Source organism: Lissotriton vulgaris, chromosome 9, assembly GCF_964263255.1.
Source record: "Lissotriton vulgaris chromosome 9, aLisVul1.2, whole genome shotgun sequence".
Taxonomy (NCBI): domain Eukaryota; kingdom Metazoa; phylum Chordata; class Amphibia; order Caudata; family Salamandridae; genus Lissotriton; species Lissotriton vulgaris.
In genome coordinates, this window is record NC_141697.1 from 664,928,715 (window position 1) to 665,911,904 (window position 983,190).

Below are 983,190 nucleotides of genomic sequence, written 5' to 3' on the forward strand. Positions count from 1 at the left end.
GCATGAGGGGTGTGAGAGTGAGCGGGTGTGAGGTTGACGGTGTGAGAGGGTGAGAGGGTGTGTGAGGGTGTGTGAGGGTGAGGGTGTGTGAGGGTGAGGGTGTTAGGGTGAGGGGGTGTAAACTCTGTTTAACATCTACATGGCACCGCTCGCCCACGTCGTCCATCGGCATGACCTCAACATCCTCTCCTATGCTGATGACACCCAGCTGATACTCTCCCTCACCAAGGAACCCCACACCGCCAAAACCAACCTTCACGAAGGAATGAAGGCCGTTGCTGAATGGATGAGGAACAGCCGGCTGAAGCTGAACTCAGACAAGACAGAGGTCCTCATCCTCGGATCCAACCCTTCGACCTGGGACAACTCCTTGTGGCCGACCGCATTGGGAACCGCTCCAACACCCAACGACCACGCACGCAACCTAGGGGTCATCCTCGACTCCACCCTCTCCATGACTAAACAGGTCAACGCCGTCTCCTTCTCCTGCTTCAACACCCTCCGCATGCTCCGTAGGATCTACAAGTGGATCCCCACTGAAACGAGAAGAACAGTCACCCAGGCCCTTGTCAGCAGTAGGTTGGACTATGGAAACGCCCTCTATGCAGGAGCCTCGACCAAACTCATGAGACTGCTCCAAACCATCCAGAACTCCTCTGCACGCCTGATCCTCGACATCCCTCAGTGCAGCCACATCACACCCCACCTGAGAGACCTGCACTGGCTCCTGGTCAACAAGAGGATAACCTTCAAGCTCCTCACCCACGCACACAAGGCACTCCACAACACCGGACCAACATACCTCAACAGACGACTCAGCTTCTACACCCCCACCCGCCAGCTCCGCTCCGCCGACCTCGCCCTCGCTACATTCCCCCACTACCGAAGAGCGACTCAGGCGGCAGATCGTTCTCCCACCTCACCGCAAAGACCTGGAACACCCTCCCCATCCACCTACGGCAGACCCAAGACCTGCTGACCTTCAGAAAACTCCTCAAGACCTGGCTTTTCGAGCAGTAGCAGCATTCCCCACCCCAGCACCTTGAGGCCCTCACGAGTGAGTAGTGCGCTTTACAAATGATATGATTGATTGACTGATTGATTGATTGATTGAGGGATTGTGAGGGTGAGAGGGTGTGTGAGGGGGAGGGGGGAGTGAGGGTGAGGGTGTGCGAGGGGGAGGGGGGAGTGAGGGGGAAGGTGTGTGAGGGTGAGGGGGTGTGAGGGTGAGGGGGTGTGAGGGTGGTTCGGACGAGGGGGTGAGGGTGTGTGAGGGTGAGGGTGAGGGTGTGTGAGTGTGAGTAAGGGTGGGGGGGTGTGAGGGTGAGGGTGTGTGAGGGTGGGTGAGAGGGTGTGTGAGGGTGAGATTGAGAGAGTGTGTGAGGGTGAAAGGGTGTGGGAGGGTGAGAGGGTGGGTGAGAGGTTGAGTGAGGGTGAGGGTGTGTGTGAGGGTGACAGGGTGTAAGGGTGAGGGTGAGGGGGTGTGAGGGTGAGGTAGTGTGAGGGTGTGAGAGGATGTGAGGGTGAGGGGAGGTTAGGGTGAGGGGTGTGAGGAGAAGGGGGTGTGAGGGTGAGAGGGTGTGTGAGGGTGAGAGGGTGTGTGAGGGTGAGATGGTTAGTGAGGGTGAGGGTGTGTGAGGGTGAGTAAGGTCGGGGGTGTGCGGGTGAGGGTGGGTGAGAGGGTGTGTGAGGGTGAGGGTGAGAGAGTGTGTGAGGGTGAAAGGGTGTGGGAGGGTGAGAGGGTGGGTGAGAGGTTGAGTGAGGGTGAGGGTGTGTGTGAGGGTGACAGGGTGTAAGGATGAGGGTGAGGGGGTGTGAGGGTGAGGTAGTGTGACGGTGTGAGAGGATGTGAGGGTGAGGGGAGGTTAGGGTGAGGGGTGTGAGGAGAAGGGGGTGTGAGGGTGAGAGGGTGAGAGGGTGTGTGAGGGTGAGATGGTTAGTGAGGGTGAGGGTGTGTGAGGGTGAGGGTGTGTGAGGGTGAAGGTGTGTGAGGGCGAGGGGGTGTGAGGGCTGGGGGTGTGAGGGTGAGGGGGTGTGAGTGAGGGTGTATAAGGGTGAGGGGGTGTGGGGGGTTGAGGGGTGAGGGGGTGTGAGAGTGAGGGGGTATGAGGGTGAGGGTGGTTCGGTGGAGGGAGTGTGAAGGTGTGTGAGGGTGAGGGGGTGAGAGGGTGTGTGAGGGTGATAGGGTGTGTGAGGGTGAGAGGGTGTGTGAGGGTGAGTAAGAGTGAGGGGGGTGAGGGTGAGGGGGTGTGAGGGTGAGGGTGGGTGAGAGGGTGTGTGAGGGTGAGAGAGTGTGTGAGGGTGAAAGGGTGTGTGAGGGTGAGAGGGTGGGTGAGAGGGTGAGTGAGGGTGAGGGTGTGTCCGAGGGTGAGGTGTGTGAGGGTGAGGGGGTGTGAGGGTGAGGTAGTGTGAGGGTGTGAGAGGATGTGATGGTGAGGGGATGTGAGGGTGAGGGGATGTGAGGGTGAGGGGTGTGAGGAGAAGGGGGTGTGTACCGACCAGATTCTCGGACCAGATGGAATCAGCTCCTAGGAGCCCCTCTAACCCGGCCGGAACGTACTCACCTCCCTCCTTAGAATGTATTTACAATGGGTATGGATATATGTATGTACACCTTGTACCTAAGGATGGGAAGAATAGCAATAAACATGCATTGGTTTTCTACAATATCCTATTCACACCTATTGGTCTCGCGGCCACATAGGCCCAGACTGGTCTACCCTAGGGCAGGTCTGATAATGTACCACTACACACTGATCATCAGTGCTCACCCGACGCACAATCCGGCGCGCCTACACACATGGGCCTGCAGACCCAGTGCTCTCATTAATATCCGGTCTGCAATCCGGCAGACCTACACACCTCTCTATCTTAGGTGCTCTCACTTACACACGGCCCACAATCCGGCGAGCCTCCACACCGTCTCCCTCCGGTGCTCTCACTTACACACGGTCTGCAATCCGGCAGACCTACACACCACCTTAGGTGCTCTCACTAACGCCGTGTACCAACGACGATCACTTTCCTATGAACATTTAAGGATGAAGTCTTTTGTTATCTACTCGGGATAAAACTACGATAATAGAAATTGATATGGCTTTCCAAATTATAATATGTACCTTCTGCTCCTGGCATCAAAGGTCCCCTCGCTTCCTATTTGCTTGGTCACTCCTTACCTGATCGGGATTTCACATCCGTTCATGCAAACAATGCTCAACAAGAAGAGTAAGTTACCATGATTGAACAAGAATACAAGGCACATGTCGGTTCACTAGGAACTGGGGTGTTTTTTTATTACAACAAAAATAAACACAATACTACACAATATATATGATGTAAAGAAAAGTAAAGGTTAGAATGCGCGCTTAACAAGGAAAGGGCAGAGATCACCTTATTAATATGAAGTCGGGGCTTGGCAGTCATCTAGGTTCCCTTCTCGTCTCTGTGTCTTGGCTCGTCTCGGAATCACACCTCAGCAGTCACGGGTACACGTCTGCATCGCTATGCTCAATCTCCTCTGCTTCCCTCCAAGTCACTGGAACCTTGCTTGCTATTAGCTACCGTCTCTCTCTCTATCTGTCTCTGTGCGCTCCGCGCTATTTCTCCTTCAGTCTTTCTCAGAGAGTCTTGGTTTCAGAATCTTTCTCGGACTTCAACATGGCGATTGTCTGCTCTGGAAATAATTAATGGCATAGATGCTAACGGCTAGCTGCCGCCTACAGACTGACTGACTCATTGCCTAACACTTTCGCTAATATCAAAACCTGCCCCTTCATGGAAAGTTACGGCCAGTAACCTGCCGCCCACCAAATTCTTGTACCTCCCCGTACCAAGGGCACGTTCCCAGCCGGCCGGCCTGGAGTTGTGTCTTCGGAGTGGAGAAAAATACAGTCTTTCGATAAGGGCCAGCCTGAACCGGTTCTCTCCAAGCGAACAACACCTCGAAACTAAAACATTACACTTGACCTAGAAAGCCTCTCGAGCTACCAGGCAGAGAGCAAGATGGAGTCTGTCCCGTTTAAGGCCTACAAGGCCCAAAATACGCATAACTCCACAGAAGATGTACTAAACTCTTACAAAAGGATGGATCATCACTAATACTTATATATCTATCCCCTAGCTTAAGTTTATAAGCCCTGATCTAAAGAAAAGGGTACAAAAATGCACTACTGTGCCTCATGGATAGGTCCTACTTATAGTCCTAATCCCTATACTGCAAGGGTAATAGGCTGGAGTAATTTTCCATCATCTTCCCTCTCAAAGAGGGTCGAAAAAGTCGGTTATCACAGGGTGTGAGGGTGTGTGAGGGTGAGAGAGCGTGTGAGGGTGAGAGGGTGTGTGAGGGTGAGATGGTTAGTGAGGGTGAGGGTGTGTGAGGGTGAAGGTGTGTGAGGGCGAGGGGGTGTGAGGGGGTGTGAGTGAGGGTGTATAAGGGTGAGGGGGGTGGGGGTGAGGGTGCATGGGGGTGTGGGGATGTGGGGGGTGAGGGGTGAGGGGTGTGAGAGTGAGGGGGGTATGCGGGTGAGGGGGTATGTAAGGGTGTGTGAGGGTCAGGGGGTGTGAGGGTCAGGGGGGGTGAGGGTGTGTGAGATGGTGTGTGAGGGTGAGGGTGAGAAGGAGAAAGAGGAGGGAGGGAGAGAGAGAAAGGATGTGAGAACAAATTAGAGAGCATGAAGAGAGGAAGAAGTGACTAAGATGTTACATTACCTCACTAAGGCGGCCCAGTGAGGGTGAAATCAGCCTTCCATGGGTGTTTTCTAGCTCAGGGTGGGCATGGCCTGACAATTCATGTTATGCTGTTCATACTGAAGCAGGACCAATACAGATTTGCATATGGCTGCGGAGAACGTTTAATTAGATAAATAAAATTGTGTGTTTAACATGGATGGGACGCAAATGGAGTAAATGTATTGTATTTTCTTAATGACGTTTTAAACTTGCCAGAACAAGGCCTCAAGTGAGAGCAATAAAGCAACAAGCTCTCGGCATTGCTGTGGCAGGGGAGTGCATTCCTTTGAAGTCTGAAGCGGGGGCGGGGAGCGCATTCCTTTGAAGTCAGAAGCAGGCGGGGGGGGGCACATTCCTGGAGGTCTGATGCAGAGGACGATGGTGTTTGATATGCACGTGCCTGGCTCACATGAACTGTGTCTAATCCACAGTTTGGGGAGACTTTTCGGAAGCCTTACTAGAATCTCGCCGAACAATGCTTCCGCATTGCTTCAGTGAGACCTAAAAACAAACCTTAATTAAACAAGCATTTGCAATGCAATAGGTCTCACGTTTACGTGAGTTTGAGCTATTGGCATTGTAAATGACAATGCCTTTTATTTATGTTTTGGTTTTATAAGCATAATTTAAAGGCATTGTCACAATAGCTTAAACTCGCGTAAATGCGAGACCTATTGCATTGCAAATGCTTGTTTTACTGCTGCGTCCAGAAAGAGGTTTTACTCCTGGTCGTGAGTAGCAAGCGCTACATAAATGTAATTACAGTATACTACAATGAGCTAGAAGCTTTACAACTTGGAAATATGATGTACAACTTTCACACGAGGCACCAAAAAAGGGCCAAGAAGAAAGAAGTTGCATGTCCTTCAAACAACAGGCTGAATTAATTTGCGGTCAATAGTAAAGGATAAAGAAGGCATCCACTCAATATTCCGACTTTTCAAGTAAAAGACAAACTTAAATCAGTTTGTACCACGTCTATATGACAGAGCATAACACGCCTGTTATTATTTACCCGCCTTGAGTGATTTCTCAAACATAGATTTTAGGGTTAGAGAATATTTTGGCAATCTGTGCTAGGAAATCTGAGTGTGCTCAACAGTGTCATAATCTGAAGACCCCAACTGTAGTCATTGCCATGATCCTGTGGTCTGTGTGGATTTCAATAGGAAATGTATCATTTTCCACTGCATTTAGCTTGTAGTACTTTCTTTGGCGCTCTACGTTCGGAGTGTGTGGTATTTACAGCTCATGCCAGGATAAACAGGAGATAAGCTGGCGCTTCACGGTGGCGTTGCCACGGGCCCCGTCTTCCACTTCTGGCTCCTCTGACTGATAGTGTAATCAAGTATGGGCTTATTTTTGTTGTCGGTGCAACATGACAGCATCAAGGCAGGAACCAGACCATCTAAATATGCAGTTGATCTATAAAATCTCTGCAATAGATAATATTTGATAGTCATTCAACAGCGCCCACTTAGGCACTATTAGTGGTGAAGTCCGTATCATTTTATAGCGCCTCGAGACCATTGATTTTGTAGTTTGCAGTGTATTTATTAATGGTTGATATTATTACAAGTGATTTCAACAAATCCATTTATATGTAGACACTTCCGTTTCATCTACATCGACAATTGGTCTATTTAAGAACTTAATGGTCTGCTTGAAATATTTACTAGCATTGGGCTCGAATGTATGTGAGTAAACACATTTTCCAGTGCTATTTTAAGCGTGTTTATTTAACAAGGAGCTTTTCAGAAGTCTCTATCATATCAACATAATAATGAATTATGTGGGGGCGTGGGCAAGCAAAATGCCCGACAGGACGTGAGCTCCTTCGGCTTCCGGCAGGCCGTTTCAGAAATCCTGTGTAAATATACATAGGAGCACATCCTGAGAAGATTTGGGGCTGATCGTTGGGAGAGGAACCGAGCCGACGGCCCGAGCTGTGAGGGAGCGGACCTGAGTCTACGCGAGGCTGAGGTCTGAGACCTGCTGGAGGGTGGCGGCGGCGCCCGCTGATCAGAGGACCTGCGGACAGCGAGAGCCCTGGATCCGGGAAAGTGCCGCAACGAGAGTGGGGCCCGCTGTCAGCCGGGGCCACTGACTTGCGGAAGATCGTGGAAGGGGCCCGCCTAGTGTTGCGGAGGCCCGTGCTGAAGGTCGCGCTGCTCGGCGCCGGTGAGGAGGACAGAGCGGCCGCGCCTCTGGCCCTGCCGCCATACCCCTGTGAGAGTTGATCCGGGTGCATAGTCCCAGCGGGGGCTCTCGCTGGGTGCGCGGGGCCCCGGTACTGGAGTGGGGCCTGGTGTGTTCTGAGGGGCGGAGCAGCCGCCGGGAGAGGCACGGATCGGAGGCCTGTGCTCCCGGACAAGGGGAGCCCGGAACCCAGCGGCCATCAAAACCTGGGATGGGAGACAACCGCCTCGAGCGGGGGGCCTGCTGCCATCTGGGGGCCCCCGGAACACCGGAAATTACCTGCGGTTGGCCGTCAGCAGCAAAGGGGCCTGCGCTGTTGCTCGCGCCGGCCGGCGCTGAGCTGGGGGGGGGGCGGCCCACGCGACTCAGAGCTCCAGTCTGACCAGCCTGAGAGACGCCCTGATTGAGGAGGTGCCTGCCGCCATCGGGGCCTACCGTGACGCATCGGACCTCGACGGTGCTGATAAGGTCCTATCGGGGAAGAGAGGGAAGGCCCGTGTAGGAGGAGAAGGTCCTTAGACCAGTGACCCCACGCTGGATAGGTAAACTGATTAGACTGTATTACATGAAGCAAGCACGGATAAGAATCATAACTCACGGTACAGTTGCTGTTAGTGGGGAGCTGGCCCCACGTTTACCAATATGCACAAGCATCCTGATGGCTATCATCATAACAGGCACTAGCCGAGGTCATTGGCTTATTTACAAGGACGGTGGAGGCACATAAGCTGGGAGTTCCTGTGTCGATCCCCAAGCCATGCAGGGTGTTGGCAGGTGGTGTGGCCCACTGGCATCTGGGGACCCCCAAAAAGGGGGTTGTAGGAGGACCCGCTGGACACAGCAGAGGGCGCTGAGGTGGGGGCTGCACAACAGATCCTGGATTGGAAGACGCACATCGTGCTCCTGAAGTCTGACGGAACTGTCCCCTGGAAGGAGGGTTCAGCTTTTGGGGGCCCAGTACGTCGGGGCTCCCCCGAATGACCTGGGCCCTGCAGTGCTACTGAGACTCGGTGGCTGTCGCGCTTCGGCGACTGGAGAGGCCAGTGGATAGACTTGCGGCTGAACCAGGGTAGAGTGAGTGCGGACGGTGTGGGACCCGGCTGGGGGAGACCGGGTTGCGGATCGCCCGCATGCACAGCGCATTGTGTGTGACTTGTGGAGGTTTCCAAAATAGAGACCCACGGAGAGACCTGTTGAAGGCCTGCCATGAGTAAGGACAAAATGGCGTGTGCGTCGCAGGCCAACACTATAACGCAATACACCACTCAGCGTCACCCTTCCCAGCGGATCACGCATCAATCGGGGCAGGATGATGGAGGTGAGACCTCGGACGAGCCCTCCAGAGCGGAACTGTTGAAGGCGATCCAGCGCTCCCATTCGGCCTTGGAGAGGCAAATTGAGACGGTGTCCATAGATGTGAACTTATTAGACACGGACCTACGTAAGGTGGGGGACAAGGTATCTAATGCAGAAGGGGATATTGTCCAGCTGCAGGGAGAGGTGGCTTCTCTGAAAAAAACAGTCTCACAACTTACCGCTACGACGGGGGCACTGGAGCGGAGAGCGGAAGACACGGAAGGGAGGGCGCGCCAAAATAATATCAGGGTCCTTGGCATTCCGGAACGAGCGGAGGCGGGTAATGCGGAGCGCTTCCTGGAGCACTGGATTCGTACAAAGCTGTGCCCAAAGGGATTATCAGAGGTCTTCGTGATCGAACGGGCCCATAGAGCGTTGATTCCGCCGCCACGACCTGGAGCTCCTCCACGTGCCCTCATCGCCAATATCCTCAATTATCGGGATAGAGTCTGCATCCTGAAGGCGGCGAGGGAGTCTGCCGTTCTCACCTTTGAAAATGCTACGGTCTCCATCTATCCGGACTACACCCAACACGTACAGGAGCAGCGGAAGTCCTTCTTGGCAGTTAAGCAGAAGCTCAGGGAGTTGCACATACAGTATATGCTGCTTTACCCAGCTAAGCTCAAGGTCCTGTTGCAGGGTAAAGCCCATTTCTTTGAAACCCCGGATGAAGTCTGGGAGTGGTTGGAGATTAGAGGAGATGCCTTCCCTCCTGGCGAGGGGAGGGGATCTCGAGGTACGTGGGGGACACGACCACCGAGAAGCCTCTATACTAGACGGCGATGACGCTCGGACACGACTGGGAGCGAGGAGAGGCGGCGAGTCACGGTGGTGAGGTTCCGTGATTCTGAACCCGTTCTATAAAGGTCGTCGTATCATGACGATTTTGGTATCAGCGGACCGCAAATGACGAGTGCGGTATGTACGAGTATTTTCGTCATGTTCGATTGATGGATACACTGTGTATTCAGGGATTTCGTTCCGAACCTTCGAGTTCCATTTTGTGTACGGCAGCCATTTTGTGGTTGCCCTAACATAGGCCTATGACTACGGCCGAGCGAGTCTTTGGGACACATACAGCTTTAGCTGACTTCTGTGTGACCTGAGCGAACTGACTCCATTGCCCGAAGCTAACCTTGTTGAGCCAGTTCCTTGTTCAGTAGCTGGTCAAGATAGAGATCAAAGAGCAGGACATTGCTGAGTTTATGGTGCACGCACACATCCTTCTATTTTGCTTCTCATCTGTTTCTGTTCCTTCTTTTATGGCCTATTTATGGTTTGGGTTGAGGTCCTTTTATTATGGGTTCGTCCGGCCTGTCCGAGCAAGAATGTTGTGTTTTCCCTTGTAATTGATGATGGGCTGGACAACTGAAAAGTGGGCTTGTCGTTATGCGATACCTTTTGCAATGTCACTTTGTGATTGGACAGTTCGTAAATAATTGTTGCTAGTCAGGAATGTGATTTTTGGCATAAAAGACGATGTCTCGCAATACTAAAGTTGTACAGTCTCTAGCGAACCACCCGTGTCGTGCTTCGTAGACTTCTGTTCCTGGTTGCAGCCAATAAATTTGATCTTTAATGGCACCGAGAAGTATCCCGTGTCTTTGTATTCTAAGACAGGTGAACTCGAAGACATTGGGCGTGACCCTGGCGTCGCTGGGTTCTAAAACCCAGTTCATCAGTTGGCGCCCAATGTGGGGCGACTTCAGCGGTACCGGTCCAAGCCTGAAGATCGTGAGGAGCTTCGTGTGAAAATTCTGGAGGAAGGCCTGCCACGTCATCGACCCCTGTATGTCGTCGTGGTCCGAAATTCTTTGCTGCGAGGTTCCCCGCTTTCCGACGGCTACGAAGGACTGCTGCCCTGACTGTCACCCTGTCTTGGACCCTTTTGATAATTTGTAAAGCGAGACGATAGACGGGTCTTCTGGCGACGTCATCGATACTTCAGTTAAGTATGAGTGGAGCGTCTCCCAGTCCTTAGTTTTGGGTATCCCTTGGGATCTTTGATTTGGGACCTGCAAGCTCCAAAGCTGAGGGACTCGTGTATTCGCGAGACTATCGTGTTCGATATTCCCTTGAAGTTTGAAGCTAGACTAGTGAGCGAAGATGCCTGGTCTTAGCAGACTTGGAAAGATATTTTGTTGTGGTTGCAATAGGGATTCCCGATTGGAGGATTCGTGTCCGGTACCTCCGATTGGAATTCCGACTTATGAGCTCTATTTGAAACATGGCGTGGGCCCCATCATGTATAATAAAGTGTGGATTCGCTACACTAGAAAGGATGGTGTCCTAAAGTGGCCCCAATATGGTAGTTATGACACAGAGATTTTAGATAATCTAGAAGTTAAACTCTTTAACACCTTAGATGCGGCGCAAATATCCCTCCCCAGTGCTGCGCTGTCCATTGGAACTAGTGCTGAATGGACGTCCAATGGTCGTGCGCAGCACTGGGGAGGTAGCGCTGCCGTCGGCCAACGCCCCGACGCAGCACTTAAGAGGTTAAGAAGAAAGCCCGGCCGGCGATGTTTGACTCTTTCCGCCTCTGGCGAAAGGAAGCCAAACAGAAAGAAATTAAACTAGCGAAGAGAAATAAAAGAGAGAAGGGTATCTCGATAATGCAGGCTGCTATACAGTTTAAAGATAACGAAGAAGAACAAGCGAGTGAGCAGTTGCACAGGCAACGTAAAATGGCGATTGATAAAAGTTATCCAGCTTTGCCACGTCATCAGCAATGTGCAATGAAGGACCTTGAGAAAGATCCTTTGATGTCACATTTGTTGAGTTCGCCACCCCCTTATGTGCAGAGTGCTACAGCACCTCCGATACCTTTAGTTGTGCAACCTCCGGTTGCTTTGCCTCCTGTTATTCTACAGCCGCCAGCTCCTCTTCAGTTGGCTCCTATTCCTCTGGTGCAGCCTTCTCAAAAGCCGCCGACTTTGCTACCTGCTCGTCTCTAATTCCTACGACTTTGTCCCCTGTACTTGCTACTTCTTCTGCTACTGTTCCTACGTTGGTTTCCTCTCAGTCTGCTTTGTCTCCTGTTCTTATGTCAACTTCTCCTTCTGTTCGACAAAGAATGACTGATACTGTTACTGGTCTTTTGTCTCCTCTCTTTGGGTCATTGAGTATGACCCCCGTTTCAGCGCGTAAACAGTTGCGTATCCAAATGCCTGGTCCCGAAGAGCGGGAAGTATTGGATAATTTAGCGCGTAAATGGGTTACTAATTCTTTAAGATATAGTTTGGAGTCTGTTATGGATGTCTTCCGTCAATGGGAAGCACCGAAGCAGAGGTATGTTTTTGATAACATGTGTACTTTCCTTCGTGAAGAATGGGAAGATGGTGATTTGGGACAGACTCCGTCTGAGTTGTTCCGTGTACAGTCTGAGTTTGCGAAGGGAACTATAGTGGGTCTCAACGTTGAAAGAGCGGTTGTGACATTGTTGTCGTTTAGGAGCGAGTCTCCTTCTCAGTCGTTGTTTGAGCCTGATCCTTCTGTTAGGAGAAAAGTGTGACAATATCCAATGAGAGAGGTTCCTCCGGTATGGAAAGAGGCAGTTCAGGCCGATGTTAACCAGGGTATTCTAGCTGCACCGGCTCATTTTCAGCGTGTTTGGGTACATGTTCCATGGAAGCGAGCTGAAGTTTTGGCCCTTAAGCAGACTTTGCCTGATCCTCGTAAAAATCCTGCAGGGTACTATAAGGAATTATCACAGACTGCAGACTCATTTGTTATGAATCTAGCTGATATAGACATGTTGTTTGGAAATGTGGTTCCTCAGCCTTTATGGGGATTGATTCATCATACGGATCATGCGCAAGAGTTAGGTGATACATGGAATAATATTGGTGCCGCGGATGGACGACAAGTTGGTGGTGCTAAACCTGAGCCTTTAGTTATAGAACTCCCTGGTAGGATCATTACTTATATGAAGACTTTGATGCCTGCTATGCGAGTAAACTGGGACAAATTGTCTGCATGTAAGCAGAAGAAAGACGAAAGTGTGTCTGATTTCTTCACTAGGTTTGAAGAGACGTTTATCGACCATTGTGGTCAGGACATGAGTACGGAAGGTGGTCAACGGTTGTTTGTCGATAAGTTTGTGCATAATTTGCTACCAGAGTTGTGTACTAAGTTGAAGGATTCCGAGAGTTCTTGGGCTGTTTCTTCGTCGGCGCAGATATTGGCTACTGCACAGTACTATGAGAATAGGGATAAGGATGAGAAAGATAGAGCCGACAAGAAGACTAAAGAGTTGAAGATGAAGGTTCTTTTGCAGCAAGCGTATCCGCCTCGTACTAATCAGCGCGATTATCAGCAGCCTCAGCAGTATCAGAGAAACTCGCAAAGGTTCGAGTCTTCTCAACAGCGTTTTCCTGTAGGCCCTAATCAGTGTGCGTATTGTAAAGAAGAGGGTCATTTCAAGAATAGTTGTCCGGTTCTGTTGCAGCGGACGAATGGTGCTTCTGGTGTGAGAGGTCGAGGTGTTCAGCAAGCTCCTAGAGGTAAAGGACGTGGTGTGTTCCCCCAGAATGCGCGTTCCTTGCCTCCGCAGAATTCAATGAATAGTTTTAATCAGCAGAATGGTGCATCTAGTAGGACGACTCAGTACTATGCTGACGACTACTATGTTGAAGGTGAGAATGTTGACGGTAATGATTGCTAGGACAGCCATAGACAAAGAGAGGGAGTTGTTTCAGTTCCAGTAGATCAGAGTGGACCTTATGTTGAAGTGATTACATCAGGTGTGTCAGAGCCTTTTCTGTTGGATACTGGTGCTGCGAAGAGTTCTAATATGCACTCTAAACTCCCTGACGCACCTTTGTCTGGCTTGACAAATGTTTTAGTAGGTTTTTCTGGCACCCCAGTTAGTAATCTGATTTCTAGTCCTTTGTCTCTTTCTGTTGGACCTTGTGAATTTGAAGCACCCCTTATTCTGACGACAGGTTGTGGTGAGAACTTGTTGGGATTGGATTTGTTGAAAAGATTGTATGCGACGCTACATTGTTCTCCTTCAGGAGTACAGCTTATATTAGGTAAGAGAGTGATCTCTCCGATGTATTTATCTAAAGATCGACTTCCAGCAGAATTGTCTTCTCTTCCTGATTCTCTTTGGGCTACTGGTCCTAATGATGTGGGCCTTTTGGAGATGCCGCCATATGTTGTGGTGCTAAAAGCGAATGCTAGATTGCCACGTATTCCCCAATATCGGATTTCCAGTGATGGTGAAGGAGCGCTTTTAGCGATCATCTATGATCTGATTGAGAAAGGTGTGATTGAATAAACGAGAGGTAATGTGTGCAATAGTCCGGTTTTGCCTGTTCTGAAACGTACTGATTCTTCACAACCGCCTGTATATAGGTTTGTGATCGATCTTCGCGAGGTGAACAAGATTGTAGTTCTGCAATTTCCAGTTGTGCCAGATATCACTGCTTTACTGACTCTGATTCCAGCTTCTGCTACCTGGTTTTCGGTGATTGATTTGAAGAATGCTTTCTTCAGCATCCCGATTGCCAAGGAGAGTAGAGATATTTTTGGCTTCTCTTTAGGAGGCCAAAGTTTCCGGTTCAAGAGCGCTCCTCAAGGCTACTGTGAGAGTCCATCCATCTATAGTCAGGCTTTGAAAACACAGCTTGATACGATTGTCTTACCTGATGGTGCTGCCCTTATTCAGTATGTCGACGATTTGTTAGTTGCTGCTGATAATGAAGATATTTGTAAAGAGGCTACTTTGGCGTTGCTGCGTCATTTGTCTGATTTCCATCATAAGGTGTCTCTTTCGAAGTTGCAGTATTGTCGACAAGAAGTGACCTACTTTGGTCATCTCTTATCGAAGGAGGGAAGAACATTGACCCCAGAACGAATTCAAGTGATTGCGAAAATGAGTGTGCCAAATACACAGAGAGAAGTGCGTGCTTTCCTGGGTATTACGTCGTATTGTAGACAGTGGATTCCAAATTTTTTGCTTCTTGTGAAACCTTTGATAGCTCTTACTGGTAAAGATACTCCGAATCCTATTCCTTGGACTGACCAATGTTAGAAGAGTTTTTCAGAATTGCGTGATGCGTTGTGTTCTGCTCCTGTGTTAGGTACTCCCGACTACAGTAAGCCTTTTACACTCTATGTCCAGGAGAGAGAGGGATGTGCATTGTCAGTTTTGACACAGCAGTTTGGCGATAAGCAACGTCCATGTGCGTATTTCTTGTCTACTTTGGATCCGTTAGCTAGAGCGTTGCCGAGTTGTTTGAGAGCTACAGCGGCAGCGGCTGTCTCTTTTCGACAGTCTGCTGGTGTGGTAATGGATAATACGTTGATTGTGATGGTTCCACATGCAGTGGATACCTTGTTGAACAGGACCAAGACACAGCACTTAACTAGTGCTCGATTGTCAGGTTACGAGTTGACACTCATAGCTAGTCATGTGCACATAAAGAGATGCAATACGTTGAATCCAGCTACGTTGTTGCCGATTTCAGTAGAGACAGATGTTTCTGAACAGCATGATTGCTTTCTTAGGACAGAGGAGGAAACGAAAGGGAGAATAGACCTTAGGGACACTCCTCTTGCAAAGTGTGATGGTACCTTATGGGTAGATGGATCGTGCTTCAAGCTTCCGAATGGTGATACGACTGCGGCATATGCTGTTACGGCTTTGCATACGATTGTTGAAGCGGCACGTATCCCACATAATTCAGCGCAAGCAGCAGAGTTGATTGCATTGACAAGAGCGTGTGTGTTGTCGAAAGGGAAACGAGTGACTGTATATACTGACGGCCAGTATGCGTTTGGTGTGGCTCATAGTTTTGGTCGTTTGTGGAAGGAACGTGGGTTCCTCACGTCTCATGGAACGAAGATTCAGCATGGTCAGTTGGTGAATGAACTTATTGAGTCACTTACTTTGCTGTTACAAGTTGCAATCGTGAAATGCAGTGCACATAAGAAAGTTACTGATGACGTTGGTCGTGGTAATGCGTTTGCGGATGAAGTTGCGAAAGAAATGGCGAGAGATGTGATGAGTCGAATGTATGTTGCGAGTCCGGCGAGATGGGTTTCGGATAGAAGTATGTGTGAAGATACGATAGAGAGTGTGAAGTCAATTCAGGCTGAAGCTACAGAGAAAGAGTTGAGCGTATGGAGAGAGAGTACGGGTACATTGGATTCAAATGGTTGTTGGGTTGAGTTGTCAGAGGATCAGCGATGGTTGTTACCCGATGCGTTCGTGCTTGCAGTGGTTACGATGGCGCATGGAATGGCTCATATCAGTGCGAAAGGGATTTGTAAGTTGTTGGCTCCAGTATGGCAAAATGCTGGAATTCCTAAGTGTGCAGAGAATCTGGTTAAGAATTGTATGGTTTGTCTGATGTACAATCCTGGTAAGGGAACTCGAACTCCAGCTGGTCATTTTGCACCTCCGACGTATCCGTTTGAGGCTTTGCAATTAGATTTCATCCATATGGAGAGGTGCAACAACTTGAAATACGTACTCGTGGTTGTTTGTGCCTTTTCAAGAGGGGTAGAAGCATATCCCCTGAAAGATAATACTGTTTTGTCCACAGCTAAACCCCTTGTTAAGGAATTCTTCCCTAGGTTTGGTTTGCCGAGAATGGTCTTGAGTGACAATGGGAGTGAATTTGTGGGTCAAGTGATGAAGAGAGTGTGTGATGGTTTGGGAATCTGACAGAAGTTCCATGCTGCAAATCACCCCCAATCTGCAGGTCTGGTAGAATGCTATAATGGCACCCTTAAGTTGAAGTTGTCCAAGATTCAGGCGAGCTCTGGTCTACAATGGCCCGATGCTTTGCCATTAGCACTTTTGTCAAATAGGATGACTGTACATTCTTGAGTGGGACTTAGTTCATATGAGATTGTCTTTGGTCGCCCGGCAAACATATGGGGAGTTCCGAGGCCGACCAAATTCAGTGAAATTGAACACCCTGTATTGCTTGACTATCTGTACGAATTGACTGCTAAATTGCGTGTCTTACACCAACAGGTTCATGATACATTGCCTCAGGCTTCTGAAGATTCAGGACACGCCATCGATCCTGGGTCCTGGTCAAGAATTTTCAGCGGACAAAGAACGATCAGCCCCGCTGGACCGGACCCTACTTGGTGCTATTATCGACGCGATCTGCAGTGCGAGTGCGCGGTAAAAAGAACTGGATCCACGGCGTACATTGTAAGAGAGCTCCTTTGCCTCTGCCGTACGACCAGTGGGTCCAGAAAGGTATTCCAGACTCAGAAAGTGGAACCGTGCCTAGTTTTCTGCCTTTTAGCGATGCACGTTTAATTGGGACAAACTCTGAGCGTGAAAGCGACGATCTTCTGCAAGAAGCTGTGCCACCGTTAGTTCGACTGGATACAACTGACCCTGAACTTTCGTTTCGCGATCAGACATTGCCTGGTAAAGGCCGTTATAATTTGCGACCAAGAGTCCTGGGACTAATAAAATAATAATCTTTTCTTTGCTATTTTTGAATTTAAGATCTCTCCTCCGAGAAACTGTTTTGATCGATTTTTGTTTTTCGAACCGCCATCCGGGTTCAGCTGTAGGGTCGCGGTATAAAGACTTAGAGCGTACTGCTGTGTAGACACAAGGTCGACGGTTCTGGTTTGTTCTAATGCGTTCCCTAGGACATTCAGAGGTACACTGAGCGAATCGAGCCAACTGCCGCGAACAGCACGGTTACAGGATGGAGTTTTTCGAGATGGAGAGACCTGTTGAAAGAATGAGCTTAAAGAGCAAAATGTGCAAAATTATGAGTAGAAAATGTTTTTTAATATTGTGTCTTTTTATGCTACTTAGCCTAATGATGTTTTTGATAGGATATGTGACATTCTCTTTCAAAGTGACGTTTGCACCCACTACACAACCTATGCCTTCTCCTACTGTTTCTTCGCATTCTTTTCACCCTCTGCCTGAACATGAGTCCATTAGGAGATTGGAATTCGTTAATAACTCTTTTGTTCAGCTTCTGCACCAACACCAGCTAGTAGTGAACATGACTAATTGTTGGGTGTGTGGTCTTATGCCTCATACTACTGATAAAGGTATTCCTTACTTGGTCCTGCCATTCAGCTACAATGGTTCTGTGTGGGCATACAGAACGATGTTCATCTATGCTCGTGAAGTCTACCCCCTACGTTCTGTGAAAGACAATCCAAAGAATAGTGCTCTAGTTAAGGGTATAGTAGACATGATTAGAGGAGTGTGCTCCTATGAGACTATCCCGAGAGATGAGACACTAGCGTATATTGGATGGAACGTGACTGGATATGGAGTTTGTCTGAGTGGAAACCAGCGAGCGAAAAGATCTTCTCCGATTTGGATTGTACCCCATCAGGGTCATTACTGTCTGCAAGTTAATGGCAAGAATCCGAGAGCTCAGTTAGGGAAGAGTGTTTGCACTGAGACGTATGTTTTTGCGTCCCAGACTTCCCCATCGTTTTTAGCAGCTAAGGGTACCTATTTTGTCTGTTACGATAGAGCGTACACATGGTTGCCCCCTGATTTCTCGGGCACATGTTTTGTCTCGTTCCCGTTCCCTCCTACGTATACAGCTGCGGCAGATTACCACAAGACGAGAGTTGCTAGAGGTGTCTTCAGTAAGGAAGATACTGCATGACAAGAATTAGGAGATTTCTTGAAGGCTTTTCTGCCGTTTTGGGGACCTATGGCTAACAGCAGGAACATCCGACAACTGACGAGAGTGGTTGAGTCCACCATAGTTGAGACTGCCGGTGCCCTTAGTAACTTCACTGCTGAGCTCCAGTCGGATCGCCTTATGACTCTTCAGAACAGAGTTGCGTTAGATGTCATACTTGCAGATAGAGGAGGGGTATGTAAATTGATTCAATAGAGCTGCTGCGTTTTCATTCCAGACAACGCTCCGACAGGGTACCAAGCCATTTCCAAGCTACATAAGATCTCCGAGTCTGTACATGTGGACGAAGGAGATTGGTCGTTAAAGGGATGGTTTTGGGGATTGTTATCCACCTGGGGATGGAAGATTCTGATGATCATTGGGATGATCTTAGCTATCCTTTTCCTGTTCTGTCTTTGTGTACAGTGTGCTCCTGCTATATGTGGCCTTTGTGCTACTTCATGTGCGAGGAGGCCTGTCCAGAGAGAGCTACTAAGTACTAGGATGATTCTACAGCAACATCTTGATGATCTGATTAATATAGACCTGGATTCAGACTGACATGAGTTTGGGTTTATTGACTATGTAAGGGCAAAAGGAGGGTCTGTGATTCTGAACCCGTTCTATAAAGGTCGTCGTATCGTGACGGTTTTGGTATCAGCGGACCGCAAATGACGAGTGCGGTATGTACGAGTGTTTTCGTCATGTTCGATTGAGGGATACACTGTGTATTCAGGGATTTCGTTCCGAACCTTCGGGTTCCATTTTGTGTACGGCAGCCTTTTTGTGGTTGCCCTCACATAGGCCGATGACTACGGCCGAGCGAGTCTTTGGGACACGTACACCTTTAGCTGACTTCTGTGTGACCTGAGCGAACTGACTCCATTTCCCGAAGCTAACCTTGTTGAGCCAGTTCCTTGTTCGGCAGCTGGTCAAGATAGAGATCAAAGAGCAGGACATTGCTGAGTTTATGGTACACGCACACACCCTTCTATCTTGCTTCTCATCTGTTTCTGTTCCTTCTTTTATGGCCTATTTATGGTTTGGGTTGAGGTCCTTTTATTATGGGTTCGTCCGGCCTGTCCGAGCAAGAATGTTGGGTTTTCCCATGTAATTGATGATGGGCTGGACAACTGAAAAGTGGGCTTGTCGTTATGCGATACCTTTTGCAATGTCACTTTGTGATTGGACAGTTCGTAAATAATTGTTGCTAGTCAGGAATGTGATTTTTGGCATGAAAGACGATGTCTCGCAATACTAAAGTTGTACAGTCTCTAGCGAACCACCCGTGTCATGCTTCGTAGGCTTCTGTTCCTGGTTGCAGCCAATAAATTTGATCTTTGACATCACCGAGAAGTATCCTGTGTCTCTGTATTCTAAGACAGGTGACCCCGAAGACATTGGGCGTGCCCCTGGCGCCGCTGGGTTCTAAAACCGGGTTCTTCAGTGGGGGAAGACGGGGCCATCCGCCTAGCGCCTTTGGAGTCTGAGGCCTTACCGGAGCCACCAGTTACCCCCCCACCCCGCCCCCCCCCCCGCCCCCCTCTGCCGGGAGAGGTATTGGTCCCGGACACTTTGCAGCCCACAACAGACGTTGTATTGCCTAACAGTGTTACGATCCCTGAGACGGCGGGGGACAACTTGCCTGTCCCGGGGGCCTCAACTTGAAGGCCTGGACTGGTTGATCATTGTCGTGTGACGCTGGAGTTGAGGGCCAACCTTGTTGGGGCCTCTCCTGAGACGGAGTACAAGTGCAGGTGTCTGTGTAAGGGGGACATGACTCCTCACTGGAGAATACTGAGTGCGGGTGGAGGGAGGTGTTAGAATTGTGAGTTTTCCCTTTTATAGGAGGGCTCGAGCCTTGTAATCAGGGTGTGACAGCGGGTTTAGCCGGGGGCCGGGGTGGGGGGTGGGGAGTTGTTCAGTCTTTTTTTCAAGTTTGGGTGATTTGCCCAGTTGGGTGAATGGGGTGGCTGTGTACGTCCTGGCACCAGCATGGGAAGTGCATATTAGCAAGTTATGTTGTTGCTCGAATATTGCTCGTGGGTGGGGGGTGGGTGTTGGCAGGGGTTATTGGAGGGGAATGTTTTAGGCATCATATGTATTACATTTCAGGCACAAGATGGGAGTGACACCGGGGGTGGGGACCTTTGGGAGGGCGGACTGTATAGACAGACATGGGGTATAAGCTTATGAGCTGGAACTTGAGAGGACTGGGCACATGCACTTAAAGATACAGAGTTCTTTCTTTTCTTCGCCGACATGGGGTCTCGATTGCATGCCTCCAAGAGACCCATCTCACAGATGAGGGAGCACAGAAATTGGGAAAAAAGTGGTGAGGTCAGGTATTCCACTCCTCCTTTTTTACATACGCTAGAAGGGTATTGGTTTGGGTGGCGCCTGGTGTCCCGTTCGCTATCCAATATGTAGAAGCGGACATCCAAGGCAGATACCTGCTTCTCAGGGCAAAACTGGATGGTAGGGACGTAGCCACCATATTGAACAGCTACGCACCCAACGTGGATGACCCGGCCTTCTACCGGGCCCTCCAGGACGTCCTGATTTATGACTTGGGGGCGCCAGTCCTTTGGTTTGGGGATTTTAACTGTGTCCTTGACCCGGTCCTAGACAGGTCCCCTCCCCGAGAGGGTACAAAACTGTTGGACTTGGCCCTTCTGGCAGGTTCACCCCTAAACTTTTTGCTTTTTGAATGTGAATTGGTGGTAGTGATTTTTAGTTTCTGCGCACTTTCAATGTGTCCCAGTGGAAAGTCTGAGTGCATGGAGTAAGGTTGGCCTGCCCTCCCATAGGAATGCATGGGGAATGTATGCGTCCCTGGTAGCTCCTGATGTGTGAAGTGTGCAGGCTCGAGTTCGGTATGTGCGGACTCGTGTGATTGAATGCTGCGCAATGATGTATGCGGCGTATATGTGTCTAGTGTGGAAGTGCCACTTCTAGACATGGGTGTGCGTGTGCAGTGAGTGTGCTGGCACGTGATTGGCTGCAGCTGGCTGGTGAGCCTGGCTCCAGGAGTCTGGATGGGTCTGCCCGGTGGTGAGTGTGGAGATTAGCATGCTGATGGCTGGGGAGGAGTGCACCTGGGTCCTGAATAGGGCTGGGCTTTCCCCACACAATGCTGATTCCGCCCCCTGTGGTGCGACTGATGACCCTAGCCCTGCCAGTGAATAGAGTGAGGGGCTAAGCACATCAAGGGTGCTCCCAGACCAGCTGCGACTGGTTCTTCCCCCACCCTGCACAAAGACAAAGGGAAAAGGTGTATAAAAGAGGGGCTGTGACCCCATGAAAATGTTCTCTTCCAGGCTCTCTTTTGCTGAGGGGGGCTGTTGCTGTTGGGCGCCAGGAGGACCGCCACTTGGATTGCCTCCCTGCCTGGAGGCCCATTGAGCTGGCTCTGGGCCCAGCCTTGCCCCCCTGCCTGCCCCCAGAACTTTGCTGGAGCTTTGTTCTTGCCCGTAGCGCTTGGGAGCGCTTTGCCTTGCCGCCGCCTGGCCCACAACAGGAAGTTAGGCAGGCCGAGGGCGGGACCGAGGGACAACAGGAAGTCAACGTACTTCCACCGGGGCTCCCAGGAGGAGGGAGAGCCCTGGAGTGCAGGAGCACCGGCCGCCGGAGTAGCGAGGCTCCCAGTCCAGAAGGGAGAACCCCGCAGCCCTGGGAGCAGAGACGCTGCCGACGGAGCCCCGGAGCAGAACCGAGTGGAATAAGGAGCAGCACGGAGACAGAGAGAAGTCCCCAAGAAGCCCAGTGAGTGCGGGCATCTCGAGGCGGGGGCCCAAGTGTTCTTTAGAGGCCCCGTGGGGACCCGGGCATACTCCTGGAGCGGCCCCGGAAGGCAGCGGGCCGCTCCCCCTTTAATTCCAGCAGCTCTGCGGGCATTTTTATTTTGAGTCCCCAGAAGGGGGACTCCAACGTTTGGGGCATATTTGTTCAAAGCCCCCAGGGGCTCCTGGCGCCATTATCATTTTGAGCCCCCCCGAGCGGGACTCCAGCATCACGGGGGCAGTTGTGTTTCCTTAATTAGACAAGTTTCAAGTTTAAGTTTATTATGTTTTTGGCTCTCAAATGAGGGCCACATAAAATAAACACACAATTATACAACATTAGTTACAATGAAAATCACAAGAAACAGAACAAAAAGGAAACACTTCATATTCACTGGTCGAATAGTCGTCTAACATTTCTCTATGTATCATTAATAAATATCTAAAAACCCTTTAAAAAAGTTAAAAATTCTGAAGCAGAACATTTCATTTGGCGGACAATAAAGTGCATGGAAAAAAGTTTTTACATTTAAAATTCCTAATTGTAGACAAATAGGTTTTAACCATTTATAGCGCAATGGGCGTAGTGCGGGACAAAAAAACAAGACATGATTACGATCCTGTACAGCATTATAACAAAGATTACATATTGGAGATACACCATACCATTTTGCAAAAAGGAGATTTAGTGGGAGCAAATCTTGTCTTAAAAGGTACCATAACCTACGGACTCTATGGGGGATATTCCAAGTGAGGTATTGTTGGGCCAGCTTTGGTATATATGTGTTTAACAGTGATTGCCTTTCTTTTTTTCCTTGTTGGGCAATCATATCCAATTTATAACTGAGTTCCCAAGATGCACATTTTAATTTAGACTTTAGTTCAGAGGGAGTAAGTAAAGACAAAGTGCTTACATCCAACTCTAACAGAGTTACTGCTTTTCTAAAGTTTTTTACTAACAGGGAAAACTCGTTAAAATTGCCCAGGAGTTCATTTTTGATGGCTTCCCGTAAGGAACCCGATTTACCTCTAGCTAAGCAGGCTACCCACCTTACGAGGGCAATCAACCCCTGTACCCAACAACTTCGGAGTCCGAATTCCAGCCTGCATGAAGATACAGAGCAAGCTGTATTAAGGGAAGAAATTCTTCTTAGTACCTTTCCTTCCATTTTTTGCAAGAATCCCCAGTGTTTTAACTCCACTAATTCTAATCCGTACAGTAGAGTTGCAGGGATCTTTGCTCTAAATACATCCAAAAATAGTGTGAAGTGTCTCTTCCCTGTAGCATTGTACAAGGAACATAACCCCATACCATGAGCCGATGCTTTACTCGAATTGTGCTCAATGTGGGGTTTCTCACTTAGGTTTGCTGAAATTATTTTACCTAAGAAGGTGTAGGTTTTAACCACCTCTAGTTTCTGTCCTCCTATGGCCCAGCTATAGTTTTCAGACCTACTTTTTTTCTTTCCAAAAATGCACATAATTTTACTTTTCGAAGCATTGATCTTCATGTAGTGTGCTTCTGCGAATTGATTTAATGCATGTAGGCGGTTAGACAAGCCCTTCGGGGTTAAATCTAAGATGAGGATATCATCTGCATACATTAGAACCGATATAGATGATCCTCCAATTATCGGGGCTAGCCCACCACAAGCTGAAATGGAAGTAGGTAGGTCTGCCGTATATAGTGAAAACAATATAGAGGCCAGTATACACCCTTGTTTCAACCCATTCGGAGAAGGGATAGATTGAGAAAGACCCCTTTCTCCGCCTTGTAGTACCTTACACCACGTGTTCGAGTGAAGAGACTTTACAAGTTCGAGTAACTGTATTGGCATGCCTAATGCAGCAAGCTTTCTCCACAGCGTTGGACGATCTACCTTGTCGAACGCTGTGGAGAAGTCTATAAATGCCGCGTATATTCCACCACCTCGAACACGTACATATTTGTCGACAATCACCTGTAATGCTGTTAAATTATCAAGTGTGCCATGCTCTTTGCGAAATCCAGTTTGTTCCAAGGGTAAAATACCATTTAATTCTACCCATTCAGTAATTAATATTAAAAGATATTTAGCAAAAATTTTCCCTATTGAGTCCAATAGAGCTATTAAACGATAATTCGTAGGATTATCCCGTTCTCCCTTTTTAAATATGGGAATTAATATACTTCCCCTCCAAGAGTTAGGGACTGATCTCGATAGGAAGCATGCATGAAACACTGGGAGAAGAATCCTAATCCAGGAGGTGATATGTTGCTTCATTATTGACATGGGCAACTCGTCCGGACCCATAGCTCCGGAAGAGCGCATACTCTTTATCACCGAAGCTATGAATTTCTCGGTCGGGAGCTCTATATTATGCTCACTATTCGGGGCTAGGTCCCAGTTATCACCCTCTACACCGTTAGATGCGTACAAACTAGATATAAATAATATCCAGACATCTTCAGCAATAGAGATGGGGATGGGGGTGGTTCTTGCACCACATCCCTTCCCTATTATGGACCAGTATTCTCTAGATTTATTAAAGGCCGATGCCTCTCTTAACCTAATCCAGAGGGAATCTTCTTTTTCTCTTTTTAATTTTGTTCTCAGTCTGGCCCTCCTTCTTCTTAGTAAGGCTAACTTATGCTCATTTTCCCTAGATCTACTAAGGTACTGTTGCCTCACAAGTTTATTTATTTCCTTATTTAAAGGTAGTAATATACTAGGAGGGAAGTGCAACTTCTTAGGATTTCTTGTTTTCTTAGCTGTCATGGTAAGCTTCTTCATAAAGATTTCGAAGTGTAAGAATTCCCTACCCTGCCATTCATCTAATTCTAGTAAAGTTTGGGCAAGAATATTTTGTACATCCTTCATAGTGGTAGGGTCCCAGAAGCACCTTCCAGACTTACAATTAATAGAAACTCCTTTATTGATTAAAGACCAAGAGTCAGTATCTGGAGGTTGTAATGAGACAGTTATATTGATCACATTATGATCGCTCAAGGAGGATTGAGAGATCATTATGTCTCGAATAAAAGAGAACGTATCATAGTCCGTAATTACATAATCCAGGATGGATTCACCCCTAAATGACCTATGTGTAAAATTAGCGGGAATGTCAGAAGGCATCCTACCATTTACGATTAGCCCCTCTAAATAGCTAAGTTCTTCAAGTAATATCTTTCCTCTTTTATTAGTTTTTATTTTACTAGGAAATATTGCTTGGGGTATATTATATGCTTCTTCCTTGAATTTGTTTCTAAACATATCTGTACTTGAATTAGACACTTTGCAATTTAAGTCACCCATAAGTAAGATATAAGGGGGCTGATCAAGCTCTAATAATTGTTTTACATAGGAAAACATTTGCTTCAAAACAATGTTAAAAGTATCTTCAGGTGGAATGTATGCATTTAAAATTACAAGAGAAGACCGTCTACCTACAGACGCTAGATTATTGATAGTTATTGATTGAAAAAGATTACTAGTGTCCGTGTAATGGGAAAATTGCCATTGTAATGAATTCGATAAGAAACAGGCAATTCCACCTTTCGCGTGACCTTTTTTAGAAGGTGTAGCGGCGGCCTCAAGGACAAAATAATCTTTCCCCCCGTATAGGATATTTTTGCACCATGTTTCCTGAATACATATCACATCTGCGTTCAAGGAGAATAGAAAATCAAGCTTCTCTGGGCAATTGTGTAGTCCTGCTGCATTCCAGGATATGACTTTTAATTGTCTGTTAAAGATGTTGAAACAGTCTTGGATTGTTCGATGTGTTATTAGATAAGACTCCTGGTAGCCAATTCCACAGCTGATTATCTTCTGTTAGAGGAATATCCAAATTCTCAGGGATGGGGAGTACCTGAGAAACCATGCGTTTACCTCTAGAGACCCAGATTTTTAGATCTTTATTGTGGATAGACGGGTCTTCCTGCCTAAAACCCAACTTTGAAGCTCCTTCTCTGGAGAAAATACGCTTTCCATTATTAAAAAAGGGTAACACGTCAATCCCTCTACATTGGAATGCTTCCGCTTGTTGGAGGACAAGATTAGCAATTATTTTTTAACAGAATTTTACCCGTGCTCGTTGCCCATTTTCAAACCTTATTACTGAAACCAAGTCAATATCACTTGACAAAATAAGTTTTAAGCTTTCAATATCCTTAAAGCAATTAAGCAACCATGACCTGTTCAAATTTAGGTCAGAATCAAATAAGGGAAGAAAATCCAATGTAAAGGTATCCACACATGGGTTAGGAACTTTTAAAGGTGCAATGGTTATATTCGTGGTCACATCAGCTGGAGGCCAAAAAATAGGTGCCGTTGGATTAAGTACTCTTGTTACAGTAGGCATATTTCTTGTGACTTCATCCACTGGTGCCGGGGGCTTTATCTCATTAACCTCAGAACATAGAACTCCCCCATTCATAGTGCTGTCATCAAGGGGACCTTCTACTACAGGGTTAGTGAAACAAACAGCAGCCTCATTAGAGGAAGTATCCAATAATGAACTATCTGCAATTTCTATAACATCAAGTGCTTCTGTATTTATGTGCTTTTGAAAAATAATTTGCCTCTGTCTTTTCTTCTTGTACTTGCAAACGGGTTTCCTATTTTTCCCTTTGTTCTTTCCACTTTTTTCTTTTACTATCCCCTTAGTCACTACAGTTCCTTCAGGTTCTTTTTTATCTTGATTAAAAATGGGAAAAAGTTTGTTTCCAGCGGTTTGGTTAACCTCTACCAAACTTTCTTCCTTCAAAGTTGGTTCCAATTCTTTCCTCCGGTTTAAAGAAAATGGGGTAGGGGTCTTAGAGGGCTCGTGAATATCTACCTTTAGCGGCATCCCCACTGGTGCATTTTTTCTCAATGAATTATTGCTGTCTAGGACATTCTGGACAACAGATTCAGTAGGGGAAATAGACCCATTCTCAGTATTTTTAGCAAGTAATACTTTCAGTATCTCAGTAACTGAGTCCAAAATGCAATCAAAACTCCCAACAAATTTACCTAATAAAAATAGTATGGAAGCCACTAAATGTTCAAGTGCTATCAGAGAATCTGAAATTGGTTTATCATTTTTTGGGTATCCAGATGCAGTAAGAGAGCAGATACCTGATAGATTAAGTTGCGGAGATTTCAAATCACTCTGCATTGAGGGGATATAATTAGATGTTATAGAAGGAGTGCTACTATATAGCAGTAATCCCGATGGCGTTGTTCCATTTGGAGTTTTACTAGGTTCAGGCTGTTTCAAAATTCTCTCGTCCATATAGCGACCACACAATTCAAGATCGTTATATATCCACCTCCTAATTTTCTGTGTCCTTAAGAGTGTTAGGCTGAAGAACTTTCGAATTTGCTTTCATAGGATCAGAGTGGCCTCCTTTGGATAAACATACTGGGAGGATTGCATCAGTAGTCGGAAACCGGGTAGGCGAGTTTTTTTTCCGCAGTTAGCTCAAGATTAATATCTTTCACTACTTCAAACTGCGGTTCCGTCATTGTTATCATCTCATCGTCAGTGATTATTGGAACTTCCATAGATTTGTTCACTGGTTTTTCCCATAGTTTCAACAACTGCATCTGTCCCTTAAGTTGTACGCTATTTTCATATTTATTCCATAAGGGGTTGGATCTGGTTTTTATACATGACCTCCCCCCTAGGACTCTTCCAGAGCGTAATTTCTTTGCTGTCATATTGTGTGGAAAAATGACTAACCAGGCAGCAGGCTTTTAAAACAGAGTATGTGAGTGTTTTTGAATTTAAATAAATAAATGAACAGTCAATAAGATATGAGTCCACAGAGAAGATGAAGTAAATATTCGGCCAGTCAACAGATATATCTCCTTCACAGTTTACACACCTTCAATCACTATCAGGTCTTACTTACAATAAAATGAAAATAACAGGGCCCTGCCCAGCCTACCTCGGCCACTGAGGGCCACAGAGGGCCCGCCCTTTGCCCGGGCTTCGCCCGGCGTCCCGCTCGCGTCCCGCGAGACGGTGGTGATGCTGCTTTTGAGCGCCTCCTGGCGCTAGCAGATGACGCGGCAGAGCGCTGGGGCTTCTGGGGATTGTAGTGCAGTCCTCGCTCGTCTCCGCTCGGCGGCCCCGCTCAGTTGTCAGGAGAGCGAAGGGCGGCGGGAGATAAGCGGTAGGAGGTCCACGGGCAGAGAAATTATCCCCAGGCAGTAAGTGCACGAAGAATGGCAACACACGCTTCTACTGTTCTGCAGTCAGAAAAGTTTCCACCCACTCGATCGTGGTGATGCTGCTTTTGAGCGCCTCCTGGCGCTAGCAGATGACGCGGCAGAGCGCTGGGGCTTCTGGGGATTGTAGTGCAGTCCTCGCTCGTCTCCGCTCGGCGGCACCGCTCAGTTGTCAGGAGAGCAAAGGGCGGCGGGAGATAAGCGGTAGGAGGTCCACGGGCAGAGAAATTATCCCCAGGCAGTAAGTGCACGAAGAATGGCAACACACGCTTCTACTGTTCTGCAGTCAGAAAAGTTTCCACCCACTCGATCGTGGTGATGCTGCTTTTGAGCGCCTCCTGGCGCTAGCAGATGACGCGGCAGAGCGCTGGGGCTTCTGGGGATTGTAGTGCAGTCCTCGCTCGTCTCCGCTCGGCGGCACCGCTCAGTTGTCAGGAGAGCGAAGGGCGGCGGGAGATAAGCGGTAGGAGGTCCATGGGCAGAGAAATTATCCCCAGGCAGTAAGTGCATGAAGAATGGCAACACACGCTTCTACTGTTCTGCAGTCAGAAAAGTTTCCTTAATTAGACCACAAGGGCTCTGGGGGCCATCATTGTACAAGGGGGTGCGTCGGGGCACATTGCCGGTGCCTGCCCCCATTCCTGCTAAAGTGGTAGCGGCATTTGTTTATTTTAGAGCCAAGAGAGGCTCGCAGCCCATATTTCTTCAGAGCCCGAGAGGCTCAAGGGCACAGTTTGGTTATTTAGAGCCCGAGAGGCTCGGGCCCATTTGTTTATTCTGAGTCCCACACGAGGGACTCCAACGATCTGGAGTGCCATTCTGTTTGTTTAGAGCCACGAGGCTCTTGGGGGACACAAGTGATTTGCTTTAGAGCCCAGCGAGGCTCCCAGGGGACAGCCGTTGGCCAGAGCCTGCGAGGCTCCAACGTTGGCCCTCATTATCTACACAGCTGCCCAGCACTTAGTGGGCAGCTGCTCCGTTTAGGACCCTGACTTTGGGACACAGGGCGTCCTAGCCCTAGAGAGGCCAGGTGGCCTAGGGACTGCCACAGGTGGTGGCTCATGTGAGTTTTGCGCAATTGTTTTCCTTCCCTACACCTCTGAATGTGTTGTGATGCATCATGTGTAATGTGCTTATACCCCTACAGATATTGTGATACTTAGGTGGTTGTTTTTCTCCTCGTACAGGTGTTGCTAGTTAGGTCCTGGTTCCCTGCATGACATTTTCCTGAGGTGGTTAGGGTCGCGTAGGTGGTACTTACCTGTTACCAGTAGTTATTGGTTGTGTGCTCTATTTTCTATTTTGTGCTACAGTGATCTATATTCTATGTTCTAAGTGCTAGTTATATTCCTGATAGTGGTCCAGGTGGCCTTGTCTTGTACATATCCCCTGTAAATTCTGCCAGTGCCTGTTGGCACATTGTAATGTGTGTGTTTTCATCTAATGTGTTTTGGTATAATACAAAGGCTATTTTGATATATAACCTTGTGTGGAGTTTCCTCTGTGGTGGGCCTTGGGTGGTGTTGCTGGGTGCGCGGGCAAACACTTAACCTACATAGCCTCCAAGTTTAGTCTTGCTGCTCGCGTCACGTTACCTAGAGGGTGAGCAGAGGTTATCTTGGCGTGTAACTCCCTTGCCCTGACTTGGGAATGGTGGTCTCTGACTGACTTTGGCGCAAGCCCTGGCCAGCCAGGGATCCCATTTCTAACAAAACCCCTGAATGACGGCGCAGCTTAGAGAGGTTATGGAAAATATAGGGGCAGTGGATGTCTGGTGCCAGAAAAACCCGACGCAGAAAGTATATACCTGCTTTTCCCCCACACACAACACATATAGTCACCTTGATAGGATACTGGTAGCGAACACTGAACTTAACATGTCTATTGAAGTTACCCACCAGGCTCGCATTCTCTCTGATCACTCCATGGTAGCATGCGTGGTACAATGGGTAGCCTCAAGTCCTCATCCTCGGATTTGGAGACTTCCAGTAGATATCCTTCAGGACCAGGTAGGGTTGGCCCATCTAGAAAAGGCTCTTGGGGACTACTTGGACCTTAATTGGGAGGAGGGGGACCTCTCTCTAGCCACAAGGTGGGAGGCCCTGAAGGCGGTGATGAGGGGAGCCTGCATGGGACTCGCTTACGGTGTCCGGAGACAGCTACACCAGGATCTCCGGAAAGCGGAGGATCTCCTCTTGAATATCCAGGGAGCGGAACCCTCTGACACACTGCGGGGTGAGGAGGAGCGGCTGGCCTGAGTCTAGGTACATGATATTCTTGACCGGCTCAATAGGTATACCTTAGGCCAGTATAGGCAGCACTTTCATAGAGAGGGTGACAAGTCAGGCGGCTTTTGGCTTGGATTCTCCGGAAAGAGCAGACCCCGGAACGTGTAGTAGCCCTGCGAGACTCAAACGGGGACATGGTTCATTCAGAACGTGCCATCCTCGGGGTTCTCCAATCCTACTTACAACAAGTATATACCGCAGACCCGGACATATCCGAGGCCTTTTATCTCCCTTATTTACAGGGATTGACCCTACCGTCCCTCTCTGATGAGAACCGGGAGAACTAGATTTGGCCCTAACGTTAGGTGAGGTGCGTACAGCTCTGGCTTGCCTGCCACGCGCAAAATCGCCCGGGAGCGATGGGTTTCCACCAGAGTTTTATCAGGAGTTTAGCGGAACACTGCCTCGTCTCCGCTTACAGGTATTTCTCGAGGCCTTTGACTGCGGGTCTCTACCACAGAGCATGACGAGGGGGGAAATCTGCATGATCCTTAAACCAGGGGGGGACAAGCACGATCCCTCCTCATATCGTCCATTCACTATGATTAACACGGAGGCGAAGATATTGACCAAGATATTTGCCACCTGCCTGGCACCACATATGGCGCACCTGGTACACCCGGACCAATGCGGGTTTATTCCTGGGCGCAATACCGCAATGAATCTACGGCACTTGAATCACATCAAACACGAAGTCCACGGTAATGAGGAAGAGACAGTGCTGGTATCCATCGACCTCGCCAAGGCGTTTGATACAGTTGACTGGGGCTATTTACAGGAGGTTCTTCGGGCGATGGGATTGGGCCCCAAATTCTGCTGTTGGATCTGTATATTATATGACTCCCCCCGAGCTAGGGTACGGCTTGGAGCTGCGCGGTCAAAGGAGTGGCAGCTAGAACGGGGTACACGACAGGGGTGTCCCTTCTCGCCACTGCTATTTGCTCTAGCTATAGAGCCCTTTGCCATTCGGATCCGTACTGAGATGTCCCAATGGGGCATTCTGGTCGGAGACACGTGTAATGTCATCTCTTTGTACGCAGACAATGCCTTGTTTTATTTGAAAGCCCAGAGGGAGGCGCTTCCGGTACTGTTAAATCATCTGGATCAGTTCGGTGAGGCGTTGGGACTGAGGCTTAATCGAAATAAGTTCCTGATCTTCCCGTTGTCTGGCTTTGAGTCAGTGCCCCAGAAAGAACTGCCGGACCTAGAACTACGCTGGGAAAGGGAGTGTTTTCATTATTTAGGTATTCAGGTGGCCCCAACGGACGCACAATTATTGGCCCGTAATATAGATCGGGTGATTCAGTCCCTGCAACAATCTGTGTCCTTCTGGAATACCCTGCCACTATCCCTTATGGGTCGGCTGGCCGTCTCTAAGATGGTGATGCTGCCGAGGACGCTTTACATCCTCCAAAATACGTTGTGTCCTCTCCCCCCCAGGATCTTTCGCACCCTGAACATGCTACTTACGTCTCTGCTTTGGGCGGGACGGCGCAGTCGAGTGGCTCTTCAGACGGTTGTGCGTTTCTATGAGGAGGGTGGCCTAGAAGCCCAGCACTTTGATTTGTATTACTACGCAGCCCAGCTGCAACCGGCGGCCAGATGGTTTGCTGATGCGGATGTTTGGGAAACGCAACTCTTAGCTGGTAGAGCAACGGTGCAGGAGTTGCAGGTAGCTTTGATGCGCGGCAGAGGGGCAAATGATACGTTGCCCTACGTTGTAAGACACACGGCGAGCGTTTGGCAGGGCTTTATTGAGGGAGTCCTGCAGAGGGCACCTTTCCATAGGGATCTGCCGATTTGGATCCTGGCCCCCATGGCAACAATGGAACAACATATGTCCTTTCATGCCTGGCGAGAGGGGGGCTGTGAACTCATGGCAGATCTATACCCTACTGAGACCTTCCTCACCTATGAACAGCGGAGGAGTCCTTTGGCCTCGGCAGAGGGCAATATTTACACTTTCAGGGCCTGCGAGATGTCGTGCGGTTACTCTGGCCTCAATGCCCGGAGGCGCCCCCAACTACTCATACTTTACATGTGCTCCTGTCTTGTAGCAGGGGACACAGACTCATTTCCTTGCTATATGCGGCTATGCGGCGTGACTCTGCCCCGCCGGTGCCTCCAGCCTGGGCGGCCTGGGAAGCAGCTTTAGATGTGCCGCTGGACCAAGGGCAGCTGAAGCGAATAGGGATGCTGACTCGGAAGGTCTCATGTAACGCACGCTTTAAGTTAATACACTTTAATTTCCTACACCGCACCTACCTCACTCCGCTCCGATTGGCACAATATTCAGTGGACAGAGGGGATGGTTGCCCCAGATGAGCGGGCTTCCTACACTTAAGTTGGGACTGGCCGCTAGTTAGGTGCTTTTGGGTGAGCATTGTGGAACATATCATGGCAGCTACAGGCCTCCGCATCACTCTCACGCCCTAGCACTGCCTGCTGGCCCCAAAGCCGAGAAAACAGAAGCTTTCCTATAGGTTATTGCAATTCATGTTAGTGCTGGCTAGGCGCAGGGTAGCCATAACCTGGATGGGACAGAGGGCCCCAGAGATACCCCAGTGGCTTAGAGACGTGGGAGAATGGGCCCAGCCGAAGAAACACATATGCAGCGCAGTAGAAGAGATGAGAAATTGCAAGAGGACCTACTTGCCTGGAGAGCCACGTGTATTTTGGGGTTGGCTCTGAGTGGGCAATCTTCCCTAGTTTCTGAAGGGACGAGTGGAGAGCTATTTTCGCCGCAGGGGTCGGGCTCTAATGAGGAAGGCGGGGGAGTTATCCGAGCAGTGGTTGAAACAATGTATGGTGCAGGGTCTGGTCTTTTTCTCACAACTTTATTTATTTGGCTATTTATATGCTTTCTTGCCATGTCATAGAGGTCCATGCAACTCCGGGTGAAGCTTATGGTCAGGATGAATAAGTGCCATAATGAGTCTGTCAATATGTATACATGTACTGTTCTGATGCCATTCGGGGGGGGGGGGGTTCCTCAATGTTATTCAAAACTGAAAAATAAAGGTTTTAAAAATATATATATTGAATTATGGGAGCGCCTGAATTCCTCGAGAACTTTGACCAGTGACTCTGAAGCCCGGCAGTGAAAAATTCGACTTGATATCTATTTTCACTTCGCTGTAAATGTTTGAAATGTCCACACATCATGACCAGGTTACGGTTAATCAGGCTGCAAACGGATGGCGCACTGTACAGATGCTGTGTTAGTTTCTTACAGCAGGCAATACCTCTCTTTTAGCCTGCTTTTAAGTGCTTCTATTTTGGTAACAGAACAATAGGGTGATTGTCCACAGGGGCGAAGCCAAAGGGCTGCTGGACTGGCCTGAGACCAAGAGTCTGAAAGGCCAGTTCAGTCATGCTGCCTGCACTGCAAAGAGAGGCTCCCGGGGAAGAGACTTCACCGCATCACTCTGAGGTAGAGGGTACCAGTGACCCACGAGCAGAGCTCTCATTCTGTCTAATGTCTGCTGTGAAGCAGGGCGCCGTGCTGCAACATTAAGCGCAGCACCCGCAGGCGGAGATAAGGGATGAGGGGCTGTGAGCCAAGCGTTTTAAGAACAAGGCATTCGTTGCTATGCAACACTTTAAATGCTGTCCTTAGAGCAACAAACACAGCTTCCAACATCCTAGGTCAATTAAATGCTGAAATATATAGATACTTTCTCAACTATATAAACATCAATCAGAACAATTGAGAGAGGTATTGTCATTTATTTTACAATACCAGGTATCAACCTTTTGTCAGTACATTCTCAATACTTTTTGAAAAGCCCCAGATGGGGGGGAGGGAGAGGAAGGTGAGGGAAGGGGGCGTGCTCAGGGCAGTGTAAAGTCAAAGAAAAGTAGACATAGTCAAAATGAAAACAATCATAAACGATATTGACATATGGATCAGAACAGATCTAACACAAAAAGCCTAAATAATTGAGGCATCCATTGCAAGATTATTACACTGAAGACCTTCAACGGTCACAAATGAAACTTTGGAAATGATTAGAGGACATGTGCCGGAGGTCCGCATCAAGAAACAAGAGCCGTCGACGTTTCGACCCCTGGCCGTAGGCTACGTTAAGTCCTTTAACGGGGTCTTCATCAGGACAAGTGCAGGAGAAGGAAGGGGCAAGGTTGAAAGGGGCGATAATATCTGTGAAATTAAAACAATTGGTCAGATCACTATTTATAGAGCGTCATACTATTTGACAGAATTCAGTTACACTAACAAGAAATTACCATGGGCTCAGGGCCTGCTGGGCCTCCAAGCGTAGGAAATCGAGTGAGACCAACCAATAGTCTCGGTCAAACTCGGCGATATAGATTCGCATATACACAGAGGAAGAATAACATGGTTTTTTGAACAAGTGGAACCTCAAGAGACTGAAATTATTAAAAAGACTCCACTCACATGAGTTATCAACCAATCAGCCGATTGGTGAAGGTTTCTTGGGATGCATTCCCAGTAATCAAACAACACGGGGGGTAGGGTGCAAAGGAGTATGCACCAACTGTGAATAGAATGTTTCAAATAATTAGGTCGGGTGCTGCTTGTAACAGTGACCTAAGTGGATCGAGCCATGCAGTTACTTACATTGATGGAGCAAACTTTAAGGCCACTGTGGGTCTTTTCACTCGAAACTTTTCTCTTCAACAAACTTCCAAAGTAAGTGGTCGCTGAGGATGAGAAATAGGGGCAAGTTGCAACCGGCTACATCAAATTGCTGGATTAATCTAAGGGCATTCTTAGAGGACATTCTTAACCACGTACATACCTCCAATTTGGAAATTAGTCTGGAAGCCGATCTTCCTTAACTTAGGTATCGGTCTATCTACGAGTCACATCAGATTACAGCGTTCCGTTCCGTCAGTCTCCGTGAAGTGGAAACCTCTACGGGAAAATTAAAAAAGGGGCTTACACCTCAGATACCCGAACAGTATCTATCTCAGATTTTTAGAAGAGAGATTTTAAGAAGAGAGAGGGTTGAGGGTTATTCTACAACAAACTTACACGTTTTTATGGAAGGGCTGCTGCCATCAGTTGAGCATCACTGCCGAATCCGCATAATTGCTTCGCGGAGTTAAGGCGGGAACCGTGGTTGTCAGTTTCCGTGGGGAGTAAATCCTACGGAGTGGGAAAAACCATCGGATGTCAAATTGGGAATACTCATGTCATAGTGTGACAGAGTTTAGGTCGCTCGTTATAGGGGAGGCGCATGGTACTTACAGGCACTACAGGATGCCACTGCAGTCAATGCTTGTCCAAGGCAACTCCGCAAGCCAGCTATGCGGAGTTGGGGGCGGAGTCTGCTTTTGACTGACTTGTGGGAAATGGAAGAGTTACTTAATGAATCGCGTTTATCGCGAGGATGTAGTTTTCTGAGAGAACCCGGTAAGCATTCAAATAAATAAATCAATCATACATTCCTCAGCATATGGTATAGATTTACACATTGCAATATTTAGGACTAGAATACAAGAACTCGTGCACTTCTCAGACATGAGGGTGTAGACGAGCAGCATCAGACATCGTATTGCAATAACATGATACCAACTCAAGCACTTCTCTAACATGAGAGTGTAGATGAGTTTGTTCGCACATATTTAGATGTTATATCTACAACAATCAATTGTTCAACCAAGTGCTGCCAACTGTGCCAGACTACTATCCTGTTCATTCAGACCATTTTTTATCGAATCTAAAAGGGACATCCATTTTGATTCTCGTGTGTTGAGGGCTACCTGCAGGTTACCTCCTCTTGTACCTAGGGATACTTTCTCAACAACCCACCATCTTAACTCTGACACCATATGTCCTGCCTTCTGCCAGTGGTCTACTAAGGGGGCACCCAATACCTTGCATCGCAGTCTACTACAATGGGAAGAGATGCGGGATTTGATCTTCTGTTGAGTTTGCCCAACGTATACATGATTACAAGGGCATTTTACAATGTAGATCACACTGCTAGAGTTGCAGTTTGTATAATGTTTCAGGATGTAGGTACGTCTGCCATGGGTAAATGACTTAGTCTGGATGGTGGTTTCACAAGCAGTGCAGGTGCCGCATCTAAAATGCCCCACCAGAGGAGGTAAGTTCCATAATGTTGTTAATGTTGGATGACTCTCTGGTTCCAGGTAGGAATGAACCACCATGTCACGTATGTTTTTTGCCCTTTTGAATGAGTGGAGTGGGAGATGTAGTTGTTTTATCTCGTCTGCCACCAGATGCCAGTTCATATTAATGATCTGTTTAACCTCATTACTCCGTGTAGAAAAGGTTGTGACACAAATAATGCGTTCTAGCTCCGTTGGAGTAGAGGGTTCAGGATTCAGTAAGCTTTCGCGTGGATTGTACCATGCCCTTTTCCTGGCACGTCTGACCATTCGTGCTGGGTACCCTCGTGTGATGAGACGGTCGTTTAAGATCTCAGATTCCTTTATATAATTCGCTCGAGTGGAGCAGTTCCTCCTGATTCTCAGGAATTGCCCCACAGGCAAATTGTCCTTCAATCCTCTGGGATGGTGACTCCCATATTGTAGCAAGGAATTGCGCTCTGTGGCTTTTCTAAATAGTGTCGTCTGTAGGTGATCCTTGTCCACATAGATGGAAATATCAAGAAACGGAATGGACTCATTACTGGATTCCATGGTGAATTGGATGTTGGGGTTTCTGGAATTAAGCCAATCATGGAATTCAGCCAGTTGTTGTTCCCGATAACTCTTCCATTTCCCACAAGTCAGTCAAAAGCAGACTCCGCCCCCAACTCCGCATAGCTGTCTTGCGGAGTTGCCTTGGACAAGCATTGACTGCAGTGGCATCCTGTAGTGCCTGTAAGTACCATGCGCCTCCCCTATAACGAGCGACCTAAACTCTGTCACACTATGACATGAGTATTCCCAATTTGACATCCGATGGTTTTTCCCACTCCGTAGGATTTACTCCCCACGGAAACTGACAACCACGGTTCCCGCCTTAACTCCGCGAAGCAATTATGCGGATTCGGCAGTGATGCTCAACTGATGGCAGCAGCCCTTCCATAAAAACGTGTAAGTTTGTTGTAGAATAACCCTCAACCCTCTCTCTTCTTAAAATCTCTCTTCTAAAAATCTGAGATAGATACTGTTCGGGTATCTGAGGTGTAAGCCCCTTTTTTAATTTTCCCGTAGAGGTTTCCACTTCACGGAGACTGACGGAACGGTTGAGCAATTCCGGCCCACTCTGTAATCTGATGTGACTCGTAGATAGACCGATACATAAGTTAAGGAAGATCGGCTTCAAGACTAATTTCCAAATTGGAGGTATGTACGTGGTTAAGAATGTCCTCTAAGAATGCCCTTAGATTAATCCAACAATTTGATGTAGCCGGTTGCAATTTGCCCCTATTTCTCATCCTCAGCGACCACTTACTTTGGAAGTTTGTTGAAGAGAAAAGTTTCGAGTGAAAAGACCCACAGTGGCCTTAAAGTTTGCTCCATCAATGTAAGTAACTGCATGGCTCGATCCACTTAGGTCACTGTTACAAGCAGCACCCGACCTAATTATTTTAAACATTCTATTCACAGTTGGTGCATACTCCTTTGCACGCTACCCCCCGTGTTGTTTGATTACTGGGAATGCATCCCAAGAAACCTTCACCAATCGGCTGATTGGTTGATAACTCATGTGAGTGGAGTCTTTTTAATAATTTCAGTCTCTTGAGGTTCCACTTGTTCAAAAAACCATGTTATTCTTCCTCTGTGTATATGCGAATCTATATCGCCGAGTTTGACCGAGACTATTGGTTGGTCTCACTCGATTTCCTACGCTTGGAGGCCCAGCAGGCCCTGAGCCCATGGTAATTTCTTGTTAGTGTAACTGAATTCTGTCAAATAGTATGACGCTCTATAAATAGTGATCTGACCAATTGTTTTAATTTCACAGATATTATCGCCCCTTTCAACCTTGCCCCTTCCTTCTCCTGCACTTGTCCTGATGAAGACCCCGTTAAAGGACTTAACGTAGCCTACGGCCAGGGGTCGAAACGTCGACGGCTCTTGTTTCTTGATGCGGACCTCCGGCACATGTCCTCTAATCATTTCCACTGTTTCATGTGTGACCGTTGAAGGTCTTCAGTGAAATAATCTTGCAATGGATGCCTCAATTATTTAGGCTTTTTGTGTTAGATCTGTTCTGATCCATATGTCAATATCGTTCATGATTGTTTTCATTTTGACTATGCCTACTTTTCTTTGACTTTACACTGCCCTGAGCACACCCCCTTCCCTCACCTTCCTCTCCCTCCCCCCCATCTGGGGCTTTTCAAAAAGTATTGAGAATGTACTGACAAAAGGTTGATACCTGGTATTGTAAAATAAATGACAATACCTCTCTCAATTGTTCTGATTGATGTTTATATAGTTGAGAAAGTATAAACAAGTGTTGTTGTTCGTGTGTGTTGCACATAACACGTTTCCCTTGCGGGGACCCCCCTCTCACATATACCATATAGCGCCCAGGTCCCCGCGACTGCATGGGTTCAACCCCCCTTGTGTAACGAAATATATAGATGGCTTGATCCCAGCAGTCTGAGGATTACATTTATTTCCACGGTTCATGTCAATAACAATGTAAAGAAATAGCAGGTGGTGAATATTTCAAAGTGCTCTCTTTTGCCCATTGCATCAAGCTGATTCTGCAGGACTCCCTTAAAAAGAAAACAAGCCCGCGAGTGGTGCGCACGCGCGTCCCACAGCGAGCGATCTGTTTTCAAAGATCGTGCCCGTGTCTGGGCACGATAATTGAAAACAGATGTCTGCGTGCAGGTAACGGGCACCAATAGGCAATGGGCGGAGCAACGCTACCGCCTTTGGCCTGTTGCATGCTGTCTGTCTAAAAAAGACGACCGCAAACGCCAATACTGTGGTCCAAAAGGAATCGCACATGCACGCGCGTGTGCGATGCCAGGGTCCGTTTTGGAAGCCTCCACAAAAGGGCACTCGCCGGCGCGAGCAGTGCTGCGCACTGCATTGCTAGGAGCGAGCCCTAAAAATAAGCTTGATTGTGCTTTATATTATTAAACATTTGACCACGAATGAGAAATCTTTTAGTTTTAAGAGGGCTGCGTCACTCACATAGCGAAATATAGTCTTGTTTTGGTCTCTTTGTGTGCTTGGTAGGAGGCACTGACACCTCTTTCACATTTCTGATTCAGTGAGTCTCTGGCATTGAGTGGTAATGGAGTCGCTTTACCGAATTCCATTTGCTGTGCTAGAATGCCCCAACATCAAGCTCAAGAAGCCATCTTGGTTATACATGCCCTCCGCCATGACCATATATGCGCTGGTTGTTGTGTCCTACATACTTCCTTATCACCAGGGGTAAGTGCAGTACGTACCACTCCATTGTGAAAACAATACTCACTGTGTACATAGAGACGAGCTGTAAACCACAGCACAGCGGGCACGCCATCTCAAGCCCTCTGGGGTTTATTTTTTATTTTTTATTTTTTATTTTTTATTTAGCGTGAACTTGCACAGGTAGATTATGTATGCTCCTCCAACTCTGGACACTGCTCACACTCCTCAAGCCCAAAGGCCCCGCATGCGCTGCTGATAACAAACTACAGCTATTGGCAAGCTGTAGTGGTAAGCGTGCATCGCGCGAGTACCCGCAATGCTTTATTATTCTTTTATTGTTCACGCGCTTGTTGCACCCAATGTCTCATGCTTGTGTTGTGTTTTAAATATGTGGATCACACATGGTGGGGCCGGTTGTGAAGATTCCAACGATGTCTTTCAGTCACCGTTTGGCTTTCCACCAAAGGGATGCTCTGTGCGCTGGGTGGAGTTACTTTTCAATAAACTCCTTCTTGTAAACTTCATCAGATCTCCTGGCAATGATCAGGTAGTAACTCCATCCATACCCACGCTGAAGATTTTCTTCGACTTTCAACGCCTTCGTCAACCCTATCGAGTTACCACCTCTGTAAGTCCGGATGTTCTCGGCGTTTCTCTTCACGAATTATCCGGCTGGATTTTGGTATTCCTGTTCCTCATGGGTTTGACTGGAAAAGGTATGTGAATTTTAACTGTACAGAGCTCCGATTGACTCGCACTCTGTTTATTTTACTTGGATGTTAAGAGTGCTTTAACTTGAAGCCTTTTCAACCATAACAAGAGACTCCTATTGGTCAATGAATTTGGAGTCTTTTTATTTCTGACTGTGACTGAATTGCACGCAAGTTGAAACAGCCAATTGCTTAATTAGGCTTGTTTATTTCTGAAGTACGCTGCATGCGCTGACGTTATTCGTCCAACAGAGCAATCATTGAATCGCACCTGATACATTGTTTCTTGTTGAAAGCTTATGAATCCTGACAGCGTGTTTGGATTTAGTTTCAGCGACGCGCACGCTTAAATATCTTTGATTTAGGAAGCAATTTTCTGCGCTTTGATAGTTGTATAAGCGACACGCACACTTCAACTTATAAGTATTGGAATTTAAACAGCGCATTTGTGTCCGTCAGCAGCGATGCGCACGTTTGGTTAACAAATCCTTTGAACATTCTTCTTCTGAACTATACTTATATTTTAAGTTAATACATTTTAACCATTGTATGTGAGAATTTTCAACAGTTTCATTTATTTGTTCTTAATTTATAGAGTCTATTTGTAATTTAAATTGTTACTGTTGTTTTATTACGGTAATGGCTAATGTCCAAATGCAACAGATTACTCAACCACCTCCTTTTCTTAGCCAACCTGGTAGCCCTGAAATCATTTGGTCAGAGTGCTTTAGGCTCTTTGAAAACCATTTAGTTGCTATTGACACCGTTGGTTATTCACCTGACCGTAAATTTGCACTACTTTTTGGATGCCTTGGTCAAGCTGCACAAAGAATTTTCCACAGTATTGTACCTATACCTCCACCGGCATCTCATGCAGGTGATGGACAGTGGAATGTTTATCTAGAAGTAGTCGCACGTCTAAAAAAACAATTCTCAGAAGAACCAAACATCATGCTAGAGCGTCATAATTTTTATTCGAGAAAACAAAAGAAGGAGGAAAAAGTTGAAGAATACATATCTGCACTCAGAGTTTTGTCAACCACATGCGATTTTGGACCGTTGTCTGATAATTATATTAGGGATCAGATTGTTTTTAATTGTGCTTCATGTAAAATTAAAGAGAGGATTTTAGGATGCAAAAATCCTTCTCTGACTGAGGTGATTGATCTAGCTTAAGGCATTGAGCGTTCCACCCTCTCCAGTAAAGCGATGCAGGATACCTCTAAATGCAGAATTAATCTTGTTTCATCATCAGAGACTGACCAAGACAACTCCATATGTGCAGTAAATGTCAAGAACAAAAATGTGAAATTTGTTCAAAAGAAACAATTGTTGTTTTGCTATAGATGTGGGTCCAAAACCACATTGGAAATTCTCCAAATTGTCCTGCCAGCAACAAGCGATCTGTCATCTGTAAAAAGATAGGACATTTCCAAGGGGTATGTAGGAATGTTAAAAAGTAATTTAATGTGAAATATATTGAGTCAGATGTTGAATCCTGTAGCAATTCTCTCAACAACATAATCATTACATTAGATTGTGATGGCGAAAAGGATTCCATAAAAGGTCCTTTGTGTTCTACTATAATTGACAATGTTCCTTTACAGGTAATGGCTGGTTGGGTTCACCGATTACGATCCTGAGAGATACGACTTTTTATGATTTATGGAACAGGAAAGTTGATCTCCTACACTCAGATGTAAATCCAAAGGCTTTTGGGGAAAAAGACTTTAACATGATTGGGTATTTCACCGGTTTGGTACAATGCCTTGGAAGGGAAACTATGACAAAAATGTATGTTCCTGAAAAAGGGAAGAATATCATCGGCTTGAAAGACCTTGCTCGCATGTCTAATATTTGGTCCCGGTGGACGAGAATCCAATTAAGGTTGGGGAACTACCCGTGTGCAACATCGAATGTAGCATGGCTGATTCAGATTCTAAAGTTTTAAAACAGTTTATTTCTGAATTCAAGCCTGTGTTCAGTGACACAGTGGGCAGCGTTAAGGGTTTTGAGCACCATATCAGATTAGTTCCTGGGGCTCAACATAGGGACACATAAGGTTCGCTCTGTTCCTTTGAGTGTGAGGAATGTATTGAGAGAAACTTTAAAGAATTTGTGTGATCAAGGTATTATAGAACCTACCGATTCCTCACAGTGGGTTGCACCCATCATAGTCGCGCGCAAAAAGTCTGGCAAAATTAGGCTTTGCGCAGACATGCGTGCCTTGAACAAAAATATTATCATAGACTGCCACCCCTACCTAAAATCCATGAATTATTAGCAAATCTCGGTGGTGCTAAGTGGTTTTTGCTGATCGACTTAAGGTGAGCGTATCATCAAGTTTCTTTATCAAAAGATTCCCAGGAATTAACAACCTTCATTACCCCTTTCGGGGCATACACATTTTTACGACTTCCGTTTGGCCTAGCATCGGCCGGGAGTGTTTTTCAGAAACTCATGGATTCACTGTTTTGTGAAATCACTGGCGTACAGGTTTATGTAGATGATATTTTGATTTATGCGAAGTCTATTGAAGAACATAATACAATTTTAAAACGTGTTCTTTCAATTTTTATGTAAAAAAATTGACTGTACGTGCTGATAAATGTAAGTTTGCAGTCCAAGAACTAGAGTATTTAGGTCACACGGTTTCCATGCAAGGGATCAAACCTAAGTTTTCTGTTATTAGGGCCATTGAGGATGCAAAACACCCCACTGATAAAGACTCCTTACGATCTTTCTTAGGATTGGCTGAGTATTATGCAAGATTTGCTCCGTCCTACGCTCAGGTAGTTGAGCCTTTACGCATGCTATTGAGGAAAGGTAATAGTTTCAGCTGGTCTACCGACCTAGACAAAGTTTTCAGTGATGTCAAGAAAATTATTGTGTCTGCTCAAGCTCTACATGTTTTTAGGGACGATTATAAGAAAGATGACTATTGTGAGAAAGATGCAGTTCTTCAGAAAGTCATTGATTATTCTACCCGTTGCTGACCTGAGTCTAGGTGCTTAGAAGGGGATTTGCGTGGATTCGCTCAGGTTTCTGAAGAACTTTCAGTAGAGAACGGAGTTGTTCGGAGGGGCGACAAATTCGTTCCCAGATCTGATTTACAGTCTTTAAGACCTTGACTGCTGCAGTAATTCCCCCTCTGTGCTGCAGTTCCTTGAATCCTATTATTCATGATGAGCTCAGCTCGTCATCAGCACAGCTCAACTGTGCCTCATAACGAGCTGAGCTCGTCATGAGCATGGAAGGGGTTAATTGGGAATGAGGCACATCTAGGTCATTTAGGGGTCACTAAAACCATTATGAAAATAAAGCAACATTATTGGTGGTCTTCGTTAGATACTCAAGTGAGAAAGGTAATTAATGATTGTCCTGAGTGCCTTTTATCTGACAAGCACTGGCAAACTGTAAGAATTCCTTTACACCCCACTGAATTCCCATGCACTTCTTGGGAAATAGTTGGTCTCGACTTTTCTGACCCTATTTTGTTTTAAATCATGAAAAGAAATATTTTATTTTATTGGTTGATTATTATTCAAAGTGGATGTACCATGATTTTGTAAAAGCTCACGATACTGACTCAACAATTTCAGTTTTAGGCAAGATTTTCCATTTGGAAAGTTCCCCCAAAGTAATCATTACTGATAATGGTACCCATTTTGTGTCCGAAAAGATGTGCAAGTTTTTGAGAGAATTAGATATATAAACAACTTAAGGCCGCTTTATATTCACCTTCATTGAACGGTTTGGTGGAGAGAGGAAATAAAGTGATCAAAGAGGGGGTACAAACAGCGTTGGCCTCCAATCTTAATGTTGAAGATTTCATTAAGCAGAACGTTTGGAGTTACAACACCGCACCTCACTGTACTGGGTTTTGATTAAAAAGCCAAACAAAATTAGAAAAGGAGAATCGAAATTCCTTGATCCAGTCCAGGTTCTTAAAGTAAGCAAAGGGGCTGTTTTTATTGATAAAAAAAATGGTGGAACAAGAGACAACTTTTAAAGGTATCGCCTCGACAAGTGGAGATTATGCAGAGTAGACTTGGGAGAGTGACAGAGGATTTAAATTGGAGTCACTGGTTAGATGTGTCTAGAAAAGATGAAATCCCATCTCAATCATCTCTAACCCCTTTTTCTTCCTCTGCTTGTTAAAATGCTCAAAATATTTATGCATGTTCTTCTCGTGGTCGTACTATTGAAGTTCCAAAAAGATTTGATGGTTTTGTCAGATATTGAGAAATATGTACTTCACTTTCCTTCATTATTTTTTTGTTGTAAGGGGGAAGGTGGTGTAGTGGTAAGCGTGCATTGTGCGAGTACCGCACAATACTTTATTGTTCTTTTATTGTTCACGCACTTGTTGCATGCAATGTCTCATGCTTGTGTTGTGTTTTAAATATGTGGTTCACGCATGGTGGGTCCGTTTAGTGAAGGTTCCAACGAAGTCTTTCAGTCACCGTTTGGCTTTCCACCAAAGGGATGCTCCGTACAGCGAGCGATCTGTTTTCAATTATCGCGCCAGTGTCTGAGCACGATACTTGAAAACAGATGTCGTCGTGCAGGTAACAGACACCAAAAGGCAATGGGTGGAGCAACGCTACCGCCTTTGGCCTATTGCATGCTGTCTGTCTAAAAAAGACGACCTCAAATGCCAATACCATTGACCAAAAGGAATCGCACACGCATGAGTGTGCACGATTCCAGGGTCCGTTTTGGAACCCTCCACAAAAGGGCTCTCGAATGCACAAGCAGTGCTGCGCACTGCATCGCTATTGGCGAGCCCTAAAAATAAGCTGCATTGTGCTTTATATTATTAAACATGTGACCACAAATGAGAAATCTTTTAGTTTTAAGAGGGCCGCGTTACTCACATAGCGAAATATAGTTTTGTTTTGGTCTCCTTGTGTGCTTGCTAGGAAGCACCGACACCTCTTTCACATTTCTGATTCAGTGAGTCTCTGGCATTTAGTGGTAATGGAGTTGCTTTACCGAATTCCGTTTGCTGTGCTAGAATGCCCCAACATCAAGCTCAAAAAGCTGTCTTGGTTATACATGCCCTTTGCCATGACCATATATGCGCTGGTTGTTGTGTCCTACCTACTTCCTTATTACAGGGGGTAAGTGCAGTACGTACCACTCCATTGTACAAACAATACTCAAAAGCACAGAGCACACTTGTCAGGAGGTTGCTAAACAGGCGTATAACAGACTTTGACATTAATCTCATGTACTGTGTACATAGTGACGAGCTGTAAACCACAGCACAGCGGGCACGCCATCTCAATCCCTCTGTTCTTTTGCATTTTTTATTTAGCGTGAACTTGCACAGGTAGATTATGCATGCTCCTCCAACTCTGGACTCTGCTCACACTCCTCAAGCCCAAAGGCCCGCATGCGCTGCTGATAACGAGCTACAGCTGTTGGCAAGCTGTAGTGGTAAGCATACTCGCGCAATGCTTTATTGTTCATTTATTGTTCACACGCTTGATGCGCGCAATGTCTCATGCTTTTGTTGTGTTTTAAATATGTGGCTCACGCATGGTGGGTCCATTTGTTGAAGGTCCAACGATGTCTTTCAGTTACCGTTTGGCTTTCCACCGAAGGGATGCTCCATGCGCTGGGTGGAGTTACATTTCAATAAACTTCTTCTTTTAAACCCCATCGGATCTCCTGGATTACTTACCTGTACACAAGCGCTGGCCAGCTGTGATTATTTTGCTTAATGAGTGGCTCATTCTGGGAACAGAAGCAGTCATACACACATATCTGTTGTGATTGCATACCATAGTTTGTCCCCTCTCACTTCCCGTACCCCCCTCCTCTCCCTCCGTCATCAGCTGAGCGTTCTGGAATGTTGACAGACGCCAGCTGCTGACCTGCCACTCCAAAGAAGGGTCCCTGTAGAACAGTTTACCTTTGCTTGACTTTATTTAAAGAAAATGTAAAAACATTCAAAACACTGTAAATTAATCGCAATGAGTAAACCAATGTACTTGGTAAATAACAGTGCCCCAAAGAAAGGGATTGAGATAGCGTGATGCTGTGAAGGAAAAGGACAGTGAAAGGAAGGATTTGTGACAACTTATAAATATCGGATTTCTTTCGAAATACAATTAAATTCAAGAGGCTTCAGATCCCTAAGCCAAAATGGGGGATCATTACATATCCCATTATACTTAGAACAGTCTCAGTTGACACAGGTATATCCAAATTATTACGGGCGTGTCAACTGAAAAGAGTGAAAAGTAGCCGTCGACGTTTCGACCCCACGCTACACTTGTAGGCGTAATTGTTGCCTTACATCGGGGTCTTCATCAGGACAGGGTAAAAACAGGGTGCACTACAGTTTCTGAAAAAATGTAAACAGTGTAACATAAGTATAAAGATTGACATTCAATGTCCAGTTACCATAGTGAGTGGTAAACAACCTAATTTAACTGTTACCATGGTTCCATAAAGACAATTACTTGTAAAATGTAAATATTAGATTCATGTGAACATTAATGACGAATAAATCATCCCTTAGGTACATGGTTTGGTACTTCAACAATTTGATTACGACCAATAATTGATACCTAACTCTTCCATATTTGAAAAACGACAAACAAAAACACAAGAAATCCTGACTCAACCAGAACCAACCGAATCAATGTCGTGGGCCAAGTTCATCTACACGATAGTCATAACATTAGATTAGTATGAGTAACCTTTGAGTGAATACAAGGCTAAAATATACATAATCAAGAGGAAAGTCTGCTCATGATAATGGGGGCAGAGTCGATGTCTTAACATGGTTTAGCAGAATCTAGAGTAGTCAAAGCTCTGAAGTAGTGAGCTTGAAAAAATATATAAATAGAGCCTACCTGTCACAGGGAGCACCAAAAAGTATGTTAAATCTTAACACTCCGGTCTGGCAATTTCTTATGGCAATCTATAATAGCCAAACATATACATTCAGAAGTCTAATTTACAATTAAGAGAGGCCACTGGTTATATGCTAAAAGAATATTGAGCCCACGTACCTGCTCTGTCATTTGTGTCACCACTTTTTCTACTCGCAGCAATGACATCAAAAAATCATTAACAACCATTGGCGGTTAGTAGCAGATGACATTGGACAGCAAGCCCTACCATTACACTCCTTTAAGAGAGCACGTAACATCAGAGACCAAGTGGTGCAATCACTTCTTCCAATACCTCAGAATCCTTCCATCCAATCATTGTGGCATCTTCCCCCCATTGTTGGTCACACGAGATGTGGATAATGCATTGCATGCGCGACCACGATTCAGACCAAAAACCTTACCTACAGAGGAAAAACCTACACACTCAAATCCCATACAAATTGCAACTCTTCCAATGTAATTTACTGGATCAAATGTCCATGTGATCTAGCATATGTAGGTCAGACCCAACAAAATGTCAAAGCCCGTATTCTACAACATGGGAGTAGAATTAGATGTAGAGTACAGGGTGCCCCCTTAGTAGATCACTACACATTGAAAGGCCACACTCCGGACACTCTACAGTGGCTAGTACTGGAGAAAATAAATTTGGGCCCCAGGGGGGGTGATATTGCACGAATCTTAACCCTGAGAGAATCCAAATGGATGACAATTTTGGACACTATTCGTAATGGACTGAATGAGTCAGAGAGTAGTCACGCTCAATTGGCTAGTTTTGGTCGTTGAGATGCACAATATATAGATCTTCACCCTCATGCTTGAGAGGTGCATCTGCTGAACATTCCTGATTCATGACCAATAATGTGTGTAGCATGTCTCTCATAAAATGTATAGAACCATGGCTGAATGTTATAACGTGTTTACACTTGCTTTTGACCCTCCTGTGAGAGAGGTCCTGGGCATATGATATGGTTTTACACTCAGGTTACATTTGATTCCTCAGTCCTCTGCTAATCAATAACAACTTGTCACAGAATCTTTTCACAGATATCAGGGATATCTTATACCCCTCTAACAAATTGTAAATACAGACTGGCACCAAGCGTCAGATGTCTACTCCTTAGATGCTGGATATAGAGATTCTCAGCCTCATATTTGAGAGGTGCATCTACCGAACCATTTTTGTTCAAACAATGTATATCACATGTCCTTCTTGAAATGTATTGGTTTTTGGCTGTGAACACTGTGATACCTTTCTATTAACGTCCAATCCCCCTTTGCTAGCGGCCCGGGGCATAAGATACCGGAATATATTCAGGCAACACCCATTTGCCTTATTCCATATCAGGTCGTACTGTGTCAAAGAACGCCTCAATAAATATTGGCGGTAGTACATAGCCGCCACACACTGTAAATACAAATCAACGCTGTCATAGCGCATTGCTTGTTTACTTTTTCATATAACCCGGAACTAGTAGTAAAGCGTCAGTGGAGTTGCCCGTTGCAACGACCCGGATTCACAGTCCTCCGTTTATTTTTATAATTCTGATTGGGCTACACGCCCACTTCCCTGCAGACGGCAGACGAGGAGAAGCTGCATCCAGCACGTTAGGACCCTAGCTCCGTACAGCGGGTAAGACACTCTACCTTCCCAGGTCTACCTGATGTTCCGTCACGCTAGCTGCGGTAGACTAATTAGGCTCTTTATTGCCCACAGAAGCGGCGGATCGGTGCGATCATACTCGACGCACGGCTTTGGTTACCATTGACGAGACATCCAGGGACCTTGGCAATAGCATAAATGGGTTCAAGATTAAGTAGAATCTTACAGGCTGTTTAGGTAAGCCGGGCCTCATAGATACAGTCTCTAATCCCCTTTGAAACCCGCTCTGTAATTCTCAAAATCACACTTATTGCCCACGACATTGATTCGGTTGGTTCTGGTTGAGTCAGGATTTCTTGTGTTTTTGTTTGTCGTTTTTCAAATATGGAAGAGTTAGGTATCAATTATTGGTCGTAATCAAATTGTTGAAGTACCAAACCATGTACCTAAGGGATGATTTATTCATCATTAATGTTCACATGAATCTAATATTTACATTTTATAAGTAATTGTCTTTATGGAACCATGGTAACAGTTAAATTAGGTTGTTTACCACTCACTATGGTAACTTGACATTGAATGTCAATCTTTATACTTATTTTACACTGTTTAAATTTTTTCAGAAACTGTAGTGCACCCTGTTTTTACCCTGTCCTGATGAAGACCCCGATGTAAGGCAACAATTACACTGTCAAGAATTCCCGTCATGCGGGGGAACGCCGTAACCGGCGAAAACGGACTACGACTCCCAGGATGCTTAGCGGTTGAGATGTTATGCAAACGGGAGAGCCGTTGCATGACTCAAGGAAACACGCCCATAAAAGGAGGAACCTGGGGAAAGAACGCTGTCGGATATTGAGTTTACACCGACATCCCCGCTTCGTGAAGAGCAGCGTTCCGGAGTGTTAGAACCAGTCCGGCAAGAACGGAGGTAGGTCGAGTCGTTACTCCCTGGGCCGTGTCTTGCCAAGTTCACCCTGTTTCAATCCCGGAAGCTCTACTGGACATCCATTGAGCTCCGCATTGACTCGGCTGAGTCAAAGCGCCTTAGCACTTACGCTGGTAGGAGCCGTAGCTCCCAGCCCGAACCGAGATTCAGGGACTACCAGCTGTGACGCACACCGGGAGGTGTTTGCCGCGTTACAGTCTAGGAGGTCCCCAGGGTCGATCGAGAGGCTGCTCTCGATCCCATCACTACATTTGATTTGGGCATCGGTGACGCAGCACCAGGAGGTGACTCAGCGTCCCGGTGCAGTCAGAGGAAGAGGTAGAGCGGCTGCTCCCTTCAGGTAGAGACCCCGGCAGGGTGTCTCCCTTACTCCTCTGTTCTCCCACTCACTCTTCGTGCCCCTCACAGCATATCGATTGGCATTTTCGGCCATTGCGTTATCTGCCCTCTGTTGGCATATGCCGGGACCGGCGTATTTGCAGAGGACGGTTAGGACCATCCGTGCTGTGGGTTGGTAACGTATCAAGACTGGAGGATTCCAGTGACACTTTTTCGTTGACTTATTGTATTTCTTTTGCCATCATTAAAGTACCTAAACGCACACAAGTGGTTGTGTCCTCATTATAATTGTCTGTTAACGATCCTGAGACCTTCAGGACGTTACAAAATATCCGACCTTATAACATTAACTGTCTCCTGGTCGATAACAGACATGGCAACACTTGATGACGTACTGGCCGCTTTAGCTGCCATGCAAGTAGAGTTGGCGGCCTCAAGGCAAGAAACTGCCGATGTACGGGCCAGGCTGGATGCCCTACAGAGCGACCCGCTCACGCCCAGCACCTCCCACACGAACCAAAACCCTGCTGTAGTGGTGGAAATGCCGGTTGCCATACCCTTGGCGACACCGGAGAGATACAGTGGGGATCCCAACACCGTACAGGTATTCCTCACGCAGGTGGCGCTACATCTATCGTGCAAACCTAAGGCGTTCCCTACAAGTCAAGCCCGGGTGGCATTCCTTATTTCCTATTTGGCTGGAAACGCGGCACAGTGGGCCGTACCTCTGGTGAGCAGGGACGACCCCATCCTATGCGACTGGGGGGCTTTCCGCGAAGAATTCCTGAAGGTGTTCGACCGAAGGGCGGATTCGTACACTGCGGACCGTGAAATGCTCGAGTTGAGACAAGGATCCAACGACCTGGTGCAGTATCTCAACGCGTTCCGTAGGTTGGTTGCGGAAACCAAGTGGCCTGTCGCGAAACAAACGGCGCTCTTTCATCAAGGGCTGTGCGATGAGCTCAAGGATGTCGTGGCTCAGATAGACCCTCAACCCAAGACATGTGAAGGCCTTATCAACCTGGTGTTGCGGTTGGAACATCAGCTAAGCGAACGAAAGGGTGATCATGGGAGAAAAGGAAGAGCTCTTCCATCCTACGTAACGGTGGGAAGTCCCGAAACCCTAACAGCAGCCAAGGGAGAACCCATGGACATCAGCGTGATACGAGCGAGTCTCACGGCCACAGAGAAAGAATCCCGCCGTAAACAGGGATTGTGCCTATATTGTGGCAAGAAAGGTCACTATGTACGTGAGTGTCCTGCCAAACCGAAGACCTCGCGTTATCGGGCCAACCGGTCGGTAACCGCCGTGGTGGATGTCCCGGCGGAAAACTAGAGGACTCCCAGACCAATGAAGGGGTATCTCGGAGTCACGCATACATCCCTTCACTATCTAACTCAGTCACTAAGGGACAACGACACCTGTTCCTCACGGTGCTTGTGGGGGTGCACGACCAGTGGATACCCGTTGTAGCCATGGTGGATTCAGGGGCCACAGGCATGTTCATGGATTACAACGAGGCGTGTAGGTTAGGGCTAGTGCTTCTCCCCAAGGCCATACCCGAAGACGTCTACGCAGTAGACAGGAGGCGACTGGTGACGGGGCCCATCGGGCAGCACACGGGGGTCCTTCCGGTGAAGTATGGAAGGAGCCATCTGGAACAGATTGATTTCAACATCATCAGAGCACCCCAATACGGTGTCATATTGGGACTGCCGTGGCTACAGAAGCACAACCCCTCTGTAGACTGGCCAACGCATAGCATCGAAATGACGTCACCGTATTGCAAACAGCATTGTGGAATGCGACCGGAACCCCCTGACGCAGAAGAGAGCGGGAGGCAGACGGTGGCTACAGCGGCAGAAAAAGATGTGGCAATCCCTCTGGCTTATCACAGTTTCGAGGACGTGTTTGATGAAGTAAAGGCCGAGGTGCTCCCTCCACATAGACTGTTTGACTGCCAGATCGACCTGGTGCCAGGGGCAAGCGTTCCCAGTGGCCGGCTGTATGCCCTAACGGAACCTGAAAATATGCATCTCCGGGGGTACCTGGATAAGCTCCTAAAGCTGGGATTCATCCGTCCGTCCAAATCCCCGGCCGCCTCACCACTTTTCTTCATCCCAAAGGCCAACGGGGAGCTGAGAGCCTGTGTGGACTTCAGGGCGTTGAATGCGATTACAATAAAGAATCGATACCCTTTGCCTCTCATCAGTGTTCTCTTGGAACATGTCAAGAAGGCTCGTATATACACAAAGTTGGATCTGAAGGGGGCATACCATCTAGTGTGCATGAGGGACGGGGACGAGTGGAAGACCGCCTTTAAGACCAGGTTCGGCCTTTTTGAGTACCTCGTCATGCCGTTCGGACTGTGCAACGCCCCAGCAGCCTTTCAGTACTTTTTGAATGAGGTATTTAGAGATGTGCTAGATATATACGTAGTCGTGTATATCGACGACATCCTCATATATTCGTCCAATGTGGAGGAACACGTACACCACGTCAAGACAGTACTCCAGAAGCTGAGTGAGAATATGCTGTTTTGCAAACTCAGCAAGTGTGATGTCCACGTCACATCCGTGGAATTCCTCGGAGTGATGCTGAGTCCGCATTGACTCGGCTGAGTCAAAGCGCCTTAGCACTTACGCTGGTAGGAGCCGTAGCTCCCAGCCCGAACCGAGATTCAGGGACTACCAGCTGTGACGCACACCGGGAGGTGTTTGCCGCGTTACAGTCTAGGAGGTCCACAGGGTCGATCGAGCGGCTGCTCTCGATCCCATCACTACATTTGATTTGGGCATCGGTGACGCAGCACCAGGAGGTGACTCAGCGTCCCGGTGCAGTCAGAGGAAGAGGTAGAGCGGCTGCTCCCTTCAGGTAGAGACCCCGGCTGGGTGTCTCCCTTACTCCTCTGTTCTCCCACTCACTCTTCGTGCCCCCTCACAGCATATCGATTGGCATTTTCGGCCATTGCGTTATCTGCCCTCTGTTGGCATACGCCGGGACCGCCGTATTTGCAGAGGACGGTTAGGACCATCCGTGCTGTGGGTTGGTAACGTATCAAGACTGGAGGATTCCAGTGACTCTTTTTCATTGACTTATTGTATTTCTTTTGCCATCATTAAAGTACCTAAACGTACACAAGTGGTTGTGTCCTCATTATAATTGTCTGTTAACGATCCTGGGACCTTCAGGACGTTACATACGCCTACAAGTGTAGCGTGGGGTCGAAACGTCGACGGCTACTTTTCACTCTTTTCAGTTGACACGCCCGTAATAATTTGGATATACCTGTGTCAACTGAGACTGTTCTAAGTATAATGGGATATGTAATGATCCCCCATTTTGGCTCAGGGATCTGAAGCCTCTTGAATTTAATTGTATTTCGAAAGAAATCCGATATTTATAAGTTGTCACAAATCCTTCCTTTCACTGTCCTTTTCCTTCACAGCATCACGCTATCTCACTCCCTTTCTTTGGGGCACTGTTATTTACCAAGTACATTGGTTTACTCATTGTGATTAATTTACAGTGTTTTGAATGTTTTTACATTTTCTTTAAATAAAGTCAAGCAAAGGTAAACTGTTCTACAGGGACCCTTCTTTGTACACTATATAGCGCCCAGGTCCCATGTGGAATTCTTTGGGTAAAACCCCCCTCCTTTATACTAGACCTGCCACTCCAGACACTCCTCCTGTGACCTCCCTCTCTCCTCAGGCTGTGTTGGTATTCCACTGAATAAACCCTTCCGTTTATCTACGGACCATTCTTTACAAGTTGGCAACGAGAAACAACACAGCAGTACCCACGTGCCAGCCTCTACTAAGAGAATATCATCGCTGACAACCGCAAGAATAATATTTGTAAGAATGTGTGCAGTCTAGTTGTTGGTGGGGTGGAGGTAGGGGACACAGGAAGAGGAGGAACGGCGACAGGAAAGAGTTAGTTACGGTAGGGACGGGGAACTGTGAAGAAGCAGAATAAAGAGCTTGTCAAAGAGGAGCGGCGACAGGAAAGAGTTAGTTAAGGTAGGGACGGGGAACTGTGAAGAAGCAGAATAAAGAGCTCGTCAAAGAGAATAAGTGTGCAGGTTCATTATTGATAACACGACGCTACAATATTCCTTCGATTTCTAGTCAGCAAATGTTGATGAGGTCAGTAAAAATATTTTTTGAGAGAGGAGTGAAATTGTACGTTAAGAACTTTATGAGGAGAAAGCAGGACCAAAGAGAACCGAAAGGGTACATTCAACTCTGCTCATTCCTGAAAACTGTTTGTCAACTTGGTGCAACTGTAATGATTGAAAACGCACAAAGTAATGCTGAATGAATTTGAAACTGAGCAGAAAGCTGATCAGACGAAATGACATGTTTAGGAAGAATGCACGACTGAGAAAATCTTCAACTGCCTATTCGCCGGTCTCCGATCAACCGTCGTCAATCAACGTCATCGCTCAGTGAATGCTTAACACAGCGCACCGCTGACTGAGATCGCAAATGTCAATGCCAACCGTCACCTAGACACTGTCAGCTGCAAAAACCCTCAAACCGCCAGCTGATACTCACGCTACGCGTCAACAATGTCAGCGGCCATCTTAGGTGCTCCAAAAGCACTGCTCTTAAGTGGAGCAAGACCATTCCTTCACGGCGCCATTACGTGACACGCTCTAAGTGTCTGTACCACATGGGCCATTTCCGCGTCATCTTCGGCAGCCCACTGAAATCGACATGCAATTCAATGTGCCACAACCTAAGGGAGACTGAAAGCGCAGCAAAGGAAACTCAAGAAGAAGCCTGGTAGGACACCTGCGCACATTGACTAAACAAACATAAGGTACTTTTCCCCATAAATTCAGCTTCATCTGGAGGGCATGGCCTGAGGTGTCAAGATGGCGGTCGCACTCTAAGAGTGCTCCGGACCCCCTCCGTCATCCGCCTTGTATCCAACCGCTTACAGCTGCCATCAGATCCCTTCATCAACCTGCTGAGGCTCCCTGCACCACCAGCATTACCCCGGTTCCTTTTGCTGACGGACCGGGGCCCCACCTGCCTCAGATTGATCCCCTTCTTCCAGAGGCCTCGGACTTTCAAAATGGTGGCCTCCTCGCCGTACCGTCTTAGGGCCTGATATCTACGCCCTGACGGTCCGTTGCTCAGCTTCCCCTGTCGCTCTGAGGTGTCAGCGGGGCCCAGCAGGGGTCCGCTAGTTCCCCCCCACTGCCTATGACTTACCTTAAGGTCGCACACTGGGCCAGCGACCGACCACGACGCCTTGGTGCCTGAAGCTGCGGTGGGAGGCTCGCCTCCCATGTGTCCGGAGCCGGAAGGAGGCAGGAGGCGGACTCGGCCCGGCCGCGCTGGCGCCCTCACCCTGAATCCAGCACCTGCCTGATGTCTCCGGTGGGGAGGCTCGGCCCCTTCTCAGCAACGCCCGTCCGTGGGTGAAGGCCGCCAACCTCGACTCCTGCTGTCGGGTGGGGGCGCGGGGGCCGGTTCTCCTTTCGACCCTTACAAGGTGGTCTTCCCTGTCTGGGGTGAATGGTGAGGACTGTCCCGGACGGCTGCATACTGCGCTTCGGCCTTCCAGCGCTGCGGTAGCTGGATATGGAGGGAGGCACTGACTTTGCCCCTCAGAGTGGCCCTGGGACCACCGAGGGGCCCCTGCACCTGGTGGGTCTCAGACACGGCCCCACGTAGGACGGCTGCCTGCTCTGGCCTGACCCGGACCCTCCAGCCCTCCCTGATTCACGAGGGAGCTGCGTCCTCGTCTTCGCTTCTGGGGGCTGCTGGCACTTGTGGCTCCCGCCAGCGGACCATCGGAGTGGCCTCCTACCACCCCTTGCCCTGTGCCATGTGGAGCGCTGTGTGGAGGCGAGTGTCCCATCCTGAGAGGCCACCGGGGTGTCGCCTGCTCGCCCCCTGGGCACTGGTGCGGGGCCCACCTCTTCTACCCGACTGGGCCTGCTGAGTGCCGTGTCTCGGCCCGGTGCGGGGGGGGCGCGTCGGCAACAGTTTCGGGTGGCGCCCCCCAAGCACCCGGGGCTCCTTACTGGAGGCTGCTGGGGGGGTTCCGTGTCCCCGGGCCCCCATGGGCTGTGGGGTCTCTCGCCTGGTCGGTGACGGATGCCTAGGGCCCTTGCCTGCCTCCTGTGATCTGGCTGCCCTCCTGTCCCTTCTGCATCACGGACTCCGGAGGGGACGCGGGCTCGCCCTGCTGCGGTCTCTGCCTCTTCAGCTGCCTCCCTGGAGAGCTCGGGCATTACGGCTCCTCCTCCATTGTTCGGCCTGTTTCGGGGGTTGTGTGGACCGGCTGCCCCCCGGACGGATTTGCCGCGTAGAACACTGGCACTCCCTCGTGCATGGCTCCGGACGCGGGCATAGTGCTCTGGGGAGGTGCCCTCCCCATGGATGATGCCCCCCCTCACCCCATCTTCGGCTGCTGTGCTCCTCGGTGGGGCTGGTCTGGACGGGGCTGAGGACGCCTGCTACCCGTGTGGAGCCCGACCCACGGCGTGACCCTGTGGCGTGGTGGACAGGTGGGTGCACGGCCGGGGAGCAGGGGAGGATTGATCTCCTGAGGACAGTGTCCTGGTGGGGGCGGCTTCCTTCTTCGGTGTCGGTGTGCGGGGAGTGGGACTGGGGATCAGCCACTATACTGAGTGGCGGGAGGTGTGATGGTGACAGCCACCTGCCCCTCCCCCCCTTCCCCTTTGGACATACTAGGTTGGCTTCACAGCGCGGAACAGTAGGGAAAGCGTTGGATAGCGTAGGGGTTAAAATTACTATTCCCACTCCAAAGAGTGCAACAGTAGGGAAAGCATTGGATAGCGTAGGGGTAAAAATTACTATTCCTACTCCAGTGGGTGCAACAGTAGGGAAAGCGTTGGATAGCGTAGGGGTTAAAATTACTATTCCCACTCCAGAGAATAGAACATTAGGGAGAGTAAATACTTCATAAATAATTAAAAAATTTAAAAATGAATATCTATTAATAATTAATTGAATGGCGGTGCGGGGTGAAGAAGAGCCATCATTGCGAACCGTGATGGCCGCCATTCAGGGTCTGTGCTCCTACATGGTTGCTCCTTCACATAAGTCGATCGCGGATGCCACCGAAACTGCCCGATCGCACAATGACTCTGATCTGTCTGGTCCCCCTAAGCGAGCCGTTTCCCCGACTTTGATCCCGGAACCTACGACTCGAGGCCCATCTAGGGTCAAGGCATGGATAGCAATGTCTGTACCGCAGTGTGCGGCTGAACCCGCCGCCATGGTGTATCGCCCGCCCACGTTGAAGAGTCCGACTGTGGTCGTGTTCACGAGCTCGTCCCCCATTGACTTTATTGAAACTGTGACCCGACGGAAACAGCTAATATCTATCGATCGTGTGAGCTGTGCAGTGTGGTGGAGTATGGTACGGCCGGGATCTGGTCGTACCATGGCGAGTGTCATGGCGGCTGTGGATTGTGGTGGACTGTGGATATCCGTTGGACTCGCCGCACAGATTCGTGGACTGGCTGGACTTTTGCTTTATCCTGTGAATAGGCGGATGCGGTGTGCGGAACTCATGGTGAACACTCGTAGAGGTCAAGGGTGAGACTTGTGTTCGACTCGGATGCTAGGGGTTTGTGAGGGACCCGGGATTCGCCATTTTTCTCGTATTGGGGGCGGGGCGGTAGGACGTCTTTCCTGGGTTTTACCGAATCTACTTTACTTTGTTGCTTATTGTTTAATGACCAGGACTGTACGTCGCAGGAGGGGGGTAGTGTGGCCGGGAATGTGTGATTCTTCTCTTCCCTTAATTTTTCTTTTCTTTCTTTCTCTGTGTTTCCTTCCTTTATAAATCTCTTTTCTACTATATTTCGGGTTTTTGGTCGCTGGGCGATAGGCACGCTGCTAGGGGGGTAGGCCGTAGCCATCTGCAGGGGTGCAGGGTGGGGGGTGGAGGGTGGGGTATTTTTGTTTTCCCGATCCTTGTTTCTATGGCCTTTTTCTCCTTTTTAGTTTGACTGGACTTTCCTTTTTTCCTCTCTCCCTGGGTTGGGGGTCAGTGTATCGGGTTACTGTTTGGACTTTTTGGGCGGGGCTGGGACTGTGGCCGCTCAGCCTCTCCTGTCATTGGATTCATCGGGTGGGACATTAGTCAGGAGTCTTCAGAAATGTATGCTTGCGTATATTGTTTGCTTCAAAATGTGGGTGTCTCTGCAGTTGGACATGCTCCCTTGCCCACCCGATGATTGTATCTACTTTAGATCCCGTAGCCGGCCCCCTCCTGTTTTCTTTTCCCTCTCTTCTTTTCGTTAACATGTGGAACTGTATTAAGTATTTACCGTGTATATCCTGTTTTAATTTAAAAGAAAATTGACCTCTCTTATCCTGAGAAGCTCTCCTGGGTGTGCCAAAACAGTTTGATGCTCGAATTTTGCTGCCATGCCTCCGGGATGTTTGGCTGAATAGCTGTGTGCACCCTTTCCTAAATAAAGGTCTTCCAAAAATTAAAAAAATTAAAAAAAATTAATTGAAAATAATTAAAACATTTATATAATATAATAATTAATATATTAAAATTACTTATTAACAATAATTATTTCCATTGATCACCTATTAATACAAATTAATAAAAATTAACAATTAATTATTTAATAATTAAAAATTATTTAACAATTATTTCCAATTAAATACATTTTAATACATTTCATTATTTAATTAATTATTAATAAATTACTTCCCACCCTATTCCCCTATAAACCCACAACCTGCTACAGAAATTAAATTAGTAAAATTTACATGATTACCAATTAATCAAGTAATAAAAATTAAATACCAATTAGAATTAAATTCATTAACAAATATAAATTAATTAACAATTAATTAAAAATTACTATTAATAAATACATTTACATATTTAATTATTATAATTAAATTACTTCCCACCCTATTCCCCTATAAACCCACAACCCGCTACAGAATTAAATTACGTAATAATTATAAAAACAAAATTCATTAAATAAAATTAATTATAACATAAATACACACTTTTCACACATATTATAACATAAAAATACACTATAAATAATTGGATATTATTAAAAAATCAATATTTTTAACTATCTATATTATATACTTCGATATTTTAACTATCTATATTTTTAACAGTCGATATTACTTCACTTACCTTAAAAACAAAATTTTGGTTATCTATATTCTGTCCTGTCGATATTTTGTCCAGTCTATATTTAAAACTCGATATTATGTCCAATCGATATTTTGGACTCGATATTATGTCTGTGCACCCCACTCTCTTATAGACCTGCTCCTGATGCCCGCGACGGATTGTCAATTGATGTCTGGGGCTGCTATTTTGCCCAGGGGGATCTCGGCTCACTCCCCCGTCTCCCTCCCTATTGGGACCTCCTGTGTTGGCCCACGGGCGACCTGGTAGCTGAACGCCTGGTTCCTGCAGGACTCTGCACTGGTAGAATCCCTCGGGTAGGAGCTGCGACACTACTTCTCAGTTAATATGAGCTTGGTCCCCTCACCGGGGACACTGTGGGAGGCCGGTAAGGCTGTGGTTTTAGGGTGTGGCCAGAGGTCTGGTCCACGTGAAACGTTTGGAGCAGGCCGCCCAGCTCGTGCAGCTGGAGGCTCAGGCAGCGCAATTGGAAAGAACCCAATTGACCGCTGGTAGCGATGACTCATCTAGGCAGCTTGCAATGGTCCGCGAAGAGATTCGCCATATCTCACTGGAATCCGCTAAAATGCTCTGGCGCTCTTCGGTGGCACGTATCTAAGAATGGGGCGATAAAAACGGAAAGCTACTTCACAACCTAGAGTCCCCTCCCAAAGCTAATCGCATTATTCCCGAGATTCGGACGGACACCGGGACCCACCATGTAACATCCACCGCCATTGCGCAGATTTTCGCTGGTTACTATGCGACCCTTTACGACGCTCGTCCTCCATTCACTTCCCTGGCGGACTTGCTGTCGGAGACCGGTACCCAACTGCCATGTCTCCCCCCGACGGTCTCTGTAGGAGAGTAGGGTCTGCTATCCTATGGTCACTCCAATTTCTGCTTTTTGCGTCACTGGTTTTCGACTTAATGTGGCTGTGGGCCTGCTAATCAGACCCACAGCCTGCTGTTCTCTCTCTAAATTCACAGACATGTACTATAGGTACATAACCAAATTGGTACTGGACACCTTGTCAGCTCCTATACAGTGCACCATAGGTGCCAAGGGCATAGGTGCATCCAAGGCCAACGAGGGGCTGCAGCATAGCTTTTGCCACCCCTGGCTGGTTCTTAAATTGACACAACTGGCTGATCACTCAGCTGGGGCAAGTTGATGTAATCACCCCTTGCTTAGATATAGTATACCTATATCTAAACCTATATCTGGACACATATAAACCTACAAGTCACTCCTATGGCAGGCCTTATCAATTCTTGAGGCAGAGTGCTTGGTTTTACGTGAGATGGTGCTAGAGCATGAGCTGAGCCTGTCTGCAGCTGTCGGGAACAACTCCCTTAGCTGTTCCGGGATAATGCCATACCATATACTCTTAAGTGCATTATAATCCATCGCGGTTATGTGCTAACTTTGGTTTGGCTTTATCAAAACATGTCGTGTAAGGTTTTATACGATTTGGAATACTATCCCCTCGACAGTCCTGTCGACAGGGATAGCATTCCATCCTTCTAGAGGGAGAAGACATGTTACTTTACTAAAACGCGGTTAATCCTAACCAGAGCCTCAGCATCACAAAATGGATGCTGCTGCCACCGACACAAGTCTGACCTCTTGCTGCTGACCGAAACTTGGCAGAGGAGGCCTGGACAAAGGGTTTCCTGTCACGGGGAGGTGCTACACCACCCCAGACAGGAGATAGTGTATTGGGGCAGGGAGGGCTGAAAGAAACTAGACAGTGCCTGGGGCGCACGAGGCTTCCTCTTGCATAATCCGGTCAAACCGGTTCTGGGGCACACCAGCCCCAGTCCCAGCGTGACCCTGGACAAAGGGAAAAGGGGTGTAATCACCACCTTCCTGGGTCCCACCCATAGGAGGGACCTAGCAGGTAATCCAGCCCCCTTGATTGGTATAAGAATGGGAGCAGTGCCAACGCACTCAGATTATCCTGACTGAAACTTATGAAACGAAACTCTGGACCCTTCGACATCCTACTCAAAGAATCTCCCTTGTGGTCAAGGAGTGACCACCCTGTGCAAACAGGCACCATCCAGCACCTCGACGTTTGCTTTGTTGCAGTTCCCGCCAAAACTCGAGCGACAGAGTTCAACAAGAACCAGCGTGCCTGCCTTCTAACAGCCCGATCCACAGTCCCTGCAGAGTTAAGACCCGTGGAGGCGACCTGAAGCGTGGGGCCGGCCATCTTGGAAAGACCACGAGGCGCTGACCGTGCAGCTTCAGAGGCACCCTCGAAGCTGTGCTTTGGGGTTTGAGAAGCCCCAGCCCTGAACTTCTCTTGCACCGAAGCTCACCCCTCTACACTCACAAGTGCTGCGTGGGGCCCTTCTGCATCTTTTGGCTCAACGCGTTGGTCCGGTCGCTTGCCCATTTGCTAGCGGCCCCAGTACCGACGAACCTTGAAATCTAACTTGTGAGTCTGGTTGCTCCAGACTTGCCCTCGCTCCACTGAAAAGGAGCACCCGCTCTGACCCTCCTGGTCCGAGTATTAAGCAATCTTCGAATCCTGCGTGGGTTGCGCGTGCCAAGGGTTGTTTGCTCCAATCCGGAAGCCGACACCGCCGACAGCGAGAGCCTTCTTGGGACAGCTCGTGATCCACTCCTGGATGTCCTCGGTGCCCCAGAGTCCACGTGGCAGCGGAGACAAGCTTCACGACATCGACCTGATTGCGCCCGACATTGCCTGGTTCCTTCCTGGTTCCACCCTGGTCACTGCTGAGTGACCCAGACTCTGTCCCCTCTGCTTTCAGATCATCTATATCTTCGATCCACCCTTGGATCACACCGGACACTTCTCTTCACGACGCCTGCAGCATCTTCATCTTCAGGCACCATCAACCTGCGTGACGAAACCCGACACTACTTTGCACCCGTACACCCGCTTCCTGTGGGTGAGGTAACTCAGCAACGCCCATGCTCCTGTACTGGTACACACTTCTAGTATATATGTCTAAAGTTTCGTCCTTCTAGGTTAAGCGGAAGTCTGCTTTTACAGTAACTTTGTAACTTTTACGCACCATTGACTTTGCATTGGTGCATGTGTGTGCTTTAAGCGCTGCACCCGAATCCCGCGGGTTTTTCCTGACTTCAGCATTGCTAGTCCCGACTGCTCCCAGCGATTCCCCAGGCCCTAGGCCTGACCACTGTTCGATTAGTGATACTTACTGTTAGTGAAACAAGGTGCCCTGCATACTCTATGCAGACGATCTGGTAATAGTAGACCAGACTGACAGAGGCCTCCAAAGAAAGCTTAACGCCTTCAATGCATATTGTGCTAGCAAATTTCTAACAGTTAACCTAGATAAAACAAAAATCCTATGCTTTGGTAAAAAGGCAAGCAGGTTTAATTGGTATCTAGGTGAGCTTAAACTCGAGACGGTTAATGAGTATCGCTACCTAGGTATATGGTTTGATAAAACACTAAACTGGTGCACTCAGCTGGAAACACAAAAAGCAAAAGCACACACTTCAATATGTGGCCTAAAAATGTTTAATAGGGATTATGGAGATATGTCACACCGACCAATGCTAAGAGCTTTTGAGGCAATGATCCCCCCCCCCCCCCCCCCCCCCCCCCAAGTCCTGTACGGAGCAGAAATCCTTTAATTGAGCGGTAAGGGAGCCTGGGACTTGGTGGAAGGGAAATGCCTAAAAAGCCTTCTATCTCTCCCACAATCATCTATGGTCCAAGCTATAAGAACAGAAATAGGCACAAAGTCTTGGGAGATACAAACACAAATGGCAATAATCAGACTTTGGAAACGTTTTGAAGATACAGATGGGCAAAAAGTGGCACAATGGTGTAGGAATGAAATTCAAAATAGTGACCTAAAATGGGCAAAAGCATGTATGGAAAGATTGATGCAAGTTTGCAAAAGGCTAAAGGTAGAGGTGAACCAGGAAACACATCAATTAGACTATACTAAGAGTGAGCTGAAATTTAATGGCAAGGAAGTATCCAGAAAGGATGATATGGGTTACTTAGTGAAGAAAAAATCAGTAGCACACATGATGAACTCTTGGTCAAATGATAATTGGTTTCCCTATCTAGACATCCTACCTAACCGCGGCTATAGGCAGGAGATATTAAGGTTGCGGATTGGGATCAATCCATTGTTAACAAACAAAGACCTGAAAGCAAAAATACTAGACCAGAAAGGGTGCTGTAGGTGTAGTCTGGGATGCAAAGGAGACCTGGTACATATCCTACTTGATTATTTGACATTATTGGAACAGCGGAAACTGTGGCTGCGTCCTGTGTTCTTAAAACACGATATAAGAACAAGGGCGCAGGAGACCAACCTATTAACTGAAATCCCCACTATTGACATTGCAATTGCCCTTGGAAAATATATAAAGGTGGTACTGAGTGTACTAAGAAACCAGGAATAATCTGTAGGACTGTATGAATTTTAAATTAATGAAAATATACTTGAATTAAAGGAAATGAATGTGTTTTAATGTAATAATAAGTTTTACTTTAAATGTAATTTTATTGGCGTTGGTAAACGTATAAGGGTGTGTAAGAGTCTTAACCGATATTGGATTATTTTTTACAATGTTTTATTGCCTTTTATGTGAATGTTTTAAACTTGTGATACTGCCTCTTGCACCTGTTTAAAGACTATGGTCATAATAAACATATCTTTGACTTGACTTGATACTTATACCACTTTTTTGATATATGGTTTGAGTGGCCCCTGGGCCTCATCCATAATGGTGCAACTTCTATATGTTTAACTGTGCTTTTGTTTAAACGCTTGTGATTCTAGACTCATAAAGAGTATAGAGGATTATTCTAGTAATAAATACATATATTTTTATAAAATATAACTTGTGTGGAGTCCTTTCATTTGATATTACAGGATTGTGATTGGTAAAACAGCTTGCTTAACACAACCTCTTGAGTTAAGCCTTTAAGGCTGCTTAGTCCATGCTACCCTTAGGATAGCTTGTCTATAAGGTTGACTTACAACCTGACACCATAAGGGATTGTTTGGACTGATACAAGGTGCCCCCATAATTGGAGACATCATATATCAGGCCAACTTCTCACAGTCGCTGAAACCCTGGATCACCCCTTTACCCCAGAGAAGATACACGGGGCAATCTCAATGTTGCACCCGGGCAAAACGCCCAGGCCTGATGGCTACCCCCAGGAGTACTATGCGACCTTCCGCGAGGATCTGGTTCCCCATTTGGTGGAGCTATTTACCCATGTGGTGGAAGAGGGGTCCTTCCCAAGTGAAACCGATGTGGCCACTATCGTAGTTCTCTCAAAGACGCAGCGGCCATCCCTAGATTGTGCGGACTACCGCCCAATCTCACTGATTAATACAGAGGTTAAGATTTTTGCCACTGTGATAGCCCAGCGGCTCCGTCCACTCCTGCAAGACTTGGTCCATCCCGACCAGTGCGGGTTCATGCCTGCCAGGGGTACCCGACATTGCATTTGCCGCCTCCACCTGGCTATGGCCCACCGCCATCACCTGACCCCGTATCTGGCGCTGCTTTTCATTGATTTTGAAAAAGCCTTTGATACGGTGGATTGGAGCTACTTCGAGGACGTGCTGGAACGGATGGGATTCGGCCTTCCCTTCTGCCGCCTGATCAGTGCTCTTTATAGTAATTCTAGGGCTCATATCCTCATTAACGGGGATCTATCCAAAACTTTCCCAATCCGGAGGGTCACCAGCTAGGGGTGCCCGCTCTCGCCGCTCCTATTCGCATTGGCGATAGAGCCCTTGCCGGCGCTCATCCGCCAAGACCCTCTCATTCGGGGTTGGACCTGGGACCAAACTCAGATTGACAAAATAGCCCTGTATGCGGATGACGTCCTGCTTTTTCTGGCTGACCCCGAACGCTCTGGCCCGAGATGCCTGGAGGTCCTTTCCGCTTTTGAGCGGGTCTCTGGCCTTCGACTTAACCCGACAAAATCAACCCTCGTCCCTTTGCATCCCTCTCAGGCGTGTTTTGACTGGCAAGCGAACATCCCCCTCGGTAGACAATCATTCAAGTACCTAGGTGTGTGGGTCACCCTCCTGCCAGAGCTCAAATGGGCCCTGAATGTTGCATCCCTGGTTAATAGGATGAAGGCGGACCTCAAGAAATGGCAAAACCTTCCCCTTAACCCCATGGGCAGGAGTGCCCTCTTTAAAATGATGATCCTCCCCCGCTTCCTCTACATTTTATAAAATATCACCATTCACCTCCCAGGTTACTGGTTCCGGGATTTAGACAGCATTCTCACCCAGTTTCTATGGGGAGGAGGGAGGCCGCGGATGTCCCTGGCACACTGTTGTATCCCCCCCGTCGATGGGGGAATGGGGGTGACTAATCTCCACCTTTACTACCTGGCCACGAAACTCATTGTGTTCCACGATTGGTTCGTGGGCAGCTGGTCCGACCCAGCGTAGCGGGTGGAACTCAGAGTGATGGGCTTCACGCAGATCCAGGCATTTCTATATGGCAGCCCAGTGTCGCAGGCTTTACCCCCTATCACCAGGACGGTGCTCATGGTCTGGCGTACAGCCTTTCACCATGTGCAATGGGACCGGAGGCTCACCAGGAAAACGCCGCTGTGGAGTGGTGCATGGTTGCGGGAGGTCTCGTCCTTATGTGATTTTCGTCGCTGGGATCTCGTCGGGATTTCGATACTCGGAGACGTGTGGGTGGGAGACCACATCAGATCATTCGCTGACTTACAACTGCACCATGCCCTCCTTCCCTCCCAATTCTATAAGTATCTACAACTCAGACATGCCCTCTACACCCACATTCCATCCCCCACCTCTCTCCCGGAATTCAGTCCCTTGGAGGCCCAGGTGATGATGGGGAACCTGGGGGGTGGGGGAGTGTCCCGACTATATCGGTCACTGGTGAACAATGGCCCTGCATCCCTAGACCATATCCGGGCCCACTGGGAGGGGTGGTTGGGTCCCCTGGATGAGGCAGATTGGAGGGACGCCCTTATGGCCCCCGAAACCTTGACAACGTCCTCCAAGTTACGCCTGGTCCAACTTTACTACCTCCATGCGGCATATCTCACTCCGGCGCGCCTTCTCCGGGCCCGCATGCGATCCTCCCCGGCCTGCGCTCGCTGTGAGTATGCTCCAGCAGATTTCTATCTTAAGGTATGGCAGTGTCCAGCTCTGGCGCTATTCTGGAGAGGGGTGGAACTCGAACTTATGTAGGCCCTAGGATGGGAGGTTCCCCATGAACCGAGGCGCTTGCTGTTGGGGGTGTTTGATGGCCTTGATGGATCCAGGGCAGATAAGCGTTTCCTGGGGACAGCAGTGGCGGTGGCGAAGAGAGACATAGCTGCGAGCTGGTCTCAGGCCAAGGGACCGACTGTGCGGAAATGGAAGAGAGGGGTGGATTGGTGTGGAGCACAGGAGGAGCCCCTCTTCGAGGCCCGGGGTTGCACCGAACTCTTCGGTAAAGTGTCAGGTAAATGGTTCAATTTGTTACCTGCGCGAGGGTCCGACTACAGCTTGTGTATGCATAGTAATATGGGACAGTCACACCCACTCCATTTGGAAATCCAATGTTTTTAGTCGGCTGTCCTTAATTGTATTTCCTCTTATTAAGGTGCTTGATCTGCTACCAATGAATTTATCTGTTATCATTTAAACCAATAAAGTTGATTATCAAAAAAATAATTCAGCTTCACCTGTATCACTTTAAGCTCATCAAAAACACTTTCACAATTTACAGTAAATATGGCCACCGGCACCATCTGCATCATTCTTAGCAGGAGTAGGAGACCCCCCCAGTAAAGTGGGAGGAGTGGAGAGAACATTTCACCAATTTTATTGAGGCAATTGAGGATGAGGAGGACTTAAAGGCAGACAGGAAGTATAAACTATTAATGCACTGTTTGGGAGCAGGTGGAATCAAAGTTTATAAAAGGATTAATAAGAAGGTGAGAGCTGCAGATGAGGGGGATGTGTACATAAACACAAATTATGACCTAAATAGCTATTACAAACCCACCATCTGTGTAGGTGTGGACAGGTACAGTTTCTTCCATAGGAAGCAAGGCCATAATGAGTCTGTAGATGACTAAATCGCAGCATTAAAGAACCTGGCCATTACATGCAGGTTTGGTGACTTACATGATGAATTTATCCGGGACCAAATCGTAATGCAGGGCTCCAATGCTGACATTCAAGACAACTTGTGGGCCAAGGGGGAGTATCCGCTACAAAATGGTATAGATATTGTAAGAAGGGTGGAACTGACTGACAGATGTTCTAAAGCCATGAAAGCAGAAAGTAAAGAAAGAAAAGAGGAGAACATTCTTGCCATAGTGGGAGTGAGGAAAACCAAGGAAGGAAAATCCTCTTACAAAGACAGAACCAAAAATTTGAAAATGAGAGCAATACCAATAAAAAATGTTATAGATGCTGCAGTTCTATTAATTTAGCCAATGACTGCAATTGCCCTGCCAAAAAGCACCGATGCTCCTTTTGTGGTGTCATAGCCCATTTTCAAAAGGTATGCCACAAAAGATCACCCAAAACTGTGAAATATATTGAGAATGAGAATGAAACGAGTTCACATTTCTCAATTGAGGACGAAATGAACATGTTTGTACTCAACATTGATGAGGCCTGTGTTTTAGATGTAGAAGGTAATGATGAGAGCTCAGTCAAAAAAAAACCTGTGTGTGATATGTCCACTGGTGGAATAAATATGTCTATAGTAGCAGACTCAGGCTCACCGTATACCATCGTGAATACAAAAGTGTGGAAAGAGAAGTTTCTCGCCAAACTGGGTGAACAGTTGGAACCCCCAGACATCTCAATGAAAATATTCACTGGTGAGCCCATCGACTTGGATGGGTTTAGGAGACTAAAATTCACATTCAAAGGGAGAGAAGCCCTATGCAAACTTTACATATCAAAGTCTGGTCCATCAGTACTGGGTTGGCTGGACCAAGGGAAGCTGGGCATTGTTCTAAACCCTAACAGAGAAGAGCCAGTTCTCGGGGTTGAGTGTGAAGAAGGAATTGGCAAGGAGGTCAAACGCAGATTCCCCAAGGTGTTCACGGAATCTTTTGGTCATTTTGAAGGTTTTGAGCATAAAATTTGCATAAAAAAGGGTGCCATCCCTGTGATACTGTGATGTGGGTGCAGTAAGGGACTGGAATCTTTTGCGGGTTAAGTAAGGCTTTATTTTTGTTAAAGTCTTCCGGGTGCGGGAAGTCAGTCTTTCACGTGCAAACTCAGCCGGGTCCGTTGTGGAACAGGTCTTTTCCGCCACCTTGAATGGAACGTCCACCTTCTTTTTACATCCGCTCCGTGTAGCCTGCACGTTGGCTTCTAACTGGTGGCTCTCCCAGGAATACAAAAAGAAAAGGCCGTCAGGACTCACGATCTCTCTCGAGGCCACAGGGGAACCCGGACATGAAAGGATACCGCTGAGGTATATGTTCTATATACAATCAGGGTCGTGCCGAGGGTCTCGTGGTGAGGAGAAGGTGCCGGGTGGGGGTGGGGGGGGTAAGGACGAGGAAAGAGGATGAAGGGAAGCTTTACAGGAGTATGTACAGTCTATTTACAAACACGAAAGGAGCCACCTGCAGCGCTAATGAGGAGGGTCTTCCCGCCTCCCAAACCAGCCTGCCAGACGCTGACATACCTGTCGCAGCCACACTCCTCCCTCAGGAGTGTGGCAGGGCGCGTCACCGGACTGTTGGCCTCCTGGCTCGCCTTCCTTCTCCCTTCCTGGACTCCGCACTCTGTTCTCGTAACACTCACTCCTCCACCACGCTCCGCCTTCTCTCTCCTGGGTGTCGTCACACGCCGCTTCTGTCTCTTCCAGGGTTTTCTCCACTCTGGAGACTCCGACGTCACAGGTGGGCGTGTCCTAGTTCTCTACATATGCCCAGTTAATGGCGCCTTGCTCTTTCTCCTCTGTATCATCAATTTCAATTTCAATTTCAAAAGTGCTTTATTCGGTATGTATGAATACAACCATATAGCAACAATTCAAAAATAAAAATGCATATACATCATAGAATTATATCAGTCTCTAATTTAACAAGTACCAACAGTGCTATATAAATAATCGTTTTCCAGCACATGTGCAGATTTAGCAATATAAAGTGCGTATCGTCTAGGAGAGGTCAAGATGACCAGTCGCCCTGAAGGGAAGGAGGGGAGGGACGATCAGTGACCCACCATGCTTCCTGTGGTGTAAGTTCTTCCACCCTCCGGCCCTCTCTGTTACACTCCTCCCCCCTGGATTCTCCCGATCGGGGAGAAATGGTGTCCGGGACAAAAAGTCTGCATTGCCATTGTCCACCCCTTTTAGATGTTTTACAATGAAGGAGAAAGGTTGGAGGAATAAAAACCATCTGAGGACGCGGAGGTTTCGCGATTTGTTTCTCTGCATCCATTGTAGGGGAGCGTGATCGGTGTACAACACAAAGGACCCTCCTTCTAGGTAGTATTTAAGTTTATCGACAGCCCTCCTGATAGCCAAACATTCTCTCTCTACTGTAGGATAGTTGCGCTTTCTGGGATGTAGTTTTTGGCTAATGAATAAAATAGGGTGTTCCATTCCATCGTCTCCTTCTTGTGACAAGACAGCACCTATGCCTATGTTGTGAATGTATCTATGACCCTAATTAAATATTCCAGATTCATGCCCTTATGCGGTTATGATAAATCATGGCCTTAATGAAGGCATAAGAATCTTACCCATATTCAGGCATAGCCCACGCAGCCCAAATACGGCAAGCCTACTTCCTTAGATTCCTAGAGAGCACAACAAGTTCTTTCGACACACCAAACCTTCAGCAACCTGGGAATTCCCCATGTCTTTGTTTTGATTTGTCATTGAACTACTGCGAGCACTAAAGGAACAGTCAGTTCTTAGTGACATCTTTTATTGACGTCTTATGTCCAACATTACGTCAAACACGGCACCTTCCAGGTATAAACATACCAACACTTGCCTTAAGCAACACACAGTGGTGTGGAGCAGAGCGGCTATCTACTTATCCGAAGCCCAGCTGATGCGAGAGCCGAAGGAAGCCGCCCCTCCCCTTTTAAACACTGGAGAATCTGCCTTTTCTCACGCCGAGAAATCCAGTCATCCTTGCAGGTTACTGGGAGATGGAGTCCTGAGAAACGAGATACAAGACCTCCTTCATTCTATAACCAAGGGACAGAGCTGATTAAAACCTTAGAGAGAATTCTTGATTCAGATTCTTGGCAAAAACCCAACTTAACTTAAAACTGCAACTTACTTACTCCTTCCCACGTATTAGGCTTAGGTCAGGTACACTGGGGTAGACGTATCTTAGAAGCACCAGTTGAGTTTGTTAGTCAATGTTTTTATGTATGTATATATTTTATCCGTTTTAAAGTATCATATGGCTAAGAAACCATATCAATGCTTTTACAGTATTATTTCATAATACTCCTTTTACTGTACGCACTTTACTTCATAATAAGTATTGCAATTGTGGCAATTCATTTCTCTTGCATGAGAAAGAAGACTGCTCATTAAAATAACACCTTTTATTGAAAACGCCCGTCTCTCTATTTCTCTGCACTCTGGTGGAACTAAGCATGCACGATTGACTGAGTGAAATAGCTGTCTATTGTTTTCACACGACTCTGGAGATACACTCCTTATTCTGGGGAGCAAAGTTGTCATGTTATATGGTTGTCAGAAGATAATCCCTTCTTGTCTAAATCAGGGAAGTTAACCCCTCCCTATTCATTCGAGAAAGTTTCTAGTGACCTCTGAGCTAGCTAGCAAAACTAATTAAGTCGAACATAGTCAGTAGAGACCTAGATGACCTCAGTCCTACGTCTACACTGCTGTTTATGTTATTCCAATGCGCAGAGCCTATTGGGAATCTAGGACCTACACTACACCTATGTTAGAGGCGTCTGTAGCTAGCATGAAGATTTTGTCAAAGTTGGGTGGTATTAATATTGGGCTTGTGGTTATGGAGTGTTTGAGGAATTGAAAAGCCTGTCTTGCACTTTGAGGGGGGTGTACTATATAGGTGGTTCTTAAATTTGTTTTCAGGAGGTCCGTCAGTGGACTGGCGGCTTCAGCAAAATTGTCTATGAACCTCCTGTAGTATCCTATTAGGCCTAGGAAGGCTCTTAGCTCTCTTTTGGTAGAGGAGAAAGGTGTACTTAGGATGGCTTTAACCTTTTCTTCTTGGGGGGCTATGACCCCTTCGCCTAACATGAATTCTAGATATTTTACTTTTGGATAGGCGGCTCATGATTTTTTTGCATTCACGTGTAACCCGGCGGCCTGTAAGGCCGACATGATTTCGCTAATGCGTTCTAGGTGGCGTTCCCAAGACTTACTGAAAATAACGATGTCGTCCAGATACACTGAACAGTATTCCTTATGGGTATCGAGTACATCGTTCATTAGTCTTTGAAATGTCGCTGGGGCCCCCTGGAGGCCAAATGTGAGGACATTAAATTCAAACAGCCTCTCTTCTGTGGAGAAGGCTGTTTTTCTTTTATCCTCCTCCCTTAAGGGGACCTGCCAATAGCCCTTTGTTAGGTCTAATGTTGTTATTTAGCGGGCTTCCCCTATTCTTTCAATTAGCTCATCTACCCGCGGTATAGGGTAGGCATCGAATGAGGAAATGCTGTTCAGGGCCCTGAAATCCATACAGAATCTCGTTGAACCATCCGGTTTAGGAACCATCGCTATTGGTAATGACCAATTACTCCGGGACGGCCGAATCACTCCTAATCTGAGCATCTCCTGCACCTCTCATTTGATGTCTTGCCTCCGAGAGGCGGGTATTCTATAAGCATTTTGCTTTACAATTTTCCCTTCTTCGGTGTCAATCCTATGTTCTGTGACATGGGTTCATCCGGGGGTGTCTGAGAACACTTTTGAAAAAGGTCTTAAGGTATCAAGAAGTTCTCTTCATTCCCCCTCAAGTAGGTCTTGGTTTATGGGTAACTGATCTAGGGTCGATTTGTTCTCCGTTATGGGCAGACCAAAGTGTGTTGACTTAGGAGGGGGTCCTATCCACTTTTTCAACATGTTTATGTGGTAACTCTGTTGCCGAGACGGTGTGATCTGTATTTTATATGTGGTTCTCCCCAGGGTCTCAACAATCGGGTAGGGTCCCATCCACTCGCTCTTAAACTTCTGTGTAGAAGAAGGTAGGAGTACTAAGGCCCAGTCGCCTTTGTCTAGTGTCCTCCACTTTTTCCCCTTATCATAATAGTGTTTCTGTTTCTGTCTTTCTAAGTTTGCATTTAAGGAATCTCAAATTGAGTTTCCTTAAATGCATTCGCAATTTAAGAAATCGCAATTGTGCGATTTCTTAAATTGCGAATTTCTGAAAAAGGTTGGTATATCCCAAATCAGGAAATTGCATTCGCAAACGGCCGAAAAATGCGATTCGCACCATTTGCGAATGCAATTTACCTTGATGCATGTGGGCATATGTCCCTTAACTTCCCCAGTTTCGACTTTAGCTGCTGGGTGTACTCTAACAGGGTTCTTTGTTCTACCAATCCCTCCTGTTCCCATGCTTCTTTAGTCATCTCCATAAGTGAACGACACTGCCTACCATAAAGCAATTCAAAGGCTGAACAGCCGAGGCTACTTTGAACTTGGGCTCGGAGCACATATAGTGCCAAGGGTAACAGTCTGTCCCAATCTTTGTTTTCTACTGTTAGCATTTTTCTTAGGGTGGCCTTGAGAGAGCGGTTATACCGTTCGACGAGACCGTCGGTCTGAGGGTGATATGCTGATGTGCGTATATGATGCAGGTCTAGCATCTTACATACCTCTTTCATCATACGCAACACAAATGGAGTCCCCTGGTCTGTCAGGATCTCCCGTGGGAAACCTACTCTGTAAAATAGTTCTAACAGTTTTTCAGCTATGTTTTTCGTTGTAGGGGAGCGTAGAGCAAAGGCCTCTGGAAAGCGGGTGTTATAGTCCACTACAACCAAGGCATAGGTATGTCCTTTCGATGTACGTGGTAGGGGACAATTAGGTCCATTCCAACCCGTTCAAAAGGGTTTCCTATAATGGGTAATGGCTGTAGGGGCATGGTGGGAGGTCTATACATGTTCTCTTTTGACAGACCTCACACTGCTTACAATACAACTCAGCTTCTTTATAATGCCTGGCCAGTAGAATTGTTTGCTTATGTTCTGTGTCGTTTTTTCTGTGCCTGCGTGTCCGGCCGTAAGGTGTGTATGAGCGTAAAAGAGAATCTGTTCTCGGAAGATTTTTGGGACTACCAACTGTAGAGGTTCGTTGGGCTTCCCTTCCCTATACAGGAGGTCATTTTTGATCAAGAATCTAGAATATGTAGTGGTAGGTGTGGATTGTGCCACATGTGCTGCTTCCCAGGCATTGAAAAGTGTAGCGTCATTGGATTGCGCGAACTTAAAGTTCCTGCCCAATACCCAGGGTTCAGTGGTCACCAAAGAGATACGTACTTGCGGGGTGGTTTCTCTTCTCTCGCTTAGTTCCGAACGGAAGAGGGACATGAAGTCTGGGTTATCCACTCCTATTATCAAATCCTCAGGCAGGGTTTCTACCACTCCTACTTTTACTGGGCAAGGTGTTCTACCTCCTGAATGAAGGGTGATCTGGGCCACTGGATAGGGCTTCACATCCCCATGTACACACCTTATGTGTACCAGGGTGTTTGGGAGTATCTGAGAGGGTGAGACTAGTCTCTTCTGGATTACCGACTGTCTACATCCTGAATCTAATAAAGCCTTGATACCCCTTCCGTTAACCTGGATACGTACATAGAAGGAGGGTCCCATTTCCGCTGTGTACATCACCGCCTTGGGGATATACCCCATAGGCTCCTCTGTGGACTTCCTTCGTGGACACAAGCGGGCTATGTGGCCCCACTCGCCACACTCGAAGCATTGTGGTCCTCTCACAGGAGTCGTGTCCATCCTAAATGGTTTTGGTTTTAGGGGTTCGGGCAGATTTTCTTTTTATCCTGTGTCAATGTCAAGCCGGGTTTTGAGGTTTTGTCAGTATCCCAGGGGAAGGAACGGGGTTGAGCCCGTGAATAATTTGCGGCCATTCCTATGGCTTGTGCAGCAGTAAGCCCCGAGTGTTGTCTTAGCCATCGCTGGAAGAGCTTCCATGAATTGTTCGAGGTAAATACTGGTCATGATTTCCGCTTTACTTCGCTGTTCGGGTCGTAGCCACTTATCAGCGGCCATCTTTAAACGTAGGAATAAGGATTTTTGGGATTTCCCCAGTGACTCCTTTTTCCTTCCGGAACCTTACAGGATACGCTTCCGCATCTAATCCCAGATGGTCAAGTATAACTTATTTTATATCTGGGTACGGGGTGTTCCCCGCATGGTTAGCCACTTGGTAAGCTGCCTGTGCTTCCCCTGTTAACAGCGGGGCTAGAAAAAATGGCCATTTCTCTTCAGGCCACCCACAGGCACGGGCTGCCCTTTCAAAATTTGTCAAAAAAGCATCAGGGTCTTCTCCCTATACATATTTCTGCTGGGACAACCCTGCTGGGTGTGGCATAGGAGATCTTCTGTCAAGGGCTGGACCAGCTCCTGGGGTCTGGGCAACCTTTTGTACCCTTCGATTTGGGCGCTGATCGTGTTCTTAACACGATCGCTGCTTAACATATTTTTCTTCTGTGCTGAGGATCAAAGAAAATGGGTGTGGTCATGATAAGCTCAGCTCGTCATGAGCACACGAGCACCGTGCCTCATGACGAGCTGAGCTCGTCATGAGCACCGAAGGGGTTAAACATTTCCCTGTCTGCCTCGGCAGTGGATATCTGCCGCTCTATGGCCCATTCTAGTTTTTCCTGTCCCTTTATTAGGTGCTGGATGACTTGTTCCATCAGTGGTTGCTGGGTGGAAGGGGTTAATCCCACTTCTGACACCAGTTGTGACGTGGGTGCAGTAAGGGAATGGAATCTTTTGCGGGTTATGTAAGGCTATATTTGTGTTAAAGTCTTTCAGGTGCGGGAAGTCAGTCTTTCATGTGCAAACTCAGCCGGGTCCGTTGTGGAACAGGTCTTTTCCGCCACCTTGAATGGAACAGCCACCTTATTTTTAGATCCGCTCCGTGTAGCCTGCACGTTGGCTTCCAACCGGTGGCTCTCCCAGGAATACAACAAAACAAAAAAAAAGAAAAGGCCGTCAGTACTCACGATCTCTCTCGAGGCCCCAGGGGAACCCGGAACGTGAAAGGACACCGCTGAGGTATGTGTTCTATATACAATAAGGGTCGTGCCGAGGGTCTCGTGGTGAGGAGAAGGTGCCGGGTAGGGGGGGAAAGGACGAGGAAAGAGGATGAAGGGAAGCTTTACAGGAGTATGTACAGTCTATTTACAAAAACGACAGGAGCCGCCTGCAGCACTAATGAGGAGGGTCTCCCCTCCTCCCAACCCAGCCTGCTAGACGCTGATGTACCTGTCGCAGCCACACTTCTCCCTCGGGAACGTGGCACGGCGCGTCACCTTGGCTCGCCTTCCTTCTCCCTTCCTGGACTCCGCACTCCGTTATCGTAACTCTCACTCCTCCACCACGCTCCGTCTTCTCTCGCCTGGGTGTCGTCACATGCCGCTTCTGTCTCTTCCGGGGTTTTCTCCACTCTGGAGACTCCGACGTCACGGGTGGGCGTGTCCTCGTTCTCTACATACGCCCAGTTAAAGGCGCCTTGCTCTTTCTCCTCTGTATCGTCTAGGAGAGGCCAACATGACCAGTCGCCCTGAAGGGAAGGAGGGGAGGGAGGATCAGTGACCCACCATGCTTCCTGTGGTGTAAGTTCTTCCACCCTCCAGCCCTCTCTGTTACAGATACATAAAGTTAGAAACATTCTCCATTAGAGAAGAGGTAAAGGAACATTTGGAGAAATTACTGCAAGAAGACATTATTGAGAGGGTGGAGTCAGCTGAATGGGTGGCCCTCAACAAGAGCATCCTTGTGGGCCAATACCCACTTCCACGAATTAATGAGATGCTAGCTTGTACCAAGGATATCACATTTTTCTCAACTATTGATCTAAAGGCAGCGTATCACCAGATCCTCTTGCACCCTGAGAGCAGAAGCCTGACCACTTTTGTCACCCCCTTGGGGTGTTTCCGTTTCAAGAGAGTCCCATTCGGATTGGCATTGGCTGCAGCCATGTTCCAGAGGCTGATGCAAGAAACATTCAAGGGGGTGGATGGCATTCTCATATTCCAAGACGACATACTGGTCATGGGCAAGAGTAAAGGTGATTGCAGAATAGATATTCACAACCACTCAAGTTCGAGAAAATATACTGCCACTCAGCCTTACTCAGTGATGGTAGAGTGTGGCATTTCTCGAGATTAGCCCCAGGCAAATACAACAGCACGTGTGGAAATAATGTAGATGCACGGAGAACCGCAGGAGGTGGTAGAATGGATTTGTGGGATGATGGTGAAGACGAAACAGATGTGACACCAGACACAAAGGGTTCAGCCTCCTCTAGACACAGCGAGAGTTTTCCTGACAGGGACACTGTAGGGGCTTATCATGAAGGCACCCAATTCCCAGGCTCCCCTGGCTGCAGTGAGCATGCACCGGTCGAAGTCGGAGTGGAACCATCAAGGACGAGATGTGGTCGCAGGGTTGTGCTACAGAGCAGATTCAATGACTTTATGTGTGACTAACTGCTTTCCCATACATTGTTGTTCCTCAAGGAGGAAGATGTGTTGTGATTGCATTCCATGGTTTGTCTCCTCTCACCTCCCGTACCCCCCTTCTCTCCCTCCATCATCAGCTGAGCGTTCGCTGACCTGCCACTCCAGACGCTCCTCTTGTGACCTCCCTCTCTCCTCAGGCTGTGTTGGTATTCCACTGAATAAACCCTTCAACTACCGTTCGTCTACGGACCATTCTTTACAATATCGACAGTGGATGCAGTACTAAAATATTACCGGGCTGGAACCCTTCCTCTGCGCCAGCATGGAAGAAGGACCGCAGGCAAGCAGTAGCCTTGCGTAAAGAGCTGGCAGAGGGGGCTTCTTGGGCTGTTGATCTGGGAGCACTGGGCTCCGTGAGGCAGGAAACAGGCAGACAGTAGCCTCACATAAGGAGCAGGTAGATTATGTGATTTGTCCAATCACAGGGTTTTGAGCCGAAACCAGGACTCAAAACTCGATCCCAAGTTCAAAAGCCTGCAGCTCTGGCAGGCAATGTGGACAGAATTGCCAAATCTCCCCATATCTACATGGCTCACCTCCTGCTTTCCTCTTACACGTCATTGTCATTAGGTATATTAATGATAAAATGTAGATTCTACCAAATTAATACAATTCTCTAAATGCTCTAGGTTTGAAATTCAGGTCCAGGAGTGAAAAAATTGGGCACTACCGACAAGGGTATATCTGGCAAAAAATGGCTAATCTCCAACCCCATTCGTCAGGATGTGGCTTGGACTTCTAGGAACCTCGTGTCCAATCCTAAAATTAAGGTTATTTTCTCTGGAAAATCCACTGTTTTTCACTGCACAGCTGATCTGATTATGAAAGTTTGACATTCTTATTTTCGAATCTGTAACTCCTTAAGTGTTCACCAAAGCAACCAAATCTTTAAATGCTATATATTGTACAAACAAATGCTAATTATTTTACTCATTTTGGGGTTTGTGAGATAATCTTCCTTACATACTGCCCAAGTCAACCATTACCAAAACAATAATTTTATTTCTGTTACCAACAAATCTCATGGTGCCTCAAATTCAAATATTCTCTAATGTGTTTCCACAGTAAACACTCAACTGGAGACAACCGCTATTAATCACACTCGGCTTTTAATTTTGTTGTTGCCTAAAAAACTGGCATAGAAAAGTGACAGCATTAACACATTGCACACAATGAGAGTGGGTACAGTAAACCTAGGAGGTGACTGATTGCTGGTATGGCTAAGGATATCTAATGGTTCCATGTTAGAAGGCACACCAATGAATGTGTCCTTCTGTACAGAAACTGGTGCTCATGGAAATCGCTGGGATACCTGATATCCTCGGGTCTAGTTTGGGCTATATAAAACTCTAAAAAGTCCCAGCCCTAGGATTTTGCTTAATTATCTAATGAATTCTTGGAGTTGTGGTCACTACACTCAAAACCAAAACACATAGGTAAAAACATTGTCATTTAGAACATCAATAGCTTTAACTCTTGTAAATGCAAGACCTATTGCTTGTTTTGCCAATTGACTAAATGCATCTCTTTTATATGTTGATTTCCTTTAGCAAAATGTGCGGGAGCATGGAGGCACTCTAGGGCCTCGTTCTAGGGTACACCAGTAGACTCCCACCTCACTAGAGGAGTTGAAGATATTTTTGGGCCTTCCACCCAAAATGGTGTTACTGTACAAACCAAGCTTGCAGTCCTACTGGTCTACTCGCATGGTTTGGGTAACCCCCATTTACGTCCATACATGAGTAGAGATCGATTTTTTTGCTTTTGCTGTGTATGCTACATTTCAATGACAATTCTGCTGCATTTCCCCGAGAATACCCAGACCATGACAGGTTGTTCAAAATTCGACCTTTTGTGGAACGTTCGTCTGCTAGGTTTCCAGAGATCAACCCTCCTGCAAAGAATAATGCAATTGATTAGCCCTTGATTCAGTACAAAGGGCAAGAAAAATTGCTTACCTGATCAAGGATGAATCATAATCAATGTTTAAAAGAAGTAACAAAATTACTAGAGAGAATGAGCTAGAACAAGAGACCAACAATTTATGCAGATTGAAGGTGATAATAAATAAAGTGCTCAAGTGACATGGGTGAGTAAGTGACATTTACATATTGGTGAGACAAAGACATATACTCTACGTACAATTTATACAAGGGAGTGATTTTTCAATGCAGCCAGTATGAAGATGAGTCAGGTGGCTGTGGCAGATTGCGTAATTTCTAGGCAGTGTATCCTGACATATGCGTATGCAGTGATGACTGTCAGGCTGACGCGCTCCAACATCACAGGGACTTTGACCTTGAATAGCCACTGGGCGATGGAAACCACCAAGTAACCAAGAGAGTTCAGCCCCCGTTTGCAGATTCATCACTGCATCCGCCCATCCTTTATTCCAATCAAAAACAGATCCCAACAGCAACCTCCCAGCCATCATTTAGTGTCATCATTTCTCTCCACGAGTCTGACTTTCCACTCAGAGTATTAAATGCCCAGCAGGTTTCCGGCACATGTTAGGTGCAACATTTTGCTACCTCTTGTTTGTTTGATCGCGAATTCCCAGGATCGGTAGTCATAAAGCACGCCACCTCCTGCCTACCCACAAGATAGCAGCAGCATAACCTACGGATCTCACCCCGAAACTCTCGCCATCACCTCAATGAGACTCCTCACCTCCCTCGAACCAGACAAACAATCTAGCCCGGACATGCTGGCCCCAAAACGGGAGGCACAGCATACCCTTTCTCACCACCAAAACCTGGGGCCTGTCCCCAAGATGGCAGATGCCCGCCCCATATCTCTGGTACACTAATAACTCACAGGACTTCGGTTAAATCAACCATCGGTCTGCCCCAAGACGAAGACATACGGCAGCTAAGAACAGCCAGCCATCATAGTCATTCTCCACACACAACTACACCCAAACTACAAATTGTGAGGAAACTAGACAAACCACACAAACCCTTTTCCCTTTACTCACCTCGGTAACTGCTCGTACCTACCTGACTTCGCTTAAGGGTCAAAGAGGCAATCCCCCCAGCTACATGACCCCACCTGAAGGTAGAAGAGGAAGCAGAGAGGCAGTTCCCACACTAGACGGCTTAGCTTGACCGCAACCCCCATACAGAACCACACACAGAGACCGAATAAAACAATAACCGCAACGTCCTTCCGGGATGCCCCCACTCACTCCTCCAAAGAGACAACCCATTGACTTGCCCTGCTGGAAAGCCAGCTAAAAACGGTAATACTGGGCCTCTCCGAAATCCTTCGGAACCTCAACACACCCCGAAAGCCCATCCAACACTCTTACCCGACACCCTCAATCACCAACTCCAATCACTCAAGACCCCATGAGACCCAATGGCCCAATTGATACACAACCCCCCTCCTGAATCAGATACAGAGACCCAAACAACTCCGGTAAGCTCTCAACAACTGAACCTACCACTACAACACTGCTATGACTTCCATTATGGATGAAATAGCCCCCCTGAAAACGAAAGAGTCCGGAACATTCCATCCAGATCGTGGTTCAACACAGACATAAACTCACAAAGAAGAGAAGTAAGAGCGGCAGAAAGACTCTGACAAAAAAAACCTGTCCTCAATCCTACGATCTAGACTCAAATCAATACAAAGGAAATACAAAAATCACATAAAGAATGAAAAAGCGTTCTTCTTTTGTAATGCCCTTGGCAACGCAATAAACAGACCTAGAGAACTCTTCAATATCATCAGACAACAAACTTCCAAGCCCCCTGTGGCTCAAGTTGTGGCCTCCAAAGACATGTGTGATAAATTTGTCAATTTCTTAAATGACAAAATAGCAAGATAGTACTCTCCTTGGACGTGCAAAACAGTTCACCAGACAGCAAATCGCCCCAGGGACAGAAGATGATACCACACCCAAGCACCCCCCTAACCGTTGGAACTCTTTCAACCCAATCTCCGAAGCAGAGTTCATCAAACTGATTTCCACGACTAAACCCTCAGCACACGTCCTGGATCCCATACCTGCCTAACTGGTCAAAAAACTCAAACTCTCCCTAGCCCGCACTGGACCAAGATCATAAACAGCTCCTTGAGTACTGCAGTCATGCCGGACTGTCTCAAAAGCGGCCAAGTCACACCTCTACTGAACAAGCAATGCAATAGGTCTTGCATGTATGAGAGTTTGACCTATTGGCATTTAGCTTAAACTCTCGCAAATGCGAGACCTTTTGCATGGCAAATATTTGACTGTGAGAAGTTGGCCTGGTATATGATGACCACTAATTCTAGTGAGCACCTTGTACCAGTCCAAACGACCCTTATGGTGATTGGTTGTAAGTCAACCTTATAGACCAGCTATCCTAATGGTAGCGTGGACAAAGCAGTCTTAGGCTAAACTCAAGAGGGCATGTGAAGCCAGCTTTTTTACCATATGCAATCCCATTTAATACCAAATGAAAGGACACCACACAAGTTATATATTATAAAATATATGTATTTATTTCTAGAATAATCCCCTTAACTCTTTATGAGCACAAGCGTTAAACAAAGAACACAGTATAACAAACAATAAGCTGCACAATTATGGATAGGCCGGGTGACCACTCAAACCATATATTAAGAAAGTGGTATAAGTACCACGTCACGAACAATGAACAGGCCTAGGACCTTGGGAATCGCTGGGTCTACACTGGACTAATGAAGGTTAGGTCGGGAGAGGCCCACAGGATACGGGTGCAGAGTCCATAGGCAACCGCGTTTACCATACAAGTCAATGGTGCGTAAAAATCAGAAAGTTATAGGTTTAGGAGTCTTCCGACTGGACTAGAACTTAGCCACTTAAAACTAGGACACTAGAGGTTTAATCCCCTATGGAAGCACTGGAGTTAACTTGTTACCTCACCCACAGGAAGCGGATGCATAGGTGCCAAAGTGTGTCGGGTTTCGTCGTGAAGTTCTATGGAGCCTGTAGATGAAGATGCTGCAGGCGGCCAGGAGAGAAGAGTCCGGTTGGATCCAAGGGTGGATCGAAGATGTAGAGTACCTGAAAGCAGAGGGTACATAGTTCAGGTCACTAGCCAGTGACCAGCGAGGAACCAGGAAGGAACCAGGCGATGTCGGGTTGTAATCAGGTGATGTCGAGGTGTTTGTCTCCGCTCCCACGTGGACCAGGAAGGATCGAGGAGGTCCAGCTGGTGAACACGAGCTGTCCCACAAAGGCTCTTGCTGTCGGCGGTGTCGGTACTCGAATCAGAGTCACCACGCCTTGGCAAAGGCAACCCACTCAGGATTCGAAGATGTCTTCTTAATCTGACCGGGAAGGTCAGATCGGTGGCTCCTTTTCAGGGGAGCTGGGGCCAGTCTGGAGCAACCAGACCAACAGTGTAGTTTTGATCTTTCCTCGTCACAGAGGCCACTAGCCAACGGGCAAGCGACTGGACAACGCGGCGAGCAGGAAAAGTGCAAAAGGGCCCCACGCAGCACTCGGAGAGTGTGGAGAGGTGATCTTTGGAGCACAGGCTGCTCGGGGCTAAGGCTTCTCAAACCCCAAAGCACAGCGTCGAGGGAGCCTCGGGAGCTGCACAGGAAGCACTTCGTCGACTTTTCAAGATGGCCGGTCCCACGTCTCACGTCGCCTCCACGGGTCTAAGCTTTGCTAGGACTGTGGATCGGGCTGTTGGAAGTCTGGGAGTCCAGGTCTTGTTGGCCTCTGTCGTTCGAGCTCCGGTGGGAGCAATGGAAAAGGAAGTCTCGATGCGCTGATGGTGCCTGTTTGCACAGGATGGCCACTCCTTGACCACAAGGGAGATTCTTCAGTCTTCTACGTCGAGTAGGATGTCGAAGGGTCCAGATGTATGTTTCAAAGTTTTCAGTCAGGATGATCTAAATTACATTGCACAGCTCCTACCTTTATTCCAAATCGAGGGGCTGGATCACCTGCTAGGTCCCTCCTATGGGTGGGACCCAGGAAGGGGGTGGTTATACCCCTTTCCCTTTGTCCAGTTTCTCGCCAGAGCTGGGGCTGGAGTGCCCCAGCACCGGTTTGAACTGGGCTATGCATGGGACGCCATGTGTGCCCCAGGCAGTGTCTAGTTTCATTCAACCCTCCCTGCTACAATCCACTATCTCCTGTCTGGGGTGGTGTAACACCTCCCTGTGACAGGATACCATTTGTACAGGCCTCCTCTGCCGGAGTTTCGGTCAGCAGCAGGAGGCCAGACTTGTGTCTGTGGCAGCAGCATCAATTTTGTGATGCTGGGGCTCTGGTTAGATTTAACCACGTTTAAGCAAAGTAACATATCTTCTCCCTCTAGAAGGGTGGAATGCTACCCTCTTCGCCAGGACTGGCAAGGGGGTAGTATTCCAAAGCGTATGACACCTTACACAACATGTTTTGATAAAGCCAAACCAAAGTTAGCAAGTAACCACGAGGATTATAATGCATTTAAGAGTATATGGTATGGCAATATCCTGGAACAGCTAAGGGAGTTGGTCCCGACAGCTGCAGACAGGCTCAGCTCATGCTAGAGCACCATCTCACATAAAACCAAGCTTTCTGCGTCCAGGATTGATAAGGCCTGCCATAGGAGTGACTTATAGGTGCATATGTGTCCAGATATAGGTTTAGATATAGGTATACTATATCTAAGCAAGGGGTGATTACACAACCTTGCCCCAGCTGAGTGATCAGCCAGTTGTGTCAGTTTGTATAGCCAGCCAGGGGTGGCAAAAGATATGCTGCAGCCCCTGGTAGGCCTTGGATACACCTATGCCCTGGGTACCTATAGTACTCTGTACAGGGGCTGATAAGGTGACCCAATGTCCAATTGGGTATGCACCTAAAGTACATGGATGTGAATTTAGAAAGAGAACAGCAGGCTGTGGGTCTGATTAGTAGGCCCACAGCCACATTAAGTCGAAAACCAGTGAAGCAAAAAGCAAAAAATGGGGTGACCATTGGAAAGCAGACCCTACTCTCCTATATAACCTCCCCCCCCCCCCCAACGCAGGGACATTAAACTTAACCTTGACCAGATAAGTCTTCATGTTCTAAGTGGAAATACCTGGAGAGACCATCTGCATTGCCATGGTCAGTCCCTGGTCTGTACTCCACTGAAAAGTCCATCCCCTGTAGGGAAATGGACCACCTGAGCCGTTTGGGATTTTCACCCTTCATCTGATTTAGCCACAAGAGGGGCTTATGGTCTGTCTGAATTCGAAAGTGAGTGCCAAACAAGTATGGTCTCAACTTCTTCAGGGCCCAAACCACAGCAAAGGCCTCCCTCTCAATGGCTGACCGACGTTTCTCTCTAGGGGTCAGCCTTCTGCGTATGAAAGCAATGGGCTGGTCTTGACCATCTACATTAAGTTGTGAAAGCACAGCTCCCACCCCCAACTCAGAAGCATCTGTTTGGATAATGAACTCTTTGGAGTAGTCAGGACTCTTTAGGAAAGGTGCAGAGCACATGGCCTTCTTCAGGTCATCAAATGCTCTTTGACAGCTAACTGTCCACTGAACATTCTTTGGCATCTTTTTGGATGTCAGATCATTTAATGTTGTCACAATGGACCCATAGTTCTTTACAAATTTCCTGTAGTACCCAGTCAGGCCCAAGAAAGCTCTGACCTGTGTCTGGGTGGATGGAGGAGCCCAGTCCTGTATGGTCTGGATCTTACTCTCCAGTGGTTGAACCTGACCCCCACCTACCAGGTGGCCCAGGTACACAACCTTGCTCTGCCCTATCTGGCACTTGGTAGCCTTGATAGTCAGGCCTGCCTTTTGCAGGGCCTCCAGAACTTTCTTCAGGTGGATCAGGTGATCCTCCCAGGTGGAGCTGAAGACAGCAATATCATCTAGATATGCTGCACAAAAGTCATCCAACCCAGTAAGGACTTGATTCACCAACCTTTGGAAAGTGGCAGGTGCATTCTTCAAACCAAAGGGCATTACCACAAACTGATAATGTCCACTGGGGGTTGAGAATGCTGTTTTGGCCTTTGACTCCTCAGCTAACCTGATTTGCCAATGACCAGCTGTCAGATCAAATGTGTTCAGAAACGTGGCAGAAGCCAATTTATCTATGAGCTCATCGGCCCTTGGAATAGGATGAGCATCTGTCCTAGTGACAGCATTGAGACCTCTGAGGCAAGATGGCAGCCGCTTAGTGGCGGCTGAAGCGGGTGCACTGTGAGGATGTCTGTGTTCGGAGCCCAGTAGTATCAGACACGACCCTGAACCCGCTGCCCTGTTAGAGCTCTGTTAGAGCCGCTCATATCCTATACTCCAGAAGGAAATTGAAAATCAAAACCAACTTATCATGCTTAATTGGCAATTCCCCGGAGTAATGCAAACAGCGTTTCCTGCCTGCGGGTTGGCTGCGCAGTTGTTACAGAATCTCGCAGAAGTCCTCGCCTTCCTTTAATCCAGGTGGATTCGTTCTGACACGACTGGAGGGCGGAGCAAAGGTCGGAAGCCCTCGAGGCTGAAGAGCTCGGAGGCTGCCTGGAGACTCGGTCCGGGACCCGGTGCGGAGTCTGGCTGGAGGCGACGATTGTTTGGAGAGCAGTTGGGAGAGCAAAACAGAACCAGCTGCATGGTCTGGAAGCGACGTAAAGTCCGAAAAGAAATGGCACCTAAAGTGAACCCGGCGTTAAAATCCACGATGGCGAGAAAGAAGCAACAGCCACAACGCGAGGAAGACAGAGCTGAGTGTACTGGGGGTCAGACATCGCCAGTGGAGGAGCGCTCCAAGAAAAAACAACCGCAGCAGACAAATGCTCGGACCAGTTTAGCGACCGCATCGATTGTAGACCTATTTGCTAAAGCTGGTAAGGAGAAGGGGGGTGAAGAAATCCCAAAGGGGACCGAGTGTTCCTTAAATGTGGCTGTGTTAGAGAAAGTGGTAACTGCTGAATCCATCTATGCCAGTGACAATGCCCCCTCTCCTTCCACTGTACCAGCTCCAGCAGCCCCAGTAGAAACAGAAGCTTCCGCATTACTGGGAATTTATCATCAAATAGGGGAAGATGTAGTTTCAAATGGTGGGGGCCCCGGGACTACCAGCTTAATACTAAATACAGAGGAGGAGTAGGTGTCCCCGAGCCATAATAACAAACATATTGCAGGGCATATTGAACATATCTCAGATAAACCACAAGCAAGTGACCCCCAGGAATCTACAAATGCTGCACCCGATGTCAGTCTGGGAGCTGCTCTGAAGACTGTTAGTCAGGAAACCTTGGGCGAAGAAGATTTACTGAGCAATGAAATGATGGTTATTGGTGCTGGGACTAGTGATGGGAAGGAAAGTGCCCCTAGCGAGGCTTTTTTCACGGCCTCTGACAATGTTGAATGGTCTAACGATGAGGACGCAGAACTAGACTCTTCCTATTTAGACTCAGAGAGTAATTCTGAGAGTGGCCCTGAGCTTGAACAACCACCTACTGCCTTAAAAATGTCCGGAACAGTGAGCAAGGGTTCACGTGTTAACCAGCAAGAGTTAAGCTGGGATCATTCCTCGGATATGCCTCTGCAGGGTAGCCCCGGGTTGGAATCTGCTCAGATGTCACTTTTAGAGACTATACATCAAGATATCATTGCTCACAGAGAAGAAACCCGGAAAGACAATCAAAAAGCCCATGTGGCCATGAAAAAGATGCAGAGCGTAGTTAGGAAATTGTCAAAGGCTTGCTCAAATACTGGCGACAGAGTTGCAAACTTAGAAGACCGGATTGTCTCAACGGAATCTGAAGTTGCTGAGGCTGTCTCTAAAGTCAATTTGCAAAGTGCGCAAATAGCTGACATTCATTGGAAGCTCGAGGCAATGGAAAATATGCAACGTAGGAATAATCTTAGAATCCTCGGAATTCCGGAAGGGGCCAAAGGGTCTGACATCAGGGGGTACATCATTAAACTCTTTAGTCAAGCATTTCCTGAGCTCAATGGATGGAATTGGTCAAATGAGGTGCAAAGAGTCCATCGCACTACCTTTAAATTGAGAAGAAACACCAAGGAGGGGGACAAGCCAAGAGCGGTGTTGATCTTTTTTGGAAATTTTATTTTGAGACAAGCTGTATCAGATCTGGCAAGGCCAAACGCAAAACGGAGTAGTGTAGGGGTCTCATTTTTTGTCAGGCCGGACTATTACCACATTACAGTGGAGCAGCGCTGGGGGTTAAGAGAAATGATAAAACCCTTCCAGGACAAAAACGTACAGGCCTTCCTGATAAACCCAGCCCAACTAAAAGTGATAAACAATGGAAAGACTTTCTTCTTTTCATCAGAAATTAAGGCTAAAGAATATTTAGACTCCTTGGGTTTCTAGATTGAATTTACAGGGCAGGTCAGAGGGTTGAGGGAGGGTAGATGATAATTGAGGAGTGGCAGGATAGTCCAGGGTCACTGTCTGATCTACACACTTTTTTGAATTACGTGGTGCTTTTTTCTGGGTTTTTCTTGGGTTCATCTTTTGAGCAGGTTCTTTTTCTTCGATGAAGGATATATTGACCCTCACAGCTGCCACCGCGTTCCATCATCCGCACAGACTAGGTCTGAGCGCCTCTCAGAGTAGGGAGCATGGGGGGGTTCAAGGGGTTCAAGGGGGGAGGGGTTGAACTGGGCGGAGGGGTGGGAGAGGGAGGTGAGTGGGTTGTGGGGCAAAAGGGGAAAAAAGGGAGGGGGTATAGTATAGGACAAGGTAACAGTATGATGCAAAATAAGCTAATAAAGATTCAATTTTACTGTATTTTAGCTCCAAACAATGGCAAACATTAAAATCTGTACTGTTAATGTGGGGGGTCTGAATGACTGGAAGAAAAGACAGAGATTGGCCTATCTAGTGAAGCATGAGAGGATTGATATCCTATGTATACAGGAGATGCATCTTCCATGGGCAAAACGGAATCAACTTCTTTTTAGTGGCTTTGAATTAGTTGCCTGTTCGACCCAGACCTCAACTATTCGCGGAGTCGCAATTCTAATTCGAACATCATTGGGAAAGGCAAAGAAAACCAAAGCAGATAGTAATGAAAGATGGGCAATAGTTGAACTTGAACTGGGCTTTACACTTTGGGTAATTTATGGATCAAACCAGGATGATCCCGAAATATTCGACTTCCTTGAAGTAGAATTAGTTGGGTGGCCAGTTCCCTTAATAGTAACAGGGGATTTCAATATCTCGGCCGACTGGGGCAATTCAACATCGTATACTGGGCGGAAACCAAAGGTGTTTCGATCTATACAAGCCCTTATGTGTTCTCATGGCTTGCTTGACGTTTGGGGGAGCAAATTACCTCTTAATGATGGCTATACATATTTTTCTAATCCTGTCCAGAAATATACTAAATTGGATTATTTCCTTATTTCTTCGTCTGCCCTATCAAAGGTTCGAATTACAAAGCTCCCCAGATTAGTTTCAGATCACAATCCTCTAATATTATTTTATGATTGTGGTGGTTTGGAAAGGAAGAGAAATCCTTGGTCCTTTGAGAAGAAATTACTTACTGATAAAAGGTTTACAGATCATCTCAAAAAATGGAATACTGATTTCTTTGCAGCAAACAGATACAGCACTTCCTGGAACATGGTATGGGAAACATTTAAGGCGGCCCTGAGGGGAGAGACCATTAGCTGCTCAGCAAGGCTTAGAAGGGAAGATCGGGAACAGGTGGATGCCTTATTGGTGAAACTCGGAAGAGCAGCACATAAGGGATATAGCCATTGGAGGGGAGAGTGAAGAAAGTCAAAATAGACTTTTAGCAGTTAAAGCAGCACTCCAACAGGAGGTAACCCACAAAGCTATAGGGGAGTTCCAGACCGTTAGGGCAAAGAGATACGAAACCGGGGAGCAAGCAGGGAGAGCCCTTGCCCTTCGGCTAAGGCAGGTAAAGGCTAAGAACGTAATTGCTCATATCGAAGAAGATGGGAAAGACTATACAGAATTCAAAGAAATAACTAGGGTTTTTGAGAGCTTTTATCAAAGACTATATGATTACGAAATTCCAGGTAGTAAAACGGGGGAGGAATGGCCCAATGAGGGCCCCAGATTGGACGAATTAACTAAAGAAGACCTAGAACTAGATATCTCATCTAAAGAGGTTAAAGAAGCTCTGCGGGAATTAGCCTCGGGAAAGGCCTCAGGCCCAGATGAGATTCCCCTTGAAGTTTATAAGGCTATCGAAGCTGAAATTCTATCACTTTTAGTAGATCTATTTAACGGGGTTTTATATTCGGGGGTGGTTCCGAACTCATGGAACGAAACAAATATTATAATTTTTCATAAGAAAGGGAAACCGAAAGAAAAACCAGGTTCATATCGCCCTATAACCTTGATAAACTCAGATACTAAACTGTACTCAAAAATGTGGGCTAAGAGATTGAGTAGGGTCATTGGCGGTCTCGTTTCTCCGTGGCAGCATGGGTTTGTCCCTGGCTGTGGCACTACGGACCATATAAATAGGGCAATAGCATTGTTTGACGCCCAGGCTGCTGCGGGGGATGGGATCGCCATGATCCTGCTCGACGCAGAAAAGGCATTTGACCACGTCACCTGGAGTTTTCTCTGGGAAGTCTTGGCCGGGAGAGGCTTTGGCCCCAGAATTATTGGAGCTTTCAGGGCAATTTACATCGACCCTGTATCAAGGGTAACGGTCATGGGCGAGAAATCTGGGGTAATTAACATCAAGAGAGGGACACGCCAGGGCTGTCCTTGCTCTCCGATTCTTTTTGCCCTTTATATTAATCCCCTCATTCAGAAGATATTGGCTAGCACAGAGATAACTCCGGTGATCTGCAATAGTTACTCTAATAAAATCCTGGCCTATGAAGATGATCTTGCAGTGATTACCACCAATCCACAACAGGCTCTACCTATCTTGGGGCATATGGCTAAAGTCTTTGGCACACAATCGGGCTATTTACTAAATGAAACCAAAACGCAGATCATCTGCCCTAAGAATATTGTTAAACCTGATTATTGTTTTGTGGATTCCGTCACGTATCTAGGGGTCAAGATCAATGCCTCGGTGGAGAAAATAGTTGAGGAGAACTACCTCCCACTTATAAAAGATATAGAAAAAGAACTCAAGAGAATTGATGTGCTGCATCTTTCCTTAATAGGAAGGGTGAATGCCTTGAAAATGTTAATGCTTCCTAAAGTGCTGTATCTGTTTCGCTCCATCCCACTCATAATAGAGGATAAAATTATAAAAAATATAGAATCCACCTTTATAAGATTTGTATGGCAATGTGGCAGGATAAGACTATCTACTAATCTTATGTCCCTTCCTAGGGAAAAGGGAGGGCTGGGCCTCCCGAACCTAAGATTATATCATTGGATTTGTCTTTTGATTCAAATGTCTATTCTGGTTCAGCCGTAATCTGACAACGGGTTCGAGGCTCAAGATGGACAGGACCAGCCACCGATTTTTAGAATGCTATTGGGTGATAAGGCACCCAGCCTCTTGCTTTGTGAGACTGAACGGCGATTTTACAAAAAAGCACGTTTAAAGACTCTATCCGCTGCTTGGCTAGTCTGGAAAACGATCTTGAGATTTTTTAATGTCCCTAAATTAAATCCTTACCTACTCTTGTATAACTCCAAAATATTTCCCCAACTGAGAACAGATATAAACTTTCAGGTTTGGAAAAGATTGGGAATTAACACCTCGGGAGATATCCTGGAGGACGATAAGATATTGGGGTTTGAGATATTGCAAGATAGATATGGCATCCCTACGAGCCTTTGGCTTCTATATGGTCAAATATCTCGCACTATTGCGGCTCTAAGACCTAGAGTGTCGTCAACAATTGACTTCCCTTGGTTCAGATCTTAACAAGAGGTTGTAATAAGATTAAGATTGTATATAATTGTTTAGTGGAGAGAATCCAGGATGACATTGAGAAAACGGAATCTAATTGGGCCTTAAAACTGGGTGATCCTGATGTTGATTTAGACCTGGCCCTTTTATTGAATAAACAGGTCTTTAGAGCTTCTAACCTTTGGGCACAACACTATAAAACAATATTTAATGTGTACCATACACCGGCTAAGCTATACGCCTGGGGACTAAGGGAAAATGATAATTGCCCCAGATGCAACGAAGGTCAAGCAGATATCGTGCATATGTTCTCTCAATGCAATCGATTGGATCCTATCAAGAGAGAGATAAAAAAATTCTGGGAGGGGCTGCTAGGTCTTGTCATCAATCTATCCCTAACTTTGATGTTGCTCGGTACAGATTCAAAGCTAAGTCTGGGGAAATATGTAGAGGCATTAGTTTTTATATCAGTTGCTGTACTCCGGATCCTGATTTCTGCAGGGTGGAAGGACGTTGCTGCCCCGTCCTTTCAGATGTGGCTCTCCAGATGGCTGGGGATTCACAATATTGAATTATGCCTTTATGAATTTAAAGGAATCAGGAAACGTGAGATGGGTGAACGTCTCTGGGCCCCGGTAACAAATTGGAGGTTGGCTAGAGTTTAATGTATATGATCTGTTTTTGAATTTAATTGTAATATTTCTGACTACCTAGTTGGTGTGATGTAATGCCCCTCTTTTTTATTCTCCCCCAGAATAGAACTTTTAGAACTTTTACCCTCCGAATATTTATTGCAGATTATTTGTAATTATATGAACTTGTACTGCGAGCTATTAACATTCTGTAATATTGTATGAATTCTATTTTGTCCTTTTACTGTACTTCAATCCCAATAAAAATATATTTAAAAAAAAGACAGCATTGAGACCTCTATAGTCCACACAAAACCTCATGTCTCTCTTTCCATCTTTGGTTTGAGGTTTTGGCACAAGGACTACTGGGCTGGCCCAGGGGCTCTCTGATGGCTCAATTACTCCAAGTTCAAGCATTTTCTGCACCTCAGCCTTTATACAATCCCTGACATGGTCAGGTTGCCTGTAGATTTTACTCTTCACAGGCAGAATGTCACCAGTGTCCACCTCATGGGTGCACCAGTTAGCTTCACTGGGTGTGAGTGAAAACATGTGTCTGAAAGACTGTAGAACTTGTCTGCAGTCTTGTTGCTGCTGGTCAGTGAGGCTGCCACCTAAGGCTACACCATCAACTGAACCATCATCAGGGTTATGGGATAACAAGTCTGGGAGAGGGTCACTCTCTTCCTCTTGCTCCCCATCTGTAGCCATGAGCAAGCCCATGTTTTCTCTGTCAACAAATGCTTTCAATCTGTTTACATGGAGCACCCTGTGGGGGCTCCTAGGGGTGCCAAGGTCCAACAAGTAGGTGACCTATCCCCTTTTCTCAATGATGGTGTGGGGTCCAGACCATTTGTTTTGGAGAGCTGCTGGGGCCACTGGCCCCAACTCCCACACCTTCTGTCCTGGCTGGTACTCAGCCAGCACAGCCTTTTGGTCATGCCAAGCTTTTTGGAGTTCTTGGCTAGCCTCAAGGTTTTTGGATGCTTTCTCCATGTATTCAGCCATCCTGGAGCGGAGACCAAGTACATAGTCCACTGTGTCAATTTTAGGCTTTTTGAGAGGTAACTCCCATCCTTCCTTCAAAAGACACAAGGGACCCCTTACAGGATGCCCAAACAAAAGCTCAAAAGGGCTGTAGCCAACCCCCTTTTGTGGGACCACTCTGTAAGCAAAGAGAAGGCAGGGTAAAAGGATGTCCCATCTTCGCCTAAGCTTTTCAGGTAACCCTTTTATCATCCCTTTTAGGGTCTTGTTAAATCTTTCAACAAGCCCATTGCACTGTGGATGGTAGGGTGTAGTGAACTTGTAGTTAACACCACACTCTTTCCAATTTGCTTTTAGATATCTAGACATGAAGTTGGTACCTCTCTCTGAAAGAACCTCCTTTGGAAAGCCCACTCTGGAGAAAACTCCAAGTAGGGCCCTTGCCACAACAGGAGCTGTTGTGGTCCTCAGGGGAAATGCCTCTGGATACCTGGTGGCATGATCCACTACCACCAGTATTAATCTGTGCCCAGATGCTGTTTGGGGGTCCATTGGTTCAACAATGTCTATCCCCACTCTTTCAAAGGGTACCCCCATCACAGGTAGTGGTATGAGGGGGCCTTTGTGGTGCTACCTGATTTGCCACTGGCTTGGCAGGTGACACAGGAGCGGCAAAACTCCTTGGTATCTTCTGACATGTGAGGCCAGTGAAAGTGAGGGACAAGCCTGTCCCAAGTCTTGTTCTGGCCTAAGTGTCCTGCTAAGGGAATATCATGTACCAGGGTTAGAAGGAAGCCCCTAAATTGCAGAGGTATGACCAACCTCCTGGCAGCACCAGGCTTGGGGTCTCTAGCCTCTGAATAAAGGAGCCCATCATCCCAATACACTCTATGGGTACCTTGAGCATTCCCAGCAGCCTCAGCAGCAGCCTGCTGTCTGAGGGGTTCAAGAGAAGGACAAGTTAATTGAGCCTGCCCCTGATCTGCCCTTGAGGGTCCCCCTGTCCCCAGAAACTCAACCTGATCAGGTTCAAGCTCTTCAGGGACAGTCTCCTCTTGGATCACAGAATCAGCCTCCTGTGAGGCCTGATCCTCAACCTGGGGCAAGTGGGAAGACACTGCCTTAACCCTCTTGCTCTTTCTCTTGGGTTGTGCTTGGTCTATTGTTCCAAGACCCAGCACAGGTTCAGGTAAGCACTTTTTGGCCTGTGACCTGGTCACAGCAAGGACATGTGCTGAAATACCTAGCATCTCTGCATGAGTCCTGTACTCCACTTCTGACCACATTGAATCCTCTAGATCATTGCCCAAAAGACAGTCAACTGGGAGATCTGCACTTACAACAACTCTCTTGAGGCCATATACCCCTCCCCAGGAGAAGTTATCAACTGCCACACTATGGGGAGTAGTGACATTGCTAGCATTGGTCACCAGGTAATTATCACCCAGTATAAATTGGTCAGGGTCCACAAAATTAGGTGTCACCTTGGTGACACTGGCACATGTGTACCTGTAGGCCTGAGCCACTTTACCATTAATCAAAGGTGTCTGCCTGTACTTGCCCAGAGTACTGAAACACTCCTCCCCTCAGATTTTGAAGCATCTCATCTCTTCATATGTTCCATTACGGTCTCTGAGGTCCTCCGGACTCCACCTGGCGATAGTACCGCATTTCAAGAGGTCTAGGATCGGCGGCCGCTCTTTTAGAGTGCTTGCTGCCAAGTTATGGAACTCCCTTCCTGTTCATATCCGTGCGATTGACGGACTTTTGGCGTTCAGGAAGGCGGTTAAAACTTTCCTTTTTCCCTTAGACCCCTAGTGTTGTTGTGTTTGGGTTCCTGTTATCACTTTTGCCCGGTTTCTGTTCTGTCAGCGCCATGGCGCCCCTTTGCTGGGGCATCTGTGCGCTCTACAAATCCGGCTAACATAACATAACATATCAATGCCCCCCTCACAGATCAAGACTGCCTGAGTAGGAACTCTGACTAGGCCAGGCTCCATCTCAGTACCCATGGTTAAACCCACTATAGTTTTAGTTTGGGGACCACCACTGCTGACTGTACTAGGGGGTGCAGTTGCCTTGGGGGCTGCAGTGGCAGGGGCTCCACCTTTCTTAGTGCACTCACTAAACCAGTGAGAAACTTACAGTAATTACCCCAAGGTTTCTTTGGGCCATCATTCTTCTTCTTGTTTCCATTTTGGGACCCCCCCTCCTTAGTATTATTTTGGGGGCCTGAAGAAGACTCCTCCAGTATGCCACTGGTCTATACCTCGCCACATCCTCCAGTCGTTGGCATCCCAGGTCGTAATATAAGAGTAAAAGGGGCGTGGAAGGTGGTAGACCACCTAGTCCCTTCACAAACTTATTTTGGGAATTCGCTAATAGAGTGATGTTACTAAACCCCCATAATCCGGCCCCATACAAGATGGAAGCACTTATTTAGGTGTTGTAAATTTTAAGTGCTGGGGCAATAGGTTTAGTGGCTGAACGTTGCAATTCCTTTAATAGTGCTCCTGCTAGCTGGGCATGTTTAGTGGTTAGGTGGTTGGTGTGAGGTTTCCATTCAAGCCTGGAACCCAATGTAATTCCAAGGTAGGTAAATGAATGTGTCTGTTCCAGCGGTTCACCATTCAAACTGACACACCCTTTCACAAACTTGTGTTTGTGCATAACCATAAATTTGGTCTTTGACACATTGATGGTAAGGCCATAGTCTTTGCAGAAAATTTCAAAACGCCGAATGGACTTCTGTAGCCCCTGTTGCATCTTAGAAATTAAAAGAGTGTCATCTGCAAACATCAACAGGGGTAGTGACATTCCATTCAGCTTGGGGGCATCCGTGGGGTGGTCCTTGAAATAGTCAATAACCCTGTTCATGTATAAAGAAAACAAAGTTGGTGCCAGGACGCACCCCTGACTTACCCCTCTGAGGATCGGAAACCTATCTGTTGTTTGGCCTTGTTCTCTCCATCGAACCTGGGCAAAGTTTTCATCATGTAATTTGATTAATAAAGAAAGTACCTCCGGTGGCATACCATGTTCCCGGAAGATGCTCCACATCTTGAGATGCGGCACTAAGTGGAAAGCCGACTTAAGATCGACAAATGTCACGTATAGAGTGCCGCCTCCAAGAACAACCCACCACCAGTAAATCATAACAAGTCTAAAGACCTGGGGCCTTATTTATGAAGGCCTTGCGCCGCCGGTGCGTCACTTTTTCCCATGTTAAAAGTGACGCACCGGCGGCGCAAGGCCTTCATAAATAAGGCCCCTGGTCTACGGTGTAGGAGAGTAGGGTCTGCAATCCTATGATCACCCAGATTTTTTGCTTTTGTTTCACTGGTTTACGACTTTCTCTGGCTGTGGGCCTGCTAATCAGACCCACAGCCTGGCTGTTCTCTTTCTAAATTACGATATGTACCCTAGGTGCATTTACCAATTGGTACTGGGCCACCTTATCAGACCCCGTAACGCAGGGCGTAGGTGTACCCAGGGCCGCCAGGGGCTGAAGCATGTATTATGCCACCCCTGGCTGGCCTCCTAAATTTGACACCACTGGCTGCACGACAGCTGGGGCGAAGCCGTGTAACCACCCTTCGCTTTAGGTATAGTAGCTCTATATCTAACCATACAATGGACACCCGAGTTCCTATCAGTCACTCCTATGGCAGGCCTTAACAATCCTGAAGGCAGAGTGCGTGGGCTCGTGTGAGCTAGGTTCAGGCCCGAGCCGAGCCCGGTTGCAGTTTGCGGAATCAAGACCCAATGGCTGTTCCATGATAACGCGTACCATAACGGTAACTCCGGTGTCGCGTTATCCAGGCATGTCGAGTAAGGTGTCATACGAATCGGGGTGCTGCCCTCTCACCAATTCTGGCGATGAGGTTAGCATCCCACCCCTCTAGAGGGACACGACATGCACGTAACCGTGAACCCCGGTTAAAGTTAACTGAAGCCTCAGCTCCACAAAATGGATGCTGCCACCACAGACACGAGTCTGACCTCCTGCTGCTGGGAGTCCTTCCAGCGAGGAGCGCTTGGACAAAGGGTTTCCCGTCGAGGGCGGTGTTCGCACCGTCCCAGACAGGGTTTGTGTATTCTGGGTAGGTAGGGCTTTTGCGTGAAGGTGACTGCGGAGTGGCACCCCGGTGCTCACTACGCATCTGCCGGTTAGAACCAGTTCCAGGGGCGACAGCCCTGGCCTGGGGAAAGTCCGGCAGGGGAGAGGGGTGTAACTGCCCCCTTCCTGGTCCCACCCTTAGGGCAGGACCTAGTCATGTACCCACCCCTTTCTTTAGAATAAAGACCGGAGCGGGGACCCTTCCAAATTAGATCATCTTTGATTCAAGAACTACTTTCTACGAAAGGACATTCAAGACTCTTCTCAAGATTCTCCCTTGTGACTAAGGAGTAGTCACCCTGCATCAGCGGGCACCAACTAAGAACTCTGCGGTTTGCTGTAAGTCCTTCCTCAAGGAATCCGACGGCCCAGCTCGACGAGAACCGGCTTCCCTGGCACCTCTGACCTCTACCCACATCATCAGCTCAGCTGTGATCTGTGGGTGCGACGAGACCTCGAGGGACCGGCCATCATCAGAACCTGCACGCTCTTAAAACCAGCACGACCATCGAGGTAACTCTCTGGTGAGTGCTCTGGGGTCCGAGAAGCCCCGACCCTGAGCCGCTCCAGCACCGAAGTGCAGTCTCCCAGCATCTCCACGATCTGCGTGGGGCCCTTCTGCTCGCTGCTCAGCACGTTGTCTGGTCACTAGCCGCTGGCTTGTGTCCTTCTGTGACGACATCCGAGAATCATCACTGCTGGTCTGGTTGCTCCAGACTGGCCCTTGCTTCCATCTTTGCGAGAAGCACCCCGGACCCTCCTGGTCCACTCAAGACGCCCTCTTAGGCCCACCACGTGGCCCTGAGAACTGCCAAGGCTTGTTGCCCCATCCTGGGCCCAGCGACGCCGACAGCATCATCCTTCGTGGGACAGCTCGCACCTCCGCCGTGGTCGCCGACAACGCCTCCTGGTCCGTGAGACTGCAGAGCCTAGCGTCGCCCACTCACCTGGTCGAGGTGACGGCCAACCGGTGCCTTCCTGGTACCCTCTGACTACTGGCTAGTAGTACGAACTTGGTCCCCTCTGCTTTCAGGTTTCTTCAATCTCCGATCCAGGCTTGGATCTCTACGAACTATTCAGCACTGGTCGCCGGCCAGCAACTCCTTTTCTTCCGGCTCCTGGCTCGTCAGCGAAGACCCCGACGCCTGTAAGACTTGTGCAGCCGCGGCCCTCGTGGCTAGGTAACTCGGCATTTCGGTGCCTGCATAGCCTCCTTACTCTAGGGTCCCGAGTCCCTCGCTTCCGACTTGCCTTATCGGGTCCGCCCGAGACCTTAATCTTTCCGTGTCCTCGGACACTTGTTCCTAATTGTGCACTTGAAGTATTTGCTAAAGAGATTTGGTTTGTGCTTAGTACCCTGTCCTCATAAAGAGTACAGGGCTGTTGTGATTCTTAATAAATATACTGTTTATTTTCATAACACTTGTGTGGTGTCCTTTCACTGGGTGTTCAAGGGGTACATGTGTGGTAAACAGCTGGCTTAACACGCCCTCTCGAGTCTTTAGCCTTAGACTGCTCGTATCCACGCTACTAGGATAGCTGGTCTATAGGTTGACTTACAACCAAACACCATAAGGGTCGTTGGAACGATACATAGCGGTCGCTAGAATAGCGAACGTTGCATATCGGGCCAACTTCTCACATTGGTGAGCAGCGGTTGGGATTTGAGCTTGCTGTTGTTTTACCACACGTATCCTAAGAATATCTTGTTGAAAGATCGCACAAAGTACTGTTAGTACATATAACTAAAAGCTTAGAATACTCCGAGTTCTACTGAACCAGCTGTTGTAGCTCCTCAAGGCTTAGCACACCTTGGCTACAACTCTTAGCAAGGGTACAGTAGGTAAACACGTAGTGTAGGTAGGTGCATCACTTACACCACACTAGAACCAGTATGTCAGACAAAGGAGGAAACTCTGGGTCTCCCCTTGTGTCAGTTGACCCTCCACAGGTCATCCCTTCAGGATATACTGTGCTGAGCTTCAAGGAGTTAAGACGACTGTGTCACTCCAGGAAGATTCAGCAGGGGTCTAACCCCACAACGTCCTTTCTGATTGGTCTCTTGGAGACTTATGATGCCAGGAGAGCTGAGAAACTTCGTAGCTCTTCTAATCCAGAAGGAGACATGCCTCCCCTCGAGGGAACCCGAGACAATCCTGACCTCATTCACCTCGCAACTGAGAACGAGGATGTGGAGGAGGATGAGGATGAGGATCTCTCTGGGGATGAGGCAGATAAGGGACAGGTAGAAGTCGTCAGACTAAGCAGGTCCAACTTAAGCAAACATGATAGCGGTACTGGGGGACCCCTGGGGCCACTATCAGGTCAGCTTAACATTGGGAATGGACGAGCCCGATCTCTGTCAAGAGACTCTGGCGGATCCCTTCGAACCAATGGCTCTCACAACTCTTCTCAGAGAGGGATGACGTCCCCTCAGAGGAGAGTGTACGAAGCTAAGGAAAGGGCAGCTAATCTGAGGATCGAAAGGGAAGAACTTGCCCTGGCCAAAGAAAGGCTTGCCTTTGCTAGAGAGCAACAGTTAAGTGGGGTAGTCCCCACTGGTGGCAGCAATGTACCTAGTAATAGGGAAAAGAGTTTCGATACGAAACACCTTGGTAAGATAGTGCCCCCCTTTAAACAAGGGGACGACATCCACAAATGGATTACTGCTTTGGAGAGGGCCTGCACTGTGCAGGGTGTTCCCCAGAGTCAGTGGGCAGCTATCTTGTGGCTCTCCTTTGAAAGAAAAGGAAGAGACAAGCTCCTCACCACAAGGGTGGAGGATGCTAACAATTACCAAATCTTGAAAAACACACTAGTTGAAGGGTTCGGCCTAACCACTGAGCAGTACAGGGTGCTGTTCAGGGATACCCAGAAAACGCAGTCTCAAGATTGGTCTGATTTCGTCGATTGTGCCACTAAGGCTTTTGAGGGCTGGTTGCTGGGCAGTAAGGTTACTGATTATCAAGGATTGTATAATTTGATGATGAGAGAACAAATTTTAAACAATTGTCAGAACCAGTTGTTGCATCAGCATCTTGTCGACTCGGATCTGACCTCTCCCCAAGAATTGGGAAAGAAGGCAGACAGATGGGTTCGTACAAGAGTTAAGCAGAACCAGGGCCAGAATCAAGGTGGTCAGAAGAAAGCAGACCAGAAGGGTAAAGATTCTAAAGGGGAACAAAATGACCAGAAGTCTTCGACAGGTCCCCAACAACCCAAAGAGGGTGGGGGTCAGGCTCCCCAAAAGAAGAAAGAAGGCCAATCCAAAAGATGGTGCCAGTACTGTAAAAGTAAGTCTCACTGGTTTAGTGAGTGCACCAAGAAAGGAGGAGGGCAGACTCCTGCCACTGCAGCCCCTAAGGCACCTGTGCCCCCTAGTACAGTCAGCAGTGGTAGTGCGCCTCCCAAGGGTTTAGTAGGGTTAACCCTGGGTTCTGAGGGGCGTGACAACTTAGTTGGCACACTCACTCAGGCTGTCCTTGTCAGTACAGGGGACGCAGACGTATCCCCTGACGTAAGCCCCAATACTTTGGGCAAATACCGACAGACGCCTTTCATAAATGGAAAGATGGCTCAGGCCTATAGGGACACTTGTGCCAGCGTCACCATGGTGACGCCTAACTTTGTGGACCCTGGACAGATCATGCCAGGTACAGAATTCCTGGTGACCAATGCAAGCAATGTCACTACCAATCACAGTATGGCAATTGTAGCTTTCTCCTGGGGAGGGGTAACTGGCCACAAGAAGGTTGTAGTTAGTCCAGACCTCCCAGTGGATTGTTTGTTGGGCAATGATTTGGAGTCGTCACAATGGTCAGAAGTGGAGCACCGGACTCACATGGAAATGTTAGGTTTGCCAGCACATGTGTTCGCTGTGACTAGGTCACAGGTCAGGAAATGCCCCACTGAACAGGTGCTGGATCCTGGAACAACGGACCAGACACCTCCCAAGAAAAAGAGCAGTAGGGTTAAGGCTGCGCCTTCCCCCTTGCCCCAGGTCGAGGATCAAGTCTCAGAGGAGGCTGACCTACAGGAATTGAGGGAAACTGAGCCTAGGGAATTCGAACTTGATCAAGTTGAATTCTTGGGTTCAGGGGGACCCTCAAGGGAAGACCTGGGGAAGGACCAGTTAGACTGCCCTTCTCTTGAACCCCTCAGACAGCAGGCTGCTGCTGAGGCTGCTGGGAACGCCACAGGTACCCACAAGGTATACTGGGAAGATGGACTCCTGTACACTGAGTCAAGAGACCCCAAGCCTGGCATGACCAGGAGGCTGGTTGTACCCTTGTCTCAGCGTGGTTTCCTACTTACCTTGGCCCACGAGATTCCCTTAGCAGGTCACTTAGGCCAGACGAAAACGTGGGACAGGCTTGTCTCACACTTTCACTGGCCTCACATGAACGAGGATACCAAGGAGTTTTGCCGCTCCTGTGTCACTTGCCAAGCCAGTGGTAAGTCAGGTGGCACGACAAAGGCCCCCCTTATACCAATGCCTGTGGTGGGGGTGCCCTTTGAACGGGTGGGGATCGACATCGTCGGTCCCATGGAACCACCTACAGCATCAGGGCACAAGTTTATACTGGTGGTAGTGGATCATGCCACCAGGTATCCTGAAGCTATTCCCCTTAGGACCACTACAGCACCTGTTGTGGCAAGAGCCCTAGTTGGAGTGTTCTCCAGAGTGGGCTTCCCTAAGGAGGTCGTCTCCGACAGAGGTGCAAACTTCATGTCGAGCTACTTAACTGCTATGTGGAAGGAATGTGGTGTTAACTACAAGTTCACTACACCCTATCATCCACAATGCAATGGGCTTGTTGAGAGATTCAACAGGACCCTAAAAGGGATGATTCATGGACTACCGGAAAAGCTTCGGCGTAGATGGGACGTCCTGATCCCCTGCCTCTTGTTCGCCTACAGAGAAGTCCCACAGAAGGGGGTTGGCTACAGCCCTTTTGAACTTCTGTACGGGCATCCTGTAAGGGGACCCATGTGTTTGGTGAAGGAAGGATGGGAGAGACCTCTCAAAAAGCCTGCAGCCAACATAGTGGACTATGTGCTTGGCCTCCGCTCGCGGATGGCTGAGTACATGGAAAAGGCATCTGAAAACCTTAAGGCCAGCCAAGAACTCCAAAAAGCTTGGCATGACCAAAAGGCTGTCTTGACTGTTTACCAGCCCGGACAGAAGGTGTGGGTGTTGGAGCCAGTGGCCCCAGCAGCACTCAAGGACAAATGGTCCGGGCCCTACACCATCCTGGAGAAAAAGGGAGAGGTCACCTACCTGGTCGACCTGGGAACTCCCCGGAGCCCCCACAGGGTGCTTCATGTCAACAGGCTAAAAGCATATGTCGACAGGAAGGACATGAGTTTGCTCATGGCCCTAGATGAGGGACAGGAAGAGGAGAGTGACCCTCTCCCCGACCTGCTCACTCAGAATCCTGACGATGGCTCGGTAGATGGTGTTGTCTTTTGTGGCAGCCTCTCCGAACATCAACAGAGCGACTGTAAACAGGTTCTTCAGTCGTTCAGGCATATGTTTTCTCTAACACCCAGTCAGACCGATTGGTGCACCCATGAGGTTGACACTGGTGACAGCTTGCCAGTCAAGAGTAAAATCTACAGGCAGCCTGATCACGTTAGAGACTGCATCAAAAGTGAAGTGCAGAAAATGTTGGAGTTGGGAGTCATTGAACCCTCGGATAGCCCTTGGGCTAGTCCCGTAGTTCTAGTGCCGAAACCTCACACCCAGGGTGGTAAGAGAGAGATGAGGTTTTGCGTAGACTACAGGGGTCTCAATGCAGTCACTAAGACTGACGCCCACCCAATACCAAGGGCAGACAAGCTTATCGATAGATTGGCTTCGGCCAACTACCTAAGTACGTTTGACCTGACAGCTGGGTATTGGCAAATCAGGTTAGCTGAGGACGCCAAGCCTAAAACCGCATTTTCAACCCCTGGTGGGCATTACCAGTTCGTGGTGATGCCCTTTGGTCTGAAAAATGCACCTGCCACCTTCCAACGGTTGGTGAATCAAGTCCTTACTGGGCTGGATGACTTCTGTGCGGCGTATCTTGACGATATTGCTGTCTTTAGCTCCACCTGGGAGGATCACCTGGTCCACCTGCGGAAGACGTTAGAGGCACTGCAAGCAGCAGGTCTCACTATCAAGGCCACCAAGTGCCAGATAGGGCAGACACAGGTTGTATACCTGGGCCACCTTGTAGGTGGAGGTCAGGTTCAGCCACTGGAGAGCAAGATACAGTCAATCAGGGACTGGGCTCCTCCAACCACCCAGACTCAGGTTCGAGCTTTCTTGGGCCTGACTGGTTACTATAGGAAGTTTGTCAGGAACTATGGTTCAATTGTGACACCATTAAACAAACTGACAAGTAAGAAAATGCCAAAAAAGGTTCAGTGGACAGCGAGCTGTCAAAAAGCATTCGATGACCTAAAGCAGGCCATGTGCACGGCGCCTATCCTCAAGAGTCCGGACTACTCCAAACCATTCATTGTCCAAACAGATGCTTCTGAGTTGGGTGTGGGAGCTGTTCTTTCTCAACTGAATTTTGATGGTCAAGACCAGCCCATTGCTTTTATAAGCAGAAGGCTGACCCCTAGAGAGAAGAATTGGTCAGCTATTGAGAGGGAGGCCTTTGCTGTGGTTTGGGCCCTGAAGAAGCTGAGGCCATACTTGTTTGGTACTCACTTCAAGATTCAGACCGACCATAAGCCCCTCTTGTGGCTAAATCAGATGAAGGGTGAAAACCCCAAACTGCTTAGGTGGTCCATTTCCCTACAGGGGATGGACTTTACAGTGGAACATAGACCTGGTACTGATCATGGCAATGCCGATGGGCTCTCCAGATATTTCCACTTAGAACAAGAAGACTCACCTGGTCAAGGTTAGCTTATTGTTCCGACGTTTGGGGGGGGGGTCATGTAGGAGAGTAGGGTCTGCAATCCTATGATCACCCAGATTTTTTGCTTTTGTTTCACTGGTTTACGACTTTCTCTGGCTGTGGGACTGCTAATCAGACCCACAGCCTGGCTGTTCTCTTTCTAAATTACGATATGTACCCTAGGTGCATTTACCAATTGGTACTGGGTCACCTTATCAGACCCCGTAACGCAGGGCGTAGGTGTACCCAGGGCCGCCAGGGGCTGAAGCATGTATTATGCCACCCCTGGCTGGCCTCCTAAATTTGACACCACTGGCTGCACGACAGCTGGGGCGAAGCCGTGTAACCACCCTTCGCTTTAGGTATAGTAGCTCTATATCTAACCATACAATGGACACCCGAGTTCCTATCAGTCACTCCTATGGCAGGCCTTAACAATCCTGAAGGCAGAGTGCGTGGGCTCGTGTGAGCTAGGTTCAGGCCCGAGCCGAGCCCGGTTGCAGTTTGCGGAATCAAGACCCAATGGCTGTTCCATGATAACGCGTACCATAACGGTAACTCCGGTGTCGCGTTATCCAGGCATGTCGAGTAAGGTGTCATACGAATCGGGGTGCTGCCCTCTCACCAATTCTGGCGATGAGGTTAGCATCCCACCCCTCTAGAGGGACACGACATGCACGTAACCGTGAACCCCGGTTAAAGTTAACTGAAGCCTCAGCTCCACAAAATGGATGCTGCCACCACAGACACGAGTCTGACCTCCTGCTGCTGGGAGTCCTTCCAGCGAGGAGCGCTTGGACAAAGGGTTTCCCGTCGAGGGCGGTGTTCGCACCGTCCCAGACAGGGTTTGTGTATTCTGGGTAGGTAGGGCTTTTGCGTGAAGGTGACTGCGGAGTGGCACCCCGGTGCTCACTACGCATCTGCCGGTTAGAACCAGTTCCAGGGGCGACAGCCCTGGCCTGGGGAAAGTCCGGCAGGGGAGAGGGGTGTAACTGCCCCCTTCCTGGTCCCACCCTTAGGGCAGGACCTAGTCATGTACCCACCCCTTTCTTTAGAATAAAGACCGGAGCGGGGACCCTTCCAAATTAGATCATCTTTGATTCAAGAACTACTTTCTACGAAAGGACATTCAAGACTCTTCTCAAGATTCTCCCTTGTGACTAAGGAGTAGTCACCCTGCATCAGCGGGCACCAACTAAGAACTCTGCGGTTTGCTGTAAGTCCTTCCTCAAGGAATCCGACGGCCCAGCTCGACGAGAACCGGCTTCCCTGGCACCTCTGACCTCTACCCACATCATCAGCTCAGCTGTGATCTGTGGGTGCGACGAGACCTCGAGGGACCGGCCATCATCAGAACCTGCACGCTCTTAAAACCAGCACGACCATCGAGGTAACTCTCTGGTGAGTGCTCTGGGGTCCGAGAAGCCCCGACCCTGAGCCGCTCCAGCACCGAAGTGCAGTCTCCCAGCATCTCCACGATCTGCGTGGGGCCCTTCTGCTCGCTGCTCAGCACGTTGTCTGGTCACTAGCCGCTGGCTTGTGTCCTTCTGTGACGACATCCGAGAATCATCACTGCTGGTCTGGTTGCTCCAGACTGGCCCTTGCTTCCATCTTTGCGAGAAGCACCCCGGACCCTCCTGGTCCACTCAAGACGCCCTCTTAGGCCCACCACGTGGCCCTGAGAACTGCCAAGGCTTGTTGCCCCATCCTGGGCCCAGCGACGCCGACAGCATCATCCTTCGTGGGACAGCTCGCACCTCCGCCGTGGTCGCCGACAACGCCTCCTGGTCCGTGAGACTGCAGAGCCTAGCGTCGCCCACTCACCTGGTCGAGGTGACGGCCAACCGGTGCCTTCCTGGTACCCTCTGACTACTGGCTAGTAGTACGAACTTGGTCCCCTCTGCTTTCAGGTTTCTTCAATCTCCGATCCAGGCTTGGATCTCTACGAACTATTCAGCACTGGTCGCCGGCCAGCAACTCCTTTTCTTCCGGCTCCTGGCTCGTCAGCGAAGACCCCGACGCCTGTAAGACTTGTGCAGCCGCGGCCCTCGTGGCTAGGTAACTCGGCATTTCGGTGCCTGCATAGCCTCCTTACTCTAGGGTCCCGAGTCCCTCGCTTCCGACTTGCCTTATCGGGTCCGCCCGAGACCTTAATCTTTCCGTGTCCTCGGACACTTGTTCCTAATTGTGCACTTGAAGTATTTGCTAAAGAGATTTGGTTTGTGCTTAGTACCCTGTCCTCATAAAGAGTACAGGGCTGTTGTGATTCTTAATAAATATACTGTTTATTTTCATAACACTTGTGTGGTGTCCTTTCACTGGGTGTTCAAGGGGTACATGTGTGGTAAACAGCTGGCTTAACACGCCCTCTCGAGTCTTTAGCCTTAGACTGCTCGTATCCACGCTACTAGGATAGCTGGTCTATAGGTTGACTTACAACCAAACACCATAAGGGTCGTTGGAACGATACATAGCGGTCGCTAGAATAGCGAACGTTGCATATCGGGCCAACTTCTCACATACGGTGCTCGTGTTTGCACGGAACCCAGCCTGGAGAGGAGACAGAACATTAGCCTCATCAGTCCAGTTCAGGATCCTTGACAACACGAGCCTTGCTACCACCTTCTGGACACAGTCTATCAGGCTGATTGGCCTGTAGTTTGCGGGGTCGGAAAGGTCCCCCTTCTTAAATATGGGGATTATCACGGCTCCCTTCCAGGTGTCAGGTATAGGGGAGCCTTTGGCGATGGCATTTACCAGAGAGTGAATGTAAGGTGCCCACTGCCCACACACCTTTCCCATGTAAAAAGAGGTCCGCAGGTACGCTATCCGGCCCTGGCGCTCTGCCCTTTGGGACACAATTAAGAGCAATTTCGACATCCTTTATACTAAAATATAATGGCGTGAAGTTTACAGCAGGGATTAGGCTGTTAGGACTCATCCCAGAGTCAAGGGGCGGGCAGGCAAACTGCGTCTTGAAATGCGAGACCCACGCGTCTGGGGGGACATGATTACGTGGGTGATCCCTAGGGCGCCCCTTGCCCCATTTCACCAGGTCTCAAAATGCCACCATGTTCCTGGTTCTGCTCGCATTGCATAACTCTAACCAATATTGGTCGCCCAGGATTGCTTTGCTTCCCGTTGTACTTTCTTGTAAATCCCCCTTGTAACTCGGATTCGATCTCTGTCTTTGGATCTTATTGCCGGGGCTAGTGATTTATATGCGTCCCTGCAGCTTCTACCATACCATGAATCTGCCTTGGCTTTGGGTCTTCGTTTAGGACCACTAACCTCCTTAATAAAAAAATCTCTTAACCTATTAAAAAGAATTGTGTGGATAGGAACAACCTTAGACAAAAAGTCTAGGTCCGATGTAAACTCATGGAGCTCGATTGTGGCCTTTGCCGCTAAAACTCCAATTGTGGCTAAATGTTCCTCTTTGAGCAGACAATCAGCCCATTTTACCCCCCGGGTATCGTTCGAGGGGTATATATCAACAGAGGTGGGTCTAAGAACTACCGACGTTCCACCATGGAGCTCTACTGTTAATATTAATGGATTGTGGTCACTCTCCACCCGTTTCTCAATGACCATGTCTTTAATTGGTGACCAAAACTCTAGATTAAAGAGGTATTGTGAAAAGTTGAAAGTTTTGGATGAATTCAACTATGGTTCATACAACCTAAGATGCGATTATGTTGGAAATATGCATTAACAGTAAATATTCAATCTACGAATAGAAATTGAAAAATTTGAACTGCAAATAAATGTGAATAACCTAACGAGAAAACAGTGTTTTCGTGCTAATTGGAGAGCCCAGTCTAGAAGTTAGTGATCCTAACCTCAAAATACTTTGTAGTTTCTAAGGCACGTTCAGGCTACGTGCGACGACCAGGGCACCCACCTGAAAATTTAAAGCAATCTTCATTGAAACAATTTACAGAGTGCTCAGGATAACATACATTGTTTGTCACACAATTGCGGGATATCCCATGTATGGTCTTCCTCAGTTGCTAATTCGATATCGTTGTTGTCCAAGGGTTCGAAGCAGCAATTGAGGTCTCCAGCTATCAACATATTCCCTTTGCCATTATAGTAGCTGAGATAGGAGTCCAACAAGGAAACTGTCTCTGATGGTTTTCCCCCCCCGGTTTGCCCCTTGCGTATATATTAAATATGTACAAATCTCTAGATTTCTGACTCTGTATTTTAATAATTAGAATGTCGCTGCTACTGGAAGCCAGCTGAGAAACTATATACCTGGCATCCTGTCTGACCCAGATCGTCAGGCCCCCCATGGGCTTTCCCCTCATACTTTGTGTGGCTGGACTATAAAAGTTCAGGAAACCCTGTCTAAACTGGGGTTCAATCTGCCACGTTTCCTGGAATAATATGATGTGATAGTTATCTATAAACGTTAGCCAGTCTTGTGATGTTAATTTATTCTTTAGGCCCGCAATATTCCAGGATACCATAGATTGTACTATAGGCAAATTATTAGCACAGCCATTAGTCTGAGGAAGACAACCTTGAGATGCATTGATGTTGGGCAGCTGACCTGTGTCTGAGGCAGCAAGAGCTAGACTCTGAACAATGAGGGGGCAACTTGGTTCCGTGGCAACCATCCCATTACAATCAACGTCACTGTGGTGCTCCATTACGCCCGAAGTTATAAGGGCAGTGTCTTCCTCTCTTATGATATCAGTATCGCACTTGTCGTGTTGAGTGGTTATTCCCCGGTTTATGCAAACTATGGAATTACTCAGTCAATCATTCGCATCCAGGGTGCTCAATGCCTCATACCGATTAGACACCACGGTTGCCCTCGGATTGCCACTAGGCATCTCACCAAATTCTCTATGATGAATGGGTCTTTTATGCACATCAGGGCTATAAAAGAAGCCCAGCGGGAGGATATTTATACCCTCCTGCATGGATCTAAATTGGGCTCCCCTGTCCAATATATCCCTAACCAGGGCTGGTGATCTAAAACTAAGGACGATGCAGTCTCCTTCAAATCTCTTCTTGGATTGCCCTACCCATGGGATCCTTCTAGCCATCATGAATTGTTCGAATAAATGGTTTCCAAGCCCAGTTTTCTGATTTAAGTAGTGTAATGATTTGTGCTTTAAGGTGGACCAACGCACCTCATCATGATGGTGGGAGATGTAGGGAGGGTCTATCTAGCAGCTCCTCCCCATCACTCCTAAATTTGCCTCCAGGACCCTGTGGTCCTGCCCTCCCCCTGCATACCTGCTTTGCATTATGAATCTGTTGGGTTGCTGGGGGTGGGGCTGGTGCTAGAGCTGTGGGGTATTCCACCTGTCGTTCGCCCTGCGAACTAGTTGGGAGTGGTAGTGCCTTATCCCTGGTCCTAATGGTGCCACTAACTCCCTGGGTATTTTCCTGATGGGCAGGTATATTATCGAGTAGATATTTATCAATCTGGTTCAATCTCTGGGTAATAGCCTCGAGTTTCGCCATAACAGGAGTAATCAATGATAGCAGCCTTCCTTCTACCATATCAACTATATCCTGTGGCGAGTAAGAGCAATCTGGCTCATGAGCAGCCTCAAGTGTATTCATGTTGTTTACTTCTCCCCCTTGCCCCTCTAAGGGTCTAAGTGTCACCACAGGGCTTCTTGGAATGGGTGCGTGATTCCTATTCTTTGGCTGTTTAGAATTCTGAATACTCGTTTTAGGAGCACTGCATGCCTTCCTTTTCCTGGACTGGACTTTCCTTGTGGTACCATATGTGGATTTACATTGCCCGGAGCCTGTGTGTGGCGGAGAAGGGACCATAATTGGGCAGGGGGGGGACAGCAATATTTAAAGTCCAATACATCCAGCATAGAAACTGCATCAAAGATCACCACTAACTGGTATTTGACGCCAGTTCGTCTTCATAGAGGGAATCCTGAGTGTTGGAGATGCAGCGACGCCCCATGGACACTCATACATATTTTGTGGGAATTACTTAAACTGACCCAATTTTGGGATAAGATCCTGACAGAAATCGATCACTATTTTGACACTCGACTCCCCCGGTTCACTTCTTATGCGGTGCTGGGCCTCCCTAACCCGTTAACTAGCGCCCTCAAATCTAGGAGAGGTAGGCATATCGCACTGGCACTGGGGGCGGCTCACCAAGCAATCCTCTGGGGCACTGATAGAATCCCAACTAGATTGTGGTGACTCCATTGTATTTGACATCTCTTGGCAATGGAGAAGCTCACATTGACACTTAATCTACAGGAAGGCACATTTAGAGAAGTTTGGCATCCGTTTATTTCCCTCCTTCCACAGGAATTCACAGAACTCTCTTGCCCTAGATATTTAAAATTGCTACATCTGAGTGACTTACATCCTTGACCCAACAGCTGGGACCCTCAGGAACACAATAGGTAAAGGTTCATGGGGGCATAAGGGTTTATGGGTACCCAAAGGAGGGGGGTTGGGGTGGGAGGGGGTTTACGGGATAGCGAGCGAGGGCCAGTCCAGAGAACCGAACTGGCAGGTCAAATTCAAAGGTTCGTCGGTACTGGGGCCGCTAACCAACGGGCAAGCGACCGGACCAACGTGTTGAGCCAAAAGATGCAGAAGGGCCCCACGCAGCACTCGGTCAGTGTAGAGGGGTGAGCTTCAGTGAAAAAGTGGCTCAGGGCTGGGTCTTCTCAAACCCCAATGCATAGCTTCGAGTGAGTCTCGGGAGCAGCACGGTGTATCGGGCTGTGTATCGGGCTGTTAGAAGGTAGGCACGCTGGGTCTTGTCGATCTCTGTCGCTCAAGTTCCGGCGGGAACTGCAACAAAGCAAACGTTGAGGTGCTGGATGGTGCCTGTTTGCACAGGGTGGTCACTCCTTGACCACAAGGGAGATTCTTCAGTCTTCTACGTCGAGTAGGATGTCGAAGGGTCCAGAGTTTCATTTCATAAGTTTCAGTCAGGATAATCTGATGTGCGTTGGCACTGCTCCCACTCTTATACCAATCTAGTGGGCTGGATTACCTACTAGGTCCCTCCTATGGGTGGGACCCAGGAAGGGGGTGGTTACTACCCTTTCCCTTTGTCCAGGGTCGCGCTGGGACTGGGGCTGGTGTGCCCCAGAACAGTTTGACCGGATTATGCAAGGGGAAGCCTTGTGCGCCCCAGGCAATGTCTAGTTTCATTCAACCCACCCTGCCCCAATACACTATCTCCTGTCTGGGGAGGTGTAGCACCTCCCTGCGACAGGAAACCCTTTGTCCAGGCCTCCTCCGCCAAGTTTCGGTCAGCAGCAGGAGGTCAGACTTGTGTCGGTTGCAGCAGCATCCATTTTGTGATGCTGAGGCTCTGGTTAGAATTAACCGCGTTTTAGCAAAGTAACATGTCTTCTCCCTCTAGAGGGGTGGAATGCTATCCCCGTTGCCAGGACTGGCGAGGGGATAGTATTCCAAATCGTATGACACCTTACACGACATGTTTTGATAAAGCCAAACCAAAGTTATCATATAACTGCGAGGGATTATAATGCACTTAAGAGTATATGGTATGACAATATCCCGGAACAGCTAAGGGAGTTGGTCCTGACAGCTGCAGACAGGCTCAGCTCATGCTAGAGCACCATCTCACATAAATCCAAGCACTCTGCCTCCAGGATTGTTAAGGCCTGCCATAGGAGTGACTTATAGGTATATATGTGTCCAGATATAGGTTTATATATAGGTATACTATATCTAAGCAAGGGGTGATTACACCACCTTGCCCCAGCTGAGTGATGAGCCAGTTGTGTCAATTTAAGAACCAGCCAGGGGTGGCAAAAGTTATGCTGCAGCCCCTGGTAGGCTTTGGATGCACCTATGCCCTTGGCACCTATAGTGCACTGTATAGGGGCTGACAAGGTGTCCAGTACCAATTTGGTTATGCACCTAGGGTGCATGGAATCCATTTTACAGAGAGAGCAGATAGCCTGGTGCCCTGATTAGCAGGGAACCAGGCCAACTAAGTCGAAAACCAGCTAAACACAAGGCAAAAATCTGGGATAACCATAGTCAGGTGTCCACCTTCCTACACACCCCCCCCCCCCCCAAACGAAAGGAGATAAGGCTATCCTTGCCCAGGTAAGCCTATATTGCCTGAGTGGCCATATAAGGAAGTACCTGCACTAGCATGGTTACCCCCTGTCTCATGATCCACTAAGCAATCTCTCACCCTTCGGGTATTTGAGGGTCTTATTTTATTTTATTTATGGTATTTATAAAGTGCTCTGCAACCCTACGGGCATCCTGGCGCTGTGAGAGTATAACTGAAACAGATATGCATCATGAGTAGGATGGGTGATCAGTTTGCTTCTGGGGTAATTAAACTTTGGGGAAGAGCCATGTCTTTACCTTTTTTCGAAATGCCATCAGTTCGCCTGTTTTCCTAATAGCAATAGGGAGGCTATTCCAGAGATGGGCTGCCGCTATACTAAAGGCTCTGCCACCGTGGGTGGCTTTCCTGATCCTAGGTATACTGATGAGATTAGTGGAGGAGGATCGAAGGGTCCAAGTGGGTTCATACCATTTAAATTTATTTTGTAATGGTAAGGGGCCCATCCCATGCACTGCTTTAAAGACAGTGCATAGAGATTTGAAGAGGATCCTCTGATGCACGGGCAGCCAGTGTAGTTCAGCCAGTGCAAGAGTGTCTCCACCATATGGTCTCCACCATAGGAAATCACTACCTTGGGTGTGTTTTTGCAAAGTCAAAGGCTGGTGTTGATATGGAGTTATGAAGTGAGGCTCCACTAATGTAAGGCTCAGCTTGCTCCAATTATCTTCCACCATGTGTGCCTTTCTTTCATCAACTGAGTTGCACTGTGCTCTCAGGGTCAACCTCTGGCTACCTAAAGCTGAAGGTTGGGTCCCTTTTGTTGGCTTACTGGAGGGACAGTTCAGGTTTGGGCCCTTTGGGTCCCAGGTTTGGCTGTGCCCGACAGAATCCATCTGTGGGAGGTCCCTAACTACTTTTAAGGGGGATCCCTCAGGAGTTTTTAAAGTTTTCACCTGGCTAGGGCTGCTAGCTTCGGTGCCCCTAATCTGCTGATGGGGGTGCTTTATTCTGACAGGAGGCCCTCTGGGGCTCACTGACCTTCTTGTCCTCTGCAGCCCTGGGCTGACTAAGGCAAGGCAGAGAGGGGCAGATTACCTGCTCCAGACTGGGTCCCACCTGAGAAGGGTCCACTGCCATCAGGGCATCTGTCAGGCCAGGCCTAACAACCTCTGGGACAGTTCCTTCATCAGGGGTAAGATCAGTTCCCTGAGGAGGCTGATCCTGTCCTAATGTCTGGTGGGAGGGGGATTTCTCTTCCTCCTCAATGCTCTCTGTTTGTGTGGAGTGATCCATCATTTCAGGCTTCACAACACAGGAATCAGTTTGAGTTTGGGCTGTGGTCATCACAGCCCCACCAACCTTTTCAGGAGGAGACTCAGTTTGGGTATGGGCTGTTATCATAACAGCTCTGCTAACTTGTTCAGGAAGGGCTTCTGCTAAAGATAGGGCTGAGACTTGCACAGCCCTACCAACCTTTTCAGGAAGGACAGCTTGGATTGGGGCTGTGGCCAACACAGCCCCACTAACCTTTCCATGGGCATTTACCATTCTAGAATGGATTTCCTGTTCAACCTCAGCCCAGGCTGAGATTTCCAAATCATTACCAAGTAAGCAATCTACAGGCAAGTTTGCTGATACTGCCACTCTCTTTGGACCAGTGACACCTCCCCAGCTAAGATTGACTACTGTCATGGGATGATTGGTTACTATTCCATCAATGTTGGTCACCTGGTATGTGGCACCAGGTGTGAGTTGCCTTGAGGGGACTAGACATTCAGCCACCATGGTGATGCTAGCCCCTGTGTCTCTAAAGGTGTCCACCTTCCTACAATTTAACATTTAATGGTGAGACAGCACGAAAGTGGCAGCAATCAATCCCAACGTTTCTGCTCTGCTCGAGCCTTGATCACGGGAGGCAGTCTCTTTTTTCTTTTTTCATTTTTTTTTCTTTTTTCAAAAATGGCCCATGTGACTTCCCTTTACATCTGATTTGCATGGGCCCATGCAAATCAGATGTAAAGGGAAGTCACATGGGCCATTTTTGAAAAAAGAGACTGCCTCCCGTGATCAAGGCTCGAGCAGAGCAGAAACGTTGGGATTGATTGCTGCCACTTTCGTGCTGTCTCACCATTAAATGTTACTGAAATGCAACCTTGCCAAGTGTCGGTGCACTTCTTTGAAGGTCAAGGGAGGTATCGTGGTGATATTTAAACAGAAGCCCTGCGCTGGAGCACTGACCGCCCTTCAAGGAACAGGCTTGTGTCGTGGGGCACTGTCGTGAGAGATATATATATATATATATATATATATTTATATATATATATATATATATATATATATATATATATATCTGCAAATAATTCTTCAGTAAAGAAGACGCCGCACACCACTTTGGATTACGTTGATTTGTTTATTCTCCTGTAGGTTTTACCCCACCTTTCCTGTTGGTTTTACCCCACCTACGCGTTTCAGACTGTTACAAGTCCCTGATCACGGTTTACAAACATTTTTCCTTTGTTTGTGTTGCATATTTATACTGTTTAACTCAGTGAGCGCATTATGATGCATTGTGGGAACAGTAGGCAAACTGATTACTTGCTAATGTTATTAGCATGGTCACTGTGTAGTAATGCCGCTGTTTGGCTCTTTGCATTATTTTACTTTAGGATGTTGACCCAAGGATTTAACCTTGATATGTGCAGAACGCGGGTATTGCCAGAACCACGAGAACGGGCACCCTATCACAGGTGCTCCGTGGTAATTGCCACGAACACTCGGGTCTTTACCGGACCGGTGGTGGTTTAAGTAATTTGCTCGACTCCTTTATCTCGGAGGTCGGTTTCGTAGGATCTGCAATCATATGCTCAACAAGACTTATATTAGAAATGTTGTTGAAGAGGATTCAATCCTAACACACCCAATATTGCTTCTGTCGTGGGGCTAATTTGAGTTTCCAAATTTCTCCTGAACCTTAGAATACCGATTGGATATACTCGAGGCCTCCCCCTGTGGGGCACACACTTTCAAGCCTAAAGGTTATTCTGTTCTGATCTACCGAATTACCGCCACTTCTGATCTAAACTTACCTGACTTCTTTGATTCCAGCTCACCTTGCATAAAGAGCTCGCCCTGACGAAGTTCTTAAAAGGCAAGAGGAACGAAACGCGTTGGCTGTGCCTATGCTCCATGAACATTTTTGAATAAAGAAGAAGATACTTTAAATCACCATTTCTATTGACTTTATTTGAGTGCACCTTCCATTTTGCTTTTTTGTATCTTACTAATCCACACATCCTACGGCAGCGGGTGTTGGAAGAAGTTTGCACCATCCAAAATTGAGAACTATATGATCCATAGTGCTTGACCTGGTCTGCTGCCTTGGTCCTTTGGTCTCATCATTTTAATATCATGTCATGAGGTAGTTGTGGCTGAGTGCCAAATTTAGATCCTATATATGCATGCGTCAACCTATACCCCATCCCCACACTGTGACAATATATCAATTTCAGTTAAAATCTTTGTATCATCTGTGTCATATTTAGTTCATTTAAGCAAATTAAAGCATTACTATTCATATATATAAGTTTCAACAATGAATGTCATAAAATGGTGCAACATTTAAGTTCAGTTTTTCACTGTTCAGGGAGAATAGAGTGGTGCCATTATTTATAAATGTACATGCATCTCCTCATCCCCGTTCAAGCCCATCGGGGTTCTGGTTTTGAACCTAATTATTAATTTAGATTCGGTACGTCTTAATTTGGTAAGTCGATCACCTCCTCTTTCGTTTTCCTTTATCATTGCTATTCCTGTATATTTCACATCCATCCAGGTTTTGCCAGGATGAGTTTTTAGATGTTTGTCAATAGCATAGCTATAATCACAGTTTTGAATCGATCTTATATACACCCCAGACTTGCATCCACAAACAGGAAGGAGTTGGATTTTGCACAGTGAATGTGCTGAAGGCGCATGAAAGACAAGTTTTCTTGAGCTTCAAGTAGCTAGGAAAGGTAGGCGTTAATATAGGTTCACTTGGCAAGTATGCAGGAATAGTAAGGTCTTTCATCAGTACAGACATATGAACAGGTAGGAAAAGCTTAGGCTAGGTGTGCTTTCAAAGGGATATTGCATATTTAGAAGGCAAATAGTAAAGGCAGTATAGATACACATGCGATCCCTTCATCGTAACCTACTGATTAAAATCAGCTGGTGCTGCACTTGGCCCGATACTGAATTACTCTCTCATTGAACTAATCAAATTGCTCAAAACCAAACAGAACGAGGCGTGGCCAAGATGGCGACCTGACCAGACGCGACATACAGAGTCTCCAAGCCGCGGCCCCTCACCCATAGTTTTCACATGCACATAGTCCCCTAAAGCACGCGGTAAGTGGCAGTGTTGCACTTGGGGCACAGCGGCTACAAGACAAGGGTTATGGCGAGGCAACAGATCTATGAAACACCCACAGACTGACCTGTCGGGCGCTCCGGTGTTCCCACAACGAAATGGCGCCCAGGCGGTGAGTTACTGTGGACGGAGACAGGCATCTTCTCCAGTCTGGCAATTCGACCGGACGACACGATCACAGCAGCAGTCCACCAGTCAGAGCGTACAGCAAGTGGTGAGCTGCTCCGGTGTGAAAAGAGGGCGCCGTCCCTCCGATGAGCGCACGCCCGGCGGCTCTGTGGTTAGCCCAGAGGAGCGAAAATTGAGTGTGCGGCCTTCCGGCCTAGCCTGGACAGCGCGGGACCTGACGGGCACACTTCAGGCCCAGGGGCAAGTGGCGCGAGAGCTCAGTGAGATGACACGGCAACCATCGGTGATGAGACAGCTAAAGTAACCAACTCTGCAGTGCGGCCATAGCAGAGCTCCCTCGGGGATTCGACGAGACCCGGGTGGCCCTTGCCTCTCCGGACCTAGGGGGCTGCCACACATCACGTTCTCCAGACGGGAGGTGCCCAACAGCCTTCCCTGTGCCGCATGAACAAAGTCATCAGCCGGGGGCTTGGCACGCACTGCACGGGCTGGACCTGGCCCACACCTTACCACAGGAGTCCCACCGCAAGATACCACCAGGAGAAAATGGTGTCCGGGGGGTAATGCATAGTGGATTGCGGTGGGTGCCTTACTCGGACTAGTAGGGGGTTCCAGGCACGCAGACCCAACAGCAGCCCCTCAACGCAACCACATTACAAGCGGTGAGTGACTCCGGTGCCGAGGGAGGAGGGCTTCGATCCCCTGACAGAGGCCACCTAGCAGATGCGTGGCTATTCCGGCAGCGCGAAAATTGAGGGCGCTGCTTTGCGGCCTAGCCACTACTACATTGGACCCCGAGTGCACATTCCACGCTTGGAGATTGTTGGGGTGGGTGCCAGGTGAGACGGGGGCTGAAGCGGCGCCCGTCACGAGCAGCATTACTGAGGGTGTTGATCCTGTGAAGTGGCCCTGGCACACACCACGCTTTTCAGGAGGGGCAATACTTGATACCCGCCTGACACCATCGCACATCAGCCTATCCGCGATCCGGGAAGAAGTCAACAGCGCAGGGGGGATCAGAGTGAGCAGCACATCGTAGGCCCAGCCTCTACGAGACTCTGGCCCGCCACTTAGGGCCTCTACTAGAACCTGGTGCCTGATACCCTCACAGATACCACTGCAGCCCCAGAATGGACACACCAGGGCAGGTGACTAGGGACAGCATTGTTAAAGGGTGAACCGTTGACAATCAGGCAGCAAGGTTTGTTTGGCCTGGGCTCGCTCCCATACTACTACTCTACAGGAGGGTACTGACAGGATTGGGGGAACTCAAAGCGGATACTGTTGCCCACCCTAAGACCCCTTCTGGACATACATGCCTGCCCGACGGTCAGCTTAGAAACGAGAGGCCCTCGCAAGGTTCATGCTTGTACTACTCCTAAGGTACGCCTTTCTCTGCGGCTGGGCCCCATTTACGGCCCCAGTAGAGCCCGCCCGGGCCCCCCCACCCTCTCGACACAGCCTAGCGGGTGACCCTTTGGATAGCACACACATAAGGATCACCCCTACCTCCACATCGGCCCGAAACGGACCCAGCCTTCGCTTGGAGAAGCTGAAGAAGGCAACCCGGCTGAAATCACGCTCTGAATAGATGCCAAGACCAGTAGGTGGCATCCCAACTACACAACCAGTAGCATCATCATGGCCACCATGAGGAAAAGGAGATCGCACTCTGAAACAAATGCTTGCAAAGGGGTCAGCAACCGGGGATAGGGGAAGCCTCACCTCCCCAACAGCGCAGCCACCCACTGGACAGGAAAAAAGAGAGGTGCCCATCACCCAGGCTTTCCTCGAAACTCTTTTTAGCACCCTCCGTGCAGATTTTCAAACACTCAAACAGGAAGTGGCAGGAAAGGTTTGAGAAATACGTCGAGACGTAGATGAGTTGGGAGAAACCGCGGCAGCCATAGAGAATGATGAACACTCTAAATCCGAAGAAATAGAGCAATTACAACAAGAAGTCCTCCGTCTTAAGGATCAGCAGGTTGACCTACAAGCTCATGCAGAGGACCTCAAAAATAGATCCAGACGGAACAACATCCGCGTGAGAGGAGTTCCCTTGCAAGCAGAAGGAATGAACGTGACCAGATAGCTCCAGGGCCTCTTCAGGGAAATTCTGGGTGTTGGGCAAGACTTTGAGGTCCACATTGACCTCGCCCACAGGGTAGGCATTGGGAGGAAGCCCCCAGCTCCCCCGCCAGACATCTTGGCCTTCTTGCCAGACTTCCTCCTAAAGGAGCGCATACTAAGGGAAGCTCGACTGAAACAACCAATCGTGTACCAGGGGCATGACATAGCTCTTTACCAAGACTTGTTCTCCGTTACCCTCCAGCAACGTAAGGCTTTCAAAAAAGTGGCAGCCTTCCTAAAAACCAATGGAGTGCCGTACTCCTGGGGCCATCCCTTACGTTTAATCTTTAAGTGGAATGGCAGGCTACATTATCTCCCCTCCCTCCAGGAGACACGCGACTTACTAGGTCTTACACAGCGCAGTCCTGACTCTTCTCTGAAACCTTCGCAACAATCATCAGGGGCATGGCAAAAAGTGGGAAGACGACGTTCACCTAAGACGGATGCAAAACCGGATCAAGCCACAATGACCAACAAAAGGGCTTCGGCCCTTGAGGAGTATCAAGAGACACTTCAGTGCCAGAATTTCTTTAATCTTACCATGGGGACTGTAACACGCAATATACATTAGCTAACATGTGGGGGGAGCGGCGGGCGGGGAGCCCAGGTCGTCCGGGCAACAAGACCACCCTGCTCTTTTCTCGCCGCATGTCCACAGCCAGGGCTGCACATATTGGATATAGTTGGGTAAACTGGAATGTTTTGTTGGGGTTAGGGAGGAGGGGGGAAGGGAGAGGGAGAGGGAAGGGAGGGGGGCTGATGGGACGAGGGAGGGGGGGACCGGTGTGCCGCCATGGGGAGAACACGAAAGCAGGTCATATCCATGACAGGGAGCTAATACTCCGCGGAGTTTTAAGTCAGCTTCTTCTAGTTACAAACCCATGTGGCTCAGCTGACCCACACTCAGTGACATAGTATGTCGACCCTTACGACCCAAGTTCCAACTCTTAATGTGAAGGGGTTGAACAATCCCATTAAGAGACGTGCGAGTCTGAGCTACCTGGAGAACTCTGGGGCCTCGATATGCCTGTTACAAGAAAAGCATTTGTTACCCAAAGATTGGCACAGAATGAGATCCCGAGCATTTCCTCACTAATTCTATTCCTCTACGTCAGATAAGAAAGGGGGGTGGCTATACTTCTGACAAGACACTTCCATGGCAGAATTGGAGACAAAATAGCAGAAATAAAGGGGCGTTTGCTGGCTTACAGGTTATGGGTGGGTGATACCCCCATCGTCGTGGGATCCCTCTACGCTCCCAACTCTGGTAAAGAGCCCTTTCTTACAGACTCCCTGTCAGAAGTCCTTCGCTATCATGACAGACAGATTTTAATAGGCGGAGACCTTAATCTAGTCATGAATTCAGGAAAAGACAGGTCAGGTCACCGCCACAGTTTTACTGGGGTGATGTTGAGTGCAGGGAGGGATTGGCTACAACACAGAGGGCAGATAGATCTCTGGCGAGCAGCTCACCCTCACAGCACACAATACTCATTCTATTCCCATGTGCACCACACGTATGCTTGACTCAACCACTTTATAGGTTCGTCTGAACTCAACGCCTTGGTCCAAACCGTCGATAATATCCCTGCAGCTTTGTCTGATCATGATGCTGTGACAGTGACTCTTGACATACGCCCCCTGTGCAGACCAAAGGGGAGATGGCGACTTCGGGAATCCCTACTACAATGACCGGAAATCTCCCAACAGGCACATAAATGCATTACTGACTACTTGGCGTCTAATGATTCTACTGACAAATCTTTGACTGTACTGTGGGGAGCCCTTAAAGCAGTGGTGAGGGGGGAATTATTAGCTATCTCTGCAGCTGACAATAGGACCCGCAAAGAAAAAAGGGAAGAGTTAGTGGCTAAAGTGGCACAGCTAGAGAGAGTACACAGTCGGACGGGGGCCCCGCAAATGTGGCGACAGCTGAAAGCGGCCAGAGCGCAACTGGCCGGCCTTGACTTGGATAGAGTGGAACACGCCGTCTTACGGCTTAAGCACTCATCTATACTACTAGTATAAAGAGAGAACAGAAACCTTTTGGCAAGGTAAACTCGGGAACCACAGCGCCAATCCACACACCCAATACATTGTTGGAATCCTCAGGGTGTGTAGATGGACATAGGCGACATAAAATAAAAATTAAACGAAAATTAAAAAATAAAAATTTACAAACAAAGTAGTCCCCTAAAACTAGCGCCAGCCGCGACGTAGCGCTGACCGCGATGTCCGGAGCTCGGGGAGGAGCGGCGGCTCAGGTAAGGCGAGGCGGTAGGTGGTCTGGGCAATGTCGGGATGGGCGGGGGCCCGGGAGTGGCGGTGAAGTCCGGAGTGCGGCTCAGGTAAGGCAGAGACGGGAGGCAGGCGGGCAGGAGGCGTGAGGCAGGCGGGCGGGAGGCGGGATGCAGACGGGCGGGGGGCGGGAGGCGGTCTAGGCAATGTCGGGGCGGGCGGGGGCCCTGCGGGGACTGCACAAAAGCCGAAAATGCTGCCCCCAGCCCCCTTCTGCCCGGGCAACGCCGGGGCGGGCTGCAAGTACTATATATGGGGAGATAAAACAGGGAGGATCCTTGCGAGCAAACTCCGAGCCCGAACTCAACGCTCATAAATTACGGCCCTTCACACCTCAACTGGTGACCAGGTCGAAAGCGATGAGCAGATTGCAGAAGCCCTCCGCGACTTCTACGCATCTCTATATAGTAGGGACCCAACAATTGACAGCGCAGGTGAGGCTTATCTTAGTCAGGCGGCGATAACAGCCATCAACGCATCAGGCGCTACAGCGTTAGATGCGCCAATTAGAGTGGAGGAAGTAATCAGTGCGATCTCCCGCCTCAAACATTTAAAATCACTGGGGCCGGATGGCTTCTCAGCTGGTTTTTATAAAACTTTTTGTCAGCTCCTGGCCCCGATTTTAACACGCCTGTTCAACTCCTTTCAGCGACCGGGATCAATCCCAGCGCATGTGTTAGAAGCTGACATAGTCGTCATTCCCAAACCCGGGAAAGATCCCACTCAGTGTGCAGTATACAGGCCAATCTCCCTACTCAATCTCGATCTGAAGCTATTTACGGGTGTCCTAGCCGCCAGACTGGGCCCCTGTCTGCCTGGCATTATCAAACCCGACCAATCAGGCTTCATACCCAACAGGCAAGCAGTGACAACACCAAACGGCTAAAGGACTTAATAGACAAAGCCCATTATGTGAGATTGGACGCCCTATTACTTTCAGTCGACGATGAGAAAGCTTTCGACAGAGTGGATTGGGGCTTTCTGGACAAAACGCTAGCGCACTTTGGCATAGGGAACCGTTTTCGGGCCTGGGTCGCGAGCTGCTATGACCAACCTAGAGCGACGATACGCATCAACGAGATCAGCTCACAGCCGTTTTACATCCAGCGTGGCACAAGACAGGGGTGTCCTCTTTAACCCCTGCTCTTTGCGCTTTACATCGAGCCCCTCGCGCAAAGGATTAGGGACAACCCCAACATCTCTGGTATCCCCTTTGGGGAGGAACAACACACCATTAGCTTATATGCGGACGAAATCCTAGCTACCCTTGACATGCCCAGATGCTCTGTCCCAGCTTTCTTACAGGAACTAACTGACTTTGGCAAAGTCTCAGGTTTTAAAGTCAATGTAGGGAAATAAATGCTTCTGCCTATGGGCCTAAATGAGAACGCTCCTGAGAGCACATTTCTAGGGCTTGGAGACTTGCGATCCCACACCAAGATCCTTATCTCGGAAAACTCTGGCTCCTTCCACTGAACAAACAATTGCACGCAATTACTCTAACCTTATCTCCCAAATAACACGAAATCTTTGCCGGTGCCAGACGCACCCCCTGTCACTGCTGGACCGCTTCTCAGCGGTAGAAATGTCTACATTGCCTAAAATACTATATATATTTCAGACAATACTGGTAGAACCCCCATACCCTATATCTACACACTGCAAAAAGAGATACAACATTTTATTTGGGCTGGGATATGTCTGAGGATACTTAGAGATCTGGCCTACCGTCCCCCAGATGAGGTAGGCTTAGGGATCCCCAACCTACTGAGCTATTACAGAGCGACACAACTTCGCTATCTTGTAGAATGGAGTAGACCTGAGTCAGAAAAGAGATGGCTCTTCCAGGACAGAGCTAAGGCACGACTCTCTCTGTGGAAGATACCATTTCTGAAATCTTTGGACAGACCAACATATCTTAACAAATCTCCCATTACCCGTTCAGTAATGCATGTATGGGACACGGTAGTGAGTAAGTGGATCCTCACTTCCTTTCCCTCACCCCTCACGCCCTTATTTGATAACCCAGAATTCCCACCAGGACTGGAGGCGCGGACGTTCCCACAATGGCGGGCCTCGACCTGCAAATCCGCTGGACACCTATTTGATCTTAACGGGTTCATTCCATACACTGAATTGCCTGATTGGTACAACGTCAAAGATCCCAAAAGGTTCCAATACCTCTAACTTTGCCATTGGTTACTCCAACCCGAAACACGTCCCCTGATCAGCCAACAACTCACGGCCTACGAGAAGTGGCTTTTATCCAAGCACTCAGACCGCAAGTTGATCTCTGAACTATATCTCCTGTTGCGCCCGCCAGCACCCCCAGAGCGTTCAGCCGGGCAGCGACGGTGGGAGGCAGAATTAGGCAGGAGCCTTTCCCTAAAATGTTCTTAATCAAGTAATATCAGAGCCAACTACAGGGAACTAAATTAGAATAACCATGGAAGGTTGAGGGATGGGAATCCATCTTTTTGGAATATAGGGCCCTCACACATCCAAATGGGTGTCATGCTTCATCATAGGGCTGCTCCTCATCAGGTCGGCGCTGCGATACCTGATTGGCTCCCTAGGAGGGGCACTTTAGCAGAGATATTTTATTCCAAATGCCGTATGGTGCAGTGGGGGTGAGGGACCTAATGAGTGTAGATAATAGACTAACAATGTGTAGTGTGAAACAGTGAGTTAAAACAGGTTAGTGAGTACCAGTGAAAGTGATTTTAATCAAACGGTCTCATATCTTGTTTAAAAGAAAAACAAAGGTGCAGGACTGAGGTAATGTCTCAGATGGGGCGCTCTTTTGTGAAATTGGTCAACATGTTTCTTGCCAAGTCAAAAATCTGGGGGCAATTCGTCAGGACCTAAAATATAACTAACTCTATCTACACAAGGCTAGTGGTAAGGTGAGAACTCATACTATTAACCATTCAAACACATCATGTGTACAGTACCTGGTAATACAGGGTCTACCTAATGGAGAGAAATCAGCAAAGCTGTTAAGCAAATGAAACAAACAGCAAAGGCAGTAAATAACTTTCTGTTCCCTGTGTGGCAGACTCACAACACACAGTGGTGATGATTAAAACATATAAAATCGGGTTGCCAAGAAAGTGTCAATCTCATTCACAATATCTCGTGAACACAGGCACCAGTGGCGTACTCACCACCTAAGTTGCAGAAAGAAAATCAAAGGACTCACCCTAATTGGGTTTCCTATTTTACTTCATCAATAACCAGCAGGCTTATACATAAGGAACTTCCTCATGTACTGAAAAAGGGGATATAGATGAAAAGGGGCATGTCATTTACAATGGGAAAAATGTGAAATGTCATCAACGTGCAGGATATATCAAGTGCTATGATCCCATAGGGTAAAATCATAAGAGCTTGGTAAGCCAAATGGTAGAATAGCACCATGAATGTGTTCATAATACTCAATGTTCCCCCAGTGTCCACCCCTGTTCTACCCACCAGGCAACAGCCAACCTTTTTAGGTTTCGACCTTGGGGGGGCACTGCGAAGCAGTGCCCCTCCCAGTCGAAAGCTATTGTTTACTATATGGAGGCTAGCCATTGGAAGACATCGTTCTCAGTCTCTTTTTCCCGGTCAGAACGCGAATCGGGGGCGTTTCTGACTCTTTTTTTAAGCCCCGCCCCTTTTTTCTCTCGCTATGGCTCTATGCTGATGTGACGAGTTAGATTAATGGAACCCAACGCCGCCCCCGCCCCCTGATCTGCGCCTAGACTCCGCCCACACCTGTTCGGCCCACGGAGTTTTGCCTCCAGATTAGCGCGCAGACAACACCCTGACTCCGAGGCCCGGCCCCTCCCTGCTAATTCAAAAGTCAGCAGCAGGTGCGGGCCCGCCCAGGGGAGCGGCGCAGAGTCTGGGCCTCATGGGAGAGCGGTGTCGGCTAGACGGAGAGGGGAGCAGCCGAGCCTCAGGTGTGGGTCTCCCCGGAGCACCGGGCTCCTTCCATTGGTCGTGTCTAACATAGGGGCTTGAAGTCCACTGTCGGAGACAACGGACCGGATCCTGGGCAGGAAGCACCTCCGGTTGCAGCGCCGACGGGCTCGAACAGGTGAGCGGCTCCGGGGTCCTTATGTAAGACTTCGAGGCGGCGCGGGCTCAGTCTCCGGGGCAGCTCGTGACAACCCCCACCCCATAACACAAAGCCATAGTACACTATCGTGAGAGGAGAAAGCTAGGCATAGATACGCCAGTGACCGCTTTCCGTGTAGGTAAATAGTCTTGTCCTTGCAACCTGCTACAGACAGCTGTTTGCAATGAAAAGTGCAGAAATGCAAGGGTCCGAAAGCAAACAAAGCCAGGCCTGGATAAATTGCTCCGGGTAATATGAGCCAGTGAAACCCTTTAGGAACGGGTAATATGTGTCTATCGTCAGTGGCTTTTATATATTTATGTAATGCTGGCGTCTGCTTTGACCTATGAGTTATCAGCGTGTGCTTTGTTCTAGGCGCCTTGAAGAGGGCATAAGGCGGTTTTTAGCGAAGAAAATTGCGTGCGGTTTTCAAACTAATTGGCTTGAAGTGTTTCAAAGAGTCCTGCGCACAAACGTGCGAGCTGAATATTTTGGCTAGTTTCTTACAAAGCCCCCCCACCCGGGCTCCGAGCTGTTACTCTACTCTGAGGTGCTACTGGAACCACTTGTTTATTTTTCTATGTTGTGCGCAGTGCAAGCTAATGCACAGACAGGTTGTACCTTGACATTATTGTATGGTAATGCGCTTCTCCATGGGATTGTATACGGTTAAAACGTGGTTATTTGTAGCATTTATTCAGATGACTAGTTAAACTCCTCTTCCTTGCTTGATTTTGCTCGCGAGCGTCACTCATAGTTGTTGAAATGTCACTCATAATTACACTGAATTTGTGAATATGTCACACATAGCAATTTCAAACCTTGGCAGCTATGGAGAGGGGAGCCTCGACATATGTTAGCTGCCACTCCAGGGCTGTAAGCACGGCACGAATGCATCACTTCAGCTGTGGGATTACACTTCTGGGAAGGGTACGTTTGTTTTAATGAAAATGCTTAGTTCGGAGATTGCTGTGGTTGTAAAAACTAGGGAAACGGTAGCTAGGGTCCCCGGTAGTCTATCGCAATGGCACTGGCTCTAGTTATGACCTCACGCAATTACACGTCATCACAAATGGAATTTATGAGGGCAAATGTACTCGACAGAGGCGTGGGTAGGAAAGCAAAGCTGCCAATGTGTAACGTGTTACACCTTTAAACTGTGACACCTTTAAACTGCCCTGCCCTTTAGCCAACGGCACTTTGCATGCTGGTATTTTTGAGTCCGTACTTTACAACGCTTAGAATTAGAACACAACAAGACTACTGTTAAGAAAGGTATAGAAGTGTTCCCTAGCCAAAACCATGAACTAAAGAAAAAATAATTCAAACACAACCACACGCATTTTATTTAATCTGTGTCAGTGAAAAGTAGGTTTTAAATATGCTGACCAGTGAACCTTGCATCGAGTGTTAAAATGTTTTAACTGTGTAGGATATACAGGCTCAGGTATTCCATTGGCAGTGAAATAAACATGTGTGACTTACGATAGGTGAAAACTGCATATAAATGGTATTTCCAATTTTATGTACATGACACTTTATTATATTTTTTTATTTCAATCATCTTTCAAGCAGTCAGGAGGCTGCTTGGGAACGCTGAGAGAAATTAAACCATCATGCTGTACACCATGTCACACTTTTTTAATTTATCATAGAAAACACGCTGGGGAATATGACATATAAAAGATAACATTAAGGGTCGATATTTTCATAAAGCAATTTCTTCTTTCATTAATTTGTGTTTCATCATTTTCTGAAAGGTCAACAACCCATGGGCATGTGTGTAGCTGCAGAGACATGTTTTCTGCCCTCAGCTCTTCCTAGGCCCTCACTTCTGGCACCTGTGCCCTCTGACCTCAACCCAGGCCTCCAGCCCTCACCACGCTGCCCTGTGCCCTCACTGACTCCTGTGCCCTCAGCTCTTACCCTTGTGCCCGCAGCTCTTACCCTTGTGCCCGCAGCTCTTATCCCTGTGCCCTCAGCTCTTACCCCTGTGCCCTCAGCTCTTACCTGTGCCCTCAGCTCTCACCCCTCTGCCTTCACCCGTGCCCTCAGCTCTGACACCTGTGCCCCTCGCCGATGACCATGGCTAGCATGGCGGGGGAGATCGTGGCCTTCCTGCTGGCCCTGTCGGGCTGGATGCTGGTCTGCTCCACGCTGCCCACCGACTACTGGAAGTGTGTGGCTCTGTGTGTGTGTGTGGCTCTGTGTGTGTGTGTGTGGCTCTGTGTGTGTGGTTTTGTGGGTATGTATGTGTGTGGGACTCTGTGTGGGTCTGTGTGTTTGGGTGTGGCATTTGCGAGAGATTAAGCTATTGGCACTGTAAATGATATTGCCATTTATTTATCTATTTTCAAAACCAACACATAAATAAAAATGTTGTCATTTACAATGCCAATAGCTCTAAAGGCGAAACCGTTGCATTGTAAATGCTTGTTTAGACAGAGGTTGGGGCAGAGGGCGAGGGCGAAGAAGAGGAAATCAACAACAGAAAAAAGCCATCCCCATTGTGTTTGGCTTTCCAAAAACCAATCAAGGTATCCTGCAGTTCCAGCTTCCAGGCGAAACTCCTCACAGGACAACCAAGATCCTTGCAGAATTGCATTAAATCACCCACAGTGTAGGAATACAAGTTCACAAATGTAAACACAATTCCTACTACACCAACTGCTGGGTCACCCAGGTGAGACGTGACTGACTTTCAAGGGGTGTCAAAAAAGATTGAAGAACAAGAAAACTGTATGTGGTTGTTTTTTGGTCAAAGTACAGAGTTTGTAGTGCAACAATGGGTCACTGTGGTACTGCGGAAATGCCAGTCCTGTCCTCACAGCTGACAGCCACTGTTAAAAATTTTGTTTCTCGTTGGCTAGAGAGAGAGAGAGAGAGAGAGAGAGAGAGATAGAGAGATATATAGATATAGGTATACTATATCTAAGTAAGGGGTGATTACAACACCTTACCCAGGTTGCAATTGCAGACCTGTGGTGTCAGGTTTGGAGGACCAGCCAGGGATGGCATAATACATGCTGCAACCTCTGGTAGGCCTTGGATGCACCTGTGCCCTGGGTACCTATAGTACACTATACAGGGGCTCACAAGGGTGACCCAGTAACCAATCTGGTATGTATCAATTTAGAGAGAGAACAGCTAGGCTGTGGGCCTGATTAGCAGGGCCACGGCCAGACTAAAGTCGAAAAACCAATAAATCACAGCAAAAAGTGGGGGTACAAGAGGAAGCAGACCCTACTCTCCTTCACAACCCCCCCCCCCCCCAACGCAGGGACATTAAACTAACCTTGACCAATTGAGTCTTCATGTTCTAAGTGGAAATATATGGAGAGTCCATCTGCATTGGCATGGTTACTTCCAGGTCTGTGTTCCACTGTATATTCCATCCCCTGTAGGGAAATGGACCACCTGAGCAGTTTGGGATTTTCACCCTCATCTGTTTGAGCCACAAGAGGGGCTTATAGTCTGTCTGAACTGTGAAGTGAGCACCAAATAAGTATGGCCTCAGCTTCTTCACGGCCCAAACCACAGCAAAAGCCTCCCTCTCAATGGCTGACCAACGTTTCTCTCTAGGGGTCAGCCTTCTACTAATAAAAGCTACTGGCTGGTCCTGACTTTCTTCATTCAATTGTGATAGCACAGCCCCTACCCCCAACTCAGAAGCATCTGTTTTAACAATGAATTATTTGGAGTAGTTAGGACTTTGCAGAATTGGTGGAGCGCACATGGCCTGCTTCAGGTCATCAAATGCCTTTTGGCAGCTGGCTATCCTCTGAACTATCTTAGGCATTCTTTTAGAAGTTAAGTCAATAAGGGGTGTTACAATGGAATCATACCCCTGGACAAATCTCCTGTAGTACCCAGTCAGGCCCAAGAAAGCTCTGACCTGAGTCTGGGTGGCTGGAGCAACCCAGTCCATTATGGTCTGGATTTTGCTCTGCAATGATTGAACCTGGCCTCCACCTACAAGGTGGCCCAGGTACACAACCTGACTCTGCCCTATCTGGCACTTGGTAGCCTTGATAGTTAGGCCTGCCTTCTGCAGGGCCTCCAAAACATTTTTCAGTAGTCATCCAGGCCTGAGAGGACTTTATTCACCAACCTTTGAAATGTGGCAGGTGCATTTTTCAGACCTAAGGGCATTACCACAAATTGATAATGTCCACTAGGGGTTGAAAATGCTGTCTTTGGCTTTGCATCCTCAGCTAGCCTGATCTGCCAGTAGCCAGCTGTCAGATCAAATGTGCTTAGAAATTTGGCAGATGCCAACTTATCTATGAGCTCATCTGTTCTGGGTATTGGATGGGCATCTGTCTTAGTGACAGCATTGAGACCTCTGTAGTCCACACAAAACCTCATCTCTCTCTTACCACCTGGGTGTGAGGTTTAGGCACAAGGACTACTGGACTGGCCCAAGGGCTCTCTGAGGGTTCAATAACTCCCAATTCCAACATTTTCTGGACTTCTGTCCTGATACAGTCCCTGACATGATCAGAGTGCGTGTAAATCTTATTTTTAACAGGCAGACTGTCCCCAGTGAGCACTTCATGAGTGCACCAGGTAGTCTGACTTGGAGCCAGTGAAAACATATGTCTGTATGCCTGCAGAACCTGTCTGCAGTCACTGTGCTGCTGGTCAGTGAGGTTGCCTGCCAAGGTTACACCATCACCTGATCCATCATCAGGCTCCTGAGAGAGCAGGTCTGGGAGAGGGTCACCACTCTCTTCCTCCTGTCCTTCATCAGTAGCCATGAGCAAGCCCATGTCTGCCCTGTCAACATATGGTTTCAGTCTGTTGACATGAAGCAACATATGGGGGCTCCTGGGAGTTTCTACCAAATAGGTAACCTCTCCCTTCTGTTCAACAATAGTGTGGGGTTCACTCCACTTGTCTTGGAGAGCTGTTGGGGCCACTGGCTCCAACACCCACACTTTCTGTCCTGGCTGGTAAACAGTCAGTACAGTATTTTGGTCATGCCAGGCCTTTTGCAATTCCTGACTAGCCTCAAGGTTTTTGGATGCCTTTTTCATGTACTCGGCCATCCTGGAGCGGAGACCAAGTACATAGTCCATAATGTCTTGTTTGTGAAGTTTGAGAGGTAACTCCCATCCTTCCTTCACCAGACAAAGGGGTCATCTTACAGGATGCCCAAACAGAAGCTCAAAAGGGCTGTAGCAAACCCCCTTCTGATGAACCTCTCTGTAAGCAAACAAAAGACAAGGTAGCAGGATATCCCATCTCCGCCTGAGCTTTCCAGGGAGACCCTTAATCATACCCTTTACGGTCTTGTTGAACCTATCAACTAGACCATTGCATTGTGGGTGATAGGGTGTGGTGAACTTATAGTTCACTCCACACTCCTTCCACATTGCAGTCAAGTAACTAGACATGAAGTTTGCACCTCTATCTGAGACAACCTCCTTAGGAAAACCCACTCTTCAGAAAACTCACAAAAGGGCTCTTGCCACAACAGGTGCTGTAGTGGTCCTAAGTGGTATAGCTTCTGGGTACCTGGTGGCATGATCCACTATCAATAGGATAAACCTGTGCCCAGAGGCTGTTTGGGGATCCATTGGTCCAACAATGTCAATCCCTACTCTTTCAAAGGGAACCCTCACCACATGTAGTGGTATAAGGGGGGCCTTTGTAGTGCCACTGGCTTGGCAGGTTACACAAGAGCGACAAAACTAATGTGTGTCTTCTGACATGTGGGGCCAGTGAAAGCGAGGGACAAGCCTGTCCCAAGTCTTGTTCTGGCCAAGATGTCCTGCTAAGGAAATTTCATGGGTTAGTGTCAAAAGGAAGCCCCTGAATGCCAAAGGTATGACCAACCTCCTGGAAGCACCAGGCTTGGGGTATCTCGCCTCTGAATACATGAGCACTTCATCCCAATAAACTTTATGGGTTCCACTAGCATTCCCAGCAGCCTCAGCAGCAGCTTGATGTCTGAGGGGTTCAAGAGAAGGGCAGTCCAACTGCGCCTACCTCAGATCTGCCCTGGAAGGCCCCCCTGACCCAAGAAACTTAACCTGATCAAGTTCAAGTTCTTCTAGGCCAGTTCCTTCTTCAAGATCAAAATCAGCTTCCTCAGAAGGCTGATCCTCATCCTGAAGCAGGGGGAAGGCACTGCCTTGACCCTACTGCTCCTTGCCCTGGTAGGCAACTGGTCTCCTTCTTGGTGCAGTCACTGGTCCAGTGAGTATTTTGGATTGTTGGGGACCCCCACCATTGGAAGCTTTTTGGGGACCTTGTGAAGACTTCTGGTCTTTTGCTTTCTCCCCCCCCCCTTTGGTCTTGCTTCTTCTGGTCACCACCTTGGTTCTGTACCTTCTGCTTCACCCTGGTTCTGACCCATGTGTCTGCCTTCTTACCCAATTCTTGGGGAGAGGTCAAATCAGAGTCAACCAAGTGCTGGTTCTGACAATTATTAAGAATTTGTTCTCTCATTATAAGGTTATACAATCCTCTATAGTCGCTTACTTTACTGCCCAGTAACCAGCCTTCCAGAGTCTTAGTAGCACAATCTACAAAGTCAGTCCAGTCCTGAGTCTGTGTCTTCTGGATATCTCTGAATAGCAACCTAGACTGCTCAGTGGTTAGGCCAACACCATCTATTAGAGCACTCTTCAGGGCAATGTAGTTGTCAGCATCCTCTTCTCTTACAGCGAGGAGCTTGTCTCTACCTTTGTCTGCAAAGGAGAGCCACAAGATTGCTGCCCACTGACTCTGGGGTACCTGCTATACTTTGCAGGCCCTCTCCAAAGCAGTTATCCATTTGTGGATGTCATCCCCAGTCTGATAGGGAGGGACAAACTTGCTTAGGTTTTTATGGTCATAAGACCTATCCCTACCCTAGGGATTTTTATTGCCACCAGTGGGCTCTAGCCCACACAATTTTCTCTCTATTTGAAGAGCGAGGGTCTTTTTGGCAAGGGCAATTTCTTGTCTCTTGATCCTAAGCTTGACTTCGTTCATTCTAGCTTCATGTTCTCTTCTCTGAGGAGAAGTTCTTCTCCTTTGAGCTGAGGCAGAGGACCCTGTTGATGAATCAGAATGCTCCAATTCTCCTGAGAGTGATCTGGACCTTCTGGTTACAACAGTAGGCCTATGTAGGGGGATAGAGGGAGGCCTTCCTAGGCCCTCTCTATCTCCAGGTAGACCTGTGTCTTCCAGGTCAGGTTCAGCAACCACTTCTGTCAGGAATTACCAAGGCGCCTACCTAAATGGTTAAATGACTACATCTCCCAGAAGTCCTGGAGGTGGGAGTGGCACTATTTAAGGATGGGCGGGACCGTCTATCACTGTTCGTGATTTTGTAACAGACAGTGGATTTGACCTTAGCCTCTTGATCCAGTGAAGCGCTTTCCTGCCTGTTCCTTGGGGAGCGCTTGCTGTTCATTTTGTTTGCTACCGCCGTGTGGAGGAGCCGCGCCTTTGTTCCGATGTTGGAGTAAGCCTTTTTGACGACGGACTGCTGACTCGGGTTCTACCGGGTGGCGGTCGGGTTTTCCTGGGCTTCTCTGTTGCTGGGGCAATCCTCAGCGTTCCGAGCTGAAGCTGTGTGTCTGTGGCTGGAGGATTCGTAAGCCCAGAAGGAACGGCTTAACAGTGAGAGCGGACCTTTGGAGAATATTTCAAGTCCCTGTAAGTTACAGGGAGTGCGTGAATCAACGCGCTGCCTGAGTTTTCTTTTTATTGCTCTTCGAGGAGTTAAAGAGACAAGTCTCTTGTGTTTTGACTTGCACTGCTGTGTAAGGGTTTCTTATTATTGGCCAGAGAGAGAGCGGAGCGTAGTGGGGGGAGACATTGCCTACACGCTACAGTTACGAAGAAAGTCACTAGTGACTCTGTATGTTAAGTGCCAAAGCGGAAGGTAGTGGGGATCTACACCTTGCCGTGTTTGGAGTCTGAATCAATTGGGATCATTTGGGTTATCATCTATAGAGCGGAAGACAGTAGTAGGAGGCTACGTCTTGCCGTGTCTGGATTGGAACGTGTTTTGTATATCTTCAGAGAAAGTCCAGGCTCTTCACTTATTAGTTCTCTTTGGAATCACTTGGGATTTTGGTGTGGTACAGATACAACATATGAATATTACATAAAACAAGGCGGGGTACGTCACAGAAGGAATGATAGAATTCATATAGGTGTTTATGTACGTTTCGAGAGTATAACCTGCTTTTTTGTATTCTTTAGGGACCAGAGGTTCTGATATCCGATATATGTTATAACAGGGAAGAGGAGGATTATACTTCATACACAAAGGTGATTCTTAATGATCTGTGTAGCGAGAATGAAATGAGTGTAGGTTTTACATTGTGAATACCTCTAACCTGGTGTGTTTATTTTCTTGTCTTTCAGCTATCCCTTCCCTTCCGTCCCCTTCCGTCCCCTCCTTGTTCTGTTTATTTTTCCCTCGCCCTATCCCTCGAACACACTGTGTTAGAAGCAACAGTGTGTTGGTGAGGTCGGGAGGTGGAGTTCTGTGTGCTACAACCGGATCCTGCAGTGTGGAACCTGACAGAATCACAAACCCACAAATTGCATTCTGCCTGGTCCGGTTGTTGTACATATGGCCACCTTGGAGGATGTGTTGCATGCTCTGGTTCTGGTTCAACAGGAGCTGGCGTCTTCTAAGGCAGAGACGGCTGCGCTCAAGGATAGGGTAGAACAGTTATCGAAGAATCCTTTTTCCACAAGTCCATCTCAAATAGAGGTCACTGTTCCCCCCTCCGATTCCATTGGCTACCCCAGAAAGGTATGCGGGTGATCCGCGTAAAACTCAGGTGTTTTTGACTCAGGTGATGCTTCACTTTTCATGCAAACCAGCCTCTTTCCCTACTAACCACTCAAGGGTTGCTTTTGCTATCTCCTATTTAGTGGGCAACGCCGCCAATTGGGCGGTACCCCTGATAAAGAAAGACGATGCTATTTTGTCTAACTGGACAGCATTCAGGGCTGAATTCGAAAAAGTGTTTGATCGGAGGGCCACTAACTTTAGCGCAGATAAAGAGTTGTTTACCTTGCGTCAAGGCAGAAGTGACTTGATAACATATCTAACAACGTTTAATCGTCTGGTGGCTGAAACGGAGTGGCCAGAAGGAAAAAGAATGTCTTTGTTTTATCAGGGGTTGAGGGATGAACTAAAAGATGTGGTGGCACAGATAGACCCGCTACCCACTACATGTGTGCACATGGTGAATTTGGTATTACGGTTGAATGGCAGACTGACTGAGCGGAGTGGAGACAGGGAAAAATGGGACAAAGGTTTCAATCGTTATGTGAGCTTCCCTCCTAAGGCTACGGGTACTGCAGAGTCTGGTTCCGAACCAATGGAGATAGGGGCTATTAGACCCCCTCTGTCCAAAGAAGAGAGAGAAAGTAGAAGAGTATAAGGCCTTTGTATGTACTGCTGGAAGAAGGGGCACTTTGTACGAGAGTGCCCTTCCAAACCCACGACTCCCACTAGTTGGAACCGGAATAAGAGGGTGGCGGTTTCCACGACAGCTAGAGAACCAGACAGTTTATTGGTACCTTCTACTAGAGAAGTAGAGGCTCCAGATTGGAAACTCACTTCCCTCTATTCACATGGGATAGGGGAGACTGAATCTCACTTCGTTCTTGCTATGACATTGGAGTGTGAGCAGAAAAGTCATCAAGTAATGGTTATGTTGGACTCAGGAGCTACAGGTAGTTTTATTGATAATGGGTTGGTTTCTTGTTTGGCTATACCCAGAGTACCTAGTGACAATCCAGAGGAAGTGTTGGCAGTTGATGGACAGCCCATTAAATCAGGTCTTATAACTGAGAAAACAGCAGAAGTGGTGTTGTCTATCGAAGTGTCAGAAGGGAGACATGTGGAAACGTTGGAGTTGAACATCATAGATGCTCCTCAATATGAGATCATATTGGGGATGCCTTGGTTTACTTACCACAACCCTTCCATTGATTGTAAATCCAGAACGGTGCATTTTTTATCTGGGTATTGTCAGGAACATCTGGTGCCTTATGCGTCTTCCCCTGTAGAGATGTTAGCATGTCAGTTTATGGTGGCTACTGCAGCAGAGAAAGAGGTGGTTCTTCCTATACAATATGAAGCCTTTCAGGATGTGTTTAGCGCAAGCAGAGCAGAAATATTACCACCACACAGAGAATATGACTGCCGGATAGACTTGGTTGACGGTGCTACAATTCCAACATGTAGAGTGTATGCCTTGTCGGTACCTGAAACCACACCCTTAAAAGAATACATAGACCATTATGTAAGCCTAGGGTTTATAAGACCATCCCGTTCCCCTGCGGCATCTCCCCTTTTCTTCATAGCGAAAGCCAACAGGGACCTGAGAGCCTGTGTGGACTACCGCGTCTTGAATAAAAACACCATTCGGAACCGATACCCTCTCCCCCTCATTACAGTTTTGATTGACCAAGTGAGGGAGGCAGTGATCTATACTCGCTTGGACTTGCGAGGTGCCTATCACTTGGCAAGGGTTCGTGAGGGGGATGAGTGGAAGACAGCATTCAAGACGCGGTATGGACTGTACGAATATCTGGTCATGCCGTTTGGGCTGTGTAATGCCCCTGCGGCTTTTCAGTTCCTTATTAAGGATGTCCTGAAGGAATACATTGATCTGTTCGTTGTTGTCCACATAGATGACATTTTGGTATATTCTATGGAGGAAAACAAACATGTGGAACAGGTATGCAAAGTACTGGCCAAACTGAGGGAGCACAGTTTGTTTGTGAAACTCAGTAAATGTGAGTTTGGGGTGTACAGCGTGGAGTTTTTGGGAGTGATGCTCAGTCCACAGGGTCTGCAAATGTCGGAACGCAAGGTGAAAGCAGTTCGGGACTGGCCAGTTCCGAAAAATGTGAGAGAAGTACAGAGTTTTCTAGGCTTCGCGAACTACTATTGTCGCTTTATCTTGCATTTTTCGCAAATAGCAGTGCCCATTACGAGGCTCTTGAGGAAGGGGGTACCTTTTGGGTGGACAATAGAAGCCGGTGAGGCTTTCCAAACACTCAAGAATGCGTTCACTACCGCCCCGGTACTTTCACATCCTAATTTGTAACATCCCTTTTGTGATAGAGGCTGACGCTTCGGATGAAGCAATAGGGGCAGTGTTGTCTCAGAGGGATGTCGGTACGGGGCAATTGCACCCCGTGGCTTATCTGTGAAAGAAGTTGAGTTTGGCTGAACTCAACTATACTATTGCAGAAAAAGAGCTATTGTCTATAAAAAGGGCCTTTCAAGAGTGGAGGCAGTATCTTTGGGGTGCTCTTCATACCATCACGGTATACACGGATCATAGAAACCTGCAATATATGTCCTCGGCAAGACATCTAACTCAAAGGCAAATGAGATGGATGCTCTTTTTTGCTGAATATAACTTTGTGGTCACGTTTCGCCCTGGTTCTGAAAAACGAAAGGCTGACGCCTTATCCCGACAAACACTGCCAATCATGGTGGGAGAGGAAGATAAACAGGCCATCATTCCAACAGGGAAGGTTCTATGTGTGGTGAGGGCTGAGACATTTTTGGATGACGTAAGGAGTCATCAATATCCAGGAGGCTGGATGACATGGGCACACGGCGTCTTTGACAGGAAGGTGAGAGAAGGGCTGCCATTCTTTCAAGACAGGTTGTTCTTGCCCTCTGTTCCTCTGCAGAAAAAGGCGTTCAGTTGGGGTCATGAGGGGGTACTAGCAGGACATCCTGGTATCCGTAAGACCATCGATACCGTCCAAAGACATTTTTGGTGGGCTACCCTGATCAAGGATGTGACTCTGTGGGTTGCTCGTTGTGAAACCTGTGCGAGAGCCAAAGGAGTAACCACAAAAAAAGCGGGGAAGCTCATTCCTATGCCTACTCCCAATCAACCCTGGCAGAACATCAGTTTGGATTTTGTGTCAGGTCTTCCGCTTGATCAGGGTTTCTCGGCCGTTTTGGTGGTAGTGGACAGCCTCACCAAAATGGGACACTTCATCCCTTGTAAAAACCTTCCCAATGCGAGCCAAACTGCACAACTGTTGGCCAGTAACATTGTTCGTTTGCACGGGATACCAAGAGTTATTGTTTCAGATAAGGGGCCTCAATTCATTGCTCGATTTTGGCGCATGTGGTGTCGTGCCCTGAATATTGAATCTAATCTGTCCACCAGTTTCCACCCACAAACAGACGGGCAGACAGAACGTCTGAATCAAACTTTGAAGAAGTACTTGAGATGTTTTTCTAAGGAAGCTCACGAGTCCTGGGTGGAACTGTTATGGATGGCTGAGCTGGCCTATAACAATGCTTGGCATAGCTCCACTGGGATGTCTCCCTTCAAAGCTAATTTTGGATACAATGCAAACACGTTGCCTGTTGATATTCCAGCCGATCTCCATAATCAACCTTCTGTTAAGGAAAAGGTCTTATTGCTGAGGAAGGTTCATAGAGGGGTGCAGGTGCATTTGAACAAAGCCAAGGAGGTATACAAGAAGTGGGAAGACCGTCGTAGGGTGGAGAGTCACCAGTATGTGGTGGGTGACAAGGTGTGGCTGTCGACCAAGAACATTCGGTTTAAGCTGCGCAGTGTTTTCCACCCCAAATACATTGGCCCTTATTCTATAGTGAAACAGGTGAATCCCGTGACGTACAAACTGAGGCTGCCGGGTTCACTGCGGATACACCCTGTGTTTCATGTGCAGTTGCTGAAGCCCGCTCTTACATCTCGTAGGGCGGCCCCTCCTCCAGTGTTATGTGATGGGGGAATGGAATATGAGGTCAAGTGCATCCATGACTCTAAGTGGCACAGGGGTGTGCTTATGTACTTAGTGTCTTGGAAAGGTTACACCACAGAGGACGATTCTTGGGAGGTTTGTTCTGATGTGCATGCTCCTGGTGCGGTGCGATCTTTTCACAGGAGGTTTCCTGCTAAGCCTGGTCCTAGGAGGCGCTAGGGCGGGGACATACTGTCAGGAATTACCAAGGCGCCTACCTAAATGGTTAAATGACTACATCTCCCAGAAGTCCTGGAGGTGGGAGTTGCACTATTTAAGGATGGGCGGGACCGTCTATCACTGTTCGTGATTTTGTAACAGACAGTGGATTTGCCCTTAGCCTCTTGATCCAGTGAAGCGCTTTCCTGCCTGTTCCTTGGGGAGCGCTTGCTGTTCATTTTGTTTGCTACCAGCGTGTGGAGGAGCCGCGCCTTTGTTCCGATGTTGGAGTAAGCCTCTTTGACGACGGACTGCTGACTCGGGTTCTACCGGGTGGCGGTCGGGTTTTCCTGGGCTTCTCTGTTGCTGGGGCAATCCTCAGCGTTCCGAGCTGAAGCTGTGTGTCTGTGGCTGGAGGATTCATAAGCCCAGAAGGAACAGCTTAACAGTGAGAGCGGACCTTTGGAGAATATTTCAAGTCCCTGTAAGTTACAGGGAGTGCGTGAATCAAAGTGCTGCCTGAGTTTTCTTTTTGTTGCTCTTCGAGGAGTTAAAGAGACAAGTCTCTTGTGTTTTGACTTGCACGGCTGTGTAAGGGTTTCTTATTATTGGCCAGAGAGAGAGCGGAGCGTAGTGGGGGGAGACATTGCCTACACGCTACCGTTAAGAAGAAAGTCACTAGTGACTCTGTATGTTAAGTGCCAAAGCGGAAGGTAGTGGGGATCTACACCTTGCCGTGTTTGGAGTCTGAATCAATTGGGATCATTTGGGTTATCATCTATAGAGCGGAAGACAGTAGTAGGAGGCTACGTCTTGCCGTGTCTGGATTGGAACGTGTTTTGTATATCTTCAGAGAGACTCCAGGCTCTTCACTTATTAGTTCTCTTTGGAATCACTTGGGATTTTGGTGTGTTATAGATTCAACATATGAATATTACATAAAACAAGGCGGGGTACGTCACAGAAGGAATGATAGAACTCATATAGGTGTTTATGTACGTTTCGAGAGTATAACCTGCTTTTTTGTATTCTTTAGGGACCAGAGGTTCTGATATCCGATATATGTTATAACAGGGAAGAAGTGGATTACACTTCATACACAAAGGTGATTCTTAATGATCTGTGTAGCGAGAATGAAATGAGTGTAGGTTTTACATTGTGAACACCTGTAACCTGGTGTGTTTATTTTCTTGTCTTTCAGCTATCCCTTCCCTGCAGTCCCCTTCCGTCCCCTCCTAGTTCTGTTTATTTTTCCCTCGCCCTATCCCTCGAACACACTGTGTTATAAGCAACAGTGTGTTGGTGAGGTCGGGAGGTGGAGTTCTGTGTGCCACAACCGGATCCTGCAGCGTGGAACCTGACAACTTCCTGGTCTGCATCCTCATCAACCTCAGAGTCCTGGTGTGGATCCTCTTCTGATGATGGATGGCCCCCTCCCTACTACCTGGAGAATCTGGGTCTGATGCTTTGGATAAGTCATCTGCCACTAAAAGATCTACTAGATATTGGGTGGTTGGACTCCTCCCTTGCTTTAATTGTCTTATGACACACAATCCTCTTAACTCTTGGAAAGAGAAGGTGTCATATTTCGATGTCTGCACTTGGCTGACATCTGGCAGAGATGCACTAGCTCCTGCTGTTAAAGCCTTGACTAGTGAGGTGTGATGTGTGTGTTGTATATGAATTTAGGACCCTAGTGTAATTTCCCCCGATTCATGCCCATATATGGGTATAATTCACCCTATCCTTATATAGGCATAGAAATCATAACCATATTTAGACTTAGCCTACGCAGTCCAAATACGGCATGGGTACTTCCACTAGTTCTGAAAATCCACAACGATTTCTTGGAAAAACCCGCCTTCAGGAGTCAGGGACTTCCCCTTGCTTGAATATTGATTTATCCAAGAACTCATGGAGTTTTCAAAGAACTGAGTCCTTGATGACGTTATTATGTCCAACCTTACGTCAAACTAGGCACCTTCAAGGTATAAATATGCCCACACTTGCCCAGGCAAACACACAGTGGTTTGGAGCAGTTCGACTATCTACTTGCCCGATGCCCTGCTATAGCAAGTGCCGAAGGAAACTGATCCTCCAGCAGACGCAATGAGAGAGACGCTGTCTTTTCTCTTGCCGAGAAATCCAGCTCCAGTGTTTCCAACCTACCCTTGCGGGTTGTTGGGAAATCGAGTCCTGAGAGAGAGATACCAGACCTCCTTAATTCTAAACCAAGGTACGGAGCTGATTAGACCCTTAGAGAATTCTTGGATTAGATTCTTGGCAAAGAATACTGAAAATAAGCTACACCTCACTTACTTCTTCCCTTGTACTAGACCTAGGTTAGGTACACCGGGGTAGGAGTATTTTAGAAGCACCAGTTGAGTACTTTTTAGTCTTTATTTATTAATGTATGTATTCTATGTATTTTATGGCTTAGAAACCATACCATGCTTTTACAGTATTATTTTATAATACTCTTCGTACTGTATGCATTGTACTTTGCAACCAGTATTACGATTGTAGCAGTTCATTTTCTCTGCATGAGAAAGAAGACTGTTCAATAAATCCTTTTATTGAAAACACCCGTCTCTCTATTTCTCTGCACCTCTGGTGAAACGAAGCATGCACGATTGACTGAGTAAAATAACTATCTATTATTTCCGCGACTCTACAAATACATTTCTTATTCTTGTAAAACAAAGTTGTCATGTTTATGCGGTTGTCAGAGACTAATCCCTTCTTATGAATTTGAGAAAGTTTCTAGTGACCTCTGAGCTAGCTGGCACTCACAATTAAGTCTAGTATATTCGATAGAGACCTAGTAGACCTCCGTCTTACGTCAAATCTATAGGATATATTATTCCAATGCGCAGAGGCTATTGGGAATATAGGAACTACACTACATGGCGCCCAACGTTTGGTAAGGCGATAATTAAACGCTAGATACTAGAGTAACTCAGTCGTGCTTTTCACACAGACCCCTTTTTTCCCATAAAATACTCCAAAAGACGTCTGGAGTGGGTAAAAAGGATATAATATCCACCAAAACTGAGTAGGACGAAAATCCTATGTATTAGTCTTTGGTTTGTTCAACGTTGAAGGATACAATGTTCCAAAATATTGTGCACCTAATCTTTGTTTCCTTGAAACTTACTCAGTCAACAAAATGACGGATAGCGACGATGAAAGGGAGAGAGCTGCAGCAGTAGCTCGGGTAGTTTTAGACGACACAAATCTTCAACACAATGACCCGGATGCTATACTCATCCCTGTAAATATAAGGAAAACAATCACTATAAAACTTAGAGAAAATGGCATATCATCAAGAGGTGGTAAAGTAATCTTTGTAATAGAGGCACATGAATATCGGCAGACAGAGGTATTCTATTCATGGATTCTGTTTACTGCAGCAAATCCAGTAACACACAAATCCCACTACTACAAAATAGAGGAACCTCCAGCGGAATACGTTCCTTTCGAGGACGTTGAAATTCCACTAACTTACCAAGAGCATCAGCTCTGGTTTAATGGCGCCCTATAATATCAAAATCACATTACCAGGCTCGGTCCACTAGGTAGACCAGGAGCAACATGGCCAGTATTAGCCAACTATACACCACATCCTGACATTGAAAGAATGACAGGTCCAGAACTATTAGCTCAGCTAAAACAGCTAATTAAAATACATAGACAATTGGTTCAATATGTCATGCAGACTTTAACAGTCCAACCTACTATAAGAATTCCACAGCACAACCCTCATCAGGGGAACACAAACAAAATTACACCACAGACTATAGAGTCAGTAATCGGTAAATTGCCCGCAATACGGGAACAAATTCCGTTATGGTTAGCTCAAATAATTACTCAAATAGAGGCAGTATTTCCTGATAGTACACCTCATGAGAAACACAGGATTCTGACAATCTGTTTACCAATGGGGATTGAACCACATATGGAGGACTGCGACAGTTGGGGTACCATATTTGCTTCAATCTACACAAAAACACATGGTGTGAGAAGTTGACCTGGTAAATGATGTTCACTATTCTAGTGAGCACCTTGCACCAGTCCAAACAACCCTTATGGTGATGGTTGTAAAGTCAACCTTATAGACCAGCTATCCTAGAGGTAGCATGGACAAAGCAGTCTTAGGCTAAACTCAAGAGGGCATGTGAAGCCAGCTGTTTTACCATATGCAATCCCTTTAATACCAAATGAAAGGACACCACACAGGATATATATTCAAAATATATATGTATTTATTTCTAAAACAATCCCCATAACTCTTTATGAGCACAGAAGCACAAGCCCAAAACAAGTAACTTGATAGTATATACAAAAGTTGCACAAATATGGATAGGCCGGAGTGGCCAGCTAAACCATATACTAAGAAAGTGGTATAAGTACCACGTCACGAACAATGGTAAGGCCTAGGGCCTTGGGAATCGCTGGGGCTATACTTAACTAACAATAGTTAGGGAGCAGGAGGCGCACAGGATGCGTGTGCAGTGTCTAAAGGCACACGCGTTCACACATAGAAGTCAATGGGTGCGTAAAGGTTACAAAGTTAAAGGTTTGGGAGTCTTCCGACTGGATTAGAAACTAACCACTTGAAACTAGGACACTAGGAGTGTAAACCTTTACAGGAGCACCGTAGTACTCGCGTTACCTAACCCACAGGAAGCGGGTGCATAGGTTTCAAAAGTGTGTCGGGTCTCGTCGTGAAGATCTATTGGAGAAAAGATGCTGCAGGCGGCCAGAAGAGAAGAGTCCGGGTGGATCCAAGGGTGGATCGAAGATGTAGAGGACCTGAAAGCAGAGGGGACAGAGTCTGGATCACTAGCCAGTGACTAGGAAGGAACCAGGAAGGAACCAGGCGATGTCGGGAAGCGATCAGGTGCTGATGGGAAGCTTGTCTCTGCAGCCACGTAGACCAGGAGGTGTCGACGACAACCAGGAGTCAGGCACAGACTGTCCCACAAATGTTCTCGCTGTCGGCGGTGTCGGCTTCAGTATTAGAGTCAACAAGCCTTGGCAAAGACAACACATGCAGGATACGATGTAGGCTTCTTACTCAGACCAGCAAGGTCTGAGGGGCTGCTTCTTGTAAGGGAAGCAAGGGCCAGTCTGGAGCAACCAGACCAGCAGTGGAAATTCAAAGTATCGTCGCCAAGATGGCCACTAGCCAACGGCCAAGTGAGTGGGCAGACGCAGCGAGCAGGAAAATGCAAAAGGGCCCCACGCAGAACTCGTGGAGTGTGCAGGGCTGATCTTTGGTGCAGATGCTGCTCGGGGCTGGGGCTTCTCAATCCCCAATGCACAGCTTCGAGGATGCCTCGGAGGCTGCACAGTTAGCAGGTTGCAGACTTTTCAAGATGGCCGGTCCCAAGTCTCTCATCACCTCCACAGGTCTCAGTTTTGCAGGGACTGTGGATCGGGCTGTTGGATGTCTGGTAATCCGGTTCTTGTCAGGCTCTAGGCTCCGGCTAGAGGCGGGAGGTGGTGGCAAAGCAAGTCATCGATCACTGGATGGTTCCTGCTTGTGCAATGTGGTCACTCCTTAACCACAAGGGAGATTCTTCAGTCGTCTTCTTCAAGTAGATCGTTGAAGGTCCCAAGTTTCATATCAGAGTTTTAGTCAGGATTAATCTAAAGTCTTGGGACTCAGCTCCTACCTATATACCGAATCTAGGGGCTGGATTACCTGCTAGGTCCCTCCTATGGGTGGGACCAGGGAAGGGGGTGGTTACACTCCTTTCCCTTTGTCCAGTTTCGCACCAGAGCTGGGCAGGAGACCCCCAGCACCGGTTTGAACTGGACTATGCATGGGACACCTTGTGTGCCCCAGGCAGTGTCTCCTTTCTTTCAACCCTCCCTGCCCTTATACACAAAACCCTGTCTGGGGTGGTGCTAGCACCTCCCAAGACAGGAAACCTATTGTCCAAGCCTCCCTCGCTGGAAGGACTCCCAGCAGCAGGATGTCAGACTTGTGTCTGTGGCAGCAGCATCCATTTTGTGATGCTGAGGCTCTGGTTAACTTTAGCCGGGAATAGTAGGAACAACATGTCTTCTCCCTCTAGAAGGGTGGAATGCTACCCCCGTCGCCAGGACTGGTGAGGGGGTAGTATTCCAAATCGTATGACACCTTACTCGACATGTGTTGATAGAGCCAAACCAGAGTTAGCATCTGACCGCAAGGTTCATAATGCACCTAAGAGTATATGGTATGGCAATATCCTAGAACAGCTATAAGGATATGTTTCCGAAAGCTGCAGGCAGGCTCAGCTCATGCTAGAGCACCATCTCACATAAAACCAAGCACTCTGCCTCCAGGATTGTTAAGGCCTGCCATCGGAGTGACTTATAGGTGTATATGTGTCTAGATACAAGGTTACATATAGGTATACCATATCTAAAGCAAAGGGTGATTACACCACCTTGCCCCAGCTGAGTCATCAGCCAGTTGTGTCAATTTGGGTGGCCAGCCAGGGGTGGCATAATGCATGCTGCCTCCCCTGGTAGGCTTGGGATGCACCTATGCCCTGGGTACCTATAGTACACTGTACAGGGGCTCATAAGGTGACCCAGTATCCAATTGGAGATGTACCTAGGGTACATGGAGTCCATTTTAAAGAGAGAGCAGATAGCCTGGGGCCCTGATTAGCAGGATCCCAGGCCAACTAAGTCGAAAACCAGCTAAACCCTAGGCAAAAAATCTGAGGTAACCATAGTCAGGTATTCACCTTCCTACACATGGTGTTCCGTCTGTGGCGGTAATACCAGATGTTCTGAGACAGATTCAAAATGAATACGGTCTAGAATCGGCCTTAAATCTTGGTATGAAATTACTGAAAGATTTCAAACAGGTCTTGGCTATACTATTAGCCAACATTAAAGGTGATATTTACAACAAGGGGTGGTGAGGGACAGAGTCTCTGAATTAAACAGAATACTCTCACCCAGTCAAGAGATCAGGGCTAGATCCAACACCGTTTTTTAGCTCACTGCACCATCCCAGTTTCAGAACCTGGCTGTATGCAAATTAGTCTGTTCCTGTCCCAGTGCATGATGGGAACAGGGCAAACCAAACTACAAAAGCCAATTCTTACACTGGGAAGGAAACAAGCTACCGGGGACCGGTTTCTGGCATTTCAGCCTCTTCGGCCCGGCTTGCTTGAATCCTGATGGTGCAATGAGCAAGGGACTCACATCTGAGTATACCCTTCCACGCTTAGGGTGGACAAAAATATTTACAACAAGGGGTGGTGAGGGACAGAGTCTCTGAATTAAACAGAATACTCTCACCCAGTCAAGAGATCAGGGCTAGATCCAACACCGTTTTTTAGCTCACTGCACCATCCCAGTTTCAGAACCTGGCTGTATGCAAATTAGTCTGTTCCTGTCCCAGTGCATGATGGGAACAGGGCAAACCAAACTACAAAAGCCAATTCTTACACTGGGAAGGAAACAAGCTACCGGGGACCGGTTTCTGGCATTTCAGCCTCTTCGGCCCGGCTTGCTTGAATCCTGATGGTGCAATGAGCAAGGGACTCACATCTGAGTATACCCTTCCACGCTTAGGGTGGACAAAAATATTTACAACAAGGGGTGGTGAGGGACAGAGTCTCTGAATTAAACAGAATACTCTCACCCAGTCAAGAGATCAGGGCTAGATCCAACACCGTTTTTTAGCTCACTGCACCATCCCAGTTTCAGAACCTGGCTGTATGCAAATTAGTCTGTTCCTGTCCCAGTGCATGATGGGAACAGGGCAAACCAAACTACAAAAGCCAATTCTTACACTGGGAAGGAAACAAGCTACCGGGGACCGGTTTCTGGCATTTCAGCCTCTTCGGCCCGGCTTGCTTGAATCCTGATGGTGCAATGAGCAAGGGACTCACATCTGAGTATACCCTTCCACGCTTAGGGTGGACAAAAATATTTACAACAAGGGGTGGTGAGGGACAGAGTCTCTGAATTAAACAGAATACTCTCACCCAGTCAAGAGATCAGGGCTAGATCCAACACCGTTTTTTAGCTCACTGCACCATCCCAGTTTCAGAACCTGGCTGTATGCAAATTAGTCTGTTCCTGTCCCAGTGCATGATGGGAACAGGGCAAACCAAACTACAAAAGCCAATTCTTACACTGGGAAGGAAACAAGCTACCGGGGACCGGTTTCTGGCATTTCAGCCTCTTCGGCCCGGCTTGCTTGAATCCTGATGGTGCAATGAGCAAGGGACTCACATCTGAGTATACCCTTCCACGCTTAGGGTGGACAAAAATATTTACAACAAGGGGTGGTGAGGGACAGAGTCTCTGAATTAAACAGAATACTCTCACCCAGTCAAGAGATCAGGGCTAGATCCAACACCGTTTTTTAGCTCACTGCACCATCCCAGTTTCAGAACCTGGCTGTATGCAAATTAGTCTGTTCCTGTCCCAGTGCATGATGGGAACAGGGCAAACCAAACTACAAAAGCCAATTCTTACACTGGGAAGGAAACAAGCTACCGGGGACCGGTTTCTGGCATTTCAGCCTCTTCGGCCCGGCTTGCTTGAATCCTGATGGTGCAATGAGCAAGGGACTCACATCTGAGTATACCCTTCCACGCTTAGGGTGGACAAAAATATTTACAACAAGGGGTGGTGAGGGACAGAGTCTCTGAATTAAACAGAATACTCTCACCCAGTCAAGAGATCAGGGCTAGATCCAACACCGTTTTTTAGCTCACTGCACCATCCCAGTTTCAGAACCTGGCTGTATGCAAATTAGTCTGTTCCTGTCCCAGTGCATGATGGGAACAGGGCAAATCAAACTACAAAAGCCAATTCTTACACTGGGAAGGAAACAAGCTACCGGGGACCGGTTTCTGGCATTTCAGCCTCTTCGGCCCGGCTTGCTTGAATCCTGATGGTGCAATGAGCAAGGGACTCACATCTGAGTATACCCTTCCACGCTTAGGGTGGACAAAAATATTTACAACAAGGGGTGGTGAGGGACAGAGTCTCTGAATTAAACAGAATACTCTCACCCAGTCAAGAGATCAGGGCTAGATCCAACACCGTTTTTTAGCTCACTGCACCATCCCAGTTTCAGAACCTGGCTGTATGCAAATTAGTCTGTTCCTGTCCCAGTGCATGATGGGAACAGGGCAAACCAAACTACAAAAGCCAATTCTTACACTGGGAAGGAAACAAGCTACCGGGGACCGGTTTCTGGCATTTCAGCCTCTTCGGCCCGGCTTGCTTGAATCCTGATGGTGCAATGAGCAAGGGACTCACATCTGAGTATACCCTTCCACGCTTAGGGTGGACAAAAATATTTACAACAAGGGGTGGTGAGGGACAGAGTCTCTGAATTAAACAGAATACTCTCACCCAGTCAAGAGATCAGGGCTAGATCCAACACCGTTTTTTAGCTCACTGCACCATCCCAGTTTCAGAACCTGGCTGTATGCAATTTAGTCTGTTCCTGTCCCAGTGCATGATGGGAACAGGGCAAACCAAACTACAAAAGCCAATTCTTACACTGGGAAGGAAACAAGCTACCGGGGACCGGTTTCTGGCACTTCAGCCTCTTCGGCCCGGCTTGCTTGAATCCTGATGGTGCAATGAGCAAGGGACTCACATCTGAGTATACCCTTCCACGCTTAGGGTGGACAAAAATATTTACAACAAGGGGTGGTGAGGGACAGAGTCTCTGAATTAAACAGAATACTCTCACCCAGTCAAGAGATCAGGGCTAGATCCAACACCGTTTTTTAGCTCACTGCACCATCCGAGTTTCAGAACCTGGCTGTATGCAATTTAGTCTGTTCCTGTCCCAGTGCATGATGGGAACAGGGCAAACCAAACTACAAAAGCCAATTCTTACACTGGGAAGGAAACAAGCTACCGGGGACCGGTTTCTGGCATTTCAGCCTCTTCGGCCCGGCTTGCTTGAATCCTGATGGTGCAATGAGCAAGGGACTCACATCTGAGTATACCCTTCCACGCTTAGGGTGGACAAAAATATTTACAACAAGGGGTGGTGAGGGACAGAGTCTCTGAATTAAACAGAATACTCTCACCCAGTCAAGAGATCAGGGCTAGATCCAACACCGTTTTTTAGCTCACTGCACCATCCCAGTTTCAGAACCTGGCTGTATGCAAATTAGTCTGTTCCTGTCCCAGTGCATGATGGGAACAGGGCAAACCAAACTACAAAAGCCAATTCTTACACTGGGAAGGAAACAAGCTACCGGGGACCGGTTTCTGGCATTTCAGCCTCTTCGGCCCGGCTTGCTTGAATCCTGATGGTGCAATGAGCAAGGGACTCACATCTGAGTATACCCTTCCACGCTTAGGGTGGACAAAAATATTTACAACAAGGGGTGGTGAGGGACAGAGTCTCTGAATTAAACAGAATACTCTCACCCAGTCAAGAGATCAGGGCTAGATCCAACACCGTTTTTTAGCTCACTGCACCATCCCAGTTTCAGAACCTGGCTGTATGCAAATTAGTCTGTTCCTGTCCCAGTGCATGATGGGAACAGGGCAAACCAAACTACAAAAGCCAATTCTTACACTGGGAAGGAAACAAGCTACCGGGGACCGGTTTCTGGCATTTCAGCCTCTTCGGCCCGGCTTGCTTGAATCCTGATGGTGCAATGAGCAAGGGACTCACATCTGAGTATACCCTTCCACGCTTAGGGTGGACAAAAATATTTACAACAAGGGGTGGTGAGGGACAGAGTCTCTGAATTAAACAGAATACTCTCACCCAGTCAAGAGATCAGGGCTAGATCCAACACCGTTTTTTAGCTCACTGCACCATCCCAGTTTCAGAACCTGGCTGTATGCAAATTAGTCTGTTCCTGTCCCAGTGCATGATGGGAACAGGGCAAACCAAACTACAAAAGCCAATTCTTACACTGGGAAGGAAACAAGCTACCGGGGACCGGTTTCTGGCATTTCAGCCTCTTCGGCCCGGCTTGCTTGAATCCTGATGGTGCAATGAGCAAGGGACTCACATCTGAGTATACCCTTCCACGCTTAGGGTGGACAAAAATATTTACAACAAGGGGTGGTGAGGGACAGAGTCTCTGAATTAAACAGAATACTCTCACCCAGTCAAGAGATCAGGGCTAGATCCAACACCGTTTTTTAGCTCACTGCACCATCCCAGTTTCAGAACCTGGCTGTATGCAATTAGTCTGTTCCTGTCCCAGTGCATGATGGGAACAGGGCAAACCAAACTACAAAAGCCAATTCTTACACTGGGAAGGAAACAAGCTACCGGGGACCGGTTTCTGGCATTTCAGCCTCTTCGGCCCGGCTTGCTTGAATCCTGATGGTGCAATGAGCAAGGGACTCACATCTGAGTATACCCTTCCACGCTTAGGGTGGACAAAAATATTTACAACAAGGGGTGGTGAGGGACAGAGTCTCTGAATTAAACAGAATACCTGTTCCCATGATGCACTGGGCCAGGGACAGACTGATTTGCATATAGCCAGATTCTGAGCTGGGATGGGGCAGTGAGATAAATAACGGTGATGGATCAAGCCCTGATCTTTGGACTGGGTAAGAGTGGTCTGCTCAATTCAGACACTCTGTTCATCACCACCCCCTTTTGTAAATCGAACATTAAAGGTGAAGCAGCATCTGTGGCAATCTGCCAAAAGCTAAAAGAAACAGATATTACTGAGCAACCATATGAAGTTGCCAGAATTATTGAAAAATCCTATGAAGAACTAGGTAGAGATAGTTTGGGTGGGAAACCAGTAAAACCCCAACTAACTGAAAATCTTGAAAAAGTTTTTATTAAAAATAATCTCACTACTCCTAAGAAGAAGTGGGAAAAAAAACAAACAGACACTTCCTAAAGAGAAGCGTTTCCAGTCCAGAGGAAGGTCTCCTCAACAAGAGCCCTCTGAAAAGAGATATAACCTTAGAAATAAGGATAATTTGAGAAAACCTGATAGATATCAAGACATTGATACACGTTCCTCTCGTACCTTTCGGACTTCCTCACCGAAATCCGAAAGAAGAGGACGATCAGAACAAAAAGAAGAACGTGTGAAGTCCAAAGACGAACATCACATTCCAAAAATAAGAAAACTCAATTCACCAAGAAGAAGGTAGCAAGTCTATAGATCAGACATGCCGAGGATCTTGAGGATGCAACTCAAGAACGGGTAGTGGGCCCAGACAATGCTAGACAACACAGCAGAGGTCACCATAGCTCGCAAGATCCTGAAGGATCATCTGGAGACAGTGGACTTCAATGAATGCATTCTAGTTGAAACTGCCGACACCAGGGTTAGTGTACCCCATAAATTATATGAAGTAACACTCCGGATAGAGGGGGACATAACTAGGAAAATAAAGGCACTCTTTTGGGAGAAGCTATCTAAGGGTTATGACATTCTTCTAGCAGAACAAGACTGGCCACCTGAATTTGTCAGGGAGTGCCCACATGGTGAAGAGATAATTATGCCAGCCTTCTCTAATCAGATTCCAATTCATAAAAAATACACCTATGCCAGAAAATGGGCTGTAGCCCAGGCTCCAGCATTATACAAAAATCATGTAGGATGGGATGAGGTCTCGCCTCATCATAAAATTCAGTTAATAATTCAACCTACTGCACAAAGGCAGTATCCAGTTGAGCAAGAAGCTAAAAAACAAGTCGGGGAGATCTTAGATCAACTTGAATACCAAGGGGTGATTGAAACATGCACCACATCTATGAACAATCCTTTGTTTCCTGTCTCCAAGCCAGGCAATACATATTGTCTAGTTTTGGACTACAGACACTTAAACTCTTGTTGCAAAACTTTTGCAGTACAAAATGCACACAGTGCAGCACTAATGAATAACATTGTGCGTAAAAAGTATAAAACCACATTAGATATTTCTAACGGTTTCTTCTGTCAAAACATTGCACGAGAAAGTAGGTATTTGACCGCTTTCTCCATCATGGGGACACAGAGACAAAATTAGTCCAGGTTTATTCTCAGCCAGAGTAACAGAGTTACTACAAACGTATGATGATGAGGCATTGTCTTATGTCGATGACATCTATCTTACAGACGATGATTTGGATGTACATTTGAAAAGACTGAACACCATAATACTTGGGTTCACTTCTGAAGGGTACAAATTCAATTTTAAGAAATCACGAACTGCCCACCTCAACGTCCTATTCTTAGGGTACAAGTTATCAAGGGAAGGCAAAAGCCTGGCAGCCAACTTTCTAGAGAATTGTGCGCTGCTTCAACCACCAAAAACGCTGAAAAACGTACAGTCAATTCTAGGTTTCCTGAATTTTGGTAGAAATTATGTTCTAAATTACGCAGAAAGGGTTAGACCTCTCTACAAACTAATCAAACCTGATTTCAAAGCAACTAATTGGACTCAAGAACACACAGAAATTTTGCGTTCAGTACAAACAGACATGTTAGCAAAAACACAGTTACAGACATGCAACAACGTGCAATCTGAATCATCCCAGGGAGATGCGGACTCACATACCTGACCTTTAATGAAGGTGCAAAGGTACCAATAGCGTATAAATCACATTTGTACACACAAGCTGAAATGATATTCACTTCTACAGAAAAGATTCTGACAGCGGTTCAAACTGCTGTAGCAAAAGAGAGAGCTCTAGCGCAGGGTAAAAGCATAATGATCTTTACACCTGTACCTGCCTTAGAGGCAGTAACAAAAGCAAGCATTCCAAATGCTAAGGCTTTATATCTTGTTGCAACAGACGTTGAATACGTTTTTGACCCATACTTGAAGACACAAGAATTTCTCCAATACGAACAAGAATGTCCTCTGCCGACCGAAATTCTGCCTCTAGAACAGTACAGATGTACAATCTATACAGACGGATCAGCACAGCCCGCAATTGGGGGTAAACAAGCCTATAGTGCTGCGTGCACGATTGTTAAAGGTCGCTGGCGCGAAGGTAAATTTCGACCTATGGTCACTAAAACTCAATTACTCAGAGACTGTACAGCTCAGCGAGCTGACCTACAGTCTTTCAAGATGGCGCTTGTAAATACCGATCGCGAATTCCCCACACTCATAGTGTGCAATTCGTATTACTGCGTTCAGTCTTACAATGAATATCTGCAGAACTGGGTTCAAAATGGTTTCAAAGATGCAAAAGGTGGCACAATTAAGCACAAAATTCTTTGGGAACAAGTAGCTCTATTACAAAACGAACTACAAAAGACTCATGTGATTCATACACTGCGCCATCAGCTTGATGGCATTCACGTTGCAGGGAATTCATTGGCTCATGAGGCCGCGAAGGCAGCTGTGCAAACGGCTTCCGTAGCTGCAATCACTCGTTCAAAAACATAAATAGACAGCGACATAATGCAAGCTGTCTCTGCCTCAGTAAAAGACAGTGGTAAAACACTCCCAAAAGGCTTTCCAGTAAAGTACTCATGTATCACTGATACAAATAATGTTCCTTTTGCTCGAATCCCTGGAGTGGGGGATAGAGTAATTCCAGAGTTAGGAAAGGTCTATAGCAAAGTGACAGACATTGATTAGATAATACAATTTACGTTTTTTTGTAAACAAAAACCTAGAATAAAACAGTATATTAAGTCCACTTGTGTACAGAAACCAATGAGCAAAATAATTTCTGATAGAGCTTTATTGTTTATTGTTGTTGACTATTTTTCTTTTGTTTTCTACTGTTTTTTTTAATATATATAGTTTTTATAAGTGATTATGTGTTTAAATTTTATATAGTCTTGAATTAAAAAATACAAAAGAGAAAATACAAAATCAATAGACATGAAACATATATACAGTGATGAAGGCAAAGCGGTAGACACCACTACGCGCGTTTCGGCTCTTGAGCCTTCTTCAGGTGACCGTCTATTGTTAGAGTTTCAAAGAGTCCAGGACTCACAGTTAGGTGTGGCGTGGATATAAAAGGTCAGTCGGTAAAGGCAGCTTCTTAAGATCTTGAGATGTGGAACGATGTAGTCCTATAGCTTGTCATATGATGTTATGACATCAGAGAAAATGAGGTGGTAGAACAGTATAGTGGAGGTAGCTTAGATTCAGATAGTTATTTGTGTTGACATTTGTAGAACCTAGATAGAGTAATTCCAAACATGGAACATAGGTAAGGACTAGTTTTAGCAGCACATGAAGGACTCGCCCCTGCCCACGCAGGAGTTTACGCCACAGTATCATTATTAAAATAGAGATATTGGTGGCCGCGCATGAGGAAACAAGCTAGAAACTATGTTCTAGAATGTGAAATCTTCCAAAAAATGAAAGTTTCTACAGTGAAACGACCTGCGCAGACACCCCTTCTAATTTCAGATAAAACATTAGCGTGTGTTTACCTGGACCACTGTGGTCCCTTACAAAGGGATGGCAACTATAAATATATCATGGTTGCAGTGGATTCCTGCACAAGATTAATTTGGATGTGGCCTCAGCGCTCGGCTGATGCCCGAAATGTTATAAAAGATTTGCGTGTCTATATTGGCACATATGCAATCGGCACGCTACATTCTGACCAGGGTCCTGCGTTTAGCTCTCGAGATTACAAAGAGGCCATGGCTAGCTTGGGCGTTGCATTGCGGTACTCAAGTCCATTCCATCCTGAGGGAAATGCGGTAGTGGAAAGAAAAAACTGTGACATAAAGCAATCTATAACAGCTAGGGAATTAGGTTCGGGTGACGGGTGGGTCAAACATCTAATAAATGTCCAACGTATCTTAATAATTTGCCAAGAAATTCTCTGGGGGAAATCACTCCATATGAATTACTATTTGGTACTAGAATGCTCATCCAGGATCTTGATTGTCAAACTTCAATGGTGGAACAAAAACCTTTTTATATCAAAGACCGTTTGGCTGTTTTACAGGACTTGAATGAAACAAGAAGAAGTCTGAGTAACACAACACAAAAGCCAACGACCACTGAAGAAAAACCACCTGTCCCAGCAAGGCCTATCTGGATTCCAAAGATTGGGGATCTAGTCAGGGGAAAAATCGCGGTGAAGAAGGAATTTGGGCCTTCTGACAGAAAACCAGTACCTGTCTTAGCAATCCACGGAACAAGATCACTGTTACTACCGCCCCTTGCTGGAAAAAGGAAGAACAGCATTGTGTCCATCGACCTGGTCAAACCACATCATATGGCCGATAATAAGTAGTAGGCCCAGTGGACTACCAAGAAGTAGCAGACAACCAAAATGTTGCTACAATCCAAGAGGTTCAAACTGAAAGACTCATCACCTTTGATAAGCGTCCAGTAAGAAAAGAAGGACTATGCAACAAAGCCATGGAACTTGTACCTCTTGAAACCTAAATAACAGCTCATCAAGAAACACCTGTCTACAATGATATAGCCGAAGATAGCTGGATTGGTTACTTCAGTGGTTTATATAATGATGTTATAAGCATTGGGGCTAACGAGCCTGTGAGGGCACTACTCCTCACAGGAAGTAGTGAGGCAGGGAGCAGTTATGTGATTGAAAAGTGCCCACTGGTATATCCTATCAATATTAGCTTCTCTTTAGATGAGATAGTCACTGCTATACAAAAAAGCGCACCGGGAAAAGCACCGGGGCCGGATGGTGTTCCAGTTGATGTGTATCGGTCAAATATTGATTTCTGGGCACCAATAATAATGAATGTTTTAATCAAGTGCTGTCAAACTGGTTTTAAAAAATCCTGGTCAGATGCTATTTTAATACCTATTTTTAAGAAAGGAAATCGTGATGACCCCAAATGCAATCGCCCTATCTCGTTATTAGATTCCCTACTGAAGGTAGTGGGTAGGGTAATTTTAAATAAATTACAATCATGGGCGGAGGAGACGGTGTCTTATCTCGGTTACAATATGGATTCAGAAGTGGTCTAGGCACAATCGAGCAAGGTCTGAATCTTTGCCTAATAATTGATAAATATTCCAGAGCAATTAGTGGAAATTTATTTTTAACTTTTGTAGATTTATCATCGGCATTCAATTGTGTTACACATAATAAATTGTGGGAAATTTTATCTGTGCTGGCTGTTGAGAATGGTATATTGTTATTTATGAAAGAACTGTATCGTGAGGCCGGAGCAAGGGTACGTTATGGATTTAATGGGGAGTGCACAGCCAGATTTGGTATCGTAAAAGGGGTGAGGCAGGGGTGCATCCTTGCCCCATTCCTTTTCTCATTGTATATAAATAGCCTGGGGGACTTGCTTGCTGAGCTCCCCCATGACTATCCAAAAATAAATAATAACCCTGTCCCAATTTCTTTATATGCGGACAACGCGGTTTTAATGTCTAGGACACAAATTGGTTTACAGAAAACAGTGACATACTTTGCTAATTATGTGCAGGTGAGGGGGTTGCAAGTGAACATAAACAAAACTTTTAGCATGAAATGTGGGAAGCAAAATGTCAAGAAGTGTGATATTTTTATTAATAGTAAGAGAATTGAGTGTGTTGATAAATTTGCATATCTGGGCATACAATTTTTAAAAGAAGGGTAGTTGGTCAGCCGCAGTATTAGCTAGAAAAAATATGTTTTTTTAAGAGCCACTGGGGCGCTTGTTAGTTTGTCTAGAAAATTAGGGCGTAGACCAGTTCCCGAGTTGCTTGAAATTTAAAAATCTAAATGCGTCACTACAGCTACATATGGCGCAGGTATATGGGGGTTTACTAATCCACAATGTCTTCAAATTTGTGAAAATAATTTTTTGCGCTATTTATTAGCAGTACCTGGCTCAACAGCATCATACATTTGTCACTCTGAGTTAGGCATGAGGCATATTTTGGACATTATAAAGACCTCCCCCTTGCTGCTCTGGTACAAGATATGGAACACCCCTGAAGCATTCTTCAACCAGGATGTGATTATGAATTGTTTAAAATTGGATAATGCCCATTGCATACCATGGATACAACATAACAAGGAGATAACAATAGAGATTGGGCATCCAGAATATTTTACCAACCCAGATTGCATAAATACCACCTCCAGAAAAGCTTTAAAAACTGACTGTTTGTCTTATCTTGAGGAAAAACGCTGGTTAATGGAGAAGAAAAAACAATCTATAATGGAAAACCATATTATGTTGATATGCCCGGGAATTCAACCATATTTGTCTTATGTAACAAGACCGCATGATCGGATTTTATTAACACACTTTCGTCTAGGTAATGTGCATAGGCTTGTTTTCTTCCTAAGATGAACGACTGGTCGTGCACCCTAGACCCATGCCCCTGTGATGGGACCTCGGTGCAAACAACAATGCATGTAACCCTCTTCTGTAGGTTTTATCTGACTCCAAGGAAAATGCATTTACTACCGATCATGAAGAAGTATGGGCTAAGACAATGTAGAGCTGCATATGTTAAGTTACAAAGACTGGAAGATGCTTTGACAGTGGGGCTATATAGCTCTGACTATACTAATATGACAAACGAAGAAACAACTCCAGCGATTCCGAAAAATCCGGATGCTATCCCAACAATTGACAGAACTGCCTCTGGCTATTTCATCAACTTTGATACATTTTCTGAGGATCCCAATGAACCTGAAACTCCGCTAGTTAATATAACTTTCAAAGAAAAAATAACAGAACTCTTTCATCAACTTGAAAATACATATCTGGTTTCACCATGGGTTGAATTTTGGATTGTGTTAGGTGTGCTTTTTCTCCTGCTATTGCTCATTCTTCTTTTAAGTTTGGGAAACATGATAGATGGACAATACAGTACAATGGACACAGCAAGTAAAAACATCAACTTGCTCCTGAGACCTCCAACATCATCTCATTGTGAACGAAGAGACCTATCATCAGTGAACATCACAGCCGCTCCTAGACCAGGTGGTATAGCATGGGACACAACTGATTATGACATTTATGGCCCAGTGGAACTGTTGAAGATTCTACATCAGTTTAAGGTTTCTTTGAGTGACTTTGTCTCACCCAGCACATTTTCTGATGATTGGGACTTTTAAACTGTTAATAATATGATGACAGATTTAGAAATATCAGCTAAATTCACTAAACATGAATACTTAGAAGGTCCATCAGATCATGAACAAATGTATTGTTTTAATTATTATGGTCACCATTATTTGCACAAATCTGCAAACCTTAGAAATGTTTTTTCTTACAATCAATGGGAACATTGTCCAACACCGCCAAAGGGCAGCTCAAAAACACTTAATGAAAAGTTTTCATACTTCTCAGGTTTTAATGTCACAAATCCAGAAACGTTTTATTTAAAAAATGTGAATAAGACAGGAATGAAAAACATTGCTGACTAATACTAAACAAATGTATTCTGCGAACTTTTATGCTCATCTGTCTACATTAGGTTTTAACTTTTGGAAAGACAACATTTAGACAAAAACTGTCTGGGACACAAAAGACTGGCAGGTGCAAGGTTTAGAAGCCTTATTCAGAGCCTGCATTATCCCAGAACAAATAATGTTTTTAAATTACACTGTTCAACAAACATCTTGTCTTGGCTTGGCTAAGATAAAAGATTTAAACAAACCGTCCATACCTAAGCCCACAACTGACAGTAATAGCACTGCAGATGAGGAGGTAGACGTAAAACAGATTTTACAACAGAACAGAACAGAACGAATCCTGATTGGAAAAAATGGTTAATCTGGCCCACAGACACAAATAACTGTCAAGATAGATTCCTGAACAAAACACAAGGGTTCAAAATGAACAGGCCAGATGCAAGATATTCCCAGAGACAACATCCAGGGATAGTTACAACATACAGTGTAGGAAAACTATGCCTTGAGTGGCTACAGAAATCCACACTTCCAGAAATTAAACAACACTTAACTTTACTTAAAGAAGGCATTGACTTACAAGACTTCTTACTTGGACCTCGTAAACCACGTCAAAAACGTTTCATATACGCCGGTATATATTCTGCTTACAATGAAGCATGGAAAGTCACGCAAATGGAAACTGCAGAAAGAATACGGGAAATTGGTTGTATTAATTTAGAGAAAGCTCTCTCTGTAGTGGACAATGGTGTAACGACTCTGCCCTTCAGAATTTATTCTTTGGACAGCATTGTATCATCTGCCATTGACTTAATAGAGCAGGACTTGCTAATGTTACAACCTGGCCAGTCTCAATTACGTTCTATAATGCTCCTAGGCTGGACGTTACAAAATCTGCGTTCAGGCTACGTGCCATGGCGTCTAATCAATACCACATCATTGTTAACTGTCTTTAACCTTACAGATAAACAAATCTCTTTGGCACAAAGAGGAGCAGACTATACGGTGCTGAGCATTGCAAAACTGGAAAGATTACCATTAACCGTTTCTGAGAAACCTGTCTTAGAATGGATAATACATGGCACCATCACGATACAAGTGATGATTTTCCAATTTCAGTATTGCTTACAACTAAGGCTCTCAGTTTTCCGTTTAAACGGATTTATACATATAAATACAGACAGTAAACCTTTTGGTTTTTGTCTGTATTTATATATAGAAAAAGAAAAATACTTACAAAACAGATGCTCCTGCCGCCTCTGTGCTCCTCTATAAAATCTGAGTCATAGGTGCACAGGGGCTGCCAGAGGAAATCGTTAACTTCTGCTCTCAAACTGCCTCTCCAAAGAGGGGTGAACAAGTGCAGCTGGGAGTGCCGTGTCAACAGAGGCCCTCCAGGACCCCTCACAGTGGTGGTCAGGCAAGGTGTAAACTGTTGGAGCAGTGCCAGCAGCTGATGTCCATTAAGAGGTGTGAAACACCTCAGGACATCGGCTGAAGCCCCACCAACATTTTGTTTTAGTTGTTGTAGGGGAGGGGGAAAGAGGGTGATATGGCAGGGCACAGAGGGGGCAGACATGCCTCTAACAATGAATAGCTCGCACGGAACGGAGGGGGTCAAAGGGTGTGCATTAGGAACACCATTTATTTTAAAATATAATTGATTGTTGAAGGTGGAGCGACGGTCCCATGAAATGGAGGATGGGTCCTACGAGGGAGTGAGGCACCCCTGGCAGGGACCAAATGAATCCAAGATTGCGCCTCCCAAGACAGATTGAGTGAGTCAAATATGCCTTGCAACGCCGGCGATTTTCAAGCGAGGTGAACCCAACACTCATACCTCATATCCATACCACACAGGGTGAGCAAGATTGGGGCATGTGATGGCGACGAAATCCAGCGGGTATAATAGAAAGGTGGTTCCATTCCGGAGTTTCCGGGCCATGAGTATTGCATATTGCTCTTGTCCCCATAGACGCTAGGCGCTAGAGAGGTTTCCCTTCTCTAGGTAGTGATGGGGAGGGCCTCCCCTCGCCCATCAGCAAGCAGACAGGTGAGCATGCTTTCCCTCAGTAGGGCCATAGGGGTGGAACGATCAGGGGTGGAACAATCTGGGTGGCTGGACGGAATGCCTCATCAAGGCAGGAAGAAACTTGCCTGCACTCTCCAATGAAGGGATTGAAGCTGCCAATGTGAATAATGCATTTAGCATAGGATCCAATTTTTTAAACAACTGCTATAACAACCTAGTGCAAATTTGCATGTCAATTTAAATAAATGGGGTAAAATACTAGTTTCAGCCCTTTTTTTCCTGCGACAAAAAATAAATGTGGATAAATACAGATAAAATGACAAAAAAATAGATATGGATAAATACAGACGGAAATGTTGGAAAAATAAATACCATAAAACCGGGAGCCCTACTTACAACATATACCAGCAGGCCTGTATGAAAGGTTGGGTAATGGATACATTAAGTCAACCTGGATTTTACCATACACACACAAATGTTGCAATGGGGGAAAGGAAGTGTTTCTTAGAAGTAAAAATTGTAAGATCTCACTAAGCGGTACACTTTTATGCGAAGGTATTAATTTACACGGAGCCTGCGAAGGTTCTTCAAATAACCTTTCTTGCCACCTGCACGGTTCACCAGCAGCGGTGATAGAACCAATTTTTAGGCAGCTTTCCAATGGCAGCTACGTTAGGCTCAATGATCACAGCTGTTGTGGCATGTTGCCAGGAAAAGCGTATCTAGTTAGTGTGTCAGCCAGGGTCACTTGTTGTATGCAAGTATTGTATCCAAAAAGCAAGACAGACAGGGAGTCGGCCTTATGGCCTTCACTGAATATCTCTTCTATACGAATTGATACTTTAAGCAGAATGAAAGCCATTCTTTTGCAAAAAACTGTGCCCCTGACCTCGTCTAGAGAAACGTATGATCTGCAAGTTGCAAGGACTTCTATAGAGATACATGCATTATTATCAACTAACTGCCCAGTACATTTCACAGAAATGTTAGGTCAAATCTTAAACATGTCTGATATCAGAGTATTGCGCATGTATTTAAGACAATTGTTTCGGGCTGTTAGCACCATTTGAAGCAGTCCTCTGCATTTTTCCAAATTTCTTGCACTCTGTGTTTGGTGGTTTGCCTCTCGTTTTGGGACTCGTAGCAGGGATCTTATTTTTATTCCTAATGCTCCGATATGGCAAGTCCAGTCACCAACGAAGCCCAGACTACCATGGACGCCCTTCTGGCTATGCTGTACTGTGACAGAATTACACTGATTCTTGGCTTGGCTCGTTTAAGAGATCTGAATACCACTTGGTTTCTTTCATTCAGACCAATCTGGCAAGATTGCATCTTACCTGTTCTACGATGCCTGCTTTGTGGAGAGGAATGCGTGTTAGATGTTTGTCTAACACTACCATTGGTTGTGCCAACGGATGCAGACGCATTACTGGGTCTGGTAACAGCTCACGTGTTGTGTTGCCCCCAACCGCTACTAATCCTGATGACGGCATTCATTGAGATCTCACCAGTGAATTCAACAGGAGGTGGGATATGTGGATCTACTTCACAACAATAAGAGAGTAAGGGTATTAGTTAGTGAGGTTGGAACTCCTAGTCCCCTACTGTTATAGATAAGCAAACAAAGGAGGAGTACCCCCTAGGTAGGTAGCAGAAAATTCTGTACCTAGAGCTTAAGGCTCATTCAAAGCACAATGTGCCCAACCTTGGCAGCACAGCGCATGTCCTTTTTTGAAGACCCCTCACTCACCAACCTGGTTGGTGACATGCTTCATCACTGGGGTCCCACCCCGAAGGCCGAGTGCTAACAGGGTGTGCTTCGACACCTGGTTACAGTGGAGCGGGTTTTTTTCTTTTATTTATATATGAAATAACTTTAAAAGAGGGGAAGTGATTTAAAAAGGGTTCAAGTACTACTCACTGCAAGAGTTTATTCTTGAGTGTTTGAACCCCCATAAAAATAGTGAGACACCTGTGCCTAATTAGGAAGACTTCGGTGTCTTAAGACGTGTAGTGTTTTAAAAATAGGGAAGGTGTGCTATGTGATTTATTACAAAAGAAAAGAAAAAAATATAGGTCTACATGTTTCAACCATCACATGATTATGGGTTTTTGTCAGGACCAGAATTAGTGACCTTGGAGGTACGTACTCGCTAAGGTACGGCCTACCCTCGATCACAAAGAAAAACAGGTCCACAAAATTGTGGGCCTTAACAAAAGTTCAGTGGTCTTCTCCCCGGTCTGGAAGAAAAAACCTGTGAAGAGAAATTGGGGAAGGGTTTGGGATCACATGCACAAGTGGACAGACATTGATGTACACTTAACATATACGCTGGTGAATACAATTCTGACCCATGCTGATCGTTATATTGGCACCTGTGCTCCTTGATGCTGTGGGAAGGTGCAGTTGAATCTTTCCAGGCTTGTGCATGGGTGATTAAATCCCCGGGACAGCCCAGGGGGTGAATCTGGCAGATAGTCTGGGTAATTTAACATTAGATTTCGTGGGATGTATATGTGTAACATATTAACGGGGCACTACAACTGGGAATCCCAGAGCCAGGATAATAAATATTGAGGTTGCAGCCCTGTGAAACCCCGGATTATGTAAGACATTTGGCTTACTTTGCGAGCGGTACAAGTCCGCTACATGGGCGTCCGGGTTCCAAGAGCCCAGCTCACTTCATCTAGAAGGAGAAATACAGAAGCGGGTACAGATCGGCATGAGCGACGTACACATCGACATGGGCGACGTGGCGTCTTCTCCTGTAAGGTTACCGATTCCGGTGCGAACAGTGGTGCGCAACTTACTTGTGGCTTCTGCTCATCGGACCGAAAACCTACTTGGTTCCTGTTCGGTACGCCCCGTGGAAGTCCCTAGCCGAATTACTCAGTCTAGAGGTATATACCCAGGATCGAGCTTCCTGGGCGGGGTGGGGTCGATCGACCCTTAGTCACGTGGGGCCGGGAGCCAATCACCGTTGACTCTCCCAGAAGCGAGGCTTGGGAGAGGTTATCACGGCAACCGAGAACTCGGTCGAGTGAGAGTGTTTGTCATGACAGTGGGAAGCGGTATCTCCAGTCGGTACCACAAAAAACCCATGAAGGGAGAATCTGTAAGAGCAGAGTAAAGAGAATTAATGGGCAGCAATCTTTCAGATTTGTTTTTACTAGACTACCCTTGTTGGTTAACATATAGGATAGTGTCAGTTAGGTGCTTAGAAAGAACATATTAATGCATTGGTGATGTTATTGTACTGGGGAGGCTGCTGTTACACCATTATCGAGTTCCAAGGAATATTGTCGTTTAGACCATCCCTATGGGTACCCAGCCTGTACACCCATCTTTGTTCCTTCTCAAATAGGCGTTGGTTTTGATTGTTTCCCGCACTAATCTGTTCAATGATTGTCCATTGTATATCCTTAGGTGTGTGCCCGGCTGTTAGGTAGTGATCTGTGAGTTTTGTCATCGACTTCTTGCACCTGATGGTGCTCCTGTGCTCTCCGATTCGCAATTTGACTTTTCTGTTAGTCATGCCTACATAGCGTAGGTTACAGGGGCAGGTTATTAGGTACACTACATTTTCGCTGTTGCAGTTTGTGTGTCCCCGTATAGTCCAGGTTTTTCCTGGTTCAAGCTGTAGTGTCTTGGTGTTGGTAGTGAAAGTACACACACTACAATTGCCACATTTGTAGTGGCCTGTTACTCTAGGTAAGCCCCAGGCGTTCAGCACGGTTTCTTCTCCTGCTGCTTTTTTTATTGGTCTAGTGTTTACTACTACGTTCTTGATGCTCCTTGCTTTTTTGTAAGAGAACAGTGGTTTCTCCCATTCCAAATTGCCTGAGTTTAGAATCGACCAATGTTTATTGATTATTCTGGTCACATCGTTGGAGATCGTGTTATACGTGGTGACGCAGGTGAGAGGGATGTTTTCAACTGTTTTTTCTGTGTTTTCCAGGAGTGCATCCCGGGGTTGGTTGCGGGCACGTTTCTGGCTTTTCTGCAAGATTCTGTCAGGATAGCCCCGGTCCTTGAGTTTGTGAGTCAGATCGCTGGCCTGTTTCTTGTAATCATTGAGTTCACTACAATTTCTTCTAATTCGTAGAAATTGTCCGTATGGTAGGTTCTCACGCAATGGTCTTGGATGGAAGCTTTCAAATCGCAACAAGCTATTTCTAGCTGTTGGTTTATAGTGTGTTGTTGTTCTGAAAACTCCATTTTCCTTTTTGATTACAAGGTCTAGAAACACCATGGTGTTCTGATTTTTGACATATGTGACATTCAAGTTGTCATCGCATGTGTTAAGCCAGTTGAAAAAGGAGACCAGTACGTCCTCGGGTCCCTTCCAAATGGCCAACACATCGGCAATGTATCGTTTCCACAATAGGATATTCGAGCTGTAAGGATTTCTGTAGCTGAGTATGAATTTTTCTTCGAAGTCGTGGACGTAGAGTCCTGCCACGCTTGGGGCAAAAGTGCTCCCCATAGAAGTACCTCCAATTTGGAGGTATATTGTTCCTTCGAATTCAAAAAAGTTTTTCTTGAGGGCCAGTCTTGCACACTCTAATATGAATTGTCTTGGAGTGCTTGAAGTCCATTCCTCTTTCTCCAGAGCTTTTTTTAGGACTTCCAAGGTCACATCTTGTGGAATGCTCGTGTATAAGCTCTTAATATCGAAACTTACAAGGATAGTGTCTTCGTCCATGGTGAGGCCATTTAGTAGTTGCAGCAAGCTTTTAGTGTCTTAAAGGTAGGTGCTGGTCTTTTGTACCAGTTTTTTTAAAAAGACATCGCAAAAGCGGGAGAGAAGTTCCAACAATGAACCTAGACCAGAAACTATCGGTCTCCCAGGTGGTGGGGTCTTATTCTTGTGTATCTTCGGGAGAGTGTAGAAGTAGGGCACTCTCCCTTCGCTATTACACAGGAAATTGGCCTCTTGTTTGGAGATGTACCCTTCCGCCTCTCCATGTTCCACTAGCGATTTTATCTCGCTACGCAGGTCTTCTGTCGGATCGCTGGGTAGTATGCGGTAGCTTGTCTCATCAGACAGTAGTCTCAGACATTCAGTTTGATAGGCTGACTTGTCTTGCACCACCACTCCACCGCCTTTATCCGCGGATTTTATTACGATGGTCTCGCAATCCCTCAGTTGATCCAGGGCGATCCTTTCTTTTCTCGTCAGATTCATAAACGTTTTTTTGGGAGTTAGTTTTTCAACTTCGTTAACAACCGCTTGTTCGAAGGTGATTACCTCTACTGAAATAGTGTGGGGGGGGGGTGGCACGAATGTTGACTTTGTTCGTAGACCAGTTCCATTTGGGTCATCTTCTGAGGTTGCTTTGTCTTTTTTCTCAAAAAATGCCTTTAATTTGAGTTTTCTAAAAGATGAGGAAAGCTCACAGTGGAGTTTAAATTTGTCCAGATTTGCAGTTGGTACAAACCCGAGTCCTTTATTCAACACCTTTTCTTCATCCTCAGAGAGTGGTCTTGTCGATAAATTGGTAACTAGGTCTTTCGGTTGCTCGGTCCTGCTTGTGGAGTCATGGTCCGTGGCTGACCTGTGTTCGAGACTTCCGCTCCCCAATGTACCTGGTTGCCCTGGTTGCTGTTTTTCCGTCTGCCCCTTCCCCTTCCGCCCCTGGCTAAAAAAGGTGGCCTGTATGCATTTGGTGGGAAGAAAGGTTGTTGGAATGGTGGTTGCCATCCAAACATCTGGAAATTTTGGGGATGGTTATAAGGACCTGGATAGCCTTGCATTTGCATTGGGTTGAAGGGTGGCCAGTTGCCTTGCATCCTTCCACGCCCTCGTCCTTTTTGTTTGGTGCTTCCAGTGCTGGAATTGCTGCTCGTATTAGACGAATTACTCGAAGCATTGCTTGAGGCATCTGAGTTGTCATCTGGTTTGGACTGAGGGACGTATTCTGGGTCCGAGTAGGGGTAAGCTTTTACCATAGAGAATCTCTTCAAGTCCTTCTGAAACTTTTGCACTTTCTGCTGTGTCAGGTTATCTTTATAGTCGTTAATTTCTCTATTTAACCCGTCCAATTTCTTTTTGTAGCCAGAGATTGTGGTTTTTATGTGGCCCTCTGCTATTTGGATCTCCACTTGGATTTTCTCGGATAATCTCAAGGCAGTCTTAAGTATGAGGACTATCCAGACATGCGTGCAGTGCCACGCTATAGAGGCCCAATCTTTTCGGAAGGTAGCATCCTCAAGGAAGATACAGGTTACCAGTTACCAGTAAGCCCTTAGGAGCCAAGTTGTTACTGAGATATTGCTTTAAGATTGTGCCATGTAGGATAGTTCTAATCCTATTCCGTTTGAGCTCTGTCAGATTCTCCCATTTTGTTGTCTGTGAAATGCTCTGTGCTATATTCGCATCGGCGAATACAGATAAATCACCCATGATTTCATCCACCTCAGCCGAGGTGTAGGAGAGACCATGGTTCTCGGCCATGGTTGCAGGTAATACCAGAGAAAAAGGAAAAAGTGTGTAACTATGTGTAACTCTCGCAGCTCTGCGCTGCCTAGTCTACTTCACAACAATGAGAGAGTAAGGGTATTAGTGAGGTTAGAACTCCTAGTCCCCTACTGTTATAGATAAGCAAACAAAGGAGGAGTACCCCCTAGGTAGGTAGCAGAAAATTCTGTACATAGAGCTTAAGGTTCATTCAAAGCACAATGTGCCCAAGCTTGGCAGGACAGCGCATGTCCTTTTTTGAAGACCCCTCACTCACCAACCTGGTTGGTGACATGCTTCATCACTGGGGTCCCATCCCGAAGGCTGAGTGCCAACAGGGTGTGCTTCGACACCTGGTTACAGTGGAGCGGGTTTTTTTCTTTTTTTATATATGAAATAACTTTAAAAGAGGGGAAGTGATTTAAAAAGGGTTCAAGTACTACTCACTGCAAGAGTTTATTCCTGCTGAGTGTTTGAACCCCCATAAAAATAGTGAGACACCTGTGCCTAATTAGGAAGACTTCGGTGTCTTAAGACGTGTAGTGTTTTAAAAATAGCGAAGGTGTGCTATGTGATTTATCACAAAAGAAAAGAAAAAAATATAGGTCTACATGTTTCAACCATCACATGATTATGGGTTTTCGTCAGGACCAGAATTAGTGACCTGGGAGGTACGTACTCGCTAAGGTACGGCCTACCCTCGATCACAAAGAAAAACAGGTCCACAAAATTGTGGGCCTTAACAAAAGTTCAGTGGTCTTCTCCCCGGTCTGGAAGAAAAAACCTGTGAAGAGAAATTGGGGAAGGGGGTTGGGATCACATGCACAAGTGGACAGACATTGATGTACACTTAACATATACGCTGGTGAATACAATTCTGACCCATGCTGATCGTTATATTGGCACCTGTGCTCCTTGATGCTGTGGGAAGGTGCAGTTGAATCTTTCCAGGCTTGTGCATGGGTGATTAAATCCAGCCCAGGGGGTGAATCTGGCAGATAGTCTGGGTAATTTAACATTAGATTTCGTGGGATGTATATGTCTAACATATTAACGGGGCGCTACAACTGGGAATCCGGGAGCCAGGACATTAAATATTGAGGTTCCAGTCCTGTGAAATCCCGGATTATGTAAGACATTTGGCTTACTTTGCGAGCGGTACAAGTCCGCTACATGGGCTTCCGGGTTCCAAGAGTCCAGCTCACTTCATCTAGAAGGAGAAATACAGAAGCGAGTACAGATCGGCATGAGCGACGTACACATCAACATGGGCGACGTGGCGTCTTCTCCTGTAAGGTTACCGATTCCGGTGCGAACAGTGGTGCGCAACTTACTTGTGGCTTCTGCTCATCGGACCGAAAACCTACTTGGTTCCTGTTCGGTATGCCCCGTGGAAGTCCCTAGCCGAATGTGGCTCAACAGGCACACAGGTACCATCTGATCTGACCATTGCTAACGCGGCTCACGCTGACGGCGATGCTTCTCAACCGTGCACAATTGATCTACTTAATGAAGTAGTTCCACTTTCACCTACTGTGGTAGACGATTTCTTTACCAGCTTAGACGATTTGATGTTTTCTCCTGACACTGAGAATGACTTTTGAGATCTGCACACAGCGTTCCATGAACTCTGAATTTGGCCTTTGTTTTTAATAACAATCCTTCCGAAAACCTTTGGAACTTTTCTACGGCTGATTTTGACTTTTCCCAAAGAACTTAAAAGAATTTTGTTTTTTTTGTTTTTTTTGGCACAAAGTAATCTGTTTAAAGTAGAACTATTCTTAGAGAACAAGACATTCTTTAAATACTTCCTAAAGAGACAATAATTGACCTTGTCCTCGAAACCAAAACAGAATATTATTTCTGCTATGGAATTGTCTCGACCGTTTTTTTTTGTAACCTAGAGTCATTTTCATAAATGTCATTACATGATTCATTCAGTTAGCTTTGCCAACATCATAATTCATGTTTTAAATGACGCCTATTGCTTTTAAATGCGTACTGTACAAATGCTAATTTGTTCGTGTGCAACCTTTTCAAATGCATTTTGTGTATTTTGGGTGGGATTGTAGACACATGCTTTAGATATGTTTTAGTGCTTATAATTTAGTAATGTTAAACATAATAAAGTGGAGTGGGTGTTGTATATGAATTTAGGACCCTAGTGTAATTTTCCCTGATTCATGCCCATATATAGGTATAAATCACCCTATCCTTATATAGGCATAGAAATCATAACCATATTTAGACTTAGCCTATGCAGTCCAAATACGACATGGCTACTTCCACTAGTTCCGAAAATCCACAACGATTTCTTGGAAAAACCCACCTTCAGCAGTCAGGGACTTTCCCTTGCTAGAATATTGATTTATCCAAGAACTCATGGAGTTTTCAACGAACTAAGTCCTTGATGACGTTATTATGTCCAACCCTACGTTAAACTAGGCACCTTCAAGGTATAAATATGCCCACACTTGCCCAGGCAAACACACAGTGGTTTGGAGCAGTTCGACTATCTGCTTTGCCAACGCCCTGCTATAGCAAGTGCCGAAGGAAGCTGACCCTCCAGCAGACGCACTGAGAGAGACGCTGTCTTTTCTCTTGCAGAGAAATCCAGCTGCAGTGTTTCCAACCTACCCTTGCGGGTTGTTGAGAAATCAAGTCCTGAGAGAGAGATACCAGACCTCCTTCATTCTAAACCAAGGTACGGAGCTGATTAGACCCTTAAATATTTCTTGGATTAGATTCTTGGCAAAGAACACTGAAACTAAGCTACACCTCACTTACTTCTTCCCTTGTACTAGACCTAGGTTAGGCATACCGGGGTAGGCGTATTTTAGAAGCACCAGTTGAGTACTTTTTAGTCTTTATTTATTGATGTATGTATTCTATGTATTTTATGGCTTAGAAACCATATCATGCTTTTACAGTATTATTTTATAATACTCTTCGTACTGTACGCATTGTACTTTGCAACCAGTATAACAATTGTAGCATTTCATTTCCTCTGCATGAGAAAGAAGACTGTTCAATAAATCCTTTTATTGAAAACGCCACTCTCTCTATTTCTCTCGACCTCTGGTGAAACGAAGCATGCACGATTGACTGAGTAAAATAACTATCTATTGTTTCCGCGACTCTAGAGATACATTTCTTATTCTTGGGAAACAAAGTTGTCACGTTTATGCGGTTGTCAGAGACTAATCCCTTCTTGTGAATTCGAGAAATTTTGTAGTGACCTCTGAGCTAGCTGGCACTCACAATTAAGTCTAGTATATTCGATAGAGACCTAGTAGACCTCAGTCCTACGTCAAATCTATGGGATATATTATTCCAATGCACAGAGCCTATTGGGAATATAGGAACTACACTACATGTGCACCGACCTACACTACATGTTTTCCTACTAGAACCTCTCTAGAAGTTGTATTCAGGGTGTGCTAAGCCTTTAACACCTACAACTTCTTAGTTCAGTAGAACTTATGTATTATAAGACTTGATTTATATGTACCTACAAGTACCTTGATATGCTTTTTCAAATGATATTTTCAAGATTATTTGGTAAAACAAGGCAAGCTCTTATCCTATCCGCTGCACACCAATGTGAGAAGTTGGCCTGGTATATGATGTCCACTATTCTAGTGAGACACCTTGCACCAGTCCAATCGACCCTTATTTTTTATTTTTTTTATTTTTTGAAAACCTTTATTGTTCCAAGAAGGCAAACAAATACGGGCCTACAACCATCCGGCCGGCCTCGAAAACATTGTGAGCACAGTTGCAGGTAGACGGATCCCAGCAGCATCACAGTACAAAGTAGCAAACAGTCCAAATTACGCTGATCGTAGGAGAACTGCCGGGGAACAGGAGATATAAAGGTTAATTTTAATAAAGTTTTAATAATATACTATAAAGAATAGAGACCAAGAAGGATCAGGGACCAAACAACCACCCAGGAACGGGAGCGGGCAACGCCATCAGCAGTAAATAATCAGGCAAAAACATAGGCGAAATAGCGGCACGCATCAGTACAATAGTACAGAGAACCACCACCCATAGCACGTGCCGATCGTCACCCCCCCTCCACCCAACCACCCCACCGATCCAAGGAAAAAGGGGAGAGAATAGTAAGATCAAAAGAGAAGAAAAACAAGGCCCATAGAACTGAAGACAAACAACACCCCACCCCCCATCCCCCCACGCTATACGCATGCAGAGGCTACGGCCTACCCCCCCCTTGCAGTGTGCCTGTAGCCCAAAAAAGAGTACCCGAAATACAGCTAGAGAGAAAGGAGGAAAGGAAAAAGAGATCACGAAAGAACCGAGAGGAGGGCCAGTTCCATATGCTCCCGGTCACCCCGGCCACACATACATCCACCACCCCAAGTATCATTAGTAAGATAGCAAAGAACAAACATTATTACAAATGGGGAGAGTCATCTCTTAATGTGCAACCGAATCATATGTAGAACAGTCCCAACCTAGTCTCCGCCAGCCAGTGAATCAATACTACGGAAGAAACCGCCTAGCCCTGGCCCGATCTTGGATGTCCCCCCAAACACACCCTCCGTGGAAAGCCAACCCCCTCTGAGACAAAGAAACAAAATGGCCGCAAAGAGGGAGGGGGAAGTTCGTGAACACAAAATGGACGTCGCCAGCCACCAAGAAGTCCGTTGTCCTCAATGAAAAGCTCCTCCAAATTGTCCTGATGGCACAAGTTCCACAGTGGGGAGAATGACGGCCACAAAGAAAGAGCAAACGAGGGGGCTAGAGACCGCTTAGCAGGCGCCCGAGTCAATAGTGATGGTAGATGAAACAAAGACGCAGCCCCCGTATGAGAGGGAAACAAAGTAGCACAAGCAGAGCTGACGGACGGCCGCCCGTTGGTGCAAATACAGGCCATAGCAGTCCCATCGTTGCTGTGAGCCTGTGGAAACATTGTATCCCATTCAAGCATCGGCAAAGGCAAGTCTAAGCGTTGTCGGGAACAGACACTCCGCTCCCGCCTCAGATCGAACACAGTTCCATCAAGCTTCTCACCCAGTATGCGGGAGCCATTTTCCAGTGCTGATCTTAGGTCACCAAGGGCAGTCAAAATGGCCCCATAAGACAGTTCAGGCTGCGGTCCCCCTGTCTCCAATTCACAAGAGGGTGCATGCAATCCGGCCCCCAGCTCAGACAGGGCATCGCAGTTCCAGGGCGAGGGCGGGCAATCTTCCCCATGCTGCGAGTCATCAGGCTCAGCCATCCTGCCAATAATCAAACGTATAAGCTGGGGGGGGTGCGCGGCACGACTGAGTTACAATCCAAGCCCCCGATGCCACCGGGGCTAACCGCAGTCGAGCGTTCCTTGCAGAGAGCCGCCTCGGCTCAGTTGGACAGCCGGGGCGGAGGAACGGTCAGCCGATACCAAGCAAGAGCAACAATGGGGTCCAAGTAACACACCGTCAGCGCAAACAAAGGAGCCTCGCTCACGGGATGTCCGCCGCCTCGCATTCGCGCTACAATCTCGATGCGCGATAAACCACGGCAGGCTGCATATCCAGTCTGTGTCTCGGTCAGTAGGCAGCACTTTTCAGTCTCCGGCACCAAGCGAGCAGCCCGGCCGCCGCTGATCCAGCGAGGTCCGGCGGCGCGCGGCGAGTTAAGCAGGGGTCCAGGGCTGTGAGACGGTTTTTCGGATATCTCCGGTCACCGGACAGGCGGAGAGCTCGGAGGAACGCTGGCAAAGTCAGCACAACATGCTGAACGTCCCGCCGCTGGAATGCATCAGGATAGTAAGCAGGATGCCGGTGCGGGGCTCAAGGGCCGGTGGAGCCGAGAGCCTACACGTCTGCTCCGGTCGCCATCTTGGCTCCTCCCCCCCAATCGACCCTTATTGATGGTGGTTGTAAAGTCAACCTTATAGAAAGCTATCCTAGTGGTAGCTATGGAGAGCGGGCTTCAAGCTAAGACTTCAGAGAGCGAATTAAGCTAGTTATTTTACCAATTATAATCCCTTGAGTACCAAATGTAAGCACACCACACAAGGTAAATATCAAATATATACCCTTTATGAGGTCAGAGGTCTAAGTACATTACAAGGAACTTAATTAGCATACAATAAGTTGCACAGTATACGTTATGCCCTAGGGGCCTCACAAACCATATATTAAAATAGTGGTATAAGAACCACGTCTGGGATAGAAAGCAGGCCTAGGGCCTGGGGAATCACTGGGGCTTCCAGGAACAATCAAAGGTTAGGATGTAGGAGACCCACGGGAGACGCGTGCAGTGTCTAAACACAGCCACAGGTTACCATTGACAAGTTACAAATTTACAATTTAAGGACACTTCCGGATGGACTACGATGGATCCCTTTTAGACTAGAACACTTCAAGAGTCAAGACCCACAGAAGCACCAGAGTATTAATATTACCTCACCCACGGAAGCCGGGTGCATAGGTGCCTTTTGGTGTCGGGTTTCGTCGTCGTTTTCAATGGAGAGCTGCAAAGAAGTGCTGCAGGCGACCAGAGGAAAACCTACTTGGTTCCTGTTCGGTATGCCCGTGGAAGTCCCTAGCCGAATGTGGCTCAACAGGCACACAGGTACCATCTGATCTGACCATTGCTAACGGGCTCACGCTGACGGCGATGCTTCTCAACCGTGCACAATTGATCTACTTAATGAAGTAGTTCCACTTTCACCTACTGTGGTAGACGATTTCTTTACCAGCTTAGACGATTTGATGTTTTCTCCTGACACCGAGAATGACTTTTGAGATCTGCACACAGCGTTCCATGAACTCTGAATTTGGCCTTCGTTTTTAATAACAATCCTTCCGAAAACCTTTGGAACTTTTCTACGGCTGATTTTGACTTTTCCCAAAGAACTTAAAAGAATTTTGTTTTTTTTGTTTTTTTTGGCACAAAGTAATCTGTTTAAAGTAGAACTATTCTTAGAGAACAAGACATTCTTTAAATACTTCCTAAAGAGACAATAATTGACCTTGTCCTCGAAACCAAAACAGAATATTATTTCTGCTATGGAATTGTCTCGACCGTTTTTTTTTGTAACCTAGAGTCATTTTCATAAATGTCATTACATGATTCATTCAGTTAGCTTTGCCAACATCATAATTCATGTTTTAAATGACGCCTATTGCTTTTAAATGCGTACTGTACAAATGCTAATTTTTTCGTGTGCAACCTTTTCAAATGCATTTTGTGTATTTTGGGTGGGATTGTAGACACATGCTTTAGATATGTTTTAGTGCTTATAATTTAGTAATGTTAAACATAATAAAGTGGAGTGGGTGTTGTATATGAATTTAGGACCCTAGTGTAATTTTCCCTGATTCATGCCCATATATAGGTATAAATCACCCTATCCTTATATAGGCATAGAAATCATAACCATATTTAGACTTAGCCTATGCAGTCCAAATACGACATGGCTACTTCCACTAGTTCCGAAAATCCACAACGATTTCTTGGAAAAACCCACCTTCAGCAGTCAGGGACTTTCCCTTGCTAGAATATTGATTTATCCAAGAACTCATGGAGTTTTCAACGAACTAAGTCCTTGATGACGTTATTATGTCCAACCCTACGTTAAACTAGGCACCTTCAAGGTATAAATATGCCCACACTTGCCCAGGCAAACACACAGTGGTTTGGAGCAGTTCGACTATCTGCTTTGCCAACGCCCTGCTATAGCAAGTGCCGAAGGAAGCTGACCCTCCAGCAGACGCACTGAGAGAGACGCTGTCTTTTCTCTTGCAGAGAAATCCAGCTGCAGTGTTTCCAACCTACCCTTGCGGGTTGTTGAGAAATCAAGTCCTGAGAGAGAGATACCAGACCTCCTTCATTCTAAACCAAGGTACGGAGCTGATTAGACCCTTAAATATTTCTTGGATTAGATTCTTGGCAAAGAACACTGAAACTAAGCTACACCTCACTTACTTCTTCCCTTGTACTAGACCTAGGTTAGGCATACCGGGGTAGGCGTATATTAGAAGCACCAGTTGAGTACTTTTTAGTCTTTATTTATTGATGTATGTATTCTATGTATTTTATGGCTTAGAAACCATATCATGCTTTTACAGTATTATTTTATAATACTCTTCGTACTGTACGCATTGTACTTTGCAACCAGTATAACAATTGTAGCATTTCATTTCCTCTGCATGAGAAAGAAGACTGTTCAATAAATCCTTTTATTGAAAACGCCACTCTCTCTATTTCTCTCGACCTCTGGTGAAACGAAGCATGCACGATTGACTGAGTAAAATAACTATCTATTGTTTCCGCGACTCTAGAGATACATTTCTTATTCTTGGGAAACAAAGTTGTCACGTTTATGCGGTTGTCAGAGACTAATCCCTTCTTGTGAATTCGAGAAATTTTGTAGTGACCTCTGAGCTAGCTGGCACTCACAATTAAGTCTAGTATATTCGATAGAGACCTAGTAGACCTCAGTCCTACGTCAAATCTATGGGATATATTATTCCAATGCACAGAGCCTATTGGGAATATAGGAACTACACTACATGTGCACCGACCTACACTACATGTTTTCCTACTAGAACCTCTCTAGAAGTTGTATTCAGGGTGTGCTAAGCCTTTAACACCAACAACTTCTTAGTTCAGTAGAACTTATGTATTATAAGACTTGATTTATATGTACCTACAAGTACCTTGATATGCTTTTTCAAATGATATTTTCAAGATTATTTGGTAAAACAAGGCAAGCTCTTATCCTATCCGCTGCACACCAATGTGAGACGTTGGCCTGGTATATGATGTCCACTATTCTAGTGAGACACCTTGCACCAGTCCAATCGACCCTTATTTTTTATTTTTTTTATTTTTTGAAAACCTTTATTGTTCCAAGAAGGCAAACAAATACGGGCCTACAACTATCCGGCCGGCCTCGAAAACATTGTGAGCACAGTTGCAGGTAGACGGATCCCAGCAGCATCACAGTACAAAGTAGCAAACAGTCCAAATTACGCTGATCGTAGGAGAACTGCCGGGGAACAGGAGATATAAAGGTTAATTTTAATAAAGTTTTAATAATATACTATAAAGAATAGAGACCAAGAAGGATCAGGGACCAAACAACCACCCAGGAACGGGAGCAGGCAACGCCATCACCAGTAAATAATCAGGCAAAAACATAGGCGAAATAGCGGCACGCATCAGTACAATAGTACAGAGAACCACCACCCATAGCACGTGCCGATCGTCACCCCCCCTCCACCCAACCACCCCACCGATCCAAGGAAAAAGGGGAGAGAATAGTAAGATCAAAAGAAAAGAAAAACAAGGCCCATAGAACTGAAGACAAACAATACCCCACCCCCCATCCCCCCAGCCTACACGCATGCAGAGGCTACGGCCTACCCCCCCCTGCAGTGTGCCTGTAGCCCAAAAAAGAGTACCCGAAATACAGCTAGAGAGAAAGGAGGAAAGGAAAAAGAGATCACGAAAGAACCGAGAGGAGGGCCAGTTCCATATGCTCCCGGTCACCCCGGCCACACATACATCCACCACCCCAAGTATCATTAGTAAGATAGCAAAGAACAAACATTATTACAAATGGGGAGAGTCATCTCTTAATGTGCAACCGAATCATATGTAGAACAGTCCCAACCTAGTCTCCGCCAGCCAGTGAATCAATACTACGGAAGAAACCGCCTAGCCCTGGCCCGATCTTGGATGTCCCCCCAAACACACCCTCCGTGGAAAGCCAACCCCCTCTGAGACAAAGAAACAAAATGGCCGCAAAGAGGGAGGGGGAAGTTCGTGAACACAAAATGGACGTCGCCAGCCACCAAGAAGTCCGTTGTCCTCAATGAAAAGCTCCTCCAAATTGTCCTGATGGCACAAGTTCCACAGTGGGGAGAATGACGGCCACAAAGAAAGAGCAAACGAGGGGGCTAGAGACCGCTTAGCAGGCGCCCGAGTCAATAGTGATGGTAGATGAAACAAAGACGCAGCCCCCGTATGAGAGGGAAACAAAGTAGCACAAGCAGAGCTGACGGACGGCCGCCCGTTGGTGCAAATACAGGCCATAGCAGTCCCATCGTTGCTGTGAGCCTGTGGAAACATTGTATCCCATTCAAGCATCGGCAAAGGCAAGTCTAAGCGTTGTCGGGAACAGACACTCCGCTCCCGCCTCAGATCGAACACAGTTCCATCAAGCTTCTCACCCAGTATGCAGGAGCCATTTTCCAGTGCTGATCTTAGGTCACCAAGGGCAGTCAAAATGGCCCCATAAGACAGTTCAGGCTGCGGTCCCCCTGTCTCCAATTCACAAGAGGGTGCATGCAATCCGGCCCCCAGCTCAGACAGGGCATCGCAGTTCCAGGGCGAGTGCGGGCAATCTTCCCCATGCTGCGAGTCATCAGGCTCAGCCATCCTGCCAACAATCCAACGTATAAGCTGGGGGGGGGTGCGCGGCACGACTGAGTTACAATCCAAGCCCCCGATGCCACCGGGGCTAACCGCAGTCGAGCGTTCCTTGCAGAGAGCTGCCTCGGCTCAGTTGGACAGCCGGGGCGGAGGAACGGTCAGCCGATACCAAGCAAGAGCAACAATGGGGTCCAAGTAACACACCGTCAGCGCAAACAAAGGAGCCTCGCTCACAGGATGTCCGCCGCCTCGCATTCGCGCTACAATCTCGATGCGCGATAAACCACGGCAGGCTGCATATCCAGTCTGTGTCTCGGTCAGTAGGCAGCGCTTTCCAGTCTCCGGCACCAAGCGAGCAGCCCGGCCGCCGCTGATCCAGCGAGGTCCGGCGGCGCGCGGCGAGTTAAGCAGGGGTCCAGGGCTGCGAGACGGTTTTTCGGATATCTCCGGTCACCGGACAGGCGGAGAGCTCGGAGGAACGCTGGCAAAGTCAGCACAACATGCTGAACGTCCCGCCGCTGGAATGCATCAGGATAGTAAGCAGGATGCCGGTGCGGGGCTCAAGGGCCGGTGGAGCCGAGAGCCTACACGTCTGCTCCGGTCGCCATCTTGGCTCCTCCCCCCCAATCGACCCTTATTGATGGTGGTTGTAAAGTCAACCTTATAGAAAGCTATCCTAGTGGTAGCTATGGAGAGCGGGCTTCAAGCTAAGACTTCAGAGAGCGAATTAAGCTAGTTATTTTACCAATTATAATCCCTTGAGTACCAAATGTAAGCACACCACACAAGGTATATATCAAATATATACCCTTTATGAGGTCAGAGGTCTAAGTACATTACAAGGAACTTAATTAGCATACAATAAGTTGCACAGTATACGTTATGCCCTAGGGGCCTCACAAACCATATATTAAAATAGTGGTATAAGAACCACGTCTGGGATAGAAAGCAGGCCTAGGGCCTGGGGAATCACTGGGGCTTCCAGGAACAATCAAAGGTTAGGAAGTAGGAGACCCACGGGAGACGCGTGCAGTGTCTAAACACAGCCACAGGTTACCATTGACAAGTTACAAATTTACAATTTAAGGACACTTCCGGATGGACTACGATGGATCCCTTTTAGACTAGAACACTTCAAGAGTCAAGACCCACAGAAGCACCGGAGTATTCATATTACCTCACCCACGGAAGCCGGGTGCATAGGTGCCTTTTGGTGTCGGGTTTCGTCGTCGTTTTCAATGGAGAGCTGCAAAAAAGTGCTGCAGGCGACCAGAGGAAAACCTACTTGGTTCCTGTTCAGTATGCCCGTGGAAGTCCCTAGCCGAATGTGGCTCAACAGGCACACAGGTACCATCTGATCTGACCATTGCTAACGCGGCTCACGCTGACGGCGATGCTTCTCAACCGTGCACAATTGATCTACTTAATGAAGTAGTTCCACTTTCACCTACTGTGGTAGACGATTTCTTTACCAGCTTAGACGATTTGATGTTTTCTCCTGACACCGAGAATGACTTTTGAGATCTGCACACAGCGTTCCATGAACTCTGAATTTGGCCTTCGTTTTTAATAACAATCCTTCCGAAAACCTTTGGAACTTTTCTACGGCTGATTTTGACTTTTCCCAAAGAACTTAAAAGAATTTTGTTTTTTTGTTTTTTTTTGCACAAAGTAATCTGTTTAAAGTAGAACTATTCTTAGAGAACAAGACATTCTTTAAATACTTCCTAAAGAGACAATAATTGACCTTGTCCTCGAAACCAAAACAGAATATTATTTCTGCTATGGAATTGTCTCGACCGTTTTTTTTTGTAACCTAGAGTCATTTTCATAAATGTCATTACATGATTCATTCAGTTAGCTTTGTCAACATCATAATTCATGTTTTAAATGACGCCTATTGCTTTTAAATGCGTACTGTACAAATGCTAATTTTTTCGTGTGCAACCTTTTCAAATGCATTTTGTGTATTTTGGGTGGGATTGTAGACACATGCTTTAGATATGTTTTAGTGCTTATAATTTAGTAATGTTAAACATAATAAAGTGGAGTGGGTGTTGTAGATGAATTTAGGACCCTAGTGTAATTTTCCCTGATTCATGCCCATATATAAGTATAAATCACCCTATCCTTATATAGGCATAGAAATCATAACCATATTTAGACTTAGCCTATGCAGTCCAAATACGACATGGCTACTTCCACTAGTTCCGAAAATCCACAACGATTTCTTGGAAAAACCCACCTTCAGCAGTCAGGGACTTTCCCTTGCTAGAATATTGATTTATCCAAGAACTCATGGAGTTTTCAACGAACTAAGTCCTTGATGACGTTATTATGTCCAACCCTACGTTAAACTAGGCACCTTCAAGGTATAAATATGCCCACACTTGCCCAGGCAAACACACAGTGGTTTGGAGCAGTTCGACTATCTGCTTTGCCAACGCCCTGCTATAGCAAGTGCCGAAGGAAGCTGACCCTCCAGCAGACGCACTGAGAGAGACGCTGTCTTTTCTCTTGCAGAGAAATCCAGCTGCAGTGTTTCCAACCTACCCTTGCGGGTTGTTGAGAAATCAAGTCCTGAGAGAGAGATACCAGACCTCTTTCATTCTAAACCAAGGTACGGAGCTGATTAGACCCTTAAATATTTCTTGGATTAGATTCTTGGCAAAGAACACTGAAACTAAGCTACACCTCACTTACTTCTTCCCTTGTACTAGACCTAGGTTAGGCATACCGGGGTAGGCGTATTTTAGAAGCACCAGTTGAGTACTTTTTAGTCTTTATTTATTGATGTATGTATTCTATGTATTTTATGGCTTAGAAACCATATCATGCTTTTACAGTATTATTTTATAATACTCTTCGTACTGTACGCATTGTACTTTGCAACCAGTATAACAATTGTAGCATTTCATTTCCTCTGCATGAGAAAGAAGACTGTTCAATAAATCCTTTTATTGAAAACGCCACTCTCTCTATTTCTCTCGACCTCTGGTGAAACGAAGCATGCACGATTGACTGAGTAAAATAACTATCTATTGTTTCCGCGACTCTAGAGATACATTTCTTATTCTTGGGAAACAAAGTTGTCACGTTTATGCGGTTGTCAGAGACTAATCCCTTCTTGTGAATTCGAGAAATTTTGTAGTGACCTCTGAGCTAGCTGGCACTCACAATTAAGTCTAGTATATTCGATAGAGACCTAGTAGACCTCAGTCCTACGTCAAATCTATGGGATATATTATTCCAATGCACAGAGCCTATTGGGAATATAGGAACTACACTACATGTGCACCGACCTACACTACATGTTTTCCTACTAGAACCTCTCTAGAAGTTGTATTCAGGGTGTGCTAAGCCTTTAACACCTACAACTTCTTAGTTCAGTAGGACTTATGTATTATAAGACTTGATTTATATGTACCTACAAGTACCTTGATATGCTTTTTCAAATGATATTTTCAAGATTATTTGGTAAAACAAGGCAAGCTCTTATCCTATCCGCTGCACACCAATGTGAGAAGTTGGCCTGGTATATGATGTCCACTATTCTAGTGAGACACCTTGCACCAGTCCAATCGACCCTTATTTTTTATTTTTTTTATTTTTTGAAAACCTTTATTGTTCCAAGAAGGCAAACAAATACGGGCCTACAACCATCCGGCCGGCCTCGAAAACATTGTGAGCACAGTTGCAGGTAGACGGATCCCAGCAGCATCACAGTACAAAGTAGCAAACAGTCCAAATTACGCTGATCATAGGAGAACTGCCGGGGAACAGGAGATATAAAGGTTAATTTTAATAAAGTTTTAATAATATACTATAAAGAATAGAGACCAAGAAGGATCATGGACCAAACAACCACCCAGGAACGGGAGCGGGCAACGCCATCAGCAGTAAATAATCAGGCAAAAACATAGGCGAAATAGCGGCACGCATCAGTACAATAGTACAGAGAACCACCACCCATAGCACGTGCCGATCGTCACCCCCCCTCCACCCAACCACCCCACCGATCCAAGGAAAAAGGGGAGAGAATAGTAAGATCAAAAGAGAAGAAAAACAAGGCCCATAGAACTGAAGACAAACAATACCCCACCCCCCATCCCCCCACCCTACACGCATGCAGAGGCTACGGCCTACCCCCCCCTTGCAGTGTGCCTGTAGCCCAAAAAAGAGTACCCGAAATACAGCTAGAGAGAAAGGAGGAAAGGAAAAAGAGATCACGAAAGAACCGAGAGGAGGGCCAGTTCCATATGCTCCCGGTCACCCCGGCCACACATACATCCACCACCCCAAGTATCATTAGTAAGATAGCAAAGAACAAACATTATTACAAATGGGGAGAGTCATCTCTTAATGTGCAACCGAATCATATGTAGAACAGTCCCAACCTAGTCTCCGCCAGCCAGTGAATCAATACTACGGAAGAAACCGCCTAGCCCTGGCCCGATCTTGGATGTCCCCCCAAACACACCCTCCGTGGAAAGCCAACCCCCTCTGAGACAAAGAAACAAAATGGCCGCAAAGAGGGAGGGGGAAGTTCGTGAACACAAAATGGACGTCGCCAGCCACCAAGAAGTCCGTTGTCCTCAATGAAAAGCTCCTCCAAATTGTCCTGATGGCACAAGTTCCACAGTGGGGAGAATGACGGCCACAAAGAAAGAGCAAACGAGGGGGCTAGAGACCGCTTAGCAGGCGCCCTAGTCAATAGTGATGGTAGATGAAACAAAGACGCAGCCCCCGTATGAGAGGGAAACAAAGTAGCACAAGCAGAGCTGACGGACGGCCGCCCGTTGGTGCAAATACAGGCCATAGCAGTCCCATCGTTGCTGTGAGCCTGTGGAAACATTGTATCCCATTCAAGCATCGGCAAAGGCAAGTCTAAGCGTTGTCGGGAACAGACACTCCGCTCCCGCCTCAGATCGAACACAGTTCCATCAAGCTTCTCACCCAGTATGCGGGAGCCATTTTCCAGTGCTGATCTTAGGTCACCAAGGGCAGTCAAAATGGCCCCATAAGACAGTTCAGGCTGCGGTCCCCCTGTCTCCAATTCACAAGAGGGTGCATGCAATCCGGCCCCCAGCTCAGACAGGGCATCGCAGTTCCAGGGCGAGGGCGGGCAATCTTCCCCATGCTGCGAGTCATCAGGCTCAGCCATCCTGCCAACAATCCAACGTATAAGCTGGGGGGGGTGCGCGGCACGACTGAGTTACAATCCAAGCCCCCGATGCCACCGGGTCTAACCGCAGTCGAGCGTTCCTTGCAGAGAGCCGCCTCGGCTCAGTTGGACAGCCGGGGCGGAGGAACGGTCAGCCGATACCAAACAAGAGCAACAATGGGGTCCAAGTAACACACCGTCAGCGCAAACAAAGGAGCCTCGCTCACAGGATGTCCGCCGCCTCGCATTCGCGATACAATCTCGATGCGCGATAAACCACGGCAGGCTGCATATCCAGTCTGTGTCTCGGTCAGTAGGCAGCGCTTTCCAGTCTCCGGCACCAAGCGAGCAGCCCGGCCGCCGCTGATCCAGCGAGGTCCGGCACCGCGTGGCGAGTTAAGCAGGGGTCCAGGGCTGCGAGACGGTTTTTCGGATATCTCCGGTCACCGGACAGGCGGAGAGCTCGGAGGAACGCTGGCAAAGTCAGCACAACATGCTGAACGTCCCGCCGCTGGAATGCATCAGGATAGTAAGCTGGATGCCGGTGCGGGGCTCAAGGGCCGGTGGAGCCGAGAGCCTACACGTCTGCTCCGGTCGCCATCTTGGCTCCTCCCCCCCAATCGACCCTTATTGATGGTGGTTGTAAAGTCAACCTTATAGAAAGCTATCCTAGTGGTAGCTATGGAGAGCGGGCTTCAAGCTAAGACTTCAGAGAGCGAATTAAGCTAGTTATTTTACCAATTATAATCCCTTGAGTACCAAATGTAAGCACACCACACAAGGTATATATCAAATATATACCCTTTATGAGGTCAGAGGTCTAAGTACATTACAAGGAACTTAATTAGCTTACAATAAGTTGCACAGTATACGTTATGCCCTAGCGGCCTCACAAACCATATATTAAAATAGTGGTATAAGAACCACGTCTGGGATAGAAAGCAGGCCTAGGGCCTGGGGAATCACTGGGGCTTCCAGGAACAATCAAAGGTTAGGATGTAGGAGACCCACGGGAGACGCGTGCAGTGTCTAAACACAGCCACAGGTTTCCATTGACAAGTTACAAATTTACAATTTAAGGACACTTCCGGATGGACTACGATGGATCCCTTTTAGACTAGAACACTTCAAGAGTCAAGACCCACAGAAGCACCGGAGTATTCATATTACCTCACCCACGGAAGCCGGGTGCATAGGTGCCTTTTGGTGTCGGGTTTCGTCGTCGTTTTCAATGGAGAGCTGCAAAGAAGTGCTGCAGGCGACCAGAGGAAAAGTGTCCGGGTGGATCCAAGGGTGGATCAAAGATCTGAAGAACCTGAAAGCGGAAGGGACAGAGTCTGGGTCACTTGCCAGTGAGCAGGATGGCGAAGGAAAGCTACAAGCCAATGTCGGGTGATTTCTGGTGAAAAGGTAAAGTTTGTCTCTTCAGCCATTTGGTCAAGGAGGCGTGGATGATGACCAGGAGCTGGATTGGAGCTGTCCCACATAGGATCTAGTTGACTCTGGTGGCGGTATCTGGATTGGACCCAACAAGCCTTGGCAAACGTAACCCACGCAGGATGTCAAGATTGGCTTCGGTACAGACCAGCAAGGTCTGAGGTGCTTCTCCTTTGCAGGGAAGCTGCAGCAAGCCTGGAACAACCAGGAAAGTAAAGTAGTTTCAGGTTTGGTCTTTTTGGGGGCTCACTAGCCAACGGGCCAGGAACCGCGAAGACGCGTAGAGCTGAAATGCACAAAGCGGGCCCGCGGCACACTCGTGGAGTGTGGGCCTCTGAGCTTTGTGCAAATGGTGCTCTGGGCTGGGGCTTCAAGCACCCCAATGCACAACTTCAGGATACCTCAGGAAGTAGGTGCAGCTTGCAAAATGCAGGAGGCCCAGAAGTTCCGGTCCCACGTCTCTCTTGTGTCTGCTACGGGTCTCAGCTTTGCTGGGAGCTTGGGTCAGCATCAGAGATGTCTGGAAGTCTGTGTCCTGTGTCACAGATTCTTCGGGATCTGGCAGGAGCCTCGAAAATGCAGACCGGCAAAGGTGCAGTTGGTGCCTGTTTGAACAGGGTGGTCACTCCTTGAGCACAATGGAGATGTCTTCCATCTTCCAGTCAAAATGGAGTGTCGAAGGTCCAGGATATATGTTGCAGAGTTTCGTCCAGGGTAATCTGAAGTCCTAGGGACTGGGGTTCTATACTTATAGTAAGTTTAGGGGTTGGACTCACTCTAAGGTCCCTCCTATGGGTGGACCTGGGGAGGGGGCGGTTACACCCCTTCCCCTTTGTCTAGTTTCACTCCAGAGCTGGGGCTGAGTGCCCCAGCCACCGGTTTGAACTAGGAAATGCATGAAGCACCTTGTGTGCCCCAGGCAGTGTCTGAAAAGCATTCACTAAATGCAACCCACCCTGCCCCAATACACTAAAGCCTGTCAGGAAACCTATTGTCCAGGCCTCCCCTGACGGAGTTTTGTCCAGCAGCAGGAGGACAGACTCGTGTCTGTGGCAGCAGCATCCTTTGTGATGCTGGGGCTCTGTTTACCTTTAACCGGGTTTACCAGTAACTACATGTCTTCTCCCTCTAGAAGGGTGGAATGCTACCCCCGCTGCCAGAACTGGCGGGGGTAGTAGTCCAAAGTGTTTGACACCTTACATGACATGTTTTGATAAAGCCAAACCAAAGTTAGCATTAACCGCGAGGATTATAATGCACTTAAGAATATATGGTATGGCTATATCATGACACCACAGGTCTGCAATTGCAACCTGGGTAAGGTGGTGTAATCACCCCTTACTTAGATATAGTATACCTATATCTATATATATATATATAGAGAGAGACACATATGCACCTATAGGTCACTCCTATGGTAGGCCTCGACAATCCTGGAGGCAGAGTGCTTGGTATTATGTGAGAGGGTGCCCTATCATGAGCTGAGCCCCTATGCAGTTTTCGGAACCATCTCCTTATAGCTGTTCTATGATATAGCCATACCATATACTCTTAAGTGCATTATAATCCCCTTGGCTAATGCTAACTTTAGTTTGGCTTTATCAAAACATGTTGTGTAAGGTGTCAAACACTTTGGAATACTACCCCCCCACGCCAATTCTGGCGGCGGGGGTAGCATTCCACCCTTCTAGAGGGAAAAGACATGTATGTTACTGCTTTACCCGGTTAACGTTAAACAGAGCTGGGGGGAACTCCAGTAAGGGCGGCTGGACAATAGGTTTCCTGTCCAGGGAGGTTCCAGCACCTCCCCAGACAGGGGTTATGTGTATTTGTAGCAGGGAGGGCTGCATTCAGTGAATGCATTTAGACATTGCCTGGGGCACACAAGGTGCTCCATGCATAGCCCGGTTCAAACCAGGTGCTGGGGCACTCCAGCCCCAGCTCTGGCTCAAAACTGGACAAAGGGAAAGGGTTGTAACCACCCCTCTTCTCAGGTCCACCCATAGGAGGGACCTAGGCAGGTAATCCAGCCCCTTAGCTTAGTATAAGTATAGGAGCTGTGTCCCCAGGACTTTAGATTATCCTGGAAAGAAACTTTGATACAGAACTCTTGGACCTTCATTATTCTATTCTGACTAGAAGACGGAAGCCATCTCCCTTGTGGTCAAGGAGTGAGCACCCTGTGCAAACAGGAACCACCAGTAACTTGCCGGTCTGCTTTGTTGATGCTCCCACCGGAACCCGAAGACTCAACGACACAGGAACTGGACTCTCAGACTTCTCTAACTCTGACCCACATCCACAGCAAAGCTGAGACCCGTGGCGGACACGAGAGATGTGGGACCGGACACCCTGGACATCCTGCATTTTGCTAACTGCTCGACTACTGAGGTACCCTCGCAATTGTACATTGGGGTACAAGAAGCCCCAGACCCGAGCACCATTTGCACCAAAGCTCAACCCTCCACACTCCACGAGTGTCGCCTGGGGCCTGCTATTGCATTTCAGCTTGACACATCTTACCGGTTTCTTGCCCATTAGCTAGTGAGCCCCCTGAAGACTTTTCTATTAAACTAAACTGATTTCCTGGTTGCTCCAGGCTTACTTCAGCTTCCCTTCAAAGGAGAAGCACCACAGACCTTGCTAGTCTGCAACAGAGCCAATCTTGTCATCCTGCGTGGGTTGCAGTTGCCAAGGCTTGTTGGGTCCAATCCGGATACCGATACCGCAGTCAACTAGATCCATTAGGGACAGCTCGTATCCAGCTCCTGGTCATCGTCGATGCCTCCTGGACCTCGTATCTGAAGAGACAATCTCACCTTCTTCACCTTCAAGCACCCGACATCGCCTGGTTCCTTCCTGGTCACTGGCTAGTGATCCAGACTCTGTCCCCTCTGCTTCCAAGTTCTTCACATCACCGATCCACTCTTGGGTCCACCCGGACACTTTTCCTCTGGTCGCCTGCAGCACTTCTTTGCAGATCTCCATAGAAAACGATGACGAAACCAGACACCAAAAGGCACCTATGCACCCGGCTTCCCTGGGTGAGGTAACACGAGTACTCCGGTGCTCCCGTGGGTCTTGACTCTCGAAGTGTCCTAGTTTAAAAGGGTTTTACCCTAGTCCATCTGTAAGTGTCCTTAAACAGTAACTTTGTAACTTCTTTGTTTCCCTTTATAAGTCAATGGTAACTCGTGACTGTGTTTAGACACTGCACGCGTCTCCCGTGTGCCTCCTACTTCCTAACCTTTGGTTGTTTAGTGTAGTCCCAGCGATTCTACAGGCCCTAGGCCTGCTGTCTAACTCTCACGTCGTTTTTATACCACTTTCCTAGTATATGGTTTGTGAGGCCCCTAGAGTATAACTGTATTTGTGCAACTTATCGTATGCTAATTGAGTAACTTGTGATGTACTTTGACCTCTGACCTCATAAAGAGTGCGAGGGATTGTGTTAGAAATAAATATATATATATTTGATATATACCTTGTGTGGTGTCCTTTCATTTGGTATTCAAGGCATTATAATTGGTAAAACAGCTTGCTTCACATGCTCTCTGAAGTCTTAGCCTAAGACTGCTGGTCCATACTACCACTAGGATAGCTTGTCTATAAGGTTGACTTTACAACCACCATCAATAAGGGTCGATTAGACTGGTGCAAGGTGCCCACTAGAATAGTGGACACCATATGCCAGGCTAACTTCTCACACATAGAACTGGCAATATTATCACAGGATAACAGATGAAGATAAACTCGGACATGTAGTTAAAACACCAACGTAGATTGAGAATAAAAACATGTCTGAAAGTGCTAATGGGACAATTAATCTACTCATACAATAGAGTTTAAATAGCATCCTATAAGAAGATCAAGTCAAAGTCCCACCAGAGGAGTAACCAACTTGTGAAGGAGCTTGATTATTCTCAGTTACTACATATTTTGATCGAATGCACCACATCAACTTTAAAAATGTGGCTAGGGCAATTGCAAAGCAAGGTGCAGGGTCCATCATCAAAATTCTCAATGCTTTTCTAATTTGCCTAGTGCCCAAATTCTTACTTGTTGGCACTAGCCAGATCTTACAGGTAGCAGCATTAGAGGAACAAACAAAGAGGATGTGTGAGTAAGTTTCACCAATTGCAACACAGTGTGGGCACTTGTTGTCCCCAATGCTGTCCATTTCGCAGTAAAAAAATTTAGAGGCAGGGTACTCACTCTGAATTGAATATAAAGTTTATGGTTGAGTGGCTTGGATATAATGTCCCAGTAAGATTTAAGACGGGGGCAAGGTTTTGCTGATATAAACCTCCCAGTCAGTGTGGTGCTGTCACTTGCACTGATACTATTTAGTTCTACCATTCCCCAGTATCTTTCCTTTAACCCCTCCCACGCTTGTGACGGAACCGTTCCGTCACGCCCTTCGGGTGGGCTGTGCTGGTGATGGAACGATTCCGTCACGGCCCGCTCGCCGTGCCTGTGCGGCGCGTTCTATTGAGCGGGCGGGGCCGTGATGGAACCGTTCCGTCACAAGCACAGCTCACCCGAGGGGCGTGACGGAGCGGTTCCGTCACCAGTGCGGGAGCGCCGCGCGCCCCCCCCCCCCCCGCCACTTAGCACTGCGGCGGAATAGCCGCCGCAGTGAAAGGGTTAATGTTTCCTTGGGTAGAGACTGCAGATTAGATGGATTGTCCCACAAATTGGTCAGGCCCATTGTGAACAGTGCCCCTTTGATGTACATGACCCAGCCTATTTTGTGGAAGAGGTCTGCCTCTAAAACATTCCTAAGACCGCTTGCATAGGTGGATAGCTCAGGGGTACTCCATATTTTACGCCAGTATAATATGGGACGCAGCCTAGTAAGATCAACCAACGAATACCTTCCCATATCACTAAGCAGTGGGAAAGAAGGGGTGCTTTTGCAGAGGCTGGTGATTGTTCGTAGGAACTTATTATCAGCAGTAGTAGCTGTGTCAGATTTCCAAACCCCCAAAGCTCTGACCCATTCAAGAATGAGCTAACCACCTATGCACTATACATCTCTTACACAGGACATACTGGTTTAGTCCGAGAGGAGCTAAATTCTTTACCTAGGGCTTCCACTAGTTGTCTATGTTTTAACACCATTTTTTCGATGTGGGGCCTCCATATGATCTTTTTCTCCAGGGTGATGCCTAAGTATGTAAAGGCATCCATCCACTTGCTCTAGTGGTACACCCTCCATGATAATTTTGCCCCTAAATGATCAATGTTCATTAGAAATCATGAGTTTGGTTTTATCTGCATTGATCTTTAGCCCTCTAAGCTTGCAAAAGTCTTCAAACAGAGACAACGCACGCTGTAATCTACTAAGTGTCTTTGAGATAATAAGCGTGTCGTTGGCAAACATTAGAATGGGAACTGTGGAGCCCGCTAGGGTCGGGGCCTCAGTGGGTGTGCGAGATAAAAATTTAGAAACCTCATTGATGAAAAGTGAGAACAAAGAGGGTGCCAAAACGACCTTGGCGCACTCCTTTTTCGACCAGGAATGGGTCAGTGATGTTCCCTTGTGTGCCCCAGCGTATGTTAGCAAAGTTGTTCTCATGAAGATGAACTAAGAAGGTTTCACAGGTCCTTCGACATACCTAAGTCCTGTAGAACCACCCATTACCTATTATTGAACACTAGATCAAAAGCTGATTATAGATCGACAAATGCTGCATACATGCTGCCTTCGCCGAGCACCACTGTTCACCAATATATCAAGATAAATCTGAAGACCTGGTCTATTGTGCACACGGAAATCTGCCTGGTGAGGAGTTAGAATGTCGTTGTCATCTATCCATTCTTGTACTTTTCCCAGGGCAAGGCGTGCCACCACTTTTTGGATAGAGTCAATAAGGCTGATGAGCTGATGGTTCTTGGGCCGTGGTCTATCCCCCTTCTTGTAGACTGGTATAATCTCTGCCCCCTTCCATGAATCTGGGATGGGGCAGCGTGGGCAAGGCAGTTTGCTAAGAGCCTTATGTACATACACCACTTCTCCTTATCGTATAAGAAGACATTTATTTATTTATTTATTTGTATGCTTGTATAGCGCAGGACTCGACCCCCGAAGGGGTATCTCCGCGCTTGTGTTCATCTGGGGTGCCCAAAACATAGCCAGGCGGTGCACAAAATTCGGATGTCAGGAACAAGTGAGCACTCACTTGCACAATTACTTGGACAGGCAGACGCGCTGCTGAATACTTTTAACCCTAGCACGCTGTCAACTGCAGAATTTCATTTTTAAAATCGTCGTATGTACTGATGTAAAATGCTTGATATTTGCACAGTATAATTTTAAATTGCTGACATTGTAAAACAATTGTACCTTGTGTGGGAAAGACACCGCTCATCTCCCCGTTCCACCGCAGCTTGTGGTGTTTGTTGTGGAGGGAGTGGACCAGCGCGGGACAGAGGGAGTCTAGCACCCTCACTTCCGGGGGCCATCTTAGAGAGGTGACGGTCTAGTGGTTTCACTAGGACCGTCAGGAGCCTCCTACTTAAGGCGAGCTTTTTTGGCGCGCTGAAGCACTCACTTGCACAATTACTTGGACAGGCAGACGCGCTGCTGAATACTTTTAACCCTAGCACGCTGTCAACTGCAGAATCTCATTTTTAAAATCGTCGTATGTACTGATGTAAAATGCTTGATATTTGCACAGTATAATTTTAAATTGCTGACATTGTAAAACAATTGTACCTTGTGTGGGAAAGACACCGCTCATCTCCCCGTTCCACCGCAGCTTGTGCTGTTTGTTGTGGAGGGAGTGGACCAGCGCGGGACAGAGGGAGTCTAGCACCCTCACTTCCGGGGGCCATCTTAGAGAGGTGACGGTCTAGTGGTTTCACTAGGACCGTCAGGAGCCTCCTACTTAAGGCGAGCTTTTTTGGCGCGCTGAAGCACTCACTTGCACAATTACTTGGACAGGCAGACGCGCTGCTGAATACTTTTAACCCTAGCACGCTGTCAACTGCAGAATCTCATTTTTAAAATCGTCGTATGTACTGATGTAAAATGCTTGATATTTGCACAGTATAATTTTAAATTGCTGACATTGTAAAACAATTGTACCTTGTGTGGGAAAGACACCGCTCATCTCCCCGTTCCACCGCAGCTTGTGCTGTTTGTTGTGGAGGGAGTGGACCAGCGCGGGACAGAGGGAGTCTAGCACCCTCACTTCCGGGGGCCATCTTAGAGAGGTGACGGTCTAGTGGTTTCACTAGGACCGTCAGGAGCCTCCTACTTAAGGCGAGCTTTTTTGGCGCGCTGAAGCACTCACTTGCACAATTACTTGGACAGGCAGACGCGCTGCTGAATACTTTTAACCCTAGCACGCTGTCAACTGCAGAATCTCATTTTTAAAATCGTCGTATGTACTGATGTAAAATGCTTGATATTTGCACAGTATAATTTTAAATTGCTGACATTGTAAAACAATTGTACCTTGTGTGGGAAAGACACCGCTCATCTCCCCGTTCCACCGCAGCTTGTGCTGTTTGTTGTGGAGGGAGTGGACCAGCGCGGGACAGAGGGAGTCTAGCACCCTCACTTCCGGGGGCCATCTTAGAGAGGTGACGGTCTAGTGGTTTCACTAGGACCGTCAGGAGCCTCCTACTTAAGGCGAGCTTTTTTGGCGCGCTGAAGCACTCACTTGCACAATTACTTGGACAGGCAGACGCGCTGCTGAATACTTTTAACCCTAGCACGCTGTCAACTGCAGAATCTCATTTTTAAAATCGTCGTATGTACTGATGTAAAATGCTTGATATTTGCACAGTATAATTTTAAATTGCTGACATTGTAAAACAATTGTACCTTGTGTGGGAAAGACACCGCTCATCTCCCCGTTCCACCGCAGCTTGTGCTGTTTGTTGTGGAGGGAGTGGACCAGCGCGGGACAGAGGGAGTCTAGCACCCTCACTTCCGGGGGCCATCTTAGAGAGGTGACGGTCTAGTGGTTTCACTAGGACCGTCAGGAGCCTCCTACTTAAGGCGAGCTTTTTTGGCGCGCTGAAGCACTCACTTGCACAATTACTTGGACAGGCAGACGCGCTGCTGAATACTTTTAACCCTAGCACGCTGTCAACTGCAGAATCTCATTTTTAAAATCGTCGTATGTACTGATGTAAAATGCTTGATATTTGCACAGTATAATTTTAAATTGCTGACATTGTAAAACAATTGTACCTTGTGTGGGAAAGACACCGCTCATCTCCCCGTTCCACCGCAGCTTGTGCTGTTTGTTGTGGAGGGAGTGGACCAGCGCGGGACAGAGGGAGTCTAGCACCCTCACTTCCGGGAGCCATCTTAGAGAGGTGACGGTCTAGTGGTTTCACTAGGACCGTCAGGAGCCTCCTACTTAAAGCTCACATGGGGCTGACGCGCAGCGGACGCGCGCAGCGGGCGCACCGATGGCGCGCCGGAGGTGCGCCAGAGGTAAGCCCGTCTGTGCCCGTCCGTGCCGCGGCCGGGACTAGGGACAGTGCCCTTGGCAATTCCTTTCAGGATTTGCATTTTTCTAGGGACACGCTACTTGCATTGCAGGGCCAGAATAGCTGCTGTCAAAATACTCTGCAAGCTGATACTTGGAGGGGACCTATATGCTGCAAACATTGTAAAGTGGAGCTAAGCCCGCTGATACATGCTAATACACCTAACGGCTTAAAAATCTTCCAGGGTGGACTCATTAACGCTAGGTCAATGGGTAAAAACGGAGCCAATGTATACGATCTAATCGCTGAGAATGACCTAGATTGCCTGTTCGTCACTGAGACGTGGCTTAAAGCCTGGTCCACCCCTGATGTTGTCCTAGCGCTACCGCAAGGGTACCGCATCCAGCGATTGGATAGGCAGATACAACGTGGGGGGGGGGGTTGCCATTATCCATCGCGACTCGATCAAATGCACTACATTTGATCTTCCAGATATTAAGGAGGCAGAAAGTCTAGGTTTCAATCTTAATTTACTCAACACCACAACTTTCACTCTGTCTGGAGTATTGATATATCGACCTCCTGGTCAACAGAAAAACTTCCTAGCTAGTCTAGCTGAGGTGATCAGCAACCTCGCCCTCAAATTTGCTAATTTCACTGTTTTAGGCGATCTAAATCTACATCTTGATTCTGACTCCGACACTAACGCATCCTGTTTTAAAGATCTTATAGATGTATTAGGGTTGACCCTTCTGACACGGGACCCTACGCATAGGGCAGGACACGTATTGGACTGTGTTTGCTCTAACCTAACATCGTTAAAAGTAAAACCGCCCCGTCCCCAAACCTGGACCGACCACATGTTCATTCCATTTGACTTTTCAGTGGAGGGAAATGGGATCAAAAAGGTTCTTCCTAAAGTAAATACCAGTATGAAACATGACTGGAAGAAAATAAGTAAGGACCCGGATTTGCTGCTCAGAGCTACGGCATTTAAACCCATTTCGACCGGCATCACGGAGGCAGATAATAAGAATTTCAATCACTGGCTAGAGGAAATTCGAGGTCCCCCTAAGGCCGCAAACCCCAGCAAACCATTCTATACAAAAAAATCAGCACCCTGGTTCTCACTCTCCCTGAAGGAGAAACATGTAGAAGTAAAAAAATTGGAGAGAACTTGGCGCCGATTGTATAAGGAAGAAGATCTCAACCACTATAAAGAATCCAGGAGACAGTACCACGCCCAGATTAAAACTGCTAAAAAAGAATATTACTTAAGAGCAATTGACTCTTCAAATAACAAACAGAAAGAGATCTTTAAAGTGGTCAATGATTTTATGAAACCAAGGTTCCTCCTATCAGAGATTCCGCCTTCCCTTACCCTATGCAACTCGATCGCGGACTTCTTTGAGCAGAAAATACAAAACCTTACCAAAGGCTTCTCTGAACAGCCCGTTATTACAGCAGCAGAGGACCTGGAAATCTCCCCTGGAGTAACACAATTCTGTGATTTTCTGCCTATCAGTTTAGAAGATTCTTATCAATTGATTCTGTCTGCCAAATCTGGATCTCCCTTTGACCCCTGCCCTCCCATGATGTTACACGCCCTAGTAGATACAGCTAACCCCTTCATAAACAACATCATAAGCTCATCCCTATCCTCTGCTGATATCCCCTCGGAATGGAAATTAGCGGCAGTGAAACCCCTGCAAAAAAAAGCTCTGCCAGATCCATCAACACTCTCCAACCTCCGTCCAATCTCCCTGCTTCCGATGCTTTTTAAAATGACCGAAAGGGTGGCAAATAAACAGCTGACCAAATTCCTGGAGGACGAGGACATCCTGCACCCTAATCAATCTGGGTTTCGAGCCTCACACTCCACGGAATCCGCCCTTCTGTACACCGTGGAGACACTGAAGACCGCCATGGATCAGGGGAAGAAGGCCGTCCTTATACTACTCGATCTATCGGCGGCCTTCGATACGGTGTCCCACTCAATACTAATCAGGCGACTGAGGGCAGCAGGGATTGGGTGGCACTGTATTGGACTGGCTGAGGAATTTCCTCGACCATCGCAGGCAGGTCACGGTGCTGGGAGAATACCGTTCGGAGGAAAAAATCATACAAACAGGGGTACCGCAGGGCTCCAGCCTAAGCCCGGTACTGTTTAACATATACATGATCCCTCTGATTAAGCTGATCTCGTCTTTTAACATCAGTACCATATCATACGCTGACGATACTCAGCTCATCCTAGTGCTAGACAGGGAAAATGGAAAGGCAGAGGAAAATCTAAAAGCCTGCCTCACAGCAACGTTCATTTGGATGCGTGATAACCATCTAAAATGTAATACCGGGAAGACCGAAATTATACCCTTCGGCCCCCAAAACCCCTTTTCGCCCAGCCTATGGTGGCCTCTAGGGGTGGAGTCCCCTCCGGATACCATCACTGCGGCCCGGAACCTAGGGATCAGATTCGACAGTGCCCTATCTTTTAAACAGCAAGCAGGGGCAGTGGCAGGGTCTTGTTTTAACATCATCAGAGGGCTTAGAAAGTTTTTTGATTTTCTTCCTCTGACAGCCAGGAAGACGGTGACAGTAGCACTGGTAACATCTCGTTTGGACTACTGCAACAGCTTATATGCAGGATTAAATCGATCTGTCCTGCATAGGTTGCAAGTTGTCCAAAATGCTGCTGCCCGTCTGGTCCTAAAATGGCCGAGGAGGTCCTCTGCCTCAGCTGCCCTCAAGGCCCTACACTGGCTACCTATTCACAAACGCATACTTTTCAAAATCCTAGTGATTACCTTTAGGGCATATCACCAAAAAGGACCCAAATACTTCCTTCCCTGGTTCAAACAGTATGCACCAACACGCTCCTTAAGATCTGCCAACAAGAATTTACTACAGACCCCTAAATTCAGACTCTCAACTAGAGGAGGGAAATCTCTCGCAACACTGGGCGCAAAAGCTTGGAATACACTCCCTTCCAACCTGCGCCTGATCTTCGATGAGAAGATTTTCCGTAAGGCTCTGAAAACCTGGATTTTCAACCTCCCAGATTCGGTCTGTCTGACCCTGGTTTAGACACAGCGCTTGGCTTAGATGAGATAGATGTGTGAGTTGACTTTTCCGGCCTTCCATCTAGGCTACGGGCTACAAGCGCCAGGATGCTCCTTGGAGTGACAGTCGCGCTATAAAAGAGCACACTTACATTACATTACATTACATTACAAGTGTGTTTTAAGAGATTTCCTAAAGACCTGAAGGTTGGTGTTTTGCCTCAGTGTGAGGGGGAGCGTGTTCCAAAGGGTGGGACCCTTATGTGACAGTGCTCGGCCTCCCTGTCTTGCCCTTCTAACATGAGGGATCTGAAGCAACAGTTGGTTACTAGAACGCAGAAGACGTCCGGGCTTGTAGAGGTTGAATTTTTCAGCCAGGTATTTAGGGCCCGAGCCAAAGAGGCTTTTGTGTATTATACAACAGATTTTAAATTTGACCCGTTGCGAATGGGCAGCCATTGAAGTTTCTCAAGGAGGAGCGTGAGGGTGACCTAGCTGGGGCATTAAGGACCAGTCTTGCCGCAGTATTTTGAGCCACTTGTAGTCTGCTAAGCTGTTCCTCATTGGCAGATATAAAGAGGTCGTTACAATAGTCCAACCTGCTGACCACAAGGGTCTGGACAAGGGTCTTTCTGTAACTGTCAGGCAAAAACAGGAACACACACCTCAAGAGTCCGATGACCCGAAAGCAGGACCCGGTTACCTGGTTTGCGTGCTCTGTCAACAACAGTGCCTGATCTAACCGCACCCCTAGATTCTTCCCCGCCTGCTTAGGACATAGGACTGGTCCTAAGTCCAGTGGCCACCATTCTGGTGACCACAGAAGGGGGGCCTCCCCAAAGAGCATGACCTCAGTTTTTCCCACATTACATTGAAGGCAATTAGAGGTCATCCAATCAGACACCGCTCTCATACCTTCGGCAAAGGATTTTTTAATTGCAGGTGTGAGGGTCTGGAATGGAAACAAAAGCTGAGTGTCGTCAGCATACGACACTGGGGTGAACCCATACGCTCTAACAATGTCAGCCAGGGGGCCACATACACATTAAAGAGTGTAGGGCTTAGACATGAGCCTTGTGGGACCCCCTTACTGAGCTCCCTAGAGATGGAATAATGGGAGCCCAATCTGACACCTTGTGAGCGGCCCGAGAGAAAACTCTCAAACCAGGTCAGAGCCAAACCTCCTATCCCCACCTTCCGCAGATGACCGAGAAGAATATCATGTGATACCATGTCAAAGGCAGCGGACAAGTCTAACAGCACCAGAATCATAGAGCCCCCTCTATCCTGTGCCATCCAGATGTTAACGGTCACGGAGAAGAGGGCTGATTCGGTGCTGTAGTTAGGTCTAAACCCTGATTGAGTATAGTCAAGACCCCCCGCTGCCTTGATGAAATTAGACAGATGGGTATTCACGTGTTTCTCGGTCATCTTGCTTAGATAAGGCAAAAGAGAGATGGGGCGGAGGTTGGAAAGGTCTGTCCATGGCAAAGCTGCATTCTTCCAGATGGGATTCACCACAGCTTTCTTCCATTCTCGGGGTACTTGTCCCTCCTTGAGGGAGGGATTTATTACTGACTGAATCTCGGGCCAGAGCAGATTACCTAGAGAGGCAACCATTTTAGTAGGTAGAAAATCCTGTTGATGCCCGGGGTTCTCCCCCCCATGATTGCATTGAGGGTCACCATTATATCTGATGACTCAAATACCAGGCCCGACGGGTAGCTAGGGGCCATTACTAGAGGTTCATAATCCTCATTGGCACTGATACAATATTGAAGGGAAAAATGTTTTACCTATGAGTCTGGAGCAACGTGATTATCGGGGGGAGGGGGATGTGCACCCCTGCCCCATTTTACAAGAGCCCAGAAGTGTGACAAATGACTCCTTGCCCATTTCAGTTCCAGTCCCCTTCTATCATCCCACTGCTTTTTTGCTTTTGCCTGGGCAATTTTATAAGCCTTCCTGGCGTCCCTTATAGTATTCAGGTTTTTAGTTCTATGGCACCCCCAAGTGTTTTACGAGCTAACCAGTATTCTTTATTGTACAATTTTGACGGGTTGGAGAATCGGGGTATTTGTCACTATATGACCTCTGAAAGTGAGACCTCACTTTATCGAATAGAGAGATGTGAATGGTAGTTATTAGGCCTACCGGTTGAGTACTAACGCGGAGGGCCTCCAACGCGAAGACCACATCATCCACGTCCCTTCTGATAGTGGACAGTGATTCAGGATTATTAATTATTTTGGACCATTTAAGCCTCCTCACGTCATTGCTGAACAGTTGATCTCTGGTAGATGTTAAAACAGGAGGATGAACTGGTTCTTCAAGTTGCAGGATGCATAGAGTAGATGAAAGTGGGTTGTGGTCACTCTCCACTCGATCTATAACAGCCATGTTAGTAAGGATATGCCATAGATTTAGATCAATAAGGAGGTAATCGATATAACTTGAGTGGTGGCCGTTATTAAATGTACTAACCCCTTTTCTGTCAGAAGTAGTTCTGCCATTAGCCGCTCTAATACCTCTTTCGAGACAGAATGCTTTTAGTGTATCCCTTCTTCTGACCATCGTTTTACTGGGTTTAACTTCAGCTTGGGTATATCCCAAGCGGCATCTTCATCCGCCAAAAGGTCACTATTCTCACTATCCAACGGCTCGAAGGTAACATTAAAGTCACCTGCTATTATAACTGAGGATTCACCTGCCCGGTTGTCCAAGAACTCATCTAGAGCCGCTATGGTGTCAGATTTCCTCCCACGTCTAACCCCTCTTGCGTATATGTTGTTAATATCAATATTGCCAAGAGGACTGTTTGTCAGTCGAATGGCAAGGATGTTAGGGCTCCCTGTTGGGTGCTCCTGGACCGTGAGTGATACCTTGGTGATTCCACATAGTTATCCCCCCAGATGGATGAACCTTGCATCCAGTGATGGCCGGGGTGTAGAAATGTAGATATCCTGTGCAGAAAACTCAAACAACTGACCATCTTTCCTGAAATAGGTAGATGTCATGTTGTTCAATAGAGGTGTTCCAGTTTTCGGACTCTGTCTTGGACCTAACCTCTGCGATATTCCAAGTCAATAGGGATGTTTGATGTAATAACAGAAAAATTGTGGATGGAATACCAATCCTAATGTCTGATTTCCCCGCAAAGGGTCTCATAGGGCTCTACCCAGTAAAATTGCTAGTTTGCTCTAGATCAAGAGTTGCGCTTACTGGCTGGGTGGTGCAGTTCTCTGTCTGGGCCAGTGGAAGGGCCTGTTTTATTGTGCAAGAGGGAGAGTGTGGTTATCAGTCTATTTCCCTTAGCGGTGATGACCTAGTGTCAAAGGGTAAGGCGGGAGGAGAATTAACTAATGGGGTTCCCTCAGGAAGCGAATGCTTGATGCGAATATTAGATTTTGTTTGATGATGGGTACGTAAATCTTATGTCACCAGGTTTTCAACTATGTCATGGCAGTAGAATGTGAGACCAAAGCATCCCGAGAGATCACCCCATATTGGACATCTATAAGCTCCTTTTACATTTTCCTTGATGACAACCGACAGCCTCTTACTTGTCCGATCCATTGGATACTCTTATTAATTAAAGAGGTCGCGTCTTCTCTTGTACAGATAGGTGGAAGTTTGGGAACACCCGTTAAGTAAACTACCTTTCCCTTATTTGGAACCCTAACTGTTAGGTGGTTCTAACAAAGAAGTGGGTACAGCAGTCACGGATGGAGGGGGGATGTCAAAATTAGGTTGATGTCATAGACCAACTCCCCTATTAGAGGCCTGCTCACACAAGTTGGTATCAATGAGCCATTTTTGTTTTGTTGCAACAAGTGGAGTGTCCCCCCCTCTTTGCCATGTCTTGTATTTCCCTCTGATGACCCCTCCGGTGACACACCTGTCTGTATCACACAATTTAATATCCCAGGTTCCCCTGCAGAGCTGGCAGGAAGAATGCTTCATTGTATTTTTCATAAGATGAATCTTGAACAGGGAGTCAGAAAGACTATTAGCCTGAGTTTTAAGATTTTTGACTTGCTGGGCCAGGTCTAGGATCTGGAACTTCAGGGACTTGTGGGGGAGTTCTTCAACGGGTGGATCAGCAGTTGTGGGGTTAAGGGGCTTTACATGAATTGAGTGCATGACTGGAACAGTGGATGGAGGGGTTGTTCCCAGGCTTTGCTCTAACTTCTCGGTAAGCATGCCGGTTTGCCTGCCCTTTTCAATTGTAAGGCCAACCGGACAATTCAGGGTGACCTCAGGGCTAGGATGAACCTGGGCCTGTAGCACAGAAAACCTATTACTACAGGGGAAGTCATTTGAAAGCAATAGAGCAGTACTATTGTGAGGACTTATGGTGGAAGGCAGCGCAGTTGAAGTTGTCGGCTGTATACCTGTATTTTTAACCTTCATGACATGAACATAGTAGGTGCCCACCTGGTGTCTGCAGGAGTGCAAGGGTCAGGCTGTGCAGTCGATGCTGGTGGACTACTCATGGTGGCTGGATCATATAAAACCTCACATTGTGATATTGGACTATCTATATGATCCAAAACCCTTTTCTTAACAGCTGGGCTACAACTCATGACTTTCTTTTTTTATTTCCTTTTTTGCCCTTCACCCAAGCCGCCCTCAACAACTTTCCATTTGCCCATAATGTCAAGTTAACACCAGGTAATTTTAAATCAGACAAGAGAGAGTACCTTATATTTATCTATTCAGTCAACGTCCACTTTAAGCTGGGCTTCTGAGGGGTGCAGGAAGGATGAAAACAGCCTAATCCCCTTCCACGTGCAGGCTCTTGTTCCACTAGGGATGTATCACATGTAAGCTGAAAACACAGCTACCTTCTGGCCTCCTGGAAAGCTTTGTCCAACGATACATCAAGAACACCCCCTGGCGATGGTTGTTCCAATAACACGTTCTATGAGACCTTTCTAGATCAACCAGACAGGAGAGTCGGCCCAGCCCAGCCTCGAGCTGCGGGAGACCTGGGCAGGCTTTAGCCGCCTCCTGGCACGAGTATGCGGGCGTCGATGTCGTGCAGCAGTGAAGAACACTGGGGCTTGTAGTGCCGGCCCTGGGCCCTCCTGTGGGCAAAGAAACTATGTCAGTGGTCTCCCGTACTACGGGAGACCTGGGCAGGCTTTAAGCACCTCCTGGCGTGGGTTGCAGGTATCGGTGGCGAGCAGCTGTGAAGAACACTGGGGCTTGTAGTGCCGGCCCGCCCCCTCCTGCGGGTTAAAGAAAAGATGTCAGCGGGCTCACCACTTTTTTTTCATTTTCTTTGAGGTAGGGGTCTCTGAGCCCAGTCCAAACCAGTCTTGTCTTCCCTGGTCCATCAGGACCACATCATTATGCAAAGGAGACACAGCCTATTCAGGTGCTAGCGAAACTCATCCAACCACTATGAATGCAGACCAGGTTTATCTAGCCAAGCGATGAGTAACCCATCCAAGGTAGGACACACCTCAATCCCACTGGTGACTGACTAGAGTGAATGCACATCCCCTGCTCCTGTCACTCCAAAAACCAGACAACGAATACACAAACAGTCAGATTTACACAGAATGGTAAAGTATAAAAATGCCCACTTTCTAAAAGTGGCATTCTCAAACACTCAATTTAAAAAACATCTTTACCAAAAGGTGTGTTAATAAATTCTGAGTTCAGAGAGCATAAACTTCATTTTTCCATCTTGTCCCTATTGAAAGTTACACATGTAAAAGTGTGACAATGCAGCCCCAATGATAGTCTATAGGACAGACAGCCTTTCAACAGTGAAGAACGAAATACACAGTATTTCACTATCAAGACATGTCACACACACCAGTACTTGTCCTACCTTGCATATACCCTGCACCCTACCCATGGGGGTACCTTAGGCCTACCTTAGGTGGGCATTACATGTAAGAAAAGGGATGTTTTGGGCCTGACAAGTGGGTGCATTTGCCAGATCAATATGGCAGTCTACAACTGCGTGCTCAGACACTTCAGTGGCAGGTCTGAGATACATTTACAGGGCTAGTCATGTGGGTGGCACAATCAGTGCTGCAAGCACACTAGTAGCATTTGAATTACAGGCACTAGCACATACCATGCACTTTACTAGGGAATTACTGGTAAATCAAATACGCCAATCCTATTTACCATTTACACATAGAGCATATGCATTTTAGCACAGATCACCAGTGGTAAAGTGCCCAGAATCCAATAGCCAACGAAAATAAGGTCAGAAAAATAGGAAGCAAAAGGTCAAATGTCTGGATATAAACCTGCAGCAAGGCCAGGTCTAAAACTTGTGCACTCCAAGGACTTTCCTTTGAAGTTTGCCTACTTCAGTTGCAGAAACTGGTATAAGTACTGGAGCTGTGATCCCACATTTTAGAACACTTTGGGACTAAGAGTAAGAGCTGGAGAAGCTGTAGGAGGGGAACAGACACTCTGCTTGTTGCTGTGTTGTGCTGGCCTACTGCTTGCTGTTACTGTCTTCGAGAGTAAAAGGACTGGACTTTGCTTTCATCATACTACTTGCCAAGGTTCTCCGAGGGCTTGTGTGTGCTTGCCTCCTGTTGGGAAGTCTCAGGGCCATCAAAGACTTCATCTGCAGTCCCTGAACTCCTCTGCTTGGAGTTCTCAACTGCCAAGTGGTGCCATTTCCAGTTCTGGGTCCTTGGAGGTGGACTCTGCTGCAAGAAAAGAAGAAAATCCATGCACTGGTCTTCAACGACTGTTTTTCCTGCTGCAAGCTTGCTGTGCAGTTGAAAAACCAATGCATCGCCGCAGTGTGGCAGAAGAATCGACACATCGCCTGTTGTGTGGCTTCAAGATAGCTGAATTCCACGTCCAAAATACTGTGTCTCCAATGTCAGAGGCCCCCGCTCCGGATCAAATGCAGCCCTGCTGTGCAGCTGAAGATTCCATTTTTCACCTGATCATGGTTGGGAGAATTGATGCAGTGCCTGTTTTGCCCCCGCATCCACCCCAGCGTGCCCGGATTTTCCACGCACAGCACCTGACACCAGGTCTTCATTCACATTGCCCAGCAGTAAGGGACCGAGCCCGAGTGTCGGAAATCCGACGTATCACCTCCCCTGACAGCATGGAATCGACAAATCACTTTATATCCACCACAGCAAAGAATCAAATCATCATCTCCTCTAACAGTAAGGAATAGACGCAGCACCTCCCTTGAGAGTAAGGAATCAACACATTGGTTTGTTTCCAGCATCTCGTTTTTCCCTGCACCTGTTTGCGTCTGTTGGTTTTAATGCATCCCATGTACTTTGCACTAAAAAGTAACACATCCATAGTTTTCTATGAACTGAACTGTTTGAACCTTCTAAAAGTGATATCTTTGCTTGTGTATGTTGGATTTTGGTCGTTTTTGTCTTGTTTTATTCAGAAAAAGATTGGTTATTGTTCTAAAATTGTGTGGTGTCCATTTGTAGTGTTATTACTGTGTGTTTATGTACAAATGTTTTACAAATTGCCTCTGAGATAAGTCTGACTGCCCATTCCAAGCTACCAAGGCGGTGAGCAGGGGTTATTTTAGCGGTGCAATCCCCTTACCCTGACTAGAATAGGGCTCCCTACTTGAATTGGGTACAAAATACTGCCTACTACAGACCTATAGTTCTAACAGCCATCATGACTGGCCATCAGAATGCATTGACAGTCCACACACCAGCTGCCTCTCCTATTACTCATTGACTTTATGCTTGTATTAGATATACAGTGCTCCTCTGCCATTTGACTATGTTGTCACCATGGCCGGCACTTGGCATGGGCAGCGTGGCAGCTGCCCAGGGCCCTGGGCCTTCTTGCAGCCATGGGGCCTCGCACCTTTAAAGACTCCAGAGTATCAGAGGCCCAGGGGGCCCCTTAAGTGTTTATATTTTTTATTTTTCTGATCAGTCTCCCCTACTGTCCCTCTCTGTTGGCCTAATGGCTGCTTCTACATGTAGATGACCGCAATTGGACATTTAATTACAGTGCCCTTGCGTGTGAAGGGTGCCCTGCCCATGTATCAATGAAGGGCAGAATGTCCTGCAGGGCACAAAGCAAAAGATAGAATGACGGCGCGTCACAATGGAAACAGCTCACCTAGGACAAGTGGAAAGAGAGGAGTATAAAAGGAGTAAGACAAACAGAATAAAGTGGGGGGTGCAGATAGGTGCGAGTACGACAGTGTTCAGAGGACCAGAATCAGCATGTAAAAGTGGATGGAGCAGGGTGCCACGATTCGCTCCCTGTGCTCTCGTACCCAGCACCAGGGGGCCGCGTAGTGGTACTTTCCAGTCTTCTAATAAGCTTCCAGACTCTCTCCTGCATCCATATCCTGACTTCCAGCCATTTGGACACTTATTGGGAATTGACATCCAGTCCTAATCCATGCCGGGTTTTGTGAAACTCAGCCTGCTTATACTTGAAGCCAGCCTACTCATGCCTGAAACTTCAATACCCAGAATTCCCTGCTCACTGCTTTGTCTCCACCCCTGCAGGCCAAGGATGGGTGGAGGAATTCAGCTCACCTGTGGCTGGCTGCTGCTAGCCTGCTCACACCTGATGCATATGATTACTGTGAGCTCTTTAAAGCCCCAGCTACCTTCAGGCCAAGGTTGGTCATTGTAGCTGTTTACCGGTGAGACCGATCCTTGTTTCCAGTGCTCCCTGAGATTTTGCTATTCTTGTTTCCAGTGTTTCCTGAGCTTTAGTTATGCCTTGTTCCTGACCTGCTGCTGTTTTTCTTGTTCCTGAATTAGCACTGCCTACAGTGCTACCTTGACCCCTGAGCCTTGGTATTCCTTGTTCCTGAACTGCAGCAGTTTCCCTTCTCCTGAATTAGCACTGCTTGCAGTGCTACCTTGTTTCCTGAGCTATAGTTATTCTTTGTTCTTGTTCAGCTATTTTCTTGTTCCTGATTTGCACTGCTTGCAGTGCCCTCTTGACTCCTTGTTTCCTGAGCTGTAGCTATGTTCTGTTTCCTTGAACAAGTACTGCCTGCAGTACTACCTTGACTCCTTGAAGCTTTAGTAATTCCCTGTTCTTGAACCAGCACTGCCTGCAGTGCTACCTTGACTCGAACCTTAGCATAATTCTTGTACCTGCCCCAGCACTGCCTTCTATGCTATTTTGTTTTCTTGATTTCTCAACCTGCATTATTCTAGCATACCCTTGTAGCCTCCCCTTCTGTACATCCCTTTCCAGTCCCTGCCTTTCTTCCCAATTCCTTGGTTCCAGTTCGGAGTTTGCTGTCTTTCTATTCTGCTCTCTTGCTTCTGTTGCCTTGTATGTGTGTTACCTGCTCTCTGCCAAGTGTGCCCTGTCATTTTCTTCCTTTCCTGTTAAGCACTCCTCCTTGCTAGCTCCTTGTCTATTGTGCTTGTGTTTAGTTCTATCCCCTTGCTGTTACTGCCTTGCGTGTTCATGTTTGATTGGCAGGATCCGTGGGCACAGCTGACTACCTAGGTGGTGTTTCTTGTTCTCTGTGAGAATTTTCTTTGAGTTACATTTATAACATCACCATAGGTATAAGCTCCACAGACCCTGCCTTTTCATGCATATCATACATGTGGGTATTTGTAGTCGGTATCTGTAACAGCAATTGTGGGTGAGAAGCTTACTGAGCTTCAGTCTTACCGTGTGGAGCTCCTGAGTGCTTTACCCCAAACTCCCTTTTATTGTCAATGTTTTTTCATATATGTCTTGCACTTCCGTCCTGGGTGTAGTTGGTCTGAATGCTAAATTGCATTGTGAGAGCCCTTCCTTTCTGAGTCTTAGCCATCTTGTTCACTTGTACAGGCTTCCCCTTTGGATCCCTTTTCCTCTTCTGTACTCCTCTCTGTGTACATTTTCTACCCAGTTCCCAGTCCTTGCCCAAGTCCCTGACTGTGTTCCTGACATAGTCCCGGACAGTCTCTGACACAGGGTTTAAAGTGTGCTGGGTCACTCAACTCTTAGAGCCAGTAGTAAATTGAAATGGACATTGAAAAAGGGCCCTATATTCGTGTCCTTAAGTTTGCCTGCAAAAACATTGAGCCAGTGTCTGCATAATGAATGAAAATTCTGAAAGAAGGTGATGTGACTGGCTCGCTCTCCATTTTTGCCCTCAACCTCAGAGTGAAAAAACAAATCTTAACTCTGCAGCAGTGCCACCTTTCGCTAATGTAACTTCAACGAGACTCGTTCTAGTTCTTTCACAGTCTCATCGTGTCAGAACTGGAGCATTTTCAATATTATACACAAGGAAGCTGTAGATGTTGCTTTTTCGTCTTATGCTACTAATAACCACTGACAAAGCCAATAGTACAGGCTTGTTGTAGGTGTAAATTTACTTGTTGTAATATTTATCTGGAGACAATGAGAGAAGCAGCAAAATACCCTTTGGGCGGCACACAATGCTAAGCACAGATTTATATAGCTAACATGTTTTTAAGCCATGACCTTAATTACATTAGCCATGCCCCTTTGAAAGACCCCCCATACCCCAGTTTTTTCATCCCACGTAAAGCCCTGCTGTCAGGTCAGTATGTAAGCCATTTTTAGGTCTCGCGACCTATCGATGTGCGCAATCGCATCGAGCGGAGCGAGAATTCATGTGGCGAAAACATCTTCAAACCAAAGGGCTTTCAGCCCCGCGGTTTTCATGAAGTTCACGTGAACATGCACGCGCATCGCATGCAAGCCCAGCCCAGCCTCTCGCATTCCCAGGCTCTCCCGCCCCCATCCGGCATCAGGCTTCCCCTCCCCTAGCAGCACTCCTCCCACACCAGCACCTCCCCCCTCCCACACCAGCACCTCCCCTCTCTCTCCCCGCAAACACAGCCTTGCCCTAGCAGCACTCCTCCCACACCAGCACCTCCCCCCTCCCACACCAGCACCTCCCCTCTCTCTCTCCCCGCAACAGCATTCCTCCCACAACACAGCCTTGCCCGAGCAGCACTCCTCCCACACCAGCACCTCCCCCCTCCCACACCAGCACCTCCCCTCTCTCTCCCCGCAACAGCACTCCTCCCACACCACACGGAGGATTCAGCAGCCGCTCTCACCAGCTTGTGGCTCTTGCAGGCAGTCTCCTCTAATCAGGCCCGGCCGATGCACCACGCTCCTGATTCACCCGGGCCTCATGTTGTCTGCCGCAGAGAGCTATCGGCACTCCGCATGTTCCACCCAATGCAGGGCGGCAGCAGATCCAGATCACCAGGGCGAGCCAGTCATCTCATCCCCAGTCGCCAGCAAACCGGTGGAGTTTCCGGGGTCAGGCACTCAGAGTGAAGGCCAAGAGCCGGGTCGGCACTCCCAGGTTTGTGTGTGACCCCAGCCGCCGCCTCCCAAGCCACACCACACCGAGGATACAGCAGCTGCTCTCACCAGCTTGTTGATCTAACTGCCACAACGTGTTGGGCTCTCATCTTTCAATAGTGTGACAGAGTGCTAGTCCCTGTGCTGTCAACCACATGCTTACTATGACACAGAGCCTGGTATAGGGGTTGGAGTGCTGACAGAGTGCGTATGCACTGCGGACTGGGCTTTTAACCCCCACCTCTCCACCAGAGCGCTGTGTATCACCTTTCTAAACACAACCTGACCTGTGCATGTCTGACGGGCTGAGCCTGCCCCCAGGCATGCCTGAGCTGTGTCCTCGACCTCTCTGATGACTGAAGTTATGAGGTAGTTTATAGCCAGAGCCACTGCAATTAGTAACTGAAAGACGACCATTTAACGGCCTTCCACGGTCCACGAACACATCACCATATTTTTTAACCGTTTAAGCTGGATGTTTCTTTTGGGTTAATATCTGCAGACTACGCAGCAGATGATGGATTGTGGTGCAAATTTGGCAAATCCATAATTATGCAGGAAAAGGCACTGCCGCAGAATCGAATAATTCCAGTGGCCCTGCTTATAGCTACAATGCTGCACCCTTCAGAACTTCAGAGGTATGGAGGGAAAGGTGGCGAGGTGCTGCCTGAACACACTCATTGTTAAAACACTCCCAAACGCCACTTGCTTTGTCTGGCGACTTTCATCTGGGGAATTGCTTTCATGAATTGAGCAAGCTGTTGTACTGGAGTTTATACTCACTTATACTTAGAGTGGTGCACAGTTGCACAACGCCAACGTGCACATGTCAACAGTCATGATAGTCAATAATATAAAATTGGCCAAGGAGGATTCCGTTGTAAGTTCAACTTTTATTGTGTACTTTATTGAGTTATATATTTACTGTTTATGTTGTGTTGTGGTATTCAGTAGCACACAGCTGCATGTGAGTCATGTGAGTCGCGTGACTACAAAAGCGGGTCACGTGACCACACAAGCACGCGCATCTCTCCCTAATCCGCCTGCCTCCGCTCGCTCGCATTCCCGCCCCCCCCCCACCATTTGCCAGCATACACTCTCCAAGCGCTTCGCACACGGCCATCTGTTCCCCAGCTCCAGCACCTCCCCTCTCTCTTCTGGCACACAGCCTTACTTGAAGGGGCTTCGGTTACTCCCCTGCTTCGTACCATCCCCTCTGTCTCCAAATGCACCTCTTTCACCGACTCCTTTCTCTCCTCCTCTCTCCACCCGTCCCCCTCCCCCCATCCCCCCACCCCCCCATCCCACCCCTTCAAACCACCTCACCCTCCTCTAATTCCATTACCCGACTGGCCTCTGTCACCGCTCCCCCTCCCCCTTGCCTTCTCTCTCTTTGTTCTCTAATCACTCTCCCTTAACCACTCCCTTCTTTCATCCATCCTTCTTGCCTCTCGCCCCCTCCCCCCCGCCAGCCTCCTTCCGCCGCCCTCCCCCCTCCCCGGGGACGCCTTGCTCTTGTTCTGGGTGTAGTCATTTGCTTCTACGCAGTTTGCTTCAACAAGCTTGGCAGAGCGTCAGCGCAGCCTGCTCTTCAACAATGATTTATGTGGGTTGTGAGAAAGTATTGAATCAACAAAACTATATAAGTAATTTAGTTCCCCGATTTGTGATAGCTAATTGACCATGCAGGGCATGCTACAAAACTATCTCCAAGTGCAGCTTTTTACTTCCTTTGCCGCAGCACAGTTTATTTCCCGGAAGTGAATCCCTTTTCCGCAATGACTTTTTCCACAAGTGCGGTGACTATACTAATGCCACCGGTTTTCGATGCACCAGGGCAGCGGCATCACTTGGGCGTCCGGCTGGTGTTCGTGGTGGCTCCGTGGCGGCTGCAGCCTGCTGGTGTAATCTGATGCGGCTGAGTAACATGTAGTGGCAAGCTGATCAGGGCAGACACCGCTGCTCAGCAGAGCTCGTTCATCATCAGCTAACTAACTCACTAATGAGGACCTCTTATAAAACTTATATAGAGTGTCTTTACTAGTTTAAAACTGCCCTAGTTTGCAAACATGGGACACTTTTCTAGCTAGCTAACTAACTCACTAATGAGGACCTCTTTTATTTTGGTACAGGGGCTATTTTCTGTCCCAGTCTGATGCTGCATGTCCGGCAAGGCCACTGAACTTATGCGATTGTGCAGCAGCTGCGATTTCTGCATAATTATGCATTTGACGCATTTGCCACATAATCCATTTTCTGCTGCGTAATCTACAGATTTCAACAACAAAATTGCTTTCTATCTCAAACAGTTAAAAAGTTACAAAAAACACATTGACAAGTCTTGCCACACATCTTGCCGCATGTGGGGAGGCCCTTTGAAAAGCTGGAATAGGCAACTTTGTTTCCAACTGCTAAATTTGGGAGTTAAATTAGTACTAATGACGTGCAACCAGTGCCCAAACAGTGTTACCAAGTTTAACAAGCATTGGAAATGCAATAGGTCTCGCAGCATTAGAGTTAGTGCTTTTAGAATTGTTTATGGGTTTTTTTGTAAATCTTTAGCATTTTTGTTTCCTGTAGCCAATGCTAAAGAATTAAAAAAAAAAAAGCCATAAACATTTCTAAAAGCTCTAACTCAAATGCTCCGAGACCTATTGCACTGTGTGAGGGTGAGGGGTTGAGGGTGAGTGAGGGTGAGTGAGGGTGAGGGTGAGTGAGGGTGAGTGAGGGGTTGAGGGTGAGTGAGGGTGAGGGGTTGAGGGTGAGTGAGAGTGAGTGAGAGTGAGTGAGAGTGAGAGTGAGTGAGAGTGAGTGAGAGTGAGAGTGAGAGTGAGTGAGAGTGAGAGTGAGGGTGAGGGTGAGTGAGGGTGAGGGTGAGTGAGGGTGAGTGAGGGTGAGTGAGGGTGAGTGAGGGTGAGGTATTGAGGGTGAGTGAGGGTAGAGGGTGAGTGAGGGTGAGGGTGGGTGAGGGTGGGTGAGGGTGAGTGAGGGATTGAGGGTGAGTGAGGGTGAGGGTGAGTGAGGGTGAGGGTGAGTGAGGGTGAGGTATTGAGGGTGAGTGAGGGTAGAGGGTGAGTGAGGGTGAGGGTGAGTGAGGGTGAGGGTGAGTGAGGGTGAGGGTGAGGGTGAGTGAGGGTGAGGGTGTCAGGATTCGAGTACTTGCGCCTACAGGACTACAAATCCCATAATGATAAAAAGTAACAGAGTCTATATATTGTGATGACCACTAGATGGCGCTGTAAATGATTACTCCTTGGAATCGTGTTTGAGAGAGTGTGGTCGCGTTCCCTGTGTTGGGAGCTTGTTCCAGGATTTGGATTTGTATTTGGATTGACTTCAGGTCTGTTTGGCGAGATCCTCTCGCATCTGCCAAGTCGACGGGAGGGAAGGCTTTTCCTCCGTTTCTCTACCTGGTCGCGAGCGGCTGCCGCGCTGTGAGAGACGTGTGTCCTTGTTCCAAAATTAAACGCCGGGTTGGTGTTACGGCGGTGGAGAAAAGGATTGTGTGCTGAAAGCAGGGTTTCCCGGTCGCGAGCGGCTGCCGCGAGGGAAGATCTCCAGCGCCTGTGGGCTCGCTGCAAGGGACGCTGATTTGTGTTGCCAATAAACCGGGAAGACTGGAGAGTGCTTACAAACCCCGACAGTGCTGTGATCTACATCGCGAGGGGATTCCGCGAGGCGAAAGTAACTGGCACTGTAGTATTTGGGTTGCTGGAAACGATAAGAATCGTACAACCTTTTTTGTGAAATATCCGATTAAAGAGTGGATTGGTAAGCCTCGGATGCATCTTTGAACCATCCATACAACAGGGAGCTGGTAAGCCTCGGACGAGGAAGTATTGCTTGGTTTTATTTTTTGTTAGTATTCCATTAGTAGTTGGGCCCAGCTAGGAATACTAAATTGAACTCTTTTTGTCCTGGATTGAACTGGATGTGCATTTGAAGTAGAAACTCACGACTTTTCGAACTTTCTTGCTTTGGTTCTACGGCCGCATCACTACCTATATCAACTGGGTTACTGGAGAAAACTAATTGCTAATCAAGGGAAGCATATATGGTATGTGTGGGGAATGCTAGGCCTTTTGTGCTGTGCTGCTAACTGTTGAATCTTTATTGACAAGTGGTTTCTTCGCAGGGAGTCCTCTGGTATAGAGAAGTATCTATGGTCTTAGAGGAAAGAGGTCCCCCTCCTGATATATTGGTATGTACCATTCTACTAGCGAGACTTGAATGAGAGTAGTTAGGATTGATGTGATAATCTTCTCTTTCTTGTCGTTTCAGCTATCCCATCCGTTCCAGACCCTTTCCTTACCTTCCCTGATTTATCCCTCGCTTGATTACCTTTACGCTCTGTGTTATATGTGCAGTCAGAGTGTGGGGAAATCAGGAGGTGGACCCCTTTTGGCATCACCCTGATCCTGAGGTTTCCAGAATCGTGACAGAATCATTTACCTAAGAAAATAGTAAACCTCCCGGTCAGGGTGTGCTGAAAGATGACCACACTAGAAGAAGTCATGCAGGCATTGGTTATAGTTCAGCAGGAGTTGGTGAATTCTCGGGCAGAAACTGCTGCTCTAAAGGAACGGTTTGATAGGCCGGCTAGAAACCCTTTTGATGCTTCTGCAGGAGCACCGCAAATACAGGTTACAGTGCCCCCGCCGATACCCTTGGCTAGTCCAGAGAGATATGCAGGGGACCCTCTTAGGATCCAAACATTCTTGACTCAGATTACTTTGCATTTTTCGTGTAGGCCAGCGTCCTTCCCTACCAACCATTCCAGGGTGGCTTTTGCGATATCTTACATGACTGGGGAGGCGGCAGATTGGGCAGTCCCTTTGGTGCGCAAAGACGATCCTTTGTTGACAGACTGGAATGCCTTTCGAAAAGAGTTTGAGAGGGTGTTTGATAGAAGGGCTACCACCCTTAGTGCGGATCGTGACTTGTTGGGGTTGCGTCAAGGGAGAAAGGATTTGATAACTTATATGACAACTTTCAATCGCCTGGTGGGGGAAACTGCATGGCCTGAAGAAAAAAGAATGGCATTGTATTATCAGGGGTTGAACGAAGACATGAAAGATGTCCTGGCCCAAATTGATCCCCAGCCCACGAGTTGTTTAGCATTGATTAATCTGACCCTGCGTTTGGATCACCGCCTGTCTGAGAGGGGAGGTGAGCGGAAAAGAGGCGGGCGAACATGGAGTGGGTATGAGGTGGAGAGCGTTAATCAGAAGAGGGATTCAGGTCCTGAGGCTATGGAAGTAGGAGCTGTACGGCCACCATTAACCAAGGCAGAAAGAGAGAACAGACGTGCCCTTGGTCTATGCATGTATTGCGGAAAGAAGGGGCACTACGTGAGGGAATGCCCGTCAAAACCCCAAAAAAGAGGTTTGTTTTTCCCTCCCAAAAAGATGGTTGCAGTAGTTGCAGAAAATACCTATGCGTTACAGGAAGCAGAAGAGGGGACTGAGAGTAGGCCTACCTCTCCTAGGGAATGGAGGATTCCATCCTTGGGAGTAGTGGATAGAATGGAAGCAGTGTCACATGTGATATTGCCCATGTATCTGGGGTCAGGACAGAAAAAGGTATCGGTGAACACAATGGTGGATTCCGGGGCCACGGGAAATTTTATTGACTATGGGTTGGTGCAGAAGCTAGGATTGAAGAAAGTTCCCACTCAAGCCCCAGAGTTGGTGTTGGCAGTGGATGGCACCCCTCTTAAGTCAGGTCCCATTGTAGAACATACCGAGGCGTTAGAGTTGACTCTTTGTGGACAGCCGTGGGATCATGTGGAATCCATTGTTCTAAACATGATTGAGGCCCCACAATACGAAATCATATTGGGGATGCCGTGGTTGTGGAAACACAATCCTTTGATGGATTGGAAGTTGAAAACTATCCAGTTCACTTCGGAGCTTTGTGTAGCCGAATGTTTGCATGATAATGAGGGATCACATACTCTATCTTTGGCCCAAAGCTACAGAGTAGCCACTGCAGCCGAGAAAGAGGTGACTCTGCCAAGAGAATACCATCAGTACCAAGCAGTGTTCAGCAAAGTGGAGGCCGAAAAGCTTCCACCTCATCGCGACTATGACTGTCGAATAGATTTGGTGGAAGGTTCCAAGATCCCTACGTGTAGAGTCTATGCGCTGTCTGATTCGGAGACGAAATATTTGAAAGAGTATTTGGAACATCTGTGTTCGTTGGGGTTCATAAGACCATCACGTTCCCCAGCAGCCTCGCCTCTTTTCTTCATCTCTAAGGCCAACGGTGAGCTGCGCGCTTGCATAGACTTTAGACAGTTGAATAAGATCACGATTAAAAATCGTTACCCTCTTCCACTCATCCCTGTTCTGTTAGACCAGGTGAAGGAGGCCAACATATACACCCGGTTGGATCTTCGTGGGGCGTATCATCTGGTGCGGATTCAGGCCGGTGATGAGTGGAAGACGGCGTTCAAAACACGCTTTGGTCTATTCGAGTATCTGGTGATGCCGTTTGGGCTCTGCAACGCCCCTGCGGCGTTTCAGTTTTTTCTGAACGACATCATGAAGGAATACATCGATCATTTTGTTGTCATCTATATTGATGATATTCTGATTTATTCCGATGATCCAGCTCAGCATGTTAGCCAGGTTGTCTTGATCCTCCAGAAGTTACAGGAACACTGCTTATACTGTAAATTAAGTAAGTGTGAGTTTGGAGTGACTGAAGTGGAGTTTCTGGGGGTAATCTTGAATCCTCAGGGGTTTAGGATGGCTGATCGAAAAGTGAAGGCAGTACAAGAATGGCCTGTTCCTAGGAGTGTGAAGGATGTACAGTGCTTCCTAGGCTTCTCCAATTATTATCGGAGATTCATAGCTCATTTTTCACAGCTAGCCTCTCCAGTAACCCGGTTGTTAAGAAAGGGTGTTACCTTCTGTTGGACTTTGGAGGCCGGAGAGGCTTTTGAGCAGATGAAAAAGGCTTTCTGTTCTGCCCCTATCTTGCGACATCCTCAATCTGATGTTCCCTTCGTTGTAGAAGCTGATGCCTCGGACATTGCCATTGGAGCGGTGCTCTCACAAAGAGATAAAATCACAGGTCAACTTCACCCTGTTGCCTTTTTGTCCAAAAAGCTGAATCCTGCAGAGGTGAACTACACAGTGGCAGAGAAAGAACTGTTGGCAGTAAAAAGGGCTTTTGAGGAGTGGGGGCCTTATTTGTGGGGAGGTCAACATCCTGTTACTGTGTTCTCTGATCACCGCAACCTGCAATTTATGAAGACTGCTAGGCACCTGTCGCAACGTCAAATGCGGTGGATGTTATTCTTCGCAGAATACGACTTTACAATCACCTTTCGTCCTGGGGCTGATAATCGAAAGGCAGACTCTTTGTCCCGCCAATTGGATCCCGGAGCATCACCAAAGGGTGAACAGTTGTCGATTCTACCACCGGAGAGAGTGGTGTGTGCCACTACTGTGGAGACGTTCCTGGAAGCAGTACGTAAACAACGTTCCGCATCACAGTGGCAGGTTTGGGCGGGTAAAGAAAAACACCGAACACTGAAACATGGACTACCAATGTGGAACAATGCTCTGTTTCTTCCCACACATGAATTACGTCTGATGGCCTTCAACTGGTGTCATAACGCCATGGTGGCGGGTCATCCGGGACATACGAAAACACTACAGGCGATACAAAGACAATTCTGGTGGGAAGGAATGGTGACAGATGTAAAGTCCTGGATTGAGCAATGTGAAATCTGTGCAAGAGCTAAAAGTGAACAGACCAGGAGTAAGGGGTTGTTGATGCCTCTTCCTACACCCTCTAGACCTTGGCAAACGATAAGCCTGGATTTCGTGCTGGGACTACCAATGGATAAGGGTTGCGACGCCATTCTGGTAGTGGTGGATAGCCTGACCAAGATGGGACATTTTATTCCCTGTCGCAATCTTCCTACGGCTGCCCAAACCGCGCAGTTGTTGTTGACTGAGGTGGTACGGTTGCATGGAATACCTAAAGTCATCATCTCGGATCGTGGACCGCAGTTTGTCGCCAGGTTCTGGCATACCTGGTGTAAGGCGCTACAGGTAACGGATGCATTGTCTACGAGCTTTCATCCCCAGTCGGATGGTCAAACCGAGAGGCTTAACCAAACGCTTAAGAAATACTTGCGGTGCTACGCCGAAGAGGCTAAGGATTCCTGGGTCTCTTTGTTATGGTTAGCCGAACTGTCCTACAACAACGCTTGGCATAGTTCTACGGGGGAATCTCCTTTTCGGGCCAATACAGGTTACCATGCGGACATCTTGCCAGTAACTATCCCTAGTGAGGTGCATAACCATCCCACTGTTGCTTCTAGGATGAAGACTTTGCTGAAGATCCATAGACGGGTACAACTGCACCTGGAAAGGGCAAAAACCACGTATAAGAAATGGGAAGATCGTCGTCGTCAGAAGGGTCCTGAATACCAAGTGGGGGATAAGGTGTGGCTGTCGACCAAAAACATTTGTTTTCGCTACCGCAGTATCTTCCATCCTAGGTTCATTGGACCTTATGAAGTGCTGCGGGTAGTGAATCCTGTAGCTTACAAACTGAAGTTGCCAGCATCCTTACGGATCCATCCGGTTTTCCATTGCAGTCTGTTGAAGCCCGCGAGAACGGGGAGGCGGCAAGCGGTCCCTCCAGTGATGAGAGATGGCCAGTTGGAATATGAGGTGCGTCGTATAGTGGATTCTAAATACCAACGAGGGAAGCTGTGGTATCTCATATCCTGGAAAGGATACGACTCAGAGGATGACTCCTGGGAACCCTGTAATGAAGTACATGCCCCTCTTGCAGTTCGACGGTTCTATGCCCAGAATCCGGGGAAGCCTGGTGCTAGAAGGCGCCGTTGAGGAGGGCATACTGTCAGGATTCGAGTACTTGCGCCTACAGGACTACAAATCCCATAATGATAAAAAGTAACAGAGTCTATATATTGTGATGACCACTAGATGGCGCTGTAAATGATTACTCCTTGGAATCGTGTTTGAGAGAGTGTGGTCGCGTTCCCTGTGTTGGGAGCTTGTTCCAGGATTTGGATTTGTATTTGGATTGACTTCAGGTCTGTTTGGCGAGATCCTCTCGCATCTGCCAAGTCGACGGGAGGGAAGGCTTTTCCTCCGTTTCTCTACCTGGTCGCGAGCGGCTGCCGCGCAGTGAGAGACGTGTGTCCTTGTTCCAAAATTAAACGCCGGGTTGGTGTTACGGCGGTGGAGAAAAGGATTGTGTGCTGAAAGCAGGGTTTCCCGGTCGCGAGCGGCTGCCGCGAGGGAAGATCTCCAGCGCCTGTGGGCTCGCTGCAAGGGACGCTGATTTGTGTTGCCAATAAACCGGGAAGACTGGAGAGTGCTTACAAACCCCGACAGTGCTGTGATCTACATCGCGAGGGGATTCCGCGAGGCGAAAGTAACTGGCACTGTAGTATTTGGGTTGCTGGAAACGATAAGAATCGTACAACCTTTTTTGTGAAATATCCGATTAAAGAGTGGATTGGTAAGCCTCGGATGCATCTTTGAACCATCCATACAACAGGGAGCTGGTAAGCCTCGGACGAGGAAGTATTGCTTGGTTTTATTTTTTGTTAGTATTCCATTAGTAGTTGGGCCCAGCTAGGAATACTAAATTGAACTCTTTTTGTCCTGGATTGAACTGGATGTGCATTTGAAGTAGAAACTCACGACTTTTCGAACTTTCTTGCTTTGGTTCTACGGCCGCATCACTACCTATATCAACTGGGTTACTGGAGAAAACTAATTGCTAATCAAGGGAAGCATATATGGTATGTGTGGGGAATGCTAGGCCTTTTGTGCTGTGCTGCTAACTGTTGAATCTTTATTGACAAGTGGTTTCTTCGCAGGGAGTCCTCTGGTATAGAGAAGTATCTATGGTCTTAGAGGAAAGAGGTCCCCCTCCTGATATATTGGTATGTACCATTCTACTAGCGAGACTTGAATGAGAGTAGTTAGGATTGATGTGATAATCTTCTCTTTCTTGTCGTTTCAGCTATCCCATCCGTTCCAGACCCTTTCCTTACCTTCCCTGATTTATCCCTCGCTTGATTACCTTTACGCTCTGTGTTATATGTGCAGTCAGAGTGTGGGGAAATCAGGAGGTGGACCCCTTTTGGCATCACCCTGATCCTGAGGTTTCCAGAATCGTGACAGAGGGTGGGTGAGGGTGAGTGAGGGTGAGGTATTGAGGGTGAGTGAGGGTAGAGGGTGAGTGAGGGTGAGTGAGGGTGAGGGTGAGTGAGGGTGAGGGTGGGTGAGGGTGAGGGTGGGTGAGGGTGAGTGAGGGATTGAGGGTGAGTGAGGGTAGAGGGTGAGAGAGGGTGAGGGTGAGTGAGGGTGAGTGAGGGTAGAGGGTGAGAGAGGGTGAGGGTGAGTGAGGGTGAGTGAGGGTAGAGGGTGAGAGAGGGTGAGGGTGAGTGAGTGTGAGGTGATCTTCTAGGTATGTATGTGCAAAGACTCAAAAAGACTTACGCATCATTTGTGCCTGCCATGCCAGTAATCTTGTAGTCCACACCTTGCCTTGCCTTCTGCCGCCACATTGCTTGTTGGAGTTCATGTTTTAATGAGGAATTGTTTCTAGTACAGTGTGGGTGAGTGGGGTGAACAACAAGCTAATTTTACAGCTACAGTTTCTGCACTAACATAGCTTTTCTGCTTTTGTAGTGCAACTCCCCAAAATAGCGAGTGCATCGCAAACTCAATTTTGCTGCAAAACTACAGTGCTGTAACAATTAACGTCTGTTCTTTGTTGTGAAAACACACTTCTGTGCTCCAGTCAATATTTTTGTGTGTCAAATGACTCAATATCTTTCAGAAGTGAAAGGTGGGGGGGCTTCCGAACGTCATTTTAAAACTCAGTTTGGGCCGGGTCTACACTATACTAGTCTGCCAACTTGAACTCACATTAAGCAGGACGCTTCCAAACTCACTACATGTGGCGTCATACAAAGTAAATAACTGCATTTGGTCCTGTGGGGGGTAGGGGCAGTCTACAACAGCCTGCGTAACCTTTTTTTTCCAAATTAAATTCCACGTGACCACGCCCCGGCACACGCACCGCAAGAGTCATTGCAGCCAGAGTTCAGCATGACGTGGAGGCGGGCACTGTTCTTGGAGCAGCAGCAGTATTTAGCAGGCCTCTTATAAAGGCAGTGCCACCAGCAAAGTAAACCTGTGAGTAAAAATGAAAAACCAAACCATTCTACGCAATTGTATATTAGCGTTATTTTCTCCTCAAGCGAAAGGATCGGAGACACGACAGTCTAAGAGCATTTGTCGTGTGCTAGTGCACTGCAGTCCTGCTGGCCATTTAATTCCATGGAGCCAGGCGGCTGCATCGCTGTCGTGGGGCTCTGTGGACCAGCTCGCCCTTTTCGACCAGCTCGGCTGAGCTGACGGTGGTGCGGTTCTGTATGGGATGTCGGACATTGGAGCATTTTGTGCAGACTCGTCCCAGTCTGGAGCAGCCGCCTTCTCTTTTGTCAGTGTGCTCTGGCCTTTGCTGGTTGACTTATCACGGGTGGATTTGATAGCCTGGTGATGGCACATGCGTGTTGTTCGGGTTTACGTTCAGAGTTGCGTGTTGGCGGCTGCTGTTTGTACGAGGTAATTGCCATTGTGGTGCTCCGTTGGGGGTCACAGCATTCCTTTTGGTGGTGCGTGCTGGGGGGCGGGTGTTTGCTCTGCCATTTCGAGTGAAGTGATGCATTGATTGTCAGCATTGGGGCGCTTGAGCTCGGCGAGGCTCACGTGTACTGTGCCGCAATTGTATATTAGCGTTATTTTCTCCTCAAGCGAAAGGATCGGAGACACGGCGACACGGCGGGTAAAATAAACAAAAAACAAGACGGAGGGAAGAGAGGGGAGGGGGGAGGAGAAATGCGACACGGCGGGAAGGGGAGGGGGCGGAGCGGGTCAAATAAACAAACAAGCCGGAGGGAAGAGAGGGGAGGGGGGAGGAGAAATGCGACACGGCGGGAAGGGGAGGGGGCGGAGCGGGTAAAACAAGACGGACGTGCACGCGCTTTTAAGCTCAATGCGCATGCGCATTGAGCTTAAAAGTCACGGGCACTGCAAGGAATCGCCACGATTCCTTGCAGTGTGGATAAAGAGTGGATAAGCCCCCATAGTCTCGCTTGCTCGATGCGCATGCGCATCGACAGGCGAGACCTAAAAATGGCAAAGTAATGCTATTTCAAAATGTGCCGGATTATGCCGCCTAATTTGACTTCTCTTGCCACATAGTTTAGCCCTCTCCTGCCGCATAATTCCAGTTGTCCTGATGTTAGGGTAATCCATGGCAGTGATTTTGTTCCTGTTTATATTTCCTATTCTTTACTTAATCTTGCAAGCCTCAAGAGTGGTAGCTATATCCAGCATGTGTGTTTCTGTATTTCCTTTCACAGCATATTACTCTTGGATGATGCACCCTTTGTACTGAGTTGCCTCCAGGTGTTTATAACAGGCTACAGTTGGGCACTTTGCAGTTGAGGATGCAGGCAGTACAGCTTTCACACCCTGCCTGTCTGTGGGTTAAAACGTTGTTCAGGTTACATGATCATTCAAATGATGGCCTCTCTGCAGAACACAAAGAGCAATGGTCCTGCATTCCAGTTGTGATTCTATGCAAATGTGTGTGAAGGACCTACTTATTGGTCAAAACAACAAGGTGAAAGTAAAATAATTTATTGTTGTTACTCATTTAGCTTAAACAGCTAACAACCATTGTCAAAACCCAGTCACGGCCGGCATGACTCGCGGGTTCAATTTAATTACTAAAAAAAAAACTTTCCTTAGCCTGCCCGATCTAATCCTGTGTCGTCTCTGCTTAGGGGCCTCACATGTTCCTATTCTGCCCAGGGCCCCACATATCCAAAGACAGGCCCTGGTTCACACTATAAAAAAATACCACATACGTACGACTGGCACCACAGCCTATTGGGATAATTTACACACCTGCAGCAAGGGCACCATCAAATGGAAAATGAAGGACTGTAAAAAAGACCAATCAAGGCTAAAAGTCTTCCCCATTTATGCACCAAGGAACCAGATTGTATTTAGGTAACAGCTGAGTACTCTGCTTTTTAAGAAAACTACAGCCACAACGATAACCCTATATCATTAAGGACACCTTCAATCCAACTGTATTTTTAACTCTTTAAAAAACACTACACCCGCAAACTAGCCACACCTCCTATTACTTGTTGACTGTGTCTTTGGTCCTGCACAGCTCTCTGTCGCCTTTCAGCTAGGGTTGCAAAGAATAAATGCCACATACAATATAATCATAAAAATACACTTTTCTGGAATCAATTTGTGAACATTTGAAGAACGATTTAAGTTTTGGAGAGACCTAGGCCTAACCATGCCATCCTGTGAGGCTAATGCAAGATTTTTTTCCACTGAAGAGAACTTAAAGCCATATGTATTTATTTCATTAGTTTCACTGATATCTGCACCAGGCAACTCCTTCTTACTAAGTCACTTTAACATGCCAGATGACTATATTCTATAGATGGCACCGTCTGAGATGCTCATTTCCTGTGATTTCACGTTGTATGCTAATTACAGGTGCCTCCCACTTTCTCTTTCAGCCCGGAGCTGCAAAACATGTTAGAACCGAACTTCTGTACTATCGGCAGACTTGGAGAGAAATCGGTCAAAGGTTGCAAACTACATCGCCCTGCATGCACTTCGCGCACTGTCAATCATACCTGTGTAATTATTACCACCTGCTTTCATGACTCAGGAATGCAGAAGGAGGTGCCAGGCGCGGGGTAGAGGAGGGAGTGCTCGATCGAGGGGGGAGGGGAATCAGAAAAGACAGGAAAGAGCAGGATCGTAGCTGCAACTGACCATCCCAAAAGCCCCGGTCGGCCGGGGCTGAAGAACACCCTACCGGTGAGTCGCTTGTTCGTGCCTCCGGTACCGACGGAGCACTGCGGAAGTAGGGACTTTAGGCGACATACTTGGTGGGAGATAGTAATGAATCTTCGGCCGTGTACTCGGGAACAGTAGCCGACTTTATAGTGTTTGGTTTTCCATGCGCAACTCTACATACTTTTCGTGTACACGTTTTTTTCCCAACTTTTTGTGTGCGTGACGTTTTCCATTCTCGAATATTCCAATATGCGGTTTACTCCTTTCTCGTCCTTTTTGTGTGCGTAACTTTTACTTGCGCAGCCAATTCTTGCACCTGAAAAGTAACCTCTTAACAGCGTAGCTGGGCAGGTTGTGAGCAGCTGACGGAGGACTTGTGTCCTATTTCTTACCATTCTGATTAAATAACATTGCCAGGAAATTGAGAGGCCATTCGCTCTGGTGGGGTACAAATGAAACTTAGGTGGGCAATTCTCTTTAAAGTTACCAGCTGCTAAGTTTAGCCGCGAAGACCATGTGACAAAGGGCGTAGTTACTCAACGTCTTTTTTCTTTTAAAAACCCGCTACATTTTGCAGGGATATCTTAAGGGCCCCGGGCTAAACGTGTGTGGGGCCCCTGTTTGGGCCAATTTTGAATTTATGATCAGTGCTTAATTTGTAAAATTTGAAGTGCAGGTGCTCAAATGTTTGTCGAAGGCCACACCTACTTTTCTCTGGCTCCACCCACTGCCTCGACTGGCTCCACCCACTTACTCTATTAGCTCCATCCACAACTGCGAAAAGCCAGATGTTAAACCCGATCTGATTTTCAGCAAGGGAGCCTTCCTCATAGTAAGGTTTTGACAGGTTCCCCTGCCCTGTGAACATTTTGAAAAAGATTAAATCAAATGTGCATTTAAAGCACAATTTTGGATTAAATGAGCTAAAATCACTAACGCATTGAAAAGGGACAATGCTAGTGCTTTATGTGCTGATTTGGGGAAAGGACAATACGGAGGTATGTCATTTTTAACAAAGTCCAGGCATGCCACCCCTTTTATATATCCCTAACCCCGTAAAGCATATTGAAGGTATGAAATATTGTTACAAGGAGCAAATTAAAATGGTGAAGAGAAAAAGATGAATAACAAAGAGGAATGTACTTTCTGCTTGAGTAGCAAAGAAGAGGAAGTTGTCTCTCGTATTCACGACTATATATCCAAGGACAGTGATGCCATAAGACCCTCTGTGATATGTGATTTTGAACACCTAAGGGTCGATTCACAAAGGGCCTCCGCACTCCCGGCAGTCGTGGAAGAGGGGCACACTCGTGACGGGACCTCCCCACTGCAGTTACTCATTGCAGAGGTCCCACAACGAGTGTAGAGGCCCCCACCATGAGTGCAGGCACTGTTGACACAACTGAGGGCCTCTGCCAAGAGTGTGAAGACCCTTTGTGAATCGGCCCCCTTGTAAGTTAACTTTACTGAAGTATTGATCTTCTCATGTTCTGAGGAATTTTTTAGTTTAAATACCCTTGTGAAATGTTGCTGCTATAATGTAATGTAATGAAAAACCAGATGTAATTCAGCCTCCAGTCTTGAACTGAAATCATTTTGGACTGTAGGTCCCCATATGAAACAAAAGATAACCATCATCACAGAACCTTGACAAAGGACAGCCTTTACAATCAAACTAGGAAAGCTAGAGTGTAACAATTGAATTGTGGGGAAAAAAACAACTCTGTTAGGTTAACTGCTAGCTGAGTTCACATCAGCCCTTGAAAGGAGCTTGTGAGAAACAACATTGAAGGCCCTGAACCAACTTTTTCTAGGTCTATGGCCAATTTCCTACTGTCCATTCACCCACTCCTCACCCAAGAGGAGGTATGGTGTGGTCTTTGATTTTCATTTATTCTGTCCTCTTCTGAAGGCAGTACCCAAATATACATATCAAGATTTGAACTATGTACATCTTGTGCAGATGCACTGTCATCTTCCTGCAAGGCACACATTTGGAGAATACTAAAAAAAATGACTTAACTTTAGCTCGGGCTGAGGTGCCTTATCTGTGAATTCCTCTTTGGTTTCCACTTGCCAAAAGAGAGGTTAATCTGACTATTAAATCTCTGCTCCCTCTCTAGGCTTAGTTGTTGTTGTAAGAGTGCCCATTTATGCCTGAGTTTTACACAGTGCTTAATTTGAGCTGGTGGTTTCCAGTGCTCAGCACCAGCACTTAATCATCAACATGGCACTTAATCATTAACATAGGAGCTTTTCATGAGCACCAGTTAAGGACACATTAATTTAAGGAGAGAGTAAGTGATTTGCCCTGAATCACAGGATGGTGAGCTGACTGAGGAGATATGAACCTGGTTCCCCAGCTCCGAAGTCTGCAGCACTCGCCATTAAGCGACATTCCCTGTCCACTTTCATGGTTAGCAGTTGCTTCTATTTTAGGTGGCGCTAGCAGGTGAAATGGGCTGGTGCAAGCTGCCTCCTGATGAGAGCCCTGGCACTTATTTTTTTTTACAAATTAACCACTGATTTTATTAGAGGTGGGTGAGCCAAAAATTACCTGGGAGAGTCGAGCCAGAGCCGAGCTAATGGTCTGGCTCAGATCTTAAAGCCTACGCACGAAATGAGCCCTGGAAAACATTTGCTATGTAAATCATAAAACAAACATTATGTAAACTATTATAAGGTCTCTTCAAAATTCAAAAAAGTGGATTTCTTTACCATGTGGAAGCTTTGCCATTAATAGTAAGATTATAGATCTGCACTGCGAAGTACTTATTAAAAGTGATAGTTTCTAAACATAAACCATTAGTGAACTAAGGACAAGACAACTGACAGGTAAACCCTGGACATAACCCAGATTATTTTAGAGCAGCCTTAGAGTTTTATTAAATCAAACACAATAGGTTGTTGTAAAACTGGTATCCTGAACTCAACGCTTGAAAGGGCTTTCATGCACGGCTATGAAGAAAAGAAATTGTTTTGGTCAAATAAAATATTTGCTTATGGTCACACAATTTAAGCTGGTTGCTGCAATTTACCAAGGTTTTCCGGTATCCATTTGTCTTTCCTATATTAAGGCTTTGTTTTCACCTTTCTGCAGCTTTTATACAGCGCGAACTTGGCACCCTTTACATTAGATCCAGTTACAACATTACACAAGGTCGCATTCATTGTTTATAGGCAATGAGGATATTAAACGCTCTGCCCATAATCACAGGATGCTGAGTGTGACCCCGAGACTCCAACGGGGTTCTCCAGCTGCAAAGTTGGCACATCCTGGTTAGGGGGCAAGCAGAAGCCATATGAAAAAGCTCGGCTCGAGGTTCCAACAAGACCTCGAATTGAGACAGAGCCATGCTTCAGGCTCGACCTTGGCTCGAGCTTAGAGTCCAGTCATAAATACAGCATTATTTTCTATCATTAATGTGTTTAGTGCTGCTGGGCCTAGGCAGACTATACATACTGCACTATTTACATCATTTGATTTGTTCATCCAGCACAGTCTCTCTACACTATCTGCATGATGCTTGTAGATGTAGTGTGCGTGCCCTACTTGAGTCGTGCTTGATTCAGTCAGACACCCAGACTGAGATCTGCCCACTTGGTATCATGTTGTTTGTGTAGCCAGACTGTGCACACTGGCTACAGGGCGAACGTGACACTGGCCACAGAACGAACGTGTTACAAAAACAGCAGTGTACACAGTTTGGCTACACAACAAACATGGCACTGAGTGCAGTGTTCACACTTTGCTGCATTTTCTCATGTTTGTCCTGAAGCCAGTTTGCACAGCCTGGTTACAATACAGAGTGCAGTGTTCACAGTCTGACTACAGGACGAACATGATACAAATACAGCAGGGTGCACACTACACTCTGTGTCATGTTCTTTGTGTAGCCAGCCTGTGCACCCTGCTGTATTTGTGCCATGTTCGTCCTGTAACCAGACTGTGAACACTGCACCATGTGATTTGTGTAGTCAGACTGTGAACACTGCACTGCTTCTGACCTTCCCATCTCCTCCCTCACCTAGTTACATTCGCCTGTGCTGTGGCAGTGGCCTCCACCTAGGGCTGCCCCACCCCAAATACCAAACCTCCAGAAAATTCTGAGCTTTGTAGGTCAGGTCTTGTTAAGGGAGGAAAGCAGCGGGCAGCCAGACCCACTTAAAGCACTGGATGGCTGTGAATTCCTTAGTCCGTCCCCTTGGAGAGTTTATGTTCACATTTAAGTGCCTTGAGGCATCTGTGAAATCTCGTGCCCTGAGACACCCCTCTATCACCACCAACCCTACTCTGCCCAAGGCTCCCGAGGGTCACCAGAAACTAAAGTGGGAGCAGCTGAGGTCGAAGGCGTCTGCACTGCTGGTCCTCGGCTCTGGAACAGCCTCTCCCGAGACTTCCCCCTCCCCCCCCACCCCTTGTACTGCTGGTCAGAGCCATGCTTGTGTACTCACAATCACTCGAGGGCACCAGTTACAACATTACACAAGGTTGCATTCATTGTTTATAGGCAATGAGGATATTAAACGCTTTGCCCAAAATCACAGCTGTAAAGTTGGCACATCCTGGTTTGGGGCAAGCAGAAGCCATATGAAAAAGCTCGGCTCGAGGTTTCAACCGGACCTCGAGTTGAGACAAACATAACCCCCGCACTCTGCCCCACTCCCACTTGTACACTACCTTCTCTCATATAGTATTCCTTCTCATGCCAAGAAAACCAACGTACACACTCATCTTGTGGTGGTCATTTATTGGCCGCAGTTTATTAGGAATACAAGGAAACATATATATATATACTTTGCATATTTTGCCTGTTTAAGTCCTGGCAAACGTCCTTGTTATTGTCTCTTGGCCCTTCTGGGTCGTTTCCTTTGTTAGGTTGGATTTTTTGCGCTCCCTTTGCGCGGGAGGGAGTAGTTTCTGTCCCGGAGTTAGGCCACCTCGCTACCATGTCCGATTCTTGTTGTGCCCTGCCTTCCGGCAGGGGCTGGGCTGCGAGTGCCGTCCCCGTTTGCTACTCCCCCCAATCTTTGGTAGGCCAACTTCCCAGCCGTGAGGCATCCCAGAGTGAGTGGTCCTACACACCTGTCCTTAGGCCCAACTCACCCAGCCGTGAGGCATCTGAAGGTGAGTGGACCTATTCTGGCACACAGCCCTCCGGTGTGCCTCCCTACCAACCGTTATCAGCGTAGTTCTTCGCCGCTCGTTCCTCAGCCCTGCGACATTGCTGTTCCTTAGGTGTGGGTGGGTGGGTCAACACTTTGGGCTCCGACGCCGGTGCTGCTCCCCCGCTCCGATAAGATAGGAGCTTGCCTTGGGGGAGTAGTGCTTATATGCCCCCCCCCTCTGTCTTCCAGGCCAGGTCGGCCCCTGCCTATTGGGGGGCTCTCTTCATGCCTCGGTCCCCATTGGCCAGCGCTTCTCCCGCGGCCGCTGTGTGAGGGGGGAGAGCGTCTCCTTTGTCCTGCTTATTTTTTGGCGCCCAAAAACTGGCCCCTACCAGTTGTGTCTGGGGGCACGGCGCTGGTTATGGCGCCGGCTCTCGAGCCCCCTTTGGGGGCAGCCTCTGCGATAACCCCCGCACTCTGCCCCACTCCCACTTGTACACTACCTTCTCTCATATAGTATTCCTTCTCATGCCAAGAAAACCAACGTACACACTCATCTTGTGGTGGTCATTTATTGGCCGCAGTTTATTAGGAATACAAGGAAACATATATATATATACTTTGCATATTTTGCCTGTTTAAGTCCTGGCAAACGTCCTTGTTATTGTCTCTTGGCCCTTCTGGGTCGTTTCCTTTGTTAGGTTGGATTTTTTGCGCTCCCTTTGCGCGGGAGGGAGTAGTTTCTGTCCCGGAGTTAGGCCACCTCGCTACCATGTCCGATTCTTGTTGTGCCCTGCCTTCCGGCAGGGGCTGGGCTGCGAGTGCCGTCCCCGTTTGCTACTCCCCCCAATCTTTGGTAGGCCAACTTCCCAGCCGTGAGGCATCCCAGAGTGAGTGGTCCTACACACCTGTCCTTAGGCCCAACTCACCCAGCCGTGAGGCATCTGAAGGTGAGTGGACCTATTCTGGCACACAGCCCTCCGGTGTGCCTCCCTACCAACCGTTATCAGCGTAGTTCTTCGCCACGCCGTCTGGGAGGCTTCCGTCTCCCCGCGGCTCCCCCCAACTACGTCCTGATCTTCCATATTTGCGTCCTACCAGGACCATTGCTCCCTTCCGGTTGGACCGGCTTGCGCATCTATTCTCTGCGGTTGTCTCCTCCCGTTTCGTTTCCTCAGCGCCCTCCCCTGGCTGTTTTTGAAAATTTGCTCCTCTGATCCTCGTCGTCTTACCAGGGGTCAGCTTGGCGGTAAGTACCCGAGTTCCAGTGCCTTGCCTGCCTATGTCATGTTAGCCCCCCATTCACTATTTTCAGTAGGTGGGCCGTAGAGTTCTTGGATTGGTGGGGGCAAGTGTTCCGCTGCCACTGTTGCTGTAAGAACTCGACAGTGTGGGCGCTATGGGGGCTTCTCTGACGCCCTTCGAGACTACTCTTGTCATTAACCTGCTCACTGGGGGCAAGGCATCTGAACCTGGAGGTTTCTGAGTAGGATCCTGTACGCATAATAGCGCACCTAATTCCCTCCTCCTGTCTCTAGTAAAGTCCGCCCCAATGTTTCGGACCATTGTCCTTGCTGGGCCGAGATCCCTTTGAGGCCAAGGCCTCGCACCTCCACTAAATGTAGATCAAGTTTAGCTGTCTTTACCATGCGGTATTTGGTACACTTCCTTCGCTTCCTTCTATTGTGATAATGTTAGAAACTGGTTTGCGGATCGCTTCAACAAGAGAGCGATATCCCTCTGGAATTCAAATCTCACCCAGTACCGGGGGGGGGGGGGGGGGGGGGGGGGGCGCGCTGCCTGGCGGTGTAAGCCACCCCACCAGCGACCTGGTGGTGGGGTCCCCTTCCTGCTAAAGCGGGGACAACTTAATCTGGGGATCCGAATCCGGACGTGGATTGCCCCTTGATGTCTCGTGCACTCCCCCTTATGTACGGGTGTCTCAACAGATTATAGGCATGGTTTGAGACTGTCGGCGTCCGGGCCCTCTGCTGAAATGAGAAGCCGGCATCGGTGTTTGGGTAACCTTGACATTGGCCTTTCGCTACAGTACGTTTTGCTGAGACAACTACGTGCCCCACTGGCTGTATATTGAAGGCTGCTTCGGTAAGTACAGGCAGTCTTTGGTAGCCTTGTTTCTTGGGCCGTGGTACCTAATTGTAATACATCAGTGGGCAGATGAGTTGTCTCCATGAAGAGGTCATCGACTGCAACCACTATTTCTTACACAACAAGCCTCTAGCGCTGGGGTAAGTTGTAATTCTTCCTGCATAAGGAATTATTCTGAAGTTGTACATTCCTGTATTACCTATCTCCCTGATAAAGTGCCTAGGGGCTTCTACTGGAGTCACTCCCCATCACTCTTCTCATTACTAGCATCCCCGAGGTATTGGCGCGCTTTACATGAGTACCGTAGTCTACCTTAAACCCTCGGGCGCTGGCGATTATTTGCCCGGATTCCCCCAGAAGCGGGCGGGACTCCGAGGCTCGGCCCCTGGGCCCACGTACCCCCCGACTGCCCTCTCGCCTACGGACCGCCCCTCTCCTGCCTTTCTTATCATGGTGGAGTGCCTACGCTCCCGGAAGCAGAGTAGGGGGGGGGGAAGGGGGTGTCCGCTCCTTTCTGCCCGCTGCTGCCCTGGATCTTCTAATTGTCCCCGCTATCTGCCTCTGACCTCAGGACCTGCGCTGGGAGTCCCTGCCCCAATTAGCCTGTGGCGTGTGAGCGAATCTCTGTCAGAGCCTGCTATTCTGGCCTGAAATCCGATCAGGCATCCCCGTATTATCACAGCCCAGGTAGTATGCTCTGTGAGCCACTGCATCGGGTGGGGCCGCCTAACACGTTTCTCCCAGGCGCCTGTGCACGCTCATGAACTTATGTGCAACTCTGAGATTTATCTGAAGCTGTGCACGGGGGAAATCTTGGTCGGACCTGCCAAGTCCCGACAGGGGATTGTGCCCGTTGCACACAAAATTCCACTTGTTGTTTAGGCATGTCTTTAATCCCTTCGCCGTTTGAAAGCCAACTCACACCAGTCTGTGTTGCGCGGCTTCGTGAAGACAGTGTTGCTCATGAGAGCCGTCAAAGGTAATGTGCGTGCCTTGGCGGTAGACCGGTTCCCTCACCCGTAGCACTTCTCATGGGACAGGAGGTATTGGAGAGTGTGAGCCCTTAATCCGGTCGCCCTGTTCCCGGTGCAATCATAAATAGCGCAGGCCCGCCACTTCGCAAATTGTTACCAGCGCTCGCCTGCCCGGGTGTAAATATACAGCGCTAGCTCCTTTTAGCTTGGCACAGAGGCTTCCTAGTTCATAGCACCCCCTTTACTAGACCGTTTGAATTCCGGCAGAGTGCAGCCATGGTCCATTTGACAAACCAGGACTAACTGACTTAACTTATAATGGTATGCTGTGCTCTCTGCCTGGTTCAAGCCCTTTACCGCAATAATATTAACCATCTGTAACCTGTTAATGTAGAGTTGTGGGGGTGAGACTACTCTGGGCCTTGTATGACGAATCGCCGCTGCTCGAGGCAGAGATAGGGCTCTCAACGCTCATAACTAGTTTTCAACATGAAGAGCAGCGAAAGCCAAGTCCATTTTCTTCAACCCCTTTCTTTTCTTTTTCTTTTTTTTTTTTTTTTTTTTTTTATATACGTGGTCGGGCCTAAACCTCCGACCTCAACCTTGGAAGCTCTTTCCACTTATCACTTATGGTAACGCAGCATGGTCCATTTAAATAGGTGCCTGATTGACGGATATCATAAGGCTCACATTCCTATCCTGATTAAAGACAAGTTGCGCTGGTCCTGCCAGGATTTGCCCATTAATGGATTATTAAACCAAGCTCCAGCTTTCCAAACATTATTTCTGCCATGCCGGGCATTATGAATGGCAGGTACCAAGAACAAATGTACCGGGGAAGTTGTCTCAAATGGCGTCCTCAACAAGCACAATGCAAACCCCGACTGTCCTTCTGAAAGCATCTTGTTTTGCCTGTTGCCTTTAATTTGCCGAACGTGAGCATAGCATGAGCATCTGCACGATGGCCTGGGTCATTTTACCGTCCGGGCCACTTCAAATGATTTATTGGAGTACTGTGTGTGCACAGGCACACAGGCCTCACGCATAACGAGGCCATCTCATGCTCTGAACCCGCTGAGCCCACGCCCCACCCTGTGTCCTAAGGTAATGACCATCCGGGCGGGGGATATGAATGCCTCCCTGCTCAGGTCAAATCAAACCTTCACTTCCCCGCACCACTTAGTGTCGTGCAAAGGGGGGGCCCCCAGCAGCACAATGACATCCTGAGATAGAACTAAAGACGCAATACTACTGACTCACTCCCTAATGACAACATCGTCCAAAGACAATCTCTCATCTTATGAGCAAGGCTGTGATCCTACGAGACAGTCGATCCCCAGTTGTGAGACAGGCCTGCAAGAAAAGCGGTAGTCCGCCTTCCAGTGAGAGGGACGTCCCTCATGAAGAGACATTGTTCCAGCGAGGAGACTAATAAAACGAGGCGATGGAGTCTCGAGACGTCTGCATTCCCCTTAAAACGCTGGCCATAGGCGAGAGCTGCCTCTCTGCGAAATTGTGCACATTGATTTTCCATAGACAGCAGCACAGCACTTCCACAAGCACGCAGAAAAAACCCTAGTAACAGGCAGACACAATACCGCGTGTCAGCAGAGCCTGGCCAATGGCCAGCCGTATGACGTCACTCATCCTGTAATCGTGCAGTTCTACAGTGGAATTCTGAAAGGCTCTAGCTTTTCTCTGCGCCAGTCATCCCTCGATTCTAGAGCGCAGCCGAGCCAGCAAAACATGGGGGTTGGACTTTTCGCCTATTACACTGTAGCAGTGTGGGGATGTGGTGCCAGGCGTGTTTCTTGACAACAAAAAGGGTACATCTGAGGGGATGATAGCGCGAGTTTCTAGTCTACCTTTTTAGGAATTAAAGCACCGGGAGGTATACTTTAACATAGTCCTCCGTCCCTAATCATCATTTTATTTCCTTCTTTTACAGTGAAAATGAATTGGCCAGTAAGGGGATCGAACCCGCGCCATTGGCGTTACTAGCGCCTCGCTCTAACCAACTGCTAACTGGCCACAGTGTCCGGTATGACAGGGGTTAACCCGAGGCTCAACACCTGGCCTACCCGCCAGAGACAGTAGCAACAGCGTGAGGTGACATGAGCAACTTGGGGCACTGGCCACGATCGCATTCTCATTCCCCTTTGCCCTCGCGCCACTAGGTTTCCCTGCTGCCACACCGGACGTTAACACCCAGCACATAGCACCATTGCCGCCCGGCCCTCCTGCGAGGGCGCCGCCAGAAGTGCCGCAAAATCGACATCTAGCATACCAAGGATGTTAGGTATCGGGCGCTTTCTATCCTTTCTTTGTTCGTGCTCTAGGGCCTTTGTACATTTTATTAAGCTGGCCATGTCTCTTTTCTGTTACCTTGAAGGGGCATTAAACCATATTCACGCAGCTGTTTCTTACCTCCTTTGATGGCTGCGGGGGCACTGCCGCCCGCCCCGGCCTTTGTCATCTCGGGGGCACCACCGCCCACACCGACCACCGCCTGGTTCCGGCCTGGCTGCTGTCCCTTCATTGCTCCAGTTGCTTGCGCCCAAGCCTGCCGGCGCCCAGATCGCGCTCTCGTGGGCACCGCCGTTCTGGCTTGAAGTGCATTCGGGTAGCCGTTCTGGCACCCTGCTCTGCCTCGATCGCCCTGTCCGACAGCTGGTCGTCGATCTTCGGCCTCCTTGATCCCAGTTCCCGCGAGGTGCCACCTGGATCTCGTCGCCCCTCCTTATGTCGTCCTGTTGCTTGCTGCGGTGGCCGGTCCTTCCTCCGTCTTGTGAGAGGGGGGAGGGGGCACCTACACTTCTGTCTCTCGCTCGATCTGTTCCACGAGAGTCCCTTTCTCCTTGGTGGCTGCATGGCGAGGTGGGGTACTTCGTCCGATCCTGCTGGGCCGTGGCGGACTCCATTGGCGTCACTCCTCCAGCTCCCTGATGTGCCCGGTGCTGCGGCGTGGGCACCCGCCTTCTTCCTGCTCCTTGCTCTAGTTGGTGGCCCTGAGCGGGGAGTTCTGGGCCGTCCTTCTGTCTCTTGCTGGTGGGACGGGGTGGGCACCAAGACGTCCCTGGCAACCCCTTATTCTTGTTGGGCAGCAGCGGCCAGTTCCTCGGTCGTGAAGGGCTTTTGCCTACGAGAAATGGAACCCTCGATCAACACTTTGGGCTCCGACGCCGGTGCTGCTCCCCCGCTCCGATAAGATGGGAGCTTGCCTTGGGGGAGTAGTGCTTATATGCCCCCCCCCTCTGTCTTCCAGGCCAGGTCGGCCCCTGCCTATTGGGGGGCTCTCTTCATGCCTCGGTCCCCATTGGCCAGCGCTTCTCCCGCGGCCGCTGTGTGAGGGGGGAGAGCGTCTCCTTTGTCCTGCTTATTTTTTGGCGCCCAAAAACTGGCCCCTACCAGTTGTGTCTGGGGGCACGGCGCTGGTTATGGCGCCGGCTCTCGAGCCCCCTTTGGGGGCAGCCTCTGCGAAAGCCATGCTTCAGGCTCGACCTTGGCTTGAGCTTAGAGTGGCTCGTCCACCTCTACATTTTTTACTCACCACTTCAAAGGCAGACCGAAGTGTCTGTATTAGGGCCCAAGAAACCCAAGCCATGCTGCGTCACAGGGCCCAAACGGCGAACCCTGCATTAGCTGCCACCCACGCAGCCGTAGAAGTAGAACCAAAGAATCTATGACTGCGTGGGTGGGTTTTATGAATGCGCAAGTAAGTTCGTCTGTTTTGTCAGTCCCCAGATCCTTTAACACTATCCCTCAACAACACTAATGTATTTACCTTGTAAACGTTCTACACAGCAAAATATCGCCGCTTTCCAGTTATCTATTGTTACCCGTCAGTCTCATTGGGAATATTTCCACCTTCTGTTTAATGCGGACTATATCCTGTACATTTTCCACTGGGGATAATGTGTAATTCTCATGCAGCAGCACCAACCAAAGGTCGAAGAGGACAGACGAGTTCAAGGAGCTTGAAGTACTCCTGTGACCTGTAATAGTCAGCCACGTTTGTTCCACGTACCTTAGCTTATTTCTGACCAGTGGTGGCGCCTTCAGCAGGTACCCTCGCTATACATGAGCGGTTCCGTTCCGTTAGGCGGGCTTGATGCAGCTGCAAATAACTGTTAAATGGATGACTCGGGGTGGGGTGCGCGCATGCGGGTATGCTGGGGCGTGGCAAGTTGAAATAAATCTGCGCACGCTGCCTGCTGCCACAGCCCCTGCCCCCGGAAGAACCAAAATCCAGCGCAATGACTCAGCGTCCCGCGGTACGCACACACGGGGACGGGCGACAACACTTAATTTAAAGGCCACCATCAATAAACATGTAATGATTTTTCACTCGGGCATGGAGCTGGTCATGAGAACATCACTCTGCGGCTGCTCCGAGGTAAACGTAATTAAACACATTTGATTAATGCAATATCCATTATGTCACCACCAAGTGCAGCAGATGGGTGTCGAGTGTAGACCCGGCCCTGATAATAAAGTGCCGGTGCTAAGCACCGGAAAGCACCGGCACAAATTAAGCACTGTTTATGATCCAATTTCAGCTCTTTCATGCCCTCTTTGGCCAAGTCACTGAAAATGCACTTCACACTACTCCAAATTCAAAACGTGTTTACATCAGATATTCAGGGATAGTGATGCGTGTTTTCAATATTGTAACCCAGCAGCAGCTCACTAATGTTACTGGAAATAATCCCTGTGACCTCCTCCCATTTCTCATATGTGAGGTCCTGTTTTGATCTAAAAGACACTTTTATATGGATGCTGCATGGAACTTAAATACAACACTTCTCTGCAAAATGTCTGTAATAGACTCACAGGTCCTAGAAAGTCAAAGGGCTATCCCTGGAAAGGTTTGTAGATAGGAATACTAACACCCAACTTACAGTATTCCTATCTCATTCACGCACAGCATGTACTAAATCTATTGCTTAAATCACTGGTCACGAACAAGATTATAACGTTTACAGTCTTTTTATTAAAGAATATATTTGTTAAAATTTCAGTATAGTCAATTGGATTCTACTGAAAACATTTAGGATAAAACATCTCATAGTATAAAAGGAAGATTATTTAAAAAAAATGTACATCATATTAGAAAAATACGAAATACATTTTATAAATAATCAGAGATAATCGTACAGTAAATAAACAAAAGAAACCCCCTATTGTAGATAGAGCACCTAATGTTGCTACAGATTATCAGATTCAATAGCCTTTACACAGATTCATTCAGACTTCCAGTATTACAAAATACAATATATCTAGAGTCTCCTGGGCTTTGTTTGAATTCTATTTTAGTAAAGTGTGTCAACGCGTTTCGGTGTTTGAGCCCGCAGATATGGTCACACCTTCATCAGGACAATATGCATTTGCTTGGGGGTCATCCGGTTCATTAGACCGGTATCCTTTCTGTATATTAGAAAAGTATCAGTCAGTACATCTTAATATTTGTATAAAGTCACTGTCAACAATCCAACAGGTAACTATACCGATTTATAACATTGATATGTGTATTGGGTCATATGTCTCTCCGCAGGTTCTAATGCATCTCTTCATTATAGCACTGGTTCCGTCCTATATGTATCTCATGTTACAGATTATATCTAATTTCTTTACATTTTCCGTCATTCTAGGTAACTGGTCCCTCCGTTATATTGTAGTAAGTGACCAACTCCACTATCACTCATACCATTCAAATTTGTGTACTGACCTCTCAGTTAAGGGTTCTAATTCTTCCATTCTTTGTATGTATTAATCTTCACATTCAACCATACACTCTGGTTAGCAGGTCAAGTTATTCTGCAAACTTGATGTTGACTCTAATGGTGGAATTGATAGATATATGGGTAACACTTAGTTTAAGACTATGAAGTCCTATTGCTCATTTTGTAATATATATAGAAAGGGGTCTCACATTACCGTTTTTCTTAAAGAAAGACTGTGTGGGCAGGTCTTTTTTTCGTTTCTTTTTCTTCGACAGGCAACTGGTTAAAATGCTTAGGTTGGTTTAAATCGCTTGTTTTAATTAAGGGCCCGAATATAGATAAATGCGAGAGGACTCATTATTTTATATTTCTTATCTCAAGCCTATGTTTTACCCAATCGGTCCCTCTCTCTTGTACCTTACCTCGTATTGTTCGAGGCACCTCCTTCCCCGTGGTTTCACTGTGTGTATGGACTGCCAATCGCCTCCTGATACCGACTAGTAGGACTCGATATGTTCTGTGGAGGAAGTGATACATACCATTTACGAAAACCACCTCTCCCAATGGCCTGTTATCAAGTGGTATGCCTTAAGGCTCAATCTATGTTCATATAGTTATGTGGAGAAGTGTGGCTCAGGGGTTAGAGGCGGCAGACCCGGAAGCTGAGATCGGCCCTGGACCAGGGTTCAATTCCCCGCCCCGACGGGGGTTGGGCTCAATAATTCCACGGACTCGATAATTCTCACTCCGGTGCCTACTCGACTCACACTCTGCGACTCTGGGCAATAGCTTGCTTAATCTCCACAACGGCCCCTCGCGGCGGGATGCCTGGCTTTCACCTTGTGGATACCCTGCCGGGGTATCTCACAGGGGAATACCAGGACGGGTTCCCTAAGCAAGCGCATAGATGCCTGTGATGTGGGCGATTTGCGCTATATAAATACATGTACATTTACATTTACATATAGGACTAAGATTCACTACTACTTCTCTCAGCCGACCCCGGTTCTAGGGAAATCCGGCTACGGTTGCTCGTGGGATTATATATTTAAATTACATCCTACCCCACATCCCAGGCTAAAAAATATCTTTCAATATTTTCGTTAGTTCATAAGTGTTTCACCTTCGAGTGCCTCACTTCCCTCTGTATTTATCTACGTCGTGATGCACCCTGTTTTCTCTATTTAAGGGGCTGTTTCACATTATCGGGTTTCTCATATTAGACCTCTCTGGCTCTCATTAACAAGTTTAGCCTTCATAGCGGTGAAGTATACTGAGTCATACTTCCCATTAGATTCCCCGTTGTCGGTATATAGCAGGAAATGCTCTATATTTTCCCTTCTATCTATCCCTATGTCAAAGAATTATCTAGGATTTAGGTAGAGCTTCTGTTAAGAACCTACGTTAGTTCCCTCGCTTACCTCTTGCTTAGTCGACTCTGTTGCTGCCACGGGTACGTCTATTCTCGTTTTTCCTATTTAATGCGTGTATTCCCTTGTTGTATTTATATGCACCGTAGCTAATGTTTGACAGCTGTGGTGTCAAGCTAGCACTCTCGGGAAGCGCATGCGCAGAGAGTATTGTTTTTACTTGTTATAACGGCGGACATCTTATAGAGGTGTTTTTCTAGTCTTTGACATTGTCGTGTTGAAAGGTATATAGAATATAACTACCCCCATTCGTTTTTTACAGTGTGGTTTACATGAGGTTCCAATTTTAACGAACCGAGACATTTTGATTTATTTATTAGGGCACAACTTAATATATCCAATTTTCTCCTAGATTTTATCCTGCGCTCCTTATATTATTTCTAGACTTTCCTACTGCACATGGTTGTTGTCTGTCTCCCTTGTTTTAAGTAACATACTCTATTTTTAAATTTTGTATTTGTCTGTTGATATTTCACTCTGCCTTCTTATATCTGCTACACATAGGGCGGGCGTATAGATGTACTATTTTGAACAGTAGCCCTCTTTAAATGGTTCCCAGTACTATGTTTATATTGGTTGTATTCATTCTGAATCCATCTAAATTTTATTTACCGCAGAATAGGTATACCTTATGATCTATTGTACCTTTATCTCTATAGTTTCATAGTGATCCACATCTTAAAAGCCAAGCCAAGCACCAGCAGCAACCTAAAGTGCATCCTGCTCAACACCCGCTCCGTCCACAGACACGCCGTGGAACTCTGGAACCTGCTCGACACCACATCCCCAGATGTCGCCTTCCTCACGGAAACCTGGATGAACGCCTCCTCAGCCCCCGACATCGCCATCGCCATCCCGGACGGGTACAAGATCATCAGGAGGGACCGCGTCAACCAGACCGGAGGAAGCATCGCCATCGTCCACAAGAACACCATCCGCATCACGACCGACTCCGACACCTTCGCCGAGCACCTCCACTTCCAGATTCACACCGACCCAAAGACGACCCTCAGAGTCACCCTCATCTACAGACCCCCGGGACCACGCACACAATTCAGCGAAGGCATCACGGACTTCATCAGCCCACACGCCCTCCCCTCCGCCGACTACATCCTCCTAGGGGACCTCAACTTCCACCTGGAGAACAACAAGGACCGCAACACCGCCACCCTGCTGGACAACCTCGCCAACCTCGGACTCAAGCAACTGGTCAACACCCCCACCCACTACGCCGGCCACACGCTTGATCCCGTCTTCTCATCCAGCAAGCACATCACCATCAGCCAATCCACTGGACCGACCACAGCTGCGTCCACTTCAGCTTCAGAAGAACCACAACCCACCACCACCTGCAACAGGTTCCTCACAGAAGCTGGAGCAAGATCACCGCCGACCAGCTCACCACCTCCCTCAGCCAGAACCCACCCGCCTGCACAACTGACCCCAACGAAGCAGCCTGCAACTTCACGCAGTGGCTGACCGCCTGCGCCGACTACCTCGGACCACTGAAGAACCCTCCCAGCACACCCAGAAGCAAGAAAGCCTCCTGGTTCACCGACGAACTCAAGGACTCCAAGAAGACCTGCCGCACCCTCGAAAGCCTGGCTCCTCGACCAGACCACTGACAACATGACCGCCCTCAAACACGCCACCCGCAAGCACCACCAGCTCATCCGCACCACCAAGAAGAAATCACTGAAGGAACGACTGGACAACAACGCCCACGACAGAAAGGAACTCTTCACCATCGTCAAGGAGTTCTCCAACCCCAGCACTGGCTACAATGACAATCACTCCCTCACAAGATCTCTGCGACTCTCTCGCCTCGTTCTTCCACCGCAAGATTGCCGACATCCACAACAGTTTCGGCGCACCATCCACGCACCTAACCGTCGAACCAACGCCCCCCACCGCCACCCTCCGCACCTGGACCACGGTGACCACCGAAGACACAGCCCGCACGATGAACATCATCCACTCCGGATCTCCGACCGACCCCTGCCCCCACCACGTCTTCAACAAGGCCGACTCCACCATCGCATCCCAACTCCGGGACGTCATCAACACCTCCTTCAACACCGCCACCTTCCCGGAAAGCTGGAAGCATGCCGAGCTCAGCGCCCTACTGAAGAAACCAACAGCGGACCCCACCGACCTCAAAAACCTCCGCCCCATCTCGCTCCTCCCTTTTCCTGCCAAAGTCATCGAGAAGATCGTCAACAGACAGCTTGCGGCCTTCCTCGAGACGAACGGATCCCTCGACCCCTCGCAGTCCGGTTTCAGAGCCAACCACAGCACCGAGACCGCCCTCATCGCAGCCACCGACGACATCCGAGCCCTGCTCGACAACGGGGAAACGGCGGCACTCATCCTCCTGGACTTCTCTGCAGCGTTCGACACGGTCTGCCACCGCACCCTAGTTCAACGCCTCAGCAACATTGGCATCCAAGAGAAGGCACTGGAGTGAATCATCTCGTTCCTCGCCGGATTCCGCCTCCCCCCATTTCGATCCGAGGCCACCGAAGTCATCTGCGGCGTTCCGCAAGGATCATCACTCAGCCCCACCCTCTTCAACGTTTACATGAGACCTCTTGCTGCCATCGCACGCCAACACAACCTCAACATCATCTCCTACGCCGACGACACCCAGCTGATCCTCTCCCTCACCAGAGACCCAGACACCGCCAGAACCAGCCTACATGAAGGGATGAAAGACGTCGCCGAGTGGATGAAGAACAGCCGCCTGAAACTGAACTCGGATAAGACAGAAGTCCTCATCCTGGGACCATCGCCCTCCGCCTGGGACGACTCCTGGTGGCCCCCAGCCCTGGGCACCGCTCCCAAGCCAACAGACCACGCACGCAACCTGGGCTTCATCCTGGACTCCTCTTTCGATGACCAGACAAGTCAACGCCGTCTCCTCATCATGCTTTCACACCCTACTCATGCTTCGCAAGATCTTCCAATGGATCCCGACCGAAACCAGGAAGACGGTCACCCAGGCCCTCGTCACCAGCCGACTGGACTTTGGAAACACCCTCTACGCCGGAACCACAGCCAAGCTACAGAAAAGACTCCAACGCATCCAGAACGCCTCCGCCCGACTCATCCTGGACATCCCCCGATGCAGCCACATCTCCGGCCACCTGAGAGACCTGCACTGGCTCCCCGTCAACAAGAGGATCACGTTCAGGCTCCTCACCCACCCACATAAGTCTCTCCACGACCTGGGCCCCAAGTACCTCAACGACCGCCTGACCTTCTACACGTCCACCCACCAGCTACGGCCTACTAGCCTCGCCCTCGCCGCCGTACCACGCATCCGAAGAGCCACCGCCAGGAGGCAGATCCTTCTCCTACCTGGCGGCCAAGACATGGAACTCCCTCCCCATCCACCTTCGGCTGACCCAGGACCATCTCGCCTTCAGGAGACAACTCAAGACCTGGCTGTTCGAGCAGTAGCGGACCCCTTCCCCCAAGCGCCTTGAGACCCTTCCGGGTGAGTAGTGCGCTATACAAGTGTTATGATTGATTGATTGATTGCTTAGTTGTTAATATGGAGCCCACATTTATATCTTAAAACGAGACATCCCAGTCTTCTTTGTTTCATAGGGATCCATATCTAGAAGGTGGGTTACTAGGTTATTCATATAGAGCCCACATCTATTGTTTAAATCAAGGCATCCCAGTCCTCTCTGGTGTTCAGACCATTTTTAATTGTGTTAAATTTTATCATGTACCACTGTTCTTGTTGCTTACGTCTTAGTGCTATTGCCCATTCTCGTCTGTTCTTTAATTTTTTCAAGGACTACCCATTTTATATCCGTCTCACTATGTTTTTTTATCTTTCCAGTGACTTACCAAGGGAGCATTTTCCTTATAAAGTCTGATGGCTGATTTATGTTCTCCTATTCTCACTCTAAGTTCTCCTCCATTTTCCCCTATGTAACTTTGACCACATGGGCACAGGAATAAATATACCAGGTTTTTGCTCCTACAGTTGTTTAAAGTACTAATCCTGTGTTTGGCTGAGTTAAGGCAAACTTCCTTTGTAACTAAACACTGGTCACAAACGCTACAAGAACCACATCTGTGGTTTCCTACCGCTTTGTCTCCTGTCAGAGTTTTTTGTCCTTCAACTACGTCATCTCTGTATGTGTGTACCAGAGTAGAACGTAGATTCTTGTTTTTTCTGTACGCAAATAATGGCCTTGGAAGCTTGGTTTCCGTTCCCTCGTTCAGGATTTTCCAGATGTGATTTATCACATTTTTAATCTGATTGGCTATCACTGAGAACTGACTCACCATGACAATTTTGTCCGTGGCTGTGTCTTTCTCCTTTTTTTCCAGAAGACTCTGTTGTAGTAACGGGCTCTTTTTAATGAGTGATTGATACGTTTTTTAGAGTACCCCCTTTCCATAAACTTTTGCTTAGTGTCTTCTGCATGCCTGTAGAAGTCATCTAGGGCGGTGCAGTTTCTTCTTAATCGGAGAAATTCTCCGAAAGGTATGCTGTCTTTCTGACTTTTGGGGTGGTAACTGTTATAATGAAGTACCGTATTACGGGCAGTTTTCTTTTTTTTTTTTTTTTTGTCAAAGATATTTTTATTGATTTTTTTTGAAAGCAACTCATGTCACAGTCCGCCCATGTTCCCAAACGGGGGCGACCAGATCAAAAGCCTACAGGCAAACGTGCTAAGAAGGAGCCCAAAGATCTGGGTTCACGTTTCCCGGTTCTAATGCACAGACCCATTGACAGGATACAGCTTCAAAGAGTAATAGGTGTGCCAGTAAGTCTCTCTCAGCAGCAATGTCAATAGCAGAGTTCTGGGCTTCTACGGCCCTGGTGAGGGGTGTGTGCACAAATGGGTCCTTCATGGGATAGAGGTTAGTGCTCCCAAGCGGTTAGGGATCGCCCCTTGGGCTCAGAAGGGAGGCATGAGAAAAGAAACATTGATAGCAGCCATGAGGTAAACAGAGAACTGAACACCCGTCATAATTGTGAAACAGGTGTGTCAAGGCCAGACAACCGCCCTCCCTCCAGGTATCAAATGGCCCTTCTTGGAGTGCAGGGGGGAAAGCCGGGTTGAAATGGATAGGGATAAAGGGCGAAGGAAAGGAAGACCAGCCTTCCAGGGTCGCCACCGAGTCCCAGACCTTCAAATTGGTACGTGTCGGGGTGCTAAGGTAGGCGTTCTTGTGCCTGTCCCATTTGCGCGCCAGATAAGGTCCCCGATCGTCCTGCCCGCCACACTACGGTCCATATGGAGCCAGTGCTTCTCGGAGTCCTCCTGGGACCATTCGACAAGAATTCTAAGCTGGGCTGCCCTATAGTAAAGCTGCATGTCAGGGAGGCCAGCACCACCCTCCCTCTGGGGACGTCGAAGCACATGGAAGGGGAGGCGCGCTCGCCCTCCCTGCCAAATAAAGCGCAGGACCATTGTTTTCACCTTGCCAAAGAATTCCCTGTCCATATCTACGGGAAGTGACTGGAATAAGTATAACAATCTGGGAAGGAGGGTCATCTTTACGGCGTGGATACGCCCTAACCAAGAGAGGAAAAGTGGCCTCCACCTCGTGAGCTCCGCTTGGATGCGACTAAGCATCGGAGGGAAGTTGGCCTTGTACAATTGCTCCACCCTTGGTGTAAGCTGCACTCCCAGGTATAGTAGCGAAGAGGGCGCCAACGCCAGGGGTGACAGTGTCTTGAGGTGACAGACCTCCATCCGGGAGAGAGTAATATTGAGTATGTAGGATTTAGTCAGATTGACCTTGAATCCGGCCACTTTCTCGAAGCGGCTCAGTTCTGTCCTTAGGTGCGGGAAAGACGTACTTGGATTGGAAAGGGACAAGAGGACGTCGTCCGCGAAGAGTAATATTTTATGGGATTCACCTGTGAATGGTAGTCCCTCAATTCCCGGGTGTTCTCTGACGGCGATAGCTAAAGGCTCTATATTAAGGGCAAACAGTAAGGGGGATAGGGGACACCCCTGCCTAGTGCCCCGAGAGTGATCGAAGGGAGCAGACTGGATGCCATTCACTGAGACTCTAGATCTCGGGAGTTTATAATTGGCTTGAAGCATTTGTATTAATGTGGGGGAGAAGCCAAACGCCTAAAGCGTGGCCATAAGGAACTTCCAATCAACGCGGTCGAAGGCTTTTTCCGCATCGAGCCCGACCAGGATGGCAGGGATTTTAAATTTGTTAGCTTTTTCAATGAGATGAATGATGCGCCGGGTGTTGTCATGTGTTTGTCGTCCCGCTATAAAGCCTGACTGGTCTGGGTGGATAATGAGCGGCATAAGGTTGTGTAGTCGTGTTGCTAGGATCGAAAAGTAGAGCTTGGCGTCGATGTTTAAGAGAGCGATAGGCCTGTAGGAGGCACAAAGCGTGGGGTCTTTCCCCGCCTTAGGGATCACCGATATCACCGCTTCAGCCATAGACATCGCCGCGACCCCCTCAGAGGCCATTAGGTTGAACAGCCGGACTAGGTGGCAGCCAAGGTCGGCTGCGAAAGTTTTATAAAATAGTGCAGTGTATCCATCGGTGCCCGGTGCCTTGTGGGGTTTCAAAGCTTTGATAGTGGAAAGCACCTCTTCTAATGTGATCAGGGCCGTTAATTCATCATTCCAGGCCTGGGAGACCTGTGGAATAGGCAGGCTTCGAAGAAAGTCCAGCTGAGCGTCAGGGTCTAAAACGTCTGCGGAGTACAGCGCTGTATAAAAGTCTACAAACAGGTTAGCTTTGTCTTCGTCCTTGTGGGATAGCGCCCCCGAGGAGTCCCGGATACCACCTATGTACTCCCGTTCTTGTTTGTCGCGCAGTTGTCTCGCTAGGTGTTTCCCTATTTTATTGCCTTGTGTGTAGGATAGATTCCTTAATTTAAGGAGAGTGAATTCCGCTCGGTTATTATAAATAGCCCGCAGCTTGCCTCTGATGGCTGTGAGGCTGCGAAGTGTCTGTCGGGTGGGTGTAATTTTGTGGGCCTGTTCGACCGACGCCAGTTCCTCCTCCAACAGTTCCTTTTCCTTTGATCTTTGCTTGTTTAGGGCGGAGTTAAGCTCTATGCACTTGCCCCGGAGCACTGCTTTAAGGCTGTCCCAATTATTATATTCAGAGGTGTCTTCCGGGTTATTTTGTTCATAAAAGTCCCTTATAGACTCCCGCAGGAGGTTACACGACTCCTTGTCTCGTGTTACGGAAGCTGGTAAATACCACCGGGCCGGTGAGGGGGCATTGCCAAGCCAGGTCATGCAGATTGAGTACAAGCCATGATCGGACACTGAGATGGGGAATATCCTAGCCTCCCTCAGCCCGCCCTGTAGAGATTGGCTGGTGAAGATGTAATCTTGCCTAGAGTAGGAGTGGTGTACGTGGGAGAAATGACTTTTTGGTTGGTTGGGAGCGCACAGCTCTTTTTTGTGAAAAATTCAAGGTGATTTTGTGGATTTGGTTAAGGATTGGGTGCTACAAGCAGGTGGCACGTTCGTCCTACGTGCGTTTAGAAGATACACTCGAAATTGTGTTCCCATGTGACTTGGGAACATCCCTGTCTTCTGTGCACACCGTGGGTGCTTAAATAAGCCTCCAAGACATTTGGATTGTTGACATGTTTTTAATCATTATTTTTCGTCATTATTCTCATGACTGAAGGTTTTTTGTAGGTTAAATACTTTCGAAATAGCTCCAATGCATTTCGGGTTATACACCCTTCATCTGGGAGCTTCTGGAAATAAATGAGACATAGCACTGTTTTAAAAAAAAAGAATGTCCGGATAAGGTGGCATGCGGGGTGGGTCGTGATGTGGAGGAATTTGCCGAATTGTACTGGTCGGGATTGGTGTTTAAAAATAACAAGGTGAAGGGGTTCGGGTGAAGGAGTTCATGCGTGAAAAAATGCCAGATTGGCGTGCTCTTTTTTTTATGGTCGGTGTAACATGCGAGACTTAACAAGGCTGCACTGGGGCTGAGAACCTGAAAACTCACGTTTGACCGTTAACCATGCGGCTTCTGTGGAGAAAGTATGGGTTTCGTTTTAGTGATTCGTCTAATACCGTGGGTCAAATGTGTGCAAAAGGCACCTCTCAGGTTGTGGCGCGGTACTTACAGGGTGTAGGCGTGCTCCGTTTCATGCGGGTGATCTGTTTCGGCGTCCCTGCTCCTCGCGGACCGGGAAGTGAGTGAGGGTTAGTTCGGGAGTGTGTAAAAATAAGAGATGGACTACGGGTAGCGGCCATCTTGGGTAGGTGAATAACGAACGGAGGTGTGTTAAAGAAGCGAGTGGGTGGATCAAGATGGGTGTAACATATAGATAGAAGTATTAATAAACATAAATGCATTACAAAAAAGTGGGCAAATAATAATAATTTAGGCAGAAGATATAAACTAGAAAAATACAAAGATTATGTATGAAGGGAATACAGTGGATGTGTATCCAATCGTACTGCAGGGCAGTTGGTAAATGGCATCAGGCACCAGGAGGTGCTCTATAAGTAACATGAATATTCTAAACGATCATTTAGTCCTGTTGGTTTCATAGATTGTAGTCTATAAATCCATGCCATCTCTCTTCTGAGGAGTTCCTTGTGATTGTCTTTTCCCTCTCATTTTTCAATCACTTCAAGTATCAGGAACTTGAGTTGTGACACGTTATGTCTAGACTCTGTGAAGTGTACTGCTACATTAGATCTTGTACTGTTGTTTCTTATGTTGGACTTGTGCTCGTTAATCCGAGTCTTTATTTTCCTCTCAGTTTTCCTAACATATATGCTGCCACATGGGCATTTGATGAGATAAACGACGTTCTGTGTGTCACACGTGGCGTTGACTTTTAGTTTGATTTCGTTTCCTTTCATTGGATGGTTTATGGACGGGCCTCTGATTATGCAATTACAATTGCCGCAATTCATGCAGGGTTGGGTGCCTTTGTATCGATGTTTGATGGTTGTGTCGTTATTAAGGATTTCTTTGATGTTTGCGCTGCGAGTGTAGGCGAAGATGGGGGGGGTTTTGAATGAGTCACCAAAGTCTTGTTCTGCTGCTAGAATAGGCCAGTGTTTTAAGATGGTTTTTTTGTAGGCTGTGCTGTGTGTAGAGAACCTTGACACCACGACCATCCTGTCTTCCTGTTTTTTGGTGGTTCGGACTAATAAGTTTTCTCTTGGGGTATTTTGGGCTTTTTGTATGGCTTCTTGTATAATTTCGTCCGGGTAACCTCTGTCAAGGAATCTTTTGCCCATCTCGTTCAGTCGCAACTCAGCTGTCGGGGGGTTGGAGATAATCCTTTTGACTCGTAACATTTGGGATGTTGGCAAATGTCGTTTCAGGGAACCTTGGTGGAAACTAGTGTACAATAGTGTATTGTTCCTGTCCGTGGGTTTGCGGAATAAGTCCGTGTCGAAGCCAGCTTCAGTTACTGTGATTCTTACATCCAAGAAGGTGATTGTTCTTTGGTTGGTCTCCCACGTGAATCGTATCCTATCATTTATTGAATTGAGGGTTGTTAGTGCTTGTATCAAAGATTCTTCGGAACTTTTCCAGATGATAAAAACGTCATCTATATATCTAGCGTACATTTCAAGATGATTGTTCCAGTTAGGGTCGTTGTAGATATTTGTCTCTTCAAAGAGTTTCATATACACGTTGGCATAGGTCGGTGCGGCACAATTGCCCATCGAAGTCCCGGACCGTTGCAGGTACCAGGTGTCCTCTTGTCGGAAGTAGCTGTGATACAGCGTGTAGATTATTAATTCCATCAGAAATGTTTGCATTTCTTTTTCTATATTGCTCTCTAGAATGGCTTTCTCCATCGCTTCTATCCCTCCTTCATGGGGGATGGATGTATATAGTGATCGTACATCCGCAGTACAAAGAATAAACCGTTGGTCAGGGTTCACCTTTATCTGTGCCAGTTTCTTTAAGAAATCTGTGGTGTCTTGGATGTAGCTGCTCATGTTTTTTGCTATCGGTTGGAGGTATCGGTCGATAAACTTCCCCACCGGCTCATGGAGGGAGCCTTTAGTTGAGACGATGGGTCTACAGGGAGGATCCCTCAAGTTTTTATGGATTTTGGGGATCATTGTGATAGTCGGGCTCCTAGGGAATGTCTTGATCAAGTATTTTTTGGTCCGGTCGTCAATGATTGTTCTCTCATGTGCTTTATTGATGATTTGAACCAGCTCCTCTTTGAATTGGTTGGTGGGATTATTTGGGAGTTTCAAGTAAAGTTGTTCATCATTAATGTGTTCGTCCATCTTCGATTTATACATGCTGGAGTTCATTATCACAAGTGCGCCTCCCTTGTCAGCTTTCACGCACTTGATGTTGGTGTTCTGTGAAATTTTGCGTAGAGTATCGAAATCTTTCTGTGTCAAATTCCTGTTGATGGGTTTGTTATAATTGAATTTAGATATATCCTGCTTAATCAATGTCTCAAATAAGTCAATACTTTTATGGCTTGTGGGAGCCTCAAAGGTGCCGGATGGTCTTAATCCCATAAGCTGGTCAGTCCTACTACTAGTCGGGGGGATGATGTGGTCGAAAAAATGTCTCAATTTGAGCTTCCTTATCAGTTTGTATGTGCTTACTTGAAGTTCCAGGTGATTGGTTTTCGTGGTAGGTATGAATGATGTACCTTTGGATAGTAGTCTAATCTCATGTGCCTTTTGCACACATTTGACCCACGGTATTAGACGAATCACTAAAACGAAACCCATACTTTCTCCACAGAAGCCGCATGGTTAACGGTCAAACATGAGTTTTCAGGTTCTCAGCCCCAGTGCAGCCTTGTTAAGTCTCGCATGTTACACCGACCATAAAAAAAGAGCACGCCAATCTGGCATTTTTTCACGCATGAACTCCTTCACCCGAACCCCTTCACCTTGTTATTTTTAAACACCAATCCCGACCAGTACAATTCGGCAAATTCCTCCACATCACGACCCACCCCGCATGCCACGACTGCCACCTTATCCGGACATTCTTTTTTTAAAACAGTGCTATGTCTCATTTATTTCCAGAAGCTCCCAGATGAAGGGTGTATAACCCGAAATGCATTGGAGCTATTTCGAAAGTATTTAACCTACAAAAAACCTTCAGTCATGAGAATAATGACGAAAAATAATGATTAAAAACATGTCAACAATCCAAATGTCTTGGAGGCTTATTTAAGCACCCACGGTGTGCACAGAAGACAGGGATGTTCCCAAGTCACATGGGAACACAATTTCGAGTGTACGTGGGAGAAAAAAAGAGTAGTCTTTGGTGTTTGGATATAGGGCGCGCCAGGTGTCCAGCAGGCCCATGTCGTGAATGAGCCCTTGAGTATCAGGATGAAAGGAGCCCAGGTCAGAGCGGTTAGTGTGCGTGCTGTCAAGGGAGGGGTGCCAAACCAAGTTGAAATCACCCAGTAGAAATAAAGGGCCCTCAGCAAAGTCTGTCACTTTACCCAAAAGAGTGTGTAGGAAGTCCTTCTGCCTGCTGTTGGGGGCGTAGAGAGTAACAAATGTGCACAGCTTCCCTTTCAGCTGCCCCTTGACCATCAGCCATCGACAGTCTTTGTCATTTAGTATGCCCAGTGGTTGAAAGTGAGTGGAAGAACGAAATAGGAGTGCCACCAGCTTGTGCTTGGTAGGAGCGGAGGACTTATAGATAAGCGGGTACAACTTATGTTTCAGGCGGAAGTCCTCCGTTTTCATGAGGTGAGTTTCTTGGAGTGCAAGTATGTCTATATGGTGGTCTAAGATGTACTTCCATACTTTCTGCCTCTTCTGGGGGGAGTTGAGCCCCCTAACATTCCACGTGCCTATTGTAATAGGCATTGCAACATGGAACCTTGGTTATCTATGTGGAATTGGGTACTCAAGCCCTCAGGCATACATCTCACATCGTGACTCCCCCCCCCCCCCCCCCCCCTCCCACTGACTCCCCATGGGCCGACCATCCAGCGTTGCGTCCGTCCCCCCCTCTTGTTGCAGTGAAAGGCTCTGCGACTGACTTCCCAGCCAGTCCACCTTCCCCCCCATCATTCTGCCCGTGTGGGTCATCCGACACAGATGAAAGTGGGCTGCCACCATCGGTTTCCCCCCCTCCCTCTTCCCCTGAACTAGAAGACCTCCCCCCCTCTCCCCACCCCCCCCCCAACTCCCTCACCCACCCCGCAATCCCCCCCAGAACTGTCCCTCATAACTTTTCCCGCAGTCTCGGGCCTATCAGGACAAAGTCCAGGTCCATAGAGTGTCAATGTAGGTAAGGACATGGCGGCGGCCGACTCTTCGACCCCCCCCCCCCCCCGACCCAATCTCCCCAATGAGGCAATTACATGAGGGCAAACCCCAGTACTGGAGCACCTTACTGTTTAGCTGCTGTGTTGTCTGCCACCTCCTGCACCACCGCCTCTCGTTCTTGGGTCGTCACCAGGGGGTCCGGCCTCCGGAAGGTTTTGGGGGAGCGTCGTCTCCGCACGGTTTGCCAATCGTCCCCGGATTGTCGAGCAGGGTCACTGGTTAGAGCAGGCAGACCCTGAAGTAGAGGTCAGACCCGGGACCAGGGTTCGATTCCCGACGCGGCAGGGTGTTGAGCTCAAATGTCCACGGACTCGATAATTCTCGCTTCGGTGCCTGACCTAATCATGGGTTCACACTCTGCAACTCTGGGCATTAAGCTTGCTTAATCTCCACAACGGCCCCCGCGGCGGGATGCCTGGCTTTCACCTTGGGGATGCCCTGTAGGGGCTATCTCACAGGGAAAAACCAGGACGGGTTCCCAAGGCAAGCGCGGAGATACCCCTTCGGGGGTCGATTCTGGCGCTATATAAGAAATACAATAAATAAATAAGCAATAATATTCCGTTGAACGGTGCGGGGAAGTCCCTCTGGAGTCTGTTTCCTCCGGTGGGTCGATGTCCAGCACCGCACACGTGTCTCAAAGGGATCTGAGTTGATGAAGTATCCCTTTCCATTTGAAGATGGGGCGGAACTGATGGCCCCATGTGTAAGGCACGCCTTTGTCTCTTAGGAAGTCCGTGTCCACCTTGAAGGCTTTCCGTTTCTGCAAGGTGATGGCAGATAGGTCCTGAAATAGGGCTACCGGGTCTTCCCGGAAGGTGATCGGTTGTCGTGCTCGGGCCTCTCTCAAGATGCGCTCCTTCAGAGGGAAGTCCGGGAGAAAGGCCAATATATCTGGAGGGGGGGCTTGCGCGCGGGGCCAACCCTGTGGGCTCGGTCGATCTGGATTTCGAAGTCACCTGGCTCCCCCATGATCTCCCGGAAAAGGTCTTGTAGATATGCGACAATGCTGTTCCCTTCCGATTTCAATGGAACTCCCCCGGACCCTTATGTTATTCCTCCGGGACCTATTCTCGAGATCCTCAGAGTGAGCTTGGAGATCCACCTGCTGGTCCTGGAGGCGCAGGAGTTCTTGTTGGAGTCGTTCCACTTCCATGCTGTGGGACTGGTCTGCCTCTTCCACCACCGCCACCCGCTCCCCCAGGCTGTCCACATCCCTGCGTAGCTCTCGCTGCTCACCCACAAGCTCTTGCTTCAAGGTCTGAAATTCGTCCCTCAGGTAGTTGAAGAGGGATGCCAGAAAGGCCTTCGTGATGGGCGCAGAGTCGTCGTCCGGGTTCGTGGTGGCAACCGGTGTCTCAGGAGGCGACTGCGCCTGGACCTTCTCCGTCTTCGCGGCATTTTTGTGGAGCATGTCCGCTATGTTGCGGTTGCCTTTGCATCCCGCGGTGGCCATGTCGTCAGTGTTTAGCGCCAATGCCGGGAAGGGGTTCTCCACTCTAACTCGGGAGCAGGTTCCACTTCGCCTGGATCCGGATGCAAGGGCCTGGGAGCCCGGAGGCTTCGTCCCCGACTGCGCAGAGCGGTGGGGACCCTTTCGCTGTGCTGCCCTGCTCCCTCCGGGGGGGGATTCAATTCTGTGTGAGGCTCAAGTGCAGCGCCCAGCCCTCTAGGCCCGTTGCGATGGTGGCCCGTGACCGCAGTTGCTGGCGTCGGTCCCGGTCTCGTGGGCAACCGGGTCAGTCCTCAGCAGCCCTCTCTCGATGCACCGGCTCCGGGCTCCGTGCAGATAGGGGGCACACTCCTCACCCCCCGACCCCAGGGCCCTCCCTTTGTCCGTTGGGCCCAGGTTCTTCCCAGGCGACCCACCTGAGTCTCTGTCTGGGTCCCGGCCCTGCCTTCTGTCACTCCGCCGGCTCGCCTCCCGGGCTCCTGTTTGTGCTCCGGCCTATACTCCCTCAGCCGGGGATCTCCCCCGTTACTCCCACTCGGGACCACAGTCCTCGGGGCGTGTTCGCTCTCTTGCCCTGGGCTTCGGGCTCAGGGATCGGTCGGCGCGTTCCACAGGGGGGGGCCCCAGGTGCAGTCCTGTACTATTGGCGCCACGCTGGTCCAGCCTGGCCTGGCCTGGCGCTGGCGTTGTCCCCTGTCTAGTGGGCCCAACGTGTTTCCCCCTCAGTCCGTCCCTGGTGTTTCGGGTCCGGAGCTAGGTGCTATTGGGGGGGGGGCTCAGTTCTCACCCTCTAGCCACAGGGATGGCGTTGCTCCCACCCGTGGCAGGCATATAGGCAGGCACACAGCAGCTCGGCCGGGTGGGGCCTCCCAGCCGACCTCCGCCTCTCTCGCCACTCCGCCGTCGGTGTGCTTCGCCTCCTCCTTCCCCTTGCCAGATGGTTTGTCGGCCGCTGGGAGTCTCCTCCTGTGATTGCCTCTCTGGTCTATGTCGCTGCTGTGCGTTCGCCCCCCCGTTCCGGGCGTGGGGGGTCGGGCCCGGTCACCGCGTCACGCGGACTAGGCCCCAAGCCGGGGGCTCAGGTGCTGCGGCATTCGGCTCCGCTCCCCCCTGTCGCCGCCGCGACCCAGCCGGATCGTGCACTTGCCCTGCGGTGCCGCAAACTTCTAGCCGCTTTTCCGGGGGTCTCCAGCGGTAGCCCGCCGCTCTCGGCTGTATTGCGCGGCACAGGTCACTTAATACCCCGGTCCCCGGTGTTCGGAGGACACCCCGGCCGCCGGGTCTACCCTGTCGCATTTTCCCAGTTTTCGCGCCGGCGAGGTCCGGAGCTCCGTCCCGTCGTTTCCAGCCTGTAGCGTCGATCAGGTCAGTCCGCTGGCAGCGCCGGGACCAAAGCTGCTTCTCGGCTGCAATATATTGGGGGTGATTGGAGTATTACCCGCTATTGAGAAGGCGGCAAGGTGTTTGGGGCCGGGGAGCCTCGGAAAACGCGTCCAGTCAGGCCGCCATCTTAGCCACGGCCCCCTGTCAGTTTTCTTTTTAAACAATTCTACCACAAGCTGATTGTTCTCATTATTTATGCTAATGTCTAAAAAAATCGACTTTTCTATTGCTGTATACAGCTGTAAATGTAAAATTTTCGTCACCTAAATTAATCCAAGTTAAAAACTCTTTCAATACATCTTCAGTTCCTGACCAAATGAAAAAAATGTCATCTATGAACCTAACCCAATTCCTTATATTTTCATAAAGTACTAATCTCATTATATACATGCCTATCTTCAAATATACTAATACTAATATTATGTGCTATAATGAAGAGATGCATTAGAACCTGCGGAGAGACATATGACCCAATACACATATCAATGTTATAAATCGGTATAGTTACCTGTTGGATTGTTGACAGTGACGTTATACTATGGTGTCAATATACAAATATGAAGATGTACTGACTGATACTTTTCTAATATACAGAAAGGATACCGGTCTAATGAACCTGATGACCCCAAGCAAATACATATTGTCCTGATGAAGGTGTGACCATATCTGCGGGCTCAAACACCGAAACGCGTTGACGCACTTTACTAAAATAGAATTCAAACAGAGCCCAGGAGACTCTAGATCTATTGCATTTTGTAATACTGGAAGTCTGAATGAATCTGTGTAAAGGCTATTGAATCTGATAATCTGTAGCAGCATTAGGTGCTCTATCTACAATAGGGGGTTTCTTTTGTTTAGTTACTTGTAATTTACTGTATGATTATCTCTGATTTATAAAATGTATTTCCTCTTTTTCTAATATGCTGTACAAGTGTAATTTTACTATGTTTTTTTAAATAATCTTCTTTTATACTATGAGATGTTTTTATGCTAAATGTTTTCAGTAGAATCCAATTGACTCTTTACTGAAATTTTAACAAATATATTCTTTACTAAAAAGACTGTAAACGTTATAATCTAGTTCGTGACCAGTGATTTGAGCAATAGATTTATTACATGCTGTGAGTGAATGAGATAGGAATACTGTAAGTTGGGTGTTAGTATTCCTATCTACAAACCTTTCCAGGGATAGCCCTTTGACTTTCTAGTGTCTAAAGTACCATGTTCCCTGGAACTTGTGGGGTCTTCTCTCATATTCTTTACTATAGACTCACAGGTCACCCACATTAAAAGTAAGTGAAAGGAAAACAGTATTTAAAATCGGTTTAAGAATAATTTAAGGTAATCAGGACAGGACTCTCTGCAGAACTGAGCTGGCTCTATCTGGGGGACCTCTGAATGGCTGGGGCCCTGGGCCAGAGCACACTTTTGCCCATGCCTTAACCCGTTCCATGCTAGTGACGGAACCACTCCGTCACAATCCACGGGCACGCTGTGCTCATGACGGAGTGGTTCCGTCATACCGCGGGCGCTCCGCCCACGCGGCAACAATTCCTCGCCTGCGCGAGTGAATTAATGAGCGGGCGGGGCCGCGACGGAACCACTCCGTCATGAGCACAGCGTGCCCGAGGCTCGTGACAGAGTGGTTCCCGTCACAAGCACGGAACGGGTAAAGGGATGGGCCTTAACCCCCACCAGCGCCGCAGCGGAGTAACAGCCGCGGCCAAGGGGTTGAAATGTCTCTGGCATTTTGGGAGTAGTAGTTTGTTAGCTTACGAAAATTCATGTGAAGCTAACACACCTGATAACACTCCTGAAAACAAGTATCTCTAAAGGAAAAGTAATTGCTTGAAGTATTGCATTCTTTCTGGAAAAAAAGTTGCTTCCTTTAAAAGCAAGCACAGACGTGGCCTGCTGTCCCCAGCAGGCCACCATCCCTGCTTTACTGCCAATTCCCAATGGGTCGCAAATTGTCACCTGCCTCGTGAATATTGATGAGACAGGTCAATTACGTCCCCGTTGTGAATTGCTAATGTGTCTGAGACACATTAGTACATTTAATTTTGGGAACCGCTAATTGCGAATCTCAAAAAATCGCAATGTGACACTCTCAAAATTAACATAACATAACATGTGCACAAAGCCAGCCTCATCCGCCTTGCATCTAAGGCAGCAGCTCGGGGCCTCTGGGAACATGCACTGTATCCTCTTCGGGGTTAAGTATGACCTATGGAGAACCATAGTTTGTATAAACTTAAGTTTGGCGTTTTGGGAGACTCTCTTGGGATGTTATAGAATATTTTCCCAGGCCTTGTCTGCAATCTGCACGCCCGTAGTGTCAGCCCATTTTGCACGAAGGCTCGTGAGGTCTGTGGAAGCCTGTGCTTGGATGCCTGTATAGAGTCATTTAACTAGGTGGCCACACCTCCCCATGTGATAGAGTAGCTGTACCAAGTCATGCTGCGGGGGTTCGCTGCGCTGGGGTGCCCATGTCACCCTTATATATCGCACTAACGTTGCCTGCAGTAAGTAAGCCTATTAGGAGCTCCAGTGCACCTCACGAATGTGGCATGGTCCAGAGGGACACCATCCCCAAAGAAGGACCCCACCTCTGCCACTCCTGCATCTATCCAATCCTGCATCCTAGTCATTGTAAGCTTACCACCCATAGCTGGCAGCCCCAATAGTGGAATATTGGACTCGTAGGGGGTCGCGGCTGAGGTGTACTGTAGGGACTTTTTCTAGCATTGTAATGCCGTGATTAACAATGGGGTCCGTCCAAGGGTTTTTTCATTTATGGGAGTAACATGTAATGTAGGGTACCTCGCTCTAGATCGCGTGTGCTATAACCTATTTCCTGTAGGTTTCTGCCTGCCGTCCAATAAGACAGCCACTGTAGTTGGGAGGCATGGTAATATGTCCGGAAATCAGGGACACCCAACCCTCCCTTATTCGATGCCAATTGCAATTTCTTGAGACTTACTCTACGTCTTCCCCCACCCCAAATAAGATCTAGTAGTAACATATCTAGGATGCAAAATGTGGACGTTGGTACCAGCAGAGGCAAGTTAACAAAGATATACAATGTGGGGGAAGCATCACCATCTTGGAGATGGCTATTCTTCCCATCACTGACAGTGGCAGGGACGACCAGAAGGAAATGCTGGAGCGTAGCGAAGCAATGGCCTTCATGAGGTTACCCTCCAGTTGAGTCCTGTAGATATGGATACCCAGATATTTAATGTATCCACCGCTATAGGTATCTGATAGGTGCCAAATTGGATCCTGTCTGGGCGTAATCCCTCTTGGAAATAGAAAGCATGTGACTTCCCTGCATTTATCGCCAATCCTGATATGGCCTCAAAGGCGGAAAATGCATCTGGAAGTGAGCTTGCCTCACCCTCCAAGTCTTGCAGATATGAGGATGTCGTCCACATATATCGAAATAAGGTGTGCGGTGTTCTGTACGGGCATTCCCAAAGCGTCAGATGATCTTCTCAAAGCTATAGCCAGTGGATCCAGAGCAAGAACAAACAGGAGGGGTGAGAGCGGGCACCCCTGCCTGGTGCCTCTATGTATAGTGTATTCTGGAGAAATATATCCTCCTGTACGTGCCCTTGCAGTGGGTTCAACATAGAGCAGACATACCCATTGCAGAAAGCCCAGGGGGAGGCCAAAGCGCAACAGGGCAGCAAACATGTATTCCCATGTTAGAGTCAAATGCCTGATGTAAATCCAATGCTAAACATCCCACCCTAATATATTCTCTGGAAGTGGCCTTCATTACATAGTGAAGTCGCCTAGTGTTGAGTGAAGTGCTACGTGCGGGGGGAAACCCACATTGGTCTCGGTGTATGAGACTGGAGAGGACAGGTACTAGACGATTGGCAAGGGCCTTACTGAGGATTTTATATTCGGTTGGCAGTAAAGACAGCGGTCTGTAGTTGGACAAGTCAGTGCTGTCCCGCCCTGGCTTGGGGAGTGACACCACCAGAGCTTGCATCGTGGATTGCGGTAATTTACCGGTTTCCCAGGCCGCCTTGTACAATTCCTCTAATTTTGGTACTAAGACATCCGAATATATTGCATAAATTTCAACCGGTAGGCCGTCTAGGCCCGGGGTTTTATTACGGTTAATGCTTTTTATTGCAGTCCTATTTCGTGTTGGGTGATAGGTCCCATGAGATCTTTACGTGCAGCCTCAGGTATCGTACGGAATTGTAAGTCATTTAAAAAGGCGTCTATCAGGCCATCATCTGCGTGTGCTGGTGCTGCATATAAAGCACTAAGATGGGTACAGAATGCTTCGTTAATCTCTATTTGGGAATGTATCAGACCCTTTAGTGGTGCGGGTATACTAGTGACCAACGGCGTTTCCGGGTTTTCCCTCAGTAACCGAGCTAGCAGTGATCCTGATTTGTCAGCGTCTGCGTGTTTATGCTCTGTAGTCCAATAGCCTAATTGATTCTAGGGTTTCTGCATGTCAAATAGATTCTAGGGTTTCTGCATGTTGAATAAAAGCCTCTTGAAGTGCTGCCCTTTTGCCTATATCTGTTACTGCGGCTGGTTCTAACTCCGCCATCAGCGCCTCCGTATTCATAAGTCGTTAATTCACTTCTTGTTGCGCCCCTACAATAGCACCTATTGCTGAGCCCCGCACCACCACCTTAAACGCGTCCCAGTCCATGAGGTTAGAGGATGCCGTGTTCCTGTTTTCTACAAAGTAGTTTCTAACCGTGTCCAGCAATGCGGTCCGAAAGGGGGCATCCTCCTAAGAGTTGGGGCCAAAGTTTCCAGCATGGGACTGGGGTTGGGACTCTGCCCCACTGTAGAGTAATTTCTAGGGGGTTATGATCAGAAAATGTTTTGGCTAGATATGTTGAGTGGTATACGTGAGCGGCTATCGTGTGAGAGCATAGCAATCTATCCAGCCTTGTATGGAACAAAATCACCATCGACCAGATCTCCTCATCGCTTCTTCAAAAACCCCCCGCCCACTCCTCAAACCCCGACCAAGCCGCCACCAACCTCACCCTATGGTTATCCAACAGCGCCGACATCCTAGCACCACTGAAAAAACGACATATCAAACTTGGCAGCAAGAAAGCCTCCTGGTTCAACGATGATCTTAAGAAATCCAAGAAACTCTGCCGCTCCCTGGAGAAGGCCTGGAAAAAAGACCCAACCACCAGCACCAAGGAAGCCTTCCAAAACGCCACTCGCACACACCACCAACTGATCCGAAAAGCCAAGAAAACCGCCTTCAAGGACCGAATAGATAGCAACGCCCACAACAGCAAGGAACTTTTCAACATCGTCAAGGAATTCCCCAATCCCTCGGCCAACTCCAACGACATCACCCCCTCTCAAGCCCTCTGCGACTCCCTAGCCTCATTCTTCCACAACAAAATTGCAGACATCCACAACAGCTTCGACAACCAACCCGGAGACCATTCCACCCAACCACCTGCTGGACCTTCACCACCCTCCAACACCCTTAATGACTGGAACCCAATCTCCACTGAAGACACTATCCGCCTGATGAACTCCATCCACTCAGGATCCCCCACAGACCCATGCCCTCACCACATCTTCAACAAAGCAGACTCCATCATTGCACCGCACCTCAGAGACGTCATCAACTGCTCCCTCAACTCCGCCACCTTCCCGGATAGCTGGAAACACGCAGAACTCAGCGCCCTTCTGAAAAAACCCACAGCGGACCCCACCGAACTAAAAAATTACCGTCCCATCTCGCTCCTTCCATTCCCGGCCAAAGTCATCGAGAAAGCTGTCAACAACCAGCTCGCCGCCTTCCTCGAAGCCAACAACTCCCTCGACTCCTCACAGTCCGGCTTCCGAGCCAAACACAGCACTGAAACCGCCCTCATCGCAGCAACAGATGACATTCGAACCCTACTGGACAATGGAGACACAGTCGCCCTCATCCTCCTCGACCTCTCCGCAGCCTTCGACACAGTCTGCCATAACACCCTTCTACAGCGCCTCAGAAACATCGGAATCCAAGGAAAAGCACTAGAATGGATCACCTCGTTCCTCACCGGAAGAACCCAAAGAGTCCGCCTTCCACCATTCAAGTCAGAGGCCACTGAAGTCATTTGCGGCGTTCCACAAGGATCTTCACTCAGCCCTACACTTTTCAACGTATACATGAGCCCCCTCGCAACCATCGCACGCCAACACAACCTCAACATCATCTCCTACGCGGATGACACTCAACTGATCCTATCACTCACCAATGACCCTCACACCGCCAAAACTAACCTACACGAAGGAATGAAAGAAGTTGCCGAATGGATGAAACATAGCCGTCTGAAACTGAACTCTGATAAAACAGAAGTCCTTATCTTAGTTGCCTCCCCTTCTGCATGGGACGATTCTTGGTGGCCAGAAGCCCTTGGAAAAGCACCCATCCCGACAGACCACGCACGGAACCTGGGCGTCATCCTGGATTCCTCACTTTCGATGTACAAACAAGTCAACGCCGTCTCCTCATCCTGCTTCAACATTCTTCGCATGCTCAAAAAAAATTTCGTTGGATCCCCACCGAAACTAGGAAAACGGTCACCCACGCCCTGGTCACGAGCCGACTGGACTACGGAAACACCCTCTATGCCGGTACTACCGCTAAACTCCAGAAAAAACTCCAACGAATCCAAAACGCCTCAGCCAGGCTCATATTAGACATCCCGCGCAAAGAACATATCTCTGGTCACCTGAAAAACCTCCACTGGCTACCCGTCAATAAGAGGATCACCTTCCGGCTCCTAACCCACGCACACACATCACTCTACGAAATCGGACCAGAATGCCTCAACACACGACTGTCCTTCTACTCCCCCTCCCGCCAGCTACGATCATCCAACCAAGCCCTTGCCACTGTACCCCGCATCAACAAAACCACCATGGGAGGTAGATCCTTCTCCTACCTGGCAGCTAAAACCTGGAACTCCCTTCCCACTCACCTTCGCCTTACTCAGAATCACCTAGCATTCAGAAAGCAGCTTAAAACGTGGATATTTGACAAGTAATTCCCCTCCCCTCCTCAAGCGCCTTGAGACCCTCTGGGTATGTAGAGCGCTATATAAATTCTTTGACTTGACTTGTGTGTAGGATGTAACATGCGCCATGCGTCTGTGAGTCTCCAACCCTGCATCCAATTGTTCAAAAGTTCAGCTTGTTTGTGAATTCCAGCCCCATGCAGCGGGGGATGAGATCTGTCCAACACTATGTCTAGGATCGCATTGCAGTCTCCACCCAGGATCCAGGGAGTGGTATCCCACCCCGTTGATGTTCTGCCCAGGTCATAAATAAATGTATTTTGATTGAAATTCGGTACGTATATACTACCTAATACTACTGGGAGACCGTCTAGGGTACCTCTTAGAAGTATATACTGTCCCTGGTCATCCGAACGCCGGTCTACCTCTGTAAGTGGGACCCCCATGGCGAATCCAGATGGTTGCCCCTCTAGCAAAGGCCGAATGATTAGAGGTGAACATCCAGCCCCTCCACTTTTTCCGAGTCTTCAATGCCTCCGCCTCCATCAGGTGGGATTCCTGGAGGAATACTATCTGCGCCTTTCTCCTAAGGAGGTATGCATGCACTCTATGGCGCTTGTGTACAGCCCCTAGCCCACGTACATTCCAGGTCAGTAGGTTGTATGAGCCTAAGGAGGCTTGATTACGAGACATGGAGTTGCTACATGTGTTGGCCTCCGTGTGGCACAGGGCCCATGATTGCATATAGACCAGGAATTCCCTTTCCCTCGTGAACTAAACGTATACGGTGCAGCCAGTGAATGATGCTGAGCCAAACCAATAACTAAAACATATTGGAAACAAAGAACCTTGCATGCGCAATGTGGGGGGCACGCGCCGCCAGCCATGCTATTTCTTGTGCGCAGTGCAGAGCTCCGGTGGCTCTACTGGGCCCGGGGATGGGGGATTGTTACTTTTCTCATAATATATTCATCTGTGCACTGTATTGGCAGGGTCTCCGCATGTGATACCTGGGGGGGGATCTACTCTAATATCCTAATCTCGGAAGCCCGGTACTTCAACCAGCCTTTATAGGGTCCTACTATATTCGATTATTGACCTATGTACAATTGGGAGAAAAGACATAGTAGTGCAGATCACAATATATGCATTACTTATACATTATGTACACAGTCAAACCATCGCAAGAGTAAAAGGATACTGTCCAGCCGGTTATTTCCTGTCTGTGTCTCAGGCATCTAATTCCCTATGTTCTCTGTGTGTATAGTTTCCATTTCTGATCTTCAATTGTCAAGTAGGCCATCCCCAGTCTGGGGTGTCGTAGAGGCAAATAGTGATTTTATGTTCTGAGTCTGATTGTATGGTGCTGTCCTCCGAGTCCGATGTGATCTTTGTATTGTCCTCACGAAAGGATCCTGCAACTGCTAATGCCTCCGCCCTGTCTGCCATCTTCTGAGCCGGCGTCTGTCCTCGTTTTTGTAGAGTTCTTCTGAGCTCCTCCCCGGCCTCGGGGTATCTGTTGTTGCGTTTGTAGAAGACTATGCCTTACTGAACCCGATGATCTCTCCTGACTGTGTTCAACGCCCATGACCTCCAGCCATTCTTCCACATCATTGGGGCTGTCAAAGAAGTAAGATTTCCTGTTGTGCATAACTTTGAGCTTGGCGGGGAATAATAGGGCATTTTTAAGTTGGGCTGCCCTTAATTTTTTCTTCACCGCTTGGAAGAAGGTTCGCTGTCTGTGTACCATGATAGTGTAGTCCGGATACAAGGAGATTTGCTGATTCTCAAATTGGATGGTCGTCTTCTCCCTCGTTTTTTGTAGCAGCTTGTCTCTGTCCTTCTAGTTCAAGATTTTGACAATCCGAGGACGTGGTGGTACACCCACTCTTGGCGCGCCCGTTGGAATCTGATGCGCCCTCTCCACACCAAAATGGAGACAGGCCCTTAGGGGCAACATGCTCCCGGAACCACGCTTCCATAAAATCCGCTGGTTCAGTACCTTCGCTTCGTTCCGGCAGCCCAATCAGGGCTCGACAAATCTGAAAAATTGTACTAGTCCTGCAGGTCTAGTAACTTGGAAAATCCCCTCGACCCAACTGCAACCTACTTGACCTCTGTCTTTGAAAACAGAGCAAAAGTGACAAGTTAACAAGATTTAAAGGCATCTTTATTGCTTAGTTCCTTTGTGAGCAATAAAAATGCCTTTAAATCTTGTTATCTTGTCACTTTTGCTCCGTTTTCAAAGGCAGAGGAAAAAAGTTAGTTTGTTTCCTACTCGCCAGAAAGGGCGAGTAGGAGCTAAAAATAGCTCGTCCTCATCCATTCTCCCTCGCAAATGTGAGCGGGCGAGTGGATTTGTCGAGCCCTGCCAATAACTCTGACGTTATTGCGCCGATTACGACCTTCTGCGTCTTCAATCCTGTCTTGGATGCCAGAAACCTAGTTCTGCAGGTGTTTTATTTGCGAAGCGTGTTGGGGGTCAATGCTTGTCAAAGCCTTGTGGTCACGCACTGTGTCGGCGAGCTTCCCATGGTCCGCTCTCAGGAGAGTAAGGCCGGTCGTGAGGGCCCCGATCTGTTGTTCCACTATCTTCCTTGAGTCTCGGATTTCCTTCAATATTAAGTCTAATTTTTCTGAGTGGGATTCAGCCGGTCCAGTGGTTGAATTGCCTGGTGACAGGTCCCTAGCATTAGAATCCGGGGCCCCCGCTGCTAGGACAGTATCCAGAGTTTTGCCCTTAAGCCTGCCCTTACGCACCCCAATCAATTACAGGCTTGGGCACTGACAGTGGAGCCACCTGTAGAGTACAGGGTCTTCTCTCGTTGTGGTCCGAGCTCAAGGTTCCCTCCTCACAGTATGCAGATATCTACAAAATCTCTACGTCTGTTGCGCCGTCGTCCAACTCCACCGCTCACTCACAGCCCTCCAGACCCCCCAGCAATATGGAGAGTCCGATCACCTAGTAGATTGCCTGCCGCCCGCATGTGCCAAATTGCCACCACTGTCAGTGCCCCTGTGTCCTCCAATCATGCCATGTCCAGTTTCGCCACCATTCAGCCTAGTATTGATGACTTCTCACTGCGTCACTGAATGGGTGGGGGAGCCTAGTATTGATGACTTCTCACTGCGTTACTGAATGGGTGGGGGAGGGGGAGGTTTACCACCCAGCCGGGCATCACCGCAGAGGAGCCACCCTCATATTGTGCTCTCCACTGCAGCCTCTGCATTCATTGCCCCCATCGCGGAGCCTCGCAATAAATTAGCCAGCAGCCACGGAGGAAGAAAAAGGGGAGGGGGGCGATCTGCTCGCGGCCCAAGGCACCGCGCTGACAGCTCTCACCGTCTGGTTATGGCGCTGTGTCCCGCGCCTTGCCCAGACCTAGCAAGCCTAGTTTCCCGCTCCTGCCCCTCCGCCACACTCCTCCAGTCTGGAACCGCCGTCCACCACCTCTCCGGCCTCCTGGATGTAAATTAGTCTAAAGCACGTCACTCTCGCCGGGCTCCTCACACAGGCCTCATACCCCTGCGTCTGTGTTGCAGCTACGTCTGCCGTCCGTCCTCAGCTGCTTCCTCTCATTCCAAGCTGGATTCTTCTGCCGGACAGCAACGTGCGGATGACTGGACACTCCAGGCAATCGGTACTGCTGTGACACGGTGCTCCATCAGGATTCACCCCCCCCACCCCCGGGTCCAGAGCCTCAACGAGACGCGTCCGCCATCGTAAGCGGCTGGCTACGCCCCCCCGAGAGATCGAGAAGTTAAGGGCGGAACAAAGGGGTGGTTCTAAAAGTAACAAGGGGGGGCAAAAATGGCTATAGAGAAACTAAATGCTCAAAGTTTAAACCTGCCTCCATCAGCGACACCTTATACTATTGTTTTAGTTGATGCCCCACTACTTCAACTGTGGAAAACTGTTCGGCAATAAGAAATAAGACTATTAATTGGTTAGGAAATAGGACAGGTCTAAGAAACAAAGATTTTAGGATGGTGAGGAGGGTGGCGTGGGTGGGCAATAGTACCAAATCATATGAAGGAGACTGTATAGTCCCATCATTGGGCTCACCACAATTAGTTATGGAAGTCCTATCAAGAATGTATAATTGAAACTTACCTAATCCTGGCATCCAAGTGCGACCACTGGGGTTCTTCTATAAACCACACTTTGCTAATAACTCGGGGCATTATGACGATCCCGGACGGAATCAAGAAGGGCCCTGTTGTAGAGTAGCCGTGTCAAATAGTTTTGCCCCCCTCACTTCTCTAGACGGGAACGATTGACATCCAACCGACGGGGGTCAATATTCACACGGTAACACTCTTAATAAGGATATCGTGGCAGATACGAGACTACAGAATTTAGCATTAAAGGTAGGGATCGAAGAAAATATAGGTACCCCCAGTAATTTTAACACACAAGGAGGTGGTAACATGACTCCAACAGAAAATCAAACCGGTTTATGCAGAAGTCTCTTTTGGAATGTGGCGGGTCTAAGAAACTAGGTTAACGACCAAGCTTGGCTAATGTTTATTAATAATTTTTTACATCCTGTGTCTCCAAGAGACCTGGGCGACAGAAAGTATCCATATAAATGGGTATAAGACATTTCATACCCCTGCCATTCAATCATCTAGTGGTAGGCCCAAAGGTGGGTTATGTGTGTTTATATCTAATCCATTAGTCACACATAGGAGTAAGATGGTTAGATCAGAAATATTTTTTCAGACTGTTTTTTTACAGTTGGATTGTGATTACGCCCTGTTATTTGTTAATTTCTATAAAAAATACTGAGAAGGCCAATTTGGGCGTTATATTAGAGAAGTTAAGCAAAGATATTGCATATTCGGGTCCAAAGTCAAATTTAGAAATTATACCTATTTGGGGAGGGGATTTTAACGCCAATTTGTGCCAAGTGGCAGGAACTGGGAAATGTGGTTTAACCTTGGATGGTGATGACCCATCATTCCACTTCCAACATTCCATCAAGGGTGAGCTGCTAAACGAAGTCATGTTTAAGAATGATTTGGGATTTTCAAATAGTCTGTGCATGCCCGTTGTGGATTTTGGTTATACTTTTATAGGGAGAGGCGCAAATACTACTATAGATTTTATTATTATTCCACATCGATTTGCAGGCCTCGTGAAAGCCCACGTCACTCACCCTAACGAGGTGAGTGACCACTTGGCCCAGAGCGTGAACATATTAGTCCCTAGCTGGTCGGCGAAAAGAAATGGCAATAAATTAGCATGGCTACAGGACATACACTGGGAAGGAAGAACGGGTATACTGTCTGTTGGGTAGCAGGGACCCGAAGAAGCGAAGTACTGAAATAATGGTCAAGGTGTTGGATCCCATTTTGATATGCCTAAGTGATAGCCCCACGCACGATGAGGTCTCAACTGCTTTTAATAGTATAAAAGGGATAGTTAGAGACATCCTGTTCAAAGAATCGAAAGGCTCGTCCAGTAAAACAAAAGGTTGGTTTGATAAAAATTGCACACTTGGTTATAAAAAATCTAAAAACTGCCTTACAGTGCGAGGTGAGAGATAAGTCTAAGATAAAAGCATATAGGAACACGTACAAAGAAACTAGGAAACACCGGATTACAGAATTGATAGATAAGGCATGGAAGGATCTAACCGAAGCCGCAGAGTCGAAGGACAGCGCCAAATTCTGGGCTGCAGTAAATGCTCCTTTTCTTGTGAATACAATGGATATAGCAACCATCGAGTTAGCGATTTAGTAAACGGATTTAGATAACATTTTTTCTCTAGTGTATACGCAAAACAGAAACGCAATGAGGGCATTCAAGAGAGGTTAGAGTCAGTGAATACTGACAAATCATTTGTCTCTATTAAACTTGATATCTCGTTGCAGGACGTTAATTCCTCAGTTAAAGCCAGCGACTCTGAGCCTCGGAGAAAGAATTTGGGTGCTGCAAGGACGATTGAGATTTATACAGTGTTATTCCTTGCTTTGCAACCCTTTAAATTTGTTTTTCCCTATCCTTGACTCAGCCAGACAGGCAGGCAGTTCTCTGTGATTAGAGGTCTGCTTGTCTCTTTGTATCCAATAGAAAGGACTGGCTCCTAATGTTTTAGTTTCGTTAGGTCATTGATTCAATAATGTTTGGTGTTACATGTGTCATTGTATAGTATCCATCTTTGATAACTTGTATAGCACTTGTATATATTCCCGCACATTTTTCATTTTCTGTATGTACATTTTCACTGTCTGATGACTGTCTATTTGATGACATATTTCAAGTATTCAAATGTTTTCTAAAAATACGAAAAGCTATAATAAAACAGATGACCATCCAGAAGTAATGTGCTGTTTGGTATCATATGTAGCAAAATAAATCTGTCTGGCCCCTTTTCTCGCTTTGCATAGTAAGAGTGGAAAGGCGGCAGGTCCCGACGGGATACCGATCGACCTTTACAAGTCAAACTTGGAGGTCTGGGGCCCCATTTTAATCAGAGTATTGCAAGGATGTTGCGAGAGAGGATTCATTAAAACATGGTCTGAATCAACTATAGTCCCCATTTTTAAAAAGGGCGATCAAAATGATCCTGTCTGCTACCGTCCGATATCTTTGTTGGACTCTCTGATGAAGGTCGCAGGCAGGTTTATTCTAGATCGTTTGCAGGGATGGACCGAAGGAATGAGATCTTACGCGACGTCCAATATGGTTTTAGGGCAGGTTTAGGTACAAACGAGCAGATTTTAAATTTAAGTACTTTAATTGGTAAATATACTAAGGCAAAATCTGAGCAGTTTTATTTGGCCTTTGTAGACCTCTCCAGCTTTTGACTGCGTAGTCCACGAAAAGTTATGGGGGGTGCTAAAGGAACTAAAAGTTGATCCTGTTTTAATTCAATTTTTAATGTATTCTTCACACTGGAGCCACGGCAAAGGTCCGCTATGGAAGTATGGTAGAGCACACTGCCCCATTTAAAATCGAATAAGGCAGGGATGTGTGTTGGCACCACTCCTGTTTTCCTTAGATACACCAACGCCTTGGAGCAGGAGTTGGTGTCACATACTAGGTACCCGCCATATGTAAATTCCCGCCCCATCGCATCCCTCCTTTATGCAGACGATACTGTGCTTATGGCCCGCAGCCAAATCGGTCTACAGAGGGCGCTGTCTTTTTTTTCTATCTTCATGGATTGGCTTGGCCTGAGATTGAATGCCAAGAAAAGCTTTGTAATGTCCTGTGGAACAACTAAAAATAATATAAGCAAATTTCAGGCAGGAGGGAGCGAAGTTGAAACCACCCATTCATTTAATTATTTGGGCGTGCTTTTTGACAGGACAGGTTCCTGGGCACCAGCGGTTAAGGCAAGGAATCTATTATTCATGAAGTCTATAGCGACCCTTTTTAATTTTTTTAAAAAGTTGGGGAAAAGGCCTTTTGAAATTATGCTGAGGATTTACAGCGCAAAATGTGTGAGTATAGCCCTTTATGGGGTGGGAAACTGGGGATTCCAAGATTGTACCCTAATCCAGCGGACCGAAAATGCTTTCTTGAGGTCCCTCTTGAGCGTTCCAATTAGCGCATCTGTTTTTAATTGTCATTCTGAGCTGGGAGTCACACATATTTCTGACCTGATTAGGGCCCAGCCAGCCCTTTTATGGCATAGAATTTGGACTACGAAGAGTGCTACCCCTAATAGAGATATAATGAGGGATGCCATGAAATTAGATAATGCCCGCAAAATTCTATGGCTGAAATATGTGGAAGATCTTATGCACGACATCGGTCACCCCGAAAATTTCTCCCTGCCTGACAGCTTGAATATCATTAAACGTAAAGAACTCAAAGGAATCATCTTGGCTTGAATATCATTAAACGTAAAGAACTCAAAGGAATCATCTTGGCTCATCTGGAAGATAATAGGCTAGCTCTTGCCTTGAATAAGCCAACAGTGATTTATCACCAGCTGATTATAACCACGTGTAGCATTCAACCATACTTGCAATATCAGTAGATGCAAAAGATATCTCTTGACCAGATTTAAATTTGGGACTTTCCATCATCTGATCTCGTACCCAAATATCAACGACTGGTCAAGAAATTTGTCATTGCCCGTGTGATTACGTATCCCAACAAAGTACGATCCATGTGGTATTATTCTGTAAGTTTTACTTTACCGAAAACCAAAGATTGTTAAAACCAATACTTAAAAAGGGAGGGTGGAGACAATGTCGTCCTGCTTTTATTTACTTGCAGATGTTGGACAGTTTTTATTGTATTGGCTCCATGGTGGGATTCTTAAAGAATGTAATAAGGATCAGGAAAGTAAACAACCTGTGAACTCCGGGAAGAGTTCAATCGATAATCTTTCCGAAGGATAAATTATATGTTTGAAAGTATAGCATGAAATTACTAATGTAATCTAGTGGATTGTTGTACATAGATGTATTTAGATCGTGCTATTTGATGATGAACTTGTTTTTATAAGCATTTTAAGCTTTTATGATTGTATTACTTGAAATCGAATAAAGCTCATTTGATTGATTGTATCACATCACGTCTCTGGGATCTCCACTGAATTGCGATACACAAACACACTAAATTCAAACTCCTCCCACACACATTCAAGGTACTACACAGCCCAGGACCCACCTATCTGAACCGTCGCATCTCCTCCTTACCAACCACCTAGACACCTCTGCACCCCAGGACTCCTACTCGTACACAAACCCAGAACCAGATCAGGAGGAGCAGCATTCTCTTACATTGCAGCTAAAGTGTGAAGCGGCCTCCCATTCCACATTTGAGCCTCTTTCGCTCTTCTTGGATTAGAAAGATGCTGAAATTCTGCCTTTTCAACTAACCAATCTACCATAGGCAGGGCTAGGCACCCATATATGCTCGGTGCCAGGATAAACCTGCGTTATACAAATACACATAAGTGTGACCTTCACAAGGCAAAAAAAAAAAAGAAAGCCAGCATCATGCTTCAAAATACTGGCATGGTTGTTCAATTCAAGCAACAAAAATGTTCCTTATGAAACTGTTTCCACATTATTTAGATCGTCTCAAACATGATCATGATATATAATCAAAACTAGACGTATTGAAGTAAAAAATAGTGTATTGTACTTTAACACAATTAAGGCTTAAGCGCCATCAATATTCTATCATATCTATTATACACGCAAATAATATATCACCCATATCTCAACACAAAGCAGTACATATATTTGTCAGTATACTAACACTGGCACAACTCCAGAATCCCACCGTTACACCAGTATCAATTAATTCCAGGGATCTGGAGAAGCGCAATTTTTTTTTTACATTTTTTTTTTTTAACAAATGTTATTGTCGAATTGCACGTACGTCGCAGGCTTTAGGGGGATAGTGAGTGTGTTAACAACAGTTCTTTGTATCATTAGGCTGAATCCTTGCTCATATAGATTGAGTCAAAAGTTCATTTTTGTGTAGAAAAAGGCTCTTTATTGATTTTAGTAAAAACATGAACAGCCGACACGTGTTTCGCCCCCTATGGCGATTCGTGCCAGGGCTTTTTCAAGGCTGTAAAAGATCAAAGTTACATATGTATGTTTAGTAAAAAGTTGCCTGAAGACTGACCTTTGACCCCAATACCAGTGAGTGAAGTGTTAAGAAGGGAAAGTGATTAGAGTGAGGCAAAAAGACTCCAATTTCATTAGTCCATTGCTTCCATGCAAAATGTGATATGTGAAAAGAGAGAAGGAAAAGGAAATACTCTTTTGAAGATTTGTGATAACACTTCTAAGTTGAAGTTTCTGATTGGTGATCAGTGTAGGGAAGAGCCGCGGTGACAAGCTTAGAACATAAGAGAAGAGGTAAATACCAAACGGAAGGAAGCGTTCACCTATGTGGTTTTGATACTTGAGTGTTTTGAAGATTGTCTATAAAACAATAAGTGTAGTTAATTTAACTATTAACCAGAAGAAATTCAGGAAATCAAGTCAAATCAGATAGAGCAAACCAATACGATTCCAAGTGATCAAATTGACATGCAAGGGAAAGGTAAAGCAGGAAAAAAAAGCTCACAGTTAGTACTGCATACCTATTTGCATTTCAATTTGCTCATTGCAATTCTTCATCATTATTTGTACTGCTTTCCAACAAAAGTCCGGTTTTTCAAAATATGGATCTGTTAATACAACATTTACATTTAGAGAGTTTTATCCACTATATTCATAGGTTTGTATTCAAACGCTTTTTTCTTTAACAGACAGAGATTCATGTGAGCTATTGCTGAGCGGATTATTGCCTTATCTCTTCGAGACTAATTGCAAAAACAATTGTCCACATTGTAGCGTATTTGACATCTTTGAGACAGATCCAATTGAGGAGCAGTGCACAACGATATTTGTAATTTAGTCAGTGAAAATAAATTTCGGCAGCTTATGTCATCTTTGTTTTTACACTTGGAAGTGTGGTACTTCAAAAAAGGGTGGGCACTGTTTTTTAAGACTAATTCAATGAAAACAGGTTAGTAGTTGGGAATAGTCTTAGTGGCCTGGCATGTGGGTTCCGGTATATGGTCTCGGGAGAGTATAACGCCAGCAAAGTTGTTAGCTATCGGCGTATTACACGAGTGCGGAAAACAAGATGGTCCGGTATTTAGGCAACGATAAGGTCACACGGACACAGAAGAAGTATTACCAAGAGGAAGCCTGTCCATAAAAGCAGTAGGCGCACTTACTTGTGAGGGGAAATCCCTAAGTTTCGTAGTCGGGAGCCTGCAGTTAATTCCTTCAGCTTTCGCGTGTGTGTTTATGTGTGGCTGCGGGCTGCCTCTTTTGAACCGGAAGGACAAAAAATAAGCCTCACTCTAATCACTTTCCCTTTCCCTTCTTAACACTTCACTCACTGGTATTGGGGTCAAAAGTCAGTCTTCAGGCAACTTTTTACTAAACATACATATGTAACTTTGATCTTTTACAGCCTTGAAAAAGCCCTGGCGCGAATCGCCATAGGGGGCGAAACACGTGTCGGCTGTTCATGTTTTTACTAAAATCAATAAAGAGCCTTTTTCTACACAAAAATGAACTTTTGACTCAATCTATATGAGCAAGGATTCAGCCTAATGATACAAAGAACTGTTGTTAACACACTCACTATCCCCCTAAAGACTTTACTGTTTAAAACTCAAGAGGTCCAGAGTTTTTTTCGAGTGGGTTTCTCCTACAAAAACCACGTGAAGACTGATATAGCCTTGGATTCTCCTTTGGACCACCCTTCCTTTCTAGAAACATACGTCGCAGGCCTCTGTACCCCAGAGGCAACTGCAGTATCAGTTTGTACATATGCAAGACCGCAACTGACCTTCTTAAAGAAGCAACCAAAACACCCTACATAATGTGTCTGGTTTTCCCGAACGTTGAGACCTGAGCAACATGGCTGATACCTGGTGGAGTTGTTTGACAGCTAATGAGGAGATTGGCCCTGGTTTCCCCCTCGACCATCACCTACCCAGCCGGACATCGGACACAGTAATCTTTCGTCTCCCTGTTATGGACCCTTCCACCACTCCTTTCCTACTACTTCTCTCATCCTCGTTGTTTGTTGAATGTATCTTACTACGCTATTGTAACTAATTTGTCACGCAATGTTCCTCTTGTATAGCGCTCTGATACCTCGGGGTCTAGCCAGCGTTCTATAAACCTTTTTAGATACACCTTGTAATGCAACAATCTTCTGGTTTTGCGCTCTGATACCTCCGGGTCTAGCCAGCGCTATATAACCTCTCTCAAATCAAATAAACTAACATCTGTTTTTCCCGAATGCTGAGACCTGAGCAACATGGCTGATGCCCGGTGGAGCTGCTAAACAGCTAATGAGGAGATTGGCCCTGGTTTCCCCTTGACCGTCACCTACCCAGCCGGACATTGGGCACAGTTCCTCGTAGTCTCCCCGCTATTGCTCCTTCCTCCCCTCCCTCCTACAAATTTGTTAATCATTGTTTATGTGTACTGTATTTTACTATGCTCTTGTATCTGATGTAACTCTTAACGCAATGATCCTAAATGTAAAGCGCTCCGATACCCTCTTGGGTCTGGTTCGCGCTACATAAAACCTTATAAATAAAAATTGGGAGTTTAAACTCCCCCAACCCCCTGAGTCACGCAAAGTCCACTGAGACCAATCCAGAAGCAGATAATATAGGACTAGATGAAATAATAAAAGCAAGAAATAACGGAAAAATAAAAAGCCAACTTTAGAACACACACATCCCAGGCTACCCCCTACCCCCCCCCCGTGCCAGATCTGACCGATCAGTCCCTGCCCTCATTCCACTGGAAGATCCTCTGCAGCAATCGGAGGCTCCAGCAACAAACCCTTCTAGTCCGCCCACCGCTTCCATATTTTGTAGTGCTTACGCGGACAATCCCTTCCATCACATGCAGCAGGGCGAACTGTGGTGTGCGTGGAAGCGTCCACCCCAAGACCTCCGATAGACAGGAAAATACCCCCCTCCAGAATTGGTCAAGTGATTGACATTGCCAAACAGTGTGCAAGAATGTGCCCTCCTCCCGGCCACACCGGAGGCATTCCGGGGAGGCAATTAATCCCGCCCGCCACAGTCGAACCCGTGTAAAGTAGACCCGGTGGAGGTATTTAAATTGGATGAGGCGGAGACGCGTCGCTATGGCCGCTCCCCGGGGGGCGGCTCGGGCCTCCCTCCAGCATACCCACATCATCTTCCCACACCTCCCCTAGCTTCCGCAGCGTAGGGGCGCAGTGAGTGACTATGGACTGATATATTCGTGAGATCTTCTTAGTCACCAGATCCCCCATGAATACCTTCGCCTCCAACGGGCTAAATTAGGGGAGAGAGTCAAGGCCCTTCAGACTTGGGAAAGCGCATGGCGGAGTTGGAGGTACCGATAGAACTGGGACCAGGGCCTGCAAAATTCCCCCTGTAGATCCCGGAAGGACTTGAGGGATCCATCCCGCACAACATCCTCCAGGGTTGAAATGCCTATGGCATCCCCTCCCCGAAAGCCCTGCAAGGCCGCCAGTTCAGGCATGCGCCAATTATTCCACAGGGGGGTTTCTCTAGTTAGGGTATTCCACCACCCCATTCGTCTTAGTGATTGTCGCCAAATTTGAAATACCACATTTGTCACCGGTAGTAGCTTACCATGCAGCGTTGCTGAATAGAGAATTGTGTGTAAGGTGTGAGGCCCCATAAGGTGTCGCTCCAATGCATAGGCCCGGTCCCCCCTGTTCCCATACCACCACTCATTAAGAACTAATAAGTGCAAGGCCTGGTAGTATGAAAGAATATCCAAGGTCGCCAGTCCTCCACAGTAGGTGGAGAGAAAGCACGTGTACAACGCTACACCTGTTAGAAAGTGGCTCTATTTGTACTGGACCAAAGTAAGGTACAGTGTGTATAGAGTCCACAATCCCCAGAGGTATAACGGAGGTTAAAGTCAGGTTTGATCTTACTCTCTAAAGTGGTAGCTTGGTGGAGCATTAAGGCAGTACCAGAGGACAGTGTAAAGCATTTTTTGTACACACTTAGTCAGCAAAAGGTTTCACACACTCAAGAACTGAACTCTAGGCCAATTGTTTTTAATCAAAAGATATCGTTGTTTTATTTTTAGAACCAACAGGTATCAAAATATACTTTTCTCAATATGAGAACTCTCAGGTAATTACTTTGCAAAGAGGCAATACACTTTGTAAACACAATAGGTACAGTGGTTGCAGTAGGCAACACAATTCAACATTGAGCTCAATGGGTTTTTCTACATAAATGTAGCTGATTACTTTTGTAACTCCAGGACTGGATCCTAGATTCAGTACTGGGGTCTAAGCTGTAAACAGTTTAGTAAAAACGTTTGTTATTGCAGTGATGTTTAAAGAATATAAAGGTATTTTAAAAGTTGCCACTTAAAAACTTTTCAGTGAAAACCTAGCAATGTTATCCAATGGAAGGGAATTCAAGTCACAGGTAAGGTAGGTTCTCATTACTTTTGTAATCCAGGACTGGACTCCTAGGTTCAGTACTGGGGTCTCTACCTAAGACAGGTCAGTAATTACGTTTCAGTAGTTGGTACGATTTTTTTAAGGAATATTTGTAATTTTCAAAAGTAGACAGAAGACATTTCAGAGAAAAACAGTCAATGGTTTCCTATGGGAGAAAATTCAGGTTATGGGTAAGTGCAGTTAGAATTACTTTTGCGGTTCAGTACTGGGCTGAAAGGTACAGTACTGGCTCCGCTCCTGATTCCAAGCGAGTAATTCGAAATTTGTTACTCGGCTGATTTTAGAGGAATATTTTAGAGTTTTGAAACTTCACACTTAAAAGATTTTTCGAGTCAAACCAGTCAATGTTATCCTATGACCGGAAAGTGAGTTATCGGTTTCCAGGTGAGTACTCGACCGGTGAAGTTGGTTCTGGGCATAGACGCAGGGGTCTCCCAGGGTCGGAAAGGTACAGTAGGTACACCCTCAGTGGCACAGGGGCATCCGGGTGCAGAGAGAGTAAGCCCAATGGAGGGTAGGGGGCCTTCAGTTGGTGGCTGCCAGCAAGCAGGCAACGCGGCTGTGGGAGCTGAGCTCCTGGTCACTTACTCAGGGCAAGTGGGGAAGTAGAGTAGGGTAGTAGTTGCACTTCCAGCGGCACTCGGACGGCTGGGTGCAGGGTGCTTTTGAGCCATCGGGCGCTCCAATTTTATTCAATGTGAAAGGTAAAGAGAGAACAAAGGCTGCAGACTCTGGGACGGAGATTCTTCAGGTGCGACCACCACTTCGAGAGGTAAGTTGGGATCTTGGAGAAGAGGTGAGTATCCCAAAGGAGGGCGCTGGGGGCGCCTGGTGCAGGGGTGTTTGGAAATCTTACCCTCGGCTGGTCGCGGTTGGAGGTGTCCCTGGTTCTGAGGCTGCAGGCATCGTCGAGGAGGGTCTTTGGGCAGTGGACTTCGGGTCCCAGTCGCCGGGGGTAGTCTGGTGCTTTTAGAATTGGTGCTGAACACATTGCTTCTTTCAGGGTGTCAAAAGCCTTTTGGCAGCTAACAGTCCAGTTTACTTTCTTGGGCAGTTTCTCGGAGGTGAGTTCTGTGAGGGGAGTCACAATGGACCCATATACCTTCACAAACCTCCTGTAGTACCCAGTCAAGCCAAAGAATGCCCTGACTTGGGTCTGGGGTGTTGGAGCTGCCCAGTCAATGATGCTTTGGATCTTGGACTGTAAGGGTTGTACCTGGCCTCCACCCACAAGGTGGCCCAAGTACACCACAATTCCCTGCCCTATCTGGCATTTGGATGCCTTGATAGTTAGCCCTGCAGATTGTGGAGCTTGTAAAACCTTCCCAAGGTGGATCAGGTGATCCTGCCAGGTGGAGCTACAGACCGCAATATCATCAAGATTTGCTGCACTAAAGGACTCCAACCCAGTCAGGACTTGATTCACCAACCTCTGGAAGGTGGCAGGAGCATTTTTTAATCCAAAAGGCATTACAGTAAACTGATAGTGCCCATCAGGTGTGGATAATGCTGTTTTCTCTTTTGCTCCTGGGGCCATGCCAATCTGCCAGTACCCTGCAGTTAAATCAAAGGTACCGAGAAATGTGTCTGATCTAATTTGTCTATCAGCTCATCTGCTCTTGCAATGGGGTGAGCATCTGTCTTCGTGACAGAGTTGAGCCCTCTATAGTCCACACAGAACCTCATTTCTCTCTTTCCACCCTGTGGATGAGGTTTGGGGACCAGAACCACAGGGCTAACCCAGAGCCTCTCGGAGGGTTCAATAACCTCAATCTCCAGCATCTTGCTGACTTCAGCTCTGATGCTTTCCTTGACTTGGTCTGATTGTTGATAGATTTTGTTTTTGGCAGGGTTGCTGTCACTAGTGTCCACCTCATGGGTACACCAGTTGGTCAGACCAGGGGTCATAGAAAATAGACTAGCATACTGTTGCAAAACTTGCTTGCAGTCAGTCTGCTGTTGGGCAGAGAGGGTATCTGAAAAGATTACTCCATCCACTGACCCATCTTTTGGGCTGCAAGAGAGGAGATCAGGGAGAGGTTCACTCTCTGCTTCCTGTTCCTAATCAGTCACCATTAGCATGGTGATGTCAGCCCTGTCATGGTAGAGCTTAAGGCGGTTCACATAGATAACCCTTTTGGGTGTCCTGCTTGTGCCCAGGTCCATTAGGTAAGTGACCTCACTGCCCTTCTCCAGGATAGGGTAAGGGCCACTCCATTTGCCCAGGAGAGCCATTGGACACCCACACCTGTTGCCCAGGTTGAAATCCAACCAGTGCAGCTTTTTGGTCATACCAGTGCTTCTGAAGCTCCTGGCTGGCCTCAAGATTCTTGGATGTCTTTTCCATATACTCAGCCATTCTGGACCTTAGCCCAAGCACATAGTCCACAATGTCTTTTTTGGGTTCTTGAAGAGGCCTCCCCAACCCTCTTTCACAAGATAAAGTGGTCCACTTACAGGATGACCAAACAGAAGTTCAAAGGGGGAAAACCCCACTTCCTTCTGTGGTACTTCCTTATAAGCGAAAAGTAGGCATGGCAACAGGACGTCCTTCTCCTTTTGAGTTTTTCAGGAGTCCCATGATCATACCTTTCAATGTCTTGTTGAATCTCTCATATAGCCAGTGTCTAACCCAGGGTGGTGTGGAGTGCAAAAAACGATGGATTTAGGCCCAGATCCTTGTACTGGGGTGAATGTATGACATTGTTCTACATTCTGTCCATCAACTGTGTTTTTGCGAATCTCTCAACAAGGCCATTGGTTTTTGGGTGGTATTGGGTAGTAAAGCTGTACTGCACACCACACTCCTTCCACATGTGTTTCAGGAAAGCAGGCATGAAGTTGGAACCTCTGTCTGAAACCACCTCCTTAGGAAACCCAACCCTGGTGAAGACACCCAGGAGGCCCTTGGCTACTGCAGGAGCTGTTGTAACCCTAAGGGGAATTGCTTCAAGGTACCTAGTAGCATGATCCACTAGTACTAGAATGAATTTGTTCCCTGAGGCTGTGGGAGGTTCCAGTGGACCCACAATGTCCATCCCTACCCTTTCAAAGGGGACCCCCACCACTGGTAGTGGTATTAGGGCTGCCGTTGGGTGGCCACCTGTCTTGCCACTGGCCTGACAGGTAACACAGGAGCTCACAACCTCTTTCACCTTTTGGTGCATCTGGGGCCAGTAGAAGTGGCTGACTAGCCTTTCCCAAGTTTTGTTTTGCCCAAGATGTCCAGCTAGGGGGACGTCGTGAGCCAAAGTTCGGAGGAACTCCCTTTACTTCTGTGGCACTAACACTCTTCTGGTGGCCCCAGGAGTGGGGTTTCTTGCCTCAGCATACAGTAATCTCTTTCCATTAAGCTCTGTTGGTACCACTGACATCTCCCTGTGCTTCTGAAACAGCTTGCTGCCTTAGGCGTTCAAGAGTGAGACAGTCCTGCTGTCCCTGGCACAGCTCTTCCCCAGTGGGTCCCCCTGGGCCCAAGAGTTCAACCTGGTAAGGTTCAGTTCCCTCTAGGGTTTCCAAGTCCTCTCCCTGGGGAGGGGGGTCCTGAGAGGTTTGCTGTGCAGAAGCTGGTCCACCAGTCTTCTGGTTCTTTCTCTTGGTTGGTTGGGCCATATTTACAGGCTCCAAACCTACTTGTGCACCCTTCTTTTTTCTCTGTACTCTAGTTTGCACACACACCAGTCTAGGAATACCCAGCATGGCTTATTGCTCAACTTCAGCCCAGGCTGAAGTTTCCAGGTCCTTTCCATGCAGACAGGCAGCTGGTAACTGCGGAGAGACTACCACTAGTTTTAGACCAGTAACCTCCCTCCAACCTAGTGTCACCATAGCCATTGGGCGATTAGTGGTAACACTGTCAGCATTGGTGACTGGGTAAGTTTTCCCAATCCAGTATTGCTCCGGGGAAACCAGTATATCTTTCACCATAGTGACACTGGCAACTGTATCCCGCAGGGCTTCTTCTCTAGTTCCATTAATAGAGGGTTATTGCAAGTACTTCTTCAAGTTTGGTGGTAACCCAGCTACATTGGCAAAATCCATTTCCCCCAAGGAGACTAGACTTGCTTGAGTGTGTTCCCAGATTTGCTCTGGACACTCCGCTGATCCCATCTGTAGACTTTCTGTCTCTGGTTGCCTTAGGGGCTTTGTTGTAGGGGCAGTTTTTGTCTACAGTTAAATGTCCCAACTTTTTACAGTTGTTACAATAGGCCTTGTTAGGATGTAAGTTCTTACCCATATAGAGCTGATGCACAAAGGGAGTAGTTTGGGACCCAACCCCCTGTACAGGTTTTTGGGGCACTTTGGAAGACTCACTTTTTATCTTGGGTGTCCTCACCACCTTTCCCCTGGGGAAGTTTTGTAGCCACCTTCTTTTGGTCACCCCAAGAGGTTGTCCTTGTCACCCTAGTCTTGACCCAATGGTCTACATTCTTTCCCAATACTTGGGGAGAAATTAGACCTAGGTCTACCAAATGCTGATGTAACTTTTCATTTGTGCAATTACTCAAAATGTGTTCCTTCATAAACAAATAGTAAAGTCCAGAAAAGTCATGCACATTGTGTCCAGTTAACCAACCATCCAGTGTCATTACTGAGTAGGCTACAACATCTATCCAGGATTGGGTCTGGGGATTGTTAGCCCACCTGAACCTAATTCTGTACTCCTCAGTTGTGAGCCCAAGTCCCTCAGAGTTTTCATCATGAGGTCCTAGGACCCTGCCTTAGGCCCAGAGAGGGTCGGACGCCTGTCTCTACAGTTACCAGAGAATGGTTGCCACAGGAGTGCCCCCATAGAGGTTTCTTCAATCTTCTCATATCACAAGCCCTCTCAAAGGCTGTGAACCACTTGGTGATATCATCACCTTCCTCAAATTTGGGGACAATCCCTTTGGGGATTTTAGGATCGTGAGTCTCTCTCCCTATTTTTCGTATTGCTGCCACCAGAGATAGGGGCTAAGCCCATCTCTTTCCTTTCTTTTTCCAGAGCCAGGAGTCTGGACTCTAGATCTAATCTCTTGGCCAACTTTGCTAAGAAGTTGTCCTCTTCATTGGGGCTCGCCCTAATGTGTTCTCTGGGGCCTAGTCCACCTGTGTGGTTCCCAGCCCCCCAGTGGCTGACTCTTGGAGAAGGGTATGGGGACCCTCACTACCCTAGAGATGGTGGGAGGATTGTTAACATCCTCCTCCTCCTCCTCCGACTGGGTGTCACCCTGTTCAGAGGGGTGGCCTTTTGCATACTCAGCCAGGAGCTCCTGGAGCCCTAATTTGGTTGAATGCAGGCCCATGACTATCTGTTTAACTTTGCTTAAGGACCTCATGTCCTTGAAGGACAAGTGTAAGTAAGTTGTGAGGCCGAGCTCCTCAACCACCAGATCCATGGTGTCATCTTCCCTAATAGCAGGGTTCTTTTGAGACATTCTAACCTGACAGTTCTAACCCTCTACCCTAGCTGTAGTGACTTTTATTTTTCTAAAATCCTAATGGGACTTAAGCAAGACCCTACCAGATTTTTAGTATTTTGGAAAAAACAATTTCAGAATTCTAAAGGCAATTTATGAGTTCTGTTGTGTGATTAGATGGTAACCAAGTAGTCCAACAAATGTAAGTTTCTATCCCACCGCTAATCCACCAATGTGAGAAAGTGGCTCTATATATACTGGACCAAAGTAAGGGACAGTGTGTATAGAGTTCAAAATCCCCAGAGGTATATCAGAGGTTAAAGTCAGGTGTGACCTTACTCTCTAAAGTGGTAGCTTGGTCGAGCAGTAAGGCAGTACCAGAGGACAGTGTAAACCATTTGTTGTACACACTCAGTCAGCAAAAGGTTTTACTCCCTCAAGAACTGACCTCTAGGCCAATTGTTTTTATATCAAAAGATATATTTGTTTTATTTTTAGAACCAACAGGTATCAAAATATACTTTTCTCAATATGAGTACTCTCAGGTAATTACTTTGCAAATAGGCAATAAACTTTGTAAGCACAATAGGTACAGTGGTTGCAGTAGGCAACAAGATTCTAAACCCAATTCAACATTGAGCTCAATGGGTTTTTCTACATAAATGTAGCTGATTACTTTATAGATTACTTTTGTAACTCCAGGATTGGATCCTAGATTCAGTACCTGGGGTCTAAGCTGAAAACAGTTTAATAAAAACATTTTAGTTATTGCAGTGATTTTTAAAGAATATAAAGGTATTTTAAAAGTTAACAAACTTTTCGGGGAAAAACTAGCAATGTTATCCAATGGAAGGATATTCAAGTCGCAGGTAAAGTAGGTTCTCGTTACTTTTGTAATCCAGGACTGGACTCCTAAGTTCAGTACTGTGGTCTCTACTTAAGACGGGTAAGTAATACGTTTCAGTAGTTGGTACGATTTTTAAGGAATATTTGTAATTTTCAAAAGTAGACACTTAGAAGAAATTTCAGAGAAAAACAGTCAATGGTATTCTATGGAAGAAAAATTCAGGTTCTGGGTAAGTACAGTTAAAATTACTTTTGCGGTTCAGTACTGGGCTGAAAGGTACAGTACTGGCTCCTCTCCTGAGGCTGCAGGCGTCGTTGGAGGGTCTTTGGGCACTGGACCTCGGGTCCCAGTCGCCCGGAGGACGTCCTCGTGGTCTTGGATCACTCGGGCACAGGCTCGGCTTGGCCGGTGCAGAGTGGGCTGGATTTGCAGCCTGGCTGTCACCAGGGGTGTTGCTATTGGAGCAGAGCCTCTGCTCATGGGAGTCCCAGTCTGTTAGAGGGTCAAGGCAGGCAGGTCCTCCAGGTTGTCCAAGGTTGCTGTCTGCGGGAGTCGCCGGGATTTAGCAGGTGCAGGTTCCAGGGTCGACAGGCCCCTAAGGCTGGGGGGTCAAGTCAGTTGATGTCATCCTGTTAGCAGCTGCACGGCGGGTCTTTGTCATCTTGATCTTCTTTCTTCTTTTCTTATCTGGATCTGAGGAAGGAAGGTTCAGGGTGCCCCTAAATACTGAATGTAGGGGCGTTACAGTTAGGGCAAGGGCAGGGAACAATAGTTCCTGTCCTGGGGTGGGTACACCCCCTAGTCTGCTCCTCTCCGGTGGGAGGGGGGCAGGAGCCTAGCTGTGATTGGGCAGTGCTCCCCATCTTAAAGATGGCCGGAGCCCGGGGTTGTGCTTCACCTCGCCTCTCCCACCTGAGGGGTGGAGTTGGCACAGGCTGGCACACACCCCTTCCTGACGTCTTGTTTCCCGCCAGACTCCCCACCAGAGTGGGGGTCAGGACTGGTGGGGGCCAGTAGCTGAGTACAGCAAATGTTCTGGAGAAGCTCTCAGAGGCGGCAGGCCTTTGAAGCTTCCCCCTGCCCGTCCTGGGGAAGGAGACCCAGCACCTCGCCCAGGATGTGCATTGCTGCAGGCCCAGGAGAGCGGGGGACTCTCCACCCAGGGGTCCAGCAACATGTCTGCTGTGTGGAAGCCTCTCAGTCCAGACGAGGATTGTAGGTTAGGTTTCAGGTGGCATCTCTAAGATGCTCTCTGGTGCATTTTACAATAAATCTCACACTGGCATCGGTGCAGGTTTAAAATGCTGAGAAATTAGATATAAAACTTCTCAGTCTTCAGTGAAGCTATCATTGTGCTGTGGAGTTCGTAATGACGACCTCCCAGCACCATATACTCTTAATGGCAGCACTGCACTTACAGTGCCTAGGAATGGCCCTGGGTACTGTAGGGGCACACGGCTCATGAATCTGTGCCCACACCACTGGCATAGAGCACCCAGCTAGAGGGGTAACTGATGTATGCCAGGGCAGTGGGATTGTGGGCATGGCACACAGGGATGGGTGCCATGTCAACTCTGTTTAGTTATGTACTTAGAGTTGAGAGAGGACTTGCACAGCTGAGTGAAACCAAAAGTAAACCACTGTTATGGTCTGTACCAATCAGCGTGATCAACAAAAGACTACTACACAGCTCCCCACACTTGGAAAAAGACTCTGGTGCACAGCGCAAAATTGACTGAAAAGTCTACAACATCATATAAAGTTGATCCAAAGGTTAAATCCACACGTTTGAGAGGTTCCTCATGTTTTTTAATCCATATTCATTGTTATCATGAACAGTTCATCTTTGCTTAACCCCTTTACTGCTAAGGCAATATTTTGGCCCTCATTTAATTTCCATTGAAATCAATGAGAAGTACATGACGAGTTACCCTTGTCATTAGCATCCAAGAGGTTAAAGAAGCTCAAACATCATCCAAAATGAAATGTCATCCAATCATAAATCCTCCCAATGCATTTCGGGCAGATCATACGCCCTTCCTCAGGGAACAGCTCTACAAACATAAAAGAAAACACCCCAATGTCACAAACCTATATATGTACCTAACTCACATTACACAAAGACTGACTAAATGCTGTGCTGTTGACCACAAGTTCGACATGTGAAAACCAGATTATCATGCACAACCTGTAACCTAGTGTGGAAAAATATATAAGGTGAAGTGCTGCTCCAAACGGTATAGATTAAGTGAATTGAGCTGAAAAGGTAACATGTGAAAGGTAGCATCAACATGCAAAAAAGAAGAAAGTCTCAGCAAGGTTGCACCCACGTGTGAAACGAATTAAAAAGAATTAAAATTGTGCTCCCCAGTCTCAAACAACCAAGCGATAAATAGCCAATGTGCCCGATACTCACGGGATGATTACATCCGTGACGCGTTATGATGGAAATCTGAAAAAACGCATAAAGTCGCGTTTAAACCACACGCGGTAAATAAGGTAGGATGCTGAAACGGTTCGAAGCGGTCCTCGGTAGAGGTACTCAGAGTAAGTGAAGTCCGTGGACTCCCTCGATAGACGACTGACAGGAAACCTCCGAGATTCGAAGTCCCAGTGAAATTAATACGGGCGCGAGGTGTGTAAGAAACATAGAAAAAGGACTGTGCTCTGATGTTAAAAACAGTGCCATCTTGGAAAGGTGAAAAGATCGAACACGAACTGAAGGGGAATGTGATAAAACAGCGAGTTACAGAGTATGTAGAGACCTTCAACAAATACTAGTTTCCCTGAGTGAATCTGAAATAGAGAAAATAAATTTCCAATAAAGAAAAGATAAAGAAAAAATTTAAGAAAAAATTAATAAATAATAAAGCGTGATGGTGTTAAGAAACAGCCAAATAACAACATACACAGACTGTCAAAGGTACAAATAAAACAGTTAATGGACAAAGGATGCTAAGTTCAAAGGTAGCACAGAAATTCCATCCTGTCATTTAATCCGTGTGGCTGCATCGTCGCCATGAAGCGGATCCAAAAGTTCTCTCTTTTCAACAAGGTGTTTTTGTTGTTGTGTGTAGGTGTGATTTGTTCCAATACGAGATATTTCAATTGGGCTACTGTGTGTTTTTGTTCTACAAAATGCACGGCTACTGTGGATTTGATGTTGCCAGAACTTATGTTACTCTTGTGCTCCAGTAGTCGCGTTCTGATTTTTCTTTCAGTGTGACCGACATAACACTTCCCACAGGGACATTTCAACATATAGATTAAATTGTCCGAGTTACAGGTGGCGTTGACTCGCAGTTTGATAGGATGACCCTTCATGGGATGGTTGGTGACGTTCCCTTGTATGCAGTTGTTACAATTGCTGCAATTGTAACAGGGTCTAAGTCCCTTGAATGTTTCAGATTCACTCTGCTCCCTGGGTTTAGATAAGATCTCTTTGAGATTGCGTCCCCGGGTGTAGGCGAACAGTGGTGGTTGTGTGAAGGCTCCTTCGAAATCAGGTTCCAAACTAAGTAAAGACCAATGATTAGAGATGATGTTTCTGTATTGGTTGCTCAAGACAGTATACTTGGAAACAACTACCATCCGAGAATTCTCAGGTTTAACTCGAACTTGCAACAGGTCATCACGGTTCATGTTCTGACATCGGGTAATTGCCTCATCCAGTGTGTGTTGAGGATAACCACGAGCTTTAAACCTTTCCACCGTATTGGACATTTCTTGTTGACACAAGTTTTCAGATGAAACAATACGTTTGACAAGCATCAGTTGAGAAAGAGGTAAGTTCTGTTTCAACCCAGGTCGGTGAAAACTCTGAAAATGTAGCAGTGAATTGCGATCTGTCGGTTTACGAAATATGGTAGTATTCAATTTTCCTGCACATCGTTCAACCTTTACATCAAGGAAGTGAATGCACTCTCTGTTAAGACTCCATGTGAACTGCACTCGATCATTGATTTTATTCCATGTTTCCAAAAAATCACTCCGTTCATTCTCAGTTCCTGCCCATAGAATGAAAATATAGTCCATGAATCTCAGATAAAGCTTCCCATGATTCTGCCATGCCAGTTGATTCAATACATGTGATTCTTCGAAAGCTTTCATGAAAATGTTAGCGTATGACGGTGCCGCACAATTTCCCATGGCGGTTCCGCATAGCTGGTGGAACAATTTTTCGAGTACTGTGAAGTAACTATGTTATAAGGTAAATACCATAAGTTCCATCAAAAATACCTGCATGTCTGCATCCAGGTCAGAGTTTCACCTTTCCAAGATGGCACTATTTTAACATCAGAGCACAGTCCTTCTTCTATGTTTCTTACACACCTCGCACCCGTATTAATTTCACTGGGACTTCGAATCTCGGAGGTTTCCTGTCAGTCGTCTATCGAGGGAGTCCACGGACTTCACTTACTGTGAGTACCTCTACCGAGGACCGCCTCGAACCGTTTCAGCATCCTCGCTTATTTACCGCGTGTGGTTTAAACGCGACTTTATGTGTTTTTCCAGATTTCCATCATAACGCGTCACGGATGTAATCATCCCGTGAGTATCGGGCACATTGGCTATCGATATCTTGGTTGTTTGAGACTGGGGAGCACGTTTTTAATTCTTTTTAATTTTTTTCACACGTGGGTGCAACCTCGCTGAGACTTTCTTCTTTTTTACATTCAGCATGTTGATGCTACTTTTAGCATGTTACCTTTTCAGCTCAATTCACTCAATCTATACCGTTTGGAGCAGCACTTCACCTTATATATTTTTCCACACTAGGTTACAGGTTGTGCATGATGATCTGGTTTTCACAAGTCGAACTTGTGGTCAACAGCACAGCATTTAGTCAGTCTTTGTGTAATGTGAGTTAGGTACATATATATGTTTGTGACATTGGGGTGTTTTCTTTTATGTTTGAAGAGCTGTCCCCTGAGGAAGGGCGTGTGATCTGCCTGAAATGCATTGGGAGGATTTATGATTGGATGACATTTTATTTTGGATGATGTTTGAGCTTCTTTAAGCAAAGATGAACTGTTCATGATAACCATGAATATGGATTAAAAAACATGAGGAACCTCTCAAACGTGTGGATTTAACCTTTGGATCAACTTTATATGATGATGTAGACTTTTCAGTCAATTTTGCGCTGTGCACCAGAGAGTCTTTCTCTAAGTGGGGGGAGCTGTGTAGTAGTCTTTGGTTATGTACTTAGCTCAGGGTTTCGGGATATGCACCGCCTTGTGTTCTATGGTGTCTTTTTTTCGTGCGCGAGGGTATCACTCCCCTCCAGGAGTGTGACGAACAGTGCTTAATTTGTGCCGGTGCTTTCCGGTGCTTAGCACCGGCACTTTATTATCAGGGCCGGGTCTACACTCGACACCCATCTGCTGCACTTGGTGGTGACATAATGGATATTGCATTAATCAAATGTGTTTAATTACGTTTACCTCGGAGCAGCCGCAGAGTGATGTTCTCATGACCAGCTCCATGCCCGAGTGAAAAATCATTACATGTTTATTGATGGTGGCCTTTAAATTAAGTGTTGTCGCCCGTCCCCGTGTGTGCGTACCGCGGGACGCTGAGTCATTGCGCTGGATTTTGGTTCTTCCGGGGGCAGGGGCTGTGGCAGCAGGCAGCGTGCGCAGATTTATTTCAACTTGCCACGCCCCAGCATACCCGCATGCGCGCACCCCACCCCGAGTCATCCATTTAACAGTTATTTGCAGCTGCATCAAGCCCGCCTAACGGAACCGCTCATGTATAGCGAGGGTACCTGCTGAAGGCGCCACCACTGGTCAGAAATAAGCTAAGGTACGTGGAACAAACGTGGCTGACTATTACAGGTCACAGGAGTACTTCAAGCTCCTTGAACTCGTCTGTCCTCTTCGACCTTTGGTTGGTGCTGCTGCATGAGAATTACACATTATCCCCAGTGGAAAATGTACAGGATATAGTCCGCATTAAACAGAAGGTGGAAATATTCCCAATGAGACTGACGGGTAACAATAGATAACTGGAAAGCGGCGATATTTTGCTGTGTAGAACGTTTACAAGGTAAATACATTAGTGTTGTTGAGGGATAGTGTTAAAGGATCTGGGGACTGACAAAACAGACGAACTTACTTGCGCATTCATAAAACCCACCCACGCAGTCATAGATTCTTTGGTTCTACTTCTACGGCTGCGTGGGTGGCAGCTAATGCAGGGTTCGCCGTTTGGGCCCTGTGACGCAGCATGGCTTGGGTTTCTTGGGCCCTAATACAGACACTTCGGTCTGCCTTTGAAGTGGTGAGTAAAAAATTTAGAGGTGGACGAGCCACTCTAAGCTCAAGCCAAGGTCGAGCCTGAAGCATGGCTTTGTTTGTCTCAACTCGAGGTCCGGTTGAAACCTCGAGCCGAGCTTTTTCATATGGCTTCTGCTTGCCCCAAACCAGGATGTGCCAACTTTACAGCTGTGATTTTGGGCAAAGCGTTTAATATCCTCATTGCCTATAAACAATGAATGCAACCTTGTGTAATGTTGTAACTGGTGCCCTCGAGTGATTGTGAGTACACAAGCATGGCTCTGACCAGCAGTACAAGGGGTGGGGGGGGAGGGGGAAGTCTCGGGAGAGGCTGTTCCAGAGCCGAGGACCAGCAGTGCAGACGCCTTCGACCTCAGCTGCTCCCACTTTAGTTTCTGGTGACCCTCGGGAGCCTTGGGCAGAGTAGGGTTGGTGGTGATAGAGGGGTGTCTCAGGGCACGAGATTTCACAGATGCCTCAAGGCACTTAAATGTGAACATAAACTCTCCAAGGGGACGGACTAAGGAATTCACAGCCATCCAGTGCTTTAAGTGGGTCTGGCTGCCCGCTGCTTTCCTCCCTTAACAAGACCTGACCTACAAAGCTCAGAATTTTCTGGAGGTTTGGTATTTGGGGTGGGGCAGCCCTAGGTGGAGGCCACTGCCACAGCACAGGCGAATGTAACTAGGTGAGGGAGGAGATGGGAAGGTCAGAAGCAGTGCAGTGTTCACAGTCTGACTACACAAATCACATGGCACAGAGTGCAGTGTTCACAGTCTGACTACACAAAACACATGGTGCAGTGTTCACAGTCTGGTTACAGGACGAACATGGCACAAATACAGCAGGGTGCACAGGCTGGCTACACAAAGAACATGACACAGAGTGTAGTGTGCACCCTGCTGTATTTGTATCATGTTCGTCCTGTAGTCAGACTGTGAACACTGCACTCTGTATTGTAACCAGGCTGTGCAAACTGGCTTCAGGACAAACATGAGAAAATGCAGCAAAGTGTGAACACTGCACTCAGTGCCATGTTTGTTGTGTAGCCAAACTGTGTACACTGCTGTTTTTGTAACACGTTCGTTCTGTGGCCAGTGTCACGTTCGCCCTGTAGCCAGTGTGCACAGTCTGGCTACACAAACAACATGATACCAAGTGGGCAGATCTCAGTCTGGGTGTCTGACTGAATCAAGCACGACTCAAGTAGGGCACGCACACTACATCTACAAGCATCATGCAGATAGTGTAGAGAGACTGTGCTGGATGAACAAATCAAATGATGTAAATAGTGCAGTATGTATAGTCTGCCTAGGCCCAGCAGCACTAAACACATTAATGATAGAAAATAATGCTGTATTTATGACTGGACTCTAAGCTCGAGCCAAGGTCGAGCCTGAAGCATGGCTCTGTCTCAATTCGAGGTCTTGTTGGAACCTCGAGCCGAGCTTTTTCATATGGCTTCTGCTTGCCCCCTAACCAGGATGTGCCAACTTTGCAGCTGGAGAACCCCGTTGGAGTCTCGGGGTCACACTCAGCATCCTGTGATTATGGGCAGAGCGTTTAATATCCTCATTGCCTATAAACAATGAATGCGACCTTGTGTAATGTTGTAACTGGATCTAATGTAAAGGGTGCCAAGTTCGCGCTGTATAAAAGCTGCAGAAAGGTGAAAACAAAGCCTTAATATAGGAAAGACAAATGGATACCGGAAAACCTTGGTAAATTGCAGCAACCAGCTTAAATTGTGTGACCATAAGCAAATATTTTATTTGACCAAAACAATTTCTTTTCTTCATAGCCGTGCATGAAAGCCCTTTCAAGCGTTGAGTTCAGGATACCAGTTTTACAACAACCTATTGTGTTTGATTTAATAAAACTCTAAGGCTGCTCTAAAATAATCTGGGTTATGTCCAGGGTTTACCTGTCAGTTGTCTTGTCCTTAGTTCACTAATGGTTTATGTTTAGAAACTATCACTTTTAATAAGTACTTCGCAGTGCAGATCTATAATCTTACTATTAATGGCAAAGCTTCCACATGGTAAAGAAATCCACTTTTTTGAATTTTGAAGAGACCTTATAATAGTTTACATAATGTTTGTTTTATGATTTACATAGCAAATGTTTTCCAGGGCTCATTTCGTGCGTAGGCTTTAAGATCTGAGCCAGACCATTAGCTCGGCTCTGGCTCGACTCTCCCAGGTAATTTTTGGCTCACCCACCTCTAATAAAATCAGTGGTTAATTTGTAACAAAAAATAAGTGCCAGGGCTCTCATCAGGAGGCAGCTTGCACCAGCCCATTTCACCTGCTAGCGCCACCTAAAATAGAAGCAACTGCTAACCATGAAAGTGGACAGGGAATGTCGCTTAATGGCGAGTGCTGCAGACTTCGGAGCTGGGGAACCAGGTTCATATCTCCTCAGTCAGCTCACCATCCTGTGATTCAGGGCAAATCACTTACTCTCTCCTTAAATTAATGTGTCCTTAACTGGTGCTCATGAAAAGCTCCTATGTTAATGATTAAGTGCCATGTTGATGATTAAGTGCTGGTGCTGAGCACTGGAAACCACCAGCTCAAATTAAGCACTGTGTAAAACTCAGGCATAAATGGGCACTCTTACAACAACAACTAAGCCTAGAGAGGGAGCAGAGATTTAATAGTCAGATTAACCTCTCTTTTGGCAAGTGGAAACCAAAGAGGAATTCACAGATAAGGCACCTCAGCCCGAGCTAAAGTTAAGTCATTTTTTTTAGTATTCTCCAAATGTGTGCCTTGCAGGAAGATGACAGTGCATCTGCACAAGATGTACATAGTTCAAATCTTGATATGTATATTTGGGTACTGCCTTCAGAAGAGGACAGAATAAATGAAAATCAAAGACCACACCATACCTCCTCTTGGGTGAGGAGTGGGTGAATGGACAGTAGGAAATTGGCCATAGACCTAGAAAAAGTTGGTTCAGGGCCTTCAATGTTGTTTCTCACAAGCTCCTTTCAAGGGCTGATGTGAACTCAGCTAGCAGTTAACCTAACAGAGTTGTTTTTTTCCCCACAATTCAATTGTTACACTCTAGCTTTCCTAGTTTGATTGTAAAGGCTGTCCTTTGTCAAGGTTCTGTGATGATGGTTATCTTTTGTTTCATATGGGGACCTACAGTCCAAAATGATTTCAGTTCAAGACTGGAGGCTGAATTACATCTGGTTTTTCATTACATTACATTATAGCAGCAACATTTCACAAGGGTATTTAAACTAAAAAATTCCTCAGAACATGAGAAGATCAATACTTCAGTAAAGTTAACTTACAAGGGGGCCGATTCACAAAGGGTCTTCACACTCTTGGCAGAGGCCCTCAGTTGTGTCAACAGTGCCTGCACTCATGGTGGGGGCCTCTACACTCGTTGTGGGACCTCTGCAATGAGTAACTGCAGTGGGGAGGTCCCGTCACGAGTGTGCCCCTCTTCCACGACTGCCGGGAGTGCGGAGGCCCTTTGTGAATCGACCCTTAGGTGTTCAAAATCACATATCACAGAGGGTCTTATGGCATCACTGTCCTTGGATATATAGTCGTGAATACGAGAGACAACTTCCTCTTCTTTGCTACTCAAGCAGAAAGTACATTCCTCTTTGTTATTCATCTTTTTCTCTTCACCATTTTAATTTGCTCCTTGTAACAATATTTCATACCTTCAATATGCTTTACGGGGTTAGGGATATATAAAAGGGGTGGCATGCCTGGACTTTGTTAAAAATGACATACCTCCGTATTGTCCTTTCCCCAAATCAGCACATAAAGCACTAGCATTGTCCCTTTTCAATGCGTTAGTGATTTTAGCTCATTTAATCCAAAATTGTGCTTTAAATGCACATTTGATTTAATCTTTTTCAAAATGTTCACAGGGCAGGGGAACCTGTCAAAACCTTACTATGAGGAAGGCTCCCTTGCTGAAAATCAGATCGGGTTTAACATCTGGCTTTTCGCAGTTGTGGATGGAGCTAATAGAGTAAGTGGGTGGAGCCAGTCGAGGCAGTGGGTGGAGCCAGAGAAAAGTAGGTGTGGCCTTCGACAAACATTTGAGCACCTGCACTTCAAATTTTACAAATTAAGCACTGGTGACGAATACTTCAAAGAGTAGCAGACCTATTGATCCATAGGCCTCTCACCCTTGGCACAGATGTTGGGCTGAACAATATTCAGCAAACGTTTGTATTAAATGATTTCGCTATGAGATTCTAGTGTCTTTGCATCAAAGTTCAATTTATTCATTTCATCCGCATATGTTTTTATTCACATATTCCGAACGATATTTTCTTTTCAAGCATTTTTATAAAGTTCCAATGCATTTCGGTGCCCCATGCAACTTCATCAGGGAAAATCTGGAATGTACAAATAAACCTAATTAATACCAAGTACTCTATCAATCCCAGTGTGTGCTAACTTTAATCAATTACGCGTGCGCTAATATCCTGGGTTGTGTGTTGTTTCTGCTCCCAAGGTCCCGTGTTAAACTCTTGCATGCTCAATGTTTACTCTTAAACAGAAAATGTTATGCCCGTACTACTTTCAAAGGTTCTGGCGCCATGGTCGTGTGAGTCGAGTGTGAACGAATACATAGAAACTTTGCCACCTAACTGCTTGCTGAGCATCTGCTACTAAAGCGCTTTGTCTGCGTAGTTCATCTTACCTCGCGTGTGGTTCTAACGCGGCGTCTTTTCTCCTCGTGATGTTTGTTCGGTCTGTGTTACAGAGCCGGTATGAGACGGGTATTTACGCTGTGCGCATTACACGCATGGGCATTAAGGGCTGCACTTTTTTTGGTCTAACTTTATTAACTGTCGGATACCTATCGCTAGCTGTCTAACTGGGATGTATGGATCAAACTACGAGTGCTATAGCCAGTGTCCATGTAAACATTAGGGACATATCTATATATAACAGTGAATAACAAGAAACACCTAAATTGATTCAAACCTGCAAAAGTAAGGGTTAGTTACTGATATACAATGCTAACGATTCAAAAGATTATAAATAACATAGGAATTCAGGCCGATCATTAAGCCCATTTGACTTTAGGCTGTTAAGGTGATAGATCCAATAGTTTTCACGTTTGAGTAAGTTCTTCTTATTGAGGGAGCCTTCAACTTTAGGAACTAATTCCAAAATACAAGCTCGCAATTGGTTGATATGATGTCTTTTTTCAAGAAAGTGTGTTGCCACTGTCGATTTAAGCATGCCAGTTCTTATGTTGCTCTTGTGCTCTGTCAGCCTAGTCTTTAACTTTCTTTCCGTGTGTCCAACATAAACTGACCCACACGGGCACTACAGCATGTATATTATGTTCATAGTATCACATGTGGCGTTGACCTTTATTGGAATTTTGTGTCCTTTCATTGGGTGGGAGATAGTGTTGCCTTTCATTATGTTATGGCAATTACTGCAATTCATGCACGGTACAGTCCCTCTGTATGAATTCATCTTTGGATTCTCCTCTGTGGTTTTTAACATTTCTCCCAAATTTCGGCCCCTAGTGTGGGCGAATGTGAAGTATGTCCAGGATGAGTCGGGCGGAGGCGTTCTGAATGCGTTGAAGTCTTTTCTGCAATTTGGCTGTGGTTCGGGTGTAGAGGGTGTTTCCGTAGTCTAGTCGGCTGGTGACAAGTGCTTGGGTGACCATTTTCCTAGTTTCGGTGGGGGTCCTTTGGAAGATCTTTCGGAGCATGAATAGGATGTTAAAACAGGAACGAGATGATCCAGTCCAATTCCTTATCTTGTAATCCGACGTTCCTGAGGCGATGTACTAGGGTGCGGTGGCATACCGCGTCGAACGCTGCGGAAAGATCCTGGAGGATGAGGGCCACTGTTTCCCCGTTGTCGAGCAGTGTCCGGATGTCGTCTGTAGCTGCGATGAGGGCGGTCTCGGTGCTGTGGTTGGCTCGGAAGCCGGACTGTGAGGGGTCAAGGGAGCCGTTAGACTCAAGGAAGGCGGCGAGCTGGCTGTTGACTGTCTTCTCAATGACTTTGGCGGGGAACTGGAGGAGAGAGATGGGGCAGTAGTTCTTAAGTTCGGTGGGGTCTGCAGAAGGTTTGTTTAGGAGGGCGCTGAGTTGGGCATGCTTCCAGCTTTCCCGGAAGGTAGCGGTGTTGAAGGAGCAGTTGATGATATCTCTGAGTTGGGGTGCGATGACTGAGTCGGCCATATTGAAGATGTGGTGGGGGCATGGGTCGGTTGGAGATCCGGAGTGGATGGAGTTCATCATGCGGATGGTGTCTTCGGTGCTGATTGGGGTCCAGGCGCGGAGGGTGGTGGTAGGGGGCTTCAATTCAAAGGTAGGGGGAGAGGACAGGTCACTGAAGCTGTTATGTATGTCTGCGATCTTGCTGTGGAAAAACGAGGCTAGTGAGTCGCATAGATCTTGAGAGGGAGTGATGTCGTTGTTGCCGGCGCTGGGATTGTTGAGCTCATTGACGATGCTGAAGAGTTCTTTGCTGTTGTGGGCGTTGTTGTCTAGTCGGTCTTTAAATGCTGACTTTTTAGTGGTGCGGATCAGCTGGTGGTGTTTGCGGGTGGCGTTCTTGAAGGCGGTCATGTTGTCTGCGGTTGGGTTTTTTCTCCAGGTTTTTTCAAGGGTGCAGCAGTTCTTTTTGGAGTTCTTGAGGTGGTCATTGAACCAGGAGGCTCTTTTGCTTTCTGGTTTGTTGGGACGGTTTTTCAGGGGTGCTAGTTCGTCAGCGCAGTGGGTGATCCATTGTGCGAGATTAAAGGCTGCTTGATTTGGGTACGTAGATCTAGCGGGAGGGTTTTGGTTCAGTGATGTGGTGAGCTGGTCGAGGGTAATTTTGTTCCAGTTTCTGCGGGGAACCTGTTGCGGGTTATGGTGGGTCATTGTCTTTCTGAAGCTGATGTGGACGCAGCTATGGTCCGTCCAGTGGAGTCCTGTGGTGTGATTTAAAGGAGATGTGTTTGCTGGAGAAGAAGATTGGGTCGAGCGCGTGTCCGGCGTAGTGGGTGGGGGTGTTCACCAGCTGTTTGAGTCTGAGATTGGCGAGGTTATCAAGCAGGGTGGTGGTGGTGGTGGTGGTGTTGTCGTTGTTATTCTCCAGGTGAAAGTTGAGGTCTCCTAGGAGAATGTAGTCCTCGGAAGTGAGGGCGTGTGGGCTGACCAGGTCAGCGATGTCTTCGGAGAATTGTGTACGGGGTCCTGGGGGTCTGTATATGAGGGTGCCTCTGAGTGTTTTCTTGGGGTCGGAGTGTATCTGGAAGTGGAGGTGTTCGGTGGCTATGAGGGTGTCGTCGGAGCTGGTCGAGATGCGGATGGTGTTCTTGTGGACGATCGCGATGCCTCCTCCTGTTTTGTTGATGCGGTCTCTTCGGATGATCTTGTATCCGTCTGGGATGGCTATGGCGATGTCGGGTGCTGATACGTTCATCCAGGTTTCCGTGGAAAGGCGACGTCTGGAGATGTGGTGTCAATAGGTTCCATAGTTCAATGGCGTGTCTGTGGACCGAGCGGGTGTTGAGCAGGATGCACTTCAGGTGGTTGTTGTTGGAGCTCTGTTTGGCGTTTGTGGTTGTAGTGTGGGTCCTGATGCAGCAGAACTTGCAGGATTGGCAGGTGAAGGGTCCACGGGTGTGTCCTGGGGCAGCTCAGTGGCAGTCGGGGAGTCTGCCGGTGTTGAGGGCAGTGAGGGTTGCGGTGTCGTATGTTCTGCGGGGAGGATGGTCACTGCGGGGGCCAGGGGCTCTGGCGCTGGGCGCGGTCCAGGTGCGGACGGGCGCAGACGTGCTTACCTTCGGCGTGCCTGCTGCGCGTGAACGCTGTGCGTTTGCCACTCTGCCATAAGTGGATAATGGAGGGGGGCGGAGCGAGGGAGGAGCAGCTGGGAGGCGGGAGCGGGGTGGCAAGTGGGGAGGAGCGGTGATGTAGGAGGGAACGGGGGTTGGGCTGAGCAGCGGCAGGAAGCGGGGTGGAGGGGCACAGGGCACAACAACTGGAGTATACAAACAAAAACCGGAGAGGCGCAGCGGCAGCAATCAGGGGGCACAACAATATGAATGCAGAGCAAGAACGAAACAGGCACAGGCACAACAATTACAATACCAGGCATTAAAGAATAATAAAATACTGCACAAGACCAGATCCTTGGCGAGCTCAGGGGCACAGCAGCTCATGGCACGAGGCACGAGGCGGGTGGAGCGACCGGCTCTGACCAGGTCAGGTCGGGTCACAGCTCCCCGTCTCGCTGATACAGACCTAGGCTACTAGTGGGAGGGAGGAGCAGCTGGGAGGCGGGAGCGGGGTGGCAAGTGGGGAGGAGCGGTGATGTAGGAGGGAACGGGGGTTGGGCTGAGCAGCGGCAGGAAGCGGGGTGGAGGGGCACAGGGCACAACAACTGGAGTATACAAACAAAAACCGAAACCGGAGCGGCACAGCGGGCAGCGGTGGCGGCAGCAATCTGGGGGCACAACAATATGAATGCAGAGCAAGAACGAAACAGGCACAACAATTACAATACCGGGCAATAAAGAATAATAAAATACTTCACAAGACCAGATCCTTGGCGAGCTCAGGGGCACAGCAGCTCAGGGGCACAGCAGCTCAGGGGCACACCAGAGGCACAGCGGGCAGCGGAGGCGGCAGCACTCGGGGTCAGGCACGAGGCGGGTGGAGCGACCGGCTCTGACCAGGTCAGGTCGGTCATGGGGGTTCATGTACAGCCCGGTCGTTTCCCCGAATATGTGCATGATCCTCAGAATTCGTGTCCTCGATCTATCCAATGCCGTAAGGAAAAAGAGGACCTCATCCACATACAATGCGATCCTGTCGGATAAACCCGGGGCCCACTCCAAACCACCGAGCTGTGCATCGATGCGCACCCAGGCCGCCAATGGCTCCATGGCTAGGGCGAATAAATATGGCAATAGGGGGCACCCCTGTCTGGTGCCTAGTCTGATAGGGAAGCTGGACAAGACCGCTCCTGCCACACGTATCGACGCTGTCAGATCAGTATAAAGGAGCATCATGTACAACAAAAAGCGTGGGCCAAAATTGAGTCTACGTAGTAGAGCGAACAGGTAGACTCAGCTCAGTGAATCAAATGCCCTGTCCATGTCCGCCAGCAGGAGTGCAGCCGGCTCCCCAGTCTGTCCGATGGCCGCCAGCGCCAAGTGCGCCCGCCTTATGTTGTCGCTTTGCGCTCAGGGGCAGAAACCCGGCCTGGTCTGGGTGTACCAAAGCCGAAATGTGTGATAAGAGTCGGTTAGCCAGTGCTTTGGCCAAAACTTTCCGTAACCAAAACTGGGTCTGGGCTAACAGGCAATAAGGACAAGCCTCAATAAATCCAACAACCAAAACAAGCACCAATATTGCCAATTACTTAGTATAGGGGCCTGAAAGTGACCACACGACCTACTCAATTAAACAGTAGATCTTAAGACCAACTATTTCGTCCAGAATAAATCAATTGTTTTTATTTTAATTATTTGAGTCAAAACATATATCATACAAAATTCACATGTTTATGTACATTGCTTATTACACTCCACAATTATTCACAACGACACTTCTAGCAGTCAATACAAACATTCAACCATGCATACACATAACCGACATAGAATCAATTGACATCAATTTTCCACATAAGCTATTTACAAAAATAAATAAAAAAAACACAGGTAATCAAATCAATGAAGTGTGAGCGGATATCGTCCCCGAGTCTGACATATGCTCCTTGTATTACACAGAGCTCACACTTCATTACAAGACACGAGCCAGTCACGAAAGAAAACCTGTGAGTACCTTGCTGTATGGTGCATGTTGTAGCGAGTTCCTTGACTCTGATGAAGAGTAAAATAGATACAGTATTTAGTTGGGTTGTCTTTTTGTCTGTTTCAGATCCTGTGAAAACAAGCACCAGTGAGGTAGGATTAGTTCTTCCCCCCTTTTATTAAGAAGTGACACAGCTTGGGTCGTCTTCTTAGACTGACTTCTGTCTGTCTTCTCATTCACAGCTACGTGGTCCTGAAGAGAATTCCCTTGAAGAAAGGGTTTTCGAAACGCGTAGACCGTTTTTCACAACACTAGGACGTTCTTAAAACATCAAAGCCTTGAAAATAATTGATTTGATTACCTGTGTTGTTTTTTGAATTTATTTTTTGTAAATAGCTTATGTGGAAAATTGATGTCAATTGATTCTATGTCTGTTATGTGTATGCATGGTTGAATGTTTGTATTGAGTGCTAGAAGTGTCGTTGTGAATAATTGTGGAGTGTAATAAGCAATGTACATAAACATGTGAATTTTGTATGATATATGTTTTGACTCAAATAATTAAAATAAAAACAATTGATTTATTCTGGACGAAATAGTTGGTCTTAAGATCTACTGTTTAATTGAGTAGGTATTAGTTTTTCGGGCTATTTTAACTTTACTAGTGCCCCCAGAAATCGAGGTTTGGAGTTTTCTCTTACCCATATTCGTGTAGTAGATGTTAGGTATCCGGCCTGTCCTGTCCTCTGCCGTCCACGGACGGCCACAGACGCCCCGCCCTCTGCCCGGGCTCCGCCCGCGCGCGTCCCGCGACGCGGAGGAAGCCTCCCGCTGATGTAGCGGCGTTACCGGAAGTCCCCCGCTAGGCTCCCTGGGAGCTGTAGTCTCCAGCCGCGGGCCGCAAGATGGAGCAATGCGGCGCGGCGAGACTGCAGCGGTAGCAACCCAGGAGCCTTGTCTGCAAGCGTGTAGCTGATGGCTGGTGGCAGGTAGCGTGCAGCGTTTTCTCCTCCTTCCTCTGCGCCTCTGTGTTGCGAGTGCCTCTCCCCCTTGCGAGTGCCTCTCTTGAGTAGATTGTGTGGTCACTTTCAGGCCCCTATACTAAGTAATTGGCAATATTGGTGCTTGTTTTGGTTGTTGGCCAAAACTTTGGCCTCCACATTAAGAAGAGAAATGGGGCGGTAGGAGGCATGCTGCTCCGGGGGCTGACCAGGCTTATGAAGCACCACAACCTCCGCATGCCTCCATTATGGGGTTCCCAGCCGGCCTCCCTGGCCTCTTCCACCGCCGCCCGATAATAAGGGGCTTAACTGTAGGTGGTACCGGTGAAAAAAACTCACTGGGGAACCCATTGGGTCCAGGCGCCTTCCCTGAATTGAGCTCTCCCAGGGGCTTGCCCAGCTCCTCGTCTGACAGGGGGAGCTCCAGTTGTTGACACGTCTCATCTGACACCGCTTTGGGCGGGAGATCTGTTATGAATTTGTTGTTCGTAGCCTCTGGTAAGCACTCCTGAGGGGCGTAAAGGTCCGCATAATAAGTGGCAAAGCTCTCCGCTATGGCCTTAGGGTCCGTCATCGTCACCCCACCCTCACATCCAGCACGCCCGGAAGGGCCTGTGGATGTAGAGTACCCTGACAAAGCCAATGTAACATCTTACTCGACTTGTCGCCCCAATGACCTATCCTGCTACGCGTTGCCAGCCAGACCTGTTGGGCTTCGTTCATCAGGAGAGAGGCACAGGACTGCTGTGTCAGTAGTAGTCGCACCGCCGGCCCTTCACCAGCCACCTGGCTCTGATGCTCATGCGCTTCCACTTCCGCCTCAGCCCGGACCAGCTCATCCTGGTGCTTTTTACGGGCCGTCACTCACCATGCTTTGTCCACCCCATATAAAGTGGGCTTCAGTGCCTCCCAAAGTGTCATGGCGCTGGAACCCGACCCCACATTGGCAATAAGGTAGTTCGAGACCGCCTCCCTCAAGTGCCTCTCTTATTCATCATTCTGCAAATTCCAAACCGAAAGGTGCCAACAAAAGGGTTGGCACCCTTTCCCCATATGCAGCTCAACGGACACTGGAGAGTGATCCGACAGCCCCCGGGGGAGGATCTCGGCTGACACCACATTTGTAACCGTCGCCCGGGGGACAAACACATAGTCAATCCTAGAGAATGACTTATAAAACGCCGAAAGTTACGTAAACTCCCTCCTGTCCTCATGAGTGTGCCACCACGTGTCTAGCCAATCGAGTCTTGTAACCATAGTGTGCAATTTCGTGGGTTGATTGCCACCCCGGCCCCCACTAGCCCTGCTCCTGTCTCTGCCCATGTCCATCACATCATTCCAATCTCCACCCACCACAGAGGCCACGTCCGGCATGTCGGCCCATAAGATAAGTAGCCGCTCCACCAAAGACCACTGTATAGGGGGGGCATACACGCAGCCTAACACTATAGGGTGCTCCCCAATCGTGCCCCTGAGAAATAAGTAACGCCCCTGCGTATCCAGCCATTGTTGCGCATGTACGTATGGGACCCTGCGATGTATTAGTATCGCTATTCCTCTGGAACCCTGCATGAACCCAGCCTGAAAAATCTGCTGGAAGCCATAATAACGTTGCAGGCACAGGACCCTGGAGCCCATCAGATGGGTTTCCGCAAGAAGAGGGTGTCTGCTCTGGTCCTCTTGGCCTGGCGCAGGAGAACCCCTGCTTAATTTTATCCAAGAACCCGCGCAGATTCCAACTAATGATGCGAAGGATGCCTAGGGACGCCGGCCCATCTACCATCCAACTAGCCATCGGGCAACATGCAGTGTCATAACACGGATGAGGCCCCTTCGGTGTGTGTATCGTGAGGAACCCAGTGTGGAGGCGCAACTCATACCCCAGAACAAACCCCCTCCCCATAACAAATACCCCACCCCATACCTCAAAAACGCTGAAGTACCTGTCGCGACATGGTTGGCGCCAAGCCCCCAACGGGGGGACACGGATGCCCCGCCAATGGATCCCCAACTTGCAGCCCATGTATTCTGGGCCCTCCCCCAACAAGTACCAGACAGGTGGGGATACAGCCCACATAAGGGCTCCCTCCATACAACTTAAATCAAACATTCACACAGTCTAATTAGAGTAACATCTCGGCACCATCTTGTCCACAGAGATTAAGGATCTAGTGTCTGATGCTGGGAAGTAGGGTCTCCCCGGGAGGAGGCTCCGCAGGACAGGGAGCGCCTCTGGGACCGAGATCTTCTGTGCCCCCTCCGGCGCTGTCCTCTGGAACTTTTTGACGGCACCTCACTCAATGATGAATCTGATTCCAGCGTAGACGGCGTGTGTACCCGCACTGTTTTATCTGTTCATTTGAACACCTCCTCCGGGGTGTCAAAAAGAAGTGGGTGCGGGACTTGTACACCACATGCAGGCGGGCCGGGTACAATAAGGCATTCGGGAATTTGAGGATTCTCAGTCTGGCTTTCGCCGCCATGAACGATTGGCGTTGCTGCTGCACGAGTCGCATATAATCCGGGAATACCAGGATACTGTGGTTATCATAGAGCAAAGGTTCTTTGCCTCAGGCCTGCTTCAGTATGGCGTCGCGGTCAAGATAGTTAAAGAGTCTTTCAATCACCGGTCGTGGGCGAGCCCCCACCGGTGGTTTCTGAATGAGATCTCTATGGGCCTTCTCCACGACAAAGCACCGGGAAATGGAGTCCGGTGCGAGCTAGCTTTCCAGCCATTGTGTGAGGAAGCGTTCCATACTGCCATTCTCGCAGCCCTCCGGGAATCCAACGAAGCACAGTTTGTTCCGCTGAGCCCGCCCCTCAGCATCCTCGACCCGGAGCACAAGGCCCTTCTGGACGTATTCCATGCTTGCCATCTTCTGGTTTAGGACCGTCACATCGTCTTCCACCCCTGAAATGTGGGTCTCTGTCTCCGTGATGCGGGACACTGCGTTCCGTAGATCCTGTCGTAGTAAAAGAACATCTGAGCCCACCGCACCAATTTTGGCATCAAGCATGTCTCTGAATTGGGTGATTGCCGCCATCAGAGCAGCATTGTCTGGTATGGCCTCCTGGGGGCTCCCCATAGCACCACCCGTTGCTCCCGGGCCGGTGAACTTGTCCATTGGCCCATGTTTTGTGGATCCACTGCCACCCTTATCTCTCCTCATGGTGGTCTTCAACGGGCACCTCGTGGATTCGGGCCCAGCTGGGCTAGACGACGGCACAGGAACCCCTCAGCACAGGCACACAGCAGGCCGGTCAGAGACCCGATCCGCCCCCACATGAAGGCACCTCCGGTACGGGGCTCTCAATCCACCAGAGGAGGCCACAACCGGTAGGTGGCCGCCCTCCCACAGTAAACAGTATAGGCTTGGGCTAGCCGATTGCTAGAGAGATCTCACCGGCAGAAGATACGGGGTCGCCCCCTCCCCTCCAGTGCTCCAAAACACCCAAGTCGCGTGGCCCAACTGGTAACACCGTCCCAATGCCCCTCGCGGCCCGTTCGACCTCCGGTGTCGGTCCCCCCGGTACGGAAAGGCGGGAACAGAACTGTCCCCTCACGCTCCCCCCGTGGCCCAAGACAGCCGCCAAGCACGTACCCTGTCAACACAGCCGGGGCGGGGAATCTCCACCAACTCAGGCCAGCCAGTGACCGCTCGCACCCCGGGCACTCACCGCAGATGCAGTACGCGGTGATCTTCAAGGTCCCCTGGTCACCTCACCCGGTAGCAGCGCCGCCACTCCCGGCCCCCGCCAACCGCAAGCACGCTGCGGGTCGTCTGTCCAGTACACAACCTGGGCCAGGCCTAGCTCTGCAAAGACCAGTGGAACCCAGCCCCTCTTGCCACTGCCAATATGAATCCCAGGAGAGTTTGGAAAGTCTAAGGGGGACCGGCAAAGACGTGCAGGCAGAACGGAGATGCCTCGAGCACACCTCAACGTGGCCTGATCCAGCCGCTGATCCCCAGGCGTAAGCGCAGGCCCGGGGGGACCCACACTCGGTCGTTAATGCCACCAACCACACTGCAGCGGCCAAATTCACTGGAGACTGGCACTCCCGTACCCGGGGGCCTCCGACACAGGCCTCTGCCTCGATCACGGTGCCTGTCTGCAGCAGCCCGACCCCGTAGGCTGGTGCACCCCCTCCTCCCGACTCCTCACCAATGTCTCTGCAGAGTCTCTGGGGGCCGATCTGCCCCCGAATGCTGCCTTCGCAGCTGGGTGCACCGGACAGTGCGCCGCGCCCACAAGTTCAGACTGGACCGCGAAACTCCACGCCCCGGCTCCGCAGTCTGCCTTCAGGCTGCGCCTTGTGGACACGCCGGCTCCGGCCCCCAGCTGCTCCCAGCGCCTCGATTGCTCGCTGGACCGCTACCGCAGGTCAGTAGAGCCAAGATGCTCCCTCCAGGACTGCACAAGGGTGCAAGGGAGCCATGTGAGAAAGTGCCATCTTTCTTGCATTGGTATACCCCCACTTGTTTCTGAACTGCTGATGTACTTTGACTGAGTGTGCCCAGGGTTCCTGCCAACCAGGTACCCAGGGCCTGTGTTCCTTCCCTAAAACTGTGTTGACACTTAAACCCATGTGGCATCTCTGGCCACCTGTCAGCCACTAGTAAATGGTACCCTAGGTACCAAGGGCATGGTGACCAGAGAAGACCCCAGAGGGCTGCAGCACTTATTGTGCCACCCTCAGGAGCCTGGTACCCTGACACCCACACACTGCCCTTGCAGGCTGAGTGTCTAAGTACAGAACTAAACAGAGTCAACATGGCACACATCCCTGTGTGCCATGCCCACAGAACCCACTGCCCTGGCATACTTCAGTCACCCCTCTAGCACGGTACCCTATGCCAGAGGTGTGGGCACAGATGCATGAACCCTGTGCCCCTACAGTAACCAGGGCCATTCCTTGGCCCTGTAAGTGCAGTGATGCCATTAAGAGTATATGGTGCTGGGAGGTTGTCATTACGAACTCCACAGCACCATAATGGCTACACTGAAGACTGAGAAGTTTGGTACCGAACATCTCAGCACATTAAACCCGCACTGATGCCAGTGTGGGACTTAATGTAAAATGCACCAGAGGGCTTCTTAGAGATGCCCCCTGAAGCCCTAACCTGCAATCCACGTCTGGGCTGAGTGGCTGCAGAGGCTGCCACACAGCAGACATGTTGCTGGAACTCTGGGTGGAGAGCCCCCGCTCTCCTAGGCCTAGAACAATGCAACTCCTGGGCGAGGTGCTTGGTCTCCTGCCCCAGGATGGGCAGAGGGAAGCTTCAAAGGCATACGCCTCTGTGAGCTTCTCCAGACCATTTGTTGTAGCCAGAAACTGGCCCCCACCAGTCTTGACCCCCACTCTGGCGGGAAGACTGGCAGGTAAAACTATGCCAGGACGCGGGGGTGATGAGGTGAAGCACGACCCCGGGCTCTAGCTATCTTGTAGATGCGGAGGCCTGCCCAATCACAGCTAGGCTCCTGCCCCCCTCCCACAGGAGAGGAGCAGGCTAGGGGGTGTACCCACCCCAGGAAAGGTCCCTGTCCTTGCCCTACCTGTAACGCCCCTAAATTCAGTGTTTAGGGGCTCCCTGAACCTTCCTTCCTCAGATCCCAAAAGAAGAAAGAAGAACAAGAGGAAGAATACCCGCCGTGCAGCTGCTAACAGGACGACGACAACAACTGACTTGGCCCCAGCCCTACCGGCCTGTCGACCCTGGAACCTGCTCCTTCCTAATCCCGGCGATTCCTGTGGACAGCAACCTCTGGACACCCAGAGGACTTGCCTGCCTTGACCCTCCTAAAGATTGGGACTCCCATCAGCAGAGGCTCTGATGCAACAACCCACTGGTGCCAGCCAGGACGCTCCGGACCAGCCCACTCTGCACCCGCCGAGCCCGGGCCGTGCCCAAACGAACCAAGACCACGAGGACGTCCCACCAGCAACTGGGACCCAAAGTCCAATGCCCAAAGACCCTCCTCGACGAACCAGACGATGCCTGCAGACTCAGAACCAGGGGCCACCCCAACCGCGACCAGCTGAGGGTAAGCTTTTCCAACACCCAAAGACACCCCTGCACCCGGCACCCTACAGCCCCCTGTGCCTCCCTTTGGGGTACCTACCTGTGCTCCAAGATCCCAACTTACCTCTCGAAGGGCTGGTCATCCCTGGAGAGTCTCCGTCCCCGAGCCTGCAGCCTTTGTTCCTTTTTGACCTTTCCCATTGGATAATCTTTGAGCGCCCGACAGCTCAAAAGCACCCTTCACCCAGCTGCCCGAGTACCGCTGGTTGTGCCACCTTTGACCTATCCTACTTCCCCCTTTGCCCTGAGCAAGTGACCAGGAGCCCAGCTCTCACAGCCGAGTGGCCTGCTAGCCAGCAGTCACCAACTGGAGGCCCCCTTTCCCTCATTGGATAACATTGGGCCTAACTACCTCTGCACCCGGCCGCCCCTGTGCCGCTGAGGGAGAACTCGCTGTACTTACCTGACCCTGGGGGACCCTGAGTCTATGCCGAGAAACCTAACTTCACCAGCCAAGGACTCACCTGAAAACCGGTAACTCACTTACCTGTCATTGGATAACATTTACTGTCTTGACTCGAAAAATCTTTTAAGTGTGAAGTTTTGGAAACTAAAAATATTCATGTAAAATCACCCGAATTCCGAAGTATTCACCTGTGATCAGGGGAGAAGCCAGTACTGCACATTTTAGCCCAGTACTGAACCGCAAAAGTAATCCTTACCTTGTTTACTAGTAATCTGTATTTTCTCCATAGGAATGCATTGTCTGCTTTTCTATGAGATTTCTTCTAAGTGTCTACTTTTGAAAACTTGAAATATTCCTTAAAAATCATATGAAATACTGAAACGCAATTACCTACCTGTTTTAAGTTGAGACCCCAGTGCTGGCCCTAGGAGCCCAGTACTGGATTACAAAAGTAACGCGATCGTACTTTACCTGCAACCTGAATTTTCTCCCATTGGATAACATTGCCAGATTTTCATTGAAAAGTTTCTAAGTGTGAACTTTTTTAAAACCGCTTTATATTCATGAAAATTCACTACAGTAACTAAAACGTTTTTACTAAATTGGTTTCAGTTTAGACACCAGGACTGAATCTAGGATCTAGTCCTGGAACTACTAAAGTAATCTGTATAGTAATCAACTGTACTTATATGAGGAAAACCCCTTGAGTTCAATCTTAAAGTGTGTTTATAATTGTGTTGCTTCCTGCAACCCCTGTATCTATTGTGTTCACAAACTTTATTGCTTCCTTGCAAAGTTATTACATGGGAATATTCGTATTGAGAAAAATATATTTTGATATCTGTTGGTTCTAAAAATAAAACTATATCTGTGGATATAAAAACAATTAACAATCCCGTTAAATCGGTAAGAAACCTAGGGATCATGCTAGACTCGGATTTATCTGGCAAATCCCAAGTAAATAAAACTACAGGAATATGCTTCGGCACACTAAAGGTTCTTCGAAAAATTATCGACCTTATTCCCACCAAAGCTAGAAAAGCATTAGTCCATGCTCTCATAACTCCCCACTTGGACTACGGAAATGCTCTCCTGATAGGTCTCAATCAAAAAGGCCTACACCAGCTTCAGTGCATTCAAAATGCAGCGGCTCGAATGGTGCTAGGCCTCTCGAGAAGAACATCTACCAAAGCAGCCTTAACCAAGCTACATTGGCTTCCTGTCAAGGAAAGAATTAGATTCAAAAGCCTCTGCTATGCCCATCGTATAGCTCATAATAAAGGCCCCACCTACCTTAGAAGTCTTCTGACCATCCATTGTCCGTTAAGAGACTTAAGATGGAGGTAAATCCTTCAGTTTTTTGGCCACTAAATATTGGAACGCCCTTCCACTTCCTCTTCGGATGGAACCCTCCGAAACACTATTCAGGGCCAAATTGAAAACTCTTCTATTCCCCAAATAATTGCTGTTTTTACTCCCTCAGGTTTCATCCTCCTCAGTTTATGAATTGTAAGCAGTTAGCGCGGGGATACACAGTTTTGTGCAGCCAGGCGCTCTATAAATGTTTTATTATTATTATTATTTTAATTGGCCTGGAGTTCAGTCCTTGAGTGTGTGAAACATTTTGCTGACTGAGTGTGTACAACAAATGCTTTACACTTTCCTCGGGTACTGCCTTACTGCTCGACCAAGCTACCACTTTTGAGAGTAAGGTCAGCCCTGACTTTAACCTCTGTTATACCTCTGGGGTTTGTGGACTCTATACACACTGTACTTTATTCTAGTCCAGTATATATAGAGCCACTTTCTCACAAGCCAGGATATAGGTAGGATTATTTTCGGGCTGGACGGAGCTGGCCAGCACACGTCTGCCATGATGGCCTGCGAAGCCACGCCCCTGAAGCGCAATCCTCTTAATAAAATTTTTTTTTAGCAATCCAAGGTTCCATTGACTAATTTATTAACATTGAAAATAATCCAGTGGAACTTGAATACAAAGTATGACATGATATTAAGATGGATGCATTGTCAACGTTTCGGACTCAAGTGGCCATATTGGTCCGCGAGGCCATCCTCAGGATTCTGCATTGAAAAGGGGATTACACCTGTAAGTACGGACATAAAAACAGATCAATGAGACACAACACTAAAGGTAATTAAATCAATACACCTAATTAATCTGTGCATCATCTTCATACAATGAAAGCATGAAAAAAGTGATCACACATCCACCAAGGGAAAACCACAGTATTGTAGCTTAAACTATATCCACCACAGCCTACAAATCCCAAGCAAAAAATGTAAAAGGTAAATGTAAGGTACATCATATCCAGTGTCTGAATATAATCCCAATTTACAATAGTACACAATCTCTAAATCAGTACCTTGCTTCCACTGTGATGGCTCCACAAAGGATGCCCAATATAACACATCGGATGCACTGTGAAAGTCCAAAGTATAAAGGCCATTGGATACAATGCAATACACTCTAACAAAAACACAAAGTCCCTATAAAGGTACCAAGCGGTCTTACCCAAACATGACTTTAACACAGGTTATCCCATCTAGAAAACCTAAATAAAGGTAATAAAATTACTGCCCTTTAACTACCATGTTAGTTTTTAGGTCTCCCCTAGGCAGCACGCATATGCTGCACTAGGAAAAAAGACCTCTTTGAATCGCTCTAGTCTGACTTCCGGCCTATGGCTTGCTGTTACCGCACCGGCTCTCGAGCACGCGCACACCATTCGCTGGACTTCCGGCCTATGGCTTGTTATTGGAATGAAAGCCATGCAGCTTGTATGATTTTCAGCATTATCCCCTCTGTCGATGAATGTGCTGTCTGGCCGGATATTTGGAAGAACTAATTTTACAGACAGCAGCACTCAATATATAGACCATTACTTGTGTTTACGCCTGTGAGAACCCTCGCAATGTATTCTCTGCAGTAAGAACCTAGCCGAGGAGGCCCTTACATTTGTTCACGTGGCTCATGCTCTCTGTTGCATTTTTTTTTTAAAGCTAATTGCATTAAAATCACTTCTTTAATGGATAAACGGGGGCTTTGTAATCGCCAGTTTAGTGTTTCGAAGTGCACACAGGCTTTAATAGATGGCCGTTGTCAAAAAAGGCCTCCATGGCAATGAAGGGTACATAAGGGGGTGGTAATGGACGGAGCATCTGAATCAATCAAACACTCACACCCAGTCAAAAGATCTGGGTTTAATCCATCACCGTTCTTTAGCCCACTCTGCCACCCCAGTTCTGACATGGCTATATGCAAATCAGTCTGACCCTGTGCCTCATGAGAACAGTCCAGCCCGAACTGCCAAGCCATGCCTTCCCTGGACTGGAAACAAGCTTCTGAGGACCGGTTTCTGGCATTCCAGCCGTCTTCAGCCCGGCTTGCTTGAATCCAGTGGCAAAGTGAGCAAGGGACTCGCGTCTGAGCATACCCTGCCACACTTATGGCGGCCAAAAGCAGTACAAAACGGGGGTGGTAATGGACGGAGCATCTGAACCAATCAAACACACCCAGTCAAAAGATCTGGGTTTAATCCATCACCGTTCTGTTGTTTAGTCTGACCCTGGCCTCATGGGAACAGTCCAGCCCGAACTGCCAAGCCATGTTTCCCTGGACCGGAAACAAGCTTCCACTTTGCCACTGGATTCAAGCAAGCCGGGCATTGGGGATTGAAAAGTCCCAGCCCCGAAGATCAGCCCTCCACACTCCACGAGTTCTGCGTGGGGCCCTTCTTCATTTTCCTGTGTTACATACAATACTCTACGTATGAAACAGAATTGTAGAGAATAATGAAGATATATTAGTAACATTAGTAAACAGGGAATTCCAGCACACTCTTGTATAGTAACAGGACTCGAGTAAAAGAATGTCTGTGACATTTCTGGCTTAGGCAGTTACTGCTTAGAGCTAACAATGGACGAGGGCGACACTGCATATCTATAGTGACATATTTTACCTTGATTGTGTCACAGATATAAGGACTTTCACCGCTTCTGGACGCACTCACACCAGTGCTACTAGGGAAGGCCCGGCTGGGTTGGAATTATCACCAGCTAAGCGGTGAGTCTACGTGCAAAATTTTAAATGAGTCTCACTGTGGCGATATCTTGCCCAGACATCACTCTAGTACAGTTAGTGATGAGATCTTTCCGTTTTTTCTTTCTTTGAACATTGATACAGACCTTCGGATGTTGACACGGCCGTCTAGGTATGTCTTCTCAATGACACAATTTTGCACTCTATCACAAGTTTGGCATGAAGGATGTAAGAGCCGCACACGGTCAGGACACTCTCGCTGCGCTTCAGGTTTTTGTCACTATGTATCATTGGGATCAGTGACCACATACAGTGAGGTACTATCTTCTCCCACACAAACCCCTCACGACCACTATCACGTACACTCACGTCTGTTTTTAATATCGACTATAGACACCTTTTTCGACACGGATGTATTGTGGTAGCACTAGAAATAATAAGCTTGAACAAATCACTGTATGTTCACTGCTGGAGGAAGCATTTACTGTATGTATATAATACCCAGACAACATGGTCTGGTATAGTAATTTATGTGTCCAAAGAATATGCTATATGCCACTTATTTATTTGTTTCAGCCCTGATGAATCGCGAAGGCGATGAAACACGTGTCGGCTGGCTGTAATCTTCATTAAAGACGCCAAGATTTACTCATCTTGTGGAACTTGTTAACTTCTGTCAATTTGTGCTCTGGAACATGCTTGTATATTGTCATTGTACAAAACTTCTTTACTTTATAGAGTGCTGCGGCAAACCGTTTAGTCACATTGGCAATCTCATAGCAGGCTATTGTGTCATTTATCATGTTGTAACACTGCAGAGTTTTAAATATGATCCAGCAATCTATTCATGTTCCAGAAGAAAGCTGTTATTTAGGAGGGGTCATGGCAAACTATGTTAGATGCATAAAAGTCCTGCCAGAATGCAATTTGTTAGACCAAGGACGCATAGTAAAGCACCACAGACCAACAGTAATAACCTCCGCTGCCTTGTGGGTAGGCCTCACCGCGACTCACCCTGGCAGCTGGATGGGTAGGCCCTCGCCCACAGCTGTTCTCCAAAGTGCCAGCTTGCCCTCCGCATACTGGGGCCGGCACAGTCACAGCCGGTGAAGGAGTAGGGAGGAAAGGCCACGATCAGCCTGGGACTCTGTGTTGCGGGAGTCAAACTGCTTATGCCAGCCCAGGCATGCACTGACCAGGGCAGTCGACACCCGCCAGTCCTACTGCCATGATGTCCGCTCCACAGTCCTCACCGGGTCACCAGCCTGGCGAGACCGGCTCGGCTGGGCGAAGGGAAGTCCGCACCACAGGTTGGATGCAATGCGGGTGCCGGTGAACCCTAAATGGTAAATTCATGCCCAGATTAATAGCAGATTACAGGGGTTTCAGAGCGGAGCAGCTTCAGGGTGCGTCCGCCTTGTTGGCCGTCTTGGCCACGCCCCCCTAAGGCTTGTTTTTTTAAAATCTTTTACTGCACTTTTCTGCAGGTTTAAAAGAAAAATATGCAAACGCAAGGGTATTGGAGCACTTCCTATGATTACCAGCAGTTACATTATACAAGGTCCCATGTATTGATTATAGGCCTTGGAAGATTAAGTGATTTGCACAGAATCACATGCGGTTAAGCCGACGCGGAGACTCTAACCTGGTGACCGGGTTCCATACTTGGACACTCTGGTAGTAACTCTCTTTGAAATTACAGATTATGTGGTTGCACGAGTCTAAGATGACTTGCATTGTTTTGCAGGTTTTTTTCCGGAGTGGTGCCCCCCTCCCTGAGCTGCATGCCAGGTTAAGGTGAGGCCTTCTATCTGTAAATTATGGGTAAGAATATCAAATGTGAGTGTGTGTACATATATATACTAGCAGCCTGCCCCGGCGTTGCCCGGGGGCTGAGCGGCTGCATTTTGAGCATTTGTTTAGTCCCGGCCGGGCCCCCCTCCCGCCCGCCCACCCCAACATTGCCTATTCCGCTGCCCGCCCGCCTGCCTCACGCCCGCCACCCGCCTCTGCCTAGCAGCCTGCCCCGGCGTTGCCCGGGGGCAGAAGGGGGCTGGGGGCTGCATTTTGAGCATTTGTTTAGTCCCGGCCGGGTCCCCCGCCCCGACATTGCCTATACCGCTTCCCGCCCGCCTCCCGCCTCTGCCTTACCTCAGCCGCGCTCCGGACTTAGCCCCCTCTCCCGGGCCCCCGCCCGCCCCGACATTGCCCAGATCGCCTCGCCTTACCTGAGCCGCCGCGCCACTCCACGTCGCAGCTCGTCACTGCTCCTCCCCGCCTGTCGTCATCACGCAGGTGTAGGTCGCAGTCAGCGCTACGTCGCGGCCGGCGCTTGTTTTAGGGGACTACTTTGTTTTTGAACTTTAATTTTTTAATTTACGTTTATTTTTTATTTTATGCAGCCTATGTCCATCTACACACCCTGAGGATTACAACAATGCATTGGGTTTGTGGATTGGCGCTGTGGTTCCCGAGTTTACCTTGCCAAAAGGTTTCTGTTCTCTCTTTATAATAGTAGCATAGATGTGTGTGTGTGTGTGTATATGTATATGTATGTATTGATGTCTTCTCCAATGTGGTCACCAGGGATTTGATGGCCATGAGAACTACACGGAGCAATCAGAAGACGCAATACAATACCACTAAAGAACAAAAATCTGCTATTAATTCACTTCTGGAGGACAAAACCATAGTATGCAAACCCTCCGATAAAGGAGGTAATATTGTGATTATGTCGAGGCCCAAGTATGTCGCAGAAGGGATGCGCCAACTTCAGGATGCTTCTTGTTATGCTGTGATAAAGAAACAGGAATATTCGGCCAGCATCAGTGATCTTCACATCTTGCTTAAGAAGTGGTATGACAAAAAAATGTTAGACTTGGAGGAATACTTGTTTCTAAAAACTACCAACCCTACACTACCCTGTTTCTATCACCTACCCAAGGTTCATAAGGACATTAAGGAACCCCCAGGAAGACCGATAATTTCATCGATGGGAGGATTGACTGAAAATCTTTCAAAATTTTTGGATCATCACCTGTTTAATTTTGTACTGTCCCTGAGATCGTACATCAGAGACACCACGGATTTCATTGAAAAGGTGGAATTGTTGGATTGGCAACCATCTTATATACTGATCACCCTGAATATCACAAGTTTATATACTTGTATAGACCATGAACAGGGTCTCCACGCAGTGGAATATTTCCTGAGCAAGAGAGAACTCAAATATGCAATGCATAATAAGATGCTATTGGAGCTCATTGCATTTTGCCTACATAATAATATCTTTCTCTTCCAGGACACTATGTATCGCCAACTCTCTGGTACGGCCATGGGTTCCTGCTTCGCCCCCAGCTACGCGAATCTATTCGTTGGCTGGTGGGAGGAGCAGGTAGCCTGGGCCCCCAGACTCGCCACATGGAACACCAAGGTGGTAACCTGGAGCAGATACATAGATGATCTGTTCCTGGTGTGGAATGGAACAGGTGATGAAGCCATCCAATATATCCAATTGCTCAACGAGAACGAGTATCACTTGAGATTTACTAGTGAAATCAGTAGGGAAACGGTTAATTACCTAGACCTAGAAGTAAGTGTCAATGAGGGACGCATTTGCACACAACTTTACCGCAAACCCACGGCTGGGAATAGCGTTTTACACGCTTCCAGTGGTCATCCTCGTAAATTGATTAATAATATCCCCTACGGGGAATTTTTGCGGTTAAAGCGCAACTGCAGCCAAAATGTACATTTTGAGAAAGCAGCTGGTGAATGCATGGAAAGATTTATAATGAGGTTACAACCCTTCCCTTCTTCAAGAGACCCTTAATAGGGTAAGGAAAATACCCCGTGCTAGTCTTTTTGTTAAGAAGACAGGTCCTAATACTGAAGGCAGATTCCGCATTATAACACCCTATGCTGTTGACTTCTTCAAACTACGATCTATCTTGTCAAAACATTGGCACATTCTGAAATCTGATCAGATTGTAGGGCCTGATATTCCCAACACACCGTTAATCACGTTCAGGAAGGCCAGATCTCTACGAGATCAAATAGTGCATAGCTACTTGCAACCAATACAGAAACCACTAGGCACTCTGAAGGACACCAAAGGTTTTTTCCCTTGTGGAAAATGCAAAGCCTGTGCAGCAAGTAAAAGGACATTGACATATCAAGTCCCGGGTAGAAAGGATGGGAGGAAGATAACCAAGTTCATGTCATGTCACACAGACTTTGCAGTCTATTGCCTAATGTGTCCCTGCATGTTACGGTATGTTGGGAGTACCATTAATCCTGTCAAGTTGAGGATATTAGAATACATGCGGGCCATTGTAAATAAAGACTTTACGTATCCCGTGGCCCGACATTTCTCCTTGAAACACAACAGTGACAGGTATCTTCTCAGGTACTTTTGTTTGGACCAAGTTGAAGAGAATCGAAGAGGGGGCAATAGATTGCTCACACTTAGGAGACTTGAGTCTCGCTACATTATAGACCTGGAGACCAAAGCACCTGGAGGCTTGAATATGGGAGAAGAATTGGCCTCTCATTTGGGTTAACAAAGTTTATCACTGTTATGAGAACCATTTGAGTCGAATACTGAGTTTCCAATATTAGTTGAAATGCTTGTGTAATGTTTTCTGAAATGTCCTGAGTGTTTTTGTTTTTTGTTTTTGAGATGGATGACATTATCACTAGCAAAACTTAGCTAGATGAATTGCTTCAGTTTTTGACTACACCGTAGTTGTGGCAGTCCTATTGGGCTGCAATTGCCGATCCACGGCTAGATTTTGTCCGACCTGACCACATTAGAGTTTTGTGTTTTTGTCGGCAGTTGAGTATTTCTCAACAACATATTGCTGTCTTAGCCATAAAACGTATTATGATTATGTACAATACATGGTTTTGTTTATAAGATATCAATTTTGCCGATACACGGCAGTATTTAGGTGTTGCAAACCTGTTAGCAATCCAATGCAAATCGTGTTGAAAGTATACACTTTAAGATGGCGCCCAGTGCTGCGTGCAAGAACTAGTCCTTTGTTTGTTTTCAAACATTTTGCAAACATATATAATGGCGCTGCGCACTGTGTTTCAGATGTAAACATTGAGAAAGGGAGGGCTCTCGCGAAACGCGTCTGTTTTTCAAATAAACCGCCCTGCTAAAGAACACTGCCGTGCTCGAGAGTGCTTATTATTCCTGTGACCCGGCTGGGTATTATCAGGACTTTGGAGCTGTGATGTATGTATATATATATATATATATATATATATATATATATATATATATAATATATATTTGCCAACAATCGTTGAATGAGTACGCTGGTGACAGTATAATTATTCTGCACCTGTTTTTTCAAACAAGAAAGTAGACATGCCCAGAGATACCTGCTCTAATGAAATCTTTTGATATGTTTTCCTTATAGGTATGACCAGTGATTCAACGCAATAAGGATCACTGGTGGTGTATAATTTTCTTTTGCGTTCATGTTTTTACACACTAATAACTATAGTGAAGTTCTTAAAAAAATAGCAGTAGCAGTTTTAGCAGTTTTAGGTCCTGACATAAGCCGCAACACCCTCTCTGGGCTATAGGCTGAAAAATATAGACCTTTTTTCGTCCACTACTTGCTGGCATAAGTTACCCCTGCTGGTGCTCGGTTTTTAACCCTGGCTTCAGGACGAGTTAATTAAGTTGCATTTTGTACCCGGTAGCTAGTTTTAACTACTATTTTGCCATTTTTTTACCCCTCCTGATTTATTTCTTCTCATTGCAGGATTTAGTATATCCAAAAGTTAAGAACAAAAGATCCCCGAGCTCCTCCCTCTCAGTGAGGGTGTTGTAGTCCGTGGCAGGGCTAGGTTTTATCGTCACGAGGAGAATACCAATGATTAAGTATGCTACCTACGGCGGGAGAGGGATTTCGTCCTAACAAGGTGACTTGAGCTCCAGCATAAAGCTTTAAACCCTCCCGCCCCGTGTAGTTTGCCCCTCGTACAGGCCCGTAACTAGAGGGTGGGCCAGGCCCACCCAAGGATTACCCTGGCCCACCCTAGTCCATTCTGAACTGAAAAATGATTGTTTTTCTTCCTAATGTCTCACAGTGGCTTGAAGCCCTATTGTGCTCAGCCTCATTTGTTTTATTCAATTATTAACTATTGACATGTGCTAGTTTCAGGCCTGGGGACGGGTGTGAAATCAGCAAGGATAGTATGTTATATGTTATGTTATATGCGGATTTATAACGCGCTCCGTTAGTCAAGACTGTCCTGGCGCGGGGAAGAAACTGGATCAGAGTGGAAAAAAGGAGTATGCTAATCATGAACTTGAAAGAGGTGAGTTTTAAGCAGTTTTTTAAAATTGGTCAGATTGGGAGCGTGTCTAAGAGCGTCTGGTAGGGCGTTCCACATTTGAGCTCCCTTTACCGTTAGAGATTGTCCACCCAGGCGGACTCTTCTGAATCTGGGGACGACCACCTGCTTTCTGGAGGTAGATCGCAACTGACGGGTCGGGAGGTAGAGAGTGAATCTTTTGGCTAGATAGGAAGGGCACGGACCATTGAGGGCCTTATAGACGATGACCAAAGATTTAAAGCGCACTCTTTGTGCCACAGGAAGCCAGTGAAGCTCCTTCAACTGTTTGCGAACGCTGAGTCTCCTGGGGATGTTGAAAATGAGTCTCACCGTAGCATTCTGGACTACCTGTAACTTTCTGATCATATAGTCAGGAGCCCCTATATAAAGGGCGTTTGAGTAGTCCAGACGGGAGAGAACCAGAGCTCTGGCTACAGTTTCTTTGGCCGTTTGTGGGAGGAGGGGAAAGAATTTGCGCAGAGTGGTCAGGGTTCCAAAACACGTCCCCGCCAAGCGCGAGATCTGGTCGCGGAAACATAAGTCGGCTCCAAACCAGATACCCAGGTTCTTGGCTATCCCACTCTCTCCCGTCGGGCATGTTGATTCGCTGGGCCAAATAGACTCCTTAAAGTCAGTGGGGAATTGGCCGTAGAGCAGAATTTCTGTTTTTTCCTCGTTGCATTTGAGGCATGATTTAGCTAGCCAGGCAAATACAGAGGATAGGCATTGGCGTACTCCAGAGGTGCACAAGTTCTCCTTTTTCCAGGTGAAGAGAAGCTGGGTGTCGTCGGCGTAGGCCATTATCTTAGTATCTTATTATCTTAGTAGCTACTATGATGTGCACATGAGCAGCGCAGACATCCTGAAAACTTTCACTCACTCGTACTAAAGGGGCTGCAGGCTTCCATCACAAGGCACCTAGGAGTTGCAAAAAATGATATGACAGAAACACTTTGCAAAGGATGTCCTTTTCCCCAGAAAGTTAGTGAAATGTGTTTATAATTAGGATATAGATTTACTCATGGTTTGTAATGTGTTCCTACTCTGAGGCCATTACTAACTTGCAGCATTACATAAAAAATAAATTAATGGAAAAAGTTAAAAATAAATATGTTTATCTTTTCATTGGCTAAATGAAAAAATATTCTACTCATCATTAATTAACACCACATTAATTTGTATGTCGATTGTTTCAAGCCATAGAATGATTACTTGTGCAGGGACCTATGGTCTGGGCCACTGGAATTAAGTAATTGTGCAGGCGTGGTATTTTTCGTATAGCTATGGATTTGCTGCATTTGCCACATAATCCATTATCTTCGGCATAATCTGCAGATAGTTAAAAAGATTGTTTTTGGCTCGAACGGTTCAAAAGTTACTAAAAGCGCATTGACATGTGGTGGCACAGAGTGGAAGATTCTTTCCTAAGGTTTATTGGTCACCTGTTTGCTTATTGCTATTTTTAGTAATTTAAAGTGGTACAAATGAGGTGCAATCTATGTCCAGTGTTAGTATTAGTTTATTATTTTGATATTTTTATGCTTACTATCACATAATGTGCCGCATTATGCAGCATAGTTTGCTTTTTCGTGTTGCATAATTTAGTCAACACTGCTGCATAATTTGACCTTTCCTTGCCGCATAGTTCCAGTGGCCCTGCCAATAGATAATCACCAGGACACTTTTTTGTTTCTCAGCAGGGTCAACTCAGGAATTCATTCTACTGAGGCTTATACAATGGGTGTATTGTGGTCTACTGGAAGGAACACTTGTGGCAAAGTATGAGGTAGCGGATTCCACATAAAACACAAATGGTTACATATTTATTTTAAGATTTAAAAAAATCTTTCAACAGATTTTAAAGTTCACGTTGCTACAGGCTACAGCACATAATGAAACAAGCATTGGCATAGCCAATATGTCTCGCCTTTGGGACCTTATAAGTATTTAGTTATGCAGCACAATAGCCTTACTGCAACAACATTAACTGTTGCATGGCTAAACAGTTATAAGGTCCCAAAGGCGAGACCTATTGGCTATGCCAATGCTTGTTGTAACTGTGACTTGCTCAGCAAAGTATTGTTGTGGTGGTTTTCCTTGCCCTACACTTCTGTTCCATAGTATCCCTGAACCTTTGTTTCTCTCTTGTTAATAAGGGTGCCTATTGTGGACCATGTGGGTTTCCTAAGCTTCTCAGCTGAAATTAGATTGGTTTGATCTACTGCCATTGGGTGGTGGGGGCGTTCCAGTTTACAGCTGGCGTGGGAGTTTTCAAATGCTGTCCTAGTGGCTGCAGTTATTTCCTCTCAAGTAAGGGCTGAGTTGTAGGTTTTCGGTTAATTGGTAGGGAACTGAATAAATAAGTCTACGATTACTGTTGAGGTTGTGTGTTAATTGGTTTGAAGGGGTGTAGGAAATTAGGTGGTGTTCTGGGGCAACAATTTGTACGCTTGGAGCTGTAGAGAAGGTGGTGGAGTGATAAGGTGGGCTAAGGGCATTAGGAGTAGATGGTGGAAGTTGATGTGGAAAGGTGGAGTTAGAGTGTAGAGTAGGGAACAGATGGTGGCAAGTGACTTGGTGGCTGAGTTGGAGGAGAGCAGTATGCTGGTTCCTAAATGGGAGTAAAGCATTTTGTAACCTTGCGAAAAAAGTTTGAAGGCGGGCTAGCATGCAGAATGAATAGCATTCACACCTCTTTTATTTGTAAAAGACGAGCAAGGGTGTGCTAAGGAGAGGGGTAGAGTAAATAGATAACATGTGTAGGGTAATTGTGGGCAAAGCAGCGCTAGCAGGAGCCCACATCGTTAATGTTAATGTTACGGAATCTTGTATAGCGCATGGCTACCCCAGCAACGGGGCGTCCCAGCTCTTGCAGACAGACCTAAAACTAGTGCAACAGAGGATGTGCTAGATGGACGCGAACAACCAACTTTTTATGAGTTTTCGGAATAGCAAATGGTTTGAAGTAGCTCGAGCTTTTAAGGGGATGGAGTTCCAGAGCTTAGGGGCCAAGTACCTAAAGGAGCGGCCGCCGGCTCTGCTCCTCCGAGTCTTAATGGTACGTGCTAAGAAAAGATCCGCTGAGCGGAGTGCGCGTGTGGGGATATAGAAGGAACATAGTCCTTCAAGAGTCTGGGGGCCAGCGCTATACAGGATTTTGTGGGTAAGGCAGAGGGTCTTGAATTGTATACGTTGCTTTATAGGTAACCAGTGTAGTCGCCGGAGAAAGGGAGATGTATGGCAGGTTTTGGGTAGAGCAAACAGAACACGGGCAGCAGCATTTTGTGCTCTTTGCATCCTATTAATTGTAGTTGTGTTAGATCCTAGCATAAGGGAGTTGCAGTAGTCCAGATGAGAAAGGACTGACGCCTGAACTATGAGCTGGCGGGTGGGGGGCTCAAAAAAGCCCAGAATGGGTCTGAGAGAGCGCAAACGCCCATAGCAGGTGCCCACAACTTTTTTAGCATGGGATTCCAGGTTGAGCGAGTTGTCAAGCATCACTCCTAGATTTTTTACTAGCTCCTTGGGTATAGGGGCTAGTCCCATGTTTGCATGCCATTGCCAATCAGAAGTACCTCTGTTTTGGAGGAGTTTGGTTGAAGACAGTTGTTAGATAGCCACCCAGATATGGCCATGATGTCTTCTTGGAACTTCATTTGGTCTGCCACATTGTTATTCGAGAAATTAAAAATAAGTTGTGTATCGTCCGCATATGATATGAGTTGAATCTTACGTTCCCGGGCCATGACGGCCAGGGGGCGGACGTACACATTAAACAGTGTGGGACTAAGCGCAGACCCCTGAGGCACCCCACATTCAAGGGGGAGTCTGCTGGATGAGTACGGAGGGGCGTGCACCTGGAAGGAACGGTCAGATAGAAATGACGCGAACCAATCCAGTGCCGTTTCCATGACTCCGATCTCCCACAGTCTGTCAAGCAGTATCTTGTGGGAGACCGTGTCAAATGCCGCACTCAAGTCCAGCAGAATCAGAATAGAGGTTGCGCCTATATCCAATGAAGCTCTTAGGTGTTCAGTAACTGTTAGCAAGGCAGACTCCGTGCTATGGTTCGCACGGAAACCATTTTGGGATACATCTAGGATCCCATTGGACTCTAGGTGTAATTAATAACCCATGTATGAAACATAAGCACTACATAATCTTCAACATTTATAATGAACATGCCCCTAAGTACTGACTAGGAGAAAATAATGCTTTAGAACAGTGATTTATGAGACTGGCTAGCAAAAGTATGTTTGCCACTTAACTATCTTTTATCTTTACATTCAGAGAGGATTGCGTTGGCTGTGGTCTAAATGTTAATGCCATTTTCAAATGATTTAAGACATGTTATTTCAACTAGTGACGTGATGGCCGAGTTGGAGCAGAACAGTATGCTGGTTCCTAAATGGGAGTAAAGCATTTTGTAACCCCAGAAAAAAACTCCAAGGCGGGCTAGCATGCAGAATGAATAGCATTCACACCTCTTTTATTTGTAAAAGACGATCAAGGGTGTGCTGAGGGGTGGAGTAGAGTAAATAGATAACACATGCAGTGTTTGGAGTAATTGTGGGCAAAGCAGTGCTAGCAGGAGCCCACATCGTGTAAGTAATAACCCTTGTATGAAACATAAGCACTAAATAATCTTCAACATTTAATATGAACATGCCCCTAAGTACCGACTAGTGGAACAAAATGCTTTAGACCTGTGCTATATGAGGAGAGCAGTATGCTGGTTCCTAAATGGGAGTAAAGCGTTTTGTAACCTGAGAAAAAAGTTTGAAGGCGGGCTAGCATGCAGAATGAATAGCATTCACACCTCTTATTTGTAAAAGACGAGCAAGGGTGTCCTAAGGAGAGGGGTAGAGTAAATAGATAACACCTGCAGGGTGTGGAGTAATTGAGGGTCAGTCAGAGGTGCACCCTGAGGGAACCGTAGCTCTTAACATTTGCACTTTGCTATTTTGCACTATCACCTGCTGTTTTTAAAACTCGTTTTCTACTTGCCTCATTGCTTTTAAAAAATACTTATTGCTTTTAAAAATACTTATTTCATCCTCGTACTTTGCTTACCCAATCTTCATTGGTCCCACTGTAATTCTTGCATGCCCCTGCTCCCAGTTTCGCCGCGGGTGTTCCCGTTTGTGCGGAGGGAGACCCGGGCTACACTGCTAGTCGACATGGATGCCATCTTGGGGGTGAGGGTCAGCGCTCTAGTCGCTCGCCCCACTCAGTAGAGTGCATATAAAGCTATGTTAACACAGACTTGCAGCAGGCGCGCCAAAAGCAAGCCCTTCTGCGCCCATCCGCTGCCGGCCGGGACCACAGGCCCTGCTCCCTGCGCTAGCCAGCGTCTATGCTATAATTCAGAGGTTGTTCGCCGCATGGAGCCCCCATTGATGGGAGCATGCAATCATACCATCTTACCTCACAATCCCCCTCTCTTATGTCCACTTTGTAGTTTTCAGCTAGGAAACAACCTGCCCCCCTTCCCATTAACCACTTAAGGTTTATGATGTTCCTAATAAATTGCAGATCCCTGCCTTGCCACGCCGCTGAAATCTCTATTCTTCTTGAAGACTAAGCGCCAGAGACCGTTTTTCTCATAGAAACGTGGCTTTCCCCCAACTCCGATCCTGACCTTGTCCAGGCTCTGCCCTTGGCCTATGCCATCACTACGATGGACCACCCTGTAGGGAAAGGTGGCGGGATCGCAATCCTTTACAAACACAAACTAACCTGCCGAATACTGGGCAGTCCTGCCACTGATTGCGCAAATGTTGCATTCACCATCAAGTTCAGCCCCGTTCTTACTCTCACAGGCATGTTAATTTACAGACCCCCTAGGCACTCTCTGAACTTCTGTAAATCCCTTCCTGACGTGGTTGCTAACTTAGCCAGCTCCTCCGCTAATTTCTTTATACTGGGGGACTTCAACCTCCACTTTGATGCCCCTAAAGATCCCTGCGGTAGAACTTATCAAAGACCTAGCGGTCTTCCAACTTTCACAAAAAGTCAGTTAACCTACCCATACAAAGGGCCACTCACTACTCGCAATCTTCTCGAACCTGGATACTATGGTCAGAGGAAACCCTATACCAGTCCCACGGTCAGACCACTTCCTCATACCATTCACATGGTCGCCACCAGGCAAAACTATGAATAGAGCCCCCTTCTTCCTGAAATCCAGTCCTTGGTTCAAACTTTCATTGGAGCAATGGGCCACAACTCTGAAAGCCACTAAACCAGAACCGTTGGCTGATGTAGCCACTGCCAACGAAAATTTTAATTGCTGGCTTAAAAAATCCCTGGACACCCTCATTCCCGAAAAAGATATAAAAGTTAAGACCAAAAATCCCAAAAAGCCTTGGTTCACAGCTGCTCTCCGAGGCATGAAACAGAATTGTAAAAAAATGGAGAGAGCCTGGAGGAAAAACTTTTCCCCGGACTCAAAGGAAAAATACAGAAACAGCATTCACCTCTACAAAGCTGAAATTAGATCCGCACAGGCTATCTTCTACGAAGGAAAAATCCTAGCTGCATCTAACTCCTCATGTGAGATCTTCAATGTTGTAAAAACCCTCTCAAAACTTCCCCCCCCAACCCCGTCCACCCAGATACATCAGGAGTTCAGTGTAATAAACTTGCTGAATTCTTTTTTACCAAAATCGATGCCATTTTCTCCTCTTTTCCCCACATAAATAAAGCTCTCACACACATTCCTCCCGGTAGAAGCCAGTCTTGCCTTGACTCCACCCGCTCTTGGAATTGCCAGAGTTTGAAAGACTGTTTTCTAAAGTTAAGTGGTTCCCCCAAAGACCCCGTTCCCCTGCGAGTGCTCACCCAAGTAGCAGAGGTAGTCTTTCAGGTGATCTTAGACTTAGTCAACACCTCACTCGCATCAGGAGTGTTCCCCCCTGCTTGGAAGGAAGCCATGGTAAAGGCCCTCCTGAAGAAACCCTCCCTGGATCCGTTAGATCTAGGAAACAACTGCAGCATTTCTCTTCTGCCCGGGATAAGTAAAATCACATAAAAATACTTCAATACAATACTTTCTTCTTTCCTAGAGACCCACAATCTTCTCCACCAGACACAGATAGGTTTTCGCCCACTCCAGGGAACAGAAACAGCCTTGATCTCAGTAGTGAAGGAAGCTAGAAAGATAGTCGATTCGGGTGGCACAGCGGTAGTCCTGCTGCTTGATCTCATTGCGTCTTTTGATACCGTCAACCACCACATCCTAATTCATAGGCTTCGCAACTTAGGTGTCTCCGGAACCGCATTGGCTTGGCTCCAGTCGTTTCCTGAGAATAGATCCTTCCAAGTGCTCCACAACCTCCCCCAAAAAAAAAACTACGTTCTGGAGTGCCTCAGGGCTCCTCCATAAGCCCAACTCTTTTTAACGTATATACCTGCACCCTTGCAGAAGCAGTTTTTCCCTTGGAGTCCTATAATCTCATATGCGGATGACACACAGCTGGTGATCAGATTCAACAAAAAGGACAGTAACCCCCCCCCCCCCTGGTCTTTACTCTTGTCTTCAAGAGATAGCCTCCTGGATGAGGGACACCTTTCTGAAACTAAACGGGGACAAGAGCGAAATTGTGGTCTTGGGAAATCGTTCCCCACTTGACAAGTTTTCAAAATGTAGAGAAAAATCTCCTCATTACCTGCCTATATAAATTGCAATTCATATATATCCAAACAAATCCAAGATTTTGGCCAAACAAACCAAGTGTTGTATAAGACCTTACCAAGCAAAAGTCTCCAGCTTCCAACTGCCAAGCTCTGAATCAACCAAATGGTCTCTGCATGACTAACGCCAGAAGTGATCTCAGTCAAGGACCAGCACCCCCTGGAGGGTCAAATGTAGAATCCTCCGTCAAGACCACTCCGTTGGGCATCCGAGTCGCCAATGAGCTCCACTTAGGGCGCCAATTTGTAGAAGTAGACCTCACTGAGGCCTACCGGTGCTTAGGGGTTCCCCCTTCTTTGCACACTAGTCCTTAGAACAACAAATAGAGACTGGCACGGAAGCTGGAATATCAAAACAATAGTTTATTAAACCTGATGAGTGGAACTACATCTATACAAAACCCTCAGGCAGTGTATGAGGTAGCACAAGGAGTACAGAAACTGTGGGTCTTTTATACCCACTCAAGAGCTCAAAAGAAGGCAGTACAAGTACACACAAGAATAGCTATTCACATATATATATATATATGAGAGAGAAAGTGCTCAGTCAACAAAGTAGGAGGAGTAATGAAGTTGCTAACATCAGTTGAAACAGCCTGACCTTTACAGACTAAGACAGGTGCATAAGCAGCTACAGACTTTTCTGAGCATGCGCAGTCCTGCAGGAGCGAAGTATAGACAGTCATTCTACTAAAACACAAGGGTAGGCAACAGCGAAGACGGAAGGAGCGCATAGCGAGCACGTGGTCAACTAAAATGGCTGCCAAAATAAAATGGCTTCAGCTCATGCTAACAGCGATCTCTGCCAAACTTCCACAGAACCTCTAGACATAACAGCACTGTTGGCCCTGATACAAGCAGACTCCAAAGCCCAACTGGTCACGAAAATATATGCCCAAACACAGGAGGCACACAGACGAAAATCATAAAGACATGACTGGAGTGACAGAGGGACTTGGACAGGACAATAGACGACTGAAGTTGGAAACGCTGCTGTGCAGCAACTCGCAGGGTGTCTCTGAATTATAGGCACAGGTTAATTCATTTCAAGTACATTAATAGAGTATATTACACTCCATAGAGAGACTGTTCAGGTATGGTTTACACAACACAAAATAATACGAAAGATGTCACACTGACAACACTGACTTTCTACATGTATACTGGCTCTGCCCAGAAATCGCTAGGTTTTGAGGAGGGGTGTTCCAGGAGCTGGGACGCATATTAGGCATCGAATTAGAATTAGACACCATGCTTGCCTTGCTGGGGTACGTCCAAGTGATTGGCGTCAAAGATAGGAAATTGAAAACCATTCGCTTGCTTTTGGTCAAGTGTAAAGTTGCAATGCGTTGGGCAAGGGGCTTCGGCCCTACAATAAAGTAATGGCACACAGACATGGTATATTGTAACTGTCGGATATCTATAGTGAGTTATTACCAACTCAGTCGCCCCAAAAACTACTCGAGCCTGTTCCAAAGGTACTTAGTTGGTAAAGAGATGGGGAGACTGAAGGCGAGCAAGATGGTAACAGAACAAACGCCTGAAACACACAAACAGATAAAACATACGGAATCTGTACAGAAGTTCCGGTGAGCCCAATCAAAGGGTCGTTGGGGATACATCCTTGAGCTATGGAGAAGGGAGGCTTACCTTCAAGGCTGTAAGATGCGAACCTCACCTGAGTGGCAGTTACTAGATTGGGGCCCACCAGTGGGGAGGGGGGGGCACTGACCACAGACACAGGAATTGTGTGATAAAGGCCGCTTTATTGGATTCAGGTGCACCCTGCCTATTCCCCAACCTTGGCCTGTGCCGAACAAAACTAGGCCTAGCTAAATATGTGAATGCTTATACAACCCCCACCCCTAACCGGATCCCCAACATTGCCACATCATACAACATCTTAAAATATCCCGTCCGCAACAAATACTCCCCATGCCTACCAACTGTAAATGACCTCAGTGTCCCCCACCACCTACAGAAACAGCCCAGGCCTCCTCAACTACCCCCCTTTCTGAACTAGGAGAAGCGCCAAAGAAGAGCACAGCACCAGCACCTGATCCAGCGACAAACAAGCTGCCCCTCAAGACCCACCTATAGATCGTGCACCATCATCCAAGAAAACCCCCTCGAAGTACCTAAAAAAAAAAAAAAAAAAAACCCCGGGAAAAAACCCACAAAAAACCACTCAGGGCGGGAGGGCGGTCAAAAACTCGTGCCCCCACTGCCCTGCTGTCAGCTCCTGCGTTCCTGCACCAAAATGGTGACCAGTGACACAAAATGAAGGTCCCCAGCCCAAAAACAGACCAAATGTAGCCCAAGACCTTCCCCCAGCCCAACCAGCCCAAATAGCTCTACCGTGTCTCTGGTCTGGTGCCCCCTAACCCCCCCCCCCCCAGCCCCAAAACTACCCGTGGGGGGGGCACTGACCACAGACACAGGAATTGTGTGATAAAGGCTGCTTTATTGGAATCGGGTGCACCCTGCCTATTCCCCAACCTTGGCCTGTGCCGAAGAAAACTAGGCCTAGCTAAATATGTGAAGCCTTAACAACCCCCACCCCTAACCGGATCCCCAACATTGCCACATCATACAACATCTTAAAGCACATCATACAACATCTTAACGCATCCCGTCCGTAACAAATACCCCCCATGCCTACCAACTGTAAATGACCAGTGTCCCCCACCACCTACAGAAACAGCCCAGGCCTCCTCAACTACCCCCAACTACCCCCCTTTCTAAACTAAGAGAAGCGCCACTCGAAAGTCGCACTAGCGACTTTCGACCCCCCCAATAGGACTCCAACCTCCTCGGATACCTGCGCACCCCCAAGGCTCCATCCAGTGCCTCCTTCAACTGCACGATGTATAACTCCATCCCATACCGTGAGAGATGCACTCCATCCTCCTTAAAAAAGTACACCGCCCCATACCTAAGCTCGGGATGCTCCATCCTGCCTATCACCTCCGTGGCACAGAAATCCCTCCTCTCCCTGTTGATCTTCCACCTCATCCTATCAATCGCCCCAGGGCGCTCCGCCCCCTCCAGAACCTTCTAGGAATAAATTCTGACCAAATCAAGTGGCAACCCGCCCAATTCCTCCTAATCTCCAACATGTCCCTCTTCATCTGTTTGACCAGTGCCAAACCCTTACACTGCACCAGGTCATTTTCGCCCAGATGTATAACTAACACATCCGCCCCCCCCCCCCCCCCCCCCCCCCCCAGTACCACATTGTTCAGCAAGGGCATCAACTCGTGCCAACGCATTCCCCCCCTTTCTCCGCCAGTGACATCTAAACAAACTGTCATCCAAATCCAGGTTGAGCTTCCGGTGCCTGTCCCATTCAGCCCTCTCTGCCCGCTTGACAAATGAGTGTCCCACAATGAAAATGTTCAGGCTGTCCACCTCCGGCCCGCCACAGCACCTGAAGACACACATATCAGAGGGCGAACCAACAAGCTCAGAGCGCCTCTTCTACCCCCGCATCCTCCCGTATCGCCTATAGCAATTGGACTTCCACCGCCCCAACCGCTTGATCTTTTCCTTCCCCCAACCACACCGTGCTGCCGCCGCCCCAATTCGAAACGAGTGCGTCCCAATCGCCTTCGGGTCCTCACCCATATTCCGCAGGGCGTGCCACACAACCCACAAAGCCTGTGCTGCTGTTACCCTGCCGTCATCCTTCCGACCGAAAACCACGTCGTCCGCCGCATTCCGATCCGCCACCAACTGCTGGCCATACGCTTCGTCGCGCCCCCGGGGCCCAGCACCACCCACGTCCCCACCCCCCTCTCATCCGTCTTCGAGCGTCGCCAACGCTCCGCCACTTCCCGGTCCTGCATCTCAACGTCCTCCCACAGGAGTCCCCGGCCCCCTTTCGAGCCCACCAACTCAGACACCCGAAACGCTCCAAAATACAGCCAGGACATGAGCGTGGAAAACAATACCGCCTCGCTTCCGCTCCGGCACACCGACGGCAACACACCAATCAAAGCCCCCAGCAATGCCCTTTGTGACCGGCCGACACTGCGCCACCCGCACCCCCTCTCCCTCGCCCACCCTTCCAGCAATCGAGCCTCCAACTCACCCGCCGACTGGGGGTACCCCATCACAACTTCCCCATGAACGCCACCGCCGCCAATTTGCCCGCAATTGTCAACCCCGACAGACCCCTGTCCATCAGACTCAACATGAACCGTACAACCTGCTTGTCCCGCTGCCAGGGATCCCTGTGCCTTACCACACCCCAGCGCCGAAACTCCTCCCACGTCTGTGCGTACGCGGACACCAACCACGTCATCACCAGCTGAACAACCCGGCGTCTCCTACTGACCAGAGCTCCCTCGGGACCGACGTCTTAACTGTCTCCGCCGCTGTGGCTAGCCCATGGAACCTCTGCCACTGTGAACGAGACAAAGCATCCGCAATGTCATTGTCCACTCCCGTAACGTGGCGCGCATGAAACATAATGTCATTCTCCAAACAGTGCTGCACAAAGACTCTCATCCGCTTCAAAACCTGCGGGTCCCGCGCCGACTGCCTGTTCACCACGTGTACCACAGCCATGTTGTCCACTCTGAACAACACCCTCTTGTGTGCCAACGCACCCTCCCACACCGTGACTGCCACCAACAACGGAAACAACTCCAAGAAAGCGATGCTACGGCCCCCTGCCTGCCAATGTGCCGGCCATTGCTCCGCGCACCACAGCCCGTCCCAATACAGGCCAAAACCGCCAACACCCGCCGCATCGGAGTACAACGTAACCTCCCACTCCCAGTCCTGCGCCATCGGCACACCATTGAACCGTTCTAGGAAAGCCCGCCACATCCGCAAGTCCTCCTTCACCCCTGCCGACAGACTCACGTGGTGATGGGGAAAGGTCAAACCAGACAACGCCAAGCCCAATCTCCTACAGAAAGTACGAACCGCACGCACCACGCGACAAGCTAACTTAAGATGCCCCAAGAGGACCTGGACTTCCCGTACCAACACTTTCTGCTTGCCCAGCATGTCGTCCACTAATGCCAACATGACCGACCTCTTGTCCTCCGACAGGCATGCTTCCATGGCAGCTGAGTCGAGCACTAAACCGAGAAAGGACAACACCGTACTGGGACCGTGCGTTTTCTCTGGCGCCAGAGGAACCCCAAACTCCTCCATCATCCCCGCCAAACTGTCCAGCAGCCGCTGGCAGTCCATTGCACCGGGTCGCCCCACCAGGAAGAAATCATCCAGGTAGTCCATCACCGCCTCAGAGCCTGTGCACCTGGAAAAACCCCACTACAGAAAGGAACTGAATCGCTTGAACGCGCAGGAGACTGAGCACCCCATCGGCAATGCCTTGTCCACAAAAAAGCCACCGTCTGAATCCCCAGTAACTGGTGGTCATCCGGGTGGACCGGGAGCAAGCGGAACGCCGACTTAATGTCACACTTCGCCATCATAGCGCCCCGTCCCACTCCCGCCACGAGCCTCCGCGCCACGTCCACTGATGAGTAAGACACTGACGCCACGTTCGCCGATATGAAATCATTGACGGACCCCCCTGCCGGCCACGACAGGTGTTGAATCAATCGGAACTGCCCCGGCTCCTTCTTGGGCACCACCCCTATCAGGGAGATGATCAACCCAGAGAGTGGCGGTTCCACAAATGGGCCCACCATGCAGCCCTCTGTGACCTCCTTCAACAGCTTCTCCCTCACAATACCCTTGTGAGCATTCACCGACTTCAGATTGTCCGCCCAGCGCGCAATCCGTGGGCCCTCATAGCCCAGCCGAAAACCCTCCCGGAAAACCTGACGCAAAACGGCCGCATCGTCCGCCTGCGGATACTCATCCAGGGTTCCATCCGCGCCAGTCTAACCGGCGTACAAGCCTTTTCCCATAGCCCCGCCCCCCGTCCGCCCCCTCTCCCCCCACCCTGTGAACCTCCGCTCTGCGTTCTTCCCTGCGCGGGCAGTTGTCCCGGCGGCCCGACAACACCCCAGCAGCGTACCACTGGGTGCCGCCGCCCGCATTTGGAGCACTTGTGCCGGAAACCGCACGTTTGGCGGCCACACGCCCCCTTATTGAATTCCCAGCAGGCCGCAACCGGGTTCTGCCCAGGGGATTCACCCTGCCCCATCCCACCTCGGGTGGGGCGAGCCGAAAAGGGGGCCGGCACGAGCGGTAGCCCGCTGGCCGTATACACCGTACGTCCAAACTTTGCCCCGCCCATCGTTTGCTGATACAGATCCGAATCTAGCTCCCCCCACTTCACCTCCGGATCGGACACCATACGTGCTCGGAATTCCTCGTTGTAGTGGGACCAGGCGTACCCACCATACGTCACCAGTGCCCTCCGCACCACGTCCATGTACTTAAAAAGTGCAATGGACTGATCCAGAAATTTCTCACAATATATGCTGGCGTATATGAGGAAGGCCGCTGACCAATTGTCAATCGTCAAAGGAATCTTGGGGCGCTGCGCCAACTCCTGATCCTCCTCCTTGGACCCCTCCTTCGAAGTCGACTCCCTATGCAACAACTTCAAGATATCGATATACTCCCCCTTCCAAATCTTCTCCTTCGTCCCCACCAAGTGCGCCCCCAGCGGCTTGGTCACCCCCATATACGGGAGCTCGCGCACCGGCACCACACAACTCTCAATCTCCCCGGCTGCGCCCGTCCACGCCTTCGCGCTCCCCATACCCGTGCTTTCGCCATCGCCGGTCCCTGCGCTCCCTGACGATGCCGCCCCGTTTCCACCGCTCGCGCCGGCAGTGCCCACCCCGTGTCCTTCACATAACAGCCATTCACCAAACGCCCTCCTTCATCCCTCAAGCATCCGTCCCCACCGACACCTGCACACAGCGCCGCTTGCTCGCACCACTCCCCACTCCGCCTCCAACCTTACCTGGCGTCAAGGTCGGCGTCCGCCTAACCAGTGGAGCTGAGAGGGCCGTCACTCTGGGCGCGTCCTGCTGTGGCCGTACCTGTAACACACTGCCAAGATTACTCGATCCCCCTCCTGTATCTCCCCCTCCTCCTCAGACTCCCCCGCTCCAACATCCCGCACACCCCGGCTGTCCCCCATGGACTCCAGCAGGCTCAACCCCGCCTTTTCCCTGCACACCCGCATCAAATACACCAGGTCCACGCACTCGCTCTCTTCCACTGCCGCATTCGCACAAAGCATTGCAGTGACTGGAACCGCAGGCACTACCCTCCCCCCGGCAGCCGTCGCGACTCTTCGGGGGTGGGCTGGCGGCGACGCTTCCCGTCGCCGCCCAAGCTGTCCCACGGCATGTCCCATGTTGGAGCGCGAACGCCCGTACAAGGCAGAGCCGGCCCATCCCCTCGGTAGAGCGGAGCCGCATGCTGCTCACCCGAGCGCCTCGCCAACCTGTCCTGCCATAGAAAAAAGGTGAAGTCCAGCATGCCGGGGTGAAAAGGCCCCCATCCCCTCCCCAAGAGCTGCCCTCGCCCCAACACCTCTGCACACCCCGTCCCCACCCCGCCGAGTGACTCCCCCCCTTTGCGCCGGGCGCCCCAAACCCCCGCCCGCTCCCCCGACCCCCACCCCATCTCCCATGCCGACCACTGCGGCCCCACTCTCCCTCCCCACCTCTCGTACCCCCAACTAGGCCCGGCCCCCCCAATCCCAGCTCCCACCACTCCCCCCCCCCCCACCCCCCCCTACCCGCCCCCGTCCGCCTCCCCCACCACACCCAGACCCGATTTTACCCCCACTTGCTGCACCTCTCCACCCCTGCCCCCCCGCGCCCTCCCCGGCGACGGAGATCTGCTCGGGCCCACCATGCTTGCCCCCTCCCCCAACGATGAACCCCAATCCAGTTCGCTCTCCCCACCCCCCTGTCCCCCCTTTGCCTCCCTCCTCTTCCATTTGTAGACAACAACAAGGGTTTGGCTTAAGCGCAATAAGGCTACGCCAACTATATGATCAACAAAACAAATGCCAGTACTGCTCAACTTGTTCCAACCTATTCTAAGATGAGCAACCAATCTCTCATCTCTCCTCTCTATAAACCACTCATACAGTCCAGAGTTTTATCTCAAAAAACTTTTTATTTTGTTTTACCATTAAGTGGAATTAATTTCTCTTAATTTCAAAAAACAGGCTTTTAGTGTTTGACAATTTCAAAAAACAAGCTTTTAGTGTTTGACAATTTCCTGTAAGTCAAAACAACCTTCATTTTTACATAGGACATGGGGGGGGAGCTCCTGATACTAAAAACTATGTGTGAATATTTACAAGAAAGTGAAAACGGAGTGCAGATACATGAAGAAACTGGCATCCATACATTTAACTTCCAATTAATCCATCAATTACATACAACGTTTCATACACCACATACATTCCTGAATAAAAAGTCCTAAAGAAAAAGGGGACAGTGTAGAGATTGTGTGTGAAAAAATGTCCCTGTGCTGTTTTTTATTTTCTTAGGGCAGGGCACAAAAAACAACAGAATTGCTTCAAATATTTCTTATTCAAAATGTATAAACTATTAAGCCATCATAAACGTTTTACATTTAGTCAGTTTTCAAATGATTGGCCTAAATAAAAACAGAAAACAGAAAAAAGGTCAAGGACCTTTTTTGTGGTATGTATGTGGTGTATGAAACATTGTATGAAATTGATGGATGAGTTGGAAGTTAAATGTATGGATGCCCCCCCCCCCCCCCAACCCCTACCACTTCGCCATTTCCACCAAAAACTGGACCCTCGCCCGCGCCTCCCACCTCCCTGCCACGGCCCCCGGCTCCTTCCCCAGCCAAACCCCCTCGCCCCCCAGCCCTGCCCTAAAAAACCAGCGCAGGGCACCCCCTCGCCTCCTCCCGCCCTCTTGCCTCCTCCCGCCCTCTTCCGTGACCCACCCCGCGTCGCGGCCTTGCCCCGCCGACCTCCCTCGCCCGCCCCCTTTCCGCCCCTCCCACCTTCCTGGGCCTTCCGCGGCCAAGACCGCGGAGGCCCACATGCAATCACCGCTGCCACGGCGCTGTTCGCAGCGGGCCGCGGCCGTCTTACCTGGAGGTCGGGCCGCATGCGGCCCGCCTCCCCCAGCAGCCTGAGAGCCTCCTGCACACGGGGTTCGCCAAGCGCCGCCATTTTCCCGCACCGCACAGCCAACTGACGAGGGGCCCAGCAACACCAGTACGACACCGCGCCCAACGTAAATACCGCGCACCAGCCTAACCACGAAAACAACGAAAAAACTCGTGCCCCCACTGCCCTGCTGCCAGCTGCTGTGTCACTGCACCAAAATGGTGACCAGTGACACAAAATGTCTGTTTATGAAGGTCCACAGCCCAAATGTGGCCCAAGACCTTCCCCCAGCCCAAATAGCTCTACCGTGTCTCTGGTGCCACCTAAACCCCCACCCCCACGGCCCCAAAACTACCCGTGGGGGCAAGCCTATTGTTGGTCGGCTGTCCCCCTAAATCCCCATTGTCTAGTCTCACAAGGTGTCAATAATGCCTACGACCATATTTTTGTAAATTGATGTAAGCGGTCGTTATGCGCTAAATGATATGTCATGCTGTAACATTGTCTGTAGTTCGGTTACTTGTCCCGCTCAATAAACAAAATAATAATGGTAAAAAAAAGTTTCGATCTCTCAGATTTGCTATTTTCTTCTACCTTTTTTGATTGTATATCTTTAAGCTGTGTTCTCAGTCTTTTTGATCCCTTGTCTCTCAACCTCAATGTTATTTTTCTCTCCACGGTTGTCCACTTTTTTCTGAGTCTTCTAGTCCTTTATATACCAGGCCTGCCCTTACTCCTCTTTCAACCACTATCATATCCTTTTTGCGACCTCATTTTCCAACAACCGCACCAGCCTTGCTCTACGGCTGAGAGTCCGCTATTTGTCAGGAATTTCTTATGACTTTCTTACGTCTTCTCGGGGCCTTCCTCCAACTTCTTTTAACTGCCATGTGGTGGTCTTTGTTTACTTTCATCTGTAACACATTACTACTACAGGACATATTAATAGTCCTCCCTTTTTCTCCCCCAGCACTCTGCTTTGGTATATTGAGATCTTGCCAGGGTGGGCTCCAACTCCTCCTCTTTGCATTCCAACTCCCACTTCATCACGCTGCCTTTTATTTTTACTCCCATTCGGGCATTCCATCACCCACACCACTGTCAAATGTTGTCCACTCAATTCCATGCATTGTTACATTCTGTTTGTTGTGGTCCTTCTCCTCCCTTGTCTCTGGATGGTTGTGCCAAACACCTCCCTTTCTTCAGGCGCTGTACCCGGCTCGCTGTAAATCTGACCGGTGGCTGCCCCCTTTCTCTGGACTCGTAACCTCCCTGTGTTGTCCTGCAGTCCCCGAACCTGAGGGGGCTGTGATCCTGGATACTCGCATGTCCCTCCTCCTCCTTGTGTTGCTTTAATTGTGTCTGGCATCCACACCCTTTTCCTTGCGTGTTCTGTATTACTTTTAGAGCCAGATGTTGCTTTTGCTCTTTTAAGAAGGAACTCTTCTTTGTCAAAGAAGAAAAGTCTGACGTCTGATCATTTAATTGTCACACTAAACCTACTTTTGGTTGTTAACCCCTTCGCTGCGGCGGGAATTCCGCCGCAGCGCTAAGGGGGCGGGGAGGCCGAGCGGCGCTCGCATGCTCGTGACGGAGCCGCTCCGTCACGAGCCGCGGTTGAGCTGTGCTCGTGACGGAGCGGTTCCGTCATGGCCCACCCCGCTCAATGGAACGTCCAGCGCAGGCGCGAAATTCGCACCGAGCGGGCCATGACGGAACCGCTCCGTCATGAGCACAGCTCAACCGAGGCTAATGACGGAGCTGCTCCGTCATGAGCATAGAATGGGTTAAAATAGTTTTTCCTCCCAACATAATATTTTTCTTCTTAGGTTGTTCAATTAATTGCTTGTTCAAAATTACTCTTGCCTTTTTTTTGTTTGTTTTTTTACCCCAATAATAGTCCTCAAGTCAGTAAGGAAAAAAATGTTCTTCCCATATTTATGAATGTGCTTCTCGCACCGCCAGTGGCCTTAACTGTAGGCTTTCTGATGACCCCTTGTATGTTATGTGAGTGGTCCTGTCCTTTCTGACGTGCGAGCACTCTGCACAGCTGCCAAGGTTTCAAATAGCTTATGTGTGACATTTTCATAATTTCAGTGTAATTATATGTGACATTCAAAGACTATGGGTGACACTTTGTCGCAAACAAATCAAGCAATGAAGAGGGAAACATGTAAATATCAGAAAATGCACCCATTTTAGCAACAAGAAACTTTGGTTTGGCGTAGACCACAACGCTTCTCAGAAGGCGTGGCTCCTCCTTCACCACCCCTTGAGCCAACACTTTACACATGCTGTACAGCTGAGGGCAAATGTATGCTTCCTCAGGCACACTGTTCCCATAGTACCGCCTTGGACCATAACCACCGCACGTGCCCATTCCGTGGGTACCCAACAGCAACTCCCCGGCCTCTCCTCCCCCTGAATGCCCGTTTGCCATTCTTGAAATAGTCAGCCAACAGCACTGGTTATTAGTGATGGTCGTTGTTGGCCGCAGTTTTATTAATATTAAAACACATACTGGTTATGCAACTTCTCATTTGCGAACTGTACCCATAAATCGTACATGTCATATACAACTCATGACACCATCTTGTGAGAACAGGTGTCAGTCTTTTGTGTACTCCTCAGTTCTTAATTGGCACTGTACAAACCTAGTTCCTTGTCAGTCCTTGGTGTTCCCGTGGTTGGTCGCCCACGCCTTCTGCGTGTCGTGGAGGGGAGCTTTTCTCTCTGGAGTTAGGTCCCCAGCTCGCTACCATTTGCGCCCTGCCGGGTCTGGGCCGCGAGTGCATTCTCCTCCTGCTACTCCTCTCCTTGGTGCGGCCACGTCACCCTGCCGTGCAGCATCCAAAAGTGAGTGGCCCTCTGTTGTATCTTACCCATGCCCCCCCCTGCAACCCTGCGCTTGGTACCTTCCTTTCCCCTGCGCGTGAACCTCCCCAGCGTTCTCCCCTTCCCATTGGTTCCCCCACATTCCATTCCTTTCCCCAGCTGATAACGTTGACACCAACTGTCATTCTACTGATGTTCCGCTTACCCACGCACTACCATAGTGTGGGGCTGTTATAATAAACTTACTTCACATTCCTTCAGCCTGCAGTCTGCTTTGTAACAGTGGCGACGAGGTTACCTGCGGAACGACAGCCTCACACCTGGTACAGCTGACAGACAATGACTTTGCTGTGATCGACCATCCATCGATCTATCCATCGCAACCATTCTCCTCACCCTGGGAATTCCGGCGCTCCCTCTTAACAGCGAAAGAGGACGTGAACCGCACAGCTGTCGAGAGAAGCGTAGCTGGTATCTTCAACCGAGATTTGAGCATCTCGCATCGACCGGCTGCTGCACCACACAGAGGTAGGACCCCAACAGTACCTTTGGGACCCTCCTTCCCGTGTGCCCTCGTCTCGACGCTCTTCCCTGGCTGCGACAGCGCTCTTCCGTTCCTGTCAGTGGCGTATGCGCTTTCCCTGCGCACTCGAAGAGGAAATTCCTGTCAGCTGTTTTTCGCGCCTGCAATTCCACTTGTCTGCGCATGCCCAATGACGCGTGACGTCAGTGAAACGCAGCGCTGGGGGCCATTTTGAAAAAAAAACTTCATGAGAAATTGATCGTTTTTTTCCTCGAGTCAGTGTTCGAGCCTGGCCCCTTCTCAGCAACCTTTTGAATTTGCAACTTGTGCTTAAATCGAATAAACAAAGACACACATAACTAAGCAAGCACACTATAAAGCCATTCCTGTGAACACAACTAGAGTGTCAACACATCACAAACAAAGGTGTATTAAGTGACATTCTCTACCACATTGGAATCCTTGCAGTGTGTTATAGACCTACAATCCTTCTATCGTCATGTGTGCTCTCAGTTCCTTGAACCTTTCGCAACCTCAGGCGTTTCTGCCTCTCAAAGGTGCACCATGCATGCCTTGGAAAGAGTGGAAAGAGTATTTTGTAAATTACATTGAGACAGTTGAAGATGATGATTTCACTGCTGAAAAGAAAAAGAAAGTTCTTTTGTACTGCTTGGGTCCAGGTGGACTTAAGACCTACAATAACATTGAAAAGAAAGTAAGAACTGGTGATGATGTTTTCCAACATGCCCTAGATGATCTGGACGATCACTTCTCGCCCATTGTGTGCGTTGCTGTTGATCGGTACAAGTTTTCAAGAAGGAAGCAAGGTAAGGATGAAAGTGTTGAGGATTACGTTGCTGCCTTAAACAACTTGGCCTTAACCTGCAGATTTGGAGCACTGCAAGAAGAGTTCGTGCGTGATCAAATAATAATGCACGCGAGCAATCCCAATATCCAGGACAAACTTTGGGTCAATGGAGAGGCTTCTTTGAAGGAGGTTGTTGCCCTTGTCAAGAAAGCTGAACTTACAGGCAGATGCGCCAAAGCTGTTATTGATGAACCGGCAGAAATTAAAGCTATAAAGTCCTCCAATGCCAATAAACTCAAACTGAAAGGAAACAAAAAAGAAATGAGTCATGATTATCACAAGAGAAGTGAACCAAGCAGATCGAAGCATAGCGGTGACAGACGCAGCAATACAAGGGACAACGATTCTACTGAACTCAGATGCTATCGCTGTGGGTCCCCAACCCATCTAGCTGATTCAAGAAGGTGTCCAGCCTTACATCAAAAATGCTCGTCATGCGGAATGACCGGTCACATCGCTAAGGTTTGCAACAGGAAAATGTACAAACAAAGCAGGCAGGTACGACAAATTCAAGAAGAGAGTGATTCCACCGAAGAGGATTCAGAGTATTCCGACTCCGACAATGTCAGTTATGTCTTCTCAATTGAATATGACGTGTTAGAAGTCACGCCCACAAAGAAAAAAAAACCCATGTGTGATGTCAGTTTGGGAGGGGTGACAGTCAATCTGATGGCAGACTCTGGGTCTCCCTTCACGATTATCAACGAAAACGTCTGGAAGCAATTCACGGATAAAATTGGCCCAACTCTAGAGAAACCCAAAGTAATTGCTAGAAGCTACACGGGAAACAACATTGAATTCCTTGGTACACGTGATCTGGAATTCGAATTTAAAAACCGTAGAGCATTTTGCCGACTTTACGTTGCAAAAAAAGGCCCTTCTGTCCTCGGCTGGAGTGACCAAGCTGATCTAGGCATCATGCTCGATCCCAATAGTGATGATCCCGTCCTGTCAATAAATGATTCCTGTAAACTGTCTATACAAAAAGACTTTCCCGAAGTGTTCTCAGGTAAAGTTGGCCTTCTTAACAGTTTCGAACACAAAATTGAACTCAAAGACTCAGCTGTTCCTTGCATTCACAAGGTAAGACATCTACCAGTGTCTGTGAGAAGTGATGTCCAAACTGAATTGAACAGACTTGTCAAGGATGGCATTATAGAAGTAGTGGAATCGGCAGAGTGGGTTTCCCCCTTGGTCGTTGTCAAACGTCCCAACGGGAAAATCAGACTCTGCATCGATCTCAGGGACCTCAATAAGAACATTATTGTTGATCAATATCCCCTACCACGTATAAGTGAGATGTTTAGTGCCACCAATGATATGTGTGTATTTTCCATTATTGACTTAAAATCTGCATACCACCAGATCCCCCTGCATGCAGACAGTAAAAAATTCACAACCTTTATCACACCCTTTGGTTGCTATCGGTTCACCAGGGTACCATTTGGCCTGGCCTCAGCCGCAGCACTTTTCCAAAGGGTCATGACATCCATTCTGGAAGGTGTTGATGGTATCAGGTTTTTCCAAGATGATATCCTGGTCATGGGCAGCAACCAATCGGAACATGACACACGCCTTAGACAAGTGTTTTGCAAACTGAAAATGCATGGTTTAACGGTTGAATTAGACAAATGTAAAATCTCACAGGACATAGTGGTGTACCTTGGGCACACCATCAGCCGTGACGGCATCAAACCCAAACAAGGTCTGGTGGATGCCATCCTTAATGCCCCATGTCCCTCAAGCAAAGAGGATGTAAGAGCCTTTCTCGGCTTGACTGAGTATTACTCCAAATTCATAAGGAATTTCTCTGAAAAAACCTACAGCATAAGTCAATTACTGAAAAACAAAACCAAATTTGTCTGGTCACCGGACTGTCAGAACACCTTTGTTACCATCAAAAAGGAAATCAGCGAGGCGCCTTTCCTCAAAGGTTTTGACCCCAAAGCAGATATCTACCTCACCACAGATGCAAGCAACAAAGGTATTGGAGCTGTGCTAGCACAGAAGGACTCATCTAACCAAGAATGGGTTGTAGCCTTTGCCTCCAGGTCGCTCACCTCTGCGGAGGAGAAGTACTCTGTCATTGAGCGTGAAATGCTGGCTTGTTCGTGGGCGCTCAATTACTTCAGAGCTTATGTGTGGGGTTACAAAATCCATCTCCGCACAGACCACAAACCGTTAATCAAGATACTGACAGCCTCTGGTCTACAAAATGCCTCACCTAGACTCAGCAAAATGTCTATCAAGTTGTTGGATTACAACTACTCGGCTGAATATTGGCCAGGAGTGAAAAACAAGATTGCGGATTTCCTCAGCAGACTACCTCTGCCTCACACGGATGGCATGATCGCTCAAGAAGATGAGGAGAAAGTAGCTCTGCTCTTCAACACTGACCTGGATGGAATATCAGCGGAAGAATGGGGTCAACACATGTCGCGCGACTCCACCCTGCAAATGGTATGCCAATTCATCAACTCTGCATGGCCTGATAAGCGCAACCTACAGGACAATATCAAGGTGTTTTGGGAAACTAGAAACGAACTCAGTTTGGAAAACGGCGTGTTGTACAGAATGGGTAAAGCCATAGCCCCTGCCACGCTCAGAGACAAAGTCCTAAGTTTGTGTCATGTTGGCCACCTTGGCATCACCAAAACCAAGCAGCGTGTCAGGGCAAGTTATTGGTGGCCGGGTATCGACAAGCAAATCGAGGTCCAGGTCAGGAACTGTATGGAATGCTGTGACTCAGACAAAACTCTCAAAACGTCAAAAGTCAGTCTCTCACCGATTCAACCCCCGCAAATGGCATGGGAGAAATTAGGATTGGACATAGTGGGGCCCATAGAAGGACATGATGGAGAAATCAAGTACATCTTGGTGGCAATAGATCACTTCTCCAAGTGGCCAGAAATTAAGATTGTGGAGGAAATTGACAGCTCCAAATGCATAGACTTCTTGGACAAGCTCTTTCTCAGTGAAGGTTTACCCAAATCCGTCATCACCGATAATGGCCGGCAATTCTGTTCTGAAGCATTCAAGTCATTCCTGTCTAGAAACTGTATCACCCACCACACCACTTCAATTTATCATCCAGAAGGTAATGGCCTCACTGAACGTTTCAACCGTGTCTTGAAAGGGCACATACAACTATCCAGAAATGCAAACTTAAACTGGGAAGAGGAAATATACAAACTTATCTGGGCATTCAGGATTGCCCCCTGTGCAAGCACACGCACAGCACCCTTCATTCTCATGAGAAGCAGACAGCCCATGAGCATTGATCTGGGGTGGATGTCTGTATCAAAACAAATCGAATGGTCACCTGAAAACATAAGAAATAACATCATCAAGGCACAGAAGTACTACAAAGAATGGTATGATTCTAGACACAGCGCAAAAGATCATTCATTCAAGGTTGGCGATCTTGTGAAAGTTCGTTTGGAAAAAAAAGTAAAGAAAGGAGAAAGCAGATTCACCGCCCCACTTCACATCGACGAACTGTTTAACAATGCGGCAAGACTCAGTGATGGGAAAGTCTGGCACATGAGCAGACTGGCGAACTATCATCCCAGTGACAAGGCCCAGGGTCATCAGCAGCATGTTACTGTTAGCAATGATTTGTGGGTAGATGTTGATAGATCTAATGTTGATGTGAATAATAGGTCTAGAAACAACAGCACACGTGACCACCAACCTGACTCTGACTCTGACGATGGTCAATCGACAGATCGGTCTGCAGGTGTCAATCCCCGCACTTCGACTTGTAATCGGAGTTGTCAGGATGACCCTCATTCGGATTCTGAAGTTGCGTCTGATGGTCACAGATTCAGTGGTCGGTTCGGCAGATCTGACCTTGACTCTCATTCGGACACCGAATGTGCACCACACTTACACGCGGCCTCTGGAAGGTTTGGAAGAACCATCCGCAGACCTAAACGTTTAGATGATTATGTGTGTGACTAACTCCCAACTGGCTATGCATCCTCCTGCATGTTGCCACTGCATTCCGTGGCGCTGTTGCCAAAACTCTATAAAGAGGAAGATGTGTTGTATCTTACCCATGCCCCCCCCTGCAACCCTGCGCTTGGTACCTTCCTTTCCCCTGCGCGTGAACCTCCCCAGCGTTCTCCCCTTCCCATTGGTTCCCCCACATTCCATTCCTTTCCCCAGCTGATAACGTTGACACCAACTGTCATTCTACTGATGTTCCGCTTACCCACGCACTACCATAGTGTGGGGCTGTTATAATAAACTTACTTCACATTCCTTCAGCCTGCAGTCTGCTTTGTAACACCCTCCTCCTAAACACCGCCCGCCGGTGTGTCCCTTAGCCAACCATTGTAGGATTTCCGCGGCTCCCCCCCCCCAGCCCCCTGGTTCGTGGCTTCTCATCATTTTTTTTTTTTATCTACAACCTGCCAGCACCATTGCACCCCACAGGTTGTCCCAGAAGACCTTAATCCCTCTGTCAGAGAGGTGCACCCTGTCCTGCCCATAAAGCTCCGGGCGTCCCGGGTGAATGAGGCCGTGCCTGATCGATTCCAGGCCATTGGTGGAGCAAAACTTGTGCATTGCGATGTTCAATTTTCTCCTTGCATTATCCACCGCCTTGTTGGAGTCAGCGCCGCTCCAGTGCCTCCTGCTGACCATTTCCTACCAGACCACCGTCGTGGGGCCCAACCATGTCGTCGCCTTGGTGAGATCCCTTTGGATGGCCTGCTCCACCGCTTTGCGCCCAAGCCGCGTTAGTTTGTTGCCGCCGAGGTGAATGATCAGGACATCCGGATGGCACGCCGAGTCTGCCAGGAGGCTGTCCAGAGTTGGCAGGAGCTGCTCCCATCTCATCCCTGGTTGCCCTATCCAACGGATGTATGTCGCTTTGGGTCTGTTCGCCGCTTTGTGCCCCGACTGCCGCCACCAAGACTCCATTCTGGACACGAATGAATGTCCCACCACTAAAACCAGCCGCGGGCGTCCCCCTGATGAGAGCAAGAATTCAGTCAAGGTGGCTTGCTGCGCACCGGGTTTGTTGTCTGTAGTGTGGGGGTGTGTAGGAGGGGGGTGGCCCCACAGCACCCTGCCGTGCGGCATCCCAAAGTGACTGCCCCCCTCTCCCCCTTCCATTTAAAAATTTTTTTTTTTACACTAGATGTGGGCGTATATATGACTTGTAGGCCCTGGATCGCCATCTGCCCACAGCCTGGATCCTGTCCTCGGGCATGCCATGCTGCGATGCCGTGGTTGCCGCGCCGATCCTGAAAGAGTGCGGGGCAAAAGACGCCGGGTGAAACCCGGCTTTTCGGAGGCCCTGGCGCATCACGGCCGTGAATTGAAATCTGCTCAGGTTCCTGCCATCCTGATGCTTGAAGAGGGGGCCCTCGCCCGCCGGGCGGGCCACCATGTATTTGAATAGCCAGCATACGGCACAGAGCCCGGCCTCTGGAATGCAATGCAGTCGTATCGTCACCCCTTTTCGAGCCTTGTCCGTCTTAGACTGCCTCAATGTGACCTCTACAGCCCTTTCCAATGGTTTGATGTCCCTAGCCTGCAGGCATTGCTGCGCCGGGTCTGTCTTGTTGGGCGCAACTATCTCGCTGTTGCGGAAAGCGCCAAAGAAGGCCGTGGTGAATGCAGCCCTAAATAGCAGTAGCTCATATTTGTCTGAAATGATTCCTACTAACGCACTTAAGAGCTGGTCCAGCTTGTCTAAGTCAATGGGGCGCCTGCTGTCTGTCTTTGTCCCCTCAACTCTCCTCCAACCCTTCAAGGCTGTCTTTAGATATAGGGAGGCCGTGGGATCCTCCCCCGTGTAGAGCTTGGCGAAATGGGCAATGGCGGACAGATGGGCCTGTGCCCATGACCTCGTCTTCTTGGCGCTGAATGCCCATTGCACGAACCTCTCTACTGCTGTTTGCGTCCCTGCCTTGTCATCAAGTGATTTTATGCCCCCCACTCTCATTACTGTACTTGCGCATCTCTTGTACCTCCTGGTAGCTTCTGGGGTGAGTGAGTGTCCTACCAGTCTGGATAGGTCTACCCCCCCAGGTCCCAAAGGTATGTCTGGAAAGGGGTCATCTCGTTGTCTGCCCCAGGGACCAGCTCTCTGAATTGGTTCATTTGGGACCGTGACAGTGCGTCCGCCGCCGTGTTCTCTGCCCCTGGCACATGGCGAGCCTTCAGCTCCAGATTCCCTTCCAGCTGTAATTTAATTAACTGACGCATTAACCTCAGCGTGTCAGGGCATCTCGCTGCGCCTCTGTTAATGGCCTGCACTACCCCCTTGTTGTCTGACCATAGGGTTAGCTTCATGTTTTTTATTTCCTGTTTCCAGATTGTCAGAGCTACTATTATTGGGAAAAGCTCAAGGAATGTGATATTCTTGGTGACCCCCCTGCGCAGGCCGCCTGTCTGGCCACTGGCTCGCACACCAATGTTTCCCTAGGATTGCCCCGAAGCCCAGGCTCCCGGCTGCATCAGTGAAGAGGGCTATCTGCTTGGCCGTCACCCATCCCTCTCTCCAAATCAACACCCCGTTGAAGTCCTGAAGGAACTCGTCCCACATACGCAGGTCCTGTTTTACCCCTGTGCCCAACCGGATGTGGTAGTGTCTGTGGGTGACGCCTGATGTCAGCTGTGTCAAGCGCCTGGAGAATACTCTGGCGGCGGGGATCACCCTAGCTGCAAAGTTTAGCTTCCCAATCACCCCTTGAATGTCGCGGAGGGTGGCTTTGCTCCGGCCCCGCAACTTACCCACATCCTCCCTGAATTCCCTCACCTTGTCTGTGGGCAGCTTGGCTGTCCCCGCGATGGAGTCCAGTTCTATGCCTAGAAAAGTGAGTCTTGTGGTTGGGCCTGTCGTTTTTTCCGCTGCTAGGGGGACCCCCAGGGTCCTGGCCAACCCCTCAGAGGCTGCCAGCATGCTACCACACATGGGGGATCCTGCTGGCCCTGTGAACAAGAAATCATCCAGGTAATGCAGTTTGCCGCCTTCCTGGTGACAGTCATGGAGGGCCGACTCCAAAAAAGTGGCAAACTGCTCAAAGTATGCACATGATATGGCGCAGCCCATGGGCATGGCCTTATCAATTAACAGGTCCCCCTCCCACTGGAAACCCAGTAAGTGAAAACTGGAGGGGTGGACGGGCAGCAGGCGGAAAGCAGATTCGATGTCTGCCTTGCCACGAGGGCTCCCTTTCCTGTTGCCTTTACTAACTCAATTGCGTGGTCTACCGATGCGTAACCTACTGATCAGGCTTCAGGAGCAATTCCGTCATTCACAGATGACCCTTCAGGAAATGAGAGGTGATGTATTAATCTAAATTGACCCTGCTCCTTCTTGGGGACCACCCCCAGGGGAGAGACCGCTATGCCCCCGTGTAGTTCTTTTGGGAGGGGGCCCTCGATTCTGCCCAACGACTTTTCTTTTGCTAGCTTGGCGCATACCACTTCTGGGTGCTGCATTGCTAATTTTAGGTTGTTTGCCCCCTCTAGTGGTAAGGGGCCCTCAAATGGAATGACAAATCCTTCCTCAAATCCTTCCACCAGCACCCTGGCGTCTGCTCTGTTCGGATATTTGTTTGTCAATCTGCGCAGCTGTTGTATGTTAATAGGGGATCTGGCCAGCTGGCAATCTCGAATGTCTACCAGGCCCGCCCCCTCTACTCGCCTTGCGGCTAATGCTTCCTGCTCTTCTCTTTTTTGTCTACCTTTGACTCATGCTTGCCCCCCTTGCAGGAAGCCGCCGCGTGCCTGCCTCCACAGCTAGAACATGCGTGTTGGAATTTACATGAAGAACCCCATGAACAATCACCCGCGTCATATCTCCAACATATAGCTTTGGCTCTGTTTGGTGAGTGAGATCTCCCTGCGTTCTGCTTCTGATATGACCTGCCCCTTCCCTTTTGGTAAGAACTCCGAAAGGACTGGTCACTTCTACTTGCCCAAGATTTCACCTCTGTAGCTGCATGCATTTTGTGAATGAAACCTGAGACATCCTCCTCGTTCCACTCCATCTCAGGATGCCTCTGCATCTTCAGCCTAAAACCTTTATCATATTCCAGCCACGCATCCCCAGGGAACTGCCTCTGTGCCAAATGGATATTGGCCTCATATAACCATAAATCTGCCGCGCAGCGGGGGAACTTCTCCACTATAATACAAGCCATAATTCTGAAGGCGTCCAACCAGTTTTCAAAATTACGCTCCTTTCTGGCGCCGCGCCTTTCCTTCCTGCCCTCCTCTTTCCTGTCACACGTGGTGAGGTCCAGGCCCTCGAGTTGTATCTTGAGCACGGAAAATATGTCTATAAATTTCTTGCGCCATATTCTTTCCTTAACTGCCAGGGGAATGAGGCATGCTAGGCTGGTGGCCTTTGTTGTCAAGGACGCCGGACCGGGTGATGGCCTGATGTAAGGATCAGTGACTAGCCCCTCCAGCGCTGGGCTGCCTGCCGTGGTCCCGTACCCCCAACCAGACACTGGGGAAACTTGTTCGCCCTGCGCTGACAAACCCATGTGTCCCTGTACCCTTGCCTGGCGCGCCCACCCTGGGTCGACCATATGCCATGGCATGCCTGCCGCCTCCTCTGCGCGCTGCTCCCTGGGCCCCGCTGTCCCCTGCCCTGTGCCATTAAGCCATGCTGGCGCCAATGATTTTAAGCACTCTTTCACAATGCTACTGATATGCTCACCATTCGCTGTGCTGCCGGTCGCCTCGTTCCGATCCCCAGCGTCCAGCCGTGGCGGGGGGGCTTTCTGGCACTCCTTCCTCGGGGGGTTCCTCTTGGATGCCTTCTTCTGTGGCGTGCATTTGCGTTTCTTGGGTGATGAAGGGCCAACTTCATCCTCTGCCAGGTCCTCAGGTCTGTTGTCTTTCCCCATGTCCAAATGAGGCTGCAGCCAGTCGTTTCCGTGGATGGCCAATACCTCACGTATCCTCTTCAGCAGCTCTGCCACCTCTTCGGGCTGACCCTCTGCCATGGTTGTGTGCTTCTCTCTGTTGCCCCTCTGCACCTGCGTCAGGCCGTTGGTGGAGCACCGCCCGATGCGTGTGCTTTGACGGGGCTCTGAGCGTAGTGGTTTGCCGATCCTCCGATGGTAGCGTTCCGCCCTATGCGTGAGATCTGGCGGGTCCGCACTCTGCCTGCCCGATCCGGCCCCACGTGGTCGATAGATGCCCTGACCCGGGATGCGGGGATCAGGTAAGCTCTCCGCTCGTTTTGTATCTTCTGGGGGGTCGCTGAGGCGGGATTGCGCACTGCGCCTTCTGGCGGCACCGGAGAGCGGGCGCAGCGCTCCGCTCCGGTGCCTGTTTCCAGCCTACCCCGACCTCTCTGGCCTCGGCGGTTGTCCTTCCTAGTTTGTAGCGGCCCAGTGCGCGCTACGCCCGAGGGAGTTGGCAGAGGTAGGGCCGGCCGGTCACGTTTGCCATCGTGTGGGATTAGCTGGTATTACCGAGCAAGCGACCACGTTCTTCCCGGGAAGTTCCTCTGCTCCTGCTCTCGGCTCTGGAACCGGCTCCGGTATTCGGGCGTCGTGACCGCGTCCCTTGGCGCCAAAACTGGTGAGGCCGGAGCGGGGCTTCGAAATCACGCTCCGCTGCAACTGCTGCCTCGCAGCGGCACACTGCGCGCTGAGAGGCTGCTTCGTGCCGACACGAGGAGGTGGGGAGAACCTTCGGCGCACCGCCGGCTGTTGGATCCTCTTTTCCTCCGAGCCCTGGTGCTCACCGACAGGGCTTCGCCTTCCCGCTGTGGTCCTTCTGCTCAGGCACACTGTTCCCATAGTACCGCCTTGGACCAAACACTTTATTAAACTAGGTCTCCAGATTCCAGAACGGAGCACAGCAATGAATTGCGTATCCACATTTCCCTTGCATCAGCAATGCCAAAATTGTGGCCTGTTGATTTCTCCTGCCTCTGCTGTAGGAGGTGTGCGTTTCAGGCTTCCACTGATCCACTGAATGATATGTTTTAATAAAGTTCCTGATTTGGCAAAGAATTAGGTGTTTCATGTGATTATTATGTTTTGGAAAAATGTGTGCAAATGCAGTAAATCCACTTTTGATTTTATCACATGCATCTGCAGAATTATGTGAAAACTTTAGGATTGTCTTTTTCAAGCGCACAGTGATGCCCTGTCCGACTGACAACCCTAAATCTGTAGTCTACATCATGTCGAGGTTTGTGTGGGCTGACAACTAAAAAGTTCTCCAATTAATAGGCGGCAGGCCGGCCCTAATGTCACGTGCTCTGACAACACGCTTACAAATGTTATTCGATCGAAATTATCAGCATTGTGTTGCAAATAACGAAAACACTGCAAGTTAAGTGGCAATTAGTTGAATTTGGGCTAATGAGCCATTTATATATCTGGACCAGTAAGTTCCATTTTGTAACTAAAACTGTATGCACTTGCTCTCGTGCCCAAGGTAATCGTTTGAGTAATCGGTCTTTCATCTACGGTGGTCCTCTGTTGAAGATGAATGGCGTATTTTCTGGTCGTTGTCTGTACGAATTACAGGCGGGTCAGGTTAGTCATTTTTACTGAAAATAATGGGAATAAATTCGAGCGATGAATTCGAAAAGTTGCAAAGTACCACAGAGAAAATGTAATTTCGTCCTGCTAACATCATAGGGGTGATTTCGAGACACAGGAAGACACGTTATGGTTTCTCCTATTACATCAGCGCATTATTGTAATCAATTGAATCAAAAGCTGAATTCTCATTGCTAGAATTTTTCACATATTGTAATTGGTTTCCTTCTGATCTATCTAATGAGCGATGTGTATTCAGATGAAACATTTTATTGTATTACCTGATAGATGCATTGTTTTCATTCTGCACTGTCTGAATTGACTACCACAATTGCCTGGATCTCTTTACAAAATACTATCAGTATGTTGTAAGCTGTATATTGTAAAGCATAACGTTGGCAACTTGAAAGCTTTTCATTACATTATCTGTGTTTTCAGTACGCTTTCTGAAAATGTGTACTGTATCTTAACAGGGTTTGATGAAACGTATTGTATGCCCTTCTGGTTGTTTTAAGATAATTGCTCGAAAAAAACCTTGATTGTGCTTGAAATTGTAAAAAACAAAGAGTTTGTAATTTCTCACGGATCACCACTACATAGTAGACGAAATTGTGCTACTAGAAACGAGTCGTTTTCTTTGGAACTGATGCTTTCTTTCAAATTAACTAAAAGTGCAGCAGTCCTACGTAGGTACCCGTGGCTTTAATGTACCGCATCCGCTTGTTTTTTTCTTTTTTGGGAAACCTTTATTGAGTTTTATATGGCAATGCAATTCAAATTCCACAGGCTTTACTCTTTAAGTGAACATTACATTCTAGAGTCAGTAGCACTAACAAAAGTTTGTCTCCCTACCTACCTTTTTATTAGGTAATTATAACTCCCTACTTCCTTCCTCCCCATGAGTCGCAACTGAGTATGTTCTTGTCGTATCGATGTCTCTAATTCAAGGTTGAAATCACTAAAGGGGCCTATAAACCTCATCTCTTATCTGGTCATACGCTGCGCTATTCGCCCTCCAAACTTGCAATAACGGTGCTATAGCTGTCAAGGAGCTTCCGGCTCAAGTGAACTCCAAAGGGAGGGATTCGATGCGCCATTTTCTGGATCCTTTAAGCTGTTGGCTAGGGTTTCCGAGGCCCTGGCCACCTCAATCGAACCAATCCCGGTATAGACTCTCTTAACAGTACTCTCCCCTCATATCCCGCCCATCTATCCAATTCCTTTTTCCGTGTGGTTACTTGAAGTCCTGCCGGGGCCTTCCAATGCCTTGTTATTTAGCCATTGGCCAAGAGAGGCAAAATCCTGAAATGCGCTTGTAACCTTGGTTTTAGAGGTATGGGGGAACATGCTCAGACAGCAATGAGCCGGAGTGCAGGGTATATCCTTTTCTCTGACTTCAGCTACCACCTTAGTGGTCTCCTCCTAGTAGCTGTCCAAAGCACATGCAGAATTTCAGCTCCCATCTCGCCACTCTGCGGGCAAGCTGCATCCACCATATGGAAGCACTTATTAATTCTTCTGGGAGTAAGGTACGCCCTGTGCAATATGTGGAAGTTAATAAGTTTGATTCTGACATTTCTAGATATCTTGGGGATTCTCTCAAGGACAGTAGCACAGTCTCTATCTGTTATGGGGAGTCCTAGATCCTTTCTTTAGCATGTCTGCAGTGTGTCAAGTGGCCAAAGCATATCACCGCATGGCTCTGTATTGGCACGGGACTACTTTAATCGTACCCCCGGATAGGCTTATATACTGACAGACCTCATGGTTTCTCAGTTCTGACTAACCTGTTCGCCAATGATGGCGAAAGGCCGAAGTCACCGCTCTGTGAAGCAAGAAGTCCCCCTGCGGGAGATTGAATCTTGAACGGATATCCTCAAAGGGAAGAACCTCTCACTCTTGGAACAAATGTCTTACTTTTGTCGCCCCAGCCTCAGCCCATTCTTCCATCCCTCCCCATTGCCCACTATGAGACAAGACTTTCAGCATGGTCATAGGCAAGTCGGGTGAATATGGGGCTTGGCTGCAGGTCTTCTGGAGATATCTGTTCCAGCAGCGCTGATTTATGTGGAACTCCCTGGGGGATCGACACGTCCTCAACAGCACCCTAATTAGTGCTTCCAGGTCTGGGACAAAAGGCCCCACTATTCAGCTCTGAGTCAGCCTGCCTGCCAACCACTGCGTGAAAATTGGACCTTCCCTGCCAAATAATATGTCTCAAAGTACGGGACCAACATCCCTCCGTTAGCTGCCGGATGCTTTAGCATGGATTACGCCACTCTCTTTCAACCCAATCCCCAAATAAAGGCTGTGATAAGGGAGTCCAGCTCGGCAAAGCGTGCCCTAGGGATTCAAATGAGAAGTGTCACAAAGAAATGTATTCGTTCAGGTAGCACTGCTTCCATCTTCAGTAGAGCTACACTCCCCTCCACCGATAAGAGCAGAGCCTTATAGAAATCGATATTGGTTTGCAGCAACCGAACAGATGGTCCCACATTACCATCAAGAAAATGTCGGGTGGTGAAAAATCTTAACCCCAAATACGATAAGCAACAAGGTATCCAATTCAGGGTTCCCAGATCTTCCAGTGGGTGAAGGCCCCCCATTATCTGGAACAACCTGGACTTCTGCCAATTGACTTTTAGGCTTGCAAGGTCTCTGAACTCCTCCATCATTCTCCTAGCTCCTGCCAGATCCTTCCAGGATCGCGGAGGAGGATCAACAAATCATCTGCATACAGTGGTACATGATGGCAATATGCCCCAGTCCATATACCTTGATGTCGACTCCCAGTTCTGGCTACACTGGCCAGGGGTTCCATGGTTAGCGATAAAAGTAATGGAGACAGGGGGCATCCTAGTCTTGTCCCTCTTTCCACGTTCTAGCTCTCCAATATTGTGCAGCCCGTACAGACCCTAGCTAGTGGGATTGTATAAAGCAATCAGACCCAAGTTAGGAAGCCTCCTCCCATTTGTATACACTCCAGTACCCCATATAGAAAGCGCCATTCAAGACTCCAACTTCTTTTCTAAATCTATGACAAACACTGCCGCCACCTCTTTATCCTAGTCATTGGCTTCTAACAGCAACACCAATTGCCATATAGTGAGAGCAGTGTTTCGGCGCTGGATGAATCCTGCCTGGTTGCAGTGTATCAGTTTAGTAGTATACTGGAGGATTCTAGTGGCTAAGATTCTACTCCATATCTTAAAGTCTAGGTTCAGCATCCACAGAGGTCGATAGGCGCTACGTCATGCAGTGGTTTACCTGGCTTTAGGAGTGGTACTACCAGGGTTTATTGAGTGGAGCCAGGGAGGCAGCCTGTTCTGGCAGCAGCATAGTTTCACTAATTTAGAGGCCAATTCATTGACATAGGTGGCGTCCAACTCAACTGTTAGTCGGTCCCTCGGGTTTTACCCCGTGCCAGTCCCTTGACTGCCGCTTTAACTTCCTCTACGGTGACTTCTTCTCCAAGAGTGTCCTCCTCTTCAACTGTGAGGGTCGGGAGGGGCAGCAGCATTAGAAAATCCCATATCTCCCCTTTATTGTGCTCAGTAGCACTCCGATAAAGGCCAGCGTAGTAACTAAAGAAGTACTGATTGATGTCCTCCTTCCTATACCTACTTAGTCCCTCCTCATCTTCCATTTCAACTATGGTGAGCCCCTCTTTGTTGTGTTGGCCAGCCAAGCTAGTAAGGATCCTGTGCGGTCTCTCTCATCATGGTCTCACTCCATATAATGCCTGTAGTCAAAGCATCGCAATGTATCAACTTGAACTGCTACTCTCTTTTTGGCTTCAATTAAGGTCTGCTGTAGGTCAGGGTACCCCGGTCTCTGCTTATGTGTCCCTCAATTCCTGTTCCGCCACCTCTACCTTTTTTTACAAAGTGGTCTTGACTCCCATCTACGCCCATATACACTGGCTCTCAATCCCTCTCTTGAATGCGTCCCACTCCACCCGAGAGTAAGATGCAGTGCCCACATTCTCTGCAGAGTAGCATACAATCTTCTCTCTAATCTCCTCTGGAATATCTGGTTGTCTAGGGATTCCGTGTTGAGTCGCCATGTAGTAAGGCAGGGTCAGGCCGCTCCCGTCTCAGCTGTAACAGGACTAAATTATGGTCAGACAACGTACGTGTCAAGTATTCTATATTGGTTGTCAGGCTATGGATGTCCAGGTGCATAAAAATGAGTCCCTTAAGTAGGGGGCGGGGGAGGGGGTGTGATGTCTGTTTACCTGGGGGTCTGCAATGGAGTTAAAGTCTCCTCCCATAAATTTTTTTTTAATGAATCAAGTAGGTGGCCTAGGGTCCCGACTATCTAGTCAGAAAGGTGCCTTTGTCAACATTGTGACCATGTACATTTATTATGGCCATGTAGTCTGCCTGTCACCACTACATATGAACCCTCCATGTCTATGACATCCCCTGTGTGTTGGAAGGGACCCCCTCTTTGAGGTACGGCATCCCAAACAGCCGTGAAAACCCAAATTGGCACCTGTTGAACTCTCTGCAGATGCAAAAGATGATGCACTAGCTGTGAGGATGGACCAGCCAGAGACTGCCGGATCAACACTAAGGGAACCATGGGAGACTGAAAGGGTGGAGACACAAGAGGAGAAGGGAGGCGAGAAGGAGACACAGGAAGAGAGGTAGCTACGGGCTCACAACGGAGCTGACGCCTAGCCGAGATGACCAGGAGGAGAGGAGAGTCCCGTTGTATCCTGGAGCCCCCAGAGTGAGAGATGAGGCCATGATACTTCCTACTGCAGTCCAGGAGGCCTGCAGTTGCCGGCAAGTCCCGCTGTTCCACTATTTTTAAAAACTGATGTGGAGCTGGAAAACATCGGCTACACCCAAACAATAGTGGCAAGCACTTCCTTTCACACCCCTTTTGTTTTTCCTTTCACATCGGGTGATGACACTGAAGACTGGTGGTTAAACCAAGAGCAGTAAAACAGCTGCAGTTCTGAATTTTTTTTTGTAATTTCTTTTTGACTACTCCATTGCTGTGAGGACTGCAGATACGTGGCCAAGGGGACCTCGGATTCCAATGCGGAACACCTTCCTTTAAATCTGATCTAGGACTGGAAAAGACCGGACAGACTTTGTTTGCTTAATCTTTTTCCCCCTTTTTGTTTTCTGGCCTACCTTACCTGAAAACTATATGCAGATCTTTATTATTTTATTTTTTTGGTTCAGGTGCGATTTTACAATAAAAATCGAACAATTCTAATACAGGACCTTGGCCTTGCTTAGGAAGACCCCTTGACCGTCATAGGTTTAGCGACATGAAACCCCCCAGATCCAGATTGGTGTACCTCTAGCATTTGCTGAGTAGTTGTATAGCAGGACTGGCCCCTCCATCCACATTGAAACTCTGCCCCCTTTTTAGCTAGCTTGTGAGTCTCTTGTAAAAGAGCATTGTGAATCCCTCATCTGTCAGTAAGAGAATACCGTATAGCACTTGTATATGGTATGCACCCCCCTGATATTCCAAGAGAGGACCTTCTAAGTTTTAGGAGTATCAATTTATTCAATCCCTGTAAGATCCAGGGTCTGAACCTCCCCATGGTAATTTTCCCACTGTAGGAAGGTGAGCACTCTATGCCCTGAACCAATAGGCCCCCATGTTGTGACTCGTGCCAATCCACTTAACCAATTCAAACCCTTATAAAACGTACAGTTTACAGGTACTCATGGGAGCACCCACGACCTACTGTAGATTGGACGCGAAAGTCGCCCAAGGTCCGGCCACCATGATGGTTCCTCCCACCCAATGTATACAAATTCAGGAGTTGGGTCAGACTCCGGGGAGAGAAGTAAAGCGTCCCCTCCCCCCCCCCCCCCCCCCCATTGCCCCGGTGCTTAGCCCAATAGCGCATCTTTTCTCCCTCTCAGGGATTCTTGTGCTTCAGTCAAGTCTTAAATATTCTTGTTGGATGATCCCAGGGTGACTCTAGGGGGTTCTAGGCTAGAGCGGCATGAGATGCTACACCAGTTATCAGAGTCCTGCGCTGCCATCTCGGGCATCTGCAACACCTGCTCGGTTCGTTGATATTCATTGAAGCCACTGCCGTCGTCACTTTACTCCTTTCTTGTTGTTTCATGGCTCTGGATGGAGCCCTCAAGATGGGGGGTCTGCACCTTTGCCCTGAGCCTATCCAACACACTTGGAGGGCCCTGCTGGGACCCGGCTATGGGTGCTCAACCAGCCAGCTCCAGACCTCCTGAGGGGTATTTAGAATCTGGTTCCACTCGAAGTCGCAACACTAAGCCTCGCCAGGAACATCATTGCGCACAGGTGCTCCGGTTGTCCGAGTCTCTTTTTTGCATCCAAGTAAGGAGAGTATTGCCGCTGTACCTCTCTTGAGAAGTCTGGGGAAATTCTGACTGGACTGTTCTCCACTTTGAGTGCCCCCCTTTGCTGAGCTTGGTTGAGGATGCAGTTGCAGTCCTGTATAACATAAGTCGGTTCACCACTGGCCACGGCTGCAGCCCTGGAAGAGGTGGTTTTCAGGCATCTATGAGCTCGCGCAAAAGCATAAAAGGGAGATAAGCCCTCCATCGCCACTTCCCCTCAAAGCTAATTCTCCAAGTACACCATTATGTTGTTACCTTAGATTATTCTCAGGCAGACCGACCACCCGTTTATTATTTTGGCATGTTCTGTTCTCAGTGTCCTCTGCCTTCAGCTCAAGTGTGCGTATCTTCACGTCCATCGTAGTAAGCCTTTTATTTGCCAAGGTTATAACTGGGGGAATTTCCCCCGGCTACTTAGCCATCGATTTGACCCATTCTGCTACACGGTGATGGTCAGCTCTCAGGAGTCCTAGGTCTTCTCTCTGTGTATCTATTTTGGATTCCACCACCTCCCAAGATTCTGTGATTGCTTGTAGGGCCTTGGAGCGTAGGCCCTCCCCCATATGCTTTTAGTGAGGTCTGATGGCCATCAGTCTGTGAAGCATTCTCTGCCTCTTTCAGGTGCAACCCGCTTGCGTCTGTATCTTTTTAACTTGTGGTTTCCCCGTAGTGGTTTTGGTAAAGGAAACCCACTGGTATCCTCAACATGCAGGAGAGTGCGACTGCTGCCAGTCTTCAGTGGAGGCCCCGTGGGGTCGGTAAGGTGCAGCGCTCTATATTCTGTGGTCCCCCAAGTCTACTCATCGAGTGTGCTCTTAAGACCCTCTGCAGGTCAGTAATCTGGATTCAGTGGCGTCCACCTCTCGGGGAGCCCCTGGAATCACCAACATGGACTCTGAGCCTGCCCTCATAGATGCAGTGAGTGCAACAGCTTCAGGTCTCCCCTTTTTCAATGCTTAGGGCATTGGTGCCCGCTCTCCCCGCAAGGGCAGAGCTGCACCCTGCAACTGCTCACCATGAGGCCTCTGCGGGCTAGTCCAGTCACACCTCTAATCTGTCCATCTGCCCCCACTCAATGGTCATTCGCAATTTAAATGCAAAGTGATTTCTCTCAGGCTAAGAGTGCCAGTTGATGTGGTGGGCTATACTAGGCTGCTCCCTTAGGTGTTCCTCTGGTTCACTCCACGGGGCTAGTCGGCATCCCCCGCTGCAAAGCTGTGAAGTAAGGAAGGGTCCGTCCCCGGCCACAGAGCACCCTATCATTGACCCCAGTTCAGGGCACCACCCGTGGCTTCACCGCACAGAGACCGCTTGGGCCACGGGCCCCAATTCACCAGGTACCAGGCTCTACTCTGCTCCAGGGCAGTCCGCATCAGGTTACCACCAGCACCAGGCGATTCCTGCGGTCCAGGCCACCAACCATTAACCAGGGCTCAAGTTGGGCGATCCATCGGGCAATGGGGCAGCCCATCCACAAAGAGCACTGCAGGAAGGGGGCAGGGTCATAGCCGTCTCCTCACCACTGGCCACAAGCTAGGGCACCTCCCCACCAGCACTCTGAGGAGGCAGCCCTCACAGCATATCTCGGTCTCTGTGCCCTAACTCCCTCCAGCAGTCCAGGGCTCGTGCCACAGCAGATGATCCCCTGTCTGGGGAAATGGCACCCTTCAGCTGGGCCGAGAACCCCAGTCAGCGCTCCCTTGCAGCAGATTGGGCAAGCCTAGAGAGACTCAGGCAGTCACGGGTGCCCTACCACCGAGTACAGCCTTCCTAACCTTTGTTTCTCAGAGGCTCAACTCAGTACAGGCTGCTGTCTGGGCCTTTGACCAAATCAGGGGATTCCTGCACCAGGGAAATAGCATTCCGCGGCAGTGGCTGATCACACCAGTCCGTACCGCAGTGTAACAGTGCTAGGAAGCCAGGAGCCTCAGGCAGGTGCAGGTGCCCTACTGCAAATCGAGGTGTAAAGCACCCTTCTGACAGTGGTCCCACAGGGTGTCCTCCTACTGCGGGCCGCCTTTCATTCACAGGTACGCCCACCAAACGTGGACACCGAGCACCTGGGTGCAGGTGCAGCACCCCAGGCTGCTCGGTCTGTGATCCATGGTACTCCAGCGCACCGTCTGTCCTCTCCGGTCCACCATCCGGTATCGCTAGTCGCTCAGCCCCCAATGTGGCAGTCGAGTCCAGACCACTGCGCCAGCCACTAAAGGCACTCTCCAAGGGTCATAGTTGAAGGTAGTGGGCGCCATTTATTTGCTGCTGCTTCGTCGCGCTGGCACTAAACTCCACACCTCTACACCAGTGTGCCCTTTTAGCCTGTTAGGAGCCGCTCAGATGTTGGGAAGGGGCTCTCGGGTCTATTTTACGGTCCCAGAGTCTGCCTCATTTCATCAGGATGCCACTGGGTAGAGTGTCCCCAGCAGGAGCACTGTTTAGTGCTGCCTACTCCATCGGCGCCAAGCCACCCCAACTCCAATTGTTATTTATGTTGAGAAAGCAGGGTGGAACCTGTGCATACGTAAGAAGGTAAAATTGCAGACATACTGTTCGCTCACAATCTAAAATTAAACTCTGATCTTTTCATGGACGGTATTTGCTTTTTGTGAAACCAATGCATTTTTTCTATTCTGTGTACATGTTTTGAGTAAAGTCGATATTTTACACGAGTATTTCACTTTTCTGTTTCTGAAAAATCAAGCAGTTGAGGATCTAATGAAACACTAGCCGACCCATGTGTTGCTTGCTAACTCTTTTGCAGTGCACGCTATACAAGGATGGAAAACCGTTTTAGTGCTTCATTTAAAATGTTTTTGAATAACAATCAATATTAGGTGTATACAGTCTTTTGCTTTATACGTTTCCAACTGAAGAAATAAACGCCAGGATCAGTTTTTCATTGTCAACGAGTGTATAAATTGCTCAAGTTGGTACCAACAATTCGCCCTCACTGAACCGTTCAGTATTTCCACAAAAGAACGTTCTAGGCTCCCTGATGATGATAACGGTCGTTCGGTTATAAAGACACGATTGTTGATGCATAATACAGTGAATTGTCCTTATCCACTTGTCAACATTAGGTAGCTTCTGATTTCAGTTGTTGAGCTATAATACACCTCGTGGCCAGGGGCCCTGGGAAATTAATTTTGTGCATTTACAAGGGCACTGTAGGGAAACCTTTCATGTTTACATTGGGTTAGATTCCAGGTTCAGACGTTATGCTAAACTGCTTTAAAGAAAAGTCTTCAGACTATCACAAAAACATTAGCAGCACTACAACACATTCATATGTAGGAGCTGCACAGTCAAAGAAACGTTGCCCCCATTTAATGCAATTTTTCTGGAGCGATAAATATTGGATTGGGTATTCTCCCCATTATTAGTCCTCATTAATAGTAAGTCTCTCCTCCCCCCATACTTGTCTAATATAGTTTTACAAATATGTTTAGGCACTTATACGTATCAGAAATGCCTCCTTTACCAGATAAAGATTAGTAAAGTGGATCATGCTTTTTTAATTTGCCTCACTCCTGTTAATCTGATCAGAATTACTTCTTGATCGTAAATATTCAAAAAAACAACGTTTTGCTTGAAACCCGTAACTTTAGTTGATGGGTCACTGACACAGGCATCATGTTGCCAATTTTCATAATTTGACTTAATTCGACAGCCTCCATTCTGCCCAGAATGAGAAACAAACATTTGTGATCTCTTCAGGCAGATTGGAATTTAACCACAGCAGGAATAGTTCAACATGAGCTTTATACCTAGTGGAGGATAAATCTGGCAAAACTCTGATACTTAGAAACTAACCTTTTGGAAAAAAATTGCAGCTTTGAAACTGGGTAAAATCTCTATATAAATCATGTTCCTTTGTCATTTGACTATCACACAATTATAAAGTCCCGCATTCGAGGGTATTGCAGCCTCTTAAAATGCATAGTTTGGCAATGAAAATAATCCTCCATTTCCAGGAGGGTGACAACCCATCCAGCTCTCTTCAAATGTGAGCTTGGATTGTCCGTACGGTTTTATCTGCTGACTCAGTGAGTATAGATTTGCTGACACTTTCAGCTTTGTGGGCACCGATAAGGGTCCCAGTTCTTTAGTTAGTTCATGAAAAAATTAGGCTTGATGGGGAGTGCTGAAAAATAAATAAACCTTGAATAAGTAGAAGAGTTAACTCACTATTCATGAATTTGGGTGGATTATTCCAAAAAAGTCTAAGGGTTCAATATCTTCTGGTACTTGTGCAGACACCCTGTAACTGATGGATCAGTGAATCAACCAGGTAGCAGTTGTCCATGCCTCTCGACCATTCTTGTAACTGAGATGTGTACCAGTGCCTGTCCCTCTCAGCTAATAGGAAACCCAGGCTTAATAACATTACAGTTCGGCTCCTTCAGTAATTTCCAACCCCGACTATGTCCAATAGGAATGCCATTGGATCAAGCACCATGGGAAATCCAACCACTTTCAATGGGATGTGTCCCATCTTCTTGATATTTATGAATGACCAGGCACGCCCACACCATATGCAAGAAGTCAGTCATGGCTTCTGGACACCATTAGCAATTTGACAAGGTGCCTCAGCATGCCTGCCACCGTTTACTGGGTGTATAAAACACTGGTTAGTTATTTGCACTGCGTCAAATGGAGCCTATGCAAGATGGGAACTTCCCTAGGTACCATTTTTCTACAGTTAAGCCTACCTCAGTCAAGGGCCTTACATCCAGTTCCCACTTTTTATTCAGTGACCCAAGACCGTTAGAGGCATTAAAGCTCGTTTTTTTTGGCTTGGGCATGCCTTTTGGCCTCCGTATTACCAACTGTGATTTTAGTCTCCAGTTTCGGCTATATGTATTTATATAATTATGATTTAATGAAGCTGTTATTCTGTCATCAACTCAAAGTAAGATTTGATATGGTCAACTTCCAAACGTCTACAAGGGTAGATACACCATCCCTTGTACACTGGGAGTTTGCCCATCTTCTTCTTGTGAGCACCTGGTGCCAACACAAAAAGACCACTTGTGCAGCTGGGGTAAAGTCTTCTGGCAGGCCACCACCGTACTGCAGTTTCATCACCAGATAATTTTCTCTCCCTCTCCCCCCTCCATTTAAGATGATTTGTCCTACAGAGTAATATGATTTGATAAACCTAGCGTGCCTCTATCATGCCTAAACCCGATTGTGTCTGAACAACTCATTCCTTTACCACGCATGCCTTTACCACACAATTTCGTGGCAAAAGTATTACGGGTATAGGATGTGTGGTAAAGATCTTTTTTTTAATTTATTTTTATTTAGCATTTATTTCAACAGTCAGCTGTACAGTGAGCAAAATAAATAGAAAAATCAAACAGGTAAGTAAGAATATCATTAACAAAGAAAATAAGGAAGGATATCACATGATAAATAATGCTTCTAAAATGCAAACAATTAATGTAAGGTACTTAAATCATATTAAATCCAATTGGTTATAGGCTCCCATATTTTCAGACCTTGTGACCTTCTTTTTATCCCTTTCAGTTTATACATTGCAATTTCTAATCGATATATAGAGCGCAATTTGGATCGCCAGTGATGAAAGATTGGAGGTTCAACATCAATCCATCTAGAAGTAATACAATAACGAAAAATTGACATACAAATAAACAAAAAAGCTTCTTCGGCTGTCGATCTAATACCGATGTAATCCATTTGAATGCCTAGGATTGCTAATTCAGGGGTTAGTTTAACATCAAGTCCTAGGCTATTATTAATAAAAGATTCTATATCAGCAATAAATCGGGAAAGTTTCATACATTTTAAAAAACATGTGAATAGAATCAGCCCCGGTCTCATCACAACGGTTGCAGCTATCACCAATACCTGTTTTCCATCTCGCTATTTTAATAGGGGAATAATAAAAATAAAAAATTGACATGTAATTTTGTCTTTGAAGTGAGCCATTAAAAAAAATCTTAATTGATAATTCAATAGATCTTCCTATGTCAACATTCTCAAGTTCAAATTTCCTTTGCCATTTGCTCTCTACTAACAAAAGATCATCTTCAATTTGATTTATAGCAGTAGCATAAACTAAACCTATTTTTTTAACTTTCTTTCTTATTTCTAAAATAGAATTTTTATTCATACAGCTATGATCTAGAAGGCCTTTAGATTCTAAGAAACTCCGAATTTGGAGGTATTTGAAAAAATCATATTTGGATAAACCATATTTAACTTGGAGATCAAAAAAAGAAATGCATTTAGAGTCTTGATATAAATCTCCTAATACATGAATTCCAAATACATGAATTCCAGATTGATACCATCTTTTGCTAATTTGATCATAAAAACTGCTGGCAAACTATGATTATTTAGAATAGGAGAATAATAATGAAGTTCTTTTAAACCTACCATTTTCCTCCTTATTTGCCGCCAAACAGTAAATGCCGCTAATACAATTAAATTTTTTTTGTGTGTGTAATTACTGGGTTCTATGATTTTTACCAAACATTGTGATACTTTATCACCTAGTAGTAAATCATAGACTGACGGATATACTGATTCCTCAATAATGACATCCCTAAAAAGTAATATACCCATATGTCTTAAAAAAATAAGCCAATAATGCAGCCGGAAGTTAGGGACTCTCCAGCCGCCTCTTATTCTTGGCAGAATACACCATTTTAAAGCCCGCCTTGAGCGATGATAGCCCCAGAGGGACCTAGATACCATTCTATCACTTTTGGTAAAGTAAAATGAAGAAATTAACAAAGGAATTGTGCGAAATAAGTATAAAAACTTCGGGAAAATTAACATTTTAATAATATTAACACGGCTGAACAAGGAAAAATGTAAGTTATTTAACCTTTCTAGCACCTTATTAGAAGATGTTAAGACGGGCTCGATGTTAAGACGTATAATGTCATCAATCTTGGGGGAAATAGTTATCCCCAGGTATTGAGCTTCTGGAGCAAAAGCTATTTCATGTGGTCGCCCCCATTCCGAGTGAATCAATTGAGTTTTAGTTATATTTAATTTATAGCCAGAGAGTGCGCCAAATTCTTCAGCTAAACTAATTATTTTTGGGAGTGCCCGTCTGATATTTGTGGTAGTAATAGCGGCATCATCTGCATAAGCAAATACTTTAAAACGATTCTCACCGATTGTTACAGGAATGATGTCTGTTGCAGTGCATAGTTTACAAAGATAGGGTTCTAAGTATAAGGCAAACAACAAGGGGGAGCTAGGACAACCTTGCCTTGTCCCCCTTGTTATGGAAAAGCCTTCAGAATTAGTATCTGTTACCCTAATGACTGCTTTAGGATGGGAATAAAGAGCTTTGACTGCAGTAATATATGGATGTGGAAATCCCATCCAAATTAGTACAGACCACAGAAACCCCCAGGTGACCCTATCGAACGCTTTTTCAGCGTCCAACAGGGCCACTGCAACGGGAGACTCTGGCCTGCGCCCAATCCAGCAAGGCTATTATTATTTTTACATGATCGATAGTGTCTCTTTTAAAGATAAATCCGTGTTGTCTGATATAAACCAAAGATGGCATCAATGTATTTAGTCTATTAGCCAAAATCTTAGAAAAGATTTTGCTGTCGGCCGTTATAAGAGAAATAGGTCTATATGAACCTAACTCTTCACTATTTTTACCTTTCTTTTTAAAAATGATTATTGTAGCAAACGACCATGATGCTGGTGGATGACCTGCGAAAGCAAACTGAAAAATCTTGGTCAATTCTGACTTCAAGACATTCATAAAGACCCCATAAAATTCGAATGGAATTTGATCCGGTCCCATTGCTTTTCCGGCAGCTAAGCTAAGAATGGCTGTTTCAATTTCTTCCCAGATAACTGGAGCACTAAGTATCTCTTTTTGTTCAATCGATAATTCAGTTTTATGAATTTCTTCAAGATATTGTTTAATATCTGAATCGGATGGTTGGTTGACTTGATGATATAATATTTTATAAAATTCATTAAATGCTACCACTATATCGCCTTTCGAGGTTTTGGCACTTCCATTTATATCGAAAATTTTAAAGATCTCATTGGACATTGGGCGCTGACGAAGGCTTTGAGCCAGAACTTTCCCTGTTTGTTCGCTTAGTTCATAACTTTCTGTGCGATATTGAGAGAAGCGTAAAGCTACCTGATCAGCAATATGGGAATAAACTTGACTACTTTTGATGGATAGATCAAGTTGAGATTCTTCTACATTTTTATTATTTTTAATATTTTCTGCTAGTCGTAATTCTGCTTCTAGAACAATATCAGTCTTTTTTTAAAATTTATCCCGATTGCATTTCTGTTGAAAATTCGAATACTTTAAAGTTTCACCTCTTATAATAGATTTAAATGTATCCCAGACTATTAGAATTGATGCGGATTCATTATTTATCTGAAAGAACTCTTGAATAATATTCGTCATGAAGAGTATATAATCTTGTTGTAGTAGCAGGTTCCTCTGAAACGACCAGGTTGATTGCGGGCATGGCCCAATAGATGGCAAATTAAGGTAAGAAGAACAGGGTTATGGTCTGACAATAGTTTCGAAAGAGCTTTTATTTTATATTTATCAGAAAAGAACTGGGAGAGAAAAAAATAATCAAGACGGACAAATTTCCTATGTGGGGCGGAAAAAAAGGTGTACCCAGGAACTGCGGAATGTAAGGTGTGCCAAGCATCAGAAAGGCCATTGTCTATTACCAAAGACCTTAAAGCCTTAAATGTCCGTGATTTGGAGCCTACATAGCTTTCATTTTTCCTAATATTAAAACTAGCTTCCAAATGAATGTTTAGATCTCCGCTAAAAATAATAGGAGTATTACATAATGCAAGCTCCTGATTTAGAGAATTAAACAGCTCTGAGTCATCCAGATTGGGGCCATAAACAGAATAAATCATAATCTTGTTCTGAAACACTAAAATTTCAGCCGAGGCCCACCTACCCCACTTATCAGCTGATGTCTTAAGAACAATACCTAAATTCCGCCTAATAAGTATAGCTACTCCTCGTTTAATTCCTGTCTTTTTAGAACAAATCAATAAGTCTAGTCCCAGATTCTTTATTAAATCTCTTTTCCCCCAAGAAACATGCGTTTCTTGAAGGCAAAGAATATCAATTTGTAACAAGTATATCATTTTGGCTAGGATTCCTCTTTTTTTGCCATCGTTAAGACCATTAACATTAAAGGTACGAATTCTAATTTCCCTACCCATCAGGAAAAGTAGCAGTTAAACATCGCCAAATTATCACCAAAAACCAGACATTTATTATTCTTGCCAAGTGAGAATTTCTTCAACTGAGATCTCCTTATTATACTATTATCAAAGCTTTTGCTAAAACAAACTAAACTATCTAAAAAAAAAAGACCGTACACAATAAGTACCGTAATATACAAATTTTGCTCAGTTCCAACTGCTGTTGAGTTACACCCCCACCACCACCCCCCCACTCCGCCCACCCATCCACCCCACCCACACCCCCATCCCACCTTATGAGGCACAGGGACAGCCAGTCCCTGGGATCAGAGTGCTTTCCCCCCCACCTCCCAACTGACTTGAGGAGAGAAAAAAATCAAAATTAAACAAGAAGAAAAAAACCCAAGCAGATTGACAGCCTAGCCCAGCCAGAACCAGCCTGGGAATTCCAAATCATCATAGTTAGTTACACTAAAAATGAAACCATACATGACTATACATGATTGTACTTATCTATACACACTTAACAAATGATCATAAAGAAGCTAGGTATTCTTTAGCAACAATTTCAGATACAAAGAATCTCGTTTGTCCTTTTACAGTAACTTTAAGTTTAGCTGGATTCTGAAGGTAGACTGTGGCACCCTTTTCCTGAAATCCAGAGATTAGCTTCCTAAGATGCCATCGTTTAGACACGGTTGCCTAACAAAAGTCAGGTCTAACAAAAAAGCTGCACCCTTTTGCAGAGCGTTTTTTGTCAGGTCTGGCTAAGTCAGAGACGGCTTCTCTGGTCAAAAAGTTGTTGAATCTAACCAAAATCGCTTGTGGGTAATCTCCTTCTTTTGGTTTTGATTTTAAAGAAAAAGGGAAACTATGAGCACGTTAGATTACCACTGGCCAATCCCAAGAGGTGAGTTCAGGAAATGTTGAGCAAAAAAGGTCACAAACAAATTTCCGAACATCAGATCCACCTAGATTTTCTGGAACCCCTAAAACTCGTAGATTGTTCCTCCGGGACTTATTTTCGAGCTCAGTGAGTTTAAAACTAATATCGTCTCGTTGTGCTTTAACTTGCTTAAGTTCATTTTTTTGAGCAGCTACTTCGTCCTCTAAGGTGGATATTCTATTCTCAGCCTCGGATACCCTTGCCGACATATCAGTACATATTTTGGTGATGCGACGAACAGCATTTTTAACCTTTTGGCAGGTGGCTTGGGCACGTGCAATCTCGATTTTAGTGTCAGACCGATGTGCTAACATAGTTTGATAGATTATTGGAAGTGTCACCTCCGGATCAGAACTGGAGTTAGTGGTTTCTGAAAGTACTTGTTCATTTATCGAGCATGATTGTGCAGATTGCTGATCTTCCAGATTGCTAGATTTGTTTCTCGAGGCCGGTAGTTTCCTCAGCCGGTGTTTCTTGACTGTGATAGTTGAACCGGGCGAAATCTCACTGACCCCGTCATCTTCTTCCTCTTCCATTCTACTATCTTCTGCGGGATAATCAGCCCAATCTTTGTCCAGGCTCTCATCAGATGTTAGATCAGACATAGGAAAAAAAAATTCATTAGCCTCCTGTATAGTGACTTGATTTGAAGTTTTGTTAGTTTCGTAGAGTTCACTGGATTCTACCGCTAAGTTAGTTATGTTCCCCTCAGATATAGTAAGGTTTTTGGTAGAAGTTTCAGTTCCAACTGCTCCATTAAGTTCAATGGGGACTACAGGTCCCAGAATGCCGTTTGTTGACGAGTCAATATCTAGCCTGGAGTCTGTGTCAGATTAAGTCTGGGGCTATATCCAATTCAGTTATGGTTTCAGTTCCAGGTTCATTAACCCCGGTCTCCCCAGAAACTTGAAAATTCCCAGCTGGGCCTTCTATACTCTCTGAAGCAGACGATAATACGCCATCTGAGTGGCTAATTTGGGAAGAAAGTTCTGCATCAGATTGAGAAGTTGCTAACTAGGCTCCTCGAGAGGTTACAGGTGAGCACTGCACTAGAGCATTTTTTGCTGCCTGTTTTTCAAAAAGAACAGGCAAAGTTTGTGCTATATAATTACTAGTGTGCTCTCCTCCCCTTTTTGTTAATGAAGCAACAGCAGACTCACCGGTTTTTTGAGCACCCCGAGCTGAGCCAGCAGTAACAGTCTCTTCAGCTCCAAGAAGAGAAGAGAAGAGAAGAGAAGAGAAGAGAAGAGGTGTGGCGCCGCGGCTAGGGCGACTGACTCCGGAATCTGGGGATCACGGTTCGATCCCCGTGGCCGGCGGCAGGTTAGCCCAGCACCATGTGACTCTGGGCAATAGCTTGCTTAATCTTCCCAACGGCCCCCAGCGCCTAGAGACCCTTACGGGCGATTGTGCGCTTTACAAATGTGGATTATTATTATTATATTCACGTCCGGTACCGCTACAGATTTCAATTTGCCGCTCCTGGTGTTGGGCAGTTTCGGCTGTGCGTTAGCTTTCTTTGGAGGCATTTTAGTGAAATGCTGAAAAATGCCAAACGATGACTGACCGGGACGCCGGGAAAGAAATCGCCAATGTCGGTATGCGTGCGGGGAAAACCGCTGGAAGCAGAGCAAGAGAAGCAGCTGCATCAAATGTCAAACACCAAATCCTGGCGTCGGACCAAAATCCTGGCGTCGGACACGAAGAGAGATCCTGAACGGGAGCCAGGAGCCAGAAGCTGGGGGAGCCGGGAGAGACGGAGTGCCGTGAGTTCAGCAATTGGCAATGCGGTAATAGAATCAAAAGAAAAACTGATATCAGACAGCCCGTCTTCACAAACTTGGCATCAAGAAGGCCTCATGGTTCAACGACGACCTCAAAAAATCCAAGAAACTGTGCCGCTCCCTTGAAAAGGCCTGGAAAAAAGACCCATCCACCAGTAACAAGGACGCCTTCAAAAGCGCCATCCGTACTCACCACCAACTGATCCGAAAAGCCAAGAAAACAGCATTCAAAGATCGACTTGACAACAGCGCCCACAACAGCAAGGAACTTTTCAACATCGTCAAGGAATTTTCCAACCCCTCGACCAACTCCAACGACATCACCCCCTCTCAAACCCTCTGCGATTCCCTAGCCTCTTTTTTCCACAACAAGATTGCTGACATCCACAACAGCTTTGACAACCAACCCGGAAGCCAACCCACCCTACCATCAGCTGACCATCTTCCCCCCCGTTAACACCCTCAACGCCTGGAACCCAATCTCCACTGAGGACACCATCCGCCTGATGAATTCCATCCACTCTGGATCCCCCACAGACCCATGCCCCCACCACATCTTCAACAAAGCAGACTCCGTCATAGCTCCGCACCTCCGAGACGTCATCAACTGCTCCTTCAACTCCGCTACCTTCCCAGAAGATTGGAAACACGCTGAACTCACCGCCCTTCTGAAAAAACCAACAGCAGACCCCACCGAACTCAAAAACTACCGCCCCATCTCGCTTCTCCCATTCCCGGCCAAAGTCATCGAGAAAGCTGTCAACAACCAGCTCACCGCCTTCCTCGAAGCCAACAAATCCCTCGACTCCTCACAGTCCGGCTTCCGAGCCAAACACAGCACTGAGACTGCCCTCATCGCAGCAACAGACGACATTCGAACTCTACTGGACAATGGAGACACAGTCGCCCTCATCCTCCTCGACCTCTCCGCAGCCTTCGACACAGTCTGCCACAGCACCCTTTTACAACGCCTCAGAAACATCGGAATCCAAGGAAAAGCACTGGAATGGATAACCTCGTTCCTCACCGGAAGAACCCAGAGAGTCCGCCTCCCACCATTCAAGTCCGAGGCCTCAATCATCTGCGGCGTACCACAAGGATCCTCACTCAGCCCCACCCTCTTCAACGTATACATGAGCCCCCTCGCGGCCATCGCCCGCCAACACAACCTCAACATCATCTCCTACGCGGATGACACTCAACTGATCCTATCTCTCACCAAGGACCCCAGCACCGCTAAAACTAACCTACACGAAGGAATGAAAGAAGTCGCCTGAAACTGAACTCAGATAAAACAGAAGTCCTCATCTTAGGTAAATCCCCCTCTGCATGGGACGACTCCTGCTGGCCGGAAGCCCTCGGAAATGCACCCATCCCGACAGACCACGCACGGAACCTTGGCGTCATCCTGGATTCTTCACTCTCAATGAACAGACAAGTCAGCGCCGTATCCTCTTCCTGCTTTAACATTCTTCGCATGCTCAGAAAAACATTTCGCTGGATCCCCTCCGAAACAAGGAAAACAGTCACCCACGCTCTAGTCACGAGCCGACTGGACTACGGAAACACCCTCTACGCAGGTACCACCGCTAAACTCCAGAAGAAACTACAACGAATCCAAAACGCCTCAGCCAGGCTCATATTAGACATCCCACGCAACGAACACATCTCTGGTCAACTTAAAGACCTCCACTGGCTACCCGTCAATAAGAGGATCACTTTCCGACTGCTTACCCACGCACACAAATCACTCTACGACATCGGACCAGATTGCCTCAACTCTCGACTTTCCTTCTACTCCCCCTCCCGCCAACTTCGCTCTTCCAGCCAAGCCTTCGCCACTGTACCTCGCATCAACAAAACCACCATGGGAGGCAGATCCTTCTCATACCTGGCTGCCAAAACATGGAACTCACTCCCCGCTTACCTTCGCCTCACCCAGAATCACCTTGCGTTCAGAAAGCAGCTTAAAACGTGGATATTTGACAAATAATCCACCTCCCCTTCCTAAGCGCCTTGAAACCCTCTGGGTATGTAGTGCGCTATATAAATGGTATGTTTTTTTTTTTTTTTTTTTTTTTCAGGAAAAAGGCAAAGCTAAAACGTATTTCCTATTTCACTGCCAATCCATTCTTCCTTCAAGTCGGGAGCGGGGGAGAGAGCAGCTCACACCGCTAGCGTAGCGGCCGCCATCTTGCCTCGGGCCAATGTGTGGTAAAGATCAAACACTATGTCACCTGCCCTTAGCCTTAACAACTACTTGACTTACTGAGCCCTAAAAGCATCTCTGCCTCCAAATGCCAGAACTACCCCAACCCCCCTAAAAAGTACCCCACTCTGAGCCCTTAAAACTACCCCGATCCCCTTGGGCACCAAAAAACAACACCGAGCCCTAAAAACTACCGACCCCCCCCCCCCCCCCCCCCTTCAATTAACGAGGGTACCTCAAAGACAGGAGGTGGTGATCCCCTTAAAGGCTACCCTGCCATCTTGTAGGCCCTTCGACCAAATCCCTGGACCAGTGGATCATGTCAGATCTACTGAGCCCGTGGCTTGAGTGCCAGGGTAATCTGGAGAGGTGACAGTAGCCAACCATGTTGGGCACCTTTCTTGGTGTCAAAAGGGGAGGAAGGAATCCCTCCATTTACTTTTACTCTGGCTCTAGGTTTGTCATAGAGGGTTTGACTGCATTTGGCCAGAGTTCATTTTTTCAGAACTAAAAATAAATATTCCTAATCATTGAATTTTTATATTTCCGGAATCAATTAATAAATGCCGCTCAGGCCTGTTTAAAGTCACGCACCTGACAGCAAATTTTGAAATCTCCTGATATTGTCTAGTAGTTTTCTCTAGCACGAAATAATTTGATTCTGGGTGACGTAGGGATCAGATTAACTCATTGTTGCATCACCTGCACCTCCGCCGTAATCTTTGTCTCAGGGTTAATGAGTGAAATTGATCTGTTTAACGCACTGTTGCCTCGCGGGTTCGCAGGTTTCAGCACTGCCATGATTGTGGCAGTACAGTAATCACCTGTAGTGATTTATGAAAATAATCTCTTGTCGTAGTAGGCTTGCTGTGACATGAGAGATTATATTCATACTGCACTTCATGCAGATTATCAAGATCCCTCTCTGAACGCAGCCTTTACCCTGCAGACTTGAGGACAGCTATCCCTTCATGTTAATTACTGAAGAGACACGTTCTGTGGAATCACCTTAGGTCAGATATCTTACATAATTGGCTTGAAAAGGCCCAAGGCCTGCGTTCCAACCAAGGAGCGAAACACGTGTTGGCTGTACCAAATATTGCATTGCTACGAGAAATACACCAAGAATAAACTAACAAAGGCTAAATCTACAATAATTTACATTATTTTTAATTGGTGTCAATCTATTTGTGTACAATGAATTCATTTATTATATTATGAGTGGGTTAAGGGGGGGGCGTGGTCTGCCTTCGAAACAATGCATCAGTACACCCCAAGACATTTCCTCATCAATTTAAACCGGCATCTACATGGGTTTTTAGGGTCCACAAGCTTTCGCCCTTCCAAAAGGAATAAAAGGTATGGGTCTCCTCTTTAAGGTGCCAGTGTTGCCAAGCATCTTGAAGACATACAGCATTTGATCGTTTTCGGAGCAGGGAGGATCAGTGTGTTTGCCTAACTCCACACATAGGCAGTATGTATCAGCATCCATAATGGCATTTTGGACCATCCGCACACTCCTGATCAGTGTGTGCTGTATGATCCATTCAGTTAGGAAATACATGTTACCCTTTCCTGTGTGGGAGTGCATAAACAATCAGGGTACATTTATGGCCATAGCAAGTTCTTTTAAGTTTCAAATCTCCCTTCTTTGTCTAGCTGGGTACTGGCTACCATCAAGGGATATTACTCTCTCTGATAAGAATAGCTTGAATCCCAGGGTAAGCCAGCCTGGAAGACTCTAGAGTATCCGCATTTACCAAAGAAGTTGCATCTAGTGCCCAGCAAGTGTGTTTCTTGTAACATCATCACCTGTGGGTGACTCTCTTAATGTATTGTAGCCATGAACACCTTTTTATTTTAATGTTCAGACCATTGATGTTCAATGAAAATGCCTTTCCTTATTGGGCTCACCATGCTCAAGTAGTTTCCAGCCTCACATTTGTGAACAGTTTTGAACAACCATCCCCCTTAACCCGCTTCTCATACTTCACTCCAGAAGAGACTGTTCCCTAATGCAGACTTTTCACATTACACACTTTCTGCATCACTCCGAAATGGTAGATAATCACCCCCTAGAACTAAAATATTAACTTCTAAAAAAAAGAATGGGGAAAGTGGAAAGAAGCGGCAGATTGAGAACAGGTATAGAACCTCTGACATTCTCAGTATAACACATCATAAAAGCACATGTAAATTTCAGGTTGAGTAGGTATTGGTGTCTTTTTATCATAATATCACATTGACCATCTTCTGTAGCTCACCCTGGCTAACCAGTACCTCTGTCCTCAGCCATGTCTGGCATTTAGTGCTGTTTTTTGTGTGGACCTTGTCAGTTCTTGTTGCTGGAAGGTTGAACCGGACTTCGTTTGAGGCCGGCAGCTGTCACGCCCAGGGACCAAGCCACAAGCCATGCCTCCTTCTGTTCTTTTGATTAAGGTGTTCCTTCTTTTCTGCCCCAGCGTTGCTGGGTGCTTGTGAAACCTCCACCTTCACCCATATTGCTCTCTCCTCACTGTTCGTATTCCTCCTCCTTTTTAGGTCTCGTGGCGAACAGCGCGTCAGCGCTGTGTCCGCCAGGAGATCTTTTGTTACTGACTCTGCTTCCCAGGAGACAGCACCTGGCCGCGCGCATCTCGCAAAAGGAGATCGGCGCAGGCCATCGCGCGCTCGCCGTATCTGTCTCCTGGGAAGCGCATACATACACAGGCACACTTCCCCCTGCACGCATGCGCACACACACACGAGCGCACATGCACGCACACATACAGACACCCCCACCCCATGGTGTCGCACACATGCACACTCTCGCACGCACACACAAGCGCACCGAGAGACCCCTCCCACTTACCGCCACTACGGACTTCTTCAGCCTCGGCGGGGCTCCCAGTCACCACCGCTCCTCTGGCAAGGCACTCCGTGGGCTCGGGCTTCAAAAGACGGAAGTCCCGCCCCACGATAGGTTTCGTTTTCTTTGATGTTGAAGTTCCGCCCCACGATAGGTTTAGTTTTCTCTGATGTTGAAGTTCCGCCCCACGATGGGTTTCGAATGCTGAAAGGCTGTTAATATGCAGATGGTGCAGAGGTGAAGGGGCTGATTGTTTCCGGTAAGGCTCTCCCATATCTGGAGTTAAAATTCATCTTAAATTCACTGGCAATTGTGGAACTTAAAATGAAGTATGGCATGCGGGAACACGTGTGTAGGCTGTGAAAGTACACAAAAAGCAAAGAACTTCACAGCGTACGGAATTATATTTCATTTGAGTTTATGGGCAACCCATTGCAGCTGGAGGTCTTCTCCCGGCATACACTTTGTGTTATACCGTGTTATACCGTAGAGTGCAGGTGCCGTAGGTGCAATGTGGAACCGCAGAAATACAATCAAAACAAGGTTTTTTATTTATTATGTGGGATCTCCCACTCTTCAATCTCACTGTTACTTTTGGAGTCGAAGCAACTTCAAACGTTTCATCACTCACTTTTGTCAAACTTTTTATGGTTCGATTTCCTTCCGCAAGTTTACCAAGCACCTGCTGCACTTGAATATGCAGAGTAGTGAGTGCAGGGAGTAGTGAGTGCAGGGAGTAGTGAGTGCAGGGAGTAGTGAGTGCAGGGAGTAGTGAGTGCAGGGAGTAGTGAGTGCAGGGAGTAGTGAGTGCAGGGAGTAGTGAGTGCGCAGAGTAGTGAGTGCGCAGAGTAGTGAGTGCGCAGAGTAGTGAGTGCGCAGAGTAGTGAGTGCGCAGAGTAGTGAGTGCGTAGAGCCATTAGTGCACACCAATTGTTAACGCATCCTTAAATAACTATTGTAGCAATCGCAGTATGGCGCACTTTACTTTCAAACATATTCATCTAAAGCGCAGCATGCCACCACTGCTACAAAAATAAATACACATTTTTTTGGGCCTACAATTTATAGACTTTTGGTGCAATTGGTGTTGCAATATTAAGCAATGCCAATAGCTCAAACTTAATTAACACGAGACCTATTGCATTGTAAATGCTTGTTTTGTATTCTTTTTTTTTTTTCCCCTCTCGCCCCCCTCCCGCATTCCTCCCTACCATTTTTGTTATTTCACATTGGTAAAGAGCAAAGTAGGTATCGGAGTGCATACACTAGGTAATATTTATTTTTGTATGAACTGGAAGATGAAGTGCTTTTTTTGTTAGGTGAGGTGGTCAACTTTGGTGTAATTTTGTTCTCGGTATACCATCTGTTTTTCGCTTGGATCCTAGGTGATTTCTGCTGGCAGTTCTGAGGTAAAGTGCAGAATTGCATTTGAGGTATTATGTGGCTACATTGCCAGGCAGTGTGAACCGGGCCTCAGTGGGTGCCACGCCTCTGCAGCTTTTCAGGGGTATGAAGTAATTTGAACAGCGGTATTGTTACAGCCTGAATCTATTTCCCAGGGTAACTTCTTCAGAGGCACAACGCTATGGCCGGTCAGCAGACATTAGTGCTCCATAGAATTCAGGGGTAGATTGTCCGTTTTATGTTTAGCCTGCGTCTTTAGTTGTAAAGGAAGTGGTTGTATTCCCTCCTATGGCTGACAGTGTGAGCCGACAAGGTGGCACTGCTCGACTGGTTTCTCAACAGGTCCGATTGTTACATGGTTTTCAACTCTATAATGTCCGGTGAATAAATACTGGACGGGTTCTTCAGTACAGCCACTCCAAGGAGGATGGTTAGAAGAGTAGCAGCAGAAGTTGTGGGGGTGTTAGCTATGTGCGTCGAGGATGGCTCACGTTAAGGGGCGCGAACTGGAGTAGCGCGGCGAGTAAGTTGTATTTTTGTGACCGTTGTGCCAGTGATGTAACTTATAGTGACTGATCATAAGCTTGCTCAGCCTAATCATTTCAGAACTGAAGCATGTTCCCTATTCTTAGAACAGAGCCACAGTTGTTGCTTATTTAGGCAATTATCACCCATGGAGTCGGGGTGGCAGGTGTAGTGTTACATTTGGTAGGCAGCTCCGGTCAATGACAGAAGCTGTAGATTACCAGTAGGCACCACGCTAAGCTAAGCACCAATTTTCCGCTTGCGGAACCTTGGTTGTTGCTTATTTACTCCTGCAACTATCGCCCCATAAGTCCGACTTGTTGGGGTAGTGTTACTTTTGTAGTACATATCTCGAGTGTCAGGGACTGTCCAGGACTATGTGGGGAACACAGAGAGGGACTTGGGCAAGAACTGGGAACGCGGTAGAAAAACGTAAACCGAAAGAGAAGTACAGCACTGCCCAGGATCATACGGGTAGTCAGGAGAAAAAGGGATCCAAAGGGGAAGCCTGTAGAAGTGAACAAGATGGGTAAGACTCAGAAAGGAAGGGCACTCACGAGGCAATTTAGCATTCAGACTAACTACACCCAGGACAGACGTGCAAGACATTTATATAATACAACATTAACAATAAAGGGAAGTGTGGGGTAAAGCACTCAGGAGCTCCACATGGTAAGACTGAAGCTCAGTAAGTTTCTCACCCACAATTGCTGTTACAGATACTGACTGCAAATACCCACATGTAGGATATGCATGCAAAGGCAGGGTCAGTTTCTCACCCACAATTGCTGTTACAGATACTGACTGCAAATACCCACATGTAGGATATGCATGCAAAGGCAGGGTCAGTGGAGCGTATACCTATGGTGATGTTATAAATGTAACTCAAAGACAATACTCACAGTGAACAAGAAATACCACCTAGGTAGTCAGCTGAGCCCACGAATCCTGGTGATCAAACAGGAACACGCAAGGCAGTAACAGCAAGGGGGTAGAACTAAACACGAGCACAAAAGACCAGGAACTAGCAAGGAGGAGTGCTTAACAGGAAATGAAGGAAATCACAGGGCAAACTTGGCAGAAAACAGGTAACAAACATACAAGGTAACAGAAGCAAGACAGTAGAATAGAAAGACAGCAAACTAGGAACTGGACCCAAGGAATTGGGAAGACAGACACTGACTGGAAAGGGATGTACAGAAAGGGGGGGTTGCAAAGGGTATACTAGAATAATGCAGGTTAAGGAATCAAGAAAACAAAAGTAGCATAGACGGCAGTGCCGGGGCAGGAACAAGAAGTCAGCTAAGGCTTGGGAGTCAAGGCAGCACTGCAGACAGTGCCGGTTCAGGAACAGGGAATTACCAAAGCTTCAGGAGTCAAGGTAGCACTGCAGGCAGTGATAGTTCAGGAACAGGGAAATTACTAAAGCCTAAAGGAGCCAAAGTAGCACTGCAGGCAATGTTGATTCAGGAAACCGGGAAATTACTTTAGCTCAGGAGGCAAGGTAGCACTACAGGCAGTGCTAGTTCAAGTAACAGGACATAACTACAGCTCAGGAGTCCAGAGAGCACTGCAGGAAGTGCTAATTCAGGCACAAGGAATAGCTATATCTCAGGCACTCAGAAAACAAGGTAACACTGCAAGCAGTGCTAATTCAGGAGAAGGGAAACTGCTGTAGTTCAGGAACAGGGAATACTGCGGCTCGGGGTAGCACTGCAAGCAGTGCTAATTCAGGAACAAGGAACAGGAACACAGCAGCAGGTCAGAAACAAGGCATAACTAAAGCTCAGGAAACAAGAATAGCAAAAGCTCAGGAGCACTGGAAACAAGGATCGGTCTCACCGGTAAACGGCTACAATGACCAACCCTGGGCTGAAGGGAGCTGGTGCTTAAAATAGCTCTCAGTAATCACATGCATCAGGTGTGAGCAGGCTAGCAGCAGCCAGCCAGAGGTGAGCTGAATTCCTCCACCCATCCTTGGCCTGCAGGGGCGGAGACAAAGCAGTCAGCAGGGAATTCTGGGTAATGGAGTTTCAGGCATGAGTAGGCTGGCTTCAAGTATAAGCAGGCTGGCTTTCACAAAACCCAGCATGGATTGGGAATGCATGTCAATTCCCAATAAGTCTCCAAATGGCTGCAAGTCAGGATATGCATGCAGAGGAGGGTCTGGAAGCTTATTGGAAGACTGGAGAGTCCCACAGTTCAGCCCCCTGGTGGTGGACACAAGAACACAGTGAGCAAATCACAACATCGAGCCAATAACTGAAGCAGCAAAGTACAGTCAGTGGCACACTTTTCCCAGAAGGCTCATATGGTGTGGTGCGAGGTTATGATTCTTCAACAATTAGATGTCACCATCTATGTAATTGGCCACTCTAACTGTCCGCAATCAAGCAGCCTGGTAAGAGATGGGCAGAACACTGCAGAGTAACCCGCAATCCTTAAGAGATAGATTGGGCAGATGGAAATCACATGGGGCAGCTATTTTAAGGCCATCCCATCTGGGAGTGTGCCGTCCACTCAGCATTTTATCCTCCTGGGATTGATATAATGGGTACCAGCAAAGGGAGATAGCATGAAACACTTGTGAGGCAGTGCCAGGCTATCCCTAGGAGTGAAGGTGCGCACACTCACAGGGTACGTTGGCCCAGGCTGCGTCATTCACAGTGCCCTACTGTTCTCCCTCTTGGGAAGGCCAGGAAACAGGTAGAGGGTAGCAGCTGCCAGACACAGCGAAGATATAGCGGATTTCGGTCTGAAGCGCTAGGTAAAACACACTAATTGGGAAGGGTTTATAGTCTTCAGACCCTACATTTATTCAGATACCCCCCATCTTTACCGTCACTGTGTTATCACCGAGCACAAGCTTGCCACCCCCCTCCCACCTTGGCAGCACGCACAGACTCAATCCCTCAGCACACTTGCCTGGGTTTGTGGTTAGGGTCAGTGTTGAACTGAGAAGGGGAGCCAACGGTGCAGCACCTCTGGGGGTCGCCATGTAGGGCCGGATGGCGTTCTCACTGATCGGATCCCCACAACGTGTTGAAGCGTTCCCATGCTCTTTCTTCCGAGGGTCCGATGCAACTATCAACCATTGTCGAGGGCAGGCGATGGGTCCAGTGTTACAAGTTGTTTTAATAGAGGGATAGAGGATGAAGACCCTGAAAGGTGTGGCACGTTATGCCAAGAAGTGTTTACAGCTTACATGTTTTAACCCTATCCCATGATAGTCTAATCGTCCAGGCCAGAATCATGGGGCCACCGGGTGGCTCAACAAGGTACGTTTTATCGTACAGAGGGCACAGTTGGTTTGGTGCAGGGTAATTCCTCCCTATCCACCACATGCCAGCCAGAGGGAGGTGACTGGTACTTAGAGGATTATACTTTATTATCTATAATCCTTGTAATTTTGAAGGGACTTTGGCTTATTTTCTGACTTGCCTGGTCCATTATTCATTCCCTAGATTCTTCTATTTTGCAGTACCGCAAATGCCCAGTTAACTGCCACTTGATTCTCTGTGTCCTGCAAACTAAGTGCTTGGTCGGGTGTTGCTTTCCCGTACCAATCTGTCTAACAGATTTCCACAATAGGAACAATAACTCTGTGCTTCTTTAACAGCAGTATCTGTTTGACAAAAGCTTCTTAAGTAAGAAGAGATTGGTGGGGTTAAGGCTTGCACTGCAAGGATCGGTGGGTAACCGTCAAAAGTTTACTTACAAGGTCTGTAAAGTTGAGGCGAGGGGTCATTTCTTCTGCAAAGCACTGGGCATAATCTATAGGTCCCAGATTTGCATACTAACATATTTCCTATGGTGTTCTTGCATGTGGCATAGAGATCGAGGTGTAATCCCCAGGTGAAAGATCCTCCCCAAACAAGATAGCTCACTGGGGTTTGTGCCTGCTGCAAACCCATCTGTACTTTTCAGGACATAAGTAGCGGGCTCAAGCTTTCATTCTTTGAGCGTGATAAAATTAGTACTAGTAAGTTACATTGCAATTAACAGCTTTTATTAAATAGCAAGAAAAAGTTATGATTGTACTGGGTGTGTTATGCACAGTTATTAGTGTAATGATTCCGCTACACCTGCACAACATCACACATATTGTGCTTTCAGGACGCATGCTATATGTTCCTCCTACCCTGATGAGAGGTAACCACACATCTTCAGCAATGCTAATCATTACTGGTCAAGAGGGGCGGGTAGTGGTTGCAACAACACCTGCAGCAGTGAGTGCCGCTATGCGGCAAGGTAGAGGATGGGAATATAGGACTGCTAGGTCCCGCTATATGCCTGCCACCTGGGCACTTGCAGGTTGTTAAGGGGGATCTCTAAGGGCACAGGAGGGGTCATGGCAAAATAAACCTGGACTGATTCACCTGCTGGGTGTGGTCCCTAACTCATTTCACAGGATCACTCCCTGTTGGGTTTATCCAATGATCATCCCAATTAGCATGTAGTACTGCAAAATTTTAACAGGGTCAAACAAAACGGGCAGGGGACTGACTTGAGGGAGGCACAAAAGACAATCAACCCCCCCCCCCCCCCAAGACCATGTTGCAACATTGTTTCAATACAGTTGTATCAACAATCCAGGGGAGGGGCAAACCTGGGGCCGGTTAACGGGATAGTCCCTAAGCATAAACAGGGGGTGTGCACAGGTACGGCTACACATCCTCCAGTCATAACTCTTGGTCGGATGGGGTTTGGAGCCTGATATGTCTGCCCCTCGTTCTCGCCACCCACTTACCTGCTTCCTGGTATACACTAATAGAGGTTTGGCACAGGGCCTATTCACGCCAGGGTTGGGTCAGGAGCAGGGTGACTCAACAGATATGGATCGCTGTCAGATGGCGAGGAACCTGCATGCTAGTGAAAAATAAAGGGCAGACTAGTTGTCCGTGTGATTTTTCTCCAGGGTCCCACTAGCCATATGCAGGGGCCCTGTTTTGACACACTGGTATACCTCTAGGAACCGCTGGCTTAAGTGCTACATCGCTAGTCTAACTGTCAGCCTAGCGGGTTGCGCTAGTTTGTCATGCCAAATGTAGCAGAATACGGGGGAGTCGGTGGGATACACCCCTGTGAGGCACCTGAGGTTTGTTGGGGTGCAGTGTTAATAAGCAAATATGTGCCAGCTGGATTATGTGGTATAGAATGGTGTGCAGTGTTCAACAAAGGGGGTTTTGCAACCTAGCATTTCTTAAAGTTTCCAAGACCAACGGTCTGGGGCGAGGGCCTTCCAGGCGTCCTGTGAGGGGGGTCCTAGGCATGCGCAGGAACAGCTTGCTGTAGAGGCTGCAACACAGACTAAGGGGGTGTCTCCACTCCCAACATTTTTGGCCATACACCTGGGAGGCAATGACTTGACTTTCCTGGGTAGTAAAGCAATCGGGGAAAGCCATGGAGACCTCGTGCAAATTCACTGAGCAAAGGGGGTTTGGCTTCATCAGGCATGGGTTACAGCACGCTAAGTCCATAGAGTGTTTTGATGAAGATGGGATACACCTGTCCAGAGTGGGAATGGACCTGTTCTTGCTTGATCTGGGGTAGGCCTTGGAATCAGCAGGGTGTAGGTAACTAGGCCTATCGTGGTGGAGGGCCCTCGGGTAACGGTGGCCACACCCAGTGCTGTGGCGGGGTTACAGGGCGATCCAGAGGTTGCAAGGTACAGAGGGGTACCCTCTGCAAGAGCACAACCAAGTGCAAAGGCCAAATTTCCCCAAGGTGGTCCTTGTGTTGGACCCTGGAGGAGCGACGGCCCCCCTTTAGTCCTACGGGCGGTTGTGGACCTGAGTAACCAGGGGTTGCCTGGAACGCTCTAACCCCTTCTGGGGGGCATGAAAAATGGGGTGGACTGGCTGTCCACCGGTGGGAGGAGTCATCCCCTCCCCCAAATCTGACAAACACCTATTGGCTAGGACCACAGTGTAATTTAGCTCATCAGGTGGGTAGGCGGGGAGGGGCTGCCTGCCCTGGTATCGCCCGTAAGATAACCCACCATGTTGGCATATTTGGTATGCAAATAAACCTGCAGCATTGTTTTCCACAAAGAAGGTGTCTGATCTGTTTATTTCTCCAGGTTATTGTTGTAGAAGGGATGGGGAGTGTTGCCGATGTTGGCACTATGAGGGCTGCCCAGGGTCCAGAAAGGGGACCCTCCTAAGAGGGCAGCCCCCCTTAGTGCTTTATGAGGACACACAAGGTAGCCTCCCAGTGTTTGCGACCCCTAGGGTCTGCGTGCGCGTCACTTCGGGCAGGAGTGGGTGGGGGCGAGGCACATATACCTCTCCTGCCCACTGGGTGCCCTCTTTTCTCGCTGCCCTGATGCCTCTTCCCTCCCTACCGCCTACCGGGCTTACAGGCAGGGGGTTGGGGGGGGGGGGGGGGGTCGTCTAACTTATTATTTTGTGTTGCAGGGCGATCCAGAGGCTGCGAAGTACAGAGGGGTACCCTCTGCACGAGCACAACCAGAGCGCAAAGGCCAAATTTCCCCAGGGAGGTCCTTGCGTTGGACCCTGGAGGAACTCCAGCACCTCGTTAGTCCTACGGGCTGTTGTGGACCTGAGCAACCGGGGGTTGACTGGGTTATCCCCTCCTCCAAATCTGGCAAACACTGATTGGCTAGGGCCACAGTGTAATTTGGCTCATCAGGTGGGCAGGCGGCGAGGGGCTGCCTGCCCTGGGATCACCCGTGAGATATCCCACCATGTTGGCTTATTTGTTATGCAAATAAACCTGCAGCAATTTTCTCCACAAAGAAGGTGCCTGGGCTGTTTATTTTTCCAGGCTATTGTTGTGAGAGGGATGGGGAGGGTTGCCGATTTTGGCACTATGCTCCTTTGAGGTGTTCCTTCTTTTCTGCCCCAGCGCTGCTGGGTGCATGTGAAACCTCCACCTTCACCCATATTGCTCTGTTCTCTCCTTCCTCTTCATATTCCTCCTCCTTTTTTCATATTCCTTTTTTTCCCCCCTCTCGCCCCCCTCCCGCATTCCACCTTTCTTTTGTTAATTCACATTGGTAAAGAGCAAAGTAGGTATCGAAGTGCATACACTAGGTAGTATTTATTTTGTTAGGTGAGGTGGTCAACTTTGGTGTAATTTTGTTCTCTGTATACGCATCTTTTAAAAAATGTTATTGGGTCAACTGAGATCATCATTGATATTGGCATCCGCCATGCTATGGGGTGTTAGAGAAAGGCGTTGCTTGTTCATTACACATGTTCAATGTTTTTGATGTCTGCCTCTGCTCCTCTGTACAGTGCTGCACGCTAGCATGCCACCCGTTCGAAATGAGGGCACCCATCTACCTTAGGTAGCCTGCTCCCTGTGTGTAAGTTTACCTCCTTTCATTTCAGTAATATGCTCTTGTATTTCTGTTTGGCATAGTTAAACCATGTTGTTTGCAGCCTGGTCATGCTCCACACCAGCATCCGGGTGGTATTTTCACAATCAAAGGGCCATTTCTTTTGCCCTCAGGATATGAACAGTTGTTGCTGCTGATGCGGATGGGTATGTTTGGTCCAGAGGCTTGCTATGCTGACCGGATGTGCTGTAATGGCCAGAGCTGCGGACCTTGGAACAGGGGAACTAGGTTCCTTCTTGATGTCGGCTCAACATCCTGTGACTCTAGGCAAATCACTTAATCCACCTGTGCCATTAAAATAATTATCTTGTGTAATGTAACTGGTGCTCAGATGCCTTCCGAACGAACTTGTTCTTAATGAAGGTCGTAGTATGAGGTAAAGGATGGGGCCAAAATGTATTTTAATAATCTGAAGGAGGTACGGCCCTTTTGTGTTTGAGGCTGATTTATGGATATTGGCTTAAATATTATTAACGCTTTAGGTTCATCCAACGGAGTGTCAGTTTCTTCGAGATTGGTGCTAATATGATGCCATTTTACTTCTGTAATTAGGCAAACGCCCTCCTCCGTTTCTGTGAGCTTTAGCGTGGGGCATTTTACACACACCACCTCGATGTCCTTGATTTTTCTTTTCATTAACATTGAGTCCCACGCAGTCATGTGTCGGTCGTCCAGACAGATATGTTAAGTCCTTAGGGGGACACGGTTGCATGCCTTTCCTCTACTATTCCAATTCCTTTATATGTATTTTTTAGGTAATTTTTTTATTGTTTCTGTTAATGAAAACCATAACAATACAGTTATTAAAACGGAGAACTGCAATAAGTTCTTTTTTCCTAAAAGTCATAATCTTTTGTTTAACAATTACACTCAAGTTTATATAGAAATATCATAGTTCAGTCAATTTAATTAATAAAATGCAGATGTTTTTAAAGTACGTAGTTTGCAGTTAGTGAATCTGGGGCATTGTTTGACACATTTATTTTATTTATAAAGTTTTATATAGCGCAAACTTGATCCCGAAGGATATCAGAGCGCTTTACAATTTGAGGCAAAGGTAACAAATCAGAACATTAGTCTAACATTGGGAATCTAATGGGCATTGAATCAACTAGAACAAACATAACAGCTCATAACCTGAGTGCACGAGTAGGAATGGGCTATGCCGCGCGATGGAGCATAGAGAGATAAGGGGAGTACGTACAATAATCATATACAGGAATAATAACCAGTACCCAGAACAATAATCGAAACGAGTCAAATGGGAAGTCTAAAAGGCATTGAATCAAATGTTGAACATCTAACAGATCATTTATACACCTGGGTGAACAAAGAATATGCTAGACGATGGAGCATAATGATTTAAGGGGAGCACACTAGCCTAACAACAACATTGGTGCAAATAAATGAGTCTCTAATATAAAGCATCTCTGTCCAAGGCTGGCAGTGATAATGCTCCCCTTCTCTGGCCTTTTGAAAATAATTTACAAAGCAGTCATATCGCGGTACCAGGGGCACCGTGGTACGAAGAGATCCTTTCTGTCATGGATGTAGCCGCGAGAGATTTATGGATGGAAGGAGCTTGTACCACAAAGCTGTGTCCACCTGATCTGATCTTCTGTAATTTTGGAATAGAAAGTAAATTCAAGTGAAAGCTCTAGTTTTATAAAGGTGTATGCATTTCCACCTGGTCTGTAATTAAGTGATGGGCTAGACTTCTCAATCCTTTAGAGGTGAGGCAGAGGGTCTTAGGGGCATATCACCAGAAACCAGAGATAATTATCGCTAAGCGCACTTAGCGCTAGGATAATTATCGCCGCCATCGCTGGTTGCTATCGCTGAGACAGCGCACTATCAGCTATGCTTATCTCAAAAGCGATAGAAATATCAGCAATAGCTACATATTGTGTGATCATCGCTGGAAATCCAGCGACAATCGCACAATGATTGGCGAAACGTTGGTGATAGGGTAGGGCAGAATTAACCATGATATCCACCGTTCATTGGATATCATGGTTAAGTCAAACTACAAGCAGGCACTAGGAAAGCAGCGACAACCACGGTTAGCTCCACTTTTCCTATCGCTATGCTTGTTAGCGTGCCCATTGATAACTGGAGAAATGTCAGTTAGCGACATCCTCTCCAGTTATTCTGGGAAGGAATGCCGACTTTGCATCTCATTAGACTCTCTTTGAACAACATTGTTTTCCCTGTGTGGGAAAGTGCACCTTGCCTGGAGGTACTGAAATACCTGCTTGATGGGTGAATTGGAAAGCAAAATGTGTACAGCGACTGTGTGTTTACGAATGCGGTCCTTTTAAACCATACTGCCTATGTTTTGAAAGGATATAAGCAATGGGCACTGAAACAGGTCCCTTCTGGGCCCTGTACTCATGGCCTTACCTTTTCATGCAAAAGCACTCACTAATTTCAGAATGAGTGTAAAAGGAAAAAGGTAACCATGTTGTTTTTGCTTACATTTCACATGCTTTATTTAATCTTGCATTCCCTATGAGTGTTTGCTTTTTCTAGGATGTTGTTAATTTTTTTAGGCAGCATATTGCTCTTGTCTAGTGCGAAAATAGAATTGAGTCACATCCAGGTGTTTATAGCGGGTCAGTGCAGTGCAAGTTTCTCTAAGTGGGGCAGTATGGTGTTCAGTGGAGGAGAGGATGTAGTGCTATGGTCAGAGCAGCTGAAGTGGAACTGGTGAACCAGGTTCAGCATTAATGACCAGGCTCCCAGACCACTCTCCTGAGGGAGCACATTCCTGTGCTACACCTTAGAAGGTGCCGCAAGATCTTAAAAACCCTGATGTCTTGGCATCAGCAGGTGGGCCCTAGCGGTGGCAAGTGTGGATTAACCTTGAAGACCTGTCCACCACTATCCATGAAGTTCACCTCCAGTCTTGGGGACAGACCTATGAAGCAGCACACCATAGAATGGCAGTTACTCGGTCACTGAGGTCACAGGACCCTTGAGCAGGGTGGCTCCAGGGCAGTGCGGCTGCACCAGGTGCTAACTTCAGGTGGGGACATCGTGCTTGTAAGTATAATATGGTTTTAAAAGCATTTGCTGCCTCCTTCCTGGCCTCCAGCATTTTTGGGCAACAATAAAAATGTCTTCATAACTCCAGTGATTAATGTTCTTAGTAGAGAGATAATGTTTTGTGTAATGGAAGGTTTGACTCATGAAAAGGAATGGCAGAGGTGTAATGTGCATGCTGCTAGGAACATGTGCCATGCAAATCACAAAGTGCACATAATTTTATTTATAAAGTTTTATATAGCGCGAACTTGAACCCGAAGGATATCGGAGTGCTTTACAATTTGAGGCAAAGGTAACAAATCAGAACATTAGTCTAACATGGGGAATCTAATGGGCATTGAATCAACTAGTACAAACATAACAGCTCAATATAACCTTAGCGCACGAGCAGGAATGGGCCACGCGATGGAGCACAGAGAGACAAGAGGAGCATATACAACAATCATATACAGGAACAATAACCAGCACCCAAAACAACAATTGAAACTCCTTTCTGCATGCCCAAAACCCCAGACCTCTACTCCTTTGAACAACCAAGCTTCTATCAACATTCCAACAGCATTACAGCAAACCAATGCGTAGAGCAGTGGTCATCACTGCCCCCCACCTGTATCATTACACAGCACCTGACTCAAATGCAACATGAAGTTGTATGTGAATAGGTCAGTGGGTTACTGCTTTTGTGAGCGAGAGCCTATTATTACTTGCAGTTAATAAGTTCTAATCCTAACATAGAACAGTGAGCTATAAACTGTCATGTAAGAGCTGCATGCAAACTCTAAGGTATAAATTAGAGAGTTTTGTTTTTTCCCCCAGTCTTGGATTATCCTAATGTTGCAAAAAAGGGTTCATTTGGGTAGAAATCCATTCTGATTAATAAAGAGAACCCCTAACCATGGTATTATGTTTTGAATACTGAGTTTGTGTTTCTACAGACCAATCACTATTAAACTATGCTGCCTACTAGTATGGTTGTCATGTGACTCCTACAACTTGTAGTCTTTTGTCTTATGTAACATTTCCTACACAATGATTTACACACATATGAATGATTTGTCTCTGTGCAATATGTGTGATGTAAAGTGCTCTGACACCCTACACTGGTATTAGTTGTGCTGTAAATTTTATGATACTTTAGTATTTTGAAAATGTTTATACATGCTAACAGTTTCTGCAAAGATTTTTCCTTATTAGTACTAGTGGAACATACAACTGCAGCAATGAGAAAGGTGACCAGTCAACCTTTGCAAAGGGCCCTCCACTTCACCGCAGCACAAGTCACATTTTTTAGTAACTTTTGATGTGTTCGGGCTATAAACAATGTATTAGTTAAAATAGTCAGATTATGCAGCAGATGATGCATTATGTGGCAAATATGGCAAAGCCATAGATATTTGGGAAACATTTGCATACTAGGATATTTTGCCATTCATGTTTGAACTGCTCTTGTGGAAAAAGGGAGAAGTGCTGATGACAGAAACTCCATGGCTGAGAGACAAATGGCGTGCGATTCCAATTTTAGGATGTTCGGGACATTCTGTGATTGAAAACGTATCCAACTTTGTGAATGTATGTTAATGTCAATAACACACATTTAACCTTAAATAAACATGTGTATCTATTGGTTAAATTAAATAATGTAATAAGCTGTAACCAGTTAGTGACATGGGAAACAAATATTAAAAATTGAGATATTTTGCTCTTTCTGCCACTCCTCACTCCGCCCACTGACCCAATCCATTGATTATTCCCACCCTCTGATTCTCCCCCCACAGTCCCCCTACTTTTTTTCCCCCACTTCGACAAAAAAAATGTTCCCTCCCATTGTTCTTGCATTGTTCTCCCTTGTGTTCAGAAAACACGATCTGCCACTGATCAGTCCGTCTTATTTGGTGTTAGGGAGCAACTCACAAGATTTTATTTTAATGCTTGCGCATGAACGGAGAGAAATGGAGAGGACCTTTATTAGTTGGCAGTTCAATTCAATTCATTAGTCTTTATTCGATAATTTAGACACACAACCTACATAAAGGTGTCGATAAAAGATTGGCACCACCACAACAAAAGAAGAACCAATTTGTACAAAATTCATACAAAGTTTGATATCAAACATTATCGAATCCTGATTATACTCCAGATGTTAAAATCATGTGATAACATTCTATAAAATTATTCTTTTAAGAAGTACTATTTACATTGTCACAGTCAATGGCTAGATCTAATTTATCAGCAGCCGTCGTTTTTCTTTTCCTCAGTACCCATGCCCAGCTCAAAAATTTTGCAATAGCTATCTGGGCGAGTATTCATTGATAGTATACGCATAGCTATCATACATGATCTCGTGCCAAGATTTGCACACAGTGGCTTAAGCCATCTGTGACGCGGATCCAGATACACCGGACACACGAAAAGCAGATGAGTTATTGTCTCTACCCTAGTCCCTAGTATAGCAAAATGGGCAGTTAGTCATCAGAACCTTATCCCATTTAGCTACAAACGATCTTAATGGAAGGGTACCCACACGGAATTGATGATAGTTTTCTATCTCCTACTTTTGTGATCAAATTCCAATATGGTTCTGTTTCCGTTAAAAACGTATGGTCATAGAAAATACCTGTTAGCGACGTGCTGCTCACCTTTGACAGGTTCTTCTTGGTTAGCATACCCCAGTAAAGCTCTTTATAGTAATTTTTGCTGGGGAATGTATTCCCTGCTGGGTCACCCCACAGATGGCTAAGTCCCATTTCAGACAAGGTATACTTGATATTCTGGAGCCATTTGATTTTAGAAGCTGAGTCTGCATTCTTAGCATTCAGCATTGCGTTAGCATAGGGTGCCAGTTCTGCGGTGGTCCACAATCTCCTCCAATAGGCTAAAGGTCTAAAGCCTGCAAACTTATCAATGGAGGTGCAGCCTATATCTAAAAGTAAAGGCTTAATTGGAGTTAATTGAAGGAGGGCAGTCAATGATCTTAAAAACGTATTTTGCGCTTGGACTAAGGGTGATAGATTTTCGAACCCCCAAAGTTCAGCGCCATAAGTAATGGATGCTCTGATTTTCCCATTATAAATTGCTACCGCAGGCCCTATAGGTTTGGTATATGACAACCTATGTTCCTTTAATAGGGCCCCCGCTAGCTGGTAATTAATGCCTAAGAACCAAAAAAGGTCAAGTTGGGGCGCCCAGTTAATCTTCCTACCCATAGTTACCCCTAGATAAGTAAATATCAGTTTGCTCTAGGGGTACGCTATCCATAGCCACCCTGCCTTTAACAGATTTAGATTCATGCAATACCATTTACATTTAGTTTTGTCGACATTCACTGCCAACTCATGATCATTGCAAAAAACTGTGGATTGATCAAGGGCTCGTTGCAGACCAGCCTGAGTTTTTGATAAAATTAGCGTGTCGTCCGCAAACATTAACAAAGGAACCCTTGTTCCGGCAAGGGATGGAGCATCTGTTGGATAATTAGAGTAATAAGCAATAACCCTGTTTATAAATATGGAAAAGAGGGTAGGAGCAAGGACACACCCTTGACGCACAACTTTGTTAACAGGGAAAGCATCAGTCAGTTCGCCCTGCTGCCCCCATCTTACTTTTGCGTAATTTGCCTTGTGCAGCTTGATGATGAAAGCAAGGATTTGTAAAGGCATCCCAGCTTCCTTTAATGAATCCCACAGCTTGGAGCGGGGTACTAATTCAAATGCTGATTTTAGGTCAACAAATGCTGCGTATAAAGTTCCTCCTGCTAATATTACTGTGGACCAATAAATCATCGTAAATCTAAAAACTTGATCGATTGTGCTTACATGGGGTCGAAAACCCGCTTGATAGGTAGATAGAACATTCTGCTCTATAGTCCATTCATTAATTCTACCTAATACAAGTCTCGCAGTTCTTTTCTGTAACGTATAGATTAGGCTTATCGGCCTATAATTACTGGGACAGGCACGGTCTCCTTTCTTATATATAGGAATAATTTCGGCCCATTGCCAGGTATTTGGTATTGAAGCACCTTTAGCGATGGCATTTACAATGATAAAAATATATTCGATCCAAGTTTTCCTATCCTGTTTATAAAGATCTGCTGGGATGCAATCTGTACCTGGAGGTCTCCCAGCCGGCACCCTATCTAAGACTCTATCTCTCGTTTAGTGAAAGGAAGGACAGCCTCTATCTCGACCTCTGGATACTTAGTAACAGCACTAAGTGGAGAATCAAATTGGTCTTGGAAATGCTGGACCCATAGTTCGGGTGGGACATTATTGACTGGTGTTGCACAGCTCATGTGGTTGCCCCATTTAACTAATTCCCAGAACTTGGCCCAGTTCTTCCTATCAGAGGCATTAGTTAAGCCTGCCCATCTATCTTCATCATATACTTTCTTAGCCTTTGCTTGCGCCCTTTTATAGTTGTGTTAGAGAGGTTTCAAAAAGCGGAACCACAAGCCTCGTTATACCACTTAGACACTCTTATAGGGTGGGGTTTGAACGGTTTCTTCGTTTTTGTGAACAAAGATTTTAGATTTAGGAATTGGTCCTCATGAATCTTCATAATGTGTTGGGAAATATTACCATTATCATCTAAGGAAGCCATTGCAGCAAGGATCTCTTCCGTAGATGATCTAATCTGCTTCTGTTGGGCATCAACTCCAATAACCACCGCCCATTTTAGCCGGCGGCGGTCCTGTAATATGATCAACTCTCCTATCTTAGATAGGGTTTTTACACTTTGACGGCCAATACCAATCCTTGTTAGGGTCAGTATTAGGGGATCATGATCACTTTCAGGTCTACGGGGAGCCACCATATCCTCAAGTCTGGCCCAAAGTTCGAGACTTAAAAAGATATAGTCAGTTCTACTATTTCTAGTCCTATTTGAGAATGTAAAACAACCCTCGGAGTCTGAGAGGGTTCTCCCATTAGTGGCTCTGATCCCACCCCCTAATGATAAACTTTTCAATTGGAGTGCCACCTCGGCCCACTTACTAATTGGTTGCAATGTAAGTGGAGGCACCCCCCAATTCTGATCCTCATCCATAGTAATACTATAATCATCTGTACCCAATGGCTCAAATGTGCAATTGAAATCACCCACAATTACGAAGACACATGAGCCTTCTAAACCGTCCATAAATGTCTCTAATTAGACAATAGTTGGTGAGGCTTTCCCACCCGATAACCCACGCGCATAAACATTATTAAGTATAAAGTCAGGCTCATCCTTATGAGAGATCTTAATAGGGAGGATATCTGGGCTGTCTATTGATAGTACCTTTATTTGAATAGATAGTTGTTGTTTAGCCCATATGACCAGTCCTCCACTAGTTCTCCACTTTTTTATTTGCAATTGCCGTTTTACCATGGGCTAGGCTTTTGCATTAGTCACTCCAAGTGGGATGAGTATGCTCAGGCGTGAGTCCCATGCTCTCCACACCACTGGAGTCAAGCTATCCTGGCTGAAGACGGCTGATAGCCAGAAACCAGGTCCTAGGATGCTTGATTCCAGTCCAGGAAAGACATGGCTTGGCAGTTCAAGCTGGACTGTTGCCATGAGTTACAGGGTCAAGGCTGATTTGCGTATGGCCATGTCTGAACTGGGGTGGTGTGGAGTGCAAAAAAACAATGGATTTAGGCCCAGATCTCTGTACTGGGGTGAATGTATGACATTGTTCTGCATTCTGTCCATCATCTGTTGTTTTTGCAAAGATAACCTGGGCGGCAAATCTGTGTAGCGACCAGGTCTCCTGCAAAGCGATAAAGTCATACCCTTCAACAAAGTTCGACAAATGGGAGGACATGGTTTTTATTAAGAAGCCCTGCGACATTCCAAGATAATAAGGATAAACCATCTTTTTGCAAATTCCCTAGATCAACACGGGATAACAACGGGGTCATGATCTGATCCTTAATCCCCGGAGTATAAACTTTATCATCAGCAGTTAGATCAACAATAGGAGGGGGAGCAGGACACACTACCAATAGCGGAGTGGGGGGATTGTTGTCAAGCGCATAGATCTAGATTAGAAACAGGAGAAAATCTGTTGGATAGTGGGACCTCTTGTGATTTATTGCTGACTCCTGGGTGAACCCTGGGAGGTCTGCCCATCTCCAGTTGATTTTGGACAAGAATGTAATTTGGCCCAGGTTTATAGAAATACCCCAACGGCACTATAGACATCCCATCCACAGCTCTGTCCCTAACTCCACACAGATTGTCCAACAGAAATGTTGTTGTATGCACATTGTTAAAATTTACAACTATACAATCTCCATACTCTTCCTTCCTAGAAGGACCAATCCAAGATGTACGTCTGGCCATGATCATGAACTTGCCAACTCCCTCCCCCTAAAGCCCAGCCTCCCTTATTCTAACATTAAGCCAATGTAAAACTTTGCAAAATAGTTTATCTGTGGTTTCAGACAGGTTATCACGTAGCGGTGGAACATTTTTCAATACAACGACTAAGGGTGTTGAAGCCGGTGGTAGATTAAGTACTAGAGCTTTGTTGTGGCATACTACATTCCAAACCTCTCAGACCTTCTGGACCATTGGATATAAAAGTTTGCTGGTCCGAGGGGTGTGTTTCTGATCTTATCCCTTTGTGAGGCCAATGGGTCTCTTCCAACACCCGGACTGCTTGCTATACATTGAGCAAATTCGCTGGATTGATTCACTAGGTCCTCATACACCCCAGGCACAGCGACGAGCGTACTATTTGCTACTGCCACAGGATTGGGTGGTGGAATTATGACTATTGGTTTGGTTGTTACCTTGCTCACGGCCTGTGTGCAAGGAGGTTCTAATATTACCACCTCATCCCCCTGTTTGGTGTCTGTATTCTTTCGAGTTTGCTTAGAATGGGTGAGGAGACCCTCAAGAACAGGAAACCTTGACCTAGCCAGGGATTCATAGTTGTCTAAACGATCCCCGATCTTGGTCAGTCTGCATGTAATGGGATATAAAAGGGTGGTTAGGATACTCTCTAATGACTTCCATTGTCCTAAGTCACAGTTCGAGTAGATGCCTTTTCCCCCTGCACAGTTGATATCACCATCTACCAAATCAGTGCTGGTTATGGGGCTGCCCTCCACCGATGGAATACGGCCTCAGAGTTTATTCGTTCTTGCCACTTTTGCTGTACTGGGCCTTTGTGGTCCGCCTCCCCGCTTCCTTTTTACTACCTGGTTCCAAGGTTAGTCGACTGGTAGTTATTTTTTTGTTTGTGGCCCGGGCGGATGCACGTGTAGAAACAGTAGCACTGATATTACTATTATTTTGAGTCAGTGATGGTATTACTGAGTCCTCTAGTGTTCCAAGGGAATTTCGAACTTCGGTAGCTGCATCGCTGTTAGTCGGTGGTAAAATGCTATTTACATCTTGGTGGGCTGGCGAGCGAGCTGCAGCTATAGACCCTAGAGAAGATCTCTTATTTAATTGTGGGTCCAGGGACAGCCTTTACTCAGTCAACTGAATCTCTTTCTCCAGAACAGAAGTCGCCCTAAGAATAAACTGGTCAAGCGTCCCCACCACGCTGCCACCCTGAGAGGCGCCTAGTTTTTTCCCTTCACGTTTGTTCATCTTCAATAACCTGGGAGCACCTGGGCAACATGAACAACAGGAAACAATAAGAGTCTCAGGTCTTAAAGGTATTGCCCCAGGCAATTTCTAGATCAGATATATAACCACTGACCTTGCAAGATGATGGAATTAAGAGGGGGGGCCCAGCCCAGCCTCGTCAGTCTCGGACAGGCACAGACTGGCCCGTCCTTGGCCCAAGCTTCGCCCCGGCAGGCGCGTCCCACGAAGCGGGTACCGCGAGAAGTAATGTAGAGGTTGTGGGCGGACGGGCACAGGTGTGTGCAATCCCGGGGCTCCTGGACCTAGGAGTCCCAACACAGCAGAGAATCACCAAACAGAGTCCTCCCCTACGAGCGATGCCCGCGAAGCGGGGGCCGAGAGAAGTAATGTAGCGGTTGTGGGCGGGCGGCCGGGCACAGGTGTGAGCAATCCCGGGACTCCTGGACCTTGGCGTCCCAACACAGCAGAGAATTGCCAAACAGAGTCCTCTCCTACGAGCGGCACCCCTTTGGCAGTTAAATGAAGTGTCTGTTGGATCCAAGCCCGCTATAATTTCCGATCTGCAAGTCCTTGCACCTCTAATGTTTACGGCGTGTTTTAATAAAGTGGCTCGTGCATGTGATAATTTAGGACAGATGCAGACTAGGTGGACATGGTCCTCTTTGCTCCTCCCACATAGTCTACATTCTTTCGACACTTAGTAGAACCAAGTTGGCTGGTCCGCAATGGACAGCAGTTTGCCGAGACGCAAGGCCATTAGATGTTGCTTTCTGTAGGCCGAGGATGTGATATTTAAATATGGTGCTCGGGTAAGTGTCTTGTAGTTAGTCATTACCATCCAAACGTGTTTCCTCGTATTGAAAGTATTTTTATCAACTTGCAGCGAGTGAAGTTTTGCTGATTTATTTATAGTTTGCTTAAGGGCAGGTTGGTTTCCCAAAGCTCACTTGTACAGGTTTCTAGTAATGCCTTTTTTAGGTATTGATTCTATGGGGACTTTACATCTTTCTTTAATTCGTCCCACAGAGCCTTATTCATTCAGAGTCTACAGTGTTTTGCTACAGACTGTACCATTGCTTGATGGTTGCATACTTTCTCCCCAGCGTTTCGTTGGTTACCCCAAATTGTAGTCTAACCTGTGCTGGGGATGCTGCCTGATTAATGTGAAAGACTCTTTTGTAGATTGTAACTTGAGATTTGTTTAGCAGGTCGGCTTCTTTCCCGTATAAAGCCGCACTGCCATATGATAGTGTTGGTAGCATTTTGGCTTTTATTACTGCTAGTAAGGGTTTAAATTATGGCCCCTTAAGATTTTTGATAAGGACCTGAAGGCGAATGATAAGGCATTTGTTCGCTCAGTCATGTAAGCTTTTTGTTCCCGGGGGTTGTGCCTGTTGTCGATGTAGAACCCCAGATACTTGTAGTTAGATACTACTTCTAACTTTTTGCCCTCTAATTGGAATTGCTGTTTAGCTGCTTGATGTCTGCTAATCAGCATTGTTTTGCTTTTTGTAATGTTTATCTCTAGCTTGTTGTCGGCTATAAATTCCAGCATTCCTACAAGTGATCTTCGTAAGCTGATCTTAGTTAGGTTCATCAAAACAACATCGTCCGCATATGATAAATGGTTAAAGGTAAAGTACCTAATTTAGGTCGATGGGATATGATCTTGTTAAGTTTTGGCGCAAAGTCTGCCATGAAAAGATTAAAGCGATGGGGGGGCCAGGACACATCCTTGTTTGAGCCCTTTGGTGGTTCTAACTTTTCTTGAGGGCCATCTCCCAGTTTTACTCTCATCGATGTATTGGAGTATAAGAGCAGTATTCCTTTAAGAATTTTATCAGGGATTTTCCATGTGTGCAATTTTCCCATAGAATATGACGGTCCACGCTGTCAAAAGCTGCCTTTAGGTCAATTAAACAGTGGTGCAGCTGTTGTTTCCTTCGGATATATTTGTCAGCTATGACTTTATATGTATTGTTTTCTTTACATGCTTGCATGCCAGGGCAACAAGGTTCTGGCTGCTACTGCATCTGATCGTGCTTTCATGTTTTCCTTTGATTATAGGCAAACTCATTAAGAAATATTGCTATGCCGATGTACATTACTCATTAGTTTACATTGGCCTAGATGGTGCAGGGGTGAATATTAGGGTGGGAGAACAGCAATACTTTATTATACTGTTAGTGCATGATTTCTTTTAGCCACATGGCTCAGAAAACTCATGCCGCATGGCAGTTTATCTGAGCCTGAGCTGGTAAAGCATTGTAGAAAGTACGTTGGTTTTCGATGTGCTCTGTCCAGGCTTCCTTATGAGGTCGTATGCCTTCATGGATTAAAACTCGGATTTGCTTTTTCAGTATTTCATGTAAAACCAAGTGCTCTGATGGGGGCAGGTCGGACGGTATGCGGCTGTTTAAAAAAAAATCTGAATATGTTCAATTATTTGGGATGTTTTTGAATACAGTCCTCTACCCCTCCATGGATCTTATAGGCTGTTAAACAATCAATTTAAATATTTTTCAAAGAGATTTTTTTTTTGTTATAATTTTTTATTTTATTAAAGAAAAATAACTTCTACACAAGGCAATAAGACAATACATTCGGACATGTGTTCAAGGAGGAGGGAAACTGCAGTATAATATAATACAAACATCATTGATGCAAGGGGGGGGCCAGTGAGGAAACAAAATCAGTGATCATAAAAGCTGCACAAGACTTGGAATGCCAGATCAGGGGGAAAGGGGAACCTCTGGGGTCTCCACGAATGGAGGCGTGCATACATTTCCATGGTAGGAGTTCCACTGGCTCCACATTTTATTCCATTTCCTGGGTCTACCCCGTGCCACATACACGGTCTTCTCCCTGAACATACACCAGTCCATGTTCTCCTTCCATGCCAAAACCGTGGGCGGCCGCTGGGAGCCCCACAACTGCGCGATGTCTCTCTTAGCAATTATATTCCCCAGGGTCGCCCACTGCGTCTGTGCCACATCATAGTTATTCGTTCCCAGACATTCAACAGGCAACGCCTAGCTCCGGGCAATAATGCCACCCCGTGACTCTTTCCATCACAGCATGTACACGATTCCAGAACACCACCACCTCCGGACACTCCCAAATTATATGGAGGAAGGTTCCAACCAGTCCACAACCACGCTTACATAACCTATCCACTGAATAACCCATATGAATCAAGCGCGGGCCAGTGACATATATCCGATGTAGGATTTTAAGTTGAGCGAGTCGGAGGAATTGCGACCTCCTTAGGCGAGGATAGCGCCGACTGCCAGTCCACGTCATCCAACTCTAAACCGTCACTGATCCAAACCCCTCTGAGCCGCACCAACAGATCCATTCGATTATTAATCAATTTCTTATATATCAAAGAAATAGTGCTGTCGGGCACGTAGCCGTCAAGCACCCGATCTTCTAGTGGGGAGGATTCGGGGATGTCAGTACCCTCAGGAAAAACCGAACTCAATGCGTGGTTAAACTGTGCATAACGGAAGAATTCCCTATCATTCAGCTCATACTCTACCTTCAGTGCCTCGAAGGTCTTGATTTTACCATTGACCCACAGATCACTCACCCTACTAATACCAATCATATCCCACTTTTCAAATCCTTTCGTCTTCCACAGGCAACCCAGTCTTTCAGGCTCGTAAAGCGGAGTTGCACGGGTCAGTCGATCCCTCCATCCCGTTGCCGCATTCGCATCATGCCACACTCGTACCGCTATCTTGGTGGGTCCCGATAGTTCCCTTCCCGCTGCTTTGGAATAAAGGGCCCTGCTATAGTCCCCATCCGGTAACAAGTACTTATCCATCTCGAATGCAGGGTTTGAGGCTTTGTCCATACATTCCATGATTAATCGCTCCCAACTGAGAGGCCCAATAATATCGCCTGATATTCGGAAGTGCTATACCTCCGTCGTACCAGGTAAGCGTGAGCTTGGCAAGGGCCATACGCGAGCATCCATCCCAGATCAATCGTCTCTGAAGACTCTCCACCTCCCGAAAATAACTCGCCGGAATAACATCAAACGTATTCTGGAGCGCGTATAGAAATCGCGGTAAGGACATCATTTTAAAAAGAGCTGCGCGCCCAAGTGGTGAAAGCGGTAGCCTGAGCTGGCCCACAACGTCAGATTTTAACCTCTGAAGAGGAGGGAGCAGATTACGATCATAACGAGCCACGGGATCTAAAGTTATAAAAATCCCCAAGTACTTAAATCCCGTCTGTGACACCTGGATGGGACATCCGCGCAGTAAAGGGGGGGTATCTCCCGAAAGCACATACACACAGGACTTGGTCCAATTGATCACGAGGCCGAAGTTCCTTCCAAACGAGGTGAGCACATCAAACAATACATTCAACGACTTACGAGGGGACGTGAGGTACAACAAAATGTCATCTGCATAAAGCGATATGCGATCCTTGAATTCCGGGGTCCACTGAATACCCTTCATCGAAGGCTCCCATCGCAGCCAGACAGCCAGAGGCTCCAGGGCAAGGGCGAAAAGAAGTGGGGACAACGGACAGATCTGCCGCGTACCCCTCCCAAAAACAAAAGGCTTAGACACTCGACCATTCACTTCCACCTGCGCCAATGGCTCCTCATACAAACGTTTCACCCAGCCAATGAAACCAGGACCGAAACCAAATTTCGCAAATGCGGACCAGAGGTACGGCCACTCCACCGTATCAAAGGCCATCGTAGCGTCCAAGAAAGCCAAAATGGCCGTCTCACGCAGCGACGCCGCCCTCGCGAGAACACCGTGCAAGCGCCTCAGGTTAAGTGCTGTATTGCGGTGTGGGATGAAACCGGACTGATCCAGGTGAATCAAGTCACTAATTACTTTTATCAAGCGGTTTGCCAGCAACTTGGCGAGAATCTTTGGTTCGGCGTTTAAGAGTGAAATGGGCCTGTAGGACGCACAGCGATCCCGCGGTTTCTTCTCCTTATGAATCACCACGACGGTAGCAAGACACTAATCACGAGGAAGGAAGCCGATGTCTCACGACTCTAGAAACATATCACGGAGATACGGCGCCATTTTGTCAAGACGCAACTTGTAGAGTTCGATGGGAAGAGTGGAGAAGTGTGGCTCACTGGTTAGAGGAGGCAGATTTGGAAGCAGAGGTCAGCGCGGGACCAGGGTTCAATTCCCGGCTCGGCGGGGTCTTAAGTCCTAAAATGTCCATGGACTTGACAATTCTCGCTCCGGTGCCTACTCGATTCACGGGTTCACACTCTGCGACTCTGGGCAATAGCTTGCTTAATCTCCACAACGGCCCCTCGCAGCGGGATGCCTGGCTTTCACCTTGCGGATACCCTGCCGGGGTTATCTCACAGGGGAATACCAGGACGGGCTCCCTAAGCAAGCGCTTAGAAACCGCTTGGTGATTTGCGCTATATAAATTCCTGTACATTTACATTTACAAGACCATTAGGGCCCATAGCTTTGCCCGAGCGCACAGAGCGAATAGTGAGGGCCACCTCGTCAGCTGAGAATACTGCGTCCATTAGGTCCCCATCTGAATCCGACAGGCGAGGCAATGCAATGTCACGCAGCAACAGGTGGGAGTCTTCCTCCGGTCTATCGGAGACTGGGGAATACACATTTTGGAAATGTTCCGCGAAACACTCAACAATCTCAGTCGGGTCAGTCACACACACTCCATCAAGTTTCTCAATCACAGGAACCACACGACTCGCCCTCTCCTTTTTATCCAGGCAAGCAATCCGTTTCCCTGCTCAAAGAGATTTGTTAATACAGTTTGAAATTAATTGTAGCTAGAACTTCAGATCTGGTAATGTGTTCTCATTGCAGGGTCAGTGTTTCTGTTTGCTCATTATGACCACATAGACTGCTTAATCATACCTGGGTTCAGATGAGAGTAGTATTTAGCTGTCACTTGAACACTATATTCAATACAACTCAAGCACTACGGCTAGCAGGTCTAACCCGGACCTTTTCAAGGCTGGGCAAATAGAGCATACAAAGCTAACTCCTACAACCACAAATATTTACACAGTACACTGTGCATGGTACAGTATATCAAGCAGAAAGTTGGACGGTTATAGTAGTATTTTCAAAGCTAACCCAAAGATGACCATTTGAAAAAATAAACGAATGGAGAATTAGTTAAAAAAAATATTGCCATTGTCTTGAGCACAAGCAATAGTTAGAGCTACTGGAATTATGTGATTCTACATCCTTGGCTTTTTCCCATAATTATGAATTTACCACATAATCCTTCATCATCTGCAGATTTTACAAAAATATTTCTCGTTGAAACGGATCAAAAGTTACTAAAACGTGACAGTATGTGGTCTCACGTGGTAGAAGGCACCTCGAAAAACATTAGTTGGCCATCTTTTATTTGTTTATTTCTGTATTTGGTTGTAAACCTGGTAATAGCGAAGTGAAATCTTTGGCAGAGCACAAAATATTATATTTTAGTTATTCATGTACATTAAAAAACAAATTGATAAATCGCTAAAGCATAATAAGTCAGCACCAACTTCTTTTCAATGACACAGCGGTCTAATTTCCTTGGGCTCCGCAGCTTTTTTTAACTATATGCAGTACGTGGTACAGTCGAAATCATGCAACCTTACATACATTTTGATACACACAGAGGACGAATGTATTCAAGAACAATCTTTTGAGCCCCAAGAGGGAGCCTGACCAGCGCACTGGAAGTAGAGATTGGGTTACGCCTGCCAACCGTCTACACGTCTTTTAGAATAATTGATTATTCCATGCTGGCTATACCTTGACATCTTAAACCATACTTTAGGCAGGAGGCGGCCCTTGCTAAGAGTTCCCTGTATTTGCATGAAATACATTTTACATCCACAATTGCTAACAGTGCATCCTCTTATGTTTAACTGGCTGACCTGGCTGAGGTATGGGAGGGCGAGCACTGAATGAGATTCGTCAATGTATCAATTCTGTGTATGGGCCATCACCTAGGAGCGGCCCACTGGTGCAGGAGGGTAACTCTGCTGGAACCTGATTGGTTTACGTAAAGAGACCAAAATCTCAACACATTAATCAACTTTAAGGTGTAACCTGCTGTAGAAGGATCTCACTATAATTAAAGATGCATGCTTTATTCTATGTCAGGACCGAAGGCTTCAGATTATGCTTTTCCTTCTTCGCTGTTTAATATGTGCCAAAAACACAGCAGCCCAGAAAAGCTCCACAGAAAATGCTTGTATATCCCAAAACACAGGAAAAAGCATTTAAAACAATAAACAAGATGATTTTAACGAAATCAACTACAAATCCCATCATTCCTTCATAGTCCGAGCATTATCAGTCCTTCCATAGTGTCCATGACCATTAGATAGGGTGTCCATCTGGTGTCTTCTCCCTCTTTCTTCGCTGCTTCGCAGCCAGTTAAGTGCTTTTTTTCCTTGCTCTGCATGACATTGTTTTCTATGATATATTTGGTGTTTATGTATGACTGCATCTGTTTGTGCTTTCTGGGGGGGGGGGCTCTGATATTTCTCGACATTTGTATGCCGTTTTTCCTTTTCAGAGTCCTTTTGTGATCGCGCGGACGTTCTCCGTCGCTTTCGCGATCTCCTAGTGACAGACGCGGCTTTGTTTTCGGCCGCTAGGGGGAGCCCGTCCGTCTCTCTGATCCCAGCGCGGCTTTCCTCACAGCGGGAGCCGCACTGAGGAAATAGACGCTTCGGTGCCTTGCCCGCCCCCTCACCTGTACGCCCTCGCTGTGGGGGTCTGTATTGCCCTGATTTCTACACCCGGAAGGGTCTGTGTTGCGGTATTACCGCGTTGCCGCCTGCGGGCGTTTTTTGTAGCACTCGATTGCGGTTTTACCGTGTGTGGGCCCAGTGTTAATTACAAGGCTTTTGAAGGGTCCCTGAAGGAGCGCACGCAGGGGGGCGGCTGTGACCCAGTCCTTAGTGAGGGTCTGTGCGTTCAAGGGTTGGTGCTGCCCTAATTCTGGTTTTCAGCCAGGCATTGATCTTTGCGGGCCTCAGGCCTGTCCATAAGCTGGTGCTTTAGCTTGGGCATTGTTTTTTCACTCTTTTTCCCCGGGGTCTAGGGTTCCCTATTGACATGGAAGGGGAGTACTATGAAGAGGAAGAAGAATCCCATCACTATCTTAATGATGAGGAATTCTATAACGCAGTGGATAGTTCTATCTAACGCTGCGTTACAGACATTGTAGGCACCATGGAGGAACACCTGTCCACTCGGATAGTGGAGGAGTGCGCTAAGTTAGCGCAGGTGCATTTAGGGGCCCCTGGTTCGGACCCGGGCCCTTCTGAGGGAGATCCACCTGCTCCTAAGCGACCTTACAAGGAGGGGAGTTCGGGGGGGTCGCAGGGTGTGGATAGGGATGCCTTTTAACGTCTGTGTGACGCTTTTCTGGCGAAGGCAACCAACCCCAACCCTGCGCCGCCACCTGCATCAGCCCCGTCTTTGGGCACGGCTCCTTCTTTCCCGGGGGGACTGTCTCCGGTTGATTCAGACGACTATGAGGGTTCTGTGCGTTCTTGGCGTCTGTCCGGCTCCGCCGCCGAGTTGCCCCAGGACAGCTCGGGCATGTTAGACCCGGATGATATTATTCATCCGCGGTCAGCTGCTTGGGTGCCCGGGGACAAGGTGGCGAAGTTTGTGGCGGGACGCCTCCGGAAACCCTTGGGGAATGAAGCGAGAAGCTGTCTGCCGGGGAAGTGCCCGTGCCCAACGTTAGAGGGGAGAGTCGCTCAGACACCGAAGCTAGAAGCCAAGATGGCTACCTTTATGGCTAAATTTGTTAAGGATCCGCGCAAAGGCATAGACAGGTCCTGGCGTAGCTGCCAAGACAAGTTGCTGGATGCCATAGGTCCTATTACTAAGATTCTGGACATGGCGGAGGAGGCAAAGGTGTCGGGGGCAACCATATCCCCCGAGGTTTTGTCCAATTGGGCGCAAAGAGTGGTCATATTTCTGGGGAATGCCAATTGCGCGCTCTCGACGGAACGTAGGCATTCCCTCTTGATCAAATTGGACCCGAAATTAGGTGATCTGGCCTCCTGAGGCAGGGGCTGTTGCCCAAGGGGGCCTGTTCGGGGATCCCTTCATAAAAGAATTGGGCAAGTTTGTCTCCACTTTTACATCTCTTGATAAGGCCCAATCCAGTATCAAGCGGGTGTTTCAACAGCGTTTTTCCCGAGGGGCCGGTCGTGGTAGGGGCCACACGACCGGCCGTGGCGGTCAAAATTTTGCCAATAAGGGGCAAGGCTCCGGAAGAGGTCAATACAATACCTCAGCCAGCTACACAAACTTCTACCCTACGAGAGGCCAACGCTTCAGGGGGCGAGGCGGCTACAAGAACAACGCCGGCAATAACAGCCCCAACGGTAAGTCTAATATCGCCGGACCAGGTTAAAATTGGCGGCCGGCTAGCGGCTTTCCCAGAGGCCTGGGCGGCAATTACTGCAGACGCATGCGTCCTTCAGACCGTGCGCGGTTTTCATATAGAATTTTACGATCAGCCCCATCAGAGGAACCCCCCTCGCCCTATAGTTTTTTCATTGGCCGATGCGCAGTTGATCGACGAGGAGGTCTCGGGTTTCCTCAGCAATATCTTCCTTGTGGAGAAAACGGATGGGGGCAAGCGGCCAGTCATCAACCTCCGGGAATTCAATGGCTGGTTGACTTATCATTTCAAGATGGAGGGGATCCATCTCCTTCGGGATGTGCTCCTTCAGAACGATTGGATGGTTCGTTTGGACCTGAAAGATGCTTACCTAGCGGTCCCTATCCATCCGCCGCATCGTCTGTTTCTTCAGTTCGTCTGGGACGGTCAGGTGTTCGAGTTCACTGCCCTTCCGTTCGGACTTTCCTCCGCCCCGTGGTGCTTCACCAAGCTCCAGCACCCGGAGGTGGAGGGTCTGCGGAGCCAAGGTATCAGGATGCTTGTTTATTTGGACAACATCCTCTTGATGGCTCAGTGCCCCGAGAAGCTAAACATTCAGCTTCAAAAGACGTATCCTTGTTACAGGGGCTAGGTTTTGTCATCAACGGAGACAAGTCCATGCTTTCCCCATCCCAGAGGGTGGTCTTTCTCGGCTTCGTCGTGGACTCGCTCAAAGCCTCCTTGAGTCTTCCGTCCAGGAAGGTGGCCAAGATTCGGCATGTGTTGCGACAAACGATGGCAAAATCACACTATTCCCTGCGGCAGATCGCCAGGGTGGTGGGACTACTGTCCTCTTCCATTCAGGCGATCTTCCCGGGACCCCTCCATTACCGGACCCTTCAACGCCTCAAGGCGCATCATGTCAGGCGCGGCTTATCGTACGATCAGTTGGTTCCCCTTACAGAGGAGGTGAAAGGCGAAATGGCTTGGTGGCTCGCTCATATGGAGGCCTGGAACGGCCGGGCGATCTTCGGTGCGGCACCGGATCTGGTGATAGAGTCCGACGCCAGCAGGTCGGGCTGGGGCGCCCGCTGCGGAGAATTCTCCACAGGCGGCGCCAGGTCGTCCGAAGAGCAGGAGTTGCACATAAATTGCTTGGAGCGCATGGCGGGGTCCTTTGTGATTCGTTGCTGGACCAGGGACTCGGCGAGCTCATGTGTTCTCCTGAGGATGGACAACGTCTCAGCCGTCCGATATGTCAATCACTTGGGCAGCCCGCGGTAGCGAGCACTGGCGAATCTAGCAAAGGATTTTTGGGACTATTGTCTAGCCCACCATGTATCTGTGACGGCGAAATACCTGCCGGGTTGGGCAAATCAGGTGGCAGATTGTCACTCCAGGCATCTTCGGGATTCCAGTGCTTGGCACCTAGATGTGCCATTGTTCCAGCGGCTGAACGATCTGTGGGGGCCGTTCTCAGTGGACCTCTTTGCGTCCCATTTGGATTATCAGCTCCCACGATTCTTCAGTTGGAGGCCGGATCCTCTAGCGGAAGCCACAGACTCTTTTCTCCAAGATTGGAGTCAGGAGAGGGCTTATGCGATCCCGCCCTTTGCAATGATCATCCAGGATGGCGGCCCAGCTTCGCCGCCAGGGGGCGGAGGTGGCGGCGGTGACGCCCGTTTGGAGATATCAAGTTTGGTTTCCAGTTCTTCTGGAACTTTCTTGGGATTCTCCAATGCTACTCCCCCAGATTCCTCATCTTCTCCTCAATCCTGAGGGGGAGCTGCACCATGTTCTAACGCAGGGAGCTCTCCGCCTCATGGTGTGGCAGCTTTCAGGCGACGTTGGTCGCTCCCAGGCCTTTCGAGATCAGCTGAGGATCTCTTATCGAAAGCATGGGCACCTAGCACGCGAAGAGATATCGATCCGCTTGGACCAAGTGGGTGCGTTGGTGTTTTCGACTGGGTTTCGATCCCTTGGTCGCAGGCGTCGTACCAATTCTGAATTTTTTGGCGATCTCAGCGGCTCATAAGCCGGTGGAAGGAGCCACTGTTGGGGAACATCCTTTCGTATGTAGGCTCTTACACGGGGTTAGACTTTCATTACCCCCGAAACCACGGTATTCCAATCTTTGGGATGTCAATGTTGTTCTAAATCTCTTCCTTTCATGGCAACCGAACAAGTACCTTAATTTGAAGGAATTGTCTGCGAAATTGGCCCTGCTTTTGTGTTTGGTGTCTGGTCGGAGGGTTTCGGATGTGCGGGCCCTCGAAATTTCAGCGAGAGTTTTTTCTCCGGACGGTGTGACCTTTACGGTGGGCCGTCGTACTAAGTTCGCTTCTCGGACGATTTCTTATCCAGCCTTTGTAGATTCACCCAAATTGTGCGTAGTGCAATGCCTCAAGGCGTACGAGGAGATAACAGAACTCCGCCCTCCGGGCGAAAGACAATTGCTCATCGCTTTGCGAAAGCCACACAAGGCTGTCTCCTCCCCCACTATTGCTAGGTGGGTGCGTTGGGTATTACAAGAAGCAGGCATTGACGTGAAGCAATTCGGAGCTCACTCAGCTAGAGGAGCGATGACTTCCAAAACTTTTTCTTTGGGTGCTCGGCTGGAGGACCTGATGTGTGCGGCGGATTGGTCCTCTGATTCCACGTTTAAAAGGTTTTATTTCAAGCCGGTGGTGGACATTGCGCATTTGGTCGTAAGTAAGCTTTGAACTAGCATAATCTGAAGCCTCCGGTCCTGACATAGAATCGAAATTTGCCTAGCATAGTAACGGTAAATTTCAATTCTATTAAGATAATCCTCGGAGGCGAGGATTATCCCTCCCAGGACTTCCAGCGGTAAGATTCCCTCCCGTACTGCAGTAAGTAACCAGATTTTGGTTTCTAATCTGTTTACATCGTTACTGTAATACTTGTTTTGCAGTGTTTGAACTGTTCGGCTGAACTGATTCTTGTTTTTAGGCGTGAGGTTTTGTGTACTACGCTTACGCTATTGTGTCTCCGGAATCAAGGTTCCAAGCAAGACTGATGTCGGCATGACTCGCGTGAAGAAAGAGGGAGAAGACACAAGATGGACACCCTATCTAATGGTCATGGACACTATGGAAGGACTGATAATGCTCGGACTATGAAGGAATGATGGGATTTGTAGTTGATTTCGTTAAAATCATCTTGTTTATTGTTTTAAATAGTTTTTCCTGTGTTTTGGGATATACAAGCATTTTCTGTGGAGCTTTTCTGGGCTGCTGTGTTTTTGGTACATATTAAACAGCGAAGAAGGAAAAGCATAATCCTCGCCTCCGTGTCCTTAATAGAATTGAAACTTACCGTTACTATGCTAGGCAAATTTCGATTCTCCGATACTTCTGACTTTGCATAGGACTATGAGCCGACGAATGTAAACTACACCCTCTCTTGTTTCAACCATTCCAGTTGGTTGTATTGCTTGCTACGCCCGTGCTGACCCCTATAGTTTTGATATCTACCTCCTCTGCATCGATTGTGTCCGGAATTTGGTAACTGGTTATTAGCCTCAGAGTCACTCCCTGTATCCGAGCTAGATCCTGAATAATTGGATCCATATCTTCTCCCTCGCTTATTAAAGTCTGGGGCTTTGTAGTACAACATGCCAGGTCAACCTTGGTGGCCACCGGGACCTTGGGGGTATCCAGGCAATTTTCAGCCGCCTATGGCTCCATTTCCCGGTTTTCCAAATTTTAATAATCAGTCTTTTTTAGCGCGTGGCCCCAGACGGTCACGGGGCAAAAGAAGACCGACACAAGGACAACCTCAGGTCCAATGGGAGGATACTGCAGGCCCCCACGCAGGAACTCGGAGCCACACGAGAAGGAGTGCCCAAGAATAGTAAATACACCTGAAGAAAGTTTGGTAGTCAACTTAAGTCAAAGAACTCTATCAGACATTGAAGAAGTTGTGCTGAACAAGGGTCTAGGGTTTGTGACGACAGATGAGGGTGATCCATTTGTCCTTCAAATTGAACTAGCCCAGTTTTTTCGCAAACTAAGGCTTCACTATTTCTTTAAGAACAAGTGTACTGAGGAATCAGAACATGATACAGACACCAACACAAGCTTGAGGACCAAATCCACTTTCTTACCTCCAGCACATGCCATACCACCTCAAATACTTACGTTCGAACTGGCAGTCAAAAATGACATAGAACAAATACAATACTGTTCCAGATCTGGCTACAACAACTTGACCACAGCTGAGAGACAGGCTCTAAAAACCTTAACCCAAGATGGGACTATAATTGTGAAGCCCGCTGATAAAGGGGGCTCCATCGTTGTCCAAGATGTGGAAACATATAGGACTGAGTGTCTCCGCCAGTTGAGCAACAATAATGCGTATCGATTCTTGACCACTGATCCCACTCCTAGATTGATGAGTGAAATCCAAGTCCTAGTTGAAGAGGCCCTAGCAGAGGGTTGGATTACCACGCTAGAGGCACAATTTCTGCAGGCTAAGCATCCCACTATGCCCTATTTCTATACCCTACCGAATGTGCATAAACCCCAGAGACCGCCACCGGGCAGGCCTATAATATCTGGCCAGGGTTCACTTTTAGAACCACTCTCTGCGTTTGCGGACTACTTCCTCAAACCCCTGGTATATACAATGCCTACCTATCTCAAGGACACCACCGATGTCCTGAGAGTTATCCCTGACATCACTTTCGATCGAGAGACTGACTATCTAGTCTCTCTCGATGTAGAGTCCTTGTACACCTCCATTCCCCAGGATGGGACTCTAGATACCATCAGATCCATCCTGGAGGAATCGGAACTGGATTCCATCACCCCTGTGCCTTTCATCATGGCCCTGGCTACCATAGCCATGAAAGAAAATGTCTTCATGTACGAGGACCAGTTATACCACCAAATCTCTGGGACCAGTATGGGCAGTATTTTTGCCCCTTCCCTAGCGAACCTGTATGTTCATAAGTTCGAGCAAACCATAGTATTGCACCCCGCCAATCCTTTTTTTCCATCTATAATTTGGTGGAAAAGATACATAGATGACATCCTTATGGTTTGGAGAGGGACCAGTGAATCGGCCCTCAGGTTCCACCAATGGCTTAATAGTCAGAACAACTACCTCCGCTTTACCATAGAAGTGAGTAAAGAAAGGCTTCCTTTTCTGGACCTCTCGATCTACAGTACCGAGAAAGGTTTAGAGAGTGAATTATACCGCAAGCCCATGGCAAGAAATTCCCTTCTCTTGTATGAAAGCCAACACCCTAAGTCTCTGAGGGATAATCTGCCCTTCGGACAGTTTCTCCGAGTACGTTGAAACTGTTCCACTCCAGAAACTTTTTTAAACGCCATGCAGGTGACCTATCTAAGCAGTTGACCGCTAGACACTACCCTAAAAAACTTGTCCAGCGTTCATATAAACGAGCAGCGAATAACCACCGTGCTGCATTACTTGAACCCCGACCAGAGAAACCACCTTTAGATCGCTTGACATTAGTGAGTACCTTCAACACTAAGTCCAATTACGTTCAGCAAATTATCAAGAAACACTGGCGCATTCTGAATAGTGGCAAAGAGAAAATTGAATTTCCGCTCTTTGCTTTTAAACGCTCTAGAAACTTAAGGGACCGTCAGATACATACTCGCCCTAGAGCCACACCCAGGAGAGAGGTAGGCACTTTGTGGGACCTACCTCCTGTGGTGGGTCACCATCCTTGCGGAGCTTGTTCTGTTTGCCCCCTGACATCTAAAACCACCAGCGTGGACATTGGCACTGATCGGCCTTGGGAACTGTGACAGTTTTCTAACTGTAATAGTACCAACCTGATCTACCTCATAACTTGTACGTGCAACGAACGTTATGTGGGAATGACCACGAGAAAGGTGCGCGTGAGGATGCAAGAACACAGAAGCACTTTTCGGTGCAAAAAAGACATTTCGAAACTCACCAAACACTTCATAACACACAACCATGCAGAAACAGACTTTAAGTGGCATGTCCTGGAAAAACCGTTCATTCCACCACATGTTAGCGATGTGTCTAGATTTCTGTTCTTGCGAGAACAAAAGTGGGTTTTTAAATTGGGTACAGATAGACAAGGACTGAACGATGACATACCGTGGTTCAATCTATCTCAAGCATACATGAAGAGATGCGAGAGTATTGTGACCTTCATCTGAGATGCACTGGGCTGGCCAAGTATTTGTGGTGACTGTACCGTTACATATAGTACTGGAAGAAGAGATATAACAACATGGGCAGTCACTCACATTATTCCACATATATGCCCCTTGTGTGCTTGGGGACCTATCTGAACCACACAATCCAGCGGGTGTGGACATTATGTAGGTTCTGCCAGGTGAGCGTATTACATAGTCACTCTTAGTCGGGGTCTGACGAGTGAACCACACACGAACAATGTCAATTAATTTGTAGTTTCATTCTTGATTGTCCCGCTATTGAATGCACTGCAGTTCTGTCTTGCATCAAGCTTGAGGTGTGATTTTCACATTTTGAGAGGTTATGCAGAGAAATATGGTTATGGCTGCATCCCTATATGAACTACCGTTTGAAGTAACATGACGTCATTTGGTAGTTCTTTTTCTTCAGCCCGCGATTTCCCCTCATAGTTGTTTGGCGTTACTTCTGGACTACATACAACGACCAGGCGTTATCACTATGTAGTTCTTTACCTGTGAGTGAACACTATCGCTACTCAAAGCGGAAGATGTACCAGCAAACTACCCAAGCCTCAGGCGTGACATCACTTTGTAGTCCTACACGTGGTAGCCTCACGAGATCACGCGCGAAAGTCCCGTCCTGCATCAAGAACAAACAGAGTGCAGACAGAGACATACACTTGCCTACCCCTGTCATTAATTAATCCCCGAGATCAGCGTTTGATGAGAGATAACGCGACTGACAATGGCAGCCATCCCAGCCCTTTGGCACAGCCCCTCCCCTGGAGGTTCCGATTGGTTGGGTTTGTCAGGCCAGACTAGTGATATGGGAGTAACGAAGGAAATTCGGTGCCTCCCCCTGACTCAGTCACACTCGGAGACAACGACGGACAGGTAGGAATACAGCTCCACCGTTCTTAATCCAACTGATTTGTATCTAGGCTGTTTTCCAGTCTGTCTATCGTCGTTTAACTTTTGACTAAGTTACAATAACGTTAATATTTACTCAGTTCATAGCTAACAATGGAATGGATAGGAGGTTGAAATAGGAACCAGTTGGTAGATGTTAGTTAACTCCATGTATAGAAGACCTTGTGACTTCGTATTTTGTACATTGTCCAAGCAGATCAACGTTTGATCCCTCTGTTCTTTGTATTCACGAAGTCGGTTTCTGTCCTTGTAGAGCGGGGTCTCACATATCCTGAGCCAGGTCCAGGAAGAGGTGAGGTCCACTCCCCGGACACTCTGGGTGAGTAATGAAGCTGTATATATTTTAGAAACGATGTATCTCTTTTAACAGACCATGGTAGCTGATTGTTATTTACTTGCACGTTTGTCCCCTACAGACATTACTAAGTCACCAGGTGCCGAAGAGAGGAGTGTATACAGATGAAGGAATATTATATCCTTTTTCACTTGTGTGTTTTTTGGTATAGTTTTTTCACACTTTATTCACTCACAAGCAGTAGCATATATATAGAACAGAGACCCTGACGAAAGCCTGGGGAACCTCCCGTTGTGGCTGAAACATGTTGGTCTCTTCGCAGCTATTTGTGTGGACTGCGATGACTATGTTACACTGTTCTTGTTTTTAAAGGGGAAGGGGCTAACGTCTATTAAAACTGGCTTTTGTTAAGTTCCCTATCCTTTTTTAACCACCACTTATTTGTTTTTTGCACTGCACATTCCCATCGTATCAACACCATGTGGTAGTACCGAGTGATTGTGGGTGGCTACCCCGAACTGGCTATCAGGGTATGATAGTGTTCTCAATGATCAAGAGACACAATACCCGATAAGGACTACCAAATGAGAATATTGATTCATACAAGACTTTTGATGGGAATCCTTAACTAGGGGTGACTTACGTTTACTGGTGCTTCACATTTTGGTGATATGGTCTGTTAGATCTACTTTGTTCCCATGTACAATTGACATGGGTACAAGATTATAGAATCACGATCGGATTCCTAATTAGACCCCTAAGTTTGTTGTTTATCAGTTTAGTTCCAGTGGGGGATAATACTTAGGCTTGGTCTCTAAACATCCCTTGAGCCCTGCAATAGTGTTTGTTTTTTCATGGGAACAATCATTAACATGTAAAAGCACACACCTGGACACAGTAGTTAACAAATGAAGCAGGCCAAGAAATTCCTAGAATTCTAACATACTACCTGGTATTAATTAATAAAACCGATATCCAGCTGGTGTATATTTATTCCATTTTCTTTTTTTAAACTATAAACAAAGTATCAAAATGTCACCAATGCTTTTTTTTTCTTTTTTCAATGTATACATAAATATTATTTTTTGTTATACAAGATGAACATCATTTTGTGTTTTCCAACTTCATATAATTGTTTACACAATCTAACAATGTAAACATATGTACATACATAATCTTCCTTTGTTACTCGACTTTATATAATCAGTTTTTTTTTTAAAGAAGAGAGAAAGACAATATTGTGATGTGCAGAGACTGGCAGTATTTTGTCAGACTACTTGCGATTCGGCATGGCCTTCATCAGGACTCTGTCACAGTGTCACTAAATGAAGTGATAGACAACATCAATGTCCAGAATTAATGTGCCTACTATTATATTTAGGATAAAAATCTTACACTACAGTGACAGGTAACACCAAAAGATTCCTAGGACTAAAAAACGTTGGGTCTCTAATTGTTGTATCAGTGACAATACAAGGGAGAAACAAATCCACCATGAAGCGAGTTGAAGTATAAAGAATAAAGAGTGAATAATAAATAATAATAAGGAATAAAAAATTGTATAAAAAGTAGGTAAAAAGTACCCTGCGTCTTTGCATGAAGATCTATAGGTGGTTTAGAAATTGTTTAATGCATGCTACACAGCAAAGGAATAGATATACAGAAGAACAAGAGGTGTCCACACCTTATATCTCTTGTTATGGACAACTTAATTTGTCCATTACTCTGGGTGTATTCATATTTAAGATCATATCTAATGTTGTGTACCATGATCAAAGGGTCAACTATGGGATATAAAGATGCTAATTTTCATGAAGAGAGCTTCCCGCAGGATCACTACTTCCTATATAAATCAAAATAGGAGTGGAAGAGGGGAAAAGAAAATCTGGTAAGCACTTTGATATTTACAGTGCTAGCCCCCTGGGTAATAGGCAGGTGACAATTTATAGATGCATATTACATTTAAATCTCATTCATTTGTTGTAGTGGGCAATCCCCTATTCTTTGTTTCTGGTCCAAGGTTAGGATGGCGTTCACTGGTGGATATTACTGCAATTATGAAGAACCGATATACTGCAACCTTTCTCCTTGTTGCCAATTTCTTTTTGGCAGAGTTTTAATTAATAAATGTGTAAGTGAAGGCCTAGACCTTGCATCACTGTTTTGGCACAACTCCAACGCAAAATCTAATTTGCTAAATATTGTAATGCGCTCAAATGTACTCATGATAGACCTGTTTAACATATTCAAGGTCTTAAAATCTGCTGTAACTTTTTTGTAATATCACTTCCTGTGAGGTTATGGGTTGTGATGTCATGTGCGATGTTACGCGCTGTGATATCCCTTACATACTGCCTAACTTGGTTAGTGCCCCACTTCTGTTTTTTTAGGACTTGTGCAATGGTGGGAGAAGTATAAAGGAGAACTAGCTTTTGTGTTTTTTTGGGCTAGGCATAAAATTAAAATGTTATCCATGCCATATTAAGGGGCCAATGTAACTCCACAGGGATTAGAGTAATGTGATAGAAATTCAGAGGTAAAGATCTATGTCTAGTTTGGCATGTAGGACAGTTTTCTGTGGCAAGAGGCAGGCTTGTGAGACGCCCACAAGAACGGCGTGCCCGAAGTCCAGTAATTACAGTATTTCGTTAGTAGAAAAGAGACCAGAATACTTTAATCTTTCCAGGACCCAGAGGTACTAGTTTGCCACTCTAAAGATTTTGTTTATATGTAGGAGTCCTAACATGATGAGGAGCAACAAGACAGCGGGTGAGATTGATGGGAAATTAGCAATGTCTGAGCCTATGGGGTTTTGCATTTTATTGTCCCCTAATAAAATCCTGGCTGCTGTGCTGACCTATGGGCCCCCCCCCCCTCCTCCCCCCCCCGGCATGGAGGGGAGTTTCTGTGTTCCCTGGACGGGTTCCTTTTAAAGTATACGTTGAAATACTTGAATTTCATGGTTCTAGGGGACCTTAATATACATGTGGACGCATCTTCTGACCCTCATTGTCAACTTCTTTTAGATCATATGTCATCTTGAGATATGTCACAGTTTGACTCGGCCCACTCACATCTTAGACACCATGTTTTCTACCACTCAAGTTTCAGGACTCAACATTAGTCCCCATACTTGGTCTGACAAAGCTCTCATTCACTTCCGTTGGCCACTGGACCTCAGCCCTTAGGAATGCAGGTTTCACTGTTCTCTACTGCATCTTAGTTGGACCACTGTCTCTTCTACAGAGTTTAGTCTTGCCTAGAGCAAGCACTCTCCACCTATGACTAAGGACATGGAGGTTAATGCCAGTCAGTCGACTCCTGACTTACACAGGTGACTAACCACATCATACCTATTAAACACACAGATGTTAATTCTTCGTGAAAAAGACAGTCAGTCCCTTGGGTTAGTGAGGAGCTTAAAGTGCTTTGTAAGCACTGTGAGAAAATGGAAACGGATTGAAAGGGCCATTACCTTTCTAATGACAAAGTCCTCTACAAGAAGGTTCTAAATATCTATCATTGTGCAATTAAGAAAGCTTAGTTTGATTTTTTTTTTTTTACATATCAGATTTACATGTTTCAAAAAAAGTCCAGAGAGATATTTAAAATCTTCAAAAAGTTTACGCACCCAGAAGCCTTGCTTCGGTCTTCAAAACTTTCTCTTAATTTACGTTCCCAATTTTCCAACTTCTTTGATACTAAAATACAAACCATTGTGGAGCCTTTACATCTCCCGGATGCTGCCTCGATGATTATCACTGACCATTGCAGATAGAAATAGTATCCTCTTGTGGCCAATTGCTACAGAAATTTGCCTTGATTTCACTTGAGGAGTCTGCTCCGTCCTTGAGTGCCTGCAAATCTAGGTCGCCAGGTGACCCCTGTCCTCAAATTCTTGGCGCCAATTGTACGGCCATCAACCCGGTTCTAAACCAGATTCTAAATCAGTCAATAAATGTTGTCAACGTGCACAGTGGTTGGAAGCAGGTCAAGTTGATTTTTCTTTTAAGCAAACCTTCTGCAGTCAAGACCAATCTTGCCAATTTCCGGCCCATTTTTCTGTTGCTATCCATTACCAAGAATTTAGAGAAGCTCATGCATGAGCTGCTCTCTCTTTTTTTGAGAACAAAATGCGGTTATTCACCCTAATCTGGAGGGCTTCTGCACAGAGACCACACTGTTGGAGGTCTCAGATACAATAAGGCTAGCGGTAGATCAATAGAATTAGGTGGCACAGATTGTCCTTGATCTATCCGCGGCTTTTGACACTGTCTTACGTTCAACACTACTGCAGCACCTCAAAGCCATAGGTGTCTGAGGTTCTGCTTTGGCTTGGCTACCTTCCTTTTTGACACAGGTCCCAGTCAGTCTGGATGGTCCCATTTGCCTCTGATCCTAAGCCATTGGGCTATGGGGTACCTCAGGGGTCTGCACTAAGCCCCACAATGTTTTTAATGGGCATATGATCTCTTTGGTGCCCCTAATTGAATCCTTTGGAGTTCAGACTACATCTTATGCAGATGATAAGCTACTGCTCCTCAACTTTTTTTTTAAAATGTTTATTTATTGATTATAAAGCAAAGCAAACAATCAACAGTTCAAGATAGTGAAAAGCAATTAGGACATATGAACCCCGCAACCCCCTCACCCCCCGGCAGAACAGCAATTTCATAAGTACAGTGTTCACTGGACAAAACAACATGTTTTCCTAGATGCCTAATAGGGAGATCAATTATGGGAGAAAAGCCCTTAAACAGAGGCCATCAATATGCAGTAGGACTGAGTACAAATCAAGTACAGGGTGACACTGTGGATGGAAAAATCATAGACATAATAGGCAGAGCATTTACAATATGTCAGGGTGGGACATCAAATAGGCTTTAATGGGGGCCCAGAAGTTTTTGGGGCGGGAGGACTCCGGTATCTCCTCCTCATATACCTACAGTTTATCCCTACAATAAATCGACTCATGGAGCCATTGTTTTGTAGTGAGTACAGATCTTGCGCCCCAGCGCTGCGCCACCGCCCTCTTTGCGAAGAGGGTGGAAATAGCAACAATGCGTCTACTAGCTGGTTTCAAGCGTTTGACATAGCCCAACAGGCATTGCACAGGAGTGCATTCCACCTGCTCCAACACAATAGCAGTTAGAATGTTCACCACCGCTGTCCAGAAAGCAAGCACACCTCCGCACAACCAGGCAACGTGGAGAAAATCTGCGTTCGCTGCGCCGGACCGCACACAGTCCGCAGTCTCTCTCAGGCCATACTTATGTAACTGTAACGGGGAGTAATATAGCTGATATAAATATTTAAAATGGATAATTCTAAGGTTGCAGTTGGCTGTGAGGCAGCCCGTAAGTTGACAGCACGCCGTCCAGACCTCCAGTGCAATAGGATTTCCCAATGCGGTCTGCCAGCGTAGGCAAGATGGGTGCACCTCCTGGTCCCTTTCCCGTAGTGAGGAAATGTAAAGTTTGGTAATTAGCCCTTTGCAACTCTTTCTCATCAACAGTGCCTGCAATGCACGCAACGTAGTGGGTTCTGCAGGGAAGTCAGGGTATTCCGCGCAAACGGCCTGACGAACCCGGACGTATGTGAAAATAAACATGAAACTTCGGTCCGTGCCATTCTGTGCCTCACGTAGAGTTTTATATATAAATCGCCCAGTCTGGTGATGCCTGCCGCTAGCACTTTTAAGGCAGGTGCCTCCCTCGCCGCGGAGCTATTGGGATGAGAAGTTAAGGGCAATAGTGGACCATATAAATATGGCAACATGACGTGCACAGTGGAGGATTTATCTCAGTCTGCAGGCCTCCCGAGCCTCCCGAGAGGGCCACTGCTTCTAATGGGACAGGGAGTACAGCATCCGTTTCGATAGCCATGTGAGGCAGAAAAGGTTGTGGGAAATGGCAATAATGTGCGAATTGTGCTTGTGTGCACAGATAATAAAGGCAAAGATCAGGAGCCTCAAATCCTCCTCTGTCAAAGGGCAGCACTAAGAGTTCCCATCTACATCGGGGCTTCTTTCCTTCCTACACAAATGTTAAAAGGTTTGATTGGAGAGTGTGGAACAGTGCAATATTCAATTTTATACGTATAGTTAACAAAGAAATATAGCAGCTTAGGCAGAAAAACCATTTTCACAACTGCTGTCCTATCTGCTAGTGAAAGGGGTAGGTGCGACCACCTCGCGGCCTGCTCTGAAATGCGTGTAATCGTGTGACCATATTTCTCAGAAATGACTATATCCGGGTCCGGTATATCCCCACACCCAGGTATTTTACGGGGTCAGAAGTCCAGGACAACTGGAAGTCAAGCTCCAGTTCTTTGGTAAGGATGGTGAAGGGGAAAACTACTGACGTGGACCAATTGATCCCAAGACCTGAAAACCTCTCAAACCTCTCCCTGAGTAGCGGAGATAAATGCACAGCAGGCTCACGGACATAGAGCAACATGTCAACCACATATAGAGAGACAGTCAGTGGGCGTTGCCTGAACCGCAGGGCTGCAGTGGAGTGTCTCTGGCGCAGCTTACATGCCAGAGGCTCTAGCGCCAGGGAGAAAAGCATGGGCGATCGGGGGCATCCCTGCCGCGTACCTCTCTCGATAGGAGACAAAGACGACACACAGCCATTTACTCAAACGCAGGCAACCGGATCACTGTAGAGCACTCTAAGCCACTGTACAAAGAAAGGTGGAAAGCCCATCCTACTCAGCACAGTGAACATATAGGGCCATTGCAGAGAATCAAAGGCTTTTGCTGCATCGAGCAACACAGTGACAGCTTGAAAATCTGATTCAAAGTAGTGTAATGTGGAAAACAGTATGCACAAGTTATGGTTCGTGGAGCGTTATGTAATAAAACCGGATTGATCTGGTAGTACCAATAGAGCTACCAAGGGTTGCAACCGAATGGCGATCATTTTCGCTAAGATCTTCCTGCCTATGTTGATGATCGAAAGGGGTCGATATGACCCGCACTTATTAGAGGGTTTATCTAGTTTTAATAATGTGACAAGGAGGGCCTCCTGGAGGGAATGGGGAAGAGTCCCCTTTTCATAGGCCTCTGCATAAACTGCCAATAGCCGAGGAGCAAGGTCCTCAGCATATGCTTTGTAGAATTTGCTGGGCAAGCCGTCTGGCCTAGCAACCTTACAAGTTGGTAGGTTCATAATAGCCTCCCTGACATCCTCCTCATCGAATGGCTGCACGAGATATTCCTGATGAGCGTCTGACAGCCACCCAAGTGCCACGACGTCGAGGTATTCATGTATCTCCTCAATCATGGGGGATTCTCTAGAAGCATACAGATCAGTGTAGAATTGCAAACAAATCTCGCAAAGATCTGCAGTCGAATGTCGGGGTTTGCCATGGACGTCAAGGAGTTCAGTAATAGCTTCCTGGCTACGTGGTTCCATGAGTTTTTGCGCAAGGGAGCGGCAAGGGCGGCCTCCTTCGCCATAATATCTAGCTGTTCTACGCCAAGAGCAATGTAGCAGTTCCTGGTCAACCATCTCATTGTGTTCTGTAACCAACTCTCTTATTGCAGCTAATTTGGCAGTGGTGGGATCTGACTCAAAGTCGCGTTCCAACAGAGATGTCAGACGCCAATTTCTTTATTTTACGCCGAATGTCTCGCAGAACTCCAGACTGTGCCCCGGTGCTAGCACCCCTCACGGTAACTTTGAATGCCTCCCAGAGCACTCCCGAACTATCCACTGTCCCTTCATTTTTTCTAAAATAATTCCTGATTGTTTCTGCGAGTAGATTGCTTAAATACCGGATCTTTAAGTTCCGAGGGTTTATGCCGCTACGCAAAAGGTGGTGACTGATACGCTGGGAGCTGTAGCGCAATGAGCACCGGAGAGTGATTCGACAGAGTGCGGACCTCATGGAACACCATTACTGTTCAGGTGCAGGCCTCTTTTGTAATATGCCAGAAATCAATGTGGGACTAAGAGCCATGCACCGAAGAGGCATACGTGCTCTCCTGATCAGATGGGTTATGTTGACGCCACACAGCATGAAGGTGACCCGCATCTAATAGACCCAATAACATGTCCGCAGCCCGTTTGGGCCGGGCCTCACCGCTGCTATGTCTATCCATGGTGACATCTAAACATAGATTAAAATCACTTCTCCAAATGATTGCCGCTGGTGGAAACAATGATATCCTGCGCCATACGTCAGAATAAAACGAGGGGTCATCCACATTCGGCCCGTAGACATTCACAAGCAATACACTCTCTCCGCCCAGTCTGCCATGCAGTATCGCAATCTGCAACAGTCATCCACTGCAGTTCTAATGACTGTGAAGTGCACCCCGTTTTTCTCTAGGATTAATACACCCCTAGCATAGGATGAATAGGAGGACGACACCTTCACACTCGCCCAGCGCGCACTGATTTTACTAGCAGTGTCTTTGGTCAGGTGAGTTTCTTGCAGAAAGGCAATATGCACTCTTATACGATCCAAATACGCAAACATCATTCTAATCTTTTTAGGCGTATTAAGGCCACGTACATTCCAAGTGAGAAATTTGATGACGTTACTCATCATGGATGGTCAACATGAGGAAGTACTTTGAAACAAAAGGTGTGAGTTAAGTGACCGCATTCAGAGGACAATAGCATACTCACACATCGTACGTCCAGAAAAGTACCAAAATAATTCCGCCGTTCCCACCCCGAACACCCACAACCCCCCACCCACTTCAGCAACCCAAACATGACTAAGCCATCCCCCTCCAACCGCCCCCCCCCCACCACCACCCTAGAACAACAATACAAATTTGGTGCACAGAGATGCAAGCTCCCTACAGGGTAGGAGGTGACCGAGCAAAAACCACATATGATCAATGCATACAATAGACAATATTTATACACCCCACTAGAGCAGTGCTCTACAGTATCCCAAGTGAAGCAAGCTATAATGGATATTTCAACACTGAAGACCATGATAATTGAAAGATATAGGCAGAACCTGTGGGAGGAGCTCGCACAACTAAAAGGAAGTAATGGAGCGGCATATCAGACATAGGAACAAAGAGGTTGCAGAGCCATGTATACAACAGCAATTGTATTGGGCATCAACATTGTACGAAAAAGTCACCGTAGGTGCATGTTGACAGTGAACACATTACAAATTAGGCAATTGCAAGATAGCGTCAAAAGCAGGGAGCAAAGGGTTAAAGGAGTCACTCAGGTCTGATCAGATAACATAACATCACGCTACTCCTCTTCCTCAGGTGCAGCAGAAGATTCTCGTTGCCTACATTTAAGCTGCTTGGCGAGGTCCATTGCGACCTTCAGAGAGGAAAAAATCTTGCTGTCATTGAGCACTCCAATACGAAGTCGGGCCGGGTACAACATGGCGTAGGAGACCCCTTCAGTGCGCAGAAATTGCTTCACAGTGCCAAATTTGCAGCTAGCCGCCTGAACGGCAACCGTAAAATCAGGGAGGAAGGCCAGTGTGTTGCCCTGATGAACAATAATACCTTTCTCCCTAGCCTGATGCAAAATGGTGGCACGGTCCCTATAGTTTAGGACGCTGGCTATTATAGGGCGAGGAGGGCCCCCCGGATCCGGCCGAGCAGCTAAGGAGCGGTGAACATGCTCCACTATAAACATGCTGGATAATTGCTCCATGCCAAAGATGTCTGAGATGAGACGCAAAATATAAGTCTCCATTTTGCCCACATTTGTCGACTCCGGCAGCCCAGTAATGCGGAGATTATTGCGCCGGGACCGCGTCTCCAAGTCCTCATTCTTTGCCTGGATAAGAGCCAGAACTTTCTCCATATTGAGAGTTTTATCTGTGACCGAGCTTAAGCCATCTTCAGCCGGCAAAACCCTATGTTCAACCTCCCCCACGTGTGCGTTTTGCTTCTCGAGCTGGGAAGACATATGGTCTAGCCGGTGGTTCACCGCAGCCATCGTGCCCTCAATAGACTGCAACGTGCGTTGCATAGCCATCAGTGTAGATTCCAGCGTGAGGGGACGTCCGCTTGGGCATCAGCCTCAGAATCTGAAGCAGCCTTCTGCTGGGTCTTGGGGGCCATACGCGTCTCAAAGGTGAGGCGTGACTGGGATCAGTCCTCCCCATAGTAGTTGAGGGGGGCAAAGCCAAGGAGAGGTGCGATGTACAGCTAAAATCCCACAGTCCCACTATAGCGCTATGTGGCTAGTGTCTGATGTCACAGCAGGCCCCTACAGTGGGGAATTTGGGAGACTGATAATGCCCCTGCTACACTGGCAAGTACCCACCTGGGGATCCGTCCAAGCAGGCCAGGTGTATGAGACAGCAGGTCGGGGAGTGGCAGCGCACCTCAGGCCAAGGAGGTGTAGTCTATGGGCGCCCCTCATGAAGCAAGACGGTAAGGAGCTCCAGCACAGCAATGACTACCACCTGGGCCGACGCCCTCCCAATCTAGGCCGAGGGCTCGCGGCCTAGGTCCGGTGGTAAGCAGATGAGGTGTGGGCGCTGCCCTCGACATGTAATGCCACTTGCAGTCCACTCAGTCTGAAAGACGGGAATCGCCAAAAACCGTCGCACAGCAGGCTCAGCGATGGCTCCCACACCGGACACCGCAAGGCCCAGCACAGGGCACCCCATGCCAGCCGCAGCTTGCAGGACGTGGCACAGCTCCAGGCCCGACCCGCCTCCGCAGCGCAGGACTTCGCCAGGCCCCGACCCCACTCACCGCCACCAACGCCGACGGACGCGCAGAGGTTCCAGCATCGCTCCGCTTCTCTCCGGGGAGGCCTCCCCAGCTGTCAAGGTCCGCCGCCTGAACGTCTCCCGGGCACCGCCGCTCGCCACAGCACAGCGATCGCCCCACTTTTCACAGGCAGCGGTCTCGGAGAGCAGCGCTCAACTCCACCGGCGCCGGGCCGAGCCGCACAACAGCTGTAGCTTCCACAAATCACAGCACCCAGAGGAGCAGGGGGAGAAGTGTGCAGATGACTTGCTAAGGCCCCATGCGACAGTGCGGCCTACCACGGATTGGCAGCCGCCATTTTCCACAACACAGCGTCGGAACAAGGTCTGTGTGTCTGCAGGTTCATCAAGCGAGGGGAAGGTCACTCAAGGCTGAATTATGCTAACTCTCTGTACTGGGGTCTACCTGCCTATCTCCTGAAGAGATTACAGATGGTACAGAATGCTGCTGCCAGGCTTCTATTGCGCTTGGATGCCTCGTCAGGGGTTTTAAGCGCTATATAAATGCAATTACAATACAATACTACACCTTCCCAAGAGAGCCCACATTCAGCCAGGCCTAAAGGAACTGCACTGGTTGCCTATAAAAGAATGTCTGAGGTTCAAAGGTTTGGTTCTGTCGCACAAAGCTTTTTGCCACAAAGGCCCTCATCATTTGTCAACATTTTCACACCTTACCAACTAGCTTCGTCTCTTCGGTCATCCAACGCCTTGCTGGAAGTCATTCCTAGTTTCCGGTGAAAAAAGTGGAGCAGTAGATGCTTCTCTTATTTGGGTGCCAGGAAATGAAATAAGCTCCCAGTTCAGTTCTGACCTTCAAGAGACTTCTTAAGACCTGACTCTTTAGTTCTGCCTTTTAGTGCCTCTATTATTGAGGGATCAGACTTGCTACTTAGCACCGGTACACTCTTTTCTGTAGCTCTTGCACTTTACAAATCTTTAAATAATTATGTGCAATTGCTTCAGCAGTGAGGGTTGAAAGACTTTTTATCCTTTGAGAAGAACAGCTTGAATTATCTTTTTGTGGAGTTAGAATACAGAAGTTCTTTAGAAGTTACTTAAATGTTGTAAATACACCAAGCATGTCCAGTGCCAAAGCCAAATTAAGGTAGACTAGGGTGTTGTCTTCATCCAATAATACCTAGACATCTCTTTGCATCAATTACATAACCTGGTGACCATGGGCCCCAATGCAAACCTGTAAGATGAGATACCACTCCGCCAGATAGCTCTAACAAAATCCTTAATGAACCTTGCTACTCATTTACCTTCCTCATAATTTTCCAGTCATCTGTCTGTCACAGGAGGTGACAGAGGTGACATACCTTTACTTAAGATGAGATATAACAAATGTCACTGCCAGCATGTCACATTGTCTTTGCTATTAGTGTTTGATTGCAAAAAACACAGTTAATGGACAGAATGTAGAACAATGTCATACATTCACCCCAGTACAAGGATCTGGGCCTAAATCCATAGTTTTTTTGCACTCCACACCACCCTGGGTTAGACACTGGCTATATGCAAATCAGCTCTGACCCTGTGCCTCATGGGAACAGTCCAGTCTGAACTACCAAGCCATGTCTTTCCCAGACCGGAATCAAGCATCCAAGGACCGGTTTCTGGCTATCAGCCTGGATAGCTTGACTCCAGTGGTGTGGAGAGAATGGGACTCACGTCTGAGTATACCCAGCACACTCGGGGTGAAAATTGCAAAAAACACAGTTGATGGACAGAATGTAGAACAATGTCATACATTCACCCCAGTACAAGGATCTGCGGAGTGCAAAAAAACGATGGATTTAGGCCCAGATCCTTGTACTGGGGTGAATGTATGACATTTTTCTACATTCTGTCCATCAACTGTGTTTTTTTGCAATTCCCAAACGTTGGGCGCCATGTAGTGTAGTTCCTATATTTCCAATAGGCTCTGCGCATTGGAATAACATATCCTATAGATCTGACGTAGGACTTATGTCTACTAGGTCTCTATTGAATATATTAGACTTAATTGTGAGTGCCACACAAGAAGGTATTTGTTTCTGATAACCGCATAAACATGACAACTTTGTTTCCCAAGAATAAGAAATGTATCTCTAGAGTCTCGGAAACAATAGATAGTTATTTTACTCAGTCAATCGTGCATGCTTCGTTTCACCTGCGGTGCAAAGAAATAAAGAGACAGGCGTTTTCAATAAAAGTATAAAAGTATTTATTGAACAGTCTTCTTTCTCATGCAGAAGAAATTAACTGCTACAATCGTAATACTGGTTGCAAAGTACAATGCATACAGTATGAAGAGTATTATAAAATAATACTGTAAAAGCATGATATGGTTTCTAAGCCATAAAATACATAGGATACATACATTATTTAAATAAAGACTAAAAAAGTACTCAACTGGTGCTTCTAAAATACGCCTACCCTGGTGTACCTAACCTAGGTCTAGTACAAGGGAAGAAGTACGTGAGGTGTAGCTTAGTTTCAGTATTCTTTGCCAAGAATCTATCCAAGAATTCTCTAAGGGTCTAATCAGCTCTGTACCTTGGTTTTAGAATGAAGGAGGTCTGGTATCGCTCTCTCAGGACTCGATTTCCCAACAACCCGCAAGGGTAGCTTGGAAACACTGGAGCTGGAATTCTCGGCAGGAGAAAAGACAGCGTCTCTCTCAGTGCGTCTGCTGGAGGGTCGGCTTCCTTCGCCACTTGCTGCAGCGAGATGTCGGACAAGTAGACAGCCGAACTGCTCCAAACCACTGTGTATTTTCTTGGGCAAGTGTGGGAATATTCATACCTTGAAGGTGGCGAGTTTGACGTAAGGTTGGACATAATAACGTCATCAAAGGGTCTCAGTTCTTGGAAAACTCCATGAGTTCTTGGAAAACTCCATGAGTTCTTGGACAGATCAATATTGAAGCAGGGGGAAGTCCCTGACTGCTGAAGGCCGGTTTTTCCAAGAAATTGTTGTAGATTTTCTGAACTAGTGGAAGTAGCCATGCCGTATTAGGACTGCATGAGCTATGTCTTAATATGGTTATGATTTCTATGCCTATATAAGGATACGGTACCTTATACCTATATAAGGGCATGAATCGGAAAAATTACTCTAGGGTCCTAAAATGCTATACAACAGTGTGGCATCACATAACTTAACCTTTCTTTACATGCTATACGATCCATGTGCTTGGCCCGAGTCAGTTCACAACAATTAGTATCCATGTATGGATTTAGTGAGCCCTAGTTCAACCCAGACCTGGTGGTTCTGGGCTCTGTATCCCAGTGCAAATGTCTTGAGCCATTCAGGTGTGTAAGTTGTGCCTGAAGCTGCTCAGCACTCTAAGTGACAGGCTCGCAATCCGTGTCTCTGTATTTTGAATTAGTTAAGTTCTAGAGTTAACACAAGCATATCCGTTCAGTCATAGGCAACACAGCTGTTCGGTCTTGTGCCATTCTTCTGAGCTTGCCCTGTCTTCAAGGTTAAATGTGGTAAGTTATTGTGTTTTCCACTGAACAGTCACCTAATCCAGCCCTAGAGCTGTCTGACCCTGTAATCAGTCACCAGAACAATTAGGCAAAGAGTTGTCAGGTTATGTATCGTATGCCAGCCAGTCCCTTGAGGCATCCAATCTGTTAAATAAGACTGTCCATCCCATAGCAATCCTAAGCCATCAAATCTTCAAAGTGGGAGGGTTTTTATCCCTAAACCATTTTTTGAGGTCCATTAGAATTCCAGGAGTCCGGCAAACCCACCAGGTTATGACCTCCTCTCCGCTTTTGGAGGACTACCCACTATAGTTAGAAATCTAAGCCCTGTTTGCATGCCAGTGTTCTCTAAAGGCTTCAGTGAAAGCAGTGGATGCACTGTTGGCAGAGAGCTATGCGAATCAGTAGGTGTTTGTGATTGGGGAAAAAAAATCAGTCCCTGTCATACATCTGCCTGCTGACAGGGTATGTAGAATTGATTCAGGACGAGACAGGGCTGGCTTGAAGGTGACTTGATTTATTATCTGGTGCTTTACTACAACATGTTCCTTTGAAGTAATGGCCCTCTTCTTTTCAATTTCCAGGTCCGGAATCAGGAGTTCTCAGGATAAAGAAAACACAGGTAAGTCACCTATTTCCTGCGGTTTCTAATACCTACATCTTCTCCCTAGTGTATATACACATACAGGAGTGCTTTTACTGGGTGCCACTCGTTGTTGGGGTTTAAATTCTGCAGGTGGTTCACCCCCTTTTTTGGCACTCATGTAGCTCCCCCCAACCCCATGCTCCCTCCAAACCCAAGCCTGTATTCTGGCATGCACCTGCATTAGCCATGCACCTCCAGGTGTGTGGCTGGGACCGTGGGCACACTGGTAGCTTACTCCATTGTCTGGATCCTTCCCAGCGTGGGAGTTGACAGGTCTTCCTCATCAGGGCAGTTCGTTGACTACATCTGAGGGTCCCAAAACGACAGGCGGCTTCTCTTCCTTTGTTTCCTGCGCAGCGTTCGCTTAGGTCTGTTCTAGGTCTGTATCTCCTCTGCATTCCTCTCTTGTTGTGTACATGTCTTCGGAGTCTGACTGCACAGTCAAATGGGAACTGTCCTCCAGGGCCAAAGATAGACTCCCGCCCTTTCCTGTCCTGTGGCCTAGTCTTAAAGAGACAGTACTCAGTTGTACCCTGTAAAAGGATGAACAACTGATGCTTTGGTGCTTATATAGAAGGGAAGGGCCAAGGTACTGGGCCCTCCTCCTTGTCAAAAATCCCCTCCCTAGGATTTTCCCAATTGTGGTAAAGGGAAAAACAGAAGAGGTAATCGTTGTTGCCCTGTTCCTTGCCTGTTCTGTGTCATTCCTCAAACTGGAAAGGTGACAGGGACAAAAACCATTGGAGGATCCTGGCATTTTCCACTTATTCTGTTTAAGCCAGGTAAAGTGATCATGCTCTATATACAATACGAAGGGCTCCCCTCCAGGTAGTAACAGAGTATCTTAATTCTCCGTATAAGGAGAAGACATCCCTTCTAGGTGGTAGGGTATACCCGTTCCCGAGGGAACAACTTCCTACTGATATAGACATTAGGACGCTCCAGCGATCTACTGCCACAGTCCTTGCTGCTACCTGCCCTGTCTTCGCCTTGTATTCCCATTTCCTGCTTCAGTGCGGGGACTGCCGCTGCTTTCTGCGGTCGTGGGACGCCACTGACAGCACCTACGTCGCCGCACTAGACGGTGGGGGAACTACGTCACCCAGAATCCACGGCGGCTCAACGCGTCACGGACCAGTGCCAGGAGGCGCTTAAAAATCGACAAGGCCCCATGCAACGTGGGACGCTCCAGCGATCTACTGCCACAGTCCGTGCTGCTACCTGCCCTGTCTTCGCCAGGTATTCCTGCCTCCTGCTTCACTGCGGGGACTGCCGATGCTTCCTGCGGTCGCGGGCCGCTACTGACAGCGCCTACGTCGCCGTGCTAGACGAGGGGGAACTACATCACTCAGAATCCCCGGCGGCTCAACGCGTCACGGACCAGCGCCAGGAGGCGCTTAAAAATCATCAAGGCCCCACGCAGCGCGGGATGTGTGCGGGCAAAGGGCGGGCCCGTCCACGCCCGTCTTAGCCAGGTTGAGGCAGGCTGGGCCCCCCCCTCTTGGCTCCTTCGGCTGTGCCTTTGATTATCATAGAAGCTGGTGCATCTTAAAGGTACTGTTGTATTATTATATTGTGGGCTATACATTTATTTGCCTTGGACCTTTGGACCATCATTGAACTTTGTTTACCTTGCTCACAGCTTGTGCCTTTGTGATTTTCTGGGACCTGGGTGAAGAGTGGGTTTTAGGCTGGATGAGGGTATTACCTGTTAGAGTACACATAGCTTAGCACTGTTGCATTGAGATTGATACAGGGTTATGGGGAAGAGGAAGGCACTGGAAGAGAGCGGGGAGGGAATTGAGGGAGGACCAAGGCGTAACATCAGGAAAAGGGCAAAAAAGGCACGTAAGGTTATTACTAACAACTGTGTCATGGATTGGATAGACACTCTGATTAGCGAGTGCGAGGTTATCTTTGATTCAGCCCCTCTCAAACCTGTTCATAGTAATTCTAAACCTCAACAAAAAAGATCCAGGCGAACTGTGTACAGTTAGCCACCCCAGATATGTTTTGTAAAACTAGTAAGAGCAAGTTACCTAATACAATTAGTGAGACCCAGACTGAAAATGTTTTTCTTGAAAGCGTTATCGTTTCGGAGAGGGAGGTGGCTGCCGTAAACGTAAATACAGATTATGCTGCCCATATTAATCCTATTGTCATCTGCACTAATAGATTTGAACCACTTGGTGAAGCACATTTATCAAGCAGGGTAAAGGAAAATGGATTCACGAGAACACAAGCCCAAACACAAACCGTCCGTCTCCCTTGTGAGTGTACTCCCATTACTGGTTTGCAAGTACAGTCCCTAGGAAAATTAACACAGGATGTTTCCATACTGAGAGACGAAGTGCAGTCAATGAAGTGCTCTCTAGAGGAGATACTTATACTGGTGAGATCACTAACAACAGGGGCGGATCACAAGGGCGGCCAAGCACACAGGTCACGAAAAAATCGGAAGTTCCTACAGGACCCTTATCCAAAGATCATGTGGGCTCTCGGCCAAATTCAAGCCTCCAAGTTGGTGAAGATTTAGGAGTGCCAAGATGTAATGGTCTAAATTATCCAGTTAAAAGAGGCCCTAATGGCTTTAAAACAGCTAGGCACGTTTCTCCAAATGTAGTTGCTATTAATCCTGGCCCTCCACATGTTTCAGATACTAGTACCCATCCATTTCATAGGAATAATACTTTTGTACATAAGGGCCTAATGCTTTCAGGTCAGGGCTTGGGGCCAACTAGAGGGTATAAATTGAATACACGCAAGCTGCCTAGCATCTATATGGTTAATGTTCCAAATCTATACCCCAATAGTGGCAATGAGAGTGGTGAATCGTCGACAAATAAAGTCATCCACTGGATTAGATATGTGAGGGGTTGTCGATCGTTGATCAGGGAGGACATCTTAGCTGCACGAAGGATCTCTCTCCTTGATCAACCTTTTGATAGTATTGAACTTGCTATGAAGAGTGTTGATCTTGTCAAGAATCTCTTCACATTGGAGTTCCGCACTAGTGGCCCACAGAATTCTAGAATACAATTTAGGCGCTCCCCTAATGGCTATGGCGCCGAGGTCTACCAGGGACTTCGGAGACTGCAGGGCTCCTCAAGCCTTGAGACCAATGATTGACTAAATCTTATTGGCCTGCCAGGGGCTTTAATAAACGTTCCTACTGTACCCTCCAGGCAGGGACTGGACGAGAGGCTATCGCCTACCACTATCCATAATGTGGCCCTGCCAATAGATGACAACGGGGTATCAGCTTTAGCAATTACTCCAATGTTGAAACAACCTATGCCCCAGACCTTAGTTCTTAGTTACCCTGAAAGTTCTGTAAATCTACCCACAGTATGTAACTTCCTGAGTTGGAATATTGCAGGTCTCAATTCAAAGTTATGCTCGCCCGAATGGAACACCTTTGTAAAGTTATATGACATCTGTGCCTTCCAAGAAACCTGGGCAGACAAACCCTTGTTTTGTGATGGGTACCTGAATTTTTACATAGCAGCTGAAAGGAAAGGGAAGGGTAGGCCTTCGGGGGGGTTAACGATCTGGGTTCGTCAAGAGCTTAAAGTTAACATCCAGGTTCTTTCAACCCAGAATAAGGACATTCAAGCGATCAAAATAATCAGCAATGACTATTTATCAATTGTGTTATTTAATATCTATGTCAGGGGCACAAGGGGAAAAAGATCAAGAGTGTTAGCGGCTCTGGAAGAGCTACTTGATACACTACCTGACTCTTCTAAGGTAATAATAACGGGTGATTTCAATACAACGTTTGAACCCCTTACCTTAGAAGATGCCCACTGGATTGATGACAGGAACTGGGGTGTTCCACCACTTGAGTTGCAGCCTATTAGGAAGTGGACTGATGTGGCTATCCAAGTAAACAGCATTTGTATGGAACAAGGCCTAAGGGCTTTAAATGGGCGCACAAAATCAGACAGGGTAGGAGCAAACACTTTCAACGATGGGCACTTTGTGAGTAGAATTGATTATGTATTGGTAAGCCTGAGTCTGTGGTATTTGGTGGATGATATGAAAGTGACCATAACCCGCTTTGTTGTTCCCTGTTTCTGATTTGCCATACTTCAGATGTATATATAACGGACAGGAATTACATTGGCGAGGTTGTATCCATGAATGATCTAAGGAGACTTAAATGGATACAGGTAGAAGAAGCCCCAACTTTGCTAGATAAAATAGATCAGAGCTTGGAACTCGCTACTAAAGACCTCGAGGCTTGTGTATCACAGATAGGAGATCATAGAATAGTGAGCACTCGTACTGCTTTTTTAAAATCTTTTGCGCTCATACTTTGAGAAGAAGGGAAAGAAGCCCAAGGCACCTGCCCAGAAAGAGGGACGCTGGTACAATGATGATTGCCGGGCGGCATGTTTGGCCCTTGGGAAAGCCATTAGAGGGAGCGTCCCATCAAAGGTCTGGGAAATGAGAACATTTTATAAGGTTATGCAAGTAAAGGCCAAGAAAGCATGGGATGTTAAAAGGTGGCAGGACTTGAGGGACGCATGCGCCTCAAAAGATCCAAAGCAGTTTTGGCATATTTATAAATGGTCTACCGGGGGTCAAGCTGAGCGCCCCCAAAATCATGTCTCAGTAGCAGCCTGGGTTAATCACTTTAAGCCCCAATATGCTTCTACCCCTTTAGTGGGGGAAGTTGCTTTTACAAATTTGATGTATTCGGGTGAAACTTTTACCATGAGGGAAGTTGAGGCAGCATTGAATTCAATCTTACCGAGGAAAGCGCCTGGGCCCGACGGCATTCCAGGCGATATTTTTTTATACGACAAACCAAGTTGGAGCCGATATTTTCTCAAGCTATCTAATGCGATTGCACAATGGGCCCGATTCCTACATCCTGGAAAAGTGCGAAAATCATCCCTGTCTATAAAAAAGGCGATAAAGCATGCCCGGGGAACTATAGGCCTATTAGCCTAATCGACTGCTTTCAGAAAATAATTGGTAGGATGGTGTTAAATAGATTACAGGGGTGGATTGAGGAGTTCGGAGTTCTATCCCCATTACAAGCTGGATTCCGAGCAGCCACAAGCACCATCGACCAGGTTTTCATATTCACTTTAATTTACTGGAAGCTAGTAACCTTAGGCAAAGCTAGTCTTTATGCCGCCTTTGTAGATCTTAGGGCGGCATTTGATTTAGTCCCCCGCTGGAAATTATGGCTAGTTTTGAAACAGCTTGGGCTTCCCCTGGACCTTTTAACTTTGATCCGAAGGCTCCATGAAGGTAATAATGCCCAAATTAGATGGGGGGGTGGCACGGGGAAGTCACTGAAACGTTCCCGGTGGAACGCGGCGTGAGACAGGGATGTGTGATGGCCCCTACGCTATTTTCGTTATATATTAACAGGATAGCTGATAGTATGAGTGCAATCCCAACTGATGCCCCTACACTAGCTGGAGAAAAAGTACCTATTTTGATGTTTGCCGACGACACGTTGATTCTCTCCAAGACCCCGAGCGGGCTTCAAAAGGCATTAAAGATCTTTGAGGATTTTTGTTGCCCGAGGGGCTTGGAGGTCAACGTGTCCAAGACAAAGCTAATGGCGATCAGCGCTCATGAGGCAAATATGAGGGGCTTTAACATGAAGGATGGAGCACTAGAATTAGTAAATGAGTTAACTTATTTAGGAGTGAACTTTCAAGGAAATATGAAGTGGGATCGCCAAATTGATTTAGCCTCACTTAAACTTTGAAAGATTTCAGGGGCTCTCTGTTTGGAGCATAATCTTTCTAATTTCAAGCCTATTAGCCCAGCCCTTGAAATTTATAATTTGAAAGCTGTTAGTTCAGCATTATACGGTTCGGAAGTTTGGGGTTGTGAGAACCTTTTACCTCTTACTATTTCTGAAAACAGGTTTCTAAGAAATATTTCTGACTTCCCCTATGTGTCCGTTGTTAATGGATCTGGGTAAGAAACCTATTGCAGCAGTAGTTAAATTGCGTCCCCTTCTGTTCTGGAGAAGACTATGGTCTACACCTGAACTTGCTGGCTATGTGCAGGGCTTCATAGACATAATTAGAGCTGATACATTACATCGCATCAAATGGTTATGGGTAGTTCGAAACCTTTTAGGAGAGCTAGGTTTGATTTCATTGTGAACTGATCCTGTAAACTCAATTTTTCCATCAAAAACTGAAGATTAAATACTGGGATTGGTTTCAAGAAAAAAATGTAAGGAAACCAGCGTCTACATCCCTTACCAGCCGTTTTCTGGATTACAAAGTCGCCCCGAGGATGGAATCCTACTGGGATGCTATTACCAAACCCATGGACCGCAAGTTGTACTTTCAGTACAGGGTGGGTACGCTCCCAGTGAGATAGTTTACGATGAAATGGTCAGTCCAACCTTTAACTAGGTGCCCGAGGTGTAGAGTCCACGACTCATATCCTTTTTGTTTGTGATGCCTATGCTGCCCCGCGCCGGGTCTGGCTGATACCAATCTGTAGGGTCCTGGGCACAAGCGTGGCTGCGGAAGCTGAACGCATTTTGCGTACTGATACTTCATTACCCATTGCATTGGCCATGGCGAAATTTCTAGGCTGGGTATGGATTTTGAGGGCTTGCTTAATTGCTCAGAGTCTTAGATATTAAAAATATAACAACCTTCTTATAATGCCGTAATTTGCACATATTCTAATGTTCCATCTTTTTAAACCTGCTGTTTTAACGATTTTACTGCCTGTATCTTATTCATGGGGATGTGCATAATTTTTATATTGTGATCTATATGGAAGTTTCCCCGGGACTCTAGTGGCGCTGAAGAAGGCTTAATATTGCCGAAATGCATTCGCCTTGTTGGTGTGAATAAAGGCTTCCACACTGTCCCCTGCTGTGGCTTCTACTCTTTTCAAGGTGAAGGAGGTTCTTTCGAGATATATATATATATATATATATATATATTTTTTTTAACTCTTTTTATTGAAAACAAGGAAGACATTACAAAAAGGGAAAAATAAATCTCAGGTGAGCACATTACATTCCTAACACATGAAGCATTGTGGCAAAGTACAGAATCAAATATAACAACATTTAGTGCAGGGATCTTGGGGAGTCCTGTGTCTCTGGTACCAATACCGGCAAAGGTGGTTCACAAATTTCTCCTCTATAACTATTCCATGCGTTCCAAATCTTACCCCACTTCTTTGGGCAGCCCCTTGCCACATAAACTGCTCTTTCTCTAATCATGCACCAGTCAAGGTCCTCCGCCCATTTGGTGACTCGGGCGGCTGGCTGGCTCCCCAAAGCTGAGCTATGTTTCGTTTAGCCACCATATACGTCAACGTCACCCACTGTTTCTGGTACGCATTTAGATCCGTAGGCTCCCACACGTTCAACAAACACCTCCGGGCCTCTGGTCGTATCTCCACACCTATTGCTCCCCTCAGCTCATCATGGATCTTTGTCCAATACAACTGTTTCTCAACACAATGCCAGAGAATATGACTTAGAGTGCCAATTTCCCCACACTTTCTCCTGCACTCTCCGCTCTCAGCCCGTCCCATTCATACCAAACGGGGTCCTGTTATATATGATCTATGAAGTATCTTCAGTTGCACCAGTCGAAGCCGCATCTGTATGGTAACTACCTTTGGAGAGGAGGCCGCCTCCATCCAATCCTCATCATCTAGTTCTAACCCATCTGCACTGCATTGAGCTCTAGTCCGCACCAGTGGGTTCTCCATGTTATTGATCAGTTTCCTGTATATCAGGGAAATGGTTGTTTGGGGGATAAATCCATCCAGTACTCGGTCCTCCAGGGGCGATGCCTCCGGGAGCACCCTACCTTTAGGGATGTGGGTGGCAAGGGAAAGCCTCACTTGTCGATATCGATAATATTCGTTATCGTGCAAACTATATTGTTTTATTAGGGAGTCGAAGGTGTGCACTGTGCCTTTCCCCATACATCTTTTATTTGGGCAATTCCGATAAGATCCCAACTGTCAAACCCCTTCGATTTCCACAGACTACCCAGCTTCTCAGAGTTCAGGAGGGGAGTGGCTATGGCCAATTTGCCCTCCCATCCCAGACCTTTATTGGCTGCGTGCCAAACCTGGATCCCATGTGCGGTTGGGCCAGTCAATGGAAACCTCCCGGGTCTGGAGTACAGGGCTCTCTCTATCACCCCTCGCGGGGCCTGTCCCAGGTCCATAGCATAGCCTGGATCTCCAGGGAGTCCATGCACAATGTGGTTCACCGCAGCCAGCTGTGAGGCCCAATAGTACTTCTGCAGATCCGGAATCCCGATCCCGCCGTCGTACCACGCGAGTGTCAATTTACCAAACGCTATTCGGGCCCTACGGTCCCACATAAGCTGTCTCTCAAGAGTCTCTATTTCCCTGAAATAAGCCGCTGGGACCGGGTCCATCGAGTTCTGTAAAATATATAAAAACCGATGCAACGCCATCATCTTGAAGAGCGTAGCTCTCCCCAGCAAGGAGAGCGGAAGGGTTTTCCAGCGCTCTACATCTTTCTTACACCTATTCAATGGAGAAGCTAGATTATTGGCATATCGTAGCTGTGGATTGAGCGTGATAAATATACCCAAATATTTGAATCCGAGAGCCTCAATATGAATCGGATATGTCTGTGGAACCACCGGGGGGTCGCCCACTAGAACAAATAGCACCGACTTTGTCCAGTTTACGGCCAGTCCGGAGTACCTACCGGAAACAGTGAGCACGTCTAGAAAATTGTGAAAGGAGTCTATAAGGTTAGCAAGACATTGTCCACATAAAGCGAGATCTTGTCTTCCCAGTCAGGTGACCATCATAAGCCCTGTATCGATCTGTCCCATCTGACCCAGGCTGCCAGGGGCTCCATCGCAAGTGCAAAAAGCAGAGGAGACAATGGAAATCCCTGTCTTGTGCCTCTACCCAAAGGGAAGTCACCAGACTTGCAGTTATTAGCAACCACTCTGGCCAAGGGATTTGCATACAGCAAGCGGACCCAACCGACAAACTCTTTCCCAAAACCCAGCTTTGCCAACACCGCAAACAAATAGTGCCACTCCACTCTATCGAAGGCCATTGTGGCGTCTAAAGATACCAACACTGTCGGTTCGTGGATCTTCGAGGAGCCGCCAAGGACGCTATGTAGTCTGCGCAAGTTCAATGCCGTGTTACGACGAGGCATGAAACCGGATTGATCTGGATGAATAAGAGACGTGATCACCTTGACCAGCCTAGTGGACAGGATTTTCGCTAGGATTTTGGGTTCAGCGTTAAGAAGCGATATGGGCCGATACAATGCTCATCTTATGTTATATTTACCAGCTTTATGTATGACCAAATATTGGCCACTCGTTGGTCATATGGGAGCTCACCCTTCTCCTTGCTTTCCAAAAACATGGCTCTGACATGTGGGGCGAGTCTACCAGCATTCAGTTTATAGAACTCTATCGGTATCCCGCTGGGGTCTGTCGCTTTTCCCGGACTTTATCTGTCTGATCGCTTGCGCAACTTCGTCATCAGAAAACGCAGAGTCGAGATAACTCCTGTCCTCCTCTGACAAACTCGGCATTACGATATCTCTGATCATCTCGCCGCTATCGGCTTCTGTAAACACATTACCGGGCGTGTAGACTTTCCTATACTATTCCGAAAACATATCCGGCTCCGCCTGAGGATCCGTGATCTTACTAGATGCCCTCTCTCCATGCTCAAGCCATTCAATCAGCTTACCAGCTTTATCACCATGCTCATATATACACTCTGGACTGCACTATTATGGGCCATCGCTCTATCCCTGATGAGATCTTTATATTCCTCCTGTCGGAGCCTCAGTAGGTGGAGCCCTTCAGGAGTAGGCGACTTGGCCACCTTCTCCTCCAAACGAGTGACCTCCGACTCTTTCTGGGCCACTTCTGCTTGTCTTGTCTTCTTTTTGCCTGACACCAGGGACAATACCTCGCCTCTCGACACCGTTTTGTATGCTTTTCAGCGGGATTGCGCAGAATCAACAGATCCCACATTTTCCAGGAAATAACGGTCTGACATGTGCAGCACCTCTTTCTTAATGGCTGGGTCTTTCAACTGCCAGGCGCTGATGGGAGCTATCCTCCCCACTTCTGGAAGATCCAGGGCCAGCCGCACCCATAGCAGAGAGTGGTCCGAAATGCCCCTGCCAAGAAACTTCACCTCTTGGATCATAGCCGCCAGCGCCCCAGGTAACGAAATATAATCTATCCTAGATAAACTGCCATGATCTGCAGATCCATGGGTGTAGTGTGTCAATGTTGGGTTGCGCAATCGCCAGCTGTCAATCAACCCCGACATGTCTATAAACTCAGGGAGCCACCTCTGTGTTGATCTAAGCACACGCAGGGGCTGAGGTCCATCTCTCCGTCTAAGACCGCATTGAAGTCGCCACCCAAGACCAGACCCCCGAGGGGCAACGCGAGAAAAACCGCAGCCAAGTCCCGGAAGGTCTCGGCCAGGTGGCACATATATTGACAAAAAAGTGACCGTTTTACCCCCCACCTGCCCCGAGACTCCCGCATATCTGCCCCTTTGATCCACCCAGGTGGCTTGCACTGACAGAGGGAAGGAGTTTCTGACCAGTACACCAACTCCTCGAGAACCAGTGGTAAACCCAGCATGCACCACCAACTTATACCCCCCTTTATAGAGGGCCATGCATCTATTTCCGACTAAGTGTGTTTCCTGCAGTAACACCACATCCGGGGAGTGTCGTCTGATAAGTTGGCTGACCATCCCTCTCTTGATCTTGTCACCCAAGCCATTCACATTTCAGCTCAGAACTCTTACCCCTGAGTCTCGACTTCTCTGCCCCATTCAACTCATGTGCAAAACGTCTCGCTACATTGATGACACCTGAGGCAAAAAGGAGGGGAAAAAGAAAACCAAAAGAAAAACAACAATCACAAAAAACCTTACCCATCCCACCTCCCCCCACCCTGCACCCCTGCTCACGGCATTTGCCAACCCCCAACTCGCATTGTGCCTGTTGCCCCATACCTAAACTAATGACTATCTAAATATAGATCAGAGGCGGAAGCCCGAGCCCCGCATCACCGCCCCGCCCATAGGAAACAAGTCTGACGCCTAGAGCCATACCCCGCGGATGGAGACTACCCAGGATTAATCAAAAAGCAAGCAAGCAGTATCCCCCTTTACCAGCCCACACCACTCCAACTACAATAATACCTATCATTCCTGTTCCAGAGCACCATGTCCATCTCCGCTGCCCCCCTCCAAGGGATCCCCCTGATTGGAGAGACTCTCCAACCAATCTGAGGCAATCTCTGGGTTATCAAAAAACCAAGCCCCCCCCCCCCACTTCAACTCGTAATTTGGCTGGGTATAACATGGCCGTGGACAAGGGTCAGGGGACTCGATAATTCTCGCCTCTGTGCCTACTCTAACCAGGGATCACACTCGGCAACTCTGGGCATTAAGCTTGCCTCATCTCTACAACGGCCCCCCACAGACGCCGGGAATGCCTGGTTTCACCTTGGAGATATCCAGAAGGGACCATCTCACAGGGAAAGCCAGGACGGGTTCCCCAGCGGTCTTCAGCGCCAGGACGCTCCCGGGCAACAGTGCGCTTTACAAGTCCCACACATTTACATTTACATTTAAAGTGCTTGTCTCTGAGCCGCTTCTTGACTCCCATGAAGCTCTGTCACCGTCTCTGGACCGCCTGGGTAAAGTCTGGGAAGAAGGTGAGGGTGGAATTTTCATAACTCAGGGGACCACCAGATCTAGGAGCCTGCAGGATAGCGTATCTGTCTCTGAAATTGAGCGCCCTCGCAATCATCGGACGTGGTGGAGCCCCCATCTTGAGTCGCCGTCCCGGAATTCTATGGGCGCGCTCAATCGTGAAAAGGTTATTCAGTCCTTTCGGCTGCAGATGTTTTAGAACAATATCTTCAACAAAGAGATCTGAGGTCACCCCTTCAGCCTTCTCCGGAACGCCAATTATGCGTATATTATTCCTCCGAGCCCGCCCTTCATAGTCATCCAGCTTGCGGCTCGTCAAGTCATTGGCCTCCTTGAATGCACGGACCTTCCGCTGCAACTCCGACACATCATTAGTCAAGCTTGCAGTCTTGATACAGATGGATTTGACCTTCTCACTAGTTTTGGTGAGATCAGCGCGAAGCAGGTTGACTTCAATGGACACAGTGTCCAGCTTATGATCTAGCGACGCCATCTGTTGCCCCAGAGAGGCCTTAACGCCTGCGATCGCGGCCATCACATCCTGCAGCGTAGGTTCCACCACTGAATCAGCAGAGTCTTTGCTGCCTCCTAACATCTGCCCCGGCCCGGAAGGCGAGCCCTTGGGCAATGTATATCAATCCAGTTTGTTGGATTGGATGGAGCGAGACCCCTTAGTTGACCTGGGCTGCAATTTTTCGCCCTCCGACCGCGCCGCCATCTGAAGTCAATACGTGGGGGGCAACTACCAATAGCTAGTGGACACGCCACGATAGGCCGCCCAGAAACACCCCCTATCGACCACAGTGTCTAACGCACCAGCCTCTCACCGGTTATATCAGCTTCCCCACGTGAAGTGTTCATCAGCCTGATCTAGTGGGCACCACAGGTTGTTCAGGCCACTGTGTGGAACTACGGGACCGTCTTGTCCTCAGCGGCAGTACCGAAGTCATGAAAGCGAGATGAAGACCCATGTCGCCTGAAGGACAGCGTCCACTGATGGCTCGGCAGCCCAGCGGGGCCCCCAACATATAGCGCTCAGCTCGTCACCGGCCTCACCAGGCCAAACAGAGACGTCCAAAGAATAGATCTCCAATCAACTACAGTCCAGGGAACGCCACCAGATGGTGATCGCCAGCACTCCAGGCCGTCGGGGAGGTCTCCGCACTCAATCCGCAGCTCGGGTCCCCACAAGCTGCTCCTCCGTGAAAGTCTAGACCCCTCCAGGCCACGCAAGTGGGTACCAATAACAGCAAAGGGGCCCCTGTTAGTTAATATGGATAGCGTCTGTGGCCATATACACGAAAGCCCCAGTGCCCTTCTCAATGCAGCTCACCACCTTATACAACCAGGTATAATCCAAAACCGGGCTGTCCGGCAAACACCGTCCGATCACCAGCACACGGATGACAAGGGAAGGGGCTTGTCTTCCGCCGGGTCGGCCACTTAAGAGCGCCGCAGGATGATGGGGGGCGAGGCACGGGTCACCAGGAGTCACTGGCCTACGCGGCCATCTTAGGTGCCCGCGTAGCTCTGCCTCTCCATTGTGACAATATATTATTTTTAAATCGTGATTTTGTTGTATTCGCTGATTTGCACATTGCTTTTATGATTGTAAAAGTCGAATAAAGCTGTTTTGACTGACATTAGGACCTTCCTTTCCCTCCTGGGCCGGCTGAGATAAGACCATCCCAATCCTGACATTTGAAGCATCGGTTTGTAGACAAATGTTTTGGTGAAATCAGGTGAGTTCAGGACAGGACCTATGGTGAGGGCAGTTTACAACTTCTGGAAGGCAACATGCGCCGAAGGAGCGGCATGTTTGAAAACCAAAGGGGAGATTAGTTTTTTCAACAAATCCATAAGGGGAGCAAACAACTCAGAGTACTGGGAAATGAATCTCCTTTAGTACCCCAGGAGACCCAAAAATCTCTGATTTCTCATTTTAGGGTTGGGAAGGGAGTTTCTGTTCTAGAATTGGCTTTTTTCTACTGAGGCTCTGTAACTCCTTCCCGATAGAATAACCCAGGTACCTGGCTTTCTGGTGTGCAAATTTGGATTCCTTAGCATTCATGAGTAAATAGGCTTGTAGCTCAGGTAGGATTAACTGGAGATGTCTTAGGTGTTCTGACCAGGTCTTACTGTACACAACATCATCGGGATAGGCTGACGTATACCATTGGATTAAGTTGGAGTAGGGTGTTCATGAGTCTCTGGAGGGTGACCGGAGTGCTCCAGGGGTGCTCCAGGGGTTGGGCCTAACCATTTTTTAAAAAGTTTAACATGGTAAATATATTCCTTCTTAGAAGAAGGACCTAACTGGTAGGTAATTCAACCTAATATTTTAGTGATCTTGTAAGGGCCTTGCCAGTCTGCTTTCATCTTAGTGCTGGAGGTAGGTAGAAGGACTAGGAGGCAATCTCCAGCAACATGCCCCCTCCATTTAATTTCCTTTGCCATAGAAAAAACTTTTATGTTGACTTTGCTCCAGTTTTTCCTAAGCCCTCAACTTGCCTCTACAGGACTTGAGTTGGTTGTTATAATTGTTGTGTACTTTCCACTAATCAGCAGGAATTACACGTTTGTTGACGACATAAACTTAAGATGGTGCCAGGCTGATTCCATGCATCTCCGTAGGGCATGTTGTCCCCTGGACCAGCTAGCTAGCAGTGCTACCATTCGCCCTACCTAAACCTTAGCAGGGAGCAAACAGTTCTGACACCCACTGAACAAGACAACTCCATTCCTCAGGAACCATGGTGACAGACTACAAACATTTACTCAGTCACCCGTGCTTTCTTGTACTCCGAGAAATATACAAAGAATACACAGAGGGGAGATTTCAATATTTATTGAACCATAGTGATTCTTGTAGATAGGGCTGCAATGATTAAAAGACAGAAACAGACAAACATGAGTGTCAAAACATTGACTAAAACAAATAGTTCCACAATCTTGTAGTGACATCTTATATATGCATACATACACAGTAATATAACCATTTGGCATATTTTTATGATGCAGAACTCTAACCTACCTGTCTAGGATGCAGATGTATGTTTTGCTAAGTAATTCCCTTCCTGATAATCAAACTCATTACCTGGTGGGTAAGAGTGTAAGATCCTGTCTTAGTAATGAACTGGACACCCCTCACGGAGATGTCAGTCAGCTGCAAAGAGAAAGCTTCAGCATGCAGGGACCCCTCAAAGTCAGCAGAAGTGTCACCTCTGATTATGTTAGGAAACAAAAGGTTACATCTACAAAATGGTATACTTGCCTTGAGCCGAGTTTGTGATCATGCTACCATTGTATTTTCACAGATAGCTGTGTTGCCATATGGATGTAAGAATAAACACATTTATGTCACGCACGTGAGAGCCTTAACCCAATTGCCATGGCAGAGTAATAGTGTTCTCAGGAAGTTCTCCATGTCAGCAAGGTCGGTGTTTTCAAGAAACCAGTCAGAGTCATAAATGCAAATGTGTGTCAAAAGTTGACAGGGCAAAGAGAAGGCAATTTTAGGAAAATGCTATGTACAAGTAAAATGGCACAAATTCGTATAAGGCCTAACTCTGGCACATGACACCCACTTCCTCGTACAAATGTCGGCTAAGAAGTTATCTAAAGCAAACTAATATAACCATCAAAAATACATCAGCATACATATAAAAATGCTAAAAGTGTATTTGATAAAGTTATAATAAAAGTAGCATTCGAAATCAGGCACTCAAGCTATTTGGAGGCCCAAAGCATAAAGAAAGCCAAATTTGTTAAAAATATAAAAGCATTAAAATGAGAGGCAATTTAAAGCAATTTGGAAGTTAAAAATAGTCAGAATAAAAAGTTCCTACCTAACGGAGAGCCAGATGTTTGTAGACTGTTTCCGGCATCTGCAGAAGACGTTCCCAGAGGCACACCTCAGAGCAAGACAATAAAGCAAGTATGTTCTCATCCAACCCCACAGTAGCTGCTGAGGGAGTGAATACAGCCACCTGATGTTTTGGTAAAACAGAACTTGGAGCATAACCACTAGGTGTGGAGCCAACCCAAGGCAGCTAATAGAATGGGGCAAGGAGCAGAGGTATCCACAGGGAACCACTATGAGGATGGGCCTTCAGCAGGTCTACTAGCACGTGTATGTCCAAAGGTTCAACCAACTGCGACACCAAGCAAAAGTCTAGTGCATACTCATAAGCGCACAAAAGGCAGAGGAACACAGGCTGTACACAATGCAGCTATACAGGCCAGAAAGAGAGTAACCAATGCTTATCCAGTTCTTGAAGCAAAGGGATGCCAAAGAAATGCACCATGCCTTCATGGCACAGCTGAACATGAGGCAGTGCCAGCTCCATTTGAGCTCGAACTGGGACATCCATTGCGGAAAAAAAGAATAAAAGCAGTATCCCTGACACTAGGAGCAGGACCAGCGGAATACCTCCAAAGATGCTTCTAAGGACAGGGTGGATGAAAGTTGGAATAGCTCCAAACACCATCTGGAAGGTGCTGACCAACCCAGAGCCTATGTTTTTGAAAAATCCTACAATTGCAGTCGTATTAGACATATTAAAAATATGAAGGGTCAGTTCCCCAAAATGTGTGGGAAGCTAGTACGGATATACGCATTCATCTCCGAAGAGGAACGCGCCACCTGAAGATCAAACGTTTCCTTAGCCGAAGTTAAGGCCACATCTTTCTTAAACAATAAGGCTTTCAGTTTGCACAGTGCATCAAAGCGCACATTGGTAAGACTAATTGAAGGCCACAGTGTATCTTCCCTAAGTACACGGCAGGTGGAAACAGGACTTTGGTGCAAAATGTTACAGTGGAAGAGACGGTCACCACATATGCGACCCTGGTTTCATTCCACAGCAACCTTGACTGTTCAATATGGGGTAGCTCTGATTTGGAGCAATCTGTAAGTCGGGCCTATCATGGCTGCCAGAGACCCTTTCAGGTAGCAAGACAGGTTTGCTATCAACTTATTGCATGCCTCGTGCAATGAGATGTCTTTGCACACTAGGACCTACGTAAAGTATTCCCGCAGTCCATGCCACTGAGAAAAAATTCAGTGTCTCTATTCCTACACCGGAATGTGAGAGAAATTTCTCATTGTTCATGTATGAACCCTTGGGAAACATCCTTTACAACGCGGTGTTTACACCGGGCGACCTTTACGACGCAGCCATTACAACGCAAGTCGTTACTACGACTTGCGCTGGAGGGCGCTCTTGCTTAAGGAATAGTTTGAATTTCTATTCCAACACCTTCCCTACTGTTACGTGGGCTGGAGTTGGAATAGAAAATTAAATTAATCCACAATCCAGCGCCCTCCAACGCAAGTAGTTGTATCGACTTACGTTGTAATGGCTGCGTCGTAAAGTACAGCGATCAAAATGATCGCATTGTACTGACGTACATCCGGACCCTTCACCTAACTCTTCACACCTGTCCATTTGAAGGTGTTGTAGATAGTTGTATGACGATACAACGCATGCCATTACCCCGCATGCCGTTTCAACGCAAATCTTTACCCCGACTTGCAGTCGGGGGTGCGCTCGAAGTTGGAATGGTATAATTTACTATTGGAACTCCAGTGTATGCAACAGTAGGGAAGGTGTTGGTGTTAAATTCAACACCTTCTACCCCCTGAACAAGCCTTTTGGCTTGTAACGACATGCGGGGTAATGGCATGCATTACAACGCATCCGTAGTTAAGGCTGTTTTCCGTACTAGACAGTGCTGAAAGTGGAAAATTGAGATTGGCAGTGTAATGTACTCATGGGTAATCCAATCCAAGGATGCTATCTAAGCACCTGAAAAAGGTAATTTCGCAATATTTTTAATGTCTGCATCTTTTTGTGCCATAGCTATCTTTTGATCATAAAGATGGTAACGTGAAAACAGACTACTGATTTTGTTCAAATACTTTTAAAAACTAAGTAGCTCGTACTTGTATCTGTATACTTTGATGGTTTTAAACAAACCGAATAAAGTTATTCAACCTTGACTTGTGATGATAATGTATCGCCAGGGCATGTGGCTGTAATGATTTCCAAGCAGGTTCCACAGGAGCGTCAGGAATCCGGAGAATAATCCTCAGCCTTCCCCTACGGCCTTTCGTCTCTATCAACCACTAGAGAAACGAATGGCTCGCCAGGGGAAAACAGGGAAACAAAACAAGGAAAGTTTGGGGAAGACCACAGATCTTGGCAGTGGACTTCAGAATGGACGCTTGGCAAAAGGCAGGCTGAAAGGAAAGAAATATATTACTGTCTATACTTGATAACCACACCTTATCTGTACACAATGTCTATTATACACATTTGACCATCACCTACCATAACTAAACGTCTGGACCTTAGGACATAGTGGAAGGGTAGAATAAGGTGTTCGTTTTCTGTGCAAAACAAGACAAAAAGATAATAAAACTCTATCCCACTCTATACTAGTAAGTGTAAGGACATGATATATAAATCTCACTCTGCTATTCTCTGGAGAAAACTGGAAGAACATCCAACTCTTCTGTAAGTCTGGATTCGTGTTTGTGAGCCTCTACCATGCATCCTGCACCAGGTTCTCTGTCATACAATAATCACAATTAGTTATCCACTCTTGCAAACCCCCCAGATATATGATAAGAAAAGGCAGCGCAAAGTGCTGTTTCCGTGATTCTTTGCAGAGGAACTTCGAAATCACACCACACTCTGGTCCACGCAAGAGCCCCAAAAATAAAGTATATAACGTCAGTGGGGAAAGATGAAGTGGGGATGTGCACAATGGGAGTCTGCATCAGTAGGGAATCCAAATGCTGAATATATTGGCAGAGCCCAGACGGATGACGGGGAATAGACCCGGCCGCCGGGCGAAGCACCAGGAGATAGGAAGAATGGACACGAGCACCTGGAAATAGGGAGAATGAACATGATGCTCTCTGAATGAACTTAACGGTGCCCAGCCGGATGGCGGGGAATAGACCCGGCCGCCGGGCGGAGCACCTGGAGTAGGAAAGGATGACAAGTTGTGCTCGGTCGGATGGGGGGGGAAATCCCGGCCGCCGGGCGGAGAACAAGGAATAAGGGGAAATAGAATTAGAACCAACACGGACCACACCATAATTTCGGACGCCAGGAAAGTAGACGTCAGAGACGGTGTAACTGGATGTACGGCAACAAAGGAGAAGCTGAGCGAAAACACCCTCACGAAGGAGGCAGGAACCAACAGGAAGTACAAACGACAAACAGGAAACCGGAAGTCCGGCGAAACAGTTGGGACTGAACCCTCAGCATTAAGGGCTAGACGCAAGAACGCAAAGCGGCGTTCCGATGTTGTGTACGTCTTAAATAGTGTCCTGCCGTTAAAGTTACAGTACGAGTGGGACGTCGGGGCATGACAGTGGCCTGAACGCAATATTTGCAGTGTCCAGCTTAACAACAGAATTGAACTTATTGGGACTGCCCATGGTGTAATGCAGACAAGTCTTTCTGAAGCATGTCTATTGTAGATGAGGCAATGTTACCTAAATAATAAATTGTAGATGATAAAGTAGTCATACCGTTGTTAACTACTGCTAGAGCCTGTTCCAAGTTGGCCCTGTCAATCTCATGCAGCCTTTCAGCAGCTTCTTGTTGAGATATTTTCCATATCGCGTTATAGACAGCATAAAGTGCTTTCAACGTGATTTCCGAGGACCTAACAAGAAGTCTCAAAAATCCAAGTCATCCGATAAAAGGGACAAGTGGTGTTGTAATTGAGACAGTGTCAAGGTGTTTAACAAATCAAGACACAACTTCCCAACACTGTAAGTTGTTACCATCTCCTTCAAGAATGCTTAGCAAGTCAATGGAATCAGTCGCGAGGTCAGTTGACCGATCTAGTGTTGGTAGTTGGCCGCACCCATTGCTCTCTGCAGTGGTGGACCCCATAAGATTTATCCAAAGGGCAGCCTTTCCTCGACCCAGTTCCACAGACAGTGCTAACAGCAGACACTGGTTAGGGCACTCACCTACAAAGTCACACAATCCACGGATTATGGAGGCTAAAGTATAGGATTCTCCATATTAATCACCTGGAAATACTAGCAATGTTTCTAGCGCTCAGAGCTTTTCAAACTCACCTAATAGGGAAAGTTGTCCTAGTACACACAGACAACATGACAGCTATGTACTATATACAGAAAGAAGGCGGGACAAACTCTTTCCAGCTCTCACGCCTAACACAAGCCATTTGGAAATGGGCTATATACAAAATGTATCTCCTGGCAGAACAGCTTCAAGGAGTAAACAATCAGATTGAAGCCCTTCTCAGCAGACAGATAGAAAATCCATGAGTAGGAACTTCATCCACGGATTCTTCTTCTTCCCTAGTTTCAAGAATAGCATTTCCTCACATAGACTTGTTCGCCACGGCTCAAAAGGACTAAGCTTCGCCTCCAAGTTCCCACACCTGCTCTCCAGAGGCAATGCCCTATGGATGATACGTCAGGGATATTTGCCTACACTTTTCTGCCTCTCCCACTCATTCCCCTGGTAGTTCGGAAGCTCAGACAAACATCCCTCAAACTGATTCTCGTAGCTCCCACATGGGCACGTCAACCTTGGTTCACCACCCTGCTGGAGCTCTCAGTAGTTCCACACCAAAAGCTATATCTTAACTCCAGTCTCCTCACTGAGAGCCATGGAGTAGTCAGGCATCTAAATCCCCAAGAACTCAACCTAGCGATTTGGCTCCTGAAGTCATAGAGTTTGGTTATTTACAATTACCACCAGACTGTATGAATATCATAAAGGTGTCTAGAAAACCTACTACTAGGGCATGTTATGCAGCAAGATGGAAATTGTGTTATTTACTGTAACAATAACAATATCGGTTCCCTTGATGCTTCAGTGCAAAACATCATCTGTTTTCTCTTACACTGACAGCAATATGGATTAGCCTATACATCTATTCGATTGCATTTAGCAGCAGTAGCTGCATACTTACAAAACAGACAACCCTTATCTCTATTCAGAGTACCAGTGATTTAAGCCTTTATGGAAGGCCTAAAAAGAGTAATACAACCAAGAGTTCCAACTGCATCAGTATGGAACTTAAACCTAGCCATTACAAGGCTAATGGGTCCACCTTTTGAACCAGTGCACAAGTGTCAGCTACAATTTTTCTCATGGAAGGTTCTTTTCTTATTGCAGTCACTTCCTTGAGGAGAGTTGGTGAACTCCAGGGGCTAACTATACAAGAGCCTTTCTTTTAACTACACAAAGACAAAATGGTTCTTCAAACCAATCCCAATTTATTTTCTTAAGTGGTTTCTGCTTTTTCAAATAAATCAATCAGTTGTGTTACCCAGGTTCTTTCCTCAACCTGATTCTGTAGCAGAACAAGCTCTACACACACTAGATTTTAGAAGAGCTCTACTATATTTTGTGGAAAGAACCAAAGATTTTTGTTGCTTATTCGCCACCGCACAAAGGCAATGCCATATCTAAATCAGGCATTGCAAGACCCCTGTGTCTCGCGGCCACGCATGTGCATGTAGAACTGAACAGACATGAGGGCGCTTTCGCAGCTCGCGCTTGCGTACAGGCAACCAAGCTGATAGTGAAGAAACATACGCAGTCTCATTGCCCCATATCTGATGGACGCCACCAACAACCACGAGAAACGCCAGAATACCAAAACATGGGCAATAAACATCATCCGGTACGAATGGTCATTAACTCCTAATTGAAGCCAATTTAACCACAAAGCCAGATATAAATAGTGCTCCTCACACGCAATACCCAAATTCGCAGCGGAGCCACGTGAGGGGGAAGAAGGAGAAATCCTCTCCTAGGAATCGTGAGTATAAAGCTAACTAACAAGCGGAAGGTCAACCAAAACTCTGTAAGTAGACAAAAATCCTGATACTTGTTATTACTTATAGGTAGCAGACTGGCACGAGAACCCCCAACGTTAGGAGGCTCATGAGGTTCAAAAGATTAGAATGCATACTTGTTTTCTCAAACATCTTTGATTATCCTCCTCATAGAGTATAGGTCCCAGAGTCACAGACTGACTAAGAAATAATGCGTGTGCTTTATGTTCGATGTGTGTATGTCATGTCTTCGTCCTTTTTATTACAGGGTGCACCATCACAGTTAGAATGACAACTTTTGTCTAGTGATTGCAGCCCACACTATATAAATAAATATATTTTTCTCAGGTCACTGAACCATGAATGATACATGAAACGGAAGGGAATATTTTTGTTATTTTCCCCTTTTCTTTCCCTAGGTTGTGCAAATAGCAGAAAACCTTTGATACTTTCGCTGTAGGTACATTTTAGCCTGCATCACATTTTCACTTTTCTGTAAAATGAACCAAGGATTTTTTACATAGAGAAACGTGAGTAAGGTGGGGATTTGTGCACCCTGTCCCGAAGAAGGAGTTGATCTCCGAAACATGTTGACGCACACAAGAAGTGATGTATATAACGCTACATAAACACCTCAAAATTCACCTTTTTAACAGTATCAGCCCGTGGGCCCATTACATTTTTGAGTCCACCCCACGAGCCAGGTACTTTTTAATTAATCACTCACTTTATAACCCCACCACCCACTCACATTTACATTTAACCCTCACACGCATAGTCATTGAAATAAGTGCTCCCGCGTAGTCGTAGGTGGTAGCACGCCGCATCCAGTAGAGGGGTGCGAAGACCCCAATGATGAAGCATGACACCAAGGGTCCTTTTGGTGTGTGAGGGGTATGTTAAAAACACTATCCCCCTGATGCATCAAGCCCAGATTCTGCGAATTCTAAATTGCAAAAAATACCGAATCGCAATTTAGAATTCGTAGAATGGGATGCATCAAGAAAAGCGATTAAAAAAAGCTATTCGCGGGGGCGTGGCTAGCAGCCAAGCATGGCGGCCGCATAGTGTGAGAGCTCCCGAGGGCACTGCAGCCTTTCCAAAAATCCGACACATTTATCCGACGACTAGCACGCCTGAAGCGGTGGCGTTCGAGCCCGGGACACAAGCGGTGTCACCGGTCCGAGTTTCGTACAAATCCGAGCACCGGAGCCAGAGCAGCATCGTGTGGCGAGTCGGGGCCTATGTCTGGAGGTGAAGCACCGGCCTCGAGTGAAATCTTAACCCCAGCGGAAGTGAGACGGAGCCGGCCGCAACAGTGAGCACGCCCCGGGGCACCTCGGAAAGACCGGACCCAGCGCACAGCCTCTGGTGAAATCCTCCGGGGATTGGGCTGCCACGGACGCCGCACAGGACCGAACCAACACAGAGGTCAGTGTCCCACAGGACTGGGCCACGCGACCCGGAGACGGCGCCCGGCGGCGGAGCCATTACGGGCGCAGCAACGCTATAGGAGGCGGAGGCAACCACCGCCTAGGGCCGGGAGACCAGTGGGCCGGAACGAGAGCCAGGTGGACGGTGCCCCGAGAGGGGGACACGCCACTGAACACATACGTGGGACCACAAGAGACCCCCTCAGGCCCGCAACCAGCGGCGTCGGCGCAGCGAAAGTAACCCAGCCCGTGGCGGCTGGTCCTCTACGCAAGACGGTGTGGTGCATCGAGGGAACAGCAAGGAACGAGAGCCAGGTGGACGGTGCCCCGGGGGGGGGACACGCCACTGGACACATACGTGGGACCACAAGAGACCCCCTCAGGCCCGCAACCAGCGGCGTCGGCGCAGCAAAAGTAACCCAGCCCGTGGCGGCCGGTCCTCTACGCAAGACGGCGTGGTGCATCGAGGGGACAGCACGGTGCCCGCTCCACCCCGGGCAGGAGTGGACAACAGCGGCCCGAAAACTCACACACCATCATCTAGCGAGGCCCACCGTGGCTGGGCTGCTCCTATCCATTGGACACCTCAGTAGACCTGCGGGCAGCGATCGCCAGAGAAGTGTTCTCGGCACTAACACGGCCCAGCGCCATGGCGGGGAAAGGCCTTCGGAGCGGATCCACGCAAGCCAAACTAGATAAGTTTGCGTATGGACACCAAGGGCACCAGCAGACTACGGGGCGACCCTCCACGAGCCCTGCCCCAGAGGCAGAAAAGACGACAAAAATTACGCTTGAGGACATCATGAAAACTCTCTCGGAAGTTAAAACCACGGTGGGCGCCATCTCCTCGGAAGTATCTCTACTCCGAGCGGACTTCCACAAAATGGCGGAGAGGGTATCGCAAGTAGAAGTGGTCACAAAATCGCTCGTGGAGGACACCTCAGAGCTCCAACTGGCCATGGAAAAAATGCAAAGAGTCACCAAGCTCCTGCATGACAAGCTGGACGACCAGGAAGGGCGTTCACGCCGCAACAACGTTCGTATCCTTGGACTTCCAGAGACAGAGGGTAAGGGGGCCATGGACCTCTATGTTGAAGACCTCATTAAGAACAAGCTCCAGCCGAAGGGCCTATCGCACTTCTTTTCAGTGGAGAGGGCGCACAGAGTCCCAGGAGGCCCGACCAAGACGGGGGCAAATCCGAGGCCGGTGTTAGCCCGGCTCTTTAACTTCAGAGACAGGGACGCAATACTACAGGCGGCGAGGAACTCACCACCACTACGGATTCACAATGCCACCCTGGCGTTCTTCCCGGACTACACGGCAGACGTGGCCAGGCGCCGCAAATCCTTCACGGAGGTGAAGAAAGCATTGCGAGAAAGAGAACTGCCGTACTCTATGATGTTCCCAGCTAAATTGCGGATAGTAGCCGAGGGGAAGACCTGGTTTTTCGACACGCCGGAGGTGGCTCAAGAATGGCTGGAAGGATGGCGACCAGCGGGACGAAGGCACCGCTCACAGCAAGATCGGCAGAGACAACGTGCTGACCAGACACCGTCCAATCAATCCCCCCACGGACCGCACCAGGGAGGCGAAACAGAAATTGAATCGGACCTTGAGAGGGATCCGCTGGACTCGGGGCAAATAGCTCCGGTGTGACATTTAATAGCTTTACTTTTCGAGACTGAGTGGGCCGCGGGACCGTGGCTCGGACGTAGCTGAGTAGGGTGGGCACAGGCAGTGCCTGGAGGGGACTCACCGACCCTACGAGCAAGTAAGATGTTTAGGGGGGAACTGAAGCACTCTGCGCAGTTGGGGATGTGGGCGGGAATTTGTCCGTGGAGCAGGGTAGCAGGGAGGGGGGATGGGCTTGCAGTCTGTTTGTTGAAATGTTTACACTTGTTTATTGTCATCGTTCGTTACCCACACAACAATATCACCCTGGCACTAACACGTCTACTACACAGTTTGACACTAGTCGACGCATGGGCCATGCCGCAACGCACGCTGTGTGCAAGACTTCTTCATCAGCCTAATGGCCAGACCACCTAATCACACGCCCACCGTAGGCCTCTCCGCGGCCGGGCAGATTCCCCCACTGCGCATAATGACATGGAATGTACGAGGTCTGGGTGACAAAATCAAGAGGGGCTTGATCCTTCAAGCAGTGAAGAGGCAAAACCCGGACGTGGTCCTCCTACAGGAGACCCACCTTACGGGTTCCACCTGCAAAGCCCTAGACAGACGGGGATACACAATGGCAGTCCACGCTGACTTCACTACCGGCTCCAGGGGTACGGGCATACTAGTGAGAAGATCCTCCCCCCTACTGATATCCAGTCACGTAGCAGACGACCAGGGTCGATATGCCGCAATCCATGGCCAATGGGAGGGCAGGGCCCTAAACGTGGTATCAGTGTATATTCCCCCAGCCTTACACTCGGTGGCCTTACCAGCACTAGGCAAATTCCTTCTTGGCCTCCCTGACGGCGACATGATTGTTGGAGGGGACTTCAACGCGGTCATGGATCCTCTCAGGGACACTTGCCCTACCAGGACAAGACCACGGGGTGCTGCACCACTGTCAGACTTCGCAGAAGCCTTGGGCCTTGTGGACCTCGGGCGGGAACTACACACAGATGCCACCCACTACACTTACTACTCGGCGGTACACAACAGCTTGTCCCGCATAGATTACTTCATGTCACTGGGTTTGGGAATGGACATGGTGGAGAGGGTGGACACACTGCCCAGAGGGATCTCAGATCACTCTCCGATCGTCTTATCGCTGACCACCGGAGGGAAGCGGAATGCACATCTATACCCAATCTACCCCAATTTTCTGAAAATCCCCAAGATTCGGAAGAAACTCAAGCTGGCAACCTCACTATACTTCACTGAGAACACGGGCACAGTGGGATCGCCCTCCGTCCTTTGGGAGGCGTATAAAACTGTCCTCAGGGGGGCGGCCATTGCGGCAATCACGGGACACAAAAGAGACTCACGGAAAGAACTTACAGATCTGGAACTTGCACTGGGCACGGCCGATACTGCTCATATGTCTGACCCCTCCCCAACCACAACACACACACTCATGCTCCGGCAACAACAATACCTAGCCCACCTCAGGACAACAGAGAAGGGATACATCGCGAACACCAGACATAGGGTCTATGACGTGGGAGACAAAGCGGGGCGCATGCTGGCATGGCTGGACAGGAGGGGGAATGGTACGAAGGGTATCCATAGGCTCAACACGAAGGACGGGTGGCCACTGGTGCACCCGGAGGCCATAGTAGGCGAACTAGCTAGGCATTATCGGGAAATCTATACGCCGGAACGGAGGGTCACACGGCAAATGGCGATGGCGACACTCGCAGACATTACCATCCCCAGCATTACACTAGAAGATAGTAACGCCCTGGAACTAGACCCGACGGGGGAGGAAATCCAGCTTGCGATCATGGCGCTACAGTCGGGTAAGGCGCTGGGCCCTAATGGGATACCGGTGGAGTGGTATAAGACCGTAGCCGCAGATATTAGTGCCCCATTGCTGGACATGTACTTGGAAAGCAGGGACAGACTAGAGCTGCCGCTAGATCAACGTACGGCAACGATTGTAGCTATACCCAAACCCGGAAAACCACCGACAGAATGCACCTCCTACCGCCCGATTTCATTATTGAACATCGAGGCCAAAATACTAGCTAAGCTTCTGGCCACTCGCCTGCTGCCCCATCTTAGTACACTAATCCACCCTGATCAATCGGGCTTCATGCCCCACCGGAGCACGGCACTAAATCTCAGACGAGTCCATGGAGTGTTGGCACGAGCGCACCTCCTCACTGAACAGGCGGTGATCCTCTCCCTCGACGCCAAAATGGCGTTCGACTTAGTCGAATGGGAATACCTGTTTATGGTGCTGGAGCGCATGGGTTTTGGGCCAAAATTCATACGGTGGATACGGCTACTGTACACAAACCCCGTAGCACAAGTGGTGGCCAACGGCCACACGTCGCCGAGATTCCCACTGGGCAGGGGAACCAGACAAGGATGCCCCCTGTCCCCCCTACTCTTCGCGCTAGTACTTGAACCCCTGGCCCTACAGATTAGAGCAACACCTCTATTCGCGGGCATCAAGTGGGAGGAGGGGTGGGAGGACAAAGTCTCGTTATACGCGGACGATATGCTTATATATATGACCTCGCCCGACACCGGCATCCCAGCCCTGCTCGATCTCTGCAACACGCACGGGCGCACCTCGGGCTACACACTTAACTGGTCGAAATCCACTATATACACTCTGAAAGGCCCAGAGCCAAGACCACAAGGGATTTGTCCGCTGCTTAAGACGTCAACCTCTTTCAAGTACCTGGGCATTGTTGTTGCGAGCGGGGAGGCGGAGTTCTTCGTGAATAACCTGAAACCACCCATAGATCGCCTGCGGGCAGACGTCAGACACTGGGCTGCCCTCCCCCTGACCCTACTGGGCAGGGCGGCATTATACAAGATGATGGCCCTCCCAAGACTTCTCTACGTACTGGAGAACACGCCTCACATGGTACCACAGCGCTACTTCCAACAGATTGTGGCGCTGGTCACGACCCTGCTATGGGACACAGGCCCGGCGCGCATAGCATATGACAAGCTGGTGAAGAGCTGGTACGAAGGCGGCATAGCACTCCCCAACGTCCAGCTGTACTACTGGGCGGCCCAACTCAAGATTATTAACCACTGGATTCATACCCCGAGGAATGACCCGGCCTACCGGGCAGACTGGTCACAACTTGGGACGGACAGCATGCTGTCCGTGTTATACAACAAGTCTCAACTTAAGGAATTGATCGGCCCGACCAAGCACACAGCAGCGCTGTGGCACTCGGCGCAGGCCCGACTGGGATGGACAGGCCGACTCACTAAAATGACGCCCCTATGGGACACCAAAGCGCTGGGGAACCTGAGAAACAGTAAGGGGTTCGAGCGGTGGGACGCAATAGGCATCTCCACGATAGGAGACCTCTGGGAAAACGACTCAGTAACTCCGTTTCCAAGCCTACAGCACCAGTACGACCTCGGACCCACAGAAACGTTTAGGTACGTCCAGATTAGGCATGCATTACTCCAGGCAATCCCTGCCGGCACCACACTACCGGACTCCTCTCCCTTGGAAGATAGACTGCTGACTGACTTCATGCTCCAAAGTGCCACCTCCCTTACATACAAAAAGCTAATTAACAATCTCAAAGACCCGACACTAAAACTCAAAGGGAAGTGGGAGGAAGAATTAGGTGAGACAGATGAATACGAATGGAATGAGGCCCTGGCGTCCCCGAGGGAGGTGGGAATCTCTAGTAAACTCAGGCTAGTGCAGCTTAAAATCCTACACCGTGTATACTACACCAGAACACTGCTACACAGAATACAAAGGGCACCACACCCCTTCTGTTTACGAGGCTGCGGGGAGGAGGGGACACTGTACCACACGCTATGGGACTGCCCACACATACGCGAGTTCTGGAGACAGGTGCTCCGATCCATGTCCCAGGCCCTCAAACTCTCCATCCTACCCGAACCACGTAAATGCCTTCTTAACATCTGGGACCCTAATGACCTGGGTAGGTACGAACTGATCTGGGCGTCACTGGCATTAACAGTAGCCAAGCGGGATATAGCACAGAAATGGGGAACACACGAGCTGCCCACCTCCAGTCGATGGGCTAAAAACATGGACATCCTAATGGTGACAGAGAGAGCGGTTTATGTGCTTCGAGCGGCGCCCCGGAAATGGAACAAGGTATGGGCGGCATGGAACTTGTACAGAGGGGAACTTTGTGAGCCTTTGCCAGAGGATGAGGACTCTGACTCTGAAGGGGAAGAGGTGTGAGAGAACGGGTGCGGGGTGAGGGATTCGGACAGTTGGCACAACGAAGTGGGCGGCGAGGCAATGGCCATTACGGCACTATGATTACCAGCACAGGGTATTACATACTGTGGGGAACATTCAGGGGATACGATGACACATGTTTGGGGGGGAATGTTGGGTAGTTAGTTTCTATAAGTTATTCAAAAAAAAAGAGATATACTCATTGCTGACATTGGAGGAGGGGTTACCAAGGGAACGCGCTGTACGAACGAATGTCATATGTTGAAAGCTTCTGTGAAACCCATGATACAGCGGACATCATGCCTTCTTGGCGGAACTGTAACCTGTCAGTTAATACGTGGATACATTGTACAAAATGCAAGGTTACCTACCGAATGTATGCAATTGTTTAACCACTATTCCTTCCTAACAATAAAGTTTTTAAAAAAAAAAAAGCTATTCGCAGTCGGCCGCAATTGCCGATTTCGATTTTCGCTTAATCATACAAAATTCGCAGAATCGCCTGTTTCCCATGTTGAAATTGCAATTTCGCAATTACCGAAATCGCAAATTGCGATCTCGCTAATTGCGAGATCGCAAAAACTGGAAGTCGCATTTCGAGCACAATGATGACATCACAACCAGGAAGTAGGCAGTTCCCTCACTCATTCTGAACGCAGAGCCGGAGAGTGGAAGAAGCACAGCACAGAGCTCCAACAGACACACCCTGCAGCACCACAACAGGACACACTCACTAAACCAGAATGTCCCAGGAAGCAGCAAGAAGCAGTGCACCTGGCAGAAAACGCAAAATAAAATTTTCTGAGTTGGAGTTCCTCATCGAGGGTGTAAGCATGGACCATGACAGGCTGTTTGGCAAGGAATCCCGGAAGGTGCCTGAAGCAGACAAGAGGCGCATTTGGCAGCGCATTCGGTCCAAGGTGAACTCTGTTGGAGTGACCCAGTGCTCCACTGATGAGCTGAAGAAGAGGTGATACGACCTCAGAGGTCGTGCCAAAGAGCGCATTGCAGGGAGGCTGGGGGAGCAACATGCCACGGGAGGAGGAGACCCCACAGTTGCGCCCAACACTCCACTTGAAGACCTGGTGGAGGACACAATCAACCCTGCAGCCTGCGTGGGGGTCACCCGGCTGGACACCTCCTGACTCACCCAACAATCCCAAGGTAAGTGCCATGCAACTGCGACCCCGTCCCCTAACAATGCCCATGCCTCCAGAGCTAGCCATTTCATAACCCCAGTAATGCAGGCCATGCACATCTGAAATGCCATATTGCATTGTGGGACCTGTAGTGTGATACTAGTTCCCTGATAACCCCACACACAGCCAGACCTGTCAAGTACAAGTCCCTAATGCCAGTCAGGAAAAGCAAGCCTGCATGCATGTTGCAACATCCCATGTGCAAGATGCATATCATTAATCATGCACCCATTTACATCACAGGTGCTGCAGAACCACAGAGCACTGACAGTGAGGCACTCCAAATTGAGGAGAACCCAGAGAACACCGAGGGAGAGAGCCAACCTGCCCCACGACCAGGACCCTCCCACACACCGGCACCAGTACCACCACCTCCCCATGCGGACAGGGCCACCCCTGCAGCGACAGTAGGAGCGCAACCACCACATGCCTCACACATGGCAGTGCAACAGGCCACACCACCACCCAGGAGGCAGACACGGTGCACAGCCACTGTGCGCTCACAGTCAAGCGGTCGGATGAGGCAGGAGGGCAACGTGGCAACCAGATCTGGCTGGGGGCAACATGCCCAAGATCCTGGTCTTGATATTGAACGCCGGATGCTAGCAGTCCACCAAAAGCAGGCACGGCACATGGCAGCCATTCAGCTGCAGCTATATAAAACAGCGAGAAATGTGAGCCAGCTCACTGACAGCGTGCAGGTGTTAACGGCTGCTGTGAGGGTGAACAGCCAGATCATGGTGTCACAGCAGGACATCAACCGCCGGCCCCACCGCCAGCTGCTGACCAGCCTGTCAGCATACACCAGGTCAAACCATCTGATCGGTAATGCTGCGGCCCAACTCTCACGCCGTTCCCTGGCAATGCAACTCCAGATGGTGCAATGCTGCCAGGATGTTGCTAGGGCGTTGGAACAGGTCACAACCGCTGTCCAAAACCAGCAGGTGTGTGGCCATGCCCATGCAAGGGTAGGGGGTATGATGCCAGTGAGGGCACATCCAGTCTAAGCAGCCTGTCCCTGCCGGTGGTACGAGAACGACGCCGCAGCACCAGGCCCAGTGCTGCATCACGGCCCAATACCAGCGATGTGGATGTGGAGAGGCAACAGGGCGCGTCCGGCCAGAGGCGCTAAGGATTGTATGAACATTAGCGGCAGTGCCATGCTGCAGTACAAAGCAGGCCTGCTATGCAATCATGGGGATGTATGTCGTAATGCAGTTTGCATGTTTTCTGTTCAAAAAAGAGTTTAGGAAATATCCTGTTAACATAATTATAAGAATTTATTTAAAAAGCGAATCAGACTCCTGTCATTATTTCATTTGTCATGCATGAGTGCAGTGTTGTATGAGGGGTATGGGGGCACTAGAAATAATTCAGTGTGATGTAGTTGCGGCGCCTGTGTCCCTCAGCAGGGTTCTCCCCGCGTGCATGAAGTACATGTGCAGGTGGCCGGTTGTCCCCCTCCGACTCACTGCCAGAAATCTCCACAGGTATCCTCCGCTTGATAGCAATATTGTGCAGTATGGCACACATGGCCACGATGCGGCAGCAAACCTCAGGCTGGTATTTGAGGGCCCCACCAGTCTTATGTAGGATGCGGAATCGGCTCTTTAACATCCCAAATGTCCGCTCAATGACATTCCTGGTGCGAATGTGCGCAGCATTGTAACGCCGTTCCGTGGTGAGGCAGGATTGAGGTATGGGGTGAGGAGGTACTCACGGAGGCCATAGGCACTGTCAGCTGAAGGAAAGGAGCAGAGGGTCAGTGCCTGTCATGCGCAGCTACATGGGCTTGACGTACTGTTTGTGGGCATGTGGTGTCCTTCGCCAAAGTCACCCCTGGCCAGGCGTGTGTGCATGCCGCTGTGCCTGAATATGAAGGAATCATGCGTGCTCCCGGGTATTGTGCCACTATGTCTGTGATGATTGTCTTTGCGTTGCAGACCATCTGGATGTTCAGTGAGTGGTAGGACTTGCGGTTCCGGTACATGTATTCTGTCTCAGCGGGTGGGCAGATGTGGATGTGGGTACAGTCAATGCCTCCAATTACATGGGGGAATTGCGCATTGTTGTAAAATTGTAGCTTTGTTTGATTTAAGTCCTGTTGGGTGATTGGGAAGGTAATGTAATTGTGTATCCGGGTCAGCATGGCGTCCAGGAAACTCCTTAGGCAGCGGGACAGTGTGCTCTGGGAGATCCCCCCCGCAACTGCAACTATCCCCTGGAAGCTTCCGGAAGGCCAGGAGGTGCAGGCAGCACAGGACCTGGACATAGGTGGGCACGACATTGGTCTGCCTTGTTGGGTGCTGCATCAGGGGGTCAAGGTCTCGGATGAGCTTGGTTATCATTGCCCCATTCAGCCTGTACTTCGAGTGTATCTCCTCCTCAGTCTGGCCCAGGAGTGTGATCCGCAGCCAGAAGATGCGCTCCTGGATCCTGCGTCTGTTCTGGGCTGCAGCCTGGAGCCTTCGCCGCCTTACCACAATGTAGAGTCCTGGCATTGTGAATGTCCTCATGCTCCTACTGTGTCTCCTTAAGTGTGTTTGTTTAACCCCACACCTGTATCTTGTTAGGATTTTTTTTTTTTTTTCAAATTGAACTTTATGGTTACCACCCGGTTTGAGTTCTCCTTAAATTGCGCCTCGCTATTTGCGATTTTGTTTTTTTTCTCGCAAATTGCGATTTTTTATAAATTTGCTTTACGATTATTTTGCGAGTTCGCAAATGAATTCACAGAATCAGTAGTACTTCGCTATTACAGAATCGCAAAGGGCGTTCCACCTTGATTCTGCTATTTTATTTGCGAACTCGCAAAATTTATTTAGCGAATTCGCTATTTGGTTGTTTTTCCTTTCATGAATTGCTTTTAATGGAATTGCGATGGCAATAGCTGTTTTGCAACTATTACGATCGCAATTTGTGTTGATGAATCTATGCCATTGTGCTCCCCACCACAGTAGGGAACACTTTACACCAACTTGTGGATTCTTGTTGTTTATACGTACACTATGTCATACCCCGGAGAGTTGCCCCATATGTTACAGTTGGAATACATTTACTTCTATAGAGCTGCAACATTTATCGTTCGGTTTTATTACCAATTTTGGTTGCAAACCTAAACATGGCCTCAAGTGACTTGGTATATCTTTACTTAGCCAGATCATGAGAAAAGAATACCTATATAGTTGAAGTTCTGTACTTCCAATGTGTGGTCCCCCACAAACTAGGTTTTCTTCTTCACACTTCCCCTTCCACACACTATAGTATAGGTCTTAGAAAAATTTTACTTAAGGTATTTTTGCTCCATATTTGCGACCAATCCATTGACCAGTTTTTGTAGACCATTTGCGGTTCTAGACAGTAGGACCGCACTGTCCGCATATAAGAGCACAGGGGTGGAATGGGATCCTACTCTACGTGTGTCAGCAACTAATCCTTGTAGCTTACGTTCTAATCCATTTACATAGAGGGAGAAGAGGGTAGGGGCTAAGACACACCCTTTCCTTATTCCTCTTGTGACTCTGAAGCTGGAGTTACACTCTCCCTGTAACCCATATCTTACACTGGATGTTAATGAGGCATACATCTAGGAGAGATCTGAAACGATGTCCATGGGGCCACCCATTTCGATCAGGGTCTTCCATAAATTGGTATGATTTACCAAATCAAAAGAACTAGATAAACTGGCAAAACAGAGATGAATATGTCCCTGTTTTCCCGTGGGCTTACTGGTTATAAGATGATTTATACTAAGCTACAGAGTTCCTAAGTCCTTCATGAAGCATATCGAGCATCAGTCAGCATATGATTTTCTACTATCAAGGCTTCCAATCTATCTAAAATAATTCTCCCATTAATTTTGCCGAGGAGTCCAGGCGGTCTATCAGGTGATAGCACCTTGAATCCCCCCTGTCGCCTTTTTAAATATGGAATGATAATGTAGTTGGTCCAAGTATAATGTATAACCGCTTGAACCACAGCATTAAAAACAATTATCAAAATCGGTACCCATAATTCTACAGAAGACTTTAATGCTTCTGCAGGAACCCTGTCGGGCCAGGAACTTTCAAGGCGCTGGACTTTCCAGTTGCAGTTACCACCTCCTCTAATCCAACAGATTGTAAAGGAAATGGCGACATATCATTGTTGCTCCCAGAGGTGGCCGATCATTCCATCCGAGAATTGAAAATACTTTTGAAGTGTTCTATCCAATAGGATGGGGCTACTAGCTCCTCCATTTTTGGGTCCGCATTCGCTTACAAAAATGGCGAGTTTATTATTTTCTTAAACAACTTACTATCTTTTGTTTGTGCTGCTTGTTCCAAGCCTGTTCTCTCAATTCAATCTTGCGATGATGTAAAGCCTGCTTATAATTGAGCCAGAGCAGTTTCATTTCTTTTGTATCTCTTGGAAATCGTTGGAATTTAAATTGTGATTTGCTTGTGTGCAATGGTGGTTAGATCAATCTGAACATCGTGCCTTTTTTCTGAGGTTAGCCTTTCTCAGATTATCTGAAATAGTTGAGGCAATCTTACAGAAGGTTGACACAACTTTATCGGGAGTGGGGGTTCTAATTCAGTACAAGCTATGAACGCCTTATTGCTGATCAACACCTTCTACCTGAGTGGAGAGTGATCACTTAAACAGGTAGCATCTTCATCTAGTAAGCTAAAGAAATGTTCAACATTTGCTGAGCGCATTATATTATCAATACTGTTATTTCCATGAAAAGCAGGCAAGGAGACATTTTCACTGTGGGTCAGTAATTCTAAATTATACATCTAAAGTAATCTATTTAACCTGTCACTTTAACTATTATGAGAAGTGTATCTGATTGTTACCTTTGTTATTTGTTAAACCACATGTACACATTTCCGAGGGTATACAAGAGCTAATATTAAAATCTCCATACCTTTTTATAATATTTTCAAAATCATTTTCAAGCGCCCCCACAACCTCATATTGTTTACTATTGAAAATATAGCTATAAAAATGTATCCATACAATAGATGAACTCATGTCGATCTGAGGGGATTTCAGTTGAAAAAAGGAAGATTTGATAAGTCATTTTAACAATCACAGGGGCTATGATTGAAACCAACACAGCCAAACCGCCCTTGACTCACCTGTTTGCTGAAGGCATAGCTGGGGTGATGATTGCAGCATAACCAGTAATAGCAAATGGTTCAGTGTGCATATTTCTTGGAAGCATAGTAGATCTGCAGTACAAACACGATTTTCCCAATCGTTGTTGTCCAGTTTGTTTTTCACACTTGCAGTGTTTCAGAATTTAAGAATTAACATCTAAGTTGGGCATGCAGATCTTGCTATAAGCTTCTGAGTCACCTTTCTTTTCGAGTACTTAGATCAACAACTTCCCTTCTTTGTGCTTTGCCTGGCGTCAGTCTTTATCATCAAGGCTCGAAAGGGGAGCAAATCTGTTGTCAGTAACCACCATATTGTTTACCCTAAATTTATTTTGGTCGACTGCTGCCATTCAGCCCTGCAGTCTCTAGGTTGGGGCTGTAGGTTTACAGAAATAAGCAAGGGGCGTAGCGGCAATCCCTCCCCGGCGCTACAACAGCGATGTAAGTTTGAAACCAGTGACTGTACCACAGCAGGGTTGTGGAAATTGATTGTAACACAATCACTGCTTCCAATTTTGCGGCTGTATCCCACCCAGTTTGACCTCCTTACCAGGATGATCTCTGAATGCAAAAAGTATACATTGTATCTTTTACTCGACATCCAATGGACCACCTTGTTTTTAAGCTATCCCAGCTTTCTTAACACCATGTCAAGTTTAGGGACCCCCTTTAGAGCAATAACGTAAGGATAAAATAAGGGGCCGTATCGGGGGGGGGGGGTCTAAATGCAGGGTATTCATAACTGGGCGACCTAAGTCAGCCCGAACGTTGCTCTTTGGGGGGGGGGGGGGTCATCCTCCTTAAATTCTGGTGTGGATACTTTGGGTATATCCTCCCCATTTACTTTATCATTAAGGTCAGCACTTCACTGTTGTGAGGGACTTTCCACATAGAGAGTGGTTATATGTACCTGGTGGTAAGATAATTCAGGCTTGTTAGTTTTGGTAGAGGAAAACTCTTTAGATGGCCCAATATTTACTCAAAACTGATTTACAGTTACTCTCCAATATGGCGAACCTCTCTTTGATCTCATTTAGTCCCTGTGGAACTTTGCATTCAACAGTTTCCAATTCTGTGAGTGTAACTTTTCCAATGTCGCTTCAAGATTTTTAAAAAGATGTGAATCAGGCTCCTTACTTAGTTAGGCCCCTTGGTGTTTTCACAATTTTTAAGCATACAATGCCTTGGCGCTCAAAGTTTTTTTTTATGTCTGGTATCCTGTCTGGGTGCCTCCTCTGGCTGTTTACTACTTTTAGGAGGTGAAGAAGACAAGTCTGAGATATCTGGAATCATAGATATTTCAAACGAAAGATTGAAAACACAAGGGTCTTGGTCAGAACTTACCAGGTTTGCATTGCCAGCATTAAATCTATCTTCAGTGGGGCTTCTACCTTTCTATTTACTCACAATTTCGCTGCCAAGTACAGCTTTAGCAGCTTGTTTAGTTGCAGCTATTTGTTTCTCCACGTATGTTATTTCATTTTCAATCAGCCCCACAGCATCAGATAGATAGAAATTGTGTTCACTGACTTCGATGCCCGTGGTGCCCTACCCTTCTGTAGCTTATGCTCACTTCTTTTTAATCATTGTTGTATTAAGCATAAACCTTTGCTGGACCAAATCAGTAAAGTAGAGTTGTCCTACCTTAGTAGAATTCTAGGATCCAGATGACCGCGCCAAATGGGGTGTACCGATCTGGCTTCCAATGGCAGCGGATGGGCTGCTCTTGGCCCGGGTTTGCCTGGGCTCGTCACATGCTGTGGAAGGTGGTGAGGCTTTAAAGCATGCAGCATGAGGTAGACTGGTTTAGCCCCTCCTCCTCGGGCTCAGTTGAATGTGTGACACCGAGTCCCTGACGACCCGCACAGCAACGGTACAAAAGTGATGGACGGAGCATCTGAATCAATCAAACACTCACCCCCAGTCAAAAGATATGGGTTTAATCCATCACCGTTCTTTAGCCCACTCTGCCACCCCAGTTCAGACATGGCTATATGCAAATCAGTCTGACCCTGTGCCTCATGGGAACAGTCCAGCCCGAACTGCCAAGCCATGTCTTCCCTGGACCGGAAACAAGCTTCCGAGGACCGGTTTCTGGCATTCCAGCCGTCTTCAGCCCGGCTTGCTTGAATGCAGTTGCAAAGTGAGCAAGGGACTCACGTCTGAGCATACCCTGCCACACTTATGGTCCCTGACGACCCGCACAGCAAAGCAGTACACAGTGACTGTATGTTGCACGCAGCGGTAGGTGGTAAAGCAATTAAAGCGCACAGTGAGGGAGAGACCAGTTCAGCGCCTCCTACTCGGGCTCAGTGAAATTTGGGACATAGAGTCAATAATGGCCAGCTAAGCAGTACACGGTGCCTGTATGTCCCCAGTTCCACTCATACGGTCACCGGGCCTCAGGGTCCAATCAGGGCCTCACATCCATAGACGTTCCCTAGAGAGGAGTTCAGGAAATCTGTAAGCTCCACACAGTGGTAGAGGATGCTGTGCAGCCAGCACTGCTAGGGTCAAGCAGGGTGAAGTGCAACGCTGTTAAGTAGGTCAAACTCGTCTCCTCAAGTGAGTTAGGTCATGTTACAAGCAGAGCGATAGCTCCGTAATCCATGTGGGTCGGCGTGAGTAAGACGGCCCACCTGCACATGTAAATTAGTCCAGGATTCTAACCCCTCTCCCTGATGCACTACTAAGGCCCCTATGGAGTTTCTCACATTACGGCCACTGCAGCTCGGTCCAGCAGCACCAGTCTAGCCCGCTCAGCCTGGAGGCAGCAGACAACACAGTAGTGGACCCCCCATAGCTGGCGACTTAGGGTCCAGGCGGCGCTTCTGCCAAAGATCACTCACCCAACAGAGCCCTGACAAGCTCTTTTCCTGGCAGGGGGTTACACAGTTCACTGCAAGGATTCGCCGCATCTGCAGCTGCACTCCACGTCGTGGTGTCAACAGCTGCCGGAGAGACCACCGCCGAGGACACAGACCTAAGTTAGGCTGTAGCCAGCTCTGTCCAGAAAGGTGTCCTCCGCTCACTTCGTGGGCACAATTCACATCACTTTCGGTGCAGCAGGGATTCAACTGCGCAGGTACCTCCCATGCAAGCCCCGATGCCCCCCAAAAACCAGGATAAATGCCAGACTATCCTGTCTGGCCAGCAGAGCCTCACCAAGTGGCTTCTAATACGAGTCACACGCAATGATTGTGGGGAATCCGTCACCTGTATTCCGTAGTGACAGTAATACCGCCTTAAGTTTTCCCAGCTGTGCCGTGCAGTCACCAAGTGACTGCGTGCAGGTCTTCTCGGGATGTAAATTTCCATTATGCATACGGCATTTTACTACTGTTCATGCGGCTAAATAAATTGTCCCTACAGTCAGCTGTGCAGAACCATCAGTATAAATGATGTAAGCATAGCGATCTAGAGGCAGAGGATATTCTTGCTGGTGTTGGAGAATTGCTTGTGTTTGTAATGTAAAGTTAAATCTGTAGTCCACATCTGTTGCAGTGAGGGAGTTTGTCCATTGTATCCATCTTGATGCAGAGCTTTAGGGTCTGGAACACTAGCTCTTGTAACCACCTCTAAGTCAGTACCGGGGTCACAACAATAATTGTTTTTTCCTGTGGTAGGGCATGCTCTGTCACTACAGCAGTCTGACCTGCAGTCAGTATTTTTAGTTGGTGCAAAACGCTTTTTAGCATTTGTATACAGATGTGATTTATATGCATTTGGTACTGTCACCTTCATTGAACGTGACCTGTGTAGCCTGATGTCTCCGCGATCACATGGATCAGCAGGTCTGTTGTGTTTACATGTGTGTAAATGTTTGGAAGCTATCATGTCAGCTTGGACAGAAGGTAAAGTTTTTGTGTTCTTCTGTCCAATGTGTGCTTGAAAAGTCTGGACGAATTAGGTCGTAGAAGGATTTTACCTGTTCTGCGTAGTCAGGAATGTATGTCCTGCTAAAATGTAGGAATCCTAAGGTCCTTGTTAGAGGTTGGAGCAACTCACATTTTTCTAACAAATGGATTGCCAGGCTCTTGTCTTTACCTGACAACTTGTATCCCAGGAATAGGGCACTGATATGGGCATTTTTTGATTTTTTGAAATTGAATCTATAGCCATTGTGAAAAAAAAACCAAATCATACGGGCTACTCTAGTTGAATGTTCCATCATGTCATTGTCCATTAAATATGTCATCAACATATGACAATGCCTGATCATCAAAAGTTTCTAGTAATTCGGTGACTCTGGCTGAAAACAGCCCGAGCTATTCTTGTACTCGTGTGACAAACAGCAGACTGGTTTCTGACAGCTTAGCTCTGTGAAGGCGGTCAGATATCTGCTTCCAGGCGCTATATTTTTGGCAGAAGAATCCATTCGAGATATCTGGTGTCATTTTGGCTTTTTTTCCCACATGATGTTATTCATTAGTGCGGCACTGTATGCATTTTGTAGTGCAAATGTTCTAGTAGCTGTATTCAAATGTCTGTAATCTAATACTAGACGATATGATTGCGCTGGTTTCATTACAGGAAACAGAGGATTATTCATTGAAGAAGTGCAGGTTTCAATTACACATTGATATTCAAGATGTTCTAATATTTCCCTAACTTGTTGTTTTTCTTTAGTTTGTTTAGGGTATTGCCTTTGAGGTTGTAGAGTTGTCCTTAATGGTATATCATAAGGTAAACTGTCATCCCACCCCACATGGTCGCAGTATGATGCAGGAGCTACTGCTAAAACCCACTCCCTGGCGTATGAATGTTTAATTGATTCTATAACAAAGTTGGTGAAAGCCAATAAAATTCCTGTTTCCCCATTTGGGCAATCCATTACGAAGTCAGGTGGTCAAACCTTTCCGGCCAGTAAATTGTCATAACCTTGAGTGAGTTCCTGCCAAAAATGGATCTTTTTAAATCTGGGTACCTCCCTTTTCAACCATAGCTGGACTTTGTAGAAACTGTGTGGAACTCTTACCCTGGTATCTGGTGTTTCCGCTGTGATATCCTCACTCAGCGCTATTCCCACCAGACAATCCATCAGGTTCTGGCCAACTAGTATAACTTCTGCCACACTATCCAGCAACATCAATGCCCACGCCCCGTTCAAAAACAGAGTCCTCAAAATCCATGACATGCCTGACCTTTAGTCTGGCTATCCGTCTTCTTATTAAATTGAGGTTTTGATGTTTTAGTTTTTTCTTCCTGTTTAATTATGTACTCAGATGAGCATTGCGAGTCACTCCTTTGTTTCATGTGCTCTTCTGTTCTCTGCTCCGATCGTCCTCTCGCTGAAAATCTACCGTTTGTATCCGGAGAGGACGTGTATCAGTATCCTGATACTCAGCAGGCAGTTTAACATTATCACGGTCACGTAAGTTGTGATGTTTCTCTATAGATTTCTAACTAGGAGACCTACCCCGTGATTTATTTTTTTCCAATTATCCCACTTCTTTGATGAAGAGTCGGTGCTTGCTAGTTATCCTTTTCAGGATTATTCTTTAATTGTGGTTTTCCTGGTCTGGCTCCCAAATTATCTCTACCTAGGGTCACATAGGTTTCTTCTATAATCTCAGGTAATTCACGCACCTGCTGGGCAGGAGTCAAATCCCTTCGGTGTTGGCGTATAGCTAACACTGCTGCTTCCCCTTTAAGTGTTATGGCGGAAACTGCGGCAAAGCTGCCCATCCGTTTCATTCCCAAGTCTAGGGTAGATGCTGCCCCGTGTTCATTCTGTACTTGCTGTAAAACTTCAGGTAAAACTGCCAGTGAAGGTGTACCATGTGTTCTGGTATATACCGCAGGAAAGATTGTGCCCCAAGTGGCACGCACAATCTTCTACCAGGGAAGCCATGCCCATTGGCAAGCAAATTGTTGGTATCCTATGTTACTCCTGCGGCTAGTCTGAGGAAATATGACTTCAAGCTGCTTTGTTTTTAGTGCGATCCAAAACAAAATCTCTTCCCTTTGATGGGAATTTTCACCATTACTGCATTCAATGTTTGCAGGATAATGCCAGATGTCGCTAACTGTGGCGCTACTGCTTGAGCAGTCGGCACATGAGCAAGTGTTAATGTTCACATCACGTATTGTGTAAGACTTCTGTATATTATTACTAGATTTTTGTATAATTCTTTTATTTAACCTGCGGTCAGACAATCAACATTGGGAATCAGTGTGTTACCACTAGGACTGGCCATATCACCCCCTCATTGCTGAGTAGGCACAGCCTCACTTTTTGTATGCTATGTGGAAAAGCGCCTTTGAACCAATTAATATGTTCTTGGTATGTTAATGGTATTTCTATACCCTTGTAAGGAGTGTATTCTTTTGGTGTTTCACCTACTTCATATTCTTGAAATACCCATGTAGCATCATCTGCAGCAGGGAATTTAACCCAGGAGTGAAATACCTCAGGCCTAAAAGCTTTGTGTTCCTCTACCACAAAGGAAACATCCCCACAATCTAGGGTGAGGCCGTGTTGTAGACGTTTTTGAGTAACTCTATGTCTGCAGTTCTCAGATATGTTTTGTGCCATGTTATGAGAATGATGAATTGGAGAATTAGGCTTACACAGTAGTTACAATATCCTTTCAAGCTTGAATTTACCAACAACTTATACATGGGGTATACCTACTTAGCTGAGGAGAATGTTCCCTACCACCATGTACGTCTCCGGTTTAAGTGTATAAGGAATGAGGAAGCACTACTGAACTACTCAGTTAATCCATACAAAATAAAAAACTGACCAATGCCTGTGGATCCATGCCGTGTATTTTCCACTAATAAGCAGGAACTGCGTCTTTGTGGACGAATTATGGATTCCACGCACCTCCGTAGGATATGTTGTCCCATGGACCAGCTAGCTTGCCCCCCTAAACCTCAGCAGGGAGTGAACAGTTCTGGCAACCACTGAACATGACAACTCTGTTCCCTCAGGAACCGTGGTGACAGACTACAATCTTTTTGCTCAGCCATTTGTGCTTTCTTGAAATTAGAGAAATATACAAAGAAGAAGAGGGGTTTTTTCAATATTTATTTAACTGTAGTGATTCTTGTATAGAAGATATGGGATGTAATGATTAATGGACATAAGCAGACAAAAGTTGTAATGAGTGTCAAAACAGTGAATACAACAAATAGTTCCACCATCTTGTGGAGACAGCTTATATATGCTTACATACTAAGTAATATAACCATTTGGCGTATTCTTATGATGTAGAACTCTAACCCTCGTGTCTACAGTGCAGATGTATGTTTTGGCAAGAAATGCCCTTCTGGAGGATCTAACCCCATTACCTAGTGGGTAAGAGTGTAAGACCCGTCTTGGTCATGAACTGGACACCCCTCACTTAGATGTCAGTCAGCTGCTAGGAGAAAGCTTCAGCATGCAGGGACCCCTCGAAGCCAGCTGTAGAGTCTCCTCTGATTATGTAAGGAAACAAAATATTATTTATAGAAAACGGTATACTTGCCTTGGGCCAAGATTGTGATCGAAGCAAAACCAAAGGGGATGATGGACTGAGTGTTGAACATTGCAAGCACTCACCCCCAGTCAACTGATCTGGGTTTAATCCATCATCATTCTTTAGCTCACTCCGCCACTTCAGTTCAGACATGGCCATATGCAAATCAGTCTGACCCTGTGCCTCATGGGAACAGTCCAACCTGAACTGCCAAGCCATGTCTTCCCTGGACCGGAAACAAGCATCCTGGGACTGGTTTCTGGCTAATCAGCCGTCATCAGCCAGGCTAGCTTGAACCCAGTGGCAAAGTGAGCAAGGGACACACGTCTGGGCATACCCTGCCAACTTAGGACGAACAAAGCAAAACCAAAGGGGATGATGGTTGTGATCAGGCTACCATTGTATTTCACATATAGCTACGTCGCCATATGGACGTATTAAGAAACACATTAGTGTCACACATGTGAGGGCCATGTCCCTAATGCCAAGGCTGTCTGATAGTGTTCTCATGAAGTGCTATGTGTCAGCAAGGTGGGTGTTTACAAGAAACTGATCCAAGAGTTGGGAATGAAAATAGGGGCCAAAATTCGATGTGGCAAAGAGAAGGCAATTTTAGGAAAGGCCTGTGTACATGTAAAATGGCACTAATTCCTACCTGGCCTAACTCAGGCACATGACATCATCGAAGAGGGAGTATACCTAGTCCACTGCTTCCTTCTGCCAGCCTTCCTTTGGGCTTTCAAGGAGCATACAGGGTTGTCTACCAAAGAGCAACTCCGAATGATACACCTGTGGCTCAAGTGGTTGGTGCCGCAGACCCTGATGCAGAGGTCTGGCCCGGATCAGGGTTCAATTCCCCGCCTCGGCGGGTCTTGGGCTCAAATTTCCCCGGACCTGACAATTCTCGCCTCGGTGCCTATTCCAATCATGGAGTCCCACTCTGTAACTCTGGGCAATAGCTTGCTTAATCTCCACAACGGCCCCTCGCAGCGGGATGCCTGGCTTTCACCTTGGGGATGCCCAGTAATGGGTTATCTCGCAGGGGAATACCAGGACGGGTTCCCTAAGCAAGCGCTGGGACGCTTTCAGGCAGCCATGCGCTCTACAAATCAAATTTCATTTCATTTCATTTGTACTTGGCTCTGTCGAACAAAAGGTGAGATGAGTAGCAACTGCTACCAGGTTTTCCTATCCCCAGATAACATTGTTGTGAGAATTATTGTAAGACTTCTGTTATATCTCCCAACGAGACCATCAGTCTGGAGATGCAATACAGAGGTGTTCAAGTTTTTAATATCAAGTTGCTCATCAAACTTGTGATAAACTACTTACCCTGGTCAGTAAGAATTTTTCCTAGGAAACCCCATACGTGAAAACACCTCTATTAGATGTTGGGCAATTACTTTGGTAGAGGTAACGCGTAAAGGTATGTAATGTAATGTAATGTAATATGCTGTTTTGTAGCGCGCTCAATTACTACCGGAGTATCCTGGCGCGGAAGACCACTGGGGAACCCGTCCTGGCTTTCCCTGTGAGATGGTCCCTTGCTGGGTATCTCCAAGGTGAAACCAGGCATCCCCGGCGTCTGTGGGGGGCCGTTGTAGAGATGAGGCAAGCTTAATGCCCAGAGTTACCGAGTGTGATCCCTGCCTAGAGTAGGCACCGAGGCGAGAATTATCGGTCCGCTGACCCTGGTCCACGACCCTGCCGCGTCGGGAATTGAACCCTGGTCCCGGGCCGTTCTCTGCCTCCGGGTCTGCCGCCTCTAACCAGTGAGCCACACCTCTCTACACCTGGCTTCCAGATACCGCATAGCATACTCAGCTAAGACCAACACGTATTGGAAACCTTTTGTAGAGCGTGGCAAGAGTCCTATGAGATCCAGTCCTATTCTATCAAAGGTTTTCCCTATGGTGGGCAGGGGCTGTAATGGTACTCTGGGGGTTTGATATGGGGTTTTCCTCTGGCATATGGGGCATTCTTGACAATACTGATTGGTTTTTGGGTATATGCCTGGCCAAAAGAAATGTTGCAAGATAGCTTGGCTAGTCTTTTCCATACCACAATGACCAGTCATGAGGTGGGAGTGTGCAGTGAATAGGATTTGGTCTCTGAACCCAAGAGGCACCAAAAACGAGGGTTTCTATTTTTCCAATACTATAAAGCAAACCTTTTTGTATAATTATAACAAACTGTAGGTAGACCGGATTAGGGGGATCTTGTGTCTCCTTAACATTTTGTCATGCGTTCTGTAATGTCTTATCATTCAGTTGGGCCTCCCTAAATTGTTTGTCTAATACTCATGGTTCGGGAGTAAGAAGAGCATCCTCATCAGAGCTTCAACAACCAATCTGGTTTCTTTGTTTGCAGGAAACATGGGAGATTACGCCGATCCATATTAATAGGCACTGTACTTTTTAGTCAAATGAGATTTCATCTACAGCTGGTCGCCATAGTGAATGTTTGGTCACCCTAATAACAAGAAAAGTTAGAATTAAGGTACTTCCTTTTTTAAATACCTGACCATATTACCATATCCTTTAAAGCAAAGGTCAAAAGGGAAGGGATTGGCTCCTAATTAACTTCTACAGTAACAACTTTGTCGGAAGTATGTCCTCCGTGTCTGCACTTCTCTTGCCTCTTTCTGTCCCCCTGTTGCTTTGCACTGCACTTTTAATGCTTCTTTCTGCACTTTTCTTGCACATCCTTTCCCTTTTTCTGCGCCTCATTTGCTTCTTTCTGCACCCCTGCTGTCTCTTTCTGCACTCTTCTTCCCTCTTTCTGTACCTTTCCTGTCTGTTTTTGCATCTCACTTGCCTCTTTCTGAACTTTTCGTGCTTCTTTCAGCAAATCTCTTGCCTCTTTGTGCACGTCTCTTGTCTATTTCTGCACCTCTCTTGACTCTTTTTGCTTCTCTGTTGGCTCTTTCTGCACCTCACTTGCTCCTTTCTACACTTCTCTTGCCTCTTTCTGCACCCCTGTTGCTTCATTCTGCACTTTCAATGCTTCTTTCTGCACCTGTCTTGCTTCTTTCTGCACCCATGTTGTCTTTTTATGTACCTCTTCCTGCACTTTTCTTGCCTTTTTCTGCACCCCTCTTCCTGCATGTCTGTTGCCTCTTTCTGCACCCATTTGCTTATTTCTGCACCCTTGTTCTCTTTCTGCACTCGTCGTCCCTCTTTCTGTACCCTTCCTGCCTGTTTTTGCATCTCTCTTCCCTTTTTCTGCACGTTTCTTGCTTCTTTCTACACCTCTGTTGCTTCTTCCAGCAATTCTCTTGCCTCTTTGTGCACTTCTCTTGTCTGTTTCTGCTCCTCTCTTGCCTGTTTCTGCACTTCCCATGCTTCTTTCTGCACCTGTCTTGCTTCTTTCTGAACCCCTGTTATGTCTTTATGTACCTCTTTTGCCTCTTTCTGCATTTTTCTTGCCTTTTTCTGCAGTTCTCTTGCCTCTTTCTGCACCCCTGTTGCTTCTTTCTGCACTTCTCTTGCCTCTTTCTGCACCCCTGTTGCTTCATCCTGCACTTTCCGTGCTTCTTTCAGCACTGGTCATGCTTCTTTCTACAACCCTTTTGTCTCTTTATGTACCTTACTTGCCTCTTTCTGCACTTCACTTGCCTCCTTCTGCACCTCTTAGTTAGAGGTAGTTTTAATCCCCTGCCCTATTATGTACTAGGGCCATACAGATGAGGTCATGCCAATCACAGAGGTACCCCAATCCATAGTGTATCCTAGTGTATGCAGGTGTTTTCACTGTATTCTAAGTGTCTTTGAGCATAGCACTGGCTTCGGGCCTGGTTAGTCCGAGTCAGTTACAACCAGTACAGTCACCAAAAGTTGGGGGGCACAGGATGACTTTGCCACAAGGCCTCTTTCTGCTCCTCTGTTGGTTCTTTGTGCACATCTCTTGCTTCTTTCTGCACCTTTCAGCGTCTTTCTGGACTTCTGTTGCCTCTTTCTGCATTTCTCTTGCTTCTTTCTGCACCTTTCTTCCTCTTTCTGCACTTGTCCTACCTCTGTAGGCATAGTTAGACATTAGCATTTAAAAACCTTTGAAATTCACTGGGAAAAAACCCTGGCTTCAGGGAGTTATAGTTAGAAATTAGCATTTAAAAAACCTTTGAAATTCACTGAAAAAAACATAGGTTTCAGGGACGTTATAGTAAAAACATTATAATTTAAAAAACCTTACAAATTCATTAAAAAACCACAGGTTTCAGGGACGTTATAGTTAGTTGAACATTTTACTCTTACATAACCAGAGAAATTCTGCCATTATAGTTAGTTCAGTTAACTATAACTCGTGCCCCCGCAATGCACTGCTGATGACGTCCCATATTACATCATTCATGACCTAGTCAGTGACATCACTAATGACATCTCAAATGACATCACTGATTACATCATCCAATGACTGTGTGTTTCTGTAAAGTTTAAATATGTTTTATATATATATATAGGCCAAGGTGTATTGAAGAATGGGTGGGTGTATAAGTGTCTGAATGGATGATTTAGTAGGTGTGTGACTGACTGTATAAGAGAATGATTAAATGTGTCTTACTGAATGCATGGGTTAGTGACTGATGCAGACATTCACACAGTTTAGTTTGTCAGTTGGTGTGTAAGCGGTTGTATGGGTTGGTGAGTAGCTAAATGAGGGTCTATATGGGTTATTGATTGGATGTCTGAGTATCTGTATGGGTGTCTGTGTGGGTGGGTGACTCTGTGCACAGATATGTGAGTAGGTGATTCACTGGGTGTATGGGTTCAAGAGTGCATCTGTGAAGGGCTGTATGGGTGGGTGGGTGAGTGTGTGTATGGGTGTGTTGGTGAGTGAATGGATGTCTCAGTGGTACATGTGTGAATAACTGCATATGTGAAAGGCAGTATATGTAAGTGTTGGATCCAGACATGGTCCCTATTTGGGGCTGATATTCGATTTGAATGCCATTGTAGTATCATATGGTGTAGGGGCTGGCTGGTCCTCCCCACATTACTGGAACTGGTTATTAATTGTTCACTTTTGAATTTGGCACAAGTACACTTTATATCCCACTTATGCACTATCTAGCGGTTTTATACATACACTGTATAATGTTGTATACCTGATATATCTGGTCAGGATCGCTGCTATATCCGTAACCAGATTGCCCAGCCGGATCCGCGCTTGTACAATATGCCAATCAGCTGGTAGAAGATTGACCCTAGTCCCATCCTATTTAACACTTGCCACATAAAAGGCCACTCAACAGAGTCAAAGGCCTTCTCCATATCAAGGAAGACCGCAACCGCCTTAGTATCTTGTTTAACGTGCTGTATGGTTCCGAACACAGTGCGCAGGTTATAAGTAAGATTCTTATCAGGGAGGAACCCAGCCTGCTCCGGCGCTACCAACACCGAAGATAGAGGGGCTAGGCGTTTGGCTAATATTTTAGCGACTATCTTGGTATCCACATTTAGCAGTGAAAGGGGTCGATAAGAACCGCATTCCTCCGGGGCTTACCCGGTTTGGTGATGGCGACTATAATTGCTTCTCTCATAGTCCGAGGCATTGTACCGGATACACATATATCATCGAATAGAGCAGAAAGATGGGGGAGCAGTAAGTCAATAAATGTTTTATAGAAGCCAATTGTAAGGCCGTCCGCCCTGGGGCGCTAGTAGTTTTCATTCCTGCCCGTGCCTCCGTGATTTCATCCTTTTTAATGGGGTGCATAAGGAACTCGGTGTGTGTTGGTGAGGAATGGCAATTTAATATGTTCTAAATAATCAAGTATTTCTTCGTCCGTGCCTGACGAGTGACAAGTATATAATTCCAAATAATATTGTTTAAACCTATCCACAATGTCTGTTACTTCAGTCCGCATTGCCCCCTCCACTGACCTAATTTCAGAGATCATCGTTTTTCTGCGCTTAGTCTTCAGAATTTGTGCCAATACCGAGCCAGGCCTGTCCCCCTCCCCGTAAGTACGGGCTGTAGGGTACTTGCCCAGATGTTTAACTTCGCTATCTGCAGCGTCTTGGTATTCACCTAGCGTGTCTTTTATTACACTTGCGAGCTCTTCGTCCTCACCAGCCACTTGACGTGATTCCAAGTCCCCCAATTTCAGTTTTAGATCCACTAGCCTCTGCTGTATAGATCGGAGAACCCCGAGTGTTTACCCATGGCTACTCCACGTATATACGCTTTGAAAGCCTCCCAAACGGTCTGGAAGCTATCCAATATTGATAGTGAAAAACGTATCTATGGCGCCTGCCAGTTCCCCTTTGAAGAGGGGGTCAAGTAATGAGTAAGGGGGAAAGCGCCATGTGAATGGCGGTATAGATTTCTTAGGTGTGGCCAGGATCAGCAGTAGTGGCGAGTGATCCGAGAGTGTACGTGGGAGTACCAGACCATGGCGGACCTGCTCCATTAGCAACTCAGTAGCTAACCAGTAATCTATGCGAGTGTGTAAATTATAATAGGCAGAGTAATGCGTGAACCCTCCCTTGTCAGGATGGCGCATTCGCCATACATCACAAAGGTCCATGCTAACCATGACACTCTCCAATGCTCGCGCAGCTGCCACAGGCCTCCTCGGCGGTCCTGCAGACCTGTCAAAGTCAGGATCTCTCACCAAATTAAAATCTCCACCCCAGAGAAACTGTGCGCTCTGGTATCGGTTTGCCTTAGTTGCCAATGTCGTGAAAAACTTGGGGCAGTCATAATTGGGACCATATACATTCACTATAATCAGGTCCATGCCCCTGCCCCGACATCAAGAGATAACAAAACGTCCTTCACTATTTGTGTTCAGCTGTTCAATCGTGTTTTCAGATCTAGGGTTAACCCAGGTCAGCACCCCCGTGCATGTGTCGTAAATCCTGAGGTATTGATATTGCCCAGCAATCCCCTACCACGCAGCAACGCGCTAGTTTGTGGAAGATGTGTCTACTGGAGTAAGGCTAAATCTATGCTCTGCCTGCTCAAATCACTCAACACCTTACGCGGTTTACGGTAGTCATTAAGCCCTCGAACATTCCTCGACAGTGCGCGGAGGGAGTCTATCAGCTTCGGAGTGCTAACCTCGCTAGGTGTCGTCATCCTGTGTTTCAATTCTCAAAATGTTTCTTGACCTGTGCAGCGTGTATGCACTGTGTGCATCATGTAAAGACCAAAATCAACCAATACATATCTAACACCATCCCTTCCCTCCCCCCACCCACATCAGACCTCCACCAACTTGGTCGCGCATCATCCCAGAAAACACCAACTCAACCCTCGCTACCCCCCCCAAATCAACAATTACGACTCTGCTGTGTGCCACTCGTGGGCGGAGTTTTCTCGATGAACAGGAGAAAAATGCAAACACTCTTCTGCTCTTTCTCATGTACGCCGTCTTATTAAGTTATACAGCATCTTCGACTAAACCTTCCCTGTTTACATAGTAGAGCTCCGAGCCACTTACGCTGACCCTCTCTCCCAGCCTGTGCCTGAAGCCCCAAGTTACTATCACTGAGGCATTCATACTGAGTGGGCCAAGTAGCTTGTGCTATTCACTAGGTCCCGCCCTGCCCATGTGATGCAAACAGTTCCACAATGTGACAGGTAAAGTACTAACATAGTCCGTCAGTGAACAAACAAACCTGAAATCATTAATCAATAGGCATTCCACCCTCAGGACCCCCCGATCTCCCAACGCTCGACGCTCCCCTATACTCATTATGTAACTGGTGCTCATCTGTTTCAGTCCTGTTCTTCCATCGATGCTCCCGCTGCTTCATCGAGCAGGTGCCGGTCCAGGCTCCCGCGCTCCTCTATGGACCAACCTTTTAGGACCTTCTGCAGGACCTTCGGATACTTGAAAATGTGGGATCGACCTTGCCTATTAACTCGTAGCTTGGCAGGATACAGCATGGCATAGTCCAAGCCCCGTAGTTGATTTTTCATAGAAGCAAATTGTCTGCGTGCCTCCTGCACACAAATAGTGAAGTCCGGATAGAGCGATACTGTAGAGCCTTCATACATCAGTGCTTGCTTTTCACGTGCAAGCCGTAGCGCAGCGTCTCTGTCCCGGTAATTGAGCAACTTAGAAAAAATTGGTTGCGGCGGAGATCCTGGCGGTGGTCGTGGGCCCAGGGAGCGATGCGCTCTCTCCACCACAAACATATAGGAGAAAACACCTTCCCCAGAAGTTTGTTCAGTGGTTTTTCAATAAATTGTTCCATATTACCAGTTGAAGTCGTCTCCGGCAGGCCAGTAATTCTCAAATTGCAGTGACGCGAGCAGGCCTCCAAATTCCCTGTTTTATCTTGTAGGACGTGTATAACCCTCCCGAGTTGCTTGTGATCCAAGTCCAACGTGGTGTGTGCCTCTTCTACCTCTGTGAGTCGCCTTTCGGACATATCCAAACGTTCTGCATGTTTGTCCAGACGTTCCACCATTCTGTCCATCCTGTAGGAGAGAGCGTCCATTTTCGTGCCCAGGGAGGTGATGCCACTTTGCAAGCTCTTTTCCATGGACAGGAGAATGTTGCGAATATCCGGGCCAGAGTCATCATCAGCGGGGGTGTGTGACCTGGAGGCCTCTTCTATGGTGGTGTCATGCGATTTCGAGTGTTTCTGCTCGAAAGAGAGTTTACATTGCGCTCTATCCACTTTACCCACGTTGGAGTTAGGGTAGGTTTGTCAGTCAGGGGTTTACCAGCACACTGCACCAGCCTCCTGTCCTCAGTGTAGTCAGGGCAAGCGCTATGTACGTCTGGTTATCTCCGTATACGTTCTCCAGATATCTAGGCGGATGTCCCTCAATTTGTAGTGTAGCAGGTTCGTCTACAAGGGGCCGTTCCTCTCTCCAGATCCAGCCTCCTGGGCTCTAGGACAGTGTGTTTACGTGTAATGCCCCAAGTTGCCCACCCTAGGTGAGGTTTGTGCACTTTCAGGGTATTACGCTTCCGCACTAAGGCGCTCTCTCTGCTCTTTGTCCCGGCCTGTGTTTCACCTCCGAGGCCCCATTCCGCAGGTGTACTCTTAAGTTAGTCCAGATTCTGCCCCCTGCTGCACCAGGGCAAGCCTCCAGTCTGCAACGTTGTAGCCATGTGAAGGATGCAGACTCCTATACAAGTCCAGATAGAGCGATATTGTAGAGCCTTCATACATCAGTGCTTGCTTTTCACGTGCTAGCCGTAGCGTAGCGTCTCTGTCCTAGTAATTGAGCAACTTTGCAAAAATAGGTCGCGGCGGAGCTCCCGGGGGTGGTCGTGGGCCCATGGAGCGATGCGCTCTCTCCACCACAAACATATTAGAGAAAACACCTTCCCCCAGAAGTTTGTTCAGTAGTTTTTCAATAAATTGTTCCATATTACCAGTTGAAGTCGTCTCCGGCAGGCCAGTAATTTTCACATTGCAGCGACGCGAGCGGGCCTCCAAATTCTCTGTTTTATCTTGTAGGACGCATATAACCCTCCATAGTTGCTTGTGATCCGAGTCCAACGTGGTGTGCGCCTCTACTACCTCCGTGAGTCTCCTTTCGGACATATCCAAACGTTCCGCATGTTTGTCCAGACGTTCCACCATTCTGTCCATCCTGTAGGAGAGAGCGTCCATTTTCGTGCCCAGGGAGGTGATGCCACTTAGCAAGCTCTTTTCCATGGACAGGAGCATGTTGCGAATATCCGGGCCAGAGTCATCATCAGCTTGTAGTGTCGTTCCTATATTCCCAATAGGCTCTGCACATTGGAATAATATATCCTATAGATTAGCTGTGTGCCAGCTAGCTCAGAGGTCACTAGAAACTTTCTCGAATAAACAAGAAGGGATTCGTTTCTGACAACCGCATAAACTTGACAACTTTGTTTCCCAAGAATAAGAAGTGTATCTCTAGAGTCGCGGAAACAATAGATAGTTATTTCACTCAATCGTGCATGCTTCGTTTCACCAGAGGTGCAGAGAAATAGAGAGACGGGCGTTTTCGATAAAAGGATTTATTGAACAGTCTTCTTTCTCAAGCATAGGAAATGAACTGCTACAATCGTAATACTGGTTGCAAAGTACACTGCGTACAGTACGAAGAGTATTCTAAAATAATACTGTAAAAGCATGATATGGTTTCTAAGCCATAAAATACATACATTAAGAAATAAAGACTAAAAGTACTCAACTGGTGCTTCTAAAATACGCCTACCCCGGTGTACCTAACCTAGGTCTAGTACAAGGGAAGAAGTAAGTGAGGTGTAGCTTAGTTTCAGTAGTCTTTTGCCAAGAATCTATCCAAGAATTCTCTAAGGGTCTAATCCGCTCCGTACCTTGGTTTCAGAATGAAGGAGGTCTGGTATCTCTCTCTCAGGACTCGATTTTCCAACAACCACGCATGGGTAGCTTGGAAATACTGGAGCTGGATTTCTCGGCAAGAGAAAAGACAGCGTCTCTCTCAGTGAGTCCGCTGGAGGGTCGGCTTCCTTCGGCACTTGTTTCAGCAAGCTGTGTCGTGTTGGTAGATAGTCAAACTGCTCCAAACCACTGTGTGTTTGCCTGGGCAAGTGTGGGCATATTTATACCTTGAAGGTGCCTATTTTGATGTAAAGGTTGGACATAATAACGTCATCAAAGACTCTGTTCTTTGAAAACTCCATGAGTTCTTGGATAAATCAATATTCAAGCAAGGGTAAGTCCCTGACTGCTAAAGGCGGGTTTTTTCAAGAAATCGTTGTGGATTTTCGGAACTAGTGGAAGTAGCCATGCCGTATTTCGACTGCATAGGCTAAGTCTACATATGGTTATGATTTCTATGCCTATATAAGGATAGGGTGATTTATATCTATATATGGGCATGAATCGGGAAAATTACACTAGGGTCCTAAATTCATATACAACACCCACTCCACTTTAATATGTTTAACATTACTAAATTATAAGCACTAAAACATATCTAAAGCATGTGTTTACAATCCCACCCAAAATACACAAAATGAATTTGAAAAGGTTGCACACGAAAAATGAGCATTTGTACAGTACGCATTTAAAAGCAATAGGCATCATTCAAAACATGAATTACGATGTTGGCAAAGCTAACTGAATGAATCATGTAATGACATTTATGAAATGGCTCTAAGTTACAGAATAAAAGGTCAAGACAATTCCATAGCAGAAATAATATACTGTTTTGGTTTTGAGGACAAGGTCAAATATTGTCTCTAGGAAGTGTTCGAAAAAGAATTTCCTGTTCTCTAAGAATAGTTCTACTTTAAGCAGATTACTTTATGCCCCCCCCCAATAAAAAAACACATTTGGAAAAAGTCAAAATGAATTGTAGAAAAAATAGAGTTCCAAAGTTTTTAGAATGATTGTTATGAAAAGTGAAGGCCGAATTCAGAGTTCATGGAACGCTGTGTGCGGATTTCAAAAGTTATTCTCTGTGTCAGGAGAAAACATCAAATCGTCTAGGCTGGCAAAGAAATAGTCTACCGAAGTAGGTGAAAGTGGAACTACTTCATTAAGTAGATCAATTGTGCACAGAAGAGAAGCATCGCCGTCTGCGTCAGTCGCATTAGCAATGTTCTCAACAGATGGTACCTGTGTGCCTGTTGTTCCACGCACCTCACCATTAGCTGTAGTTGCTGGTGAGATCTCCAGGAATGTCGTCATCAGGATTGGCAGCCGTTGGGGGCAACATGATGCATGAGCCCTTACCGGACCTAGCAAATCGTCAACATCCATTGGCAGTGCTGATGGAAGTGTAAGACAAACGTCCAACAGGCATTCTTCTCCGCAAAGCAGGCATCGTAGAACAGGTAAGATGCAATCTTGCCAGATTGGTCTGAACAAGAGAAACCATGTGGTGTTCAGATCTCTTAAACGAGCCAAGCCAAGAATCTGTGTAATTCTGTCACGGTACCGCATGGCTAGGAGGGCGTCCTCCATGGCAGTCTGGGTATCGCTGGTGACTGGACTTGCCATATTGGAGCAGAAAGAACAAAAATAGAATTCCTGCTACGAGTCCCAAAAGAAGAGGCAGGCCGCCGAACACAGAGTGCACGAAATTTGGAAAAATGCCAAGAACTGCTTGAAAGGGTGCTAACAGTCCCCAAAAAACTATCTTAAATACATGTATAATACCACTCGTATCAGACATGTTTAAGATATTATCTAACAGTTTGTTGATAATAGGGCATGTATCTCCGCAGAAGTCCTTGCGACTTGGAGATTATACATTTCTCTGAACGAGGTCAGTGGCACAGTTTTTTGCAAAAGAATGGCTTTTATTCTGCTTAAAGTATCTATTCATATAGAAGAGATATTCAGTGAAGGCCATAACAGCAACTCCCCATCTGTCTTTGTTTTAGGAAACAATACTTGCATACAACAAGTGACCCTGGCTGACACACTAACAAGATAGGCTATACCTGGCATCATTCCACAACAGCTGTGATCACTCAACATTATGTAGCTACCTTTGGATAGCTGCAAAAAACTGGGTCTATCACTGCTGCTGGAGAACTGAGCAGGTGGCAAGAAAGGTTATTTGAAGAACCCTCGCAGGCTCCGTGTAAATTAATACCTTCACATAAAAGTGTACGGCTTAGCGAGTTTTTACAATTGTTTCCACTAAGAAATACCTCCTTTCCCCCACTCCAACATTTGTGTGTGTATGGTAAATTCCAGGTTGACGTAATGTACTCTTTAACCAACCTTTCAAACAGGCCCGCTGGTATGGGTCTTAAGCAATATTAAACCTGGAAAATCGGCACTGGTATCGTGATGGTGCCATGTATTATCCATTCCACGACTGGTTTCTCAGAAACAGTTAATGGTAATCTTTCCAGTTTTTCTATGCTCAGCTCCGTATAGTCTGCTCTTCTTTGTGCCAAAGAGATTTGTTTATCTGTAAGGTTAAAGACAGTAAACAATGACGTGATGTTGATTAGACGCCATGGCACGTACCTGAACGGAGATTTTGTAATGTCCTGCCTAGCAGCATTATAGAAACGCAGTTGAGACTGGCCATGTTGTAACATTAGCAAGTCCTGTTCTATTATGTCAATGGCAGATGATATAATGCTGTCCAAAGAATAAATTCTGGAGGACAGAGTCGTTAACCCATTGTCCACTACAGAGAGAGCTTTCCCTAAATTAATACAATCAATTTCTCGTATCCTTTCTGCAGATTCCATTTGCGTGACTTTCCATGCTTCATCGTAAGCAGAGTATATAGCGGCGTATATGAAACGTTTTTGACGCGGTTTACGAGGTCCAAGTAAGAAGTCTCTTAAATCAACGCCTTCTTTAAGTAAAGTTAAGTGTTGTTCAATTTCTGGAAGTGTGGATTTCTGTAGCCATTCAAGGCATAGTTTTCCTACACTGTATGTTGTAACTATCCCTGGATGTTGTCTCTGGGAATATCTTGGGTCTGGCCTAGTTACTGTGAACCCTTGTGTTTTGTTCAGGAATCTATCTTGACAGTTATTCGTGTCTGCTAGCCAGATTCACCTTTTTTTCCAATGAGGATTAGTTCTGTTCTGTTGTAAAATCTGTTTTACGTCTACCTCCTCATCTGCAGTGCCATTACTGTCCGGTATGGCTTTAGGTATGGACGGTTTGTTTAAACTTTTATCTTAGCTAAGCTAAGACAAGATGTTTGTTCAATAGTGTCATTTAAAAACATTATTTGTTCTGGGATAATGCAGGCTCTGAATAAGGCTTCTACACCTTGCACCTGCCAGTCTTTTGTGCCCCAGACAGTTTTTGTCTCAATGTTGTCTTTCCAAAAGCTAAAACCTAATGTAGACAGCTGAGCATAAAAGTTCGCAGAATAAATTTGTTTAGTATTGGTCAGCATGTTTTTCATTCCTATCTTATTCATATTTTTGAAATAAAACTTATCTGGATTTGTGACATTAAAACCTGAGAAGTATGGAAACTTTTCAAAAAATGTTTTTGAGCTGCCTTTTGTCGGCGTTGGACAATGTTCCCATTGATTATAAGTTAAAATATTTCTAGGGTGTGCAGATTTGTGCAAATAATGGTGACCATAATGATTAAAACAATACATTTCTTCATAATTTGATGAACCTTCTAAGTATTCATGTTTTGTAAATTTTGCTGACATTTCTAAGTCTGTCATCATATTATTAACAGTTTCAAAGTCCCAATCATCAGAAAATGTGCTGGGTGAAACAAAGTCACTCAAAGAAACCTTAAACTGGTGTGGAAACTTCAACAGCTCCACCGGGCCATAAATGTCATAATCAGTTGTGTCCCATGCTATACCACCAGGTATAGGAACGGCTGTGAAGTTCACTGATGACAGGTCTCTTCGTTCACGATGAGATGATTTGTGAGGTTTCAGGAGCAAGTTGATATTCTTACTTGCTGTGTCCATTGTACTGTATTTTCCATCTATCATCTTTCCCAAACTTAAAACAAGAATGAGCCAAAGTAGGAGAAAAAGTACGCCTAACACAATCCAAAATTCAAACCATGGTGAAAGCAGATATATTTTTTCAAGTTGATGAAAGAGTTCTGTTATTTTTTCTTTGAAAGTTGTATTTGCTGGCGTAGTTTCAGGTTCACTGGGATCCTCAGAAAATGTATCAAAGTTGATGAAATAGCCAGAGGCAGTTCTGTCAATTGTTGGAATTGCATCAGGATTGTTTGGAATCGCTGGAGCTGTTTCTTCCTTTGTAATATTAGTATAGTCAGAAGCTATATCATTGTAGACAGGTGTTTCTTGATGAACTGGTATTTGGGTCTCAAGAGGTACAAGTTCCATTGCTTTGTTGCATAGTCCTTCTTTTCTTACTGCAGGCTTATCATAAAATGATGATTCTTTCAGTTTGAACCTCTTGGATTGTAGCAAGATTTGGTCGTCTGCTACATCTTAGGAGTCCACTGGGCCTACTACTTATTATCGACCAAATGGTGTGGTTTTACCAGGTCAATTGACACAGACCTGTTCTTCTTTCTTCCAGCAAGGGGTGGCAGTAACACTGTTCTTGATCCGTGGATTGCTAGTACAGGTACTGGTTTTCTGTAAGAAGGCCCAAATTCCTTCTTATCCGCGAAAGGTGGTTTTTCTTCAGTGGTCGTTGGCTTTTGTGTTGTGTTGCTCAGACTTCTTCTGGTTTCATTTAAGTCCTGTAAAACAGCCAAACGGTCTTTGATATCAAAGGGTTTTTGTTCCACCACTGAAGTTTGACGATCAAGATCCTGGATGAGCATTCTAGTACCAAATAGTAATTCATATGGAGTGATTCCACCCAGAGAATTTCTTGGCAGATTATTAAGACTACGTTGGACATTTATTAGATGTTTGACCCACCCGTCACCCGAACCTAATACCCTAGCTGTTAAAAATTGCTTTATGTCACGTTTTTTTCTTTCCACTACCGCATTTCCCTCAGGATGAAATGGACTTGAGTACCGCAATGCAACGTCCAAGCTGGCCATGGCCTCTTTGTAAGCTCGAGAGCTAAACGCAGGACCCTGGTCAGAATACAGTGTGCCGATTGCGTATGTGCCGATAAAGACTCACAACTCTTTTATAACAGTTTGGGCGTCAGCCGAGCGCTGAGGCCAAATCCAAATGAATCTTGTGCAGGAATCCACTGCGACCATGATATATTTATAGTTGCCATCCCTTTGTAAGGGACCATAGTGGTCCAGGTAAACACACACTAATGGTTTGTCTGTAATTAGAAGGGGCGTCTGCGCAGGTCGTTCACTGTAGAAACTTTCATTTTTTGGCTGATTTCACATTCTAGAACATAGTTTCTAGCTTGTTTCCTCATGCGCGGCCACCAATATCTCCGTTTTAATAATGATACTGTGGCGGAAACTCCTGCATGTGCAGAGGCAAGTCCTTCATGTGCTGCTAAGATTAGTCCTAACCTATGTTCCATGTTTGGGATTGCCCTATCCCCCACTCCAGGATTCTAGCAAAAGGAACATTATTTGTATGAGTTATATATGAGTACTTTACTGGAAAGCCTTTCAGGAGTGTTTTACCACTGTCTTTTACTGAGACGGTGACAGCTTGCATTATTTCGCTGTCTATTTTTGTTTTTGAACGAGTGATTGCAGCTACAGAAGCCGTTTGCACTGCTGCCTTTGCGGCTTCATCAGCCAATGAATTCCCTGCAACGTGAACGCCATCATGCTGGTGACTCAGTGTATGAATCACGTGAGTCTTTTGTAGTTCTTTTTGTAATAGAACTACTTGTTCCCAAAGCAATTTATGCTTAATTGTGCTACCTTTTGTATGTTTGAAACCATTTTGAACCCAGTTCTGCAGATATTCATTGTAAGACTGGACGCAGTATTACGAATCGCACACTATGAGTGTGCGGAATTCGCGATCGGTATTTTCAAGCGCCTTCTTAAAAGCCTGTAGTTCAGCTCCCTGAGCTGTACAGTCTCCGAGTGATTGAGTTTTAGTGACCATAGGTCTAAATTTACCTTTGCGCCAGTGACCTTTTACAATCACGCATGCAGCACTATATGCCTGTTTACCCCCAATTGCGGGTTGTGCTGATCCCTCTGTATAAATTATACATCCGTAATGTTCTAGAGGCAGAATCTCGGTCGGCAGAGGACATTCGTGTTCGTATTGTAGAAATTCTTGTGTTTTCAAGTAGGGGTCAAAAACGTTTTCAACGTCTGTTGCAGCAAGAGAATTAACCCATTGTATCCATCTTGGATGTAAAGCTTTAGCATTTGGAATGATCACTTTTGTTACTGCCTCTAAGGCAGGTACAGGTGTAACGATCATTATGCGTTTACCCTGCGTGAGGGCTCTCTTTTACTACTGCAGTTTGAACCGCTGTCAGAATTTTTTCTGTAGAAGTGAATTTCATTTCAGCTTGTGTGTACAAGTGTGATTTGTAAGCATTTTGTGCCTTTTTCCCTTCATTAAAGGTTAGGTATATGAATCTGCATCTCCCTGGGATGATTTGGATTACAAGATTGCGCACGTTGTTGCGTCTCTGTAACTGTGTTTTTGCTAACATGTCTGTTTGCACTGAACACAAAATTTCTGTGTGTTTTTGATTCCAATTAGTTGATTTGAAATCAGGTTTTATTCGTTTGTAGAGAGGTTTAACCCTTTCTGCGTAATTTAGAACATAAGTTCTTCCAAAATTCAGGAAACCTAGAATTGACTACGTTTTTCAGCGTTTTTTGAGGTTGGAGCAGCGCACATTTCTCTAGAAAGTTGGCTGCTAGGCTTTTGCCTTCATTTGATAATTTGTATCCTAAGAAAAGGACCTTGAGGTAGGCAATTCGTGATTTCTTAAAATTTAATTTGTACCCCTCAGGAGCAAACCCAAGTATTATGGTGTTCCCTCTTTTCAAGTTCACGTCCAAATCATCGTCTGTAAGATAGATGTCATCGACATAAGATAATGCCTCATCATCATACGTTTGTAGTAACTGTTACTCTGGCTGAGAATAAACCTGGACTATTCTTGAATCCCTGGGGGAGGAAGCAAAATTGTTGCTGTGTTCCCATTATTGAGAAGGCAGTCAAGTACCTACTTTCTGGTGCAATGTTTTGACAGAAGAAACCGTTAGAAATATCTAATGTGGAGTTATATTTTTTCTGCACAATGTTATTCATGAGTGCTGCACTGTGTGCATTTTGTACTGCAAAAGTTTTGCAACAAGAGTTTAAGTGTCTGTAGTCCAAAACTAGACGATATATGTATTGTCTGGTTTGGAGACAGGAAACAAAGGATTGTTCATGGATGAGGTGCATGTTTCAATCAACCCTTGGTATTCAAGTTGATCTAAGATCTCCCTGACCTGTTTTTTAGCTTCTTTCTTAACTGGATACTGCCTTTGTGTAGTAGGTTGATTTTTTAACTGGATTTTATGATGAGTCCTCATTTCATCCTACGTGATTTTTGTATAATGCTGGAGCCTGGGCTACAGCCCATTTTCTGGTATAGGTATATTTTTATTAATTGGGATGTGATTAGAGAAGGCTGGCATAATTATCTCTTCACCATGTGGGCACTCCCTGACAAATTCAGGTGGCCAGTCTTGTTCAGCTAGAAGAATGTCATAACCCTTAGATAGCTTCTCCCAAAAGAGTGCCTTTATTTTTCTAGTTATGTCCCCCTCCATCCGGGGTGTTACTTCATATAACTTATGTGGGACACCTACCCTGGTGTCGGCAGTTTCAACTTGAATGCATTCATTCAAGTCCACTGTCCCCAGATCATCCATCAGGATCTTGCGAGCTATGGTGACCTCTGCTGCGCTGTCTAGCATTGTCTGGGCCCACTCCCCGTTCTTGAGTTGTGTCCTCAAGATCCTCGGCATGTCTGATCTTTACACTTGCTACCTTCTTCTTGGTGAATTGAGTTTTCTTATTTTTTGGAACGTGCTGTTCGTCTTTGGACTTCATGCGTTCTTCCTTTTGTTCTGATCGTCCTCTTCTTTCTGATTTCTGCGAGGAAGTCTGAAAGGTACGAGAGGAACGTGTATCTATATCTTGATATCTATCAGGTTTTCTCAAATTATCCCTATTTCTGAGGTTATACCTCTTTTCAGAGGGCTCCTGTTGATGAGACCTTCCTCTGGACTGAGAACGCTTCTCTTTAGGAAGTGTCTGTTTGGTGTTTTCCCACTTCTTTTTAGGAGTAGTGAGATTATTTTTAATAAAAACTTTTTCAGGATTTTCAGTTAGTTGGGGTTTTACTGGTTTCCCACCCAAGCTATCTCTGCCTAGTTCTTCATAGGATTTTTCAATAATTCTTGCAAGTTCATGTGGTTGCTCTGTTATATCAGTTTCTTTTAGTTTTTGGCGGATTGCCACAGATGCTGCTTCACCTTTGATGTTAGCTAATAGTATAGCCGAGACCTGTTTGAATTTTTTTAGTAACTTCATACCAAGATTTAAGGCAGGATTTGGTCCGTATTCATTTTGAATCTGTCTTCGGAAGTCTGGTATTACCGCCATAGACGGAACACTATGTGTTTTTGTGTAGATTGAAGCAAAGACTGTCCTCCACGTGTGGTGCGATCCCCATTGGTAAACAGATTGTCAAAATTCTGTGATTTTCATGAGGTGTACTATCAGGAAATACTGCCTCTATTTGAGTAGTTTTCTGCACTAACCAGAACAGAATTTGTTCCCTTTTTGCAGGCAATTTACCAATGACTGATTGTATAGTATGTGTTGTAATTTTGCTTGTGTTCCCCTGGTGAGGGGTGTGCTGTGGAATTCTTACAGCAGGTTGGACTGTTAAAGTCCGCGTTACATTTTGAACCAACTGTCTATGTATTTCAATTATTTTTTTTAGCTGAGCTAACAGTTCTTGACCTGTCATTTGTTCAATGTCAGGATGTGGTTTATAGCTGGCTAGTACCGGCCATGTTGCTCCTGGTCTACCTAGTGGACCGTGCCTGCTAATGTGACTTTGATGTTGTAGGGCGCCTTTAAACCAGAGCTTATGCTCTTGGTAAGTTAGTGGAATTTCAACGTCCTCGAAAGAAACGTATTCCACTGGAGGTTCCTCTACTTTGTAGTAGTGGAACTTGTGTGTTACTGGATTTGCTGCAGGAAACGGAATCCATGAATAGAATATGTCTGCCGATATTCATGTGCCTCTATAACAAATATTACTTCACCACCTCTCGATGATACTCCATTTTCTATAAGTTTTATAGTGATTGTTTTCCTTATATTTACCGGGATGAGTATAGCATCCGGGTCATTATGTTGGAGACTTGTGTCGTCTAAAACTGCCTGAGCTGTTGCTGCAGCTCTCTCCCTTTCGTCGTCACTCTCTGACATTTTGTTGACAGAAAGTTTGCAGAGCAAGTTTCAGGGAAACAAAGATTAGGTTTGGAACACTGTATCCTTCAACGTTGAACAAACCAAAAACTAATACATAGGATTTTCGTCCTACTCAGTTATGGCGGATATAAAGGGGCATATGTAGGAAGGCGTTTGCGATTCGCAAACGCCGTAAATCGCTGAATTCCGGCGTTTGCGAATCGCAAACGGCCATTTGATATGTAGGTGCCACATAGCAAAATAAGGAATCACAAAAATTGCGATTCCTTATTATGCTCAAGCATTGCGATTCCTTAAATGCTATGTAGGGGTGACTTTTAAAATGTGATTTTGGCTTAAGGAATCGCAAAATACCACCTACTCCAAGTTGATGGTATTTTACAATTTCCTGTCAAAATGCATTTTTATTAAAAATTCAAAGTGCCAAGTGGCGCACAGACATGCCTTTAAGGCATGTATGTGCGCCACATGTACTTACAGGCACATTCCAGGGGTGCAACAGGTGTCCTTTGGACACCCTGGCACCCTTGGAATTGCAATTCTCAAATTGCGATATTCTCATAGAAAATCGCAATTTGAGAATGTGTCCCCATTCATTCCTAAGGGCCTCTTGGCCCATAGGAATGAATGGGACACTCATTCCTTAATTGCGATTCGCAATTTGCTAATCACAATTAAGGAATTTTAGCAATTCGCAAAACAATTGCGATTTTTTTTAATTTTTTACCTACATTCCATTTTGCAATTCTCAAATAGCGATTCCTTAAAAATCTCTATTTGAGAATCGCAAAATGGAAATTACCTACATATGCCCCTATATCCTTTAACCCACTCCAGACGTCTATTGGAGTATTTTACGGGAAAAAGAGGTCTGTGTGAAAAGCACAACTGAGTTACTCTAGTATCTAGCATTAAATTATCGCCTTACCAAACGTTGGGCGCCATGTAGTGTAGTTCCTATATTCCCACTAGGCTCTGCGCGTTGGAATAATATATCCTATAGATTAGTCGTAGGACTGAGGTCGACTAGTTCTCTATCGAATATACTAGACTTAATTGTGTGTGCCAGCTAGCTCAGAGGTCACTAGAAACTTTCTTGAATAAACAAGAAGGGATTAGTTTCTGACAACCGCATAAACATGACAACTTTGTTTCCAAAGAATAAGAAATGTATCTCTAGAGTCGCGGAAACAATAGATAGTTCTTTCACTCAGTCAATCGTGCATGCTTCGTTTCACCAGCGGTGCAGAGAAATAGAGAGACCGACGTTTTCAATAAAAAGATTTATTGAACAGTCTTCTTTCTCAAGCATAAGAAATGAACTGCTACAATCGTAATACTGGTTGCAAAGTACAATGCGTACAGTATGAAGAGTATTATAAAATAATACTGTAGAAGCATGATATGGTTTCTAAGCCATAAAAAACATAGAATACATACATTAATAAATAAAGACTAAAAGTACTCAACTGGTGCTTCTAAGATGCGCCTACCCCGGTGTACCTAACCTAGGACTAGTACAAGGGAAGAAGTAAGTGAGGTGTAGCTTAGTTTCAGTAGCCTTTGCCAAGAATCTATCCAAGAATTCTCTAAGGGTCTAATCAGCTCTGTACCTTGGTTTCAGAATGAAGGAGGTCTGGTATCTTTCTCTCAGGACTCTATTTCCCAACAACCCGCAAGGGTAGCTTGGAAACACTGGAGCTGGATTTCTCGGCAAGAGAAAAGACAGCGTCTCTCTCAGTGCGTCTGCTGGAGGGTCGGCCTTCTTCGGCACTTGCTTCGGCGAGCTGTGTCGTGTAGGTAGATAGTCGAACTGCTCCAAACCACTGTGTGTTTGCCTGGGCAAGTGTGGGCATATTTATACCTTGAAGGTGCCTAGTTTGACGTAAGGTTGGACATAATAACGTCATCAAAGACTCAGTTCTTTGAAAACTCCATGAGTTCTTAGATAAATCAATATTCAAGCAAGGGGAAGTCTTTGACTGCTGAAGGCGGGTTTTTCCAAGAAATCGTTGTGTATTTTCGGAACTAGTGGAAGTAGCCATGCCGTATTTGGACTGCATAGGCTAACTCTAAATATGGTTATAATTTCAATGCCTATATAAGGATAGGGTGATTTATACCAATATATGGGCATGAATCAGGAAAATTACACTAAGGTACTAAATTCATATACATCAAGCGCGGGGGTGTGACCTGGAGGACTCGTCTATGGTGGCGTCATGCGATTTTGAGTGTTTCTGCTCGAAAGAGATTTTAGATTGTGCTCTGTCCACTTTACCCATGTTGGAGTTAGGGTAGGTTCGCCAGTCAGGGGTTCATCAGCACACTGCACCAGCCTCCTGTCCTCAGTGTAGTCAGGGCAAGCGCTATGTACGTCTGGCTATCTGCGTATACGTTCTCCAGCTAGCCAGGCAGATGTCCCTTAATTTGTAGTGTAGCAGGTTCGTCTACAAGGGGCCGTTCCTCTCTCCAGATCCAGCCTCCTGGGCTCTAGGACGGTGTGTTTACGTGTAATGCCCCAAGTTGCCCACCCTAGGTGAGGTTTGTGCACCTGCAGGGTATTACGCTTCCGCACTAAGGCGCTCTCTCTGCTCTTTGTCCCGGCCTGTGTTTCACCTCTGAGGCCCCATTCTGCAGGTGTACTCTTAAGTTAGTCCAGATTCTGCCCCCTACTGCACCAGGGCAAGCCCCCAGTCTGCAACGCTGTAGCCACGTGAAGGGTGCAGGCTCCTATACAACACTGTCCTCAGGTGCAACTGGTATTCCCCATATGGGCCGCTCTCAGACTCCCAGTGCCACCAGGATATACAGCCAGGCCAAAGCTATGGTTAGCGCTCCGCAGCGGGTGTCTCACTGCGCTTCGCTATTTGCCCAGGGGTGCCGCGTCCCAGCTACCGCTTTGCTATAAGGGCGACCCTCGTTGTAATGGGTCCCGCCCAATGCACCACGCCTCAGGCTTTTCCAATGAAAAATGCGGGCAGGTTCACTTGGGCTCCACGGTGTCCGTCAACGCCGCGTCACCTCAGCAGACGCCCTTCACCATACAGTTGCCTGCGCTCGTGATCACGTGGTCGGGGGTGTCAATGGCGGTCCTTCACTGCGGGCGCTTTTCTGCCGACGCTGCTCTGCCTCTCCAGTGTACGGCTACGATGGTCCCTCCAGCGTCGCTCCGAGTTTCGGAGCCAGTCTTGGGCGACGATCACTTCCGGGTTTCTGGGGCTCCCCAGTGCCAGCAGGGTCGCAGGTAGGTTCGCCGCACGCCAGCAGACGTAACTCCAACCTCAGCTCTACTTGGGCCCGGGGATTGCAGGCCTAACCGCCAGCCAGCCACTAACGATAATATCTCCGGAACGGTTGGTCGGAGAAGTGCCAGGGTCCGCTCCTCGGCTCACGGGCGTCCTCCGACGGCTAATTCACTGTTGGGAAGAATGTGGTTAACGGAGAGCTGTCGGATAATTTGAGGACAGTTAGACGGCGTTACAGAGCTCAAGGCTCAAGCGGCCATCTTGGTCGCGAGCAAGTTCGCCCCCCATAAATTGCATATTTAAATTTGAATCATGAATTACATTTTTGAAGTATGTGCGCGGCAGTTCTCCAGTCTGCAGACTGTCTTGAAACATGTTTAAGAGGAAGGGGGCCGTCAGATGCGCATTTTGTTTGTAGAATTTGATGGGGAACCCGTTCGGCCCCACCGCTTTACAGGACGCTAGAGAGCCAATCTCCGTCTGCAATTCTTCAAAGGAGAGGTCGACTTCTAGAAGTTGCACTGCTTCGGAGGTGAGTTTCGGCATTTCAATATCCCTAATATACCCATGTGCTTCCTCAACTGTGAATGTGGAATGTGAGGCATATACTTGCTCAAAGTGGTCAGCCAGCGTTGCCACTATATCACTCTGAGCAGACACCAGAGAGTCCGCAACGTGCATAATTGCGCGATCACTCTACCTGCCTTCTCTTTTTTATCTAGCCAGGCTAACAGTTTGCCCGCTTTATCCCCTAACTCGTACACCCTGTGACGCGTGGCTTGAAGTCGGGCAGTGACCATCTCTCTCTGATATGCCACAAATTCACTTTGTTTAAGGCACACTCTCTGTGCAGTCTGGGGGATTGGATGTTCTGCATGCTGAACCGTTGCAGCATCTAGGTCCGTCTCTATACGGCCCGCTTTCCCCTTTTGTACACCGTGACAGAGGCTATAGCCTGCCCATGCGCAACTCTTTTGTAGGCCTCCCATAGGATGCTGGGCGATTCCACCGACGCCGCGTTCTCTTGAAAAAAAATGAGTAGTTTCTGTAAGTCCCTTTAGCACCTCGGGTATGAGCAAGTAACTGGGATAAATGGGGGAAATGCAGCATCTGATGGTCTGATGGCTGGAGTAGGACAGCAATATCGGTGAGTGATCTGATATGCCCCTAGGGCGAATATCTACCTCAACCACCCTCCCACCCCCCCAGGGTGCCCGCTGATAATAAAAAGTAATCAATGCGTTTGAGGCTATCATGAACCCCTGAATGGAAGGTGTATTGCTGTGTATTTAGGTGCCTATACCACCATGCGTCTGTGAGCCCTAGGGCCTCCAATAGTCTGCTCATACGGTGACTGCTTGTTGCACTTGGCTTAGCTGGGTATCTATCTATAGTTCCGTCCACTATGTCATTAAAGTCGTCCCCAATCACCATCTCCCCTTCCGGTAAATCGAGCATGAAAGCATTAAGTGCAGGGTGTGCTATTGCGTGTAGGGATGGTGGAATGTAAACTGAGACTAGATTAAACAATTTCCCTTCCCACTGACAGGTATTAGCCGCGAAGCGGCCCTGATCATCTGTTCTTGTCGATGTATTATTAGCGGGAATTGTTTCTTGATGAGTATGCCCACACCCCGCGACCCTGAGGAGAACTCGGAGTGTGGAACCATTTTATAGCCCCACCTATCCATGGCCTTACACGTTGAGCCCATCAAGTGCGTCTCCTGTAATAGTCACAGCAGGCGCACATCGTTTTAGGCATTGCAATACTAGACCCCTTTTTACTTTGTCCCCCAACCCCCGCACATTCCAAGTTAGCACAGTCAGTGGGGTCCCTGGGACAAGCTGAGCCGTCTGTTGATTAGTGTCATATTGACTTTGTGTAGGCATAGGATGCAAAAACAAGCTGTAACGTTGCAACGGTAGCCTGACAATACAGCTCTATCATGAAAACAGCCATTGGTTTCATCATGTGTGCCCTTATAAACTGTGCAGTATTCAAACATCGTAGCAAGTCAGTCCGATCTTCAATAAACCCCCCACCTCCTCCCCCCTCCCTGCCCCATGCCCGTGGATTCAGAACTACCTGCGCCGCACGCCTCCCCTCCGACCCCGGTCCACCGCAGCTGCGGCTGATTGAGTGGAGGGCGGACCGGGCTGAGTGAAGACACACCCCCTGAGACATTCCCTGGTATATATTATGACTAACCCAAGACCGCGCAGCGGACGCGTGCAGCGGGCGCGCCGGTGGCGCGCCGAAGGTGCGCCAAAGGCGAGCCTGTCGGCGCCCGTCCGCGCCGGGACCGGGCCCAGGGCCATAAACCCTGTCCAAAAAAAATCATAATAGGGGTAGGAAGAGCTACTCTGCAGAGGAGCTATTATCCTTAAGACCCAAACACCATTGTAATTCGCTTTCCCCGCTAACCGAAATCAAATATTGCACGAAATGCCAAATCAAGTTTGAATATACTCACTGCAACAATTGGATGCCACCCCCTCAGCCTATGACCCCCGAGACAAAATCCTTTAAAGCAGGGCTCATCAACGCTCGATCTTTAATTAAACATAATACCGAAACAGCAGAGCTTATAGACGCTAATAGTCTGGATATAATATTCATCACAGAGACCTGGGCCGATGAAGCATCCGACACAGACTTACTACTGGCGATTCCAGAAGGATACACACTAGCTAGAGCTGATCGGAAAAAGAAACGAGGGGGGGGGCCTGGCTATCATAGCCAGAAATGATTTAAAAATGAAGAGTTGCGCCTCAGGCAGCACCCTGGACTGCGAAACGCTGTCCTTTCACATCAAATTAACTCAAAATTACACTTTCAACGGCCTTCTGATCTACAGACCGCCTAAAGCCAAAATTAATCTGACATCCCCACTAAACCCCTTCTTAGAATCCAGCGTGCAATACCCCGACTACACCATCTTGGGGGATTTTAACATTCATCTTGAAAAAAGCGACAATACTGGGACAGCAGTGCTGACCGACATGTTAAACAATCTGGGCCTAGAACAGCTAGTCCACACAGACACACACAAAGCAGGACACACTCTGGATGGTATCTTTACCTCCAATAAACATATTAAAATACTGGACTGTCTTCCCGTCCCTTGGTCGGATCACAAGGTCATAATCTTTTCTTTAACCTTGGACAATAAAGAGGAAAATATGTCGGCACAGATACAAAATACACCTACTTTATATCTAGATTGGTCCAATATAGACAACCTAAAATTACGAGACCATCTAGCATCACATAAACCAACATTAACTGAGGAATGTAACATGGCCACCAACCAAATTTCTAGTTGGATAACGTCGGCCATAGAAATAGCAGTACCACAAAAAAAAGCAACCTTTAGGAAAAACAACCATCCCAACCCTGGTTCTCAGAAAACCTTAGGGCTCAGAAGCGTATATGCAGGAAATTCGAAAGGACATGGAGAGCTAATTATAGCCCAGATAGCAAAACGGAATATAAGACCTCTCTGAACATATACAAGAAAATGATCTTCACCACAAAAAGCCAATATTTTACCCAGAAAATAGAAGAGGCAAAAAACTCTAGTCAGGAACTATTTCGAACGGTAAAACAACTTGCTAAAGTTAAAACCGAAACCAACATGCCAGCCACTACAGAGTTTTGCAACACCCTGGGACAATTTTTTATCGACAAAGTGACTCGAGTCTATGAATCATTTAAATCTGCCATCCCACAATCTCCTACACAGGACACAAATGTCCATACTAAAGACCCAGCTACAAACACAACCACAAAACCAGAGTTCAAATTCCTCCTACCTGAGAAGGAGCACGTCCACCAGACTGTAATGGCAACTAAATCAGGGGCATACTCTGATCCATGCCCCCCGAGAATATTTAACCTGTTCCCAGAGCTGTACAGTGAGCAAATGATCAGCCTTCTGGAACTCATACTGAACTCCGGCACATATCCAGCCATCTGGAAGTCTACATCAGTCCTGCCCCTCCTGAAAAAACCCAATCTAGATCAAGAAGAACCTGGTAACTACAGGCCAATAGCGAGAATTCCTTTTGGTGCTAAGGTAGCGGAAAAATTGTTAAACAAACAACTTGCCCAATTTATTACCGAGGCGAACATACTAGACCCCTCACAGTACGGTTTCCGTGAAGGTCACGGCACCGAAACAGCTTTGCTAATGGCAGTGGAAGAGCTCAGGAGCGTGTTGGACGCCAGGGGAAAGGCCGCTTTGATATTATTAGATCTATCAGCGGCCTTCGACACGGTGAACCGTGACACGCTCCTGGAACGACTAACATCAGTAGGAGTCCATCAAGAGGCTAGAAAGCTGTTGGCATAATTCCTGGACAATAGAACTTTTACAGTGGAACTGGGTGAAAAAAAATCAAAATCCTTCAAATCCCCATGTGGGGTCCCGCAGGGGTCCTCGTTAAGCCCAACGCTTTTTAACCTTTACGTAACACCGCTAGCCAAAATCATCAGAGCTTGTGGCTTTCTGCCAGTGTCGTACGCCGACGACACGCAAATCGTAGTCTCCATAAAAAATGACACCTCAGCCACGGCAAAGAACTTCAACAATTGTATGAAATTAGTAAGCCGGTGGATGGAGCAAAACTGCCTGAAATTAAATGGGGATAAGAGTGAAGTCATGTTACTAGGAACAAATACAGAAATCTGGTTCCCAGAATGGTGGCCGGCAGATCTCGGCAACTGCCCTTCACCGGTGGCCAAAGTAAAAAATCTGGGCATCTTGCTAGACAACAAACTCACCTTTGAGGCCCAAACCAATAAACTAGTATCTACGATGTGGTTCATCCTAAAAATGATCAAAAAACTGCTGCCATACATTCCCATAGACTCCCGAAAGACAGTGGTGACCACATTAGCCTTATCTAGATTAGACTATGGCAATGCATTATATGCTGGGATGCAAGCCCCATACCTGACCAAACTACAACGCTTGCAAAACTCAGCAGCACGACTGTTACTAAACATACCAAGAACAGAGCACATCTCGTACCATCTAGACACACTTCATTGGCTCCCCTTGGCAAAACGAATTAGATTCAAATCATTGTGTCTAACATACAAAGCACTACAAGGATCGGGACCTCAGTTCCTGAGAACACACCTCAAGTTATACGTCCCCATAAGAGACCTTCGGTCCAGCCAGGCAAAATTGCTACAAGTACCCAGGTTCAAACAAACGAGGTGGGGAGGAAGAAGCTTCCTGTTACATGCTGCGAAAGACTGGAATCAACTTCCTCTCGCAATCAAAAACAGTACCTCCTTAATGTCATTTAGAAAAGCGGTTAAAACATGGCTATTCAAAGCCCTATAAACCAATGTCACCAGTTTTAGGACTACACGTCTTCTCTACAGCGCCAAGACGCCCACGGGCATACGAGCGCTATACAAAACCACAAATCAAATCAAATCAAACTTGGAGAGTGCTTTTCTCCCTCCCAGAAAGGTACTAGTGCACGGGGAAAGTTGCCCCCCCCGTGGGTCAGATCATAGAAACTGAGAATATAGTCATCCACTCTGAACACATCGGAGTTCCCCCATAATATCTTCAGATAAATAAACAAGGTATACCTGTACTTGGAAGTAACTCCTCGATAGCAAATCACACAATTTTAAACAGAGATCTCCCTCTCCTCCCCAAACCCCATTACTTGCGCTCTCCCGAATGTCCCAGCATGGGCCGGCCATGTCCATGACCTCTGGGTCTCATTCTTGTTCCTCCAGGCGACTAGGGTTAACTTCCGGGGGGTTCTTGTCCGGTCCCCCCTGGCCATCTCTGAGCTGGTTTGGGCGGCTCAGTCGGTCTCTTCTCTGCTTTCCCACTGTGGACCAACCCTCCATCCACTCCCAAACGGCCTCTGGCGAATCGAAAAGCCAGGGTTTACCATCCGATTCGACCCTTAGTTTCGCAGGAAATAATATTGGATACTTGATCTCTCTTTCCCTCAGTTCCCTCTTCAGGGCCTGGAAGCTACCTCTTTGTGCCTGACCTTTAGCCATAAAATCAGGATAGAAGGCAACCTCGTAGTTCTCTATCTTCAGAGGGGGGTTCGAGCGTGCCGTCTGTAAGATGATATCCCTATTGCGGTAGTTGAAGACTCACACTATGATGGGTCTCAGAGGGGCCCCAGGTTTCGGCCCGAACCCCGGCACTCTATGGGCCCTTTCAAGCGAAAAATAGGAGGACAGAGTATTCGGCTTGAGATGCTTTGTGATGAGTTCCTCCACAAATAGATCCGCGGTAGACCCCTCTGATTTTTTCGGAACCCCCAAAATACGAACATTATTGCGGCGGGCTCTTCCTTCGTAATCGTCTAGTTGCTGTGACATTCTGTCATGCCTCCGTTGCATTTGAAGCATTTGCGTTTGCAGCTCAGAGGTGTCTGTCTGGAGTGCGAAAATCGTCTCGGAGGAGAGAGACCTCCACTGTTACAGAGTCCACGGACGTGCAGGCTCCACTTATGGCCGCCATTACATCATGAAGGGTAGGTTCAAGGGGCTTCACCTGTAGCGCCGTGTCAAGTTCTTTATCGGACCTCGGAGAGTCGCCCTTGTCACCATTTTTAGCCCATGCAAATTTAGCCAGTTGCTTTTGGGGATTGTTCCTCATAAAGCGGGACACTTATTGAACCCTATTTTTTCTAGTCTATCAGAATTGGTATGTCATTCCGCAATCCCCTTAAGCTGGTCTGATCATTTTCTAGCTAAATTTACTCTCGAATTACCTGCCCCATTAGCTCCTCATCTCTTTTCACAGACTACATCAAGGAAAAACTGTACCTTTGGCTTTTAATAAAGCTCTTTGTGAAAATCCCCCCCCCCCCCCCCTAATGGCCTTAATATGGAAAGTGCAGCTAAGGCCACTCAAACCTGGCTCTCTGAAGCCGTTGATTCATGCTTGCCCACACCACACATAAAATTCAATAGCCATCGTCCCCCAGCTCCCTTGTACAATGACTCATTAAAAGCTGAAAAAACAAAGTGCAAAGCACTGGAGAGACAATGGCGAAAAAAACTACGCACCTGAGAAGAAGGCTATATACTAAAGCAAGAAATATTTTTCACACTTCTTGTATAAAAACAAAAGCCGTGTATGTTTCCAAAACCATCACGGAAGCGACCAACCAATCAAAAACCTTGTTTAATATGGTCAAGGAATTGGGAGGCTCCCAAACAGTTGCAACTCCTTGACCTTTCTATGAGCTACAGTGCGACAATCTCACCCAATTTTTAATAGGGAAAATTGACAATTTAATTCTGGAAATGAATAGCTCAAATCCTGACATCAATAGCCAAGACGCAACGGAAAACGTCCCTGCCCCTATCGGCACCTTAGATTGTTGGCCTCCCATCAAAATGGATGACTTTAAGATCATTCTTAATAGTATTAAATCAGGATCCCTCATGGATCCAGTTCCAAGTAATATCTTAAAGCAACTGAAATCCTCCCATTTGGAACTAATCCTCGATACCCTCAATACTTCTTTCTTACAATCTACTGTACCTACCCTTTGGAAGCATGCAATGGTGAAAAAAGACCTAAGGCCGATCCCGAAGTACTGTCCAACCACAGACCCATCTCTCTCTTACCAGTGTTCTCGAAAATCTTAGAAAGACATGTCCACTCCTTTCTAACACATTTTACAGAAACTAATAATTGCCTCCATTCTTCCCAATCTGGCTTTCGAGCCGGCTACTCCACTGAAACAGCACTTTTAGGAGTCACCGAAAAGATCCGTAAGCTCCTGGATGACGGCCAAACAGTCGCCCTTATTTTATTAGACCTTAGTGCGGCCTTTGATACCATCTTGCACAAAAGGCTGATAAATACTCTGAAAAACACTGGTGTATGTGGTGCAGCACTTGAATGGATTTGTTCTTTTCTGGAAAATCGCACTTTTCAAATTATGTCAGCATCAGCTTGTTCAAAAAGTTTTATCTCACCGCACTGTGTACCTCAGGGCTCAATTCTTAGCCCTCTGCTTTTTAATCTGTATGTTAAACCTTTAGCAGATATAGCTGACAAAGTGAGTCTCACCCTCATGACCTATTCAGATGATTCTCAAATCATCTCCCTTTCTGATTCCAGTCCATTGGCTCCCTCCAACCTTAAACAGGGTCTTACGGATATTTTTGACTGGATGACTGTAAACCAGTTAAAACTTAACGGAGATAAGACGGAGGTTCTTATCCTAGGACAACATAAAGACCTTTGGAAATCCTCCCATTGGCCTATTCAAATGGGAAATCTCCCTGTTCCGACTAGTCATGTTCGTAATCTTGGTGTTATTGTGGACAGTACTTTATCTATGGACCAACAAACTGGTAAAGTAGCGGCCCTATGTTTCACTATTTTGAAATGGCTAAAGAAAATTCTTTGGAAGCTACCTGTTTCCACTCAAAAGACCGTAGTCAATGCTCTTATAACATCACGACTTGACTACGGTAACATCCTTTATCTTGGGTCAAACAAGGCTGTGGTACGTAGATTGCAGCTGATACAAAACTCTGCTGCCAGGCTGCTCTGCAAGGTTCCAAAAACTTCTAGCATTTCTGGCCACCTACGTGACCTACACTGGCTCAGGGTGGAGAATCGTATTAAATTCAAAGCCTTGAGCTACATGTTTAAGATAAAAGCTGGTACTGCTCCCAAATATCTTCAAGCCCTAGGGCATCCTTATGTACCCACTCGTCCTTTACGATCTCAAACCGCAGCAAATTTCTGTGTGCCGAGGTTTAAACTTTCTAGAGTGGGTGGGAGATCATTCTCCTATTTAGGTCCATCAATCTGGAATTCACTTCCCACCTTCATACGGAAAGAAACCAACTATTCTCGTTTCCGAAAAAATGTCAAGACATGGCTGTTTGATCAATAACATCTACGGAAGGTTCTGCTCTGCTGTTTTGCTCCGTCCCGGCGCCGGAAACCCTTTTTGGGTAGCTGTGCGCCTTATAAGCTTAACAAATAAATAAAAATAAAATAAATAAATAAATTCCTGAGGCCCTTTTCCCCAGTCGCCATGTTGAGACTGCGCCAGTAACACAACTTCTTGACGTTGGCGGGGGGCGGGAGGCGAGTCCAGTCACCACCAGACCTTCCAACGGTATTCTGTTCGCTTTATGGACGGTGCCCTGCTTGTCCGACCCAGGGCATTAGCACGAGTCCGCATCCCTCCCTCTAAGTCCGACGCTGTTTATCTTCGCCAGTGGTTGCCAGCATAGGCACCCTCCAGCCTGCAGTATCCCCCGTTGATCTATAAGCTGGGGCACTGTAATGTTTTTCTGCGCCGGAGTATCTTAGTTAATAAGGGGCCCGTCAGAAACACCCATATATACCTTTGATTGCACCCTGCCAGGGCATCACAGCGTCCGTCAAAATAGCCCCAGGCTGAAGTCACGAAGTGCAGCTGTTCAAATGCCAGGCCAGGACTCTGCTTAGTGTTGTGGTTCCTCCTGCCTGCTGTACAACATCGAAAAACCAAAGGAAATGATGGGCGGAGCGTTGACAATACAAGCACTCACCCCCAGTCAACTGATCTGGGTTTAATCCATCACCGTTCTTTAGCCCACTCTGCCACCCCAGTTCAGACATGGCCATATGCAAATCAGTCTGACCCTGTGCCTCAAAGGAACAGTCCAGCACTACTGGCAGCAGTAGAGAAGGCCAGAAGCATTCTGGACACAGGAGGTTCAGTGGCAGTGATCCTCCTGGATCTCAGTGCGGCCTTCGATACTGTAGACCACCCAACCCTAATCCTTCGTCTGGGAGAGATCGGACTAAAGGGGATGGCCCTGAAATGGCTAGAGTCCTTCTTATCTGGACGCACCTTTCAGGTACGGGAAAATGACAGCTGCTCATCCACCTTCCCCCTCCGGTGTGGAGTGCCACAGGGCTCATCCCTGAGCCCCACGTTATTCAACGTGTACATGGCCCCACTGGAGAAGAGGGTTAGCCCGTTCGGCGTGTCAGTCATCAACTACGCCGACGACACTCAGCTGGTCGTAACCCTTTCACATCCCCACCTTGCCCCATCGGATCTCCACGGCTGCCTCTCCGAAGTCCACCGATGGATGAACCTCTCCCTACTCAAATTGAACGGGTCCAAGACAGAGATCCTTTTGATGGGCCACAAGGGGCTCTCTTTACCATCTCACCTTTGGCCTAGTTGCCTAGGTGACCCTCCTACTCCCAAGGAAGAGGTCAAGAGCCTGGGCGTTTGGATTGAGAGAGACATGAGCTTTAAAACCCAGGCTAAAAGAACGGCAGGGACATGTTTTGGACTACTCAGAGCCTGCAGGAAGATCTTCCCTTTACTCCCTGAGACCGCAAGGAGGCTCCTCATTCAGGGTCTAATCTTGGCAAGATTAGATTACTGTAACGCCATCTACCTAGGAGCCCCTGAAGCCACCCTGAACTCACTGCAAAAAGTCCAAAACGCCGCTGCCCGCCTACTCACGGGCACCCCAGGAAGATCCTCCGCCAGGCCGGCTCTGAGATCTCTCCATTGGCTTCCAGTCAGGGAAAGGGTCGCTTTCAAGGCCTTGTGCATGGCCCACAAAACCCTCAACAATAACGCCCCCCCCCCTTCTCAAAGAACTCCTAGTTCCATACAAAGCGGAGAGAGATCTCCGGTCCGGTGCAGAAAATCTTATTGTAGTCCCGAGAGTTAGAAAAGCCAAGACCGGTGGCCGTCGTTTCTCTGTTCACACGGCAAAACAGTGGAACCATCTGCCACGAAAACTCAGGTCAGAACCGAACTACCTCCAGTTCAGAAAAACCCTAAAAACCTTCCTTTTCCCGCAGACATAATTTCATCAGACGGCTGAACCCCCTTGGAGAACAGGTTAGCGCTGGGATGCTCTCTGAGTTACTACGCGCTTTACAAAACCATTAACTAAATAAATAAATAAATAAACTGCCAAGCCATGTCTTCCCTGGACCGGAAACAAGCTACCGAGGACCGGTTTCTGACATTTCAGCCGTCCTCAGCCCGGCTTGCTTGAATCTAGTGGCAAAGTGAGCAAGGGACTCACGTCTATGCTCAGACGTGAGTCCCTTGCTATCTTTGCCCAGTAGGGTATAGTAAATACACCCTACTTCTAACCCCTTTTTAATATTTCCAGCCAGAGAAGCAAATTGTCGTTATACACAGGAGGCCGGAGAAGGTTTAAGGGTTTTAGAGAGGAATTTATTGAACTTTTCTCTTTCTCAAACTAAATAATCAAAGTATTGGCTCCTTTATTTTCTGAGCGTTTTACGGGTTTTCAGTCTCTCAGGATTGGCTCCTCTTCTCCTTAGCGTCAGGGAAGGGTGGGTGCATCACTCTCATGATCAGGAAACCCAAAAATTGAAATGGAGAAAAAAGAACGGTTTAGGATTGTGTCCTCTCTCTGTGGAGTTCTAATTGGGAGGGGGGGTGAGGGGAGAGCACCAATGCAGTCACCCAGTGGGTTCTAATGTTCTAAGCACATTAGAAACACTCTTCCCGTTAACGTTGGTTGCTTCTTCAAGACTAATGGAAAAAGCATACATAAAAACAAGTATTTTTAGAATATTTTCTTCTTTTGCGAATCATGAGACTGATTCTTTCACATTAGGATGATTTTCTACATCAATACTCCCTAACTTCATAAGTCAATTTTTTTCAATTGCAACCCTAGGTTTACAGAGCTCTTTGTAACACATAATGTGTATATTGTGCTTATCAATTGTATCCCAATAATGATATTCATTTAACAATTGACATTACAGGAGCTAAAAAGTATGAGTGAAAGGAGGAAAAATTTATCAAAAACACATTAACATTGGAAGGAAAGGAACTTGGATATTGTAAAGGATTGACGTGGAGAACAATATAGGTCTGCATCAAGAGACTTATCTAAGACAATAAGTGTCATCAACTATTATGTCAGGTGTAACCCCCATCACACCTTGAATGCTGTTACCAATTTGTGACAATGTATCTTTTTGATTGCACATAAAGCTATCATCTTACACCATATAGTATCTTTATCTTTAATTGCTTACACTCACCAGGCCATCCCTATAGTCCAATCACTGATATGAAAACCAATGTGGTATTCTAAAAACAGAGCCTGTGGATTTTCAATCAATGTCAATCACCCACAATTCTCAAGAACTGCTGAAAGCCTATAAAATAATTTATGTTCACTGCATCATATGGAAAGAGAAATGAAAATCATGTTCTCATGACAGCCAAGGGAACACATCTCACCTCAATTAATCTTTGCTTCCACAAGAGTCTAAATACAGTATTCTGAATCTCTAAATTAGGACTAATTTAGAGTTCCTTCTCCACAGCTAGTGCCCCTATGGACCAGGATTATAAACACTTCTCTTTTGCAAGGAACCATCCCAGACATCCTCAAAGCACGTCAGGTATCCCCTATTCTAAAGAAAGTATCAGCTGTCCCGTCAGACCTGAATAACTATCGCCCAATATCCAACATTTCGACCCTGGCCAAATTCCTCGAAAAATGTGTCCACATGCAGCTTAGTAACCACATTGACTGCTTCAACCTGCTAGATCAATTCCAATCTGGCTTTCGATCTGGACATAGTACCGAATCAGCCATGACCCACATCATAGATGATGCCCTACAAATACTGGATCAAAATAAAGCCTGTTTGTTAATCTTACTTGACTTATCCTCAGCCTTCGACACAGTCAAACACAGCAACCTACTAGATCTCTTGAAACCTAGAATTGGTTTACCTGGAACAGTGTTAAACTGGTTCACTTCCTTTCTCCAAGACAGAATTTAAAGATTCAAGATTAACCAATCTTTATCTAACCCTACCCCAGACACCTTGGGAGTACCCCAGGGATCTTCCCTCTCCCCAACACTCTTCAATCTGTTTATGGAACCACTCACTGAGCTTCTCAACTCCTCAAACATCCAATATAACATGTACGCCGACGACACACAACTCTACATTAAGGTTGACTCTCTTGAAGACATCCAGTCCCTTAACTCAACGCTCCAAAAAACACAGATCTGGTTGGCAAGCAACCATTTAAAACTTAACACACTAAAAACAGAATTCCTCCTTATCGCTCCTCCCAAACAAACAGACATGATCCGCGAATGGATGCAGCACCTAACTGCACTCGATGGTCAACCTCGCATCATTGATTCTGTGAAATCCCTAGGAATAACTCTGGACCGTAAACTAAACGTGCAAAAACACATCAGCGCTGCAACTAAAGGAGCCAATTTTCAGATGAACACACTGAGAAAACTGAAACCATTCATACCTGCGAATGACTTTAAACAGGCAGTTCAAACCCTAGTCATTCCCAGAGTGGAATATGGGAATGTCGCTCTCTACAGCCTCCCCAGATCAACAACCGCTCTGCTAAGAGCCTCAATCAATACAGCTGCTAGACTCATCACAGGCTGTGTCCTCAACTGGTTACCTTTTGAGGCTAGAATCCATTTGAAAATCGCCTGTATGACTCACAAGGCATTGCACCAAAAAAAGATGCGATACCTTGCGGAGAAACTAGTACTATCAGTGGGGGTAGCAGAACCACAGGAACTCCAATAATCTTCTACTTAAACCACAACGTTTCTCCATGAAAAAGACGTACAATCCTACCTTATCAGTAATGGCCCCCAGGATTTGGAATGATTGTCCCCTGAAACAAGACTGAATACGTCCGCTGCTTTCTTTTAAAAAGATGTGAAAGCGATTTTCCTATCTAGATTCTCCTGAACTTTCTTATATACTCTTATTGATATGTACTAGTCTCTAACAGTTACCAGGAATGTATTCGCACAATTCATCGTATTTTTATGTATCTGTCAACCACCGGTATGTCACCTGTATGTGCCCTGTAAAGCGCGCTGATACCTGCAAGGGTCTTGTTCGCGCTATACAAAACTGTCAAAATAAGTAAATAAAATAAATAAGTCAGTTAGTACGCCTGCAAGGATAATCCAACAATTTTATACTTAATACCTCAATCTTTCAGCAACATTATCTCACAAGGAACTCAGCCTTCTTTGTAATAAACAAGACCCACAGTATTACATTTCATACATATCCAATTAAAATTTTTGAAAAAGCAGTTGGATCCAATTTCAAAGGAACACTATCTCCAATAGAGTATAGTGCTATCAACAAACATTTGGCTAGGCCCATATCCCATTAGCTCCTTACCCCTTTTTCAGCTATTCACATCATTCTGAGGGTCACCCTTCACACAGAACCTGACTGACCGGACCACCAATTTAAGGGTTTAGAAGATTTTTCTTTCCTCATATTTAATAAGTGATGTATTATGTGAGAATGTGTACTAGATGTCGTAATAATAGCCGCTCATATGTAAAAACATGCAACAGCTTCTTTTGTTGATTTTGACTTATCGATAACTCATGTTTTCTATGCCTCTTGTATTAACCTGGTACCTAGAAGCTAATGATACACACATAACTTGCTATGTATATTGTGTAGACTATATATAGGCTCATTGAGATACTGTTATCTAACCTTTAGGAACTCGGTGTCCATTTAGAATGTTATCGAAATCTGAAGATTTAGCATTAATACTCAACATTGTTGAATCACATTGCACTTTACGTTTTAGTGGTTTTGAATGTTCTTGTTGGATCACATGAGGCTTGTGTTGACGAACTTCCTGGCATTTGAAATAATGTGCCAAACTGGATGTCAGGTTTGCAGATGCTAGTAGTCAAACGGGATCCCCATGAAGGGTGACTCTCTGATTGATGGTTTGAGCCGAAAAAGTGGTAAGGATCTAACGGGTTACATTATGGGCATAACAGTGTTTTCTGGTAATATTCTTCTCTATTGACAATCTCTTTAATTTGTAACTGGGTCCAACTGCTGTTGACAAATATGAATAAGATATGTATGGAATTGTAATACTGTGGGTCCTGTTTTTTACAACGGAGATGGAGTTCCTCATTAGATGGTGTTGCTAATTTTTGCTCTAATGTTGAGGTATTGAGTATAAAAAGTTTTGATTACCATTATAGAGATACTAAGTGAAGTGAGGAGGAACTGTAAATTGCTCCTAATTTGGAGGTTCAGAACATTGTGTGCATACTGTTGTTGTAGCAAAGGTTATCTGAGGTAAGATGTAATATGCTGCGAACGATCTTATTTTTTTACAGGCACTTGAGAAATTAGTGATTGCGTTTGAATTGAAAATCCACCTGATCAGTTTTTATTATTCAGATATGATTTTTGAGCCAGTGGTTGGACAATAGGGATGGACACGGTGAGTGTACGCGATTAAAGATACTATGTGTAAGAGGATGGTTTTATGTGCAATTGAAGGGATGCATTGAAGCAAATTTGTAACACCAACATTGATGGTGCGATCTGGGCTTCACTTGACATAATAATTGATGCTAATAAATTTTTTATTGATTCTCCAGGCCTTTTCTTTATCATATTCTCCTGGTTTCTTCCCTTTAAATGTTAGTCATTTTAATATATATTTTTCCTTTTTCTCCTTCACTCATATATTTTCAATTCATGTAATTTCGATTGTTTTAGACAGACCTGCCTTATATACTGATGTGATCAACCCTTAAAGTCAGTAGGCCTGCATTCTTTAAAATGGCACCACCACATTGTGGTGATGCACCTGGTATAGGTGAGGGGCATTGTGAATATGAGGTTCATAGCGCACTGCAGTGAAATGTAGTGGTTTCATCAAAGTTATTTCCAGATACCTTGTGTATATATAGAGGGTATAATAAATGTACTTTTCCTTTGATAAGAAAAAACACTGACTGGACAATAATTTGACTGTTGCGCACAAGTGAATTGGGGTTTCTAGCCCTTGCCACCTATGATGGGAAGCCCTCAAACTGCTCTTTTTTGCTCCTCATTCAGAATTAAGTACTATAATGAAATAATTGATGACCAGTAAAGAGGCATTTGTGGAGCTCTTACTTGTAATAAGATCTTACCGTATATTAAAAACAAACCTTAGAAATTCACTGAAAATAACAAAGGTTAAAGTGACTTTCTAGTTAGGTGACAATGTAGGTCATAGTGTTAAGTATTAAACCCAAACAGCCAGGTAATCTCCAGTTACAGGTCAGGAAGCCAACTAGACCGTGCATCCCTTGCCATGAACTGCTTATGACCTCATATATTTCCTCAGTCCTGATATGTTTGACGACATCATTCAATGAGTGGTACAGTTTGGTCTACATCTATCACACTGAAAGGTATTTTGTAAGCTGCATGTAGAGCAAAAGTTATTTTCCCTTCATATTGCTAATGAGTGTAAGCATTTGCACCATCAAATGGTGAGATGTGGCATAATGGCCGGAGCTACCACCTATAGGTCTGGGGAACCAGGTTCAATTCTCGATGTCAGCCTCCACATCCTGTGGTTACCAGCAAATCACTTGATCTCCCAGTGCCCAAAAAATGGGGAAAAAATGAATGTGTTCTTGTTTAATGTAACTGGTGCTCATGTGAAGCGCTCCAACACCTTTGGGAGGCAAGGTTCACACGATCAGTGGAGGCTGACATGTCCCGAGGATGGTGAGTTGGGGGCCCATACAAATAAATAAAAGGCACTTACCTTTTCTACGAGCCCAACGTCCTCCTCGATCCTTGTGTCCTCGAGGCAGACAGGCTCCCGACTCCCAAGCCAATCCTGGTGCTGCTCTCTTTTTACATTTGTTTTAATTTATTTATTAAACTCAGGTCATTTACAAATTGTTGTTATACACAAATACCATCAGTTACACAATTCATATCTCGTACAGACGGTAATACAATAAATAGCAATATTAAGAACAGACTAAGTTAATAGATTCTACAATACAGTACAATGATATTGGCGCTACCTTTAGCCTGAAACATTACCACTCTAGGTGCGAGCCATAGGTCCTGCCTTCATTTAGTATTTTTTATTATTAATACAAATTAATTATTATGGTTTCATAAAAACGACCCAGTTAATCTGCTGCGTGGTCCATTTTATTTTTCCAATCTATAATGGGGGACAAGATTTTTCCCCAGCTTCCTGGCTCTGCTGCCCCTGCCTTCATAGAGAGCCATCTCATGTATATATATATTCAGCAGTCGAGCTAACCAGGCCTGAAATGGGGGGGATCTGAGTCCTTCCACCTGGCAGCGATGAATATCCTAGCAACCGCTACTGAGATGAATATAAACTAAGTCTGTATTGTATTAAGCCTCATACTATTATCGTAACCCCCAGAATCATAAGAGTTGGGGTAAATTCGACCCTGATCCCGAACAGTCCTTCCCAGAATAGTTCCATCCCACTTTTTAAGGATATTAGTTTAGCACAATCATAAAACATGTGGGTCAAAGTGGCTGGACCTGCTAAACATCTAGGGCACTTATCATCCGTTCTTTTTCTCCATTCAGATAGTTTAGTTTGTGTTAGTATAAATTAAATAATGTTTAAAAATGTTGCGACTTCAGGCTCGCTGATGAAAAATTGTTTTGTGGCTAATGGAGTGGTGTGGCTCACTGATTAGAGGCGACAGACCCGGGAGCAGAGGACGGCCCGGGACCAGGGTTCAATTCCCGACGCGGCAGGGTCGGGGACCAGGGTCAGCGGACTTGATAATTCTCACCTCGGTGCCTACTCTAACCAGGGATCACACTCTGCAACTCTGGGCATTAGCTTGCCTCATTTCCACAACGGCCCCCCACATACGCCGGGGATGCCTGGTTTCACCTTGGAGATACCCAGTAGGGACCATCTCACAGGGTAAGCCAGGACGGGTTCCCCAGCAGTCTATTGCACAAAGATACTCTTTCGGGAGTCGATTCTATGGTGTTAGAAACCCACAATTAAAATTTTAAATTAAAGCGTTATGTACATCAGCATCCGGGTCACCAAGCTTCCTAGCCCTGATAGAGCGTGCAGGTCACCCAGCTAGGAAAATTTTTACTAATACTCACCTGGGCCCATAATTTCTACACAGCGCACCTTAACATTATTTGGGTAACTCACGCTCTACTATAAGTATATTTTGTAAATTTCTATTTCTAATTCCTATCTCTATAACCTAGCACTATAGATACTAGGAACCTAAACACATTGGATCAGGGAGTTGTTTGAAGCTAGGTACTCAAGAAACATTTATAACAATTGTAAAGATGAAATAACCACAGACTCTGGGTAGGTTCAAACTTTTATCTAATCATCATCATCATTATCATGTGTCATAAGCCACAAGTTAAAAGCAACTAGACTGTCAATAATCAAAATCCTAAGCAGAGTACAACTATGAAGAAGACGGAGTATGCTGATCATTTCGGAATGTAACTATAAAAGGAAGGTAGAAATAAGGAACATGCTAAATTTAGAACACAACCTTTCACAACTTGATTAAAGGCGGGTAAAGAAAGGGAACATACTAAGCCAAAAAGACTTTCGCAATTCACTAGCAATTTGATATGAAATGAAACTTATGCAATTCGATTATTCAGATTTTAACTTAATCACTACAGGGAAGGTAAGATTTGGAACACACTATTAAATTCAGCTTATCTCCTAAAGGGAGGGTAAGAAAAAGGAACATATACTATATAGGAATGAACTTGCATCTGGCTAAAGGTGGGTAGAAAAATGGAACACACTAACAATTCAATGAAATACGTGAAAGTCTTATTTATCAAGGGACGGGGAGAGAAAAGGAACATATGCAATCAAACAGACCTTGTCATTTCGGGTAGGGTAAAAGAAAGGAATGCAAGTTTAATTTTACAGTCACCCACATAGACTTTATATTTACCTAGGATAGAGTGAAGACCAACCCTGGCCACGGGTCAGTTGGAAAAGACGGGAAGAACCCAAGGACTTAAGTGCCAGGTGCAGCTCATGGACAGTCAGGACATGATAACCCAGAATTTGGATCAGGACCGGTTCGCTAAAGGTTAAGATCAGCACCCGCAGCTTCGGTTGCAACGCCTGCGCTACTCCCTCTCTGCAAGGAATCTGCCAAAACCCCAATTGGGTTATAACTTCTATCAGCAAAGTGCTTTGCCAGCACTTTCACTTCCTTTTTCCCCGATTGGGTTCTCGATCCTCCCGACAGAGTGCTCCGCAGCTCTCTGTTTCAGTCACCTTTGGAGTGCGTTGGGTCAGTGACAGGTCAGCTATTCAGACAAGTCGGACAATTTCTCTAGCTAAACCTACGCTAGTTATACTGTTTGGACAAAGGAGGAGGACAGGTCATCACACCACCTAAATTTTGAACTTTCTCAAGCTCCTCATTTGAATTTCGTACCCGCCCCTTTAATTTCAGGTTCTGTTTTTTTTTATTTCAAATCATTTTATTTTCAAATCAGAAATAAAAAGTACAAGACAATACAATAAGGATCAAAGAAGCATAAGAGATATTACAAATGATTCATCACATGCAAAGGCCTAATCATGCAATAAAGAAGAGAGAATGGTAAGTGAATCATTGACTCATTAGTGTAGCGGACAAACCTAAGTAAACAAAAAGAGACAACAGCAGTGATCATGCAATTACATATATGTGAGTACATTCGTAGTTGCGAAGCCATCAAGTGACGCGCTTAGGATCAAGTCTTGACTGGAAGGGTTGCTGGTTAGAGCATGTTGACTTGAGACTAGCTCAGTGGCCTAAGGGGGATCGAACGAGAAGGAGGAAGCATCTAGGGCCGTCCAAAGTTTTTTATGGGAGATGCGTCCTGGTGAAGAGTGTAGTGTGGGGTTATCGGCACCTCTTAGAAAGGCCTGTCACATGCGACTTGAAGTTTTGGTCGGACCTCACGAAACAAATTGAAAAGATCCCGGACTTGGCAGTCCACATTCTCACGGGGGACTTTAATCTCCCAATTGACCCGACCCTGGACAGAGACTCTCGCTGTCCCTTTCGTAGTAATAGGTCTCATAGAGCCTTCAAAAACCTTTGTGAGCGATTCCACCTGGTAGACTCTTGGCGCCTGGAAAACCCGGTTGGCAGGGAATACTCATTCTACTCCTCGCCCCACGACTCGTTCTCACGGATTGATTATTTATTTATCACACAGAACGCCATACCCAGAATTATAGAAACCTCAATTGAACCTTTAATTTCAGGTTCTCATGACATATGCTTTATACATAACAATGGTGAATGTAACTTTGTATACAATGTAAAAAACTTCAGTACAGTTCAGCCTTTTCGGCTAGGTGAGAGTTCGTCTTCCCAGGCGCATCTTGGCTGGAGTTGCCATCTGGCCGGATTTCAAAGGTCATTGCTGTTGAGACTCGTGGATCTCGCGCAGACGCAGTTTAAAGCAAGATGGAGTACAGCATAGCATGATAGGCCAAGTTTCGAAGTGTAACATAAAATGGAAAAGAAACCGTTTTAGAAAACAGAACAAATGATTTCACTGTATACCATGAATCTCTACACTACTCCCATTACTTTATAATAAACTATAGCATTATGATTAAGCAGAACGAAAAGCTTAGCGAAAGCAGCAATGCAAGCTTCAAGCATGTGAGAACACAGAGCAGCCATCTTAGCTCTATTGCGCAAGTGCAAACAGTTTCCCACCAAGACATCGAATACGTCACGTCACATGGGTATGACCGACGCATGCGCAGTCTAAATTCGCGCGTAGCAGCGGCCATTTTAGGTTGCAAGCGTATTAATATTAATAGACACATAAGCAAGCTTCACTCGGACACCCAAAATGTCAGACGAGGGGCAGATTAATAAGACAAAACAGGTTGATTACTTGATTAACGTTATTTCGAAGTTCATGATTTCAAGCAAGTCGCTTCATGTGCGAATCCTTGCTCCATCAGCCCAACTTGTCTCAGTTTTTTTTAAATCATCCGGGAGGTTTTCTAAAATAATACTATATATATCTTCAATTTTACATTCAACACGGATGATTACCTCCAGAGATATTGTGTCAGTATTTATAACCTCCCTGTTGTTCAAAAATGTTCTGATTCGCATATATTTAAAAGACTGAGTTACCAAATTTTCACTGTAAAGTGTTCATACCCTCTCATTACATATATTAGATATGGTTGAATAGCGAGGGTAGAACGCATCAAATTATTCCTTTGAACCGTGGGCTTTGATTCCTCACTGGCAAATCAATTTGCCTCCATGTGGTTCATACATTGGTTTTTTTTTACCTTTCTAGGGATTAAGCCCATCGAAGAAGGATTGTAATAGTAATCAGGCTGGCCTAAGTCAGTCATAAATTCTTATGTATTTCAACCACCTGATCTCTAAGGTGTGTTCTAACTTAAGGCTGTCACTTAACACCTACCGACTGAATATCGTTTTTGTCGAGGTCCAGATCCGGTTCCACAGTAAGACCGGTTGCACTTTTAATTTGTCTGTAATAAATAATAGGCCCAACTCTGTGTGGCAAATGTATGTTGATGTAGATCGTGGAACAGGCAATAGGTACCTTAAAAACGCGTTCTCAACCCTCTGTATATCGTTTACGTCACAATAACCCCACATTCCCACCCCATAGATCGCTGTACTAACGCACTAGACTTGGTAGATTTTAATCAGCTCCACTGGGGGCCTTTTTCCTAACTTTTGTGAGAAGTTTACTAGGGCTGTCGTCATTCTCATAAAATGAAGTTTCCTAGTTTTGATGGCCTGAGACCACGATTCCTTGTGGTCAATTAAAATACCTAAATAGGTGTACGTTGTAGTGGTATCCACTGTTTTGTTCTCTATAAAAATGTCCCTCTGCTTCGTTCCACCCCTCCCACAATTTGTTATGAAGGTTTTAGTAGTATTTATTTTTAGGTCCAAGTTTTTCATAAAATCATTATAACTACTGGGCGCCCGCTGTAGGCCTATAGGAGTTCGGGCCACAATTACAGCGTCGTCCGCGTAGAGTAGGGCAGGTACTGGACGTTTTTGCAACTGAGGTAGGTCCTGACACCCTTCCTGCATGGCTTTCTCCAGGCCATTTGTATATAGTGTAAACAGGAAAGGTGCCAGGACACAACCTTGTCTGACCCCCCCTCTACACTTGGAACAACGCTGTGCATTCTCCGTTAGGTCCATACCGTACCCTCGCTCTTGCATTTGTGTATAATTCTATATATATAAATTAGAGGTGCCTCAAACCCCATTGCCTCTAAGATACTCGATAATTTTTCATGGGATACACAATCAAAAGCGGCAGTGAGGTCAACAAAGGCCAGGTACAATTTTCCAGTTCTTGATTTTGTATACTTCCCCATTAATATGGTTACATTGAGACCCTGTTCTATTGTCCCTAGACCCTCCCTAAAACCAAATTGAAGGTCTGAAATTATGTTAATGTCCTCGGCCCATTGTTTGAGCCGATTGAGGACTATACGGCCTGCCACTTTGCCCACCAAATCCAGCAAAGAAATGGGGCAATAACATGCCGGATTCTGCCTGTCACCTTTTTTAAAAATTGTTACCATGTCTTTATTGTTATTTTATCAATAACCATCGGTAATGATCAAAAGAAATATAAAACCTTAGGCAGCATGGTCATCTTTAAGACATTAGTCCTATCAATAATTGATAAATGCAGCCTTTTTGTATCAGTTTTAGATCACCTGATATTTTCTCTTTTACAGGGTCAAAATTTATTTTTGCTGTGGTGCTTATTTTGGGGCTGATGTGGACTCCTAGATACACAGCTGAATTGAAAAATCAAGGATCTTCAAGTTCAAGTTCAATCTTTATTTCGTTGCATTGCAACATAAAAGATAACAATAAAATATAAGCAAAACATGATAAAATTCACGACAATATAGAGACTTACAATTCATTATAAATGAGCACCCTATTATAAAATCTACATTTCATCATATTTGGACACACAAAATTACAGTTTTGTATTTGACACAGAAATTGAAATTGAATAAATATTAAAATGTTTAAAAATCAGTTAAAAGGACATTAAATTGATTTATAACAGCCAGGATTTTAAGAAGGCACAAATAGCTAAACATGATTCATGGTTTGAAGAAATTCAGGATAAGCAGTTTTTCCTTAATTAAAATGAAAGGATTAGTTTCCGTCTAATAAAATAAACGGCCAATAAAAATGTATTGATTCCGAACACAATTACTTGGCAGGTGTCCGTACTTAAGATCCTACCAGCTTCCCTATGGGAGGTAGAGCCAATATTACGGCACAATGGGACTATCCATCTTTTCCTTGCCTTACCGTAGCTAGGGCAAAAAAACAATATATGAAAAATATCCTCCCTTTGGTTATTGGTGCACAAACTGCAATAGTCATTATCTGTCTTCCCCCATCTTTTCTCGGTTACCTTGGTCCTCAGCGTTCCATATCTGAATTTTATGTACAAGGATTTGGCCAATGGTGGCTGGATTTCATCAAGAAATTGTTCAAAGGATGCCTCATTTTTTACCATAAGGAATTTTTCTGTAAGAGGACCGTGTATTCTTGTATACACAGAATCGTGGCTCACATATGACCAAAAAGACAGTTTGACTATTTTCTTGGAGGCTAAGTTTAGAGATCCTGGCTCATTCCAAAAGTGTGTTAATCCGAGCTTAGTTAACCAGGTTTTTACATGCTTGAACCAAAAAATGTTACTGTCGCTATCAAGCTCAAGGACTTCTTTCAAGCCGTTTTTATAATCGGATAGTTCAAAAGTTGTCCTAATTTAACCCACAACAGTACTGGTCTCAATATTGCATGATGATCTGTATGTTTGATATTTAGATCAAGAAATAAGGGTATCAATGGGGTATTGGTGGGAACTTTTAAAAGTCCCCTGATGAATTTGTTCTCCAGTGCTTCAAAAGTTTTCTTACATACTGGCCCCCAGATTTCCGCCCCATATAGTGCAGCAGATTGAACCTTGTATCTAAATAACTCTACTGCTGGAGTGACTGCCTTATTCACACTTTTGTTGTGTCTCTGTAATATTGGAAAACAGTTTTGTTTAAACACCAATTTTGATTTCTCTAGTTGTGGGCCCCATCCCATTAAAGAGTCTATCAGGACCCCCAGGTATGTAAAACTGTGCTCGTAATCTAGTTTTTGACCGCTTAACATTAAATTCCTTTTAAAAGTTTTATGCGGGTTTAGTGCCATGTATTTTGTTTTTTTATATTAATTTCTAGTTCTTTTAAGGTGCAATACTGTTGGAACCTATCTAATAGGGTCTGTAGGCCGCGTGGCGTTTGCGAAATTAAAATTGTGTCATCCGCAAAGAGGAGGGACGCAACACGTTCCCCTCCCAATCGGGGCGAGTCATTGTCACAATTTTCCATATAGGCTGCAATGTCATTTACGTAAAGGGAGAAAAGTGTGGGGGCCAGTACGCATCCCTGGCGTACTCCCCTTTTTATGGGGATTGGGTCTGTGAGTTCCCCATTTGGGCCCCACCTGACCTTGGCGTAATTCTCCTGATGCAAGCCCATCACAAGTTTTAGCAATTCGCCTGGCAGTCCTTGCCTATTCAGAGTTTTCCAAAGTAAGTCACGAGGAATTAGGTCAAATGCTGCTCGTAGGTCTACGAAGGTCACATACAAGTGACCTTTATGGATGATAACGTATTTCCAATACAAGCAGCATAGCCTAAATACCTGGTCAATGGTACCTGTTTTATTCCTGAATCCCGCCTGATATTTGGATAAAACTGACTCGTCCTCCAACCATGAATTAATTCGATTTAAAATATGCCTGGCATATATCTTCTGTGTTATGTCTAAAAGGCTAATGGGGCGATAATTGGCTGGATCTCCACGGTCCCCTTTTTTAAAAATAGTAATAACTTCTGCGCCATTCCATGTGTCCGGAATATGGTCGCTAGCCGCAACTATATTAAATAGATGGTTCAAGTAGGGTGCCCAGACATCAACGTTATACAGATAAAGATCGCCCAGAATTTTATCAAGCCCAGGCGCCTTCCCTTTCTTTACCGTGGCAATTGCTGTCTCTGTTTCTTGTATATCAAAAACTACCGGGTGGGTGTTAGCTGGTATTATGACAGTGGATACGTCTGTTGCAACATCAATTAGAGTTTTGGCTGCATACAGCGATGTAAAGTGCTTGACCCAAGTATCCTCGTCTAGATAGACCTCCCTAGAGCCTTTCTCACGTTTGTTCTCCTTAGCTGCAAGTTCCCAAAATTGTCTCTGGTCCTTGTTTTTGGCGGCTGTTAACATACTGAGCCATATTTCCTCATCCCAAGAGGATTTCGCTCTTAATATTATTTTATTGTAAACCTTCCTTTTGTCTCTAATTTCTAATGGACCTTCCCCTTTAACAGCGTTGATCAGTACAGTTTTAGCGAGACAACATTCCTTGTTATACCAAGGTTTACCTATAGGTTTTGCATTAGTCGTACCTGCACCTTTTTTCAGGTTTTTTTGTAAGGAGTTCTAATAGTTTGCTGAAAAGGGATTTATTTTTCAAGGATCTTGAAAAATAAGATTCTCTGTACAAATGATCGATGTTTTGCTTTTATTCAGAGAATATACTAAAAATTTGCCAACATGTTCAGCCATAATTTCAATTTCCCTGATTGTACCTTTGGGATCTGTGGTGACGACAGCAATGTTGTCAGTAGAAGCGAGGACCTTAGTCTCGTTACCTTTGTTGATTATAGGCCTTATCCCATGATTATTTATGATCTTTTCGATCAGGGGGTTTATATAGAGCGCGAACAGAATGGGGGAACACAGGCAACCCTGCTAAGTCCCCCACGCAACACTTATAACATCCGACTCCTCTCCCATTATTTGAAGCTGAGCAAAAGGAGAGAAGAACATGGCTTTAATAGCAGTGATTACTTGGTGGCCAAACCCCTTTAATGCTAATATCTCCCATAAGAACCTCCAATCCACTCGATCACAGGCCTTCTCTGCATCGAGTAGAGCTATAGCCATCCAACCAACCGTCCCGGCTGCGAAGTCGAACAGAGTTATTGCCCGCATTATATGGTCCGTTGTCCCCCCTTCCAGGTATAAACCCATGTTGCCATGGAGATACTAGATGAGCTATAACCCTACCCAACCGAGTTGCCAAGATTTGAGAGTAGATCTTGGCATCTGTATTTATCAGCTAGATCGTCAATATGAGGCTGGGTCATCCGGTGCTGCTCTCACAAGAGCACTAGAGGCCTTTGCTTTCTCTAATCAGCTGTCTTAAGACAATTGGGCTAGCAAGGTTTAAAATGTGCATGCCCAGCGGGCCGTCGGAAGACGGCCAGCCAAAGAGACATACACATTTTAAACTTGAGAGCACAAACCTCCCTGATGCCACTCAGGAGCAATGTCCCCACCTCGTCCTGATGCTCAGTTTGAGACGGGTCAGTTGCTGAAAAATAAAATGGTAATATCTTTATTACCATTTTATTTTTCAGCTCTGGTTTGGAGCTTTTGCTTGTGGGGCAATGCTCCTCCTCTAAAACGTGAGAGCCACCCCTGCACACAATGTAAGACTGTCAAAAAAAGGGACTTAACCAGACGCCTCTCTTTAACTATTTGTAGCCCCTTTAAAAATACATTATGCCTCAAATAACTAAGAACCCACTGCCTCCCCTCATATGTTTAACCCTCTGGTTTCATACCTGCTTTAATATATCAATGCTAATTTACTTCAGGAAAGGGTTTTAATTCCAGTTATTATTCCAACGAAATTGTGTTCATGAGTGCCTCACTTTTGTCTTGAATACAAAATGTTAGTGCTCCAGTTGTTTATTACAACTATGTGGTGACTCTACAGTTGATTACTAGGGAGTTAATGGGCTGACTGCTGCCGGTGTTAGAAGTGCATGCTTGACTCTTTGTCTGAATGTTTTACTGATATATATGCGGAACATGTTTGAGAACTCATAGAAAAAGTGATCTCATTTTATCTTTGTAGAGCACTAGCTAACTTCTATAACAAAAAAAGCACTGGCGTTGCCAATAGGTCTCGCAGTAGGAAAGTTGAAGCTATTACAATTGCAAATAAAAATGCCTTTTATTTTTGTTTTCATTTTAAAAACATAAAGGGCTTTGTCATTTACAAAACCAATAGCTCCAACTTTCCTACTGCGAGATCTATTGGCACGCTGCAATTGGTGGAAATTCATTGCACTTCTACCTTTCAAGCAAACAAACAAAAGCGCTTCCCAAAGCACTCACAAGCTCCATTCAGCAGCAGTATGGGGCTGGCAATGGTTTAAGGGGACAGGAATGTGGTGGCTGTCATGTAATTTTTAGTACGTCCCTGTATTGAGTTTGACTGTCACCCACAACGCCCTCCTAAAGCCCACCACACGCCAGTCCCCTAAATTGAGTCGCATTTTCCAGTCCTTTGACACCTTTGCCACCAAAACCGTCATCTTCCCGGTAAAGTGAGCTGATACAGCAGAGCGCGTATCCAGCCGAGTCTGCCATTCTGAGGACTTTAGAAAATAACGGCTGCAATGCTGACTTTCACTGTTAGACTTTTGTTTCCCTCCATATAATCATATGCATGTGCCTGTCAATTGTTGCAAAGTGTGCATGCGCATATCTCGCACCAGAGCCATATTGTATGTGTTCACACCAAATTTTACTTAGCAATTAGTGGAAGTGGGTGATAGTGATGTAAAACAAGCCACAACTCACTTTAGCCCTAGACTAATGCACGGGATATATTAAAAAAAAGAAAATGCAGGGCTCTATAAATTCAATGTTTGTCTGAAAGCAAGCACAATTGAGATGGATATTAAAGTTGCAGATAATACTCCACTTAGAACAAGCACTCAGTGCAGGAGACAAACAAAAGCGTTTGGTTAAAAATAAGTGACTGAATGCCGGCAGAAAGAGGGGAAGGGGAAGAGTGGGTGCGGTGCAAGAGAGCAAGTGAGCGGTGGCTGTAAAGATTAAGAAGACAAACCCTGGAGGTGGAGCAGTAAAAGGGAGGTGGGGGCAGGTGAGGAATTGGGTGGTATGGGCGCTGCAAGATTAAACCACTTTCTCGCTGTTCAACAGTTTGTGATTCTGGGCAAAATAAATTACATTCCTGTGCCTAAACATGAATCTGTCATTATGGAATCGAACTAGTGCTCATGTAAAGGCTCCAAAGCCCTTGAGCTGAGTTCCCACTATATAAAACTGCAAAAAGAGAAGAGTGATGGGGGCAGAGAAGTACACAAAGAAGGAGCAACCCGGTGTGAGGGGATAAGCACTCATGTAAAGCGTTCCAGTTTCTTTGGCTCGAGTTCATGCCATATCACACTGCAAACATAAAAAACCCGACATGGAGGAGAGAGATTACATAAAGTGCTGCAGTACCTTCCGGTTAACTTAGCGCTATATAAAACTCCAATGGCAATTTAAAACAAGCTTACCTCAAAGAACATACAACAAAAAAGAAACTAAGTACACAGGCTCTCCTCTTCAGAAACGAGCCATTGTAGGCCTACAGCTGGAGCTGTTAAGGTTGAAGTCTCTGCGTCGAATCAGCACCTTGCGATCCTGGGCAAATAATTTCATCTCCTGGTGGATATTAAAAAGGAATGTGTCCTTGCGCAATTTAACTGCTGCTCATGTAAAGTGTTCCAGTATCTTCAGGTTGAGTTCACGCTATATAAAAGCAGAGCCGTCGCTGGGCACGGGACAATCAGGAGGAAGTGGAGGGTGTGAACACCAAGTGTTAAAGGGGTGGGGTGTTGAAATGGTCCAAAAAAAGGAACAATGAGTGAAATCAGATTTTAGCTTTAATCGTGCTACGTGCATGGCGGGGAAGCGAACGGAAGACAACAATAACAAGCGTTAAGAGCGGCCGACCGGGAAACTGAAAGTACGGCCGGCCAGCCATGATTCAATTAGGGGAGGAGAAGCCGCAGAGCGCACGCTGGGTGAAGCCCTTTGATGTGCTGTGCGGCCGTGAATGCGCATGCTTGTTTGGTCACGTGATTCACGTGAACGTAATGAAAACCGCAGCGCAAGAAGCCCTTGGTTTGACGAGGATTTCGAGCACTTGAATTCTCGCTCCGCTCAATGCGCTTGCGCGCATTGATAGGTCGCGAGACCTAAAGAACCCCCTCATTTTTTTATTTACAGCAGTATTCCTTGTAGTATATATAATAAGCACACATAACGTAATCATGCAGTATAGTCCTGTATTGCGTTCAAAGTGTTCTGATAACCTCCTCATGTTACCATCAAGATTTTCTGGTAAAGACTTAAACTAAGAGGCTGAAGGCGGTGTCCTTTGTAAATGTAACCCAAGCTATTAAATGGCAAAATAAGACCATTTTGCACATCACTCCTTATTGGTTTCTTTATAATGCGATTTTAGTTTCAAGCAGTGAGCTTGTAAAATGTGTTATTTTTCCAAACAGGTAAATGTTTTTTAAAAACAGTGACATATTGGACCATTCTGTTGGTTCTTTGTAGAAAAAGGAAAAAAAGCACTTAATTGTTTGGTAAAGAAAGTAACATTTTTAGAAAACAGCACACTTCGCTTTGGAAAGAAAAACAATCCGTAAGGGAGAAATTGTGAAAGCTGTTCTCTTCCAGGTGCAGCTGATGATAGACACAGTTTGGAATTGGAATGATCAAGTTTTGTTTACCTTTCATGAATAAAATAATTATTAAATAATGGTAATGTTGTGAGAGTTCTTTAGGCCAGTCAATATGTTTACATTTTACAGGGACTTGTGAAATTTTTTCAGATTTTTACTGATCTTTCGGAAGTATGGGTTTTGAAATTACTGCGTCATGTGCAATAAATGCACCGAAACATTTCATTTAAAAATAATCTGTTTTAACGAATCTTGTGAGGGAAGACGTTCTTGTGCAAAGTCTATTTAAGTAGACTTTAAGCAGTCCCTGACATCTTGCAGAGTGCTGTCGGTTGTTGACCAACTGCATAACTAGGTTTAAACTGTGCAATAATCTCCATACTTATTTCACATCACCTTCCATATGTCCGGCACCCAGCACTGCTGTGAATACTCCTTGCTCAACAAATTTGTCAATGTTTTCTTTTAAAACTTGATGCGTCTGAATCTGAACTGGTTCGGTCGCCTTGGGAGGAAATGTGGTTTGCGGGGTTTTCTGACATAATCTTCAAGTTTCAAGTTTATTTTTATTTGCTTTGTTTCAAAAACCAATGCAGCATTTTGAAATAGACAATAGAACTGATGTTGTACTCCAGTAAAACCATTAAAACACATACTAAAAATGCAGTACAGTGGTTAAAATAGTTTGTGCGACTGTTAAAATTAATCTGTGATTTGCAGAGTAAAGTGCAGTGCGGTCAAATAAATTATAATGCATTACTAAAGCCAGAAATACGCATAGTAGGGTGCCGTATAGTGCATACAGGTGTGAAATCTGGCAGAGAATGTTGCTTTACAGAGTCGGCAGACGCCACTTCCAGAGTGACGTGGGAAGAGGCATCAACACCTCACCAAACATCCAAGCAAGGACAAAACGTCTGGAGAAAACGACTGCCAAGCACTGGAGGAACGATCAAGGAAAAGACTGCCGCAATCAGAAGACGGAGAGAGCAGTGACTCCTAGTGGCCACAGGTGATCACCGCAGCATCAACTACTCCCACCAACGGTCCGAAGCAGCAAGCACCTGACGCCAGCCAAAGCAGCAAGTACCCAACGGTCCAAAGCAGCAAAGTACTGGACGTCAGCCAAAGCAGCAAGAAATCGACGCCAGCCAAAGCTGCAAGTACCGACGACAAGCAACAAGTGTCCGAGAGCCTTGAAAAAGTACGGGCGCAGATAACGCGCCACGTGGCAAGGCACAGCCCCCACGAGATGGAAGAAGGGCATAGGTAACGCCACAGTGCAGAACAGTTACCGGAGACGACCGCTAAGCGTGGCGCCCCCCAGAAGCCGATCCACAGAAAGATCGCGTACCAAGTATGACCCGCGATGGGTCCCCTAAACAACACCAGTAAGTGCTAATGCACCAAGTCCGACAGGACGACCGAAGAAGCCTGCCACAACATCAACAGGAATGGACCGCCAAACGGTCCAGGACGTTCAACCTAGTCAAGGTCTGTGAACACCATCCCACGAACGTCACCAACAAGAATCTAGAGAAGAGGGTTCGCGACACCAACTCTGGAAGCTGAGGAAGAAGGAGGAAGTGTTCCAGTCGGGGACAAACCAGGATCACACATGCAGCGGGCGCGCCCTGCATGGAGGAGCCAGGTCAGGAGAGAAGATGCAAGATCGGACCAAGTGATGTCGCGAAACAGGAAGGGAGAAAAGGAGAGATCCGAGTGGCACGTCTGCCACCGTGAGAAGAAAGGAAGAAGAGGAGAGAGCGGTGTGGCATGTCTGCCACTGTGAACAGAAAGGAAGAAGAGGAGAGAGCTGTGTGGCACGTCTGCCACCGTGAGAAGAAAGGAAGAGAGGAGAGAGCTGTGTGGCACGTCTGCCACTGTGAAACAGAAAGGAAGAAGAGGAGAGATCTGAGTGGCACGTCTGCCACCGTGACAAGAATGGAAGAAGAAGAGAGATCTGAGTGGCACTTCCGCCACTGTGAAAAGAAAGGAAGAACAGGAGAGACATGCGGCACCTCTGCCACTGCTAGAGCGGAAGGAAGTATATCCACGTGGCCGTTGCCACAGTTAAGAATGGAAGGAAGTATATCCACGTGGCCGTTGCCACAGTTAAGAATGGAAGGAAGTAAATCCACGTGGCCGTTGCCACAGTTAAGAGTGAAGAAGAAGTTAGTGCGAAGTAGGTCCCCACAGTGAGTCCAAGGCCGAAACTGGTACGCACCATCATCCACGGCGAACTATAAGAACTCCAACCGCACCCGTTACCACGGAAGTCAACAACAGAAGGACTGTGAGGACAAAGGGGCTACCCAGTCGTCTACAGACTGTTTTTTTTTTTTTTCCATTTGTATGGCGCACAGCTACCCAAAAAGGGTTTCCCCGGCGCCGACAACAGGTTTGCTGACCACAAAATTTCGCTTAAGGGTTACAGAGAGTTATTTGTTAAAGAGCCAGGTCTTAATGCTCTTTCTGAAACTAGCATAATTGGCCTCAGTCCTGATGTTAACTGGGAGGGAGTTCCAAAGAGTGGGTCCAAGGACAGAGAAAGATCTACCACCAATTCTTGACAATTTGTATCTGGGGATCACAAAGAATGCTCCTGAATGTGAGCGCAGCATCCGTCCAGGAATATAAGGAGTAACCAATGATTGCAGGTATTGGGGGGCTGTTGAATTTTTAATTCTGAACATGTAGGTGAGGGCTTTAAATTTGATGCGTTGATCGATCCTGAGCCAGTGTAAGTCCCTCAGATGTTTCGATACACTGGAGAAATTGGGGATGTTACAGAGTAGTCTTGCTGCTGAGTTCTGGGCGAGCTGCAACCTTTTGGTCACAGCCTGGTTTGATCCTAAGTACAGGATATTCCCGTAGTCAAGACGTGATGTTATCAATGCATTGACTACGGTCTTTTGAGTTGCAAGGGGCAGCATCCAGAGGATCTTTCTCAGCCATTTCATTATGATGAAACAAAGACCGACTACTTTATTAGCCTGTTGCCTCATAGATAAAGTGTCATCGAGGCAGACGCCCAGATTTCTTGCATGGTCAACAGGAGTAGGAATGGTCCCAAGTTCAGATGGCCAATGGGAAGGATTCCACAGATGTTTATCTTTACCTAGGAGTATGACCTCCGTTTTATCGCCATTCAATTTCAGTTGGTTGATGGACATCCAATTGAAGATGTTCAAGAGTCCCTGCCTAAGAAGAGAGGGATCAGAGGATTTTGGCTTTGTCAGGGAAAAGATGATTTGGGAATCATCAGCATAGGTCATTAGGGTGAGACCCGAACTTTCTGCTAGATCGGCCAAAGGTCGAAGGTAAATATTAAAAAACAGGGGGCTTAGGATGGAGCCCTGTGGGACACCGTGTGGGGCACTGAAGGTGTCCGAGCAAGCAATGGACGAGGTAATTTGAAAGGTTCTGTGCAACAAAAAAGATCTGATCCAGTCAAGAGCTGCACCTCTAATGCCGTTGTTATCTAATGTGGTCAGTAGTTTGGAGTGCGAGATGGTATCAAACGCCGCACTCAAATCTAACAATATGAGTGCGACAGTTTGACCCTCATCCAGGTGCTTCCTAATGGCTTCCGTGACGCCCAGCAAGGCGGTTTCAGTAGAGAAACCGGCACGAAAACCTGATTGAGATGGATGAAGGAGAGCATTCTTCTCAGTGAAGAGAGTGAGAGCTGAATGAATATGTCTCTCCAGAAGTTTAGAGCAAGCAGGTAGAAGTGATATAGGCCGATAATTAGCCAGAACGTCAGGGTTGGCAGAGGGCTTCTTCAGCAGGGGACTAACCATCGCATGCTTCCACAAGGAAGGTACTGTGGAAGAGACGAGAGAGGCGTTGAGGGTGTTAGCGACAAACGTCAGAACTGGGTCGTCGAGGGTTTTTAGAACACTGACGGGGAGGGGGTCTCGAGGAGAGCCCGATTTGATGGATTTCAGAGAAGATTTAAGTGAGTCCAGGGTAATTTCAGGCCAGTGGGTAAGGAGCTTAAAAGCAGGAAGGTTTAGTAGTGAAGCGACTGGAAGATTATTAATTAGAGGTTGAGAGTTTATAGCATGGATGATGTTCTCAATTTTATCAGTGAAGAAAGATGCTAGATTTTGACATTGTGTGGTGCTCAGAGGGGGGGCGTTTGCAACCGTGTTAACACCTGCAAGTTCCTTAACTGTGTTGAAAAGAGTTTTTGCTTTGTCAGAAGCAAAATTGATGTTATTTGCAACGAAAAGGGCGCGTGCTTTGGTACAAGCGGAGTGGTACTTGTTTCTGGCGTTTTGATAAACCCTCTTTTTTTCAATGAAATAGTCTTTTCTCCATTGCCTCTCAAGGTATTTGCAGTGTGATTTTTCCGATTTCAGGCATTCGGTAAACCATGGGGCTGGGGGTCGGTGTATGTTTCTTTTAGTTTGAGAGAGAGGGAGACAGCTGTCAACAGCTTTTTCCAGCCAAGTGTGCATCGCGTTGGCAATACCTTCCATGTCTGAGGCCTGAGCTGGTGGGCTGTTTATTAGAGATTCACTGAGTTTACTGGTGTCAAGCTGTTTCCAGTTTCTCATGGACGAGACCGGCCATACAGCATTATGTAGAGTAGATGTAGGTAATTTTAGGCCGAAGAGTAGGAGGTGGTGATCAGACCAACAGACAGGGGACGTGGACGTCCAACTAAGTTCAGGGATGTTTGTAATAATGGGGTCGAGTAAGTGTCCCGCCTTGTGAGTGGGGCCAGAGTTTAATAGTCTAAGTTGTAATACTGCGAGGTCCTCCAATAAGTTGGAGCAGGTGACGTTGTTAGGGTCGTCGAAATGCATATTAAAATCACCAAGCAAGGTGAGATTTTTCGAAGTTAAGAAAAGGGGGGTTATAAAACTGGCCAAATTGGCAGCCCAGTTTTTTAGGTGGCCGGAGGGGGGCCTATATATCAAGACACCGGAGAATGTGAAGTTAGGATTCAGTGTGATCTTGAAAAAGGCAGCTTCACTGTCAGGTATACTAATGGGCTCCAGATTGCAGGTAAACTGTCTCTGAAAAATAACTGCTATGCCACCCCCGATTTTTCCCTCTCTGTCTCTTCTGACGATGGCATAGTCAGGAGGGAGGGCAAAAGCAATATCTGGCCCTGAACTCTCTGTTAGCCAGGTTTCTGTCAGAAACATGGCGCTGGGTTTGTTATCTAGCAGAAGATTCAGAATATCTAATTTATGCTGGGGGAGCGATCTGCAGTTTATACTATGGAAGGTGAAAGCAGTATCTGCCTGCTTTCTTTGCCTTCCATAGCGAGTATTCATACTATCAGGGTCGGGATGCGGTTGATGATTTAAGAGAAAAAAGTGACAATTTGTGCAACAGCCACCTTCATATAGCGATGGCGCCAATATACTACAATTTGTGTTAGTCTGTGGTCGCAGAGACATAAGGAACTGGGAGGTCATACCAGAACATCGAAGGGATGGAGAGGCATAAGTTCCTGGCCCTGGCCCCGGTCTGGCCCGGACGGGCCCAGACGGGCAGGTCTTAGGCATGTCTTCGGCGTGTTTGCGGCGTGATCGCAGCGCGTATTCGCTGCTCGTCATAGCTGCCATTTGGTTTAAGTAGAGTACGGGCTAGTGCTCAGCACCGCCTCTACATACTCGCCCAATGAGAGCCTCGCTGAGGTGGAATCCGGAAGTGAGTACCGCCCTGCACCCGCCACAGCTGACAAGCAGAGTGCTTGCGGTGGAACGGGAAATGCAGAGGAACAAGGTTAAAAAGTTTCACACAATGAAAGTGACTTTTAAAATCATCAAGCGTCGCAGTGCACAGATTAAAATGTAATGAAATGAAGTTTTTCGTTGCCGCTACTCTGAGACTGTGATCACATTAACACAGCTCAGTGCGGTTTAGTAAATCAGATGACAGGCTCAAATTTAAAGTACAGATTGACAGGATGCAATTACTATAATTCTACCCCCCACACAGCGCTATTCAAAGTTTCCGCTTTTAAAACGCTAAGCGGAAAATGTTGCAGCCAGCATGTGTCGTCAGGATTAGTAGACTAAAGTATTGGGTTTAAGTAGAGTACGGGCTAGTGCTCAGCACCGCCTCTACATACTCGCCCAATGAGAGCCTCGCTGAGGTGGAATCCGGAAGTGAGTACCGCCCTGCACCCGCCACAGCTGACAAGCAGAGTGCTTGCGGTGGAACGGGAAATGCAGAGGAACAAGGTTAAAAAGTTTCACACAATGAAAGTGACTTTTAAAATCATCAAGCGTCGCAGTGCACAGATTAAAATGTAATGAAATGAAGTTTTTTCGTTGCCGCTACTCTGAGACTGTGATCACATTAACACAGCTCAGTGCGGTTTAGTAAATCAGATGACAGGCTCAAATTTAAAGTACAGATTGACAGGATGCAATTACTATAATTCTACCCCCCACACAGCTTCCGCTTTTAAAACGCTAAGCGGAAAATGTTGCAGCCAGCATGTGTCGTCAGCTGTCACTGTTTCCATCGAGCACCACCAACCGGTGCCAAAGCGGACTAAGGTTCCCCGAAACAGATTGATCTCCATCTGCCAATTTCCAAGCAGCGGCGGATAGAAAAGCATGGCGGAACTGAACACTTCACTGCATCCTGAGATATGTTATTTTCCCCAAATGTGAATTATGAAGTTGGGTCTTTTCAATGATTAAAAAGGGGAGTGATGTAGTGTCTTAGTGTGGACACGTTCTAGTGTTCCAGTGTGATGTAACACACTCTACACCCACCCACCACAGACGTCATGGTGTCACATGACGCTGCCAATAAAAGAAGCCGAGCGCACGTGCTCGAGACCTTTCCTACCACTCATTCCTGGTGTCCGTGTCCATCATTGCTGTGCTTAACATGAGGGCCCAGGGCCCATTACATACATCATTACACGCGGGTGGCGCGATTGCTGCAAAAGTAAAGAAATAGATGTTTATTTCTATTTCTTTACTTTTGTAGCAATCTCGGCACACGCATTTTACCTTTAACATGGTTAAAGTAAAGCGCGGGTGCCTTGATTGTAGCAAAAGTAAACAAGTAGAAACAAGCATTGGCATAGCCAATAGGTCCCACCTTTGGCTATACACTTATAAGGTCCCAAAGGCGAGACCTATTGGCTATGCCAATGCTTGTATTGAATTCAGGTCACCCGATACTTAAATCAATTTAGTACGTGATCATTTTTAGCGGGGAAGGTCAGCAGGCTAAGCCACTGATATCTAAAGGATTCATCTTGCTTCTTTAGGACATCATCCAAGGTAACGTGGGACACACTACTTCACTTTTGTGAAACACTTTCCTTCCTGCTTTTCCGTTATACATGTGTCCGAAGTTGATTCCACATAGTCTTGACCCTAAAGGCGTAGACCGGAACTACGAACTTAGGGCCATATGTAGGTAGCTAAATACCGGTCGGTAACGGACGAAATTCGATAAATTTGCCGTTACCGACCGGTATTTAGGCAATTGAGATGCAGGAGGCCAAAAGTAAGGATTCGGTAAATATGAATCGGTAAATACCGATTCATCATTACCGAATTCGAAATTACCGATTCGGTAGATACCAAATTCTTATTTACCGAATCGGTAAATAAGAAACAGTAAAAATGAGAATAGATATGTAGGTAACTTCTAAAATCCCGAATTACATGAAATTCTGTATTTAAGAGTCGGTAATAACCATGGATTGAAAGCAGGTGGTAACCAGGTGCAGGCCATAAAAAGGGCCCCAAAATGCAACAGTGTGATCAGAATGGCGGCATTCTATGTGATAGCAAGGCGACTACGGCTACAGGCAGCAGGAAAGAAGATCTGGAGACAGGAGGAGCAAGTCTACAGACAGCGGATCACACTCTTCCAACTTACTGAGGCAGAGATCCATCAAAGGTACAGGCTACACCCCCACACCATCCTGGACTTGATTAGGGACCTGCACCCACTCCTGGAGCACCCAACACCAAGGGTGCACACCATACCACCACATGTGCAGGTGCTCTGTAGCCTACACCTGCTTGCATCTGGCAGTTACCAGGGCGTGATAGCTGCGATAGGTGGGGTGTCCCAGAGGTGCCTGTCCCGTTCCTTCAGGAAGTTCCTGGAGGCCATGATGCAGAGAATGCATCATTACATCAGCTTCCCTGACACACATGCGGAACTGCTGAAGACCAAGACTGACTTTTACCAACTGGCACAGTTCCCACATGTCATCGGCTGTATTGATGACACACACATCCCAATCTGCCCACCTGCAGCCACAGAGTACATCTACAGGAACAGAAAGTCCACCCACTTCATTAATGTGCAGGTAATCTGTGATGCTGCCAACATAGTCACAGACATTGTGGCCGAATTCCCAGGAAGCACCCACAACTCCTACATCTTCCATGCACAGGGGGATCTACACACGCCTGGCAGCGGGGGAATTCGGATTAGGATACCTGCTAGGTAACACGCTGTGACACACCCTGATAGATACTGCAGATGTAGGTGTTGTTGTGCATGTCATTAATGGCTCTCTCCTTTCCACATATGTGATAGCGCATATGCCGTCTGCTTGTTCATCCTACCTGAACCCATCAACCCAGAGAGAGAGCCAGAGAGAGAGATGATACAACTCGGCACACAAATCTACAGATAACGTTGTGGAGCGCACCTTTCGGCTGTCAAAAAGCAGGTTCCGCTGCCTCCACAAAAGCGGAGGCGCACGTCAGTACTCGCCCCTCATCTGCTGTAAAATCATAGCAACTTACGCAATGCTGCACAACCTTGCCACTTAGAAAGGAACAGCAGTAGAATTAACCGACATTGAGGATGATGATGATGGAATTGATCACCCTGAGCCCAACACAGCAGGAGTGGCGCCAGCAACAGATGGAAGACAGAGGCGGGCAGAGATCACACACAACTATTTTTAAGTAAGTACGGAGGCACAGCCAGTTGTAGTATGTACACAACGTAGTTTTAATATTTAGGCACTACGCCAGTACACAAAGGCCCAAATGTGCCAGTCCAATTGTTGCCATCCATTATGGAAGTCCTGGGTTACTTCACCTATTCTAGGTCAGGGAATGTGGGCAGAATCAGTGTTTGCGGGCACGCCCACCGGTGCTGGAGGCCATTGACTGGCTGTCCTCACTGGCTGTGTGGGCTGTGCCAGCCCAATGGTGCCTGCTGCTCCTCCGGGTGTCAGTAACAGGGGGGGGTCACATTGCTGCTTTTACTGGTGGTCTCCTCGCTCTTCCCCACATCCAGAGCAACAGTAGTTGCTGACTGAGCAGTCAGCAGCACCTCAACTGCACTTGTTAATCTCACAAGGCCCCTGGAGACTTCATTGCTGCTGTGTCCCAGTCCCTCCTGCATGTTAACGCAGCGCCTGCAAAGCAGAAAAGTGGTAGTGGCTAGGTGGTTCACTGCCCTTGTGTGTTGTTCTGACCTCTGCCTCTCTTGCGCCTTGTTGCCCTGTCCTCGTCCAGCTTGCTGCACAGCAGCAGCACAGATTGGGACATGTCCTGCATGCCCGCAGCCATCTGTCTCATGCCCGCAGCCATCTCTCTACTTCCCTCGCCATTGAGCTGATGCCCTTGTCAATGTTTTTCACATGTTCATTTAGGTGCTTCACCTGCCATTGGACCGACTGGATGGCCTTTCCCTGCATGCCCTGTACCTTCAACATACTAGCCTCCAGTCCGCAGAAGACACCTGGACCCTCGTCATTTTGGTTTTGACTTTTGTCCCTGGCCCTGCGCCGTCTGGCACCTGTGTGGGCCCCCTCAGCAGTGGACTGCTGAATAGCACTGCTGTCCTCAACTTCCACAGTTGGTGCGTCACCCCCTCGCCAGCCGGTGATGCTACCAGTTCAGGTGAGTACAGGAGTAGTGGTGAGGCCAACCGCTCTGGGGAGGCCAGCAGCTGTGGTGACGCTGGCAGGTCTTGGGAGGCTGGCAGTGTTGGAGATGCCACTATAGCTTGTGTGGTTTGCCCTGCACTGGTATTCGCCTCCTGTGTGCCTTCGCTCCGTGGTGCACTAGCTTCCTTGTCCTTGGGACGCCTGCGAGATGTTTCGCTTGTGGACAGAAAATCGTACATTAGCTATGTGGTCCTAAAACCCTGTTTGTACAATTAAATTCTCAGCTCTGAAACACTGTAGCTATTGCCTCAGCTTGCTCATCACTGATGTGTGTCACATGCCTCTTTGTTTGGTGTGTAGTCTGACATGGTAGGTATTTCACTGACTACATCTCCCATAATCCATTGCAGGTGTATACTAAAACCTGTACTGGAGTGGGCTTCACACTACCACATTGGGAAAGGGAAGGGGAAGGGGTGGGGGTGATTGCTGTACATGCTTCTAACCTTTTTTGGTGGCAGCTCAGGCTGAGCTGTCTGCATCCCCAATCCCACAGACGCTGTCTGGTTCAATGGTGGACTCCACCAGCTCCTCTAGCTCAGTCAGGGCAGGTGCCCTGTTCCTCCCTCCTCCTGCCAGGTTTGCTTGTTTCTGGAGCGCAGCCATTTTCCGCTTTGTCACACTCTGGAGGTATACCACCTCTTCGTAAGGTTGTCAATGTCCCGTGGGGTCACTCCAATGGCATTGACCTTTGTTTGTATTGCCAGCCAAATCTTCCTTTTGGCAGATTCTGCCACCTGCAGGGACTGCTTGCTAAACAACTTGTGGTGTTCCCTGACTACCTCCTCCGCAAGGACCCGCAGCTCCATGGTGCTGAATTTCAGCTTCCTCTTTCTCTCTGCTCCTTCACTTTCAGTGCCTTTGCTTGCCATTTTGCAATTTTTCAAGAGAATGTTTCCCAGTGTCTCAAGGGCTCTGCTCTGCTCTTCCAGCCTCTCCAGCAGCTTCAGATTGATTGCACCTGCATGGGTTTTGCTACTTCCTGGTTGGGAGGAGGGGTGGTTGCACCCGATGGGATGATTCCTTCATTTTTTCTTTTTCTGAATTGCCGATTCGGTATTTACCGAATCGGAATATACAGATTCAGATGTTACCAAATCGGTATTTACCGATCGGTGTCGGGGATTCAGTATTTATTTACCGAATTATACCGATTCGGTAATTATTACCGAATTTTTACCTACATCCCAAATACCGAATTCTTATTACCGAATCGTTAAAATTCAGTATTAAAGAAACGGGTATTTGGGATTTACCTACATATGGCCCTTGGTTCTTTTGAACAGACAATAAAGGCGGCCATCCTAATATTCTCGATCTAGACAGCAATTGCACCATTCATGACATGATATTGCAAAGAGAAGAAGCTATTCAAAATATTTTATTATAATATGATTAAAAAGTACGTAAATACAAGTTGGCTATGAAACAGAGAAAATACGTAATGACGCTGTATTTCAAATTTCATTCATAATATCAGGTACAGTTTGGCCATTTGAAGTATTAATTGAAATACTTAATGCTGAACACTTAACTACAAACTCGTTTGGGTTTATTTCAAATGCTAAGCAATATTTCCACGTCAACATGGTTGCTTTGAAATGTTCTAAATGAAGTAAAATGTAACTAGTTTGTTGGTCCGTCTTTCATCTAGTTCAGTGCAGCTAAGATGTACATGTCTGTAGTCTAAGGTGTTTTTTAGACAGCCGTCTGGGTGGAAAACTTTATTGATTACGTTGAACATTTTTTGCAATTCCATTTAAAATATTAGAGCTTTGATGTAAGGTTTAAGAATGTTACCGAAATAAGATATTTTATTTTAATAATAAAAGGTATGTCTTCAAAGAAACACAAACCATTTGTAGTTTTTAAAACAGGAGATTGCGATTTTTTCTGATACGTAATTATTTATAAATGTTTGTCTTCACTGCAGTTTGCAGGCAAATGGGTCTTCCGTTTAGCAGACTCGCTCACCATTTCAAGATGACCACAGTAGAGCCACTCTCTTTCCCTCCCGGTATTCTATGAGAGCCGCTTCTGTGTTCGAGCCCCTTCCCAGCCCCATAGCAGAGTCGCAAACCGGTTGCTGTAGTCTGCTTCGCCTCTCTGTCCTTCCCACACGGACAGCAGCAGAGCAACTCAGCATGGATTTGCAGAGGCTGAGAAGGCGCGTCCAGATGCACATAGATCAGGTGAAGAGAAACACAGCAGCAGTGCAGGCTTTACACGCAGTGACCGCTCCGGCAATGGTATTACCCACTACACAGTCTGCACATATTTCCTGTCATTATTGCTGCCCGCAATTTTGTCACACTCACCATCTTGCAATACCAAACAAAACACAATATACCAAACACTGCATACTGCTACCTTACAATGAGTATTGTGCATAGTTGGGATTAGATGTGCAACTAGAAATAGCTGGAGATGCTTGGTGCTCGGCGGGAGAGCACAAGTCCAAAACAAGCATTGGCATAGTCAATAGGTCTCACCTTTGGGACCTTATAAGTGTTTAGCCATGCAACACTTGATGTTGTTGTACCAAGGATATTGTGCTGGATAACTAAACACTCATAAGGTCCCAAAGGTGAGACCTATTGGCTATGCCAATGGTTGTTATTAGGAGTGAGGGTGAGTTGCTGGCCTCACAGGCCAGTGTTAGGTCTGTGTCTGGCGTGTTCGGCACTGACTTCTCCTGTGGCCCGCTCCCAAATGATCCTCTTTTGGCCATATGTTAATGTCCTGTATGCCTGCGCCTCCCATTTGGTAGTTAAAAGGCTTAATTAGAAATTCAACCCAAATTTCTTATGAGATATGCAACGAAATTCCCTCCTGATGAGGGCTGATTATGTCGTTCATCGTTTTCCAGAAAGGGGGAGCTGTCATTATGGTTTAGGTCATGAAAAAGTTTTGCCCAAGTGGCATTATCTTGCTCTATGTTAATTTCCCTTTTCAGTTTCTTGAGTGAAGTCCTTTGATTCCTCAAAAGTGACCGGGTGCTTGAGGCCCCTGGGTGCCTTCTCAGCATACTTAAGGTGCTGTTTATTGTTTTTTCGAGGTGCTTGAGGTGGTCTCTTTGTGCTTTCTGGATCTTATTTCTCGAGCTTTAGGCCTGGGAGTGAATTATTTTGTTTGAGGGAGCAGCCTGACTTCTAGTAATGTGGCTGTAAAATGTTCCCAATGGGATACTTGATCTTTTAAGCTTGTCGCTTGTGATTTGAAGAGTTTAATTGCCGCTTCTGACAGAGATTTTGCATTGGATGCTGTGCATTTGATCCTCCTTAGGTTTGAGGTATTAGTGGGCCCCAGGGCTTGTTCTTGCTGGAAAGGGATGGGTGCAGTGGCTATTAGCAGCATAGTGGCTATTAGCAGCATTTTTAGTGGACGGTGGTTGCTCTCTCACTTGTCCCCCATTCTGAACCCCAAGATGTGTGGAAACAGTGAGAGGCTTGCAAACATGCAATCTAATATGGAGCTTGTTGTGGGGGAGTAGTAAGATGGAACAGGAGGCGAGTCTTCGGGGAATCTGCCATTCAGTGTTCTGAGGTTTAGGTGTTCTGGATCTTCCAGGAGGCGGCTTTACTTGCAGCTCTTGCTTTCGTATGTTGGTGCGCATTGGGTTGGAATGTTGTAAATTGCAGATTGTATGCAAACCTTCTCTCCCACTGATGTACCAAAGAAGTATTGATTTAGGTCCCCAGAGAGGATAAAGTTTTAGATTTCCATCTCAGTTGCATACTTTGTTACTTGGTCGTTTAGCCTTTTTGAGTGTTTCGCTTTTTGTTTTGGGTGAATGTATGTGTTGATTAAATCCACCTCTGTTTGTTCGCCCTGGAGGGAGATGGTGAGCTTGACTGCTGTAGTAGCTGCTGAAAACGAGCCCATAGGCGCTTCCGATATTATGCTCATCATAGATACATAAGTTGCCAGCCCCCCATAGCGGTGTCCAAATTTGCCTCCCTTTGTGGCCGATGTGGTGAAGTACATGAAACCCTGGATGTGGTGCAGGTCGGTGAGCCACGTTTCATGCAGCATGATTATATCAAAGGCCTTGATGTATTGCAGGAAGCCCAGATCGTCAATTTTTGTAGATAGACTGTTAATGTTCCACGAGTATAGGTGGAGTGGGGTTTCCTTTGCTCTTCTGCCACCTTTGTTATGTGTGAAACGTCATTAAACCTCCGCGGAGGTGGTTATGGTCCGGGTGATTGGCCCAGTATATGAAGATCTGCTCCGAGAAGCTGGTGCTGCCCATGCTCTATCTTGTAGGTCTGCCAACACATTGGCCCTCTGTGGTGGAGATCTTCCCAGTGCCCCTCTGAGCACGGAATTTGTGTGACTGTGTGATTTTGTTAATGCAGGACTAAAGTTGCAGGCTAAGCGGGGTAAGGGGTACCCAGGTTTTTAGTATGGGATGATGTCAATGCCCCAGGCTTGAAATATGCATTGTTCAGCTAGAATTTTCTCTGCGATTTTTGTTGATTTCTATGTGGCCTTGGTGGCCTCTGGCATTGACGGATTTGCTGTACGGATGAACTCTAAATAGAGTGAGTCAGTTGAACTCATACCAGCAAGAATTGTAATTGCCTGTAATAAACTTTATGATGTTAACTGTATTCAGAGTATCCTGGTGGCCTTTGGAAATATACATAGCGTAAAAAAGCATGGCCTGTGCTTCCTGCTTCATGGTACTTGGTTGTTGTATTGCCAGTGGTTGGTCAATAACTGAAGCCGTTATTCCAGGTTAGCGGGGGAGGATAAATACTTCCTTTGGCCGTGTTTCTGCTTCCTTGGTCGTTGTTCTTGATCTTGCATTCCATGTCTTTGTGTTGGTTGTTGTTGGCCCAGAGCATGCCTGTTTTGAGGCTTGCATGTGGTTTTGTGCCTCCTGGGCTGTGTGCTGCCAGATGAAGCAGTCTTTAGTCAGTGAGGCCTGGTTTCCCTCATTGAGCATTGTGTCCCAATTCAGCCTAGTTTTGTTATCTGTGCGTTCTCTTCCTCGCCCATTACTTGGGTTCTTGTGTGTTGCTTTTCCCATTGTAGCTGCAGGCACTTGCTCCCCAGAATGTTCCTCCGTTACGGTTGGCTGTCTAGGCTGTTCTGGGATTATGAGTGTTGTAGGGGGCCCTCCAGTAAGATCGAAGCTTTGCAGCGACTGTTGGCAGCTGCCCTGACTTGGCTTTTTTTTTATATATAAAATCCTGACTGGGCTTTTTGAGTAGAGATTTAGCTGTTTTCCCCTGTCCCTTTTCTTTCCCGTTTTCTGTATGTACCTAGTCTATATTCAGTGTGGGTAAGATGCCTCCTTCGTCTGCTAGGTTGTTAGAGCTGTTGGGAGGCCGCAGGACCTTGTTTTGCTTGCTTAATTCGCCTGGTTTGGTGTCCAATTTTGTGTGTTGTCTGGAGAAGATGGGAAAGTAGGCTGTTGGGTTTGGGGTGATTTTCCGATAGCACCCTTTCCTTTTCTGTTGACGACATTCTTTGGAGTTTAGTTTGGGGACTTGAGCTTCTTCTAGGAGATCTGTTTCGGTGCACACTCCTTCATTACCAGGCGCTGCTGTGGTGTTGGAACCCTCCTGCGGGTTGCGATGAAGTGCCTCCCTATGTGTCAGATTTGCTTGTTGGCCATCCCCGTGCGGTATGGAAATGATCTGGAAGCTTGCTTGTGGATCCAAAGGTTGTGTTCCTCTTATGCTTTTATCATGCTGTTTAGCATTGAAGGAAGAGTGGATGGGAAACAACCTTTACAACACAACTTTTACACTGCACTACCATTACAACAAAACTTTTACAACGCAACATCCATTACAACGCATGCATTTACAACGCATGACACTACAACGCATGACACTACAACGCACACCACTACAACGCACGCCACTACAAAGCATGCCATTACAACGCATGCCATTACAACGCATAGTACCCTTACACTATCCAACACTTACCCTACTGTTGCACCCCCTGGAGTTAGAATAGTAATTTTTACCCGTACACTATCCAGCCCTGGTTCAGCTGTTGGAGCATGGTGTCTAGGTAGCCAGGCTGACCGTGAGGCTGTCCAAGGAGCTAAGGGACTGGGGCGACAGTCTACCGGTCTCTGTAGGTGGGGGCTGAGGCTGTGCTGCTGGTGTTGCTAGGAGGTCAGGCACTTCACAGACACTTGTCCCAGGAGTGAGGCTGCTTGTGTTTCAAGGAGGCCAGGCACTTATCCCAGGGGTTAAGCTGGGCTGGTTCACAGGACACTAGGGTGGGAGGCTAGTGCAGGAGGCCAGTTCTCCCCCCCCCCCCCAGCCGCCGCTGCTCCTCCTCTAGCCCCCTTACCTGTTGCTCCATCTTCCTTTCCCTTGGTAGCTCGGCCGGGGTTGATGCCTTGTGTTATTGGGCCATTACTGGGCGGTGATTGGGTGGGAGGGGGCAAGCCACAATGAAACCAATTTATTGAAACAGGTGCATATCACAATTTATTACCACTAGCAGCTGCCTTACAAAACTAAGACCTCACTATACATGAGTTACCTAACCCCCTGTACCCCCCCACCCCTACGATCCCCACATCAAAATTCCCCACCCTGCCAAATACAACATAACATTACAACCATATTACACAATCTTACACAATACTGCATTTACAAATCCTGTCCTCCAATGACCCAAACCCCTACCTGCCTTTGTGCAACTGTAACTAACAAACATCTAGTCTAAACTTAGCCTACCTGGTTACCCTTTCCCTGCCCCTGCTCACAAACTACCAACACTTAACTAAAAACTTCAGCCAATCTTGGCCAACTTTCAACAACCCCGCCAGCACATGTTACAAGTGACGAGTATACAACTTAGCCAAAACCTCTATGTACCTGTTCCAGTAACCGGCTATGGGAAGAAACCCAAACCTCAAAGAAAACACCCTCAAAACCCCTAAAAACGAGGGTGGGTGGAAGGGGAAAAGCTAAAAACCCTACAGCGCTCCCAGCCACCAGGTCACCAACTTAAAATGGTGGCTGGGTGAGTGCGAAACCGGCACTTAAACCCTTGAACGATCTGTCATAATTGGGCTATTCCAAATGTAGCCCAAAATCCTTAAAATGGCTGCTATTCGGCATACCCCGCCTCCTCCCAATCTGCCCGGAGGGCAGACCTCACCGGGTTCGGCTGCCCCCCCAAACCCTCCTTGGTGGCAAGCCAAAACGAGACCAATTTTTGTGTGTGTAAAAGGCCGCTTTATTGAAACAGGTGCATATCACCACTGGCAACTGCCTTACACAACTAAGACCTCACTACACATGAGTTACCTGACCCCCTGTCCCCCCCCCACCCCTACGATCCCCACATCAAAATTCCCCACTCTGCTAAATACAACATAACATAACTTAACAACCATATTACACAATCTTACACAATATTGCATTTACAAATCCTGTCCTCCAATGACCCAAACCACTACCTGCCTTTGTGCAACTGTAACTAACAAACATCTAGTCTAAACTTAGCCTACCTGAATACCCTTTCCCTGCCCCTGCTCACAAACTACCAACACTTGACTAAAAACTTCAGCCAAACTTGGCCTACTTTCAACAACCCCGCCACCCAGGAAAAGGTGGGAGAGTAGACGGGAACACCGCCTCCCCATTTTTCTGCCTCCTAGGACTGACCCATTAGTATTGTTGCACATTCAACATCCTGTCCAGGACCTCCCTGATGCCCAGCAGGTACCAATCCATGCCCGTCCTAGATAGATGAACTACACCTCCCCTGAAAATTCACGGTGTATAATACTTAATGCCCCTATAAGACATACTAGAAAACCCAGATGCCTGCAAAATTGCACCATTCTGGTGTTGACCGGTATCCGGGCCTTGTCTACCGCCCCTGGATTGATCGCTCCTCTCCAAAACCCTACGGGGAACGACTTTTGTCCGAATGACCTCAACACCGACAACTGCTGCTTAATCAAAGACAAATCCTGCTTCAAGCTCCGCATTAAAGCCCAAACCCGTTTCTTTTACCATATCATTCTACCCCAGATGTATTACCAGCACATCGGGGCACCTACCAGCCACCAAGACGCCATTCAGAAACCTTCAACAACTCCTATCCAATGCATTCCCCCTTTTCCCCTCCAACAAACTTCGAACAAATCTTTATTAAACCTACATTTTTTACAAAGTAACTGGCGCAGGCTTGGGCCTGTACCCACTTTACAAAGGAATGTCCCAGAATACAGATAGTCATTTCCCTGGCGAGGGGGCCCATCACCTTCACCTGAAACGAAAAATGGAATGAGCAGGAAAAAACAATAGAACCGCGCTACATCCCTCTCGAGGCGCTGCGCACATATCGCTGGTAGCCATCTGCAGACCATCCTAACAACCTCATGATATCACCTCGCCCCCAGCTGTTTTGGAGCCACATAATTTGACAGCCCCCACCAGTGGGAAGAATTCAGAGAATTCCAAAAATGCTATACTCCTACCTCCGACCCACTCTGCCGGCCACTGTGCTGCACCATTGTTCCTGCCTGTAGAGGCCAAAGCCCTTGCTCCCCGCGGCAGCAGACAAAGAATCTGGACCTCCCACACCCCCCCCCCACTCCCGCCCCCTCCTTCCCGCTCCCGCCCGCCCCCCATCTGGCAGTCCGTGGAGTCTGAGGTACCCACAAAGGTCATCCAGGTAGTGTTACCCCTTGGTGACCTGTCCGTTCAGAGAACATCCATTGAAAGAAGGTTCTGGAACACTCAAAAAGTTTGGTGCCCCTTGCACCCCCATGTCCCTCAATATCTCATTGAACTGTCCCGCACCATCTGGCAGTCCGTGGAGTCTGAGGTGTCCACAAAGAAAGTCATCTAGATAGTGTGTTACACCTCGGTGAGCCGTGCAGGATCCCATAGTAATTTTCGGTGCCGATGGCAAACCATTTACCTCATGATCTCATTGAACTGTCCAGCGCCATCTGTCAGTCCGTGAAAGTCATCCAGGCAGTGTGTTACCCCTTGGTGACACGTCCGTTCTGAGAACAACCATTGAAGTAACCTTCTGAATCATTCAAAAAGTGCGCAAGCCCTAGAAACAACCCATCGGCCATGCCTTGTCCACTTACCATTTACCATTGAAATGATGCCCAGAAGATCCCCATCTTCTGGGCATCATTGTTTAAATCTTGTTTAAATCTCTGGTGCTGGCGTTCAGAGCCATTCACGACCAAGGCCCCGTCTATCTGAGAAAGAGATTTACTTGTTATGTGCCAACTCGCTCTCTTAGATCATCCACGCAGCTGAAACTGTACCTTCCCCGTTTCAAACGTGCCAGACTTGGTGGCCAGTCAATCTCTGTGATTGTGGCCAGGACGTGGAACGCTCTACCTCTTTATCTGCGTTCCTCCCAAACTGTGGCGCTATTTAAGAAAAATTTAAAAACACACTTATTCAAGATTTCAATATAAGTTGTTTTCTCTGTGGTTCTGTTTCCCGCCTTTCCCCTCGCGCCAGGATACTCTCAAGTAACGGAGCGCGCTACAAAATAGTTTATACATACATACATACATACATACATACATCATCCGGGTGGACTGGAGCAACCGTAAAGCTGACTTTGTTGCCCTTTGCCATTATCGCTGTTGCGCCCGCGGTCACTACCAGTGACATGGCCACGTCAACTGATGAATAAGACACAGTAGCCTCACTTTTGTCGATGAAACGTTCACTGAGCCACCTTCTGGCCATGACACGATGTATCAAACGGAACTGGCATTGCTCTTTTTCTGGCACCGCTCCTATGGGTGACAGTCCCTTTTTCCCAGTGACCAAGCCACAGAGGGTCCCGCCATGCGGCCCTCATGCACCTCATTATCACAATATCAAATTCCCAGTGACTGTTCCTCAAAGGGTCCCGCCATGCGGCCCTCGCGCACCTCTTGCCCAATTTTTCTTGCACTGTTTCTGGATGTGCTGTTGCTGCTTGTAACTGGTCTGCCCACCTTCTCGTCTTAGGACCCCCCTACCCCCGTCTAAAGCCCTCTTGAAAGCCAGTATGCAAGCGTTCTGCAGTTTCCCATTACCATATTCCCGTAGGTCTGCCATCTATTTATTTGGTCGAACTGGAGTACGAGGCCTTTGGCCCAGGCCCCTTTTGCTCCTCGCCCGCCCATTAAGGGTTGTTGCTGCTGTCCCCCCGTCCTAAATCCACCCCTGACTGCCACGGTTGACATTCCTGCTGTCGCCCCTGCCAGTCCTCGAAGGAATTAACCTAGGCGTGTCTGCCCCTGCAATTTGAACAGTCCTGCCAAAAACTGCAGTACTCCTGTGTACACCCTACCTTGTTAAAAACCCAACAGGCACCTTTTGCTCCCGCCTGTCCACTACCTGTGCCACCCCCCCCCCTCCCCAAGTGGGGCGCCCCTGCAAGGCCGATACCCTAGCGCTAGACCGCTGGGCGTGAATATAGTTTTGCCTGCTCCGGACAGCCCCATCATACGTTGCCATAAGTCCGTATCCAAATCACCCCATTTTGCCTCCGCGTCCCACGCCATGCGGGCTCTAACTTCCTCATCATTTTGGGCCCCTGCATCCCCAGTGCCTGATCTGGACCTTCTGTATCACCTCCATGTCCCAGAACATGGCCACACACCTCTCCGGGTATTTTTCCCTGGATATACTCGCCTCTTGGCCAGTTCGCCTCTTCCTCTTTCGACCCCTCCTTTGCCCTAATTTTCCTGTGCAAATGTGGAAACAAATCCACATATTCACCCTTCCAAATCCGCTCCCCAGATGCCAACATTAAGTGCGCGCCCAACGGCTTTGTTACTCCCATGTAGGGTAACCGCTGTATTTTGACCTCCTTACTCTGCAATGTGTTGTCCGCCTCCACTGTTGTGCTGACCGCTATCTCTGTCTGGTTATTACAAAGACTGCTACTTCACCTGCATCTTCATTGCCCCCTCCCCCAGTCATAGTCCCGTCTCCCAAGCGCGCTGACATCTTACCTGCGTCATCTGTGCCCACTTCCTAATTTCGCACATACGTTCCTCCTCGCCACCTGCCCCACTGCTTCCCCTCCTTATCCCCCCCACACCCACTGACACCAATAAGGTTCGTGCCCCCCCTTGTTTACCTGGCTCTTAGGAGTCCGTCCGTCATCCTGCAGTACCCGGTGCCAAGGGGGCAGACCGGTTTCCCCAATGAGATGTCAGACCTGTGTGGTCTGCTGGGCGTCGTGACACCTGTAAAATACTAGACAAAGCATTACTCGCCCCTCCCCCACGCCCTCATCCTCAACGCCCCTCAACTCTCCCACCTCCATGCGGTCTTCCCCATAAACAAGCTCCTCCTGCTCTCTCAAACTGCATGCCCTCTTAATCGGAGGTGCACCCTGCACCCTCCTGTCTCCATTCAAATGTGTTTCGCAGAAGTTCCTCCGACCAGGCTGTCCCCTGAACTGTTGTGGCCCAGTGGGTGTTGGGGCCGGCGAGCTCGTCCGGGGCCTACTTATGCCGGCCGCGCCGTGATCCCGCGCCAGTACTGGGTACGCCACGCGAGGCTCAACCCTCCCTTCTCTGCTGCGCCAATGGGCCGCTCCAAGCCTTGCCAAGTTGGGCGCCCGCTGTTGTCCCACCTCCCGCAAGGAAAAGGAATGGTCTTGTGTGCTGGGCCTACCCATCCTTCCTCTCCCATCCCAACTCCTCTTCCTGCCTACTCTTAGCGTACTCGCCGCCCACGCCCACCCCACTAAGATGTACCGCTTCTGCCCTTTCAAAGTGGTCTACCTCCCCGTCGCTCCGTTCCAAGCCCTATGCACCCTTCCAAAATCCCCTGCGCCCCCTCACTTGCCCCCTGTCATCCACCCCCACGCCCCCCACCCAACACAAAAGCCCCCGCCACAAGCTCTTCCCTACTCACCCTGCCCCTTCCTCCTTATTCGAGGAGAAGATATCCAAACCCCTCCCAGCCAATAGGTGACCCCCTACCTCCTTTATTACAACCAAGGGGCGTCCCTGTCCTCCCCCCATCTCCCCCTTCCATCCTGCAACCCTCTGGACAACCCCCCCCCCATATCTCCCCCTGCCTCTGTCTACCCTCCCCTGCTCAGCCAGGGGGGGCCTGAGCCATTGCCTCCATGTTCCCCTTTATGCCTATCCTGCCTTACCTCCCAGTGCCCTCCTCAGCCGGCAACCTATTGTCTGCCTGTGCCTGGGGGCCCGCACCACGAACCATATGAGTCCCCCTCCCCTTCTAGCCTTTTTGGTCTGGCTATTTTTGCCCCTTCAGCGCTCTACCGCCTCAGAGGAAACCCCAAAACTCAGCTTCCCCCTCCCCCTGCCGCCTGGACCCTTTCCTCCGCGCTCAAGCCCCCTTCGGGCACCACCCCCGCCATTCCTCACCAGTGCCCCCTCTAAAAAGGGGGGGCTCCGAGTCAATAATCACTGATGGGGCTGCTCTCCTCACATATGAAATAAACAACAAAAAAGCCGGGCAGTTTGATTTCTTATTGTAAATTCACCACCTAGTGAAATAAGCCACCAGGCTGAACAACCATTTGTATTGAATTAATACATTTTTTTATGTAAAGTTATTTTGCAAAAAAGTTATTGGCATCAAAATGAAACACAGTATTTACACCAGTACAAAAATACATTCAATCAAAAACAACATATACAACTCAGTGATAAGACAAAACAATTATCACAGTAATGTTAATATAGACAACTATCGTATGCCTCAAATGACTCAATTGTTGAGGCACTAGTCCTAAATGCAAAAACACAAGTGGGCTAGCAACTTCTTACATTGGCCTACTTGTAAAGACCTACACAAGATACACATACAGATTTGTCCTAGAGTGCTGTGACAGGAAATAACACCTAAACTACTGCGTAGTTTCCAAGTGTATTAGTTGGTTCCTATCAGGCCTATAATGTTTCGTATCTTGGAGGTAGAAAACGCCGACGCGTTTCGAACCCAATGCAATTCTGAGGGTTCTCCTCAGGACACGGACTGGAGGGTCGTTGTCGCTGTGAATTAATAATTAAGAAATGATATCAGTAAAGGAACTGCCTCTCAGGGCTCACTCTCTCAGACTCAAACACTAATTGAAATAAATGTACCTTGTCGGTGGAGGGTTAAAGATACTCCCTGTGAACAAATGAGGTGGAAACAATTGTTAGGGAACTGGTGACACTGCACCTCACGTAATAAACTTGTGCACCCCTGTTGTCATAACGTACCTTGTCAGTGTGCTTATAATGCAGAAGCGGGTGTCGGAACACGTGGTAGGCTCACAGTTGGATTCCTCGAGGGCTCCCTAGGAGACAGGGGGGGGCCTAAATTAGTGTCCGTAATGTGTCTGCCTTGATAGCTAAACCGTTTGGTAAAAAACAAAGTCCTACCTTCAAACGGGATGAAAGCGCACAAGCTTTCATCCCGTTTGAAGGTAGGACTTTGTTTTTTACCAAACGGTTTAGCTATCAAGGCAGACACATTACGGACACTAATTTAGGCCCCCCCCTGTCTCCTAGGGAGCCCTCGAGGAATCCAACTGTGAGCCTCCCACGTGTTCCGACACCCGCTTCTGCATTATAAGCACACTGACAAGGTACGTTATGACAACAGGGGTGCACAAGTTTATTACGTGAGGTGCAGTGTCACCAGTTCCCTAACAATTGTTTCCACCTCATTTGTTCACAGGGAGTATCTTTAACCCTCCACCGACAAGGTACATTTATTTCAATTAGTGTTTGAGTCTGAGAGAGTGAGCCCTGAGAGGCAGTTCCTTTACTGATATCATTTCTTAATTATTAATTCACAGCGACAACGACCCTCCAGTCCGTGTCCTGAGGAGAACCCGCAGAATTGCATTGGGTTCGAAACGCGTCGGCGTTTTCTACCTCCTAGATACGAAACATTATAGGCCTGATAGGAACCAACTAATACACTTGGAAACTACGCAGTAGTTTAGGTGTTATTTCCTGTCACAGCACTCTAGGACAAATCTGTATGTGTATCTTGTGTAGGTCTTTACAAGTAGGCCAATGTAAGAAGTTGCTAGCCCACTTGTGTTTTTGCATTTAGGACTGGTGCCTCAACAATTGAGTCATTTGAGGCATACGATAGTTGTCTATATTAACATTACTGTGATAATTGTTTTGTCTTATCACTGAGTTGTATATGTTGTTTTTGATTGAATGTATTTTTGTACTGGTGTAAATACTGTGTTTCATTTTGATGCCAAAAACTTTTTTGCAAAATAACTTTACATAAAAAAATGTATTAATTCAATACAAATGGTTGTTCAGCCTGGTAGCTTATTTCACTAGGTGGTGCATTTACAATAAGAAATCAAACTGCCCGTTTTTTTTGTTGTTTATTTCATGATAGTGGTCCAGGCCGGACAGTGATAGGACCCAAGCCTTTCTTTGCTCTCCTTACATATGGGCGGCCCCGCGACACCGGTGAGATCGGCGGGGGGGCGCGGGCCACGCTCCCCCGCTGGGCCCTTCAGCCCCTCACCTCTGGGACCGCAAACACCTTCCCGCCCACCTACGACAATCACAGCAGAGGCCGCGCTCGAAACCATCGCTCGGCCCCCAAAACTCACCTTCTCTCTTTGGGCAAGCAGGAGGGGAGAGCAGGCCACCGCCACTGCCGCCCCCGACAGACACACGCCTCACCGGCGCGCGCTCTCCGAGGCCTCCGGCCTGGGGCGATCCGGCCAGCCTCACTTAAGAAGCAGAGCGCTTCAAGTATGCTGTAGTCTTCAGCCGCCGTAATACCACAAACCCAGACAACTCTCTATCCCCTACACTCAGAAACACCTAACTACCTGCTCTACTGCCGCCTCTACCACTACAGAAACGCTAAAAATGCTACAGCGCTCCCAGCCACCAGGTCACCAACTTAAAATGGAGGCTCGATGAGCACGAAACCGGCACTTAAACCCTTGGGCTATCTCTCATAATTGGGCTACAATTAGGCTATTCCCAATGTAGCCCAAAATCCCTAAAATGGCCGCAATTCGGGTCGCCCGCCCCATCCCAATCTGCCCAGGGGGCAGACCTCACCGTGTTCGGCTGCCCCCCAAACTCCCCTTAGGTGGTGAATAGGATTCTCAGCAAGGCGGGGAGAGGAAGGGAGCCCGAGTGAGAGCGCTCAAGAAAACTGCAAGCCACAACCAGCCTGGCCAGCATTGCAGAGTAGCCCCCTGCACTCAGGCCCCTTACCTTGGCACCGTCTCCCGCTCATGCACAGCGTTTCAGCTTTTTCCGCTTGGGCACGGCACAGCATGGGAACGCCTCAGCTCCTGTGGCACCCTTGCTGAGTTTCCGATTCTCTGCTTCCGGGACAGGATTCTCCATTCTCCTGATAGGTAGAGGATTCACTAGAATGCAGTCTTCAAGTTTCACAATCTCTCTTCTCTTTTATTTCGACCCCCTTTGCACTGCATTTCATTTTATCTTGTCATCTTAAACTTAATTCAAAGCTTCAGTCTTTGGTGGGGATCTGGAGAAACTCTCTCTCTTTCTGATGAATGTCCTGTGTTTTGGACGTGGTGGGTAATGACTGCCTTGAGTGCAATGTAGCCCCTTTGAGATCCTACCCTTTGCGTAGGACAGCTGGCCTAAAGAGAGATGTACCTTGACTTACGACTGCTTGTGTAAGAGTGGAGCTTATGGGAAGAGGGTACATAGAAGGATTGTAAAGATCATGCTGCTACCGTTTCTGTTAACAATTATTTCTGCAAGGTTTTTTCTCAGTCATTTTTGCAGGACGTGTTCCAAGACCTTGCACCCGTTTTTCTTGTTAGACTACAGCCATGTTTACAGCTTTAAAAGATTTGGGTTGGGACTTGTGTTGTAATCATTTTGCGGCCATATGTGGTGATATAAGAAGGGCAGGGACGAATAGCCAGTAACAAGCAGTTCTTTTGTGTTCCGTACACACCATAAACCTAATTGAAACTATTACATAACCATTCTCGTTCTAAACCAAAATACCAAACAGTGTTGTGCAGTTTGACAGCAACCATGAGCCACAGGGCGTGTTTCTGGCACCATGCGAGCATGAAGAGTTGGGAAAGGAGAATTGATGTGATGAGGGTTGGTGAGGGGAGGAGGCTTGGTGCTGATGGCTCGTCCTTTCCATGCCATCTTTGCAGGGTGTTCCAGAAAGCAGCATGATTTAGATTTAGATGTCTGCCCCCACACCCATGCAGCATGAATTGAATACAAAATAAATTCAGGGATCAAAGTGAATGCCACCCAGTTCTATTGTACTAATTCCCCCCTTTCAAAACAGTCTTTCTCCATTTAGCTTTTCTCTTTGTTTTATTTTTTGTATTAATACCTGGTACAATACAATACGCAAATCAATGCAGTAAAACTTCATATACTCAATACATAGTTATAGACATATTTAAACGTTACAAACCGATCGAGATACATATTTTATAAATATCTAGTTAGTATACTAAAAAAACAGGGGAAAAATTCATATATATACAATAAGGCAAGCTAAAAGCAGGACTCCCTCCAAACCTTAAGGGGGCCCATATGCGTAACCCCATCTCCCTCATCCTCCTACCTCTCCAAATATACAGAGAGGACTCGATGTTATGGATTCCCATAAGCCTGGCTAACCACATCTGGAAAGTGGGTGCTAAACTGTCCTTCCATCCTGCCGCCAGCAGAATACGTTGGACTGCCACACACATAAACACAAAGTCCTCTTGATTGCTGTCAAGGGCCAAATTAACGTCAAAGCCAGTTATCATAAGGGTAGGGGATAGGTTGATCTTGATACCTAGCAAACTCTCCCAAAATTTCTCAATCTCAGCACATATTCCCTTCAGTTTTTCACATTCAAAAAACATATGTACCAAGTTAGCCAGCCCTTCCTGACACCTTGGGCACTTGTCATCATCCCTTTTACCCCATTGAAACAACTTGGCAGCTGTAAAATACAAGAGAAACAGAGTTTTATAATGTTGTGATCTTAAGTCCGTGGAACGAAACAATTTGCCCGCTAGTTGTAATACCTTGTCTAAATCGACATCCGGATCCCCTACTTTCCCCATCCACGAGGTCTCACATTTATCCATATCATCTTGATTCGATTTGATTAGTGACCTATAAATCATTTTAATTCTGGTTCCACCTCCTAGTAGGTAATCAATCATATTTACTCTACCCCCTGGGTGGATACGACGTCTAATACCCATAAGTGTTTGATAGATTTGGAGATATTTACAACCATGATTTGGAGGGACTTCGAATTTGCGTTGGATATCATCAAACCTCATCATGTTATCTGTGTCTGAGAAAATATCCCCCACTCTTCTGGCTCCTCGTTCCTCCCATACACTTTCCATCCTGTCATAACTAAATTGCGGGAAGATGCTAGAATTCCAGAGAGTCGTATATTAATTAATTTTCGGAATTACCATTATTTTCTGAACAACTTTCTACACTCTCCAAATTACATCCAATACCTTATTTCGAGTTTTACTATAATAATGTATCTGTCCTACATAGCAAAAGGCCATAAGCTTCTCTTCCTATGAGCAATTTAAAAATGGATGGGGATTACCACTACCAGAGGGGGAATCGACTGGATTAACAGCAGGGTCAAATAGTATTGCCATCTGACTCAATAAACAGGCCCAGTGATAAAATCTAATATTGGGGACTGCTAGCCCTCCCCTTTCTTGTAGTAGAGATAGATACCTCATAGATCTTCTAACTTTACCGTATTGCCACAAAAAGTTCAAAAATACTGACTCCATGGATCTTATCCAGCCATCAACTACCACAAGAGGGATTGAACGGAAAAGATATAACATTTTAGGGAGCATAGCCATCTTGAGTACATTGGCTTGACCTATAATAGACAGATGGATAGTATCAATTCTTTTGAACTCTTGCGCGATAGAAGCAACCAACAGGGCAAAGTTCTCTTCAATAATAGTATTCATTACAGGATGTATCCTAACTCCTAAATAGGTTGCCGAGTCGACATATCTCCCATCCTGCCTTACCACGTTGTTGGTACAAATTACTTGAGTTTTACTTTCGTTCAGGAGATAACCTGACCAGCTACCAAATTCCACAGCTATCCGTGTGAGAGCCACCATAGCTGCAGCTGCATCTGTAGTGGTTATAGCCAAATCGGCATAAGCCAATCATTTTGTCTCAAACCTTTACACACTACTGGCTTGATAGCCTCACAACTTAATATCCTATGTATTAGTGGGCCAATATAGAGGGCAAAAAGAATCGGAGAACAGGGGCAGCCCTGACGTGCCCCCGAGAGATTAGGATTTCTTCCAAGCTGGCTCCCTTCAACTGAATCCTAGCCCTAGGATCGGCATACATAACTTTAACCACTCTCCTTATCTTAGGGCCATAGCCCCAACGTTCCAATATCCCCCTAAATACTTCCACGTTACACAATCAAAGGCCTTTTCGGCATCCAGAAGGATCATTGTCATCCGTCCCCCCGTGGCAGCATGCACGTCAAATAGCATAATGGCCCGCTTGACATGAGCTGCTGTTCCTCGACCTGGGATAAACCCATGCTGCCACGGAGAGACCAGACTGGCAATGACCCCCACCTAGCCTTTTGGCCAAGACCTTGGCATAGACCTTAGTATCAGTATTTATGAGGGATATTGGACGATACGCACCGGGGTCCTCCTTGGGCTTACCTTTTTTATGAAACACAATTATGTTGGTCTCTTTCCAAGAGTCTGGAATACCCCTAGAACAGATTATGCTGTTAAATAGATCCAGCAACATAGGAGCTATACAATCCTGTAGACACTTATATAGTTCCAGTGGAAACCATCTGGTCCTACAGCCTTCCCTGACGCTAGACCCTGCAGTGCTTCGACTACTTCCTCCAGTGAAACATCTTCGTCTAGCGCCAGTTTCTCCTGCTCAGTCAGTTTAGGACCTAAATCATCAAATGTAAAACTAGAGAAATCTGTTCTGGCCTCCTCTTTGTATAGAGTTTGATAGAAGTTCTTAAAAACATTACGAATCCCATCTGGATCTGAATACTCCTGGTGCCCCTCACAAATACTTTTTATAACATTCCTGCTACGCTCCTGCCTAATCCTTAGAGCCAAAAGGTTGCCCGCCTGCTCCCAGCCTCATACAACAAACCCCTATACGTTTGATACTCACAAGCTGCTCTTTGAGCTACCTGTTTAGCTCCGCTTTAATGACAAGGATCTTCTGCTGGCTTCCAACTGCCTCACACCCCCGACTATATCCCTCACATGCAGTTCTTCTGCCTCTGCCAGTTGAGTCATAAGTTCTCATTCTGAGCCCTAACTTCTTTCCTCAGCTTGGCAGAGTAGCTGATAGTCTCCCCTCTCAAGGCTGCATTTAGCTTTTCTCACTGTATGGACCCAGGTGTCACATTGTGGAAACTGAGGCAACATCACAATGCGAATTTAAAATAGAGGGTGCTCCTGGTACATCCGTACTCCCCCCGAAAGGACAGTATAACAGAGCTAAAGTTCAGTTGTCACTGGTCAGGTCTTTTGTGATGTAACTGGATGCCTTGCGTGAGGGCACCACTCCATCAAATATATTGCTACGCTAACGTGAATTCACTGATTTGAGATCCACAGTCTATCTCCCCCCTTCAATTCCCACCTTTTTGCTCTCTGTATGATGGAAACTGAAGTCATTGATAGACTGAGACCGGTCTTTGACAGTTGAGTGCAGTGTTCTAACAAAAGAGGACATGTTTACAATGTTCTCCAATCTAGTGGTTTATTACCTTGTCACTGTGTAACAGAGACAGAAAGACACTCCAACACCTCAGCCTTTGTCCAGTAACCATGATGAAAAATAGTTTTGAAAGGGTAAATTCTTCATATTTGAAGTCTGAGGCAGCACATAAAGTACAGTTGGTATGCAGTCTCTGTTCCATACTACTTTGTAAGGGATTAGCAAGATGAAAAAGGCAGGGAGCGGGTGGTGTTTTGTCCCACAATATTTTTATTTCAAAGTTCGAGTCTCAAAACTAATATGTCCCTCTTTTTTCTTTCTTTTCGCTTTCTCTAGGGTCCGCTGCTGGTCCTCTTCTCCCTTCTGCCCAACGGTACTTGTGGCTCAGTAAGAAATACAGAGCCAGGTAAGTGTTTCAGCTCTCCTTATTTTCTAGCTTTTTTTTTTTAATTGGAAAACGAGTGGGGAATTTTACTCGACACACTATAACAAAAGAAAAATAATCTTCCAGCAGTGATATAAGGGTTCCAGTTAAAGGTCGTACTTGTTGCCTAATACCACATGTTTTTCTTTTCCCGTGCCCCCTTTGGTTTGGGAATTGTTTGTCCTTTCCTCCCGCCTCCCCGTCATGCCCAGTAAGCAAGTGCGTACCTGGGAGAGCCATGCTCCTTCAGGAACATGGCGAGACACACTTCCCCACACCATCGGCTTCCTTGAACTTCCCCGGCTTCGGCCGACAGCTCCGCAACGGGCGTCTCTTCGTTCGTCGAGGACTGATATGGCGAGTTCCTCCAATGGGGTTTGTCGGTCGCTGTTTGTAGCGTTCTAGCTTACGCACGTCACTCTGACGTGACGTACGGCGGCCATGTTGGCGCCGGGTGCGCGCACAGTCACTAGCGCGCTGAACATTGCACGGAGCAGAGCGCCGGCCGGCGCTCCTCGGGGTTAATAATCTTGTACCTAAATAAACAAGAGTTATACTGCACCCACCTGCTGTGTGTTATTATTATACAACTTTACAGTGGCGACGAGGTCGGGAGGCACAACCAGGCGACCACGAAGAGAACAAAAGGAAAGTCGGACCCCACGTGGCACCCACGAGGAACTGGAGGACACACACACGGTCACCTGCCCCACCCAGACACCGGCAGGATCTACCTGGTGCAGCCCAGCCGCTTAGACAAAGCATCAAGACACGGCAAGACATACCCGAGGTATTGTGAACCCGAGGAGCGTGGCAGTGCCACAGTCAGTCATAGTAGCGGCGAACAGGCCAGAGAGGCGGCGCAGCCACCCCACAGTCAAGGACACACGCACTAAGCTCCTGTGAATCCACGCCAAGGGGGCGCAGCGCTGGCTACCAAAGAGGAGGAGGTGGGGACCAGAATCAAGAGTCCTCAGGGAGACACGCACCTAGGGATCAAGGACAGCACCCCAGGCAGCCCCACGGGCAAGGGCACTGACATAACAGTCACCAGGGAGGTGAAGATGAGTACACCGGCGGGGTATGCGATAGCACCTGTGCAATTCCTCCCGAAACCTGGAGAACCACTGATGAAGTGGGAGGACTGGAAAGAATATATAGACAATTTCATAGGGGTCCTTGAGGACGAAAATGAAGAAAAGTTCACCCCTCAAAGAAAGAAACGTATCCTGTTGCTTAATCTAGGTCCAGAGGGACTCAGAATCTACAAGAGTCTGGTACCGAAAAAAAGAGAAGACACCGACGACGACGTGTATGCACACGCAGTGGAAGACCTAGATGAACGTTATCGCCCCACCATTTGCGTTTCAGTGGACAGATATAATTTCCAGCAAAGGAAACAAAAGGCGGGAGAGACCGTTGAAGAATATGTAGCGGCCCTGCGGAAACTGGCGGCCACGTGCAAATACGCACTGTGGGAAGACGAATTCATCAAAGACCAGATTGTCATGCACACCACGAGCGCAAATGTACAAGACAAGCTGTGGGCGAGCAGCAACACGACACTCAAAGATGTGTTAGTCATTGTGAAGAGGGCGGAACTCGCACGGAGGTGCGCAAATGCAACCAAGAAGGAAGTGGCCACCCCGACCATGGTGAACAGAATACAAGAAGAGGAACACCGCAAAGACCTGAGAAACAAGCCCCCATGGACCAAAGGAACCAACAGATGGCAAGGGAAGCAGGCGAACAACGAGAGCAAGAAAACATGCTACAGGTGTGGAAGTTGGTCCCATGAAGCACACGATAGAAGATGTCCAGCATTCTGGGCCAAATGCCTGCACTGTGGCATCGTAGGCCACTACGAGAAGGTGTGTCGAAAGAAACAGCAAAAGGGAATGGTGAAATACGTCGACCAAGGTGAAGAAGACCTTGAGGAAGACACAGAAGAAGAAGTGGTCACCGTTTTATGCATATACGACCAAGTACTGAGTGTGGAAGGGAAGAGATCAACCAAACCCGTCCTGGACATGTCCATAGGCGGCATCACCATCACAGTAGTGCAGACACCGGATCTCCTTTCACCATTGTACAACGGACAGTATGGGAAGTGGAGTTCCAACCCAAGTTAGGCCCAGAATTGGAGAAATTAGACATTCGTCCGGTCACCTACAACGGTGATCGCATTCCCATGTTAGGATTCCGACACCTGTTGTTTGAGTTTAGAGGCCGATCAGCGTGGTGCAAACTATACGTTGCGGAAAAAGGACCCTCTGTCTTAGGATGGCTAGACCAGGGCGACCTGGGAATAAAACTAGATCCAGGGGGGAAGGAACAAATTCTACTTACAGAACAGGAGGAATGGCCGGATATGAACAAATGGAAGGAGAACTACCCAAAGGTGTTCGGAGGCACAGTGGGGAGAATGGAGAAATTCCAACACAAGATTGTACTCAAGGAAGGAGCCATTCCAGTAGCACACAAAGTGAGAAACGTACCAATTGCAGTGAGAGAAGCAGTCCAGACGGAACTCCAAGAACTGGAGAAGAAGGGCATAATAGAACCCATCACATGCGCTGAATGGCTGGCGCCCTTAGTAGTCGTAATGAAGCCAAATGGGAAGGTCAGGCTCTGTGTGGACCTGAGAGAACTTAATAAAAACATAGTAGTGGAGAAATTTCCCCTTCCCAGAATCGAGGAGATGTTGGCCAAGACCAGGGGAGTAAGGTGGTACTCCACCATTGACTTAACATCGGCCTACCACCAAATAGCACTGCATCCGGACAGCAAAAGCCTAACATCCTTCACCACCCCGTTCGGGTGTTACCGGTTCTGTCGCATGCCGTTCGGGCTAGCCTCGGCGGCTGCAGTCTTTCAGAAAATGATGCACCAACTATTCCGAGACTGCGAGGGTGTCCAATACTTCCAGGATGACATCCTAGTGATGGGGCGTGATAGGACAGATCATGATCGGAAGTTAGGAAAAGTGCTGAAAACACTGGAAGTCAAAGGCCTCACAGCAGAATGGTCGAAGTGCCGGTTGGGCCTGCAATCGGTGACGTACCTAGGCCATGAAATCGGGCAACAAGGGGTCACACCAAAGGCAGAAAACGTGAAGGCCATCGCTGAAGCACCACCCCCCGACAACAAGGAAGAAGTCAGGTCGTTCTTGGGAATGGCGGAGTACTATAGTAAATTCGTGGTACACTTCGCCTCAAAGACCTACAACATGAGGTTGCTGACCAGGGAGAGCACGGCGTTTCAGTGTACACCAGAAGCTCAAGCAGAGTTCGAAACCATCAAAAAGGACATCACGGGAGCCATACCGCTCAAAGGGTACGACCCACAGGGCACCACCGTGCTCACGACTGATGCCAGCGACAAAGGTCTGGGCGCGGTGCTCATGCAAGACCGAGGAAGAGGGGACATGGAGACAATCAGCTTTGCATCCAGGGCACTCACGGATACAGAAAGCAAATACAGCGTGATCGAGAAGGAGATGCTAGCGGTGGTGTGGGCCATGACACGGTCCCGGCAATTCCTGTGGGGTACCCGATTTCTGCTCAAGACGGACCACAAACCGTTGGTAAAAGTTTTGACATCGAGCGGGCATGCCAGTGCCACCCCCAGAATATCCAAAATGTCCCTAAAGTTACTTGAGTTCAGGTACGATGTGGAATACCTACCAGGAAACCGCAACCGAGTAGCGGACTACCTGAGCAGAGCAGCTGCTATGGATCCCGGAGAGGAAGACCCTGCGGACAAAGGGGAAATGGTGGCCCTCATAGAGGACCAGGAGAAGATAATCAGCCAACAAGAATGGGCCGAAGCATACGAGGAGGATATCGACATCAAGGAAGTAAAATTGCACATCCTGCAAGGATGGCCAGACAAGAAAAAGGTGAAAACGAACCTTAGGCCCTATTTCGAAGTTAAGGAGGAACTGTCAGTAGGAGACAAGGGGGTGTTTGTCTATAGAGGAGACAAGGTGATCCCCCCAAGGAACCTCACCAACAAGCTATTGGACTTGCTACATGAAGGCCACTTGGGCATAGGAAAACTCAAGGCCAGATCGAAACAAAATTACTGGTGGCCAGGAATGGACATAAGAGTGGAGAGGCAGGTCAGGGAGTGTCCCCAATGCCAAGGAGCTGACAAAACATTAAAACCACTACGCCCAGCTCTTGGGAAGTTCGAAGCTACCTTCAATCCGTGGGAAGAGCTGTCCATAGACATTTTGGGACCAGTGCTAGACAACCAGGGCATGCAGAAGTATGTGTGCGTCCTCCTAGACCGATACTCCAAATGGCCAGAGCTGAAAGTGGGCGAGTCCATGGACACTGAGAATATCCTGAAGTTCCTGTCTGAAACCTTCATAAGAGAAGGAATCCCCAAATCCATTCTAAGCGACAATGGGCCACAGTTTACGTCAGAGAAATGGAACCAATTCATGGCAAGGAACGGCATCACCATCAAACATACTGCAATTTACCATCCAGCGGGTAATGGCCTTGTAGAACGATTTAATAGGGTAGTGATGGGAGCCATACAAGCCGCCATATCCAGCAACAAAGACTGGGAAAAAGCGCTAGAAAACATGGCATGGGCCTACAGAATAACACCCACAGGCACGGGGTACAGCCCATTTCAAATATTGAGAGGACGTGAACCCTTCACGCACGACAATAGAATCTGGAAAGAAAAGGTGGTTACCAGTGAGTGGTCCCCCGCAGTGGTACGGGCCAATCTGGAAAGAGCACAAACAATTTACACAAACCACTACAACAAACGGAGGAATGTGAATGAGACTAGCCTGGAAAAGGGAGAGTGGGTGAGAGTAAAGCTAGCCACTCTACAAAAGAAAGGAGACAGCAAGTATAGCAAGCCCCTTCAAGTCAAGGAGGTGTATGATCGAGCGGCCCTGTTGAGCGACGGCAACGTATGGTCACAGGACCGCATGGCCCGGTGCAACAAGGTGTTGAGATGGGGACGATTTGGAACAGAAGGTGAAGGCATGGATGAAGTGAATGAGGAAAGTAGGCAAAGCGGAAGTGAGCAAGGTGAAGGAGCAAGTACAGTGAAGGCGCGAGAAAGTGAAGATGGGAGCGAGAATCAAGGAGCTGAGATGGACCTGCTAGGAGGAAACGCGAACAGTGATAGAGCGGAGAGTGAGGACATGGAAGGTACTGGAACGCAGTACCAAGGGACTCAAGAGAACACCGGTAAGGTTACCAGGAGCGGAAGGCAAGTGGTAAGGCCCTCCAGATTTCGAGACTTTGAACTAGACAACGAAGTGTAAGTGACTGAACAAGACTTTGGTAAAAGGGGGAGATATGTAGCGTTCTAGCTTACGCACGTCACTCTGACGTGAAGTACGGCGGCCATGTTGGCGCCGGGTACGCGCGCAGTCACTAGCGCGCTGAACATTGCACGGAGCAGAGCGCCGGCCGGCGCTCCTCGGGGTTACTAATCTTGTACCTAAATAAACAAGAGTTCTACTGCACCCACCTGCTGCGTGTTATTATTATACAACTTTACACTGTTCCTCTCAAAAGGGTCACTCTGGTCTATTCCTCAACGTTTGTTCGCTGACAGCTTTATCGCCACGCTCTGAACGTTTTAGTTTCACTCTCCTTTTCCGGGTTTTTGAAAATCCTCCAGACGAGGGGAAATTGCCATTGGTTTGTTGGTCTCAGTAACGTAATGAAGAAAGTCCTGTTACTTAAAGGGAACATCTTCTATGTGATCTGATGCTTTCATGCAGATGACGGTATGTAATCGGTGGGGCTGTGAATAAAGGAGAGGGGTAATGTAATAAGGAAATTGATCACCTTCCTCCTCCTTCTCATTTACGTCATGGAGTGGATCCGCCACTTCTTGACACACCCCTTGTGACTTTTGCCGATTGGGGAAATGGGGAATATGGGAGAGGAAGTCCATGTTCCCATTCTAGGAGCCCTTACGATGCCTAACTTCAAACACAAATGGCCGGAGTGAGAGGAACCAGCGAAGGATACACGGGTTATTTCCCTTTTTGCTGCTCATCCACAACAAAAGGGCATGATCTCTGTATAAGTTAACAGGAGACCCTTCCAGATAAAACTGCAACATTTCCACAGCCCATTTGAAGGCAAGATACTCTTTTTTGAATTTCAGGATACTTCTGTTCCTGGGGAAACAGTTTGCGACTGATAAATAATAATAATGGAGAACTCAATACCCTCCTTGGATAGCTATGATTAAACTGCTCTAAGCCCAGTTTCGAATGCGCCTGTCTGCAGGATAAAGGGTTTGCTGAAGTTGGGGAACACCATATTGGGACTAGAGGTTATGGCTTTCTTGAGCTCTTGGAATGCTTCTTGTAGGACACGTGATGGTTTCACTATGTCTTTTATTTTCACCTCCTTTAGGAGATCAATTAGGGGTCCTGCAATCTGGGAGTATCTGGGCACAAACCTCTGATAGTATCCCAATAACCCTAGGAAAGCTCACTTCCTTCTTGTTGGTGGGGGAAGGGGTGTTTCAGGATAGCCTTTATTTTTTTCTTTTTGGGGTTCTATTACACCATCTTCTCAGACATATCCCAGGTATTTGACTTTGCTGAAACCCATTCTCGGTTTATTTTTGTTGACATGCAACCCTGATAGGTGTCTGGTGCTCCGTGTAGGCCAAACTGAAGTACTGTGAATTCATATAAGCCATTCGGGGTGGCGAAGACTGTCTTTTCCTGATCTTGTGATCTGACCGATACCTACCAGTTGCCCTTCATGAGGTCTAGGGTTGATATCTACTGGGCTTCTCCTAATTTATCAATTAGCTTATCGATTCTGGTAGAGGGTAGAAATCAAATTTTGATATAGAATGCTCTGTTATTTTTACAGTTCTTAAACTCGCCTTCTGTTTGCTTTTATCTTGTGCGTTTTTTTATGGGGGTTTTAAAACGTGAACGAGTAGGATTTTGATTACTGTATGCTAACGAAAAAAATAAATTAAATGCTGAAGAACCATTTTTATATCAATTTTTCATAATATGTTATTCCCCTTGATTAGAACTGAAGGAAGCAGGGCTCTTAGTTTATGTCATTGACGATATTTTTAATATTTTTTTTAATGAATTCAAAGCTGTATTGATTATACTGTTGTGTGGTATTATGTGCTTTCATGATTTGTTTTTGCAAAAATCGAAAAAGCTTTATTGATGATTATGTGTGTATAGTATGTGTATAATTCTCTTTATGTTGTAACGCTTTGATTTGTGGAAAGGTGTCTCCACTCCTGGAATATGGTAATCACAGGATGAACTCTATACTCGATCAAGTCTAACCTTATAGAAATCCTGTGGTTTAACATAGACCAAATGTAATTGTGGTTGATTAAATGAGTCTTAACTGCATAGTGTAAGTAGAAGGTTCTCCTGGATCATAGCATGCTCGCTGTGAGAAGTTGGCCTGATATGTGATGTCCACTATTCTAGTGGGCACCCTGTATCAGTCCAAACAACCCTTATGGTGTTGGCTGTAAAGTCAACCTTATAGACCAGCTATCCTAGTGGTAGCATGGACAAAGCAGTCTTAGGCTAAAACTTCAGAGGGCATGTAAAGCCAGCTGTTTTACCATATGTACAACTTGAATACCAAATGAAAGGACACCGCACAGGTTATATATAAAATATATATGTATTTATTACTAAAACAACCCCTCTGAGCTCTTTATGAGATCAAAGGCACAAGCACATAACAAGATACTTAATTATCATACAATAAGTTGCACAAAATACAGTAGGGCCCTAGGGGCACGCTAAACCATATACTAAAATAGTGGTATAAGAACCACGTCACGGACAATGGATAGGCCTAGGGAATCACTGGGGCTACGCTTTACTACCAAAGGATAGGAAGCAGGAGGCCCACGGGAGGCGTGTGCAGTGTCTTTACACACACGCGAGTTACCATAGAGTTAAAATGGGAACTCAAGAAATGGAAACTAGTTCTTTTAGGTCACTTCTGGATGGACTAGGAGAAAGCTACTGAAAACTAGGACACTCGGATAGTCAGTACCCACAGGAGCACCGGAGTACTCACGTTACCTCACCCATAGCAAGCGGGTGCACAGGTGTCAAAGTGTGTCGGGTTTCGTCGCTGAATCCTATGGAGACTTGGAGAAAGATGCTGCAGGCCACCAGAAGAGAAGTGTCCGGTTGGATCCAAGGGCGGATCGAGGATGAAGAGTACCTTAAAGCAGAAGGGACAGAGTCTGGGTCACTAGCCAGTGACCAGGAAGGAACTAGGCGATGTCGTGAAGCAATCAGGTGATGTCGTGAAGCTTGTCTCTGAAGCCAGGTGGACCAGGAGGTGTCGACGACAACCAGGAGCTGGGCACAGACTGTACCACGAAGGATCTCGCTGTTTGCGGTGTCGGCTTCCGGATTGGAGTCAACAAACCTTGGCAAAGGCAACCCACGCAGGAATCGAAGATGGCTTCTGGATCAGACCAGCAAGGTCTGATGGGCTTCTCCTTTTCAGGGAAGCAAGGGCCAGCCTGGAGCAACCAGGCCAGCGGTGGAAATTCGTAGGTTCATCGTCACAGAGGCCACTAGCCAATGGGCAAGTGACCGGACAGACCCGTCAAGCACAAAAACAATAGCAGGCCCCACGCGGCACTCGTGGAGTGTGGAGGGCTGTGCGTCGGTGTAGAAGGTGCTCGGGGCTGGGGCTTCTCAATCCCCAATTCACAGCTTCGAGGGTGCCTCAGGAGCTGCACAGGTAGCAAAGTGCAAGTTTTCCAAGATGGCCGGTCCCACGTCTCTCGTCGCCTCCACGGGTCTCGGCTGTGCTGTGGCTGTTGGTCGGGCTCAGGGAAGTCTGGAAGTCTGGCTCTTGTCAAGCTCTGTGATCGGGCTCCGCCGGGAGCGTCGATAAAGCAAACCGCAGATCGCTGGATGGTGCCTGTTTGCACAGGGTGGTCACTCCTTGACCACAAGGGAGATTCTTCAGTCTTCTGACTTCAGTAGAACGTCGAAGTCCAGAGTTTTGTTTCAAGTTTCAGTTCAGGATAAATCTAAAGCCTCTTGACTCAGCTCCTACCTATATACCAATCTGAGGGGCTGGATTACCTGCTAGGTCCCTCCTATGGGTGGGGCCAGAGAATGTGGGTGGTTACACCCCTTTCCCTTTGTCCAGTTTAGCGCCACAGCTGGGGCTGGAGTGCCCCAGCAACTGGTTTGAACCGGGCTATGCATGGGACACCTTGTGTGCCCCAGGCAGTGTCTCATTTCATTCAGCCCTCCCTGCCCCAATACACTATGGCCTGTCTGGGGTGGTGCTAGCACCTCCCAAGACAGGAAACCTATTGTCCAAGCCTCCCTCGCTGGAAGGACTCCCAGAAGCAGGAGGTCAGACTTGTGTCTGTGGCAGCAGCATCCATTTTGTGATGCTGAGGCTCAGGTTAACTTTAACCGGGTTTACTAGGAACAACATGTCTTCTCCCTCTAGAAGGGTGGAATGCTAAACCCGTTGCCAGAACTGGCGAGGGGGTAGTATTCCAAAGCGTATGACACCTTACACTACATGTTTTGATAACGCCAAACCAAAGTTAGCATTATACCGCGAAGATGATAATGCACTTAAGAGTATATGGTATGGCTGTATCATAGAACAGCTATAAGGACATGGTTCCGAAAGCTGCAGACAGGCTCAGCTCATGCTAGAGCCTCATCTCACATAAAACCAAGCACTCTGCCTCCAGGATTGTTAAGGCCTGCCATAGGAGTGACTTATAGGTGTATATGTGCCTATATATAAGGTTAGATATAGGTATACTATATCTAAAACAAAGGGTGATAACACCACCTTGCCCCAGCTGAGTGATCAGCCAGTTGCGTCAATTTGGATGGCCAGTCAAGGGTGGCATAATACATGCTGCAGCCCCTGGTAGGTCTTGGATGCACCTATGCCCTGGGTACCTATGGTACACTATACAGGGGCTCATAAGGTGACCCAATATTCAATTGGAGATGTACCTAAAGTACATGGAGTCCATTTTACAGTGAGAGCAGATAGCCTGGGGCCATGATTAGCAGTATCCCAGGCCAACCAAGTTGAAAACCAGCTAAACACTAGGCAAAATATCTGGGGTAACCAGAGTCAGGTATCCACCTTCCTACTAGTTAGTATGGCTGACAAAAAGCAAGTAAATTATTAAATCACAGTGAAACATTGTGACAGACTGGTATCATGGTTTATCTAGCTTCCGTCCACCTTTAATGTGACAGATGTTAACTCTTGGTTTAACTGATTTATCATGGCAGCTCCCACCATAAGGAAGAGCTATTCTTACATAACGGTAGTGGGCATGCCGCATTGAGACTTGTGGACTGAGAGACAAAGATGCTATCAAAATAAATATGTGGTATAACAATAGATGGCACTGCAGATTACACCCATTTCCCTCATTTGCACTATGGGGATAATCTGAATGATATTCTGTTCAAGTTTGATTTAGGATTTGCTAATGAATTGTGTACTCCATCATTACCTGTAGATTGCACCTTTGGGAGAGGGACAAATACTATTATAGATGAGACGCTAACACCAAACGGGTATTTACCTAGAGTTAAGAGTTTTGAAACCCATAATAACCCCTTAAGTGACCACTATCCACAGAGCATAAGCCTTAACTAATAGTTACTCCCTAAAGTGGTCCAAAGTTGATCCTGTCAATTTTACCAAGCAACAAGTGGGTAAGCATTACAAAGCTTTTTTAACCTGCCTGGACCATAATGTGGATAATGTCAAACCTCTAGAAGCCTTCCAATTGATTACAGCCGAGATTAAAGAGGGCCTATTGGAAAAGTGAATAACAAAAACATGGATGGTTTGACACTAGATTCACCAAGGCATATAGAACTTGACTTATGCGCTACACAAGCCATCGAAATCCAAGCAAGAAATAAAAACATTTAGATTGGAGTATAAACTAGCCCTTAGAGAACATAAGGAGGAAATGAGAGAGGATACATGGAGGGCCCTGCACGAAGCCACTTTGGTTAGAGATAACGCGGTTTGGCGGGCAGTAAATGCCCCCTTTTTGAGTCCTCATGATATCCCAACTATAGAGATTGCGATCTGCGATGAGGAATGGGTGAACCATTTCTCTAACATGGACAAACTTCCAGTATAGAATACAGGAACTTATAGTGCCCCAATATCTACGAGGGTCACTCCCCCTCCAAAAAAAAGAACTGCCAATAAACCTTCAGTTTAACATAGAATAGTTTACTCTAGGGTTAGAAGCAAGTAAAGGGGGGAAAAGCATCTGGTCCCGACAGTATACCAGTAGACCTTTTTAAAGCTAATATTGCTCCTTGGGGCTCACTACTGACACAAGTTTTGGCAGCATGTTGATTGGTTTTATTGATACCTGGTCAGAATCTCTTGTGGTACGATATATAAAAAAGGAGACCGCAGTAATCCTGCTTGTTACCGGCCAATCTCATTACTGGACTCATTGGTAAAGGTGGCAGGATGTATTATACTAAACAAGCTTCAGGACTAGGCCGAAGCCAATTAATTTTTATCCGAGCTGCAATTTGGCCTTCGACCAGGTCTTGGTCATTTAAGCAGGGACTTCATTTGTACCTATTAAGTGGGAAATATATGTTGGCCAAACAGGGTGGGCAGTTTTTGGTATTTGTCGACTTATCGTCGACTTTTGATTGTGGGGAGCACGACAAATTGTGGACCATAATTGCGGATCTAGGCGTTGAGCCACCACTTCTAGATTTCCTGAGACATCTATATACTGGCATTAAAGCAAGTGTTCAATATGGGGCTACGGGTGAGTGCACCACATCATTCAACATAGAGATAGTGGTAAACATGGATGTATTTTGGCACCCTTTCTTTTTACATTATACAATAAAAGTCTGGGCAGACACTTTCTGATCAGTGCCCGGACCTACCACAAATTTGACTTCACTGAATACCTGCCCTCCTCTATGCTGATGATGCAATGCTTATGGCATATACTCAGCTGGGGACCGAACCAATGTTCCCTTTAATTTTGTTCCTCTGTGTGGGGCAAAGAAGGGTGTTTGTGCACCACAGCTAAGGCTGCGTGCAGTGACATGCAACAAATCCATACACAAGCAAATGCTGTGTATAAGCTACCAAGTGCTTATTGAGTATTTTGATTTGATTCCAATTACCCTCTCAGTCGTCAAAGGGAGGCAAACATATTTAAATGAATTTGTGGGCTGGTCTGTCACCTCTAGTGGCTTCTGGACTTTAACATTGGCATATTTAAGATACACCAGTGCGGCATCAATTGAATAAATTACAGAACTCTACTAGTTGAATTTCAGAAGATCTCAAGCTCTGGTCAGCCCTCCTGGAATGAGTAAGGGTAATTAACAATTGTCAATATCACCAAAAAGTTAACTGCTCCCATAGCAAATGATCCATCAGGTACAGGTGACAGGATGTAACGGGAGGTGTAGGCAACCCAATGTACTATGTCTCACTCACATTCACTTCCATGCATAAATGCTCCTACAGACTGACTGCATCTCATTGGAGCACCCCTTCAACCTCACTTATGACACCAAACCTACTACATTTAGGTCAGTGCAAACAAATACTCTGCCAGTTATACCGCACTACAACAACTTTTCATACTCAAACATCCAGAAAATTCTTTGGGGCCTCCTGAGGGTTATCGTTTGCTGTACAATGCTGCAGTATAATAATATATGATAAAAAATTTGTGTCTTCAGTTCGATCAATTTAATGAGATTACTTGAAAATGGAGGTGCATTTTTATGGAAGAAATTGTGTTTAGGGAATTAAACACCCATGAGGACCTAGAATAATTGAGACACAGATTTAGGCTCTAAATATGGGTGAAAACCTTAACTGGGAGATAGTGTATGGCTCTGCAGGCTGAGACATGGTCCAGCTTCATCAAGTCCTTGGCTGATGTTCTGTCCCGCATGAAGCAAAACCAAAGGGGATGATGGACGGAGTGTTGAACATTGCAAGCACCCACCCACAGTCAACTGATCTGGGTGTAATCCATTATCATTCTTTAGCTCACTCCGCCACCCCAGTTCAGACACGGCCATATGCAAATCAGTCTGACCCTGTGCCTAATGGGAACAGTCCAGCCTGAACTGCCAAGCCATGTCTTCCCTGGACCGGAAACAAGCATCATGGGACCGGTTTCTGGCTAATCAGCCGTCATCAGCCAGGCTAGCTTGAATCCAGTGGCGAAGTGTGCAAGGGACCCACGTCTGGGCATATCCTGCCAATTCAGGGCAAACAAAGCAAAACCAAAGGGGATGATGTACGGAGTGTTGAACATTGCAAGCACTCACCCCCAGTCAACTGATATGGTTTAGTCCATCATCATTCTTTAGCTCACTCCGCCACCCCAGTTCAGACATGGCCATATGCAAATCAGTCTGACCCTGTGCCTAATGGGAACAGTCCAGCCCGAACTGCCAAGCCATGTCTTCCCTGGACCGGAAAGAAGCATCCTGGGACCGGTTTCTGGCTAATCAGCCAGGCTAGCTTGAATCCAGTGGCAGAGTGAGCAAGGGACCCACGTCTGAGCAGACCCTGCCAACTCAGGGCGAACAAAGCAAAACCAAAGGGGATGATGGACAGAGTGTTTGAACATTGCAAGCACTCCCCTCCAGTCAACTGATCTGGGTTTAATCCATCATCATTCTTTAGCTCACTCTGCCACCCCAGTTCAGACATGGCCATATGCAAATCATTCTGACCCTGTGCTTAATGGGAACAGTCCAGCCCGAACTGCCAAGTCATGTCTTCCCTGGACTGTAAACAAGCATCCTGGGACCGGTTTCTGGCTAATCAGCCATCATCAGCCAGGCTAGCTTGAATCCAGTTGCAAAGTGAGCATGAATGTTAATGTCGTGCTCACCACCAAACAGTGAAAGCATCCCCTGACGCACAACTTAAAAGTTCTCCTGGAATTACCAGAATTCTTCTTCAAATAATCTACAAACGAGGTTCAGCTTTCCACTGGACTTATTTACTTCATAAATCCTTCAAAAGTTAATTCCAAATACTCTTAACATTCTTGGTTTTCATTTCATATCAAAAGAATCCATTCGAAATGCATTGGACGAATGGATTCTTTTGATATGAAATGAAAACCAAGAATGTTAAGAGTATTTGGAATGAACCTTTGAAGGATTTATGAAGTAAAATAAGTCCAGTGGAAAGTTGAACCTTGTTTGTAGATTATTTGAGGAGGAATTCTGGTAATTCCAGGAGAACTTTTAAGTTGTGCGTCAGGGGATGCTTTCACTGTTTGGTGGTGAGCACGACATTAACATTTATAGCAAGACGCCCAAGACAAGAGGCGCCGCTCTGGCAGCACGCTCCTAACTTGAGAAACTGTTCGATTGAAAGTATTAACCCCTTCTGTGCTGCGCGAATTTTGCTGCGGTGCTGAACGTTCTATTGGGCCTATGGAACCATGACGGAACGGTTCCGTCATAAGCACAGGCCAACCGACGCTCATGACGGAACCATTCCGTCATGAGCATGGAAGGGGTTAAGACACGTATTAAACAGAAAGGCTGTGCGCTTTCACCTCATACCTATAAAGTGAGCATGAAGACATAGCTGAACAAAACAACCAACTGGTATTCCATTGGAAAGAGTTTCTCAGGCCCTCAGAGATGAACAATAAGCAACACTATCAACCACAGACTCAGCGACTAACCACTGACAGATTTGGTGTTCAAATCTCAATGTCCTGTCATTATTCCTTTGTCTCTGTCATTTGCTCAATTTGGGTACTAAATGCTGTAAAAAAAAGACCTTCACAAGAGCCTTCAAACGTTTAGCAGCACAGTGGTGTGGGAATACAACACCACTCAATATAAGCTTCCCGATTTTGCTAAATGATATGCTCTTGGGTAATCACTATTTCGATGTTTTCTTTTGTTACCATTTTACCAAATTTAATCGTACTTAGAATCGGCCTAAAGGTTGCTAATACGTGTATAATAAAAACTAATCTGATTCATCGTACTTCTACTTTGCCGAACTCGTTCCTCTAATATTCAAATACGCCAGGCCTTTGAACTAAGCTTAATAGAATAAATGAGCAACAGGGCATAGTCCCAGCACACACTTTCATTCATTCATCTTTAAGATTTATTATATAATGTTCATGACCAAATAGGCATAGTTTACAGACAACAACCACCTTATCTGTCACTGTAGATGATCGAATTCTACTTGGCCTCGAGTCCTGCCTTTGTTCTAACATGGTAACAATAAAGATTGTTGAAAATAAAACCTTCCAACACACCCCAATTAATTCTAACGATTCCTAAAATCACAAATTTGTGGTTTTCTTTTCAACATGTATATAGAGTCTAACACTTTAATCTTTTTACTATGGGTGGTTGGAGTGTTCTCAGATTATTGTTGTTTCAAGAATCTCACTGGCAGTTAACTCACACTGTTTAATGCAGGACCTTGCCAAAATGTCAGGAGTAGCAGAAGTAACATTAAGCACTCTTTTAATGTAATTACATCATAAAAGTGATAATAGTTAAGATACCAATTAACAAATAGGTTTTAGGTCAATAAAACAAAATGGTTGTGGTCAAAGGGTTGCAGGAGGTATGGTTCTAACATTTCATTACACAATGAAGCTCGATACTGTACTTTTAGCTTGGAAAAGTCTATAAATGAGAGTCTTGCTAAGACTAAAAACAAACACATTCCAGACCCAGTGATATGTAGCACTGTGATTGTTTCTCAAGCACGTGTGCTACAGGCTGGGCACACTGAGCATCTGATATCTTCCAGAAAAATTCAATCTACAGTCTTGAAAAAGATGGAATAATAATTCTAACCATCGAAATGCGTCGACGCATAGTGATTAACATAATCCCAAGGTCAGCCCGGTCCTGTATTTGCAAGATAAGGAGTGCACACAGGCCGGGTGGTTAATAATTTCCCCATAGGATATGTTTGATTCAATGACATTGTCTAAGAACTTTTTTCTCTTTGGTCTATGGGGTTTTTATTGTGATTTTATTTTCTGTGTAAAACTGTGATTATTCTATGAATTATTTTATGTGAATTGTCTGACATGTGTATGAGATTTTAATTGTGTTTAAAGAAATGCTTTTATAGTGTGATATCAATAACTAAATGATAACAAGTTTTTATATTTTTCTAATTGAGGAAGTTATCGTATGATCTTATTTTACTTTGTGGGGTGGGATAGAAGCAATACCAATGTGTTTGTCTGATAGTTCAGATTAATGGTAATCTAGCAGTGGTCTAGGTTATTTTACATATAGTATCGTCCAAGGGATTTTCTGTTGAACTTGTGAAGAGCACCCTATTCCCTTGGTCTGGACAAGGTGTCTCTCTCTGTTAAATCTACACACCGCTCTTAATTACATTACCAATTCGCTTGCACGTCCTGTTTACAGCTTTGAACTTAATAATGTATGGCTACACAAGCAAAGGCTGATCTTGCAGTTTGCAATAGAATGGACATAGACCTATCTGCATTTACAAGAGCAACTAGGGTTGGACTGGCCGATAAGGCAGTCAGGAAGCGCCCAAGAGGCTGGCCTGACACACCAGTGTTTAAGCTAATCTGTTGGCTGTTTTGGGCCCTGTTTTATGGTGTGGTGGCCGTTGTTTTTACTATTGATTTCCCCAATATTAGAAACCATTGCCTACAGCAAACTCATATCCATACAGTCCTCCATAACTTGCAAAACACTTGAGGCGTGCCCTTCAAAGCCTCAATTTTCTTTCCCAATATGACCCGGAGAGGAACCACCCTTGGTAACTGAAATAACAAGCATTTACAATGCAATGGTTTTGCCTTTGTTAAAGTTAGAGCTATTGGTATTGCTCTTGACATTATTTTTATTAATGTTTTTTTAACATAAATAAATGGCATTGTCATTTACAATGCCACTAGCTTTATCTCCCGCAAATGACACACACAGAGCCCCCCCACACACACACCCACACAGAGCCCCCCACACACACAGCCACACAGAGCCCCCCTCACACACAGCCACACAAAGCTTCCTACACACACAGCCACACAAAGCTTCCCACACACACAGCCACACGGAGCCCTCCACACACACCCACATATCACAAGCAGGCAACAGGGGCACACGGAGGCACAAGCAGGCAACAGGGGCACACGGAGGCACAAGCAGGCAACAGGGGCACACAGAGGCACAAGCAGGCAACAGGGGCACACAGAGGCACAAGCAGGCAACAGGGGCACACAGATGCACATGCAGGCAACAGGGGCACACAGAGGCGCAACAGGGGCACACGGAGGCACAAGCAGAGTCCATAAAAAAACAGCTTTTATTTTGAATGTGGTACTAGGCCTTATGGGTGTGCACAAATTTAGCTTCCAGCACTGACATTCATTACCTCTTTCTCCAGTTGTTACTCAGTCTGTACGCCAAAATATTGTCAGGGGTGTGGAATTTAATGAAATATGTACTTGTCCATGGGACAAGTAGCTTCATAAATCTGCATGTCCTGTAACAAAATCCACTTGTCCCTTTGGTGCCTTGTAGAGCGCTGTCAAACAATGGCTGCAATCTCTTTATAGAAGAGCTCTGATAATAGCCTCTCTGGTTAGGTCAGGCTAATACTATAGAAGGATTTGAATTTTGGAGTTTTTCACCAGCTCTTCTCTAATCTTTTCCCATACTGAGAAATGTCGGCAATTTACCCCTGACAACAGCAGAAGTAAAGTTTCTTCAAGGGCTGGGAAAAATGCGGTTGGAGAAAAAGTGAACTTGTAAACACTCAACAGATTACCGCTGGGGCATATTCATATTTGCTCATGCTAAGATGCAATTCACAAATATTTTCTAGGACTACGGTTTCCTAGCCTACTTAAGGAAATTTATGTGAATTCATGAAAAACGTAAATCTGCATTAATACAAGGACATATATCATGGGTGCATTTTTGTGACTTCAACATTTGAGCCCCTAATTACATCTGGATTAACCAAGACATTTTGTTTTTAATAAAATACGACCTCTTCCTATCTGTGAGCTGGCTTCATTGTGCTCTTTTACAAAGTAGTTTTGTTCAGTGCAAGGAATTTCTATGGCAATGTGGCCTTTATGAGACCAAATACTAGCGGTCTAGTAGGAACGCGCTGGCATACAGCACCACTCCTACCTGATACCAAGGTAGAGAAAGGAGCATAGTGTAGGTCAAGTGAGTAACCAGAAAATTAAAATACCCCCCACGTTGATCCAAAGTTCTTATGACACCAAGCAAGCAAAAAAAGTCATTGGAATCGTCTAGAGAATAGCTCTCGTCTCTTCCATCTAAGCATCTATCCATTCATCCTTTCACCCACTGATATCTAGCATTTCACCTTTACATTGGCACCCATTCATTCTTTTATCCATTAGCCTTTCACCAATCGGTTCGTCCGTCAGTCCATCCGCTCATCCATATCCAAACCTACCCATCCATCCATCCATCTCCGAACCTATCCATTTCAATCATCCATCCATTCTTTCCCTCATCCATACACCCTCCCTTTCACTCATCTACCCACCCTCCCTTTCAGTCATCCTTCCACCCACCCTTTGACCCATCCATCAATCCATCCTTCCACTCCTCCATCCATTTATCCTTTACACTCATCCATCCTTTCACTCTCTAACCCTTAAACCCTGTAACCTATCCACTCATTCACCCTTTCCTTCATTATAACATACTTTGTCCATCCACCATCCCGGTCACTCATTCATCCCGGTCACTCATTCATCCAGCCAGCAACACTTCCACTCACTCATCCTTTCACCCACACAGCCGTTCATCCTTTCACATTAATTAGGAATCTTTGTCTGCCGAGCTGCAGACAGAAGAGGCCCATCAAGAGCTCCACCTCTACTGTAGCTACTAAAGCGAGGCGTTCACGAAGACCCTGTTCAAACCTATCCTGCCATCTCAAACCTGATGATCCAACTGATCCATCCCACCTTCCTTTCACTCATCCATCCTTTCACCCCACACATCCTCCTTTTCACTCCTATTCATCCACCCTTTCACTCATCCCTCCCTCCTTTCACTCATCCATCCCATCCATCCTCCTTTACACTCATCTATCCACCGACCCTTTCACTTCCTCCATTTATGCTATGCTCGTCCATCCACGCTTTCACCTGTCCATCTTCTGTTTCGCTCATATATCCATCTACCCTTTCACTAATCCCTCCATCCACCTTTACACTCAACTGTCCACCCATCAACCCTTCCACCCACCCACTCAGCCATCTATTCATCTACTCTCACCCATTAATCCACCCTTTCAATAGGCTGTCCATCCTTTCACTCATCAATCAACTTTCAACCTATCCATCCACTCGCCCATCCCTTCATTCACCCTTGCACTTATCCTACCATTATTTCACACATCCATCCTTACATCCATCTACTCATTCATCCATGCATCTACCGTTTCAGTCCACTCATTCATCCATCTATCCATCCAGCCTTTCACTCATTCATCCATGCATCTATCCATTCACCCTTTCAATCATTAATGTATGCATCTATCATCCACTTTGCACGTATTCATCCATGCATCTATACATCCACCCTTTCACTTATTCATTCATTCATGCACCTATCCATCCACCCTTTCACTCATTCATTTATGCATCTTAACATCCACCCTTTCACTCCACTCATTCATCCAAATATCCATCCAGCCTTTCACTCATTCATTTATGCATCTAAACATCCAGCCTTTCACTCCACTCACTCATCCAAATATCCATCCAGCCTTTCACTCATTCATTCATGCATCTATCCATTCACCCTTTCACTCATTAATTTATGCATCTATCATCCACTCTTGCACGTATTCATCCATGCATCTGTACATCCACCCTTTCACTTATTCATGCATGCATCTATCCATCCACCCTTTTACTATTCATCCATGCATCTATTCATCCACCCTTTCACTAACTCTCCCACCCACCCTTTCAAGTTCATTATGGGCCTTTGTCTGCGGACTTGCAGACTGAAGAGGCCCATCAAAAACTCTACAGCTGCTGTAGTTGCTGCAGCGGTGTGTTCACAATGCCCCTGGTGCAGGTACAAAGTGAGATGAGAGGCCTAGTGCAAGGACAGAATTAGGGGTGGCCTTAGGCCTGCATGAAAGCCCATGGGGAAACTAATGAGCTTTAATGTGAGCCCTCGATGATATGAGAAGTCAAGGGGAGCGGGTCAGGGATGACAGAGGGGCAGAGGAGGGTGGGGTGGTGGGATTGGGTTAGCAGGTTCAGGCACCAGGTGTAACATAAGGTGTACAGGAAATGCAAAGTGCCGAGGAGGGGGTGCATGAGAAGGAAAATCAAAGCGAGTTGAAGATGAGCAGGGATATTGGAGCCCTGTGAGGCCCAGGAGTGGAGGAGAGAATACAAGGCAGGGGTCATACAGTTCAAGTCAGAGCAAGGGGCCAAGAGGCATAAAAAGCAGCCTCTTACATGCCATTGCTGCCAGTGTACTTGAGCTGCAGAAGCTCGATGTGTGTCTCATGCTTGAAGAAAATAAAAGGACCAGGGGAAGGCCTGGAAGCCACACAAGCTTATCAAGCTGGCTCTAACTTTGAGCTCTGCTTTATCATTTTGTTCTGCTCTGGGGAAATTAAAGTGCAGGCCCCAGCTTTTGCATTGACCCTTTCACGGCCAATAAAATGCTCAGAGCAACTAATTTACTGGCTGTGACCTACAGGGTTGAACAGCTGTGTATCGTGTTACCATAAAACTGTCTACTTGTCCTTTGGACAAAATACAAATTAAAACCTCTTGCCCTCCTAAGAAATCTAGATGTCTCGGGCGTCGGGAGATAGGAATTCCCCACCCCTGATATTGTTGATTCTGTCTTATTAGCTCAAACCTGGAAATTCTCCATGCTGTCTTCCTAATTCTTTACCAAAGGGTATTTACATTTTGTCTTCGCCTATTGCTTAACCACTGGAAATACAGACAACCCAATTACACAGAGACAACCACACTACACAGATGCATCCACCCCTGCACAGTACCACACAGCCCTCCCTACAGAGGCACACCACAGTGCAGACACACTAATGCAGAACCTCTTATCATGCACAGACGTTCGCATGTACAGACACACAGATCCCCTTTAGACAGAAGTACATACTCCCAGTAGGCTGACACACAAACACACTCACCTTGAAGACAAAGATACCCAGATTTCAAAGCACACACACACCCTGCTGCACATGCATACACGCACCCCTGAAGTATACTTTCAAATGTCAATACTGGGCATTTATACACATACCCTGCTAGAAAGCCAAGGCAGGATGTAGTAGCCAAAGACAGACGTTTTCACAATCTCAAATACAGTGCGACACTGGAGTGGTCCACATCGCTCTCCAGAAGTTTTAGCTGGTTAAAAAGCCTTTATGGGGGACCGTGGCAATGCCAGCAGCTGAGATAGCAACATAATGCGAAGCACTGAGTTCAGCACCTTCTAGAGACCACCCTCTCCACACACACACACCTTTTTTCGCTCCCACTGAAAGCCCCGTGTAAAAGGCTGATTTTCACTCTGCACTTAACTCGAGTTCATTAAGCACTTTAGAACACCTAACTTTGTGTGCTGAGATGTAACGCTCATCCTTCAGAAGGTAAACGCAAAATACAAGCCCCAGAATGCAGCGCGCCGCTGAGTAAACAGGCCCGGCTGGCACGGGTGTGCAGCGGTCCAGGGCGGCAGTTATTGCTCCACACTCGCTTCCTGCCCCGTGGACTTCCTGCTTCATCTCTCTGACGACGGAGGTGCCCGTCTCTTCTGGGCGTGCACGGCGAGGTCTCAGACACCTGATTTCACCTCCGGATAATTAGGGTGAAAGGAGCGGCCATGGGGCGAGGTCTGCAGCGGGCCTGGCACAGGTGAGTACCTTCCTCCTTATTACACACCGGGAACCAGTGCCCTCCGGTCCTCAGCCGGGGCGTCGACGTGTGAGCACTTGTGAAATGGGAGTCACAGGCGAGCCAGGAAGTGTGCACAAACAAGGGCACATGCCAGCCTCCCGGTAGGTGCCCTGGTAGTAACAGCTTGCTATTAGCACACTGCCCTACAATCCTACCGGGGCTTTTTATCACCGGGCTCGGTGGTACTCTTGTGAACGACATGGGCAAGATGAGAGGCTGAGCTGAAACGGGGATAAGGGGCAGTGCTGGTCTCTGGAATTGAACAAGTAAAACCTGAATTCAGTAGCTGTATTTAATGCCGCTAACGTTAGACATCCATGCCACCGCCCCCCTACCAACCTTCAAACTCCTCCTCTCCGGGGCCTCGCCGAAGACGGGGCGGCAGCTGCGAGCTCCTTCTCACGGCCCGAGCAGGAAGGCGGGTGCCGGCAATGCCGGACCAGATTCGGGGGCGTTCCCGAGAATTTTTGGCTTTCGGCTGACGTAGCGTGACGTAGCCAAAAGCCAAAAATTCTCGGGAACGCCCCCGAATCTGTTCCGGCATTGACGGACAGGCCTGTCTTCCAATGGCTAGCCTCCATTTATGGAGCTAGCCAATGGAAGACGGGGCCGTTCCTGTCTCCCCTACTATAGTCATTAGGTTTTCGCCTGCGCGAAAAAGATGCGCAGAGCGCATCTTTCGCCAGGCAAAACCTAAAAATGGCTTTACTCTGAACCTCAAGCCAATGCTGCTTGAAGCACAAATCATTTTCTGCTTCTATAACTGCCACAAAAATCTCCGAAAGTTCAGACCTCCTTTCTCCCATGCTGTTCTCATGCTTTCTAATGTTTTGGTAATAAAATACTTTTGGCCATCTTGCATGTAGTCACTCATTCAGGGAATACAATTATATATTTGAAATAAATTACCGTTTGCTTTCTTAAAAGTTCACAATGCAAAGATATACAGTTAAAAAAAAGTGAGTACGATTTTAATGGCTACAAAGATGGACTGCATTCAGAGGAGTGGGTGTATGAGAGGCAGTGAGTAACGTAAAACAGTGACTAATTTAGGTTTCACCTGTTTTAGGTTAGAATCTTATCAACTGCTAAGAGGGCAACCTGCATAGCCTACTCTATGTACTGGGTGCTGTTCACGGACCTCTAAGTCAAGAGCAGGGCCACTGGAATTATGGGGTTGTGCTATGGCAGCTTTTGTTGCATAGTTATGGATTTGACGCATTTATCACAATCCATCATCTGCTACATAATCTGCAAATTTTGACTTAAAAATCGAGGGACTGGGGGCGTGGCCTGCAGCCAAGGAAGATGGCCGCACACTAGGGGAGCAGCGCGGCATATCCTGTTTCTACACTCCTAATCCGTCACAATCCGAAGTTTTTGGTGGCACCTACCGCCTAGGTAGATGTAGTGAAGCGGCAGACAGTGTCCGACTACAGCCTGGTCCCAGTTTTGACATCCTTTGACAGCAGCGGAGGAGCGTGGCTGGGGAGCCCGACGGTGACAAAATGGCGCCCGCGACGGCAAAGCTCGGGGTCTGAAGCCTCGTGCCGAGGGGCAGCAGTGTGGAGGCGGACACTTGCTGAGGAGAGCCTGGTCTCCCCTTCCAGGCGTGGAGCGGGTAACGGCAAGATCCGGGCCGGTTGGCGACGAACGCGTGAGAGCCGGCGGCCGCCCTGCGGTCAGAGCGGAGGCATCCAGTGCGGCAGGAGGAGGCGCAGAGTTGATAGGAGTGCTGCGGCTGGTCCCGCGCTCGTCCTGGCAGCAGCAGTCATTCTGTGGGCCGCACATCATCTTGCCAGACGAAAGAGGAACAGCGTCTCACTGGTAATCAGCGTAAGATCCTGGGAGGGCAGACGGAGCCCGGCGAGGCCTGCACAGTGGGGACATTTGCCTGCTGAGACCGTACCGGGCCAGGTGAGGGCGTGAGGTGAGCGCCAGGCCCCACCAGCGGCAGCACACATGAGGAGGGAGGTCCCCCCAGGAGCAGGCACCAGACAGTAGAGAGGCCGGGAGTGGCAGGTGGCAGGGCTGGTGGAGGACCGGCCGGACTGGATAAGACTGGAAGCTGGTGGGCAAGTGGACAAGTGGCTCGGCTGAGCTTAGGGTGATACTTTAGCGGGCCCACCAAGTCAAGCCGAACTAGACAAGCAGCAGACCGCTGCGGTGAGAGTGGGGCCTGGAATGTGGAACAGCGGTTCGCTGAATGCAGGGAGCTGGATAGCCTGGCCTGCGGCTCCTTTAGGGTCCTGGGCTTGAGTATTTGGAATACCCCTTCGGGCCCCGTGGACCCAGCCCGGTTTGTGGGCTCCCAAGTGAAGTGTGGGCCTGCAGTCAGTGCTCAGCCAGCGTAGAGGTGCAGGCCTACTGGGGACTTGCTGAGAGGGCCTTGGACAGGCCGGAGAGTGGGGCCCAGCTGACAACAGCAAGTGGCGAGACGGTCGCTTGGATCATGGGCCGCAATCAACCATTAACTCACAGCCAAACGAATTCCATAGATAAGTATACGGTCAGCATGGACAGGGAGGAGGGCCTGCAACGCGGACGCCTGCAGGATGAGGCGACGGGAGACTGGCCAGATCCATCGCTTAGGGACATAATGCTAGCTATCCAGGAGATGCGCGGAGCCCTAAAACACATGTGAGGTTACTTGTAACCTAAGCTTGATTCGAGGAGGTTAATCTGCCGCGCGGACTACAGCAAAATGTCAGACAAGGTATCGGAGGCTGAGAGCGGTATAGGCAGTCTACAATCAAAGACGAAGAGGCTCGAGGAGCAAGTTGCCGCACTCACGAAAAACCAAGCCGACATCACCGCCCGCCTCGAGGATCAGGAGGGCCGGGCGAGGCGCAAAAATATCCGAATCAATGGGGTTCCGGTGGAAATGTGAGGCCCATCTATGGACTGGTTTGTGGAGGACCTAATACTCAAGCATCTCAAACAGAAGCTTCTCTCCAATTTCTTCTCAGTCGAATGAGCCCTCCACGCACTAGGGGGGAGGCCTAAGCCGGGGGCTCCCCACGCACCATTATAGCGCGGATCCTGAATTATCGTGACCGCGATGCCATCCTGCAGGCGTCGAGGGTGTCCGGAGACCTACAGATAGAAAATGCCACCATCCGCTTCTTCCCGGATTTCACGTTAAAGGTACAGCGTCAACATCGGTCATTTAAAGGTGTGAAACGAGCCCTCAGGGACCATGGAGTAAATTACATGATGTTGTTTCCCGCACGTCTGAAGGTCCTTGATGGGGAAAAGGCGTATTTCTTCGACTCACCGGAGGAAGCTAGTAATGGGATGGGGGGATGGCAGACCGTGGGCCGCCGGGGTGGATCGCGAATTCCGACTCAGAACAGCATGGCCAGGGGGGCCAGAACAACACCGCCCCATCGCTAATCTTCCTCAAGCTGGACAGTCTTCGATTAAGTAACGAAGTGGGCTGTGTTGACTGAGAGGGACCTGGTCATTGGAGGTAAGGGGGGCGGCCTGCGCCCAGGGTCCTGGCCTTTTAGTTTTCGGAGGGCGTGGGGCAGAGGAACTGTGGACTACCACAAACCTGGGAGTTTTGCGCTGCTGTTTAGCATTATGATGGACTTTCAGAGACTTCGGCACTAGTTTGATTATTGAGGGGGAGTGGGGGAGTTGGGGGAGGGGTGGGATGGGGACCGCTTTTTAGGATCCCTTCATGGGGTGTGTACTCCGTTCTGTCAGTATGACTTCTTTTGCGGATGCAGCCTTACGTTCCCTAATTTTGTTGTTGGTTGGGTTTATGGGGCGACAGGCACTGTGGGTGGTTGGGGGCCCACTTAGGTGGGAGGCAGGGAGGGGGGTGTGGGGCGGGGTGGGCAGGGAGTTTTGGGGAAGTTCGATGTTTCACTCATACAGTCTCCAATGTTCAAGCTTAAGGGTTACACATTGGATCAAAGCGGTGGCCAGGAAAAGATTCGAGATATCTCAGGCGTCTATACTGGAATGGGTGACCAGACACGCTTAAGGATATGGGAGTGGAATGTCAATGGTTTGGGCAATAAAATGAAGCGCACGTTGGTCCTGCAATACTTGAAACGCCATTCCCTGACGTAGTGCTCCTTCAGGAGACCCACCTACGAGGTAATAAATGCAAGGCCTTGGACCGGTTTGGGTATTGGATGATGGCCCACTCTGGGTTTACGTCTGGCTCTAGGGGGGTGGGTATACTTGTCCGTAGTGCACTGCCTCTCGTTGTCACGGGCACGTGGATGGAAGACTTGGGGTGCATTGCAGCGGTGGGGATCAGGTGGGAAGGGCGCAGTATAGTACTCAGCTCATGCTACATTCCGCCTGGCCTCCATGCCTAGGCATATGTGAAGATGGGGACACACCTGACAGACCTCCCTCGGGGTATCCTGGTGCTTGGGGGTGATACCAATGCAGTCATGGAGGCTGACTTAGATCGCTCTGGGGAAAGGCTGGGTAACAGAGGGGAAATGGGCCTGCAGGGGTTTGTAGCAGCGATGGGACTCAGGGACGTTTGGCGCACACACAATCTCTCCAAAAGACAATACACTTTCTACTCTGTTAGGCATGGGACTTTTTCCAGAATAGACCACCTCTTTGTGCTGGGGGATCAACTAGGTGGACTCCTGCATTATGGCCAGAGGTATCTCGGACCACTCACCTGTGGGGGTCACTCTCAAGGGTCACTTGACAGATAGGGTGGCCTTTCCTAGGATCGACCCCTGGCGCCTTCATCTCTGACAAACTGAGGGAGTGTTCCCAATTATATTTTGCAGAGAACAAGGGCTCGGTCGATTCCCACTTGACCCTGTGGGAAGCATACAAAGCCGTACTGCGGGCCAGGCTCAGGCACTGATCGGTGCCCAAAAAAAGAGGAAGTGCTCCAAATAGGACAATAGAAGAGCGAAATTGAATCACTGGAGATCAGTGAGTCCCCTTCGGTGGAGAGCGGCCATGAGCTGGCTCTTAAGCAGAAGGAGCTCCGTGCGGAGGGTGAGGCGCGCGCCTACTCCCTTGCCACGCAACATAGGATTTACGACGCAGGGGACAAGAGTATGAAGCTACTGGCATGGCTTGAACGTCGGGACCGGGAGCGGCCCTGGGTGGCTGAAGTGACAGACAAGTCCGGTACCTTGGCGACCACTAGCGTTGCCATAGCAGAGGCCTTTTTGTCTTATTATGAGAAGGTTTACACCCCGGTGTGCACAAGGACGGAGACTGACTGCGAGGAGTTTCTTCGTGATTTTGCCTTGCCAACCCTGTCCAGCGAGCAGGCCGACAGTTTGGAGGCTGAACTCATGGGGTTGGAGCTGGGTGAAGCCCTCAAATCCCTGCAGGCCGGTAAAGCTCAGGGACCTAACAGCCTGCCGGTCGAAATCTATAAGAGGCAAACCAATATCGTAATAGACCCCATGCGACAGATGTTCCTTGAGGCGAGGAGTGTAGGTAGGCTCCCGCCAGATCAGCGGGAAGCCACCATTGTGGTCATCCATAAAGCCGGGAAGCCGCCCGAGCAGTGTTCATCATATCGGCCTATCTCACTCCTCAATGTTGAGGCCAAGGTTTTGGCCAAGGCCCTGGCGACGAGATTACTAGTGGTATTGCCCAATTTGGTGCATGTTGATCAATCGGTGTTCATGCCGCACAGGAGCACTAGACTAAACTTGCGTCAACTATATGGGGTTTTATACATGACAGAGGGGGAGGACAATACTCAAACAGCATTGATGGCGCTGGACGCCTCAATGGCCTTTGATAGCATAGAATGGCCCTACTTGTTCAAAGTCTTGGAGCGCCTTGGCTTCGGTCCGATGTTCTGCAGCTGGGTCCGCCTATTGTACGAACAGCCAGTGGCAAGAGTGAGGGTGAACGGAGCGACGTCCCGGGCGTTCCCCTTGCGCAGAGGCACTAGGCAATGATGTCTGTTGTCCCCGCTCCTTTTTGCCTTGGCCTTGGAGCCTTTGGCTCATTGGATTCGACGGGACAGGTTGTTTTGGGAACTGTCGCTTACGGACGAGTGGGAGGAGCGTATATCATTATACACAGATGATATAGTCCTATATATGGCTAGGCCCTACCACTCGATTGCACAGGCGCTCCATTTTTTTGAGCTCTTCGGTAGTTACTCAGGGTGTACGATAAATTGGACCAAATCTATCCCCTCTCTGGCCCTCCCCCAAGGATCCCGTTGTGATGCCCGGCCTAGATTGTTACTAAAGGGTTTAAATACTTGGGTGTTTATGTGACCAAGGACAGAGCGGAGTTCTTTAACAGGTATCTTGAGCCCCACCTGGCACGTTTGGCCTCGGATGTCGCCCACAGGCGCTCCTTGCCTCTCTTCTTGATGGGGCGTGCTGCGCTCTTCAAGATGCTCTCACTGCCCGACTGCTTTATATACTGCAAAACTCACCCTATCTGATCCCTGGTGGGGTGTTTAAACGCATTTCCATGTCAGTGCGGACGTTGCTCTGGGACGGGGGTAACCCGAGGATAGCGTTGCGAAAGCTAACTAGGGGGGTATACGACGTGGGGCTGACCCTCCCGGACGTTCAACTGTACTACTGGGCCTCACAGTTGTTGGTGGTTAATAATTGGAACTATGTTGCTGGGTCGGAGCCGGCCTACAGGGTGGATAGGCATGTCATGCCGGGGGGCAGTTGCGAGCCTCTCTTGTACATGAGTAGGCAACGTAAGGATTTTCCGGCACATACCGGGGTGGTGATTCAGTGTTGGAGGGAGGCTAATAAATTCCTGGGTTGGGCGGGCACCCTTACGGGATGAACGCCGCTTTGGTTTGGAGACCAGCTGGTCGAGGTGTCCAGACTGACTGGCTTCAAGGGCTGGAGGCTCATCGGGATTGACTACGTGGGCGATTTGTGGAAGGGGAATGCACCTAAATCCTTTGCCTACCTCCAAAAGGAGTACTGACTGCATGACTCCCAACACTACCACTATCTGCGCTTCACCCATGCCTTACGAACATGCATGCACACGGATGTAGCGCTCCCAGAATATTCTCCACTGGAGGACAGACTCCTTCTTGACCCTATCCCGGATAAGCCTACTTCTACCATTTATCCCAAGCTCATTAATAACATGCCTGACCCCCCTGGCGTCCCTGCGGGAGAGATGGGAGGGTAACATCGGCAGCCTCAAAGATGACGACTGGCAGGATGCATTGCAGAGTTCTCGTGAAATTGCAATCAGGATCAGGTTTTGCCTGGTGCAGTTGAAGATACTGCACCGGGTGTACTATGCGCAATCTCAATTGTTCTCCTGGGGGAAGTGTTTGACGCCCTTGTGTGTGAGTGGCTGTCAGGGGGAGGGGTCCTTTTTCCAGATACTCTGGGACTGTCCGTACATAGTGCCCTTCTGGACCAAAGTTGCTCACACAATGGCGTTGGTGGTGAGATCGGTGGTGCCGGTGGATCCACGGTGGTTGCTGTTAATGATTAGAGGGGCTATCGACTGGTCCAGATATAACGAGATATGGCTAGCAACAGCTGTGGGAGTGGCGAAACAAAACATAGCCTGCAACTGGGGAGCGCGGGAGCCCCCTTCATGGAGCAATGGATTAGGGACCTGGATTGGTGCCAGAGGGTGGAGGAGACTGTCTATAAATCCAGAGGGTGTGTCACGAAATGGAAAAAGGTGTTTGACCCCTGACGTAGATACCGGGCTGAGCGGGCGGGGATGGTTTAATGCCATGTGAATCAATTGTCCATTCCGCTATCACAGTGTCCATTCAAGATATATGTACTGATGTTTTTTTCTATATTTCTTCTGATCACTGCTGTGCATTGTATGAGACCTTGAGCATTATCAATAAAAAGAGTTTAAAAAGAAAAAAAAAACGAGGGACTTAGTTATGAGAACCCTTGCAACACTTTTGCACGCCATTGTGTCAATTTTCCTGATGCAGCGGCGCCGTAAACAATGCGCCGTATTGTGCCATATTTACAAAGTGACACATCTAGGCAGATGCATCACTTTGTAAACTCCTGCGCTACTTTATACCTGCGTCGGGTATAATGTATGCAGGTTGGGTGTTCCACAACAAGAAAGCCTTGTAGAAGTGGTGCAGTGAAATCTATCAGATTTCACTGAGCCACTTGTAGAATGCCACTGCATCAAAACCTTATGCCTGCCTCATAGCAGGTGTAAGGGTGACACAGTGCAATGGTATAGGCCTCCCCTATGTATTGCTGGAGTTGCGTCATGCTTATGACACAACTCCAGCAATGCGTGAGTTTTGCGCTGATAAATATGTCAGGATTACTGACGGATCTGTCATTCCTTTGCGACATGGAGCTCCGTACAGTAACTACGGCGCATCCATGGTGCCGCAAGGACAGCGCAGTGAAAAGTGTTGCATTGCTGTTTTACCGCAGCGATGCAACACTTTTCATAAATGAGGCCCTGATTTTCTACTCAAACAGCTGAAAAGATACTAAAAATGCAACAGCATGAGTTACTAGCAGTGGAAGGCCCATTGCAAAGGTTAAATGGTCACCTTTCAGTTGCTTTTTTGTTTAATAAACTTCATTGATTTGGGGTAAAGTTACATAATCAGTAAATGTAGGAGCCTCAGTTTAATACAGAACATCATTTTCTACTGCTGAAGCTCTGCAAACATGAAAAAATAAATAGGAATTTTAAATTCAATACAGATGAATGAATCAATCAATCAATAAAAACTTTATTTCGGTTTTAGTACAAACCATAAAAGTACATATACACACAATTCAAGATACTTTAGTTAAAAACACATATCTGATAAAGTGCAAAAGGTGCAAGGAAATACTTTGTTCATTACATAAAAAGCAAGAGATTAGGAAATTCATTGCATAAGTCCACTACTAATCCATACATTTTCTAAATTTAACAGTCAATTTTAAAAATTCAGTGATTTGGAGAATACTATAATTGTGCAAAAGTTGTAAGTACATTAAAGCTGGCCTGATCTGAGAAAAATTACGTTTTTTTAAAAGAGTCACCAGATGGCTCTTGTGGGGATATTCATAAAACCTACATAAAAATATAAAATGCAGCATATCCTGCGGAGACTTTCCGTCGCAGCCGCAGGGTGCTGTAGTCCTATTCAAATTAACAGTTTTTGGCCTGACCACAGCAGATGATGAAAAGGATTCAACCTAAACCTTGTTAATAAGAACTTTTCATGAGAGGTCAGGGATCCCAATAAATATGGCTCGATAGTTACACATGTTTTCAGCATAACAAATTTTCTCACACTTTGTTTCTGGAGCTCCACTCCTTCCCTCTGGATCTTCCTGTCCATGAGGAAGGCCCGTTTAATTACCTCCAGGTCCCCCTTGACAATCTGAGTAGGATGTTCAAACAATTTGGGACGCCCCAGCCTAGAAAAGCTGGATTTCAGGTATTTTATCTATGGGATAACCAGTGCCTTGTCCTGCGACAGGCAGTCCCTCACAATCATATGTGTCAATGGAATATCAGGATTCAACCACAATTTTATCCAGCAGGTCAACGGGTGTAGGGAAAAGATGTCACATAGGTATTGCGTCCCAAATTCTTCGTGAACTGCAAGATAGGACGTGCCTGAGGGGACACACAGGAGACGCTTCATAAAGAAATTTTCAGCAATCTGCAGCTGCTCACCACCCATATACCCCCATATTTCACTACCGTATGTAGCCGTTGCCATGGATTTAGTGTTATAAAGTTTCAACATGGCACCAGTAGGTTTTTTCCCCAGTTTCGAGGCAAAATTAAAAATACAGGCATTCACCCTGACCAATTCTCCTTTCTTTTTAACAAAATGAATCACTTGTTGTTCGCTTTGGGTACGGCATGCTGGAAATACTCAAAAAAGAAACACGTTTTGCAGGCTCTAAATGAACACAAGTAAGCAGAATCTCAAGATGATAGCACTAATAGTAACAACTGAGCAATATTGATTATGTGAGGCAAACAGTTGTCCACATAACCTTAAAACCAGAACCTAAAAGAAAAAAAAAAAAAAGACTTAACGCCCCTCCTTCCCCTCGCTCTCGTGTATAGTCCCAATGTCATAAGGGGGGACATAACCCTCTGTTATTTAGGGAACTTTCTGTTGCTTATTGCTAAATCGGAGTGTCAAACGGCTACTAATGAGGCACAACTTTTATGTCCAAACAATGTTAACAAAAGTAGAAGAGACAAAATAATGTGGCAATACTATCACTAAATGTGCATCAGTATGCTGCAAAATTTGCCTTTTCGTGCTGCATAATTTAGTCAACTGTGCCACATAATTTGGCTGGCTCATGCTGCATAATTCCAGTGGTCTTCGCCAAGGGCTTCATTAACACTTTGCCAAGCCTGTCCCATTTAGTGAAGACGTTTATATTCTTCAGTGGCGGGACCGGCGGCAAAAAGATGGCGGCCGGCTTCTCGGCCGAGTGCACTGGCTGAAGCACTCTCTCCCCCTTGATCGGCTTGCCGAGGAACCTCACGCAGCGGATTTTCCCAAAGAGCAGATGGGGCTATAATTTTCGTTTTTGTTATATGACTTAGTAGCATTTACTCACCGGGCGCCTCTGTGGCGAGTTCTGCCTTCGCTGACCCGCAGGAAATGCTCAGCTGTTCCGAAGCTGTCTCACTCGCTAGATCTTGTCATCGCGGAGACGCTCCGCTGTTGGCAGCTTCTGGTGCAGTCTGCCGAATCAGCTTCGGGGCTCCCCCCGCTTGGTCATGCCTCCGAAAGGCAAATCCTCTTCTTTGGTGGGACGTGCTACGGTGCCTCGGAACACCATGAAAGTCACCGCTTCTACGGCTCAATCTCCCGCTACTCAGACGCCCGGCACATCAAACATTGCGACCACTCCAGGGGGGGGGGGGGGGGGGCCACGATCACCGGTGGGTACTTTGGCGCCAAAAATACTTAAAAATAGACAGTCTGTACCGGCGATGTTTAAGCCCCCTGCAGAGAAAAATAAAACACAACAGTCTAAACACTCCCAGCTATCAGTTGTTTCTCCCAAAGCCTCCTCATCCTCCATTACTATTAAGTCTACTGCCACTGATAACGCTGTCAGTAATTCCTCCCTGCACGCCTCAGGGGTATTGACCTCGGCTATGGATGAGGGGCACCCTCTGGACAACGTAAGTGCCTTGGAGGCAGAAGGGGGGGGAGAAAAAACTCCAGGGAGTTCTCCTAGCACTGATCTCCGGGTTGATCTCACACTACAATCCAGTGGGCTGATGGGAGATGTAGTTCCGGCAGCTAGTACTTCCAGTGAAAAGACCTCAGCGCCCTTATTACATCAAATCAAGTCTACTCATGGAGGAGTGCCTCGTGCTCCAGTATGCAGCACTACAGCGGACCTCGCCGGGGATACAGATGGGGACAATTTCTATTCCATGTCTGATCACACTGGGTCCTCGGAGGAGGATGGTGGCCTGGACAAAGATTGGACTGATGATGAAGGCAGTGAATTGGGTGATTGGCGAATCAATGAAGTATTAAATTCGGATGACATATCTAAGGGACTCTGTACAGTTTGGAAGGCACCCAAAGATCAGGACCCTTCAGCTTCTTGTTCTAACACTGGCTCCTTAGTCTGTGATTACTCATTCTCCACACAGTCTGGCTTACAGGGGGATGCTACAAATCAGGGTGATAATAACTCTATTCCGTCCTCAGGTGAGAGGACACTTGCAATAATTTATCAGACTATCATGGCACATCGTGAAGAGACCCGGCAGGAGAGTGCTAGAACTCAGGGGACATGTCAAAGAGTTCAAAATTTTATTCGCAGAGTCGCCAAGACATGTTCAGATATTGCTTCCAGAATTGGGAAGCAGAAGAAAGGATTTCTACCCTCGAAGACGATTTGGCCACCCAAAAGGGTGTTACAGATTTGATCAGATCTCAAAGGGATGATATCCAGTGGAAGCTAGTCGATATCGAAAATAGATCTCGGAGGAATAATCTAAGAGTTTTGGGAGTTCCTGAAGGGTTCGATGGGTCTGATGTCAGGCAATTTGTTGTGGAACTGTTTAGCGAGGCATTCCCGGAGGTTAAGCAATGGAACTGGCAACTTGAAATCCAACGAGCTCATCGTTTTCCATTTAAGTTGAAACAGCGCTCTGTACAAATGGACAATAGACCTCGTACTATCCTAATCTGTTTGAGCAGTTTCTTAGCTAGGGAGAAGATCTACGATTTGGCAAGACCAGACAGGAGGCGGGCAGGCAAGGGCTGCAAGTTCTTTGTTAGGCCTGACTTTTGCCTGGCGACGGTTGAACGGAGGTGGCAGCTCCGTCAGCAAATTGCTCCCTTTTAGTCTAAGGGAGCCCAAGTATTTCTTCTCTTTCCTTCCAAACTCAAAATTATTTATCAAGGCCAGACTACATTTTTTGTCTTAGAAGTCGAGGCCAAAGATTTTTTGAATTCAATTTAGACTTCACATTGGTAAAAGCTCACTTTTATAGCTCTATCGCAAATTTGGACTTTAAGCTACAAATGTTATGCCACTACAGGTCTTTTTGGGAAATCCTTTGGCGGCTTTCTAACAGGGGGGTATTGCTCCATGTGGGGGGTAGAATTTTTCTAATTTCTTGTTTGCTTTTTCAGGAATATTTTCTTTTCCTCTTTATCTCCATGGGCATATCCTCCACTGATTTTTCCAGCTTGGCAACGACCTCGGGGGGGGGGGAGTTTTATCCAGTCCCTGCATCACTAGGACCTAGGTCCTGTTGCCTTCTATGGGGGGTGTTGGGTCAAGGGGGTGTTGGTGGGCGGGGCCAAGGGGAAGGGAAGGGTGGTTGGATTGGGGGGGGAGGTTGGAGAAAAATAAAAAAAGTCTTGAATTTACAGTCTGATCATGGCTCATTGACTAATAAAGCTTATTAGTATGAGATTGTTTTCTTTTGGAGGGTGGTGTGCTACTGCCTCATTTGTATTACTTAGTGTTTGTCTTTATTTTTTGAGCACAGATGGCGTAGGGTAAATTCCGTATAGGTTCATGGAATATTTGTGGTTTGAACAAGGGCAAAAAAAGGGCACTTTTTTCTAGAGTAGTTCAGTCATTGTCTTTAGATGTACTTTGTCTCCAGGAAACTCACGTATCCTGGAGTGATCGAGACTATTTGAAAATTCCTGGTTTTAACTTAATTGGGTGCTCTCCTCAGACTTCAAGGATTAGAGGGGTGGCAGTTCTATTAAAACATGGATCGGGTCATGCAGGAAGACCTCACAGGATAGCTGCGGGAGATGGGTAATCAATGAGTTGTTGATAAATGGCAGACCTTTAACCATCTGCACAGTCTACGCTTCAAACCTGGATGACCCAGGTGTTTTGCACTACTTGAAAGTTGAATTGGCTTTATGGCCCCACCCCGTTTGTTTGGTTTTTTTTAAAAACACATTTTATTGGAGATTGTATACAACGTGCAGGTCCCTGTAACCCAGGGATAGCTGCAGGACATGTACGCTTCAGCAATTGGGATACAATCCAGTTATCTTCGTATGTGAGGATCAAACATATATGAAAGCATAAATCATCCAAGTAACCTCAACCCACCCGCGTCCCCAACTCCCTTCACCCCCCAACTACCCCCCCCCACCCTAGTCGCATGGTCTCCCTCCCTCGTCTTCACTACTCCACCCATAATGTTTTCGTGGTGAGCCCCGGGTGATATAAATCGGCCGCTCCAGACCCATGCAGAAATCGAGCCCTCTCTTCCACACTACAACAGTGGGGGTTCGCACATTCTTCCAGTCTATGGCCAGCTCCCTTTTAGCCAGAGTCAAGCCCAACAACAATAAATGCCTCTTGTAAATATTCCCCCCCACCCCCTCCAACACATGAAGGAGGCCGAGCTGTGGCGTACGGGGGAGTTCTCACCCCAGAACCTCCGACAGACAGTCCCACACTCCTTTCCAAAACGGAGCCAATTTCGGACAGCCCACACCGTATGTAAAAACATACCAACAGCAAGCTCACAACGTAAACAGTCTGGGGACCCAATCAGACCCGCCCGCCACAGCCGCTGTCTAGTGAAGTATACTCTATGGAGGTATTTAAACTGTATAAGCCGGAGACGCACCGAAATTGTGGCACCGCGGGGCCCTGCAAGTGCCGCCCTCCAATCTTCCTCCTCTAACTCACCCACATCTGCCTCCCAGGACTCCCGTAGCCTCTGTAATGAGGGGGAACAATGAGTGACCAAGGACTGATAGATACGGGAGATCTTCTTGGTCCCCAGGTCTCCCATGAATACCTTAGCCTCCAGGGGGCTAAACTCTGGGAGCGAGTCCAACCCAGCCAGGTACGGGGTGAGGGCGTGGCGAAGCTGAAGGTACCTGAGGAACTGCGAGCGGGGCATACTAAACTCCTGACTCAATTCCTGGAAGGACTTAAGGGTCACCCCCGACATCACATCCCCCAGTGTGGAAATTCCTATGCTGTCCCATCCCCCAAAACCCTGTAATGCAGCCAAAGCAGGGAACCAACCATTACGCCAGAGGGGCGTTTCGGCTGTCAGTGTGTTCCACCACCCCATTCACCCCAGTGCCTGCCTCCAAATTTGGAACACTAATTGCGTACCCGGTGGTAGTGTCCTCTGGATCTGTATGTCATATAATATAGTAAGTAGCTTATGCATCCCCATCAGGAAGCGCTCTAGCGCATACGCCGGGTCTCTCCTGTCCCCGTACCACCAATCATTCAAAACGAGGGGCTGGGATGCCTGATAATATGAAAGGATGTCCGAGGTCGCTAGTCCACCACAGTAGGAGGACAGAAAGCAAGTACGCACCACAACTCGAACCGCTCCCCCGGCCCAGAGGAACTGACCAAGCAATGCGTTCACTTGTCTAAACCAGTGAGAGTGAATTGGATAGGGGTGGCTCTGCAGCTGATAGAGCAGCCTGGGCAGGGCCACCATTTTAAAAATGGCAGACCTGCCGTATATGGTTAGCAGCATGCGGGTCCACGTTTTAATATCAGATCTAGCCTGCTCCCACACTGGTACCACGTTCCGTTCCCAGGAAACCGCAGGAACCTCGGAGATGAACACTCCTAAGTATTTAATGCCTCCCACAGCTACTTGTAGCGCTGAGGCCCAGTCCCCTGCGCGCACGCTCCCCCCCAGCTCCCAGAGGGTGGACTTGCGGTGATTCATATAGAGCCCTGATGTCTCACCAAAAATCTGCATAATTTCCAGGATACACGGACATGACCGATTAATGTTCGTCAGGAAGAATAGGACATCATCCGCGTACAGCGCAATCCTGTCAGACAGGTCCCGATTCCACTCGAACCCTCTCAACTGAGCAACCATGAGCACCCATGCAGCCAACGGCTCCATGGCCAGGGCAAAGAGGTAGGGTGAAAGGGGACACCCCTGCCGGGTGCCCCGCCTGATGGTGAATTTAGAGGAAGTAGCCCCTGACACTCTGACCAAGGCCGCCAGGTCCGTACACAGCAACCGCAGGTATGATAGGAAATGAGGACCCAAATTAAGTCGTGGCAGGAGAGCGAATAGGTAGACCCAACTCAACGAGTCAAACGCACGATTCATATCGGCCAACAGGAGCGCTGCCGGCACCCCCGTACGTCGAACCGCTGCTACCGCCACATGCGCTCTCCGAATGTTATGTCTGGTTGCCCTCTGGGGCATAAAACCGGCCTGATCTGGGTGGACAAGGTCAGCCACATGAGGGAGGAGCCGATTAGTCAGTGCTTTGGCCAAAATCTTGGCCTCCACATTCAGCAGAGAAATCGGGCGATACGATGCATGTTGCTCTGGGGGTCGGCCCGGTTTGTGGAAGACAACCACTTCTGCATGTCGCCAGTCTGGGGGGAGGCTACCTCTTGCCCTAGCTTCTTCCACCGCCGCTCTGTAATGGGCTCCGAGTTGCACATGATATTTCTTGTAGAATTCACTAGGGAACCCATTGGGCCCGGGTGCCTTATCAGCGTTAAGTTCACCCAATGCCGTGCCCAATTCCTCGGCCGTCATTGGAAGCTCCAGACGGTCTCGCACCTCATCCGAAACCGTTTGAAGCGGCAGGTCTGCCGAGAATTTATCCACCATCTCCGCGGGGAGACATTCGTTCGGGGCATATAGATCGAAGTACTAGGCAGCAAAGCTTTCCGCCAAGACCTTGGGATCCGTAATGGAGGACCCCTCGCCATCCAGTATCCGAGGTAGAGTTTGAGCCCGGAACGTGCCCTGACAGAGCCGGTGAAGCATCGTCCCGGATTTATCTCCCCATTGGTAGATCCGGCTGCACGTTGGAAGCCATATCTGTTTGGCTTTGTCCATCAGCAGGGACGCATATGATTGCTGCGCCAGGAGGAGCTGCCCTGCCGCATGCGCTCCATCCTCCGTGCTCCCTTGGAGCTCTAACAATGCAATATTGGCCTCAGCCCGAACCAATGCCGCCCTGCGTTTCATCCACGCAGCTGCACACCATGCTATGTCCACCCCTCGAAGTGTGGGTTTCATAGCCTCCCATACCGTACAAACGCCTGCCACTGACCCTACATTTTCCGTCAGAAAGTGGGCGATAGCCTCACCCATATGCGGTTGATACTCCGGCTGCTGTAGGTGCCACGCCGAGAGGCACCACCTGAAAGGCTGCCGCCCGGTACCCAAACGTATATCCACTGCCGTGGGGGAATGATCCGATAGCCCACGTGGCAGAATATCCGCTGTCTATAATGTAAGTAACAAGGACCCCCTGAAGAGTTCGATAGTTTTAGGTTCAGGGAAAAAGCAATATGTGCATAACATAAAACCATATAGAATAGAGGTAGTTACAATAAAGGAATTCTTAACAAAAAGGTTAAAAAAGGTTCATATATCATTTTAATAATAATTCAAATATAAAAACAAATCTGACAATACATAATTATTCAATCAAAAATTAATATAAGACAACATCAAAATTCTTCAATAAAACAATACCTAAAAAACATAAACATTAATATTCAACACAGACATTTAAAAATTAGCAAAAAATGTGGCAAATCAATAATTTCGACGCGCGTTTCGGCGTACTGACAAACGCCTTCTTCAGGAGCCACAATCTATATCTGCAAAACATAAATGCAGAACTTAAGAATGCATTAAAATACATTTATTTTGTACATTGTATAGCAATAGTGATACCTCTGTCTCATGTACAAAAACTCTACAGACATTATCTTTAAAATACTGTAAAAAGAATTCCTCATGTAACAAAACCTTCCTAACATGTATCAGCAATAATTGTATTGCTAAACAAGTCACAAATCTAAATACCATATGAGCAGTTGTAATACGAAAAAGCTCCCAATTACTTAGGAGCTTTAGTGCGAACAAGGTAAAGGGGAAAGATACATACAAATCATGTTCACATATGTCTGGTTCAGTATTGCAAATTAACATGAAATAAAAAGATGTTTATGATATTATAAGTTGGTGTAGAGATTATATACCAAAACGACACTTACTAAAAGCTAACCGCTATGGATCTTACTGTATTAGACGATGCTTCAATATCTGATGATGCTTCAATCATTGATTCAGAAGTAGCAGTAGGGTTTGATTTGATTTATCAAATAATTCTAAATAAGGAACAATAAAAAAGGAATTATGTAAAGGGATAGCGATATGTTATGCACATATAGAATATCCGCTGTCTCCACCCTATGGATTCCTGCTCCCGGGACAAATATGTAATCGAGCCTAGAAAAGGGCTTATGGACAGCTGACAAGTATGTGTAACCCCGCTCGCTACCATGCAAATGTCACCAAGTATCAACCCAATTAAGTCCCCGCACCATGTCTTGCAGTTTAGTGGAGGGGCTCGCCACCCCGCACCCCCGGGGCGAAACCTGTCCATGTGACTCTCCATAACATTGTTCCAGTCCCCCCCCCAATAACCGACTATATGTCAAAAGAAAGTTCCCTTTGGGCACCTTAATTTAAGGACACCAATTCTAACAGACAACTAGACAAATTTCCTTCGATCATAAAGACCTGTCACTTGGAGCATTGCAGTAAATAACAAAACAATTCTATAAAAACAAATATATTCAGTTTGCACAGTTTATTAATGCATTAAAAACAGTTAAAAAGACATATATGAAAATGAAATTGAAATTAAAATTGGGAACACAGACAATATAAAGAAGGAACAATTCATATACAAAAAATCAGCCTAAACAGTTCCTAAGACTAGAAAGGGAGGTACACAGTAAGGGTTAATATTCCGCAACAGTCAGAATAGTCCTTATTCAATGTATATTGCACTTCTCCCTTTGTTTCAACGCGTTTCAACGGACAATTAAAATATAGCCGCCTTCCTCAGGAATATATTAGCTGCCTTCCCAAAAGACTTCTTTAGAGATAAACTGCCTTAAGGTAGGGGATTGGAGCCTCCTTCCTTGCTCTAAAAGACTGCGTCTGGATTGACCTCACAATGATATCTTGTTCAAATAGCCGTCTTCTGTTCATACATGATCAGCCAAAAATAGATAGTTAAGAAAGTATCTTTGTATCTCTTGCTATTCAACAATCGGGATTCAGTAATAATTTCGATGTATATGATGATTAAGATCAGACTTTTAAAGGACATTCAGATGTAATCGCTTTGCACGCGGTAATATGGCCACCGATATTTAATCTTTATTGGCGCAATTAGTTATCGTATACTGAAGCACTCTGGGCTTGAGAGCTATATCCAGTCTCCCAAGATTATTTCTGCTCGTAAATACAGCCTCTTGAGTAAAACAACGTCAAACGTCCTGCGTGCAGTCCCGGTCGTCTTCCAAAAAGCAGACCCCCCCCAATAACTGCCAGCGCTTCGGATATATCTGCCCAGATGTCAAACAACTTTTCTACTAGGGACCACTGCAGGGGAGGCGGAGCGTGGACACACCCTAAGACCAACTGCTCCTCACCCATCATACCTTTGATAATTATGTAGCGACTTTGAGTGTCAATCCACTGGGCGGAATGGACATACGGAACCCTGCGATGGATGAGAATAGCCACTCCCCGGGAACCTTGCCTAAAGCACGCATGGAACACCTGTTGGTAGCCGTAGCTCTGTAGGCACAGCGCTTTCGTGCCTAGTAGATGGGTCTCTTGGAGCATCAGCCCGTCCGCACCAGCCCTCTTCGCCTGCCGCAGTACCGCCCCCTCTTAATCTTGTCCAGGACTCCCGCACATTCCCGCTGAGGACTCTAAGAGAGCCCTTGGGCCCAGAAGCCCCAGTCACAAAATCAGCCATCAGGGATCATTGCAGATAAACGCCCAGTCGGGCCCAGCCAATGCACACCAATCAACAATCCAGACCTTCCTGAGACCATGCGACCCCCCCCCCTGTGAACCCACTCCCAAACTCGAACAACCCCCTTTGCCCCATCCCCCCACGCCATACCTCAAAAACGTTGAAGTATCTGTTGCGGTATAGCGGACACCCGGCCCCCAACAGGAAGCCCGGGACCATCTACTCCAATGGATCCCCATGAAACTCTCCCCAACCCCTTACCCACCCGCAATTAACCCGCCCGTCGGGGACCTCCCGCCCAGAACCCCCCCCCCCCCGGCCCCCCAAGCCCCCCAAGTCTCCAAACTATATATAAATCTGCCGCGTAGGAGCCATCCGCCCATACTGTAAAACTGTAGCATAGAGGCAAAACAGAGAGGAAACACCATATTAACACATTCATGGACACAGGAATACTCAAACGTATGCAAAGCTTCTTTTCCCATGGCGTTTCCGCCAGGGACCTCAAGTTCCGTCGGTCCGGCTGTCAGGGCCCCTTTTCCTTTCTCCGATGCACTCCCGAGGCGGAGAGCTGCCGGGACCTGGACCTCCAGTTACCCTTCAACCTCGCCCCTCGGGAAGGCCCGGGACAGCGGCCCACCCTGAGAAGAGTCCGAGTCCAACCCAGGAGGTGTATGCACTCTGACTGCTACCGTCTCGCCAGTCCATTTGAACACCACCTCAGGGGTGTCGAAAAAGTGGGTGTGGGACTGGAACACCACCCGCAGGCGGGCCGGATACAGCAAGGAATAAGGAAGTTTGAGTTCACTCAAGCAGGCCGTGACCGCGGTAAACGATTGTCGCTGCTGCTGCACCATACGAGTGTAGTCTGGGAAAATCATGATTCGATGGTTATCAAAGAGCGGTGGCTCCTTTGTCCTGGCCAACTTTAGGATCGTGTCCCGGTCGTGGTAATTTAGGAGTTTAGCGATCACCGGCCCTGGACGCGCCCCCACGGTGGCTTTTGCATGAGGGCCCGGTGCGCCCGCTCAATCACGAAGCAACGGGAGAGTGAGTCCGAGGGAAGCCAGCCCTCCAGCCACTGCGTCAAGAAGCCCTCCATGTTGCCCTTTTCACATCCTTCGGGCAGCCCCAAAAAGCGCAGGTTGTTCCGCCTCGCACGCCCCTCTGCATCCTCCACTCGGAGAGCCAAGCCCTTCTGGACTGACTCCATGGCGGCCCCACTGCGCTTCAGGGTATCGACGTCGTCCTCCACCCCGGAGATACGTGTTTTGGCTTCTGTAATGCGGGACACAGCATTCCGCAAATCCTGACGCAGTAATGTTACATCCACCCCCACCGGCCCTATCTTTGCATCCAGCATGTCCCGGGACTTGGTTATAGCTGCCATGAGCGCAGCATTGTCCGGGCTAGAGTCCTGGTGGCCTCCTGTCGCCCCTGCACTGCTACTGGGGCCCATGAATTTATCAATGGATGCCTTGCTTGGGAGGCCCCCCACCTCTGCCGCCACGTGTCATGGTTTCCAGATGCTAGAGTCGGCCCCCGGGAGAGCGAACTCCGCTCATGCTGCGCGGTCCACTCTGTAGGTTCTGGAGGCACCTGCGCGCGTCAGTCCCCTGTCCGGACAGAACTCACACTCCGAACCAGTACCCTGGGTCCCCGCCGGTCAGTCGTTCGCCGGGGGGAACACAGTTCTTCTAATGGCAGGTCACCAGTATCCCGGGGCCCACGGCCCGGATCGACCGCCGAATAAAAGCTTGGTCAGGCCCGTATCACCCGATATGGCACGACCGGCCTAGTGAGCGTTCCTAGCGAGGAGGGCCCTGACCTTCCTTCCGCCTCCTGTGGACAACACTGCTAGGGGGTCGCCTGCTCAATAGTCCTCTCTTCGGCCCACTCTCGCCCATCCGATGTGGCTGGTCCGGCCCTCTGCCATCCCCCGCTGGCTGCAGATCCCAGGATCACGTTTGCACCTCGGGCGGGCACCAGTGGATCCCCTCAGCCGGCTGGCGCGACTCGACCTGGCCGCCGCCGTTGCCACCACCGGCCCGATATTAATGCGCAATGTCTGTCACTGGGCCCCCCCCGGTACACCCCAACCAAATGCCACACGCCTCCTTACTAGCTGCCCCACCAGGGCCTGCTGCGTCCCGCAACTGTATCCCACCAGGCCGACGCCTGCAGCCGCTCCCGGAAGGCACGCCAAAATCCAGCCCCCGGCTTTGCACCCCGGGCCAGGCCGCACTGCTCCGTCTCCGCTGTGAAGTGCGCTTAGGCCGCGGCCCCGGGGGGTCCCACCGTCTCCGGAGACCACCAGGGAGCCGATCTGCACTCTCGGCTGCCTGCACCAGTCCCGCCCAGTCAGGGATCGGCACTGCGGGCCTCTCGCCGTCTGCACTGTCTCCACGCTCCTCGCCGGGAGCGCGAAACTCGAGGTCCCCGGCGTCAGCTCACCGCACAGGCCTCACCGCTCGTATCCTCATCCCGCAGCTCCCCGCGCACCCAGCTGCCCAGAAGCACTCACGAGGGCTGCTGACCGCGTCAAGTGCCAGAATCTTTCCATTGGGGCTCTTGCGGGCGGGGGGTACAGGATAATGCCGCGGTTAAGTGTCTGGCGGGACAGAGCTCTATCAGGCTGCGTCCGCCATGATGGCTCTCTAGCACCCCGTTTGTTTTTGCGGGGATTTCAATATTAATCTAGCTGCCGATTTCAACTTAGTTGGGGGTCAAAAATATGTTGGCAAGAAACCCAGAGTATATAGGGCATTGCAAGCTCTGGTTCAAGAACACTGTTTGGCAGATCTTTGGTTTTATCATAACAAACACCTTGATCGTTACACATATTTCTCTGCCAGTCACAACAAGATGGTTAGACTAGACTATTTTTTCTTTTCCGAACAATTAGCAGATGTTACATCTATCTCAGTCGCCCCTAGGATTTTATCAGATCATAATCCTCTCATCTTCGACTCCATACTTACTCAAACAATAAGGGTCCCATGTACTTGGACTTTTGAGAGGAAGCTACTATTGGAACAATCGTACATAGATCATATGAGGAACTGGATCATGAAATTTTTTAGGATTAATAGAGGGACTGCCTCTGCCACTATTGTTTGGGATACGCTGAAATCTGCAGTCCGGGGCGAAACAAAGAGCTTTTCGTATTTTCCACATAGGGCTATTCGGGACCAAACCAATAAGAGAATCGCGGAATTGGGTTCTGCTGAGGTTCAACTTACATTGGCGATTAAGGAGGGTCGGGATACGGCTGAGACTCAGTCACAGGTAGCTAGAGTTAGGGCCTCCCTGTTGGAATTCTTTGGTCAGGACCTGGCTGCTAAGTATCTGCAATTCCGTTCCATGATGTTCGAGTTTGGGGAAAAATCTGGCAGGGTTTTGGCCAAGCGACTTCAGCAGAGGGGGTTAGCTAACCGGATCACTAGAATTCAGGATTCACATGGCCAAGTTCACGATACACCGGAGGAAGTGATAGAGGTTTTTCGCCAGCTCTATAGTTCTTTATATACAGAGGAAGGCAGGATCTCCAATCAAGAACTTGAAATGGAGTGTTTTTTACAAGACCTCGATACCCTTCAGGTCACTGCTCTGCAGAACGAGGCTCTCTCTGCCTCTATAGATTGGGATGAGGTTGAGCTGGTGATCAGCTCTTTAGCTAAGGGTAAAGCTGCTGGCCCGGATTCCATTCCTCTGGAATTTTATAGTCTTTTTCAGTCAGAAATTCGGGATGATTTGCTAGCAACTTTCAGAGGGGCTCAGCTTGGGTGTATACCAGAAACATGGCACCATACCACTGTAGGGAGACCCTCCTACCACCGCTGTTAGAGATAATGAATCTAGCCATCAGAGACGGCACCTTCCCTCTGGAGTGGAAGAAGGCAGTAGTGAAACCCCTGTTAAAGAAGGCCTCTCTAGATCCGGAGGTCCTAAAAAACTTCCTTCCTATCTCGCTGCTTCCGGCTCCAGCGAAGATGCTTGAGGCACATCTTAACAAGCATCTCGCTGTCTTTGTGGAGAGCTCGGGCTGCTTGGACTCCTCCCAGCATGGATTCAGGAGGGAAGACCGCACCGAGTCAGCCCTCACCATCGTGCTCGATAAGATCCGCACGACAGTGGATGGGGGCCAGACCACCCTCCTGGTCCTACTAGATCTAACTGCGGCCTTTGATACCCTCTCTCCCTCAGTACTTACATCGCGCCTGAGGGATGTGGGGGTGAAGGACGCAGCCCTAGATCTACTGACCTCTTTCCTTGAGGGGAGGGAACAAAGAGTCAAGCTGGGGGAGTTCCTATCTCCATCCCGACCTGTGCTATGTGGGGTTCCCCAAGGGTCGGCGCTTAGCCCGACCCTATTCAACATCTATGTGACCCCACTAGCCAGACTAATAAGAACTTTCGGGATGGAGGTAGTCTCTTATGCAGATGACACCCAAATACTCGTCTCTCTCTCCCATTCAGATGTGCAAACCGCCTCCAAGTTTAGATCTTGTATGGAGGCGGTTGGTCACTGGATGATTCAGAACTCTCTTAAACTGAATGGGGAGAAGACTGAGGTGATGGTGTTTGGGGGGAAAGAAAACATCTGGTCACCCAATTGGTGGCCTGACTCGCTGGGAATGTGTCCTTCCCCCACAACTTCTGCTAAGAATCTCGGGGTGATGATAGACCCTGCCCTTGACATGGGCTGTCAGGTGAGTAGAACCATCTCCACCTGCTGGGGCCTGATCCACACTCTGCGAAGGATCAGGAAATACCTCTCCTTGCAGTCCAGAAAGCAAATAGCTGTCGCACTCATTGGTTCACGCTTGGACTACTGTAATGCGCTGTATGCGGGGCTAAACAGGAGCCTCCTGCAGCGCTTACAGGTAGTTCAAAATGCCACAGCCAGATTTGTTCTGGATGTTCCCAGATGCTCCTCGGCCACGGCGGCCAGGAAAACGCTGCATTGGCTACCGGTAGAACACCGAATACGGTTCAAAGTCTTATGCATGACATACAGAGCCATTGCAAAAAACAGCGACACAGGAGTTGGTTCCATTATCTCTCACTATACTCCTGGAAGGAACTTGCGTTCCTCCGGGAAATCGCTTCTGACAGCCCCCCGCATACGAAGAACTAAGTGGGGTGGCAGGGCCTTCTCCACTTTGGCCCCCAAATGGTGGAATGATCTTCCTTTAGACCTTAGATCCCTACCCTCCCTACAGAAATTCCGCAGTGCCCTCAAAACTCGCCTCTTTCGGCAAGCCTATATGTAAGGATGTGAGCTTCAATTTTTGATCCTATTGTTAGGCGCCTTGATACCTGCGGGTTATTGTCTTTTGCGCGTTATAAATTTTTATCAATCAATCACTGTTATTTTTATTAGGAAAAAAGGGAAACCGGAGTCATTTCGTCCGATATCTATAATCAATACGGACAGTAAGATATACTCGAAAATTGTATCTACTAGATTGGCCCTGATAATCTCCCCATTAGTTTCTCTGCGCCAGCACAGCTTTATTCCAGGCAGGGACACGGCTGACCATGTCCGTCGTGTAATTGCACTTTTGGACTGGGCTCAAGCTACACAATCTCTCCTCGGTGCTATTCTGTTGGATGCCGAAAAGGCGTTCGACAGAGTCGCTTGGGGGTTTTTGTGGGCAGTCCTACACTGGAAGGGGGTTTGTCCTGAATTTATCCAAGCAGTTCAGTCACTTTATATTGCTCCAGTGACTACGGTCTCAATATCAGGCTTGGCATCTAGATCATTTAGCATCAGCAGGGGCACCAGGCAGGGTTGTCCCTGCTCGCCCCTGTTGTTTGCTTTGTATATAGTCCCTTTTCTGAGTAAAATAAAGAGCTCTCTGAGTATACCGTCAGTTACGATCAATAGAACAGAATATAAGGTGTTGGCGTATGCCGATGATATCATAGTTCTGACCAGTCATTTAGCATCAGCCTTTCAGGCAATTAAGAATTTAGCAGAACACTATGGCCAAATTTCCGGTTACAAACTCAATGTTACTAAAACTCAGGTTGTCCAGTCGGCAGCCATATGCCATTCTGAAGCTCCAGTGGTTCAAAACGCGTTGTATCTTGGGGTCAAAATTACAGCTTCAGTTGAAAGTATTCCTGACCTAAACATCTTACCTATTATTGATTCTGTTAATATCACTTTGACAAGGCTAGACAATCTACATTTGTCTCTCTACGGGAGGGGAAACGTTCTGAAAATGCTGGTGCTGCCAAAGTTCCTATACTTATTCAGAACCATTCCGCTTGAATTTCCCCAGGCTAGTCTTGCACGAGCTGAGAGATGCTGTCATAGATTTCTCTGGGGTTATCATCAACCCCGAAGAGCGGCTAAGTGGATGCACCTCTCTCATGCTTGGGGAGGCTGGTCTGTGCCCAATCTGGTACTATATTGCTGGTCAGCTTTCCTTCAGCATTTTGCCACACCACTATTTGGTGAAAATTAGCTTTTACCATCTTTCTGTAGCCCCTCTATCTTCGAAATAGGACTAGGGGAAGAGGCTAAGGGGATTTTGCTTCGGGTTCTGGAACCCAGTTATTATAAGAAGACTAAGTTCAAGGTGGTTATAGCAATGTTCTCAGTTTGGCGTAAGATTCGGCACAAATGGCTGATTCCCAACATTAACTACTATACACCTTTTACTGCAGCCAGACTGTTACCCCAAATTTTTCAAGATCAGATCACTTTTAGGTGGATGTCGCAGAGATTAACCCCTTTGAGAGATTTAGGATTTGAAGGTTCTATGCGGAGCTAGCGCTGCATCGCGGGATAGACAGGGAAAGGGCCGCCATCGCTGCTTCGCGAGGCCACGCCCATCTCTCTGGCCACGCCCACTCCCCCGCCTATAATTAAGCGCGGACTGAAAGCGCTGGTGACTTCTCCCTACACCTCTGAGGCGGAAGCCGGAGGCTAGTTGCACTCGTGTTTTTAAAATTTGCATCTTGTGTTTTACATTCTTTAAAACTTACTTACTCCTCTCCTGAGGTTGACAGCCCCTTTTAGCCTAATCAGGGCACCCCAGGAGCAGCGGAGCTAGCGCTGCATCGCGGGATAGACAGGGAAAGGGCCGCCATCGCTGCTTCGCGAGGCCACGCCCATCTCTCTGGCCACGCCCACTCCCCCGCCTATAATTAAGCGCGGACTGAAAGCGCTGGTGACTTCTCCCTACACCTCTGAGGCGGAAGCCGGAGGCTAGTTGCACTCGTGTTTTTAAAATTTGCATCTTGTGTTTTACATTCTTTAAAACTTACTTACTCCTCTCCTGAGGTTGACAGCACCTTTTAGCCTAATCAGGGCACCCCACGAGCAGCGGAGCTAGCGCTGCATCGCTGGATAGACAGGGAAAGGGCCGCCATCGCTGCTTCGCGAGGCCACGCCCATCTCTCTGGCCACGCCCACTCCCCCGCCTATAATTAAGCGCGGACTGAAAGCGCTGGTGACTTCTCCCTACACCTCTGAGGCGGAAGCCGGAGGCTAGTTGCACTCGTGTTTTTAAAATTTGCATCTTGCGTTTTACATTCTTTAAAACTTACTTACTCCTCTCCTGAGGTTGACAGCACCTTTTAGCCTAATCAGGGCACCCCACGAGCAGCGGAGCTAGCGCTGCATCGCGGGATAGACAGGGAAAGGGCCGCCATCGCTGCTTCGCGAGGCCAAGCCCATCTCTCTGGCCACGCCCACTCCCTCCCCAAATGTGCCAGCCTCGCAAGCGCAGCGGGAGCGCCGTTTGCGCGCCGAAGGCGCGGATAAGGCAAGCCCGTCTGCGCCCGTCCGCGTCCATCCGCGGCCCAGGCCCCGTTCCCCTGTCCAAACCATCTCAGACCAACATGGGAATATAACATATACGAGGCAGGCATTACTTCAGCTGCGCAGGAGGCTGCCAACGGAATGCTATCACAAGCTGCAGGTGGAACAATGGCCCCTGAAATGTGTGGGCTGCGGCCATACTATCCGCAGAGACCAAGCAACGAGTAATGAGGGTAAGGAACTATCTGCCGTATTACTGAACTGCCGCTCAATGAAAAAACATAGCCTGAATATTTATGACCTACTGACTGACGACAAACACGACTTGGTCTTCTTGACCGAGACATGGCTGGATGAACAATCCATCCCTGATATAGTAGAGGCCCTTCCTCCCGGCTTCGATATTCTTCACATCAATAGAGGGGACCAAAGAGGGGGGGGGGATAGCTATTATTCAGAAAAGCGACCTACCAGTCTCTCTTGAACCAACTCCCATTAGTAAATGTGAATCAGGACTCTTCTCTATCACGGTCAGCCCCAACTGTACCATTAAGGGCTACCTTATATATCGCCCCCCGGGTGTGGCAACTGCGTTCATTGAAAGCCTCCTGGATGTTCTAACGCAATCGGCCTTACGCCATAATAAATTCATGATTGTAGGAGACCTCAACGTGCACTTAGAGGATGTCTACTGCAGAGAGGCCGTTTCCTTAATCAATGAACTCAGAGCTCTTATGTTTGAGTTAGCTGACAATAGAGCCACCCATCAAGCAGGACATCTATTAGACCCTATTTTTACTAACTGGGACAATATAAGGGTCTCTGCTCCGATTAAGATCCTATGGTCAGATCATTATCTGATACCATTTCAATTCAGAAAACTGCCCAACAGGGGGCCCTTACAGAAACCTCCCGCTATTAGACGCAGGGACTGGAGGAAATTCAGTCACGAGGCCTTCCGTCAAGCCCTACAACAGGAACCCCCAAAGCATAGCGACAATTTGGTGGAGGCATACAAGATGCATGAAGAATGGGTTCAAGGTGCGCTGGACAATGTAGCCCCTTGGACTCACAAACCCATGGCAAGGAGCACGAAATCCGCTCCGTGGTTCACCGCTGAGCTACGCGCCGCTAAAACCAAATGCAAAACCTTGGAGCGTAGATGGAGAGTGGATTACGCCCCCTCACTACGCGAAGCCTATAAGAGCGAACTCAGAGTCTACCACAGCCAGATCAGGAAATCTAAAAGAGAGTACTATAACAACAGGATAGGCTGTGCAGAGAATACATCGAAAGAGCTCTTTATGATTCTAAAGGAACTCTCCACTACTCCCGCGAGCTCAGGGGAAGTCCCACCCACGACGAGTCATGCAACGAGATCGCAGACTTTTTTATAGGGAAGGTAGAAAAGATCTATGCTTCATTTCAGACTAACTTAGAGGCTACCAACTTGCCCGACCCTAACCGCGGTAATATGGTCAAAAAAGAACTCAGGAAATTTGCGGTTCCCCAAACTGAGGAGTTTATCAACATCCTATCGGACATCCACTCGGGCTCTCCCCTAGATGCGGTACCAGCGAGAATTCTCCGAAATCATCTTCCCCAGGTGGCGAAGCAGATAGGCAATATGGCCGCGCTTTCCTTCAATGAATGTCTAGTTCCGGACAGCTGGAAACTGGCCCAAGTCGTCCCAATAAAAAAGAAAGCCCACTTAAGCATAGCGCAACTCGACAACCTAAGGCCTATCTCCCTTCTTCCCTACTGTGCGAAGGTAGTAGAAAAACTGGCCAATCGACAGCTGGTAAGTTTTATGGAGGAAAACTTGCTCCTGCACACGTCTCAATCGGGTTTCAGAGCGAAACACTCGACTGAGACTGCCCTCCTCCTATCAACAGAATTGCTGCGGAGCAAGGCGGATGAAGGTCACACGGCCGCACTAGTCCTATTAGACTTAAGTGCAGCGTTTGATACCGTATCACATCCCGTACTACTGGACCGACTGAGGGAAAAGGGAATAACCGGACCTGCTCATGAGTGGCTGGTATCCTTTCTTAAAAACAGAAGATTTCAAGTGCATTGCCCACCATGCAAATCCAGTGTAAGGTGTCTCAGGCAAGGAGTTCCCCAGGGCTCTATTTTGAGCCCTACATTATTCAATCTGTACATGGAGCTCCTTGCCAAACTGGTGGAGTCATATGGTGTGGCAATAGTCTCCTATGCAGATGACACACAACTGGTGATCAATTTGTCCCGTGATCCAGTTGTGGATGCTGAGAATTTCTCGGCTTGCCTTGTGGCTCTTGACGGCTGGATGAAACAAAACTGTCTCCGCTTTAATGGTAACAAGACTGAAGTTCTTATTGTAGGTCCACGTCCTTCCATCTGGACCTCTGCCTGGTGGCCCACTGAACTGGGCTCTGTCCCGGTCCCAGTGGACACAGTTAAGAACCTTGGCTTTCTTCTGGACTCTAATCTTGCCTACACCAATCATGTGGGAAAGGTCGCGGGAAAATGCTACGGACTTCTGAAGGTCCTAAGGAAAATCCTGGACCTATTGCCCCCTAGCTCCAGAAAAACCATGGTACACGCCTTGGTCACCTCCCAGTTAGATTATGGGAACTCCCTCCTATGTGGACTTAGTAAAAAGGGCCTAACACAGCTTCAACGCGTCCAGAACGCTGCAGCGAGGCTGGTCCTCAACCTCCCTAGGAGAGCCTCTGGGAAACATGCATTACGCACCCTTCATTGGCTCCCAATAAAGGAAAGAATCAATTTCAAAACCATGTGCATCACCCACCGTATAGCTCACAAAAAAGCACCTCCATATCTCCAGGACTTGCTTCCAGTATATCGCCCTACACGTCCTTTGAGGTCGATGGGTAGCATGCAATTAGTGGTGCCTCGGATACATAGAGCAAGGATGGGAGGACGCTCTTTCAGACACCATGCCAGTAACAACTGGAATAACCTACCTATCGAACTGAGGATGGAGCCCTCTGAAACCAGGTTCAGACAGAGGCTGAAAACCCATCTTTTTCCCAGGTTAAACTCAGCATAGTGTACCCTTGCCCCTGTGTCCAGCCTCTTTGAGCTAGGCCGAAGAGTTGTAGGTAGGGTTGTCAGCGCGGGGACGCACTGTTCTCTGTGCAACCAAGCGCTTAACAAATGCCATAAACTAAACTAAACTAAACTAATCTTTTTGATTTCTAAAGGATACATTTTCCTTAAATACTCATGAGTTCTTCAACCATTTACAGATTCGAAGTTTTGTACATAGATTAAAGGATCAATAATCTATTTTATTTGATAAGAATGTACTTATGGAACTGATCTTAAGGCGATCAAGGATAGGCATATTATATCAGCACCTGCTTTCTGGTCTCCCTGATGATCTTCTCTCTCAAAATGTCAAGTGGGGGTTAAAATTGGGAAAAACAGGCTTGGATATTTCCATGGCTCTAGATCTCCAAAATACAGTGTTAATATCAGGAAGTCTACGCTCTCAATGTTATATGGCACTATTCGACCTTTATTACAAACCGGCCAAAATCCCAAAATGGAGGGGCAGAGGGGGTCATCACTGTCCGAGATGCGGTCTGGTAGCAGCCAATGATGTACATATGTTCTTTGATTGCCCTAAACTTACCATTTTTTTCCAGGAGGTAGAATTGTTCATTAATTCTAGACTTAACATTTTGGTAACTCATCAGAACTTGTTATCTTTGGCTGCAAGACTAACTCCTCATTTGAGAGGACAACTCATGCTTCTGCCTTTTTATTCATAGCTATGTCTCTAGTACGATTTTGTATAACATCAGAATGGATCAGTCCAGAGCCCCCCACCTTTCCAAATTGGAGAGCAAGGATGTTAGCTCTCCATAATTTAGAATCAGCAGTTTTTCAAAGGTGGGGTAAAAGGAGGCAAGAGCTGGCCGGAAGATCTGGCCCCTCTGGAGGAGTGGCTCAGTGATTAAGCACAGGGCTGGCACATTTGGTTTTCTTAGTATGCATTCTTAGGGCAATTAATAAAAACTTTGGGGTAAACAATGCTTTAACTTTTTCCTCCTTAGTTCTTCTCTGCTGTTTCTGTTTGTTTTCTTCTTCTCTCTCTGTATAGTCTGTATAATGTGAAGCCACCGTTCATTTTATGTCTTATACTTTTCTTTGTCATTGTATTGAATTCTTTGTAATTTCAAACTTACAATAAAAACAAAAAACAAAAAAAAACGAATTTGGCGAAAGTCTTGGTCTCTGCATTCCCCTGGCCAGCCAATCAGGGCAAGGGAAAGATTTCATCCCGCAAGGGAAACCTCATGTTAAAAATATATGATCGTGTTATGTTCCATACCGAACAACGGTGATACTTGCAACCAAAAGACATGTACCCTAAAACAACAAATTCCATTCAGCTGCTTTCCAATTTTCCCAAATGTACTGAATCCAGTTAATCGCCTGTGAACACTACGAAACATAGAATACACATACACATATCTGGTTCTGCATGAGGAAGACTGCAGAGAATTACCATGTTTTTGGAAAGAAATTGCTAAAAATAGGACAAACATCTTGTTCAACATTTCTATCGGCCAGCCAGTCAGGGCAAAGGAGGTGTGGCTTATACCAATACCCTTGGTAGCACATATTTAGAAATGATACTTTACGTTACTATAAGTTACTATACTTCATATAGTCCTGAATTTGATACACATTATCAAATTACCTGTGCATCATAAACAGTTAGTCTGTCACAATTTAGTCATCTGCGCTAATTGATTGTTCAAACTACGTTCCGTAGAAAAACCCTAATGCATTTGGGATTACCAGACTCCATTCAGGGTAACATTTCCTTGGTTAGAATCCCAGGATTTACGTTTTTTCCACTTTATAAAGGCAACCAAACTTTGAGCATAATTCTGAGACCCACTGGGCAGGCCCAAAACGATTAGTCCTAACAAAATCCAGCTTTCCCAAGTCCTGTTCAGTGGCCAATTTTGATTGTATTTGGCTTGTTGTGGTCCTGGTGGTGTTCTCTGGCCAGCAGGAGTGCCCAGGTTAGGCCTCCTGACCTTTAGATGCTGGGTTAATTTTCCAAAAGTTGGTCTCTTTAGCTGCTCTCCCTCTGATGAGTCAGAGCTCAAGACCTATTCTCCTGCCTTTTAGCTCCTCACAACCAGCTGATGAGGCTTCTTTGCACTACCCGGTACCGGTTCCTCCCTCTGGGCTTCTTGGCCCCAGGGTCATCCTCAGCAGTTCCCCACAGCCATCAATGCCAATTACAGTTCATGTTTGCAATTCCCAGGCCTCACGGTTTCCTAGCCAATTATACAGCACCTGTCTGTCTAGCAGGTGTCATGGGTCCACCCATTTGGTATCACTCCCCTACAGGGCCAGTCCTTAGAAGTTTTAGGACTGTCCTCAAGGGTCCCCAGCAAGTCGACCCCTCTCCTGTCCACCAGAGGGAGAGGAAAGACCCGATCCACTGGCCCTGGAGACAGGTCCACAGAGTCCAAGTTAGCACAAGCCCAGAGTGTTCCACCACTCCAGACAAGGGTGCGTCCATGAGGGATCCTTCTGCCCTGGTCTTCTTCAGATTCCAATGCTTTCCTTGGGCAGTGATTTTCAAGTGGGGGTAGAAACTTCTGGAAAGTTGGCACCCCTGCCCAGTCCAAGTAAGACACCACTTCACTTTACTCCGTCCCATCACTCCAGCACAATATCTTTGGCCTTTTCAAATAATAATTTCAAGAGATTAATGGTCACAGCTCAATGAGAGTCTTACACCCATCCCAAACTGCCATTGTCAAACTCATCATTGTATCTTTATTTCGACAAATTTTTCATAAAAGAATTCACACAAATTAAACATTTTAGAAGAATTAAAACATGTTACACGAATTATCCAAGTAGTAAAAGCGAGTGAAGTACAAATAACCAAAGGGCCTAGTAATCATGAACGGTCCGTTATTGATTAAAAACATCCATAAGTTCATCCATTGCGTGTCTGAAGTATCAATTCATTCATATAAATATCTGGGGCCGGCCCAAGGCATGTGCAAAATGTGCACCTGCACAGTGCCGCCAAACCCCAGGGGCCGCCACGACGAGGATCTGATCGGAAGGATCACTGGCGGCCCCAATGCAGGTCGGTGATCTTCAACTTCAGATGTCTGCGCCTCCCCTCTAAATACATATAACTACATATGTGTACGTCTTGGCTTTACTTTTCACACTCCACTGCTCGGGACCATGGGCGTAGGAGACACTAAATTTCTGGGGGGGACAGGGACAATCTTGTGGACTTTCCAGTGACCCTATACAAATCGCCCATTGTGAGAGACCGTACGCGCGTTAAATGTATACAATCGCATAGTTATGAAGAGAAATATTAAGAAAGTCAGGAAAGTAGTGGACTTGGAAGATGTACTGGCTACTCAAATGTGGTACTAAGATCATCCTGCTCAGTTGCTAAATGGTGACAAGTACAAAGAAATAAAACTGAGGGACTTGAGACAAAATCTTCACTAGCAGTATCCTGAGCCGAGATACCATCAGGTGTAAAACTCCACATAGTTTTAAGAGCAATAGAGAATTGTGAAACACAGAACTAGGAGAGAGTGTGAGTGTGTGTGAGCTGCACGAAGGCTCAAACATGGTGCAGGTAACCTCTAGCCTATAGTCCACCGGTACTCTGCCATAGCCTGCCCTTGCACCCAAAATATGTAAGGGAGTGAGTAAAAATTTAAAGTCACTTAGCTGAAAATCTAATTTGTACAGTGTTCAAAAGCATAATTTTTCCTGAAATCCCACTTGAGTGTCCCAAATTCAAGATGACCCACAGCTGTCACATACAAACTCAAACAGAAAGCTTGGAGGGCATGTGGCACTTGGCACATGTTTTATCAAGAAGATGCCCTAGCAGGGCTGACACTTCTAAAGGTGGACAGGCACCGACTGGTGCAGTAAGGTCATAAGGTCTACACACATTTTAAATGCTGGTTCAAGAGTGTGAGTAAATCTCTTGCACTTTTTGTGAATCACAAACACAAGCGGCTTAAGTAGGAAAATCAATTTTTAATTTGGGAACACTGTCAGGCCATTAATGGTAAAAGATTTGATAATGGGCAGTGCTTTAAATGGGCCGGTACTCACCGGTACTGAGTACCGGCACTTTCGAATTTTCTGTCCGTCAGTAGCAGCACTTTTCTTAGTTGAGGGAAGAGTACCGGTACCCTCATTGAGAGCACAGCAGGCTCAGGTTCAGTGACTCCTCCAGCTCAGGGCAGACGCCGCTTTGCTTACGAGGAGCTTGCAAGTCCCAGAGCGCATGAAAGGCCGTTTGCAGAGTCGCTGCTGGAGATTCCAGCAGTGCTCACTTGAATGGCCCTACTGCAGAGGTCTGAGAGGGCTTGCCCTGTGTCCTGCTGTGATCAACAAGACAGGGTCTAAACCGACCCTGCACTGTTGATCAGGTGCGCAACGGCTATCAGCTTAAAGTGTTCCTCCATCAGGCATGTGAAATGGGCTGCGGCTGCCAGTCATTAATCCTGTCCGATTTAGGGAAGTGCACGAGCAGCAGCGCCAAACAATCCTCTACCTTCCCAAAGATGTTTTTTTCACCTTTTAGTTAAGCACAAAGGCTGCTTTCCTTTGTGTGCCCCTCTGTTGAAGCAGGAAACGAAGATGTAAAGTGGATAAATTATGTTTATTCAAGTAGTAACATCATAAGGGCCCAAACGCAGGAGGAAATAGTAACGTGTGAAGAACAGCTCTCAAACAATCCAATCAGCAGAACATTCTATAACGTTATTTATATAAGATAAATGAACGTCCCAACAGATGCCATAATCAACACTAGTCTACCAATGAAATAAAGATGTGTTTTTTTTCAACATAAACGCATTCCTTATGCGTTTTGATATGTGCTGTAACTGATATAGAGGTCATTATGTATCATCATATCTTACCCTTAGCCCCACCGCTAGCCCCGCCCCTTTCCCACACCTCTAACTAATTTTAATGAGTACCTACACTTATTTTTCCCATTTAAAGCACTGATAATGGGGCAACTCAGTTTACACTTGCCGCGCCTGCAAAAAGGGCCCTCATATTTTTCTCCGGGTTCAGAGTGGTTCTGCCTGAATAAATGTAGCTTACCATTAATGTTATCAGCGTACTCTATAATATCATTAGATACACAGTGGTCAAGCCATGGGTCTTCCATTTCCCTTGTTGTGGAATGTCATTGCTGGCCAGCGCACTGGAGCTGAGTCTGCGTTACACAAGAGGAGGGTATGGGTTTTAGGCAGAGCCACTGGAATCCTAAAACTGGGGAGCACAACATTTCACTGTCATGTCACACCTGGCTGATCACATGTCAATGTCAGGTAAAATCAAAGGTCAGCAAATAGCAAACTAAAATTGGAGTCAAAGAACAGAAGAGAGGGAGAGGCGCAACGAGAAAGCAAGAAGGAGGCAGGGGGAAAAACGAGTACAAAAGACCGACAGATGAATGCAGTGTAACAGCCCTTGGCTTTACTTACAAGTTAGCCGAACCAAAAGTCAGTCACTTCAATGGGATAGGTACTCACGCAGGAGGGACCTCACACTTAGTGGGAGCGTGCTGCTGCAGCCCTTTCGTCTTCAAGCCGGCAACAGACACGGGGGCGAGGAGTCCGAGGTCAGCAAATCAATCAGTGCACTGCCACTGGCTAGGTTGTATGATGATCCATTGGCGTCAACGTCATCACGGGCGTTCGCATTGTGGCAATTACATCGTAAAGGCAGTTACACCAGCCTATTTCACATCGCACGTAGTTGCGACGCAAATGTGGCCATGTAATAGGATCGCGTGTCACATCGGAGACTATACTTAGCACGTCTTGACAACGTTTTTGCGTGCCCTTCTGCCTTATGTTGCCCTCGTTTTTTGTGGCCTTCTGCCCTCTGTTTGCCTCGTTTTTGCGTGCCCTTCTGCCTTATGTTGCCCTCGTTTTTTGTGGCCTTATGCCCTCAGTTGCCCTCGTTTTTCGTGCCCTTCTGCCGTATGTTGCCCTCGTTTTTTGTGGCCTTCTGCCCTCTGTTGCCCTTGTCATTCACCCATCCATCCCATCCATCTGGGCACCATACACCCATCCATCCATTTTGCATCTTCTGCCCTCTGTTTGCCTCGTTTCTCGTACCCTTCTGCCCTATGTTTCCCTCGTTTTTTGTGGCCTTCTGCCCTCTGTTTGCCTCGTTTTTGCGTGCCCTTCTGCCTTATGTTACCCTGGTTTTTTGTGGCCTCCTGCCCTCTGTTGCCCTCTTTTTTCGTGCCCTTCTGCCCTATGTTTCCCTCCTTTTTTTGTGGCCTTCTGCCCTCTGTTTGCCTCGTTTTTCGTGCCCCTTTGCCCTCTGTTCCACTCGTTTTTCGTGGCCTTCTGCCCTATGTTTCCCTCGTTTTTTTTGTGGCCTTCTGCCCTCTGTTTGCCTCGTTTTTCGTGCCCCTTTGCCCTCTGTTCCACTCGTTTTTCGTGCCCTTCTGCCTTATGTTGCCCTCGTTTTTTGTGGCCTTCTGCCCTCTGTTGCCCTCGTCTTTCACCCATACACCCATCCATCCCAGTAATCCGGGCACCATACACCCACCCATCCATTATGCATCCATCCATTAATCCACCCGTCCAGTCCACCCACCCAGCACCCATACATGCACCCATGCATCCATTCACCCATACACCCATTCATCCCAGCCATCCAGCCACCATCCACCCATCCACCCATCATGCATCCATCCATTAATCATTCATGCATCCATCCATGCACCCATGCATCCATTCACCCATACACCCATCCATCCAGTATGCATTTTTAAATAGCATGTGACTGTGATGTTTTTAATATTCCGTTTTGCCATCAACATCGCATACAAATCCCGTTTTGCCAAAACCCCTTGTAAAATCCGCAGCATTTTTATACGGCAAAACCCTTTTTATAATCCCGGTCTTTTATAATAAAACCCCTTTTATAAACCACTGCATTTGCCAAATATAAAACCACCACTTAATCCGCTGCATAAACCACCGCTTAATCCGCTGTATTTGCCGAAGATAACCACCGCTTTGCGCTGTAATGCCATTAACATCGTATGCATTGTAATTGCATGCGATGTTAATGACATCGCGCAGTCTTAGCATGCATACTAAAAGCTTGCGATTTGAAGGACGATGCGATGTCAAAGTCGCGGTGTTTTGACACCGATGCTCTGGGTGCTTCCCCACTGGCTCCAGGCAGCTGAGGTGAGAAATAAATAAATCCCGGAGCCTCAGGGGTGCTGCGCCACACAAAGAGTTGAACAGGGCATAGGCAGGGGGGCGATTGGCCTCTGACGTCACCTTATGCTGTGACTATCGGATCATTGGCGGCTCACAGACAGGTAACTGGAGAGGCGCCAGGTCAAGTGCAGAACCATTAGGTCACGCAGCTCCGCTCGCACTTTTTTTCGTGAGCTACAGGCCTACTAATCTCCCTCTCAGAAAGTAGACCCACCCTTGTCCCCTGCGTCCCCCCCACTCCAAAATCTGGGGGGATATGTCCCCCGCGTCCCCCACAGTTCCTACGCCCATGCTCGGGACACAGGCTGTGTTCTCTGCTTTCGTGGATAAACTGCAGCTGTTCTGGAAACAGCAGAGGAACCCCCGCCAATACCTCTGCTCCAGCTGTCAGCCTGAGAGGACAAGGAACTGCCAGCCGAGGAGGGGGCCCAATGATTGGCATTCACTGACTGGTGGCACCGTCACCTCTTCTCCCTATCTGAGAGGCCCAGAGGCGAATAGGCACAGAGACCACCGCTAAATTCACCCCTGCAACAGACACCGGCTGCGTACCCAGGGGCACGAACAGGGGTGGGTAGGGCGGGGAGTGAACAAGGGGTCAGGGGCATGCAAGGGCATACAGGGACAGGAGCACCCGGGGTCAGGCACACGAGGGCAGGTGGGACACGGGAGCAGGAACACGCACCTTATCTAGAGATGAGAACTCGAGCCAGAAATGAATCTTGGACTTAGTGGAAGGCCCCCCGCCTTGGCACCTTGGCTCAATACACCTGTTCGCGCCCAGCATCTCGCATACGTTCACGAAGACGGACGCTAGTAAATACACACACACCTGTAAACACACACAGCTTTTCACATTCATTCACACATGCACACACACACACAATTGTGCACACACCTGTAAATACACACTCACAGCTGCAGTCACACACACACTTACAAATATGCACACACACCTGTACAGAGTCTCTCACATACCTTCACACCTGCACACACACACATGAACACGCCTGCATGCACACAGGACTCACCATGCGCCCGATGCCAATCACAGCGCTGTATGACTTTGTTAGGGCACTGAAGCGCTAGACACATAATTCATGCAGACAGGTAATAATTTCACAACCAAGACAGCGCTTTGTGCCAAGCAGAGGGCAGGGAAGTGCTACACAAACGGCAATGCAATGATGTTTACACACAGTCAGCACTTCACCCTTGTGTAGACATTGTATTCTAGACTGTGTTCTAGTGTTCCAGTCTCTTCCGGCCTCCTCCACCCCCGTGGTTGCCTTCCCCAGCCGAACCATCTCGACGTAGAGAATCCCTCCTGCCGATGCCCCCTCCCCCACCCTTTCTCTCTCTATCCAGGTGTACCTCGACTTCTCCATACCTCATAGCGCCTCTGGTACATTTTACAAGGGTCACTGAAACCCATAGCTCATGCACAACATGACTCAAAAGCGCCAAACGCAGACTTTATTCCAAGTGCAGCCATCAGCACCGAGACAAAAACTTCTCTGATGTACTTTCATAAAATATCGATCCCTCTCACAGCCTCACAGAAAGATCTATTTAAATCGAGGTATACAGTTTACAAGCAGCAGTCACAAAGAACGAAAGAGAAGATTCATAAAAACGGCACTCAGACCTATTCTGCGTTATATTTCAGTGCGGAGAGTGAGACCAAGATACCGTACGTGCACCTCCTGCCCGTCGTGCAGTGTCAGCACTGAGATCCTCATCCACACACGCCCCGCCCCCCATGAAACTCAGTTCTATCCTCCAGTATATATCCCGGTACTCCGATCCGCACACTGCCCTCCCATGCACCCCAGTCCTTCTTCAGCACCCAATACAGGTGGGGGGGGGGGGGGTTTGCACGGGTTGAAATACAAACAGCGCGCGTGCCATCATTTTTGCTTTTTTTTCCAAACAGGAAGGCTTTTTTTCAAGGGCCAACAACAATTAAAAGAATGATTTGAGCGGAAAGCTAGGGCTTATGGCAAGTGTAACAATGTGTGTGAATTATATGAGTGCACAAACCATAGATTGCTTAAAAACAACAAGAAAATGGCGCCTTGTTAGAACACCGCTGCTGGCATAGTTCCTTCGCCAAAACACTTAACATTTCAGAGCCAACTGGATTAGGTCTTTTTTTGGGGGGGAAGGCAGAGCAGATTTTTTGTAAGGACGAAAGGATTCCTATCTTGGATCTCACTGGATGTGCTCCTTGTTGTTTTTGAAGCCCGCTGGGGTATTGGTACAGTGCCCTCTCACCAGTCTAAGGCAGACAGGCAGCTAGCTGGTGGCAGCTATGACTAGTGAGTGGAATGGGGGGCTTATTTACAAGCCCCTTGCACGACCAGTGCGTCACTTTTAATATGGGAAAAATGTGGCGCACCGGCGGCGCAAGGGGCTTGTACATAAAATAAGCCCCAGGGTTTTTACTGGTATCCTTGGTCCATGCGGTAAGTCGTGAGGGGGTGACATCATGACCAGCCTTAACTGAATTGCAAGTGTAACCAGGATCTAAATGATTGCCAACCTAGGAATGCCTATGGAGGAATGTTCATGTTTTGAGACTGACACTAGCTCATGATTAGGAGTTGCAATTGTTTGAAAATCAATTGAATATTATTATATTAATATCTGGTAGCATAGATGATTGGTTAATGAGGCATTTAGTACTTTTTAGACTTGATAATGTAATATAGATATGCTTTTATTTATGGATGTTTTTATAGTCATATGAGTGCATAAAAATGGAACATTGGCGACGTCACTGTATAGCAGAAATATTGCTGTATATTGACCAATAAAAATCTAATAATCTTGTACCAGTCAATTTTTAATGTACTATGATTACGCCGGTCTGACATGTGAAGAGTGAAAGTTACCTTGCACATTCTGGTCGATAAGCGGACATTGTTTTAGACAAACCTATTTTATTATTGTATATATCAATGGCATTTTAATGATTATCAATTTTTTTGTGTGTTAACATATTTAGTACTGTGCACTTTAATGGTCGTATGACCGAATAAAGTTAAACTGAGTAGAATCTGGAGAGATGTAAGTATTTACAATTAATAGTGAGTCGCATTGCGATGAACTTATGACCGCTAACTACGGGCGTGCCCTAGACTCCATTACTGACAAAATTACACAGTGGATCGCGTTTCCTCTGTCCATAGCTGGTAGGGGATCTCTGATTAGAATGGTTATCCTACCTAAAATCCTCTATTTATTTGTTAACATTCCCTACGCCCCCAGCCGTCATTTCTACTCTGCCATGAAGTCCCAACTGATACGACTACCATGGGGAGGGAAACAAGCCAGGCTCAATTGGCACACACTAATGCGTCCTTACAAAGCGTGAGGGTTCTCCGTACCAGACATTGACTTGTATTTCAGCTGTGCACAGGCGCATTTAGCTACATACTGGATGAACCCCCCCCCCACATGCCCCACCTGGCGATTGAACATGGATATATGCGCCCTACTCCTAGCACAGCCTACATCAGCGTTCCTCCGGTCCCCAGGCACATTGCATCCACCACCGTTCAATGTACAGTTAGTGCATGGCACGACCTAGCTAAACAGACCAATTGGACACCGCTATACTCTCCTTCCCCTTCAGGGGAGACAGGACATCCCAGTTACACAGGAGGGTGGATGTCGGCAGCTTCTTCGTAAACTCTCTATACATACCTAGGGACACCTATACACTGATGGGAAATTTAGCACTAGCGAGGATTCTTTAAAGACACAGGTCCTACTCCTTTAGACTGCTTATATTATTACCGGAGACCCCCACAAGATGTAAAAGCTGCTACACCTTCTTTTCCTTTAGAACCCCCAGTGATGCCCCTGCTACATATCCTGCTAAAACAGGATGCCCCTGAACATGTACTGTCCAAATTGTACTGCACCGTCCAAACCAATAGAGAATACAACCCACCACTGTCCTAGGGCAGGTGGGAGACAGAACTCGGTCATGAGTATAACCGATGAGCAGTGGACATACTGCTGTGCACAGACAGGTGAAATTTCTTCCAACAGTAGATTCAGGATGATCCATTACAAATACAATCACTGTTTATATTACACGCTGAAACAGCGAGACAACAATCGCTGTGATTGATGTCGCAGGGAGGGCGCCGACTTTATACACCTAGCTGGGACTGTCCACCTATACACCCCTACTGGGAGGATGTGCTTGCTGCACTAGATCTCATGACCGGATTGCACGTCCCTACTGACCCATTCACTGCCCTACTGGGTTATATCTAATCCATTGCTGCTAAAATGCAGAAGTACACCTCAATGGCACTACTAATCGCCAAAAGGAAAATTTCCTGCAGGTGGGGGAGTGGGAGAGCGCCAAAATTTAAGGATTGGCTCCAAGACCTAATATACTGCCAGGAGCAGTTACACTTTTATGCAGAACTCCAGCCCCCCTCCTCACGCCAAAGAGATATATGGGGCCCGTTGCAAAGCTACTTAATGGAACGCCCCGATGTTAATAGCGCGGAAACCTCATAGCACAGATCACCTACTCCCCGACGATCTCCCCTCAGCAACACACGCAATTGCCGGGCACTAATAAGCTTGGGGCGATGTATGTTGTGGCTATATTATTTATGGGCTGTAATATCTTTTTTAACATGTGACACGTGGAATTGGTTCTCTTCCTTTACAAGATGCCTTAGTTGTGTATTACCGTTATTAATAACATATATGTCTGCAATGATGAATCTGCCTTTACAGCCAAACATTCCCACTAACGCTGCAGGCCTGTAGAGGTTGTAGGCGGCTTGCTGTGAACTCCCCTACCCCCGTAATACATCCACCTTTTATATTTGCAATGTCGCTGTGCCGGCCGAGACCTGGTTGTAGGCAGTAAGCGGAAATGTGTGTCTATTGTTGGTCTTTAATAAAGGTTTTTTGAAACTTAAAAAAAAAAATAGATAGTGATTCTCATTAAATCCTGTTTTAACAACCTGGATTAAATTAGAGATATATCTTTATATAGCCATCTGAAATTATAACTGAGCAATATGACTATACCTCGCATGTCCTCTCTTAACAAGGAATGCAGGATAGCTAAACACAATATATTCTTTCACTAACCAATTCTTTACAACCCAAAATTCTTGATTACACATTATATGAGTTCTTAGTTTTTTCAAAAATGCCAGTTTATTTGTATCTGTGAAATTAATAAATTTAAGACCCTCTGATCCGGCGTCGTAGAACCGCTGAGACTCACAGATGGCCTCACCCTTTTCTCCACCTACTCGTGTTCAGAGCAGCCTAGTTTTCCAGACGCAAGTCAGCATGACGTCTGCAGCTATACCAGTGGGAGGCCGGCAGGAGGTTAAGCGGCTGGATGACCAGAAAATTAAGATAGACCATTGACCCGGATGACGTGGTGAAGGAAGTGAAGTAATAAAGCGACGGTGAACCGGAGAGGGAGGGCGGCGAGCCAGAAACTGGAGCAGGAAGACTGCGGTATACTACTCGAGGGAGCGAAGGGTTTCCAGGCGGCTACACCCACCGGCCTAGTACAGGCAAAGGACACTGAGAAGACCCTTGCCACGACCCCGGAGGGCCGTGGTTTCAGGCAAGTACCATTTTTGGGGTACTTCTCACTAAAGCAGTAGTGGGTGGGAAGGCACTCCTATGAGAGACAGTCCTGAATTTCATCAGGACATAAAATAGCGTAATCACGGACAGCAGAGCACGAAGTGTTGCAACCTAGAGCATAAAGCACACAGGTGTGGTGACGGGGAAAGCTGAACGAGCACAGACACTAAACTGGCATCCTCTTCTTTATCCTGAGGGACTATTGATCCAGAACAAGAAGAGGAATGCTCTGGAAGCCCTCTCAGCTGAGAACAATAAGAATGGGAAAGTTATGAGCCTGACGCAAACAGCTTCGCCCGACGTTACCTGAACCCAATAAGTTTTCTTTATTGGTAAAACAAAAACCCCAAATAAAACTTTCTCCCCATAAAAAAATTCCTTTGAGAGTTTTCAATTCCGTGACCACAGACCCTTACTAGGAGCAATTTGTTTCCTTTAACACTATAGAGCTGTTAGAATTGAGTGCCCCGCTACCTAGCGCCATTTCCTGTCTTCCTCTTCTGGAGCCAGGAGTTGTTTATTATCGCTCTCTGGAACCAGAGAGACTCTCCTACCTCCTTTTCCAAAAGAGACACCCGATTTACATTCCCTCACAAATTGAGAGGCTTCTTGGGGAGAAAGCCCAGAATTGCAGTTGACCTGGCCATTAAGACCATTGAGATTATATGAGTTGATTTTAGAGACTTGCTCCATCTATGGCCCAAGAACATTAATACCACGACAGTGCAATTTCTCGCTGTTCAAGATTACTAAATTAGAAATCACCTTGGAACAAAAGGTCACTCTAGCCCACCATTCCTACTGTGATCTAAAACTGGAACCAGTGCAAGGTCACTAATCTGTACCATTTGGAGGTCAGGGATATCAGAAAAAACCCAATAGGAAAGACCTCTTCAAATGCAACTCCTGATCGGAAGTGGAGAAAAATTCTAAAGACAAAAGTACTAACAGCCGATTATTAAATTAAATATTTCTGCCAAGGCCTCTCCCATTAGGATTATATATAACATTATCCCCCATTATGGATGAAAATAATGTGGGATTGGGGTTCAGATTAGAAGTAGGTGACACCATTACTGGGCTAGAAACAGTCTTGCTCATTTCCCTAATATAGGGAGAGCCTGCCTGAGTATTGAAGTCCTTGCAACTATAATTTGAGGCAGCATTCACTTGGCAAGACATATTTAAGTTGGAGCCACAGTGATAATGTTGGGACAGACATGCACTTTAAGAAGGACCAGATTTATTAAAATATTTAGCAAGTGGAGGAGTAGCTTTTTCAACTAGAGTTCTTTGGTCCAAAATTAAACAGAAGAGAATCCAAAATGTGATCAGAATTGGTCTTAGATTTCTCCACCAGAACCAATATTGAGGACAAGACTCTTTCTAGACCATGGAGCGAATACAACAAATCTTTGTTTCCCGGATTGTTACATAGTGAGTGTGGATTCAAACACAATTCTGGAGTGACTGACAACCTTGAATTTATGAAGAAATTTCCACAGTATGAACAGCTAAAAAGCTGCATCATGATGGAAGGACCTATAAGTATACCCATAATGTTTTCCACTGGATTTGAAGATGGTAGGATATCAGCAAATGCTCTAGATGTCTGGGCTCCATTAGTGGCCAGATCAATATCAACTTCGTCCCTGGTTATAGCTCTTGGCTGGGTCAATTAATCTCCAAGGGTATTAAAGATTTGGTTTGTCCTAGGTATTGTTTCAACTTCCCACCTCAGATATTTTCATGGGCAGTTTGGACCTATTCTCCATTGTGGCCACTTTATTTGTTCCTTCCTCTCTTTAAAAAAAAGGTGGAAATAGTATTAAAACCTTTCTGGGTGTTTATCTGCAATGCCTTATTTATCAGGGGGTTAGCAGTAGTCTTGTAATAGGCTCTTGTGAAGACCAACATCCCAGAGCGCAACTTCTTGGTAGTCTTACTTCAGCAACTGGCCATATGCCCAAATGGGCTCCATTTCATCAAACTCCTTCCTGGATGGGGCTGCCAAAGACCAGATTCATCCAAAGATTAATACTTGGTTAGCTAAAAGATGAGGCAAATTGGAAAGATATCAAATTATTTACAATGCTTCTCACTCTGACTCTCACTCAGAAGTCTATACTTTATTAGAGCAACTCTGGGGCACCAAAGGCAAAAAGTGGGGAGGGGAGTGCGGTAGTGAGCCCACTGCAGGATCAAGCTTCACCGACCAAATGTCGGACGCTTTTGCGCTTACTAAGGGGAGGACACACGGCTCAGAGCCTCACCTGCTCTCCCAAGACCACTCACACAGTCTCTCAGGCCTCACTGATTTTTCACGGTCTCTCTATACCTCATACCTTGTTCAAATTCCACTTTGAGTCCACTGAAGAGCAAAAGAGGCTTTATATTGGCCTTTATTAGTTAGCAGCTCCTCATCCCTAGTACAGGCGCTGTGCGTCCATTGGGGCGTAGGGGCGTAGCCCCACTAAGCCTCGCAGCGTGCACGCACCACGCCTGCAAAGCAGCACAAACAGGACATTGCTGTTCTCCTGTTCTCACCTCACGCCCGAATATCAGAGTGCGCGGCGCCAGGGGGTGGGGCTGGGCTGAGCTGCTGCAACTTGATTGACAGTTCAATTACTCCGCTGCAGCAGTAGTGCGCAAACTGCGCATGTGTATTTATGGGCTTTATTCAGCCCGCGCATGCGCTTACTCTTCCCCCTTCGCGAAGGAACCAAGGGGGGGTGCTGTTTCATACAGCACCCCCAGGGCCACAGCCCCCCGGGTTGAAAGGGGCTAATAGTATCTGTGCCCCCCTAGCCAATCCTGGCGCTGCATGCAGCGCCAGGATTCATTGGTCCCAATGGTCCACCACGCAACAATCCATTATTGGGTGCCGCGCGCGTGGGTGGTGCCATGCCCTATCAAATGCCAGGGTGCAAAGAAGTAAACAAGGGTCAGCCGCCTCCCGTCGCATCCAGTCTCCTGACTTGGCCGTTTAGAATTTGCAAAAGAAAAGAGCAGGGAGAGGTTAGTTCCACCACTTTGCAGAGCAGAGGGGACGCACGGGATCGGAGGAGAATGGAGATGCCCAGTAAGTTAATTTTTTTATTGTATTCATTAAATTAGGGGCTAGAAATTGCTGCCACGCACTCAGTCTACTCTAAGTCTAAGGGCTGTCATTAGTAGGGAACTTCATACCGCACTCTGGAGTCTAACTGAAGGAAGCACGATGAGGATTCCTTTACTTTTTTCGTAACACAGACACTGATGTTTGCCGCCAATCAGATTGCAGTAGTAGGTGAATGATCCTGCAATGACTGTGGCGTGAAGAGGCCCCTTGTCACCTGGACATTCCCAGGTTCGACCGGCTCAGCAACTTCTGAGGAAGGGTGAAGAACACAGCAAAAGCAGAGAGGGTTCTGTGCATTTGAAAATAATATTTTCCCTCCAAATCTGTGTAGTCTCGTCATTTTTACGTTCGCTCATTTTTTCTCTCAGAATAGTTGTGTGGCAAATTCTTTGGACTCCGGCATGTCATTCGCATGGCAAATTACAAATACGAACAGATGACGTACTTTTCTGCAATTCATATTAAGGCAGAGTATTAAAATATCAACTATCCCATGTAAATGTAGCATACTTTTACAAGGTTTGAGTACTTTGACCAAAAACTGCACAAAGCTCAATTTTCTAATCAAATAAGTACACATTTCCATAAATGAACATTATCTATGCTAGAGCTGCTCACTGTGGAATTGAGGAATCACTCAGGGTCATGGCCAAATGTACTTAGAGCTATTGGGGTCATAGACGTTTTGATTGCGACTGAAGGTTTACGCGCCCACCACTTTCAAATGTCACCAGCCACCATCGCCCTAGTACACTGCTACTGACACCACACCAGGCCCCCACGTCACCATATAAACTGCCGAAAACCTCTGATGCCACTGAGCTGGGACCCTTTCGGACCCCAGTAATCGGCTCCACACAAGGCTCAGACTTGCTAAGTTAGCATAAGCTTGGCCGCCATTTTACTGCTTTGCTCACGTTAGTACATTGCATATTTCTCGTAAACACTTTGCTTGCTCGATTTCACATGAGAACTGTCTCCATTTCAGTTATTTAGTTGAACACTCTGCTCCTAGTCTGCACAGCGTGTTCGAGGTCGAAAAACAATGAGCTCTGTTGATTACTTTGGACAGTCTCCCGTCCTTAGCCATAACATAGAACACAGCTGCAAACCTGGAAATCTGGTGCATTCAATATTGCCTTGCATACATGTTAAGACACTTGTAGAAAAGCTTTGAAGGATAGAAGAGCTGTGCTTGACCGGAGATGTAAATTCCTGCATCTGCACTCGGCGGTATGGGGCCCCCTTGGCAAAGCCCGGAGGTCTTCTATTATAATAAACTAGCTTCTAGCACGGGGGAGGGTGACAAGGTGCTATAGTCCGGTTTTCCCCATCATTATAATATGATTTCCCCTTTTGTTCGATATGGAATTATAAAAATGCTGATTTGTTTAATCCTTTGCATATTGCTGCTAGCGTTGGCTTGTGTACTGCATTATAGAGCTTGATAGTTAAAATAAACATTTTAAACTATTCTTTGACTCTATGTACTTAAGTTGTGGACAAGTATGAGAGTTTGCACGAAAGAGCATTCTTAGCAGACTTGCTAAGTTAGCATAAGCTTGGCTGCCATTTTACCGCTTTGCAAACGTTACTACATTGCATATTTCTCGTAAACACTATGCTTGCTCGCTTTCACATGAGAACTATCTGCATTTCAGTTGTTTAGTTGAACACTCTGCTCCTCGTCTGCACAGCGTGTTCGAGGTCGAAAAACAATGAGCTCTGTTGATTACTTTGGACAGTCTCCCATCCCTAGCCATAACCTAGAACACAGCTGCAAACCTGGAAATCTGGTACATTTAATATTGCCTTACATACATGTTAAGACACTTGGAGAAAAGCTTTGAAGGATGGAAGATCTGTGCGTGTCCGGAGATGTAAATTCCTGCATCTGCACTCGGAGGTATGGGGCCCCTTGACAAAGCCCGGAGGTCTTCTATTATTATAATAAACTAGCTTCTAGCACGGGGAGGGTGACAAGGTGCTATAGTCCGGTTTCCCCCATCATTATAATATGATTTCCCCTTTTGTTCTATATAGAATTGTAACAATGCTGATTTGTTTAATCCTTTGCATATTGCTGCTAGCGTTGACTCATGTACTGAATTATAGAGCTTGATAGTTAAAATAAACATTTTAAACTATTCTTTGATTCTATTTACTGATGTTGTGGACAAGTACGAGAGTTTTCTCGAAAGAGTGATTGTTTCCCACGTATCCTGAGAGGGACGGAGTAGCATGTTCTAGGATGTCTAATCATTGGTAGCTTCGCTGTAGCACGGAGAACAAATGTAACACTATAGCTAGTCTGATAGGGTATCTGGGTACAATGGTGGGTATTTTGATACACCACTACTACACTGAGGTCCAGGTTTCCTGCGCATAGTTCTGTATATGTGCAGAATCCCTGCAACAGCACAAACACAGGGAACACTGCAGCAGTCCTCCTTGTCCTTCCGTACACAGGCTCTCCTCTACCTGATGCGAGTGCCTCAGCTCTTGCTACGGTCCCAGGCTCAGTGTTGACTAAATTGCGCTGGAAACAATTGGTCGTAGAGGCCCTGTTCAGCCAAGACACAGAAGCACTAGAACGCCAGTTCCGCTCCCGGAACTACCACTTCTCCACATAGCGGTCAATACAGTCCGGACACAGAAACACCAAAGTGCTGGCCTGTCCGGCTGGGACAAGGGACGTGGAAACACCTTAACGCCCGCCCTCTCCCAGTCCTACCACTCCCCCACCTCTCATACCATATTATGGAGCCTAAGTGCCCACACACCTATTCTATCATGTACCCCCCTAACCTCTCAAAAAAGCAAAAAGCTTCAAACATAGTCTACTAAAATCGCACCCAGAAACCCCAATCTCTGACCCTTATTTTTTTCAAATAACACAGGACACATAACAAACAACATCTTCTATACTAAAAGGAGTGCAAAATGGCGGAAAGCCTTTCTCACCCTATTCTCAATTGCATCAACCAAAAAAACGCACACGGTCTCACATTATCTATGATTTCCTCCCCGTCCTACAAAGCAAATGCTACATTTACCATTTATCATAATGGGATTATCCTCATGCAGGCAGCAGACCATAACGTTAATTTACTGGGCAACATCTTCCCGAGCATCAAAGCGAAGGTTGCTTGATCCTATTCCACATCCCCAACAAACCATTCTCCTAACCCTTTGTCGGATTCCTTACCTGACGCCCCATCCAGACATTCCCCCTTGGTATCCCACTGTTCATACTCATCCACCTCAGACCTAACCGACACCCCATCTAATGACATGTACCCACATAATCTCCACTCCTTCCCCAGCTCCACCGCAATCTCTACTACACTCACCTCACCTATCATTCGCATCACCTCGCCCCCAAATCACCTTCACGCCCCACGTCCTCCACTACCACTCCACAACCGCACCTTCGTCCACCTAATTGCGGGTTTTGCTCCAATCTCTTCTTCCTACACACTTATTCCTGATCAGTCCGCTGGTCCATCTTCTCCCTTTCCCTGCATTGCAAATCTTACCGTTCCTCCTCCCATAGCTCATTCCAATAACCCTTCACGCCCCCTCTTCACTTCCCCCTTTCTAGTTACCACCACTCTACAATTATGTCACACAAAAAATTAGATCCTCCTAAACTAAACATCAATATCTCCTCACATCCACTCTCCACCCATGCCTTCCCTAGGGACTCCCACACTGAGAAACCATCATGCTGCGAACCAGCTCACGTCATGCCCCGGGACACCACACTAGCAATAACCCCTCTCCATCTTATCACAGTTCAGGCCACCAACATGATATCTCTGACCCCTGACTCTAGACTCGATGAGATACTACTATCCCTTCAACTACTTAAAGAGGCCATCCAAACGCTGCATGACCTGATCCGCCATCAACCCATACCACTAACGAATCCTACGCATCGGCAATGCACTAGCCCCACGCCTCAACTCCCCAAATGGAACACAGTACCCTACCTACCATAATGCCTCATCCCGCCCGACCAGGAAAAAGAGAATCCTACCTCCAAGTGAGCTCACTTCCCTGGTTCCTTCTTACAAACTCCCCTCCCTTCCCTCTAAACCAGCACACACAGACGACACATAGAAACTGGACTTAATCCAACCCATCCATCCCAATGCATCTAAAAGTACAAGACACGCCCCAAGAGGTATTGATGAAAATAACCTGAAGAGAGTACCCATATCCCATGACCAGAACACCACTTTGACCAAGGCCCAGCTAAAATGTATCCTACTAAACTGTAGATCAGCATCTCGCCATACCGCTGATATAGCTGACCTTATTATAACTAATGAACCTGACCTTCTCATGCTGACGGAAACCTGGCTAAACGAATCATCCACACCCATCTTAGACATTTTAGTCCCCCCAAACTATTACATCACAAGTCTTGAAAGACCTGATAAGCTAGGGGGTGGCATTGCCTACATTAATAGGAACAACCTCTCTGTGAACCGCTCTAACTCCCCGGTATTCTCTTCATGTGAATACCTCTGCCTAGACATTTCGAACAATAACAAACCAATATGCTCACTCCACTCTTACTACCATCCTCCCGGTAACAACCTTACCTTCATCGAACGCATCATGGATATTTTAGCCACAAATGTCGGTCAACAGATTACTCAGATCTTCCTGGGGGACTTCAACCTCCACTGGAATGATCCAAATGACCCAGAGGTCAATAGCATCAAAGCTTTCCTGTCCGACCTCAACCTATCCCAAATTTGTGATAATCCACCCGCGATAAGGGCTCAAACCTTGATCTAGTGTTTTCCAAAGTAGACTCTATCCAGCTTGAATCGATTCTTCCTTGCGACTGGTCCGACCATCACATAATCACTTTCCATATCAAGAAAGTAGTTAAATTACTCTCTATCCAACCTAAGAGCAAATATCTGGAGGAGGAACCTAGATAACCATAATCCTACCGCACTCTCAACCGCTAGCCACATCTTCTCGCCACCACTGGAAGGATTAGATGATGTACAGGAACTGAACAATCACTACTTCAACTCTATGAACATGGTACTCGACAACCTAGCACCCCTACAATTGAAAAGAGTCACCACAAAGGACTCAAACCCATGGTATGATGGTAGGCTAAACGAAGACAGAAGATCACTGAGAGCAATCGAAAGACAATGGGGATCCACTCCATCTGCTGCCCACCTCTAACTACTAAGAAGCACCAGAAACTCCTATTACAGAAAGATTAGACTCTCTAAAGCTGACTTCATATGTATAAAATTAGACCAAGCTAAGAACCGCCCCAAAAAACTATTAGAAATAATCAAAACTCAATCAAAGGGTTTCTCCCACTCCCCCCAAGCTAGTCCAGAAACACTCCCCAACTGTGAGGTGCCTGCCACCTTTTTCACAACAAAGACTGAAAATTTAAAGACAGACCTACGTAACGACCTACTATCCCACACCCACACACACATTAATACCACGCTGACCACACCAGTGACCCTGCCTAACAGTTCTTCAAAGCTCGACCTCAAAAACAACGCCTCCTGGACCACTTTCATCCTCTACAGGGAAGAAACTATCTTAAAAACTCTCATGGCTTTGAATCCCTCTAAACATTTCACAGATACTCTCCCAGCAACCCACTTAAAGACCTTCATGCCACAGCTAGTGCCCCTATGGACCAGGATTATAAACACCTCTCTTTTGCAAGGAACCATCCTAGACATCCTCTAATCAGGTCAGGTATCACTTATTCTAAAGAAAGTATCTGCTGAACCATCAGAACTGAATAACTATCGCCCAATATCCAACATTTCGACCCTGGCCAAATTGCTCGAAAAATGTGTCCACATGCAGCTTAGTAACCACATTGACTGCTTCAACCTGCTGGATCAATTCCAATCTGGCTTTCAATCTGGACATAGTACCGAATCGACCATGACCCACATCATAGATGACGCCCTACAAATACTGGATCAAAATAAAGCCTGGTTGTTAATGCTAATGTTCGCAGACGACACCCTACTAATCTCTAAAACGCAAGAAGGGCTTCAAAAAGCAATTGGCTGCTTTGAGGCTTTTTGCAAAGACCATGGTCTAATTATAAATGTGTCTACAACTAAATTCATGGTAATGCACAGACACAAGAAAGTGAGGGGCACAGTTTTTATGAATGGTGAGCTTCTAGAACAGACTGATTGTTTTAGCTATTTGGGCATTACACTGGGATCTAGGATGGAATGGAAGCCACATATGACTTACTTAACTACAAAACATGCACAGCTAGCAGGTGTCCTCTTGAGAGAATTAAGATCATCAGCTACTCAACCAATAGCCCCAGCCTTAAAAATATATGACACGAAAGTTAGGGCTTCGATGTTATATGGGGCCGAACTGTGGGGGGTTTCTGATGTTTCCGCCCTGACAAATGCACAAAATAAATTTTTGCGGTGCATAACTAGATTTCCAAAATCAACACCATTGACCCCGCTGTATATGGACTTGGGTTGTCAGAAAATTCAGGACATAGCCAGCTTTAGATCAGTTGCATATTGGAGGAGGCTATGGATTACGCCCGAACTATCTCACTATGCTTCAGCGCTCCTAGAAACCAGAAATATGGACACAGTGGGTAAAATAGTATGGTTTAAACAGGTCAAGTCGCAATATAAAGCCTTAGGAATGGAGGAACTTTGGGGAAAACCCATTAGAAAATATCTTTCCATCACGAAAGGCCCTAAAAGAGCTGTATTGGGCGAATATAACCCAAAGGGAATTTCAGAAACATACTGATGCATCACTTACCAGGGCTTTTTTAGAACAAAAACATATCCCTGTATATGAGCGTTACTGGGACCTTATCACCATCCCCAACGATAAGAAACTTTTCCATCAATACAGGGTAGGAACTCTTCCTATCAACACATTTACAAGTAAGTGGTCAATTAATAAAGATCACCATCAGTGTCCTTTTTGTATATCCCATTCTGAAACTCTAGCTCATGTGTTGTTTATATGCCCAGTATATAAAGCCCCGCGCCACAAATGGATCAGACCAATTTGTATACAGAAAGGCATTCACAGTGGCACTAAGGATCTTAAAAACAGATTGCACTGATAGCATGGTTATTGCACTTGCAAAGTTCCTAAAATGGATGTGGACTATACGTAGAGATAAATTGAAATTAATGTAGATTGCAATGTTTTAACCTGGTTTTATAGTAGAAAGTATGAGTTGGTAATTATGTAACACATTTTAAAATGGTGTATAAAAATTTTAAGATATAGTATATATTTTTTTTAATGATTGTGTTTGGATCACCCTGTACAAAGCAACGATTGGATAGATCATTATATGAACTTTCCCTTGTCTTTTGGGATACAGGACGTAACAAGTATGAAATATTGGATTTTTATTGTCTGTTGTTTTATTGTGATGTTTTTTATGACTTGTGTCGAAATAAAGACTTATTGACTATGACTACTATGTTAATCCTACTTGACTTATCATCAGCCTTCGACACAGTCAAACACAGCAACCTACTAGACCTCTTGAAACATAAAATTGGTTTATCTGGAACAGTGTTAAACTGGTTCACTTCTTTCCTCCAAGACAGAACGTAAAGATTCAAGATTAACCAATATGTATCTATCCCTACCCCCCGACACCTTTGGAGTACCCCAGGGATCTTCCCTATCCCCAACACTCTTCAATCTGTTTATGGAACCACACACTGAGCTTTTCAACTCCTCAAACATCCAATATCACATGTACGCCGACAACACACAACTCTACTTGAAGGTCGACTCTCTTGAAGACATCAAGTCCCTTAACTCAACGCTCCAAAAAACACAGATCTGGTTGGCAAGCAACCATTTAAAACTTAACACACTAAAAACAGAATACCTCCTTATCGCTCCCCCCAAACAAACAGACATGATACGCGAATGGATGCAGCACCTAACTGCACTCGATGGTCAACCTCGCATCATTGATTCTGCAAAATCCCTAGGTATAACTCTGGATAATAAGCTAAACATGCAGAAACACATCAGCGCTGCAACTAAAGGAGCCAATTTTCAGATGAACACACTGAGAAAACTGAAACCATTCATACCTGCGAATGACTTTAAACAGGCAGTTCAAACCCTAGTAATTCCCAGAGTGGAATATGGGAGTGTCGCTCTCTGCGGCCTCCCCAGATCAACAACCGCTCCGCTAAGAGCCTCAATCAATACAGCCGCTAGACTCATCACAGGCTCCAGAAGAAACTGCCACATTTCCCCTGACCTTCGTGCCCACAACTGGTTACCTTTTGAGTCCAGAATCCATTTGAAAATCGCCTGTATGACTCATAAGGCATTGCACCAAAAAACCATGAGATACCTTCCGGAGAAACTAATACTATCGGGTGGTAGCAGAACCACAGGAGCTCTGATAATCTTCTACTTAAACCACAACGTTTCTCCATGAAAAAAAAAGTACAATCGTACCTTCTCAGGAATGGCCCCCAGGATTTGGAACGCCTTGCCCCCTGAAACAAGACTGAATCCGTCCGCTGCTGTCTTTAAAAAAGATGTGAAAGCAACTTTCCTATTTAGATTCTCCTGAACGTTCTTATATACTCTTGTTGATATGTACTAGTCTCTAACAGTTACCAGGAATGTATTCGCACAATTCATCGTATTTGTATGTATCTGTCAATCACCTGTATGTCATCTGTATGTGCCCTGTAAAGCACTCTGATACCCACATGGGTCTTGTTCGCTCTATGCAAAACTGTCAAAATAAATAATAAAACAAACCACGTGACAGATCACTTCCACAGACACAGCATGCCTTCTGATCTAATTGCACCAACAGCTGTCCATATGGCTTCCTCATATGCACACATATGCGAATAGTAACTCAGTGCTTTGATTTCTTGGCAACCACTATTTGAGATACCAAGGGAGTAGTCCCTTTTGCTGTCTCTATTATTCCAGCGGCATTTAACTTCTCAAGTCCTTGTTCTTGTTGATACTTGGAACAGAACTCTTCTGTGTGGAAGCTCAAAGGAATGTATGGAAGGATCAATGTGGAGTTTCTTAGATTTGTCCTTCAGACACTGAATGCCTTTGAATATTTCTGTAAACTCTTCCTGAATTACTTTGACTCTGTACTGTTGCACACCAAATACAAATGTGATCCCCTTCAAGGGTGCTGTTGCACAGCAGCTGGCCAACATGCCCCCTTTTGAATTGATTACAAAGAAACGTCTAGTGATAGATTAACTTTGTTTCATGACTGTGGTCAAACACACTCCTGCTAGGTCAATGGAGATTGAGCTGCCATATGCATAGATCTGAGGGGAAGTTTTCTTTAGTGCCTCAGTTAGACGCAAGTTCTGATAGTTGGCTCTAGAAATAATACATACAGTGGATTGAGACTAGTCACAGGGTGTCCCTGAATGTACAGCTCGCACTTTGGGTGAGATCGCCTTTAAGTCAACGTTAGATTATCAATCACTGAATTGAGGTGGTCGTATTCTTAGTCTGCTGATACCAAATCATTCTTAATCTGCTGATACCATACAGATGTCACCTCAAAGATAGGCCATCGGAAGCCCATAGGACAGGTTGCTATGTAGCTAAAATGTAGGATATATTATTATAAGTTTTACATGTCCTGATAGTAGATAACTCCTAAATTATTTTTTCACTTCTGTGAAGTCTAACCTTTTCGAAGGTTAACATTGAGGATTTCTTATTACATCTAAAAAGTATAAATCCTGATTAAGGAGGAGTGGAACTGTCATGTCTATGGACTTGTAATATAAACCCTCTTCTGTGTTAAAGTTAGATTTATTATTGCAACTTTAAAAATGACCCTTTTAGAAAGTTGGCATTGTTTTACTCTTAAACTCTGTGTGCTTGCTGGCTATCTCCAATACACATCTGGGGTGGGTAACAGCTGGGTCTTGTGCATTCCCTCTAGACAACCACACACAGAATACTTAGATGTATCTGATGGGCCATTCACATCCTAATGGGTCATCCTGGGCAGGATGAGAGGCAGGAGCTGACACACCTGAATAGGCGGTGTCCTGCTTCCTCACAAAGGATTGCTTAACCCCCTGTAGTGAGTCTGGGATGGATCTCTGTGCACCTCAAAGCCCCGCTTTAAATTCTCCCCCTCTCTTCAAACGCACCACTGGGTATAATTACTGGAATTCTAACCCTGCCAAATCAGTACACTTCTCGGCTTGAGGACTTTATACCAGGAAGGACTACTGTGCTGCTGAAAGTACCGTCACTCTGCTGGATTTCTGCTCTGCTGACTAATGCCCTCCTTGGCTGTGAGTGAGGAGGACTGGACCCTCATCTCTACATCCCCAGAACCAAAGCGACTTCAATGGCTTGCTAGCTTGCCTCCTGTTTCGAAGTCTGAGGGACATCAAAGACTGCCAACAATCCTGCTACAGCACCGGGACTCTGCCAACTGTGAGTCTTACACTGTCAAGTGGTGCCAATCCAGTCCTTGGCCCTTGGAACTGTGTTTTTCTGTGCTGTATTTGCAAAATCCGCCAATCGCCATAGTTGTGCCAGTCTGAACTGACGCATCTTCCCTCAACGCTGATGCATTGCCACTGACGCAGAGGATGAAGACACTGTATCGATGGCTGCATGGCTCGTCGAGGTTATATAACCTACATCCATCGTGGCTCGATGACGACACATCCCTGATTTGTTCGGCTCGATGATGACGCATTGCCTATGAATCCTAAGGATCAGAACCAACGCATCGCCTCCCTGCTCCACCCATCTCTCCCTCAACTTCGATGCATCCTCCAACAAGGTTGGTCCCTGTATCGGACCTGTGCTCCATAGCTGGCGCTGTGAACTTTTGAATTTGATCCAGTGAAGCGCGACAAGATAGCCTCAGTTGCGCTTTCTGCTTTTCAGCAGAATATTTGCAGAAATTCTTTAAAAATTCATAACTCCGATTCTACTTATTGGATTTTTGTCATTTCAGTCTTGTTTTGTTCAATAAGGTACGCTCTATTTTTCCATCCAGGTGAACTGTCTTTTTGTGTGCTGTTACCACTGTTTTACTTTAAGTGTTTTGCACAAATACTTTACACATTGCCTCTTAAGTTAAGCCTCACTGCTCTGTGCCAAGCAACCAGAAGGTGATCACAGGTTAATTTTGGGTGTGTATCTGACTTACTCTGACCAGGACTGTGGTTCCTGCTTGGACAGGGTGCATTCCTGAGCCAACCAGAAACCCAATTTCTAACAGATGGGTACAGGAGACAGGGGCCTGGAGAGTCCAGCTCCTCCTCATCATCACGTTGTAGTGTCAGGCCTCTGGCTCGGTGCAGGTTGCTCCCAGGGCCGGACTGGGAACCAAAGCCGGCCCTGGGAAAGGGCTCGGCCGGCCCCGCCGGGGGGTTGGGGTGCGACCGAGCCCTTTGCCAGGGCCGGTTTTCAGCCGATTTTGTTACAGGGCCGATTTTGCAGCTCTGCTGCAAAAACAGCCCTGTAACAAAAATGGCCCCCACCCTTCCGGCACACCGGGGGTTTTCCCGGTGCCCGCAACGGCCAGTCCAGCCCTGGTTGCTCCACATGGACAGCTAGATACTCTACTTGATGAGAAATTGATTAATGTGCTGCACACACAACTGCTCCTAGCAGGGATGCATCGTTTAGTTATATCCAGGATGGTGACACAGGGAATGTACAAAATGCACATTTGTGAGTGGGGAGGGGGAGAACCATGAGTGCTTGTAACCTATTGAAAATGAAACAAATCTGATATTATTTAATTTTACGCAACACTGACTTCTATGCAAAGCTGAAATACATTCAAATTAATATTTCCAGCTCTTCTGAGCAAGAATGCTATACATTTACTAAGTCAATACCACCACCTTTTGTCGGGCTACATTGTACTAGAGTAGTGCAAGTACATCTCAGCAGGGAGGGCTTCACCTGTAATTTAGCTTAACCAAAACTTATAACAGGGTGTTCAAAGAGGGCCAGTATAAGGTTCAACCACCACTTCTGAGGAGGAAGGATGTCCTGCTTTTAATTAGAGAACATTGGTTCATCATATAAAAGAAGGGTTTTGTAATTGTATTTATATAGTGCTTACTACACCTGACAAGGCGTCGGATCACTTTTTGGCAAGTAGCACTCTAATCCGGTACCCAAAAGGATTAGTAGTAGATTTGTTTTGGAAAATATTGGTGAATTTGAACAGTGGACATGTGAGTCTGCTAGTTGGCTTGAATAGGATAATGGAAGGATAGAAGAGGTAAGAGTCTAGATAGTGTTACTCCATATAAATGAAACCATGCACAGACCGTTCCTCTTTATTGTAGCACTGTGTTTTAGTAACACAATTGATTTTGGATGAACTCATAATCTTATTAACAATACAGTAATTTAGTTTCTCATGCAGCAACGAATATCACAATCAGTTGTGCAACAATACTCCAAAATACACTTTAATTGTTTTTTACTCTAATGAAATCCCAATTACTGGGATGCAGCATCCCATGCAAATCTATAGAAAGCCATTGTACCTTGCCCTTTGTTGCACTGCTGAGGTTTCTGTTGTTTTTCTTTCACTGAACTTGAAAAGCGGGTGAACCCAATGAGGGTTCTCCCACTTTAATGGATTAAGACCCATAGTCGTGTTTTAACATAAGGGGGCAGCAGAAATGTATCCCTCCTTGAAGTGTTTGTGTCACTCCCTAATTGGGCTTTGTGGATCTGATGGCAATGAAAGATTGGTCATTAATGAAGGGTAGGCTCCATGTTCTTTTTCAGTCTTCCTCAACAAGGACCATTTACATTCACACCTGTGAGATATATTTGGAAGATGCATATAAACGTTTCTGTAGGTTGTTAGTGTGAAGTCTCTATATGCGTTACATAGAGCACATGATGGAGTCCATTTTGAGATTGTGCATCAGTCAACCGAAAATGGAAAAAAGTCCTTGTTCCAGGCAGCCCAGGTTCCATTAGCGAGGGTACCCATTATTATAAAACGATTATTTTCCTGCCTAAGACCTACAGGTGTATATGAAGTTGCTGCAGTCCCTCTTCCAGAGTCCTACTCACTCCCCTTCCTGCCTCAGCTGCATCTCTGTGAGATGTGGCCTGCTACGTGAGACCCAATGCATATTCGACCTGGGCTGCCTAGAACCGGGCAAATGGGGATTTCTTGTTGTTCATGGCCTCTGCATTCACTGATCAAACATTTGAACATTGTAAGAGAGAAAATGTATCCACTGGCGTCATACTGACCATTTTGACCAGTCCTTTGTTCTAGAACATCAGCATAGGAAGGATCTGCACACCAGCGCAGTTCTGTGGGTGCAGGTTTAAGTCTTGCCTAACTTTACCTTCCAGTTAGACTTGTGACCAGTCTGACCTGCATACCAGTTAAAGTGCTACTGGACTACCTTGCTTAGAGAGAGCCATGCCTGCTGTTTAAAAGTTGAGTCAGTGATTGGTATCCACCACTCGAACATGAGCCACAGACCTGCTGTTCAGTATGACAGCCAGTACTTCATCTGTGCCACCTGGGACACAGAGGAGAAGTTGTCGCTTAAGGCATTTGATGGTGAGCCTTCTTTTTTCCAGACCGTGTCTAGCCTACTGTCAAGCATGTGTTTGTCATTCAGTTGAACAAACAAGCCTTGGGGAACAGCTTGAATCAAACCATTGACCTGGGGAGTCAAGAGATAAGGATAGGAGGTCCCCCTGAGTCCAGAACAGATGACCAAATCAAAATCCATTCAGCAGTTTCAGAAATATTTGCTTTTGGGCTACTGGTCACTTGTCTCCAGCGTTTTCTTGGTAAGAGTGTAGAATTCTCATGTTATGCTGTTATGTTCCCTTTCACCTTGTTCCTAGCTGCTCAGCCAGCATGAGTGTTCTGCGTAGAATGTTAGTGTGATTGACATGTATGGAATGCTTGGGTGCCTGGTGTGAGTGCGTCAGTTGGAAGATGGGCTGAGCAGCTAGGAGGCTGCTCCTGGCGGGGCTTGCTGTAAATACTTCTTAAGGACTTAATAAACTACATAAAGTACATCTCGCCCTAGTCTACTATGTCCCTTGTACACGTGAGACCAGCCCATTACAGAGAGGTAGCCAGAGTACATGCTCCTAACTTGTGGACACAAAATTCCAGTTGCCACCAGTGGTTTCAAAATTATAAGTCCTTTAGGCCATTTGAATATTTTGTACTGTAGCACAGGGCTTTTGCAGCATCGTTACAGAACCACCTTTAGTCCCCCCAACGTCTAGTCCATGAACAGGTGGACTTCAATGGATTGTGACAAGGCACTTGGGACTGAACGGTGCCCCACACACTTCTAAAGTGACCATTGTAGTACGCCATCCTTGCACGATCTCTTCAGACATTTTTCGACTGGTTTGTGGGCATCGCTTTGGGCCAGATAGGTTTCCTGGCATTTGTTTCAAAACCTTGTTTACATTTCTACACCAGCAACTGAAACACATATTTGTGGTGCGTAAATTAAGGATACTTTGCGAAGATTAGCTGTACGAACCATTACTCCATTTGAATGGTATCTTTTACAAGACTGTGAAACTAGCTACTCTTGTGTCCTTGCGGAAGTGCCTGTGCCAAATCTAAAGACCTGAACTCATAAGCATGCTTTGACCGGGGCGAAACCGGAGCCCTCATCCTACTAGACCGCTCTGCCACCTTCGACATCATCTCCCACCGCACCGTAATCATGAGAGTCCACAATGCCAGCATCTGTGACAAGGGAAACAAGGAAGGCTTGGGTCTATATACTATCTGGCCTAGACCACTCAAATTGAAACAGCAAAAACATTGGCCAGGTAGATTGATTATAACAACAAAGTCTAGTACCACTTACCCAATTAATCTAAGCGGACACACTTTTCATTTAGTATTTTTTACTCATTTTTTCATTTTACTCATTTTTTCATTTTTCCACAACTTCATTCATATATGTCTAGAGAATGATACCATTTCACTAGCAAAAATTCACATAAAAATACACTTTTCAAAACATACAGTGAATGAGACAGATTTACATTTACACAATATATACAAAAACACAGACAAAAAATGCCTATTTTCATTAAATGTTTAAGGCACCAGTCCTGATATACAACCTACAGACAAGCAAGGGGCCGTTCGGTATTTTTGATGGCCTGCTCGCTTGATTATACTGGAACTTGGTAACTACTAGGGTCAAAGTTCAGGTAGAGTTTATCTACAGTTGGAGTCCTGACATGCCCTTCCTGAATCTTGTTCCAGTATCGATACTACAGAGATCGGCTCCGGAAGGACCCAGGGTTCCTCCCTCAGCTCAACCCTCTTCAACGTCTGCATGGATCCCCTCGCAGCCATCATCCAAAGCCATGGGCTCAACGTAGTCTCCTACACTGACGACACACAGCTGATCCTCTCCCTCACCAATGAACCCATAGCCTCTGGAATCCACTTTCACAGTAGGTTGAAGGCAGATGCTACCTGGATGAAAGAGATCTGCCTCAAGTTCAATTCGGACAAGAACAAAGTACTCATCTTCTTTGACAAGCCCACGGCACTGGGAACCCCTATGGACCTCTTACGCAACCTCTGATTCATACTTGACTCTTCGCTCACAGTGAACCACCAAATTAACGCAATATCCTCATCCTGCTTCCATGGGCTCAGCCTGCTTTGAAAGACATTCAGATGGATCCCCACAGAATCCAGAAAGACGGTCACCCTCACACTTATCAGTTGCAGACTACTACAGCAACACTCTATGCTGGCGTCACACAGAAGCCGCTCCGGAAACTACAGAATGATCAAAATGCCACAGCCAGCTGGGCCTTGACATTCCCCGTTGCAACCACTTCACACAACACCTTCGACAACTCCACTGGTTCCCAGTCAGCATGAGAATCACCTTCAAACGCCTCACAGATAGCCACAAAGCCCTCCACGACGCAGGACCAGCATATCTGAACCACCTCCTCTCATTCCACATAGCCGCCAGACAACTCCACACTGCCCAACTTGCCCTGGCCTCCATCCCTAGAATCCACAAGACCAGAACTGGAGGCAGATCCTTCTCCTACCTCACCGCCAAAACCTGGAACACCCTGCCCCTCCACCTCAGGTAATCCCCATTGTTGACCCAATTCAAGAAAGACCTCAAGTCCTGACTCTTCAAATTAACCTCCACACCCTGTCTGATCCGACGCCCCCATACCCCTAGCTCCTTGCGACCCTCACGTGTGAGTAGCCATGCTACACAAACCCTTGATTGATAAGCATGCTTGCTCTTTTGTCTCAATTTAAACAAATGGTGATAAGCCTGTGATCTGGTGATTGCAAATATTTTCATATGCTAACATTTGCCAGTGACATTAGCAATACATGTAGTTCTTGGTTCATAAGAGCTATATCATGTGAGGTCAGCTGTCTGGCTAGGAAAAAATTAGAGTTCTTGATTTGATTGGTCAACTTTATTTCATGAGCAGTATTTAGTTCTATGTATATTAATATATTTGTATAAAGGAAATAAAGAACTGGAATTTCAGTAATTGAGGATATTTTTCTCCAAAGGTCAGCCTGCATCAGTGTCTCCCCCAGTGACTGAATTAGTAGTTGTGACACAGAGTTATAATGTTTGACCATATGATTCTTGCGTTGCACACAAAATGCCATACTTAAAGTGGATCTTACTTTCCTCTGAGTTTCATGCTGCATTCAACGTGCTCTGAAAATGTAGCACACTTGACTCAAACCTGAGTAACAGTTCCTGTTATTCATTCTGTTAATTCATTTTCTAGTTTAATATTTGGGTGGACATTTTTGTTTTTAACGTGTGTCGCTTTGGGTATCGTCAATCAATCAATAAGCACTTTATTTTATTAGCTTCAGTGTAGGAAGGTGGATATCTGAATATATGGTTACCCCAACTTTTTGTCTAGTGTTTTGCTGGTTTTCGACTTAGCCTGGGGCCCTGAATAGCAGGATCCCAGGCCAACTATCTGCTCTCCCTATAAAATGGACTCCATGTACATTAGGTACATACCAGATTGGGTAGTGGGTCACCTTTGTGAGCCCCTGTATAGTGTACCATAGGTACCCAGGGCATTGGTGCATCCAAGGCCTACCAGGGGCTGCAGCATGTATTATGCCACCCCTGACTGGCCCTCCAAACTGACACCACAGGCTGATCACTCAGCTTGGGTAAGGTGGTGTAATCACCCCTTACTTAGATATAGTTTACCTTAATCTACCTTTACATATAGGCACATATACACCTATAAGTCACTCCGAGGGGGCGTCGCCATCGTCCACAGAAACACCATCCGAATCACGACCAACTCTGACGACACCCTCACCGCCGCCAAACACCTTCACTTCCAGATACACACCGACCCCAGAACTACCCTTAGAGGCACTCTCATCTACAGACCCCGGGACCATGCACACAATTCAGCGAAGCCATCACAGACTTCGTCAGCCCGCACGCCCTAACCTCTCCAGACTACATCCTCCTAGGGGACCTCAACTTCTACCTGGAGAACAACAATAACCGCAACACCACCACCCTGATGGACAAGCTCGCCAACCTCAGACTCAAGCAACTGGTGAGCACCCCCACCCACTACACCGGCCACACGCTGGACCCCATCTTCTCCTCCAGCAAGCACATCTCCTTCAGCCACTCCACCTGACTACACTGGACAGATCACAGCTGCGTCCACTTCAACTTCAGGAGAACCACGACCCACCACCACCCGCAACACGTTCCCCGCAGAAGCTGGAGCAAGATCACTGCCGACCAGCTCACCACCTCCCTCAGCCAGAACCCTCCCACCAACACTACGGACCCCAACGAAGCAGCCCGCAACCTCACACAGTGGCTCACCAACTGCGCCGACGACCTCGCACCACTGAAGGAACCACCCAGCAGACCCGGCAGCAAGAAAGCCTTGTGGTTCACCAACGACCTCAAAAACTCCAAGAAAACCTGCAGCACCCTCGAGAAAGCCTGGCGCCACGACCAGACAACAGAGAACATGACAGCCCTCAAGAACGCCACCCGCAAACACCACCAACTGATCTGCACCACTAAAAGGACTACATTCATAGAACGACTGGACAACAACACCCACAACAGCAAGGAACTCTTCAGCATCGTTAAAGAGCTCTCCAACCCCAGCTCCTGCAACAACTACATCACACCCTCACAAGACCTCTGCGAAGCACTCGCCTCATTCTTCCACCGCAAGATCGCCGACATACACAACCGCTTCGGCGCACAGACCATGCACCCAACCACTGAACCAGTGCACCCAACCACCACCCTCTGCACCTGGACCTCGGTCAGCACCGAAGACACCACCCGCACGATGAACACCATCCACTCCGGCTCCCCTACCGACCCATGCCCACACCACATCTTTAACAAAGTCGACTCCATCATCGCTCCCCAACTCCGGGACATCATCAACAGCTCCTTCGCATCCGCCACCTTCCCAGAGAGCTGGAAACATGCCGAGCTCAGCGCCCTCCTGAAGAAACCTACCGCGGACCACACGAACCTCAAGAACTTCCGCCCCATGTCGCTCCTCCCTTTTCCTGCCAAAGTCATCAAGAAGACCGTCAACAAACAACTCTCCGCCTTCCTCGAGACAAACGGATCCCTCGACCCCTCGCAGTCTGGTTTCCGAGCAAACCACAGCACCGAGACCGCCCTCATCGCAGCGACCGACGGCATCAGGTCCCTGCTCGACAACGGGGAAACGGCTGCCCTCATCCTCCTGGACCTCTCAGCAGCCTTCAACACTGTATGCCACCGCACCCTGATACAGCGCCTCAGCAACACCGGAATCCAAGGAACGACCTTGGAGTGGATCATCTTCCTTGCCGGAAGAACCCAGAGAGTCCGCCTCCCACCGTTCCGATCCGCGGCCACCGAAGTCATCTGCGGCGTTCCGCAAGGATCCTCGCTCAGCCCCAGCCTCTTCAACGTCAACATGAGCCCCCTCGCAGCCATTGCACGCCAACACAACCTTAACATCATCTCCTACGCCGACGACACCCAGCTGATCCTCTCCCTCACTAACGACCCCGCCACCGCCAGAGCCAGCCTCCAGGAAGGAATGAAAGACGTTGCGGAATGGATGAAGCTCAGCCGTCTGAAACTGAACTCCGACAAGACTGAAGTCCTCATCCAGGGACCATTCCCCTCCGCCTGGGACGACTCCTGGTGGCCCCTGCCCTGGGCACCGCACCCAAGCCAACGGACGACGCACGCAACCTGGGCTTCATACTGGACTCCTCCCTCACGATGACCAAGCAAGTCAACGCCGTCTCGTCATCCTGTTTCAACACCCTGCGCATGCTCCGAAAGATCTTCCGGTGGATCCCCATCGGAACCAGGAAGACGGTCACCCAGGCTCTCGTCACCAGCCGTCTGGACTACGGGAACACCCTCTACGCTGGAACCACTGCCAAAGTCCAGAAAAGACTCCAGCGCATACAGAACGCCTCGGCACGACTCATCCTGGACATCCCCCGTCACAGCCACATCTCTGCTCATCTGAAAGAACTGCACTGGCTCCCCGCCAGCAAGAGGATCACGTTCAGACTCCTCACCCACGCACACAAGGTTCTCCACGACATGGGCCCCAAATACCTCAAACAGCCACCTCACATTCTACACACCCACCCACCAGCTCCGATCCGCCATCCTCGCCCTCGCCACCATCCCACGCATTCGCAAAGCCACCGCCGGAGGAAGATCCTTCTCCTACCTGGCAGCCAAGACATGGAACTCCCTCCTCACCCACCTACGGCTGACCCAGGACCATCTCTCCTTCAGGAAACAACTCAAGACCTGGTGGTTCGAGCAGTAGCAACACCCCCTCCCAGCGCCTTGAGACCCTAGCGGGTGAGTAGCGCGCTATACAAATTTGTTTTGGTTGATTGATTGATTGATCCTATGGTAGGCCTCGACAATCCTGAAGGCAGAGTGCTTGGTTTAATGTGAGAGGGTGCCCTAGCATGAGCTGAGCCCCTCTGCAGCTTTCGGAACCATCTCCTTATAGCTGTTCTATGATATAGCCATACCATATACTCTTAAGTGCATTATAATCCTCGTGGCTAATGCTAACTTTGGTTTGGCTTTATCAAAACATGCCGAGTAAGGTGTCAAACCCGTTGGTATACTACCCCCCCCCCCCCGCCAGTTAGCATTCCACCCTTCTAGAGGGAAAAGACATGTATGCTACTGCTTTACCCGGTTAAAGTTAAACAGAGCCTCAGCATCACAAAATGGATGCTGCTGCCACAGACACAAGACTGACTATCTGGTGCTGGGGGAAACTCCAGCAAGGGCGGCCTGGACAATAGGTTTCCTGTCCAGGGAGGTGCCAGCACCTCCCCAGACAGGGGTTATGTGTATTGGGGCAGGGAGGGCTGCATTCAGTGAATGCATCTAGACATTGCCTGGGGCACACAAGGGGCTCCATGCATAGCCCGGTTCAAACCAGTTGCTGGGGCACTCCAGCCCCAGCTCTTGCGCGCAACTGGCCAAAGGGAAAGGGGTGTTACCACCCACTTCTCAGGACCACCCATAGGAGGGACCTAGGCAGGTAATCCAGCCGCTTAGCTTAGTATAAGTATAGGAGCTGTGTCCTTTGATACAGAACTCTTGGACCTTCGACATTCTATTCTGACTAGAAGACGGAAGACATCTCCCTTGTGGTCAAGGAGTGACCACCCTGTGCAAACAGGCACCACCAGTAACTTTGCCAGTCTGCTTTGTCGATGCTCCTGCCGGAACCCGAAGACTCAGTGACACAGGAACTGGACTCTCAGACTTCTCTAACTCCGACCCACATCCACAGCAAAGCTGAGACCCGTGGCGGACACGAGAGACGTGGGACCGTACACCCTGGACATCCTGCATTTTGCTAACTGCTCGACGACCGAGGTACCCTCTCAGTTTTGCATTGGAGTACGAGAAGCCCCAGACCCGAGCGCCATTTGCACCGAAGCTCAGCCCTCCACACTCCACGAGTGCCGCGTGGTGCCTGCTCTTGCATTTCAGTTCGACGCATCTTCCCGGTTCCTTGCACGTTGGCTAGTGAGCCCCCTGAAGACTTTCTTTTTGAACTAAACTGCTTTCCTGGTTGCTCCAGGATTGCTCCAGCTTCCCTTTGAATTAGAAGCCCCACAGACCTTGCTGGTCTGCAACAGAGCCAATCTCGTCATCCTGTGTGGGTTGCGGTTGCCAAGGCTTGTTGGGTCCAATCCGGATACCGACTCCGCAGTCAACTAGAACCATTGTGGGACAGCTCGTATGCAGCTCCTGGTCATTGTCGATGCCTCCTGGACTTCGTGGCTGAAGAGACAAACTCACCTTCTTCACCTTCAAGTAAGCAACATCGCCTGGCTCCTTCCTGGTCACTGGCTAGTGACCCAGACTCTGTCCCCTCTGCTTTCAGGTTCTTCACATCACCGATCCACCCGGACACTTTTCCTCTAGTCGCCTGCAGCACTTCTTTGCAGCTCTCCATAGAAAACAACGATGAAACCCGACACCAAAAGGCACCTATGCACCCGGCTTCCCTGGGTGAGGTAACACGAGTACTCCGGTGCTCCCGTGGGGCTTGACTCTTGAAGTGTCCTAGTCTAAAGGGGTTTTATTGTAGTCCATCCGGAAGTGTCCTTAAACAGTAACTTTGTAACTTCTTTGTTTCCCATTATAAGTCAATGGTAACTCGCGACTGTGTTTAGGCACTGCAGGCGTCTCCCGTGGGCCTCCTACTTCTTGACCTTTGGTTGTTTAGTATAGCCCCAGCGATTCTACAGGCCCTAGGCCTGCTGACTAACTCTCACGTGGTTCTTATACAACTTCTTTAGTATATGGTTTGTGAAGCCCCTAGGGCATAACTGTATTTGTGCAACTTATCGTATGCTAATTGAGTAACTTGTGATGTACTTCGATCTCTGACCTCATAAATATTGCAGAGGGGTTGTGTTTAGAATAAATACATATATATTTGATATATACCTTGTGTGGTGTCCTTTCATTTGGTATTCAAGGGATTATAATTGGTAAAACAGCTTGCTTCACATGCTCTCTGAAGTCTTAGCCTAAGACAGCTGGTCCATGCTACCACTAGGATAGCTTGTCTATAAGATTGACTTTATAACCACCATCAATAAGGGTCGATTAGACTGGTGCAAGGTGCTCACTAGAATAGTGGACATCATATGCCAGGCTAACTTCTCACATTCAGCAATCATAAAAGTACAATAAAAAGCAAACATCAATAAATATCATTCCATAATATATAATCCATCATGGTTCAGTGTCAAACATAAGAATAATACACACCTAATGAAAATCTGGTTAAATACCAGCAAACCGTAAAATTATCTAAAAATTAAAGATATAGGAGGTCTTGCTTGGTTAAAATTCAAAGGAACCAGGAGTGGGCGTGTATACTTTTGTCACAAATCGGCCCATTAAGGGCAGATTAAAACAATATGTAAAGTGTATAGTGCAAAGAACGGATCACATGTGCAAATGAGAGGATTGTGTGGCTTATACCATCCAGCTAATTGTTGAGGGAACATATTCAAACGAAAATTAGTTAGAAGTTTTCTGTGGTAACCGGCATATCCTATGTAAAATGAAATTCCATTTTATCTCTAGATTTTACCATGGCATAATGTGTCTAGCAGTGCTTCTACTGTGAGTCTATAGTTCTCCCTTCATGGGTATACACTTTAAATGCCCTCTCAACTCCTACAATGTCTGATTTTGAGATTAGCTCTGGGGAATTAAAGAGGTGAGATATCCCCAAATGTGTCTGGGTAGTTTTTATATAACTAAGCCAGGATTTACGTAAGCTATGGTCCACGTGCAGACAGTCTCTCAGTATTCCTCTATTACATTCAAACTCTTTTTTTGGTCCAAATCGAACACCATAAAAGTAAAGAGCACAGGCGAATATAGTCAGCTATATTGCCTGCCCCTATCTCATTGTGTACAATTTCTGTTGGAAATTCTGTGGAATTTGTAACAATTTCCTTAAATATTAATTTTCTGCCATTTGTATAGAAGTAGAAGATTTGTAGACCCAAATCTCCGTTCCAAAGGCTACAGTTGGAACAAAATTGGCATTATATTGATATAATATAGACTTCATATGACTTCAGCCTAAGTGCCTGGAAAAAGCATCAATGCTAAAGGCAACTGTATTAACGGATTGGGTGTGAGATTTCAATAATGGGTCCCAGGCAAAGTTATCATTCAGTAGAATGTCTAAATCGCTAAACTTGTCTACCTTACCTACGTTATTGTCCTTTAATACATGGGTTTTAGTCTTCGTACCTTTAGGTCCTATGGTCATGGTAAATGAATTAGAATAATTAATTTTCTGACCCAGATTTTCCATAAAAACGACATGATAAAAGTTGCAGGCCATTGGTTGTACAGGTGATAAGAACTGAATCATCCGCATATAACAAGGCTGGAACCGTTCTTTGTCCTATCCTGGAGACATCTTCGCAGTGTTCCCTTAAAAACTGGTCTAATCTATTTATATATAAAATGAAAAGGAGCGGAGCTAAAATACAATTCTGCCGACCCCTTTCTCTAACTAAAAGTAGTCCGTGCCTTCTCCGGATGGGCTATATCGTACCCATGGTTCAAGCTACTAGCGCAAATGATGCAAAAATTCCACTGAGGCCTCCTCCACCCCATGTCCATCAGCACAGCCCACAGCTTAGACCCCACCACTGTATCAAAGGCTTTGCTGAGGTCCATGAAGGCTAAATGTATACTTACCTTTTAAACCACAGTGTATTTATTAATTAAAGTATATAAATTCTAATTCTGTTCTCTAGTGCCTCGAACTGACCTAAATCCATGCTGAATGTCTGACAGTATATTATTATCAGCCCAATCTGTTAGACGCTTCAACAAGACCCTACCCAGCACTTTTACTTCTGTGGCTATCAATTAAATATAACGATAGCAGGCTGGATCGTCTCGATTCCCTTTTTTGAATATGGGAACTATAACGGATTGCTTCCAAGAAAAGGGTATGTGATCCTGTGCTGCTACATTCAGATGTTGGGTGATTAGTGGAGCCCACATGACCCAGTGTAGGGTATCAGAGCACTTTACATTAGCGTTTCATCAGTCATTAATGTTTCACACTTCAGTTTAGCATATGGACATATATACATTCAATAATACAGTTACCATGGTGCAGTTAAGATACAGGATCATCTTTGAGCATGGCCCAGTATGGTGTAGCAGAGCTCTTTAAAATAGTGTTTCATCCGTCATAATGTTTTACACTTCAGTTTAGCATATAGACATATATACATTCAGTAATAAAATTGGGCAGTTTATAGATAGCAGGCCTCCAATATAGTCTTTATGGAAGAAATTTGCTCATATAGTACGATTTTGCTTCCTTTTTGAAGGTTGCAATGGATGTAATTCTTCTGATGTTTGGTGGAAGTGCCTTCCAAATTCTCGGTGCTGCTCTTGAGAATGCTCGGTCATAAGTCTTTTTCTTGCAGAAAGACTTATGGTTTCAAAAGAAAGTCTGATTTGCTCCCAGAAGGTTGGTTACCTCCTAATGGTGTAAGTTTCTGGGCCAGGTAACCTGGAGTTTTGTGGTGTATTACATTATGAGTGATGCATGCCAATTTGAATTGAATTCTTGCTTCGAAAGGCAGCCAGTTTAGCATTTTAAGGTGAGGGGAGATGTGGTTGAATATTTTGGATCCCGCTATCATCCTTGTGGCTGCATTAAGACAAGCTTTCAATGGGGCAGTTGAGATCTTAGGGAGTACAGCCAGTGTAGTGCACCCATATTCGATCCTTGATATGACCAGCTCTTGAACTGCGGGTTTAAGATCTGTCTTGTTCAGGAAAGATTTAAGTTTTCGCAAATGGCTCAAGTGGAACCTGGCGTTTTTTGCCATTGTATTAATATGTGCTAACATATTCAGGTTTTTATCTAGGGTAATTCCCAGTGATTTGGAGGAATCTACAATCTTTGGAGTACAGTTTAGAGCAGTGATAAGGTTGGTCCATTCTGTTGAATTTAGTTTGCTTTTATGTGGTGTAATCAGTAGGAATTCGGTTTTCTGTTGGTTTAGTTTCAGGTGATTCTTGGTTAGCCATTGGAGGGTTCTTGATAGAGCATGGTTCATGGTCTTAATCTCTTGTGTTGATGCGACCTTGATGTACAACTGAGTGTCGTCCGCATACATGTGGAAAGCTATGTTTGCTCTTTGTAGTATTTCTGTGAGTGGTTCAACGTATAGGTTGAATAGCGCCGGTGAGAGCGTTGATCCCTGTGGAACTCCTATTGTATTATCTGTTGGGCCAGAAAGGTTTTGGTTGATCATGAATTTTTGTGATCTGTTCTTAAGGAAGGAGCTGAACCAGTTAAGGACTGTACCCTCTAGGCCCATTCTGTTTTTCATCCGATCTATAATTTTTTCATGGTTCACCATGTCGAACGCGGATGACAGGTCCAGCATGATTAGTAGGCGGGTTTCATTGTGGACAAGAGCCAGCAGTGCGTCATCTACGATGTGCAAAATTGCAGTTTCTGTGCTATGGTTTGGACGAAAGCCCGATTGACAAACATTTAGCAGGTTGAACTCAGATATGTGTAAACTCAATTGTTGTTGGACACATTTTTCCAGAACTTTGGCTAACATGGGGATGTTAGTTACAGGTCTGAAATTGTTTGGAACAGAGGGGTTCTCTGAAGGTTTTTTTAGCAAAGGGATAACTTGTCCTGTTTTAAGGCAGGCTGGGATTTGTCCTTGTGACAGTGAGGCATTTATGATCTTTGTCCAAAATGGGATTAACAGATGGTTTACGGAGGACAAGCATTTTGCTTGTAAGGGATCATTATAGTGGTTGTTGGGTTTAGTGGTCGACATGATCTTTGAGATGTCTAATTCACTGACCACTTTAAAATCTGACCATCTGGCATTGTTTTTAGGTTTCTTTACTTCTTGTTGAACCAGTTCTTCATCCTCCGAATCCATCGTACTTTCAATGTCTTCGGCTGCTTTTTTTAATTCCCTCTCCAAAGAGTCAGCTTTATCTGTAAAGAAGGTCGAGAAATCTTCACTATTTAGGCTATTAATGTTGATGGCTGGTGCTACTGTAGCAGATTTATTAGATTGTTCTTTAAGAAGATCAAAAAGTTTCCTGGGTCTATTTACTGCATTGTCCAGTTCTTTCCTGAAAAAGTCTTTTTTAGATTTAATAATGCTTTTATTGTAAGCCTTCCTCGATTGTCATAGTAGGGTTAAGTGAGGTGAGGAAGGATGTTGTCGCCATTTGCGTTCTGATAGTCTCATTGATCTTCTTTCTTCATTAAGGGCATCGTTTAACCATGGGTTTTTGATTTTGTCAGTGACCCTTTTCAGCTTTAGAGGGGCTGTCCTCGAGAATATTTGACATTGTCTTGTTATAGTACAAAGTGAGGTCATTGACATCAACCATGCTTTTGGGTACTTGTAAATCTAATGAACAGCGTGCAGCTATTTTTTCCATATTAGTTCCTCGAGTGTCTCTCATCCATTTTTTTGGTTTAGCAGCTTGTGAGGACGATTTGGTTTTCTTGAAGGGAATTTCGAATGTGAATATATGGTGATCGGACCAGTCGCATGGTGTGATTACAATGTTCTCTATTGCTTTCTCTTTAGCTAGGATCCAAACTAAGGTGGATCCTATAGAGTGGGTGGGGAGATTACATCCTTGGACTAACGATTGCTCTACCAAGAAGGTTTCTACCTGATCTTCCCAATTGGTATTAAAGTCTCCTAAGAAGATATCGTTAGATTGCTGGTTCAAGTTGGTGGTAATGATATCTATTAGCTCTTCTATGAATTTGGTCTTTGTACCTGGGGGGTGGTAAAGAGCGTGAACTTTACAGTTTTTGTTATCATCTGATCTAAGTGACATGCCCATATATTCACAAGACTCTAATGGTTCAGTGTGATATTTTGTGATGGAAATGTTTGATCTGTGAATGCAGGCGATACCTCCACCCCTTCCTCCGTTTCGGTGGGATTAACAGGTCTAGACATGGAGAGGACGAGTCCGATAGCCATGTTTCAGTTAAGATGATAACATTTATTTCCTGGTTTAGTATGATGTCTGCTACGTCAGCCGCATGTTTATTTGCTGAAGGACAGTTGAGTAGTATACACCGTATGTGTTCATGATCATTTATCCTTGCAGAGACCGCTTCTCCAGGCATTAATGTCACATTCTTAAGGTTATTGGTGTTAAGCCCTCTATCTTTGGATTGAGAAGTTCGGTCTCCATTCGTTAGGATTGTTTCGATTGTTTGGATGTTATTTTCTCCTGTTTTATTGAGAGCCATGGGTGTGGGTTCATATGATGCGAGAATGGATAATTGTTCACTATTTGTCAGGTAGTTGAGTTGAAAATGAGTACGGTAAGTTCTGTTAGATGTCGCCATGGGGGTGGACCTGTGCTTAGCTAGTGTTCCCCTCAAGGTAACCTGAAGGACCTCCATTTTAGCAAGCCATTTTTCTGATAGGCACAGCAGGTTTTTCATATCTTTAATAGCGAATAGCATAGCTTTATAAGTCTTGCTAGTTTGCGAACTGAGGTTTATAAAATCCTCATTTTTGTGTCCGGGACTAGTTTTTCCCACTTCCGATCTGTGACGCTTGGAAGTGGGTTGTTGTGTGGGTGTTCCTGTCAGATGGCGAGTTTTGACTATCTCTGCCGTGTCTGTGAGTGTATTTGAAAGCTTGGAGCCGGGTCCGCAACTCCCTTTGATGTAACCCTGTGTGTCCCTTCCACTATCAAGATCAACTGGCGATCTTCCCTTCCATCTGAATGATCCCCTTTTAGGGTCAAGAATAGTGTTAGGGGTAGGAAGAGAGCAATCCATCAAGAGGAGAGTCGGCGGGTGAGGTGACAATTGAGCGTTTTGTGTTGATGTCTCTACTTTTAGCCTTGCTGGCTTCTTGACACACTTGTTGGGGCTCCTCGTTGGGTGACATGTCTTTTAATGATTGGGTAGTGGTTAACTGTTGAGGTTCTAGTGTCCTGGTGGATCCCTTTTCACTATCACTTGTGAAGTTGATTACTGGGGGTGATATTTGGGGTTCTACCCTGGGGTTTGTGCTAGCTCGTTTACCTTCTCTACCACTTTCACTAGGCTGCGCATTAATGGTTTCCTGGTATATAGGTTGTGGTTCATCATTGGTATTAGTATGGCCAACAGACCTATCTTGACTAGACTGTTGTAAAGCACTCTCCCTGCCTATTTCCACCATAACCGGTAGGTTCCTCTGAGGGACCGTGGCTTGAGCAGTCATGTGTGGATTATGTTTTCCATGGATGGAACTGCTGATGACCTGTTTTTAAGAGCTCCTCGAAGCGTTCAATGACCTCTGTTGGCAGCTTGAATGAGCAAAGTGCCATTTTTATAACATGTAATATTTAGTGTTGCTCGCAGATTTCTAGATGGCGTAATGAGTACTTTAGTTCCATAGGGAAAATTCTTAGATTCCTGAATTTTTAGAGAGTTACTTAGTGTATTTCTCCATCTGGCCATTCTGTTTGTAAAGAAAAGAAAATCATTAATGATCACGCCTTTTTTCATGTTTACAGATGGATCCAGGATTAAAGTTTCAGGGTTACTATTGAGAATTTTTTGTTTAAAGGATTTTGAAGATTTTTTGTCATACTGGTAGGGTAAATTATTGAGTAAGAGTTCAATCCTTCTGGTTTTAGATGGTGTCCTGCCATGTTTCAGACTAGAGAGGGCATGTCCTAATTTACTGTATGTGCTTCTGAAGATAGAGTACAGTATCCCCCGATACTTCTGCGAAAAACTGATCCAGTGAGATAGTAAGTGGTCAGGTTTTAGTTTTAAATTATATACAGAAAACTTTCCCCGTACCAAAATGGCTTCCAAAGTAATATCTGGCTGGAGTGGAGTTACGTCCTCTGTCTTTGTTAGTGGATCAGCTTCCGAGGTAGTCCTTTGTTGATTTCTATTTTACTCATATCACAGTCCATTGTTGATTTCTATTCCTCCCTCTAGCAGTAGTCCTATGCTAACTTCTACACACGAGACCCTCTTGCTACATGAACATATTAAGCTCACTAGTCCTATCTCAGTTTTCATTCTATGCCATTTTGTGCAGTGCCTGACTGCTTCCATCAGATCAAAACGTTAGTTCCTTCTCAAAATGGTGACTGCACTATTTAAATGTTAGTCCATCATAAGTATATTCCAGCTTTTTGAAAATATTCCAGGTGTGTGGCATCCCTAAAATAAGGGTTCACCCATCCTGCGCTTAATATTCCTAAAATAAAGGTTCACCCATCCTGCGTTTAATATTCCTTATCCAGGCCTTTCCAATATTGTGAAGCCCTTCTGGGCCCGGTGCATTCCCTGATGACCATTCTATTATGCTTTCCCTCACCTCTTCTAACGCAAAATAGACAGGGAGGCATATTAGTTGGGGGAAATTCATACCAGAGGATTTTCTAAGGAATGTGGTCCAGAAGAACAGACATGAATTTGAAGTGTGTCTGAATTTTGCTGTTTTGGTTATTTTATTTCTTACTCTTACTCTCAATTGTGCTTTCAGGTTGATTGCATGTTGGTCTTGAGGTCATATCAAAAAATGAAATAATGTAAACTGAAAGTGTTTCTCTTCATAAAAATATTTGGTAATTCCTTTCAGTGTGTCCTCTTTGTGAACGTAGAGCATGGGCCAGAGAAGGCTTGTTTTAATAGGTCGTATGCCTCAGACCGTACGTCCTGTGGGCCCAAGCTGTGCTGCATTACCTTGAGAGGCTGTATTCATCTGGAACATAGGAAATATGCGCTCTAAAGCTAGACATGATTGAGCTCCTTTGTCTTCCATAGGTTGTTAGCTTGCAGTTCTCCTTGATTGGCTGGTGGCCCAACCGAGATAAGGCTAGTAAGTAACTGATTGTTAATCTTTTCCCAAGTTGATACTGGAAAGATTCCTATGCAGTTGAGTTGTTAAACAATTCTTTCTAGTGAATATATTTAATCATTACTTTTGTGTTCAATGTAATGTTTTTCCAACAGGCTTGGTTGCTGTATGGCCGTAGAGAATGGAGTGGGAAAAGGATGTATTGAGACTGGTTGGTGATGGAGAATTCCTGTGGGAAGCTGATGAGTTTCAGAGTGATTATCAAATTGAATAGCAGTAATTTTATTTAAAATGGATGCAGAAATGAAAGTATAGTCCAGCACTGCTAGCCTTGTGTTCAAAATGTGTGTGTAGAATATAAGCTGAATTTCGGGGAACCTGCCAGCTAAAGTGTGGAAACCCATACTTTCTATGATCAGAAACAAACATTCTCAGCAGTGTATCTCGAACCACTTTCCAAGACGACACCCGAGGAGACCACACGAAAGATAAATCTAGCGAAGGTGAACACTTACATCACCCGTGCGGATGCGTATTTGACATCCCTTTACGCTAGAATATATTCATCTCTCAAAATTTCGATCAATCTACCACAAAACAAAAGGATAGCTGCCATCCTAGCATCTGGAGACTGGTGCAATCACAGTAGCTGAAGAAATTTGACCCAACTGATAAAAATTCAGAATATTAAATTACATCTCATCCATTCGCCCTGAAGAAGTCCTTCGGACGAAACGCGTTGGCTACTTTGTGAAGATTGAAAATAAAGAAAGAAAAGAATATATAATGGCTTACTGATATATTTTTTGACCTCTCTGATATTACTCACTGTACATTATATGGTGTGCCGAACTATTTCTTTGAATAGTGTATCTCCCCTTTGAGCCCTAATGGCCTAGGACGGAATCGCCCTCCCAAGCGTCGAATATATTATTGCGGCGTTCTCAAAGTGGGTTAAATGTCAGATTTAGATAGACATCGCTCCTAATAATCAGATGGATAACGGACTGTTCTTGCATACATTGCATCTGCTTACCTAGTCCTCCGCCGCATTCCAGTCACTTGTGGTCCACCGCAGCTTGAAGTGCTGTTTGTTTGGAGGAAGTGTAGGGTGACGGTTGCGGTTGCGCTCCTACTTCCGGTGGCACAGGCCACGCCGCCATCTTGGGTAGCGCTCTAGTTTCTGCCGCGACTGCCATAAAAACAGCTGATGGAGCCGACGCGCAGCTTAGAGAAGAGCAGCTAACACAGAGCTCTTCATTACGGGCTTTTTAATACTTTTTTAATACTTTTAACCATTGCACTTTGTTGTTTGCTTACTGAGGGGATTTTGAGAGGCTGCCTGATAGATTGTTACAGCTGTGGGGCACTCGGACTGTTCTTGCATACATCGCGTCTGCTTACCTAGTCCTCCGCTGCATTCCAGTCACTTCTCTCCGGTCCACCACAGCTCGAAGTGCTGTTTCTGTGGAGGGAGTGGAGGGTGACGGTTGGTTGCGGTCGCGCTCCTACTTCCGATGGCACAGGCCACGCCGCCATCTTGGGTAGCGCTCTAGTTTCTGCTGCGGCTGCCATAAAAACAGCCGATGGAGCTGACGCGCAGCGGACGCGCGCAGCTGGCGGGCCAAAGGCAAGCCCGTCTTCGCCAAAGGCACCCGGCCCGGGTACTTACCTATGAGTCTGAGACACTATGGGCACTCAAGGCGGGAAGCTGCGTGTTAGAGGAAAATATGCAAACAAAGTTTTGAGTTGAATCCTTACTGAAGACCAGCAACACTGAGGGGGAGGGGGCCCAGAGGACTCAGGGGCAGCCCCGAGCCCCTATGGGAAATGGTCTGAAGGTAGCTGTTCTTAATACTCGCTCCTTGCAGAAACATCATCTTGAAGTGTTTTCCCTACTACAAGAGGGGAAGATTGATGTTCTTGCACTCACAGAAACCTGGCTGGGGGATACTTCCTCCCCAGACATTGTGGCAGCCCTGCCAATGGACTTCAACACGGTCTGGCACAATAGGCCAGAGGAATCCAGAGGAGGGGGAGTAGTGTCCTGTTCAAAAAGAGCCTTATGGTCACTAAAATACTTGCAGAAAATTGTGATAGTGCAGACGTTTTGTCGATAAAAATTTCCTTGAAATCCTCCTGCCTTATACTGATGGTAGCGTATGGCCCCCCTAGATCCACCACTGACTTTAATGATGGCTTTCTGGAGCTTATGACTGACCTATGTTCCAGATATAAACACCTCTTAGTAGTGGGGGATTTTAACTATCATTGGGACACGACGCAAAGAGAGCCTGCGGAATCTTTATTTGAGTCGAACATGAGCTCTATGGATATGGTGCAACTGATGAATAGCCCTACCCACAATAAAGGGCATACTTTAGACCTAATTTGGTCTTCTCAACCACAAGCACAGATAATTGATGTCAGTCCCTGTGCCTTGTCAGACCACGCGCTGTTATGATGTTGGGTCCCTCCTGCGGCCTCGACCTCTGTGGAGGAAGGTTAGACTGCGGAAAAAAGTTGAGGCAGACTCCTAAGTCACTCAGCTCCACTATATCCCTGTCCCTGCGATGAGTGTAGATAACCTGGACCACAAAAGCGCAGCCCTTTTCTCTCGGTTACAACAGGCCATCGACTCACTGGCACCTGAACGGAAAGAAAGGGTCAGAGACAAAGGGAAAGGAGCCCCATGGTTTGACGAGACACTAAGGGGAAAAAAGCAACTCTTCCGCCAAGCTGAGAGGAGATGGAGACTTAAGTATGATCCAACAGAATAAAAAATCTATAAAGCCCTTCTTGCCACGTATAAAGCAGCTATCCTAGGTAAGAAGGCGGCATTCTATGAAGCAAGGATTATTTCGGCAGGAAACAAACAAAAAGAGTTCTTTGCAATTCTGAAGGAACTGAGTCAAAAAGGGGAAAAAATCCACACAAGCGCCCTTCTGACCTGCGATAGTTTCCAGGATTTCTTCCTTCAAAAGGTTCTGCACATTGTCTCAGAAATCACCACAAACCCCATTGATCGCAGCTCTCTGAATCATATCCGCCCTCCTTGCCCTAGCAGCCAGTTGGCTAGTTTTCCTAAGCTTGACCTTGCAACCCTGGCCGCAGTAGCTAAACAAATCAAGTCAGGCTCTCGAGTGGACCCCTGCACACCGGGCCTTTTCCAAATGGCCCTGCCGGGTCTGGAAAAGCAATATTTACAAAAAGGGGTGGTGAGGGACAGAGTCTCTGAATTAAGCAGAAAGCTCTCACCCAGTCAAGAGATCAGGGCTAGATCCAACACCGTTTTTTAGCTCACTGCACCATCCCAGTTTCAGAACCTGGCTGTATGCAAATTAGTCTGTTCCTGTCCCAGTGCATGATGGGAACAGGGAAAACCAAACTACAAAAGCCAATTCTTACACTGGGAAGGAAACAAGCTCCCGGGGACCGGTTTCTGGCATTACAGCCGTCTTCGGCCCGGTTTGCTTGAATCCTGATGGTGCAATGAGCAAGGGTCTCACATCTGAGAATACCCTTCCACGCTTAGGGTGGACAAAAATATTTACAAAAAGGGGTGGTGAGGGACAGAGTCTCTGAATTAAGCAGAAAGCTCTCACCCAGTCAAGAGATCAGGGCTAGATCCAACACCGTTTTTTAGCTCACTGCACCATCCCAGTTTCAGAACCTGGCTGTATGCAAATTAGTCTGTTCCTGTCCCAGTGCATGATGGGAACAGGGCAAACCAAACTACAAAAGCCAATTCTTACACTGGGAAGGAAACAAGCTCCCGGGGACCGGTTTCTGGCATTACAGCCGTCTTCGGCCCGGTTTGCTTGAATCCTGATGGTGCAATGAGCAAGGGTCTCACATCTGAGAATACCCTTCCACGCTTAGGGTGGACAAAAATATTTACAAAAAGGGGTGGTGAGGGACAGAGTCTCTGAATTAAGCAGAAAGCTCTCACCCAGTCAAGAGATCAGGGCTAGATCCAACACCGTTTTTTAGCTCACTGCACCATCCCAGTTTCAGAACCTGGCTGTATGCAAATTAGTCTGTTCCTGTCCCAGTGCATGATGGGAACAGGGCAAACCAAACTACAAAAGCCAATTCTTACACTGGGAAGGAAACAAGCTCCCGGGGTCTGGAAAAGCAGGCCCTGGGATTACTCAATGAGTCTTTAGACCTGGGATATCTACCAGTCAATCTGAAGGAAGCAAGGGTCACTCCCCTATTGAAAAAACCAGGGGCAGATACGACAGTCTTAAACAAGCATTAGAAATGCAATAGGTCTCGCAGCATTAGAGTTAGTGCTTTTAGAATTGTTTATGGGTTTTTTTGTAAATCTTTAGCATGAGGTTGAGGGTGAGTGAGGGTGAGTGAGGGTGAGGGGTTGAGGGTGAGTGAGGGTGAGGCTGAGGGGTTGAGGGTGAGGGTGAGTGAGGGTGAGTGAGGGGTTGAGGGTGAGTGAGGGTGAGTGAGGGTGAGGGTGAGTGAGGGTGAGGGGTTGAGGGTGAGGGGTTGAGGGTGAGGGTGAGTGAGGGTGAGTGAGGGTGAGGGGTTGAGGGTGAGGTGTTGAGGGTGAGTGAGGGTGAGGGTGAGGGTGAGTGAGGGTGAGGGTGAGGGTGAGTGAGGGGTTTTGGGTGAGTGAGGGGGAGTAGTTGAGGCTGAGTGAGGGTGAGTCAGAGTGAGGGTGAGTGAGGGGTTGAAGGTGAGGGGTTGAGGGTGAGTGAGGGTGAGGGGTTGAGGGTGAGTGAGGGTGAGTGAGGGTGAGGAGTTGAGGGTGAGTGAGGGTGAGGGGTTGAGGGTGAGTGAGGATGAGTGAGAGTGAGGGTGAGTGAGGGTGAGTGAGGGGGAGTAGTTGAGGCTGAGTGAGGGTGAGTCAGAGTGAGGGTGAGGGGTTGAGGGTGAGTGAGGGTGAGTGAGGGTGAGGGGTTGAGGGTGAGTGAGGATGAGTGAGAGTGAGGGTGAGTGAGGGTGAGTGAGGGGTTGAGGGTGAGGGGTTGAGGGTGAGTGAGGGGTTGAGGGTGAGTGAGGGGTTGAGGGTGAGTGAGGGGTTGAGGGGGAGGGGTCGAGGGTGAGTGAGGGTGAGGCTGAGGGTGAGGGTGAGGGTGAGTGAGGGTGGGTGAGGGGTTGAGGGTGAGGGGTTGAGGGTGAGGGGTTGAGGGTGAGGGGTTGAGGGTGGGTGAGGGGTTGAGGGTGAGGGGTTGAGGGTGAGTGAGGGTGAGGGTGAGTGAGGGTGAGTGAGGGTGAGTGAGGGTGGGTGAGTGTGAGTGTGAGTGAGGGTGAGTGTGGGTGAGTGTGGGTGAGTGGGTGAGGGGTTGAGGGTGAGTGAGGGTGAGGGGTTGAGGGTGAGTGAGGGTGAGGGGTTGAGGGTGAGTGAGGGTGAGGGGTTGAGGGTGAATGAGGGTGAGGGAGGGTGAGGGGTTGAGGGTGAGGGGTTGAGGGTGAGTGGGGGTGAAGGTGAGTGAGGGTGAGGGTGAGTGAGGGTGGGTGAGTGTGAGTGAGGGTGAGTGTGTGTGTGGAGCGATATGAATTAAGGGACTAACTGCTTGCCCGCATAAACATGTGTATATTGCTCAGTGTTCACACCTTCCAAAATGTGCGTTCACTTCGACACTATCACTTCATTCCATATTCCTCATGAAAAGTTGCATACAGAAAGGAAATAACTAATGTGTAGAAAGATGGTGTTCCTTTGCCATATTAGTAGGAATAAATAGGACTTACTGCTGTGACCATTTGTTTGTATGTAAGTACACTCTTGCAATTCAGACAACAGGGCCTAGAATAAGGAGGCCCAGTAACCAGGGTGCAGCACGGTCCTCCTCGCACCCGAGGGCGTGTGAAGGACGTGCACCCCTCACCCTCGAGCCTCGATGGATCTGTCCCGCTCAGACTCCCTCAGCATAGGCCCGGGCTCCCATGGCTCTGTCAGATGCGTTGTACATTCTAGGAATATCTCAGCCAGAGGGCTGGAGCGACCGACGGACGGAAGCTGCGTGCACGAAGCGCGTCACTGATGCTTATATATCATATACGAACAGTAGCGTCTCTGTTGAGATAGGAAACCATTAATAACGGATCGGTTATGTGCACTTATCTAGACAGTGTGTACACACAACCCATGATAGACGGGGACAGCTGACAGACATCTCTTTGTGTTGCTTCACTGTCTTTATGCATTTATGCTGCATTTAGGTTTGAAGACTCCTATATTTGATCACACTCAGTACATTTTGATTTATTTTAAGGGCGAAACGTACATTACGTGACGGCTGATGTATGAACGTAAACAGTGGCAATTGTGGGAGAGGCGGGTGTGAACTTGCGTGGTGTGTGTCTGTATACGTGTGCTTGTCTGGTAGGGGCATGGTACAGAAATGTAAGAATGTGTGTGTGTAAGCGTGCGTGTCTGAGTGTGTATCTAAGTGCGTGTTTATATCTGTGTTTGAGCGTGTGAGGGCAATGTGTGTACGTCTGTGTTTTTGTGTGAGTGCATGTGTGTTTGTTAATAAGATCATCTGCGTTTGCGTGATTGTGTATCGATATATGTGTGTGTCAGTGTGAGGATGTTTGTGCGTATCTGCGTGTCGTAGAGGGTAGGTGTATGTATTCGTGTGTGAGTGTGTCTTTGGGTGTGTGTCTGGGTACTTGTTTGTTTATTTGTGTCTTTGGGGGCGTGATTTGCTATATATGTGTGTATTCGTTTTTGTGTATATCTGAGTGTGTGCCGGTGTATATGTTTGTGTAATATGTACGTTAGCTTGATTGTGTATTAGTGTGTGAGAGAGAGAATGTCAGCGTTGTTCAAATAATAACACTGTTTTGCAGGTTACTCTGTCATTGATTCAAAATTTCAGACCGGTTTCTAGAGCCATACGCACGCTGTAATTATGGTGTACATTGCAACTGCATAGGATTCAAAATTGAGGACCATTTCGACACTAAACAGTTTTTGAGGTATTTGCAGCGTTTACAAATGTACTGAGTAGGTGTACAACGTCTGTCATTGCCAGTGGGGTGTACATGTCAAGATGAAATTTGCATATTGTACATTGCTCATTGGTGAGCCTATTTAGTGCGGTTGTGTAGATTTGCCGGCGGTTAGAGTGCGCAGGGCCGCCTGCAGCGGGGAGTGAAGCCAGCAGGCGTGTGAGGCGGCCGGGGAGCCGGGGAGGAGTGCGGGAACAGACGGGAGGAGAGTGGGAGGAGAGTAGGAGAAGTAGGGGAGGCGAAGCCTTCAACAACAGGAAAACAAAAGGGGAACAGCGATACGAGGCAGACATCAGCAGTATTCAAATTATCGGACGTCTGCTCAATCTATACCCCAGACCCCGGGTTTACATGGGTAAATCCACGCAAACTGTATAGTACCTCATCGGGTAACACGCATCTCTGTCAGCGCTGCCGCGTGGGAGTTTCTTTTTGCGTGCATAACAATCAGGAGATTCCAAGCAGCATGCCAGTGTGTCGGAGTGCCAAAGGAGCGCTGTGTTCCGGACGGGGTGCATGCATGACGTCAAAGCGCACAGCCATTTTGAAAGCAAAAGTTTGCAGTATTTAATGCAGCGCACTGGAACAGTGATGTGCACACTTATTTGCATATTGTTTTAGCTGAACGTCTGAGTCAGTGACGTGAACACTATCTACGTTCACTACTTTGCGGGTTATCCGGTCAGTGACTAGTACACTTTCTTACCCGTTTTATCAGTAACACACTTTTTGTAGCTTACTAGTGTTGGGAGTAGCGTGTTAGAACAGTGGCGTGCACACTTAATTACAATTTGTTTTGATTGACGGTCTGAGATTGTGATTTGCGCTCTTCAAATAATAACACTGTTTTGCAGGTTACTCTGTCATTGATTCAAAATTTCAGACCGGTTTCTAGAGCCATACGCACGCTGTAATTATGGTGGGGTCCGGGGAGGAGGGAAGGGCCAGAGGGACTTGATGGGAGTGGTGGGGAGGAGGGGGAGGGTATAGAGAGAGAGAGGAGGAGAGACAGGACAGGGGGAAGCAGCAGAGACACGGCGGGTAAAATAAACAAATAACACGGCGGGCAGGGGAGGGGGCGGAGAGGGGAGAGGAGAAATGCGACACGGAGGGAAGGGGAGGGGGCGGAGCGGGGAGGGGGCGGAGAGGGGAGAGGTGCGACACGGCGTTAGACGGAAGGAAGAGAGGGGAGGGGGAGGAGAAAGAGAAATGCAACACGGCGGGAGGGGGCGGAGCGGGGGAGAGGGTGTGTGTGTGTTGTTAGGAGACGGACGTGCACGCGCACGCGCTTTTAAGGTCAATGCGCATGCGCATAAGCTTAATGCGCATGCGCATTGACCTTAAAAGTCACGGGCACTGCAAGGAATCGCCACGATTCCTTGCAAGTTAGATAAAGAGTCGATGAGCCCCTATAGTCTCGCTTGCTCGATGCGCATGCGCATCGACAGGCGAGACCTAAAAACTATAGGCCCATCTCACAGCTCCCCTTTCTAGCTAAAATATTGGACCAACACGTCTTGAAATCACTCGCAAAATACCTAGACGACCACCATCTGCTCCATTCTAGACAGGCGGGCTTTAGGACACACCATAGCACAGAGCTGGTGATGGTGTCAGTCCTGGATGAGCTTAGAATTAGTGCTGACAACAAACATCCGAGTGCTCTGATTTTATTAGATCTTTCAGAGGCATTCGACACAGTCAGCTATAACATTCTGCTGAATCGTTTGTCGACTTGGGCATAAAGGGGCAAGCACTTCAATGGTTAAGATCCTTCCTGACTGACCGCACTCAGAGAGTTCAAATGGGGGAGCAGGTGTCGACCTTGAGCTCCCTGACCTGTGGAGTCCCCCAGGGTTCTGCTTTGTGTCCACTTCTCTTTAATATCTATCTGCAGCCCTTGGTGGAGGCTCTTACACGCAGAGACTGCCAGGTCTTTAACTACACTGATGACACCCAACTCCTGGTCCGACTTGATAACACCAGCCAGGCGAAAGAATCAGTGAAAATTCTGCTCAGGTTTACTGTTAACTGGATGGCAGCCAATTCTTTGAAAGTCAACCTGGATAAAACTAAGGTGCTGATTATTCCAGCTCAAAATAGCCGTTGGTGTGACCTCTTTTGGCCTTCAGAATTAGGTGTGGCGCCAATCCCAATGCCAGTAGTAAAAAGCCAGGGCCTGAAAATTGACTCGGATCTGTCTATGTCCTGCCAGGTGTCTTCGGATGTAGGCATCTGCAAGGACTTACTTAGGAAACTACGGAGGCTTGTCCCTCTCCTCTCTACCTCTGCTTTACAATCAATTGTTTCCGCCACAGTCATTTCTCGGCTGGACTATGGGAATGCCCTTTATCTGGGTATCCCACAGAAGCTTTTGAGGAGACTGCAGGTTGTACAAAACGATGTAGCCAGGCTCATTTTTAGTCTCCCTAGGAGAACGCGAGCCACGCCCCTACTACACAAATTGCACTGGCTGCCTATTGAACAGCGCGTGCAATTCAAGAGCCTGTGTATAGTCCACAAGGCCTAGTACATGAATGCACCAAAATACATAAAGATAGAGTGCAAAAGTACGTTCCCAGCTGGGCGCTACGCTCTTCTGAGGCCTGCAGGCTAGCCTCCTCCAGGTACAAACTCAAGACTAAAGGGGGCAGAGCGTTCTCGGTCCTCCTTCCGCGGATCTGGAATGATCTACCGGAGAACCTGCGCAAGGAATCGGCCCTGCTCCCCTTTAGAAAGCTTCTAAAGACCCACCTGTTTAGAGCGACATTGACATCTGTCTAAGCTCCACCCTTGCAGCTACGCAGTGACTTGCTCTTTCTCTGAAGCGCTTAGAGACCAGTGGCGATTTGCGCTATATAAAAATTAAGTAACATAACATAACATGGGTGAGCAATAGTTCTGTCAAATAGTTTTCTATCTTATTGACATTTTTAGACTTTTCTTTTGCAGTAGGGCTGACATATACATTTGACTAAAGGATAGGGCCTGAATGAGATCCAAAATTTCAATTGTCAATACTAATGGTTAATAAATTGAGGAATATTTTATTTTAACAAACTTTCTGATTAACACATATATAAGAAGATCGACCTTTGCATGCCTTTTATTTTTCGTTGATTCCACAAGTACACATGATTCTGAATTAGCCCTCTATTGGTAGTTTTTGTTCTATGTTTCTTGAATGCAGATAATGTTATGAAGGTTAAGAAGGCATTGCTTCACAAACTGAACAGATTTTTCTCATTCCAGTCACATTCCAAGACAGAGTAGTTACTTGCCTTTTAGGTTCTTTGTTCCAAGTGCGTTGGGGGATGCAATGAACTAGTGCAGTCACTTTCTCGAGATATCACAGTTGCGATCCAGCCACAGTCATCTCTTTGAGCTTTGCTGGAGTATTCAATGCACAACGTCTTCCTTGCAAATTTGACCATGAAATTGTAAGTGGAGTGATGGTGGTGGATTGAGAAAGCTGATCTGAGTAAACAGCATTTTTTTGCATTTATGATTTGGGGTAGGATGTTAACTTTGGCAGTGCTTGGTACCAAGATGCACTTTCCTAGTTTTGTAGAAAGATGTGTTGAGTAGAGAGCCTTGGTGGGTTGTCACCAGGATTCCCCTTTCTTCAAAGATATTCTTCTGGAGTATTAAGCTAGCTGCTTCTTCCGTTGTCAGTAACCACCATGGCTTCTGGTTTTTTTTTAAGCAGATGAAATTGTATTGTTGCACTATTGGCGATATTGCCTCTATTCGAAATGTGTGTTGCCTTTGGAAATGGATTTTGGAAGGAAGATTGTTATCAATTTGGGATTTCTGCCAGTATTCATTAAAGCAGAATCTATGGTGCTGCTTCCTGCTAAATTAGAAGTTGCGGCCCTTTCATTTTAACGTAGATGCTGATTTATCTCCAGAATTATATTTTCATTGTTGGCTGTGATAAAGGATGACTCATTACCACACATCTGGTTGTTATCAGTGGTTATTGAGTGCTTGTTGAAAGATCTGCTGTCTCCAGGGAAAGAAGTAGCTGATTCTTTTGTGAGGGATTGATGATTACAAGTGGGTTCCATTAGTTCTCTCTGCCCTTTCGCTTCAGGAGAAGTGACCATGTGTCTTTGTAATTGTGGAAAAAGTTTCTTCTGCTACTTGGGTGGGCTTTCACTCTTTGAGAATGATAGAAGGTTCTGTTTTTTGTGCTGTAGTCATCAATGGTTTAAATATCGGAAAGAATTTTGCTAAATCTGCGTTTTGTCTATTCGTTTGTTCTGCCGCCTTTGTTTCAATTTCTTAATCTTTCTTTTGCATTTGGACTCAGTAGGAGGGTTCATCTTCTCGAGCAACGATGGAAAATGTGTATTGATTTGCTCCTTTTCGTCATTGCTACCAATTATATTGTTTGAAAGCTCAATAAAATTAGTGTTTGAGTTTAGGGATACAATGGAAGATAGAGCTGCATGGATTTCGGCACATTGAATATCAGATTACTGTTTGGACACTCAAGGGCACAACTGAAGACTTGGGTATTACGAGGTTTGTTGACAACGAAGCTTCTGTTTTTTAAGTCGTTTGTTTAGAAAAAACTTTCCAAGTGGTATTTTTCTATTGCTTTAACTTACTGAACAACATTGCTGACAATCTATGAAATAGTGGTGACTTTCTTTGAAAGGAGAAAACATAAACAATCCAGAGGTGATGTGGGGATTTACCTCTGTGTATTAGTTAATAATCCTTGAATTAATTTATTTGGATTGTCAAAGCAGAGATCGAATGCCGACATGTATTGTGCTAAGGTTTCTGATAGAGATATTTGTATATCGAATTTATTTGATTGCAATTTGTGCGCCTTGGCTGTAGCACAGAGTGTGGTGAATAGTCATCTCCAAGTCTCCTGTCCAATGTTCATTCGTGGATTTGTTTCTACGGAAAGAGTATCATGCTGGCCCATAAGTCATTTGCTACCCTTGGTCTAATTTCACTGTAATTTTCAGATTTATGAAAGACTTTTCTCATTTGTCAATAGGTGCCTCAATAAGAATGGGATTAAGATGTTTGTGCATTAAGGGTTGGTGTTCAGGATTTGTACGATGTGTATTCTCCCTGAGCCTGGAGCATTGGTGTCCTGAAGCACTTCATATTTAGTCCGAATGAGCGGAATACATTGGCTCTGATCCCCCTTGGCGGGGTTGATGATGGAGACACATTTACTGCGAATTTGTAATTCCAGTGAGACTCCCTGAGGATGGAATAGTTGTTGGTAGTCTGAAACAAGATAGTACAACTTTCATGTACAGAGTTGATTTATTTTACTCTACTGATGGCAGCAGTCGAAAGGCTTGTTGACGTTTTTTTATTTGTTTGTTCTTTATTGCTCCCTGTTTTTATGGCTCGTATACTCGAACTTAGATCCACTAAGCTATCTCCAAAGTCTGTTTATTGGTAAGCCATTATGTAGACTGAATGAGTCTTAGTCTCAGACAAAGGTCTGCTTTGATCAAAGCAAGATCCTAATGAATATTTCACCCAGGCAGCTTTGTAACTGCCTCATGCAATAAAGCATTTGCTACATGTCTGCCTTCAATAATTGCTGGCACTGCTCCTCCAAGTAAATGTTTCCATTTCCTGTACATGTAACATGAGCTATAATTTTCGGATTTTTATAATTTCTATAATTTTCTGAGCTACTGCACCTTTCAAAAAGTTCTAATGGGAATAAAATGCTATCTTTTATAAACTTTCTCCAAGTTAGCATGATGGGTAATCTGCAAGCCCCTACATTTTACGGCTATTCATTTGCGAAAAATCATCCCAAAAACCTTCAGTAAACAATGATGTACTGTAAAACCTGTCCCCTTAGCTAGGATTTTGGGCTGCAAGAACTGAGTCTGTGTTACCGAGTACTTTTAACTCTTAACCTTGCTGGTCAGGGGTTTCACTTGGGTCATTTGTGTGGTCTTTTACCACCTTCCCCTCAACCCTCTCAGGGTCTGGCGACTGTGATTCTGCCTCTTCCGGTTCTCGATGTTGGGTGGGTGACACCAATATCTTCTGGGGCGCACAAGATGGCCAGGAACTACTTCACAGTTTGCCTGTGTGTTGGAAGCTCACCTTTGGTGCCTCCTTTATCTGTGTCCCCCCCCCTTACAATTGACTTATTTGTAGGTCACCAGCCGTACTTGTCCAACCTATGTGCTCACCCAAGTTCGGCTGACATTCATGTCTCTACGTTTCTTCACCTACTTCGTCCCAGGATTTCCTTTTGGTGTGCTTTACCTGCTCCTTCCTCCCTTCCCTGCTAGTTTCTGGGCCTACGCAAGTTCCAATTTGATGTCCCACGTGCCCCTTCGCCGGACTTGTCCTGGAACCTCTACCCAGTCAAATCCACAGCTGTGCAGAGCCAGCTACATCGGCTCGGCTTACGCATTTTACTTACTGTAAGGGTGAGAACCCAACCTGCTGTGCGTGCCACTCTCTTATGATGTCAGTAATAGCAATCATGCCCTCCTTCACATGTACTGCAGACTGGCTTCCTATTTTCTTTCACGTATCTTACTGTGATTATGTTAAGCTCTAAACGGAATTTAGTTCGTGCCTCCTTGGCCTTGTTCCCCATCATTTTGTACCAATCATTTCCTGTATATGTGATTTGTTGAGTGACACGCTATGTACTGCCACGAGTTCCATGTGTACTTGACCAAACACACTGCATTGGCTCGAGGTTATAGCGTGTTTAATGTAGATGGAATGTAGGAATGTTGTGATGTAGTTTGGGCGCTGGTATTGCATGCAGTGTTTGCTTCCTGAGAACTCCTTTTCTCCTGGAACTAGCACCTATAAATGCCTATGGTAGGTGTTGGCTGATGGCACGGCTCCAGAAAGAGCTAGGCTCCCTTTCTTCACTCGTCTCTGCTGCAGATGAGATTTCCGCAGGGAATTATTCAACGCACTAACCTGTCATTATTCACGAGCTGCTGAGGACTCCACCCAGTGCTTCAAGCTCATTAGAGAGCACGTCTTATTCTGCAGTGGGGAATTTATGGTGTGAGGGTGAAAGAAGCAGGAGCAGTTCGAATTACCCTTTTACACTTTGTAGAGCTGTGGATTCTCATCTTGCGGAACTGAAAAGTGAGGTGCCCTACCATGGTGCAAACCTTCACAGGATCAGGGGGGCCCAAGCTGTCTCGTTATGGGAGCATACATTCACTGGTGATGCCAAACCACATGCGGACTACAGTCTGGTAAGTGAAAGGGAGTGTTCTGTTGAGTGGTTAAGAAGAGGGTGCCTATTCAAGGTGTATGAAGGCCTTATTTACAGACTTGGTTTGTGATCAATAGGAGAACATGCCTGTGGAAAGGCTGCTGAACAGACTTTCCCTTTTCAGCTTTTTGCTTGTGTTTCTGTTTCATCACCAGTTCATGAGTTTAAATCTGCTTTGCTGTCTGATGAGGGTAATGCTATGTTGGCTGGATGATTGGGATCACAAACTAGAGCGAAGGACCAGATAAAATGCTGCTTAGGAGGATCCACACATGAAGCCTTTGATTGTACTGCAACGTTAGTGTATAAAGCACCATAACTGGAAGTGCAAAGGAGATCACAGATCTGAACTGTGATTTCTCCTTCTAATTCATGGATGGCATCTGACCCAGTAGTGCAAAATTAGTGTGCGCAGAGGGTCAGTGCTAATTATCAGTGTTGCAGTCCTGTTCGTTGTACATATGGTGCATAAAAGGAAGAGCAATAGGTGGCAGAGTACTAAAAATGCACTGCAATGCGTGGGCTCCCAGTGTGCATACATGGTAGTGAATGTTACAAAATGTGTTCTTTTTTATGTTTTTGTTGGGTTGGTGCCCAGATAACGCTCTCAGAATGACTAGGTGGTATTGTTATGAGTCCTTGGGTAAGAATTCACATACATCAACAGTAACTTACTGTTATTCTCTTGTGGAACACTGTTTTAAATTCATGAGATGATGCAATGAACCTCAAAAAGAGTGCCTTCTTTTATATGTTGTGTGTCAATGCCCAAACCAGGTATTTAATTTCCACTGTTTCCTAATGCTGTTCCATAAAGGTGCGTCAAAACTTCAGACAACACTTCTAATGCAAAACGAGGAAATATAAACATATGCATGTATAGAAAGGTTGTAAAACGGATAGTACTATTTATAAAATGCATATATATTGAGTAAGAAGTGGTAAAATGAAGTATAACTGTATATATGTTTTGAATCCAGTAAATCTTGCACTCCCTCCTAATTGCTTACCTTCCTTACAGTGCACATTTCCTCCCAGTATCCGTGCTGCATGCACTCCTGCAGACTCCCAGTCACCAAAGCCTACTGGGATCCATCCACTATTCTGGGTTTAATGTGATAGTGTTTTTGCCTTGGACACATGGTTATGGAATTCTAAGAGCTCCTCAGTCTTTATGAGCTCTACTGAGAAGTACCATTGTGCCAGGGATGCCTTCAGAATGCCAATAAATGTTACCATGCATCCAGGACAACCATTCTATAATAAGTGGGTACTATTATGCCATTGATCCTCACAAGATGTCAAGAATGGTTACCATTTGGTCACTAGCATTATGCCTGAGATAGGTACCATCATACAATGGACGCCCATAATATGCCATGAATTAACATAACTAAGCCCAAGAGTGGCACCATCACACTATAGACACCCACAGTGTGCCAAGAATGTCCCCCATTCTGCCAGAATCCGCATGAATTTCCACAGTATCAGGGAACCTCCTCACTCCCAATCAACCCTGAGCCCTCCTCTCACACCTGCCCAGGCCCCTTAAGCATTTGTTGGGTGAACCCCAAAACATTTACCTCTATTTTGTGAGCTGCAGTTTCCCTGTGCCCAAGATTTCAGTGAACCAAGGACCAGGAGGCGGTAAGAAGACAGCCTTCGTGCTGTCACTTTACTGAAGTTTAAAAGTGATTTTCCTCTTCCAGTGAATGCATCCCTTTCACCTGTTTTGCTTGTGGCTGTTAGTTTACAAATTGAAATTTTCACCTGCCTGTGATTGGTATAATTTCTCACCTATTTTGTTTAAAAATCTGAGGTTTTACTTGCCAGTGACTCTCATTTTACCTGTTGCATTGTAGGCTTTGCAGTCCAAAATCTGATTTATTTGCAAAATTGCCAGGGACTACCTGATTTCCCTCCTAGTTTCTACCTTGATCTGTGCTCAGACCAGTGTGTTAAGCAATCCACCCAGAGCTTCCATTTTGTCATAGCAAGTGAATGAAACCAGATTAACTCCCCCCCTTAGAAACAGATATTGTACATCAGAGACAGAACAGATTGAGCTTTGAGACTGCAGTCATCTGCTATCAGTTGTTTAAACTGTGTTTGGAAGGGGATTGTAAAATTCATTTTTTTGGATAGGCAACTGAGTTGTTTTCAATCAATCCATTTGTAAAGCGCGCTACATACCCATGAGGGTCTCAAGGCGCTGGGGGTGGGGGAGGCTGCTACCGATCGAAGAGCCAGGTCTTGAGAAGTCTTCTGAAGGCCAGTAGGTCCTGGGTCTGTCGTAGGCCGGTAAGGAGAGTGTTCCAGGTCTTGGCGGCGAGGTAGGAAAAGGATCTACCGCCGGCGGCGGTTTTCCGGACGCGTGGAACTTTGGCGAGGTTGGCCGAGCGGAGGTTGCGGGTGGGGGTGTAGAAGCTGAGTCAGTCGTTGAGGTATGCTGGTCCGGCGTTGTGTAGGGCCTTGTGTGCGTGGATGATGAGTTTGAAGGTGATCCTGTTGTTGACGGGGAGCCATTGCAGGCCTCTCAGGTGGGGTGTGATGTGGCTGCATCGGGGGACGTTGAGAATCAGTTGTGCCGAGGCGTTCTGGATGCGTTGCAGCCGTCTCAGGAGCTTGGTTGTAATTCCTGCATAGAGGGCGTTCCGTAGTCCAGTCTGCTGGTGACTAGGGCCTGGGTGATGGCTTTTCTCATGTCGGAGGGGATCCATTTGAAGATCCTGCGGAGCATTCGGAGGGTGTGGAAGCAGGAAGCGTAGTCGGCGTTGACCTGCTTGATCATGGAGAGGGCGGAGTCAAGGATGACCCCCAAGTTGGTTGCATGGTCGGTGGGTTCTGGGGCTGTCCCCAGCAATGTTGGCCACCAGGAGTCGTCCCAGGCTGATGGGGTGGGGCCGAGAATGAGGACCTCCGTCTTGTCTGAGTTCAGCTTCAGCCTGCTGTCTTTCATCCATTCAGCGACGGCCTTCATTCCTCTGTGGAGGTTGGCTTTGGCGATGTGGGGGTCTTCGGTGAGGGATATGATCAGCTGGGTGTTGTCGTAGGATATGATGTTGAGGCTGTGTTGTCGTGCGACGTGGGCGAGTGGTGCCATGTAGATATTGAACAACGTCGGGCTGAGGGAGGATCCCTGTGGAACACCGCAGATGATCTTGGTGGTCTTGGAGCGGAAGGGTGGGAGGCGGACGCTCTGGGTTCTGTTGGAGAGGAAGGATGTGGTCCAGGCCAGGGCTTTCTCTTGGATTCCGGGGTCATGGAGGCGTGCTGTTAGGGTGCGGTGGCAGACCGTGCCAAAGTCTGCCGATAGGTCCAGAAGGATGAGGGCGGCTGTTTCTCCTTTTTCCATCGGGATCCTGATGTCGGTGGCGGCGATGATGGTGGTCTCGGTGCTGTGGTTGCTGCGAAAGCTGGACTGAGATGGGTCCAGGATGTTGTTGTCTTCGAGGTAGCGGGTCAGCTGTCTGTTGACGATCTTCTCCTTTACTTTCACCGGGAAAGGGATCAGGGAGATGAGCCGGAAGTTCCTGAGGTCGTTGGGGTCTGCCTTGGGTTTCTTCAGTAGGGCTTTGATCTCGGCATGCTTTCAGCTCTCTGGGAAGGTTGCAGTCTCAAAGGAGATGTTGATTGTTTTCCGGAGATGGGGTGCGATGGTGGTGCTGGCTTTGTTGAAAACGTAGTAAGGGCATGGGTCGGTTGGGGATCCGGAGTGGATGGAGTTCATGGTCTTGATGGTGTCTTCGTCGCTGACCATGGACCAGGCGGTCAGGCGACTGGTGCGGGTGGTGGTCGCAGGGGTGGTGGTCTCGGCGGTGGGTGTGGGGGTGGTGGTGTTGAAGCTGTTGTGGATGTCGATGATCTTGCGGTGAAAGAAGGTGGCCAGTGAGTTGCACAGGTCTTGTGATGGTGGAATGTCGTTGGTGTTGGAGCTGGGGTTGGAGAGTTCTTTCACGATGTTGAAGAGTTCTTTGCTGTTGTGTGCGTTGCTGTCTAGGCGGTCCTTGAAGGTGGTCCTCTTTGCGGTCCTGATTAGTTGGTGGTGTCTGCGGGTGGCGTTCTTGTGGGCTGTGCAGCTGTCTTGTGTTTGGTCGCGGAGCCAGCTCTTCTCCAGCTTCCGACAGGTTCGCTTGGAGATCCGGAGGTCTTCGGTGAACCATGAGGCTTTCTTGTTCGTGAGGTTGGTGGTGGTGGTCTTGAGTGGGGCGAGGGTGTTGGCGCAGTCGTTGATCCACTTTTTGAGGTTGGTGGCGGCGGTGTCGGGGTCGGAGGGGTCGGCGGGTGGTGCCAGGGCGAGGGTGGTGATCAGTTGGTCCTCTGTGATCTTGCCCCAGCAGTGGCCTGGCATCTGTTGGGTGCGATGGTGTGTGGCGGGTTTCCTGAAGGTAAAGTGGACGCATCTGTGGTCTGTCCAGTGGGGTTCGGTGGTGTGGTTGAAGGAAATGTGGGGACTTGCGAAGAAGATTGGGTTCAGTGTGTGTCCGGCGGCGTGGGTGGGTGTCATCACAAGCTGTTTGAGTCCGAGGTTGGCGAGGTTGTCGATCAGGGCGGTGGATTTGGCGTCATTGTTGTTCTCAAGGTGAAAGTTCAGGTCCCCCAGGAGGATGTAGTCTATGGAGGCGAGGGCATGGGTGCTGATGAGATCGGCGATGATGTCGCTGAACTGTGGTCGGGGTCCGGGTGGCCTGTAGAGGAGTGTTCCTCTTAGGGTGGTGTTGAGGTCGGTGTGGATCTGGAAGTGCATGTGCTCGGTGGTGGTGAGGGTGTCGTTTGTGTTGGTTGAGATTCTGAGGGTGTCCTTTTGAATGATGGCAATTCCACCTCCCACTCCGTTGGTGCGGTCTCTGCGGGAGATCTTGTAGCTTCCGGGATGGCTATGGCGATGTCTGGTGCCCAGGTGGTGTTCAGCCAGGTCACCGTCAGGAAGGCGACGTCGGGGTGGTTGAGTCTAGGAGGTCCCAGAGTTCGATAGCGTGTTTGCGAGCGGAGTGGGTGTTGAGGAGGATGCATCGGAGGTGGTTGGGTTCTCTGGTTGGAGGTTTGGCGGGCCGGATGCTGGTGAAGCTGCAGTTCCGGCAGGTGAAGGGTCCTTTGGTGCGCCTCGGGGAGGCTTGGTAGCAGGTGAGATCTTGTCCGGGGTTGAGTGCGTGGAGGGTGCCGGAGTCGTAGTGCAGTCTGGTGGTGTGGCGGCCTAGAGGTCCAGGGGTTCTGGAGCTGGGCGCGGTCCAGGCGCGGACGGGCTTGCCTTTGGCGCGCCAGCGTTGCGCCCGCTGCGCGCATCCACTGCGCACGTCCGCTGCGCGCTTCCGCGCGGCATCCTCCATATAAGGCGAAGTGGGAGAGAGGAGCAGCTGGGAGGTGGGAGCGGGGCGGCTAATGGGTGGCGGGATACGGGTCGCGGAAAGAACAGGGGCGGGGGAGCAGTGGCGGGAAGCAGGGACGGGAATACGGCGGTGGGGGGCAGGAGAAGGGGCGCTGGGGGTAGATACAATACAATAATGGCAGAACAGTTGGCAAAGAGGCAACAACAGGTAGAGAATGAATAGCGATCAGAGCCAGCGGCGGACTCACGGCAGTGGAGGGCAGCACGGGGGGGGGGTCACGAGCGCACAGGAGGGGCCGTGGGGGGCGACCTGGCCTGCGAGCAGGGACGAGTGTTGGAAAAACAATATTGCTAGAGGGCAATGTTTTTAGGCCCTTACCTGCAGAACTCCAGAGTGTGGATTGAGCCAATTTATCACCTAGGAGATTTTGAATTAAGGAGCTGCTTCCATCCCCTTGCCCAGCAAACACTGCCTGAGGTCACAGGCAACTTATATAGGCAGCTATTGAAAGTTACAGTTGTGCACTGACTGGTGGCTGTATACGGTTTTTCTATTGGATTAGGCTTAGTAGTATCCTCATTGGTTGAGTATTTAAGGGTGCTGATTGGTTCCTCGGTCACTGATTCTATTGACGTAGGGCTTAGTGATCTGATTGTTGGATAGGTTTAGGGTTTCTGATTGGTTCCTGGTGCTAGGTTTTCTATTGAACGGAAGGCTTAGGGTTTCCTGCTAGATTGGCTGCTGGGAACAGGTTTGGGGCAAGGGCTGGGGCTAGGCTTTCTATTGGACGTAGGGATTAGGGTTTCATGCCTGATTGGCTGCTGGGACTAGGGCTATGATTGACTATAAGAGGCTGTTGTCCAATTGCTTCTAGGGCTTAGGGCCAGTGGTGTGATTGGTTAGGGCTATGATTCCCATTGGCCGAAGGGGTCACCTTATTACTAGGGCTATTTGAGGCCAGGTTTCATGGCATCTCAGACCGGGCGTCGATGCGGAGAGCAGAGAGGACACAGGCAATTGCCTGTTTGAGACTAGTTGCTACTAGTGCCATACATGCTTCCCACTTTCATATACACCGGCACCCACCCCACCTCATCCACGACCAGAGTAACACACTCACAGTAAATGTACTCCACTCATTTACTACAAACAAACTCAATACAAAGTTCAATGTCAGCACCCACTACTAAACTCCAGAAATCAAACCTATACACCTTTCTTTCTCAGCTACCACACATTTGCTCCATAACCTACAAACAGTACACAACTCTATCCAATACCACTAACCCATCCACTCATCACTAACCCAACCCAAATCATCACCATACTTTACTATATCCCATCCAGACACACACTCCCTTCTATAATTACTCCTAACAGACCCCTTTTTGTCTCTAACAAACCTATACTCAGCCTTCCATCATTTCTCCGACCAACACCCTCCTCTTCTTTCTACCACAATAACACAACCACACAAAACTTACACTCCACTGCACCACACATATGCATCTTGCAGCAGTCATATCTAAGACAAACACTCTTAACTGTACTTCACCCCCTCCTACACACAACATACACTCTATTCACAAACACATCACCACCCCTTAACCATACAACTTCCCCTCACAAACAATACTATTCAAACAAATCCATCTCATAAAACAAATGTATCAGTACCTCGTTTTCCTACTTTGTAAAAACCAAACCCATCACCCACACCAGCACAACAAAATCTCTCATGTGCTACACCTCATAATACTTTCCTTCACAAACTATAGAAATACACACACCTTTCCGACTACACAAATGAACAAACTCCAATGCCAGGCCTTCTCTCTTCACCCACACCTAACATATATACAGCAACACAGCAACTCTTTTAACCGTCTCTGATCAATTGGACAATTTAGAACCTTACTACATGACCTACATTCTGCACCACTACCCCTAACTCATACACCTTCCACCCTAAATAGATAAAAGCAAAACAAGCAACATGCCACACCTCACAACTTCGCTTCTCTGTGTTCACTGCACAACAAGGTTACACTACGAAAACAACAAAGCTCACCAACTCACTTTCAACCACTGTCTCCACCACCTACACACACAGACCCATCAAATGCGTTCTTAGCCTGCTGTATGAGGAACACGATAAAAAAACAGCTACATGATTGCTATCCTCATAATGATAATACCAAAGCTAAGGACACACCTGATGCAAGCCCACAAACTACTGCTCACTATTTTACAAAACAAAGTCGCACTATTACCAAAGCACGTTCTCTAAACTGTCTACTAATAAATTTTTGATCGCTCTCTAAAAGCAAACATCACGTCTACGACCTTCTCACTGACCTAAAACCTGACATACTATTCATAACTGAATCATGGTTGGGTGATGATATGGCTCCACTCCTGCATGAAGCCATTCCTCTAGGCTATCAAACAATCACCTAAAATTGTATAGGCAAAGGAGGAGGTGGCCTAGCTGTTGTATCCAATCAATCAATCAGAGATAAAACAACAAATTGGAAAGCTGCAATGTGCCTGGCTCAAAACAAACACCAATCAAGACAAACTAAGCCTACAGGAAACGTAACAGATTATACAAGTCAGTTATCAAAAAAGCTGAGAAAGGGTACTATTCAGAAAGAATTCAAAATGCTAAATGTGCAAATAAAGAATGCTATAAAATTCTCAATGCATTTCGTAATCCAAATTGCCTTGAAAGGAGATCATCCCATTACTCAAGATTTCACAGACAAACTTGCAAATCATTACACAGCCAAAGCAAACACATTAGGCTCATATTTAAAACAAAGATAAAGCACTAGCACCGTCCCTTTTCCAAAACAAGAATCCAAGAATCCTCTAACCTAGCCTCTCCGTTCCTTCCAACACATTTCATACGATGAATTTATGGACCTGGCCAAAGAAAGCAGGCCTGCCGGCAGCCCCTCTGGTCCTTGTCCACTGCAAACCCTCTGCTGCCACACCAGTAAGACAAATCAGCACCAATTCCTTAACTACCTAAATATTTCCAGAAGGACTCAAAAAGACAGACATACGCCGATTACTGAAGAAAAGAAACTTGGACCCGCTGAACCCTGACAACTGCACAAATGGAACTTTCCTGGGCAGGCAGACTGATAGAAACAGCAGGATTCACCCAGATGTCAAAATTCACTGAAGGTAATGCCATACTTTCAGACCTCCAAACTGGGTTCCATACAGGAAGAGGCACAGAATCTGCCCTTGTTGCCATCTGAGATGACCTTAAGAACACAGTTGATCACAACAGGGATGCTGCACTACTTCTCTTGGACCTCTTAGCTGCCTTTGACATGGTTGACCATGGCACTCTAATACAAAGACTCTACAGAACTGTCATCCATGCCCCCCTTTCTCGTCCAAACCATACTTCACAAAAGCAGGGTTCCCTCAAGGATCTATCATCTTGTCCATGCTTTTCAACATCTACATGAAGTTATTACCAGCACTGATCAATCAATGTCACCTCATGTGCACAAATACTGTGTTGTAAACGTCTGGAGCGGAACTGGAGGAAAGAATATAAAGTCACGGAGAAAAACATCTATAAACAAAGCCTCATGATACACAAACAGTTACTTTTCAAGACAAAGAAGTAGTTCTTTGCTAACCAAATTAATTTAGCAAAAAACTCAGCCAAGGAGCTCTCCAAAACAGTAACTCGCCCAGCGAATATCTTAATGAGCCAGGGATTATGCGATGAAATCGCCAAGTTTTTCTCGGAAAAGTTGAGGCTATCTTTTCAACATTCAAAGGACCAATAACTGTCAGGACAGTGGACTCAACAGAGGGTCATAAGTCTAGTTTTGATAAGTTCGCACCACTATCTGTTATGGACACTCATAATCTTTAATGTCATCAAAATTAAGATCCCCCTATGATCCGTGTCCTGTCGCAGTGTTGAAACTGGCCCCGGAACCGATAGTGAGGACACTTACCTCACTATTTAACGCAATGTTTCTAGATGGGTATTTTCCTAAATCCTGGAAAATTGCATAAATATTACTACTGCTTAAAAAACCTAAGATGGGCCCTAAGGACCCGAACAGTTTCCGACCCATCTCAAATCTCCAACTCCCAGCTAAACTGGTCCAGAGAGAAATGAATGCACAATTGAGTACTTATCTGAAAGAAGCTCAAGCCCTGGATCCTACCCAATATGGTTTTAAGGAGGGACACATCAGAATCTGCGTGCCTAAAATCTACGGAAGAGATCAGGGCAGCTCTAGATCAGGAAGGCAAGGCCGCTATGATTATGTTGGACTTTTCCGCTGCCTTTGATACAGTCCATCATGATTTATTGATGGACCGGTTGCGGGATAGCGGCGTCCAGGGTAAAGCATGGAAACTCCTGAAGTCCTTGCTCACAGACAGATCGCAAACTGTTTCTTTAGACAAATTTTGCTCCAAACCTTTTTCTCTGCCTTGTGGAGTCCATGAGCCCCACACTCTTTAATGTGTACATCTCCTCCTTGGCCCCCCTCATCGACTCCTTCGGCTTTTGCCTCACCTCCTATGCTGAAGACACACAAATTGTGGTGTTGCTGCTTCCAGGGCAAGAAAATGGAATAGTAAACGATGTATGGAAGCAGTCGGGAGGTGGATGTCTCAAAATTGTCTGAAACTCAACTCCAGTAAAACGGAGGTGATCTTGTTTGGGAATTATCCCAGCTTTTGAAGCCTAAGCTGGTGGCTGGTTTCTATGGGTTCTCTCCCGACACCCACTAGGAAAGTGAAAAACCTGGGAGTCTTTATAGATGATAGATTCAAACAAAATGGCAAAAGAGGATTACTAATAGATGGAAAAACATTGGGGCTCTAACTAGGTTTATTTAAAAAAAATGGTTTAAAACCAATAGATCTAATAAAAACAGTGTACCAAGCCAAGACTGTTTCTACTTCTACCTATGGGGCAGCTGTTTGGGGCATGAAAGAATTTACAAAACTGCAGATTATCGGAGATAATTTCCTAAAAAGGATCCTTTCGTTACCACAGTCATGTGCCCACTACAAGTGTCACATGGAAATAGGTGCCCCTTATATAACTGATATAATTGCAATTGGCCCCTATCCTAACGTGGCAGTCAATATGGCAAAAGGAGTCCCTTGTCTCGACAAGAGAGATTTTCAAAGATGTCCTGAAACTAGATGGAAATAACATTGAAGGAGGCTGTTCTGCATTACCCCTTCTTGGAACCTTCCAACTGCAGTTCTATATCGAAAACTGACCTAAAAGCTCAACTGCTTTCAAATCGCCAGATAAAAAGGGAGATTAGAAATATTAATCTCCCAACAGTTCAATCTTACCTGGCGTGCCCCATCATAGAATTAACGAACTCAAATAGAGCATATCTAACCTTTGTTACTAATCTGCAACATAGGTATGTCTTGGTGAGATTTCATCTAAATTATAGTCCGTTAATGCTGGGTACTCCTACCAATGTTTTTGTTGTTTCTGAACTCCCATTTTGTACATGTGATAATCAATCTACGCAGGATGACATATATTTTTTGTTTTTCTGTAAATTTTATCACAGCGGGAGTGTTTTGACCGGGAGACTTGTTGGAGTGTTGCCGACCCAAGAGGTGGACTACAGGCCCCAGGAGCCCCGCTCCAACAGCACCAGAGGCGCATTAGCCCCTCCCCGCCGCCTACTTGGCTCCTCCCGGCACCCGCTGCGTGGGTGCCGCATCGCAGCGGGAGTGTTTTGACCGGGAGACTTGTTGGAGTGTTGCTGGCCCAGGAGGTGGACTACAGGCCCCAGGAGCCCCGCGCCGAGAGCACCAGAGGTGCATTAGCCCCTCACCGCCGCCTACTTAGCTCCTCGTGGCACCCGCTGCGTGGGTGCCGCATCGCAGCGGGAGTGTTTTGACCGGGAGACTTGTTGGAGTGTTGGGACGGGACGCGTGCGGGCGTACGCCGGGAAAGCCCGGGCCAAGGGCGGGCCCGTATGAGCCCGTTTGAGCCTGTTCGTGACAGGGAGAGGCAGGGCTGGGCCCCCCCCAAAGGTGCTGGATCTCAACGGTGGATGTGCTCTCTCAGTAAGTGGCCCCTAAGATTAGCACTTGTGCCCACTGTAGTAACCTCTGCCCCCAATACCGGTAACTAAACTGGCTCAGTATGACAGCACGGGAGGGAAGAGGGAGGAAAGGAGTGGGAATCTGGTACGTTGCGGGAACCCTTGATCAGTTCATAACCAGGGCCAGTTCCGTGCTTGCACATGAGATCGCCATCTCGGAACAACGTCTTTCCACGGACTCTGTGTTTTCAAAATGATCTTCCCTGGGGGGGCATAATTAATGTGCGTTCCCCGGAAAGACTTCGCCAGTCTGGCACCGCAAGGGGTCCCCAGTCGAAGTTCACATCAAACCCAGATATTAATTAGCAACAAAGAAGATCCCTTGAATCCCCCGTTAATGCCAGGAAGGACACTGCCGGAGATAACAAAGAACACGGTTACGTGCGTGGCAGACGTCCACAAAGAGACGTCTCAACCAATGGATTTTAAAGAGGGGGAGGTGGCAAAAGAAAAAGAGGAGGCACACGTGGAGGCTTACAGCAAAAGGGAAAGAAACCCAAGACCTCTAAACCAAGTAAACAGAGGGAGTTGCCACACACAGACACATCAATTATTTAAGTCTCACAAGAAACTGTGCCCATAGCAATCGCCTCCAGTACGGATGTTATTGGAATTGGTGTAGTGGTGCCGGAGGAAGTGCACTGGTAGAAAATAGGTGCCCTTAGTTCATCGTCCTTGAAGCCATTAATGGAAAGACTCAAATTAATTAAAAATAGGCGTGAGAAAATGGAGAGACTCATAATGACCACCATGGGAGGCATCTATACTACTATTATAAAGAGAGAACACAAACCTTTGAGCCAGGTAAACTCGAAAAGTACACCACCAATCAAAACACCCAAGACATCTTTGAAAACTTCAGGGCAAGCAGAAGGACATAGGCTATTAAAAAGAAAAAATATACGTTGTTTAAAAAATTTCGAAATAAAAATAAAGTAGTCCCTTGCAAGTAGCGCCGGCCGCGACGTCTGCGTGATGACATCATTTGCGTTTGCGCTCCCTGGCAACACTTCCGGAAATGGCGCTGAAGATCGCAACCTGCTGGGAGGACTGCCGCGGCCCTGCTTGCTGCTGGGCGAAGTGGCGGCCTGTGCGGGCGGGGCGCATGGAGAGTGGCGGCCTGTGCGGGCGGGGCGCCTGGAGAGTGGCGGCCTGTGCGGGCGGGGCGTCTCGAGAGTGGCGGCCTGTGCGGGCGGGGCACCTGGAGAGTGGCGGCCTGTGCGGGCGGGGAGCTTGGAGCGGGACCGGCGGCTGAGGTAAGGATCAGGCGGGAGGGGGGGCAGGGACGGGCCGGGGCGGGAGGGAGCTGGGGGCAGAAGTGCACGCAAGCCTCAAATGCTGCCCCCAGCCCCTTTCTGCCCCAGGCAACGCTGGGGCGGGCTGCTAGTTGAGAATAAAGTAGCAAATTGCAGCTATGTAAATGAGCCAGTGAGGGAGGGTGGAAGGGATCCAGCTGCTTGCCTAGTACCACGGTAGCATCAACCATGGGCCCGGTCTCCCACCTGTCAGGCCCAGGTATCTTAAAGGGAAGAATAGCGAGTGGAGGCAATGCAGTCCCCTTAGACATACATGGAGTAAGCCGCAGCTATGAAAGTTATGAAAGGGTTAGAGACAAGAATGAGGCAACAAATTTGCGCTCCCACTTAGACCTACCCCCTGCCTGTACACCTTATGTTGTAGTTCTGACTGGTGTCCCTGAATTGGAAGACAGCAAAATTGAAACCAATGACCAACTAAAAAATAAGACAACCCACTGGCTAAATAAAAATAGGCCATTGCCCCAGGATGTAACGTGCAAAATCCTCCTTGTTAGGAGAGTCAGCTGGGTAGGAGCCAGGTTAAAAAACATAGCAGGAGACTGTGTTATTATTAATTTCAATGACTCCAGGGTGGTGGATCAAGTTTGCTGGGGCCCCTGGACATATTCACGATCCTCTATCCAGGCTGGGAATTTATTTTTATATTCCACCAGATTACACACCCAACTCTGAGCAATTTGATGCGCATAGGGCCAGGATTGGTCAGCCAAGCAGGCCAAGAGGGTGGGGGGGGGGTGCCAGGGGCGAGGATCGAACCTCGGCTTGGAGCCCCAGGGGGAGGAAACTCACATGGCCAGCAGGTAGTGCCAATGATGGAGGGGGGAGGTTTGGCACTCCCTTTACACAATAGATATGCATCACTCCACTGGGGAAGATACCTTAGTGAAGTGGACTGACTACAGGGAGAGAAATCAGGCCAAGACAACGTCCTGAATGTGGCCCTGCAGAACCCAAACCCACAGGGGGAGGAGCAGGCAGGAGAAGTCATATCAAACAGATACCAGCTTGCCCCCTGTAACATAAGGACTCCCAGAATTAAGGCACCCCAATGTACCGTTAGAGCAAGTACAGACCTATGCCCTGAGGTAGACACATTAGGGAGCACCATTGAATTAGTATCTTGGAATGTAGCAGGCCTGTCAGCTAAATTTTAGAATCAGGAGTGGCTGGAATATATGAATACATTTAAATAATCTGTCTCCAGGAAACCTGGGAGGTAGACCACTCTCATTTTCATTTAGTTGGGTACAAATCGTTTGGGATCCCGGCAAGTAAGTCCATGGCCGGAAGAGCGAGGGGAGGTCTCCTAATATTTGTAGACGTGTGCCTAGAAGGGGGTTGGGTTGATCTAAAATGGAACTCGGAATATATGATAGGCCTCGGGTTTAAAAACAGGGGTTTTAATATAACCCTGGTGAATTTTTAGAACTCGGGAGGCTCCAGAGTGAGAGAGTTAGACGAAAGACGAAATCCCCTGATCGAGCAAAAGCAGGGCACAATGGCTCCCATGCTTTTAATCGTGGGTGACCTCAATTGCCACTTGTGCCCTAATCTGTTACCCATTAAAGAAGACGGGACCTCCTGTAGCTCAGAGGAGGGACCCCATTTTGAGCACACACTGGAGGGCAGGGAGCTGAGAAGGGTGATGATTAACCACAGGCTTGAACACATAATGGACATATTGGTTGCTGACTTTAATAAGCTGGTTACCCCCACTTTTAAAGGAAGGGGTTGCAGCTCCTTCATTGATTTTATTTTGGTGTCTCAAACTACTAAAGAAATGGGTATGGGGATTTTCAATAGAATTGAGTGGTTTTAGTGACCACAACCCCCTAGTACTGTCCCTATTAGCGTCAAATATAAGTAGGGTCACAAAGAAGAGGGGGGCCGGGTCAAATGTAGAAAAGATCACTGATCAGGGCAGGCGCCTGAAATGGTTGAGAATTAATGGGGAAAGCTTCTACAGGTCCCTAGCAAAAGAGGGTGGACAGCTCTAGAGAAATGCCTTGACTCATCAATGGAATGGTCACATCTAGTCGATCTATTTGAAGAAATGGGTCGCCTAATAGATGGCCTTTTAAAATTGACAGGACAGTCCAATACCAAAAAGGATCCCAGGTGGTGTGACAGTGCATGTTCCCTTGTACAGAGAAAGCTAAGAGCCGCACTAAGACTCAACCCAAGGGACAAACAAAGGGTGACGCAATGCAGGCTTAACTATAAGCAGACGATAAGCGACGGAAGAGGGCCCTCCAAATTCAAACTTGGGAGGACCTGAGAGGAGCTGCAGAAAGGAAAGACACAATTACCTTCTGGAAGATAATTAATAATCCCTGTTTTCAAGATGTAAACAGTCCACAGATAGGTTCCAACGTTCTCCCGGAACAGTGGGTGGAGCATTTCAGAGGGCTTTATAATCGGAGGAATAGTGAGCCACTGTATAATGGTGAGGGGACGGGGAGGTGGAATGTTACACTTAAATTCACCCTAGAGGAGATTATTGCAGGTATTATGGGTCTCACCAAAAACAAGGCACCGGGACCGGATGGAATCCCGCCGGACCTCTTCCTAAGTAAGGTGGACCTGTGGGCCTCAATCCTAACAAGAGTGTTAAATGCTGCTATAGCCACGGGGCTTCCGCGCTCTTGATCAACGGCCACAATAGTGCCCATGTTCAAAAAGGGGAACAGAGATAACCCCAAGTGTTACCGCTCAATCTCCCTTATAGAAGTCACTGTCAAAGTCCTGGGACGTGTTTTAAACCGTCTGATGAACTGGGCTGAGGACCAACAGATTATTACTGATGTCCAGTGTGGATTTAGGGCCAAAAGATCCACAACAGACCAATGCATAAACTTATTTCTCCTGGGGGCTAAATATACCATTGCCTGTAATGAAACGGTCTACTTAGCCTTCATGGACCTAACCGCAGCATTTGACTGTGTCAATAGGGAGAAGCTGTGGGCCCAAATGAGTAATCTAGGGGCAGACCAGGATCTTATAAAAATCTTAAAAGCCCTACACTGGAATACCTCGGCTAATGTAAGGTATAATTTAGTGGGCAGATGCACTGAGTCCTTTACCTGCACCAGTGGTGTGCGCCAGGGGTGTATCTTGGCGCCATTCCTGTTCTCCCTGTATATAAACGGCCTAGAACAAGCCCTATTAAGCCTAAATGTGGATTCACCTAGAGTAGGCAGAAGAGCAATCCCTGTCTTGCTCAATGCAGACTACGCTGTACTGCTGGCACGGACTCCACGGGGTCTACAGATATTGATAGACGGCTTTGTGGATTTCATGAATAATTTCGATCTGTCTGCCAACCTCAACAAGTTTAATGTAATGGAAACAGGGTCGAAACCGCGAAAATGTTTTAATTACAGAATAGGCAAACACAAATTAGAGAAGGTGCAGTCCTTCTCGTATTTGGGTGTTTTAATTGACGGGCATTTAAATTTTAAAGCACTACTCGAAGAGCGTTGTAATAGGCTAGTGTACAGCACAGGGGTAATCATGAATTTCGGCCGCAGACTGGGCTGTTGGTCCCAGGAGCAAATTATGAATTTATACAACTCCATTTGCTACTCTAAAGTGGCATATGGTGCCGAACTCTGGGGGATCGCCAATTCTGACAAATTGCAGGTGGAGGAGAATAAATACATGAGAAGGCTCCTCAAGGTCCCACAGGATGTCCCCTCTTATATTGTTCACAAAGAACTGGGAGGGGCACTTATAGAGGATAGGATCCAGGTTAGACCCCTGCTAGCATGGCTAAAGATCTGGGATAACCCGGAGGCAACACTGACCAGGCAAATAATTATGGATTGCCTTGGTAGGGACAGGGGAATGGACATTCCTTGGCTGAAGTATCTTAAGGCTGTTTTGTAAAAAGAATTGGTTCCAAAGGTCTCTTCCCTAACCCGACCGGAAGGGCAGGCCGGGATAAGGATAGTGTGAAGAAGAGGTTTATTACTTATAAAACTGCCTCTAGAGAAGAGAGGGAATGGGGCAAAATGTCAGTCAGAGCTTACGGCCTAGTGAGGTCAATGATCTCCGCAGGACACCCTTCATTTTGTATTATTGTGCCCTTTATATTCATTTGTCCGGGCGCCTTTATCTAATTAGTCTGCTGAAGAAACTCAAATTTAGGCATGCCAAGGTGCCCTTTTACATTTACAAATGGCCCAAGACCCCCTGACCCTGCTCTCTATTACACGTTTTTTAAGATTAGCATTTAAACTCAGAGAAACAAGAGGATCTGCTGGAAGGAGTGGGGACCAGATGGAGGACTAATGAATTGTAATGAATATTTTGGTATCTTTTTTTTCCTGCTGTATAGATAACAAACAATATATGTATTTTTAGCATTTTTAATCAAACTTTTATGTTTTTTTGTGTAATGCCGAATAAAGATATTTGAATTAAATTCAAAATATTATAATGAAAGGAAACATTATTTATCCCTATTATGCGAAAAATGAATTTTAAACAGTGTTGCGTGGCATTTTATTATCTCCAGCTAATTCCTGATCCTTTGATCTGATTCTCTTTAGCATTTTTTTATTACCGGCACTAAAAAAGAGATCTATAACTACCTGAAACTATATTTCTATAAAATGAAATGATTTTATGATTGTGTAAATGATCATGAACTTGTATCTGTGTTTTAAAACTAGCGATTTTTTCTCATGCGTGTTGTAATGTTGAGAACTGTCTTTTATATATAGTACACTTTTTATGCCTACTTTGTGTTGGCGAAATAAAGTTTTCTGACTGAGATGACAGTTTAATTTTGGTGAACAAGTCATTGCAGTAGTCTCGGCCACGTCATATGTCCTTAGAATATGCAAAAAAACTGCCTTTTTTGCAACAGGAGAGTCAGCGGACGGTGATTACATCACTAACCATGGCTAGGCTAGACTATTGTAATAGCCTTTACCTGAATACTCAGGTATACTTTCTGCATAAACTCCAATTACAGCAGAACGAGACCGCTAGACTGCTTTCCGGCACGTCTAAATTTGCATCGGTCTCTAGTGAAATCCGGAGACTCCACTGGTTACCGTCAAGAAACGAGTACAGTTTAAATCTCTCTGTATGGTACACAAAGCCCTACAAGGCATAGGACCAGATCATTTAAAGAGGCAATTCCAGTGGTATGTGCAAAAAAGACCACTTTGCTACATGGGAGCAAAACTGGTGACTGTACCACGTGCAAAAAGAAATTGTTGGGGTGGCAGAAGTTTTTTCATGTACGGCAAAGGTTTGTAATGACATCCCCTTCCATCTGTGGAGCATTTCTGGCTTACCGGTATTCAGGAAGGCCCTCAAAACTTGGCTTTTTTGATTGATTGATAACCCGGTCATAAATCATGTTTTCTTCAGAGGAATATAGCTAGCATCAGGACACCCTAGGGTAACAGTTGTGCTTTACAGGTTTCTCTAACATAACATAGCATATGCAGATGACACGCAAATACTCCTTCAACGGGAATGTCCCAAAGTTATTGGAAAGTCTACAATTTTCTATTGTCTCTGAGCCGTGTATCAATGGATGAGCCATCTCAAATTAAATGCTTCCAGAATGGAAATACTCATGTGTGACAATTGGAAAAGTTATGACCTGCTCACCGCCTGGCCTTATGATCTGGGAAAACCGCCTTAAGTATCGAAAGAAGTAAGAAACCTCAGAATGATCATGGACTCCAAGCTATCAATGAATGCCCAAGTTGACAAACTTGCACGATTAAGCTTTGTTACTATAAAAACTCAGCGAATAATCTTCCCCCATCTGGGATTTCCACACAAAGTCCAGGCTACCATCCCTCTTGTTGTGTCCAAACTAAATTACGCAAATAGCCTCTACCACGGATGAACTTTAACAACTATAAAAAGACTACAACTGATTCAGAACTCGGCTGCCAGACTGCTCCTACATATAACGCAGTAGGACCACATCTCCCCTGCCTTTAAAGCCCTCATTGATTACCAGTTGCCAGAAGATCCACGTTCAAGCTCATTTGTATCACCCACAAAGCGATCCGTGGAACAGGATCGCTCTTCATCAGGAATAAAATCGCCAAACAAAATCAACAAACGAAGCTCCGCTCTAGAGTGACACCTCGCCTCAAAATCTCAACGTACAAGAAAAAAAACATGGGGTCACATCCTTTTCTGTTCAAGCAGCCAAACTATAAAACTCTTTACCCCCCCTAACATAAGGTCCTCAGATAACCACCTGATCTTCAGAAAACTACTTAAGAATTGGCTCTTTCCCCAAAAAACTATCATACCAAACAGATTTATACAGCATATCCCGCTGTATATAAGCATTTTTTGGACTATAGATATGTACCTTTATATGTGTATTGCTTAGAATAAACGTGTTTAATAATTGTTTTTACAAAATATAGATATTCGTTAGTTATGCTTAACAAATGTACATATTACTGATAGTTACACTATTCTATGTTTTTAACATGTATAGAAGTGACTACATAAATAAGTAAATCTTTTATCATAACTATTTATCCACAATTGCTTCACTATTGAATTACAATTTTTATTAAAAAAACAAATATAATTATTTAGTACAACACTTGAAACTTGGAGTTTATTAAATGCATCTTTAATCTACATATACTACCTTCCTTATGCATATATATACCTTCCATGTACTTATCTATCTATATATTTATCACTTTTCTTCTAATTCAGCATATCTCAATATATCCTCTACTTACACTCTCCTACTCTCTCATTCATCCCAAACCCCATACCACAACTATGACCAAATAACCCTTTCCCTCCTCTACCCCTCCTTGCATGACCTCATACCGCTTTTACTATTCAGATCTCCCAAACAAGCCTTTCTAAACCCTTACCTCTGACTTTTCCCCCCTCCCCCTCCCCTTTACTCATCCAATGACCCCTCCTACTGCTATGAACTCAAAAAATATTCAAGACCCTTCCCTCTTCTTTACTGCATTCCCTCTTCTCTGTCTCCACTATTCCTTTTCAATCCAATAAGGCCAACATGTCCATTACGCAAATGAATTGCATATTTCCCTATACTAATGCACCACTAATCCTTTATGCAAACCTTTTCCCTCTTTTCCACTATCCTTCTCAATCCAAATAACTAACATATCCACCACTTAAATTACTGTACTTTTTTTTGGGAGGGGGGGGGTTATGTAGCGCAAACTAGACCCGAAGGTATCAGAGTGCTTTACATGAGGACTAGTTGCTCTACAGACAGACATAATCCAAATGACTAACATCCTCTACACAATGACTTTCATATTTCACTATACTAATTCACCACTAATTCTTTATGGGTTCTGGAATAGCGTGCTACTCATCAAAAAAGCACTTCAACGCCTCGTCAGGGGTAGTAAGCGATATGTACATGCAATTACAATACAATGCAACTACCAACATACCAGGGTCAGCAATTAACTAGGGCTAATCCTCATTTCATGGATGCCCACAAGTTGCCATCATCATGCCAGGGCCAGCATTTTACATGGGTTGATCATCTTGCCCTGGATTCCCACAAGTTTACCACTATTATGCAAGGAGGATTTTTTAACATGGGATAGACAAAATGTTCATACACATTCACAAATATGGGCTGAAACACAAAAATCAAGATTTATTTTATACTTATTACCATCCTGACTTATACTTGTGTTCTTATTCAGGATACCTGTCCTGAAAAGGTGAAGAAGGGGAAGGCAAGTTCTTCCATAGTAACATTTTAGGGGTGAGACAGGTTGTAGGTGTTCTCGAATGAGATAGGGGCAGATGTGCCCAATGATGGGTGCAACTCTATTCTGGTGCAGGAGTTTATTTTTCCATCTTTTTTTCTACCCATGCTAAAAGTGAAGCAGCAGTGTTTATTTATCATTACAATGCAGCGGAGGCACTAACATCAGGCAAATCAGATTTATGAAAGAGCTGCAACTAATATAGAATAGAGATTTGTAGTAAACCCGGAGAGAAAGAGCAAATGTTGGAACAGCCGGGCATGTACCTCGGACTATGTTGTCAAATGCTATAGAGTCTGGTTTGGGTGGCCAGTAGTCCAGCCACTCAAGGGTGTGGGTCATAATCATTAATGAACTTTATAATGGTTGACTGGCAAACATATTGGTACACTGAAATGCTAGTACTCTTCATGGGAGCCAGGTGCGCATTTTGGTGTCACTCCTGGCACGTCAAATAAGCGACCTCAAGGTCAAATGCCATGCACCATCCGTATAAAACCCTGATCCGTAGGCGCGAATTCCAATTGAGGAAGCTGGAATGACCACAATCCACCATTCCCATAAACCATTAATTTATTAATTTCTTATTGCACCAATCAATCAGAGACGGCCAACCAAACTTGGCTATCCTGAACCAAGAACGCAGGGCGCAGGCCCTGAAAAAGTAGGTGGTTGGCTCATCAGTGTCTAATTATATTGTTTTGTCTTAGAAAGAGATGTGAGCTTACTAACTATCCTTCAGTTGTAGAGGAATGATTCTATTTTTCAGGCTAAGCTGATTGAGAAACTTTGCTAGATATACATTCTATATTCAAGCAGTAAACAGTCTTTATTGAGAATGGAGCATTTCTTTGTCACAAAATAAACATTACAATACAATGCGACATAACACAAGTAAGATAAAAAAGGAACAAGTACAATACTAGTTCATAAGATTAGTTGAAACAGCGTAGTACATTTTGAATAACCATCACTTTTCTTTCCGCCATAACACGAACAAGTTGCCACTCTTTGGATCCTCAAATGATAAATGGGGGGAATGTAGTAATCTAAAATATGAAGATACCTCCCCAGAGCCATTTTAGAGCCAAGTGAGCATTCAAAATGCACAAAGCAGTGTTTTTTTGTTTGTTTTTTAAATTTGTTTTTATTGATTTTACAGAACAGTGAGCCAAACATCGTCAGGCAATCAAAGGACATATAATCACGCGATACAGTATTACATGTTTACAACCATCATAGGCTGTGATTTATCAACAGTGCAAGCATCCATAAGTGTCCCTGAATGGCAACACATAGTGAACCAGTATCATTAAAATAAGTCTCAAAAGGTATGCCAATACAAAACGTTCTCAGCATTCTTGTTTACAGCATAAGTTTAACGAAACGGTTGGCAATTTGTTAAAGCTATCAGGATTCAACGCAATTAAAAACATCCTAACAAACAACAGTTAACCAACCTCCCTCCCCTCCCGCTCAGTCCTCAATATTACATAGTAGAATTCGTATATCAACCAAAACCATAGGTGTGTGTTTCTTGGTTCCAAGTCTGTCGTAGGTGAACTGGACAGTGCTGTTAATTTACCCAGCCTAGCACACAGATAATATGGGGTGCCTAAGTGCCCTGCATCCTCAGACCAGACCCACAGATGTGAAGCCCAACACACCCTAATAGGACAAAATATCTATCGCAGCGTAATCTTCTATCATTGCATACCAGCTCAGATAGATTGGTGTTTTCCGTAGGCCTCTATATTCCTCCCTTTTCAGTTCCCTCCCTTCCGCTTTACTCCATCTTAGCATTTCTTCTTGCCATTCCTGTAAGGACGGGGCTCTAATGGCCTTCCATTGTGTGGTTATGGCTCTCTTGGCTAGAAGGAGGGCAAGGTTAGCAAATAGTGATGTAGAGCTGCCCTTCTTGTCACGGGGGCCCAGACCTAGTATGCAGTATTCCAATGTATCGTTCTGACGTACCGGAGCCACCGCGCAAATATTTTGCATACCGTCGCCCAATAATGTCACAGCCTAGGGCAAGCCCATGCAATGTGTACCAACCCCGCGTTAGGTGTGTGGCAGCGTGGGAATTCATCACTTGCCCTTGGAAACAGCGCTTAGTCTGTATGGAGTTAAGTACTCCCTGTGTAGTAACATCAATTGGATACATTTTAATTTGGGGTTACGAGAGACCTTTTTGGGGAACCCCAATATAGTATCCCATCCTTGTCTGTGAATGCTCGGCCCACGTCCCCTTCCCACTTGTCGCGTAGCGGCCGCAATGAGATCGCTATCTCCGCTCGAATCCCGTGAGTTAGCCATTTTGTCAGTCGAGCCCCATTGCCCATTCGGTTTTGCATGGTAAGCAGTGTATTCGTGGGTGGTTCTGTATCTTCGGGCGCCCATGTGATGCGTATATATCTGGAAATATGTGCGTGTAATAGAAACAACATATCGGGGATGCACAATGCAGTGTATAGAGAGAACGGGATAGATTGTTTGATTTCTTCATTAAAGAATATGCAGGTAATCTCAACAATCTGTAAAATGTCTTATTTGGGCCCACTTTATCCCATTTTACAGGCTTGCCATAAATATGCACAATCACAACCTAAATGGCTTTATTCAGTGTGTAATCTATTTTTATGCATGCCCTCTTTACATGCCCTATGCATTCAGTCTTATTGGGCTCCCGTGTTTTTCTTAACTCATAAGTGGGCCAGAATAAGAAGTTTGTAAGAGTTTCATAAGTCACTTTGATATCTGCAAAGCAGAGACGATTGCGTTTCTTTCCTGGCACCTGACATAGCTGCGATTGGAAAGGTGCAGAATCTGACCATTAAGTACAGTCTTCTTGTGTGTTTCACTTACTTTCCTATTCATGCAAGCAAATATATGTACAGTATTCCAGCTTGTATATACACCATGCATGTATGTCTACAATTTTTTTGCCTGTTAATGCAAAAAATAGGTACATTCTTGCCATGCAATAACACGTAAATATGTATATTAAAGAATGCTAAATATACCGAATCACAAACAATCCTTCTGAGTCCAGGACCCAGAAGCAGCACGGCTGAGCGTTGTGATGGAGGAGCCCGGTCAAAATTCAAAGTCGCTTCCGATATTGCCACTGCAATACACAGAGCGCGCACTCGTCTCCGATTCAATTCAGAAAGAACATTCATTCATAAATACTGCTTAATCTTGTATTTTAATCCATGAACAAACCCAACGTGTTTCGGCGTCAACCACGCCTTGATCACGGGGTAGGGTAGGTTTAGAAATATCAACATTTGAAGGTGAATATACAACATTGAGAAAAGACACATACCATTAGATAGTTCATAGTTGCAGAAACAAGGCAGACCTCTTTGAATGCATAAACTACATTGCACTGAATGTATAAAATATAAAGTTCTTGCCTACAAGTACAGAGAGGGCAATATCCAGGCAACATAGCCCAGTTATATATTCATAAATCATCCATATAAATAAATTGAACTCCTCCTTCTGCAATGTTGGCAGGCCAAAAGTACAGAAATACTTAAGAAAATAAGAGAAAAATTCATTAATGCACAAACCCACCCTAATGTCATGTTATTTCCTAAATCAGGCAGTATCGCCTGAAGGCTATACCAATATAATACATCCCTATGGGTTAATTCTGTATTGGTATATAGCTATATTCACCTGATTCTGAATAATCGCCCAACTTAAAACAGAGTTAGGGGTTGTAGCTCAATACTATAAGTAAAAAATAATAAAAAATATATATAACAAAAATGGATTGCAAAATAGAATGAAAATAGAATTAATAAGCAAATTGGCCCCAGTGGGCAATTATACTTTCATATAATGGATTTTGCATAGAGCACAGCATAATACTGTTCACAGTCAGGCACAATTCAGCCCCAGTGGGCAAAATGTGTGTAACCACAGGTAACTCTGCATATGGTAAAATAAACAATTCATAAGTAGGGTAAATAATCAATGTAATCCTTTTTAATGTAATGCCCTACTCATATGCTGAGTGAGGTCCTGCAGCATTCCAAGACTTTGGGGAAGGGAGATGGTCAGCCCCAATCATTGCATGCAGTGCTCTCTATATGTACCGCATATTGTTAACCGTCTGACAGCAGGTTATATGTGAAACAAACAGAACATTTAAACCTATTAAAACCAACATTTACAATTTGAGTTGAAAAACAATTCATTGGAGAGTTAAATCGGTAATTTCAAAATAGTAGATGACCTATTAATGCAAAGGAATGGTCTATATGATGAAAGGAGTAGGCAGCAGAAACAAAGAGGAAAAAAAGGGAGAAAAAAAGGAGAAAAGAGAGATCCTAAATCAAACATTATAACCAGATCCAGAGAAAGAAAAGGAAAAGAGAAGAAACAGAAAATGAAAAGGAGAGAAATGAAAAAGAAAATTCAGATTAAACAGGGTCTTATAGACCAGAAAAATAAAATAAAGAGACTGAGACAGAAATTGATGTGTTCAAATTACATATTGAACATTGTTACATTTGTCACCTATGTATTTAAGAAATGCATTAATCTCCTTAATTTCAAGATATGTTATATTTCCATGACAATGTTGCGATTTCCGAGGACACACAGCGAATACCACTTGTTTTTCACAAAGTGTAAAACACATATATAGACGTATATTACCCAAAGTTTGAGTCTAGCTGTTTAGTAGTATATTATTTTAACATTCCCCTTTGTATTCATTTGTCGAAAAAACATCAAAAACACATTTTCCTTCTTTACAGCAACACCGGAGATCGCGATGACATCAGTAGTCATGAATACACATGCCAAATTTTAATTTCAGTGCTACAGGTGAATTCACAATATTCATAATTATTGCTCGATTTATAACTTAAGCTAAATGATTCATTGATATTCACATTCTCTTTCTCTGTCTAACAGTGTGGATGGGCTTTTTTATTGCTTTTAACTTTGCTGAAACTTGAGGATAATTGTGTTTTTTAAAACTTACCGTTTGCTGCCAAAGACTCATTGTATTTCTCTTTTGTGCTTTTAGTGCGGTATCGTTGCTGAGCAGAATGCTGTAACCTCTTTATACTCTTCATTTTCGGCCTAACTGGCAGCCATTTATCCTCTTGGGGCAGTGCCTTTTCTCTGGTGCCATTTTTGTGAGCGCTCTAGTTGCGCAACTGAGCTGGGTCTCTCCCCTGTTTATGGACAATGCTTCACGGACGCTCGCAACGGGCGCGCCAAAGGCAAGCCCGTCTGCGCCCGTCCCCGTCTGGACCTTGTCCCTGCTAGACTTAGTTAGAATTAAGTCCGGCTCGCCTCTTGATCCTTGCCCTGCCAGATTGTTTAACAAGCTGCACCCTTTTTTAATCTCCATCTAAATGCTATCTGGAATGCATCTCTGATGTCAGGTAGATACCCCTCTATTTGGAAAAAAGCTTTTGTTGTGCCTATTCTGACTGAAAAAGGAAGACACAGATCCTGGCATACTCAAGAACTATAGGCCCATTTCCCTTCTGTCTGCTCCTGCAAAAAATACTGGAGAAGGACGTTCAGAGACAGCTCTACAATTATCTGGAATCTAATAACCTCCTTTATGATTCCCAATCGGGTTTTAGGGCGGGCTATAGTACTGAGACTGCTCTGCTGGAGGTGGCGGAAACCATCCAAGAATCCCTAGACCAGGATAGCTGTGCCATGCTTGTGCGTCTGGCCTTGTCCACAGCCTTTGATATGGTGTGCATTTGATTCTTATAGACCGACTGGCACAGCTGGGTATCTCGGGGACCATCTTAAACTGGTTCTGCTCTTTTCTGGAGGAGCGGTCTCAGCAGGTTTTTCTGCGCACTCATGTCTCCTCCTCTTGTTCCATGGAATGTGGGGTACCTCAGTGCTCGGCACTTAGCCCTACCCTGTTTAATGTTTATCTTTCTTCTTTGGCATCGGTTGTGGAACACTGTGGAGTGAGAATAATGTCATACGCTGATGATACGCAGCTTGTGGTTTCCTTTAAAGACACTGCTAAGTCTGCGTTTGACAGCTTCAGGTATTGTCTAAGATCACCTCCTGGATGACGGACAATTGCCTGAAATTAAATACCGACAAAACAGAGGTGATGTTTTTTAATCAACCTTCACCCCCACCGGCTGATCTCTGGTGGCCGACGCAGCTGAATCCCCCTCCTACCCCTGTCACCACAAGTCAGAAATAAAGGTTTGAAAATCGACTCAAAATTGTCAGCCAAGGCTCATATTGGTAAAGTTTCGAGAACATGCTTCTGGAAACTCAAAACCTTGCGAAGATTTCGTCATCTGTTGCTGATGGACTGTCGGGCCACCATAGTCCATGCCCTTATTGCATCTCAGCTGGACTACGCTAACAGCTTGTACCTGGGTCTTCCAGCTTATCTTACCCATAGGCTGCAGTCAGTCCAGAACGCCACAGCAAGGTTCATCAGAAATATGCCCCCCCCGACACGACATTTCCCCTCTTCGGCGTAACCTTCACTGGCTCCCAGTGAAAAGGAGAATTACATTTAAGGCACTGTCTCTTGCTTTTAGAGCCACAAGAGATAGAGGTCCACAATACCTGAAACAGAGACTTCAGAAATACCATCAGTCCAGGACCTTGCATTCTAACTCTCAGATGCTTCTCCATATCCCTCGCTTCTCAAAAGCCTGGATTGACGGGCGAGCCTTTACAGTAAGAACAGCCGCTCTCTGGAATGCTATGCCTAACCACCTGCGCAAAGCACAGTCAGAACCTACTTTAAGGAAGGTACTGAAAACATGGCTGTTTGAATTGCTCTAGCGTGTCCCCCCCCCCCCCTTTCTGACCACTTAGCGCCGGGACACTGCCATTGGTGGTAGCCGAGCGCTCTATAAATTGCTTGGTATGGTATGGTAATAGTCGTAGCATTACTATTAAAAATTCTTGATCATCCTGCTGAACATTTTGAGAAAACACTTCTAATCCAGTTTTTAGACTTACACTTTTAGACCTTTCTGCAGCCCTGTTGGTGGTAACTTGCCTGTATTTGGTTCCATGCAGACTGTAGCCTGAAATGCGTGTATACTTTAGATAAGAATAAAAATGTTAAACCTTGAAGTGGTTCTAGAATACAAACCAGCATTGACTTGTTATGCACAACTCTAGCTGGCATTTTATTATCCTCTAATTTATTGTAACAGTACTTGCATATAACTTACTGTGTGGAGAAGACAAAGTAAAGCGATCCTCTACAAATAAGAACACAGCAAACTTTTACCAGTTATCAGTATGTTCTTTTTCACTTTTAAATTCAACTCAACAGTCCATGTTTCAATCTTGTAGTGAGTGTGTGAACAACATATACAAACTACTCAGGTTTTTCAGAGCACACTGTGTTAATTTTTGTAATCTCTTCTTCAAAGCTATCAACTACAATGCCTGTGTCCTGTTCTAACTACTTCTATTGTCAACTATTCATTTTCCATAGAATCCTGTTCTGGACTCAAGAAACAAAACTGCACATCATCACAAACCTTTTCTTCCGCTGCCACAATACCATAGAAGAGTGTTCTATTCATTTCTTCTAAAAATAAAGCAGGAATTTTAACATGATATAACCTCTTAACTAAACTTCGCATTGTTGAGAGGTGGACAGCTTATATCCTGAACTGATGAAAGGTGCTTAGCAACACTATCATTGATAAACAAGTTACTGAGTGTCCCTCCAAATTTGTATGCTTTCTAACTTTGCAAGAATCCAATCCTTGTAAAGTACATATTTTGTGTTTTAAACTTCACCTTAGCTAGATATGTAGAAATGTTCTTAGTATATCAATGGATTACTGTCAAATACTGCAAAGACTATAATACCATTTGTATACAAGACCTGAATATGCATTCCCTTTATCTCTTCTGCAATAACTTGTTCTACATTTCTAGATACCATCACCTCTTTTGCTATTTGTGGCATTCTTCATTTCATAACATTTTACTCTTTCATCAAAAGCGTAAACGGATGTGTTATCCCCATCCTCCTCTTTCACTGACCCCTGCTGTCCTCCTGCTGTAGCTCGTCTGGACTCGATTCCCCCCCTTACGACTGATTCTTTCACCTCCATTCTTCCTCTGGTCAAATCCGGCTCCCCCCTGGATCCCTGCCCCGCCTATATCCTGAAGCAGATCTATACCCACTGCCCCACACCACCTCTCACGTTTCTTAACAGCTCGTTATCCCAGGGTATTGTTACCCCATCACTCAAATCGGCGGTGATTGTACCTATTTTAAAAAAACCTGGTGCGGATTCCTCGAACCCAGCCAACTACCGCCCCATCTCCCTCTTGCCCTTCCTGGCAAAGGTACAGGAACGCCATGTTGTCAGAACCTTGAGCCTATTTGTGGAAAGAAATAGTGTCTTGGCTCCAAGGCAGGCTGGATTTCGCCCCGCACACTCAACCGAGTCAGTAATTATATTGGTCCTGGACAATCTTCGAGAAGGCATGGGTTCTAGTCAGCCACAGGCCCTGGTCCTTCTTGATCTCTCCGCCGCATTCGACACGGTGGACCATGCCATCTTACTTTCACGTGTCGAGGCGGCGGGAATCGGAGGGACTGCCCTGCTATGGCTTTCCTCCTTCTTGAGTGAGCGCACTCAAGCGGTCCGACTGGGTGAGTACTCAGCTGACTTTCGTCCAGTCCAGTGTGGGGTCCCCCAAGGATCCTCCCTGTCCCCTCTGCTATTTAACCTTTACATTGCCCCCCTTATTTTTGCTTTACAGCAACTGGAGGTCTCTGTCTACAACTACGCAGACGACCTCCAGCTTATCTTTTCTCTTTCCTCCTCCCCCGAGTCAACATCTAATTTCCAGTTCATCATGACTTTTATCCAGGACTGGATGAACTTCAACCACCTGAAACTCAATCCCGACAAAACGGAATTGGTGTTGACGGGTGGTTGCTCCAGTCCTTGGTCCTCCTCCTTCTGGCCCCCCTCTCTAGGTCCCCCACCCACGCCTGTCCCCTCTGTCAAAACTCTTGGGTTCAAAATCAATAATCAACTCTCTCTCCACTCGCAAGTCAGTGCCGTCGTCTCTTCAGCCTTCCTCTCCCTCAGAACAATCCGGAAAGTTTCACGATTTTTCTCTCCATCCGCTCTCAAACTAATACTCCTGGCCATGGTGACGTCTCGCTTGGACTACGGCAATGCCCTCTACCATGGCATGCCTGCGTACCTCGTGAGGCGCCTACAACTAGTTCAAAACCAGGCGGCCCGACTGGTTTTTAATTTACCCAAATCACAACATGTCACCCCCCTCCTCAGATCCCTCCACTGGCTCCCTGTCCGGCAACGCGCTCTTTTCAAGCTTGGCTGTACCATCTTCAAAGCCCGGTCCGGCGCTGCCCCGGCTTTTATCAACACAGCCATTCAAGACTATATCCCACCTAGAGAACTGCGCTCTACAACCCATCAACTTCTGGTGGTACCTCGCTTCAAACAGAAAAAGTGGGGAGGTTCCAAATTCTCCACCACGGCCCCCGCCTTCTGGAATTCTCTCCCACTCCAACTGAGATCCTGTTCTCAGTATCCCTTATTCCGTAAAGGCCTCAAAACATTTCTCTTTACTGAAGCCTTCCAATCTTAAACTGTCCTGATCCCTCAGCCTTCATGCCCCTGGAGTAGTAGTAATCACACAGCGCCAAGAAACCGCCTGGTGTACGCGCGCTCTACAAATTCCTTAAAACTCAAACTCATCCTGGAGACAGCTTTCCTCATTAAAGAAAGGCTCTATTGTAGAAGTATGTATCCAATCGCCACTAAAAACTGTTCAAAAGCTAATTCTATTGACTAATCTTTTCTAATGGATTTGTCTCCTTATGTACAATACTATTTTATCAAGAGTCTTCATTCTATTTATAATCAAAATAAAATGTTACTCAAAGTGAACCTTGTTAGCCCTTCCCTTGCCTAATGCAAATCATGCCCTCTCACCTCACAAACCTCCGGTATGGCTGTCCCAGGTGCTTGATCTTAAGATGGCGGACCTTCCTGCAATCAAAGCGCGAACAACACTAACACCCAGCGGAGCACACATTTCCCTGTCAGGATGGGGGCTGGGGCCAGTCACGGCCAGTCTTAATCACCGCCGTGGGGGACTCCCGTGGCTCCGGGTCACTCCCTTTCTGAGCTGTTGACGCACTACAACCCCTCCTGAGTCTTTGTTACCTCTATCCTCGTAGCCTATGTATCTATTCTAAACTGGTTTTCCCGAACGTTGAGACCTGAGCAACATGGCTGATACCCGGTGGAGTTGTTAGACAGCTAATGAGGAGATTGGCCCTGGTTTCCCCCTCGACAGTCACCTACCCAGCCGGACATCGGACACAGTTCTCTTTCGTCTCCCAGTTATGGCCCCTCCCCCCCTCCTTTCCTACTAATTCTCTCATCCTCGTTGTTTGTTGACTGTACCTTACTACGCTATTGTAACTGATGTAATTTGTAACGCAATGTTCCTCTTGTATAGCGCTCTGATACCTCGGGGTCTAGCCAGCGTTCTATAAACCTTTTCAGATACACCTTGAAATGCAACAATCCTCTGGTTTTGCGCTCTGATACCTCCGGGTCTAACCAGCGCTATATAACCTCTCTCAAATCAAATAAACCAAAATCTGGTTTTCCTTAATGCTGAGACCTGAGCAACATGGCTGATGCCCGGTGGAGCTGCCTAGACAGCTAATGAGGAGACTGGCCCTGGTTTCCCCCTTGACCATCATTTACGCAGCCGTACTTCGGGCACATTTCTTCCTCGTCTTCCTGTTATGACTACTTCCTCCCCTCCTTTCCTACAAATTCTCTCATCCTCATGTTTGTTGACTGTACCGTACTACGCTATTGTAACTGATGTAATTTGTAACGCAATGTTCCTCTTGTATAGCGCGCTGATACCTCCAGCGCTACATAAACCTTTTTAGATATACCTTGTAATGCAACAATCCTCTGGTTTTGCGCTCTGATACCTCCGGATCTAGCCAGCGCTATATAACCTTCAGAACTCAAATCAAATGAACTAAAATCTGGTTTTCCTGAATGCTGAGACCTGAGCAACATGGCTGATGCCCGGTGGAGTTGCTAAACAGCTAATGAGGTGATTGGCCCTGGTTTCCCCCTTGACCGTCACCTACCCAGCCGGACATTGGGCACAGTTCCTCGTAGTCTCTCCGCTATTACTCCTTCCTCCCCTCCCTCCTACGAATTTGTTAATCATTGTTTATGTGCACTGTATTTTACTATGCTCTTGCTTCTGATGTAACTCTTAACGCAATGATCCTAAATGTAAAGCGCTCCTATACCCTCTTGGGTCTGGTTCGCGATATATAAAACCTTATAAATAAATAAAGGCCTTATCAACTCCTCCTTCACATTGTTCTTTCAGTTTCAGTGCCTCTCTCCTTCAATACCTCTTCATATTCCTCCATACATTTACAGCCACTCTACTTCGAAACATCTTGCCTCTGATTTGCTTAAACCGCTACTGTCTTCTAGTTAAGGCGCGTCCATCTTTGTTACATTCTTTCCTGTTCTTGTGATATAGATTTTGTTCACTCTTCTTGCTTCTCATAGTTTGGTTTTTATTTGCATTACTTTTAAATCTTTGCAGGTTTCCAAATATATTTTTAAGAAATGGCTTTGTCCTCTAACCAGTAGCTGTTTTTCTTTTACTGCTTTTTCTGCATTTTTCCCCTTTTGTGTATCAGTCCTGCAGAGATACTGTATTTGTTCTGTTCCTTTTTCCTCTCAGACATTCTAATTGTAGTTATGTATATATTGTACTGTTTAAAAAAAAGTATATTTCTATTTTTACTGTAGCCAACATACTAACTACTTTAATTCTGACTTATACATAATACAAAAACAGTTTATGTTGCAGTTTTAAATCTAAAGATGAACCTAGCTATATAACTACATGCAAATAATTCAATATGCCAACTCCAAAGCAAAACACAAAACTTTATTTATTAGTTACCTTTTAACATTATAGCACCCTTTCCTACAACATAGCTGCATCATATCTTAGTTCTCACTTAAACGTGGTTAAAGACCAGTTTATCCCTTCTGTAGTACATTTTAAAATGAACTTCAACCAAAGTGTAGAAGTACATACAGTGTCTCAACACTGTAAATCCGAAAAAACAGCATAAGACCTATTTGTGTGCCTCTCTACCACTGCGCAACTGGTATGTTTACTATCTCTGTACTTTTCTACTTAAATGTATCACATTTAACCCTTTAGATGCGTTCGAAATTCGGACGGCTCACAGCTGCCTGACGCACACGCCACCCGTAGCGTCGGACGGCCGGGAGCCATCCGACGCATCCAAAGGGCTAAGGTTTGCCAAACAGTCCATATGAAAATCTTCACAATAATCTCGATCAGAGCATATAGCTCACTGAGTAGCTCACTGATTCTTCAGAGTACATGCAAAGAGTGTGTGGCAGGTTCAATATAAATTTCACCAGATGGTTCTCAAAGACTAAATATTCCTCACTAAAACGTATTCATTCATTTCTTTATGGTTGAATACAGGAATACTCGCTGGCTGATTGAATGGGTGCATAGGTGATTTCCTTGAGGATACAGGCAGTGCCTGGATGATTCCCTGAGTATGTGAGAACTCCATGGGTCCTTCCATATCTGCATAGTTACTGCCTGCGTGTTTGCATGAGTATAACACTACTATCTGGTGTTTGGATGAGTGCATGAGCAGTGCCTGACTATTTTGGAAGGTGCATCACTAATGCCTCAATAATTCAAAACATGAATAGTTTGGATGGTTAAATGAGGGCCACTCTAGTGCCTGGATGATTGCAGGAGTACATAAATAGTATATAGGTGATTTATAGAGTGCAGGAATAGTGCATATGTGATTGTGTGTGTGCATACATAGCACCTAGCAGATTGGATGAGGGAATGAGTAGTGTTTCAGTGATTGCATGAGTACCTGGTTGCTGCCAATGTGTTTTTGGTTGAGTGAACAGGTAATGCCTGGGTGCTTATATAAGTACATGGATACTGCCTGGATAATTGAATTAGTGCATCAGTGGTGCCTGGCTGATTAGATGAGTGCATGACTAGTGTCTGAACGATTGCATTAGTCCATTGTTAAAGTTTGAGTGATTGCATGAAAGCAAGTGTATTGCTGGGGTGATTGTATTAGTGCAACAGTATTGCCTAAGTAATTAAATGAGTGCCTAGGTACTGGATGGGTGATAGGTTTACTGCAGTGGTACTGCCTGCATAATTGGATGAGTGCATGGCTGTTCCTCAGTATTTCAATGAGTGCATAGGTTGTAAGTGGGTGTTTGGATGAGTGCATGGGTTATGCTTGGGTGTTTGAATGACTGCATAGGTACAGCCTTGGTGATTGTACAAGGGAATGATTAGTGCCTGGGGGATTGGTTGAATGCAGGGGTAGTGCCTGCATAGTTCAATGCCTACATAATTAGCGCCTGCGTGATTGCAAGAGTGCATATGTAGTGTCTGGGTAATTGATTAGGTGTGTAGGCAGTGTGTGAGGGTTTTAATGAATGCCTTGGTAGTTACTGACTGATTATATGCGTGCCAGAGTAGTGCCTGGCTTACTGTGAAAGTACCTCCTTTGCTGTTAGATACATAGCAGTTGTGACTATATCGATGACTCATTAAGTCCTCCAGTCAGTGTGAAACTACCTGTTTTAGTGTATCTATCCTTTTCTAGTGAGCTATGTAAGTCTAGATATCACATTTGATATAAAATTGGATGCATGGCTCTCTAGGAGCATAGAGTAAGCTGTTACTCGTGCACAGGCATCAATACATTTTTAAAACTGAAAATAACAATTCTCACTTTTTCAAAGCACAAAACCCTTTTTAATGGCATACCTACATCATTTCCCAAATATTGATTGTGTCTTTAAAACATATATTGAGCATTTCTCAAAGAAAAGTTACACACCAAGTGAAGCTTGCACGGGAACTATGAAGAGATATTCTACACTATTAACCTCCTCAATTTGAAACAAAACATGCTTAAAGAAATGCATCACACTCACAAAAATACATATTTTCAACAGCCTTAAAGAACATAGATTACAATTTTCTAGAGACAACATCATTTTGATAAAAATCTTGCAACTTTGCACATATTTTTTAAAATTGTGTCAAGTTGGATTTAAAAACTGTATTCCTTACCTGATTATGTCGCATATTGCTGCTTGGGGGAAGGAGCAGTGTTGAATGCTTCAGGTGAGGGTTTTTTAGCGTGCACCAGAATTACAGGTTAGCGGTCTAGCCGCGACGGCTTTCGCGTTCACCACACCTCATAAGGGGCGGGTGACGCGGCCACGCAGAGAGGCAGAGCAAATTTACCGAGCATAAGTGGTTCGGTTCTTGTCAGCAAAAGCCATTGAATTAGAATTTTCTAGAGACCGCATCATTTTCTTAAAAATCTTGCTACTTTGCAGATATTTCTTAAAATTGTTTCAAACTGCTTTTAAAAACTGTATTCCTTACCTGATTATGTAGCATATTGCTGCTTGGGGGAAGGAGCTGTGTTGAATGCTCCAGTAGGGTTTTTTTTGCGTGTGTCAGAATTACAGGTTGGCGGTCTAGCCGCAACGGCTTTCGCGTTCGCCACACCTCATAAGGGGCAGATGAAGCGGCGCGCAGAGAGGCAGAGCAAATTTACCGAGCATAAGTGGTTTGGTTCTTGTCAGCAAAAGCCATTGAATTAGAATTTTCTAGAGACCGCATCATTTTCTTTAAAATCTTGCTACTTTGCACATATTACTTAAAATTATTTCAAACTGCTTTTAAAAACTGTATTCCTTACCTGATTATGTTGCATATTGCTGCATGGGGGAAGGAGCTATGTTGAATGCTCCAGTAGTTTTTTTTTAGCGTGTATCAGAATTACAGGTTAGCGGTCTAGCCGCAACGGCTTTCACGTTCGCCACACCTCATAAGGGGTAGATGAAGCGGCCGCGCAGAGAGGCAGAGCACATTTACAGAGCATAAGCGGTTCAGTTCTTGTTAGCAGAAGCCATTGAATTTTAATTTTTTAGAGACCACATGATTTTCTTAAAAATCTTGCTACTTTGCACATTTTTTTTAATTGTTTCAAACTGCTTTTGAAAACTGTCTTTCCTTACCTGATTATGTCGCATATTGCTGCTTGGGGGAAGGAGCTGTGTTGAATGCTCCAGGAGGGTTTTTTTTAGCGTGCACCAGAATTATAGGTTATCGATCTAGCCGCAACAGCTTTCACGTTCGCCACACCTCATAAGGGGCGGATGACGCAGCCGTGCAGCGGGCGCGCCGCTGGCGCTCCGAAGGCAAGCCGGTCTGCACCCGACCGGGCCCTGGGGCCAGAACCCCTGGATCTCCATTAAGAGGTAAGCTCTCTTGCAGAGCAGCTGCATGGCCTTCGAAAGATGCTACCTTTTAAATGCTATCATGTAATCGCTCCGACGGACATTGGGACGAAATGTCCTCAATGCCCTTTTAAATTAGGATTCTTGACCACAACTCCAACCACTAAAACACCTATGCTACAAAATGTCTTTAAAATGTGCCTGTTGAACTGCCGTTCAATGTCCAAGCATGCAATGGAACTCCGGCTTCTGCTGGATGAACAAGATCCAGATGCCCTGTTTCTTACCGAAACATGGCTCACCAACACATCAGATCTGGTACTGGTTCAGGCACTTCCCCCCGGATATTTGATCCAGAGGCAAGATCGCACACTAGGTCGAAGAGGGGGTCTGGCTATTATTTACAAAGACAAAATCAATTGTCGCATTGCAGCAGGCCTGATCCCTGACTGTGAAAGCCTCCCCATTGCACTTGATCTTTCTCATACCTGCACCTTCTCTGAGGTCCGAATATATCTGCCTCCAGGAGCCATTGGTCATTTAAACAGAGACCTCCCAGAAGTCTTAGCGAAATCAGTGAGCTCCCCTCCCAGTTTCTCTGTTTTAGGTGACTTTAACATCCATTTTGATGATAGGACCTCACTTGCCGCAGAAGAAGTTATTGATAGTCTGGGTGCTCTGTCACTCAACCTGAAAGTGACGGACCCCACCCATCAGAAAGGCCATCTACTTGACCCGTTTTTTTCCAACATTGATAAACGTGTTGTTGGAAAACCAGTCCCCATACCCTGGTCCGACCATCACTTGATTTCCTTTGCATGGACCCTTCCGATCAGGAAACAGCCGCCGGAAACAGTTAAAAAATGGAGTCGGAACTGGCCCAAACTTCCCACTGAATCCTGGGCATTAATCCTCGATAATACCAGACCAATTTTAGAGGGTGACCCTGAAACCGCCAATAACAAGTTCAATAACTGGGTACATTCATCCTTAGATCTGCTGGTCCCTAAAAAATGGATGATAAATAAAAAAGGTCCTAAGATAATTACCTGGTACACTCCCCAGCACAGAGAACTGAAGCAAAAATGTAAATGCCTGGAGAGAAGTTGGAGGAAAGAATTCTCTTCCGTTGGGAAAACCAAATATAGAGAGGCCATCAAAGCCTACAAAACAGAAATTAGAAATGCCCAATCCCTGTATTGTGAGAAAAGATCAACTCTGCATCCAACTCCCCCTGCAAGATCTTCCAGATTGCAAAATCTCTCCTAAACCACTCCCCGCCCCTCCCCTGCCTTCTAATGACACTCTGGGACGGTGTAACAATTTGGCGAAGTACTTCTAAAAAAAATTGAAGATATCTACACGACTTTCCCCCCTATTTCAGCACTTCTATACACTCCCCCTCTGGAGGAGCAAACACGAATGCCCGATCTCCCCCTTGAGATAATTACCCCTTTGGATATGAAATACCTACTAAATCCCCCCAACCAACTAAACTCTGGGTCCCCCAGTGACGTGACCCCCCCCCCCCCCCCCCCACCCCCCCCACTATTTTGAGTCCGGTAACAGATACGGTTGCAAAACGAAAGGGGATGATGGACGGAGTGTTGAACATTGCAAGCACTTACCCCCAGTCAACTGAGCTGGGTTTAATCCATTGTCATTCTTTAGCTCACCCAGGGAAGACATGGCTTGGCAGCTCTGGCTGTACTGTTCCCATGAGGCACAGGGTCAGACTGATTTGCATAAGGCCATGTCTGAACTGGGGTGGCGGAGTGAGCTAAAGAATAATGATGGATTAAACCCAGAGCAGTTGACTGGGGGTGAGTGCTTGCAATGTTCAACACTCCGTCCAACTTCCTCTTTGGTTTTGCTTTGTTCGCCCTAAGTTGGCAGGGTATGCCCAGACGTAGGTCCCTTGCTCACTTTGCCACTGGATTCAAGCTAGCCTGGCTGAAGATGGCTGATTAGCCAAAAAACAGTCCCAGGATGCTTGTTTCCGGTCCAGGTAAGACATGGCTTGATAGTTCGGGCTGGACTGTTCCCATGAGGCACAAGGTCAGCCTGATTTGCATATGGCCATGTCTGAACTGGGGTGGCGAGTGAACTAAAGAATGATGATGGATTAAACCCAGATCAGTTGACTGGGGGTGAGTGCTTGCAATGTTCAACACTCCGTCCATCATCCATCCCCTTTGGTTTCACCGATACTGTTGCTACATCTATATTGGACCTTATTAGCATCTCTCTCTCCTCAGGATCTGTTCCCTCTTTGTGGAAACAGGCCATGGCCAAAGCCCTCCTTCAAAAACTGAGCTTGGACCCAGAAGTATTTGCAAACTATCGGCCGATCTCGCTTCTGCGAGGGATTTCTAAAATTGTGGAATAATAGGTTAATAGCGTTCTCTCCACTTTTCGGGAGAAGAACACATGTTTTCACCCGTCACAAACTAGTTTTAGACCCCATCAGGCACGGAGACCGCCCTGCTGGTTGTTGTTGAAGAAACCAGGCAAATGCTTGACAGGGGTGGTTCCGTAGCAGTCGTCTTGCTCGACCTCAGTGTGGCATTAGACACGGTCAACCACCAATTACTGATTTTTTTGTTGTTGAGTATTTTCAGTGTTTAATGTGTAAAAGAAAGAATGACTGTGCCTAAAGATCTGCTGGGAAGCCTGCGACCGATGCTATTTCATGTCAGTTATCCGAATGCTCATCAACAACCTGATAATTCTTGCCCCTTTATCACACACTTGCTGTTTCTGCTTTGTCCATTTGTGACTTTTTTTCCGTCTTTGTCCTCCCCGTCGTTTCCCTTTTGTGAGTTTTTCCTCTTTTATTCTCTCTGTAAATGTCAGATTTTTTTCAAAGCCGATTGTATTAATTTTACTCATTACTCACAGATACAGCATTTTTATGTTCTCGTGCGCAACATGCATATGCGTGCATTGAAGCATCCGCAGGGGCTTATAACAAGTCATAGTCCTTTATCAAACTAGTTTGTCCTTCTCTCCATCTTTGTTTTCGCGAGGATAAGTGTTCTTCGGGTGCAGGAGATTTATCCATTCCGAGTTGTGGCGCAGCCCTTGGGGCCAATCCATGCTACTCTAGAGGTATGCTTACATTGTCCTCACCCAACCGCCTTACCAGACAACTAATTAACGCAATCCCCCCCCCAACCTATACCCCCCTACCCTGGTCCTCTCCAATAGCCCTTCCTCCCACCTCCCCTCAGACATGTCGCTCTCTCTAACAGCATACTTGTTGCACAGTATGCATTTCAGACACTTTGCTGGATTCCCTATGGCCGTAATCAATGCCCCATCTAGTAGGGTGCACCCACATTAATCATCCCCCCACTTGGCGTCCCCATCCTTACATCTGCGATTGCGTTCCCATGTAGTGAAGGGGGCCTCTCACTCTCAGGAAGATTAGTCGTCGTCACCAGTCGGGGTTTTAAGAAGATCTACCATCGCCACCCAGGCCCTCGCCTTGTCCAGTATTTATTTATTCGTTTAGGAAGTTTTATGTAGTGCTAGCCAGACCGGAAGGTATCGTAGCGCTTCACATAATTACAAAGCGGTGCAAAAGAAAGCAAACAAAGCAAAACACAATACAGTACAGTACAACAAGACATTCAGGATACGAATCACAGTAGGAGGAAGAAGGAGAGATCCATTACAGTGTTTTGGCATTCCCCATCCGGGCGGGGAGTAGAATCTCTTAAGGCATTCCAGGCTGATCCTACCTGATAGTTAAGGAGCTTCAAGGAACAGGATTTTGAGCTGACTTTTGAATTTAGGGAAGGAAGGAATAGTTATGATGTGGGGGGTATAGAGTTACACATTTTGGGCGCATTACCGGCAAAGGACCGGTCCATAGTTTTGTTTTAAAATTTTTAGTGGAATCAGAAGTAAGGTGTCAGAGCTTCTGAGGTTCCTGTTCTGATCTGCTTTTTTAAGTTTGGACGCCAGATATTCAGGTTTGCCTGTGTGAAGGGCTTTGTGGGTGAGGCAGGCTGTTCTAAAGTTAGCCCGCAATTCTGTTGGTAACCATTTGAGTTCTTTTAGTGCCGGAGAGATGTGGTCAAATTTCTTTATTCCAGTGACCTTTCTGGCAGCTGCATAGAGGGTTGTTTTCAGAGGAGCAAGGTGAATTTTGGGTATTCCAGCGAGGATTGCAATACCATAGTCAAGTCTTGACAGCACCAATGCTTGGGTGGCTTGTTTGAGATCATTGGGTGGGATGAAATGTTTTATTTTGCTTAGTAGCTTCAGATTAAGGAAGGCGCTCTTTGCCGAGATCTTGATGTGTTTGGTCAAGTCTAGTTTGGAGTCAAGTGTGATGCCTAATGATTTGACGGAGTCCGCTAGGGTGAGGTTCTCATGGAGCGCGTCTATATCTTTTAGCCATTAGATCATTTGTGGGTTCTCTTCTTTGTTCGCGATGAGGAGTAATGCAGTTTTGTCAGGATTCAACTTTAGATGGTTGCTTGACAGCCAGCGTTGAACATCCTTTAGTGTTTCATTGAGTCCTTGAATGTCTTTAGCGGCGGAGATTTCCAGATAGATTTGTGTATCGTCCGCGTAGAGGTGGAAGGGGATGTTAGCTTTCCTGAGTAGGGTGGAGAGGGGTTCCATATAAATGTTGAAGAGTTGAGGGGAGAGTACTGATCCTTGGGGAACTCCTCTTTTGACTGGATGAAGGTCGGACTCAAAGCTGCTCATTTTGATTATTTGGGAGCGATTGTGCAGGAATGAGGAGAACCAGTTGAGAACCACATCATCTAGTTCTGCCCTTTCTTCGAGGGCTTTGAGGAGAAGAATATGGTCAACTGTGTAGAATGCTGCCAATAGGTCGAGGAGAATGAGGAGGCAGCATTGGTCTGAGTCCAGTGATTTGTGTATGTCATCAGTTATGTTGAGGATTGCAGTTTCCGTGCTGCACCCTTTCCTAAATCCTGACTGTGAGTCAAGGAGGTTGGTATTGTCCAAGTGCTGTGTTATTTGTTGGAGAACACATTCTAGTATTTTGGAAAGGAGAGGAAGGTTGGAGACGGGTCTGAAGTTGTTTGTCATTTATATCAAGGCCTGGTTTTTTTTAGCAATGGGGTGACTTGACCCGCTTTCAGGCAATCTGGGACGGTTCCGGTTTTTAAGGAGCTGTTAATATTCCTGCACCACAGTAGAGCAGGAAGGGGGTCTAGGGTATGAGATGAAGGTTTAGAGGTGGAGATAAGTTTGACTATTTCCTCTTCTAGAATGGGCTGGAAGAGAGATCATGATTTGGTAATTGGTGGTGGAGAGCTACCAAGCTCCCCCCCTACTGCTATAGGGCCGGGGAGAGCAGTTGATAACTAAAGAGCTCTCGATCTTGGAAACCTTATCATTGAAGAAGTTGTCGCAGCGTTCTTTGGAGGCCTGCCCTAAGGAGGAATCCGGTTTGGAAGTTTGTTGTCTAATAATACTGAAGAGCTCCTTGGGTCTGTTTTTTGCGCTGTCCAGAACAGAGCGGAAATACGTGGATTTCTTGCTCTTAATAGGGTTATTGTACTTCTTCTGGATAGTTCTGAGTTTGTCTCGGTGGAAGATTGTGGGCACGCTTCTCCATTGTCTTTCTGCAGCTCTTAGTTGTCTCCTTTCTTCATTAGTGTCAGAGTCGAACCAAAATCTGGACGGAATGGCTCGGTTTTTTCTTTGTTTCAGTGGTGCTAGTTGGTCAAGAAGGTTTACCATATTAGTGTTATAGAGTGAGGTAGGTTCGGTTGTGGATAGATCTTTGTCGCTGGGTAGGAGCAGCTTTAGCCTATCTTCCATGACTTCCAGGGGAATCTGGGATAGATTTCTGTACCATTTGGGGGGATTTTGCACGGGAGGCAGAGATAAGACTCTTTGGTTGATGTGGAATAAGATCATGTGATGATCCGACCAGTTTACTGGGAGGAGGTTGTCGATTGTAATTGTGTCTTGTTGGGCAATGATGGCATCCAAGGTCGCTCCTTTGTTGTGAGTTATTTCGGAGCAATGTTGGGAAAGATTATTGTCACAGAGGAGAGTATTGAGCGATTGGATTAGTGAATTGTTGGATTCATTCCAACGTAGGTTGAGATCACCCAGAATTATGTGGTTCGTGCCTTTGAGTGCGCAAGGACAATCAGGTCAGAAAGAAGTTCACCGAAAGTATAGGTGTTGCCGGGTGGGTGGTATAGAAGGTGACCAACTAACGGGCTGTTGTCCTTCAGCTTAATGGTGACAGATAAACCTTCAAAGGAGCTATATTCGCAAGGGTCCATTACAGTAATGTCAATATCATCTTTATGATTGTTGGCTACACCTCCTCCGCGTTGGTCTTTTCTATCTTTATTGATGATTATGAAACCTGGGGGCACTAACATGTCAAAGCATGGTGGGGAGCACTCCTTTAGCCAAGTCTCCATGATGAATGTAATGTCTAAGTCCTGAGAGAGGATGGGCTCAGCAAGTTCCGTTGCATGCTTGGGGGCAGATTTACAGGTAATGAGCATGCAGTTGGTAGATATATTTGTTTTGATCAATTGCTTTTCTAAAGGGGCCCTCGGTATGAAGGTGAGGGCGGGCGGCGGTCTGGTTAGCATTGGGGGTGTGAAGTCTCTTCCGAAGCCCGTGATCACTTGGATCTTGGCGTTGGTGGCAATTGAGGGATGGGAGACATAGGTGGAGGCTAGATCCATAGCTTCTTCATCCGACATTGCTGCTGTAGCTCTGAGAGGCCTATTTGATTGGATCTCCACATCATTACTGGTGTATGTCTGAGCTTCAGGTGCGGGGGCTTTAGTTCTTGAGGGTGATTGAAGTGTGATCCCTGCGTCCGTTCTAGGGGGCCTTGGCAGTCGGTTCTCGGAGGTGGGTGAGTTCCCAGAACAGGAATTACGAGGAAAAGAGTCAGTCTGACCGGAGGCCATATGTTGGACATATTGGGGCTTACAAGTCTTCTCTAGGTTGGAAACGATTTCCTCCAGACCACTGCATATCGTTTCTAGCTGACTTTCTAGTAAGGTCAGCCGGTGCACCATATTTTCCAGTGCTGGTGACGAGGGTCCCCTCGCAATCCGCCCATTTTATGAGTGCCTGCAGCCATTGCGCAGTGTTGGGGGCAGTAATTGCCTTCCAATGGCTAGTGATTTCCCTTTTAGCTAGGACTGAGCCCAAATCCAGTAATTTGCTGGTGGTTTTATTACGGGCAGTATGGGGAAACCAATGTAACAGGCAAACGCCTGGAGTTAGCTGCAGCTCCCGTTCTGTCACCTCTTTCAGCCTGGCCAGGACCTCCTCCCAGAACCCGCGAAGTAGTGGGCAATCCCAGATCATATGCATGAACGCTGCATTTTCCAGTCTGCATCGCGGGTAAGCAGTGTGGGACCGAAAAATTCATTGATTTTGTGATGGGTAAGGTACGCCCGGTGAAACACATAGAATTGTATTAGCTGGAATCTCGCATTCCTGGAGCAATTCCATGTTCGTTCCAGGAGCATCTACCATGACTTTGCCTCTATTGGCAACCCCAGGTCCGCCTCCCATTTAGTGCGCAGCCCCTCTAAGGGAGCCCCGGACACCTGCGTCAGTCTCCTATACAGGTACGTCACCACCTTAATCTTACCTGCGGAAACGACCATGTACTGGCAAGGGAGGAAGGTCTGTGGCTTCTCCATTCCCTTTTTCCAATGCCGACGTACAGCAGCTGTCAATGCCGCATGCAAGAGAAAATCCTGGGCAGGCAGTTCATGTCCCTCCATGAGGTCCTGAAATGGTAAGAGGGTGCCATCCTCGTACAGATCTCAGATGGTGGAGATCCCCAGTTCCTCCCACTCCCGCAATCTCTGCCAGTCCCCCTCATGAGGCAACTCCTCACAGAGCCGCACCGGAATCTCGGGCGCATACGCAGGGCCTGCTTTATTTTGGTGCAGGGCCCTACTCCAACATTGCAGCAGCACCCATAGATCTCTGGGTACCTCTCTTTTGCGCATCGGAAGCTGGAACAAAATCGTAGTCAGGTGGCGAAGCCTCAAGTCCCTACCTCTCTGGTCCACCTCCACTCCCAGCCTCCCCGCCAGCCACTGCGCGAACCACTGGAACTGGGCCGCGTGATAATATGCCTCAAAATCAGGTACTGCAAAGCCCCCTTCCTGTCTAGAGCGCATCATAGTATTCAGAGCCACTCTACTCCTCCCTGAGCCCCACAGAAAGCTCGTAACCATTGAGCATAATTGGGCAAAGTATTTCCCGGGCCCCCATAGTGGCAATGTACCAAAGTAATACATCAGACGGGGCAGGGTTATCATTTTTAGCAATGCCACTCGTCCCGCAACCGATAGAGGCAGAGACCCCCAGAAATCAATAGTACTCTTGCTAGTTCTCAGAGCCCGCCCTACGTTGCCCTCAAATAAATCAGCGGCCTCATGATAAATTCTGACCCCCAAATAAGGCAAGCATCTGTCTTCCCAATGCACATCTAGTCCCTCAGGAGGATCACCTCTACCTCCTCGTACCGGAAATAGACCGGTCTTAGTCCAATTGACTTTGGGCCCTGCCACTTGCCCCAGGCTCTCCAGTAATTCCTGGGCACCCCGTAACTCGTCGGCAGCATGGGCAAGGAGCATTAACAAATCATCAGCATATAGCGCAATGTAGTGCATTTGGCCCATCCCCTCTAAGCCCCTGTAGTGCCTCCCCACCCGGGCATGGACTGTCAGAGGCTCCATTGCCAGGGCGAATAGGAGGGGAGACAGCGGGCAGCCCTGTCTCGTCTCCCTACCTACATCACAAGCCGCTGAGATTTCCCCCCCCCCCTCGTTCGAACCCTGTCTGTTGAGCTCCACCTTGGGGATTCCCAGTAGGGACCATCCCACAGGGAAAGCCAGGACGGGTTCCCCAGCGGTATACAGTGCCAGGACGCCGACAAGCAACAGTGCGCTTTACAAGTAAAACATTACATTACATTACATTCCATTATGATCAGAGGCTGTCCTAGCCAGGGACTCGCTCATAGTAATCGTCATGTGGACATCGGGGGAACACAGTATTGCGTCCAACCAGACTCGCAACTCATGTACAGCTGAAAAGTAAGAGTAGTCTCGGTCCCCAGGGTGATGAGCCCTCCAGGTGTCTATCAGTCCCCAACGCTGTTGCCAGTCTCGTCTGGCCTCTGCCACCCCACGAGTGGGGGCGTCGGTAAGTGGAGGATGGGAGCGATCCAGGTCTAGGTCAGTCACGCTATTAAAATCCCCCCTAGAAGAACAGGACCCGTTAGCTCCCCCGCTAATTTCTGTGATAGCTGTTCAAGAAAGGTAGACTGGTCAGGATTGGGGGCGTATATGCTTCCTAGTGTGATGTCTCGCCCATCAAGCCGCCCCGTTACCACAGTGAATCTACCGTCTGTGCCTATCACCTGCCTAACACACTGGGATGGTACCCCTGCCCGTACCCATATTAAGGTTCCCCAGGCGTAGGCTGAGTAGGTAGTATGGAACACCTGCCCCCTCCAATGATACTACAGCGCCACCCCCTCCGCCCTCGTTAAGGGAGTTTCTTGTAGTAGTGCAATTTGCACTCCCCTCCGTACTAGGTAGACATGTATTTTGTGCCATCGACCCATAGTGTGCATCCCTCTTACATTCCAGGACATACCTTTAAGTCCTATGAGGGTGGCCATGGATCCAGCTCATGCACGCTCCCTTCTAAGAACCCCTTAGGGACATGTCTGACCCTCTCCCATCCCTCCCAAACTTCAAACTTTACCCAACTCCCACGCCCCAGGACAGGCACACAAGAACAGGTCCCCATCCAAATTAAAGTACTCATACAACGAACCGTAACCAGGAGGCAGCCTGTGACTCACAAACAATGCCCCCAGAACCCCCCAAGGCCCTCCCTTTGGAACATATCAGACCAGTCGGACCCCCGGCATTCTAGTTGGGTCATCCCCCACGGTGCTGCCCCGCATCAAACTGGCCCTGGAGCCCAGCAATCTCAACAGACATCCTACCAGTGTTCCTGCATAGCCTCTGCAGCCCCATCACCGAAACATCCCATCTGCTGTCTGCGGAGTGACCTCCAGCAGTTCCATGTCCGAAAGTCCCTGGGCGCTACTTGATCTCGGGCTCTCCAATCCGCTTTTCTCAATGTCCGTGCCATTACTAGTCAGACTGGTCTCGCCCCGGCTAATGGCCGCCACTGCTTGAACTGCACTTTCTCGTTCCTGACGCCTACCCACTGGGGTAGCAGACCTCTGCTCCGGCGATGTGCCAACCCGTCGACCTCGGGTGAGACCGCCTGTGGCGTGCGTGCAGCCATGCCTCCACGACTCTCCAGCCAGCCCCATGCTGCCTGCGGTGTAAGAAAGTAGTGTGTTTCCTCCTCAGCAGTCACCCGCAAGTGGGCCGGAAATAGCATAGCGTAGGGGAGATGGAGCTGACGCAGCTTTAAACTGCATCCCAACTCTAGTTGACTCGGCGAAATCCCTCGGAATAACACTGGACGAGAACCTGGATATGAAAACCCACATTAACTCTATGGCAAAAAATGCCCATTTCCACTTGTACTATTTGAGAAAGATGAAATCTTATTTAACGGAGACAGACCTGAAACTAGCGGTGCAATCGCTGGTTATATCTAGGATCGAATATGGTTGTACTACACTTGCCTGCCTACCAAAAATTTCAACTGCACCCTTAAAAGCCTGCCTCAATGCTGCGGCAAGACTTATTACAGGATCGAGGACATTTGACCACATCAAACCTCACCTGAAGGGCTTAAACTGGTTACTGTACGAGGCCAAAGTACAGATGAAAATGGCATGAATCACCCATAAAGCGATTCATCACAACACACCTAAATATCTCGCCCACAAAAAAGAAATCACAGGAAGAAACAGACTTGTCAGGAGTGCCAATTATCTGCTCCTGAAACCACCTATCTTCAAGAAGAAAAAAACTTATGAAAGGACATTCTCGGGCGTAGCTCCCAGGATTTGGAACTCCCTTCCTGCAAACATTAGAAGAAATTAAGAACTTTTTTATGGGCAAGTTCCTCCCATAAACAAGTTAAACGTAATCGAAGACTTGTCATGGACTTTATAACCTTAAACCAAATAGAGGAATTGAGTGAACCTCTATGAATAATACCTCAGAACTTTGTTAACTCAGGTCTTAATCAATTCCGACACGTTGCTGCTATCCCCGATATTAGCCTTTAGTTACTAGGTCTAAATCGACACTATTTAATCTGCATGTCTCAATGCTATATGTACACTGTATTTGTAACCTATACCATATGATGTTAAGTGCTCTGATACCCATGGGTCATATCCGCGCTATAGAAAACGGTTAATAAATAAATAAACAGCCAGAAAGGATGATCTTTGGCGCTGGACCTCCCTGGTGTAGTTCGGGAATATCAGCACTCTGCTGTTCCCGATCTGCAGATTCCGTTGTTCATGGGCCCTCTGCAGAATAAAGTCTCGGTCACGGTAGTGTAATAGTCACCACTATTGGCCGAGGTGGAGCTCCAGGTTTAGGCGGATGGGCCCATACTCTTTGTGCTCACTCCAGCAAATAGAATGGGGAGAGACCCTCCGGCACCACCTCTGTTCCCAGCCATGTTTCCAAGAACTGGACTGCATCCGCCCCCTCTTCACGCTCCGGGACTCCCACTATGCGGATATTATTACGCCGGGAGCGCCCTACGCTGTCCTCCGTTCTTACTTCCAGCACCTTGACTCTATGCGTCACATCATGCAGAGATTGTCGCAGGGAAGCCACGGTATCCGGGATATCTTTCATGTTGGTTTTGTTAGTCCCTACTCTTTCTTTGAGTTTTCGGTGGTCGTCCTTCAGTAGGGTGAGATCCAATCCAATGGCGTCCATCCTTTTCTCTAGCGTCTGCCGGGTGTCCAGAAGTGTGCCCCTACGCAGTGTCTCTGGTATGCCGCCTTCAATGCAGTGATCTGTCTTACCGCCTGCCCGGTTCCACTGCAGATCCCCCCCAGTCCACGTGTGCCCGTCTTCCAGCGTCACCAGTCAAGGGGTCTACCAGCCAGACTTTCCAGGCTCCTCTTCGCTGCCGCGGCCTACCCGCCAAGCATGGCACAGGTGAGCTTCAACTTATTCCCCCTCTCGGCTGTCCAAGCTGAGCGTTCGCCGGTGTCCTTGCGCGCCTCAAGAGCGGCACTCTCCACCGCTAATCATGGCCGCCATTGTATACCTCCTCACCGCAGTCAGGCTCAGGGTAGACAGATCAATTCCTGCAGGGTGCCACTCTGCTACACCCAGAGAGCTCCCCCAGGGAAACATCCCACGCTTCGCATATATTTTCGCTCCTCCGTGAAGTCTCGGACATGAAGCTGCCCGGCACCAGCCAGTGATTCCCAGTGCAGCGATGATATTGTGGCCTGCAGCGCCGCTCATCCAGACCCCCGACAGTCCCGCAGCTGGCTTAGCGGCGCCCAGACTCGCTCCCCGCACCGTGTCAGCCCCGCTCACCTTCAGGCCATAGGCGCCTCGTGCAACCGTCTTCCAGCACTACTAGGCAATAGTTCTTCTAGTCGGCACCGATATCCAGGCAGTGGTGCAGGCTCTCAGGATCCCGGGCAACAAAGGCTTACTCCCGGTTCCCGCTGAGTCGCAGTGGCATCAGTTCAGGGGCTACCGGGCGCTCCTCCGCACAGTTCTCGACGCCTCCACCGCCATTTTGGGGTCAGGCAACAGTGTGTAGGCGGCGGGAATGTTCTTGTCTGAGGTCCCCTCCTCTACTGCTGCAGCCTCGCACAATATTGCACAAGTGAGTCCTGGCTCCTTCCCCCTCGCTGTCACTGGGTGCCAGTAGCTGTTGGGTGTCGCGCGCTCTTCAGAAGCAGCGATCTTTGCCGCTGTTCTCGGCCGCCATTTCGTTCCTTTCCGCGGCGAGCAGCCTCGGCTGAAAGAAACAGCAATTCCTCTTATTTGCCGCACTTCTGCACTCAGAAATCTCTCGCAGAGAGGCACCCAGTGTTCCGCTTAATCTTGCCGTGCCGGGGGCCTCAGTATTTTATCAGGATTACTTGCTTTAAGGGGCAGCCACAGTGGAGCTTTGAGGTTCCCGACCGACTACATCGGCGTCAAGCCACACCCCCCCAACCAGCAATTACTGATCTCAAGACTCAGAGAAGCAGGAGTGACGCGAATCGCACTCAAATGGCTTGAGTCTTTTTTGGACAATAGATCTTTCCAAGTATTTGAGGATAACTTAATTTCCTAAAGTATGCCTCTGAGATGCGGGGTGCCTCAGGGCTCTTCAATGAGCCCCACACTTTTTAATGTATATATGAGCCTACTTGCCAAGGTTGTTAAACCCTGCGGCATCCAGATTGTCACCTACACGGATGACACCCAGTTGATAGTGTCCCTTAACCAATCTGCTAATGTAGAGCTTAACCTGGCCAACTGCTTGGATATGTCTCCACCTGGATGAATGGCTCTTTTTTAAAACTTAATGGGGCAAAAACAGAGCTGATGTTTCTGGAAAAAACCTCCACCATGGAGGCTAATCTACTCTGGGCCAGCTGCCTAGGAATTATGCCTCCCCAAAGATCAGATTAAAAGCCATGGTGTTTGGCTGGACCATAACCTAAATTTTAAGGAGCATGTACGGAGGTTGGCAGGTACTTGCTATGGGATCTTGAAGATGATCAGAAAAATTCTCCCTCTGCTGCCTTTCAATGCAAGGAGACTATTGGTTCAAGCCCTAATCCTTTCTAGACTTGACTATGCTAATGTGCTCTATTTAGGCTCTCCGTGTTCAACTATTAAAAAATTACAAACAGTACAACATTGCGCAGCACGTCTTCTTATGCAGGCCCACAACCTGGAATCTGCAAGACCACACATCGCCTCTCTCCACTGGCTTCCAGTGGCGGAACTAATTCAGTTTAAGACAATGTGCATTGTCCATAGGACTCTCTCGGGTAAGGGCCCTCCGATCCTTCGATCTATCATCTCCCCCTACTGCCCCAAAAGATCTCTGCACTCCGATAATAAACATCTGGCAGTTGTTCCCAGGATTAACAAATCTCAGAGTGTTGGACGCATGTTTGAATACACTGCAGCGAAATGTTGGAACCAGCTAGCTAACAACATTCGCCTTGAGGACAACTATCTATCCTTTCGCAAACTCCTGAAAACCTTTCTATTTCCATGATACCTGACTTAGCACGGTGATGACCCTGCTTCCAGTGCTGGGAGGCCTTCTGGTAGCCATTCGCTCGTTAAAAAACAATTTCATTCATTTATTCATTCATATATGTGAGAACATAATGGATATGCACCTTTATGCCATTTTTCCAAAAATATACAGTTCTTTACCTCTTTAATTAAACTCAAGATTCATATTGTACATATAACTATCTGCCCCCAGAAAAACCATATCTCACCATCTAAACATATGCAAACCAGTCATGTAAGTTAAAAAACACATTGACAAACACTTTCCTAATACATACCTAACAAGTATTACTGCTTTATAATTCATAAACAGGCGCAGCACATTTTCTTATCTTTTATTCATGACTACACTAGTCTTGTTTAATAATGTGACTAAAAGTACTACAGTTCCCAGAATGCAAATACCATAGATCAGTCTGTTCTGCACAAGATGCTTAGACATTTAAGACATTGTAATTTTTAAAGGCATTGGTCATGGTGACTTTAATCATTGCTAACATCTTAAACCCACACCCTCTGCCAGATACAGTTCATCTGATATATATTTTTTCACACCACTGTGATACTCTTTTTTTAAAATCAAACTGCCATATACATATTCATTTCTAATGTACATTTTATAATTTATTATACAGTTATATACATGCCATTGAATTGAGTTTGTAGATTATATTGTTTTCTCTCTTTCTGGATAGTTGTGACACTGTTAGGATTTGTAAAAACTAAGCACATGAATGGTACACCATTCTCATAGAAGGCAACTCTAAAATGTCAACCTCGCAAACTTTCCACCAGGATCATGAGAAATGTAGTAAATGAAATCATGTCTTTAATTTTAGACTACTGTATCTCCACTTGTGAAAGGTTAGCATCTGTTAACCCGACTTTCCGGTCTCCATGTGTTCGCGATGTTTTGACATTGATCTCTGAGTAACTGCGATCCAAACGGAAGTTGAAACCGATATTGAGCTTCAGTTTTTTCAAATTAAATTACTGTACAGCAGTTTATTTTAAAGTCCTGAGTTAGAAATTAAAGTTTACCTTTACTTAAAGTATCAGACCACCTCAACTTTAAAAAAACAATGTTCTGTCTCCTTAACACCCTTCCACCCCAATACTCTCTGAGCTCAGTGTACCCAGCAACCCAGTGGCACCAGTAGGTCACAAGTTCACAGCACATTCTAGAAGGAACATGCTACTTCAAACAGATACAGCAGATGAGGTTTACTTCACAGATTCAAAAGCATATCAATATCTGCAATACATTTCATTTTTTAAACAACCAATGATGTCTTGCTAACACATCCAACACACTACCTAATTTTATTCACTTAAAAGCTGACAGCATCCAATGAAATATATATTTTTTGTAAACCTCCAGTTTAACTGCTTTTCATTTGGAAAACTACCTAATTTCAGCTCCTGTGTTCTCCTGACTGCTATTGCTCCTTCACTTCAAAATGATTAAAGTGTGGAGTGTTGGCCACAGCTATGTCTATTGGTCTAGAGAGGCTACAAAAAGAGAGGTATTGACAGGAACTTGGGTTTGTCAAATGTGGATATTAGTTGGTTTACCCAGAGAGTGGCCAAGTTTAATCAGTTGACACACAGTGATTGAGGTAGAGCTGGAAATCCTAATGAAGGATACCTTTGCAGAACTGATGTTGCTTTTCTCTCAATGGAAGCGGTGAAATCAATTCTATCCACAAATTGACAAAGCTAGGAAATATGTTAATAAAATGGTTTATGCTTTCCTCACAGACCTTAACATAGATTCTATCTACAATAATCCGCGTTTTGACATGCATGGGATATATAGAGGTGATGGAGTTCACTTTACAGACTAAGAGAACAGGGTGTTTCTTAGCAACCTGAAACTCTGCATACAGTCTTCCCTGTTACACTCTCAACGCAAAGGCTCTTGTCAGAGCCACCCAAAACGTTGTATATGTTCTTGTAAAATTATTGTTGTGAGTTTTTGAAATTCGCGACAACTTTGCGCTCATCACGATCACACTGCAAAATCTCAAAACAAAAGCAGACATTCAACGACCACCACCAAATTAAAACATTTTAAATTACAAAAGTAATTTTGGCTATTAGAATACACACATTACTAACTTAAAGAACATGTTTGTACACATACAATTGTAGTAACTTTAAAAAAAACTGTGTTTGAACCCCACTTCCTGTTTTCACAATGACGCTGTTAGTCGAGAGGACTTTGGTAACCACGACCATTGCACCTTTTTTTAAGAGGTGTATAACACATACATGAAAATCATTTCACAGTGTTTTAGACACTTGGGGTTTATTACTGCACTGTTTAAAGTCATATTATTTATATGGGGAGTTTGTACAAAAACAATCGTTTAAAGCAATTCTCCATGTCCGCGAGTACTTGAAGTATCACGAAGATGTCGATAACTGCGATTAGAACACCTTTTTTAAGAAAGTGTAAAACACATAATTGCAGGTATTTTACAGTATTTTAGATATTAGGGGTTTATTAGTGCACTGTTTAAAATCATAATTTTTCATGGTGGCTTGTATAAAATTAATCTTTACATTTGATCGCCCATTTTTGAGGTGATGCCGGGCATTGTGGATATGTCGATACCCACGATGGTACACAGTAGAGCCTCACTGGTGGTCGTAGTGACGTCACAAATATTGTGTGTGATTAGAAATATTCAATTTTGGACACAACTTGTGTCACTAAAATCCCCATTTGTCAAACATGGGTTCCAAGTACCTCTACCCTGAACCCTTAAGTCACTTTAAAAAGTAATTGTTCAGCAACGGGAACCATCCCTCGGTATATAAAATGGTGGGTGCATCTTTCTGTTCAGGTTGCATCCAGCCCAAGACGGGGTCCCACAGTCTTTCACTTCAGGTAATGGGGTTGAATTTATCCTACAGAGATTCTAAGCTTAACACCTACACACATGCTCAGTACACTTAGGTACATCTAGTTAGGATTACAATGTCGGAGTACACATTTTCATTGTCATGTATTTTATATACTTGCCTATGTTCATGATTAAAGCAGAATGGTCGAAATCTACTATCCTAGTGCTTCTAATTATTTATATCTGTTATTGTCTAGTGGTTGTTTCAGCACATCTATTTTATACTTGAATGACGCATGTTCAATAAATACTTATTGAAAAACTTCCATATCATTTATTCTGTGTATTTCCCTGAGACTAAGTGAGCACGAGTGACTGAGCAAAAGTATTACACTGTTTCCATGATTCTGAGTGATCAGGGTTGTTATGTTCGATAGTTGCCAAGAACTATTCTCTCCTTGGTAATAGGAGTTTCTAGTGGCCCTGTGAGCTAGCTGGTATACAGGCCAACCTACTCTCTGAGGGTGCCAGGAATCAGTCTGGACACCAAGCCCACAGTGTAGGTTGTCTGAATGTGCAGTGCCTGTATAGGTTTTATAGGAACTACACAACAACACGTCACGATGTACCCGTGATCATTGCGAAACCGTCGCTATTTTCTGTTAAGGTCGCGCCTAGCTAATCGGAGCCTTCCTGCTGCTACTCGCTTCCGCGATTTCCTTTGAACACGTTGCGATGTCACAGCGAAACATCCGCAACCAGAGATATAACTATATTGTTCAGATTTAATTTCACAAAAAGTACTGAACGGATTTGCCCCAAATAACAGAAAGCACAATCTGCATAACAACCTCTACCTTTCTGCCAAATTTGGTATAATTCCGTCCAGCGGTTCGAGCTGTAGGTTCGACAGCCGTTCCTATGTGAGTCAACATTTCAAAGATACCCTTATTTCATGCCCCTATTTCTCAGTCCCCATTGCACGGATCAGGCCCAAACTTTCCATGACACACACAAACTTCTTCCACACTTTATTTTAAAAATTTCATGAAGATGGGTCAAACAATGCAAAGGTTATAGGCAAGTCAAAAAATGCTTTTCCTATGGAAACTAGGGCCTAACTAGAACTACCAACTGGCGACCCTCAGTAGGTAATATATACACACATCTCTCGCCAAATTAATACGACTGCTGTATTGTGTCAAAAGCGCACTGTGGGGGACGTGTACGGTTCTCTATCCAGGGATCTCATTAGTTTGGGATCATGGTCTGTGTGCATTAGTGCTCCGAAGTGGTTCTTGATTTTATGAATGTTATACAAATACAGCGAGTAAATTAGATCTTATCACACAGAGGCGTGAAAGGAACTTTTGAAAGGTATCTTATCACCATGCTAGGAAGAGTTTAGCATTTAAGTGAAATGAGAGGTGAGCTTGGTCGCCATATTCAACATGGATTGGCAAATGCATTTGGAGTGTCCTTCATTGAGAATTCAATAATCATTTAGTTTGCAAATGTATAGCAAAAACATGGGGCAAGAATATAAAAATACAGGAGTAGCACAGCAACACCAACCCAGGTACTGACGTGTACTCTGCTGAGTACACGTCACTGGGCCCATTTGTTTAACAAACCCTTTTATCTCCTAGCACTACATTTCGGGTTCATTTACTTGGCCCTCCGATGGATCTTGCTTCGTGCTGAGAGTAGTCTGACATAGGGGATCCAATCCAGTTATCCAATGAGGACCAGGAATTGGGCACCGGACGTACAAACCCGTAATTAGATTAATGTACATGACTCTCAGAACTAAACTGTGCAAATAAAGTGTTATGCTAGACTAAATCTTCTAGAGAAATTCTGTCAGGTCAAGATCATACAAACCAATAATTCTGCTAAAGCTATGCCGAATAACAACATTAGTATCTGCGTCCAGAGATCTCTCTATTGGAATTCTCTTATTTCATTAATAACCCAATTGTAATGCACAATCAATTATTGGAGACAAACTATGGAGGGACAGAACCAGGATATAGTGAAGTTTGATATCTATCCTAATTATTAAAGCAGTGAATGCACCAATATCAGGCACTTAAAGTATAAGAAGTGCAGTATAATCGAATACACTTGAGGATGACATTATTTACCAAACCTCTGGAAAAGTTTAGGAAGGGACATGAACCATGGCCGCTCAGAGGAACTCTCCCATGAGGGAAAGAAGTCAGGGAATAGCGCACACAGCGTATGCGTCAGCTGACAGGAAAACCAATAGAGTTTGCAAGGAAGTTTCAAAAGCAAGGAGAAGCAACAAGACTTCTCTCTTCAAGAGTGCGCAAGCACAACTGTCCTTTCGTCACATCAACTTATAATATAATTCTCAAGTTCCAGGGCGACACTTCCTATGTCACCTCATCTGATCAGACCACTCAGTCCACTGGTCAGTTTGTATAGCGTGATTGTCATGCAGCATAAAAAGTCACCTTATAGCAAAAAGGTGGTGATCATCACGTAAGCTACCCAACCATCTAGTGTATTACATTCAAACAAAAGTCCTTTTGTAAAAGCTTGAGTGAGTTCAAGAGGACAGTTTCCCATGGCAGATGTTCCCAAAGTAGCGACATTTTTGCAAGCAGTCCTCATATGCCGATGGGAACTCTCTCCATGAGACATAGTTTCTCTTCACATTGCAAGTTTACAAAGACTTTCCCTGAGAACAGAATCAAGCAAAATACTAAAATGCAAGCCTAAATTAATTTGGTACACAAAATACGGACTATAAAATAATGGAAATATTAGAACTTTAGGGACCTTATATATTTCTTTCGACTTATTTGCACTCATAAAGACATTTAGTTACATTGTAAATAGTATGTGCAACTATGACGTATTACAGCATTTTTAAAGTACCAACGTGTAAAATATTTTAAAACATTAATTAATATTTTTTCTAGTAATTCCCTAAAAGTTCCAGAGCAATGGATTTTAGTATAAACGTACAGCACTCTTTTCTCACATGCTACACAATTTCACATATGCAAAATATGGAGTTTAGAATGAGACTCCTCAACAGCACACATAATATACTCTAGATTACATTTGTTTTTATTCATTCTTCACACATATTTCATAAATGTAAAGACAAAAATGTCTTTACTATGTGAATTTATCACTTTAACATCTTCTATTGCGTTATGGAATGATACAACAATACTAGTAAATAGAATACATTCTATGTTATTCATATTCTCTAAATTTCATCTAATTTCTCATCTGCATGCTTTTACAATGCAGTAACTAAGTTTTCTCAAGATTTCACTCATTTTTCTTTAATGAATGGTTAGCACAAGTGGTACACCTTTGTCATCTTTTCTCCCAAATGTGACATCAATTTTGGGTCAGTCAAAAAGCTTCAGCAGCATATCTGCTTTATTAACTCCTTTAGAGGTGTCTGGGTACGTGGTTAAGCAAAATGCTGTTATTTACAGGTTAATACCGTCAGTGGATGAAGAATTCTGACCCTGTAACGTGTTCCGTGGTATAGTGGGTGCAAAGGTGAATAACACTTGAAAAGGATAAAAGAGGGTAAGTGAAAGACCCTGCTGTGATGTCTTGTGAGTTAAAGATTACGGGACCCTTTAGGTTCCTGCCTGAATCTGAAGAACAGTGATGTAAGTGCGTGGATGATAGAATTAATGATGTAGAATGTTCAGTTAATGGTTACACGCTGAGGAATAAAGAAATGTAATACTAAGCTGCATCTGTGGCGTGATCCTTTGCAATGTACCCGGGCTAGGGAGGACACTGCAACTGGCGTTAAGATAGAGGATTACCAAAACCCTGCAACCTGAAGAACCAAGAGTACTCTCCCGAAGAGGTTGCCGTGGTCCCGCAATCTGCTTGTGTGTTCCTCGTGTGCATCAGTCGAAGTGAAAATCTACGGCTTGCGTATGTAGAGTCAAAGCCCCACTCCAGCCAGTGAAAGGCCTGTGAAGAAAGTGAAAGGCATCACAGAAAGTGTGTAGTCTGCTTGAAATTTGCTGGTAAAGTTGAGACAAGAGGTACTGCGACACAACGCAACACTGTACAGAACATTAACTTTAAACACAGCTACAACCAGGAACATAGAAAGGCTAACGACAGTGGTAGCCGAATTCAGGAAAGCTCTAAAAAGAAGATACATTTCTGAGACAAAGAAACACTAAAGGCAGTAGAAACCAGGTACAATGCAAAGAAGTGAGCAGGATGAAAACTCGAGCAAGAAACAAAGCTGCTACTCTCTGTTAAAGAAGAGGACAGCTCCTCACAACCAGATATCTTGTGCAATGACCCAAATAACAGCACGCGGCTAGTGCTTGATTAAGGTGCCAGTCCAAGTGTGCAGCAGATGCTGCCTAAGCTAGCTCCACCCCTGACAGCAGAAGGTTCCACAGGCTATGATGCTACAGCATTACTCAAACCACCGCTTCCCTTCGATACTGCCAAAAAGCAAAATATTGACAATAAATTGACTGCCTGGATCGAAAAAACGTTGATAATTTAATTGATGAGCTGAAAGAAGTAAATGACAAGAAGATCATTAAATATCCGAAGAATTTGGTGGGTGAAGGAGTAAAACAAGTGAAAAAGAAAATAGCATACTGTGGTGAAGTGACATACTATCAATCAAAGAGGTGCTGAACACTAACTTCAATCCAATGCCAAATGTTGATTATGAAAGATAGATCTTCAACCAAGAAAGGCAGAAAGCTGGCAAAACAATGAATGAGTTTGTAGAAAGTCTTGATTTACTCATCAAGCATTGCAAATTCAACTGGTTCGATGATTTTTAACACACACTGAGTTTTCAAAGGGAAAAGGAATATTAGAGTAGCATCATATGTTGGTATGACAATCTGATTACAGTATGGATAGTATCTTTGCAATCAGTGGTTTGCTCCTCGTGTAGAAGAGAGCTCAGCAAATCTAGTTGTCTGCGTCTGAAATGCTTGAAAGGATGAAAAAAATAATGAACAATATCCATTCCACCACCCAACCTGTTAACTGTGTCAACGAGTTCAATGATGAAAAGGCCCTGCTTCTCAGTATAATAGATGCTTGTTTCTCCGATTCCTTCAGACGACGAATACTGAAAGAGACACTGAGCTTGGAGCAAGTACTCATGGCTGCCAGAGCTGAAGAAAGAGCTGACAGACAATTAGGTAACATGGAGGCCATAACGGCCCAAAATAAAGTGTGAAAAGTAAGTTAAGTTACAAGTAGAAGAGCCATAAAGTAATGCCTCCAAAGAAAAATAAGTTATGTTTTCAACATGGATTTTCCTTTCCACATGAAGGTAATGTCCCACTATTGGACAGATATGTATAGGATACGGGAAAGAGAACCATTTTGTAATGCATTGCAAAGCGAGAAAATGATAAAGTGCGTCATATCAAGAAAATAAAGTGAAGGAAAGATGAAGTGCCTTGCATCCAGAAAACAAAATGGATACCGGAAAGTTTCAGAGAGGTTCCAACCATGTGAAACAAGGCCAAGCATTAGTTGAGGCAAGTAGAAACTAAACGACGTCGATTGTCATCAAACTACTTGTCTAAACGTTGGGCACCCTCATTATCATGAGACAGTGAGGAAGATTGGAGTGTGATGTCACTGTTGACCAATGGATGACGTGTGCATGTAGTATTAGCTTCTTGCCAGGAAGAATACTGGTCACAGCTGGATTGACAAGTTAAAGTGCAAAATTTATTTGAGCACTGTCCCAAAATCACACTGAAAATAAATGGGTGCGCCATACCTTTTATTATAGACAGTGGTGCGTCCATAAACATTATGCCAGTGGAAAAGTATTATGAACGGTCCCCAGTGTCCCGTTTGATGTCGTCGAAAACCAAAGTGAATATAGGGGTTGCTTCAACACCACTGCAAAGTCGAGGTTCTTTCACAGCAACTGTGAAGCATAAAAAGATGAAAGTAAAAGCACAAATTCATGTCCTGAAAAGCACTGGGACTGATTTTTGTAAACTACAATGTCAAAGCCTATCAAGAGATAATGAATCAGTTTCCCTCCTTGTTTCATGGACTAGGAAGACTTAAGACCATGAAAGTGCAACTTCACATAAATGAGGACATCCGTCCTGTTGCTCAACGACATTGGCATATTGCCTTTTATTTACAAGAGGCTGTTGAGAAGAAACTTCAGACACTATTAAACAAGGACATTGATCGATCCACTGGTCCAACACCATGGATCGCCCATAGTGTTAGTTTTGAAAAAGGATAGTGGAGGAGACACTCCTCTGCATCGGTATGCACCAAGCGAACAAGGTGATTTGAAACAGAACAGCATCCAGGCCTGCACGTTGCCGACATGATTAAGTAGCTGAATGGAGCTAAAGTCTTTTCCCACCTTGATTTGAACAAAGTCTATCACCTACTTGAACCGGAGGAAAATTGCAGGTACATTAAAAGCTTTTCTAGCTTTTCAACTCAAGTACATTTATTGGATATAAAAGCCTATGTTTTGGAGTGTCATCCGCTGCAGAACTCTTTTCGAATGTCATTTGGCTCATAATACAACCAGTCAGAAATGCTTTTAATTACAGTGATCTCATACTAGCTTTTGGGGCCACACCAAAGGAACATAAAGCTCCTGCACAAGTGTGTCATATACTTGCCGAAGCAGGTTTCACTTGAAATGCAGCAAAGTGTGAGTTTTTCTCATATCTTTTCTGATGGGAGAATGACTCCACCAAGCTTTGCTCACCATTTTCGGAAATCCTAAAGCCAAGATGCCTCCCTGTATTTGAGAGGTGAGGGGTTACAATTGCAGGACTAGGATTATACCATTGTGCATCGTCCAGGAAAAGATCAAAACCCTTCTGACTACTTCTCATATGTACAAATATAGTGTCATGGCTTTACTTCTAAAGCGGCTGATGCTTTTGTTAACTTCATCGTGAAGTCCAGTACTCCTGCTGCCAAATCGATGGACCAAATCATTGACCACTGACATATTTGCTAATACTCAGACATTGTTACATATCAATTGTGGTGAAAATGTACTTGACCCCTTCATAATTACCCTGAATACCAGGAATTCTAAAATGTACAGGAAGAACTTTGTAATCCCAGAAGGCATCATCTTACAAGGGTTGAGAATTGGCATACCAGAGAGTTTGAGACAAGTTGTTAAACTGGCCCATGAGAGACATCGTGCAGTTGTTGCTACTAAACAAGTTCTGTGAGACAGAGTGTGGTTCCCTCAGCTTGATGAAAGAGGAGTTATGGGCATGTCATTTGTGCGACTGCTTGTCATCCAAAACAACCCTGCATCTGTTAAACATGTCTTATCTTCCAAAGCATGCTTGGGAGAAGATTTCAATAGATTTCTTTGACCTCTTGACAATGGACATCTAATAGCAATTTTTGTTGAATATTCCCCTTTTCCACTTGTGGAAGATTTGTTGTCAACTACTCATGACAGTCCTTGAGAGATCAGAAAGTATTTTTGCAACATGGTGTGTTCCTTCGATTTTGAAATGTGACAATGGCGCGCCTTTCAATAGTTGAGACCTTAGATTTTCTTACTCATCTAAATGTCAGGCATCAGAAAAGCCACATCTCTCTGGCCACAGGAGAATGGTGTTGTCGAGTGATTTATGAGCACCCTCAAGAATAATCTTCATAGCGCTCTGCAGGAAAATTATGAATTCAAATCAATTCTTCAGTCTGTGTTTCATGTATACAGGTCAACTCCCCATTCTACCAAGGATGAAAACCCTGCCAACTTTTTGTGTGGGAGAGCCATATGAACCAATTTGCCAGAACGAACCACTGGGAGATCTATTGACATTGAGAAACTTCACACCACTGATTCGTCTTGCAAACGCAAAATGAAGACATGCGGACCGATGTTGCTGTACTTGGAGCACCATGTTCAAAAGATGAGACCAAGTTAGGGTGGGGCAGAAACGGAAACGAAAGTTTGATGAACCTTTTGATGCTGACCTACTGAGGTTTGTGACTAGAAAAGAACACATTGTGACGGCTCACCATCCTGTACAGTTCATTACGGGAGATTCTTCGCATTTCAAGTACCTGCCTCAACATTCACCGGCTCCAGATGTTAGACATGAGACTCAGCCACCTGAGAATCCAGAGAGCAGAATGACTGTACCAATGTCTCTGTCACCAGTGCCAGTCATGGACACTTATCCGTATCTCCGTAGCCTCACATGACCAGATCTGGGCGATTTGAACACCAAAATGACTTTTTGAAGAATTGTGGTGTATATATGTAGTATTTGAAATTTTTATTTAACAAAGAGGAAATGTGATGTTGTGTGAGTTAGAGATGACAGCACCCTTTTGGTTCATGATGTCTCCGTGTAATAGTGACTTAAGGGTGTGGGTAAGCGAATTTATTATGTAGAATATTCAGTTAACAGTTACACCCTGAGGAATAAAGACATGTAATAGAAAGCTCAGTCTGTGGAGTGATCCTTTGCATGTACTGGGGAGGATGCTACACCCGTATTTGTGTACTTTTATTATGATTTTTTGGAACACATGAGTGCTGAAAATGATAAATCAATCTCTTGCCTAGACCTAAATATGCTGTTTATAATTATTAAAAGTCCTATTTAGAGAGTATTGTTTGAAATAACAATGTTAATGGTAATGTCGTAGATGCATTCACTGTGGCACCCTTTCAACATATAGACATGCTAAAATATTCTATTCCTTTCCAGTCTGTGGAGTTACCTAAGCCTCATTTTCACCTTGATGGGTGTCAGTGCCACTTGCCCTCTTAAAGCTATGTGAATTGTTTTTTTATCTGGCTTGGAAGCAAACAATCTAGGGTCATTTGCAAGCTTATAAATTGATTGGATACCAACAGAGAAGCGGGCGCTCTCCAGTTACAGTCTCAGGGTAAGTATTCAATAACAATCCCCCATGGTGCTCCAAAGAAAGGGGTGCGGATCCAACACCTACTACGTTCTAACTAGGTAGAAACAAAATTAAATCAAGTCTCTCCGAGCACTCAATCAGTTCAGTCCATGTAAATTTACACAACTCTGTTCAATGGCCTGTGTCACAGTTCCAATCCTCAGAAAGATCCAAAATTCAGAGGTGTTAAGGGGAGTGAAGGGTAATAGCCAATGGGCTACTTACCGTTGGAGTCTTTATGCCCCCTATATGGCCACTTCCTGTGGAGAGTGGGCATAACCCTATCCCAGAGTTCCTTATTTCACCACAATCAAGATGGTGGAATCCTTCTTTCGTGGGGCACATCAGGCAGCTGGCCTTGTAGTGCACCACGCCTTCTTGCATAGCTAATTTTCCACCTGCCTGGTACCAAATAGACCCTAGGGCCGGGGGTGGCATCTTCCTTGTCTGGGAAAAGCCGGGATCGCTTTTCAAAGATGGCAGGGGTTTTGAAGCCCCTGGCCTTGGTATGCAGGTTCACAAGTCATCCTGCAAGCGGAGGTGTGAACACTTTCCTCTGGAACAGACATTTTTCCTGACCTCAGAGACCATGGCTCTCACCTGTAAGGGGTCGGAAAACGTGTGTGGTGGCATGCTGGATAATACCAGTCAGCTAGCACACTAAGACACTGGTATGTTTTAAGGGGCCACCTCTTAGGTGCCCTCTGTGTGCAGGTTTTAATAAATCCACTACTGGCATCAGTAGGGATATATTAAGACAAGGTATTAGTCCACCACCACATCCTCTCCAACCGCTAAATTCAAGAAGTTATTCTTTGGCTTTTGTGACCAATGATTTCCAAAATTGTAAAATTACATAAACAGGTACCTAAAAGTAACTGTTTGGGGTGCACCACAGCAGACTGGATCTGTTGTGAAAACACAGACCCTTTAAGCCTAGGCAAAGGTTTTAGTCTGATAGTGGCTGGGGGTGGGGTAAAATCTATGAAACTGTTACAGCTCACTTACATTGTGTATAGTGCAGGACTGTTAGATTCAAGCCTTCGGGATAGCTTGTCCCCGACTTATGGCCCATTTAGGCCAGGGTAGACCATTCTCTGTCATTTCCGAATAGATTGATCTGTCACTTATGTCTTCGACATTCCATTTCCAGGTGGCAAGTGCACTTATTGAATGTCCCTTCTTTATTGTAACTTCCCTGATGGCTCCGTCATTCAGCCTTGTATTTCAGTTGATGACACTTGAGCCTCAGTTTGCACAAGCACCATTTCTTTTTGATTGAGAATCCGTGTCTTTCCTACTGGCCAGCTTGGAATCTGGAATTTTCCTTCCCATTGGTTGAACCAGAATCTTGATAGTGAGCGTCCAGTGGATTCAAAATGTGGCATCTCAGCTGTTTGGAATGGAGGAGTATGCATAGGTGGCCAACCAATCACACTATATGAAGGTCTTGCCACTGAAAGAAAAGTTCTTTCACGGCTCCCACCTGTTCTATTGTAAATGTAGATAGTCTTATTGCATAATGATTATCCTGTCCCAAGTAATTTGTGGTACAGGGAATGGAAGGAGTTGGCCCCTTCTGTCCGGTCTCGACCAGACCAACCAACATCTCTTCCACACACTCGGAGTGAATTCTTGCCCCAATTATTCAATTGAGACGCTCCTGTTATGTTCTTTGACTTTTCTGTTTTTTTTTCCTGCTATCCCATGCTTCTCTACCTTAAGACTTTTCCTGTGTACTCATATTTTTATTCCATGCTTGCTCTTGCCCTCATATTACTGCATGTATAATGTGTCATGCTATTCATTATGTATAATCAGCTTTGATCACTGTTAAGCGCTCTGATATCCGCAAGGATCTTGTTCGCGCTCTATAAAACCCTCAAAATAAAATAAATAAATAAATCTTCCAAATCAAGGTTCATCCGTCTTTTTTTTTTCTCAAGGTTCATCCGTCTTTTTTTTTTCTCAAGGTTCATCCGTCTTTTTTTTTTCTCAAGGTTCATCCGTCTTTATTTTCATAATCTTCAAACAATATGGGTCCTCAGTACATCAGCCAACACGTGTTTCGTCATGTAATTATATAACACTCTGACTTCCTCAGGGCTGTAACCAAAATAAACAGTTCCCATGAGTCTTCACGATCTCCACATGGCTTTATGCTAAAAGTGTGATATAGTAAAAGCACACCTACGTGAAAGTGTGATAAGCCCGCATAGATGTTGGCCTTAAGAGAGAAGAATACGAAAAGATAGTAAAGCCACACCCGACTCACATCACACCTCTTATGTGTGAAATTAGTTATAAACAAGTGCATAAAGCCATGTGGAGATCGTGAAGACTCATGGGAACTGTTTATTTTGGTTACAGCCCTGAGGAAGTCAGAGTGTTATATAATTACACGACGAAACACGTGTTGGCTGATGTACTGAGGACCCATATTGTTTGAAGATTATGAAAATAAAGACGGAAAAAAAAAAGACGGATGAACCTTGATTTGGAAGCTTTGGATCTTTTCTGAGGATTGGAACTGTGACACAGGCCATTGAACAGAGTTGTGTAAGTTTACATCGACTGACCTGATTGAGTGCTCTGAGAGACTTGATTTCATTTGCAAGCTTGTTCTCCTGGGAACAGAGGCATTCTGACAGGCTTTTTCACTGAAAACAGCTTGCTTTTTTTCTTAGTGATTTTGTGAGGTCTAGGTCACAGAGATTTAAATTATATGGGCCCCATTCTCTGGATTTGGATGGATAGTCGATTGGTGAGGCGGGAGGAGAAAATAGAGCAAAGAAGAATGTTTTTCAATGATTTAATAAAAACCTATTTGTACTAGTGTTCATTAGGAATAGGAAAGAGGTGCTAAAACGAAGAACCAACCCTTTCTATCACACTACCCTTAATTGAGATATGCCTTTTTGGGGTTACTTCAGAACTTGTGAAGTCTTTCAGTTTAATGTCTAAATTGTACTAAAGTCCTGATTTAGACTCTCCTAAATTGGAGTCATTTGTCCTCAGTTAAGGTTTACACCAAAACTGTTTAGCTTCAGATCACACCTGTTCCTTCTGTGTGACTTTCTGAAGAGATAGAAGCCAGGAAAGGACACCCTTATGAAAACTTGCTTTTGATCTGGGCCTCATTTGTGCTGAAGCCCCTCTAGCCTCCAATGTCATTTCAATTATTCATTTGGCAGACAGTAGGTGTTTGCCTTCCATTCCTACCACTATTAATCATGAGCACCTCTCCAAGACTGTGTTAGGGTTACCATCGTTTTTGTCCAGAACCTTTGGGCATAACAAATCTTCTATTAACCCCTTGGATACGTCGGACTCACGGTGGGCGTGTGCGGAGGACGGCCGGGGCCGTCCGAACCACGCCCACCTTTTATTTCGCCCGCACCGCGGAGGAATTTCCGCTGCCGTTAAAGGGTTAATAAAAGCTTTATGCAGCTTTATATATTTACCTCATCCTTTTAGAGCACATTTTATACATAGGTATGATTTCCCTTGCACATAACCCATAATTTTGAGGCATATCTTTCTCTCATCCAGGATGTACACCACTAGCTTAGTCTCCTTCCTCTTATAAACCACTTGTGTCCTCTCACGATGAACACTGCACTACTTTGTCTTTATGCCTGTTCCCTTTATTATGGTGCTTCCAATCCTTGATGTTTCCAGTCAGGCGTATTATGTGTAATCAGCAAATCCTCACATTCACTAATTTGAGCTAATTATAAGAAGTAAGGGCCATATGTATCAAACTCAGATTTTGCGATTCTCAATATGCGATTTTTTGCAAATCGCATTTTGAGAATCTCAAAACCCGGTGTAATTAAAACTTCGCAAAGATTTTGCGATTCCCAAAAATTTGCAGAATTTAATGCGAATACCAAATTTGCAGTTCTTTAATTGCGAAATCGCAATTAAGTAATCCCAAATCGGCGAATCAGAAATTCAAGTGCAGCTTGATGACATCACAACCAGGAAGTGTGACTACTCATGCTGCACCTAAGTTTCAGAAGCAGAGTGAGAAGTTGGAAGGAGGGCTGAGGCACCAGTGCACAGCTACTGAGACAGGAGAAATGCCACACAGGATAAGCAGCAGGGGGAAACAACCAGGAAGAGAAAACAGAAGTTCTCTGAAAGGGAGCAGGAGGTACTCATCCAGGAGATGGTGGTGAGCCATGAGCTGCTATTTGGAAAAGAAAACCCTGTGTGTGCCATAGACCCGCAAACACAGAATCTGGGCTGACATCCATGGACAGGTCAACTCTATTGGTGTCACCCACCGCAGCGTAGTAGACCTGCGAAAACGTTGGAACGATATGCGCCAGTGGTCTAAGGAAAATGTTGCTGTCAGGCTGGAGGAGGCAAGAAAGGCCGATGGTGGGACATCCACTGCCACTGATTCCACGCCACTGGAGGAATTGGTCGAGAGGACCCTGCTGCCGGAGAGTGTGAGTGGCATGGCAGACCTTGACACCTCCGAACCCCCAGACCCCAGACAAGGTAAGAGTTTGCCATCACATCCCTGATACCTCCCTACTTCACCCACACACCCAGGAGAGACCTAGGCACCCAACAGAAAAGCAAGTCCAGTGCATGCACACCAGCACACACAGCAATGCATTATGGGAGATGTAGTCACATGCACCAAACAGTGGAGCAGTGACAACCAGCAAGGGTCAATTAGTATGTGTGTATCAGGAAAGGCAAAATACAGACAGTTAGGACCCATGCAACTGAAAACAGTGTAATTTATTGCATGACAAATGCAAGGCAGGACACCAAATTAATGTGTGCATTTATGTCCACAGCATCCCCAGAAACACAGGGACCAATGGTAGGAGGGGAGGACGGATCCCACAGGGCGGAAGAGTCAGGGCAAGAGAAGGACGAAGAAGGCAGCCCAGTGATCCCAGAGAAACGCCTATGGCGCATTGCAGTTCACCATTGCCACCACTGGAGTCCGAAACACACTACACAGATGAGGATGGGGCATGTCCATCCACAAGCACAGCTGCCGCAGGAGAGGACACAGTCTTCAGAGGGTTTGAGGGCCGACTGCTGGAGGAACAGCGCCTGCAGGCAAAAACAATAAAATCAATTCAGCGACAAATAAGGGTGGGCTTCATGGGCTTGACGGGTGCCCTGGAGGCACTGTGTGCTGAGATGCGAGAAGATCATGCAGCCAGACGTAGGGAGAGACAGCGCCTCCACACATGCCTGGACTTGTATACAAGGGCTGTTAATTGGTTGTCCTCTGCCAACTCAGTAGAGTCACGTCGCTGCATCAGCATGCAGCATGAGTTGGCACACTGCAGCAAGGACATGGCCAGGGGGCTAGTACAGGTCACATGTGCGGTGGACCAGCTGCGGGCAGCAGCAACTGCTGGCACAGAAGCCCTCAGCTCACTGGAGAAGGATGGGCAATCGAGCCGCAGCAGCATCACTCCACCCCTCCCACAGGACAGGCACCATAGTGTGCATCAGGGTAGGGCTGCCGATGCTTCAGGAGAGGGCACTGTGCACTCTGAGCGAGTGGCTACAAGCCATCAACGCCGACGTTGAGGTGCCCTGACTACCACATGGCAATGAGTGAGTTAACCCATTGCTCTCAGACCCATGTTAAATATGATTTTTTAACTGTGTGTTCAACTTGTGCGGCACAAATAAAACTATATAGTGTGCTACACAGGCTGTGAGATGTTAACTTTCCTGAACGTAAGGAAATTAAAACACAGTCTTGCAACAATCTGTAGTATTGTGTCATCATTTCTCACCTAGAAATAGTTCTGTGTGATCTCATCTCGCCTCTGGCGCCCGGCAGCCGCGCCAATGACACTGGCTGGCCTGAATCTCGGAGCTGGTCCTTCCTCATCTGATGATTCTGAATCTGTGAGCTCCACTGGGGTGCCTTTCCTGGTGGCGATGTTGTGCAGCATGGCACACGCAACCACGATCTTGCAACAGGTCTCGGGGCTGTACTGTAGTGCCCCTCCACTCTTGTGTAGGCAGCAGAAACGGGTCTAGAGTATCCCAAAGGTCCTCTCAATGGTACAGCGGGTGGCTGAGTGGGCACTGTTGTACCTCCGCTCCCCAGCGGTGGCAGGTTTCAAGTACGGAGTCAGTATGTAGTCACGGACAGCATACGCACTGTCACCTGTGGGGTGAGTCAGGTTAAACACTGTCCAGCCGCTGCTGCGCTTCACTGGTGTGTCCTTGTTACCAATGTGTTTACCTAGTAAGTAGCCATAAACAAATTCACCATTTGTGAGTCGTCGGTGAATCCCACTGTGACGAAAGCTGAATGAGTCGGGGGTGCTGCCTGGGCATTTTACTACGATGTTAGTGATAATATGCTTGGCATTGCACATTACCTGTATGTTCAGGGAATGGTAGGACTTGCGGTTACTGAACACATACTCGTCCTGAGAGGGGGGAGATAGCGACATGGGTCCCATCTATGCAGCCAATGACGTGGGGGAATTGTGCAATTTGATAGAACTCCTGCTTGGTTTGGTCTAGTGCCTGCTGTGTACTGGGGAATTGGATGTGGTGATGCAGCCTCTGTACCATTGCATCAAGGAACGCGTGCAAGAAGCGCGACAGCCCACTCTGAGAGACCCCTCCTGCTGTGGCTATCACCCCCTGGAAACTCCCTGATGCCAGTAGGTGCAGTGAGCACAGGACCTGTACATGGGTGAGAATGGTGTGTGTCATGCATGTGTGGTGTTCAAGTATGGGTTTGAGCTCCGCTATTAAGTCCAGGATGCTGTCTTTATCCAGCCTGTAGTTCACATGGATCTCCTCCCCAGTCCGCAGGAACAGGGTGATGCGCGGTCTGAAGATCCTTTCCTGGCGTCTCCTTCTCTGTGCAACAGCTGTGATTCGCAGCCTCCTGGCTATCACATACAGCCCAGCCTTCGTGGAAAAGGCCTGTGGCATTGTCGGCCTCTTTAAATAGGTTGCACCTGGTTACCACCTACTCAAACTTGGTGGTAATTGCGATTAGAAAAAATTGTGAATTTCGGGAAATCGCAAATTGCATTTTTTTTCATGCATTTCGTTTTACGAATTAATTTTTCGCGATTTTCGCTATTAGCGTGGCTGAGATTGCGAGTTTGCAAATGTATCCACAGAATCGTTTTCTCGCAAAATTGCTAATCGCTAATTTTGTGATTAGCAATTGCACGCTCGCTATCGTTCTCATACATAGGATACCTCAGTTTTGCAATCGCAAACACCTTTTTTTTGCAATTCGCAGAGTTTGTGATTGCAAAACAGCTTCATACATATGGCCCTAAGCGACTTTCCCTCTTGGGTGAAGGCACAGCATTGCGGGAGCCCTCTCCGGACATTGTAATGCTTACATACCAGGGCCGCCATCTAGAGGTGACTCTGTGATTGTTAGAACCTCGTTCAGAGGGCGATAGGGCAAGCAGGGGTTACTGGGCCGAACTGTGGGTGTTGAGGACTTTTACTACTGATGTACCAGTACCAGACTTACTATGGATTCTGAGCAACTCTGCAAAGTCCAGCTTCAGCCCTTGACTCTGTGGTAGCGTAGTTCAAGCAGTCCAGAATAATAATAATAATAATAATACCGACATTTGTAAAGCGCACAGCTACCTCCGCTGGAAGTGTCCCGGCGCTGTCCGTATACCGCTTAGGAACCCCTCCTGGCTTCCCTGTGAAATGTCCACTCCTGGGCACTCCCCAGGTGCGGCCAGGCATCCGAGCGCTGTTGGGGCCGTTGTGGAGATTAAGCAAGCTATTGCCCAGAGTTGCAGAGTGGGACCCATGATTAGAATAGGCACTGAGGTGAGAATATCAGGTCAGTGGAATTTTGAGCCGAGACCCGCCGAGGCGGGAATCGAACCCTGGTCCCGGGCCAGAGCTCTGCATCAAGGTCTGCCGCTCTAACCATTGAGCCACACTTCTCCACTAAAGCTTCTTGGAAAGAAGGTACACACAGGAGGGTGAATACAGGCTCACAACTCAAAATATGCGCAGCAATAACAGTAAATGATTGTCCCATCAAATACTTGCTTTTATGAAAAAAGTCATATTTTTATACGACTACAGAGTAAAAAACAACATGCACAAACAATACACAAAGCTCCCTGAGGTTGGGGCCCTAATGTTTTTTAGGAAGGTCCCTGGTGCTCACTCCCCTCAAGCTAATAGTGGTTATTCCCCATTCACTAGAGGCGAGATTCAGATTAAGCCACACTACTAATGAGTCTCAGGGGTCCTACTCCGAATCCATATTAAATTAAAATCTTTTTCAGCAGCGCTATCTGGCAAGCAAGTTCCCCCGGGTCATCTGCCCAGGAATTACTTATCTGCACCAGCAGAATCCAAGTGGCCAGAGTCTCTTAGTGTGCCCCCCTCTGCCGTCGCAGGGGGCTGCAGTCTCAAATAAGTCTTTAACACTCTGCCCTGGCAGATTGCGTTTAGCCGTCTAGAGTTTCCCCACACGTGGTACTGCAGTGGCTGGGGGATTTGCGCTGCTTCTCCAAGCTGGGTATGTTAAGTTCTTCCCACCGGAAGGTGGAGCTGGGGGGAGGGGTATGACTACCCTGGTGCTAGTCCTCAGTCACTGCTCAGGCATGCTAAGGTCCCCACAGCGACCTCTGTCCTTCGATGATAATCCTGACCAGCCAACACTTGTTGCTTGGTCCCAGAGGCCCCCTCTATTATACAGGGTCACTGTTACTCCACTGCACACGGGCTCTGGACAGATCGACATAATCGCAGTCTTCATGGCGGCAACCCTCACCCTGCATACAGGGTCATAGATCTAACACCACCCATTGGCTGTGGCTCGCTGGGCACTGCAGCACTCTTCACAGCGGACCCACCTGGCATACTTGGCTGCCGACTCAACACTGCACATGAGTGATGACCCTTTTAGTGCGGCAACGATTACGCCTCATTCACTGCTGCCCTTATATGACATACAGGGGTCACCGACTTTCCCTGCACTTGAACAACAACCTGATCCATGCAGCAGCCATCGCATCACACCTCGCTAAGGTTATCCAATCGCCATAGTCCCCCCTGGACCTCACGCCCTTAAATGCACTCCTCTTCCTCGCAGGGCTCATTGGTCTCCAGGGTAGGAGGTGGTCTTGGATTCCCTGAGTAAAGTCTCCTCTCTAGCCGGCCTTAGCCCCAGTCCTGGTCACAGGTGGACGTCTTGTACAGCTTCTCCTCCTCACATAGCCCCAGTGGCTGATTGAGTTGACAATTTTTGGGGCTTCCTTTTACATGCTCTCTTGTCTGTTCTCGCTTTATCCAAAAAGCAGTCTGTCGCAGCAGAAGCAATTCCAAATCTGATAGACCCACAACACAGGCCATGAGAGTGATGGAGGTTCACATCTGGATATCAGCTGCAGTGATACGTGTATCAAAAGGTTACCCCAGGACCTTAGTAATAGTCTTTGATTCTTTTATCAGCCTCATCTTCCTGAGATGTTACCAGTCCCCTTCCCAATCATCTCTCTCTGACTCAACAGGCACTCTTTGAAGTGTACTGAAGAGCCTGACTCTCTTCATCCGGTGTGTTCCACCCGGCTTACAAGAATACAGCATTACACATCTGTCTGGGGATTACTCTACCTCATCTCCTTATTTTTCTCCATTCAGCTCTGAAACTCCCAAAATGGACCCAGAATCTTCCATGCATTCTATACTTTTCAGGCACACAGCACATACATATGTGCACTGCACAGAACTACACTCTTCATATGCTGTACCACTTGCAGGCATACATACACTCAACACATGTAGATATTATACATGCATTGCACAGTGCTGCATTATTGCTGTATTGTACTATTCACAAGCATGTATGCACCCATCGTGTGGATACCACACATGCGCTGCACAGCACTACACACCAAACAAATGTAGGCCAAGGGTGAGTTAAGCACACAGCAGTGGAACTTTAAATGAGTAAGCCTGTAGGCCTAACTCCATTGACACAAGTAAAGGACCTGTTTTATCCAGTATGCTGCCACTATTGCGCCTGTTCTGCTAAACTCCTTGTAAAGGCAGCCTTTCACCACTATGAGAGCTGCGCTTTGGGCAAGATAACATTCAATGAGATAGGCCTATGTCATGGTACACATGCATGATACGTATTTGCCTATTACAACTAAATCAGCATTAGGGATCCATACATTATTACCATTGGGGCACTCAGGGCAGGGGTGCACACCCATCACCATTCAAGGGACTTTTCGGTCCCAACAGTGATCATGAGAGGCATATTTTAGCTCTGAGTGCCATGTCAGCCGGATGCTAGCAATCTGAGGGTGTTTTTATGAAGGGCCATTTAGAACATAAAAGACACTTGGGAAAATAAGTTCAGAAAGAGCACCAGAATGTTATGTTAATTTAATTTGTAGCGCATACAGATACTCAAAAGTATCCCGGCGTGAATGTCCATTTTAGCAATTCTGTGCTCCCTATGAGATATTGTAATACAACCTGGAAAATGCAGCTAAACATGTCTTGAAGACCTAGCAGTGGCAGCTCCTCCGCTAAGGCGGAGGAGAGTCCCCCTCCGACTCACTGACTTCAATAGGAAAAAGAAAATGATAATTCTGTATCGTTATTATCATTTCCTTTTTCCCATTGAAGTGTATGGCTCTCTGGGTGGGCAGGGCTGGCCAGATCAGAGAGAGGACTGTTTTGCACTCCTTGGCCTGCCCTCTTAGGGAGACCAAACAGTCATGCAAACTTTGCATCTCCGGCACCAGGTTGCATTACACAGCCTGGTCAAGAACATGCAAAGCCTCTCAGTTCCCGTCTAAGCGCCGTGGTTCAGTGCTCAGACCAATCACAGCACTGCATTGTAGTGTTGTGATTGGCTATGGGAAGCCTGGGAGCCTGGGTTCTTCCTGCTCCTTTCTGCATCCGGCGGAGACATGAAGAAGAGGAAGGAGAGGAGGCGGCGGCCAGCCGGCCCAGTTAAATGTTTTTTTTATTTTATTTTTTCTTTCATTCCTGCACCCTCCCACCCCTGCCCCTCCTTTCCCAATCAGTAGCAGCCGCTAGTGAGACCTAGGAGCATATATTAGTGCCAAGGATTCTAATACCTTTCATGATGTGACTATCATTTTTCCATGCAGTGACCTTCTTTAAGAAATTCATATTTGCTATCTAAAGGCTGGGAAGGCCCACATATTTTTATTATTTACCCTACTAGTGTAACCGTACTATAACGTTTTGCCCTTAATTCTCCACAGCATCCATTTCCCTGTGTTTTTAGGTCGAGCCTGAGTAGCGCATGTGCTGCTCTGAGAGGCATGAAGCTCCGCCCACTCTCCGCCCATATTTCTCATTGGCTTATGTCATTGTCCACTGTAAACTGTGGCTGTTCGTTGGTCTATAGGCTTCGTAGTCATTCCTTAGTACCCTCTTATCTCATTTTGTAATCTCCCATGGCGACATCCCCTGTTACGTGTGTTGTTACTCGGTAGGCTTTAATTACAGCCTCTGAGCACTATTTTCTCAAAATGCAACAGCAGGCAGGACAAAGTTGTCTGGACATGCTCGCTCCCAACACTTTTTTACAAAAATGTTTAGCACAGGCGCTGGTATTTGCAATCCAATAGGTCTCGCATTAGCGAAAGTTCAAGTCATTGGCATTGTAAATAAAAATGCCTTTTATTTATCTGTTTGTTTTAAAAACAACACATAAATAAAAGGCATTGCCATTTACAATGCCAATAGCTCAAACTCTCGTAAATGCGAGCCCTATTGCATTGCAAGTGCTTGTTCCAAAGTTGTCACCAAATGGCCATTGACTAGCACACAGTTTTGCACTAAGCAGTACAGTTGAAATTGTTGCAACTCTGGCACTCTTGTTCTGTGTAACCTGTTAGCCACTTTTCCAGTAGTGTGAAGGTGTAACTTCATGGGGGTAGGCCTGCTGTCCTGGTGGGCGCATGACCCCAGTCCACTGTCATTGCCCCCACATACAAATACATTGGACAGAGCTAAAGGTGTCACGGGTGTATTTTGATTTCTTTATTGTTGGTGCTGCAATAGAGTGGTAGTTGATGGATTACAGCAGCTAAATTTGAGCTGAAATGGAGTTTTGAGCCAGTCTTAGAGAATAGTCCCTTCTTTGTCTTGTAGATGTGTGCAAACACATGCAGTGGAACTGGAACATCCATTATGGTTCGTCTTGAGCAACAGAGGGCTCTTTAGCAGCAATACTAGATGCATGTGCCTCACTTCGCTGTCGAGCTACTTCCTTTTGTTTAAGTAGTGCCTTTGCTGGAAGACTTAGAGGCTGAGCAGCTAGAACCATCAAATCTGACTGCCACACCCAGGAGCCCATTAAGCAAGCGTTAGAAATGCAATAGGTCTTGCATTTATTTGAGTTAGAGGAAATGGCATTGTAAATGGCAATGTCTTTTCGCCATGTGTTATGGAGTGTATATGTATGTAATGTGTAATGAAATTATGTGGGTTGGATTGGAATTGTAGCAATGGTAGCATGCTGATCTTTAGATGATTATGTTTAAAAGTAAAGTTTGCAATACTGCTATTGCCACAATAGTTAATTGTGGATTCGTTAACAATTGATGTGTGTAGTGATTGCTGTTGGTGTGCACTGACGGGTGGTGGTGTGTCCCTGCTGAAAGCGTGCACTGACGGCTGGTGGTGTGTGTATGCCTGGTGAAAGTGTGCACTGATGGTTGGTGGTGTGTGTGTGCCTGGTGAAAGCCTGCAGTGATGATGGTGGTGTGTGTGAGCTTGGTGCATACTCACATACTGATTACCCTGCATATTGAAATACTGCTCACCCTGCACACTCACACACTGCTGGCCCAGGACACCTACGTACTGCTCACCCTGCATACTCACACACTGCTCACCCTGCACACTCACACACTGCTGGAACTGGACACCCACATAGTGATCACCCTGCATACTCCCATACTGCTCACCCTGCATACTCACACTCTGCTCACCCTGCATGCTTACACTCTGCTCACCCTGCACACTCATACACTGCTGGCCCTGGACATCCACATACTGCTCACCCTGCATACTCACACTCTGCTCACCCTGCATATTCACACACTGTTCACCCTGCATACTCAGACACTGCTCACCCTGCACACTTATACACTGCTGGCCCTGGACATCCACATACTGCTCACCATGCATACTCATACACCCTGCACACATACACTGCTGGCCCTGGACACCCACATACTACTCACCCTGCACACACACACACACTGCTGGCCTTGGACACTCGCATACTGATCACCCTGCATACTCACACACTGCTCACCCTGCATACTCACACTCTTCTCACCTTGCATACTCACACACTGCTCAGGATACCCACACTGCTCACCCTGCATACTCACACACTGCTCACCCTGCATACTGACAGTGTTCACCCTGCACAACCACACACTGCTGGCCCTGGACACCCACACACTGCTCACCCTGCATACTCACACACTGCTCACCCTGCACACTCACACACTGTTGGCCCTGGACACCCACATACTAATCACCCTGCATACTCACATACTGATCACCTTGCATACGCACACACTGCTCACCCTGCATACGCACACACTGCTCACCCTGCACACTCACACACTGCTGGCCCTGGACACCCACATACTGCTGGCCCTGGACATCCACACACTGCTCACCCTGCATACTCACACACTGCTCACCCTGCACACTCACACACAGCTGGACCTGGACACCCACATACTGATCACCCTGCATACTCGCACACTACTCACCCTGCATACTCACACACTGCTGGCCCTGGACACTCACACACTGCTCAACCTGCATACTCACACACTGCTCGCCCTGCACACTCACACACTGCTGGCCATGGACACCCACATACTGATCACCCTGCATACTCACACACTGCTCACCCTGCACACTCACACACTGCTGGCCCTGGACACCCTCACACTGCTCACCCTGCACACTCACACACCCTGCACACTCACACACTGCTGGCCCTGGACACCCACATACTGATCACCCTGCATACTCACATACTGCTCACCCTGCATACAGTAATTAAATGAAAAGCCCAATACAAATCTTAAGGCCAGCCTGAAACAAACATCGGGCAAAATTAGCAAAATATGAGTTCCAATGGGAGGGAAAATGGGAGGCAAATGGTGGATGCAAGCATGTGGAGCCAGTTTTTTAATACCCATCCTAGGAATATATCCCCTCCTGAAAACTATACGTAAATGCAAATGATTCAGGACTACTGTTTTGCAGCCTGTGAAATTCATAATAAATTGCAAAATGCTTTTTTAAAGGTTGCTTTGAGAGTTTCACCTTGTAAGGGGCTGTTCTGCGTTCAGTGAGAATTAGTAAAGAAATTAAACCGTTTAGGAAAGAAAGTCTTTACAGTTATGTTTTCATAAAGTGCTCCACGTTTATTGGAATGTCAATGGCAATGCTCTACTTTCTAAAAGAGGGGGGGTGTGGCACTCTGTGGGTAAGTTGCGGTTAGCAGTAATTTCAATCTCTTAGGTGCTGGCCGGTTGTTTCCCTCTGACCTCCAAGGGAGTTCTCAATATTAACAAATGAATGCTGCCAAGTTTGGCAGGGTATCCAGTCGCACTCTGTTGGGGAAATTAATCGTGTTTGCACGATTCCGAGCACAGAGCCGAGATACGCTTTACGCGTTGAACAGACCGAAAATGTATTTCCCCTGACGAAGTGCTGTCTAGCACGAAATGCATTGGGTCCTAATTTCATTTTGTGGATGAACAATTGTATATGAAAAAACATTGAAATGATACATGGCTGTGATGTAACAGCCTTACCTTAAAAAAAGGACAAAACATCCATACCAAAAGCGAATAAATATGTGTAACTGAAAGTCTACCTTGACTTATGACCATCATTGCCTAATCAGGTTGAATTATTGGCGAAAAGGGATTAATTTCCCCAACAGAGTGCGACTGGATACCCTGCCAAACTTGGCAGCATTCATTTGTTAATGCTCTACTTTCTACATTCATTGCGGCAAGTAGAGAAAGGCTGCAATTTGAACAAATCGCTTCTCTTGAAAATCAATTTTTATACCAGAAAAATAAAAATAGTAATCTGAGATGCTCCTGTTAATAATGCTGCTGGAAAAAAAATTCTATGGATCCACAGAGCACTTATGGTCTGTGCTTCTAGAATCTGTTCATTGCCAGCCAATCTAAATTCAAACAGGGGAGACACCACCATGCAGACCTTGGACATTCAACTTCTGGTGCAATGGATCTCGGAGATTCGTATGTGTAAATGTGACCATGACTATTTATGTAACCCTTCGTTATCTTTGTGAAGCGTATGCAATGCTTAATCCTCAAACCACATGTTACATATTGAAACAGTCGATCAGAATGAAAACGTTACCCTCTAAAAATCTTTGAGAAAGAAATTATTCAATTGTAATCTGAGTCTGTCAATCCAGGTAGTTCCCAAGCTCTATGTGTCAGGGACCCTCTGTCTCTTAGCAGCATGGGCTTCTTGTGTCATTTGCCACCTCTTTGGTGGACAGGGAAACCCGCTGTCTGGAAACCGAAATTAATGACTAGTAATCGTACCCCATGAATACTTCTAGTGGCCTGAGGAGAGAGTATTGAATTCTTGAACTGGGTGCAATTTGCATCTGTTTCCGTCATTTTCACAATTTCACTCTGCTCCGTCACAGAACTCTACCAATGTGTGGGTCAGTCAGCATAGTGAGGGCCTAGAGAGACGGCGAACCTATCGCAACCCCCATCTTCAAGCCCCCTGACCTCAACTAGCTCCTCCACTTTGCTGTTGAATTCACACTACACTTGCTACCTGGCCTGACCTCTAAACATTGAAAACCTGATACCAGTTTCCACCCTCCACACTTTTAGCAACAGAAATATGAAACCCAGGTGGAGTTCAGGGGGCTCCAGTTGGACACCCATGGCATCTGCATTTCACCCAAGAACTATTTGATTGATCTTTGAGGGAGGTACGTTTTTCTGATCTACGACCGCTGGTGTACTCTATGGATTGTGACATTTGAAGCATGATTTGATCACGTGAGCTGATACACATTCTCATTGGCTTGTCTCCATTAAATTGTAATGCAAAGAAATGGTTGTACTGAAAAAAAAGAGATTCACCTCTTTTTTTAATTCTGGTTGTTTGAAGCAAAATAAGAGAATATCCTCTCTGAAATAACACAGCACAGACCATACTTTGAAAGACGCTTTTCGCTCGCATCTCATTCCCACTAGGGGATTCCATACAGAGGGGCTTATTTTTTCGAGCTGAACATTGAACCACAACGCACTCACCCGACAGCGTGCGAAAAAAAAGGGCCGCTGCCACTTTAAGAACCCTTGTCTCTTTGACATTGCTGGCAGTGTACGAGAACATTAATGCATCTGTCATGCTAACAAGCTAAGAATAACATCTAGACATCAAACCGAGCAGAGAATCCATCTGAAGTGATTCATTCAGTCTTCTGTGAGCCGTTCCTTTCCTGAGTTGCTGCTTGTCACGGACCTTGTGCAGAAAGAATCACCAGCCCGCTGCAGATAAACACCCACCTCTCACGCCCCCGCTGCGCGGGTGCCGTTCGTGCTAAGGACTGCGTGGGAGGACCTATCTTTGGCAGAATACTGTGCCCCTAAGACTAATCTGGACTGCGAGGACCAGCAGCCACAGCGGCGCTGACCAGCAGCAGCTGGTCATCTTCCCGACACCGCCCCTCACTGGGTAAAACCGGAGTGGGATTACACATCCTCCGGTCTTCTGTGACCGTTCCTTGCCTGAGTTGCTGCTTGTCAGGGACCTTGTGCAGAAAGAATCACCAGCCCGCTGCAGATAAACACCCACCTCTAACGGCCCCCGCTGCGCGGGAGCCGTTCGTGCTAAGGACTGCGTGGGAGGACCTATCTTTGGCAGAATACTGTGCCCCTAAGACTAATCGGGACTGCGAGGACCAGCAGCCACAGCGGTTCTGACAAACCGCAGCTGGTCCTCTTCCCGACACCGCCCATTACTATTTAAACATCAGACTGAACGCGCACGCAAGACGCATGGGGTCAAAGCGCGGGCCCTCTGAGACCCTCCGAGGCTGGAGTAGGCTGGGCTGGGCTTACTTTCTAGGTCTGTTCCTTCAAATATCTTAGAAATCCTGCTATAAGTATAAATTCGTTTACACAGCCTTATTATAACAGGGACGGACTGGAAGTTCGTATATCTTTATATTCTTATATCGCCACAGTCGGCCGAGACCACTTAGTCTTTATATGGCTTTTATGTTCTCCCAAACTTGTATGATTGTTTATTGTTGAGATTTAGTTGTACTAGAAATGACAGCGAAAAAATTAAGATCTGGGCGCGTATTAGTAGGCAGGACTTGTTCCAAGACTAAATCAAATCCTCTGCGAAATAAGGATACTCCTGCACTTTTACTTAAGGGAAAAGGTCAATTGTATAGCTTATGGGAGAGGGGAAAGGATAAGGCTCCGTCTGGGGGTTTACAACCAGAACAAACTATTTTTAGTAGGGAAGGGGAGGGTCAACATATAACCAATGGATGTAATAAGCAGGTTGGCACTCTACATTCAGACACACTGGTGTGTAAAACTGATATGGTAGGTCATCCTGCTCCCCTAAATATATAGAGGCAATTAAAATACACTTCTGGTGTTCTAAGTAAAAATTTGGCTGGATCTCCTCACGAAGCCCCCTCCAAACCAATTGAGGTGTTAATCCATAATCTCCCCTCCTCAACAGGGGAAGGCTTAATGGTTTCTCCTGGTCTACTACTCCCAACGGCCTCTACTGGAAATTACTTTACCTTACCTGACGTAGATATAGCGCACCATAAAAGACAAACTAACTCTGAACATAAATCAGTTTCAGATCAAACTAATATTCCAAATGTACCAGTAACCCCGGGCCTTCAAATGTTTAGCAGCACCCCATCCACAAATTCACACTTTTCCCTTTCTCAGGTAAATTTTTCGTCAAGTCCGGTTCTTAATATGATCAATTCTCAGCCCAACCCCCCTGCTAGGATGGATAAGCCAATCTCTGACTCTTTGGTTTCTTTAGAACATCTACTATCCTCTATTTTATTACTGCTAGAAAAATTTGTTGGGGGATCGGATTGTGTGTTGGAGACGGTAACACAGATACTCAGGGTATTATTAAATAGCAGAAAAGAGACTGACTCCAGTCCACAATACAAGCTACCCAATATAGTGGCGAACGAAAAATCTCGAGAAGTCGTCTGAAAAGAATCTTGAACGTATTTCTCCAATTCTGGATCTGTTCCCAAACGAACAAAGTAATACGGGTCCTGCTAATACTGGTAAGAAAGTAATAGCTACTCCATGGAATCCCCCGAGATATAAAAAAATAAAAACAGCAGTAGCCAATTGTATTTCCGAACAGGAACCAGAAATCGAAATACTGTCTGACCCCGAAAAAAGGAATAATAGGGAATTATTTCCTATATTTAAACCTCATACAAACGAAGAAAAAAAAAAGATGCTTTGGAATCGCCTAACGATGAAAAAAAGGAAGTAAGAGGTAAACAAAAAAAGTATAGAGGGAAAAAAAGGAAACCTATTTGCAAATATGCAAAAAAGAGGCAGAGGAAAATTAATTTTGATAAAAACTTAGACATTTCCTCTGAAAAAAATCTTCAACTAGAGTGTTCATCAGCCTCAATTCAAGTAAACGATATGCAAAGTAAATCAGACCAAATAACTATGGCCATTAAACCAATAGGGACAGTGAACACTCTAGGATTTGCCGATGATAGAAATTCCCTTACCATCCCTCCACCTGACCTTAACCCTTTAGCTGAGTCTTTCCCCAATATGATGGAAAACAAAAGATCATCTAACAGATCAAATATGGTCATTGAAAAGGAAACCGTTGATTCCGCTTTCCTCGATTTCATCCCTTTATTCGATAAGGATCTTATCATAAATCGATCTGTTCTCCTGAATTGCTTTCGGGAGATCGAAAGTTTAAAATTGATTCAAACAAATGATATAGATATAGTTTCAATCTTAAAATCTGAAGAAGGGAAAGTAGCAAGGGTTAAATTTCATTCTAAAATCATAGTAAATCATATTTTACAATGGTCCGAAGGATTACAATCTAGGGGGATTGATGTTATTCCCTTCTTCATAAATAACAGTCCTAAAAACTTCTCAATCTTCCCTGCTCCAACTATAGTCAACACAGACCGATCTCTTAAAACTGATGAATTAAAAATTTGTATTTCAAGGAATGAAAGGTATGTTACTTATAAAAACCCTGTCTCTGTTCAATCAAACCTAGCAGAAGAAATTCACAAATGGAATTGGTTGCCAGGAGTCCTGTCTAGCAAGTCCACCTTCATTCCAAAACCGCATTCCTGGCTTTAACACCAATCTAAAAATAATTTCTTGGAATGCGGCAGGAATAAAAAACAACCCTGAAAAAATAACATATTTACTTACATTAGAAGCAGACGTGATATGTCTCCAGGAGACTTGGGTCGATGAAAGATTTCCTACGGTAAAGGATTATTATGTGTTAGACAGTAATGCCATCCCTTCTAGGAGAGGCCATGCCAAGGGAGGAATGGCTTGTCTGCTGTCGAATAATTTAAGATGGAATTTCATCCACTATTTGGACCCAGATAGATTTTTCCAAGCAATAACTTTGTCAAATCTCGTCAATGAATACCCTCAAAAACACAATGGTACTGATAAATACCTACATTCCCCCAGATGCTTGCTTTAATGATGGTCTAAAAAAGGTTTTTTTCTTTTATTCAGAAGCTCTTAGATTCTGATATTCCCTTTTTCATACTATTATTAGGGGATCTAAATTGTAAAATTTCCAATGATAGCCTAGAACTATTTAGGAATATACTAAAGGAAGAATCATTACATATTCCACTAGCTTTATTTCCTAATAACATCAAGACCAACACGAGAGGGAAATTATTACTGGAGGAATCACTTGAGGCAGATTGTATCATTATAAATGGAAGGCTTCCCTCTGATATTCCAGCTCATTTCACACATAAATCTAATAACAATAACTCTGTTAATATTGAATCCATTATTGACCATGTGTTAGTGGATAGTACTTCCTTTCATCTTTTACATGACCTGTTAGTAATTGATACAGATTTTAGTGACCATAAGGTACTTGCAATTTCGGTAAACGTAAATCCACTAGGGGTGGATACGTGGTCTTTAAATAGTGAACAGGTACATTTTGGAGTTAATTCCGGGAGATGTTATTGGAACTTTAAGGTAATAGAGGGCTTGACGAGCATCTTAGAGACTGCTACAGAGAACTTGGTTCACTGGGATGGATGTGTATTAAAATGCTTCTCTGATCTCCTGCATATAGTAATTTCAACTGCAAAGAAACCCCGACCTGTAAAAAAAGCCCAAAACAGTCCCTAACTGTCTTCGTCATCTTAATATCGAAATAAATAAATTGGTAAGGGAGCAATACCTTATATATACCCCCGAAAGATACCAAAGGATTGTCTTATTGAGAAGACGAAGGAATAGGATGATGGTTAAACTAAAGAGGGGGCGAGAAGATGCTCTGTGGATTAGACTTCGTGAGGCAGTATATAAGGGTCAAGCTAGGACATTCTGGTCAATAATTGGGGAGGGCTGTGGATCAAGATCTAGACCTCTGCCAATCCCGATTGAAGAGCGTATTTGGGTTGAATACATCGAGATGTTATATGCTAGCAACGGTGGGGCCTATGAGGACAGCAGATTAATAGTGGATGATCTTCTTTATGGTCCTCCGTCCGAAAAGGACATTGAATCAGCGATTAAAGGCCTTTGATCTTCTGGAGCAATGGGTCCGGATGAGCTTCCCATCTCTGTTATAAAACAACATAGTAAGATGTGGAGCAAAATTCTGTCTCTAGTTTCTAACTTCTTCTGCTTTTCTAGAAAAACTGTTCCTCCTTCTTGGAGGGGAAGCATATTAGTCCCCTTATTTAAGAAGGGAGTACGTAATAGGCCTCACAATTATCGTCAAATCGCCCTCCTGGATGCCATTGGCAAGGTTTTTTCAAAATGTATTTTAAAATTAACTCAAGAGTGGGTGTCAAGAGACAATATTTTGCCCTTCAAGCAGACAGGGTTTAGACAGAGACATAGCACCTTCGACAACTTGACAGCATTGCAGGTTATAACAGAGAAATATGTTAAAATTCGTGGAGGGAGAGTCTATGGCGCCTTTATAGATTTCTCCACAGCATTCAATAAAGTAGATCGATCTTTGCTGTGGAGGAAGTTATTAAATCTTGGCATGCCCTCCACTCTTTTGGAGTTAATACGTGCATTACACTCTGAAACCTGGTGTAGAGTTCTGTTAGGTGGAGAAAGAGGCCTATCGCAAGAAATCAAAACAGCAAATGGGCTAAAACAAGGGTTCTTATTGGCCCCTCTACTATTCTCCCTTTATATAACCGATTTACCCCTAGCCCTGTCTGAAAGTGATGGAATTGCTCCAATGTTGGGGGGGTGTCCCAATTGTTTGCCTAATGTATGCTGACGTTATACTGATTCTAGACCTAACACCTAAAGGTCTAAATAACCGTCTGCATGCTTTATACAAATATGCTGAAGCACACCACTTAACGATAAATGTTTCAAAAAGCAAAGTAATGTGTATGGTGGAAACAAAAAAGATGAAATATGCTAATTTCCTATGGTCCGTAGGGGGGCAGAGATTGGAAGTGGTACAATCTTATGTCTTCCTCGGAAAAATTGTTACGGCTAATTTAAGCGAGAAGGCCCATATAGCCAACAATACTCTGAAAACAATTATCCAAGGAAAAAGTCTGGTCTCTCTATACAAGGCTACTGGTAGACGGCATTTTGCAATTTTGTTGGAAGTACATCATACAAAAATGTCTGCATCTTTACTATATGGCATGGATTGGAATTCGGTCTTCGAAGCAGTTGGGTCCAAGGTATAGCTGGAATAGTGCGCTGGGTTTTTAACATTGCACAGGGGTACCCAGGCACCCTGAGATATATCATAAAAACTGAGTTGCTTGGAAATCTCAAAGAATATTCAACAATTGTAAAAAAAAATCAGAACTGCAGTTAATATTCTTGAACTTGATGAATCGGTTTTATTCACCCTATCCACACATCAGTTGAAAACCATCCTGAAATCAGCCTCTTGGGAATTAAGCTTCAGGTTGGACAGGGAATCGCGTACCCTGAAAAAAGGTGTCTTTCTGGCTGCAGATTCCTGCCAAATGAGAATTGCCGAACCATATGTAACCTGGAATCTCCATCATGGGGTACGGCGATTCTTTCTTTTATTAAGGCAGGATCTACTTCCGCTGAACGCTTTGACAGCCAGATGGCACGGCTCTTCAGGCTTATGTGATTTTTGTAATAGTAGTAATCAGGATATTAATCATGTTCTTTTTGTGTGCCCAGCTCTACTTGCATTTAGGCGCAAGTGGCTGAGACCTATCTGTTTTCAATTGGGTATTTCCTCTTCTATCTCTTTTTTAGATGCCATTCATAATCCCCCCCAATGAACTGTTCTGTTTTAAAAATTTTAACTTCTTTAAAACTTTTCTAGTTCTATTTTAGTTATGATGGGAAATGTTCAGTGTTAAATTTTGATTGAATAATGTTTGTGTGCAAATGTATTTAATTGTTTTAATCTTTATGTGGATCTCTTACGAGTTCCGAAATCATAAATAAATAAACTTGAAACTTGATTCATTCAGATCTGTCCGATTGATTTATTAAACACAGGGCACAGGAGGGTCGAGGGCGCTTCTCCGGGCCAATTCTGCCAACCACGCCCTCCTTCCTGCCCCTGAGGGTGGGAGACTCGCCTCTTTCAATCTCCTCCTTCCCTTTTCAGTGCTCCGACTGGTCCCAATTACCACATCCCGCCGGCCGGGTTGGTAATTAATACCAGAAACGGATTCTATGGCGGAGCGTGCTGAGGGGGCAGAGAGACGTAGGTCTCACCCTAGACACATTCCCATACCAGGTGTCACTTGTGATCAAACTTCCCCCTCCTCACAAAAGCTGCGCTCGCGCCTTGAGTCTTGAGCACAACATGCGGTCGGGTATCTAAAGCCGTGCTGGCATTTCTTCTGTTGGAAAAATAAACGCAGAAAGCGCGCAGCCCGATACTTCTCTCCAGTCGTTCTTTTCACGAGCCAAAACTAAGGGAATTCCCTGACAGTGAATGTGCAGGTCAGTAAAAAGAAACAATTAGTCATTGGGAAGGGGGTTGGGGGCGCTGCTCTCTGCCTCTATTCTGCGATCGAAGGGCAGAGAAGGATGTCTGTGCTCCAGGAAAGGTTTGGAAGCAGAAGACAGACGGGGTCTTTAGCCAGCAACTCGCCTGGGTGGGCTGGGGGCGGGGAAGAAGAAACCGAGTGGTGCAGGCGCGCCACAGCGAGCCAAATGGTGTTGATTGCGCATAATCGACACCAATAGGCCAGGGGCGGAGCTATTCGCCTGCCTCTGGCCTATTGTGTGCGAAGTTTAAAACAAACACGCACGCAAAGGCCAATAGCAGGCCGCAAAACAACAAAAAACACGCACAAGCGTGTGGAATTTGTGGAATGTACTGGTCCATTTCTGAAACGCTAGTAAGAGGGCTTTTCGCTTCGCGAGCCCTAAAAACATCAGAGAAGCCCACTGTAGTATACATTTACAAGTTGCTGTTAGATAAATTGGGTGCAGAAAGATTTTTATTTCTTTCTCATGCTCCTTATCTGTGTAGATGTGCTCATGCTTTGCACTGCAAAACTCCATAATTTCTACATTTAACTTGTGCCTGCTCGGGACCATTAACTTTGAATCAAAATATTCCTGAATGGACAACCTAGTGCAGTAAACAGCTGAGTGAACCAAGAACATAACAAATACCATAAAGGGAGTTTCAGAGTTGCTGAAAGCTGCCAGCTTCCTGAAAACCTTAAACTGCGCCCCTATCTCACACTTCTTCGTCCGTCACACTGCTAAGCTCTGCATCAGATTTTACGATGACTGCACCTACGTAGTCTTCACATGTCACATGGAAACACTTCCCATATGTAACCAAAACAAAGACATCATCCTTCCAACCACACTCCCTAATCGGTGTAGCGTGCAGTGCCCCACAAAGGGGTAGTAAGCACTATATAAATATTACACTACTGTACAAATTATAAAAGCCACCAGAGTTATTTGACCCTGAAACTTGGGGAATAAACACCTTTATGTGTAAAACGTGCCTTAAGCCCCCATCGTACCTCCAAAGCTATACTAACAAGCATTTGCAATGCAATAGGTCTCGCATTAGGAAAGTTTGAGCTATTGGTACTGTAAATGACAAATTTTTTATTTATGTGTTGGTTTTGAAAATAGCGAAATGAATAGCTTTGTCATTTACAATGCCAATAGTTTTAACTTTCGCAAATGTGACACCTATAGCATTTGTAATGCAATATGTGTTGTATTTACGTGACCTACATGTATTGATATTACAAATAAAAATGGCTTTTAATTTTTTTAAGAATTAATACTTAAATAAAAGTTATTGTAATTTATAATGGCAATAGCTTTTGTAAATATTTAACGATTATGTTCATTGTATTTTATTGTGACGGAAATCCAAGAACAGAAGTGAAATATTAACATCTTTTTGTGACATTTGTAATAAAGCTTGAAACATTGAGAGAACATATTTGAACCAGTTGTTGTTGAATGGTTGCACATATTGATGCTATGGTGGCGCTCAGTGATATTGTGGTGGTGACGAGTGATGCTGTGGCATTCAGTGATGCTGTGGTAGCGCATAGTGATGTTGTGGTGGCCCTGAGTGATGCTGTAGTGATGCGCTAGCTAGATAGATAGAGTGAGTGCGATAGATAGAGTAAGTGCGATAGATAGAGGGAGGGCGATAGATAGATAGACAGATAAAGTGAATTTATGTTGCATTGAGTAGAGTGTAAGTATGAGGTGTGCAATTATGTTGAATATAATTATGTGGCACTGAGTGGTATTTGGAGTGTATGTTCCATTGCAGAGTGTGTGAGGGTGCAGAGTGTGTGACGGTGCAGAGTGTGTGACGGTGCAGAGTGTGTGAGGGTGCAGAGTGTGTGAGGGTGCAGAGTGTGTGAGGGTGCAGAGTGTGTGAGGGTGCAGAGTGTGTGAGGGTGCAGAGTGTGTGAGGGTGCAGAGTGTGTGAGGGTGCAGAGTGTGTGCGGGTGCAGTGTGTGTGCGGGTGCAGTGTGTGTGCGGGTGCAGTGTGTGTGCGGGTGCAGTGTGTGTGCGGGTGCAGTATGTGTGCGGGTGCAGTGTGTGTGAGGGTGCGGCGTGTGAGGGTGCGGCGTGTGAGGGTGTGGCGTGTGAGGGTGCGGCGTGTGAGGGTGCGGCGTGTGTGTGAGGGTGCAGTGTGTGTGAGGGTGCAGTGTGTGTGAGGGTGCAGTGTGTGTGAGGGTGCAGTGTGTGTGAAGGTGCGGTGTGTGAGGGTGCAGTGTGTGTCAGGGTGCAGTGTGTGTCAGGGTGCAGTGTGTGTGCAGGTGCAGTGTGTGTCAGGGTGCAGTGTGTGTGCGGGTGCAGTGTGTGTGTTCGGGTGCAGTGTGTGTGTTCGGGTGCAGTGTGTGTGTTCGGGTGCAGTGTGTGTGTTCGGGTGCAGTGTGTTCGGGTGTGGTGTGTTCGGGTGCGGTGTGTGAGGGTGCAGTGTGTGAGGGTGCAGTGTGTGTGAGGGTGCAGTGTGTGTGAGGGTGTGGTGTGAGGGTGCAGTGTGTGTGAGGGTGCAGTGTGGCTATAGATATGATCTATCAGCCATAAACAGGACAGGCAGCTGTGCTCAGATCTTAAAGGGAGCAAACTTTCCAATGAATGAAGAAAATAACAAATAAGCTGTGTGTGAGGGTGCAGTGTGTGTGAGGGTGCATAGTGTGTGAGGGCGCAGAGTGTGTGAGGGCGCAGAGTGTGTGAGTGCGCAGAGTGTGTGTGGGTGCCGTGTGTGTTGGTGCGTGTGTGGGTGCGGTGTGTGTGTGGGTGCGGTGTGTGTGTGCGGTGTGTGTGTGTGTGGGTGCGGTGTGTGTGTGTGGTGTGTGAGTGTGCAGTGTGTGAGTGTTCAATGTGTGTGAGGGTGCGGTGTGTAAGGGTGCGGTATGTGAGGCTGCGGTGTGTGAAGGTTCAGTGTGTGTGTGAGGGTGCAGTTTGTGCGTGAGGGAATAGTGTGTGCGAGGGTGCGGTGTGTGAGGGTGCATGGTCTGTGAGGGTGCAGTGTGTGTGAGGATGCAGTGTGTGTAAGGTTGCGGTGTGTAAGTGTGCGGTGTGTGAGGGTGCGGTGTGTGTGAGGGTGCAGTGTGGCTACAGACATGATCTATTAGCCATAAACAGGACCAGGCAGCTGTGTTCAGATCTTAAAGGGAGTAAACTTTCTAATAAATAAAGAAAATAACAGATAAGCTGTGTGTGAGGGTGCAGAGTGTGTGAGGGTGCAGAGTGTGTGTGTGTGAGGGTGCAGAGTATGTGTGTGGGTGCGGTGTGTGTGTGGGTGCGGTGTGTGTGTGTGGGTACAGTGTGTGCGGTGTGGGTGTGGGTGGGTGTGGGTGGGTGTGGGTGCGGTGTGTGAGGGTGCAGTGTGTGCAGTGTGTGAGGGTGCAGTGTGTGAGGTTGCGGTGTGTGAGGGTGCGGTGTGTGTGTGAGGGTGCGGTGTGTGTGAGGGTGCGGTTTGTGTGAGGGTGCGGTTTGTGTGAGGGTGCGGTGTGTGTGAGGGTGCGGTGTGTGTGAGGTTGTGGTGTGTGAGGGTGCGGTGTGTGAAGGTGCGGTGTGTGAGGGTGCTGTGTGTGACAGCCTGAATGAGAGGCGACCTACAAGGATTTGTATCTCCAAATCTTCTCACAGCTGCTCCACTGTACACATGCTCATTACTTCGATTTTACCATTCAAATTAAACAGTTTGCATAGTGCTCTATAAGGACATCCTGATGCATGGTTTCCCACAACCAATTGTTCACTTTGTACCTTTCATTAATCTCCTGGGCTGGTATGGTCAGTGTTTTCTCTCAGGTGGAGGGGGAAGCTGTTGTGCCGTTCAATATTCATAAAAACGTATTTATTTCACAATTCTGTGACCCCTTTAATATATTTTGCATCATTGATATTATTTGTTGTTGGTTTCAGGACCATAAGCCGTGATTACTGCGAGGCTCCAGAGGTTGATATCTTCCTGCAAAATCTCTAAAACATTTTAAACTAAGGCCTGTGCTTACAACCAAAATCCTAATTAATATGCTTGTTTAACTTCAGCCTGGCTTATAGCAAGTAGATCTTACGAGCTCGCGCCCCGAAAGCAAGTGGCTGGAGTGAATAATCATTTGAGTGCATTAAACCAATTTGCCACAAGATGTCGCTAGAGCAAGCGTTATGCACAAGGGTCTCAGTCGGTTGAAAATTCATGCTGCAATGGCGAGCACATAAAGTGAGCATGTGAAGGGCTAATTTAGGATATGTCTGCACCAGCGTTTTGGGCTGGTTGGTGTCTAGCTTTGCATCAGCGTGCAAACAGTGAGCTGTGATGCTGCGAGCAATGGGGGCGGGATCAGTGAGCTAGAGGTGGTGGGGGTCAAAGACGTGGCAAAAATAAGTTTTTAAGTCTTTCAACTTCAATTAACTACTTATAACGCACACCTTAAATTAACAAGTCAAAACGAAACCTAAGAGCCGCGCGCGTGAGCTTCTACCATAGACAGCTCACGTCCCGCGGCTCTTAGGTTTCGGTTTCCAAGGCGCATGGCAGAGTCGCGCTCGCACACATTCACAGCAAACAGCCAGCAGCAAAAGCGCGCCCACGAGGCCAAATCCAAGTCGGAAAATGCGCGCCTCCGACTCGTGTCCCCATATATGTATACTAAAGTATACATGGAGGTCCATCGCTACGCTCGACCTAAAAAGCAGTCCCTGTGTAGCCAATTCCATTTTGATAATTTCTTTGGGTTTAGAGTTTGGTTTTAGAGATCATAAAAAAATGAATAGGATGACTGGTAATTACTCTCTACCTCAGGCTGTGGCCATCTTTGCTCCACCCACTCCCTTGTAGCCACCTTCTGATGATGCCACCCCATAATGTGTTACCAGACTCAATTGTTTCCATTTCCATTGCTGGTTTGAATGCGTTTGGAACCCACATCGCCCATAATGGCAGCTGAGGCACACCCTCCTAAGCAACCATTAGATTTTTATCACAACTTGTTAGAAGTGGCTGGCAAAACAGTAAATACCAGTTGATTGTAGACTGTAAATAATGTACTATCTGCGAGTCTTACTGGAACAAAGACATGGCATATTTGTATTGCTTTGCTGCACCTAATAGAACATAGCTTAATCAACAGAAGTACCGTCCCCAAGGCAAAAGGTCTCATAGTTATCATTGATATCATTGTTGCTCTTGTTTTTGCCTGGGGCTACTCTGAGTGGGGAACAGCCATTACAACGCAGGTTTTACCACGCGTTGCTTTTACATCGCATACATTACAACGCATGCGATGTTACAACGCGTGGTAAAACCACGCATACCATTACATCGCATGCACTTTTACAACACATGCGATGTAATGTGTAATGGCGGCGGCGGCTATTCACGTCGTTGTGAGGAAACAGGCTGTTTCCTCACAACGACATGAAGCAAGCAGGAAGGAGGAAGCAGGATCCCACGGCGACGCTGGATAGAGAGAGGTAAGGGGGTTTGTGCGTGGGGTGGGGGTTACTTTTGTAGGGTTTAGGGTAGTTTAAATGTAGTGTGGTAATGTTTGTGTTGTGTGTGTGTTTTTTAAAAACGTTTTAGTGTTAGTTGTGGTGTTGTCGTGTTGGTTTAGTGTAGTGTATTGGGGAGGGTAGTGTAGTGTTTATGTAGTGTAGTGATTTAGGTTTTAGGGTAGTGTAGTGTTTGTGTATTGTAGCGTATTAGGGTTTAGGGTAGTGTAGGGGTGGGAGTAGTGTGGGTAGTGTAGTAGTGGTTTAGGGTAGTGTAGGGGTGGGAGTAGTGTGGGTAGCGTAGTAGTGTTTTAGGGTTTAGGGTAGTGTAGGGGTGGGAGTAGTGTGGGTAGCATAGTAGTGTTTTAGGGTTTAGGGTAGTGTAGGGGTGGGAGTAGTGTGTGTAGCGTAGTAGTGTTGTAGGGTTTAGGGTAGTGTAAGGGTGGGAGTAGTGTGGGTAGTGTTGTAGTGTAGCAGTGTTTTAGGGTTTAGGGTAGTGTAGGGGTGGGAGTAGTGTGGGTAGCGTAGTAGTGTTTTAGGGTTTAGGGTAGTGTAAGGGTAGGAGTAGTGTGGGTAGCGTAGTAGTGTTTTAGGGTTTAGGGTAGTGTAAGGGTGGGAGTAGTGTGGGTAGCGTAGTAGTGTTTTAGGGTTTAGGGTAGTGTAAGGGTGGGAGTAGTGTGGGTAGTGTAGTAGTGTTTTAGGGTTTAGTGTAGGGGTGGGAGTAGTGTGGGTAGCGTTGTAGTGTTTTAGGGTTTAGGGTAGTGTAGGGGTGGGAGTTGTGTGGGTAGCGTTGTAGTGTTTTAGGGTTTAGGGTAGTGTAAGGATGGGAGTAGTGTGGGTAGCATAGTGTTTTTGGGTTTAGGGTAGTGTAAGGGTGGGAGTAGTGTGGGTAGTGTAGTGTTTTAGGGTAGTGTAAGGGTGGGAGTAGTGTGGGTAGCGTAGTAGTGTTTTAGGGTTTAGGCTAGTGTAAGGGTGGGAGTAGTCAGGGTAACGTAGTAGTGTTTTAGGGATTAGGATAGTGTAAGGGTGGGAGTAGTGTGGGTAGTGTAGTAGTGTTTTAGGGTAGTGTAAGGGTGGAAGTAGTGTGGGTAGTGTAGTAGTGTGGCAGTGTTTTTGAGTTGGGGCAGTGTAGGGGTGGGAGTAGTCTGTTGTGTAGGTGTAGTGTTAGGGATGTTACTTACCTTGCATACTTTTACCACAAGTATAGCTTTACCACGCATGCCTTTGCGTTGTAATCGATACAAAAGAGGGTGATGGACGGAGCGCTTGAGCCAATCAAACACTCAACCCCAGTCAACTGATCTGGGTTTAATCCATCACCATTCTTTAGCTCACTCAGCCACCCCAGTTCAGACATGGCCATATGCAAATCAGTCAGACCCTGTGCCTCATGGGAACAGTCCAGCCCGAACTGCCAAGCCAGGATGAACTGTCTGTTACTCTGGAAAGCATTATTTGAGAAGGTTCGAGAATTGTTATTCCAGAGAGCCTGCAACAACAGATAATTGAAGTGGCCAGTGAAGGACATAGTGGAATTGTTGCCACAAAAAGAGCTCTCCATGACCGAGTCTGGTTTCCCCATCTTAATGAGAATGTTCAAAGATAATTGAAGGGCTGTCATCTATCCAACTGCCTTTCATCGAAAACTACTCAACACACCTTAAACACCTCAGAGTTGCAAGAGCATGCATGGGCAAGAATTGCCGTTGACGACTTCTGTCCTCTTGACAATGGACATGACCTGATGGTGATTGTTGATCAATACTTCTGTTTTCCATTGATAAAAAATCTCTCATCCATCACTCAAGAAAGTCATTGATAGATTAGACAGCATCTTCGAGACATGAGGTGTTCCTTTGATCTTAAAATCTGACAACGGCCCACCTTTCAACATTTGAGAATTTAGAGATTTTCTCAGTCATCTTAATGTGAAGCATCAGAAGAGCACACCTCTTTGACACTAGGCCAATGGCCTTGTCAAACATTTCATGACTACTCTTAAGAAAGCTGGTCAGCGTGCTGTACTGGACAAGTTCAACCTTAAAACGTGTTTTAATTCTACTATTCGAGCTTACCCTTAGACCCCTCACTCGACCACAGGTAAAAGCCCTGCAACCTTGATGTTCAGAAGAGACATGACAACCAAGTTACCTTAATGGACCACCACAAGATCACTGAGGAAGAAATCGGTGTAAAAGACTTGGGTCAGAAAAGCAAAATGAATGCTTATGCAGACAAACACCGACATGCAAAAGAAGTCACTTTCACTAGAAGAAATTGAATGCTTGCCTGTCAATGAAGAAAACAGACATCTGATGTTCCTTTCGAGCTGAGCTTTGTCATGTTGTGACCAGTAAAGGACACATGGTGACTACCCAATGTCCTGGGAAGTCAATTATGCGGGGTTCCTCGTTTTTCTGACGTACAGCTCCTCGCTTGTCAGGCACTGATGTCAGTGTAGAGGCTGACGGGATCCAAAGCCGGGGAGTAAAGACACGCTCTGTTTTAAAGCTCCCGTCATCACAGACCTGCAACATGTGGGGTCACAGAATACTAGGTGAATCAGACCTGGTATTCATTTGCAAAGCTGGTAACTATTGTATCCCCTCTCTTTTAGAACCAGCATTGCGGTAGTGTTAGAATTTAGATACTCTCTCTGAAACCATCGGTCATGACGAATTGGCACAAGACCAATTAGGGGGCTCCCATAGGCAAGAAACATGTCAACCTTTTACATCACACATGCCTTTTAGGACTATTGTATCTGGTTAGGGATCCTTGTTTTTAGTTAGGTTGGTGAACCCTACAAACAAAATTTACGCAATAGGGTTGCCCAAAACCTATTTTAGACACCACTCACTACAATATCTATTCCACACACCCACTCACACTGAACGGATTCATCAAAAAGATCACCGCCAAAGAGCCTCTTCGTGGGTGCCCGTCGGGCATTGCAGCGCCGGCCTGAGGAGGACCAGGCACAATGATGAAGCATGACATCCTTCGGGGTATGTGAGGACACTTTTTATCAGACCTGAACACTCACACTTGCCCCTAGGAAATGCATACCAATCCAATATAGTTAGTTCAAGTTTGGGAGTATGTGTGCAGGACCTGTTTAAAAAGCTCCTGGGTCCTCTCTTTTGGGGAAATGTAGAGACTGGGTCAGAAAGGTCAAGTGAAAACTTCCCTGACTACTGCTGTTCCTACATTGCCAATGCAGGTCATGGACACTGTTTCATTGTCTCCAGTTTCAGCAAACACTGTCAGTACCTGTGATCAAAGCACCACAAAGACTATTGAAGAGCTTTGATTATGTATATAGTTGCTTAAAAAATGAAATATTTTATTTAAGCTACGGGGAGATGTAGTTTTGTTCGAGTTAGCAATGATGGAACCCTTATGCCTCCTGGTGGACGGCGTAAAACGGTGCGGCAAGCGTTAGAGCGTAGCGAAGTGAATGGAGGTTGAGAATGTTGAGTTTGTGATTAAAAGCAGAAGAATAAAGACTTGTTATTCTAAGCTCCGTTTGTGGCATTGTTATTAGCGATTATCCAGGCTGGGGGGTGCTACACCACTCACAACCAGAACTCACACAGATATAAAGAGGAGTATTTTCACAGTACACACTACACATGAGTACTGTGTTGAATGGAAAATAAACTACAGAAACCCAACACCGTGGAAAAAGCCAACACTCTTAGGCAATACAAGTGTCACTTGTATAAGTACAAAGTGTAATTTAAACCTGAACAACATCTCTGCTCCGACGCAGTGTCTGTTTGTGGAACACTGGGGGTGGGTTGGGGCAGGATAGTTACAGATGGGCCACCTGTCCCTCCCCTACTCTTGTAGCAACACACTAGCAATAGAATCATGACTTGAAGGATCTCACTCGAGTTTTAAATGTGTATGGTCAGCAGGAAAAAAGAAAGGGTTATTTCAAGAAGTTTATGGCTACTCTCCCTGAATGAGGGATTTATTGGATGGTCGCACATAATGCTGCCCTTTGATGCTCCTAGTAAAAGTATACTTGGTTGTCAAGAGTCAGGAGCCGGGTGTAAAACAGAGGTCGAAGCGGACTGGAATTGTTAGGTTTATAAATTCCAAGTTTTGTTTATTTTGTAGAAACAGTACTAATACTTTTTGTGGGGAAAAAAATATTCTGTTCCTGAATAGTTAATGTTGTATTTTAGCAACAGAATTTAGTACTCCTGTTATTGTATGACTTGTTCGCTGGATTCTGGATTGTAGAATCCAGGGAACACAGACTAGAGCTGAGCAGTTATTGAAGGTGGAAAGACCTTGTGCCCAGGGGTTGTACCTTACCAATAAACTATTTCTTCTCTACAACAAGCATTGTGTGAACTTCAATAGTTTATGATGTGCTTGACAGACAGACAAGGGAGCTGAGGACCGGAATGGGAGGTCTTAATGAAAAAATTAAATCGGACAAAGGATTTGCTGCAAATGCTCCAGCTGAGTTAACTGAAGCTGCACATGGCAGGAGATGGCTTGAGTAATCTCTTGTTCAGAAGACTGAAGTAGGTCAACAGGAAGTTCACTTTTGTGGGTGGGGATGAAACCAGAGCAAGTGCCAAAGATTACAGAGTGAAGCACTAATACTGGGAAACACCTCAAAAGAAAGCAATTATCTGCCCAGCTACCTTTTCGTTGTCTCTTACTGTTAGCATAGAGGCTCCTCCCAGTTGGCAATGTGTTTTTGCCAATGAAAAATGCGTAATGGCTTTCGTGAGATTGGTCCTTCTTTTGATTGTTTTTGGCACAAGCAATTTTCAGTCTGTTTGTAGGCTTGCCACTAGGAAAGCATACACTAATCCTCCCAAAGGTGTGGCACTGCGGCTAGGGTGACTGACTCTGGAATCTGGGGATCACGGTTTCATCCCCTGCACCGGCGGCAGATTAGCCCAGCACCATGTGACTCTGGGCAATAGCTTGCTTAATCTTCCCGACTGCCCCCAGCGCCTAGAGACCCTTACCAGTGACTGTGCGCTTTACAAATGTGGATTATTATATTATTATTATTTCCTACAGCTCCTAACTTTTGGCCCAGTCTTCAGGTGTGCCTTAGCCCACCACCTCCCAACATTCTCATTTTCATTTCTTGTTGGAATATTGTTTTCAAATTGTTATTTTAAATGTAGGGGTTTGCGGAGTACATTTTCTAATCTGATGCTACAAAATGCTTTGATTTAATTTCCTCTGAAGATCATGCCAGCCAATCACATCTTTACATACATGGGGAGCAGATTGACCACATTCTCTGCTCAAGGACATTGGCAGAATGCAGGAGCGAGAGGAAATATTTTGCTATTGACACACCAGCCAGCATACTGTCATCCCATACACACCCTGCAGCGGCTCCTCTGGCATGGCGAGAAGCGTATCCCCCCCTCCCCCCCCCCTTCCCCATCAGGAGCTGCAAAAATTGAAAAATAAAATGATGGTAAAACAGTTTTATTATCCTTTTGTTTTTCTTCCCTGAGCCGTGCCTTGGAGGCAGGGCCATACTCATCCAGGACTACAGCAAGCACAGAAGAGTAGTTAGTGGTGGGCACTGCTATCAGTGCTATGTCAATTTGGCTGTGTCTCAGGATGGCAAAACCGACATGTGCACTGACATCTCTCCAACCCGAACTGCATTGCCTGGTGGAGCGAACAGCAGGCGCAGCCTCCCAGTCCCCGATGGAGCGGAAAACCAGCTCCCTCAGGCCAATCCCATCGCTTATCTCACCTGCATTAGAGAAAGGCTGGGATTGGCCGTAGAGGAGTCTGGGAGCCCCAGCCTGTGCATATCCGTCAGCAGGAGAGTGGTGAGTGGTAGGCAGGTAAGTTTTTTGATTTTCTTTTTTGTCCCCCGCACTGCCTCACCCCTTTCACCTGATGCCATCCACTACTGTACACACCATGAAGAGAAAGGCGTCCCCCATGTAGCAGATACAGTAGTAGCAACAAGGCGAGGTACTTTCACTGGGGCTTTGTGGGTCCGGCAAGGGACAAGGCAGCTGATAGCACTGTGGATTGCAAAATTATGATCCTACGAGGTAGACAGGTCAGCTCCCAGTTCGGCGGAAGACTTCACGCTTTATTGCAATCCTAAATTCATTTTTTCTAAGGATGGGGAGGACAAGAGGCTTGATGGACTCCGTTTGGCCGGGATATGAGGGGACAGTAGGAAAAGAAAACTTAAAAGGGAGGGAAGTCAGGGGTAAATCTAATGGACATGTTTAAATGAGGAGAGATCTGGGAGCTTGCAACAGAAAGGAGCACGTCGGAAAGACACATCAAGGAGGAGGAATGCCGCTGCACGTTGTGCACATGGTCGGTGAGAATGAATTCGGGAGACCGGTAGGGGAGCCAAGGTTAGTAGAGCGCTTTTGAAGGGCCCGGTGGAAAGGGGTATGATACAAAGAAAAGTGGTGTAACTAGTGCGGTACAACATGACCAACCTATCAGAGAAAAGGCAGGTGACATTAGGAGGATGATGAGGTTGGTGTGCCACCACACACAGAGAAGAATAAATAGTAGATTATAAGCATTTATTAGGGTAATAATTAAAGTGGGAAGGTGAAAGGAGGATACAGTACCTCGGCCCCCACACTACAACCGCAAACTTAAGTGTGGATAGAGTTTGCTTGTGTGCTGCCCTTTAGGAGATAAACCGAATGTACCCAGATCAGTAGAGCTTCTCCTAGCACTGGAAGGACAGCTTATCACTTTGGAAGAAGATTGGGACAAAGGCAAGAAATGAGGAAGAGCAGGACAAGGAGAAAGCACCAGGTGAGGGAGGGAGAAGAATCATAACATAATACAGGCATATGGGTGGAGAGAGAGGTCGGGGGAGATGGTAGCACAATGGAAGGTTAGAGTATAGAATGGGAAAACGGCAAGTGAGCAGTGGCGGCAGACAAAATGGTACAAGTTCCATCTATACCTGGAAAGTGTGTGGCACCATCACTGCATACACCAACAATTTTAGCCACAACAACCCGTGCTTTCCCTGAGGCAATGGTCTACTGCTGCAAGAGAGTGAAGCAGCGACTTGCATAACGAAGTCCAATGTGACTTGACTAGATGTGGCGGCACATGAGCTTAGCACCCTTAATTATTAAATGACATAATTGCAGTATTACAGCCACGTGTCGTCCACTGTGATGATATAAAACCGGAAGGAAAAACAGTGACAAAACGCCAACCCACACATTTCATTACAGAGAAAAGTTAATTGTGTTATTGGTTGTGAGTAACCTTCATAGTAGTGCAACACAGATCAACTAACCTACAAAAACGAGCAATAATATTAGGTTATTAAAAAGACATAAAGGTTTTATCATCTTATGAGTAGTAAAAGCGCAGAACATTTCAGTGACTGTTTACGTGTATCCATTTGCCGACCCTTGTGTGCCTGTCACGATGGACTTAAGTGAACCTAGTCCAACCTAACGCAAATTAGCTTTTTTGGCAGCTGCGTGATCAGCTAGCTGCTTGCAGGTCGGTGTCTGGACTGGAGTCTCATTTTCTGTTTTACATGAACCTAGTAGAAAAGAAATGAGACTTCATTCCAGACACCGAGGAACCACAGCTGATCGCACTAAAACAATTAACAGTTAAATTGTGGATTGGTACACTCGGCTGCACTGTTTCAGTGACACAGTCACTTCAACTTGCGAGGCTTGCCGCAGGACTTTACAGGCCAGCTGTCGCCCGTCTCCTCAGACTGTCACTTCTCCTCGGCAAGCGTGCACGGTGCGCCGCCCTTGGTATTAATTGGACTCTCACTGAGACTCAGGCTCAGCAGCAGGCGCTAGCGCTGCTGCACAGACAGTGGGCTCCATGTGCGCGGCGGTTCTGTGGGGTTCTAAATCTGGTATGGTCATGTCGATTGGTTTTAAAATTCACCGCCATGCCTGTGATGCCTCCCAAACTTAACTCAGGCAGCAGGACGTAACGTCGTACAGCGCTTATGACGTCGACATTCAGAACTTAATACTGCGCGGAAGAGGGGAGCGGGGTTCTTAACGTTTCTATTTGTGATTGTAGCATTCATTGTAGCACTACTAGAGCAGCTTCTAGCTCAGCCATGATCCCCCAAGCACAGTCCCCGGAGCAGCGCTACCAGCCCCTCCAGTTTAGTAAAGCACTGCTTATGGCTTGGCAACCGAGGCGCTATAGCGATTATGCGTGACAATGCATTTCAGTGCGGTGATGCGGACCACCACACTGAAATGCGTTAGTGTCACGTCTGATGCGTGATAATTGACAGGACTGCACATGGTAGGTGAGAATGAATTCAGGAGACCGGTAGGGGAGCCAAGGTTAGTAGAGAGCATTTGAAGGGCCCGGTGGAAAGGGGTATGATACAAAGAAAAGTGGTGTAAGTAGTGCGGTACAACATGACCTACCTATCAGAGAAAAGGCAGGTGACATTAGGAGGATGATGAGGTTGGTGTGCCACCACACACAGAGAAGAATAAATAGTAGATTAGAAGCATTTATTAGGGTAGTAATTAAAGTGGGAAGGTGAAAGGAGGATACAGTACCTCGACCCCCACACTACAACCGCAAACTTAAGTGTGGATAGAGTTTGCTTGTGCGCTGCCCTTTAGGAGATAAACCAAATGTACCCAGATCAGGAGTTGTATTGTACTCCGGATTGTAGCTTGGTCAGTAAGATTTTGAGGGAGCTGCTTCAGTTTTTCTAACAATAATCATGGCACATAACGTTAAAAAACATTATGCATCTAGCAAGGCGCATGAGAGGGGCTAAGGGGGCATTGGAGAGGGAGAGGAATGTAGCTTCGTAAGTGGGGGGGGAATAATATTTTGTAAACTAACCTAATTTTTTAAGACTTTCAAAACAGAAAGAGAGAAGGTATGTGGGCCTTTATTTCTTTGATAGATAACTTTCTGGTGAAATTCGACAGACAACTCACCGTACCTGACTGAAAGCACCTGCACCCAACTATTTACCAGATAATACCTTTATTATTGGGGTGTAACATCCCAAACACCCCCCCCCCCCCCTCTAAGCTACATCCCTTATCGTTGGAAAGATTTTCTGTAGAGCTTTCCTTCCCCTGGTTGAGTACCCAAAGTACTTAGTAGATAAGAGGCGAGAGAGGGTTTGGCACTGCAGTCCTTAGATTTCAGATGGGTGATGCTGATGGAGCGAGAATGGTTAGGGAAACGAGAGAAGAGCAGGCTAGAAAGCTTGAAGGGCCTGTTGCGTCGTGGGCCCCGGGCCCACATGCTTCTAATAAGGGCACAGACACACGGTAGAGGTATACTGGAACTGGCCACGAGCACGTGCACCCGGGCCCTTTTATTAACAGGCTTATGTCACTCGTGACGCCTGTGATGGATGTGTGTGAGATGCATGTTTGTCCACTCCCCCAAGGGAGTGGTTAACTAACTCAGTGTCTGCTGAGACACTAGAACATATCCAGCAGGAAACAACATTTCTCCCAAATTTTTATGACAACAAAACAATCACTAGTTCAACCTGTAGGGATAAATAACATTCAAATAAACACCACAGGGTCCATCAGCCTCACGAGTCGGGCAGCAGGAATACAGCAGACATGGGGCTGGTGACGGACTGCAGCAGGACACTCTTTGCTGGCACTCATAATTTAACCTGAGTGGTTCAGGATATGACTGCTGGCTTGGAGGCGTCAGCTGCATTCCAGCAACATACCGGTGAAACCATGTCTTTAGGTCCAACGTTGCTTCACTCCGCTAACGTTGAGAATGGTTTGTGGTGGGGGTCTAACAGTTCATTAAAACAGGGTGCATCGAGAGCATGGCTGGAGTCCATGGTGAAAGCTCACAAAGGTGTTCCTGGATCGACTGAAGTCTCTGTTAGACTCATTTGCTGTATCTGGTAACCGGTCGGAGGGGCAATATCAAGTCCAGATCTCCCACCGCGAAAAGCCCTTTTGTTGGGGTTGCCTCAGGACTGCTTGTGGGCTGTGCTGGGTCTGCGTGTGTGCCGACTGGGGGCAGCTGCAAAACCACTGAGGAGTCAGCATTGAGTGGCTCGCACAACCCTCAGGGGTGGATGAGCCTTGGTCAAGACATGCTCTCGCTGCCGCAGTTCAGGTGTAAGCCAGGCTTGCAGGTAGTCTCTGGGTCTTCTTGCCTTCTCCTCAGGCATCTGCAGTCAGGAGCAGGGATGTCGTCTGACGTAGACTGCTAACACTCTGGGATGGACGGTCGCACTGGGAAGCATTGGGGAGAGACATGGTTTGCGCTTGCTGCGGCTAACATTTGGTTCTCCTACGGGGTTGTCTCCAGGGATGTCGGTCCGCCTTGGTGGCTGTCTGGTGTCTCTGGGTGGGCTCTTGACTTGCGGTTGTACAAGTCCTTTATGCTTCTCCTCTTGTTCTCTCCAGTGCACCTGTCTTGATGTCTGGGATCACTGGCGACTCTATCTTGAGGCAGTGTGAGGGAGGACACTTGTCTTCAGCACACTGTGTGGCTGTTTGTACAGTAGACATGTGGAGGCTCTTCCTGCTGCTTGAGCCTTGCTTCTTTTCTGTGGAGAGGTTTCTCTCCTGGGCGTTTGCCCGTGCTGACACTCTTCTGATCGCACACATTGCACACTTTGGTAGTACTCTGGTTCCTTCTTCTGGACGCACTCTTCTGACGCTTGTCGCGTCTGCGTGTTCTGCTTGCATCTCACGATTTTCATGAGGATTGCTTGGTGCCTTCGGTCCTATGACGCTTGCTTTGCTTTGCATGGTAGCTTATCTTTCTGGCATTCAGGCCCACCAAGGCTATTCCTCCCTTCTTTCAATGGGAATGCTGCATAGTTGTTTTTTTGTGGGTTTGGGCTACTTGCGTGCTATTCATTTGATTGTCCTCCTAGCAGCTTTATTGGTGGGTGTTGCTTCAGGAGAGTTGGCCTTCTAAGCTGATGTTCTTTACAATCAAACTCATTTCCGGCAGAAGCATCAGCTGTGAACCCAGACAACATTCTGCAGCTCTTACCACTGGTGGCCATGTGACTTGTAGTGGTAATCTCCGTCCCCAATGTGCTTACTCCCTTCATTACCCTTTGAAACTGCAGGACTTGCTGTGAACCTACCTTGATTCCCTGTTCCTCTTTACGATCTGGTGAGGGCAGTCACAGCAGGTAAAAGAGTCTCTTCAGGCTGTGGCTGCAGGTGGCCACTGGAGAGTGTCCTGCGCCCTTGCGCCTGTCTTGGCTCTTTACTCTTCCAGGCTCTGTAAGGGTGTTCCAATGGACAGCAGCAGCGCTTGTGAGTTGTGTGGTTGGGTGCAGTGGCAGGGAGTGCTTTCCCCCATGTATTTTGCTGGCAAAGGCACAGTAGGCTGTATACTGTTGCTTAGGCAATGTCCTGCTTGTATTTGGCCTAGATTGAACGAACCTTCGAGCCTCTCTATGCCCAGGGTTAGCCTTCAAACAGCACAATACCACCATTGGCCGCTTTGTGGCACTGTTATCGTCCTCGTGCTCTGCCAGAGGGCCAGGTGGATGCAGGAGAGCCTTTCCCTTTATTTTTTTACTGCAGCGTTTGTCACGTTGGCTCTGCTCGGCTGGACCCACCGATGTCGGGCCTCGAGACCCAGTGGTTGAAGTGGGGAAAAAAAAGTAGGGGAACTGTGAGTGGAGAATCAGGGGGCGGGAACAACCGAAGATTGAAGCAGTGGGCGGAGTCAGGGTTGTGGCTAGAAATAGCAAAACATACCAATTTTTTTGTACGTTTAGCATTTCACTGACCAGTTACTGCTTATAACGTTATTTAATTAAAACAATGGATAAATATGTTTATTTGAGGTTTAATTCAGGAAAAAGCAAACACTCAAAGGGAATACAGGTTTATGTAAAGCGTGTGAAATATAAGCAGGAACAACATGTTACATTAATGTGTTGTTCATAAATCCATGATTATTTTTTGTCTCAAACATTAAGGTCATGAATACAGGGCTCCTCCTGTACACGTGTGTTAAGCAGGGCTCAGAAGAGAAAGGGACTCTTCAGGAGAATCTAGACTCACGAAAACCCACAAAGGCTTCTTCATATTAATGTCAGCCAGCTAGCTGCTCAATCATAATATAGCAAAAAGACCAACTGGTGGACAGAATCCAGAACAATATCATACATTCACCCCAGTACAGAGATCTGGGCCTAAATCCATTGTTTCTTTGCTCACCATGCCATTCCAGTTTGGACCCAGCCATATGCAAATCAGTCTTGATCCTGAGCCTCATGGGAACAGCCCAGCCTGAACTGCCAAGCCAGGGCCTCCCTGGACTGGAAACAAGCATCCTAGGACCTGGTTTGGGCTTTCAGCCCTCATCAGCCAGGATAGCTTGATTCCAGTGGCATGGAGAGCACAGAACCCACGTCTGGGCATACCCGTCCCACTCGGGGTGACAAATGCAAAAAGAACAATTGATCCAGCTCCATAACTTCTTCTGTCCCATCACTTCTCCTGCCCCGTTCACTGCTCTTATCCGTTCACTGCCCCTATCCGTACACCGGTGTCCGCTCCTGCCCATGCCTAATCACCGCTCCTGCCCCGTCACTTCTCCTGCCCCGTCACTTCTCCTGCCCCGTCACTTCTCCTGTCCCGTCACCTCTCCTTTCCTGTCACCTCTCCTGTCCTGCCACTGCTCCTGACACGTCAACTCTCCTGCCCTGTCGCTTCTCCTATCCGTTACTTCTCCTGCCCGTCACTCCTCCTACCTGTCACTTCTCCTGCCCGGTCACCTCTCCTGCCCTAGTACCTCTCCTTTCCTGTCACCTCTTCTGTCCGGTCACTGCTCCCACTGCTCCTGCCCAGTTCAATCCGTGTACAACATTGACAAATTACACAAGGTGTCAAGTTCCCCACAGTACTCTGTCTGGGGAAAGCTCCTCTGTAATCACCAGGCCCGGAATGGCCATAGCGGGCACCGGGCGTTTCCCCGGTAGGCTGCCAAGGTGGGGGTCGGTTTTGGGCCCCTGGGAGGCTGATTTTGTTACTGGGGGTCGGCAATATCGGTCCCCTGTAACAAAATCGTCCAAAACTGAAATGGAACTGGAAATATTATCTGTGACCTAATACTGGTACTTTGTGAATTTCGCCGAAAAGAAATGAAAATTTTATGTATGAAACTGTTTTAATGTAAAGTGCTCTTATACCTATTACGTTAAGTTTGCACTATATAAAACTATAAAAATAAATGAATAGTAAATAAATAAACAAATATAACACAGTGATAGGGTTGACGGTGATAAGGACTAATATCAAAAGAGAGGTAATCCTATTGATTTGCAAATGACGAAGGATGAGAAAATCAAGAAATATCTCTCAACTCCCGACAATAAGGACCGCTGAACACAAGTGGCAATGGGTGGTAGCAAGAAGTCTGTAGTAAAGTACAAGAAGGTACAAAGCATTACGGCATTAGGTCAAACTGAAATACGACCACTAATTCTTATTTGTGAGTTCACATGGTAGAAGGCAGATTTATTGCCCAAAACAGAAAGCACATATGCTCAAGCTGCTGGGCTGAACTCCCCCTCACCCCAGGGGAGGCCCGCTGAGCAGTTTGCCAGGGCCGGTTTCTGTACCCAGTCCGGCCCTGGTAATCACCAACTCCGATCTCAGTGACTTGATGTGCTAAAGGCAGAGGGCGGGCGCATTGTCATTCCAATGGGGTAATCAGCCTCAATCGGAATGACAATGGGCCTGCCCTCGGTCTGTGCGAGCTCAGGGAGGGGCTGCCGCAGCCTCTGGAGTTCAGAGAAGTGCGAGCAGCCCCTGGAACCTGAATGAAAAAAGTTATCGTTTTTTCAGTCGGTCTATTCTTGCCGTCCCGGGATGCTTTTTATGAAAGTAAGAAGTAGCGGAACGGACTGAAATATTTTTTAGAAGTAGGGGCACGCAGTGCCCTTCCGTTCCCGCCCACTTCGACCACTGTCGAGACCCCTCAGTTGCGCAGCAGCTGCGAGGCAGCAGACGTGTCTCTAAGCTGCGTGGCGGCAGGCGTGTTTCTTAGCTGCGAGCATGGTGCTGTGTCTGTTCATACTTTCATTTTCAGAACAGATGGCGGAGAGCTGCACCACCAACGGACATCTCAGCAGGTGGGGGGCAATTCTTGCGCCACGGGCACAGCGGCATGAGTAGAGCTTGCTCTGCGCTGAGGCAGTGGCACAGCAGCCTCGGGACACTGTTCCTCGCCGTCACCACCTCCTTACTACCTGCTTACACCACAGGCAGGGTAGGTTCCACCATGCGCTATGGGAGGCGAAGTCACACAGGCACTGCCAGCTCCTTGTTCATGCTGGGAGGTAGCTGCTGGTAGCTTTTGCCCCTGAGGGCGTGCCGGTGTTCGCAGGAGTGGCAGGGCTGCTTTGTCGGCACCGTGTCTGTCCGAACACAGCAGCGGGTACATTCAGGCACCGGGCGTGCACTCGCAGTCTCTCCGTAGTTGAGGGCCACGCAAGGGGTGCGTATGGTCAATGGGGGTTGCAGATGCTGGTGCTACAGGGCAGCTCCACCTGTAGGAACTTTCCCTTGGTCATGGCCGCTCTACACGATGTGCCAGAGAGTCACTACCCTTTTCTGCCTGGACTACTGCATTACGGGCCACATCTTCCTTGCTGGCTCAGGTTTGCTCCCTCCAGGGGATGTGTTGTTCCCGATGGATACCAAAAGCTTCTGCATACCCTTCTCACCTGCAGGCACCTCAGCCACGCTATTGGCGTCTTTCTGCACTTACCAAGCTCTTCAGGGTTGAGGGGGGTTTCTCTCCTCGTGTAGCGCGGATAGGCAACGTGGAGGCACTTACAAGCTCAGTGCTGCTAGGACGCTTCTCTCCCCTGTGTATTTTGTACGGCACGGATCTGCCGTCAGCATGTGTAGGGGTACTCCAGACTCCGGCTTCCCTCATCCTCACGAGGAATAGCTGGGTGGCATTCATCATGCATGCAAGATCAGACTTGCTTCGTCGCCAATGTTGCGTCGTGGGCCCTGGGGCCACATGCTGTCAATAAGGACACAGACACGTGGTAGTGGTATTCTGAAACTGGCCACGGGCATGTACATCTGGGCCCTTTTATTAACAGGTTCACGTCACTCGTGACACTTGTTATGGATGAGTGTGGTGTGCATATGTGTCCACTCCCCCAAGGGAGTGGTTAACAGACTCAGTGTCTGCTGAGTCACTAGAACGTGCCCAGCAGGACACAACAGGGACGTACATGCTTAGACAGCATTCCCAACCAATGTGTACATGTTAGAACAGTTTCTAGAAAATAAACTCCTTTTAAAGCAAAATGTTCCTAAATTGTCATAGTCATTTTTTTGTAAATTTTTTATTTTGCAGACATAAAGAAATAAAACATCAGACAAAAGGTACCACATAGGGTGCACAGATGATCCCACACAGTGGGAAAGCATTAGATTAAGACGAGGCAATGCTGCAATACAAGAAAGTCAATGAACAAGAGGCTTCGCCAGCCGCAGATGTAGGCAGTCCTGCTCGTACCCCCCAAGGTGGGGTTGCTCAGTTAGTTCAGCCGATAGGGAGTCCAGAATCGCCATGCCATCGAGGTGAGCCTCGTCTTATCGATATAAATGTCCCGACAGTAGCACCCAACCTTAACTCCCCACTACCCGCCCCCCCCCTCCCGTGACGGTGCCGCACTCTTCCCCCATTCATCCGTCAGGCATACTTTAGAGCTGAAATAAATGTAAATTCCTCAAAGACGCCGGGCACACTGCTGAGGGCAAACCAGTAGAGAGAAAGGACACCAAGGGGCCCCATATGTGTTTGAAGTTTTTGTAGTTGCCTAGGAAGATGTCCGCCATTCTCTCGAGACTCAGGAGCCTCCACAGTCTAGCGTGCCAAAGGGAGATCGCCGGTGCCTCTTTCCACTTCCAGGCTGATGCCAACGTGAGTTTGGCCGCGCCTAGACATAGCCAGAGGATCTTCTTGTCTGCTCGCGTCTGGTGCTCGAGGCCAGGGTCTCTCAAGCCCAGTAGCACGAACTCCAGTGAGTCGTCGATAGGGTACTTCAGGATATCTTTAATGTGGGATAAGATCTCGACCCAGAAGGTTTTGATGACCGGGCAGTCCCACCAAATGTGGTGGAAGTCCCCCAGGGGGCCACAGCCCCTCCAGCACCTATCCGTGACAGCCGGGTAAATGCGGTGAAGCCGGGCCGGGACCATGTACCATTGCGTAAGGGTTTTTAAATGCGCCTCCCTCAGGAGTATGGAGTGATTAAATTGCGTCATGTCCTTCCAGAGCGCCGACCATTCTCCGTCAGTGATATCCCTCCCTACCATCTCCTCCCACTGCTCCATGTAGCGCGGTCTAGGGGAAAGGGCAGACTGAAGCAGCAGTTGGTAGAGAAAGGAGATGGCCCCCTTCATGGTGGATGTCTTCAGGAGGAAGGCCTCAAAGTCGGACGGAGGTCTCGTCGCAGCCTCCCGCACACCTGGTGACGTGGCCCAGTGGAGCAGTTGCAAATGCCTGTATTTTTCCACCGGCTGCACTTGGTAGTCCCGCATGCAGTTCCCAAAAGTCAGGGGGTCAGGGCCGTGGAACAGGTGGAGTAGCGCCCGACAACCCCCCTCCCTCCAGGCGTCAAAGGGGCCCTCGGTGAGTGCCGGCGGAAACTCCGGATTGAAATGCAATGGAGTGAATGGGGACGGAAAGGTCGTCCATCTCTCATCACCCGCCAAGGTATCCCAGACTTTCAGCGTAGTCCCCGTGGGGGTACTAATGTACGCATTCGCTGGGCGGTCCCGCTTCGGCTTCCAAGCCAGATCCCAGATGGACCGGCCCGCCACACTCCGGTCCATATGCAACCAGTGTTTGTCGGAAAATTGCTGTGACCATTCCACCATGACCCTAAGTTGGGCCGCTTTATAATAGAGGTGTAAATCCGGAAGGCCGACCCCCCCGTCAGTCCGCAGCCGTCGCAGGAGTGCAAACGAAAGTCGCGCCCGACCACCCTGCCAGACAAATTTCAAAATCAATGACTTAAGGTGGCTAAAAAAGGAAGAGCTCAGTGGGATCGGCAGGGCCTGGAACAGGTACAAATACTTGGGGAGAAGGACCATTTTGATGGCGTGCACCCGACCCAGCCAGGATAGGAATTTTGGTTTCCACTTCTCCAGCTCTGCACGCGACTTGGCCATGAGGGGCGGGAAGTTGGCCGCGAATAAGCCACCCACCGTAGGGGTGAGGTGAACTCCCAAGTATAGAATGGAGCCCGAGGCCCAGGCCAGAGGCGTCGTCGCTCTCACCTGTGCCACCTCGGCCTGTGATAGAGTCAGGTTCAGGACATAAGACTTGCCGTAATTAACTTTGAAGCCGGCCACTTCCTCAAATTCCAGCAGGATATCTCGAACGCATGGAAGAGAGTTAGCGGGGTCGGCCACTCAAAGCAAAACGTCATCTGCAAAAAGGGAAATCTTGTGCTGTTCCCCTGTGAATGGGATGCCCTTAACCCCCTCATGCTCCCGGACCGCCATCGCCAGGGGCTCAATGCTGAGCGCAAACAACAAGGGAGAGAGGGGGCACCCTTGTCTGGTGCCCCGCGAGTGCTGGAAGAAGGCCGACAGGTGGCCGTTCACTGCTACCCTCGAGTGTGGGCTGCAGAAGTTGGCTCTCACCATGGCGATGAATCTGTTGGAGAAGCCAAACGCCTGTAATGTGTGGAATAGAAAGCCCCAGTCCACTCGGTCGAAAGCCTTCTCCGCGTCCAGGCCCACCAAGACCGCCGGAATGCGGAACTTGTCCGCTTTCTCAATAAGGTGGATCACCCTCCGAGTATTGTTGTGCGTCTGGCGGCCTTTGATGAAGCCGGACTGATCTGCGTGGACAATCGTCGGTAGCAGATCCTGGAGGCGGCTCGCCAGAATCGCCGAGTACAGCTTCGCGTCGATATTGAGTAAGGCTATGGGGCGGTATGAGGCACACTGCTCCGGATCCTTCCCCGGCTTCGGCAGGACCGTAATCACTGCCTCCGCGAGGGTCCCGGAATTCACCCCGGGTCCAACCATGTCGTTAAAGAGGGCGACAAGGAAGTCACACACCTCAGTCGCATAGGTCTGATAGAAAACTGCAGTGAACCCATCGGGCCCGGGGGCTTTGTGCAATTTCAAGTTTTTGATGGCGGAGAGGACTTCCTCCCTCGAGATCGGAGCGTCCAGCAAGTCATTCCAGGCCCTGGAGACCTGCGGAAGCGGTAAGCGCTGCAGGAACTCCCGCTGCTTAGTAGCATCTAGCTCCTATCCCTTGTATAAAGCGGCATAGAAGCGGCCAAATACGTCCGCCTTCGCTCCGTCACAATGGTGGAGCGCTCCCGCGGAGTCTCTAATCCCACCTATGTACTCACGCTCCCTCTTGTCCCTCAGTTGTCGGGCCAAGTGTCTGCCAATCTTGTTACTACTGGAGTAGGAGTGCCGTCCCAGCCGCAGGAGGGTGAGTTCAGCCCTGTTTGTATAGTGTGCCTTCAGCTTGCCCCTAACCGCCGTCAGGGGACGCAGGGTTATCCTCGAGGGGTTAGCTTTGTGTGCCCTCTCAAGCGTGAGCACCTCGGCCTCCAGCGCCTCCCTCTCCTTCCTACGCAGAGTGTTCAGTTGCGAATTGAGGCCCAAGCACGTCCCCCTGATCGTCGCCTTGAAGGCGTCCCACGTGGTCATCAGAGAAGTGTCCGACGGGGGATTGCAATCGAAAAATTCACGTATGGCCAGACGCAGGGCTCGATTGGATACCTCGTCCATGACTACCGATGCAGGGAAGTACCACTTCCGATTCGCGGTGTCGGGTGGCGACCAGCGGAGCGTGAGCACCATGAGGCTGTGGTCCGACACAGATATCGGGAGAATGGCGGCATCTAGAATGTTCCCTCTAAGGGACTGACTAAGGAAGACGTGATCCAATCGAGAGTAGGAGTGGTGCCCATGGGAAAAGAACGTATAGTCTTTCACGGCAGGGTGAAAAAATCGCCATCCATCTATGAGACCCAACTCCTCCACCCCACGCTGTGCGGACTCAGAAAAGACCCCTGTGTCCGCCCGCCGCCCCCCCGAGCTGTCCATATCTCTGTCCCATACCAAATTGAAATCGCCCAGCAGGAACATGAGACCTTCTGCAAAGTCCCCCACCTTAACCAGTAACTCTTGCAGGAACTTGTTCTGACCGGCATTGGGCAGATAAAGCACAACAAACGTACACAACCTACCCTGAATGTGCCCCTTGACCATCAGCCACCGCCCCTCCTTGTCGCTGCGGACCCCCACAGGTTGAAAGTGCAACGTCGCCCTGAACAGTAGTGCCACCCCCCGGTGCTTCGTGACAGCAGAGGACCTGTATACAATGGGGTACGCCCTATGGCGGAGCCGCAACTCATCCTTCCGTGCCAAGTGAGTTTCTTGCAACCCTACCACATCGAGGTGATGGTCTACCACATATTTCAGGACCTTCTGTCGCTTCTGAGGAGAGTTCATGCCCTTGACATTCCATGTCCCTATACTAAGTGGCATGGCAAATACAGACCACAGACCCCGCTATCAGTAATCCAATTGGCTCCCATCCCGCATTCCTCCCCTCCCCCAGGCAGAAAACACCCATGCGTTTCTGGAATATTCGCTGAACCACAACCTCAGCAGCAAAGTACGCTCTCATCCGCAGACACGCCACATTCACCCCCAATGGCCTTCCGTCACGGGTCCCCCCCCTCCAACCCCAACAACCCCCAACCAAACCCCCCCCTAAACGATATGTAAACTCAACATTGTACAAAATCAAAAAGAAAAGTGCAGTAACCATACTCATCGAGATCAGTAGGCCGAAGTCCGTAGGAGGCCCCCACTCAAGAAGCAGGCCGGGGGAATGAAGACACTATTCCCCTTGGCCACAGTCGAGGTCGTCTCCCACAACAGTACTTTCAGAGCCCTCGACCAGAAGGCCTGGGCCCCTCCGGCGCCGATCCGCCATTCTTTGGGGATCACGCCGCCCCAGAGCTATGCTGTGAGTCGGCCAACGAGGCCGATGCCACCGAAGCGACTGCTGCTCCCCGTTCTTGCCGGCTGGCAGAAAGGTCTGGTCGTTGTCTGGTGGGGGAACTGATGGGGGAACCCCCCACCCTGTGCCATGAAGTCGAACGGCGGCGCCGCCGAGACGGGGAGGCCGTCGCGGCCTGCGAAGACGGCACATCCTCCAGTCCCAAAAGTACTTTTGCCGCCTGAAGCGTGCGGATTTGAGCTAGGCGATTCTGCCACCTAAAAATGATCCTGAAAGGGTGTCCCCAGGAGTAAGCGATGCCCCTTTCTCTCAGGAACGATGTCACCGGTCGGAACTCCCTCCGCTTTTGCAAGGTAGATGCAGCCAAGTCCTGATACAGTTGTGGCCGATGCCCCCGGAACTGTAGCGGCTCGATGGTCCGGGCCTTTCGTAGAATCCTTTCCTTGAGCTGGAAATCGTGGACGCACACCAGAATGTCAGGGGGGGGGCCCCCCCCGCGCCGTGGCAATCCCACCCGGTGTACTCTGTCCATCTGTATCTCCTTCGTGTCTGCCTCATCGAGGACCTGGAGGAACAGCTCCTGGACGTACCCCCGCAGGTCCCCAGCCTCACCGTCCCACGGCACCGCCCGTATTCGGATGTTATTTCTACGGGAGCGGTTTTCAAGGTCTTCCGTATGTAGTTGTAAGTCCAAATTTTGCTCTGTGAGGCGAATGATGTCCTGCTGAAGCATATGGACGTCGGTAGCCACGCTCAGATCCCGGTCTTCCAGGGTCGCCACCCTCTCGCCTATGCCGTCCACGTCTCTCCGCACCTCCCTCAAGTCGGAGGCTAGTTGCGCCCTGAGCTCGGAGATGTCCTCCTTGATTGAGGCAAACAACTCTGACATGAAAGCCTTTGTCGCTGGGGCATCTTCGTCCGATTGCTTCGACGACCCACTCGCTCCAGGGGAGGCCGGTTAGTGAGAGGATTTCGGGGCATTGTCTTTCCCCTGGCCCCGTTTGCGCGGCATAGTAGACATGGTGGCTCACAGCGCTCTGAGCCGGCGCCACGTGGCCTTGGAAAGCAGCGGGGTCTTTAGGCAGTCCAAGTGCTCGGGAGGGCGCTCACGGATGCCACCAAGTATGTCCAGCCCCCCTCACACAGCTGCTCGATCCGTGGGTCCCACCGGTGCCCAAGACGGGTAAAGCCCGAGAGCCGGCGTCTGTTTGCCTGTGCCCTCCGGGCCTCCTCCTAACACGTGTTGCGCCAACAGCCACTGGAAGGTCCGCTCCTTTGCTCCGTAGTAATCTCGGCCATGCACAACGCCCAGGCCCCGCGCCTCGTGTTCAGGTGTAATGGCGGGCTTCGAGGTTCCGATCAGGCGGCAGATGCCAGCCGAGCCTGGTCTCGCAAAGGTAATGGCGGGTGGTGCAGATCGTAGAACGCCGCCGATCGTCCGAGTGCCACAGCAGTGCTAGGAGCCGGCGCATCACCACCCCCAGGGGCAGGGGGTACGATCTGGGTCCTGCCGTCAGGTTACCAGTCGCCTATGTGCAGCTCCTTCCAGCCTTCCGTCTGCTCCGACGGCTTCAGGGCAGATCCAGGGCCCCGCCCATTGACCGCGCCGGGCCTCGATGTCCGGAGAGCCCGGGGTCTCACAGGCCGCGGGGTGCGTTCGATCTCAGAGGCGCACCGGGGGTCACACCGCCTCGGCGACCACACCAAAGCCACCCGCTCCGTCAGGCTGACTTCCCCGCCGCTTTTGGGGCGTGTGAACTCCCCAAAGTTCGTGCTTTTAGATGCTTTGCTGGATCAGCGCCGGAGCGGCACGGAAAGGCGTCCTACTCCGCCGCCATCTTGGCCACGCCTCTGTCATAGTAATTTTATTTATATAGCTTACTTGCCCTGACAAGACATTGAAGTTCTTGTTGGAGATAAGCACTCTACTCTGAAACACAAGGTGGATTACTGGTGGATTACTATAGGGAAATGCAAGTTGTTGATTTGAGTGGTGGACATGGGAGTCTGTTAGTTGGATTGAATAGGATAAAGGAGGTATAGAGGAAGGAATAGTCTAGAAATGGTTAGTTGGGAGATCGTAGTAGTAAAATGAGGTTTGGGATGAGTGAAGTTTTCATATTTTATGAAGTGGTTTAGTCAACAGTGCAAGCTCGCCCCTCATAGTACAGGTATAAATAGGAAAAGTCAACCTCCTCACAAAACCGGCTTGCGTGGCAGGGAAAAAAATCGCTTCCCGCCCACAGAGAAGGCAGCAGCCATGCAAATTGCTGTTCCTAGCAGAACTGGTACAGCCCAACCGCAGTACTTGAAGCTTCCATTGTTCACAGACCATGCCCAATTAAGGCATCAGCAGCATGTGGGCACAAATCTCTGGAGCAGGTGATTAATCAATATTGATGAGTACATAATTAGGTTTGTGAGTGAATGTATGAGAGCAGCCACCACTTAATTTCATTTTTTTAGCACCCTTGGGTCACTTCTTCATGTCACCTACATTCACTCCCTCGCAGCACTACAGTGATGTTTGTCAAGTCCTGCTGTGATCACTCTGATCCTCCTGTCTCTGCTGGAATTTCTATTGTCATATCCTGCAATCTTGCTGCTGTTACTGCTTGTGGATTCTATTGCTGCTTTTCATGTGCACATTTCACATGGATCCGAAAAACTCAATGAGGACTTCTTGTACCCACACAAGAAACCTTCCCTACTGAGTGAAAGGGGCAGGGATAGAGGCTAGGGTCCGATAGGGCCATTTAAAGATACGATGACAGAACCACAAATGAACATCTATGTTGTACTCCCATGCCACCCTCCAATGCTATTCCTGATATGCATATTGCCTACCTGTTACATCTCACTCGCACTCTATCCTTTCTCAGAGCATGTGCTCCCTTCCTCTTTCTCTTCCCTTGCCGCTCATGCCCTACTATTCACCTCCTGGACTGACATTGCTCTTTTTATTGTGTTCTCATCTACCCCCTGCTTCATCTTCATGTCTTCTTACCCTTGTGTCATCGCATTAATTCTCACCTGACTTCTCTATGGCTCTCTACCTTCCCTTCCTCCTTAATCATTGATCCTACTCCCATACGTAGTCACAGTCTTCTCACTTTTTCTACCACAAATCATTTCTCGCTACCACCTCTTCTTCTTCCTGCTATGTTCCTCTTCCCCATCTACAGCTTCAGCCAGAAATCCTACTCCTTTGGTAAGGTCAAATCTTTCACTGACCAAAAGCCACATTATGCATGTATGTTATGTTTAATTTTTTTTTTGCGGGGGATCAGTAGTGATACAGCTAAAGCTGTCTCAATAGCCAAACTTAAAATGTCAGCAATTTAGTACTCATTGTAACATTTCTGTGTGATAGTAACCTCACAGCTACCAATATTCCTCTGTTAGCAGACACCATATCTCCGCCTGGGTGAAACACAAGACAACTGGAAATTAACCTATGCTTAAGCCTCTGGCAGCTTGACACTAGAGCAGTCCGGCTTAACTTAGAGGCAATGTGTAAAGTATTTATGCAGCCCTTCAAACAGTAATAAAGTAAAAACACACCACAAGAAAAATCCCACACCAATTTGAAAAAATAGAGCAAAATGTAATAAATTATTTCACAATAAAATGACAAAACCCCAATCAGTAGAACCAGAGATATGCAATTTTAAAGATTTCAGGTAATAAACGTACCTCAAAGCACCGTTAATTTGACATTTTCGGCCTCCCCTGGCTTCAAGCTGGCTGCATGAATAATGCATTGGTGACAAGTCCTTTGTGTGAAGGCAGGGCACAGCCTATTCTTTTGAAAGTGCGGCAGTGCCCTGCTTCGCTCCCCCATCCTGCCAACTGATGGCCCATTCAGGCACACCTAAGCCTTCTGTTGTCTGGCTGTCAGGGAGGAATAAACTAAGTCTAGTTGTCAACTCAAACCAGTCATGTGACCCAAAAACAGGACGCAGGCACCAAAATGAAATTCTCAAAATTGTAACTTACAATCAAACTCAAAACAAGAACTTTTGACCTGTTCCCCGTCAACACTTAGCACTTATTACATGCAAAAAGACAACCAAGTGTTATCCTGTGGGAGAGGTTGACCTCACAGTAGTGAAAAACTAATTTTGTTTTTTTTTCACTACAAGGACATGTAAAACTTGAAGACACATGTCCACCTTTTTGAAATACACTGCACCGTGCCCTATGTGCTATTTAGGGCCTAACCTAGGGGTGACTTATATGTATTGGAAAAGAAGGTTCAGGCCTGGCAAAAGGTTTATTTTGCCAGGTCGATTTGGCAGTTTCAAACTGCACACACAGGCTGCAGTGGCTGCCTGAGATATGTTTAAACGTCTGCTTATGTGAGTGGCACAATGAGTGCTGCATTCCCCTTAGTAGAATTTAAATTACAGGCCCTGGGTACATGTAATACCACTGTCGGAGGATACAAGTAAATTAAATGTGCCATTTGGATGTAAGCCAATGTTATTATGTTTAAATGAAAGCGCACAATCACTTTAGCACTGGTTAGCAGTGGTAAAGTGTGCAAAGTCCAAAAATGAAGTGAGCAAAAACAGAAGACTGGAAGGCAAAAAGTTGGTGAGAAAACACTGCCAGTTATGTTCGGTCAAATAGCTATGTTCCTCTTGTTTTATTGATAGTGACGTGGAGTTAGAGAGAGGGGTTGAGTGTTGTAGTTTTTTAGCCTGATTATCAGGTTGTCACTGGATTATGGTGAAGATTACTATAACACTTTATAGCTGTAGTACATTTTCCCCTTTAGTAGATGCTGTTCTGCCTCTGAAGGCAGCCTTAGACCAGGCAGTGGGCCCCTGGGTCCCTAAACGTCTTATTCATGTTACACCCTTGGGATGTGTTTGAATAGTGTGTCTCAATGCTACACACATTACCCTTTCCCTGTTATCTGAGGTACTCTGCCCTAACGAGGAAGAGGAGTTGCTTTAGCCTAGCATTGTGCGGTCCTGTTCATTGCCCCGTCATTCCTCTTTCCTGGCCATAGGTAAAGAGCTAACATTAGTTTATTAGGTCTCCTACGCAGCGCGCATGCGCTGCATAGGAAAAAGACCTTTAGTAATTAATTCACTTTTGCAGGCAAAAAGGTGCACGCGTTGCATTGCTTTGAATGGCAACATGTGCACGTTTAGCGATTCCCTTGCGGGAGCGAGCTTTGAAACCATCTGTTTGTAATTAACAGATGGTTTCAAAGCTCTCTCCCACAAGGGAAACAGCCGCAGGCCCCCTCCTCTCTCCACTCCCCCTGCTGCCTCCTTTCAGTGCGAGGCAGGCGCGCTTGTTACCTGAAGGTGGGGCTCTTTAGGGATTGTCCGCGTGGATAGCACACTATGCCGTGGGGTATGTGGTTGGAAGACTGTTGTCCCCGCTTTGTTGTTATGCAAGAGGAAGTGCTAGAAGGGAGCTCTTTACTCGATGAAATCACTTCAATTTTGCTTCGTTTTCACACATTCAAGCTATCTTCGCATTCTGAAAAAAATGCATTTTCACCCACAGGAAATAGTTGCCACTGGGAATCTAAACATGTGCGACACCCACTGCAAGTTCTGGGTATATTTTTGGTCAATGCCCTGTTGCATTCTGGGAATCGTGGTTTCAATTTCACAGTTGTAAGTTCGGGTTCAAAAATGCCCTTTGTCAGCGTGTTTTTGGCTAGAAGCCAGAACCACAAGAAGATGTCGCGTAAGACAAGGCACCTTCCTCGTGACAGCTGCACTTTAGCAGGGAGTCGGAGGGACGCGCGCATCTTTGTTTTCACGGCGCAGCTCGGTCACCCGCAAGGGATGAAAGATCTACTGTGGGTTCAATTATATCTGAATTTTGCTGGCTTTGGGCGAACGCAAATAAATTCCACCTTCGCAGCTGTGTGAGCTCTATGAATTACAGGGGAAACACTGTTCCCATTTTATATTCCTCCGCTCTGCTCAAGAACATATGTTAGTTCAGTCACAGTTCATGCGCCTCTGAAGGTCTCCTCAAGACTGGATTTCGCTGTGTTTTTGCTCCTTGCAGCCCGTACCAGATGGCATATTGTGTTTGCGCGACTATCCACACCTACTTATCTTGGCTACACCTGTCATTTTGAAATTAAACGCACTTTCCTCGTACTGTTTATTTCTTGGAAAGGGCGCAGTTGTGTTTATCTTGAGAATGTCTCTCAAAATGAATCAATTCTCGCCTACTGCGGAGATAACTATAGAAAAAATTAAATGCTCTACATTGCAGACCCTGACTGAATAAAGGAAGACCGTCACTCTTGGGGCAATTCAATCAGCCTGTCTTTATTTACAACCCAAAGGGCAAGGGCTTCACACAGCTGGTGCTTTTGGACTCTGCACCCATTGTCAGCCCCCCCTTCCCTAGCTCCCTACATGTACCGTGGGGGCTCTTGCGGTATAGCTGAAGCCATTTCAGTGAAACTACACACAGATGAAGGTGGTGCTTCCGTCCAATAGACAATGTCATACCGTTTCTTAAATTACGCTCTGGGGGCTGATTTGTGGACTGTGACATCCTGATGGAGTGTTCTCTGTTTCCTGCTTTTGCTTCCGTTGGTCTTGTGGTTGGAGTTCTGACTCTGCATTGTCGACTCTTTTTGCAGTTGTAGGCATTCCCATCGCGCGGACTTTCATTCTACTTAGTTGAACTTAGGGATGCTGTCTCCTTTTAAAACTTTTAGGTTTATTGTCGGCGGGTCTGCCTTTTAGCCATCCATGCTAACTTCAGGAAAAATCATAACGTAAATACACTTCAATAAAATTGAAATTCATCCTCTGAAATTCGTTTAATCAAAATTCCTACCTAGTCTGGAAACGTAGTAGCAGGATTCCATTAGACAAGTGATGCAAGTATATTTTCCATTAATGCGAAAACAGAAAATATACACACATACAACGCAAAAGAGGTAACCTTAATTTATCAAAGCCAATTCCTGTGTCCTAGCCAGCCTGTGCCCATATTATATACCAATAAAGGCAGTTTATGCAGTAGCCCCACTTGCGAATTCATAGAATTGAGCTCTGCACACTCTTACAGAGCAGTGGTCTCACCCGCTACTTTGCCATGGTATGCCCACCATGCCTGCACACATCAGTTTTAAGGAGGGCGCAAATGTATCCAAAAGTGGGAGTGGTTATTGTCGCATCGCCATGCCTGTCCTGTCTGTAAACCATGGTCAGGTATGGCCGGAAAGGGAAGGGGAGGAGCTTGGGGGCAGCCCAAGGAGTTTGCGCCGGTACATGCTGAACAAAGACCTGTAAGGAAAGGCAGCCGGTGTGCCATGTGTTCTGTGGTGGTGGGGACAAGAAAGTGGTGACGTGGGTGGGATAGGAACCCCCCTCCATCCTGCACACGTAAAAAGAGCGTTTTCGACCGTGAGATCACGCGTGATAGCCAGCGCGCTGCTATAGCCTGTAATTAAGGTGAGAGCGCGAGAGGCGGCCCGAGCGCTAAGACAGCCCCCCAAGAGTTCAGAGAAGTTGAGAAGAAGGCTTGAAACCTGGGATCAATCTCATTGAAGTGCCCAGTAAAGACAGCAGATGGAAGTCGCTACGGCGGCCATTTTGAAGTCCGGTACAGCCCATTGACCAAGCTTGGTCCCTAGCACGGCGGCCATTTTGAAGTCAGGCGACATCACAAACAAATTCCCCAGAGCCCACTAAAAGCACGACTGAGGCCCATAGACGCCACTGCAGATCACCAAAGCATTTAGTGAAGTTACGAGAGTCCTACCATGACGTCACTACCCGATTCGTCGCAACTGGCGGCGACTGGCTCTACACACATCGTCCGAGCCTTTAATACTGATGTCAGGAATCAGTTTGGGCCCCAAATAGAACAGCTGGCTCGAGTATTTCGAAGACTTCATGAAGGGTTCACAAGTCCGGGACCCTGACCAACAACTCATCGCACTACGAAATTTAGTGGGTAAAGATGTTCGAAAAATCATCAAAGATCTACCCCCGGCTAATGCTACGTCTTATGATGATGTGAGAGAGGCCCTGAACAGAAAGTTCTTTCACAAACGGAATCTAGACTACGAGCGCTATACGTTCAACCTTGAGTCACAAGAGCGAGATGAGCCCATGAGCAATTTTATCTCCCGCCTCAAACCTCTGGCTCGCTACTGCGAATTCGACAACTTTAGCACGGAAGACGCACTTCGCCTATGCATGGCCACTTATTACACCAGATACATCATGGACTATGCAACCATCAGCTACCCGCTACGAGAACTGACACGTCAAGGGCAGAGTTTCCACTGGTCAGCTCAATGTGAACAAGCGTTCAACAAAATCAAGACTGCTGTCAGCTCAGCTATCCATTTGACATACTTTAACCAAACGAAAGACGGAAATCATGGTAGACACCAGCCCCATTTGGCTAGGCGCGATTCTGGCACAATACGATAATCAAGAAGACCAATGCCATATCATTGCATACGCCAGTCGCAGTCTCACCGACACGGAAAAAGTGTATTCTCAACCGGAAAAAGAAAGCCTGGCGGTCGTATGGGCGTGTGAGCACTTTCACCTCTTCGTCAATGGCAAACACTTCACACTCATCACCAATCACCAGGCTCTGACAACCATTTTCGGAAGCCCCCGAGCAAAGATGCCCCCGTGGATCGAACAGTGGGGAATCTGTCTGCAAGATTACCCATATACCATCATCCACAAACCCGGGAAGGCGGAAAACCTGGCAGACCACATATCACGGCATCCCCAAGCTGTGACACGAGAGCGACCTTTTGTAGCAGAAGTATAACTTAATTTTGTCATTGACCAAGCATTCCCTCCTGCCGTTCCACTAGAGGCCATCATAGAAACCTCTGCAAAAGATGCCATGTTACAAAAAATCATGCATCGTGTCCGCACCAACTCATGGAGACACATGTAAGCACCAAATACAAATGACGCCATCAACACACAAGAACTTATGGCATTCAAACATGTCAAGGATGACCTCTCCATTAGCGCCAATGGGCTGTTACTAGGAGACAGAAGGATCGTAATTCCCCACCAGTTGAGACAAGGCACCGTCAACCTGTCGCACAAAGGACCTAGAGGAGTAGTAGCCACGAAGAAGGCACTGCAAGAACGCGTCTGGTTTCGTTCCCTCGATTAGATGGTAGAGACCTCATTACAGGACTGCCCACACTGTCAATTGGTAGGGCGAGAAGAACCACATGCTCCCCTACAGATATCAGACCTCCCAGACAGCGTATGGCAACAGGTGGCTGTTGATTTCTTCGTCCCACTGAAATCAGTGAAGTACTTCATTGTCATCATGGATGAGTACTCTCGATTCCCTATTGCTCACCAAAGTTCGTCCACCAAAGCGGCCACCATCATACCAGTTATCGATGAAGCATTCGCTGCATGGGGAATCCCTACGGTGGTAAAGACAGTTAACGGACCACCAATTAATGGACAAGACTTTGCAGAATTTGCGAAACACCTAAATTTCAAGCACCGAAAGATCACCCCTTTGTGGCTTCTGGCCAATAGGATGGTTGAGCAATTTATGCCACCATAAAAAAGACAATGCAGCAAGCCGAGCTAGCTCATCGAGACATTCAGCCAGAATGGAATGAAGTGTTATGAGTGTACAGGACTACGCCGCAGAGCATAACCTACCAATGCCCTGCCACCCTAATGCTGGGGCGAATTCCATGCCCCCGGATACAGGCCGCCCACACTGTCACACAGTCCAGGTTCACGGCTTTGGACCATGGGGCACTGGGAGAATTTGATCGGACAAAAAAAGCAAAAATGAAAGAATATACTGATCACCGTAGGCATGCCAGAACATCTGACATCCGAGAAGGAGACGAGGTGCTGGTGAAGCACGAAAGAAAAACCAAGACTGACAGCCGCTACTGCGCTCAGCCGCTACAGGTACTAAAAAAAAAAGGGACCATGATTACAGCTGAGTCTGAAACTAAGAGAACAACCAGAAATGTGCCACACTTCAAGAAGTGCAACCCTACAGTATACACTCGGGGTCGAGAATCCAATTGGGACACTGACGTGGCGAGTCAAGAAGAGAACGAGTATGAAGAACCTCTACAAGTGTCAGGAGCCAGTGACAGTAAAGAGAGACACCTCTCCACCCGACTACAAAGCAGCCGACCACGGAGAACTGTTTGGAAGCCCACTCGACTCATTGAAGAACTCTGAAAGAGACCCTTTGAACATTCAAAATAGAAAAGGGGGAGATGTTGCATTGTCATGCCTGTCCTGTATGTAAACCAGGGTCAGGCATGGCAGGAAAGGGAAAGGGAAGAGCTTGGGGGTAGCCTGAGGAGTTCGCACTGGTACACTCTGAATAAAGACGTGTAATGAAAGGCAGCTGGTGTCCCGTGTGTTCTGTGGTGGTGGGGACAAAGTTATCTCTCTCATCCCTCATGTTGGGAAAAAGCCTTTGTTTCCTGCCTCAGAGCAGGGCCATTTGGCTTTGCACCGGGGAAACCAGCCCTGTATTTAGAAAGGAGTCCAGTCCAAAGACCTCACAAAGCAGCAGTGTCTGACTTTACCCCCAGCACCTAATCCTTGAGGGTCGACACCAGTCCACCTCCTGGGTAATCTATCTTCTCTGCCTCTCTTAAGTAGGGTCAGGCCGATTTATGTTCCAGATTAAGGAGATGTGCCAGGTGAAGCAGGCATTCCCTGGTTTATGTACGGAGACTGCACATTTAATTTTACAGTTGGGTCTTTTCCCCTCCTGGGCAATGCCAGTCTGTGAGGCTTTCTAAACAAACAGCAGAAAGTGCTGAAAGCTTAGGATACCACAATTACTGTAGTACAGCCTCGCGAATCTCTAATTTTACTTCTTGTCAGAACTGTGTGTTACCATTTTCTCATCATAAAAGGGCATACTCCACCTCACCCCACCGCCCCCGCTCCCGAAAAACTAAGAACGTCTTGGAACCTAAGACCAGAGGTACATCCAATACGCAGCAACATTGAAATATCAGGAAAGAATAGTCAATGACTGAGTGCCCCATAGGGGTATAAAGCATGAAAAACTATTTTAATGTGCGACTCAAGATGCAGTTTTCTCTGTGTTTGCTATTATCAAAGGGATTGCCACTTAATCCATATAGTTCACCCAAATCCAAAATTCACTGTACATCTGATGGCAGTTTCGTTTTGAGATCCCCTGACAAACAAAGCCACTTAATCTGTAAAGAAATAATTTGTCAAATTCATGTTAGGTTCATAATATGCCACACTGTGTTCTCTTGTCCAGAGAGTGGCCGTGCAATAAACTACATTTATGGGTACATATAGGCATGGGCTCTACACACTCATTGCACTGAAGGAATTACTTACATCGAGTAATTGGACAATATCAGAAAACTTCGAGATCTTCACAAATACTGCCAATTGTCCTTTTGGCCTAGCACTACTATTCGTTTTTATCAATTCTCAGTACCAAATTAATCCCCACTTTTTTCAGTAGCTATGTTTCCCAGGATGTAGGAATATCATGTTATATTTATGGACACATGAAAATATGGATCCTGAATGTTCCAGTTTCTTGCCAGCTATGAATGAATAAATGAAAGGGCATTTCTATAGTGCACTGTTACTCCGGAGTGTGTCCTGGCGCTCTGCACTTCTACAATTACAACATCGGGGACCAGGGCAGATTTAAGCTAAATTAAAAAGCCATGTATTTAGTTTATTTCTGAACATGGGGATAGCTGGGATGGCCTAAAGTTCAGGAGGCAGTTTATTAGAGTCGGATGGCCCTAAAAAAGAGAAGGATCTGCCTCCGGTCCCTATGAACCACAATTTTACGTCCAGCATATAGTCGGGGACAGCTGCTGAATCACGGCAGCGCTATAAACCTGCACTCACGGAGTTCCAGCAGCTGCTAGGCAGAAATCACTTTCAGGGGGGAAAGTAAGGCCTAAGTAAAGGTTAAACCTGCCTCTAGCTAAGAACCGATCTAGGCTCCTGCCTGATCAATCCAAGGCCATAGCATACTTGGTGTATAACCTACCGTCCATATGTTGGTACTCAGGCACACATGTTATACTATATTAGTATTACTTTTCCTGTTTGAGGATGTCAGGTTTAGTTGTAGCTAGCCATTACTTTTTCCTGCACATGGTTTCTGTGATTTCAGTGCATTTCAATCCAATGTTTTCTGGCACCATAACCACAAGGTCAGAACCAAAATATACATCCTTCAACAGGGCGGATTCCTATTGGTTAGCCAAGGCTTTGTTTTTGAAAGCATAATTCTCGTAAGCTATATTATTATTTTTAATAGGAGGCTCTGCTGATTGTCCCCATTCTCTCTCCTCCAGAGCAGATTTACCTCCCTCCATAATCCCAACAAGAATGCAGGTTCTCCCCTTTCTTTCAAAACAAAACAGTAAAAGACTTTCAGTGTGCAAAAGTCACAACTATTAATTTTTGTCCGCATTTGTAAGATATGAGGGCATTTCTTATCATCACGAAGTGTGCCTCTTCTTTGGGGTTGTTGTGAGATGTAGTTATTGTCTCCAGAAGTTGTCTCAGCGCTCCATCACATTGCTGGAGCGGGAGCTGTGGAAAAGCATATATCTTCCTTTATTTCCTTGATTGGAGGCAAAACTTTGTTGCAGCCTGCCCTGTTAGCGTCCTGCAAGCCTCCCCTTCTGGTAGCAGCTCTACTGGGCCCTACCTTCCAGCTCTTACAGTAAACTCAGTTTCCCCCTCTCATTGCTTCTCCTGTACACTGTGTTTCCAAACCAATGATTCTCGGCATAAGGCTGCATTGGAATAGTATTATCTGACTTTCAATCGAGATAGTATACCAATTACTGATCGGTGTATGTGAAAAGTGGTATGCCTTCATTTTGTTTTTACCTCCTGCCTGGAATCAGGTTTAAAATGTATATCCAATACAGTATACATAGAGTGAATTTGGGTCCACCCTTTGCTCATGATTGAATGCCTTATTGTCTATTTCAGTTGCATGCTCCGGACTCAATGACTTTTCTAGCTTTTTTTTTTGTCCCGCCCCTGAAGCTTTTCCTAATTACCATCCCTTTGACTGGATGACTTGTATACTTCCACTGCTGATATCAGGAAAATGTTTTCTTTTATTTTTATCACTCAATGTAATTGTATATCCTTCATTGCTCTCCCTTTGAACCCGCTTGGTCCCATCACATTCCTTCTTCCTCCCACCATCTTGTCTCTTGCTCCAAAAACACTCTCCCTTCTACTTGAGTTTTAATTTCTATTTTCCTTGTATATTTCAGAACTATTCTTTAAAAAAAAATTATTTGAAGCCTTGGCTTCTGCACTCTGCTTCTGTGCAACTGGTTTCTTTTTTTTGTATTTTGGTGCAGTTTTTTTGTTTAATTTACCGCACAAAATCGTATTTTGGGGGGGCGTGGCTGCGGCGGCTGTCATGGCGGACGCAACCTTGTAGAGCTCCGTTCCGCCGCATCATTTTCTGCCCATCTATCCTGCCTTAGCCCATCCCGCGGCATTAGTTAAAGGCGGAGGGTGTCCGGCAGGTGCGAGGAGGTTTCCAGCCGCGCCGGTGGTGCGGATCGGGCTCGGCGGGCCCCGTGAGCGGTGCGGCCTGTGCCGGCGGCTGCAGCAGGGCGGTGAATTTTGGCGACGCCCGAGAAGTGGGAGGGCGGACAGCGGCCGCGGAGGTGCGGCGGCGCTGCGGCCCGGCCCCACCTATAACTTGGACACTGTTGAGGGGCCGTCGGCGGAGCTCCGGGCCGGACCCGGTGTGCCCCTGGGGGACTGAAGAGCTGCTGGGAGGCGGTGGCTGATGCGGAGCTGCTCATCTGCCTGCTGGTGGCGGCGGGGACCCGAGTGTGGCCTGATTCTCGAGACGCGACCCCGGTGGTAAGTGTGCACTGGGGGCGCGAGGCGGTGACTGCACTGAGCGGAGGAGGGACCGTGGGGATTCCGGCGGTCGGGTCGGACCACGGCTGACCTGATCCCCGAGGTGCGGGTGCGCCGCCCTTCCACAGAGGCGCCTGGAGGGTGCCTGACCTGCTGCCATAGAGGCCCACGACTCAGCGTCTAAATCGAGCCGAGGCGTGCCCCCCCCCCCCCTTGGGGGCCCCCTTACCGCGGAGCAGTGACCTGGGGCCACCCCTGTTGCTGACCTTCCTGATCGTGTGGGGCTGCCGGGGCGGCGCGGGGCCTGGTGGTTGCGCTGCCGCGTCCCAATCACGGGCCTGTGGTGCTGAGTGGTGGCTCGGGGCGAGCAGTGAAGACATTTGAGGCCTACACAGCACAGTGAGAGTGGACTGCCTGTCCCGGCGCGCCGGACTGCGAATTCAGTGACCGCTTGTGCCCGAAGCTACACGAGGGGGCTGACTGGTGGGCCTGCCGGCGGGCGGCCAGCGGATGGTCCCCCCGGGCTGCGACGGTGAACCCAGGTTGGTTGAGAGGGGCGGTTTCCTGCTGAGCGGTCTTCACCGGCTGTGGACCATGACCAGAGGGGGAGGAGGCAGCGGATCCTCGAAACAAGGTACCCTTGATAAGTTTACCGGGGCGGCTGGGGCGGCCGGGGGCCCTCCGCCCCAGGGGCCGGACACTGCTGCAATATTGGCGGCAATTGCTCAGTCTAGAAACGCCCTGGACGCCAAGATAGGGGCAGTCGGAGCTGATGTTACGCTGTTGCGCCAAGACCTAAGAAATGCAGTGGCGCGCATCACCGAGGCCGAAACAAGGATCACCGGGGTGGAGGATGACGTGGCCATATTGAAGAAGAAAGTCGCGGCCATGGAAGGGATCCAGAAAGGTCTGGCGCTTCGAGCGGAGGATGCCGAAGGGCGGGCCCGGCGCAACAACCTCCGATTCGTTGGTTTTCCGGAGGATTGTGAGAAGGGAAACATGGAGGCTTTCCTTACTCAATGGCTGGAGGGATGGATGCCGGCAGAGTCCCTTTCTCGCTGTTTTGTCATTGAGCGGGCGCACAGGGCGCTTGCTCCGAAGCCGCCAGTTGGAGAGCGCCCAAGACCGGTCATAGCCAAACTACTTAACTATCACAATAGAGACACTATTTTGAAGCAAGCCCGGCTGAAGGAACCTCTCATGTGCGACAATCATCGAATCATGATATTCCCGGACTACACTAAGCTGGTACAGCGTCAACGGCAGTCCTTCACAGAGGCCAAGGCTCGCTTGAGGGGACTCAAAATTCAGTACGCCCTCCTCTATCCGGCCCGTCTGCGAGTGGTCTTTCAATCTCGAACCATGTTCTTCAATTCTCCGGAAGAGGTGTTTACAAGGACTGATGAGACGGTTCGGATTCGACCTCACACTCCACCGGCCCGGGACTCTGCTTCATCCTCCTCGACGGAGCCGCGGCAGACCCACCGGCGCTCACGCAGTAGGAGCAATTGGCGATCTTGCTCCACTAAGCGGTCCCCGGCCAAGAGGGGCGCAGCGGAGGAGACTGCTCCTCCGAACTCCCGGGAGTCAGCTTCTTGAAATGAGAAGAGCCCTGTGGTCCTTATCTGTGTTGAGCTTTGGAATGGACTTTGCAGGCAACTGAGAGTGGCCCAGCCTGAGGTGTCTGACAATGGCCGAAGCTCTGCTAACCTGTGTTATGGACTAGACAATCAGTTCTGAGCTGCGGGGTGGGAGGGGGTGGGGGGGGGAATGGGGAGGCGGACTACTGCCCCAGAGTAGCGGCAGTACAGTCGCCCGCAGTCGTTCCTTGCCCACCTAGTGGGGCTAGTTGGGGGTTGAGGGAGTGGTTGATGGGGATCCATTGGAGTGGGTGGCCACTGACCTCCCGTTGGGGGTTAGGGCACTCCTGCACCGCGACAGATACTTCAATGTTGTTGAGGTATAGGGGAGGGGTGAGGCCAGTTTTCCGGGAGTTGGGTTGGGGTTGGGTTCGGGGGTGGAGGGTGGGGGGATGCGAACTGTTTGGGTCCACAGGGGCAACTTGTTCACGCACGATGGTCCACCTGGTTAGGTACATGTTTTATGGTTCATTGCACTCACACACACCCAGAAAATTATTGCTCTGCCTAGTTGATGGCGGCTAGGGGTTCTGCTTCGGAGCTCCCCCGAGCCGCGCTTCGAATTGTGAGTTGGAACGTGAGGGGCATGCTAGATCAAATTAAAAGAGGCGCTGTGCTGCGACAGGGGAAGAGGGAGAGGGCGGATGTCCTGCTGTTACAGGAGACTCATCTCCTAGGTACCAAGACTCTGAGTTTGCAGCGCTATGGGTATCATCAAGTGTTCCATGCTGGCTTTGTACAGGGGTCCCGGCGTGTGGCGATCCTGGTTCACCGCAGGGTGTCCTATGTTCATTCTACGCATTGGATAGATGCTCAGGGCAGATACGTTTTCATCCAAGGAATGATTGATGGGGAACAGGTGGTCTTTGGTAGTGTGTATGCTCCCCCCCCCCCCCTACAATGGTCTCTGGTGGAGAAGCTGTTCACTGTTTGGGCCGAGATTCCGGACGCGCTTGCGGTGATTGGAGGTGATTGGAATGACGTTATGGATGGAACCGTGGATCGTCGCAGGCCGGATGGCGGACAGCTGGCGGCTGCCCCTACGAAACTGAATGACTTGGTGAGAGATATGGGATGGATGGATGCCTGGCGCTCTCAACACTCACACAGTCTGGAATATACCTATGTCTCGGCGGTCCATCGGTCCTTCTCACGGTTAGACTACCTATTTGTCCCATGCGCCGTGATGGGAAGAGTGACGTCGACGGCCATACTGCCGCGTGGGCTATCTGACCACTACCCTGTTGCGATTGACATCCCCCTCGACAGGAGGCGGCAGCCATTCCAATGGCGCCTCTCTACTGGCACCTGCAGCAGGACCACTACCAGTCCCATATGCGGGAGGCCATCGCTCACTACTGGGAGGACAATGACCAACCAGAGTCGGACGCGGTGACCCTTTGGGCGGCCATGAAGCCTACGCTTAGGGGGGTGGATATAGCCTGGTGCGCAAAGGCCCGTAGGGTGCGAGGGGAGGACCTGGAGAAGGCGGCGGATCGCGTCCGCACTTTAGAGGCGCGGTCCACGGAGACTGGGGCGGAGGAGGACATACGACGTCTACTGCAGGCGCAGAGCGATGCTGCTTCCCTGCGTCTAGAGGAGTCCCGCCATATCTGGCTTGCAACGCAGAGTAGAATATACCAATGGGGGGACAAGTCCAGCTCAATGCTGTACAGGCTGTGCCAGAGCGAGTTCCAAGCTCAGACGCTGCCGGCGCTGAGAGATGAGGCCGGAAATTCTGTAATTGACCCGGGGGTCATTGCCGCCAGCTTTGCGCGCTATTATGAAACACAATACGCCCCCGAGAATCTCTCCCGGCGGAGGCCGTGGACAAATTTCTGGCGGACCTCCCACCACGGGGGATCTCCGATGAGGAGCGAGATAGTCTTGAGCTTCCTTTGTCCACAGAGGAATTAGGCGTGGCACTCGGTGAATTGAACGCCGGGAAGGCCCCGGGGCCGAACGGTTTCCCGTGCAAGTTTTTTCGGAAATACCACCTTCAGTTAGGGCCCTGTTTCAAGAAAGCATTAGATGCGGCTAGAGAGTTGGGTCAGCTGCCGCCGGATTGGAGGCACGCTGAAATCGTAGTGTTCTGCAAACCGGGAAGACCGCCGGAACGCCATGAATCGTACCGCCCTATCTCACTTCTGAATATTGAGGCGAAGATACTGGCGAAAGCACTCGCCAACCGCCTCCTCCCACTGATTACCGCCCTGGTCCATCCGGACCAGGCTGGCTTTATGCCACGCAGGGCCACTAAACACAACATTAGGCGGGCCCAGGTGGCCTTGGAGATGATGCGGGCCACAGGCTCCCAGGCGGCGCTTCTGTTGGCGGATATTGATAGAGCCTTTGATTCGCTGAGCTGGGTCTATTTGCAGGCACTCCTACCCCGTCTGAATCTCGGCCCTCATTTTCTCTCATATGTTCGGCTGCTATATACCGATTTGACAGCGTCTGTGCGAGTGGCCGGTGCGATTTCGGACGTCTTCCCCATCGGGCGAGGTACCCGACAGGGATGCCCGCTCTCGCCGTACTTATTTGCGCTCGCGATGGAACCTCTTGCGGCCTGGGTGCGAATGGACGCGCAGCTGAAGGGATTCGAGTGGGAGGCTGGGCCGTCAGACCGGATCGCGCTCTACGCGGACGACGTGCTATTCTTTCTTACGGATCTCAACAGGTCAGGCCCAAGAGTCCTTGACATTATGAAGGTATTTGGTGAAGTTTCAGGGCTTAATATCAATGTAAAGAAGTCCGTCTTGTGGACCATGGGTAGCGGAGTGGCTCTGGGAACCTGGGCATCCGCCTTACAGAGGGCGACAGGAGGCTTTAAATATCTTGGGGTCTTCGTGACCGATATCCCTGGAGTCTCGTGGGAGCGCAATATCGTTCCGGTCTGGGACAGGGTCCGGTCGGATATGAAAACGTGGTCCCGAATGCCCTTGAACTTGTACGGCCGGTCGGCCATCTTTAAGATGGTGGCCCTTCCTCGTCTGCTCTACCAACTGCAAAACCATCCCTATCCTATCCCGCCACAATGGTTTCGCCAGGTTAACTCGGCACTGGGCCGCTTCCTCTGGGCTGGGGGGGCTATTCGCGTGGCCCTCCGCACCTGTTTCCTCTCTACATACTGCGGTGGCCTTGCGTCCTCGGACATCCTCTCCTACTACCAAGCGTCCCATTTATTGGTACTCAACGAATGGTGGTACGGGGATCGGGGTGACCCAGCGTACGCCCTGGAAAGGTACCTAATGGACCCGGATACTTTGCACACGTTGCTCTACTCGGCGAGGAAGAGAAAGAGGCTCCCGGTGGTCACGCAGGTTGTCTTCCAGGTTTGGCGTCGAGCACTTATTCGTATGGGATGGTGGAATACGCTGACTAGGGAGACCCCGCTATGGCAGAACGGTCGCCTGCCGGCCTTATCGACTCTGCAGGGGTTTTGCGGCTGGGACTCGATAGGATCTCGGCGCTGGGGCATGTCATGAGGGGCACAACCCTTAAATCCTTCCAGGAGCTGAGGGACGAATCTGATATGCCATGTACACTGTTCTTTAAATACCTGCATTTCCGCCACGCTATCTCCCCCGCCTTGGAGGGGTTAGACTCTCTGCCAGAATTTAGTCCGCTCGAAGCTAAACTATTTATGGGAGACTTGACAGAAAAAAAAATATCCTGCATCTACCAATCCCTTGTTAACCATTGTTCGTCCTCCCTGGATGGCCTGCGGTACAAGTGGGAGAGGGATGTTGGAGAGATTGATGAGGAGGGATGGAGGGAGGCCCTCGCGGCTCCGAGGGAGGCGGCCGTAGCTGTACGACTGCGTTTTATCCAATTTAAATATCTGCATAGGGCTTACTACACGAGAGAGAGGCTGTGGCGAGCCGGGTTGATTGCCTCCCCTGATTGTCTGAGGTGTGGCAGAGAGGTGGGCACGTTCCTCCATACCGTGTGGACCTGTGGGGCTCTGGAGGGATTTTGGAGGCGTATATGGGACTGTTTGGACGAGGTTCTGGGTTGGCAACTCCCACGTACATCACAGCTAGGCCTCCTTCATGTTTTGGAGCAGGTGGGTGGCAACCTCTATAAAAGGCACTTGCTACTCCTGGGCCTTACACTGGCCAAGAGGGACGTGGCCCGCGCCTGGAAAGACCCTAGGGCTCCCCCAATTGAGGTATGGAAACGGGGCATGGATTATTGTATGGGGCTGGAACGCCCGGTATTTGAGGCTCGTGGTTGCCCCAGAAAGCATTATAAAATCTGGAAGAGGTGGGCCGATTACAGGGGGTTGTGGCTGGAGCCGCCGCCGCGGCAGAATGCAACTGAAGATCATTTGTCCTGTGAGCCGGGGTGAGGATGTGAGTGCTTTACCGTTATTTTATAGACTGATTTGCGAAGATTCTGGTAACCATCGAGGACAGGGCTAGGGTGGGACTAGGGAGGGGGTGGTTTTATGGGGTTGGGGGGGGATCGGGTAATTCAAAGTTAATGTCTTATCCTGTTTGTAGCGTTGATTGCTTTGCACTGCCTCTTGATTATCTGCTCACAGCCCCTCCGGTGTTCGGAGCGCTGTGAATGTCTTGCAATCATATCTGAAATGTCAATAAAATCTAGTTCTGAAAAAAAAAATCGTATTTTGGCCATATAACGGTAAATTTAAAAGCAAAAAGTCAAAATGGGACATGTAGTGTCATGATGCACATGCATTTGTTACATCACCACTCGCCCACTACCAGCTATCTTGGACTGATTTTTGTTTGAGAAAATCAGTTCCATGAAGGCCACCCTTGCATATGCGCATTCTTCTTGAAGCGCCGGCCACCATCTTGGAATTTGTTTTCTCAAACAAAAAGCATTCCAGGTTGGCGTCCGGTACATGTTTAAGCATTTGAATCAAAGATCTGATGGCACAAAGTAAAGCAAGTGAGCTTGAGTCTTCCTAGAAGAGCTTCCCTGTCTGTTCCATCCATCCATTCACAGATCCATAATCTATGCATGAATTCATCCATATAGCCATCATCAATCCAGTCACACATGCCATCCTTTCACCCCTGCATCCATCTGACTTTCCATTCACTCATCCTGTCACCCACTCATCATCCGCTCACTCATTCGTCCTTTCTATCTCCCTTTCTACCTTTTTTACCCTTCCTTACTTCACCTTTCCTTCTAGTCTTCTGTCCATCTTTCCCTTTTCCTTCAACCCATCATTACAGCGTCAATTATGAGCCTTTGTTTGTCCTGCAAGAGGCCCATAAAAAAGCCACTCTGCTGCAGCTGCTAAAGCGGAGGTTCACAATGCCTCTGAGCAAAACTCACATTTTAAAGACAAGACCTATTAGTTTTGTCAGTGCTTGTTTTACCTTCCTATTGTTTCACTTCTATTAACCTACAAGGCAAATCTTTCTTCCATGTTTGCACTGTGTTGCTTGGGGGTATACAGCTTTTATTTATTGTGCTTTTATTGAATTTTTTGTTGATCTGCTCTTAACACGGAAGTTTCTACAACTTACCCTTACGCACTTCTGCTAATTTTCCCCTTCTTGTTTTTCTGCTGTTGTATCTCATCCTCTTTTTCCTGTAGCACAGTTATTTTCGGGCATTGTTAATCAAGCTCGAACCTCTGCATAATCTTCTGAGATTAACTTCTTTCTGCATGCTACCAGATGATAATGCATATCTCTAGCTAAGTCAAGTCAAAAGAAGCTTTATTCGCAATTACTTAGTGCAGTGGTTCCCAAACTTTTGACTCCTGAGGCCCTCCACTGAATCACTACTGGAAGTTGGGGACCCCCAAGCAATTTGTACAATTTAAATTTATTTTTTAAAACGCCTTTTGAAGCGGAGGCAATTTCAAGAGGGAGACAGCCTGAATTGGGTCTATTGGCATGGACATGTATGCATACAGCAGTGTATTATTTAGTGGTACCCAAGGGCTTGTGGAAAGTGAGCAATCGGACAGCAGCACGAAAATCCTACAGCTGATCCTGGCTGCATCTACTTTTACCTGCCTGCCAAGTAACGATAACCTATACACATGTGCCTTTCAACGTTTTATTGCTTTCATTGTATTGCCTGTATCTTCATTGTTGTGTCTGTGACTGCTGTTGTCTGTCTTCCCCCGCTGCCTGTACATGGTCCGTGCCCCTTTTTCTTCCCTATGTTCCTTCCCTCTGTTCCCCTCGCTGTCCCCATGCTCTCACTGCCCGGTCTCTCACTGCCCGGTCTTTCCTTCTGTACCCCTCGCTGCCCCGTGTCTCTGCCCAGTTTTCCCTTCTGTTCCCATTGCTGCCCCGTGCCTCTCTGCCCGTTCGGCCTTCTGTTCTTAGCTACCCCTATATTTCTGTATTCTGTATTTTGCCTCTGTGTCATTCGTTTTCTGTGCCCATCTGCTCTCTGTGCCACTCGTTTTCCCCTCGTTTTTGTGCCCCTTTTGCCTTCTGTTCCACTCCTTTTTCCCTCGTTTTTTGTGCCTTTCTGCCCTCTGTTCCACTCGTTTTTGTGCCTTTCTGCCCTCTGTTCCACTCGTTTTTCCCTTGTTTTCTGTGCCTTTCTGCCCTCTGTTCTACTCGTGTTTCCCTCGTGTTTTGTGCCTTTCTGCCCTCTGTGCCACTCGTTTTTCCCTCGTTTTTTGTGCCTTTCTCCCCTCTGTTCCACTTGTTTTTCCCTCGTTTTTTAGCCCTTCTGCCCTCTGTTCCATTCCTTTTTTGTGCCTTTCTGCCCTCTGTTCCGCTCGTTTTTTGTGCCTTTCTGCCCTCTGTTTCACCCTTTTTTGTGCCTTTCTGCCCTTTGTGCCACTCATTTTTCCCTCGTTTTTTGTGCCTTTCTGCCCACTGTTCCGCTCGTTTTTTGTGCCCTTGTCCCTCTGTTTTACCCTTTTTTGTGCCTTTCTGCCCTTTGTGCCACTCGTTTTTCCCTCGTTATTTGTGCCTTTCTGCCCACTGTTCCTCTCGTTTTCCCATTGTTTTTTGTGCCCTTCTGCCCTCTGTTCCACTCCATTTGTTGTGCCCTTCTGCCCACTGTTCCACTTGTTTTTTGTGCCTTTCTGCCCGGTTCCATTCTTGTTTTGTGAATTTCTGCCCTCTGTTCCACTCGTTTTGTCCTAGTTTTTTGTGCCCTTCTTCCCTTTGTTCCATTCGTTTTTTTGTGCCTTTCTGCCCTCTGTTCCACTTCATTTTCCCCTCGTTTTTTATGCCCTTCTTCCCTCTGTTCCACTCATTTTTTGTGCCTTTCTGCCCTCTGTTCCACTTCGTTTTCCCCTCGTTTTTTTGTGCCCTTCTGCCCTCTGTTCCGCTCGTTTTTCCCTCGTTTTTTGTGCCCTTCTGCCCTCTGTTCCACTTGTTTTTTGTGCCTTTCTGCCCTGTTCCACTCGTTTTTTGTACCTTTCTGCCCTCTGTTCCACTCGTTTTTCCCGTTTTTTGTGCCTTTCTGCCCTCTGTTCAACTCATTTTTTTGTGCCTTTCTGCCCTCTGTTCCACTTCGTTTCCCCCTCGTTTTTGTGCCTTTCTGCCCTCTGTTCCACTTTTGTCCCTCGTTTTTTGTTCCCTTCTGCCCTGTTCCACTTGTTTTTTGTGCCTTTCTGCCCTCTGTTCCACTTCGTTTTCCCCTCGTTTTTGTGCCTTTCTGCCCTCTGTTCCACTTTTGTCCCTCGTTTTTTGTTCCCTTCTGCCCTGTTCCACTTGTTTTTTGTGCCTTTCTGCCCTCTGTTTCACTTTGTTCTCCCCTCGTTTTTTGTTCCATTCTGCCCTCTGTTCCACTCGTTTTTTGTGCCCTTCTGCCTTCTGTTTCCCTTGTTTTTTGTGCCTTTCTGCCCTCTGTTCCACTTCGGTTTCCCCTCATTCTTTGTGCCCTTCGGCCCTCTGTTCCACTCGTTTTTTTTGCCCTTCTGCCTTCTGTGCCACTCTTTTTCCTTGTTTTTGTGCCCGTTTTGCCTTCTGTTCCGCTAGTTCCCCCAGCCGCTGTGCCCCCACCCTCCTGACTGCCCACTGCACATTCGCTGCCCCCGCCTCCTGATTGCATTGGTGTGGTCTTGCCGCCCCTGCGCCAACATTCACAGCTCTTGTGTGCTGTGAGGACGCATGAGCGTTTAATTTTTCACTACTAGGACAACAGGCACTGGAGTCCTGCGGACCCCCTGGGAATTTCTCACGGACCACTGGGGGTCCGCGGACCACAGTTTGGGAAACTGACTTAGTGAATCATAAAAGCCACAAAACTTTAACAATTATCATGTTTAAAAATCAGTTAAAAGATCATAAAAACAAAGAACAAAAAAACAAGTGTAATTAAAAAAGACATCCCCCTCTAATCAATAAGGTTTCTACAGCTGTTTCCTACATCTTATGAAGGCCAGTAAGAACTGTGACAATGCAGCACATATGTACAAATTTGGAAGCAATTGCAGATAAATAAAGGCTGGTAGACATTGTACAAATCTGAGTTGTTTCAACAGAGGCTTAATAAAACATTTTCTCAGGCCTGAATACAATTTACAAAAAAAGAGAATATGAATGTACTCTACTTAGAAATATTATCGCATAGTCGTTTCTCAGGGTTGTGCAACAAGTTATTGATGGTGAGAAAGCTGGTAAATGATAGAATATACCTAGCCGACATTGGGTCAGCACAAATCTGTGACACAGATTGTACACGTTAACTAAATAAAATTGCATATTATAGCTGGTCAGAATCATCTGGTTCTTCAAAAGGTTTTGTAATCTCTATGGATAGCCTCCATTCCTCTAGTAGTGATAGAAATTTAAATTTAAGGGCTTTCCTTTGGATGCCAATCAAGAGCTCAGGGTGATCAAAGAATTTGGGGTGGCCAATATCGACCAAAAGGTCAGGCACAAATCTGAGCCAGGGCATTTTAAATGCGTACGTGGATCTAGGACTGTCCTCTATGATGGAACGGTTTAACACTGTGTTATCAGAGGACCAGCTCTTGTGGCATAGTACCACTGGCGGAATCTTGATCACGTCTGCTAGATAAGGAACTCCTAGTTCGGGATGGTAAATGAAAGTTGAGCTGCTTTTCAGGAGGGCAAGGAGGTTCCTTAAGGATGCATTTTCTGCTTGTTGGAGTAAATCGGCATTCACATATCCTCAGAGCCGTACGTGGCGGTTGGTCTGCATTTGGCCTTATAGATGGTCATCATCATCGTATAGTAATACGCTCTGGAAGGGACTCAGACATTGAGGTTTCTATTATGTTTATTACCACATCAGCATTAGGTTGATTCATTCAGAAACCAAAAGGTGGCAGACAAGTCTAGCACATCAGTCTACTAGGAGTGCAGTGTAACATAGCACGTTGGGCTCCTGTTGTGGAGTTCAGGTCAAAATTTTGATAGTCGCTCACCAACTAGGAATATTTGGGTGAGAAATTGGTTTTCTGAACAGGCGGAAGCGGTAAACATTTTTCAAGTGTCTCTTGGCACTTTCAAAACTGCTTTAGCTTAAAGTTAAGTTCTAGTGTTACACCATCGTTTATGCTATAGATTAACCCATGTTTGTGTGTGTGTGTGTGTGTGTGTATATATATATATATATATGTGTGTAAATATATAATGAAAAAACACAGGTTTCTGGGAAGTTATAGTTAGGCTGACATTTCACTCATACAAAACCAGAGAAATGTATCCGTTATAGTTTATTTTATTTTATTTATTTGGGCATTTGTAAAGCGCCTGGTTACGCCACTGGCGTGTCCCCGCGCTGTGATAGGTGAAGTGGCTGTCCCCCCCCTCCTACAGAAGGCTACCTGCTGAAAAGGTGGGTTTTAAGCTTTTTCCTGAACAGGACTTCAGATGGTTCCAGTCGCAGTTCTAAAGGAAGGGCATTCCAGCATCTGGGAGCGAGTTCACTGAGCTAATTATAACTCACGCCCCCACAATGCACTGATGATGACTTCACATATTACATCACTCATGACATTGTCAGTGACATCACTGATTTTTTTTAACACATTTTTTTATTGAAATGATAGCACAACAAGACATTGCCTTCGGATTATAACATAATCGTAAACAGCAACTTACCCCCAGTGCAGGGGGTCCCTCCATCCTCGTCTGCAGGGAGTGTGAGTTCCATGACCAATCTCTCCTAGGCTCTTGCCCTCTCTAATGCCTGTTCATTTCCTGTTCTATGCGCCATTTGTAGTCGGACCTCCCCCTCACACCGGGCCCACTTATTAAATTCCTGCTTCCATTTATCTACAGTGGGGCCTTTGTTCGCCTTCCACTGAGAGGTTATGGTTCTTTTAGCTAAGAGGAAACCCAGATCAATAAATTTACTAGTGATTTTGTTTTTTGAAGTGTGGGGAAACCAATGAGGAATGCAGTGCGCCATAGTGGGTTGCATGTCCCTCTCAGTAACTTCCCTCAACAGTGTTGTCACCCCTTGCCAATAGGAATCGAGCTCCGGACAATCCCACACCATTTGTTTAAAATCAGCGTCCTTCTGTGTACATCTTGGACAGGCCGCGGACTGGGCTGGAAAGTATTTATGTAATTAGGCTGGTGTCAGGTATACCCTATGTAGGATGTGAAAATGCACCAGATGGAACCGCGCATTACGTGTACTCTTCCAAGTCCTCTCCACTATCCCACCCCACGCAGGATCTGGTATATCCATTCCTATGTCCGCATCCCATTTCGCCTTCAAAGCTACTATTGGTGTTAGAGCTTCGTGGGTCATGCGCCTATACAAACATGAGACCGCCTTGACCGTACCCGCAGCGACCACGACGTATTGGCAGCCCATAGAGGTGGGCGGTCCTGTCAAGCCCGTTTTCCAGTGTTTTCGCTTCGCTGTCGTGAGCGCAGCATGGACCAGGAAGTCTCCCCCGGGCAGTTCAAAATGGTCCCTGAGGACATCAAATGGCAGCACCTTGCCGTCCTCGTATAGGTCTCCTATAGTCGCTAAACCCTGTTGCTCTCAGTCTTCCAATCTCCGCCAGATTCCTCCGTGTGGCAGTGCTCTGCACAATTTTAATGGGATATCGGGCGCATAAGGGATCGCTATACCCCCTCGGCGTAGATATCTGTGCCAACATTTACGTGCTGTGGCAAACTCCTGAGTGAGCTGCATATCTCCAATACGTACACTGGATTCACTGGATGATGACATCATCCAGTGAATTAGTGTTTCTAAAAAGTTTAAGAATTTTATATATATTTGTACGCCAAGGTGTAATGAAGAATCAGTGGGTGCAAGACTGGCTGTATAAGCGAGAGATTAAATGTGACTTAGTGAATGCATGTGTGAATGACTAATCAGTGTGAATGGATGTAGCAGTATGCAGTTGGTGTGTAAGTGGCTGCTTGGGTTGGTGAGTAGCTAAATGAGTGTCTATATGGGTTAATGATTTGTTGTCTGAGTACATGTATGGGTGTCTGAGTGTCTGTGTGGGTGTGTGGATGGTGGGTGACTCATTGCATGGATGTGTGAGTGGGTGTATGGGTTCATGAGTGCATGTGCAAGGGGCTGTATGGGTGAGTGAGTGTGCGTATGGCTGTTTTGGTGAGTGAATGGATGTCTCAGTGGTATCTATGTGAGTGACTACCTATGTGAAAGGCAGTATATGAGAGTGTTGAAGTATGTGAGTGACTATGTGAAATTGAGTGATTGTGAGAGTAGCTGTATGGATGAGCGTGTGCTTGTCAGTGATTGTAGAAGAGAGTAAGTATGTGTTGGTATATGTATGAATAAGTGAGGTGGTGTGTGTGTGTGTGTGTGTGTGTATAACTGTATAGGTTTATAAATGGCAATATGATTGATTCTTTAGGCAACTGTCTGGGTGTGTGAGTAGCTCTATGGGTGCATGGAAATGTGTGAGTGTATGAGTATATGAGTGCGTATATCAGGGGCTGTATTGATGAGTGACTGCGTGTATGAGTGACTGTATGGGTTAGATAGTGTATGTGTATGTAGACCTATGAATCAGTGAGTGGGTATGTACTAACTGGTATTGGTGTGTGTATGGTTTCAAGAATGGTAGTCTGTGTTTTATGGTGGGTGTGTGAAAGGTTATATTAGGATCAGATATTAAGTGGATTATGTCATCTGTGATGTTATCAGTGATGTCACTGCCCATGTCATGAGTGATGTAATATGTGACATCAGCAGTGCATTGCGGGGCGTGAGATATAGTTAGCTCAGCTAACCATAACAGATGAATTTCTTTGGTTTTGTATGAGTAAAATGTCAGCCTAACTATACCGTCCATTAAACCTGTGGGTTTTTTCAGTGAACTAAGGTTTTTTTAAATGCTCATTTCCAACTATTACTACATATGTAGACCATAAACAGAGGATGAAAGGCGTGAAAGAAGCAAGAGAAGTGCAGACGGAGGGAAGAGAAGTGCAGACGGAGGGAAGAGAAGTGCAGACGGAGGGAAGAGAAGTGCAGACAGAGGGAAGAGAAGTGCAGACGGAGGGAAGAGAAGTGCAGAAAGAGGCAAGATAAGTGCAGAAAAAGGCAAGAAAGGTGCAGGAAGAGGCAAGAGAGGTCCAGAAAGAGGCGAAAGGTGCAGGAAAAGGCAAGAGAGGTCCAGAAAGAGGCAATAATTGCAGAAAGAGGCAAGAGACGTGCAGAAAAAGCAACAGGTTCAGAAGGATGCAAGAGAACTCCTGAAAGAGGCAAGAGAACTACAGAAAGAGGAAAGCGAGTTGTAGAAACAGGCAAAAGAGGTGCAGAAATAGGGAACTGGGGTGCAGACAGAGGGAAGAGAGGTGCAGACAGAGGGAAGAGAGGTGCAGACAGAGGCAAGAGAGGTGCAGACAGAGGCAAGAGAGGTGCAGACAGAGGCAAGAGAGGTGCAGACAGAGGCAAGAGAGGTGCAGACAGAGGCAAGGGAAGTGCTGAAAGAGGCAAGAGAATTGCAGAAAGAGGCAAGCGAATTGCAGAAATGGTCTTCACCTTCAGCAATCTTCATATTCTTCTTCCGGAGTGCTCGACCAGCCCTCTGAGCTTCGTGGCACCACGATCTCCTTTAGCAAAGCGTTGGGTCAGTGACAGGTCTGTGACAAGTCGGACAAACTAACTGACTGAGCCTACCTTAGCTATGCCATTATCAGGATATGTACCACCCACCAAATGTTTCAATATTCGTGTATTCCCTTCATTTGATTGGTCAATGGGATGGGGAGAGGTCGTCACACCATACTAATGTGAAGTCATTTTCTTTAGTTTAATTGTTCTGAGTTCATGCCCTTAAATTTACTTTCCCAAGCTTTATTCCTCCCAGGAACATTCATATTATTTTAATACAATGTATTTTATTTGTACACATCTTCTTCCCTTCTCCGGGTCAAGAGGTAAAGTTCTCAGGCGCATCACTGGTAAGATGGGAATTGGCAGCCCTTCAGTGTCACCGCTCGAGGTCTTGCAGTGTTATCAGCACATGCGCAGAATGTTTTCAAAATGGCGTTTCCAGTCACCCTTCAGGCCCAAATACGAGCAAATAGTAAAGTCAAAGAAAGACACATTAGAATATGAAAATAAATGAATGCACTGTATACCACTTATTTCTACTCTAGTCCCATTATTTGTTTTAAGTATGGCATTAATTGCTTTAGCAGAACATGAGGTTTAGTTTGAGAAAAAGCATATGCATTAGCATGTGAAGTTCAAAGAGGCCATCTTAGCTTCCACTGCTCAGCTGCAAAGTATTCCCACCAAAAGCGAAAGACGCCATACTACTTAGATGCAGTAGACCCATGCACAGAAGAGTTCCCGCGTTTTCGGCAGCCATATTAAAACATTCAAGTTACTGTTAGTAAAGCACATTTAAAAGCTTCCCCTAGATACAGAAAATGTCATGCGGTGCAATTATTAGTACTTACAAAACATGTTGCTTAATTCGTTACATGTTATTTCGAGAGGGTTGAGTTCAAGCAAGATTATTTACATATGAAACCTTGCTCCATCAATACATCGTGGTTAAGAGGTTACTGATGTATGCATCGCCTCCTTACAAATATTGCAGGAATCCAAAAAGACCTCGATACGACTGGTCAGGTATATCATTTCAATGCTTCACTTTGATGCACAGGACTTCATGGAAGATTAGGCAGGCCCCTGATTATGAGCAGTAGTGTTCTGCAAAGCAATTATCCAGGAAATAGTACCATGTCTTTTTAGTTTGATAAATAGACGTTCAGCACTGGCATCACAAAGCCTCAATTGTATGCGTTAAAAACAGTGAACAGATATCTCCGTTTAAGATATCGCTCAATAGACATTTTTTTAAGAAGGGCTGAAAAGTTAGTCATTCAAACAGAGTCTCATTGCTAACTTCAGTTACCAAAGTAATACTTCCTAACAAAAATGGTTAAAAGAGCCACCTTATAAACCAATCCATAATGGTACAATTAAGGAGGTATCATAGAAGCCAGCGTTCATTGTTGCTCACTGTTCCTATCACTTTATTAAAAGATTTAAAACTTTATTTATAGAACCAACTTTTACACATGTGCGCAATCACATGATAGTTCAGTAAATCTACCTTTAATTTGGGACTAGGGGTGTCTCTCCATTTCAAACAAAATTAAACATTTTATTCCAGCTGACGATTTCAAACTTGTTGTCCAATCGCTTGTCCTTTCCAGGATTGACTATGGTAACGCCACTTTGGCCGGCACCCCTAAAATCCATCTTGCACCGATTAAATCTGTCCTCAACCTAGCTGCGAGTCTTATCTCTGACTGTAAAAAATTTGACCACATCTCCCCCATCCTTAAAAATCTCAATTGGCTCCCAATAGAAGGCAGATCCACCTACAAGATTGCCTGCATCACTCACAAAGCCCTCACCAAAACACCCCTTCTTACCTTGCAACCAAACTACACAAAGGAGGATGCTCCAGTTCCCTAAGGAGCACAAACTCCCTTGTCCCGATCCCTCCTAGACTCAAATGTCAAAAGACCCAATCCCATGCATTCTCTGGTAACGCTCCGACAATTTGGAACCCTCTCCCCAAGGATATTCGCTGCAACCCTCTTACTCTCTCTTCAAAAAAGAACTCAAAGTACTTCTTATCAACAAATATTGGGGTATGTGATGTTACTGACTCTGATCATATTCACTCTTTTCTCTTCTCTTGTCCACTCCTCTCCCCATCCCCCCTAAATCCATTCATATTCTCACACCCCCTCTCCACACCCCCTTCTCTCTCCTATCTTTCAATACTCATTTCCCCCTTAACTCTATCTCTCTGTTTCTTTGCCCTCTTAGCTCTGCTGCATTCAATATTGTTTTGTAAATTTGTTTTCGCACAATGATAAGTTTATCCCATTATGTTCACCTTCAATGTAAAGCGCTCTGATACTCCTGGGTCCAGCAGCGCTATATTAAACCTTTGAAATAAATAAATAGATAAATCATTGCGTACATTTGTAGGGAGAGCAGTAGTCGGCTGCTTGGACAAATTCAAAGACTTTAGGGAGATTGAATGCTTTGTATAACCTATGATATCTTTTGAAGGGGAACCCTGTTACAAGATTAGTAATTTACAGATGTGTGGCAATTAACATTCGAGAAAGCAACTTCTACATAAAACAGTTCGAATATCCAAGAAGGTCTGTACTTAGTGCTCCACTTATTCCCTACGCTCACAAAAAACTCTCTATCGAGATATACTCCAACAGAACTGTCGGGATTCAAGACAATAGCAAAGCCACAGGCCTGCTAAGTATCACGCATCAGGTGTGACGCTCATGCATGTCAGTGTGATCTTCCACATCACTGCACGGAAATGCATTGTCACACATTTAATGCCACTCTGAAACTCTATGCTAAGCAGGGTGCCAGCGCGTGCCGCCGGCTCTGTTGCTTCCCGAAGACATGCTGCCAGCAGCTGGGCTCAGTAAGTTAATAGTTAAATGTCTGCGCTCAGCTCTGGAGTGGCTGAGAGTGCTACATTGTAACAAATCTGCCCGGGAGCCTGCCTCACGTCGGCGCACACTGCTTTCAGACGCACGCCACACTGAGACTGGCTCACTGACTATGCTCCATTTACCAAGACCCCCGGGGGCCTGCCCTCAGCAGTCGTTGCTACTGGCAAACCTGGGAGCCTGGATCAAATCTGAATTTGACCGCTGTGGTGCCTCTTAACGTCCTGAAGGAAATGAAAGTGAGGTAGGTCAGACAGAAGCGGCGGGGGACTCAATCTGAGAGTCAAGTCCTCGGTGCGCTGCTGTCTGCAGCGCAATAGAATAATCCCCCTCCCCCCCACCCGTGGCGTTGCTGGTTCGGCGTGGAGGGTGGCCAGATAAAGACCAGTGTCAGTGACTGATAAATTTTTGTCACAGAGACACTCATGGCCGCCGCACATCAGAGGCATCGACATTGTGGTGATGTTGATCATCGCAGGCGCAAAGTGTTGCGGCGGGCGGGGGACGAGTCAGTGATTCAGTCTGGGAGAAGACTAGTGAGTGCATCATGCAAGGTGCTGCAGTTGTGCGGCCGCGGGTCCTGACACTCCCTGAAAGTGATTTCGTTCCAATGTATTAGTTTTATGTGTTTTTAAATGAAATGTCCCAGTCCCGCTGGTGCTCCCAGTTTTTGTGGAGGCACTGAGATTTTCTTTCAGGCAGGCTCCTTGTTGTTCCAGGTCTTTTCGCTGGTGTGGAGTTCCGGCTTTCAGGGGCCCCTCTCTGTGCAACCTCAATTTGCTTTACTTTTGTATTCTCTTGAGTCGGCTTCGGAATACAATTTACAATTCAAAATTAACAATATTGACTATCCTGCAGACCACAGACTAAATAACCTGCATTGAAGGTGCCCGTCAGCTGCCAAGCTTCCTAGGTCCATGCGCGACTATTTAGGCCAGTTTGGGCTTTATTGTTAGAATCTTAGAAAACCCAGCATAAAACGAAGTCTACAAGTTCCAGAATTCTGAGTAAAAATGCATAACGTCCAGTACCAGAATGCAAAGGGGGAAATAGGAGTGGGAGAGCTCCTAGAATCTGATGTGATGACCTGACCCGCAGACTGCTTACATATTTCTGCAGCAGGTGCTCAACGCACTGAGGAGTCTAAACATTAATATGTAAAAGTCAGGCTTCTTCCACCAAAAAAATCTGCACGAGGGTGATGAATGGCGTTTTCACTATTTATGTTAAATTGTTGCATATAACTCGCAAGAAGAGCCTCGGCTATTGCCCGGTTACTTACCGGTAATACACATTACTCCAAGTCCTGGTCTCCCCGTCCCATTCCTGAGCCCTTCCCTCCCTCCCTCCCAGGTTTGGGTTTTTATTTGGGTGATTGTCTGTTTTTTCGTTCTGGTTTTCTTTGGTATTTTCAGGATGTTGATTAGATGCACTTCCCCCTTTATAGTCACGTGATGGTGACGTCATCATAGGGGGAAGTGCAAACAGCTCAGCTAGGTAGGGGTTTCTGTAGAGCAGACTAGCTGCTCACTTGTCAGGAATGGGACGGGGAGACAGGACGAGGAGGTAATGCTTTTAGAATTGCTGCTGCTTGATTGGTTGAAACAATATCAGTTGCTTTTACTCGTGATTTACTGACAAAAAAAAAGTGTTCTTTGATCAGAGAGTAGTTCGAGGCAGGTGTGTGTCGGTGTAGCCAGTAATTCTTGTCTTTGATATCTAGTGGCTTTGTCAATGCCTTTTAGCCATGCTGTACAGCATCAGCAAGATGTTGTGCAGCATTGTAAAACGTTCAGTGGCGATTTGGTCCCCTTTCTCAACATGTTCTCTACAACCGGTCGTACAATAATGGGCAAGACTAGAGATGCAATGAGAGGAGTGGCTCCAGTTCATAAATAGGAGTTTATCTTCACAGCACTTCCAGTCATTCTATCGTTGTCCTCTGAATTTGTATCTCCCACCTGCGCAATCAGCCCGAATAGTTCGTTCATTGTGACAGTGGTCTACCATCTTTTGTGATAAAGCGTATCCTTCATGAATGAATTACTTCAGTCGAGTCTTCGGCTGCATACTTAGGGCAAGAAATCCTAATTGTGGGTGACTTAAGCCTGTGGGCTGACAGGTCAGGGTTGAATCAAGCAACTAACTTCCCTGAAATCAATCAAGACTTACGCTTCGACCACGTTTTGCACTATCCGGCTTATTTTGCTAATTAAATGCTGGATCTTGCGCAGACACAATTTAAAAACCTCAGTCATTTCAATGTAGGCGCAGCTTTGCACATATCATTCCTTCTTATCTTGGTGCATTAGCAGAGCTTTAGGTTTTGTTCCTGCTTGTGATTAAGTTCGAGTTAGGGCTGAGATAAAATAGCACAGCTCTCTCTGTGTGCGCGCGCGCGTGTGTCCCAGTGCTTTAGAAATGGAATATATTTACGTTGAGGAGCATTAAAAGCGTCAAATTAGGATTTATGTATGCTTATCGCAGCATCATCTGTACTAAACGGTTAAGAGAAATAGTGAGTGGAAACTGCTTGTGGGAGGGGAAAACTGCCCACTTGCCCTTTTCCTGCCTTGGATGACATGGGATTACTTCTGAGTAATCCCTTAAATAATCTCTTACTACACGGCCATTACCGCTTGTTGGCTAAAAAGTACCCACATGCCACGTCCGTTAGTGTTGTAATGTTCTCTGCGATTACTACTGGTTTTTTTGTTACAAAGTAGCACGTTAAATCAAATTCCTTATATCTGGTTGCTTCTTAGTATAAGAGGTGACTAGGAAGTACCTGTTGGGATCTGGAACACCTCGGCAGAGTTTATCATTAGCAGTCATTGAGGATACTACAGTCATTTCAATGTCTTTTGTCTGATTTTCCCTTGTGAGGCTGCTCTGTTTCACTTTACGCTGCTCGTATAAGGTTTGGTTTTAGCTGCAGTTGTGAGTGCCACACCAAACAACATTCAGCAGCAACAAGCTGCCCCACACTCTGGCACTGGTGACGCATGGGCGTAGGAAGTGTGGGGGACGAGGGGGATATATCCCCCCCAGATTTTGCAGTGGGGGGGACACGGGGGACAAGACTGGGGGGACGAGGGGATAAATCATTTTCCCCTCTCCTTTCTGTATTGTCTGGGCCATTTGCGCGCGAAAGCGCTTTGTGCAATGGCCCTGCCCAGGCTGTACTTGACCTATGACTTGCCCCCAGTTACCTGTGATCAGGCCCTGATGGTGCTAAAAGGGATTTAGCCACCCCCACCCACCGTCATCGTGTGTCTCAGCCCGGGCTGGTTGACTTGCTCGGCAGGGCAGTGTCTGGAGTCTTATCTCCAGAGCGCCCGATTTTTTCACAAGTCTTTTAAAGACCATTTACATCCCGCTTGGAACTGGTTAAGGAGGCTTTGTTGTTTTGTTAACTGGTTCGTAACCCCTGTGTCTCCACTCAGCCTATGTCTGTACTTTGTATTTAGTTTTTACTGCCACAGTGGGAGAAAGCATTCAGTGAAAAGGCATCTCACAAGTAGGGATGCCACCCTTCCACAAAAAAAAAAAACCGGACATTTGTTGTGTTCTTCTTTAAGAGTCTGCAAGAGAACTTTAATAATATGTTGTTACTTAATTTTATTTTTTGTTGTCATTTAGTCTTTAATGTTGGTTTCCCAGAGCTATGACATGCTGCTTTATTGGAATCTTTTAAACCTGAATAACTATTTTCCTATGGGAACATTCATTTCTAAGCGTTGAATGCAAAATGTAACTGTTTTACTAATGTCGGAGCTTTTGTTGCACTTGCATCATTGCGTAGCATTAAAATTAGTGGTGTTCAACTGTTGAAGTGCCTGCCTTTCCACATGAAAACTGCTGCCACATTTTATGTTGGGGTTCAGTGCCTTATAGACAATCCAGTTTAGCCACGGTAAGGGCATTCTCTCTGGGATTTACAGCTTGGAGTCCATGCCCAGAATAATGAACCTCTGGCAATACCCCAATCATTTGAAATGCTGTAGGATGACTCATCAGAGTAAAACTTTGTGATGGGGGGGCCTTGAGAAACTTGACACCTGCAATTATATGAGCTAGAATCAGAATCATTTCTCTCATTGTTGAACTCTGCTAAAGTTAGTATTTTATAACTTCAGTCATGCTGGTGTAATTGTATGTGTGAGCACTGTAAAAGTTCTACAAAACCAGAAAATATTTTGTGGTGCAGGTATAAACTTGTAATACATTCTTCATTGTTACAAGTTTGATTACTTTCAGTTATGTGCAGCACGTGTTATAAAGCTGATATCTGTTGCCTGCAAGGCTTGCGTTTTGTAAATTCAAAGGGGGAAAACATTGTAGATCAAAGATTTTCCTGGGCTGCAGCGGGGCAGATGTGAACCTGAAACCATTTTTTTGTAGTTTTTTGTAGTTTACCACAGTGGTGACCATATTGCAATTGATGCAAGAACTCCTGTTCTGCTTTGCAGTTTTCTGCTGCAGGGGCTACAGCGTCTGGAACTGACAAGAGTGCCTGTAACAGGTCGGAGACCAAGAGACTATTTCTATGGAACTCAGCGTAACAGAGTGAATGATTTTGCTGATTCGGTGCAGGCAGTGTACATATAAAGTTGTATGCAGGCTCGACTGTGGCACAGAGTGGAGAGAAGGTCCCAACCCCCACCTGACACAGCGAACAGAGTAAAGGATGGCAAACCGAACAGAACATAGGTGAGCAGGGTATGGTCCTGAGATAGGGCAGAGGACACGGGCAGAAGGAGTACTTGATTGTGGCTGGACAGTGGGAAAGATGCTGTAAATAAACATTTTGATTCCTCCTACTGGCTCCCACTTCCAGGTTAAGAGAACCACTGGCATAGGGATTGGAGGTCACACCTGAAGCTGCTTTCATAAGATATACAAGTTTAGTAATTTCCATGGGGCAAGAAGGCAGCACTCCCCACTTAGCACTTAGCACTGGTACTTCAAGCACTGTTCACATTATGTTTGTAGTCAAATGTGATCGAAACTGTATTTTAACCTCATAGGAGCGTCGAACGTTCAGCGCCCAGTGCTGAACGTTCGAAGAACAAATGCTGGCCCGTCGGCCAACGGTCGTGCGCAGCACTGGCAAGGTAGTGCTCGCGACGACCGTTGGCCGTCGGCAGCACTTAAGGGGTTAAGCCTTCTAACAATTAGTAAAATAAGACCCATCATTTTGGTGTCTCTAAAGTGAAGAGCTTTTTTGTGTTGTGCTGTTGGTAGTGATGACCGTTACAACACACATTGTCCATGAAGTTAATGTAGAGGCACCCCACACTCTGCTCAGTGATTACAAGATCCCTAGTAAATGTAGAGTTTCAGCAGTAAGCAAGGAGCACCTACTAGGACGATACATACTGTGATCTCCAATTGAAATTCAGGAATTGTGTTCTGAAGAGCCTCCAGACAGCCAATGGTGCAACAGGTATGCTAGAGGATGCTTGAAGCCATTAAACAATAAAAGTAGTTTGGCACTCAGCATGACAACATACCAGATAGAGGATCATGTGCATCTGATGGTGTTTTGCTGATGATGTGCTGAGATTTAGGAGGAAATAAAGTGATGGAATTCCAGGGGGGTTCCCCTTTTAGATGGGTCCATTCCCCCCTGTGAAGGTAATCCTCAAAAATGTCTTTGGATGCTGGGACCTTAGACATGGATGACTTATGAGGGTGTAGCTCATGTGTGTCAAGTAGGATGTGTGTGTAGATTAAACGCTATATGAGGCCATGGGCACTCAGGAATCCATTTTTATTTCCTGGTCTGGCGAAGTGCATAAGGTAGTGGTTAGAAAGAGCCCAGACACCATTATGAATTGTGGGGTTCCTCCAATGCATTACTGGTATTGTTTGTGGTGGACCAGACTCTAAGGATTGGAATGAAGGAGACTAAGGTCCTTTTGTAGTGTTAGGAAACCCTTTGCCCACTCTAGCTCCATTCTTTCCTGACGGTGTTCCCCACAGAAAGATGAGGGAAATTGAATGGAGAAGCCTCTCCATCTTTTGTGCCTTAGTTTGGGGTCTCCTCTGACTGGACAGTATAACCCTGCCTTCCTGCTGGCACTGGAGCAAAGGCTATGGCTGTAAGGAATACACCAAAGACGAGGACTGTCTGAAACAGGTCATAGAGCTGAGTTTGTCTGCCAACTTGCTAGAAGTACGGGACAGAAACCACTTGCCAATGTGCCAGGATTCCTGCATCTTTGTAACTGGAATTTAATTAATTTACCACTTCAAAGATCATTTTACTAGCACAACTTTTAACCAAAAGGCTTCAGTCTGTGGCCAGGCTCTATACTGTGCATATACAACTCGCACATCAATACAAGGATAATTTACTCCGGGTGTTTGGGTATACATCCTGCATTCAGACACCTCACTCCTCATTCTCATCACTCACCGTTCACTTTCACCCTCGCCATGCACTCACAGCGATCACCCTCCTCCTTTGTTACACCCACATGAGCGCATTGATCACACTGCATGCACATGACACTCCACTCACTTGTCCCTTTTCACCGCTCAACCTACACTCACAGCCATCATACTGAACTCACACTGTTACCCTACACTCACACCATTCATCCTCCTCTTACCCTGCGCTCACACAAACACACTGCTCACCCTACACTCACAGCGACCACACTGCACTTACGCCCCTTGCCATTAACTCATGCCGTTCTCCCTCCACTTACCCTGCAGTCACATCAGCAAACTGCTCACCCTGAACTCACAGTGATCACACTGCACTCACACCATTCACCATGCACTCATGCTTTTCACCCTGAACTTACACAAGCACACCACTGACACTGCACTCCTGTGCCACTTTGCTCACCTCGTTGGTCAATTTGTAGTCTCACTCAAGCAAGCACATTTTCATTCACATGGGCACAACACTCGCCCTGTACTCGTACTCATATCACTTAAACAAGTACAGCACACACCCTGACCCTGGAGTCACACCAGTTACCCTGCACTTCAACCTCTCACCCTGCACTCACGCAGACAAACCTCTCAGTCTGTATTCATACAGACACCCAGTTCATCCTGCCTGTACACAGAGACAATAGTGTTCCAGACTCATAGGAACACACCACTCACTCTGCACTAACTCCTCTCACCGTGCACTCACCAGTCACTCTCACTGATCACCCTTCCTGCTTGCAGCTCACCCTGCACCACACACAGGCACATCACTCATCCTACATTTACACCATTCACACTGCCTTGCACTTGCTCCTCTCACTGCATGCACTCATATCACCAGACACTCACATGGGCCCTCTCACTCTGCATTCATGTAGCTCACCTAACACTCACATCGACACATTTTTCACCCTACACTCGCACCACTCATGCTGTATTCACTCACACTATTCACCATCATCCAGCACTTACATGAGCACACCTCTTACTCTGCAAATATAAAAAAGACACAACTCTCATGAATCAACACATTTGTACAAAGGTACCCACAGAATACCGGCTCTTTCGGTAGTACTAGATGCCTACTTAATTCCATCTGCAACAATAGGGCTGGGGCAAGAGGTGAGAGTGGACTGAGAATGTGGGATGGCACAAGGAGGGAGACTAGGGCAGAGGCTTTAGGGTATGGTGCTGGATTGAAGAACATGTGACACCTTCAGCCATTCCTAGCTTTCCATTCACCACAATGCTTCATCTTGAGACATGCAGTTCTTTTCTTACATTGCAAGTTGGGTCTCAAGAACCCCAAAATGTAAAGTGTTACTTGATGAAATCCATAGTTGCAGAAGAAGTCAAGCATTTCATAAGGTCAGCTGGATGCTGTGATATTACATGTTAGAATGTGAATTAATTAATTTCCAATACTGAAACTGCTTGATCAATTCGTGAAACCAAACATAAGCCCCGCACGGCTATTTTAAGAAGTGCATTTTTCATTCACATCATTCAAACATTGTCAAGGCAATATATTAATATTTTGAATAACGTATAGAGAATCTGTTTCTATTAAGTTTTACTAAAAGACAAGGCAGGTAAAGCAGAAACAGCAGGGCAGGCTTTTCTAACACAATAAAAGCAAATGTACTAATTGAAGTGTGAGTGTCTGTGTGTGTGTGTGTGTGTGCAAGAGATATAGTGAGAATGTGTGTGTGAGTGTATGTTTGTTATGCATACAAGTGTGGTGCTGGTCTGGCACACTGGAGGTTATTCATGCCTTATGGACATGGGCACTAACAGCATATGGATGGGACTCGTTACCTATGGCAATCTGCAGGCCTTGACATGCTTCTATGAAGCCACCGTCAGTGGCTGTGGGGTCTCAAACTGTTTAACTGATAAAGCTGATAACCCATTCATACCCAGCAGTAGGGACACAGAACAACCACCACCACACCTGGCTGAAGGTCCTGATATGATGCACATCATTCTTAGCATATTGGCTGGATCCACAGCAAAATGTTGGAACTGATATTTGAGGTAACTCTTGTCATAAGATTTCCAGTACTCATTTTATAAATGGGTTGTCAATGGCATAATTCTGACTCTTGTATACTGGAGGAAATTTTTAAAGGTGCTCATGACTGTGGCTGCAGTATCCATGGTAACATTCTGGTACTGTCACATGGAATGTAGTCATTGGCCTAAGTGGTTCACCCATGAAAAATTAGGACCTTGGTATAGTGGAAGTTATTTCTGACTTAAGACATTTAAAAAAAAATCTGATTTACTACTAGGAAAAGCCAGGCTTCCAAGGTACACCATGAAAGTACTGTAATTTATTTCATGAATGCCCCCTAAGGGTCTGCTTCGTTTTTCGAAATTTGATCCCAATTTTTTTTAACAGTTCTCCGTAGTTGAAGTCTACTCTCCCTTAAGTCAAGTACAAGAAATCTGTTAAATCATTTTGCTTGCTGCAATTTGGTGGTGTATTACACTCCACCACTTACATAGATCTTTTTCCTCCTATAATGGCTATGAGGTTAGCTCTGACCCCACGTCCTACCCCATTGCTGGGAGCAGGACTTGCTTTAAGGCGGTGCAACCGGTACAGCCGCACCTGGCGTTGACTTTGGTGGGGGCACTGTGTTTAAAAATAATATTTGGTTTAGAAGTAAATGAACTTCCTTGTGCATCAGGCAGTTTTCCGGCAACAATAAAAATGTCAAGATAACGCTGGTTATTAATGTTCCTACTAATAAGAGTTCGAAATTTTGTCTTGTGGAAGTTTTGGCTCATCGTAAAGTAGGGCAGAGGGTTAATGTGCCTGCTTCAAAGAACGTGTACCTTGCAGATCATAGAACTGAGTGAACTATGAGTAGCACTATAAAAAGTATACATGATTTTTCCACATTTGTCTAATTACTTTGTGAATACAAATAACAATAAAGAATGCTTACAAACTGTGACAACATGCGTGCCTTTCTCAATGTTTCACTTTAAAACTATCTGATCATATAAATGGGCGTACGGTCTCATGCAACAGGCGATTTCTATAGGGTCACCGGAAAGACCACAAGGTTGTCCCTGTCCCCCCCAGAAATTTAGTGTCTCCTACGCCCCTGCTGGTGAGACGTGCTACAACTAACACGAACCGCCCGACAGTATATCCTAGTTCATCTTGCAGATCTCTTCTGAGACTAGGCTGTCCCACGTGGACCATCCTATGCCCCAGGCTTCCGGCCTCTTTGCAGGGTTGGATTGGGATTCAAAATCGGCCCGGGCAGGCTAAAAAAAAGTGGCCCACATTTGCATATTGACTTGCAAAACACTGCTACAGCGAAATGTAATGTAAAAGGGGGGAGGTGGGGGTGGTTTAAAAAAAATGCACGGATTAGGTTACAGTGGTGAAACACCTGAAAACAAGTGAGGCCACTTTAGCTCAGGCCCCCTGCCCCGCTCAATATGCACACATTATTTGGCTGGCCCAGCGAGAGAAAGGGAGTGACACCCCTGCCGTTGAAAGAGGGAGGTAATGGATGCCCATTTACCTCCAGAAAGGCCCATCAGGAACCCACTTGGCCTCTGCTGGCATTGAACAGTACAGAAACAGCACAAATTGGCTCCCCAGGCTGCTCAAAAAAGCAGCCCACAGCTGGAACTGGACACCGGCCTCTCGGGCATTGCCCGAGTGCCCTCGTTACCAATCCGACACTGCCTCTTTGACACCCTGTTGGACTTGGCCCTTCTGGCAGGTTCACCCCTAATCTTTTTGCTTTTAATATATGTTTTGTGTTGATGATTTTGGTCTGTGCGCACTTTTTCCCTGTGTCCCAGAGTAAAGTGCGTGCATGTAGTTAAGCTGGCCTGCTCTCCCATAGGGATGCATGGGGAATGTCTGTGTCCCTGGTAGTGCCTGATGCTTGGGGAGTGCAGACTCGAATTTGGTATGTGCGAGCTCGTGAGAATGAATGCTTTGCGATGATGTATGTGGCATGAGTGTGTCATGTGTAGAAATGCCACTTCTAGGACTTGGCATATTAATGTAAAATATGCCTGGCGTGTGATTGGCTGGAGCTGGCTGGTGAGCCTGGCTCCAGGAAGGCTGGATGGGTCTGCCCGGTGGTGAGTGTGAGATTAGCATGTTGATGGCTTGGGAGAAGTGCACCTGGTCCCTGATGGGGCAGGACTTTCCCCACACAATGCTGGCTCCACCCCCTGTAGTGCGACTGATGACCCTAGCCCTGCCAGTGAATGAAATGGGTGGTTGAGCTATCAAGGGTACTTCAAAACCAGCTGCGACTGGTTTCCCCCCACCCTGCACCTACAGACAAAGGAATTTACAGTATAAGAAGGGGCTGTGTCCCCATACAATTTGTTCTGTTCCAGCATCCTTGCCAGAGGGGGCTGCTACAGTTGCTGGGGCCAGGAGGACTGCCACTTTGACTGTCTCCCTGCCTGGAGACTCAGTGAGCTGGCTCTGGGCCCAGCCTTGCCCCCCTGCCTGCCTCCAGACTTTGCTGGAGCTTTTCTTTTGTCCCTAGCGCTGAAAGCGCTGTACTTTGGCTGCTAGCGCTGGGAGCGCTTTATTTTTACTGCCTAGCGCCTTGAGAGCGCTTTTGCTGCCCAGCCGGTGCCCACCCGACATTTGCAGGCGTTCGTTATTTATGTACGAGTGCCCACCTCGTTTATTATTGCCAAAGCGCTCAGAGCGCTGTTCGTCCTTGCCAAGCGGCGCTTTCCGCATTTGCCCCGTTTTTATTTTATTATTTAAAGCCGGAGCCCACCCGGCATTGCCCGTGCAGAAATCACCGGCGCCGAGGAAAAGCCGAGGGAACCACCGCCGTCGTCACCCGGGAGCCGCGCTGCCATTGGCTTAGGCTGCGGGAGGCTCGCCGGGCGACCTGCGCGGTGATTGGTTCCCCCGGAAAGCAGCCGAAGGAGCAGGAAGCAGCCGGCCGTGCCCTGCCGAGGCTCCCAAGCGAAGGGAGAGCCCCGGGAGAAGAAGCAGAGCCACTGCGAGACCCGGTGAGTGCCAGGGGCATTGCGAACTGAGTCCCCTCGAGCGGGACTCCATCTACAGAGGCCGGCAGTGTTTCCCGCCCCCCGCAGCACCAGTGAAATCCCGGTGAGTGCGGGGTCAGGTTCTCTTGATCCTTCGAGCGGCCCCAGTTGGCAGAGGGCCGCTCCAACGTCTGCAGCATTTCTTTGTGGGAGCCCAGAGGGGCTCGAGGGGCATATCTTTGTGTCGAGCCCGAGCAGGGCTCCTACGTTACTTTGGGCATTAGTATTTACGAGCCTGCGAGGCTTGAGTGCCATTTCTATCGATTTAGAGCCACGAGGGCTCTGGGGGCATATTCCTTAATTAGGGCCTGAGAGGCTCGAGTACCGGCACCCTTGTTCTTTGAGCCCTGAGAGAGGCTCACAGCCCACGTCATTGTGTTAGAGTGCAGAAAGCTCTATAGTGCCAGCATATTTGTTTTGCGAGCCCTGAGAGGCTCTTAGGGGACACGAGTGTGGTCAGAGCCCCGAGGCTCCCACACAGTACTTGCCCTCAAATGTGTTCTTGAGCCCACGTGGCTCCAACGTTGCCCATCAGTGATTTACAACTGTCCAGCACTTAGTGGACAGTTGCTACGTTTAGGCTTTGTGTTCTGTGCTGCCTGCGCAGCCTTCCCTGACAATTTGGACTCAGGGCATTTCAGCCCTTGCAAGGCCAGTTGGCCTGAGGGACAGTTCTAGTGTTGTGCTATGTGCACCCTGCGCATTGTGATTTACTGCTTATTTGATTTCTGCGCAAATGTTCTACCTGCACCTCTGAATATGTCTTAATGCCTCATGTGCAATGTGTTGATGTTATTACCTTTGCTAAAAGTGACCTGCTTAGGTGAGGGTTTTCCTTCTATAGTTCCTGATAAGGTCCTAGTTCCCTGCGTGATTTTCCTACAGTGTTTAGGGTTGCGTAGGAGGTATTTACTCTTTACCAGTGATTACTGGTTGTGTGCTGCATTTACTATTTTGGTGCTACAGTTATTATATGTTTATGTGCTAAGTGTTATACCTACAAGTATTATTTCTAACAAGTGCCTACCCCTGACAGTGGTCCATGTGGCCCTGTCCTGTACATAATCCCTTGTAAATTCTGCCCGTGCCTGTTGGCACATTGTAAAGTGTGTGTGTTATCTAATGTGTTTTTACTATAATACAAAGGCTATTTTTTATATAACCTTGTATGGAGTTTCCTTTGTGGTGGGCCTTGGGTGTTGTTGCTGGGTGCGCGCGCAAACGCTTTACACATCGCCTCCGAGATTAGCCGTGCTGCTCGCGCCACGTTTCCTAGAGGGTGAGCAGGGGTTATCTGGGTGTGTAACTCCCTTGCCCTGACTTAGTTTTGGTGATCCCTGACTGACTTTGGCGTGAGCCTTGGCCAGCCCGGGGTCCCGGGTCTAACACACCCCTAAACTCACAACCCCCCATCCTTCCCTCGCCCTGGAGGGAAGGACCGCTTGACTCTGGATAGTGGTGCTAAGGCTGCAGTTTATTGACAGTTTAAAATCATGAACATGAAGCACCACAATAATAATCTGTCATTAAATGTCATAATTCTCACAATTGTGCACATCCTCAAACGTATCATGTTGTTCCTTGTCTAGATGCTGCATCTTCAATAATAAAATCATAAATCGCCATTTACCCTCCTTACTTGTACCTCGACATTCACCAGCCCTGTCGTACATCATTCTTTTTTATCCTACACCATTTTGCTGGTTCATTATTTCCATTGTAGTGCAGGTTGAGGCTTCCCTTGCTACAAATGTGCGGCATGCAAGTGTCTCTCTGGCCATGGTCGGGCTGTAAGTGCCATGTCTGCGTTGCCACTCTCCATTGAGCTCTTTTGCTGCTCCTTGGTGTCCCTGCGGGAGGTATCTCGAAGACTGCCTTGCTGGACGCCCATTGCCATCTACCAGACTCTGGGCCGGCCGCCCTAACAAATTTAGTAGTGCAGGTAAAATGGGGCTGGAACCACCCCTCCCAGGCCCCCCCCCATCCCAGCAGCTGCACGCCCGCCTGATTTGTAGCTGTGGGTGGGACAAAGCTGCCCACTATGGCAACAACGCTGCTGGCATGCTCACAGCCTTTGAAGGCTAAGGTTCCGTTCTCCCCTCAATCGATTGGCCCATGCGAACAACCCTTTAGTTAATCAGGTGCTCTGGCTTTCCACACACGTGAGAGCCTAGTAGGAGGGGCAGTAGACCACCCACAAGGGGCACCCTCTTCCCTGCGATCGCCAGCCTCCATTGCAGGTGCCCCCAGTCCACATTACATGCTGCCCTTTAAGGGTCTGACTTCTCCTCCCTGGCTGCTCATTAACCTGTCCCAGGTGGGCTACCTTCTGTCCCCAGGCTTCCGGCATCTTTGACTCCACCACCCCAACCGCCCCCATCCTACCCTCGCCCCGAACAGAAGTACCACATGACTCCGGATGGTGGTAAAGGCTGCATTTTCTGACAGTTTCTTAGCATGTTAAACCAATGAACTTGAAGCCTGCACATGTAATTCTTGTAAAACTGTATCCTATGGATATAGCTCTTGTAATGAACCTTTAAGTAATTCTTGTAAAGCTCTCTTATAACCCCTGGGTCTTGTTCGGGCTATAAAAAAACTCAAAAAAATGAAGTACCACATTGCCACCTTGCATTACATTTAAAATGCATTATGTAAGCTGAGATCATGATTCTTCATGAGCTCAATGTTATGCCCTGAAAAAATAAAAGGAGAAAAAAAGTGATGATTAGCTTTGGTTATAAGACCTTAACAAAAACAACAAAACACCGGAAAAATCCGGTCTCACTCCGAGCAGCCTTTCCAACCTTCTCAGAGTTACCAACCCACACTATGCGCCAGTCGTTGTTTTTTCGGAGAATTTCTGTTTTTTAATCATTTACTACATTGAACTGTGCCTTGTGTCTAACCTCCTGTTTATAGGCAACTCCCACTGTTCACCGCCTGTAGCATAGTCTTAAGGTAGGCCAGGTATGCACTCAACCCTTTCTGCTTTTAATTTTTTTTTGTATGGTTCTCAGATTGTTATATGAGATTCATGAACCTTCATAGGCTTGACCTGTGGACCTATGTTGGACCTTCCGCGGGGTCTGCAAGCCTCGTTAAAGGTTCATGGAACCTGCATATGTGCCAGCATAGGCCACTGAAGCTAGCTATTGGTGTGCTCGCCCTTGCCAATTAAGTTTCTGCCAAATTTGCAGGACTCTGCCAGAATCTGTGGTTCTCATGGCTGCCCTTCGGCTGCTAAGACAGCCTTAAGACCTGTGAAACCCTCTGCAAAATTGGTATTTAATTGGGTGCGGCCTGTGGCTCCCGCTACATTAGCCTAGGGGTGATGGCATGCTCACTCTACCTTCCTATGTGCCCTTTCTATTTTTAGGTCTCGCCTTCGCAGCGCGCATGCGCTGCAAGGCAAAAACACCATTTCCCGTCGCTTTGGCTTTTCAGCCAAGCATGTGCACACGTTCCATTGCCTTCAATGGCAACGCGGGCACGTCAAAAGATTCACTCGTGGGAGCGCGTGCCACCATCTGGCAGCCATTATCGCTCCAGCGAGTGAATCGCGCCCGCCCCCCCCCCCTCCTCTACCCCCACTGCGCGAGGCGCTCATGTTTGTTACTTTGTGTGTGTATCTGTCCATATATTTAATTGTAGGTGGTCTCGTCAGTTTTTTGTGAGTGACCCCGTATATATCCCCTCTAAAATCCCTTCATTTTTTTTTAACAGACTTTATTGATGACTCCATTATCGTATACAATACAGTAAAATTGCACAGAAGCAGTCTTTTTCTTTTAAGAGTAATTACATTGCATATGCTGTATACGGATTCTGTTTATTCATTCGGTGGAAGTTGCACTTCCAACAATCACAATCTCAAGTAATACCGTTGGCAGCATAAATTAAGAAGACTCAATATAGGATTTGTGAAACACAAAGCCATGTACATTTCTGTTGAACACTAACAAACATGTATAATCCCAACTCCCCCCTCCCTAACCCACCCACTCCAGACCAGTTCTGCTCTCTCCTGCGAAGAAAACTAGGGTGACACATTATAAACTGCACGCTCTACAGGCTGTAGCTCCCTTAAGCTATAAAGGGTAGGCGTATATCATAGAATCTGATGTGGAGGAATTAGTAGGTGGTATTATGTGCTATGGAGGCGGGGTATCTTGCGGGGATACTAAGTCCATTGATTCCAGCTCAATCAGCATATTCTCCCATTCCAACAAGATAGGCTGTTTTCTCAGCCCTCTCTCTCCCTCTCTGCGAAGAGCTGAGCCCTCTGCTCTTCCCCATTGAAGCAGGTCAGCTTGCATAACAGTGATCGCGAGACATCTGGGGGATTTCCACCTCAAGGTGATAGCTTGCACTACCAATATAAGAGCTAGGTCTATAAATTTTAGCCGTACCTTCTGTACTCCTGAGCGCTTACGGAGACCTATGAGGCAGTTCAAAGCATCAGTAGGGACCGGTAATTGTGTGACTGTGTTTAGTGTGTGGCACACACCGCCCAGTAGGCTCGGAGACAGAGGCAAGACCATACATATGCAGGAAATCTGCCTCCTCTCCTCTGCAGCGGGGGCAACAATGAGGGGAGTCCGAGACCATGTGATGAATCCTCTTAGGAGTAAGGTATGATCTATGAAGAATCATTGATTGGATGAACTTCAGTTTCGCGTTAAGCGATACCTTCCTAGGGTGTTCTAACATACATTTCCAAGCCTTATTAGGGAGTTCATTATCCGCATCCCCGGACCATTGCGCTCTCAAGGAGGTGAGTGTGATTGCTGCATGCGCTCGGACACCAGTATACAGCCACCACACCAAATGCCCCCCAGGTCCCATATGGTATAAGAGTTGTACTAGGTCATGCAGATTGGGTTCAGTCCGTTGCGGGCCCATGTGTTCCTAATGTAATGTGTCACTGTGGCGTGTAATAAGTATAGGCGAGGGGGTGCGCCCGGAGCCCTCACAAAGGAGTCATGATCAAGTAAAATACCGTCTCCGAAGAACGTACCGATATCCTCCACTCCACTATCCGTCCAATCATGTATCCAGGCCCTCGTGAGCCTACCTTGTGGTGTAGGGAAGCCCAGGATGGGGGTGTTAGGGGCGTAAGGGGACGCCGCAGAGGTGTAAGACAGTGCCTTCCTCCAGCAGTGTAAATTTGTTTTTAAGAGGGGGGCTATCTATAGGAATCTTAGCTTTTGGTAACAGTAAAGAGTGTAGTTTACCCCGGTCAAACCTTTGAGGCGTAAACCCAATCTCCTGCAGATTCCTCCCTGTCGTCCAGAAGGAGAGCCACTGGATTTGACTGGCATAATAATAACTTCGGAAGTCAGGGCCCCCCAGGCCGCCATTTCGGGTCCCCAGCTGTACTTTCGGCAGGCCTATGCGCCTGCGGCCATTACCCCAGATGAGGTTCACCAGTATAGTATTTAGTGAGTTAAAAATAGACTGTGGAAGTGTCACAGGCAAGTTTACGAAATAATATAAAAGGAGAGGCAGCATCACCATTTTCAATATTGCGATTCTCCCCATCACCGACAATGGTAGAGAGGACCAGAAGGCCACTCTGGCTCGAATAGCCGTCATAGCTCGCCCTATGTTGCCTTCAATCTGATCTGCCCGCCGTCTGTAGACACGAATACCTACATATTTAAAAGTGTCAGGGTCCACTAGCAGGGCATAGGCACTAAACTGTAAGTTAAGGGGGTATGGTATTTCCCGGAAGAAGTAGGCTATCGACTTCTCCGGATTTATAGCTAGGCCTGATAGGCGTGCAAACTTGGCCAATACATCAGGGAGCGGGGCATTATCTGCTTCCAGATCCCATAGAAACAAAAGCATGTCATCCGCATAAATGGATAACAAAGTGGTCCGCTCCATCAATAGGGATACCGAGCTGGGCCGCTGATCCTCGCAAAGCTATGGCTAAGGGTTCTAATGCTAGCACAAATAGTAGGTGAGATCGTGGGCACCCTTGTCGTCTACCCCTGTGAATAGTGCATTGTTTTGATATGTACTGGCCAGTGCGAGCCCTGGCCGTGGGGGATGTACACAATAATCGCACCTATTTCAGGTACGTATCTGGGAACCCGAACCGTCGCAGCGTTGCGAAGATGAAGTCCCAAGAGAGGTAGTCAAAGGCCTGCCTAAAGTCCAGCGCTATGCATCCTGCCGACGGGTACGTAGAGGGGGTAGCCGTCATTACATAGTGTAACCGTCTGGTATTAAGGGAAGTGCTCCGGTTTGGCAGGAACCCGCATTGGTCCCAGTATATGAGTGTATTGAGAAATAGCTGTATGCGGTTGGCCAGAGCCTTACTTAAAATGTTATAATCCGTAGCTAGCAAGGAGAGAGATCTATAGTTAGCCAGCTCGGTGCTATCCCGCCCCGGTTTAGGTATCGATGTGACCAGCGCTTGCATGGTAGAGGTCGGCAGGTGACCTGTCTAAAATCCCTTCATGAGGCTCCTCTGTACATGTAGTGTCCTTGACAAACGAGTGGTACATGTACTTCACTGTGCTCCAGTACATTTTATTGGATATTTGGTGCTTGTGACGCGCTTCATGGATTTCTATAGGGATTTAGCAGAAGTGCTTCACTGTTCCAACCCCTTTTTCAGGGCAGTGGGGTCGCAGGTCATACGTCTGCAACTTGAGCAGATTTTATTGTCATTGCATTTATATTGCGCTTACTACCCCTGACAAGGCGTCGAAGTGCTTTTTCGGCGAGTAGCACGCTACTCCGGGACCCATAGAGGATTAGTGTTGAATTAGTATAGTGAACCATGCAAGTACATTTTAAGTGATGGATAGGTTAGTCAGCTATTTGGATTTGGAATGATAGCAGAAGGATAGAGGAGGACAAAGGTTTGTATTTATATAGCACTTGTTGACACACGCTATTCAGGAAGCTTACAAAGGATTAGGGGTGAAATAATATGGTGAAATATGAAGTAATTTCAGTGGTGGATATTAGTCAGTTACTTGGAGTGAGGAGGATATTGGAGGGATAAAAGGGGAAGAAAGATTTGCATTCATATAGCACTTGTTACCCCTGATGGGTATTGAATCGCTTTTCTGGCGAGTAGCACGCCACTCCGGAACCCATAAAGGATTACTGTTGAAAATTAGTATAGTAAAAAAAATGAAGTCATTTGAGTAGTGGAAGTTATTCAGTTATTTGGGTAGTATATTAGTATAGTTTAATATGGAATTTGAGAAGTGAACGTGTTAGTCTGTTAATATCGATTGAAAAGGATAGAGGAGGGATAAAAGAGTGAAATAATGTTTTTGTTTTTTTAGGTCTTAGCAATAGGAGGATGCTTTTAGATGAGTAAAAAGGAGTTTTGGAGGGAAGGACTCAGAGGGAAGAGTTTAGAAAGGTTAGTTGTAGGGGATCGGTATAGTAAAAGAGCTGTCAGATGATACAAGGAGGGGTAGAGTAGGAGAGAGTCTAGAAAGGTTTATTTTGGCAATCATAGTAGTGGCATGGGGTTTTGGATAAATGAGTGGATGTAGAGGATATATTAACAGATGTATAGGATGAGAGATAGGGTAGTGCATTGGAAAGGAGTAGTAGAAGAAGTTTGAGAATGAGTCAGAAGGTTGGGCTAGAAGATATATTAAGCGAAGTATAGTCTGAGAAATAGGGTAGTGCATTGGAAATGCTAAATTAGAAGAAAGTGATAAATATGTAGATCCATAATTACATGGAAAGTATATGTGTTGCAAGAGTTACAAAGTGTGGTGGTGTGCAGTGTGTGTGTTGTGCATTAGTGGTATTATGGTAGAAGGGAGAGGAGGGTGCTTGTTGGACAACTGATGGAAGGATGATTATACGTTTGTTAGTGATAAAAGGTGGTCTGTTAGGTGTAATTACAGCAGGGAGAGTGTGTCTGAATGGGATGTAGTTATGTACGGTGTTGTGTTAGTGATGAGTGTATTGGTTAGTGGTATAGGATAGAGTTATGTTCTGTTTGTAGGTGATGGTGGATATGTGTGGTAGTTGGGATAGTAGGGTGTTTAGATGTGGTTTGGTTGGGTTTGTAGTGCAGGCTGGTACATTAATCTGTGCATAGTGTTGTGTGTGGTGTACATTTGGTGTGAGTGTGTTTCTCTGTTTGTGGATGTGGATGGTGTGGGCTGGGTATTCCTAAATGAGAAAAAGGGCAGCATTTCTGGCCCTAGTCCTGACCAGTTTCAAACCGGCTCAAACACGCAACTGCCCTTGTCCTCTCTGCCCTTACCAGCCTCAAACAGGCAACTGCGCTTGTTCTCTTTGTCCTTAACAGGCTCCAACAGGCAACTGCCCTTGTCCTCTCTGCCCTTAACAAGCTCAAACAGGTAACTGTCCTTGTCCTCTCTGCCCTTCGCCTCGACGCCCGGGCTGAGACACCCTAAGCCTGGCCTTTTTAATAGCCCTAGTAATCAGGTGACCCCTTCAGCCAATGGGAACTCTAGCCCTAACACTATCCAATCATAACACTAGCCCTAAAATCTAGGAACCAATAGGAGACCAGGACCTTACAACCAATCTTAGCCCTAGTCCAAGCACCCAATAATTTAAAAAACCCTGATCTCTACGTCCAATAAAGGCCCTAGCCTTACCAGTAGTCCCAAAACAAGTCCATGACACCAATGGCACAGGTAGCTCTAGTCCCAACTTCCAATAGAAAGCCCAACCCTACTCTAAGTCCCACACGTAGTCCAGCAACCAATGACACCAGAAGCCCTAATCGTTACTTCCAATTAAAGGTCTAGCCCTAGTCCCATCCTACTCTCAACAACCAATAACATAGGAAGCCCTAGTTCCTACTTCCAAAAGATATCCGAACCCTAGCCCTAGTCCCAACCCTACAATGATTGAATCACAGACCCAGAAACCAATCAGAGCCCTCAAATTCCCAACCAATGAGGACATTAACCCTAATCCAATAGAAACACCAGATACAACTACCAAGCAGTGTAGACATGTACCAACCACTAGCAGACCATATAAGGTCCCAGCGACCTCAGACAAGGTTTGCTGGCCAGGGAGTTCGAAGCTGCTTCTCCTGTTCATAATCTCCTAGGAGACAGACAGGCTCAATCCACACTTTGGACTTCAGCAGGTAAAGGGCCTCACTAACTTGAAATCTAACAATACTGTTTGAATACAACTTTACTCCCCCTGCTGGCCAAAAAACGAAGTGCACAGGCCCTAGTAAAACACAGTTTAAACAGCTCACAGAAGCACCCTCGGATGTAGAAAAACTCCTGTTGCTGGGGGGGGGGGGGGGGGGGGGGGGGGGGGAGGCGGGGAGGCGGGGGGGGGGGAGGCAGGAGGGCTAGTTTCACTAGCTTGTGAACACAACATGTTGGCTGGGAGTGCACTGTTTTAACATACAGGTCTTAGCACTGAGCAAAGGTGAAATTTGAAGGGAAAACAGAATTGTCACCAAGGAATGAGAGGGACAAGATACAGAGGTTGGACTGCAAATCCCACAATTCAACACACTAAATGGAGGCAATCATGGCCAGGGAAAAACCACAAATTTAAAACCCAACACAGGTGATAAAATATGCAATTACAGGCAGGCTAAAACTACAATGTGTAACTGTAACAACCACATGCATGGTCAGTAAACACAAAGTGAAAATCGTTTTTAAACAACTTTTTGTCTTGGGAAGAGACAGCACAAGTCTGTCTCCTTACCACTTCATGGACTCTGCTCACTGCAGTCTGGGGCACAGGTAGGCTGCAACTCACAAGATGGAGGAGAATGATTTGGTGTGCACCCAGCAAGGCCTTAGGGGGCCTGGGCAGATGTGAGAGGAGGGCTCAGACTTGCCTGGTAGCTGAATAGCCAATGGTCTGCTGGCCTGTGGATGGGGGCATGGGCAGCTGCTTCTCCTGTTCAGAATCTCCTAGGAGAGAAACAGGCTCAATCCACACTTTGGACTTCAGCAGGTAAAGGGCCTCATTAACTTGAAATCTAACAATACTGTTTGAATAAAACTTTACTCCCCCTGCTGGCCAAAAAACGAAGTCCACGGGCCCTAGTAAAACACAGTTTAAACATAATAATAATAATAATAATTCCTTTATTTAGATATAAAACATATCTTTAAAAGGTCGCACAAATCACAGTGTATACAATTTTATGAAGTAAAAGAATGATTAAAAGAGAAGCAAACAATAAAATGTGGCTTAAAGCATGCCAGTTAAAACATTACAATTTGAAGGTTAGCCCTTCCGGTCTTTGCAAGTTCTATTAGAGTGCATATTCAGATTTAGCGATGAGCAGAGACCTCAGCAGTGTCCATTTTGTCTAGGTTACGGTATAATTGCTGAATAAATTTGGCCAAATTTATGTTTAAAATAATATTATCTAAAGACAAAGCAGCAGTAATGGCATGCCTACAGGACCGAACCCCCAGCCTGTTCCATTCTGGCTTAAGCAGACGCCTGCGTTGAGAATTAAATGTAGGGCAGAGGCAGACCACGTGCAAAATTGTTTCAGTTGCTAACCCGCATCCTCTGCATGTTGTGGCCTCCTTCTTGCGGCGCCAAGTGGGTAGATTTTGAACAGGTCACAGAAGCACCCTCGGATGTAGAAAAATCCCTGTTGCTGGGAGGGGGGGGCGGGGGGCTGGTTTCACTGGCTTGTGAACACAAAATGGTGGCTGTGAGTGCTCTGTTTTAACATACAGGTCTTAGCACAGAGCAAAGGAGAAATTTGGAGGGAAAACAGAATTGTCACCAAGGAATGAGAGGGACAAACTACAGTGAATGAGGAAACACTTGCCTGCAGACACCGGCAGATGTGTACTTTGCACTCACCGCGGCCGGCATTTACTGAGTCAAAAATATAAACAAACTTCATTCACCACAATAACAGCCAAGACAAGGGCGCCTGTGTTACGTCAGGACAAAAGGGTGTCTATGCCCTGAATTGCAACATCTCTGCGCTGGCCTGCGCCTACACTACTTGATTATCAGTTAAAAACATATTGCGTAGTTGTTCACATTTCTGTCTTATCAACCCATGATCTATACCTGGTACGAGTCCAGGGTTCACCTGCACTGTTGGGTGATTCCAGGTTCTTCAAACGTATTAGAGGTCGGGCCCCCATCTCCTAAGAGCTGCTGAGTTATACCTTTGTTTCATTTTCTCTGCTGGATGGTACCTGACTGAAGTGCAGTGACAATTGTTAATCATAAATCAGCACTTGAGATTCCCCGTCTCTGAGTGCAGTGCAGAAGTGCCCTGTGCTCAGGGTGTGTGTGTTCCTAAAAGGATCCTAAGTAGTCCTTCAGCTGGACTTGAATATTCCAGCCTGAACCTTGGGCTCGCGGCTGGTTAGCATGCGTCCGCCCCAGCAGATGTCCAAACACCGTGCTGATGGCTCATTCAGAGTCCCCTTCACTACACAACTGATCGGTGGCTCGGATTTTTGGACCCTGGCCCTGACCAGGCCGTCGTGTCCTTGGGCTCTCGGACGATCCACTCAGTCAATTAAACGTTCATTGACACAATGAAGGCTAAGGAAAGTTCATTAACAAACAAGCATTGGCATAGCCAAAAGGCCTCGCCTTTGGGACCTTATAAGTATTTAGTTATGCAGCACAATATCCTTACTGCAACAACATTAACTGTTGCATGGCTAAACACTCATAAGGTCCCACAGGCGAGACCTGTTGGCTATGCCAATGCTTGTTTGTGCTGTACTGGGGGGCTGTGTCTATTAATCAGGTAATTGTGGCCACAACATTTTTCCTAATGTTGCAGTCCGCCAATTAGAGAGCTTTGTTAGGCACCCTCATTCAGTCGGATTTGAGAATATTTTTATTTTATTTTAAGAGCTTGGTGCAGCTAAGACCTATACATTTACAGTCCAAATGTCCCTACAATGTAACTTTTTTTTTTACCGAAACCGGGACACTATTAAAAGGTTACTCTCTCAAAAACTTCTAAACTGATTTCCACCAAATGAAGTTAGAGCACTTCCTTAAGGAAAGGTCTGCTTGCATGCCAGGTTTGGCGTAATTCTGTTGATCGGTCATTCCTGTATTGAGGAGCTAAGAATTCTTTGGGAATTACAATGAGAACTGTCACTTGGAACCATCATCCCTTGTTTGGCCCGCTCTTGACTGATCTGCATAAACTTGCCATGAAGAACCTTAAATGGGTTCCATTTCTTTTGGGAAATTCGTGCAGATTCGCTCTTAGCACAATATTAAAAAATGCATTTACTATAGAAAGTCTGACTTTATCATAGCTACATATGCGCAAGTGCCGCTTGTGTAACGCATCCTGAACATGCAGGGGAGCGATCATACATGAGATGAGATGAATGTTCCTGAAACAGGAGAAAATGTACAGTTGGTATGCTATCCAGGAGTAGGTATAGAAATGCAGAGTATAGGACGCACAGGGTGGGCCGCAGGTTCTGGGGCTGGTTCGATGTCTTGCGTGACTCGAGCTGTGCTTGTGTGGTTTTCATGTGCGCGGATCTTTAATGCCCGGTTGGGTGAGCTATTACAGAGGCGTGGCAACGTAGCATTGTCGTTTGATGTAGTTGTGCTGTAAATGTAAGGAAGGCAGATAATGGATAGTTGTGAACGAAATACTTTCAAAGGGAAGTCCTTTTCGGCACAAGATTAGCACAAATTGCAGTTCAGATTATGATCCTTTGTTTGCATCGAAACGTTTTCCGGAATCGGGCAAATGTGAGAAAGTATTTGCACTCGATACATCTCTTGGTTTCTATAAACTATTTAAGTGTACCGCCTACAGGTAAAGTGAACCGTGTTTCTATCCGCTTCACATATCTAAATATATTACTAGCTGAGTGAACCTAATAACTGTATATCCAGGTGTAACTATAGCTACTCCAAGTATACATATATTCTAGCCATGTAGCTATATTGTGCAACTGTGCGAAATGTTTCACTGTACTACAGTAATCTGCACTATGTAACTATCCTAAGTGCAACTACACAAAAGCATTATATAACTATGGGCATTGTCATTTAATTGAGTCTTGAGAATTCAGACCAGCAATGTGACAGATTCTGGAGAAATCGAGGTGGACGTTGAATAGTATGATTACAGCAATAAGAGGCATTCCAAACCAAAACCGTCAACAATATCTAACCCTTTACTGTAAGTAGAGAGGTCGAAGTGGATAGAGATACGAGGTTCCCAAGCTTTCTTAATTTGGTCAAAACGGTTCCCATACTTAGTGTTGAAAAGTCAACCGCCTTGTTGCGTTGCTTGGGTTGAAATGGCAGAAGGGACTCGTTTTCTATGTATTGTATTGTATTGTAATTACATTTATATAGCGCTTACTACCCCTGACGAGGAGTCTAAGCGCTTTTTCGGCGGGTAGCACGCTACTCCGGGACCCACAGAGGATTAGTGTTGAAAAGGGGAAGAAAGATTTGCATTCATATAGCACTTGTTACCCCTGATGGGTGTTGAAGCGCTTTTCTGGCGAGTAGCATGCCACTCCGGAACCCACAAAGGATTAGTTACAAAATAGTTTGTTCTTTTTATCCACTTCTCTGACCCGCCCCCACATTCACTTACCCCGCCCTCACATGCACTTACCCCGCCCTCACATCCACTAACCCCGCCCTCACCAGCACTAACCCCGCCCTCATTGTACTCAGGATCATAAACTTTATTTTTAGGGGTAGTCAGTCTAGACACGTTGACTTGAATTTGCTATTTCTTTACCACCTGTTGTTCTACTTTAGCACCACTAGAGGGGAGTAGAGTGCAGAGCGAGGAGCACAGCTGAGCACAGTGCATTGAGGAGCGAGGAACGAGGAAAGCGAGAGGAAAGCGCACCGGCTACACCGCTACACCGACTTTCTGCTGAAACCTGCCCCCCCGCGCAGCGAGGAGTTGAAACGCGGGGGGAGCACGGGCGCGGGAGGCCGCGGGAGGCCGCCAGCAATCAGAGCCAGAGCTCTCGGCACTCGCAGCTGCACCGGGAGACAAGCGGGAGCCGCCCGGTGGCAGCGGGAAACACTGCAAGGCAAGGGCTCGTTCCAGGCTCATTCCAGGCTCATTTCAGGCGGCTGGGACAGCGGAGCAGGGCGGGCTCCAAAAAAAAAAAAGAGACAGAGACACTCTGCAGACCTTCAGAGACACTCGAGTGGCTTGCCTGCTTGCCTGCAGAGGGTGGAGCAATCATTGGAGAGCCAGCATCTGATCAGGCAGTAGCAGCATTTCGGGACGAACAGTTTTGTCATTCCATCATCATTTTATCATCACTCCTCCATCAACCCGCAGCTACACCATCACGCTCAAAAGCCATAAAAAGCTGCAAAGGCAAAGGGAAGACAAAAAAGCGGCGGCTGCACTTGGGACGAGCAGCTCGGGCTCACAAAAGAGACGTGAGCTGTGAAGCAGTAAGCAGTAAGCGGCAGTAAGCAGCAAAGCAAAGCAGCAAAGCAAGCATCGCAATGGTGAGTGAAACCAGCAAGGGTGCCTAGGGGGTGGTCAAGTCATCGTTACAGCCGCCCCGGCCCTCCCATAGGGGCCTGAGACCTCAGCAGGAAAGGGGCTGAGCCAGCTCTGACCAGGGCTAGAGCACTGAAGTATAGGAGGCCAGCCTAGAACTATAGAACTATCTAAAGTGGAGGTTGCGGCGCGGTCCCGGACCCTGCCCTAGCCAGAACCTGTACCTACCTGCACCTACCGAAGATTTGGATAATATCTTACTCCTCGCTACCGCTCCGCACCCTCCCTGACGGCAGCCGCCCTTCCTGTGAGGGGTAGACGGGCTTGGGAGCACGCTGAGGAGCTAGCGTGGGGTTAGTGCAGGTCGCAGGGTAAGGCAAGGCAAGGCAAGGCAAAGAGACATGAGATCAGGGCGAGTTCGTGGATGTCCCACTAGTAAAGGAGGGACAAACAATCGGTCAAACAAACGAAAAAGATCTCCGAAGGCAGGCGAGGGGGCAAGGGAAGATCAAACAAGAAAATCCAGGCAATTAACTCAGAGCGAAGGCTCATTAATTGACATAGCAACCGACAAACTTGATCTTATCTGTGCAAGCAGCGAACAACCGGCAAATAGAGAGAAGAGCAGTAAAAAAACAAAATCCAACCTTGCAATGCTCCAACCAAAAATTTTCACAAAATTTCATTTCCTAAAAAACACGGGGGACACATCACCCTCCAACACCAATGAATCTCCAACACCAATGAATCTCCAGGCCTTCAGGAACCTATTGAACCTTCCCAGACTTGCCAGTTAGTGTCTGAGCACAATACAGGTTCAGCAACCAACGACAAAAGCCAGAGAAGCCCTATCTCTACAGCCAGAGAATCACTACAAGCGACATCAACCCCTCAGGGAGAGAAAGGTATTTTCACAATGGCTGCTACAACTCAAGGGCCAATATCCGGTAAGAAAATCATTTTAGAACCGAATCCTTTTCAAGTGCACAGAGCAGTCGACAATAATATAAGCCGGCCTGCACATATGTCACTAATGCCTTACAGACCCCGGCAAAACTGCTAGCAATAAACTATGTGAGAGGACGGTATCTGGCAAGGGTAGCGATGCCGACAAACCTCCCCATCGCATTACGAACAGTACGTCAAAAATCCAAGCTCCAAACAAAGACCCAACATTCCACAACGGGGCAAGTGGAAAAGACACAAAGGAGTGTTGGGAAGAGAATGTCCTAACTCTTGGGATCTAACCTTAACATATACCGAATGTACAACTGACCACAACAGCACGATGGGGCCAGGAAAGGATTCAGCAGACACACACAGGTCACCAAACTCGCCCCTAGATGTGATAGAAATATCCTCATACCTGGGTAAGGAAGAGTGGGAAGACCTCGTTGCAGCATGCACCCAAGACAAAAGCAGCATTGAAACAAGCACGAATATGTCTTTACCAATCATCATAAATGATGCCTCACTGGATCACCCAGTAATGGACATGGGGACTCCAGTGCCGGCCCAAAAAAGCCCCTCGTCTGAGGATAATCTGGTCAATACCTCGAATCATACAAATCAGGGAGACGCGTGGAATAGCCTGCTCAAAACAACACAACTCCTGGTAGATGCCCTCAACTATCAATCTGACAAAATGGACATCCAACTATCGCTACTTGATACATTGGCTGTATTTGTGGTGGCCATTGACGGGAAGCTGGGCACGCTTAATACGCTTCTTCAGAAAAAAACGCCATTGTCGGACCAGGCATCTGGGTCTTATAATGAAGGCTGCGGATGCGGCCCAATAATCGACAAGTTGTCGAGTCTACCAACAATAATGAGCGATTTGTGTACAGAACTTAGAAGAACACCCAAGTGCAGGCAAAGAAACTCCTGCACCAGCCCTGTCGTGGCGGGGAAAACTCATCTAATGACCAAAGAAGCGCTGGGGAGCAAGGGACAAAGCAACCTTATTCCAAGGGGCCCCACACCCACAAAACCACCAAGTCCAGCGGCCAGCGATACAGGAAACTCAGAACCTCAATTCCCTGATAACACGGAAGAAGAAACAACAAATTTAAAAATGAACGCCAAACAAAGACGAGCAAAAAAACGCAAAGGCAGGAAACATAAAATAGATCTGCAACGCAACGGATTCCAACAACTTTTTGGGAACATTCCAAACAGGGAACAAAGCGCAGCACACCCTGAGGGAGCCATGTACCCACCAGAATCTGACGAAGTCATCGGCACACCTGAGCCCCCGATCAAGGCAACAACCACCAAAGGGCTGGGGGGTAACAGCAAAACAAAAACAAATCCAGAACCACATAGCATCTGCACTCAAAAAGAACCTGGAAGAGGAACACAAAACTCATGTTTCCAATACAACGAAACTAGTAACATAACCCCTGCCTCCTGTGCGATACAAGCACAAACAAGCAGTATGCAGCCTAGCTCGGCAGGCCAGCAAATAAAAAATTATGGACCCACTAAGGGAACACAGTTTGGGATCAATCGAGGACCGGCTATTGTTGAGACAGGCAATCAGCTGCTAGAATGCTCTCCAGCTAAGACTATGGAAGGTGTACTGACTACAAGAAGAGAAGCAGACTCGGCTATTATGGGGACATCGGGCCCTACGTGCAATATCTCTAGACCTTGTGAAATTCCCCATCTAGACGGGTCAGTAATAAGGAACGATCACATCTCTGCCCAAGAACTAAGAATAACTACAAGTAATTCAAATGACGTCAAAACCACTGCAGCACGACTAGTAGAGGTTAAGGGACGGTCTGACGAACGATCATATGCTGTACCGCTCGTACCAAATGAACTTTTACTCGGCCGACGGCTAAGAGTCACTGCACCCACCGCCAGCCAACTGGAAACAACTTCAACACGACGAGTAGAATTCATGGGACCTTGCCAACCAACAACAAAGAGTGCAACAGCGGGAGAACGGAAAAACTCAACTGGCACTGTCTGGTTTAACCCGGACTATACATGGCAAGGAAGACACAACACTCTCAATAGAGTAACATCTTAAGGCTGCTATCCCACATTCCATCCTTGACAGAATTAAAAAGCTCTGACCTGAAATCCATTGAATTTGTAGTCGATGAGGCTACAGGCAAAGAAAAAACAAAAGCAACCTGGAGAACCCTGGCAATTTCACAAAAAATAATTGCCGAGGCTGACATCTTTGGAAGCTGGGGGATCACAATAGAGCCTTATGTCAAACCAAGGTACCCTGACATACTTGTCCCGGCGGAAAAAGCGGCAGCTCCAGCTATCATGAATACTCTAAAAAACTCGGTCCTCAGAGGAGCGGTAGGACCAGGGAGCAACAAAATTGATCTACACATCAATAGCACTGGAACCACTGTAGATGAACACACACAATTGTTCGACTCAGGATGGATTGCCAGAACTCTAAATAACAACGAATGACAAATTGGCCACAAGCCAAAGGAAGACGTATACGGCTCATTAAAAATATGCTCATGGAACATCAATGGCCTGGCTTCCAAAATAACTGACTCAGATTTTATGAATTACATCATGAAATTTGACATAGTGGCACTTCAAGAGACATGGCTCGCAGACCCCCCCAACCTCCATGGCTACTTACGTTTTCACGCAGCTGCAAGTAGGACGGCTAAATATGGGCATTCCAAAGGCGGCCTAGTAACCTATATACTGGTCACAAGTGTACTGACAGCAACAGAAGATGGACCATCCTCTACAGCCGCACTGGCTGTAAAAATCCGCATGCCACTCAAACAATGCAATTCTGAAACCGATTTCCTTCTAATAAACGCCTACATCAACCCAAGAAGGAAAGGGAAAGCAATTAAAGACCTCTGCAACCTCATGGAGACACATATAAGGGAAAGATCCATACCAAATGTTGTTCTTACCGGGGACTTTAACCTTAACCTCATGGGCGAGACGCAGGAAGATGAACAACTAATACAAAACGCAACTTGGGACATCCCAACACAAGCAACCTCTCAGTAATCCAAAAAAACCAAGCTAGGTAACAGGACACTAGAAGATCTGGAAAACTTCAACATTAGGGCCCTCAACGGTAGGACCTCTGGAGATAATCCCCCAGTCGCAACCTTTCACTCAACAAAAACGAGCAGTATTCTAGACTATACTTTTATATCTTTACCCCTTTTTCAGTTCTTAACATCATACCGGATTGGCTGCAGCGGGAAAGCGATCACTGTCCCCAAGAAATTATCATCAAGATCATAAAGCCGAACTTTGAGCGATCAAAAGCGCCTAAAGAGTCAATCCAAACCATTAACTTTAAAAAAATCAAATATTCATCAGCAATGGATGGAACGCTAGTGGAAAGGGCAAAACAGCACTTCGAGAGTCGCTCTGGGGATAGCGAAATAACAAAATGGGAACATTTTACAAGTACCATGTCTATGTATGCTACAAGACCCAAGTTTCAGTCACAACTGGAGGACGCAAGTTTCTGCAAATTCTCTAGAGAAGACCAAGGGAAAATTAAAGACATAAAGACTCTAATCTACCGCACAATGAGAGAACTCCAACGGAAACCCATGGATAACGTAAAGCAAAATCATTTACGAGAACTAAAATCAACACTAAAAAAATTAAAATGGGAAGCAAACAAATCAGCTGAGGATAATTTATGGGCGAGACTTCATTCCGATATTAAACGGAACGATGGAGCAAGATTCTGGAAATCAATAAATGCATTCATAAGACCCGCGCATCACGGGGTTTCCTCAAACATCTCAGAGGAAATCAGGGTTGGCTTCCTTGGCACCCATTTTAGTCAGACTGAAGGGAACAACCAAAATTACGAGCCTGACATCTATAAAAATTTTACATCAATTATTGACACAAGGCTCACAGAATGCTTTACTTCAAATGATATTGTGAACTTGTCGAATTTACAAAGCACCATCCAGCGCCAAATCAAAAAAGGAAGAAAGGAAGGAGCGCCAGGGCCAAATGGCATACCTCCTATTCTCTACAAACAAGATGTGCCAGGCTGGGCAGCAGCCCTGGAACCCCTCTTTCTGGAAGTACGACAATTCAACATCATTCCAAGGCCCTGGAGGGGCTCTATCATCTCCCCAATCTATAAGGCAGGAGATAAGGCTGCCCCAAACAACTACCGACTGGTGGCTTTAATTGACAACGAGGCAAAATACTTTGCAGGTATCCTTCTTGAAGAGCTGACAGCCTGGGCCACAGAGAGATCCTTAATCCCTGCCAACCAGACAGGCTTCGCTAAGTCAGTAGGCACGATGACGAACATCCTGAGCATGGGTATGCTCATAGACAAAGCAGAATCTAACAAAATACCCATCCATTTCTGCTTCATCGACTACAAGGCCGCTTTCGATAACGTAAATCGGAAGCTTTTGTGGTCTAAATTGAACGACTGGGGGATCTCGAGACCCCTGCTGGATCTGCTCATCAACCTGCACACAGAGACCTCGGTACAGATAAAAATAGGGGATGGATCCGCCTTGTCAAGGCCCATACAGACCAACAAGGGCCTAAAGCAAGGCTGTGTCCTGGCCCCCACGCTTTTTAACCTATTCCTAGGTGACCTTGTCCCAATACTAAATGGCTGCAATTCCCACGCCCCTAAACTAGGAGGGCTCCAGCTACCCTGTCTACTATACGCAGACGATATCGTCTTAATAAGCCACACTAAGGTAGGACTTAAACATCTTTTAGACGCAACACAAAGGTACTCAAGCAAGAACGATCTCAAAATAAATCTGGGAAAAACCCAAACAATGACCATTAGCAGGAAAAAAAGGAAACCAATATCATGGCATTGGAACACGACAAGAATCGAAGAAACTCCAACATACAAATACCTAGGAGTGAAGGTCGATAACGGTGGGCAGTTCTCGGTTCAGAGATCAAGCATAAGAGGGAAAGGTCTTTCGTTAGCAATTTCGTTGAAAGCGCTAAATCACAAACTCTCCGGCCCATCCCTGTTACCCCTGACGCAAGTAATTCGTGCTAAACTTCTTCCAACAATTACTTACGGGAGTGAGGCACTTAGAGGAAGGGATGCCAAGATCCTGGATAATACTATAACAGCAGCTTACAGAACTATTTTCAGTCTACCCAAGCAAACCTCGCCCGCTCAAATCAGGCTTGAATTTGGCATCAACCAACAACTCCTGGCAAGGCAGGGAGCCTACGTGATAGCCTGGGACAAAGTGAGGAAATCAAAACAAGGAACCCTGAATGAACATCTGTGGAAGGAGTTAGAACAGCATCCTTCCTCACCAGCAGCTAAGTACCTCACGGGCAGCCTGACGAATACAGGTCTAGAACAGCTCTGGAATACTCCAACAAGTCATACAAATTTCAAAAAACTGGTAAAAAAATCAATCAAATTACAATCATGGCTGCAAGATAAGGAAACTCTCTCGAAGAGAACACACGGCTGGTTGACTGAATTCGTACTCAACTAAAGCACAACAGCGCTATCTGGCCGAGGGTTATTCCAAAAGTGTCAAGATGTGCTTTCTAAGGCACAGGTTGGGCCTGCTACCTTGTACTCAAAACCTCCCACGCTGGCTCAAAATCAAAGCTGACCCCCTCTGTCGGCTATGCGGCTTGGCACAGGAGGACATGCTGCATTTGATATGCTCTTGTGAAAAAGTACGAGACGAACGGAAACGCTGGCTAAAACATCACTTCAATCGGCAAGGGATCCGCACTAGAAGGGCGGCGGTCCTTGCATGTTTTCATCCTAATGACCCTGGCTTGAACTGCAGCTTTGTAAAATTCCTGAAGGCAGTTGGGAAAAAGATGCCAAAAAACTCAATCCATAACTGCCCTAATCCAACCGACTTGATATAACTTCGCTGACTGTTTCAATGGCCTTATGAGCTCATGTGGACACTGAGCAACAACTTACAAACATTAAGTCCAACTACAAGCACATCGGTCATAAGGAAATGTGAACATTTTAAATTTTAAAACCTTGAGTCTTTTAAAACTGTAGTTTTATCCTTTCTGTTCTTAAAACATTTTTACACTGCAATGGTTTTAAGTAACTATGCTAAATAAAGATTACTTACTTACTTACCTGTTGTTCCCTAACCTCCCTCCCCCATCTAGTGGCTGCCCTCCCCACATTTTAGAACTGTTAATTTCACACCTACTCAGAGTGCCTAACCTTCAGGTAACCCCAGTAGTATGTCGATGTGTGCAGGGCGTATTTACAAATGGTGTAGTGGGTGCAGTGCCACCGGAGCCCGGAGGTACAGCAGTGATAGCTGCATTTTACTGTCTAAGCTGGATGGGGGACATGTTTACCTTTCTTGCATTAGCGCCCATTGCACCCTTGCTTGGACCTGAAGTCCGTGTTTTGGCCTGCCCTTCATGGCTAAAGAGGTTTCTCTGTTTTCAAAGTGAACGACTAGCGAGCCCTTGCAGATGTATTTTTTGTAGTTCATTGTAGCACATAAACGCGAACGAGGCGCACGTTCTTTACGCATAGTAAAAGCAGTGCGTTTAGAAGCTGCCTTTCGACATTTCCAAAATAAAAACTTGGGGCGAGGCACATCCTTCGGCCATCTGGTCTGTCCATACTCGATCCTTACGCCCCAGCACTTTTTGCTGCTCTGCACATTGTCGGGGATTTGGAAAATGTGGCTCAGTCCGAAGGTGAATGCGTGTGAAGTCACTAGTTACGATCAGAGGGCGAGTGGGCTGTAATAATGTCTGGCATGTGATCTCATCCCACACGCCCTCTGGCTAGCTGTTCAGCTCAAGGACCAATGTGTGACTCAGGTGTGGGTTCCGTGGACTGTGAGGGGCTCTGTGGGTTGGCCACAATAGTTTGAGAGACTCCAATGTCAGCCGGTCACAGCAGCACTCTGACCAATAGACCATTGAGTTGTGTGTTGCAGAGTGGTCTTGTGAAAGGAACACGCATTATAAAGGTAGAACTTTCATATTTTTAGAAAGTTGGCTCTGGGCTAAAGGTAAACAAAGCAGACTGGTCATCGTGCTGGGAGCTCGCCGTTCAGAGGCAGGTGTGCGGAGTTGCGCACCTTCCCAGGTATTTCCTCCTGCTGACTCAGTCTGCCCCGCCTCTCCCTGCCAGGGCGGGAGGAGGGCCACCGGCTGTGCGTCTGGGGACGCTCCTTAAAAGCTGGGATTCTAGCTTCGTTCCAGGTTCATGTCCGACAGAGCAGACACGCGGGGAGCTGTTGCTTCCCCTAGACAGTTTAGCAGTATACTATATACCACCGTGTTAACCTGCTCCTAGAACAGTGGTTTATCCTTTCCGGTCGGCGTGTGATTAATGCACATGCCTGGTCGATTGCCTCGTTCTTCGCTTCTGTGACCATTTAAGTTATCCCAGATTTCATATCGCTGGTTGTGGCTCGCGCTCTAGGGGTGCGGTTGGATCTTGGACTCGTTGTTTGCTATTTAATTTTGACATGGAGGTGCTTATTCTCCCAAGGTCGAAGCTGCTGAGCTGGAAGACATCCACCGTCGAGGCACTGGATCGCAACTTCCGAAAGATGGCGGGGGAGCAGATGAGCGGTTCCCAGTCCATGATGGATCTCAACTTTCAGTGTAAGTGCTGGCTCTGGGATATCCGGGGAGGTAGGTGGGAGAAATGTTCCTGAGGTAGGATGTTTGATATGATGTGTGGGAGAAAGACTGGAGAAGAATCGCGATGGATTCTTAAAGTGGACGGGAACGGATCAGGATATGATATGAAAACAGAGGGGGTTTCGGCAGGGACGCAACACCACCCCTGCCTGATCCTGTGGCCCCAACCATACCTTATGAACCCCCAACTAGGGTGACCAGGCGTCCCAGATTGGCCCGGACAGTCCCGGTTTTCCATCAGCTTTCCTGGCAGATTTCGGCAAGTTTGGCTCATGTCCCGATTTTTAGAGGGGATCGACTGAAAACAGTGAGACACCTTTTTTGGTTGTTCTGAAGCTGTGCTAGTAGCAGCTGTTATAAGTAAGCAATTTAATTAATATGTATGATGTTGCTTCTTGAAATTACAGTTTATGTATTTTCTTAATGCATCTTCTGTGAACCATTGTTGATGAGAGCTGTCATTCAGCGCCATACCGCGGATGAAAAATGTAGTCCTTCTAACCTTTTTCCAAAATGTCCCGCTTTTCGGTTCTCAAGATCTGGTCACCCTACTCTCAACCCTTCAGGAAGCCCCCATTCACGATCCCAAGGCCAGAGAATATCTGAGATATGGGAGACTAAGATGTCCCTCGTTACATTCTGCAGGGTTCCCCTCCATTTTACGCTACACCACTGGGTGTCGAACCGATATCAACAGGATATATAAGTGTGAGTGGTGGGGAAAAGAGGTCAGAATATGAGATAACTAGACCCAACCGAAGTAATGCTGCGGGGTAAGATCGCAAAATGCTATGAGGAGCTATCAGAAGTCAACACAAAAAAAATGTTTTTAAAACGCAATGTATGATACTGGTCAGAGGCTGGGAGTCAAGGGTGTGTTGTAATTGGAATGCAGAAGCTTGCGTGTAAGAAGTCACAGTGTGTATCTTGAAGTAGGGATAAGATGTGATGCCAGGAGGTACTATCGCAAACTAGGATCAGACAGTTAACCGGTTAATAATGCCCTTGCATATAACACGTGAAACATTTCTGAAAAATGTATGGTCTGAGAACAAATGTACAGCCTTAAAGTTGTGGGAGACAGGGAGCCAGGTGACCATCGCCTGCCTTATCTTACAAGGCTCGTATTTACTCTCTCCAGGGGAAGCGAACCTGCTTATTCTAAGCTTGGAAGAGAAGGGCGCAGCACGCGCGACAACAGCACGTGTGTGGCAGGATGGGAGGGACGCATGTCACTAATCTGAGAGCCGCGTGAAGCGCTTAGCGCGCCTCCCGGCAGGGAGTGAAAACAAGACGTAGCGGCCTTTGGACAGTACCCAGCCCATCAATGACCCGCGCCTTTGCCAGCAGCACATCGTGACATGATGGGCCATCATGTCAGGATGTGCTGCTGGCAAAGGCGCGGGTGTCCGTGCCGTAGGCCAGATCTATTTGAAGGGTGGGTGCGCACAGGGAACCCCAGCTCACAGGGGGGTGTCAAGTAAACAAGGATTGAAAGCAGTTCAGTCTGCATCACTGGTAGCAAGGGGGACGCTCCTGTTGCAGGACTTAAATACAGACAGCTCTGTGTCCCCTTGAAGACTCGCCCACGCCAAAGTCCGGCCCTGCCCTCAGATGTGTATGTGCAGCGGGCGCCTCTATGTTAAATGAAGATCAGGAACCCAATTCTAGGGCTATGAATGTACAGCGCGTGCATTGTTTTGCAAGCTTCGGCACCACTTTATTTATTCATTTTCAAGGTTTTATATAGCGCGAACAAGATCCTTAACAGATATCAGAGCGCTTTACATAGATCTGAAAAGATAAAACAATGTAATACAGGGGAAAGAAAAACAGTTAAATAGTATATCTAAAGTTAATGTTCAAGTGAATTTAGCCAAGAGGATCGTATTGAACTCGAAGAATAGCCCTTCTTATAGGGAGAAGTTTGGGTTTGTGTATAGCGCACTTATAAGCACCAGTTTTTTTGTGAGCTAGAAGTTTTGTGAAGTAAAATCAAGAAACTCTTTTTAGTACAGAAACAGAATAACATTTGATCCAACTGACATTTTGTAAACAATTGTTAAAGTAATGAATTTAAAACACTCATATTGGAGTATATATAATATTACATTAAGAAAATCTATGAGGTTCAGCAATATATTAACAAAAGATACTTATAACTATAAAAAAGAATACGGTAATTAAATAGAAACTTTTATAGTCTTGTAAACTTGCTACAACCTTGAGAAGTTTCCTTAAGAAGAACTTGGTATTCCGGTGCCATTTATGGGCTGGACTGGTCATTCTTCCACTCCTTCGTTTTCCCGGTGGACTGCAGATTTCAGGGTAGTGTAGGCGGTTATAATCCAGGCACCCCCGTGACCCTTACTATCCGCAGTCTGCGGAGCAGTTGAATATGTTTGCCAGATCCGAGTTTGAATTCTTGTCCGGCCCTGGGCAGTTAGTCACAGGTCGGGTTACGGGAGTGAAATGACCAAGACATGGGATTATTCTACTGGTGGGAAGAGTTCAGCAGTTGTTTTTGCCATGGTTTAAAGGTTAATACAAAGGTACATATAAGTTGTATAGAAATACCCAGGTACACGCGCACTATGTATGATACGTTCATAAAAGTTCAAAGACAATGTAACCCATCAAAGAGTGTGAAAGCACCCTCATAGAGGTCGGTAGTACTGATGCAGCCAGTTAACACTATTACACAGGCTGTTAGAAAGCACCCAAAGGCAATCAGTGATCGGAATCCGAGGCGCAAACATAGCTCGCAGGAGACCATATCACAGTAAGCAGGAGTGCGGGCAGACCTTGGTGTCTCCTGCATACCTTACCAGCTCAGCTAGGATGCACTGCCCAAGAGGATTGCATGCCAGGCCTTTTGAGGAATTTCTGGGTAAATGTGGCATCACAAGCTGCTTTTACGCTGATGCCAGCTGCAAATAGCATTCTGTTGATATGTCACCATGGCAGGCTCGTGATAGCCCTCTAACTGCGGCGTCATCTTATCTCTACAGCCTTTGCCGCACAGAACATCGACGAGAAACAGATGGAGCTGGACATGGCGGCTGCCAAAATGGATAATCTTACTAAAGAGCTGGAGAGTATCTGGTCCAACAACTCCCGTTCGGCCACGAGTCCTGTTCCAGGCAAGGTAAGTCTGACATTTATTCAGGGGCTTTGTCAGACGTGGAGCTCCCTCTGGGATGCGCAGTTCCGGTGTGGGCTGGCACTGACCTTAATGGCGGGAAGGGCATCCTCTCATCTCCTCGCCCCTTGCTGGCAGTGCTCCCATCAGGAGGAGTCTCTCCATACCCCTGTACCGTTAAATGTTCTTCTGAAGGTTACAACTATGCGTATGCTCTTGACATGTTACTGTAGCCAAATCATATTCTATGGTATCAACATGTGTGAAAGTTTTGCAAGAAATATGTATAAAAAATTTGATATGGTCCTGTGTCAGGCCTTCCAGTAAATTGGATTTTCCCACGAGAAGGTTCCTTGCAAATATGACAGAACTGAGAAGCTTTTTGGAGCTTGCGGTTTTTAACTCTTTGATAAAAGTAAGCTACTATCCATTTCAACAATCTTCAACATCAGACAGGCTCTTCTTTGAATTGTGAATGTGATGATGGGTTAAATTTGAGGAACGGGCTTGACTGGCTCCTTAAAAGACTTGGGAAATCAAATTTTGATCCTTTTTGCCCTCTCCATGTTGCTGCTTTCACAACTCTGTCATTTGAGGAAGCACAAGGTTATCACCCACGCACTATCAGTAGAGAGGGCACACACTGTCAGACGCAAGCCTTCAGTACACTCCAGATTGGATACTGGTGTGCCCTTGTCAGTCCCTACTATATGGTAACCATATGGTACATGCAATTCTAAAAAAAAACTTTTCTGCACTTTTGTCCTTTTTAGCCTCTAAATTTTAATAGCTTTTATCTGGTTTTAATTATTCTTGTCTTTAATCGGCATAAAGACTTTGGACACATTAAAATGTCTTTTTGGGATTCACTACAATATATAACCAATAAACTGACAAAATCAGTTTATCAATTCTATATTGTATATGAATTTCTACTTTTTATGACCGAAATAAAGTTTGTTGAAATGGAAACGGCAACCATGTACCCAGGGCATAGGTACCCCGGAGATCGCCCATGGGCTGCATCATGGTTTATGCCACCCATGAGAGACCAAGCAAAATGGAACTAGTAAGTTGGTGCATGCACCATTTACTAAATATATAGGTTTACTATATCTAAGGGTAACTGCACTTAAAACCTATAAGCCACCCCTGCAGCAGGCCTTTACAATCCTGAGGGCAGGGTTCTAAGTGCAAGAGTGCCTCTGCATGAGCAGGACACCCCTGCAGCCTTCAGAGTCAATTTTCCCGGGTTTTCAGTGAAGCAGCCATATACTAATGTAGAGGGGCATAATGTGATGCGTGATGGCCATTGTCAAAGTCAGAGTTATGGCGGGTTTGTGAACCCCCCTAGGCGCGCACTATACACTTGGCGTGTCTACACCTTCACCAATTTCAAAGGAAAATGTCAATAATATTGAACCAAAAACTCATTTATCTTTTTATAAATTGCATACAATTCATTCGCTGTACATACTTTTGATATGCTGGTTATTTCATCATAACTACATGTACAATGCAAATTGAATGCACATTAAATCAAACATTTACATATACATAATTTACAATCCTTCATTCTTACAAGTTTTACAATTCACTTATTCTGCCCTATGCATTTCGGTACTTTAGGTACCTTCGTCAGGGACCAGTCTGTAAAAAAATCAGAAAATAGGGAAATGTAAGTGTTTCAATTTACTAAAACGCCCATGGGGAAGATCTATTGAAAATGTCAATGCATACCTCTGTAAGAAGATTGATGGACTTGCGAACTAGAATTAATAGGAAACGAATAAAAATTCTTGTTAGCTCAAAACGTCTACCAACTACCTTCTAATGATGGCTCGCTATCTCATGGAGAAAGTGAGGGATTGAATCTTACCGTATTTATAACCCTGTGTGTTTCAGATGAGCTGAAAAAGTGGAATGATAATAGTGATATACTCTATGTTAACTCCACTTAATGCAACATGTACTGCATTCAATGAATGTACTTTAAAACTGTGTATGCCAAACACTGAACATACCTGGAGCGTATTCAATTCAATAGTAGTCCTGTGAAAATATGGGATTGATGTTAATATAACTCGCAATTGAGTTAATGTGATATTATATGTGGCGTATAAACCGTCTGCACATACCTCAGTAAATTAAAAGATACTCTGAAAAATAAACAAAAAGATTGAAAAACGCTCGGTTAATTTTGGCCTCTAGTTTCAAATAGAAACACTACGTTCTGCCAATCATGTCCTGCAAGTGCGGTTAGTACCTGAATATATTTCTCTTCCCGGCCTCAAGGACCTGAAGCGTGCTGATTCGCATTCTATCTCGCCGCCATACCCAAACCAGTGTTACAAAAAGGTTCCCGACGCTACTCCGCCGTGAACATAGAAAGCGGACTAACACGTCTACTCGGCCTAATCTGATAGTTACAATGGGTGCCATGATAAAACGGAGAATGGTATCGTTGGTAACGCAATGATAACTCATGTATGTCCTATAATCAGACTGTGAATGAAGAATACCGAAAGGGGAATGAAGAATACGGCTTCCCGAATTTTATGATCGTGTTATGATGAATAAAAAACAAATACGATGTAAAGCATCTGTGTATCAATCTGCTTATGAGGATATTACGATAAAAAAAATACAAATTCGATGTAATGCGTCTGTGTATCAATCTGCTTATGAGAATATTACAGTGTTACCAGTTGTGTATTCAATTGCTAAAACATGTTTGAGTTTGATGTTCGTCTAATATAACAATCGTGTCCTCCGTGGGATACCCATGCTATAGGACCTGGCTGTATGTGTGTTCTAAACCATCTTAAGTATGTAAATGTAAATGTTTTTGTACTTGTATAGCGCACAGCTACCCACAGTGGGTTTCCCGGCGCTTGTACGAATACCGCAAGGGAACCCTTCCTGGCTTTCTCTGTGAAGTGTCCACTCCTGGGCACCCCCATGGTGCAGACCAGGCAACCCTCGCGTTGTGGGGGCTGTTGTGGAGACTAAGCAAGCTATTGCCCAGAGTTGCAGCGTGGGACCCATGATCAGAATAGGCACTGAGGCGAGAATATCCGGTCAGGGGAATTAATGAGCCCAAGACCCGCCTGGGCAGGAATCGAACCCTGGTCCCTAGCCAGAGCTCTGCATCGATGCCTGCCTGCTCTAACCATTGAGCCACACTTCTCCATGGTCAGATACCATTGTTTATCATGTTCAACTGTTCTGCGGCCAAACTTTAAACAAATTATTTGTAGAGTATTATTAGACATGAAGCTGTTCCTCATAAGTGAAAAGGCAAATTTCATGGTGGGTTTGAATACTTATACACATATAACAGTTATCGTCTTATATGTTTAGTGCATTTTACAACATATGCAATGCAGTTCCTGTTTAATAAACATTTCACATTCTATGGTCTTTCTGTGTCATATGAACATGCTTATCAACCTCATTTACAATTGTTTCAAAATCAATTTAAAATACATAATAATCTCATATGTGGTTAAACTATAGTTGATATTAAATATCATATGCACACCTCATGGAGTTTCATATGTGATTAGATGCTAAAGATGTTTATTGCTTCTTATGTTTTTTCACTATTAATCCCCTCTGGATGGTTTAAATGAGAAGCTCCTGATAGCTCTATGTGATATCTCATTGAAATTACAGATAACACAATAGGTCATACCTATCATTTAGACCAATTGGAATTATGGTATTAAGTCATTTAATCCAAAACAATTCTTGTTGTAGCAATCTTTGTTCATTGTCTATGCCAGGTCTGATGTCCACCTTTTCAATGATTAAAAACCTGATTTGTGAAATGGTGTATTTCGCATCTCTCCAATGCGTCACTAGTGGGGAGGACAAATTTAGGTTACGTATTCTACGCTTGTGTTCTGTGAGCCTGATTTTCAATTTGCGTTTGGTTTTACCGATGTGCATCTTTCTGCACGGGCTTTTAATTGCATACACCACGTTTAACGTGTTACAATCACTTGAATGTTTGAGTTTAATCTGTGCTCCTGTTGTGGGGTGTGTAAATGCATTGCCTGTTATCACGTTATTACAATGCGTGCAGTTTTGGCAACGAACTGTGCCTTTATACGTTGGTATCTGTTGGGTTGCATGTTTCCGTTGTTTATTCAATATTTGCCTAAGATTTTGTCCTCTTGTGTAGGCATGCATTGGTCGGTCTCTAAATATGTCATTAAACTCAGTTTCAGAAGACCGTAATTCCCATCTCTGGTTGATTATGTTTCGAAGCGCCTTGGACTGTGTTGTATATTTGGTGACAAAAACCATTCTATCACTGGTTGCTTTGGGTGTTAATAATACTTGTCTGTCCATCTTCATGACTTTGTCCATATGTATTTGTAGTTCTTCGTTGGGATAACCTCTGTCAACATATTTTTGTGCTTGTTCCTGTAGCTTTGTAAGACATGTGTTTGGATTTTTGCAAATCCTCTTGATCCTGATGAACTGAGAAAGTAGGAGGTTCTTTACCAAACTTCTAGGATGGAAACTCGTGTACATTAGTGCATTGTTTCGATCTGTAGGCTTAGAATACAATTCAGTCTCAAATCCCGTTGTTGTCTTGTTTATTCTGTCGTCCAAAAAATCCATCACTTTATTATCAATTTTTTAAGTGAATTGTATTCTCGGATTCACCTGATTGAGTCTCAAGATCAATTCTTTCAGTGCATCTGTTGTATCATCCCATATTAAAAAGATGTCATCAATGAACTGACAGTACATTTTGATGTTGCTCCAAGCTTCAGTATTCATCAAATTGTCTGCCTCAAATTGAGCCATGAAGATATCGGCGTAAGCAGGAACCCCTGCAAAGCCCATAGAAGTACCAGAAAGTTGTGCGAAGTATCTGTCTTGCCACTGAAAATAACTGTTATTTAGACTGAACTGTAGAAGTTGCAATAAAAATACCTTGTCTGTCGGTAAATCATCCATCTTAAGTAGTGCCCATTCAATGGATTCTAGACCTAATGAATGTGGGATCGAAGTATAAAGTGCTACAACATCAATTGTACACAAAATCCAGTGTTCCTGAAAATCCTGTTGCCTTTATTCAAAAAATCTGTGGTGTCCCTAATATAGGAACTCCAACCTTGAACAAATTTTTGTAAAAAATAATCCAGATAACGTCCGAGGGGGTCGAAAATCGACCCGCACCGAGACAATTAGTCTGAATGGAGGGTTAGTCAAATGTTTATGAACCTTTGGGATCATGTATAGTTTAGGGCATCTTGGATGTGAGGTTGTCAAAAAAGCTTGTGTGTTGTTGTCAATCCAACCTTGGTCAATAGCACCTCCTTTGTCCGCGGGCTGAATTGTAAGATCTTGATTGTTTGCTATATTTTGAATGATGCTCAATTCAACCTTATTGAGATTATGTTGTTTTTGTTTTTCAAAAATCAAGGTTTGTATATCTTTTTGGACCATAATTTCGTAAGTGTCCAACATCTTATGAGAGACTGGTGGTGGTATATATGTGCTCTTTGGTTTGAAGCGTTGTTCATGATCCTCTCTTGTCTGTTCTGAAGGTTCAACTACATTTGTAAAGAAATGTTGCAATCTGAGATTTCTCATAAACCGGTAAATAGCTACTTCTGTTTCCATAATACTTGCTTTCGTTGCTGGTACGAATGAAAGCCCTTTATTCAACACTGCAATCTGCCATTGTGATAATGTTACAGAAGAGATATTAATGATCAGACCACTGTCCTGCCACTCCGTAGAGATTTTCCTGCCACTTCCTCTCCTGGTTTTGCGCCACCTGTAGTTGTTTCCGACTGGTGCAATGGTGGTTGACCTTGGTTTTGTTCCTGGGACAAAAAAGCTACATTGCCACTTGTGGTTGCTAATTGAGAAACCTCCATGTTGGTAGCTGTTGTTGTGTGTACTGGTCCTCTGCTTATTGATGTTTCTTTGTCCGTTACAAGACTTTCTTCGGATGAGTGGGTTGTTGGTGTGTTTTTTTTTGTTTTAGGGTGAAATTGTCGGCGGGCATAGATATCCGCCCATGTATAAACTGCGTTGAGTTTATAGTCAATTGTGTCGCGCTTAAATTTGCGCAATTTCCCCTCTTGTAACTCTTTGCTGTATCTATCAAGCTTTCGATTAATGCCTTCCAAGCTGATTTTCCACGTATCCACTTCCATCCTATTTTCCAATTCTGTTTTGAGGTTAAAAATTTCTTCCTCTAATTCTCGAATTGTCTTGGATAGTTGTTCAGCTATTAACAGGATTAGATCTAGCGAACACTTATTTAGAATGCTATACCATTTCTCCATGAATTTAGCATTTAGGTTGAATCGAAATAGCATTGGCTTGATGGATAATCTTAGTCCTCTCGGTATGCGCTTCGCTTTGTGATATTGCACTAAAGTTGATGCATGCATTCGTTGGTTAAGTTGGCGTCGTGTTAAGTATTCCAATTGCTTCAATTGTTGGCTAATTGAGCCCCCATGGGCATCCATAGATCTCACTTCTTGAATTAACGAGTAAATTTCATCGGCCTGTTCAGTGGTATAAGCCAAGGTGTTGACTCTATTGTCTGTAATCACCGATATTGTATCAAACTGCATTGTTTCGAATTGTTTGGGTGCCGCCCCACTGTTAGACTTGGGGAAAATGACAGTTTTATGGGTACGTGAGGAGCACTCCTGTCAACTAGTTTATCACTTTTAGTGGTGGTGCTGCGTCTAATAAGGGTAGTCAATCCTTGAGTTAAGTATGAGTTATGGCGGGTTTGTGAACCCCCCCTAGGCACGCACTATACACTTGGTGTGTCTACACCTTCACCAATTTCAAAGGAAAATTTCAATAATATTGAACCAAAAACTCATTTATCTTGTCAAAGTCAAGCACTTATTTATTGCACAGTTACTTAAAACCATTTGCAATATATCACACTTTAAAATGCAAGGGAATAATTAAATGACAGTTATAACTCTTTTTTTTCTGTGTCAAAACATAAAACAGAATAAAAATTAGAAAATGAATTAATTTAAAAGACATTATCGCCGAGTTGTTACTTCTTTTGTACAGATCGAGTGTATTTTTGTGCAATTGTCTGATTCATTAGGATTGTCCTGTCTGGAGCGAACTTCCTGCATGTATCTCCCAATTCTGTCCAGATCAGTTGTTAGTGTGCAATCAAATATAGCTGTAACTGCCTCTTTTGTTGTTCAAACACCTTTGCGTAGCCATATGGGTTTTAATAGCTTCCGCCGGGATTGTAAGAGCCCCCTGCAACAGCACATCAAGTGTGGCAGTGATTCTGTTTTGAAATTGCATATTCTGCATCGATTTTTATTTTTCAAGGTTTTCCAACTCTGATTTAGCTCTTTTATAGGGAGAGGTACAAGTCTAGCCCACTGGATGTTTTTTAGGGCTTTTCTCCAAGTGCTTGATCAAGATAGGGCTGGAATTTATATTCCTCGTAGGTTGCTATCACCCCAGATTTGTTAAATCGATTTCTCTTGACAATAGATAGCAATGTTTGTTTATTGCGTTTTTGAATCAGATAGGTTATGCCTCCCTGGCTCCAATTTTGAATTGCCAAGCCTAAAACTTCTACTGCTGCCTGCAGATAAACCTGCCATGGATGAGTTTTAACCTGCTCTTCATGTTAACATCCGGAGCTTTAAGTACAGAATAGTAGTATTTTGCATGCGTGCCTAGGCATTCTTTGCTCTGCTGCACCAGGCCAAATTCCAGGCGAATTATGCTATTGCGTGTGTATTTTGGTAATTTGAAAATACGTTTATACGCCGGACACTGCTTTATCCATCATTGTACTAATTTTGCCTGGGAAAGCCTGCTGGGCGTATCCCGCAACTGCCCTTATTTTTGCTTGTACTACCTTTCGGATTGGAATGGTGGTGGGGCTCTGCATTTTTTCCCTGTAGTTTGCACAAAGCGTATATAGTTGATTCAACCGTAGATTCCATTTTATGTAAGTGCATACTAGCTTTTCCTGAGTTGCTCAACCAACACCCAAGGTAGTTGTAGAACTTTGAGACGGTTATTGTCTCCTTTCTCAGGCGCCATTTTAGGAAAGTTTTTCTTTTACAATTACCGAAGATCAGAACTTTGGTCTTTAATGGATTTATCTTTAATTCATTGCTCAAATTGTAGGCATTTAGAGCACTGAGGGCCTTTTGTAAGCCTATTTTCATATGATCCATCACAACAAGGTCATCAGCATATTGTAAGATTTGGATTTTGCTGACACCTATTTTTGGAACTGCTAGGTTTGCACTTTGTATCATCTTGCCCAGGTCCGCAGTGTACAAATTAAAAAGTGTAGGGTCAAGTACGCATCCCTGTTTTAACCCCTTAAGTGCGGGGAACGTTCAGCGGTCGTCGCGTGCACTACCTCGCTAGTGCTGCACACGTCCGCTGAACTTTCCAATCTCATTCGCACAATGGAACGTTCCGCACTAGCGCAGAATATTTTCAGCGCTGGCAACGGGTTAAGCCCCGATTTGTGAAACACTTTTTTGTTGTGATGTTGTTTGCCAGTTTAACTCTGATCCAAGTATTACTATATAGTGAGATAATTGCATTAAGTAGGCCAGTAGGAATTTGCCATTTGTGCAATTTGGACCAAATCTGGTCATGCGGCACTCCATTGAACACTGCTGAATAATCTATGAAGCAAGCATAGACCGGTTTATTTTCCCTGCAATTGGCTTGCTGACCTAAATAAGATATTGCCGTAATGTTGTCAATAGTCGAGCAGCCTTTGCGGAAACCTGTTTGATAGAAGGGGAGAATTTCGTTGTCTTCAACCCATCTGGTTAACTCTGTCAGCACGGTATTTGCATAGCCTTTCCCTTCGATATCCAGCAGGGCTATTAATCTATAGTTTTTTGGTTCTGTGTTATCGCCCTTCTTAAATATGGGCTGTAGGATTGACCTGCGCCACGAGTCTGGCACTTTGCCCTGTAATCGGCATTCAGTGAATAGGCAGAATAGGACTATTCCCCCAGTAATTTGGATCGTCCCTGAACATCGCAGACGGGAGACCCTTGGGTCCTGGTGCCCCATCTTTCCTTATCTTTTTGATCACTTTTTCAATCAATCAATCAGAGTACTTGTAAAGCGCGCTACTTACCTGTGAGGGTCTCAAGGTGCTGAGGGGAGGGGGTGCCGCTACTGCTCGAAGAGCCAGGTCTTGAGGAGTCTACTGAAGGCGAGTAGGTCTTGGGTCTGCCGTAGGTGGGTAGGGAGGGTGTTCCATGTCTTGGCGGCGAGGTAGTAGAAGGATCTGCCACCGGAGGTTGTTCGTTGGATGCAGGGGACAGCGGCGAGGGCGAGGCTGGCGGAGCTGGCGGTTGGGGTGTAGAAGCTGAGTCTGCTGTTCAGGTAGGCTGGTCCGGCATTGTGGAGTGCTTTGTGTGCGTGGGTGAGGAGCTTGAAGGTGATCTTCTTGTCGACGGGGAGCCAATGTAGGTCCCAGGTGGGGGGTGATGTGGCTGCGGCGGGGGACGTTGACGATTAGTCGGGCGAAGACTTTTTGGATGCGTTGTAGTCGTCGTAGGTGTTTGGCTGGGATTCCTGCGTAGAGTGCGTTGCCGTAGTCCAGTCTGCTTCTGACGAGGACCTGTGTCACCGTTCTTCTTATTTCGGTCGGGATCCACTTGTAGATCCTGCGGAGCATGCAGAGGGTGTTGTAGCAGTAGGAGGAGACGGTGTTGACCTGTTTAGACATGGAGAGGGAGGAGTCGAGGATGAATCCTAGGTTGCGTGGATGGTCGGTGGGTGTCGGTGCTGTTCCCAGTGTGTTCGGCCACCAGGAGTCATCCCAGGCTGAGGGGGTGGGTGAGGATGAGTACCTCCATCTTGTCCGAGTTCAGCTTCAGATGGCTGTTCCTCATACAGTTGGCGACGGCCTTCATTGCCTCGTAGAGGTTGGTTTTGGCGGTGTGCGGGTCCTTGGTGAGGGAGAGGATTAGCTGGGTGTCATCGGCGTAGGAGATGATGTTGAGGTCGTGTTGGTGGGCCACTTGTGCGAGGGGGCCATGTAGACGTTTAACAGCGCTGGGCTGAGGGATGAGCCCTGGGGGACACCGCAGATTATGTCGGTGGCCTCGGATCGGAAGGGCGGGAGGCGGACGCTCTGGGTTCTGCTGGAGAGGAAGGACGTGGTCCAGTCAAGGGCCTTCTCTTGGATTCAGGCTTCTAGGAGGCGTGTCTTTAGAGTGCGATGGCAGACCGTGTCGAAGGCGGCTGACAGGAGGATGAGGGATGATGTTTCGCCGTTGTCTAGTTGGCGCCTGATGTCTGTGGCAGCAATGAGGGCTGGTTGTTGGAGGGTTTCTTCAGTGGGGCGAGGGTGTTGGCGCAGTCGTCGATCCACTGTCTCAGGTTGCGGGCTGCAGTGTCTGGGTTGGTGGGGTCGGTGGGTGGGTTTTGGGCGAGGGTGTGATCAGCTGGTCTTCGGTGACTTTGCTCCAGCAGCAGCGAGGTAGCTGTTGGGTGCGGTGGTGCGTGGTTGGTTTATTGAAGGTGAAATGGATGCACCGGCGGTAGGTCCAGTGGGGTTCGGTGGTGTGGTCGAAGGCGACGTGGGTGCCTGTAGAGAAGACGGGGTCCAGCGTGTGGCCAGCGGCATGTGTGGGTGCGGTGACGAGTTGTCTGAGGCTGAGGTTGGCGAGGTTGTCGATCAGGGTGGCGGAGTTGGCATCGTTGTTGTTCTCGAGGTGGAATTTCAGGTCCCCAAGGAGGATGTAGTCTGTGGAGACGAGTGCGTGGGTGCTGGCATGGTCGGCGATGGAGTCGCTGTATGGAGCTCGGGGTCCGGGGGGTCTGTAGATGAGTGTTCCTCTGAGGGTGGTGTTGGGGTCAATGTGGATCTGGAAGTGCAGGTGTTCGGTGGTGTTGAGGGTGTCGTCTGCGTGGGTGGCGACCTTGAGGGTGGACTTGTGGACGATGGCTATTCCTCCTCCGGTTCCGTTGGCGCGATCCCTGCGGGTGATCTTGTAGCCGTCTGGGATGGCTATGGCGATGTCGGGCGCTGAGGAGTCATCCCACCAGGGCTCGGTCAGGAAGGCCACTTCTGGGGCGGATTTGTCGAGCAGATCCCTTTTTTGACGGCTATTACGTCCTGGTCTTTAAGCATGGCTGTGTTTGTGGAATTTGTGAGTTCCGCATTGTTGTTTATGTTCTCTTTATACACCATAGCGCTTACAAATTTAGTGCTTTCTTCCTTGTCTGCGTATGTTGCTTCTACGTGTCTCACCCATGCGTCGGCGTGAACGGCGTTACTCCGGGCTAATCTAATATTATCTATCTCTGCTATATATTGCCAGAGTTGTCGTTGTTTGTGAGGTTTAGTTCTCCTTCACCAAACCCATCACACACCACCATGCCCACCGCTACCCTCATAGAAGTTGGAACAAGGTCAGGAAGAACAGCTCACCATCTCCCTCAGCAAAACCCCACTACTGACATCCACTGACTCAATGTATTTATTTATTTTTAACGTTTTTTGACAAGTAAAAATGAAAAAGGTAACAGTGGCACATTAACATCGCACAGTGTACTTCATGCGACACAAGAATATAGCAACACTTACAGGGGCCTAACATCAGCGATGGCCAGGGGCCCTCTGTACCTGCTCCTCAACCTGCATAACATTATACATTAATAGCATTACATCACACAACAACCTACCGGGCAGGAGACCACACATAATACGTTGCAGACCTCCCACCAGATTATCAAGGTTAAGCAGGGCCCTCACCTTCAGTCTCTCCTGTTTCCTTCCCAACTAGATACTGCTGGTAAAGACCCCAGAAATTTTAGGACCGCTCTGGGGAGGTAATAAATGTAAAAAGAGCAACTTATGGACTGAATGCAGAACGATGTCATACATTCACCCTAGTACAGGGATCTGGGCCTAAATCCATTGTTTTTTGCTCACCATGTCATTCCAGTTTGGACCCAGCCATATTCAAATCAGTCTTGACCCTGCGCCCAATGGGAACAGTCCAGCCCGAACTGCCAGGCCAGGTCCTCCCTGGACTGAAAACAAGCATCCTAGGACCGGTTTTAGGGTTTCGCCCCTCTTCAGCCAGGTTAGGTTGACTCCAGTGGCATGGAGAGCATGGAGATGTGTGACTAGGGGAGAATGGGGGTGAGTGTCTGAAAAGTTTCTGCGCTCTGTCCATCATCTCCTTGTGTATGCTTTATTCGCCCTAAGTTGGCAGGGTATGCCCAGACGTAGGTCCCTTGCTCACTTTGCCACTGGATTCAAGCTAGCCTGGCTGATGAGGGCAGTTAGCCTGAAACCGGTCCCAGGATGCTTGTTTCCGGTCCAGGGAAGACGTGGCTTAGCAGTTCGGTCTGGACTGTTCCCATTAGGCACAGTGTCAAGACTGATTTGCATAGAGCTGTGTCTGAACTGGGGTTGCGAAGTAGCTAAAGAATGATGATGAATTCAACCCAGATCTGTGGCTGGGGTAGAGTGTCTGAAAAGTTTTGGCGCTGGGGAGGTAATAAGTCATTATAAAATTAAGATTGTGTGTTACAATACACCATATCTTTGGACCAGTCTGCTACTGATGGCGCCGGTCCACGCGCCCAGCGCATCGTGATCCAACACTTAGCAAGCAACAATCCAATGTCTTTTTAATCTGTGCATCTTTTTCTGCAATTTACCACTGTAATCAAGCAAGGCGGGTAGCGGGTCCATTGATAGCGAAAGGCCCCTGATTTCACTCAGTGTTTGAAAGATCTGTTCCCAGTACTTCACTATCCCTGGACATGACCAGGCAATATGCAAGAACCCAGCCGAACCAACTCTGCAACGCTAACATTCCGCAGTGTCCCACAGGCCATATCGAAACAACTTCTCCGGTGTACATAAATTCTATTAAGAAATTTAAAGTGGATAAGATGATGCCTTCCATTTAGGGAGACATGCTGTGTAACTTCACAGCAGTACCGCCAAGTAGTGTCATTGAGAGCCACCGCCAAATCAGTCTGCGATTCTAATCTAGCTTTAGTAAAGTGGTTTCTAGGGCTCGCGCCCTGCGTTGCACTGTGCAGCAGTGCTCGCGCGGGCGAGAGTCCTTTTGTCCGGGGTTCAGAAATGGACCCTGGAATTGTACACCCTTGTGCGTGTGTTTTTACTTTTGTGGCCTGCTATTGGCCTTTCCCTGTGTGTTCGTTTTTAAAATAGCACCCAATAGGAAAAAGGTGGGCGCATTGCTCCACCCATGGCCTATTGGTGTCTATTACGTGCATTCCTGCCATATGGTTTCAATTATTGTGCCCAGACACAGGTGCGATAATTGAAACCATATGGCGCGCGCACCACTCGCGGCTTTGTTTTTTTTCAAAAGCGATCGGTTTCGCAATGGCCTTTTTCCTCCCTCCCCACTCCCCTTTGGTTTCCTCACCTCCATCCCCTCCTCTCACCCCTCCCCTGTCCGCGCGCTCAGCAGCCTCGGAACCAAAGCGCCCGAGACGACCAGCGTGCCGCCCCCCTCGTGGGTCTGCACTGCCTAGGGTCCAGGCTCAGGATGCGGCACCTGGGGCTACCCCGCAGTCACCACTCCCTGTGCTGCACTCGTGCGCCGCTGTCATCAAGGGAGACCTGTGCCTGATCGAACCGTAGGTTCGTCCAAAGGAAATGCACCCCCTCGGCTCCTCTGCCCCAGTCGCCGGTTCACCTTCTCACCACCAGGCACAGGCTGCCGTGCTCCACTGGTGCCATAGGCTCCTGGCTCCACTCACCCGCCGGATCCACAGCAGCCCCCCCCAGCTCAAACCCGCTCCGGAGATGTCACCGCTAACCTCAGACCACAGGTTGCCTGCTCCGCTCTGGCCAATAGGATGTCCCCGAGAGCTTCCCATCTCCATGCCACAGTGACCCCCGGAGCCAGGGTGTGGCAGTCCGAGATGCTATTCCCCTTCGATGTGCACAACACTGGCCAGCACTGCCAGACTTCTCCCTAGTCCAAGACGCCGGGGCTCCATCAGCCAGGCCACGCGTTCCTTCCCTCAGCATGCCGCACTCTGCCGATCACCGGCTTCAGGTGGTTTCTGGTGGCATGGAGTTCACTATGTCAGTCCCTGGGGCTTAAACAGGGCTAACTACATTTTTACGTACTCCCTCCTATAGCAACAAGCAAGCATTTGCAATGCAATAGGTCTTGTTGTTTTTACAATCTGGCTGGTTCGTCCTTGGCTCTGGCTTCCCGGTCACTTGGTTCGGTTGCGGTTCTCTCTTCCTCACCTTGTTCTGTCTCTGGCTCCAGTCTCTCTGTCTCTCCTGGTTGTGTTCCCTGAGCCCCTTCTCTTCCCTTCGCCTCTTTCCCAGTCCTGCGTACGTTTTGGTTCCTGGTTCTCTATTGCTCTTTCTTCCTCGCGCCTACCAAAAATGAATGTGTACATGTATAACATAACTGTTGCTCATGTCAAGCGCTCCAATACCTTCGGGTCATGTTCGCGCTATATAAATATGCAATAAATAAATATAATGTGGTATTTTGCGTATTGCGCTTCCAACGTGCCTGCTCGTCTGAATATTCAGGCCAAATATAGCAAGTTTACATGGGATTGCGGGATGAAGGGAGCCCCATTGTTGAATCCAGTGACTGATTGTCACTTTGATTGATGGGGGAAGATACGTGTGCCTTGGGAAGACTAAGAGACACTGCTTATTACTGAACCTAGAAAAATGTTGGCGTCAGTTTGCGCTCCAGCAGTAGGATAAGATATCTGACCTGCCAGAGTGATCGACCACGTCTGAGATCGCCCCAACCCCCTAAAAAACACTCTCAGACTCCTTCCAGCTCGCATCACCCCTCACCCACACGCTTATCCCTCAGAGGTGCACAGGATTATCTCCGTGCCCCCTTCCTCCTAACCCCTCTGTGGATGTGCAGTCAAGTGAAACAACCCCCGATGAAGAATCACAGGCCCTGTGATATTTAACCCCTCCTACAACACAAGCCTGCCCATCATTTACCCCCTCCCCACCTCACATGGGGATGTCATTACCTGGCCCGAAGTCCCTCCAAGCTTGCGTTGCCTGGGGTGGGCCTCCATATCCGATTCCGCAGAGCCCGAGGCCATCACTGTCGGCCTTTACCACCCCCTTCCCATGCATGATGCCTCCACCGATCACTCTTCTGCTCAGTCACCTGTTCCCTTCAATTTACCCCTCTCTGCGCCTGAGATCACCCTTCCAATGAGTGCATCATTACTCACTGCAGAGCATCAATTACAAAGGCGAGCCCTCATCATCCATCGGGATGCAGGAGCGCTGAATGGAAAAACATCCCACCTCATGTGCAAATATGGAAGCCGCCGGGGGGTTAGGGCAGCCATAGTGTAACGCCCTCCACATCTGGGACAAGCAGGGGAGGAGGGGATCGCGCTGGGCTGGGTACTGCAGCTTCATTGACTTACAGCGACTTTGGTCTCTTTATTTCAAAACTTCAAAATTTCCGGAATTGAACGTTGGAGCAGGTAGGCCGCTTTCCACTTTATAGTGCCCAAGGTCAAATAGGAAATAAAGAGACCTGATAAAATACGGTGATCCATTAATGAAGAACCAAAGAAAATAAATGATATGGTGTTTAACTGCAATTATTACCAATAAGAAGGTGGCTCCAACGGACAAATACATAGAATGATGAAGGATAGGAGATCAACAGGAAGTTGGCAGATGCCCATAAAGGCGTTCATTAAATAGCAGAAATAGATGTGGAAATTTTGATCGCTCCAGGGATTATGAAATTGATGAACCATAATCCAATCTATACAATAAGATATTAATAAAGGAATTGTTTCGTCCTGGTGAAGGTGAAAATAATCCGCTGTACACGGAAACGCCGCGTCGACTGTTTTTAACAAATTATATTTTTCTCATCAAGGTATAGAGACATATATACTTTTAGATTGTAACCCGTAGGGAGGTTCAATAATGAATTTTATGATTTAAATGAATAACATTTTTTTTTAAAATACTTTTTATGTGTGCTTTGTACTGTACTGTGATACCCATGACATTGACAGAATGTTTTAATACATTGTGCAATGCGATTAAGTCTGAGAAAGTAGACTCTCTTTTTTATGCTTAGATATAAGCAAAATTATTGCTGTGGTTAATAGGTTGATTTCTCTTTTTTAATACTGTGTAACAGAGTTTGTCCTTTTGGTTTCCAGTAGAGTCACCAATAGCTGCTCAACAAAAATTTCCTTCTTGACCATAGCCGTAGTTTCAGGAAGGCCCGTAATGCAAATCATACAGCCCCTTGACCTGGCCTCCAAATCCTCTGCTTTGTCCTGCAGGGCCATGAGTAGCTTCCCCATCTGCTTCTGCGTGTTGTCTGTCTCCATTTGGGCGTCTTCTTCCTCGGACACCCGTCTCTCCGCCATGTCTAGGCGCTCCGCATGTTTGTCAATGTGCTCAGACATACGGTCCATCCGATAGGCTAGGGAGTCGGTTTTCCCATCTATGGTGGACAAGCTCTTCTGCATGACAGTCCGTATTTGGCGGATTTCCCCTTCAGACTCCTCAGTAGTGTCCTTCTGCTCACCAACTGCCATGCCTGCACCTCCCTTCCTGTGCCTTGATTTACGCTGCTCAAACTGCAGCTTAGACTGGGACTTCTTGCCCATGGTCTCCCAAGGCCTAGCAAGCTCAGCAAGGACCACCGGTTCCCCCAGATCGCAATGATAAGCCCCGCTCCAGCCAGAGGGGTACAGGGCAGTTCTCAACCCTCAGTGCAGCTTGTCACAGATAACTGTGATGACCCACAGTGAATTAAGTGGCAGTGTAATGCAAGGGAGCAGTAGTCCAAAGTAGAGCCTTCCTCCCAACAGCCAGGACAGCACCGCAAGTATTCTGGGCCTGTAGGGAGGCAGGGGCTCCACGTGCAAATCTCTTAGCCCAGAGGGCTCAGCAAATTGCCCTACACTACACCACGCTCTATCAGAGCGATCACACCCCCAATCATCAGAAGGAGATACCCCTCACCAGTATCCAGGTGTTGTGCAGGACTCCAAGTTGCAATCTGTGTCAATCCCTGGGGCATCAATCTCCCAGTCGCTCCTTCTCCACCCTAACTCAGGGTGCAGGCAGGCTCATCAAGTCCCCATGCGGAGCTCTCCGCGGTGACACAGCATAAAGCACCAAGCTTTGCACTAGGTAGGCCCCAGGCTTCGCTGCACTCTAGGCCCATCTGTGCAATCATTGGTCCATACCGGGCTGCGCAGCACCGCCTCCACCAGATCCAACTGGCCAAGTCAGGTGTACTCCCTGCTTTCCGATCATCGCTGGTTTTGAGCTCCAGGACTTACAGGTGCCGGGGGGAGCACTGCAGTCTTGCCGCAGCTGCAGGCCACGCCGTGTCCACCCGCTGGGCCTCGAACAGTCGAGCCCCAATGCCGCCCGTCGACCGCACGGCCAGCAGCAAGGAAGGGCCCACCAGGCGCTTTAAGTGGCGACGTGCATCGAGCGAGTAATCCACAGAATAGGATGCTCTAAGGATAGTGTAGATGGCTTACAGAGCTCGCTCAAACAGTGGCCATCTTGTAGCCAGGCAAGCTCCGCCCCCACATCCACAGACACTAATACCTCGGGCACACAACCTCCACTGATGGATCTCCAACTCCTCCTACACACTGGCTCCCCTAAAGAAAACTCCAGGCAAGCGATACTCCAAGAAAGCCAGCTGGTTCTCTCTCGCCATTCAGGAGTCCAGATGCACCTGTAGATGGCTTGAAAAGCGATGGAAGAGAGCAGCAAGACCCCGGCCTTCAAAATAGTTGTCACTGCACACCACCACCTCATTAGAACAACAAAGAACGCAGCCCTAGAGCCAGCATTCAGGCTTGACAGACATCTTTTTGAGCCGGCTGGGATCATGAGTGCCCTATATAACAGAAAACGAAAGCACACGCTCACCGGACCAACACTACACACAATACGCATCTGGTTTGTGGCTCAGCGCTCACTGGGATGGGAGTGAGTAATTACCCGAGCAAAGCCACTATGGGACACACAGAAGCTTGGGAGGCTGGGTAACTCCATAGGGATATCGACAGTAAGGGACTTGTGACAGAAAGGAGAAGTGGTTCCGTTCGCACATCTGCAGACTACCTATAGCCTTGCTGAAACTGAAAGGTTTCGCTATATGCAGATTAGACATGCACTGCAATCAATTTTACCGCCAGGCGTGACCCCGGAGGAATCCTTGCCATTAGAGTATAGACTCCTGACAGACCATCTGCAAAAAAACGGCGATTTCACTGACGTATAAAAAAATAATTAATAATAGACCTGACCCCACAGGGACTGTCAAGGCTGCATGGGAGAGAGAGATGGGAGACATTGATGAGGCAGACTGGAGGGAGGCGCTAGCCTCCCCTAAAGAGGCGGCAATTCCGTCAAGGGTACGACTTATCCAACTTAAAATTCTCCACCGCACATACTACACGAGGGTGCTCCTCCATAAAATTGGGTGGACAGACACGCCAAACTGCTTGAGAGGGTGCGGGGAGCTGGGGACTTTTTTCCATACCATCTGGAGCTGCCCCACAATAGTGAGATACTGGATGGCAGTGACGAGGACACTCTCCCAGGTCACGGGAGTCACTATATTGCCTGAGCCGAGGTACTGCTTGCTCCATATATGGGAACCAACAGACTTGAGTACGACGGCTCAGGGATGGGTGACTCTTGGGGTTACAGTGGCAAAGAGGAACATTGCATAGCGATGGGGGTCTAGGATTGGCCCTACCCTTACCCAGTGGTGTACGGACATGAATCTGGCAATGGTGGCAAAAAAGTCTGCCTTTATTCATCGGGATGTCCGAAAAAGTGGGTAAGGGTTTGGGGGAGTTGGAACTCCTATCGGGGAGATATATGTGAGCCGCCGCCCCCTGAGGATTATGATTCGGATGAGAGTACTTAAACGAACCAGCCAAAGTAGACTGTTCAACACACGTGGGGATAAGGGAGAAAGTAGGAAAGGGTGTTATCCGAATTTGGGACTATGAGAATGATGGAAATGTTTATATGCTTAATACTGTGATCTATGTACACGTCATGCCAAATATAATGTATGGAAATTGCTTTGCTTATTTCAATTAAAAAACACAGCCCTACAAGAAAGGATCAAAGCCAACTCACTCACTAGCAAATAACTTTTCACCGTGGTAAAATAATTCACCAAAACCAGTACAGAGATAGCAGACATACCACTCTCCCAAGACCTCTGCAGCAACCTTGGCACCATCTTCCACCGCAGTATTAATGAGATATACAACAGCTTCGACAGCCTCAATACCCAAAACCCTCTCACCCCACCCACAACCACTGCACCCAATAACACAGGACCCCAGCAGACACTGCTCAGCTGGACCCCCCGCACCACCGACCACCCCCTCACATCTCAAGATCAGGAAGAGCATCCACTCCGGAGCACCCTCTGACCCATGCCTGCACCACATCTTCAACAGAGCCGGCACATCCATCACCCCGAACTCTACTGCACCATCAACTGCTACATCAACTCCGCCACCTTAACAGAAGTCTGTAAACATGCAAAGATCAACCCTTTGCTGAAGAAACCCTTTGCCGACCCGACGGACCTCAAGAACTTCAGACCCTTCTCTGTGCTCTCCGGCAAGTTCTTTGAGAAGGCCTTCAATGCCCAACTTTCTGAGTTAATCGAAGCGAACTACATCCTGGACCTCTCCCAAACCAGCTTCCAAAGCAACCACAGCATCCAGACTGCCCTCCTCTCCCCCACAGACAATGTCCGCACCCTCCTTGACCGAGACGAAACCTCAGCCGTCATCCTCCTGAACTTTTCAGCCACCTTCGATATTGTCTGCCACCACAACCTATGCACAAGACTCCACTATGCTTGCACCCCCAACAAAGCCCTAGGATGGATCCCCTCCTTCCTCACCAGCCGAACACAGAGTGTATGACTACCACTGTTCCACTCTGAACCCACAGAGATCATCTGCAGAGTGCCTCAGGGCTCCTCCTTGGGCTCCACTCTCTTCAACATCTACATGCCCCTCTCACAGCCATTGTCTGAAACCACGGACTCAACATCGTCTCCTAAGCTAATGACACCCAGCTGATTCTCTCCCTCACCAACGAACCCACAGTCGCCAAGAACAACTTCCATGACGGGATGAAGGCTGTTGCCACCTGGATGAACAGCTGCCTCAAGCTCAACTCAGAGAAGACTGAAGTCATCATCCTGGGCTCCAACCCCCCCCCCCCCTCCCCCACCTGGGTTGACTCCTGGTGACCCACAGGACTTGGGATCCCCCAGACCCACAGCCCACACACGAAACCTTGGCATCATCCTGGGCTCCTCGCTCAGGATGAACTGCCAGATCAACACAGTCTCATCATGCTTTCACACGCTATGCCTGCTATGAGAGATCTTCAAATGGATTTCCACAGAGTCCAGAAAGACAGTCACCAACGCACTCATCATCAGCAGACTCGATTAAGGTATCACACTCTATGCCGGCATTACCCAGAAATTCCTCAAGGAACTGCAGAACATTCGGAACGGCTCCACCAGACTCCTCCTCAACATCCACTGCCACATCATCAGCCACCTGAAAGACCTCTACTAGCTAGCAGTCAACATAAGAATCATCATCCGGCTTCTCATACATGACTACAAAGCCATACACGACGCTGAACCTGCGTACCTTAACCACTGCCTCGTATTTCACGCACCCACCAGAGACCTCCGCTCCGCCCAACTGGCCCTGGCCTCCGTCCCACGTATCTGCAAGACCACTGCTAGGGGAAGATCCTTCTCCTTCCTTGCAGGAAAGACCTGGAACACCCTGCCTCCCCACCTTAGGCAATCACAGTCACTGGCTCAATTCAGGAAGGACCTCAGGACCTGGCGCTTCGACTGAACCACAGTGCCTTTGGTGGATCAGCAGTAACAACTCCTCCCCCCCACCCAAGCACCTTGAGAGCCTTACCGGCGAGTAATCATGCTTTACAAACCACCCGATTGATTGATTGTTTGTTATAGAGATTCAACTGCTCCCAAATGAGGTCTTCACTCCCCAGCGGTCTCCTGTAAGCCCATTTTTTGCCCCATGCTGCTACTAAGTAAAATGTTAAAACGGGGTGGGCGGTGTAGCATTGAGGGTCGGACCATTGTTTTCAGTCAGATTCATTACACAAACTTGCTCAGCCTCTTCCTGCAAGTGCCAAAATGTAAATGAGGTGGGATAGAGGGTGAGGCGATGGGAGAGTGAGAGCAATTTATTGGGGCGCATGCAACCTGCACAAGACAACAAGAACGATGAAACCTCAATGTGGACTGAATCACTGGAGCTCAAAGCGAGACTGCAGGGCTGCATGACCTGCATGCTGACCGCTCCCTGCCCCTCTGAACGTCGACGCCATGCCTTGGCTCGCTCATGCTCAAGGCTGGCACTGCACACAAGTTATGCACTTACACGGCGCCAGCCCCGCATGTGTTTGAGATACTTTGTTAGTATGCCTCTCCCTTGAGCCAACTGCGTCTTCTGAAGACTGGTGGCTGTGCTGTGGGCTTTGCTTTCAATCTCCGGCCTGCTATGACCAGTTCACGTGCATTTTTCTTTACACGAAGCCACCCTAGGCGGAGGTTTCTGGGTGGAACGTATGGCCGCGAGCCACAATATTGTCTTAGAAGTTCAGATTGTTTTTTTTGAGTTTGTAATTTTGTTCGAGTTACATAACAAAGGGCGTCGCTCAGTCGAGCGTGAGAAGTCATGTGTAGTCAGCGCATGCAGGCGTCGTTCTGGTATTTCAGCTTCTCTTGATGAGTAACCGCCGTGCTGACAGCAATTGCGGACTGCATGTTCTTGTGTTCGTGACCGGATTTTTTTTTTAAGAATCGGAGCGGCATTCACAGATGCAGCAGTTTATCATGAGTTTGTACAAACCAAATGCACAGAACTGCACTTAACACAGCACCACAGGGAACAGAGGATAGACTGTCAAAAGTACACCTGGAGCCACCTTTCTACCCGAGCACAGTCGCACGGAGCACTGCCCTACCAGGCTCTATTTTCTTATTTTGGCATCATTTGCAGCCACGGCAGTTTTTAGTGCCTTGGGTCGGGTCTACACAGATCTAGTTAGTTCACTACAGATCACCCTTGTATTGGTCCACAGGCTTCCACTCAGAGAGTTGTTTTAGAAATCGATAAATAGGCTTCAGTGCTGTACGAGAACCGGTACGTAATATTTTTGCGAAAGGACATCGATTTTGACAGTCTTATACAGCCAAATTGTACACTGTGACTGGATACAAATCCTGTTTTGCTGTTCGGTGAAGGTAGAACATAATGATTCAGCATCAAAATGCTACATTTTTTTTTGCTGTGACCTACAGAAAAAAATATGTATTTGGGACGGAAATGCAAAAAAAGATAATAAGGGGAAATACTGCATGATAAACACCATTTAAAAAATGTTAATAGCAGAAAGGCTATGTGTAAAGTCCATTACAGCAAGCACTGTCTATGCCAGTGAGTCTGGCTTTAATGTGCTGCATCTTGCACTTTAAAGAGACACCCTACTGACCCAGCACTTAAAAGGACAGAGTATTTCACTTCTTGTCTACTGACAACAGGAGTGAGTACCGAGCATCTGCTTGGTCTGGAGCGATGTGATATGGGCACCACCAAGAAGAGTACATGAAAAGAGGAACGAAGCATGCGAGAGGGCACTAAGGGCTGAAGCCAAGAGCTGAGCTTCTCAGGACAAGTGTCAGTCAGTCAGTCAAAATTCTTTATTGCGATAACTTAATATCATACAAAGACAATGGCATGAAATCACAAACAACAAATACCATGAGTAAAAACAGTTAAAACAGTTAAAAAACATTTAAAAAGAAACATTTTAGTTAAAATCATTGTACGCCATGTTATATTTCATTGATAAAATATTAGTACAAGGTACTAAAGTGCAAAGTGCAGAAAAAAGTGCAATTTTTCCATAGGTGGGTCCCCACATAGATATTAAAGTAAGGTAACTACAAGCCCTGATACACTATAATCTAGGATTCTTGACCAAAAATTACCAGCAGCCAGACTAGTTGATAAACGAGTCTGGGCTACAAAAGGAGGTAGGCACATTTTTAAGTCTAATGTTCCTACTTCTTATAGCTCTCACCAGGAAACTTGCCACATAAAACATGGTCCTGGGAGTTTGCAACATTTGTAGGTAAATAAGAGCAGGTCTGACTAAGATAAATCCTGCTTCCTTGAGTATAGGAACAAGAAACAACTTCCGGGCATCGTTATAATAACTGCAGAACATTATAAAATGCATTGTACTCTGCTCCGAAAAGAGATCACAAGAACAGGGCGAGGCCTTTTCAGGGGTGCTCCACACAGGAAAAGAACCTAAGTTCAAATGAATCAAATTAAGTCGAAAACGGGTTAAAATGAACCTGTGGTAGGGATGAGTCACCACATTGAGGTAGTTGTCAGGACCACTAGGTATAGCCAGCAAAAGACTGGCCCTAACACAGGGTTTCTTTAGCTCAGTTTCTTCCCTCTCCAAAGAAAGGAGCTCCTTCATAGCCACCTTGGTATAAACAACGTCATTGGATGTTATAGAGTCAGTGACCGAGTATAGTTCAGGCCTCCCCAACCTAGAAAAGCTATCCTTAATGTACATCAACCATCCAATCCTATGTACATTGTCTAAAGTCAGACAGTCCCTTATTATAGTATGATTTAGGGGAATTTCAGAATTAAGCCACATCTTAAGCCAGGCGATTAATGGTGCTGTTTTAATCAGATCAGCGATGTAGCCTTCCCCTAATTCCTGATGGACGGTATAGGACGGGGTTGACTGCGGAACACCCAAAACAGATCTAAAAAATTTGTTTTCCGCAGTCTGGATGGGATCAACTCTTTTATAACCCCACAGTGAGCCACCATATGAAGCTACTGAGATGCATTTAGCTTTATATATTTTACTGATAGCTGCAAATGGCCTACCCCCCAGTTTTTTTGAAAACCCATGGAGGGCAGCGGAAGTTCTGGCCAGCGTGGCTACTCTGCTTTTTACATGGGGACCCCAACTACCTTTCTCATCAAAGGTGATCCCCAGGTAGGGGAAAGAGGTGACACAAACAAGTTTTTCCTGGCCACAGAAAAAGGTTTTGTGAAAGGATTTCCTTGAGGCCCGGCCCATGAGCATAACCTGAGATTTTTTCGCATTTATTTTCAGGTCTAAGGAACCCATAAAGGATTCAAAAGCGTCCAAAAGCCGTTGAAGCCCCACCCCTGTTCGGGCAAGGAGAACCGCGTCATCCGCGTACAGAAGAACTGGTATGCCCTGTTCCCCTGCACGTGGGATGTCGCTTGTAACGCCCCTTAGGGCGGGCTCTAGAGCGTTCACATACAGCGTGAACAGTAGTGGTGCCAATATACATCCCTGTCGGACTCCCCTTTCAGATGCAAACACATCAGTGCACCTTCCGTTAGTGGAGACTCTAATTTTAGCAGAAAGGCCCGAGTGGAGGTCAGACAATAGATTGACTATGGATCTGTCCAGGCCCATGTCAACTAGTTTACCCCAGAGCTTAGATCTATTAACCATATCGAATGCAGAGGAGAGGTCCATGAACCCTAGGTACATGGACCCATCCTTGGCTCTGGTATATTTCTCAATCAATAGATGGAGGTTGAGACACTGGTCCAGGGTACTTCTCTTGGGTCTAAACCCATATTACACATTGCTCAAGATATTATTCTCAGAAGCCCATTCATTCAATTTCGCTAATAGGACTCTCCCTAGAATCTTAACAGAGGAGTCTATCAATGAGATGGGCCTGTAGCATGCGGGGTCCTGCCTATTACCTTTTTTGAAAACAGGAATAATTGTTGATGTTTTCCATGACTCAGGAATATTGTCACGATTTAAGGCATTGAAAACCCTGCAAAGCAGTCTTGACCAGAAGTTAGGGAAGCATTTAAAGGCGTCAGCAGGAACACCATCTGGTCCCGGTGCCTTTTTGGTCAGAGTGCGATCAATAGCAACTAAAACTTCCTCAACTTCAAAGTGCAGGTGATTTCCTGGTATAGTAGTAGACGGTTCCTGTGCACAGTTCTCGACATGAAGATGGTTTGTTGTGCACCAGATGGACCATTGCACTGTTTGGGGGGGAATCTACGTCATCGCAAACACACGAAAGTAAACAAGGATGTATGTTAAAATCCCCTAAGAAGATGATTTCAAATGCGTTAACATCTTCACTATAGACTGACAGAAAATCATCCAATCTACCGAGACTATATGACGTGTAATCGGCAGCATTGGAGTTATAAAAATTAATAAACAAAATATTAGGAGAATCAGCTCGAGACAATTCAACAATAAGACAATGCACAGATCCTGAGTCAAGTATCTTGAGGCAACCCTTGATGTCAAGTTTGAAGAGGCTAATCAGGCCCCCCTTCGCTCTTCCTGCTGAGCTAGCCACAGCAGGGATACTGAAGTAACTATAGCCATCAAGAGAAAAACTATTGTTAGTGTCCCAAGTTTCCTGTAAAGCGATAATGTCATACTTGGATATAAAATTTAACCATATTACATTATCTGCTTTTGTCTTAATGCCAGCGATATTCCAGGTAAGAAAGCTAAAAACAGGCACATTATTTCCAGACTGTACAGGATGTTCTGACTGAAGTCAATCATTGTGGTCCAAAAAGGATAGGGGTGCAAAACGATTGGACAGTAAGAGGGGTTGAGCAAAAGGATTCTGAAACCCTTGGGGTACTGATTGATTCACAGTGTTGCAAGTATGTTCAAAACCCCATCTGTGGTGTAAATCAGAGTTAGAATCCCAACCAAAGGCTGGTGTTTTAGGGTATGTAACATTCTGTTGTTCACCATAAAAGAATTTTAAGGTTAATGGTACAACAGAGCCCTGCCTACGTTGTGGTGGGAGTAAGTTAATAAGGATATTAGGTAACACACCTGTGTGTGTAAAGCTTACTGCCACACAATCCCCCTTGAATTTTTTGGGGCGATTACCCAGCCATGAAACCCTCTTAGCGGTTTTGATCTCTTGAGCTAACTGCTGACCACCCCCTGGAGCTAATCTCATATTTGTTGTGAGCCACTGTAGGGCTTTGTTAGACAGGGAGGAAGAAGATTCCTCAATACCGGCTTCTAATGGTGGAACATTAGCCAGAACTAGGACAACAGGAGAAGCTTCAACTATAAATTGAAGAGGGTCGGTTGGCTGAGCATGTACAGGGGGTATCTCAACCATTAAAGGACCGTCCCCACTGTTACTAACAGAACCGCTAGTTGTTTGGTCAGGGAGCTGGGGTGGTGGATTATTTGGGGCAGAAACTGTGTTCTCCCCCTCTTGATCGTCATCCTGCCTGCTGTTATTACCCATGTTTGACACTGTTGTCATGACACCCTCAGTTAGTTTGCTCATCTGCCCTCCCAATTTTTTAACTTCAGATTGAAGTTTGTCAATCTTAGAGAGCAAAGGCTTAACAATGGATTTAATTTTCATATCTATTAACTCCGCAAATCTGTCGAATAACTCCTCATCAAGACTGATGATAGGCTTGGCTCTTCCCCCTCCAGCTTCCTTAAGAGGAGCTTTTGGGGTGTTTGCCCTCTTCCTCCTAGTCCCAGATCTTAGTCCCCCCCGCCTAGGCGGGTTTTTAGTTTTCCCAGAATCCGGGCGGGAAGGAAGTTCAGTGATTGAAGTATCTTCATCTGTGGGGGATGCAAGAATTTCCTGGTCCTCATCACTGTCCGATTTATTTCCAAGGTCCACTATAAGAACCTCAGAACCAGATCCAGATGGTGCATTGCCAATCAAGGGGCCGGATTCCTGTGTTGTAGGACAGTTAAAACAAGCATCAGAGAAAGTCTGCTAGGACACTGAATCCTCAGGTGAAGGGGTTAAAGAGGGGGACAAGCAGTGTAAGTCAGGTGACTGACTAAGTCCCAAAGATTCTCTCCTTTGTGAGTTAATTTTTTCCACTGTTTGCACCAAATAGTTCTTCATATTGTTAGCTTGTGGTACTGAACCCTTTTTTGACATTATGGGAAATATAGCAAGGTGCCTGGGCTCCTGAGGGTACACAAAGGGCTAAAGCAAACAAAACAGTCTTACTTGGTCCATAGAATGCCTCGTGTGCCACTAGCAGGGTTTCTGGCCCTGCCCCTGCCTCCTCCTGCCGATGAGGGCCGTAGAGGGCCCGCCCTTTGCCCGGGCTTCGCCCCGGGCGTCCCGCGACGCGGGGGTGCTCCTCCTTTTCAGCGCCTCTGTTGGCGCTCTCTGTGCGCTGCCGCGTCACTCGGACGCGCCGCCGCGGTGCCTGCCGGGATTTGGAGTCTCCCGGAGCGGCGGCGCGGAGTCTGTGATCCCTTGACTCTTGGCGGTGGCGGCGGCGTCGGCAATGGCTTCAGCCTTCCTCGTGCGTCTATCAGGTAAGAGGATATGACTCTCGGCGGTGGCGGCGGTTTGAAAATAGTCTCCCCCGCTCTGCCGGGGTGCTCCTCCTTTTCAGCGCCTCTGTTGGCGCTCTCTGTGCGCTGCCGCGTCACTCGGACGCGGTGCCTGCCGGGATTTGGAGTCTCCCGGAGCGGCGGCGCGGAGTCTGTGATCCCTTGACTCTTGGCGGTGGCGGCGGCGTGGGCAATGGCTTCAGCCTTCCTCGTGCGTCTATCAGGTAAGAGGATATGACTCTCGGCGGTGGCGGCGGTTTGAAAATAGTCTCCCAAGTGCCTTGAACCCTAAAATGTCTTAAACAAGGTCCAAGTTCCTACTAGTAATCTGTGGAGGATAAATCTCACGGAGGTAAATTAAGTAACACACGTAGCAGCTACCTGTAGCACAATCTGAAGGCGACACATAAGATATTTAAGTAAGCCAAGCAAGATTACAGTCCTGAAATCCAAATAGGATTAGATATCTGCCTGGATTGCCAGCCTTCTCCCTTCAACTAAGGGGCAAGCAGCAATTTTTCGAATGCTCCCCAGAATGGGGTAGTGTGTACTAGATATCTTGTTGCCACGCAGACAGAAGGTAAGATCAACCCTGATAGTAAAACCATCCATTTTTTTTGCTAATAGTAATAGGGCTGGGAGTGGGCCAAGAGCCACTGACCGAGGTCCAGGGTCAAGGATGATCACCCTAAAACCAATACCTCAGCTTTATTTGCATTAAACTTCAAAAGGCTACTGATTGTTAGATATGCAACTGAAGCAAGACATTCCCAATGTTTAAGGGGAATGTTAGTGTTACTACCACCTTTTTGCATCATTAATTGAATATCGACAGTATGGGTAAAAAAGTAAAGTCAAAAGAAAAACTTGATTTAATTCCACCGTTTTTCAATTTGAAGTGTTCCATAAAATGCACAATAATTCTTAATCAATGTCCAGTGTTTTGTTTACTTTTAAAAAGAAAAATAACTTAAATGCATACACACTAAAAATTAACTTAAACATATACATAAGGAAATTAAGACCTCTCTAGCACCACCTGAACTAGAGATCTGCTTAAGAAGCCGTTTTAGGGGTAAACCGAGGATAGACCTTCTGTGTGGTGCCTGGCAAGGAGTTCGCAATAGGATGTTCTTTTTTTACTGTAGTTGTCACCAAGTTCTCAATGTAAAAAGCGGTAGGTTTGCTGCTTTCCTTGCTCTTACTCGCTCCTACAAATGATATTTGGGTTACTGACTAATTTTTAAAACTTGTGTTTTTATCTACCAATGCTGTTTTTAAACATCTTACCCATCTAGTTTTATGTTTGTGTTCTGTGACTTTTAAGACGCCCCTCGGGCTAAGTAGCGCATTATAAGATGGACTTCATTCAAGACATGCTTTTAGTCATTTATGCATTGTGTTGCCACAGTGAAATAATCTTTATTAGTATCACCTGGTAAATTGGCTAGACAGTTAGTTTCACTTACTTATCAATCATTGGCTCCCTCAGTGTTCCGATCAAGCCATGTTCCACAGCGGCAGGTGCCGATTGCGGCGAAGGCTTTGGAGGGCCGGAAACACTCGGCATTGACTTCCGGGTCATAGGGGGCATCCGGTGAGTGCGCACCAGTTTCCTGAGGTATTCTCTACTTAGGCAGGATGCCGGTGTGGACGCGCAACGGGCACGCCATAGGCAAGCCCATCTGTGCCCGTCCATGCCTGAACCGGGCCCAGGGCCACAACCCCTGTCCGATCCATGTCAAATAAGGGGCCTACACTTACCTACTCTAAAAACACACTTTTGAGTCTCAATAGGGCTATTGAGACTCTTACTTGTCCTCAACTTGATCTACTATTATTGAAGCCCAAATCATGCTTGTACTGCTCCTCAAAATTATTTCTATTTAGAAATTCAAAAGCTTGCATTAGTGAGAAACAGTTCACCCGCAACAATCACCTTCCCCCAAAACGGTCTCAGGCCTGCTTATTATCACAAGGTCTCTGTAGTAATCTTTGTGTTAAGTTTTGTACATATCTTGTATATTGCCAGTGCCTTATGCTAATGATTCTTAGAATACTCTAACACTGCTTAGTTACTGTGAAATGTTTATGGATTTACCCTTGAACTAACTACTGTTGGAGCTGGATACTTCTTTGCCTGGCTCACATCCATGTAACCAAATAAACTTCTACTACTCAAGACAATCTTCTGTTTCCTACAAGTTACTTCAGTCTCTTATCAAACATAATTTAGAATTTGAAGAGCTATTGACAACTCACAAGATTGACACAGCATTTGTTACTGAAACTTGGGTAGACAGTACTTCCGATTTCATCCCTAGCTATCCCATCAGGATTCACAATAATCAGGAATGACAGACAAGACAAACGGGGAGGAGGCTTAGCAATCTTTCTTAAGGACACTAAGACAATAAAGAGTTCCCCCTCAGGAAGTTGCAATGACTGTGAACTGCTAGCCTTCAAAATCACCTTAAGTGATAACTATATGTTCAAAGAAATGTTTTTGTACCGACCTCCTGGTGCGAAAAATAGATTCACAGAAATCATTAGCCCTGTTATAGAATCAGAGGATTTTTCAATATTAGGTGATTTTTAACTACCATTTAGAAAACCTAGAAGACCACAGCACAGCTTCCATTGTTGTTATGATGGCCAGTGCCTCACTGAAACAGATGGTCAAGCATTACACATGCGAAGCTGGTCATACTCGAGACTGAATTTTCACATCGAATCCTCTTCTAAAAATCCAATAAATGTTCCCAATCGCCTGGTCAGACTATATAGCCATATTGTTTGCAGTAACCACCACACATCATATCCCCCACCACCATAACTCTCATAGGACACAAGAAGGGCGCAACTGGAGGAATATCGACCCCCAGTTGCTGCAATCTGCTTTGGCATCCTCAAAGCCTGACCGCACATCCGAGGCAAACATGGCAACAGGCAATTTCACCAACTGATTTGAAACTGCAGTAAACACACTAGCCCCGGAAAAAAGCTTCACTACCATGCGTAAGAAAAACTCTGAACTGTGGTTCTGTGACGCTTTGCGGGCACAAAAACAACTTCTTAGACAGTCAGAGGGACGGTGGAGAAGGCAGGACACTGCAGCAGATAAAATATCATATGCTCAGACACTGACTATAAAAATATGATTCTGGAAAAAAAAGGAACTATTTTTCAGAGAAATTTCTGCAGGCCGGCAATTCTAGCAAAGTATTCTTTGCAACATTAAAGACACTAGTGAAATTATCTGAGACATCAAAAGGGGACAGCAGTGTGTAAATCTGTAACCAACTTGCAAGGATTTTCAAGGACATAGTACAGACCGTCTATAGTTCCCTTACAGATAGGGGCATCGATAGTGCAGACAACACTCTAACAAAAACACTCCCCTGTTCTGATAAAGTTCTGGCATCTTTTGATCCTCCGAACACAGGACAAATATCCCAGGTAGTTAGATTACTAAAGTCCGGAGCACCCACTGACCCATGCCCCCCAAAAATATTTCAGATGGTACCTGATATCATCAGTGAACAACTCGGGAATACTCTTCAAAGAAATAATGAGCTCTGGCATCTGCCTTGACTCTTGGAAATTGGTATCAATTTTTTCCCTTATAAAAAACCTAATCTGGATCCCAGCGAGACTAACAATTATAGGCCTATTGCTAGGATCCCATACCCAGCTAAAGTCCTGGAAAAAATCCTAAACACACAATTAACAGCCTTTACTTCCTCGGCGGACCTGTTAGATCCCTCACAATATGGCTTCAGACAGGGGCACAGTACGGAAACTGCCCTGGTTAAGGCAGCAGAGGAGCTTCGAGCAATACTCGGGTGCCAAAGCCACCCTGATACTTTTGGATCTCTTGGTGGCTTTTGACACCGTGAGGCATGATATCCTAATCGGAAGGCTCTTAGAGTCAGGAATTAAGGACTCTGCCCTCAATCTGATTAAATCATATCTGAACGATAGGTTTCACTACGTGCAGATTGGCGATTCATGCTCAGAACAGTTTATGCTTCCTTGCGGGGTGCCGCAGGGCTCCTTGTTGAGCCCCACATTGTTCAACTTGTATGTGACCCCCTTGGCTGACATCATCAGGCAGTTCGGCTTCTCATTGGTTTCCTACGCGGACGACACTCAAATAGTGGTGTCCATTTCAAGCAATTTGGAGGAAACTGCGGACCGTTTTAACCAATGTATGTTCTGTGTCGACCAATGGATGAGCACGAACTGACTAAAGCTGAACGGAGGAAAAACAGAGGTTCTCCTGCTGGGCTCTGATACATGTTTTTGGTTGCAGAGGTAGGGGCCTGCTGGCATGGGAGATCTTCCAGTCCCAGTCGGTAAAGTGAGAAATTTGGGTATCATCTTCGATGATAAACTGAAGTTTCATCATCAGATTAATAAGGTTTCATCTTTGGTCCTCCTGAGGTTAAAGACTATCAGGAAAGTTCACGCTTTCATCCCCTAAAGCAGTAAAAACACTGGTGACCGTTCAAGCCTTGGCCAGACTTGATTACGGAAATGCATTGTATGCGGGCCTTCAAAAACAGCATCTACTCAAACTCCAGCGGGCACAGAACGCAGCGGCCAGAGTATAGTTGGACATCCCAAAATTCCAGTCTATATCCCAAGGCTTAAGAAAACTTCACTGGCTCCCAGTGAAAAAGCAGATAGTTTAAAACCCTATGCTTAACTCATAAAGCACTGCATGGAACTGGTCCCTCGTACCTGAAACAACACTTCACCTGGTACCTTCCTGCAAGAAACTTAAGATCATCGCAGAGCAAACTCCTCCAAACCCCCAAATTTAAAAAAGCTTGTTGGGAAGGTAGAAGCTTTGTTTTGGGAACAGTGAAACTATGGATCTCACTTCTGATAGACATCAAGAACAGCCCTACGTTACTCTCCTTTAGAAAAATCACAAAAAACCTGGCTGTTTTCCAAATAAAGTTCAATCGTCTCTGTAAATTCTGGCAAACCTTTCCGCATAGCGCCTAGATGCCTAAGAGCATTCGTGTGCGATATACACTTGAAAATCAAATCAAATTAAATTCTCGATTGCGCTTGTCTTAGAGTTACCAAGGTCTCTTCCGAGCGCACTTGTCAAAGAGTTCATAATGTAAAACATGTTTCATAGAGTATTGAAGCAGAGGAGTTTCGTGCTGTCCCAGATTGCAGTTGTGAACTTGAAACTCAGAACTGAGTAACACACAATTAATCAACGTCCACCCACTGCTTTCATTTGAAAAAGAAAAGTACTTCAATGCTAAATAACTAAAAACTATACTCCAAATTACTAATGCTTAGAAGATTTCGGGTGTAATTACAAATTGCAAACCCCTTTTGGGGTTACACAGGTTAATAAAGGTGCACATCATATATCCTAAAAAAAATCATAGAGATACTTAACCCTGTAAATTCAGTCAGCTCCCTTTATCTGTGAAATACTATGTGGTAATGTGCGCATCACCTCTCTTTAATTAAAAAAAAACAGCAGTGATCCTCTATGAACCTACTGGAAAAGTATAGCTTTTCACAATAAAACATGGGAGTTTTGCCTAAAGAGACCCCTCAACTATCTTATGCAGCCCAAAGTATATACTGAGATGAACCTAGTCTCCCTCTGAGAGACCACTATTATGTACTGTGGTCAGACCTAACAAAGGCCCTCTATATTTAAACCCCTCCCTACTGCATTTGTTAGCGAGTTCACAATATTAAACAGTTACTATTATGTATTACATACTTCAAAATGTAAATCCCCTTTCTTTGGTTTTTGTCATGGCCCTCACAACTTAAAACCCTTTCCTATTGTATTTGACAGAAAGCACACAATGTAAAACTCCTTGATTTGCTTTTGTCAGACAACTTACAATGTAAAACCCCTACCTGTTGCATTTGTCAGAGGGTTCGCATTGTAGAGCCCGTCGTATGGTGTTTAGAAAGTTTTCAATGTAAATACCCTTCCTACAAAGAGTAACTGACTGGTGTTCGTATCGATGGGAGGCTATAGCCGTTCTTCCTGATATTGGAAGTCTATATTATACAGTGCATATTGCCAGGATGAATCTGGAAATCCTTTATCAATAGTTGAGAAGACTATGAGTATGAAGGAACTGAAATCCTGAAGAAGCAAATTAATTTCGCGAAACACGTGTTGGCTTGGCTGTTCTGTACCACTACTGTGTGAAGAGAATTTTGTGATCAAGCATATGATGTATTTCAAATGTTACTTCTACCAAAGTTGAAGACAACTTTTTCATGTCTGAACAAGGGCGGACGATAATAAAATAATTTTTCATGGACACTTAAGATCCAAAGAGTGTGTTTTTCTCAGTGCATAACCTAACCCTTCCTACTATATTTGTCAGAGTTCACATTGTAAAACTCTTTCTTGTTTTACTTGAGAAATCTGGGTTAGGAGGACCCAGGGCAACAAGATTTACTAGCCCCAATAGTGTCAATGTAAGTCTTTAACCTCTAATGTCTTAGGGACTTTGGACCACAGAACCTTAAACTGTGAACCAAGTGCTCTTTCTAACACTTGTTTCTAAGGATAACTCTGTAGAGCAGTACAAGACTGACTCTGTGAAGTTCTGTGCGCTACAAACTCAGAATACAGCAACACGCAGCAATGAAACTCAATAAATTAGTATCCAGCCACTGCTTTTTAGGCCGAAGCCTACCAGACATCGCAGTTGTCTGGTTTGCTAGCGACGACTTGTGGGCATTCTGAAAGCTTCCATCAGAATGCATTCCACCCATTGCTGGCAATGGGCTTTGTGGTTTGTAACTCACATTTGCTTGCTTTCTATTTCCTAGCTTTATTTGCATACCTGTCAACTTGAAGAACAATCTCACCACGTGAGAAGGGACATGCCTCGTACAGAGAAGTACCTATGAGGCACTTTTGAACTGCACCCTGCCCCAGGCCGCCTCCCCCCTCAAAAAAAGAAACCTTGCTGGGGCTGCTACTGATGTCTTGTGGTGTTTTCACACCCCTTAATGGGTGTCGGCAGTGCAAAGCTTTGGAAAATACGTTGGAATACCACTATTTACAGTGGTTTTCAGCTTGTTTTCCGTGCCACTGTGTGATATTGGCTTCTCACCAGGAGACCGTGTGAATGGATCCGATATTGTTTGTCACACGGTGGTACTGTGTCAGCTGGCAGGTATGTATTTGTTTTAGGATGTCCAGCTTGAGTATGTCTGACCGGTGCAGCATTGCTTATTTACTGCTGTATCCTTCAGAGTGCTTGTTTTCTGTAAACAGGTCTTTAAATCTTGTTCTTATCTCGTCACATTTGCTGTACAAACTAACACAGAGGTAAAAAATAAGTCTCTGTCTAATGATGGAACTTGGTGTTTTCTTTCTCTGACTTCAGAGTGAGAGATTTTATGTGACAATATTGCTAGGAAAGGCTTTTGTCTAGTACTCAAAATGATCTGTGCTCATATTTCTAAATATATCAGGATAAGGAAAGTACCAATGCAGTTTAGTTTGTAATTCAGAATTTTTGAATGCGATCAAAACACATCAATATACTAAGTGATGACATTTCCACATATCGTTTGTGCGCTATATAGGTTTATCATTAAAACGGTATGTTTGTGCAAATGTAATGGTCACTTCAATTGAAAATTTGATGTCTGTAATAGCAGTGCGCTACCACACAATGTATACGCCACACTACGTCACTCTACACCACTCCACTGTACAACAGCGTACTCCACTCTATGACCCTGCACTCTACGCCACACCACTACATTTTACCACATTCCGCAACATTCCACTCCACCTCCCTCCACAAACTCCACAGCACTCCATGCCCCTCCACTCGATGCCTCTCCACTGAGAGTGAACCTCCACTCCACTCTACCACAATCTACCTCACTTAAGTCTACCACAATCTACCACATTCTCCTCCAGTCTACTCCATTGCAATTGACCCAGTGTACTCCACTCTACCCCATTCTCCTCTACCCCAATCTACCCACTCCACTCGTCCTTAATCTACCCCTCCAATCTAACCATCTTTAATCTACACCCTCCATTCCAATCCATCCCACTCCATCCAAATCTACTCCACTCCAATCTACACCACTCGAATCTACCACCATCTACCCCACTCAACTCTACTCCTGTCTACCCCTTTGCAATCCACTCAATCTACTCCACCCCAATCTACTCACTCCACTCTCTCACAATCTACCCCACTCCAATAGAGTCTAACACACCACCGCAATCTACCCCAATCCACCCCAATTTACACCACTCAAATCTACCACAGTCTACCCCACTCCAATCTACCCCGCTACAGTCCACCCCGCTACAGTCCACCCAGTCTACTCCACTCTACCCCACTCCCCTGTACACCAATCTACCCACTCCACTGTCCCACAATCTACCTCACTCCAAATTACCTCACTCCAATTTACCCCACTTCAGTCTAACATACTCCACCACAACTACCCCAATCCATCGACTCAAATTTACTCCACCCAAGTCTATCCCACTCCAATATACATCACTCAATTCTACAATAATCTACCCCACTCCACTCTACCTGAGTCTACCCAACCGCAATCCACTCAATCTATTTCACTCTACCCCATTCCACTGTTCCCTAGTCTACCCACTCCACTCTCCCTCAATCTACCCAACTCCAATCTAACACACTCCAACACAATCTACCCCACTCCAATTTACCCCACCCCAATCTACACCACTTCACTGTACCCCAATCCACTCTAATCTACCCAACTCCACTCCAGTCTACCCCACTCCACCCTAATCTATCTGACTTCGCTCCAGTCTACCTCCCTCTACTCTACCACAATCCAAACCTCTCTACTCCAATCTACCCTACTCCAATCTACCCTACTCCAATCTACCTCATTCCAGTCTATCCACTCCACTCAAATCTACTCCACTCCATTCCAATCTCCAAAACCCCAATCCACCCCAATCTATTCTACCCTACTGTACCTGACTCCACTCTACCACACTCTACCTCCATTTACTACACCCTGCTATACCCGACTCCACTCCAATCTACACTACTCCACTCCACCCTCTCCTGTCTACCCTACTCCACTCCAGTGTACTCCACTCTAATCTACCCTAGTCTACCCCACTGCATTCCACCCAATCTACCACCCTACCTCAGTCTGCCCCACTCCACTGTACCCTGGTCTACTTAATCCACTCTCCCATTATCTACCCCACTCTCAATATACCCCACTCTCAATCTACCCCACTCCGATCTACCCAACTCCAATCTACCCCAGTCCATTATAACCCACTACATCACAATCTACCCTAATCTACTGCAGTCTACCCCACTCCAATCTACACCATTCCATTCCAATCCACCCCACTCCACACTACCCCAGTCTACACCACTCCACACTACCCCAGTCTACACCACTCCACTCCACTCTACACCACTCCACTCTATCCCAGTCAACCCCACTCAACTCTATCCCCCTCCAATCTACTCCACTACAGTCTACCTTAATCTACCCCACTCTGACTAACTTCGCTCTATCCACTCCAATCTAACCTACTTCACCCCATGCCACTAACGTTTAGCCGGTCTAACAGCAGCCACACTGGTGTACAACATGGTTAAAACACATTGCCAAAGTCAATTACTCTTGCATAGGTCAGACCTATTAGCGCGCCAATATTTGTTCTTTAAAATGGAAAAGTACGTTTACTGCACACACCTAAATACTATAATCAAAATAAAAAATATTAACAAGAGTTCATGAGAAATTGCAAGATAGAACCACTCCTTTAGAGGCTTCACAGACTAATAAAGGCACACATCATTTTCTCTAAAGAAGTATCGCATGGGGTCAACTAATCATGAAAATGTAGTCTGCTCTCATTATCTGTTAGGTGACAATTTGTACACTGGCAGACTCAAATCATAAAAACAAGAATTGAGGTCTGCTGCTTCTTCCACCACAGCCAACAATCAATAAAGTAAGCCTGTGGTCTTTGCCTAGAGAGATTCAATACACTGTAGGCAGAGCCCAAGTATACTTTTACATGGACATTACCTCCTTTTCTGAAGACACCATGGGCCTGGTTCACAAAGGTAACTTGTACTTTTGAGTAAATCTGCACTTTTGAGTAAATTTACTACTTTTCGGTATTCACAAACTCTGAGTAAGTTACTACTAAAAAGAAGCATTAGTAAGTCCAGCAGTACACATGGCCAGCCACTGGTACTGCAACACCCTCCCATGGAAAACTATGGAGGTAGGGAATCAACATAAACCTCCAGAGGAAATAATGTCAAATTACATTATTTAAAAATATAAATAGAAATTAATGTTATACAGGTATATAAAAATAGTTTATATGTATTATTTAATTATAAAATATTTGATTAACCTAAATTGAATTTAGTTATGTTGTTTACATTCAAAATAGGTTATTACATATTTTATAATTAAATAATAAATATGTACTATTTATATATTTTTAACATGAATTTATATTGATTTATATTTTTCTATTTCAACTAACATGATTTCCTATGGGGTTTTATATTGTCTCCTTACCTCCATTATTTTCTATGGGTGGGTGTTGCAGTACTAGTGGTTGGCCCTGAGTAGTGCTGGACTTACTACTAAAGTGTAAATTACTATGAAAGTGCAGGTTGTGCATACTGAAAAGTAGCAACCGTACAAAAAAATGTAAACATACTGCAAAAATGCAGTTTGTGTATCAGGCACCAAACATTTTGTGTGGCCGGGTCTAAAGATATGTCTCTCTATTGATTCATATATATATTGGTCATGTGATCAAGGCTGTTCCAACGGCCGAAACGGGTCATGGCGTACTGAATTGGTAGCAATAAACATCTTGCACAAACTCTGGGTCTACGCTCTTTTTTTCGAAATGTGGAAGAAAGCTAGAACGAGGCTATATATTAAATCCAAAGAGTTCAGCAAAGCCGAACGGCGCCATGACCCCTCCACTAGACGACAGCGGTTCGTGCTGGATGGCGAGTCCTTTATATTAAAGTCAATTCACACCTCAAATACCTTGATCCTCTAGGCAAGTATGAAAGCACGAACAGCAACTTGCAACAAAGTAATTTTATTCGGCAATTTTCATCGGCAACAAAGTATCAACTCAACGCGTTTCGGGAAAGCCTTCCCTTGGTCACGAGTCTGGTGATGTGGTTTGGTATTGGTTTAAATAACCATGTGATTTGGACATACAAAAATAAACAGAAACAAAATACTTTCGTTTGCGTTTGATTTACGCTAACAAAGCGGGGATGTTTAACATTCTTTGTGCTGATAATTTCATTACCAAGTCCGAGACAAAATAATATAGGAGACAGTTTATTAATTAAATCCCCAGTTCTTTATAAAGGTGCACCTTCACAAGTTTGCGTCTTTGTTTCTGACACGTATATTACCCAAGTGGGTAAACTGATTACGGCATTCATGTAATTGCATCAAATAACCATCCATAATTCATTCTGCACAAGACATCCACAATATTGCAGAGATTTTCAATAGATGTTCCTTATCAGAATGTCCGTATATATTAATAACAAAAACAGAATAGGTGGAACCAAGGCAAAGCGAATAAAGCCCAAGTGGGCATGTCTTCCAAATGCATGTCTCCAGCAATATTCAAGGCTTTAAGAGATAGTATGTCAGTGCTACAGCATAGATTGTGTCCCCTGTAATAAAAAACAAAATAATACTCTAAGTCACAATACAAAACTTAAAACCAGTTACACAAAACAGTTATAAACATGAGAAGTTAAAAATTCACTGCGGGCATATCCATCTTAGCGAAAACTGATTCTCTGTACGGGAATAACTGAGGTGGCTCTAAAGTATGGAACACTGGTAGATCTATGTAATGATAAAAATAGTACCTAACCCAGGTGCACTTCCAACTCCTCATCACAGTTGTGTACCTGAGGGGTCATTGTCCTATTCTGGATTATAAATTTGGACTCTAACCTGCGCAAACACTGTAAACGGTTGCCACCTCTTTCGTTATGTTTAATGGTGTCCAAGACGCAAAAACTCAAATTCGGGTTTTTATCATGGTGGCTTTGAAAATGTCGAGCGATAGGATAAGTTTTATCCACGTTTTTAATCGCTCGAAGATGTTCTAGAATTCTCAGTTTGGCCTTTTTAATTGTGCTGCCTATATATGTCTTTTTTGCACGGGCAGAACAATGCGTAAACCGCATAATCAGTGTTGCAGGATGTGTGTTCTTTAATTACAAATGGTTGGGCTAGTGATGATAACTTAGCTACCTTCATGTTGTGGCTGTTCTTACAAGCTTTGCAGCTTCTGCAGGTATAGAACCCCAGTACCCCTAGTATCGTATGCGCTCGGGTGCTTCCGGGTGCGCTTACACCGTGCGTATCACGCGGACTTGGCTACGCGCTACGTCACGATGATGTTTTTGTTCGCAGCAATAGCGCAAACGGGACTCTCAATAACTTTGGCACCGGTTGAGCAATCTGCCTGAAAATTTCCTCAAATTTGCCTCGTCGAGCTCCGGTCCTTCCCTGAAAGTTTGGGGGGGGATTCGTGAAGCGGGGGCTGAGATAAAAGGGGGGTCCCAAAACGTGTTTTCCCCATGTTAATTTCCATAGGGTGGTCGAACTCACTTTTAGCCCGAACGGCTGAATGGATTTCCACCAAACTTGGCAAAATTGTACGGACTGGTAGCCCGATGTGCCTTTGCTATGTCTCAAGATATGTGCTTCAGTGGTTTTTGAGTAATTTAGGTTAAAAAAAATATATATATCTATAAGCGCGCCCCGGTACGCGCACCGGGGCGCGTACCGGGCGCGCCACGCGAGGTGCACACGGAAGGCTGATTGGCTCTCGGGTGTCTGTAAACATTCGAAACAGTCCGGAGCGGCCGCCATCTTGTGTCTCGGTAAAATCGAGACACAAGAGGTGGCAAAAACAAAGGGGGAAATGACCAAAAGGGGTCAGAGTAGACCCCCCCTGACCCCCTAGGTTTGATGTGGGGGCCAAAAAAGGGCCCCGCGGAGCAAAAAAAATAATTTCTTTTTTGATTTTCGCGGGGGGAGCGCCCGGTACGCGCACCGGGGAGCGCACAGGGGAGCGTACCGGGGAGCATACCATGGGAAAAAAGAATGACAGTTTCAAAAAAATTTAGCTGTTTTTAAAAAAAATCTTTTTTTTTTTTTTTTTTTCATTAAGTACCTACATGTAGAGACTTAGGGGCAGATTTACAAACCACTTGCGCCACTTTTGCGTCACTTTTCTCATGTTAAACGTGACGCAAAGGAGGCGCAAGGGGCTTGTAAATCTCCCCCTTAAATTGTTGTTTTCCTCTCACTCCACTCCCATACTCACCTTCTTTCAGTCCCCCTGCTTTACTTCCCTTCCCCTCTCTTCCCTTCATTCGCTCCCTCAGTAATTCCTCTTCTCTCACTCACCTTACTTCACTTCACTCACTCCTTCTCTCATTCCCTCTGTCCTCTCACTTTCTCACTCCTCTTCCCTCATTCCTTCTGTCTCACCCTCACTCCCTCTATCCTCTCACTCCGTCACTCCCCCTTCACTCACCCTCACTCATCTTGCAATCCTCACTGTAATCAACTCACCTTTACTCACTCCCCTTCTGTCATTAGTTCCATCAGTCTCTTTCTCCCTTTCATTCAGTCATTTCATCCAAACAGTTATGCAGTACACATTCATTGAAAAAAAGAACAACACAATATGTAAGGAATATAGCTCTTTTTAAAGAATTGGAGGTAGTTCTAAAAAGAACTGGTTTTTTTCTTCTTTTTTAGTTTTTAATTTTTTTGTTACTTTTTCCAAACGTTTTAAAACATTTTTGGTATTTTTTTCAGAACAAAAACAAAACTAGGGAATGCAAAAGTGCTCAACAGGAGCAAAAAAAAAAGGGGAAAAATTAAGGCTGAGGGGCGCAGCGGTGTTCCTCCCTCTTTCTAACAATCAGCTCAATGCTCTGCTCCCCATAACAGAGCAGTTGGTCAAAATGCTTAAAACGAATTTTAATATCTGCAAAAACAGGCTGAAAATTTGGGATCATCACTGCTGGTCTTCCTCTCACCGATGATGTTAAAGCTCCGGTGGAAGTGGAGGGGCCATCGGGTGGTGGATTGCGAGCCGGGGCCCTGGTGCTCTCCTGTGCATAATTAATCGGGTGCCTCCTTTCAACATGCCTGATTAAAGTAGCATTCCCGAAACTATACTTCCGGGTGGGATCCCCACGTGATAGGACAGTGTCACAAATTTTACAGGTGACTTTGGCTGCATTGCATTTTTTCTCCCCCTTTGGAAAAGAGAAAAACTTCCATATGAAGTGGTCCTTCACTTTTCTCTGTGGGGGGGCCTCAGGCAGGAATCCATCCGAAGAGTCTGAGGACTGCTCCTGGGAAGGGTTCTGGGAACCAGACATGGTTGAATTAGATTTTTTTGCAGGAACAGACAAGAGGTGTTGTCTCAGCAAAAGCAAACAGGTTGTGAGGGAAATGGGTGGGGTGTTTCCCTACTTGTGAAAAAAAAACTGTTATTAACCAATGAAAAGTGTTATTTTCAGGTCACATGACCCGACGCGCTTACGCTACGCGCTACGTCACGATTATGTTTTCGTTCGCGATATTGGCGCTTACGGGACGCTCCCCGGTGCGCGCCCCAGGGGCGCTTCATAAAACTATGCTTTCCGGGGCGCGCACCGGGAGCGCTCCAAGGCAAAATATATATATATATATATATATATATATATATATATATATATATATATTTATATATATATATATATATATATACAAAAAAAAGTTTGCCAAAATTGTAGGGACTGGTAGCTTGATGTGCCTTTGCTATGTCTCAAGATATATGCTCAAGTGGTTTTTACGAAAATTAACTTTGAAAAAAATATATATTGGCCTACATTGGGCTATATATATGTTGGAGCCCAAATGTAGCCCAATGTAGTCCAAAGATGGCCACCAGAGACAAAAAAAAACAAATGTAGCCCAAATATCAGCCAGATGTAGCCCAAATATAGCCCAATGACAGAATGTCCCAGAGTGTTCTAAAGAACAACTAGAGCGCTAACAGTCTTACTTATAAACTGAGACTTATAGTTAGGAATTAGCATTTAAAAAACCTTTGAAATTCACTGAAAAAACCATAGGTTTCACACCAGTTATAGTTAGGAATTAGCATTTATGTCATGAGTGATGTCACTGACCATGTCATGAGTGATGTAATATGTGACGTCATCAGCAGTGCATTGCACGCGCAAGTTATAGTGAGTCCAACTAACTATAACGTGGGAATTTCAATGGTTTTATGTCAGTAAAATTTCCAGCTAACTATAACTGCTGTGAAACCTATGTTTTTTTAGTGAAACATATATATATATATATATATATATATATATATATATATATATATATATATAATCTCCGTATTGTATTTACCAGCATTGATAATGTAAAACCCATTCTTAATGCATCTGTAAAATAATTCACAAAATAAAATCCTTCCTATTGCATGTGTCAAAGTTCACAGTATACACCTTCCTTCTATTGCATTTCTCCGATGGTTCACAATCTAAAGTCCCTGTGTATGGTGTTTGTAAAAGGAGTTCAGAACATAAAACCTATTACTGTTGTGTTTGTAATAGAGTTCAAAATGTATAGCCACTCCATTTTTTGGGGGGGAAACTGTTCCATAGAAACCTATTTGATTAAACCAATGCTGTTCACAATAAATAATTTGAGCCGACTGCATTTGTCATAACCTTTCATTGTTGGGGGCGCTGTTGAGCCCACAGCAACATGGCCGCCCTGTAACGTTGTTCTGCCTGCCGGGAACACAGTCTTACAAAATCATCGTCTCAGAACACAGGGAATGCATGGAAACCCCTGCCCTGCATGAAGTGGGAGGAAAAGAACTGCTGACTCACCAGCTTTGTAGCCAAAGTGGCGAAGATAAAGACCCAGGCCAACCTTCTGCGAATGGCGGACGCTAATGGCTGCTCGTGAAGGGAGATCAGATTTGCAGGACCGAGGTGAGGTTTTGACGCAGCTCTGGGTCCCCAGGGGTGCTGCCGGGACCTGTCACGGACCATAGGGACCCCAGTTGGAAAGAACCTCCGGCCCTGCCGCGACCCCCTGCCATGGCTGATATAATCAAAGAACTAGACCACTTGCAAGGCCTGACAAGAGGAGGTGCAGGGAGACGTGGGTAGAGAAAACAGACCGCCACGAGGGAAAGTGCAAAAAATGTACTCTACCTCTGCTGAAAGGAGCCTGAGCCATGTGCGGCGGTGAGTGAACTACAAGTCCAGGTGGCAGAAATAACGTGGAAAACCCAAGAGCGCAGACGAGGGGGCCCAAGTGCCTGGTACTACACGGGCGCAGGGCACCCAGTGGAGGTGAACAGAGACAACAAGGCCTCCCTGCCCCAACCAATAAAGAGATAGCGGCCACTAGAGTGGCGCCCTCCTGGCCCATGCGCGGGCTCCATCACGGACAGCTGTGCTGCTCGGGCCAACCACCACTAGAGTTGCAGTGGAAGCAGGACATTGGCACAAAGGACAATAACTCCAGGTGAGGGGGCCACAGCAAAATCTTTGCCTAAATAATAATAACCAAAATGGTACGTTCACAAGTAAAGTTTGCTGGAGCCCTGCAGTGGGCCCTAGCCACACCACCGTACAGCAACATACCCTCCTGGCAGGCAGGTGACTGCGCAACGCTCTCTCCCCCACAAAGCTTATTGCGCCAGAGGTGAGAACCATTGACAGTACACATGGAGGAGCCATAAAGACAGCGCAATACCAACACCATAGGGCACCCTGGCGCGGAGACTGTGGACCTAGCATCCAACCTACCACTGGCTAGTGAGGGGTTCGCTGCGCGAAGGCGAAGCTCCACAGGTCACTGCAGCGCAGGGAGTGCTAGGTACAAAGAGCAAGCGCTGGACGGCGCGCTGATTGATCATAAATAATAGGGATCAACCAGATCATCACACAGAAGGAATAGCCAAGTGAAGCGGCACATTAATATAAACTACCCTGTCTCTCAAGATGAGGAAAACGGACAGGCAACATATATGCCTCACTTTTGAAGCAAAAAAAAGTTACCAAGATTGTGCAATATGCTAATTCAGACTCTGAACAGGACCCACCTTCGCAGACAAGCGGGTCATTGGAAGCCATGCTGCAGGCCATGCAGCAGAGTCCGCAATCGATTGACAGGAGAATAGACGCTCTCAGTATCCGAATGGACAAGATGACTTCCAAGCTAGAAAAACAAGACCGCAGACTCACCGATGCAGAACAGCATATCTCGGGTGCTGAAGACACCATCCAAGAATTTACCCAAAAACAGTAAAATATGGACAAAGTACTAGTCATCCAAGCCAAAAATGAGGACTTGGAGGCGCAGTTGCGCCATAACAACCTGTGCATAATAGGTGTTCCTAAATCTACCAACACGGGCCGGATGGAAAACTATGCAGAGGAAATGCTGAGGAGTGTCTTTAGCAGTGAGAAACTGTTGGTGGTGTTTATAATAGTCAATAGAGAAAGATTCCCTTTGGGCAGATACACGCTAGGACATTCATTTATACATACACAAATCACAAAGCAACAATGTATTGAGTTAAGAAAATGAAACAAGCAACAAATAACAAATACAAAAACAACTTATATAAAAAGGCAATGCAAAAAAACATGTATAGAATTCATGTCTCACAGTTTATTAAAACAAATGCAATAAAAAAGCTCATAACCAATATGGTTTATGTTCACCGAATCTTTCCACAAAAAAAGTTTACAATATTTGCATAATAAATAACGGGATAGATCAACATAAAGGAAAAGTTAGTTCCTATTTGTAAATAAGGAGATACACCAATGAGATCAGTTAGGCTTAACATCAAAACTGTTGTCTCTGTAGTATTTGAGGTATATCTCCTTATATTTCAGCATCGTCGCGTTTCGGTGAACGCTTCAAAAAAGCAAACACCTTCTTCAGGAAAATAATATAGCCATCCCAAAAAATCTTTAAAATTGTTATAGACCTGTCATTCAGATTCGACAGTATAAAAGTTCATCAACTGGAACACAAACATGTGCTTCCGAAGAACGAGCCTGGCGTTTCTTGTATGTATAAGCCAGCGCTTAAATGGTGGGGCAGCTCCACCCAGTAACAATCAACCTCAGGGGTCTTAAAATTATAGCCTGGCCATGAGGTCCCCGCAAAGAATCAAATTACACATTAGAGTAGCGTCTCGATATATTAAGCAAAGAACACGAGATTGACAGCGGGGCTGATGCCTCCGAGTAACTTTCAAATTTTAATGGCGCCAAAAGGTCGCCCCTCGTATGTTCATAGCCGACGAAACAGGCAGCATAACGAGCGCCCCAACCAAACCTTCTCTGTCTGAGTGTTTATAGTAGAACAGGCACATAAATTCCAACAGGTGCAACGCCCTCCTGGTGCCCCACAGCGTCCGATTATAGCTAAACTATAGAGACAGTGGCATGGTGTTATATACCTTTACACTACAGCACACTTGAACACAACCAGATCTGAGAAATACTACCCTTGCAGCCAGACACAACAATGGGATTTTTAAATGATCAATAGAACGCAAACCCTCAATCTAGTCACACGGAATGTTAGAGGATTAAAAAACAAAAAAGAAAGTCAGGCAGGTCTTCGCTTACCTCAACAGGTAACAGATAGATATTGCGCTCATTCAGGAGACGCACCTTACACCACAAGCATATCGGAACACTATGGGCATACGAAAGAGTGGCATCCTCATATTCCTCTTACTCAAGGGGGGGGGGACTCACCCTGATCTGTAAGGGAATCCCCTCCACAACTGTACACTCCGAAACTGATGACCAAGGGAGATTCATTATATGGCATGGGAACTGCAGAGCCACAACACTCACCCTTATACATTTGTATGGTCCCAGTGTGGATGATCCCGGGCTTTTCACCACAATATATAATAGACTATATAAACTACAACTTTCTACCATTATATGGGAAGAGGATTTAAATTTCCCAATAGATCCAGCTAGAGACAGGTCTGGAAATAAACTAAATCCAATCAAACAAGCAAGCAGGGTACTCAAAGAGAGATTGTCAGGCTGGGAACTCCGTGACATCTGGTGGCTTCAGAACCCCGGGAAAACAGAGGGGACATACATTTTGACTGCACACAATATTTGGTTCCAACTGGATTACTGGTTGGTAACCCATAAAGTGAATACTATTTGACCATTCCCCGGTGCTGTTGTCATTGACCCTGCCCACTGACACCCCAAGACCATTCCAGTGGAGATTGCAGGCCTCAGCCTTTACAGATGCGGTTTATAGGGATGGAAAAAAGACGGCTAGTACACAATACTTCAAGGAAAATGAAGGATCTGTAGACTTAGCGATAGTACTGTGGGAAACTTTCAAAGTCACCATACGGGCCGCATGCATCGGCCTCAGGGCTGGTGTCCTATTGTCACTACATGCTAGAATGTCCCAACTAGAAACACAGCTCCGGACGTTCGAGAGAGCATACGAAGCAGATCCTAAACCTCAAGCACTGGCAGATATCAGAACACATCTTCAAGAGTACACAGAAACAGCGCATCAAGAGTTCCGCTTTCTATAAAAAAAAATGGGAGGCAAGGGCGTACGGGAGGGAGGGAGACCGGGGCGCAGTCGTTATTCCCCACATCCAAACCCTTAGCACACATGATGGCACATGGTTGCATGACTCCCAGGAAATACTTAAACTTTGTGGAGTATTATGCGGACCTGTATGGGGGCCGACGGTCTGCCACAGTGTGCAAAATAAGCGCATACTTAAACGACAGTGTCAGCATGGCTGTCACCAGGGCAGAGGGAGTGCCTGGTGCAGCCAATAACAGAAGAGGAGGTGGGCTATGCTATCCGTTCCTTACCTCACATCAAGTCGTCTGGCAGCAATGGGATTCCAAGCGAATTTTACAAAGCATTCCCAGATCTCTTGATACCCCATTTATTAGCTATGTATGACGAGGCATACGATAAACAATATCTCCCCCCTCCCTATGCAAAGCGATATTAATAACCCTATTAAAACCCGGTAAGGCCCTCGAGTATGTGGATTCATACCGCCCGCTGTCTCTAATTAATGCAGACGTTAAGATACTGGCAAAGATCATTGCATCGAGGATTCAGCCGCTGTTACAAACCTTGGTGCTACCGGGCTAAGCAGGTTTTTTACTTTCAAGGTCTATCACACATAACCTCCGTACACTATTCGCGGTTATTCATCAAATAAACCTCTCATTGCCTGTGGCTGCAGTCTTTTTAGACGCTGTCAAGACGTTTGATCCCATACAATGGCCGTAGATGTTCATGGTCCTGGCTAGGATTGGAATTCCGCAAGCAATCTTGAACTGGATCCAATTGCTTTACATAAACCCGGTCGCCCGGGTCCGGATCAATGGTATAATATCAGAGCCAGTGAACATATGCAGAGGAACATGAGAGGGATGCCTACTGTCCCCGATCTTATTTGCTCTTGCGCTAGAACCTCTGACCTGCATCATACGACAAAAGCACTCATCTGCAGCCCTGGGCTTCCAGCAACGGTCTCTCACGATCTCACTTTATGCGGACGACATGGTGGTCTGTATTGGAGATCATTGCACACACCTGGAACCCACGCTAAGGGAATATATCAAATTTGAGTACCAGTCTGGGTTGACTATTAATTGGAACAAGTAATTGGTGTTCCCTCTAACCCCGGTAACCACGCTGCACTAAATAGAGTTCCCGTTTGAGTGGTTCACAGTGTCACTAAAATACCTGGGTGTTTCGATAAGCAGGGACCTGAAGAAGTCAAACGACTAAACTATGGCACTGCCATTATGAAATTACAGGATCAAATAGCTGGATCAGGCCCCCTCTGTCCCTTGCCGACATACTGGCAATAAAGAAGATGATCATCCTGTCTCAATTTTATATTTATTTGTCAACATCCCCATTCCCCTAATGCTAGATTTTTTTTTGTTGACACTGTTGTCTTGCATGACAACCCTTGCCTGGGCAGGCAAACAACCCAGGATAAGCTGGCAGACACTCACTTGCACCTACCCGCAGGGGGGGTTTGATACCCCAGATTTATACTTATAATATTTACATCCCCGTGCCCACTTTGCTCACTACTGGTATCATCCCCAAAGATACATTGCACACACAGCAATTGAGTCGGATGAGGCGCATCTGACACCCCTCAATGTGATGCTAACACACGAGCGCCAAGTGACGAACCTCAAAACTGCAAGTCTGCTAGAGAGCACAATAAGAGCATGGCACCTACTGACAACACGGGCAAATAAGACCCCAATTTATATAGCCAAGCTACCCTTACTACATCCCCCCTCTATATCGGCTTCTAGAGAAACAGGAGCACTGATAACACTACAGGAGGCAGGGATTGGAACCTTGGGAGATGCTTTCCATGCAAGAGAGGTCATCTCGATAGATGAGTTTATTGATAGCCGGAGTGGCCCTCTCATGCTGAAATTGGTATACCATAGATTGAGGTTGGCAATCAAAGCATTGTATCCCTGATTCTCCCAGGCCTCACCCGAACTGATGTCACTGCAGACGTGTTAGTGAGCGCTGACAGGGAGAACCTGATAACCAAGCTGTGTAAGGCAACTCAGAAGGAATGCAAGGCCCTAACTGATACTGCCAGGGAGCTGTGGAACACAGCCTTAGATACACCCCTAACGCCAGAGGACTGAGTCATGTTGCCGGCTACTAGATAAACTCACCTCAAATTGCAACCGAAAAATTATTCATTTTAAATACTTACAACAGGTCTATTATACCCCCAGCAACTTTATAAATATGGGTTATGTCAAGTTTCGAAATGTAAAAGATGTGGGGAGTCGGAGGCAGGTTTCCTCCATCTTTCACGGACTTGCACCCAACTTGAAACAGAGAACACAGATAATGATGGAAATGGTGGGAATCAGAATTCGATGCTCCCCGTGTGGTCTGTTTACTAGTCTTCTCAAGTCCATACCAAGCTCACAGCGCAAACTTGTGGCTGTAGCTCTGTTACTGACCAAGCGCAGAGTATCTATTTGCTGGGGTGGGAAAAAGGTACCAAAACAGACAGAGTGGATGCGAGATCTGGCCTAACGCAAAACACAGCTGGAAACATACGCAGAAGAACTGCCTGAAGCATCAAAGCCACAATACTTTTGGGGCCCATACGTGTCGTATCTGCTCCACAAATAGGGGAACAGAAGACTGATCGTAAGTATGTTCCCAATGTGGGGAGTAGCTTAACATCAGCTGGAGGGTGTGTCACACTCCTGTCTAGGTCTATATTGAGTAGGGGGTCGTGCAGCTCTGTTTTCTGAGTAGGGGGGATAGTTCCTTTGTTAGTTTCTTCTTGGTGGGGATAGTATTAAGATGTATTACACATGTTATGCACGTCTACAATGCAAGCACTATACGAATAGTTAAATGTACATCGTACTGACGTGTACCTGTTAATAATTGTTATTTTTTAAGTTCATAGTTAATTGATCAGACGTATGGCCTCCTACATGACGTTTTGCAATGAACTAAGCTTGTCACTATAAGCAACTCAGGTCTACCATTTTGAGCATAATTTGTGTACTAAAGCACTCTTTTTCTGCTGAAGCACATAACTGCTGCTCCATTACATTCAGTAAGGAGGAGGATCAACATGTAGGTGAAGGCAAAGCACCTTTCACTGTAGTGCCTCTAAACCTCATTTTCTGTTTATCACATAATGTGCTGCAGCTCCTGCGCTGTCAAGCCATACCACAAAAGCAGATGGTAATAAAATGGTGCCTTCTCTTTCTCCACACCACCTTAACCCAAACAGAGAATACAATCTGGTTAGAGTAAATACACTGATTGCTTTACTTTTGAAAACGTCAAGAAACCAAAAGAGAATTAGGAAAATATGCCCCTCATAGAGTAGGACTGCCTTTAAGTAGCCTTCTTCTCTGCAAACTATGGCCTGCAAGCATTTGGCCCATGGAGGCCTCCGTACTAATCCAGGAAGCTTGCTAGTGGTGCACCAGACCATTGGATTCTGCTGAATATGAAGATGGCGTGCATGCATTTCTCAGGAGGTGTCTCCCAGGAACCATATAATTCTGTCTGCCCTTGATGTGACTTTTGTTCTGAACTATAGTGCATTGTGCTGCAAATGCTGTCTGAGGAGTGGCTACTTGATGATTAAACATGCAGTAAAACATTATGCTACACCTTGGTGTGTTTGAAGTATTGTGTTCCCCTCTGTTTTCGGTGTTATTGCCTCTTATCCTAATTGCCATCTGCATATTCATTTTTAACGTTGAAAGTCTGTTTTCTCTGTTCTTGCTTCTAGGACAGCAGGTACAATGCTGGAACGCTGGACTCCCAAGACCAGAAGAAGTTGAGCTTGTCTACCACATCATCTCTCTCACCTTCTCTGTCACAGCCGCCCACTCGCAAGATCATGTCCTCCAATGGAGGTGAAAATTATGTGCCATCTCTGAGCCGCCCAGGCCCACTCCCTCCCTCCTTGAGCATCCCTGTTTCTACCCACAACTTGCCACTTGGTTCACCTGTGCAGCTGAGTCCCTTACCTGTTAAAAACACAATGAACCGCAGTGTTTCTCCTTGTCCAAGGGTATACCTACAGCCAGACCCGAAGCCACTAGTGGACCGACCACAGTCGCCTAGGCCAATGAGTAACTCTCCAACCTATGAGAGCCTTACCTTAAGCCAGCCAGGGCGCTCCTCTTCCCCCCGCCCACTTCACTTGCGACCCATTGCACCAGTGGATCACAATGCTGCCCTCCGCCCTGCTGTGGGTAGTCTGTATGATTATCTGCCCTACTCTGGCCAACCTGTCAGGATAGCTTCTCCCCGACCCATTAGTACTCCTACTGAGATTCCAGTTGTGCAACAGGCCTTCTTCGGAGAACGGATGCCAGCCCCTCGACCAACTGTCCATCAGGGCTATGAGAATACACAAGTCTTCGGCTCCGCGCTGAACTCTGGCTCTAGCGCCTTTTCACCGTTTCTCTCGCCTGGTAAGTGTAAGTTGCAGTTCACAGCTTTTGTTGAAAAGTTATGAAGTTGAACAGCCATGCAATGTGTCCAGGGTTGTGGTAAGACGGAGCTCGAGGGTAGCTGTAAAACGAGCCATGGCAGAGGTATAGCAGAGCTGCATGGCAGGCTTGCCCAGCAGAACTTCATGGCAGGGGTATGGCAGAGCTAAATGCAGAGGTGAGACAACTATTTTGCAGATATGTGAGCAAGCTGCCAGGCACTATGTGGTAGAGCTGTACAGCAGAATTTTGGGCAGTGCTGTACCTCAGAGGTATTTGCAAACAAAACAGGTGATGGACAGAATGTGGATCAATGTCACACATTCACCCCAGTCCAAAGATCTGGGCCCAAATCCATCGTTTTTTTGCACTCCACACCACCCTGGGTTAGACAATGGCGATATGCAAATCAGCTCTGACCCTGTGCCCCATGGGAACAGTCCAGTCCGAACTACAAAAGCCATGTCCTTCCCAGAACGGAATCAAGCATCCGAGGACCGCACCGGTTTCGAGGTAACACCTCTCATCAGCCCGGCTAGCTTGACTCCAGTGGTGTGGAGTACCTGGGACCCACGTCTGAGCATCCCCAGCGCACTTATGGCAGCAATTGCAAACAAAACAGGTGATGGACAGAATGTGGATCAATGTCACACATTCACCCCAGTCCAAAGATCTGTGCCCAAATCCATCGTTTTTTTGCACTCCACACCACCCTGGGTTAGACAATGGCGATATGCAAATCAGCTCTGACCCTGTGCCCCATGGGAACAGTCCAGTCCGAACTACAAAAGCCATGTCCTTCCCAGAACGGAATCAAGCATCCGAGGACCGGACCGGTTTCGAGGTAACACCTCATCAGCCCGGCTAGCTTGACTCCAGTGGTGTGGAGTGCCTGGGACCCACGTCTGAGCATCCCCAGCGCACTTATGGCGGCAATTGCAAACAAAACAGGTGATGGACAGAATGTGGATCAATGTCACACATTCACCCCAGTCTAAAGATCTGGGCCCAAATCCATTGTTTTTTTGCACTCCACACCACCCTGGGTTAGACAATGGCGATATGCCAATCAGCTCTGACCCTGTGCCCCATGGGAACAGTCCAGTCCGAACTACAAAAGCCATGTCCTTCCCAGAACGGAATCAAGCATCCGAGGACCGGACCGGTTTCGAGGTAACACCTCTCATCAGCCCGGCTAGCTTGACTCCAGTGGTGTGGAGTGCCTGGGACCCACGTCTGAGCATCCCCAGCGCACTTATGGCGGCGATTGCAAACAAAACAGGTGATGGACAGAATGTGGATCAATGTCACACATTCACCCCAGTCCAAAGATCTGGGCCCAAATCCATCGTTTTTTTGCACTCCACACCACCCTGGGTTAGACAATGGCGATATGCAAATCAACAAAAAAAAAAAAACGATGGATCTGGGCCCAGATCTTCGGACTGGAGTGAATGTGTGACATTGATCCACATTCGGTCCATCACTTGTTTTCTTTGCAAATTCCGCCCTAAGTGCGCTGGGGATGCTCAGACGTGGGTCCCAGGCACTCCACACCACTGGAGTCAAGCTAGCCGGGCTGATGAGAGGTGTTACCTCGAAACCGGTCCGGTCCTCGGATGCTTGATTCCGTTCTGGGAAAGACATGGCTTTTGTAGTTCGGACTGGACTGTTCCCATGGGGCACAGGGTCAGAGCTGATTTGCATATCGCCATTGTCTAACCCAGGGTGGTGTGGAGTGCAAAAAACGATGGATTTGGGCCCAGATCTTCGGACTGGGGTGAATGTGTGACATTGATCCACATTCGGTTCATCACTTGTTTTGTTTGCAAATTCCGCCCTAAGTGCGCTGGGGATGCTCAGACGTGGGTCCCAGGCACTCCACACCACTGTAGTCAAGCTAGCCGAGCTGATGAGAGTTGTTATCTCGAAACCGGTCCGGTCCTCGGATGCTTGATTCCGTTCTGGGAAGGACATGGCTTTTGTAGTTCGGACTGGACTGTTCCCATGGGGCACAGGATCAGAGCTGATTTGCATATCGCCATTGTCTAACCCACGGTGGTGTGGAGTGCAAAAAAACGATGGATTTGGGCCCAGATCTTCGGACTGGGGTGAATGTGTGACATTGATCCAAATTCTGTTCATCACTTGTTTTGTTTGCACGTACCTCAGAGGTATGGCAGAGCTAAATGCAGAGGTAAGACATAACTGTATTGCAGATATATGGGCGAGCTGACAGGCACTTATGTGGTAGAGCTGTACATTACATTTTTGGACTGCACTGTACTGCAGAGGTATGGCAGAGGTAAATGGTAGAGGTAAGACACAGCTCTTTGACGGATGAATAGTGTGCTGCAGGAGTACAGTAGAGATGTACAGCAAAGGTATGGTAGAATTGTACAGAGGTATGTTAGAGATTTACAGCAGAAGTATGCGAGTGCTTCATGGAAGAGTTATAGCACATGTATGGCCGAGTTCCAGGACAGAGGTAAGGCATGGATCCAGGGCAGGGGTAATTCTGAGGTCCAGGGCAGCAGCCAGGCATTTCTCCTGCAAAGTAGTAACACAGATCTGTGAGACAGATATGGATGTGCACCAGGACAGATGTAAGGCAGAGCTCCTGGTCAAATTACAGAGATTTCAGCTTTAGCCCGGAGAAAAAATACAATTTGTAAAGGTTAGGTGCAAGGCAGACTTCATGAGCTTAGAAGTGAAAGATGAAGCTTAGGAATCAAAGTCCTTGGACTACCTCAAAATCTTAGGTTCTAATTGGTGTTGGAGTCAAAAGGTCGAAGACTGAGTCTATACGTCTTCAGCATAGCTTGATTTTGGGTCCCAACACTGATCTGAAGCTTAAAAGTGGGATATGGTTTTAAGTGTATATTTAAAAAATAGATGTGGATTGGCCTAGGAAGAGGTTGAGCATAGTGCTGCAAGAATTAGCTTAAGCCGTGGGGTCCAAGACTAAGAATCAGTTGATAAGTGCAAAGATATTGGGCAAAAAACTGAAAGGACACCAGTATGTGCAGCTTTCCTAGCTGTAATCTGAGTTGAAAGGTTAAAAGCCAAGCCGAGCACAATAGAACCATTAGTATCTGACTGCTTCTTTGTCCCACATTTTAACCCAACATTCGGGAAAATTGCTGTACAAAGATTTATAAAGAAGCGCACACATGCAATGAAAATTAGTATGACTAAAAGAGGTGTCATAAGCAATTTCAGTATTCTTCCACCTCCTAACCATTCTCCTATCTTAGCAAGTCATTTTCCAATAGACCTGATTATTGAACGATTCCTTCCAAGAACCACTGTCTTCTAACTTATTTAGTCCATAGGTAATGTTAGTGATGTTGACTGCATAACTATCAAATGCTAGAAATTGGGTCTCTAGTTGACAGAGGTAAGCGCTCTGTCCAAGTAGGGACCACAATCCTAGTTAAGGTAGGTCACAGCACAACCTAAATACCCTCTAGTAGCTTGACACAGGGCAGTCAGGTTAACTTAAAAGGCAATTTGTAAAGTATTTGTGCAACACCTGATACAATAACATAGTAAAAAAAAAACACAAAAAAACTCCACACCAGGTTAGAAAATACAATATGATTTTATATATAAAACAAGTCGAAGATCACAAAAATTCATCAATTAGAATCAAGATACAAGTTTTACAGATTAAATGTCAAAATAGTGCTTAGAAGCAATAAGCGCTTAAATGGCTTGTCTGGTCGTGCTTGACCGGCGCAAAGTCAAAAGTTCAGGCTGGCCACAATGGAGTGCGGGCCAGATACAGGGACCTGCTTCAGTCCACTGAACAAAAGGACCTTTAGCCGGAATGCGTTGGTGTAGAGCCATTATGTGGACGAAATGCATCAGTTTCCTCCATGCAACTGCGGCGATGCTGTGGCTCCGGATGCGAGGCACCGGGACGGGATGTGATGTGTAACTGCTGCTCCTGCAGTAGGTGATGCGTCGATTCTGATAGCAATGCACTGGTTTTGCTCAACAAAAGTACGAGAATGCGCTAGTTCCAACACGTGCAAAGGAGAATATCCGCCAGTTCTGATGAGGATGCGTGGATTCTGGATGAAGCAGCACCTTAGGCCTCATTTCCAAGGGTCCAGGACTGGGGTGGCACCACTTGGCTGGGTAGACTCACAGCTTGCAGCATCCAGGTGCAGGTGTAGGTGGTTCAAGGCTTTGATAACCTTAAAACTTGGGAACAGGAGGCAAACCAGCAAGCCCTTGGAGTCACTCTGGATTCAAGTGATGCAGGTTCAGTCCTTCTCACCCAGGCAGGAGAACAGAAGGGCAGCTCAGCAACACAAGAGCACAGGAAGGCAGATTTCAGAAAAGCAGCAGTCCAGCAGTGGCAGACCATTCAGCAACATGGCAGCTCTTCTTCCTAGCAATAGTCACAGGTCTAGAAGTGTACTGATCTGGAACTGCCAGTGGTGCCTTTGAAAAGGGGGAGACTTCAAAGAAAGCTTTGAAGTATACAGAGGGTCTCTCTACCTGCCCTGGCTCCAGACACACTTAAGGGGGGTTATCAATCCTTTGTGTGGTGACAGGACACTGCTCTTTGAGATGTAAGTGTCAGCTCCTCCCTCCCACCCAGATCAGGATGGCCCACCTGCATGCAGGTGACCACTCAGGCACACCTACCCTTCCTTTGTGTGGTCGTCTAGAGAATGTAGGCAGCTAAATATATTGTTTTATATTTATTTTGAAAAGTCTTTAGAAAATGTGCCGATTGTGAAGGGATAGAATGTGTATTTGGGGTCTATTAAACATGCTTATTGTTTTTCCAAGGCTTTTAAAAAAAGGGATCATCGTGAGTATATGAAGACATTCTTTACCTCTGTGATTAACGCACTCGCTACTAACCAAGGCATGCAATACCTAACTTGCAAAACTAGCAAGGATGAGTCAAAAGTTATAGATTAATTAAGCAAACGAATAAGGCATGATGAAGAGAAGGAGACCCAGGGCGTTGATCCGCAACACACTACTGGGAAAAGTAGAGGGGATCTAGAGGAACCGAATCCAAGGTTGAGCATTGAAAACATCATAAAAGGAACATTGTGTATTATGAGAGGCCAATGGGACTGTTGAGATAGTGGGTTGGAGCAAATGTGAGCATAGCTACCTAGTTAGCATGAGGAATTTTGTTGAATTAGAGGCAAGTAACAAAGGTATATATCATGTGTGTAGTAAGTCTGCTTATTTCCAGTTGCCACACAATCGGGTAGATAGTTGCTATGCAGCTTTAGTCTGTCTTAAAATCTATCAAACTAATGATATAGATTCACAATTGATCACTAGCAGGCACAGCTTTAATGAGATTCTCAGCAATATTTTAGGAGTTTTAATATCCTCAGTGGGAGTAGTGCTAAATTATGTTAAGATTAGGAAATTGCCAACCCTAGTGGATAGGCTCGCTACTACTACAGCAGGTGCATTAACTATAATTTAATATAGAAAATAATCTGAGAGCCTGCACACACATAATAGGGGTTGTAGCCTCACCAGGGGATCAGGTTTCGCAACCTCCCACAGCAAAAAAAAAAAAAAAAAATACAAAGCACTTTCCGAACTCCAACCACTAGATGGCGGAATATGCACAGCATAGTGAATCCAGAAAGATTTTCAAGCTGCAAAACTACACCAACAGGTAAGTAACTATTCGTTGCCTGCTATGAGAGCCATGATAATACAAAATTGGCTCGCTTTAGACATGATTGTCACAAAGGATGGTAGAGTTTGCAAGGTAATTAAAGCTAGAGAATGCTATGCTTATGTTTCTAAGATAATCAATTTGATGTTGCTGGAAAAGGCCCTTTCTGCAAGGTCACCCCCAAACTTTTTTGACTTCCTCTGTTTTTTTACCTCATTTTTGTTGACATTACATTTTGCGTAGATTCAGACCTTTTATTGTCTTTAACTCATGGAGGTTCGTCAGTGTCAGTCAGGCATTAGATTCAGTGTCAATCCTGGTGAAGTATGTCCAATCTCGACCTGAATATACGTGATTTGCCTTTCTCTCCCTTTTGGATCTCTTGGGAATTACCAAGTCAAGACACTTGTCACCAGTATCTTGTCATTCTGAATGTTGTTGTTCCTCTAACTTACTAACTTCTTTTAAAATATCTAGTCTCTTAGTAGTTGTCAACAGTCTTTTCGCATGGTCCTAGTTTTTGGCCAGTCTTTTTCCATGGATGCTAGATTCTCAGAGGTATTTCTGCTTTCTGACTCAGATGAAGCAGAGACGCTTTCAAAGGTGGAATTCTCTAGCTCCATACCACACTCTGATTCTGGTGCACTTGTTTCAGTCAGATTTGATTCAGCTCACCACTTACTTTACCTGACTGCATCCTCCCCCTGCTGAATTCCTCTCTCTCTTCTGGCACGGTGCCCAGCTCTTTCAAGGAGGCTGTCCTGGTGCCTCTACTGAAGAAGCCTGGAGCCGACCCCGCAGTCCTGGCGAACTATCAACCTATCTCCCTCCTGCCCTATTTCTCTAAAATCCTGGAAGCTCACGTCACCGCCTGTCTCTCACAGTTCATCGAGAGCTCCAACTTTCTCGAGGCCAACCAGGCCGGTTTTAGACCCGGCCATTCCACGGAGGCAGTGATCTTGGCCGTGTTGGATGCTCTGAGAGACGGCGCTGACAAGGGTACCCCCCAGGCCCTGGTACTCTTAGATCTGTCGGCCGCCTTCGACACGGTGGACCACAACATCCTTCTCCACCGTGTCGAGCAGGCCGGCATCCAGGGCCTGGCGCTGGCATGGGTCGAATCCTTTTTGACCGGGAGGTCTCAGACACTCAGCTTGGGCACTTTTAGGGCACCTAGGGAGCGCTCACTCTGCGGGGTCCCCCAGGGCTCCTCCTTATCTCCTCTCCTTTTCAATCTTTACCTTCGACCTCTTCTTTTCTCTCTGAGGCAGTGGGACGTCACCGTCTTCAACTACACTGACGACCTGCAACTCATCTTTCCTCTTAACTCTTCTTCTGCTATCCCTAATTTACAGGCGGCCATGTCCCATATCCTCCAGTGGATGTGCCAGAACCAACTCAAACTGAACCCCGGGAAGACGGAGCTCCTTCTCCCGTAAGAGCTCTACCCACTGGGGTCCGCACTTCTGGCCGGCAGAGCTTGGCTCCCCCCCCCCCCCACCCCTGTGGCCTCGGTGAAAAGTCTCGGGGTCACTATTGACTCCGAGCTATCCCTCAAACCCCAGATAGGGATGGTGGTCTCTTCCTGCATGCATCAGCTGCGCAGGATCAGGAAGGTGGCCTATCTCTTGACTCCCGAAGCCCTGATCCAAGTCATCATGGCTCTTGTCCTCTCCCGCTTGGATTTCTCAAACTCTATTTATCACGGTCTGCCTAAATCTTTTCTCCTCAGACTACAAATTGTTCAGAACCAAGCGGCGAGACTGGCCTTCGGGATCCCGAAATGGCAATCCGCCAAACCTCTCCTCACCAAATTGCATTGGCTCCCTGTCATTTCGAGGGCAGCCTTTAAGATCGGCTGCCTCACCTTCAAATCTTTAACCGGTCCCTGCCCTGCCTTCCTGAAATCCCTCATCAGGCCCTACTGTCCTTCACGTAATCTCAGATCCTCTCACCACCATCTCCTGGCTGTCCCCTCTATCAAACTTTGTAGATCTGGAGGTCGGAGATTCGCACATTTGGCCCCTAAACTCTGGAACTCTCTCCCTCCCCCGCTCAAAACCTCCAACTCTCTCATTCAATTCCGTAAATCTCTAAAAACGTGGCTTTTCCCACAATCCAGCTAAATCCCTTTGTCCCCTCAGCATCAGATCAGCGCCAGGAAACCCACGGTGACAGTGCGCTCTACAAGCACACCTTAACATAACCTAACATAACATAACACCACATGTTCCCACAACCTCTGCGAATGAGCACTCTCAGTCTAGAGTCTGCAGGGTTGATCCAAAGTGTGATACTGCCATTCTACTCTGATTGTTGTAGGTTTTCTTCTCTGTAAGACTGAGAATTTTCAGACTAGCTTTCCTCTCCAGATGCTTCGAAAACCTCAAACCTGGAAGGACTTGACGAACTAGTGGATGTTGGCTCTGCTTCATCCTCTGCTGGTCTCACACTTTTGGTATAAGAGGCAGGTATCCAGTTCAGCAGTCCTGCACACTTCACAGCCGTATTGGTAACCAAGACCACTTGGTATGGGCCTCTCCAACATTCCTCCATGCAGCTGCAGCCTGTGCGGTGGGCTGGGTTGGGGGGGGCACAGATACAACAAACAACCACGAGGGAAAATTAATTATTTATTTCATTTTCCCTCATGGACGTCTGTCAAACCCCCCGCCCCCCCAACTTGGACCCACTGCCTCCAGGCATGACTTTTGAACGTGCTTCTTCACATGAACCTAATCACCTTGGATCAGGTCATGACATAGAGTCTCTCATTCGCGGGCCAGATCATCTGTAATATTCACAAGTGCAGCAGCTGGAACAGAGGGTATTCTCATGGCTCAGCCCATCAGTCCTCATGAGGGAATAGTACTGTTCGCTTGCACAGAGTGATTTGAATACTCATCCATACATAGGGAAGTGCATCTGGCCATTTGAGAGATGTTGATGTACACATTTTTGTCAATTTTGCTTTAATTGTCCCATTCAATCTTTCAACCATGCCTGAAGCTTCTGGTTTTTAACTACAATGGAATGTTCGGTCTATCCCTAATGTTGTACAGAGCAATTGCATCACCTCGTTCTTGAAGTGGGTTCCTTGATCTGATTCAAGATGTACTGGCATCCCAAAACTCAATAGCATGTCCCGCACTAGTAGTTTGGCACCTGTCAGACTGTCACATCTCCTATTGGGATATGACTACACCCAATGTGAAAATAGACATGCAATTACAAGGATATACCTCCTCTAGTTGCATTGGGGTATCTCCAAAAAATCAATCTGGAGACGGTGGAACAGACCATCAGACTTCTTTTTGTGTCTCATGGTCACTTCAACCTTCTTGCTCACTTTGCGCTTCTGTCAAATCACACAACTCTGGCACTGGTTTTCTACGATCACATGAAAGTGAGGATAATGCCAGTTCTGCCTTAATGTCATCACAATCCCTTCTTGACATGTGTTGGCCTATGAATGTGTCTCATCATGGCCGGCAACATTTAACCCGGAAGTACTGGCTTTTTTCAATCGATACCCAGATGTAATTAGCATCCTTCACACATCCCATTCTTTCCTATCTAACCTTTTCAATTTCAGGAACTGTATGCTACAATTCCCTAAACTCCTAGAAAGTTTGCACAGTGTTTAATAGCATGTCTGAGACAGGTTTCCCTCCACACTGCATGATTCACCTATGTGAAAAGTGCTGGACTCGAGCGTTAGATAGAGCAATCTCATCCTCATAGCGGTTGCCTCTAGGTACAAAGTCATCACCACTTTCATGTGCAGCACACTTCATCACAGCAATTTCTTTCAACAACTGAAGGGCTTTTAACACGTTTGAGACATACAGTTCTTGTTTTGATGGAAGAACCAGCAGAGGAATCCTCTCTGACCACAATTGGCTAAAGTCATGCACCACGCCGATTCCATACTTGCTATCAGTGTAAATGGTGACTTGTGAGCCTTCTGAAGTGCAACATGCTCCAGTAAGGGCAATCAGTTCCGCTAATGGTGTCGAAGTTACATGACACAGGTAGGATGCTTCCACAACCCCACATGGTGCAAACAGCATATGCAGCTGTTGAAATGCTGATCTATCACTCAAACAAGAGGCATCAACAAACATGGTGGGGCCAGAATTTATAAGGGGGACATTCAGTATATCTGCTCCCACATCTGTCCATAACTCGGGGACATTTATCCAGTCATGATCAAACTCACTTTCCTCACATTCCTCTTAAGTGGGCAATAAAGAAGCAGGGTTTAGTGTATTACACCTCCTCAAAGAAACATTGTCAGCAGCCAAAATAGGTCTCTCATAGTGGCTTAAGTAACTATTGGTCAAATGCTGATTTCAAGTGTGAGTCAGAAGAATCTCAGTGGAATGGAACACCATAACGGTGATTGGGTGACCCATCAGGATTTCTTCTGTTTGCTGGATGCTCAGACTGCAGCTGCTGTCATGTGGCACATGGGAACATTGTTGTCTCCCCTAAGTTAGCATGAGCACGCTGCAGACTCCTCTGCTTTGCACACATTACTACATGAGCTTATTTTGCATGTTTCTTTTGCTATTAACACATGAGAACCCACAGCTGTGTTCACGCTTTACAGGTTCCTGGGATTTACTCTGAATATTGCGAACAAGCTCGAACAACAATGCCCCTTGTCATTCTATTCTGGTCAGGCCCGAACACACAGACAAAACATTCAGATGCAGCTGTTGTTTGGGAATACGTACTTTGGTCTTATTGGAATACACCGATAGGTAGCACACACTTGGAGACGGACATTCCCAGGGAGCAGAGCATGACCGCACCTGTGATGTAGAACTGCCATCTGTAGACTGAGGTACGGGGTCTGCGGATAACACCCAGAGATCTTCTAATATATAATTATCCTGTGTCTGTGTAAGGGGAGGGAGGTTAGGCTAATCTGTCTCTCACCATGATAACTCCATTTATGATATACGGATTACTTGCTATGCTGACTGTATTTGTTTTTATGGTTTTTTTTTTGGCTTATTGTGGCACGCATACTGCATATTAGAGCACATTAGTTAAAAAAAATATTTTAAACTTGTTCATGTCTCTGTCAGATCTTATTGTGGGCAAGTACAAGAGTGTGTCTTGTAACCGTGATTCCTGAGAGAGTTGGGAGTGTTGTGTCATGGGGTGTCTAATCACTTGTTTCTCTGTGACTGAATGGGAGAGCAAGTGAGACACTATAGCTAGTCGGTCCTGGGCTCTTGGATACTAAGGTGGTAGGATGACACAGTCCCTATGCACTAAGGCCCCATAATTCTACGCATGGTTCTGTGTTTGAGCAGAATCCCAGCAATACTGTGACTGCTTTGAGACAATCAGGCAACGCTACCGCTACTGGATCAAGAGTTGCAGAGAAATAGGCAACTGGTTGTTTTGCCTCTCCATGGGTCTGTGTCAACACAGGCAAAGCAGACCCATCTCCCTCATGGCAAGAGTATGAGCTCCTTGGTGTAGTCTGGCATTCCAAGGGGGGGTGCAATGCAAAGTCAATTTTCAAGCTCCTGAAAGGCTTCCATGCTCTTGTCATCCCGTAGTCCAAGTCATTGACATCAGCATTTGTGAGCTTCACTATAAGCTTCACCACAAGAGAAACATTTGGGATCCATTGCCTGCAATAGCCAACTATACCAAGAATATTCTCATTTCTCTCTGTGTGGTCAGAAATGTCATCTTGAGGACAGTTTCAGTGTGCTCATGAAACATTCTCATGACTCCCTTCTTGATCTGATGTCCCAGATACTTAACTTCCGTCAGACAGTACTTCAGCTTCTCTAGGGAAATCTTATGCCCATTGTTGGAAGTTGGATTATTAGTAGGGCTAAGTGTGCACCTACTACTAGCAATAAGGCCACCAACATAATATAAGGCCCAGACATGGTCTCAATAAAGGATTCCCTTGCTCAACCCTTGGTATCTGGCAACGAGTAGGCAGGCTTACCTTAGGAAACAGGTGTGTAAAGCATTTGAAAACACCAATACATTAAGTGAGATTACACACAATAAAAATCCAACCCCAATTTATAAAAATAGGAAATATTTTTATCTTTAAAGTGATACCAAAACGACAAAAATTCAAATTAGGTAACCAGAGATATGTTTTGTTAAAGAATAACCCCTTTCTATGCTTAAAAAATGATTGCGCCAAATTGGAACATCGGATCGTGCTTGACAGGGACGAAGTTAAAGTTTGAGGCTTACCATGATGGAGCCCTGGTCGGATACACTAAGCGGGAGGCCTCGTTCAAAATTTTACCTTCGCACTTAGAAACTTTTTGGGAGGATTTTTTCTCGACATCGGTTCAACTGGAGCCACCAGTCAACTCCTGGAAGTATTGAGCTCCGCAGCTTTCACGGGTCAAACCTGAAATCCAGGACGGGTCATGCTTTAATATAGTCAGCTTGATCCACGAAAGCCAACTACGTGGAGCTTTATCCGAAAGTAGCTCCGAACATCTGGAACGTCTTCCTGAAGGTCCCCTTGAGGGTTTAACATGTCCATTACACAAATCCAAGGTTCCCGAGTCTGAGTTGCTCCTCAGAAGTTGGTACTGCAGTTGCCACAATGCACCTGGCTAAATCCTTTAAAATTCAAGATGGAAAAACGTTATCCTCTGGGTTAAGATCTGGCCTGTTCTCTGCAGATGCAGATCTCCCCCCACCAGATAACCAGTTGTCTCTTTACAGGCCACTTATTACCTCATCAAAGCAGTTTGGCTCAGCGAGCAAGACAGGCCGTTCCGGAGAGGCTGCTAGAGGCTGGAATTTGGCTCACATAAAATAGTTCTGTACTTTTTTTCTGTTTTAGTTATGACAAATTCTACGGTGGCAAGTTTGACTAATCATTAACAATCTTTTAAGTCCTTGAAATATTATTTTAGCTCACTCCAGTCACTAGTAATATTTTATTCAAGTATTCTCATGTTAGCCTATGGAGCTAAAATGCTTCAACGGGGTAAAACTAAATTGGCAGTTTGTCCCTCACCAGGGCGTATAAAACATCTTTTACAATGTCCCTGCTTATTTTTAGATGGCACCATACCCTGGGGCCACCTAGGGTAGACCCTAGGGGTGACTTATATGTAAAAATAAGGTTGTTTACTACTTTGGAAATACCTTCAAATCCAAAGTCAAATTTGCATATAACTTCAGTTTAAAAGCAGCTTCAAAGCAGGACTGACTTTTGAAATGACAGCAAGCAACACAGCAGTGCACACCTAAGTGCTGGAAATTTGCTGGATCTCTAAACCTACTTGCCCTAAAATATACTAGGGACTTACAGGTTAGTTGTCAGCGGCAATTATAATATTACTCAATTTGCATATACCTTTTTATTCAGAACACTGGCCCTGGACCTGGTTAGCAGAGCTCGGAGCACAGTCAAAGTCAGTTACCACCAGAACCAGTTAAAAAATGGGGGTGATCAGGGCAAAAGGGATCACTTCCTCACACCCATTCTAAGCAAGATGGTTGAGTAGGTCGATAGTGGCCTGCCTACAAGCTTCTTATGTCATCGAAGCGACAAGTGGGTTGTCAATGTATTGAATTATGATTGAACTGCATAGTAACTGTAGGGTCTCTAAATTCTTCTTGAGTATGTGATTGAAATAATATGGGCTCTCTGTATACCCCTGAGCAGTGCAACACCACCCGCGTTTTCTCTTGGAATCTAAAAGTGGAGAGAAGTTGTCCCCTATTGTGTAGGGAGACAGAAAAGAATGCTTGACATTGGTTAACAACTATGATCCATTCCACATCTGAGGGAATTTGGAATAAGATTACAACAGGTTTTCGGTGCCATAGACTATTTGGTTTATTTTTCCAAAATCCTGAACTATCCTCCATTTTTAATTCGCTTTTTGCAATTACAGGGGTTTTATCCTGCAATGGCTTGTGGAGTCATTTTGTAAGGACGCATCTGAGGAAACACTGCATTGACCTGAGAGTCATCTTTAGAGGTTTAGCACCATTATTCAACCAATATCCTTTCCTATAAAATCCTATACATCATCTTTGACCAATTCCTTTATCTCTGGATGTAAGTTTTCCTTGGAAAGCACTGGGTATAATCTGACTACAGATTCCAGTGCATGCAATTTGAACTCTGCATCAGCTGCTTGAATATTCAATCCTACTCTGTCTGGAGTGCAATATATTGCACAGTTAAATTTACACAGTAGGTCCATCCCCAACAAATTTATGGCACCTGAGTCGACAAACTGATGATGCTCTTTGATAGCACCAACTTTGACTTGGACTTCTTTTCTTGAGGGGAGGAAGGGTTAGGTTTGTGACCTCAAATATCCGAGCAGTTGAACAAGTGGCCCCTGTGTCTTATCAGAAAATACACAGGATGTCCATTGATATCTCCATCTACATATGGTCCAGTCTGACCCACCTCTAAGACTGCACCAAGCATGTATTTTTCATCCCACCGCGAGCACCCTCATTGGACCTGTTTGAACTCCGTGAAGCTTCCCAACATTATGGGAATTTAGCAGACTGGAATGTAAATGGGCTGGGCTGAGCTTGGTTACTGGGTTGGAACTGGGTATTCCATCTTTGCATCTGTATGGCCACATGTGGATTTTATTGCAAACCTGGCTTCTGCATTCATGAGGATGTCCTAAGAAGTTTTGGTACCAGGAGACGTTCTCCCTGCATTGCGAAATTTAAGGCTTGGACATCGATCATCGCTCAGTCAGGGTTATATCTGTATTCTCGCTTCCAGGGGCCAACTTTGTTGCGAATGTGATGAGGTAACCTTCTTTGAAGCAAATATGTTGGTTCCCAACATATTTCCTCCTCACCTTCCTATTTCCTGGGTATTTCTTCCATAAGATATGAGGCCTCCCTGCTTGCTTAATCCTACACTGAGATCAAGGTCTAGCTTTGGACTACGAATTTTTAACCGTTTCATGCCTCCATTCTGCACCAGATAGGTCTGTACAACCGTAAAAGTTTCCTTCAACCCTCTTAGTTTAGCATCAAACATGTTGCTGCAATATTTTGCATACTGTAAACTCTCGTCTACAGGCTTACTTTGCCAGCATGATCTGATTACTGATTTTGGGTCGTAGTCATTGCACAAATGAGGCAAGGGACCCTCCCATGTTCTCTCTTAGTGGGTCTTTTAGACTGCTAAGCACCCTATACACCTGCATTAATCTCGCAAAGCATGCATTTACAGATTCTTTGCTCTCTTAGGATGTTAGGAAAATCTTGGGCCAATTAATTTTCTTTTGTGGTACCTATGGCTTAAGGTGACCAATGACTGCATCTTATTTAGTTTTAACAAATAACGATACTCTTGTCTTGATGATATTTAGAATTTTTTTTCTTTGTGTCAGATCAAACCTGCATTCATCTGCCACTTTCTCCATTCTCTTCTCACACTCTTTCTCACTGTAATGTCCCAAGAAATCTAATCCTGCATTGCCCTTTACAGTCTCTTCCAATTCAGTCTTCAGTTGGATTCTCTGAGAAGTCTGTTCTCTGAGTAGCAGGGTGATCTGTGGAGTCATGTTGGTCATAGTACTTCCTATAACAGGAGTTCTCAAGGCCTCTCTCTGTGGAGTGGCTGAACCTAACATACCGAATACATCCATAGATTTCGGAAGGATACTCAGAAGGCTATAGCTGTGTGGGGTGATTAAAGTAATGGGGAAGATACTTATGTTAGCTGATGATTGTATACTAAAGGCAGCAGGTGTCGAGGTCTGGATAGCAGGTGAGTTGGTTGTATCAGTGTAACTTGGGGGTGAGTTAGCTTCCGGAGTGGTTGTGGTGACCGCACCGTTTTCAGCAACTAACCTAGCGGTAGCACCTGGTACCTGTGCTGCATTATACGGGGGTGATCTTATTCTAAGAAGTTCATCTATGAAGATGTCATCCTCCTCACTCTCTACTTCTATCTCATGCCTCAATTTATTTTGTCTCTCCATCAGAGGGCAAGCTCACAATGTTTCAATCACTTCCTCATGCTGCACTCTTAGCCAGGAATAAACCTTACCACAGACCTTTAACCCTTTGCGCAGCGCGAATCTTCGCGCTGTGCGGGCTCCCTGCCGTCCTCCGCACACGCCCACCATGACTTCGGACGGCCAGGGGCCGTCCGAAGCACATAAGGGGTTAATGCAAATTTATTTTGCTTCTTTTTGTTTTCAGCCTGTTCTCAGAGATTCAGGGCCAAAAAATGTGTGGATCTTGGATGAGGTTTTAAGTAATTCATTCTCCTTCTCAAGTTCTTTATTCTTGGTATGTGGAAAATGTCACTTAGTGGAAGCCATAATTCCCCAGCCTGAGCTGTGTATTTGTGCCATTGCTGAGCCGCATGTGGTTGTAACCCTTCTTTGCTGGCATTTCCCTAGCTAGAGTGCCTTCAGATGGGAATTTCTCTTTCTTTTTTGCATTGTTCCCTTTTTTCAAAAAGGATTTCCCATTCTGTCAAGGTTCTTAGTCCCTCCTTGTTCCATCCCTTGCACTCTCTACACTTCTGAGCTCACGACCTTCCTGCCAATACCAGCGCATCTCAGTCAAAGTTCACCCTATTGCAGCACTGGTTTGGCGTTCGCCAGCCAATCTTTGCATAACACCTTATGATGTAAGCACCCTTATACTGACCGCTTCTCCTCAACTCTTTCTACTTTTCTCACTGTCATTTTTCTGACCCTCCTTAAACGGAAATCTACAAGATAGAGGACACTATTTACTTTTACACAAAACCAAACTCTCAACCTGTGGGAGTCTACCTTACCAGCATGCTCCCTACATGCACCAAGGAATGAACATCCTCTAAGTTTGTTTAGTACATTTGCACAATAAAAATGTTACGTCCCTATCTTGCTGTGACTGCTAGCACTTACAGCACACCTCACCTTAGCAGATAATTTCAACAACTTGACAAATCAAACTGCGGTACCTGTGTACAACTTTATGGCTTACACATAGGCAATTCACACACTGTAGCTCTCCAAAGTCGAAAAACGTAGTCTAAAATACAGTAACTGCCATATCCACATATCCAAGTACTAATGCCACATTATAGCTAAATTCAAACTCCGTCCACCACATTTCACCACAACATGTCAAACTAAAAATCCCTTTCAATCAGGGGAGGGGAGAGCTAGAAGGACCTATGATCCATTCAGCTTCCTGTCAGTAATTATTAGTCAAAGGGGAATGGATCACTTGTACCTGTAACCAAGGTCCTCTGTGTAACATCCGTCAGTACCCAAAAGTGGTACTTAGAGAACCTTCATTCACGTAGGTAGATCGTATGGCGGTTTATCTTGATTCTCCACCTTTATTAGATACGTGACAGCATCATCATTGGGTCTCTTTTTATGCTTCCTCTGCCAGAAGGGAACCACTGGTTTATACAGTAGTGATCAGAGATTGTTTGGTGGGTGAAAAGTGCTCAAGTGAGGTGTGGTGTTAAAAACTCGTCCTCATACTACCTAAGAAGTAACATCTGTATACTATCTGGTGTATAGGAAGATTGTTTAAAAAGTGAGGGACGGGCAGGGAGGACTGGTTATGAGTCCGTTGCACTGGCGGAGGAAGCATAAAAAGAGTCACAATGATGAAGTTGTCACGTATCTAATAAAGGCGGTTACAGGTACAAGTGATCCATTCCCCTTTGATTAAGAAAAAAAACTAAAAATCCCACCATGCATTGCTTTGCCTTGTTTCTCATTCAACTTCTGCACACCTATAAATCCCTATTGATAATCACGTCATTCTTTCCCCGGTTACCAAAACTACCACCTCATCACCCCACAATCTCCAGGAACCAGGATTGGATTGAGGCTGTTTCAATCTGCGGGCAAAACCGCCTGAACCATGAAGGTGCATTAATCGGTTTTATGCTCAATATACCTCACCCAACTGAGTCCATTCAGTACGGGATGGATCCACTCAGAACCATCACCTCTGCTATTCGATCTATCCGCACGCATTCCTGTGTCTCATTTACTTGTCCAATTCAGGCCAACTACTTGAACCGGAGCAGTGTAGTCCCTAATGGAATTTGGTACTCCCAGATGGCCCCTTTTCTACCTATTAAATCTCAGACATTAAGGTGAAGCTGTAAACACTTTCAATAAGAATGACAAACAGGAGCTAAAGTTTAAAAGTTTACTCAAAGAATACAAGTACAGAACTACATAAGCTGACTCATCAATCAGTTAAGCATATTGTCATATAAATCATAAGTACAAAAGAAGTCTGTAAAGTTCTAAGGAAAATTCCAGCATAGATTCCACTTTTAAGAAATGGAAAGGCAAAGCTCACAAAAATACAAGTCTCTTCATAGGACTTTAGACAAAGGATTTCGTACATTCACTACACCAATACATGGTTCTCAGGCCATACACCAATGGGAAACTAGCAAGAATAAACATTTTACTACAGAATAAGCGTGGATTTATTTCTCCAAGATGTTCAACAATTTATTAATAGTTCTCAAGATTTCGGTGGCTTTATCTTCCGAACCAGTAATAACTGGGTGTGAAAGTGATTGTTTGCTTACTAGACCAGCCTATGAATCTGCTTTTTTATATATTGCTATGTCCTTAATCCGATTGAGTATAACCTCTGAATGGATTAGTCCGATTCCCCCTACCTTTATTAATTGGAGAGCAAGGATCCTAGCCCTCCAAAATCTGGAATCAGCGGTGTTTCAAAGAGGGGGTAAGAGGAGGCGCGAGAGGGGCTCGAAAATATGGGCACCATTTACACAATGGTTGAATAACTGAACGTTTGAGTCTTTTGACTACAGTGCTCCCATGAGATGCTATATGTTTCCTTCTGTGTTCTATGATTTACCTGACCCTAGTTCTTTTCAGTGATAGCTTTGTACCAAATCTTTGCAATTTATGTTTTTTCACTCTTGCATATTTATAGCAAACTATGTGTATACTGTTCTCTTGCAAACGTTTGCCATGGTATATTATTTGGTATGTTATTTTTAATTAAGTTGTCAAGCTGAATAATGAAAAATAAAAAATAAATAAAAAACAGAATAAGCGTGCAGATTCTCTCATAATTTTACGTTCGATTCAGAAGTTCCCAGTGTCAATTCAGGAGACATGACTTAATACATAGTATGTAATTCAGTCTGGGACAGCTAGCTTGTCCTTGATTAGGTACATCACATTTAATAAGGTGACTGGGAAAGTCTCAGTCTTTCAGTGTAAAATCCCACAATACTTTATTGCAGCAAGGAACACAACAGCAATCACATGATACATTACAATGTCATATCCAAAATGGTAGAAGCACCATTTGACTTAAGTTAGCATAAGCTTCTCATGGTGGTAGGGGATGGGTCTGCAGGGGGACTGTGAGACGACTTGGACCCGCACAGATAGTGTTCAGCAATGGTGGACTGGTAATATTGCAGTATATTCTTTAGTACATTTTGGTATCTTCGACTGTAAAACATGAATGTCTTATAGTTAGGTTTGTAAAATGTATACTTAAAACTTCAATAAAGAAATTTCATTAAAAAGAAAGTTTGGATAAGCTTGATTTCTCATGCACTAAACACTACAAATAAACACTACTTCCAGAAACAGATCCCACAGTACTGAGCATGTGTTTTTGAGTTTCTGATTGCTTTCTAACTTCTACTTCTTGCCATAGATGACCAGGCAGCAATGAGAAGGAGGAGCCAAAAGAGCTGGAATGAGTCTGATCTGGATGTGGCCTACGAAAAAAAGCATTCCCCGCATGCAGGCTATGAACGTAAGCCAAATAACAGTACATCATTCATTGACAATGGAACTGATCTTCTGTGGCACATGTTGGGATGAGGCGAGATCTCCGAGCCCTTCTAATTAGGCTTTAATAGCCATTACATCAGCAGAAGCTCGGCCCTGACGTGTTGAGAAACAACTAGTGTGGCTTGTTGGCATTATGTTGAAGTCACTTTCTAATGCATCTAGCACTGAATGTATGACGGAACAACGCATGCCTTTACTACGCAGACTTTACAACATTTTGCTTTTACCACGCAAGTATTCCCCCTGCATATGCCTTTACTACGCATGCCTTTCAAATGCCATTGCCATCCAATACCTTTACCCACTTCTGAAACCTACAAATACCCCAACCAATACCGCCTACCTGCCCCAGACCCTAAAAACACCCTTACCACCCAATTCCGTACCCACGCCTAAAATTTAAAAGCACTCTTTCCACCCAATACTCTTATCCACCACTAAACCCTAAAAACACCCTTACCCTATATATATGTGTGTGTGTATATATATATATATATATATGTGTGTATATATATGTATATGTATATATATATGTATATGTGTATATATATATATGTATATGTGTGTGTATATATATATATATATATATATATATATATATATATATATATGAGGTACGTGGCGCTCCTTAGGCAACTCACAGCATTCAGCCGATCAGAAGACACAGGAACCAGCAAGACCCGTAGTTTGGTGCAAATGTTTTTATTTTAGTATTTTAGCCCAGCACCAGTCCGCCATGACGCGTTTCGGCTAGAGATAGCCTTGATCACATGACAACGTCACGAGGGCTGATCACCCTTTTTAAAGTGCAGTGTGCCATCACATGGGTTAGAAACAGAAAAAATACTATTAATGTTTCTAAACTTTCCACAACAAATAATTACGGCGTAAATGCCCGTATATTACAAAAGTCACACAATAAGCAGCATATATTCTTGTTACGATAAGTAACTTTGTAAAACTCTGCACAATATTAGAGTTAAAAATGCATGTTAAATACAAGTACATACTCAGGCACGGGTAATAGAAACTTTTAAAATTCATATAAAAGTTAAAAGCCTATAAATAGTTATATACATGTAAAATATAACTAAAATTATACTTCATTTATTTACACATTTGATCCAGGTATGCTGTATTAATACCCTGGGTCAAATCTAAAGTGCAATAGTGCCCAAGTGGGCAAATCCCAAAGCCTAAGATGTATGCTCAGTACTGTGCAAAATATGCTAAATGTGCAACATTAGCTGATGGCAAAAAAAAGTGCTACCAAGTGCATGATAATTAATAAAATCAAAGTTAAGAAATGTCAGTTGGTCATATATATATAGATATATATATATCCTCGCAGCTTCTGTAAACGGCGTTTTGGACCACAGAATAACGGACCACCAAGCAGCAAGTAAGTATTCCACGAAGACTTATTATCTCTTCATACGCGTTTCGGTTAACAGGTAACCTTGATCACATAGCGACAATGCAATACACTTCCACATTTAAATACTTGTTTTTTTTTTTCAAACATTGCTCACCACGTGGTGCTAGACAGTGAAAACATACTTTTAAAGGCAAAGTGTCTGGACATTTGAGTATGCAGTTTTAAACTGTACATTGGGCATTCATTGATATCGGTCTTGTTTTTGCTTACAGTACTCACTTATTTCAGCATAAATGCATTGAAACCGCTGTGCAACATATCGCAATAAATAACGAATAAATATGTGTAAAATAATACATTTCATCTATTTCACATCATTTTCAATTGAGAGACTAGGCCGTTACAAAAAAAAAAGATTCTTTCACTTTTTCTTAAAAATTTACAGGCACCATCTCCACCTTATTGAAAGAAAACTCTAAAAGATATCAAAATTCAGAGTTAAAAATCAAATGTCAGCATAAATGCTTTTAAAACCCACTTGTGCAAAATTATGCATTGGTAGTGCAAACTCCAAAAGGTATAAACATTCAGAGTTAAAACAAATATCAGCATAAATGCTTTTAAAACCAATTAGTGCAAAATTATGCAATAATAGTGCAAATAACCTATGTGCAAATGTTGCATAGATTGACTGCTCTCATGAAGAGACCGATAACTCTTGTTGTTTTTTGTTGTTTTTAGTGTACTCAGTCACATACATCTCATGAGCATTTCTAGGTTCTATGGTCTAGAGTCCGAGCCCGGACAACAAACCATCCTGGCTCATTTCATCTATTTTCATCCTTGCCAAAAAGTGCTTAGTGCTAAAATACATGAAAAAAGTAAGGTTTAAAATCAGGAATGAGAGAACTTTCGCGGTTACATTTTATATTGAAGGACTTTTTCTCTCCCTGCAGTCACTATTAGCCTTCTGTATTGGCTCAACTATATGTTGTTTTTTCTTAAGTCTTGGGAGGTATGCTACAGGAATGTGTGCATGTCTTCTGTGTTTTTCAGTCCATTAGGAGACTTGCTGTCAAGATTTAAAATATATTTTGTCTACAACTGCCTTAACAATTTTTCCCTGTCCCCACCTCTTTTGGGCATCGGCACAGAGTCAATAACAAAGTACGATAGACAATTAATGTCTTTTCCATGTATCGCTTTAAAATGTCTCGCTACCGGATAGGTGGGATCACAATTTATAATCGCTCTGATGTGTTTTAGAATTCTCACGTGCACCGGGTTTTTGGTACTTCCAACGTACCTAAGTCCGCAGGTGCACGTGAGTATATAGACAGCGAATTCTGTGCGACAGTCATAGTTGCCCTTGATTTTTTGTTCTCGCTTGTTAAAGGGTGTGCTGTATTCAGTTGTGTTTACGCCAAACTTGCACGCCCGACAGGTTGCGCACTTGAAAAAGCCCTGTTTTACCGGTAACCACATGGAAGCAGGAGCCCCTGCTGCTTGTGGTTTGGATACGTCTGCGGCCATATTTTTGCAGTTTCTAAAAGTTACCTGAGGTTTATCGGGTAGGCTTTCTTTTAAAATGCTGTAGGTTAAAACAATTGGCCAATTCTTGTTCACTATAGCTCTTATTTTGCGCTCCTGCCTGCTGAACGTGGTGATTAATCTTGGTGCCTCATCCTTCTTAACAATTTCATTTTCTACCTCAGTGTGTATTGGCAGCAATTCAGATCTTGGTCTCTCACTGGCTTTGGCTGTAGCTCTATTTAGAATATGCTCTGTGTAGCCCCTGTTTCGCATCCTCTCTAAGCTTTCATTTTTGCATTTTTCATATTCTTCAGGGGTGCTACAGATGCGCTTAAGTCGCAGTATTTCCCCGTAGGGTATGCTGGAAATTAAATGTTTTGGATGTGCACTTGAGGCATGGAGGGTTGCATTGCCTGCTGTGGGTTTTCTATATGCAGTGGTAGTCAGTTTGTTGTTTGCAACCTGTATCTGAACATCTAGAAATTCAATCGAACTAGTGCTGTGCCGAGAAGTGAAATACAGGTTATAATCATTGCTGTTAATTTTCTCAATAAATTCATTAGCTTTCTGACTGTCCCCCCTCCAAATAATAAACACATCGTCTATAAAGCGCAGCCATAGACAGACTCTTTGTTCCACCTCAGTTTGGTGTTGCCTGCAGAACCGAGTCACAAGAAAACTGAAAAACAAAGGTGAAAAAAAGAAAAGGGGGCAGGGTAGAAACACCCTGACCCCCTAGGCCTGCTCAGGGGGTCCAGCAGGACCCCTAAGGGCCAAAGAAAGCATTTTTTTAAAAATGTCAACGAAATTCGCGCTGGGGTCACGAATCCCGCTGAAATGTGTTTTTAAATGAAGCGCAGGAGAAATGAAGCGTGGGCTCCCGTGCTTCTTTAATTGAGGCCCCCGGGTGGGTCAGGTCCCAGGGGCATTTGCAACAAATATGAGGGGGCCCCGGCAGCCCCGGGGACCGCCACACCCCGGGGCTTGCTTAACATTATTTGCGGGAGTGCTCTTGGCCCAGGGGGATCGCCACCCTGGGGCTTCTTTTTTTAATGGGTGGGGGCCTCCAGGCCCACCAAGCCCCGGGAACTGCCACCCCCACTGATGTTTGCTTTGGCAGCCAACTTGCCCACCAGGTACCTCCAGTAAGCGCCACAGGGCTGCATGGCAGAGGAGTGGTCCGAGGCCACGCCCCTTTTTACACCTCTCTGCAACTCTGCTCTATGGCGCTTACTGGAGATAGCTGGTGGGCTAGTTGGACCTCAGGGAACCTCAGGATTTAAGGGGACTTATACCCCAACTTAAAATGAGTCATGTGGTACCTTTGCACAGTGGTGAAGGGTGGGGGTGGGCCTACTAGCCCACCAGGTACCTCCAATAAGCACCACAGGGCTGTGTTACAGAGAGGTGGTCCGAGGCCAGACCACGCCCCTTTTTACACCTCTCTGCAACGCAGCTTCGTGGCGCTTACTGGCAGCCGCGGCCCATGGAGGGAGTTCCGTGGGGCAGGAAGGCAGGGCGGGGGAAGGGCAGGGTGGGGGGTACTAAATACCAGAATATGGATAATTGGGGGTAAGTAAACAATTTATTAAATAAAAATGAATTTCTTAGCGCGGCCTGTATCGAATTTTGCGAAATTCGTTTTTATTTATTAAATTGTTTACTTACCTCCAATTATCCATATTCCGGTATTTAGCACCCCCCACCCTGTTTCTCCCTCGCCTCGCCTTTCTGCCCCATGGAACTCCTTCGACAGGCCGCGGCTGCTTACTGGAGGTACCTGGTGGGCTAGTTGGACCCCAGGGACCTTTAAGATTCAAGGGGCGCTCTGTGGTGCATTTTAAATTGGAGGATTAAGTCCCCTTGTATCCTGAGGGTCCCTGGGGGCAACGAGCCCACCAGGTACCTTCAGTAAGCACAACAGAGTTGCATTGCAGAGAGGTGAAAAAAGGGGCGTGGCCGCGGACCACCTCTCTGCAACACAGCTCTGTTGTGCTAACTGTAGGTACCTGGTGGGCTAGTAGGGCCCCAGGGACCCTCAGGATTCAAGGGGACTTAATCCCCCAACTTAAATTGCACCCTGGAGCGTGTTTGCACACTTGTCACATCAGGCACACCCCCTCACCACTGGTGCGTTGTAAGTTGGGGGATTACGTCCCCTTGAATCATGAGGGTCCCTTGGGTCCAACTAGCCCACCAGGTACATCCAGTAAGCGCCACAGAGCTGCGTTGCAGAGAGGTGTAAAAATGGGCATGGCCTTGGACCACCTCTCTGCAATTCAGCTCAGTGGCGCTTACTGGAGGTACCTGGTAGGCTAATTGGCCCCCAGGGACCCTCATGATTCAAGGGGTTTTGCAGTACTCTAATCCTCCAGTCAGTACCCATGCACTCATGCAGTGACCCATGCACTAACATATGCAATGCTACAGTACCCTGAGCACTTCCCATGCAGTCCAGCCATCGCCCTGTCAGTACCCATGCTCTCCTTCAAACTCCCAGCCAGCACCATGTAAGTATCCAATCACTCCACCAAAACCCAAGCACTTATAAATTCAACATGCACTCTCCTTGCAGTACTCTAATCTTCCATTCAGTACCCATGTACTCATGGAAGTGCCCAGGCACTAACACATGCACTGCTACAATTCCCTAAGCACTTCCCATGCAGACCTCTTACCACCTACACACTACTGATTCACTCCTCCAATTACCCAGGTAGTACCTATGCACTCCATAAATCCCTCTGTCACTACCCTTGCACTCCTCCAATCAGCCAGCCAGCACTATGTACTTATCCAATCACTCAGCCAAAACCCAAGCAGTTCTAAAATCACCATGCACTGTCCTTGCAGCACTCTAATCATCCAGTCACTACCCATGTACTCATGCAATGATCCAGTCACTAAAACATGCACTGGTGCAATCCATTGAGGACTACCAATGCAGTCCAGTAATCTCCCTGGTACTACCTATGCAGTCCTCCAATCACCCAGCCAGTCCTATGTCCTTATCCAATCACTTCGCCAAAACCCAAGCACTTCTAAATTCACCATGCACTCTCCTCACAGTACTCTAATCATCCAGTCACTATCCATGTAGTCATGCAATGATCCAGGCACTAACACATGCACTGCTACAATCCCTGTGTACTACCCATGCAGTCCTCTAACCACCTACACACTTCTCATTCGCTCCTTCATTCCCCTGGTAGTGCCCATGTAGTCCAGCAATCACCTTGTCACTCCCCGTGCAGTCCTCCAGTCACGCAGCCACTACCATGTACTAATCCAAACTCTCCACCAATACCCAAGCACTTATAAATTCACTCAGGCACTCTCCTTGTAGTATTCTAATCTTTTAGTTAGTAGCTATGTACTTTTATTTATTTATTTGCAAAGTTTTATATAGGGCTGGCTAGACCCGGAGGTATCAGTGCACTTTACATAAGCATCAGCAAGTTACAGGTTACATAATTACATAGCCAAGTATTGACATAGGAGGAAAAGCATGAGATTACACAATAATGAGTTATTAGCGCATACACACGTCTTCGGGGGAGAAAAAGGTAGAGGGGGAATGGTAAACGGGGGTAAGGAATGCATGTGGCAGACACAACGGGAAGACGAGAAAAACAATGTCCGATGTCCAGCTGGGTAGGTGGCGGCCGAGGGGTGAACCAGAGCCAAACTCCTCTATAGCTGCATCGGACAGCTCCACCGGGTATCGGCCAAGGTTGCGCGGGCACTGCGGTAAGTACCGACAGTTATGGTATCCGCCCAGGGGGCATCGTCAAAGTTCCATCGAGAACACCGGTCACGGAGTTACTGGGAAGCGCCGCCCGCCTCATTCTCCAGCTCGCCCCCAGGTCAGGAGTGGTGAGAGGAGGGGTGGAAGGGACAGTTTCGAAATCTGCAGAGCTTCCCTACTGCAAGGCATTAATTACACAGGAGGCCATTAGACACACAGTCGTCAGGTGAATCGCTGATTTGGCTGTCTGGGATCCCGCTAGCATGATGGAGCAAGAGCTGTGAGGGACTACTGCACAGGTAAGAACTGAACACCACATGTGCTAGTCGCCATCTTGTGATCAGTCTGCACTCGGTTGCGTTTGCCAACACAGATCATAGATGAGTCACTGGGCAGTTGTAGATTGTAGTAGTCTAAATTTCAATTATAACAGAGCAGGGTCCTCCAACGCAGAGCGCAGGTAAGTTGGTGCACCGCTTTACACATAGCACAGATTGTGGCGAAAAAAGATCATATGCGACACTATTGGGGAAAATAACTACTGCCATTTTAGAGTAAGGCAGGGACAGGCAGTCATGAATACCGTGTATGTAAGTGACAAGCAGCGGACCAAAAAACAAGGTGTACCTTGATCAGAGGGGTGTGAACGGCTTCCCTCATAAGCAGCAGCCGCTCAGGAAAGGCAATATAAGTACTCCTAGGCTGGAGGCTCCGCAAACGGTGCGGCCGCCATTTTGAAGCCGATGCTGGCCATCCCTTCTCTTCTACTGATTTAACAAAGTAAACAGAAAATGTGTCCATTCATCACTGCACAGTAACTGAATCGTAGGCGCTGCTATTAGAATTCTACAACATGTGTTAAAAAATATCTAAATCTGTAAATATGAATCTCCTCTGCCGTGGGCCGCACTGGTCGCCCTAAACCGACACCTTCTTGAAGTCGGGCACAGATGATTATTGCCTCCACTTTACTCATGCAATGATCCAGGCACTAACTGATCACTGTTACAATCCCATATGCCCTACCCATACAGTCCTGTACCCACTTACACACTTCTCATTTGCTCCTTCAATTCCCCAGCTAATACTCATGCAGACCCGCAATCACACTGTCACTCCCTGGGCACTTCTCCAGTCACCCAGCCACTACCATGTACTAATCCAAATACTCCTCCAATAGCCAAGCACTTAAAAGTTCACCATACTAATAATCCACTCAGTGCACATGTACTCATGCCTGCTGCAATACCTTGAGGAGTACCTATGCAGTCCAGTAATCTCCCTGGTACTATCTATGCAGTCCTCCAATCACCCAGCCAATCCTATGTGCTTATCCAATCACTGCGCCAAAACTCAAGTACTTATAAAATCACCATGCACTCTCCTTGTGGTACTCTAATCATCCAGTCACTACTCATGTACTCATGCAATGACCCAGGCATTAACTCATGGTAAATACAGAGGAGGTCATGCTAATCACAGGGGTACCCCAACGCATAGTGTTCCCTAGTGTATGTAGGCGTTTTCACTGTATTCGAAGTGTCTTTTAGCGTAGCACTGGCTCTAGGCCTGGTTAGTCAGTCAGTTACCACCAGTACCTATCAGCAAAAAGTTGGGGGCACAGGAGGACTTTCTGCTCCTCTATTGATTCTTTCTGCACATCTCTTCTTTTTCCTGCACTTTTCTTCGTCTTTCTGGACTTCTGTTCCATCTTTCTGCATTTGTCTTGCTTGTTTCTGCGCTTTTCTTCCTCTTTCTTCACATGTCCTACCTTTGTAGGCATAGTTAGAAATTAGCATTTAAAAAAACCTTAGAAATTCACTGAAAAAACGATAGGTTTTAGGGACGTTATAGTTAAAAATTTTCATTTAGAAACCTTTGAAATTCACTGAAAAAAATATAGGTTTCAGGGACGTTATATATTTTGTAACTCGTTTTTATTGACATTTTGCATTAACAGTGGCTTATTGTATCAGATAACATTTGCATATAAGACAGCTACTAGTATGTTTCTCAAAGCGCATTCATGATCATGCCATTACTTAGTCAAGTATCCAGTCACCATGGAAGTCTTCCAATGAGAACATGCTGAATATAACTGGGGGGATAAAATGGGGGGGGGTGGTCATGTGATGCAGGGTACAAAGAGCGAGTGTGACCGAAGGGTGGCGTATACTCCTATAACAATGCAGTATAGCAGGGTATCAAGGGTGTAGGAGGGGACCCATAATCAGCCTAGGGACAAAAGGGCGGTTTATCCTGAAGGCGCTTGGTTAGGTGCTACTGTCAGTTAGCTGCGGGTGTGTCCTGCGGTGGGGACTCGGCATTTGTGTCCGTGGCTTTTCCCTGTGGTAGTGTGATTTGCGATGTGCGAGGAACTCCCACCGGGTCGTCTTGGGCCGGTGGTTGCCTAAATTGATGTGGTAAGGTGGCCCAATCTATTGTCAGGGACGTTATAGTTAGTTGGAGATTTCACTCATACAAAACCATAGAAATACCGCTGTTATAGTTAGTAGACCTAACTATAACTCGCGCCCCCGCAATGTGTGTGTGTATATATATATATGTATATGTAGTAGTGGTAGTAGTAACTGAGCTTATAAAGCGCCTGGTTACACTAGCCAGTGTGTCCCCGCGCGGTACCGCTGAGGAACCCATCCTGGCCTGTTCCTGTGAGGCGCCCACTCCTGGGAACCCCAAGGTGAAGCCAGGCATCCTTAGCGATTAGGGCCGGTGTGGAGATTAAGCAAGCTATTGCCCAGAGTTGCAGAGTGGAACCCATGATTAGAGTAGGCACTGTGGCGAGAATTATCAGGTCCGCGGACATTGAGCCCAAGACCCTGCCACGACGGGAATTGAACCCTGGTCCCGGGTCAGATCTCTGCATCAGGGTCTGCCACTCTAACCAGTGAGCCCCACTTCTCCACGTATGTGTGTATATATATATATATATATATATAACTTCACTTCTACACTTTACCTGAAATATAATTACCATTTTGTTGTTAAAGGCATGTGTGCTAAGGGCACTGTGTGGTAAGTACCGTGTTGTAAAGGTGGTTTCCCCAAGCACCTCATCACCTGCACACTCTTACAGGTAGTTGAGAATAAGTTGCACACAGGCAGATCTTTATAGAACTGTCAGGGCAACATCAGAGAAAGCTTGTACTTTTCAGTCTCTTATCACTGACATGGGATTGCTGAGGGAAGCACGCGCTACTGTCATACTGACATAATGAGGCTGGGTGAGTCCCCATGATATGGTTGTTACATAGAGCTGGGTGAGCCAACAAATTAACAGGGAGCAAGGGACTGGTTAGGCTCTTAAAGCCCTGTGCACGAGCTAAACCATGAACTCATCTGGCCTATAAGTCGCGCAACAATCACCATGTAAAAGATAAGTCTGTTCAAAATTCAAAAAGTCTATTTATTTAACGTGCAAATATTTTGCCTCCGTGTATCAAATTATATTGCTGCATTGAGAAGAATGTATTAAATGATAAATTTTAAACATGAACTTGGAAACATTATTTCTTCCTTCCCTGATGACAATGCCATTAATTAATGAACTAGCAGTCAAGTTAGATTCAATTTGGTCAGTCGGACAAACTGGATTTTATCCTATTTTTTCTGGTTTGTATTTTTCAAGTCAGCGTCTAGATGGGTATTTCTTTCTCTTTTATTTCACATCAAAGGTTAATGATTTGTCTTTGTTTTTAGCGTATAAGGTTAATGCCTGGTTGGCAAGCAGAACAGTGGCGTAATGAAAAATGATTGCCCCTCTGCAGAATTTGATGAGAGGCCCCTGAGTCTCCCAAATGTCACAGATATTCATTGCAAAAAGAACAATTAATGGACAGATTGCTGATCAATGTCAAACATTCACCCCAATACAGAGATCTGAGCCTAAATCCATCATTGTTCTGTTCCTCATGCCATTCAAGTTTAAACCAGCCATATGTAAATCAGTCTTGACCCTGCTCCCCATGGGAGCGGTCCAGCACTTACTGCCAGGCCAGGTCCTCCTTGAATCAGAAAAAAGGCATCCTGGGACCTGTTTCAGGGTTTCACCCCTCATTGTTCTTTTTGAAATTATTACCCCAAGTGGATCGGGTGTGCCCCGATGTGGGTCCTGTACTCTCCATGCCACTGAAGTCAAGCCTAGCCTGGCTGATGAGGGGGTGAAACCCCGAAACCAGAACCGGGATGCTTGTTTCTGGTCCAGGGAGGACCTGGCCTTGAAGAAGGTCAAGCTTGAAGGGATTACACATTGTATTCCACTTGATGTACGAAGCGCCTCCACCCTTCCCTTCCGTGTTGCCCTCAAACAGCCACCCACAATGATAAATTTGGCGCTGTGATCTTATCTAGCTGTCTGTTGGCAGAAGTTTTGTATGTCTGAGAGATCGCTGGTCTGTGGCAGAGGACACTTGTTTGCCCAAATATCAGAACACTTAACTCTTATGTTCTCTGAAATCTACAGGTGGTGACCCCAATGCCAGCTTCCGAGCTCAGACTGTGCCTATGTCTGGTCCATGGAGAGAATCCAGTCTCGATGCAGCAGCAGTGTCCAGCAAGGTAAGTCAGTGATAGTTGTTTGTTGGGGAGAGAGGGGCGCTCCTTACATTCCATGTGCTCTGATTGTGAGTAGTTGGGCAGACATGTTCTTGTGTTTTTAGATGAAAAATTGTTAAGCTGCTCCAGGGTAAGGAATAACGACTCACTCTAGTGTTCTTGTTTTGAAAACCCAAAGGGGGCCGTTCTATATCAGAAGTGTAACCTATTTCTCTGGCGCAGGGGCCTGTGGGTGTGAGTAGCCCACTGCCCCCAATTGTCAGTGCCCTTTACTTCCCAATCAGGGGAAAAAGGTCATTTAACTTCTTGTTTTCCGGACCCTAGCACCTTTGGCCACAAGTGTGCTGCCTTGATTCAGCCCTTAAAAAGTGTACTGGACTCCAGCAGCAGCCGCCGCTTGGCTTCCTGACATTTCTCAAAAGAGAGTCAAAGGCAGATTCGGGGTAAAGTGAAGTTTCATCCAGCAGCACCCCCAAACAAACAGTAGGTGGTACAAATCCATACTCTGCCCAGCTGGCGTCCCACAGGTACAGGCCTGCTAGGGAAATTGCAGGTCTGCCAAGTATCATGCATCAGGTGTGACACTCACGCATTTCAGTGTGGTGTTCCGCATCACTGCACTGAAATGCATTGTCACGCATTTAATGCCACTCTGAAACTCTATTCTAAGCAGGGTGCCAGCGCATGCTGCCAGCTCTGTTACTTTCCGCAGACGTGCTGCCAGCAGCTGGGCTCAGTAAGTTAATAGTTAAATGTCTGCGCTCAGCTCTGGAGTGGCTGAGAGTTCTACATTGTAACAAATCTGCCTGGGAGCCAGCCACACGTCAGCGCCACACTGAGACTGACTCACCGACTATGCTCCAATTACCAAGACCCGCGGGGACCTGCCCTCAGCAGTGGTTGCAACTGGTTGTGGCAAACCAGGGAGCCTGAATCAAATCTGGATTTGACCGCCATAGTGCCTCTTAAGGTCCTGAAGGAAATGGAATTGAGGTAGATCAGAACAGAAGCGGTGGGGGACTCAATCTGAGAGTCAAGTCCTCAGTGTGCTGCTGTCTGCAGCGCAATAGAATAATCCCCCCCCCCCCCCCCAATGTATTAGTTCTATGTGTTTTTAAATGAAATGTCCCAGTCCCGCTGCTGCTCCCAGTTTTTGTGGAGGCACTGAGATTTTCTTTCAGGCAGGCTCCTTGTTGTTCCAGGTCTTTGTGCTAGTGTGGAGTTCCGGCTTTCAGGGGCCCCTCTCTCCCCAGCCTCAATTTGCTTTACTTTCGTATTCTCTGGAGTCTGCTTCGGATTTATTCTTTCTCTCTGCTTGTGTTTGTGGCTCGATGGTGAACATTTCCATGGGGAGGCGAGGCAAGCACAGGCGGCAGCCGAATACAATTTACAATTCAAAATTAACAATATTAACTATCCTGCAGTCCACAGACTAAATAACCTGCATTGAAGGTGCCCTTCAGCTGCCACGCTTCCTAGGTCCATGCGCGACTATTTAGGCCAGTTTGGGCTTTATTGTTAGAATCTGTGAAAACCCAGCATAAAACGAAGTCTACAAGTTCCAGAATTCTGAGTAAAAATGCATAACGTCAAGTACCAGAATGCAAAGGGGGAAATAGGAGTGGGAGAGCTGCTAGAATCTGGTGACCTGACCCGCAGACTGCTGACATATTTCTGCAGCAGGTGCTCAACGCACTGAGGAGTCTAACCATTAATATGTAAAAGCCAGGCTTCCTGCTTCCACCAAAAAAATCTGCACGAGGGTGATGAATGGCGTTTTTACTATTGATGTTAAATTGTTGCATTTAACTCGCACGAAGAGCCTCGGAGATTGCTTTTGGAATTGCTACTGCTCGATTGGTTGAAACAATATCAGTTGCTTTTATTCGTTGTTTACTGACGAAAACAAAGTGTCTTTGATCAGAGATTAGTTTGAGGCAGGTGCCTGTCGTGTTAGCTAAGTTAGACATACGAATGTCACCCCCACTTACAAATTACAGTGATATATACTTTGAAGCTATTGTCAGCATAACACACAAATGACTAAAAGTATATTATCTTCAACACGTTTACATCTTGTAGTCCAATAGAAAATTCTAAATCCTTTGAAAGCAGGAACGTGAAAATAAGAAAGTTACTGCTTATTTGCTTCAGGTATAGCAAGCATTGTGTTTTTATTCGTGTGTGTTCACTTAGGAAATGAATGCATTCTGTGAGTTGTAGTCTATGTTTGCTTCGATTAACTAATGCATCTGGTAATCATTTACAACAGCAAAGTCCAGAACTAAATTCAAAGTGTTTGGTCTGGATGAAGTGGTCTACCATCAAACCCAATTGTGCCTCATGTTAGCAATGGAGACCTTGAAGGCATTTGTAATGGTACATATGATTCTAGCAGAGGCCAAGGATAGACTGTTCACTTAAAGAGTTGTGGATTGTCTGTAGGTCTCTTATTCTGACTGCATAAGTGCATGCATGTCTCACGCCGACACACAGGATCAGTGAGTCTGCTCAATTTTCAAGTGTGGTAGTTAGTTGCACTATACTCGTCTTGGGACTGGCCCTGTGGTGCAACTTTAGCTTTTGAACTCAGCGTGCTGAGCAATGCATAACTAAGTCAGCAGACTTTGGAGTGTACAGCTCTGTGACAGGCTGCGGCTCATATGATCTCTGCTGCTGCCAGCGGGGCTGGAAAGGTAGTGTGTGATGCGGCGGACCACTCTAATGATTTCTACAGGGTTGAAGATAATGAGACAATTTGTTTTTTAATATATGCAGCCTGGCTGTGATCGCTGTGTGTGCATCAGCCTCACTCTCCTGAGGCCTGCCCAATGCGGTGCTGTTTGTGACGGGCTTGCTGTAGAGTCAGCGAGCCAGCTAACTGCTGCCCTTCCATTTCTGGTGCTTTATAGCACTTTTAAGATGTTCTTAGAGTTTATAGTTGCTCAAATGTGTGTAATTTCTGATGTTTATGTTTCCCTCGTCTTCCTTTTGCTCGCGAGAAAGTGTCACTCATAGTCATTGAAATGTCACTCATAATTACAATGTAAGTATGAAAAAGTCACACAGCAATCTGAAACCTTGGCAGCTATGAAATTGTCGATTAGCTTTTACTCTCTTTCTAGGCCCCCGTATGGGAAATGGCGAAGGCACTATCGTGGTTGGAGCATAGGAGACCTAAGCAAAATAAATTGGGATGCGTAGGTGGAAAAGCCCAGCTGGCAGCTCAGATATCATAGGAAAATAGCTGCAAAGGAATATCGGGTGTTAAGCCTTTAGAAAGGAAATTAGTGTTATGCATGACTTAGGCCCACATCGCAGAATCCACTGCTAGGCGATCCAGCTGGAATTGCCCAAAAATATAAATGAAATGATAGTGTACCTGGCGCACTCTGGTTCTATTTGTTTGATATTACGATACGTGTGCAATGTTGTGTAAATGCCTACTGAGCATAAATACAATGACCTTAGAGGCCCAGCCCCTCAAGGGCGACTGGGACAACAACATGCAACAACGACATATTTGAGCAATAAAGCGTTCAATGCTTTTAGTCAATGTTCATTCAAACAAACTTTTTATATATTTCTCCATAAGGTTCAAAGAAGAATTTTACATCATTGATATTTTTCACATATTTTGATATGTTACAATCATCATAAAAATATATACATTATTGATTTCACACCCAATGCATTTCGAGACAAGAGTCTCTTCTTCAGGGGTATAGCTGCAAAAGAAATTATATAAAATGAGACCAATTCATTTACAAAAAGGTTTATTTTCTATCTAACTCAATGAATCAAGCCCAATCACCAACACCAGTGTAACAAGCCACCTTAGCCAAACTTACTTGAAATCTTCAATGTAATCCTATGAAACAAAGGGCCAAACAAACACATAAACTAAATCAAAATTCAAAATGATCATTGCCCCAATTTGAACTTCCAATAACATAAACAAAGTCTCAGTACCTTAAGTTCCTTGCATAAATCCTAATACTGACGGAATGATTTCCTTTGTGGATCCAGAACTGAAAAATTATAGTAGCTCCAGTCAGTCATTTTATCAAATAGAAAATGACACCACAATAAAACCGAGCATAACCCTTATCTTACCTAAAAGAGTGATGATAATAGATGTGCAACTCAATGATCTGTAAAAAGAACAAAGTGATGAACTCTTAGTTCTATGGGTTTCAGAATGATCGAGGAGTAAACTACCATAACGTTGAATTCAATTTACACACAAACATTTGTGTAGACGGCCATAGTCTTACCTACACGAATAGTAGTAAGGACAGTGTAGCCAAAATGATCTGTGAAAAGAATCGGAGGAAAGAGCTCTTAGTTTCTATAAACTTCGAAGAAGTTAGCAGCAGACTGCCATACAGTTAGCTCAGCGCAAACTCCTACCTCAAAGCCCAGCTGGCAGCTCAGATATCATAGGAAAATAGCTGCAAAGGAATATCGGGTGTTAAGCCTTTAGAAAGGAAATTAGTGTTATGCATGACTTAGGCCCACATCGCAGAATCCACTGCTAGGCGATCCAGCGGGAATTGCCCAAAAATATAAATGAACATACATCATCTAAGTTACCATAACTTTTCTAAGGTAAGAAAGCCCAATCGGAACTACAAGTATACAATCAAGTAGGTAAAAGAAATAAAAATAGAATTAGTGTACACACATAGTAAAAGCTCCGAAGTGTAAATCATTCTCGATGTATTTGTAAGCTATAGAACCAACTAAATTAGTTTGTATAAAAAAATCTACCTTCTGTGTAAGGTGCCCCTCGAAAGTGCTATCCCCTCTCTGTAACTAAGCATGACCCTTCATGCTACAAATAATATGTCCGCATGGCCAAACGTTTACATCAAATCTCTAGCATAGAGAGTTTTGCTTATTTTAGCTCCAAAAATAGAGAAGAACCTGTCACTACCAGCTCCGAAATTGGTATGAAGAATTGTTAATGAATACTAGGGGACCGAACCCAAGTTATTTGTTGGCTGATATCTGGAAATGTTGCTTTTAAAATATTTAGGGCCAGTGTCTATCATTTTCCATTTAAATGTGTGCTTGCACCTGTACACATTTAATTTTTTGTAACTGGTTCTGTTCTTGGTATCTTGGAGAAAAACTGTTGGGCCCACTCTGAACTTTTTATGATCTCGAAAGATCAATGTAATAAGCGGATATACCAACAAAACCTCTGTTGCACACATTCGTTAAATACTATATATCAATATTCCAAAGTCCGCTACGCGATTACGTTTATTCCTGTTAACACATATTTTATCTTCCTGATGAAAAAAATTAGTTCACATCCGCCCAAATCGGGTAATTCATATGCGTGCCATCTGAAAAAAAAACCCGAATAAAATGTCAGACGAATACCCTTTTACCCCAAGCTCTTGTTAAACTCTTGTAAGCGAACATGTAATCGGCATTTTTCGTACCCCACATTAATTGCCTGCTTTGTAACCTTTCCTTCTTCCCGTAATGCCTTGCTGCTGTTTTTTTTTACACCAGGAACACTTTAGCCTGAGACTGCGGTTTTTGGGTGGATGCAAAAACGTGCAGATCCTTAAACCGATGTACCATGTTGGATGTTCTTGAGGTAGTTTCCCCACTGTCTCGTTGCTGGTTTCACCCACGGCGGCAGCCTATAAGTGCCAAGGTGCAGAACTGGCCGCCATGTATAGGTGTACCCTCTTCTTGCTGCTTCTCAAGTTACTGCGTATAAAGTAGTGCATGGTATGAGCCAGGCTAGTAGAACCTGAGCTTCATTTGTGGTTGTTGTGAATGGAAATCATAGCACATTTGCCCTGAAGTTGTGAATTGGGCCTTGGGGTTTGATTTGATTTTTCCCTTCCATGCTATAATCAGTAATTTTTCTGTTTAGGATGATCTTTATGGACAGAACAGTTTTTCCACGCTACCTAGAAACTACAAATACAATCCTGCCACAGGTGACAGGCGGATTGACCCCAGTGTATGGAGATCCCATTCAGGGGCTGTCCCAGGCACACTGCCCAGGAACTGGCAGGCCCAGCAGCCTATCTCGAGGATCCCCATTCCACCTTCGAGCCCTCAAGGTGGGCGTCCCAAGCAGCAGAAGCCAATACCTCTTTCGATGATCTTCAGACTGCAGAATGCCTTCTGGGAGCAGAGGACCCCGCACTCCATGGGCAACATCCAAGGGCCTCCTGGATCCCCGACCCTTGGGAAGCTGCAGCAGTCTCAGCCTCACACTGCTCAAGCTCAGAGTCCTGTGAGGTCATGGTCCACGTCTGATGGTAAGTGCTCATTAATCTTTGGGCAGAAGAAATAGAATGGAATCATTCAGATTATTTTCGATTTTTCACTGCACCAGAATTCCTGTGCTTGATAATGCCCTGTTGAACATGTAATCTTGTGTAATTCATACCATCTCCTAGCAGTACTTTTAGAAATATGGTAACCTTAATTATATGCACTCAGTACAGAAAACAGTATTTATTGATAAATTAGATGAAACCCATATACGGATGTGTAAGAACAGGAGAAAACCCATAGACCTCGTTGGGATGGGTGTATCGTGTAAGCAAAAACAATTCCCAACAGGTATTATGTGAAGACAGTTTTAGAAGTGTATGCAATATGCATTACAAGGAAGGAAGAACCAAGGAGTCAATTTATTAAAGAAGGTAATGTTATTTACCAAGAAGCAAAGGGGGATATTTCACATGACAATACAGTTAAAACAGCACTGTACAGAACGGATCATGTGACAACCCAGTGAAACTAGGTGCAAGGTGCTATATACAATTGGTGATGGTGAATGTGCAAGTCCTTAAAACAGCAGTGTAGTCGACGCATGAACCAAAGTATTTACATCGAATAATGGCTCCACAAAACAAGTTGTAATCACTTAAAATACAATTATTTGTATAGAAGCACAAAACGTGAAATGCGTAGTATAATTCAAGCTGTACAGTCGACGGCGTTTCGATCCCCTTTAGTCGGGATCGTCATCAGGACAGGGTTGTCGATGGAAACAGTGAATTATACCCAGGTAACTGAGCGAGGGTATCGGAAGTCCGGGTGGTCGCTCAATGGTCGAGGACTGATCGTTGAATTATATCCGATCCGCGGGCGGGACTTGCTATGCCTGACTAAAACAGGGCGGCAGAAGGCAAACGGGGCTCATCTGGCGGTAGGGCTGCAAGCAGTGAATGCTGGAGCTGTACGGATGGACATTAATCTTATGGGTTACATTATGCCCGTGCACAGGGTTAGATTCAACACCTAAGGGCTGAATTATGAATCCTACAGAATAGACATACAAAGGTAGTGAGAAAGCTGAAGAAAATTGAGAGAGAAACAGAGAAGTCCCATACGTTACTTCACCAGTGTTGTCAAACTGCTCATACCTTATTATGAATGCCCATTATTATCTTGGAAGTTAGGGCTGTGAAAGGTTGTAGGTAGAAATGTACAGATGTGAACAGGGGCCCAAAAATTAGTATGTCAGATTTTTTAGTTTCATGCCATTAAAGTTTTATTGACCTGTTATACTCCGGTGAAGGATGTCCCATGCTTTGTTGCTGGATTATATTATTTTTCCATCAGGAAGTGGAAAGGTATCGACTTTGGAAAGAGCCCAAGAGCTGCAAAGGATGCCCCCAGGTCTGCCAGAAGCTGGAGAGCTGGAGCCTGAGCTGTCAATCTTGCTGCCCACCAGTGACTCGCAGATAGAGGAGGTTCCACGTCCTCTTAGTCCCACTCGTCTTCAGCCAATACTGCCATCAGAGGCCCAAAAAACGCCAGAGATGGATGAAATCCGTAGAGTTCTGGCAGATATCCCCAGACCTTTGAAGAGGCGAGGGTCCATGGAGCAGAGCGTGGCTGTTCCCCAGCCAGCCAGCAAGAAACAGTATCAGCTGATTATGAGCCGTCTCTTCCGCCGCTCTACTCCTAAGGAAACAGTGAGCCTTGTAGGCGAAGGAGCTCCACAAATGGAGATGCCAGTCATCATTGAAGGATCAGAAACAAAGGTGGGCGCCACCATAGCCCAGGAAAGGTCCCCATCACCCTCTTCACCAGCAGTGTTGATTACACCCACCACTCCAATCTCTAAGGCACCCAGTCCGGTAAGTTGAGTGGAAGTGATATTGGGGATTTCTGTCTTAAGGGTCCTATCCCGTCTGGGTGTTGTAATGTCCAATAAGGAAGTCCTGAAATACATTCATTCATGGCAATGGAATTAAGGGAGTAAGATGGTTTGGAATAACAAAGGCAACTACTTTACTCTGACAGCTAGATGTCTCCTCAGAGTAGGGGTTGTGCTCCATTAATGGTGAATAGTGAAAGCCTTTGATTCAGGCGAAACATATTAGAACAATATTCCTATGTAGTGAGGTGCAGTGTTCTTGGTAAAGCGTGTGAATGTTTATACTTAGCTGGGGAGGTAATTCTGTCACATTCACACCGTTAGTGGTAAAGCATATGACAGGCAACGTGTTTCCAGTGCAGTCTTGCATTCTAAATCTCAGTGTGGGAGTAGGTCTTTTACGACTAAGTTCGTTCGGAAGCTATGATTGGAGTCATGTTTTCGTATGCAAGGATGTAAGACTACATGAATAGGAGTAGGACTTTCATCTAGTTGTGCAAGTTCTGTGAGCATCTTCAGAGAAGAAATCATTGTACAGGTTTAGTTTCTCTCTAAGACCCCCAGAGTTTATTGTTTGTTATGTGCCACACTCCGACTCTGGTGAGACTCACCTCAGTTTCCCCACATTTTTTGAAAGCAGGAACTCAGATCTGTTTTGAAGAAACACTCCTCCCCAAAGAAGACTCGTTCGAGGAGGGCACGACTGAATCCGCTGGTGCTACTGCTAGACGCTGCACTTACGGGCGAGCTTGATGTTGTCCAGCAAGCAGTGAAAGAGGTAAACACGAATCCCCTAAATCTGTAATCCCTTACCACTGTCTACTCTTCAAGGCAGGGTTACATCCTCATCTGTACAAAAGAGTTGGAAGCTGATTAGGCTGCAGAAATACAGTATCATTGAATACTATATAATTAAAAAACGAAAGGTCCTGTGCTTAGATATCATCAAGACGTAATTGCACCTAACTGAACAACTTCATAGGAAGGATATTTGGTTCCCATCAGATAAATCTAGTTGGGGGGGGGGGGGGGTGCGTTTCTGCAACATGAATCATGTATACTGTGTGTTGTGGGGTGTGCTGTGAGATACTGGACTATATTTGTGACCTCTCATTTGGTCATAACAGTTAGTACTGTTTACCACATATGCCAGAGCTTTCCAAACTTTTTATGTTGGGGACACACTTTTTGGAGATGCATAATTTTGGGACACAGTAAGGCAGTGTAGCGGGGGAGGGGTCTCACTCCCTCTCTCTATCCCTCTCTCTCTGTAACTGTCTCCCTCCCTCTCTCTCCCTCTGTCTCCCTCCCTCTCTCTCCCTCTGTCTCCCTCCCTCTCTCTCCCTCTGTCTCCCTCCCTCTCTCTCCCTCTGTCTCTCTCCCTCTCTCTCCCTATGTCTCCCTCCCTCTCTCTCCCTATGTCTCCCTCCCTCTCTCTTCCTCTGTCTCCTTCCCTCTCTCTCCCTCTGTCTGTCTCCCTCCCTCTGTCTGTCTCCCTCTCTCTGTCTGTCTGTCTCCCTCTGTCTGTCAGTCTCCCTCTGTCTCTCTGTCTAACTCGCTTCCTCTGTCTCCCTCCCTCTGTCTGTTGCCCTCTGTCTCCCTCCCTCTGTCTCCCTTCCTCTGTCTCCATCCCTCTCTCTCCTGTCTCCCTCCCTCTCTCTTCCTATGTCTCCCTCCCTCCCTCTCTCTCCCTCTGTGTCCCTCCCTCTCTCTCCCTCTGTCTGTCTCTGTCTGTCTGTCTCCCTCTGTCTGTCTCTGTCTGTCTGTCTCCCTCTATCTGTCTCTGTCTGTCTGTCTCCCTCTGTCTGTCTGTATGTCACTCTCTGTATCCCACCCTCTGTCTCCCACCCTCTGTCTCCCTCTCCTTCCCCCCTCTGTCTGTCTCCCTCTCCTTCCCCCCTCTGTCTGTCTCCCTCTCCTTCCCCCCTCTGTCTGTCTCCCTCTCCTTCCCTCCTCTGTCTGTCTCCCTCTCCTTCCCTCTGCCTCCCCCCTCTCCTTCCCTCTGCCTCTCTCCCTCTGTTTGCCTCCCTCCCTCTGCCTCTCCCCTCTTTCTGTCTCCCTCTCCTTCCCTCTGCCTCCCCCTCTGTCTGTCTCCCTCTCCTTTCCTCTGTCTGTTTCCCTCTCCTTCCCTCTGTCTCCCCCTCCTTCCCTCTGCCTCTCCCCTCTCCTTCCCTCTGCCTCCCTCTTCTCTGTCTCCCTCTCCTTCCCTCTGCCTCCCTCCCTCTCCTTCCCTCTGTCTGTCTCCCTCTGTCTGTCTCCCTCTCCTTCCCCCTGTCTCCCCCTCCTTCCCTCTGCCTCCCCCCTCTCATTCCCTCTGCCTCCCTCCCTCTGTCTCCCCCCTCTCCTTCGCTCTGCCTCCCTCCCTCTGTCTTTCTCCCTCCCCTTCCCTCTGCCTCCCTATCTCCTTCCCTCTGCCTCCCGCCCTCTGTCTGTCTCCTTCTCCCTCCCTCTGCCTCCCTCCCTATCTCTGTCTCCCTCTCCTTCCCTCTGTCTCCCTCTCTCTGTCTCCCTCTCTCTGTCTCCCTCTCTCTGTCTCCCTCTCTGTCTCCCTCTCTCTCACTCCCTCTGCCTCTCTGTCTGTCTGTCCCTGTCTCCCTCCCTCTGTCCCCCTCTCCGTCTCTGTCTGTCTCTGCCTGACTGCCCCTGCCTCTATTTGTCTCTGTCTGTCCCCGTCTCTGTCTGCATCTCGGTCTGTCTCCCTCCCTCCCTCTCTCTGTTTCCCTCCGTCCCTCGCAGTCTCCCTCCCTCTTATCTCTCTCCCTTTCTCTCCTCTCTCTCCCTCCCTCTGTCTACCTCCCTCCGTCTGTCTCTTGTCTGTCTCTCTCCCTCTGTCTCCCTCTGTCTGTCTGTCTCCCTCTGTCTGTCTCCCTCCCTCCCTCTGTCTGTCTTCCTCTCTGTATTCTTCCCTCTATCTCAATCCCTCTGTATCCGTCCCTCTGTCTCCCTTCCTCTGTTTCCCTCTCTCTCCCTGTCTTCCTCCCTCTATCTCACTGTCTCCTTCCCTCTGTCTCACTGTCTCCTTCCCTCTGATTGTCACCCTCTGGCACCTCACCCCAGCTTCCCGGGCACACACAGCTGCACCTCGAGTACTACGCAGGTCTTTAAAGGACCATTTACTTGTTAATGGGGTTTTGTTGTGACTCTCCCGCCCCCTCCCCCCCACCCCTAGAGCAGAGTGTCTCGGAGTCTGCGCTGCTGTGGCTGACTCCGAGACACTCTTTCAAAGGAATGCCTCCTAATTAGCAGTTATGTGCTAAGTGCCTCATCCTGCGACATACCCACCACTTGCAGGCGACACAGTACTGTGTCGGGACATAGTTTGGAAAGCTCTGACGTATGCAAAGGCCCTAAGTACTGTTGCATTCGAAATGGTAACCACGTTACTTCATTTCTATAGTTTACTCTGTAACAGAAGTGAATTAAGCAGTTACTCTAGGAGGTGGTAAGGTCTTTGGGACTTAAATGAGATTATATCTACCATGAAATACCTTAAAACACGCAGCAACGTTGTAGTAATTACACAAAACGAAGGTAGTTTTAGGTTGATTTATTGTAAAGGCTACACGGTAAACAGGTCTTCACAGCCAGCTTCCCATCCAGCTCCAACCGCCACAGCCTTTAAACAATACATTCCTAACAGTAATGGTACCTGGCAACACTAGAACTTCAGGGAGAGAATGAAAAGAGAGCTAAGAACTCTCTGCTTCCATCACTATGCATGAACACATCATATGAACACTACATATCCTCCTTCCTCATAAACAAAAAAATAAAAATAAAATGCAGTACACAACACCAACTCAAGTTTACACATGAAACCTACTGGGAATGACTCTGGTTCTAGAGCTTCTTCTAACGGAAACCCATATGGGGTCACCCACAACTTCGGTTTCCCCTGCACTCTCCTGATTAACCTTCATCTTTACCGTAACAATTCTGCAACATTCCACCATTTTCCACCTTCAATCTGGATAGCATTTCTCCCAACCTTTACCACAGTAGTGGGAGCACCAAACTTGTCCAAGCCCGTTTTCACATGGACAGGTGACTTAAACCGCATCAAATAACCCACAACCACAGTAACAGTCTTGACTCCTTTCTTTTGATCGAACAAGCACTTCTGTTTAGTCTGTGTTTTCAACTCATTCTCTTTCACAGTATCCATAAGACTCTCCACATCAGACTCTGATTTGATCCACTTGTTCATCCATCCTGGTTTAAAACTTGTGTTGGCTCTCCTCCCCCTCAATACTTCAAATAGAGAAATCTTGGTCGTGGAGTGAGGAGTGGTTCTATAGAATCACACCATGTTGTCCAAAGACTTACCCACATTATGGTTGCTCGACTTCTCCCACCTGACCCACTCACCCACCACTGTTCATACGCTCAGCGAGACCATTGCTTTGTGGGTGATAAAGGGAAATCTTCATATGCTTGATATTGCAAGAGGCAAGAACATATTTAAACTCACCACTCACAAATTGCATACCATTGTCCAAAACCAGACCCTAAGGAAAACCCCTCTCTGGTGCAAACCTCCTTCAGAAACAACACTATGCTGGATGCACTGGGGTCCTTGACCCATCTTGACTTCTGGCCACTTGGATGCATAATCCACCAGCACATAAATATAAGTGGAACCTCCGGGTAAGGACTCGAAAGGACCCATAATATCTAAACCAACCTTGACCCACGGCCCTGAAGGGACCATCATTGGAAAGTAAGGGCGGTGTGGCCACTTTCAAACTTTTGTCTGCCAAACCACACATTACACAGTTCTACACTGCATCACTGATCCCAGCATCAATGCTAGGCCACCAAAAGATCTAGCAGATGCAACGTTTGGTGAAGGTTGCCCCCAGATGACCTCATACCTAATACCATGACGAGGAATATGTTTATCTGAGCTTAGCAAAAGCCCATCTTTTAAGGATATTTCCGCTTCACCTTTCCAATAAGGTTGTAGAAGTGGAGAGAAGACTTTCTCCCTGGGCCAACCACTTCTGACTAGACCGCAAACCTGCTGTAAAACCACATCCTCCCTTAGTGCATTCATCCAATTCTCCTTCGAGCAAAGGTTAAGTTCTGATAATTACAGGGCAGCTCCGAAAAAATCCTCAGTCTTCTTTGCATAGTTCATGAAATCCCTGTCCATCAGCTTCATCGCTGCTCGAAGGGACCTAGGTCAAAAAATCAGCCCTTCCTTTCCTACCACCAGAGACATGAATGACAACAAATGGATATTGCATCCACCGAGAAGCCATTCTCATTATGCTTGGTGTACAACACTTGTTATTACCTGTGCCCAGAATATTGACCAATGGTTTGTGATCTGTCCTCAGCAGAAAACGCCTATTCCATACATAGGGGAAAACTTCTCCACTGCCCACAGACAAGCCAACAGCTCCCTTATAATCACAGAATACTGTAACTAATTTTGAGAATGTTGTGTCAAAACCACACCCAGTCCAACTTGGCTAGCATCTACAGCTATGCAACATGGAAAATCGGGGTCATAAGTCTTGAGAGCTTTACTCTCACTCAAACGCAGCTTGACTTGCTAGGAGGCTGAAGCACACTCATTGGACCACTCAAAATGTATTCCTTTCCTGAGTAGATAGCCAATAGGGCATACAATGGTAGCAAAATATGGAAACAAGCGTGAGTAAAACTGGAAGGGACCCAGTGACTTCACACCTGCCTTGTCAATAGGTGTAGTGGCACCAACAATGGGATCTAAAATACCTTTCCTAGGTCTAATGCGTTCTTTAGAAATTAGATGACCCAGATATTCCACCTCTTCACATAACAACTTAAATTTTTCAATCTAAGCACAACACCATGCTTCTCATAAATATCCAAGACCCTGCACAAAATACTGTCATGTGACTGAACATCTTTTACATGAATCAGAACATCGTCTTGAAAGACCAACACACCTTCCACAGAGCCAAACAAATTTTGTATTACTCTCTGAAATACCTAGGCAGCGGATGGCAAACCGGACGGCATCCGTTTGTACTGAAAAGTTCCTAAAGGGAAAACAAAGGCTGTCAAGGCTTGCGAACCAGGACGTCATCCAATCTGGTGATAAGCACTAGCGAGATCCAGCTTTGAGAAATACTTAGAACCTCTGATGCACACAAACACGTCACAAATCTTGGGAAGAGGATGTGAATCCACTCAGATTTCTTCATTAAGAGACCTCAACTCAATGCACACACATGGTTTTCCGCACCTCTTGTGTGCAACCACCAAGGGAGATAATCACAAGGATGACTCAGTGGGTTTGATGAGCCTCTGATCACACAAATACCTTAGTTCTTTGTTTAGGTCCACCCTCACACTAAATGGGACACCCCTCAGTTTGTTTTTCACAGGTGAAGCACCATCTTTCACAATAAGTTTGTTTGAAACCACATATTTCACCACAAACTGAAGGAAATATGTTCTTCCACTTGTACCCCACCACATCACAATGAACCACTAAAACCTGCTCCTTGGCACCTGGTCTAAGAACCATACCGAACAACCCCTGATGAAACCACCCTAAAATATTCAATCCTTTGAGGGCAGCATAAACTTTACCTTTGATCCTCCTTACTTTGAACACAAGTACATCCTCAATATAACCAAGAAGTTCAATTCTGCACACTTCATAGGAAACCGAAAAACGGTCTGATGGCAAGAGTACCCTATCGCCCCAAGTTTCCTCCGATAGCTTCTGTGTAATCATTGTAATTCTGGCACCCGAATCAACTAACAAATTAAAGACTGTACCCCCAAAAGTCACCTCAACAATGGGATTAACACATGGTCTGGTCGTGCACACCCTGGAACAACAGGTGGAACGTTGGATTAAGCTTCCCCTATCACTAGCGGGGAGGTAGCGATTGTAAAAATGGTTGTTCTTCCTAAATTTTTATATCTGTTTCAAAACATTCCCATTCCCTTGCCCAATAGTTTTTTTAGTACACTCCCCACACATCTTATCCGGCTGGTTTGGGGTGGGAAGAGAACCAGAGTCAGCTGGGACACCTTGACACTACCATATGATAGAGGTGGGCTGGGGGTTCCAAATTTTCAGATTTATTTTTTGGCGGCTCAATGTAGTTATGCACACTTGTGATATCTTCCGGATGCGCGAATCCCATATTTAAAGTTAGACGCGGACCTAGTAAGCCGGACCCCATTAAAGACAATACTACCCAAAGCGTCCCCTAGAGACCCAAAAGACATCCATACAGTGTCCACTACTAGATGGGCATGGAGGAAACTTGCACTACTAGGCTATGTTAAAAACATTGCGTCGTTACACTTCTCTCGTGCTACTACTGGCTAAACGAGAGATTACTCTAAACTGGGGAGATAAATTTACGCCCACTACCTAGGCATGGCTGAACAGTCTTGTTTATTGTAATACTAATGGGAAATTGTTTGCGTCTACACTACCTATCACATCACGGCCCAAAGACATCTGGGGACCCTTAAAGGACTATTTACAGGAATTAGGGCCTGCTTCCTCTCAACCTCCTCCTGGAGTTGTCCCCACTGGGGTAGATTGAATCTGCCTACCCGGCATGGCCATCCAAACTGGATAATTGTAAAGGAGCCAATTGGTGCTTAGATAGCTCATAAATTGCTGTATTGTAATGCTGCTATATTTATGTTTACACTGACTTGGTATTGATTTGTAATGTATCTACTTTGAATGTATGTCCTGTTAAGCAATGTTTGCAAATTATCTGCAGGCAACAGACTTGCTCTCCAAATTGTGGTAAACTGTAGATGAATGGAAAATGTTAGATAAAGTTAAAAAAAAACCAATGGGATCAACACAGTTTGAAGGATTGCCCTCAATAGGTTTAGCTCCATCTGCCAACAAACCCACTTGAACATCCGTCACAGTCTAAACAACCTCTGATTCAGATTCATAATCAGACTCCACCAAACATGCCAGAATTTTCTTTTGGCTCTTTTTCTTTAGACATACCTTGGCAAAAGGTCCAGTTTTCGTGAAATAATTGCACACCAAGTTCACTGCGGGACATCTTCCCCCTTTGGGGTGTGGAGGATTACCACAACGGAAACACATTGTTTTGAAACTGGTGTTCTCAACTTGACTCTTACTTTTGACATTAGCAGGCATTCCATTATGAAAATCTTTTGGTTTCAACTTTCCACTCCCAACCACAACATATACAGGCTCAAGAACTTTATCATATAACTCTTTCAACAAAATTTGGTAAATGTCAATACTTTTGGCCTCTTTGATAGTTTTCCATTCCAGTGATGGGTTTCTCATAGATAACAATTGTTGCCTGATTTGTTTGTCTTTACATTGGCAACATCTCGAATTGACAAACTGATGCCAGCCTATGTTAGACCGATATATAAGCATCAACATCTTCAACCACGTCCTGTTTTTTTTTTAAAAATGTATTCCTAAGGACCATGAGACTAAGTTGTTTGTCAAACCTATTCTTAAGCTTGGTAATGGTGTCTTAGTATTCATCTATGATGTCACCGTCTTGATCTGTAACTCCAGTAGATGTTTGAATATAGACCTCCCCTCAAAAAACCTAAAGAGTGTAGCAACAGATATTTCTTTCGTTCAGCACTGTATCTTAAAGCACCAATAGCCCCGAGATAGGTTTCAAATGCGTCAAACCCTACCTCCCATCTATCAAGAGGTTCGTTGGGATGGTCTAAAAATTCGGGAGGAGGGCAACAGCTTGCATGGTACACATGGTGTTAAATAAAGAAATAGACTGTATTGGTAGCAAATGTAGATCCTATAAAATGATAGTGCCTTGCAGTACTTATAGAAGGGTTATAAGGGGATAAAGATGACTGTCACAACTATAGGTACTCTTGGAAAATGTTGTACAGTGGTTGGAAATGAGTGTGCAAATCACTGATCCACGCCGACCAGAAATATGTGTCAGGAGAACAGTTTCAGAGATATATGTTTTCCTACGACTGACGTGAAAAGAAGTGTGAGAATCACTGATCCGCGGGGAACAGAAAACAAGTGTACATACAGTGAAAGAAATCACTGTGATCCGCTAGCTTGCCAAGAAGGTGTGCGGATCACCTTGATGATTTTACTCCCTCAGAATGAACACAACTAGAGGTGTGCGAATCACCGTGATCCGCCTACTCGTAGTGAGTAGCATCAAAGCCTGACGGGGAGACCCAGGAGCTGCTTGACAACATAAACAAGTGTGGGACAGTGGTGTGCGAATCCCCGTGATCCACCTTTTAAGGGGTTAGCGGGGAGATCACAGCAGCTGTGTATCGTCACGAGAGAAACTGTTGCCAGGATACTCTGCTGGAAACAATAGTGTGGTGACATCAGGCGCACAGCCCAGGCAAGACGTGGAGGGCCCCCTGAGTGATGGGAGACATTGCGTTGCGTGTGTCTTAGGACGCACAGGCCAGGCATGGCGAGCAGGACAGACATTGCGAGGAGGAGGCGTGGTGCTGCCAATCACACAGGACTGCTGCGAGATCTCCTGCCACGAGATATCGCTCGTGATACTCGCGTGCGGGTCCACACTGCACCCCAAAATCCATAAAACGGCACATGTAGAAAGGTTCAAAACAGCTGAGCCGAGTCCTCTTAGCGAGTGGGTACAGCACTGGAGAAAGCAAAGGAAGTCTCAGATGAAGAAACCAGTGCTGTCGATCTGTACGTCGCATTGAGTGCGGCAGCTGAAAAGGTGAGTCCAACACACCGCATAGTTGTGGCGAGGAAATCAGGTGGAGCTTGAACCAGAGAATTAAAAGAAATTTAACGGCTTGAAGATTGCTGCACACGTCTGATTCGAGGTGTAGCCAACTCTTCACCATATTTTGTAGTAATCACTCCGGAAGAAGGTAGGTTTAAGTTGATTTATTGTAAAGACTACACGGTAGACAGGACTTCACAGTCAGCTTCCCATCGAGCTCAAAACGCCCACAGCCTTTAAACAATACATTCCTGACATTAATCTTACCTGGTAACATTAAAACTTCAGGGAGGGAATGGACAGAGGGAGTCAACTTGAATCTGGACATACATATCCAATGGGTCTTTAAAGAAAGCGCTGAAAGATCTATTTCAGCAGCACTGCACTTTTGTCTCACCATGTGTGCTCAGACTGCTTTACATTTTAGGCATGTTTCGTCATTTAGAAAGATATAAATGTGCTCGGCCAAACTCTTTATCCTTCCAATAATGGTACTCAGATTTGTCTTCCTTGTGTGATCTATGGAAATATGTTACTGTGTGGCTACCATCATAAAACGGACATTTATTGACTCTGTAAACCCTCGTTGGAACTGCTGGGACTAAACCCCTGTGCACCACATAGACTTACCGCTGCCAAGGCATGGTAGCTCTGCACTCCAGAGATCTTCAGACTACAAGACTCATCAGCCTCCAGCAGCTCTTCCTGCCATGATCAACCTCCTCACTGCATCCTCTGAACCGCGGGCCTTCTTCATTGGTGAGCTGCTCGCGGATCACTTGCGACTACTATGCCTTTTACCTGTGGGTCCCCTCGAGGGTCTTTTCCTGCTTCAGTGGGCTCCCCAGCTTGACGTGGGCCTGCTCTGACTCTTCTGCACTTGGTGAGTCCCTTGGACCTTGCTGGCCCCAACGTTGCTTTTTTATCGTTTTTCACGTCTGTTGCTGCTGCCAAGGCTTGTTGGTACTCCCGCCATGCACTGATCTACTTCTGACATGGGACAGCTTGTTACCGGCTCCTGGTCTTCCTCAGCATCGCCTGGTCCTCACAACTGCAGCGACAAGGCACAGTCATCACTCCTGCATCTTCCGTCATCGGTGGGCATTACTCTTCCATGTCTCCTGGTCACCTCTGACTGTTTCCTCTGCTTGCAGGTTCTTCTTTTCAAGAATCCACCCCTGGATTCCACCGGACTCTTACACAGTCTTCGCCGGCGGCATCTTTACTGAAGTCCTCCATTGTGATCTACTGCGGTTTCCGATGTCACTTTGCACCTATGCACCCTTCTTCCCTTCTGTAGGTATCCTGGTTCCTGGGGTGTCCACGGGTGGGGTGCCTCTCCAACCTTCTGTCTACCACAGGGTTTCTTCAGGCTCCATTGGGAAGGTTCCTTTGTCAAAACTGCAACAGCAACTTTCCTGTTGAATTCTATTGAGTACCCAGCTGTGTTTCCACTCTGCACACTGCTTCTGGGGGGTGGGGAGGGGGGGGGGGGGGGTCTGGGTACTGACCTTGGCTGGTTCCATGTATCCCTAGCTCTTCTGAGTACTGTGGTCCAAATTCCAACTACTGTCTAGGTTCACTGTCCACTTTCTTAGTATATGGTCTGGTCTCCCCATGGAGACCAATGTGTGTTGTGCTTATTTACCTATTTGCAATTGAAGTATTGTGTGTATTTGTGCTGATATCTCCGGGTAGGAGATATACCAATGTGTCAGTGTGTGTTGTGTAATACATATATTTATATATACACTGTCTGGTTCTTTTTGAGTTTATCCTACACTATATGATTAGATCTGGTAAAACAAGCTGCTTAATACTCCTTCTGGACTAAGCCTGAAGGCTGCTCTCCATAGCTACCACTTAGCTTCCTGTGGTTGTTTAAGACCACTAAAATCACCATAATGGTTGTCTGGATTAGCGTGTTGCAGGGATTCTGCCCAAGAACAGAATTATGCATAGGATTATGGAACTCCAGTGCGCAGGGTCATCCTACCACCTTAGTACCCATGAACCCAAGACCAACTAGCTATACTGTCTTTGCCCTCCTACTCACTCACAGAGAAACAAGTGAATAGACACCCCAGAACACAACACTCCTGAATCTCTCACGACTCGCGGCTGCAAGACACATCCTTTCGCTCGTACTCTTGTACCTGTCCACAATAAGATCTGACAGAGACATAAAACAGTTTAAAATATTTAACTAACGTGCCCTAACATGCTGTATACGTGCCACAACAAGCTGCAAAATGCATAATACAAATACAGTCAACATAGCAACTAGAGAGGGGAGGAGCTACGCAACAATTCAAGATGGCCGCGTAAGCTCCCGGCTCCGCCGACCTCCACCTGCGGCCGATTTATCCTGCTATTCATCCTATGTCACCACCGGGCGCCTGGGTGTGTGAAGCCTGCCTGACCCCGTTGGTGCAATCCCGGTCTTTCTAACTGCTTGGGTGACGGAGTTCTGTCGTGTTTTCTTCTGGGCCTAATTCAGGGCTGCCGCCGGGGCCTCGATTTCCTGTCTACCTGGCCTGCTATCGATCAACAGCGGCTATGAGTCCGGGGTCTGGTCCGGTCCTGCGACTTTGGATTTTGAGACTCTGCATCGCAATCCAGTCTTCCTAGGCGACGACGCTATTCATCGTGACGGACGACGATCATCCTGAGCCGCGGCCGGGGACGTGCCCGGGGACCTTGCTGGGGGACGAGGTCTGAGGGCTGTCCCCCGCGGCTGGAGAAGTGTTTGCCTGTGGTGAGAGCGCCCGCAGTTTCCGTCTGCTTTGTGTGTGCCTAGAGCCTTGGTAGCGGTCCCGGGGCTCGTGACCTGCTTCGTCCCTATGGCCCGGGGGATGGAGCGGACGGGTGACGCTCCTTTGTTGAAGACCATTATGGCCGCCATAGGGGCGCTCCATACCCAGTTTACCGTCACGTATGACCGGCTCGCGAAAAAGCTGGAAAATTTTCGCCTAGGACCGGACGACGACCCTGTGACAAGCGACCAACATCTCTTGATGCCGATGGAGGATTTGACCCAACGTTCTGAGGTTCCCGTCCGGCGCCCTGTCCTGGCTCATTTGGATCCCTTTGGCCCGATTTACTCTGCACCCGTCGCTATTATTGGTCCTTCCTATGTGCTTTACGCCCGGCGGACCCTCGATGCTAATGATCCTGCTTGCAGTAGAAAGCCCTTCCGGAACTATTGGAGGAGTCGGTCCTTCCTCTCCATCTTGTCCTGCTGGTCCTGTGGACTCCGCCATTTTGTGCCTGGTCCTTGTTTGGATTTCTCTGCCCTGCACCTCCGTGGACATTTTGACTGTCTCCTGCCTACTGTGCTTCGGAGGACGTGGGGCCCTACACAGAGTCGCACTGGCCAAGGCTGACTTCATCTGGTATCCGGCTTTGACACATCACCGTTGCTTCGACTGGGCTACTGTATTTTTCTCTTGAAATTGTTGTCTTTTGGGCGATATGTGCTTTAATGCGGGTTTGATCTTGCCTGGGCTCTTTCCGGGAGGTGGTTAGACTTGGTTGATATCCTCCCCAGCTGGACGCTTGCTCTTTGGTTTTAAAGGTTGGTTTGATTTGCTTTGGGGAGGTTGCCAATGGTGGGGGGTAAGGGAGTCCGGGAGTGTGTTTGTCGCTCTCCTCCTCCGCTTTATATTTTTCCCTTCTGTGGGGCAGTTCCTGGGCGACAGGCACGCTGTTAGTGGGGTTGGCCGTAGCCATTACAGGTGTGCAGGGTGGTGGGTGTGGGGGAGTTTGTTGTTTTAGTTTATTTTGTTCTATGGTCTCTTTCTCTTCTTTTTCTGTCTGTTCTTGGGAGGGCACTCTGTCTCTCCAGTAGGGTTGGCGGTCTCTTTTACTTCTTCTCCTTTTTCTATCGGGCGTTTCCACTTGCCTATGCCTTTCTGTCATTAGAGGGTGGGTGTATGGGATGGTGCTCTGTCAAAACAATTGCTGCTGTATTGCCTGTAGCTCTGTTGCTGCCTCGGTGACCATATTGTTTGCATAACTGTGTGAGTGTTCACCTGATATCGATTGTTTTGCGGGGTTCGTCCCCCCTCATCTCCTGTTCTTACACTGGATGGTGTGACGCCTTTGAATTAGCCGCCGCTACTTCTTCTTCTAAATTGAAAAAATGAAAACCTAATGTATCCTTTGCCTTGGGGTGCTCATGACCACATGTGGTAGTCGCACAGCTTCTCCTTTATTTCATTGTTGGTCGACTTATGGTTTCTTGCTTCATTTGCGGCCGGCCCCTGTGGTTGTGGGCCTGCGCATGTAATGACTACATTTCTCAATAAAGGTTTTAAAAAAAAAAAAACATAGCAACTAGACCATATATCATGAAGGGAGATGTCATCATGAAAAGACAATAGAGCCTATTCTCCCTTGCCGTGCTAAGAAGCCATATTACTATATGTCAGAAGAACGCTGGGTTTTTGCTGCGCACACAATACTTTAGACCATAGATTGCAGGTCTGCATCATTGGTGCGGTCTCGCTCTTCTCCCTAGAAAGGTCCTTCTCCAAGTGTGTCATGCATGTATCCCCTAATACCAAAGTATGATTTTCAAACATCTGCATTGGTATGTTTTTACTAGGGGCTAGGGCCTTGCCTGAATAGAATAACAAGGGACATTGTTTACCGACCTTGCTCACAATGTTCAGACCAAATTCCAGGAACTGTCAGAGAATGCACACAGCAGATAGTTCTCATGTGAGTGAACGAACAAAGTCTTTGCAAGAATAAAGCTATATAGTAACATGCGCAAAGTCGTCTAATGTCTCAGAGCTCATACTAACTTAGTGAAGACAACAATGTCCCCCTGGGCCATGTGACACCCTCCCCTTGGCCATGTCAGTAGCTCATAGGAAACTAGAAATTCAATGTAAGCAGGGCGAAAGCGTGTTGGTCTACAGCCAAATTGGTAAAAAATTCAAAGATGTAATGCGTATGCAAAAAAGAAAAACAGAGAAAATAAATATTGTATATGTCTATAGAGAATAAAACGCCTTCGCGATGTTTCCCAGAGATCATTTACAGAGGCTCCTCGGAATCGGAAATATCATGGGAAAAGTGGAATGCCATTAGCTCCAACAGATCATCAGAACCTTTTATTGTAAAAAGGTACGCCGTCCAATTAAGCAAGTCGAATGAACATACATGCTGCTCATCTCCAGAAGAAGTCAGGAGCATTTTCGCGCAACCTGCATTATATTCGATGAAACAGCGATGCAAGATGTGCTGTGCACAGGTACTCAAGCCTGCCGTTTCTCCAAGCATAGATCATACACAAAGCGTCTACTGATGGAACAGTCCTGGTCATAGGTCATCAACGGTCCCATCAACAGTTTATATTCCAGGGCAGCATGTGGTGTATTGACGAGACAGACATCCAGGGCACTTTTGAAGGGACACCGGTGGCAGTAGAACACCGTTTGCACGCAGGTGAACTAGGTGTAGCGGAAGGTTAGCCTATAGCCAATGCTAAGAGCTGCCAATGGCATTAAACCAAAATGTTGTGGGGCAGCCATTACGGAGTAGTAGAAAAGTACATGCACGCCTCAAACCAAAAGGAGCAGCAGGGGAAACCCTCCAAAGGTGGTGGAAAAATTGAATGAATAAAGGCTGGGATTACTTAATTTAATTTAATTTAAAAAGTATTTGTTGAGCGCAACGTTCACCATGCGGTTTCTTGGCGCTATGGAGGCAAACTTTAGCAGTGACACAAACAAGACTAGAGATGACAGGGAGGGGAAGGAATTACACTGGGAAAGCTTGGGTAAAAAGAAAAGTCTTAAGCTCTTTTCGGAAGGCAGGGTAGTGAGTAGCCGAACGTAAATGGTCAGGAAGGGAGTTCCAAAAGGAGGGTGCCAAAACAGAAAAATTGGATCCACCCCATTTCTTACGTCTGTATCTGGGGACTTGTAGGAGTGATTGGGTAGATGACCGCAACTCGCGAACAGAGGTGTATTCTTTGAGTAAAGAAGAAATGAAGGCCGGAGCAGTCCCTTGGCGTGCCTGGAAGACCATGCAGCCAGTTTTAAATAAGATTCGCTCCTTTATAGGCAGCCAGTGCAGTGCCTTCAGCAGGGGGGTGGAATGATGGAAACGAGAAAGTCCGTGGATCAATCTGGCCGCCTGGTTTTGAACCAGCTGGAGCTTCTGGAGACTGTAAGCCGGGATGCCGTTGTAGAGGGCATTGGCGTAGTCCAGCCGGGAAACAACCAGGGCGGACATGATTAACCTGAGGGCAGAAGGAGAAAAGAAACGGGAGACAGAGCGAATGGTGCGGAGAACAAGAAAGCAAGAAGATACAACAGAACTGATTTGTGAGTGGAGGTTGAGATGGTTATTGAGTTTGATACCCAGGGTTTTAACTGAGGAAGAGGGTGTGGGAGGGGGTCCCAAAGAGGAGGGCCAGAAGAGGGAGTTCCAGGGACTGGATGAACCACCTGTGAGGACCAACTCTGTTTTATCAGGATTCAACTTCAGATGTCTGAAGTCAGAAAATTGTCTGAAGTGAAATGACAAGGCTGGACCCCACACGTTTGAAATAAGAGGACCAGGCCTTCCGTGTCAAACGCATTACATATTTGGTAAATTGATTCTCCAAAATGTAGTGGGAGATTCATATTCAGTAGAGACTCAACCTCACTTGATGTTCAAGCCACCTGCAATTCGAAGGTCTCACGAGCTGAAGTGAGTGCGACTTCTTGTTGTAACAATAGCGCTTTGAGTTTGCTTAGCTTATTGAAGTCTGTTTTCAAAGTCCGAACGGAAGGCCACAGTAAAATATTTACAATCCCATGTGCAGGTGGAAAAAGAACATTGCCATAACATGTAACACGTTGTGAGACCGTTACTTTATACGGGATGCCTGCCAGTAAATTGCATGACAGAGCGCAACTCATTTTGACCATGATACAATACAGATAGTTCATTCTGATCAGTGTCAATTACGGATGAGACAATGTTATCTAAAGTGTAGCTACGAGAAGATAGTGTTAATACTATTATCAACCACGGCAAGAACGTTTTCTAAAATATCTTGATCAATATGCCTTAAGTGGACTGCAGCTTCCATCTGAGACAGTTTCCGAAATTCATTGTATGCAGCATATGCAAAATGTTTACTGCGAGGAGATTTCGGACCTAAAAGGAAATCAGCCAGATCAATGTCACCTGACAAGAGAGGAAGGTGTTGTTTCACAGATACGTTCAACAACAAGTGGGGAGGGTCTAAGGGCAAGTTTACCGACCAACCAGATATAAGCCCCTTAACTCAATATATCACAACAAATAATACCTGGGGGTCAAAAGAAAGAGGAAAGTTTGACAGTAAGAGCCACTACACCCAATGCACACAGAACAGTATCAGTGAGAAGTGATAGTTAGTAAATGGTCAAGTCGAGACTCAAGAGTACAAGGTGAAAAATATATTGTTCCCATCAGAAGCCACACTGTACCGCCCTTGTTGTCATCATATGGGATCTCCTTACCCAGGAGACAAGACGGCCGGTAAGCATTACCGTGACCGAAATGTAATAGGAGAGCAGAACAGCAGAATGTAGTGGTGGCTACTGAAAAAAGCAGTGTATGGTGTTTGGAGTGAAAAAGTGAAGGGTACTAAAATTAGGTGAATGGTTGGAAAAAGAAATTTTATTGATATCCCCCAAACCCTAAGGTTAAAAGGCAGGTGTGGGTGCAGGTTTTAAAAAATAACCGCACTTATTAGTGGTCGACCACTCCAAACACCATACACTGCTTTTTTCAGTAGCCACCACTACATTCTGCTGTTCTGCTCTCCTATTACATTTCGGTCACGGTAATGCTTACCGGCCGTCTTGTCTCCTGGGTAAGGAGATCCCATATGATGACAACAAGGGCGGTACAGTGTGGCTTCTGATGGGAACAATATATTTTTCTCCTTGTACTCTTGAGTCTCGACTTGACCATTTACTAACTATCACTTCTCACTGATACTGTTCTGTGTGCATTGGGTGTAGTGGCTCTTACTGTCAAACTTTCCTCTTTCTTTTGACCCCCAGGTATTATTTGTTGCGATATGTTGTTTCACAGATGACAGCATGGAATGTTCCAACCATTGCTGACATAATTTACCAACAGAATATGTAGTAACTGTATGAGAATGAGGAAAACGAGGATCAGGTCTGCTTAGTGTAAATCCACTGGAGGCATTAGAAAAGCATAATTGACAAGCATTGGTATTAATTGGCTACAGTAACCAACTCAAAGGATCAAAATTGGAGGAGTTGAGTACCATCTTGAAACATTTCAGTCAGTGGTTCAATTGTATAGTTTGTGTGTCTGCCTTGTGTCATAGGCAGCCAAATACGGAATTGAGGGTGTGTTCAAATTTTATCAGTGGCCAAACCAAAACAAGTAGTTTGTTGAACATTCTGATTTAAAAATATCAGCTAAGATGGTATTAAGCACACATGATGTCTTGATTCAGTTCCCTGCACATGCCAATCTTTAGTACCCCATATTGATTTTAAATCAATCATGTCCTTCCAATACTCATAACCTTTTAAAGATAAGTCGGTTATGAATGATGAAGTATATACCAATTTAGTATGGGTCAGCATGAACTGTGCATGTATGTGAAGTCAATTTGTAGTAATATGACAGCGGGTCAGTAAGATTGTAACATGAAAAATATACAAATGTACTTTTCTGTGTCGGTGAACTCCACTGGAATGGTGTCTGGCAATGTTCCTATTGTGTATAATTAAATTGTGGTCTCAAAGTGTTGGATTTGTGTAAAGAAGGACGGCCATAGTGTTGGTAACAGAATAGATCAGCATAATTTGCAGAATTTAAATACTAATCTTCAATCTCAAAAGCAGTGTAATATTTTAAATCCGAAAACAGCGGTAACATCCCAGTCATCGAGGTGTATTCCTCGCACAATGACATCACCTAAAGAAACTCTGAACATGCATGGAATCTGTAAAGTTTCCATTGGATTATAGACTTCGAATGGTGCTTTATCCCAAACAATACCATCAACAACTGGGAATGCTGAAATGTTAAATAGGGCTTGATCCCTTTTCATTGTATGGGATGAAGTGTGTGGGGCCAGAACTCCGCCTACCAAGTCTAAAGCAGTGCATCCAGGCAAGTAATGGCCATTTATTAGTAGGAAGAAAACCAATTCACATGTAGAGAAATACCATCATAAGTACCAACCAGATGTATGTCTAAGGTGGAATGAGGTATATGCTTTTAAACCAGGAGATGAAAACACAAATAAGTGTTGGGGGATCTGCCTCAGAGGAAGACTATGAAGATGAATCCGAAGAAAAGTTATATCTGTCTATATAGTGACCACTGGAATCTAGACTAAATAATGGGGGTTGGTCTTCATTGGAAGATTAATGGATTGCAATTCCAGGAATGTCAACTATAATTTCGCCTGTTGGGGAGGCATATTCATTTTTTCACAGTGGTTGAAGTTGAAGGTAAAACAGGCAACAAATCAATTGAAGTCTCCATCTCCCCTTCCTGTTGTTGTGGAGTTGTCGGGGAGACAGTAGTCATTGGATGCAGTGAAACATCCCTCCTGGGAATGCTTGTAGCCATACTATTCAGTGTCGGCCATATGATGTAACTTGGCATGTTTGATGGAAATAGATTCTCTCTGCGACCAGCCAGCGGCGGCAAAATAACAGTACCAGTACCCTTCAATCCAAGGACTCGGACTGGGGCACGATGTGAAGGACAAAATTATTTTTTGTTGTCCATTTTCTCTCTGACCAGATCTCCAATTTTAGGAAGCCAGCCAGTAACGGGAATCAGCACCGCTGCTTCTGTGGATGAGGGTAAATGATCTTTCGCCAGTGTGTCACAAGTTTTTTGTAGATCCTGTAACATAGCACAATGGTTATCTACGTCAAACGTTGCAGCTGCCGCCAAAACGTCTAGACCATCAAGGTCTGGCACAGATATTTTAATGCCAAAGAGCAATTTGTATAGGGGCTACCCACCCAGAGATCTTCTAGGGAGATTATTAAGTGCACGTTGAATTCCATAAAGATGAGTCACCCAGCACCTAATACTCTAGCTGTTAAAGATTGGCTAATATGGAGATGAGAATTGCACCTTCACCCCCAAAGACTTCTTCGCATCCTGGTAAGCCTTAGAGGCAAAAGCCGGACCTTGGTCTGAATGAAAGGTGCCACAGGCAAATGTTCCTTCAAAGACACACAAATCTTTTAAAACAGTTCGAACGTCAGCACTGTGTTGTGTAAAGAATCTAGTACAAAAATCCACTGCAACCAAGATATGTTTAAAAACAGTGTCAGAAGTGAAAGGACTGCAATGATCAAGATCAATGCAGACAAATGGCTGATTTGAAATGTAAAGTTGAGTATGTGGTGGATACCATAGAAGGCTTAATTTACTCTCAGATGTCACAAGAAAGAACATATTTACGTGATTGCTGATATAAACCACACCACCAGAAACGTTGCTACAAAAGCGAAATTGTGACCAGAAGAACAAGTTGTCATTGAAGGATTGTACACAGTAAAAGAAATTGCACACTACAAGTGACAGGACTTCGAAATCAGCAAACTCAAGAGCCAAAACCAGAGCACCTCACTTGGCTAATTAAGCCGTACAATCTCCAAGGGATTGTGTGTGCACCAAAGAAGATTTAAAATCACTATCAACAATTGTGCCTGCCACTACTGCGCAGGTTACGGATAATTATGCTTGGAACCAATGGCTGGCTGTGCAGAACCATCTGTGTAAATAATGCATTAGTACTGATCAAGAGGAAGCAATGACAATGGAGGAGGTTGAACATGTTAATATTGTAAAAACTCCTGTGTCTGCAAAGAAGGGTCAAAGACAAAATTGAAATCAGCCGATGTCAATGAACGAGCCCGTCATATCCAATGCTGATATAAAGCCTTAGAATTTGGAACACTCACCTTTGTTCCAGCTTTTAAAGCAGGCACTGGTGAGACAACGAAAATACGTTTTCCCTGAGCCAGAGAGCGTTCTTTTAGAATCGCCATCTGTACAGCGGTCAAAATGTTTTCAGTAGAAGAAAAATGCAACTCTGCTGGAGTAAACAAATGTGATTTATAAGCTATGGGGACTGTGTCCGCTTCATTGAAAGTCACATAAGTAAAACCTAACGCTAGTGGTACAATCCTTATGCCCGAATTCATGGTATTGTCTTGTGTTAACAAGAACTGGGTCGCATGCTGATCAGACTGCAAAGATCGTAAAATTGCGGTATGTTCCAGAAGCCAACCTTTAAGAAGAAAAAGAAGGTTCTATCAATGCGTAAAGCGGTTTGATACACTGGGTATAATCAGGAATGTAAGTCCTCCTAAAATTTAAAAAACCCAGCAAAGATTGCAATTTTGTAAGAGTAGATGGAGGTTGCAATGAGCACATTTCTTTAGAAAGTGGGGGCCAACCCCCTACCTTCGTTATTGAGTTCATATCCAAGGAAAAGTACAGCCAAGAAGGCTATATGTGATTTAGCAACATTTAATTTGTAATCAGTCAGCAAAGTGTGTGATAAGTGGCCCACACACTGAAGATGCAGATTTAATTAATCGTCCATCAAGTATATGTCATCGACGTACAATAAGGCATCAGGTTCGATCTCATGGAAAACCCAACACAATGCCTGCTGCAAACACACCTGGGCTATACTTACATCCCATAGGCAATCTCACATATCTTTTCTGATTGACTAACGCGCAGAATACTGTGAGGTCATGGCTTTCAAGAGCCAAGTGTGACTGGAAAATCCATTGGAAATATTTAAGTTGTTATATATTTTTTCAAACAATGTTGTTAACTAGTGTAGAGCTATGGGTGTTCTGTACCACAAAGGTACGAACATTACTGTTCAAATGTCTGCAATCCAAAACTATACGATAGGAACCATCAAGTTTCAATATCGGGAAAAGAGGATTATTCATCAAGGAAACACAGGTTTCAATTACACCCTGATATTTCAACTGAGTAAGAATTTCACCAACGGACGCCTTAGCAAACACGTTTAATTGTGTATTGTTGTTGGGCCTGCGGAGTGGAACGCAATGGATTTTTTTTTTAATTATTATATTTTTTATTGAACAAAAACAAAGATTGACCAATATTCTTATACAAAAATATTTAAAAAACATTCAAATTCTTAATTTTACACTAGACACCATTATTTTGAATATTAGAATCCTCTTTTTACAATGCTGTCCATTTCTCCATTATCTAAGGTGCAACGTGCAAAATCGCTGAAAATCCCTCTTTCATATTCTATAGTACGCCTAATAAAAATATTTATGCAATATAAAGTGCTATCTGTGTATTTATCTCTGATAAAGTGCATTTTCTCTATCATTTACCCGGCTTGGTCTAAGCCTTAATAAAGTGCATCAACTCATATTCTCCCCTTGACCTCCGCGCTATTTCATGAACAAAGTGCATTTGTGCTCAAAGAAATTAACCTAAAAACTACTTTAACAAGTTTACCCTTTGCGACTTTCTATCTCATCCATATGCTTCCATACAGAAGTATATCTTTTAACAGCTCCGACACTTTTCGCATAAGCTTCTTCCAATTTTCTTAATCAAAGAATTTTTTTATACCATTCTAGATGTGTTGGTACTTTTGTTGTTCTCCATTTCTAGAGAATTGGTGTGCCTACCACCAGGGAAGTAATTACTACAAAAATGTCGTCCCCTATAGTCATTGGCTGAGTTTGTCTCTGCTTTACTAAACAAAAAAGTGCTATTTCAGCCTCTGGATCCAATCTTCTCTGCAAGCCAAGGCTAAGCGCAGCACAAACTTTCACCCAGAACTATCTTAACATCCGGCATGTAAAATAAACATGAAGCCAGCCTCCCTCATCCAATCGCTGACAACAAAAGTATTTATTCTTGACTTTTGGATGCATCTTATGGAGCGCTTTAGGAGTTTAGTATGCCATCCGGTGTGATAGTCATTATTTTAAAATTTGCCGCTCTTAGTGCTTTGCTGCCATATTGCGAGATAACTTGCCACTCAAGATCTGAAAAACTACATTGCATTTCTTGTTTAATCCTAACCAGAAAGTTATTAACCAAGAGGGATTCTCCTTGGCTCCGTAATAATCAATACCAATTTCCCACCTCTCTTAGCTTTGTTAAAAAAAGAAAAGCTAAAGCCGGAGTAGCACCTGTGCTAGATGGAAGGCAGTACTTATTCAATAGATGTGTAATTTGAAGATAGCCAAAAAGAAGAGCTTGCACCTGTCTCCACACCTAGCTTGAATTTCCTTCCAATTAATGCATCTCTCTCCAATCATGAAAGGACCCAGCTCTTTTATAGCCATTAGCTTCCCAAAATCTTAAATGGTTATTCTGGATTTGGAGGCCTAAGCTTTTACATTCAGTAAGCTGCAGGTACTTTGACCCTGCAGAATGAGCCTTCAAGTAAAATGCCTGAAGTCGTATACGAAAGTCTTATAGGAAATTGTGCTGTTTTTATAAAAAACTGAATCTGAGACCCGGCTCCTTGTATCATCTTGTCCCCAAAAAGAAGGTATCCAAGAATTCCTTCCTGTCCATTAAACGCACAATTATATCTAAAAAAAAATGCTTCATAGTACGTACGGATTTGGGGGAGTGCAAGCCCCCCAAAATTAATACCAGTTGAAGTACAGCAAATTTTACCCATGGCGCCTTCTTGTTCCAGATAAACTGTCGAAAGATTGTTTCCAGCCCTTTGAAATACGCTGTGTTGATTTTAATCGGAACATCTGTAAAAAGGAAAAATAATACCAATAAAATCAACATTTTTATAAGGGCAATACGATCGGTTGATGTGGGAAGAAGTGCCCACTTATCAAGTAGGTCTCTAATTTGTTTTTTAGCATGACCTCATAATTTATTGATACATTTCCATATATTTATTTGTGACATCTCCCCAAATATCGAATCGGATCAGAGGAGAGAGCTTGCACCTTTAGATTATCTGTGAAGAAATCACTAGCAGCTTTAAGCAACAGGATTTCTGTCTTTTTGTGATTGATTTATACCCCCCAATCTATTAAAACTGTGCAAATTCTCTTAATATCATTTCAATATTCTGTTTTTCAGGTCTAAGATACGAAAGAATGTCGCCTGCGGATAGTTTTAATTTTGGCATTCCTACTATTGGTGTTTTATTCTCTACGTTAATGAGGATCCAAAGGTTCAAAAAAATTTTTTAATAATACGGGAGAAAGAAGATACCTCTGTTGAGTTTCTTCGTTTATCTCAACCGTACCAGCTAAGTTACAATTTATAAAGACCTGTGCCTGGGCCCCTTGAGATATATATTCTGTAACATGATAATAATCTGCTGGGGAATCCCAACCCTTTCAAGACCATAGAAGAGAGCATCCCAATTCACCAGATCAAACGACTTTTCTGCGTCGACCATCATTTTAAAAGCTGGTGTTTGATTAGTATTAAAAAAGTCAAGTGCTTGAACTAAGAATCCTGTGTTGGATGACATTGACCTACCGGATGCAAACCCTGTTTGGTCCTTAGGTATCCCATACTGTGCAACTGGAGTAAATCTATATGTCCAGATTTTCATAAAAAATGTATAATTGGAACTTAGAAGGCTAATTGGCCTGTATGAATTGACATCCCTGGGAATCTTTACCCTTCTTAACAAAACTAACAGTGGAAGATTCTTTAAAAGTTATTGGAACCTCTCCTCCAGCCTTTACATAGTTAAAAAGCTCAAGCAAAAATGGTGCTAACTCTTCCGAAAACACATTGCAGAATTCTGTCAGAAGGCCACTGTTGCCACAGGCCCTTACCCCTGATATTGATGCTAAGGCCTGGTGAATTTCAGCTGCAGAAATATCTGCAGTAATCTCTTTTTTCTGCATACTTGATATCTGTGGCAGGTTTATATCGTAGAAATATTGATGCAATTCTTCTTTCGACACTCTATATTTAGTTGCGTATTATTCATTATAATGATCTAGAAATATCTTAGCAATTTTATCCTTTTTGGACACTAAGGTCCTCGCCGCTGGCTCCAGAAGTTCATTAATTGCTGAGTCTTCCTGCTTCTCCTTGGTCAACCAGGATAGAAATGTTTCTATCATTTGACTTTCCTCATAAACTTTCTGCTGGAATGACCGTGAGCTATTTATTTATTCTATAATAAAACAACTCCTAACTCCTGTTTTGATTTACTTAATTGCCTCTCTGCTAGATTTCTATTCCCCAGGGAGCTGTTTTTTTCCTTCAGCACAGAGGTATAAACTGCCTGCTGAAGTTCAGCTATACTTGACCTTCTAATGTTTGTTTGGCAGCCATAAAAGCTATCATTTGCCCATGTACTGAGGCCATAAAAGCCCCCCAGACAGAAAAGAGCTTTGCTGTACCCTTCTTAACCTGAAGTAATTCTTTTATACATTTTCTCATGCTATCCATCCATTGTTGGTTTGTTAAAAGGAGTCGATCCATCTACCACCTGGATCTTTACCTCTTTCCTACATCTAATTCGATTTCAATTTTTACCAGCAAATGATTTGAAAACGAATTGACCCATATTTCTGAGTTAAGAAAGTTCAGAGAGCGAGAAATAAGAAAGAAATCAATGCGAGAGGCCGACTGATATTGACGGGAATAGTACTTATACTGCAAAATGTTCCCATGATTCTTTTCCCATGGATCGATTAATTGATAATCTTGTTTTAATACGTCTATTGCTTTTTTAGCCTTAGGCTTCAGTTGTTTCTTTGTCTTATTCGAAGTATCTTTTCCCTAGTCTTGAATAAAATGTAAACCCCCCCCCCCCTAAATTATGGGGCCCATCGGCCCTCTAGCTATATCGTTGATCTTCATAATACGTGTGGGATCATCTACAATAGGTGCATAGTAATTCACAAAATTAAATGTATTCCCATTTACTCTGGCTATAACCCATATCCATCTACCATATGGGTCTACTTGTACTTGAACATTCTCCTATTCTAACCCTAGCCCCAAGTAGATGGCTACCCCCCTAATTGAAGCCCTAGCCGAAGAAAAATATGCCTGACAAGGATTTAGGGATGAATGGCTTAGATGTGTTTGTCTTAAGAGGAGTTTCCTGCAAAAACAGAACTTGTAGTGAAACTGAAGCTAGCCATCTTATTAGCCCACCATGTTTTTGCTTATTGGATATACCATTTACATTTACTGTAATTATACGGATTTTAAAACCTATCCCTAAAGTTCCTGCTTGAGTTTAAAGTGTTGTCATTGATGTATATCTTGCCTGTATGTTATGTTATGTTATGGGAATTTGTAAAGCGCGCAGCTGCCCCAGCAAAGGGGCGTCCCGGCGCTGATCCTGAACAAAACATAACAGAGAACAGAGAAACATCCGGAATTTAAGGGAATAAATGAGTTTTAATGGCTTTCCTAAATTGGTACAATTCATTTATTTCTCAAATGTGGCCTGGTAAAGTTCTCCCCTGGGTTGTATCTTTCCCTCTATGATTCTGCTCTTTTCTCTTTTGCCATGTCACGCTCCACCTGTGCCCACCCCCTCACCCCCAAAGGAAGGGGAATTGCCTGAAATGCCCCTCACCCCCCAGGTTGGCCCTTCTTCCAAGTGTCATGGTATTGCACCCTGCGTGATTCATTCCTCCCCCCCCCCCCCCGTTTTATCCTGTTGCTATACTCTAGTTACTATTAATTATCTATTTCCCTGTGGAAAATTCTTGCAACTGGGCCTCATCGATGTTTGCGAACATATGAAATTTCCCTCTTACTAAGACCCTTAACTTAGATGCTTGTGCTATCTCAGCCTGTGCACCCTGGGCCTTGAATAAATACAAGAGCTTAACAAATTAATTTTGCCGATGCGCCACAGCCGCTGACATGTCAGAGAAAATATGGTAACTTGATCCTCCTTCAGTACAAAATTACTTCTTCTGGATTGTTTCGTGAGTATCTGTTCTCACAAGACCTCTGCAACTCCCTCGCCTCCTACTTCCACAACAAGATCGCGGACATACACAACAGCTTCAGCACTCAACCGACGCACGCCACGACTGAACCACCACCCCCCACCACCACCCTCCGCGCCTGGACCCCGATCAACACCGAAGACACCATCCGCAGAATGAACTCCATGCACTCCGGATCTCCGACCGACCCCTGCCCTCACCACGTCTTCAAAAAGGCCGACGCTGTCATCGCACCCCACCTACGGGACATCATCAACACCTCCTTCAACACCGCTACCTTCCCGGAGAGCTGGAAGCACGCCAAACTCAGCGCTCTACTAAAGAAGCCATCAGCCGACCCCACCGACCTCAAGAACTACCGCCCCATCTCGCTGCTCCCGTTTCCTGCAAAAGTCATCGAGAAGACCGTCAACAAGCAGCTGGCCGCCTTCCTCGAGACGAACGGATCCCTCGACCTCTCGCAGTCTGGCTTCCGGGCCAACCACAGCACCGAGATCGCCCTGATCGCAGCCACCGATGACATTCGAGCCCTGCTCGACAACGGAGAAACAGCGGACCTCATCCTCCTAGACCTCTCCGCGGCCTTCGACACTGTCTGCCACCCTACCCTAGTGCAGCGCCTCAGCATCGTCCGAATCCAGGAGAAGGCACTGGAATGGATCATTCGTTCCTCGCCGGAAGGACACAGAGTCCGCCTCCCCCCGTTCAGATCAGAAGCTACCGAAGTCATCTGCGGCGTTCCTCAAGGCTCCTCGCTCAGCCCAACCCTCTTCAACGTCTACATGAGCCCCCTCGCAGCCATCGCACGCCAACACAACCTCAACATCATCTCCTACGCCGACGACACCCAGCTGATCCTCTCCCTCACCAACGACCCCGCCACCGCCAGAGCCAACCTACACGAAGGGATGACAGACGTAGCCAAGTGGATGATGAACAGCCGCCTGAAACTGAATTCGGACAAGACGGAAGTCCTTATCCTGGGATCTTCACCCTCTGCCTGGGACGACTCCTGGTGGCCCCCCGCCCTGGGCAGCGCACCCAAACCAACAGACCACGCACGCAACCTGGGCTTCATCCTGGACTTCTCCCTCTCCATGACCAGACAAGTCAACGCCGTCTCCTTGTCGTGCTTCAACATCCTGCGCATGCTACGTAAGATCTTCCGGTGGATCCCCACCGAGACCAGGAAGACGGTCACCCAGGCCCTCGTCACCAGCCGTCTGGACTACGGCAACTCCCTCTACGCCGGAACCACCACCAAACTCCAGTAGAGACTCCAGCGGATTCAGAACGCCTCAGCACGACTCATCCTGGACATCCCCCGTCGCAGCCACATCTCCGGACACCTGAGAGACCTGCACTGGCTCCCGGTCAACAAGAGAATCACCTTCCGTCTCCTCTCTCACGCACACAAAGCCCTACACAACCAAGGCCCAGGATACCTCAACAGCCGCCTCAACTTCTACGCTCCCACACGCCAGCTTCGTTCGACCGGCCACACCCTCGCCGCCGTCCCCCGCATCCAAAGAGCCACCACAGGAGGAAGGTCCTTCTCCTACCTGGCCGCCAAGACTTGGAACTCCCTCCCGACCCACCTCCGCCTGACCCAGGACCACCTCGCCTTCAGGAAGCAGCTCAAGACCTGGCTGTTCGAGCAGTAGCGGACCCCTCCCTCCCCTAGCGCCTTGAGACCCTCCGGGTGAGTAGTCCGCTATATAAATGCTTTGATTGATTGATTGATTGATTGATTGATTGATTGATTGATTGATTCGCCAATCCGGTAATCTGCAAAGTTCACTAAAATGGTCTGCAGCAATTTTGAGTTAGGAAAGGGCTGAGACGGTACCCTATGTGCTCTAGTAATATTGAGGCCACTTGAAAATTCTGGGATTACATTTTTAGGGAGAAAAGTCCCAACCCATTGGATAGTTTAGCCTGACTGATGGTGTTGTCTTTTAAATTCACGTCCATTTGTGAAAAAAATAATTTCTCCCCTGGGTTGCCCCTGTGATCAGCTCCTCTTCATTGACCTCACAGGCTCCATTGCCTTCAATTGAAGTTTCTGGTGCGTCATTTTGCAATCCTCAAACCCTGTTTCCTCATCTAGCCGCCCTTGTAGTATACGCTCTATAGCTGTGTCTCCCGTTACTGCTTCCCTTCTGGACTCCTGTGTATCTTCTTCAGAGCTCCAAGGGCTTGAGATTGTTGCAGAACTGAGTCTTAATTTTAAGCTAAGTTTGTCTCTTGCTGCTACAGACGCTGCTTTCAAGTGAGCTGTGCGTGCTTTCGTTTTATGGCCTGCCACGGTTCCCACATTGATCAAAATATTTGAGATTCTTAAATGTTTTCCCATTATGTCGAGCCCCAAGGTGTTTCCACTAGGTCGAGGGAAGAAAGAAGGGACCCAAACCAGCGACTCACTGCCAGAAACTCCACAGAAGTATGAGCTCCCTCTGGGATTTTTTACTACCTGTATGAAACCTGGGGGTGACCCTGCCCTTCCAATCCACTGCAAAATACTCTTTATAGAGCACTATTGAGGTGTTGTCATTTAATCATGACATTTTCTAAAGGCATTAGACAGAGGCTCCAATGCATTTAAAGTCCAGTTTTAGTGTGGTTTAGTGACTGCTTGCCAATTGAGTATATTTTACAATATGGCCTGCAAAGACACACAATGTCCCTTTAATAGTCAGTTAAATTGTGTAAAGTACCTGGACTTACCACCTTTGTGGCACTATGAGAGGGGCAGCCCGTCAGTCAGGATCCTTCAAGTTCTGATCTCTGCCTCTGTTCCTGTCTTAATGTCCATTCGGTTTGCTGGGGAGTAATACAGGGGGTCAGAAAGCAGCCAAAATCCAAGGTCTTCTGTTGTTTTTCCCCCGGAATAATTCTTTTTATTAGTTAGACGTCAGCCCAATACGTCCTGGAAGCCTTAAATCGATAATTTTAATGACTGCCGCCATTCAGGAAACTCACAGCATTTTGACGTTCCTTGACGACAGCATCGTAGGGCCGAGCCTGTAAGAGGATGATAGGGGGAGGAGTGAGGTAATCACGCTAGCAGCAGAGCAAGCGGGTTACGCCGGCTACACATTGCAATGGAATTACATGCTCTGGATAATCTATGTCCAAACCCACCTGATTGCGTTATATAATTCATGAGCCAGGGTCAGTGCCCATTCGGAAGCATAAGTATGTTTAGCCTCTTCTGGGACATATTGGGAGAATAACATCCACCCCTCTAGAGGAAGCAAGAATGAACGTGGGAGGTCAATCAACCTCCGCCAACAAAATATCATAAGATGATGTGAGGTTATCCTAAAAGACTGCCTTAATAGTGCGTTTAATATCACCTTCAATTTGGAGGCCTATTTCATGAAGCATATGGGGGAAGGGGGGCAAACACGAGTGTCAGCTGTTTCTACGGTAATGAAAGTGTCAGTTGCTTTCGCCTCCAGACGCTGGTGAAGTGTCCGTCGCACTATGGTAACCTCTGCTGCACTGTCGAGGAGGGTAACCGCCCAACTCATGTCGAGGAGCAGGGTTCTCACCATCTGAGGCATACTTTGCAGTCAAAGCGTCAACTTTTTTCTTCTGAAAAGGGGCTCGATATTGAGGTGGTTCCTCCTGCTTGACTTTTACGTCAAACTGGCACTGCAGGTCTCGTCATGTCTGTCACCCTCCTCCTCCGAATTGTTAATCCAATGATTCCTGAAAGGAACGAGGAGAACGAGTATCAGGAAACTGAAACTTCTCTGGTGTCTTAATTTTAGAGCGGCCATCCGAATCGTATCTACGTTCTGAGGCGTAAGGTGGAGGCAAACCAGCATGCGAACCAGGTTCTTTCTGTTGTTACTGCCAATAATTCTTGTTTCAAGCCTTTCTAGGAAAGACTAGACAACCCTCCTTTTTGGGAGGGGGTTTACTCTGTGACTGTGTAAATGGTCGTATTCCTAAACTATTGCGTCCCAAAGATGTATATACATCAGCAACAATAATCGCCAACTACCGCTGCCGATCCACGTCCGCCACCGCCGACAGGCGTTGGCACACCTGTAAGCAAACTGCTTCCCCCTTAATGTTAGCCAGAATCATATCGAAGACAATAGGGAACATGCCCCCTTACTTCAACCCCAAATCCAGGGCTGGACCGGCCCTGTGTTCATCGTGGACCTTCTACAGAACACTCGGTAGAGCGGTCATGGAGGGGGTGCCAAAGCAAAGTGTATACACTGAAGCAAACATTGTCCCCAGGTGGTGCAGTCAGCTAAAGAAAGAATCAGACCACTAGGTAAACTCAAGGTAAGGATACTGTATTTCTCAACAGGAGTCTTATGTGGAAAAAACAGCCTTGAGTTGCTCAAACTTTTGTTCAAGCCAAAATGGCAAGTCATTGTGATTCGGAGGGTGCTTGCCCATCACTGAGTTGATTATGGTGGGACTAATGACAAGACGACCGGCATGTCCCGGTGCTGGAGGAGTAGCTCCAGCTGGAGCGGCATGAAGTGCAAGTGCCATAAACTCTATGACACTTCTGTGAATGTGAATCAACTGTGTATATAACAGACGTAGCCCTGCAACAGTAAGATTAAGGTAATTTGGATGCGGTGTAAAACTAGCCAAAGCCGGGCAAGTGGCCCCATCGTTAGATAAGGGCCGATACGAACAACAGATACAGGGTGAGGAAGGGCATCATTAAACCAAATGGTATGTTCCAAGGACATCAACTGAACTTCAATCAATGCATATGGATGATAAGCCCCCCGTAGGAGCAGCTCTCGTATATTCATGGAACAAATTATCATTCCCATCTACCGTGGGCAATTTAACCCAAGAATAAAAAACGTCGAAGCGGTAAACCGGGTCTGCCTCAACAACAAAAATGACGGTATCTCCTGCCTTGGGGACTTCGTGTTGAGTTGAGTAAGCGGGAACCGCAGCGCAGTTATGTGGCGCAATAGCGACCAGTTGTGCGATATCAGAAATGGGAAAAAGAAATAAGAAAAACAGTAGTGCAAAATAGGGTATAGAAACCTTTTAAACTGAAAGCTTAAAGAACTTATAAATATACAAATATAGGAGGCTAAGGCCCTTCACCATCGGACATCTCCTGTGACTGGTGAGGGTATCATGGACAAGCACAAGCGCTACTCAGGGATCTACTGAATAAGTACAGGCCCAAACGTAGGCAGCACCATGTTGCAGGGATTCTGCCCAAGAACAGAACTATATGTATGATTATGGGACCTTAGTGCACAGGGACTAAGTCATCCTACAACCTCAGTACCCTTGAGCCCAGCACCAACTAGCTATGGTGTCTCACATGCCCTCCTACTCACTCACAGAGAAACAAGTGATTAGACACCCAAGAACACAACACTCCAGTATCTCTCAGGACTCATGGTTGCAAGACACACACTTTCACTCGCACTCTTGTACCACAATAAGATCTGACAGAGACACGTAACTGTTTAAAATATTTATTTTAACTAACATGCCCAAGCATGCAGAATACGTGCCACAACAAGCAGGCAAATGCATAATACAAATACAGTCAGCATAGCAGCTTGTTTATATATCATGAAGGGAGATGTCATAATAATAAAAATAACACTTATAGAGTGCCTGGTTACACTAGAGCCAGTGTTTCCCCGCGCTATGGTGCGGCTAGTAAACAGTTGGGTGGACAGGTCCCTCTCTAAGCCTCAAACAGTTTCCCTCCCCCTCTAACCTGAGGCGAAGAGATGGGTTTTCAATTGTTTCCGAAACATTTGTTCAGAGGTCTCCAGTCGCATTCTTGTTGGGAGTCTGTTCCAGTGTTGAGCTGCCTGGACCCTGAAAGAGCGTCCCCCCATCCGGGCTCTTCTGATCTTGGGGACCTTAACCATCCATGTCCCAGTAGATCTTAATTGGCGCACCGGTACATAATGGGTCAGCAGGTCAAGAAGATATTCGTCCCTTTCCCCTGCATAATACGGTGACTAATCAGCAGGGTTTTAAAGACCACCCGTTCTTTGATCGGGAGCCAATGTAATGATTCAAGGGCTTTCTTGGATGGCGCTCTTTTGGGCAACATCAAGACCATCCAGACAGCCGCATTTTGTACACGCTGAAGCCGAGTGATACATCTGCCATTAGCTCCCAGGTATAGGGCATTCCCATAGTCCAGCCTCGATGTAATAAGGGCATGGACCAGGGTTTTTCTGGCCGATATTGGGAGTAAATCAAGGGTCTTTCGCAAAGTTCTCAGAATACCAAAGCACTGTCCTGCCACGAGCCTTGTGTGATATTCAAAGGAGATTTTATTGTCTAGCCAGATACCCAGATTTCTAACTTGTTCACTGGGAGAAGGTTGAGGCCCCAGCTACTGCGGCCACCATGCCGATGTCCACACAGACGGTGCTTTCCCCACACTTAGCACTTCCGTCTTACTTCTGTTTAATTTTAAACAGTTGTTAGCCATCCAGGCCGCTACTTCCTGGAGGCACGTTGAGTAATTAGTGGCTGCTGCCTCATTGGATTGAGTGAGAGATACAACAAGTTGGGTATCATCCGCATAGGATACCACTTGCACCCGAACCTTTCCGTAATCTCTGCCACAGGAGTTACATAGAGATTGAAAAGGGTGGGGCTCAAGCTGGACCCCTGTGGCACCAGTGAGATCCTTGAGCTACTTGGAAGCTACGATTCTGGAGGAACGACGCCAACCATTCCAGAGCTCCGCCTACCACTCCCCCTTTTTTAGACACTGCAGCAAGGTGTGATGTGCTACAGTGTCAAAGGCAGCACTTAAATCCAGAAGGATAAGTGCTGCTGTCTAACCTTAATCCACCAGCTTCCGTATGATTTCAGTTGATGGGAGCAAGGCGGATTCGGTGGAGTAGGACGCCGGAAAGCCAGATTGGGTGGGGTGGAGTATTTTACCAGTTTCAAAGTGCTCCGTCAGTTGCACATTGGCTACTTTCTCTGCGATTTTAGCGAAGTAGGGGAGAAGGGAAATTGGGCGCAGATTGTCCAATTGCTCTGCGCTGATATTAGTTTTTTTTAAGCGGAAGCACCACAGCCTCTTTCCAGGCTGTCGGGACAATGCCCGAGCCAAAGGAGAGATCTATATACCCTCGGCATACCGAATATTCAAGGCACTGAGCCTTTTATTAGCTAAGCGAAGGGTGGTGTGCAGAGGGATGGCGCCCAAATTTGAAGTTTGGATATGAGATCTCCTCCTATGGCAAGAACAGACATTGATATATGCAGAACTACTGCACAAGGCGTCGAGGCCAAGAGATATTTAGGACCCACTGCATGCATACCTGCTTACAAATCCGGAGGAGACTAGTGATACTGTGAAGCTCCTCACCTCCAGCGATTAGATCAGATGAGCCAGGCAATACCAAACTCGGAACATACACACTCAGAATGCATGTAATCTTCCCCCTCCCCTCCCCGCATGGGAAAACAGCTAAAAAACAAACACAACACGCGCTCCCTGAAACTTAAGGCTAGAGGGTAATAGGAGAATACACCCCTGGACTATATCACTATTGTAGCGCGAGTCGGCCCTGCCCTGCCATTACACGTACTCTGCCGATACTCTGAGCGGTGAACTCCCCAAAATAGAACAAACAGGCAGGTGTATGCTAATGTTCATTGAACTCTTTGAAATGTGAATATCCTAGGTTTCTAATGTATACTGTAATGCATAAATGTTAATAAGAGAAAAAAAATGCTGGCCCTGGCAGCAAGTGTTGCAACTTTACAGATGAAATAGCAAGAGTTCTAGGCTTTGTCAATGCATGTTTTAATGGGTGACAAGTCTGTCCTGGTTTGACTCCGTTTTAAATCCATAATCGGAGATGTACTAGAAAACCAGATTAGATGCTATGGAGATTCAAGCCATTCTGAAACTCGCAGAGCTTGCACTGGAGTTGGAAACACCATTAGTGGCTCTTAAAAACGTGTTACGTGTATGTTCATAGAAGAACGTGCTGCCGGAAAGTCTTGCTTTGCACTTAATAAGAGTATAAGGATGAAAAACGGACAACTATCAAGTGACCAAAAATGGCACCCTACCTGGTCCAGGCACCAACCCTGCTCCCTCAAAATAATGGGAATTATGCGCTGTGGCTGCAAGGGTTCAAGCAATACTTTCAGACGCGCTGCTGATACACAGGGAGCTTGCAGTGCAACGGAGTGGCGGCTGAAACAGGAGGTTTTATATTTTGTGTACCTCCTTTGCAGTGAAAGGACACCTTCCTGTCCGGGCATAGCCATTGAAGCCCTCTTGTGACATCAAGTCCTTTGAAACTTTCTGGGGATCCTCAAAAGTCTTGCCACGCATATACCTTTTGGTTAAGTCCTTCCAGCTGGGTTGCGAGCGCCTTGTTACTCGTGGCCACTCCTTCACTCAAGCCAGCATCTGCAAATGCTTCCATCAATTGGACATTGTTCGATGTCCTCGTGGCCTGCTCCTCTCCACAGAAGAGGCGGTATGACCTGTTACTGGCCTCCAATTAACAGAAGAGAAAAGGTGCCCTGTCTTTGGCAAACATTTCTCCAGGTTGGGGCAGACAACGTACAACTACTGGAAAGCTGTACTAAGAAATTCTCTTCCTATGGTAGGCACTGCATATTGCACCAAGCCAGCCACTTGGTTACAAAGTATCACACAGCACAACACAAAGGGGCGAGGAGACATGTACTGGTAAACAGAAGTTGACAGTTGGGGAAGAAGTTGGGCATATGCGAAGCCCATACCTCTACAGAGTTCTTTGTGCATGCAAGATGTCTCTTCCACACAGGACAAAGGCAGCTTGTCCTGTGGGGAACCAGAGTTCTGCAGGCACTCACCCTATAGCCCATATGACATCGTTCATACTATGAACAGTTTCGGTGTCACACATTTGTGTAACATGGTACTCGCACACACATTATGAGGGTGAAGAGGGCAGAAATGGCGGCACTAAATCAATTGTGATGGGGAGGGCTTTCAGCTATCTTCCTTTCCTCCTTGTGTACATGAACATTCACATTACCATTAAATATAACATCAGCCTCTCCATTATCTGCCATGAAGATACAGTAGTTACCCTGTACTATGCTTGGCGATACCACTGGGATGCACCAACTGGCAAATACAATTCAAAATTCTGTTGCTGAAAGTAAGCGAAAATTATTGGTCAAGTTCCACTGGGGGATTAACAGGGCATCAAGAAAAAGTGAAAACGGCCATGATGGGCCAGATTCCCACCCATGCAAGATTTTCATACGTACAAAGACGAAAGACGTAGGAAAGGGACATTGGTCCTATGGACAGACCTCACCAACATGAACAATTTTTTAGGAAGGAAGACACTTGGATTGAGGAAACATTATGATATGCTTGGGGTATATAATATTACTTCTGAAGTTGTGGTTTTCTGAAACTGCAAAACGGGGTTCCAATGAACAAATCACATTAAGCTTTGATGAAAAAGTATGAAATCAGTATTTAACCACTTTCCCCCTCTTCTTATCCCCCAGATGAATGACCCCAGCCAGGCCAATGACGAGGGTATCACAGCTCTACACAATGCCATCTGTGGCGCCAACTATGAAATTGTGGATTTCCTAATTGACATTGGAGTGAATGTGAACTCTCCAGACAGCCATGGATGGTGAGCAACTGCATTATAGGTTTCCTTATACACCCTGCATTCCCGTCAAGGATTAGTATGTCCCATCATGGTCATTGTCCTCCTGCCAATCTATATTCCAGAGTTCTCCTTGACCCCTTCTTCTTCTGCTATGGCTATTAGTTTAGCAAAAGTTTTTTTGTCACATGTAACATCTCTAGGCAATAAAAAGAATTCCAACGAGTTCCTTAACTCCACCAAACCATATGCAAGAATAATTCCAGGAGCCCTTTTACCCGTTTCAGGTTTGGGTTTTGTAGTTTAGTAGCTCGGTCCTTGGAGTGGCTCTCATTCCTCTCTCAACTTTACGCCTCCTTATGATCACAAGTGAAGAACTTATAGTTGTGTGGGGTTCTTACTACAGAGCAGGTTCCTTTTGCTTACCATATATAAAGTCCTAGGCAAGCCATGAAAGGAGCGTATTTTTTGAAGTTGTCTTTCCTCACTTTTTAACCATCATTTTCTTCTCTTACTTCTGTTCTAGGACCCCCTTGCACTGTGCAGCCTCCTGTAATGACACTAATATTTGCATGGCATTAGTGAAACATGGCGCCGCCATATTTGCTATGACGTTCAGTGATGGTACGATGCCAGTCGAGAAGTGTGACCCTTACCGAGACGGATATAAAGAGTGCAGCTCATATTTGTCAGGTAGGAGAATGGAGAAAGAGAACTTCATTCAGAAGTCTGGCGAAACTGGGTGTGTTGGGGCTCTGGTGCACCCAAATCATTCACGTGGGTGCTTTTTTGCCTTTGTAGTGCACATTTATGTTCTTTTGAAATGACATCAGGTTCCTGTATCCACAAAGAAACCCAATCTAAGTGATGGGTGTAAGGCGCAGGCATGGGTAGTGGGCACCCTTTGCCATAGGACTCAAGCTGCACCTCACCAATGAGGCATAAGTAGGCCAAAAGCTGGCTGGGCTTGCTTGTGTGTCTGTCCCAGGCGCACTTGGCTGTTCAGTCAGGGCTCACTAGTTCCAGTTGGAGCAGGTTAGACAGAGTTTATGCAGCCTGGCCATTGTGTAGTGTTTCAGTGGATGAAAAATTATGCACTGGAATGTGTCCCATGCAGTCACTCGTGGCTGAGAATTGTTTAAGCATTCCTTCCATTACTTTGTTGTTTGTTATTTCTACCACAAATCACCTCCCAGCTGCTCTTATTGTTTCTTTTGTTACTCTGTTTAATTCATGGCTTTCCTATTCGGCCCCCCTACCTTCCTGACTTTTCATTCTCACCAAGTAAGGCAAGTTTATCCTTTGACGTTGTGTTAACTCTTTTAAATGTTTCTATTCTTCCTAGAAGTGGAACAGAACATGGGGCTGGTGAATAATGGAATTGTATATGCACTGTGGGATCACATCACAGAAGAAAGAGATGAATTGTCCTTCCGCCAGGGTGATACGGTCACCATCCTCCGCCGTGATGAACAAGATGAACCTGAATGGTGGTGGGCATCTCTGTACGGGCGGGAAGGATACATTCCCAAAAACTACTTCGGGGTAAGAATCTTAAAGATTATTAGTAATGTACCCTATGTGATAGATTTGTGAATAGAAAGTAACCCTGGGCTAAGGCTGGAGAGTTGATTTGATGGGGCATCCACGTAGGAGAACTGGAGGTGAAGTTTATGGAGCTAGTGTTATATGTCTTGAGTGAAGAGCCTTCTGTCATTGTTATAAACTGCAGGTAGCTCACAGTCATGGTTAATCTAAGAAGCCTCCATCAGATACAGTCCTAGTTTGTGCATCTTATGAAGAGTGAGGGGCAAGAATAGTGGTAGCACTCAAATGTGAGATGGAATGCAGAATAAGGGGCATACCTATGCCATCAGTGTGCATGGGATGATGTTTATAGCTAGTATTTCTGCTTTTCAGTTACAACTGATACAATCCTACTAAAGGGAATATTTGCTTTTCATTGTAAATCGAAAGCACATATTTTGTCCGTGCTTATACTGATTTGGTGCCCTCTTGCTTAAGTGCAGGCTATGTATTAAGCATTTTAATATGATAGAAGATCTGCTATGTCCCACTTGGAGCCAAGTTAAATCACCCCACAAGCCCTTGTAACGGTTCCCCAAGCCAGTGAGCCTATGGAACTGATTCTATTTCGCGTCCCTGACGTTTCGAAGTCTCATCTAACTTTAACTCCTCTGTTCTCCGCAATCTGGTGAGTGGTGGCGAGCACACCCACAGCTGAACTCTGAGCAAGGTATTGGGCCATTAGAAAAAAAACACCATCAAGATGTATGTGTGTGGACCACAAAGTGCTTCACCTAACACTTCTATTCGTAGACTTACACCCTGATGGGGTCTAAGAAGCTTGTGACTAGGAGCAGCAATATCAACACAGAATGGTCTTTGGCCGTATCATTAACACCTTGAGCTTCCATGTTCAGGATCTGAAAGCATATGTATACCAATTTTGCTGACATTGCACTCTACACCACATACAATAACTTAGAAATCTGGGTTTAAGTACATGGCCTTGTAGGCAGCATAGCTAGGAAACACAAAGAGGCAACCACCACACTGTGCCGTCTGCAGCATATCTTCTAAATCATACGTTTCCCGAGTAATTGTATTTGTTGCAGACAATGCAACTTCAGAAAAAACGGGTGTATGTATACCGTCTGGGCCTGCTCAGGGGCACAGGGATTACAACCTTTCATTATCACCATATCCAATATCAAAGTTTGGCCCTAATGGGGCCAAAACCTGTTTAGAGACACGGCAGAATCACCTGCTCAAACTACTGTGAGTGCATTAAATGTCAAAATATTAAGCTGTGCTTGGTTTGTCCCTACAAGACGGATTTCTCCTCCACGTCTTCAAAAAAATGATTTACCACCTCAACTGTTTTTTCATACAGCCTCACAATTGGATGTCACAAAAATTCATATGGCCAATAGTATATTAATCCACATAGTAGGCTTCTTCAGTTTGTCCAGTGGAGCAGGAAGAGTGCCAGTGTCAGACAATAATATTTTTTTTAGCCTTAACCTTCTTGAAATCTTGCAATAGGTAAATAAATGGGCAAGCAGACACTGGATTGCAGAAACAGAGCACGTAGTATCTATAACATAAACCTCATGACTTGTGTATAAAATCTTATATCAGCTGATCATTGTCATTTAAGTGAAGAAAATAGCAGTAGGTACTTTAAATGGCCGCCATTAACTTATATGTACTACAACCAAATGTTTTTGAGGGGAAACTGCCTTTAGAACAAGGGCTGAGCCACGAGTGCCCTTTCACCGCAAGAGTAGCTATGCTTGCCTGAACCATGCATGTGCCTTAACCATGCATCTGACTTAACCAAGTTCATAAAGCTTTATTCAAATTTTACAATCATAAAAGCAATGTGCAAAAACAGAAAATACATCAGAGTCCCACTTAAAACAGATGTCAAGGTATGAATTTATGTATAACCCCATGAGTAGGAAACAACCATTAAAACCACAGGTTAAAAAAATAAAGCATGAAAAACATGTACACATAACAAATCATAAAAAGTTAATAATTCCAATCAAAGACACTGTGCAATTAGGCGAGCCCTCAAAATACATGCCCAGCCTAAAAATTTCGCTATAGCTAATGCTATGGGTAGTGAGGTATCGGTATGCAAAATTCGTTCGGCCTCTGCCGCCACCCTGGTGCCTAGAAGCCTGCAGATTGGTATAAACCAGGCACTACGTGGCAAGCGTATGTATCGCAAACAAAAAGGATATGTGCCGTAGACTCAATAATGGCACTGCACCCCGACACCCAGTTATCAAATGAGATGGCTATTTCATCGTGAAAGATCTTACAGGGAGTGTCCCCACCCTGTACTGAAAGTACAATTTGCAATCCTTAGGTTTAGTGATTGCGTCCCAATATGATTCCAGCCTTGGGGCCACTTTATGATCCATACACCGGCTGGCAAGGAAAGTAGACATTTGTTGTCTTGCATTTTTTACTAAAAACAATTCCCAGTACTTAGCCTTCAACACAGCTTTTGATGGAAAAGTAGAATTTACAGGATCAGTCCACAATGCTATCAATCCTAGCTCCCCTAAGAGGTTTCGGACTGCCCCTAGCCATTTAATGTGATGCAGTGTGTCAGCCTTAATGATATCTAAGAAACCCTGGGCATAGCCAGCTAGTTCAGGAGTAGACCATAATCTCCTCCAATACAGGAGGGGCGCAATTTGGCTACAGCTGCTATGGGTTTCTTACCCAGGTCCAATAACAGCGGACACATAGGGGTACTCTGGGGAAGTCCAGCAATATTTCTTAAGAACCTATTTTCAGCAGTAGTAAGAGCTACAAGATTCTCACAGCCCCAAACCTCCGAACCATACAATGCTGAACTGACAGCTTTCAGATTATAAATTTCAAAGGCTGGACTGATTGGCTTGAATTGGGAGCGATTATACTCCTGGCAGAGAGCCCCCGATATCTATCTAAGTTTGAGTGAGGCTAAGTTGATTTGCCGATCCCACTTCATACTGCCTTGGAAGTTTACTCCTAGATAGGTGAACTCATTAACTAGTTCTAGTGGTCCATCCTTCATGTTAAAACCTCTCGTATTTGCCTTTCGTGCGTTGAACGTCATTAACTTTGTCTTAGACACGTTGACCTCCAAGCCCCTCTCACAACAAAAATCCTCAAAGATTTTTTAGTGCTTCTTTATTCCGCTAGGGGTCTTGGAGAGAGTCAACGTGTCATCTGCAAATATCAGGATGGGTACCTTTTCACCAGCTAATATAGGGGCATCAGTCGATATTCTACTCACGCATTCGGCTATTCCATATATATATAACGTGAACAGCGTAGGGGCCATCACACAACCCTGTCTAACACCACGTTCCACGGGAAATGATTCATTGACTTCCCGTGTCCCCCATCTAATTTGAACCTTGTTATCTTCATGAAGTCTGACTTAACCATCCTTATGCGTGGCTAAGGCAGACATCAGTCTAGTGTCCTAATGGGTGGGAAGAGGAGGAGGAAGCGTCGGAACAGGAAGATCTGGACGCAGACAGGAAAGTGGGGCTGGGCCTGGGTTTGGGAGGGGTAGTTTTTAGGGGTGGGGGTCGGTTTTAGGGCTCAGGGTGGGGTAGTTTTTGGAAGGGGGAATAATTTTAGGGCTCAGGGAGGGGGCTGGGGTCATTTTTAGGGCTCTGGGTAGGTTTGTGGGTAGTTCTTAGGGGTGGGGTCATTTTAGGGTTCAGGACAGGGGTCAGGGCAGTCTTCATCAAAGGGGGCTGGCTTTTTAGGCTCAGGGAGGAGGTAGGGGGTCGAAATAGTTTTCAGGGATGGGTTTGGAGGGTGGATTTTGTAGGGGTGGGTCGGCTTTAGGGATCAGGGAGGGGGTAGGTCAGGGTAGTGTTTTTAAAGGGGGTAGGGTTTTAGGCCTCTGGCGTGTGAAGGGATAGGGGTAGGTTTAAGGGCAGCGTGTGGGTGCATTATAGGGCTCAGGGCGGGGAGGCTTGGGTCGGGTAGTTTTTGGTCGGGGCAGGGTTTTAGGCCACTGTGTGGAGTGAGGTGAAGAAGTAGTTTTGAAGGCAGGTCGGGTAGGTTTTAGGCATCAGGGCGGGGGGAGGTGAGGTTGGGAAATAGTATTTTAGTGCTTAGGATGGGGAGGGGGGTCTGGGTAGTGGTGATCTTTACAACGCATATCCCCTTACCAATTAAGCCTTTACAACAAATCTTTGTAAGCACTAAAAAAAGAATTGTTTTTCAGCGCTAACAATGTAAACATTGATAACCACTGATTTTTATAAGTTTTAGAAACACTGAAAAATGCTATAGCCATGTACACTGTAAGAAAGCCAATGTCTGTACTGCTAGAGTGCTGTACTCTACGTTGTAAGTCTACTAAGACCATGGTAGTCTATATTTGTCAACCTTGATAAGCCTTGCCTATATTAAATGGTGAGTTTGCCCATGAGAGTCTGTTGTGTTCTTCAGCATACTCCATCACGGACTTCTTTTATGTTATATGTTCTTGTGTCTGGTCAGTGTTTGGTTGTGAGTCCTGGTACTCCAGACGGCTTTGGCTGGCTCAATACATTAATTCCCAAGTTCCATAAATTCACTAGCTCCTAGCTGCATGCTCCCTCTCATTTTGCATGGATACAGTAGGGAATAGATATCATACATCTCTTAACCAGAACTATTTCCAATTACACAGATGTAAATGTAAATGTAAATTGATACTTGTATAGCGCACTACTTACCCGCAAGGGTCTCAAGGCGCTTGTACGAATACCGTTGTGGAACCCATCCTGGCTTTCCCTGTGAGGCGTCCACTCCTGGGCACCCCCAAGGTGGAGGCCAGGCATCCTTAGCGTTGTGGGGGCCGTTGTGGAGATTAAGCAAGCTATTGCCCAGAGTTGCCCAGAGTTGCAGAGTGGGACTCCATGATTGGAATAGGCACCGAGGCGAGAATTATCAGGTCCGTGGAATTTTGAGCTCAAGAACCGCCGAGGCGGGGAATTGAACCCTGATCCCGGGCTAGACCTCTGCATCAGGGTCTGCCACTCTAATCATTGAGCCACACTTCTCCACTAATCAGATCAACCCGTCTTGCTTATTCCATTTTACAGATGCAGCCAACATTGGGCCCAAACATATGTAGGTACTTACTCAAGGTCCCTCAGCACTTATGACAGGAGCTACATTACTTTAGCCTGGTTTCCTGAAATTCGGCCATCGCCTGCAGATTTTAGCGTAGAGACCCGGGTTAGATATCTTTTGCTGGAGGTCTATATCAAACAGTTAAAGCAGTCAATGAATCTTCTCTTTGTAGAAACATCGTGACACATTAATGTAAGGAATGCTTTATTGTTCCTACATGGAGAAGATTCTACCTAGTAGAAAAGCATGGGCCAACTCACCCCATTAGAATCTTACTTTCATTCTGCCTTCCCTTTCCATCTTAAAATTTAAATCGTAAGCTTCATACCGGTGTTCCCATAAAGATACCACCAGGTATAAGAGGAACTGGTGATGAGCTATACTACTAACCAAATTGGAGTTTTTTAAATCCTTTTTTAAATAAAACCTGACCACCATCATCTTCTGTATTCTCTTGCGCTGCCAGTATTGCACCTGACTAGTAAAAAAAAGGAGGGGTTGCTGGTGACCAAATGAAAAATGATTCAGCAGACTGCAAGTTCTTTTTCATTCAGTCTTACAGGCAGAGGCGAACACTTTCATCATTCCCAGAGTATCTTTGTTCCATGCACCATTTAGTTTGCATGTCCTTAGTCTTCACATATATAGTTACCAGGTCCTGTATGAACGATATCCATAAACCAGACATACACATAGAGTATTGTATGCTCTGATAAGCTACTCAAATACAGTGTTCATTCGTGCAGCAGGGTATCTAGAGTGAGAGGAGATCGCTCTCTTTTCAAACTTCAAATTTCCTGACCATGTGATCATCGTGATATATGGTTTGTCCTGGATACAATCTGATATTCTTAGTATTATCTGTCTACATGCTCTCAGACTAATATTTTTTTTAAAGGACAGTAAATTGGTATTTATACATTTAATGTATATAGAATTAATGTTAATTGATTTGGGGGGTTTGAGGGAATGAGCCTAGGAGGTTTGAGATGATTCAAATACATTTCTACAATACTAGACTTCAGAATAGGATGAGGGGAGTTTCTGCCACACCACTGATGTTTTGATTTTCGTTCCTTCTCTCCCCTTCTAGCTCTTTCCCAGAGTCCGAGCGCACCGCTCTCCCTAAGGATCCCATCAACCCCCGCTAAGAAGATGGCATGGAATCTACATTGCTACCTGAGAAGATTGCAGACCCTAAAGACCCTGTCAAACCCTCTAAGAAGATGGCTTAGTTGGGCAGAGCACATTTGACAATTTAACGCTGGGAAGCAATGCACTGCTCCATGACATTGGAGAAGATTACATGATAGGCCATGGTCTTTACCTTCTGAACTTCCCATGGATGTCACATTAGTGGTAAAAGCAGCTTCTCATGCTCTCTGCTGCTCCTCTTTTAAGGCTTGCAATATCCATCATTTGGCTCACAACAGTGTTGTGGATGAGGAGATAATGGCGCCCTGCGAGAGACTGATGCTGATGCTTTGCACCACTAAAAGAACTAAACTGAAATAGAATAGGCTAGCCTGGCTTACTTTTTCACAGTAAAACAGCAATATTTTGGGGTTGTATTTGCAGGGGTTATAGAATAATACAAGAGTAACAACTGAAACATTGCACTGCTGTGTCCGAGTGTGTACGATTTGACACACACTAGTTTAACTCCTCAATGAAGGGAGAGCATGACATTGAGCTTCACAGCTGGAGTTACTAGAGCATGGAACTAGTGTGGGACAATAGTAAAACTTCTATATGGGTAAGTACAGAACAATAGCAAAAGGTAGAAGTATAATTTTTGTGAGAGTTGGTGTATCACCATAGCATGAAACAGAAGTATTTTAGAGAAAAGATGGTCAGATTCTTATTGTTTTGCGTGATGTTCAAAAATATATATCTGAATTTAAGCCAAAAGGATTTGTGCCACATACTGAAAAGGACTGAAATCCAGCCGTCAAGAAATACATCTGCTGTGTCAAGGTTGGATAATTAATGATGGTTACTGCGTAATTACATTCTTGTATAAATTGCCTAGTGTTTAATTAGGTGAAACATTTCCCTTTGCACAATACTTATTGATAAGATTTATACAGCACACAAACCATATTCCTATTAGTGTTCTTAGTAGCCTAAACGTTGGTACTCCTGTTCTGACCTAGAAAAATATGAGGCTCTTTTTGCACTGACCCGACTGAAGTCAAACTTTGCAGGGCAGTTGATTATTTGACAGACCTATCTCACTGGTTGTTACTTTGTTGTATTCACTTTCTTCAGTCACAGAAGAATTGCATTGTAAATCATTAGATCCTCACATGACTTTTGTTTGCAATACACTCCAGTAATAACCCTGTGCAAAGGTGCCAACAGATGTAGACCTACAAGAATTTCATTATCATGCCATTCTACCTGATATTCTAACCATTGAAGACAGTTAAATATCTGTTAATAAGAATGGTGTGAGGATGTTCAGGTTTAACTACAATATAGCATGTTTTCTGCTTTAGAGCTCATCATATCTAAAAGAGTAATTTTTCACCCCTTTTGTAGTAATCTCATGCGTCTGAGCGGTGCCCTGTTCTCCCTTACTTCACATTATGGATAAGCCATGCATGCACCTGACTGTATTTGAGTTTTAACTTTAGAGCTACAAATTTAGAGAAAGACGGGGAACTCTTGTATTCCAGCTATCTGTCTAAAGCTGCCTCAAATAAAGTACTTTGCCGTCTGTTGTAGAGATCCTATTTGCTGCTTTGCATTGGAATCACTTGATGTTTATCCAGGCTAATGAGAAAAGATGGCCATTCATGCAAGTCATTTGATTGCTCTCCACACAAATGTCGCAGCAGGACACAATGCCACATTGCTCCTACTCATTGTCTTCAAATTATTTGCAAGTAATATTCTAGAATATACATGCTCTGAATGTTCAATTAACTCAAGAACACTCAGCCCAGGGTCTAAGCATTGACTGTAACATCAGCTTTCCCTTGGAGCCAATGTGTGCATTAACCATTATTGGTAGGGCCGACAAGCCCTACTTAATTGATAGGTATCCCAAAGCCCCTCCCCACCCATGTTGGTATCCAGAAGTTCTAAACACGGGTCAGCCCTAAATTATGATCATCTCCAGCTACTGTCCACACACCCCACCTACCGATGGTATTGCCATCAATATCAGAGGACCTTTTGGTATTGTCACCATCCAAAGCTTCCCACTGTATGTATTTTACTGCTTGAACAATAATTCTAGCTTCATCCTTTGATTTTGATTTTCTCTCTGCATTTTTATTTTTTGTATGCATTTTGTCTTGATTTTTTTTCTTTTTTTATTATTAAAAGTTGGTAAATTGTATTTTTTGTACTTTAATAGATATGTTCTGCGAAAGGAACCATGTTATTGTAGAATATCTTAATAAATCTTGGATTTTTTTAAACCAGCATTTGCACAATCAATAGGTTTGGCCTTTTACAGTTTTTAAATTACTGATATACTGAATGGCACATTTGAGTGTGTGTATCCTTGAATGCTAGAATGGATGAAGAATGGATGGTTGACTGAGAACAAGGATAACTAAGTGGTTGATCAAATGCGTGAATGGCATAATGGACCAAAGGAGTGCATATGTATACATAACTGCAAGTGGTGAAGAGGCGAGTAAGTGCTTAGAAATGTTTACATAACCTGGAAGCATAGCTTGTTGTCAACGGAGTTAGACTCTCTCAGTTCCTCAATAATGCGCTGCAGATATTCATGTGATACATACAGCGTATGTTTAACATTGCTCTATCTTTGTGATGTATGAACCCCTAAAAAGCCAAACTCGTATGGGTCATATTTAATAGAGATTTATTTTCCCAAAAATAATACTTACAGTTAAGGTAACCTTGTGGTCTTTATACTTTGACATGTATGTTAGCTTGTGCTTGGAACAACTGAAGCAGAACCACGCCTCAAAAATGTCTGCATTCATACCCTCTAACATTACCTTCTTCGGTGAATTTCCTTGATAGCAGTCTGCTTAAAGCTAAGTGGACTGCGAATTATTCTGTGGAATGATTCCCCAGGTTTTGCTAAAAATATCCATTACAGAATTTAATAATTTCATATGTGAAATTCTACAGTGTCACAACATTTAAATTTATATTTGACATTGGCATTAATCTGAATTGAAAACATTTGCAATAAGATGGCAAACATGTACACAAATTATTATGAAGCTTAATCGCAGGAAATGGTAAAATAACTATGACCAAAAGTGAGCCTTGTTAGAAATAGACAGCTCAAGAAAACATCACCTCCAGTGTTGGTTACGCAGAAAAAATTAGGCGCCAATGTATTAGCATCCATTGACGTATCTGTTCTCTCGCCTTGCCTTCGAAAGTCATATATTTAATGTTCTTTTTTCTTAAGCTTAACTATTTAAACACAATCATACATATATTTTTACTTTTTCAGGCATCTTTTGTCAAGATTACTGTATTTTAATTTTTTCCAAAATTAAGTGGTCCAAACAATTTGTTCTATTAAATTATTTCCAGACATCTGAACGTCTTCAGGGCTGCAATTCATATATACAAACTTAATGCAAATATCCATAAACAAAAACCATATGACCTCACTGCAAAATTCAAACTAGATCCGAATTTAGAACTAAAAAAACATTGACTCATTAAAACGTTTTCAGATAAGGTTACATTCGTTACAGTACTGAGATTTTCTTAAAATGGTAAATCACAATCCTATTGCAACGATTCAGGTGGTTACCCGTCTGTTGCCCCTAAGTGGTGTCTCATTCCCTGTTGAATTCTCACTGGTTGAGGAGTAGAAGTTTTCAGTGAGATATGGGTATGATCTTTTCTGACTAAATAGACTAATATCTTTCTTAAGTTTGTCGGTTTTCATTTTTAGGAGATACTCACAAAAAGAACAATCTATTGGGCCTTAAACCCCCATCGGATTTTACTCCCAGCCTTAACACACTGGGGGCTGAGGTAGAGATCTTTGAGAAAGCCGATTTGACTAAATGCAAAAAGTCATAAGGTATGTTCCCAAACCCAAATGTAATATCTCCAGGGGGAAAACCCAGCCCTTTGAGCGCTGAAGAACAATAGGAACCTCACCATCAAACCCTGTGATAAGGGTGACGGTATAGTTATCTTTGACACCCTCCAGTATGTGTAAAGGATGAACAACCTGCTTGGAGTGACCAGACATTACAAAAATATCACTACCAACCCCGAACCCAGATTAAAAGACAGGATTCTTTTAGTAGTCAAAACTGTGGCAGAAGATAGATACATCTGCATCAAAGAGGCGGAATTCCTTACCCCTTCGTGCACGCACATGCCCGTTATATACGGGGTTCCAAAAGCCTACAAAGACGCGGACAACCCGCCTCTGAGACCTATTGTTTGCACCATTGAGTCCACCACGGAGCCTTTGTCTAAATACGTCGACAGGTTCCTTAAACCCCTAGCATGCAAGTTGCCTTCATACGTGAGCGACACTGGTCACTTTATTTCTAAGATTGAAAATCTTCCATACAACAGCAAATGCGAACTACTGGTTACCATGGACCTTGAGTCCTTGTATACAAACATCCCCCAAAAAGAGGCCATAAAGTGCTTGGGGAAATTCTTGAATCTGACCCCGCGATTACCAACTCTCCCTTCATCCTACAGTGTTTGGAAATTGTGCTAGGAGAGAATTTTTTCGAGTTCAATGGCACCATATACAACAAAATGGCCCTGATCTTTGAGAATGTCTGTGTATGGTCGCAATTTAGCAACAACATTGTTTTATTCTGGCAGGGCAACTAGGAGACCCTAGATGAATTTACCCACTGGATCAGTGCAGCCGATACAAATCTGAAATTCACTGTCCATTCCAGTAACATGAATTTGGAATTTCTTGATTTACGGATTGAGCAATGTGACTCATCTTCAGGTCTCGTTGTATACCAAGCCAACTGCTAGAAACACTTTATTGCAATTTGGCAGTTTCCATCCTCCATGCCAAAAGGAGGGTATACCCTTTAGCCAATTCCTTCAAATTTGAAGAAATTCCACCAATCTGGGTGATTTCCTCAAACAAACGGAAATCCTGAGAGAAAAATGTTTGATGAGAGTTGACCCTGCCAGATTGATAAAAGATGCCCTTAAAAGAGCGAGGTATTCTAATCGTGAAGCCATGTTTCTACCTAAAAATACGGAAAAAAACAACAAACTTGTATGTGTTACTAAGCATTAGAATTTTGACCACATGATACGCCAAGTCATAAACTCCCAATGGCATCTCCTCAACATTGGCGACGATGAACACAAACTACTAAGACCCCTCTTCACTTTTAAGAGGAATAAAAACTTCAGCAATTTGCTGGTCAGAGCGAAGAGTTTTTTTGATTTCAAAAGCTTTTTATTGGTTGTTTCCAGATAAGTAGTACATACAGTAAATAAAATAAATATATAGGAAGACATAATACATAAGACATAAACAACTGAAAGAAAATAAATGTGCAAATCAGTAAATCACATTTCAAAGCAAATTTTTTATACTTGTAGTTGCAAGTGTAGTATCTTATTGTCATGATTGTCGGGTCGGAAGCCTACAAACTGCCAAGACTTCCCCCGCAATCCTGACATCTGCCGAAATACTCCCGTTAGACGCGCACGCGCAGGGATAGGCAGAGCAGTTAAAGCCCTGCCTTTCCCGAGCAAGAGCGCTTCGCGTTCTAGTGTTCCCGCACCTGATTCCCTCACTTAAGCGTCGTCAGCGTCCTGGTTCCTCGTCGGGCCGTGAGTCCCTGTTTTCATGTATTTTGTATCCTGAAGTCCTGGAAACCTGAAAAGAAGAAGAAAGAAACAATGTTATCCGTGGTTACGGTATTCAGCGCTCTGCGCTGCTTTCTTTATTTACAATATGTGTTTTAAGTTTACTAAAACCTTTTACAACCAGTGTTCCTGGTGTCCTGATGAGCACCTATAGCTTCCTCCTTTGGTGCTAAACTTCACCGGAGCCTATGTTATATTGTCTTCAATTATTAATATCAAGGGAAAGGAGTTTCAAGAGTTATTGCAGGTGGGCAAACATAGAGAAAGGGACATATGGAAAATGCTTAGAGGTATGCTTTTCCTAAAATATTGTACTTTACATTGCAGCATTACTCAGACCAAACCTCATTCTGAACCTCCTCCACATTCCTGGCCTTAAAGGGGAAATAGGTATATTTCTTACTGCTGAGAGCTCTGTAATTATAAGTGTTGGTGGTATATGTTTTCTAAATATGTTCCACTTGTTTTTAGCCTTGTTTGCCTAATTTGGATCGTTTCCAGAAGCCTCCTGGGTGTGACGTTTCTTTACAGTTCCTGGGTGTCACGGAGGAGTGTCTTCCCATCCTTCCCCTCTTTCCCTGATTACCTGTTGTAGCCTGTTTTCATATAGGCGCAGGAGATGGTTGGGGGAGGTTGTGGATTTCTACTGCAGTTCCGTGGCGTTCCTGTAGAAAAAAACAGGTGAGACTTGTGACACTTATATGTGGCTGAGAAGGTTAGCGGTGGCATGAGGAGTATCTATATGGACAGCAGGGTGAGCCTCAGCCGGTGTATATGGCCACTTAAGTCCTAGACTTTATTAGTGGTCAGTTGAGTAATGACGCTGGTCTGGGAAAGTCAGACACTAGTAGGATTGGAGGGTGGATTTCAAGGTGGTTTGTGTGAACTAAAGTAGAGGTCAAGAGTGTCCCACATATGTCTGGTTGAGGATTTCCACGGTGAGCTTTGGAGAGTTACGTTATCAGCCCCTCTTAGGTTTGTGACCTAATTTAACCAGCATCTAAAGGAAGCTTTACGCATGTCTTTCCAATTGTTAAGTATTATCTTGACTGCCGCTGTTAGAAGAAGGTCATGGAGTGCTCTATCTTTGTCATTCAGTGATTCCACTCTAAGGAAGCCGAATGCTAGGGTCGAAAGACCTCTTTGGTGAGTATGAAAAGAGTTTTGAGATGAACTTGAATACCCTATCCCAGAAAGGTTACACGCATTCGTATAGTATTATTAGATGTTCTAGGTTGCCTACTTTGTCGTTGCAGTTCCAGCAGGTGGAATCGTCCCTGATATTATGTAAGTGGAGACGGGCCGATGTCCAGTAGGCCTTATGTAGCAGCCAGAACTTCGTGTGGGAGAGAGCTGGGCTGATCTTGTTTTTCATAGTTGAGTTCCAGGTTTTAATCCAGTCTAACTCTGAGATCGGAGAAGAGGAGTGTGACTCCCAGAAGGATTTGAGTTTCTTATTAAGTGCCGACTGTTGTGGGCATATCAGCTTATATAACCGGGAGACCTTGTGGCCTAGGTTATGAAGTTTCAATAGGTATCTTGGGAGGGAAGGGGGGAGGGGGGACAGTTTTGCTTTGGTTAATGCTGACTTTATTTTTAGGAAGACATAGAATTCGAGACGGTCTAGGTTGAACTTAGCTTGTAATTCTCTAAAGGAACAAGCATTTGCAATGCAATAGGTCTCGCATTAGGAAAGTTTGAGCTATTGGTATTGTAAATGACAAATATTTTATTTATGTGTTGGTTTTGAAAATTGCGAAATTAATAGCTTTGTCATTTACAATGCCAATAGTTTTAACTTTCGCAAACGTGACACCTATAGCATTTGTCTCTATAACATGCAAACTCATCTTGAAACAAACGTACACTGCTAGGCTAAACAGGGACTTACAGGACAACTTTCACATAATGCAATGGCAGGTCCAAATGCAATTCTGACTCAGTAGCGTCAAGAAGGAAACGCTGGAAAAAAATCTGATAGTTTCACTGACAATTACTGCAGGCAGAAAGAGTGCAAGATAAGACACGCAACAGTTGATTCCGCACTGTCAGGATGGGGCGGGTCTGATGCGCTGATGATGGGGAATAAAAAAACATGTATCAACCGGGCTTGTTCTTTTACAAAATATTATTTCTCAAGAAATATAGTTTGCTAACTAGTTTTAAATGCGTGCATGCTGTTTGCGAGGAATGCAGCTAGAGAAAGCAAATTTAAAATACAAAACACGTGTGCAATGTTATCAAGTGGATTCTTGACGTAAAAACAGTGTTCAGTAAGTGTCAAATACTGACCAATGACAAATACTGCAGCTTTCACATAGGACATGCAAAAGAATTGTCAATGGCAACGGGCGCCGACTAGCAGGAAATGCAGCAGGAGGTGGTGCGGGACAGCACGCAGCGTCCCCAAAAAATAAATAAATAAATAAATACCGCCTTCGGGTAAAGTCTGCGCTATATAAAAATGCATAAATAACTAAATAAATAAATACCGCAAATCACCGCCGTCACTCTGCCGGCCTGCGACCAGGAAGTCAGGCAGGCCGGCGCGACAACAGGAAACGGGAAGTTGGAGGGCGGGAGCCTACCCCGCCTCCCACGGAAGAGCCGCGATTGGACGGAGCCGTGTTTGGAGCACCGGAGCAGGCAGGAGCCTACCCTGCGCCCCGGTGCCGAAGGAGGGAAGAAGAGTCCTGCTGCCGGGCCCTGCAGCTGAGGAGAGCCGCCGCACGAAGGAAGCCGGTGAGTGGGTTGCTGAGCGGGGGAGCGGGGGAGGGGGAGGCGGGGGAAAAGCATGTGCGCGCGCGAGTGCGGGGGGGGGAAGCATGTGCGCGCGCGAGTGTGGGCGGGCTTTGTATGTATGTGCGTGTGTGTGACTGTGGGGGAGGGGTGTGTGTGTGTGAGCGAGTGTCTGTGTGCCTGTATGTGTGTGCCAGCGTGTGCATGCGCTCGCCTGTGTGTGCGTGCGTGCATGCAGAGGGGTGGGGGCTGCCTGCCTGCGTCTGTGTGAGCAAGGGCTGTGAGTTACTCTGCGCATGCGCGGGTACTCTGCGCATGCGCGGGTTAGACGCGCGCTCCCGCGGTGAAAACTGCGAGGAAAAACGCTCGTAACAGATTGGTGTCCTCATTCCCAATAACGGGCGACAAAAGGTCTGAAGCAGACACTCTCAATGCTCACGCATTGAGAGTAAGGTCTGCTCGACCTAAAAAGGATAGGCTCCATTACAGAGTTGCCGGGGTGAAGAAGATGCCTTTGTTAATCCAGGATTAATTGTGTAGAGAGTTCCCTTTGTATAGCAGTTTATGTTTGCCCCAAAGGGATTCAAGCTTGGACCTCTTAATGCTGGTATCTAATAGTTTGTCTATCTTTAACAGAGCCGATATTGTGTTTTTGAATATGGGCTTGGAGCAAGTGACCGCATTTAGATTTGAGGTTAGGAGGGCCGCTGGGGTGAGATTCATCTGGAGTGTTGCCTCAATATCTAGCCACACAGGGGAGTAATCTACTGATGGCAAGAGCCAGTATGAGCCTTGTTTAGCTAAGAATGCCGTCTGGTAGAGTCTAAAGTCAGCCAGGTTGACCCCTCCCAGCGACTTATCCAAACTAAGTTTTTTCATGCAGATACGTGCCCTTTTTCCCTTCCATAAAATGTTTGAGAGTAGAATGTCTAGCTAATGATGGAATTCCTCAGATAGGAGGAGGGGGAGCATAGTGATTAAGTAGTTCACTAGGGGAGAGATCATCATCTTGATGGCTTTGATCCTACCCCACCATGTAATAAATCTTAGGGACCAAGCGTCAAGAAGAATTTTAATTTTCTCTAGGGTAGTTTTTTCGTTGCGTTAGAGCGTCTCAAGAATAGTACTGCCGAATTCCATTCCTAGATACTTTTTTTTTTTTTTTTAAACCTTTCTTTTCAGATTGCACAGTACACAGCGTCCGCCTACAACCCAATCGGGCCGGCCGCTATGACAAAAAATCTGGATACCAGAGAACACATTATAACATTAAAGCCATTCATCGCAACATATCGGTGCACTGGCATCAAACACCATAAAGAAAGGATCGACCAGGTTTCGTTTTTATAATTTTGATGAAAACAAGAACAAACACTCACATGGTAAGAGCAATATCTTGGGTGCGAGGTGGAGAGGAGGAGGAAGTCAATCTCTAAGAATTTAGTGACTACTATCGAGGGGCGGGGGGATGGCGAAAAGGATCACAAAATTTTTTATTAGTCAAGTCTTCAGGAACGTCAATTACGGGGACAAAGGAACCTCAGCAGTGTACTCGAGTGGAGGGGTGCAGATATCTCCACGGTACTCATTCCACTGTGACCAAATCCTGCCCCACTTCCTGGGACGGCCCCGAGCCTCATAGACCGTCCTCTCCCGAAACATGCACCAGTCCATGTTTTCCTTCCAGGCAGTTATCCCAGGCGGTCTATGAGAACCCCAGAGTTGCGCTATGTCCCTCTTGGCAACCATGTTGCCAAGAGTTACCCAAAAGGTCTGAGCAGCCGTACAGTCCGTAGGCTCCCAGACATTAAGCAGGCAACGACGCGCCTCAGGTAGAAGAGAGACCCCGGTGACCCGCCCCATTATATCATGCACTCTGGACCAGAAAGCGGAGATCACCGGACATTCCCAGATGATGTGGAGAAAGGTGCCACTCATGCCACAACCACGCTTACACAGCCCGTCAATCGAGTATCCCATTCGAACCAGATGCGTACCAGTCATGTAAACTCGATGGAGGATCTTCAATTGCACAAAACGAAGGCGAGCTGGAATAGCCACCTCTTTAGGGGAGGCGATCGCTATCTGCCAATCCTCGTCGTCTAGTTCGAGGCCGTCCGCAATCCAGGAGGCCCGGAGCCGCACCAGAAGATCAGCTCTGGTATTAATGAGCTTTTTATAAATCAAGGAAATCGTACTGTCAGGCACGTGGCCGTCCAGAATACGATCCTCGAGCGGCGACGACTGGGGGATCTCCGTCCCAGGAGGGAACACGGAGACAAGAGCATGTCGCACCTGAAGATATCGAAAATACTCCCTGTCGTCCAGCTGGTACTCCACCTTAAGGGCCTTCTAAGGACTTAACTGTGCCTTTGGACCAAAGATCCTCCACCTTGCTAATACCGATCATATCCCATCTATCAAACCCTTTCGATCGCCACAGGCTGCCCAACCTCTCAGAGTCATACAATGGAGTCAGCCGTGTCATCTTATCACCCCAGCCCGTAGCCACAGTCGCATCTCTCCACGCACGCACAGCACATTTTGTAGGTCCAGTCAGACGTCGGAATGGCTCCTTCGAATACAAAGCGCTCTTAAAGTTGCCACCCGGCAACAGTAATTTGTCCATGGCGAAGGCAGGGACGGGGCCCGGGGAATACGTCACATGGTTGACCGCGCTCAACTGTGAGGCCCAGTAGTAACGCTTGATGTCCGGAAGGGCTATGCCACCATCATACCATGGTAACGTGAGTTTAGATAAGGAGATACAAGCCCGTCTGTCCCAAATCAATTGCCTCTGGAGCCCCTCAACCTCACGAAAGTAGCTAGAGGGAACAGGGTCAAAGAAATTCTGCAAGGTGAACAAAAATCTAGGGAGGGGACATCATTTTGAAAAGAGCCGCGCGTCCCAGTGGGGACAAGGGCAAGCTGCGCCACCGTTGGACGTCCCGTTTAAGGCGCCGAAGAGGAACATATAGATTGCGGTCGTAACGTACAGAGGGGTCCAGGGAAATGAAAATTCCCAAATACTTGAACCCAGTCTCCGCCACTTGGATCAGGAATCTACGGGGTAGCGGAGGCAGCACCCCTGCTATAACATATATACACGATTTAGTCCAGTTAATTACGAGCCCCGAGTTCTTCCCAAAGGAGGTGAGGACATCAAAAAGCACGTTGAGGGACTTCTGAGGGGAAGTAAAGTAAAGAAGAATATCGTCTGCGTAGAGAGAAACGCGATCCTCAAGGTCCGGGGCCCACCGGATCCCTTTAATTGAAGGCTCCCACCGAAGCCACGCTGTCAACGGTTCCAATGCCAAAGCAAAGAGGAGGGGGGAGAGCGGGCAACCCTGTCGGGTGCCGCGCCCCAGCGGGAACGATCCAGAGACTCTGCCATTAACAACTACCTGGGCCAACGGACGTTCATATAGGAGCTGTACCCACGCAATAAAGTTAGGACCAAAACCAAACTTCGAGAGGGTCGCCCACAAATAAGGCCACTCGATAGTGTCGAAGGCCATAGTGGCATCCAGCGAGGCCAAGATGGCCGGTTCAGTAAGCGTCCCAGCTCTCGCGAGAACACCGTGAAGTCTGCGAAGATTAAGCGCCGTATTCCGATGAGGAATGAAACCGGACTGATCCGGATGGATCAGGTAACAGATCACCGTTAGCAAGCGATTCGCTAGGACTTAAGCCAGGATCTTAGGCTCAGCGTTGAGCAACGAAATAGGGCGATAAGAAGTGCAATGATCACGAGGCTTACCATCCTTGTACATGACAACTATAGTGGCCAAACGCTGATCAAGGGGAAGGAGACCAGCCTCAAAGGCATCAATGAACATATTGCGCAGATGGGTCACCATCTTATCAGGCCGTAGCTTATAGAGCTCGATCTGTAGACCATTTGGTCCCATAGCCTTACCCGAACGCAAGGACCGTATAGCGATTGCAACCTCATCCACCGTTATGGGCGCATCCAAAGCGGACCTATCCTCTTCTGACACACAGGGCAGCGCAATATCACGCAGAAGCAAGCGGGAGAAAATGGTCCACGAAGCATTCAACAATCTCACCTGGATCAGACACGCGTTCCCCAGTCACACGGGTGATCACTGGCACCACACGGCTCATTCTCTCAGACTTATCCAACCATGCCAAGAGCTTACTAGCCTTATGTCCCACATCATAGAGCCTGCCCAGTTGATTCCTGTGCATTACCTTCGCAGCATCGGTCACCAGGGCCTTATAATCAGCCTGTTTCAGCGCTAAGGAGTGCAAGATTGCAGGGGTATCGTCACCACCCAAGTCACTTTCAAGCGAGGTAATTTCGACCTCAAGGACTAACAAGTTTTCCTCTTGGCCTTCTTATCAGCGGCAATGAAGGACAGTGCAGAGCCCCTTACTACAGTCTTGAAGGCCTCCCACAAGGAAATAGGGGATTATTAAAATAACAGTCAATAGCCTTGAGAAGATCAGAACGGCGCTTGGGGTTCCTAAAATGCCAAGGATGGATGGGGGGAACCCTACTCCCACCGAAACCTCAAGCATCAAGGGGAATGATCAGAGATGCCCCTGGGAAGATGACGAACCCCACGCACCAAGGGGGTATGGGCAGCCAACATCAGAAAGTAGTCAATCCTCGAGAGGCTGCCGTGGGCTCCAGAGTGGAAAGTGTATTGAGTTTGCGTGGGGTTCAACATCCGCCAGACATCCACCAACCCGAAAGTCTCAAGCAATTCAGGCAGCCACAACTGAGACGCTGGCAGAACCCTGGGGTAGCCGGTCACACTCACCCGAGACCACCAAATTGAAATCTCCACCCAGTATGAGGATACCATCCGGAAGCCCTAGGAGAGTCCTTCCAAGATCGGCGTAGGTGGTAGCCTGGAGCCCCGGGGGGAATATAAACAGTAACAATTGTAAGCAGCTTCCCCTCCCCGCTCAGAGACAGCAGCATACCGGCCCCTATCGTCAAGGGCAACATCCTCGATTTCAAGG

General features: G+C 46.6%; 1 protein-coding gene across 6 annotated transcripts; it reads left to right on the forward strand.

The window, feature by feature from the left end:
* Window positions 1-218,899: 218,899 nt before the first annotated feature.
* On the forward strand, window positions 218,900-972,056 carry PPP1R13L (protein phosphatase 1 regulatory subunit 13 like). Of its 6 annotated transcripts, XM_086938374.1 has the most exons (16): window positions 218,971-219,025; window positions 306,096-306,145; window positions 417,097-417,134; window positions 542,435-542,504; window positions 831,667-831,782; window positions 834,833-834,969; window positions 885,981-886,671; window positions 906,056-906,157; window positions 917,338-917,432; window positions 923,332-923,725; window positions 925,041-925,561; window positions 926,219-926,359; window positions 961,847-961,980; window positions 962,483-962,649; window positions 963,302-963,501; window positions 969,722-972,056. In XM_086938374.1, the coding sequence occupies exons 5-16, from the start codon at window positions 831,728-831,730 to the stop codon at window positions 969,755-969,757; spliced, it is 2,673 nt and encodes an 890-aa protein (XP_086794500.1). In that variant the 5' UTR covers window positions 218,971-219,025; window positions 306,096-306,145; window positions 417,097-417,134; window positions 542,435-542,504; window positions 831,667-831,727; the 3' UTR covers window positions 969,758-972,056. The 6 variants fall into 6 exon arrangements, with proteins under 6 accessions (XP_086794502.1, XP_086794499.1, XP_086794500.1 ...); XM_086938376.1 differs by lacking the exon at window positions 306,096-306,145 and having other exon boundaries at window positions 218,900-219,025; window positions 926,222-926,359; XM_086938373.1 differs by lacking the exon at window positions 306,096-306,145 and having other exon boundaries at window positions 218,915-219,025.
* Window positions 972,057-983,190: the final 11,134 nt, after the last annotated feature.

Bases quoted from the DNA above. Each gene is read 5' to 3' on its own strand.
- PPP1R13L (XM_086938371.1), top strand. From the start codon at position 654,831: ATGGTGCAAACCTTCACAGGATCAGGGGGGCCCAAGCTGTCTCGTTAT. The intron at 925,562-926,218 runs GTAAGTTGAGTG...ATTTTTTGAAAG, and splicing joins TCTCTAAGGCACCCAGTCCG to CAGGAACTCAGATCTGTTTT. The intron at 961,981-962,482 runs GTGAGCAACTGC...CTTCTGTTCTAG, and splicing joins TCTCCAGACAGCCATGGATG to GACCCCCTTGCACTGTGCAG.